This window comes from Gorilla gorilla, chromosome 18 (genome assembly GCF_029281585.2).
Source record: "Gorilla gorilla gorilla isolate KB3781 chromosome 18, NHGRI_mGorGor1-v2.1_pri, whole genome shotgun sequence".
NCBI classification, from domain to species: Eukaryota; Metazoa; Chordata; class Mammalia; order Primates; family Hominidae; genus Gorilla; species Gorilla gorilla.
The window spans coordinates 82,406,975-83,560,407 of NC_073242.2; the positions used below are offsets into that span (position 1 = coordinate 82,406,975).

At 42.0% G+C, this 1,153,433-nt stretch overlaps 5 protein-coding genes, 1 long non-coding RNA gene, 2 other non-coding genes and 3 pseudogenes across 28 annotated transcripts; 6 read left to right on the forward strand and 5 right to left on the reverse strand.

The window, feature by feature from the left end:
- The first annotated feature begins 2,259 nt into the window (after positions 1 to 2,259).
- LOC115931147 (small nucleolar RNA U13) lies at positions 2,260 to 2,362 on the forward strand. Its single transcript, XR_004067697.1, has one exon. It is a non-coding gene; the product is annotated as a small nucleolar RNA U13 (small nucleolar RNA).
- Positions 2,363 to 5,182: 2,820 nt separating this feature from the next.
- LOC115931116 (uncharacterized) lies at positions 5,183 to 5,301 on the forward strand (annotated as a pseudogene).
- Positions 5,302 to 22,286: 16,985 nt separating this feature from the next.
- LOC101139667 (uncharacterized) lies at positions 22,287 to 26,146 on the forward strand (annotated as a pseudogene).
- A 3,465-nt stretch (positions 26,147 to 29,611) lies between these two features.
- Positions 29,612 to 40,598, reverse strand: LOC101140740 (U3 small nucleolar ribonucleoprotein protein MPP10-like; annotated as a pseudogene).
- Positions 40,599 to 40,984: 386 nt separating this feature from the next.
- Positions 40,985 to 62,995, forward strand: LOC109023633 (uncharacterized). The gene is made up of 3 exons (XR_002003062.3): positions 40,985 to 41,413; positions 46,046 to 46,158; positions 51,719 to 62,995. It is a non-coding gene; the product is annotated as an uncharacterized lncRNA (long non-coding RNA).
- Positions 62,996 to 100,865: 37,870 nt separating this feature from the next.
- On the forward strand, positions 100,866 to 158,076 carry RBL2 (RB transcriptional corepressor like 2). 2 transcript variants are annotated; one of them, XM_019012528.4, is made up of 23 exons: positions 100,866 to 101,244; positions 105,452 to 105,582; positions 109,065 to 109,265; positions 113,447 to 113,511; positions 118,071 to 118,199; positions 119,824 to 119,984; positions 120,077 to 120,141; positions 121,031 to 121,217; positions 125,835 to 126,001; positions 128,136 to 128,245; positions 128,946 to 129,049; positions 130,618 to 130,755; positions 131,827 to 131,991; positions 133,446 to 133,557; positions 136,323 to 136,592; positions 136,790 to 137,070; positions 137,154 to 137,330; positions 145,604 to 145,675; positions 146,338 to 146,443; positions 147,034 to 147,236; positions 148,138 to 148,302; positions 156,556 to 156,727; positions 156,944 to 158,076. In XM_019012528.4, exons 1-22 carry the CDS (start codon positions 101,005 to 101,007, stop codon positions 156,724 to 156,726), a joined length of 3,420 nt encoding a protein of 1,139 aa, XP_018868073.2. In that variant the 5' UTR covers positions 100,866 to 101,004; the 3' UTR covers position 156,727; positions 156,944 to 158,076. The 2 variants fall into 2 exon arrangements, with proteins under 2 accessions (XP_018868073.2, XP_018868074.1); XM_019012529.4 differs by lacking the exon at positions 100,866 to 101,244 and adding an exon at positions 101,923 to 102,190 and having other exon boundaries at positions 156,556 to 158,076.
- Positions 109,636 to 109,740, reverse strand: LOC115931204 (U6 spliceosomal RNA). The gene has a single exon (XR_004067741.1). It is a non-coding gene; the product is annotated as a U6 spliceosomal RNA (small nuclear RNA).
- AKTIP (AKT interacting protein) lies at positions 157,806 to 170,845 on the reverse strand. 13 transcript variants are annotated; one of them, XM_031002687.3, is made up of 10 exons: positions 169,545 to 169,850; positions 166,629 to 166,740; positions 164,801 to 165,006; positions 161,691 to 161,755; positions 161,502 to 161,602; positions 160,946 to 161,034; positions 160,768 to 160,866; positions 160,567 to 160,674; positions 159,115 to 159,175; positions 157,806 to 158,942 (listed from the first exon to the last, which is right to left on the reverse strand). In XM_031002687.3, exons 2-10 carry the CDS (start codon positions 166,668 to 166,670, stop codon positions 158,835 to 158,837), a joined length of 879 nt encoding a protein of 292 aa, XP_030858547.1. In that variant the 5' UTR covers positions 166,671 to 166,740; positions 169,545 to 169,850; the 3' UTR covers positions 157,806 to 158,834. The 13 variants fall into 13 exon arrangements, with proteins under 13 accessions (XP_030858547.1, XP_030858543.1, XP_018868077.1 ...); XM_031002683.3 differs by having other exon boundaries at positions 157,806 to 158,945; positions 169,545 to 169,849; XM_019012532.4 differs by lacking the exon at positions 169,545 to 169,850 and adding an exon at positions 170,709 to 170,845 and having other exon boundaries at positions 158,118 to 158,945.
- Positions 170,846 to 266,531: 95,686 nt separating this feature from the next.
- RPGRIP1L (RPGRIP1 like) lies at positions 266,532 to 367,127 on the reverse strand. Of its 2 annotated transcripts, none has more exons than XM_019012609.4 (26): positions 366,901 to 367,127; positions 363,745 to 363,836; positions 361,768 to 361,912; positions 357,679 to 357,977; positions 352,913 to 353,015; positions 351,468 to 351,611; positions 340,030 to 340,135; positions 337,880 to 338,026; positions 336,514 to 336,587; positions 329,865 to 330,004; positions 323,760 to 323,866; positions 323,402 to 323,452; positions 322,434 to 322,613; positions 321,453 to 321,570; positions 317,518 to 317,970; positions 313,960 to 314,111; positions 310,622 to 311,000; positions 306,284 to 306,474; positions 306,032 to 306,115; positions 303,310 to 303,411; positions 302,691 to 302,850; positions 301,462 to 301,535; positions 284,097 to 284,280; positions 276,036 to 276,120; positions 270,559 to 270,692; positions 266,532 to 267,270 (listed from the first exon to the last, which is right to left on the reverse strand). In XM_019012609.4, exons 2-26 carry the CDS (start codon positions 363,827 to 363,829, stop codon positions 267,158 to 267,160), a joined length of 3,810 nt encoding a protein of 1,269 aa, XP_018868154.2. In that variant the 5' UTR covers positions 363,830 to 363,836; positions 366,901 to 367,127; the 3' UTR covers positions 266,532 to 267,157. The 2 variants fall into 2 exon arrangements, with proteins under 2 accessions (XP_018868154.2, XP_055222769.1); XM_055366794.2 differs by having other exon boundaries at positions 366,653 to 366,909.
- On the forward strand, positions 367,061 to 772,857 carry FTO (FTO alpha-ketoglutarate dependent dioxygenase). 6 transcript variants are annotated; one of them, XM_019012612.4, is made up of 9 exons: positions 367,061 to 367,327; positions 473,330 to 473,407; positions 488,750 to 489,407; positions 507,018 to 507,161; positions 536,660 to 536,739; positions 542,756 to 542,899; positions 551,714 to 551,833; positions 596,903 to 597,027; positions 770,152 to 772,857. In XM_019012612.4, the coding sequence occupies exons 1-9, from the start codon at positions 367,283 to 367,285 to the stop codon at positions 770,303 to 770,305; spliced, it is 1,548 nt and encodes a 515-aa protein (XP_018868157.1). In that variant the 5' UTR covers positions 367,061 to 367,282; the 3' UTR covers positions 770,306 to 772,857. The 6 variants fall into 6 exon arrangements, with proteins under 6 accessions (XP_018868157.1, XP_018868158.1, XP_055222770.1 ...); XM_019012613.4 differs by having other exon boundaries at positions 488,750 to 489,377; XM_055366795.2 differs by lacking the exon at positions 770,152 to 772,857 and adding an exon at positions 630,436 to 631,022 and having other exon boundaries at positions 367,197 to 367,327.
- Positions 772,858 to 943,372: 170,515 nt separating this feature from the next.
- Positions 943,373 to 946,871, reverse strand: IRX3 (iroquois homeobox 3). Of its 2 annotated transcripts, none has more exons than XM_019011407.4 (4): positions 945,863 to 946,871; positions 944,576 to 945,692; positions 944,325 to 944,391; positions 943,373 to 943,819 (listed from the first exon to the last, which is right to left on the reverse strand). In XM_019011407.4, the coding sequence occupies exons 1-4, from the start codon at positions 946,127 to 946,129 to the stop codon at positions 943,765 to 943,767; spliced, it is 1,506 nt and encodes a 501-aa protein (XP_018866952.2). In that variant the 5' UTR covers positions 946,130 to 946,871; the 3' UTR covers positions 943,373 to 943,764. The 2 variants fall into 2 exon arrangements, with proteins under 2 accessions (XP_018866952.2, XP_030858417.1); XM_031002557.3 differs by having other exon boundaries at positions 943,373 to 944,015.
- Between the last annotated feature and the right edge of the window lie 206,562 nt (positions 946,872 to 1,153,433).

Consider the following 1,153,433-nt stretch of genomic DNA (forward strand, 5'->3'; position numbering starts at 1 on the left):
GGCTCTCTGTTTGTCTGCTACTGGTTTATAGGAACGCTTGTGATTTTTGCACATTGATGTTGTATCCTGAGACTTTGCAGAAGTTGCTTATCAGCTTAAGGAGATTTTGGGCTGAGACGATGGGGTTTTCTAGATATACAATCATGTCATCTGCAAACAGGGACAATTTGACTTCCTCTTTTCCTAATTGAATGCCTTTTATTTCCTTCTCCTGCCTGATTGCCCTGGCCAGAACTCCCAACACTATGTTGAATAGGAGTGGTGAGAGAGGGCATCCCTGTCTTGTACCAGTTTTCAAAGGGAATGCTTCCAGTTTTTGTTCATTCAGTATGATATTGGCTGTGGGTTTGTCATAGATAGCTCTTACTATTTTGAGATATGTCCCATCAGTACCTAATTTATTGAGAGTTTTTAGCATGAAGTGTTGTTGAATTTTGTCAAAGGCCTTTTCTGCATCTATTGAGATAATCATGTGGTTTTTGTCTTTGGTTCTGTTTATATGCTGGATTATGTTTATTGATTTTTGTATGTTGACCAGCCTTGCATCCCAGGGATGAAGCCCACTTGATCATGGTGGATAAGCTTTTTGATATGCTGCTGGATTCGGTTTGCCATTATTTTATCGAGGATTTTTGCATCAATGTTCATCAAGGATATTGGTCTAAAATTCTCTTTTTTGGTTGTGTCTCTGCCAGGCTTTGGTATCAGAATGATGCTGGCCTCATAAAATGAGTTAGGGAGGATTCCCTCTTTTTCTGTTGATTGGAATAGTTTCAGAAGGAATGGTACCAGCTCCTCCTTGTACCTCTGGTAGAATTCGGCTGTGAATCCATCTGGTCCTGGACTTTTTTTTGGTTGGTAAGCTATTAATTATTGCCTCAATTTCAGAGCCTGTTATTGGTCTATTCAGAGATTCAACTTCTTCCTGGTTTAGTCTTGGGAGGGTGTATGTGTCGAGGAATGTATGCATTTTTTCTAGATTTTCTAGTTTATTTGCGTAGAGGTGTTTATAGTATTCTCTGATGACAGTTTGTATTTCTGTAGGATCGGTGGTGATATCCCCTTTGTCATTTTTTATTGTGTCTATTTTATTCTTCTCTCTTTTCTTCTTTATTAGTCTTGCTAGTGGTCTGGATAATATAACTTTCAATAATGGATAGAGCAACTAGGCACAGGGTCAACAAGAAAACAAGACTTGAACAACACTGTAAACCACCTAAGCCTAAAAGACATCTATTAAGCATTCCACTTAATAAAGGAATAGACATTTTTCTGAAGCATACATGGAACATTTTTTAGGATAGACCATATGAAAGACTGTAAAGCAAGTCTGAAATGTAAAAGGTTGAATCATACAAAGTATGTTTTCCAAGCACGGTAGAATAAAATTAGAATTCAATAATGAAGCTTAGAAATTCACAATTATGTGGAAATTAAACAATATACTCGAATAACAAATGGGTCAAAGAAGAACCCTCAGTGGAAATTAGAAAACATCTTGAGAAGAATTAAAACAACATTGCAAAACATGAGATGTAGCCAAAGCAGTGCATAGTGGGAAATCTATGCTAAGGAAAAAAGTCTCAAATCAACCTGACTTTCCACCTTAAGAAACTAGAAAAAGAAGATCAATCTAAATGCAAAACAAGCCAAAGTAAGGAAACAATAAAGATTTGAACAGTAATTAAACAGAGAATGGAAAAACAATAGAGAAAATAAAACCAAAAGTTGATCATTTTTTAAAAAATCAATGCTATGGTTTGACTGTATTTCTCAAATTCATATGTCGATTGGAGGTGAGGCTTTTGGAAAGTAATCTCTTGCCATGTTATGAAGCAACAAGAAGACCCTCATCAGATGCCAGTGTAATGCTCTTAAACTTCCCAACCTCCACACCTATAAGACATAAATTTCTTTTCTTATAAATTACCCATTCTGTGGTATTTTGTGTAGTAACAGAAAATGGACTAAGGTAATCAACAAATTGACAAAACTTTGGACTGATCAACAAAAAGAAAAGACTCAAATTACTTGAATCAAAAATGAAAGAAGAGACATTCCTACTGACCTTACAGGAACATAAAGGATCATAAGGGAATATTACGAACAAGTGAATGCCAACAGATTAAATAACCTAGATGAAATGAACAAATTCCTAGAAAGACGCTACTGAAACTAAGTCAAAAAGAAATACAAAGTCTGAATAGAATTACAATAAGTAAAGAGATTTAATTACTAATTATAAGCAAACTTCCCTTAATCCTTTTGTAGTTCATGAGCGTGATGATTGGGTGTTCACACACATATGTGAGATGTGACCCCTTGAACCTTGTTACCACGTGGGCACATTACCCATCTGACATGAAAAAAAAAGCAGCTTCCCATAAAGAAAATCTGTGGCTTCACTGGAGAAAAAGTTAGCACCTATTCACAAACTCCTCTAAAAAAAGAAACAGGAAGTGCTCCCCAACTTGTTTTATGAGGTCAATATTACCCTGATTCCAAAAGTAGACAAAATCATTGCAAAACAACTGCTGTCCAACATCCCTTGAGTATAGGCTCAAAAAAAATGCTGGCAAACTGAATCCAGCAGCATATGAAAAGGACTATACATCACGACCAAGCTGGATTTATTCAAGAAATGCAAGGTTGATCGATGTATGAGAATTAATCAATGTGATGTTATTTACCTCAACAGATGCAGAAAAATAATTTCACAAAATCCAGTACCCTTTCATGATTAAAAAGTAGAAAAAAAATTCAACAACTAGGGATAGAAGACAATTTCCTCAACCTGATAAAAGACATCTATGTAAAACCCACAACTAATACCATACTTACTGGTGAAAGAGTGAATATTTTCTCCTAAGTCAAGAACAAGACAGAGATGTTCACTCCTGCTAGCCTTTATTCAACATTATTTTGGAAGTTCTGCCCAGGGCAATAAGGCAAGGAAAAGAAAAAAAGACATGCAGATGGGAAAAGGAAGTAAAAATATCTCTGTTTCAGATGATATGATCTTGTATATAGAAAATCTTAAGGAATGTACTAAAAAAACAGGAAACATTATTATTAGAGAACAAATAAACAAGCTTAGCAAGGTTGCAGAATATGACAGCAATATACAAAAATCCATTGTATTCCCAGCTGGCTTCTTTGCAGAAATTGACCATTTTATCCTAAAGTTCATATAGAAATACAAGGGACTCAGAAATAGACAAAACAATTTTTTTAAAAGAACAAAGTTGGAGTAGTCACACTTCCTGATTTCAAAACTTACTACAAAGACATAATGATCAAGACAGTATTGTGTAGGAATTGATATAAACAAATGGATTAATGGAACAGAAATAAGAGTTTAGAAATAAACCCTTAACGTTTATGGTTGGTTGATTTTTCTTCCAGCCTTACTGAGGTACAATTGACAAATAAAAATTGTATATATTTAAAAGTGGATGTCGTGTCTTTTTTGCTTTTTCTTTCTTTCTTTTTTTTTTTTTTTTTTTGAGACAGAGACTCACTCTCACCCAGACTGGAGTGCAGTAATGCAAATTCCTGCAGCCTCAAATTCCTGGGCTCAAGCAATTCTCCTTCAGCCTCTGAAGTAGCTAGGACTACAGACGTGCAACACCATGCCTGGCTAATTTATATATATATATATATAGTAGAGATGAGGTCTTGGTTCTTGCCGTGTTGCCCAGGCTGGTCCTGTACTCCTGGCCTCAAGCAATCCTCTCCCTCAGCCTTCCAAAGCTCTGGGATTACAGGCATGAACCACCACATCAAGCTGATCATGTTGTTTTGGTATGTGCTGTGAAATGATTGCCACAATCAAGCAAGCTAACATATCCATCATCTAACATAGTTACCGTGTGTGTGTGTGTGTGTGTGTGTGTGTGTTAACACTTAAGATTTACTCTCAACAAATTTCAAATATTCAATATAGTATTACTAACTGTAGTTATTATGTTGTACATTTGATCTCAACAACTTATTCATCCTGTGTAACAGAAACTTTGTACCGTTTGAATGCGCAGTTAATCATTGAAAGGAGTGCCAAGACAATTCATTGGGGGAAAGGATATTTGGAACAACTGAATATCCATACACAAAAAAATGAAGTTGCACCCTTTCTCTACTCCATACACAAAAATTAACTCAGAATCGATCATAGTCCTAAACATAAGAGATGAAATTATAAAACTCTTAGAAGAGGCTGAGCACAGTTGCTCATGCCTGTAATCCCAGCACTTTGGGAGGCCGAGGCAGGCAGATCACAAGGCCAGGAGATCGAGACCATCCTGGCTAACACGGCGAAACCCCGTCTCTACTAAAAATACAAAAAATTAGCCAGGCGTGGTGACGGGCACGTGTAGTCCCAGCTACTCGGGAGGCTGAGGCAGGAGAATGGCGTGAATCTGGCAGGTAGAGCTTGCAATGAGCCGAGATCACGCCACTGCACTCCAGCCTGGGTGACAGAGCGAGACTCTGTCTCAAGAAAATAAATAAATAAATAAATAAATACTCTTAGAAGAAAGCATAGAATAATCTTTGTGACCTTGAATTATGCAAAAGCTTCTTAGACTTGACATTAAAAGCACAAGTAATAAAAGAAAAAATAAACATCAAAATTAATATATTTAGTGCTTCAAAGGGCACCTTCAAGAAAGAGAAGGCTGAGCGTGGTGGCACATTCCTGTAATCCCAGTACTTTAGGAGGCCAAGGCAGGAAAATTTGCTTGAGCCCAGAAGTTCAAGACCAGCCTGGGCAACAGAGAGAGACTCCAAATCTACAAAAATAATAGTAAGTAAAAAGAAAGAGAACAAACAACCCACAGAACTGGAGAAAATATTTGTAAATCATGTATCTGATAAGTAACTTGTATCCAGAACATATAAAGATCTCTTACAACTCAAAAATAAAGATAAAAACTCAATTGTAAAAGGAGCAATGGATTTGAGCAGACATTTCTCCAAAGATATACAAATAGCCAATACACACATGAAAAGGTCTTCAACGTTATTGGCCATTATGTGAATGCAAATCAAAACTAAAATGAGATACCACTTCACACCCTTCAGGATGGCCAGAATTAAAGAGACACTAAAAGTATTAGTGAGAAAGTGGACAAATTACAATTCCCACACATTGCAGGAGGGAATGTACAAAGGCATGGCCCCAGTCTATGGCTACACCACCCTGAACATGCCGGATCTCATCTGATCTCAGAAGCTGGGCAGGGTGGGGCCTGGTTAGTACTTGCATGGAAGACTGCCTGGGAATACTGGGTGCTGTAGGCTTAAAGGAAAAAAAAAAGAAAAAGAAAAAGAAAAAAAGAAACAAAGAGAACTGTTTTCCCTTTGGAAAACAGTTTTGCAATTCCTCAAACTATTAACCATGATGTTGTTACCTATGGCTCAGCAATTCTATTCCTAGTATGTACTGAAAGAAATGAAACCATGTTCACATGAAAACTTATAGACAAATATTTATAGCGGTATTATTCAGAATAGCCCAAAAGTAGAAACAACCCTAATGTCCATCAACAGATGAATAAATGAGATGTGTGGTCTATCCATACAATGGAATATTTAACCATAAAAAGGAAGGAGGGACTGACATATGTTGCAACAGAGATAAACCTTGAAAACATTATTCTAAGTGAAAAAAGTTGTAACAGAGCCCCTTGAAATTTCAGCACCCCAACATTTTTAGTGACTGAAATAATGAAAATTCTCATAGGCCCTTGCTTGCTTACACAAAAGCCAGCATCCCTTGTTCCCATGATATAATTATAATATAAACTGCTGATGTGCTGTTTCTTTGTCAAGCAGAAGATAACTTCAGGGTCATGAAAAAAATTTTCAGAAGGAAGGGGCAGGCGCGGTGGCTCACGCCTGTAATCCCAGTACTTTGGAAGACTGAGGCAGGCAGATCACCTGAGGTCAGGAGTTTGAGACTAGCCTGGCCAACATGGCGAAACTCTGTCTCTACTAAAAATACATAAATTAGCCAGGTGTGGTGGTGGGTGCCTGTAATCCCAGCTACTCAGGAGGCTGAGGCAGGGGAATCACCTGAACCTGGTTGCAGTGAGCCGAGATTGCACCATTGCACTCCAGCTTAGGTGACAGAGCTAGACTCCGTCCTCCCCAAAAGAAAGAAAAGAAAAAAGAAAAAACTTTGCTGAGGAAAGAACAAAATCATGTCCTTTACTGCAACATGGATGCAGGTAGAGGCCATTATGGTAAGTGAATCAATGCAGAAAGAGAAAACTAAATACTGCATGTTCTCAATTATAAGTGGGAGCTAAACACTGGGCACTCTTGAACATAAAGATGGCAACAATAGACTCTGGGGACTTCTACCAGGGGAGGGAGGAAAGGAGACAGGAGTTGAAAAACTATTGAGTACTATGCTCGGTACCTGGATGACAGGATCATTCATACCCTAAACCTCAGTATCATGCAATATACTCATGTAACAAACCTGCACATGTACCCCCTGAATCTAAAATTAAACTTGAAACTTTTATTTTATTTTATTTTGCAGAAGGAATGAATGTCCTTTAAGGACATTGTAACCAGCTGCTGCAACCCAGAAATCTGCTTATTCAAGATGTTATCCGAGACTGAAGAAACGCAGACTTTTCCCCCTCGGTTCCTTGAAACTCCCGCTACCTTACTCTCTAGCCACATAAAACTATCTGCTTTTCATTCTTGATAGACAGAATTGAGAGATTTTGCTTTTCCCACCTTCTGGTTTTAGTCAAATCAAAAAAAAAACCTTTATCTCTCTCCAACCACCTGTGTGTCAGTGTTTGGCATCAACTGCACACCAGGCACACAAGCCTGAACTTGGGGTTCTGTTTCAAGGTCAGTCACAAAAGATCATATATGATTCCCATTTATATAAACTGTCTGTAATAGGTGAATCTATAAAGATAGAAAGGAGATTAGTGGTTGTCTAAGACTGGGGACATTCACATGTAACTGCTAATGGTTACAGGTTTCCTTTTTTTTTTTCTTTTAGAGACAGGGACTCGTTCTGTCACCCAGGCTGGAGTGCAGTTGTGCTGTCACTCACTGTAACCTTGAACTCCTGGGCTCAAGCAATCCTTCTACCTCAGCCTCCCAAAGTGTTGAGATTACAGGCATGAGCCAATGCTCTTGGCCTTGAATTGTACACTTTAAATGAGTGAATTGTATGGTACATGGACTATATCTCTAAAGGTTTTAATAAGCTAACAAAACTAAAACCTATGAACTCAAGGTAAAAAATGTTAAACTTGACCAGCCATGGTGGCTCACACCTGCAATCCCAGCACTTTGGGAGGCCGAGGCAGATGGATCACTTGAGGTCAGGAGTTCAAGACCAACCTGGCCAACATGGTGAAACCTTGTCTCTATTAAAAAAAAATACAAAAATGAGCCAGGCGTGGTGGCATGCACCTGTAATGCCAGCTACTCGGGAGGCTGTGGCACAAGAATTGCTTGAACCCAGGAAATGAAGGTTGCAATGAGCTGAGATTGCACCACTAAACTCCAGCCTGGCAGAGCAAGACTCTGTCTTAAAAAAAAAAAATTTAAACTCTAGTCTTAATAAAAACTCACACTTTCCAACATCATAGCTCCATCACACTCCTGGTGTCCATGGAGCACCTACTGAGGTAAAGACACCTCTGTCCCCTCTGTGTACCCGTTTTGCTACCCAGTGAGTCTTAGACAGTAGCAGCTTCTGCCACTAAGAGCAATCCCTGGGATTAAGAGGAAAAGCAAGAGTTCTGGACCCTCCTTTCTTCCTCTGTGCACTCACTCCCAAGGTGATCTCATCCAGTCTTTGGTACTAAATCCGTCTATACAAGGACACTCCAAAAGGTATGTCTCATCCCGGACCTCCATTTCAACTCCAGACTAGTATATTTAATCTATTACCTGACATCTCCATTAAGATGTCCAAAAGATATCTCAAATTTCACGGGCTCAGAACTAGCCTCTTGATTACTGCCCTCCATATTTCAGTTGCTCAGACCTAACATCTTCATCACCCTTGGGCCTCTCTCACTCCTCCATATCCAAGCCATCAACAAGTCCTGCTAGTTCTGTATTTCTATTTTCTGGATTAAGGTGGTGGATTGTTCATATGCATATAATTTTGCATCCTCACAAATTACACTAAATTGCTGTAAAGGGAATTTTTTTTAAAAGTAAACCATATGTACAGGGAGAACAAGAGAAAGAAAGTTACAGAATGTCAGAAACTGAGGCCAGGCATGGTAGCTCACACCTGTAATCCCAGCACTTTGGGAAGCCAAGGTGGGTGGGTCACTTGAGCCCAGGAATTCCAGACCATCCTGGGCAACATAGTGAAACCCTGTCTCTGCAAAAAAAAACACAAAAATTATCTGGGTGTGGTGGTGCACACCTGTTGTCCCAAGCTACTTGGAGAGCTGAGGCAGGAGGATCACCTGAGCCTTGGGAGGTTGAGGCTACAGTGAGCTGTGGTTATGCCACACTGCACACTCCAGCCTGGGCAACAGAGTGAGACCATGTCTCTCAAAAAAAGAAAAAGAATGTCAGAAACTGAACAGAAAATAGACCAGCGATAACTGATGAAAGACTTTTGAAAAGTTAAGTCCCAGTTCATGCTTGTAATCTCAGCACTTTGGGAGGCTGAGTTGGGAGGAGCTATTGAACCCAGGAGTTCAAGACCAGACTAGGCAATAGAGTGAGACCTCATCTCTACAATAAAATTTTTTTAAGAATTAGCCAAGCGTGGTGGTGCACACGTGTAGTCCCAGCTACTTGGGAGGCTGAGATGGAAGTTTTGCTTGAGTCCAGGAGGCAGAGGTTGCAGTGAGTGGGATCCTGAGATCCTGCCACTGCCTGGGCGACAGAGTGAGACACTGTTTCAAAAAGAAAAAAGAAGGAAGTTAAGCCCCAAGTCAGCATTGCAGTACACTGAAAAGGTCTAGGAACTGGCAGCACAGAATTCATCTACCACTAAGCATAAGAGGGTGGTTTTTCAGAAAGTTAAAATTTCAGAACCCACTCATTCCACTGTGTTCCTCCCTCAAAGTGGCAGTGGTTTCAGCTCTAGATGTTTATTATTTGGGAAGGTGTTTCTAGCCTGAGGGACTCCTGGCACAGGCAAGGATGTGGGTAAAAACAAAAGAAGTAAGGGACTGATACTAAAAACTTAATGCAGATATCTGATATCGTAATATTTTTCCTGACTTGGATCCCAGAATTCTGGCATCAAGACACCTGTTTTCCAGCAGGGGGAATCTGATTACTTTTCTCTTGAGAAAATATTTTAAAAGAGATGCTCAGCCAGGTACAGTGGCTCATGCCTGTAATCCCAGCACTTTGGGAGGCTGAGGTGGGCGGATCACTTGAGGTCAGGTATTCTAGACCAGCCTGGCCAACATGGTGAAACCCCATCTCTACTAAAAATACAAAAATTACCTGGCGTGGTGGTGGGTGCCTGTCATCGCAGCTACTTGGGAGGCTGAGGCAGGAGAATCGCTTGAACCTGGGAGGCGGAGGTTGCAGTGAGCTGAGATCGAGCCACTGCTCTCCAGCCTAGGCGACAGTGTGAGACATTGTCGGGAAAAAAAAAAAGATGCTCATCATAGATTCCAACAAACAGCCTACTCTAATTACCCTATCACAGTGGTTCTTAATGGGGGACAATTTTCCTGCCCAGGAGACATTTGGTGATGTCTGGAGACATTTTTCATGTTACAGCTTTTGCGTGGGTGGGGTGGTTTCCCCTGGCAGCTAGTGGGTAGATACTAAAACTGCCTTTGCAAAATTATAACTGAGGAAATTATGGCAGCGCAAGAAATCAGACCTAACCGACTCCATCTTGCTTCTAACCCTTAAACTGTCCTTGTTCATTCCTGGATGTAGGCTGAACTAACTTTGGGGAGGAATTCAGTTCATAGTTTAACTCTGAAACAAAATTGATAACAGCACATTCCCAAAAAGACCCCCTTCTTGCCTGGGGACCAGTCTGCCTTTGCAGGACTAACAAATTAGCTACAAGATTTGAAATTACAGTTTAGGGGTCATGCAGCCTCTGGCTCCAAGAATCTGAACCTCCCCAAATTGCTCCTGGGGAGAACATCACTACTGTAAACCCTAAGACCAGTGCTTGAGATATTTTGCAGACTCTGCACTCCATGGATCAGCTGACACCACCCAGACTGGTAATCTGGCTCAACCAGTTCTGCCATTGCACCCAGGAACAGAGACAGCAAGAAAAACTCACTTCGACCCCCTATGATTCCATCTCCAGCCTGACCAATCAGCACTCCCCACTTCCCAAGCTTCTACCTGCCAAATTATCTTTAAAAACTCTGATCCCCGAATGCTCAGGGAGACTGATTTGAGTAATAAAACTCTGGTCTCGCACACAGCTGGCTCTGCGTGAATTAGTCTTTCACCATTGTAATTCCCCTGTCTTGATCAATCGGCTCTGTCTAGGCAGCGGGCAAGGTGAACCCATTGGGCGGTTACAATACCAGCGGTGCTGCTCAACACTTTACATTGCACAAGGATCATAAACTGCAGAAGATTCCTCAGATGGCGGGAGAGGAAGGGATCCAGGAGAGAAAAGTCACTTCCTCTACTCAAAGAGGACAGGAAGCAGACAGGACCAGGATCAGGAAGGGTCTGGGTCATTACCCTCAACACCAAACATGCTTGCTATGGTTTGGATATTTGACCCTTTAGGTTGAAATTTGCTCCCCTATGTTTGAGGTGGGGCCTAATAGGAGGTGTCTGGGTCACAGAGGTGGATCCCTCATGAATGGCCTGGTGCCCAATAATGAGTGCATTCTTTCCCTTAGTTCCCAAAAGACCTGATGTGTTGTTTCTTTTGTTGTTGTTGCGTGTGTGTGTGTGTGTGTGTGTGTGTGTGTGTGTGTGTGTGTGTGTGTGTGTTTTGAGATGGAGTATTGCTCTGTTGCCCAGGCTGGAGTGTAGTGGCACGATCCTGGCTCGCTGCAACCTCCACCACCTCCCAGGTTCAAGCGATTCTCCTGCCTCAACCTCCCAAGAAGCTGGGATTGCAGATGCCCACCACCACGCCCAGCTAATTTTTGTGTTTTAGCAGAGACGGGTGTTACACTATGTTGGCCAGGTTGGTCTTGAACTCCTGACCTCAGGTGATCTGCCCGCCTCGGCCTCCCAAAATGCTGGGATTACAGGCATGAGGCATAATGCTTGACCTGCTTTTTATTTATTGAGACACGGTCTCACTCTTTCGCCCAGGCTGGAGTGCAGTGGCACGAACAGAGCTCACTGCAGCCTTGACCTCCCAGGCTCAAGCAATCCTCCCACCTCAGCCTCCCAAGTAGCTTACATCATAGACACGCACCACCACACCAGCTTATCTTTTTACTTTTTGAAGAGATGGGAGTCTTGCTATTTTATCCAGGCTGGTCTCAAAGCAATCCTCCCATCTCAGCCTCCCAAAGTGTTGGGATTACAGGTGCAAGTCAAGGTGCCCAGCCAAAAGCTGATTGTTAAAAAGAGCCTGGCACCCCCCCATCCTGTCCCCAGACACCTTGCCTCTTACTTCCTCTCTCTAACCATGTGATCTTTGCATAGAACAGTTCCCACTTGCTTTCCATCATGAGTGGAAGCTCCCTGAAGCCCTCACCAGAAGCAGATGCTGGAACTGTGCTTCTTGTACAGCCTGCAGATCTGTGAGCCAAATAAACTTCTTGCCTTTATGAATTACTCAGCCTGAGGTATTCCTTTATAACAACACAAAAATGGAGCAAGACAAATGTTGTTTCTCCTGTCTTTTTTTCTTTTTTTTTTTTTGAGATGGAGTCTTGTTCTGTCACCCAGGCTGGAGTGCAGTGGCATGATCTCGGCTCACTGCAACTTCCGCCTCGCGGGTTCAAATGATTCTCCTGCCTCAGCCTCCCAAGTAGCTGGGATGACAGGTGTGTGCCACCACAGCCAGCTAATTTTTGTATTTTTAGTAAAAACAGGGTTTCACCATGTTAGCCAGGACAGTCACGATCTCCTGACCTTGTGATCCACCCGCCTCAGCCTCCCAAAGTGCTGGGATTACAGGCGTGAGCCACTGCACCCAGCCTACTCCTGTCTTTTTATTTATTTATTTATTTATTTATTTTTATTATACTTTAAGTTCTAGGGTACATGTGCACAACATGCAAGTTTGTTACGTATGTATACATGTGCCATGTTGGTGTGCTGCACCTGTTAACTTGTCATTTACATTAGGTGTATCTCCTAATGGTATACCTCCCCCCTACCCCCACCCCATGACAGGCCCCAGTGTGTGATGTTCTCCACCCTGTGTCCAAGTGTTGTCATTGTTCAATTCCCACCTATGAGTGAGAACATGCAGTGTTTGGTTTTCTCTCCTTGCGATAGTCTGCTCAGAGTGATGGTTTCCAGCTTCATCCGTGTCCCTACAAAGGACATGAACTCATCCCTTTTTATGGCTGCATAGTATTCCATGGTGTATATGTGCCACATTTTCTTAATCCAGTTAATCACTGATGGACATTTGGGTTGCTTCCAAGTCTTTGCTATTGTGAATAGTGTCACAATAAACATATGTGTGCATGTGTCTTTGTAGCAGCATGATTTATAATCCTTTGGGTATATGCCCATTAATGGGATACCTGGGTCAAATGGTATTTCTAGTTCTAGATCCTTGAGGAATCACAACACTGTCTTCCACAATGGTCGAACCATTTTACAGTCCCACCAACAGTGTAAAAGTGTTCCTATTTCTCCACATCCTCTCCAGCACCTGTTGCTTCCTGACTTTTTAATGATCGCCATTCTAACTGGTGTGAGATGGTATCTCATTGTGGTTTTGATTTGCGTTTCTCTGATGGCCAGTGATGATGAGCATTTTTCATGTCTTTTGGCTGCATAAATGTCTTCTTTTGAGAAGTGTCTGTTCATATCCTTTGCCCACTTTTTGATGTGGTTGTTTGTTTATTTCTTGTAAATTTGTATGAGTTCATTGTAGATTCTGGATATTAGCCCTTTGTCAGATGAGTAGATTGCAAAAATTTTCTCCCATTCTGTAGGTTGTCTGTTCACTCTGATGGTAGTTTCTTTTGCTGTGCAGAAGCTCTTTAGTTTAATTAGATCCCATTTGTCAATTTTGGCTTTTGTTGCCATTGCTTTTGGTGTTTTAGACATGAAGTCCTTGCCCATGCCTATGTCCTGAATGGTATTGCCTAAGTTTTCTTCTAGGGTTTTTATGGTTTTAGGTCTAACATGTAAGTCTTTAATCCATCTTGAATTAATTTTTGTATAAGGTGTAAGGAAGGGATCGAGTTTCAGCTTTCTACATATGGCTAGCCAGTTTTCCCAGCACCATTTATTAAATAGGGAATCCTTTCCCCATTGCTTGTTTTTGTCAGGTTTGTCAAAGATCAGATGGTTGTAGATGTGTGGCATTATTTCTGAGGGCTCTGTTCTGTTCCATTGGTCTATATCTCTGTTTTGGTACCAGTACCATGCTGTTTTGGTTACTGTAGCCTTGTAGTATAGTTTGAAGTCAGGTAGCATGATGCCTCCAGCTTTTTTCTTTTGGCTTAGGATTGTCTTGGTAATGCGGGCTCTTTTTTGGTTCCATATGAACTTTAAAGTAGTTTTTTCCAATTCTGTGAAGAAAGTCATTGGTAGCTTGATGGGGATGGCATTGAATCTATAAATTACCTTGGGCAGTATGGCCATTTTCACAATATTGATTCTTCCTGTCCCTGAACATGGAATGTTCTTCCATTTGTTTGTGTCCTCTTTTACTTTGTTGAGCAGTGGTTTGTAGTTCTCCTTGAAGAGGTCCTTCACATCCCTTGTAAGTTGGATTCCTAAGTATTTTATTCTCTTTGAAGCAATTGTGAATGGGAGTTCACTCATGATTTGGCTCTCTGTTTGTCTGTTATTGGTGTATAAGAATGCCTGTGATTTTTGCATGTTGATTTTGTATCCTGAGACTTTGCTGAAGTTGCTCATCAGCTAGGAGATTTTGGGCTGAGACGATGGGGTTTTCTAAACATACAGTCATGTCATCTGCAAACAGGGACAATTTGACTTCCTCTTTTCCTAATTGAATACCCTTTATTTGTTTCTCCTGCCTGATTGCCCTGGCCAGAACTTCCAACACTATGTTGAATAGGAGTGGTGAGAGAGGGCATCCCTGTCTTGTGCCAGTTTTCAAAGGGAATGCTTCCAGTTTTTGCCCATTCAGTATGATATTGGCTGTGAGTCTGTCATAAATAGCTCTTATTATTTTGAGATACATCCCATCAATACCTAGTTTATTGAGAGTTTTTAGCATGAAGGGCTGTTGAATTTTGTTGAAGGCCTTTTCTGCATCTATTGAGATAATCATGTGGTTTTTGTCTTTGGTTCTGTTTATATGATGGATTATCTTTATTGATTTGCATATGTTGAACCAGCCTTGCATCCCAGGGATGAAGCCAACTTGGTCATGGTGGATAAGCTTTTTGATGTGCTGCTGGATTCAGTTTCCCAGTATTTTACTGATGATTTTTCCATCGATGTTCATCAGGTATATTGGTCTAAAACTCTCTTTTTTGTTGTGTCTCTGCCAGGCTTTGGTATCAGGATGATGCTGGCCTCATAAAATGAGTTAGGGAGGATTCCCTCTTTTTCTATTGATTGGAATAGTTTCAGAAGGAATGGTGACAGCTCCTCTTTGTACCTTTGGTAGAATTTGTCTGTGAATCCATCTGGTCCTGGATTTTTGGTTGGTAGGCTACTAATTATTGCCTCAATTTCGGAACCTGTTATCGGTTTATTCAGGGATTCAACTTCTTCCTGGTTTAGTCTTGGGAGGGTGTATGTGTCGAGGAATTTATCCATTTCTTCTAGATTTTCTAGTTTATTTGCATAGAGGTGTTTATAGTATTCTCTGATGGTAGTTTGTATTTCTATAGGATTGGTTGTGATATCCCCTTTATCATTTTTTGTTGCATCTATTTGATTCTTCTCTCTTTTCTTCTTTATTAGTCTTGCTAGCAGTCTATCAATTTTGTTGTTCTTTTCAAAAAACCAGCTCCTGGATTCACGGATTTTTTTGAAGGTTTTTTGTGTCTGTATCTCCTTCAGTTCTGCTCTGATCTTAGTTATTTCTTGCCTTCTGCTAGTTTTGAATATGTTTGCTCTTGCTTCTCTAGTTCTTTTAATTGTGATGTTAGGGTGTCAATTTTAGATCCTTCCTGCTTTCTCTTGTGGACATTTAGTGCTATAGATTTCCCTCTACACACTGCTTTAAATGTGTCCCAGAGATTCTGGTATGTTGTGTCTTTGTTCTCATTGGTTTCAAAGAACATCTTTATTTCTGCCTTCATTTCATTATGTATCCAGTAGTCATTCAGGAGCAGGTTGTTCACTTTCCATGTAGTTGAGTGGTTTTCAGTGAGTTTCTTAATCCTGAGTTCTAGTTTGATTGCACTGTTGTCTGAGAGACAGTTTGTTATAATTTCTGTTATTTTACATTTGCTGAGGAGTGTTTTATTTCCAACTATGTGGTCAGTTTTGCAATAAGTGTGATGTGGTGCTGAGAAGAATGTATATTCTGTTGATTTGGGGTGGGGAGTTCTGTAGATGTCTATTAGGTCTGCTTGGTGCAGAGCTTTGTTCAGTTCCTGGATATCCTTGTTAACTTTCTTCTAGTTGATCTGCCTAATGTGGACAGTGGGATGTTAAAGTCTCCCATTATTATTGTGTGGGAGTCGAAGTCTCTTTGTAGGTCTCTAAGGACTTGCTTTATGAATCCGGGTGCTCCTGTATTGGGTGCATATATATTTAGGATAGTCAGCCCTTCTTGTGGAATTGATCCCTTTACCATTATGTAATGGCCTTCTTTGTCTCTTTTGATCTTTGTTGGTTTAAAGTCTGCCTTATCAGAGACAAGGATTGCAACCCCTGCCTTTTTTTGTTTTCCATTTGCTTGGTAAATCTTCCTCCATCCCTTTATTTTGAGCCTATGTGTGTCTCTGCACGTGAGATGGGTCTCCTGAATACAGCACACTGATGGGTCTTGACTCTTTATCCAATTTGCCAGTCTGTGTCTTTTAATTACAGCATTTAGCCCATTTACATTTAAGGTTAATATTGTTATGTGTGAATTTGATCCTGTCTTTATGATGTTAGCTGGTTATCTTGATCTTTAATTGATGAAGTTTCTTCCTAGCATCGATGGTCTTTACAATTTGGCATGTTTTTGCAGTGGCTGGTGCCAGTTGTTCCTTTCCATGTTTAGTGCGTCCTTCAGTAGCTCTTGTAAGGCAGGCCTGGTGGTGACAAAATCTCTCAGCATTTGCTTGTCTGTGAAGGATTTTATTTCTCCTTCACTTATGAAGCTTAGTTTGGCTGGATATGAAATTCTGGGTTGAAAATTCTTTTCTTTAAGAATGTTGAATATTGGCCCCCATTCTCTTCTGGCTTGTAGAGTTTCTGCTGAGAGATCCACTGAGTCTGATGGGCTTCCTTTTGTGGGTAAGCCGACCTTTCTCTCTGGCTGCCCTTAACATTTTTTCCTTCATTTCAACTTTGGTGAATCTGACAATTATGTGTCTTAGAGTTGCTCTTCTTGAGGAGTATCTTTGTGGCGTTCTCTGTGTTTCCTGAATTTGAATGTTGGCCTGCCTTGCTAGATTGGGGAAGTTCTCCTGGATAATATCCTGAAGAGTGTTTTCCTACTTGGTTCCATTCCCCACTTCACTTTCAGGTACACCAATCAGATGTAGATTTTGTCTTTCCACATAGTCCCATATTTCTTAGAGGCTTTGTTTGTTTCTTTTTACTCTTTTTTCTCTAAACTTCTCTTCTCACTTCATTTCATTCATTTGATCTTCAATCACTGATACCCTTTCTTCCACTTGAATGAATTGGCTACTGAAGCTTGTACATGTGTCACATAATTCTCGTGCCATGGTTTTCTGCTCCATCAGGTCATTTAAGGTCTTCTCTACACTGTTTATTCTAGTTAGCCATTCGTCTAATCTTTTTTCAAGGTTTTTAGCTTCTTTGCAATGGGTTCGAACATCCTCCTTTAGCTTGGAGAAGTTCGTTATTACCAATCGTCTGAAGGCTTCTCTCAACTCGTCAAAGTCATTCTCTGTCCAGTTTTGTTCCATTGCTGGTGAGGAGCTGCATTCGTTTGGAGGAAAAGAGGCACTCTGATTTTTAGAATTTTCAGCTTTTCTGCTCTGGTTTCTCCCCATCTTTGTGATTTTATCTATCTTTGGTCTTTGATGATGGTGATGTACAGATGGGGTTTTGGTGTGGATGTCCTTTCTGTTTGTTAGTTTTCCTTCTAACAGTCAGGCCCTCAGCTGCAGGTCTGTTGGAGTTTGCTGGAGGTCCACTTCAGAGCCTCTTTGCCTGGGTATCACCAGCAGAGGCTGCAGAACAGCAAATATTGCAGAACAGCAAATGTTGCTGCCTGATCCTTCCTCTGGAAGCTTCGTCTCAGAGGGGCACCCAGCTGTATGAGGTGTCAGTCGGCCCTTACTGGGAGGTGTCTCCCAGTTAGGCTACTCGGGGGTCAGGGACCAACTTGAGGAGGCAGTCTGTCCATTCTCAGATCTCAAAATCTGTGCTGAGAGAACTATTACTCTTTTCAAAGCTGTCAGACAGGGACATTTAAGTCTGCAGAAGTTTCTGCTGCCTTCTGTTCCACTATGCTCTGCCCCCAGAGGTGGAGTCTGCAGAGGCAGGCAGGCCTCCTTGAGCTGCAGTGGGCTCCACCCAGTTCGAGCTTCCCAGCCCCTTTGTTTACCTACTCAAGCCTCAGCAATGGCAGATGCCCCTCCCCTAGACTTGCTGCTGCCTTGCAGTTCCATCTCAGACTGCTGTGCTAGCAGTGAGCGAGGCTCCGTGGGCATGGGACCCTCTGAGCCATGCACGGGATATAATCTCCTGGTGTGCTGTTTGCTAAGACCATTGGAAAAGCACAGTATTAGGGTGGGAGTGTCCCGATTTTCCAGGTACGATCTGTCATGGCTTCACTTGGCTAGGAAAGGGAATTCCCCGACCCCTTGCACTTCCCAGGTGAGGCAATGCCCTGCCCTGCTTCAGCTCACACTCCGTGGACTGCACCCACTGTCTGACAAGCCCCAGTGAGATGAACCTGGTACCTCAGTTGGAAATGCAGAAACCACCCATCTTCTGTGTCGCTCACGCTGGGAGCTGTAGACTGAAGCTGTTCCTATTCGGCCATCTTGGAACTGGACCATTGGATAATTTCATTTCAATATCAGTCATTTAGTCTGGATACACTATAATGCAGACTAATTTTCCCTCTGCTTAAGGTCCACACAAAAACATTACCAATAAAATTTACTTGTGTATCAACTTTTGCTCCTGAGGCTTGGGAGAAAAAAAAAAAAAAGCACTAAACCAGGCACAATGGCCCATGCCTGTGATCTCATTTAGGGAGGCCAAGGCAGGTGGATGAGTTTGAGACCAAGCTGGGCAACATGGAAAAACCCCGTCTCTATAAAAATTAGTCAGGTGTGGTGGCACATACCTGTGGTCCCAGCTACTCCCAAGAGTGAGGTGGGAGGATTGCTTGAGCCCACACAGAGATTGCAGTGAACCAAGATGGCACCACTGCACTCCAGCCTGGGTGACAGAGCAAGACCCTGTCTCAAAAAAAATCACTATACAATTGAAATTCACAACAAAATGTGCATACTTAACCTTCTTTTTATTTATTTATTTACTTATTTGTAATATTTTGAGATGTCATCTTGCTATGTTGCCTAGGCTGGTCTTGAACTCCTGGGTTCAAGCCATCTTTCCATCTTGACTTCCCAAAGTACTGGGATTACAGGTGTGAGCCACCATGCCCGCCAGCCCTGCTACACTATTCTTGGCCCCTCAATGACTACATGAATTTTGGGATCAGCCTGTCGAGTTCCACAAAAAAATTATATTGGGATTTGTGTGGGAATTTCTTGAATTTATAGATTAATTTGTTGAGAAGTAGTATGTTTATAGCATTGAGTCCTACGATTCATAATATATATGGCATGTATTTCAATTTAGTCAGTTCTTCCTTGAAGTCCCTGGGTAATTTTTATATTTATCTTAGTCCCTTTGTGGTGCTATAGCAAAACACCTGAGACTGGGTAATTTACACAGAGCAGAAATTTATTTTCTCAGTTCTGGAGGTTGGGAAGAACAAGATCAAGGCTCCAGCAGATACAGTGTCTAGTGAGGGCCTGGTCTTTGCTTCCAAGGTGGTACCTTGAATGCTGCTTCCTCTGGAGCAGAAAAATACTATGTTCTCATGACGCAGAAGGGACAGATTTACCACCACCCCCAAGCCGTTTTAAAGGCACTAATCTCATGCATGAGGGCTTGCCCTTATGTCTTAATCACTTCTTAAAGACCCCGCTTCTTAGTGCTATCATCTTGGGAATTAAGTTTTAACACATGAATTTTGGGAGACACATTCAGGCTATCGCAATACTCTTCATAAAAGGCCTGGTGTATATTTTGCTAGATATATTCTCAGGGTTTTGTTGCTATTGTGAATAGAATCTCTTTTTCTATTACATTTTCTAATTTGTTATTATTGATGTATAGGAACGCTAACAGTTTTTTAAGTTGATCTTGAATTCAACAACCTTGCTAACTCTCTTACTAGTCTTAATAATTTATCTGTATATTCTTCTGGATTTTCTGCATAGATAATCACATGGTCTGAAGATACAGGTAATTTTATTCTTTCCAGTTTAAAAATTTTATTTCCTTCATTTCTTTCTTTTCTTTTCCTTTTTCTTTCTTTCTTTCTTTTTTTTTTTTTTTTCTTTTTTGAGACAGAGCTTCACTCTGTTGCCCAGGTTGGAGTGCAGTGGCACAATCTTGGCTCACTGCAATCTCCACCTCCTGAGTTCAAGAGATTCTCCTGCCTCAGCCTCCTGAGTAGCTGGGATTACAGGTATCTGCCACCACACCTGACTAATTTTTGTATTTTTTTTTTTTTAGCAGAGACAGGGTTTCATCATTTTGGCCAGGCTGGTCTCCAACTCCTGACCTCAGGTGATCTGCCTTCTTTGGCCTCTCAAAGTGCTGGGATTACAGGCATAAGCCATCTCGCCCTGCCGATTTATTTCTATTATAGGTTGAATTACATTCATTTCTGATGTTGTGCCACTGCACTCCATAACCTAAAAATAATATGGCAATTTCATATGTATTAGTCTAACACATTACCTGGGACCTCCAGTGCCATGTTCAATAGAGACAGTGATAGAAGGTACCCTTGTCTATGTCCTAACTTTGATGAAAAGTGCTTCTAAAATTTTACTATTAAGTATGATAATTGCTTTACATTAAGGAAGATATGGCCAGGTGTGTGATGCACACCTGTAACCTTAGCACTTTGGAAGGCTATGGGGAGGACTGCTTGAGCTGGGGAGGTGGAGGTTGCAGTGAGCCAAGATGTTGACACTGCACTCCAGCCTGGGGACAGTGAGACCTTCTCTTAAAAAAAAAGGAAGCTAGCTTGCTAACAGCGCATTATCTGATGTTGACTCTGCCCTTGCATTATTGTAATAAAACCTAATTCACCATGATGCATTATTTGTGTGTGTGTGTACATTGCTGTATTCGACTTGGTATTATTTTATTTAAAATTTTGGAATTCATGTTCATAAAAGTTAATAATAGCTAACATCTATTTGGTTTTCTATGTTCTGGGTATTGTTAAGTTACTTTCCTTGAATTATTTCATTTCATCCTAGAAGGCTTATTGTAAAGGTTATTTCCCCCTTTATCTATGAGGAAGTTAAGGCACAGTGAAGGCACAGTGAAGGCAAGTCATTTTCCCAAGGAAGATAAGTAGTGGCAGCAGGAATACAAATCTGGATTGCCTGGCTCCAGAGGCCGAGCACTAAGCACTACCCCGTGCCCTCTCCCTGTGACAAAGACTCGTCATTCAGACTGTTCTATCATGAACTTTCCTTGTACATGGAAAACATCCAGTTTTGTACCAAGATTATATTATTCTCTATAGATAATTAGATGGCTCTTCTTTTTCTTTTATTAAAAAAAACTTGTCAAACTTTTATAAAAACCTATTTAATCCTATCACCTTTGCTAGCCTGATGTTGACAGTTTTGCAGTGCATTTGCAAGCTCCTGTCCTGGGGATACTGGGGAGGTATACATCCCATAAAGCCAGGGATACAGACCACAGAGCAGCAGTAGACTTCCCCACCCTCCAGCACCCTTGTTTTTGTTTGTTTGTTTGTTTGTTTGTTTGTTGTTTTTGTTTTTTTGGGGTTTTTTTTGAGATGGAGTCTTGTCGCCCAGGCTGGAGTGTAGTGTGATCTCAGTTCCCTGCAACCTCTGCCTCCTGGGTTCAAGGGATTCTCCTGCCTCAGCCTCCAAAATAGCTGGGATTACAAGTGCTTGCCACCACATTCGGCTAACTTTTTTGTATTTTTAGTAGAGATGGGGTTTCAACATGTTGGCCAGGCTGGTCTCCAATTCTTGAGCTCAGGTGCTCAGCCCACCTCAGCCTCGCAAAGTGCCAGGATTAAAGGCATGAACCACTGCACCTGGGCAACATCCTTTCAAGTACTGGGGTACACCCAAGCTCTCAGCTTCTAGCTAGGAGTCATTTGGTCCCCCTTTATCCCAAAGGACCTGTCACTGTCTTTGGTTTCCGAAGCCCAGCAGGGTCCAAGCTCTTCAGGCTCCAACCACTTTGCATTTCTTTTCTGCTTTTCGTTCATGGAGATGATTAACTTATTTTTCAGCCTGGGTATGTCTTTTTTATTTACTTAATTTTTTATTTTTTATTTTTTTGAGATGGAGTCTCACTCTGTCACCCAGGCTGGAATGCAGTGGTGAGATCTCCGTTCACTGCAACCTCTGCCTCCCAGGTTCAAGTAATTCCCTTGCCTCAGCCTCCTGAGTAGCTGGGACTACAGGTGTGTGCCACTATGCCTGGCTAATTTTTGTATTTTTAGTAAAGATGGGTTTTCACCGTGTTGGCCAGGGTGGTCTCGAATTCCTGACCTCAGGTGATCCGCCTACCTCGGCCTCCCAAAGTGCTGGGATTACAGGCATGACCCACCATGCCCAGCCTTTATTTACTTTATATATCTCACCTATTACTGCCACAGTTTGCAGAAGAGAGGATGCCCTCAACCTGAACTTCTCCAAACCATCCCAAATGGGAAGTCTGCTCCACATCAACAGTGTTGTTGTTTTTAAAGACCATATGTCAACATGCCAGATTATAGCAAAAGGATGTTGAGGGAGCAATATGAAAGCAAGCCTGAGAGTCCTGGAGAGAAGGTGGCAGAGCTGCCTTTTGAAGGTGGTCACTCCCTCAGACCTTGCCCTTCCTGCCTTGTTCCTCCAGTTGTCAGATTTGCTGTTGGGGCCCTCACTGGGGAGGGGGGGGTGTCTGGACTGAGAAGGAGGTGGAGAAGCTGCCAGGGGCCCTTTTGGATCCAGAATTGAGGCAGCAGTTCCAGCCAGGTCCGGAGATGGGGGCTGCCCCCCAGCCCCAAGGGAATGGTACTGATTCCAAAACATGGCGAGACCTCCCTGGCTGGGAGAGGGAGGTGCTTTCTCCCTTGAGTCACCTGAGCCCAGGCTGGAAGGCACAAGGGGGAGGATGAGGCCACTCTAGCTCCATCCCCTCCCTTTAACTCTGTGCTAGTCACCCTTCCAGGTTTCAGTCCCTTTTCCTAAGTGTCCTCCCTGCAAAGTCTGCAGACAGCAACACTCCCTTGCTCCAGCTCACCCCGCACTGTCCTTTCTTTTAGCAACCCCATGGGTATGAACTTGAGATGATTCACTTTCCTAAAGCCTCTTTGAGCTGAAAAAGGTGTGGGTGGCTCAGCAAGGCTTGCAGTGAGGGCTGCCCCTTCTCAGAGCTGCTGTGAGGGCCAGGGCCACCTTCCCTGGTGCGTGTCTGTGGCCTGAGCAGTGGCGCTGGATGGAACCGGCTTTGCAGGCAGCCCGGGTCATCCCCAGTGGTCTGGGAGGCTGGGGGTGCACCGGTCCCCACTCCCGATAGGGCCGAGGGTCCTTCCTCACCTAAGAGGTGACTGTCTTGAAGAGTGGACACAGAGGAGCCAGCAAGCTGGGCGGTGTAGGCATCTGGGAGAAAATCTGCAGCTCCGTCTCAGAGAGAAGTCTCCACCAACACAGCTATTTTAGAGATGGGGAAACTGGGCCAAGAGGGAAGGGAGCTTACCCAAATCACCAGCCCTGGAATATTTTGAGCTTTGGGGGTGGATCTCCCAGGAAACGCGTTTTATGGCACCGCCACCTTTGGTCACCCACCCCGAGGTGTGGCGGGCCTGGACAGACAGCATGACTGAGGGCCAGGCTGGTGAAGTCAAACCTACCACTCAGGAAGGAGACCCAGACCTTCTCCAGACAGAGTTCAAATGTGAGGACTGCCTTCTTTGGGCCTCAATTTCCCCATCTGAATTCCAAGGATCCTTCTAGCTCCTACGCTCTGGGCCAAGCTTTTCCTCTGAGCCCCAGTCAGCCTAGAAGACCAGGGGTACATCTTCCTTGGACAGAGGCCCCCGATAGGGGCAGGAGGAGGTAGGGGTGGGGGTAGGCAAGGTTCCTGTAGGGAGGTGGAGCTGTCATCAGAGATGGTGTCTGCAGGCAGTGGGTGTATTGTGGCTCTGCTACTACTTGCTGGGTGACCCCGTGACATTTCTTTCCCCACTCTGGACCTCAGTTTCCCTATCTGTTCTATGGGGATAAGATGTCTGCCTACAAATTTGGGGACTTGGATGTGTGTGGGGGCCAGTTGCAGTGTTTCTTAGGTGTGGTCCTGGGGCAGCCTGTACCACCCCATAGCGATTTCTGGGCCCCACCCTAGGCTCACAGGACCAGAATCTCTGGGAAGGAAGCCTGGGAATTTGCATTTCGACAGGCATCTGGCTGATTCTGACATGATTGAAAAAGCACTAATAGTATATGGCAAGTTCCTTATAAAAGATAAATCCATAGCTGCCTTTTACTAAACATAAATCTCATCTTCCCTTCCTCAGTTAAGGACACACAACCCAGTTGAAAATCACTGTGCCTTTCCAGATGCAGAATTTGACCTTTCCAATATGATTCTGTTAACTGTTACTTTCTGTAGTTTGTATTCCAAAACAAGGGGAATAGCTTTCCATTTTTTCAATATAAATGTTTAAGTTGGATATGCTTTTTCAAACTGGACACACACTCACACAGTTTAGAATTTCAGCTATGGCTTCCTCTCAAATTATTAGCCCGTTTCTGCCAGGGAGCAGTTTTTCCAGACAAGACTCTGGACAGAGGCTGGTGGGGCCCCCTCCTCATCAGAATCACTAGATCATGACTGACCCCTAGAGGTGGCTTTTCTGCTTAACTGTCAGCCCATGGGCTGGGATGTAACCCCCAAAGCTGCAGCAGAAGCTTCCACTCATCCTGGGCCACCCCTGTGATCTGTGGGGGAAAGACCTGTCCCTTGTCCTCTGAGCCCAGCTGGCCTCCCAGTCATTCAGCAGATTGGAAAGTCGAAGCATGTGCTGTGCTTGGCTGGGCTCTCCTGTGCCCCTTTTTGGGGTTAGGTGGAATGCATTCCAGCCCCCAGCATCCCTGCTGTTTATTCCCACCCCTCATCCCCACCCCCATACACACTAACAAGTACAAACACAGGTGCAGTCATGGGCACACGCCACCCTGGACAGCACCATTTCCAGCCTCAGCAGGGCAGTTTCCTCGCAGGGAAGTTAATGGGCACCAAAGAAAGCTCAGGGGACAGGGAGAACCTCTGTTGAGAAGAGACTCCTAGACCTGGCTCTGCCTCTGGTTTGGTGGGGGTTCTTGAGAAAGTTGCTTCCCCTCTTTGGTCTCAGTTTCCTCAGCTGAGAAATGGGGTGGGGGCAAATGGTCTAAGGTTCTGGGAACCTCTAAGTCAGATTAGGGAGAGGCCCTGAGGGTCAGCCGCACGCCTGAGAGGCAGGACAGACCCAAAGGTGGGCAACCTGAGCACATCAGGTGGGCTCAGAGCTAGTGCATGAGCCCCACAGCCTGCAGAGCAGCCCTGGACTCGGGAACCCGCTCACACCAGCCCAGTGGGACTTGAGAGATGTGGCCTCTCCTACGATTGCAGGGCTGGGGTCTGGGAGCTGCAGATTCTGACCCCACAGCTGCCTTAGACATGCCAGATGGGCTGGGGCAAGACACACCCCTCTCTATGAAATGAGCAGTCAGTACAAATAGATACACTAAAGAAGGGCTGTGGGATGGACCCAGCTGTAGCCTGGGGCTACAAACTGGCTTCCAGGGTACTCAAGCAGCTGGCCTCTGGGGTAGCAGCCCTGGGTGTGAGAAGCAGGACTCAGAATCTAGGCCAACCCTCCACAGGAATCCCCTCTGGAGAGCCCGGGCACTCTGCAGGAGGGGCAGCAGGCAGCAGGTGCACCAGAAGCATGTTTCACAAGGTGCCCAATAATGCCTCTGCTCTGATAGGCAGCGAGTTGGAACATGGATGCAGTAGGCAGGGTGGTGGCTGCTCCCCACAGCCAGGAGTCCAGCCCAGCACCCACCTGAGTCCACCTGAGTCCTGCTCAATTGGGTCATCCGTGCTCTGGGCCCTCTGGTCCCACCCACAGAGGGAGGGCTTTGGGGTGACCAGGTGAGCTGGCCTTTGTGGAAGGATGTAACTGACTCCTGAGCCTGGTGAGCTAGGCAGCCCCCAACGAGCATCCCCACCCCCACCTCTCCAGCCCCCCTCATTCGCTGATCCTCCCATCCCCTCCCCTGCCCCAGCAGTCTCCTCTGCTCACTCTTCTCTGCTCACTCTCCTCTCTTTTCCTGCTCCCAGGCTCGCCTGGTCACGTGTCCTTCACTTTCCTCTGAGTCTCCCTCTTTCCAAGCCGCCTCCACTCTACTGGACACACTGTCCCTTAAGACACCAGAGTACACAAGCTCAAGTCCCTGCACCTTACCTTTACTCCCAGACATGGGAGGGACATGACATAAAGACCCAAACGCCACTTGGCAAGAGTTCTGGGGTATGCAGAGGGGCAGATCTGAGGCTGTAGAAGCTCCAGGGGCTCCCTGCAGGAAGCTGCATGTAAGCTGGCTATTGAATGTGGCTCTGAGCTGAGACCTCTCCTTGAAGCTCCAGACCAGGAGCCAGCTGCCAGCTGGACCCCGCCATTTGGTGCCTCAGAGAAACCTTGCACTCTGTAGGTCTAACTCTGAACCCAGAAAATCCCCCCATGTCAGCCCTGTCTCTTCTTAGGGAAAGCACCACCTCAGACCCAGTTCTGCACCAAACCCACATTTGAGTCATGGGACTCCTGCCCTGCACTGTGAGCACTCTGGATAAGCCAGTGCCGAGGGGGAAAGAGCTCTGCCTGCCCAGCCAAAACATGAGTTTCAACTTCACCTCCAGCTCTGAGAGCTGTGTTTAGGGAAGGGCCCTAGTCCAGTTTGCTGTAGAAAGACCAGTCTTCCACTGTATGGCACATGGATGGCAGGGGCAGAGTGCAGGTGGGGAGAGCAGAAGGTGGGCAGGGCGGAGGAGGCAGGGACATGGCTGTAGCCATGGAGATGGGAGGACAGACAGGACTTGGTGGCCACTTGGATGAACCAAGGGAGGGGTCTGGAAGAGACACGCAGTTTTGTTCAGATGTGTAGAGCGTGGGATGCTGTTCACTGATTGAAGGAGGAGGAGGAGGAAGAGGTGTGGCATGGGAGGAGGTAGCTGAGCTCTGTCATGAATGTCATTTGAAGTCCCCAGGGAGAGCCTGGTCCGCCAGCACCTTCACTGCTTCAGCCGGCCCTCGGGGTGCCTGTGCTCCCTGGCCCTCTTGGCTCCCGCTTTGTAGCTGTCATCTGCAGTGTGGCACAGCTGCACAAGGGCCCAGCGTGTCTGTGTGTTTACCCAGGGGACTGCCGCGTGGCTCATGCTGAGCAGAAGCTGATGGACGACCTTCTGAACAAAACCTGTTACAACAACCTGATCTGCCCAGCCGCCAGCTCCTCACAGCTCATCTCCATCCAGACAGAGCTCTCCCGGGCGCAGTGCATCAGCGTGGTAAGTGCAGAGGGCACCTGTGGCTCAGGCTCAGATGAAGAGGCAGCTCATGCCCAAGCCTCAAGCAATCAATGTCCAGAGGAATGAAATGACTAGAGTTGACTTAGATTCACCAATACGTGGCGGGGAGGCTGGAGGAAGGTCCCTGAGGTTTATAGGTGTCCAATATTTAATGAGGTCATGGTTTTCTTAACAAAGAAGAAATGAGGGTGGGAGCGGGATCACCACTGGCTAGGCAGCCAATGGGCCTGCATAGACTCTGCTCAGCTGAGTCTCCAGCACGACTATAAGCTTCTCCTCCTTATCCTCCCAGCCCCACCCTACTCTCTCCCCCAGCTTGCTCAACAGGTGACCTTACAGGCTCCCTACTTGTTGGGGGAAATAAGAACCAAACTGGGGGGAACTGACGGGTACAGTGGCCCAGGTGTAGGGGCAGGACCACAGGCAGTTCAGTGCCTACTGAGCCAGGTGGTAAGGGTCTGGAGAGTGGTCATGGCTGCTGCAGGCATGGAAAGGAGGCGCAGATGGTGGCACTCCCAGGGACCATTGTCAGGGTCTCCATATGTGGATGTGTGCAGAGATAGGGGTGCTGAGGAGGGAAGAGGTGCAGGGAATTTCTCATCTTCTCTCTACTGCGTCTGAGTTGGAGATGACAGAGGTAGCCATGGCCCACTGTAAACTAACACAATGTCCCAACCCACAGGGTTAGAACCCCTCCCCTGGAGGCAGCTCTGAGAGGAGCAGTCACATGTGGAGAGTGCAGGGCGCTGTGTCCAGCCGGGGGAAGGAGGTCACCAAGGGGGCCGACCCTCCTCTGGCCAAGTGGCTGCCTTCTGACACACCAGCCTCTCTCTCTAGCACGGTGGCCCCCACACACCCAGCCTGTCAAACCTACAGACCCTAAGAACTCTTTGGCCAAATTAATGAACGGCTCCCTCTTTCAGGAGGAAGCACAGCTGAAGGATGCAAAGGGCAGCAGAGTTGTGTATGCTCCACCCTCTCTCTCCACAGTCAGACCGGAAAGAAGGGGGCTTTCAGCCAGGCTCGCCCAGACTGGGGTCTGAGTGTCACTGTCCAGCCATTGGCTTCTTGCTTAATGGGTGTGCCCAGCTGCTCCCGTGCACCTGCCACCCTAATGAGGGTGAACTAGCAGGTGAGTTCCATTTCTGAAAGCTTGGGTACACAGTAAATATTAGGCAGTGGGCTGCTGGGCCAGGAAGGGGTGCTGATTTTTCAGGGTTTGTTTATCTATTGACTTGGTGAGGGAGGGTGATAGGTACAACCAGTTTAGAGATGGAAATTTTGATAGAGCAGGCAGGGATTTAGTACCGGGTAAGGCAAGCAGGCTTGTCAAAGCAGCTCTTTTGGGGAGGCCAGAATCCTGGACCAATGTCCTCAGCACGTTCATCAGCTGCTGGGGGAGTGCCAGATAGGATTTTTTTTTTTTTTTTTTTTTTGAGGCAGAATTTCACTTTTGTTGCCCTAGCTGGAGTGCAATGGCGCAATCTCGGCTCACTACAACCTCTGCCTCCTGGGTTCAAGCGATTCTCCTACCTCAGCCTCCCAAGTAGCTGGGATTACAGGCATGTGCCACCACACCCAGCTACTTTTGCATTTCTAGTAGAGATGGGATTTCTCCATGTTGGCCGGTCTAGTCTTGAACTCCCGACCTCACGTGATCTGCCCGCCTCGGCCTCCCAAACAGCTGGCATTACAGGTGTGAGCCAGAGCACCCGGCCCTCATTTGTTTTCAAAGAACTCAGTAAAGGTGGAAAGGACAGGGAAAGAGACTGAATTTATAGCTGGCTAACAGGGGCCCAGAGAGATCAGATAATGTTGCTATTGTTATTACTGTTATTACTACCACTGTTGGAACCGTTATTGAGTGCTTCACCAGGCACTAGGCTAACAATCCCATTTAATCCTCACAACCTTCACAGGAGACGGTTACCATTATTACCTCTATTGTGTAGATGAAAAACATGGGGTATTAAAGGTTAAGTGCTTGCCTAAGATCACTTAGAGCTGGGATTTCAACACCCAGGTATATCTGATTCTCTAAGCCCATTCTTTTGCTGAGGGTAGGGGCACAGACAAGAAGGAGGAAATTAATCTTTTATTGACTTTTTGAAAGGATGATATGTTTGCATAGTCCAAAACTTAGAAAGTACAAAAGGGAAATATCTCCCCCCCAACACTGTTCCTCTCTCCTGAGTATTTTATGAATCCTTACAAACATGTTTTATGTATATTACCATAATACGTACACACACACACACACATATACGTGCTCCCTCTCTCCACACAAATAATAACATACTCAAGATACTCTTCTGTACCTTTATGGTACAAGTACCCTAACTACCACTTAGTACTTGGTCAAGGCCATGGCTAAGTATGGGCAGGGCGGGCACTTGGCCTCTGAGCTCTATGTCCAGTGCTCACTCCCCACAGTGTCCCCCAACTCACCCACAGCAGCTGACTCAGCCCCAGTTTGCCTCTAACAACCACACACAAAAGCAGCAAGAAATGGCCATGCTGCCTCCTGGGCAGGACACTCCATCCTACAGAAAGGATTTTTAGGCTCACTCCTCTATCTGCAAAGGTGGGGTCCCAGGGGATGGGGCAGGTGTTTGGACTCACCCTGTCCGCCTTCTTCTTCTGTGTAGTGACAGCAGAGAGAGCCCGCTCTAACTCTCCTGCAAACTTCCATGAATCATGCAGGCAGCTGACCAGATCCCTGGACTCTCCTGGAATGACAGACATTCAGATGCGGCCCAAAGGACTCCCCCTAAAGGCCTATCAAAGTGCCAGGCTGAAGGATGATGGGGTGCCAGATTCCCACCTTCCAACTGCCTGGCAGCATGCTGGCTGTAATAGAGTGCTGTCTGAAGCTCAGTTTTCTGACATGTAAGGATTCGTATGGTATGAACCTGGGCCTTTGGGAGAAAAGACAAGCAAGTGCTGAAAGAGAAGCAAAGAAACATTCTCCAGAGGACAGGAGGGAACTTCACACCCTCCACTCACCTCTAGCTCCCTCCTTAGGGCTTCCTGATGTTGGTGGCTTGCCTTCTTTTCCTATAGAAAGAGGAAGACAGAGCTCTTACTAGGGGGAGGCAGAGATGGCACAGCAAGAGACATGCCCCCAGAATGGCACCACTGCCCCAGGACAGGCCCACCCATGGGACAAGGTTATCAGGGACCCTGTGGGGATGGGGTGGAATCTGGGGGGTGAGCCTTCTTCCTCAGCCTGGGAGTGGATGAGACAAGACTGGGGCCTCTACATCTGAGTGCCCCCCAAACCCAGCAGTCATGTCATGAGCAAACAGAAATCACGTTACTTCTTCCAGCTGAGCTCGGTTCTGTTGTTTCTATGGGGAGAGTCAAAGGAATGCGACTGAGGGTGACCCCCTTGACTCTATTCCCCAGGCCAGGAAGTGGTAGGCAGGGGCCAGGAATGGATTTTAAAGAAAAGTTCTCAGACCCAATGGGAACATGAACTGGTAAACTCTCCTCAACTCCCAAAGAAAAAGGATTTGGGTCTTTGTTGGTTTTTGCCCACAGCCACAGAACTGAAAGTCTGAAACTAGATTCTCTCAAAAAGACAGTAACATAAACCTTCAGAGATAGAGTGTGAGAAAAGCCCACCCTTCTGCCAGCTTGTGATTTAGAAAGATGCATTCACTCAACAAACATTGACTGAGCACATACTGGCCAGGGACTGTTCTTCACAGGGGGGATATAGGACGGAAAAGGCAGACAGGAGCCCTTGGCCCCAAGGTTTCCATTCTAGTCGGCCTTTAACTCTCAGACTCTCAGAGCTAACAGAAACCTCTGATACTCTCTAACTCTATCTCAGGAAACGCAAGCCCAAGAAGGATAGTTTACAGCAGGCCCTGGACTAGGGATTAACATAAAAACAACAATGACAAATCTCATTTAAACTTCACAAATGTAAGTAAAACAATACCACTCCTATTTTACAGATGTGAAAAGAGAGGCCCAAAGAGCTCAAGCAATTTTCCCTAAATCATATCCCTAGCAGATGGAGAGGCAGGATTCAAACCCAGAATTCTTAACCGGTACCTGGCAGTTCTTCCACAATCTTAACGAATACCCTCCACCACCCCTTGGGCCCTCTGTCTCCAGGAGCCTGGCCAGCCAAGACTCACATCCTCAGGTGAGTGGCAACCACCAGAAGTGGTTGTCTCAGGGTTAGTGCCATTATTTATTTTCTTCCTTTTGGTGTCGGTTGTTCCTGTACCAACACTAGGGCTGGTCTGGGGAGGACAGTCTCTCAACTGTGGAAAGGAAGAGCAGTGATACTCATGAGAGCTACAAGCTCCTACAGTCACATCCTGCTTTACAGTTTATACAAAATACTATTATAGACCATCTGATTTAATGCCACCAACAACTGTAGGAAGTGTTGTCACCATCACTTAGTGACTGAGAGGGATTGATACCATGGCTGAAAAAAAGGCAATAATGGAACTTAAACTCAGTCTTCTGACTCTGAGCTCCAGGATTTTGCCACAAATCAGCAGCTGCCAGGGACCAAAACCAGAGGCAGAGGTAGAAAAGCAAATATTAAGTAGGCAGAAACTGTATACTGTGTGGTTTGGAGTCATACACCCTCACACATCTGTTAGTGTTAAGAAGTGCACCAGTACCTCTCAAACTTTTACATCAATGTATCCTCATGGCAGAAGGCAGCCTTTCTGTTAAATCTGGGAATTTAACAGAAAGAGGACAACCCAAGCCTCATTTCAGAGAGAAGTCTTGTATACTCACAAATCTATGTGACTGTCATGGCTAAGTACATTAATGTTTTGTCTCTCAATAGAATCAAGGGAAACTGATGCTTCAGAAAGATGCCCCATATTTATCCTGTGGCCCTCAAATTACCCCAGGTTGAGATGAGATGAGCTTAAATCCCTGCCTCTTGAGGGAAATCAGCCCAGTTTCAGGACGTGCAGTACACAAAACTGCCCCATCTTCCCTTTATTTTTTCTTTTTATTTTATTTATGTATTTATTTTGAGATGGGGTCTCGCTCTGTTGCCCAGGCTGGAGTGCAGTGGCGCATCTCAGCTCACTGCAACCTCCATCTTCTGAGTTCAAGCGATTCCCCTGCTTCAGCCTCCTGAGTAGCTGGGACTACAGGCATGCACCACCATGCCCAGCTAATTTTTGTATTTTTAGTAGAGAGGGAGTTTTACCATCTTGGACAGGCTGGTCTCGAACTCCTGACCTCAAGTGATCCATCTGCCTTGGCCTCCCAAAGTGCTGGGATTACAGGCATGAGCCACTGTGCCTAGCCTGTCATATTATTTTTAAACATTTCAGTGACATTTCAATTAAGTTAAATTTAATTCTTACTGACCTGATCTCTTATCTTCTGTTTAATGATATATTCCAGATGAAAGGTGTTTCCCCTGTAATCACAAGTGCTAAAGGAAATATAACATGTATTCATTAGGTGGATATCCACTAAACCACTGATTCTCGCACTGCAGTCCTTAGACCCTCAGCATCAGCAACACGTGGGAACTTGTTAGACATGCAAATTCCTGGACCAGACCCACACTTCCTGAATCAGAAAGTGGGGAAGAGGGACAGCTATCTGTGCTTTAATAAGCCTTGAGATGCTCCCCGAAGTTTGAAAACTACAGAACTAGAATACATATGGTAGTAAGTGCTCATACTTTATCCAAGGTACCCAGGGACTCTTCCCCTCTTTTCCATTCTCTTTTCTGTTGAAATAAAATGAAAACTTATTTTGACTTAATGGGTATAAAAAAGAAGGCAATGAGATGACCAGGGTTTCAAGTTAAGAGTTCAAAATTTAATCAGTGGACAGTGACAGGATGCAAGTCTTCTAAACAGATTACTGCAAGAAAGCTGATTATAATCTATACAGTAGGTATCATTAGTGTATTGATGTTAAATGTTTTGGGTGGATTAATGGTATTGTGATTATATAGGAGAATATCCTGGTTCTTAGGAGATATCTGCAAAAATACTTAACAGTGAAATGCTATGATACTGGCAACTTACTTTGAAATGATTCAGGGGGAAAAAGGGCAAATATACAATCTTCCATATGTGGAAAAGAGAACACAAATATGACAAAATGTTAACTAGTGAATCCAGTTGAATAGAATACAGATGTTCACTGTATGATTTTATCAACTTTTCTGTGTTTGCAAGTTTTTAAAATAAAAAGTTGAGGGAAAAGAAACATCGCCCCAAATCTTTCTATGAAATGGAACCACAGAATAAGCATAGAAGTGAACTCTTTGCAGAAGAGGGCACTGTACCCATCTGGACAGAATGGTTAAAGTGCAGGGTCTCCTCCAGGAAGCTATTCTCTGGTCTCTTCTGTGCTGTCACTTCCCCCCGACGCTGCCAAGGCTTTTTTCTAATAACTCTTTTTCTAAAGATATAATTTTTTTCATGCATCTAAGAAAGAGAAAAAAATTATTATACATTTAGAAAATAAAATTACACTTATACTTGTGTAAAAACAAAAAATACTTTGAAAAGTGGGGAAGCAAAAAATGTACTGTTCTATAATTCTGTTCTGTTCTTACCATCTTTTTATTCTGCCAATGACTTCCTATTCCTGCTGCCTATGGTGAGGTGAGCTGCAAATAATTTCTTATCCTCATTTATTTAAAATGTCATGTTTATAATATACTAAACTCCCTCAGAAGGATTTGGGTTTATTTCTGGGCTCTATTCTATTCAAGTGATCTATCTGTTCACAAGCCACTATCAATTTTGATTATTAGAGCATCCTAAAGTTAAGTAAATTTTTTTTTTTTTTTAGATGGAGTCTCTCACTCTGTTGCCCAGGCTGGAGTGCAGTGGCATGATCTCAGCTCACTGCAAGCTCCTCCTCCCGGGTTCAAGCCATTCTCCTGCCTCAGCCTCTGGAGTAGCTGGGACTACAGGCACCCGCCACCACGCCTGGCTAATTTTTTGTATTTTTAGTAGAGATGGGGTTTCATCCTGTTAGCCAGGATGGTCTTGATCTCCTGACCTAGTGATCCACCCACCTTGGCCTCCCAAAGTGCTGAGATTACAGGCGTGAGCCACCACGCCTGGCCAAGTAATTCTTTGATTAGGATATTAGTATTTGATGGAGTCTGACCTTTTTGACTTTAAACTCAAATTCTTATTATCTCTAACTTCTAAAAGACAACAATTATGACTTCAGTGTATAAAATGCCAGCTTTTTCAGCTAACTTACAGAATTCTCTTATTTTCCTAATATTGATTCAGTTTATCCTTTCGGTTTTCTCTCCAAACACTAATGTTTTCATTTTAGTATCCCTAATCTTTTTTTTTTTTTTTTTTTTTTGAGACAGAGTCTCGCTCTGTTGCCCAGGCTGGAGTACAGCTGCACTATCTCAGCTCATTGCAACCTCCACCTCCCAGGCTCAAGCAGTCCTCTCACTTCAGACTCCCAAGTAGCTGGGACACAGGCACATGTAACACGCCCAGCTAATTTTGTATTTTTTTTTGCAGAGATGAGGTCTCACCATGTTGCCTGGGCTGGTCTCAAACTCCTGAGCTCAAGTGCTGAGAGCTCCTGAGCTCCCAAAGTGCTGTGATTACAGGTGTGAACCACTGCTCCTGGCAGCTTTCCTAATCTCTTATCTTTATCTTTTGTAGTTGCACTGGCTTATGTGGCTATTAACTGTTAGTGTTAATTAACAGGGGTAACTGTAATACTGGACATTTTGTCTTATTCCTGATCTTAAAAGGATGTTTGTAGAATTTCACCCATCATGCATGATGGCAGCTTTTGGCTAGATGTATTTATAATCCACTAGGAGTTAAAAAAAAATCAGAAATAAATATTGAATTTTATCAAATGTCTTTCTAACATATATGGAGGGAACTGTGTATTTTCTCCTTAACGTCTTGCAACCAGGAATCATATCAGATCTTCTAATAGTGATTCAAAAGGATAAGGTTCACGTGGTTGTGTGGCATAATTTTTCCACTGTGCTATGTTTGCATCACTAGTCATGAATGAGACAGTGTGTGTGTTTTAATGCCACCTTTGTCAGGTTTGGCTTTTCATGTTCTAACAGTTTCAAAAGAAAAAAGTTTGAAAGTTCTACTTTATTCTTTATCTGTGGAAATTGCAATAAATTATTTGTGATTTACTGAAAACTTCACTTGAAGGTCTGATATAATTTCAAAGCAAAACCAAACCTTTCTTTCTTTTTTGTGGGGGAAGGGTGGGAGGAGTGGGATGGGAGGACACTAACTCATTGATACTCTATGGTTTTTCTCCCCCTTTAGAATTTATTTTCTTGGGACAATCTGACAATGATGAATTTAATTTAGATTCGCAGATTTTAAAAATAATTATTTTGATATTCTTGATATAGTTTATTTGCCTATTCTCCAGCTCTGTTGCCCAGGCTGGAGTGCCTAGTCCAATCATAGCTCACCGCAGCCTTGAACTCCTGGACTCAAGTGATCATCCCCGATAAGCCTCTCGAGTAGCAGAGACTATAGGCTCATGCTACCACACCCAGCTAATTTTTTAAATTTGTAGTGGAGACGGGGTTTCACCGTGTTGTCCATGCTGGTCTTGAACACTTGGGCTCAAGCAATCCTCCCTCCTCAGCCTCCCAAAGTGCTGGGATTACAAGTGTGAGCTACTGTGCCTGGCACTATTCTCATTTTTATTATAACAACATTTTAAGATTGGATAAATAATATAGCCAAATTATCGGAGCCAGACTACATCTACTAAAATTAATGAGATTTCACTTGTCTGAAATCATGACATACTTTGGGAAGATATGTTTGTCATGGTATTAATTAAAATTACAGCTATTTGGCATCCACCAAAATCTGTGGAGCACCTTAAAGACATAGGCAGTATCCTCTAGAGCAGTCAAAACAGTTACAAGAAGAGGCTCTCAGGACAGCTTTGTCAGGAGAGACAGGCTATACATATAAAGACACAAGGCAGAGAGAAAAGAAACAACTATTTTACACGCAGGCCCCAAATTGAAAGCTATAGGCTGGGTAATGCAGGCACTGATTTCTGCAAATCAGATGCTTTCCATGTGGCATCTCTATATAGTGTGCTTTTGCTTTAGAGAGTAGCAGCAAGATTTTCAGTTTTCTGTTTGTTTGTTTGTAGACAGGATCTTGCTCCACCACCCAGGCTGGAAAGCAGTGATGTGATCACAGCTCACTGCAGCATCAACCTCCTGGGCTCAAGTGATCCTCCCGCCTCAGCCACCTGAGTCGCTGGATTACAGGCATACACCACCATGCCCCACTAATTTTTTTATTTTTTGTAGAGACAAGGCCTCACTATGTTGCCCAGGCTGGTCTTGAACTCCTGAGCTCAAGTGATCCTCCCGCTTCAGACTACCAAAGTGCTAGGATTACAGGCATCAGCCACCACACCTGGCCAAGATATTTGTTTTCAAAGGATGGTTAATAGTTACAACAAGAAAAATAGGGAAGGCTAGGGCACAGTGGCTCACGCCTGTAATCTCAGCACTTTGGGAGGCCAAGGCAGGAGGATCACCTGAGGTCAGGAGTTCGAGATCAGCCTGGCCAACACGGCGAAACCCCATGTCTTCTAAAAATACAAAAATTGGCCAGGCATGGTGGAATGCACCTTTAATCTCAGCTACTCAGGAGGCTGAGGCAGAATCACTTGAACCCGGGAGGTGGAGGCTGCAGTGAGCCGAGATCACGCCATTGCACTCCAGCCTGGGTGACAGAGCAAGACTCCATCTCAAAAAAAAAGAAAGAAAATAGGGAAGATTTGTTAGTAGTCTGTGAGTTCCACAATCATGCGAAGCATATTAAAAATTCCTTAAATTCCTAATTACCTTTTCCTGTCTTTTTTCAAAAGAAGATTTAACTTCATCAGAATTTTTCTTTACATTTAAAACACCTGCATCTTCAGTTGCCTCATCATCCAGCAAAGCAAAAGTCACTCTTTTCAAGCTTTCTTTACATTGTTTACTGTCTTCTCTTTCTTCCAGGTGATCACCTTCATCCCTACACTACCAAAACTCTTATAAAAAGAAATATATTGTTTTCCATTAGAAAAACAAAAGGAAACATATTTTCCCTTAATAAAGTTCTTCTTTTATATGCCTAATGCAACCAAATACTCAGAACTTCCAAAATCATTCAGGTATTAAGGAAGAGAAGCTATCATTTAAGTGAAATGCTATGTAAGAAACAAAAAGGGTCCAATATATAGAAAATAAATTATTCATCAATCTGTAATACAAACCTCTTGTCTCACAAAAATAACAGGATTTTGGGGGCACAAAACCAAATCAAATTTCCTGGTAAGAAAGGTTTGATTGCTACTGTCAGTAATATTTTTCTTCATTAAATGATCTCTAATGTCCGTTTAAATCCAGTGACTTTCCTCTGGCTATCTTAAGAAGATCTGATAGGAGAGAATCTAACTTCTTAAAACAAACATATGTGAAAACCACAAATACAAATACATGACTGGGCAATTCCAGCTCACAAAGTAAAGGATGGTTCAAAATACTCACATTTCAGAAATGCTTAGTTCTTCTGCTTCTTCTTCAGCAATTTCATCATCTTGTTTGAACCCAGCTCATCATCATGATCACTTGCTATGTCTTCATCACTTTCAACTGGATCAAAAAAATCTTTGTTGTTCACATTTCTGGAACTTTTACCTGATTAAAATAAAAAGATTTTTAAAACTATTAATTAGGAATAGAAAAATACATCATTAACACATGCATATATATACTGTATGTCTATATTACTTTCTAACTTAATAACACTACAAGTCAAAAATAGTTACTAGGTGAAATTGGCAACTAAAAACACTACCATAAAACTATTATAAGAACAACTGGAACATAAACTGAATTGAAGTACAGATTCATTTATAACTGATAAGACAGAGCATAATATATCTTAGCTCTAAACCTTCTAACTACAATTACATCTCTCCTAGAAAAACAAAACAAAAGCTAATTTGAGGAGGAGGAAAGTGCTCTCTCCTTTCTCAAACTTAACCTCAAGCTTTTTACTCCCAAACAGTCCCCCTTTATCTTCATCAGAATCAATATCTTCAAAAAAAAATCAGTATCTTCCACCTCATCATCATTATCACCATTTCGTTCCTCTTCTTTTTCTCTGTTTTCTAAATAGGCCTCCATTTCAGAGAGTTGGAAGAATTTCTCATCTACTATGGACTTTTCTCTTGGTTTTCCATGTCCTGTTTTGCACCTTGCTCTGCTGTTCCGATTTGTTGATATCAAAATCAAGGTCAGAATCCTTATCACTGAAAACTGGGCTTTTCCTCAGCTCAAATTTGCTTGAGTTTTCAGCTTTCTTGCCCACTTCAGGATTGTCACCACCCATATCTGACACTTCCTCTTCCTCCTGTAAATCTTCTAGGTCCTTCTGGCCACCAGTCTCTGTCTCTGAACCATCCTCTTCACACTCCCGTTCTTCACTCTCTGGGAGAAGACTGATGTCTTCATCTTTGTTTCACTAACTGCATTTTGGAAGCATTGTAAAATTGGTTCATTTTGCAATTCCAGTTGTTGCAAAGTCTGCTCATCATCAAAACTTTCTATCACAAGTTTTTGTAAAGGGCTTCCACGGATCCTACCATTCTCTAATATTTTATTAAAGTCATAAACCACTTTTGTTAAAGAAGTGAACTTTGATGCCAATCCATCTTGAATCCTATTGGAGGAATTAAATGAGATTTAGAATTATAGGTAATAATTTCACAGCTCTCTTAATTAAAAGAAAAATAAAAACCCCAACTCTTCTGTAAAATCAAATTTGAATGAAGTGTAAGTATAGATTCTGGCCCCAACAACATACAAGCTGATGAGCCACAGTGATATATAAAACCTGTCAACCAAGTATTTGTGAATCAGCTGTATAGATTTTAGGCAGGGAAAGCATTACAAATCTGCTTGCTTGGAGATACATAGTGAATTAGCCTTAAATTATCAACTCTGCTACATTATACAGCACTCCATTCATTCATTCCCTTATTCCTTCAGTGATCAACATTTGCTTTGGCTACAGTGGTCAAGGAAAACCTCTTTTGGATGCGACATCTCAGATGAAACCTACAGATAAGGATAGTCTTATAAAGATTGGGAAACATGTATTCCAGGCAGAAGAAACAGCAAGAACAAATTCTCTAAGATGCAATTGAGCTTGGTAAGCCTGAGGAATAAAAAAGTGAGCACAGCTAGAGTGTGAAGGAGGCAGAAGGTGAAATTGGAGAAACTGATGGGAGCCAAATTCTACAGGGCTCAAGGGTAAGAGTTTGCCATTTTAACTGTAATAAGAAAACATGAGAAGATTTTAAGCAGAAGGATGAAATGATGATTTACAAAAAGGAAGAAGAAAGGGAGGAAGGAGGAGGAGGAAAGTAGAGGGATTAGAAGGTTGATGCAGCATTCCAGGCAAAGGATGATGGTGATTTAAGCTGGAGTTAGAGCAGTGAATATGCTGACTACAGTTTGGAGGTAGAACTGACAGGATTGCTAAGGAATTAGATACAGAACAGAGAAAAATGAAGACATCAAAATAGCAGCCTAGTTTTATGTGTGAGCAACAGGAAAGACAGAACTGCCATTTACTGTGACAGGCAAGCCTTGAGTGCTGGAGCATGGGGAAAGGACTTCAGCGGATGGCAGAATATAGGTGGGTAGAACAACATTCTACTCTATTTTGGTCACAGTGAATTTGCGATGCTGAGAGTACCAAAATTTTAAAAATTGTTAAAAGCCGTACAGTGCGGATATCCCAGTTGTGTGCTACTGAATTCCAACTAAGCTCAGTCTGTAGTCGCTGTGAGCCAGGAACTCAAAGGAGAGGTTGGAGTTTGAAATATAAATGAGTCATAATTTTATAGATCATATTTGAAGTTCTTCAACAAAATACCCATAAAACTTTTGTGCTGGGAAGAGACATGAAAGTTCTAATTCTCAAGAAGCTTAGTTGGGGTGGACAGACAAGTGACGAGTTTGTACTTTCAATAAAGTATGATGACAGGTAAATACTGAGTGCTTTAGGAGTACATAGGCGGAAGGAGAAACCAACACAGTTTGTGTGTAGGGGGATGGCGGCAGTAATAAGCCTCCAGGGGAGCTTCTAGGCGTTAATAACTGAGGTTATTAGGTGGATTTCAATAACATTCAACTGAGAGAGCCATACTGTAAAAATTTTAACAATTTTGAAAATTGTGATAGCCTAGGAAAGTATAAACTCTGAAATGTGGGGAAAAGCGATTTACATTTCCCCTTACCTTCCCCCAGCTCCACAATTTGCCAGGGGTCTGCAACCCGCGTCCAGGTGAGACCCCAGTAGCACCCGAGCCAGGGATCTGCGCACATATGTGAGGATGCACTGGGGCCAGCCGGTGGCTTTGCCGACCTCTGTCAGACACCGCTCCAGGGTCCGTCAGCGCCAGGCCCGCGGGGCTATGGCTGTCCGCAACTCCCGACACAAGCTGCAAGCAAGGCAACAAAGCCGCTGGGAAACCGCACAGCAAGGATGCGCCTAGCTTGGAGCTCAGAGTCCAAAGTTCCACGGCTCACAGGTTCCAGACTCACCCCCAGCTGGAGCCAATGGCAGCGCCAGCGCTTTCGTGTGCAGGGGGGCGGGAAACAAAAATTGCCACTGGTCAACCCAAGCGCCTTTGAACTGTCTCCAAACTTCTTTTTGTACTTTTCAGGGGCCCACAAGGGGTAGACCTCTTGGCTTTAATTTCTGCTTTAGGTAAAGTGGGTGTGTTGTATGCAGTAGGAAATCAGCTGCCTTCGCCACGCCCCCTGCCGGATCGCCCCGCCCTCCACCGCGCACGTGGCTCGGTCAGCGGCTAGTGCGGAGAGACGCAGCGGAGATGGCGCGCCTGCTAAAGGCTGCCGCCGCCAACACCTTAGGTGAATACCGAGCTCCAGGAAGGTCGCTGTGGGTAGGGCATGTGGGAAAGGAGGCCAGGGGGAGAAGGAGGCCTCAACGTGGCCAAAGCACCTTGATGATGCGCTCTGTCCCCGGAGGCGCGTTCCACGGCCGCTGCCGGCAGCTAGGCAGAGGGATACCTTCCAGAAACACCTCAGCTTAGCGCGGGGATGGCCTTCTTGTGCGTGAGTCCCTCTGCACACGGGAGCTGTGCGCCCTGGGCGCTGCACCTTCCAGTATGTGGGCCGGAGAGGCGGGGGATCTTGCCCAGCGGGTCCGACAGGGCATGGACGGAAGTAAATGGAAGCCGGTAGGTAAGTGTTATTTTACCGCGCACCCATAAAGAGGCTGGGGAGAAACCAGAAAGGAGAGCAAGTCTTGTTTAAAAAAAAAAAAAAAGTCAGCTGAACTGCAAGCATGACCAGCATCCTGTTGGGAACACTCAAATGTCAATGTTGTAAGGAATACAGAAGGAGTTACTTTTCCACGTGCCTTAATAAGTTTATCTTCGCGTGCATAAGTGGAAAGATAAAGCATGTGGATTTAGAAACTTCCTTGATTTCTCTCTTCCTTCATTTTTTTAATTGTCTAGATAAAATCAGTTATGACAGAAACGCGTTTTCTGAGTCTCACTTTCTTTTTATCTTTTTTTTTCTCTTTTATGAGAGGCAAGTGTTTCCCTTAATCTGAGATTAAGTGCCAAGTGGTAAAGCCCCAGAGTTACTCCAGGACATTCGTGATAAATCCTTCTAGCACCAGAGCCCACATTCTTAACCATGAGGCATACTCACTTCTTAGGTGATACACAAAATCAGAAGGTGAAAATATAAATAAAAAAATGAATATTCGGGAAGAGGTATTTTTATATCTGTATTTTTAGAACTGCACCCTTTAATGATCGACGGTTTGGGAAGAGTATGACTTCCAACAGACCATATACTTACTGCAAGAACTAAATACAGATAAAGATGCATTTTTGTTTTGTAACTTACACATCTTGGCAGAAAGTAAAGGAAAAATGAAAATAGTGTATTCCAAAGACTGATTTTGATTTGTCCTATTAAGATACTTGAAACTTCATGGCTCCATTTTTGTGTGTGTGTGGTTGAATATATGTAAAGTAAAATTTAGCATTTTAACATTTTTTAGTGTATAATTCAGTGGCTTTAACTACACTCACTTTGTTGTGCAACAGTCACCACCACCCCTTTCCTGAGCTTTTTCATCTCACCAAAACTAAAAACTCGGTACCCATTACACAACACCTGCCCATTCTCCTCTGACCCAGCTCTTGGCAACCACTGTTCTACCTTCTCTGTGAATCTGACTATTCTAGGTGCCTCATATAATGTGGAATCACATACTGTTTTTCTTTTCTGTGTTTGGCTTGTTTCACTTAGCATAATGCCCTCAAGGTTCATCCATATTGTAGCATGTGTCAGAATTTACTCTTTTTTTTTTTTTTGAGAATGAGTTTCACTTTTGTTGTCCAGGGTAGAGTGCAATGGCACAATCGCGGTTCATTGCAAACTCTGCATCCCTGGTTCAAGCGATTCTTCTGCCTCAGCCTCCCAAGTAGCTGGGATTACAGGCATGCGCCACCAAGCCTGGCTAATTTTGTATTTTTAGTAGAGACGGGATTTCTCCATGTTGGTCAGGCTGGTCTCGAACTCCCGACCTCAGGTGATCCACCTGCCTCCGCCTCCCAAGTTGCTGGGATTACAGGTGTGAGCAACTGCGTTCAGCCTACACTCCTCTTTTATTAACACTTCTGTTCTTATCTTGTGCATTTATCCACACATAGTTGTACACTATAGTTTATTTATGCAAAGCAACCTTTATTGGAATATTGGAATAATCACAAATTATACATTACAGTATTCAAAATAATGCAATTCTGCTGCACCATTCTGAAATGGGAGGCAGAGAGACCTAAAACTGAAGAGTTGTGAATTTCTACCAACTGAGGGCCAACCTGAAGTAAAAATATCTTTAAAAAGTTAGCTTGTCAGTAAATCATTTCATAATTTATACATATATTAAAGCATACATTGTATACCTTAAAGATACATAATTTCTATGAGTCCTCATACCTCAAGCTGGAAAAAGGTTGCTACAAGTCAAAGGAGAAAATATAATAATCAAGAGTTCAATTCACAACAAACTTTTCAGGCACACATTTTTATCAAATATAAAGCTCTGTTTCATTTTAACCCCTTTATTCAGGGTTCTCCACCCAGTTTGCTTGGTCTACACAATTTCACCTTTGGGTTTTTATTGTTGGATCATCTCTTCTTTTTTTCTTTTTCTTTTTTTTTTTTTTTTTTGAGGTAAAATTTACATAACAAAATTAACCGTTTAAAAATGTACAATTTTTTTTTTTTTTTTTTTTAGACGGAGTCTCGCTCTGTCCACCCAGGCTGGAGTGCAGTGGCACGTTCTCGGCTCACTGCAAGCTCTGCCTCCCGGGTTCATGCCATTCTCCTGCCTTAACCTCTTGAGTAGCTGGGACTACAAGCACCCGCCACCGCACCCCGCTAATTTTTTTTTTTTGTATTTTTAGTAGAGACGGGGTTTCACCATGGTCTTGATCTCCTGACCTCGTGATCTGCCCTCCTTGGCCTCACAAAGTGCTGGGATCACAGGCGTGGTCCACCACGCCTGGTGAAAAATGTACACTTTAACAGCAATGATCACATTCACTGGGTTCATGCGACTATCACCTTTATCTATTTAAAAACATTTTCACTGGCCGAGTGCAGTGGCTCACGCCTGTGGTCCCAGCACTTTGGGAGGCAAAGGCAGGAGGATCACTTGAGCCCAGGAGTTCAAGACAAGACCATCCTGGGCAACATGGCAAAACCCCGTCTCTAAAAAAATACAAAAATTAGCCAGGCGTGGTGGTGCATGCCTATAGTTCCAGCTATTCAGGAGGCTGAGGTGAGAGGATCACCTGAACCTGGGAGGTCAAGGTTGCAGTGAGCCATCGTCGTGCCACTGCACTCCAGCCTGGGCAACAGAACAAGACTCCGTCTCAAAAAAAAAAAAAAAGAAAAAAAGAAAAGGTGTTTTGTGTGATCTTTTCTCTTGAAGACCAGGAAGAGTTTATCTTTAAATGTCCCATTTTACTTCATGTGCCCTTAACTACACAATTGTAACTTACTCTTCACCTTTTTTTTATCCTAGTACGTGCATAATTACGTTGATATATTTGTTTTTAGCCATAGCAAGTTTTGATGTGCATTCTTGTCAATATTGTTTGGTTCAAAAATCTATAAAAGCTAATGATTTTACTAGCTTATGACTTAAAGTTTACTGTTTCAGGAGAATTTTCCCAAATACTCAGTTGACTCAAGTTTATTTCAGCATAAATTTCTTGCAACATACTTTTAAATATTATCTCTTAATAGTGTATTCCATTGTTTTATTACTTTTTTCCTGGGACTCCAACTTTGTGAATAGTGCCTTTGCTTAACTTTGATTTCTACCACTTTTCTGTGACCTCTTTTTTCCTTATGTCATTTTCATTCTCCAGGTTGTTTTTCTACCTTTCTTCAAAGCTAGTCATTATATTTGCATTTGAGTCTATTCTCTTTTGTGACTTTGTGGTTCTCTTTTTCTTTAGGAGATGACTTTGTCTTTCTTTCCTTCATTTCTCTTCTGGCTTTAATTAACTGTATTTTCATTTCCTTATGTTTTTGCCCATTTTTATTCTTATTTTTTAGATATCTGACTCAATTGGCTTTTCATATCCACAAATGCTTATTTGAATAAATTTTATTCTATTTGAAGTGTCAGCTTAGAATTTTATCCCGATTCATAGTTATATTATTTGGGGAGATTTGAATTAGTAAAAGTATATTGGATCTGTTTTTTTTATAGTAACCTCTAAAACATGGAGTTTTTTTCTTTTCATTTTTTTGTGGATTTCTTGTGAGTTTTCCAGATTCCCAGTGCAGTGGCACCCTATTCTGCCAGGATAGCGAATTCCAGCTATGTAGCAAATTTGTTCAGGGTTTATGAGCCGTGTATGTCCTCTAGTTGGTTTTCTTTAGAATCTTAGGGTGTTAAAATGTCCCCCCCCCCTTTTTTTTTTAAGACAGAGTCTTGCTCTGTCCCATTTTTTTTTTCAGGAGAATTAAATCATTTATTAATTACACATGATAATGTATGATACACAAACTTCATTCCCATCTACAGTTTTATCTGATGCCATTATTTAATTTAGATATATCGCATAGGATGTGCCAATGACCATTTTTATAACCAATAATTTCACGATTTTACTTGGGTGATCCCTTTTAATAGTGAACTTCAGGTCACGATAGTACCTATCAGTTCAACTACACCAAGGTTTCTGAAGACAATGGTGTCTCCACCCAAGCAGGTTGTAAATAAATTCCAGATAGAATCTGGCATCACCCTGGAGGAATTCTAACTTCACACTCTTGGGGAAATTTACCAAGATGGCTTCAGAGTAAACCAGCTTTACATAGTACATCTGAAAAAAAAAAAAAAGACGTATTATTCAAGGTCATGATCAGACTATTACATTTAGCTACCAACAGCATGGGTGCAAAAAAAATCTACATTAAAACCCTTTGTTGGAATGTTTTACACTTTCCACAGAATAGAAACTAAAATAACCTGTTTTACAATTAGTTGAAAATACAGTCCTGGAGTTTTTTGCCCATACACATCAGTATTTGTCTAAAACATGTCTTAACATGTCTTAACATGGGCATAAAACATATCTTAACATGGACAGCTTAACCTAAAAGCCTGAGTCAAAAGGTGAAAGTTACAGAAGACTCTGGGAGGGAAACGTGCAAAAATAGGTGCAAAATGCCTTTTAAGGTAGGTCAGTGGGGAAAACAAGGGCTTAGGTAACAGGGCGGCTAATGGGCCCAGTGGATTAAAATGTTCACTTTATTCCTGAAACCCAGGCTGGCTGCTCTAAGTTGATCTGGTGCCTTGGTCACTCGTGGCTTCTTTCTTCTATGCCAGCTCTGTCTTCTCTACACTTCCTCTGGAGGAGGAGGCCTTGACACAATTACAAGTGAGTCGATTTTTTTTTTTAACTTCTGAAATTCTGTCTAAATTACTCAGTTAGCTGATTTGTGCTCCTTTTTAGAAAAGGGAAAATGGATTAGCATTTGATAAGCACCTACTGTTAGGTACTTCTAGACACTTCATCAATTCCTGTATTTATGTCTTAGGGGAACTGTAAAAAGTGGTTAATTATTTGTTTTGAAGGTTAGGGAAAATTTAGAGATATTAAGTACTCATGGTCACAAGATGTTAAGTTGTAATTAATATGTAATTTGTGGGAAAATGTTTTGAGGATATTTAAATGTCTTTTTATCAAAATGTTAACCACTACCTATATCATTCCTATATAATGATTCCTATATAAGCCGGTTATTACAATGAAGACTGAAAAATGGTGACTTTTAAAATACTATTCTTTCTACATTTGTAATTGTTTCTTCTATGAGTAAGAACTTTCCCTTCTACTTCATTTATTTATTTTTTATATCAGTAGGAACTCATGGATCTTTATTTTATTCAATAGGTTATAACTTGTTACTATTATTATTTATTTTAATGCTGAAATTACCCAGATTTCTTCCATGGAAGTCCATTCGAATTGGCTTCTGTATCCTTTTGACATATACCTATCACTTATTTTTATTGGTTCCTTATTTTTTTTTTTTTTTTTTTTAGCACAACAAGATATTTTAGGCTTATTTTGTTCTTTCCCTATCCCAGCCCTGGAATCCGCCATTTCTCCAAGGAGCTTTGATTCCTTTTTATGGTGAATGGAATTGTTGAAACCAAATCTGGATGCTAGGTGTACACATTGCTACTAGGGTATCATTGCTTATAGACTCTCCCAGGGGGCAAATCTGTACAAACATGCATACACACATACATATGTATACACACATATGTATGCCTGTCTATAAAAAACATTCATTCATACTGAGACTAGTCTAGTACCATGGAGTTCATTCCTCTCCTTCCTGGCTGCATGTGTTAGTCCTTTCTTCAAAATGAAGAACCTGGCTCCCATTATCCTAAATATATTTACTCATTTGCTCAATCGTAGAATCCTAGATTTTTCCCCCCCATATGCCTGGTCTATGGAAAGCAAACCTACTAACTATAATTTAGTATTTGTGTATGATTCTTATTATTTTTTTTTGAGACAGAGTCTCGCTTTGTTGCCCAGGCTGGAGTGCAGTGGCGTGATCTCTGCTCACTGCAAGCTCCGCCTCCCAGGTTCACACCATTCTCCTGCCTCAGCCTCCCGAGTAGCTGGGGCTACAGGCGCCTGCCACCACGCCTGGCTAATTTTTTTTTTTTTTTTTTTTTGTATTTTTAGTAGAGATGTGGTTTCACCGTGTTAGCCAGGATCGTCTCGATCTCCTGACCTCGTGATCCACCCACCTCAGCCTCCCAAAGTGCTGGGGTTACAGGCGTGAGCGACCGCACCCGGCAGATTCTTATCATCTTAAGATTGAAGGTTTATGGTCAAAATGCTAGTTCAGAAGTTACTGGGCTAAGTTATTTTCCTCTCCTTTGCTGTGTATATGTAATTCGTTTGAAATATAGTGTTGTTGTTGTTATTTTTTGAGACAGAGTCTCGCTCTGTTACCAGGCTGGAGTGCAGTGGTGTGATCTCAGCTCACTGCAGCCTACACCTGGGTTCAAGTGATTCTCCTGCCTCAGCCTCCTGGGTAGCTGGGATTACAGGTGCCCGCCACCTCGCTTGGCTAGTTTTTGTATTTTTAGTAGACACAGAGTTTCACCGTGTTGGCCAGGCTGGTCTTGAACTCCTGACCTCAGGTGATCCACCCGCCTAGGCCTCCCAAAGTGGTAGAATTACAGGTGTGAGCCACTGCACCTGGCCTGTAATATAGTTTTGTTCGTATTCTGGTTATGGGCTGGATTGTATCCCCCCACAATTCATATGTTGAAGCCCTAAATGCTAGTACCTCAAAATGTGACCGTATCTAGAGATAGGATTTTTAATGAGGTAAGTAAATTAAAAGGAAGCTGGCAGGGTGGGCCCTAATCCAGTCTAACTAGTATCCTTATAAGAGGAAATTTGGACACAAGACACACACAGAGGGAAGACCATCTGCAAGCCAAGGAGAGACCCCTCAGAAGAAACCAAACCTGCCAACACCCTAGCTGGTACTTCCAGCTTCCAGAACTGTGACACAACTGGGTAGCTGTTATTTAAGCTACCCAGGCTGTGGTGTTCTGTTACAGCAGCAACAGCCCAGGCCAACTAATACAATTCTATTTAGAAATTTCCCTCTGTTCTTCATGATTTTTTTACATTATATGTGACCTTAATAAGAATCCACAATTCAGAATTATACAAAAATAATTCATATGGAATTATCATTCCCCCTTTCTCCTTCCATTTCTTCATCATCCAATCTGCTCCTATAGGTAATTAGTCTCATTAGATTCAGTTTCTTTTTTTTATTTTTCCTTGCAAAAATTAGCTAATACATGTAAATTTTGTTATTGCTTCTTTGTTTCATACAACAGGTAGCATACTGTTTTTTTTTTGCATTTTACTTATTTCAACTAACTATATCCTAGAAATCACTGCATATCAATTCCATGAAATTTTCTTTGCTTATTCATTTTTATAGTATCATAGTATGCACTGATTATGATATTAGTTTGCTAGGGCTGCCATAATTAAGTACCACAAACTGGGTTGCTTAGCAGAAATTTATTCTCTCATAATTCTGGAGCTAGAAGTCTGAGACCACGGTGTTAGCAGGGTTGGTTTCTTCTGAGGTCCTTCTGAGAGAGAATGTGTTCTGTGCCTCTGTCCTAGCTTATGGTATTTTGCTGACAGTACAATTCTTTGGGTTGTAGAGACATCACTCCAGTCTTTGCCTTTATCTTCACGTGACATTTTTTTCTGTGTGCATGGCTGTCTGTGTGCCCAGTTTTCCCCTTCTTATAAAGATACCAGTCATACTGGATTAGGGCTCTCCCTGATCACTTCATCTTAACTTAACCATCTGCAAAGACCTTGTTTCCAAACAAGGTCACATTTACAGGTACTGGGTGTAGGACTTCAACATCCTTTTGGAAGACACAGTCTACCCATAACAAGTATGTACCATACCTTATTCAACCTTTCTATAGAAGAGCATTTAGGTTATTTTCAATATTCTGAAATTCTAAACACACTGCATGTTGTCCATATGTATTTTCATATTATTCGATGTGTGCCTTTCTGCTTCTGTACCTTTCAGAAGTGTGTTTAAGTTTTCATCATATAGTTTTTGTGCATTTCTAATTAACATTTTTCCTAAATTATTTTTTGCTACTGTAATGGGATTTTTTTGTAGTGTTATTTTTTCTAACTTATTAATTATATGTTTGAAGACTCTTTATTTTTGTTGGTTAACTCTATATCATTTTACCTTACTGAATTTATTGTTTGAGCTAGTTTTATCTTTTGATTGTTAGGGCTTCTAGATATGCTGTCACATCAGTTGCAAAAAGGAATTGCTTTATGTTATATTTTTCTTTTCTTTTCTTCTCTCTTTTTTTTTTTTTTTTTTTTTTGAGATGGAGTCTTGCTCTGTTGCCCAGGCTAGAGTGCAGTGGCTTGATCTCGGCTCACTGCAAACTCCGCCTCCTGGGTTCACGCCATTCTCCGGCTTCAGCCTACCTAGTAGCTGGGACTACAGGTGCCTGCCACCACGCCTGGCTTATTTTTTGTGTTTTTATTAGAGATAGGGTTTCACAGTGTTAGCCAGGATGGTCTCGATCTCCTGACCTCGTGATCTGCCCGTCTCAGCCTCCCAAAGTGCTTGGATTACAGGCATGAGCCACCATGCCCGGCCTTATGTTGTATTTTTCTATTCATATATGCCTCTAATTGATTTCTCGAATCTGAGTTTATTTCCATGTTGATCTTTTATGCGCATATTGGTGAAATCACTTATTAGTTGAAGGAACTATTTTGAAGATCCTTTGGGATTTTCCTCATAGTTCCTTATATTATTTCCAAATAGGGACAGTTTTACATCTTCCTTTATAATCTATATGTTTTTTTCTTGACTTACCATGCTTGCTAGAAATTCCAGTACCATATTGAATAATAGCGGTGAAAAGTGGACATCCTTATGTTTTCCTTATCTTAGGGAGAAGACATACATTCTTTCTTTAAATATTATGTTACCTATAGGTTTGGAGTAGATGTTCTTTATCAAGTTGTGGAAGTTCTACGCTGTTGATAATTTTCTGAGTGTTTTTATCATGAATAAGTATTGAGTTTTATTGAATGCTTTTTCTACATCAATGAGTATGATCATGTGATTTTTCTTTTTTGACATGTTTGTATAGTTAATTACATTGATTTTTAAAATATTAAACCAGCTTTGAATCTATGGAAGGAATCTTGGTCATGCCATTCGATTATTTTATACAATGTTGAACAATATATATTTGCTTGCATTTTGCTAAGAGATTTTGCATCTAAATATAGAGAGATATTGGTCTGTAGCTTTGTGGGGGTTTTTTGTTTTTTTTCTGGTCTTCACTTAATTTTGGTATTAAGGTTACTGGCCCCATTAAATACATGGGAAGCAGTCTCCTTTTCTATTTCCAGGAAGGCATTGTGCAGAATTGGCATTAGTTCTTTAAGCATTTGGTAGGGTTTGGCAGTAAATATGTCTGTGACTGGAGATTTCCTTTTGGGAGTTTTTAAATTAAGAATTTGATCTGCTTTTTTATTTTATTTTTTATTTTTTTGAGATGGAGTCTCACTCTGTCACCCAGGCTGGAGTGCACTGGCACGATCTCAGTTCACTGCAACCTCTGCCTCCCAGGTTCAAGCGATTCTCCTGCCTCAGCCTCCCCATTAGCTAGGACTACAGGCATGCGTCACCACGCCCAGCTAATTTTTGTATTTTTCATAGAGATGGGGTTTCCCCATATTGGCCAGGTGGGTCAAGAACTCCTGACCTCAAGTGATCCACCTGCCTCGGCCTCCTCAAGTGCTGGGATTACAGGCATGAGCCACCACACCTGGCCTGGTGTGTTTTTTAGAAACAGGGTCTTGCTCTGTGGCCTAGGCTGCAGTGCAATGGTGTGATTATAGCTCACCGCAGCCTCAAACTCCTGGGCTCAAACGACCCTCTCACCTCAGCCTCTCAAAGTGCTGGGATTACAGGCATGAGCCACTGCGCCTGGCCTTGATTTTCTTAATAATTATTTGAGTAGTGCTATTTAAGTTGTTTATTTCCTAATAATAGATGTTTGTGGTTATTTGTGTTTTTTTGAAATTAGCCATTTCATCTTACTTGTCAGGTTTATTATATCTGGAGAATTATTTGTAATATTTCCTTAATATAATTTTTATATCTTCAGGATCTGGGATTATATCCCCTGGTGCATTCCTAATGTTGGTGATTTGTGTCTTCTCTCTTATTATTTCTGTTAGTCATATTAGAGGTTAAACAGTTTTACTGGTCTTTTAAAAAATGCTTTTCGTTTCATTTTTCTCTGTTTTACTGTTTTCAATTTCATGATCTCATTTGTATTATTTTTTGCATGCTTTGGTGTTGCAGGAAGTCAGGGACCCTGAACAGAGGGACCAGCTGAAGCCACAGCAGAAGAACATAAGTTGTGAAGATTTCATGGACATTTATTAGTTCCCCAAATTAATACTTTTATAATTTCTTACGCCTGTCTTTACTGCAATCTCTGAACATAAATTATGAAGATTTCATGGACATTTATCACTTCCCCAATCAATACTCTTATAATTTCCTATGCCTGTCTTTAATCTCTTAATCCCATCATCTTCGTAAGCTGAGGATGTTATGTCGCCTCAGGACCCTGTGATGATTGCATTATCTGCACAAGTTGTTTGTAAAGCATATGTGTTTGAACAATATGAAATCTGGGCACCTTGAAAGGAACAGGATAACAGTGATTTTCAGAGAACAAGGGAGATAACCATAAGGTCTGACTGCCTGCAGGACCAGGCAGAACAGAGTCACATTTCTCTTCTTACAGAAAGTGAATGGGAGAAATATTGCGAATTCTTTTCTCAGCAAGGAATAGCCCTGGGAAAGGAAAGCATTCCCAGGGGGAGGTCTCTAAAATGGCTGCTCTGGGAGTGTCTGTCTTATGTGGTTGAAGATAAGGGATGAAATACACCCTGGTCTCCTGCAGCACCCTCAGGCTTGCTAGGATTAGGAAATTCCAGCCTGGCGAATTCTAGTCAGACCAGTTGTCTGCTCTCGAACCCTGTTTCCTGTTAAGATGTTTATCAAGACAATGCGTGCCCAGTGGGACATGGAACCTCATCAGTAATTCTAATTTCACCCTGGCCTTGTGATCTCGCTTTGCCCTTCTGCACTTGTAATCTTTTATTGCCTCTTGAAGCATGTGATCTGTGTGATTTACTCCCTGTTCATACCCCCTTCCCCTTTTCAAATCCCTAACAAAAACTTGCTGGTTTTGCGGCTCAAGGGGCATCACGGAACCTGCTGACGTGTGATGTCACCCCTGGAGGCCCAGCTGTAGAATTTCTCTCTTTGTACTCTTTCTCTTTATTTCTCAGACTGGCCAACACTTAGGGAAAATAGCAAAGAACCTACATTGAAATATTGGGGGCTGGTTCCCCCAATACTTTGGTTTTATTTTTCTTTTTGTTTTATTTTCTGTATGTGAAAGCTTCAGGTATTGATTCGAAATGTTTTCTAATATAAGCATTTAGTGCCATAAATTTCCCTCACAGCTTTTGGGTATTGGTATACCACACATTTTTATATGCTGTATTTTCATTTGGTTCTGGGTAGATATTTTTGTTATTCTTTGTTTGTTTGTTTCTATTTCCCATGAGATGAGACTTCTTCTTCGACCCATGGATTATTTAGAAGGGAGTTGTTTAGTTTCTAAGTGTCTGGAAATTTTCCTGTTACCTTTTTCCTATTGATTTCTAATTTGATTCTATTTTGGTTAGAAAGCACATTCTGTATGATTTCAGTTTTTTTAATGTCACAGGACATAATCCCAAAAGTCCCTGTGGACCTTTCTCTTCTGTTTTTGTCTCCCTTCTCTCTGTTGGTCAGGGTAGTTTCTCTTTTCAGGTTCACTGGTTCTCTCCTCTCTCCTTTCCACTCTGTTGTAGACCCTGTCTGCTGAGCTATTTATTTCAATTCTTTCATTTTGTTTTGAAATTTTATTTCAGATGGAATCTGACTCTGTCACCCAGGCTGGAGTGCAGTGGCATGATCTCTGCTTACTGCAACCTCCACCTCCCAGGCTCAAGTGATTCTCCTGCCTCAGCCTCCTGAGTAGCTGGGATTGTAGGTGCCTACCACCACACCTGGCTAATTTTTATATTTTTAGTAGAGACAAGGCTTCATTATGTTGGCTAGGCTGGTCTCAAACTCCTGACCTCAGGTAATCTGCCCACCTTGGCCTCTCAAATTGCTGGGATTACAGGCGCAATTATTCCATGTTTTTATTCTTTTCTTTCTTTCTTTTTTTTTTTTTTTAGACAGAGTCTCGCACTGTCACCCAGGCTGGAATGCAGTGGCACGGTCTCGGCTCACTGCAAGCTCTGCCTCCCGGGTTCGCACCATTCTCCTGCCTCAGCCTCCTGAGCAGCCGGGACTACAGGCACTGGCCACCACGCCTGGCTAATTTTTTTGTACTTTTAGTAGAGACGGGGTTTCACTGTATTAGCCAGAATGGTCTCGATCTCCTGAACTTGTGATCCCCCCGCCTCGGCCTCTGAAAGTGCTGGGATTACAGGCATGAGCCACTGTGCCTGGCCTCATGTTTTTATTCTTAAAATTTTTATTTGATTTTTCTGTGTGTCTTCTATTTTACTTCTATTTTTCTACCTTTTGTTTTGATTCAAGCATTTATGTAATTGCTCACTGGGGCCTTTTCATGGGATGTGCTTTAAAAATCTCTTTTTAGAGAGCCCTGGGTGGTGGGGTGAGCATGGAAGTCTGCCTCCCTGCCCCCTCCTTAACTGAAGGTGGTGGAGATGGAGCCACATTTTTTTCCTGTGGTGTTTTCCTAGAGTTGAGTGGTTAACTGTCTAAAAGTTTTCTGGCTTGTTAGGCTGATCCTTTAGTGGGGCTTTTTTTTTTTTTCCTCTATTTCCATTACCATTTCCAGGTTGATTCTTCTTCAGCTCCAACTATAGAATACATGAGATGACAAAACCACCCAAGTCCCAGGGGCCTTAGCCAGCCTGCCTTTCTCTACCTTTCATATTCATCTTATGTTTGTTTTAAATATAACTTCCAGCATTGTTATCTACACTTAATAGGAGAAGCAGAGAAAGGTGTTTACTCCATTTTGTCTAGAAGTGGAAGTCCATTGTTTTTATTTTTTAAAGTATTTTATTTTACTTAACAATCAGCAGTACATAGTAGTTTGACAAAGCAGAAAGTGTATGCATTTCCCTTTCAGTGTTAACTTTGAACACCTGGCTGTCTCTCTTCATGAATATTTATGGAGATCAGTGTTGGGCATTGTAGTAAGGCGAAAAGAGAGATGAAAAGATGAATGGATGAAGAGACAGAAAGAAAACTGGCATTGTTTAGTAATAAATAGGTTTAATAACAAAAAAATTAATGTTACTCAAATTTAAAAAGAAAAAATAACTAGAGAACTAAAGAAATTGCTGTTCTTCAAGAGAACTATATTGAACAAGAGGAAATTCTTGTTTTGTAATATTCCTCTATGAGTGAAAGAAAAAAGGTAAGACAGTTATGAGAGACTCACTATGTTTGTGTCCACATGATTAGACATTCAACCTTGCTTACATTTCTTCTCCCTCTCTTTTGTCCTCTATGGACTGTTTTTTAAATTGTTGTAAAATTATTTTTACTTTGTCAAGATTTACTTATTTAAATTTTTGTTCCGGACCCATATTTATTCCTGTAACTGTTTTTCTCAATTTAACATTTAAATTCTCATTATACCATGTGTTCTACATTGATCAATTAAATGGTTCCAACCACCCTCTTACAAGGACAAAAAAGAAAAAAATATGTCTGGTCTTAACAACAATGCAGTAAGCCAAGAAAGAAAAATAAAACTTATAAAGATTGGGGGAAAAAAACAGCCCTCATTACCATTCATTCTGTAGTAATTTTATTCCCTAGTTCTTCATTGTGATCCTCCCTTTTTTCTTGGGTAGGGGGGTGGATTTAAGTATCAAGTAGTTAAAATGTTCTCCTCTCAACCTGTATCTTGAATAATGAGAAGAAAAATGTTCTTCTCTTTGTCTTTGCATGTTTGAGAATCCCTACTAAATTTGTTAGCTCCATAATACATTTTTGTTCTCAGAGTAATTCATAGCTTTTCATCTCTCTTTTTAAAAAAATCATGTTGGGTGGTGTGTATTTCATTAAATTCATGTCCTTATTGAATTACTCTATAGCACAAGCATTTTTAGAAGATTTCTTGTATTCCTTGGATCTTAGTTTTCCCAGAATGTGTTCTTCCTTGGATGTTTTTCATACCATGTTCTTTCTCTCCTGTATTGGTGTTATTTCTGTGCATAATGATAATGACAGGATCCTTTTTAAAAAATATTATTGATCCTAACGTGGCTGGTTTTAGCCAGACCTCTAATTGGCTGTGTAGTACAGATGGGTTCTTGTAGACACTCCTCCAAAAATATTTGTGACATTTGTCTTCTAAGCTGCATCTAATGCATTTGATGTTGCATTCTCTGTTCCTTTTTAATAGCAGAGGCCTTGGGGTAGGGGATGGGAGAACCTGTCTAAGAAAACCTTTAGCTCTTTGTTGTAGGCCTGAAGACTGTTCTTTCCCCTCTCAACTTTGAATAAATACTCCTGGGGTCTCATTCTCCCAACTCTACATATTGCCTCAAAAATTGGCAAGCCCCTGGCAGCCCCTCCCAGTGTCTGCAGCAGAGTAGTGTATAAGGGCTTCTGCTCTTGATGGTGTATTTCCTTGATTTTTCCTCTCAAGCTGCCTACTCCACCTGCATCTCCCCATCTTTTAACAGTGCCTATTAAATGATGGCCCATCAATATTGTTACTGTAATTCCTAAACTGATTTTCAAAGGATTCTTTTTTTTTCTATCAGAGATAAATAAATCATTTAGGAAGAGATCCATTTGAACATTCTTGTTTATAAGCCAAAGGGTTTCCAAAGAGGAATAGTTTGAAGATTGACAAAAATGGGGATAATTTGTGAGAGTGAATGCCTGGAGAGTATCAGGGAACACCTAGAACATACAATAAGAGGATACGTGGAAGGGCAACTTTTCCTTTGAGACAGGGAGGGAAAGACATATGGATGAAATGAGTGAAATTATACAGAGTTGGAATTTCCTCTCGATGCCTTCTTCTTCAGGTAACCACAGAGTCTGAGCACTATCAAAAATACTTCGTGGGCCAGGCATGGACTCCTAGTTGATTGCCTGAGCTCAGGAGTTCAAGACCAGCCTGGGTAACATGGTGAAACCCCATCTCTACTAAAAATACAAAAAAAATTAGCCAGGCATGGTGGCATGTGCCTGTAATCCCATCTACTTGGGAGGCTGAGGCACAAGAACCACTTGAACCTGGGTGGCGGAGGCTGCAGTGAACTGAGATCGTGCCACTGCACTCTAGCCTGCATGACAGAGCAAGACTCTGTCTCCAAAAAAAAAAAAGGGCATGGTGGCCAGTGCCTGTAATCCCAGCACTTTGGGAGGCCGAGGCAGGTGGATCACCTGAGGTTAGGAGTTCAAGACCATACTGGCCAACATGGTGAAAAGTTGTCTCTACTAAAAATACAAAAAAGTTAGCTGGGTGTGGTGGTGGGCACCTGTAATCCCAGCTACTCAGGAGGCTGAGGCAGGAGAATCACTTGAACCCGGGAGGTGGAGGTTGCAGTGAGCCGAGATTGCGCCACTGCACACCAGCCTAGGCAACGAGAGTGAAACTCCATCTCAAAAACAAAACAAAACAAAACAAAAAAAAAAACAAAAAACAAAACTTTCTGTACATCTCTTCCACCTTTCCTGTGACTATCAGCTTTACACATTATGTCAGGAACATTTTCTGGATAGCTAAAAGGGGGTGAGTATGCTTATATTTTAGGAGCCAGTGACATTCAAGAATGTTGTTGTAGACTTTACTGAGGGGGAGTGGAGATAACTGAGCCCTCCACAGAGGAATCTGTACAGAGAAGTGACACTGGAGAACTGTAGGAATCTAATCTATGTGGGTAAGAGCCGTTTTCTTTTGTTACTGAAAATCTTCCTATTTGAGGGTCTTTGCTTCCTCGGTTATTAACAGCCATGAGTCTTCATAGCATTTTACTCTGCTGGGCTTATATAGTCCTCAAAACCAAAGGTTTTAAAATCTAGTTGGCCCCCAAGACACAAGATGTTCCTAATACATTTTCCCCAGGTAAATTGCCTTTATTTTTAAAGAGTTGATATTAGGAGCTTTCTATACTACTCCTCCCTTAAACCTCACAGTAGCCATCATTCAGTGAGCCAAACTTTAAGGGGTTAGGGCTGAATTTTCAGATATTTGTTATATCTTTCTTTCCCCATGGGTGGGCTGTCATCCCTTCAAAGCCAGTGTTATCTCCCAGCTGGAGCTAGAAGAGGAGTTGTGGATGATGGGCTGGGCATCCCTAACAGCCACTTGTCCAGCTGAGAAATAGAAGCATGAAGTTCTTGGAATTGGTCAATGAAGAAGACATTTCTTACAGTGTTGTCTGAGGAATTCATCTCATAGTCATATCTGTTTCCACTTATTCTTTATCTTTCTATCCTATTAGTTTCTCCTTCATATTTCTGAGAGGAAGATGTGTTCTTCCTTAACTAAGTTCACATTTCCTTTTGTTTTCAAACTTCCTTCCCTTCTTTTCTCACTCATCTCTTCCCACTCGTCTCTTTACTGTGGCTTGCAGGCATGATGACTCCTTCTCACTCCAGCATTCTCAGCTTTGTCTTTCACAGCCTCCTTTCTTTAGTCATTTAGCTTTTCATGACTCTTTAACCCAATAAATAGAAATTCACGTACTGTACATTGTCAGATCTCACTGCTTCAGAGCAAGATTTGGTTAAAACTTCCTAGAAAGGAGATTAGCCACATGTATCAAGAGTTTTAATAATACCCTTTTAGTCATTCTTCTGACAGGACCCCTGTCTAGTAGATATCATAGAGGTCAACAATGAGTCATGAACAGTTCTGTTCCCTTGGCATTGTAAGTAACTGATTTCAATATCATGGCATTGTTTATGCAAATTATGAAATATCTAAACATTGAAAAATTATAATGTTATTAGAAACATATTCACAGAAATTTTCAATGATGCGGATAGTGCATTATGTAAAGAAAGTAAACTATGAAATTTTAACTACACTTAAATTTAGCAATAGAAATACTTAAATCAAATAACACTTATTACATGTTGACTCTCCTCCCACCTTTAAATGCAGTTATTATGATATGCTATTAAATGTAATTTTTCTCCTTATTTTATACCCAGGCATTTCCTAAGACTTGCTATTTCTGTCCCTCCTTCCTACTTCAGTGTACTGACATCCCTGTGTATTTTGGTTCTTTTGCCCCCATTTGTTCAGCAAACATTTATTGGGCACCATTCAGGAAAGGATCTAAAGGGAGCACTCCAGGATGTTGAGGGTAGAGATTGCTGCTGTTGAAGTTGCAAGTCATTTTTCTTTCTTTCTTTATTCTCTTTCATTTCTTCTAAACTTTCCACAATGGGCATATTTTCATTTAAAAATCTGACAGAAAGAAACACTCTGTATGATATATACTGTTACCATGTGCATTTTTCCATAATTCCTTCCTGATTAAATTTCTTTTTGCTTCTCAACCATTATTTTGGTTTCTAAATACTGTCCTACTGAAATTACTTATTCAGAGGCAACCATTAGATTTCTTCTAAAAAATAGGCTAGCCTTTTTCCAGTTTTCTTCATCTTCAGTTTTTCTGACGTACTTTGCCATTTTGAGTATTGACTTTGGGTGTAATAAATATGTATTGTGGAAATTTTAGAAAATACAAATAAGCAAAAAATAAAATTTGAAATCAGTGATCTCATGTCTTGGAGAGAGATAGCTCATGGACATATGCTATGTTGTATTTATTATCTACTATCTAGAATAATCATTACTCATCATATAAAATAACTGATAGGCATTTAATTTTATGGATTTACCATTACTGATTAAATTAGGTACCTGGGATTGAACATTTAGGTTATTGCCAATTTCTTTCCTTTATAAATGATACAGATTTAAACATCCTTGTAACTGTCTTGCACATTTGTTCCGTCAGAGCTTAGTATAAAATTCTTAGAAAATGAACTTTTTGCAGCAAAGATTATGAATAACAATCACTTAAAGCTTTTGTTAACATGTTGTTGTTTTTTTTTCAGAAGGGCAATACTAGTTTGTTTACCTATCCCTCAGTCATACCTGCATGTGACCTGGAACACGTGGCAGTTCATGGTTTTTCATTACATTTTTATTACTGCTGAATTTTACATTTTTCAATGTAGTTACTGACCCTTTACTTTTTATATTTTATAAGCTGTCTGATCTTCTCATTAGCCCATTTTTTTCATTAATGTGAAAATATGTTTTCAGGATACAGATCTGCACTGTACAGTACTAATGCATTTGGCTCGTAAGGCAACTGAAACATGGCCAGTTCTCACTGGGACATGCTATGAGTATAAAATATACCCCAGATTTTGTAGACTTAGTAAGAAAAGAAAGACTGTAAAATATCTCAATACCTGTTATGCTGAATCCCTGTTTAAATGATAATATTTTGGATATATTGGGTTGAATAAAATATATTCTTTAATTTTACCTGTATTCTCTTACCTTTTTAAATGTGGCTACTGGAAAACTTAAAAATAAATGTGCGCATCACAGCACTTGTGGCTCTCATTATATTTCTGTTGAAAAGCACTGATACAAATAGTCAATTCCTGTATATTTTGACTACTTTTGTCTTTTAGCTTTTTTTGAGTTCATTATTATTACAAAAATAAAACATGCTTGATTAAAACATTCAAACCATATAGAAATTCAAAAAAATACAAAACTGCTATAAAAAATCTTTCATCCCTCTGCAGTTCCAATGATAGCCAGTATTAAGCCATTGAGTACAGAATCTGGGATATGTTTTGCTTATCATAAGGTTTATGTGTGAAGTCACATTATCCCTAATTTTCTACCCTCCAGAGGACTAAAAACCCAGCCCTATCTTCTGAATTATTCCTTCCCTCCACCTAAGTTGTATAGGCCACTTAGCGCCATGACGATTTCTAAACTTTGAAAAGTAATGGCCTTGTTTTTTTCAGAAGAAAGCGATTTTATTATGATAGACCATTTTTTTCTAATACAATAATGAAACACTACTTATTTGTGTTAATGATACCAAGTTGAGTCTTCTACTCATCTGGGGCTTTGCTGATGCTAAGCACTGTTATGTGCTGTTAAAAATGAAGCTTCTGTCTTTCCAAGAATTTGTCCTAGGCTCTAGCTAACTGCTAACTCAGTTGAAGTGGTATTGTATTTGGTGGTGACTATATCTTGTGCATTGGTTTGTATATTTAGTTTATTTATTCAACAGGGATCTGTTGTTCAATGTGGTTGATTTAAATTCCAAGCTTTAATTTTGTAATTTAAACAACATACATACGCACGTGTGCTTGTAAAGACAGAAGTCTGCTATTGGTCAGAATCATATAGACTGTGTCACAGATAAGGAAGCACCTGCTACTGGTTGCTTCATTACTATGGAGAAGACCTTGCCAAGTAAGTGAAACAAGTAACGGATGGGTTTAGGACGCAGATTTGCCAGTATTGCACAGGAGAAATCCCAGGTTCCATGTGGACGATGGGAATTTGGATTGAGCTGATAAGGGTCAGTCTAGGAAAAGTTCCCCTAACATTCTTCAGATTTTTCTTATTGCATCCTTCACAACTTGTCTCAATTATTGGTCGAATCTATTTTTTTCTTCCTGATTTGAGATCCCATCTTTATCAAGTGCTGTATTTCCATTAATTCATTCAATAAATGTGTAGTGAGTCTTGCATCTGGAGATATAACAGTGAAGAAGACCTAAAAAGTGCTTTCTTTCAAAGAGCTTACATTTGATCTGGGGTAAAGGGGTGCAAAAATATGGAGGAGACAAACAATAAATAGAACTTTAGGTAATGATGACTGCCTTGGTGAAAACAAAATGGGATATTGTGAGAAAGTGACTACAGTGAGTGACTACTTAAGACTGGGTGGTAAGGGAGGGCTTTTTCAGATGGTATCATTTAAGGTGAAACATGAATGACAGAAGGGACCCGGCCTTTCAAAAACCTGGTATAAGAGTATTTCAGATGCTAAGGCAAGAGTAAGCTTGGTGAGGGTGGTACTAGAGTGCTAAGAAGTGAGATCCGGCCAGGTGCGGTGACTCACGCCTGTAATCCCAGCACTTTGGGAGGCTGAGACAGGCAGATCATGAGGTCAGGAGATCGAGACCATCTGGCTAACACGGTGAAACCCCGTCTCTACTAAAAACACACACAAAAAAAATTAGCTGGGCGTGGTGGTGGGCGCCTGTAGTCCCAGCTACTGGGGGGCGCTGAGGCAGGAGAATGGCGTGAACCCGGGAGGCGGAGCTTGCAGTGAGCCGAGATTGCGCCACTGCACTCCAGCCTGGGCGACAGAGCGAGACTCTTGTCTCAAAAAAAAAAAAAAAAAAAAAAAAAGAATTGAGATCCAAGAGATAGAGAGGGATTTGGTCTCATAGAGCTATGGGAATTCAGGTGAGGATTTGAGATAGAAGGGAGACATCTGGATTATGGGGAGGCAAGAAGATCCTCAGGAGACCTTTTGGGGTAGTCTAAGTGAAAGATGATGAGGGCCAGGGAAGTGAAGACAGAGATAAATAGATTTAAGACACAGCGGGGCCGGATTTGATAAAGTTGACAGGAATCTTCAATTATTAAATGTAGGAGGTAAGTTAAGAAAGGGATATAATACTTCTCAGGTTTTGGTTTGAGTAACTGTGGGGATAGTAGTGAAATTGACAGAAATGGGGAAGAACATAAGAACATGTTTTTGGGAGCTGCAAATCAAGAATTCTGTTTTGCACATGTTAAGTGTGAGATGTTCATTGTACATCTATATGAGTGTGTCAGATAAACAGTCGGGTAAAGGGCCAGAGTTCAGGAAAGGAGCAGGCATGGAGATGAATTTGGAAGTCCTAGTGATATAGATGGTAATTATAGCCACAGTACTGGATGCTGAATGAAATAGATAAGAGGGATTCCAGGACAGACCTGTGGGTCAGCCCATTTGTCTGGGCCTTCTGTTATTCTGGGTTACCTCTAATCACTAGCTAAATTTCTTGACATTATTTCTTTTGGATCTTTATGCGTATATTTACCTTTCACCTGATTAAAAAACCTGCAGAAGCTTTGCGTGGCACGTCAACATCTCCTGTAATTTCAGGGCTCTTTATAACCTGGCCTTCCATAATCTAGCCCTTTTCCATCTTAGCCGATCATCCTGACATCCTCTGTGGATACACTTCCTTGTATTTGAGGCTGTTATATGTCTTTCATCTTTTTCTGTTGTCTTAGAGTTGAATTTAGATTCCATTTTCCTCATGAAACATTTGACTTCTTCAGTCCAAACAGACCACTCACATCTCTAAACTATTACTGTAGTTACAGTCTCACATTTAAATACTTATTATTTTTTATTTTCACAGATTATAATAAACATGCTTTCTTTTCAGTCCAAAAGAAAAGTTATTTGAATAAAATATACATGTGGCTTACAATCATACATAGAAAAGCTCAATATCACTGATCATTAGAGAAATGCAAATCAAAATAACAATGAAAAACTCTGTATCTAAATGGCCTAAGCATCCTTTAAAAAGGCAGAAATGGTTGGAATAGGTTAAAAACAACAAAACTACATGCGGCTTTTAAGAAATGAACTTTAAACATAAATTCACAAATAGTATAGACAAACATGTGAAAAAGATATGCCATGGTCATCTTAAAAGGAAGCTGGAGCAGCTATGTTAATAACAGGCAAAGTAGATTTCAGAGCAAAGAATATTGCCAGAGGTAAAGAAAGAAAAATGATATAATCATCTCAATCGATGCAGAAAAGCATTTGACAACATTTAACATCAATTCCTGCAAACAGTATTAGAAAGCATCTTCCTGAATCTAACCAAGGACATATACAAATAAAAGCTACAGTTAACAGCAGCTGACATTATTCTTAATAGTCAAAGAATGAATGCATTCCCCCATGGTTAAAAAAAATGGATTCCTCTGTTCTATTCAATAGTATTGGAGTTTCTAGCCAATGCAATAAGGAAAGCAGAAGAAATAAAATACATGGAGAATGGCAGGAAGAAGTAAAACTGTCTTTATTTGCAGATTATGTGATTGTTTACATAGAAAATCCCATGGAATTTACAAACAGGCTGCCTGGCTTAGTGTTAAAGGCGTGCCCAACACATACCCAGAGGCCGTTGGCAAAAACTGGGAAACTTTGCTTCCCAGTGCTAAGGGAAATTTCTCCAGTCATTTGCTGACCACTAAGCGAACTGACCCAGGACTTCATTACAACAAAAAATACAGACTTTACAGATTTAGTTCAGAAATATTACTAAAACGATGCTAAATAATCACAGTAACAAAACCTGGGGCAGGTGGGCAAATCTGATTTCCAGAGTTGCCATGTAATTTAAAGTGTCCAGTTTCCAACAAAAATATATTAAGAAGCATGCAAGTAAATAAGAATATATGGCCCAAAAGGGGAAAAGCAGTCAGTAGAGAACTGTTCTTGAGGAAATGCAGACACTGGACTGACTAGACAAAGACTAAGTTGTCTATTTTAAATCAGTTATTTCAAAGAGTTAAAGGAAACCATGTCAGAAGAACTATAGGAAAGTATGAGGGCAGTGTCTCACAAAATAGTAAATATTGGATCAGGAAAAATAATTAATCAGTACTAGGCCTAATACCTGGGTGATGAAATAATCTGTACAACAAACCCCCATGACATAAGTTTACCTATGTAACAAATCTGCACATGTACCCCTGAATTTAAAGTTTAAAAAAAAGAAATAGAAAATATTTTTTAAAAAGAATAAAATAGAAAATCTGGAATGGACAAGCACAAGAAATGAAATTAAAAATTCACTAGATGGGCTAAATAGCAGAGTTGGACAGTCAGAAAAAGAATTAGGGAACTTAAAGTTAGGTCAGTTAAGCTTATATAATTAGAGATGATGGCCAAATAGGAACAGCTCCAGTCTACAGCTCCCAGCGTGAGCGACGCAGAAGACGGGTGATTTCTGCATTTCCATCTGAGGTACCGGGTTCATCTCACTAGGGAGTGCCAGACAGTGGGTGCGCGCACCGTGCGCGAGCCAAAGCAGGGCAAGGCATTGCCTCACTCGGGAAGTGCAAGGGGTCAGGGAGTTCCCTTTCCTACTCAAAGAAAGGGATGACAGACGGCACCTGGAAAATCGGGTCACTCCCACCCGAATACTGCACTTTTCTGAAGGGCTTAAAAAACTGCGCACCAGGAGATTATATCCCGCACCTGGCTCGGAGAGTCCTACGCCCATGGAGTCTCCCTGATTGCTAGCACAGCAGTCTGAAATCAAACTGCAAGGTGGCAGCGAGGCTGGGGGAGGGGCGCCCGCCATTGCCCAGGCTTGCTTAGGTAAACAAAGCAGCCGGGAAGCTCGAACTGGGTGGAGCCCACCACAGCTCAAGGAGGCCTGCCTGCCTCTGTATGCTCCACCTCTGGGGGCAGGGCACAGACAAACAAAAAGACAACTGTAACCTCTGCAGACTTAAATGTCCCTGTCTGACAGCTTTGAAGAGAGCAGTGGTTCTCCCAGCACGCAGCTGGAGATCTGAGAACGGGCAGACTGCCTCCTCAAGTGGGTCCCTGACCCCTGACCCCCGAGCAGCCTAACTGGGAGGCACCCCCCAGCAGACGCAGACTGGCACCTCACACGGCCGGGTACTCCAACAGACCTGCAGCTGAGGATCCTGTCTGTTAGAAGGAAAACTAACAAACAGAAAGGACATCCACACCAAAAACCCATCTGTACATCACCATCATCAAAGACCAAAAGTAGATAAAACCGCAAAGATGGGGAAAAAACAGAGCAGAAAAACTGGAAACTCTAAAAAGCAGAGTGCCTCTCCTCCTCCAAAGGAACGCAGTTCCTCACCAGCAACGGAACAAAGCTGGACAGAGAATGACTTTGACGAGCTGAGAGAAGAAGGCTTCAGACGATCAAATTACTCCAAGCTATGGGAGGACATTCAAACCAAAGGCAAAGAAGTTGAAAACTTTGAAAAAAATTTAGAAGAATGTATAACTAGAATAATCAATACAGAGAAGTGCTTAAAGGAGCTGATGGAGCTGAAAACAAAGGCTCGAGAACTACGTGAAGAATGCAGAAGCCTCAGGAGCCGATACGATCAACTGGAAGAAAGGGTATCAGCGATGGAAGATGAAATCAATGAAATGAAGTGAGAAGGGAAGTTTAGAGAAAGAAGAATAAAAAGAAATGAGCAAATCCTCCAAGAAATATGGGACTATGTGAAAAGACCAAATCTACGTCTGATTGGTGTACCTGAAAGTGACGGGGAGAATGGAAGCAAGTTGGAAAACACTCTGCAGGATATTATTCAGGAGAACTTCCCCAATCTAGCAAGGCAGGCCAACATTCAGATTCAGGAAACACAGAGAACGCCACAAAGATACTCCTCGAGAAGAGCAACTCCAAGACACATAATTGTCAGATTCACCAAAGTTGAAATGAACGAAAAAATGTTAAGGGCAGCCAGAGAGAAAGGTCGGGTTACCCTCAAAGGGAAGCCCATCAGACTAACAGCGGATCTCTCAGCAGAAACTCTACAAGCCAGAAGAGAGTGGGGGCCAATATTCAACATTCTTAAAGAAAAGAACTTTCAACCCAGAATTTCATATCCAGCCAAACTAAGCTTCATAAGTGAAGGAGAAATAAAATACTTTACAGACAAGCAAATGCTGAGAGATTTTGTCACCACCAGGCCTGCCCTAAAAGTAAGCTCCTGAAAGAAGCGCTAAACATGGAAAGGAACAACCGGTACCAGCCGCTGCAAAATCATGCCAAAATGTAAAGACCATCGAGACTAGGAAGAAACTGCATCAACTAACGAGCAAAATAACCAGCTAACATCATAATGACATGATCAAATTCACACATAACAATATTAACTTTAAATGTAAATGGACTAAATGCTCCAATTAAAAGACACAGACTGGCAAATTGGATAAAGAGTCAAGACCCATCAGTGTGCTGTATTCAGGAGACCCATCTCACATGCAGAGACACACATAGGCTCAAAATAAAAGGATGGAGGAAGATCTACCAAGCAAATGGAAAACAAAAAAAGGCAGGGGTTGCAATCCTAGTCTCTGATAAAACAGACTTTAAACCAACAAAGATCAAAAGAGACAAAGAAGGCCATTACATAATGGTAAAGGGATCAATTCAACAAGAAGAGCTAACTATCCTAAATATATATGCACCTGATACAGGAGCACCCAGATTCATAAAGCAAGTCCTGAGTGACCTACAAAGAGACTTAGACTCCCACACATTAATAATGGGAGACTTTAACACCCCACTGTCAACATTAGACAGATCAACTAGAAGAAAGTCAACAAGGATACCCAGGAATTGAACTCAGCTCTGCACCAAGCAGACCTAATAGACATCTACAGAACTCTCCATGCCAAATCAACAGAATATACATTTTTTTCAGCACCACACCACACCTATTCCAAAATTGACCACATACTTGGAAGTAAAGCTCTCCTCAGCAAATGTAAAAGAACAGAAATTATAACAAACTATCTCTCAGACCACAGTGCAATCAAACTAGAACTCAGGATTAAGAATCTCACTCAAAACCGCTCAACTACATGGAAAGTGAACAACCTGCTCCTGAATGACTACTGGGTACATAATGAAATGAAGGCGGAAATAAAGATGTTCTTTGAAACCAACAAGAACAAAGACACAACATACCAGAATCTCTGGGACGCATTCAAAGCAGTGTGTAGAGGGAAATTTATAGCACTAAATGCCCACATGAGAAAGCAGGAAAGATCCAAAATTGACACCCTAACATCACAATTAAAAGAACTAGAAAAGCAAGAGCAAACACATTTAAAAGCTAGCAGAAGGCAAGAAATAACTAAAATCAGAGCAGAACTGAAGGAAATAGAGTCACAAAAAAACCCTTCAAAAAATTAATGAATCCAGGAGCTGGTTTTTTGAAAGGATCAACAAAATTGATAGACTGCTAGCAAGACTAATAAAGAAAAAAAGAGAGAAGAATCAAATAGACGCAATAAAAAATGATAAAGGGGATATCACCACCAATCCCACAGAAATACAAACTGTCATCAGAGAATACTACAAACACCTCTACACAAATAAACTAGAAAATCTAGAAGAAATGGATAAATTCCTTGACACATACACCCTCCCAAGACTAAACCAGGAAGAAGTTGAATCTCTGAATAGACCAATAACAGGCTCTGAAATTGTGGCAATAATCAATAGCTTACCAACCAAAAAGAGTCCAGGACCAGATGGATTCACAGCCGAATTCTACTAGAGGTACAAGGAGGAACTGGTACCATTCCTTCTGAAACTATTCCAATCAATAGAAAAAGAGGGAATCCTCCCTAACTCATTTTATGAGGCCAGCATCATCCTGATACCAAAGCCGGGCAGAGACACAACCAAAAAAGAGAATTTTAGACCAATATCCTTGATGAACATTGATGCAAAAATCCTCAGTAAAATACTGGCAAACCGAATCCAGCAGCACATCAAAAAGCTTATCCACCATGATCAAGTGGGCTTCATCCCTGGGATGCAAGGCTGGTTCAATACACACAAATCAATAAATGTAATCCAGCATATAAACAGAACCAAAGACAAAAACCACATGATTATCTCAATAGATGCAGAAAAGGCCTTTGACAAAATTCAACAACCCTTCATGCTAAAAACTCTCAATAAATTAGGTATTGATGGGACATATTTCAAAATAATAAGAGCTATCTATGACAAACCCACAGCCAATATCATACTGAATGGGCAAAAACTGGAAGCATTCCCTTTGAAAACTGGTACAAGACAGGACTCCTCTCACCACTCCTATTCAACAGAGTATTGGAAGTTCTGGCCAGGGCGATTGGGCAGGAGAAGGAAATAAAGGGTATTCAAATAGGAAAAGAGGAAGTCAAATTGTCCCTGTTTGCAGACGACATGATTGTATATCTAGAAAACCCCATCGTCTCAGCCCAAAATCTCCTTAAGCTGATAAGCAACTTCAGCAAAGTCTCAGGATACAAAATCAATGTACAAAAATCACAAGCATTCTTATACACCAACAACAGACAAACAGAGAGCCAAATCATGAGTGAACTCCCATTCACAATTGCTTCAAAGAGAATAAAATACCTAGGAATCCAACTTACAAGGGATGTGAAGGACCTCTTCAAGGAGAACTACAAACCACTGCTCAAGGAAATGAAAGAGGATACAAACAAATGGAAGAACATTCCATGCTCGTGGGTAGGAAGAATCAATATTGTGAAAATGGCCATACTGCCCAAGGTAATTTGCAGATTCAATGCCATCCCCATCAAGCTACCAATGACTTTCTTCACAGAATTAGAAAAAACTACTTTAAAGTTCATATGGAACCAAAAAAGAGCCCGCATCGCCAAGTCAATCCTAAGCCAAAAGAACAAAGCTGGAGGCATCACACTACCTGACTTCAAACTATAGTACAAGGCTACAGTAACCAAAACAGCATGGTACTGGTAGCAAAACAGAGATATAGATCAATGGAACAGAACAGAGCCCTCAGAAATAACGCCACATATCTACAACTATCTGATCTTTGACAAACCTGAGAAAAACAAGCAATGGGGAAAGGATTCCCTATTTAATAAATGGTGCTGGGAAAACTGGCTAGCCATATGTAGAAAGCTGAAACTGGATCCTTTCCTTACACCTTATACAAAAATCAATTCAAGATGGATTAAAGACTTAAACATTAGACCTAAAACCATAAAAACCCTAGAAGAAAACCTAGGCATTACCATTCAGGACATAGGCATGGGCAAGGACTTCATGTCTAAAACACCAAAAGCAATGGCAACAAAAGCCAAAATTGACAAATGGGATCTAATTAAACTAAAGAGCTTCTGCACAGCAAAAGAAACTACCATCAGAGTGAACAGGCAACCTACAAAATGGGAGAAAATTTTCGCAACCTACTCATCTGACAAAGGGCTAATATCCAGAATCTACAATGAACTCAAACAAATTTACAAGAAAAAAACAAACAAGCCCATCAAAAAGTGGGCAAAGGACATGAACAGACACTTCTCAAAAGAAGACATTTATGCAGCCAAAAAACACATGAAAAAATGCTCACCATCACTGGCCATCAGAGAAACGCAAATCAAAACTACAATGAGATACCATCTCACACCAGTTAGAATGGCAATCATTAAAAAGTCAGGAAACAACAGGTGCTGGAGAGGATGTGGAGAAATAGGAACACTTTGACACTGTTGGTGGGACTGTAAACTAGTTCAACCATTGTGGAAGTCAGTGTGGCGATTCCTCAGGGATCTAGAACTAGAAATACCATTTGACCCAGCCATCCCATTACTGGGTATATACCCAAAGGACTATAAATCATGCTGCTACAAAGACACATGCACACATATGTTTATTGCGGCATTATTCACAATAGCAAAGACTTGGAACCAACCCAAATGTCCAACAATGATAGACTGGATTAAGAAAATGTGGCACATATACACCATGGAATACTATGCAGCCATAAAAAATGATGAGTTCATGTCCTTTGTAGGGACATGGATGAAACTGGAAATCATCATTCTCAGTTAACTATCGCAAGAACAAAAAACCAAACACCACATATTCTCACTCATAGGTGGGAAGTGAACAATGAGAACACATGGACACAGGAAGGGGAACATCACACTCTGGGGACTGTTGTGGGGTGGGGGGAGGGGGGAGGGATGGCATTGGGAGATATACCTAATGCTAGATGACGAGTTAGTGGGTGCAGGGCACCAGCATGGCACATGTATACATATGTAACTAACCTGCACATTGTGCACATGTACCCTAAAACTTAAAGTATAATAATAATAATAAAAAGATTATATAATTAGAGTAACAGAAAGAAAAAGATAATGATTGAAAACTTCCAAAATTTGATTTTTTAAAAACACCAGAAGCTGAACAAATTCCAGAGAGGATAAACTCAGAGGTACCTCATGATAAAAAATTTGATAGACGTAACATCATACAAAGTATGGCTGAAAACACCAAAAGCTCAACAAATTCCAGAGCAGATAAACTCAGAGATACCTCATGATAAAAAATTTGATAGACCTAACATCATACAAAGTATGTTCTCCAACCACAGTGGAATAAAATTAGGAAACAATGACAGAAGAAAAGTAGAGAAATTCACAAATATGTAGAAATTAACCAACACACTACTCAAAGGACAGTAGGTCAAAAAAGAATTAACAAAGGAAATTAGAAAATACCTAGAGATGAAGAAAAAGAAAACACAGCAAAACCTATGGGATGCAGCTAAAGCAGTGCTTAGCATGAAACACACAGCTGTAAGCACCTATGTGAGGAATAAATCACCAAAATCTCACTACAAGAAAGTAAAAAAGAAAGGTCAACTAAACTCAAAGCAAATAGAAGGAAATAGTAAAGATTAGTGTGGAAGTAAATACATTGGAGAATAGGAAAATGTAGAGAAAATCAACAAAGTAATACTTTGTACTTTGTAAAGATTAGGAGAATTGAGAAACTTATAGTTAGACTCCAAGAAAAGTAGAGAGAGCAAAAAAAGAGAGAGAAGGAAGGGAGACAGAGATGGAGAGAGAGGGAGAAAATATTCAATTACTACAACTGGGAATAAAAGGACATTACTGCTGACCTCAGATAAATAAAAGGGTTATGAGGAAATAAAATTAACAATTGTATTACAACAAATTAGATAACATAGATGAAATGGAAAAACTGCTAGAAACACAAACTACCAAAGCTGACTGAAGAAGTAATAGAAATTTGATTCGTACATCTATTTTGAAAAAGTTTGGCAGTTTTTCTAAAGAAATATGATCCAATCATTCCATTCTTAAGGATTTAGCTAAGAACAATATATGTTCATACAAAGATTTATATATTAATGTTCATTGCGACTTGATTGTAATAGCCAGAAAGTGAAAACAACCCAAATTTCTATCAACAATTGAATGGATGTGTTATATTCATACTTAATACTAAGCAATAAAAAAGGAATGAATCAATGCTACAATATAGATGAATCTGAAAATAATTATGCTGGATGACAGAAGACAGAAAAAAGTACACATAATGCATGATTTCATTTATATACATTTTAAAGAATGCACAATTTCACAGAAAGCAGATCAGCGATTATCTGGAGTTAAAGAGTGGGACAGGGATGAGTGGGAAGAAGGAATTACAAAGATGCACAAGGAAAGTTTTTGGGGTGATTGAAATGTTTTTATTGTCCTGATGGTTTCATAGATATATACATAGACCAATCTATCAAACTGTACACTTTAACTAGTTCACTTCATTGTATTTCTCTTGTGCTTCAATAAAGCTGTTTAAAAATGACATATGCATGATTCAATCAGTAGCTATAGAAATGCTCATTTTTAACTGACCTTTTAGAAACCATCAAATGTATGTTGGGTATCGGTGTCTGTGCCTGTTTTAAGGTTTTTCGTTTCTCTCTCTCTCTCTCTTTTTTTTTTTTTTTTTTTTTTAAGAGGCAGTCTTGCTCTATAGCTCAGACTGTAGTGCAGTGGTGTGATCTCGGCTCACTGCAACCTCCTCCTCCCAGGTTCAAGGGATTCTCCTGTATCAGCCTCCCGAGCAGCTGGGATTACAGGCGCCCGCCACCATGACAGCTAATTTTTGTATTTTTAAGTAGAGACAGGGTTTCACCATGTTGGCCAGGCTGGTCTTGAACTCCTGACTTCAGGTGATCCACCGGCCTTGGCCTCCCAAAGTGCTGGGATTACAGGTGTGAGCCACCACACCAGGCCTCATTTCTCTTCTTAATAAAGCATTGCTCAAGTAAAATCTCTGTATCATAATATCCATCTATCAGACACTGCCTTCATCCTTTGAATCTTGGAACTTTTATCCTCAATTGGCCTAGATTATTGTACCAATTTCTCAGCCACTTTTCCTGTGTTCCTTTGCTTTAGTTTCATATGTGTTTTATTTTGGCACTAGAAATGATAAGAAAGCTAGGGCCTCCTGAGGGCAGGATTATGTGAGACTTCAAATAACTTCAATAGAGTTAATGATAAAGGAAAATATAGAAAATAAAGAATTGATAACAAGTAGGGGAATACTGCCACCTTTGGACTAGAGAGAATAGTTATCTTCATTTTTCTTTTGTCGTGCCTTTTTATGAATCTTGAACTTAATAAAAATATTTCTCATGGGCTGATATGCCTTTTTAATATACACTTTTATTTTAAGTTCAGGGGTACATGTGGAGGCTTGTTACCTGCCTATGTAACATGTGTCATGGGGGTTTGTTGTACAGATTATCTCGCCACCCAGGTATTAAGTCTAGTACCCATTAGTTATTTTTTTTTATTCTCTCCATGTATTCTCATCATTTAGCTCCCACCTATAAGTGAGAACATGCAGTGTTTCATTTTCTGTTCCTGCGTTAGTTTGCTAAAGATAATGGGAAGACAACCTAAGCAATACCATTCAGGACGTAGGCACGGGGAAAGATTTCATGATGAAGATGTCAAAAACAATTGCAACAAAAGCACACATTGACAAATGGGATCTAATTAAACTGAAGAGCTTCTGCACAGCAAAAGAAACTATCAACAGAGTAAATAGATAACCTACAGAATGGGAGACAATTTTTGCAAACTATGCATCTAGCGAAGGCCTAATATCCAGCATCTATACAGAACTTCAAACTTACAAAAAAAAATCCCATTAAAAAGTAGACAAAGGACATGAACAGATACTTCTCAAAAGAAGACATGTCTTATGAATTATAAGTGAAAATGCTTTGAGGTACTTCATTTTTTTACTTTCATTCCAAAGCTTGACAGATTTACCACTATAATATCTTGCTTTAGAATAACTTGTGTAATTGCCCATGAAATTCCCAATTTTTTAGTTAACTACATTTAAAAATCCACATAAATATGCATGTAGCAAATGACTTTTTTAGTTATTCAGAAATTCTACAATAATTTTAAATATAACACCATCTCATGGATGTATCAATATAGGATCAGAAATATTTTTGTGTATGTTTCATACGTGGTTGAATAAGACTTCATATATCTGAGTACTCCAGGACTTTAATAATTTAATAAGAATGTATAGACATTGTGACTATAGGCCATACTTTCCTTTTGTCCACAGTCACTGACACATTTTCTTATAACTTGTGTAAAACAGGTTCCCCACCTTTCCTTAAGAACTCTTATCTTTTAGGGGGGTACGCAATGATTATTTACTAATTTCTACACTCTTTATAACTTGTTTTTGCTGTTTTGTGGTTTTTACAAGTAGTGTCATTATGTTTTAAAAACACTAGAGAATGGGAACACACCTGTGTCTCTTGCCCCCTCCTTTGATTCATTCATTTAGTCATGCAGTAAATATTTGAGTGCCATCTGTATGACAGGAACCCTTCAGGAAATATAGTTATGAAGCTACACAGGTAAAGCCACCGTCCAGATGAAGCATATTTTCTAATGAGAGACAATAGACAGTAAGCAAGTAAATAATTGGATATGTGATAGAATTTTTGGTAGTAATAAGTGCAAAGGAGAAAAAGCAGAGTGAAGAGACTGGGTATGGCAGAGGGGCTTTTTTTTTCTTTGCTAGAGTGTTCTAGGAAGTGCTTTCTAAAGAGATACTTCAGCATAGACCAGAATTAAGTAAATGAAGGAGCCAAGGGAAAATCTAGGAGAAGAGTAAGCAACGTCAGAAGGCCAGAATAGAGGAGAGTGAGCAGCACAAGAGGAAATGAGCATCAAAGTGCATAGACACCGGATCCCTGCAAGCATTTGCATTTTGTTCCAAGTGGTATAGAAATTTTGCCATTAGATCTGAGCTCTACATTAAATGATCACATTAGCTGCTGTGTGAATAGGCTGCAGGGAGGCAAGAACAGAAGTAAATAAAAACCAATTAAGAAACTATTCTAATTATTCCAGGCAAGTGGTAATTATAGCTTGGTTAAGGATGCGAGTGTCAGAAATAATGAAAAGTGGCAAGATTGGGAATATATATTAAAGTTAGAGCAGATAAGATTTTTTCATGGCTTGGCTATGCAGGGGTATGGGAAAGTGGAAAGAATTGTAATTTTTAAGTATTTTTGTCTCAGCAGCTAGAAGCTGACATCAACTGAGATGGATAGGACTAAAGGAGGAGAATGTTAGTGGAAATGGATTGCTGTAATCAAGAATTTGTTTGGGAACATATTAAGCATAAGGTTCCAATTAGAGATTTCAGTGGAAATTTTGAGTTTTGATGGGAATTCAACAATGGAATACAGAGAAGGAAAGATAAATTTGGGGTGTGTTCTGTTCATGTGCATGCTATCTAACTAATGCCTGTGACTAGATAGAATCACTTATTAACATGAATATGAATAGCAGAAAGATCATTAACAGGAACTAAAGATTAATGTTTTCTTATGTTAGGAGGTTGGGTGAAAGAAGAAGAACAAGCCCAGCAAAGTGCCTGAGAAGGAAGGTATGAAAACTTGGAGAGTATTATATCTGCATCCTGTTTCCCCTGTCCTCTTTCCTTCAAATGAAGGATAAAGACACAGGGATGTCTTTGGCCTATGGATGTCCAGTTGCACCATCACCATTTACTGAAAAGGCTATCTTTCTTCTATTGAGTTGCTTTTGCAACTTTGCCATGTCAAGTACTGTCAACAAATTTAAGAGGAAAAGAATTGTCCATTAGATTTCTCAAGGTGGAGGTCACTTGTGACCTTGGCAAAAATGATTTCAGATGAGTTGTGGGGACAAAAATCGTAGAGTAGACTCAAGAGAATTGAGAGATGAGTCATATAATTTTTTCTACAAAGGAAAGTAGGGTAAAAAATTGATAACTTGGATTAATACAGAGAGGTGCATATGTATGTGTGTGTTTGTGCATGCACACCTGTGTGTTTTGGTGGAGATAGTACATACGGCATGCTTGTGAGGTGATTGGAATGGTGCAGGAAGAGAAAAAATGAAGATGCCAGAGAAAGGGAAACTATTATAGAAACAAAGTATTTGAGTGAGTGAAAGGGGATGGGATCTAGTGCACAAGGAATTATCAAAGGCCTTTAATACATTGTAGCAGCAAAGGTGGCTGAGAATATACATACATACACACAAATAAATATGGATATATATACACACACATATATATGTATATTCCTCATAAAAGACTAAGAAAAGCTGGATGATCTTATCAACAGATGCAGAAAAAGCTTTGAACAAAATTCAACACCATTTGTAATTAAAATATCTAAAGAAACCCACTCAACTACAAATAGACAGGAACTTCCTGAATAAAGTATGTGTATGATGTCTGTGGCTAATGTTAGAATTAACAGCAAGAGACTTAAGTGTTTGCCTTCTAAGATTATTAAGAAGTCAAGGCCGGGTGCAGTGGCTCAAGCCTGTAAGCCCAGCACTTTGGGAGGCCGAGGTGGGCGGATCACGAGGTCACGAGTTCAAGACCAGCCTGACCAACATGGTGAAACCCCGTCTCTACTAAAAAATACAAAAAATTAGCTGGGTGTGGTGGCAGGTGCCCGTAACCCCAGCTACTCAGGAGGCTGAGGCAGGAGAATCCCTTGAATCTGGGAGGCGGAAGTTGCAGTCAGCTGAGATCGTGCCACTGCACCCCAGCCTGGGCGACAGAGTGAGACTCCGTCTCAAAAAAAAAAAAAGAAGTCAAATATGTCCTCTCTAACTCCTCATACTCAACATCATACTGGAAGTCTTAGCCAGGGAAATAAGACAAGAAGAAAAATTATATAGATTGGAAAGGAAGAAACCAATTTTTATTCACAAAGGAAATTATGGTCTATGTAGGAAATTGAAATGAATGTAACTTCTGGACCTAAGTGGGTATATCAAGGTCACTAGATACAAGTATAACATACAAAAGTCAATTGTTGTCATATATAACAAAGAACAATTAAAATTTGAAATTTAATTTAGAAAACATTATTTAAAACAGTACACACACACAAAAAAATGAAGTATTGAGGTATAAAGCTGAAACATTAGTTTACAGTGTCTGTATGCGAAATACTACAAAACACTGATGACGGAAATCAAAGAAGATCCGATTAAATGGAAATGTAGTCAATATTCATATACTGGAGGAATCGATATTGTTAAAATGCCAATTCTTTCAAACTTGTTCTATAGATTCAACACAATCCTAATCAAAATTCAGGAAAGCTATTTTGAAGATATTGGCAAACTTACTCTAAATTTTTTTATAGAAAGGCAAAAGACCAATGCAACATTAGAGAAGAACAAAGTTATAAGACTTGCATTACGTGACATTAAATACATCACAATGTTCTATAAATCTAAAGCAATCAAGGCAGCATGGTATTGGTGAAAGAACAGACACACAGATCAATGGGACAGAATAGAGAGCCCAGAGACAGACTCACAAATATAGTCAAATGAGATATATATGTCTATATATATATATGTCTATATATATATGTCTATATATATATGTCTATATATATATGTCTATATATATATGTCTATATATATATGTCTATATATATATGTCTATATATATGTCTATATATATATGTCTATATATATATGTCTATATATATATGTCTATATATATATGTCTATATATATATGTCTATATATATATGTCTATATATATATGTCTATATATATATGTCTATATATATATGTCTATATATATATGTCTATATATATATGTCTATATATATATGTCTATATATATATGTCTATATATATGTCTATATATATGTCTATATATATATGTCTATATATATATGTCTATATGTCTATATATATATGTCTATATATATATGTCTATATATATGTCTATATATATATGTCTATATATATATGTCTATATATATATGTCTATATATATATGTCTATATATGTCTATATATATATGTCTATATATATATGTCTATATATATGTCTATATATATGTCTATATATATATGTCTCTATATATATATATATCACAAAGGCAATTCAATGAAGAGAAGATAGTGTTCTCAACAAGTGGTGCTAAAACAATTAGATATACATACGTCCTCTCCCCTAAAAAATGAACCTAGACACACATCTTATACCTTACACAAAATTAACTCAAAATGTATTATAAATTAAATGTAAAATGCAAAGCTATACCACTTGTAGAAGAAAACACAGGAGAAAATCTATGTGACCTTGTTGGATATTTGTACCTTGATGAAATTTTAAGTACAACCCCATGAAACAAAAAATTGACAAAAGCTTTATTAAAAGAAAAAAAACCCTTTTTACTTTGTGAAATATTATGTTAAGAAGGTCAAATGGCAAGTCATAGACTGAGAATATATTTTCAAATCACAAAAGACTTGGGTTCAAAATATACAAATGACTCTTAAAATTCAACAGTAAGAAATTAAGCAACCTAATTATAAATGAGCAAAAACCAGTTGATCTTTGACAAAGTTGCAAAAGCAGCTCAATAGAGGAAGAATAGCTTTTTCAGTAAATGGTGATGGTGCAACTGGACATCCATAGGCCAAAAAATTGAACCTCAGCCTGAACTTCACATTTTTACAAAAATTAACTAAAAAATGGATTATGTACTTAAATGCAAAACTAAAACTACCAAACTTCAGAAAAAAACAGGAGAAAAACTGCATCTAGGGCTAAGTAAATAGCCCTCTTATTTTACACCAAAAGCATGAACCATTGAAGGGAAAATGGCAAGTTGGACTCCATCAAAATTAAAAGTGTTTGCTCTGTGAAAGACTATGAATAGGAATAAAAATAATTACAGACCACTAAAAATATTTGCAAGCCAATATTCACAAAAGAACTCATGTATAGAACATATAACAAATTCTAAAACCTCAGCAGACAAATAAATAATCCAATTAGAAAATGTGAAAAAGACATGAAGAGATATTTCACTTAAGAGGATATTCAGATGGCAGGTAACCATGTGAAAAGATGTTTCACATCATTAGCCTTTAGGTAAATGCATTAAAGTGACAATTAGATATCATTACCTATCACAATAAAAAATAGCAACAATAAAATGTTGGCGAGGATGTGGAGAAACTGGATCACCCATACATTATTGATGAGTTTGGCAATTCCCTACAAAGACAAAATGTTCTGTACCTTGACTGCATCAACTTATATCAAGTTGTGGTATTGTACCATAGTTTTACAAGTGTTACCATTGGGGGAAACTCAATAAAGGCTACAGAAGATCTCACTGTACTATTTCCTACAACTTCATGTGAATCTACAAAATTTTATCTCAAAATAAAAATTTTATTTTTAAAGTGGGCAAAATATCTGAAGAGACACTTCATCAAAAAAGATATACAGGCTGGGCGCGGTGGTTCATGCCTGTAATCCCAGTACTTTGGGAGGCCGAGGCGGGCGGATCACGAAGTCAGGAGATGGAGACCATACTGGCTAACACGGTGAAACTCCGTCTCTACTAAAAATACAAAAAATTAGCCGGGCGTGTTAGCGGGCGCCTGTAGTCCCAGCTACTTGGGAGGCTGAGGCAGGAGAATGGCGTGAACCTGGGAGGCGGAGCTTGCAGTGAGCCGTGATCGCACCACTGCACTCCAGCCTGGGGCACAGAGAGAGACTCTGTCTCAAAAAAAAAAAAAAAAAAAATACAGACAACAAATCAGTATATAAAAATTTGCTAAATATCATTTTTTTGGGAAATTCAAATTAAATCAACAATGAAGATACTACTACACACCTATCAAAATTGCTAAAATCCAAAATCAGGAAAATTGCAATTGCTATTAATAGTTAATCTGTGGGGTGCTGGAAACTCTCATGTATTGCTTGTGGGAAAGCAAAATAGTACAACCACTTAGGACAGCAGTTTGGCAACTTCTTACAAAGTAAAACATAGTCTCATCACATGATCCAACAGTAGAGTGTTCCTAGGTATTTGCATACTGATTTGAAAACTTACCTGCGCACAAAACCTGTACACAAATGTTTATAGCAGCCATATTCATATTCACCCAAAACTGGAAGCAAATAAGATGTTCTTCAATAAGTGAATGTGTAAACAAACTGCAGTACATTTCTACAAAAGAATACTAGTCATTAACAAAAAGGAGCATCATGCAAAACATGGATGAATCTCAAATGCATATTTCTAGGTGAAACAAGGAAGTTTGTAAAACCTACATACATCAATTGGAATGACTGATTCCATTTATATGATATTCTGGAAAAGGCAAACTATAAAGATCATTGTTGCCAGAGATTTGGAGGAGAAAAGAAAGATAAAGACTGGGTGCGGTGGCTCTCAGTAATCCCAGCACTTTGGGAGGCTGAGGCGGGTGAGTTGTCTGAGGTCGGGAATTCGAGAGCAGCCTTGCCAATATGGCGAAACCCCATCTCTACTGGAAAACAAAAGAAAAAATTGGCCGGGCATGGTGGCACACACCTGCAGTCCCAGCTACTCGGGAGGCTGAGGCAAGAGAATCACTTGAACCCAGGAGGCAGAGGTTGCTGTGAGCCGAGATGGCACCATTGCCCTCCAGCCTGGGCGACAGAGCAAGACTCCATCTCGCCTGGGCAACATGGTGAAACCCGGTCTCTCTCTCGTGTGTGTGTGTGTGTGTGTGTGTGTGTGTGTGTGTCTGTGGCGGAGTTTCGCTCTTGTTGCCCAGGCTAGAGTGCAGTAGTGGCGTGGTCTCCACTTGCCACAGCCTCTTCCTCCCGGGTTTGGGTGGTTCTCCTGCCTCAGCCTCCTGAGTGGCTGGGATCGCAGGCATGAGTCACCATTCCTAGCTAATTTTGTATTTCTTTTTTTTTTTTTTTTTTTTTTTTGGTAGAGACGGGGTTTCTCCATGTTGGTCAGGCTGGTCTCAAACTGCTGACCTCAGATGAGCTGCCCCCCTCGGCCTCCCAGGGTGCTTGGATTGCAGGCGTGAGCCACCATGCCCTGCTAATTTTTTGTTGTTGTTGTTAGAGACGGGGTTTCTCCATGTTGGTCAGGCTGGTCTCAAACTCCCGACTTCAGGTGATCTGCCCGCCTCGACCTCCCCGGGGTGCTGGTGAGAGGTGATAATGTGCTAGTAGTGCTCGCTCACTCTCAGTGCTTCCTCAGCCTGGGTGTCCGCTCTGGCCGAGCTCGAGGAGCCCTTCAGCCCGCCACTGTGCTGTGGGGGCCCCTCTCTGGGGCTGGCCGAGGCCCCAGCCGGCTCCCTCTGCTAGGGAGGAGATGTGGAGGTAAGGGCACTGGCGGGAGCCCGGGCTGCGCTCGGCTGGGCTTGATCATGGACAAGCTCCCTCTGAGCTGCTGGAGTGCCGGGCTAGGTGCCACAAAGTCCTGTAGCGAGTGCCATTGAGAGGTGAAGCGGCTGGGCTTCTGGGTCTGGTGGGGACCTGGATAACTTTTCTGTCGAGCTAAAGGTTTGTAAACGCACTAATCAGCACTCTGTGTCTAGCTAAAGGTTTGTAAATGCACCAATCAGCACTCTGTGTCTAGGTAATGGCTTGGAGAACTTTTGTGTCTAGCTAAAGGTTTGTAAATGCACCAATCAGCGCTCTGCCAAAACAGACCAATCAGCTGTCTGTAAAACGGACCAATCAGCTCTCTGTAAAATGGACTAATCAGTAGGATGTGGGTGGGGCCAGATAAAGGAATAAAAGCAGGCCACTGAGGCAGCAGCGGCAACCCGCTTGGATCCCCTTCCAAAATGTGGAAACTCTCTTCTTTTGTGCTCTTTGTCATAAATCTTGCTGCTGCTCACTCTTTGGGTCCGCACAGCCTGTATGAGCTCTGATAATCACTGCGAAAGTCTGCGGCTTAACTCCTGAAGTCAGTGAGCCCACGAACCCGCCAGAAGGAAGAAACTCTGGTCACATCTGAACATCTGAAAGAACAAACTCAGGACACACCATCTTTAGGAACTGGTAACACTCACCGTGAGCGTCCGCGGCTTCATTCTTGAAGTCAGTGAGACCAAGAACCCACCAATTCCGGACACACTGGGATTGCAGGTGTGAGTCACTGTGCCAGGCCTAATTTATTAATCAGAAAGGAATAAATCGGCCTGGCCTGGTGGCTCACGCTTGTGATCCCAGGACTTTGGACGACCAGGCACGGAGGATCACTGGAGCCTAGGAGTTCCAGACCGGCCTGGGCAACATGGTGAAACCCAGTCTCTCTTTTTTTTTTTCTTTTTTGAGGTGGAGTTTTGCGCTTGTTGCCCAACATGGAGTGCAGTGGCGCGGTCTCGGCTCGCCATGGCCTCCGCCTCCCGGGTTTGGGTGGTTCTCCTGCCTCACCTTCTCCAGTGGCTGGGATTAAAGGCCTGAGCCACCATGCCCGGCTAATTTTGTATTTTATTTTATTTTATTTTTTGGTAGAGACGAGGGTTCTCCATGTTGGTCGGGCTGGTCTCTAGCTCTCGACCTCAGGTGATCCGCCCGCCTCGGCCTCCCGGGGTGCTGTGATTGCAGGCGTGAGCCACCGCGCCCGGCCCGTTTATTAGTAGGAAAGGAATAGATCGGCCTGGCGTGGTGGCTCATGCTTGTGATCCCAAGACTGGATGGCCGAGCACGACGGATTGCTTGAGCCTAGGAGTTCCAGACTGGCCTGGGAAACATGGTGAAACTCGGTCTCTTTTTTCTTTTCTTTCTTTTTTTTTTTTTTTTTTTTTGGTTTGTTTGTTTGAGACGGAGTTTCACTTTTGTTGCACAGGCTAGAGTGCAGTGGCGCAATCTCGGGTCACCTCAACCTCTGCTTCCCGGGTTTAGGTGATTCTCCTGGCTCAGCCTCCCGGGTAGCTGGGATTACAGGCATGAGCCACCATGAACGGCTAATTTTGTATTTTTTTTTTTTTTTTTTTTTTTTTTTTTAGTAGAGACGGGGTTTCTCCATGTTGGTCGGGCTGGTCTGGAGCTCCCTACCTCAGGTGATCCTCCCGCCTCAGCCTCCCAAAGTGCTGGGATTGCAGGCGTGAGTCACCGGGCCTGGCCCGAACCGGGTCTCTTAACGGAAAAACAAAAACCACGAAGATTAGCCGGGCGTGGTGGGCCGCACAGGTAGTCCCAGCTACTCTGAAGGCTGATGGAGGAGGATTGCTTGAGCCCCGGGGGTCGAGGTGGCAGTGAGCTATGATGGCGCTGCTGCAGTCCAGACTGGGCGACAGAGCGGGACTCTGTCTCAGGAAAAGGGAAAGGAAAAAAAGAAAGTGAATGAAATTGCTAAATCAAGGAAAAGCTTGACAGTATATTATTGAGAGAAATACAGGCAAAGGTTAGCAGACACCAATGTTCACTTAGTGGGAACTGCAGGTGTTCCCCAGACAGGAGGCTGCTACTTTTCCAAAAGAAATCTATTACTGACTATCAATAAAAAAAAAATTATAGGTTTGTTACAGTATACAAGTAGCTAAACTTTATATAGCCATGACCCTATTCTAGCACTGCTCTAAGCTTTTTCCTGCTCTGAAATAGCTACTATTGTTACCTCTTGTAGGGAAAACAGATCCCAGAGGTTGTTGTGGAAGGACCAAGGAAACTATGAAATTGACTTATTGTAAGTTTCAGACTTAAAGGTTCTTCCTGCTCTGCTCGTTAGTTGCCACATTTTAGTTAACATACCTCTTAAAATACCGGTACTTTCTATATTTGGAGGGACTCGTCTTGCAATTCGAAGTTTGTTTTGTTTTGTTTTGTTTTTTTGTTTTTTGCACTAAGCATTTGGTCATAAGATCACCTGCATTTTATGTCAGTTTAAGTACCTCTTTAGACATTATTCAGTTAGGAATGTAAGTAGGAGCTAGCATTGTGTGTAAAAGGAAAGAACAGCTGCTTACAAACCACTTTTGTTTCATGATACAAATACAAATCAGTATGTTACTGGAAATGCAGGCTGGGCGGGGAGGGAAAATACGCAGAGAGAAAAGCCCCATCTCTGCTTGGAGTTCAGTCAGTCAGTCAAGCCCGGTATTTAGCCTCATCAGTTGAGCAACTATTTAGTTGCTCAACTATTCTCAGTTCTTGGGAGAGAAGAATGTTACTGCCCTCCTTAGCCTAAAACCTTAAGTGGCTTCTAATCATATTTGGAATCAAGGCCGATATTTTCCCCAGGCCTTTGACTTCATCTCTACCCACATCTTGTGCCTTTTTCCTTTCACTTTTTACACTTAAACCACGTTCACATACATTTAACTCCCTGAACCAGCCATGCTTTTCCCTGATTCAGGGTCTTTGCATAATAAGCATGTTCCTCTACCCGAAACAAATCCTCCTCCCCTTCCTTTAGCTATAACTTCCAGATTCCTCCCCAAGGAAATGAAGGGCAAGAAAGAAAAACCTTTGTCCCCTCCTACCTACCCAATCACCCCCACCTCACTCCTCTCTCTCTCTCTCCTTCTCTCTCTCCTCTCTCTCCCTCTTTCTGTCTCTCCAACACACACACATGGTTAAGGTCTTCTGTGATGCACTCCTATAGCTCCCTGAAGTTTCGCTTTTATGATATGTCGTATTCACATTTGCCAATTCTTGTTCTAGGTCTGTTTTCCCCATGAGATCACAGCTGTATAAGGGCAGGGACCATGCTTGTCTCATTTACTACTATATCCTGCGTCTGGCAAAGTATTTGACATATAGTAGGCACTTACTAAACATTTGTTGAATGTTTTAATGGATGGACAGCAGGCTTTCCGGCTAAATGAATGAATAAATGACTAATCAGACTCCAAGAACCAAACCTCTTAAACTCAATCATTAATGTTCATGCCTTCTACTCAAGGCAATGCCCTCACCCATGGCCTTTTTTTTTTTTTAAATCAGGGTCTCCCTCTGTTGCCCAGGCTGGAGTGCAGTGGTGCAATCATAGCTCACTGCAGACTTGAACCCCTGGCCTCAAGCAGTCCTCTTGCCTCAGCCTCCCAAGTACCTGGGACCGCAAGCATGCACCAGAACGCTTGGCAAATTTTTTAAATTTTTTGTAGAGATGGGGTCTTGCAATGTCGCCCAGACTGGTTTCAACCTCCTGGACTTGGGTGATCCTCCCACCTCAGCCTCCCAATGTTTTGGGAGTACAGGCATGAGCCACTGCACTGGCTACTCATGTCCTATTCGTCCTTAACTTAATACATATTCCCAGACACTTTACTTACTCTGTTTGCAAGTAGCCCTCCCCACAATAAAAGACAGAAAAAAAAGTGTTACCAAGAGATCATATGGTGAGCCCAGGGAAAAGAAACATCTTACAGCTTGAATGCAAGAAGGAAGACAACAATAGGTAAAAGTGTCTGTGTTAGGCCATTTGTGTGTTGCTGTAAAAACAAACACCTGAGGCTGGGCATAGTGGCTCACGCCTGTAATCCCAGTCTTTGGGAAGCCAAGGTGGTGGATCACTTGAAGTCAGGAGTTCGAGACCAGTCTGGCCAACATGGTGAAACCCCATCTCTACTAAAAATACAAAAAAAAATTAGCCAGGCCTGGTGGTGCATGCCTGTAATCCCAGCTACTTGGGAGGCTGAGGCAGGAGAATCGCTTGAATCCAGGAAGCAGAGGTTGCAGTGTGCCAAGATCGCACCACTGAACTCCAGCCTGGGTGACAGAGTGAGATTCTGTCTCAAAACAACAACAACAACAACAAAAACCTGAGACTGAATAATTTGTAAAAACAGGTTTAGGGCAGGGTACAGTGACTCACACCTGTAATCCCAGCACTTTGGGAAGCCTAGGCGGGTGGATCACCTGAGGTCAGGAGTTTGAGATCAGCCTGACTAACATGGTGAAACCCTGTCTGTACTAAAAAAAAATACAAAAAAAAAAATTAGCCAGCCTAGTGGCAGGCACCTGTAATCCCAGCTACTTGGGAGGCTGAGGCAGGAGAATCGCTTGAACCCAGGAGGTGGAGGTTGCAGTGAGCTGAGATTGTGCCATTGCACTCCAGCCTGGGCAACAGAGCAAGACTCTGTCTCAAAAAAAAAAAAAAGAGGTTTAATTGGCTCACAGTTCTGCAGGCTGTACCAGTACCAGAGGCGTTACAGCCAGAGCAACTCCATCTTGAATAGGGGTTGGGTAAAATAAGGCTGAAACCTACTGGGCTGCATTCCCAGGAGGTGAGGCATTCTAAATCACAGGATGAGATAGGTCAGCAGAAGATACAGGTCACAGAGACCTTGCTGACAAAACATGTTGCAGTAAAGAAGCCAGCCAAAACCCAACAAAACCAAGATGGCTATGAAAATAACCTTTAGTCGTCCTCACTGCTCATTATATGCTAATTATAATTTATTAGCATGCTAAAGATACTCCCACCAGTGCCATGACAGTTTACAAATGCCACAGCAATGTCAGGAAGTTACCCTATATGGTCTAAAAAGGGGAGGAACCCTCAGTTCTGGGAATTGCCCACCCCTTTCCCAGAAAACTCATGAATAATCCACCCTTTGTTTAGCATATAATCTGGAAGTAACAATAAGTATAAGTAGCTAAACAGCCCGTGCTGTTTTTCTGCCTGTGGAGAAGCCATTCTTTTCTTTCATTCCTTTACTTTCTTTTTTTCTTTTTTTTGCAGGGGACAGAGTCCCGCTCTGTGACCCAGGCTGGAGTGCAGTGGCCCCATCTTGGCTCACTGCAACCTCCACCTCCCAGGTTCAAGTGATTCTCCTGCCTCAGCCACCAGAGTAGCTGGGAGTACAGGCAGCCACCACCACACCTGGCTAATTTTTGTATTTTTAGTAGAGGTGGGGTTTCACCATGTTGGCCAGGCTGGTCTCAAACTCCTGACCTCAGGTGATCTGCCCGCCTCAGCCTCCCAAAGTGCTGGGATTACAGGTGTGAGCTACAGTGCCCAGCCTATTCCTTTACCTTCTTAATAAACCTACTTTCACTTTACTCCATGGACTCTCCCCAAATTCTTTCTTGTAAGAGATCCTGACAATGGGTTATTTTAGGTAATTTGACTTAGAGCGTGAAGTTTAAATTGTATGTCTAAAGGGATCAGAATCCCTTTCCTGTAACACAAGCATGGTGGTGTCTGCTAGGATTCTGGGGAGGCCTCCAGGAACTTTTAAGCATGGCAGAGGTGAAGTGCAAGCAGGCACATCACATTGCTAGAACAGGAGCAAGAGAGAGGGGGTGAGGAGCCACGTGCTTTTAATTGACCAGATCTCATGACAACACACTCACCATCTGCAGGACAGCACCAAGCCATGAGGGCTCCGACCCGATCAGACTTCACCTCCCACCAGGTCCCACCCCTAACATTGGGGATTACATTAGACATGAGATTTGGGTGGGGACAAATATTCAGCTATATCAATGTCTAAAACCTCAGTGCTACAAAGCAGTTGAGGGTAGATAATACCATACCGTAATACCACACCCCTCCAACATCCTTGTAGGCACCATAAGGCAATAATTTTTTTTTGTTTTTGTGTTTGTTTGAGATGGAGTCTTGGTCTGTCACCAGGCTGGAATGCAGTGGTGCAATCTTGGCTCACTGTAACCTCCGCCTTCCGGGTTCAAGCGATTCTCATGCCTCAGCCTCCTGAGTAGCTCGGACTACAGGCGCGGGCCACCATGCCCAGCTAATTTTTGTATTTTTGGTAGAGACGGGGTTTCACCATGTTGGCCAGGATGGTCTCTAACTTGACCTCGTGATCTGCCTGCCTCGGCCTCCCAAAGTGCTAGGATTACAGGCGTGAGCCACCTCACCTGACCATAATTGTTTTGTTTGTTTGTTTGAGACAGAGTCTCGCTCTGTCTCCCAGGCTGGAGTGCAGTGACGCGATCTTGGCTCACTGCAACCTCCGCCTCCTGGGTTCAAGCGATTCTCCTTTCTCAGCCTCCAGAGTAGCTGGGATTACAGGCATGCGCCACCACACCCAGCTAATTTTTGTATTTTTAGTAGAGATGGGGTTTTGCCATGTTAGCCAGGCTGGTCTTGAACTCCTGACCTCAAGTGATCCACCCGCCTTGACCTCCCAAAGTGTAGGATTATAGGTGTGAGCCACTGCACCCAGCCACAATAATTGTTTATAATGACACAAGGGCTAAGGGCAGTTTTTATGTACTTATTTATTTATTTATTTATTTTTTATTCCCGATTGCCTGCATTTCCCTGTGTATGAAATTAGCAGGCGCTGGCTTGATCAGAGTGTGGGGCCTGCCGAGCCTGCCCCCACCAGGAACCCGCGCCGGCCAACGAACCCTGCGCGCAGCCCCGGCTCCCGCCCATGCCTCTCCCTCCACACCTCCCGGCCAGCAGAGGGAGCCGCCTCTGGCCTCAGCCAGCCCCAGAGAGGGGCGCCCACAGGGCAGGGACAGGCTGAAGGGCTCCTCGAGAGTGGCCAGAGCGGACGCCGAGGCCAAGGAGGCGCCGAGAGCCAGCGAGGGCTGCTAGCATGTTGTCGCCTCTCATTATGATAGTGGCAGTCTGGATCCGTGACCTTGGGAAAAGCTGTTCACATCAAGCATGCCATCTTCCTTTGGAGAGAAATTTTCCTGGTTAGTTTTACCTTAAGGGTTCCAATGGGTGTATACTTCTAAGAGTGTGGACGGACTCTTCTCAGTTGTAAGATTATGAACCCAGGTTTCAAGGTGTCAAAATTTTGTTGCAATGTGGATGGCAAGGACAGCCTTTCTCTGATGTCCTCAGAAGATCCAGTCTTCAAGTTCTAGATTGTGAAGGGGTTGATTGTCCTCAGTGAACCATAAAAAATCTTTCTTTACCTGATTAAAATATACTGTGGCATAATAATTTTTATAACCTAAAACATGCATTAAAAATGACAACTGAATGAAATTCCTTAATAAATGTTTAAATGACCCATCAGGTAGCCAAATGTACCAAGTGGTTTTATTGTCTTCCCAGGAATATGGAACCAAACATTGGTTTTAAAATATTTTTACATTTTATAAGTCACCACATTAATATATTTAACTGGGATTATTTTATTTTTTCCATCATGAGTCATGGAATGCAGGACCCTCAATAACAAAAAGCTTTAAGGACTCAGGAAGGACAAGGCAGCCACCCTGGTTCTCCATGAATCCATGCTTAACATTCAACTTAGGTCCTCTTGAATACCAGTTGTTTCCCCAAATTAGGTGCATAGCACTAATAACTAATGAGTTATTATAGGTAATTTGACTTAGACAGTGAAGTTTAAATTGTATGTCTAAACAATTTCAATATCAGCTGGTTTAACATGAAAATCTGGCAAAGTATTTTCTTGGTATTTAATTAATTTTTTCTATTTAGGTTAGCAGTTTTATACAAGGAAATTTGGTTATTTCTGTGGTGTACAATAACTTTACATAATAACAATAATTATAATTGATAGCATATGCTTAGACATACTAGAATTTTAGAAATTTCATACAATTTTGGAACATATATTAATATCATTTACTAAAATATAACCTGAAGATTAAACATTATTTTTATTTTGACAAAGCTTCCCATGTAACCTAACATGTCAAATAATTCTGTTTACCTGTCTTTTGGATGCTTCAGGGGCCCTCTGTAGCATTCCAAAGTTAAAGGTTAGAAAAGACCATTTTGAAGCTGAAACTTGATTTTGGGAAGCATATTAAGTATGATAAAAGTTTAAAACACTTGATATTATGAACAAGAATTCCAGGTCACCATAAGTCATTCATTTAGCCAAACTAATGACTCAAAAATTTTTAAAAGGCAAAAACTTTTACTCATTAATAAAGGGAAGGATTAGTTTTGTAAACAATCTGTACTTTGTCTTTCCTTTCCTTTTTTTTTTTTTTTTTTTGGTGGAGCATTTAAAAGACAAACAAAAAAATTGATTATCTTACTTTTAATATAACATGAAAATCTTGTTCAAGAGAGAAAGACAAATTTCACATTTGCATTAGTGGACTATTAATGTCAACCCCAATTTTTAGTAAAATTGTATAGACAAATCTATCCAATCTTAATCAGTTTGGCCATAAGGCAAGATTTTCATAAACCTTTTATAACTCTTTACAAATTTTTGTTAAAGAGCAGATTAGTGCTTTAAGAAAACCTTGTTGTACTTTTATTTGGATGTTCAGTTTATGGAAAAATCGAATAATACCATTTTAAATTTAGTCAATATTTTCACACATAGAATTTCTTTCTTTTCTTTCCTTCTTTTTTTTTTTTTTTTTTTTTTTTGGAGGCAGAGTTTCACTCTTGTCACCCAGGCTGGAGTACAGTGGTGTGATCTCAGCTTAACAACCTCTGCCTCCTGGGTCCAAGTGATTCTCCTGCCTCAGCCTCCTGAGTAGTTTGGACAACAGGTGTGCACCACCATGCCTAGATAATTTTTGTATTTTTAGTAGAGACAGGGTTTCACCATGTTGGCCAGGCTGTTTGTAAACTCCTGACCTCAAGTGATATGCCTGCCTTGGCCTCCCAAAGTGCTGGGATTACAGGCATGAGCCACCATACTCAGCCAGAATTTCCTTTACAAGGTTAATTTTTACAAACCTTCCACAACTTGTTTAAGCCTATAGCTTTATTTCATTTAAAGCAATCCTTTAACCCTCTAAACTAGGAAACAATTTACATTCCCATGCCTTTTAATAATCTCTTACAAAAAACATTTTATTCTCCTCACACACCTTGCATGTAAACCTATTTTTTTTTTTTTGAGATAGGGTCTCGCTCTTTCACCCAGGCCGGAGTGCAGTGGTGCGATCTTGACTCACTGCAACCTCCACCTCCTGGGTTCAAGTGATCCTCCTGCCTCAGCGTCCAGAGTGGCTGGGATTACAGGAGCCCATCACCACACTGGCTAATTTTGTATTTTTAGTAGAGAGGGGGTTTCACCACGTTGGCCAGGCTGGTCTTGAACTCCTGACCTCAAGTGATCCTCCCACCTCAGCCTCCCAAAGTGCTTGGATTACAGATGTAAGCCACTGAACCTGGCCAACCTATACCTTTAGTAGTCTTAATTACATGTTATAATGTTAATTCTTAGCAACTTTCACTTTTGGTGCATAAATTTTTCTTCTATGAATCCTTTCACAACTTATACAGAACATCTATGACATGCTTGGACTTTCTGACATGTCCTAAATATCCCTCTTTTTAAACAACCAGTCATTTTACTTTAGGACAAGAATTTACCATACCAGATCCTTTCTTCTATAAAATTTATTTTCTTTATAACCTTCTTTGCATAGTTAGGAGGTATGGCTAATTTCATATATCCCCAGGCCTTATTTAGAATTTAATATCTCCAAAATAAATTGAATGATTTTTTAAAGTTAAAGAAGTTTATGACCTTAAAGCATTTAGCACACCTAATATCTGATCTGCATAATTTAGATTAATGTTCTTATTTTATTAATAATCTTTAAAGCTATTTTTATTTCCTAAAGATTGCTAAAGTTACATGAACTAAAAGGCATTAACATTTTTATTTTTCTTTTAAAACATTTAAGTGCTTATTTTTGCTTAAGCCAATTAATTAGCTTTTATATAAACATTACACACACAACACATATATAACTACACAGACAGAAGAAGATTGCTACAGTAGTTGTAAGATTTTTATTTGCCAGTTTTTAAGTTTTTTAATTGGTTATTGGCTTTAGGGTGGAGTCCTTGGAAGAACAGAGCCCAGAAAGGGTCTCTAGTGCCTCCTGTTTTTCCCAAGGTGTCCCAAGCTGTTAGATCTTGAATATCTACTTTTAATTAAGCTGACTTTTAACCATAGCACTATTTAATAAAGTTCTTTTAAAATTTGTTATTACTTGACTTTAGCCAGACAAAATGGCCAGTATTTCTGGCTTTTAAACTTTACCAAAAGTAACCTCATAGGTGCTCTGAGAAAGGAAAAATCAAGACAGTTTATGGAGGGGAAGAGAACTAAAAAATGGCAAAGGTCACCCAAATATGAATCAGAAAGGCTTATCCCATAAGCTAGGGATTGAACCAGGCCACTAATGTGAAAAGAGCCCTCCTGGGGGTCCCTAGAAACTCTATTTCAGATCCCACTTCTGGCACCATCCGATGAAAGAAAAACTTCAGCCAAATTAAATTTAAAAGAGTTTAATTCAGCAATGAATGCTTCATGAATCAGGCAGCCCCCGGAATCACAGCAGATTCAGAGACTCCAGCAAAGCCACATGGGGGAAGAAGATTTATAGGTAAAAAAAGGAAAATGATGCACGGAAATGGGAAGTGAGGTACAGAACAGCTGGATTGGTTACAGCTCAGCATTTGCCTTATTTAAACACAGTTTGGACTGGGCGCAATGGCTCACGCCTGTAATCCCAGCACTTTGGGAGGCTGAGGCGGGCGGATCATGAGGACAGGAGATAGAGACCATCCTGGCTAACATGGTGAAACCCCGTCTCTAATAAAAATACAAAAAATTAGCCAGGCTTGGTGGTGGGTGCCTGTAGTCCCAGCTACTCAGAAGGCTGAGGCAGGAGAATGGTGTAAACCCGGGAGGTGGAGCTTGCAGTGAGCCGAGATTGTGCCACTGCACTCACAGTTTGAACACTCAGCAGTGTATGAATGATTGAAGTAGAGCTGCTGGGATTAGCCAAGACTCAGCTGTTGTTCCAGGCACATACTCCTAAATTAGGTTTTCAGTCTTGTCTATCTATTAGTCTAGTTTGCAGTTTGTCCACAACAACTCAAATATAGAAGTACAGAGTCCTTTTCAGGCCATATTTGGTTCGCTTTAACAAACTACAGTTTATGCTGGTAGCAACCCATCTTTTAAAAAAATATATCTGTGGGAGACACATAAAAAAATTGCAAACACAGTTGAAGGCATAGTTTTAATAATAGTTATCTGATAACTCAGTCTGAGAGAGAATAACACATACAGTTTCATGGTCACAGGGAATGAATTTAAATTTCATGTTAAGTGGGAATGCCAAAAGGTAGAGCCACTTTGAAAAAAAAAAAAGACTGGGGCCGAGCGTGTGATGTCTCATGCCTGTAGTCCCAGTGCTTTGGGAGGCTGAGGTGAGCAGATCACTTGAGGTCAGGCGTTTAAGACCAGCCTAGCCAACATGGTGAAACCCCATCTCTACTAAAAATACAAAAATTAGCTGGGTGTGGTGGCACACACCTGTAATCCCAGCTACTTGGGAGGCTGAGGCATGGGAATCACTTGAACCTGGAAGGTGGAGGTTGCAGTGACCCGAGATCATGCCACTGCACTCCAGCCTGGGTGACAGAGCAAGACTCTGTCTCAAAAAAAAGTTTGGCAGTTTTTAAAAAAAGTTTGACATAGACTTACCATACGACATGGCAATACTACTCTGTTTTAGTCTTGTTGGCCTGCCACAGTAAAATACCATAGACTGGGTGGCTTAAAAAACACATTATTTTTTCACAGATCTGGAGGTTGGAAAGTCCAAGATTAAGGTGCCAGCCTGGTTTGGTTTCTGGGGAGGCCTCTCTTCTTGCCTTCTCACTGTGCCCTCACATGGCCCTTCCTCTGCACACGTGTGGAGAAAGAACGAGTTATCACTCTCTTCTTAAAAAGCCACCAATCGGCCAGGTGCGGTGGCTCACACCTGTAATCCCAGAACTTTGGGAGGCCACGGTGGGCGGATCACCTGAGGTGCAGAGTTCAAGACCAGCCCAACATGGTGAAACTCCATTTCTACTAAAAATATAAAAATTAGCCAGACGTGGTGGAACATGCCTGTAATCCCAGCTACTCGGGAAGCTGAGTATTAAGAGACAGGGTTTCACAGGTTAGCCAGGATGGTTTTGATCGCCTGACCATGTGATCCGCCCGCCTCAGCCTCCCAAAGTGTTGGGATTAAAGGCGTGAGCCACTGCGCCCAGCCAGAAGAGGTTTACTATTAAGGAGCACTAGAAAACTCTTAGGGTGATGAAAATGTTCAATATGTTGATTGCGGTGGTTGTTCCATGAGTATCAACATTCATAAAACTTTGGGTGAATTTTGCTGCATATGAACAATATCTCAAGCTGACAGAAAAGATAAACAGAAGGAGACTTGAAAAAATTAATTTGAACATACATTTTTGCTGAAGGGAAATCTGAAAGAAGTCAATAAATAACTTTGAAATCCAAAATATGTTAAAATTTTGCTGAAATAGAATGAAAATATGAATTAAAGGAGAAAAAGGAATGACATAAAATTTCTAATTATTAAAAGTTTTGTTGATGTATCTTAAAATGGATAATAGTATTAAACTGTTGTGATATTTAGAGCCCATTAGATATATTTAAAGTTTAGGATCAGTTTTGTTTTAGGTTTATAGTTACAATGCTGGATATTGCATCCTTTGCACCTAATTAAACCTTTAATGAAAAATTTTAGATGTTAAAATATGCCAGGAGGTAATTCCATTAGGGAAACATGACCAAAAAGTTTGTAGGCCACTTGTTTTATTATATAAAATGTTTATGCGAGGTTTCACAATTATGCCATATATTTTAAGGTGATATATACAGTCAGCCCTCCATATCTGTGGGTTGCACAACCACAGATTCAACCAATCATGGACCAAAAATATTTGGAAAAAAAATTAAATACAATTAAAATATAAAATACAAGCCAGGTGTGGTGGTTCATGCCTGTAATCCTAGCACTTTGGGAGGCTGAGGCAGGCAATCACTTGAGCTCAGGAGTTTCAGACCATCCTGGGCAACATGGTGAAACCCTATCACTACTAAAAATACACTGGGCATGGTGGTGGGTGCCTGTAGTCCCAGCTACTTGGGAGGCTGAGGCAGGATAATCGCTTGAACCCAGGAGGCGAAAGTCGCAGTGAGCGGAGATCGCACCATTGCACTCCAGCCTGGGTGACAGAGTAAGACTCTGTCTCAAAAAAAATAAAATACAAATAAAAAAATACAGCATAACAACTATTTACACAGCATTTACATTGTATTAGGTATTACAAGTAATCTAGAAATGATTTAAAGTACATGGGAGGATGTGAGTAGGTTATATGCAAATACTATGCTATTTTATATAAGACTTGAGCAACCTTGGATTTTGGTATCCTTAGGGTCCTGGAACCAATCCCCCACAGATACCAGGGATGTCTTTATAATGTAAAGGAAAAATTTATTTTTAGATGACTGACACATACGTTCTTTGACATTCTGTTGTGCTATCAGATCACAACATGAGTAAGAATTTTACATCCACAAAATCTGAGGCTTCAATAAGAACAAGATATATCTTGATTATAATCAGTCACTTATTCAACAAGTATTATGGAGAGTCAACTCCATGTTCGGCCCCATATTTGGCACTGAAGTTATAGCCCAGAACCAAACAGCCACTTCTCATAATTTCATAGCACTTAAAGCATAGGGAAGAAAATAGACATGAAACAGTCAAACATGTAAATAATTTATTATGGTTATAATAAGTGTCATGAGAATATTCAATAGAAATAACAGACATTTAAGGTTGTACCTGACTGTTGGAAAAGGGTGACTGAAAAAGGGGTGGGGGAAGTGTGGGAGGGCAATTTTCAGTGAGGATGAAGGGGCAAGAGGGAGGGAACTCATGGTATGGAAGGGGTAGACTCTGCCAAGAGCAGCAAGGAAACCAGCTAAGTAGGGGAAGACATGGTGAGATTTGTGTATTAAGATAGCCATTCCTGCTTCTGGGAGGACAAGGAGGTAAGATAAGGGAAAGAAGTGTTGGGTAAGCATCGTCTAGGATTCTTATTTTGAAACCATCTTGCAAAAATTATGACAGTGAGAAAATGACGACAGTGAAAGAGATCTGACCTAACCATCTCATCTTGTCTTTAAACTCCAAACTGCCCTTGTTCATTCCTAGGCATAGGCCGAGCTAACTATAAGAGGGATTTAGTTTATAGTTTAATTTGAAACAAAAATAATAACAGCTCTTTCCTGAAACAAACCCCCCCCTTGCCTGGAAACAAGACTACCTTTATAGAACTAACAAATAAGCCACAAGATTAGAAATTACAATTTAGGGGTCTTGCAGCCAGAGGCTACAAGATTCCTAACCTCCCCAATTGCTCTTAGGGATAACATCACTATTGTAAAACGTAAGATTGGTGTTTGAGATATTTTTAGACCCTGCATTCTGATGGAGCAGCTGGCACTATCCAGATGGGTAATCTGGCTCAACCAGTTCAGCAATCCCAGCCAGGAACAGAAGACAGCAGAAGGAACCTGCTTAGACTACCTGTGATTTCATCCCCAACTCCACCAGTGTTCCCACTCCCTAGACCCCTCCCCTGCCCAGCAAATTATCCTTAAAAAACCCTGGTCTCCAAATTTTCAAGGAGACTGATTTGAGTCATACAAGTCCGGTCTCCCGTTTAGCTGGCTGTGCGTGTATTAAACTCTTTCTCTAATGCAATTCCCCTATCTTGATAAATCGGCTCTGTCTGGGCAGCAGGCCAGAAAAACTCACTGGACAGTTACAATTTCAACTCCTAGCATCTTGCTCAAGAACTAAGACAGAATCAGTTAACCTCCACGATCAAAAATGGCTGTGACTTAAAATCTCTTTCTTTGAAGGAACATTAATGTCAAACATCATTTTTTTTGTCCCACAGATTTCAGTTGGGCAGGGCTCAGTGGGAAGGTTCATCTCTGTTGTATACAACATCAGCTAGGACAATTTGACTGAAGGCTGGAGGATCTGCTTCGGCTTCCACACTGGCTTATTAAACACAGCTGAGGGCCAGAGGCCTTGGGTCCTATCCACATGGTGATAACTGCAGAGTTCTTGGCACATAAAGGCTCCTTCCAAACCTCTGCACTTAAGGGATGACCATATCTCATGAGCAAAAGAAAAGAGAGAGAGAGAGAGAGGATCAAATTTTTGCATTGCTTCTGGGAGCTTAGGGTCAATTCTCTGGAATGATCCTGGGCTCCCTGCCCCCACCCTCCCATTGAAATCATCAGGAAGAATAGGGGTTCTGTCTTCCAGTCTGTGTAGGGGACAGTAGCCTGATTTTCATAGTTGCTGGCTAGTAGACACAACTAGCCTAATGACATTAACATTGACCCACCTTTTGTAATTTTTTACTCAAGCTCTGCTCTCTCCCCCTCCTCCTTTACTCTTTCTTTAAAAGGCCAAGTCACATCTAAAAAAGTTGGAATGAAGCTCAGCTCTTCCCCTGCTGTCAGTAGTTACTGAGTAAAATCTGTTTTTCACACTTTAACTAATGTTCGGCTTTGTTTATCTTTGACAATAGGTGACCTGGTCTTTCCCACAGTATGTTGGCTGGGTACGAAGAGTGAATGAAGAATGACTGAGAGAATGAGAGACAGAGAGAGCACATGTGGCAGTCAGGTGAAAGACCTCTTGCATTTTATGACTAAGCTTCATAAGTCAAATAATAACCTCAAGGAAATTTAACTTCTCCATATCAGAGGCATCCAAACCAGAGTGACTCCATCTTGAGTGATGGCTAGGAAAAATGGGGCTGGGACTGGCTGGGCTGCATTCCTAGAAAGTTAGGTATTCCTCACCTCTAGATGTTTATAGTTAAGGGAACACATTGATAACATTTACTAAACAGACCCAGACTTAGGAGTGTCCTGATATCCCGATATCTTGAGAACAGAAGCATTCCTAATTTTGCTTTAAAGATAATATCAATTCTTGGAAAATATAGTAATTAGGAAGATTAATCCTTTATCACAAACCCTTGTAGCAGAGCACATCTCCTCATGATCTTTTTAAATCCTATTTATAAACAAGTATTGTACCTAGGGTGGATGCATTCCTCCTCCTACTTTCAGGAACATCCTACTCTCTATGGAGTAACTGTTCTCTCATCACTTTACTTTCTTAATAAACTTTCTTTTGCTTTGCACTGTGGACTCACCCTGAATTCTTTCTTACATGAGATCCAAGAACCCTCTCTTGGGGTCTGGATCGGGACCCCTTTCAGGTAACACTCACACCTCCATCCCACCCCACCCCCATCCCAAAAGGCTTTGAAAACATTGGTATTAACAAGCAAAGGATATTTTAATAAAATACATATTTGATGGTTTATTGCCACCAATTTTGCTTACATTGCAATAATTATTTAAATTACATTAACTTTTACTAAAATAGTAAAGATAATTTCACATCGTTTGTTTAAGTTAAACAGTTTGAAGTTAAACTTTAATTGTTAAAACAATTTAAGTTTTTCTCTTAGTTGCTAAAAGAAAAACTTTGGACAAGTTAACAGTTTAAGCAAACAACAATTCATGAATTGGGCAGCACTTAAAACAAGAAGATATTCAGAGCGCTTCACCCTGCAGGTGAGCAGTAAGCTTTAATAGAAAAGTAAAACAGTTACTTGATTGGCTACAGCTGGGTGTTTGCCTTATTTGGGTGTGAGGGCTGGGCCCGGTGGCTCATGCCTGTAATCCCAGCACTTTGGAAGGCCGAGGTGGTTGGATCGTTTGAGGTCAGGAGTTCAAGACCAGCCTGGCCAATGTGCTTAAACCCCGTCTCTACTAAAAATACAAAAATTAGCCGGTGTGGTGGTTGGCTCCTGTAATCCCAGCCACTCTGGAGGCTGAGGCAGGAGAATCACTTGAACCTGGGAGGCAGAGGTTGCAGTAAGCCGAGATTGCATCATTGCACTCCAGCCTGCGTGACAAGGCAAGACTCTGTCACCAAAAAAAAAAAAAAAAAGGGAAAATCCCTAATTAGAGGCTAGTTGGCAGTTTCTGATTGGTTAAGCTTATGTTTTGTTTTACTGTTGTCTTACTGTTTACACTGAAATCTGGTTTGCTTACATATAAGCTCCAGCTACAGAGACAGATGATATCAGGCTCATGGCCTCTTTATTTGCTTTGACATAGTAAAGTGTTGATAATGATTTCCAAAGGAAGAAATATCATTATTTTAAAATCAATATTCCCAGTGTATATACAGGTAAAATACTAAGATTTTAATACACTTATTATTTATTAATTTATTTATTTATTGAGATGGAGTTGCTCTGTCGCCCAGGCTGGAGTGCAGTGGCATGATCCCAGCTAACTGCAGCCTTTGCCTCCTGGGTTCCAGCAATTCTCCTGCCTCAGCCTCCTGAGTAGCTGGGATTACTGGCACCAGCCACCACTCCTGGCTAATTTTTTGTATTTTTAGTAGAAATGGGGTTTCACAATGTTTGCCAGGCTGGTCTTAAACTCCTAACCTTAAGTGATCTGCCCGCCTTGGCCTCCCAAAGTGTAGGGATTACAGGCGTGAGCCACCGCGCCTTGCCAAATTATTTATTATTATTATTATTTTTTTGAGACAGGGTCTCACTCTGTTGCCCAAGCTGTAGTGGCATGGTCACAGTTCACTGCAGACTCCACAGGCTTAGGCGTTCCTCCCACCTCAGTCTCCCAAGCAGCTAGGACTACAGGAGTGTACCACCACTCTGGGTTAATATTTCTATTTTTTGTAGAGACAGGGTTTCACCATGTCGCCCAGGCTGGTCTTGAACTCCTGTACTCAAGCAGTCCTCCCACCTTGGCCTCCCAAAGTGCTGGGTTTACAGGTGTGATCCACAACACCCAGCCTATATACTTAAGATACTTCTAAACCATTTGTGTTCAACTTCTGTTCTTGCCCCATAGTCACCTTGAGACTCATCACTTAGCCAACTCCAAAAGCATTGCTGATTACTGTGAATTTTAATAAGGTTTTCTTAAGAGGGTTTCATTGTCTCAAAATTGTTCCTGAAATATCCTGTTACCTGTCTACCTGATTTTCTCCTATCTTCAGAGTTCCATTTCCTGCCCTCCCGCCTGTCATTATACCTTCCATAAGCCCCTACTTTTGTCCCAGCACTTTTCCCTCTGTCAGTTTACATACCCCACCAAGCAAAACAAAAATAGCAAAACAGTAATGCCTTCTGAATCTTCAAATTGCTCAATCCTCAGATTGCTCCTCAATCTGGAAAATGTTTTATATCAAGCCCATTTATAAATCAAGGATTGGCAATTTAAAAAATTAAAATAAAGGAGAATTGGAAATAAAATGAATTGGCCGGGCACGGTGGCTCACGCCTGTAATCCCAGAACTTTGGGAGGCCGAGGTGGGTGGATCACTTGAGGTCAGGAGTTCGAGACCAGCCTGGCCAACATGGTGAAACCCTGTCTGTACTGAAAATACAAAAATTAGCTGGGTGTGGTGGCACACACCTGTAATCCCAGATACTCAGGAGGCTGAGGCAGGAGAATCGCTTGAACCCAGGAGGCGGAGGTTGCAGTGAGCCGAGATCGTGTCACTACACTCCAGCCTGGGCAACAGAGCCAGACTCTGTCTCAAAAAAAAAAAAAAAGTTTAATTCACGCAGAGCCAGCTGAACGGCAGACAGGAGTTTGGTTATTCAAATCAGCCTACCAGAAAATTCGGAGACTGGGGTTTTTAAAGAATGACTTGGCGGGTAGGGGGCCAGGGATTGGCGAATGCTAATTTGTCAGGTGGGAGGTGAAATCATAGGGGGTTGAAGTGGGCTCTTGCTGTCTTCCGTTACTGAGTGGGATTGCAGAACTTGTTGAGCCAGATTATGGTCTGAGTGGCGCCAGCTCGTGCATCGGAATGCGCGGTCTGAAAAGTATCTCCAGCACCAATCTTAGGTTTTACAATAGTGATGTTATTCCTGAGAGCAATTGGGGAGGTCAGGAATCTTGTAGCTTCTGGCTGCAAGACTCCTAAATCATAATTTCTAATCTTGTGGCTAATTTGTTAGTTCTACAAAGGCAGACTGATCCCCAGGCAAGAATGGGGTTTGTTTTTGGAAAGGGCTGTTACAATCTTTGTTTCAAAGTGAAACTAGAAATTAAATTCCTCCTGTAGTTAGTTCGGTCTTCGCCCAGGAATGAACAATGGCAGCTCGGAAGTGAGAAGCGTGGAGTCATTAGGTCAGATCCCTTGCACTGTCATAACTTTCTCACTGTTAGGATTTTTGCAAAGGCAGTTTCGTGAACGTACACAGACAGGCCCTTGCTATTATCCTTATTTTTTAGATAAGGATATCCAGGCAATGAGGAAGTTTTACTTCTGGGAACAGCCTGGATACGAAACCTTCACACGTCAGTGTCTTTTGGACATTTTCTCGTCAGTACAGCCCTGTTGAATGTTCTCACGATGGGGAGGTACGTGTTTAAAATGCGGGGAAGGTGCTTTTATTTCACCCCTGGTGAAACTAGGGGAGCTAATTTTTTTAAACATGATTTTTGGCCCCCTTGAACCGCCGGCCTGGACTACGTTTCCCAGCAGGCCGTGCTCAAGACTACGGGTGCCTGCAGGAGGTCAGCGTCGTTTGCGGCGGCGCAGGCGCGGTGCGGGCGGCGGACGGGCGGGCGCTTCGCCGGTTGAATGGCTGCGGGCCCGGGCCCTCACCTCACCTGAGGTCCGGCTGCCCAGAGGTGCGCTATGCCGTCGGGAGGTGACCAGTCGCCACCGCCCTCGCCTCCCCCTCCGGCGGCGGCAGCCTCGGATGAGGAGGAGGAGGACGACGGCGAGGCGGAAGACGCCGCGCCGCCTGCCGAGTCGCCCACCCCTCAGATCCAGCAGCGGTTCGACGAGCTGTGCAGCCGCCTCAACATGGACGAGGCGGCGCGGGCCGAGGCCTGGGACAGCTACCGCAGCATGAGCGAAAGCTACACGCTGGAGGTGCGCTGGCGGGCGGAGGGGCGCTTCCGGCCTAGTTGGCGTGAACCGGTGCCTTCCGAGCCGCGTCGCGCGCCTCGAGAGACCCTCGGGCGGGTTGCGGGCTCCCAGCCCCGAGAGGGGTGGGGACTCCCTCTGCGCTATTCCGAGGCTCTTAGCCGCTCCGAGGGCTAACCCGCTCTCGCCGCGCTTCCCTGCGGCTTCCGAATGGGGAACGCGTCTTGCCCTAAAGTAGCACAGCAAGGCTGAGATCGCGCTGGGGTCCCGTTGAGGAAAATGGGTGTGTGTGGCCCATCTGACCCCCCGCCCGCCTTGTTAGTAGAATGAACTAGTGTCGTTGTCAAGACCACACGGAAAAGGGGAGGGGACTTGCCCTTATTTGCACCGCGATTAACCGGGTTGTGGCACCTGGGTCTCCAGGCGTCTCCGTCTGTTCGCTTCCCCGTTAACCAAATTGCCTTTGCCCAGGCGTTGCGGGCGTTTGAGTCAACGTGCTGATGCGTTTTGGACTGTGTTTACGTCTGTGTAAACAAATTAATACTCATTTCCCCCCAGGCCAGATGAATTGAGCCCTCCGCCGACCCGGATGTAGACATATGCCCCCATTTGTCACTAGGATCAGGACTGTGGCTACCTCGAGGGCTTTTTGGTCACCCCGGGCATTGCACAGGACTCCTGTTGTTGTTGCGATCCGGGTGTGTTAGGTCGCAGCCTTCGGACAGGGCTTGCAGATGAGAAAAATGGCCATTCTAGCCAGTGAGTGTCAGCTTTGTATGCACCTCCCCTTCATGGGCCAATGGGAAGTGACACGGAAGTACGGATTGTTTATCAGCTGTTTGACTGTGTGTGTGGCATTTAAACCTGAGGCCATTTGATTTCTCAAGTCGTTTTATAATTAATTTGTAGAAAGAGTCGGGCAAATAGGTCCAGGATGCAAAGCCTAACCAAGGTATTATTTAAATATGATGTTTTTGGCTATGTGTACTGATGAGTGAGGTTATTTTTAATTTGTATTTGCATTAATAGAATTTTAATTCAATTACTAGTTCCCTCTTTGAATTGTTACGTCTGCAGAAGAAAGATAGTGTATGGTGGCTTTAGAACCCGACAGACCTGAAACCGCTGGAAAAGTTCAGTATGGTGATCTCTAAACTGGAGATATTTGTGTTTACCTCACAGAGCTGTTCTGAAGATTAAATAAGGCAATAATGTAGTTTCTGGCACATAAAGCACCCATATGGACAGTGCTTTCAAGTTTACTAAGCTCTTTGTATATTTACATGATCTGGCTGAGTCAGCTATGTTCCTATTCATCTCTCAGTGCCTTTCTGTAGTCTGGCAAAGAGAAGGACTGGTTGGCTTTTTTTGTTGTTTTTTGTTTTTTGTTTTTTTTTTTTTGGTAAATGGCCTTAAAGGCTTCTAAACAAGCTCTTATTTTACCCTCAAGATAATCCTGTAAATCAGATAGAACAAGCATTATCACCATTTATTTGAGGTATTTCAACTCATAGCAGTTAAGTTGTATGAAGTCTAGTGATACATGAGCAAGTATCACGTAATAGCTGGTTAGTAAATTATTTTTGAAAACACATGTTTGATTGCTCAATTCTTTTGATTACTGAGACTTTAGTTTCAGCTTCTTAGCCCAGTTTATTCAGTAAATGATTTACTCAGTAAAATATTCATCAAATATTTCTTGAGCACCTGTTACTTGCTACACATTGTTCTAGGTGCTGGATATAGAGCAGCAAACCTGCTCTTGTGGGGCTTACAATGAGGTACACTGTGACAATATGGGATGTCATTCTCATGGGAATGCAAGGGAAAATAAAGCTCTTAAGATATTTAATACAGAATACTGGTTATGGAATTTTAACTTGATTTCTTGTATTTTCTGTGCATTTTTAACCTGTAACTCATTCTCACAGTCCTCAGGCAAGAAAATGCAGCCTCTGAGACTGTTAAGTAATTTCCCCACTGCATTATAGCTACTGTATGGCAGAGCCGGAATTTGAAACCAGATCTATTTGACCCTATAAGATATGACCATGAGATGTTAATTTTGAGGATAACTTTTTTAGTATTATGGAATTTTTCAACATATCTTTTTTAGGACCAAAGATAAACTAGGCACAGAGTCTACTCTTTGCATAAATTATTTAAAAGAGCTTCGCGCTCCATTTTGTCATCTAAGCACTGTAAAATTCTCACAAGACTAATTCTTCTTTTTAGGAACGATATAGTTGTAAACTTTTTTTTTTTTCCTCCCTCCACCATCCAAGTAGTTGTGAATTTTCTAGAGCCAAAATAGAACATTATAGATTATCTTTTAAACCCTTTATTGAAGCAGAGGATAATGCTGTGACTGACTTGACTTTATACTTTCTAAGAGATCTTGATATAGTAGAGAAATGCAGTAGTTATGCATCTAAATTTGCTTTTACATCATAAATCAAGAATATTATGAAACCATCTCCCAGAGACATATGTGATACACAGATCTTGGCTGTTTTTTTTTTTTTTTTTTTACAAAAGAACATCTATGCTATTGATACATATAAGTGGGTTTGTAAGACAGTCTATGTGTAAATGTGAAAAAAGGAAGAATTTCCAGTTCTTCTCATTTTCATTTAGACCAGTAATGAATACAGTGAAGCTAAAGGACATCTTCCATCCTTCCTCGCTTTTATAGGGAGAGGAAAGTTGTATCACTTCTTGAGTAAAAAGAATTGTGACGATCTTTTACAAACAATGCCTTAAAAATTATTATTTTTGAATGATATCTGGTAGTGGATCCACAATAGTCTCATTTGGTTATACAAATAAATTTTATGTATTCATGTACGTGTTTTGATTAGGTATAAAATTAGTGGCTGAATATCCATTCAAGCTTAATTTTGTATTTCTATCACTTTTCTAGATTTTGAGCAAGATTAAAAATATAAACAATAGGCCAGGTGCAGGGGCTCACGCCTGTAATCCCAGCACTTTGGGAGGTCTAGGTGGGCGAGTCACGAGGTCAGGAGATCAAGACCATTCTGGCTAACACATTGAAACCCAGTCTCTACTAAAAATACAAAAAATTAGCTGAGCGTGGTGGTGGGCGCCTGTAGTCCCAGCTACTCAGGAGGCTGAGGCAGGAGAATGGCGTGAACCTGGGAGGCAGAGCTTGGAGTGAGCCAAGATGGAGCCACTGTACTCCAGCCTGGGTGACAGAGTGAGACTCCATCTCAAAAAAAATAAAAAATAAAAAAAATAAACAATAATATTGTTTCCATTACTATGGCTATATAACAAATTGCCTTAAAACTTAGGGGCAGAAAGCAATTTGTTTTGGTCACAGGTTCTGTGAGTAAGGAATTCAGGCCGGGGACAGTGTGGATGTCATGTTTCTGCATCAAAATGACTGGTACCTCACCTGGAAGACTTGAGCAACTAGGTACTGGCACAGCTGGAGCTCGTTGGGCATCTCTGTATGTTTGTTCCATGTGGTCTCACCAGCATGGTGATCCAGGGTAGCTAAATTCTTACATGTTGGTTCAGGACTCCGAAGGCACATGTCCTAAGAGAGAGAACCAAGTGGAATCTATACTGCCTTGTATAATCTTTTAGAATTACATAGTTTCACTTCTACCTCTGCAATTATTGATAGAGACAGTTAATCAATGTGAGGGAACGCAGACCCTTGCCCAGGTCCAAGGTGAGGGAACCCTCTCTACCTCTCAGTGGAATAATGTTAATGTCACATTATAAGAAGAGCCTACGGGGCTGGGTACAGTGGCTCACACCTGTAATCCCAGCACTTTGGAAGGCCAAGGCGGATGGATCACTTGAGGCCAGGAGTTCAAGACCAGCCTGGGCAACATGACAAAACCCTGTCTCTACAAAAAATACAAAAATTAGCCAGGTATGGTGGCGCACGTCTGTAGTCCCAGCTACTTGGGAGGCTGAGGTAGGAGGAGTGCTTGAACCTGGGAGGTGGAGGTTGCAGTGAGCCAAGATTGTGCCACTGCACTCCAGCCTGGGTGACAGAGCAAGACTCCATCTCAAAAAAAAAAAAAAAAAAAGAGCGTATGAGATAGGGTCATCATTGAAACTAAGTTTCCCACAAAAATATAAACAACATTTTCAATTTAAACATACTTTTAAAAATATTGAAATATTTATGTGTAGCTTTTTAACTAAAAATCAATTTTCTTTTCTTTTACAGGGAAATGATCTTCATTGGTTAGCATGTGCCTTATATGTGGCTTGCAGAAAATCTGTTCCAACTGTAAGCAAAGGGACAGTGGAAGGAAACTATGTATCTTTAACTAGAATCCTGAAATGTTCAGAGCAGAGGTAACTATGTTAGAGTTTGAGAAGTAGAGTATGGCTAATGTAAGCTCATAAATCATAGTGATAGTAAGAATTATCTCTGTTTATCATTTTCTGAGCATTTGTACCTGTGGACTGGTGAAATTAGATGCTAAAACTAGCATCTAATGATTTTCCTTTCTTTATATCACAGTTAATATCCATTATATTTTACTTCTTTGGTGAAAATATTTAAATTTTAATGTTTTAGGCACTTGTGTGGCAGAATTTATTTTTAAAGGTTAGGACATTGTGTAATATTGGGAGAAATGAAGGATATTGAGAAACTTTAGGAGATACTCCAAGTTGAAAAGGTAAATAAAATATTATTTGCTATTATACTTAGAAATATGTGCACAGGACTTGTGGTCTTAATATAAATGGAACATGTAAGTATTTCTCAGTTTCATGTTTGGAGGATAAATGACATGATTATAATCCATTTTAGAAAGGGTCAAATATGTTTTAAAAAAGAGGCAGAAATTGCTTTATCTGTTGTGTAATTAAATTGATTACATTTACTTTTTGTGCCTTTTAGGTGAATTTTCTTACATGGCTTATTAAAGATAAGTGGAAAAATGATGTTTAGCATTTTGGGGGAAATTACCACTGTCAAAATTTATGGAGTTAATGGTTAAAAAATCACTTACTAAATAAAAAAATTAACTGGGTGTGGTTGTGCATACCTGCAGGCCTAGCTACTTGGGAGGCTGAGATGGGAGGATCACTTGAGCCCTGAATGATGGAGCAGCACTGCACTCCAGCCTGGGCCACAGAGCAAGACCTTGTCTCCAAAAAAAAAAAAAAGAAGGTTACTATTAAAATAATTAGCAGGCTGGGGGCGGTGGCTCACGCCTGTAATCCCAGCACTTTTGGAGGCCAAGGTGTGTGGTCAGGAATTGGAGATCAGCCTGGCCAATATGGTGAAACCCCGTCTCAACTAAAAATACAAAAATTAGCCGAGTGTGGTGGCATGCGCCTGTAATCTTAGCTACTCAGGAAGCTGAGTCAGGAAAATCACTTGAGCCCAGGAGGCAGAGATTGCAGTGAGCACTATTGCACTCCAGCCTGGGTGACAAGAGTGAGACTCCATCTCAAAACAAATAAATAAAATAAAATAATTCACAATGTCATGTTTTAGCTGACGTTGTGAATTTTAGTAATCTTTTTTTAACCTTTAACTCCATCCTGAGTTACATTGACCAAAGAATCAGTATCTAGAATTATATCAGGAACTACTAACAGGGTTAATAAAATGAATAAAGAATATGACTTCACAAAGGTTATAATTCACATAGCTAATAGATACAGGAAGAGATATTCACTGTCACTAATAAAGACTTTCAAAGTAGAAAGATAACATTTCATTCTGTTTTTTTTGAGATGGAGTCTTGCTCTTTCACCCAGGCCAGGGTGCAGTGGCGTGATCTCAGCTCATTGCAGCCTCTGCCTCCCAGGTTCAAACGATTCTCCCGCTGTGGCCTCCCAAGTGGCGGGGATTACAGATGTGCACCACCACACCTGGCTAATTTTTTGTATTTTTAGTAGAGACAGGGTTTCACCATGTTGGCCAGGCTGGTTTCCAACTCCTGACCTCAGGTGATCCACCCGCCTTGGACTCCCAAAGTGCTGGCATTACAGGTGTGAGCCACCGTGCCTGGCCAACATTTTATTCTTACCATTGGGAAAATTTGAAGTCTGGTATACCAAGTTTGGTCACTGTACAGGGAAACAGGAACTCTATTTTTTTTATTTTTCAGTTCTTTTTTTTTTTTTTTTTTTTTTTTTGAGATGGAGTCTCACTCTGCCGCCCAGGCTGGAGTGCAGTAGCTCAATCTCTACTCACTGCAACCTCCACTTCCCAGGTTCAAGTGATTCTCATGCTTCAGCCTCCCGGAGTAGCTGGGATAAAGGCACATACCACTATACCTGACTAATTTTTGTATTTTTTGTGGAGACCGGGTTTCACCGTGTTGACCAGGCTAGTCTCGAACTCCTGACCTCAAGTGATCCACCTGCCTCGGTCTCCCAAAGTGCTGGGATTACAGGCATGAGCCGCTGCGCTCAGGCAGGAACTCTATATTGCTGGTGTACATTGGTGAGAGTCAAAATTGACACAACTACTTTACTAGCAAATTTGGTGGTATCTAGTAACATTGAAGGTGCGCATTCTCTTACTGTACTTCTTGGAGTAGTCCCCAAAGAAACTCCTGCACACATGTATAAGGATGTTTTCATTACAACATTTTTTGTTATCATGGAATATTAGAAACAACCTAAATTTCCATTGGTTGGGGAGTGAATGCAAAAAGTCATTGTATGTTCATATGAAAGAATGTTTTTAGCAATTAAAATGAATATATCTTACATATCAACATTAATGTCAGAAACATTATTGAGTGTGAAAAAGCAAGTTGCAGACTACCACTGAAGTATGATACCATTTATATAAAATGTAAAAACACGTAATAAGATATTGCTTATTGTTTACACATACATGTGTATGTGTAGTAAGTGTGAAAACATAGGAAGGATTAAGACCAACTTTGGAATGGTGTTTATCTTTGGGGTAGAAGGGTAAGGATGGGATTAGGGAGGAGTATAAAATGGTAATTTTGACTGTTTCTTTTTCTTTTTCTTTTTCTTTTTTGAGACAGAGTCTCGCATTGTCGCCAGGCTGGAGTGCAGTGGCGTGATCTCGGCTCACTGCAACCTCCGCCTCCCAGGTTTAAGTGATTTTCCTGCCTCAGCCTCCCGAGTAGCTGGGATTACAGGTGCCCGCCAGCACGCCCAGCTAATTTTTTGTATTTTTAGTAGAGATCGGGTTTTACCGTGTTGGCCATGCTGGTTTCAAACTCCTGACCTTGTGAATCTCCCACCTCGGCCTCCCAAAGTGCTGGGATTACAGGTGTGAGCCACTGCACCTAGCCTTGACTGTTTCTATAGTGTTGCTAGTTTAAAAAAAAATCTGAAGTGGCAGGAGGAGGTGGCTCACACCTGTAATCACAGTGTTCTAGGAAGCCAAAGTGGGAGGATCACTCAAGCCCTGGAGTCTGCAACGAGCTGTGATCTTGCCACTGAACTCCAACATGGGTGATAGAGCGAAACCCTATCTCTTACAAAAACAAAAACGACAAAATTTATTTGATATGTTAACATTTAAAAAATCTGGCAGTGAACCAACGTGAATGTTGGTTAGGTTACTCTTGTTAATTTTGGTTTGTATTTTCAAATATTTCATAGTTAACAAATACTTTAGGTAACCTAAACAAAATGGATTAGGAGGATCAGAGGAATATACCAATCTGTAAGAAATTAAGCTAGTCAGAGACATGAGTTGTGATTTTATTTCACTGTCTAAAAGTAATATAATTTAATGAGATAATATTGATTTACTTTTGAATACTTACTTTTGTATACTTTACCCTATGTTAATTATGAAATATCTTGTTTGTCTTTAATACCAGCTTAATCGAATTTTTTAATAAGATGAAGAAGTGGGAAGACATGGCAAATCTACCCCCACATTTCAGAGAACGTACTGAGAGATTAGAAAGAAACTTCACTGTTTCTGCTGTAATTTTTAAGAAATATGAACCCATTTTTCAGGACATCTTTAAATACCCTCAAGAGGAGCAACCTCGTCAGCAGCGAGGAAGGAAACAGCGGTAGGTTTTCTTGTTGGTTCATCAGGAATACACATTAGTCTGTGCTGCAGTGTTGATATTCTGCTAGGTTTTTTTTTTCTAGTTTTAAAAAAGAAATAAGATTTAAAAAATCTTTTTCCCCAGTCGTTTTCTTTTAATGATGCTTTTTTTGCTTTTCATTGTGGGTTGGCCATGAAGAGTGGCTTTTTTCATATTGCTAAATGTATACAGGTCTTTGTTTCTATAAATTTTCATTTTTCTTATTTTATTTTATTATTATTTTTTCCTCAGTGATCCTTGTTCTGAAACCTTCCTTTTTCATTTAAGCAACAAAAAATGCAGACTGTACAAGTCAGACTTCAGGGATTTTCACCCTTTCGCCACCTTGGAGATGTATCTATATCTGTATCTAGATATATATTTTTTTTATTGCGCAGGGGCCATGCTAATCAATGTATTGTTCCAATTTTAGTATATGTGCTGCCAAAGGGAGCACTGCCCTAGATATAGATCACTATATTAACCACCATATTTTCTACTAGTGATTGTGTAGACTATTTTATGTCAAACTGAGTAATAAATAATCCCCTTGAAATGACTTCTGTATGTATTTTTATGTTTATAATGAATTCAGAATAGAGAGACTGGATTGGGAAAAGACAGGAGAACTGAAACTATTATGAATTTGTTCTTTCTGATCACTTCTGCAAAGTCTATAAGCATGCTCTGACTCAGTGTTTTCTACCTTTCCTGATAGATAAAGGCAGTTATGGAATACACATTTTCCTTCTTTATCATTGAAAGTTTTTTCATAAAGTAGAAATGAAAATTCTAACAATTAGAAAAATGTTGACAAGAAAAGTAAAGGGAAAGGAGTTAAAATTATTTGGCTAGAATAAATAATGTTTGCTTCTCTTTAAATATAAAAGTTTTCCCAGACTGTGAAGGATGTTTACATTAAGTGTAACCTTTTAAAAATAAAATGGGGGAATGACAAACCAGGAGGAAAAAAAAATTAAAAAAATTAGAACTATTTACATTTTAATATAGATGGCACCACTGATACAGAAGCATCTGGTCTAGCTCACTTACAGTTTTGGGGAATTGACTATTTAAAATGAAGCATTCTGAGCCAGGCGGGTTGGCTCAACGCCTGTAATCCCAGCACTTTAGGAGGCCGAGGCAGGCGAATCACCTGAGGTCAGGAGTTCAAGACCAACCTGGCCAACATGGCAAAACCCCGTCTCTACTAAAAATACAAAAATTAGCTGTGCGTGGTGGTGCATGCCTATAATCCCAGCTACTCGGGAGGCTGAGTCAGTAGAATCCCTTGAACCGAGAGGCAGAAGTTGTGGTGAGCCAAGATTGTACCATTGCATTCCAGCCTGGGCGACAAGAATGAAACTCCATCTCATAAATAAATAAGTAAACAAATAAAAGGAGGTATTCTGGCTGAGTGCCTGTAATCCCAGCACTTTGGGAGGCCAAGGCGGGTGGATCACTTGAGGTCGGGAGTTCGAGACCAGCCTGGCCAACGTGGTGAAACCCCGTCTCTACTAAAAATACAAAAATTAGCGGGGTATGGTGGTGGGTGCCTGTAATCCCAGCTACTTGGGAGGGAGAGGTGGAAGAATCACTTGAACCTCAGAGTTGGAGGTTGCAGTGAGCCGACATCACGCCACTGCACTCCAGCCTGGGCGATAGAGTGAGACTCTGTTTTAATAATAAATAAATAAATAAAATGACATATTCTCCTAGCACTTTGGGAGGCCAAGGCAGGTGGATTGCTTGAGGTCAGGAGTTCAAGACTAGCCTGGCCAATGTGCCAAAACCCCATCTCCACTAAAAATCCAAAAATTAGGCAGGTATGGTGGTGTGTGCCTGTTGTCCCAGCTACTTGAGAGGCTGAGGCAGGTGAATCGCTTGAACCCAGGAGGCGGAGGTTTCAGTGAGCTGCGATCGCGCCACTGCACTCCAGCCTAGGTGACAGAGTGAGACTTCGTCTCCAAATAAATAAATAAAAAATGAAGTATTCTAAAGTTTGAATAGAAGCTTTGTACTGAGTCTGAGTGAGGCCAATGTGATCATTTATGGGAAGATATCTTCTTTCTTTGGAGTATCTGGAAAATAATTTCAGATTGCACTTGTTTTGATATTTCTTAGGATATATATACTACCTAATTCTAATTAAGAGAATTTTAAAAGGCCATGTGCAGTGGCTCACACCTGATCCCAGCACTTTGGGAGGCTGAAGTGGACAGATCACTTGAGCCCAGGAGTTTGAGACCAGCCTGGACAGTATGGCGAAACTTCATCTCCACAAAAAATACAAAAATTAGCTTGGAGTGGTGGTGCACACCTGTGGTCCCAGCTACTGGGGAGGCTGAGGTGGGGGGATCACTTGAGCCTGGGAGGTTGAGGCTGCAGTGAGCTGTGCTCATACCACTGTACTCCAGTTTGGGTGACAGAGCAAGACCTTGTCTCAAAAAAAAAAAAAAAAAAAAGTAAATCACTTTATTAGAGATTTTACATTTTTATCACTTTGTATACTTTCTGTTAGCTCTTTCTGTTAACTATAGTCATAATGTATAGCACTTACTGAGCATTTACTTTGGGGCAGGGACTCTTAAGACTTCAATATGTATTACTTCAGTTAATCCCTCTGACAACCTTGTGATACTCATACTGTTGTTAGATAGAGAAAATTAGCCGCAGAGAGGTTAAGTAATTTGTCCAGGGTCACACAACCAGGTGTGGAGTTCTTATTGAAACTGACTGCAGGAACCCATGTGCTTTACTGTGACTATATACTGCATCTCTCACACACTATTTGAAAATGTGTCACTATTTGTTTAGCACTTATCCACAGGAAATACTGTTAGGTATTATGTAGAACACAGGCATTTTTTAAAACACCAAACCCCACAGTCTCTGTCTTCTGAGAGCTTTCAGTACAGTCAGCGAGATGAGGCAGGTATGAAGATTCCAGTGCATGCAATGCAGTGTGTTATAAAAGTCCCATGACTACCAGAGGGAATACAGATGTAAAACTTAGGAGGAAAAGAAATCACTCTGGATGAGCCAGTCAGGTAAGTTTACATGGAATAAGTAGAAATAGGTCTTGAAAAATGGGTACGAGTTTGATAGGTGAATATGAAGATACAGATAGCACCTTCTGTGTAGAGGAAACAAGACACAAAAGCAGTAAAGCAAGAGGAAATGTGGGAGGTTAGTCAAGTTTTTTTTTTCTAGAATTCTCAAGTTGTAGAGCCAGAATTAAGAGTAGCTTAAGTGTTAAGCTAAAAAAAATTGAATTTTATTTTGGTAGGCAACCAAAACTAGAAATAGTTTATCATGCGCCTGTGGTAGAGAGGCTACTTTTAAAAGCAGAACACTGACATTTAATCCTTGCCATGGACTGGTGAATTAAGTACAGTATTGTACCCAAGTAGAATAATCTTTTGACAGATGAAATGACTAAGGCCCAGGTGAGCAAGTTTACCCTAGCTAATGGCAGTGCTGGAACTAAATCTAATCTAATCTTCTCCACGGAATTTCGTTCTTCTGGGCACCTTGTTAGAATAAGGCTGTTGGGAGGTGGAGACCACAGATTTCTTGTCTAAAAGTTGTCAGAGGTTTTGGTAGAAAAGCCAAGCTTAAAGCAGGTCTGAAACTTGGCAGACTACTTGGCAATATACAACAGGTACTCTTAATGGATGGAAGTATAAGGAATTATAGGAAGCTCATAATTTACATTAAAAAGGCCTTTTGTGATTTGATATAGTCTGGAATATCTTTAAGGAGGGAGGGAGGGATACAGGTCATTAGCTGTGATAAAGGAGAAAAAAATGAGGACATATCTGACTGCATATAGTGGTCTTAAAGCAGCATAGCATTGCTGTGTCATCAAAAGAACTATTTTTATTCATTTTATTTTCCACCTCACCTATCTTGCCCTCAAAAAACTTTAAAAAATTCTTTAAGAATTTTCTTTTCTTTGAGATGGGCTCTTTCCCTGGATCCCAGCTATTTCCTACCAATATTTTGTTAAGGCAGAACGTCCACGTTTTCCATGTGAAGCTGAATCTGATCTCTCTCCCTTTAACTGTGGGTTTTATTTTACACCTGATTTACAGTCATTTGGGATGTTTTTTTTCTGATTCTTCTGTTGTCTCATGACTTTTTTTTTTCTTCCCCCAAAGGCGACAGCCCTGTACTGTGTCTGAAATTTTCCATTTTTGTTGGGTGCTTTTTATATATGCAAAAGGTAAGAAAATAGTAATATTTATTTAGATTTAATATGTCTATTTACATTTTCAGGTATTAATTTTGTCAACTTCTAATATGTATCAGGAAAAGATTTTCACTGAAAATTTTCTCAAGGGTTTTAATCCTAGATTCTTTTTTAAGTATTGCCTTTTCATCAAAAGATCTATTGGATTTCTTTACAATATACAAATCTTCTCTTATTAAATGGAAAGTCCTTTAACTTTGTTGTGTACAACATCTTTTCTACCCAAAGCTACTCTTTTAAATTATGAGCTGAAAACACATTATTCTGTATATGCTTGTATTGTGAACTCTATTTTTCATGAGATGTATCTTATTTAGTTGAGCGCAATTACTGATCAACCTCAGAGCTGTTCAGATTTTTTTTTGTATCTCGTTCAGATAAGTATACTTAGTCAAATGCTTTTATATACTATTTATTTTCTTTCCCTTTTTTCTTGTCTCATTTAACCTACCCAAGGTCTGCATTCAGTGAAATACATGTCTCTCTTATTTTTTGTCCTTTTTGTATTTATTTATTTATTTTTTTTGAGATGGAATCTCATTCTGTCTCCCAGGGTAGATTGCAGTGGCACAATCTCGGCTCACTGCAGCCTACACCTCCCAGGTTCAAGTAATTCTCCTGCCTCAGCCTCCCGAATAGCTGTGATTACAGGCGCCCACCACCATGCCCAGCTAATTTTTGTGTTTTCAGTAGAGATGGGGTTTCGCCATGTTGGCCAGGCTGGTCTCAAACTCCTGACCTCAGGTGATCTGCCTGCCCTGGCCTCCCAAAGTGCTGGGATTATAGGCACGAGCCACTGCGCCCAGTTCCTTTTTATATTTCTATGTAGAAACAATTCTTTAAAGTAGATAGGAAAGTGCAGTTATATTATTACATAGCTTTCTTCTGTATACTATGTGGAATGCCTTTGCCACTAAGATGGCTCAATAAAATGCAAAGTTAACAAAGAATCTTAGAGCTGGAAGGAGTTTCATAAGTATAAGAGAGACTCTCATTATTAGATTAACTAGCTTAACTTAATTTTTTTTTGAGATGGAGTCTCACTCTGTTGCCCAGGCTGGAGTGCAGTGGTGCGATCTCAGCCCACTGCAACCTCTACTGCCCGGGTTCAAGCAATCTCCTGCCTCAGCCTCCCGAGTAGCTGGGATTACAGGTGCCTGCCACCGTGCCCGGCTAATTTTTTGTAGTTTTTAGTAGAGATGGAGTTTCACCATCTTGGCCAGGCTGGCCTTGAACTCCTGACCTCGTGATCCACCCGCGTCAGCCTCCCAAAGTGCTGGGCTTACAGGCGTGAGCCATCGCACCCGGCCTAGCTTAACTCATTTACTTTATTTTTTATTTTTATTTTTATTTTTGAGACAGGATCTTGCTCTGTTGCCCAGGCTGGAGTGCAGTGGTATGATCTCTGCTCACTGCAACCTCCGCCTCTTGTGTTCAAGTGATTCTTGTGGCTCAGCCTCTTGAGTAGCTGGGATTGCAGGCATGCACCATTATACCTGGCTAATTTTTGTATTTTTAGTAGTGTTGGGGTTTTGCCATGTTGGCCAGGGTGGTCTCGAACTCCTGACCTCAAGTGATCTGCCACCTCGGCCTCCCAAAGTGTTGGGATTACAGGTGTGAGCCACCATGCTCAGCCAGCTTAGTCACTTTAAAGATTAGGCAGCTGAGCCCAGAAACTAGCTGCTGGGAACAAAGCTAAGATTTGAACTCAGATCTCCTGGTTCCTGGTTCTTAGTTTCATACTGGCTGTGTGTGACATTGTTGGTCTCCAGGTTTGATTTGTCCTGGTCCCTCTCTAGCTAATTAGGGTGAGAGCTGCCATCCTTCCTTCCCTGAGCTGCATGCTTGATTCAAGAGAAAAATCTTTCTTTTGTCATACATGACACTGGCATATTTCTTTAGCGATGATAAAGGCGACATGATCAGTGGCATGAAATAAAGGTTTTGAAGTATATAAACCATTTTTACAGTGGCTACAAATTTTAGAATGTGCGACTGCTATTATGTATGATGGTAATCTTTTCATATGATTGTATTGGGCAAGTATGTCTCACTTCTAGGATTTTTATCTGTTTTGTTTGTCTTTTATGGCATATGTGTACTTAGAAGTAAATATAGTTGGTACTATATATAATATGTACAATACAATAAAAAATAATTTCATTGTCCTTATTTTGTTCTCACTGGACCTGTTGGGGTGGTTTTTTCTCCGTAATTAACTCAGTGTTTGACTTTTATCTCATTAATTCAGTTTATAATAATTCCACCTTAAGAACCTTTGTGGATTGGGCATGGTGGCATATGCCTGGAATCCTAGCTACTTGGGAGGTTGAGGTGGGAGAATCGCTTGAACCTGGGAAGCGCAGGCTGCAGTGAGCTGAGATTGCACCTCCAGTCTGGGCGACTTCGAGACCGTGTCTCGAAAAAAAAAAAAAAAAGAAACTTAATCCTCTCACAGTCCACCACTGTGATCTTTTATAATACACAATGATCTTTTCTAATAGTCATTTAATTGCTTTAATTCAGTTCTCATTTATTTGGGGGAAAGGTGTACTCTTTTATAGCCACCTTTCTAATGACAAATAAGCCAACTCTGGAGATGAAACATTTCTATTTACTTGTTATCTTTGTTGATTAAAAGATAAAATACCTCACAAAGTCAGATTTATTTGTAAGGTCAGGATTTGAAATAGAAAATACGTCATGTTGAGAGAGTCCTAGAATTTAATTTAAATTAGATTCTGATCTTTAGGGGCATTTCAGCTTTTTATTAGATGTTACAGTGCTGCCTTTTTTTTTTTTTTTTTTTTTGCCTTCTATGGCAAGTGCACACCAGTAACAAGTTTAGGCTTGTTGGTGTGATGGGCTTTGTAGCTTGAAATCAGTAGGTGCTACTTACTTCCTTTTTTACACATGAGGAACCAAGTATATTTTAATATTAAACCTCTTTATAGAAGAACCAAGCAAGTTGGTTTGGCTGTATCAATGCACAGTTTAATGTGTTGATTATCGTTTGCCTCTTTGGCAGAGAAGAATTTTTTTTTCTTTAGTTCATTTAAGTTGATTTGTTGAATGTTTCCGTCTATACAAAAAAAGAATTGCTTTGTATATGCTGAGGTAAGTGGTAACTTTCTTTGGAGGAACAGAGAGAAAGGGAAACCTGAAACAAAGCTGCAGGTGTGTGCGTGTGTGTACACGTACACTTGGTTAGGCGTTAAGTGTGAAATGCTGAGGTTTGGAAATCTTCATATGTATGTTAGCTATTTAAATAGAATTTATCTGATGATACAAGAATGTAAAATCACCATGAAGCATACATGTGCAGTGTTTAACTAAAAAAGGATGGGCTTGAAGTTATAAAATAACTAGAAATAATTCTTAATTTCTAGGAAATTAAGATAATAATAAAATGGTTTAACTACATGTAAAAATGTGTTCAGTGTTAGAGTTCAACCAGCACTGCAGAAATTACATGTTTCTGTCAGTTTAGGTTTTTGATTTCTTATTTCCCTGTTACCAAGCATCAGCAATTATTCTTGGGATTATTAGCTCTGGAATTGAAAGATATTTAATGGTACTCCTGTTGCATTAATTTGTCTGAGTTTATATAGAAAAGTATTAAAAATGTTACTGTTGGAGTCTGATAAAAAGTTCTGGTCTTTTAAAAATATGTGTATGAGAAATAGCATGAACTCAGGAGGCAGAGCTTGCAGTGAGCTGAGATCATGCCACTGCACTCCAGCCTGGGCGACAGTGAGACTCCATCTCAAAAAAAAAAAAAATGTATATGAGAATAATTAAGTGAATTATTTTTTCTGCTGTCTCCTAAGTATTTCTAATAATTTTCATGACAGAAAAATGTTTTCATGCAAAACAATTTCTTACAGTTTGAGATAATTTATAAATGTTTTGTGTTCAGAATTTTCAAAGAAAAGACCAATGATAAAGTTTTATTCAGCTACTAGGTATTTAATAAACACTTAATGAATGAATGGCATTTTTAGTAAAGTTATAGTTTTCACTAAGCTGTTAGACATTTATTAATTTAATAAAGGCCAGGCATGGTGGTTTACACCTGTAATCCTAGCACTTTGGGAGGCCAAGGCAGAAGGATCACTTGAGTCCAGGTGTTCAAGACCAGCCTGGGCAACATAGCAAAACTCCATCTCTAAAAAAAGTTTTTAAATTAGCCATGTGTGGTGGCATGTGCCTGTAATTTCAGCTGCCCAGGAGGCTGAGACAGGAAGATCCCTTGAGCCCAAGAGGTTGAGGGTGCAGTGAGCCATGATCATACCACTGCACTCCAGCCTGGGTGACCCACCAAGACTCTGTCTCTTAAAAATAAATAAATAAATAAATTTATTAAGATATAAGAGTAATATGTCAAAATGTAAATTTGCCAAGACACTTATTGTAATGAGTCAATTTTGTACAATTGTTTTGTAATGTCATAATAAGTAAAGGAAGAAATTATTTTTAAAATGTTACAAAGTCAATGCTAATTTAACTCTATACTGCTTATAATCCTGCAGGTAATTTCCCCATGATTAGTGATGATTTGGTCAATTCTTATCACCTGCTGCTGTGTGCTTTGGACTTAGTTTATGGAAATGCACTTCAATGTTCTAATCGTAAAGAACTTGTGAACCCTAATTTTAAAGGTAGGTTTGTAAATCAAAGATTTTTGGGCAATCTGCATTTCTGTGTTATGTTTACCCTTGGAGTTGTACAGGTTTCCTAGCATCAGTATTTTGAAGAGCTCCTGTCATTACGGTTATCCAGGGTACTTATAACTAAGAGTCAAGCTGCCTGTAAAAATATTTTTGGATAAACAGTTGCAGATACCACAAAGTTTAAAGTCTTAAATGACAACTTCAGAAGTTTCTGAAATATATACTCAACAAGGAGAAAGAAGGCATTTAGAAACTCAGAGTTGCGAAGATGACATTAAAGCTGATAATGTTTTTCTACATTGGCAAACTTTGTGCCTGACACATTGTAGGAGATCAAAAAGAATTTGCTGAAAGAATCTTATTTCAAATTTTGGTACAGAAGAATAGTTATGGTTCTAAAATAAAGAAAATGAACTTTCATCTTTTAAACTAACAGATATATGGAAATGATGATGATTTTGGCATTGCATTTAATAGAACTTAGGTGTATGATTTCTATGAATGATAAACAGTTACAAGCCCAAATTATGATTTACAAAGCAAATATTAAAAAGTATGTATAGAGTTAAAATAAATATTGCTGCTGCTATTTGAGTAATATTGTAATAGGATTCTGGGTGATCCTCAGTTTTGAGGTAATTTCAGTTAAAATTTCAGCTTGTCTATCAAGGTAGATTTTTAAAATTAGTGGAGTTCAGTTGCTCCTGGTATGGTAAATTTAATGTTCCTCATATTCTTTTCTGTTCTTTCTCTCATTTCTATCATAACTCCCTTGTATATTCCCAAAAAGCTGCTTCCTTTCACTTTTATCTTTTTTTTGTTTTAAATTAAAAAGAATTTTTTTTTGAGACAGGGTCTCACTCTGTCACCCAGGCTGGGATGCAGTGGTGCAGTCACAATTCACTGTAGCCTCAATCTCCTGGGCTCAGATGATCCTCTCATCTCAGCCTCCCAGGTAGCTGGGACTACAGACATACACCACCACACCCAGCTAATTTTTTGTATTTTTCAGTAGAGATGAGGTTTCGCCGTGTTTCCTGGGCTGGTCTCAAACTCCTGGACTCAAGCGATGTACCCACCTTGGCCTCCCAAAGTGGATTATAGGAATGGAGCCACTGTGCCCGACCTTTACCTCTTTTATTTTTATTTGATTTTTTTTCTTTTGTGCTGAGTCTAGGGCAAGAATAAATTGTAAACTAGTATGAAATACATCTAATACATTCAAATTAAAGTATATAATCTCTGAACAGTGTAATTTTTTTAAAGTGGTGTTTTTCGTTTAAAAGTAGACTTACTTGCAAAGTTGTATTTTGTGGTTTTTAGATCTTAGTATCCTAAAATTTGATATCCTAAAATTTAAGTTTTAAGTTTCCCTTAACCATCTCTACATAAATAATTGAATAACTGAAATCTTTCGAGTAATGATACACTTTACTTCTATTTGCCATTTTTTGACAAATTCTTAGCGTTAAAATAGGCCCATATATACTGTTTCCTATACATTTGTATGCTAAGTGGTATACTGATTATACTCTATGTTTTACATTTTAGTTTATTACAAATTGGCTTATTGTGTGCTGATATCTCTGTTTTGTGATTCTATACACCATAGGCCTATCTGAAGATTTTCATGCTAAAGATTCTAAACCTTCCTCTGACCCCCCTTGTATCATTGAGAAACTGTGTTCCTTACATGATGGCCTAGTTTTGGAAGCAAAGGGGATAAAGGAACATTTCTGGAAACCGTATATTAGGAAACTTTATGAAAAAAAGGTTTGTAAGTAGCAAAGAAATAACGTGAAAATGTTTTCTGGAGAAAAACTTGATTTAACATGACGACTTAAGGATCTCTTCTTTCATCATAGCTCCTTAAGGGAAAAGAAGAAAATCTCACTGGGTTTCTAGAACCTGGGAACTTTGGAGAGAGTTTGTGAGTACTTCTGTATAAAATGTTTTAATATTTTAAATTGTATACTTAGGAAACTTCAGAAGTTAGTGTTTTTATTGTTTGTACTCTGGAAACTGAGAATATGTTTTGTGAGAGAATACAGGGAAGCAAAAATTCTGTCATCTAAATATAAGCACACTTTTTAAATGTGTTCAAAATTGTATGGCTGTTTTTGAAGTTTCTTTAAGCTTCTGGATTATAAATTTTGAAATAAATTCTTTTGGAACTATATGGGTGAAAATTGATGATGTGTAAGTGTGGAAGTCTTCAGGGGTGCCTAGAGCAGCTAGACAGATAGTTAAACTTCTCACCGGAAGCTGCACCTACCAGCAGCTGAAACACTGTCAGCAAAATACTTGTACCGTGTGATGGATGAGCTTGGGGATAGCAGGATTACATGTGATACTATCCAGTTTTTGTTTTGTTTTGTTTTTTGAGATGGAGTCTCGCTGTGTTGCCCAGGCTGGAATGCAGTGGCATGATCTCGGCTCACTGCAACCTCTGCCTCCTGGGTTCAAGCGATTCTTCTGCCTCAGCCTCCTGAGTAGCTGTGAATACAGGCACGTGCCACCATGCCCAGTTAATTTTTGTATTTTTATTAGAGATGGGGTTTCACCATATTGGCCAGGCTGGTCTCGAACTCCTGACTTCGTGATCCACCTGCCTCAGCCTCCCAAAGTTCTGGGGGATTACAGACGGGAGCTACTGCACCCAGCTATACTATCCAGTTCTTATAACTACAAGTTACCCTACCAAAGTTTAACTTTCAAAAAAATTATTAGAACTTTTAGTAAATAAAAAAATGAAATAATTAATTGAAATGGCAGTTCTGTGAGAGAGTACATTTTGTCTGTATTTGTTTTTCCTATAGTAAAGCCATCAATAAGGCCTATGAGGAGTATGTTTTATCTGTTGGGAATTTAGATGAGCGGATATTTCTTGGAGAGGATGCTGAGGAGGAAATTGGGACTCTCTCAAGGTGTCTGAACGCTGGTTCAGGAACAGAGACTGCTGAAAGGGTGCAGATGAAAAACATCTTGCAGCAGCATTTTGACAAGGTGAGTTTAGCCATGCCAGAAGAGTAGAAATACAGGAGCAGGTAAGCCAGAGGTTCTTTTTTATTTTGGTAATTTCATGTTTGTGTTTTACTTGCCTACAGTACGAAGGAGAAAATTCTCATGATACTTCTCTTAATTGAAAAAGGTATCTCTATGATATTTGCTTTGTTAATATCAACTTTCATTCATTTTAGTGAGGTCTGAGAAAAAGAAATTAATATAAATTTAAACAAATGTGTCATGCTGATAATTGTTGGTTTTAAAAAGATGGGCCAGTAATATATGGTCTTATATGTAGTGAACATAGTGTAGGCATTTAGAAAGTGATAATTGACCTGACTGGGGCCTTCATTTAAGAGACTGGAGAAAATGAGGATCTACAGTCTTTAAGAAAATTCTTTTAAACTGAATTTCAGGACCACGTGGTATTATTTCAGACAGACACTTAGAGTGATGCAGGCCAAGAGTTTCCCTTCTGCTATGTGGTGGAACAGAAAACACCAAACTTCTGGCAAGTGCCACCAGGGAGACACTGGGTAATCCAAGGGCCAGTTCACCTGGAAGTGAGCTGCTTCAGACTTGAGACTGGTCTGCTTATTCATTCAACAGATATTCCTAAAGCATTTTATATGTCAGGTTGTGTCCTGGACACTGGAGATAAAGCAGTGAACAAAATAACGACGAGAACCCTGTTCTAAAGAAGCTTATATTCCAGTGTGGGGAGATGGACAGGAGATAAACAAGTAAATATATAGTATGTTGGGTGATGATAGATGAAGAAAATAGAGTAGTAATACAAAATATTCAGGGGAGGGGAGAATGGGATGGGTGGGCTGTGGTAGGTAAGGTGGTTGGGAACGGTGTCACACACCAGAAGTAAGTGAGGAAGCAAGCCATATGAATAGCTGGGTAAATGTATTTGAAGCTGAGAGCATAACAAACGCAAAGCCGTGAGGTTGGAACAGGATTAGCTTTTTGGAGGAACAGTGAGAATGCTAGTGTGGTAGGAATAGAGTGAGGGAAAAAGTGGTAAGAAGTGACGGGAGGCCAGGTGTGATGGCTCATGCTTGTAATCCTAGCACATTGGGAGACTGAGGCAGAAGATTGCTTGAGCCCAGGAGTTCAAGACTAGTCTGGGCAACAAAGTGAGACCCCGTCTCTACATAAAATATTAATACAAAAAATAAGCTGGCCATGGTTGTGTCCACCTGTGGGCCCAGCTACTTGCGAGGCTGAGTCAGGAGGATTCATTGAGCCCAGGAGTTCCAGGCTGCAGTGAGCCATGATCGTGTCACTGCACTCCAGCCTGGGTGACAGAGCAAGAGCCTGTCTTTAAAAAAAAAGAAAAGAAGGAAAAGAAATGCAGGGAAGAGGGAACAAGAGAGCCAGACAGACCGTGTAGGCTTTGGAAGCCATCGTAAGGACTTTTGCTTCTGCTCTGATTGAGGTGAAAGCCATTAAGAGGGTTATTAAGAGGAGTGACTGATTTACATTTTTAAAGGTCTTCTGGGAAAGTGGGATTAGAGGCAAGGATGGAAGTAGGGAGTTAAGAAGCTATTGGAATGATTCTGGCAATAGTTTATGGTGGCTTGCTTCAGAGAATGGTTTGTAGCTGGGCCATATTTTGGAGATGGCACCCACAGGATTTACCGAGGGTTTGTATCTAGGGTATGAGAAAAAGAGAACAGTGATGTCTCCAGTTGGGTAAATGATATAAAAGCTAAAATCCTGACAAGTGCCTGTAATGTTGTAAGTTATCTGGCCCTGGCTCTCTCTGAATTCATCTACTTTCCTCCCTCCTCACCCACTTATGCCACATTAACCTCCTTTTTTGTTCTTCAGATATGCCAAGCATGCCTGCAACACAAAGCCTTTGCCTTTGCAATTCCCTCTGCCTAAACCGTATTGCTTCAAGAGATTCATGTGGCTTCCTTCTCACTTCATTCTGGTCTCTGATAACCCAACTGCTATGTCAGTAATAACCACAACATCCTCCCCAACCCTCAGGACTTCCTTTCCCCCTGACTCTGCTTGCTAGTGTTTCTCTTCGTATTTATCACTGTCTGACAGTAAGTAGGGAGGTAGGTAGAAAGAATTGTTTTATTACCTGTCTCCTTGCATTAGAATATAAGCTTCACCAAGGCTGTGACCAGTGTTGTATGCAGCGCTTGGCACATAGTAGACATTCGGGGAACATTTACTACTGAAATTTATTAAGAGGGAAGAGCAAGTCTGGGGGAAGGGGAATCAAGAGTTAGGGTTACTAGCATGTTAAATTAGAGATGTCTTTTAAGCATCCTAGTAGAGAAGTTGAATAGACAGTTGAGGTATACAAGACCAGAGTTCACAGTTCACAGTAGAGGTTAGGGGTTGTGTATATATGTCCTGGGGTCCTCAGGGTACAGATAGCTTTTTTTTTTTTTTTTTTTTTTTTTTTGAGATGGAGTCTCGCTCTGTCACCCAGGCTGGAGTGCAGTGGTGCAATCTCGGCTCACTGTGACCTCTGCCACCTGGGTTCGAGCGATTCTCCTGCCTCAGCCTCCTGAGTAGCTGGGATTACAGGTGCCTGCCACCATGCCCAGCTAATTTTTTGTATTTTTAGTAGAAATGGCATTTCACCATCTTGGCTAGTCTGGTCTTGAACTCCTGATCTCATGATCTTCCCGCCTCGGCTTCCTGAAGTGCTGGGATTATAGGTGTGAGCCACCATGCCCAGCCGTAGTTGGCTTTTAAAACTATAAAATGAGGAGGGATTACTTAGAGGTATGAATTGAGAGAGAATACAAGAGGACTAAGGACAAAGCTCAGGGTCACTCCAAATTTTGTAAGTCTTCATTTGGTGATGGAACATCCTAATATTTTTAAGATACTGACTTAATATTTGCACCCAAGTTAAAGATTCCTCTTGATCAGAATGAAAAGGAAGCTTTAGGCTAAGCACAGTGCTACCAAGAAGCACCATGTTGACCTTGAGGACCCTGGCGGGAAGCTGTTTGTGGTTGTCACACCTAGTTTCCTCTATGAAACTACTGCTGCCTGTGGGTGATGTGGTTATGTGCTGCTGGCTGCTGTTGATTCTCCTGTTTGTGTACAAGGTGTTTTTCCCTCCCAGTGCCTCCCAATGTAGGCATCGGTTCATGCACAGTGAAGTAGTTGGCTGCAAGAAACCTTGTAAGGCAGGGAGCAGCCTTTTGAATGCAATAATCTACCCAAATCATTTTATTGACTTAATTATAGAATGAATTTCTTTGAAACAAAGTGAAAGTCTTAGTTGTATTACACTTTAAGACATAGAGAAAACATGTAGGTTTGTTTCTGTATACAGTAAATTTCTGTGCTTTTCTGTATCTTATGAAACTTGAATAGTTGGCTCTGTTGCCAGGTGAAAGTTTTGCTAGGTTTTTTAAAAAATTAGAGTAAGTACATTTAATACACAGGGAAATTTGGTTTATCTTGAATATTAAAAGACATTGTTAAGCTATCTTAACCTTTCAGAGTTTATTTGAAAAATCAGAAAGATGTTTTACTGGCTCCTTTGACACCAAGTCACATCTTCTCCATATTTATTGTCAAGAATGTTGACTTTAACTTATTTCTTTGAAGACCTGTCTACCTTAGGGGGAAAACCTGTGATAGATTCTGGTAACCAAAGGTAGAGGAGGGGCAGGAAGACCAATGAAGGCTGTTCTGCATCAAGTTGCCTTTTTAGGGAATGTTCAATTTATTATCTGTCTCTGAAGCAAATTTGAATATTTGGATGGTGGGTGTATTAATTCATTTTAACGCTGCTGATAAAGACATACCCAAAACTGGGAACAAAAAGAGGTTTAATTGGACTTACAGTTCCACATGACTGGGGAGTCCTCAGAATCATGGTGTGAGGCGAAAGGCACTTCTTACGTGGCGGTGGCAAGAGAAAAATGAGGAAGAAGCAAAAGTGGAAACCCCTGATAAGGCCGTCAGATCTTGCGAGACGTATTCACTATCACAAGAATAGAACAGGAAAGACTGGCCTCCATAATTCAGTTACCTCCCACTGGGTGCCTCACACAGCACATGGGAATTCTGGGAAATACAATTCAAGTTGAGGCTTCGATGCAGACATAGTCAAACCATATCAGTAGGCTTTTGTTAAATCATGGATTTTTTTTGGAACCAAATTTAATCACAATTTTCTTTTATCTTTGAGTGTCTGCAAAAATAGCAGTAGATGGGAATTGTGAAATTCTGTTTCTCAGAGCTGAGAATAATAGTCTTAATTTTTTCAGGTGAGCAGAATGCTTATCTTTGCCTCCGAGCATAAGTTTTACAAGAGGGAATATAGGGAGCTGTACCTTATTTTAGAGTTTTAACTTTTAAGAGACAAACTTTTAGTTAGCTAAAATACAAATTATTCTTTCACACCTTCGTCTTCACATGGATATTGGCGGCTCTTAATGCTGTTATGTTTAAATTCCAAGAATGGTGACATTTGAGTCACTAAAATTTATTGATATTGTAAAGATAAAGTCTTACTGGCTTGAAGTCCCATTTGTGAAGTGAATTAAAGTCTTTCTGGCCTAAAATAATGTTCTTTAAAAAATTTTTATTAATTCTATGTAATTTTTTTTTCTTTAGTCCAAAGCACTTAGAATCTCCACACCACTAACTGGTGTTAGGTACATTAAGGAGAACAGCCCTTGTGTGACTCCAGTTTCTACAGCTACGCATAGCTTGAGTCGTCTTCACACCATGCTGACAGGCCTCAGGAATGCACCAAGTGAGAAACTGGAACAGATTCTCAGGTTAGTTTGAGCCCTGTCTGCTTTCTAAGATTTGGTTATTGACCATTTTCCAATTTCCTATTTTTTCATTATTAATGCCTTAATTCACCCATGAATAATTTTTTATCAGTTGTATACTCAGTCCTGTTGTGAGTCTATAGAGGACCTAGCAATAAGTTGTATAAGTGGAAGATCTTCTTTCCTTAGATTTCTTTAATATAATACAAGACACAGTAACTAATAACACCAGACAGTGTAGAGTAAAGCACAAAAGTGTCTTATTGCCAACTGTTCTTTCAAGATTTCAGGGAGTGGTGAGGTGGGGGCGGGGGGAAGCTCAGTGATGATGGGAATTGTCAAAGGACTTTATGAAGAGGGTTGAACCTGAGGTAAGTTCTGAAGGGTGACTCAGATTTGAAAAGATTAATAGAGTTCCACATGTTCATAAAGCAGGACAAAAACCACTGTAATTTTGTAAGCTCTATAAAACATCCTTATCCTGGAAAGGAAGTTCACTGCATTTAGTTCCTTTGATCTCCCTGAGAGTGGTAAGAATATCATTGAGTTTTAATTAAAAGCCCAGTAGGCTGAATCTCATCATCTTATGCATAACCTTTGGCAAGTTGATTTGAAAAGTTACCTCCAAGGTCTCTCTCAGTCCTAAAACCTTATGATATGATGACGTAGACCCAAAAGGACCCTATTTTATTTCTGATGGTGGTATATCAAGAAGACCCTATATGTACACATAAGTAATTTCCCACTCATAGCCAGGCTTCTTAAATGCCAACTACTTTTCCTTTACATTTTAGTGAAGTCTGCTTTATTCATAAACTTGATTGTGATTTATACTCAACAAGTTATATCTCTGTGGCCTCTTCCTGAGTCATGTTTTTCAGATGCACCTTGTTTGCCTTGAATTTAGAAGCATTTCGTAAATACATTTCAGAAGCCATCTTAATCTCTGTATCTTCCAGATCGCTTTACAGTTTCTAACTAGGCATAACAGCATTTTAAATCTTAGGTACCATTAGTGGGGTTAAATAAATATTACCAGTAAATACTAGGTAAAATAAAGGGTGCTATTTTTGTTGAAAGGTATGTGTGTGTGTGTTCCCAGAAAAATTCTGCTTGTATAGTATTCAGTAGTTATTTCTAGCAGGACTGTAATTGATTTTTATTCTCTTTATAATTTTTTAAACTTGCTTCATTTTCACAAAGAATATGTATATAATTATATATATATTTGTGATCAAGATAAAAACAGTTGTTACAAAAAGCTTACATGGTGATAATTTGTATAATGCTTCTGCATTGAACATATATTGCTTTCTAATAATAAAAAGACTGAAGTAAACCTCGTTGGCGGGAAAAAAATGTAGAATGCCAGGAACAGTTTATGTGAGTCTGTAGTATGGGTTTTACACCCCTTCATTCTATTTTCTTCCAGGTGTTCTTAATGGGAATTTTACTGTCCTCTAGGGAAATAGTTAAGGACAAGTTTGGGATCATCAGTGACTGGGGATGTGTAGGACAGGTGGGGGACAGTCATAGATATCAAATGGGCCCAGGCCAAGGTTGCTAAACTTCCTGCACTGAAAGGTGTAGCCCCGGCCGGGCGAAGTGGCTCATTCCTGTAATCCTAACACTTTGGGAGCCTGAGGCGAGTGGATACTTGAGGCCAGGAGTTCGAGACCAGCCTGGCCAACATGGTGAAACCCCATCTCTACTGAAAATACAAAAATTAGCTGGGCGTGGTGGCAGGTGCCTGCAGTTCCAGCTACTCGGAGGCTGAGGCAGGAGAATCACTTGAACCTGGGAGGTGGAGGTTGCAGTGAGCCAAGATTGCATCATTGCATTCCATCCTGGGTGACAGAGCGAGACTCTGTCTCAAAAAAATAAAATAAAATAAAATAAAATAAAATAAAAGGTGTAGCTCCCACAAGAAAAGTTTTTTTTTTTTTTTTTTCATTCAAACTGGTAATACCACCACCTTTGAAAAGGAAGTATGGGATCCCTTGGATTAATTTGGGAAGTGTATAGTTTCTGTTCAGAGTGTTCTATATTTACATGTTAGTAAAATTATAGAAACATTTTATCCCCTTGTGACTTGACAAGACCTTTAAATTATGTTATTTCTCATTACCTTTTTTAGGACATGTTCCAGAGATCCAACCCAGGCTATTGCTAACAGACTGAAAGAAATGTTTGAAATATATTCTCAGCATTTCCAGCCAGACGAGGATTTCAGTAATTGTGCTAAAGGTAAGGTTTAATATTGTTATTCTGCTTTTATGTTTGAAGTTTAACTAAATGGAGTCATTTCTTACTAACTAAGAAAGATGAGGAAAAGATTTATGACTTTAGACTGAAGGCTAGGATATGGCTGTCCAATTTTTCTGGTCAACCAACTGATTTCTGAGCCCTTCTCAGTAAGATAGAAATTTTAGAGTGGTATCTTTATTATATTGGACTTCTGATGCTTTTTTATCTGCAAATCTTTAGGTTTTTTTTGTAAACTGGAAATTAAATAGAAGTGTAGTGATTCTTCAACATATTGAGAATAAGGACAGGAGATATCACTGTTATGGGCCCAAACCTGGCCTAGGAATTGTTTGCTGTCAGGAATTGGAACTAAGTAGGTGTGGACTAGTAAGCCAATTACATACTTCTTAGCATTGGTCTGTTTTGTTCAAACATAGAGGGAAAAAAAGGGTGTTAGTCTTAAATGATATTACAGTTCCTTATGTGCAAATTTCATTTAATAATTTTAGAAAAATGTGACTGTTACCATGAAGAAAATTAAGGTATCTTAGGGATAATTAAAACACCAATCATAAGAAGTGTGCATATCTAAAGTATTGGGTTGGTTTTGAATTTTATTTTGTGAGTAAAGGAGGAGGAATGGGCCTTTATTTTCTTTGTGTGCCATTTTTGTGGGGTTTTTTTTTTTATATTTCTACAGAAATTGCCAGCAAACATTTTCGTTTTGCGGAGATGCTTTACTATAAAGTATTAGAATCTGTTATTGAGCAGGAACAAAAAAGACTAGGAGACATGGATTTATCTGTGAGTAAAATAACCAATGTATTGATCAGTGCAATGAAACATAATTTCCTTCCTGCCCTATTCTGTGGGTTGTTTTTTTACTTTATATATAGTCTCCTTTCATACACAAAAGTTTTTAATTTTGATGAAATCCGATATATTTTTTCACTAGTTGCCTGTGCTTTTGTTTTATGTATGTATGTATGTATGTATTTACCTATTTGAGATGGAGTCTTGCACTGTCACCAAGGCTGGAGTGTAGTGGCACGATCTCGGCTCAATGCAACCTCCGCCTCCTGGGTTCAAGCAATTCTCCTGCCTCAGTCTCCCAAATAGCTGGGATTATAGGCATGCGCCACCATGCCCAGCTCATTTTTGTATTTTTCGTAGAGATGGGGTTTTGCCATGTTGGCCAGGCTGGTCTTGAACTCTAGACGTCAGGTGGTCCGCATGCCTTGGCCTCCCAAAGTGCTAGGATTACAGGCTTGAGCCACCGCGCCTGGCCTGTTGCTTGTGCCTTTGGTGCTTCAGTAGCTTTTAATTAAAAAATAATAATTATTGACAATGTTGGAAAATTATAAGCAAAAAGAACAAAATAAAAATCATCTATGATTAATGTCATCCTGTGATAAACATATTCACTTTTGGTACATGGTCATCTAGCCAGTCACCTGCCTGCCTGCCTTTCTGTTTTTTTGGGTTTGTTGTTGAGACAGAGTCTCACTCTCTTGCCCAGGCTAGAGTGCAGTGGTGCAATCTCGGCTCACTGCAACCTCTGCCTCCCAGATTCAAGTGATTCTTGAACAGTGTTGCCTGGGCTGGTCTCAAACTGTGGACCTCAGGTGATCTGCCTGCTTCGGCCTTCCAAAGTGCTGGAATTACAGGTATGAGCCACCTGCCTGGCCCCTTTCAATAGTTTTTTTTCCTTTTTTTTTTTTTTTTTTTTTTGAGCCAGAGTTTCGCTCTTGTTGCTCAGGCTGGAGTGCAGTGGTGCAACATCGGCTCACTGCAACCTCTACCTCCTGGGTTCAATTGCTTCTCCTGCCTCAGCCTCTGAGTAGCTGGGACTACAGGTGTGTGCCACCACACCTGGCTAATTTTCTATTTTTAGTAGAGATGGGGTTTCACCATGTTGGTCAGGCTGGTCTCAAACTCCTGACGTCAGGTGATCTGCCCACTTTGGCCTCCCAAAGTGCTGGGATTACAGGCGTGAGCCGCTGTGCCCGGTCCCCCTTTCAGTTTTTTATAGCACTTACTGTAAATACTGTTTTGAAACATCTTTCCCTGTCATTGTTCTTCTAAGCATCAGTGTGTGTGTGTATTTTGGTTAGATATGTAATCTCTTTTAAGATACATTTTATAATAGGTAAGGTTTTAAAATTCTCATACATTCCTTTTATATATTTCCTCTACTAAAAAATGGGCTTTATTTATATAATTAAGAAAGGTTTTGTAAGAAAATAAGGACACACTTTGCACTCACTCAGAAAATGAGACTTTCTTTGGTATTTTCACTTAAGTTCACTGGGTATAAAATGACTTTTTAGACTAAGTAAATGTTTCTAAATGCTAATAACTTTATTTTATAGGGTATTCTGGAACAAGATGCGTTCCACAGATCTCTCTTGGCCTGCTGCCTTGAGGTCGTCACTTTTTCTTATAAGCCTCCTGGGAATTTTCCATTTATTACTGAAATATTTGATGTGCCTCTTTATCATTTTTATAAGGTATTTTTAAAAATATACTAATGGGGATATTGTAGATGAGACCAACTTCCTGTTGTTAGTCATTTAGTTCAAGTTAACATCTAAGAACATTTATTCTGTTTTTATTTACATAGTTAATCTCTATTTGTGGAGTAGAAAAGAAATAGAATCTTAAGACCTATGTAAATTCTTTTAATATTGTATGGAAGATCTATTTTGGGTAAAAGCTTTGATTCCTCTCTATCTAATAAAAGTTTTTAGAATACTGTGATTTTTATGAGCTGAGAAGGCTTAAAAAAAGTAGCACACATGTCACTAGCTAATCTTGTATAGCAGCCTTTTTTTATTTTATGAAAATTAAATACCATTGAAAATGTCAGAAAAAAAATAAAAAGTTCTCTTTCATGTGTTACAGAGAGGCATAGAGTTAAAGCATTGATTTGGTAGCTATTTCTTTTTTTTTTTTGAGATGGAGTCTTGCTCTGTCGCCCAGGCTGGAGTGCAGTGGCGCCATCTCAGCTCATGGCAAGCTCCACCTCCCGGGTTCACGCCATTCTCCTGCCTCAGCCTGCCGAGTAGCTGGGACTACAGGCAGCCGCCACCACACCCGGCTAATTTTTTGTATTTTTAGTAGAGACGGGGTTTCACCGTGTTAGCCAGGATGGTCTCGATCTCCTGACCTCGTGATCTGCCCGCCTCGGCCTCCCAGAGTGCTGGGATTACAGGCTGATAGCTATTTCTTGATACTGACTTAGCATATGAGTTTATCTTAACTCTCATAAGATAGTCAAAACTAATTTTTATAGTGGCATAGATTAAATGTTTAGAGATTTTTATATGAAATTTTAAGAGTAATGTTTTTCAACCTCAATGTACAAAACATGTATTTTCATTAAAAAATTTTGAAATACATCACAGTGTAAACCATTTTATATAATTCATAGTTTGAACTATAATTATTTACAAAGACAGTAAAAGGAAGAGCGGCTGTTTCAAAATAATACTTCAACTTGTAATTTTGACTAATTTCTTGTCTAAATATTTTAAAATATTTAATAATTATTCAGTGAACCAAGACATTTTTTATTTCAGGTGATAGAAGTATTCATTAGAGCAGAAGATGGCCTTTGTAGAGAGGTGGTAAAACACCTTAATCAGATTGAAGAACAGATCTTAGATCATTTGGCATGGAAACCAGAGTCTCCACTCTGGGAAAAAATTAGAGACAATGAAAACAGAGTTCCTACATGTGAAGAGGTTTGTGAAAATAACATCTTTTTATGAGAAAAATACATCAATATCTAATCTATTAATAATCCTTTTGGGGATGGGAGGGTGGCAATTCGGTTTAATATGTTATAATTACACCTTGTTATGAGAAAAATCTTGGACTGTAACGTCCCTCTCTACCCACAAATTGGGAAGGTGCCAAGAGACCAAAGAATGACTCAGACAAGTCCAGCTTGGCAAGTAGATAACGTTTATTAAGACTTACATATGGAGGAGGCAGAGGTGGTGGGGAAAAATAAAAGACTTATATACAGGGTACTCCTAGGTAGCAGCAGGACAGCTCTAGAGATCCTCGCCACCTCCCATCGCTAAGCTGCTTTTAAGCTAATTTTCTGGCTCTTTGCCTACTATGTGTGTGCACGATGGGACTGTTTTCCTTGGTAGTTTCTCAGATCTTCTCTGGGATGTTGGGGTTCTCAGGGACACCTGTTCCTTGGCTGGGCACCATGGCTTTGGCTCACTGCCTAGCCTTCAGGGTTTAGGCAGCAGACATACACCCTTAAGTAAGGTAGGTGACCTGTCACACTTCACCCCATGTCAAAGAGGAAACGAGTCAGATGATTTGTGGTTGTCCTAAGATTTTGGTGACAGAGTAAAAATTCAGTGTTCTTTCTTGATTTCCTTATCAAGTTTCTTTCCCATAGAGCAGTGGTCCAACCTTTTTGGCACCAAGGACCAGTTTCATGGAAGACAATTTTTCCATGGACAGGGTTGGGGGTTGGGGAGATTTTGGGATGATTCAACTGCCTTACATTTATTGCACACTTTATTTCTATTATTATTACATGGTAATATGTAATTAAATAATTATACAACTCACCAAAATGTAGAGTCAGTGGGAGCCCTGAGCTTGTTTTCCTGCAACTAGATGGTCCCATCTGGGGGCGGTGGGAGACAGTGACAGATCAGCAGGCATTAGATTCTCATAAGGATCATGCAACCTAGATCCCTTATGTGTGCAGTTCACAATAGGGTTCACACTCCTGTGAGAATCTAATGCCACCACTAATCTGACAGGAGGCCAGCACAGGCGGCAATGTGAGCGATGGGGAGCAGCTGTAAATACAGATGAAGCTTTGCTCGCGTGCTCACTCGCCTGCTGCTCACCTCCTGCTATGTTGCCCAGTTCCTAACAGGGTCCGTGGCCCAGGGATTGGGGACTCCTGCTTTAGAGTGGTTGATATTCAAACTCTCCAAACCAGTAATGAAGTTTGACTCATATTTAGTATCCAATTACAAGGTTTTGAATTTTTTGACTGCCAAAAGTTTTTTTTTTTAACTTTATTATTAAAATGGGAAAGACAGCTGATTTTATTTAGATGGAATAATTGTTGATACTTTTTCTGCCTTAGATTACTATTGTATTTCTAATTAAAGTGCTTTTTTGGATACTGGCATTCTGTGTAACCAATTCTTCATAGGTCATGCCACCTCAGAACCTGGAAAGGGCAGATGAAATTTGCATTGCTGGCTCCCCTTTGACTCCCAGAAGGGTGACTGAAGTTCGTGCTGATACTGGAGGACTTGGAAGGAGTAAGTTTAAAATACTAGGAGAATATTTTGGGGCTTACTATCTGGAAATTTAAATTTCATCTAACCCTACAAGTGAAGTTAATAGGGTATACATAGAAGAAAATATTCTATGCATTTTTGTGCCACATGGATCACTTAAAAGAAGGGCCTTTAAAGACTAAGAACACAGGAAAATGCATGATATAACAGGTATCTTTTAAAAAGGATAGACTGCTTTATTTATTTATTTATTTATTTATTTATTTATTTATTTATTTATTGAGACAGAGTCTTGCTTTGTCACTCAAGCTCTCCAGCATTGAGTGCAGTGGCCCAATCTCAGCTCACTGCAGCCTCTGCCTGCTGGGTTCAAGCAATTCTCATGCCTCAGCCTCCTGAGTAGCTGGGACTACAGGCATGCGCCACCACGCCTAGCTAATTTTTGTATTTTTAGTAGAGAAGGGGTTTTGCCATATTGGCCAGGCTGGCCTTGAACTCCTGACCTCAAGTGATCCGCCTACCTCGTTCTCCCAAAGTGCTGGAATTACAGGCATGAGGCACCGTGCCCGGCTGACTGCTGTATATTTAATATGATCCCTATTTTTAACGTGTATGTTTATTTATGAGCATACAAAATAGTGGAAATGGAAAAACCAAACTGTTAAGATCATTGCTGGGTGATAGAATTCCTGGTGATTTCTGTAAAATTTTTAAGGCAAATACGTATTACTTTTAAAATCAGAAATAGAAAAGCCTTCTTAAAGATAGAGCTGCATGATCCAGTTAGGTATAGACAAGCCAGTGAGTTAAGACAACTGAGTATGTTCCACTTTGTTGAGCTGTGCTACCCTAGTTAATGTGACATTAGTGCTGGCCCAAGAAATACAGAAAAGGGCAGTTTTGCTCTCCATCTGGTTTATATTTTTTAGGCAGCTGCTTAGAAGATCTGCAAGGTGAAAGGTTTTAGTTTACATATGTGAGAACTACTTTTTTAAAGAGCAATTCAGTAAATCCAGAGAGTTCTAAATCCTTGGATCCAATTAAAAGAATATTCTTATTTCTAGATCAGTTTTATAATGTAATTGATAAGAACTGGCTATAGAAGGAATACCAGTTTTAAAGTCAGGAATCACTCTAGGCTGGGCATGGTGGCTCATGCCTGTAATCCCAGCACTGTGGGAGACCTAGTGGGGAGGATCACTTGAGCCCCGGAGTTCAAGACCATCCTGGGCAACATAGCAAGATACCACCTCTACCCCCACGCCCCCCAAAAAAATCACTCTAAGTGTATACTTAATACACATGGATGATCCTTATGAAAAGTCCTCATTTTTGAAAGATCTGACAGCTGGTCTTTCTTAGTCTATTTTTGTAGAATTTTCCCTTCCCTAATCTACAGATTAGGAAGACTTGACTTTAAACTTCATTTTCTTTGTAATTATCACTTCTCAGTTTTCCTGAGATCTCTTGATATTTTATAAGAAAAAATGATCATAATCTATTCTTTCTGATTCTGCAGCTTTGTACCAAATACAAATCTAGTAAGTTTATTTACTTTTGTATCATCTGGAAATAGAAATGTTAAGCTACAGTTTGTTAGGATTTACTCCTATCAGTACTTCTTACAAACTTCCTATGTATATTTTAAATTTTAAAAACACTCTGATGCACAGCTCTTAGAAGTGGACACAGAAGAAGGAAGAAATGCTTCTGAAAAATTCAGACATTGGTGTGAATACTTAAAAATAGACTAAGCCATAATGGGTTGTGTACCACTGAATCATACACTTAAAAATGGTTGAATGGTAAATTTTATGTTATCTACATATAACCACAATTTTAAAAAACTAGCCTGTAATACCAGCATTTTGGGAGGCCAAGGCGGGTGGATCACCTGAGGTCAGGAGTTCGAGACCAGCCTGGCCAACATGGTGAGACCTCATCTCTACTAAAAATACAAAAATTAGCCATGCCTTGTGGCATATGCCTCTAATCCCAGTTACTTGGGAGGCTGAGGCACAAGAATCACTTAAACCCAGGAGGCAGAGGTTGTAGTGAGCCGAGATCAGGCTACTGCACTCCAGCCTGGGTGATAGAGTAAGACTCTGTCTCAAAAAATAAAAAAAATAGTAACAATTTGCCCCAAACCATTGAATTGTATAATTTAAGTAGATGAAATTTATGGTATATAAACTGTTTTAAAAAAATAAATTATGCTTAACTGAATCCAAATCATGCATGTCCACCTTGCTTAAGAACATTATTGAGTTTTAATAATTTTTTATATGTGGAAAAAGACAGAGATCAAAATTGATAAAACTGGTGGCGGAATGCTCCTAGATGACATACTACCAATCATGTCCCCTTATCAAGTAGTGGCTCTGTAGTAAAATCACATCTTACATGAGTGGTAGGTAGAAAATGGATATGATAGAAAATATTATAGAAAAATATAATATAGAAAAATAGGGTAATTCCTTAAATTGCCCCTAAATCATGAAGGTTCTTTAGTAGTGGAAGACAGTCGGGTCTGATTTGGGAAAGGGGGAGTGGAGAAAGGAACACTGCAAGACAAAAAATTCCGTTTTAAAATTTTGCTCTCAGTAGTGTTCACTGAACACGAGTGAAAATTCACTAATGAATGTAGGTAAGATATGACTTCTGTAATTCTTGTTTGCTTTTTGAATTATGAACACTGTAGTTATTTTTTAACATAACAGCTTGGACGGAAGTCAGATCTGAGTCTCCTTGAGTTAAATGCTTTGTTTGATTTTTTTTGACCCTAGGCATAACATCTCCAACCACATTATACGATAGGTACAGCTCCCCACCAGCCAGCACTACCAGAAGGCGGCTATTTGTTGAGAATGATAGCCCCTCTGATGGAGGGACGCCTGGGCGCATGCCCCCACAGCCCCTAGTCAATGCTGTCCCTGTGCAGAATGTATCTGGGGAGACTGTTTCTGTCACACCAGTTCCTGGACAGACTTTGGTCACCATGGCAACCGCCACTGTCACAGCCAACAATGGGCAAACGGTAACCATTCCTGTGCAAGGTAAGGAAGGCAGAGTTGGATATTGAGTTCCTTCTCTGTGGCATGTATTGAAAAGTTACCCGAGGTTTGGCTAGAGTGACATAGGGGACAGAGGAGTGATGGGGAGAGAGGGTTTGGGAGAGCAGAAAGTGTAAACCTCTGCCCGGAGAACCTCTTATTATCAACATTTTCTTCATGCTTTTTTTCTCTGTCACTAGGTATTGCCAATGAAAATGGAGGGATAACATTCTTCCCTGTCCAAGTCAATGTTGGGGGGCAGGCACAAGCTGTGACAGGCTCCATCCAGCCCCTCAGTGCTCAGGCCCTGGCTGGAAGTCTGAGCTCTCAACAGGTGACAGGAACAACTTTGCAAGTCCCTGGTCAAGTGGCCATTCAACAGATTTCCCCAGGTGGCCAACAGCAGAAGCAAGGCCAGTCTGTAACCAGCAGTAGTAATAGACCCAGGAAGACCAGCTCTTTATCGCTTTTCTTTAGAAAGGTAATTTTTCACATACCCTTATCAGAGCATGAGCTTGGGAAATACAAGTGTTAAACAAAGTTTGAAATGTTTTTATCTCCTAGGTATACCATTTAGCAGCTGTCCGCCTTCGGGATCTCTGTGCCAAACTAGATATTTCAGATGAACTGAGGAAAAAAATCTGGACCTGCTTTGAATTCTCCATAATTCAGTGTCCTGAACTTATGATGGACAGACATCTGGACCAGTTATTAATGTGTGCCATTTATGTGATGGCAAAGGTGAGTACCATTTGGAATTGTAAAGGCAAACATAGGTCTTCATTACTGAGAACATTTTTTAACCACTGTCTTGAGATACAATTTACATGATCTATAATTCATCTATTTAAAATGCACAACTAAATGGGTCTTAGTATATTCACAGATATGTGCAATACTCACCACAATTTTAGAACATAATATTCCATTGTATAGTTATATGAGAGTATTTTTATCCATTTATTAGCTAATGTATATTTTAGTTGTTTCTACTTTTGGCATATATGCATAATACTGCTATTAGCATTTGTGTTTGGGTTTTTGTATAGATATATATTTTCATTTCTCTAGGGTATATACCTAGGAATGGGCTGCTGGGTCATACATTAACTATGTTTTAACTATTTAGGGAATTGCCAGATTGTTTTCCAAAGTACTGTACCATTTTACACTTACACAGCAGTATAATAAAGATTTTAGTTTCTCCACTATCTCATTAACACTTACTATCTTACTTTGTTTAAATAACTTATTGAGGAGAAATTCACATAACATAAAATTAATTGGGTTTTTCTTTTTTTTTTTGAGATATTGTTTCATTCTTGTCACCCAGGCTGGAGTGCAGTGGTGCATCTCAGCTCACTGCAACCTCTGCCTCCCAGGTCCAAGCGATTCTCCTGTTGTAGCCTCCCCAGTAGCTGGGATTACAGCCATGTGCCACCATGCCTGGCTAATTTTTGCATTTTTAGTAGAGATGGGGTTTGACCATGTTGGCCAGGCAGGTCTCAAACTCCTGACTCAGGTGATCTGCCCACCTCGGCCTCCCAAAGTGCTGGGATTACAGGCATGAGCCACTGGGCCCAGCCAAATTAACTATTTTAAATTGAACAATTTAGGAGCATTTAGCACATTTACAGTACTAAGTGTAATAAATGGTTGTATACTCACCACCTCTGTCTAGTTCCAGAACATTTCCATACTTGCAAAGTAAAACTCCTTTCCTATTAAGTAGTTTCTCCCCATTCTACCTCCCACAGCACCTGGCAACCAGCAGTTGGCATTCTGGCGGTATGGATTTATCTGTTCTTAATCGTTTATAGAAATGGTACAATATGTGACCTCTTGTGTATGGCTCCTTTTACTTAGGATAATATTTTCCAGGTTTATCCATGTTGCAGCATGTATCAGTACTTCATTCCTTTTTATGACTGAATGATATTCCATTGTATGGATAGGCACAATTTTTTTCTCCACTCATACACTGATGTATCCAGCATTCCCCCTCAAACCTAAGAAATATGATATTTGGGCTGTTTCCACCTGTTGGCTATAGTGAATAGCGCTGTTGTGAACAGGTATATCATGTACCTGTTTGAGTGCCCATTTTCAGTCCTTTTCAGTTTATTCCTAGGAGTGGAACTGCAGGGTCATATGGTGATACTATGTTTAACTTTTTTGAAGAACCACTGTACCGTTTTCCACAGAAGCTGCACCATTTGACATTGCTACCAGTAATGCACAAGAATTCCAGTTTCTCCACATCCTTGCCAACTTATTATTTTTATTATAGCCATCTTAGCGGGTATTGGGTGATATATCATTGTGGTTTTGATTTTCATTTGCCTGATAACTAAGGATGTCAAGCATCTTTTCATGTGCTTACTGGCCATTTGCATATCTTATTTGGAGAAATATCTTTAAATCCTTTGCCCATTTTAAAATTGTGTTATTATTGAGTTGTTGGAGTTCTTTATTTTGGATACAACTACCTTCTCAGATGTATGATTTGCAAATATTTTCTCCCATTCGGTGTATCTTTTCACTTACTCGATAGTGTCATTTGAAGCATAAAAGTTTTTAATTTTGATGAAGTCCAGTTACCTGTTTTTTGGTTTGTTACTTGCACTTTGGGTGTCCTAAGAATCCGTTGCCAAACCCAAGGTCTTTTGACTTTTATAGTTTTATCTCATAGTTAGGTCTTTGATCAATTTTGAGTAATTTTTGTGTATGGTATGAGGTAGCAGTCCATTTCCATTCTGATTATGTGGTTGTGCAGTTGTCTCAGCACCATTGTTGAAAAGAAGATTTTTTTCCTCACTGAATGGCCTTGGTACCCTCCTTGAAAATCGATTGACCGTTGACAACATTTGAGTTTATTTCTGAACTCTAAATTCTATTCCACTGGACTATATGCCTATCCTTATGCAATACCATATTCTCTAGATTAGAGAGTTGCTTTCTTATAAGTTTTGAAATTGGGAAATATGAGTGCTCCTATTTTTTATTTCAAGATTATTTTCGAAGTCCCTTGAAAAATGAATTTTAGAATCAAATTATCAGTTTCACAAAGGAATAAGCTAGGATTCTGGTACAGTTGCACTGAATCTGTAGATCCATTTGGGGAGTATTGCCATCTTAACAATTTTATATCTTCTGATCCATGAACATAGGATGTTTTTCCATTTATTTAGATCTTCTGTTTTTTTTCAACAATGCTTTGTACTTTTCAGAGTATGTTTGCAATTCTTTTGTTAAATTTATTCCTATTCTTGTTGATGCTATTCCAAGTGTAGTTGTTTCATTGTTAACGCGTTCATTGCAAGTGTATAGAAAAACATTTTTGTATATTGATCTAGTATCCAGCAACCTTGCAGAAGTTATTAGTTCTAATAGCTTTCTAGTAGATTCCTTAGGATTACTATGTAGGAAATCATGTAATCTGCTTATAATTTTACTTCTTGTCCAAACTGGATGCCTTTTATTTCTTTTTCTTTCCTAATTATCTTGCTAGAACTTCCAGTATAGTTGAACAGAACTGTCGAAAGCAGAAATCCTTGTCTTGATCTTAGGTGGAAAGCATCTAGTTTTTCACTATTAAAGTATGATAGTAGTTATGGTTTTTTTCATAGATGCCCTTTATCAGGTTGAGGAAGTTGCCTTCTTTTCCTAGTTCATTGAGTGTTTTTTTAATCATGAAAGGGCATTAGATTTTGTCAAATGCTTGTGTGTCCATTGAGATGATCGTGTGTTTATTTTTTTTATTCTATTAATATAGTATATTACACTGATTAATCTTCCTATGTTAAACCAGCCTTGCATTTCTGGTGTAAATCCCTCTCAGTCATGGTGTATAATTCTTATTTTTTTCTTTTTTTGAGAGTGTCTCACTCTGTTACCCAGGCTAGAGTGCAGTGGTGAGATCATAGCTCACTACAAGCAGTCCTCCCACCTTCATCTCCTCAGTAGCTGGGACTACAGGTACATGCTGCCATGCCTGGCTAATTTTTTAAATTTTTTGTAGACAGGGTCTACCTTGTTGCACAGGCTGGTCTCAAACTCCTAAGCTCAAGCAGTCCTCATGCCTCAGCCTCCCAATGTGTTGGGATTATAGGCGTGAGCCACTGCACCCGGCTGCTGTAATTCTTTTATTTATTTATTTATTTATTTATTTATTTATTTATTTTGAGATGGAATTTCGCTCTTGTTGCCCAGGCTGGAGTGCAGTGGTGTGATCTTGGCTCGCTGCAACCTCCGCCTCCCAGGTTCAAGCAATTCTCCTGCCTCAGCCTCCCAAGTAGCTGGGATTACAGGCATGTGCCACCACCCCTGGCTAATTTTGTATTTTCAGTAGGGACGGGGTTTCTCCATATTGGTCAGGCTGGTCTCAAACTCCCAACCTCAGGTGATCCACCTGCCTCGGCCTCCCAAAGTGCTGGGATTATAGGCGTGAGCCACGGTGCCCAGCCTATAATTCTTTTTATATGTTGCTAGGTTTGGTTTGCCAACAGTTTGTTGAGGAATTTGTTTTCAATTAAAAAAATTATTTATTTTTTCAAGTTTCCACATGCAGCAGTGATTGCTAAGGAATTTTATCCTTATGCATAAGAGGCATTGGTCTGTAGTTTTCTTGTTGTGGCTTTGTCTGGTTTTATTATCAGGGTAATAATGGTCTCATAGAATTGAGTAGTAAGTGTTCTCTTCTATATTTAGGTATTATATTTTTTCCTTTGCCTTTTTTTTTTTTTTTTAATTTACAGCTGCCTGAAAGACCCATGGATATGAGCTTCTTGGTATTAATGTTTTAAAGTTTGGTAGAATTCAGCAGCGAAGCTGTTGAGACCAGAGATTTTCCTTGTGGGAAGTTTATTGGTGAATAATTCCGTCTCTTATTTGTTATAGGTCTATTCAGATCATCTGTTTCTTCTAGAATCAGTTGTGGTAGTGTATGTCTTTCTAAGAATTTGTCTGTTTCCTCTGGGCTAAATTGTTGGCAAATAATTACAATATTTCCTTCTGTTCTTTTTTATTCTTTCAGGTCAGTAGTAATGTCCTTTTCCTTTTATGATTGTAGTTTTCGTTTTGTTTTGTTTTTTGAGAGTCTCACTCTGTTGTCCAGGCTGGAATACAGGGGCATGATCTTGGCTTACTGAAACCTTAGCCTCCTGGTTTCCAGCGATTCTTGTGCCTCAGCCTCCTGAGTAGCTGGGACTACAGGCCTGTGCCACCTCGCCCAGCTAGTTTTTGCGTTTTTAGTAGAGATGGAATTTCCCCATGTTGCCCAGGCTCGTCTCAAACTCTTGGCCTCAAGCGATCCATCCACCTTGGCCTCCCAAAGTGCTGGGATTACAGGCATGAGCCACCGTGCCCTGCTTTTTGTAGTAGTTTGAGACTCCTCCCTTTTGTTCTTGGTCTAGCTAAAGGTTTGTCAATTTTCTTGATCTTTTTCTTTTAAAAACCAGCTTTTTGGTTTCATTTATCTATTTTTGTGTTCTTTATTCATTAGTATATAATCTATTTCCTTCTTTCTGCTTACTTGAGGCTTACTTTTTGCCCTTTTCTGTTATTTTAAGATGGATGTTTAGGTGATTCATTTACTATTTCTCTTAATATCTTTTTTCCCCAAATCCTTTGTGTAGATCTCAGTATCTTTTAAAAGATACCTTTCTAATATTTCAGTATCTTTCTTTTTTTTTTTTTTTTTTTTTTTTTTGAGACAGCATCTTGCTCTGTCTCCTGGGCTGGAGTGTAGTGCTCACGGCAGCCTTCCTCCAGGGCTTAAGTGATCCTCTTCCCTAAGCTTCCTGAGTAGCTGGGACCACAGCCGTGCACCACCATGCCCTACTAATTTTTTGTAGATACGAGATTTTGCTATGTTACCCAGGCTGGTCTCAAACTCCTGAGCTCAAGCAATCCTCCCTCTTCGGCCTCCCAAAGTGCTGGGATTACAGGTGTGAGCCACTGCCCTTGGCCCTTCTTCATTTTCAATGTAAGCATTAACAACTCTAAATTTTCCTCCGTGCACTGCTTTAGCTGCATGAGTGTTGGTATGGTGTGTCTTCATTTCAAAAGTATTTTCTGATTTATTTTTTTGACTTCTGTTTGACTCACTGGTTATGTAGCAATATGTTGTTAACTTCGTATTTGTAAGTTTCCCAAATTTGTTACTGATTTCTACTTTCATTGTGATTGAAAACACACTTCATTTTATTTCAGTTCTTTTAAATATATTAAGAATTGTTTTATAGCCTAGCATATATGCTCTATCCTAGAGAATTTCAAAGTACATTTGAGAACAGTGTGTATTCTGTGGAGGTTGGGGAGAGTGTTCTGTAGATGTCTGTTAGGTCTAATTGTTTTATATTGTTAGTAAAGTGTTCTGTTTCCTTGTTGATCTGCCTAGATCTTCTCTCCATTATTGAAAGTGAGGTACTGAAATCTGTAAATATTATTGCTGAGTTGTCTACTTTTCCCTTCACTTCTGTCACTTTTCGCTTCAAGTATTTTTTGTGCTCAGTTATTAGGTATGTGTATAACTGTTATAGATTCCTGATGGCTTGACCTTTTTATCATTATGGAGTGTCCCTTTTTAATAACTTTTTTTGTCCTAAAGTCTGATTTATAGTGTGAGATATATATATATATAGTCACCCAGCTTTCTTATGGTTGCTGTCTGTATACCTCTTTCCATCCTTTCATTTTCGAATGTATTTGTATTTTTTAAATCTAAAATGTCTCCTGTAGATAAAATACATTTGGATTTCTTTTGCCTTTTGACTATGTATATAACTGGATTTACATCTGCCATTTTACTTTTTGTTTTCATGTCTTTCCCTTTGCCTTTTCAGCTTTGCTTTTGCATTAGGTCAATATTTTCTAAAGTAGCATTTTAATGTCAGTACTTTTGTTTCATTGTGTGTGTGTGTGTGTGTGTGTGTGTGTGTGTGTGTGTAGTGGTTGCCCTAGGGCTTACCATATATCTCTTATCAAAAATCAACTTCAGATTATACTGACTTAATTCCAGTGAGATATAGAAGTGTTAACTGTTTCATTACACATATTACATCCATAAATGTACAACTCCACCAGTACATTGTTATAATTATTGATACAATTTTATGACTTCTAAAGTAGTAGAAAGGAAAGGAGTGTAAGTATGTATTTAAAACTTTTGCTATAGTAACCTTATTAATAATTTCTGGTTTCCTTTCTTTCTTTTTTAAGACTGAGTCTCGCTCTGTCGCCCAGGCTAGAGAGCAGCGGTGCAGTCTCAACTCACTGTAACCTCTGCCTCCCGGGCTCAAATGATCCTTCTGCCTCAGCCTCCCATGTAGCTGGGCCTACAGGGTGCAGGCATGTGCCACCATGCCTGGCTGATTTTTGTATTTTTTTGTAGAGACGGGGTTTTGCCATGTTGCCCAGGCTGGTGTCGAACTCCTGGCCTCAAGCAGTTCACTTGCCTCAGCCTCCCAAAATGTTGGGATTACAGGTGTAGCCACTACACCCAGCCTATTTCTGTTTCTCTTATTCATTCCTGTGTATGTGAGTTGCCATCTGGAGTAATTTCCTTTGCTCAATATGGCTTTGCTCTTGCCTACCTCCTTTGTACTGTTTTAGGCAAATATGTTACATTTTTGTATGTTATGGGTACATTATATATATATATTATTTTATACAATTGATTTTTTAATCAGTTAAGAAAGGAGAAGAAATGTGCAGTTATACTGTATTTACGATTACATCATTATCTTTACCAGTGCTCTTGGCTTTCTTCATGTGTAGTGTTGTCCAGGGGCATTTGCTTTTGGCTTCTAGAATTTTGTGTAGTATTTCTTGTAAGGGGTTTGCTAGCACCAAATTCTGTTTTTGTTTATCTGAGAGTATATTTATTTCACCTTCATTTCTGAAAGATAACTTGCAAAAATTTTGAATATTGATATTTCACAGATAAAAATCTTGAGTAACTTTTTAATACTGGATTCTTAGTTTAATATTTTTTCTTTCATCACTTTGAATGTTATCCCACTGCCTCCTGGCCTCTGTAGTTTCTGATTAGAAGTCAAATTTTATTTTATTGGGGTTTCCCTGTAACTGAAAAGTTGTTTTTCTCTTGATGCTTTCAATATTTTCTTTCTTTGGCTTTGAACATTTTTACTGTGATATATCTGGGTACGGATGAGTTTATCCTACCTGGAAGTCACTGAACGTCCTGGATATGTAATTTAATAAATTTGGGAAGTTTTCAGTATTTCTTTGAACATTTTTTTCTGCTTCTTTCTCTCCTCTCCTGATTCTCCCATTACACGTATGTTGATTTCCTTAATGGTGTGCCACATTTCTCTGAGGCTGTTTTTCTTCATTCTTTCTCTGTTCCTCAGATCACACAATCTTTCTTCATGTTTGCTAATCCTTTTTTTTTTTTTTTGCTAGTTCAAATCTATTTTCCCTAGCTTCTAGTGAATTTTTCATTTCAGTTACTGTACTTTTCTACTCCAAGTCTTTTTTTGAGAGAGAGTCTTGCTCTGTCACCCAGGCTGTACAGTGGCTCAATCTCAGCTCACTGCAACCTCCATCTCCCAGGTTCAAGTGATTCTCCTGCCTCAGCCTCCCCAGTAGCTGGGATTACAGGCATGTACCACCACGCCCGGCTAATTTTTGTATTTTTAGTAGATACTGGGTTTCACCATGATGGCCAGGCTGGTCTTGAACTCCTGACTTCAAGTGTTCCACCCTCCTCAGCCTCCCAAAGTGTTGGGATTACAGGTGTGAACCACCGCACCCGGCCTCTAAGTCTTGATTCACATACTATAGACTCCTATTGTTTTTATTGAATTTTAATAGATATTCTTGAATCGATGTATCTTCATTTGCTATATGCCGTTAATACCATTTCCAGAGACTTTAAATAGCTTTTATATAATTTTCACCCCTTTTACTGGGCAGCAGGTTCACAGAGCTCCTCACACTATTATGGTGGTAGTTGCTATGTCTCTCACAGCACTCTTATTGTTTGCCAGGTCACAAAAGAAGATAAGTCCTTCCAGAATATTATGCGTTGTTATAGGACTCAGCCACAGGCCCGGAGCCAGGTAACTACATTTTCTCTATGGGCTGAAAAATAAAGCTTAAAGTCTGTGATGAATACAAAAAATTAACCATAGTTGACTCTGTGGCCTTTTTTCCAAGATAAACACCTGGGACTCTACTTAAGGGAAGTTTCTACTTTAATCTTTATTCTTGATGTCACATGTTGATTAAGGTCTCTTCCTCAAAAGGCAACAATGTTAAATATTTGATTGCCTTCTTAATTCAGAAAAATCACAAGATAGATAGGAATTAAGAAGTTCCTTGGTTTCTATGTCACCTTTCATTCTGGTTTAGTAAACATACTGTAGGTTTAACCAAGAGAATGTCACATGGAAATTTAAAACCCACTTTGCCTTTATTACCATTCATCTCTGAGAGGCAAATCGGCCAGATCTGTGTATCTTACTTAGAATGACTTGACATTATGGTTGGGTGCTGTTACTGCAGTGTAGTACTGCAGGTAATACTTGGCATGTGATGCTAGATGGGCTCTGATTAAATCCTGGATCTGTTATAATTTGAGTTATGTTTCTTAACCTCTTCTGAGGACAACTATTGCTATACAGGTTATTGTGAAAACCAAGTAACATATGTCAAGGTCCTATCACCAAGGGTGTGCTCAACAAATACTAGTTTATGTCCCCTTCTCATTGTTTCTCTAAAGGTGTATAGAAGTGTTTTGATAAAAGGGAAAAGAAAAAGAAGAAATTCTGGCAGCAGTGATAGCAGAAGCCATCAGAATTCTCCAACAGAACTGAACAAAGATAGAAGTAAGTGGGATCTTTGTGAACTACAAGACAAAATTAGGAGCTTTTCTTACTTTTTAGGCCTTGAAGAAGTAACTAAGCATTACTAAATGAAATAACTATAGAAACTATGAAAGTGTTTTATAGATCAGTAAACCATATTCTAGGTGGCAAAACTGTCCATTACATAGCTTTGGGGCACATATTATGTAACATTTTTCTCCAGGAGAATTAGAGCTTTCAGGGAGGAATCTGCTTGCCTGAGTTCCAGAAAGGTCTGATATGTCAATTGGAACCATGCTATGGAAATACCATCCCCTACCTGTTGCTTTGTACCACTTAGTACAGGGCTTAGGTCCTAGAAAATTTGGTGTAACTTATTAATGGACACTACTCAGAAAGCCCTTGCTATGGTTATGGCATAGGGATAAAGTTAATATCCTAGCTGAGCTTTGCTTTTTGGTGTGAAGAACAGAGTGCCTATTCACTGTTATTAGCAAGTAGTGCAGGTAGCTGTTCCCTTTCTCCTACTTTTTAAAAATTAAAACAGTCAATATTAGCAGCCTTTGTACTGACAGCCTTTGTACTGACACCCTTTGTTCTCCTGGCTGCAGCCAGTAGAGACTCCAGTCCAGTTATGAGGTCAAGCAGCACCTTGCCAGTTCCACAGCCCAGCAGTGCTCCTCCCACACCTACTCGCCTCACAGGTGCCAACAGTGACATGGAAGAAGAGGAGAGGGGAGACCTCATTCAGTTCTACAACAACATCTACATCAAACAGATTAAGACATTTGCCATGAAGTACTCACAGGCAAATGTAAGTATGACAGGGATTATTTCATACTTTTTTCACTCATGAGTGTTGAGGAATCATTTATGATTTATATATGGACCATTCACCTGGTCCGTATATAAACTAGTTTTGGCCAGGTGTGGTGGCTCACACCTGTAATCCCAGCACTTTGGGAGGCCGAGGAGGGCAGATCACTTGAGGTCAGGAGTTCAAGACCAGCCTGGCCAACGTGGTAAAACCCAGTCTCTACTAAAAATACAAAAATGAGCTGGGCGTGGTGGCACACATGTGTAATCCCAGCTACTCTGGGGGCTGAGGCAGGAGAATTGTTTGAACATGGGAGGCGGTGGTTGCAGTGACCTGAGATTGTGCCACTGCACTCCAGCTTGGGTCACAGAACAAGACTCTGTCTCATAAATAAGCTAGTTTTACAAATAATTCTATTAAGTAAAACTGAGGAGGTCTGTAATTTACCTAACCAATATAAATTCTGCTGTTGTTAAGCATTAAACGAGTAAGATTGTATTTGGAGTCCCTACAAAGTATAGTAGTACAAGAGACAGGCTACATGGGTTCAAATTTTCCAGTACTTAACAGTGGTGGTAACCTTGCAAATCATTAAATTTTCTCCGTACCTCATTTCCTCATATACAAAATGGGAATATAACTAGTTCCTAGCATATGGGGTTGTTGTAAGGATGAAGTGACATAATGTATAAAAATTGCTTAAAATAATAACCGGCACAAACTAAGCACTTAAGGTTTGCTATTAGAATATTTTTCTTTAGGTTAAGTTATTGCGAATACATCACTCTATCATTCATAAAACTACTAGTTTAGCACACCTCTTCATTCAATAATCATTTTCAATAAAAATAATTATAAATTTTTTTTCTTAGAATTACTGATTTTTTTTTTTAAACAGATGGATGCTCCTCCACTCTCTCCCTATCCATTTGTAAGAACAGGCTCCCCTCGCCGAATACAGTTGTCTCAAAATCATCCTGTCTACATTTCCCCACATAAAAATGAAACAATGCCTTCTCCTCGAGAAAAGATTTTCTATTACTTCAGCAACAGTCCTTCAAAGGTGAGCCTAACATCGATCTTGGCCTTTACTAACCCCAAAATGCTTCAGATGCTAGAAACAGGGTTTGTGCTAAGCTTAGGCACTCATTAGAGTGATGAGAGCTGCCAGGGAGCAGTGATCAGTCAGTCCTCATGAAGCAAAACCCAGGGTTTGTTTTGTTTTTTGCCTTTTTTGAGGGGGAGGGGGTGGAATTTTAGGGTGGGAAACAGGGTAAGGGATTTGGATTTCTTTTTATTCCCTCTCCTATTTGTACATTTTGCTGTAAACCTGAAATTTGTGTTTATCCCATTTGTAACAATTTTCCACATTTGGTAGGGAAAGAAATTTTGGATTCCTTACCAAAGGCCTGTTTCTGGGACAGGCAGTGTCCTCAGGACTCTGGCTAACGGGAGAAGTTGACATTTTTGACATTGCAGTGCAATAGTCATATTAGCACAGATGTATGTGGCAACAGCTGCCTCATTCTAAGAAGGGGAAGGAAGCTTGAGTCAGGCCTTAATGTTGAAAAGTCAGGGAGCTGTTGAGGTATGGAAGGGCACTCAGCAGGAAGCAGGTTAAGGGGAAGAAAACAGTGTCCTTGAGGCAGACAGTGATCCAAAGCTCAATTACGGGCATCATGCTATGTTAGCGAGTGGAACTGGATTGTGAAGGCCCTTACGTAATGAGATTTGTATTGATAAAGGTTGCTTAGAGGCTGGGCGTTGTGGCTCACACCTGTAATCCCAACACTTTGGGAGGCCACAGTGGGCAGATCACCTGAGGTCAGGAGTTCAAGACCAGCCTAGTCAACACGGTGAAACCTCATCTCTATTAAAAATACAAAAATTAGCTGGGTGTGGTGGCATGCACCTGTAATCCCAGCTACTTGGGAGGCTAAGGCAGGAAAATAGCTTGAACCCAGGAGGTGGAGGTTGCAGTGAGCAGAGATCGCGCCATTGCACTCCAGCCTGGGTGACAAAAGCGAAACTCTGTCTCAAAAAAAAAACAAACGATTGCTTAGAAATACACATACATGTATATATGGCCTGAACTCTTCAAAAAAAGGTATCATAAGGGGACGGGGAAGGTATCATTGAGGAGACTAGGGAGACATGACATCCAAATGCAATGCATGATTTTTGATCCTGCATAGGAAAACGTTGCTATAAAGGACATTTTGAGGAAAATTTGAATGTGGCCTTCAGTGTATTTTTTTTTTTAAAGTTTCTTTGGTGTTGATGATGCCAAGTAGATTATGTAGGAGACTGTGCTGAAAGTATTCAGAGGTAAAGTGTCCCAGTGTCTGCAGCTTACTTTCAAACGGGTTGGTTGCAATATATTTAGGTAGGGAGAGAGTGAAAGCAACTCTTAGACATTAATGATTGATAAGTGGGTGCTCAATTTACTATTTTTTTCAACTCTTTGTAGGCTTGCAATCTTTTAAAAAGTTGAGGAAAACAGTCCGGGCGCAGTGCCTCACGCCCGTAATCCCAACATTTTGGCAGGCTGGGGTGGGAAGATTGCTTGAGGCCAGGAGTTGGAGACAGGCTCAGGCAACATAGCAAGACCCCATCCCTACAACAAATAAAAATTAGCTGAGCATGGTGCCATGCACCTGTAGTTGTAGCTACTCAGGAGGCTGAGCCCAAGAGTTCAAGGCTGCAGTGAGCTATGGTCGTGCCACCACACTCCAGCCTGGGCAATAAAGTGAGAAACCCTGTCTGTTTGGAAAAAAAAGTTGAGGAAAACAAGTAAACAAGAACAGCAAAAATCTGTTAGAAAATGTAATAATGGGCCAGGTGTGGTGGCTCATGCCTGTAATCCCAGCACTTTGGGAGGCCGAGGTGGGTGGATCACCTGAGGTCAGGGCTTCAAGATCAGCTTGGCCAATATGGTGAAACCCCATCTCTGCTAAAAGTACAAAAAAATTAGCCGGGCATGGTGGTGGACACCTGTAATCCCAGCTACTCAGAATCGCTTGAATCCCGGAGGCAAAGTTTGCAGTGAGCTGAGATCGTGCCATTGCACTCCAGCCTGGGGGACAAGAGCAAGACTCCGTCTCCAAAGAAAAACAGAAAATGTAATAATGGAGACACTTTTCCTATCATAGTAAAAAAAAAAAAAAAAAAAGGTGTAAAGGTGTCACGTGCTTTGGAATGAATTTATAACTTATGAAAACTGGAATAAATGAAGACATACCAGTGTTTCTGAATAAGAAGACCAAATATTTAAAAGATATACTTTCTCTGTTATATAGGCTTAGTCTAATTCCAGTGATATTCCTAGTAGGACTGGTTATGAAACCTGGAAACATAAATTGGCAGTAACAGCCCCAAAAAGCAAATGGAGTTGGAGGAAATGATTCTGACGGCTTAAATTAGACTCTCATCCTGTAACCTATAAATTCTAAATGGATTAACAGAGTTAAATGGAAAAAAAGAACAGAATAATAGCAGGTAATAGACAAAACAGATGAACTGGAATCATAATACTCAAAAGGCAGCTTAAAAAGGAGGAAAAAAGGAACATACAGGAAAATAGCATTTAAATGTAAATGGTCTAAATGTACCAATTAATAGTTAGAATTTATCTGACTGGACAAAAAAGCAGGACCAAACTATATGTTTGTAAGTTATATACTTTAAATATAAAAATGTATATCCATAAAAGGAATATTTACTTGGCAATAAAAAGGATGAAGTACTGATACATGCTACAATATGAATGGACCTTGAAAACATCGTTAAGTGAAAGAAGCCAGTCACAAAAGAGAACATATTTTATGATTCCATTTATATGAGTTGTCCAGAATGGGCAAATATCTAGAAGCAGAAAGGAGATTCATGGTTGCCAAGGGTTGTGGGGAATAGAGTTTCTGCTTATGAACAAGAAGTTTCTGGGGTGATGAAAGAATTCAAAAATTGAATGTAGTGATGGCTGCTCTGGGAACTCTGGGAACATACTAAAAGCCATGGAGCTGTACACTTCAAATGGTTGAATAATATGGTATAAGAATTATATCTCAATAAAGCTGGAAGGGTGGAAAAGGTTATACCATGCTACCACTCATCAAAAGAAAGTTGGAGTGGCTGTATTAATATCAGAGAAAGTAGATTTCAGAATAAAAAATATTATCAGGACAAAGAGGGTCGTTTCCTATTATAAAGAGGACATATAACCCTAAATTAAAAAAAAAAACTGATAGTCAGATTTCAACATAATTGGTACAACAAATAGAGAAAATCACTAAGGATACAGAAGATGTAGACATTATCAACTGATTGACATTTATAGAACACTCTCTAACAAATCAAGTGCAGAGAGAACATTTACCAACATAGAATACATTCTGGACCATAAAACAAGTCTCGATAAATGTTAAAAGGGTTGAAATACTGTGTTTTCACTATCACAATGGCATTAAATCAGAAATCAATAAAAGAAAAGATACCTGTAAAATCCCCCAATTCTTGGAAACTAAATTATATATTTCTATTGGTTAAAGAAAGCACAAGAGAAATTAGAAAATATTTTGAACTAAATGAAAATGAAAACCCAAAATATTAAAATTTGTGGGATGTAGCTAAAACAGTGCTAAGAGAGAAACACATACACCTATGTTCCAAAAGAAAAAAGGTCTCAAATTAGTGACCTAAGATTTCAGCTTAAGAAAGTAGAAAAAGTGTAGGACTCACTGAAATGGAAAACTGTAAAGCAGAGAAAAACCAAGGCAAACAAAAGCTAGGTTTTTTTGGAGGCTGGGTGCCGTGTCTCATGCCTGTAATCTCAGCACTTTGGGAGGCTGAGGTGGGTGGACTGCCTGAGCTCAGGAGTTCGAGACCAGCCTGGTAACATGGCAAGACCTTGTCTCTACTTTAAAAAAAAAAAAATTTAACTGGGTGTGGTGCTGCACACCTGTGGTTCCAGCTACTCCGGAGGATAAGGTGGAAGGATGGCTTGAGCCCAGGTGGTTGAGGCTACAGTGAGCCATGCCCACATTACTACACTCCAGCCTGAGTGACAGAATGAGACCATCTCAAAAACAAAAACAAAAAACCACCTAGGTATTTTGGGAGATGATTTTAAAAATTGATTCCTCTATGTACAGAATAATCAGGAAAAGAAATGACACATTACTAGTATACATTAAAAGTATAATGAAAGATAAAGAACAACATAATGCCAGCCAGATGTTGTGGCTCATGCCTGTAATCCCAGCACTTTGGGAGACCAAGGCAGAAGGATCCTTGAGCCCAGTAGTTCAAGACCAGCCTGGGCAACATAGCAAGACCTTGTCTCTGAAAAAAAAAAAAAAAGCCAGGTGTGGTGGGGTTGGTGAGGTGTGCCTATAGTCCCAGTTACTTGGGAGGCTGAGGTGGGAGGGTCACTAGAGCCTGCGCGGTCAAGGCTGCAGTGAGCTGTGATGGCACCCCTGCACTCCATCCTGGGCAACAGAGTGAGACCCTGTTTCAAAACTTTAATGCCAATAAATTTGACAATGCACATGAAATAGACAAATTCTTGAAAGATACAAACTAATAAAACTCAAGTAGTAGTAGTCTCAGTAGCCCCTGTATCTACTAAAGAAATTAATTTGTGGTTTAAAAACCTCCTGTCAGAGAAAACTGTAGGCCCAGATGGCTTCATTGGTAAATGCTACCAAACATTTAAGGAAGAAATAATGCCAATTCTATAGAAACTCTCCCAAAAAGTGAAGGTGATAAATGATCTTAGTGTTTGAAGGAAAGCATCTGACAAAATCCAACATTCATTAATGTAAAAACTCTCAAGGAACTTCCTCAGCTTGGTAAACATTTACCAAAAGCATCTACAGATATCATACTTAATGGTGATAGACTGAATGCCTTGCCCCTATGATCAAGAACAAGGCAACAATGTCCACTCTCACTACCCCTGTTCAACATTGTAACTGGGAGTCCTAGCATGTGCAATAAGACAAGAAAAGCCATACAGCCTGGATTGTCTACATAGGAAAATCACAAAGAATCCACAAAAAGCTACTGGAACTAATAAGGGATGTTATGTGATCAATATACAAAAATCAAATGTATTTCTATATGCTAGCAGTGAACAATTAGAAGTAAAATAAAAAATTGAATACCATAACATTTTAAAATTACTTAGGGATAAGTATGATAAAAACTATGCAACACATATATCCTGAAAACTATAGAAGCTTGGTGAGAGAAATTAAAGCCTGAGAAAATACAGAAATGTGTTCATGACATTGAATGACAACAATACCTTAGTTTCCAATTCATGGAAAATAAAACAGCAGTTTTCTCCCAATTGATCTATAATTTCAAACCAATTTCAGTCAAAATCCAAACAGATTTATGTAAAAAACTGATTCTAAAATTTGTCATTTACAAGGCAAAGAACTCGAATAGCTAAAATAATTCAAAGGTGGAGAATTCACACTAATTATGAAGGTACAAAAAATATCTGTATTATAACACCACAGTAATCAAGACAGTAGTGTTGGTGGAAGTATAGACACAGAGATCAATAGAACAGAACAGAGTCCTGAAATAGACAACACGTGTATGGTAAACTGATTTTCAACAAAGGTGCAAAGGCAATTTGGTAGAGAAAGATAGCCTTTTCAAAAGATGGTGCTGGAACAATTGGATGTGCATATAACAAAATAATAGTAAACTTGTTCCCATACCCTGCACTATATACAAAAACTAAAAATGAACCACAGACATAAATGTAAAATCTCAAACTACAAAACCTCTAGAAGGCAACAGAAAATCTTAGTGAACATGTTTTATGGGAAAATTTTATATACAACATCAAAAGCACAATCCATAAAATACTGTTAAAATGGATTTTATCAAAATGAATAATTTCTGCTCTTTGAGACACTGTTAAGAGAATTAAAAAACCAGCCATAGACTATTAGAAAATCTGTACACGTTCCATATCTGATGAAGCATTTGTATATCTACAGTATCTAAAGAATTCTCAAAATTCAGTAGGAAAACCACCAAATGTAAAAGTGGGCAAAAGATTTGAACACACTTCATCCATTACATGCCGGTTAGAATGGCTAAAATCCAAAAAGTGACAAATCGTAAGTTCTGACAACAATGTGGAACAATTTTACATATTGCTGGTGTGAACGCAAAATGGCATCACCACTGTGGAAAGTTGTTTCTTAAACATACCATTATATAACCAGCAATCTCATTCCTAGGTATTTACACAAATGAAATGGAAACTTATGTTTAGACAGAATCATGTACGTGACTGTTTATAGTGACTTTCTTCCTAATTGCCAAAAAGTGGGAAACAACCCAAACGTCCTTCAGCTGGTGAATGCACATAAATAAGCTGTGGTGCATCCAGACAATCGACTGCTACTTTGCAATAAAAAGGAACTGATATATTCAATGTAGATAAATCTCAAATGCATCAATGCTTAAGTGAAAGACACTGGATTCAGTAGGCTACTTATGATTCCATTTCTGTGACATTCTGGAAAAGGCAAAACTATTGGACAAGAACATCAGTGGTGGTTTGGGATAGGCTGACAAGGGGAGTATGAGGGATTTTTTCAGAGGAACAGTTTTATACGACTATAGGTATTTCTAGCACAGAATTGGGAGTCTGTCCAGTAAAATGATAGTGATTATTAGACTGTTGGTTGGAGAAAGATTTGTCATCTTGACATAATAGGTGATAGCTGAAACTTAGGGGGAGAATATTACAAAGCAAGAAGTAGCTTATGTCTAGAACCAATCTATAACGTACTAACATTTAGACTACTATGAGAAAATAATTATCAAATACTATACAAGATCAGTTAAGATGAAGACTGATCATTAGTGATACTTGACAGAGCAGTGTCAGTGCGCTGGTATGACTTGTTGAAAAATAAATTATGGTAGCATTGCTTATACACAATTAACAGTGTATACAGTAAACAGTGTAAGAAATATTCAAGCAAATGGGAGACTGCAGAGATAGCAAATGCAGACCAGACTCTTAGGAAGGCAGAAAGGGGGCTAGAAAAAGAATTGAAGGAAAGCTTTCTTCAGATGCTTAAGATTTTGTGGCCAGGTGCAGTGGCTCATGCCTGTTACCCCAGAACATTAGGAGGCCAAAGCAGGAGGATTGCTTGAGCCCAGGAATTCAAGACCAGCTTGGACAACATAGTGCAACCCCATTTCTATTGTTAATTAAAAAAAAAAAAAAAAATGAAAAACACTTGTGAAGGTACATCTGTTGATAATAAAGAACACTGATTTTCATTAAAACCCCAAAACATTTATTACTTTAAAGAATAAAAATAACAAGTGTCATGATAAAATATGTCTGGGATTTGTTTTAAAATAATCTGGGGAATGGAAGTGAATGAGAGTATAAATCAAACAAGGCTGGCCAAACATGCTGAAGTAGAGGAATAGGTATGTGAGGATGCATTATGCTTCTCTACTTTTGTATGTTTACAATTTCCTATAATAGATATCTGTGAATTTGCTTAGTATGCTTTCTGTAAGCAAACATGGATGAAGCAGCACATGAAAAAGAATTTTAACCAACAAACTAGCAGAAAATAATGTGACGACTTTTAGAGGCTTTGGAGAAACTGAATGCTAAAGGTGCTGTACAGCCAGCCCCAGTCTTTCTGGCATTCTGGCAGTGTCTTTCTCAATTGCAGCTCCTCATCTGAGCCACTGTCCAAAAAATAATTTGAGTAACTTTAATCCTCAATTCTCCCAAGGATAGTACCATTCTAGATCTTACTAATTTATTAGCTACAATGGATACCTTAGGGGGGAATTAAGGCCTACTTTTCTAGTGAAATCCCAGTTGAGAATGGCTGCTAAAAACTGAGTAACATTAGACTGAAAAAAAGGGAATATTGTATAAAGTTGTACTTTAAAAAAGAGAAAAAGATGTGTCTAAGTGACTATCAGATAGCAATGTAATGCTCCATAATTGTAAAAAACTCACAAATTTGTGAACTCACAAATTATAGACATGTATAATTGACCTACAGGTCAAAAGTGCCTGTGGAAGAGCTTGTTAAAAATAGAACTTCTCAGCCCCTTCTCAAATAGCCATCAGCCTCAGCCAGCTGAAAAGTAAAGTTGGCAGGTTATGTAACTTAGTGTTTCTTTTCTCTGTAGATGTGTTCAAACTCTTCCAGGTAAACTGCTTAACTCATTGGAGATTCTTTGACTTAATACTGAGCTATGTGCATTTGCAGTTTAAAATTTTTGTATCTTTTTCCCACCATAGAGACTGAGAGAAATTAATAGTATGATACGCACAGGAGAAACTCCTACTAAAAAGAGAGGAATTCTTTTGGAAGATGGAAGTGAATCACCTGCAAAAAGAATTTGCCCAGAAAATCACTCTGCCTTATTACGCCGTCTCCAAGATGTAGCTAATGACCGTGGTTCCCACTGAGGTTAGTCTCTTGTATTGAAACTCTTTTCACAAAATCTGTTTAGCAGCAGCCTTTAATGCATCTAGATTATGGAGCTTTTTTCCTTAATCCAGCTGATCAATTACAGCCTGTTAGTAACATGAGGGGACATTTTGGTGAGAAATGGGACTTAACTCCTTCCAGTGTCCTTAGAACATTTTAATTCATCCCAACTGTCTTTTTTTCCCTACCATTCAGTGATTACTGTCAAGGCTGCTTAGAATCCAAACTTGGATTTTTGACTCTGGCAAAGCTTTTAGAAATACTGCAAGAAAATGATGTGTACCCAAACGTGAGCATAGGAGGCTTCTGTTGACGTACTCCAACAGAAGAACTGTGTTTCAAGTTCAATCCTACCTGTTTTGTGGTCAGCTGTAGTCCTCATAAAAAGCAAAACAAAAATTAGATATTTTGTCCTAAAACACCTGGCAGGAGTGTGTGATTTTTGCATTCCTGACAAAGGAGAGCACACCCAGGTTTGGAGGTCCTAGGTCATTAGCCCTCGTCTCCCGTTCCCTTTGTGCGCGTCTTCCCTCTCCCCATTCGGTGTGGTGCAGTGTGAAAAGTCCTTGATTGTTCGGGTGTGCAATGTCTGAGTGAACCTGTATAAGTGGAGGCACTTTAGGGCTGTAAAATGCATGATTTTGTAACCCAGATTTTGCTGTATATTTGTGATAGCACTTTCTACAATGTGAACTTTATTAAGTACAAAACTTCCAGGCTAAACATCCAATATTTTCTTTAATGCTTTTATACTTTTTTAAACTGTTAAAGCCCCTATAGCCACCTTTTGGGAATGTTTTAAATTCTCCAGTTTTTTGTTATATAGGGATCAACTGGCTAAGAAAAGATTTTAAATCAAGTTGAATTGAGGGGATTAATATGAAAACTTATGACCTCTTCCTTTAGGAGGGAGTTATCTAAAAGAAATGTCTATTAAGGTGATATATTTAAAAATATTTTTGGGTGTTCCTGGCAGTTTAAAAAAATTGGAGAATTTAGGTTTTTATTAGTACCATAGTACCATTTATACAAATTAGAACATGTTATTTAACAGCTGTTGAATTATCTATACATACCTTTATTAATCACTATTGTTCCAGCAGTTTTCAAGTCAAATTAATAATCTTATTAGGGAGAAAATTCAATTGTAAATTGAATCAGTATAAACAAAGTTACTAGGTAACTTCATATTGCTGAGAGAAATATGGAACTTACACTGTTCAATTAGAATAGTGTTCTGCAAAAATATTTATAAAACCTCTGAAGATACTGCTACTGTAATTTTATATGAAGATAAGTGTATTTTTCAATAAAGCATTTATAAATTAGCCTTTGTTTGGTTATATTGAGAAAAGGGTAGTTTCCTGCATAAATGGCAAAGAACAATCATTTATTGGTTTATTTTGTCTCTACTAAACACATTAGTCATTTATCATTTAAATACCGGACTTCATTAGAAACCGTTGTAACACTTTTTCTCCCTCCTGCCATAAAAATACAGTAAGTAATTTGCTTAAAAAAACAACACAACACTAGGAACAAGTGTTCTGGTTTCTTCTCACTGAACTAAAGACATTTCTCAGTGATTTCAGTTTGTAAATCAGTAAGACAGTGCAGGCTACAAATCAGTGCAGGCTGAAGACTGAGATTCAAATGATCTTCCACTTAAAAGTGCTGAGCTATGGAACCTGCTCTCTCTATACCTCTCCATTTCCTAACATATATACAACTGAAACCACTGATTTATAAACTATTAAGTAGTGCTGAATTCTGTCTGCTCTATTAGTTTAAATGAATGCAACTTACCTTTAGCATTATATTCAGACAAACACTTAAGCCTCAAGGTCCCCAATAATTTGGAGTACTGAACTAGATAACCATCCTAAGACACTTCTGACAGAAGTAATGCATTACTTAGAGACAGGTTTCCAAACCCTGCTGTTAGAACCTATGCATACATGGAAAACACTGGCAGTCAATCATTGTTCACACAGTTTTACTCTTCAGGCAGTCCTCCGCCATTGGTCAGCTTGAACTAGGCCAGAGTCCAGCAGGAAAGTGCATGGTGCACCAGATTCACCATCTCCTAAGTCGCCACTGTTTTCTCTTCTTTACTGAAAGGCTGTACTGAGCCAGGCTTTACCCATGACAGGCCAGCAACATGAACACTTTTATTGTGCTGTTCTTCAGGCTTCTTCTAGGCACAATCAAAACAGATATTTAAAAAATTACTGGTGAGGAGATTTCAGCACTGTACAAACTTGTTTCCCAAAAAAGTTACTTGTATGTAATGAGCAGTCTCCAAATGAAGATATTTTAGAAAAGAAACAATGAGTTAGCCATTTCATAAGTTGTTATCCACTTACTTTCTGAGTCAGCATCTTTTCTCTGGCTTCATCATGTACAGAAGGATTCCATGGAGAAAAGCTTAAGGAAGAGAAAAGTATTTAAAAACTGTTGGCTCACTAAATTTCTATAACATTCATTTTGCAGTAATTAAGCTTTAAGCCAATTCCCCTAACTTAATAAAGCACCGTATTTTTTATTGTTGTCGACATGTATGTTTTAGACATTATCTAATTAATTTTCTCACATAACTATCCCTCATATATGAATGATCTCATTTAAGCCTCACACCAACCCTTGAAGTACTGTTATTTAAAGATTAAGACAGCAAAGCAGAGTAAATTAATTGCTCTGGGTTACCAGAGCTAAAAAGTACAAAAGCCACGTAGTCCATCTGCTGAGTCCAAGCTCTTTTTTTTTTGAGACTGAGTCTAGTTCTGTCACCCAGGCTGGAGTGCAGTGGTGTGATCTCGGCTCACTGCAACCTCCGCCTCCTAGATTCAGGCCATTCTCCTGCTTCAGCCTCGCTGGGACTACAGGTACCTGGAGTGCAATGCCAAGATCTTGGCTCACTGCAACTTCTGCCTCCCTGGTTCAAGCGATTCTCCTGCCTCAGCCTTCCTGAGTAGCTGGGATTACAGGCATGCACCACCCACACCCAGCTAATTTTGTATTTTGTATTTTTAATAGAGACGGGGTTTCTCCATGTTGGTCAGGCTGGTCTTGAACTCCCAACTTCGGGTGATCTCCCTGCCTCGGCCTCCCAAAGTGCTGGGATTACAAGTGTGAGCCACTGCACCTGACCAATTTTTGTATTTTTAGTAGAGATGGGGTTTGGCCATGTTGGTCAGGCTGGTCTTGAACTCCTGACCTCGTGATCCACCCATCTCAGCTTCCCAAAGTGCTGGGATTACTGGCATAAGCCACCATGCCTGGCCATGAGTCCAAGCTCTTAACAGCTATACTCCACTTCCTTCCTAAGCAGTACCAATGTTGCCAAAGAGCAAAATCACCAATTCGTCCATTCCCAATACTCCTCCAGACACTGTTCCTTAAATCAAATGTCATAGTGCTTCAGGAACCCACCATTCTCACACTATTCAGTTTCCCTCCTTTTACCACATCTGAATGTCAATGAGGGTTTGGCAGTTTAAGAGGGGCTCCAGCTAAAACTGCCAGCTGAAAAGAAGAGTCCTGACACGTGAATGAATAAATATATCACAAGGATCCCTGGGAAACCAAAGTCACCAGAGAATGTGCTGTCGGCACAGCCTGTCAGATGTGAAGCTTTTTGTTTAAGAGAAGAGCCTCAAGAGGCATCAGAAATCGAGTTGGCACCAAGTTATAAAGGTTGTAGGCTAACAGCTTATGCATGTGCCTTTTTATATCCCTATTCTGAGACCACCTGGAGAAAGGAAGCAGTGTATTGGAAAGGACAGTGGACAGTTCACTTGGGGGGATGCACCACTTACCTAATTGCATAGGGGTCTTCTATTTTAGGTTGGTCAAACAAACGAGCAGTGCACACCTTAACACTGTCAACAACTTTACTTTTAAAAAGCTGAATATCTTTTTCATACCTGTGTTAAAAGTTTAAGTCAAAAAGTTACTAACTTAATCTACTTAGCTGCATCTTCAAATTTATTTTAAATAACAAAGCAAAAGTTACATACAGTACTGCAGCCTCTGGGTTCAGGGGGCTTGCTGTATCAATCTTGTAGAAAACTCTCCTTGCATACATTAATACCTGCCAAATATGATTATGGTTCCGCCTAAAGGGAAACATGGCGTGATTACCGAGGCGTCCTCTTGCTGTATTATGTCACTAAAAGAAACACTTTATTTACTTACCTCCATTTTGCAAATGCTCTCTTCACATCCAGCTCACCTGAGGTGGGATCAACTAGCGGGTGAAAGACAGGAATATCGAACACCAAGCGCTGTATTTAAATAAAGAGAGACATGTCCTTTAATGGAAGCAGTGGCGCTTATGAGACCCATAGGAATCGTGATAAAAAGAGCTTCAGGACAAGGCAGTCACGTTATTTAAAGCCAAAGAGCTGCTTCAAGAGGGCTACTTAACTACTTTTACCATTTTCCTGAAAAACTAAATTTTGCAATGAAGCGGGGAAAACTCCCTCTCCTCCACTAGAGCCTGAGGGCCACCATTCACCTGGTGAGTGCTGCAGGATGGCAGGCAGCCAGCCTCCCTTGCAGACCCTGAGCAGAGAAACAAAGCTCTGATGGCATGCCGGAAGCTGCTGCAAAGCACAGAAGTCCCCCTGGACAACTACTGGGTAGATAAATCATAAAGGTACCAGGTCAGGAAAAGAACCAGGAAAGCTGTAAGCCCTTTCAGCCCTTCTCACTGATCCACAAATAAAGCCAGACTGTGTCTCCAACTTACTGGACAGTCACCATCTGGATAGTTATCAGGGATGTAAACTGTAAACTTAAATACGCCATCTTGGTAAAGTCCATGCCGTATGAATATTACTCCAAACCACACTGTAGGAAAAAATAAAAGAGTTAAGGCCTAAATTTGTGTGGGAGGAACTAAATGTGCCCATAAATTAAGAGTGAATCCTCATCTTACTTAATGCAGAGCGATAAGATGGCTGCACATAGACGCCTGGTAGCTTCTGCTTCACAACCAAGGTACTACAACAAAAGCAGAATAATTAACTTGTGTGGATACAAATGACACATGCAGATCAAACCACCCCACATTCACTCTGAGACAATGAATGGCCCCTCAAGGGGCAGCTGATGCCCAAACCCTGCAAGCCAAGTTCTCACAATCTCTCACCTGACACGACTCAGAGCCCCAGCCCTGACCGCTGCCCACTACCGGCCTCATAGCAGCAGCTCACAAAGAAACCAGCAGGCCAGCAGGGGCCCCACAGTAAGAACTAAAGCCAAACAGGAATAAATGAAGAATCAAGTTTCCTCCCAGAAATTCGCTCTTCCAAAACATCATCTTGGAAACCAGCCTATAGGTAATTCCAAATAATGCAACCTGAGGTAAGTTCTGTACAGCTGAGGTCAATGAGAGTATTTGTAAAATTATGCTTTTGTGCCTGGATGATCATTCAAAAACTTTTAAAATACAATGTTAGATAAATTAAGCTTTCTTGGAATTGGGTCACAGAGTTGTCATTTTACATTTTAATCACAAGATCCCACAGCAGAAGGCAATGTTCAGACTCGCAGTACTGCCTGGGGAGGGCAGGCATCCTTGTGCGGCTCTCACACGCCCTGCTCTCAAATGGACACCTTGATGCAGAGACCTGAACTCTGTGGGCCTTGCCAGGGAATGGAAAACTGGGTGCGGAAAACAAGAAACGATAAGTGTATTGACACAAAGGCTACACTGGTTCTTCCGGGACCCAGTTACCCACCCACAGCCATTGTGATCACATTAACCTGCCAATCCTGGATTCTATCAAGAACTAGTTTATCAGGCCTTAAGTTTATCATTTTTATTACCTACTTTCCATTCACTTACTTTTCATCATTTTTGAGTTATTATCCAGTCCATTTTTAAGTTGCTAAAATTCAGCATGTCAGTAGCAACATGGCTGGCAGCTGTATCTACTACAGTGAAGTTTGCCAGAAAAGGCAGTTCTAATACAGATGTAATCACCCCAATAGAGGCCTGTCCAACTCACTGCCCAGCCTCAAACACAAGGCCTCCATTATAGAGCCAAAGGGGCCATTACTACCAAATCATACCCAGCCTTTGTATACAGTTAAAAAGTTACACTGGGGCCTCAGACCCTCTGACCATTACAACATTAATACATCGAGGGAGGGGTGGAGGGGTCAAGGATGCTTTTTTTTTTTTTTTTTTTGGTTTAAAAAAAAAAAGATGAGGTCTCATAGGCTGTCTGCGATGGCTCATGCCTGTAATCTCAGCCCTTTGGGAGGCCAAGGCAGGCAGATCACTTGAGGTCAGGAGTTTGAGACCAGCCTAGCCAACATGGTGAAACCCAGTCTCTACTAAAACTATAAAAATTAGCCGGGCGTGGTGGCGCACACCTGTAGTCCCAGCTACTCCAGAGGCTGAAGCAGGAGAATCAGAGGCAGAGGCTGCAGTAAGCTGAGATTGTGCCACTGCACCCCAGCCTGGGTGACACAGTGAGACTCCATCTCAAAAAAAAGAAAAAAAGATGAGGTCTCACTATATGGCCTACACTTGTCTCACATTCCAGAGCTCAAATGATCCTCCCACTTCAGCCTCCTGAGTAGCCGGGACTACAGGTCTGCAGCTGGGAAATTTTTAATTTTTTTTTTTAGAGACGGGGTCACTCTATTGCCCAGGCTGGTCTTGAACTCCTGGGTTCCAGTGATCCTCCTGCATCAGTCTCCCAAGTAGCTGGGATTACAGGCATAAGCCACTGTGCCTGGCTCAAGGATGCTTTTAAAATAACTGTATACAAAGGAATTTTTAAACGATGGAAATTAAGAATTCTCCAAACTTTCTGTCCTTTTAACAAATTCTCAAATGAAATGCCATCTGCGTCTGTGCAGTGCTGGAGCCCCCATGTGTGCCAGGCACCACAGGGTCGCTGCCAGCACTCCGCACCCTGCTTGGCTTCTTGCATTCCACAGCCAGGTGCAACTGCAGCCCAGCTGCAGACCTCGGTGACCAGTCAGCGTCTTCCTTACATGGAGCCCACATCTTTGTCTCTTCCCTAGAATTGCTAAGTCCTGCCTTTGGGGGTCATATAGAATAAGATCCTTCCTTGTGACAGACCTTCAAATATATTAAGACAACTTTAATACGTGCTTAAGCTGTCTCTTCTCCAAGAAAACTTCTCCAGTTCCTTCAACTGTTGATCCCTAAGGACTGGCCTTCCTGGTCCCTCCCTGCTAGGCCTTCTCCTCCATCTGTCAGGAGGCTGCCTACAAGGCGACAACCAAATGGAGCACCATCCTCCAGATGGGTCTGACCCAAGAAGGCAGAGACAGCCACTCTCCCACTGTCCTACTCTCTAGAAAAACCTCCAGGAGGCAAATTCCTCACTTCACATAAACGAAGACTAAATTTATTAAGTTCCTAATCTACTGTAGGTTCTTTGAGACGGAGTTTCGCTTTGTCGCCCAGGCTGGAGTGCAATGGCGCAATCTCGGCTCACTGCAACCTCCACCTCCCGACTTCAAGCAATTCTCTGCCTCAGCCTCCCAAGTAGCTGGGATTACAGGCGCCTGCCATCAAACCTGGCTAATTTTTGTATTTTTAGTAGAGACGGGGTTTCACCATCTTGGCCAGGCTGGTCTTGAACTCCTGAACCTCGTGATCCACCTGCCTGGGCCTCCCAAAGTGCTAGGATTATAGGCGTGAGCCGCCATGCCCGGCCAATCTACTGTAGGTTCTTAATAAACCTTAGTTTCTTCCTTTTGTTACTCTCCAAAACAGACATGGAAATTAAAGTACCCTCTGCCTTTAAATCTTATTCACCCGAGCTCTAAAGAATCTTTAAGAGAGGCTATTTTTATCTCTCTACCTAGGTCTTGGTTAAGAAACATTTTATCACCAGCAATAGCCTATAGTTTTATATTTATTAAGTCTGATACTGGAAAGGGACAGGTTTGAGCTTTGAGATTAAATGTCTGCCCTTTACTGCATCCATCAGAATAAATTTCATTCTTCACTTTAAAGGATCATTCCTAATTTAACCAAATAGTTTGTTAAGGACTTACAATTCTGCAAGAAGAGAGTATTCCAGGTAGAAGGGTCCATAGGACGCATGCGTGCCATTTGTTGACTGTGCTGCTGGGGCAGGAGATGTAGGCTTAGTTATGGGCAAAGCATTTTTGGGAATAGAAGGCAGCTGTTTCTTTGGTGCAGTTCGTGGAGGACTGGTTTTCACGTCCCCTGTTAATGTCTTCTCTTCACCTTCAGATCGCTATACAAGATGAAGTTGTAAGAATATCTGTTAGGATGATTCTTAAATCACAAGAGTACATTATTAGCTCCATGGCCTAAATGCTGGAATTACTCCTTTACAAGCACATTCTAACACCATGACCAAGATGACTAGAAAGTCCTTTGGGCAGGCAGGTCATATAAAGAGAAGACAAACCTGAAGCAAGACCAAAGCATTAGATAAACTCTTTCATATAGGGAAACTCATCCTATAAGGATGATACAATCAGTGTGTACAGGATTAACTGAAACACAGAAAGAAATGTTTTTTCCTAGTGGCCCCAAAAAGAGGGCAAGGGGTTACTAAGCAATTAGACAACTGTACAAGGCTAGAAAAGTCCCCCAGCACTTAGATGCTACAGAAGGTTAGGTGCTAAGAAGCTCAAAATAATGTGGATGACTGAAATTAGTCACTGCCTGTTAGCACTTAGGTTAGAAACGAAGAATGAAGCTATTCTCTCACTTGCCTGGGTCTGATTTTGATTTGTCCCTACTGGGTATGGTTCAACATTTCAAATATCACCAGCATAAACTGTCATCCTTCGTCAAAGACAAAGGTCGACATGAGTCAGAGACTAAACTACCATCTCATAGGTACTTCCTTGGCGCAAGTACAACCAAAGGCTGTTTAATTAGCTATATAAAAACATGTATATCATATGCATTGCTCTAGTGATGGGGGCATCTAAAGGCCCTGACTTCAGCACAACGCAATATGCCAATGTAGCAAAACTAAACTTGTACCCCATTACTATGTACAAGTAAGGAAGAGATGTCATGTATACGGAAAAAAAGTAATAGTGGTGTTTGTTCTCCTACAGGTGAGATTATAGTTTTTTGTTTTTTTTTTCTTTTTGAGATGGAGTCTTGCTCTGTTGCCCAGGCTGGAGTGCAGTGGTGCGATCTCAGCTCACTGCAAGCAAGCTCTGCCTCCTGGGTTGACGCCATTCTCCTGCCTCAGCCTCCTGAGAAGCTGGGACAACAGGCGCCCGCCACCATGCCCAGCTAATTTTTTTGTATATTTAGTAGAGACGGGGTTTCACCATGTTAGTCAGGATGGTCTCGATCTCCTGACCTCGTGATCTGCCCGCCTCGGCCTCTCAAAGTGCTGGGGATTACAGGCATGAGCCACCGTGCCCAGCTGGTTTTTATTTTCTTATTGTTTGCCTATTTTAACCTTTCCTAAAATGAAAATATATTTTTAAAAAATCATTTTATTTAGAAAAATTAAATTAGTGCCCCTCAAGTCTGATTTAATGATATTAGACTAGCCTTTCCCACAGCTGTTCTAACCGTAGGACCTTGAAGTTTAGTAGAAAACTACAATATGTTACAAATTTCATCATGTGTAAATATAACCTAAATCATCTTAGAATTGTGATGACCAGAACGATTTCTATTTGAGATGCAATCCTAGTCTCAGAAACAGACTTCAACCAACAAAATAATTATTTCTCAAGAGTAAACCCTTAACTAGAAAAACCAGGTAATTTTGTCAAGATTACAGGTGACCGTGACAGATTATTTTAGCCTTCATTCTGACCCTGTTTTCAGACGCAGAAGCAAATGGGTTTTCTTACTGAATTTATCAACTATACCTACTTTGCGTACAGAGCTTGTAGACATGCTCCAGAAAGGGTTCATAACGTGTATTCCAAACAAAGAAAGTCAGTGGTGTATCATCCAAATCTTCTGTCTTCGGCATTCACTTTACCTTAAAACAAGACGGGAAGACATAGAAACATGCCAACACCAACCATTAAGACTTTTTTTTTTTTTTAAGATGGAGTCTCACTCTGTTGCCCAGGCTGGAGTGCAGTGGTGTGATCTCGGCTCACTGCAACCTCCACCTCCTGGGTTCAAGCGATTCTCCTGCCTCAGCCTCCTGAGTAGCTGGGATTACAGGTGCCTGCCACCATGCCCAGCTAAGTTTTGTATCTTTAGTAGAGACAGGGTTTCACCATGTTGGCCAGGCTGGTCTCGAACTCCTGACCTCAAGTGATCCACCTGCCTCAGCCTCCCAAAGTGCTGGGATTACGGGCATGAGCCACCACACCCGGCCAACAGTTAAGACTTCTGAAATGATGAATAACTAATTATGACACCCTGGATATACAATATAATGTTATATAACAAGGGGTTATAAAAACCTAGGAAAAGGTCTTCAGGCATCTTCAGAAATAGTTTCCTTCTATACCCACCTCCTTTTCTGGTTCTAATTTCTTTCACACTTAGATGTCTATAAGAATCTGTGCACCAGGTCCCTTGGCCAGGATTCAGATTACTCAGTGACACAGATGAGCTTTGGTGCCAGAAATTCAGAAGATACGGACAACAGTTGTTACTAGCACATCTCGGCATTTAACTAACAGGAAAGCCAGACTCAGAATGCACTGTACCCACATACACATAAGTTGTATCACTGTTCCCAGGGTTATGGGAACAAACAATAGATACAAAGAGGCTGATTTAAGCGCTGCCTCAACTCACTTGAGTACAAAATGATTCCTCCAGCAAAGTATTAGCCAAAGAAATAAGAGAAAACAGGAAGGCACAGCACAAGTATGTCACTAAGACGACAAAAGTAGTTACCTGAGTCCTGTCAGTACCATCCCCCAATAAACTGCCTTCTACAACTTCGAAACATATAGAAACTGCAGGATCATGTACTTAAGGAACTGCCAAGCAATCCAGACAAATGCAACAGAGGCACGCAAGAGAGACATTTCACAAGTACAGATCTTCCAGCCGAAGCTTCAAGTCGTGGATAAGAAAGCATGTCTCAAACGTCATAAAGTCAGTGGGTCATTTACTAAAAATACAAAGAAGCAAAGGAAAAGCAGCCAAGCCCAGCTGTAAGAACAGCAACTTCCCTGCCCTGGTATTTCCCCCCAGGCTCTGTTACCTTTAAAGCAGAGCTCCTTCTCTGAATTCCTACTTGCACCAATCAAATGGCTGAAGGTGAAAAGGGTCAAAACTAAGCAACGTTTTCCTAATTTCTTAAACAGATCATGAGCAAACCATGTACTAAATGTCCCCAATCAGCAATAATTTGTCTTCTCTGACGAGCTTGTGACATCCAGGGACGTACCCAACCCAGGTCATCCATACCTTGCCAGTGCCTATTACTGCTGTTTTGTTTTCCAAGAGAAAATGCCACCCAGTAATTAAATCAGAGGAATGAAGATCCTGGCTCTTCTACTAGCATGGATAACATGCAATAAGTAACAACAGTTCTCCGCAAATCTGCCTTTCAAGGTGAGTATGACACACTGAATATACTTGAGATATCAAAAATGTGCGGGGGCATGTTCCCCTTTGGCTCAAATGAAGACACTGATTTTCAGATCTAGCAGTAATGTGCAGCACCCCAGTGTCCTCTAGGACACACCTAACACGGGACCGGATCCCTTGGGACACAGTGGTGTGCTCCACCACATACATTTAATGGGTTGGTGCAAACCTGTAAAGTCTCTTAAAGGTCTAACGCGTTAGGATTCTCTTTAAGAATCCAGTAAATTTTGTCCCCAGTTCTGCCTGTCATTAAGCAGGAGGTATTGTCTTCTGCTGCCTAACTTTGCTATGGATCTTTTAATCCAATGTTTCCAGCAGCAACATAATCACGAGAAACTGTAGCACACTTTTCAGGGTCTAGTCTAGGACAAGCACAGCATACATGTTCTGAGAGGAATGACATAGATGGAAGCAAGACATGTTACATCCTTGTCACTTGGAAACAATTTTAGAATTTCTGCCTGTTTGGCCACGGCTGCATTCCTTTACATCACCCAGCTGAGAAGTCTGGGTCTTCAGCCTGCGCGAATGACAGTGCGTGGCAGAGCTAAAACTAGGCTAAAACATGAGTGCTGCTGTTACTCTACATGCCACAGCGCACTCACATCACCCCGAATCGGACTTAAGAAATTACACGTTAAGAGGAGACAGAGCAGGGGCCAGAAAAAAAAGATGAAAACGGCCCGGGCCAGGCTCGCTGGGGACAGCCGGGACCTGCGGCGGCCTCGGACCGGCACCCTCACCGCGGGCGGAAACCCGTCTCTGAGCACTCAGGGAATCTGGACAAACCTGTCTCGAGGTGATGCAAGGCGGGGGCCCTGTCCTGGCCTCGCAGCTAGCTTGATGCTGGCCCGGGAGCCGCGGGCCCCTCCAGTGGGGGGGCTCTGCGGCCCGGCGACGCCCCCTTAACCAGAGCTCGGGGTCGGGACCCGGCCGGGGAGGGGGGGCACGGGCCGGGGCAAGCCAGCTGGGCCCCCCTCTCTCCCTCGGGCCGGGCCGGCCCAGCTCGAGCCGCAGTCCCCAGCAGCGGTCCCGGGCTGCGAGGCGGCCAGCGCAGCAGGTGCCTGCAAACGCGCACAGGTGCCCGGCCCCGCCTCCGTGTCCCACTGCGGCCGCCGTCGCCTAGAAAGATGGATAAATGCCGGGCCCGTGGAGGCTGGCGGCCAGATTTACAGACACCTCAGCCCTCACGTACCCACCAGCCTGCCGGGCAGTAAGCCTCACCCCAGTGCCTTCAATGCAGAGCTCCTGGCTGCCAAGCGCCGCCGCGGCCCGACAGCATCTCTGGCCGCAGCGCCAGCCCTGCCCCTGCTTGATCCCCGCCCCGCCCCACCCTGCCCTGCCCTCGGCAGCGGGCTCCGCCCCCTGCTGCACGATCCTGGGGCCCGAGGCTTCCGCCTTGCCTCCCGGCGCCAACTGGCTCTCACAGCTGCCCGTCAAAGACGTTCTTCCGGGGGCGTTGGGAAGACCACACTCGGTCCTGCAAATCAAATCACCCCGGTTTGGGTGGGACTGCACTTGACCCTCCCCTTACGTAACAGCGTCTGGGACGGCCTGTCAGTCATGGAAGTATCGGCCCCCCGGGGAGGGATGGGACAGAGACAAACAAGCGCTGGGTCACAATTGGCCAGGGCGTCTGCCAGTCACCACAGAGACCTTCCCGGAGGTTTATTCGCACAGGCCACAGCGCAACCGCCATGCGCAGGGGCTGGGGCATACGCTAGCGTCTGCGAGCCAAGCTTTTGGGGAGGGCCGGGCCGCGCGACTGCCCCGTGGCTCCCAGCGCAGGGTCCTACTGCGTTGGGCGGCGCTGCGAGGCCCGAGGCCGCCACGTCGGGCCCACAGGGTACCAGGGGTCAGAAGGACACTTGGCGTGGCGTCAAGAAACGCCCGTTCTCTCCATCAGTGCAGGAGCTGAAGGCTGGAGCTGAAGGGAGCTCAGCTCCAAGTCGGCCCTGGGCACTAGAGCAGCCAGAGGGGCTTTGTAAATCTGTGTGTGTCAGCCCCGACCTGCAGCATCCGAGTGGGGGCCGGGGGCTGGGGGGAGGGGGGAGGCTGAGGACCGGGAATCCACATCTGTCACAGTTCGCTGCTGATTCTGGCGCACACTGAAGTTGGAGAACCTCTCCCATAGCAACATAGTTCCTGGTCTTTTTTTTTTTTTTTTTAAATTCACACGCTCTCATTTGGACCTCCCGTCTGCTTTGCCATGGAGGTCTCTCTCTGGCCTAATTCTGTGACTGCTGCCAGCGGCTTTCCAGGCCTGTTCTTACCAACGGTGCCTCCCCGTGGTTAGTCCCTCCAATCTCGGCACTCCACTTCCACACTTGCGCGACAGCCCTCTCCCCGCAAGCCCCTGCCCCTTTTCTAGACACCAGAGGCACTGACCTGTCTGTGACACCGCCTCAGTGTCTTACACTCAGAAGCCGCATTCTCTGGCCGGGTTGTTTGGTCCATTTTTGGTTGCCTCTGAGATTCTGGTAAGTGACTTATTAAAGGGCAGGAAGCCAAATTCTCCTGATGTTAATCCCAAGGGTTGGTTCTGAAACCCAGCTTCCTCCCCCAGCTGAAAACACTTCTGAGCCACTTCCTTTTGTCCCCTTAGGACACATTTAGGAATGTTATCATGCCTTTTAATACGAGTCTTAATACAGAAAGGCAGGCAAGCAGGAAATCCTTTTTTCAGGCCACAGGTGGTCTCCTTTGGCACCTCTGTGGCTCATTTCCTCCCAATCTTCTTTGAAGCTCATTATCCTCTGCAAAGCTTTTTTTCTGCTTTCCTCCTTTCCCCAACCTTCAGTTTTCACCGAGGACCCACATAGGTATTTCTCCAGCTCACATCTATCCACTGAGCTTCCAATGCATGTCATCAACTGCGTACTTGGCACCGGATGACTCAGACGCACACCGGCATCAGACTGCACATGGCAGGAAAGCCAACTCAAACCGGCTTACTTAGCAAGGGGATTTCTCTCCCATGGCAGGATTGTCTCCAGAGGTGGTGCCCTGGTCTTCAGGCTCTGCTTTCCTTGCAGTCCCTGGAATTGCACTTTCAGGCTGGTAGCAAGATGGCCGCGGCACACCAAGGATCTCACAAAATTAAAAGTATCCCTTTCTTCCAGTGGTCCCTTTTGAAATACATGAATACCTTTCCCAGAAGCTCCGCAGAAGAAATGCCTGCAGGTTTCAATGGCCAGAAGTAAGTCTCTGGCCACAACGAAACCCAGTCAACGGCAAGTGGAAGGAGTCCGCCATGATCGACTTGGGCTGAGATTTTCCCTAGATCTCTGCCTGGACTTTAGGCAGAGGAGAGCCATGACCAGATTTGTATTTTGAAAACATCACTTTGTGTGGAAAACAGATTGTAGGGGCACAAGGGTCACGGGGCAGTTGAGAAACCATGGCAGTAGTTCAGGCAACAGAGAATCACATGAATTTGAAGGTAGAGATGGAGAATTGAATGAGTTCCAGAGATGTTTAAGACGGGATGATATAGTTTGGATATGGTTTGACCCTTCCAAACCTCATGTTGAAATGTGACCCCCAATGTTGAAAGTGGGGCCTGGTGGGAGTATTTGGGTCATGGAGGCTGATCCCTCATGAAAGGCTTGGTGCTGTCCTGGCAGTAGTGAGTTCTTGGCAGTAGTGAGTGAGTTGTATTAGTTCCCGAGAGAACTGATTGTTAAAAAGAGCCTGTCACCTTCTCCTCCCCTGACCCCTGCTTTCTCTCTTGCCAAATGATTCCTGCTGGCCTCTCCCTCTGCCATGAATGGAAGCTTCCTGAGGTCCTCACCAGAAGATGCTGGTGCCATGCTTCTTATACTTAGTTGCCTCTGTCTTTCATTTGACATATATTTATTGCATACTTAATGACATCTAGGCTTTAAATGCTGGGGAGGCGTTGGAGAACAAAACAGACATTGTTCCTCCTCATGGAGCTACGGGAGATAGATGCTAATCAAGTCATCTCCCAAATCAATGGCTAATTGCCCCAAGGAAGTGGACAATGAGCCGAATAAACCTCTTTTTAAAAATAAATGACCCAGCCTCAGGTATTCCTTTATAGCAACACTGATGGATTCATACAGGTGGGGTGGACAGAGCTTGGCCATGGACTAGGTATGGGGGATGAAGAGGCAGATATGGCTGACACCTAGATTTTTTGCATGAGCTACAGGATGGATGGTGAGGCCATTCACTGAGGTGACAAACAGTGAACCACAAGCAGGTTTGGGACAGTGGGAAATGGGAAAATCTGGGTTCTGTTTTGGGTAGGTATGTTTGGGGTGTTTCTGTAAGCACTATTGCCTGTATACCTAATACCCACTTCTCCCTTTTTCATTGCTGACAGAACCTCCATTTTCTTGAGGAATTTAAGCCCTTCAGTGGTTCCCCCATTGGGCAAAGACCAAACTCCTCACCATGGCTGTGTCCCAGCCCCAGGTGGCCGCAGACTCCAGCCACTCTGACATTCTTCCAGTTCCTTGGAAGGGAGATGCTCCCCTACCTGCCCTGCCACAAAAGGGGCCTTTGCAGTGAACGTTCCCTTTGCCTGGTTCATTCTCTTCGATCCCCTACACAGATCTCAGCTCTAACACTACTTCCTTGGGGGCAATTTGCTGTTGATTTGGGAGATTATTAGTGTCTGTCTCCCACACTGTAAGCTCCTGAGGAGGAACCATTTTTTTGCTTTCTATTGTCTCCCGGCACCCAAAAGCTAGATGTTGTAGGCATGCAATAAATATTTGCCAAATGAAGGACAGAAGAAACAAAAGTACATTTGAAACACCTACCTGCACGCCCACAGGTCTGCACCAAGAAAGCAACTCATTATGAAAATCAGGATGATTTATTCAAAGGGAAATGAGGAGGTGGCCTCAAGGTACCATTTCTTTAAGACTAAAACATAAAGTGCTGAGAAAAATCTCAATGGACCCAAAACCTTACCTATAAAACATTTTAAATCGCTTCATATTACATTTCCTGTTCTAAATTTTTGAAGCATATTTGATATATTTGCACCAAAAGGTTCTTTTTGCATCCAGACTTAATAGATATGTGATCTCTGAGTATTCAGGACTTCTGCTCATGTTCTAATCAGCAAAATATTCCCTGAATCATACATCTTTTGGACTCTGGAAAAGTAATTGTACAAAGCTGTTTAGATCACTGACTTAACTGTTAAAGGCCTTCACAGAAAGAAGGAAAGGATAAAATGTTGAAGGCTGTTAAAATGCATATGTTTTATACACAGGCACACATATAAGCCGATGTTTTTAGCGCAATCCATTTGCCCCCAAGTCCTTTTCTGAAAAGTAGATTCCTGTATACATGTCACTGATTACATATACTGTTCAAAATGTGGGAGGATGATCTAGCTATGCATATTAATGTCTTTGAAAAAATATAATTAGCACATTAAAGCCAGTACTTTATGGGTAATAATGTTTAGGATGAGACCAAAGTAGGCATTTAATGTTGTTTTTTTTTTTAAGTAAATGGATTTAAGGGAGATCAGATAATTGTCCTATAGTTAACAATAATCCTCAGACAAGACAGAAATCACAAATTTTTAAGAATTATTGAAGGTTTAGAAATACTGCTATAGACGGATGATGTGGCTTTTTTCCTTTCCATAGCCTCATCGAGCGATACAGTTCTTGCTTATAACATCACAAATGTGCTTCCAGTTTTTGGTTGCATCACGTTTTCCTCCCTGTCCCATTACCCATAATTCCTATCCCTGAGTAAGTGGGTGGGCGGGTGGAGGAATGAATTTTACAGACAGACTACAACATTTCAAAATGAAATCAGGGTAGCTGATGGACCACTGCGAATATTTATGTCTTAAGGAAAAGCAACCAATATATGATACTGCTGCTCATTCAGGGCTGAAGAGAACTGATTTCCTTTTAAAATCAAACAGCATTTTGAACGTGGTCTGACACCGCAAATAATCCCCACTCCCTCAGCACGCTGATGACTGTACCCACAGCCATAAGAGCAGTGTTCTCTTTGATTCAGTTTATCTTTGGGAAACCACTTCACTCTGTGGTCTCAAAGCATTTGGAATGATGATAAAGGCTTGAGTTAGTTTTATCTAGAGTGGCACACTCAGAAAACCAAAGAGAGAGAAAGCAATACTCATTCAGGGAAGGGTACTATTCCAGGCACAGACACCTTTTCTTTCTTGCAATAGGTAAATGGTGATTCCGTGAACTATAGGGAAGCTCAGTGATCTCGAGAGTCACCCACCCGAAGCAAATGACACCGTGACCATCATTTATTCTAATATTTTACTATGAAAATGTTCAGTCATACCGAAGAGTAGAGGACAACAAACTCCCTTACACTCACCATCTAGATTCAACAATGTTAATGTTTTGCCGTATTTCATCTATTATTTTTCCTCCTGAGTCATTTAAAAATAAGTTGCCGTCATCATGTCCTTCACTCCTTAGTGCTTCCCAGGGTGTTTCTCTTCAGAGCAAGGACATTCTGTTACAGAACTACACTGCCACAGCCACCCCTAAGAAAATTCACTCCACATTCCTAGACTTTGTATGCTTTTTTTTTGTTTTTTGAGACACAATCTTGCTCTGTTGCCCTTGCTGGAGTGCAGTGTCTCACTGCAACCTCAGCATACTGGGCTCAAGCAATCCTCCCACCTTAGCCTCCCGAGTAACTGAGACTACAGGTGCATACCACCACACCGAGCTGACTTTTGTATTTTTTTGTAGACACGGGGATGTGCCCTGTTGGCCAGGCTGGTCTCAAAATATGCCGACTTCGGCCTCCCAAAGTGCTGGGATTACAGGCCTGAGCCACCGCACCTAGCCTTCAGACCTATTAAAATTGCCCTAATTGTCACACACCAAGAAAACACTTTTATGGTTAAGGACGGAATGTTTATCTCTTCAAAATTTATATGTTGAAAACGTAATAACTAATGTAATGGTATTTGGAGGTGAAGCCTTTTGGAGACGACTGGGTTGTGAGTTAGTCATACATGGAATTTGTGCCCTTATAAAAGGGACCCCAGAGAGCGATCTTCCTTCTTCCACCACATGAGGACACAGTGAGAAGATGCTATCCCTGAAGAAGCAAGAACTCACCAGACTCCTAAACTGCCAGCACCTTGCTCTCAGACTTCCCAGCCTCCAGGACTATGAGAAATAAATTTCTGCTGTTTATAAGCTGCCCAGTTTATGGTATTTTGTTATAGCAGTCCAAACAGACTAAGACAGTTATTTTTCTAAACCAGGATTCAATCAAGATTCAGTCATTGCATTTGGTTATATCCCTTTAATCTCTATTCTAGAACATCCCTCCCACTTTTTCCCCCCAATAATATTGACAATTTGAACAGGTCAACAGATCAGAGTATTCCGCATTTTGGATTTGGCTGTTTTCTTGTGATGTTTAACTTGATCCTCTATCCTTGTATTTCCTATAAACTGTCAGGTGTGAAGGCTTGATTGGATTCGTCATTTTTGGCTGAGTGAGAAGCTTATTGTGGCTCCTCGAGCTGTCTACAGGGTCTCCCTTTGTCCTCCAGGATAGAGTGCAGTGTTGCGGTCATAGCTCACTGCAATGTCAAACTCCTGGGCTCAAGCAATCCTCCTGCCACAGCCTTCTGAGTAGCTGGGACCACAGGTGTGTACCACCACCTCACCCAGCTAATTTTTTTCTTTTTTTCTTTCTTTTTTTTTTTGTAGAGATGGGGGCTTTACCATGTTGCCCAGGTTGGTTTCAAACTCCAGGCCTCAAGCCATCTTCCTGTATTGGCCTCCCAAAGTGCTGGGGTTACAGGTGTGAGCCATCGTGCCTGGCTGGAGCCACTGATTTAGTAAGAATTGCATCCTAATGGTTTTGCAAGAACCAACGATTAAAAACAGAAATGTAGTCTGCTAAGAAAAGTTATCTGAATATCTGGAACTGTACAATAATGAGCAAATAATGAGGCTTCCAGGAGAGTATTAGGGTCATTCCTACTTCCCACTTAAGACTGACTTCCTGTCAATAACTTTGTTATCATGAATGTCGAGTCCATAACAGACTTATTCTCGTGGCCCTTGCTGCCTACTTCATACTAGCCAAGTCGAATCCAGTTTTAAAATACGCCGGATGCAGTGCAGGAGACACTAAGTGGCGAACTGCGGTTGCCGTGCTGCTGAACTTTAGTGAGGGAAGCCCCGGCCCGGGTGGGTGGTTACACATTCCGCACTCGGTATTGCCGCATCCGACCTCTGGCCAAGTCAGGCCTCAGGTCCCTGATAACTGGTGTGCCCTAAACTCGCTCTGCAGAACGTCCTTTTTTTTTTTCCTCTAATGTGACAAGGTACAAAACATTCCCTAATGTGCCCGAGAAGAGGAAATAAAGACTGCTGGAAAGAATGCTAAAGCCAGGCACACAGCTTTTTCCTCTGGGAATGTGAATAACACAGCAAACGTGACCGCAGAGAGGCAGTGGCTGTACATCCTACTGGGCTCGCATGAGTGTCATTTGTATTTTTCTCAGTCACAGGCGGCGGCTTCTCTTGACACCATTTAGATGGCCCTTTCAGAAGACACTTAGCGGGTCAACTTTCCCTTGTTCTAACTCAGCTCCAGCCTGGGAAGGTGCTGGGTGCGGTTGAGGAATCCACGGGTTAGGGAACTCCGCCTGGCGGGTGCTTGAGTGCCCTCTGGTGGGCAATAGGAAGAATGCAAGTAGCAAAGCCGAAATTATCTTCTCAAGTAAATTGCTCATACAGATTTTAAAGAAACTCCTTCCCTTAAAAGAAAAAGAAATCCTAAGTCTACATTGGCATTCCTAAAAATCATTCCTAAAAGTTTTATATTTTCCTTAACCAAAGGGTTGAATAGTCTCAAGCAGGGTAGCATCTCCACCAAAGGTTTGAGTACATGGAGATGAGGGGTGGATTCAAGGAAAACATTTTTACTGAGCCTTCCACCTAAGACGCCCTAAAGATCCTGTAAGAAGCCATTCCGCAGGGTTGCCACACCTGAGGAAATTCAGACCTTTAGCCCCCAGAATCTCCCCGTCTACAACTACATCTCTCCCTCCACATCAAAAGCAAACCTTGGAATCTTCATTCCCTAAATATAAATGACTGAGTTTAATCCTTCCACATACATTAGGACTTAAAGCCCTACATTAAAGAGATCAATCAATAATGGTGGAGTTTCCAGTACTGGCCCAGGGCATAATGACAAATTCTCTCCTCCATCACAGATGGTCCGAGGAAATGAGGGGAAGGTGAAGGGACTGGGGAGAGGCTAGGGGCCGTGAGTGAGAAGCGGGGATCACTACACCCCTTCCCGAGGCTCCACGCTTACACTATGTAGGAGCATGGTAACATGGCCTAGGTTGAAGGCCAGCCCCAAATTTGCCCACGCAATTAAGGATGAGGTATGTAAATGGGGACACAGCATCTCTGAGCAAGGTGTGTTTAGTGGAAGTCAGGGGTGGAGGTGTCACTGGGGAGGTGCAACATTCCTAGTGACACAAGTCACTGAGGAGCCAGGCCGTCACCCAACGGTCATGCGACCCAGCTTCTCAGGACAAATATTTATTTAGTCACTGGCCAAATAGAGCCACTGGGCTGTCGGTATTAGTGGAGTCAGGCAGGAAAACAGATGAAGCCAGGTGGTGAGCCCTCTGGGGCCAAAGAGAGTGTGGGAGAGCTCCCTCAGCCCCCAACTACCACCTGTCCATATCCTCATGATGGGCCCCGGTGCTTCCTGGGGTGCCTCTACCTTAAGTCACATGGCATGGGGCATGGTAGGTGACCCCGTTTAGCCTCTACTTATCTTCCCTTCTGGAACAGCCACAGCCACCCGTGTCGGAGGCAGCCCTTCTAGAAATGTGAGCTGATTAGAGAGTGTGCTGCTATTGCTTCCTGACCAGAAGTGTCGCTCTCCAGCAAAGGGCAAGGTCGCACATGGACAGAGGGCAGCAGGGGGAGCAAAGGTTACCCCACAAAACAGGCAACCCCCAAATCATTCCCACACCTCCACTGCTACTACCCTGGTTTGAGCAACCGTGCCCTATGCCCCTTGGCCTGGGTGAGGGTGCCAGACTCCTTGCTGGGCTCTGCCTCCCCTCCATCCTTCTCATCTGCCCTCAGCGTGGCCAGCAGTGTGACCACGCTGAACCTGGGTCAGGTCAGGTCACTTTCTGCTTAGACCCCTCTGGAGGCTCCCCATCTCACATGGACAAAAAGCCTATGAGGGGGCCAGGCACAGTGGCTCACGCCTGTAATCTCAGCACTTTGGGAGGCCGAGATGGGAGGATCACTTGAGGCCAGGAGTTTGAGACCAGCCTGGGCAACATAGTGATACTCTACAAAAGAATAAAAAATTAGCCAGGACTGGTGGCACATGCCTGTAGTCCCAGTTGAGGTGGGAGGATCACCTGAGCCCACGGAAGTTGAGGCTGCAGTGAGCTCTGGTTGTGCCACTTGCACTCCAGCCTGAGTGACAGAGCAAGACCCTGTCTCAAAAACAAAAAACAAAAAAGCCAACAAAACAAACACAAACGCCCCCCAAAACAAAATATAAAAACCTATATCAGGTCCATTTTCACACTGCTGTTGAAGACATAACCAAAACTGGGAACAAAAAGAGGTTTAATTGGACTTACTGTTCCATATGGCTGGGAAGGCCTCAGAATCATAGTGGGAGGTGAAAGGCACTTCTTACATGGTGGTGGCAAGAGAAAAATGAGGAGGAAGCAAAAGCAGCAGGAACCCTGATAAACCCATCGGATCTCATGAAACTTATTCACTACCACAAGAACAGCATGGGAAAGACCGGTCCCCATGATTCAGTTACCTCCCCCTGGGTCTCTCCCACAACTTGTAGGAATTCTGGGAGATACAATTCAAGTTGAGATTTTGGTGGGGACACAGCCAAACTATATGATTCTGCCCCCTCCAAATTTCATGTCCTCACATTTCAAAGCCAATCCTGCCTTCCCAATAGTTCCCCAAAGTCTTAGCTCATTTCAGCATTAACCCAAAAGTCCACAGCCCAAAGTCTCATCTGAGACAAGGCAAGTCCCTCTCGCCTATGAGCCTGTAAATCAAAAGCAAGCTAGTTACTTCCTAGATACAGTGGGGGTACAGGTATTGGGTAAGTACAGCTGTTCTAAATGGGAGAAATTGGCCAACACAAAGCAGTTACAGGGACCATGCAAGTCCAAAATCCAGCAGGACAATCAAATTTTAAAGCTCCAAAATGATCTCCAATGACTCCAGGTCTCACATCCAGGTCACACTTTGCAAGAGGTGGGTTCCCATGGCCTTGGGCAGCTCTGCCCCTGTGGCTTTGCAGGGTACAGTCACCCTCCTGGGTGCTTTCACGGGCTGGCATTGAGTGTCTGTGGCTTTTCCAGGCACATGGTGCAAGCTGTTGATGGATCTATCATTCTGGGGTCTGGAGGCCGGTGGCCCTCTTCTCACAGTTCCACTAGGCAGTGCCCCAGTAGGGACTCTGTGTGGGGGCTCTGACCCCACATTTCCCTTCCGCACTACCCTAGCAGAGGTTCTCCATTCAGGGCCCCACCCCTGTAGCAAACTTTTGCCTGGGCATCCAGGAGTTTCCATACATCTGAAATCTAAGTGGAGGTTCCCAAACCTCAATTCCTGACTTTTGTGCACTCGCAGGCTCAACACCACGTTGAAGCTGCCAAGGCTTGGGGTTTCCACCCTCTGAAGCCACAGCCTGAGCCCCTTTCAGCCATGGCTGGAACAGCTGAGACACAGGGCACAAAGTCCTTAGGCTCCACACAGCATGCGGACCCTGGGCCCAGCTCACAAAACCACTTTTTACTCCTGGGCCTCCAGGCCTGTGATGGGAAGGGATGCCTGGAAGTTCTCTGACATGGTCTGGAGACATTTTCACCGTGGACTTGGAGATTAACATTAGGCTTCTTGCTACTTATGCAAATTTCTGCAGCTGGCTTGAATTTATCCACAGAAAATGGGTTTTTCTTTTCTATTGCATAGTAAGGTTACAAATTTTCCAAACTTTTGTGCTCTACTACCCTTTTAAAATGGAATGCTTTTAACAGTACACAAGTCATCTCTTGAATGCTTTTCTCTTAGAAATTTCTTCCACCAGATACCCTAAATCATCTCTCTCAAGTTGAGAGTTCCACAAATCTCTAGGGTGGGGGCAAAATGCCACCAGTCTCTTTGCTAAAACACAACAAAAGTCACCTTTACTCTAGTTACCAAGTTCCTCATCTCCATCTGAGACCACCTCACCCTGGGCCTTATTGTTCATATCACTATCAGCATTTTTGTCAAAGCCATTCAACAAGTCTCTAGGAGATTCTAAACTTTCCCACATCTTCCTGTCTTCTTCTGAGCCCTGCAAACCGTCCCAACCTTTGCCTGTTACCCAGTTCCAAAGTTGCTTCCACATTTTCAGGTATCTTTTCAGCAACACCCCACTCTACTGGTACCAATTTACTGTATTAGTCTGTTTTCACACTGCTGTTAAAGACATACCTGAAACTGGGAACAAAAAGAGGTTTAGTTGGCCTTACAGTTCCACATGGCTGGGAGGACCTCAGAATCATGGTGGGAGGTGAAAGGCACTTCAAAAGGCACTTCTTACATGGTGGCGGCAAGAGAAAAATGAGGAGGAAGCAAAAGTGGAAACCCCTGATAAACCCATCAGATCTTGTGAGACTTATTCACTATCACGAGAACAGCATGGTAAAAACCATCTCCATGGCCAGGTGCAGTGGCTTATGCCTGTAATCCCAGCACTTTGGGAGGCCAAGGTGGGCGGATCATGAGGTCAGGAGATCGAGACCATCCTGGCTAACATGGTGAAACCCCATCTCTACTAAAAATACAAAAAAAAATTAGCTGGGCATGGTGGCAGGTACCTGTAGTCCCAGCTACTCAGGAGGCTGAGGCAGGAGAATGGCATGAACCCAGGAGGCAGAGCTTGCAGTGAGCAGAGATCACACCACTGCACTTCAGTCTGGGCGACAGAGTGAGACTCCATTTCAAAAAACAAACAAACAAAAAAACTGTCTCCATGATTCAATTACCTCCCCCTGGGTCCCTCCCACAACCTGTGGGAATTCTGGAAGGTACAAGTTGAGATTTTGCTGGGGACACAGCCAAGCCATATCAAAACCCAAGAGGAAATTTAGACACACACAGAGGCACAAGGGACCTGCACTCAAAGAACGATGACCACAGGAAGAGACAGCAAGGGAATGGCCATCTGCAAGCCAGGGACAGAGGCCTTAGGGGAGGAAACCAACCCTGCCAGCACCTTGATCTTGGACTTTCAGCCTCCAGAACTGTGAGAAAATAAGTTTCTGTTGCATGAGCCACCCCGTGGGTGGTACTTTGTTACCATGGCCCTAACAGACCAATAGGGCCCTGTAAGTATTTGTTGACTGGAAAGCTGGAAATGACTGCCTCCTCTGCAGCTGCGGATGAGCCTCATTGTTTTTCTTCTTCCCGTATTAAGATGAGCGTCCACTGTGCAGTCCTCACTCCTGAGGAATCTGCTGACCCCAGGAAGAGCCAAACTGTGATTAGGAGGTTTCCCCACAGTCTGTATCAAAGTGTAGACGGGTCACGTCAGAGGCTGTCAGGGCATGACTGTACCAAGGTTTTTTTTTTGAGACAGAGTCTGGCTCTGTCGCCCAGGCTGGAGTGCAACAGCATGACCTCGGCTCACTGCAACCTCCGCCTCCTGGGTTCAAGTGATTCTCCTGCCTCAGCCTCCCAAGTAGCTGGGATTACAGGTGTGCGCCAAGATGCCCGGCTAATTTTTGTATTTTTAGTAGAGATGGGGTTTCACCATGTTGGCCAGGCTGGTCTCAAACCCCTGACTTCAAACGATCCACCTGCCTCAGCCTCCCAAAGTGCTGGGATTACAGGCATGAACCACCATACCCAGCAAGAGGTATCTCTTTGATTGTGAAAGACACTGTCCCCCATGATCCTCTTGGCATGGCCCACAGGCACCCATGACCTGTCTCATTTATTCAGGAAAAGGACCACATTTTGTTATTTAGCACTTTGCAAACCCATGGGCAAACTGCCAGGGTAAGTATTTAAAACACAGCTTATAACAATGAGAAAACAGCCCACTTAGGAATAAGAGGGTCTGTCCACCAGCTGTGGCCTTCTGTGCATTGATGGCCATTTCTGTGCAGTTCTGCCACCTGTACCTGATAGGAGAGGGGCATCTCAGAGCCCGTATTGCAGGGAGTTAATGGGAATATTGTGGCGCATTGGCAAAGCCTTTTTGGGACCTGGGGAGGCCTCCGACTGCCATGCATGCCTCTGCTTGCATGGGTCATAGCTCTTAGCTCTGCTCACACACAGGGCATCTGACTGCACGCTGTGAAAAAGGAGCTGGAGAGAGATGGGTTTCAGCACAAAAACAGTCTGCAGAACAATAAACCCCTGGTGACACTGGGTTTAGTTTGACAGCCCTGGGGACAATGTGAAGAGTCTTTGATTACAGCAAATACCTCTGCTTGTCTCTTCTCTTCTGCAAACTATCCACCCAGGAAGCACATCCAATAGTGGAGGAAAAGGCAGAGACATGTCAAAAGAGCAGCCTCATCTGAAATAAGATCATGAGGACGGGCACAGTGGCTCACGCCTGTAATCCCAGCACTTTGGGAGGCTGAGGCGGGAGGACTGCTTGAGCCCAGGAGTTTGAGACCAGCATGGGCAACACAGTGAGACCCTGTCTCTTAAAAAAAAAAAAAAAAAGTCTAAGAATTAGCTGGGTGTGTTTCTGTAGGCCGTCACCCAGGAGGCTGAAGTGGGAGGATCGCTTGAGCCCAGGAGGTCAAGGCTTCAGTGAGACACGATCATGCTACCACATTCCAGCCTGGGTAAAAGAGAGAAACCCTGTCTCTAAAAAAAAAAAAAAAAAAGGAATAAGATCATGAAACAAAACACACATATTTTGGCTCCAGAGAACCACGAGCTGAAGGATCATGAGCCAGTTCTGCATAATTCAGGCTGGGCCAACAAGTCATTAACTTTGCAGCTGGGACTTAGAGAAGAGTGAGGACTCTAGGAACAGGTGTCTACCTCTGAGATGCAGACCTAGGTTAACCTTGCACTGCTGCCCCACCATACATGTTTTCTTGGTGCCTGATATGGTTCCCAGCATACCTACACCTCTAGGAGCCCAGAAGAGCTGGAATCATGCTTCAGATTCTTTGATGGCCACATCCTTCATGAGAGCACAGGCAGCCACCTGCATCATTCATGTATTATTATTCTCTTTTCTTTTTTTTTTTTTTTGAGACAGGATCTCACTCTGTCATCTAGGTTACAGTGCAGTGGCATGATCACGGCTCACTGCAGCCTCGAACTCCTGGGCTGAGCAATCCTCCCATCTCAGCCTCCTGAGTAGCTAGTACTACAGGTGTACACCACCATACTTGGCTAATTTTTATAAATTTATTTATAGAGATGGAGGTCTATGTTGCCCAGGCTGGTCTTGAACTCCTGGCCTCAAGTGATCCTCCTGCCTTGGCCTCTCCAAAGTGCTGAGATTACAGGCATGAGCCACTGCCCTGCCTGGCCGATTTATATTATTTTTCAAGACATTTGAAGACTCCTTCGGGGTCTGTCTACCCAACACATTGCTCCAGCAACAATAGGAAGACACCTTCCAGCATGGCCACTTGCTGGGGTGCCCCAGAGAAAGGCCTTTGATGCCTTAAAATCCTTCTGCTCTTGGGATAGAGAAAACTAACCCTGGGCTGCAGGGAAGGGAGGTGTAGTCAAGAATGCAGTCACAGTCCTTGTCCCACCATCATTGCCGCTATTAGCCAGGACCTGTCCAATTGCTGGTGGAAGAGCCTTCTCTTCCAAAACTGAATTGTGGAGACTGAGCTCCCTCATCCCTCCCCAACTCTAAACTCTGATTCTGAAGATCTCAAGTTAGAAAGGACTTTAAAGACAAAGTGGTACAAATCTCCAATTCTGCAGAAGAAATGGAGGCCCAGGAAGATGAGAAGTTTTGAGAGTCTCATGGATAATTAGCTGCACTTGGGAGGGTGTGGGACCTGAGCGTGCAGCGTGTGCACTTGTGCGTGTGTGGGGAGGGGAGAGAGGGGTGCAGAGAGAATGCCTTTCTTTTTGCAGATCCCTGTAGAGATTTTCTTGACTTTACAGGTGGAACTGAAGATAAATGGATTAGCTAGGTGAATAAACCTGTATTAAAAACTTTCTGAAAAATCAATTTGAGAGAGAAGATTTGGGAAAATAAAATATGATCAGCTGTGTTGGATAACTTGAATAAATCGATGCCTGCTAGCCTGGTAAACAATTTCTGATCTACGGCTCCCACTGTCTCCTCGCTGACGATAGTTACCTCAGTAATTGTACCGTGGGATGAGGCCAGGCCAGAATGAAAGCCATTAAAAATGATGTTTCTTCAAGTGAAAATTAATTTATTTGCTGACCAACAAAGACCAAAGTAATTTCAGAATTTTAAGAACGGTGAGACTTTTTACCCCCTCTTTAAATTAGACATGGAAATGAAAAACAAACAGACCTCTCTGTCCCCACGCGTGCCATGCCAAGCACAGAGGCAATCGACTAATAATAAGAGTGCAGTTTCCCGAGCATCTGACAATTTCAGGAGCAAAAGTGAAGAGAGGTAGGGCAGGATCCTAGGTTGCGCTACAAGAACCAATATCTCCATGTATTGCAGGAGGGAAATCAAAACAATGTGGACAGTCAGGAGGGGTTTTCTTCCCTGCTCTGGATTTTCTCCACACAATAGCAGAAGTTAAAGAGAAGTCACTTTTGGCACTGGAATCCATCAGCCTCGAGAAAAGATCAAGTCCATTGTTGAGATCAGATTAAGACCTAAGGCTGTGGTTTGTACCCTAGCAGGAAAGGCAGGCAGGATGTGGGAAGGGAACGGAAGGAAGCGATGCGGTTAGCCCTGTGATGACGGTGGGGTAAGCACCTTTGATTTGAAGGGCTCAAGAAAGTCCACACAGCAGCCAGATGGTCTTAACAGGAATCAAAGCACACCACTCTCTGGCTTAACCCAGGGGTATGAGGAGCCACTCATCAGCTTGTAATGTTTTGTTTTATAAAATGCCCTTTAAGTGTAAAAAGCAGCATACTTTCAGTAAAACCAGTCCAAAGGAAGGAGCCATCATTTTCACCCATGGCTGTCTGTGCACGTCTCCTTTTAACTCTGAGCTCAGTGAACACTTTGGGAATTTGAAATTGTCCTCATGGGAACATCTACACCATAGAAGTCGGCAAACACTCTCGGTCAGACTCCACGTCCCCACTCCACAGCCAGTTGAGCATGTACCAGCACTCCATCGCTTAAACCCTTCCCGAGCTTCAAACTGCAACGGAAGACAATCTGATTCTTCACTGTGGCCTTTGGGGTCACTTCTCCATGCTCAGTTGTTATGTCTCCCCCTTTCACCTACCGTGAACCAACTCACAAGCCTTACTTCTGCTCCTTGGACGCCCTGTTGGACAGCCTGTCCGCTCTGCCTGGATGTTCCTTCCCCAGATCTTGCCTGTCTTCTTCTCTTTCACGCCTCAGCTAAAGCGTCACCTCCCCAAGAAGCCTTCTCTGACTCCGTCTTTTTTTTTTTTGTCACTGTTACATCATCCTATTTTCCTCACAGCACTTATCTCTCCTTCTTTTATACATATGTATATATGTATATATTATATATATATATATATATTTTAAGATATGGGGTCTTGCTGTGTTGCCCAGGCTGGAGTGCAGTGGTGCAATCAAGGCTCACTGCAGACTTGAACTCCTGGGCTCAAAGGATACTCCCACTTCAGCCGCCTGAGTAGCTGGGACTACAGGCATGCGCCACCACACCTGGCTACTGTTTCATTTTTTTTGTAGAGACAGGGTCTTGCTACATTGCCCAGGCTGGTCCGGAACTCCTAGCCTGAAGCCATCCTCCACCTCAGCCTCCCAGAACACCGGAATTCCAGGCATGAGCCACTGTGCCTGGCCTTTATCCCTCCTTAAAATCCTCATTTGTTTGCTTGATTGTTGTATGTTATGCTACAACATAAAACTTCCTTGAGTGTGGGGCCTTCAATTTCTCATTTCCTCCAAGCCCAGCTCAGTCCCTGGTACACACTAAACTCTCCGTCAATAGTTGCTGAATTGAATTAATAAATGGTGCAGATCCTCAAATATGATCATGGGCGAGTCAGCCTTCTGAGGTAAACAGCGTGCCTCCATTTCTGTCCTCTAAGTCAGTAATTTCAGAGAATATCCCACTTTTAGTGACTAAAACCCTCAAGGGAATACATTTCTCTACTTAGCTCCTCCTGGGTGAAAGGGGCCAGAACAGCCCTGTAGAGGCTGAGCAATGAAAAGGGGCGTTGCGTGCAAACCCAGTCCAGTAACTTCTCTGCTGAGTGACACTTCCGGGTGCCCTGTCAAAAACTACAGGCAGGCCGGGCACAGTGGCTCATGCCTGTAATCCCAACACTTTAGAAAGCCAAGGCGGGTGGATCACCTGAGGTCAGGAGTTCGAGACCAGCCTGGCCAACATGGCAAAATCTTGTCTCTACTAAAAATACAAAAATTAGCCAGGCGTGGTGGTGCATGCCTGTAATCCCAGCTACTCAGAAGGCTGAGGCAGGAGAATCGCTTGAACCCGGGAGGCAGAGATTACAGGCGGCGGAGGTTGCAGTGAGCCGAGATTATGCCACTGCACTCCAGCCTGGGTGATAAGAGATTCTGTCTCAAAACAAAACAAAACAAAACAAAACAAACTACAGGCAACCCCACCAATGGCAAGAGAAGTGCAGACTGAAATTCCATTCTTTAAAACTCTCAGATGAAAGAGAAAGAATTTGGTAACAGACTATGCTGGAAAATGTGTCGAAACATGAACTCTTGTACGTGGCTTGTGGGAGCTTAAACTGTACCGCCTTTGGGGATCTCTATTAAAAATGCAAATACACATCCCCCTTGACCTAACAATTCTGCTTCTAGGAATTTATCCAACTGATTTATATTCACACAGGTGCAAAATTACAGGCGAGCAAGGTTATTATTGCAACAAAAGATGGGAAGCAACGTAAAAGTCCCTTGGTAAGGGGCTGGTTAAGCAAATTACAGCACATGCACAAAAGAGAAAAAAGAGAATGAGTAAGTTCTTTATTTGTACATTAGTACATGATCTTCAAGGAATGGTCTTTGAGATGTGTTAAATGAACAGCGGGTATATGCTATCATTGTGAAATGAAGGGCAAAAGGAGGAGTGTGTGCTCACACCCCCTGCCACCCCCATGCTTATACAGGCATTCTGCAGAGATATGGAGGGATTTAGATCCAAACCACTGAGATAAAGCAACTCACATGCATTTTTTTTTGGCTTCCCAGTGCATATAAAAGTTACATTTACAGGCCGGGCACTGTGGCTCACGCCTGTAATCCCAGCACTTTGGGAGGCCGAGCAGGTGGATGACAAGGTCAGGAGTTCGAGACCATCATGGCCAACATGATGAAACCCTGTCTGTACTAAAAATACAAAAATTAGCTGGGCATGGTGGCAGGCGCCTGTAATCCCAGCTACTTGGGAGGCTGAGGCAGAAGAATCGCTTGAACCTGGGAGGCGGAGTTTGCAGTGAGCCGAGATCTTACCACTGCACTCCAGCCTCGGCAACAGAGGGAGACTCCATCCCTCCACCGCCAAAAAAAAAAAAAGTTACATTTACACTATACAACTGATTTATATTGTCTTTTTTTTTTTTTTTTTTTTTTTTTTTTTAAAGACAGGGTCTCTATCTCCCAGGCCAGAGTGCAGTGGCACAATCAGCTCACTGCAACCTCCACCTCCCAGACTCAAGCGATCCTACTTCAGCCTCCCTAGTAGCTGGGACCACAGGCACACGCCACCACACCCAGCTAATTTCTGTATTTTTTTGTAGAAACGGGGCTGGTCTTGAACTCCTGGACTCAAGCAATCCTCTCGCCTCAGCCTCCCAAAGCACTAGGGTTACAGGTATGAGCCACTGTGTCCAGCCTTATACTGTAACCTTTTAAGTGGAATAGCACTGTCTAAAAAAATGTACATAGCATACACCAAGAACACTTCTGGAAGACTAAGAAATTGGGGACCTGGTTGACTCTGGATAAGGGGTCAGGGGGCTGAGGAGCAAGGGTGAGGGGAAGACTGCTGTGCTTTTTGAACGTGAACCATATGGTGAGTGTATCTCCTATCCAAAACTTACATTAAAACATTTTAAGCTAGGCCAGGCATGGTGGCTCATGCTTGTAATCCCAGCACTTTGGGAGGCTGAGACAGGTGGATCACTTGAGGCCAGCCATTCAAGACCAGCCTGGCCAACATGGTGAAACCCCATCTCTACTAAAAATACAAAAATTAGCTGGGCATGGTGGTGGGCACCTGTAATCCCAGCTACTCAGGAGGCTGAGGCAGGAGAATCACTTGAACCCAGGAAGCAGAGGTTGCAGTTAGCCAAGATCGTGCCGCTGCATTCCAGCCTAGACAACAGAGAAAGACTGTCTCAAAAATATATATATATATTTTTTAAAACTATAAATTTGGCCCCAATCTAGGGTGCCAAAATCCCTTGGGAGACAGGAAATTCTTTATTTTAGTTTAGTTATATAAATAAGTCAGCAATTTTTTTTTTTTTTTTTTTGAGACAGGGTCTCACTCTGTCACCCAGGCTGGATTGCAGTGGCGTGATCTCTTAGCTCACTGCAACCTCTGCCTCCCGGGTTCAAGCGATCCTTCCACCTCAGCCTCTCGAGTAGCTGGAATTATGGGTGCAAGCCACCATGCCTGGCAAATTTTTCTATTTCTTATAGAGACAGGGTTTTGTCATGTTGCCCAGGCTGGTCTCGAACTTCTGGGCTCAAGCAATCCTCCCGCCTCGGCCTCCCAAAGTGTTGGGATCACAGGCATGAGCCACCACGCCCAGCCCCTGGCAAAACTTTTTTACCCACTTTCTTCCCTATGGAAGATAAACTCGAGAGGAACAACTTCTAACTGACCTGCTGCTCTCTTCACTGACCTGCTGCTGGTGTCTCCAACTGTCGCTGCCTTCTTAATGCTGGCGAGCTCAGGGCTCAGCCTGAGACCTCACCTATGGTCACCTGCTTGGTGACACACCCTGGGCTCCAGCCTCTCTCCTGATCTTCTGACTCCTGAACTCCAGGCTCCTGTAACCAGCTGCTGCTTCCTCATCTTCACTCGAATTTGATCATCTCAAAGCCAACACATCTCCGTGCCGCAGCGTACCTCATCCCTGAGGGCCTCCCGTTTTGTAAATGGCAATGCTACGCTTCCAGCTGTTCAGGTCCATAACCCTACGGTCATCCTCTCATCTCATGCCCCACGCGTCACTCGTCAGCAGATGCAGGAGCCCCATTTTCGTCTGTATCCAGAATCCAGTCATTTCTTGCTGCCTTGCCTGAGGCCATCCCTCCTCCCCACTCCCTTCGCTCACCTGGGTGACTGTTAGAGCCTGTGGATTGACTTCTCCACATTCTTCCCACAAACCCAGCCACCGTGATCTGGTTAAAGCCTAACTCAGGCCACTCTTCTGTTAAGCTCCCAGAGCTTTCCCATCTCAGAGTAAAGTCCAGAGTGCTTGTGCCATACCATCAGGCCCTGTCCGAGTTTCCTCCTCCCTTGCCGTAGTCTCCTGCCACTCTCCTCCCGGGCTCCTGCAGTGGCGGCCACAGTCCCAGTCCCCTCTGGCTCTGCCTCCGGTGCACCGAGCACAGGGCATTTGCACTTGCCGTTTCCCTCTGCCTGAAATTCTTCCAGACAACTACATCGCTTGCCTCCCCACTTCCTTCAGGCCTTTACTCAAACAGCACCTTCTCTGAGAGGTCTTCCTCACCCCTCTATCTACAGCGGCAAGCCTCCCGCCCTTGGCCTCCTTCTCTCTGCCTACCTCATGCCAACACTCCCTCTCCCACTGGTTCCCTAGCCCTTCTTGCCATGCAGCAAACAGTGTGCTTTACTTATTGTGTATATTATCTGGAAAGGGCACTCCACGAGGGCAGGAATGCTCACAGCTGTCCTAGCATCTGCAACAATGCACCTAGCGGGTGCTGAATGAATATCTGTGGAATGAGTGAGTCCTCTGCTTGGCTCCTGGTCGGTGGCTGCCGGCCTGCTTGTGTCCGTGCTCCACAGTGGACCGGCCCCTCCTCGGGGGCTTCTCTGACAGGTGCATACTGCAGGCCTGGGCATCACACCTTGCATGGGCTACCGCCCTGACTGCACTCCCCAGGCAGAGTCCTAATGTCTGCTCTGCCTTTGGAGCTGCTCTAAAGTTACCCTGGAGCACGGACCAGATGTCCAGATGCCCACAGAGGCCAGACAGGGCACAGAAATGAGGGACTCGGGCCAGGCCAGGGAAGGTACAGGCCCAGCCCAAGGGACGGCCACTGCTCAGCTCTAGTCAGCGGGTACCAGGCATGGATGTGTTTTACAGTCATTAAAAGTCTTTGGTTTTTCCAGGGAAAGTGGAAATCTGGATTTTTTTTAAAATGGCATGGCTGGGCACCATGGCTCATGCCTGTAATCCCAATGCTTCTGGAGGCTAAGACGAGAGAACTGCTTGAGCCAGAAGTCTGAGGCTAGCCTGGGCGGTATCTACAAATCATTTTTTAAAAGTTAGTTGCACGTGGCGGCACATGCCAGTGGTACCAGCTACTCAGGAGGCTGAGGTGGGAGGAACACTTGAGCCCAGGCAGTTGAGACTGCAGTGAGCTGTGATTGTGCCACTGCACTCTAGCCTGGGTGACAGAGCTAGACTCCATCTTATAAATAAATAGATAAATAAGCCAGACATGGTGGCTGACACCTATAATCCCAGCACTTTGGGAGGCTGAGGCAGGCAGATCACTTGAGGTCAAGAGTTTGAGACCAGCCTAGCCAACACAGCAAAACCCCATCTCTACTAAAAATGCAAAAATTAGCTGGGTGTGGTGGTACATGCCTGTAATCCCAGCTACTAAAGAGACTAAGGCATGAGAATCACTTGAACCCGGGAGGCGGAGGTTGCAGTGAACTGAGATCGTGCCACTGCATTTCAGCCTGGCGGACACAGTGAAATGGTGTCTCAATAAATAAATAGACAATTAAATGGCTCTTAACTTTTAAAAGCAGAAGACTTAAACATTCTCAACATGAATATATATACCTACTATATATCCACAAAATTTCTGTTAAATGAAGTTAGAAAAATTTTCAACACTGAGAGTTTAATAAACGATGTACATCTTCAAGGTCTTTAGTCTGTGGCATCTGTATAGACCTTGACCAGAAAGCTGAAACCTTCCGACTGGGTGAAGGGGAGATGTCCTGTGATAGACTTTATCTGCAGTGTAACTTGGTAGCAAAAATTCTATTTTATTATATTCCATAGTTTTCTTTTTTTTTTCTTTGAGATGTAGTCTCGCTCTGTCGCCCAGGCTGGAGTGCAGTGGCATGGTTTCAGTTCACTGCAACCTCCACTTCCTGGGTTCTAGCCATTCTTCTCCTGCCTCAGCCTCCCGAGTAGTTGGGACTACAGGCACCCACCACCACGCCCGGCTAATTTTTGTATTTTTTTTTTTTTTTTTTTTTTTTTTTTGAGACGGAGTCTCGCTCTGTCGCCCAGGCTGGAGTGCAGTGGCGCGATCTCGGCTCACTGCAAGCTCCGCCTCCTGGGTTCACGCCATTCTCCTGCCTCAGCCTCCCGGTAGCTGGGATTACAGGCGCCCGCCACCACGCCCAGCTAATTTTTTGTGTTTTTAGTAGAGACGGGGTTTCACCATGTTGGCCAGGCTGGTCTCAAACTCCTGACCTTAGGTGATCCACCTGCCTTGGCCTCCTAAAGTGCTGGGATTGCAAGTGTGAGCCACTGCGCCCGGCCTCTCCCATAGTTTTCTAAGGAGGGTGGGTCCCGGGAGAATCTTGTTCATGGAGCTCAGGACCACCTTCTTTGTTGCATGGCCTTCAATGGCCTTTTCTCTGCTTGAAGAAAATGTGAATGAGTCCATGTAGGGAGGCAGGCTTGGAAGACCCAGACTGAGTTTTAGTGCTTTTGTGGAAAGGAACAAAACTTAGGGAGAAGGTTGGGAGGCAGGTGGATGATGGGTTGGGGATGCAGGAGGGAAGAGAGACTGAGAATGAGGGAGGTGAAATGGAGTTTTTTATTTACCAAGAACTGCAGGGTGTTCAGCGTCAACCCCTCCCTTGCTCTTCATACAAAATCTTCAGTAAAATATATGCAGTTGACTCAATGTTTGTCCCAGTGGAATTCACCTTGCGGGGAACTTGAATGAGGAGGGAAGGCAACCACTGACATGAGCCATTGTGGCAAAAATTAGTTTTAAATACCGATCAGAAGTTAGTAGCACTGACCCAGCAATTCCACTCCTGGACATATATCCAGAATTGACAACAAGTGTTCAAACAAAAACGTGTACTGAATGTTCACAGTAGCCCTATTCACAAGAGCCAAAGGTGGAAAGCACCTAAATGCCCATGAACAAATGAATGGCTAAACAAAGTGATAGACAGTCGTGCCTTGGTATAAGTGAGGGGTTGGGTCCAGGACCCCTAAGTTTACCAAAATCCGTGCATACTCAAGTCCTGCAGTTGGCCCTGAGGAACTCATAAGAAAAGTTAGCCCTCCATATATACAGGTTTCACATCCCACAAATACTGTATTTTTGATCTGCATTTGGTTACAAAATATCTGTGTATAAGTGGACCCTCACAGTTCAAACCCACGTTGTTCAAGGGCCAACTGTATTTCTACAATAGAATATTATTTGGCCATAGAAAGGAATGAGATTCTGATACAGGCTACACGTGGATGAACCCTGAAAATATCATGCTAAGCACAAGAAGTCACAAAAGACCACCTATCATGATTCTGTTTCTCTGAAATGTCCAGAGTGGGCAAGTCTATAGAAACAGAAAGTCAATTCATGGTTGCTTATGGTTGGGTGGCAGCCTATAGGGGTAGTAGCTAGCTACAGGTAAGCGATTTCTTTTTGAGGTCATGAAAATGTTCTAAAATTGACTGTGGTGATGGTTGCACTACTCTGTGAATATACAAAAGTCCATGCATTGTACACTAAATAGGAAAATTGGCTGGGCACCGTGGCTCATGCCTATAATCCCAGGACTTTGGGAGGCTGAGGAGGGTGGGTCACTTGAAGCCAAGAGTTCGAGACCAGTCTGGGCAACATGACAAAACCCCATTTCTACTAAAAATACAAAAATTAGCCAGGGGTGGTGGCACATGCCTGTAATCCCAGCTACTGGGGAGGCTGAGGCAGGAGAAGTGCTTGAACTCAGGAGGTGGAGGTTGCAGTGAGCTGAGATTGCACCACGGCACTCCAGCCTGGGTGACAGAGCGAGACCCCATCTCAAAAAAAAAAAAAAATTATGTGGTATGTGAATTATATCTCAATAAAGCTGTTTAAAAATGTCAAAGTTGGTGACAAACCCATGGGTAATTCACAAAACACCACGTGCCGTGGCATGCCCACTGGAAACCACAGCCTGAGACACGCTCAGGTGCAGGGAGGGCCTGGACTAGAAGCTTTCAGAAAGGACTCTCTCCCTGACCAGGATTCAGCTCCAACTCTGGGATCCCATGGATGGAACAACAGCCTCTTCAGCTATGCCAAAGCAAGGAAGGGACAAGAGGAGAGAAGTCCCCAACACCCTCTCCCAGCCAAACAGCCAAGAAGGCCTCATCTCAGCCTTCCACAGCCGCTGCGTGCATGCTGTATTTTATAAACTCACGTCAGCACCCAAGACAACATGTGCATGCTTAGAATTAAGTCCTTTTTAATACTAGAGATGGGGGGAACAGAAATCAGCCAAGAGGAGGAAGAGGAGGGACTTGAGTGTTCCCTGTGTGGGAGTGTTCCCGGTGGCTCAAGCCTGTAATCCCTGCACTTTGGGAGGCCAAGGTGGGCGTATCATCTGAGGTCAGGAGCTTGAGACCAGCCTGGCCAACATGGTGAAACCTTGTCTCTACTAAAAATACAAAAATTAGCCAGGCGTGGTGGTGTGCACCTTTAATCTCAGCTACTCAGCAGGCTGAGGCAGGAGAATAGCTTGAACCTGGGAGGTGGAGGCTGTAGTGAGCTGAGATCATGCCACTGCAACTCCCGCCTGGTGACAGAGTGAGACTCAGTCTCAAAAAACCATCACCACCACCAAACAAACCTGAGGACCTGTGGCAGCATAACCGCTGCAGCCGTGGGTCTGGCCAGAAACAGCCCAGCTTGGTAGAGACCAATGTGGGTGAGGGCACAGGACTCAGGGATCCTGTGTGTCAATTTTTGAGCACTGACACCTTTGAACAAAGTGCATAGGAAGCATTTTGGAGTCCCAGGGCTTGGCTGCAAATGTTAAAGTGCTACTGAGAGGGGCGATGACATGCGTTCTCTTGGGGATGGTCTGTCACTGGCTTCCTTGAATACTGGACCTTCTTGGAAGGCAAAGCAAGCCTAGGTCCTCAGTGACAACCTGGTGACAAGACTGCTAGTGACAGGCAGTGGCCCGAGCTGCTGTGGCCGCTGCCTCTTTCTCCACATTGCCGTGCTCTCGGGGCCTGCTCCTGGCCACACCCCTTCCTTGTGTCCCCTTATGGGCTCGACCAGCTGCTTCCAGAGCCTTCATTGCCTCAGCCTCCTTAAATCTCAGCATCTTCATTTTTCATCAGCAGGACAAGAATGACACTTATCTGAGACAGTTGTCTTTATGGATGTTTAATGAGGGGATTCACAGGAAGCACCAACCACACGGGCCTAGTAAGAGGCTGCGATAGGTGGAAAGTTTGTTCCCACCTGAATGTTACGCCGGACGGGAGTATGGTACCCCGATGTGACCAGGCTCTAGCTGAGCTGGCGAGACAAGGTCTTGGGTGCCGCTCCCTCCTTCTGAATATCTGGCTGTGCTCCAGGAATAGCCCTCCCTCTATGAATACCGAAGCATAACTCTTAACCACTTTAAGGTGGACTGTGGCTTCTCTCCAGCCATGCCCTGGCATTGCCTTGCCTCCTGGAGGGTTACACAGCAGCCCCGGGGCCCCAGATCAAGTCACCCTACAGCTTTCAGCTGGCTGGCCCCTCCTGTCCCCGCAGGCTGGCATCCTGTCTGCAAGCTTGCCTTAGCACACCATGGGGGTGGGCCACATGGGTCTCACCCTCCTGGAAGGCAATTGACTTTTCCCAAGAAGCAGGCCCTGCTCAAGTGCAGGTGCTGAGTGGGCTCTGAGCACAGCCCTGGGCTCCGCAGCCACCTGCACGCCCCTCTCTCTCTGAATGCCAACCCAGGTGTCCGGCCACCATCAAGGTGACTGTGAAGTACTAAGGCTGTGCGCTTTCCATTCCACAAAAATCACTGGGAGCCTCTTTGATTTCCAGGGAAATTGGGGCTCCTTGCTATACTTCCTGTCAGGCTGGCCCTTTGAACAAGCTCACTCCATAATTTCGAGTTTGAATCTCGTTTTAAATGGCAGTTAAAAATTGTGTGTGGCAGTTCACAATGAAATTTAGCTTGACAGCTTGGACATAAAACTAAAAATAAATGACTTCACATCCAAATAATAAGTAATAACAATGTTAGCCTGCATAAGAATAGCAGGGCTAGATTCAAATACAATATTAATTTTAGGAATATGAGTGACTCGGGAGAGACAGAGGCAAAGAAACAAATCCTTCATATAGCAATCGGCTCCTCTTATCCCCCAGGCAACTGGCTGCCTTTCACCTCCGCGGCACAGCAATTATGTGGTGTAATGGAGGCAGCGCAAATAAGCAGAAAGATTTTATTAAACCAAATGAGCAAATCATCTGCGTATTATTGCGATTTGATTGACACTGACAAGTGTCGAGCAGACGCGAATGTGAATATGATAAAGAAGCTTGCAGCAAAGCTCTTGATAATGTTACTCTTGATAAAGTTGCCTGGCCACCCTCTCTAAGTAAATAAAGGGGAGAGGAATATGACGCATATTAATTCACCCAGTTTGCAGCCTACTGGAGGACGAGAGGGGAAAAAAAAGTTGCAATGGGTTCAGCGTGTGGCATTTTATATGAATACCAAAATTGCATTCATGATTCACATAGACTTTACGATAATATATTAATATTAAAACTAAAGGTCATTCCACATAACAGTTAAGCTGCCTGAGCTTCAACCTTTATACCAATAACAGACTCTAGAAAGTAAGGAAGAAATATTTGAATACTCTAAAAAAAATTTCTTTTTTTTTTAATTTGGAAGGATTGCTGGCTAACGCTAGCACAGGTGGCCCCTCACCCACCTGCCTTCTCCGGGGACAATTAAAGGGCTACCTCTAGGATGGCTGCATCTGAGACAGCTGGTGCTGCTGAGTGAGGAAAGGTGATTAATTGCCACAGGCCTTCAGGCCCTCGTTCAGGGCTACGTCTCACTAATGATTCCCTTATGAGCTGGGGGAGCGCCTGCCGTCGTCAGAGCTCCACGGAGTCAGCACAAAACTTTACTCAGCTGCTCAGGGAGCTCCGAGCAAATGGCCCAGCACGAGGAAGGCTCTGTCTAGTACGATTTAGGGGGAGATCTGCCTAGAGGCAGGGGGCTGGCCACAATGACCTCTGGAGCTCCCTTCAGGGGTGGTTTGCTCCGATTCTGTCAGTCAGGCTGGCTCACGCAAAAGATTGTCCTGGGTGGGTGGACAGACCCTGAGAATTTTCCTGGAAGAGGGGCTTGAAGAAGAAAATGGAGACAAGGGCAGTCTACTTGTCCACAATGAGGTTCTGTTCACGCAAAGCAGAGAGCCATTTCCATAGAGTAAGTGAAACCAGTGTGAGAGAAAGCAGTATTTATGCTGGAAAGTTGATCTGGCCCTCAGACTCATGGGCACATTCAGAAGTCTTGCCTACTGAGACTGGGTGGCCAGGGAGCCTAGTGGCTAGGGTCAGCTTGTCCAGGCTCAGAGCCCACTGTGCCTCATTTAAGATAACTCTGCAACCAGTGGCCTCTACAGTAGCTTGAAATTGGTGGGAGTAGTTACACCATGGAAATTGGCCATGGTGGGTGTAGTTACACCATGGAAATTGGCCATAGCAGGAGTATTTACACCATGGAAATTGGCAAGCACTATAAATCAGGACTCCTCAAGCTGATTTAACAGCTTGTTTTTAAACATTTTAACAGCACTCCACTGGCTGACTCAGGGCATAGACACATGGCTATTTTACCTAGAACTGAGTCTTTATGAATGCCAATTTGGTACAAAACAAGAGGGAAGAAAAAGGCTGAACTCACTCCAGCCTATACAATAGTACTAACACCTTCTCTAGGTGATTTTCTACCTCTTTTGGGAAAATAATTCGGGTACTCTGGCTTCTAAGCTCCTCTCTGAGGCAGCGCTGGAGTAAATGGGGTGGGACGTGGGGATGCTGCTGTAGGTGCCAGGCTCTTGTGGAAGGTGTCCTTGTCTGCTGGTTACTACTGAGCTTGCTGGCATCCTAAACAGGTGAACTCACGCTCTGGTCTCCCTCGGCCTGGTCACTCTCTGGGCCTGGCTCAGTCTCGCCCTCCCCCAGCCTTCTGGCCTCATTAGGCCTCCCTCATCTGCTGTGGAGTCTCCTGGCCTGTTCTGAGGGGGAAGTGCCTGGGTTGTGTCCACACCTCGAGGGAGGGGAAGGCAGCTCAGAAAGCCCATGCAGCTCCTCTGCCGGACCACAACTACCCACCCTACTTTGCTCATCCAGGTGGATGGAGAGCGGGCAGGTGATCTATTTCCAGGTTCTTAAGGGGAATTGGGGCAGAGATAACCTCTTCCTTTAGCCTCCTCTTATTCCTTTATCTTACACCTTTCCCAGCCAAGATGTGAAGGAGAGAGGTCAGGACACACATCCAGCTTCACCTCTCGCCCATCTCTGTCTCTCTCACCTTCCTCCTCCTGCATCTGCCAATGTTTTTCAATGTTTTCATGCTACCAGTCATGACCCATTCCTGGGGGAGTGACTGAAGTCAGGGGGTTATGACCAGCATTAATACAAATTTAAAAAGAATTTAAAAAATGAGAAAATGTCACACATAACAAGGCTAAGAATTGTTTTCTAAAATTTGTTTTGTGTACGTGTCTGTGTGCACACACAAATGTCTTGCTGTGGGTCATGGAAAAAATATGTGACAGCCACTCTTCTGCATGATATTCTATCACAGAGCAACAGGCTGAATATCCCAAGGGACACAGGGCTGTCTTCTCCACACGAGAGATCTCCAAGCACTGAGGCTCCCTAGCCTAGCTCTTGACATGCTGAGTACATTTTTCTTTAAAAAAAAAAAAAAAAAGGAGGAAATCTTCAAGACAAGTCTGGTTTGCCATGCAAAATCCAGTTATGAATGTCAAAACCTGAGCATAATTCTTTCTCTTGCATTTCCACTGTAAACAAGCGTGACCTCTCCCACTCCCCGAAGATGACCAATGCCTCTGGCCAGCTGGGGAGAGGCTCATTTTCAGAAAGGCCAAAGAAAAAAGGCATATATTTTTTCAAACAATGTCTCTTCTTTCATGCTAATGGTGTAAGAGGCTGTTGGGCTGACCCCCCGTCTATGGGGCCCTCCTCGCTTCGCCAGCGGTGCATGGGTAGTGATGGACACTGAGCTATATTTTCTCAAGAGGTACTCAGAGCTATACTGATCTGCATCTGAGAAGCCTCCACTGTCCATCCTGTTGCCAATGCCATGAGCCACACTTGGCTTTAATGAGCAGATCTATGTGCGATTGTGCAAAAGCCAAGTTAAGTGGCTCAGAGGTTCCTTCCACCAGGACTAAGCCAGGTTGTTCTTGTAATCACTTTTTGCCACCTCCCCTTCCCTCTAGACTGTTTTAGGAGGGTAGAGAATATGTCTGCTTAACTCATCCCCACCCTCAATCCTAGCAGAGCATCCAAGGCATTTGGTAGGTGTTCAATGAAGTTGTGTAGAATAAATGAATGTGGGCCAGACGCAGTGGCTCAAGCCTGTAATCCCAGCACTTTGGGAAGCTGAGGCGGGCGGATCACCTGAGGTCAGGAGCTCGAGACCTGGCTGGCCAACATGGCGAAACCCCATGTCTACTAAAAATACAAAAATTAGCTGGGTGTGGTGGCAGGTGCCTATAATCCCAGCTACTCGGGGGGCTGAGGCAGGAGAATCGCTTGAACCCAGGAGATGGGGGTTGCAATGAGCAGAGATCGTGCCACTGCACTCCAGCCTGGGCGACAAGAGTGAGACTCCATCTCAAAAAATAAATAAATAAAAAAAAAGAATAAAGTGAATGTGAACTTATGTGGGAGAAGTGGCAAATCTCCTATATTCCTTTAAAGTATTTCTCTAATGCTGGGGTGTCCAATCTTTTGGCTTCCCTGGACCACAATGGAAGAAGAATTGTCTTGGCTCACACATAAAAAATACACTAACACTACCAATAGCTGATGAGCTTTAAAAAAATTCCCCAAGGCCGGGCGCGGTGGCTCACGCCTGTAATCCCAGCACTTTGGGAGGCCGAGGTGGGCGGATCACGAGGTCAGGAGATCGAGACCATCCTGGCTAACATGGTGAAACCCCATCTCTACTAAAAATACAAAAAATTAGCCGGGCGTGGTGGCGGGCGCCTGTAGTCCCAGCTACTCGGGAGGCTGAGGCAGGAGAATGGCGTGAACCTGGGAGGCGGAGCTTGCAGTGAGCTGAGATTGCGCCACTGCACTCCAGCCTGGGCGACAGAGCCAGACTCCGTCTCAAAAAAAAAAAAAAAAAAAAAATTCCCCAAAAATCTCATAATGTTTTAAGAAAGTTTACAAATTTGGGTTGGGCCTCATTCAAAGCCATCCTAGGTCACGTGCAGCCCATGGGTCAAAGGTTGGACAAGCTTGCTCTAATGGGTTCCAGGGAATATTATTAAGTTTGGTGTCTCAACCATGTCACAACAATAAGGCCAAAACACTTCTTGTGTGTTCTTTTACAAATTTGCAAACAGGCAGAAACCTGAGAGACAAATTAGGTGATTTCTGGTGTGCCAATCTTTTCATAAAACATTATCACACTTTTGTTTGTTGTTTCAGAAGAGTATTTTAAGATCCCATCATTTAAAGTAAGTGTATAGCTCACTGTGCACCACAGCAAAGCACTGCATATCCTTTGTGTCTTTAAATACTACCATTACTGCTAGGAAAAGTGAGATACACACCCATCAATATATTTTATACCCTTCTGTTCAAGAATACATACAACGATAACATCATTCCCTATTTAACTCTGAATACTGGTCTGAGGGGAAAGTAAACAAGGCTATATATTTTTTGGAGTAATAGGTCTCTAAATTCTACAAAATTTCAAGGGATAAAATCAGTCAGATATATCTTAAATGCTAACTGCCATTTCCCTGTGCTCTTAACAGGATTGAAAACCTCAGTGGTAGGATATTCAGTGTCTATAAGATATATGTGTTCTAATCCTTGCTTTATGGACTACAATAACCAAAACTTTATTTTAAATGAACAATTTTCCCAAAGTACCATTTTCAACACTATTTTCCTATTGCCTACGCACAGTGCAGACTTTGTAACCTGGTGCTGAAGACACATATAAGCTGAATCTTTGTTACTTCCCCAATCTCATTGACTCATTTGTATTAAGTTCCAGAATACATGTTAGGACTTTGGCGAGACAGACAAGACCTGTACAAGAAGGAAAAAAAAATTCCAGATCATGGTAGGTGCTGTGAAGGAAATATACAGGGTAAAAACGGACAGACAGCCCTTTGGATGGGAGACGGTGGCTTTGGGTAGAGATGTCAGGAAGGCCCCGGGCAGGAGCTATGGGATCTGAGGGTGAGCTGTGGGAAGGGCCAGGTAGTCCCAAGGCCTTGGAAAGGGGAGTACTTGGCCTATTCAGAGTGAGTGAGTGGAGGGGGAGGGGTGGCCTGAGAAGAGGTATATGTGGTTGGATCACACAGGCCTCCAGAATCACAGTGAGAAATGTCAGTTTTGTGTTAGAGAAATTTGAAGTTAAACATCGCACAGTGGCTTTATTCATCATTGCCAAAAGACAGGGAAAAGCTCAAATGTTCCTCACCTGGTGGACGGGTAGGCAAACTCTGCACATCCATTTAAAGGCATACTACTCAGTAATGAAAAGGAACAATGGGTACACGCAACAACATGGGTGAATTTCAGATGCGTTATGCCAAGGGACAAAAGCCAGACTTTGGGGGAGTCATCCATTGCTGCCAACAAAACTATTCCTAAACTTGGCAGGAGCAGTGAAGTACAATCCTACTGTGTATCTGGAAGCAAAACTTGAAGGACAGCACAACAGCCTGTTGTAGAAGTTGTAACTGCCTACTCAGGAGGCTGAGGCAGGAGAATTGCTTGAACCCGGGAGGTGGAGGTTATAGTGAGCTGAGATCGCACCACTGCACTCCAGCCTGGGCAGCAGAGGGAGTTTCCGTCTCAAAAAAAAAAAAAAAAAAAAGTTACAACTGTGTCTCTGTCTTACTTCTAGGGAAAGTCCTGTGGTTCTTCACAAATGCACCTCATCCTTGGCACTTTGTGAGGTGGAAGAGACAGAAGCATGCCATTCACAGTACTTGTTATTCACATTACTCATTATTCACATTTCTGGAAGCAAAATGTACTATTGTATTGAGTCAGCTGCTGAAAGAGAAGTGTCCCGTGACATAGCACAAGCTGTGACAGGCAGTGAGATGGCAGGGACTGGGGTGACCCATGCGGGGTTGCACAGCCAGAGTCCTGTGCTGGTTCTCCCACTGACACCTGTGTTTCCCCAGACTCTCAACACTTCATTCATTCATTCATTCATTCATTCATTCATTTTTGAGACAGAAACTCACTCTATTACCCAGGCTGGAGTGCAGTGGCACCATCTCAGCTCACTGCAACTTCTGCCTCCCGGGTTCGAGTGATTCTTGTGCCTCAGCCTCACAAGTAGCTGAGATTACAGGTGTGCACAACCACACCCGGCTAATTTTTTTTTTTTTTTTTTTTTTAGAAGAGACTGGGTTTCACCATGTTGGTCAGGCTGGTCTTGAACTCCTGACCTCAGATGATCCACCCACCTTGGCCTCCCAAAGTGCTGGGATTCCAGGCATGAGCCATCGCGCCTGGCCACAGACCCTCAACACTTCAGAGACTCAGTTTCCCTCACCTGCTAAAGTTGCGCCTAGGATCTCTAAGGTCCCTTCCATCTATAAATTGTTAGTCATCATTCTGTGATAACATGCTACTTCTTGTGTGACAAGTTGGGAGCTCCCTCAATCCCTGAAGCACATGCCCATGCCTCTCCCAGGGTCATTTGGATACCACCTGTGTGATTTATGCCACATCTGCTGGCCACCTGCTCTACTGGTTGTTTATCCTGTTCCTTCAAATGAACTCACTTTTTAAAACAAATTTAAATGGGTTTATTTTAAAAGTAAACTTTTGACAGGGCACAGTAGCTCATGCCTATAATCCCAGCACTTTCGGAGGCCAAGGTGGGTGGATCACTTGAGCCCAGGAGTTTGAGACCAGCCTGGGAACACAGTGAGACCATGTCTCTACAAAAAATAAACACACACACACACACACACACACACACACGCCAGGGATGGTGGCGCATGCCTGTAGTCCCAGCTACTTGAGGGGGCAGAGATGAGAGGATTGCTTGAGCCTGGAAGGTTGAGGCTGCAGTGAGCTGTGACTGCACCACTGTGCTCCAGCCTGGGTGACACAGAAGGACTGTGTCTCAAAAATAAATAAACAATAGTAAGTTTTTTTTTTTTTTTGAGACAGAGTCTCACTCTGTCACCCAGGCTGGAGTTCAGTGGTGTGACATCAGCTCGCCAAAACTTTGGCCTCCTGAGTTCAAGGGATTATCCTACCCCAGCCTCCCGAGTAGCTGGGATTACAGGCATGCACCACCATGTCTGGCTAGTTTTTTTATTTTTAATAGAGACGGGGTTTCACCATATTGGTCAGGATGGTCTCAAAGTCCTAGCCTCAAGTGATCCACCTGCCTCAGCCTCCCAAAGTGTTAGGATTACAGGCATGAGCCACCACGCCTGGCCTAGAAGTAAACTTTATATCACAATGATAAATGGGGAAAAAATATCAGTGAGACCAGCCAATTAGAAGCCAACTAAAAAATAAATACCATGAAAGCAAAGCAATGTTGCCAATTTCTGGTTTGATACTATTACAGCTGGAGACTTGAGTCTGTCTGCTTGCTTTTTTTTTTTTTAAAGGAGGTGTGATTGAAGAGAGGTGTTAAAGACTTATTAGCTCCAAACTAAGACTTTCTGCTTGCTTTCTCTGAAGGCTTAAAAGATAATTGAAAAGGGAATAACTTTGTCCTTTGGTGACTCAGTGTTGTTAATGCCGTGTCTACCTGCTACCTAATACAATTTCCCATTACATACAGGTACACCGCCCACACTTTGAGAAACGTCGAATTTGGCGTGCATTGTAATAATTTATATAGGAGCTGGTTCCTTTGCTTCCCCTGACGGAACTCCCAGAGGCCAGGTGCATTCTAGTTTCTCTATCTCTGCAGCCCTACCAGACGTCCCTTCTGACCTCCTGGCAGAGGGCTTGGTGGCATCTAGAGCAGGTCAAGCCTTACGGAGGTGTGATAAGAGTGAGTCAGGGAACGAAGCAGGGGCAGCCACCATCACCAGCAAGAGGAGATCTCAGTCCTGGCTGCTGTTGCACTAAATTAATGAGCTTTGTCTGACGTTCTAAAGAGTGGGGAAAGGGGCACAGCAAAGGAGGAGTCAGGCCTAAGTTCAAGTGCTGTTTTGCGATGATTTTCAGAGACACTCGAGTCTCTCAGTGGGTATAAGTCTACAAAACAGTAATTACAGAACGAATGCTTAAAATAAGTAAACGTTTTAGAGAATTTTTTAAATGAAAAAACACGAGGTTTAGGGTCTTTCATATTTTTTTCATGAAAAATTAGAGCCGAGCCACCCCTGCAATGGGACAAATGGAGGCCCTACCTGGACAGCTCATAGCAGACGCCCTGGGGGTGCAGCTGGCCTCCATAGTTTAAAACCTCCCCTGGTGATTCCGACAGGCAGCCAAGGCTGAGAACACTGGATCAGGAAATTCACAAATAAAGAGAAAAACTTGGCCCAGATGAATGTGTTTGCTCGTTACCACGTCGGCCCCCTCTGTACCAAATAACTCCTTGTGTCCCAAAACACACATCTCATCTCCATTTTGTGACCTTTGAAAATAAGTCAGCTATACTCTCAACATCATTCGCCATTAGGGAAATGCTAATTAAAACCACAATGAAGTGGCACAATGGGTGCCACTTCACACTCAGTAGAATGATTATTATCAAAAAATGAAAAATAACAAGTGTTGGCAAAGATGTGAAGAAATTGGAACCCTCGGTGCATTGCTGGTGGGAACGTAAATGGTGTAGCTGTGATGGAAAATGTGGTGGTTCCTCAAAAAGCTAAATGTAGAATTATCATATGACCCTGCAATTTCACACCTATGTATATCCAGAAGAATTGAAAACAGGGACCCAGGCAAGTACCTGTACACACACAGTAGCCAAGTGGTAGGAACAATTCAAGTGTCCATCAACAAATGAATGGATAAACAAAGTGGTGTACACATATACAATTATTCAGCCACAAAAAGGAATTGAGCATTATTCAGCCATAAAAAGAAATGCAATTCTGAGAATCCTACAAATGAGCAAATTTTGAAAACATTATGCTAAGTGAAATAAGCCAGACCCAAAAGGAAAAATATTATACAATACCACTTACAGGAGATATGTAGAATAAGCAAATTCATAGAGAAGTAGAATAGGTTAGCAGGGGCTGGGAGAGGTTGGTGTCTAATGGGTCCAGAGTTTCAGTTTGGAATGATGAAAAAGTTCTGGAAATAGGTAGTGGTAATAGTTACATGAAATCGTAAATGTGCTTGTAGGAGTCCATTCTACATTGCTATAAAGAAAAAGCTCTGGAAATGAGTAGTGGTGATAGTTACATGAAATTGTAAATGTGCTTGTATGGGTCCATTCTTGCTTTGCCATAAAGAAACCCGAGACTGGGTAATTTATAAAGAAAAGAGGTTCAATTGACTCACAGTTCCACAGGCTGTACAGGAAGCATGGCTGGGGAGGCCTCAGGAAACTTACAATCCTGGCAGAAGGCGAAGGGAAGCAGGCACGTCCTACACAGCCAGGCAAGGAGAAAGAGAATGAAGGTGGAGGTACTACACACTTTTAAACAACTAGATCGTGTAAGAACTCACTCACTATCACAATAACAGCAAGGGGGAGATCAGCCCCCAAGATACGATAACTTCCCACCAGGCCCCTCCTCCAACATTGGGGATTACAATTTGACATGAGATTTGGGCGGCGACACAGATCAAACCATATCACTGCTTAATGCCACATAATTGTACACTTAAAAAGATCGAAATGATAAGTCTTATGTTATATACATTTTAATCACAATCTTTAAAAAAAAAACAAACTAATAAACTGGAAAAAAGAAAAGCCAGCTACAATGGGCCTCTCTAGGCATAGGGAAATCTTTCCAAACTCTACAGGGAACAGACCCATAAAGTCAGCGGAGAGACCCATAGAGTCAGTACGCATCTCCTGGGATCAAACTCCATGGATGCAGGCTTCTCTCTCGATCTCTGTGCCTCCGTTCTCTTAATAAAGTGAGGATACCAACATTGTTCACCTATTTGGTATGTAACAAGACTGAGTGAAATATGTATTCATATTGCATGAACAGGCATACATAAATATGTAAAGCATTCAGCACAGTGGCTGGTATACAGTAAGTGCTCAATGATATTAATAGCTACTGATACCACTATCATCATCACCCATGCCTACAGGGAAGTGTCTACCTTGACCCTGATCTCCATTCCAAAGGCGGGATGTATTTTCAGGGTGATGAAAATACTCTGGAATTAGTGGTGATGGTGGCACGACCTTCTGAATATACTAAAACCCACTGAATTGTAGTATGCTTTAAAATGGTGGATTTTATAGTACATAAGTTATATCTGTTTTTCCAAAGGAAGATTATACAGTCACATAAAGTTTTCTGTGATGTAGACAGAATTGTGTGTAGGCGGTACATATTTGCTAAGCCTCAAAGTCACGGACACCACACACAAGGGCGATTTGCCAGCATAGCAGAGAAAGGCTTGCGTGCTGCTGATAGTTTGTAAGAGCTCCCCTGGGGGTGTCGGTAAGCAGCCCGGCTCAGACCCTGGGAGGCCCAGTCACCTCTGTTCTCTCAGAAAAACAAGAAGCCACAGCATGGACCCATCATCTTGCAACACGCGTGATAACCTCCTCTGAACCTCCAGGCCTGGCGTGAAGGATGTCACGCCTGTTTAGCCACCCGTGGGGGTCGATACCTGCCACACATGCAATTGGCTGGGAAGGTGGCCAGCCTGAGTCTGAGGTCTCCCCTTGACCAGGCAGCAACATTAGCATCCACAGCGGTGTCAACACCTGCCTGCCAGCAGGTACCATGCATGATAGGTGGCTTGTCTTCATGGACAAACTCTGAAGACCGGGGACCACTCACCTCCTGCCCTTGCCTGTTTCCACCACAGCCTCGGGGCCAGCCACACCTGGCTCTTTAGTTACCTACTGAAAGGGAGGAGTGGAATCGGACCTTCTGGTGGCAAAATCCAACAAAAACCCCTGGCGTGTGGGGGATCCCGCTGAAATGGAATCAGGCTCACCAACATCCCAAATCCATAATCTCCCTGCCCCTTCCACCTTCACACACACCGCCTCCAGCTTTTGCCCTGCCTTGTCCCTGGAATCCCTTCTTACCTTGGTTCGTAAGATAAACTTGCAGGGCAAGAGGGATGGAGGAAGATCAGCCACGAACCAGCAATCCCAGCCTCACTTCTAAGCAGGGATAACACCGGCCTTGAAAGACAGCTCGAGCAGAAGGTGAGACGATGCCGATCACCTTGGAGAGGTCTCGGCCATCTTGAAGGAAATGCTCAGAAGGGGCACCTGCTTCACGGTGTTAACAAGAATGGGCAGCACCTGCTTCGGCGCCACGGGGTCAGCATCCGCGCGGGCCGCGCCCCGCACCTGGCAGCTGCTGACACAGCACCGGGACGCATTTCCTGCCTGGGTCACTCAGAGGCGCTCAAGCCTAGGATCCAAGCTGGAGGGCTGGGTGCGGAGAGTATTTGGCAGGTGTTGTGGGAAGGCGGGAGGTGTGAGCAGGGGACGGATTCAAAGTTTTCTTGTAACCCGGAGACTGGAATTTTGTGAATAAGTTGGAACTATTTCCTTCTGGGACAGGAGAGACAATTCCTGCTCATACAGTTTGTGTGATAAGACAGAAATCTAGCAACACCCAACCCGAATCCATCAAGAGAAGAGTTGGAAAATGTGTGGGCTCTCAGGACAGAGAAAGACAGAACAACAACCAACATTTCAGTCTGGAGGATAATCTCCAAGGCTCAAATATAGGTATTCAGGGAAACATTGCCCCACACACGAAAACTTCAATGCTACTATGATTATTTAGGAAAGATGTCATGCTTAAATATTCACAGGGTATTGTCTGCCAATCATACCTCAATTAAGCACTTGAAAATTTAAAAGATATTAGCCGGGCGTGCTGGCTCATGCCTGTAATCCCAGCACTTTGGGAGGCCGAGGCGGGTGGATCACGAGGTCAGGAGTTTGAGACCAGCTTAGCCAACATGGTGAAACTCCATCTCTACTAAAAATACAAAAAATTAGCTGGGTGTGGTGGCAGGTGCCTGTAATCCCAGCTACTCGGGAGGTCGAGGCAGGAGAATCGCTTGAACCCAGGACGTGGAGGTTGCAGTGAGCTGAGAGCGCGCCACTGCACTCCAGCCTGGGCAACAGAGTGAGACTCTGTCTCAAAAAAAAAAAAAAAAAAAAGTTAGATATTATTAGCGACCTGCCCCTTGAAGTTTAGGTATCAGGTCTCATTGACTTCTTGAACAGGGAGGAAGGGCAGGTGTGACCCACACCGTGGGGCGGAGGCTTCTGGTGTTCAGGTGATTTGTCGGAGGCCGGACAGGCAGAGTGGTGGAACTGGGCCTCTGCGAAGTTTCCACGAACATTTATGAGCTTGTTGTGGGCTGGTTGGTGGCAAAAGTGTCAGGGAAATATTACAGGGAGTGTTAAGAGAGAGTTCCTATTCAGGAGTTGCCCCTGACTCGCTGTGTAACTGAGCAGCTGATGTCTCTCTGGGCCTCAGTTTCTTTATCTGTAAAAGGGCTGAGAAAGGTCTCTGAGACCCCTTTTTGCTCTGGGAAGCCAAAGGTGATCTGTGAATAGTTTTTCTAACTTAAAAGCAACATGCCAGGTGCAGTGGTTCATGCCTGTAATCCCAGTGCTTTGGGAGGCCAAGGTGGGCAGATCACTTGAGGTCAGGAGTTCGAGACCAGCCTGTCCAACATGGTAAAACCCCGTCTCTACGAAAAATACAAAAAAATTAGCCAGGCATGGTGGCACATGCCTGTAATCCCAGCTACTTGTGAGGCTGAGGCAGGAGAATTGCTTGAACCCGGGAGGTGAATGTTGCAGTGGGCCGAGATCGCACCACTGCATTCCAGCCTGGGCAACAGAGCAAGACTCTGCCTCAAAAAAAAAAAAAAAAAAAAAAAAAAAAAGCAATGTAACCTCTCCATCCCACCCAAATATTGAAAAGAAGGACCCATCTCCTTTCCCAAATTAAGCAGCAGTTGTCTTTCTAATTATAACTTTGATTCTGCTCTGAAATCTGCAGAGCAGTTTCAAACTTTAGGATCTCTCACTGAGGATCCTAAAGTTATGAGTTATCTAACTCCAATGTCTTAGTCATTAATGTGCTAGCGAATTATGTGTATGTGAATCAAAACATACTTTTGGGTTTAAGACTAAAAGGTTTGAATATCTGGGGTGTGTGTGTGTGTGTGTGTGTGTGTGTTTAAGAAAAACGACGAATATCAGCCATTAGAAAAATCAGCTCACTTTGAGACCTCCATGCCATTATTGCCTCCTTTAATATTGCTGACAGTCTCTTGCAAATGTATCACAAGTTGGCATTTATTAGTGCGAGGCACAAGTAAGGGGCATGTTATTTGATTTGAATAACAGCTTGGAGCTACAGTTTGAGTCCAGAAATATATTAGTCAGAAACAATCTCATTTAATAACACAGAAACTAATAAAAGAAAAGTATTCCAACTGATTCAGAATTGAATTTATGAATATTGCTTTAGCAGGATTAATGATCAAAACCCCAACCTGTTTGTCACGTTATAACTGACTTTTCCATTTAAATGCAAAACCAGAAGTCAATGAGTCCAAAAGATTGTATATTGCTTTGAAGAAAACCAGTTCATTTTACATGTAAGCTTCCAAATTGGCAATAAACTTTAATTACAGGGTCAGATAATCAAATTATAATCAAATAGCCTCACATAAAAATCTATGTTTGAAATTAACGAGACACAAGCCTGCCACTTGGTATCATTGCACCTCTGTAACTTACTAACAGACATTTCATTTTCATTTAAAAGTCACCTTAAGGACTTTCTCCTCAATTTCCACCGTGTAGCTTAATTTGATTTAGAAAACATTTCATTCTTAGACCGTGCAGTCCTTCAGATTTTCATATTCAGCTCTACATTCCCCCACCCCTTCTCACCTTGGGGAGGTCTGTTTTACAATTGATGATGGGATTTCCAAATTGGGATGATTGTAACCCTTTCCAACTGAGAGGTGTCTGTACTGGGAAGAACCCTTGATCTGGTGTCAGGTATCATCGGACAGAGGCAGCATCCACACCATGGGACTGAGTGGCCTGGAAAATTTTGCCAGAGGAAAAAAATGTGTATAGCAAGCTTGTCCAACCTGTGGCACAGGATGGCTTTGAATGCAGCCCAAAAGAAATTTGTAAACTTTCTTAAAACATTATGAGACTTTTTTTGCAATTTTTTTTCTTTCTTTTTTTTAGCTTATCAACTATTGTTAGTGTTAGTGTATTTTATGTGTGGCCCAAGACAATTCTTCTACTAATGTGGCCCAGGGAAGCCCAAAGATTGGACATCCCTGGTGTATAGCTTAGAAATACTTAAGTTATTTTGAAATCAGCAAATGCATTGGCAAATGAATGGCATACCTGCTTCACTGCCTCATGAGATCCGAACAAGCAGAATGCGAAGTAATGCTTCAAAACCTCTTTTTATCTTTAAAAGTGGTTTCTTTGTCTTCTTCAGTAACAGCAGCGTTTTTTGTCAGCATGATGAAGAGCCGGCTGCCGAGCTTCCTCTTCCTGGCAAGCAGGCAAGTGGTGGCCACATGAAAAGAATGAGGAGCTGAGCAGCCTGAGGACGGGAATCTAAGATGCGCACACTTCTACCATGGCACACTTTCTTCCTCTAAGGATTATACTTTTCTCCTAGCTCTCCCATAGAATAAAATAAATGGAGTGCAAAGCATCCGACAGGGTCACCAGATAAAAATATATTTTTTGTATATCCCAAATATTGCATGGGATATACTAAAAATAAACATCATTCCTTGTTTATCTGAAATACAAATTTAAGTGGACATCCTATATTTTTATTAGCTAAACTGGCAACCCTGGCCTGCAATAAGAATGGCAATAAATGCTTCTTTAAGTGTTCAGAGCTTGACATCTTCTGAAGCATTGAAAGATTTCATGGTGATTAACTTAACATTTCCCAAACTTGCCAATGATCACCCAATCATAAGAATCAGCTGGGAGCCTTATAAAACTACAGATGCCCAGCCGGCATGCTGGCTTACACCTGTAATCCCAGTACTTTGGGAGGCCGAGGCGGGTGAATTGCCTGAGGTCAGGAGTTCGAGACCAGCCTGGCCAACATGATGAAACCCCATCTCTACTAAAAAATACAAAAAATTAGCTGGGCGTCATGGCGGGTGCCTGTAATCCCAGCTACTCGGGAGGCTGAGGCAGGAGAATCACTTGAACCTAGGAGGCGGAGGTTGCAGCAAGCTGAGATCACGCCACTGCATTCCAGCCTGGCCAACAAGAGCGAAACTCCATCTCAAAATAAATAAATAAAACTACAGATGCCCAGGCCCATCCTACAATTACTTATTCAGTAAGACCAGGGTTTAGGCTGGAAGTCTGTATTTGGACAAGTTTCCCAGGTGCTTCTTGGCATCAGAAAATTCTGGAAAACACTGCAAATATTGCAAATATCTCTTGTCTTGTCACTGCATCCCTGAGAAGCAAGTGGTGATGGGGTTTGAGAGTTGGGGCAAAATTATTAACTTTCACTTCCAGCTAGGGAAATAATGGCTTAGAAAAGTGCTCAGCTGTATTTGTAACTTGGACCAATTGAAATGCCAGCCTCAAAATATTTTATTTCATTGCCACATAAAGTAAAAGATCATATGGTTAAGAGATGGACAGACAGGAGGCATCTGACCCTGTAAGTTACTTCTATCAGCATAATTATGATCTTTGCTGTGTTGTCTGGTGTGCTTAAGGGTCCCACTGTGAGCTATTAAAGAATGAAGTATTGATTACCTCTGCCTTGGGTTTTTTATCTGCAGTAAGGAGATCTTCCCTGCCTCAAGCTTTCTCCATGTTTTTAACCCTGGAACAAAAAAAATAGAGTGCGGTGGACCAAAAACCCATGAGAAGTTCCATCCATCAGTGCATGGAGGGTGGAGGGAAGGTGCTATGCAGGTGAGTAACTCTGTCCCCTGGCGGCCACTTTAGCCCCTGTCCCATTGAACATCCATGGGCCCCAGACACACATGGAAGGCGAGGACAAGTAGGAAAAACAGAACTCCCGAGACAGTCATTTGCACTCTCAGCATGACACACGTGCATTAAAGGGAAACTGCAAGGATGTCAGGGTGATGAGAACATTCAATAGAAACAGAGAGGCCCCAGGGTTATGTCCACCCTCCCCAGCTCTGCGCAGTTACTGCCAGGGCAGGAAAACTGGGTTTCAAGTCAACAATTTGTCTCCTTCTCCTGAGAGGTGTTTGCCTGCAGAAAGATGAATCAGAGAAAAGATTGAGGTCTGATTTCACCCTCCATGTTCTGCCTCACCATGGCCAAGCATGCAAGGGAACACGTGGTGGGAAATTGTTTCTTCCCAAGAGACTCCAGCCTCTAGTAGGAGCCCTGCTGCTGGTTCCCCTTATGCAGTTGAGTGTCTTCTTGCTCTCTAACAACTAAGGCAGTCACATTTTACTTCTGTAGTAAAGTCACCCTCTTTTAAAATGATCACTGAGCCAGTAGGCAGAAAGGCAGCTTACACCCACCTCTTACCATGACCATGACCTTGGGCAGCCCTTGTCTCTGCCTCAACTTCCACTCACGCTAGTTACATTAGGTGTTAACTTTATGGGATTCTCTGCTGACATTCTTCCTTTGTGTGTGACTGACGGGACATTGTCTACTAGGCACACAGTAAAATCAAAGCTTCTCTTTCCAAAATTAACCCAAAACTGACTTTTGCTGTGCAATCATACTCTTGTAAAATCTGCTTTTCATATCCCTTGAGTTGTTGCCACAACTCTGTATAAACATATGGAAAATGTTTCAGTTCCAAAGAAAAAAGCTCAAGTCTTCCCTAAGTCAGCGTATTGAGTCCTTAGACCACATCTCACATCTGAGAGAGGCCAGGGTTTTTTCTAACACCCACTGGATGTAGTTACCGCAGCTCTGTGACCTCAGAGGAACCCCGCTTCACCTTATAAGACATGGAGGAGAGGAAAGGGCAAAGTATCTGTGGGCACAAACTGTGGACAGAATGTGGGAACAGGAAAAATAAGCCAGGGGTGATATTAACCATGACAAGTGGTGAGGTTTGGGTGATGAAGATACATTAAAATAATCCTGTCTTTCTTAATCTCCTGAGCCCTTGGTAATGCTCTATTGACTAAATACTTACCAGGTTAAAAACATGTCTTGCTTCCTGCTTTCCTGGAGGCACTCCAGTCTAAATCATCTAGAAGGTAAAGAATTTATCAAAAACCATTCTGATAACTTTGACTACCTCCAGCTGGGATGCCCTGCAAAGCTTCCCGAACACCAAGGATCACCACTTACCATCACACTCTTTCTGGAACTGTGAATGCTCTGGGCTCCTGAAGTTAGATTTTGGTTTCAGATGCGATGTTAAATTCTAGGAGGTTGACCCTGGATGGCAACTTGATATATGTCTCAGAGGCCTTGAAGGTACATGCCCTCTTTGATCCAGAAGTTCCAGAGCTAAGAGCGTATCTTAAGAAATGTCATCAGTACAAACCTTATCATTGTTAAAAGTCAGTAATCTTGTGTGGCATAAGTAAATTATGGTATGCTCATATGAAAGAATACTCTGTAGCCATTCAAAATCATATAGAGGAATATGCAGTGACATGAAAGAAAGTTCCTCTCCTATGGGTTAATGAAAATTATAGTACCATGTAAAGTTAACAGTGGTCATCTTTGGTTGATAGGATTATAACTGAGATTTTTAAATTCCTTTTTGTCTTGTTTTCCAAATTTTCTGCACAAAGCAAATATTATTTATTTATTTTCAGCGACAGGGTCTTGCTCTGTTGCCCAGGCTGGAGTGCAGTGGTGTGATCATAGCTCACTACAATCTTGAACTCCTGGGCTCAAGCAATCCTTCCGCCTCAGCCTCCCAAATAGCTGGGACTACAGGCATGTGCCACCGCACCCAGCTATTTTAAAATATTTTTTGGTAGAGACAGGGTCTTACTATGTTGCCTGGGCTGATCTCAAACTCCTGGGCTAAAGGGATCCTCCCACCCAAACCTCCCAAAGTGTTGGGATTACAGGCATGAGCCACTGTACCCAGGCTGTTGGTGCAGTGGTGTGATCTTGGCTCACTGCAGCCTCAACCTCCCAGGCTCAAGCGATCCGCCCACCTCACCCTCCCAAGTAGTTGGGACTACAGGTGTGCGCCACCACACATGGCTAATTTTTGTATTTTTGTAGAGATGGGGCTCTCCCGATGTTGCCCAGGATGGTCTTGAACTACTGGGTGCTAGCAATCTGCCCACCTCGATCTCCGAAAATGCTGGGATTACGCACCTGACCTCAGCTGGTAACTTTTTAAGTAGGAAAAAATTAATTCCACTTCTGAGTAGGAAAAAAATAATAGAACAGGATAAAAATCTTACTGGCCTTTATGGGACTGACTTCCAGCTTCCACTTTGTCATGAAAAGATTCTATGTTCCTTGTGTTTCTAACTTGTCCCAAACACTATATTCACAGGTTGTCTCGGTTCTTCCTCTCTCACTATTCCTGTGGAAATGTTCCAGACATAAAGGACAAGTAGCAAAAATACCCTCTGATGAGTAAATAATAGGATGCATTCAGATCTGACTTAATTATTGCACTTAACACAGAGCCAGACACATAGTAGGTGCTCATTAGCTGTTGAATGAATGAAAGGAAATGCAATCTTAGTATTTTAAGGGCTTTTATTTTTTCCATTGTTAAAATAGGGAAAATGTGTTAAAAAAATTAACTCAATTCATAACAAACAGTGGTTTAAAATAGAAATTCCAAACAAATTTTGGCTAAAAGGATGCTAGTATATTCTGAACAGCTGCTGTTGTAGACACAGTCTGAAATAAATAACTTCCAGTGTGGTTCCAAGTCTGTGTTGAATAAACAGCACAGATACAGGAACGAGCTTTATTAGCGTTAATTGCAACGAGTCTGCGCAGCTCAAAGGCCGGATTCTTGCTCATGGCAAAATCTAGCAGTGATGATCCTTCCTCCGGCTGTAGATGGAGCCATAACATTACTAAATACGATCCCAGCACGTGCGTTGGGGGTTTTGTGCTGTAAAAGCCAGACGTTTGGAACTTTTCTGGCTTTAGTTTCTGAGTGTGAACAACCAGAAAACTCAGACCTCTATTTTCTCTGACGCTGACTGGGCTTGGAGAAGCCAAGAGACTCGCTGGGGTGGCTTCAGCTTTCATTCTCCCGGCGATTATCACCTCCTCTCACCTTCTTCTCTGACAATTTCTCCGCTTGAGGGCATCCCGGGGCTGTCAGTCCTGCCTCAGCTGGTGGATTTGTTTAGAAAAATCAGACCTGAATCCAACTTTTCCTCCCATTCTCTTGCCTTCTTTTCACAAAAGCCACTCACAAGCAAGGCGCCTGGGGCTCTCCAGACTTCCTGGGCCAGAGAAGTTCAGGATGGGTTTTCACACCCACAAACGGGGGCCTCTGCGAGCTGGGCGGGCGCAAACTCCACTGTCTCCCCACACCTGTTCTTTCTCCCCCTTCCTGCTCCATCTCTCCTCTTTCTGCACCACCCCAACCTCCCTCACTTCTTTCTTCCCCGTCTCCTCCCTCTTCTCTTCCCCGCTCCTCCACACACACAGCCCTGTAGCCAGAGTCTTGAGACAAAGGCCGTTTCCACATGTGTCTCTGCATGACTCCCCACTGGCCTGCGGCATCTCATCATGTCACTCCTTCCTCCAAAATATTCCACAGCTTCCTCCCTGCCCTCATTCTGGGGAAGTCCAACCTCCTTGGTTGAGGTTCTAGGGTATAGATCTCCCTTCTCCCTTCCCCAATCCCAGGCTGGGGAGATGAGGCCGACCCAGGCTACCCTGATGCTTCATGCCTCAGGTCCCATTCCTCCTCCACCAGCTGAGATTTTACTCATCCCCTGAGGCCAGGTTACATGCCCCTGCCTCCTTCAAGCCACCCTCTTTGCTTGCCTCCGGTGGGAATTTCTTTCTCTCTCCTATGGAAGGACTTTGTGACGGCACTTGATGGCATTCTAGATTCGCCTTGGATTTAGATTACTTGGGTGCACATCTGGGTGATGAGATGACGATTTGAAGGTTTCCCCATATGTCCTTCTGCACTGCAGTCTTTCCCGTTCACTCAGCGCATTCTTGCGAGGCTCATTGTTAACAAGAGAAGGGAGCAAGGAATTTATACCATGAACAAAGTCTTCTCTTCCCTGGCCTTGGAGCTGCCAAAGTGACTCCATATAGCTTTAGGTGACTGTGTGCCTTGAAAGAGGATGTCGGGCCTGGTGCAGTGGCTCACGCCTATAATCCCAGCACTGTGGGAGGCCGAGGCAGGCGGATCGCTTGAGGTCAGGAGTTCAAGACCAGCCTGGCCAACATGGTGAAACCCTGTCTCTACTAAAAATACAAAAATTAACCGGGCATGGTGCCGTACACCTGTAATCCCAGTTACTGGGGAGGCTGAGGCTGGAGAATTGCTTGAACCCAGGAGGCAGAGGTTGTAGTGAGCTGAGATCGCACCAGTGCGCTCTAGCTGAGGCAACAGAGTGAGACCCTATCTCAAAAAAAAAAAAAAAAAAAAGAAAGAAAAGAAAAGGAAGAGAAAAGAAAAGAAAGAGGATGTCTTCACATCCTTGGGCTGGCTAGGAGGAGAGCAGAGGGTGAGTTGAAGAGGATAGGAGTGCAGATGCTGCTGGGTCCTTGAGAAGGTGCCCTGTACATGCCCCACAGACCTAAACCTGGGGGCAGTGGGTTGGGAGACCACTGATTCCCAGACAACTTTGTTGGATCCAAGTAGCGAGCTCTGGAGTCTTGCTTCCTGGGCAGGGCTTGGAGAGGTGAACAGAGTCTCGAGGCAGCCCAGCTACTGGATGGGTCTGGGTAAAAAAGGCCTTAGCTTCACAGAGTTTCCGTCTCCCATGGTGGCACAGAGGGACTCAGGGACGCAGAGTCAGGCCTTGTAGTAGAGGCAGGAGGTCCCACCAGCCCCCATGGCCCTGGGGCTGTGATTTCTCCTTGCTGGCTGGCCTGACATCAGCTGCCAGCACCCAGGTCTGTCTGCCAGAGTTTCTCTAGTTGCCAGGGCCGGCCCTGCCCAAGCATGTGGCAGGGCAAAGTGTTGGGAAATTGATGGAACAACGGCCCTAATCCAATGACTGGTGGGAGTTGGTGTATAAATACCCCAGCTCTCTCACTCCTCTTGTGGGGTAACTCTGAGATGCACGCACGCTCTGCAGTGTTTTCCAGAGCTCCCCCAAGAGATTATGCTCAGCTGGCCACAGGTAACTTGCTGAATAACACTCTCTCTGCCGGCTCTTCCTTCCCGTCTCTGTCTCACATGCCTGCTCGTTTGGGGGATCACTTCCTTGTAAACTATCTCATGCTATGTATGGTTCAAACTGTTACAAACTCAAAAGAGGTTCCTGGAGAGGAACCAAGAGTGCTGCCATCGGAACCCATGGGGACTGACGACAGGGTGGGAGCGAAACTCTCTCAGCTGATTTCATCACAGACAGATAATGATTGGGACCGGCTATGCCCCAGTTCCCAGAGCTCGCATCTGGTAAGCCCTCAAAAAATCTTCAGAACAACCAGAGAGAAAGGGAATGAGGGCATGTGCTTTAAATTAAGTTGACTTGTGGAAAGAGGAAACTTGTGCTTTAAAAAATCGGAGTTTGTGGGTGCCTCCTCCATCCATTCCTCTCTTCATCTTGCCCTCTCTTTTAGCTGCTTGAGGGCAGGGAATGGGCCTTGCTCAGTCTGTGGCCTCCCATACACCAGTGTCTCCCACGGGAGTTGAGCCAAGTTCAGCCCACCTGGCAATGTGACAAGGCAGGCAGATGGTCTTAAGGAGCTGAGAGTCCCCCACCCGCCCCCGCCAGCTGACCACCAGCAAGGAGACGGGACCCCAGCCCTACACTGGCAAGGAGCTGAAATCTGCCAGCAACCTGAGTGAGCACGGAGGCGGCTTCGTCCCAGAGTCTCCAGTTAAGAACCCAGGCTGGCCAACACCTCGCTTTTGGCACTGGGGAACCCTAAGCAGAGAAGCCAGGCAAGCCCAAACAGCATTCCGACCTACAGGACTGCGAGATCACGAATGTGGGCTCCTTTAAGCCACCAAGTTTGGAGTAACTTGTTATGGCAGCAATAAGAAACTAATAAACAGGTGGTTAGGGCCAGTGAGGGCCACTATTTGTGGCAACTTTGATTAAAACATTGAAATGCAAGCTCTAGAAATGCGCTTTCTATTTCTGTCCATCCTAAAAAGCACATAGGTCAGTTATGGAGAACTTCCTATCAGGACAGCTTACTGAGAGTAACGAATGAGGCCGGGCACAGTGGCTTGAGCCTGTAATACCAGAGCTTTGGGAGACTGAGGCAGGTGCATCCCTTGAGGCCAGGAGTTTAAGACCAGCTGGGGCAACGTGGTAAGACCATCTCTACAAAAAGTAATAATTAAAAAATTTAGCAGGGCATGGTGGTGCCTGCCTGTCATCTTAGCTATTCAGAAGGCTGAGGCAAGAGGATCACTTGAGTGCTCCAAGATTGGAAGGCTGAAGGGTTAGAGTTTGAGGCTGCAGTGAGCTATGACGGTGCCACTGCACTCTAGCTTGGGCGACAGAGTGAGACTGTCTCTAAAGAAACAAACGTAAAGAAGAATGAAGAAAGTTGACTCCTTTTGGATCTTAAGGGGAGAGAGATGGCTACACATCTAAGATGGCTTTAGGTAGGTTTGGTGTGATCTGGAGGTGAGGTGGGGATGAGGTGATCACTGGGATGACTTCTGCATCGCAGAGTTTGATGAACACCACCACAACTGACTACCCAGTGGCTTTTGGCAGATGCGGGCCCTGGGATTTGCCAGGAAGTCTGGTCGTGTGCACACAAGCAGCCTTCCATGAGCATGTTTGACAGTGCCCTGTCCTGTTTGTTTCTCAGTCTGGGTAGTGTGATGGGGCTGAGGTGCAGCTTCAGGCTCACTAATGCTCTTTTGCTCCTCTTCATCCAAGCAAAGGGTACTTGGAACTCAGGTTTGGAATTTTCTTTTCCTCCTCAATAAAACTTTTCTGTTTCAACAGATTTCAAGCTAATGGTAGCTACAGCTGCCAACTGGAGCTGTTCATATGCATCCTGGGGGTTGTGGTAGGGACAGGAGTTCACACTTTGATCTTTGCAGTGAGGATAAATAGCATTTTCCAGTCCCCAAAATGGAGGAAGTGGGAGCTGGTTTCCTGCACTAATCACAGAGCTCTGTGGAATCTACTTGTCTGGGATGGAAAACCCTTGTACTGAGGCTTGACTTTCATGTCTCTCACTGGTCAACATAGAAAGATGGTGAACTGGGAAAGTAACTAAATATTCTGCTTTCTGTTGTGGAGAATGTCAACCCTATACAAAGACACAGCATGGAAATAATAACTGCCATGCACTGGTTCCTCAGCCCCAGCGATGATCAGCTCATAGCCAGTCTCATTTCGTCTGTATCCCCACCTACTCACCTATCTTCTACATTCTTTTAAAGTGAATCCAAGACATCACATTATTTCATCCACAAATATTCAGTAAAGCATATATCAATTTTATAGTTAGAAATAAAAAGAGTTACCTGACTCATCCTGAAACTGTGTACCCCACACTCTCCTGTAGAAGCACCAGAACAGCCTGGAAATAAAATGTAGCTCTTCATCTTTGGGGGATTTGGAAGAAACGTGTTCTCTGCCCATGTTTGTTAACAATGTTTAGGCCAGGTGCAGTGGCTCATGCCTGTAATCCCAGCACTTTGGGAGGCCGAGCTGGGCAGATCACTTGAGGCCAGGAGTTCAAGACCAGCCTGGCTAACACGGTGAAACCCTGTCTCTACTAAAAATACAAAAAAGCTGGGCGTGGTGGCACATGCTTGTAGTTCCAGCTACACGGGAGGCTGAGGCAGGAGAATCGCTTGAACAGGGGAGGCGGAGGTATTGGTGAGCTGAGATTGCACCACTGCACTCCAGCCTGGGTGACAGAGCAAGACTCCATCTCAAAAAAAAAAAAAAAAAAAAAAAAAACAGGCTGGGCACAGTGGCTCATGCCTGTAAATCACAGCATTTTGGGAGGCCAAGGCGGGTGGATCACGAGGTCAGGAGATTGAGACCATCCTGGCTAACACGGTGAAACCCCATCTCTACTAAAAATACAAAAAATTAGCAGGGCATGGTGGCAGGTGCCTGTAGTCCCAGCTACTTGGGAGGCTGAGGCAGGAGAATGGTGTGAACCTGGGAGGCGGAGCTTGCAGTGAGCCCAGATCAGGCCACTGCACTCCGGCCTGGGAGACAGTGAGACTCCATCTCAAAAAACCAAAACAAAAAACAAAAAACAAAAAAACCCCCACAACAACAACAAAACAAAACAAAAAATTAGCAGGGTGCGGTGGCACATGCCTGTAGTCCCAGCTACTGGGGAGGCTGAGGCATGAGAATCTCTTGAACTCGGGAGGCAGAGGATGCAGTGAACCAAGATCGTGCTGCTGCACTCCAGCCTGGGTAACAGTGCGAGACTCCATCTCAAAAAAAAAAAAAGTTTAATCCAAAGGAAAGAATCTCTAACGGTGGAATTGCCAATCTCTATGGGATGGGCTGTATTTTGGAGCAGTGAATAGGGGAATATGGTCAGCTACTCCTCCGGGCAATTCCAGTTCTGGTAGAAAAATTGCAATTCATTTTCTTCCCCCAAACCTTCTTGTACCTCAAATGCAAAATCCCTTAGTAAGTACTGGGAAAATTATTTCGAATGATCTCTCAGGAGTTCACCAGCCTCTATCCCCTCGTCAAACAGTGGAAAGGTTTGGCATTCCCATGGGTACAGCATGCCATCCCCCTCATCAAATTGTGCTCAGGCAATGTCCACTGGACTCACGGCCCTACCTGTTGCCCACTGGGTTCTCACTTCGACTTAATATCAGGCCTGAATTGTCCTCCTGCTTTGTCCATTTGGATTAGAAACCCCATGATGTTCAACTGGGCTTACATTTTCCTTTCCCTTTTTGAAACAATAAAAATGTTTTGGAGAGATTCTGGAGTGCATTAGAGAATCATTTTCAATTTTCATGGGAGACATGTGGAAAGACTCACCTTCACTTACAGCTCATCCCCGGAGATGGTCTGGCTGACATCTGATTCCTACCAAATGGAAAAGACCTTCCTGGCAGTCGGTGTTTAAGTACATCTCCCACCTTCATCCTGCATTGACCTCAGCACAGTTGGGATTCACAGGAACGCGGGACTTTAGCTGAGGATCAAGGCCATGGAACCTTTCAGGCCTGGGGCGCCCCCTCCTCACTGAGGCTGGTGCTCACAAAAACTCTACAAAATGAGATGGGGCCTGAATTTGGGGGGTGGGGGAGGGCATGGCGATGGTGCAGGTGTTTCTTTTGGTGAACAGAGAAAGACCACCAGGATTTGTTGGATTTGGCTGTGGTACTTGTTTTTGTCCACTTGAGTTAATGGAAAAAAGCCATTAAATGCTGTCTACCAGGCGCACTATATTTTCCTTGCAAATACAAATGTAAATTACTCTAGCACAGAGAGTTTTAATGGCTGAGTAAATGTTTGACCTTCAGTAAGATTCCAGAATTGAGGTGTTTGCATCATTAGAAAACATGTGCTTGCACATTGACAAGTGACAGAGGTAAAGACAGACGAGATCATTCACACGGGCGCGGAGTCACAAGGTGCGGAGCTGGAAAATTGGGTGTCTGCTCTTGAGGGGTTCATGAGCCTTTTGTATGGGGCTTAGGATTAGCTGCAGAAGGGCCTGCAGTAGAGAGATTTTAAAGGAATTTTTCAGATGAAGGAAAGAATGGAAGCAGACCCTGCTCTCTGACCAGGGGGTGGGGGTGGTTTGAGAGTGTGCATACAGCAGGGATGTCTAATCTTTGGGCTTCCCTGGACCACACTGGAAGAAGAATTGTCCTGGGCCACACATAAAATACATGAGCACTAACAATAGCTGATGAACTTAAAAATAATCACAAATAAATCTCATAATTTTTTTTTTTTTTGAGACAGAGTCTCAGTCTGTTTCTAAGACTGGAGTGCAGAGGCATGATCTCAGCTCGCTGCAACCTCCTCCTCCTGGGTTCAAGCAATTCTCCTGCCTCAGCCTCCCGAGTAGCTGGGATTACAGGTGCACACCACCATGCCCAGCTAATTTTTGTATTTTTAGTAGAGATGGGGTTTTGCCGTGTTGGCCAGGCTGGTCTCGAACTCCTGACCTCAAGTGATCCACTCACCTCAGCCTCCCAAAGTACTGAGATTACAGGGGTGAGCCACTGCACCCGGCCTGGCCAAATCACATCATGTTTTAAGAAAGTTTACGAATTTGTGTTGGGCTGCATTCAAAGCCATCCTGGGCTGCATGTGGTCCACGGGCCATGGGTTGGACAAACTTGGTGTAGAGAGAAGATAAAAAAGAGACTTAAGGTTGTCTTGGAGTGTGGGGACTCCATGAGAGAGACAGAGGAATGACTGTTGACACATTTTGCTGTAGAAAAGCCTGGAATCTTTGGGTGTCTACCCAGGGACTCCTGTTGAGAGGGGTCTTCTCCATTGCTCGCAGTTGCCATAGTGACACTGACTGACTGTGATGCCGATGGAAGCCTGAGGTGGTCCAGATATATTTGGGTTACAGAAGATGTGCTGGCACACCCTTCTTGAAGAAGGGAGGAGAAAAGCAAAATGCAGCCTTGGTAGATTGGAATAGTTTTCACTAAGAGATGAACTGTGGGGCCAGGCACAGTGGCTCATGCCTGTAAACCCAGCACTTTGGGAGACCGAGGTGGGCAGATCACTTGAGCCCAGGAGTTCGAGACCAGCCTAGGCAACATGGTGAAACCCTAGCTCTACCAAAAAAAAAAAAAAAAAAAAAAGTGGCCGGGAACGGTGGCTTGCGCCTGTAATCCCAGCACTTTGGGGTGCCAAGGTGGGCGGATCACGAGGTCAAGAGATTGAGACCATCCTGGCCAACATGGTGAAACCCCGTTTCTACTAAAAACACAAAAAATTAGCCAGGCGTGGTGGCGGGCGCCTGTAGTCCCAGCTACTCGGGAGGCTGAGGCAGGAGAATCACTTGAACTCAGGAGGCAGAGCTTGCAGTGAGCCGAGATTGCACCACTGCACTCCGGTCTGGCGATGGAGTGAGACTCTGTCTCAAAAAAAAAAAAGCAAAAATTAGCCGGGCATGGTGGTGCACAGCTGTGGTCCCAGCTACTCAGGAGGCTGAGGTGGGAAGATCACTTGAACCTGGGAGGTGGAGGCTGTAGTGAACCGAGATTGTGCCACTGCACTCCAGCCTGGGTGACAGAGCCAGATACTGTCTCCAAAACAGAAAAGAAGAAAGAAATGAACTGTGGCCTTTGGTTGGAAGAGTAGAGCCCTCTTTCCTTTCTGATGAGGAGTAGGTCACAGGCCCTCTCATCCAGCTCCTGGCACTTGGATCCAGGACCACACAGCACATTCCGAGCAGCCTTTGGAGACCTGGCCCTGTAAGAAAGCACTGGTCCTTTGGAGCTGGTTTGTCCAGCCTAGTGCTGAGCATTGTGTAGATCCAGCCAGCTATGCCGAGACACAGTATAGCACGCAGGCAGGGAAAGGGAGGTGGAAAGCAGAGCAATGAAGGATGAAGGCACATGTCAGCAAGTCCTCCATCCCTTCAGTCCTGGGGACTTGGCGGGCCAGCCAGAGTTTCCTGGCATTTGGTTCTGAAGTAGGTGAGGCCAGCTGGCTCTGGAGTTTTGTAGAGCTTATGTCAGACTGCGTCTTGAGGTCTTGTTTGCTGCCTGGGAGGTGATGATGCTGGCTGGCTGAGTCCCAGCAGTTCCCTGGGGGGCCCATATGGAGGCTCTGGACCCTGATAGGTTCTTTCAAGCCAGTAAAGGAAGGGGTACAGGAAGGTAGGTCTGGGGATGGAAAGTAGAGAGGATCTAACAGCCGGAGCTGGGCTTCAGGGCTTAAGCTTGTCATTGGCTGTTGCAAGAAGGAATTCTTACTGACCTGGAGGCTAGACAGGGAATGTTGCTTCTTCCCTTCCTACTGTGAAGGATTCTGCATGCATCTTAGGCCCTTCCTTGCAGGGACGGGGCTCTTCCCCATGGGTGTGATGCGTGCTTTGAAAAGGCCTTCATGACCCCAGTAGCCCCACAAAGCCTTCTTCCTGGAAATAAAAAAAAAATGCACCAAAGCCCAAGTTTAATGCAAACCCTGAAGCAGGCAGTCTTTCTGCCTCTTTATATTACTATCTCTTCAACACACTCCACTCCAGACCCGGCCTCTGGGGAGAGAGCTTGGGGTTTGCCTCTGAAGCCATGGATCTGTTTCCAGTGATGTTTGTGTACGCTTGACTCCCATTGCTCAGGCCTTAAAGGTAACTTGCATGTAAAGTTTCTCCTTCTTTGGAGCAAAGAGATCTTTTTCCAGGGGCTTCCAATTCCTCTAATGCTACCGGGAATGAAAACACCCAAGGCAACCAAGAGTCAATCACAGAGCATCCTCAGCCCAGTGTCTCAGACACACTAAGACAATCTGCCACTGTCTGCCTTCTCTATCCTGAAAGATAAACACCCCGCAGGCCACGAGGAAATGAGAGTGGCTGATGTCCACTGAATGCTTATCATGTGCCAGGCACTCTTCTAAGTGCCTTGCATGTCATATCTAATTTAACCCTCATAACAGTAACCACTGGAGATTGTATTTTTTATGATCCTACTCCAGGGAGGAAGAAACTGAGGCCTGGAAAGACTAACACACAGGGTTGTGCTGCAAGGGAGCAGGGATTTTTCTTTTCTTTTCTTTTTAAAACAAAACAAAACACAGGGCCTCAGTCTGTTGCCCAGCCTGGAGTGCAGTGACACCATTACAACTCACAGCAGCCTCAAGCTCCTGGGCTCTGTAAGATTCTCCCTGGGGCCTGAGAGCTTAAGGAGATGAGTAACTCCTCCCTTCTCAGGCCCAGGCCCAAGGCGCAAGGCCACTTGCTTCAGCAGCGTGTGTCAGCAAGATAGCAGAAGCAGGAAGAGAGCTGGACAGAAGACACCTACCCTCGCTGGAAGACACGGACCCCTGAAGATCGAGAAAGAGGCCGTCCGGGTACAACGTGGCAATTACGTCAGACTAGGGCACTTCCCGTTTACAGAAGACTATAAAACCTTTGCCCTGTCCTCACTTGGGGCTGACGCCATTTTAGGCCTCAGCCCGCCAGCACCCAGTGCGTCTGCTTATTAAAACAGCATGTTGCTCCACACCGCCTCGTGTTGTCTGTTGGCGCACTCTTGGGGTTAGAACCGATACAAGAACCGTACAGGCTCAAGCAATCTTCCTTCCTCAGCCTCCTAAGTAGCTGGGATTACAGGTGCACACCACCATGTCTGGCTAATTTTTACTTTTTTTTTTTTTTTTAATAGAGACAAGGGTCTCACTATGTTGCCCAGGCTGGAAAATCCTGACCTCAAGTGATCCTCCCACCTCAGTCTCCTAGAGTGCTGGGATTATAAGCTTAAGTCACCAAGCCTGGCCAGGGAACAAGGATTTGTCAATAGAAAAATCAAATTCTGTAAAATATTTAAAGAGGTTTATTCTGAGCCAGCATGAGTGACCACAGCCTGGAGAACAGTCTCAAGAGGCCCTGAGAAAGTGTGCCCCAGGCGGCTGGGTTACCTTGGTTTTATAAATTTTAGGGACACAGAAGTTACAGGTAAAGACATAAATCAGTACATATAAGGTATACATTGGTTCAGCTGGAAAGGTGGGACATCTTGAAAGTGAGGGGGAGTTAGTGGGGTAGAGGGTGAGGGGCTGGTGTTTAGAGGTCATAGGTTGATTCAAAGATTTTCTTCTCTTTTTTCTTTTTTTTTTTTTGAGACAGAGTCTCGTGCTGTTGCCCAGGCTGGAGTGCAGTGGCGCAATCTTGGCTCACTGCAATCTCTGCCTCCTGGATTCAAGTCATTCTCAGCCTCCCGAGTAGCTGGGATTACAGGCGTGTGCCACCATGCCCATGATTTAAAGATTTTCTGATTGGCAATTGGTTGAAAGAGTTAAGCTTTGTCTGAAGACTTGAAATCAATGGGAAAAAAATGCCTGAGTTAAGATAAGGGGGCATGCGGAGGCGAGGTTCTTGTGATGTAGATGAAGCTTCCAGGTAGCAGCCTTCAGAGAGAATAGATGGTAAATGTCTCTTTTCAGATCTTAAAAGGTGTCAGACTCTTAGGTCATCTCTCTTAGATCCAGGAAAGACCTAGAAAGAAAAGCCGTGGCTGTGTTAATGGAGATTTTCTACAGATGCATGTTTCCTCAACAGAAGATGACTTTGAGGGCCATTTCAAAAGATGTCAAAGGAACAAATTTTGTGGCAAAATACTCTGATTTCCTTCAGGGTCTGCTATCTGTCATGTGATGCTATACCAGAGTCAGGTTGGAATTTGGTATCTTATTGCCACAAAGTGTCTGTTTTGTCAGTCTTAGGATGGATCTCTATTTTAATGTTAATGCTGGTCTGCTGTGCTTACCCTCCAAAAGGGAGGGAATATATAAAAAGGTGTGTCCCATCACAGCCAGGAATTCAGTTTTTCGGGTTTCTCAGGGGTCCTCTTGGCCCACAGGGGGTCCATTTAGTTGGTTGTTGTGCTTAGGATTTTATTTTTGGTTTATAGATTCCAACCCAGGCTCTTCTTGCTTCTCTCCCCACCTCAGCAAACTCAGGGGCTTTGGTTTTGTGCTGTGGAATCAGGAGCATCTTCTGGGGAGGAGTCTCAGTGTGGTGGTTAATGGGGGTCTGGGGCACCAGCATACTCAGGCAGGATGGAGTAGAACGAGATTCTTCCTGGAAGGCCTTTGGGGCTCTGGAACCGAACCACTCAGAATGAGCCACATCATAGCTGTATGCCTGTCCATAATCTCCCACTCCGTTACCGTCCCCTAGGCCACCCCACTGACCCACCCCTAGCAATGATGGATGTGGCGGCTTTGAGCATCTTCACCCAGCAATTTCTCTGTGTCAGGCCCAGCTCTCAGGCCTGAGGATGAAGATGAAAAAGACACAGCTCTTACAACTGGTGACCTTAGGACCTGTGCACAGGTGACTAAATCCTGTATGTGATAGGGAGGGAGAAGAGGGTTTGCGTTAAAGTGCAGCAGTTGCTGACAGTTGGCTTTGTCGCAAAATTCCACAGAAAGAGGGTCTCCTATATTTGGAGAGAGACTTTTTTTTTTTTTTTGAAACAGGATCTCATCTATCACCCAGGCTGGAATGTAGTGGGTGGAATCATGGCTCACTGTAGCCTTGACCTCCTGGGCTCAGGTGATCCTCCCCGCTCAGCCTACCAAGTAGTTGGGACTACAGGTATGTGCTACCATGCCCAGGTAATTTTTATAATTTTTTTTGTAGAGGCGGGGTTCGCCATGATGCCCAAGCTGGTCTTGAACTCCTGGGCTCAAGTGATCTGCCTACCTTGGTCTCCCAAAGTGTGGGGATTATAGACGTGAGCCACCACACACAGCCTGGAGAGACCTTTTTAATGGGCCTGCTTGACTAAGAGAGGCATATGGCCCATGGGCATGACCCAGAGGAAGAAATTTAGATAAAGAGGTGTTCAATTATGCATTATGGAAAAGAGAAAGAACCTTTGGAATTATCTGCATAGACCTTGAGATGGGGTTTGAGGTCCCGGAAAAAAAAGATAGGAGTGAAGGGTTCCTCAGTATTGTCTTACATTATTAGAATGTTGACGAAAAGAGCCACACTCTGTAAAACATTTAAAGGGATTTATCCTGAGACAAGTATGAGGGACCAATGGCCTGTAACACAGCCCCAGGAGGTTCTGAGAACATGTACCTAGGGTGGTCAGGCTACGGCTTGGTTTTATACATTTTAGGGAGACATAAGTGGGGGTTGCTTCCAGGTCATAGGTACATTAAAAGATTTTCTACTTATTTATTTATTTTTGAGAGGGAGTCTTGCTCTGTCCACCGAGGCTGGAGTGCAGTAGTGCAATCTTGGCTCACTGCAACCTCTGCCTCCTGGGCTCAAGCAATTCTCCTCCCTCAGTCTCCCGAGTAACTGGGATTACAGACACCCACCACCACACCTGGCTAATTTTTATATTTTTAATAGAGATGGGGTTTCACCATGTTGGCCAGGCTGGTCTCGAACTGACCTCAAGTGATCCACCAGTCTTGGCCTCCCAAAGTGCTGGGATTACAGGTGTGAGCCATCATGTCTGGCCCATTGAAATATTTTTCTGATTGGCAATTGGTTGAATGTTCATCAGAAGACCTGGCATCAATAGAAAGGAGTGGTGTCCGGGTTAAGACAAGGGATTGTGGAGACCAAGGTTCTTATTATGCAGATGAAGCCTCCAGGCGGCAAGCTTCAGAAAGAATAGACTGCAAATGTTTCTTATCAGACTGAAAGAGTCTGTTCTATCTGCCTTAATTCTCTGTTTTAATGTCAGTGCTGGTCAACTGTGCCTGAATTCCAAAGGGAGGAGGGTATCATGAGGCGTGTCCAACCCCCACTTCCCATCATGGCCTAAACTCATGTTTCAGGTTAACTTTAGAATGGCCTGGGCTGAGGAGGGTCCATCTGTCAGTTGAAGGGCTTGGAGTTTTATTTTTGGTTTACCAGGAGGGAGCCGTTGGCTAATAAGATCTAGGAGAGGACTAGAAGCTTGCAACTAAAGCTGTTCCCTGCTAGCACAGCAATTATTTAGTATAGTCACCCACTGCCTTCCTGATCTCCACCCCAAGGATCTGAAGTACAAGTCAGTCATATGCAGTCATGTGCACTGGAGTTGATGGTGAAGTCCAGGCAGTGATGGGCATAGGAGGCCTGAGACAGGGCCAGGCAAGATGGTTAGGAGATAAATAACAGTAGAGGAAAAGGAACAGTGCCTACAGAGTGAGGAACAGATCTGTAACAAGCCCTGTCTTCCTCCACTGCCCCGGAAAGGTGAATCTTGAAAATGTAGGGAGGGGTGTGGTGGCTCACGCCTGTAATCCCAGCACGTTGGGAGGCCAAGGCAGGCGGATCATCTGAGGTCAGGAGTTTGAGACCAGCCTGGCCAACATGGTGAAACCCTGTCTCTATGAAAAATACAAAAATTAGCCAGGCATAATGATGGGTGCCTGTAATCCCACCTACTCGGGAGGCTGAGGTGGGAGAATCACTTGAACCTGGGAGGCGGAGGTTGCAGTGAGCCGAGATCCATTGCGCTCCAGCCTGGGCAACAGAGTGAGACTCTGTCTTAGGAAAAAACAAACAAACAAACAAACAAACACCAGAAGAAAGAAAAAGTGGGATGGAGGAGGGGAAGCTAGATCCTTTTAGTGTGTGTTGCGGTGCTGGGAGTAGGGTGAGGAAACAAGGCACTTGCCTCAGGCACAATGTTTTGGGGTGTGCCAAAAAACTCATGCAGCAAGATGATCCTATTTTAATGCAATATTTTTTTTAAAAATGCCAAAACAATCCGTGATAAACTATCAAAATGTTAAATAAAGAGAGGACTGGCATTAATGATTTTTCCTTTTACCTCAGGTTCCAATATAGCTGAGCCATGCTCTAAATCCTGTCTTTATTTAATGTTCTGATAGTTTATGCATTATGGTGTTTTGTGTTAATTTTGGTCTTTAAAATATTGCAGTACGACATGATTTAGCTTGATTGCCGAGTTTTGGGCCACACCCCTAAATATTGCGTCTCACTTGTCTCACCCTAGTTCTGGCCCTGCATTGGGACTCAACACATTTTATTTGACTATAAAGAAAAGAGTAATCTGGGCTGGGAGCAGTGGTTCACACCTGTAATCCTAGCACTTTGGGAGGCCAAGGTGGGCAGATCACCTGAGATCAGGAGTTTGAGACCAGCCTGACCAACATGGTAAAACCCCTTCTCTACTAAAAATACAAAAATCAGCTGGGCATGGTGGCATGTGCCTGTAATCCCAGCTACCCGGGAGGCCGAGGCAGGAGAATCACTGGAACCTGGGAGGCAGAGGTTGCAGTGAGCCAAGATCGCGCCGCTGCAGTGAGCTGAGATTGCGCCACTGCACTCCAGCCTGGGCAACAGACAGAGACTCTGTCTCAAAAAAAAAAAAAAGAAAGAAAGAAAGAAAGAAAGAAAGAAAGAAAGAAAGAAAGAAAGAAAAAGAAAATCCTTGAGCCAGTAGGTTTGTGGGGAGGGGCAGATACCTGAGTGAAGACACTTTCACAGAATACCTTCAGAGACCCTGTATCACCTTTGACAAAATATGTCTCTCTTCCTGCCGGTGAGTGCCCTGACTGGGAACAAGCCCTGTGTTCACACATCACTGCAGGCAGCAATGCTGGGGCCTTATTGGGATTCTGGACCCAGATGGTGGGCACAGCGCCAAAGTACCCACTGGTCCAGGAGGGAAGTGTTTGGGGGGTGGCGGGTTGATTTGATTTTGTCTCAATGGGAACTTTCTTTGGATCTCTCTCCCTGACTTCACTGTACATTTCAAAACAACATTCTTTTATGAACAAGCACCAGGACATCAAATACTTCCACACCCTGTGCTAGAAGTGCTTCAGGCCATGTTGTTCTTTTTCTTTTAAAGGCGTCCATGTAAAATCAGATGTTAACTCTCTCTGAATAAACCCCAGTGGAAAGGCTTTTTTTTTCTTTATTAACACCAATGACAATCAGAACAGTTGGGAAAAATATGTGCCTCCTACCAAACAACGTACAATAGTTTAGAAGGAAAACACTACGTAGTTACGTGTGTAACAAACAGTTCTTATTTACTGATGGTGAGAAAAATGAACAACAAAGCTTCAAGGGAAACTAGCAGGAAATATATTAGCAGGGAGAATGATTTATTTCTTTGAGCGAGGCCTATTTCTTTTATAAATGAGTTTTGTTTTGCATCTTGGTCAATGTCAGCATCCCCTCTCTTTTTATTTATTAAAGTTTATGTTGGGTCCATCATGTATTGCAGTCAGAAAACTCCAAAACAGACAAAAGAACTAGCATGTGGGACTTAAATGATGTGCGTGGACTCCCTGGAATTCCAAAATTATAGAATGCTGGGGCTGCATGGTGTCTTGGAAGTTGACTGGTCCAACGTTACAATTCCCACCTTGACCACATCTATATCCGTCCCCATTTTGTTGGGAGGAAAATGAGACTCGAGGGAAAAGGATTAAAGCCAGAATCACACAGTTGGCTGGTGGTGAAAATGGATCATTTTTCAAAGAGATGCTTTGTAGGGGGAGACTCAAAACCTAGAGTTCTGGTCTTTGTTCTTTCCTTTAATTTTTTCCTCAAGTACTGCATAAAAGATCAATTTCATTCATTGTTATTGATTATAGTATATGGCTTACCCAGAAGCAATCAAATCTTTGTCTCCCTCCAAGGATTACCTTATTCAAGTTAGTGTTCTATTATATTTTTATTTTCTTCTCTTTTTGTTGAGAGACTCCAGCTCTGTCACCGAGGCTGGAGTGCAGTGGTGTGATCTTTCATTTTCAAACACTTGAAGTGCACACAGAGGGCTGAAAGGGGCCTTAAGAAGAACTCTAATTGTTGCTAATGGTGATCCAAGTGGATGATAAAATGCTGCATACTGGCTGGGCGCAGTGGCTCCCAGCACTTTGGGAGGTGGGGGGGGAGGGTCGTGTGCTCATGAGTTACAGACCAGCCTAAGCACGTGCCTGTCCCAGCTACTAGGGAGGCTGACGTGGAAGGATCACTTGTGCCCAGGAGTTGGAGGCTGCAGTGAACTATAATTGCTCCACTGCACTCCAGCCCAGGCAACAGAGCAAGACCCTGTCTCAATTTTTAAAAAATGCTGCATACTGCGAAAAGGCAAGATGAAGCAGGAAGACTATCTTTCTGTCTGCAGCCCTGGGCCTGACAGAGCTCCAAAAATGTTTGTCTTGAATATTGTTGAGTCTTGAAAATTTCATGCTAAGCAACTGCTTCCTGTTGCAATAACACATATTCTTCTCTGAGTGAATACACAGGACCAGAGGAAAAAAAGTTCCTACTTGTGTTCTTAGAATTCTCCCATGCTCTGAGGGGTGGCCTTCAGTGCCCACCAGGCGATTCAGCATATCATGGTTTTCTACCTTTCTCCTAGATAGTGTTCATTTGATTCCTGCGTTTCCAGACTTCTTCCCCTTCCTATCTTTTGTTGTTGGGCTTGTTTTGTTTTAAAAACTTTTATTTCACAAATAAGATGTATTCATTTTAGAGCCAGAAAACACAGAAAAAGGAAGAAAAGAAATAGAAATCAGCCATAATCCTAGAGTAGTCAGTCAACTTTGACATTTTGGAATATTATTTCTAGCCTTTTGGTATTAATTTGTACACACTAAAGGTCTATGTTCTCTTTCTTTCCTTCTCTCTTTCTTTCTTTTTCTTTTTTTTGAGACAAAGTCTCACTCTTGTCCCCCAGGCTGGAGTACAATGGTGCAATCTTGGCTCACTGCAACCTCTGCCTCCCGGGTTCAAGTGATTCTCCTGCTTCAGCCTCCTGAGAAGCTGGGATTACAGGTGACTGCCACCATGCTCAACTAATTTTTGTATTTTTAGTAGAGACGGGGTTTCACCATGTTAGCCAGGCTGGTCTTGAACTCCTGACCTCAGGTGATCTGCCCACCTTGGCCTCCTGGGATTACAGGCATGAGCCACCTCGCCTTCTGTCTTTCTTTCCCCCCCCCCCCTTTTTTTTTGAGACTAAGTTATGCTCTTGTCGCCCAGGCTAGAGTGCAATGGCGCGATCTTGGCTCACTGCAACCTCCGCCTCCTGGGTTCAAGCGATTCTCCTGCCTCAGCCTCCCGAGCAGCTGGGACTACAGGTGTGCATCACCATGTCCAGCTAATTTTTTTGTATTTTTAGTAGAGACGGGGTTTTGCCATGTTGGCCAGGCTGGTCTGGAACTCCTGACCTCAAGTGATCTCCTCTCCTCTCTTTTCTTTTTCTTTTTTCTTTTCCTTTTTTCTTCTTTTCTTTCTTCAATAGCCCTTGTCCTAATGCAGGGGTGTATCTTTTCAACAACAAAGATGGGATTGTCCTGTGCCCACTGTTGCACCGCTGTTCTTTTCACAGACTGTAACCTTGATTCAGAATCTGCCAGTATTGGCAATGGCTCTTCTCTCTGGGCTAGGCTTTTAATTTGCTTCAATACAAACAGAGTGAAGTTTCCACATACAAGAGTCAGAGACCCATCAAGTAGATTTTCTTCTACACTTTGCCCTTGGTAGGGGCCAAAATAAAATTTTCCCTTTGCCCTCTAAAGTTTCACTGAAAAAATCAACTCACAAAAAGCAGACTCATTGGAGAAAAGGCATGTAAACCTATTTAATGTGTACACATGGGAGCCTTCAGAATTAAGACCCAAAGATACAGTGTCCATTTTTTTTGCATAGGTTCAACGAAGTCTGGACGGCCATACAGAAATACACTTGGACCAAAGAGCACTAGTCTGTTAGTCTAGTGCTAACAGACCACGTGGGGAAGCCCAGCAAGGCATGTCTGAATTCTTCTTGGCCTCTCTGAGCATGCATTTCTTCCTTCTGGGTGTAGGGGAGGACCTTCTCTGGAATGGGGTCTTACGACCTACAGTCAAATAAGGAAGGTCAGCTAACATCTTTATGGCCAGTTTTTACAAAGATAGGCAGAGAGAAAGTTAAAGTAGTAATTTTAGGTTTCACGGCTGGCTTTGGGGAAAAGCGATTCTGGTTTCTATGACCCGCCTTGGAGAAGAGGAATTCCAGTTTCTATGGCTAGCCTCAGGGGAGAATGAGACTGGGAGAGAGCAGGGCAGAGGATGATCAGAGAAAAACTTTAGCTTCTGAGGACTTCATTTGGGGTATTGTTTTTTGAGCCCTTAATGCCCTATTTATGACAATGCAAAGCATTGTTTTCAACCTTGTGCTGAAAGTGGGATTATATCCAACCTTGAGCAGCCATAGATATTCACACAGTCCTGGATCTCCCACTGCCTCCACTCTATCAGTACTAAGGGAAAACATAGTATAGTTTTCCCACCACTCACAGCCACACTCTATGAATGTGACTGGATAAATTATCAGAGGCATTTGAACCAGAGCAACTTCATCTTGAGTAGGGACTGGGTAAAATAAGGCTAAGACCTGAGGGGCTGTATTCCCAGGAGGTTAAGCCATTCTTAATCACAGGATGAGATAGAAAGTCAGCACAAGATACAGGTCATAAAGATGTTGCTGATAAAACAGTTTGTTTTTAACAGCAGTAAAAAAGCTAGCCAAAACCCACCAAAACCAAGATGGCAACGAGAGTGACCTCTGGTCATCCTCACTGCTACACTCCCACCAGTGCCATGACAGTTTACAAATGCCATGGCAACGTCAGGAAGTGACCCTATATGGTCTAAAAAGGGGAGGCATGAATAGCATAATCAATAAATGCTTGTTTAGCATATAATCAATAAATAACCATAAAAATGGGAAACTAGCAGCCCACAGGGCTGCTTTGTCTGTGGAGTAGCCATTCTTTATTCCTTTACTTTCTTTATTTTTGAGAGATGGAGTTTCACTCATCGCCCAGGCTGAAGTGCAACGGCGCGATCTTGGCTCACTGCAATCTCTGCCTCCTGAGTTCAAGTGATTCTTTTGCCTCAACCTCCCGAGTAGCTGGTTATAGGAGCCGGCCACCACGCCCAGCTAATTTTTGTATTTTTAGTAGAGATGGGGTTCCACCATGCTGGCCAGGCTGGTCTTGAACTCCTGACCTCAGGTGATCTGCCCACCTCAGCCTCCCAAAGTGCTGGGATTACAGGCATGAGCCACTGTGCCTGGCTCCTTTACTTTCTTAATAAACTTTCTTTCACTTTACTCTATGGACTCATCCTGAATTCTTTCTTGCGCCGAGATCCAAGAACCCTCTCTTGGGGTCTGGATCAGGACCCCTTTCTGGTAACAAAATGACCCAAGGAGGGAATATTTAGTGCCTCTTTTTGTGGCCAGAATGGTTTGGCTTCTGCTGCAGTAACAAACCTCCAAATCTCAGTGTCTTAAGAAAGGCTTATCCCTCATGTCCATCATGCTGTACATGCTCTGACTTTGGAACACATGTTGGTAGCACATTCACTATCTTGAACATTGCCTGCTGGATTCCATGTCAGGAGGAAAAAGAGTTTTCACTGGGTGAATTTTCTGTCTTCCAAGTTATCTAGGAGTTATCACCTTCCAAGTTTTACCAAGTTTTGCCACTGCAAACCTGGATCATCGACCTTCCAGGCACCAATAGAAGTCTCCATGAAGTTGGATGCCTGCATTTAAGCCTGTGCCAACTATTTTCTTTTCTTGTTGTCACCATTTTCTAGGTACTCATCTTGGTATCAGTCAGGATAGCCTAAGTTATGCTGTGGGAAAAAACAAGCCCCCAAACTCACTCAGACTATGCTCATTGAAGGTTGGCTGGGTCTATGCTGTCTCTGTGCTTTCATAATTGCGATGGTTGATTATATGTGTCAATTTTACTAGGCCATAGGGTGCCCAGGTTAAATGTTATTTCTGAATGTGCCTGTGAGGGTCATTCTGGATGAGATTAGCATTTGAATCAGTGGGCTCAATGAAGTAGGTGGCCCTACACAAGGTGGGTGGGTATCATCCAATCTTTTGAGGACATGAATAGAACAAAAGGTGGAAGAAGAAGAAATTTCCCCCACTTTTTCCTGCTTCACTGCTTGAGCTGGGATATCTCATCTCATCCCCTTCTGACCTTGGATACAAATTTACACCATTTCCTCTAGGCCTTTAGATTCAGAATGAATTATATCACTGGATTTCTGTGTCTCCAGCTTGTCAGTGACAGATCATGGGCCTTCTCAGCCTTCATCGTTGCATTAGCCACTTCCTTATAATCTCTTTCTCTCTCTCTCTCTCTCTCTTCTCTCCTCTCTCTCTTTCAGCTTTTTGCCTGAAGTCAGGCTTCAATCAGCCACCACACAGGTGACTAAAGCAGAGAAACCCTTAGCCTAAGAGGCACGAATAAGCAGAGGAGTTTAGGGTAACCACAGCAGCTGGAAAACAAAGGAAGGGGGGAAATATGACAAAAGAGATGCATAGATGGGGAGCCCTAAATTTGGTGTATATACTGGCTGTCCCCTGACCTACACATTCTTAGGGCAGATTTCAAGAAGTGCAACATAAGGAGAAAAGAACCAAACTGAGATTTCAGTTGCTGCCCACCACAGAGGAGATAGAGTTTGGAGTTTGACTACACCCAAGTTAACTGCTCATTAAACAAACAAAAAAAGTCAATAATCTTCAAAAAATATAATGAATCCAGAGTCTTACAATATATCATTCCTAGTATCTAGGATATTATCCAAAATTACTAGACATAGAAACACACAGGAAGACAAGATCCATACATAAGAGAGAAGGTCACCAATGGAGACTAACCCCAGGATGACCTGGATGCTGGAACTGGTAGACAGGATTTTTAATACAGCTACTATAACTATGCTCAATGATGTGAAGAAAATATGCTTGCAATAAATGACCAGATAGGAAATCTCAGCAGAGAAACAGAAACAATTAAAAAGAACCAAATGAAAATTTTAGAACCAAAAAATGGCATGCCTGGAAGATGCATCAAGAGAAACTATCTAACCTAAAGAGTACAGAGAAAAAAAGATTTTAAAAATGAACAGATCCTGAGTGATCGGGGGAAAATACAATAACGTCTGATATACATGTAATTGGAATTCTAAAAAGAGAAGAGATACGATGGAGCTGGGAAAAAATGTTTCAAGAAAGCAAAAAGGGATAAGAACAAAGTAAACCATAGTTAGCCACATCCCAGTCAACCTGCTGAAAACCAAAGACAAAGAGCAGCCAAAGGGAAATGACATCACATATAGGGAGCACTGCCACAAATGACTTCATCATTAGAAACCATAGAGGCAGGGAGACACTGGAAACATATATTTTAAATTCTGAAAGTAAAAAAAAAACCTGTCAGTGCATAATTCTATACCCAGCAAAAATACCTTTCAAGAGTGAGACAAAATGAAAACACTTTCTATAAATAAACTGTAAGAGAATTTGTTGCTGCAAACCTGCATTACAAAAAGTGCTAAAGAAAGTTCTTCAGGCTGAAGGGAAACAACACTGGATAGAAACTCCATTAAACCTGCCACTAATAAGGTAAAAGATTTAAGAATGAATATCCCTGTGGGCCCATTTCTTTGCCTATTCAGGTAGTAAAGTGTGAGGTAATCACTAGTGCTGTTCACCAAAGATGTCTGGTTTTCTTTCTTTCAGGCATATGGTAGAATTGCCACTCCACTTACTGGGGTGGGGCATGGTCATATGATTGCTTTAGTAAATTAGACGTGGCAGAAACTTTATCAGAGGGTGCAATTTGCCTCATTACCTTTTTTTTTTTTTCTGGCTTTAAAAATCATTGTATTCGGGTTCTCCAGAGAAACAGAACCAATAAGAGAGTTGGGGCTCAGAAACCAATATCCCCAAAATATGGCATTTTGACCTGTTGACCTGAAGAAAAATCCCCCAGGTCTCTCTGACCTCTGCCTACTCCTGTTTCAATTCTCTGTCTCTCCCAAAGTACAGGATGAAATGGTTCTCTGAAGTTCTCTTATCTGCCTAATGTCTGGACCTGCCAAAGAAGAAAACAGTTACCTCTGGTCACTTTCCTGATCATTAACTAAAGTCACATCTCAGGAAGAAAGACTGAAATCTGTCAACACACCTGGACAGACTTGTTGCAAATTATTGTCTGTTCTTTTGGCCCAGCAGACTTTGTTTCAGGTCACTGTATGTTCTTCAAGCCCATTGAATTCCCCTAAAAATCATTTACTGTCCCTCTAAGATCATCCATACTTCCCTATCTTCCTCTCCCCTAAGAAGAAGGGTATATACCATCTGTACCCCATTGTGTGGTGGGGCAATGACTCTGTGATTCTCCCCTGTGCATGTTAATGCATTTGTATGCCTTTTTTTCTATCAATCTGCCTTTTGTCAGTTGATTTTCAGTGAACCTTCAGAGGGCAAATGTGAAGTTTTCTTCTATTTTGTAAAAATCTTCTTCACGTATCTTTGGTTCTAGCTGTGTCCCTTCAATATATCCACAGTGAATCATTCATTTGAGTCTTCCATACTGGGGAGAAATCTGGCCTTGAGAACCTCTCTATGTGAATCACATGGACCTTCCATCAGCTCTGAACCCTTCTTCTGTGAAGGACAGAATACCCCCAAGTTTCCTGCCTGAAGTCTCCTGATTCTGAATACATTTTTTTGCATAAGTCTCTGGGCCTGCAATATCTTTCTTCCTGTTTATTCAGTTCAAGTCACTACCTGACTTCCAAAGTTATGCTCCCTCTAGCATCATTGGGTCCACTGTGACAATAGTCTTGAAAACTTACCACTTTATCGCTATGGAAATAAAAATGGAAAATGAAAATAAACGAATCATATTTTCAAGGTGGAGGTGGTCCAATATTTTCATATTCACATTGAGGTGCAAGATCCAAGGAAGCTGGCCTAATTATGGACATGCACTTAGTTAGCAGTGAACCTCAATCAGTGGACTCAGCTGTTTCAAACTCTTTTTATATGGTTTGAATTCACATGTTTCTACTGTCACCCAAGAATCTTATATGAAAGAGCTTTTTAACATCCAAACAGCTTCAGTGCTTCAAAGAGGAGGCATGTGAGGACATATGTAAAGCTCTTCCGTAGTTCTTTTTTGTTTTTGTTTTTGTTTTTAATAGACTTTGTTTTTTACAGCAGTTTTAAGTTTGTAACCAGGAGTGGTAGCTCACACCTATAATCCCAGCACACTGGGAGGCCAAGGCAGGTGGATCACCTGAGGTCAGGAGATCAAGACCAGTCTGGGCAACATGGTGAAACCCTATCTTCACAAAAAATGCAAAAATTGGCTAGATGTGGTGGCACGTGCCTGTAGTCCCAGCTATTCAGGAGGCTGAGGTGGGAGGATGGCTTGAGCCTGGGAGGTCGAGGCTGCGGTGAACCATGATTGCACCACTGCACTCCAGCCTATGTGACAGAGCAAGACTTTGCTTCGTAAAAAAAGAAAGTACAAAAGTACATAGAATTCCCATAAACTTTCTGCCCTCACCCATGCACAACCTCCCCCACTGTCAACATGCGACACCAGAGTGGTACATTGGTTACAACTGGTGAATCTACACCGACACATCATTATCATTCAAAGTCCGTAATTTACATTAGGGTTCACTCTTGGTGTATGTGTACGCACTATGATAGTATCATATGGAATAGTTTCACTGCCTTAAAATGCCCCTTTTCCCCTAACTCCTGGCAACCCCTGATCTTTTAACTGTCTCCATAGTTTTGCCTTTTCCAGAATGTCAAGTAGTTGGAATCATACAATATGTAGCCTTTTCACATTGACTTCTTTCACCTGGTAATAGGCATTTAAGGTTTCTCATGTCTTTTCATTGCTGGATAGCTCTTCTTTTTTTATTTTTATTTATTTATTTTGAGAGGCAGTCTCACTCTGTCACCCAGGCTGGTGTGCAGTGGCATGATCTCAGCTTGCTGCAACCTCTGCTTCCCAGGTTCAAGTGATTCTCATGCCTCAGCCTCCCAAGTAGCTGGGATTACAGGCACCCGCCATCACACCCAGCTAATTTTAGTATTTTCAGTAGAGACAGGGTTTCACCATGTTGGCCAGGCTGGTCTCGAACTCCTGGCCTCAAGTGATCCACCTGCCTTAGCATCCCAAAGTGCTGGGATTACAGGTGTGAGCCACCACGTCCAACTGCTCTTCCCTTTTTAGTGCTGAATAATGTGCCGTTGTCTGGGTATGCCACAGTTTATCCACTTACCCACCGAAGGACATCGCGGTTGCTTCTAAGTAGTGACAATCGTAGATAAAGCTGCTATAAGCATCCATGTGCAGGTTTTTGTGTGGACATAATTTTTCACCTTCTTTGGGTAAATATTTAATACCAAGGAGTATGATTGCTAGATCAGATGATAAGAGTATATTAATTTTGCAAACTGTCTTCTATAGTGGCTGTACAATTTTGTATTCCCACCAGCAATGAATGAGAGTTCCTGTTGTTCCACATCCTCACCAGCATTTGGGGTTTTAGATTTTCTCCATTTTAAAACGGGTGTAGTAGTATCTCATTATTTTTTTATTTTTATTTTATTTATTTATTTTTTTGAGATGGAGTCTCACTCTGTTGCCCAGGCTGGAGTGTAGTGGCATGATCTCAGCTCACTGCAACTTCCACCTCCCGGGTTCAACCGATTCTCCCGCCTCAGCCTCCTGAGCAGCTGGGATTACAGGCATGCACCACCACGCCCAGCTAATTTTTGTATTTTTAGTAGAGACAGGGTTTCACCATGCTGGTCAGGCTGGTCTCGGACTCCTGACCTCATGATCTGCCCGCCTCAGCCTCCCTAAGTGCTGAGGTTAAGGCATGAGCCACTGCGCCTGGCCTTATTTTTATTTTTTGTAGAGACAGAATTTCACCATGTTGCCTAGGCTTGTCTCGAACTCCTGGGCTCAAGAGAGCCACCCTCCTTGGTAACCCCAAAGTGCTGGGGTTACGAGCATGAGCCACCATGTTTGGCCTTGTTTTTTATTTTTTAATTTGCATTTCCCTGATGACATATGTTTGTTGAGCATCTTTTCATATGCGAGTTTGCCATCTTATATCTTCTTTGGCGAGATGTCTGTTCAGTTCTTTTGCCTATTTTCAGTCAGGTTGTTCATTTTCTTATTGTTGAGTTTTAAGAGTGTTTTGTCTATTTTGGATAATAGCTCTTTATCAGATACCTCTTTTGTAAGTGTTTTTTCTCTGTCTGTGGCTCATCTTCTCATTCTCTTGACAGTGTCTTTTACAGAGCAGGAGCTTTTAATTTTAATGAAGTTCAGCTTATCAATTATTTCTTTCATGAATCCTGGTTTTGCTGTTGTATAGTTGATTCCAATAACAAAAACAATGACAATAACAAGACTGATCCAAAGTGGGATGTTAATTGCCTCAAAAGCAGTCATTTGGTATCAACCTGAGTTTTGTGGTAATGTTTTATTTGGCATGTAAAGATCCTTTTATGCAAATCATTTCCATGGACCCGTAATATAAAAACATAAGTATTTCCAATTACTTTATCAGTGTAGCTATTCCAAATGAAATGTCTGCAGTAGCAACAGACCAGACTGCATATGTCAGTCCTGACTGGAGACTAGCAGGCAGCAACCACTCCCCAAGCTGCTTCTCCTGACATCTTGCTTGACTCAAAGCCAGGAATGATCAACAAAGGCGTTTTTCCATCCCGTGGGAGTCTAGTAATGGTGTTCTATAGAAGAAGCAGCGGAGACTACTGCTGCTAATGACTGTAGGCATGTTGAACATTAGAATTTGTAGCAGGAGTTGCCCTGCCATAGCAAGAAATGACAATGAGCGGACCAAGACGGTCATGCTCCAGGCAGGTGGACTCCAGTGAAACATGACTCAGGAGACCTTTGGGAAAGGGGACTGGCAGCCTTGTTTTAGAGATACCACTTCAGGCTGGGCGCACTGGCTCACATCTGTAATCCCAGCACTTTGGGAGACCAAGGCAGATGGATCACCTGAGGTCAGGAGTTCAAGACCAGCCTGGCCAACATGGCAAAACCCCATCTCTACTGAAAATACAAAAAAAAAAAAAAAAAAAAAAAATTAACAGGGTGTGGTGGCAGGAGCTTGTAATCCCAGCTACTTAGGAGGCTGAGGCAGGAGAATTGCTTGAACCCAGCGGTGGAGGTTGCAGTGAGCTGAGATCACGCCATTGTACTCCAGCCTGGGTGACAGAGTGAGCTCTGTCTCAAAAAAATAAAACAACAACAACAAAAAGAGATACCACTTCATTCTGTTGATTTGAGGCCTGTGTGTTTGTCAGCCAATATGCTCAGATGTGCAGGTAACTGCAAAGGAATTGAAAGGAAATGGGGGACTTCTTGAGGGCTACGCCAGGAGTTGTCATAGCATCACTTCCACTGTATTCTCTTGGTCAGAGCAGCCACATAGCACAGATTCAAGGCGGAGGGAACGTAGATCCCACCTCTTGTCGGGTGCAGTGACAAATAATTTGTGGCCATGTGTAATCCACTGCCTGTGGAAATTCTTTTATTCTTTTCTTTTTTTACCTATTGCTCCATTGGCATGAGGAGTCCAATGAACACACGCTCGTTGTGACTTTGGTAGCTCTTGGGTGAAATGGCTCTCCTATCAGAGACCAGGACCTTACAGAACCTATGATTGTGGGGACGGGAAGCACATATTCTGCAAGTAACTCATTGGGAGTGGTGGTAAAAGGGGCATTCCTTTCAACTTTTGGTTTCTGGACTCATATATTTTAGTTACTGGAGACAAAGCACCTTACCAGCTATAGACTCAGCACAAAACTTGCATCCTGGTGGCAACTGACCAGTGCCTCAACTTGCTCAGTTGTATCTGAGCAGGCATTTCAACTGAGCCTGTAATAGGCCATTCCACCATTGTTTTTTTTTTTTTTTTTTTTTTTTTTTGAGACAGAGTCTCACTCTGTTGCCCAGGCTGGAGTGCAGTAGGCTTATCACAGCTCACTGCAGTCTTGACCTCCTGGGCTCAAGTGATCCTCCCACCTCAGCCTCCCAAGTAGCTGGGAGTACAGGCATGTGCCACCATGCCCAGCTAATTTTTAATTTTTTTTTTTTAGCTCAATATTTTGCTCAGGCTGGTCTTGAACTCCTGGTCTCAAGCAGTCCTCTTGCCTGGGCCTCCCAAAGTGTTGGGATTACAGGCATTAACCACCATGCCCAGCCCATTTCTTTTCTTTTTTGAGACAGAATCTTGCTCTGTCACCCAGGCTGGAGTACAATGGTGTGATCTCAGCTCACTGCAGCCTCCGCCTCCCGGGTTCAAGTGATTCTCCCGCCTCAGCCTCCTGAGTGGCTGAGACTCCAGGCACACAACACCACACCCAGCTAATTTTTGTATTTTTAGTAGAGACAGGTTTTCACCGTGTTGACCAGGCTGGCCTCGAACACCTGACCTCAAGTCATCTGCCCGCCTCAGCCTCTCAAAGTGCTGGGATTACAGTCATGAGCCACTGTGCCCGCCCAAGCCCATTTCATCATTTTATTAGGGTGGCTGCTTTGGGCATGGCAGTGTAGGGTAGAACCAATCACATATTCTCTTTCATAACAGGGGTCCAGTGATCTGAGGCAATGTTACATGGGATCTCATTGGGTAAATCAAGCCTTCATTATCCCTCTAATGGTAGTATTGCTAGAGGCATTGTGGACCAGGAAGGCAAACATATCCAGAGGAGGTATCAATTCCAGTAAGAACAAATTACTGCTTTCTATAGAGTAGAAGGAGTCCAGTGTAATTAACTTGGCATCAGATGGCTGGCTGATCTCCTTGAGGAGTGGTACCATAACAAGAAAGGACTCAGTGTTAGTTGAGTTAGGCTGGGCATTCAGCAGTGCAGTAGTTAGGACCAGCCTTGGGAGAGGGAGTCCATCATATTGGGCCATGCATGTCTTCCAGCTGTGCTACCGTGGGCATTCCATTCACGGGCTTGTTGAGTTAGCACTAGAGTGGCCAAAGAAAGAGACAAGTTAGACCAGTCATCCCATCTACTGGGTTGCTGAGGGCCTACTTCTGGTGGGCATGGACACCAGACACAAAAATAGGTGTTCTTTGTGCCCCTTACCATGCTTCTTCTCCAGACCTTTTTGTTTCCAGTCTGCCTATTTGTTTCCCATTCTGCCTCTTCCAGGTCCTTGACCAATCAACCAGCCATCTGCCATTCTCTAGGAGTCTGTGTACCTCAGGCCACTTCTTCCTTCAGCAGAGTGGATGACCAAGGGTGCTACTCACAGATCTGCCCACTGGTCTCCACTCCCTCCCATCACTGTCGTTTGGAGCCATCCTTGAGTGAGGCTGTTGTGTGGTGCAATCCATTTTCAACTTACACCAACAAATCAAGACTATGGGTCCATAAACAAAGCCTGAATTTTTCTTCCTCTGATATTTGGATGTGGGTAATACCTTTCCTGTCCCATGAGACCACAGGTGTGAGCTGAGAAAATGGCATTGGTATAACACAGTAGGGTGGCATGGCAGTGTGAGCCATCTGCTTGTTGATCTTACCAGCGCTCTTTGGATTTCTCTCTGGATTGGGCTGTTGGACCTGATCCTGACTGTTCCATTTCCATCACATAATAGCTGGCTGTGGCATGTGTACAGGCTGAGTAAACTCCTACTGTTGTGCATAGCTTCAGAGAAGTCCTAGTGTAGAAAGCAAAGTACACAGTATGCACCTGAGGCAAGATGTTGTTAGAGTGAAGTAAATGGACACTTTTGCAGAACTGGCCACCAAACCCACAGCAGGAATCTGAGATGTGGCAGAGGGGATGAAGTAGGCCCCTAGCAGTACCTAACATATCCCCCATCTCCTTCGGTTCTATTGTTGCGGGATCTTTGGGTGTTGCTTTTCTGGCTGGAAACCTCTGTGGCTGGTGGTGCCTTTGCCCAAGTTCTTGTTTTGTGTCTAGGAAGAATGAAGTATGCAGACAAGTGGAGGGTGAGCAAGACGAAGAGGAGCTTTATTGAGGTTAGAACAGCCCAGAGGAGACCTGCAGTGGGTAGCTCCTCTCTGTAGGCAGGTCGTCCTGTCAAGTGTTCAGCTCTCAGCAGAGAGGAGGTCTGGAGTGGGTGGCTCCTCTCTGCAGACAGGTCATCCCAACAAGTGTTCAGCTCTCAGCAGAGAGGGTAGCTCCTCTCTGTAGCTGGTCATTCTGATGTCAGCTGCTCTCAGCAGAGAGGAGGCCCTGGAGAGGGTAACTCCTCTCTGCAGCTGGTCATCCCAATGTCTGTTCTGCTCTAGCTGAGTCTGGAATTTTCATGGTCTTCAGAGGAGGGAGGTGCGTGCTGCCATGGGTGGGCCCAGGAAAAAGCAACAGAGTTCCCTCTTCAGTCTGCAGGAATGGCAGCCCAGCCCCCAGGCTTCAGGCCTTCCCCCTGAAAGTGGGGCTTCAGTGGGCACCTGCCCCCTTCTGCCCAAGAGCCTGTCTGCCTCCTGCTGCAGTCCATGGTACCTAGGCTGCTTGGGCCAAGAGGCACCTGCAGGCCACCGCTGACCTGCCTTCAGCACTCCCAACCCCCAGCTTCCCTCCCATGCTTATTGGTACCCAGAGTCCAGACGGGGCTGAGGCAGCAGGGGGCTAGCATGTCAGCACTGCCCTGAGCATGTGTCCACCTGGCCAGGCTGCTACAATACCTGGGCTTAGCCGTACCCTTGCTCCACAATCAGAGCGAGCTCCGTGAGCAGGGAGAGGCCAGGCAGTGGCAGCAGGCACTTCTGAGCCCATAGGGGGTAGGGGGACCTTCTGGGGCCCCCAAGAGCACCAACATGCCCTGGTCCACAGCTGGACTTAGGCAGCTGCAGCAGCACCCAGGGAGGGCAGGGCTCCTGCCTGCTGTGCTTTGCTCTGTGGTGCAGGAGCCTGGGCCGTGCCACCCTGCTGCAGCCGGCATCTCGGCAGCAGCCACTCTAGATGGGTTGCTGCTTTCATCACTATTATCCAAAACTGATTTAGATTCTCTGCCCTCATTCTCTTACAGGTTTTGGAGGAAACACAATGATCAGAGTGGGAAGCAGAGCGAGAGACCTTGACAGATCTATAGGACCACATGACAGTATCTAGACCGCACCCTCTGTTAAAACACTTGACGTTAAGTTTTACTTTGCTGTTTGTGGCTCCCTGCTTTTAAGGCTATTCTTTCTATACATATGCCCAGTTTACCCCTTTCTGTATCCCTATAAAATGATTTCAAAGCTTCAAATTGTACTTTTTAAAGTTCCTATGAATTTTTTTAAATTGAGCAATCTGTTCCATTTATTGTATATCATTATATTTATCAGTATATTATTATATATTATCCAATATAAGCCAATGAATATTCAGAGGGTTCTTGACATCAATGTCCAACTCTCCGATTCCTCATTCTTAAGAAACTGATATCACTGCTGTTTGTTTGGTTGGCTAAAAAACTAAAAAGCAGTCTGAGTGTGGTGGCTCACATCTGTAATCCCAGCACTCTGGGAGGCTGAGGAGGGTGGATCACCTGAGGTCAAGAGTTCAAGACCAGCATGGCCAACATGGTGAAACCCTGTATCAACTAAAAATACAAAAATTAGCCAGGCATGGTGGTGGGAGCCTGTCATCTCAGTTACTCGGGAGGCTGAGGCTGGAGAATTGCTTGAATCTGGGAAGCAGAGGTTGCAGTGAGCAGAGATCATGCCACTGCACTCCAGCCTGGGCGACAGAGTGAGACTCTGTCTCAAAAAAAAAAAAAAGAAAGAAAAAACAAAGAAACTGATAAAACTCTAAACCTGTGTTACCAGGAGATTGGTTATGCATCTTCCTTTAGTGTGTCTCACATTGGCCTCCGTGTATTCAATGTATGCTAGAATGTGTCCTGCTTTCAGGGCTTAATTGCTGAGTCCTCAGTTGATATTTTAATTAATGCATCACTGTTTTACTTCCTCCCCCTTACCTGCCCCGTGTGTTCCCTCCACCCTTCCAAACCATTGTTAGCACTCCTATATGCATCCTTCCATACATTTCTCCATGCTTATACAACCATCTTTCATTTATATGTACATGGTGTCTGGCAGTCTTCCCATTCCTCCTTGCTAGCAGAATCCTGATTTGGAATGCAATGTGCTTAGCCCTGGCAATGGGTCATGACTGGTTCAAGTCAGTAATGATAATTTGTACCCCATATTTCCTGGCCTATTCTGCAGCTAGTGGTAGCCATGTGACCCAGTTTTGGCCAATGAAATATCAGTGGAAGTTAGCTGAGTGGACATTTTTGCTGACTCATTTAGCAGGGTCTCTTGCCCTTCGCTCTTCTTCCTGCCTAGAATGCATAGATGATGCTTAGTTGGTGCTGCAGGCAGCGTGTAACCATGAAAGGACAAACCAATACATTAAGGATGGTGGAGTCAAAATACAAAAAGAATCTGAGTCTTTCAGGGTCCTACTGAGCTGCTGAACCAGTAGCAAAAACAGAAGAAATCTTTAGGGTACCAATCATAGGAAAAAACCCCTATTTGTTCATACCACTGTTAGTGTGGTTTACTATTATTTTGTATCCAAAAGCACTTATAACTGATACAAAATGCATATGAATGCACACACACAAGTTTTCTGGTGTTCAGTTTACAAAAATACAGCCATATTACTCTTATTATATTTTTATATATTTGTCTCTGTAGTACCTTGCTTCAGATTATAATTTGTAATGGAAATCTCTCCAAGTCAGTGAGTATAGCTCTAATTTATTATTTAAACAATGTTTTATTGATTGTCTTGGATAGGTAATACCAGAACATGGTTTAAAATTCAAAATGTATAAATGGAAAGTGGTTCAGCCACTTTGGAAAACTGTTTGGCAGCTCCTTAGAAACTTAAACATAGAGTTACCATATAATCCAGAAATTTTATGTGTAGGTATATACCCAAGAGTAATGAAAACACATTACTTACACACAAAAATTTGTACAAAATGTTTATCAGTTTCATTAATAATGCCCAAAAAGTAGAAAAACTTAAAATATGTATCCACTGATGAACGGATAAACAGGTTGCGGTATATTCATATAATGGAATATTATTAAACAGTAAAAAAGAATGAAATACTGATGAATGCTACAGTATAAATGAACAATGAAAACATTATGCTGAGTGTGATGGTTAATATTGAGTGTCAACTGGATTGGATTGATGGATGCCAAATATTGTTCCTGGGTGTGTCTGTGAGGGTGTTGCCAAAGGAGATTAACATTTGAGTTGGTGGACTGGGAGAAGCAGACCCACCCTCAGTCTGGGTGGGCACCATCTAATCAGCTGCCAGTGCAGCTAGAATAAAGCAGGCAGAGGAACGTGGAAGGACTAGACTGGCTAAGTCTTCTGGCCTCCATCTTTCTCCCATGCTGGATGCTTCCTGCCCTGGAACATTGAGCTCCAAGTTCTTAAGCTTTTGGACTCTTGGAGCTACACCGCACCAGTGATTTTACAGGGGCCCTCGGGCCTTCCGCCACAGACTGAAGGCTGCACTTTCAGTTTCCCTACTTTTGGGGTTTTGGGACTCGGACTCGCTTCCTTGCTCCTCAGCTTGCAGACGGCCTATTGTGGGACTTCACCTTGTGATCGTGTGAGTCAATACTCCTTAATAAACTCCCCTTCCTATATACATCTATCCTGTTAGTTCTGTCCCTCTAGAGAACCCTGACTAACACACTAAGTACAAGAATTCAGTCACAAAAACCACATACTGTATAATTCTATTCATGTGAAATGTCCAGAATAGGCGAATCCATACAGACAGAAAGATTAGTGGCTACTTGGGGCTGGGGGTTGGGAGTTGGGAATGGAGAATGACTGCTAATGTGTTTGTGGTTTCTTTTTGGATTGTTGAAAGTGTTCTAAAATTAGATTTTGGTGATGGTTGCGAAAGTCTGTGAATGCATTAAAAACCACTGAACTGTACATTTAAATGGGTGGATTTTATGGTACGTGAAATATATCTCAATAAAGCTGTAAAAAAGGTTTAAATCGAAATACAGTAAAAAGTAAGTTTCTCTTCTCCCTCTTCCCCTACCTACCCAGTTCCCTTTTCCAGAGGCGATCACTTACTAACTTCTTGGTATGTTTTCAGAAGTATTTTATTTATATTCACGCACATGCTCATAGGTGGTTTTACGTACTTTCTTACATATACCATTCACCATTTTATCCCTTACTTTTTTCGCTTAAAAATATATCTTGGAGACACACACAGACAGAGAGGACAATGCCCTGTGAAGATGGAGGTCAGTTGGGGTGATGGCTCTAAACCAAGGAGTGCAAAGGACTTACCAGTAAGCATCAGAGCTGGAAGACAGGCCTGGAACAGATCCTCCCCTCAGCCTTCAGAGGGAACGGCCCCGTGACACCTTGATGTTGTACGTCTAGCCTCCAGAATTGTGAGAGAATAAATTTCTGTCATTTAAAGCCAAACAACAAGCAGACAAAAATGTATCTTAAATATTATTCCATATCAGCACATTTAAGGTGGATATCTTCTTTTAATAGCTGCATAGTTTCATGATTGTTACGTAATTTACTTGATGAGTTCCTTATTGGATATTTGGGGTGTTTCCAATGTTTGCTTTTTCAAACAATGCTGAAATAATAACCTTGTCCATGCATAATTTCTTACTTTGGTAAGTATACTTTCAGGACAAACTCTTGGAGGTAGAATTGTTGGATTAAAAGATAATTATATTTCTAGGCTGGGCGTGGTGGCTCATGCCTATAATCCCAGCACTTTGGGAGGCTGAGGCGGACAGATCACTTGAGGTCACGAGTTTGAGACCAGCCTGGCCAACATGGTGAAACCCCTTCTCTATCAAAAATACAAAATTTAGCCAGGCGTGGTGGTGCATGCCTGTAATCCCACCCTACTCGGGAGGCTGAGGCAGGAGAATCACTTGAATCCAGGAGGCAGGGGTTGCAGTGAGCTGAGGTTGTGCTACTGCACTCCAGCCTGGGCGAAGAGTGAGACTCTGTCTCAAAAAAAAAGAAAAAAAGTTAATTGTATTTATTATTTTAATTGTCAAATTGATCTCCAAAGTGTTTGTAGGAAATTACCCTCCCACCAGCAATGTATGAGTATTCCTGTTTGCCCACTGCTGTGCTAATACCATATGTCATATAATTTTTGATCCTGTCAGTCAGGTAGTTGAAAATTCTATATCATTGTGGATTTAATTTGTATTTTTCTTATTAGGAGCATGTTAAGCATCTTTTATATATTTTCATAACATCGATCATTATCATCATACTCAATAGTATTAATGTCACATTAACTTCATTAAGTCATTTGAATTTTCTTTTCTGAACTTTTTTCATATCCTTTACCCATTTTTCTGTGAGTTGTTGCTCTTTTTCTTATTGTTTTCTTTAGGAGCTCACTACATATTAAGAAAATTAGGTTTTGTTCCAATTTTAGCAAATATTTTATCAAGTTTTTTGTTTTTTGACTTCATAATTTCTTTCTTTTTTTTGCCATGAAGAAGATTTCATTTTTGTGCAGTCAAATTTAATACTATTTTCCTTTATTGCTTCTGGATTTTGTCTTATACTTAAGTCATCCTCACTTGAGATTGTAAAGAATTATGTTTGTTTCTAGGGCTTTTATGGTTTCATTTTTTACATACAAATCTTTATAACATTTATTTTGCGTTAAGTTATGGGGTAGAGATCCAATTTGTTTTTTTCTAGGTGTCTTTTTAATGGTTCCAGCACCATTATTGGGTAGTCTACTTCTCCCCACTAATTTGATATGCCACTTTTCCAATTTCCTGTGTGCATTTGCATCTGTTTCTAGACTTTCTGGGCCACGCAGTTTGCATTCCTAAAATAAACACCTCTTAATCATGATGTATTCTATTTTTAATGAGGTGTTCAATTCTATTTGTTAATATTTTACTTAGGATTTCTGCTTCAATATTCACAAATGAGTTTAGTCTATAGATTTATTTTGTGTATGTATGTGTAGTGTTTATTGGGTTTTCAAATCAATGATATAGTCATTTTATTAAAAGATTATAGAATCTAGCCTGAACAACATAGTGAGATACTTGTCTTAAAAATATCTATCTGTTGTTTAAAAGCCTGTTAGAATTCCCCTAAAAAATCATCTGGGCCTGGTGCTTTTTTGGGATTATCTCATTAATATCTTTCTATCTTCCATGGAAACCGATCTTTTAGATTTTCTATCTCTTTTAGGGTCAGTTTTGGTAGCTGTATAGAACTGTATAACTGAGACATATGATATTTTAGAATATCCTCTGATTCAATGGTTACTCTCCTATTATCATGTTTTGTTTGTTTGTTTGTTTTGCTTTTTTTTTTTGTGACAGAGTCCTACTCTGTCACCCAGACTGGAATGCAGTGGCATGATCTCAGCTCACTGCAAACTCTACGTCCCGGGCTCAAGTGATTCTCATTTCTCAGCCTCCCAAGTAGCTGGGATTACAGGCACATGCCACCACACCCAGCTAATTTTTGTATTTCTTAGTAGAGATGGGTTTCACTGTGTTGGCCAGGCTGGTCTTAAACAACTAGCCTCAAGTGATCCGCCCGCCTCAGCCTCCCAAAGTGCTGGGATTACAGGCATAAGCCACCACGCCCGGCTCCATTATCATGTTTTAATTTGTGTGTGTCCTCTCTTTTATAATAATTAGATCTATTCTTTTAATTATTTAAAAGATTTTTTTTAGTTATAACTTTTATTATGTGCTTTTTAACTCAATTAACTTCGATTTTTTCTTTATTACTTTCTTCTCTCCACTTTCATTGGATTTACTTTTTGTTCTTTTTCTGACTTTTGAGATAGATGCTTAATTCATCTATTGTCACACTTTCATGTTTATTTTTATAAATATTCTATGTATTTTCTTTTAACCTTTGCTTTTTAAAGTTTTAATGTTTAATTTTTTGAGATGGGGTCTCACTGTGTTGCCCAGGCTGGTCTCAAACTCCTGGGCTCAAGTGATCCTCCTGCCTCAGCCTCCTGAGTAGCTGGAATTATAGGCACACACCACCACACTCAGCTGAAACCTATGCTTTAACCATATGTCAAGATTCTGATATGTGTAATCATTATCTTTGAAAGAAATTATACAATTTCACATCTTTGACTAAAGAGTTGCTTAATAATTTAAAAAATTTCCAGATGGAAAAGACTTCTCACCTTTTAACTTAATTTTATTGCATTGTGATAAAACGATGTTTGCTTTATTTCTACTTAATTGAAATTATTAAAGTTTTCTTGATTACCTCATATATGACTAATTTTCATGTATTTGAAAAGCAAATATATTCTCTTTGATAAGGCTGAAGAGTTCAATATATAGCCATAAGATCTACTTTGGGGTTATGTTGCTTATGTTTTTTATTCTTTTTTATTTCCCTATTTGCCGTGTCTTGAACTGAGGGTGGATCTTAGTCTTCCCTAATTAATGTACTTCCATGTGTTTCTCTTCTTATCACCTGTATTTATACTTTATGAAGGTTGCTGCTGTGTTATTTGATGCATAATTATTAATTATGGTGTGTTATTTGATGCATAATTATTAATAACTTTAATATTTTCACTATGAATTATGGACTTTAGTAGTATAAAGTATCCTTCTTTGTCTCATTAAGGACTTTTTTTCATCCATGAATATTTCAACTTGTCAGATATCGAGTTCACAATAAGTGCTTTCTTTATGTGTTTTTGCCTGGTATAATTTTATACTTTCTTTTAATTGTATTTATCTTTGTTTTGGGAATGTCTCTTAGAGTACAAAGTTGGATTTTGCCTTGTAAGCCAATCTGAAAATCTTTTTTCTTCTCATAAGTTAGTTAAGACCATTTACATTTATTGCTACAAATTAAATGCCTGGTCTTAGATATGTTCTATTATTCTATGTTATATTTACTATGCATGTTAAATTTACCATGTGTTTTTCACTCTGTAGTCTGGGTTTTTTTTTCTTTGCTTCTTTTAATTGAAAAAATTTTTGGTGACTAGAATGATTTGTGTTTTTGTCTTAGTAATTATCATTCCACTAATGTATTTATATAATGCTGACATTTTCTTTACTTAGGCTCCTATGATATGGTTTGTCTGCTTTAAATGAGACATTTGACTCTCACCTATGGTTTATGTGAAATCAGTGAATATATTCAATTTCCCATTTCTTTTTTCTTTTCCTCTCATTTAAAAATTTATGTTGTTTCTACTTTGTCAGAGTACACAACTACAATCTTTTCTTTCACCCTTACCCCATCTTTGATTTGTTTAAGATCTATAGTTAAAATAGTCAATGCTCGCTACCAGACCAGTCCTTTTAAGTTTCCTCATTCATCTCTTAGTTGGATGAAGTTCAACCTCTAGCGAATGTTTCAGGAAGGACTTATTAGAACAATATACACTGAATTTTTTCATGTTTCAATTTTTTTAAAAAAATTATTTTTCTGTGGCTAAGCACATGACAAGATGCTCAACATCATTAGTCATTAGGGAACTACAAATCAAAATCACATGAGATACCACTTCACACACATAACAATGACTATTTTTTAAAAAACAGAAAATAAGTGCTGCAAGCATGTGTTGAAATTGGAACTCTCATACATTGCTAGTGGGAATGTAAGATGGTTTAATTCCTATGGAAAACAGTTTGGTGGTTCCTCAAAAAGTTAAATATAGAATTGTCACGTGACCCAGAAATTCCATTTCTAGATATATACCCCTAAGAGTTGAAAACAGGTACTTAACCAAATCATTGTACTCAAATTTTCATAGTAGCACTATTCATAATAGCCTAAAGGCAGAAACAACCCAAATGTTCATTAGTGTGTGAATAAACAGATTGTGGTATATCCATACAATGGAATATTATTCAGCCATAAAAAGGAATGAAGTGCTATTACATGCTACAATGTGGATGAACTTTGAAAATGCTATGCTAAGTGAAAGAAACCAGAGGTCATATATTGAATGATTCATGGGTATGAAATTTCTAGAATAGATAAATACAGAAAAACAGGTAACAGGTTGGTAATTACCAAGGGCTGAAGGGAGAGGAGATAGGCAGTACATGCTTAATGTTTATGGGGTTTCATTTTGAAGTGATGAAAATGTTTTGGAACTAGATAGATACACGTGAAGGTTGCACAACATTGTGAATGAAGTCGATACCACCAAATTGATTTTAAAAACTGTTTTAAAATAGTTAATTTTATGTTACCTGAACTTCATAACAAAAATTGTTTTTCTATACTCTTGATATTTGAAGGATAGTTGAGTTAGATAAAAAACTCTTTCTTCACATTTTTTAACAAGATTGTTTCACTACTGTCTTGCTTTGTAAGTTACTCTTGAGGAATCTAATGCTCACCTGATTTTGTTTTCTTTATAAATGTCTTGATCTTTTGTCTTTTTATCTTTTCTTAAACTGTAATGTCTAGTAGTAGTTTTAATAGGTTGTTTCAGAGTTGATTGCTTTGAAGCAATTTTCCTACATGGTGGGCCTTTTAAATATATAGGTTCAGGTTTTCTTTTATTTCAGGAAAATTTTCTTGAATTATAGTTTTATATATTAGTTCTATTTCAGTGTTTTTTTCTCTTAAGCATCTCCAATTATATTATGTTTTGTCTGACTACTATATCTATCATTTTCTTACTGATTCTTTCTACCTCTTTCTTTAATTTCATTTTCTTGGCTTTTTTTTTCCACTTCTATCCACTATCTATCTTCCTTCTTCCTCAGTCTACTTTTGATCATACTTACTTTCTCTTAAGCACCTTACACTTTAATAATTTCAAGGTTATTTATTTATTTATTTTTGAGGCAGAGTCTCACTCTGTTGTCCAGGCTGGAGTGCAATGGTGTGATCTCGGCTCACTGCAACATCTGCCTCCTGGGTTCAAGTGATTCTCCTGCCTCAGCCTCTCGAGTAGCTGGGATTACAGGCACCCACCACCACATCTGACTAAATTTTTGTATCTTTAGTAGAGAAGGAGTTTCACCATGTTGGTCAGGCTGGTCTCGAACTCCTGACCTCAGGTGATCCACCCGTGTCAGCCTCCCAAAATGCCGGGATTAAAGGCATGAGCCACCATGCCCGGCCAAGGTTATTTATTTCTTTTTCTTCAGCTTCTTTCCTAAAATCAGTTTCCCACTTTATAAGTTCTAGTTTGTCCATTTCTATTTTGAGTTTTAGAATCCCTGATGTGTTTTTTCCCAGTGCAACTGCTTAATTTTATTTAGTTCATTTTGGAATACTGTTACATTTTCTTTTCCATAAGGGCTGGTTTTATTTCTTCTGGAGTTTCTTATCTACTGAAAAGTTTATTTTTATTTTTTAGAGACAGGGTCTTGTTCTGTCACCCAGGCTCCATGGAGTGCAATGGCATGATCATAGCTCACTGCAGCCTCAAACTCCTGGGCTCAAGTGACCCATGTCAGCCTCCTGAGTAGCCTGGACTACAGGCATGTGCTGTCATGCCTGGATAATTTTTTTATTCTTATTTTTGTAGAAATGGAGTCTCATTATGATGCCTAGGCTGGTCTTGAACTCCTGGCCTCAAACAATCCTCCTGCCTTGGCCTCCCAAAGTGCTGGGATTATAGGTATAAACCACAACAACCTGCCAAGTTTTTTTAAACTTAAGAAAAATTGAAGTATAATAAATTCAGAAAAGCAAATAGCTGATAACACAGAGCTTCACTTTCCCCCTGCATTTATTATAGCTTACCATTTATCAATCTTCCACCATTAAGAATCTAACACATGACAGGGTTTAATCTCAACACCACTTACCAAAAATAATGTCATTCTTTTTTTTTTTGCCATCTGATTAGTGAGTGACCCAGTTTCGAGTCCCATTTTGATGTCTACTTTCTAGGGCTATTCCTGATTATCTACTCTCTTAGCCTGGGCTTCCTGAAAGCAGAGCCTGAAACAAGGGCTTGCATGCAGGTGGCTTATTTGGGAAATGATTCTAGAAAGAGTGAGGGACTGGGAAGAAGAAAACAGAATAGATGGAAAAGCCAACAGGAACCTGTATTACCAAGTTGATCATCTCTGTGAGTGAGTGTGGCTTAATCCTGCTAGACCCTCTGAATAGCTATACAGAATGCACCTCAATTGTCCATTAGAGGATGGAAAGGAAGAGTATTTATCCACTGGCTCCTGGTTTCTTGGGTGAAGAGGATCCCTGGGGTGTTTTCTCTGTTGTGTTTGGATAAAGATGGGGAAGGGGGATGTGAGGTAGTGTGTCCAAGAGGTATTTCATACTATTTTCTGATGGCTTCCATTGTTGCAGTTAAGAAGTCAGCTCTTGGGCCTGGCATGGTGGCTCATGCCTGTAGTCCCAGCACTTTGGGAGGCCGAGGTGGGTGGATCACCTGAGGTCAGGAGTTCGAGACCAGCCTGGCCAACATGGCGAAACCCCGTCTCTACTAAAAAATACAAAAATTAGCTGGGCATGGTGGCAGGTGCCTGTAATCCCAGTTACTCAGGAGTTCAGGCACGAGAATTGCTTGAACCTGGGAAGCGGAGGTTGCCGTGAGCCAAGATTGTGCCACTGTGCTCCAGCCTGGGCGACAGAGCAAGATTCCATCTCAAAAAAAACCAAAAAAAACAAAAAACAAACAAACAAAAAAAACCCCAGAAATTTCCACCTGGATCTTTAAAAAAATAATGTCCAATTTGATGTAAAATTTCTCAAGTTTGTCTTTGAATTCCATAAACATATCAAACATATCAAACAAAACATTGTTATTTTGAAGTTCATAGACAATGACTATTATCTGAATTACTTACGGATGTTTCACTTGACTGTTATCTTAGTCTTCATTCATGTGATCTTGTCTTCTTATGTGCCTAGTTATAGTTAAAATGTGTAGCAAACATCATACATTAGTGTAGTGAGAATTTGAAGGCCTGGATATCTTCTTCTAGAGGAGATTTGTCTTTGCTTCTGACAGATGGTAGGCTAGTTGTTCTAGCAATCTCAGATCACCTTAATCCATTCAGAGATTGAGAAGGTTCAGAACAGGGCTTCAGTGTCAGTGAGTGCTAGTCTATTTCCTATTCACCGTTATTCTCACGGTTTAGCCTTTCAAAGTCACAACTTAAAGCCTGGGCGGTTTACTGGGGTCTCCATCTTTGGTGTGCTTTAAATTCCAATCTTGTCCCTCAAAGTCCCATGAGTCTGTGGAAAGCTCTATTCAGCTTCTCTCACCCTTGCTTTCAGATTGGCAGAGCCTCAAGGGGAAAATCAGCCTAAGTATCTGGCTCACCCTCTGGGCTTTCTTTGTTCCTAGATCTTGTTCCTGCAATTTACTACTGACTTAAATAGCTTGTGGGCATTCATACCCTTCTATATATAATGTGTATTCTGGTTCTTCTAGTTGTTTTCAGCAGGAAAGCTCGTTCAAACCATCACATTTACCATTACTGAGGGAGAACTCCAAACTGCTGAAAAGGTTTTTCTTTCTTTTTAAAAAGAAACATGGACTAATTTATTGTAGAAATTGTGAGACATTGGGAACAACGGTACATTTCAAAAACATTGCTTAAAAAATTGAGTGAAAAAAGGCCAAGTGTGGTGGCTCATGCCTGTAATCCTAGCACTTTGGGAGGCCGAGGCAGGCAGATGACCTGAGGTCAGAAGTTCAAGACCAGCCTGGGCAAGATGGTGAAACCCTGTCTCTACTAAAAATACAAAAATTAGCTGGGTGTGGTGGTGCATGCTTGTAGTCCCAGTTACTTGGGAGGCCAAGGCATGAGAATCACTTGAACCCAGGTGGCGGAGGTTGCAGTCAGCTGAGATTGCGCCGCTGCGCTCCGCACTCCAGCCTGGGCGACACAGTGAGACTGTCTCAAAAACAAGAATGAAAAAATGCAAGTTGTATAAATAATGCCTACAGCCTGACATTTATATAAATAAAAAACAAAACAATTCTATGAATATTCTGTGGGTACATGTATATACACAGAATGGTAAACTCTTGGTGGGGAGCAGATCTGGATTAAGGGTGGTATTATTCAAGGGGATTTTAACCATCTGCATTATTCTGATTTTTAGTGAAAATAAGGTCATGTATTACTTGCTATTTTCTTTTATTAAAAACATCATTATTATTAGAGACAGAGTCTCACTATGTTGCCCAGAGTGCAATACAATGGCTAGTAACAGGTGTGATCATAGTGCACTACAGCTTTGAACTTCTGGGCTCCAGTGATCTTCCTGCCTTAAACTTCTGGGCTTCAGTGATCTTCCTGCCTCAGCCCCCCAGTAGCTGGGAATACAAGTGCATGTGCCTAGCTACTTGTGTTATTTTAAAAAATGTTACTCACACATAAGAAAAAGACAGGAAGCAAGCGTGCCAGATGTTAATGACTAATTCTGGATGGTGGGGTTATGGGGGTCACTTTTTTTTCTTTTCTTTTTCTTTCTTTCTTTTTTTTTAAGATGGAGTCTCAGTCTGTCTCCCAGGCTGGAGTGCAGTGGTGTGATCTCAGTTCACTGCAACCTCCGCCTCCCAAGTTCAAGTGATTCTCCTGCCTCAGCCTCCTGAGTAGCTAGGATTACAGGCATGCGCCACCATGCCTGGCTAATTTTTGTATTTTTAGTAGAGATGAGGTTTTACCATGTTGACCAGGTTGGTCTCAAACTCCTGACCTCAGGTTATCCGCCTGCCTCAGCCTTCCAAAGTGTTGGGATTACAGGCATGAGCCACTGCACCCAGCCAATTTTCTTACATAGCTTTATTGAAATATAACTGACAATTGCTGAAAAGTTTTAACCTTCGTTTTGTTTTCTTACAGAATATGGATGTAGGATTCTCTTTTTTATTGAAACTTATTTGTTTTGGATTTTTCTTGACCAGGTCAGATATCACATGGGTGATGGAGGGAATTGGGTGGCTTACAAGTTTCTTTCTTTCTTTTTTTGACAGAGTCTTGCTGCATTGCCCAGGCTGGAGTGCAATGGTACGATCTCCGCTCACTGCAACCTCCACCTCCTGGGTTCAAGCAATTCTCCTGCCTCAGCTTCCCAAGTAGCTGGGATTATGGGTAGCTACCACCATGCCCAGCTAATGTTTTGTATTTTTAGTGGAGATGGGGTTTTGCCATGTTGGCCAGTCTGGTCTTGAACTCCCGACCTCAGGTGATCCACCTGCCTCAGCCTCCCAAAGTGTTAGGATTACAGGTGTGAGGCCCCTCGCCTGGCCAAGAGGCTTACAAGTTTCTTAGCTCAACAGTGTCCTCTGCTGTTGTTAGTAAAGGGCCATTTCCTTTAATAAAAAATTGTATTTATTTTATTATTTATTTACTTTTTAAAATAGGTTTATGGGGGAACAAGTGGTATTTGGTTACTTGAATAAGTTATTTAGTGGTGATTTCTGAGATTTTGGTACACCCATCACCCAAGCATTTTACAGTGCCCAATGTGTAATCTTTTATCAGTCACCCACCTCCCACCCTGATATGGTCTGGCTCTGTGTCCTCACCCAAATCTCATCTTTAATTGTAATCCAAATTGTAATCCCCATGTGTTGAGGGAGGGACCTCGTGAGAGGTGATCAGATTATGCAGACTGTTCCTCCATGCCGTTCTCGTGATAATGTTTGAGTCTCGTGGAATCTGATGGTTTTATAAGGGGCTTTCCCCTCTTCATTCTGCACTTCTATTTCCTGCTGCCATGTGAAGAATGTTTGCTTTCCCTTCTGCCATGATTATAAGTTTCCTGAGGCCTCCCCAGCCATGAGGAACTGTGATTCCATTAAACCTCTTTCCTTTATAAATTACCCAGTCTCAGGTATTTCTTCATAGCAGTGTGATAACATACACCCTTTCTCCTGAGTCCCCAAAGTCCATTACATCATTCTTATGCCTTTACATCCTCATAGCTTAGCTCCCACTTATGAGTGAGAACATACAATGTTGGGTTTTCCATTCCTGAGTTACTTCAGTTAAAATAATGGTCTCTAATTCCATCCAGGTTGCTGTGAATGCCAATATCTCATTCCTCTTTATGGCTAAATAGTATTCCATGGTGTACACACACAATACAGGCACACACACATACACACACACACCCCCCACAATTTCTTTATCCACTCCTTAATTGATCGGCATTCGGGCTGGTTCCATATTTTCACAATTGTGAATTGTGCTGCTATCTTGTGAATTGTGCGTGTACAAGTATCTTTTTCCTATAATGGGTTCTTTTTCTCTAGGTGGATACCCAGTAGTGCAACTGCTGGATCAAATGGTAGTTCTATTTTTAGTTCTTTAAGGATTCTCCATACTGTTTTCCATAGTGGTTGTATTAGTTTACATTCCCACCTGCAGTTTAAAAGTGGTCCTTTTTCCACCACATCCATAGCAACAGCTATTATTTTTTGATCATGGCCATTTTTGTAGGAGTAGGGTGGCACTGCATTGTGGTTTTGATTTGCATTTCCCTGATTATTAGTGATGTTGAGATTTTTTCATAGGTTTGTTGGCCATTTGTATATTTTCTTTTGAGAATTGTCTATTCATGTCGTTAGCCCACTTTTTGATGGGATTGTGTTTTTCTTGCTGATTTGAGTTCCTTGTAGATTCTGGATATTAGTCCTTTGTTAGATGTATAGATTGCGAAGATTTTCTCCCACTCTAGGGGTTGTCTGTTTACTCTGCTGACTGTTCCTTTCGCCATGCAAAAGCTCTTTAGTTTAAGTCTCACCTATTTATCTTTGTTTTGTTGTGTTTGCTTTTGGGTTCTTGGTCATGAAGTCTTTGCCTAAGCCAACATCTAGAAGCGTTTTTCCCAATGTTATATTCTAGAATCTTTATCGTTTCAGGTCTTAAAGTCTTTGATCCATCTTGAGTTAATTATTTGTATAAGGTGAGAGATGACGATCCAGTTTAATTCTTCTACATGTGTTTTGCCAATTATCCCAGCACCATTTGTTGAATAGTGTCCTTTCCCCACTTTGTTTTTGTTTGCGTTGTCGAAGATCAGTTGGCTGTAAGTATTTGGCTTCATTTCTGGGTTCTCTATTCTGTTCCACTGGTCTATGTGCCTATTTTTATACAAGTACCATGCTGTTTTGGTGACTATGGCCTTATAGTATAGTTTGAAGTCACGTAATATGATGCTTCCAGATTTGTTCTTTTTGCTTAGTCTTGCTTTGGCTATGTGGGCTCTTTTTTGGTTCCATATGCATTTTAGGATTGTTTTTTCTACTTCTGTGAAGAATGATGGTGATGTTTTGATGGGAATTGCATTCAATTTGTAGATTGCTTTTAGCAGTATGGTCATTTTCACAACATTGATTCTGCCCATCCTTGAGCATGGGATGTGTTTCCATTACTTTGCGTTGTCTATGATTTCTTTCACCAGTGTTTTGTAGTTTTCCTTGTAGAGGTCTTTCACTTCCTTGGTTAGGTGTACTCCTAAGTATTTTATATTTTTTTGTAGCTCTTGTAAAAGGGGTTGAGTTCTTGATTTGATTCTCAGCTTGGTCACTGTTGGTGTATGGCAGACCTACTGATTTGTGTACATTAATTTTGTATCCTAAAACTTGCTGAATTCATTTATCAATTCCAGGAACTTTTTGGAGAAACCTTTAGGGTTTTCTAGGCCTATGATCATATCATCAACAAATAGTAACAGTTTGACTTCCTCTTGACCAATTTGGAGCCCTTTATTTCTTTCTCTTGTCTGATTGCTCTGCCTAGGGCCATTTTCTTAATAAATGGCCTTTTATTGATATTGATACCACTTGATATTGTCTTGTTGCACTGGGGCCCATAGTTTCAGGTGGTTCCTTCTTTCATTTCACTACCATGTCTCCAAGAGATAGATTCACCTTCTAAAATGCCCCCTTTTTCTTCCAGAAGTGCCTTTCCAAAGCTGCCACCTCTGGTCCTAATCTATCTTTCAATCCCCTTCCTTTTACTTCCCCTGTAGCTAATGCTCTGGTCCACCAGCCCTCAGATCAGTTCTCTGTATTTCCCCACTCAGAGTGGCCCTTCTCCTTCTGTGGGCACCTTAGTTGATATTATTTGTGTTCTGCCATAACTAGAATGCTGCCACACTCTCCCCTTTTGCTCAATCCTTACCTTGCCTCCCCATCTGGTGTGGGCTTCTGAGCTGATGTGTATTTCCCCCACTTACACATAACGCTTATAGAATTTTGTCTCCTAGTTATGTTGTAGGAGAGGGCTATTTCTTGTCCTATTAGGACCCAGAATAGTAATAATACATCCATAAATATATATAATTTTTATCAACTAAGAATATAAAACACAAATATTTTTAACTTTTAGGTATGATTGTTTTAGCTATCCTTTTGCTATTGATTTCTAATTTTGTTGCATTTTGCTTAGAGAAATATATATTGTAAGATTTCAATTCTTTGGAAATTGAGACTTCCTCTGTGGCTGAATACATAGTTGATTTTTTCTTTCCATGTTCCATGTGCATCCCATATTCATTTTAGTAATAAGCAAATCTAGACTTTTTCTTACATTTTTGATCTGCCACTGACAGTGAAAAGCTATTACTAAAATGGATGTAGCCGTAGTATTTTTCCATAGTTCTGTCAGTTGTTGCTTCATGTATTTTGAGGCTATACTGTTTGGTGTATATAAGTTTACATCCATATATCTTTAACTTGTTCTTCCCTCTAACAGCATAAAATATCCTTCTTTGTCACTTTTTTTGACCTTGAGTTTTATTTTGTCTGATATTAAAATGGTTACCCTGTGTTAATCTTTACATAGTCAATATGCCTTTGCTTTAAAGCTGTCTTTCCTCTCTTTGTTAGTAAAGTCTTCCCAACCTCTAGGTTGTATGTACAGTCTCTTACATTTTCTTCTAAAATTTCTCTTTTTTTCCCACCAACCTGATGAACAAAATTAAAAAATAAGTAAAAAATTTATCTTATTTTCATTGCCATTAATGATGATATGTGTAACTATGACAAAACATTTGCATCAAATCTAGCTGGATTTTAATGACATATATCCTTGAATTTTTAAAAAACTTCCTTATGCTTCAGTTCCTTACCAGTGTGAGTTCCAGCCTCTGTTACTTCACTATAAAAATGTATAAGAAGCAAAGATACAAAAATTAGCTTGCTGTTTCCTCAGTTTCATAATGGCTAAGAGTGCCCCTGCCATGTTAAATTAAGACAAATCTTAACACAAAGGAACGTTTTGGGAAGGCCACTGGTCACAGATGTCGGTATCTCAAGAAGTGGCTGTCTCACCAAGAAAAGAAACAGTAAAGAGAAAGGAAAAAAACAGCAAAGAGGAAGGAAAAAAATGTGCTTTGACTAGATAAAAATAAGCAGGAGAATAGACAGATGGGAGGAGATGTTCAGTTGAATATAGATGTGAACAAATTAGATAGTAGGAATATAAAAATCAAGATGTTAACTTTTATTTAAAAAGAAAACAAATGGTGCACAGTGAAGACAGAGGTAATGCTGTTCTAGGGATGAAAAAGGTGAATCTCAATAGAGTGAGAAGAGGCAAAAAGCAGAAAAGTCAAACAGCATCTACCTCAGAAAAGAGGTCATGATTGAAATCTAAGAGTACCAGATTGCACTTCCAAAAGCCTGAAGGAAAAAGATAGCTTGATATATTAGTGAATGTCATATGGAAAATGAAAGGGCAAGAACAAAAGGTATAAGAATACCAGTAATATGGGCCCAATTTTCCAGGCGGTCAGGCTGGAGGGTGCAGTCCACTGGTGGCACTTTGAAATGGAAGTGAAAATTCTACCTTGTAAGATAAAAGAGATTAGGATGAGGAGATGTTTTCTAATTCTATATTTTTAGTTTTAAAAACACTTGTTTCTCTTGCTTTGATATTTTCTAGCTTTCTGGTTGACCTAGACGTTGTTTTTGTTCTGAACAAAGGGGATGTAAATCTGTTTGCTCCCATTCATGGATTTAATTAGGCATGTTGCCCAATCTCTAATAAATCACGGGTTTAGTTTTTCTTTGTTAAGGTAGTCAGAGGCCTTCAGGCATGAGTGACTTATTAAAATGTACTCTGATAGTTGGGGATGAATTATCATCCTGATATTGTCAATCACTCGATAATTTTTATCCCAAAATCTCTCTCCTGGTTGTTTTGTCCTACACAAAGATGACATTTTATTCTCATATTTGTTCACAGACATGATTCACATTTTTCTATCTAGTGCATAAGGAAATCATTCTACATTCAGCAATAGTGCCAGTTTGACTAAAAAAAAATTTTCCATATCCACAAAAATGTTAATCAGATTCTTGTTAGAACATGTGTAAGAACTGGTTTTCATTTTCACAGCTCTTGATGTCAGATTACTAAAATAATTTATGTTTTGTTGTGGGAACATGAGTGCACGCAAAACCTCTCCAATCACATGACCACTTCTCAGCCCACACGTCTTCATAACACATAGAAATTATTTGTGTTTTGTGGTAACGAATGAATGGCAGGAACAGCAGAATTTCAGTGTGGCCTTTCTTTATTTGATTAAACATATTCTTTATTTATTCTTAAAAAAACTAATTTAAGTTAAATGGCAGTAAACCATGATAATTTAGAAAACATGGTGAAACTGAGAGTGAAGAGAAATGTTCTTTACGTAAACCACACTGTAAACCATAAAACTTATTTTTGTCAACTGCTTTTCATGACAGTGGCTGGGAATTTGACATTTCTACTACAGTAGGCAAAAATACATGTAAAATACACTCTCCCACATACCACATCACATCTCTATTTATATTTCCAAACTAAAAGCATTACAGCCCAAAAAAGTGCTGAGTGCACTGGTCTAGTTACACCAAGAAGTGTATGTTCACACCAGCAACACCTTAAGCTGGTATCTGTGTGGCAAGGCCACTGCTGGTGGCCCCTGACACCAAGCCCTCTTCAATGGATCCAGTTTGGCTCACCAAGAGAAATCCACTGCTCTTTAACCCAAAAGGTGGTAAGCTTTTCAATGGCCTCTAGTTACCACAAGATAAAACAAACAAAATTCTCAAACAGATTATGAAACCCAACTGAAGTATCCACATGACAGCGTTCAATACTACCTCGCCACTTCAAAATGTGTCAGCAGCAATTAGCTATGAAAATGAGTGTTGTGAAAATTCGCAATAGTTTGAAACTGAATATTTTAAAACTAGATATCTTTAATATGACAGTAAACAATGTGACAGAAACATGGCTGTTTCTCTCATCTTGTCTGAGATATACATTCCGTACAGGTGACTGGGTCCCATAAGTTTTCTAAGAAAAACTTTTCCTTTCCACTTAATGATCCTAAGAAGTCAGTGCAATCTGGTTCTTCTCCCTGCAGAAGGGTTATTTAGTTTGGGATGTAACATTTTACAACAATAATACAAACCTCCTGGGAGAATACCACAATAAATGTCTCAAAAACCACTCAGTTAATCCCAGGGTATAATCTGGCTGTTTTAAATTACTGCAGGGAATATTATGGGCCTTAATGACACTGTAACTGCATAAAGCCAAAGAAAGCTAGAAAGAGGGGCCAAAAAAATGAGCTCAGAGCCAGCCGAAGTGACAACAAACATGTGGTTGTTTACTAGGATTGGAGAGGTTTAGTCTGCAGATGTTTGTGGTCTCTAGAAGGTTCCAGAGGAATGAGTTGTTATGAAGATTTGCAGAGTTGGATGAGAGCAAGATTCTTCTCGGAGATGGCAGGCCCCAGGACAGGGAGGCCCAGTGGTATAGACAGAATTTATAGATTTCTGTGGTCAGATCATACTCTACTGGTCCCACAATGTACATCAACAAATTAATATTGTACGGATGTCATTTCAAAGCCTTCTAAAGACGAGAGTCATTATTGAAGCCATTAGAGCACAGATGGTTCAAACTATATGCAGATATTCATACTTGCATTTTTGCATTATAGCTGCTTTTTTTTTCTATTGAACTGTAATGAATTGTCTCATAATCTATTCCATCTTCTTGCCATTAGCAGGCTTTGAATGTTCACAAATAGGAGCAAAGAACTCATTTTCCAGAGCTTTAATCACACAAAGAGGGAATGCCTAATTCTCTAAATGAAATGGTCTGTGATCACTGAAGCAGAGATTTAATATATCACGGCAAATTAGGTAGATTCTAATAAATTACTTATCTCCCTGAATACTTTACATATGCTTAAGAAGGAACATAGCCTGTTTGCAAACAGTGAAAACCCACAGCCTATAAAAATCCTTTGAAGAAAATGACAAATAAAAAAGTAAATTAAAAAATGAAATGCATTATATCCTAGACCTCTAGAGACAATTCCTTTGCAGCATTGATTCACAGCTCCATTAAAAATATCAATTAAATCCTTCAGTGAGATTGGGTAAAAGCTAGAAAATTAACTTTCAGAGCTGCTTTTTGAGGATCTGGTTACCCAGATACACCCCGGCACTGTACTGGCTTGATGTAAATTTAAAAAATGATAAAAAGATACTCCTTTCACGTCTAACTAAGCATATCAGAATTTGAGTTATACTTTTCATAATTTCTTTCTGTGTCATATACTAAGTTTTCAACGTGTAAATTTCACATCTATCTATATACCTATCTCCTTTTTATATATACATCCCTGGATCACCATTACAAATGTATGAAAATAATACAAATAGAACGAACTTTTAAGAAAGAAAGACAAAAAACTTGCAGTCATTGAATAAGTTGGTGCTAAGTTTCATTCTTTATATTTAATTGATAGAAACTGCATGCATCAAAGAAAATGCATACTGAGGTTTAATGTGCATAAAATGGATATTAGCATTTTAAAGAGGAAGATTAACACATTAATCCAAGTAATTTTCATACATTGCTTCTAATAAAATCTTCACAGTATAAAACTCTTAATGAAGCTAATCATAGGCATTCCATTTAGTGGGACGATTAGGGATAACATAAAAGTATTTCTTTTTCATAGGTTTTCTAAGATTTATGCTTTTGCTTATTAAAAATAAAAATGGGAATTGCATTTCAGTTCTTCCTAAGAAAATGTTGAAAATGCAAATAGACTTTCTCACGCTATCATGTAGGTATAAATTATTGAGAAGGTACTGCCCATTATGGAGAACTTAAGTCCTGAGGGGTGGCAGTTATGAGAAGGAGGGAATAGAGAAATAAACAAATGAAAAAGTATACAAAACTTCAACACCTCAAACCCAGGTCTCCCCGCTCCCAGCTTCCCATGAATTATAGATTATATACACCAGAGTAATTACAAAAATCTCATGTAGGAACTTTCATGTGAGCATTTACTGAGGAGTAGGAGATGCCTCTGGAGCATTTGCTTTCAAGCCTCCAAGTCATCTCTGTATTGCTTGTAGACAGACTGGAGGGCATGGAGAGCTTCGACTGTTACCCTGAGCTTGCCAATACCTTCACCATCTGCTCGTGCATCAAAAACTAGGGAGAAAAGAGCAGGAAAGTGTTAATATCATTCAACAGATTTTTCTTTGGAAAGGCTCGCAGACAGAAACAGTAGTTGAAAAGATGAAAATAGTTCTACAGAAGTCCAAAGTTGACTGGCATCTTGGGTATCTAAAGAATAAACCTTGTCATGTGTGCATGGAGATGTGCATTTGAGACGTACTGCATGGACCTGTACATATTGCTTGTGGAGCTAAAACTAATGAGCTAATCCTGAAGTTTACCTAGTGAAAGCCTCTAGGATAATGACCCTCACACACAATCAGAATTTTTAAGCTAGTCGACGGGCGTGGTGGCTCATGCCTGTAATCTCAGCACTTTGGGAGGCCGAGGTGAGGTGATCACCTGAGGTTGAGAGTTTGAAACTAGCCTGACCAACATGGAGAAACCCTGTCTCTACTAAAAATACAAAATTAGCCGAGCATGGTGGTGCATGCCTGTAGTCCCAGCTACTCAAGAGGCTGAGGCAGGAGAATCGCCTGAACTTGGGAGGTGGAGGTTGCGGTGAGCCGAGATCATGCCACTGCACGCCAGCCTGAGAGACAAAAGCGAGACTCCTTCTCAAAGAAAAAAAAAAAAAGAATTTTTAAGCTAGTAAGGAGTAAGTCTAAAGGGAATTTATGATAATGTATACAGTGTTTCAGAATGGCAAACCACTGTATAGATGTTACATGATCATAGCTTGAATTAGTTATTTATCTTTCTGAGGAAAACATTTCATTTAAAATAGATTTTATGTGAAATTAGAAAAGATTAAAATGGCAGACCCAAGAATCTTAAGATCTGTGGGTTTGAGTATATGTGGGATTTTCTTGGAAGAGGGACCACTACTTTCAGTGGTGTCCCAAAGGTAGATCTTGGGCTCAAGTGATTCCCCCACTGTGGCCTCCCCAAGTGTTAGGATTAGAGGCCTGAGCCACTGCACCCAGCCCCGAAGGTAGACTGTTTGGCTGGAGCCATGGGCATTCTCTGAGCTCAGTGGTGGAAGCCAAATGGGATGCCGATTCAATACCTGAGACTCCATCCCTCTGTGGACAATGATAATGGCTAGTGACTCAAGGCCAGAAACCTGGATTTTTGTAAGTCTGATAGCACTTATCACTTATGAGTCTTCATATAGTTTCTGTTTTTTTCTTTTAGACAGTGTCTGGCTCTGTCACCCAGGCTGGAGTGCAGTGGTGCAATCTGGGCTCGCTGAAACCTCTGCCTCCAAGGGTCAAGCCAACCACCCATCTTAGCTTCCTGAGTAGCTGGACTACAGTTGGGCACCATCATGCCCAGCTAACTTATATATTTTCTTGTACAGATGGGGTTTCACCATGTTGCCCAGGTTGGTCTTAAAACTCCTGAGCTCAAGCAGTCCACCTGCCTTGGTCTCCCAAAGTGCTGGGATTACAGGTGTGAGCCACCACACCTGGCTTAGTTTCCAGTTTATAATTCCTTATGGTTTTCCTTGAACTTTAATGTGTGTGTGTGTGTGTGTGTGTGTGTGTTTAATTCCAAGAAAATTTGTTAGAAAGCCTTAAAACTTGATACACAAAGAGTTAGGTGCAGAAACTGAGCATTGGGTAAGTCAAAATGGCATGAGTGGTCCCCAGCTCATTCCCTGGAGCTGTCATCTCTGCTTTGGGACTTTTCACTTTTATGCTTGCTGCAGAACAAAGCATTAAAATCCCAACCTCATTTATACCTAATCTTTTGGATCTTTCCCAAAACATGGCCACAATAGCTGACTATGTCAGATCAGTGGGTCATATGTGGTCTCTCAGAAGAAGATGGGTTGCTAAACAGCCATCTGGAAAAAATACGAAGAATGTAAAGCAAGGATAATTTTGGTATTTTTGTCAGACTTTCTTGGTCCTGGTAGTCTTTAAAAGGGTTCAGGTTAATATTTCAATCCTCTCATCTTTTTCTCTGTGCCAAAGTTGGGACCAACTGCCACGTGGTTAGAAATGTATAGTTTATAAAGATTTCCCAGAAGAAGTTTTTAATTTGGTTATTTGGTCTAATTTGGTTAATTATTTGGCTTGAGCCTGACTTTTCAGCACTTGACACATACCTAGGACAAGCAGCTTGACAACGAACCAGGGCTGAACTACAGCGTAAGCAGAATGCCTGGCACATAGGAGGTGCTCACTTCAGTGTTTGTTGAATGCACAAGTGAATATGTAAACAAGTCATGCACATTTTTCCAAAGATGGCTCTGCTAACTTAACAAACAGGACTAGGAATCAGCCTTATTTCTCTATTTACTACATAAAGCCTAGGCTATCCCTGATTATGATTTTTAAAAGTCTGATTAATAAAACAATTTAGCATGTTCTAAATACAGAAGAATAGAGAGTAGAAATTAAGCATTGTTGGGAATCACAACTAGTAAGTTAAAAATCCAGGACAGCACATTTGTCAGGAACAGATCAAATGTCATTACTCCTCACAAAATCCTGGTGGGAAATAAAGGATCAAAGCTACTTCCTTGCTTTGACTGTATCACTATATTGCAACACTAAATTAAAGAGAAGCCTTGAGAAAGACATTATCAGGATCACTCAGAATAACATGTTTAAGGTTAAGTACCTTAACAGAAATAAGGCTTCCATAAACATTAACAGAATAACATCCTGAAGGTTAAGTCTTAGCTGAAATCTGGCTTCCATAAACAACCCTAGAAAAACATGTGGCCAGGCGTGGTGGCTCACGCCAGTAGTCCTGGCATTTTGGGAGGCCTAGGTGGGCAGATCACTTGAGCCCAGGAGTTCCAGACCAGCCTGGGCAACATGATGAAACCCTGTCTCTATAAAAAATACCAAAAAAATTAGCCGGGCGTGGTGATGCACGCCTGTAGTCCCAGATACCTGGGAGGCTGAGGTGGGAGAATTGCTTGAGCCTGGGAAGTCGAGGCTGCAGTGAGCCAAGATTGCACTCCAACTTGGGTGACAGAGCAAAACTCTGTCTCAGAAAAAAAAAAATTCCAATGGCCAACTTTTTTTCACATATTCACTCAATACTAACAAATGAATAATTCCTTGTGAAGCTAAATTAATTATTTTACAATTGCTGTTGATTCAAAGGAAAGCAGGGGGGAGGACAGGAAAAGGATATAGGAAGACGCTTCAGCTTCACCAAGGCGTCAACTTGAGTTGTAAAGGATTCAAGTAACGTGTGACTCAGCACCCTTGGAGCCAGCAAAAAGAAGGTTTTAATAAAGAGTTTGGAGTTCAGCAATTGTTGGTTGCACAAACTGAGCAACACTTTCACCCATACCATCGATATTTTGCTCAATGAGGTCCCTCCCTTCCTGAAACATGTCAGCGAGGTCGACGTGAGCCACGCCAATGTCCTCACACTCCAGGTCCTGCTCGTCCTCTGGAGGGTCACTGACCACGGTGAAGCGAAGGCTGGTAAGGCAGAGATCAGAGAAAGTCACCACCAAGTGAGAAGAAATCACCACGAGACAAAACTCCCAAATGGGGTGTTATCACTAGGTATAAAATGTTAAAGTTTCCAATTATCCCAATAAAAAGAAAGGTACACTAGGCTAGATAAGTTATTATATGAACTATTAGAATTGTTATAAAACACCCAACCTTCAAATGAACACTAATCCACTTTCTAAGCACTGATTAACATTTATCTCTATAATCTGAGAAAATTACTAGGCAAAGAGAAGGACCAGATGTTCACTCAATTACATACTATCTGATTATATTTTGACACCTCTACTTTTAAGGCTAAAAGGATGAAGTGAATAAAGACCATGGAGGTTAAATGGTCAGCATTTTCCATAGAAACGTAACATTTCCTGTAGAAACACACAACTCTGGAGTTGCTACTAAGGAATTTAACAAAACTGTATGTGTTCTACAAAAGGCAGAGATCATGCTCTCAGGGTAACATTTTGAATCATGTTAGATAAATGTTGTAACTCTGCCCAACAGCTATATCAAATGTTTGTATTACTTGAGCAATCTTTAACTTACAATCATAGCATCCAAGTTTTATTTTACTTTAAGACATATAATTGTAGGGTTCTGATGGAACTGATTTAAATTAGTGGCTTGTGCGGAGGCCAAATGCACTTGGATTGACCAAATGACAGGAATTTACAGTTAAGTACTCTTTTGATATGTCTTGGCAGCATAGCTTAAACCATAGATGCTTGTAAACTTTACCATTTTAAACTTTTCAAAATGCATCCATCCCAAATCAGAAACAAAACAAGAAACATAAAAATCTACATCTCTGAGAAATCATGCCTTGAAAAACACAAATAAAATCCTTTCCAAATGCTTATAGGTAAACATGACAATACATTTAACCAACTGGCTGAAAGTAAGTATTCTATATTGAATTCCTTTACTAAGTCTCTGTTTTTAGCTAGCAATAAGAATTTTTTTGTTTGTTGTGTTTTTTTTTGAGATGGAGTCTCGCTCTGTCACCCAGGCTGGAGTGAAGTGGTGCAATCTTGGCTCACTGCAACCTCCGCCTCCTGGGTTCAAGCAATTCTCCTGCCTCAGCCTCCCGAGTAGCTGGGATTACAGGTGCCCGCCACCACATCTGGCTAATTTTTGTATTTTTAGTAGAGATGAGGTTTCACTATGTTGGCCAGGCTGGTCTCCAACTCCTGATTTCAGGTGATCTGCCCACCTCGGCCTCCCAAAGTAATGGGATTACAGGCGTGAGTCACCGCGCCTGGCCTGCAATAAGTTTTTATTAGAAAATAGAAATCCTTTAGGTCAAAATCAAAGTTAACACCTACTCACAAAATAATTATAAAGAGTACAGATCTTGGCCTTCAAGGTGGTACGAAGGAATTTTTATAACATGTATAAGATGGAAGGATTAAGATGGAGTGGTTAAGGGCACCCATTCTGGGCTCAAATTCCTGCTTTCCTACTGCTTAGCTGTGTGACCTTAGACAAATTACTTAACCTTTCTCATCTCAGTTTCCTTACCAGTGGAATGGGGATAATTATACTTATCTTACAGGGCTCTTTTGAGGATCAAATGAGATGATACAAGTGAACAGTTGCCTGGAACACAGTAAGCACTGAGTAAATGTTTGCTCTTTTTTTTACTAGTATTTTTAATATAGATAGAGTTGCTTATGCTTCTACATTTCTAAGGGGAGAGAAAAACTTGGCATCGGAAAAGCTTGTTTCAATTGAAAATTTAGTTAGATTCCCAAATTATACACTGACTATATCATTCAATTAAGTAAGATGAATGATTATGAAAGAAGTTTTCCTAAAATGAGTTAGGAAAAGAGGAAGAATTAAAACTGCTTGGAAGAAGAGGAATTAAAAGTAATATATAATGCACATATTATAACACAAGACTTACAGAAAAGACTGAGGCTATGCAGACTGTAATAATAATGTTAAGTGTTATCTTCATACAGTGTCTCATATCTAAGGATCATGTCTGTATCACTTTACAAATGCAGACAATTACCTCCACTGAATATATGAGAATTCTGTGGCAAAAGAAAGCCTTCTAAATGCCAGAGAAAGAACTCGAAATTTAAAAATGCAATATTTCTGGCTTTAAATTCTATATAGAGAAAAATGAGATGTCAAAAACAAAATTAAGAAACCAGAAAGTTAAGCTGAAAAGGGAGGAAAAGTACACTAAAATCATTTAAGAATTAAAAGTAATTTTTAAAAAATAACGAAAAGACACACACACAAATCTTTTATCTTACTTTCAACACTGCCAAAACAAAAAGGCCAACTTTGTCCCATGTCTGGAAGAACGCTTACAGTCTAGTCTGAGGACCTGGATGGACACAGGGGGCAGATGTCAAGCACTCAGGTGGAAGGAAGAACAGGAAGTGCTACCTGAGCTACTCCTGCCTCCTCTTCCCACCTCTTTCTCCTGCCACTCTCTACTTCTCAGTGAGACCAGCCTTGCTAACCACCTCTGCCTGGTCCTGGAACACATCTCTCTATACTCCTTCATGCCTGGAGTTCCCTTTGCCCGAAATGATCTTCTCTGAGCTTTTTGTGACCTGACTGAGTCCTCTTATCCTTCATGAACCAGCTTACGTGTCACCTCCTCAGATTCACTACTGAGGATTCACTGAATTTGATTCAGCTTTCACTGTTACTTTCTATTTTGGCATTTAACTTTTTGATTTTCTCTTAGTCTTTGTAGATGTAATTCATTTATCTGTCTATTATCATCATCTGTCTTCCTCAGGGGTGGATCTGTTCAACAGAACACTGTTAACAAGAAAAAACTGAATCCAAAAAAGGACCTTAAGTCAGTGTTAAACTACGACTTCAAATAAATACTGTTTGAAGGCACATTTCAATATGTTACCTCCCTTTTTAAAGTGACACGTGTATATTTGCAAATATAGCATGGGGTGGCATGCAAAGGTACTATATATAATTTATTATACAATGTCTATAACTTTAGACATGTCGGGGAAGATACATCAAATTTCTCTAACTGTCACTTTGTAGGTTATCACCAATATTCAACAGGGTTGCTGTCTGAGAAAATGGATTCTCATAAACTAGGAGCTACTTTAAATAATGTGACCTCTGAGTATTTAAAAAAGGTGAGAACATTTGCTGGAATAACAATTGGCTTTTGGCTGTGGAAAAACATACATGTAAACGCCTCTTTCCCTTAGGACAATGATACTGTTGAGGGAGAACAGTCAATGGGGCCATCCACTCCCATGGTGGTTCGAGGAGTGCACGGCCAGCACTCAAACACTCACCCATGGTTGGAAGCCCTGAGCCAGTCACTTGGCACCTGCAATACCTCTCTATCTTTCTCAAAAATGACATGAACATTTGTTTCTTTGGGGGGTGTTTGCAGAAACAACCATGGGAGAGTGGGAGTCATTATAGTTACTGTGGACTTTTCTCTTTTTTTGAGACAGGGTCTTGCTCTCTCACCCAGGTTGGAGTACAGTGGCACAACCATTGCTCACTGCAAGCTCGAACTCCTGGGCTCAAGCGGTCCTTCCTCCTCAACCTTCACAGTAGCTGGGACTACCAGTGCATGCCACCATGCCTGGCTAATTTTTTCTTTTTTAATTTTTAGTAGAGATGGGGAGTCTCACTATGTTGCTCAGGCCAGTCTCTAACTTCTGGGTGCCAGGGATCCTTTTGCCTTGGCCTCCCAAAGTGCTGGGATTACAGGTATGAGCCACCACATCTGGCCTTTTTAAATTTCTTAATCTATTCTGGTACAAATAAGTGGGTCCTCTGAGGAAAGGCAGGTCTAACACAAAAGCAGAACTTGCTTTTAAATTTTTTAAATAAACACTTTTGGGATAAAAAAAATGTTGTCTCCCAATATGATCTCACATTTCAGAAACAAAGCGAACACAGAGGCAGACAAATAAGACTGAATAGGCTACTGAATCACAGCCCAGGACTTGTCCATGGGAACTGAGCTCCATCCTAGACAGCCATGGCGCAGCTTGCTGACTGTAGGGAAGCAGATGCCATGGCCAGTGCTGTTTATTCCCTCGTCACTCATGACCTGGGATAACCCTGGGGCACTGGTGGTTTTGAAGGGGGCCCTGAAAGAAGCTGAAGCAAGTCAAACCTGAGTGATTACCATCCTGGGAAAAGTAGAGCCTCAGAAAGCTAGTGAAAGAATAGTGATAAAGCTATATTATCAGATCCTGAGAGCTAAGCATTCCAGTCTCTCTTCTTCAAACAGAAGATAAAATGCTAGTTTGGAAGCTCTTTTGAAAAATATGTCTTTAACATTCACTTTATGGCCCTCTGGAAAGGAAAGAACTTGAGTCTCCTAAGGTGGCAGAGTCAGCACTGTTTTTGAGGCAGTGAGAGGCTGTGTCATCAGTAGGTCATAAGGCAAGGAGAAGTGGGCAATGGAGACAGAAAAGGGGTACTCAAGCTGAGAGAGGACGGCCAGCAAGGGGCACTGGAGAAACCAGTTTGCGGTTAATAAGCAGCACAGAGGTAACTCCTCAAACTCTGCGGCAGAAGCTCACACAGAAGCACTAACTTTTTAAGATCAGTTTTTTTTTCTTTCTTCTGAAAATTATATAAATGTATTTTCTCTACTGAACCAGAATTGCAAGGAATCCTATTTAAATTAGAAAAAAAATGCCTTCAAAAATAATAATGAAATGATGGCTTATTAAACAGTGATAGTAAGATACAAATTAGTCTGAAAGGCTGATGAGCCATTACAAACAATAATATTAATGTCACTACTTACAATGATTGCAATTAACACTCACTGTGTGCTATGTGTCAGGTACTATACTATCTGTGTTACATATATTATCTCATTTAATCCTCACACCAACCCTCTATGGTGTTATCATCTCCATTTTAAAGTTGAAGGAAGAGAGGTGCAAGAAGGTTAGGTAACTTGTCTGAGGTCAGTCAGCTAGTAAGCAATAGGGCAAGAATTTATACCCAAGGCATGTGACTCCAGAGTGTACCCACCTTTCAACCTGTTACAGTCTTTATAACTACAGGAGTGGCAATAGGATACTTTATACATGTTGTCCAGTCTTTGGTGTTCCAAGTCATTACAATTACTTTGTATAGTAGGAAGGGCCATTAAATTTCTAGGAGGAAGGCGATCTACAGAGATCCCGTACTCATTCGAGGATACAGAGTGAGTCAGAGAACCCCGATGTTCGGCTTCCTCATCTTGTGCCTTTTATTTTAACCACGTCCTGCTACAGAGATCTACTTTATGTAAACCATTAGATTATTTGGACTGCCAAAACATACCTTCTATTAGGCATCTCTTGTTTTTGTAGTATAGCTTTTAAGATGTCTCTCTTTGCTTGGTTGTTTTCTTTATCCACGTAGATCACTATACCAAAAGAAAAAAAAATGCCAAAAAGGAAGTCACTCAGGAATAGGCTACATTAGTACCATTCTGTATTTTTTAAAATACCTGTTTTTAAAGACACAAGTCATGCCACCTCACTTGCATGCCTGGGAAAAGAAAACAGCTCCAGAAACCAGAATCAAATCTGAGTAGTCATGTGATCTAATGTCATGTCACTGGCAGGTTTATGTGCACATTGTCAGAAAAGATACAAGCAACATCTAAGAGTGCCACATCACTGTCACTGCCTGTTAATGGCACTGGCAGTCATGACAGTAAAAGTCAACGGTCTTTATTGCTTTGTATTTGAGGGATTTACTGCATTTTCTTTCACCCAAGAAGCAAGTGATAATGATAATGTATGGCAGACTGCTTGTCCTTCCTGACAGCCTCAGTAATTTAATCCTTCTCTCCTGCCACAACATGCAATAAAAGAGGCGTCTAGTGTATTGGGTTGAGGAAATCCGCAGGCTGACGCCTGCTGGGGAGGGGTATGGGAGAGAAACGTGCAGGGAGAGAAAGGCTTTTTAGGGTGTGAGGTTTTTGGTTTTAAAGGCACATGCTGGCATCGAGGAATGTGGCCAGACCTCACTGGGCTGAAGCATGAGATTAGATAACTGACCTCAAGTCTCAACAGAAAGAAGACGGTGAACACTTGACATTGTAAGTAAGCATCTGCACTTTGGGAAAATGGCATTTCAATGTGCGAACAGTACAATTTTCATCCTGATTATTTGTTCCCAGTTCGGCAGACTTTCAGCCACGCATCAGCTTCTGAAGACATTTCTTTTTCATACACCATTTTGGATGTAAAGGCTCCCCTGTGACCAGATCTCAACTTAGAGATTATTCCTGGTCAAAAGCACGCAATGGGTGAAAGATATCATGATAGTTCTAAAGCCAGTTCTCCTTAGGCTCTGCCAGGAACAAACATCTTTTATGTTGAAAATGTTTCCCTGAACAATTTTAGTTCAATTCCAAATTATGATGCTATCAACTCGTTTGTTTGGCTCAGTTGAGCAAATATTAACTGAGGGCCAAAGGCACTGAGTAGGCACAAGGCGGGAGAGACATAAAGGTACGGGTATAGGGGTGGGTTAGTGGTTTCAGAGAAGAATCATCCAAGACATAATAACCAAGTTAATAATCAACTCTGGATAGCCAAAGTCAAACACCAGCTCCTAGCTTACTGCTCTTTGCATGATATCATATTAGTAAATGTGGCTAGTTATATAGGTTACTGAAGTTTATAGAAATTAATACAGATTCAAAGGTTCAGAGTATTTTTTTTAATTTATCAATGCCAAAAAGTCACGCTAACAGATCACTGGAAGACAGACTTCGTTTTTTAGAGGCTGCCAGTACACAACACTAAAGGGGAACTTTTTTTCCAAATGGGATTTTTTTTTTTTCTGTTAATTACCAATTCAAGATGTGGCACATCATATTGTTTTTGACTTCAGAGTTGTAAAGCTTTTATGTCATACTGGCTTCCATAGTTTGAAGACAAGGGTAATCTCAGTGGTTAAAAAAAAAAGACTGAATTTCAAATGCCAGTATCCAAATAAAGGGTCTTCCAATTAAACCTAGACCAGATTTGATAAATTTCAATAGCTTAAATCATTTTTTTATTGTGGTAAAATATACATAACATAAAATTTACCATCCTAAATTAACAGTTAACATTTAAGTATTCAGTTTAGTGGCATTAAATACCTACATATTGTGGTACAACGATCACCACTATCCATTTCCAGAACTTCTTCATCTTCCCAAACTGAAACTCCATACTCATTAATCAATAACTTTCCATTCTTCCCTCTTCCCAGCCCCTGGTAACCACCATTCCACTTTTTGTCTGTATGAATCTGACTCCCCGAAGTATGTCATATAAGTGGAATCATACAGTATTTGTCCTTTTGTGTCCAGTTTATTTCATTTAGCATTGGTGTTCTCAAGATTCATACATCTTGTAGCATATGTCAAATTTCATTCCTTCTTAAGGCTGTATAATATTTCATCATATGTATATACCACATTTTGTTTATCCACTTATCCTGTGATAGACATTTGGATTGTTTCCACCTTTGACTATTACGGATAATGCTGCTCTAAACATGGGCATACAAATATCTGAGTTCTTGATTTCAATTCTTTTTGGTATATACCCAGAAGTGAAATTGCTAGACCATATGGGTCATTCTAAATTTACCTTTTTTTTTTTCTTAGAGATGGGGGGCCTTGCTCTGTTACCCAGGCTGGAGTGCAGTGGTGTGATCATAGCTCACTGCAGCCTCGAACTCCTGGGCTCAACTGATCCTCCCACCTTAGCCCTTAGCCTCCCCCTGGTAGCTGGGACTACAGGTGAGCACCACTATGTCCACCTAATTTTTAGTTTTTGTAGAGATGGAGTCTCACTATGTTGCCCAGGCTGATCTTGAACTCCTGGCCTCAAGTGATCCTACCGTCTTGGCTTCCCAAAGTGCTGGAATTACAGGAGTAAGCCACCATGACTGGCCCAATCTTTTCTTTTTCTTTTTTAAACATCCTTACCATTGAAATTGGTTTTAAAAAGTGGTGTCGTTGGGGATTCCCTATGCTTCTGCTTTATCCAGTTGGCCAACATGCTATATTTCCTATTCTCTTAATAAAGACAAAAATGATTGCCACTATTTACTGGGTAATATTTATGTGCTAGGTACTACACTCAATACTTTTACTGTCATCATGCAGGTTAAGTACCTGACCCACATTTTACAGATGATTAAATAGATCCAGAGAAGGTTAGGAGTTTGCCCAAGACTACCTAGTTAGAATGTGGCAGAGCCAGAATTTGAATCCAGCAATGTTAGCCTCAAAAGTCTGCTCTCTTAACCTCCATGTTACATAACCTCTCCTTCCATATGAAGCCAAAGTTTTCCTGTTTAAGCTGTAGTTATTTTGTTAACACAAGACTAGAAGGTAAGAGAATGTTCCATAACAATATCAAGGGAAGTCACCTCATTTTCTTTTGTTTCATAAAGGAATAATTGCTTAGATATACCTAGTCTAGGTGTGTCAAATCATATTTCTTGGCAGAAAACTTTCAAAATACTCTCTTTGAAAATACTCCAGCTACTTACCAATAAGCTTAGTTCTCCAAAAGTGTACCAAGTTGGAACTATGGCTCTCCTGCTTCCACAAACAAGGCCTAGATTGGGCATCTTTATCTAGCCCAGTGGTTCTCAGTCTTTATTGTGTATCACAACCCCTTAAAAGGCTTGTTAAAATGCAGATTATTGAGTTGTATTCCCAGAGTTTCTGGTTCAGTAGCTCTGGGTTAGGGCCTGAGAATTTGTAATTCTAACACGTTTCCAGTTGATATTGCTGCTGGTGGTGAGGGTTCTACACATTGAGAAACATTGTTTGGCCCAACATTCATTTGCCAAATTTTTAAATGGGATCAGGAGCTAGTGAACACTTTTGGGTTGAATACCGTGGGAAACAGGAACACTTTGGCTGCCTCTGATTATGTCATGATATCCTATGACTAACCATGGTTCATTTAGTATTCTAAAACCCTAGATGGTTAGAAAAACTCACAATTTCAAAACTTGAAATACATCCTATAAAAAGTGACTCTAGTGATTATTAAAAGTATCAGAACTCTCCAAAAGTTAAGGTATTTACCTTTCATTCTCCTCAGAAATCACATTTGTTTAGGACTTGTATGATTTTGACATAAACTTACTGAAAGCATATGTCTCAAAAAGGATACAAACTGGTAGTCCAAATACTTTAGTTGATCTTCAGTCATCTACCATTAAAAACATATCCTTTACTTCTGCAAGCTGCATAAATCCTTATATTCTGATCAATGTCATACGGCAGAAGAAATGCAGATGGCTTAATTATAAAGAGTCGATAACCCTGAATCTCAGATAATGTTTGTATTAAAGAGTAATCATCCGTATCATCCTTATCTTTGCCAAATTTCTCCTTCTATTAGTCACAAAATCTGATGTTTCACATCATCTTCATCTTTTGAATTAAACTTCAATTGTTCCAAAAGACAGACTGTTCCATCCCTAGAGGCTAAGGGTCCAGACATGTATAAGTCTCATAAAAACTTTGGATGATTTCATTAATCTTTTTCTTTCCACTGTCAATTCCATTGTAGGCTTTATTCGGCCCAGACAACATTCTTCAGACCTACCATTAATCTTATTTTTTCCCAAACTATTTTCTTGCTTTCTCAGCATTCTCTGAGCAAAATTTTCAGGCCCAATACAATACAAATGTTTCGTTCTTGCTACCACTGTCTGGCAAGTAAATTCAATTTTAGTTTTTCAGTGTTGGTATTTCTAAGAAAATATATATATATATATATATATATATATATATATATATATATTTTTTTTTTTTTTTTTTTTTGAGACGGAGTCTCGCTTTGTCACCCAGTCTGGAGTGCAGTGGCACGATCTCGGCTCACTGCAACCTCCGTCTCCTGGGTTCAAGCGATTCTCCTGCCTCAGCCTCCTGAGTAGCTGGGATTACAGGCGCCTGCCACTATGCCCATCTAATTTTTGTATTTTTAGTAGAGACGGGGTTTCACCATGTTGGTCAGGCTGGTCTCAAACTCGTGATCTGCCCACCTCCGCCTCCCAAAGTGCTGGGATTTCAGGTGTGAGCTACTATGCCAGGACGATTTTTGTATTTTTAGTAGAGGTGGGGTTTCAGCATGTTGGCCAGGCTGGTCTCAAACTCCCAACCTCATGATCTGTCCACCTCAGCCTCCCAAAGTGCTGGGATTACAGGTGTGAGCCACCACGCCCAGCCAGGAGATATATATTTTTGTGTATGTAGGTTATACTGGTTTTAACACCTCTTAATAAAGACTGAATTCAATTATGAATAATCTAGGGGATCACTAGTCTGCATCTCTCATTTTATGTACCTAATTTGGGCCTGAACATACAAGTCTCTTTTGTACAGATTCAAGTCACAGTGCAGGGTAAAATCATTGCTAGGTTCAGCTAACCTCTCTACTGCATGGTGTTCAAACAGGAGACAGCATGTACTAATTGTCCTCTAAATTATCCATTTGAATTAAAAAGTCAGTTTGGAAATAAAATTACTTCCATTAATATTTAATGAGATTTGGAAGATGTAAGTCTACATTATATTGACCTTCTGTATCAGGTAACAAGTGAATGGTAAATCATTACAATAATATACATGAGATAGTTACTTATTAACCAAAGACTCAAGGAGATCCCCCTGCAATGGAGATGCAAATATAATAATTTTAAAATAAACATTTTCATTATGTCATACTTAAATGAAAAATGAAGCATTCAACCAGGTTAATATTAATTATTTCTCAAATTTGCTGATGACCTAGGAGCTCATTTTTTCAGATATAACAGATATAAAACAACATTAGTTTGCTTCTAAGCACGGAGTACATTCCTTTCCCCTCCTCCCAGAAAAATATCCTTAAAATTATTTTCAATTAATCTTGAAAATTCTACACAGTCAAATTTCATTAGATAGGAAGAGAAGCTAAAAAAAGGTATAGTAAACATTTTTACTGAATTCATTTCTAATAGATTACTGGTTTTCTTGCTGCTATCAAATGATTGATTCATTAAAAACATAAGTAACTGTTAACATACCAATTAGACAATAAAATACCCTGCAGTAAAGAGAAAAAACAAACTAAAATGCACAACCAGGCTGGGCATGGTGGCTCGCACCTGTAATACCAGCACTTTGGGAGGCTGAGGCAGGTGGAACACTTGATGTCAGGAGTTTGAGACCAGCCTTGGCAACATGGTGAAATCTCGTCTCTACCAAAAATACAAAAATTAGCTGGGTGTGGCTGCGTGTCCCTGTAATCCCAGCTACTTCGGGGGCTGAGGTGAAAGGATCGCTTAAACCCAGGAAGTGGAGGTTGCAGTAAGCCAAGATTGTGCCACTGCACTCCAGCCTGGGCAATAGCGCCAGACCCTGCCTCACAAAAAAAAAAAAAAAAAAAAAAAAGCGCAACTAACAAAACACCCCAAACAGACCTATAGGTAACCAAGTGAGAATGCACAAAATTTGGGCCATTTGAGCATATATCACAGTTTGAGCTAAAGAAAGATTTGTATTGCTCTTCAAGCAAATGGAAACATCTACTCCTTGACATGGCCAAGTTTCTCAATACACAATTAATCTCTAAAAAACAATGTTGTTGCCAGTCCAACCAAATATTCTACTCCTGACCTTTACAAAGAATAATACAAAAGCCAAAGAGTTTGTCATTTTTCTTGGGGTATCTTTCTTAAAATTAGTTGAATGTTAAAATTAGTTGAATATTAATAATATTTTGATATGGTTTTCTTTTCTGGTACTCTGCAACTGAGGATTTCCAAGAAGCCTGAGAAAATACTTTTGGAAATGTTTTCTTTATACCAAGTGCATGAAATGAAGGAGGAATCAGATTCTTGTCCTGTCCACACTACTTATTTCACATGTGATTTCTTAACACACCTGTTATTGTAGAATTTAAGCTGAAGTGGATCTTAGAAAGCACCTTACTTTTCAAATAAGAAAACAAGGAATCATGAAATTTAAACATCTTGCCTTAGTTCACATAACAGTAAAAATTGGGGATAAAGGGAGGACTAGACCACTAGGCCAGATCTCTGGATACTTAAGATTACTGTCTTGAGGAATGAACATATTTCTAAAAATGCCAGATGGGGGAAAAAAAGGTAACTGTGAGCATTTGTAATCCTGCTGATACAACAGCATGGTTATACATGTTGATTAAAATGCAATTTCTGAGATTAGTGAGGAAAAAAATAGTAGTGATGAACTAGCATGAGATGGCTCATTTTGCTAAAAATAACACAACACTCTATTTTTATGGTTTGTTTTAATGTAGAGCTCTAGGAGAACATATTAGCTGTTTTAGCTTAGGGTCATGGTAGCCTGATATTATTTTTTATTCCTCTCCAATTATATACTAACAATCACACAATAAAGTTGATTGATCTCAGAATTTATAAGGTGTCTATTGGGTCTGTGCTGGTCCAGTAAACTTACATGTCAACTGGCTGCTAGATCAAGCCCTAAGACAGAAAACCTGCCTGCTGCTATGAATGGATGTGTGTGCTATATGATGAAAGGTGTAGTAAGAACTTACGCTTCACTCAATTAAAATCTTGAACATCTAGACACTGAGAGAGATATATACATGTATTGTAAAAACATCCATGTGATGACATTGATCAGAAAGGTAGACAATAAATAGAACATTGAAAGCTTCGAATCATATGATTAAAAAAGACTTCTTTGAAAGATATTTCTTTGAAATATCATATATTTAAATTAAATTCCTAATTATAGACCTAGCTGACATTTTTCTGTTGAACTATGACATAGCAGGACCATCTTAGAAATATTTTTTCACATTGTTTTGTTTTCTCTTAACTTTGGTATTACTTCAACTTTCTTTTCTTTTTTGAGACAGGGTCTCACTTTGTCACTCAAGCAAGAGTGCGGTGGCAAGATCATAGCTCACTGCAGGCTCACCCTCCCAGGCTCAAGCAATCCTCCTCCTTCAGCCTCCTGAGTAGCTGGGACTACAGGAGCGCAACACCATGCCTGGCTAATTTTTGTATTTTTTTTTTGTAGAGACGAGGTTTTGCCATGTAGCCCAGGCTGGTCTGGAACTCCAGAGCTCAAGCGATCCACCCGTCTCGGTCTCCCAAAGTGCTAGGATTACAGGTGTGAGCCACTGTGCCTGGCCCAACTTTATTTTCTTAATCTTTATGCTACTGGTTTGACTTTTATTAATCAATTCTGACAAGACTTCCATGAATTTATGTGAATATTAGAGAAATAAACTTTCTCTCTGTTCTTTCCGCTTCTTTCATAAATAAAAAAGACAAACATAAAAGTCTATATTACAAATGAATCATACATACCATTGCTATAGTTATAGTAGACCCACTGCCCACTCTTGGGTTTTGGAAGCGACACGGGTGTCTCTTCAGCAGGAAGACTGTAGAATCGACACTCAACAAACAGCCGTTGGATAGTGTCATCCATGGTTACTTGAGAATCATTAAGGCTTAGAGCTATGATCTCAATCCGAATTTTTTCTGATGGCTGTTTAAAGAGCAAAAACAAAAAACAACAAAGAAATAAAATAATTGAACAAAAAGATCCACTATTACTTTCCACTATCAATTTTAAATAAAACACGAAGGCCAATGGGCTTCTTTTCTTGAATGCAATGTACACTACTGTATGTTACACATGATAGATTATTCATGACAGAGACACAGAATGAGATTCTAATGCCCCAGGGTTTGAAGTTAACAGTGTCATGGCAATAGTCTCCTGATTTACATTTGAGGCTATAAATACCCCACTAGTAGTCTATCAGGAGTGAAGATTATGAGATCTTCATCTCCGATTGCTTTCAGAATGACAAGTTGGCCTTGTTTCAAACTATGTAATGAAGTACATGTTTATCACTGCCTTTACTTAATCTACAGTACCTGAGAAAGTTTCAGTTATTTGGAGATCAAAGCCTGTTGAACACTTTATAGGTATTATGCTAATATATGTAGCTATATGAATCAATATTAACTAGAGCAGAAACTACAGTTCATTCTCTTATATTCTGTCATAATATATTTTGTTCAATAAATAATAAATTTTCAAGCAAAAGAAACAATTTTATGTCTAATTTGAACAACATTTTCTCATAATTTATCTTTAATTTTATTTTTACAAAATTAACAACTAAAAAGGTGTTTGTTTAATTTTCACCTCAATCCTTGCTTAATAGATTTTGGTGTCATAGACATTATCACAGGAATTACAAATGTTTCCTTGAGTAATGATTTCAAATAATTAATAGACTAGGATTAGAAATTGTATCACACCAACGTAACTCCTCAGTTAAATCTGTTTTTTACAATTTAAAGTTTGTCCTTTAGTATCGAAATCCTATTTTACTAAATTCAGAGACATGCTATAAATTATATAACTTCAAATAATAATTAGAAAAACCTGAAAATAAGACCTGTTTATATGACCAGCTTTTAGGAATTCATTGTTAAATTTAAATCAGTGTGTAAATTCACCATAGTGGTTACTTAGATATTTCAAAGCATATAATATAATTAATCAAATTGAAAAGCATAAGTATCCTATTGTAAAAATATTCCCATAAAGAACAATTTCCACTGCTGTCAAACCCTCTCAATATTTGATGAAGTAATTTTACCCCCTTCTTTCAAAAGACATTTTCTTTTATTATGTATTCTAAGACACTTTAACTAAAAACCCAAATCTGAATATTTCAATAAGGTTATTTTATTATTCAGTAGATTCATGGAAATTTTACTAGGATGACAGAGAAAATTCCACACCATTCTGTCTCCACTAATACAGGTACAAGGCTGCAGCTGGCAATATTACTAGGATTAGCATAGTATGATGAAATATTTAAAGGAAAATTTTTTCTAAAACCTAATAAATCAAATGACTGCCAAATGTCATTAAAGTGATGGTCTTTGACTTGAATATGCTTTTCATATTCAAATTTGAAAAGAAAGAGATGAAAGCCTGGAAAGGTTACTCGGTTTCAACTAATAACCTCAAGCCCTCTCCGTTCACGTGCATAAAAAATGAAGTTGGCTCTATTGTCTAATCTCACTTCAGAAAACCCCTTCTCTGCTCGCTGAAGACTACATGGTAAAGAAAATATTTTAAATGATATTTTTTTTCCTTAAAATGTATTGTGGTAGTGAAAATACTGTAATACATATATTTTATAATTCTGGTCCAAGTGTAGCATAATGTATAGTTAAGTCTTCTACATAAGTTGGAATTTGACAAACTTAGAATTATAGCAATAACATCTTATACAACATTTATGTTTCTGCACAAAAGAATTAAAGGAAAATAGCTATAAAAAGAAAAAAAGTGCAATACATACTTATTTCTACTCTGTGAAAAGAGGAATTTAAAATTGTTTATCACAGAACCTAATGAAGAAGTAAATGAACTTGTAAATAGCAGGGGAATCAAATTTATCTAAGTGGTTATTTTATTAATAATATATTAGCTCTACAATCCCCATATGAAAACTTGCATTATTGTAAGAACCAATTTAGACTGTCAAATAAGACTACATGCAACTCTTTAAAGTTTAAAATACAATCCTAGATAAAACTATTCACTTGGATCCTAGCCAAAACACAAAAACAAAATAACAAAACCCCAAACACCAAAACAACAAAAAAGAAAACTTACTGTATTATCAAAAAAATAAAATAACTTTAAAATTCTTTTTATGATGTCTATCTTATTTCTGGTCAAATTTTTTTTTTTTTTTTTTTGGATCTCTACACTACTGCCATTACTTCGATCAAATGTCCTTTTTAATTCTCTGACCAATACACCTGGCAGAAATGATCAGTTATTGTTTCTTCATTCATTTAATGCTACATGAATCAACTTGAAATAAATCCTAAAAGGGGTACATTTTAAGCAGCTTTTATCTAAGAAAGTAAGCTCTAAATAAAGAATTTTCCAAACATAAATTTTGACAAATGATGCTAGACAATTTATTTTTCAATGCTGGAACAATTCTGGTTGTGTTCAAGCCCCTCTGATTAAAAAGTTCAACTAGGCCGGGCGCTGTGGCTCACGCCTGTAATCCCAGCACTTTGGGAGGCTGAGGCGGGCGGATCACGAGGTCAGGAAATCAAGACCATCCTGGCTAAATACGGTGAAACCCCGTCTCTACTAAAAATACAAAAAATCAATCGGGTGTGGTGGCGGGCACCTGTAGTCCCAGCTACTCGGGAGGCTGAGGCAGGGTAATGGCGTGAACCCGGGGGGCGGAGCTTGCAGTGAGCCGAGATTGCGTTACTGCACTCCAGCCTGGCAGACAGAGCAAGACTCCGTCTCAAAAAAAAAAAAAAAAAAAAAAAAGTTCAACTAGATTTTGTATAAATATCTGAAGATTGGCCCGGCGCAGTGGCTCATGCCTATAATCCCAGCACTTTGGGAGGCAGAGGTGGGCGGATCATGAGGTCGGGAGTTTGAGACCAGCATGGCCAACATAGTGAGACCCCGTCTCTGCTAAAATTACAAAAAATTAGCTGGGTGTGGTGGCAGGCACCTGTAATCCCATCTACTTGGGAGGCTGAGGCAGGAAAATTGCTGGAACCCGGGAGGCGAAAGTTGCAGTGAGCCGAGATGGCGCTACTGCACCCCAGCCCGGGAGACAATGCGAGACTCTGTCTCAAAAAAAAAAAAAAAAAATCTTAAGATTAAGAAGCACATTAAATGCATAATAGACAACTTCATCTCAGCATGTCAGAAATGAACTCATTCCCTCTCCTCTCCCCCAAACCTATTCATACTGTGTTATTTCCTATCTCAGCCGATGACATCACCATCCACCTAGTCCCCTACAACCAGAAGACACAGCAGCATCCTTGCCTTTCCATTTTTTTCACACCCACTATATCCTAAAGGTCACCCATTCCTGCTCATTTTACTTCCTAAATATCTCCACAATTGGCCAGGTGCAGTGGCTCATGCTTGTAAATCCCAGCACTTTGGGAGGCCGAGGAGGGGCAGATCCAGGAGTTGGAGACCAGCCTGAGCAACACGGTGAAAACACGTCTCTCCAAAAAATAAAACAAAACAAAAACCATACACACACACACACACACACACAAATAGCCAGGCCTTGGAGTGGCATGTGCCTGTGGTCCCAGCTACCTGGGAGGCTGAGGTTGGAGGATCGCTTGAGCCTGAGAGGTTGGGGCTGTAGGGAGCCATGATCTTGCCACTGCACTCTATGCACTGTAGCCTGGGTGACAGGGTGAGACCCTGTCTCAAAAACAAACAAACAAAAAAACCACTCAATGATTCACTGAATTGTTGAAAGCATACATTTCAGACATTGTTTTAACTGTTGGGGAGATAAAGAAAAATAAGATGTTGTTTCTTTTCCATTTTTTATCTCTAGAGAAAATACTAAGTTCTCATGGGGCTAACTAATACAATAGCTTCCTAGTTATCAGAAGGTAGAAATCTGACAGAACAAGGAGGGAGAAAATAGACGGAACTGACGTAAGAGATTTGAGAGCGAACTGGCAGCCAATCGATGAGCGTTATGAGACTGTAAGCTCAGTGACGGTAGGGACTATTAGATTGCTCATTGCGTTATGTAGTACACAATAAATGAGTGGATCTACTCTCATGACAGAGAGAGGTGAGGCACTCATCTCTAATCTCTTGTCTGCAGTCCCAACCATTCTCCTTATTGTAGCAGAATTCTCTTCCTAAAAACCAATCAAATATCATCTTTCCGCCTGAAAATATTCCTATTGCCTTACACTCTAGCCACTCCTTTAAACTCGTGGTGTGCTGTTTTATATTGCTCAGTTTTTGCATCTGTTATTTATTGTGTGAAATCTTTTCCATCAGAATTCCACTCCTGTGAGGCCCTGAACCACACATCCTCTCCTTTATGACAGCAATACTGATCTCCAAGAGCAAGTTGGTTGTTTCCTCCTCTGGGCCCTTACTGCACTTCTCCATCACATTGTACTACATGGAACTGTTCACATATTTGCCTCTGTCTATAGACTCTGGGCTTCAGGAGGGCGGGACCAATATCTTACTCATTTTTTGCTACTGCACATCCTCCCCAACATAGACTGTCAATAAATATTTAATGAAATAGTAGAGACTGTATATCTTTTATATATTCAGAATATCTTTTTTTATTTTTCTTCAGGTTCTTGCTTTGTTGTCCAGGCTGAAGTGTAGTGGCAAGATGACAACTCACTGCAGCCTCAATCTCCCAGGCTCGAGTGATCCTCCCATCTCAGCCCCCTGAGTAGCTGGGACTAGAGGAGCATGCCAACATACCCAGATATTTTTTAAATTTTTTGTAGAGACGGGGTTTCACTATGTTGCCCGGACTGGTCTCAAACTCCTGGCCTCAAGCAATCCTCCCACCTCGACCTCTCAAAGTGCCAGGATCACAGGTGTGAACCACAGTGCCCAGCCTAGAATATCTTTTATTTATTGCCAGAACTATGTGAAGCTGCAGGTATTATTGCCTTCTCATTTAAAAAATATTTATTATGGCTGGGCGCACTGGCTCATGCCTGTAATCCCAGCACTTTGGAAGGCAGAGGCAGGCAGATCATGAGGTCAGGAGATCGAAACCATCCTGGCTAACACGGTGAAACCCTGTTTCTATTAAAAATACAAAAAATTAGCCGGGCTTGGTGGCACGCGCCTGGTACTCGGGAGGCTGAGGCAGAAGAATCACTTGAACCCGGCAGGTGGAGGTTGCAGTGAGCTGAGATTGCGCCACTGCACTCCAGTCTAGGTGACAGAGCGAGACTCCACCTAAAAAAAAGGAAATTATGTGCTACTAAGTTTTGGGGAGTGGTTATTATTAACTGCCGACAAATATATAGAACTCTTGCTGTTATAGATTTTAATGAAATAAGACTATCTCAAGACAGGTGAATATTGTTGAATCTAGGTGGTAGGGTACTATTATTTCTACTTTTCTGCATGTTTGAAATTTTTCATCGTAAGAAAATGGGAGTCCCTCCCCCTCCCCCCTCCCTCGTCTCAGTCTCCCGCTTTCCAGGGTCTCCCTCTGTTGCCCAGGCTGGACTGTACTGCCGCGATCTCAGCTCGCTGCAACCTCCCTGCCTGATTCTCCTGCCTCAGCCTGCCGAGTGGCTGGGATTGCAGGCGCGCGCCACCACGCCTGACTGGTTTTTGTATTTTTGGTGGAGACAGGGTTTGGCCGTGTTGGCCGGGCTGGTATCCAGCTCCTGACCTCGAGTGATCTGCCCACCTCCGCCTCCCCAGGTGCCGGGATTGCAGACGGAGTCTTGCTCACTCAGTGCTCAATGTTGCCCAGGCTGGAGTGAAGTGGCGTGATCTCGGCTCGCTACAACCTCCACCTCCCAGCCGCCTGCCTTGGCCTCATAAAGTGCCGAGATTGCAGCCTCTGCCCGGCCGCCACCCTGTCTAGGAAGTGAGGAGCGTCTCTGCCTGGCCACCCATCGTCTGGGAAGTGAGGAGCCCCTCTGCCCAGCAGCCGAGTCTGGGAAGTGAGGAGTGTTTCTGCCAGGCCGCCCATCGTCTGGGATGTGGGGAGCACCTCCGCCTGGCCGCCCTATCTGGGTGGTGGGGAGCGCCTCCGCCCGGCCGCCACCCCGTCTGGGAACTGGTGTGGGGGGCGCCTCAGCCCGGCGGCCGTCCCGTCTGGGGGGCGGGGTGGGGGGCGCCTCCGCCTGGCGGCCGCCCCGTCTGTGGGCTGGGGGGGGGCACGCCTCCGCCCGGCGGCCGCCCCGTCTAGGGGGTGGGGGGGGCGCCTCCGCCCGGCGGCCACCCCGTCTGGGGGGTGGGGGGGGCCCCTCTGCCCAGCCGCCATGTCTGGGAAGTGAGGAGCCCCTCTGCCCAGCCGCCACCCCGTCTGGGAGGTGTACCCAACGGCTCATTGAGAACGGGCCATGATGAGGATGGCGGTTTTGTCGAATAGAAAAGGGGGAAATGTGGGGAAAAGAAAGAGAGATCAGATTGTTACTGTGTCTGTGCAGAAAGAAGTAGACATAGGAGACTCCATTTTGTTCTGTACTAAGAAAAATTCTTCTGCCTTGGGATGCTGTTAATCTATAACCTCACCCCAAAACCCGTGCTCTCTGAAACATGTGCTGTGTCAACTCAGGGTTAAATGGATTAAGGGCGGTGCAAGATGTGCTTTGTTAAACAGATGCTTGAAGGCAGCATGCTCGTTAAGAATCATCACCACTCCCTAATCTCAAGTACCCAGGGACACAAACACTGCGGAAGGCCGCAGGGTCCTCTGCCTAGGAAAACCAGAGACCTTTGTTCACTTGTTTATCTGCTGACCTTCCCTCCACTATTGTCCTATGACCCTGCCAAATCCCCCTCTCTGAGAAACACCCAAGAATGATCAATAAATACTAAAAAAAAAAAAAAAAAAAAAAAAGAAAATGGGAAAAAGTTTCAATCAGGTGAACTGGAAGAGGTCCTAAATAATATACTGATTCAAATGACAGTAACTGAAGCAAAGGCTTTTAAAGAGATGAATAATAATTGTTCAGAATTACTAGAGCAACATGACAGGTCATTCCTCTGCAGGCTACCAGCATCCTTTGATACAGGAAATTGGCCAGACAGCATAGGCTTTAGACTTTTCCTGTTTTCTTTCCCCTCTACGTGTATGAATTTTTGTTACCAGGTAAGATGCTTCTTCTCAGTTCTTTTTTTCTTGTTCACCAATTACCCTATTAGCGTCCTCAGTTAGCAAGATGTCAGTATCACCATGTAAAAAGAACATTTATAAATTTTGATTGTGGGCTGGCCGTGGGGACTCACGCCTGTAATCCCAGCACTTTGGGAGGCCGAGGCAAGTGGATCACTTGAGACCATGACTTCAAGACCAGCCTGGCCAACATGGTGAAACCCCTTCTCTACTAAAGATACAAAAATTAGCCAGGTGTGGTGGTGTGCGACTGTAATCCCAGCTACTCGGGAGGCTGAGGCAGGAGAATCGCTTGAACATGGGAGGCAGAGGTTTCAGTGAGGTGAGACTGCACTACTACACTCCACCCTGGGTGATAGAGTGAGACCCTGTCTCTCAAAAAAAAAAAATAAATAAATAAAATAAAATTTTTTTTTTTGTGGTGAACAGAAGTCATTCAAATCAGAACTCCATGCAACTTATTTTTAGTTGTCTGTATAGATGGACACTATATGTTATGTGATTAAATGATCTAGAAATGTGATGACAGCTTGTATTACTCTAAAAAAATAAATTATAGCTCTCGTGCTTTTGGCTCAATTCCACTATTGCTTCCTGACTGATGATAATTCATACTTTGGATCATATTTTTCTATGTGATCTAAAGTGTTTACTTAGGCTTATTATTGGCATGCTTAAAATTTTCACATCCTACTTCACAGGATTGTGCTGAATTCTTCCTCTGGTTTCAGCCACTACACGCAGCTATACTGGAGTTGAATTGTTGGGCTTCTGAAAACTAATTCAACCTGACAACCCTTAAAAATAGTACTGCATAATTGAGAATGGCCTATGATAAAGGTCTTGCAACTTGTTTCAGTCAGTTACATTTAAATCTAATTATGGTGAGATTACAGGTGAGCTTAATTTTATTCCAAGTTTCTAAAATGAATAGGCATTTCTTTAATTTTTTTATTATAAAACAGTTCAAACATGAGAAAGTACAGAAAATAATTTGGCATATTCAACTAGTCGGCCATCTCAAACAGATGTTACCATTTTTCTATAACCAACTTAAGTCTTTTTATTGTTGTTTTTGAAGAAATAAAATATTTCAGATACAGGTAAAACTACCAGCTGCCAAATCCTTTCCCCTCCCTTCCTCATTCCCCCATGGTTACCACTATCTTGCAGTTGGTTCTATCATTCCCAAACATGCCTTTATATTTTCTACTGCATGTGTGTATATCTATAAACAACATACAGTATTGTTTTCTGTTTTTCGGTTTTATATTTGTGGTATCATATTCTTATTAATCATTCTGCAATTTCTGTTTTTTTATACTCAATACTATATTTTTGAGATTTATCACATTTATTTTTCAAATCCAATTTATTCATATTAACTGTTGTACAGAATCCTATTTATATTGCATATATAATCTATAGTACATTTATTTACCTGCTGAACAATTATGTTGTTTACCATTTTTTGCTATTACAATGCTGCATTAAATATCCTTTTATGTTACGTTGTTTACAATTTTTTGCTATTACAAACAATGTTGCATTAAATATCCTTTTATGTTTTCTTGTATACATGCATGATTCCCTTAGGAGCAGAATTGCTGGGTAATAGGTAAGAGAATTTCAACCATAAAGTATTATCAAATTAATCTCCAGATAATTATAAATTGGTATTATTTATAAAAATACTGTGTGTGTGTGTGTGTGTGTACATAGATACAAATAAAGCCTACCTGTAGGAGCCACAGTATGTAGAACTTGTTACTTTGTAACAAAACAACAGAGACAAAATGGAAATAGAAGGCCAAGATCTATGTCAATGCTCTTGAAGAGTACAAATTTTAATTGGGGTGAGCTCTAAGACAAGCTCAAAACAGTTGGTTAAAACAATCAGACTCAACCACTAGTATTGACAGAGCTATACGTAAGTAGGGTAGGAATGCATATTAATTAATGGTGATTCTTACAAGTTCCCTTCTTCAGGCTGGGCATAGGCAGAGACATCCTCTCAAAGACTCAAAAAAATCCCCTTCAGTCCTTCACATCAGGCTCCAAAGCTTCCTCTTACATTGTGCATCAAATCCACTCCTCATACAAGTTCTGATTAAAGCATTTTGATTGTTTAATAACTGTTTATTTTAACAACTGTTGATTATTTAAAATAATAATAAGTACATACAAAGGTGATGTCTCCAGAATCTCAAGCTGTCAAGGTAATAAGGTTTTTAACAAACAAAAGAAAACCACCCAGTTTTCATCCGTGGCAGTAATCTATCTTTTCTAACATGTTCTGTTAAAATGTACTATATTAAACAAATAAGGTAAATGTTGCAAACTTCAGTGATGGGGATCAAAACAGTGCTAGCTTTAAGAGTACTTATTTTTAGAACATTGTCACGGTGTCCTTATATGCCCTATAAATTACTATGTCCTTGCAGTGATTTGGATTATTTTTTTCCTGCCCTAATGTCAAATTTATCTCCAAATAATTATGCCAAATAATTATAAATTGGTATTATTTCATCACCATAAAAATGGTGTGTGTGTGTGTATAAATGTGTATAAATAGATACAAACCTGAGGGATATGACACATTGCAGCAATGTGAAGCAAGGAGAATTTTAAAAATCACCCTCAATTTCAGGTGATTTTGATATGCTACTCTCCTTTCACCATCACTGAGAACAGATGTTGTAGTACAGTGGTTCTTGATTTTGGCTGCACATTAGAATCACCAGGGGAGCTATAAACAAAATTCTGACTTAACTTATCTAGGTGGAGCCTGGGCCCTGGCATTTAACAGTGCTCCCCAGACCATTCTCATGTGCAGCCAAGGGTGAAAAGTACCACTTTTTTCTAAAGCTATGGTTCTTGCATTTTAGCATACCCCAGAATCATTTGATAAAACACAGATTGGTGGACTCCATAGAACTTCTAATTCATTAGGTCTCTGGTGGGGCCAAGGATTTGCATCTCTTACAAATTCTCAGGTGATGCAGATGCTGATGCTGAACTCTGGGGATCACACTTTGAGAAATATTGCTCTAAACCAAAAAAGATTCATCTTCCATCCATGGAGACTTCTAACATCTTTATAGAAAAGCTTTCACAATATTCATGTTAAACAGTTCTTTTGCTATTATTCAACATTTTAGTACAGAATTAGCTAACTACTTCCTTTTTTGAGTCAATCGATGCTCACCATTAAAAATAATCCAACAATATAAATTACCAAATGTCAAATATGAAAGATCCTTGTTTCATTCTACCACCTAACTCATGAGTTGGCAATTTTTTTTTCTGTAAAAGGATGAATACAAATGTTTTTGGCATTGCAGCTATATGGTATTCAACTCTGCCCTTGTGGAGTGAAAGCAGCAATAGATAATATGTAAACGAACGGGTGGCTGGGTTCCAATAACAGTAGAGGGCTGGATTTGGCACAGGGGCCATTGTTTGCTGACTCCTGCCCTAGAGATATTCACTGCTAACGCTGTCAGATGTACATTTTCCCAAACATTTTCTTTGCTTACATAAACCTAAATGTCATGTCTGTATGTGCAAATAAAAATATATATATAGACCTTTTTGTATTTCTTTTGTGTGTGTGTGTGTTGCAGCGACAGGTTCTCCTCTGTCACACAGGCTGGAGTGCAGTGGTATGATCCCAGCTCTGCAGCCCTGAACTCCTGGGCTCAAGCGATCCTCCAACCTCAGCCTTCAGAGTAGCTAGGACTACAAGCATGTGTCACCAGGCTTGGCCAATGTAAAAAAATTGTTTTTGTAGAGTGGGGGTCTTGTTACATTGCCCAGGCTGGTCCTGAACTGCTGTCCTCAAACAATCCTCTTGCCTTGGACTTCCTCAAGTGTTAGGATTACAGGTGTCAGCCACCACATCTGGCCCATTTGTTTCTTTTTAAATGAAATCATCACTAAGGCAAAATTTATTTATTAGTTTGGCAAAGAGTGTAATAGGAGAAAACATGAATTTTCAAACATTGTTATATATAATAATGTTCATCTTAAGCAGATATATTTGTATTAGCAAAAAAGCATAGAAACTTAAGGGTCCATCAAAAGGGGCTTATTTAAATAAATATAGTATAGCCATATAATGGAATATTATAGGTATGTTGAAAGAAATAGAGTATACTGTTATGGAAAAATGTTGATGGTATATTAGTAAGAGTTAGTTAAATTGCAAAGCATAAAAATAGTTTTAAAAGCAATTTCTACTAGGAGAGTATGTCAACATTTCCAGTTTTACATAAAATATATTTTATTTTTATTTATTTATTTTTGTGACAGAGCCTTGCTCTGTTGCCCAGGCTGGAGTGCAGTGGTGCAATCTCGACTCACTGCAACCTCTGCCTCCCAGGCTCAAGGACTGTCTTGCCTCCCCTCCCGAGTAGCTGGAATTACAGGTGCCCGCCAACACGCCCGGCTAATTTTTGTATTTTTAGTAGAGACAGGGTTTCACCATGTTGGTTGGGCTGGTCTAGAACTCCTGACCTCAGGTAATCTGCCCACCTCAGCCTCCCAAAGTGCTGGGATTACAGGTGTGAGCCACCACACCCGGCCAAGTAAAATATATTTTAAAACCTACTCTCTATCTAGCTTAAGCTTCCACTTGTAAAACATTGAGAGTGGCTTATTTTATCCACTGATAAGATATCATATTTGATTCCTAAGTGATTTAATAATTTTTCATATGCGAATTCTAAAGCGAGTGAATTGATTTCTGCATTGTGCCTTTCAAAGTTTTAAACATACTTTGCTGAACATCGTTATTGTAATCACCTGGGAATGCCAGCTCATTGTTCAGAGAACCTAGTTTCCAGGTGGAACTGCAATTTAGTCCAATTGAATATGGCAGTTTTCACACAACTGCTAGGAGTAGGAACAGAGAAAGAGAATGATGTAAATATGCACTGCACAGAAGAGTCCATTGCTCTTTCAGCCTGTAATTTCCCATTCTCACCTGTGGGCACATTTTAAGACAGCTGTGAGTTCATGGCAATACATTTTGTTGTGAAAAATGAAAGCTGCACTATTGAATGATAAAATTAGAAATAATGCAAAAGATGGATTGTTAATTTTTTTTAATGCCATGGCAGATGCAAATGTTCAGTTTTGATGTCTATTTTGAGGACCTGAAACAAGGCTTTTAAACAATGTATTATACATCAAATTTATACTGTTAACTTCTGATTATTCAAATTAATAAAATATTCATAGAGAAATGTCCAAAGTTTTACATCTCTCAGACTTCTGTCCCCCCACACTCGCCATTAATTATCATGCCTAGAAGCTTTTTAGTAAAAGCAGCAGTTGTCAGGCTGACGGAATCTGACAGGCCAGCAAGGCCCAATTACACTTGCGCTATGTGGCACTTTGATGTCCGGGAAACGAAGAAAGATAGGGGCAAATTGGGTGGCACATTATGTTAATGACTTGATTTAATCCAGCCACTAAACTTTATGTAGCCTGTTAAAAAAGATGCTAACACTAATTACGCCACTTTGGAAAGGAAAGGAGGGGACAAGCATTTCATACTGACAAAGTGAAGCTCATAAATGTTGTAAATGAAATGAAACAAAATGAAGTAATCTATGATTAATTATACATCACAGACATGAAGAAAAGAGAAAGAACCAAGTAATATGTAGAAGTACTGGGAAATCTGTTAGATTCCTTTTAAGGATCAACATTTCTAAGAAATAACTAGGAACTGTCAGATTCTGTAACATGAAGAAAAGAAACTGATCTTAAATTGCTTACACAGTATATCAGAGAATTCAAATTCACAGTGTAACTGGCATAAATGATACTTATCTAGGACACTACTTCTAGTCCTCATTTTGTGACATTATAAAATAGAGGCAATTTTTTAAAAAGTAGGGATAACTATAGAGTAGGGTTATCTAATTCCTTTCTAACTAGTTTGTGCCTCTAATCTGTTTTTTACATTATTGACAGCATGATCTTTCAAAATGTGATCAAGCATGTAAACTCCTTAAGATCAGGAGCTTAATTTTTTGTATTCGTGGATCTATTCCCAGTCCCTAGAACAAGGCTAGGAACACAGCAAATGCTCACTACATATATATCTGTTTAATGAATGGGTGATCTTCTATCCCCATTCCTTAAAAATCTCAGAGGCCTCAATGCTCTGGATTATGCCTCCCTTTTCAGCCTATTCTCCTGGGCTCCCTAAGCATACCATAATAGGCTTGGCCCATCCTGAAACCATTCTGAATTCCAGAACAAGCCATGCACTACGTTCTCTCAGATTCTCATGCTTTTCATTCCTTTGGCCTATGATTTTCTCACCCTTTTCATGAATTCCTAATCATCTTCAACACTGGCTCCAGTTTTACTGACTCTAGGAAGTCATCCTTGATGAAGGGAAGACCCCTCATGCTGACTTAGGGACCCCTTCTGAATGCTCCCATAGCACCCCATGCATTCCATTCTCCTGGCGCAGACCACTATGCATTTTAATTGTGTTTCCCCTACAGACTATGAATTCTTTGAGGGAAGGAACTGCTTCTTTTATGCCTGCCTGACACACAATGGATGCTAATAAATGAAGAATTGTTGTGAGGAAATATTAACATAGGACGCACATTACAGGCATTCAGTAATACATTCCTTCCTATGAAAGCTATGTTTCACTGTTCTGAGATTTTTACCAGAAGCAGTTCTTAAAGAGAAGACAAAAGAAAAAACTAATGAACCACAAGTATTTTTAAGCTTACAAAAGGATTTATGAAACAACACTTCAACCAAAGTTAACACCATCAATAATTAGGCAAAATGACATTTTCTGCCTCCTGATATGATGCAATGAAGAGCACACAGTATCGCTTCTGTATTCCTACCAAAATGCATAACTGGAATCTGATCTTGAGGAAACACCAGACAAATCCAATGAAGAATATGTTACAATGTAAATGGCCTGTATTAAAGAGTATCACTGTTATAAAAGACTACAAGAAAGCCTGAAGAACCATTACAGATTAATGCAGGCTAAAGAGGCATGAAAACGAAATGCAATGTGTGATCTGGATTGGATCTTGGACCATATGAATAAGATGCTATAAATGGTATTACTAGGACAACTGGCAAAATTCTAATGAAAACCGTAGATTAGATAACAATATTATATAATTGTTCTGAAGTGTTTAGAATTAAAGGGGCATGATTTCTGCAACACTCAAATGGTTCATAACAATTACGTATGAAAGAATGTATGTTTATAAGTAAATACCTAAGTATGTGCACTATATGCATATACAGGAGAGAGACTAGAAATGATAAAACAAATAGAGTAAAGACTTAAAATCTGTGAATCCAGGTAAGGAATATACAGAAGTTCTTTGTACCACTTTTGCAATCTTTAAAGAGAAAGGTTCTATTATTCATATTAAATGATTTGCTAAAGTAGTACACACACAAACTGGTAAAATCAATAGAAAATCCTGTATTTCACTGTCTTAGTCCATTTGTGCTGCTACAACAAAGTATCACAGACTGGGTAATTTATGAATAATAGAAATTTATTTCTCAGAGTTCTGGAGACTGGGAAGTCCAAGATCAAGGTGTCAGCAGGTTTGGTGTTTAGTGAGGGCTGCTCTCTGTTTCCAAGATGGTGCCTTGTTGCTGCATCCTCTTCAGAGGAGGAATGCTGTGTTCTTACATGGCAGAAGAGCAAGATAACTTCTCTTCAATATCAAGCCCTTTCAAAAGGGTGCTAATCCCATTCACGAGAGCTCTGTCCTCATGACTTAATCAACTCCTGAAGGCCACATTTCTTAATAATGTTGCATTGGGGATTAAGTTTCAATATAAATTTTGGAGGGGATACCTTCATTCAAATTATATCATTAGCCATTATGATTTCTTGAGTTTTGTTCCCAGGCTTTCAGATGATACCATTTTACTAAATTTTGGTATATAATTTACCAAAATTAAATTTCATCTGTTAACAATATGCTATGGTATGAATATGGTTTGTTCGTCTCCACCAAGGTCATGTTAAAATTTAATCCGCAGTGTGGCAGTGTGGGGAGGTGGAGTCTATTGGGAGGTGTTTGGGTCATGGGAGCAAATCCCACACGAATAGATTAATGCCCTCACTCTGTTAGTTCCCTTGAGAGCTGATTGTTATAAAGAACCTGGCAACTCTCACCTCTCTCTCTCCTGCTTCCTCTCTTGCCATGTGATCTACACATGCTCTAGCTCCCCTTATCCTTATGCCATGAGTGGAAGCAGCTTGAGGCCCTCACCAAATGCAGATGCCAGTGCCATGCTTCTTGTACAGCCTGCAGAACTGTGAGCCAAATAAACCACTTTTCTTTGTAAATTACCCAGCCTCAGGTATACCTTTATAGTAACACAAAACAAACTAAGGAAACATAGGATGCTGGTCAGTGACTGCTGCTGAAAATAGAATTTTTTAAAGCCCATGGGAGCTGAAGCATGAAGAATTGCTTGCTTTAAATGATGTTCACATTTGAGATAGCATCTGAAACCATTATAGGAAATCAAATTTTGGAATGGTAGTGAAGACCGTATCAGGCTTTAGCAAAGTAAGACAAATTATTTTCCCTTAGGTAATGAGAAAAAAATCCAGTTTATTAGAAAGAAAAAATATATATGTACATTAGAATTATTTGAATATTTAGAGAAACAGTTATTTATTTTGCTAAACTTCTTTGTTAAATTAAAGTTTATTCTACCTTAGTTAAGAGCAATGTACAACTTCACTGAGATGCTAGCCACGTTGCCAACATACACATGGTTCTACTGCAGGTCTAAGTAGGAGTTTTCATAGATTGGATGCTGTTATTGTAATTAATAAATATATAATAATAATGATAATAAAACTTTGGACAGATAAAATGCTCTATTTGTATTTATCAAGAACAGAAACGATGGGTATCTCTATTTCATGGAGGAATCTGTGACAACAACTGAAATGTTCTGTTCTATTGTTTTGCTTTATTTCTTTATTTTTTGAGAGACAGAATCTCACTCTGTCACCCAGACTGCAGTGCAGTGGTGCAGTCATAGCTCACTGCAGCCTTGAACTCCTGTGCTCACATGATCCTCCTGCCTTGGCTTCCCAGAGTGTTGGGATTTCAGGTGTGAAGCACTGTGCCTGGTCTGTGGTTTTGTTTTAAAGAGAGATTAAACTAAGAATGTGTGAAGGAAGAGTTAAAAGAAATATTCCAATTCTTATCAATAAACTAAAAATTCTACAAAAGTACAATTAATCACTTAAGAAAAATTAACATAGATGAATAGAAAAAGCTAGAGCTTTTTACTCTACTTACATTTATTTTATAAAAACTTTTTCCCTCTTACAATAAAAAATGCTCTGGTAAACAGTATACTTCCCATATATATTTTAAAAAATATAATTCTCTTCTCAAAATTTCAATTTACATACTACTTTTCAGCCATGTGCTCTAAGAAAAGCAAAGTATACTGGCACAAGATTAATTGCTTTCTAAGAAGGCTTCATTTGTTTTGGCAGAAATGAAATAACTATAACATATTATCAGTGGATATATCTAGGTAAGAGTAGTCTATGAATTCACATAGGCAAACTATTATAGTTTCAAAGAGCATCTCACATTTTGAATTCTTTAAAGTTCAAATCTTCTTCAACACATCTTGGTATGCTAGTCTTGAAAAGGAGTCAATAAGTCAGCTAGTTTCAGCAAGTAGCTATTGGAGGTACAGATTTAAGGTACTCTTTGTGAAAATAATACTTACATGTTATAGTCCATTACATAATGAAATCATACATAAAAATTTCTTGTAGTAGATGACTACTTGGTTAAGATTATGATAAACATTAAAGTTTTTCCAGAAATACTTTTCCTTAAGATTTTTATATATGAAGACTACATATGTACTGTGAATGAAAGGCAGCCTTATTTCAGAACATTTCTAGTTGGCATCAAGTTACTGACCTGTTTGATATTCTTGGAGATAGGACCTGGAATAATACAGTCATCACTGTCAGAAGCTGACATGTCCTCTTCAACTGTTAAAAAATAAAACGGTAACATTTACACAAGTTAAACCAATTCTACTTATTCCCTGTAAAATAAAGAGAAACAAGCACACACCATAAGATAACCTTAAGAAACATGGTAATTATATCTAGATCTTTTTTAGTAGCAAATTTGTTTACAGACACATTACATTTTAGGAAAAAAAAAGACTAAAAATTTCAAGGTTAATTTTGGTAGAAGCAAAGGAAATGCCAATAAAAATACAGCTTATTGTGAAATTTAAGAAAAAAATTTTAAAAAGAGAAGCATAGGGTAATAGATGTTTTTTAACAGTCTGACCAGTAATGTTATGTAAGTCAATGCTATTCTTATTAAAGTTTTAAAATTTTTATTGCTTTGTTGAAATAAAACTGACAGACAATAAACTACACACAATTAAACTGCAATATTTGACACACACACACACACACTCTTTAATTACTTTTAGAGACAGGGTCTTGCTATGTTACCCAGGCTGGGGTACAGTGGCTATTCACAGGCACCATCATAGCACACTGCAGCCTCGAAGTCCTGGGCTCAAGTAATCTTCCCTTCTCAGCCTCCCAAGTAGCTGGGACCACAGATGTGCAACATTATGCCTGGCTAAAATTAGATGTTTTGCCGTAAGTGTAACTGTGAAACCAACACCACAGTTAAGATAGTGAACATGTCCATCACCTGAGGAGATTTTTTTCTCCTCAGGTCCCTCTGTAATCTCTTCCCTTCTGCTCCTCCCCATTCCTATTCTTACAGATTGTTTGCTTTTACCAGATTTTAAAAAATACAAGTAAGTGGTCATTTTTGGCTGGATTTCAATTTTTAAAAAGTCAAGACCTCTACGCTAATGCAAATAATAATACTGAACTCAAAGAGAACACAAAACTGTTTAAAACATAAATTGGGAACATGGTCAGCAATAACACTTGTATTCTATCGTGGAGCTCCAAGTTGAAATAAGAAGAGATACAACAATTCCACCTAACTACAACTAAGCAGATGGAACTATATTCTATCATTTCTGTCAAGAAACAGGTATCGTGAAGTAGACGCTACCATTAAATGAAGATGTTCTATGATGCATACTCTAACAGATAAAACAAAGCACAGAGTTAACTAAACAATGTTAGTTTAAATAAGAAAGTCACCTTCTGGTTCCAAGTCCTCTGTTATTTCTGTTTCATCTTCAGAAGATGCCAAGCTTTGTTCTGCAAGCTGACCTTCAGATACTAAAGACACATCATCTTTTCCTTGCTGCATTTTCTCAGTATTCTCTTTTACCTCATCTACACTGCTTTCTTGTGAAACCTGAAGAAATCAAAGCACACTGGTATATTTATTATTGCTTAGATCACATTTTATAGCATTATTGCTGGAACAGCTGAATAATAAAGCATGTAAATTTGAGACTTAAATATACAGATATGTAATATGTATGAGACTCAGAAAACAACCACTTCAATTTGTACAGACAAATGATAATATATAGATAAATGGAAATCTGAATATGTACTAAGAATAAAAAATGTATTAATCTCAAAATGAATTTTACATTAAGACTTTAATTCAAATATTCATATATTACCTGCCAATAGCAGTATAATTATGGCTGTTACCCTTGTCATATTTTTGACTTTCTATTCCAAGGAAGTCATATATAAAAATAGGGGAAATGCTATGACTTCCTGAGTCATGTCAAAACTTATAAGACAAAGTATTTAAGAACCAAATTAAACCTTCCAAAATAATTTTAACACAAATGCATACCTTGGGAACATGTGGAACAGTCAGCATATTAATTTCTATTTCTGGTATATGCTCTACCTCTGGTGAAATTTCCTTCCTATCTTCAGGAGGAGCAGAAGTCTCCTTATATTAATGTGAAAACATGCATGTATGTTATTTTTTATTTATTACTAAATCCCAAATCATTCTATCATATACATATTGAACTACTAAAAATTGGCAGCAAATATAACAGTTACTCATATGACACTGAATTTACTTAGTATATTTCAATAAAATGGTATTTATATTCTTTAAAATATAAATATATATGTAATTTAAGAACTACAAGTTTAGTTCATTGAAGCACTGTTTACAATAGCAAAAAAAAACTGAGAGCAATGCAAATGTTCAACAGGGCATTAGTTAAATAAAATATGCTATATCCAAATACCTGAGTTCTGTGTAACTATGAAAAAAAAATGATGTAGACCTGCGTTTATTAACATTACAGAGAATACATAACATAGTGTTGAGTAAAAAAGCTACTTATAGAACTATATATATAGTTGTATTATGTTTGATTAAAATACAAACAAGCAAGCAAACATACATATGTGTGTATTTCCATGGGAAAAAGTATGAAAGGAAATTCATCCAAACAGTATCTCTGAGTTTTAGATTTGGGAACATTAACTTTTATTTTCACTTTTTTTTTTTCTTCTTTGTATTTTCTAATATTTCTATGATGATTATAAACTACTCATGTGATTTTAAAAGTGTCATATGCTAGCATAGGTATGTATTCCTTGAAATCAATGTCATCTTTTTATTTCATCAAATATGAATTTATAGTTAGCTATTATTCCTGGGTTAACAAACGAATGTTTAGTTTTAAAATACAGCTTATGACTTTTACTATTTTTAAAAGTAAACATGGCCAATATAGGAAATGTAAAAGATAAATATAAAATAAATCAATATAAATCTAGTACTCAATGGTAATACCTATTAAACTTCTTAGATTTCTATTTCTTTAAAACTAATTTTTGATGGAAATAAAAATTTTGGTTACACAGTAATAACTGCATTATAAATACAATATATCCTGTTGCATTTAAAAAAATTAATATCATAACATAAATATTTTCTCCTGATATGAAACTTAGAAAAACATAATTTTAAATGACAATAGAATATTATATTCATGGGTGTGCCACGGCTTAATGAACCATTTTACTACTGTTGGACATTTAACTAGTTCACAGTTTTTAGGTATCATGACTAACATTGCAACAAACACCTCTATGTTTATGTCTTTTTAATGTTAGTGGTCATTTACTTAGGAATCAGGCTACTGTGTTCAAATCCAGTTCTAATACTTGGGCCATGAACAAGTTACTTAACCTCTCTAAACATCACTTTCCCTATCTTTAAACGGGAATAATTCTAGTATCAACTACATAGGGTTGTTGTGAGGATTAAATGAGTCCAATGAATATAAAGCACATAACAAGCACTCCATAAATACTAGTGATAAAACATCTACTGAATTATAATTATTGAATTCATTATTTATCACATACATATTAAATGCTCTGTATGTGCCAGGTATTATTTTAAGCTCTGGAGAGACAGAATATTTTGATGTGGGTGGTAGTTACACAGGTGTATACATATTTAAAAATCCATTGAGCTCTATGCTTAAGATTGATGTCCTTTACTATGTAAGTTATATGTGAATTACAAAGAAGATATATTTTCTGAAAAGTCCACCACAGAGAATGGTAAAAATCTGAATACAGTATATATTTTTAAAGTACAGCTGACACCTTTTGTGGATGACCTGGGTGTAGGGGTGAGACAAAAAGAGGAGTCAAGAGGATGCCTCCAAAATTTCATGCCTGTGCAATCAAGTGAATGATTATGTCATTTACAGAGAATGGGAAACAGTGAAAGAGGCAAAAATTTTGGAAGAGGGTTGGTATAATCAGGAGTTTGGTTTCTGACATGTTAAGTTTAAATTCCTATTAAACATTCATTGCACATTAAATAGGTAGTAAGAAAATGAATATGAAATTCAGCAGTGAGGTCTAGACTAAAGATTATAAATATGAAAGTGTCAGCGTATAGATGCTTTTTAAAAGCCATGTGACTGTATAAGATCTCTTAATGTAGATATGGATTGAGAAGACGTCTGAGGATTGACTGCAGAGGCACGTCGACATTTAAACATATGATCAAGGAGCATGAGAAGTATAACAGTAAAGTTGGAGGCAAGCTAGGAAGGCATGGTGTCCCAGAGGCCAAGAGAAGAGAGGCCCATATTTCACTGTCAAATGCTCCTGGGAGATGAAGACAGGCACTGAGAATTGACTACTGTATATGGCAGAGAGAAAGTCGCTGTGACCTTAGTAAGAGTAGTTTTATGAGGATAAAAGCTTGAATGAAGTGAGTCCAAGAAACAATGTGAAGTGAAGGAGACAGAATTTAGACAATTTTTTGAAGACTTAAAAAAAAAATAGGAGCAGAGGATTGGGGCAGAAGCTAGAGAGAGGTAAGGGCCCAAAAAAGGGTTTAGATAAAAAATTTGAACGGTTAACACTTATATATAGTGCCGAAACACAAAGCAATCACTTTAATGGGAAAAGACATACTTTATTCACCTGTTTCCATTTAAATCAGGTAGGGAATAATATGCCTATATAATTTATTTCAAATATTTGTTATGAAAAAATCAGTATTTTCAGTGTCTACTACTTACATCACTCTGACGTGGCATGATATCCACGAAAGATACCTTCTTATCTACAGGTGTTAAACGTTGTCTTGGTTTAGGTCTTGGTGCCTAAGACAAACCAACCAATGTGTCAGACTGAGTATAATGACCATTAGATTTCAGATAAGACTTTAGCTATTATTATTATTATTTTTTGGTGGGGGTGGCAGCTTAGTTCTTAAGCTTTATATTCAAAATTTTATACTTGTTAAAAAATTAAAAGTCACTGATACTCACTACAACTAGTGTGCTAACAGAGGATGCTGGAGGAAGTCTTTGAACAACTTCTGGCTCTTCGCTGCGAATGAAATTTCCTAAGTCTTCAGTTGTTATTGATCCACTTGGTGGAAGGTAAGCAAATTTCCATTTCAATATAACATGGATGGTGCCAGCAGGATGCTTTTGATGGTCTGTTAACTCAAATATTCCTGTCAAGTTACAATAATTTTAATTAATGCTAGAGTGAAGTTTTATTACTGTAAGAATTAAAGAACAAAGAACTACTCCCTACTTTAAGAGACTCATGCTCTACCATGTGAACTAGACAGGTGGTTGTACCCCCTACTTTAAAAATAATTTTGGCTTTCACTCAGAATTCAGATGGCTTAGAGAGTAAAATAAAGACAAAATGATCTATGACAGGCTCATCTCTCAAGTAGTCCCCCTTCAGAAGTTAAGACCTCAAAGATAATACTGATTCAAAGATGAGAAAATTAATTTATAAATAACTTAATTCACTGAAATTAAATTCAGACATTATTCAGAATTCTTAGCCTTCCTTCGTGAAGACTCAAGTATCCTCCATTTTGACTTGAAACTTTTTGTAAGTCTTGTGGCTTGTCTCTAAAGAAAAATATATTAATACTTTAAAATTTCAAATACTTTACACATTTAAAGGAAACTGTATGTTACCATATAGTTCTATTATAATTTTAAATATATTTTGTGGGGATTTGTTAAATCACTCCAAAATAATAGTAGCACAGAAAAAGCCCATAAAATAAACAGACCATCTACAACAAATAGCAGTAACAAAAGAAACTTGAATCTGTTATATTGAGTCTTAAATTTTAACAGTTGCACTGGATTTTTGGGTATAAAAAAATCTCTGACTTAAACAAAATCTATATATCTTTTTCTTTTTTTTTTTAAATAGACAGGGTCTCACTACGTTGCCCAGGCTGGAGTGCAGTGATTATTCACAGATGCGATCATAGCACACTGGCCACCTTGAACTCCTGGCCTCAAGCCATCCGCCTACTCAGCCTCCGGAGTAGCTGAGACTACAGGCACCGGCTCAAACCTAAATTTCAAGCGTTAGCTTTTGCTTAAGAGTATCCTTTACTTTGCTCTCAAGTGTTGATACTCCTTTTAATGGCTGGCTGGAAAAAAAAAAAAAAACCTCCCAAACTCTAGACTTTGGGTAGGATAAAAGGACATAAGTAGAACATGAGGTGATAAACTTTTATAGGCATAGCAAGACTTCCAGAACGGCTAAGTAAAAAGCTCAGCAAATCTTCTCTAAAAAAATGATAAAACTGGACAAAATGGTCAGAAACAACCATTTAAGGAGTCTGGAAATTGATCAAAGATACTGGATAAATTGAGAAGCATTTACTCAAGAAAATCAACTGCACCTCAGTAAGAACAGTAGGAATCTGTGGGACTGCTCTCATCTTACCCTTTCTCCCCCACTCCCATTTTGGAGAAGTTCTGCCAGGCTAGGATAGGCTAAGAGGACTGGCAGCCTCTGTTGTAGGGTGCTGACTATATGTGGAACAAAATATAGATAATTTCATGCCCAGAGGCATCGTTAAAAACAACAGCAACCTCAATGGCAAACAATCAGAGAAGGTCAACATCACAGACAGCCTGAGGTCTCAATACTGGTTGGGGCAAGCCAAAACACCAGAAGGCCAGCCAACAATTTAAAAGGGAAATCCAAGGAATAAGATATCAAAAGTGGGCATTGGCTGGGTGTGGTGGCTTACCCCTGCAATCCCAGCACTTTGGGAGCTGAGGCAGGTGGATCACTTGAGGTCAGGAGTTTGAGACCAGCCTGGCCAACTGGCCAACATGGTGGTGAAACCTTGTCTCTACTAAAAATACAAAAATTAGCCAGGTGTGGTGGCAGGTGCCTGTAATCCCAGCTACTTGGGAGGCTGAGGCAGGAGAATTGCTAGAACGTGGGAAGAGGAGGTTGCCGTGAGCCCAGGTGGCACCACTGCATTCCAGCCTGGGCGACAGAGCAAGACTCCATCTAAAAAAAAAAAAAAAAGAAGTGGGCCTTGACAAGAGCCTATTTATAGCTCATGATGTGGAAGGCTATGGGCACACACACAAAACTGTGTAAATGCTCAGGAGAAATCAAAGAGGACCCTGGTAAGCTATCTGTCCCTGGGTGAATGAGAGGTCTAGTCAATTCGGAAAGTAAACTGAGGCAGGCTTGTAGACTGAACTTTGATTTGAATGCATCCTCCATGCCACACACTGACCCATAGGCAAAAGGTGGAAACCTACTGGCTCAAGGTGTTTAAGCACACCTTTGAACAATCACTGACTGACCACTAAGCTATGCTGACCTATGGTTAAAAGTGAAACAAAAAGAAAAAAAGAAACAAAACTTAGCTGAAACATCAGTGGCTATACACAGCAGAGGAAACAGACTCTACAGAAATAGTCCAGGCAAGTCACCAAGCAAAAATAGCAACAATAACCACCTAGGAAATGACGTTACAATATATTATCCAAAAATGTCCAGTTTTCTACAAAATACTTATGAGACATGCAAAGAAATAGGAAAATGTACTGCATACACAGCAAAAAAAACCATCAATAGACAGTTTTTAAGGATGACCACATGTTAGACTTGGCAAAGATCTCAAAGCAGCTATTAGCCATATGTTCAAAGAACTAAAAGAAAGTGTGTTTAAATAATTAAAAGGAAAGTATAATGATAATGTTTTATCAAATAGGGAATATAGTAAGAGATTATAATGTTTGGGTGCGGTATCATGTGCCTGTAGTTTTAGCTGCTCAGGAGGCTGAGGCAGGAGGATCACTTGAGCCTAGGAGTTGAAGTCCAGCCTGGGCAACATAGCGAGACCCCTAATTCTGGAGTTGAAAAGTATAATTACTGCAATGAAAAAATTCAATAGAGGGTTCAGTAGGAAATCTGAACTGGTAGAAGAAAGAATTAATGGACTTGCAGGTTGATTAGAACAGATTATTCAATCTGAAGAATGGGAGGAAAAATGAACAAAAATGAATAGAGCCTCAGAGACCTGTGGGGAAACCATCAAACATACCAGCATATGGTACATGTACTGGAAGTTCAAGAAGGAGAAGAAAAAAAGAGGAGAAAAAAATAACTGAAAAAATAATGGCAGTAAACTCCCCAAATGTGGTGCATAACATTACACTACACACAGGAAGCTCAATAAATTCTAAGTAGGATAAATGCAAAAGGATCCACATTTAGACACATCAGCAGAACTGTTGAAAGCCAAAACAAATAGAAAAACCTGGAAAACAACATCAAGCATGAGCGAACCACAATAAAATTAACAACTGATTTCTTATCTGAAACAATGGATGCCAGAAGTAAGTGGTCTGATGTACTCAAAGCGCAGAAAGTTAAAAACTAAACTAAACTGTTGACCAAAAATATTATATACAGCAAGACCATCCTTCAAAAAACAAAATCAAAATAAAAACATTCCCAGATAACAGAATCCTCCCAGATTGAGAGAATTCACTGCCAGTAGACCTAACTTACAAGACATGTCATAGGAAGTTCTTCAGGCTGAAGGAAAGAGACAGGAAATGGTAACTCAAATCCACACAAAGGAATAGAGACCAATAAAAGCAATTACATAGGTAATTACAAAACACAGTATAAATATACATTTTATCTTTTCTCCTCTTAACTGATTTAAAAGATAACTGCATACAACAATAATTGTTGGGCTCATAACATAGGAAGACCAAATATATGGTGACAGCACAAAGGAGGGGAAGGAAATGGAGCTATATTGGAATAAGAAACTGATATCAGACAGTAACTCAAGTCTACAGGAAGAAATAAAGAATACCAAAAATGCAAATATGTAGGTAAATATCAAAGTCTTCTATAATTATATATTTTCTCTCTTACTTCTCTTAACCTCTTTAAAGAATATAAGATTTTATAAAGCAATGATTATAACATTGTACTGTTGGTATATAATACATAGAGAGGCATACTATATACATATATACAATAATAATTGCAAAAAGGAGATGAGAGAATGAAATTATATTAGATTTTCTATATTTTAATTGAATTAAATATTTAATTAAATATCTTAAGTATTTAATTCCATTAAGTTAGTATTAATTTTAACTTAATACTGGGATAAGATGCACATAGAGCGACTAGTAAGAAAATAATTTTTAAAATATAGTAATATAGGCCTAAAGTTTAAAGACTGAGAAGAGGTTAGGGTGATTAGTTATAAACGAATCATATCCATACACTAAGGTATAATTTTGTTTTGTTTTTACAATTTTATAGATTCAAAAACATAGGCTTACCTGAGATACACCTGTCATGTGCCAACGAAATCAGAGGCACATTGACTTTTCCTATGTAAATATTCTCCTGGGTATCACTATCATCAAAAACATAAAAACTCAGAGACTCTGACTTAAGGTATCGATCCAAATCCATATTCATTGGCACTGGGAAATACATATGATCATCAAACTGTGGATCATTGCTACTGGGAATGATAGCTGTATCATGGTCTGCAAAATCAAAAAACTTGTACACAACATATGGGTGTGGCTGCAGGTGGCTTGCTCGGGACTGCAGGTGGTTGCAACATCTTATTGTAATGTGAAGTTCATTTAAGTTGCCATCTGTGGAATCTGTAGAACTGAGTTGAGCAGTTTTGGGTGCTTGCTGACTTAACTGGAAAAACATACATATTTATATTAAGGAAATAACACAGTTAAAAGATGAACAGCAGCTGCCAAGCCCCAAATAAGATAATTTTGTCAATGACAAAAGCTGCATATTTTCACTTCATAATTTCTCAGTAAAATAAACTTTTATTCTAATGGAAAATCAATATTCCCTAGAACGTGTGAATAGATGATCCTGTTATTAGCAATAAACCTTGGAGACTGAGCATACATGTAGAGATTGGTGCTAAAATCAAATAAAACCAAGAAAAATGTTAATCTGATGTTCTTCAATTCTGTTAGATAACTAAAGACTATAGTAAGCAATGGGTAGATAGACGAATGTCCTAACTAAAAGACATTCACCCGCCCACCCAGAGTAATGATTCTGTTATATTTGGGTTGGCCCTCATCCTGAAACTGTTGGGATTTGAGGAAGCAGATACCTGAGGCCAAATTAGCCAGTATAACAAAGTCTAACTGTTACGAGAAAATGAGAACAGAGTCAGAGACAAACCTTGAAGGGAAAAAGAGCCAGGACCGGGAGGATACTTCAGGAGAGAGATGAACAAAAGGAGTTATTAGGTAGAGTTGGAAACTACTCTATGGTTCCTTTGGAACTATTACCGAGATGGACGGCACACAGATATTTTAGAAAAGTATTGTGCTGACTGTTAAATCTTCCATGGCTGATGTAATCTGGAACAAAGAAAATGCTAGTGTTTCTGTGCTTTGTTTGGTTTAGTGCTGGAGTCTCTACATTCCACAAAGGCATCCCTCTGCATTTCTGAATCTGGACTGAGCATCTGGGACCCTGACTCCATGAGAAGTTTATTGGAGGAGGAAAAAATAAAGCTGTTGTCATAATCTCCTTAGTGGACAAATCTGGTGTGTGGAGAGGACAAATCTAAGAAGTGAATCAACAATATTGCTTTCCCAGGGCTAGTTTGCCCTCAGCAATAGAAGGCTGAGAGGAATGACTGAAAAAGTACCTCCACTTCTCCCCTTCAATCTACACACCAGAGCTGAAATTCCACCAGGAAACAACTTATTCAAGTCAGAATCTGGGAGTCTAAAAAGCTTTAAACTACAAAACCAAACAATGTGGTCTCCTTATCTCTAACTCCCATCCCCATAACAGCATTTCCCAAAGTATGTTGTAAGGAATACTGGCCAGAAAGATGGTCTCTGGAAGCAGGTGCACTCTTTCTTAAGTTTGGGAATCAGTGTGATATTAGTCACGCTTCTTTAACTGAAAGTCATAGAAACTAATTCTATTTAGCAAAAACAACAAAAAAGGGACTTTAAGATTACAGGCATATTTCATGGAATACATAGTAGAAATATGGTTGGGCCTTTGGAAGGCAGTGGCCTAGAAACCAGCAGAATGTCCTCTCCATCTGATCTCCATTTTTTTCTGTATGTTTGTTCATTACTCTCTTTCTTCAGACCCATTGTGTTACCTTCGCTGTTTAACATGGTAGATGATGGCTGCCTACAGCCCCCAATTTTACGTGTCCAGATATGTCTTGCTTTCTCCTGATCTCAGAGGGCAGAATCTGATTGGCTCAACTGGGGTCAAGTGGGTATTCCCAAATCATTAGTTATAATAGGGTGGGGAGTGAAAGAAAATGGGATCTGCTAATGCAAACCTGGCCACTGGGAGCCCAGCTCCATGGATTGGAGGTGAAGGAGTTCCAAATAAAAAAAGAGGTAAGATAATTATGACTTGAACAGACATACCAAATGTTTCTACTATATCTTATCCCTCTGCTACTCAATGTGAGTGCATACTTTACATTGCCTACTAAAATTCATGTTATATAGACTGGCCGCGGTGGCTCATGCCTGTAATCCCAGCACTTTGGGAGGCTGAGGTGGGTGGATCACGAGGTCAGGAGATCAAGACCATCCTGCCTAACACAGTGAAACCCCGTCTCTACTAAAAATACAAAAACTTAGCCGGCTGTAGTGGCAGGTGCCTGTAGCCTCAGCTACTTGGGAGGCTGAGGCAGGAGAATGCATGAACCCGGGAGGCGGAGCTTGCAGTGAGCAGAGATCACGCCACTGCACTCCAGCCTGGGTGACAGAGCAAGACTCCGTCTCAAAAAAAAAAAAAAAAAAAAAAAAAAGATTCATGTTATATATGAGAACTCCTAAAGTAAAGAATCCTATTTAACCTTGCTCAATTCAAGGCCTTCTGTATTTATTGGATCATGGAACTAATATGAAAATATGGTCATTAAGACTCCATGAAACATTGTTTGGGAAATGCCGCCCTGAGGAATTGTATTTAAATTCCAAGTTCCCAGAAAGAGAATATTAATTTTGTATCCTACCTTGCAGTTCAGAAACTTAACATGAGGAAATAATTTGGAAGCACAATAACTGATAGTCCAATAACGGCTGTTTATTTCCTTAACAGTAGAAATTTTTAAGAAAAGTCTTTTGATGTGTGACAGCAGTATTGTGATGATTAATTTTTCAAAAGTGTCCTGAATAGCACGGGGCAGTTTCTTTGTGTTGATGGAACAGCTCTGTATTTTGGTTGTGGTGGTAGTTATATGAATCTATACATGTGATAAAACTGCAAAGAATAATTGCACATATACGTGCGTGCGCGCGCGCACACACACACACACACACACACACACACACACAAAAGTGCATGTAAAAACTGATGAAATCTGAGTAAGGTATGTAGCCTAATTAATAGTATTGTCCCGATTTTGAAATTATACTATAGTTATGCAAGACGTTACAATTAGGAGAAATTGGGTTAAGGTTACAGGGGATCTCTTTGTACTATTTTTACCACTTCCTGTGAGTATATGATTACTTCAAAATAAAAGTTAAAAAAAGCCACTTGATGGCTGTGAAAATGATTTTAGTTTAAAGCACGACACATAAATAAATATTATAAAATTTCTATATTATAAAAGGGTCTTAAAGCCAAACGAGCTTACCGACTGCATATGCTCTGGCCCCTTAAAATTTGATGTTATATACCCCAAAGCCTTTGCCCTTTCTCGATAAAGTCGAATTGCTTGATCCATGGGAACTCTTAATCGGAACCAGTATTCCACTGTGCCAAAATTTGGGATGTCTCCTTTTGTTCCTACAAATCAGTACATAACCCAAGGTTAAAATAGTTTCATACATTAAAATATATAGCAGTAAAAATACATCAACGGCATTATGCATTAAAACTATACATTTTATGCTGAGTAAAATAATATGACTTGCACAAATGATGTGAGATTGGCAAATAACAGATGAAGAAAATAGTTACTTCTGAAGTATGAGTTTCATTGTATATTAAATATTATTAAAGAACTACATCAAACTATGTTTGAGATATTCCAATTTGTACTATTTCATTCCTTCTGAAATATATTTTAAAAATCTAAACATTGGATCAAATACTCCACAGATTCTTTTTGATGCTATAGTATAATACTTTTTTTAAACAAGTTGCACTCAATGTTGTCTGACATTTACAATATGAAACCTCAAAAGTATAAATATGACATTCCACATTCTAATTCAAGTTTCAAGACATCTTTGGCACCTTCCCACTTCTAGACTATCTCACAAGCATAAGGGAAAATGTCATAGCTATGCCAAATACATGTCCCATGCAGTACACCCTTGCACGATGTTTGCCCTGCACACCCTCAGTACTCCTCTCAACTCAGGCAGCTCTTCATCTCTCTTCCATGGGGAAGACTTTCTGTGTGGCTCCCAGGAGAGTAGAGCCCTGTGCCTCCTTCATGGACATCGTATGTCCTTGTTAGGGCACTGACTGCTTTGGCCCGTCTGTTTACCAGCCTATTTCTCTAATACGCCATAAGTTTCTTGAGAGCAAGGGCCATAATTTCCACCAATATACTCCTACTACAGGGACTAGTATATAAAGGCTATTTAATATTTGTCAAATAGAGAATATTCTATACATAAACTTTCCTGAACACACCAGATTATTACAAATATTACCCCTACTCTCTCCTACTTTATCATTTTTTTCCCTGCTAATGGATCATTCTCATCAGCATACAAATGTGACTTACTATCTGCCTGCTATAGTTTGAATGTTTGTACCCTCCAAGACTCATGCTGAAATGTAATTATCATTGTTAAGAGTATTACGAGTAGGACCTTTAAGAGGTGATGAGGCCACGAGGGATCCACCCTCATGAGTAGGATTGGTGCCATTATAAAAGGCCGAGATTGACCCCTTCTTGCTCGCTCCCACCCTCTAACCTTCTGCCATGTTGCAGCAAGAAGGCCCTTACCAGATGTGAACACCTTGATATTGGACTTAGGTATTCTGTTACAGCAGCACAAGACACACTATGACAGAAGTCATCATTTAAAAATAAGTCCTAAAAGAATAATATTAATGTAATATATATTTGCTTGTATATGCATAAAAGATCTTTCAAGCTGGGTGTAGTGGCTCATGCCTGTAATCCCAGCACTTTGGGAGACTGAAGTGTGGGCACTGCTTGAGTCCAGGAGCTCGAGACCAGCCTGGGCAACAGAGTGAGACCCTGGCTTAATGAAAAAACACCCCAAACAAACAAACAAAAATCTTTGAAAGAATCTGCAGCCTTTGGTGAGGGGACCCAGGGTGGCTAAGGAAAAGGGGAGGGAGGTAGACATTGAAGTCTTTTTGATTTTTGAGTCATGTGAATATATTACCTCAATCAATCACTCAATTAATAAAATAAAATCCGTCCTGAGACCCTAAGTCACCCTCCTTCCTTCTTCAAATACTTTCTTCACTTGGTCCCTGGGGTACCACAGACTCGTTTTCCTCCTACATCACTGGCCACTCCTCAGTTTCTTTTGCTGGCTTTTCCTCCTCTTCCTGAAGCCTTAATTTTGGAGTTTCCCAAGGCTTGGTCCTTGGCTACCTTCTTTCCTTTATTTACATTCACTCTCTATGTGATTTTATCTATGCTCATGGCTTAAAATATATTCTATATGCTAACAACTCCCACTTTTATATCTCTATCCCTTACTTGCAGATTAGTGTGTCCAGCCACCAGCCTGACATCACCACTTGGATGTCTAATAGGCGGGTCAGTCTTAACTTGTCCAAACAGAATTCTTGATTTTCTTTATCAGATGTGCTTCTTTCCCAGTTTTCCCTATCTCAGTAAATGGCATCACCATTCTTCTAGCTGCTCATGCCAGAAATTCTTACTTCATCCATTTCCCTCATTATCACACATTCAACTGATAAGCAAGTCTTGAAGGAGAAGTTAATAAAATATGTACTGAATATGACTACTTTTTATCGCCACTTTCATTACCATCTTAATCCAAGCCACCATCATCTTTCCTTGATCAATACAATAGCCTGAGAACGGTCCTATTTTCCCTCTTGCCTGCTTCAGACTATTCTTTCCACAGCACTCAGGGTGATTTTTCTAAAAGCTCAGAAAATCCAAACTCCTCACTCTGACCTACAAGGCTCTGCAATATGATCTGGCCCCGCCTATCACTTGAATCCCCCCTTTGCTGCAGGCACTGGGCTTACTGCTGTTCCTCCCACTGTCAGGCTTGCTCCTCCCTCAGGTTTTTGCACTTGCTATTGCCTCTGCCTGAAACATTCTTTCCCTGGATCCTGGCATGGATCTTCATTCTTTACCCCCTCAGAGAAGCCCTTACCTGAATTTGCAACCTGCCATTTCTCCCTTTAGCCTCTTTCTCTGATTAACTGTTCTGTATTGCCTGTATTCCTCTCTAGAAGGTAAGCTACAGGGGGTAGTTTTGTCTGCCTTATTTACCACTGACCACCATATTCCCAGTGCCTACTAATAGTGATAACATAAGGTCTTAAAAAATTAATAATTTCATAAATAGCTTATATTATTATTTATAATAGTTATAACTATTAAACCATAAATAATTTAAACTATTATTATGAACTTAAACTACAGTTCAATACATAATTTATAAATTACATAATTTAGCCAAAAAGAGTATCAATACGATAAACATCTGAAGTTACAAGTTTTAAAAAATTAATAGCCATTGTACTGACATCATCAATGACATTTTTTTTTTGAGATGGAAGAGCGAAAGCTCTTGTTATCCAGGCTGGAGTGCAGTGGCGCCATCTCAGCTCACTGCAACCTCTGCCTCTCGGGTTCAAGCAATTCTGCCTCAGCCTCCCAAGTAGCTTGGATTACAGGCATGCACCACCACACCTGGCTAATTTTTGTATTTTTACTAGAGACGGGGTTTTGCTGTATTTGTCAGGCTGGTCTTGAACTCCTGGCCTCAAGTGCTTCACCTGTCTCGGCCTCCCAAAGTGCTGGGATTAAGGGAGTGAGCCACTGTTCTCGGCATCAGTGACGTTTAAGATAGTCCAATTAACTGTGGGTAAAGAATGTTGTCCTTGCTCTAAAGGCACCTTTAATATACAAGAAAAGATAGTAATGTAGAGTACCATAACGATATATAAACCAAATTAGTAATTCAAACACCCAAGGCTTATACATTGTACTTACCAATCAAACTTGCTGTACAAAATATTCGGCCGCTTTTTTCAAGAATTTCGTGAAATTTTAATTGACATGCTGCAATTGTTTCATATTCTGTGCTATAAGCCTGGTGGACCTCAAGGGTGATAGTATTCTTCTGAATATATTGCAAAAATAAGTCATTAACATGAACAAGATATTGAGAAGTGAAGTTATATTCGGGATGAAGGCCTCGCACTACGGGAGTTGTCTGTAGTTCAAAATCATAGAAAGCATAGGTACAGAAAGTGACAGGCTCTTTATCTCCAGATGCCTGTAAAACTTCAGAAGAAAAGGTTACTTTGTTGACATGGATTTCAAATAGATTTTCGCCTCGTTCTAAGTGGATGGTTTCATCAAATTCATCAACAGAGTCATCTGGCATGATTTCTGGTTTAAATTTGTACTGCTTGGTGCCATAGGCAATATCCTTTAATTGGGCTGCAAGAGAAGACACACAGTTTAGAGATTTCAAAATATTGACATGAGAAAATGAAAACTGGCTTTTGAAGTGTAAGAATGAGTACTTCTGGTGAACAGTCTCTATTTTAAATTCTATGACTACACTGTTTTTCTGTAAATAATACTTTATCGTACAAAAATTTATCATTTCTGTTTTGACATCACTTATTAGGCGGCAACAAAATTGCAACTTCAGTTTTAATATAGCCTAAGCCAGGAAAAAGGGGAGAAAAATATCAAAAGAAGAAAAGCGCTCTTAATGAACAGCTGAGATAACTACCTGGATTTCACCTGCTTCCCTGTCTCTGCTCCACCCATTGTCTTCACTCCTATAAAGTCAGTCTCTCTTTCTGCTGCCTCCTTTCCTTTAACTTATTAAGATTTATACTTTTCTTCTTCGTGGGGTGATGGATAAGTTTATTATCCTGATCATGATGATGGTTTCACCGTTATATACACAGGCCAACCAAATATCACCAACGTGAATATCTGCCTTGCTTTTCTGTGAAACTGCTCCAGAAAAAGCCAACAATAATCAATTAATTGCTAGACGCAATGAACGCTGGTCCTTGTATTACTTGATTTCTTTACTACATTTGACACTGATAACAATCTCCCATTAGTGAACTCTGTCTAACCTGGGCTTCCATGTATGTCATCATCTTCTCTGCTTCTCCTCCTATCCTTCTTCTCATTCTTTTGGGATTTCTCTTCGTCTGCTAGTTTTCTGGGCTTCTGTTTTTAATTATTTTCTTAGTCTACATATTCTCATGAGTGATCTCATCAACTTTTATGACTTTTGTCATTATTAATATGCTAAAGGCTTCCATATTACTATTTTAAATTCATACTTATCTTCTCAACTCCATTCCTATATTTCTAATGTTTTGTTTAACCCTCTATGTATCTAGATATCCCACACAACATATTCAAAACAGAATGTATCATACTGTCTTGTTTTTTTGTATGTTTTGAGACAGATTCTCACTCTGTCACCCAGGCTGGAGTGCAGTGGCGGAATCTCGGCTCACTGCAACCTCTGCTTCCCAGGTTCAAACGATTCTCCTGCCTCAGCCTCCCGAGTAGCTGGGATTACAGGCACCTGCCACCACACTCGGCTAATTTTTAAAATATTTTTAGTAGATGGGGTTTTGCCATGTTGGCCATGCTGGTCTTGAACTCCTAGCCTCAAGTAATCCATCCGCCTTGGCTCTTCAGGTTAATAAGGTTCTACCTCATCAATCAGGGTGAAAACAGGGCCTTCACAATTTTGTTCCTTATAGCTTTCTCTCCAGGTTCTCCTCCTTTTTTTGACTTTCCTGAATTCCAGTTGGATGGATCTACAGTGCAGTTTCTCAAATGTACTGCAATACGTCATATTTAGGGCATCTTTCCCTGCTTTACTTACTGCCTGGAATGCCTTATATTACTTTTACTTAGTAGTGAATTCTGTCATCTTTAAAGACTCCATACCTACTGTGTGAAGTCTTGCCTGAATCTTGAGGTAGAAATAGGCATTCTCTCCTCAATGTTTCCTCGATACCTTTAGATTTTCTTAGCTCTACACTCTTCATAGTAAAACATAACCATTTATTTACTTGTCAACATCTTAGGAGTCCATGAGGGTAGTGCCTCAGTTTTTCCTATTTGTATTCTCCCTGCCCAGCACTTTGCTTAGGATGCATTAGGGGCTTGATCATGTTTATGGAGTCAATAAATGAATTGAGGGGACAGATAAAATATGATGGTTAAAATTTAGTAAAACTTGAAAGGAATGAAAATCCCAAACACTGTGACCTCCCTTTTAACCAAGAAAATTCCATTAAACAAATTTTTACTGAGTACTACTTGGAAAAAAAGGTACACATTGCTCCTTGACTTTTGGAAAACCCTGCTTCGTCAGATAAAGATATTTATTGAGCTCTTCTGCCCAGATCAGAGTTTCTGAAAGTGTGGTTTGGAAACCCCTGATGGTCTCTGAAACCATTTTGGGGATCTGTGAGGTCACAACTATTTTTATAATAATGGTAAAGTGTAATCTGCCCTTTTCATTTTTATCCTCTCACAAGTGTATAATGGAGTTTCTTGGAGGTTACATGATGTGTGATATCACAACAGATTAAATGCAGAAGCAGATATAAAAATCCAGCTGTTTTCTATTAAGCCAGTCTCTAAGAAGATTTGCAAAATGTTAAAAATTTAGAAAATTTTAAACAATGTCCCTCTTCTTGAAGTATTTTTTTGTTTTGGAAAATATAACTTAAAAAAAGTACTGTAATTTATGTTAACATGCAATAAGTTTATTATTATTTTAACAAATTAAAAATCTTTAAACATTTTTTCACTTTTGTTATGATAAATATCAATTAAGTATAACTCATGAATAAAGGCCTTCTCGAACCTCAATAAGTTTTAAGAGTGTAAAATTACTGCTGGCATAGACCACTGAAGTAAATATGGTACGTAGTGGACGTGGACGTGAAAGAGAGACAAAGAACTTATCACTGTAGAACTTACATTGTGGTTATGGAGAATATGCAAAACTCCAACAGCTGAAGAACACTTATATGCTCCCCAGACTTACAGCTTTTGAGTGCATGAGAAGAAAACTGGGTTGGTAAGTGCTGAGCTAGTTTTTTTCAACATGTAGTCTTGCACCTCCATCTGAATAGCTTGCAGTTATTTCTAAATACAATATAAAAAAGCATGGGCCCCAGGACCTCTAGGGGTAGGGCCCAGGAAACTACATTTTAAACGAGTTCCTCAAGCGATTCTCCTACTTGCTAAAGTCTAAAAATCACTGTAAGGACATTTCAAGTAGAGGGATCGCTAGGAATAATTAGAACCAGCTTCCTAGCACAGGTGAGTATTGTGTTAGGTTTCAAAGCAAGGAAGCGTGTATCTTGGAATCATGGTAGAAAGGAGGTTTAGGCAGAGCAAACAGCAAGAACAAAGGCATGGCAGCGGGCCTGAGCATGACATATCTGCAAAGAGCAGGTGGAGGACCTGTTTGGCTGAGGTGCACAGGTTGCTTAGAAGAGAAATTAAAAAGTGGTAGTAAATTTGAGTTTGTAGTAATTTATGAAGTAATTTGAAATCTTGCTTGCAACACTGAATTTAAAAAGCAGTAGGGAATTACTAAAAATTCTTGAGTAGAAAAGAATCAAGGCTTGGTGCAGTGTCTCACGCCTGTAATCCCAATACTTTGAGAGGCCGAGGCGGGAGGACGATTTGAGCCCAGGAGTTTGAGATGAGCCTGGGCAACATAGGCTCTACAAAAAAATTAAAAATTTGGAATACTGCTTGAACCCAGGAGGTCAAAGCTGCATTCATGAGCTAGCTATGAATTAGGCGTAAACACAGCAAAAATACACTGTAAGTGCAGATTTGGATGACATTATCAACTGTTATAAAATCCATTCCTCTAGTTACTGTGGACCAAAAAATCGTATATGTTGTACCTTCTAGTTTATGGATACGTGCAGCCCTGATATCAAGAAGATGAACATACTGTTCCACTTTGAGTTCATAATCTTGCTGCAAATTTTCCATCTTACGGGTCACTGCCTCAACCTCCATCTACAAAATAAGAGATAATAAGTTTTAATACTTATGATTAGTTCTATTTTCATTGTTCAAAGCAACTATGATTCAAGCATTTTCTAGATCCTGGAAATAGTAGGAGCTATGAACCATGGTTTCCTGAACTCAAGTAGCTTACACTTTAGAAAATTATGCTTGGCAATATTCACAAATCAGAAGAAAGATAAAACTCCAGATTCCCTTTTATGGAGATGTGTTTTCATTTTGCTAAAAGCTAAGACAATACAGTTATGGCATGACTTCAGGATAACTATAACTCACTCACAGAATGTGCTAAAGCTAACAAAGGTGATTTCATTGCCACTACTCATTCCCTAAAATCAGGGACTTTAAAAACATTATTTGTGGCAGGGCACAGTGGCTCAGGCCTGTAATCCCAGCACTTTGGGAGGCCGAGGTGGGTGGATCACTTGAGGTCAGAGTTAGAGACCAGTCTGGCTAACATGGTGAATCCCCATCTCTACTAAAAACATAAAAATTAGCTGGGCGTGGTGGTGGCACCTGTAATCTCAGCTACTTGGGAGGCTGAGGCAAGAGAATCACTTGAACCTGGGAGGCGGAGGTTGCAGTGAGCCACGATTGCGCCACTGCATTCCAGCCTGGGCGATAACAGCAAAACTCTGTCTCAAAAAAAAACCCAAAAAAACCCCACATTATTTGTTTTAAAACTATTTATTCTAACTAAGTACCTAGTTATAAGGCTACATTCCAGAGATGTGATATGTTAGTAGATTACAATAGATGTTAATAGATAACAGGTAATAACATACAGTATTTAGAAAATAAATCATCAGAATATTATAGAAAACTTACTTTCCCCATTTAGTGTATTACATTACCTGATAATCTTTATTAATTTTGTGTTGCATAATTAGCATGTTTCTTGTCTTTTCCAGCTCTTGCACCGTTTCTGCATGAGTTGCTTGCAGCTCTCTCATAGAGCGTTCTAGATCTTTATTAATTTCACTATCTACTTTCACTAAAAAGGAAAGGTCTCCATTTTTTTGTTCTTTTTGAGCCTAAAATAAAAACATGTTTTATGACTGAAACAAAAATTTCTAAGATGTGATTTTATGAATTAATATAGATGTATCAATAAATAATTCATTGATTCATCAATTTTCAATTTCATTAATTGAAAACAGACAAAGGAAGTCCTGATATATATATCAGGACTGCTTCATTCCTGATGGAAAAAACAAAATTTACCTGTTAATCAAATTTGAATATTTGGATAGACAATTGGAACAGTTATAGAGAAATCAAAAAATAGTTACTTTATGACATATAAAAGAATCATGTACATTTATTATTTCATTTGATTAAAATCTACACTGTGATTTAAAAGGAAAGAAGTGTTTTTTTGTGTCTTATACATAACAGAATATTCTAGAATTAAAAATTATCTTCTTGAGATATTTATAATTCAATATTTTACTTAACAGGGTGTGCATCAAGGTCTCTTAGGGCAGAAAATCATTGATGAGTTAAATAGTGAAGCAGATAAAAGTAAAATGTTTGTTATAATTAAAGAAAGTGCTTTAAATGAGAGTTTTTGAGGTCTGGTTTAATGTAACTTTGATGTCATTATGAAATATGTATATGCTATAACTAAATGTCACCTGATCACTTTCCTGAGTCTTAGTAGTGTTGACATGTTACATACATATTTGTAAAGGATGTACTAAGTTTCAGAAGATGCAAGAATAATTCATTCTCCAAATGTAAGGGTTACAGATAAGGGTCATCATTATGCTGAAACAGTTGTATGCAGACATGAAAATCACGATGAAGTTCAGAACCTTACCTTTATAAGTAGGAGAGCTTCACTCAATTCATCAGCATTAATATCATTCTCCTGCAATAGATTAAGTAAAAGCTCACAATGAGTTATGAATGGAAAATACAAGAGACATTCCAAGTATTCAAATTATCCCCATGAAACATAAACTGACTGATGCCATGAACTAACAAACTAAGACTACAAGACATTCCAGTGCTTCAAAATGTCCCTATGGAACATAAACTACCTGATAGCATGAGTTAATAAACTGAGAAATTAATATATCTGTATTCTTTCGCTTTGTAGTATAGTGCTTTCTCTATGCATAAAATATTGAGATAAAAATTCTGAGTTTTATTTCTTAAATAAGGAAATAATTCACCTGGTTGTACAATTTTATGCGTTTTTTAAGTTCATCAAGTTGTTGCTTTTGTTCCAGATACTGTAACTGTAGTTCTCTATTCTCTTGAACGAGTTTTTCATTTTGATCTTAAAAATAAAGTCCACACAATTGGAAAGGTAAGTAAAAATCAGGTTTAAGGACACATTTCAAATTACTTTAATTCCTGTTCCACACCAGTCTTGATCTAGTATTGTTCTGGTCAGAAAGGAAACTGAGCTAGCACCTCGACAAAGACAGCAGGGGAATGAGGAATAAATGAACACTATCATGTGTCTACCATATGATTCACTTGCTCATCAAAAACCCAAGACATAAGTTCACAGTATTAATATAAGGAAATTGTGGCCTCTGGGACTTCAAAGGAATGTTCTATTTAAAATACCTGAGAAAATGTGTTTCTAAATCTGTGATTTTTTACTTACTTATTAAGGCTCCTGAAAAGCATGTGGAAAAAAAATTGTCTTTTAGTTTTTTAATTGACATCTTTGAATTTTATTTTCCCAACTTAGCACATAGTATTTTTATTAAAACAAGGTAATTTCCAGAACATGGTAGGGGGGTGAGGGATGAGAAAGTACCTGTTGGGTATAATGTACATTATTCGAGTGATGGTTACACTGAAAGGCCAGACTTCATCACTATCTAATATACCCATGTGCACTTGTACCCTCTAAATCCATAATAAAAAAATTAAAAAGTAAGGAAATTCTGAATCTGTATTTAGTCAACCATACTTCCAACAGGTCTATTACATTAGGAGGACTGGATTCTTAAGCCATGCATGGTGGTATCAATAATAATTCATATGGGTTGGGCATCGTGGCTTATGCCTATAATCTCAGCACTTTGGGAGGCTGAGGCAGGAGGATCCCTTAAGTCCAGGAGTTTTGAGATCAGCCTGGGCAACACAGGGAGATCTCATCTCTTAAAAAAAAAAAAATTAAAACAAAATTAGCTGGGCATGCTTGTAGTCCCATCTACTTGGGAGGCTGAGGTGGGAGGATCTGTTGAGCCTGGGGAGTTGAGGCTGCAGTGAGCCATGATTGTGCCACTGCATTCCAGCCTGGGCGACAGAGCAAGACTCTGTCCCCCCAAAATAAATAAATTCATATGTGTTCTTTATTCACTGAGTTCATGCTACTAATCAGTCGGAATGGACTTGGAGCTAGTGCTAAGAAATGGAATAATGGTTATGCTTGTCTAGGTACTCAGTTGCTATGACCCACAAGCAGGAGGGTAGAGTAGAATTTAGAAGATAGCAAATTCATAAAGAGACTAATTTTTCACTCCCTGCATTAAACATGTTTAGCTTTTTTTAAAAAAAGCATAATAGCTAGCGAACAAATCCACAGTATTTGATAATCTCATGTAGTTAAGTGTACTCTTTGCTAGAGCTCACTGTCACACTCAGGTATCCTCCTTTGTTGACTCCCTGTGGACTAACTCTAAGCCATGTCATCTAAAGTATCTCTACCAATTTCATCCTGCTCTCAACCATTTATGTTTATCATAAGTCTTCAATTTATGTTGTACATTTTTGTTTCCTTTTCTTAAAAAAAATGAACACATTTGCCAAGAATTCTTTGCACAAAGGCATTTGCATACTGACTGCATTTTAAACAAAAATATGTTTCTGACTTTTATAAGGCATTGTGTTCTCAAGCTATAAATACTACATATAAATAAAAATGTTAAATTACACAGTTAGGAATAAATTTGGATGTTTTTAATGTCATATAATTCTTGGCAGTCTAAAAAGTAAAAAAATAAAAAAATAAAAAGATAAAACCTGTGATCCTAGGCAATACAGAGACATTTTATATCAAGGCTGGCGCAGTGGCTCATGCCTATAATCCCAGCACTTTGGGAGGCTGAGGCAGGTGGATCGCGAGGTCAGGAGTTCGAGACCAGCCTGACCAACATGGTGAACCCCGTCTCTACTAAAAATACAAAAATTAGCTGGGCATGGTGGCATGTGCCTGTAATCCCAGCTACTCAGGAGGCTGAGGCAGGAGAATTGCTTGAACCTGGGAGGCAGAGGTTGCTGTGAGCCGAGATCGTGCCACTGCACTCCAGCCTGGGCAATAGAGTGAGACTACATCTAAAAAAAAAAAAAAAAATCAAATATACTGTATAAACACTTTTGTCTTATTGATAGAAGGTTACAAGGTTATCCTAGAGTATAAATTGCTTATATCTAGTTTACTAAAGAAAAGAATATCCAGGCCGGGCACGATGGCTCACGCCTGTAATCCCAGCACTTTGGGAGGCAGAGGTGGGTGGATCATGAGATCAGGAGTTCGAGACCAGCCTAGTCAACATGGTGAAACCCCATCTCTACTAAAAATACAAGAATTAGCTGGGCATGGTGGTGCATGCCTGTAGTCCCAGCTACTCAGGAGGCTGAGACAGAATAAGAATTGCTTGAACCTGGGAGGCGGAGGTTGTGGTGAGCCGAGATCGCACCACTGCACTCCAGCCTGGGCAACAGAGCGACACTCCATTTCAAAAAAAAAAAAAAGAATATCCAAATGTGAACAATACTTAAAAATTTTGAAGGTATAGGTTAAATACTTGTCTTTAAACTAAAAATTCAGATGAATAATAAATATGGATTTATATGAGATAAACTTTTTTGTTAGAGAATAGAATAAGTAAGTGGGACTCTGTATGTTGATTAAATTAAAACAACATCTAGATAGAATGGTTAGGTAACAAAAAGAAGGCAAATATAGTCCGAAGTATGTAAAAACAAAGGTACTGAGGATAATATAATTTTATTCTCTGGCCAGTAAAACATTTTAGGGTTTCTAAGGGTGAGCTAAAGTGTAAAGGGCATGACTGTTCCATCTTAATCCAGACACACTGTATTTTGATTATCATTTCTATGTTCTGGTTTTCCTTTTCTTTCAATTTTTCAGAGCAGGGTTCCTATATGTTATTAGGTAGAAATAACTTATTTATTTAAATGTTTCCAGCCTTTCCTAATTGTTGTTTCAACAACGATATCTCCATTCACTGATATTTTTTAAACAAGGGCATTATTAGTGGAAAAATAACTTAGTGGGAGAAGACATTACTGAGTACCTGTAACTTACCTTCTACTGAATTTTATTTAGAATTTCCACTGCATTTTTCCTTTCTCAAACTGTTTATTTGGGACATAACTCCTGGGTCTTTAAAAAGTACTGAAATGCTATAGTTCAAAGAGGAAATATACTTGCTGAATTATAATAGGCAAAATCAAAGCACTCTGTACAAGATGAAAAATAACCTCCTTACCTTATGATTTGACAAAAAGCAGGTTAAGCTAAACAGCATTTTATTCAAATGAGATAACATTTCACTCTTTTAAAATTATGTTCTTCCAGCACACCATTAATAAGCAGACTGCAGAGAACAATTCAACTAAACAATTTTCAGAGCGCCTTTGTGCTAATATCTTCAGCTGTGATCAATATAAGCATACGCATTATGCTGAATTATGCATTTCAGCTAAAGATAGAAAGGAACTTTCAAAAGCAAGCCCTTAAACACATGCAGTTAATTTAAGCATTAACCAAATGCAAACTGCATTTACATATCCTTCCCCCACATATTCACACAATCTGAAACTAATTTGTACCTTGAATAAAGAGGTGAGTATTCTTTAAAAATAATTTGCCAGTTAGATGAATGACTACAAGAAGCCAGGGAAACATCTTCTGGCAAAGAACACTTGATACATGAGAAGGTAAATGTATGAAGACACTTCAAAGTAAAATTAAACAGTTTCAAAATCTGTAATACAAAATGGAGCTTTCTAAATATTAAAAGATTTTCTTAAATAGACAGTTTCGGTTTTTTTGTGTATTATTTCCTTGGAAGAAATGGTTAAAGGCTGTAATATTTTTCTTATAACCCATTGTAACATTCCCACAAAGAAACGAAAACTTAAATCCTTAGACTTGCAAATCTGAGGTATTCAAACAAAAATAACTGGAAAGTAATAGTTGCATTAAAAGTAAAGATTCAGTTCTAGCAATTTTTCTTTAGAAAATAATTGGATAAATGTGTAAAAATTTGTGTGGAAAGATACTGTTTTACGATACTTAAACTGAAGCTATTTAAATATTCAATAGAAGATTGTTAAATAATCCATGGTACATACACACACTGGAAAACTGTAACAGCCATTATAAATGATTGTGATGTAGATTTATATTAAGGAATGATTTTACAATATAGCAAAAAAACCACATTATAAAACTACATCTATCATTTAGAAATAACTCTGAAAGGACATAAATCAAATATTAGCAGTGATTATTTTGCTAATATTTTGTGGGTTGTGGGATTGATTTTTCTAATTTACATACTGGACTTTTTCATAATGTACATGAGTTATGTTTATTATTTAAAAAATTCCCAAACGATAAAAAAGCCACTAAAAAAGATGAGGAATAAATTAGATAAATTAAAATACTTAAGAACTGTAATACTTAGTAAGAACCCTCAGAATTAATTCAACGACAATAAACAGGTCTAACAAAAAAACCAAGATTCTATCCCCCTTAAGAAAAGCTTCTTTGCAAAGATCAGTTCAGATATCCAAAAGATAACAGCTTTAGGATTCTTGATATCTAAGTAAACACAGAAAGCACAGAAATAAAAACGGTTTATTTCATTTCCTTTCCCTTTAAGAATGGGCAATTTATCTGCTTTTGGAAAAGAGAGAGGGAATATAGAGCACTTCCACATTTTTACCTAAACAATAATTTATTGAGCCATTACTAAGGCAAAGCACTCTGTTAGGTATTTGATACCGCACGTTAAAATCAGGAACTGTATGTATTTCTGACATGAAAACTTAAAAAAAATCCACCAGGTCAGAAAACCTGTCATCACCATTTTATTCCACTCACAGTCTTCTAAAGAAAAAGTCATAAAAAAAATCTATCATCAAATGTAGTCACTTGGTGAATAAACATTGCCCTAGTGTGTTTCATTGAAATTAAGACTCCATTGATTATAAGATGTGTTCCAATTTCAGACTTGCTAAAATGTGAAAAAAAGGTCACACTGAAATTTAAAAATGCCATCACTTATAAGATGCAACTCAATATTAGAGATGTTAAAATATGAAAAGATAATGTTCCTTATAGTCAGTGAAATATGGCATTGTGGTCTAAATAAAAACATAAGAATACTAACTAGAAACGTAACTTTTTTTTAGTGAGTATGTATTAAACTTTTGAACATTCTCATGCAACTGAATTGCAAGTTTTCAAAAGCAGCAACCTTCTTAGCACATGACTCGGTTTATCTAGGGCATGAGCAAACAGATAACAACACTTAAAGCAAATAATTCATTTCCCCTATTGTGCATTTGTGTGTATATCTATGTGTGTGTAACACAGTAAAATTCAGACTTCCTTAATTATAATTCTTTTACTTCTATGAGATCTGTTACTTATACTGAAACTTATTAGTGATTATTATTTTAGCATGGGGCACAAAACTTTCTGGTATTTAAGGTCACTGTCACAAAGTAGAATTAGACATCTCATCAGAGATTTTCCCTATTCGAACTCTCAAAAACGGCAAGCTACTATTTCTGCCACTCTCTGTCATCTTACACTAGTTTTTGTGCCATTACACTTGCCACCACCTCACATATTACCTATTTATTTAATTGTTGTTAGTTTCTCCCTATTAAATTCATATTTCATGAGGGAAAGACTTTTGTTTCTATTCATTGCTGTATCCCCAGAAATTAGAACAGTACCTAGCACTAACTGGTGCTCAATAAATACTTGTCAACTGTTGAGTAAAGAAAGGCTCAGAATTTAGGAAAATTGAACAATTAAAAACAACCTAAATAAGAATAGCTATGAGAAAAAGCAATTCTTTTGGCATATACACTAGGCTGAGTATGAGAAATTTTGAGCAACCACTGAATTCATGAGAGTGGATGACTGTGTCTGTCCCTCATACATCGTGGGGATACTGGCAAACAGTAGGCACCAGAGTAAGTACTGACTGATTCAATGAAGAAACATTAGATGTCTGAAATGAGTAAGGCAGTGGTTATTTCAAATGTACCTCTTTCAGTTTTTAATCTGTCAAGGATTTCAGTTTTGTCTGTTAAGTCAGACTTCAAGGCAGTCTCGAGCTGAGCAATCTGCACTTTCAGCTGTTGCTCCTTTAACTTCCATTGCTCTTCATGGGCAGCACTGAAGGCACTGCAAAACACACGTGACATGCAAGGAAAGCTTGGAAATCAGCTTCAACCGAAAATAATAAAGAGAAAAGCTTTTAGTGGCACAGAGACCACTGTCATCATGTCTTAGGAATTAAGTAAACATATGCTGGTCTGCTGCTGTTGAAACCAAGGCGCCTTTCTCAGGCTGCGGTTAGGGAACATGAAAGAGTTTGTGGGATGAGCAAAGGAACTGGCCTTAATTTAGAGCTCTAAAGTCAGAAAAGTTGGCAGTGTGCAGCTTTTGTGGGACTAGTAAAGGAATTCAGATACTGTACATACTCCAGAGGAATCCACAATTCCAAACCTCAGCAATCGACATCGGACAAAACCATTCTCTCCCACATACAAGCCTCTTAATACAGAGAAAATGGACTTTCCACCTGATCTTTAATTCTGTGAAACTTTTAAAGAGTCTGTGATAATAACACGTTCACAAAATATTGGCCACAAAATGATAGCATATTGAACCACCAGACAATACCTCCGATATTGATTAAGAAGTAGTGATAATATAGTTTTTGTTAAAAAACAAAAAACAATAGGCTAAAAACAGTTTTAGTTGTAACACGATTGGAATGAAAACCAGTGCTCTGTGCCTGATAAGAATGACGAAAATAGAATTACTATTCCTCAATAAAAGTACAGCAATTTAAACCATGGTTAAAATTTGCTAATAATCAAGACCCAGCATATCAGAAGAAAGAACCGGTTGAAAAATAACTCGACAACGTACAGAAAGTGTACAATAAACATTCGTTTATGCCAGTGGTTCCTAAACGCTGACCTAAATACTGGTAGTAGGCCAGCTGCTACGTAAGGACACTTACGGAGATTTTAAAATGAAGATCCCAGGGCCCAGGTATTCATATTTTTAGAAAGCTCCCCAGATGATAGCCAGGTTTTGGAAAAACTGATCTTGATCTGAATTTCAGCAGAAAACCATTATCTATGAAGCTTGATATGACTGAATAATCATCAGCAGCTTTGACCATTCTACATATTTTAAGCCCAGTAAATACAACAAAAACTTATAAAATCTTGTTTTATACGATGATGAAGTAAATTGAAAAGAAACATATTACTGGAAATTGCTCTTAATGTTGCTCCCAACTAGTCTTCAGTTTTTATCCCAAAAAAGATACTTTTCTGGGAGGCATAGCTTCTCAAAAGAGAAACATTGTGTATTCATTTCACATTTTGAATATTTTACTGCCTTTAAGATAACATGACCTTGAAAATAAATGGAATTATGGAAGCTTCTCTAAATATGACATCTGTTTCTTCTATTAGTGTTCTCATTTCACTTACAGAAACTTAACAAAATATAGGATCTATATACCAATTATTTAAGTTGATTTTATCAAAGGTACAATGACCAAGACTTTAATGAAATCCAAATAAAACATGTATTTTAAATACTAAATAATATTCCTTTTTATGTTTGTTTTTAAAATAAAGAACAAATATAATTTCTATGTATGGCCAAATTGTATATATCAAACACATCCACATATACGCATGAATGTGAGTACATCTATGTGTGTGTGTGTGTGTGTGTGTGTGTGTGTGTGTGTGTGTGTGTATGTATGCATGTATATGCATGTGTCTTATTTTATTAAAAACATGTACCACCCGGAAAAAAAAATTAGCATGATGAAATAGGCACAACATACATTATATCAGATGCCAAAAATTAGAAACAGTAGTGTTCCAATAGCATTAGTACCAGCAAAAAGATCACCAACAGCTAATCTGGCAGAAACATCAGAAGCTGTATGTGTTTAAATTAAGAACAATTTAGCGGCCTGGGTTTTCCAAACCCACAAAATACTAGTGTAAATCAGCATAAGTCAATCTGAATTTAGTCCACTGCTATCTTTCCTCTAAATTTAGGATTACATTCCACTGGAGTTTCATGAGAAATTCCTTTTGAATTTACTGTATTCCGCTATGCTTACAGCCATCTGTGTAACTATAAATGGTGAACCACATCTGGCTCCATTTTCTTTGTAAGGGCTGTATACATGATTAAATCTGCATATGAGAACAGTCTTTGAGAACTTTTTATTCATGAAAATGTTTTTGTATATTGCCTATAGTGACAACTGAAGGGGGATCATAGTTAGTCTTTGTACACATTTCACTGTTACATGATGTTGCAGGACTGATCAAATGTCAGCCTGCAGTGGAATGCCCATTGCTGCTTGTGGTCACCGGCATGTCCACTGGCAGACATGGGTCAGCAAACTGTAAATACACACCCTTGATCAAAAACATGATAAAGATCTAAATAAAGCCAAAGAGTTCATCTGCTTCCTAAGATCTTTCCTTCTACAGAAGAAACTCCATTTGTTCAATGTTCAAGGGCATCCTAATGTGAGAGACAGGAAAGAATATACTCTAAATCATCCATAAAGAAATCCACAGTGGCTGGGTACAGTGGCTCATGCCTGTAATCCCAATGCTTTGGGAGGCTGAGGCAGGAGGATGGCTTGAGCCCAGGAGTTCAAGACCAGCCTAGGAAAAAGAGAGAGATCCCATCTCTATAAAAAATAAAATTGAAGACCCAGTGTGGTGGCTCGTGCCTGTAATCCCAGCACTTTGGGAGGCCGAGGTGGGCAGATAGATCACTTGAGGTCAGGAGTTCGAGACCAGCCTGGCTAACATGGGGAAACCCCACCTCTACTAAAAATACAAAAATTAGGCAGGTGTGGTGGCACACACGTGTAATCCCAGCTACTCAGGAGGCTGAGACAGAAGAATCGCTTGAACCTGGGAGGCAGGGGTTGCAGTGAGCCAAGACCATGCCACTATGCTCCAGCCTGGGTGACAGGGTGAGATTCTGTCTCAAAAAAAAATTAAAAAATAATAATAAAATTAAAAATTAGACAGGTCTGGTGGCACATGCCTGTAGTCCTAGCTACTTGGGAGGCTGAGGTGGGAGGATTGCTTGAGTCCAGGAGGTCGAGATTGCAATGAGCTATGATTGCGCCACTGCCCTCTAGCCTGGACAACAGAGCAAGATCCTGTCTCTCTGTCTCCTTTTTTTTTTTTTTTAAATCATAGGTACTTTATTTAGGGCCTAATGAAAATTAAATTCATATTTACATCAGGATATTTCACTTACTGAAAGAAGATGATGCCCCAAATGTACTTGGAGTTTGATTTCTGGGAAGCATAAGCTGCTCATATTTGATCACATGAGATTTTATGGTTTCTAGAAGGTTACAGGGCACAGATGCTCACTTTACAGAAACAGAACACAGAGCATCTATGGGTGTCAGTAGTGCTCTTTTACATTTTGAGAAGTAGATGACTATCACATAATAAAAACTTGATCCACCCAATTCTTAAAAAGGTTAATATCATCTTAAAAACTAGATGAATACCTTTCAAAAACAGACATTATATTAGTGTCTCTCAAGGAGTTAATACCTCAAAATCACATTCAACAGATTTTTTTGGACCCAGTCTCAAATTAACTGAATCAGAGTTGGATGGTATGGGGGCAGAGGGAGGGGTGCAGATGGATAGGCGAAGAAGCTCTGAAGAGGTGGTGAAATCTACATTTTAATAAGTTTTCCAGGTTATTTGCATACATTATAGTTTAGCAACCATTGCATTTATCAGTTACATGGCCCCAACACTAACTAACTTCAAAAGTGAAGCACAGCATTACTAAATTATAGCATAATAATATAATGCTGTATTACATACCACAGTATAGAGCTTCTCTCTGACCCAACAGAAAGATATAATTGCAAAAAATGTATTCTCAACTTTTAAATTGAATATTTATTAAAGTTATACTTACTTCTTGGCAGTGTATCAAAAGTGTTTTAGCATATTAAAAAATGCTCATACTAAAAAGTAACATGAGGGTTTTATCTTCCCACATGATTCTCTAATATGTCATATGTCAGGTAATAAACACATTCAAAATTTATTTGAAAAAGAAAGATGAGAATGCAAACTGCAAATCATATTTTTCTCCGAAAACTAGTCAATTTTGAATAACAAATGCTGTCCTTTTAAAAACATGTTATCATTATGACTAAGCAAACAGCGAGTATGTGCAGTTTTTGATGAACATTAGTTGTTGGCAATAACGAATAACAGTGTCATGAAACAAAAGAGCTGCAAAGAATCTGAGAGACAATGTAGACTTTTGTCGAATTTCTCCAACTATACTTCTAAAATGTATCATATATTTCAAAAACATTATATTAGAGAATTCTGTAGTTCTGTTGACTATTATGTGTGTTTGCTGGGTTTTGTGCTTATGTTACATTAATTTTTCTTTTGACATTAAATGTTTTGACACTCATTACACACATTTACTTCCATATATCTCACATAAACTTCACGTGTGAGCAGCATAATGAAGTCTGCTTTTAGTGTGACAGGAAAAAAATGTTAGTGCAAGCATAAAACATTGAAAAAAAAACCCTTCAAATTTATACTCTTAGATCATCTTCTAATATGGAAAGATAAAGTTTTATGGTAGGAAAGTAAATATGAGAAAAACATGACTTTCTCAAAATTTCATTTATACATTATTCCCAGGTAAGTTTGATTTTTTTTATTCCAAGTAAGTATGTTCAGCAAATTTTCAAACTGGGGAGAAGTAGAAAATTTGGAAGTAATGGCCATATGGCACTATTTTCTTCTATTTAGACTGTGTAAATTATTTGAAATTACAAGATACTGAAGACATATGTAAATCAGTAAGAATTTCTGGATGTATAACAGTTCTGTTATTCCACGAATGTTTCCCTTCCACATATGCAATTTTCCAATGCAATTAAAATCAGATAGTGAAGCATAACAAAAAAAGAATTCAAGTTTTAGAGTTTAAAAAAATCTGGGTTGTAGTTCTAAACTAGAGTCTCAGCAATGCTGTGTGACTCTGCACAAGTCTTAATTTTTCTGGAATCCCAATTTCCTCATTTATAAAAGAGGGATGATATCTTCTCTAATAGGGTACTGTGCAATTTGTATACTGACATTTAAACTTTTCAAACACACATATGATTTTAACTGGTGTCTGAACCTACTGTTGGTAACCCTTAATATGATCAGTCACTGTACAAAGATAGTCCCCACAAGTAGGTAAATAACATAGATGATACAAACTACTGAAATAATGCCTATGTTAATTTAGGTAACTTTCCAGAAGTAAATCAAAATAAAAGCCTATCCCCACACTCCTTGGGTATAATTTGTTTAATTTACAAAATGTAAATTTAATTTATAAAAAATAAGACAAAGAGCTAAAAAGTTAAAGATGCACTTGTAGCTCAAATGGTTATTTTCTGAGGTTTCAGCACATGACCAGTAGAAGTAGCTGTTGAATATCAGCTATAACATATGTATTTAAGTATATATTACATTTGCTTTCATGTAAACCTGTATTTATCATTTATCAGTATCATATACTAAAAAGACTTAAAATTACACACACAGACACACACACACACAGATATCTGTATCACTTAACCAAACTTAGATGTGGGGTATAATTTTGTTTCTAATACTACCAGAAGGGATTAATTTCTAAAATACCATAATTATGAAGTAGATTAAGAAACAAAATTGAAGCAGCCCTTTAAAATGTATCTTGAGATAAAGATGCTTGTGTTTCTCTTTATAAGGAACAGAGACAATTGTAAGTGAACACCTTTGCTTTTCCCTAACAGAATAACTCTCAGTTAATAAGCTGGGGAGTCTAGGAAAGAGACCAAAAGAGGTTCAAATACAAGCTCTATTACTTTATACATTTAAAAGGTATGGGCTGGGCACAGTGGCTCACCCCTGTAATCTCAGCACTTTCGGAGGCTGAGGCAGGAGGATCACTTGAGCCCAGGAGTTCAAGATCAGCCTGAGCAACATAGAAAGAACTCGTCACTACCAAAAAATTAAAAAAATTAGTCTGACATGGTGGCATGTGCCTGTGGTCCCAGTTGCTCAGGCTGCTGAGGTGGGAGGATTGTTTGAGCCCAGAAAGTTGAGGCTGCAGTGAGCCATGATTGTGCCACTGCACTCCAGCTTGGGTGACTGAGACACTGTCTCAAAAAAAAGAGGTGGGAAGTGCCTCTTAATGTTACTTAATTTTGCTTCATCTTCCTTGTCTGCAAAATGGGAATTTATAATACATACATTTCAGGGTGCTGTGAACAATTTATAACAATAAATGTAGAGTATCTAGCACGGTGTCTGTTAGTTTATAGTTAGTGTTCAATAAATGATAGCAGTTTACTGGCAACAAAGTGATATGGTTTTCTTAGTAGTGATAGGCTACTGCTCAGGTTAAACAACTTATTACAATGCCTTTAAAAAGCTTGTATTTCCTTTATACAGTTTGCATATTTCTTGCTATCATTTGTTGCTAATTCTTTGATCAACATGATCTATTCTGACAACAGCAAATGCTTACATATAAAAGAGCTCAAACAAGACAATGAAAGAACACATGGAATCACGATTTACCTGTCATAAAGTTTATCATAGTTTTCCTTTAAAAGTTCCCGTTCCTTTTCTAAATCATTAATTCTATCCTGCAGCTAAAATGAAAATAAAATTACATATTAAGTAAATATTATATAAAACCACTTGGGGGTAAAAAAAAACATTAAAAAACTCTATATGAGAGAAGGTTAACATGTTTTAATCTCGATTGCTAAATGGTAGCTGCTAACCAGACCACTTATATTGTCTGCATTTAAGTCAGCATTGATTTTTCCCAAGGTGTTAAATAAACATGAAATTAATATTCCTGTTTTAATTTAGTAGAAACGTATGCACTGCTTTATGCAACATGTGCCAGAAGTCATTAAAGAATATGTTAAGAGCTTGCTAAGTCCCGGGAAACATAGTATTTTTTACTTTTCACCATGATAACTTCTGTCATTATATTCATTTTGTATTAATTTACAATTAGCCCATAAAGAATTAAAAGAGTTAACTTTTTTTTAGGTTCATGGTTCAAATTGTGTTGTTAATCACAATTTACTCTGAAGATACAATTTCTCACATTATCTGAAATTTATAAATAGCTACTAGCACCTTTTGTGAATAAATGAATAAACAAACTTATATACTGTTTTAGCCCATGAATAGTATTTTCAGAAATAAACGGAGTAATAATTACATCCCTATGGCTAAAATGTAGATTTCTGTACTCTAGTATTTATTTTTAAGTTTTATTCATAAGTATATTTTGCAGTCACAACTTTTTCCTGTGGATCAGATTACTCTTAACTTTATTTCCATTTTCAAAATTCTCTTTTGATGCTAGTATGAGACAGTAAAAGATTCTCCCAAGATCAGAACAGAATGCAGGCATCTTATTTCACTTCCATTCTCCTTGGGAACAAACTTAACAGGCTACATAAAATACTACGATAATAGGAAGATGAGTTTTCAAATAACTCTCTAAAAAAAATTAGATAATTTCACAAAATTACTGATAATGCAGAATACAACAGCCATCTCCTCAGAAACAGATACAGTCCTGTTATTTTGTTTCAGTATCTCAAATGATTAATAAGCTGTTATGGTTGAGAAAGTTAAGTTCCATAGGTAATCTGGCATCAGTTTCAAAATGTTGGTTTCATTTTACTCAAGGATCTTTAATCCTTTGGGTAAACAGTGGATCTTGCCACATTTGCAAGTACAGTTAAACACTGATTTGCCATTCATATATTAACAACTATATTTTGCTGTGCTCAAAACACCATGTATATAACTTATAATTTTAAATAAGTACAATTTTGAAATATCTCTATTTTACTTTTTCAAAACAGTTACCAAGAATTTGTAATGCAACAGATGGCTAAACTCTTTGGGAGCTTACCTCTTCTATTCTTCTTTCAGAAAACTTCATAGAATGTAATTGTTTCTCAAGACTGCAGCATTTTAAACGCTGCTCTTTAAGTTGCATGTTTAACTCATCCCCATTTGCCATCAAAGCATCGTGGCTGATTCTGAGAGTTCTTTGCTTCTAAAAGATAAAAAGAACATCTTTCAAACATTATTTTTGACTAAATGATTACAATTTGACTAAATGATTTGACTAAATGATTACAATTCTATAAATGAATTTACTCCTGAAGTTCACCTTATACAGATTATTTTTTACATAACAAATGATGTATATGTGCTACTTATCCGTAGGAGACACTATGAACATGTGTGTGACATGAGGAAGAAAATACAGGGTTATCTTAGCATAGAGTCACATATTTTATTTCCTCCTAGTTTTTGACTTATTGATGGTGACCAGCAAGTAAATTCGTTTTAACAATAACTTTTTTTCTTTTTGCTGTGGTTACATTGGTTGGACATGCTGTCTAAAAATGCTGTAGCATGGGTCAAAAATGCTGACCACAGATATTCGAACTGAAGGGATTTGCTGCCACATCGTATAAATAGCCTTGGATGGTCAGCTTTTAATTTGCATACAATTAAGTTAAAATTTCCAATTTAGTAAAATAGTTATGAACTTTTCTTAATTTTTCAAAAATGGTCTATTTATGACCATGCTGTAAATTCAATTTTATATACTTTAATGTCACATAGTTTTTTTTAAATAAAAAAAGGTAAAGTCTTTTCATATAGACCATATAACCATAGCATGCAATGCCTCACCTGCTAACTTAAATCTCTCAAGTCCCACTGAAGTTTTTCTTCACTCATTTAAATGAAACATGGCTATTAAGCCATTCAGGTCAATTTTCGTTTATCTTGGTATTATTATAGAACAGTATCTTCAGCCACCTTTTTCTAGGCTCCACACTTCACTGAGGCTGTTGGACTTAACCTCTCAATTTTTTACCCTATGTCAACTTCCAAAAGAGCTGCCTGTACTACAGCAGACACCTGTTATTGTTGGTATTTAAACTAATACCTGGGTTCACTGTTAAACAGAAATCAAAATTGTCAAAGTGATAAGAGAATGTAAAATCATTTTTCAATTCCTTTCTTAATTCTTAATCTTAGAAATGGCTTTCAACTACAGGGATTTTTAAAATTTCCTTCTTCTAACATCTGTAGATAGCACTATCATTCTCACTCTCTCATCAGTCTCCTCTTTTACAAACTCTCATATTTATGCAGAAGTAATTACCACTTGGCATTTAAAGAGGTTCCTGCAGGATGGAAAACAAAATCCCCAGAGCATGGCTGAAAAATATTTAACTATTGAATTCAACAGTGAATTTAGGCTTCAGATGACCCTTTGCTTTGCATCAATCTACTGCCCTCCTTGTCTCGGGACTTCAAAGAAAGTATTACTTCACATAAATTCAGCTCAACTGGAATGTCTTGGAGTTCATTAATTCCAGAACCTATGTTAATTATGCAGTGCCAACAAATAGAAGCCCTCAGATGGCATATTCCTGTGGGGTCACAGTCCTTGTTAAAACAACCATGGGCATAAAGAATCCCAAGTATTGTCAACCTGAAGGGTTAAGGTTTAAAATAAATACACTGATAGTTGACATTAAGAGTAATCAAATATTTTCAGGTAATGGTAGTGACCAAAAAAGAAAAAAAAATTCAAATCAAAGAAAGTTTTAACAGAACATGATTACTGACCTATTCATTACTTTGGTCTATTGCCAATAATTTTATAAATGCTTAAAATTGAAGACATATGCAAATATAGCAAAACTTCAGTGCTATGTGTCCATAATAAATTCAGATAAAAGGAGTTAAAAATAAATTTCCTTGGTAGAAGATAATTTATAATAAATATGGTTATTATTTTAAGATGACACAGATATTTATAAAAAGTCCAAGCAGTTAATTATTTCTTTAGTGCTTGAGTTATAAATAATAAACAATATATTAAGGGAAATGATACACATTTGTGAATACAAAGAACAATCCTTCAAAATTATGTTCTAGTGTTATGATCATTCTATGTTAAAAAAACAACTTGAATATTACTTTTGAATCCTTTGCTTCTCTGTAACATCGTAATAAAATAAATTATCACTGTACCTCTTGAAGCTGAATAAATTTTCCTTCCATTGCTGAAAGAGCATTGCTTTTCTCTACTAGCTGTTTATGAAGCTTAATCATTTCTACATTGTCCCGAATATTTGACCTTCAGAGTTGTGTTTAAGAAAAAGAGAGACAGAAGTAAAAAACGCAAGTTAGAAGAAAGAAAATCTATGGTGGAATCACAATTTTTCAATTAATGTTACATAGAAAATATTTATATACTTGTACATCAGTCAATGAGGTTTTTGGATTATTATAAATGCAGGACAGATTAATTATTTAAAACAAACCAATAATCATTCCTGAACTTTCATAACCTTGAACTCACAAAGTTTGAAGGGAGCCCCCAAACTTCATGACTATGTCACTTCTACAATTGATAATATGGATTTAAAATCATTTTATAGTATCCTGAAAGGTGGCACAAAAACACAATAGTTTTTAGTATAGCAATGGTACCATTACCGAACTTCACACCTATTTTAAGGAGGACTATCACGCTACTTTTCCCTAAATGAAAAATATGCAATACAGCCATTCATCTTTCTACAACTCTCTCGACGCAAATGGCATCATAAGATTACCATTTATTGGAGTTTCCTCTTGGAGTTTTAAACTTTTCAAAATATTTGCAAAAAAAGTGACTTCGCATTTTATACTAACAGTGCCCAAAGCTGGCATTTAAATATGTTGCAGATGTGCCTTTAGCTGTAAGAGATCATTTGATGTCCACAGGGTATATAGAAACCTTATATGTTACAATACTATTTTATATTTTTCCTACTGAGATTAAAGCAAATGTAGAATTTAACAGGAAGATCTTGTTAAAGGTTAATCATAGATCTAAATGAGTACCTGTTTTCAAAAGGCATTTATTTTCTTGACAGAGAAAAGTTCCTTAATTTAATACATTTTATATTAAAAATATTTTGTTAATTTTGAAGCTTCATTTCAGAGTTCACTTTTAGGAAAAATAAATGTAAAAAATTTAAAATCAGAGTTCAATATTTAAAGTAAGAGATTTTACTTTTAAAACTTATCTAGTGTACACATATTGGAAAAATTGTCATAATGCCCTACTGGAACCAGAAAATGGACTACAAAGCTCACACATCTGTAAACCAGCTGAGGACTTGAAATACTTAATTTTCCTCTTTGATATTTGAAAGTTCATTGTATTTTGGCATTGGACAGTTAGTTGTCCTCACACAGAAGATAAACAAGCCCATGAATCCGAATTTTGCCCAGGGTACAGTCTTAACACAATGTTAAAATAATTATATGTCTAAAACATGTTATCTAGTAGTTCTGAGCACATATTCAACAATATCCTCACTATTATTCACTCAGTATTACCTTTAGCCACTAAAAATACATATACATATAATATAAAGAGAAAAATACATCTTAAAGTCTAAAGAAAATATTTTTTTTTTTCATATTTAGAAGCCAAAATATAATTTACTTATTTGCCCCAGAATTACCTGGTTTGACCACTCAGCAGTGAATGACATTTATTGATATGTAAGGACAGAATGTGATTCAAATAATTTAAAATCTTTTCATATATTTCCAGTTGTCTCTGATATTTTATTTTTGTTTTAAAGTATGATAATTTTTTTTTTTTTTTTTTTTTTGAGACGGAGTCTTGCTCTGTCACCCAGGCTGGAGTGTAGTGGTGCGATCTCGGCTACTGCAACCTCCGCCTCCTGGTTTCAAGCGATTCTCCTGCCTCAGCTTCCTGAGTAGCAGGGACTACAGGCGCGTGCCACCATGCACAGCTGATTTTTTTGTATTTTTAGTAGAGACAGGTTTTCACTGTGTTAGCCAGGATGGTTTCGATCTCCTGACCTCATAATCCACCCGCCTCGGCCTCCCAAAGTGCTGGGATTACAGGTGTGAGCCACTGTGCCCGGCCGCAGTATGTTGATACTTTTAAGAAAATTCAGATATATTTGAATAATAACCATTAATTACAGTAACACAATTAAATCTCTATAATCCATTCGGGCACATAGGGTGATAGAAGTAACAGCTTTTAATTTTAAATTTTTTTGTAAGGCAGAAACCAGTAAGCATATGTCAAAAACTTTCAGTGGTTTAATCGGTGGGTGCTTTCCTGAATATTTTCCTAAACTCCTTGGAGTTTAAACTTTTCAAAATACTGCCAAAAACAGTGACAGGGCATTTTAAACTGGTAATGGCCAACAGGTAGGTATAAATACAACTTACGTAGTATTTAGACAACAGCAGTAATGTACTTTAAACAATACCTTAAGTAACAACGTGGTATAATAACGTTGTACTTCAAATAAAAAGTCAGTTTGCTGCAGAATACACCTTTCCTGGGACAATGCTAAACTTGTAAGTCTTTAATAATTACTTTTACGTATCAGTTTTAGGGGCTTTATTATTATGACTTTATTTTTTTTTCATGTAACAATGAGAAGAGGAGGATAATCTGTTAAACTAAAAGTGCTAGGTCAGTGATAACATAAAAGTTCAAATCAGCAATGTGATAAATGTGGTCTAGCCTTTAAGAAGATGTGCAATAAAAATTACTTCAAACCCAACAATCAACTCAACATTTTTATATAGACGAAATATGGTACAAGAATAATGGGAGGAAGTAAGAGAGAAAGAGGGAGGGAGATGTCACAAAAAGATGACAAGAAATGTGAGAAGGATGTTGTAGGCAAGACGGAGCTAGGGTGTTTAGCTAAGTGACCAGTCCTAGACCTCTGTGCTTGTGGAGCAAGGCCTCAGGTTAGTATTTGAAGAATAGACTTAGGGCTAATTTTATGAGTAATATTTTAAGTGACCTCCACACAATATTTTTTTGCCCTCTTCTACACACTATGACAGGAATACCAAATCTTCAGGATGATGACATTCTAACAGAAAGAATAATGCATGGTAAAAACATTCAGACATTCGGATGAACTCTGACAGTCATGGACCAAATCACACATGCTGCATTACACATGGTGAAATATCTGCAAACAGATATCAAGCATACTAATTAAGTGCTTTGTAAAAATAAATTTCTCAAAATTTTCATCAAGGATTTTGAAAAAGTCAGGAATGATTAAGTTGGAAAATGCAGTTTCTTTTCTTTCCTTTTTTTTTTTTTAAAAAAACCATGATTTTAAATTATGATCAAATCTTATAAAACTACGAGAAGAGTTGCTGGCCCATCTCTAGATTAAGAACAAACTGAAATAAATTAGATTTCATGTCCAAAAAAAAGTAATCCAGCTCAACAACCTGTGTGCCAAGTTTCTCTCATATAATTTGAAACAGTGAAGCAATAAACTCTGAAAAAGGAATTTCTAATGGAAGCCTTGAAAACACTTGACTCCAGCTTTGCTACTGGGTGCCATAATAAATCCAGAAACCTAAAACCTCAGATACACTGGAGAAGTAAAAACTTTCAGTGGAGCTATGTAATGTATAGTCTAATATGAAAGCTTAAGAAGCAAAAACTTTGCTCCAGTGAAAGTTTCATATACTTTATTCCCCAGGCATTCAACTCCCCTCCCCCACCCTTTGCCAACATTTCATTCCTTGCTACCATATTATGAAAGCTAAAAAAAAGCTTCCTGAATTTTTGAGATAAAAATGTCATAGTATTTAACGTCATTTAGAAGAGAAGGCTTTAAAACACAAAAGCTAGGCTATGAGATTCGGAGAAGTAGTTAGGTCAAATATTTACGAGATAGAATGGAGAGACTGTTTTGAGTAATAGTTACAGGCTGACCAAATTTGGGGCATAAGGTTGAAAACAACCTTAGGGTTAAAAAAAGCGCTCTAGATTTTCTTTTCAAACAGTGGCAGACATTCTGTAGCTGTACTGTTAAAGGAAATGTAGGTCATTCATAGTTTTTATTAGGGATACACAGATAACAATCAGCAGCAAGGCTATCCCCTATGACTAGGGCTACAGAAGGCTGCTAGTAAACTGAATAGAATAAGCTTCACTAAAATAGCTGAGGAAAGTCTATTTGAAAGATAATGATTTTGCTCAAAATTGCTACTTGACTTCATAGGTGAAAACAGTGCTCTCTGATTTAAGATTGCTCAAAGGAAAAAAACTGTCTGTGTATGTTTATTTGCCTCTGAATCATTACCTTCCTGTGGTGTTGGGTCAAACTATAAATCAGAACTCAGTATTTTCTTACTCTTACCACCCACAGGAATGGAGGGGACAGTTTTGTCAGCTCTCTACATGCATAAAATCACACTCAGTGGAAGGGTACTCCCAAAGGCTGGTTGGGAACAGGAAGAACTCAAATCCTGGCTCATCTTCTTATAGGGACCATTTTTACTGTCAAGTTTAATGGATTCCAACTTGAGATTTACAGTAAAAGAAATGGGAATCTGATTTTTTTTTCCTTTTTTTTTTAGACGGAGTCTCACTCTGTCACCGACGATGGAGTGCAGTGTCGTGATCTCGGCTCACTGCACCCTCTGCCTCCCGGTTCAAGTGATTCTCCTGCCTCAGCCTCCGGAGCAGCTGGGACTAACAGGCATGTGCCACCACACCTGGCAGGAATCTGAACCTTACAGTCAATATTTCAGAAAGCCCAATAAGAAACATACATTTACTGGCAATGAAGTTGCAAAACTGAACTAATGGTTTTGTGTTGTTTTCATTTTTTGATAGAATTGTGCCAATCCAGTGTCATAACGCAGGTTATTTAACAATTAGCAGAAGGAGGGATTGGCATGATACAGGTCTCTTTGATGAATACAAACAGCTAATTTAGTAGGCCAAATCTTTCTGAACACAAGGTCCCTAGAGAGAAAAACAGCTGTTGTTTAAAGGCAGGGAACCATTTACCCATTTCAATCTAATCATTTTACAGTTCAGGTGGCTAACTGAGGCTCACAGAAGTAAAGAATTTGGCCAGAGACCTTAAGTAATGGAAACAACACTCAAATCTCGCTCTAAGAGTTAAATTCTTCCCACTCTTCAAAGTTAAATTCTTCCCACTCTTCTAAGTTTCTTCCTCTAAGATCTTCCTAAGTTTTAACTTTCCCTCCACTATCATGCATACACTCATACACTAGTAACTATTATCTGTGACAATTTCTGTGGTTTGTATAAAGTGGCAGGAGGCTATGTTAAGTCACTATCAAGGAAATATCTTAATGTTAATAATAAAAACATGAGGATAAAAGAAATGGTATTTCAGTGTGAAAATTTTCATTGGGTGAATTCTAACCTGTTCAAAATAACAGTCAGAGCATGGTGAATATATTTTAAAAAATGACAGATCACTCCCCTGTGTAACAAGGTCTGCATGGCTATCCCTGGTCCCAGTTACCCCTCCATCAGAGAACCAGATGTGCCCTTTAAATTAGGGGGTTGGGCAATCAGGCAAATCCAAACTGAGGGACATTCTGCATACAACTGTCAATGGGCTATAAAAGAGTGGGGGACCATTCAAGAACAAAGGATATTTAGAAGACATGATAACTAAATGCAACAACACGTGACCCTCGACTGGATCCTAGATCAAAAGAAAATAAAACAACAACAGCTATTACAAAAAGACCAAGCTGCAAAAGACATTATTGGGACAATTGGGGAAATTTGGATATGGACTGTGTATTAGATGCTGCGGCTGTATCATCCATTGTTAAGTGTTCTGAATGTGATAGCTGTATTGTGGTTATGTAGGAGGATGTCCTTGTTCCTAGAAGATACTTACCCGTAACTGTACAGAGGGTGAAGTGATGTATGCACCTAATGGGAGTAAGGAAGGGAGAGAGGTGAAGAGAAGGGAAGTGAGGAATGAGTGAAGAGAAGAGAGAGAGAGAGGGAGAAGGAGAAATAGGAGGGAAGAGGAGATGAGAGATGTTGAGAGAAGAAAAGAGGCTGAGTGAAAGAAGGCTTAAGCAAGAGCAGGCCGAGTGCAAAAGCAGGCTTGTTGTACCATTCAAAAAATATGCTAAGGGGTGAAAGGTTATGTGAGTGCTCACTCAACTATTCTTTCCATTTTTCTGAAGGTTTGCAATTTCTCAAAATGAAAAGTTGGGCATAACCTAGAGTGCTAGAAAGTAATCTTGTATCTGTGCAGAGGGGAAAGAGTGAGCCCTGAAAGCCAAGCTGTTTCTTGTAATGCATGGCGCAAAAGGCCTCTCTGTTGCGAGATTTGACAGTCGGCTGTCCGCCAAAGGGAAGAAGGCAAGTCAGAGTGTCTGAGATACTTATGGGTTAAATTTCCTCCACTGGGACATTATGGCAGTTACATGATTTCTAATTAAGAAGGTAAACACCCTAACATTTATTTTAAAAAAACACTTAGTACAAACTAGTTACACATTTGTAAGAGTATAAATATTTTTGGAGTTGAAAAAGGTCAGTAAATGGTAAAATCATTCTGATTTTAATGTTCATGTACATGTGTTCACTGGTTACTGCTTTGAATTTAATTTAAGACGGCCTTTTTAATAAGCAGAAAATGTGCATTTTTATATTGTTTAAATTTAATATGGATTTTTCTTCAAAACAACACAGACATTCAGGCTACTTGTAAATGATATAAGATTTTTTGCTAATGAGGCATTATGTAGAACATATGCAAAAATCACAACTCACTCTTCCAAAATAGACCACAACAACAGGAAAAAACATGATTTTAATAAAAAAGAGCAGCACTGGGCTTTGACTTCAAAGCAATTAAGGGCTTTGGATAACCAAAAGTTTATGTCAAGCTGATGCCAAACCAAACTGGTCTATTAAACACATACCATGAAGAGTTTCTGTAATATTCTATGAAAAGGCTCTTTGCCATAAATATCAAGCACTGCCACTCTGAAGATTACAACTACGTTAGGTTCATGTTTGAGAACAAGGAGTCCAACATCCAGATCAGACTTCTAGAATTTCAAATCTGAAATAATGTATCCGTGAAAGAAAAGTTTAAATATGTTTCCCATTTTGTGATTTTTCTCTACAGTAAATTATACCAAGTTTTATATTCTCCCTAACATTTTTTTCAATAGTTTTCCATTAGTCTCAAAAAAATTGCTGTTACATATAAAATTATAAGCTATGTGTAAACATTTAAAAAAGGCATTGAACATCCTTATTTTAAGCTATTTCCTCAGTTTCAACAACTGTATTTCAAGCAACAACATGCTATTCACTATAGGTATCTTTCCTTCTAAGCAAATAACATGTAAATTTTCAATTTTATAAGATCAAGTGAGGTAGGGTACACACTGATTTATTTCTCTGGTCTCTGCAATAAAAGTTCCTTTGCCTGTAATAGCCATTTTGTCTCTGCTTTAATTCTTGATGTGACAAAAATAGACTGCTACAGAGTAAATAATATAGCCCCCTAAGGAGGGACTTACCTTTTCTATGTATATATGTTGGTGTCTCTTGTTGGTAATATTTATAGTAGGAAAGTATGTACCCTTGTCTATCACTCTATTTCTTCTGTTGCTCTAGTTTCAGGATTGAAGGACTTTTGGGTTTCCCTTTCAGTTAACACTAGCTCCTAAATGATTACATCCCTTTGGAAAAGGGAATGGCCAACACAGTGTCCACCTTACACTACAGGAACTTGAGAAATGTAACAGGGAAAGCAACCCTTGATAACCTTGTACTCAGTGGTTCAGTAAAGATGGGGACTGCCCCAGCTTGAGCTTGGCCCCTATATGAATTTTTATTTTCAGACAATGTCTTAAACATGGCTGTTGGCATTTACTAAGATCACCATATTCAGTGTTGAGAGGTCTGGTCCTTTAGCACTGTTTCTCACAAGGAACCATTCTTGGTTTTTAAAGTAGGCCAAATCTAAATCTTCTTCCTACAGAAATATGAATAACTCATAGGTATTCAAGCTTACGCTTTAGCCAGAGTTCAAATTATATCCCCTAATTTAAATATGATTCTCAAAAATATTCATGTTTCTTTTGTCTTGCACTTAGAAGGGTATATAATGTCACTAGACATATAGGATTTCTCATATAATTTAATTTTACACATAGTTTTTTAGGAATAGAATTTTTAGAGATAACACTAATCTGATAAATCTATGAAATATAAAGCTTCTTATATATTTTTAGCCCACTTTTTTTTAACAAGTCTGATATTAAGCATCCTTTCTTAGCTTCTTCATACATTACCACATAAGTTTAGTTTGTTAAAAGATGAATAAACTCTGAATCTGAAATGAAAAGCCAGAAAATCTTACTTGGTTTTTCTAATAAGAACCTAGGCATACAAGTATGATATCAAACTTGTTGGAAAGGAGAAAAGTAAGTACAGCAACTAGGTCTGGTTTAAAAAAAAATCCAGGGAAATAAAAGAGACATAATAACCAAATGCTATGTGTAGAACTTATTTGGATTCCAATTCAAATGAACAGTAGAAGGACATCTTCACAGAAGTTTGAATATAAACCAGTTATTAGACGATATCAAAGAACTACTGTGATTTTTGTTAGGTGTGATAATGGCATGGTAGGTACGTTTTAAAAAATTCCTTTTCAGACAGAAATAGAGGTTGAAGTATTTATCAGTGAGGTGACATGATATCTGGCTGGGGATAACTGGAAAAATAAATGTGAGGGGATAGATGAAACAAGATTGGTAAGATGTTAATAGTTGTTAAAGCTGAGTGATGTGTATGTGGGGGTTCAATATACTATTCTCTACTTTTGAGTACACTCAGTTCAAAAAAAAAAAAAAAAATCCAGAAAGGGAAAAAATAATTCAAGAAAGAATATTTAAAAAGATAAAGTATTGTTGAAAGCACAATGTCAAAGCAGAAAATGAATGAACAGGTACTAGGAACCAAAAAATGGCAAAGAAGAATGGGAAATAAAATATCGTACGTTATAAAATGTCAGAGATGACAAAAACAAGCAATCCCTATTTAATAAGTGGTGCTGGAAGAACTGGCTAGCCATATGCAGAAAATTGAAAACGCGCCCCTTTCTTACATCTTATACAAAAATCAACTCAAGATGGATTTAAGGATTTAAATGTAAAACCCGAAACTACAAAAACTCTAGAAGAAAACCTAGGTGATATCCAGTTAGAATGGTGATCACTAAAAAGTCAGGAAACAACAGGTGCTGGAGAGGACGTGGAGAAATAGGAACACTTTTACACTGTTGGTGGGACTGGAAACTAGTTCAACCATTGTGGAAGTCAGTGTGGCGATTCCTCAGGGATCTAGAACTAGAAATACCATTTGACCCAGCCATCCCATTACTGGGTATATACCCAAAGGATTATAAATCATGCTGCTATAGAGACACATGCACACGTATGTTTATTGTGGCACTATTCACAATAGCAAAGACTTGGAACCAACCCAAATGTCCAACAATGATAGACTGGATTAAGAAAATGTGGCACATATACACCATGGAATACTATGCAGCCTTAAAAAATGATGAGTTCATGTCCTTTGTAGGGACATGGATGAAGTTGGAAACCATCATTCTCAGCAAACTATCGCAAGGACAAAAAACCAAACACCGCATGTTCTCACTCATAGGTGGGAATTGAACAATGAGAACACATGGACACAGGAAGGGGAACATGACACACCAGGGACTGTTATGGGTGGGGGTTGGGGGGAGGGATGGCATTAGGAGATATACCTAATGCTCAATGACGAGTTAATGGGTGCAGCACACCAACATCGCACATGTATACAATGTAACAAACCTGCACGTTGTGCACATGTACCCTAAAACTTAAAGTATAATAATAATAAAATTAAAAAAAAAAAAGAAAACCTAGGTGATATCATTCAGCGTATAGGCATGGGCAAAGTTTTCACAACGAAGATGCCAAAAGCAATTGCAGCAAAAGCAAAATTGACAAATGGGATCTAATTAAACTAAAGAGTTTCTGCACAGCAAAAGAAACTATGAACAGAGTAAACAGACAACCTATAGAAAGGGAGAAAATTTCTGCAATCTATCCATCTGACAAAGGTATAATATCCAGCATCTAGAAGGAACTTAAACAAATTTACAAGAAAAAAAAGCCAAACAACCCCATTACAAAGTGGGCAAAGGACATGAACAGACACTTCTCAAAAGAAGACATCATGTGGCCAAAAAAACATAAAAAAAAAAAAAGCTCAACATCACTGATCATTAGAGAAATGCAAGCCAAAACCACAATGAGATACCATCTCACACCACTGAGACTGGCAAGTCAAAAAACAACAGATGTTGGTAAGGTTATGGAGAAAAAGGAACACTTTTACACTGTTGGTGGGAGTGTAATTTGGTTCAACCATTGTGTAAGACTGTGTGGTGATTCCGCAAAGACCTATAGGCAGAAATACCATTCGACAAGGAAATCCCATTACTGGGTATATACCTAAAGGAATATAAATCATTCTATTATAAAGACACATGCACACGTATGTTCATTGAGTACCAGTCACAACAGCAAAGACATGAAATTGACCTAAATGCCCATCAATGATAGGCTAGATAAAGATAATGTGGTACATACATACCATGGAATACTATGCAGCCATAAAAAGGAATGAGATCATGACCTTTGCAGGGACATGGATGGAGCCAGAGGCCACTATCCTTCACAAACTAATGCAGAAACAGAAAACCAAACACTGCGTGTTCTCACTTTAAGTGAGAGCTAAATGATAAGAACACATGGACACATAGGGTGGGGGGAACAACACACACTGGGGCCTGTCGGAGGGTGAGGGGTGGGAGGAGGGAAACCATCAGGAAGAACAGCTAGTGGACGCTGGGCTTAATATCTGGGTGATGGGATTATCTGTGCAGCAAACCACCATGGTACACATTTATCTATGTAACAAACCTACACATCCTGTACATGTACCCCTGAACTTAAAAGTTGGAAATTATAACAAAAAAAGTTTTTTAATGTCATAGATGAAAAGGCAGCAAGGAGACTATCTACAGGACCAACTGTAATCTTATCACAGCCAACAGATTGCAATCCAAACTTGGAATATTAGGGATCTTTTTGGGATTACAGACTGGTACCATATTATGGAATTTACTATCTTTTAAGGTTGAAAAAAGCAATGCTGGACTTACGTACAAGATATGCCAACAGTTGAGTTCTTGTCACCCATATTTCTCTCAGTAGTTATAATCAAATGGTATCAGAACTTCCTGCAATCTTGGCAAATGGGGTAAATGAACAGAGAAAACAAGATGAGGGTGATTTCCACCCATCAGAAGCTGCTTAAAAGCACAGCAGGTTAGGGAAAACTGTCTTTAGACTAGAGTTCTTCACAGCAGTTAGTAGGTCGAGCATAGGCTTATATGAAGAATGTTAAGTAAAAACATGATTTTTAAATAGACTAGATAAACTTATCCTTTTATGGCACATGATAAAGTATTTTAAACTAATTTTGACCTTATCAAAGTGATATTTCTGTTTTAACATACCTTTGATCTGTAGCTTGCTGTTCTCGAAGCTGAAGAAGAGATAACTCAATTTCATTTTCTTTTCTCCTCAACTGAGTTTTCAGGATCTCAGCCAAGTGCTCTAACTCCTCTATCTGGCCTCTTTGTGACTGAATAACGTTTTCTCTGAAATAAAGAGCCTCTGTAAGAACTTGTAGTTTGAGGAAAATTTTTCAATAGTTAAGATCAGTGCAAAGAAAGTTCTTCATGAAAAAGAGCAGCAGAAGTTAAAAAATTTAGCTTAAGTGCCTCTGCACACAGTGAAATAGTAGCAGATTAAATGTGATGACTTGGAAATACATACAGAACAATGCAAGATACTGCTTTTTATAAGATAATGTCCTAGGCAATGGATTGGACTTTGGTTTGATTCAATTGAGTAAGTATTTATTGTGGAGTACACCCACTATGTATGCCACAATCTGGTCTTCAGAATATTTATATGTCTTTGTTCTTTCATATATGCACATCTGCTTATAACACCCAAATTAACACTTCAGAGAGAGATGGCAGGAAATTTGCCAAATATAACTTAGTGGTCTCTGGCATGCATTTATCTCTATCATGTCTGGCAGCATCACACTGTAATGAGTCTCAGGAACCGGTATAAACGTTGGCTTTTCAGGTGATCATCAGGTAACAAGATTATGTCTAGTCTTTTATTTTCCTGCAGGCTAATCATTACTGTAGCTGCTATTTAAAATATTCAAAAGGAAACATTTGAAGACCATATTATTCTTAAGCAACTATCTTAAGTATGATACTGTGCGCCATGTTTTCTTTTCTCATGAAGTATTGTTACTTTTTGATGATCCAGGTGAAGGCTTAAAGTGGAACCTTACCTTCATTTGTGTAACTCACAGACACTGAAACCATGAGGCTTGGATTAACTAGAAAAGTAAGCTAAATGTGGCAGAAGTAACTTTTTTGAAACCACATGATGAAGAATGCAGTGCCACAGAATCATACGAAAACAAAATCTGAAACCCATATGTATCTGACAACTCCAAACTTTTATGCCACTCCCCAATTCTTTATTTTATTTTTTAACCAAGAAAAGGGCTAATTGATTCAGGATCTAAAAAAATTACCTGTGATTTTCTGGGAATAAAAATGTTGCCTCTAAATCTTACACTATTCTAACTGACTGGACTTTATGCCATTCCTCTGAGGGTAAAATTATAATAAAGAAGACTATTACATAAATCCTTCCATTGAGGCAGCTGGATAAGTTCTTCATTTTCCTTTTTCTGAGAACATGTTATATAACATCTGTTGTTACCCTACAGAACATAGCTGTATTTCAGTGGAGCAAACTGTTTACATATAGCCCAGTTTGGTTTAAAATAAAGGAAAGGGAAGGAAAAAAAAAAAAAGACATTATCAATAACCAAAGTTCTCAAATTACCACAAAAAAGAACACATACAAATTTCTTATTTCTCCTCTGGCTTCTTCAAGTAAACTGTTGCCATATTTTGTAAACATGGGATGTGGAGTTTCTGCTACATCTGCATCTTGGAATTTTATACCTAAAAACAAAGTAATAAAATATGATTATAGAATTGAAGTTAGAAAAGAAGGATCTTTGATTTGCTATAATAAGGATATTTATAATAAAACCTCTTAAGTATTAAGAGGTATGTGTTTTATAGTACACAGAATTATAAATACACTGCCAAAGGGAATATGTGATCTCAGCCACCAGTAGGCATTAAATAAAACACAGCAGCAAGTATTGCTCATTTTACAAATCTACTGTAGAAATCAAATTACCTAGAAATAATTTTATTCAACTTAAGATTTAGACTCCTGCAGTAATTTCTGAAATAAATCAGTCTTCTATTCAAGTTTTAACAATGTAAATAGGTTATAAAAACCTGATTTTTTCCCCAGTGTTTGTGATAAGGGTTTTTTAAATTTTTAAATTATTCATATTCCTTGCCCTTAAATGTTTAAGTAAAAATGTTTTCTGTATTTTGATTTATTCCACCCCAATAACAAAATCCCTATTTATGAAAAGGTACTTTGAGAATGGATCATCGCAAGAATTCCTTTAAATAAAACATTTCCTTGCTGCACTTAAAATATAATTTTTCTTATAGAAATCTGTAGAATTTTACAAAGACAGTCCCATTGTTTAAAATAAGCCATATTCTTAATTATGTGAGTTATTTTACATTTATAGAATAACTAAATATTAGAGTTTAAGGTAGATAAAGCATCACAGATGATTAAGGTTTTTAAATGGAGAACAAAACAACAAATTTATTCCTTTAGAAAAGTTAACTTTTTAAAAGTGAGATTTCATTGCTCTGCATATTCTCAGTAAAGAGAAAATTTAAATAGAGAAAAAAGAGAATTTTAACTAGAATAATGGAACTATTACTCGCTCTTTCCAAAGCAGTCAATATCTATTGCTGTAATCCAGAAGAATAGAAAAGGCTCTGCCTAAAACATTAAAATAGTTTACTGTGTTAGAATTTGCCAATTGTATTATTTTGGCAGTAATGCTAATTCTTACGCTTTTCCTACATATATCATGAAAAAATTCAACATTACTAGTGGAAATAAAAAATAATCAAAACATATCTTAAAACTTACAGTCTCATGGTGATTTGCCAATGGCTATATATATGTTATATATATGTTATATATATGTCATATATATTTTATATATATATGTCATGTATATTATATATGTCATGTATATATTATATATATGTCGTATACATTATATATATGTCGTATACATTATATATATGTCGTATACATTATATGTATGTCGTATACATATTATGTATGTCGTATACATATTATGTATGTCGTATATATTATGTATGTCGTATATATTATGTATGTCGTATATATTATATATGTCGTATATATTATATATGTTATATATATTATATATGTCATATATTATATATGTTATATATATAATATATGTTATATATATTATATATGTTATATATATATTATATATGTTATATATATAATATGTTATATATATTATATATGTTATATATATATTATATATGTTATATATGTTATATGTTATATATATGTTATATATGTTATATATATGTTATATATATTATATATGTTATATATATAATATATGTTATATATATTATATATGTTATATATATAATATATGTTATATATATAATATATATGTTATATATATTATATATGTTATATATATAATATATATGTTATATATATATATAAAACCTTTTAAAGATTGATACATAATATTTGTACATATCACTGGGGTACATGTGGTATTTTGATGCATGCATACAATGTATAATGATCCATTCAGGGTATTTAGGATATCCATCACCTTGACCATTTATCATTTGTGCTGGGAATATTTCAAATCTCTTCTGGATATTTTTAAATATTCAGTATGCTGTTGTTGCCTATACACTCTACTGTGCTATAAAACACTAGAACTTTTTCTTATTCTTTCTATCTAACTGTATCTATGTGCCCATTAACCAACCTCCTTTCATCCTCCCCAGCGCCCCATACTCTTCCCAGCCTCTAGTAACTATCATTCTACTCTCTACCAATGGTTACATTTCAAAACCTTTGCTTTACAAAAATCTTTGTTCCGTTGTTTCCTCACAATAAGTATTGTTTCTATATTACATTGATCACACATTTAGCCAGTGCTTTCCATCCTTTATCCTGACAAGGCACAAACAGAAAACAGTAGTATTTGTATAGCACCTTGATGGTAAAGGTTGCTTGTGGCCAGAGAGGGGTTTTAGGGTTCTTAGCCAGCCATCCCAGGCTGAGATATTTTCCTGACAAGTCTCGCCTGTCTCAGCCTCAAAGGTAGTCCTGGAAAGCCTGTTAAAGTGTCAGTTTTGGTAATGATGCTTCAGGTTTACTCATAAAGACGGATTAAGAAAGTATTCATCACTACTTAATGCTTTGTGTCACTTCCATGTCCTGAACTCTATCCTGAACAGTGAGAAAGGTCTGAATCACCAAGAGAGTACAAATGTAAGGAGAAATTAAAGTATGTAGTCATGTTTTTAAGAGTCTGCTGATCTGTGGCTCTTAATTTCGCTATAGGGAGAAACTTCCAGCAAACGCTCCTGTCTGAACAGCAATTTATAGCACTAGATTAGCTTGCCATTTTAATTAACATTGACAATATTATGATTTTATCAAAGAGAAAGTCAAAACTTATTTTTCTCTTCCTAAAGACACTTAAAAGCATGAATAATAAAGAAACAAAACTTTTTTTGTGTTAAATGATCTAATTAGACTTCAGTTTAGATTTAATGTAAAATCTGGGCATTATAGACTTATTTATTTATTTTTGAGACTTAGTCTCCTCTGTCGCCCAGGTTGGAGTGCAATGGTGCAATCTTGGCTCACTGCAACCTCCACCTCCTGGGTTCAAGTGATTCTTCTGCCTCAGCTTCCCAAGTAGCTGGGATTACAGGTGCGTGCCACCAAGCCCAGCTAATTTTTTGTATTTTTAGTAGAGATGGGGTTTCACCGTGTTGGCCAGGATGGTCTCCATCTCCTGACCTTGTGATCCACCTGCCTTGACCTCCCAAAGTGCTGGGATTATAGGCATGAGTCACTGCGCCCGGCCTAGACTCACTTATTTTTAGAGACTGTGTCTCACTACGTCGCCCAGGCTGGACTCAAACTCCTGGGCTCAAGTAATCTTCCCACCTCAGCTTCTCGAGGACTTTAGGTGTACACCATTGTGCCTAGCTTGAACATTATTTTTATTTAGTATAAAAGATCTTGCAGACTTTAGAGATCATCTTGCCCAGTTCCAGTTCCAGATGGCAAAACTAAGGTTCAGAGAGGATAGGTCACTTTAAAGGTAAAATATATTATTGTGGGAGCCACCATCTCCTGATCTCTTATCTAAGCTGGATTATTACCACTCCATTTTATAGATGGGGAAAATGAGGCTGAGGTCAGTATTATCTTCCATGTAAAAAAGTTACTCAGTGGCAGAATGTACTTTCTAATTTATAATTCATTATGCTTACTTTAGTTGTATTCAGAGTCCACTGCCAATCTCACATAGCTAGGAGTAGCCAAGCCCTTTCATCCTGCAGCTACCTCCTGCCTGTGTGGAGGCCTTATTGACTTCAAAGGAACTCTATCTAGGGAAAAGATAGGCTAACATTTTGGCTTCGAGAGCGAACTACAACAAATTTTTCTCCCTTTCTGTTCATAGCGGTTTTTTTTTTTTTTTTTTTTTTTTATTCCTCAAAGAATTGAAACTAAAGTTTTACATGCTACTTTACATCCCTAAAAATGTTTGGTCTTTATGTAAAGTATATTCTAAACAAAAACCAATTAGAGCTAAAACCTAATTTCCTTTCCTAGTAGTTGAAATTTTAAAAACGTTACTTAAGATATTTATTGAATTGTGGTTCCATTATAATAAAGTTTCTCTGTGGGTGAAGAGAATTGAAAATTTTTATTAGAAATATTTATGTTCTATATTGAGTCTTGTCTACACAATTTAATTACTTTGCAACTTGGGTACATTTTAGGTTATTAATTTTTAAAGTGAACAAAGTGATTGGCCTATGATCATTTTTAGAGATGGAAGAGACCTTTATCCTTACTTGTTTCAATCCTTTTACTTTACATGTAAAGAAAACTCAGGGTCAGATTGATTAGGAGACTTGTCTAAGGTCACCAGCTAGTAAGTGTAGAAATAAGGACCCAACTTTTTAAACCCCTGGTTACATGCACATGCCATGTCATGCTACCGCCATCCAATGAGAAAGATTTCAACACTTTTGCAAATTTCGAAAAGGTCTTTGGATGAAGAACTTAAATGTGATCATTCATTACAGTAAATGTGGTCATATGTAAGCAAACTAGCTAGTTTCCCCACCTGCCTGAGTACAGTGGGTTTAACCAACCCAAACGCAATTCAACTCATTTTACTTAGTTTCACACATGTCTCTTACATTAAGGTTATGTGGAATGTTTTTACTAAAATTTGAGACTGATCTAGTGATTCTTAAATAATCTTCACTGACAATATTATTTAATCAAAGTAAAAAATTATTTTTCTCTTCCTAAAGACACTTAAAGGCATGCATAATACAGAAGTAAAACTTTGTGTTTTTTTTGCGTTAAACAATCTAATAAGACTTCGGTTTAGATTTAACGTAAGCTTTGTTTTACCTTTCCTGGGGCATTCCTGTAAACCAGCATTTTCATTTGCTTTTCTACGCCCAGTGTTAATACGAGATTGTACATTATTGTATGGAGTTTGCCTGTAACCCTGGGTTTGAAGTTGCTGTTTGGCTGAAATCAGTCTGTTTTTGAGGGTTTCATTTTGTTTTTCAAGCTCATGAACTTTCTCTTGCAGCTGCTCAATCATTTCTTCCATTTCCACATCTCGTCCCAGCCGCTTGGGGCCGCCACCAACCCGCTCATATCTTTTCTTGTCATTAACTAGCCGTATTAACTTGGTGGCCATTCTGGGGAAATAATAAAAAGATGAAAAGGAATGTGAGAAGTCAGCATAAAATGCATTCTGTTGAAAGGAACATAATCACTGTGAAGACTTCAGTGCAGAACCTGAATAATAAATTTCAGGTTTTGATGTAACTATTACTGCCTGTGAAGAATCCTTTGATGATAATTGAAACCACTGGGCAACAATCTGCTTTATAGCACTGACAAATAACAGTTTCCTAAGGCTTATCATTTAAGGTTAGTAAAGAGAGGACACATATTTACTCCATATGTTCCTGAAACGCAATTTTTAACGCATGACCTTATATAGGAATGCTGTACGCGCTTAAGTGTAGTTACAGATTGTGGATGTGGTGGGTTATATCTGCAATCCACAGTAAGTTAAAACTTTTGAAAAGTGTGTTAAGACTGTGCAGCATTTAGGTAATATATTGTTTTCAGTTTCTCCAGGATTAAGACACACTATAAATATAAAAATGTTAGAATGCATAAATGCACACATATAAAGCCCAATGAAAAATTCAAAAGAAACCAAAATGCACCAATAAATGTTGCTTAGTGCTCAAGAAACACTTGTGTTTAATGGTAAAAAATTATTAGATGCAAAAGTATCATTTTAATGCTATCTTTAAATTTGGACATAAATTGTGCTTTTGACATCTCAGGAGTTTATACCTTTGATTCTTTTAAGTTTTGATAAAAACTGGTTAGAAAGAACAAAAGACAGAAAGGGCACATGGGGGTGATGTAATATACACGTACGGAAAACATGCCTGACAGTGAATGGAAAAATCTTGGCAGGACAAGAAAGAAAAGGTGGCTTTGATGAGAGACACAAGTTCAAGACTTTACAAAATTGGTCGCACATCTTCAATAGCTGATTCTAGTTTATAGCGAATCTATTTTTATAAAGACCCAGACAGGAGATTGAAAATAAAAACACACTTCATTTTTCTTTAAATGGGTTTTGCTTTATTTTAGCGTGGTTATGGACAGAAGCTTTTACTTAAGGGAACAAAAGTGAGATAAAAAAACCTTTAATAGCTTTGGGATGTCATAGAACAACCTTTTTTCTGCCCTAAGCAGAGTCCGCTGTAAATGCGGTAGTAATACATGTCTATCCACACTCTGGCTACTCGGCCTACAGCATGTGGCATCAGGGAGAGCTATGCATAACATAATCAGTTAAGATTGTTTTCTCTTTCCCTTGAGGCACATCCATTAAGCATGCTTTATAAAGGATACAGGATAATAAAAACCAAGATCCAAGAGTACCACAAACACTCTAGTAAAATAATCAATGGATTAGTTCCTTTTCCACCTAATTCCGAGAATGATATATCACTGGGAAATTTGGCCAGGTATCACAGTCCAAGAGGGCCACACACTCTACCTGGCCCTTTAATGAGTTTAGGGTCCTAAGCCCCACCCAATGGCCTGTGCACAAAAGTAAGGTTGTCATATGAATGAGACGTCAACCTAAATATCTGAATTTTCTGTTACAGACAGACTTTCACACAGAGATATAGATTACATTCAAAAGAAAGACACAGATTTAATATAAAAAGGCAGTTAACACCCAGGTAAAAATAAATGACCCTAATTTTTAAGGCAGGGTATCTTTAAATTCTTCAAATGATATTCAAATAAACTTTGTCAAGAAACACGATTGCATCTGTTTGTCTCGTAATAGCCATACATTCCATTTGCTGGATTTGATTATTTTATCATATTAATGAATCATACGTGATCTGGCAAAGTCTGAGTGCTTATTTAAAAAGGTAGTTTTGGCTAGATGAGGTGGCTCATGGCTGTAATCCCAACACTTTGGGAGGCCAAGGCGGACGGATCACCTGAGGTCTGGAGTTCATTTGAGACCAGCCTGGCCAACATGGTGAAACCCCGTCTCTACTAAAACATAAAAATTAGCCAGGTGTGGTGGCAGGCACCTGTGATCCCAGCTACTCGGGAGGCTGAGGCAGGAGAATCACTTGAACCCGGGAGGCGAAGGTTGCAGTGAGCCGAGATTGTGCCACTGCACTCCAGCCTGGGCAACAAAGACTTCCTCTCAAAAAAAAGAAAAAAAAAAAAGTTAAAAAATAAAAAGGTAGTTTATAAAATCTACATTTATAGAAAATAAACTATTTACTTTTTTGTTTTGTTTTGTTTTTTAGACAGAGTTTCGCTCTTATTGCCCAAGCTCAGTCCAATGGCGCGATCTCGGCTCTGCAACCTCTGCCTCCCGGGTTCAAGCAATTTTCCTGCCTCAACCTCCGAGTAGCTAGGATTACAGGCTTGTGCCACCATGCCCAGCTAATTTTTTGTATTTTTAGTAGAAATGGGGTTTCATCAAGTTAGCCAGGCTGGTCTTGAACTCCTGACCTCAAGTGATCCGCCCGTCTCAGCCTCCCAAAGTGCTGGGATTACAGGCGTGAGCCACTGTGCCTGGCCTATTTACTTCTAAAGGATAAATTTAAAGACAGTTCTACCCATGTATCTAGGTCACAGTCAGTGGTGTGAGATTGAGAGGCATTTAGAGCTTTTGGGTCATAGTGTTCATTGGATCATTATTCTCGTAGCTAAAGTAAAATGAACTTTCAGGAGGTTAAATGGCTTGAACATACATACCACAGGCTAGTGGCAGAGAGATAACAGAATGCATACATACAACTTGATTCCTAGCTCAGTCCTTTTCCCATTAAACTACATGGCTCATTATTCAGTTGTTTTTTATTTTCTGGCTATGACAAATTACTAATGAGGTCAAGGATGTGAATTCGATTCTTTTACTGACCAATTAGGCTTACAAAGAAAAAAATTGTTAGGTGGTCATAGCAGACTACATGCCTCATTCTGACTGGCTGATGTGTGTGGGATAATGGTCAGAAAAGGAATCAGGCAAGTGAGTCACAAATCTTGAAAACAGCCATCATCATAACTAAAACCCAACTCAAAGTAAAAGGCCTGCACATAGCAGGTCAGTGGGTTGCTAAAGTCCACAGAGTAGAAACTGAACTGGAACCACCTCCTTAGGATGGATTCTAAGCAGAAAAACCCTATTTTCATTCTTCAATGGTTGTCTCACCTTTTCTTTGAACCTAGAACATAAATATGAATACAGACCTGCTCATGATTACACATCTGAACACACTTTGTTTTTAATGCCTTCCCCTCAGAAAATAGGCACAGCATTTCTGAATAAAAAAGAATGAAAGAGTATCTACTCTTAAATCATTTTTGCCAAGATTTTTTGCACATAAATCAAAAGTGACAATACTGTTTCTTCAGAAACAGTAGAGACTCTTTGAAATCAATATAGAATCTAGTATAACCCAAGCAAAGTTAAATATGTTCCAGAGACTGAAGTGATGTTTTCATTAGTAAACCCCAAATCTTAAGAGAATGTGCATTCTAACAAGTTAGAATAGTTAGTTACTTTTTAAAACTTTCATTTTAAAATCAAGACATTTAAAAAACAGATGCTTTGGCCATTTGCTTATTAAACTATAAATATTAAACCAAAAGTTATTTATAGGTATGATATACTAACGGCACTCTTAACTATTAGCTTTTTTCGTTTAAATAGCAAATTCAGACATAATAAACACTCATAATCTTTTTGGTTTATTATTCTAGTTTGCAAGATTTTCCATTTTTAAAAATTGTACTTATTTACATCCTGCCTTGTTCCAAACAAGATTCAAGGTGGGGTTTTCAATTAAGTTTATAAAATACCATACCCTCCAAATTTTACTGAGTCAAGGAAAAAAGCTAAAAGCTTTTTATCATAACCTTTTAATTTTATCCTCCTGCTTGCGGGCATGCTGTTTAAGTAAAATGTTCTCATCATGCAAACGCAAAAATCTGTCTTCCAGTTCCTCACGACTGACACGTGACACTGCCTGGCGAGACTTCATTGTCCGTGTTGTTGAAGTTTCTGCAAAAATGCCAAGATAATTAATTGTGAGGTTACTTAAAATAGTCTCTAAAAACTCTTGATATTAATATAATCTCTGATGCACTCATCTGAGATATTTTCCTTTGTGACCTACAGTTAAGATTGCTTTAGAAAATGTTGTACCATTGTTTACATCAATTATTTAAGGTGAGAATAAAAATCTTTGCTATTAATACTTTATATACAGTTTTAGGAATTCGAATAACAATAGTATCCATTCAAAAATGTATTCAAGTGCCGTTCTTTAAGAATATAAGATGGAATTCTGATTCAATAAAGACTTTTGAATTTACCTGCTGAATGTTGTGACAACTAAAAGAGTATCCGAAGCTTATTTTTTTACAAAGGCAAGAGTAAGAGTAATTTGGTAAACATAATATAACTAAGATATTTTTCTGCGCTATGAGTGTCCTAGAAAACACACTATAAAAGTTGTAAGACCAAATCAAAAAACCCCTAAATTTAAAAATTATCATTTAAAAGCTTCACAAATAATTTCTCTTTATACTACCTTATATAAATTTTAAGAACGTTTATACTCTTTAGCATGTGTTTATGATTTGTTTTCACAGATGCTTAAATTTGGTATTTTCCATATCATTGTGAAGAAGGTCGATTTTCAACAATTCTCCAATAGAAACAAAGAACAACTGATAGAGACTAAGGTCCTGTGATAGGTTACTGAGCACAAGAACTGAACTTATAGAGTATCAAAACCCAATAAATCGCTTTGCACACTTACAAGTTATTTGTATAATACTTGATACTCCCTGAAAGATCTGCAGAGCAAAGCTTACACATACTTTTTACTTCTAACAATAAAATCTGTGTAGCCAAAAATTAGCCGGCGTGGTGGCGAATACCTGTAAACCCAGCTACATGGCAGGCTGAGGCAGGAGAATCGCTTAAACCCGGGAGGCGGAGGTTGTAGTGAGCGGAGGTCACGCCACTGCACTCCAGCCTGGGCGACAGAGCGAGACTTCGTCTCAAAAAAAAAAAAAAAAAAATTTTCTGTGTAGCCAAATTTTATCTTTTTCAATAAACTATATATTGACCACTTTTCTGGTTTTCACAGTGGCCATTTACACTGTTCTGATTGAAAAGTGTATGTAGATTCCTAAATGGAATGTATCTTAAATCCCTAGCCTTCTCAGGCTAGAGGGGGATTTTACGTTTTCTATGAGCTGTTGATAATTGATACATGCATGACAGCATAGCTGACACAATGGACACACAAAGATAAACACAGCTCTCTGTTCTAAATTGTTCTTTAAAGTAGTGCTTTTCTTTCTCAATTTGAAAGTGCTTTTTAGCTCTACAGCAACTACTAAGTGATAAAAGGATAAAGAAAACCTTTAATCCATATTAATTTGATAAAAAAGTCACTATCATGTGAGATATTCCACTTAAAAGGCAAAACACTTAAAATACGGCCTTTCCTCCCACATAAAATTTAAACACAAAGAAATGTTTTAATACTGAATGTAATTTAAACCAGGCAATTCAGTTTGGAGGCTTGATACTCTCTATGTAGTTTCTACTGATGTGAGGAATTTTAAAAAGATGATTTATGTTAATTCTTTATCAGAACAGACGGGGGACTGTACATTTTCTATGAGCTGTTGATAATTGGTGCATGTAGTAAAATACCATATGTGTTCTAAACTCTCCATCTTTTTGTTTAGTCCAATCAAGGACTATATAGTTACTTAAATGGTTTGGTTTGTATGAGTATAAGAAATACTTTAAATTAAAAGTAAAGAAGTCAGTGATCAAAGTTCATAACTGTAATAAATAACAGCTGGCCATACCTTGTAACCCTCCCATTCCAAAGAGGTTTAGACCTGTATCTTTCACAGGCAAGTCTCCTGCAGTCTCATCAGTTGGACCAGACATGGCCTAGCTGTGGAAAAAAGAAAATTCAAATAAACTCTTTCCAAGTTATTACATTAGCTATGCAATGGAATGAACCAAATAAAATGAAAAAGGGACTAGAACTTTAATGGGCATCTTATTGTCCACATGTGCTGCTTGGAGAAGATGAAAGCTTCTATTCTAAAAGTACTACTACGTTCAGTCATGGAGACAGTGTTCCTTTCAACAGTGTATTTCCTATAGTTTGCTTAGGAAATGAAGTAAGATTATCATTTAAGAAATACCTCCTCTCCATCCCTTTCCTCTCCCCAGCCTCCAAAAGAAAGCAGATATCTTGGAAAAAACTCAGGTCAGGAACTTGATTCAAATGGTTGCTCTATCATTAACTAGTCAAGCCACCTAAACTCTCTGAGTTTCAGTCTCTCAGTTTTAAAAATGGAGAAAATAATACCTATCTCAGAGAGTTATTCTAAGGGTAAATGGGATGAGTAAATTAAAAGCACTGATCACATGTGCCTGGGATGTCAATATTACTCAAATATTATCTGCTTGATGTACAAATGAGTGGGCAGTTCTGTGCATTTTGTGAAAGTTTTGTGAAAGAGGTTTCGTTGCATAAATTTACCAACTGGGTTTGTGTTTTTTTGTGTGTGTGTCTTGCCTTTGTTGCCATGAGGCCTAGGTCTCACCCAGGGTTCAACTACTTCAACATATAGGCTCTCTAGCTAATTCTAGTATTTCTGTAGTTTCTATTATTTACAGAAATGCACCACAGTAACTCTGTTTTGAATATGGATGTGAGTGGTCCACACAATACCTAGTATGCAATAATGAAGGATTTTATATTTTCATTTCAATCTACCTAGTAAGCCACATGCAAACTGTGAATGAAGATACTCTAAAGGGCAGAGTTCTTAAGCTCTAGGATATTGGTTCTAGAATGTAAAGACCAAGACAGTAGCAAGCTTCATTGTCTTGTTCAGCTCTGTATTCTTGGAGGCTAGCATAGAGCATGGTGCATTCTGAGAGCAGGCATTCATTAAATAGTTGTTGAGTGAGTGAATGGAGTCCGTGGGGTTTCAGGGTCTGTGAACCCAGAGATGGTTTACCAAATTTTGTATGTATATGTATATATGCAATATCTTTTAAAGAGGGTTCATTATTTTATTACAACTCGCAAATGGTGGAGAACCATTGCATTTTGCTTTTACAGAAACAGCTAACAGACAAATCCTTGGGAGATCATCTACTTCTTTTGGAAGTACTCCTATAGAAAAGGTAAATTTTTAGGATCCTGTTGACACATAGGCCCATGTATGAAAATGATTAGTTTTCCATGACAGAGTTAAGGTCACTTTAAAAATAATGAGAATGATGATGATGATGATGATGGTGTTAACATTCATTGAACGCTTACTATATGCCAGGTACTGTTCTAAGTGTTCTGTTATAGGAATGAAGTGTCTCACCATATCCTTGTGAGGTTGTTACTCAAATGATTCCTGCTTTACAAATGAGGAAGCTGAGACACAGATTAGTTAACTCACTTAAGGTGGTAGTTGAAAGTATTAATAGTTGTGTCTGGTGATATTTTTGGTTGTCACAACAAGGAAGCGGGATGCTACTGGCATCTAGTGAGTAGAGGCCAGGGATGATGCTAAATATCTTACAGTGCTTAGGAGACATAATAATGAATTATCCAGCCCAAAATGTTAATAATAGTGTAGAAGCTGAAAAACCCTGCACAGTGCTGCAATGCCTCGCCAACACCATCTTATGTTATCCTTCTTTGCTCACTATGCTTCACTTACATTATTCTTTACTTTCCTTGAACCCCCCATACCCTTGTCTTGCTCAAGGCCTTTGTATTAGCTGGTTCCTTAATCTTTGGAGCTCAGTTCACTTCCTCAGACAGGTTTTCCCTGACCATCCTATGTTAGAGTAGTCTTCCTTACATTTCTTCACTGTTTATTTCTTTTCTTTTTTTTTTTTGAGACAGGTCTTGCTCTGTTGCCCGGGCTGGCCTTGTATTCATGGGTTCAAGTGATCCTCCCACCTCAGCCTCCCGAGTAACTGGAACTACATGTGCGTGCCACCATGCATGGCTTGTATCTCTTATAGCAACTGCCTCTATCTGAAATTATCAGATAAAATTATTGTTTGTCTCCAGTAAAAAAGGACAAACATCTTGAGACGGGTATTAGTCTTGTTCATAGCTGTTCAGGAACAGTGCCTGGTACAGGGTGGGAACCAACATTAATATTTATTGAATGATTGGCTGTGCGCGGTGGCTCACACCTGTAATCCCAGCACTTTGCAAGGCCGAGACGGGCGGCTGACTTCAGGCCAGGAGTTCGAGACCAGCCTGGCCAACATGGTGAAACCCCGTCTCTACTAAAAATACAAAAATTAGCTGGGTGTGGTAGCACACGCCTGTAATCCCAGCTACTCGGGAGGCTGAGGCAGGAGAATCGCTTGAACCTGGGAGGAGGAGGTTGCAGTAAGCTGAGATCTTACCACTGCACTCCAGCCTGGGCGACGGAGCAAGAACCTGTCACACACACACAAAAAAGAATAAAGAAAAAATATTTATTGAATGAATAAATGAATATCAGGTACTGAGATTAAAATGGCAAGCAAAACCCTCGCCTTTATGAAGCTAGCAAGTTATGGAGGTAATCACATGATAAAGAAATAATATATAATTAAGCAAACAATAGACCACTCAGGAGGTTTAGGGTCTACCAACCAACTCCTAATCCAGGGCAAATAAGCAAACTGTGTTAGGGACCTACAATTTGCAGGATCTGGATAGAGATGGCAATTAGCAGCATCAACTCTCACCTTCATGGCTGGGATATAACATTTCAAATTGGTCCTGGACGTGGGGATAAAGGGCGGGCTGTGATTCAGGCCTGAAGATGTGGAGGTGTCTTGGGCTGGGCTGCTTTCACGCCAGCAGAACTCCAGGGCCAACTCCAGGGCCTTCTCCAGGCCGCAGAGCGGACCCTAGGACCCCGGCCCGCGCTGCAGTGGGGAGGGTCCGCAACCTCCACCCACCCTCATCCTCCCCCATCCTCCCGGGTACTCACCGCGCCACTGGCCCTGCAGCTAGCTACCGTTGCTATAGCGCCGACAGCGTGGCGGGCGGCTGGCCGAGAGGAGCACGGGAGAAACATGGCAGGCTCCGGTAGCCTCCTGGGAAATGTAGTTCTCCTTGGACTCTAGCCTGTTTGCTCGCTGGGTAGCGGACTACGCTCTTCCAGCTGTCGGACCTGGGAAATTCTCCTGTGCTAAATCCCGTGGCGCTCGCGGGCGTCGCCGCGGTGCATCCTGGGAGTTGTAGTTTTCTCCACTCTGAGGGAGAATAGCTCCAGACGGGAGCAGGACGCTGAGAGAACTACATGCAGGAGGCGGGGTCCAGGGCGAGGGATCTACGCAGCTTGCGGTGGCGAAGGCGGCTTTAGTGGCAGCATGAAGCGCACCCCGACTGCCGAGGAACGAGAGCGCGAAGCTAAGGTATGTCGGGCTCCCGGGGCCTGGAGATCTTCGTGCGCTGTGAGCAAGGATCAGAGAACCGGAAGGGCTTGGTTTGATGGCGAGCGGATGCGCGGTGTTAAACTAAGGGATGACAGGGCCTTGTCAGCAAGGGACCTGGAGTTATTAGAGGGGGTGTTACAAATTCGTGCTCTTCAGGATGCAGGCCGAGTCTTGTTGGATCGGCTCAAAAATGAGAAGCAAGATACCCATTTCCTTGTCCTTCTTCTGCATCTATTCCTTGGTTAAATTTGTAGCCATCCCTGTGCCTCAGTTTACCGGATTCTCAGATGACTGTGATCATACCAGCTGTGCTTTCTCATAATGGTCTCTGAGGACTGAGATCGGCTTAGATGAAATATCTGTGCAGTCAGCTGTGTTTCTTTGGAGTAATTGTCTCCGTGACCGGCTGATAACAGTTTGTGTCTTTTAGCGCTGTGGATATGAATCTTTAAGTACATTGCTCCTCTCTACCTTTGATGTTCAGCTTCTGGTAGTTGCCATTCCATGGGATGACCATAATAATGGCAACAGCGATTTCAAAAAGCATTTATTGTGGGTCAGGCACTGTATTAAGTGCATAATATTTAAATTATTTCATATCATTGTCACAGCAGATTACAAGATAGATATTATACAGATGGAGTATAAATAACAGCCCAGCTTCACAGATGAAGAACTGAGGCTCAGAAGCATTGAGTGTTTTCCTTTCTCTCATTCCCAAACTCAGATCCTGTTGATTTGTCTACGTATATTGGGAATATGCCCACTTTTTTTTTCATCTCCACTACCTTGGACCAAGCTACCATTATCTTTTTAATAGACTGTTGGAATAGCCTATTGATTGGCCTACACGCACTCTACACCCTAACTTAACTCTTCTTCCACCTTCTCTCTCTTCCCTCAACTACCATTCTCTTCTGCACACCATAGAGTAAGATCTTTGTGAAATGCAAATATAATTATGTCCCTTTCCTTTCTCCTTACTCTGCCAACCACCTGTTTAAAAATATTCCATGGCTTTCTGTTGCTCTTAGGATAAAGGCAAAACTTCACATTGCCTACAAGATCCTGCATGATCTGGACCCTACCTGCTTTCACAACCCCATTGGATATGACACTCTGCTCTCTGCCTACCAGTCACTTTGGCCTTCTTAAAAGTCACTCTTCCCTATACTTTATCGGGCTTCAGGGCCTTTGCACATGTTATTTGCTGCCTACTCTATGTTAGGCAAATATTGGCAGTGAATATCAGTGTTAAATAACGTAGACACAGTTCTTGCTTTCATAGAATTTCATCTTACAAGTGAGTCTGTTTAGGGCAATACACCTAAGGATTTAAAATATAAAATCTGCTCTATATTGACCTGAGTTATTGCAGTATTTCGTAAGGGACCAGAAGTTTTCATGCTTGAGTCTGCATATGATGTGGATAATATATTAAAGATAAGCACAAAGAGAGTGACCCTTCTGCTTTAGTCTACACAGTGCAAAGAAACAAATGTCACCTCATGGTGTTGTGCATGATGTCTTTCTCATCTTTCAGGTTTATTTTTAAAGTAATTCATTTATTCTGTGAAGATTTGTTGAGCACCTATTATTTGCCATACGTTGGGATTATAATTTTGGCTGAAATAGAATCACTGCACCAAAGGAGCTCTTACTCTATTGAAACCATAACCATTGCCTGTGAGGTAGTTATTAGTGTCATCCATATTTTAGAGATTTAGAAACTGAGACTTGTAGGTAAATTGTGACTTGCCCAAGGCCACTTGGTTGCTAGGTGAAACTAGTGCTCTGAGCCAGGTCTTCTGACTCCAGATTCAAGGCTTTTCCCATTTTCTGCTTGTGAAACATGTTGAATTAGTAGAGCAAATTGTCTTCCTTTTTTCTTTAAAAAATTTGTTCATTTAAAATTTGTTTGCTTAATATTATTTGTTAGAACAAAGTATAAGTAGTTGTTTTAAATCTGAAATGTAAAGTGTCCAATGGCTCATGAATTATTTTCTCTTTTTCTAATCAATTTTATTGAGGTATAATTTACATACAGTCATTTGCAACCATTTTTGTGTACAATTTGATGCCTTTTGACAAATGTATATACCTGCAAAACCACCACAGTTGGCATAGCGAACATTTCTCTCCTAAGTTCCCTCTCGTTAATTTGTGGTTAGTCTGTCCCTCCACCTTGGCCCCCAAACAACCACTGATATGTTTTTTGTCTCTGTAGATGCATCTGTATTTTCTAGATTTCATATAAATGGAAGCATACAGTGTATACTTTTGGGTCTTTTTTTCATTCAGTGTAATGATTTTTTTTTCAAAATAGAGATGGTGTCTTGCTGTGTTGCCCAAGTTGGTCTGGAACTCCTGGGCTGAAGCCGTCCTCCTGCCTCTGCTACCCAAAGTACTGGGATTATAGGCGTGAGCCACTGTGCCTGGCCAGCATAATGATTTTTGAGATTAATCCGTGTTGTTTTATGTATCAATAATTTGTTCCTTTTTATTGCAAATTAGTGGCCCACTGTATGGAGATACCACATGTTGTTTATTCATTCACTCGTTGCTGGACATTAGGATTGTTTCTGGTTTTGGACTCTTATGAAAAAAGCTGCTTTTACCATTCATGTATGAGTCTTTCCATTTTCATTTCTGTCAAAAAAAGCTGCTATGACCATTCACCTAAGAGTCTTTACATTTTTATTTCTGTCGGGTAATGCCCAGGAGTAGAATTGCTTAGTTATAGGCGAGTTCTTTGTTTAACCTTATGAAGAAATTGCCAGTTTTCCAAAGTGATTTGACCATTTGTTTCTTATGGCTGCTGCAACAAGTTACCACAAACTTGGTGGCTTAAAACAACAGAAATTTATTATCTTACAGTTCTGGAGATGAGGCATTGAAATCAAGGCATCAATAGGGCCATACTCCCTTTGAAGGACTCTAGGGGAAACTCCTTCCTTGCCTCTTCCAGCTTCTAGTGTCCCTGGTGTTCCTTGGCTTGTGGTAGCATCACTTCATAACTTCTCTGCTTCCATCTTCACGTGGCCTTCTTCTCTCTGTTTCTGTGTCTCAAATCTCTCTCTCCTTTCTGTTAAAAGGATGCCAGTCATTGGATTAGGACCCGTCCTAAATCCAGGATGATCCTGAGATCCTTAAGAGCCTCAACTTAATTACATTTGCAAAGACACTTTTTCCAAATGAGGTTACATTCACACGTGCCGGGTTTTTGGATTCGGACATATCTTTTTGGGGAACAATATTCAAATGCACTGCACCCTTTTACATTCCTACCAACTGTTGGTAGGAATGTAAAATGAGAGTTCTACTTGTTTCATATCTTTTCATCGCTTGTCAGTCTTTTACATTTTAACCATTCTAGTAGGTGTGCAGTGATATTTGATTTTAATTTGCATTTCAGTGATGACTAATGAGGTTGCATATCTCTCTTTTTGTAAATCTTTATTGAGGTATAATTTACATACCATAAAATTCACCTGTTTTCAGTGTAGGACTCAATGGTTGGTAGCATATTCGCAGAGTCGTGTAACTGTCACCACCGTCTTATTTTAGAATAGTTCCATTCCAGAAGAAACTTTGTATTCATTTGCATTTATTTCTCAATTCTACTTCCTCCCTAGGGAACCACGAATCTACTCTGTTCTTTAGATTTGCCTTTTCTGGACATTTTTGTATAGATGGACTCATACAATATGTGGTCTTCTTTCACCCAGGATGTTTTTGAGGTTCATCCATGTTGTAGCATATATTGTACTTTGTTCCTTTTTATTACACAGTGGATAGAATTCCAGTGTCAGGCCGAGCACGGTGGCTCACGCCTGTAATCCCAGCACTTTGGGAGGCCAAGGCAGGTGGATCACCTGAGGTCAGGATAACTTAGATCAAGACCAGCCTGGCCAACATGGTGAAACCCTGTCTCTACTAAAAATACTAAAATTAGCCAGGAGTGGTGGCACATGCCTGTAATTCTAGCTACTCGGGAGGCTGAGGCATGAGAATCACCTAACCTGGAAGGCAGAGGTTGCAGAGAGCCCAGATTGTGCCACTGCATTCCAGCCTGGGTGACAGAGTGAGACTCTGTCTCAAAAAAAAAAAAAAAAAAAAGAATTCCAGTGTCAGGATATACCATATTTTGTTTATCTGTTCACCAGTTGATGGACGTTTGATTTGTTTCTACATTTGGACTATTATGGAAAATGCTACTGTGAACATTTGCACCCTAGTTTTTGTGTGGACGTGTTTTCATTCCTCTTGGGTAGATACTTAGGAGTGGAATTACAGGTCTTATGGTAAATCTATGTTTAACATTTTAAGAAACTGACAAATTGTTTACTTGTGTGGCTACACCATTTTACATTTCCCACCAGCCATTTTGAGGGTTACAATTTTGTCACATCCTTGTCATCACTTGTTGTTGTCTGTCTTTTCTATTGTAGCCGTTATAGTGGGTGTGAAGTGGTATCTCAATGTGGTTTGATTTGCATTTCTCTGATGGGTAATAATGTTAATGCATCTTCTCATGTGCTTATTGGACATGTGTATATCTTCTTTTGTGAAGTGTCTGTTCAAAATCTTTGCCCATTTTTTTGTTGGATTGTTTGTGTTCCTATTATTAAGTTTTATGAGTTCTTTACATTTTCTAGATATAAATCCTTTGTTTACTGTGTGTGTTGCAAACATTATCTTCCATTCATCTAGGTTGCTTAATAGTTTTTAAGAAAGGTCCACTTTATCAATGTTTATTTTTATGATTCATGCTTTTTGTGTCATATCTATGCAGTCTTTATCCCAAAGTCACAAAGATTTCTTTTTTACTTTTTAAATTAAACTTTGTCATCCCCATAATGGGCACTTAGTTTTTATTTTTCTTTTCTCTTTGAAATAACTTAGATCATATTTTCTCTCTTGTGATTGCTTATGCTATGGACTTTTATGCTGTTTCCAAGTCTGGAGGGTGAATAAGAAGGTTGGACCACATAGCTTTCTACGATTAACATTTATTTAATTTGTGTTAAGCACATGAGAATACTATACGGTATTCATGCATTTTTAAAATGAACTTTTCTTCTAAGGCATATAATAGAACAGTCCAGATTAGTATTTGATGGTTTGAGTTAGAACCATGGCGTCTACTATTTCCTTACTGTTGGGATAGGGGATTCATACCCTGTGCCTCAGTTTCTCCAGTCATTAATGAGGTTAAGAATAGCTGCTTCTGTGGGTTGGTGTGAGGACCCAGTGTGATGAGGTCTAGCTACTATTCCAGGGGTAGAGTAGCATGCCCTTGATTGAGTTTGGCGGCCTGAGGGGTCCTCTGCTGGGGTGGGGCTGGCCCTATGCATTTTTTCTCAGATGTTATAATTTATTATTTTGAAATGATTTAAAACTTATTGAAGAGCAAGAGTAGAACCTAGAGCTCTCATAGACCTGTTTGTCCATATTCACAGGTTAACATCTTGCTGTGTTCACTTTATTGCTCTCTTTCTTGCCATATATATCCACATGAACAATTTTTTTAATGAACCATTGCAGAGTAAGTTGGAGACATCAGTCCTCTTTACCCCTAAATAGTTCAGCATATATTTCCTAAGAACATGGACATTCTCTTACATACAAATATAAACGCAATCAATTGTTAATTTCAGAAAAAGTTAACATTGATATAATGCTATTATTTCATCCAAAGTCCATATTCAAATTTTGCTTATTGTTCTAGTAATGAATTTTATAGCATTTTTTTCCTGGTCCAGGTTCCATCTGGATTGCATATTACCTTTCATTGTCAGGTCCCTTTGGTCTCTTCTCCTTTAATCTGGTGTCCTTTCATGTCCTTTAAATTGGTTCCTCATCCTTTTTCTTTCAAGACATTGATATTTGTGATGTGTGCAAGCTATCTTTTATTTATTTATTTATTTAATTTTTTTGTAGAATGGCCCTGTATTCTTATTTGTCTTATGTTTCCTTATGATTAGATTCAGATTTTGCTTTTTTTTTTTTTTTTTTTTTTGAGAACGAGTCTCGCTCTGTCGCCCAGGCTGGAGTGCAGTGGCGCGATCTCAGCTCACTGCCACCCCCACCTCCCGGGTTCAAGCGATTCTTCTGCCTCAGCCTCCCGAGTAGCTCAGACTACAGACACACGCCACCACACCCAGCTAATTTTTGTATTTTTAGTAGAGACGGGTTTCACCATGTTGGCCAGGCTGGTCTCGAACTCCTGACCTTGTGATTCACCCGCCTCGGCCTCCCAAAGCGTTGGGATTACAGGCGTGAGCCACCATGCGCAGCCCAGATTTTGCATTTTTGCATGTATATTTTTGAGGAAAGATGGGGCCTCTAGAGGTCACATATTTATAATCCACATATGCCTCCTGGCTGTAGGTAAGTTTTATTCGGCCCAAACAAACTAAAAGTTGTTTCAGAATTATTTTCTAATATTTAAAAGTTGAGGGATTTCACATAAAGATCTGGGTGTCTGACTCTCTTGAAAAACTCAAGTATCTGGTAACAGTGGGCATGCATTTTCCTAACTAGAATTGAATAGTGGCTTCCCTTTTAGGTGGGAAATGTGCTTTCCATTTTGCTGTCATCCAGTTTTGCCCCTTAAGTTACAATATAGTGGTGTAGTGTGGAGCTTTAGATGCAGACTCCTGAAATTGAATTCTGCTCCCTCATTTACTTGCGCAAGCAATTTAACTTCTCTGAGCCTCCATTTCCTCATCTATCAAATAGGAGTGATATGGTTCTGGTAGGGATTGAGATATTATATAACACATAAAACATTGCTGGCATACACTAAAAATAAACATTGTTATCATCATCATCATTATCACCATCATCACCACCACCTTCACTACTGCCTGTCTGCCCCCAGTAGATATATATTCTGTATGTATATATATATATATATGTATTCTGATCCCAGGACGTTTATTCTGTAAACTTATGTTGAGTGTCTAGTCAAGTGGATTTTCTCAAATGGGGTTCCATTAACTTATTTCCCATGCAGCCAGAATGGTACTAGTTTTGTACCACCTTTCAGAAAATTGAGAATATAGTCACTCAAACCATTTTCTGTGTTCTGTGGTTCAGATAAGGAACCTGATTAAGTGTCGAGTAGTGTACTCAGCACCAGGGTAAAGATGGCAGACACAGTCCCATGGAACTGACTGGCTGGCTGTCCATGGAAGGTAAGTAGGTACCAACAGCAGAGTGGTGAATTTTATCACGGGAGGACATGGTAGCAAAGAGGATCTAACATGGCCTAGTAGTCATGGAATTCCTTCCTTAGAAGATCTGTTTAAAGGTGTATCCTTATGAGAGGCCTGGGCTTCCTTACGGGGTTTTTCAGAAACATTAAAACTGTTTCATTAGTCATGGAATAAAAAGCTATGGATGTTGAAATCCAAGTTAGCTTCAAAGACTCTTATGCTGGCTTAGGTTAGATAATCTTTTAAACTATTAAAAATAGAACTGGTTTATTATGGAAATGGTTATATACCTAAGAACATTTAATAATTTTGTTTGAGTAATGTACATTTTTATCAATGAAGGAAAATATCCAGAATATGTAACCTACCGTTTTAAGTAACATGATTTAAAAACTCTTCTGCTTTTGGTGATAGTTGTCTTATCAACTTTAAATGATAAGGTTTATTGAGTTATGAAAATAATAACTTGGCCAAATGCAGTGGCTTATACCTGTAATCCCAATGCTTTGTGAGGCCAAGGTGGAGGAGGCTCACTTGAGACCAGGAGTTGGAGGTCACAGTGAGCTGTGATTGTGCCACTGCACTCCAGCCTGGGCAACAGAGTGAGACCCTGTCTCTAAATAATAATAACAATAACTCAACAAAAGAAAGTTTGTTATTTATGTTTTTACTGACTGGGTATTTTTACCTTATTTTATATTTCAAATTTGGCATTTTATTGAGGTCCGGAGAAGGTTCTTTTGGAGTCTACTTTTATTATGGGCCATTCTAGATTATGTCACCAGTTTATCTAAACTGGACACTAAATATAGGACAGTTTTGGTGTTAGGCCAAAGACCAGCGGACTTGAAAAATGAAAACCTCACCTGACAGATTCTACTCTGTTTTTTTTCCTTCTTCCCGAAATCCATTATTATTTTTTGCTTAATCTCTCCTTCAATATATGGGTAAGCCTTTAATCACTGTTTCGGAGGTTTAGTTGACTTCTGTAAATAGAAGAAGAGTTAGTGTATTTGATCATAGTTTCCAAACCACTTTAAATACTGTACCTTACTTGAAAATTAACCAGCTAAACTATCGAGTAACAGTGAGTTCTTGTTGCTTTCTGTTATTTCCAGGCCTGTTTCCTAACCCTCCTAGTATTGGTTTTGAAAACTAAATTAGCCATTCAAAAAAAGTCTTAGACACTTTGAGCAAACAGTAGCTTCCTTGAAGATAGCATTTGTGTCTAATTCATCTTTTCATCTCTCCATTGTACCTGGCAGGATGTCTTCCACAAAGGAGACATTAATAAGTATCTGGTGAAGAAAGATTAAATGGTTGAGAGAGTCCAGCATCTGTTATGTGATACATGTGACCCTTCATAATTATGATTCTGGATCCTTGGCTGCTAATGAGATTTACTGTGACTGAGTTTAGTGATACAGATTTTGGCATGTAGATGATAGTCTCCAAAAAAGTAGAGATCATGTTTTTTTTTTTTCCGTTTTGTCATTCACCATTTTATCCCTAGCCCTTAAGATTTTGCCAGACACATGGTAGATATTCCATACTTGTCAAACAATGAATGAATGAATTCCCAAGAGCATCATCACTTGTTATTGGTCAGTAGACTTTCTAATAGTGAGAGATGGAACCGGAATTTGAAAGAAGTAATGGAAAATGGTTAAGTACCTTATGAATTTTAAATTAATATACCATAGGTGTGGGCATTAATTTTGAGAAACAAGACTCTTCTGTTCAACACATACTTTAGCAACTGTCAAGACTTGTTTTCAAGTGTTCTCTTCCAATTTTAAAATGCCAGTTTACCTTTCAGATTTAGAGTATTTTGTTGTTGTTAGTTTATTATGGCAGTTTTCTTGCTAAAGTTATATTTAAAGTGTGACTTTCTAACTTCTAGAGGAGAGGAACTTTTGTTAAGGTGGTACTTTTGGAACCTTAATGAAAAACACACTTTAGAGAAGGTGAATTTAGAGTTCTGCTAAGCACATTCATTTACTCTTCTATTATAAACTGGTTTTGTAATATTTTATAAAATTGTCTCACTGGTTGATTTCACAATGTAAACTGGGAGGATTCTTAGGATTCCTTGGGTTGGGTTAGAACAGATTCAAGAGATGAAGATTTGTGTTGGTAGGGGCTTGTTTCCAAACGTTTGTCCTTGGCATGCTCTTTGTTAAGCCATCACATGTTTGAAAGTTAAACCTTGAATTGGTGCCATGGTTTGCATTTAAAAAAATGTATTTTATTATGGTAAGAACACAACATAAGATCTACTCTCTTACCACATTTTTAAGTGTACAATAAAGTATTGTAAACTGTAGGTACAATGTTGTATAGCAGATCTCTGGCACTGATTCATCTTGTATAATTGAAACTTTATGCCGCTTGATTTCCCATCCTCCCAGCCCTGGTCATCACCTTTCTACTCTCTGATTCTATGAGTTTGACTATTAGACGTGCATTTTTGTTTTTGCTATAAGCATCTGTCCTGTTGCTATGCTGATCATTTATTTACTCTGTAGTTTTGGAAATGACCTGCTTACAAGATAACCATGCCTCCCCTTATGTTAAAAAACTGCCACATGGATAAAGGGCAGTTAAGACCTTTACAACTGGTAGAAACCAAGTAGAAAATTCAGTTTGAAGGACCAAATTATGTTGCAGCTGCTCTGAGGAGGAGATTTGTTGCCAGAGCATGAGTGTTTTCATAATTGTTTGTGATCAGAAAATTCAGAGCTCTGATTTCTGCATTAGCCCTAAGTCTGCCCTTTGGCACCTTCATTTAGTGATTGGATCATTCAAGGCTGAGCCTTAAGGGCCAGCATTTCTCCAGTAATAATATAAAATGGGCTGATGTTGCAACCTTAACTCACTCTGCTGAATTGGGCATGATTAAAGTCTCAAGGCTGCATTAATATGGATTTTCTATTTCTATGTACAGCCGTCCATTATCTCACCATTTTCCAGTTTGCCATTTTTTGAAAACAAAGATGGAAAATTCTGCTGATGAAATTTTTTTTTTTTTGTCTGTCAGCACAACAGTATTTTTTGGGCTTAAGGATATGAGAATAGCACCGGGCAAATGAATGCAAACATCACAGTTTATGTGGACTCTAGCCTGTTGTCATGTCAATCTTGTTATTTAGGTAAATAGTGTGCAATTTTTCACCGAATCAGCAGCCAATATGCTGCGAGCCATTTTTGTTTTAGTTACATTATTGGCTGGTAACACTATTAATGAGACAATAATTGGGAAATAGTAGTCATTGTTCTCATAAAACACGATCCTTGTGTTGGAACCACGGCCAGGCAGAGGAGTTGCATATGCAGACTGCAAGGGAGGAAAGGATGAGTAGCCAGTGTTCCCAGCTTTTAAAATCATCAGACCCCTGCTGCTTAAATTGCCCCAGCTGTTAATGCTGGAACCATTACAGTAATGGACTCAGCAAATGAAGGAGAACGAAGACACGCACACTTTATTACCAGAGGGGCAATTTTCTCTTCATATGTAATAGCAGCGGTGCCTCATATTGATCAGACCATCAAGATACTAATCCTCTGTAAAATTACTTGTTATAACTGAAAATGTGTTAATCCAAATCAGTCTGTGTCCTGACTGTCTACTTACTATTGAATACAGACTATTAGATGCTTTATTTTTCATGATTTAAAGGCTTTGCCCTGAAAATGGTTGGCTTTTCCCTTGCAACACTGAGTGCTTAATCTTAGCTATAGCCCAGGGTTGTCTTTTTGTTTTAAACAGAACATCACCCACTTAATTAAAGAGTGAGTGTCTGTCTTGCTGAGTTATGCTGGTGTTTTATGTTCCTCTGGATTTATTAAGCATCTTGTTTTACATTCAGTCTGCGGTTTGTGCTGTAAATAAAAATAGGCCCATCTTGCACATATTAGAAATTTGCAGGTAGCAAATGTCAATAAGTACGAGGGATGTAAGGTTCTTTGATTTATACTTCAGGCACCAGGTTGTGGTTTGTCGATTGAACCCATAGGCAGGATGCATCTTGCTGTCTTCTGTGGAGCAGATGTGTTTTTGCATCGTTGTCTGAGAAAGTTTATGTTTATTTCTGCATCCTTGGTTCAGTAGATTGCTTTTTAGACAATGAGGCATATCCGCTCCCCCTCTTATGTCTTGTGAGAAATGACTACAGCTAAACATTATTATGAGAAGACCCATTAAAAACTGATTTCTATCTTCCTGAATATTTGGAATTTTGGGAACTTTGTAAAATTCCCATTTTTTTCATTATAATCTCTTTCCACATACCTTATATGTTTATTTGTATATAGACTCAGATGCCCTCTTGGCAGTATATTTATTCTAATATGTTGTTATAGCTGAAAGCATTTGTGTGACATTCTCTGTAGAGTTCATTCAGAAATACTTAATTAGTACCCTTTGTGTACCAGGACTTGGATTACAGGCTGGAGACTTGAGGAAATGTAAGATATAATCTTTGCCATTGAGGACCTCAGTTTAGGAGGAAGACAGGCATGTAAACAAATAATTATAATAATGCAGTATAGTAAATACTAGTCTACTGTGAATGTGTACATCTTGGGAGCATGGGCGCAATAGTAAAATCAGCCTCATTGGTTTTTTTTGCTGTGTTATCAAAAGCAGAATTCTGACATCCACTTTGAGACTTGTTTCTGAATGACTCGTAGCTGTTTGAAAGAAATCTCTTCCTTCCTCACTGGAGACATGTTTACCACCCTAGGGGGATAGTCAAAGGAAAGTTTTCCAAAAATGTTTTGATCAATGATCACATCTTTGGATATGTATAGAGTTTCCCAAGGAGGCTACTTGAAAGGAGAATAGTGCTTATGTTGTTTATGTTCTGGCATTTATGTATAAATCAGTCTTATTGCTTTAGAGTATAGTTTATGAGGAGAAACTGTAGCCTGTGGTGGTTAAGAACGTGGAATCCTTTAGCTCTATTTACTGGCTGAGTGATCTTGGGCAAGTCACCTAATCTCCTTGAGCCTCAATCTTCATCTGTAAAATGGGGATCATAATAGTTGTGAAGATTAAATGATTTAATATATGTAAAGCATTTAGAATATTGTTGGGGTAAGTGCTATATAAGGTTATTATTATTATGCGTGTGACTATTAAAGTAATGAAATTATTTTTCATATGTAGCTTATGAAAGTCAGCTTTGTAAATATAGAACCACACTGTATATATAAGTATATGGTATATGAGATAGAGAAGCATTTCTTAAATTTCTTAATGAAATTTTTTTTCTGATTACATAATAATTTTTTATTTTAGAAAAACTAACAAATATGGAAAAATATGAGGCAGAAAAAAGTCTCATACTCTTCAGAGATAAATACTGTTACTTTATATTAGTGTATTGCTTAGAATATTGTTATTATGCTTATATATAATATATACAGTATGACTAATTTTATTTAAATATATTTATGATCTATATTTATATAAGATATATTTTAAACAAAAATTAGAAAGATAACTTGTATATTTTTTACTCTGCCTTTTTTTACCATCCAGTATATTATATTTTTTTCATATAATTCCAATTGTATAGTATTTTATGGATTTTTTTCCATCCTATCATAGGTTATCCTTTAGTGAACATTCTTGTACATAAATCTCTGCAAATCTTTGGAATGTTTCATAGGGTAAATTAAAAGGAGAATTGTATGGGCTAACTTTTGTTAAGATGTTTGGTTCTCATTGTCAAGTTGCCACCCGGGGAGGTAATGCCAGTTTCCAATTTAAAGAAGCAATATGTGAGAATGCTTATTGGTACATCCACTCTAACACTGGGAATTATCAGAAAACAAAAATGTTTGCTAATTTGGAGGAGAAGTAGGAACTTGTAGAACTAATTTGTATTTTCCTAATTATTATATTTGGTTGAATTTCCTCCCACCATTTATATTGGCCAAATATAGTTCTTTTGTGATTTGTTTATTCATATAGGCTTTGTTCATTTTGCTAACGTGTTTGTCTTTTCTTACTGATTTGGAAAAATATTTTGTAGATTAGGGATGTTATTTACTAATCATGTGATAGAAATATTTTTCCAGTTTGTTTATTGCCTGACTTTTATATTTTTGTTATTCAAAAGTTTTCCTTCGTTTTTAATTAGAAAAACATTTTCCCCGTCAGTATTAGATTAACAGTCACGTGTTCTTCTGGTTATTAATATTTTATGTTTTTTTCATGTAATTGTTAAAATGTGTCTAGAATTTAGTTGGTGTTATGGTATGGAGTAGATGTGGAAATCTTTCTTCCCCAAGGCCAATCAGATATCGCTGCCTGCATTTACTGACTTATCTTTTACGTACTGATTTGAATGCTTAAATAATCAGATCTGCTTTTTATCCTGTTTGTTTTTACTTTGACACATCATTTTAATTGCCATCGATTTATAATATCTTTCTATATTTGGCAGCATGAGGCCCCTATAATTAGTCTTTACTTTCAAAAATTCTGTGGCTCATCTCTTGCTTTGAGAAGACAACCTAAATTTTTTCCCAGGTAAATTTAAAAATCACCTTTTCAAGGTCCCCCATGTGCCCCACCAGTCTTTTGGTATTTTAATTGTTATTGCATTAAATTTATACATTAATTTGGAAATAACTGAAATATTTATGGTAAATCATTTTTCTCATTCAATAATTATCTGTCTCTACATTTATTTAAGTTTTATGATCTTCAGAAAGCTTTGTAATTTTGTTCAGTTGGGCACCATTTATTACTTTATGTAAAATACGTGGGTATTTTATATTTTTGATTACTATTTTTTGGTTACTATTGAAAATGGGATATTTAAAAATTGTGTTTTTTAAATGATACTTAAGAAAGTTTTTTATGTGTTTGCTATTTTTGTATTTGGCCACAATACAGAATGCATTCGTATCATTCTAATAGTTTTGGATGATTTTCTTGGGTTTTCTGGATATTTACGAGGTCGATAATCTACTTCTCTGCAAATATAATTTGTTTTTTCCTCTCTCAGTAATTATACTCTCCTCTCCTTTTTTTTCCTTCTATTATTACCTTGTCTAGAACCTCCAGTTGGTAGTGGTTATAGCAGATAGTCATGTCTTCAACAGTTATACTTTGGGATTCTAGTATTAAGTAAAGTGGTAGTTGTTGGCAGTTATCTTTGATTCTTACTTTGTTTTTTTCAGGGACTGAGGTTGAATTTTATTGAATTTTAGGAACATTTTTTGGACATCTCTTTAGATGGTAGTATCTTTACTTCTACTGATAAAATGTAATTTATTAGACTTTCTAATAATGGTTCCTTGGGATAAAGCCTACTTGGTTATATTATATAGGTCTTTTAATATATTGCTGAATTCAACATTTTAGTATATTTCAATTAGGAAAGTAAGATGGGTCAGTATCAGGGATTCTTATGGAAACCGCAGAGTGGTACTCCAGGGGTTGAGGGTATATCAGAATCTTTGAATGGGGCATATATAACATACATGTTGAACATAATTCAAGCTACAGTTTGTAAAGCCTAATAAAGCATTTTTGGCTGATGGGGATAAGATCACAGTAGAAGAAGGTAAAGTGAGTAAAAATATTGAGCAACTCCTTTTTTGTGCTTTCTTTTGTCAAATTTGGTATCGTATTATGCTAGTATCATAAAATGACTTGCAGAGTTTTCCTCCTCCCTGTCTGCTTGGGAACCATTTACAAAGCATTAGGATTATTTGCCTGTTGGAAGTTTGAACTTTACTTCTTCTTCTTCTTTTTTTTTTTTTTTTTTTTTTGAGCAGAGTCTTGCTGTGTCACCCAGGCTGTAGTCTTAGCTCACTGCAGCCTCTGCCTCCCGGGCTCAAGCAGTTCTCCTGCTTCAGCCCCCCAAGTAGCTGGGATTACAGGCGTGCACCACCACGCCTGGCTATTGTCTGTTTAGTTTTCTTCTTGAGTAAATTTTGGTCATTATATCTTAGAATGGGAGAGTTTTACATTTATTGACATGGCATTGAGCATAACATTCTCTGGTTTACTAGGGTAGAATTGTGTATAGTTTTATAATTTAAAAAATTCCATATTCACTTTTTCCTTCTTCTTTTAAATTATAACTTTGTACATTCATGTCTTCTCTTTAAAAATTGACTATATTTGCTGGTAGTCTTTTTTTTTTTTTTTTTAACAAGCTCTTGAATTTGTTTATGCTCTAATTCATTAATTTCTACCTTTGTTTTTATTGTTTTCTTTGTCCTGCATTGCCTAAGCTTCTTTTGGCAACATCTTGAGATGAATGCTTACTTATTCATTTTTATTCTTTTTTGTTTAATATGGGAAGTATTTCAAAATCTTAAAATAGTTTTATCTTTTCGGTTTCTGTAGCAATTTGTGCATGTTTTTATAGCACTTATTCAGTATTCTAATGATTTTTTTCATTTTCTTTCTCATACCTTAGTTATATAGACTATACTTTATTTTTCTTTGTACCCCAATGTCCGCAGTCTTGAACACAATAGGTACTGAACTAATGTTTCCTAAATGAATACCCTGAATTCCCCCATTCCCCTTTCACTCCACACAAATAGTAAGTAGCCTGCTATAGTTAGTGGAAGTTTAGCTCTCCAACTACCAGTGCACATCACTGGTGGTTGGAGGGCTAAACTTGTAGTCTCACATTCCAACTACCAGTGCACATCACTAGTAGTTGGAAGGCTAAACTTGGAGTTTCACATATGCCACTTACTACGCATTACCTTGTATGAGTCCTCCAATCTCTGTGATGTTTCATCTGTAAAATGGGGATAATAACTCCCTTCCCTGCTTCATCTGAGATGTCATCAATAAGATAATAAATGTAAAAGAACTTTGAATACTAACAATGTTATGTAGATATAAATATGATTTAAAATAGGTTTTTAGCATTCTTATCTCATCCACCACTTCTCCCCCTCCCCACCATGTAGAAATTATCAAGTTCTTAGGAACAGAAACTTATTTTGAAATAGACAATATTGTACATATTCATGGAGTACATAGTGATGTTTTGATACATATCGTGTATAGTGATCAGATCAGGATAATTAGCATATTAATCATCTCAAACATTTATTATTTCTTTGTATTAGGAACACAGAAACTTAAAAAGATATATATATATATATATCTGTGTCTTCTGAAGTATCTAGCACAGAACTTTGTTGACAGATATACAGTAAATATTTGTTGACTGGATGTTTTCTGAGATGTACTTTTCTTTTTGTTTTTCTTTTTTTCTTTGAGACAGAGTCCTGGGTCCTGCTCTGTCACCCAGGCCGGAGTGCAGTGGCACAGTCATAACTTAACTGCAGCCTCGACCTCCTAGGCTCAAGCAGTCCTCCCACCCCAGGCTCCTCAGTAGCTGAGACTACAGGTGTGCGCCACCAAGCCTGGTAATTTTTGTACATTTTGTAGAGACTGGGTCTCACTATATTGCTCAGGCTGGTTTCAAACCCTTGGACTCAAGCTATCTGCCTGCCTTGGTCTCCCAAAGTCCTAGGATTACAGGTATGAGCCACTGCACCTGGCCTGAGACCTACTTTCAAACATGAAGTACTAAGTGATCCTCAATTGGACCAAGACTTAGGAGCCCTGCCCCAATCACGTTGCTTCTCCCAGTTTACTCGGGGTGACCTAGACAGCTACATCAACACACCGTCTGGTGAAGTGCACATGCGTAACTTGAGGATGTCAACCTTTTGGCTCAGTCTCATTTCCTCTGCAGAAGAGCGGCTAGAGACATTATACTCTGTTCCGAAGTATATAGACTAATAAAATAGTGGAGTTGATTTAGATTGATAACAAATTATAAAATTGATAAAAAATATTTTCTATTTTTATACCATTTAGAACAGCTATTAATATTTTTTAAATTTTTTTCTCAATTGGATGAAAAATAAATGTATGATTATTCCTTCCCTTTCAATTGCAGTTACATTTTCATTGTTTCTCTTGCACTGAGATTTATTTTTTATTTTTAATTTATTTTGTTCATTGCTATGGAAGGGTGATAATTGTATCAAGTAAGTCTCTTTTACTTACCTGAGAGTTCCCATGTTCTTTGGGGAAATAAATGTCATCATATAAGTCAGTCTTAGGTTAACAGGTTGTTTTAAAATTGCTAACCACTATCCAAATGCAGAGTGATAGTATTTTCTGGGTAGGTATTTCATACTCTCTTTTTGAATATTGGTCACCGAAAGATTTCACAAACCACTGACATTTCAGCATTATGACAGCACAATGTGCTCCTGTCACCCTCTGACCCCATATTTTTTTTAAACCATTCATTTCAATCGGAAAAAGTATAATTTTTTGAAAAAACAGAGATACTTACCCTTTATGCTGCTTTTAAAGATTACTGGGAGACTTCATATCTCAGATAATTGATGGTAAATTCTCCTTGGTTGTTTGTAAGCTCAAACTTTGGAGATCTACAAAAAGAGTTTCATCTGAGAAATAAAAACTATTTTAATGATTATATGATCCACCAGACCCTGAGGTCTTTTCTTCAGTCCCTCCTCTTTCATGAAGCGTTTGAGGATTATTCCCTTCATCTCTTTCCTTATCGACTTTATTTCCTGTGTCAAAAAGTATGATACTAACGGTAAGTTTGTGTATGGTACACTTACTGGTGTATGGTACCGTATGTGGTTGACATTAGGTCATATTAAATTTTACATTCTGTGATTGCTTATACATAGTAGTGTTTTATACACAGTAATTCTCTTTTCCCTATGGGGATTATAAGATCCCTCTGGCTGACAACACTGCTATAAATTTGTTTTTTGTGTCTAGTAAGATGCTACAAATGTGGATGACTCTCAGCATTTCTTGTCAAATGGAAACATGTATAGACTGGAAGTTAAGCTTTTTGTTTTTTGTTTTTTTTTACTTTACTGAACAGTTATTTAACCTTAACTGTCAATCTACTCTCCATCACCAGTAGAAAATATTTTGTTTAGAAAATGTTTTGTGTAGGCTAGGTGTGGTGACTCACGCCTGTAGTCCCAGCACTTTGGGAGGACGAGGCAGGTGGATCACAAGATCATGAGTTTGAGACCAGCCTGGCCAACATGGTGAAACCCCGTCTCTACTAAAGATACAAAAAATTAGCCGGGTGTGGTGGTGTGTGCCTATAATCCCAGCTACTCGGGAAGCTGAGGCGGGAGAATCACTTGAACCCGGGAGGCAGAGGGTGTAGTGAGCTGAGGTTGCACCACTGCACTCCAGCCTGGGTGACAGGGTGAGACGCCACCTCAAAAAAAAAAATGTTTTGTGTAAAACCATATGACAGAATAGATCTAAGGAAACTGCATTTGTAGCCATAGGAGAAATCATAGATTTTGGTGGCCCTTTACCTATCACTGTGTTTTTTAAAAGAGTTATGTCTGAACCACCTATGTGTCCCGATTCATTTTGCCATTTCATCTACTGCTCTTCCTCCTGTTTTTATTTAAGACTATAAAGTTACTTTAGTGTAACTGCTGCTGTCACCTTTGCCCTTAGCTAATCAAATAGTTTACCTTGAGGGAAGCATTTATCTCCCACTTTCATTATTATTATTTTTGTAGCTGTAAAGATATATATTTTATGTCTGCAGAAGGCTGTAACAGTGAAACGAGGTATTGATCTGCTGTATTTAGCAATTTCTTTCCACCTTGCCATCAATAGCATGTCAGCATCTGTCTGTACCGTGGTTGACCTCACAAATAGCTCTTTATGCTCCCATTGGATTCAAATGATATAGTATGCTGAAAACTAAATCAATGAATGATTATAAAGTTTTTAGTATTATTTCATGACCTGGAGGCAACTGGTACTCCTTGCACTGACAGTTCAGTGTACAATGAATATGGTAAAATGAGTGTGTCTGGCCTTTGTTCTACTGAAAGGAGGAAAACGAGTCACTGGTTGGGTCAGCTCATACTTCTAATGATCTCAAAGCACTTAGGCACTTCAGTTAAACATCTCAACTTTACAGAATCAGGCAGAGAGAAGAGCAAGGCTCCTATTTAACTTTATTCCCCATGCCTCATCACAAGTATGTAGCAAATGTTTCTAAAATTATTTGAGCTATAATCATATAGGCTTTTGCCTTCATTTATAAAAGAAAGACAAAAACCCAAAACTAGATGCTTTGTCACTGTCACCAAGGACCTAACGAAAAGGCACATGGTGGAAGGAGGGAGAGTGGTAACCTAGGTTTAGGTCTAAGGGGACTCTTGCTTGCTGTCAGCACCTGGTACAAATACCAGGATAGGGTTGTTGGGGCCACATTTTCCATTTGAGGGAGTTCCTACTCACCTCCACTGATCTGTGGAACACTGAAATAGCAGGAGTCACTAATTTGCCTGCTTTTGGATGTTGCTGAATTCAGCATCGTCTTGAAAAGTTCTTGCCGAATCACACATTCAGATGAAAGATGTTTTAGATATTAAACTTGACATTTGGGATATATGGAAAGATAGAACCAGGTGATGGTGGGTGAACAGGGAAAGTAGAACCCAGCAGTTGTCATCCTGATCTTTTGAGGATATGAATCAAACCTATTTATTTCTAAGAAATGCCATCCTCATGTACTCCTTTGTCCATCAGCCCAGTAGAAAGTTTGACAAGGAGTATTGGGGAGTTCACATACTAATTCATTCCCCAGACATTTGTTGGATGAATAATGTCTGAAAAATCGGGTATCTTGGCTGTATTCCTTACAGATGACAGGTTATCTCCTTTCCCCAGGGTCACTTAAGGAAGAGTGGATGATAGTGATCAGAGCTTAAAGGTGTTGGTCTACACCAGTGCTGCCACGAAGTCAGGAGTTTGAGACCAGTCTACAGTGCTGGTGTAGACCAACACCTGTATATAATGTTTATTTTCAAGTTCATTTGTACCACTAAAGACTGTCTCTGATGAGGGCCACTAGGGCTCTATTTGTGATTAGAAATCCTATTGTTGAGAATTATTACTGTGTCCTGGGTTAGAGAGAATAGATATGAGGGCTAGCTCCTCCTCTTGAATGTTCATGGGAAACTGTCATGCTTGGCTTTAGCAAATCCAGAATGTGTCTACCTGCCTTTTTTGGCCAATTGCCATTATTCCCCCCAGTAAGATATTTGAATAGGGGAAATGGGTGGATTTTATGACCATTTCATGTCTGGTCAGTTTCTTTTCCTACATGAAAGGATGAAGTGGGGACTCTTCATGTAAAGCCACAGAGTCGGAAGCCCCGAGGAAGAAATTCAGCTTGGTCCTCTGAATCTGGGATTGAGAACAACAAACTGAGGCACCATACCCTCTATTTCCTGTAGTATAGGAAATTGCTGATAATTTAATAATTTGAGCATTGAACTTATTCAAGTCCAGTAAAATTTTCTTAGGATCTGCTCAGGGATCTGCCTCTCCTAAATTCTTGGGTTACTTTTGTTATTCATTATGGATATGTGACTGATTAATCAGCTAAGCTGTTTTTGAAGTCATTTTAACTTTTGTTCTGTATTATCCTTTAGGAATATGAGTACCATTAGTACTTTGTGATGTCTGCAGGAGTACTTCCTTTTCATTTGTCCTGTGGTGTCTGATGGAGAACTTTCTTTTATTTTTCCTGTATTAGTTCACGTTATACTGTGAGGTTTGCAACTCAGGTCTAAATACAGGATTTGGGAAAGATGTTCCTGTCTCTCAATTCAGTCTTTGTGATTTTATGTACATATGTGCCTGAATATTAGATAAGGAATTTTCCCACTCAGATTATGCTGCTGGAAAGAGAAGTCACTTCATATTCAAATATTTCTCAAGTCGTTTGTATTGTAGAATGATCTTCATTGTGAACAGCATTATTTGGTCAGCTATCCAAATAGTATGTGAGTGTGTACTTATGGCTTGGAATATTTTTCTGGATCAAAACTATATATAGTAATCTGGATTTATGTACCACAATTTCTATTTTTTGCCTAAGAGTGGAAGGTTGCTACATGCTCATATAGTACTTAAAATAATTTATGTTTTGCTGTCTGCAGATGTATATTAGAAACTAGCTATATTCTTGTTGGTGGAGAATAGGGCAATTAGTTGACCTTTGTTCATATAAGCTTTGATAGTGGGATGTCTTGGCTTTGTTCCTTGTAGATGATGGGTTATTTCCTCTCCCCAGGCTCACTTAAGGATGGGTGGGTGGTAGTGATCAGGAATTAAAGAGTGACTAGTGTTGCCTCTGGTGTAGACCCACACTTTTATATAAAATCATTTTCAAGTTCAAACCTCTAAAGGCTGTGTCTGATGAGGGCCACTTAAGGCTCTGTTTCTTAGAAATCCTGTTGTTGATGAAAAGGCTGTAAGAAGACCTGTCCAACTTAATTCTTGATCCTAGCTAGTCTCTTAATGACAATCATGTGGCCTGTAAATGAGATAAGACATTTCTTTTTACTCAATTAAGATAAAGAAGAAACCTCTTTACAGGTTATATGTTAATGCACACACATCTTAATACAATCATGTATTTCTACTACATAGAAAAGCAATAAGAGCCCAAACTTAGAATTGTATAAGGAGGTATTTGTGTCATATACTGGACTCCGAATCATTTGTGGACTACGATTTTATAAACAGACTCTAAAAAAATATAAAACGTGTCGATGAACTACTGTGTACCTAAAGTTACATTATTTTTCATTAAATAAAATTCTATATACACACACTAATATTCATAGTTCTCATAATAGTATGGTCATATTATGATGAAACTAGTCCTTCTTAAAGATTATTTTGTTTTGTAGACATGTAGGAACTTTCCTAGAAAATCTGTATCCAGTTTTTTTCTGTGCCATTTTGAATTAGAAACTCCCTAAGGAAGAATAAATTAACTTTGCATTTTCTTTCATTTTTTTAGGATCTGAGAATGTGTATGTGTCTGAGGCTACCTCTGTGTCTAAAAGCAGAGCATGCTTAAAACCATGGCTGAGGAGTTATGCTTAACGGTACACTTTGCATGCATTTGTGATTTGAAATAGGAAAAAAAGTCAAATTTGAGACAGCTTGAATGGCATGCTGTCAGTTTGGAGCTTCATGAATTGGCAATGGTCTCATTTAGGACCTTCAGATGTGTCTCTGCCTGGACAGAATGAGAACATTTTGCATGTTCAGAAGGAGACAGCCACTCCTTGCTGCTTCACAATAGGCAGTGGTGCATGACAGTTGCCCTTCATTGCTGGCTTCTTGGAGCTTAACCTGTGACCCTCCACTTAGTCACTGTGCAGCAGTTGGAGCAGGTTGGAGATGTTGGTGAATGACGGGCATTGGCCTGCAACGTGCTTGTCATTATTTGACTGTCAAAAGGAGCCTGCCATTGGTTTCCATCAAGGTTTGAAACCTCTGTGCAGCAGTCCATATTACTTAACTTCTAAGGCTGTCAACAGGATGATCAAATGTGCATAAAAAAATCAGAGTGCTGAATATATCTTCAATCAGGAGATAGAAGTTTCCCCTCTTCTTTTCTTTCTTTCTTTCTTTCTCTCTTTCTCTTTTTATTTTTCTTTCGGCTAAATATATTCAGATGACTTTCACAGGGCCAAGAGGTTGAATCTGTTGTTCCAGTGAGAAAAGTGAACTGTTGTCTCAAGTGGTCTAAGTTTCAAATAGCACAATTTAAATCTGAGCAGCTCTGCTGGCTAAATTCTCTGACTTGTCTGGCATATTCTATCAGCTTTCAGCTGTTAGTTTAAGGGACTAGATGCTAGTCCAGTGGTGCCTGTTGTTAGCTCACAGGATAAAACGTTTACTTTGGTCTCTATGTAGTGTTGCAAAGGGATGCAGAGGTCTGTGTATGTGATTGCGAATGAAAGGGATGATTTTGGATGTATGATTACTATCTCATTTAAGACTCTTTTTTCCACATGGTAGAGTTCAAACTGGAATTTTAAGTGATCTGATCAAGTCTTAGAAACTTAACAGGTCAGTCTTATGCAATTTATTTTTTAGACATAGAAAAATATGACAGCAAAAGCCATTTTTTTTCTTGTAAATTTGAAACTTTGGTTTGAAAAGCATCTTGAAGTGGAAGAGGATGAACCTAACAGTATTCTGGAAGTGTATGGAAAGTGTTGGTTTGCTTCTAACATTGTGCAGTGGATGGTGTGGGAGTCATGAGACCTGAGTTTTAGTTTTGCTTCTGCCATTTTCCAGCAGTGTCACTGTGTGTAAGTCACTGAACCCCTTAGTCTCAGTTCTTCATATGGAAAAAGAGATACTAATATGGTGAGGATGGAAGGAGGTACTGTTTGTAAAGTACTTGCTTTTATTAAGTACTGTAGTCACTCAGCAGGCATTCTCTGATCTCCTTTTTATCCTTTTCTTTTACATCCAGTGTTAGCAGGAAAGACATCAAACAGTAGTAAGGGGCCAGGTGCAGTGGTTCATGCCTGTAATTCCAGTGCTTTGGGGGGCTGAGGTGGGAGGATTATTTGAGGCTGGAAGTTCTACACCAGCCTGGGTAACATAGTGAGACCCTGTCTCTACATGAAATTAAAAAATTAGCCAGGTGGGGTGGTGTAGTCCTAGCTACTTGGGAGGCTGAGGCAGGAGGATCCCTTGAGCCCAGGAGTTTGAGGTTACAGTGAGCTATGATCACACCATTGCACTCCAGCGTGGGCAACAGAGCTAGACCCTGTCTCTTAAAAAAAAAAGTCAGAAGACAATACTTGAGCTGAATAAACATTCCAGAGCCTGACACAGTCAATTGTTGTGTTCCAACTCTTTTCTTCTCCCATATTTCTGATTCTCGCTTATGACATCACGTTTTAGTCAAGCACTCAAACTACCAATCTGAGTAGGCTGCCTGCCTTCCTTTTTTCTCCTTCCCTCCCTTCCATTCATTCATTCACTCAACAGATATTTATTGAGCTCCTACTATGTGCCAGGCCCTGGTCTAAGTTCTAGGATACAGCCATGAACTATATAGGTATCATTTGGCTATCATTAGGTATCTGGAGAGAGAGACAAAAAATAAACAAACAAATAAATAATGACTTTTTGATAGTTCTAAATACTATAAAAAAATTAGTGTAAAAGGATAAAGAGTTATTTTGGTTGGTCACAGAAGAGCTTTCACTGTAGAGTTCTTTCCAGCAGAGAACTGTTTGAAGGAAGGAGAGGGCCCTGGGAAGATGGGGACAGTCTTCCAGACAAAAGGAGGCCATACTTCTTTTTTTTTTTTTTTTTTTTGTGAGGGAGTCTCGCTCTGTCACCCAGACTGGAGTGCAGTGGTATGATCTTGGCTTATAGCAACATCTGCCTCCCGGGTTCAAGCGATTCTCCTGCCTCAGCCTCCAAGTAGCTGGGACTACAGATGCCCACCATCATGCCTGGTTATTTTTGTTGTATTTTTAGTAGAGACAGGGTTTCACCATGTTGGCCAGGCTGGTCTCGAACTCCCGACCTCAAGTGATCTGCCCGCCTTGGCCTCCCAAAGGGCTGGGATTACAGGTGTGAGCCACTGCGCCTGGCCAGGAGGCTGCACTTCTGTCTCCTGCTCCTCATCCAGTTAGTCACCTTTGTCCTAATGTCTTTCCTTCTTTCATCTCTTCATCTTCAGGCCACTGCTGTGTTCAGCCCCTTTAGATTTCCGTAGGCTCTTGGCCTGTTTCCTTTCCACCCACTTCTACCTTGCCATCTTAAAAAATGTAAAATGGGCCAGGAGCCGTGGCTCATGCCTGTAATCCTAGCACTTTGGGAGGCCGAGGTGGGCAGATCACGAGGTCAGGAGATGGAGACCATCCTGGCCAACATGGTGAAACCCTGTCTGTATTAAAATACAAAAAATTAGCTGGGCTTGGTGGTGCGTGCCTGTATTCTAGCTACTCGGGAGGCAGAGGCAGGCTTGAACCTGGGAGGTGGAGATCTCGCCACTGCACTCCAGCCTGGGTGACAGACTGAGACTCCGTATCAGGGGAAAAAAAAAAAAAGTAAAATGACCATGTCACTCCACTGTTCACAATTTCGTGGAGATTTGCCACTGGCTGCATGTTAAAATTCAGACTCCTGGGCTTGCTGTATAGGTTCCTGTTTTTTCAGCCTTATTTATTGTCAGCTGGTAACCACGCCCCCAACCCCAGCTTTCACCCCCATAATTTATACCTTATACTCCTACTGTTGGAAAGTCGTGTCCCCTAAACATATGCCTCTGTCCTTTTCTCTTTCTAGACTCTTCTCCTCCCTTCTCATTGGCACCTAGAGAATGATGTATCTTTCAACAATGTCCACAAATGCCACCTCTTCTGAGACTTCTGTGATTCCGCCATCCTCAATGTTGTGTACACTTTCTTAGCTTTCACCTCACTATAGCTGTTTGTCCATTACTTTCTCAGTCCCTGAGCTCTTTGAAGGCAAGAACTGCGCTTTTATTCCTCTCTTGTAATTGCAATATCTGGCTGAGTGTCTGGCATACAACAAGCACTTTATAAACTGTCACCTGTGATAGCCTAATCTTTAGAAATATTTAGGGATAGATTTATCATGGACTTCAAATGTAGATATAATCAGATTGGACAGTATACATTTTGAAGAGCTCTTCAGTCAAAATATTCCGTGATTGATAGAGAGACTTCTTTCCTTAGGCCTAATTTAAATAAATATCATATTGAAAGGAGAGTGATGCATGAAAACATTAGAAACTAATAGAAATATTATATATACTAACTTCCCAAGAACACCAGGATATAGTGTCACTGAGCAAGTTAGCTCCAGATAAACTTTTATGTTGCTTTTTTTTTCTATAATCCAACATGTGGTGTATCTTTTTTCAAAGAAGATAGTATTAAATTTTGTATTTCAATTCAGTAAGTAAATTTCATATTTTTTCTATCCATCCATTTATCTCTACATTTTTCCAGTTATACTGTATAGCATTGTCATGATTTTTTTTGTAGTTTTCATTATTTTAGAAGGTTTTTTTTTTTTTTTTTTTTTTTGAGACCGGGTCTCACTCTCCTTGCCTAGGCTGAAGTGCAGTGGCACAATCATGGCTCACTGCAGCCTCAACTTCCCAGGCTCAGGTGATCCTCCCAACACAGCCTCGTGAGTAGCTGGGACTACAGGTGTGCACCACCATGCCCGGCTAATTTTTTGTATTTTTAGTAGAGACTTGGTTTCTCTATTATTGCCCAGGTTGGTCTCGAACTCCTGGGCTCAAGCGATCTGCCTGCCTTGGCCTCCCAAAGTGCTTGGATTACAGGCATGAGCCACCGAGCCCAGCCTATTAGAAGCAATTTAATGCCAAACCACAGTAGATTTGTCATATGAATAGAATAATTTATTTAAATAGTTTCCTCTATTGTTGACCAATTAGCTTGTTTCATTTATTTTATCAGCATAAATAATGCTGTGTTGAATCAGTGGGTTTAAACATTTGTATGTGCATTTTTAAATGAATAAATTCCTAGAAACAGAACAACGGAGTTAAAGATAGGGATTTTTTAAGGCTCTTGATGCATATTGCCAAGTTGCCTTATGGAAAAGGTGTCCAGATGTTTGTAGAGATAGGTTGTAAAAAGGATCCTGCATTAGAATGTATTTCTTAGATTACTTGTATGTGAATTTGGGATCTAACTGGGAATTTTATATTTGAGAGGACATTGGAGAGTTCAGTAATGGGCATAAAGAGAAGAAAGAGATAGAAGGAAAGGAAGAACAAAATCTAGTTTTGAACTTCTCAAATGGTGTGTAGGCTGTGGTTTAGTGATTTTCAAACTGTGTCCTGGCTACCTATAGGGATCTGCTTCTCCAGGTGGGGGCCTGAGAACAGCTTAGCTTCTGTTGATGTATTTGTTTATACTTTTGGATAAAAGTTCCTTCATATTAATACTTCCAAATTTGAAAAGTTTGAAAGCCACTTGGTAGGTCTCTATGTTTACTACTACCATTTTCAGACACATGATTCAAAAGGGAATTATCTTGTTCATGCCTCTGTTGTTTGAGATGTCAGCCTCCTAGTTCATTGTTACCTTCTTTTTTTAAAATTTAATTGAATTTAATTTAAATTTTTTGACATGGAGTCTCACTCTGTAGCCCAGGCTGGAGTACGGTGGCATATCGGCTCACTGCAACCTCCGCCTGCCGGGTTCAAGTGATTCTCATGCCTCAGCCTCCCGAGTAGCTGGGACTACAGGACTACAGGCCTGCGCCACCATGCCCAACTAATGTTTGTACTTTTTTTTTTTTTTTGAGATGGAGTCTCCCTCTTTTGCCCAGGCTGGACTGCAGTGGCACTATCTCGGCTCACTGCAAGCTCCTCCTCCTGGGTTCACGCCATTCTCCTGCCTCAGCCTCCCGAGTAGCTGGGACTACAGGCTGTTTGTACTTTTTGTAGAGACAGGGTTTCACCATGTTGGCCAGGCTGGTCTCAAACTCCTGACCTTAGATAAACCTAACACCTCGGCCTCCCAAAGTGCTGGGATTACAGGCGTGAGCCACCGCGCCCCAGCCCTCATTGTGGCCTTATTTTTATTTTTTGTTTTGAGACAGAGTCTCACTCTGTCGCCCAGGCTGGAGTGCAGTGGTGCGATCCCGGCTCACTGCAAGCTCTGCCTCCGGGGTTCATGCCATTCTCCTGCCTGAGCCTCCCGAGTAGCTGGGACTACAGGCGCCCGCCACCACGCCCGGCTAATTTCTTTTTGTATTTTTAGTAGAGACAGGGTTTCACCATGTTAGCCGGGATGGTCTCGATCTCCTGACCTCGTGATCCACCTGTGTCAGCCTCCCAAAGTGCTGGGATTACAAGCATGAGCCACCATGCCTGGCCCATTGTGGTCTTCTTAAAGGAACCGTGTTGCTAACCCGAATGAGAGAGGAGTAACCTCCTGAATTAGGAGTTGTTACTGCACTTTACAAATATCCCGTTACCTCCTTCACCTCTGTATGGTTAAGGAAATGTGGTATCAAGTCACTTTCCAGTTCCTACTCCAGTGTGGGAACTGTGAAGTATCTTTTAGGCAAAGCAGAGGTTAAGGCACCTTAAGGGCAGGAACTTCTTATCTTGCTTTTATTAGCAGTCGTGTCAACATGCACTAAAATGTGATGACCCACTTTCCCTTCTGATAAAAGGAGAATGACCTGCTTGGCATGGATGGAGAGAGGTGCCTGAGGCAGATTACATTGTTACCGCTCATAATAACAGTAGGCATAAAGGAGGGGGGTGGTGGAAAGGCCAGCAGATTTCTGTTTACCCATGGAAATGTTTGACGTTTTTGTCTCCTGATGAAATGCGCTAAGAAGAAGGGGAAAAAGGAGCATTGTAGCAGGGGAAGGAATGAATGAGTAAGGAAAAAAAGGAATCTGGCATCAGGGAAGGAATGAATGAGTAAGGAAAAAAGGGAATCTGGTGTCATATGAGACATGTGAAGCCGTGAAGGGCCTTAAATCCCAGCCCTGTGGCTGGGATTTATTGGCAGAGCCTTAAGACCTCAAACCATAGAGGGAGCCCCCTCTTCTGTCTTTTTAAATTTAACCTATATTTGTTTAGAGCCAAGATCTCTGACATGGCTTGGCTGACTTTTCTAAAGATGAACTGAGGCCAGGCACAGTGGCTCACGCCTGTTATCCCAGCACTTTGGGAGGCCGAGGCGGGAGGATCACCTGAGGTCAGGAGTTTGAGACTAGCCTGCCAAACATGGCGAAACCCCTGTCTCTACTAAAGATACAAAAAATTAGCCAGGTGTGGTGGTGGGCGCCTGTAATCTCAGCTACTCGGGAGGTTGAGGCATGAGAATCACTTGAACCTGGGAGGCGGAGGTTGCAGTGAGCCGAGATCGCACAACTGCATTCCAGCCTGGGTAACAAGAGCAAAACTCCATCTCCAAAAAAAGAAAAAATAAAAAAGAAGAAGAAGATGAGCTGAATACAGGGCGACCTGTACAGTTGATAGGCTCTGAGGAGATATCAGCACGGAAAATTAGGGACATAATTATCCACTCCTCAATGAAGGAGGATTCTTCTCAGTTAAGTTTATTTACTTACTTGGCTTTGAGACCAGAGTCTGATAACTCTGGGAAAAAGTTGTAGTTATTTTGAGATGGTCGATATAATTTAAGGCTTTTTTAAGAGAGTAATTGTGTGGTTTAACCTGTCATCTTGAAATATGAATTATACAGAGATAACATTAAAAAAGGTTATATGTGACATTTCTAGGTGTCTCAGAAAAAGATTTGAGTTTGTCTCATGTCTACCATGGCAACACTCTTCAGTTATTATAAAGAACATTATATAAGGATTTCCTCTAGAATTTTTAAATCTTAAAATGTAACTTACTTTAGCCAGAATAAAAAGAGGTTTAAATTAATGGAAAACTGTCTGGAAGGAAGATATAAAACAAGCAACAATAACACAACAAAACTTCACTAAAGTACACAGTTCTACAAATTATGCACACAAGCACACACATTTTACAAATTGAGGGTATTTGTAGAAATTCAACTCTCTCATTTGAATCAACTCATGACGAAACATATTTACAAAGTAAGTAGAATGGAAAAGTACCAAAAAGGCATTTCTTGGGTTAATGGTATTACCCAGGTCAAATCCATTAAGGAAGTTCTCTGCCAGACCTTTTTCTTTTTTCTTAAGACATGAAGTTTTGCACTTGTTAGTATAATTTGGGAGTCGTCAAGAAGCTAGGTGATACAACAACTTCAGATTCTGGATTTCTGGTCTATTATTTGTTTTTTTTTTATGAATAAGAGATTCACTCTTTTCTTTAAAGGAAGTAATTTAGATTCCTAGCACTGTCATTTCTGTTCTGAACGTTATAAACTCTCTGTACAAAATTTGAAAGGAACAGACGTGCTCTGATGATGTACAGAATCTTAATGTTTCAAAAATGGTAGTTCTCTTCACCTAGAATAGAAAAGTATAGCGTTCACCTGATTGCAGATCCCAAATGTCTACATCTGTGGTTGGGTGGCCAATATCACATGAAAGAGTTTTGTGCCTTTTTGCTCGGTATATGAGTTTGAAAAATGTTGGCTGCAAGTAACAGAATTTCCATGTAACAGTGGATTAAACAGTAATGACATGACTTTTCCCACATCATAAGCTGTCTGGAAGGAGGAAGTTCTCATGGAACAGTGGCTTAATGATATAATCAAATGCAGGTACTTTCCAGTTTTCTGCTCTGCCATTCTTCAGCACGTTGGCTTTTTTGTCTTTTGACTTGTAACCTAGTGATCACTGGGTTATAACAGTGCCAGGTATCATGTCCTCATGTAACTGTGTTCAGGGTAGGAAGAAGAGGATGGGAAGATAAAAGAGAGTTTTTATATTAGGAGGGAAATGCTTCCTGTAAGTCCCCTAGCACACTCCTTTTTATGTCCTATTGGCCAGATCTGGATTTGTTGGTCATTCCTAGTTGCAAGGGAGACTGGGAAAAGAAGTGTCTGGCAAAAGGGAATGAGATTCCTACGCTTGGCTTAGAGAGCTCATGATCCATTCCTTGGAACTGGGCTCACGGCTGCCCCTGTTAGCAGGGAAGCAGAATGAATAGCTGTTGAGTAGGCAGCCAATGGCTTCTGCCATACTCAATTAATGTATGACTGGAAATGAGATTTTTATCTTTTGTTCCACACTGGCCAAGGGATATGGCCTCTGTTACCATGTAATATAACGCTTTGAGACAAATACATTTAAGACCAGAATTGGAACTTTGAATTATCCATCCAATACATTTAATTAGCACTGACAGTGTTCTAGGTTATTGCTAGACACAGGAGATATTGCAGTGAATAAGATGGACAGTCTCTGAACTCATAGGGTTGATAGTCTAGTAGGACTGAGAGATTAGGAAATAGTTTCAGTAGATATGGGGAAGGCACAGTTTGCTGTGCGGTGAATGCAAATCAGCTAACATGGACTCGGAGAGTCAGGGAGGGCCTCTTGGAAGAGGCTACATCCTCGCTAACTCCAGAGACACAGGATTCAGCTAATCTCAGAAAATGATGAGTTGATCACCCTCCTTTTTAAGGTATTCTTGGAAATCCAGGCAAAAAACAAATCTGCTCTTAATGTGGAAACTGTGGCAACTTGAGAATTTTATGTGCTTCACGGAGTGAGTAATTCCAGCAGCAGCTCAGGAAGCAGCATAGCAGAGTGTAAATGGCATCGTCTTTGAAGCCTAGTTGGATAAGCTTTCTGCCTCAATCTATCTGTGTAAGGAACAGGGTTTCTCTGAAAGTATCTTTGAAATACTCTACCATCAGTTCATATTTCTACTTTCCCATAAGTCAATATTGAATCCTCTTTGGAAATCTTGGGGTCATCCTTCCTTTCTGTCACCTTCTATCTTCAGTCACCAAGTCTTTCTGTCTGTTAGCAGCTCTAAAATCTGACCCTTCCTTCTCCTTCTTACTGCCTCTGCTTTAGTTTCTTACTCTATAAAATGGAGATAATATATCACTGTGTAGATGCCATAATAGAAATAGCAAGCTCTTATGGCACTAATCATTTTTTAATACATGTTAACCATATGAATAGGTCTTATTATTATTATGTCCATTTTATGGATGGAGAGGTTAAGTAATGTGTTCAAACTGCTCCAGCTAGCAGCTGGTAGAGTTGAGGGTTTGAACATAGGCTGAACATCTGGCTCCTGAATCTGTCCTCTGTATTGTACTGAGAACCCTGTATTGTACCGAGGTACGTCATCTGTGTTCTTCTGTACTCTCCTATTTTGGGCTAAACCAGGTCAAACTCCTATCTTAGTGTCTTTGAAATGCTCAAACCTGCACGTTGTGCACATGTACCCTAGGACTTAAAGTATAATTAAAAAAAAAAAAAGAAATGCTCCACCATCAATCTGTAGTTTCTGCCCTCACCCAAGTCAATATCGAGTTCTCTGGAAATCTCGGGGTCATCCTTCCTTTCTGTCACCTATCTTCTGTCACTCATCAAGTCTTTCAATCTGTCAGCAGATCTGAAATCTGACCCCTCTTTCTCATTTCCACTGCCTCTGCTTAAGTTTAGGGTGTCCCAAAATCCCTCCTTCCAGCACAGTTGCAGTAGTCTCAGAACTAATGTTCTTGCCTCTATTTTTCCCTTCTCCCCAACATCCTCTCTTTTTGCCAATTTCTGTTTCACATTGCTGACAAGTGGTTTTTCTTATTATTTAACTCTGGTTTGACTTTGATTCAATGTAGGTCTTAAATGTATCCCTTTGGCTGTAGGATAAAAGGCCAAGTGCCACAGGTTTCCAGAGCACTATCTGACGTAACCAGCCTCCCCTCCCAGTTCTGACACTTTCCATCTCCCCGCTACCAGATCCATCTATTTGCTGTGTAGTTTGTCAGGGATGCTGTCTTCAATACTCATTCCGCTCCCCCAGATTTATGTGGGGGAACTCCTTTTTAAGATTTAGCTCTAAAGTTTCTGCCTCTGCAAATCCTTCCCTTCCATTGTGCCCATTTATCACTTCAGCTTCTGGTCACTTTGTACTTGGCCATTGCGTTGGTATACTTGGTGTCTCTTTGATGGTGAGTCCTTGGAAGGCAGGAACCCTGTGTGTGCCTGTTTCTGCAGAGCACAGTGCAGTTTCTGCTAACAGAGGGCCTATCATAATACTTATGGAAGGGTTGATTGATGTCCTGAGAGTATGTTTTTAATTTTGCATGGTGGACACATTTTATCTATTTATCTGTGGGAAGGAGATTCATGAATAAGTACGTATATATCTCTATATACATACACACATATACAATCATGCATTGCTTAATGACAAGGATACATTCTGAGAAATGCATTGTTAGGCAGTTTCATCATGTGAACATCATAGAGTGCACTTACACAAACCTAGATATGGTACAGCCTATTCTCTACTGCATCAGTACAGTTGCTGTTTCGTACAGTAACTTGCTATACATTACTGTACTGAATACTGTAGGCAATTGTAGCACAATGGTAAGTATTTGTGTATCTAAACATATAAAAGGTGCAGTCAAAATACATTATTGTAATCTTATGGAAGTACTGTTGTATATGCGGTCCGTTGTTGTCTGAAATACCATTCTGCAATGCAAGACTGTGCATGTGTGGATGTAAGAAGGATGCTCCTTGTCACCCAGCAGTAATATGAGCCATCACTTATTTTGCCTGTATAGTGCCCTCTTGGGAAACATGTTTATTGGCTCCCTTAGATTAACTTTATGACGAGAGAGTATGTACCCTTCACTCTACTCCTCCCCCAGCCTACCCAATTAAAGATGACTAGTCTTTTAAAAGTAGCGTTATTGAGATATAACTTACATCATATAAATGGAATCATACCATGTGTGGTCTTTGTGACTGGCTTCTTCCACTTAGCATGATGTTTTCAAGGTTCATTTATGTTGTAGAATGTATAAGTTCTTTCTTTCTTCTTTTTCTTTTTTGAGACAAGATTTCGCTCTGTCACCCAGGTTAGAATGCAGTTGCACAATCGTAGCTTTTTTTTTTTTTTTTTTTTTTTTTTTGAGATGGAGTTTTGCTCTTGTTGCCCAGGCTGGAGTGCAATGGCGTGATCTCAGCTCACAGCAACCTCCGCCTCCTGGGTTCAAGCGATTCTGCCTCAGCCTTCCGGGTAGCTGGGATTACAAGCATGCGCCACCACGCCCAGCTAATTTTGTATTTTTAGTAGAGACGGGGTTTCTCCATGTTGGTCAGGCTGGTCTCGAACTCCCCACCTCAGGTGATCTGCCCACCTCAGCTTCCCAAAGTGTTGGGATTAGAGACATGAATTTCTTTTAACTTTTTATAGAGATGAGGTCTGGCTATGTTGCCTAGGCTGTTCTTGAACTCCTGGTGTCAGGCAGTCCTCCCTCCTCGGCCTCCCAAAGTGCACAGATTACAGGCAATACTTTTATTTATTTTTATCGCCGAATAATATTCCATTATATGGACACATCCCACATTATCTCCTTCATTAGTTGATGGACATTGGGTTGTTTCCGCTTTTTGGCTATTATGAAAAACGCTTCTATAAACATTTGTAAGGAGGTTTTTGTGTGGCCATATGTTTTCATTTCTCTTGAGCATATACCTGGAAGTGGAATTGCTGGGTCATATGGTAAGTCTATGTTTGGCAGTTTTTGAGGAACTGCCAAACTGTTTTCCAGAGTGACATTCCCACTAGAAATGTATTAGAGTTCCCTTTTCTCTACACCCTTGCCAACACTTGTTATTGTCTATATAACACCATGTCACATTTCCACTGGCAGTGTATTAGAGTTCCAGTTTCTCTACATCTTTGCCAATACTTGTTATTGCCTATTTAAAAAAAAATTTTTTTTTGAGATAGGGTCTCACTCTGTCACCCAGGCTGGAGTGCAGTGGCAAGATCATGATTCACTGGAGCCTCAACCTCCAGGGCTCAAGCAGTCTTTCCACCTCAGCCTCCTGAGTAGCTGTAACCACAGGTGTGCTTTTAAAAAATTTTTTGTAGAGATGGGGTCTCCCCATATGTTGCCCAAACTGGTCTCAAACTCCTGGGCTCAAGTGATCCTCCAGCCTCGGCCTCCCAAACTGCTGGGATTACAAGTGTTAGCCACCGCAATCTGGCCCTTGTCTATCTTTTTAATCTCTCTCATTTGATTCTTATAATTCTATTAGCCAAAGAAAAATATTCTTACTATTACTATTTATTTATTTATTTGAGACGGAGTCTCGCTCTGTCACCCAGGCTGGAGTGCAATGGCACGATGTCAGCTCACTGCAAGCTCTGCCTCCTGGGTTCACACCATTCTCCTGCTTCAGCCTCCCCAGTAGCTGGGACTATAGGTGCCCGCCACCACATCCGGCTGTTTTGTTTTTTTTTTTTTCTTTTCTATTTTTAGTAGAGACGGGGTTTCACCGTGTTAGCCAGGATGGTCTCGATCTCCTGACCTTGTGATCCGCCCGCCTTGGCCTCCCAAAGTGCTGGGATTACAGGCGTGAGCCACCGTGCCTGGCCTACTATTACTTTTTAGATGAAAACCCCAAGGCAACAGACAGATTAAATGAGATGCCTCATATATGTGTGAATGGAAAGAAAGAAGTGGTGTGGATAATTCAAAACCACAGATTATCCAAAAGTAATTTAAAAGTTTTTGAATCAAACACTAAAGTGTGTTTGATGTTGGAGATCATATTTCCCACTCCCACGTTAAAAGACAATTAGTATGATTGTATCTTTTTTGTCTGTGTTTTTTTTAATCATTGAGGTATAATTCTCCTAATATAAAATGAACCATTTTAAAGTGTTTGAAATGATTACTCTGAGGATGCCTATTTTTTAGTGATTGTAATAGTTATATTGTCTTCAAAAATATTTGCATGTACTTAAAAACACTTAAAAAAAAGAAGCAGTATAAAGTTTGATCTCCCAAGGAGCCATCATAGATCTATAGAGGGAACAAGAATAGAAGTACCACGAGGCAAACTGGAAGTCACTTGTTTTAAAGTAATTAAGATAACCATGTTGACTTTTCTCCATACTTTATGTATAGCCTTTTCAAAATTAGAAGGCTATGTCTTCCTTGTTATTCTGACATGAATATTTAGCAGTGCCATCTGTAACCCTAGGATCATATGGTAAATGTTAACAAGAAGCACCAGAACTTGTGTTTTCCCTGTCCTATTGTTTTTCTACAAGAATGCTGACAGCTAGAGTGGCTTTGTGACATTGTGCCCACAAAGCTGAATATTACATGTGTAGTTACCTGGGTAGGTGTAGAGTGTATTTTTTTTTAAAGAGCAGGACATAGTGACTGGATGTCATCAGTTACATCTGTTTTATTGTACTAAAAATTTTACGTATATTTCGAAAACAGTTGCAAATTAGAATTTTCTAACTTGTATCTTCATGTTACGTTCCTGCTAAGTGAAGAAAATATTTTCTGAAAATATGAAACTTGTAATGTGCATACAGGATTAAAAATGTGCTTATAGAATATTTTCTGGCTTTTCTTGCCTTTCTGCTCAGTGTGTCATAATCTTATTTTTTAAGGGAAAACATGCACAATTTACAGTAGGTTCTCCCCATCTGTTTCAATTCTTCATCTTGTAATGCTTCCTTTCAAATAGCTACATGATTACCTTCCACTTTAGGGGCACTGAAAATGTTATCTCTGGCTCAGTTGACGGTTTTTATTGATGATCTGGTGGGAACCAGGTCTGTGGCTTTTTCAGCGCATTTCAATGTCCCAATACCACACAAGAAGGTTTTCTCTCTCCCCTGCACACCCCAGATGAATACAACTTTACTGTATATTCTAATAATAAAATACATAACCATAAATTAAGACAAGGCTGGAAGGTTTAAAGAAGAAAGTAAAAGTCAACCTTAATTTTACTTTCCAAACAACATAATCACTGCGGACATTTTGGCCTATAACAGGGGTCGGCAAACTATTGTCTGTGGGCCACATCTGGCCTGCCACTTGTTTTTTTACGGACCTTGAGCTGAGAATGGTATTTACATTTTTGAATAGTTGAAAAACATTAAAGTAACAGTAACATTTTGTCACATGAGAAAATTGATATGAAATTCAAAATTGTTTCCACAAATAAAGTTTTATTGAAACATAGCCATGCTCATTCATTTACATATTATGTAGACTGCTTTCATGCTAAAATGGCAGGTTTAGTAGTTAGTTGTAGGCCTTCAAAGCCTGACGTGTTCATTATTACTATCTGGACCTTTACAGAAAAAAAATCTGCTGACCCTTGGTCTATACCCTTCAAGACTTTTTCTGTGCATTTGTGTGTGTGTGTTTACATTTTGAAACAATGAGGTTATTCTATGTGCTTTTGTAATTTACCCTTTTTGCTGAATAGTGTTTACAAGTAACTTCTATTGTATTGTTTGTTTATTCCATTGGATTATAATCTGTGAACCACTCTGTTGCTCTTTTATTTGTATCGTACAAACCCATTAGATGTTACCTAGGAACAGTAATAATAATAGTAGTAGTAGTAGTAGTACTTACTATATGAATTAAAATGGATTTTAATTGTTTAATGAAATAAAACTTTTTTTTTTCACATAATCTGAATCATGACCTAGGTAGTGGTCAAGCTGCCCAAGAAGGTCATTGAGGAACCAGGATCTTTCCAGTGTCCTTTTCTGCCATTCTCAGCATGCAATTTCATAGAGAGATGGTGACTAAACTCTGTTATTGTTGTGTATCAAGTTACCACAAGTCTTAGCAATCTGAAGCGACAAATATTAATTACCTTACAATTTCTATGGGTCATGAGTCCAGATACAGCTTAGCTAGTTGTCTCTGGCTCAGGGTCTCACAAAGCTGTTGGCTGGGAAATCGCTTACTTCAAGACTTGACTGGGGTGGAGGGGATCTGATTCCAAGCTCACTCATGTAGGTTTTGGGAAGTGACAGACCCATACTGGCTGTTGGCTGGAGAATCAATTCCTTGCCACGTTTCTGTCTCCATAGGGCAGCTCACAACATGTTTGTTAGTTTCTCCCAGAGTATCTGGGGAGAGTGAGGGTAGGTTACAGACTTTTTGTAACCTACTCTGGGAAGTAATATTCCATAACTTCTGCGGTATTCTGTTTGTTAGAAGTGAATTTCTAGGTCCAGCCTATACTGAAGGGGAGGAATTCCAGGAGGGTGGGAATATCAGGAGGCAGGGATTATTGAGGGTCTTCTTGGAGGCTGCTTACTATGTGGTTTCATTTAAATGTGGTGGGTAGACCTTCAGGCATTGGCCTGGCAGGAAGGGTCAATACCAGCCCTTCCAGTTTTTCAATTAGAACTATGCCATATGGCCACCCCTAGCTGCAAGAAAGTCTGGGAAAGCAAGTTTTTTTTGGTGGCACATTGTTGCCCAGGTCAAAATCAGGATTTTGTTGATAAGAAAAATTTTGATAATAGACACTGGGTGGACAACAGAAGGTATCTACTATCCCTGCCTTCTAAGGTGGTTATAAAGGTTCAGTGAGGCAATCCAGCACTGGTCTGGCTTATAATATTCACTCAGTTAAACAGGAGCTATGATTATTGCTGTTACTTAAAATCACATAATATAGCTTTGTAAATTAGCTTGTGACAAAACAGGATCCCTATGTGTTGATGCTAAAAGAAGTAGCATAAAAGGAAGAAAAAAATACATTGATTGGGTACATAGTATGTACCAGGCATTTTATTTACATGCAGTATCTGAGTTAATCTTCATCATAAACCTAACTGGGTATTGTTTGCCACACTTTATAGATAAAGAAAAGAAAGCCCAATAATATTAACTAGGTTGTTGAAGGAGCGCTTTCCACTAGTGTGCCTTGAGTGGGTTATAGTTTGTGGAGATATTGGTTCCTTTAGTTCTTGGAATGGGCAGATGGGGACAGGGGTAACTGGAGCCCCTGGTCTCTTCATCTATAACTCTGGGCAGCCTCTTCTGATTACTCCAGTGTGCCTTAAAAAATATAATTTTCTGCACACTCCATGATGTGGAAAAGGTTAGAGTATATAACTCTATCCATAAGTAAGTGACAGAACTTGAATTTGAATCCAGGTATGTATAATTCCAGCTGCCTGTCTCCTTTCCACTGTCAGGCTCTCACCAATCTATAGAAGCCTTGAATTTTCGTTAGCCTAAAATTTGAAATGCCCCTTCATTTGCTACAAAAATATTATATTTCTACATTTTCTTGGATTATAAAGTGATTTAAGTTAACATGATTTGAAGCTTCACTGTGGTCGGAATGAAAGCTTGCTTGGCCACTAGGTGGCTCCTTTTGGTTCTTTCTCCCAGTCGGTGATTGTGGCTTTGTCCTGTGCCACCTCTTAGAAGGAACCTAAATTGGACATAAGGAAGCCTAGACAACAAGGAGATCTGAAATGAATGGGACATGCACTCTGATGATTGCAGTTACCTTTTCATCCTTTACTTTCCACTCCTGTTCCTCCTGTGCTCATACGCTGATGTTTAGGTAACAGATCTAGTCCCTGGAGCCTCAGATGAGTCTTTGATATCTCTTTCTCACTTATAAAAGTGGGAAAGTGGGGGGAAAGAACTTTTGTCCTCATCTAGTATGTTAGGTAATAAAATAATTGTAACATGTTTGCAGATAATTTTAGGCACAATTTTTAATACAGCTTATTATCGTGGGAATACTTGTGTTACTACGCAGATAATGATTGCACTATTAATATTAATTTCCCTATTCTTTAATTTAATAATACAAGCTTTAACTTACATGTATTATCTCCTATAATCCTCATAGGAACCCTGCCTAGTTACCATTTTTTTCCCCTGATTTTAGAGATGAGGCAATTGAAGCTTAGAGAGATAGGTTAATTTGCTCCAAGTTTAATAGAGTTTGGTTGCTTTCAGATTTTTTCCTCTCCATTTGGAAGTTGTTAATTCATTATAGTTGTGGGGAGAGTTTTGACTTAAGTCAATATATTTAAAATTCCTATGAAATAATTCAGTAGAAAGTACTTCTGGAACCATAGTTTGGTTGCAAGTACAGACATCATTTTCTCCAGTTGTCTTGTAGAAGTGAGCAGTAGCTGGAAGTGGGCTCCCTTCAGGAAGGCTACAGGCTCTTTGCAGAATTACAAATTGTATACACTCAGGGATCACTTCCTTTCTCTTGCCTACAAATGCAGCACCCATTATCGTAGAAACTGCAGGGCATTTGACAGTTTAGGTTCAGACTCAGAGCTCATAGAATGGAACATTCTTCTTCTTCAATTAGAGACACACTAAAAAGATGGGAAGGCACCTAGGCCTAGGGTTTTCTTTGAGACTGCTGACTGATGTGTTCTCTTTTACCCAAATTTAGATTCTGTATTAATTTCCAAATTTCTCTGGTTGCCTTGAAAAAATAAATCAGCTCATGCTAGGTTTTCTTTAGTCACGAATAATTTAACTGTGCTTAGTATCTCTAGTTGACTCCCCAGTTATGGTGGTGATTTCTGCAGACCATAGGAAAATGTATAACAAATGTGAGATGAGAGAGCCTTGTCAGGCAGGGGGCACTTACTCTGGGAAGTCAGAGCCGGCAGTGGGAGCAGTCCCCAGCACTAACAGGTACACCCACAAGATCTGCCTCCTACACTGTCACTTCTACCTCTTTGTTCCCCTTCCTGACTCACTTCCTGCCAGTGATTTGTGACATATTTCGTAGCTGATCAAATGAGCCCCTGACACCTGATTGCCGAGTGCTTCTTGTTTACAGTTGCTTTCCAAGGACACCTAGACAAGATGGAAAGCTTAACGTGAAGTAATTAAATTTGCATCTGCTCTGTGACAGGACTCAAAGGACTTTTCTTCCCCCCTCACATATGAATCTCATTGTAGAGCTCCTACCGTCTTTGACCATACAACATCTAAAAAAGGGAGGATGTGGACAGGTAAACAAACATTGGTTCAGTCTACTGCCTGTCATTATCATGATGAATATTAAATAAGATCACTGATATCCCTGTCTTATTTGGCTTTCTACTCTTTACCTACTTGTTTTGCCAGATTGGTAACTGATTTTCAATATAAGAACTGTAGCTTGGAGGTGATTTAAAAGAATATTTTTAAAGGAAAACAAATATTGCCAAACAATCTGGTTTGGTTTAACACCCTTTGGATTGTACATTTCTCACAAATGCTTATGAATAATTCAGCAAAGCCAAATGCAATCTGCTGGTGGTATCTAGTGTTATTCACACTTGCTAATGAATAATTCCCTTTGGCTTTTATAGGGCGGCTCTAAGGAATGACTTCTGAGACTCAGATGAGTTATTATTGAGCTATTTGTCAGTGTCCTTGGGGCATTGCGAGCCAAAGCCCAACTTGGCTACCCACTCCACATACCTTCTGCAATTCTTCTGGGAAACATGCAGCTCTCTCTGTCCCAGCTTTTTAGCCCCAGAACGTTGCTATGAAAGAGACTCTAACAGAAGAGGAAATAAAAATAACAGAATTCAGCTCCACTGTGATTGCATTGGTTCAGTTCCTTCATTGTTTCATTCATATAAAGAAATGTTTATTGAGCACCTTAAAAGCATTGTATGTCCACAAAGATAAGACAGATTTTTATGTGCAATGTCCTCAAATAAACTAGAAAGTGTAGGGTGTATAGGAGAGGCATAGGATCCTGGAGGAGGATGCTCAGGGTCTTTTGTCAAAGTGATCGGTTACCATTTTCTCATCATGTTCTCAGGTATGCACTTAAATGCATATTTGCCATTTGTGGTGTTGGGTGAGGGTTCCGTGGCTTTGGATAAACCTAAGATTTGACTAATCTTGAAACTGCTTAAAGGATAAGCCCTATAATGTGATCCCAGATATGACTAAGTGGCCCTTGTTCATTTCTGTTGCTCTGAAGTCAGGAATGTGGTATGACCTGGCTTTACCAGCCTGGGCAATCTAAGGATGGTGAACGTGGATTTATTTATGCTTGAGTGGTCTATATACTTATACCTTAGCAATCATACTGCATAATGTATAACCCTGAGGTCAGTGAGTGCATTCAGCCTTGGTGAGGTTGTTTCTGGCAGCCTGTATCCATTTCAGTTTTCTCTATGCAACTCCTAAGTTTTCCTCTAGAGGAGTGTAATCTTCCTTTGAGCACACTGGAAGATTACAGTTCCCAGCTTCCTTGCAGTTAGGTGGGATCATGTGATTAGTTCTAGCCAATGAAGTGGAAGTGATGGGTATTATTTCCTGGTCAAGACATTAGGAGCTAGTGTGCCACTTGCATTCTTTCCCTTTCCCTGCCACAGTGACTTTGGGGGCCTTGTGTTTCAGATGGTGGGGTCTCCATTGGGCTGATCCAGGAATGACTGAGTGGAGTAGAGTCCATTCCCTTCCCCCATCAACATATTAGACAGGTAACTTGAGCAAGACAAAGACCTTTGTTGCATTAAGTCCCTGAGATTTGGGGGTTTATTTATTACCACAGTGTAGCCTGGACCATTGTCACTAATATAGAGGGATTAGTACAGGAAGAGCTGTGTGCTTGTTATTCAACATGATTTAGCCAGCTTTAGAGAATGTAGTTTCTTTTTTTTAAATCATTTTTTATTGTAAATTGCCAAATCATAGTTGTAAATATTATGGGATGCAAAGTGATGTTATAATTTATGAAAACAATGTGGAATAATTAACATACATATCAGGTCAAATACTTACCATTCCTTTGTGGTTAGAACATTTTAAATGAACTCTTGGTGATTTTGAAATATATAATATGTTATTATTTACTATATTCATCACACTGCAGTATATCTTAAAGTAGAAAAAACCTCCCAAACTTACTCCTCCTGTCTAATTGAGGCTTTGTACCTTTTGGCCATCATCTCCCCAATCTTCTAACACTCCTAGCCTTGGGTACCCACCATTCTATTCTTTGCTTCTTTGAGTTCAGTTGTTTTTGATTCCACATGTAAGTGAGAATATGCAGTATTTGTCCTTCTGTACCTGGCTTATTTCACTTAGCATAATGTTCTCTCATTCCATCCAATGTTGCTGCAAATGACAAAATTTCTTTGTTTTTAAAGGCTGAGTGGTATTTATGGGCTGTGTATATATGTCACGTTTTCTTTGTCCATTCATCTGTTGATGAACACTTTGGTTGATTCCATAACTTGAATAGTGAATAGTGCTGCAGTGAACATGGGAGTGCAGACATCTCTTTGACATACCAATTTCAAGTATCCTGGGTAAATATCCAGAAGTGAAATTGCTGGATCATATGGTAATTCTATTGTTAGTTTTTTTGAGAACTCCATAATTGCTGTACTGATTTACATTCCCACCAACAGATTGCAGGGGTTCCCTTTTCTCAACATCCTCACTAAAACTTATTTTTATCTCTTTGACAGTAGTCCTTCTGGCTGGTGTGAGGGGATATCTCATTGTGGTTTTAATTTGCATTTCTTTAATGATTAGTAATGTTGAGCATTTTTTTTTTCATGTATCTGGTGGCCATTTATCTTCTTTTGAGAAATGTCTATTCAGGTACCTTCCCCATTTTTTAACTGGGTTATTAAATTTTTAATGTAGAAGTGTTTGAGTTTAGATATTAATCAGATGTATAGCTTATAAATATTTTCTCCCAATCTGTAGGTTGTCTCTTCACTTTGTTAATTGTTTCCTTTCTTGTGCAGAAGCTTTTTATTTTGATGTAATCCCATTTGTCTATTTTTGCTTTTGTTGCCTTTGTTTTTAGGGGTCAGATATAAAAATAATTGCTCAGACAAATGTCCTGTAGTTTATTCCCTATGTTGTCTTCCAGTAGTTTTATAGTTTCAGGTCTTATGTTTAAGTCTGTAGTCCATTTGAGTTGATTTTAGTATATGGTGTGAGATAAGGGTTCAATATTATTCTTTTGCATGTGGATATCCAGTTTTCTCAACACCGTTTATTGAAGTGACTGTCCTTTCCCCAAAGTATATACTTGGCACGTTTGTCAAACCCACATACATGCATGGGTTCATTTCTGGGCTCTATTCTGTTCATTGGTTGATGAGCCCATTTTTCACTAGTACCATGCTGTTTTAATTACTATTGCTTTGTAATATGGTTGGAAATAAGGTAGTGTGATGCCTCCAGCTTTGTTCTTTTTGTGCATGATTGTCTTGGATATTCAGGGTTTTTTCTTGTGTGTGTGGTTCCATATGAATTTTAGGATTATATTTTCTATTTGTATGAAAAATGACATTGGAATGTTGATAGGGATTGAATTGAATGTGTAGATTGCTTTGGGTAGTATGGACATTTTAACAATATTAATTCTTCTAGTCTATGACATGGGATATCATTTACTTAGTTGTATCATCTTCAGTATCTTTCATTCATGTTTTATTGTTTTCAGTGTATAGGTCTTTTACCTCCTTGGTATTAAATTTATTCCTAAGTATTATTTTTTCACAACTCACTCTTCATAGAACTATTTTTTATAGCTATTTTATTTATTTATTTATTTAGAGACAGAGTCTTTCTCTGTCACCCAGGCAGGAGTGCAGTGATATGATCTTGGCTCACTGCAGCTTCCACCTCCTAGGTTCAAGCAATTCTCATGCCTCAGCCTCCTGAGTAGCTGGGCCTACAGGTGTGCACCACCATGCCTGGCTAATTTTTTGTATATTTAGTACAGACAGGGTATCGCCATGTTGGCCAGGCTGGTCTTGAACTCCTGACCTCAGGTGATCCACCCACCTTGGCTGGGATTACAGGTGTGAGCCACTGTGCCTGGCCTGTAGCTATTTTATTTTATTTTATTTTTTTGAGACTGATTCTTGCTCTGTTGCCCAGGCTGGGGTGCAGTGGTGCGATTTCAGCTTACTGCAACCTCCGTCTCCTGAGTTCCAGCAATTCTCCAGCCTCAGCCTCCCCAGTAGCTGGGACTACAGGTACATGCCACCGTGCCCAGCCAACTTTTTTGTATTTTTAGTAGAGACGAGGTTTCACCATGTGGGCCAGGCTGGTCTCAAACTCCTGACCTCAGGTGATCCACCCGCCTCGGCTTCCCAAAGTGCTGGGATTATAGGCGTGAGCCACCATGCCCAGCCCTGTAGCTATTTTAAATGGGATTGTTTTCTTGATTTCTTTTTTATATAGTTCACTGTTAGCATATAGAAAGACTACTGATTTTTGTGTGTTGATTTTGTATCCTGCAGCTTAATTGTATTCATTTATTAGTTCTAACAGTATTTTGGTGGAATTTGTAGGGTTTTTAATATGTAGTGTAAGAGCATATCATCAGCAAACAGCAATAGTTTTACTTCTTCCTTTCCTATTTGGATGCTTTTTTTCTCTTTTTCTTGCCTGATTGCTCTGGCAATACTCTAATACTATATTCCACTTCTGTACTGAATAGAAGTGGCAAGAGTGGGTATCTTTGTCTTATTCTCAATCTTGGAGGAAAAGATTTTAATTCTTTACCATTGAGTATAATGGTAGCTGTGGGCTTATGTATGGCCTTTATTGTGTTGAGGCACATTCCTTTTATACCTAAGGTATTAAGTGTTTTTATCATGAGAGGATATTGAATTCTCTCAAATGCTTTTTCTGCATCTAATGAGATGACCATCTGGTTTTTGTCCTTCATGTAGAATGTAATTTCAATTGGGAATCAAATGGCAGATCTAATTTAGGGGCAGAAAGAGAGTTTGTTTCATTAGTTATCAGAGAATCTGTGCGAGAAATAACACTGGTGAAAACAGAGTCATGGAAATAAAAGAATAAGTAGTAAGAAGAGACAGAGTTGAATTGAGGCTATCATAACTGATATTAATGAATTTTAAATTGCATTTGGCATGTTTAATTGGTAAGATTATGAACCTGTAATTTTTCTCTTTGCTTATAACTTATATCAAAGTCTGGCCCTTGAGCTAAGAATGGCTTTTTTCTTTTTCTTTTTCTTTTCTTTTCTTTTTTTTTTTTGAGACAGAGTCTCACTCTGTTTCCCAGGCTGGAGTGCAGTGGTGCGATCTTGGCTCACTGCAACCTCTGCCTCCCAGGTTCAAGCAATTCTCCTGCCTCAGCCTCCTGAGTAACTGGGATTACAGGTGCACGCCACCACACCTGGTGAATTTTTTGTATTTTTAGTAGAGATGGGGTTTTGCCATGTTGGCCAGGCTGTTCTCAAACTCCTGACCTCAGGTCATCTGCCCTCCTTGGCCTCCGAAAGTGCTGGGATTACAGGCATGAGCCACTGCGCTCGGCCAATAATGGCTTTTAAATTTTTAAAAGATTATAAAGAAAAACAAAGAAGAAGAATATTTAATAGGGGCCATATGTGGCCTGCAAAGCCTAAAATGTTACTAGTTAGTCCTTTACAGAAGAAGTTTGCTGACCTTGGATTTATACCCTTACCATCTCTACAAACTATTATCAAAAAGGATCATACTTACCAAAATGTGAGTTCCTGGAGAATTGGGAACTCATTGCTTTTATTAATCTCTGTGTCTTTCAGTCTAGCATGGTGCATGGCAACACAGTAGAAGATCACAGCAGTTTTACTAGATTGAATTGCACACAGAACATGGGCAATATGGAAGACAGTTCAGAGGATGAAAACCAAAAACAAATTACGAAGGTCGTAGGTCTAAAGAAATAGAACTGTTCTTCCTCTGTGCTTGTGGGTGGTGACATTCCTGGTTTGTTTAAACCTAAGTATGGATGTTTATTTAATTTTCATATTCATCTTCAAATAAAAGGAAGGTTTTAAAACAGAAGTGTCCAATCTTTTGGCTTCCCTGGGCTACAATGGAAGAATTGTCTTGGGCCACACATAAAATACACTAACACTGGCCAGGAGTGGTGGCTCACACCTGTAATCCCAGCACTTTGGGAGGCCGAGGTGGGCGGATCACGAGGTCAGGAGATCAAGACCATCCTGACCAATGTGGTGAAACCCTGTCTCTACTAAAAATACAAAAATTTGCTGGGCGTGGTGGTGCGTGCCTATAGTCCAAGCTACTCGGAGGCTGAGGCAGGAGAATTGTTTGAACCTGGGAGGTGGAGGCTGCAGTGAGCTGAGATTGCACCATTGCAATCAGCCTGGGTGACAGAGGAAGACTCTGTCTCAAAAAAAAAAAAAATACACTAACACAATAGGTGATGAGCTAAAAAAAAGATCTCAAAAAAGTCTCATAATATTTTAAGAAAGTTTATGAATTTGTGTTGGGCCACATTCAAAGCTTTCTGGAACCCACATGTGCACGCAGGCTACGGGTTGGAAGAATGTGTTTTAAAGCTATGAACTTGTAAGTATTGTTAGAGTTTTCGTGTTAGTCTATTAGGTGTTGATATTTTGTTTTCTCTTTTTTCTCTGACAACATTTGCTTTTTTTTTTTAATACCTTATGCAAGTTTCTGTTTGTTTACTTACTCATTCACTGACTTGCAGGTATATACACACAGAAGTGAAAACATATGTTTATACAAAAACTAGTACAAAAATAGTAGCATTGTTAGCACCCCCACCCCCAAATCCAGAAACAATCCCAAATGTCCATTAACTGATGAGTGAATAAACAAAGTGTGGTATATCCATATAATGGAATATTATTCTGCAATAAGAAAGAATGAAGAGCTGGGTGTGGTGGCTCACACCTGTAATCCCAGCACTTTGGGAGGCCAAGGCGAGAGGATCACTTGAGCCCAGGAGTTCGATACCAGCCCAGGCAACATAGTGAGACCCTCTCTCTATTAAAAAAAAATTTACTATCCTGGCTAACATGGTGAAACCCCGTCTCTACTAAAAATACAAAAAATTAGCCGGGCGTGGTGACCGGTGCCTGTAGTCCCAGCTATTTGGGAGGCTGAGGCAGGAGAATGGCATGAACCTGGGAGGCGAAGCTTGCAGTGAGTCGAGATCACGCCACTGCACTCCAGCCTGGGCTACAGAGCGAGACTCCATCTCAAAAAAAAAAATTTAAAAAGAATGAAGTATTGGCACATGCTACACCATGGACTAATGTTGAAAACATTATTCTAAGTGAAAGCCAGATATGGAAGACTACATATTATATGGTTCCATTTATATAAAATGTCTATAACAGGCAAATCTATGAAGATGGGAAGTAGGTGAGTGATTGCCCAGGGGTGGGGTGGGAATCAGGAGTGAGGGCTGATGGGTGCAGGGGTTTCTTTTTGGAGTGATAACAAAGTTCTACACTTAGAATATGGTGATTGTTGAACAACTCTGTGGATATACTAAAAACCATTGAATCATCTACTATAAGTTGGTGAATTTTATGTTACGTGAATTACATCTCAAAGATACTAACAAAAATAATTATGCAGTGGATTGCCTATTTCCTAGTGATGTTGCTGGTTATTTTTCTCTCTGATTCAAGCTACAGTCAGGATTTGAATCACTTACATTTTACCTTCTTGAAGTAAGATCTTCTAAAAACAAAATTGACTTTTAGTCAAATCCTCTTTGACCCAGCTACGTTCTACTTACATGAATTTGCTCCATTTTTTGTACTGGCACATGGGCACAAAGACATATGTATAAGAATATTCATTGTGGCGTTATTTGTAGTGGCAGAACACGAGCAATCTAAGTATCCATCAGTAGGGAACAGTTTAAATACATTAAGGGAGATGAAGCTAGTGAAGATGAAACTGTCTTCAAGACAATTAAAAGAACAAGGTGTAGAATACTGTTACTATTTGTGTAAAATGCTTGCATATAGACAGAATATGTTGTAAAGATTCAACAGTGGCTACCTCTTTGGGAGGCAAAGATTGGGCTGATCTAGTAATAGGAGAGGGACAGCCTATTGCAGGGTTGCACTTTAAAAAAAATTATACTTTCTTTTCATGGAAGCATTATTCATAATTAAAAAGTGGAACCAATGCAAATGTCCACCAGCTGATGAATGGATAAACCAAATATGGTATAGCCATCCAGTCACATAAGTAGGGTCAAAGGGGATTTGAATATAAATCAATTTCATTTTGAGGAAATCTTAATTCAAAAGGGTAGTTAGTGTTCAAATATTATCTTTAAAATTAAAAAAGTTGACTCCTAGACTATATCTCAGCAATCAATCTTGCATATCTTTTTGCATACTTCTTTTCAATCCATAAGGAATAATTTGTCTTAAGACTCATCCCTTCAATTCACCCTCCAACCACTAATGATGCAGCAATTATGTGGTTCCACTGTAATTTTAACACTGTCTTCTAACCCAGCTGTGTGGCAGCAGTGTATCTGCAGGGCAAGAATGTGGCTTTCAAGGGTCAATATCACACTGCCCACAATTATTTTAATGTCTCCTCTGAAATGATAAATGAACTTTATAGTTATAATAAAAAGTAAACCCATTCCCCCTAAGGTATAAAGGGTGTACAATTTACATAGTCAGATATGACTGCCTTTTTTTTTTTTTTTTTTTAAAGAATCCTTTGTTGAGGGCTTAAAAAAAAAAACAGGGTTAGGGATAGGAATAGGTGGCTCATGCCTGTAGTTCCAGCACTTTGGGAGGCTGAGGCAAGTGGATCACTTGAGCCCAGGAGTTTGAGACCAGCCTGGGCAACATGGTGAAACCTTGTCTCTACAAAATATTTGCTGTGCATGATGGCGTGCACATGTAGTCCCAGCTACTCAGGAGGCTAAGGTGGGAGGATCACCTGAGCCTAGGGAGTTGAGGTTGCAGTGAGCCGTGATCGCATCACTGCATTCCAGCATGGGCAACAGAGAGAGACCCTGTCTCAAAAACAAAACAAAACAAAAAAAACAAAATGGAAAACCAGAAAAACCAGGGATGGGTTTTCAGTGTGGGCATTTATTTGATCCAGCCCAATAAATATGATTAAAATATGAAAATGTTATAGGATTTATAGCTGCTCGTCTAGGAACTTACACTTTTTTTTTTTTTTTTTTTGCTGTTGTTGGTATAATTGGAAGAAGTTCTTCCAAGTTTTGCATCTGCATTGCTTGTCTTATAACACTAACTTCATGTAACTTACAAAATATTTGCTGGCATTTTTCCTGGCCCTAGGAGGACCCATAATTTATAACTCCTGCTTTTTATTATTTGGTGCCACTTGTGGCTCGTGTCCTTCCTAATTATTGCAAATCCTCTAGCCTGCCCCCACATTCACTCAGTAAGACTGCCACCTTGAGAAATGAGCTGTTGGTGTTTGCAGTATTTAACATAGCATCTACTACCATCATTTAGCTATCTCTGACAAAGAGCTCATTGGGCCCTCTTGCACCATTTCCTCAGCTGGGAAGTGTGGGATTGTAGAAGCTGCTTTCCTTCTCCCCACATCTGAAGCTTTGTCCTATCACATGAAGCTAGGATTTCCATGCTTTCTTTCTAGCTGCAGGAGAACTAGCTGCTCAGGGGTGCTGCGTTTTCTACCTACTGACCCACAGCCAGAGGCAGCTCCCACTGCGCTTTTTCATTTGCATTACATGGCTCTTTGCTTTATACAATTGACATCTCCATTCAATTTTTATATCTTGCCTGTATCATTAGAGAACAGGGTTTGGAGGTGTTCATGACTTATAGAAGCCCCACAGTTAGCCCTTTTATGATCCCTCTTTTAGCTAGGCCCTATTTACAAATTTTGTAAATTTAGATGGCTTCTTATTAAATGATGTAAACCCATCCATTTGTACTGTTAAAGCTGTCATGAATGGTATGGCATTTTTGAGTCAGACCATCCTGTAGCACAGCTGAAGCACACTGAGGTCCAGAGAGTTTATTGGCTTCTTCAAGATTACAAAGCTACTTAATTACAGAGCCGAATTTGGAATTTAGAATTCCAGGTCCAGAACTTTTTCCATAAACTGAACTGACGTAAAAGCTCCAGGCTGGGCACGGTGGCCCACGCCTGTAATCCCAGCACTTTGGGAGGCTAAGGTGGGTGGATTACTTGAGCTTAGGAGTTCAAGATCAGTCTGGTCAACCTGGCGAAACCCCATCTCTACTAAAAATGCAAAAATTGGCCGGGCGCGGTGGCGGATGCCTATAATCCCAGCTATTCGGGAGGCTGAGTCAGGAGAATCACTTGAACCCGGAAGGTGGCAGTTGCAGTGAGCTGAGATCGCACCACTGCACTCCAGCCTGGATGACAGAGCGAGACTTCGTCTCAAAAAAAAAAAGCTCCATGATACCTTGAATTTAAGGGAAAATTAATGGTGAGTTAGGAAAGGCATGATACACAATGCACCAAACAACACTCCTTGAAAATACCTCAACAACGAAGTACTTTGGAAAGAGATGACGCTGAGGTATTTAAAATTTTATTTACTTTCATTATCATCCAAGAAGTAACAAATCTTTTTTTTAGATTATTTCTGATAGTCTTTAAATGTTCTTCCAGGTACTTCTGTAGCAACTTAACAGAACATATGACAATATGCTGATAGTGATTCTTCCTTTTGATAACGGTATTAGAGAAGACAGACAGTGCTAGGACAACTGTACAAACACCATTTCTCATCGCTTATAGGCAAGCCAGAAGCCACATCTTTCCTAGGGAAAAGGGCTGACCTGTTACCATTGCTAGTTGTGTGTAAAACATGTGTTAGAAGAAGTAATTATGTTTAGCTGACTGACTATGACCAAGATTAATAGCTCTTGAAAGGGCTGTAATGAAAGGCTGCCCCAACTGGCTTCCACATTATTCTTTATTTATCCCGCTCTCATCCCTGTCACCTTTGGGCACCAGCCAAATGTCATTTATGTGAGATTTGCCCCTTGGATGTGAAAGGCCTCTCTTTCTTAATGATGGGAGGCGATTGGGCTGCAGGGCTGGAGAGCTTGGACGGTTGACATGACCCAGAGGAGATGCTCCAGGTCTGTGGGAGTCAGAGGCCTAGGACTCTCCCTCCTGAGGGAGAAAGAACATGAGGATATTCAGCTGTCTGATCCAGGCCATTGAGGTGTACTTGAGGGATTACAGGGAGTACTTCAAACACTCTGTTGTCAAGTCCATATATTTCAGTGGCTCTTCAGTTTGGAGCACTTGGAAGTTTCTTACTCTGAAGACCATTTGTTTGAATGAAATCATCAACCATTTCTAGTTTCGTAAAACTTGGAAGTCTCCTTGTGGTAGAGACTGCACAGATCCCTTCTTGCTTCTTTGAGTCATGGACTTTTCAGGGTGGACTGCTGCCCAAAATGCAGATTGCATTTCCCCAGCCTCCCCTGCAACTGGGTGTGGCCATGTGACTGAGAGAAGGTGTACTATGGGAGTCTCTGAGGTGTTTCTTTAAGAGAAAGCTGGTGTATGCCCTTTGCACTTTGCTTCTTAGGCCCTTGCTTCTGTCCGGCTGCCTGGAATGTACATGCTGGACTTGGATCTTGAAGGTGAAGCCCAAGCCTTATGGGCTAAAAGGGGCCGGGTCTCTGAGAACTTCAGGAGAACCACTGTCCCAGCCTGGTTAAGCCACTGTTATTTTGGATTTTCTGTCACTTGTAGGCAAATCTAAACTTAGATAATACACTGTTTCTACACTTGCAGAAGATGAAAACGCCAAACCCTTGGATTGCCTTTTCCCTTCCTAAATATTAATATCAAAACTTAAACAGGTTCCTTTCCCCTTCTTTCAACTCCTCCAAATTAAAACAACCTACAAAAAGGTCATGCAGTAATTTATTTAAAAACTAAAGACATGAGAGAGATCTCAGTATGAGAGATATATGAGAGGGAGATTGACAAGAAGGCTAGAACGGAAAATAACACATTTAGGAAAAATGATAACGAGGACTGGTCTTCATGGCCTTCTGTAATAGGTCAGGGAGCTCTCACTCCCTTCCAGTGTTGGTGGTAGCAACAGCTTCTTTTCTTAGATTATTAGAGGCCCTAGGGATTCGATTTCACCTGCTTTGTTAAGGCCATAGGAAGCTTTTTAAAATTTCAGATTTCAAATGTCAAGTCTCTATTCAGTGCTTTTGGGCCCCTTGCATCAGAGTGTTTATATTTTGCCTGACTCTTTGGTTTCCGGCCATAAAGTTTGCATGTCGTCATCTTTTCTCTTAACATTATGTGTGTTAGATAACATGTACTACAATAGCTATAGTGGGTTACAAAAGATTCTTAACGCAACCCTTTTAAAAGAGTTGCAGAGATGTGTAATTATTTTTCATGATTTTCAAAACTTTTGAAAGAGAAAAGCAGCTGTTTGGTTCACTGTTCTCATTAGCATTTATATAGTGAACTAAGAGAGAGGTTTTCTGTGCAGTGTTTTTCCTTGCTGTTTCTTGCCTTTTAATTTGAAGAATAGCAGGATCTTGTCTTTTGTTCACATGAGTAAAAGTCCATTCAGCTGGAAAAAGAACAGTGCACTCTTTGTGTACTCAGAGCATTTGAATGCTTTTGGTCACACACTAGTTGCTGTTTAACTACAATAAAATTGTGACCAAAGAAGATAAACATTTAAAGGATAAATGACAGGCCTGTTAATCTGAAAGCAAGTTTTGTAGCGTTGTTGTTTTTAGCTAATAGGTATATAGCCAGGAGTCACGGTGATGACTTTTAAATCTGAAACTGAGTGAAGTCTGTGTTTTTAACCAGTTTAAAAAATGTTGCCACTGGACCTTTTTAAAAAAATATTTTTAAAAATATGACAAAAATTTTATGTATTTATGGTATATACTATGATGTTTTGACATGTACACATTGTAGGATGGCTAGATCAACCTAATTAACATATGCATTATCTCACATACTTTTTTGTGGTGAGAACACTTAAAATCTACTTTCTTAGCAATTTTCAAGTATATAATCCATTGTTATTAACTGTAGTCACCATGTTGTACAAGAGATCTCTTGAACATCACTGGACATATTTATGGCTGATCATTTTGTGTTTTAACAATCATTTGAACATGTCTAAACTGTCTTTAGAAACTGGTAGGGATTTCCTTGCCGTGTTTGCTAAGCTTGGCCATGTCATCCACATATATATCTGAATATATTCATATATGAATACATACTATATATAATATGTGTGTATATATGAATACATAATACCTATATTTATATATATAATATGTGTGTATATATGAATACATAATACCTATATTTACATATATAATATGTGCATATATAAAATGCCCAAGTATATTATCTAAGAAAAGAGCCACTGGGGCTTTTATAAGTCTATGATTTCAGAACTATGTCCATCTTTACACCTCTAAAGCGTTATGATTTACCTGATTTGGTGGAGGAAAGGTATTTTTGGTAATTTTCTGTCCCTATGGGAATTCAAAGGATAAATTTCAATCTCTTTTTCTTTCTTTCTCTCTCTGTCCATCTTATGCAGCTGAAAACTGGCATATGACTCTTTGAGAAGAGCTCAAACAGTTGTGGTAAGGGTGCTTAGATGTTGAGTGCTATCTATTTTCTGGGGTGTGAAACATACAGGGTTTTACTAGTCTGTTGTTGCAGAGTGCTGGGTGTATTTTGCTTTAGCTGACTGTTCCGTTGGAGTATTCAGCCTTTCTTTAGGATAACAAAAAATAAAATTAATCAAAGGCATAATCAAGGACATTTTCCTTTTGTACAGTCACATCTCATTATACAACATTAGTCTTAAGCTTTGCCCACCTGCCAGATAGGTGTAAGATGATTAATGAAAGCTGAAACTCTCAGTCTAGAGGAGACAGCAGGGACTGGTGGTGCTAGTGGTGAAGTAAGAAGTACATATGCTGCCTAAAGGGACTCTGGTTCAGTGTGTGAATGTCAGCCCAATGTTGCAAATATTCTGACTTTTCAAAAGAAGCAGGACATCTAGATTTTTATTTGAAATCTCTTTATTTTAATAAGCCATCGACTAATTGAAATTTAAAACCTGTGTAGTCCAAATAGACCATATCTACAGGCTGGAAGGAATAGAGGGCCTGCCTTTTGTGACCTCTGTTGTTTGGGGAGGTTATGTAACAATTGTAACCAGGGAAGGATACATGAGGATTCCTCTTCAGGGAAGCTGACCAGCCCAATAAAAAATATATAGGTTGACATTTGGAGATATCTTAAAAGAAGGCCAGGTTTCCATCATATCGCTCTATAGTGAGGCCCACCAGTTGACAAACTAAGCTTCTGCACATTCAGCTTCTGATCTGTTTCATATTCCCTCACTTGAAATTATGAACTGATGGGCAAAGATCATTGAACATCCAGGAATGCCTCAAATAGGAATGACAAAATACAGAGCACAGAAACAGAAGAAAAGGAACCCAGAGGAACAGGAAAATGTGGAGAGCAGAAGACAATTTCAAAACAAATTATAATTAATATTCCCAGAGAGATGAGAGAAAATACACGAAACAGGAACAAGATGCTAATAAAAAGGAACCTTCACACTGTTAATTTTGTTAGTTGTGATAATGTATTGTTATACATTTTAAAAAATCTTATACATTTAAAAAAAGTTGTCCTTAGTTATTAGAGATTTATGCTAAATAATTACAATTTGAATATTGTGATGTCTGGGATGTGATTTGAAATAATTCAGAAAAAAGGATAGAGTCGTGTGGGAGATAGATAAAATGAGATTGGCAAAATGTTGGTAATTGTTGAAGCATGCTGCGTAATGGGCGCATAGGGGTTCATTATATTATTATTTGTACTTTTGTGTGTTTGAAATTTTCCATTATACAACCTTAAAAAAAGGATCATTTAGAAAGCAAGAAAGAGCTTGCAAATTGAAAATATGATAGCAGAAATTAAATTTTCAACAGAAGTATTAGAAAATACAGTTGAAGACATTTGTCCAGAAATTAGCCCAAAACAAAGCAATGGAAAATAAGAAAGGAAAAATATGAAATTAGAGGATCAGTCCTGGTGGTCTAGTATTTAACTCTGGGAGTTACAGAATGAGAACCAAAACATCAGAAGGAAAGAGATTATCAAAAAAATAATACAGGCTAGGCGCGGTGGCTCATGCCTGTAATCCCAGCACTTTGGGAGGCCCAGGCAGGAGGATCACCTGAAGTCAAGAGTTCGAGACCAGCCTGGCCAACATGGCAAAACCCCATCTCTATTAAAAGTACAAAAATTAGCTGGACATGGTGGTGGGCACCTGTAATCCCAGCTGCTTGGGAGGCTGAGGCAGGAGAATCACTTGAACCCAGGAGGTGGAGGCTGCAGTGAGCCGAGATCGTGCCACTGCACTCCAGCCTGGGTGACCGAAAAAGACTCCTTCTCAAAAAAAAAAAAAAAAAAAAAAAAAAAGAAATAATACAGGGTCATTTCCTTGACCTAAAAAACGTGAGTTTCCAGATCAAAAGAGCCCAGTGACCGCCCAGCACAACAGATGAAAAATGATCCCACTATGGCATTTTATCATGAAATTTCCTAACCCCAGAGGAAAAGAGAAGATTCTAAGAGCTCTCACTTGCGTCCTGAGCTGGTCTAGGTGCTCTAGGATCCAGGGTTTCCTTGGGCCAATGCTTCAGATAGTTAAACTCATCTTTTGCTTGGTCAGAGATGTGGTGGTTGCCTGGCTGTTGGGATTGAGAGAAAGAATCTAGGGTCTAACCTCTGCTCTTGACTTCCAACTAGTCTTCCTGTTTTCAGCTTCACGGTTGAAATGCACCTTCCTTCAGAAGTTCCTGGTTATTGTATTCCTGAGCCTTTCTGTAGATGGTGGCATGGGAGCTCACTTCTTATTGGTCTTCCCCTTTTCTCCCTCAATCCTGTCTACCAGTTAGTCTTCAGCTTTGGTGTGTGTGTGTATGTGTTTTTTTTTTTTTTTTTTTTTTGGAGACAGGGTCTCACTTTGTCACCCAGGCTGGTGCAGTGGTGCAATCTTGGGTCACTGCAGACTTGACCTCTGAGGTTCAAGATCCTCCTGCCTCAGCCTCCCAAATAGCTGGGACTACAGGTATGTACCACCATGCCCAGCTGATTTTTATATTTTTTGTAGGGATGGGGTTTTGTCACGTTGCCCAGGTTGGTCTCAAACTCCTGGACTCAAGCCATCTGCCCGCACTTGCCTCCCAAAGTACTGGGATTACAGGCGTGAGCCACCACACCTGGCTTTAGGATTCAGCTTTTGCTGTTACATTACTTGCCATTCCTTTTTCATCTTTTAACATCTCTCATCTGCTTGCTTTCTTTCTTTTTTTTTTTTTTTTCCTGAGACTGAGTCTGGCTCTGTTGCCCAGACGAGTGTAGTGGCATGATCTCAGCTCACTGCAACCTCCGCCTCCCAGGTTCAAGTGATTCTCCTGCCTCAGCCTCCCAAGTAGCTGGGATTATAGGTATGCACCACTATGCCCAGCTAGTTTTTGTATTTTTAGTAGAGACAGGGTTTCACCATGTTGGCCAGGCTGGTCTCGAACTCCTGACCTCAAGTGATCCACCTGCCTTGGCTTCCCAAAGTGCTGGGATTACAGGCGTGAGCCACTGCGCCTCATCTGCTCTTATCTTTCACATTGACTTTGACGATTTATTTTTATTGTTATTGTTGTCTCCTTTTCTTTTTTCTTTTCTTTCCTTTCCTTTCTTTCCCTTTCCCTTTCCTTCTCCCTCCCTCCCTCCCTTCCTTTCTTCCTTCCTTGGTTCCTTTTCTTCCTTTTCTTTCTTTTCTTTTTTTCTGGAGACAGGGTCTTGCTCTGTTGCCCAGTCTGGTGTGCAGTGGCACAATCATAGCTCACTGCAGCATAAAACTCCTGGGCTGAAGGGATCCTCCTGCCTCAGCTTCCCAAGTAACTGGGACATCAGGCGCACACCACCACACCCAGCTAATTTTTGTTTTTTCAGTTTTGTAGAGATGGCGCCTTATTATGTTTCCCAGGCTTGTTTCCAACTCCTGGGCTCAAGAGATTCTCCCACCTTGGCCTCCCAAAGTGCTGGGATTGCAGGTGTGAACCACTGCACCCAGTATATTGTTTTAATTTCTTTACAGGCATTCCAGGGAGGTTTTGGGAAGGAGCCAAGTGCATGTTTTGAATCCACCATGTTAGAATGGAAGTTAATTTGTTGTGTTAATCATTAATTTGTATGTCAGAGTTTCTTTTCCTGAGGTTTATTTGAAAATCAACGTAAGAAAACAAAATTTAATATGGAGAAAATAATTTCCTCCTTCTTAAAGTCTCATTTGATTATCCTCCTGGAAATTGGTTTGTTTCTACTTTCTCTGAAATACTGTGGCCCTGGGAGACTCCCGCTCAGTTTAGCAAAGAATTCTCTACTGTTTTGGGTCTTACTCTAAGCACTGGATGTGTGCTTTTCACCCAACTAGATTATGGAGTCTCTGTGAACCTAGGGAGATATCTTAGTCTGCTCATTGATTACCTTACGGCTCCTTATGGATATGAATTGAATAAATACTTTGCTGATCAAAGTATACTACTCAAATTTGTATTACTTTATTTTTATATGTGTTATATGTGATTCTTTTAATGCCTTCTCAGCCTATTGCTCAGAGATTAGTGGGAAGGAATAAATGTAACAAGTAGACTTTGGGGGTAATACTGATAAGTTAAAAATGTCATTGGTTTATAGCTTCAAGGGTATTTTACTGAAATTGCTAATGTTCTATTATACTTAGAAAGAGAAGGAATGGAAACCTGACTAGTCATTATACTGAGGCTGGGAAATCTGGAACTTGAGTTCTGAATCAGTTTTCTGTAGATAGCCTGTTTCACAGTGGATTTGCTTAATGTTTTACCGGTAAACAGGCACTCCTGTTTATTTTCAGCTCTTGCCTTTCAGCACAGGATAGCTACAATTGTTCAGAGTATGCCTCTCTTGTATAAATAACAATACTGTCATTTTCTCTAAAGTCATCCTTTTTATTAAAGAAACCCTTTAATAGTCCCACATATTCTGTAGTTATGCATTTCTGTGAGTGCTTACTGACCCCAGCACAGTGTTTAATAAATTATTGAACTTTGAAGAACCTTTGAGAAGCAAGGGCTTTATGTGACTGAGCAGCAGACATGAAAAAACGTTATCCTCCAGAGTATCTAACAGACAGAAATAGAGGCTTGATCAGACAATATAAGCACCGAGTGAATGATGGTAATACCATGAAATATTTACACCCATAGAGCATGCTAGGGTGGGGAGGAGAGTGTGGGTTTTTATCATTTTGGGTTGAACCTGATGCCATACAACTCACCACTCTATGATCTTAAAAGCAAAACAGAAAGAGAATGAGAGAAAGAAAGGAAGAAAGGAAAAGGAAAATAAAGAAATGATGAATATTGATTTGGTGATATTTTGTTGTTTGCATTATCTTATCACAAAAGCAAGGCTCCTTTTGTAGACAGGAACCTTACTAAGAGTCAAGTTTTAATCAGTCCTTAACAGAAACTGAAGATATCTGAAGTGATTTCTTGCCACTACAAGTTTAAAGTTTTAATTTAATCGATATCTCATGATTTACCATGCCTCAAAAGCTGTCATTTTATTATCTGTAATAAATAGAGATTTGAAGAGTAAAGAACTGAATAGCCTGATACGATCTTACTTTTAAACAGAATATGCAATTTATTTATTTTTTCATGGAATGCTATTTTAAAGTGACTTGTGATTTCTTTAATAATGATCCACAGAGAAAATTAACATAAAGGAAGAAGTGTCTAATTATTTAGGAAAGGTTTGGAAGATGTTTATCCCGGCTAATATAGATAGAGAATGTCTAATATCTTACAGCATAGAAAGGGGCTAAAACAAATGTGCCAACCAATTTGTTTTGCCCCTGTGCCCAGTATTTTATATATCCATTTTTTTAAATAAGGATGAACCTTTTAAGATTTCATGGTGTTATCTAACATTATTAAAAGTAATTATTGTTGATGATAAAGGTTGACAATGATGTGCTTTATTGAATTTAATTTTACTTGTGGTTTATTTTAAAAACCCACAGATTGTGTTTGGGAGATATTTTAATGTAGTATGTCTGTTTTTTGCTTTTTAGTTGTGGAAGAAAGAATCAAATTATGTATTAATAAGGAGGCTCAGATTGACCATAGACATTGGCCTTTCAAGGGGATCATCTGGTTTTAGAGGCTTTAGTCTCCTTTGAGTACCCTGGATGTTTGCTATGCATTATGCTAAACTAATGCATGATAACATTGACCCCATGATTATAGTGACCTAAATTGGCAAGTTTCTGTCACTTGTAAAGTCAAGGTAGTAATGTTGGAAGGGAAACTGTAGTGAGACTCTCCTTTGCAACTGTAATGTTTTGTCTGTAGATTGCAAATGAGGGAATTTTATAAAGGCTTTATTATTTGTAATGTAGGAACCCATTGCATACAAAGAAATTTTTAGTCTAAGGACCCAGTATTAGTGAAATGTGACATAGATCTATTTGTGAAAGGGTGTACCCAGTTGAAACAGCAGGAGCAAGATTTTATTTGTATGTTTATTATTTTTGTTACCAAAAGGATGCCCTGGAAAGAATCGGGATTTTTGATTGTGAATGATGTGATGTGGATTTAAATCCTGTCTTTGCCACTTAGTTGTTTCACTTCCAGCAAGTCCTGAACCTAAGACTCAATTTTTTCTCTCAAAATGGGGCTCATGATGATTTACTTCGCAGATTTGTTAAAGCTTGTAAGCATTCAGCACGGCACCCAGAGTGTGGGAGGCACTCAATGAATATTAGCTCCTTTCTCCTTCCTTTTCAGCTAAACCAAAAAGGCTTTATCTAGGAGGTGAGACTTGTAGAAACTCTTGATTGATGGAAGGAATGAGTCAGTGAACTAGAAGAAGGGTATTCGAGACCTGTGGATAACCATGTGAGAAGGTGAGAAGTGAGTGTGTAGTAATGGGAGAGTGTGGCTGGACAGATGGACAGATAAAGAAAAGAGGATGTGGCTGGGCGCGGTGGCTCATGCCTGTAATCCCAGCACTTTGGGAGGCCGAGGCGGGCGGATCACCAGGTCAGGAGATCAAAACCATCCTGGCTAACATGGTGAAACCCCGTCTCTACTAAAAATACAAAAAAAAAAAAAAAAAAAAAAAAAAGAAAAGAAAAGAGGGGCTGAATTAACTGACTTGTAGAGGCAAATGTGATATTGGTGTTGGGACACATCATCTGAACTTCCACTGTCATTATCTGCTTCTCAAAATTGGAGTTGAGAGCATGTGCAAACTTGAGAATTTATTCTTCTTGTCTACTTGAACACCTCTCTTTTAAAAAATGCAAAATGTTAGAAATGTTTGATCCAATATAGGGCAAATAAAAATTTGTCTGTTCTTTTTTTTTAAATTTTTTTTTGAGACACAGTTTCACTGTCGCCCAGGCTGGAGTACAGTGGCGTGATCTTGGTTCACTGCAACCTCTGCCTCCAGGGTTCAAGCAATTCTTGTGCCTCAGCCTCCCGAGTAGCTGGGATTACAGGCGCATGTCACCATGCCTGGCTGATTTTTGTATTTTTAGTAGAGACAGGGTTTCACCATGTTGGCCAGGCTGGTCTCGATTTCTCGACCTCAAATGATCTGCCCGCTTCGGCCTCCCAAAGTGCTGGGATTACAGGCATGAGCCACCATGCCCAACCTGTCTGTTGTTAAATTCTACCTCTGATTGTAATACTTCGATGGAGAATACATTGCTATTACTTTTAGCATGATGGGTACCAGTATGAGATTTCCAGTTGCTTCCCGCATGTTCATTTTGCAGATTTTAACTGAGGCTTATATATGCTCAGGGCTGTACTGTACTCTGGGGATTCAGTAGTAACAGTCCCTCTTCTCATGGAGATTAATATTCTATTAGAGGAAGAATGCCAGTAAATAAGTAAACAGTGGCTGGGCATGGTGGCTCATGCCTGTAATCCCAGCACTTTGGAAGGCCAAGGCAGGTGGATCACCTGAGGTCAGGAGTTCGAGACCAGCCTGGGCAATATGGTGAAACCCGGTCTACTAAAAATACAAAAATTAGCTGGGGGTGGTGGCAGGTGCCTGTAATCCCAGCTATTCGGGAGGCTGAAGCAGGAGAATCGCTTGATCCTGGGAGGCAGAGGTTGCAGTGAGCCGAGAGATCACGCCATTGCACTCCAGCCTGGGCAACAAGAGCGAAACTCCGTCTCAAAAAAAAAAAAAAAAGAAAGTAAACATATTTAAGGTCGTAAATAAGGCCATGTCTAATAGTGATAAACAGTATGTTGTGTTAATGACTGAGGGGAGGGGACTGCTTTAGATACAGTGGTCTGAAGTCACGTTTGATGTGAACTCCAAAGGATGACAAGGGCATACATTTCAGCCTCAGGGACAAAGCTCTGAGGTGCTAAAGAGCCTAGCATGTAGAAGGAACAGAGATGGTCAGTGGCCAGAACTTAAAGAGAAGGAAACGAAAGGGCAAAGGAATGAGGCCAGATAATGAGGGTAGGGACTTTAGACTGCGGTAGATTTCGATTTTATTCCAAGTCCCATTGGAAATCACTGGAGTGTTTTAAGGTAGGGAGCGTGTGTGTGGAGTGACTTACTCTGATTTGATTTCTATAAAGATCGCTGTGGCTCTGCGTGGGGAATATTGGAAGGCCAGAGTAGAAATAGGGAGAAATATTGGGAAAGGAATGTTCTGATGGCTTGGCCCAGGTGGTGACTGTGCAGGTAGACTGAAGGGGAAGGATTTAAGATACATTTTGTAGGCAAAGCTGCCAGGATTTACTTTTAGACAGGATAAGAAGTTTGAAAGAAAAGAAGAATCAAGGAAAATTTCCAGGCTTTTAGCTTGAGTAACTAGATTGATTTTGTTTGCTTGTTGTTTCTTTTTGGAGACGGGGTCTCACTCTGTTGCCCAGGCCGGAGTGCAGTGGTGTGATGGTGGCTCACTGCAGCCTTGACCTCCCAGGCTTCAGCGATCCTCTCACCTTAGTCTCCTGAGTAGCTGCGACTACAGGTGTGCATCACTACTCCTGGCTAATTTTTCTGTTATCCGTGAAGATGCCTCACTGCATTGCCCAGGCTGGTCTCCAACTCCTGGGCTCAAGTGATCTACCCATTTCGGTGCTCCAAAGTGCTGGGATTACAGGTGTGAGCCTCTGCCTTGGCCTGAGCAACTAGATTGTGACCATTTACTGAGATAAGAAAACTGAGGACGAAGCAGGTCTGGGGTGAATCAGGTGCTATCCCTTTGGACAGTCACATGACTGGTGTCTGTTCAGCACCCAAGGGACCATCAAAGAGGCTGTTGTGGAGAGGGAATCCGAAGGTCAGGGCCAGAGATAGAAATCTGGGGAGTCATCCAGTATATAGGTGATGGGTTAAAGCCTTAGAACTCTTCTTTTCATGAATCATTGTTGTTCTTTAGGTTGTAATGAAGTTTTAGGCCTCAGCTTCCCTGAACTGGAGTGTTTTTCCTTCACCTTTTCCGGTCTCTGGGTTGCATTGCCAAACTGTCTCTAAGCCCAACAAACGCGTTCCTTCCAGGCAAAAGCAGGAGATGACACACACCATGAGCCAGATTTTCCATGGCAGACTTGTAAGGAACAAGATAATCTCATTGTTCCTCCTGCTACTTAAAATAAAGGTAATATTGATTTTATAGTAGCAGTTCAGGTCCTAAGGCATGATATTGATTAAGTGTCTGATGAGAATTTGTAGGGTAGCCTCCCAGACCTGCAGCTACAAGGCATCTCCCCACTGGGCCAGGCCTCTGTGCTGACCTCCACTGTTATAAGTGGTGTTTTTCTTAGGAATCCTTAGCCCTGTTTAGTCTACGCACTGTCCAGAAGCATTTATTTAACCTGATGGATGGCTCAATCCAACCTATCACCTTAATCTGACCTTAAAGATGGGAACCTAATGTTTTTGTTCTTAGTAAATGTGAAGACTAATTTTGACACTGTTTAGAATTATTTTCTTATTAGTAGCAGTAGATTTCATGAATTTTCTGCTGTGAAATTTCCTATTAAAATACTATAATCTAATGTTAAATGACGAGTTAATGGGTGCAGCACACCAGCATGGCACATGTATACATATGTAACTAACCTGCACGTTGTGCATATGTACCCTAAAACTTAAAGTATAATAAAAAAAAATAAAATACTATAATCTGACTTTTTTATTTTTACTTTTTTACTTTGGAGCCTGGCTTTATGAATTTCTTTTTTAAACAGGGGAAGGTACCTCTTTTCAAGGTGTCATCATTAAGCCCATGGGACTCTTCAATTTTAATGTTATATCAAAGAGAGTAAATTTCTTGTGATTATTGTGATATGATGCATTCAACTTGCAGGTCAGGTTTTATATCATTTATAGATCAGATTCTGAAGATATCTTCAATCAAATTTAATAACAATCAAGGAATATATTATTCACCAGCCTGAAGTATAGAAAGAGTTCCCAGAAATCATCTAAAAATAACTGTTTCATATAAAACATTTTGACTTTCTATTGTAATCAGATTAATATATTTTTCAACCATGTCTAATTCTGGCTGGATTGTTCATGGGGTTGATGTGAGGATTCAGTGAGTTAATATAGGCTAAGGTGCATAATATAATGCCTGACACATAGTAGATGCTCAATTTATGTTAACTACTGTTAGCTGCTTTAGCCTGTTGTTAATTGCAAACTCCTTTTACATTATCTAGCACAGGCCTGGGCACAAGTATGATATTTAAGTAGATGCTTAGTGACTGATTGATGTCTCCAAACATTTGGGATTTCCTTCCACATTTGCCATAGCATAGCTTGTTTTATGTCTTTTCTAAAATGGTCTAGGTACCTGACATCCTTTGATCCTTCATATGGTTACACTCAAAAGGAGCCATATGAATTTTGACCATTTGCACATCTGCCTGTCTTTTTGGTTAGCTGCCAGATAGAGCTCAGGTTTTAAATCCTTTGCAGTTAAAAGAGATAATAAATGTTAACATTCCTAGTACAGTGCCTGGCACAGAATGTGTGAATATCATTTGATTCGGAAACATGACTGCTGGTCAATTCGGCCTCCAGGGAGACAAAACTAAGGGGTGGGGTTGTGGCTTTTTTTGAGGTAGGGGACGGAATAGATATTTCTTACCCGAGTAGAAGATGATGCCGGGGGATCTAATGCTTCTTTTAAATTTCCCTTTTGATGCACAAAGGGGCAACTCCGTGTAGCAGGACCTTGGTGGGATGGATAGGCAGCTTTGTAAGTGGAGAAATGGCCTCTGTTTAGCTTATGAGCACAGAGTCATTTTGGGGGTGGTTTGTGAGTCATCTGAAATATGCATTTAATCTAGATTTGTGGCCTGCTTGGTGAGGCTGCTGCTTTTTTTATGATCTTAAGTGTCTTGTCCATGTCAAAACTTGCCTTGTTTTTTTGTTTACTTTGAATCAGAAAAATGTTCACAACCACCCTTGGAATTCCTCCTCAAGTGTGCGTTTGGTCACATCACCCCTGGCTACCACCAGTACATGACTGTTTATTTTGGATGTCCTTTTCTGATGTTCAGCTAATTCAACCCACAATGAAGTTAATCCTTGCTTCTTTGGAAAAGTACAGATTTACTTATTAGCTGCTTTCAGAGACATTTGCATTTTCATGAAAGCCAGTATATAATTACATTGACTTCTGGACTCATCTACCCACATATGTGGTGGGCGCCTTTTGAAAGTCAGGATTCAGAGTAAATCAGAACTGTCTTGAGTTAGCTGAAGTTCTCTTTAAGGTTAACAATAAATGTATCTATGACAAACATGGGGAAGTGGTATTGCATATTCGATTATGTCCATTTATCTTTCCTTCTTCTGGGTGAGAGGGGAGATGAAAATGAAGCTACCTTGGAATTCATGTTTTCACCTTGTTTCTCCGCATTTATAGCATACTGATTGAAAGCATGGCTGCCAGAACCATCTTACTTGGGCTTGAATACTAGCTCTGTCACTTACTCATTGTTTAACTTTGGACGGGGTACTTAATTTCTCTGTACCTCAGTTTCATAATCTGTCAAGTGGGGATAATTATGGTAACCACCACTGAGCATTGTTATGAAGATCAAATACGTTAATTCATGTAAAATATTTAGAGCAGAACTTAGTATATAGCAACTGCGATACAAGTGTTAGATATCGTTTTTATTAGGGTTTAGTAATTGCATAAATAAAAGAGATGAAAGTCTAAATTATTAATCAGGGCCATTTATCTATGAGACACTACAGGCATTGTGTCTAGCCCTGTGGGTTTACATTAGTTAGGGTAGGTTACTGCTGCAATGTACCCTAACTTGATATGATTTTTGCTGCAAAAATCATATCAAAATAGTCTATAATGGCTTAAACATAATAAAATGCATTTCTTGTTTATGTAACAGTAATGAGTAGGTAAACAGGGTGGTAGGACATTTTCCTCTCTGTATTCATTTAGGGATCTAAGCTGAAGGAGGCTCTGCCATCTTCCACACAAGGTTTCTAAGGTCACCTTAGGTTATCTCTATTCCAGCCAGCAAGAAGGGGAAAAGAGCTGCAGAAATGTGTTTAGGGGTTTTTTATGGGCCAGACCTGGAAGTGGCACTCATCACTTCTGTTCACATTCCATTGGCCAGAACTCAGCAGGAAGAGGAGGAAAACAGCTGCCACTCATCTCAGCCACAGAGTTTTTCAGGGGTCTCTAAAAATGTATGAGACTTGAAAAAAATGTATTGACTCCAAACTCCAAACATAAAATTGCAGAATTGAAATGAATAAATGTTTAACTAAATGCTTATAAAATGGAGCCTTATATCAGCTTCCAAAGTTGTTACAGTTTGTATGGAAAAAAATGTAATTTATTCCTAACGAACCTCCTTGCTTCTTTCCTTGCCTTCTCTACTATATTTGAAAAGATTTTGTAAGTTGGAATTTGGAATTTCCAAGAATTCCCAAGTACTATCCAGTGATTGCCGAGAAATTATAATTAGTCATAAATGAGTTTCTCAAGGCCAAATAAATTCAAACGAAAAATCTTCTCAAATTATTTTGTATTGCAGAGAAACCTTTTAATGTGAAATATGAATACAATTTAATATGTTTATTTTGATGTTGAGTGAGGCCTTCAAAAGTAGCAGGATCATGGCCTACAGAGGTCTTAACATTCCTATTGTATGCAGACACATTTCGATTGCTTTGAAAAGGTGTATGTTGAAGGTAACTAAACACATTTTGCATTTCAAGCTCAGAAAATTTCCCCTTTAGATTCCCTTTTCTTTTCTCCTTTTATTTTCTAATAAAATATTTACTGCTGTGATATCCAAGAACATGAATGATACTGCATTGAATAACCCAGGTGCTTGGTCTGGTGGATGCCAGTGCCAGAGAAGAAAAGTGCCCTATTTTTTCAGTTATCATGTTTGAAGGCTAGGCTTTGGTCTGCCTTCTGAGTCATTCTTGGCTTCTTGGATGATAGATTTCTTAAATTCTTCTATTCTCCTAACTCAAGGCACTTCTGAATGGGTGTTTGCGAGACGTTGTTTGAAAAACCACTTATTGTGATGGATTTTTGTTCTTCTATTTTTTGCTCTCTTACACACTTTGCTGTTGTCCTGCCAATTGGAATTTGATTTGTTAATTACAAAAGCAAACTATCCAGGATAGCTCTAAAGGGACTCCGCTATAGGTTGGGGCTATGATAGAGACTTTCGCGAAAGGGATCGGCAATTAAGAAATATAGCAACTGCTTCTGATGATTAAACATTTCAAGCAACTCTGAAGGTAGAATGTGGGGAATCTCCAGAGAAGGAAGGAAATAGAGAGGGAACTAATATTTATGGTTACTCCTATGGTCATCTCCATCTCAGTACAGGACATCTTCATCCTTACAGTTGTTCAGACCAAAAACCCTGGAAACATCCTTGACTTCATCTTTCCCATTCCACATTTCACCCATCAGCAAATTCTGTTGCATCTGTCTTCAGAATATATTCAGAATCCAATCACTTCTTACAACCTCTCCTTCTGCCATCGTTCTCCAAGCCACTAGCATCACTCTTCTGGATCATTGCAATTTCTTCCTATCTAGTCTCATTGCTTCTTTCCTTGCCTTTCCCTACATAGCAATCAAAGTTTAGTCTTCAAAACACAACAAAACAAATCTCTTTTCTGTTCAAACTCTTTTATGTTTCCTCAAAATGTTATACGTAGAGTTACCATATAACCTGGCAATTACACTCCTAGTTACCCAAGAGAAATGACAATGTATGTCCACACAAAACCTGTACATGAATGTTCACAGCAGCATTATTCATGATAGCCAAAAGTGGAAAAAACCCAAACGCCCATCAATGATGAATGTACAATTAAAATGTGGTATAACCATACAATGGAATATTATTTGTCAATAAAAAGAATGAAGTACTGGTACCATGCTATAAAATGGTTGAACTTTGAAACCATATGCTCCGTAAAAGAAGCCAGTGACAAAAGGCCACATATTACACGATTCCATGTACAGAATAGACAAATCCGTAGAGACTGGAAATAGATTAGTGATTGCCAGGAGCTGGGGAGAGAGGTATGGGGAGTGACTGCTAATGGATACAGGGTTTCTTTTTCTTTTGTGGTAGTGAAAATGTTCTGAAATTAAGTAGTGGTGACGATTGCATAACTCTATGAATATACTTTCTGGCTTGTATACTTTTTTGAAGGGGAAAATTGTGTGGTATGTTAACGATATCTCAATAAAACTGCTATTACAACAAAAACAACTTCTTTGGCTTTCTTTCTGATCCTTTTCCCTGAATCGTTTCTGACCTCTTCCCCTACTCTTCTTCTCTTTCTTTTTAACCCACCCAGACTGGCCCCTATTTTGTTCCTCTAACAGGGCAAGTGCTTCCTGCCATGGGCCCTTGTATTTTCTCTTCTCTCTTTTTGTAGAACTTTCTTTCCCCAGGTATCTGCGTGGCTGGTTCACTTGCTTCCTTTAGGTCTCTATTTAAACATCCTATTCTCAGGAGACTTTCTCTGATTACCCGAAAATAGTACTCGCTACTTCATGGCCTGCTGGCATTCTCTGTTTCTTTCATCCTGTTTTATTTTTCTCTGTATCATCAACATGTGATACACTGTTTTCTTGTTTGTTTTTTATCTGTCTTCCAACATTAAAATGTAAACTCCATGAGGCAGTAACTAGGCTTTGTTTGTGACTGTATCTGCAGTAATACATACCACACCTCTTTTCACTAGACCATTAGCTTGAGGAAGACATGGATTTCCTTGGCACTGGTGTTGAATTGGGACTAACTGTATTTGCAGGAGGAATATTCAGTGTGTCTATTAGATGCTACATTAGAAATCATCAGCTTGGAAGCAGTCTCCATGGGAAAAGTAATTTTGATTCAAAGGGTAGAATGGAACTACTCAGGTTACATGGTCTTTTATTGTCATATAAATCTTTGTACAGAGTTCCTACTTTTTAAACCATTAGCATTATGCTAATATACAAAGTTTGCTACTTTTCATATTTGTCTTACAGATTCAAAGCCTTTAGTTCTTTTCAGTCTTAATTTACCACCTGTCTGCTCTCTCCTTTTCTCCCTTGGAATGTTCTTAAGATTTAATTTTGAGGGAACTTTCTGTCAGATGATTATTGGTAAAGTAAAATGTATTTCTGGGAAGCAGCTGATTACTTGGGCCTTTGATTTTTTTTTTTTTTTTTTTTTTTGAGGAGTTCATATTGCGATATACCTATTTGGTGGTTATTTAGAAAGGCCAAGGTAGGGAGAAAAAGGAAAGAATAAAATATATGTATGCTTTAAAAAAAAGCAAGCATTTAGTTTGGGGAGCCCTCCAAATGTGATTTCTTCTACTCCTGTTTTCCTGCTTCCAAGCATAGGTGGAAGATATTGTCAGTTCCTCTGAACTCCTAAGTTGAAATGTGCAAGTCGCTAGGTGGCACTGAAGTATCATTCTCCACACAGCCACGCCATAGAACACTTTTGTTATCTTGCTCCAGCTGACTGGATTTCTAGGTGTCAGGGAAATTGTTTTATTGGTACAGGGCATAGTGTAATATATTCCTCTCCACCCTAGGCAGCTACTTAACGCCCTGAAACATGCACCTCTTGTGGCCATGGCCTGTTAACTATGCTTATTTGGTGTAATAATTAGCAGAATTTCTCACTAACAGGGGTACTTACCAACACCTCACATCTTCACTGTGTTTTTGTACGTGATGGATTGTACATTCTGTGGAGAAAGTTGGGAAGGTCAAAGCTTAACCTCTGCCTAACAGGACTAGTTTTCGCACATTTGTTCAGAATAGGTTTATATTAACTGGCTTTTGAGCTTCTTCAGACCGGAATTGTGTGTAACGTAAACATATTTGAGCTTTTATGTAAGGACCTAGTGAAGGTTTGTAAACACAACACTGTTAATTTTCCAACTCATAGAATGACAGAAAAATAAATGAATAGCTGCTGGAATAATTGGACGACACTTGTTACTCAGAACTGTGAGTGTTGGAAGCGTATCATAGGAACAGTGGGCCTGCCACAAGCACCACATTTTAGGTTAAAATCGGAGAAGAAAATTACACATGGAATTTTAATTTTTTCCATGGTCATAAGTTCGGCCCCATTTAATTCTTTGTGGTTTTTACAAGCCCTCTTAGGCTCCTAATATTTCTATAGCAACAATTTCAACGTTTGTTTTAGAATGTGGTCAGAATTAACCGACAGAAGACCAAACAGGAGAAAATAGGTTTAAAGCAGGAAATACTTTAGCTGGACCACTAACTTACCCTCTATGACCTCAGGCAAACTGTTTGCCGTTTCTGTGCTTTGATTCTCTCATTTCTTAAAATGGAGATTATAATACGCACCCTTGTGTGTCTCCTCCACCAGGTAACAGTGAAACAATAACTTCTCAATATACCTTTGCTTATATTCGAAGCTCCAGGTAAATGTAAGATGTTGCTATAATTACCTAAAAAAGCTAGGAAGATTTTTCTTTGTTGATTCCAAGATGAGTTGTAGAAATTCCAGAGGATGGATTAATGTAGTCTGAGCGCTCAGACTTCTGCATCTGTGTAGATAGTACCTATTTTCATACACTGTGGCCTGGCTCTGTTTCTGGCCTGGCTCTGTTTCCAAGGTTTAAGTTCCATTCTTTTAACTGTGTATCAACTATTTTCACTCGGTTGTTCTACTTTTACTTAAACCCTTTATATATGTCTGGATTTAGTTGTAGGAAACAGAAACTATGTGAGATAGGGAAATAGGTTGATATAAAGTCATCAGGAGGACCAGAGAAATGGGCTGAAGGTGGAGCCTCCAGAGATGGGCTTCTGAAACAATATTACAGATTGGCTTGCCAGGGTAGCTGCTCATCTGTCACACTTGGGAAGGGCTAAGAATCAGGAGTCATTCCTAGAGCTGTTGATTTGTAAGAACACACAACCATAGTTGTAGTTGGGATCAGGAAGGTACCACCATTACAACCGGCATTTGAGAACTACAAAGTGAATGGCCAGATTCTGGAATGTTATTGCCTCATGACTATGTTGCCTGCAGAAAAAGTTGAAACAGCAAGGTGATGGCCTCCATTTTATTTTTGACTTCTGATTCTCACATGCCGCCATTAAATTGTTGAAGCTTATTTCTCATCCAGAACTCCTAGCTGCAAAAGGGTCTGAGAAATAATAGTGTTTACCTTTTCATCCTCTGCACCATAGGAAGGCACAATAAGAGGAGATTGGAAGGGTGCTGAGTGCCACCATATCTACCTCTTCCCCCAGCATGTTTAAAATAAAATATCTTTACCTCCAACTCATATTGCATTTTCTGTCCAGCACAGCAACTAGCTTAGTGGGCCCTCAGTAGATGTGTTAATGACATTGACTTCCTTATTTCTTATATGGCCTCACCTTTCCTAGTCACGTATCTTGGTACCATATGAGATTTCAGATCCACCTACCTACCTGTAACTCTTGATTCCTTTTCATTTCCATTGCTGTCTCCTTGTTCAGGTCCAGCTCCTGTCTGCCTGGGCTTTTGCAGTAGTCTCCTTATCTGGCTTTTGGTTTCTTTCACTGTAACCATATTATAAGTAGATTGGTGTTTAAAAATCAGAACAACAAATAACAAACATGCTTCCACTGTGCTCCTGTCCTTCTCAAAAGCTTTCTGAGGCTCCTCATTACATGCAGGATAGAATCCAGACTCCTTAGCTTGACTTTCAGGACCTTCCATAATCAGGGTGCAATCTATCATTCCAGCCTTATCTTCCACTTTCCCCCTGCTGGAACTGAATTTTAGCCAAAAGGTCTAATCACTGATGTTGGAGTGTCTTGTCCTTTACTAACTTTTCAGCTCTGCTATCCTTTTGCCTGCTTTTAATAGTCTGTTTTCTTTCTCATTTGTTTATTCCTTTGATCACTTAGGCACAGAGTTTTTTTCTCCTTTCTTCATACTTATAGCATGGTTTACTAAGGCATTTTAATTTTATTACCTATATCGTTAGTTTTCTTTTTATGACAATATACTCGCCGCTCCTTTTTATGTCGACAATGTAAATATTTGTTGTGGATTGATTTGTTGATTTTTCATGGTTTAGACATCTACTTGCTTGGGAAAAAGGGGATGGTGGAGGTTCAATCTGGGGGCTGAAGCGGTACTCTAGCTGTGTGATTTTGTCTTTTTGATTACTACTGAAAGGACAAATTAACTATTTGCTTTGAGCAAACTAATGCTGGTTTTGTGGATTTAGTGTTTGAAAAGGGCCCTGAGAGGGAAAACCCTGGAGTTGAGCTCCTTATCCCCGTTTGCCAGGCTGGATGAACTCCATGTCCATACCACTGCATTGCAGTTTGCTGAAGTGTGTGTTATGAAATAGCAATGGAATTTGTCTGTGGTTTCTTGCCAGCGAGGAGGAGGAAGAAGGATTCTGAGTAAATCAGACATGCAAATTAGTAAGGCCCATGGGCCTTAAGCGAATTACACAATAAAGCCCAAAGAAATTGACTTTGGCTTCTTTCTGCTTTTTGTGTGTGTGAGAAGGCAGCTATTATGTATTTGCTTTAGGCCAGAGGTTCACAAATTTTTTGGCTTCAGAACCCTTTTATACTCCTAAAAATTGTTGAGGACTCAAAAAACTTTTGTTTATATGGGTTAAACCTATCAATATTTACTGTACTGGGAACTAAAACAGGAACTTTTAAAAGCCTTTATTGATTGAAAAATAGCAAAACCCCTTCATTACAAGTTAATGTAACATTTTTTATGAAAAATAACTCTTTTCCAATGTAAAAAATTAGCAAGAAGTGTGCCATTGTTTTACTTTTCTGCAGATCTCTTTACTGTCTAGCTTGATGCTTGATTCTTATACTTTTTTGTTTAGTCGTTGAAATATGTTGTTTTGGTTGAAGTATATGAACAAAATCTGGCCTCAGACATTAATGGAAAAAGGGAGTATTTTAATTGCTTCTTCAGCTATTAAATGTAGATATTCTTCTTTGATATTATTCCAAAACTTGTCAAGTGATAGCTTCTATTTTAAAACATTTTTGTTTTTAATTGACAATAATTATCTATATTTATGGGGCATGCTGTGATGTTCCATGTACACATTGTGGCATGATTAAATCAAGCTAATTAACATATCTATCACCACACATACTTATTATTTCTTTGTGGTGAGAATACTTAAAATCTACTATTTTAGCAAATTTGAAATATACATTACTGTTTACTAGTCAGCATGCTGTGCAACAGATCACTAGAACTTAGGTCTCCTGTCAGACTGAATTTTTTACCCTTTGACTAACATCTCCCCTTTCTCTGCTCTATTCCACCAAACTCTGGCAATTACTGTTCTACTCTCTACTTCTATGAGTTTGACTTTTTTAGATTCCATATGTTAGGGAGATTTGTACCTGGCTTATTTCACTTAGCATAATGCCCTCTAGATTCAAGATTCATCCATGTTGTCACAGATGACAGAATTTCGTTTTGTAAGGCTGAATATTATTCCATTTTCTTTAGACAAGTGATAATTTCTTAAAGCTTCCTTGCAGTGTGGAATCCGAAGCTATCTCAATTAACTTTTCTTACTTTGTTATATTAAAATCTGTTGATCTCTTTTGCACTTTGAATGCATCTTTTACATTCAAATGATTTTGTAACATTACATTTTGATCATTTGGAAAATTATCATGTCACTGAGTTATACAGATCTTCCAAATGTTGATGCATTTCATTATACAATGTAAAAAAAGGTCACACTCATCAGTATCACCACTGATGTTATACAAGTTTTTAAGTATTGAGAAGCCCCAAGCTCAAGGTAGCAAATACAAATTTTCTAAATTTCTGATTTTTCTTGACAACCTGAAGTTTATCATTGGCAGCAAATGTGGTCAGTTGTTTTTCTTGAAGTGGCAAGCTCACTTGATTAATTGTTGAGAAAAAGTCTGCCAAATACTCAAGTCCAATTAACCAGAAAAATGTCAGTCAGCTATTTTTTCAAGTAAAAATGGTGTTCCATGGGGCAAATTCAGCCCAGAACTCAAATCACACATGTACTTTTGTTTGAGACAACCATTTTACTTTAGTATTTATCAGAAGTACTTTATGTATGTTTCCTATTTTGTCACACAGTATAGTAAAAAGATAGCTACTTAAAGCTCAAGATTTAATAGAATTAATAATTTTTCCTGCTTTACCAAGGACATACTTAAGTGAAACTAACTTCCTTTTTCTTTCTCTTTTAAATGGAATGCATGGTAAAGAACACAGCGACTAGTAAGTTTTTGAGGTCTATTAAAACAGCCTGCTCACTATAGTTAATAATAATGTGTATTTCAAAATTGCTAAAATGGTAGATTTTAAATGCTTTCACCACAAAATATGTGAGGTGATGGATAAGTTAATTAGCTTGATTTAATCATTCCACAATATATACAAATGTCAAAACATCACATTGTACTCCATAAATATGTATCACTTGTCAATTAAAAATAGATGTTAAAAAAACTGAATACTAGTTTAGTTTGGTACCGCTGGCTTGATTAGTGACAAGGCACCTGCAGTTTTACCCAGCATTCTTTAAACCGTCGGTGGAAATGTCCACACAGTGAAAAAAGCAAGTAATAGTATTATTCTGAAAATAGTATTGATCTTGTGGAACCTTTGCCAATCTACTGCACTATGCCAATTAGGAAGATTTGAGTAGCTAAAAATTCCAAGAGTGGAATAATAGTTTTATTAGTTGTATCTTGAAGGCCAATTTCCTTTTTTACCCTGGAACTTAGGCTAAGTGAGGCAACCTAGAGGAGAAAATTTCTCTCCTGTCCTGAGATTGCTGTTAGCCCAGGGTCGGAATTCCTGGGGCCTGATTTTTTGAGTTTAACAAGCACAGGGAGGATTTTTTTTTAACCTGCCTTTGGTGATAATAAATGTTTAACCTAAATCAATGTGATTGTGGATTTTTTTTTTTTTGAATTGTTGTTTCTATTAGAAAAATAATGAATGACAAGTGCCGCAGAGATCAGTTGTTTGTGAGATGACTGAGAAGGTAATAGGACCTCCTATTTGGGACATTAAGGAAAGCCTTCTCTAAAAAAAGAACCCATTTTGAGCAACATGCGAAAATTCTTTGAGTCAGTTGGCCTCATTTGTAAGCCTTTGATTGCTTTATTTGTTTGTTTGCTTGCTTGTTTATTTATTTATATTTGGAAGGCAATCTTTCTGCTTCCTGACTGGCTGTCAGATCTCCCAAATAACATCATCCCTTTGCTGGTGTGAATATAGCCTAGACTTGAGGCAGCAATTAACTGATCATGTAATAGAAGAATCCCAATCTTCCAGTTTCTTTTTTTAACTTCTTGGGTGGTTGGGGCACATCATTGCAACAATTATTACATTTACTCAAGAGTTTGTCTTTTCTATTAAAAAAAAAAATTCCATCTAAGTGCCTTACGGTGAAGAGGAGGAGATTGTGTAACTGGAGTCTCCCCTTAACTGGTCTTTATTGTTAAAGAAGAGTGATCCCTTTGTGTTTCAGCTTGGCACACAGAAACGGTTTTAATTTAACAGTCCAGCTCCTTTAATAGATCAATTCTCTATTGTGGTTTGAATTTGGTGCACTCCCAATTTACTCTAAGCTTCTACGGGCTTCCTTGGAGAAATTGGGGCAGAGATGCCAAAGACTCATTTCGGGTACAATTTAGAGTTTGTTTATTTATATAAATTTAAGGGGTACCAGTGCAGTTTTGTTACATGGATATATTGTGTAGTGGTAAAGTCTGGGTCAGCTTTTAGTATAACTCATCTGAATAATGCACATTATATCCATTAATTTATAGTTTTATCTCAAACCTCTTATTAATTAATGCTAGCCATGGAAGCTAGCTAGCACTTGTAAATACCTGCTGTGTGTTAGAGGCTCTAGTAGGTGTTTTAGACACCCTCATCTAATCTTCATGGTGATTTTCTGATATATCCTGAACGTGTACAGTTTTCTCCACTTCTGTCACTACTACTACAGGCCAAGCCACCATCATTTCTTGCACAGACTTCTGCACCCCCAATGTGGCCTCCCTACTTCAAGTTTTAACAGTCTTCTCCCTCTCATAATCCACTTTCCAGACATAAGTTGGATTTATTTTAAAAATATATATCAAGTGATGTCACCTCACTGCCTATAAGACTCTTCAGTGACTTAATGACAAACAGAATGAGATCCTTCTCCTGCTCTGGCTGACAAGACCAGAACAACCTGGGTTCTATAGCTCTGAGAGCTCACCAGCCACTCTGTCCTTGCTCATTCACTGTGCTCCAGACTCACTGGCTTGCTTTCTGTCCCTGGAAGCCACCAGACTGGTTCTTCCTTAGGGCCTTTGTACCAGCTGTTCTTCCTGCTTGGGACACTCTGTCCCCAGATCTTTAGTCTGGGCCTGGCTTCTTGTGATTTGTGTCTTGCCTAAAATGACACCCGCTCAATGTGCCTTCCCTGACCAGCTGAGCTACAGTGGTTTCCCTCCACTGCATCACTAGATTTTACTTTCTTTCTTTTTTTTTAAGATGGAGTTTTGCTCTTGTTGCCTAGGCTGGAGTGCAGTGGCATGATCTGGGCTCACTGTAACCACCTCCTGGGTTCAAGCGATTCTCCCACCTGTAGAGACGGGGTTTTGCCGTATTGGTCAGGCTGGTCTTGAACTCCTGACCTCAGGTGATTCACCCACCTCGGCCTCCCAAAGTGCTGGGATTACAGGCAGGAGCCACTGAGCCACCACACTCAGCCTAGATTTTATTTTCATTAAATCGCTTGATGCAGTGCAGAGTGAGTTTCTGCTATTAGACTGTCTGGATTTCAATCATGGCCTCATCATTTACTGGCTGTGTGATTTTGGAGAAGTTACTTAACTTTTCAGGACTTTCATCTTCTTCTTTATAAAATGGAAATATTATTATATCCCTCAATTGTAAGAATTGAATAAGGTAGTACTTAGCATCTTTTATGGTTTCTGACACATTGTACATAATCAAAAAATGTTAAATATTGCTATTTTAATGTAATGTTATTAAAATCATTGCATATTTTATAGCTTATTTATTTGGCTATTTTTCTGTCTCTTCTACCAGGAATATAAGCTTTATGAGGGAAAGAATCTTATCTGTCACATTCCCAACTGTGCCCCTAGAGCTTAGAACAGTGCTTAGCACATAGTAGGCATTCACTAAATCTTTGCTGATTATTAAAATCTGAGATATAATTATCCCTATTTTTCCAATTGAGTAATCAGGGTTCAGAGAGGTAAAGTAACTTACCCAAGGCTACGCAGCTACTAAATGCTAGTAGTTCCTGGTATTTGGACTGAATGCTGATTACAAAGACCATGTTCTTTCTGTTATGCCACAATACATAAGTGGATCTTTATTTCAGATTCTGTCTTTTACAGCAGATGATTTTCAGGTTGCCTTTTTATGTAAATGTAACATGACTCATGAAATGTAAACAGCCATTTGTGTGAACATGAAAGGTCAGAGCCAAGAGTTAGGCCACAGGCAAGTTAGGAAAGTGAGATATAGCACACCCACCACATTCAATGGTGGAAGAAAAGTTACCTGATTCCTGCCTTGGAGATGTGTAGGATAGTGATCTTGGGGTTGGGCTGCCTGAGGAGGTTCCTATGCTTTGATTTCTGAATGGACAGGATCCCTAAAGTCATCGACCCTAGTTTGGGCTCTTGTACTTCTTCTATCATCTTATTCTAGTTGGTGGAGGCAGAGGTTGAAAAATCAAAATGTTGGCTCCTTCAGCCTCTAAAAAATAATAGGCTTGAATTTGCTTTTGTCACTAACATGATTATGGTGCTTGGTCTGTGGGGGCTTCACTGATGCATTTTTTTTAGCAGCCCTGTTTGTTTGTTTGTTTGTTTTATAAGTGAGTGTAGCACAGAGGAAAAAATATAGGTTTTGGAGACTGGCACATCAGGGTTCAGATTTCTGCTGTGCTACTTCTTGGCTGTGTTTTGGAACATGAACTTCTCTACACCTCAGTTTCTTTGTTTATGTAATGGAGATTCATATGACAATTAAAGAGAGAGCTTGTCTAAAGTGTCTTATGTAGTAGTATCCCCAGTTTGACCCTTTTGAGAATTTGATGAGAGTTATGGAACCCTCTCCCCAGACAAGTGCCCGTATACCCAGAACTTTGTATTTAATTTCATGGGGTTCATGAAGCCTCTGAAACCAAGCTTAAGAGTCCATACCAACCAAGGTCCTTATAGGAAGAGCTTGTGTTTTTGTTTTGTTTTGGCTTTCTGCAGTCTCTTAATAATGTTTATTGAATGAGAGAATTTAACTAATTTCTGGTTTCCATAATCACTTTAAACTCGATATTTGATTTCCTTTTCCCTGGGACCTGTGACAGTGCCAGCTTCATAGCCTAGTCTAGGCATGCCAGTTGCCCACTGTGGCAATAAATATCTGAGCCTGTGGTTTTTGCCTTAGGTAAACTGTATAGATGGACTCATGGAATGCTTGGAAAATTTTTCAGTTTATGATAATGTGTAAATGTCGAGAGCCAATTATTGAGGAATGGCACCTCAAAGTATTTGGGTACTCTAGATCAGACATGACCATCTTGGTGTGTGAAATTTTGCTAATGCATCTTTCCTAATAGAATATATAATCTCAGGGCTAGAAAGTCTTAGAGATCATTTAATTTAATTCCTCCAGATTGATTAAGTGGTTTGTCCAAGGTCATTCAACTGGTATAGTGGCAGAGCTCAGGCTGTACAAATCAGGTGAGTATTCTTCAGCTCCTCAGAAGCCAGTAACTTCCACTCACTTCTGTGTGTCTGAAATTCATTAAACCTTCGACACAAAGTGCAGCCATTTTAATGCTGAATGATATTCATCACTGTCTGAAATGGGCTTATTTGTGTACGAATGTTTATTCCTGTCTCTTCCTCCATTCTCCCAAAATGTAAACCCCATAAGAACAGGAATCTTGTCTGTCTTAGTCACACTCAATATCCTTAGAGCCTTGTGTGTAGTAGGTGTGTAATGAATTTTGGTTGAATGAGTGGCAGTTCTAATAATGTCAGAAGAATTGGAATTTCTTTACAGAAATCTTTATCAGTAATTTAACAAACATCGATTGAACCTACTATATGTCAGGCACTATACCAGGCACAGGTACGAATGAGATATGGTGCTCAGCTTCAAGGAGTTACAGTCTAAATACCAAAATAACAGAATCAAGAGCAGCAGACTAAATTGGGCCCACTGTATTTTTTAAAAATTTAATTTGACTGCTGGGTGCGGTGGCTCACTCCTGTAATCCCAGCACTTCGGGAGCCTGAGGTGGGTGAATCATGAGGTCAGGAGTCCGAGACCAACCTGGCCAAGCTGGTGAAACCTTGTCTCTACTAAAAAAAAATACAGGCCAGGTGTGGTGGCTCACGCCTATAATTCCAGCACTTTGGGAGGCCAAGGCGGGCAGGTCACGAGGAGATCGAGGCCATCCTGGCTAACACGGTGAAACCCCGTCTCTACTAAAAATACAAAAAATTAGCCAGGGCGTGGTGGCAGGCGCCTGTAGTCCCAGCTACTTGGGAGGCTGAGGCAAGAGAATGGCGTGAACCCGGGAGGCGGAACTTTCAGTGAAACGAGGTTGCGCCACGGCACTCCAGCCTGGGTGACAGAGCAAGACTCCATATCAAAAAAAAAAAAAAAAAAAAAAAAAGTAAAAGAAAATTAGCCGGGCGTGGTGGCACATGCCTATAATCCCAGCTACTCGGGAGGCTGAGGCAGGAGAATCACTTGAACCCGAAAGGTGGAGGTTGCAGTGAGCTGAGATAGCGCCAGTGCACTCCAGCCTGGGTAACAGAGTGAGACTTTGTCTCGGAAAAAAAAAAAAAATTAATTTGAATGCATGCTCCATTATTTCCTATGTCTTTTACCTTCCTGCTTTGCTCATTTAACTGCCTGATTTCTGATGACATTTAAGTTCAGGTCTTAGGTTCTGTAGATCAGTGGTTTCTAAACCTGGTTGATCATCACCTCACCTCACTGGCCTTAGAAACAATACAGACCCTACTTCTGGAGATTCTAAACCAGGGCTGAGGTGGGCCCATGGAAACTGTATTGAAAAACAGTAACTCTATAGTCACTTACAATGAGCAGCCAAATCTAGCTAGATGCCCCTGCTTTATGGGTGAGTGTTGAGCATGAGGGTTTCGTCTTAAAACCTGGACTTGATATTCTATATTCATAGCATCTTTCATATCCTTAAAGATTCTGTGTACTTTTCAGCACATTGTTCTGTTTCAAGGGGCTCTGCAAAGTATACTTGCTGTCTGTACATTTCCACTGCGAAAACTCCTTGAAATCATGTAGACAAATGAAAGCTAAACATCAAATAAATAACCTAAACTGGTAATACTCCCATTTGGCTCTCCTTGTGTCTTTTCATGTGGATTAGCTCTTCAACCAGATTCAGCATATAAATTGAGTATGTATGGTTATATGGTGACTTTCAAGAGTAAACACTTTTTCTGTGGAACAAAAGAGATGGATTTGTGGTTTTCCAGGATTCCTTTTCCCTGACTTGGTAGAAAGATAGCCAGGCATAGCTCAGCAGACCTGAAAATAGGTGAGCTGTCAAGGTGTTGGCAGGGAGAGGCTCCTCTGGGTGGGACTTGGGGCATCCTACCAGCGAAAAAGAGACTAAGTTTAAGTGATTTCACATTTGGGCTTTACTTACTGTAATTGCTGAAGTGCTAAATTGAGTGTGACAAATCTAACAGGTAATTGCCAAGTAGGTTTCATTACCAGTCATTGCATAGATAAATGATGTTCCTTATGTTAAAAAATAAAACCAAACTAAAGAAAAAAAATTGGACTATATTTGGAGTTAGAATTCAGATATTGCAGATATGTTCATATACATCAAAGCTGTTTCAATGTGTCAACGAACTCAGTTCATTTACCTCTGCCAAGGTGGTATAGTGTATGTGGGGGTGCAGAGTCGGGGAAAGTGGGGAGGGGTTGTGATTTATGAGAAACTGTAAAAGAGGTTAGAATTGGGAAACAAGTTTTTTTCTTAGAGGAGTGGCAAATAGTAAGTAGCATTTGGACCTCACTCAGCTCTAATAGTTAGAGCTAAGCTTTTTGACATTATCATTATATATTAATAATATATGTGTGTGACCAGCCTCAATAGATTTTATTCATTAGTAACTTGGTTGATTTAATGAAAATAGTTTTAAAAGGAATACTGAAGCACAGTAAAACCTAAGGCTCACATCACTGTCTGGGGAGTCAGTGAAGAACAGGGCAGAGTGCCAGTGCATATGAAGAGGGATTTTTTTGCCTCCTTGGTTCACTGCATATTCCCAGTAATTCGAACAATGCCTTACATGAAGTAGACATAAAATAATTACTGAATGAAAGCGGAAAGGAAAGTATACTTAGTCTCTGCTTTCATGGAGCTTACATGCTAGTGGGAGAGAGACAAAAATTAAGTACAAATAAATAAACAATATATGATAGCAACTAGGGTGAGAGTGCTGTTTTTGATAGGATGGCAGGGATTGGGCCATTTGGGGAATGAATTGATGAGAAAGAGAAAGTTGTGCAAAGCTGGGAGAGGAAACATCATTTGAAGGACAGAAAGAAGGCCTACATGATTTGAGAATGGTGGAGAGAGAGATTTGAGGGACAGACTTGCTATGATTAAGAAAGATAGTCAGCTGGGTGCGGTGGCTCACGCCTGAAATCCCAGCACTTTGGGAGGACGAGGCGGGTGGATCATGAGGTCAAGAGATCAAGACCATCCTGACCAACATGGTGAAACCCGGTCTCTACTAAAAATACAAAAATTAGCTGGGCGTGGTGACATGCGCCTGTAGTCCCAGCTACTCGGGAGGCTGAGGCAGGAGAATTGCTTGAACCCGGGAGGTGGAGGTTGCAGTTAGCCGAGATTACGCCGCTGCACTCCAGCCTGGTGACAGAGCGAGACTCCATCTCAAAAAGAAAAAAAAAAAAGAAAGAAAGTCATGATAAAGAGTGTGGATTTTATTTTATGCAAAGTGGGAGCTCATTAAGAAGGTAAAAGTTTTTAAGCAAGGGAATGACATGATTTGACCTAGTTTTTAAAGGAGGTTGCTCTGACAGCTGTAGAGGATAGACCATAGGCAGGGGACAATAGGGAGACCAGGAGGAGGCTGTTGGAGTGTGGTAGGCGAGATATGGTGAGTGGTTTCAGAGGGTTGCATGAGAAAGTTGATACACTGCCCCTACCCCATGCAAACACACACCTTCTTTTTTTATGATGACCTTTCTTTAAAAGCATTTGTTGGAATACGAGATTATAGGCCATAAGTGAGAAAACAACTCTTTTTGAGCTGTGAGGAATACTAGGAGAGGAGAAAGTGAGCTGTGTGTGCTGCCCATGGTGGTACGCTGCTATGGTTCTACAGTTCCAGGCATTTTTGACAGCATGGATTCAATGCAAAATGGCAACACACACTCTGTATATTTTGGCAGATCAGAACATAATGAAAATAAAATAAAAAAATTCAAAACTGGCTCTTGAATGAAATAGGATTCAGAAGAGATGATCTCAAATCTACTTTATGAGATAATGTCCTTTTTAAAAATAAACACTAACATCAGTTATGCATTTAGAATGTCTGAATTATTATTCTAGATTCCTTGCGACTGCTGTGAATTTAGTGATGCACTTGGATAGTCTCTGTTACTCTAAAGTTTTAATAGGTAACAGTCAGAAATGGAGTGGGAGAACATAAAAGCAACTTGAAATGCTAATAGCTGGTACCCTGAAGCCATTAACTTTAAGCTGGTTATTCCTGACCTACTGTTTGGACATAAGATGGTAGAGAGGCTGAGTGTGACTTGAACATTGGTTCCTTAGAAACACCATCCTTGGGCTGGGCGCAGTGGCTCACGCCTGTGTTTCCAGGACTTTGGGAGGCTGAGGTGGGCAGATCATGAGGTCAGTAGATCGAAACTATCCTGGCTAATACGGTGAAATCCCATCTCTACTAAAAATACAAAAAAATTAGCCGGGTGTGGTGGCGGGTGCCTGTAGTCCCAGCTACTCGGGAGGCCGAGGCAGGAGAATTGCTTGAACCCAGGAGGCAGAGGTTGCAGTGAGCCAAGATCGCACCAGTGCACTCTAGCCTGGGCAACAGAGTGAGACTCCTTCTCAAAAAAAAAAAAAAAAAAGAAAAAAAGAAAGAAAAAGAAACACCATCCTTGTAAAGAGAGCATACACCTTCAATTTCTAGGGCAGCAGCGTTTGCTTTACAACTTGTATGTCTTGGTGGGAGTGGCACTATCTATCACCTTATGGGCCAAAGGGAAAAAATCCAGTGACAATGGCTCTGATGTTGTTGGAAGTGGGAAAGCAGGATAATAGGTTCTTCTTAATGGAAAATGCAGCCAATATTGGCCAACTTACTTTGATTTCGGTAGTCATAACACCACCCTGGAAGGCACCCTAGATAGAGCTCACTTGCTACCACTCATTTTACAGATCAGGATACTAAGGATTTTCCTGATTTTAAGCATTAAGTATAGATATCCCTGTTGGTCGAAGTTAAATTGGTCAACTAGAATTTAAAAGCAAAAATTAAAAAAAAATTATTTTGTATTAGGTTTCAAAGGAATTGTTGTCAGTAGGAGAAGCCTGATTGTTCCTTTTACGCCGACTCATACAGTTTCAGCAGATTACATTTGAGGCCTAATGTTGAAATCTCATCTGTAAGTCTGGTATATCTAACTAATCATATAAACATCTTTCATCTTAGACTGTGTAGCATGTCCCTAGTAGACCAGGTGGGCCAAATGACATTATAGTTAAATCAAGCCAATAAATATATGAGAAAGAAGGCAAATGAGCGTAGACGCCTTAGTGAATGATGGAGGTTCCGACGAGTCAAAGACACTGAACTATTCATTGCTATTGGTTTATGGAAGAGCAAACCCAGATATGTGTTATGCTGATTCTGTGTGATTGGCTACTTCCAGGATTGACCCTGTTTTCCTGTCCTGCTCAAGTCTCCTTCCTTCACTTAACCATATATTGTGGGTACTCAGAAATGCCATGCTTTTGTTTAGAGTAGCAGGATTGGTGTTGAAGATCAACAAGAAAAAGCAAAATGGGCTTGTCTGTCCCATCAAGTGATGTGCTGTCAACATTTGTAGAATATGTACCCTGAATTAGGAGAAAAAAGTAGAGATTCCTGAGTTTAGGAAATTATAATCTGATGCATCTTCTTCAGACTCAAGCCTTACCTAAAGTTTGTAAATTCTTTCTCTTTTGTCTTTATTCTTTCTCTACTCTTAACATTTTTTTCCCCCACCTCTTTGGCTATATGCTGTTCTGCTTTTGATACAAAATTGACCTTATTTGGCCGGGTGGGGTGGCTCACGCCTGTTATCCCAGCACTTTGGGACGCTGAGGTGGGCGGCTCACTTGAGGCCAGGAGTACGAGACCAGCCTGGCCAACATGGTGAAACTCCGTCTCTACTAAAAATACAAAAATTAGCCGGACATGGTGGTGGGCACCTGTAATCCCATCTACTAAGGAGGCTGAGGCAGGAGAATTGCTTGAACCCGGGAGGTGGAAATTGCAGTGAGCTGAGATCAGGCCACTGCACTCCAGCCTGGGCGACAGAGCAAGACTCTGTCTCAAAAAAAAAAAAAAAAAAATTGACCTTTTTCATGCCCAACCTCTAGCTCCATTATCTCCTAGCTTTTTGGAAAATATTTAGTACTGGCATTTCTTCTTCACTGATTTTTCATTCTACCTGTTTCTTTAGTATCATGGGGGTAGTTACCTCAGCGGGGGTAGGGAGACCTTGGGTGTCTCTTACTTGTACATACTCTGTCCTCTATAAGTAAGTGTGTAAATACACTGTATTTTCCCATTCAGACATATTGTGTAAGTAATAGGAACCAGGTGTTTGAATAAATTAACCAACTGCCAAATTTCATTTTGGAAATGAGATATTTTAGTTTAAGACTCTAGGACATTTATAAAGCTGAAATACATTGCAAAGTGATGAAAGCTTTCTTAAATTCTGTTATAGTCATACACCTTAAAATTATTCATTATTACTTACAGTTATTATCTGTCTGTATATGCTCATCTACATATGTAAAACATGAAGATATTCTCTCAAGTGAGGACTTCATGTGCCAGATTTTTCAGCCTGGATTGAATTTTATGGATGAGAGAGATACCCTGGAAATGGAACCATTGGCATAACCTTGTGTCTAATATAATAACAGAGCTCTAAGGAACTGCAACATGAGCTCAGATCTGCAAAATATTCAGAGGATATAGGCAAAGAGCAGTTTTTTCCTCCTTATGAGCTAGGTTGTTCTCCAAAAGCAACAAGTACTACTTGTCTTTTCAGAGCGCTGTCATGGAGCTGTAAGTCTCTTTGTGGTTTAGACTTAATGTGAGTAAGATTCCTCTGCATTCTCAGCCTAGAAAAACTTGACCGTTCTCTTGGAATTTGGTGAAAGTTTCCTAACTTTGAAGCTAGAGAATACTCTCATTTCAGATTAGGCAATTATTAACATTTTTTTCTGTTCTAATTTCATGATGCCAAAAAATCATGTATGGTTGATCTATTTGGAGAACAATATGTAGCCTCAGACACTTAAGATCATATGTAGTTTAGAAATAATGTCAATTGCATATGAATGTTTTGATTTTTTTCCCCCAGGCTTTCTGAATTTTTTGATTTCTTCAAATTGTACCTGGTTTTTTATTTTTGTTTTTATTTTTGACTTTCACATAAATTGTTTATAGTGTCTGGAACATACATATATATATATATATATACACACACACGTATATGTATGTATGTATACATGTATACACGTACATAAACATGTATATGTATGTGTATTCCAGACAAATTATATAAATGTGTGTATATATATACAAATTATATATATACATATACGTATATACACAAAAATTATAACACAAATTATATATACATATATTTTGTACATATACAAATATATAATATGTTTGTGTATGTATAGTTATATATACACATAAATATTTTGTATTTTGTATATATGTGTACATATACATTTTGTAATATATACGTATATATTACTATATATATTTTTAATTGTGGTAAAATACACATAGGATAAAATTTATAATTTTAGTCCTTAGCCATTTTTTTAACCATTTAACAAGTGGTATTAAGTTCATCCTCATTATTGTGGAACCCATCACCACTATGCATCTTCAAAAGTTTTCCAGCAGCCCATACTGAAACTGTACCAATTAAACAATAACTCCTTGTTTCTAGCTTCCCCCAGCCCCTGGCAACCACCATTCTATTTTCTGTCTCTACAAATTCAACTATTTCAGGTAACACATATAAGTAGAATCATACAGTATTTGACCTTTTGTGACTGGCTAGTGACGACATTAAGATTAAAATCAGGAGAAACAGGGTGGGCATGTTGGCTCACACCTGTAATCCCAGCACTTTGGGAGCCTGAGGCAGGAGGATTGCTTGAGCCTAGGAGTTTGAGACCAGCCTGGGCAACAGAGTAAGACCCCCATCTCTATAAAGAAACCAAACCAAAATAAAGCAAAAAAAAAAAAAAAAAAAAAAGGAGAAACAGATTTAAGACAGTCAGGAAAGAAAAATATTGACTTTGATTTTGGTCTTATTGAATCTTAGGTGCTGGCAGGTGAGGACTTTCATGTTGTAATATCCTGAAGACAGTTTCAAATATAGGTTTGGAATAGAGATGAGGACTTCAGAGTTTTCGGTAATGAACTCATTTTAAGAAGATGAGATTGCCTAAAGGAAGAATGTTTTGTAGAGTTAGAAGAGTGGGATTTATCTGATGATCTTAGGAATTCTGGACATTTATCTTAAATTGCTCTTTAGGAAGTTTAGTAGGAAAAGAAAGGATGCAGATAGTGTCTGCTATTAAGGGCAGAGGAAGAAAGACCTGAAACAGAGACAGAGAAGAAGGGAGCTTAGGTTATAGGAATAAAAGGGAGAGGATGTCATAGAAACCAAGGGAAATGAGGATTTTGAGAAAGAGATGCAAGTGACTGTGACCAGTTTTTCCCTAATGACCAAGAGGATAGTTCTGGGTTTTAGCAAGTATGAGTTGGCCATTGGCCTTAGGAAGAATAGTTTCAGCAGAATGATGGTGGTTGAAGCCAGATCCTCATAGGGGTTAGGGCCAAAAGAAACAGTAGGAATTCTAGGCATTTATCTTAAATTGCTCTTTAGGAAGTTTGGTGGGGAAAGAAAGGATGCAGATAGGGAATCTCAGGCACATAGAGGTTAAGTAACTTGCTCAAGGTCACACAGTAACCTTAAGTAGGCAGGATAAGCTCTGGTTCTGGAGCTGGTGCTCTTCATCATTATTTTAGGCTGTACTCTCCTACCTTTTTTCTTCGTGGTTGTAGGTGGTTGTAGGCTACTTAAAGAGATACCTATACACCTGCAGTTAAAATCCAAGTAACTCAGTGGAGAGCCTGGTCCTTCGTTATTATGTCTCAGATTGAAGTTTTATATTTTACAGCATGATGAAATTACATATATGATGGTTAGGTTAGGTTGCAAGTCTTGGAATATATGCAGAGGAATAACTTTAGTACAATGACTATTTACTTTTTATAAGACAATCCAGCAATGGTAATTTTTCATTAGTGATATAATTGCAAGAGGAAACTTGAGAACAGAAAATGGACATATTGAAATAAGATTAAATACATGCTGATGAAGTTACAGAGTTTTATGCAACGTTTCAATCAAGAAAGCATGATAATAAAGCGTGTATACTGACTTTCCAGAATCTTGAGAATGGATAAATGGAAACAAAGAGAAATACCTATTTTGTATTATAAACCTCTAAAATAGTTACTAAATAAGTTATTCTTTTAGGTATTTTTCTTTCACTTTTCATCGCTATTAGGCAAAACTGATAGTCGATGTAGCTGTGTCAGTAGCTAAGGGATTTTTGTTGTTGTTGTTAAACTAACATGTCATATCTTGTATAATTCAGCTGTGACTATACAGGGGAAAGTATTTAATGTCTGATGATTATACAGCCTGTGCTTTGGAAACAGCCGAAAGCCAGACAGCGACAGTAGAGGGCAAAGGATTATTAAATGGATAGTCACTGAGGTCACTTATAGTGACTTTACTGCAACACCGTGTGCATCTCCTTTCCCATGGCAGGTTGTTTGATCATGGCTTAATGGCTAAAGCTTTGTAAAATTATAAAAAAAGCCAGAAATCCTGCTGATCTCAAGTGTTATTATTTACAGTTGGATGCTTGGCAGGAAAGTGCTAAGTCTGATCATACTAATGCTAAGTCAGGCAGAACACGCGGTGAAATCTCATGGAGCTCTATCCTCTGAACCTTGAGAAGACTACCAAAGTATAAGATTTCAAGGTGGAAAGTATGCTGCAATATGATTGAGAGAATTTGGCTTTTTCATCTGAACAGGTGTGGCCAAGTGGAGGAGTTTCTCCTCTTGGAAATGTCAAGGGGTGTATCATTAGGTCCTTGGAGCTAGAATGTAGGTAGAATGGCAAGGAAGGAATTTTAATTAGTTCTGTTATCTTTCTTTTATGGTTTGGAATGGTATTTTCTTTAGTCATGTATTCACTTACAAAATTATGGACAGTATTTGATTGTGAGGAAGAATCTTGGGTAAGTTGTTATCTTTGTTTTCAGTAGAATTACTTGGAGCAGGCTCAAGGAAATTATATTAGTAGTTTGCAAGTGAGTTACAGCTAATGGAGTCAAAAGAAGTTTGAAAAGGGTCAAAAGAAGTTAGAATTGTTCCATCTGAGTCTTTGGCCCTTAGTAAAGGATCCAGCATTTTGTTTTGTTTTTACTTACGTCTTTGATATTAATATATTTTTCAGAATATTATAAACCACCCTTCCCCAAAGTTTTATTTCTGCAATCACTTCCTAATCTTTATTTCTTTTTTGCTTCGCATCATATACATTTTTCTCTTCAGGAGACCTTCTTTTCCCTTTTGAAACTTGGACTATGTTCTTAAAATTGATGATTATAGGTAAGAACTTAAGACCAAGTTTGTGAGACAAATAGAATTTGATATTCAAATTATCTGAAGAACTGAAGTACATTATTTTGTACTTGTTGTTTTTATTTATTAAAAAAAATTTCCCTTGGAAGAGAAATTGGTGAGATTAAGGAATGCTATAGGTAACTTTGTAGGATATTTGGAAAACTATGAGTTATAGTGAAAGGTGGTGTCTTAGGGAGTACATTTTAAAAGTGCTAGAAAATATAATATTACAGCTTGAATCAAGAGAAGTGAACTCTGCTAGGGGCTAAGTACTTTGTTAGAAAGGTGCTCATAATAGAATGGTGTGAACGCGGGAGACGGAGCTTTCAGTGAGCCTAGAGCGAGACTCCATCTCAAAACAAACAAACAAACAAAAATAAAATAGAAAGGTGCTCATAATAAAATGAGAAATAAAAAAATTTCTAACTGATCAAATGGGACAAAACCCAGATTCATTGTCTTTATATGCAAATAAAGTATAGATTCTTAGATTCAGAACAGTAAAAGAAAAATACCTAGAAAACAATAAACAAAAGGCATGAACAGGCATTTCACAAAAGAGCTACTGCAAAGTCACAAACATATTAAAAGTTACTCATCCTAACTAACAATCAAATAAATGTAAATTGGAGCAAGCAAACTTGTTTTTCCACTTATGAACTTGCCAAAGATTTAAAAGTTTGATAATAACGAATGTTTCAGTATATGAAGAACTGGGTATTATTTGTTGATGGACATGTACCATAGCATTTTTCTGGAGCGTAATTTCACAATGTGAATCAGAAGTCTTAATAGTGCATACGTTTTGACCTAGTGAATCTCCTGCTAAGACTTTTTATCCTAAAGAAGTCATCTGTGCCTTCTTGTCAAGATGGTACAGTAAGCTCACAGTTTGTACATACCTTCTGCTCTAAATTCATAGGAATGGCAGATATAATGCATTAAAATAATTAAAGAAAAAAGTCATAGCTGGGCTTACAGACAAGATAGTGTTGTAGACCCAAAAGCTAACTAAACATAAAGGGCTAGTAAGCTGGATTGAAGCGATGGTGCTGCAGAGGCTCTGGATGGAGAAACAGAAAGCTAGATTTAGCTCCCATAGAGTACTAGGACTGAAAGTTTACCACTTGAAATGGGACCATAACTAAGCTCACTGCTTAAAGCCAGGGGCAGGGATGAAGTTGTCCATCCTATAAAAGGAAACTAAGTAAAGGCTCCACATGGAGGCTCCAGTTTATATGGAGCTGTGGGTCTTGAGGGGCAGGAGGAGAGAGATTCAATTTCAAGAATAGCAACTGAATCAGGCTGACTGATTGTGAGGAGACAATAATGAGAAAATGTGGTGTTCCATGTTATAATTATGAGGTTTGGTCCTGGACAGTACCACAGGGATCCTGGTGGAGGCAGCTGCAGAAACACTATGGAGGGAAAGGTGAGCACAGGTGGAGAGAAAGGGGAGTGAGAGAAGCAAAGAAGAAAAGCCTTTCACTTAGAATTAGCCTTCAAAATGCAATACCAAAATACTGGAAGAAAATAAATACCAAGAAAGATAGCTAACAAAATCAACAATGAGAACAAAAATTTATCCCAGATGAGATGAATTTTTACAGAAAAGTCAGTCAAAAATTAAAAGAATCATGTTCAGAATATTCAAGGGGATAAATAAAGGCATTACATTGATGAAAAATGATGTTTAAAAATACTCCCAAGATATGCAGAAATGGAAGAGGAACAACGACATGAAAAAGAACCAGTTACAAATTTTGGAACTGAAAAATACGGTCATAGAAATAATAAACTTAACAGAGGGGATGGACTTTAGACCTCACACAATTAAAAAGAGAATTGATGAATTAGAAGAGAATACTAAGGAATTCATTCAGAATGTATCATAAAGAGACAAAAGATTTTTTAAAAGGCATTTAGGAGATTTGAAGGATAGATGGAGTTCCAACATATGTCTAATAAGAGAACACAGCCTTGAACTTTTGGCCTCAAGTGATCTTCCTGCCTCAGCCTCCTGAGTAGCTGGGACTACAGGCACATGACACCAGACCCTGCTAATAGATTTGTGTGTGTGTGTGTGTGCACGCGCACACGCGTGTGTGTGTGTGTGTGTAGAGACCAGATTCTCGCGATGTTGCCCAGGCTGGTCTCAAACTCCTAGGCTCAAGCCATCCACCTGAGGTCTCAGCCTCCCACAAGTGTTGGGATTACAGGCATGAGCCTCTATACCTGGCCAAGAAGCAAAATGTAAAGAGCCAAGAATTGAGAATTTTCCTATTTAAAGAATGATGAGTTTAGATATATTGAGTAGTATCATCGTGTTGACGTTGTAGAATTTAAGGGATATAGAGGAAAAAACATTTTTGAGATACAAAACAAAAAAATGCCAATTACCTACGAAAGAAAGATTAGCAACAATAGATGCTAGAAGACAGGAGAATAATATACTAATATATTCAAAATGCTAAGGGGAAGTTATAGTTAATTTTGATTTTTAAACCCAGTTAGTCTTTGATTCAAAAGTGAAGGAAAAATACAGATACTTTCAGATATAAAGAAAGACCAAGAGAGTTACCATCCATGGAATCTCACCAGGGAAGCTGTTCTTGCTGCTCTTTAGCAAGAAGAAAAGTGAAACCAGAAGTAAGGTTTTGTTTTTTTTCTTTCTTTCTTTCTTTTTTTTGTTTTTTTGGAGACGGAGTCTCACTCTGTTGTGTAGGCTGGAGTGCAATGGCGCAGTGCTGACTGCAACCTCCGCCTCCCAGGTTCAAGTGATTCTCCTGCCTCAGCCTCCCGAGTAGCTGGGATTACAGACATGTGCCACCATGCCCAGCTAATTTTGAATTTTTAGTAGAGATGGGGTTTTGCAATGTCGGCCAGGCTAATCTGGAACTCCTGACCTCAGGTGATCTGCCCGCATTGGCCTCCCAAAGTGCCGGGATTGTAGGAGCGAGCCACTGCTCCTGGCCTAGTTTTTAATTAAAACAAGCAAACAAACAAGGGTGGGCATAGAGATTGATAAAGGGTATTGGAAAATTCACTAAGTTATTGGTTTAAATACTACTTTTTGTTCTAAAATGAATATAAAGCTAAAGCTCTGGAGAATGATGAAAATGTAAGAAGGAAGAAGTAAATTATGTGTGATCCAATATTAGGGACACAAAAGGGGACATACTACGTGAATTACTAATATCTAAGAAAATACGATACATTTGAGAACTAACTTAGATGAAGTTGATACATACCTAGAAAGATAGGCATTACTTAAATTGCTTCAAGAAGTAGAAAATCTGAATAAAACAATGAACGAAATTGAATGATAATGAAAAGTCCATCTGTCAAATGACAGCAGGCCCAGTTTTATAGGCACGTTAAACCAAATTTAAGTAATCCTTACTTACTCTTCCCTTTTTAAAGAGTTTTATTGGGGTATAATTGATATAGAGTAAACCGCACATATTTAAAGTTTTGACATACGTATATACTGGTTAAACCACCAAAATCAAGATTAGGAGACATGTTCATTATCACTCCTAATTTGTGTCCCTCAGAAATCCTTTTCTCCTTCTCTCCCCCAGTGGTTCTGGGCAGCTACTAATCTGCTTTCTGTCACTATTGACTAGTTTGCATTTTCTAGAATTTTGCATAAATGGAATCAGTCAAACAGTATGTGCTTTTGCACTCGCTCTCTCTTTCTCTCTCCCTTTTAAAAAATAGATTCTGGTTTTTTAGAGTAGGTTTAGGTTCTGGCAAAATTGTGAGACAGGCACAGAGATTTCCCATATACTCCCTACCTCCACACATGCTCTGTTACACACACTCCACTGTTATCAATATCTGCCATTAGAGTGGTACATCTGTTACACATCATTATCACCTAATGTCCGTAAGTTTAATAAACCATTAGGGTTTACTTTTGGTGGTATATATTGTTGCTTGGGACAAATGTATAGTGACATGTACTTACCACTGTGTTATAGTATCACACGAAGCAGTTTCACTGCCCTAAAGATTCTCTGCACTGTGTGCTCTTTTTTGGAGGTTTAGGGGGAGGCCTGTCTTCCTTCACTCAGCATTGTGATTTTGAGATCCATCATGTCGTTGTATGCTTCACTAATTCATTCCTTTTTATTGCCGATTGGTGAGTTATTATATGGATATACCATAATTTCTTTTTCTTTTTTTCAGTATACTGCGATTTCTTTATCTGTGCACTTGTTGATGGACATTTGGGTTGTTTCCAGTTTTGGGTAATTACAAATGAAGCTGCTGTGAACATTCATGTGCAGATTTTTATGTAGACATATGCTATCATGTTGTAGGTGTTTAATATATATATTTTTAAGAAAGTTCCAGATTGTCTTCCAAAGTAGTTGACCATTTTGTTTTCATGAGAGCAGTGTATAAGAGTTCTAGTTTTGAGAGCAGATTTTCTTAAATTTCATGAAGTTTATCCTTTTTTTCTTTTATGGATTTTACTTCTGGTTTCATTTCTCTGAAATCTCTGCCTTGTGTAACTTAAATACTAAAAGAGTTTCGTATGTTTTCTAATACTAGTTTTATAGTTTTAAGGTTTTATATTTATAGTTAGGTTTTATATTGATGTATTTATTCATTTTGAGATATTTTTGTGTATGCACAAGGTGTGGATTGGAGTTCTTTAAAAGATATAGATATCTGATTCTTCAAGTACTATTTGTTAGGACTCTTCTTTCTCCATTTGAATCTTTGTCAAAAATCAATGAAACATAAATATCTGGGTCTATTGTGGACCTCTATTTTGTTCCATTTATCTGTTTGTTTAGTATTATATCAATACAGCACTGTCTTGATTTCTGTAGTTTTATACCAAGTCTTGAAGTTAGGTAGTGAAGTCCTTCAACTTTATTTTACTTTTTCAAAGATGTTTTGTTACTTTAAGTCTTTGCGTTTCTAAGTGAATTTTAGAAATAGATTGTCAGTTTTTACAAAAAAACCTGCAGGGATCTTAGTTTGGGATTGCATCAATTTGGGGACAGTGAAATATTTTATCGAGTCTTCCAGTCCACTAACATGGCATATCTCTTTGTTTAATTTCGGTAGTGTTTTTTAAATTTTCTTTGTATAAGTGTGGAAAACCTTTTGTCCAGTTTATCTCTGAGTACTTTATAATTTTTGTTAAGGTACATGGTATTTAAAAAAACTTCAATTTCAGATTGTTGGTTGCTAGCATATAAAAATAAACTAATTTTTGTATATTGATATTGCAGTGTAGCTAAACTTATTTATTAGCTCTAATAGCTGTTTTGCAAATTCTGTAGAATTTTCTACATAGATGCTTATGTCGTATTTAAATAATGACATTTTTACCTTTTAAAAATTTATTCTCAATCCGGATACTTTTCACTTCTTTTTCTTGCCTTGTTGCACGGGCTAGAACCTTCAGTACAATCTGGCATAGAGGGGGTGATGGGAAACATCCTTGGCTTTTTTCCTCATTTTAGGGTAAAATCATTCACTCTTTTACCACTAGGTAGGGTTTCATTGATTCCTTTATTAAGATGAAGAAATTCCGTAGTTTACCGAGTGTGTTTATCAGGGTCATTGTTGGGTATTGTCTAATGCTCTTACATCTATTCAGGTGACCCTCTAGTTTTTCTTTCTTAGCCTGATAATATGATGGATTTATGTAGATTTTTGAATGTTAAACCAACCTGGCGTTCTGGGGGTAACACTTGGTTATTATATATTGTCCTTTTTATGTGTTGTTGGATTCAGTCTGCTAACATTTTGTTAATACTTTTTACATTTATATGCATGAGGGATATTGGTCTGTAATTTTCTTGTAATATTTCTGCTTGCCTTTGGGATTGAAAGCCATTAATTTTCTGGATTAATTTATGTAGAATTATTATTATTTCTTTCTTAAATGCTTTGTAGACTTTATCAGTGAAGGCTTTGGATTTGGAGTTTTGTTTGTGGGAAGCTTTTGAAATACAAATTCAATTTCATTAATAGATATAGGACTATCTATGTCTACTAAAAAGGGGCTATCCTTTTCTTTTTCTTTTGTTTCTTTGAGAGCAAGGCCTATGTCTTGATCACCATTTTGTTCCAAGCATATCCCTGGCATATAGTGGGTCAGGAGTAAATGTTTGGTGAATGGATGAATGAATGAGGCAAACTCAGAGAGAGGAAGTGGGGACTGTGTCTGTGCTTGGCCCAGTGTGGGGTTGTTTGTGGATGACATCTCATTCTCATCCTGTAGTAGAGGGATAACACAAAAGTATGGAGTCTCAGGGCTCCGGAGTCCTCATCCTCTGAGTTACATCTCCTACTTAGCTGAGGTCTTTTCACTCTCTGGGCAAGTCTCCTCACTTTGCTGAAATGACAGCGTTCCTGGTACATGCCCGGTTTAGCCTAGGCTAACCTCTTCTTGAGTGAACCTAGGTAATTTGTGTCTTTCAAGGAATTTGTCTATTTTATCTAAGTTCTAGAATTTATTAGCATAAAGTTTATAACATCCCCTTATTATCCTTTTAATTGGTATGTTGAAACTTCTGTGTGTATTTTTAAATCATTCTGGCTAGAGATTTTAAATTTTCTTTTCTCAAAGAACTAGCTTTTGGCTTCATTTTTTTTTAAACTTTTCTGTTTTCTATTTCATTGATTTCTGTTGTGGTCTTTTATTATTTTCTCCTGTTTATTGTATTTGTTCTTCTTTTTCGAGTTTCTCCAAGTGGAAGCTAAGGTAATTGATTTGTGACCATTTTTCTTTTTTATTATAGGCATTCAGGGCCATAAATTTCCCTCAGTTTACTAGTTTAGGTGCATCCTACAAATTTTGAAATGTTGTATTTTCATTTTTGTTCAACTTAAAATACTTTCTCATTTCTCCATTGTTTTCTTCTTTGACTCATGTATTATTTAGGAATCAATTATTTAGTTTTCAAATATTTGGGGATTTTCTAGATGTATATCTGTTATTATTTTAAGTTTAACTCCATTTTATCACAGAATATATTTTTTATGATTTTAATCCTTATAAATGTATTGAGACCCAGAGATGGTCTGTCTCAGCAAATATTGTATGTGTATTTGAAACAAATGTCTATTTTGCTGTTGTTTGGTGGAGTGCTATCTACATGTCAGTTAGTTCAAGCTGGTTGATGGTGTTGTTCAAGTCTCTTATGGTGCTTTTGTCTACTTGTTCTACCAGTTATTAAGACAAGGATATTGAAATCTTAGAGTATTAACTATGGAATTACCTATTTCTTTTTGTTCTTTCAGTTTTTGCTGATTGTTTGAAGACCTGTTATTAGGTGTATATATGTTTAAGATTTTTATGTTCTTGATGATTTGACTCCTTTATCATTATGAAATGACTTTGTCTCTTGTAATATTTTTTGTTCTGAATTCCATTTTTTCTGATACCAATATAGCCACTTCAACTTTCTTTTAATTAGTATTACTGGGTAAATTTTTTTTCCAACTTTTTACTTCTTTACAAATCTTTTTTTATTGCAGTAGAATATACATAACATATAATTTATCATTTTAACCATTTTAAAGTATACACTTATGTGGCATTAAATACAATTTCACAATGTCCTGTCCATCCTTTTACTTTAAATCAATTTGTTTCTTTACATTTGAAGAATATTTTTTATAGGCAACCTATGGTTGCATACTGCTTTTAAAAAAATCCAATTAGACAGTTTCTCCCCTTTAATTGGGTTATTTAGATCATTTACAGTTATTGTGATTGTTTCTATGGTTGGATTTAATTCTACCATTTTTGTCTATTCTTTGATCCCTTTTTTCCTTGATTTCTGCCTTTTTTTGGATTTTTTTTATAATTCCATTTTATTTCTTTTGTTGGCTTATTACTTGTAATTCTTTGTTTTTTTTTATGTTGGTTTTAGGGTTTCTGGTATCCATCTTTATCGTATCGGAATCTTTCTTGAAGTATTACTGTGCTTCACATGTAGCATAAAAATTTTTACCACAATATACTTTTCATATCTCTTTGGCCATTGTGATGTTGCTATCATACATTTTATTTCTACATATGTTATGAATCCCAAAATGTACTACTCTCGTTTTTGCTTTAGTCAATTATCTTTTATAATTTTATAAAGACTTAGTGAGAAGTCTTATATTTCCCATATAGTTACCAGTTCTGACACTCTTCATTCTCTTAAGTAGATTCAGATTTTTAATCTATTGTCCTTTTCTTTCCACCTGAAGATCTTCCATTATCAGTTCTTACCTTGAAGATCTGCTGGTGTTGAATTCTTTCTGCTTTTGTGTGTCTGAAAAAATATTTATTTCTCCTTTATTGTTGAAATGCATTATAGCATTTCCCCACTATCTTCTGTCTTCCGGCAACCATTTTCTTTTTTTTACAATGAGCTATTTGGTGTTATTCTTTTTTTGAAACAGAGTCTGACTCAGTCACCCAGGCTGGAGTGCAGTGGTGTGAACTCGGCTCACTGCAACCTCCACCTCCTGGGTTCAAGTGATTATTGTGCCTCAGTCTCCCCAGTAGCTGGGATTACAGGTGTGCACCACCACACCCAGCTAATTTTTGTATTTTTAGTATAGACGAGGTTTCGCCATGTTGGCCAGGCTGGTCTTGAACCCCTGGCCTCAAGTGATCCACCCGCCCACCTCGGCCTCCCAAAGTGCTGGGATTACAGGTGTGAGCCACCACACGCAGCCTTATTTGGTGTTATTTTTATAGTTTTTTTTGTGTACATAGTACCTTCATCTCTTGCTATCTGTGGGGGATTGGTTCCAGGACCCCTGCAAATATAAAAATTCTTGGATTCTCAAGTCCCTTATATGAAATGGCATGTAGCATTTGCATATAACCTATGCACATTTTCCTACGTACTTTAAATCATCTTTAGATTACTTATAGTACCTAATACAATATAAATGCTATATAAATAGTTGTTATATTTCATTGTTTAGGGAATAATGATAAGAAAAAAGTCTGCACATGTTTAGTATAGCTGCAACCATCCATTTTTTTTCAGCAATATTTTTTATCTGACATTGTTTGAATCCATAAATGGGAAACCCATATATATGGAGGGCCAACTGTATTTTCTTTTGTCTGACTGCTTTTAAGACTTTATCTTTTTCACTGGATTTAAGTAATTCGATTATGTTGCGTTTTAGTGTTATTTCCTCTTGATTTTTGTGATTGAAGTCCTTTGAACATCTTAAATCTGTGGATTGATGGTTTTCATCAAATTTGGAAAATATTTGGCCACTTCTTTTTCTGTCTTCCAATCTCTCTCCTTTCCTTTGGTAACTCCAATTACATGTATTAATCTGCTTAAAATCATCCCATAGCTCACTGATGCTCTGTTAACCTTTTTCTCCTGTCTTTTTCCTCTCTGTATTTCATTTTGGATAATTTGCCTTGCTGTGTCTTCAGGTTCATTATTCTTTTCTTCTATTATAACTAATTTGTGTTGAATTATTATTATCCAGTGTATCTTGCCTCTCAGATATTGTGGATTTACTCTAGACGCTTGATTTAACGTTATTTCTGTTTCTCTACTTACCATGCTCAATCTTTTCTCAACTTTTTGAACTTGTGAACTATAGCTATACTTACTGTTTCAGTGTACTTGTCTACCCATTTCATCATCTGTTCTGTTTTTGCACCAGTTTCAATTAGTTGATTTTTCTCTTCATTATCAGTCATATTGTCTTGCCTTGTAGTATTCTCTTAGAAACTTCCATGCCTTGTTGCTTTTGATTGGGTGACAAACATTGTAAATTTTTAACATTTAAGTGCTGGATTTTGTGCTTGCTGTTTCTTTAAGTAACTCATTTATGTTACTTGGAAACAGTTGAATCTTTTCAGGTATTGCATTTAATTAGAAAGGAACAGTGTGACATTGAGTCTAGGGCTATCGCACCACTGCTGAGGTGAAGTCCTTCTGAGTGTTCTTCCTGATGTTTTCTAAATTATGACATTTTCTATCCAGGCTAGATTTTTTTGTATGCTGTAGTGTTGGCTCCCATTATTGGAAACAGAACAAGATTTGCTAAGTATTAATTAAAAAGATCTCTTTTGAAAGCCTTGTAGAGCTACCAAAGCAGCCAGGACTTGAGGGTCCAAGAGCAGTGGCTGTAAGTATTGGTTTTAAAAATTTATAAGTAGGATTGATTTTAATTAAAAACTTCTAAAAAAATGTTGTGTTGTGTATGTTGTTTTTCAGTTAAAAATTAAACAATTCTTAAGAGAGATGATTTCTCTTGCCTCAGGGATGGTGTGGTATAGTGGGTGTGGCCTTGTACCTGGGAACTAAGAATGCGAGTTGTGATTCTTTCATAAGCAGCAGTATAGTCTCTTGCCAGTCACTTCATAGCTCTGGATGGGCCTTAGTTTCTTTATATGTTCTAAAATTATGCAATTTTGTCATATTAAAAAGTAGGCGATCACCACAACGTAGTTAATTGACACATTTTATATATGTAAACTTTTATGGGAAGTTTTTATACATTTCTCCTGTAGATCACTGAGGCTAATTAATATCTGGATTTGTATTAATCCAGTGGCATTGATCTGTGGCCTAAAGTATAATTTGATGTGGTACACATAGATTCCTGTATAAGTAATTTGTAACTAGGAAATAAAACTGTCCTTTCCAGACATGAGTAAATAACAATAACAACGAATGGTTGCCAAAGTGTATTGAGGGGCTGTTTATGTGCCAGACACTGTTCTTAGAGCTTTATGTATTAATATCATTTACATCTCACAGGGAGATAAGAAACTAGTTCCAAATCATGCACCTAGACTGGTAGAACTGGCATTGGAATTCAAGAGTTTGGCTCCTTAGGCTATACACACATAACAAAGGAGTTTGCTTTGTTATACAGACCCCTGCCTCACTGTTTGAATGCTGTTTGCCTAATATCTGCATAGTTTATAGTTTGCAAAAGGCACTAATATGTATGAATAATTTTATTTTATCATCACAACTCTATGAAACAGTGTCCTTACAGATGAGGAAATTGAGAATGAGCGAGTTTGCTTCCCATGTGGTACCGCATCGAGGAAGTGAAAGAGTCTCCATTCAAAATTCTACTTTCGCCTCCAAATCCAGTTTACTTTTACTGTGCCATATTTTCATGGAGAGGGAAGTTTTTCATAGGACAAGGAATGCTGAATTTGTTGAAATGGTTGAAATACTTTTTTTCTTCTTATCTAAAGCAAATATGGTATATGTGAAATATTTACACTTTTTTGGTTTAGCTACTTCTTATTGATCTTTTTTTTTTTTTTTTTTTGAGAAAGAATCATGCTATGTCACCATGCAGCGGTGACTCACTGCAACCTCCATCTGCCAGGTTCAAGCGATTCTCTTGCCTCAGCCACCCTAGAAGCTGGAATTAAGGTGTGCGCCACCATGGCTGGCTAATTTTTGTATTTTTGGTAGAGACAGGGTTCCCTTTGATGGCCAGGCTGGTCTTGAACTCCTGGCATCAAGTGATCCATCTTCCTTGGCCTCCCATAGTGCTGGGATTACAGGTGTGAGCCACCGCGCCTGGCTCTTAATGATCTTTCTAGTGTTAGTTTAGATATGTCTTCCTTGCCCACCAAGCACCCTGCTTAAGGACTAGGTCATTTTCCCACTTAAAACCCTCATAAGATCATGCAGTTATTTTCACAATGAACATTCATTAGCCATTATTCATCACTGTATTTTGAAAAGACTCAGGTAACAAAATCAAATTTTTACTGAACCTGACACAATAGGATGCATAGTTGAAGAAGTATTATGTGGAAAATGATAAATGGATAAAGAATAAGTGTCCTTAGCAGCATAATCTTGACACGGCTGAAGAGTCAGGAGTGGGATGAAAAATACACTTCATTTGTAGGTGAGATACACCCGTACGTGATGAGTCATAATCCACTTAATCTTTTTATGTAATTACTGTAAGACTCTCAAACCATATCTCTATGTGACAAGATATACAAGCTCAGATACAGCTTCACTTTTTCACAGTAAAGCAGAGGCTCAGGGCTGGTGTAGTTTCTGATATCTAACTTTAAACCCTTACGAGTTTGAGTTGTGGTGTGTGTTTTTTTTTTTTTTTGAGACGGAGAGTCTTATTCTGTCACACAGGCTGGAGTGCAGTGGCTCGATCTCGGCTCACTGCAATCTCTGCCTCCCAGGCTCAAGTGGATCCTCCTACCTCAGCCTCCCGAGTTGCTGGGACTGCAAGTGCACACCACCACGCCTGGCTAGTTTTTGTATTTTTTCGTAGAGACAGGTTTTTACCATTTTCCCCAAGCTGGTCTCGAACTCCTGAGCTCAGGTGATCGTCTTGCCTCCACCTCCCAAAGGGCTGGGATTACAGGTGTGAGCCACTGCAGCTGGCTGTGGTGTGTTTCACATAGGTCTTTTGTCCTCTTTTACTTTGCTAGAGCTGTGGAAATGGGTGGTAGCCTGTGTGCAGGGGTCTTCATCTGCCCCTCCTGCCAGGTAGGAGAGCTGAGGCTTCACGCTCTCTCTGGCTCTCCATGTGGCATTTGTGAGCAGCTTGATGTATTTGACGCAAGTGTGACAGCAAAGAAGTGTGTGAGCAGAGCAGTGTGCTGCAGGGCCCAGCTGTGTGGATTTATCTGTACATCAGGCCGAGGAGCAGCAGTTAGCCAGATCTGACAGTCAAACATGAGCTCCTTCTACCTGTGCTCCAGAGTGCATTTTAATGTTGTGTGTTTTTACTGTGGTTGGCATTTGACACAAAGAAAATTGTCAGAGCTGTTTTTTTCCTCTCCTCTTTAGTGTGCTAGTCTGCAATAGTTTTCCAAATAAATACTTCATTGTACATGGACAAAAGTAGGCACTTTCTAAAACAATGCCAAAAATCATGTTGTCTTCATCTTTATACTGAATTTCATGTGAGGAATTAGTAGGTTAGTTGTTTGAATTGGTAATAGGTAAGACGTTTACATAGTGCAAAAATCAAAACAATATAAAATGGAATATTGTGAGTAGTCTTGGCTCTGCCTTGCCCCTTTCTAGTCATTTCCCACCTCTATTGACAGATAATCACTTTAATAGTCTGTCATTTATCCTTTGTGTTTCTGTATGCAAATACAAGCAGAGTTTTGTGCCTTGCTTTTTACTTCCCAATATCTTCTGGAGAGCTTTTTAGTTCATAAACAGAGAGCGTCCTTGTTTTTGCTTACTGTTGCTTTATACTTCATCATGTGGATGTCCTGTAGTTTATTCAACTGTCCCCTGTGGCTGGAGATTTGCATTGTTTCTAATCTTTTTGTTTTATTGAGATAATAATTTCCATATCATAAAATTCACCATTTTAAAGTGTACAGTTCAGTGGTTTTTAGTGTGATTCCAAACTTTTTTTCTACAAGTAATGATGTAATGAGTATCCTCATGCATATATTCTTCTGAACATGGTACAAGTATATTAGAAGGATAAATCAGAAGTAGGATCGCTGGCTCACATGGTAAATGCATTTGAATTTTGAAAGGAGTTGACTGGTTACCCTCTTTAAGTATGGTTTTGTTTTGCCCTCCTGACAGCAGAGAATGAAAGGGCCTGTTTCTCTTAGTCTTGCCCACAGTGACCTCGCTTTTCATAAAGCAATCTTAATATTTGTTTTTTTATAAAGCAGTTAAGAATTTTTAATTTTGATGTTTATGAGCTACCAATTCACTATTGATATCTGATTGATTTCACCGATGTAAACATGACCAAAACTTCTCTTTATGTTTGTAAATATTGTTATTTAATAATTGATCTTGCCAGTTACTTCGTAAAATTGCAAGTACTGAGTGTTGATGTTCAGAGCGGATTTTTATCTGTAGGGTCTTAAGCTGGATGATTTTCTGGTCCCCATTCTCTGCTGTCATGTAGATACAACAGTGCTCACAGGATTAAAATGAAAATTCCTAGTGGAAGATCAATTATATGCTGCTTGCTCTAGAGTAGGAAAAATCTTGTCAAATTTTATCCTTTTGATACAGACTTATAAGTTACAATGTTTTATACCTGTCTGATGCTCAGTTCCGAAATGAACTGAGAAGTGGTGGTTGTTACAAGAATTTAGCTGAAGCATTAATTATAAGCAGAGGTTCAGCCTACATTGGCACTTGTCGACCTATGGGACAGGTCTGTTGCTGTTTCATCTGATTTAGGTGGAGTATGTAATTACTTTTGGGAATCCATGCTTTTGTGCTCCTCTTTATATGTAGATTAGCTTTATTGATGGACTCTCATGAAGAGATCTTAAGGTGGTGTTTGCAAGGTGGAGACATTTCAAGGTTTGAGAAATGTGTGTTTGAATTATTCAAGGCTTACCTTTTTTGGCATTTATAAATATTCTGGCACTTTGTGTCTATAAAAAAGACTAAGAATTGATAAAATATTCATAGGAAAATGGAGGCTTTTCTGAGCTTGAAGTAAAAATTGAGGTATAGATTTTGATTAAATTTATGATGGAGTGGAGAAATGTACAAGTATGGCATGGAAATATCATTGGTTCTTTCTATGGCCCAAATAATGATTAATACTGAAAAATAGATAAATCAATTAACCAATAGTGAATTATCCAAACTGGTTTGTCGATTATCTGTAATGGTGTGTGTTACATTAGTATTATAACTATAAAAGTATCATAATTTAGGCCAGGTATGGTAGCTCACTTCTGTAATCCCAGCACTTTGGGAGGCCAAGGCGGGCAGATCATTTGAGGCCAAGGCGGGCAGATCATTTGAGCCCAGGGGTTTGAGACCAGCCTGGGGAACATACTGAGGCCTCATCTCTACAAAAAAAGTAAAACAAAACTAGCCAGGCATGGTGGCATTGCACCTTTAGTCCCAGCTACTTGCGAGGCTGAGTTGGGAGAATCATCTGAGCCCAGGAAGTCAAGGCTGCAGTGAGCTGTGATTGGGCCACTACACTTCAGCCTGTGGGACAGAGTGAAACCCTGTCTCCAAAAAAAAAAAAAAAAATTTCTTTGTTTAACTGGTAAGTCAGCCTTTTCGTTGTAAATGAGAAAACACCTATAGTCAAAACAAAGGCTTTGACTAAATAAATATAATAGAATTATGCCTAAGAGTAGAATTTGGTTTTGTGTCTCTCAGGTCAATTGGTTGCTATACTTCTATTCCCTTTCTCTTTCCTCACTTTTAGGTAATGATACAAAAAAGGTCCAGAAAGAATTTGTGTTTTACCCAAAAGGAAGTTTCCTCTGACTACTCTGATTGTGATAGGTTTGTGAGAGAAGGCTGCTATTTGGGGTGGGAGAGGGTAGTATGCAGGGCCGCCCCGTCTGGTTGAGTAGGTTGTGCACTTTATAAAGACATTGGCCATTGGAGCAGGTGGAGCCTGAAATCCAGTTTGTGTTTACCAAGCCATATTCTTATTGAGTGGGACTATATCGGCCCAGAGCAAGGTTTACCGTTATCTAATTTTTATAAATGTGACTTACTGGCTGACAGTAGCTTTGATGATGCATTTAATTGCATTTTTATTTGAAACCCAGTTGTTTCTGCTGTTTTTGCTTTCTTTCTTACAGATAATGTCTGTCGTATGTACATGTCTATGTGTATATGTGTCTGTGAGTGTATATGCACATTTATGCCTTTTATATGCGACGTACACACGAAAACTCCATATATTCTTGAATGTAAGGTCAGATATTCTTTGAAAAATATCCCTCAGAAGGACGGAGGTGCCCTATATGTATCTGATTTCTTATAAGATACTTTATAATATGAGATCGTCTTTCAGTTACTTTGTTTGAGTAGCACAGTACTGTTTGGGGAAAACATAGTCTCTTGAAACAGCCTCAGACAATGCTGGCTTTGAGTGCTTAAAAAGGCTACTTCATGGAATTGGAAAAGAAAAGAAACAAAGATGTTTAACACAGATTTATTAATTATTGTAGAGATGATAGATCACTCTAAAAAAGCAATACCGTAAGTGGATATGATCTCAAATAAATGTTTACAAGATGAATAACTCTTCCACGTATGCTGACATTATGCAAATGAATACTTGTGGCTTGGTTTGGTATTTCCAGTGATAGTACCATAAAAGGATTTACAAGCTACTATGTCTCAAGCAGATTATACAGACAGGCGTTTGCTCTGGAAAACTGTGTTGGATGACTTGTAAGCTGACTCTAGTGATGAAAAAGACCCGGATGTCAACAATACATGTGAAGAGTGAATCAAATTGTCTCATGAAATGTGAGAGTGAATAAAATTATTTCTAAAATTATGCTTCATACCATGTGTAATTTAGTATATATGTAATTGACTGGGTGCCGTGACTCATGCCTGTAATCCCAGCACTGTAGGAGGCCAAGATGGGAGGATTGCTTGAGGCCAGAAGTTTGAGACCAGCCTGGGCAACATAGCGAGACCTTGTCCCTACTAAAAATAAAAACAATTATCCAAGCATGGTGGCACCCCTGTAGTCCCAGCTACTTGGGAGGATGAGATGGGAGGATCACTTGAGCCCAGGAGTTTGATGTTATAGTGAGTTGTGATCACACCACTGTATTCCAGCCAAGGTGACAGAGCGAGACTCTGTCTCTAAAAGAAAAGAAAAAAAAAGATGTATGTAATTTAATTAATATATTTTATAATTGAGATTTGACTAATTTCTATCTCTAAAAGATTATAAATTCAAAGTTGGTTAAAATTTGTTTGTATTCTCTTATTGGAAAAATAAGAGAGTGTCTTATTTTGGGTTACTGCATATTCACTTATATGTAATTATTATTTTCAAACAGAAACTGAGGCTTCTTGAAGAGCTTGAAGACACTTGGCTTCCTTATCTGACCCCCAAAGATGATGAATTCTATCAGCAGGTAAGGTATTTTAATATTTTTATCAGTTTCAGTGATGTGTTCTGATTAACCTTATTTTACCTATGAGGAAGCTGGGCTAGAGAGGTTAAATGACAGGTGAAAAGGTCAAATTAGATCACCCATGACTTCTCATGGCCTACAGAGCATGTACATTTCTTCAGAATCGGCTTTTTGCTGTGAATTTAATGCTTTAGCATAGTGACTGTTTTTCTTTCCTTGGACATTCCACACTTCCTTGCCTCTGCTCATGCTGTTTCTTCTGCCTAGCTCCTCCTCCTTCCTTTTGCTCCTTATCCTGTTGCAGATGGCTAATTCTTCAAGAGTTCAGTTAAACATCACCTCCTTTGTGAACATTTTCCCAGCTTACCCTACCTACAAGTCAAGTTGATTGCACTCCTGGTAAATAACTCTATACCACCTAGCACATGGTATTGCAATTACAGAATTCCGTGTCTCTGTCTCTGAATTAGACACCACTGTTTCAATTACAAATGACAAAAACCCAAATCAAATTCACTGTGGCAAAAAATAAGGGGAATTTATTGACTTGCCTTAGAAGTCTAGGAGTACATGGCTAAATCCAACTTTACAAAAGATGTCACCCCATCACTGTTTTTTCCTGTTTTTCTTGGCTTAGCTTTCCTCAGTGTGATCTCATGCTCAATAGGCTCTCATCTGAGAGCATAGCAGGACTCTGACAGCCCAAGGGGTATGTGGCCTTTGGCATCTGGGATCTTAGAAAAAGGTAGTGAGTTCTTTTTCCCTGGTTCCATCAAATTATCCAGGAAGTAATCCTGTTGGCCTGGTTGGAGTCATGTGCTTATCACTGAACTAGTCATCATGTTCAGGAGAGTCAAATGCTCCTGTTTGCCCAGCCTAGTTCATGCACCTACTCTTGGAGTGGGGTTGGAGTGAGAGTACTCCCACCAAACTGTATGCACTATGTGAGTTAGACATGGGTGGCTCTCCCAAAGGAAAATCGGAGTCCTGTTTCCAAAGAAGGAAGAGTAGGCCCTCTGGGCATGTAAAAATAATAAATTTTCACCTCTTTTTTCCTACTACAATGTGAAGTCTTGAAGCAGAGGGTTGCCATGAAAATCAGAATAGGAACTAGGTCACAGCATCTTTGTATCTCTAGCACCTGCATGTACATAGCTGACCATCAGTAACCGAGGAAGGAAGAGAGGAAAGAAGGACTTTACCCATCTAGAATCCAGGTCAAGATGATTTCTGTGACTTCTAGCTCAATATTATTTCTAGGCCACTGTCTCTTATCTCCATTCCCATTTGATTTGCACCATCTTTCCTCTTCACTATCAGTCCTCTTATAGGTCTGTCTAGTTTTCCTCTTTGCCCCCCTTCATCTTGAAGCTGTAGTATTTTCTAACCAAGATGTAAATCTGAGCATGGCAACCCTCTGCTTCAAATCCCACATCATTGACTGGCTCCTACATTTTCAGCCTCATCTCCCCTGCTCTTACACCTTTTATCCACACTGGATTTTTGCAGTACTTTAAATTTGCTATGAGTTTCATCTTTGGGGCCTTCTTGCTACGTCCTCTGCTGATATACCTCCTTCTCTTTATGTGTCTCTTCTTTTTTTTTATTTTTGACAGAGGATCTCACTCTGTCACCCAGACTGGAATGCAGTGGTGTGATCTGGGCTCACTGCAACCTCTGCCCCCTGGGCCCATGCGATTCTCCCACCTCAGCCTCCCAAGTAGCTGAGACCACTGGCACGTGCCACCACGCCTGGCTAATTTTTTGTATTTTTGTAGAGACAGGGTTTCACCATGCTGCCCAGACTGGTCTTGAACTCCTGAGCTCAAGCGATCCACACACCTTGGGCTCACAAAGTGCTGGGGTTACAGGCATGACCCACCATGCCCAGCCTGTCTCTTGTTTCCTTGGTAAACTTCTGCGTTACCTGTTAGTAACAGCTCATATGTCATCTCCTGTAGGAAGCTTCCCTGACACCTCTACAACCAGAGAGTTGTCTCTGCTTCCTCTCTTATACTTTATCTATACCTTTATCAGCACTTAATCTCACTTAATTTTTTTTTTTTTTTTTTTTTGAGATAGAGTCTAGCTGTGTTGTGTCCAGGCTGGAGTGCAGTGGCGCGATCTGAGCTCACTGCAACCTCTGCCTCCTGGGTTCAAGCAAGTGCATCTGGCTAATTTTTGTATTTTTAGTAGAGACATGGTTTCACCATGTTGGCCAGGCTGGTCTCGAACTCCTGACCTCAAGTGATTTGGCGTCCCAAAGTGCTAGGATTACAGGCATGAGCCATCACATCTGGCATTAATCTCACTTAATTGTAATGAATTTTTGTGTGTGCTGGCTTCCCTTATCCTCTGTACTTTGTTCAGTGCCGGGTACCTATCAGGTGCTGAATGAGTTTGCTTCAATGCATGCACCCAATAGTTAATTTGGAAAACCAGTTATATATAATAATAATGAGTTTAGTATGATTTGAATTTTGCTTCTACACACATACACACTTCCCCAGGGATTTGGCATCTGGAAAGATTTGACAGATGTGTACAGAAATGTCATACTGCATAGTGATAGGGTGGGTGTTCTCTTTTGAACTTTCCCAGTTTTCCAGATCATCTGCAGTGAAGGTATATTGTTTTGCAATCAGGGAAAAAAATAATTTTAAAAAGTACCCTTAAGACAGGTAAACCCACAAAAATGCAATTAGTTCTGAAATGCTTACTAAATTTTCATAGCTATAAGCCTTCTGGTGCATGATTACATGCATTGTCGCAAAGCAACTGCCAAGCCATTTCAGCTTTTGTTGTGTGAAAGTGGTACAGGAAGAATGAGATACAAAAGGTTATCAGCCCACTGTGCTCTGAACCAGCCATCCACTGAGGGATAAAAGGAAACCCAAATGCAAACAGAACAACTATCAAGACTTCTCTGTTATCTTTCCAAGGCCCGCAACAAACCCTGATACTAATATCTAATCACTCTAAGTGCACCTTGCTGTTTTTCTTTTCTTTTCTTTTTTTTTTTTTTTTGAGACAGTCTCACTCTGTTGCCCAGGCTGGAGGGCAGTGGTGCAATATCAGCTCACTGCAAGCTCTGCCTCCCAGATTCAAGCGATTCTCCTGCCTCAGCCTCCTGAGTAGCTGGGATTACAGGCATGTGCCACCATGCCTGGCTAATTTTTGTAAGTTTAGTAGAGATGGGGTTTCACCATGTTGGCCAGGCTGGTCTCAAACTCCTGACCTCACATTATCCACCTGCCTCGGCCTCCCAAAGTGCTGGGATTACAGGTGTGAGCCACTGCGCCTGGCCAAAGTACACCTTCTAGGAAGGCTTAGTAATTCAATAAAACCTTAGTAAAAGTAAACCTCTTCTCTTAAAAGATGAAGTGAAAATACTTTTTAATGACATGAGTAAATAGAAAGTTCAGACCTGACACTGGGTCCCTTAAACAGGCCCTCACCACAGGAATGCCAAACCAGCTGCCAGTCATAAACACAGGAGTCTGTTCAGCTTCCATTTTGGGTCTGTCGATTGACCCTTACAGTGTGCTAGGCTTTGTGCTACATGTTTTATGCATGCTCTCACATGCAATCCCCACAACAGCCTCATTCATTCATTCCACAAATAGGTATTCAGCAACTACTCTTCTTTAGGCTTGAGGTACTTGAGGTAGGTATTTCTGTTTTAGAAATCAAAAGAGGAACCAGGCACAACTGTAAGTTCCACCTACTTGGGAGGCTGAGGTGGGAGGATCATTTGAGCCCAGGAATTGGAGTTCAGCCTGCCTGTCATAACAAGATTAAAAAAGGAGGAAATCAGGAGAGACTAAGTTAGTTATCTGAGTGGGAGAGCTGGAGTTCAGCCCATATTTGTCTGACTCTGAAGGCCCATGCTCTTTCTGCTATATTGTCCACCTCTTGGTCTACCATGCTCCAATTCAAAACACCTTCAGAGAAGTTTTGCAGTTTCTTTTAATAGGACCGTAGAGAAAAGCAAAACCAAACCACCAAAGGTCAAAGCAGAAAAGCAGAGAGAACTTCTGTTAGCTCATCATGGAACACAAGGAAACGAGGAATTACATAGTCAGAAAACAAACTCTGACTTCCAGAAATATGAATGCAGCCCCTTTTATACAAAGAAAATGAGACCATCCTCAGTAACCCCCTTGCTGTCACTGATTGTGTGCTAGCTGTGTGCCAGGTTGTTCTGCTGCTACTTTAAGTGCATTACACGTGTGAGCTCATTGAAATCTTGCTATATGCTTCTGAGACAGGTGTTACTAAAACCCTATTTTAGAGATGAGGAAACCGAGGGACAGAGAGGTTCAAAAATTTGTTTAAGACTTATGTGCAGGATATGTTGGGACTAGGATTTAAGTCTGGGCTGTTGGCTTTTGGGTCTCCACTCTTAAGTCCTATACTGCTTCTCTCTTCCCTTGTGTCTCTTCATCCTTCTGAGATGACTCTGCTCTTGTCTCAATGGTTCCAGACCTCTGTCCCCATCCCAGCTCTCCCTGTGACCTCTAGCTCTCCACTTCCAACTGCCTACAGAGCGGCTCTACCTGAAAGTCTTCCAGCTACCTCTAACTCAACATGATTCATATTCATTAAGTTACTTACTCCATTAAACAAATGGATTTCACTCCCCTACTCTGTGCCAGGTACTGTTTTAGGCATTAGAAATGAAGTTGTGAAAACTGACAAGAGATTCGTGTCTTCTTTGAGCTTATTTCTTGTGGGGCAGGTGATGTAGGAGCAAGCCATGTAGATACTTGTTGGAAGAATGTTCTGGGCCTACGGAACAGCAAAGCCTCAGGTATACTTGACAGGAAAAGCACCCGAGGCCAACATACCTGGAGCAGAGGGAGACAGCTGGTGAGAGCAGGGGAGACGGTCAGAGAGAGAGAGGGGCCCGGTTATACGAGAACTTATAGTCTGTAAGTTCTGTAAGCAGAGCATTGGCGGTTACTCTGAGATGAGGAGGCATGAGAAGGCTTGGAGCAAAGCGTGACAGGATGTCACTTACATTTTAATAAGGATTCTTTCTACAAGGCTCCTCCCATTCAGCCTCTTCTCTAACGGTATCCCCTAGTCCCATTCTTGAGATTAGAAAGCTCACCACCCTCAACTTCTACCCATTGCTTTCTTCCCTCATTTAGTCACTGGGTCCCTGGTGGTTTTACCTCTTTAGAATCTCTCAAATTGTTTTTTCTTTTTCCATCCCACAGACACTGCCTCAACTATGTAGGCCACATTGATCACTTTCTGCCTCCGCAGTTTTAGCATCCTCCTGATTAGCGTTCCTCATGCCCTCCCCAGTGCCATCAGAACTGACTTGTACCTGCTTGTTTTATAAATTTTGTTGAGTTGCCTTTGCTTCCAAGGTCAAGTTCAAATTCCTCAGCATATCCACCCTATAAGGCCATTGACTTTCTTGTTTTTTTTTTTTTTTTTTTTTTTTTTTTGAGACAGAGTCCCCCTCTGTCACCCAGGCTGGAATGTAGTGGTGCGATCTTGGCTCACTGTAACCTCTGCTTCCCAGGTTCAAGCGACTCTCCTGCCTCAGCCTCCTGAATAGCTGGGACTACAGGCGCGTGTCACCATGCCTGGCCAATTTTTGTATTTTTAGTAGAAACAGGGTTTCGCCTTGTTGGCCAGGCTGGTCTCAAACTCCTGACCTCAAGTGATCTGCCTGCCTCGGCCTCCCAAAGTGCTGGGATTACAGGTGTGAGCCGCTGCACCCAGCTGCCATTGACTTTCTGACCCTAAACTACCTCTCTGGTGTAATCTCATCCCATGGCCTAAAATGGCGCCCAACCATAAACTCTCGTCATAGGGAGTTCTTGGTTCCACCCTGACTCTGCTGTGCCCTCTTATCCTTCCTTGCCTTTGTGCCCACTAGTACTCTCTTCCCTTTTCTGTCTGGTGAGCATCTACTCTTAAAGACTTTACTTAAACACTACATATTCTGTGAAGGCTTCAGAAATCCCTTTTGTTCTAAAATGTATGAAAAATCTGACTGCTTCTCACCACCTCTGCTTCTTACACCGTGGCCAAAACTGCCATCATCTCTGTTGCAACAGCCTCCTGACTGGTTCTGCCTCCTTCCCCTGGTCTAGTTTAACACAGCATCCGGAATGATCTTTGAAAACATAAATCAGCTCATTACACTTTCTTGCTCAAAGCCCTTGAATAGCTTCCCATCAGCCTAGGACCTGACATGCACCCACAAAGCTCTACATGCTTGGGTTCCTAACTGCTTCCCTCACCTCATTTCCTGCCCCTGCCCACTCCCCACCCCCCTCACACTTTTCTTCCTATTCTGGCACTTTACTCTTCCTGGAATAAACCAAGCTCACTCCTGCCCCAAGGCCTTTGCACTGAATGTTCCCTCAACCTGGAACTCTCTCATCCCCCCAGGCATCTGCAGATATTGTATCCTTATTTCTTGCTTTCTTCTGCTCTGATGTCACTGTATCTAGAGACCTTCCCTTACCACCCTGTGGAAAGTAGGCATACTTACCCCAGCACTCCCTATCCTACTTTCTCGGCTTTATTTTTCCCCGTAGACTTATCATCATCTAAAATACCGTATATTTTACTTATTTATATGCTTATTGTCTGGCTCACCTTGCTAGGACATGAGCTTCTAGAGAGAAAATAGACGTTTCGCTCTCTTCCATATTCTCAGCACCCAAGTGCTTTGCAAATAGTATGTGCTCAATACATATGTATTCAGTACCTAAGGGTTTTCCAGCTTTTCCTTCCTAATTATTCCCTGCTCCCATAGCAGTATACTCACACTTCTATTGTAGGACATTCTTCTCTTTTGGTTTCCATTTTGGTCTATACTGTTAAATTATGAGATGCTGTCAAATAGGACCTATCTTCTTTTAATCCTTGTATGTCTGGCACTTTATACAGTGCCTGGTACATAGGAAGTATTTGAGAAATGTTAAATAAACAAAATGAAATGAAGTATTGAATGAATGAATGAATGAACGAGGATCTCTGTGTCATTTTGTAGCAAAGCACATGTTACCTCAAGTCTTGTGATAGCTGTGGCAGAGTCTGAACAGTGACTCCAGAAGTGTATCCTTTCTGGAGCTCTAGTTTGCATCATGCAGACAGAGTCTGGGTCAGACGAGTGTTTAGCCCGTTAGTCATCGGATGGCTGCCAAGTCGCAAGCGTTTTACAACAAAAATTATATAGAAAATGAGTGATAGGGTGCAAATTGCTGAGTGCAAAATAGAAAGTGTTAGGAGCAAAATCTAACAGCTAGATTAGAAATACACTCCTCTAAAATCAGAATATTCTAGTACTTCTAAGTGAAGGGTATTTCCCAAGTTACTTGAATATTTAAATTTTTTTTTGTCTCTACCCAAGGTTGAGTTCCACTGGGCTTCATTTAAGTGAGCCTCTGGTAAACTGGTATCTTACTTGTTTAAAAACCATGTCTGACTTCCCTGTGTGATGAAATCTTTCAGAAGCATCTCTTGATATGGGAGGAAAAGGTAGAATTTTTATATAATGGCTTAAAATAGACAGAAAATGAAGCCTGATCTCCTGAGAGCTTAGCTTTCCACGTCTTTCAGCCATTGACAAAGGCCTGGCATGCTGGCATTTTATATCTAAAATACCTTTCCAAATACTTATTAAACTATATAATCATCATTTATGCCACAGGATCATTTGTGAATCTCAAGAAATACAGTATGTGACCAGACAACTGCTAATATAAACTTCATGACTGCATACTCATTGGAAAAAACTCTAATGGGATTAAATGAAAAAAAGCCTAGCATATTTGAAAATCTGCCAACAGCTGTTCCAAATTATTGTGTGATATCTGATGTTCTACATGTACCTGTCCAAAATGGAAAGTGAACTTATTTGTTTGACAGAATGAATTAATATTAAATTACTTAATGTTCACTTCTTCTCCAAAGTTACTTGTTCTTTTTTTTTTTTTTTTTAAAGAAAAATTGAACAAATGCTTCATAGTACGTTTATGTGTCAGGCACTAATTTAATTACTTTATAAACAATAAAAGAGGGCATTTAGGTTGGGATTTTTTTCTCTTACATTTTCTTTGAGATAGTGACAAAATTAGCCAGTTATTATTATTTGTTTTCACTGTGGTAGACTGAAAATTCCTCAGTCTTGAACAACAGATTTAAATAGTACCAGAAGTTCTCTTGAAGATTTTTGACCATTTAGAGCCATCAGAAAGAATCTCTTGGCAAATATAAGAAATGTCATGAAAATTAAGAATTTTTTTAGTGTAGCATCTTCACTCTGATTTTTCTGATTAAAAATATTTTACATTTATTTTGGGAAATTTGAAAATAATATAGATGTCTAAAGAAGAAAATCAAAATGATGCTCAATTACATTACTCAGGGATAACCACCATAAACTTTTGGCTATCTTTTTATCCAATTTTTTTTTTTTTCTGTGAGCTTTTACATATGTACTGTTTTTCTTTTAATGAAACTGAGATCTCTTGTCTATCTTGTTACTAATTTCTTCTATGAGTATAGTTTCCTACTGACTTCCAAACAGTTAAGTTTGTTACTTTAATATTCCATCACGTGATTGTACCATTTTCCCTTCTAAACCCTTCTTGGAATTTTGGTGGTTTTCAGTTTTTAATTATTATCAATAGCAGTATGATGAATATTCTTATAATCTTGGTGTGTTTAATAACTTCCTTATGACAAATTCCTAAAAGTAGAATAACTGCATGAAAAGATATGGGCATATTTAGGTTCTGATAGATCTTGTCCAATTGGCGTTAAGCAACGTTGTAATAATTTGCATTCCTAATTGCACGCTATCAGAATATTGAATTTTGCCATTATCAACAATATGTATTACTATTATAAAATGTTTTAATGCAAATTTGATAGACAGTAACTAATTTAAGTATAATTTAATACAAATTATATATTTTCCAACTTTGATACAGTTAATATTTATTTATTTATCTATCTTTGAAATGGGGTCTCACTCTGTGGCCCAGGCTTAGGCTCACTTCAGCTTCCACTTCCTGGGCTCAAGCCATCCTTCCACCTCAGCTGCCCAAGTAGCTGGGACCACAGGTGCGTGCCACCACACCTGGCTAATTTTTTTTTATTGTTAGTAGAGAGGGGGTTTCACCTTGTTGCCCAGGCTAGTTTCGAGCTCGTCAGCTCAAGCAATACACCCCCCTGAGTCTCCCAAAGTGCTGGGATTACAGGTGTGAGCCACCACGCCCAGGCAGTTAATTTTTTTATGTGCTAAGAGGCTTCTCTGTTAATTTGCTTGTGAATGTGTGTGTTTGTGTGTGTGTGTGTATTTAAATTTTTAATGGTTCTGTATTAATGGTTCTGCATTCCTGCCATATAGGTTGTACTTTTTTTTCCAGTTTGTTTGCCTTTTAATTTTATGATTTATTTTATACAAAAATTTAAATTTTCAGATATTCACATCTATCAATCTTCTTTTTCAAAACGTTTATTGATTAACTGTATATGTGTATAATTTACATGCCATAAAATGCACGTTTTGAAATTGTACAATTCAGTGATTTTTGGTAAATTTCCAGAGGCATACAACCATCATGACAGTAGTTTTAGAACATTTTTAGCACCCCAAAAAGATCTCTCATGCCTCTTTACATTTAGTTTTCTTTCCTACCCCAGCCAAGATCTCCACTCATCTGCTTCAGTCTTTTAAAGCTTTTATTCTTAGAAAGGAGTCTTGAGCACTTATGTGGAACCAAGTGCTGTGGCTATAACAGGTACTAATGCTATTTTCTTCTTCTTTTTTTTTTTTTTTTTTTTTTGAGATGGAGTCTCGCTCTGTCACCCAGGCTGGAGTGCAGTGGTGTGATCTCGGCTCACTGTAACCTCTACCTCCCGGGTTCAGATGATTCTCCTGCTTCAGCCTCCTGAGTAGCTGGGATTACAGATGCCTGCCACCACGCCCAGCTAGTTTTTGTATTTTTAGTAGAAACAGGGTTTTACCTTGTCGGCCAGGCTGGTCTCGAGCTCCTGACATCAGATGATCCACCTGCCTCGGCCTCCCAAAGTAGTGGGATTACAGGTGTAAGCTACCGCTCCAGGCCACTAGTACTATCTTCTTTTAGGAGCTTGTGATCTTACAGGACAGATTATTAAACTAATAATAGTTTAAATAAATATAGTTACAAATAGATAAGTGCTACGAAAGAGAAGTAAAGTGTGTGGAGTGATAACAGAGGGCACCTATTTGAGGGTGGAGATTCAGGAAAGGTTTCTGTGAGAAAATGACCCAGGGATGGGAAGGACCATCCGGGTGTGGAGTTGGGGTAGGAGCCTGGGGGAAGTATTTAAGAGCTGGACACTTGAGGACTGCAGGAATAGAAACACATATGGTCAGAGAGAAAGGGGACATGATCTGAGTGGGAAAAAAATGGAATATTTTCCCATGCCATTATTTTCTTTTTATGCTGTTTTTTATGTCAAGGTATTTACAGATGATATTTATGTGGTTATGTGGTTTTCCTGGTCTATAGGGTTATAATTTCCCCATATTAAATATATCTTATACAGTGTTGAGACCCAGTGTATGTTGAACAAGGGCAGCAAAATTTTAATGGGGGGGCGGGCAGGCGTTTTTGCATATGAGTGCATTATTTTCAGTATTCCTTTCTTAGTCCCAGAGGGGAGTGTGTTCAGAAACAGAGTTCTTGGGAATTACCATACTTTTCTTTATTATTTTATACTAAGGACCATTCAGAGAGTACTGGAGGTGTTAAGACAGTGTGAAGAAATTACCTTCTTCATCACTTCTTCATCATTGCTTTGAGTATACTGGGGCCTCAGGGACTTGCTTAGAAAGTAACCAGTATAGTGATAGAATTAGAGTTGCTGCTCATGGCTTCAGAATATTTGGTCTCTGCCTACAGGATTGCATTGCTTTCTTCATAAGCTATGTAAATAGAAAGTACGATATCACTGTTTCTGTTTTCCAATGGGGATAACTAAAATATGGAAACTCAATCCTTAATGGATCTCTGACAATCTCAATGAAAATCCATAGTGGTATGCCACATGACCCTTCTCTTTGTCACTTTCAATTCATGGTCAACACCTCAGATAGGCATTTTGAGAAGCAGGGCAGTCCTACCACACTTACCTAGTAAAGTCATTTTTTCACATTCAGACTTGACTCATTCATTTTTCTTCTGCATACTTCCTCCCACTTTCTGCATGTCTTCTGTAATATCTCCTGCACTCTGCCTCATTCAGAACAGGCTAGATTATGCTATAGTAACTGATAACTCTCAAATCTCTGTGGCTCCACACAATAATATTTCTTGTCCATTTTATGTATCATTTGTGGGTTGGCACAGAGTCACTACCCATTAAAGTAGCTCAGAGATCCAAGCAGCCACCAGCTGGTTGCTGTGGCAGAGGGGTGCAGAGTATGCTGGAGGGTCTTGCAGTGACAATGACATGTTCCAGGCTGGAAGGGATGGCCATCATTTTTCACTGGACAGAAGTAATCCCATGTTTCATCCATCATGAGGGGACCAGGAAGTGTAATTTTACACTGGGCCCAAAAAGCTGGGTGGCAGAGAAGGAATCCAGAACTATTTGGCAAACAGCTCTAATGACCAGCATACGTTCTTAGCTAGTGATTCACCTTAACTTCATTGAGAAAGTCAGAGCATTCTCTAACTACCACCCCTCCAAAAGAAACCCTAGAACGTACTCATCTGCCTACTATTATTACATTTATCATCCTATCTGAATTCATACCTTCTTTCTCCTTCTAGCCTATTCCAATATAAGAAGTATCTTCTCTCCTATCCAAATATTTTTGATCACATACTCTTATCAGTAGATAAGCACATACAGTGACATCCTAGAAAATGTTTAACAAGCGGCCTGTAGGGGGAAAGAACCAGCCTTGATTTTTAGTGTTTTTTGATTTCCGCAGTGTAAATACTCTCACTGTGGACAGTTACAGGCCACTGTCATGGTGTTACTGAATGTGCAGTTGGAAAGAGATGCACACAGTGGGCTCTCATGAGCCAGTGTGGACTGACTCCAGCACACCACCAGTAGTGTGCTGGTGGTAGTACTCATGTACTTGTGTCTGTTTTATAATAATATTCATATTAAACCTATTTGTGTGTATATGTATGTGTATATATATAGGCATACATATTTTAATAATGCTTGAGTTCTTTCATTTTATATTAAAAATAAAGCAGTTCTACCTCTCCCCTGTGCCCCACCACTCTTCCAGATGGCCTTACAAATCCTTGCATACCTGACTTGGGGGCTACTGCTCTAGACACTCAAGGTCTCGACTTCTTTGATTATTCACTCTCTCTGCATCATCAGCCTCTTTCTCTTGTATCATTCTCATGAGTGTACTGAGAAACTCTGGGTTCTCTAGCGTCTTCCATCATTAGAGATTTTCCCTTAGTCTAGCCTTCTTCTTTATCAAAAGCTCCATTTTTCTACTCCCCTTCATAGCAGAACCATTCAGAGACATCTCTGCATGCCATCTCACTTCCTCCTCTTTCATTCCATCTTCGCCTACTCCAATCTGACTTCCACCCCCAGCACTCTACTGAGATTGCTCGTGTCATTGCCATCAGTGATTTTCATGCTGCCAAATCTACTGGATCATCTGTCTTCATCTCACTTGGCCTCTCAGTGTCAGGTGACATAGTTGAGTACCCCGTCCTTCTAGAAATGCTCTCCTCTTTTAGCTTCTGCAATAATACACTCTGCTGGTTCTCCTTTGTTGAGGTTTCTGCTGCGACTCAGGAAATAGCTTTGGTCTCCTTTTGATATTTGTACTGTTTCCCTAGGTGATCTCATTCATTTCTAGGCCTTTAAAACCAAGCTGTGTGCTGATCACTCCCACATTGCGTTCCTCTGCCCTGCTTTCTCTTCTGAGCTCCAGATGTGTACATCCAATTCCCCTCCCCCCGCCCACCATATTTTCACCTGGAGGTTTCATAGTTATCTTCAAGGCTGCAGCTCTACAGTGAACTCTTCATTTCCCCCTTTTCTTCTTTCTACTATTTCTCTTTTGCCTCAGTTTTCCTTATTTCACAGAATAGTAAATTGTTTATTTAGTTGTTAAATCCAGAAATCTGGAATGTATTCTTAACTTCTATCCTGAGCAACAGGGAGAAACCCCGTCTCTACTAAAAATACAAAATTAGCCAGGTGTGGTGGCGCATGCCTGTAATCTCAGCTACTCGGGAGGCTGAGGCAGGAGAATCACTTGAACCCAGGAGCGGAGGTTGCAGTGAGCCAAGATCATGCCATTGCACTCTAGCCTGGGCAACAAGAGCGAAACGCCATCTCAAAAAAACCCAAAAAAACCCCAAAAGACTTATATCTTTTTTTATCCCTTACATCTAATTCATAAGCACATCCTTTTGTTCTACCTACAACATATGTATTTCATCTGTCCACTTATCTCTGTCTCTATTTTAGTCCAGACCATCATCACTTTTCTTCCAGATGATTGTAATAGCACATTCCATGCTCACATGTGCCTCTTTCCAATCTGTGCCTGATATTATAACTAAGAGCGATTGTATAAGATGTAAATCAAGTTATTTTTCTCCCTTCTACATCCTCCAGTGCATCTAGAGTTAGCTCCAGATTCCTTACCACGACCTCTAGGGCTATGTGTGATCTGGCCTCTGCCTTCCTCTGCCTCCTCGTAGCATGTCACTCTGTCTTTGGCTCTTGTGCTCTAGTAAAACAAGCCTTTTTTTGTCCCTAGAATAGGTTTGTCTTTTTCCTGAGTGCCTTTGGCTTCTCTGGTCTGTCTTTCTGGGAAGCACTTTCTCTGGCTTGTCATATTTCTGGTGCCTTCTTTTCCTGAAGATCTCAGCTTAAATCCCGTCTCCTTAGAGAATTCTTCCTGTTCGAATAAGATTTCCTACTGGTTTGTTTCTGTCTTAGTACTTAACACAATTTGGGGTTGCTTTTCTTTGTTTATTTACTTGATTTGGTAGAAAGCTTTGTGAGAACAGGGACCTTGTTTCCATCTGGTGGTAGGTGCTCAATAAACAGATGCTGCATGAAAAAAAAAAATGTATGGAAGAATACTGGTCTTGCCCTGCCTATCATGTGAATGGTAATTACTAAATGAAGACAGAGAAGGAAGGTATCTTAACAATGGTGGGCAACACAATACAGGGAGGACAGGTTAATGTGTTGATCATGTCTGACTCTTTCTTTAAGACAGCCTAAAACTAGGGAGGAACAAATCAGATCAAACGTTACAGAGGTAAATGTAAAATCCTGTGATTTGGTTACAAATAAATCAGTTGCATTATACAGAATCAGGAAACTCCAGCCTGACACCGATTGACATGCCAAGTCCTAAGGAAAGTGGTAGCCGAAAAGCTAATGCAGCCCTAACCTACATTAATCATTCCATGTATTTCTGTATTAGGGAAGGGAATTGACTAATATTACTCTCCTCCAGTGACACCAGTAGAATTATTAGAACTTTCTAGAATTGCAATGTAATAATACCTCATTCATCCATGCACGAATCCATTTATTCATTCCTTTACCATTTACTGAGTAAATTCTGGGCACTCATATTATAGTCATGAGCAAAATTGCCATGGCTTTTGTGTTCATGGAACTTAATGTCTAACTCCTGAAGAGAAGTGAGTTCTCTTTTTGTGAAAGTGTTAAGCAGAAACCAGTTTGTCATTTATTGAGACAATGCATTCTCATGGTTAAGAACTCATGCCCTGGAAGCCAGGGGTTGGTGTCCAGGGGCTTTAAATTCCAGCTCCAATATTTGCCAGCTGTGTGACTTTGGGCAAATTAATGTCTTTGGTCAAATTAATGTCTCTGTGTTTCAGTGGTCTCATCTATAAACTGGAGATAATAATACTATGCATAGAGTTAAAATGAGCTAATGCACACAAGTAACTTACAACAGTACCTGGTACGTAGTAAGCACTTAATAAATATTTTAGATAATAAGCAGTTAATAAAATGGTGTTGAGATTTAGGGTGAGAAAAAGTGGTCACAGAATAATCCTGGTGTATCAGGACCCATATTATTATTTTTTGTTTTTTATTAAAGATTGTTAGTAATTTGAGCTTGAACTTGAAAATCTTGACTGTAGAGTTTGATGACATTTGTTTTATTTGGTTTTCTGTTTTGGGCTAGGAAGATGTGACTCCTATTTAGAAATAGCCACCAGGTAGTCCCCCCACAACTCCCCAAATGCTTACAAAGAAACACACCTTTGGAAATAATACAATTGTAGCTATATATCAACGTCTGTTTTTGCTTTGGTTTTGTTTTAGTGGCAGCTGAAATATCCTAAACTAATTCTCCGAGAAGCCAGCAGTGTATCTGAGGAGCTCCATAAAGAGGTTCAAGAAGCCTTTCTCACACTGCACAAGCATGGCTGCTTATTTCGGGACCTGGTTAGGATCCAAGGCAAAGATCTGCTCACTCCGGTATCTCGCATCCTCATTGGTAATCCAGGCTGCACCTACAAGTACCTGAACACCAGGCTCTTTACGGTCCCCTGGCCAGTGAAAGGGTCTAATATAAAACACACCGAGGCTGAAATAGCCGCTGCTTGTGAGACCTTCCTCAAGCTCAATGACTACCTGCAGATAGAAACCATCCAGGCTTTGGAAGAACTTGCTGCCAAAGAGAAGGCTAATGAGGATGCTGTGCCATTGTGTATGTCTGCAGATTTCCCCAGGGTTGGGATGGGGTCATCCTACAACGGACAAGATGAAGTGGACATTAAGAGCAGAGCAGCATACAACGTAACTTTGCTGAATTTCATGGATCCTCAGAAAATGCCATACCTGAAAGAGGAACCTTATTTTGGCATGGGGAAAATGGCAGTGAGCTGGCATCATGATGAAAATCTGGTGGACAGGTCAGCGGTGGCAGTGTACAGTTATAGCTGTGAAGGTACAGTCTGCTCTTGGAAAAAGCAGCCCTGTATGTAATAATATGACCCGAGTTGTTTAGGCTCTGGAGAGACACACGCATATACATGAACATGTTTGCATGTGTGCTTGCGTGTGTACATGCACATGCGTGTGTGTGTATCATGTGTCCTTTTTAGTCTTGTCACACCTATATGTCTGCAGAATATGCCTCTTTCTTATCTAGCCATGCTAGCTGGCTCATTGTTATACTGTACTCAGAATATTTTTGCACGTAAGCACTACTGTCATTTGTCTCTCTTGTGCCCAGGAGAGCAGCCTCTTGGTTTCATACAGCCAACTGTCTTCTCTACAGCTCAGAGGAGATTGTACAGTTGCTATAATTAACTTGCTGATAAAGAGCTGGGAAAACAAAAATCTGTCAAATCTTTCCAGGTTCCCACAGGTGCACATTTCCAGACCTGCCAAAATATTTTATTATGGTTGACATCACTATCTTGATGGGTGTGATTTGTCAAATATGGACTTGTTCTTGGCTTCATATAGTTGTAACTACTGTCCTTCCTTGCCAGAAGCAGTTGAGGTAGGTTTTGTAAGCAGACAGTCCTCTGTTTTCAGGAAACTCCCTAGCCCTTTACCCAATTCTGCAGTTTTAGACCTTGTTGGGTGGCTGTGGTAGACTTGTTCTTGCATTTTCTGATGTATAATCCCCTTGAAACAGATCGTAGGCTACCTCTTCGTAGCCCACCCACATTTCTCTTCTTCTATTATTGTTTCTGTGTGTTTATGGCCCTCATTTTTCCTTAGAATAGAATTACAAAAATGGTAGTTGAACAGATGGAGGAGAGCATGACCTCTGTTGACTTTCTTTTGTGTCTGATTATTTGGCAAAGGGATACAAGACATAGTATTAGCTCTCCTGTCTGATTTACTGAAAGATGTTTGGAAAACCAGAATTCTGGATATCCCATCAGGGAATGACTGGAACTTTCCAGGGTCATTATTTTCTGACAACTCTAGTTATTTGATTGGATTTTTGTTTGTTGTTGTTATTTGTTTACTAAAATGACTGTTTTGGAAAAGAGATTTAAGAAAAAAAAGATCTTTAAAGTACTCTTTAAATTTCTTACAATTTCCCAGTCTCAAAAATTTCCTCAGAACTACTAATATTTTTTCTAACTTTATCTTATGTCTTCAGTCTGAAACAAGGAACTAGTTTAGCATTTGGAAATTTCACCACTTTCTCTGGCATCTCAAATAATGATGCTGACCTAAGAAAATCGCTTGAAGGGATTTAATGCTGTCCTAATGGAAAGAACGGAGATCCTCTGATCTTTAATAAGGACTTGCCAGGGATTTAAGAACTATCACATCCAAGAACTCTGATGTGAACGAACAATGGAGTTAGTTTCTTTCTTAAGGAGACAACTCTCCAAACCTGAAGCAGTGGTATGTGATAGTACAAAGCTCTACAAAGATGTCTTTGTGCTCCCAATTACTCTCAGCCCTCCAGTTTAATAGTCCTATTGTACTCCCTTCGCGTGGGTGATCAAGTAGTTTTTGAAACCTAGAATATCTTTCAGAAAGGAATTTAAATGTCTAATGGATAGTTTCTATGCTCAGGAGTAATTAAGACTGACAAAGTATACAAATATAAATTACATATAAATATAGAAATGTTGGTACTTAAAGAGGGAACTGTAGAATTTGAATCTGTAAGAGCGGTGTGCAAACTCCTTTGTTCTCTTTTTTTTCTTTTTTTCTGAGACGGGGTCTCGCTCTGTCGCCCATGCTGGAGTGCAGTGGTGCGATCTCCACTCACTGCAAGCTCCGCCTCCCGGGTTCACGCCATTCTCCTGCCTCAGCCTCCCAAGTAGCTGGGACTACAGGCGCCCGCCACCACGCCCGGCTAATTTTTTGTATTTTTAGTAGAGACGGGGTTTCACCGTGGTCTCAATCTTCTGATCTCGTGATCTGCCCGCCTCGGCCTTCCAAAGTGCTGGGATTACAGGCTTGAGCCACCATGCCCTGCCTCCTTTGTTCTCTTAACTGCAGAAATTCTCAGAACTCCATCTAATAATAATAGCAATACTGGGAATGCTCATTTATTGAGCACCTACTACGTGCTACATGCTGTTATAAGCATTTTACATGCATTAACTCATTTTGTCTTCCCAACAATTCAAAGAACAAAATAGTAATGAAGTACTATTGCTATCCTCATTTTACAGATGAGGAAACTGAGTCACAGAAGGTTGATTAACTTGTTCATGGTGATGCAGCAAGTAATTAGCAGAGTTAGGATTTGAGGACAAATATCCAGGCTTCAGAATCTTAACACCTAAGGCTATGTGCATTATGAGCAGGTGTTTCTTATCCCAGCAGTGTAGCCATCTCAGGGATTTTATTTTATTATTTTACTTTTTTAATTTTTTGAGACAGAGTATTGCTCTATCTCCCAGGCCAGAGTGCAGTGGCACGATCTCGGCTCACTGCAACCTCCGCCTCCTGGGTTCAAGTGATTCTCCTGCCTCAGCTTCCCGAGTAGCTGGGATTACAGGCATGCACCACTACTCCCAGCTAATTTTTTATAATTTTAGTAGAGATGGGGTTTCACCATGCTAGCCAGGCTGGTCTCAAACTCCTGACCTCGTGATCTGCATGCCTCGGTCTCCCAAAGTGCTGAGATTACAGGTGTGAGTCACTGCGCCCGGCCAGGGACTTGGATTTTTAAAATGTCCACCTTCTGGAAAGGTTAAGGGGACGTTCCACTTGCTTTTTCTTGCAGGTCCTGGTGTCTTCCTTTCTCCAGCTTTACTTCTCACCCACATCTGCTGTAGCTTTCCAGCACATACTCTCAGATGATTGGAATGCATCGGATTATCTTATTTGTTGAAACAGAACCTTTCTGTAGGTGTCTGGCTGTGTGTCAGACGGCGTACAAAGCATGTGGCTCTGGGTCAGATGGTGTACAAAGCATGTGCCTTGAAACTCTATGGTGGGCGCATGTCTTCTAAGTGACAAGTGATATCTGTTTAGTTTTCTGGTCTTATAATCCTTGGCAGAATGCCAGAACTATGGCAAAGGTGGACTTGAAGAGAATCATTTGGTTTAAAACTTTGGTTGAGGTTGAGAAGGGCTTAAGGAGGTCACAGAGAGTGGACACTTCAGAGAATTGTATTTTTTTCTGTGTCCTTGAACTTGTTTGTCAATGAGCCGTTCTAGACAGTATGGGAACTCCAAAGATAAATCAATGGCTTTCTCACTTTGAGGTAATAGGGAGGTAATAGGTGGGCTCTCGTGATTATAATTATGAAATGACGAAACATTAGGTTTGAAAGAGACTTTTGAAATCACTTGATTCTAGCCTTTCATTTTACAAAATGAAAACACCGAGAAGGGAAGTGGCTTGGCCAAGGTCACATTGCTACTTAGAGACAAGAGCAGGGATTTAAGTTGGAAAGTGTTCCTTGCCACTGGAGAGGTTCACGTAAAATGCACTGGGAATTCAGATACGGAAGTGATTGCTTCCTGCTGAAATTAAATTCAGTTGAAGCTTAAGATCTTTCAAGACTCTGCTCTCAATACCTTTTCCCAGGGAAATCTTCTTGTAGATTTATAATGAGCCAGTCATCCCTCTTTGGTTTATTTTCATGAGTAGAGGTCATTGAGAAGTAATTTGTATAGGATACGTGTAATTATATACTAAATTCATTGGCTTTCACATGCCGTTCTAGTTAATAGATATCTCCAGTAGGAAGATTGAAATGGTACAATTTTTAATCAGGAATGGCTTCAGGGAACCATATGTAAATAGGCAGAATATTTGATTTTCCTATTCCAGCTTTGCTGGCAATTGCTTGTTACTCCTAGCTATAAAAAACGAACTTTAGCGGGGAAGGCATTAAAAAACCCAATGTTTAATATGGTCCAGCACCTTGTTCTTTGACTGGAACACCTTCAGAAACATCACTTAGATCAACAGTAACTATTGGCTACCATTTTTGTTTCTTTGTTTGGAAGGAAACATTTTCTGTGAAATTGTCTTTCTAGAAAGAAAAGCAATTCTTAAGATTTTAAACTAGTGCCAAGTATTGCATATTCTTGACATTATTTTCCGGACCTCCCACAAGGAGCCAGGAAGGCAGCTGGGCGCGGAGGCTCACAACTGTAATCCCAGCACTTTGGGAGACCAAGGCAGGTGGATCACAAGGTCAGGAGTTCAAGACCAGCCTGGCCAACATGGTGAAACCTTGTCTCTTAGAAATACAGAAATAAGCTGGGCATGGTGGTGTGCACCTGTAGTCCCAGCTACTCGGGAGGCTGAGGCAGTAGAATTGCTTGAACCTGGGAGGCAGAGGTTGCAGTGAGCTGAGATTGCGCCACTGTACTCCAGCCTGGGCGACAGAGTGAGATTCCGTCTCAAAACAAACAAACAAACAAACAAAAATCCAAAACCCAGGAAGGCTCACAAAAGGAAGAAACCGATCCATGTTTCCTGTTGAGCATGTGATAGGCTGGAAAGTAGAGACTTTGCAATAATGTTCTTGGAATTCTAGGATTTCCATTCATGCCTTTGATTTGGGAAAAATTGCATCCCCTTAAGGATGGAAATTTGTTCCCGTAATTCTTGAATCTCTATTTTAACATGACTTGCTCTCTAGTTTATAAATACAGCTTGGAGTTTTGGAGTATTCATAAAAACACTGTGATGTTTAATGTTATCTTAGCGTCCCAGCATCCCTGTCTAAAATCTCAAAGCTTATTTGACCTAGCTTTGTTTTATTGTATCATGCTATGCCTTGTCAATGATTTTTGAAATCACTTATACTGCTCAGTAAAACTTGTTTGGTCTTATAAGTCACATTTTTGGGGGTGACCATCCAGTTATTTATTCATCTAACAATAAGGTCTCCCATGAAGAGCCAAGAAGGCCCACAAGAAGACCAAAGGGGGGGAAAAAACTTATTTGATCTACAAAGTTACATTTTTTTCATGCCTATGCAATTATTTTTTCATTTAACAATAAGCATCTGCTATTTGCTAGTCAGTTGTCTAGATGCTGAGCATGTATCAGTGAACAAAACAGACAAAAATCCCTGCCCTCATCGAGCTCACATTCTAGCAAGGGAAAACAGAAAATAAAAGTAGATTGTGTAACAAGGGTGAGGGATAATCTTACAATTTTAGATAGGAGAGCCAGGCAAGGCCTTGTTAAAGGGGTAACATTTAAGCAGATTGGACGGAGAGAATGCGCCACAGAGAAATTTGAAGGGGGAGCACATAGGCGGGAAGATAGAACGTGATTGGGATGTTTCAGAAGCAACAAGTGTGGATGGAATAGAGTGAGAGAAGAGGAAATGAAATGAAGACAAAGGGACACGTAAATGGGTGGCAGAAGGTAGGGCTTTGTCATGTTAGAATACAAAGTAGTAGGTTTGGATTTGGAGTGAGATGGGGAGCCACTGAGGAGTAGAAGAAGGGAAGCAACACCAGAAACAGGAGAGCTCACAGAGGTGACCAAAGTAATCCAGACTAGGGATATGATGGTCCAGATTAGAAGAGGCAGAGCAGGGGAGAAATGTGTAAATACAGTCCTGTAACTTTTTACCAACAAAGAGAGTGGCAGTGTTTCAGCACCAGTGAGAAAGGATGACCAGCAGTGGCATCTCCCATTTGTCAAGAGAAGGCTAAGCCTGTAAGAATGGCTACATTTTCTCCCCTCTGTGAATGGCTTTATTCGGGAATAACTGACATACAATAAGCTATACATATTGAATATTTATAGTTTTATAAGTTTCAACACACCTGTGAAACTATCCCCACTATCAAGATAATGAACATACCCATTATTCCAGAAGTTTCCTTGTGCCCCTTTGCAATTCCTCTTCCTGACAGATCTGTTTTCTTTTTTTATTGTTTTTTATTTGTTTGTAGAGACTGGGTCTCAATATGTTTCCCAGGCTGATCTTGAAATCCTGGCCTGAAGAGATCCTCCTTGCTCAGCCTCCCAAAGAGCTGGAATTACAGGTGTGAGCCACTGTGTCAGCCTGGATTTGTTTTCTGTCACTAGATGAGTTGGCATTTTCTAGAATTTTAACCAGATGGAATTATATATGTGCACGGTTTTTTTGTCTGGATTCTTTAACTTAGCATAGTTATTTTGAGATTCATCCATGTTGTTATGTATATCAGTAGCTCATTTCCTTGTATCCTTTTTTATTTCAATAAAATATACATAAAATTAAGCATTATAACCATATTAACTGTACAGTTGAGTGGCATTAAGCATCATCCCACACCAAATCTCTGTACCCATTTAAACAATTACTCCCCATTTCTCCTTCCCCCATTTCCTGGTAACCACTGTTCTGCTTTCTGCCTGTATTATATTTGACTATTCTAGGTACCTCATGTAAGTGGAATCATACAATATTTGACCTTTTGTGTCTAGATTATTGATATGGTTCAGCTGTGTCCCTGGCCAAATATCAACTTGAATTGTATCTCCCAGAATTCGCACATGTTGTGGGAGGGACCAAAGAGGAACTGGTTGAATCATGAGGCTGGTCTTTCCCATGCTATTCTCATGATAGTGAATAAGTCTCACGAGATCTGGTGGGTTCATCAGGGGTTTCCGCTTTTGCTTCCTCCTCATTTTCTCTTGCCACTGCCATGTAAGAAGTGCCTTTTGCTTCCCGCCATGATTCAGAGGCCTCTCAGCTATGTGGTACTGTAAGTCCAATTAATCCTCTTTTTGTTTCCAGTTTCGGATATGTCTTTATGAGCAGCATGAAAACAAACTAATACAATCATTTTACTTAACATAGTGTCCTCAAGATTAATCCATGTTATGGCATGTATCAGAATTTAATTCCTTTTTAAAGATGAATAATATTCCATTGTATGAATATACCACATTTTGTTGATTGATTCATCCATCGGCTATTCATAATAGCCATCTTTTGGCTATGGTGGATAAAGTTGCTTTGAACAAATATCTCTGTATACAAATATCTGTGGGAATCTCTGCTTTCAGTACTTTTGTGTATATACTTTTTTTGTGTATATAGTTTTGTGTATGTACTTTTGCGTAGGATTGCTGGATCAAATGATAGGTCTATGTTGACATTTTTGAGGAACTGCTATACTGTTTTCTACAGCGAATGAACTGTTTTACATTCTCGCTGGCAATGCGCAAGGGTTCTAATTTCTCCACATCTACGCCAACACTTACTGTTCCCTGTTTTTTGATAACAGCCATCATAATGGGTATGAAGTGGTATCTCCTTGTGCTTTTGATACGCATTTTCCTAATAATTAATGATGTTGAACGTCTTTTCATGTTCTTAGCCATTTATATATCTTCTTTGGAGACATGTCTATTCAAGTTGTTTGCCCATTTTTGAATTTGGCTGTTTTTTAGTTGTTGAGTTTTGTGAGTTCCTTATGTATTCTAGATATTAATTCCTTATCAGATATATGACTTGCAATATTTTCTTCAAGGATAGCTGAATTTTTTTTTTTTTTTTGAAACGGAGTCTTGCTCTGTCGCCCAGGCTGGAGTGCAGTGGCGTGATCTCGGCTCACTGCAAGCTCCACCTCCCAGGTTCACGCCATTCTCCTGTCTTAGCCCCCCGAGTAGCTGGGACTACAGGCGCCCACCACCACACCTGGCAGATTTTTTGTATTTTTAGTAGAGGCGGAGTTTCACCGTGTTAGCCAGGATGGTCTTGATCTCCTGACCTTGTGATCCACCTGCCTCGGCCTCCCAAAGTGCTGGGATTATAGGCGTGAGCCACCGTGCCCGGCCTGAACTTTTGATGATATATTAATGTGATGGGCAAGGGATCAGAGAACAGTGGGATAGACTTTAATGTCCATGACATTGATTAGGCACTTAAATTCTATACTACTGAATGACATCATTCATATTGGTATTAATTAGCTATGGGACCTTAAGCAAGTTACTTAAATTGTTTGTGACTCAGTTTTCTCATCTGTAAAATAGTGATCAGAGCTGTATCCACCTCAAGATTGTGAGAATTAAACACTTGTAAAGTGCCAAGAACATAACAGCAGTAATTAGCACATAGTAAGCATTCAATACTGTGTTATTTTTAGTTTTTATCAAAATTATTCATTCATATCATTTTTACAAGTCAAATATTTTTATAAGGTTTGTTAAGGAAAAAAAAGCAGGAGTTTTTACACCTTTTCTTCCCATTTTCATTTCCACAGGCAATCATTTCTACTCTTTTCTTTCAGGTAATGCTTTTGGTAGTTGATAACATACTTACATTGTTTTGAACATTATATATTGGCTTCCTGATATGGAAGGTGAAGATTTACTTAGCTCTCTTCTTTCTCCCTGCCTGCCTACACATGTACACGCTTCTGATTCCCATTATAGATTTACTGTAATTTTGATTATATCACTATTCAGCCTTTATAGTTATCATATATATACATGAGAATGCTTTCCAAAACCTGTGATCTGTTATCCTTTTCTTTTCAACTTTTTTTCTTGTATTAATGGTAGTCTTGCTTTTTGTGTATTTGTAGTTTTCTATGTAGTTATGACTAATTAAATCCCTTGCTATCTACCACATCTCCTCTTAAGAGCTTCAGAACCATCAGATATTCTGTCTGTTTCATTTTCTTGGAGCACTGTCTTCCAGAGTCTTCTTGTCTGCTCCAATCTGGTGTTCTATGCCTGTTGCATGGGGATCCCTTTCTGTGATCTCTTCATTGTAATTCAGCAGATTCCTTTACTTCTCTCTTTTGTGGACTCCTCACATTCCTGCATCCTGGCCTTGCTCTTTCCTGACTGTTTTCTTATTTTGGTGGAGCATGTCCTACAATGTTTTCTTCAGAAAGATGCTTAGGAGGTAAATTTTTAAGACCTTAAATGTCTTCAATCATCTTTATTCCACCTTGGCATATGTAGGTTCTTCCAGTATGAAAACCTTGTTAGGAAATAATATTTTTTTCAGAATCGTAGTGACGTTGCATTACTGTCTTTTATCTTACAGTGTTCATTTTAAGAGTTCTGAATTTTTCTTCAGCTTTTATGTCGCTTTTTTGTTGGATCTTTTTTTGAATGTTTTACAATTTCACAGTGATATTTTTCACTCATTTTACTGTCATTGTGTAGGGCTTTCAATCATGCCCTTCAGTTGTTGGACATTTTCTTGAATTGCTTTGTTAGTTATTTCTTCCTCTCCAGTTTTCTCATCTCTTTGGAATCCATATGATTTAGTTAACCTTCTGGACTCTTCCTCTAGTTTTCTTGTTTATTCCCTTATTTTCAATCTTTATGTTTGTTTTTAGCCTAATATCTGGGAGATTTTCTTAACTTCCAACCTGTCTATTGATTTTTTTTTTTTTTGAGATGGAGTTTTGCTCTTGTCACCCAGGCTGGTGTGCAATGGCACAATCTCGGTTCACTGCAACCTCCGCCTCCCAGGTTCAAGTGATTCTTCTGCCACAGCCTACTGAGTAGCTGGGATTACAGGCGCGGGCCACCATGCCCAGCAAATTTTTGTATTTTTAGTAGAGACAAGGTTTCACCATATTGGCCAGGCTGGTCTCGAATTCCTGACTTCAGGTGATCTGCCCGCCTCAGCTTCCCAAAGTGCTGAGATTACAGGCATGAGCCACTGCACCCGGCCTGTCTGTTGAATTTTCAGTATTGAAATATGACATATATCATAAACATACAGCTTGAAGAATTGCTGTAAAGTAAACATATCTGTGTACCTAGCACCCTGGTCAAGAAATGAAACATATCAGCGTCCTAGAAGTGCTCCCTTCCAGTGTCTGCTTCCCCACAACAGTAAACACTCTCCTGACTTCTAAGGCCATAAATAGTTTTATGTGTGTTTGAATTAGACTTGTATACTTGTAAGCTCCTTAAAGATGTAATTTGTGTCTTCATCCTTCTTTGTATCCATATATAGTGGCAAATGAGTATTTTTTGCTCCAAATCTGTTAAGTATTTGTTGTTCTTGAGGAGCTTGTACTATTCAGTTACATTGTGGCCACTGTTCAGTAACTCTTTGATTTCTGCAACTGCAGTCTCTGTTTAGTAATAGGATTCTTTTGATAGCAAATAATAATTCCAGACCCAAAGAGGCTTAATTTAAAAAGGTAAGGAATTCTCTCACTTCATCCTAAGAACTGGGGTCTCACTGGCTTCAAGTGGACCTTGTTCCAACAGTAATGATGTGATCAGTTTCAAATTTCTTCCCCTTCCTCTTTTGGCCATTCTAAAGCTCATGGCCCCCAAATGACTGCCCCTAGCTTTTGTGGCCACTCTCTCTTTCTTTTTCCTGAGCTTTGGGGAGGAGAGAAACTGGGTATTGGGTGTGTACTTTGAACTCTGGATCAAGCTTTACCTGAAGCTAGATGAACAAATAATGACCCTCTTTTGATTAACCCAGTTCGGTTCTGGTTTCTGTGTTATTTACAATGTAAGAGTTTCCTGTGAGTCTCCACAACTCTCTTTATACCTTCCTGAGGTTACCCAAGGAATTGAAACCTCTACTGTTAGAAGCTCTGGTTTGGAGAACATTGTTTGAGAAGTATCTCTGCTTCCTTACCTGATTTCATATTTTACTTCAGATAATATAGTGATTTTGAAGCTTTAGCTAATGGCCCGCATAGCAGTTTTTCTCTCCTCTTCATACTTTCAATTTTTCTCCCAAGTCCGTGAAACATGATGTAATGAGGTTCTCCTCTGTAATGTAAATATTTTTATCTTAAATTTTTTCCCCAAATGCTTAATCTGAAAGCTGACAGAGCCAGACATGATGTTGAAGGGCTTTAGATTTTTCTGTAAAGAGTTTTCAATATTTCACCTGAAATCCTAGAAAACTTATAATTAATTTTACAATTTATCTGTGTCAAGGGACTATGTTTGTCTTGAATTGCTTGTTTTGAGGCATCTGAGAGCGGCTTCTTGTTATAGATTCTGAGCTGGGAATGATTAGTTTGTTTTTTTCCCACCCCTTCAGACTTTTCTAAATTCTCCATTTTTTCAGACCATTCATTGCTCCGTGGCTGAGAAGGAGTATGTGCTGTGTCAGCAGCAAGCTTTTCTTGCAACCCATCAAGGAAAGCATTTCTAAACTCTAGAACTCTGGCAGGGAGGCTTCTCCTTGGCTAATCTTTCTTTCCTAGTGATGTAGTCCATCAGCTGTGTTTCCTAAATGCTCTCTGGCTTATACAGTACCCATTTGTTACTACGCTGGGAACGTGTCTCGAAAAAGTGTAGTAATTATGCACGAAGAAGCTGGTACCTTCTAGAGAGATTATTCTGAAAACAGATCTGACTGGTGAAGAAGGCTTTAGTGTCTGTCAGTAGTCTCAGTGTAAGGTCTAGATTCTTTCCTATGGTTCATAAACCCATGTCCTGGTCTCCACCCACCTCTCCAGGCTCTTCTCTTGCAAGTCCATGTCATTCATGTGACACTCTTGCAGCTGGGAATTGATTGTGCTCTTATACACACACCATGCCATTTCCCTCCTAGAATGTGTCTTCCCTATGTCACACTTTCCCCTTTTGCCTTCTGTCTCCTTTCGTTCTACAAAATGGATTTCCCATCCCAGACATGGGAATGTCAAAGATCAGCACTGGACAGATAAGGCATCATTAGACTCCATGGTACCAGCTGGCCATCTACAACTTGTGAGTTTCTCCTGCCTCAAGATCTGTGACATGGATAGCAAGGGACCAGCCTTTTAAAGCTCCTCCAGGTGTGGAGTTAAGGAAACAGAGGAAGTAATCACAAGGGTGGGAATCTTTTCTTTTTTGAGATGGAGTCTTGCTCTGTCACTCAGGCTAGAGTGCAGTGGCACTATCTCGGCTTACTGCAACCTCTGCCTCCCAGGTTCAAGCGATTCTCCTACCTCAGCCTCCTGAGTAGCTGGGATTACAGGCATGTGCCACCACACCCAGCTAATTTTTGTATTTTTAGTAGAGACGGGATTTCACCATGTTGGCCAGGCTGATCTTGAACTCCTGACTTCTAGTGGTCTGCCTGCCTCAGCCTCCCAAAGGGCTGGGATTACGAGTGTGAACCACCACACCAAGCTGAGAATCTTTTGTATCTTAGCTCTTGGCTAAGGAAATAGAAAGTGGAGAATAAGAAATAGGGCTATTTTTAACAAAAAATTAGCCAGGTGTGGTGGCACATGCCTGTAATCCCCACCACTCAGGAGGCTGAGGCAGGAGAATCACTTGGACCTGGGAGGTGGAGGTTGCAGTGAGCCAAGATCACGACACTACACTCCAGCCTGGGCAACAGAGCGAGACTCTAGTCTCAAAAAGAAAGAAAGAAAGAAAGAAAGAGGGCTATTTAAATGTATGGCGATGATGAATATATACTGAACCTGTGAGGGAAGTTCTTGACATACACTATTATGTATGTTATTAAATATGGTACAAAATTTTTTGTGATATATTTTATTCGAGTATCACTGTAATCTCTTCTGTCATACTCTGGCTTCTGTCTTTGTTTCCTATAGAGCCGTGGTTATAATTAGAAATGTAAACAAAATATTTTGTCCTTTATTAAATAGAATTTTTTCTCAAAAACTAGCTGGCATAAAACATTGAATGGGTTAATTTTGGGGGGAAGTTTTGGACAATTTAAACTTGACTTTTAAACTTAACAGTCTTTTGTATTTTGTCACATCTTCTATTTATTTAACAGTTTGGTTAGTGGGAGCTGGGAGTGCACCAAACACACTGAGGTACTTAAAATCTTTTCAATTTTATTGAGGCTTAAAGGCAAGTAAGAACCTGTTGCCTCTGCTTGTTGCCAAAATAACATGGGGCAAGAGTAATCAGTTACAGTTGCTATAGGTAATTACAAGTTGATTTCACTGAGAAGTAAGAACACTATATTTAACAATAAAAAGTTTATCAGACGTAAAACTTTCCTCTTCCCTACACAGCCTAAGGAGGGGAAAAACTCACCAAACTATCATTTTACTGAGCAGATTTCAAAGGTGTTGGATTTTTGGGAGACATCAAGAAAGACTAATTGCAATTATTGTCTCTAATTGTCTTTATTGATGCCAGCTTGAGAAGAGTACCAGGATGAAAGTTAGAAGGGAAAGTAGTCAAGCAGACTGTTACCCTATAAAGATTCCCACTTATTAGACTGTCCACACGCAGTGGCATTAAAACTTCGTAAAAACTGTTCCTTATAGTTTGAAAATTATTTTTTTGAAGTCATTATAATTGGTTTTCTATTTATTTATTTATTTATTTATTTATTTATTTATTTATTTATTTATTTATTTTTTGAGATGCAGTCTCACTATGTCACCAGGCTGGAGTGTAGTGGCGCGATCTCGGCTCACTGCAACCTCTGCCTCCTGGATTCAAGCGATTGTCCTGCCTCAGCCTCCTGAGTAGCTGGGATTACAGGCACGCACCACCACACCCAGCTAATTTTTGCATTTTTAGTAGAGATGGGGTTTCACCATGTTGGCCAGGATGGTCTCAATCTCCTGATCTCGTGATCCACCCGCCTCAGCCTCCCAAAGTGCTGGGATTACAGGTGTGAGCCACCGCACCTGGGCCTTTTTATTTCTTTTTAATTTTGTGTGGACTTCAATGGTAGAAGTTATAGTTGATTTGACCAGAAAGGGACATGTGAAAAACCTTCCTAAAATATTTCCTTTTTTTTTCTTGTGCTGTTTGCTCTATCTGTAATCATTAGTGCCCCCCTAGAATGAAGCAGCCAAGTCTTGGGTTATCACAAATATAAACATAATTTTTATATCATATTCTTTTGCTAAGGTGATCTGGATATCAATTGATTTAGCATTAATTATTATATTGTATGCTGTCATTAGTCATGTTACATTATTAGGTATTAGTCACATTACATCATAATTATTTTATGCAGCCTCAACTTCTTTACTAAAATGTGCAGTAGACATCAGATCACAAATATCAAGACTTTTGAACAGGGGTTGGCAAATTTTTTTTGTAAAGGGCCAGAAACAAGTACTTTTGGCTTTGTCGGTTTTATAGTCTGTGTCTTATCTACTCAACCTTGCTGTCTATGTGAAAGCAGCCATTTATGTAAATGAAAGGGCATGACTGTGTTCTAGTTAAACTTTATTTTGCAAAAGCAGATCATGGGACTGATTTGCCTGTGATCTCTGCAACCCAGCTCTTGAGCAAGGGTCACAGACTTTGCTGTGGTTAGGCAGGTACCTCAAATGAGTAAAGTGAAGTGGCTGTGGGGACTGTGACTAGCAAAGGTCACCTCCTTGTCTAAAATGGGCAGCTACTTCTTCCCTATAGCCACTGTGACTGGCTCAGTGATACCAGATCTTGTAATTCAAGGGTAGCTGGGAATTTGGATTTTTAGGCAAAGTCCTTTTATCAGTTGGCAACTCATTTAGATTTGTTAAGGAAATATGGTTCAGGTCAAGCTACACACCTTCGTGAGTTCTTTTCTGGTCCATGAACTCTAGTTTAGCAAATTCTGGTATTTTCAAGTGTAACAATGTATTATGTATGAATAAGAAGTGCCCGTAGAATGTCATCAGACATCGATAGCAACTATCTAGTGCTGGTGCTGCCACTCACTAACCGTTGCAGTGCCCATGACAGACATCAGTAATTGATCATAACACTCTTTCCTGCTGAGCTAAGAGAAAGTTTCAGATTTCTTCTCCACTAGGGCTCTAAAAAGCTGCAACCAGCCAATCAGTCATGTCCCCTGATGTAAAGGTATTTATCATTCCCATTCTAGAAGGTTTATAAAAAAATGTTTTTTTAATTAACCTAGGAAATGGCTTTGGACTTTTATTGTTATTCTTTTAAAAAAACCTAATTAAAAGATGTTCTTAATTAAAAAGTACTGGAGAAAACATGTATTAGAATGGCAGGTATGAAAAAAGGTAAGATACTGTTAATATGGCAGTGTTAGATTTTAGACCAAACTTAGGGGAAAGAGTATCCAAAGTCAGATGTATCCTTAAAAGTCACTTAGCAGCATTCCTTCCTTGCAGAGACCATGAACTTGGCTTTCTGATTTGTTCATTTTCACCATGCCTAGTGCAAATTAATGTGAATGAATAGTTACAAAGGGGAGTCTTTTTTTCCTTCCTTTCACTGCCTTTGACCCTTCTGCACAGTTGGCGGTAGAGTACGACATTCAGAATTTAGGGATTCTGTGTGTGCCATCTGGGATGCATGTATTTTTTAAATTGTTTATGTGATATGTACATGATACAGCCCAGGGAAAACATGCTTTATTGTCCATTTTGAAAGCTTTGCATCTTTTTGTCTTCCTGCGTTACTTCTTATTCTACCCTCTGCCAGTCAAAACACTGTTGTCTTTCACGTTTGACCTTCTCTAAGAGTTCTGCTCTAGTTCTGTCGTTGAACCTCTCTCCTCTCTAAACTTCTTTAGTACTGAGGACTGTACTAGTTTAGCAGCAATGCCATGCTTTCTTATGTCCTTCGGTTGTAAATTTGAGGCATTTTTGTTTTTTTCTTCCAAATTAACATTTTCTTTCCCTGCCATCTAGCACAAGGACTGTGAATGGTGTGAACTAAAAGAACATTTTGTTTAAGCAAGCCATGGTGTTCATTGAATGCCTTCTCTGTGCCAGTCACTAGGGCTATAATTGTGGATGAAATAGAAAAACAGACTCTGCCCTGGAAGATCAGAGTCTAGTACAGCAGTTTAAAGTCTGATGGAATTTCAATTTAAAATGTCCCCTTAATGGTAATCAGTGATGCACATTTACAGCTCCACTAAAAGGAGAAGCTCCAGTGGGGCATAGCTCTTTGTTTCAGTCACTGACATATCCCACATGCCTGGCGCAATGCCCAGTAAATAGTAAGTGCTCAATAAATAATTATTAAATTAACTTTTAAAAGTTTTTATGTAGAGTTATTCCTGCAGGGCTGTGATTATAGGCAAATCATAGTGTGTATACCTTCTACCTTTTTTAGTGTATCTCTCACTCTTGTACCCCAGAAAAATTAGTCTTGAGTATCCTTCCAGAAATGTTGTATTCCAGTCCTGTGTATCCTTCCAGAAGTATTATAAATATTATATTATTATCCTTCCAGAAAAATCAGTCTTGAGTATCCTTCCAGAAATATTATATGTGCTTGATATTTATTTATTTATTTATTTATATTTATTTTGAGGCAAGGCCTCACTCTGTTGCCCAGAATGGAGTGCACTGGTGCTATCACAACTCACTGCAGCCTCCACCTCCCAGGCTCCAGCAATCCTCCCACCTCAGCCTCCTGAGTAGCTGGAGCCACAGGCATGTGCCACCATGCCCCACTAATTTTTTTTACTTTTTGTAGAGGTAGGGTTTCACCATGTTGTCCTGGCTGGCCTTGAACTTCTGAGCTCAAGCAATCTTCCTCCCTTGGCCTCCCAAAGTGCTGGGATTACAGGTGTGAGCCACTGCGCCCAGTCTGTACTTTGTTTTCTATATGAGTATAGCCTATTTATTTTTTTCTCTGAAAATATATTAGATAGTTCCATATCTGTATATAGTCATATTATTTTTGGTGACTACATAGTATTTTATTGTCTGGAGAGATCATAATTTATTTAACCAGAAACCTACTGATGAACATTTGAGTAATTTCTGATCTTTTGCTCTTACAAGCAATACTACAATAAATATACTTGCTCAACAGTCATTTTACAACCCCTGAATGTAGGACTTTTAGTATACATTCTTAAAAGTGTAATTTCTATAAGAGTCAAAGAGCTTATGCATTTGTAATTTTGATAGTATTGCCAAATTGTCCTCTACAGAGAGTGTGAGTGTGCCATTTTACTGTACTCTTACTAACACTGTGTTGTTTTCAAACTGATGTTTTCTGTTTTGATAGGTGAAAAAATTTCTCTCTTTTGGCTTTAACATGCATTTCTTTTATGTGAATAAATTGGAACATATTTTTATATGTTTATGAGCTAGTTTTATTTCCTTTTATGTATTGTGCCTTTATAACATGCTCAGTTTTAAATTTGTCTATTGGCCTTTATCTTACTGATGTATAGTTGCTCTTTATATATTTAGAAAAACATTCCTTGGCTGTTCTTGCTTGTTTATATTTCCATGTGTATTATAGAAACAGCTTTTCTAGTTACTGACCCCATTCATCTAAAAAACGATCCCTTTGGTCTTTTTATTTATATTATGTCCAATTTCTAGATGAATTTAGAAGGTACTTACATTTCTGTGATGTTCAGTCTTATTTCCTAAGAACATAATTTCTCTTTACATCTGGTTTTTATTTTTAAAAAGTAAAAAAAATTTTTTTTTTTAATAGAGATGGGGGTCTTGATTTCTTGCCCAGGCTGGTCTTGAATGCCCGACTTTAAATGATCCTACCACCTTGGTCTCCCAAAGTGCTGGGATTATAGGCGTGAGCCTCCACACCTGGCCTATTTAAGGTTTCTTGATGAAAAAATTAATGACATGTTAAAAATAACCTAGAATATCTTTTTAAAAATATGACATAAAGGGAAGATATATTTCATTTAATATTCATATTTTATTAAAATATCAATTCTTTCTAAAATAACAATTATAAAATTCAGAAGCTTAGATTAAACATTTCCTTTCTGATCATTTTCTTCTCTTTTGGCAGGCCCTGAAGAGGAAAGTGAGGATGACTCTCATCTCGAAGGCAGAGATCCTGATATTTGGCATGTTGGTTTTAAGATCTCATGGGACATAGAGACACCCGGTTTGGCGATACCCCTTCACCAAGGAGACTGCTATTTCATGCTTGGTAATCTTTGGAAAATCAAAATTATATTGAAACTCTAGTGTCTAAATTTAGATTATAGGATTTATATTTTGAGTATGTCTTATGAAATAAACTTTTGGAGTATTTTATATTAAGAGGGAAACTTCTTTATAAGAACATGTAACTAGGTTTTTCTTTTTTGAGATATTGCTGATTTTTTGAGATGGAGCTTCACTCTTGTTGCCCAGGCTGGAGTGCAGTGGCGCAATCTCTGCTCATTGCCGTTTCCACCTCCTGGATTCAAGCAATTCTTCCTCAGCCTCCCAAGTAGCTGGGATTACAGGCACACACCAACACACCCAGTTAATATTTGTATTTTTAGTAGAGACGGGGTTTCACCACATTGGCCAAGCTGATCTCAAACTCCTGACCTCAGGTGATCCACCCGCCTCGGTCTCCCAAAGTGCTGAGATTTACAGGACCATGCCCGGCCCATTTAAAAGTTGTTTTTCTTTTTATTCTACGTAGATGCAGAGTTCCTCAAATATGCTAAACAATTTTCTGGATTCTTTATCAGAGGTATTAAATCATCCAGGTGAAATTATAACTTTAAAAAATACTTTCCTGTCTGTATTAGTTTTTAGTAGTGAGAGTTTTTTTTTTTTTCTTCTAGTTTTGAATGTTGTTTCTTCTCAGGAACAGCTGACCTGACAATGGGGCCTTTCGCTCAACTTGTCATTTAGTTCTTTGGGAAGCAGTTTCTCAGTTGTGGTTAGGCCAACTGAAGCTGTGGAGTTTGTGAGGCTTTGTTTTTTTCTTCTTTGCTGTAAGTTTTTAATTTTATTTTTGGACTTTCTACTTGTTTTCCAATGTGCAGTGTGTAAACAGTATCCTTTTTTACTCACAAAGCTTCTCAGGGTTTATTCTCTACTTGGCTCTTGTTCCTGATTATTTGGGGTTTATCTCACTCCTATCTACCTGGAGAAATCTACTCATATGTTGCTTTTGGAACCAGGAAGAACCAGGGCTGAAGCCCAGTATTTATGATAACAGTTGATTCCCAGTTAATTGGGTATTTTAGAGTCTACTATGTTCCAGGTACTGTGTAAGGTTCCAGGGGAGATATTGGAGGTGGATGAATCTTGGTTCTTGCCTTTTGGGAATTCGGAGTACAGAATAGCTCTTTAGGCCATTCTGCCACTAAGCATTTTCCAAATTTTAGCTCATTGCCTATCAACTTCAAGGTTTTGGTCACATTCATGTACTTCTGCCTAAATAAAGTAACTTTTAATCTTTCACTGAATTGGATTTATTTTAAAAGGAGATTTTACATCACTATCTTAAATGGGAATCCAGTATCACTAGGCATAATTAGAAGGGCTTTAGAAATATAAATATAGAGAAACCAAAACAGTACTAAGGGCCTGCTACTTTTGTTTGCCGGAGATCCTGAGTCTGAGTCCTATTCTGTGTTTGTTAAAAGAGGAGATTAGTAACAGGGAGGTGTTAACTGTATAGTGGTACCAGTCTGAGACTTTCTCCTTAATGTCTGCAGGAGGATTGGGAGATCATTATGTAGGGACTCTTTCAAATAGTGTGATTTAATGGCACTTAATGCGATGTCCCTTTACCTCTTAAATTCTTCTCATGCGGAGATTCCTGCATTTCTTGAACACTGATCTAAGTATGCCCTTCATCTCTTGCCTTCCATGTGAACATTGCTTTGCAGTTTACACATCAGTTTCACACAAGCAGCCCCAATCTCCTGTCAGCTTTGTGAGGCAGATGGCAGAGATTGTTCTTTTTTTAAGTGATCTTCCTAAAGTCACTTAGTTATGAGGTAGAACAGGGACCAGAATGGGTGGCAGGCATCTTATGCAGTGCTTTTCCTACTCTAAATGGGGCTATTTCAACCTGATCCCAATATACTGAAATCTCTATGTGGGAATGTTTTCAGTGTTAAGGTTCTCTCTTCCCCACTGTCTCTCGTGCCTGATCTCAGGAAGTAAGTTTATTTTTTAAAGTCCCTACCCCATCATTGAGTGTCATTTGTAGGTAAACATTGTTTCATTTTTTTTTGTACCACCCAAATACAGATATTTGGCCTGAGTCTTAATAGATGTTAGTATCAGCCAGTAAATCACTTTCCTTTGGATACTTTGTTCAGAATTTTCTATTAGCAATGTATATCTTTCAAAGAAATAAGAGCCAGAATGTTATCTTTTAAAATAGCGTTTACTTTTTAAAAATATAAAAGTGGCTGGGTGCTGTGGCTCACACCTCTAATCCTAGCACTTTGGGAGGCCGAGGCAGGTGGATCACCTGAGGTCAGGAGTTCAAGACCAGCCTGGCCAACTTGATGAAACCCCCCGTCTCCACTAAAAATAAAAAATTAGCTGGGTGTGGTGGCACATGCCTGTAATCGCAGCTACTGGGGAGGCTGAGGCATGAGAATTGCTTGAACCCAGGAGGTGGAAGTTGCAGGGAGCCGAAATTGTGCCACTGTACTCCAGCTTGAGCAACAGAGCAAGACTCAGTCTCAAAAAAAAAAAAAAAAAGAAAAAAAAAAAAGTAAATAAGTACTCTAAAAATTCAGCTATATTCCATATATTTAATAACATCTTGTGTGTACTTTTCTGATTAAAAAAGCAATATGTGCTTATTTGAGAGAAAAGAAACTCTGGAAAAAAGAGTCTGAAATGAAGAAAGAATATAAAAATCAGGTTAATGCCTGATTTAATATATTTCTTTTCAGCCTTTTTCTGTATATATATGTCTGGAATTATAGTAGTAATATGAATAAAAACCAGATTTACTGGGAATTAATGACAAACATTCTTTTAATCTTCTCAGCAATCCTGAGAAACAAATATTAGCTATACTGCAAAAGAGGAAATTGAGGTTAAATTTATGTAGTTACTTAACCGTGGCTGCACAGCTAGTAAGAAGCATGGATTGTATCTTGTCATCTTATCCCACTCAGGGTCTGACATCCCATGTCAGGCGAGCCCTCCTTCTCCCGTAGGGATGCCCTCCTCACCCTACTCAGCGCTGAACCCTGCTCAGGGTTCCTGTGCCTTCTTCTTCCCACCTGGCATGATGCCTCTGCCTCACCTAATGGCTTTAAGACTAAATTGTTCAGGAAGGGAAGAAAAGAAGTTAATGATATTCTGTTTGTTTCTTTTCTGTTCTTCTTAAGGTTATGGGTTTCTCAGGGTTTAAGAACTGGATTATAGGCCGGGTGCAGTGGCTCACACCTGTAATCCCTGCACTTTGGGAGGCTGAGGTGGGCGGATCACCTGAGGTCAAGAGTTTGAGACCAGCCTGGCCAATATGGTGGGACCCTGTCACTACTAAAAATACAAAAATTAGCCGGGTGTGGTGGTGGATGCCTGTAATCCCAGCTACTCTGGAAGCTGAGGCAGGAGAACTACTTGAACCCGGGAGGCAGAGGTTGCAATGAGCCGAGATCACGCCATTGCACTCCAGTCTGGGCAAGAAGAGGGAAATTCCATCTCAAAAAAAAAAAAAAGAGCTGTATTTTAATGAAAATATTAAATAATGACATTATTCATTGGATTTTGGTGTTATAATGAGTATACACTGTAAAATATACATTGGGTCCCTTGAGCTATTGTACATGATAAACAGAAGTTAGCATTATTTTATAGGAGCTGATATCCAAGACATAATATAAAATATACTCTTGATTTCCCATGTCTTATTTTTAGATGTAGGTGATATAGTTGGTATCCTACTGAACTGTGCCAAACACAGCACAATATATCCCAAAGTCTGCACTTAGAATATATATTTTTATTAGGATGTCATATTTGATTTCTGAAATGAATCTTCCTTCATCTCTTTTTTTAAAAAGTCAAAAGTAAAAGCAACCATGGTCTAATGCTGCCTTTTCTCTTTACTTTTAAGTCCAAATAGCACAAGGAGCCCCGTAGAGGGAGGGACTTCGGCCCCGTGCTGATATCTGAAATCTGAACTTCATAGCACTTATGAAAAGGAAACAGTTTAGCTCAATTTATAATAATATATTGGTCTGCAGAGGAAGTGCAGGCTGAACCCTGCTGTCTCAAGTAAATACTCCAGGGGTGTCTGATGGGGAACGTGTCGGGTGCCTGTAATAAATCCACTGCCCATGGAAGTGAGTGAAGGCCTTGCTGGCAGTGCCTGAGGACACGCTTAACTAAGGTTGTCACGGTTTTACTTTTAAATTGGAATCTTTGCCCTAATCTCAGAGTTAGACATGACCAGATTTGCAAACAGATTTACAATTTTCACTAATTTTCCAACCAGGACTTCAAAACACACTCAGAGGAAAAAAAATACACTCTGGTCTTTCTCAGAGTAGGATGATTTACTTTGCCACAGATGTTTTCCATAGACTGAATGTAACCAGGGAGTTAGGGACTTAAAAGTGGCTTGGAGACAAACCGTGGGTTTGTTTTTTGTGGAACAGATTATACAGTTCAAGGGACATCAACAAAATTATGTTTTATTAACCAGGAGCTGGGTGTGGAGGTGGGATGTTTCAGGACAAAGGTGAGTGCTAGGTAAACATTTGGGGCAAAAGCCCTCTCTTCCCCCCTTAATTTGTTATTGTTATTCTTTACATGTCACCATTCATGACTCTGTTCTCTCTGCTCTATTTACTTTTGTTTCTTAAGCCCAACTAAATCTCACTTTCAAGTATTTGTTGTTACTATACCAATCAGCAGTTTTAAAACTTAAGTTGCCAGGTAAAAATTCCACTGCAAAAAAAGAAAACTGCAATAGAAATGTAAATGCATAGCCCTTCTTTTTTGTTTTTTCTTTACCTTGTCAACAGTTTAGGGTAGAGTTGTGAAAGGACCACAGGATTTCTATCAGGTAACCGGGTCCCAGACTCACCGCATTGTCAATTGCCTGTGTATTGCTAGTGCCTCTCTTAGTCTCTGCCTTCACTGTAAAATGGGAGCTTAATGATACTTCCTTCTCAGAGTTTTTGGGAGTACAAATAAGAAAATGTATGGGAATAGGCTTTGCAAGCTATAATTTGTAAGTGCAGACTTGTGAAGAGTGGGAACTGGACCATGGCATATTGGAGAACCAGTGAGACGACTGGGTGATAGAAGAATGCTGAATGCTGTGTTCATATCCTGCTTCATGCCCAGAGTTTTGTCACCTTCACAAAATACCATTCCATACGTATATTTGCTACATATAGGAACTACAAGAAAGGGAAGTTTTACCAATGGATTCTTGAGGGTGAGGAGAATTAACATCTGGTCCGTTGGTTATCAGAGCCCTGTAGTAATCAGTCTTACTTTGGTGGAGTCCAGCTTTACTTTTAGAGCCTGGCCAGTAGTTTTTTATAGATTAAGTTCACCTTCCTTGAAATACCTATGGCTTAGAGGCAGCAAGACCCAGAGCACAGAAATATTTGATGTGGTCTAAACTGTAAATTGCCATGCTTCTGTTTTTTGACTCAACATGGCCACTCCCACTGGAGTCTGTAGCCCTGTGAGCAGGAAGAACAGAGGTCTCCAGGAGTTTAGACTCTTAAGCGGGGGCTCCCTTGGGACTGAACATGGAAACTGTGGTATCTTTGTAAATCCTCCAGGTGTCCCTCAGTTTTGCCCTGATTTAGACATTTTATTCAAAGGAAAAAGCTTTTGTTATTTCTTTCTCTGACCCCATTCCCTTCCTCACCAACCTCTGAATGACCAGCTAAAGTAAAAAGTACACATAATTTATGGCTTAATCATAAATTTAAAATAATTATACTTTATTACCTCTCATGGGTCTTGAAATGTAGGTGCTATGTTCTGCTTTCTGCCGAGGCAAGGGAATAATACAGAAACCAGTAATAAATTATAACTTCAGGCTGCAGTTGGTAAGCTGGAGGAATTGCTATTTAAGTGGAAAGTGCTTGAACAGCCAAATGAGCACCTGTCATGTTTATTTTCACTTTGAAAAGTAGAAACATGACAGTATAGTTTCCACTGCTTGTCCAGTATGAACTTCTGGCATTCTTGTTATCTTCTCAGGAACTGCACTGTTTGCTTCTTGTGTTCAATTTTTTTTTTTTACAGGGGTGAGGATGTATCTCTCCTCCTGAAACTTTCACTCTAAAATATGCCCCCAAATACTGACATTTTCAAGCTTGTGCTTTTTTACTTGGTACCTGATTTTTTTTTAATTTTTATTTAATAGGGAGAAGGTCATGACTTGTGGAATTTACTCTAAGGATAGGGATCTGAGCAGGTTCCTGAGTACTTGAAAGGCTTTATTTACCTCTTACACTTTTTTGTTACATCCAGGTTTTTGCTCATTTCTCTATCATTTGTGTCTTGAACTTTACCTGAAATGCATGTCTTGAGTGCCTGCTAAGGTCCAGGCATTGTGCTGGCAGATTTGATATATTTTTGTTTATTCCTTATTACAGGACTATTACATAGTAGACTCATTCTGACACTCACTTTTTTTTTCCAGAAAAAAAAATTAATGGAGATTGATTGCTAATGGGTACAGGGCTGCTTTTAAGGCTATGAAAATGCTCTAAAATTAGTTTGTGGTGATGGTTGCACAACTCTGAACGTACTAAAATACATTGAATTATATACTTTCTTTTTTCTTCTTTTTGCAGCTTTTGCTCAAAGGAGAATTAGATATTTAAAATGAGTGAATTGTATGGTACATGAATTAGATCTCAATAAAACTATTTTAAAAAAAGAAACTAAAGCTTAGAGAAGTATAATATCTTGTTCAATATGACACCACCTGGTAAAGCTTTTGTCCAAATTTTTCTGAGACCAAAGCTATTCTTTCTTCCACTGACCCATGCTATCTCTACTAATTATATAGCCACGGTATCCTTTTTCTTTAAAAATGTAGGAAAAAATGGCCGGGTGTGGTGGCTCACGCCTGTAATCCCAGCACTTTGGGAGGCCGAGGCGGACGGATCTCTTGAGGTCAGGAGTTTGAGACCAGCCTGGCCAACATGGTGATACCCCACCTCTACTAAAAAAAAAAAAAAAAAAAAATTAGCCAGGTGTGGTGGCGTGCACCTGTAATCCCAGCTACTCGGGAGGCTGAGGCATGATAATCACTTGAACCTGGGAGGCAGAGGTTGCAGCGAGTCAGGATTGCACCACTGCACTCCAGCCTGGGCAACAGAGTGAGACTCCGTCTCAAAAAAAAAAAAAAGGAAAAAAAATAATTGGAGAAATAATACATGAACACACATGTATTCTCATTCAAACTTTGTGGAAATATATGAAATAAAATGTAGACATTCTCTTTCCCCTTGCTTTCCCATCTGGTCCTTTGTAAGTGTTAGCATAAAGATAGTTATGTTGACATATTTAAATATATGTTGCTGCTGCTGTATTTTTAAAAAACATAAATGATACTTTATTATAAATATTACTCTAGTGTTTGTTTTTTGTACGTAATATGTGCTGGAAATTTTTTTATGTCAGTATGTCATTCATATTATTACCGTTATTATAAAAATACTACATGCACAAGGAAATAAAAATTGAAAGATTTAAAATGGAAAGTTGAGGAAGATCTAAAATGGAAAGTGAAAATCTCCACCTATCCCCAAGTTCCATTCCTTAGAGGTAACTGCTTTTCACTGTATTTGCGTTTTATTCTTTGATTACCTCCCTAACCCTTAAACATATATATACTTGTACTTTTATTTCTTTAATAACTTTAAGCATTCTTGGTTGTTGATCAGTTAAGAATGACAGAAACAGGCAGATTGCTGGAGCCCAGAAGTTTGAGTCCAGCCTGGGCAACATGGCAAAACTCTGTCTCTACAAAAAATACAAAAAAAAAAAAAAAAAAAAAGCCAGGTAAGCCAGGTATGGTGGCAAACACCCGTGGTCACAACTACTTGGGAGGTTGAAGTGGGAGGATCAGCTGAGCTTGGGAGGTTGAGCCTGAAGGGAACTGTGATCGCACCACTGCACTCCAGGCTGGGTGACAGAGCAAGACCTTGTCTCAAAAAAAAAGAAAAGAAAAAGAAAAAAGAATTATGGAATTAGTGCTCTGATACTACCTCTCACTCTTGCCAAATTTGGCTAGTTAACCTTTACTTTTAGGGGTTTATTTCCTTAATTACTTTCCTTAGAACCAGTTTATAGATACTTTCTCTTGAATTTTAGTATGTAATGTGGGGAATTAAAGTTCTCTTTCAGCCATGTCATTACTTTGACATGATTGAGGTTTACAACTTTGCATACAGATCTGTAATTTTGATAAGACAAGCACGCTTATAAGTTGATCTGAAATTAGAAAGCCAGTACATAATGATGTTGATGTAAGTGTTGTTTATTGCAAAATGAGATAGAGTGATGGAATTAATAGGTAGAAAATGTAATCTACTGTAACCATCCAACCTGTGCCAATGAATGAAGAAGACTGCACATGTCAGGTCAAGATTTTATACTTAATCAAAAGCTCAAAATTATGTACATTTTAGCTTGCTCTGTATTTGAATCATGACTTTGTTGCATAGTTTCCCTCTCCCCCTGGAACTTATATTCGTCTTTTTTTTTACTCTTACTGATAGAAGAAGCATGCTATAATGATTGCTCAATATCACTGGATGTTTCGTCATGTGACTTGTTCAGTGTTTGATAAACACTGGCTTCTTCATACCCCACCTACCACAGTTATCATACTGAGATTTCTTCTCATTGGACACCTTTGCCAATTCCATTAAAAAATCATTTTAGGCTAGGTGCGGTGGCTCACGCCTGTAATCCCAACACTTTGGGAGGCTGAGGTGGGCGGATCACCTGAGATTGGGAGTTTGAGACCAGCCTGGCCAACATGGCGAAACCCCATCTCTACTAAAAATACAAAAATTAGCCAGGTGTCGTGGCAGGCACCTGTAGTCCTAGTGCCTGTTTTAGTTACTGGGGAGGCCGAGGCAGGAGAATCCCTTGAACTTGTCAGGCTGTGGTTGCAGTGAGCCAAGATCGCACCATTGCACTCTAGCCTGGGTGACAGAGCAGGACTTTGTTTCAAGAAAAAAAAAATATTTTAAATTTCAGTAGCCTTAGGGATATAAGCAGTTTTTGGTTCCATGGATGATTTGTATAGTGTTGAAGTCTGGTATTTTAATGTACCTGTCACCTGAGTAGTATACATCTGATAAGTGTTTTGTTTTTTTTTTCATCCATCACCCCCCTCCCATCCTCCTTTCTTCTGAATCTCCAATGTCCATTGTATCACTCTGTACACTTTCATGTGCCCATAGCTTAGTGCCCACTTATAAGTGAGAACATGCAATATTTGTTTGCCCATTCCTGAGTTACTTCACTTAGAATAATGGCCTTCAGTTTCATCCACGTTGCTGCAAAAGACATGATTTCATTTTTTTTAATGACTGAGTAGTATTTCATGGTATATATACATGCCACATTTTGTTTATCTACTCAACAGTTGTTGGGCACTTTGGTTGATTCCATATCTTTGCAATTGTGAAATGTGCTGCAATAAACATATGCGTGCAGATATCTTTTTGATATAATGACTTCTTTTTCGGGTAGATACCCAGCAGTGGATTGTTGGGTCAAATGGTAGAGTTACTTTTAGTTCTTTGAGAAATCTCCATACTGTTTTCCATGGAGGTTGTAGTAATTTACATTTCCACCCCCAGTGTATAAGCACTCCCTTTTCACTACATTTCTAGCAACATCTATTATTTTTTTACTTTTTAATAATGGTCATTCTGGCTAGGATAAGGTGATATCTCATTGTGGTTTTAATTTGCATTTCTTTGATGATATGTGATATTGAGCATTTTTTCATATGTTTATTGACCATTTGTATATTTTCTTTTGAGAAATGTCTATTCATGTCATTTGCCCACTTTTTAGTGGGATTATTTGTTTTTTTTCTTGCTGATTTGTTTGGATTCCTTATAGGTTCTTTGTCAGATGCATAGCTTGCAAATATTTTCTCCCATTCTGTAGGTTGTCTGTTTACTCTGATAATTATTTATTTTGTTGTGCAGAAGCTTTTTAGTTTAAGTAGGTCCCGTTTATTTTTTGTTGCATTTGCTTTTGGGGTCCTATTCATAAATTCTTGCCTAGCCCAATGTCTAGAAAGAGTTTTCTTCTAGAATTTTTATGGGCTCAGGTCTTAGATTTAAGTATTTAATCCATGTTGAGTTAATTTTTGTATATGGTGAGACACAGGGATCCAGTTTCATTCTTCTACATGTGGCTATCCAACGTTCCCACACTGTTTTGAATAGGGTGTCCCTTTTCCAGTATATCCTTTGTTGAAGATCAGTTAGTTGTAAGTATTTGGCTTTATTTATGGCTTCTCCATTTTGTTCCACCAGTCTGTGTATCTACTTTTATACCAGTACCATGCTGTTTTAGTTACTACAGCTTTGTGGTATAATTTTAAGACAGATAATGTGATGCCTCCAGATTTGTTCTATTTGTTTAGGATTCATTGGCTATTCAGGCTCTTTTTTGGTTCTGTATGAATTTTAGGATTTTTTTTCTAATTCTGTGACAAATTACATTGGTATTTTGATAGGAATTGCATCAAATCTGTAAATTTGTTTGGGCAGTATGGTCATTTTCATGATATTGATTCTTCCAATCCGTGAGTGTGGGATGTATTTCCATTCATTTGTGTCATCTATGATTTCTTTCATCAGTGTTTTATAGTTCTCTTTGTAGAGATCTTCTACTACCTTGGTCAAGTTTATTTCTGGGTACTTTATTATTATTTTTTTTTAGCTATTATCAAAGGGATTAAGTTCTTGATTTGATTCTCAGCTTGGTCATTGTTAGTGCATTGCAGTGCTACTGATTTGTGTACATTGATTTTGTAACCCAAAACTTTACTGAATTTGTTTTTCAAATCTAAGAGTCCTTGGAAGCGTTGTTAGGATTTTCTACCTGCACAATCATATTACTGGCAAACAGAGATAGTTTGACTTCCTCTTTTCAATTTGGATGCCCTTTATTTCTTTCCTTTGCCTGGTTGCTCTGGCTGGGACTTCCTGCCAATTCCACTTTTATTTGGATCATTTGTGTTTCTCTTTCTTAGAATTTTCTAAAAATCCTGTTGTATTTAAATTTTCTAAAAATTATACCATATTTTAGATTCTTCCAGGCAAGGACTGTTTTAGCTTTGTATCCTGTACAGCACCTAACACAGTACTTTGAATATGGCTGGTGCTTACTAAGTATTTGTTGAACTAATAAGTGAATGAATGAACTAAGGATTGGCTTTTTTTTTTTTCATTTCATGGTAGTGTGTCTTGGTTATACAAGCAAAAGGAAGTATTAATTCTATCCTTGAAAGCCCCTGCCTGGGAAAGGTTTTGAAATTCCTTCTCAAACAGATGGCCATTCACCTAATGCTTGGAGATCACCAGAGACAGAATTTAGAATCTTCCATGGCAGCCTATTCTTTTTCACAGTAACTCATGCTTCTTTTCCTTACATCTAGTCTAACTAACCACGTGACATCACAGAACTTTCTAAAGCGACACAGTATCTGGATCCATCTGTACATTCCCTTCTAAATTTTTTTTATAAGAAAACCATCAAAGATAAAAATAATGTGTTGGTTTCTTTTAGGCTGAGGAGGAATGTTTTACTATGCATTTTGAAATTTTTTTGTTCTCTCTTATTTCATTCAATTAGAGTCACACTGTTTTGGGGTAATTCTGCATCTGAGTTTGGTGGTGGAATTTTTCCCATTGGCTAACAGTCTTCATATGCCCTCTTTGGCCACCTGTCTATTGAACATAATTCCCAAAGGCATGAGCTATAGAAAATGTTTTTTTTTTTAGGCCTTTATTTAGGTTGTATATCCTGTGTATGTTATTTGCCACTCCTGTAAAGACAGTGGAAGAATGACTGTGAATGATGCCATTGTTTTTTTCAGTCAATCTTTATTGAAGGTTCGAATTTAGGACTAGGCCGGAATGAGTTTGACTTTCCTCATCCAGTCAGTCCCGGCAGCACATTTCAAGGTCAGACTATATACCTCATGGTGGAAGGTTCCTTAGACTTTGTAATCTAAGCCCAATAAACATCTTAAGTTTTTTTTTTTTTTTTTTTTAGGGATATTTATTTACCAAATAAATAGGACAGCACACAGCCATCCGTGAAGGTGATAAGAGCTTTGACTAGTTTTAGAAATCTTCCCCTAAATATAATTTTCTATGGGAGTGAAAACTCTTTTATAAAAACAATTGGGAGACCGAGGCAGGTGGATCACTTGAGGTCAGGAGTTCGAGACCAGCCCGGGCAACATGGTGAAAGGCTCTCTCTACTAAAAATACAAAAATTAGCTGAGCGTGGTGGCGTGTGCCTGTAATCCCAGCTACTCGAGAGGCTGAGGCAGGAGAATCACTTGAACCCAGGAGAATCACTTGAACCCAGTAGGCAGAGGTTGCAGTGAGCTGAGATCGCACCACTACACTCCAGCCTGGGTGACAGAGCCAGACTCCATCTCAAAAAAAAAACAAGCATGGAGGTGAAGATGATCTCAAGGTACATAAGATACATACCTAAAGGTACAAAGATACAAATCATAGTCCTTGGTCAATTCATTATAGTGGTTTTGTAGTCTGTCCTACAGTCGGTTGGGGTAACAACCTTTTTTCTTATTTTTGTTCACACTGCTCTCTCTACCCCCTCATCTAGGTATGTGTATAGCTCATTTATTTAGGAGTGATGTTAAAAAATTGAATGCCCTTAATGGCAAGGGAACCAACCAATCAATGTGGATGCCACAACTTTTTCCCCTGTGGACTGTTGTTATTGGTATAGAAGTATTTTTTTTTCTCCCAGCTTTTATTTCAGGTTCAAGGGATACATATGCAGGTTTGTTACATGGGTAAATTTCATACTGTAGGGGTTTAGTATACAGATTATTTCATCACGCAAGTAATAAGCGTAGTACCTGATAGATAATTTTTCGATCCTTACCCTCCTCCCACCTTCCACCCTCAAGTGGGCCCTAGTGTCTGTTGTTCCATTCTTTGTGTCCATGTTTACTCAGTGTTTAGCTCCCACTTATAAGAGAGAATGTGCAGTATTTGGTTTTCTTTTCATGCATTAATTCACTTAGGATAAGGGCTTCTAGCTGCTTATGTCACCTACTTATGTCACCTACTACTACTAAGCTTTTTGAGAACCTGATCTCTCTCTCTCTCTCTCTCTCTCTCTATATTATATATATATATATATGTACACACATATGGGAAGTCCTGGATTCTGGGGCTTCGAGGGCTGACCTGGAGCCTGAGTCCACAAGGGCATACCTGGTGCTAGAGTAGGCTTGGAGCCTTCGTCTTTGGAGGCCACCCTATCACTGGGGTTCACTGGGGTGGGCATCTGCTTGGTTTACAGAGAAGTTGGGTACTCACTTCATTCTCCTTCCCCCATACAAAGGGTATCCCTCTTGACACTGTGCTGCTCAGGCTTCAGGGAGAGGTGACGTAGGTAATTTGAAACTGTTCTTCCTACTCATCAATGTGTCTTTTCTTATTTCTGTGCTCCACCCAGGCAATGTCATCTTTAACCTGGATTCCTTTGGTCTTATAAAGGTATTCCGTGCATGGATAGTTATTCAAATTGATGTTTCTACAAGGAGACAAGTGCTATTCTGACATCTTGCTTGAAAGTAAGGGATTAATTTTTAAACCAGTTTTTAACAATCATTTTCAAGAACTGTTTAGTGATAAGAAAACAATGCTCAAAATATAAAAGTATCAGGGAAAAACGATGCAAAATGTTTGTACAACATGATATTAATTTTATATAAACAAAGGATAAACACATTACTAAGTATAAAAAAAAACTAGAAGGAATTAGACCAAATAATTATAAATAATATTTTCTCTTCTTTACACTTTTCTATAGTTTGCAAATTCTCTACAATGAGCATGTACCCTAATTCATCAGCTCCAAGGTAGACATTTTTTCTTCATATTTAACATCTCTGAAATTGGAATCCATCTTAAACTGATGCCTTCTTTGACTGGATGATATATTATTACTTTTAAATTAAGCAATACAAACTTTAAAAATAGGTATCCTTATGTTTTAAAGCTTCAAATGGAAATGTTCAATAAAGAGATTCTCAGGAAAGAGGTATTCATTCACCAAATAAATAGGACAGTAAACAGTGATCAGTGAAATTGGTAAGAGCTTTGGCTAGTTTTGTCAATCTTCCCCAAAATAAAATTTTTCCATGGAAGTGAAAAGTCTTTCAACAAAACAAGTATGGAGATAAAGATAATCTCAAGGTACATAACTTCCCCTCTCCTTCTCCCCTTTTTTTAGAATTAACTTTTGTGGAATGCTCAGTTTGTTGATGGGTTTTGAAGAGAATAGATTCTTGAGGTTAATAATTGATTTTTGCTTTGCTTTCTTTTCTTTTTTTTTCTTTTTTTTTGAGACGGAGTCTTGCTCTGTTGCCCAGGCTGGAGGGCAGTGGTGGGATCTCGGCTCACTGCAACCTCCGTCTCCTGGGTTCAAATGATTCTCCTGCCTCAATCTCCTGAGCGGCTGGGACTATAGGCTCGTGCCACCACGCCCAGCTGATTTTTGTATTTTTACTAGAGACGGGGTTTCACCATGTTGGCCAGGATAGTCTCGATCTCTTGACCTCATGATCCGCCCACCTCGGCCTCCCAAAGTGGTGGGATTACAGGCATGAGCCACCTTGCCTGGCCGATTTTTGCTTTCTAAATAAGCAAAAAGATCTTTAATCCACTTTAGCCAGGGCTACCTTTCTCCTTTATTCTTCCGAGTTGTAACTCTTCCCAGGAGACTGCAGAGTATAGCGAGTTGGGGAAAAGGAAAGATGAGAAGGGAGAGAGGTTAGATTGACAGAAAAAAAGATGAGAAGGGAGAGAGGGTAGATTGACAGAAAAGATAATTAAATGGTTTTCTCCATTTTCCCCTTTGTATGTGCAGAGCCCATCACTTCTGCCCACAGTTCCACTAAACTGTGAAGACCAGAATCTCTCAAAGTTAATGAATGAAACAGAAGAAGCCACTTCAACCTCCAATTTCTGTTTCTATGTCTTCTGACCTCCTTCTTTACATATCCTATCTCATATCCAATTTTCCATTAGCAATTAAGAAAGATAGCTATGGTTTCTGGCTAATACCTGGGGAGAGAAAAAGGATGTTCTCTCCAAATATGTGGTAAGTTTCTAGTATGTGCAAGGTTCTACATGCTGTGTGTAGTATAAAAATATATATCACTATATATCATATCAATGATATATATATTTCATTATATGATTTATATATCATAAATATATATCACTATATATTAAATATATTTTAATGATATTTATATTTATATATATATCATATATAACTCATAAAACTCAATAGCAGGTTAACAAGTAACCTGACCTAAAAACGAGCAAAGGACTTGAATGGACATTTCTGAAAAGAAGACATATGAATGCTCAACATATATATGAAAATGTGCTCAACATCTAATCATCAGTGAAATCTAAATCAAAACCACAATGAGATATTACTTCACACTTGTTAGAATAACTGTTATACAATAGACAATAGATAACAAGTGTTGGTGAGGATGTGGAGAGAAGGGAACCCTTGTACACCATTGGTGGGAGTGTAAATTGGTACAGCCATTGTGGAAAACTGCATGGAGGTTTCTCAAACAGTTAAAAATAGAACTTTCATGTGACCCAGCGATTCTCCTTTGGTATACATATCCAAAGGAAATGAAATCAGTATCTCAAAGAGATATCTTCATTCCCATGTTCATTGCTGCATTATTCACAAAAGCCATGATTTAGAAACAACCTAAATATCTGTTAACAGATGGATGAATAAAGAAAATGCAGAAGGTATATCTATATCTATATCTACACACACATACCCACACATATCCACACATAATGAAATATTACTCAGTCTTAAAAAAGAAGGAAATCGTGTCATGTGTGACAGTGTGGAATATGTTATGCTAAGTGAAATAAGCAAGGCACAGAAAGACAAATACCACATGATCTTACTTATATGTGGAATCTAACAATGTTATACTCATAAATGCACAGAGTTGAATGTGGTTTCCAAGGGTTTGAGGGATGTTGGGTAGATGTTGGTCAAAAGGTACCGAGTTTTGTTTATGCAGAATGAGTAAGCTCTAGAGACCTAATGTACAGCATAGTAACTATATTAGTCTGTCACATTGCTGTGAAGAAGTACCTGAGACTGGGTAATTTATAAAGAAGTTTCATTGGTTCACAGTTCCCCAGGCTGTTCAGAAAGTAGGATGCTGGCATCTGCTTGGCTTCTAGGGAGGCCTCATAAAATTATGTTGGAAAGCAAAAAGGGGGAGCCAGCCCTTCACATGCCAGGAGCAGGAGGAAGAGAGAGTGAGGGGGGATGTGCCACACACGTTTAAACCACCTGATCTTGTGAGAACTCACTGTCATGAGAACAGCACTGAGAGGATGGTGCTAAACCATTCATGAGAAACCGCCATGATCCAGTCGCCTCCCACCAGAACTCATCTCCAACACTGGGGATTACAGTATGACATCAGATTTTGTGGGGACACAGATCCAAACAGTATCAGTAATTATATTTATTAATACTGTATTACATATGTGAAATTAGCTAAGAGAGTAGATCTTAAATGTTTTTAACACACACACACACACACACACACGGTTACTGTGAGGTCATGGGTATATTAATTAGATTGGTTTTAGAAGTCATTTCACAATGTATGTGTATATTAAAACATTACATTTTACATTGTAGATATATAAAATGTTTGTCAATTATACTTCAGTAAAGTTCAGAAAATGTTTTAAATCACAAAATAATCTTCTACTTTGGTTATTCAAGTTTTTTGATATTATATATATTGCTACAGTGAACATCTTTGTACATATATCTTTATTTCCATAGGAAAAATTGCTAGAAGTTGAATGCCTTGGTGAGGTATTATGGTATGGACATTTACACAGTACATACTCTGTTGTCAGACTCTTACTTAGAGAGATTTTCATTTTCATTCCTACCTGCAATGTATGAAATGTGATCATCAGTTACTTCCACCAACCTCCTTTACCCTACTGTATACAGTGCTAAGTGTTCCAATTTACAAATATTTTTGCCGATTTGATGGGTGAAAATATGCTATTATTTTAAATGTCATTTATTTATTCATGAGGTTGAACACTTTGTATTTTTGTTGGCCATTCTTCTTTCTGTTATTCATTGGCTGATTGTATTTTGCTCATTTTTCTGTTGAGGTGTTAGTGTTTTTCTTAACATTTACTTCATCCCTTCTGCCTTTAACTTTATTGCTTTAACCCTTCTGCCCACTTCCCAGATATTTTCTTATACCCAATTTTCAATTTTGTATTTAGATTTTTAATATTTATTTTAGGTGAAACATCTTTCCATTTAAGTCTTAATCGCAATAGTTGCATTAAATTAAATAACAATATTTGAAATTATTTAACTGCGTTTATGCTTACTGCTAGCCTTTTTGTACTGTGATTTAAAAAAAAATTCTTGATTGTTCTCTTGGTCAGCCAAAATGTAGTTTCTAATAATATTTATGAAGACTAATGGCAGGGGAGTGGTCGTGGCATATTCTTTGAGTCTTTGCATTATGGAAGAGTGACTTCCTATCCTTTCACTTGTGAATATCTCCTTGATTGGCTATAGGATTGTTAAGTATCAAACTTCCCCCTTAAAACTCTGTAGAGGCTGGGTGCAGTGGCTCATCCCTGTAATCCCAGCACTTTGGGAGGTCGAGGTGGGCAGATCAGGAGGTCAGGAGTTCAAGACCAGCCTGGCCAACACAGCAAAACATCATCTACTAAAAATACAACAATTAGCCAGGTGTGATGGCACATGCCTGTAATCCCAGCTACTCAGGAGGCTGAGGCAGGAGAATCACTTGAACCCAGCAGGCAGAGGTTGCAGTGAGCTGAGATTGTGCCACTGCACTCCAGCCTGGGCGATTAGTGAGACTTCATCTCAAAAAACAAACAAACAAACAAAAAAACCACCAACAACAGCTCTATAGATATCGTTCTGTGACCTCTGATATTTGATGTTGGGAGATGTCTGAGGCGATGTACATTATGGTTTCATTTTGGTAAGCTGTATTTTCTGTTTGGACATTTGTAGTATTTTATATTTAATTTTTTAACAGAATATGTTTATGTCCTTGCTCAACCATTTTATAGTGCAGACTCTGGTCTTTTCACAACCTTGGAAAACATTCTTCTAGTGTTTCTTTGATTATTCTTATATCTTTCTGTATCTTACTTTTTTTTTTTTTTTTCAAGATGGAGTCTCTCTGTCGCCCAGGCTGGAGTACATTGGTGTGATCTCGGCTCACTGCAACCTCTGCCTCCCAAGTTCAAGCAATTCTCCTGCCTCAGCCTCCCGAGTAGTTGGGATTACAGGCTCCTGCCACCACACCCAGCTAATTTTTTTTTGTATTTTTAGTAGAGACAGCGTTTCACCATGTTGGCAGGGCTGATCTTGAACTCCTGACTGGCCTTAAGTAATCCATCTGCCTTGGGCTCCCAAAGTGCTGGGATTACCGGTGTGAGCCACCATGCCCAGCCTGTATTTTACTTCCGTTCTGTGATTCCTGTTAAGTACATTTTGATCTCCAGGATCTGTTCCTCATGTCTTAGGTTTTCCATCACTCATTTCTTATATTTTCCCTGAGTTATAGGAGAATCTCTTGAGTTCACTCATCCAGCTCAGTAATTTGGTTTTTCTGCAGCATGCTTTCTGCTGTTCACTCCATCTATTGCCATGTTAAATGAAGAAATGCTATTAAAAAAATCAGTTGCAAGTGGTTTTTTCTGATCTCATACTGTTTCAGCTTCATGTCTGCTTACCTTATTTTCACAGATGCAGTGCCTTCTTGAATCAAGTGTCTTCCTGAAAAACTGAGAATTTTCTAAAATTTTATCATGTCAGTTCGAGTAAACTTTTTTCAGAAAAGACAGTTTTGATCAAAGTGCCTCCATTCCTTTGAACTGTAGTAATTTTGCATATTTCTGGCAATTACTCCTTACCTCTTTATCCTCATAGAAAGTAGACTAGTACTGGCTGATAGGCAAGTAGCTGAGATTGGTTCTGTGAGAGATTAGTATGGATTCCCGGCCAAATCCTTTACTTGAAGGTGGAAGAAGATGTGTCCTTACACAGCCATGTAGAGATTTTATAAATTGGAGTGTGCTTAAGAACTTGTTTTTGTCTTTATGTGGATGTTTGCAGTATGAGCAAACCATGGTAGGTTTTGGCTCGCTCCTATCATTGCTGGTTGCTCCAGTTCCTTGTTTCTGCAATGCCTGGTACTCAGAGTCATGGCTTATAACAGCAGCACATCCTGGGGTCTGTGAGTATCACAGGTTATGTGCACAGAATTCTTGCTACAGTGAGTATCACAGGTTGTGTGCATAGAATGCTCGCTACAGAGGCAAGAGCCTTGCTCTCTGAGTGCCCTGTAAGCTTCTCTTGCCCTCCTGCTCTTTGCTTTCTGAGTTAAGAGGTGAGCATTTTGCTCAGGATTTGATTGTTATATTTATCAGGCTCGCTGCTCTTTTGGAGAGACAATCACGTGTCAGCCTTCTTTGCCCTTCTTTAATCTAATTCCACCTATACTATATTCAGCACAATCATTTGCACTTCTGGCATATTGAGCACCTTTCTCTAATATATAGTGCCAAAAGAGGTTTTGATCCATTTTTATGTTCCATTGATTGTCTCATTGAGAATCTAGGAATGGGACAGGGCCTGTGTCTATACTGGCATCTTGCCAGGAACCTTCCCCTCCCCCTTTCATTGGCTATCAAATTCTGAAAATGTTTTCAGCCATGGATGGCCCACATCTAGGAAAAATAAGGTCATAAATATTAAGATTGAGAGATGAGAATGGACAGGTAAGTAAGAATGAAACGCTTCAGTGATTGTTTGAAGCTGGGAAGACTGGATTTCAATATTGGGCTTATTTACCCCAAGAGTGCCTTTAGCAAAAGTCATGATTGTTTCTCTAAGAAATTTGGGTGAAATGGCCCTGGTAACGTACGTGACAGCAAACCCAAGGAAGTAAGGCCTGGGGTAAATTAGGGTGACCAACTGTCCTTTTCGAAAAGTCTGTGGGCAAGGGGATCTCAGGATGCAGGACTTTCAGTATTAAAACCAGGAAAGTCTTGAACATGAATTGGTTACCCTAGCATAAATTATAGCATTGCTTCTGTGGTCTTTTATATATGAAATGAGATTTCATGCTACAATGAATGTCCAGAGCTCTCTTCTCCACTGCCAGGGCACGCAGCATTCAGCCAGCAAAGAGTGAGAGCGTCTTTTCTTTTTGTGTGTGTGTTGTCACATCATCTACAAACTCTTACTCCAGTTGGATACAGTGTCAGTCAAGTTTCAGCTGTATTCTGAGATAGCTATGGTAAATAGACATTCTTTAATTTATTTTTTCTAAAAATTATTAGGAATAATCTTTTAAAGCTGGGAGGGTCTTAAGTATATCCTTTGAGATGCACAATCCATGAAGCTTGAGTCGCTTTTATAGATGGAGTTTTCGATAAATTAGAAGCTCTTAAATGAAAATTACAAGTTTCTTTTTTTAAAGTCATAAAGGATTAGATACAGTTGGAAGTAATTTCAAAAGAATTGTTTGATTAGAGAGTTGCCAAGGATTTAAATGAAGGTGGAAGCCTCAAAGTATACCTTCTAGTGTTGTGTTTGCCATTTGGCCTGAGTCACTAGGTGACTCAGTGTTCCCCTCAGTGGAACAAAAGCACTTAACAAACCTACTCATTAAGGTGGTGATTTTTCCCCTAATTATGTCTGTGGGTCCCAGTATTAATAGCATAGGAGTAATAAGGCTTTTATTTGGGTGGATGAGACTGGCATTTATGTATTTCCTAGACATTGTCCCAGTCTTTTATGGGAATTTATCCTGGGAAGCCCCCTTCAAACTCCACTTTTTATTATTTTGCTTGACTCTGAAACCTCCTTTAGGCAACATAGTCAGGATCAACCAAAACTGCTCAGGAGTGTCCTCAGAGATGGCAAACGGGAAGAGAGAATGGCCACTTAGCCTTCCTCATTAGGCCTTAAAGCCACACTTCTGCTTTTTATCCTCTATATTGTTGTGTTTATATTTGGATTTAAAACTCCACAAGTTTCACTGATGTTTTCATCCTCACCTCTAATTGCATTTTGTAGTTATTATTTTGCAATGACTTAAGGTTTTGTGAGTTATTCACCTTCAGTCAGTTGTTGCTGTGAAAACCCCAAGAGTTGTTCTTGAGTTTATTTTTTCCTGACTTGACTCATCCAATTCGTTAGCATGTCCTATTGTCTTTTCCTAGAACATTCTGAATCTGTTGTCTGCTTATCGTCTCCTCCCCTGTCTCTGTAGTTCAAGTCACTGTTAACTCCTGCGTGACTTACTGCAACAGCTTCCTGACTGGCCTTCTGCTGCCATTCTTGTTTCCCCTTTACTTCTTCCTCTTTCCTTTGAAGCTGCCAGTCAGATTAGATTATTGATTCTTTTGAATTTGCTACAAAGACAATAATATAATCTGTGAACAAACATACTCTAATTGTTTCCTTCTCTATCTGTATACCATTTGTTTTCTTTTCCTGTCTTACTGTGTCAGCCAGGTCTTCCAATATGATACTGAAAAGAAATGTTGAGAGGAGACATCCTTGTCTTTTTCTTACTCTGAGCAGAAAAGTTTCTAGTTTCACACTGCTAAGTATGATGTTTGCTGCAGGTTTCCTTACACATTCTTTATATGTTGAGGAAGTTCTTCTCTATCTCTAGTTTACTGAGAATTTTTTATCATGAATGGGTATCACATTTTGTCAAATGTTTTTCTGTACCTATTGGTATGATCATATTTTTTTTCTTTGTAGCTTGTTGGTGTGATAGATTATATTAGTTGATTTTTGAATGTTGAATCAGTTTTTTATACCTGTGATAAATCTCACTTGGTCGTGGTGTAATTCTTTTTATACATTGTTACATTCAATTTGCTAATATTTTGATGTAGATTTTTGCATCTATGCTTATGAGAGAATACTGGTCTTTAGGTTTCCTTTTTGTAAGGTCTGTCTGGGCGATGCTGGCCGCAAAGAATGAGTTTGGAAATATTCCCTGTGTTACCTTCTAGTAAAGATTGTTAAGAATTAGTATAATTTCTTCCTTAAATGTTTGGTAGAACTCAACAGTGAACATATTTGGGCCTGGCGCTTTGGAAACATGTTAATTATTGATTCAATTTCTTTAATAGAGATAGGCCTATTCATATTATTCATTTCTTCTTGTAAGAGTTTTGGCAGATTTTACTTCTCAAGGAATTGGTTCATTTTGTATAGGTTTTCAGATTTTGGGGTAAATAACTATTCATATCATTTTAAAATTATCCTTTTAATGTCCATGGGATCTGTAGTGATGTCATCTCTTTCATTTCTGACATTAGTAATATGTTTCTTGTCTCTTTTTTCTTAGTCTGCCTAGAGGTTTATCAATTTTATTGATCTTTTAAAAGAACGAACTTTTGCTTTCATTAAGTTTCTTTATTAGTTTTCTGTTTTTTATCTCATCGAGGTACATTAACTTTTATTGTTTCTTTTCTTCTGCTTTGGATTAATTTGTTCTTTTTCTTTAATTTCACAAAGTAGAAGCTTAGCTTATTGATTTTAGATCTTTCTTCTTCTAATATAAGCAGAATGCTATATTAATGCTATACATTTGTGGCATTTAATGCTATAAATTTTCCTCTAAGCAGTGCTAATGTTGCTTCCAACAAATTTTGGTAAGTTGTGTTTTCACTTTCATTTAGTTCATTTTTTTAAAGATTTTTTTGACCCACAGATTATTAGAAGTATATTGTTCTATCTCCAAGTATTTGGGAATTTTCCAACTATCTTTCTGTTATTATTTTCTAGTTTAATTCCATTCTGGTCTGAGGTCAAATATTTTTTAAAAAATGTTTCAGACAAATAAAAATTCAGGGAATTTGTTGCTAGTAGACTTGTATTGCAAGAAATTTGTCAGAAGAAAAATGATATAGCTCAGAAACTCAGATCTACATAAAGAAAGGAAGAGATTTTGAGATGGAATAAGTGAAGGTAAAATAAAAACCATTATTTTTCTTACCCTTAATTGATAGAAGAGATAACAATTTATTCACAATAATAACAACAATGTATTCAATTATGTACACCACATATGTGTGTGTGTTTGTGTGTACCTATGTATGCTTATTTGTAAGTGAAAGTAATGATAACATTCTCTTAAATTTGGTAATATGTGTTTTATCGCCCAGAATGTGGTCTATTTTGGGGAATGCTCCATGTGAGCTTGATACTAGTGTGTATTCTGCTGTTGTTGAATGAAATAGTCTATGTATGTCAGTTATATTCAATTGACTGATGGTATTGTTCAGTTCAACTATGTCCTTAATGATTTTCTGCCTGCTGTATCTGTCCTTTTCTGATAGAGGGATGTTGACATCTCCAGTTATAGTAGTGGATTTGTCTGTTTTTCCTTGCAGTTCTATCAGTTTTTGCCTTATACATTTTGATGCTCTACTATTAGGTGCATACTGTTATATCTTCTGGGAGAATTTACCACTTTATCATTATGTACTACCCCTTTTTCTCTGTGATAATTTATTTTTGCTCTGAAATCTGCTCTGTCTGAAATTAATATAGGCACTCCAGCTTTCTTTAGATTAATGTTAGCATAGTATATCTGTCTTCTTTGTTTCTTTAAATTTAATCTGTGTGTTTCTTTATATTTGAATTGAGTTTCTTGTAGACAGCATATGCCTTGTTTTTTATCCATTCTGATAATCTCTTGTTTTTTAATGTGTGTATTTAGACCACAGGCATTTAAAGTGATTATTGATACACTTGGATTAATATCTACCATATTTGCTAATGTTTTCTATATTTTTTCTTGTTTTTTCCCCTGTTTTTGTCTTCCACTCTTTTTCTGCTTTTATAGTTTTGAGTATTCCATGATTTCATTTCATCTCCTTTCTTAGCATATCAATTACATATGTATTTTTTTACTTTTTAAGTAGTGACCTAGAGGTTGCAGTATACATTTACAGCTGTTCCAAGTCCACTTTCAAATAACACTATACTGTTACACAGATAGTGCAAGTACAGTAAAATAAAATATTCCTAATTTTTTTCTCTCATCTCTTATACTCATTGCTATCATTAATTTCACTTATAAATAAGCATAGATAGGCACACATACATATATATATGTGGCATACATAATTGAATACATTGTTGTTATTATTGTGAATAAATTGTTATCTCTTCTATCAATTAAGGGTAAGAAAAATAATGGTTTTTATTTTACCTTCATTTATTCCTTCTCAAAGTCTCTTCCTTTCTTTATGCTGATCTGAGTTTCTGATCTATATCATTTTTCTTCTGACAAATTTCTTGCAATACAAGTCTACTAGCAACAAATTCCCTGAATTTTTATTTGTCTGAAACATTTTTTAAAAAAATCCTTTCTTTCTTTCTTTTTGTTTTTTTGAGACAGAGTCTCACTCTGTCTCCCAGGCTGGAGTGCAGTGGCGTGATCTTGGCTCACTGCAACCTCCACCTCCCGGGTTCAAGCGGTTTTCCTGCTTCAGCTTCCCAAGTAGCTGGGATTACAGGTGTGCGCCACTGCGCCCACCTGATTTTTGTATTTTTAGTATAGACAGGGTTTTACCATGTTGGTCAGGCTGGTCTTGAACTACTGACCTCAAGCGATCCACCTGCCTTGGTCTCCCAAAGTGCTTGGATTACAGACATGAGCCACCACACCTGGTCTGTTTCTCCTTTACTTTTAAAGGGTAGTTTTGTAGGATCCACAATTCTAGGTTGCTGTTTTTTTTTTCCTCTCAACACCTTAAGTATTTCACTTCACTTTTGTATTGCTTGCCTCATTTCTGAGGAAACGTCAGATAGCTTTTTTTTTGCTCCTTTATAGATAAGCTGTTTTTTCCTTCTGGCTTTTTCAATATTCTTTATCTTTGACTTTCTGCAGTTTGAATATAATATGCCTAAGTGTAGGTTTTTTTCCTGAGCTTCCCGAGTCTCTAGTTTGGTGTCTAACATTAATTTAAGAATATTCTTAGTTATTATTGCTTCTAATTTTCTTCTGTTCCTTTCCCTCTTTCTTTGCCTTCTGTTATTCCATTATACATATATTACACCTATTGCAGTTGTCCCATAGTTCTGTTTTTTTCTTTTTTTTCGGTCTTTTTTCTCTTTGCTTTTCAGTTTTGGAAGTTTCTCTTAATATATCCTCATGCTCAGAGATCTTTCATCTGCCTTGCCCAGTTCTCTAATGAGCCCATTAAAGGCATTCTTCATTTGTGTTACAGTGTTATTGATTTCCAGCATTTTGTTTTTGATTCTTTCTTAGAATTTCCATCCCTCTGCTTACGTTCCCCATCAGTTCTTGCGTGTCGTCTACGTTGTCCTTTAGAGTCCTTAGAATAGTAATCATAGTTTCAAAAACATTTCTGATAATTAATTTTTGCCATTTCTGACTCTGGGTCTGATTTTTGCTCAGTTTTTTCAAACTGTGTTTTTTTGCCATTTAGAAGGCCTTGTACTTTTTTCTTGATAGGCAGATGGGATGCACTGGATAAGAGGAAGTGCAGTAATAATGTGGTGGTAAGGTATGTTGGGAGGGGAAGCATTCTATAATCTTATGGTTAAGCCTCAGTCTTTTAGTGAGTTTATGCCTGTGAATTGTGAACCTCACAAGTGCTTCTCATTTTCTTTTTTCTCACTCTTAGTTCCAATAGGATGGCTAGCAGGGGCTAGGAGTTCTAGGTGGCATTGAAGTATGTTCATGCCACTACACTCCAGCCTGGATGACAAGTGAGACCCTGTCTCCTGAGAAAATAAATAAATAAATAAATAAAGTCGCTATTTTTTCCCTTCCTTCTGCCAGAAGCATGAGAAGATGTCTTTGGATCTTCACTGTGAGAACCTGTTAGAGCTTTTGGAGATAAAACTCACAAAAGTGTGGGAGTTCCCTAAGTCTGAGCTCCCCTGGACTTTTTAACTCTCAGTCCTGTCTATGTTGAATCTCCAGCAATTCAGTAGTTACAGTTACGGTTTTTCTACCCTGGAACTGGTTCCCATGTGTGTTTCTGCTTCTTGTTTTTTACTCTGATAAATTGTCATTCTCTGTTTCCAGTCTGTCTCTCTCTCCAGAGTGAGGAATGACAAAATTACATCTCATTGAGAGCCACTGCTCTTGGTTTTATAATATCTTTACATCTTTGACTTACCACAATGTAACTTTGAATGTTGTACCACTTTTCCTTCCATCCTCTTTTGTGCTTTTTCATGTGTTTTACGTCTGCATATGTTATAAACCTCAGAATACATTGTTATTATTTTGGATTTAAACAGGCATTTATTCTTTCATGATATTTATTACTTATGTTACTTTTTATTCCTTTGAGCAGATCTAAATTCCTTCTGACATTATTTTTCTTTTGCCTGTAGAATTTCATAACAATTCTTATAGTGTAAATCTACTGAATATAAATTGTTTCATTTTCTTTCTGAAAAGTCTTTATTTCACTTTTATTTTGGAAAGGGTGTTCACTATGTATAGAATAGTAGATTGACAGTTTTTTCCTTTAGTATTTTGTCACCAGTTGTCTTCTGAGTTTTATAACTTCTGATGAGAAGTCTGCTGTCATTCTAATTTTTGTCCCTCTGTACTTAATGTCTATTTTTCTGACTGCCTTTAACTTTTCCACTTTATTACTGATTTTAAGACATTTCATTATGACATGCTTTAGTTTAGTCTTATATCTTTTTTTGCTTAGAATTCATTGAGCTTATTGGATCTCTGGGTTTATAGTTTTCATGAAATTTGGTGAATTTTGGCCATCGTTTCTATAAAAATGTGTATGTTTTTGTCACTCTTTCTTCCCTAGAATTCAAATTAAATTTTCATTAAATGGCTTAATATTGTCCTGGCTGTCACTCATGCCCTTTCATATTTTTGTAGTCTTTTTTGTTTAGCCACTTTATTTTGCATAGTTTTTATTTTTCATGTGTTCTAGTTCACTGATCTTTTCTTCTGCAGTTTGTAAATTGCTGTTCATCTCACTTAGTGTGAGTTTTGTTTCAGATACTGCATGTTTAACCTTTAGAAGCTTCACTTATATATATATGAAAGGGCAGATATGTACATTTAGAAGAAAAGAGAGATGTGACTACCTCGCATATTTTGTGTGTGTGTATGTATCTTTCATTTCTCTGTTACTTTTTGAATGGATGTTGGGTATTGCACATCGTATTTGTTGGGTGCCTGATTTTGTTATATACTTTTACATACTTTTGGCTTTTGCTCTAAGAAGAAGTTGGATCCTTTTTTTTTTTTAAATTTTGAGATGGAGTTTCACTCTCGTTTCCCAGGCTGCAGTGCAGTGGCACAATCTCGGCTCACTGCAACCTCTGCCTCCTGTGTTCAAGCAATTCTCCTGCCTCAGCCTCCCGAGTAGCTGGGATTACAAGCACCTGCCACCATGCCCAGCGAATTTTTGTATTTTTAGTAGAGACAGGGTTTCACCATGTTGGCCAGGCTGGTCTCGAACTCCTGACCTCAGGTAATCCACCCACTTCGGCCTCCCAAAGTACTGAGATTACAGGCATGAGCCGCTGTGCCTGGCCAGAAGTCGGATCCCTTTGAGGCTTAGTTTTAAGCCTTGCTAGGTGGGACTAGAGCAGCCTTTAACCTAGGACTCATTTAGCCCTACTTCTGCAGTGATGCTTTCCTAAGGATTTTCTAGTATCTCATGTAGTGGGAGCCATTTTGGCTGCTGGGATCATAAAATACTCCTGGCTGTGTGTGAAATCTGAAATTGGTTCCACCTGCTGCATTCTGGTGCTTCTTTTTTTGGCCCTTGGGAAATTTTTATTCATACATGCACAGGTCAGTGCTCTTCCAAATACTTGAGGGAACCTTTCTGCAGTCTGTTTGCTGTCTCTCTGTATAGCTGTTTATGTTCCAGCATTCTGCCTTTCGAGGCCCTGTGGCCTTGGCCTCCCCATACTCCAGTCTTTGTCTTCTCAACTTGGCAAGAAAGAAACAGAGACTCTGGGTTTTGACTTCCTCTTCTCTATTCTGTGGCATTGAAACTGTTTCCATGGAGTAAGTTAGGGCAATTGTAGGCGTCTCTCACCTATTTTGTTTCTCTTCTCCATGGGATTATATCTTGCTGAAACCTTTGATTCATACTTTTGGCTTGTTTTGTAGTTGTTTAAGACAGAAGGGTAAATCTTGTCACTGTTACTTCACAATATTCATAAGCAGAAATCCTGTCTTAATATCTTGCATTTCTTTCCTATGTTTAGAGATGATATTGTAGGTTGATTTTGCTGATACATAAGGGGCCTGGTGGCATTTGCCTCTTGGTTTAAGTCATTATCTTTTTTGGTATCTTGATAAAAATCTTGTGTTGCCTGTATAGGATGCCATTGCTGGAAACATTACAACTCTCTTTTTTTGTAACAGAGGAAGTCATGTCCTAAGCAGAGGTTGTATAGATTTTGCCTGACTTGTGGTATCATTTCTTAGGATATGCAACAACTTGGTCATTGGTTTTTCTCCCACTGCTTGTGGTTTTAGGAATATTCTTCAACTGATGAATTCACCACCTACTTCATTCTTGGGTTGTGAATCCCTACACTTGAGTTCTGTTCTAAGAGCCAAACGTGCAACATGCTGAGTTGGTTGGTTTATTGCCTGGAAAATTGTTAGGGCAAAATTGATACTTTGATTATGGAGGGAAAGAGGCAGATTTTTCAGATGAAAGGTGTGCAACACCAAATTCTGGTTTATTCTAAAGATAAGGGTAGAAGTAGATGTGTCATGAGAAAGTGAAAGAAGCTCAATTCATATATAGTGAATTTTATAGTGGGTGGGCATAATAGGACCACAAATAAGTAGAGTGACCCTATATCTCATTTGCTGAGGACAGTCCTGGTTTATACTTGTTGTTCTGGAATAATTGTTAATAGCATCCCCTTTCACGCTTCAAAGTGTCATACTTTGATAGAATATATACATATTTAATTATATACATATGATTATATATATATACTTATATATACTTGCATATGTATAAGTTATATATAAGTATATCATATTTATTGTATACTTATATTTATATTATTATACTTGTTATATATCTACATATATATAATGTCTACTTACAAGTAGATACACATATAATGGAATATATATATATGTAGAGTCACCTACTTATAAGGGATTGATTAAAGAATACAAGGTAAGTATTGATTCCTTGGTTATTGTTATTTCTTGGAAGATAGATTTACTGTTTACTTTGTGTTTTAGTTAAATAATATATAGTATATACTGACTAATAAATATGGTTTTATACATTTCTGGTGTTTTTCCTGTAGATGATCTCAATGCCACCCACCAACACTGTGTTTTGGCCGGTTCACAACCTCGGTTTAGTTCCACCCACCGAGTGGCAGAGGTAAGTGTAAATAAAAACGTGATTCACACCTAATTGGATGTGACAGAAGTGGTTGAATGAGCAATTTACTATAGAGCTTTGGAAGAGTATTTGATGGGAAAATTGCTTCCATCTAACTTGACTTTCGTCTCTGTTTACTTGCTTTTTGAGCTTTGGATTGTGTTGGATACAGTTTTAGAAAGCATATTCATGCCATGGGATAAGTGTATTTTGCTTCTTGGGGTTATGTTTCTTGGAGAAGAAAAATGCCGTTGACAAGTGTTTATAGTTAGAGGTTTATTTAGAGGGTTGTATCTGTCAAGGTCAAGGGCAGGAGATGACCAGAGGAATTGGGGCAGATTTTTGTGCTTGTGCATGTGTTAGCTGTGGCTGGGTTCAGATGTTGAGAATTTTCATTTCCCTTAACTTTTTGGTCAGACTTCTGGGCATGTGAATGTAAATTAAAGAGAAAGTTACAGTGTTGCCAAGGAGTTTCTGAGCTCCACAGTTGTGTTCATAACCCAGACTTTATTGCTAAATTCTGCCACCACTTGCAATGGCCCATGGTTAGCTGTTCAGACTAGTTCAGAATGGAAAACTAAGAAATGAGAAAAACTCATATTAGTCATGTTGGGGTCCCATGTACTCAGTTAAGAGGGGTTCCAGAGAGCAAGGCATGAAAGGGATTACAAGTGACCTTCTACCTAAGCTTGCTATCCATGCTTTGCTTTATAGCTTGACCTTTCATGGAACTACAGGGGACAAGTGTGAGAAAATTGGGCGGAAGTGGTACAACAAAGTGAGAGGTACAGGTGCAAGGTCTTCCAGTGGCAGTACTGCGTGAGTCTATACGGCAGTGTTGTGTCTTTTGGTCATTAAGTAGCTTTACCAGTGGAGCGATCATATTGCTGTGTGGCAGAGAGAGAATGAATGAGTATTTAAACCAAGATGCCAGCAAGCCCATCTAGCACCTCTTTCTTCCTTTCTCCCCTTTCTTCTCTTTTCCATTCACTCATTCGTTTAAATATTTGAGTGCCTGTTATGTGTCCAAAACGGTAGGCCTGGGAGATAGAGCCGTCAACATGCCCATGATGCCCACCACTTTTGTGAACTTTAGTTGGGGGGACAAATTTTAAACAAATAAACACAGAAATAATTGTCTTAGAGACCTAAAAGGAGTTCTGTTAGAAAAGAGGGAAGGGAGGGAGGAAGGTAGGTAAGGACGAACAGAGGAAGAAAAGAAGGGAGGGAGGGAGGAAGGAAGAGAGGGAGGGAAGAAGGAAGAGAGGGAGGGAGGGAGGGAGGGAGGAGCAAGTATTTATAGAGCATCTAATATGTGCCTTGTATTATACACAAGGATTTCATTTCCCCAGTTATAGGCATCTGTTTTTCTAGCTATAACCCTCCTAAGAATCCCTTTCTTGTGGATCACTTGAGTATATGGCTACTTAAGTGCGCCCTTCTACGTCTTTCCTAATCTAATCCAGAAGAGTGGACAGTCTCATTAGTGCTGGGTTCAAAGGGCTGTACAAAATGATAAATAAAAAGCTTGGGAAATATGTTCATGGGGATAAGAATCATACCTAATCATAGTGTTCTTATGAGGATTAAATTAGTTAATACATGTAAGTCTTTTTAGAACAGTGACTGGTATACATTCAAAGAAGTTTGCCACTACTATTATTAAATTACTTCTACTGCTACTACTGTCTTTTCATTTTATTCTGTTGAAAAACTAATAGGAGATGGGAACAACTAAAGCTCACTGTGTGGAAGGTTATTCTGTCTTCATTTGTACACTACAGTGTACATAATAAAGCAAGAGCGATTAAATCATCAGCAAGTTTTGATTGTAGGAACTACTATTCAGAAGGGATTTCAGTTTGTTCTTTCTTCAAACTTTTATTGAACTTTATAGTGTTCAAGGTATTCTTGTAGGGACTTGTGAACTGGAATGGTTATATTCAGTGTCTTCAAGATGCTTATGGTCTAAAGAGTATGTACAGTGCAGAATAGAATGTAGCAGATAGCCCGGCTAAATTTTGTATTTTTAATGGAGATGGGGCTTTGCCATATTGGCCAGGCTGGTCTTGAACTCCTGACCTCAGTCGATCCACCCACCTCGGCCTCCCAAAGTGTTGGGATTACAGGCGTGAGCCAATGCTCCCGGCCTAGATTTTAGTTTTTGATAATTGTGTCAGAATATTCTTGGGGTTCAATACAGAATGTCTTTTTAAAGAAATTTACATTTTATGAATAATTATATTTTGAATAGGTAGTTAATGCAAATGGTTCAAAATTAAAAAAAATACCTAAGGGTATACAGTTAAAGTCTGTTTCTCCTCAGGCCAACCAGCCCCTCATTCCCAGAGGCAACCAATGTTTAAAGGTTCTTGTTACTCTTTTGGTGATATTTAATATATAAGTAAAAATGTATGTAATTTCAAAAATATTTTTAAATATAAATGGTAGCCTACTATATATATATGGTTCTGTAGTTTTGTTTCAGTAAACTTTGGTAATAATTACTCATCAATATATAGCACTTATTGAGGAGTAGGTAATGGCTTTTTAGATATGACATCAAAAGCATAAACAACTAAAGAAAAAAACAGATAAATTGGCCTTCATCAAAGTTAAAAACTTTTGTACTTCAAAGGGTACCATAAAGAAAGTGTAGAGGACCCATGGAATGGGAGAAAATATCTGCAAATCATATATCTCATAAAGCACTTGTGTCTCAAATATTCCAAGAATTCTTAGAACTCAATAATTCAAAAGAGAAATGATCCAATTTAAAATGGCAAAGGAATCGAATTAACATGTCACAGGCTGGGTGCAGTGGCTCATGCCTGTAATCCCAGCACTTTAGGAGGCTGAGGTGAGTGGATCACTTGAGGCCAGGAGTTCAAGACCAGCCTGGCCAACATGGTAAAACCCCGTCTTTACTAAAAATTCAAAAATTAGCCAGATGTGGTGCCACATGCCTGTAATCCCAGCTATTCAGCAGGCTGAGGCAGGAGAATCGCTTAAACCTGGGAGGTGGAGGTTGCAGTGAGGCGAGATTGCACCACTGCACTCCAGCCTGGGCAATAGCGCAAGACTCCGTCTTCACACACACAAAAAGAAGGTATACAAATGGCCAATAGACAAATGAAAAATGCTGAACGTCATTAGTCACTAGGGAAATACAAATCAAAACCACGATGGGATAACATTTCACACTCACTAGGATAGCTAGAATAAAAAAGACAGTGACAAGTGTTGGTGAGGACTTGCAGGAAGTGGCACCCGCATGCACTGCCAGAGGGAATGGACAGTGGTGCAGCCACTTTGGGAAACAGTCTGGCACATCTTCAGAAGGTTAAATCCGAAGGTACCCTATGACACAGCAATTCCATGCCTAGGTAGTTTCCCAAGAGTGATGGAAACTTCTACAGGAATGTTCATAATCACCAAAAAGTGGAAACAACCCAAAGGTTCATCACTTAATGAATGGATAAATAAAACGTGGCATATCCATACAGTTGAATATTATTGGGCATTGAAATGGAATACAGTAATGATGCATGCTACAACATGAATAACTCTTGAAAACATATGAAATGGAAGCAACCAGTCACAAAAGATACATATTATATAATTCATTTATATGAAGTGTCTAGAATAGGTCTCTCTATGGACATAGAAAGTAGATTAGTGGTTGCCTAGGGTTGGAAATGTTGGTGGAAATCAGTTGGGGTTGGGGGTGACTGCTAAATGGCACAGGGTTTCTTTTGGGGGTGATGAAAATGCTCTAAAATTAATTGTAGTGATATTTGTATAACTCTGTGACTATATGAAACAACATTGCATTATATGCTTTAAATGCTTGAATTTTATGACATGTGAATTATAGCTCAATAAAGCTGTTACCAAAAAAAAAAAACCTATCTCAAACTAGGCCTGATTATAGATTATTTAAATAAAACAAAACACTATACATCCAGAAAAAAATTATTCCACATCCCACCCCTCTCTCTTTTTGTTTTCTGCAGCCATACTTCATTACACTAGTTTTCCTATTATTAAGAAATTTAGGTTGTTTCTAATCTTGCATGAAAATGCAATTAATAACCTATGTAGCTCACTCCATACTTGGGAAAGTAAAGGTGCAAGTAGGGAAACTTTCTAGATAGAAGTCATTTTAAAAAGATGTTGTAGGCTGGGTGCAGTGGCTCATGCCTGTAATCCCAGCACTTTGGGAGGCTGAGGAGGGTGGATCACTTGAGGTCAGGAGTTCGAGACCAGCCTGTCCAATATGGTAAAACCAGTCTCTACTAAAAATACAAAAATTAGCTGGGCGTAGTGGTGCACATCTTTAATCCCAGCTACTTGGGAGGCTGAGGCAGGAGAATTGCTTGAGCCTAGGAGGCAGAGGTTGCGGTGAGCCAAGATCATGCCACACCACTGTACTCCGGTCTGGGCCAGAGAGTGAGACCCTGTCTCAAAAAAAAAAAAAAAATGTTGTTGTAGAGGTTGCTGTGGGACAAAAATGAGTGGTCATTCACCTTTATTCTTTGTGGGGTTTTTTTTGGCAGGAAATTGGAGTTGCCTGCCCTTATGCACCCAGCACTCTGGGATCTTCATATTAAAATACATATTAGTCAAGCTTCTGTTTCTTCGCACAGAAACTTTGTTTTTCCCAGGCTTGTTGATGTCGCATTGTATAAAATGGCAGTAAATGTGCAAGGAAATTTTATACCAGAGGATTAGCCTTCAAGGTTATTTACAAGGGCTCAGTTTAAATTATAAATAATAAAACCAAAATATTTTAGGGATACATTTTCCTCGTTGGGACTAAAGGATATTTATAGCTGACTTTTTATTATTCTAGGAAATCATTTTAATATCAAAACAGGCAGATGCACTGCCCAGGTGCATTGGCCTCTTTTCCAACATATGATCATTTATAAAAAGGAGTTTGTCCATTTGACCTCTATTTTGCTCCCACGGACTCAGAGAGGGATGAACTAGTTATCTGTATCCTCGCTGAGGCCCAGGTACTAAGTTATGCCTTTGAATATGCCTTGAGGGCTTAAGCCAAATATTCTCCATTATTTGAAGAATCTATTCTGCCAAGGACTGCCACTGCCTAGTGTATGCTTTTTGCAGAAAAGAGAAATGAGTTCTTTGCCTTGTGATTATAACTTCATTTTTCCCCTCTGTCATTATAGAACCATTTATTATGCTTTTGAACCAGCTCTGCAGCCTGGTTACCTTTCTTTCCTATCTTTAGTCTCAGGGCATTTGAGATAAAAAGTCAGTGTCCTTGACTTCTTGGTTAACCAGTTATTCATCCAATAATTATTTATTAAATTTCTTCCAGTTTTCAGACTCAGTTCTAGATGTTGTAGTATATATAGAAAATGTATTTAACATATATAAATAAGGTGTTAGCCTCCGGGACCCAAATGTTTAGTTAGAGATATGAGGCCCACGTAAAAGAAAACCAGCAAACTAAGTGGCCCAAGTGAGGCCAAACTGGCAGCACAGAGCCCAGTGGAACAGGCCACTCTAGTAATTCTTGAGTTCAGGAGTATAGGCCGGGCACAGTGACTCACACCTGTAATCCCAGCACTTTTGGAGGCTGAAGTGGGAGGACTGCCTGAACCCAGCTTGGAGTTTGAGACCAGCTTGGATAATATAGCAAGATCCTGTCTCTCTCTACAAAATAAAAATTTACAAAAATTAGCTGGGCAGAGTAGTGCCTGCCTGTGGTACCAGCTATTCAGGAAGGTGAGGTGGGAGGATTGCATGAGCCCCAGAGGTTGAGGCTGCAGTGAAACATTATTACACCACTATACTCCAGCCTGGGTGACACAGCAAGACCCTATCTCAAAATTAAAAAAAAAAAAAAAAAAAAAGGAGTATAGACTGAGCCATGGGGGCAACAGGTGAATTCACAGCCAGGGACAAATATGAACAATCCTAGGAAGGATGGTATAGTAAACTTAGATTTTGCCCATAAATGTGATTGCTGGTTCTGTCTCAACAGTGCTCAACAGGAACCTTGGATTATATTTTACAACGCTGTCAGTTGGCTCTGCAGAATGTCTGTGACGATGTGGACAATGATGATGTCTCTTTGAAATCCTTTGAGCCTGCAGTTTTGAAGCAAGGAGAAGAAATTCATAATGAGGTAAGGACTTCTGTTTTTTTTTTGAGATGGAGTCTCACTCTGTCACCCAGGCTGGAGTGCAGCGGCATGACCTCGGCTCACTACAACCTCCATCTCCCAGGTTCAAGTGATCCTCCTGTCTCAAGCTCCCGAATAGGTGGGACTACAGGTGCATGCGCCACCACTCCTGGCTGATTTTTATATTTTTAGTAGAGACGAGGTTTCACCACGTTGGCCAGGCTGGTCTCGAACTCCTGACCTCAAGTGATCTGCCCGCCTCAGCCTCCCGAAGTGCTGGGATTACAGTCGTGAGCCACTGTGCCTGGCAAGTCTTTCAAGAATTGTGAAAGATCTGCGATTCTACCCTACTTGCAAGCTAACAAGTTAATCTGCCACAGTTTCATATTGTTATAAGACGTGAGACTCTTAGGTCACAGATGGAGGACAGGTTATTACATATATCAATAGCAGTCACCAGAGTCTCCGTATTTTTGTGTTAGTTCACGAACTTATTCTGTTCAGGCTGCAGTAACAAAATTGCATAAATCAAGTTGCTTCTAAACAACAGAAATTTATCCTCACTGTTCTGGAGGGTAGCAAGTTCAAGATCAGGTGGCATCAAGTTCAAGATTTGATGTCTGCTGAAGACTTGTTTGGTGATTCATAGATGGCACCCTCTCACTTTCCTTAGACAGTGCAAGGGCCAGGCAAGCTCCCTGTGGTCTCTTTTATAAGGCTACTAAAGTCTTTTATGAAAGCAGAGCTTCGTGATCTCTCACCTCTGAAAAGCCCCACCTCTTAATGCCATCGCCTCGGATGTTAGGATTTCAACATAAGAATTTTGGAGGGACATGGCCGGGTGCGGTGGCTCACGCCTATAATCCCAGCACTTTGGGAGGCTGAGGCAGGCGGATCACGGTCAAGAGATTGAGACCATCCTGGCTAACACAGTGAAACCCCGTCTCTACTAAAAAAAAAAAAAAAAATACAAAAAATTAGCTGCGCACGGTGGCGGGTGCCTGTAGTACCAGTTACTCGGGAGGCTGAAGCAGGAGAATGGCATGAACCCGCGAGACGGAGCTTGCAGTGAGCCAAGATCGCGTGACTGCACTCCAGCCTGGGCAACAGAGTGAGACTCCGTCTCAAAATAAATAAATAAATAAATAAATAAATAAATAAATAAAATAAAATAAAATAAAATAAAATAAAAAAAGAATTTTGGAGGGACATACACATACAGACCATAGCATTCTCCCAGCTTCTGTTTCTACAGGGCAATGCAAAGGAGGCCAAATAACATGTACATATTGAGGAGTTACATTATAGGAGAGGAACCATGAACTATGGGAACCTAGTCTTTTTCAAAGGATAGTAAACATGCCTGTCTTTTGCTGTAGGTCAAGACACTGTCTTTATCTTCCAAGCCTATATGCACACCTGCCCTTTGTTCTAGAGGGAGAAACTCTCTCTGTCAAGGTTGTTGCTATGTAAACATCCTTGCAATGAGAGTCTGTAACACAGGACAGTCATTGCTTACTCACAAGACACGCAGAAGCACAAGAGACTCATGAAGAATAGTCTCCCAGCAAAGACTGCTGGGAATTGAGGGTAGGCCCTGGGAGCAAGTGTCACTGCCTTGCTTTTCACTGATGAAATCAGTTGGAATTCTGCAGTCTGTGAGACCAGCAGGTCTGGATCCCATGGGTCAAAGTTTTGCAAACTCTACTTTTCCCACTAATACCCTCTCAATATTTGCTTTATCTTTGGACTACATACATTGTTTAGTTACTTAATATTTTACTTTAAATCAACTCTTTTTTAACATGTATACATTTCTTTAAAAAGGAAGCTTTATATTGCTACTTTAAGTGGAAATCCAGTATCATTAGCCAAAAGAAAAAGTATCCAGAAAGATAGATCCAATGAAAACAGAGTAATGTTATTACATTCCAGCAGATATTCTTGTCTGGAGGAGGCTCTGAGCCTCAAGTTTCCTTTCTTCATGTTAAGAAGGGAGATTAGTGGTAATGGTTGCACAGCTTTATACATTTTCTAATAATTATTGGATTCTGCACTTACAATGTGTGAATTTTATGGCTGATAAATTATACCTCAAAAAAAAAACCATTAAAAGAAAAAAAGGAGACACTAAAATGTGGTTGAGAACTGAAGTTCATTCACCAATCTAAGACTTTCTTTTTGATATAATAAGAAGGATTGATGGGGAATTTGGAGTTAAAAAATGTTCTCATGCATCCTTTCTATAATTAATTACTGAGCACGTGCCAGACACTCTTCTGGGAGCTTTAGAATATATTGGTAAATAAAATAGACATTCTAGTACAGGGAGATGATGGTAAGTAATACACATAATACACTGGTAAATTATACAGTATATTAGAAGTTGATAAGTGCTACAGGAAAAAAAAAAAAACAGAGCAAGATGATAGAAATTGAGAGAACTAGAGAGCCTCCCTGTTGAAAAGATGTCCTTTGAGCAGAGAATTGAAGGACATGAGAGACAGCCATGTGGATATCTGGGGAATTGCATTTTGGGCATAAGGAACAGCCACTGCAAAGGCTGTGTGGTGGGGGAATGCCTGGAGTCCATGGAACAGTCCAGGAACAGTATGTTTGAGTGGAGGGAGTAAGGCTGCTACTTGTAGGAGAAGAGGTCACAGAGGTAGTTCCAGGAGACTGGGGAGCAGCAGATCGTATAGGTCCTTGGAGGCCCTTGTAAGGACAAGGCCTTTCCTTTTTACCCTGCAGGAAATGGGGACCCATTGAAGAGTTTTGAGCAAAGGAGAAATAATGTCGTCTCCCATGGCAACATATAATATCTTTTCAATGTCTTTATAAGTTATTTAATATCTTGTGAGCTGCTCCACACTTTGTGAAACATTGTCATAATCTCCAGAACCACAGGGGAAGCAATTCTGCCTTTCAGGGGAGTAGTAACCACTTCTGATGCTGAGCTCAAGTCTGACTTGCTTCCCTTCATTGTGCCTGATGGGTGTTCTACTTTCTCTCTTATTAGTCCCTGCTGGAAACATTGCTGATAGCCAGAACTTCAGGAAATAATACATTTATGGGCCTGATGACCTCCCTGAATTAGAGCAAAGTTATGTCTTTCTCCATATTTATGGTATAGAAATTCTAATCTCAAAATTTAGTTATTTCCTTCGCAAAAAATCTCACAATTTTCAGTGTCAGACTAGCAGAATGGGTGCTTTCTTTAACATGCATATGGGCTGTTGTATTTCCCTATCCTTTCTCATCTCTTGTGACTGACTGTGATGTTTTGTTACCATCAATGGATGGGAGAAATCTGTAAAATCACACTGTGTATATAACAGAATATTGTCATCTAAGTCTGTCTGCTTCAGGCTGGGTGCGGTGGCTCAAGCGTGTAATCCCAGCATTTTGGGAGGCCGAGGTGGTGGATCACCTGAGGTCAGGAGTTCGAGACCAGCCTGGCCAACATGGTGAAACCCCGTTTCTACTAAAAATACAAAAAGTTAGCCAGGTGTGGTGGCGGGCGCCTGTAATCCCAGCTACTTGGGAGGCTGAAGCAGGAGAATCGCTTGAACCTGGGAGGCAGAAGTTGCAGTGAGCCGAGATTGTGCCATTGCACTCCAGCCTAGGCAACAAGGGCGAAACTCTATCTCAAAAAATATAAAAATAAAAAAAAAATTTGTCTGCTTCAGAAAGTGACTGGCTGCTTTTGACATTATGTGTTAGGGAGGTGGGGCAGAGATGTACTGTATCAGAAACCTCAGCCCCCTGGGGTTGAATAGAGAGATTGATCTTGAATTTAAATAGCATGTGTGCCAGTCTTCACCATCCCCCCAATCTCTGATTCTTCAAGGTCATCTCCTTACTTTCACAATTAATTTCATATGTCAGGGCACATTGTCAGATATTGTTCTTTTGCCATACAAGTTGGCCTGGGATTTAGCAGTTGCATGCCCGCTCTCTACTTTGTCCTGTTGTTCAATGAAAGCCCACGTGTCTGTAAGAGTTCTCCCAGTTTCTTTCTTGCTTGCCTCTTTCTGCAAGGCCATGTGTCTTTTCTGGACAAATCACAGGATGAAGCCCTTGGTTTTACATACTGCAAGCTCTCAGTCTGTGTGGGTTGAGAAGTGGTTTGTTTTCCTTGTCTAGGATGGTTTCTAACTAAGCAGTTTCGGAAGTTTGGGCATATGTTTTGGAGTACCTTATTGGAGATAGTTTTTCCAATTTAAGATGCTTAGGAAAGGTTCTTGTTTAATTATAAGCAGAATCTTCTTCCATGTTATTAAATGGCCCACTTTCCTTTTTAAAGATAGTAAAATGTGGAATTCAGCCTCTTCTCTTAGTAAATGTCCCCTAGAAGAATGGAATGTTTGATGGTATTGTTTGGCTCTCATTTTCTTCTGATCAGACATGTGGCTTCCTTATAACTACTGCAAAAGGGCCTTCATAGGGTATCTCTTTGTAGGCAGAGCCTTACCGTGTCTTCCTGGTCTAATTTCTTTCTCAGTGAAGTAACTTATTACAGTGAGACATTAATCCCAAGGGGTGCAGTCACACATCTCATGAGGGAGCTCTATGGCTGACTTGGGACCAAATCAAGAGCCTAAACAAACTTGGTAGAAGAAAAGTAGGTGACGTTTGCTGACCCGTTGGAGTGATGGATATGATTTACAACTATATGGTGATAAAGTGGCTCAGAAATATTCTTTTGAAGTCTTATTAGCTTTGCTCTCCAATGCCTAAGTGCCCAATGACTGAAGTCCAGATATGTGGGTTGATTCCATTTCTTTCTCCTCTTCTAGACTTATTTCCATTAAGTGCATGTTCAAAATCAGGGATTTTGGTTTGTAAGTATCATGAAAACTTTGAGAGAACCCTGAGAGCTCCTACAGGTTGTTTCCTGCTATTGAGGTCTTCAGGGATGTGTCACCCGTGGAATGTTCCTTGGCCCCAAGTCAGCATTTGTCCTCCTGACGGCTTGCCTCTTATTTCTGCTATGTTAGCTATGAGCTTCCTTTGGCGGCCTACAACTCTGGAGAAGGGAGGAAGACCCAACTCCTGTCATGGTTACCACTTCATCAGTCAGTCAATATGGTTAGACATTGATGTTTGTTTGGTTTTTTTAGCCCCAAAGTAATAAGGACTCACTGTATTTTGCGTCCTGACTCTTTGGTTTTGTTCAGTGTCCATGCTGTAGCTTTCCTTCCTAATTTCCAGAGTTTATTAACTCAGACTCTGAATCAAGCAGGTGGAGATTTTTTTTGCCCTCTTAATTAAGTTTAAGGAGAGAGTCAGCTACTTCTTTCTCTTGGCAGTGAGGAAACTGGTAAACGTGGCATTTGATTAAAATCCTGTAATAGTTTTTACCCACAACATTGAAATGAAAAAGTCAGGTCATGGAGTTGAATAGAAGGCATGCCAGTGGACTTGATGTCCACAGAGATTGTATCTCATGGGCAGTACTTCAACTCATGAATAAAATTCTGTGGGAGAAGGTCTTCAGTGCTGTTGAACGTTTCTGACTGGCATTAGTGGGAAAGGGTGGGCATGAATTGACAAGGACATTAAAACTTTTCCTGGTCAGAAAATTTGTAAGATTGTGAGATGCTTGAGGACAGGAAGTCCAAAGCCTTGTGGTCTTGTTTAGTATGTATTCTTGACATCTAGCAAGTGCCTAACAGATAGTAGGCAGTAATTGTTTCTGTCTTACAGATGACGTAGCTATTCTGTAGTGGTACCCACTTTTGAACTGACTCCAGAACCCATATTCCTTTTTTCTTTTAGAGACATGGCCTCACTGTGTTGCCCAGACTAGAGTGTAGTGGCGCGATCATGGCTCACTGCAGCTTGGACCTCCTGGCTCAAGTGATCCTCCTGCCTCAGCCATCTAAGTATCTGGGAGCACAGGCGCGTGCCACCACAACCATCTAACTTTGTTTATGTGTTTATTTTGTAGAGATGAGGTCTCACTATGTTGCCCAGGCTAGTTTCAAACTCCTGGGCTCAAGTGATTCTCCTGCCATGGCCTCTTAAAGTGCTGGGATTATAGGTCAGAGCCCTTATTTTTAACCATGATACTATCTGCCTCAAAAGATGGTTGGGCATCCAAGGGAAGATGAAGGCATTATTTATTAAAATAGCCAGGGCTCTCTCTTTGCTCTCTTGTCCAATAGCAGAGCCCCTAGATATAGCCTTCTCCTTGCTTCCAAGTTTTAATTTACTGAAATCCAGTTTCTAGTGTACCCTGATAGACTGGATGAACTAATTACATATGATAATCTATTTCCAGAGTCACCATGGTTGGCAAGCCTTATCCATTCTGTCCTCTTCAACAGGCATAACCAGCCCAAAGCCTGGAAAATCTTTTAAACCTTTTCAACTCTTTCTAACATAGGGCTTGATGTTTTGCTAACAGGCTCTTTCCATAGTGTGAACAAATTTTATGTGAAATCCATCAAAAAGAACTCATTTTTTTCTTGAAGTAAGTACGTTGTTAAACCAGTATCTTCACAGAAGTTGAACCACACTTGTATTAATTCTTCTTTCAAAGTACTCAAGGTTACATTTGTTAACCACTGTCTTTTAATAGCACAGATAAGTTTTAGCAACTGTTGTTTTAATACTATCTACATTCCTTTTTTGTTTTGTTTTGTTTAAACAACTTTAACTGAAATCAGTCCTACATAGCAAACAAACATTTAGTTAATGTAAACTAAAACCTTTTCATACGACTTGGTATTCTCAGGTTACTTATTTGAGCCATTTTCACCATTGTTAAATCTTCACAAGTTGCTTTTGTTTGCCTCATGAAAGTTCAATATGGATAAACACACAAAAAAATTCTTTGCGGTAACAGGTGAAGATTATAATAGCTCCATGTCTATATATGGAACATGATCACCTTAGCAAAGCCAGACAACCCAGCCTGAAGCTGTGGTGGCTCCACATTTCTTTAGCGGGCAGTGGTAAAAAGAGTATTTAAGATCGGTAGCATTGTACCTTGATTTTCAAGTTGATGAATGATAGAAGACTTAGAAAATGGATAGAAAACAATTTTATATATTTCCATAGGTTAACTCAGCCTCTCATCTAAATATGTTGGGATTATTTTAGTTGCAAGGGGCAAAACATTCGACCTGAACTAGCTTAAGTAAAAACAGCCTCAGGAATAGTTCGATCAAGGGTCAGTTGATGTCATCAGCATGTGGTTTTTGTCTTTTCGTCTTGCAGCTACCCCTACTATGTTGGCTCCATTCTTCCCATTGCTGGCAAAATAGCTGCAGAGTCTTCTTCCTGTAGTTTCTGATAGTCTTGAGACTCATTCTGATGGGACATATTCCTATTCCTCTCAATCCTAGTTCTGTGACTAGAGAATCTAGTGGGCTGATTGGCTTAGACCTGGGTTGCATATTCCACCCCTGGCATTGGAGCTGGAGCCTCCTCAGACCACATCGGCTGTTTGGGGAAGGGATGGGTGGGATTTGTCTGGAATAGGAGGACTGCCAAGGTGGCAAACAGTTGAAGTTTACCATAGTAGATTCATTGGAAGGAAAGTCAAGTTACTTGAGTATTTCTGATCTGAAAATCTGAAATTTGAGGTGCTCCAATATTCAAAGCTTTTTGAGCATAAACATGATGCTCAAAGGAAATGTTTATTGGAGCATTTCAGATTTTGGATTTGAAATGCTCGGCCAGTAAGTATATAACACAAATATTCTAAAATCAGAAATACTTTTGGTCTCAAGCATTTCAGATAAGAGATATTCAACTTGTACTAATATGATTGCTACTCTTGTTTTTAACCTATTGTCACCTGCCCTAAGTTGACAAGTGACCATTTGAATGGCTTTGTCAGTTTAATGTATGCCTCCATAATTAGTTTTATATATATAGGTTAAGATTATCACCAGCTCCTCCTGGCCCATGGGTAAGTTATTTTAATTTATTGTAATTTAAGAAACTTATAATTAATATTTCCTAATATATATCTGTGTTTTGCTTTTAATACCAGCCTTAAATAAAGACATTTAATAAAAACGTATTCAGTTTATGCCTTTCCCATCAAACATAGTACAGCCTGCTTTATAATTAGGATCTCAGTATTTGTTGTTGATTGACTTATAGTTTCCTCACATCTGACTAATAAATGTGATTGAAAACCCCTCTCTGGCGTGAGCTGGGTTGTGTAAGAGAATTTCAGCTTTTTAATTATTTTATTTTATTTTATTTTATTTTATTTTGACACAGAGACTCTTGCTCTGTTGCCCAGGCTGGAATGCAGTGGCACAATTATAGCTCACTGCAGCCTCAAACTCCTAGGCTCAGGGAATCCTCTTGCCTCAGCCTCCCAAGCAGCCAGGACGACCAGCACACACCACTGCCAATTTATTTTTAAAAATAAAAATAAATTGGCCAATTTATTAGTAGCTTGGCCAATTTATTTTTAATTGTTTTATTAGTAGCTTGGCCAATTTATTTTTAATTGTTTTGTAGAGACAGCATCTTGCAATGTTGCCCAGGCTGGGCTTAAACTCCTGGCCTCAAGAGATCCTCACGTCTCAGCCTGCCAAACTATTAGGATTATAGGCATGAACCAACACGTCTGGCCAGACCTCAGTTTTAAGACTACTCTTTTCTTAGCTTTGCAGATATGCTCTGGAGATGCCAGCTTACACTGGGAACTGGTTAGGCTGACCTTTCTCACCTTTTCTCATCCTATGGCCATCAAGTTACTGGAGGAGAATTAAGAGACGAAGTCATTGTCCTCGCTTGTCTATCACAAGGGTATTAAAACTACCATCTTCTCTTTATGGTCCACAGGTCGAGTTTGAGTGGCTGAGGCAGTTTTGGTTTCAAGGCAATCGATACAGAAAGTGCACTGACTGGTGGTGTCAACCCATGGCTCAACTGGAAGCACTGTGGAAGAAGATGGAGGGTGTGGTAAGTCCATCAGACCTGGGACCGTGTTTTCTGGGCTGCTGTGTTATACAAATCCTCCAGTGCCTCATTTGCTTAGGCAAATGTAGATTTAATAATTCCTAATTATCAAGTTAGATTCTTCTTGGTAAGGTGATGGGTATAGCCAGGATTTTGTCAGTACAACCTCAGTTTAGTTCAATAAGCATTTATTGAGTATTTTCTCCTCATAGGGCATTTGCTGGACATATACTATGAAGTGGTGATAAGAGGATAACAATTCAAAAATAATATTTAACATTCATTTGCATTTTTATATGCATCAGGTGCTACTCTGTTTTCTCAGTATTAACTTTAAAAATTTTTACAGCAATGCTAAGAGGTATGGAAACTTTTCCAGGCCTTAATTTGTGGATGTGAAAACTGAGGGGCAGGGAAATGAAGGGCCTCCCCCAGGGTCACTAAGTGGCACAGCAAGGTGGAAACCCAGGCAGGCTGGCTCCACAGCTTATGCTCTCAACCACTGTGACCCAACAGTTGAACAAGGAGAGGGGCACGAATATCACCAGGTATGACATTAGCTAAATTGAAATCTGGTAATAGATGTGAAACGTTAAAAGAAAATCATAGTTCCAGAGGAGGGAGTATTACATTCAGACCACTTGAGCCGGCTGGGATGGTGGTGAAATGGCAGATGTGGTTTTTGGGGCCCTTGGATGCCGAGGAGTATGATGGGATGGGGGATCTGGGGAAGAACATTAGAATCCAGAAACTAAAAACAGGGCCAGAAGTCAGGTGTGACCAGAGCAAGTAGTGCAGATGATGTGGGAGGAAATGTAGCTGGAAGGCAGGTTGAAGCCACATGGAGGTCTTGCATTAAGTCTTAATTTAAATAATAGTAATAATAATAATAGCAAACACTTACATAATACTTATTAAGTACCAGACATTATTCTAGGTGTTTTCTATAAAACTTCTTTAACTTTTATGACAACCCACAACATAGGTGTAATATATTCCCCATTTTTCTAACGAGGAGACCAAAACACAAAGGGTTTGTGTAACTTCCTCAAGGTCACCCAGCTAATAGGTGAGGGAGCTGGAATTTGAACTCTAGAAGGCTGCCTCTGGGGTCCTTGCCCTTCACCACCTCACTGTTCTGCCTTCAAACAGTTGGATTTGGCATGTAGTAGAAAAGTGGTAAAAGCCTGCAAACTCTGGAGATAGTACCTCTGCACAGAGTTTGAAATGTACTGGAAACAATGAACTAATCTGCAAAAATGGATAGCTATTGCTAATCCCTATTTTATTTTTTTAAAGCCATTTTATTGGGGTATGATTGCCCTACAAAAAGCTGTATGTATTTAATGTGTACAACCTGAGTTTAGAGATACATATACGTTCATGAAACCATCACAGCAGTCTATGCCATAAACCTATCCATCACCTCCAAAAGTTTTCTTCTGTCTTATTTATTATAATTATTATTATTGTGATAAGAACACTTAACATAGCATCTACCCTAATTCCTACTTTATAATAATGAAAATGTCAAGTCACAACTTTGAAGGCCCCAGTTTAAAATTCTGGATCAGAATCCAAAAGTCCTTGCTTTCCAGACGTCTCAAATCTTTAAATCATACCTTTTCGTGGATATATGTCTGGGGAAGGAATGTTATAATCCTTTTAATGTATTAATAGTATCACAAAAATTGATTTCTCCAAAGACCTGAATCGATGCAAAACTGAGCATTGTGAAACTGAATTGGAGTTAATGAAAAGTCTGTGCCTAAATCTCCTTAGTCAGTTCTGTTCCTAAACTAAGCCTGTTATGAGTACTCTCCATTTTTATGGGCTGCTTATATAAAGGCAGCTTCAGTTTCAGGGCAACATTTTTTCCCCCTACTGTGTAATTCTGATTTTGTCCATTTACATATGAGTTAGAACCTCTTAACTTGATGAACCTTGGCTCTAAGACATCAGCTTGACTTTGAAGTTGTAATTTGACAACTCTGTGAATTAGAGTTGAAGAGCAAATAAGAAAGGAGCTCTTATTGATTTTTTTTTTTTTTTTTTTTGAGACGGAGTCTTGCTCTGTCGCCCAGGCTGGAGTGCAATGGCGCGATCTCAGCTCACTGCAACCTCCGCCTCCCGAGTTCAAGTGATTCTCCGGCCTCAGCGTCCCTAGTAGCTGGGATAACAGGGGCCCTCCACCATGCCTGGCTAATTTTTGTATTTTTTAGTAGAGACGGGGTTTCACCATGTTGGCCAGGCTGGTCTCCAACTCCTGACCTCAGGTGATCCACCTGCCTCAGCCTCCCAGAGTGTTGGGATTACAGGCATGAACCACCATGCCCAGCCATTGATTTTGTTTTTTAAAAACCAAATTTAAAAAAAAAATTGTTTTTGTTCAAGAGCTTTTTTTTTATTTTATTTTTTTTAAGTAAAATCTGGCCCAGCATGGTGGCTAATGCCTGTCTTCTCAGCACTTTGGGAGGCCAAGTTGGGAGGATTGCTTGAACCCAGGAGTTTGAGACTAGCCTGGGCAACAAAGTGAGACTTTGTCTCTACTAAATTAAAAAAAATTATCCATGTGTGGTGGTGCATGTCTATGGTCTGAGCTACTTGGGAAGCTGAGGTGGGAGGATCATTGGAGCCCAGGAGTTCAAGGCTACAGTGAGCTGTGATCACGTTACTGCACTCTAGCCTGGGTGACAGAGTGAGACCTTGTGTCACGTACACACACACACAAATAAAAAATAAAATATTTGGTCTTGTGAGCTTACAAGTGATATTCATTATGAATTCATTTAAGGAATTTAGTTATATCTATGTAAATTTGTGTATAAATAATTTGAAGGTGGTGGCACATGCGTTAAGAGGAAATATCTTTGTTTTGTCGCTCTTGTATAAAAAATACTAAAAGGAAAAGCAATTCTGTGAACTCTCTGGCGCTGGTTTCCCAGCAGTTGGCGTGTCATTTCTAAGTGTTCTGAGGGAGATCAGTGGCCTCAGTGTCTCTCCTCAGCATGCCTTGGGATGATCTTTATCAGCAGAGTGAAGATTTAGGTCCAGATAAAAGGGATGTTTCTTCCAAATTAAATGTAAGCATTGCTTCAAGCCTTTTACAGTGACTTTTTACAAATTCATAGTGGTTTCTTTTTTCTATTGGAAAAGACAGAACAGAATAATTGTTGGATGAGTCTACGGTTCTGTGGTTCTGTTCGTTTAGTACAATCTGGTATTTGTATACTGGGGTGGAATTGGCAGTGGCTAGTTAGATTTCTGCTTGGTACAAGCCCACCTCATATTTTCTCAGTTGCAAGCAGTAGGGGGCAATGTTGAGCTACCAGATTGAAGCCCCAAGATGTTAGCCTTTCAGGAAAACGCATACAAAAATACCATTAACTGTCAAGAATTATCCCTGTTGCTTCAAGTTAGCTGTAATCTCCAAGATTCCATAACACAGGATATCAGTTGTGGGTTAACAAATTCAACAGCAATTTAACATAAAAAGTACAGTGTTTGGTGCACATTTGGATTCTATAGCATTAGACTAATCCAAATGGAATTTCTGAGTGTCCTCACTTTGCTTCCAGGGACTATCTTACTCAAAATTATTATCATTTTAGACAAATGATTCTTTTTTATCTTTATACTTTTTTTCGAATTGTAAAATCGTGTGTGTTGTGGAAGGATTTCTTTAAATCAATGCATTTTGTCTGTTCTGCAAAATGACATCGATCTCTTTTGCTGAGAAAATAAAAAACCTCAGGGAGTATGTGCATTACTTTTCCCCTTTTGCTTATGGGTAAAGCAACCTTTATCAGTCCTTGTACCAGGGAAGAGACTTGCGCTGTGATTTCTGTCTTTGTGCTCTTTTTTCACTTTGTGGCTGGAAGGTGTAGTCTCAGGAAGGATATAGAAGAATGGAAAATGAGCTTTGAAATCGCTTTTCTTCCATTAATGGTAATTGCTTCACATGTCATAACCAGTCACATATTTCAAAAAGTTTAGTCAGCTGTCTCTAAAACTCCCCCATCCTCCACTTCCCATTTCCTGTCCCAGAAAACACCATTTTTATCACACTGTTTATTCTTGCCATTTTTTCTCCCAGCGGATAGTTTTACTCCATCCATGCTCTTGTGATGTAAATGTTAAACCTTATATTTGAATGACATTCTGATAAAATATCACATTTTCCCTGAATATTACCTCATGAATTTATGAGCCATTAAGCCCAAAGCAACATAACCCTTTCTTATAACCCAGGAATTTAGTCTGGCCTTTCCCCTCCGCTTTGCTCCCTATTGAGGATGGCATTATGACACTATAATACTATTCAAATATTTGTTTTTTATTTTAATTTCTTTAAAACCCGATGCACTTCCTACCCCCACCGCCCCTGCCATCCAAGATGATTGTATTATGAGAAGACTCTTCAGGGTAAGAGAGAGTTACCATTTGAAAGAAACTGTACAACTGCTTTGCTTTCTGGGTAAAGAGAAATATGAAAAGCTGAAGTCTCCTGTGAGGTGGGCAAGTCTTGCTGTAGCCAGAGATTCAATGGATAGGCCATTCGTCTCTCAGGGTCTGGTATCGCTCTTTGCAAAACTGACATTTATTTTACCTATAAAAATGTTTTAACACTATCAAATTCACAGTGATACAGAAAAGAATGCTAGGTGCGAAATCCTCTAAATTGATGACATTTATTCATTTCCTATTGACCTTAAAAAAAAAAAAGGTCAATTTGGTATAATCCAATGGAAATATTCGACAATCGTTTCCAGAGTAAACATTTTCGAAAGTAGTGATGATTTCAATACTGGAGAGAAATTCTTCTTGCTGTTTTCCTTGGTTTTTTCTTTTAGAATAAAAAGTAGATCCTGATGGTTTTGAATGTTTTGAATTGCATTTCCTGTTCTGACAATTCCTTGTGCTGTTATAGCAATGCATTTATATGGCAGTTGGCCTTAATAACCTTTATTGACTTTAGTGGGTAGGAGCCAAGACTGGATTATTTTAATGTATCCGTTTTGAAACAGTGTAAAACACAACATATAATTATGTTAGGTAAGCTATAGGCTACATTTAATTCTATCCATTTATGTTAAAATTTGGCACAGGAGAGCAGAGACATGTGGAAAATGAGTAGGTGTTTTATTTAATAATGTAACCAGTTTCTTCTTGTTAAAGTTTTAAGAGAGAAATGTACTTAAGAAGGTAAAGGTTGTCCCTGACAAGTTAGTTATAATAGTTTAATTTTAAGATGAGTCATGCCTTTTCCCCTGCTATTTTGGCCTATGTAAATCATCTGGGAAGGCCCTTGCCAGGAGCCTGCCCATGGCTGTGTGGTTGAGTCTTCCTCAGCATAGGTTACACTTCATGTAGTTTACACAGTCATAGGGAATGACTGAGCCGAGCAGTAGTTTGTTTATTTTTGGAGAGATTAATGAAGTTCTCATCACAGTGCTTTAGATTAAATTCTTTAAAACTGAATACAGGAACAAGGCTGCTTTTTCATTTACTGAAATTTTTACTGAATATACTGGTATTTGCTATTGTATTATAGTTCAATTAGCTAAGTTTATTTTAAACTTCCTTCTAGGATTGAAGATTTTTGGGGATGTGCAGAAGAAAGTGATGTAAATATAAATATCGAATTTTTTTGTTTGCATTAATGGGAAAGTCACCAATTTTTGTGTGTGTGTGTGTGTATAATTTTTGTATGTGTGTGTGTAATTTTTGTGTGCGTGTGTATAATTTTTTTTGTGTGTATAATTTTTGTGTGTGTGTGTATAATTTTTTTGTGTGTGTGTGTAATTTGTGTATGTGTGTGTATAATTTTGTGTGTGTGTGTATATAATTTTTTTCACCCTTCTTTTCAGTGTTAATGTGCACATTAAGTTACATCAGCCAACATAATCCAGTCTCCCATTTTTCAGGGTTAGCATTTCTGATTTAAGAGCAGAGTATATTATAGTAATTTAGGATCAGATGTGAGATGTCTAGTGGTTTTAAATTAAAATGTAAATTCTCTTTTTTGACTGGGGCAGTGCTGAGTGACTCAAGATAAGCACAGATTAGAGGTGGATAAAGAGTCATAAGCATCCAAAAATTCAGTTTCTGAAGCTGGTGTGCAGACACTGAGTTTTAGGACCTTTACGTTTAGCTTTGAAAATTTGGAAAAACGAAAAAGTCACTTGCAGCTGGAGCAGCTTAAAATCTTTGGTTTAAATCTTTGGTTTTTGGTTATCTTAAAGGTGTTCAGGGAAGCTCGGTTCTTTCCATTCTCCTTCCTACCCACCCACTCCAATTCCCCACAGCTATATTGTTCTATTAAAAGTAAAACATCTGGGGAGAAATTTTACATGTAATTTAGCAATGAATTTCTTATAAGTTTTTATTCCTTTTTTGATTATCTTATGAATTTCAGAGTTTTCCATTTTTTTCCCTGAGTGTCTGTACCTCTAGTAAGGAATTTTACAAGAAAGTGTTGTGTATCCTGTCTTTTTGGGAAAAAAGAATATACAATTCCAAGAGAATTCAGGCTTAAGCCTCAAAAACACAGTGTGCTTCGAAAGCACAAAGGACTGTGTTTATGATTCTCTTTGAAGTGTTTTTGCAACTGGATAAGGAAAATTTTAGAAACCGTCTGATAGTGTTCAGGGTAAATACTTAAACCCCTTTAGAGAATTTCACACACAGATACTGTGCAGCAGAAAAAAGGGATACTTATGTTTCTTAAAGCTGCTACAGCCTACAGCTTTGTACTTAAAGACAGAGGTGTTGAATAGAATTCTACTGAGGATACATCCAGTGACAATATCTCCAGGAACATCAGAGCAAACCAGTGGGTAGGACTTTCTGTTTTTAACCCTTACATGAGCTGTGTGAGAGTTGAGCTTTATTGGTACCAAGTCCTAGGATGTGCCTGGTACATCTCAGGAATGTTAAGAGGATGGTTCCTAGTGCCTCTGCTCTGCACACAATAGGAACAACACTAAAAATGCTGAAGATGCTGAGACAAAGTGACAGGAGCTAGGAAATTCCAAGTGACAGCCTTGCCATCTCTCTTAACTCTTAGTGTGTGGAGAGAAAAACTGGAGTAAACAGCCAGGGTTTGTGTTTTAACCTCGTTTCTGTAGGATTTGGCTAAATTTTGACAACCTTCATTAAATATACACACGCACATGTGCACACACACACATACACACATTTCACACATTCTATATGTAAAGAAAAAAAAGATGAATTCTGCTGCTTTAAATAGTTTTAACCACCCTGAAATTCAAATTGATGTAAAGGTGTGAAGATCCTGCTATTTTCCCTGGGGTGCTATTTTAGCCTTGGCTGCTAGAATTCATTTTGGATTGCTTTGACTAGCAGACTATCATAGCATTTCAGATATGAATTAAGAAACCCTGGTGCAAGATTGGAATGTCAGAAATTTCTCTTTTTCCTGGAAAAGATATAACATAAAACAAATTATGTACCTTATTTCATCTAGGGTTTTTTTTTTTTTGTGGGGAGCATGGTAGAGGGATTAAATTCAGCTCTAGTCTGTTATTTACTTTATTATAATTACCTCTGAAATATCCTAGAAGAATCTCAGTCTAGAAGAATGAAGTAGTGTACAAAATAATAATAATAATCACCAGACCTACAGATTTGAAAGGAAAACAAGATTTCCAAAGGATGTTGTGCCATTTATTTGGAATATTATAAAGATGTTAGAATCTTTTTCCCCCAAGTTGGTTAATGAATAATCACTAAAACTGTTGCCTTTTGAAGAATATTGTTACCATGATCCAATGAGAAAGTTTGTAAAATATAAAACATACATAAATGCAAGGTATCACCAGTATTGATTTTAAAAGGAAGCGTGGACAGTCTTCAGCTGAGGAATCCTTACTTCTAGGCTGGTTGACCGAGTCTTCCTTATTGACAGCATCCCTTTCCTTTCCTAATTTTCCTTCCTCTGGAGCTGGGGTTCAGTCCAGGAGCTAAAGGGACTCACAACAATTTGGAAGTCAGCGCTCCTCTTGCAATGCGTCTATCCACTGTGGGTTAAATACTTTGGGAGGCTGGGCTGGGAATCTTTCCATATTGTACAAAAATGTCTCTATGGAGAAATGTACTCCCAGTGCCAAAAAATGACTTACCAGAGAGCCCCGGGAACACATTAAGTTGGCCCTTCCGTGCCTTATGGGTAACATAACCACCATCCTGCTCCCTCCTCATTGACATCTGCAAAATAATGACCCTTTTTTAACCAAAGGGAACTGTGATCTATTTTTTTTCTGTATTCCTGAAAGGATCTCTGTGATTATTTGTAGATGATATTTTTAATAGCATGTTTTCCCTAACAAGTTGAATGTGATTGACATTTTTTTTTTGCATTTTCTTTGCATGATCTCAGTCTATCTGGAACCACCTGTGACAGTCTCAATTGTAAATTTTTCCTTCATATGTATAAAAATCTCAGGCAGATCATCTCCTACTTGTTTCTTTTAATACCGCTCAATAAATCTCCTACTTGTTTTTGATTGACAAAATTAGCTTTCAGCTAAAAATCTGGAGTCTTCGGGCACTATTCATAATTAAATTTTAATGTTTTAGACATATCTGCATAGCCATATCTGCATTGGTTATAAAGACTTAGAGCTGGTGGTAGCTTGAGCATATATAGCCCTCTTATTAAATATTATTAATTGAAATGACAAATTATGAAATATCCAGAATTATGCATCAGATGTTCTTTAACAGATGTTGGGGGATTAAGAGGTTTCAAATTTTACTTGATGACATAAACTTTTCATGCAGTTAGCAGTGACATTTTTTAAAGGATGGGAGTGGTGGCATATACCAATGCTTGTAATGCATTAATATGTTCTTGATACTGAAGTCTCATGTCCTGGATACCTGAACATTGTTTGGGAAGGGTGGGCAGTATTCAGCCATCCAGTAATAAATATCTCAAAGGTAACATATCCAAAACCCAAGTTCTGATTTCTGTAGTCCCTAGTGTTTCACAGTTCAGTAATTTGAACTGTCCAGTTGCCCAGACTAAAACCTTGGAGTCTTCTTGATGTATCTCTTGATTTATCAGTGAATCCAGTTAGCTCTACTTTCAGAATGTACTCATGACCTGACTACCCTTCACTACCTCCTGTGCTACCACCTTGGTAAAAACTACCATTGTTTATAAAATAGCCTCTCAACCAGCTTTCCTGCTTCTGCTACCCTAGGTCCATCCCAGTCAGAATGTTCCTTTGAGATACAAGTCAGGTCGTCGTTTCACTCCCCTGTTTCAAACCTACTGTCATGTTTAGAAATCCACCTCCCTTGCAATGGCCTAATGCCCTGCAGGATCTGTCCATTCCTCGACCTCCATCAGTGCTCCCCCTCTTTCCCTCCCCTAATGTCTGTCTTACTATGTCTAGAACATGCCCAGCCCACTGTTGCCCAGGATTTTTGCATGTGCCACTGCCTTTGTCTGGAATGCCTGTCCTTCTGTAATTTACATGACTCTCTCCCTCATTTCATTCAGATCTCTGCTCATGTCACTTTCTTGGAGAGAGTTGCTCTGACCAAGCACTCTCTCATTGTAGCAGGGCCTTACTCTTTTCTACTGTACTCTTAACACTTTCCACCAACTGCAATTATCCTATATATCCATTTGTTGTCTGCCTCTACCTGAAATAATCTCCATGAGGGCTGCAGGGACTTGGTCTGTTTTAGTCACTCTTATTTCCCCAGCCTCTAGAACAGCATCTACTGCATAGGAGGTACTCGACACATGTTTGTTAAAAGAAAGAGTTCACGTGAGGTCTGTGTTCTAGTCCTGCCTTTTCCTCCCACCCATGTTGATCATTGTGGCCTTAAATCTTTTTTTGGGACGGTCTTACTCTGTTGCCTAGGCTAGAGTACAGTGGTGTGATCATAGCTCACTGTAGCCTCAAACTCCTGGGCTCAAGTGATTTGCCCACCTCAGCCTCCTGAGTAGCTGGAACTACAAGCCATCATGCCTGACTAATTTATTTTTATTTTTGCAGAGACAGGTTCTTGCTGTGTTGACCAGGCTGGTCTTGAACTCCTGGCCTTAAGTCATCCTCTCACCTTGGCCTCACAAAGTGCTGGGATTACAGGTGTGAATAACAGCACCTGGCCAATAAATTCTTTTTAACTTTATACATTTTCCTAAAATATTACCTCTTATTACCTGCTTCACAGGAATATTTTTGGGTTAGTTTTATTCTTAAACAAACATAACTCTTACAATAATACCCCAAAACGTCTTTAACTTCTTTTTAAAAACAAAATAATATTGAGGGCACAGAGGACAGTCTTGTTTTATGCCTCTGGCATTTATAGCTGAGAAGATTGAGCAATCACAGGCAAACAACTTATGCAAATATGGAAAATCTTTTTTTTTTTTTAATGAGAGGATTAAGTAGGTTATTAGTTTCCCAGAGTACAAGTGTTGCTAAAAGTTAGAATCATAGTGTTTTGTCTTATTTGTTATCATCCTTCATATTTTAGATTTCCCTCTTCTGGAAAAACTTAGTAAATTGTCACAAAATTAAATGACTTCTCCAACAAAGCTTGGACTTTCTTGTTACAAATTTTCAAAATTATATAGAGAAAGCAGCATGGACTGGACAGGTTTTGGGCACAGAACTAGGGAAGTCCCTGAGGAGTAAACTGACTTCCTCTAGACAAGCTGAAAACTGATTAAAATATTTATCATCCTTTGGGTATGCAATAGCTTTTGATGATGGAAGGCATATTAATATTCATCTTTGCTGCTTGTCTGCACTTCAGATAGATCCCAGGAAAGGATGTTCAAGTGACCAGTTTTCTTTCCTCACCAGGAGTCCTTGAGAAACCAGTACAGCTTGGAACCAAGAAATGCCTTGTGATGTGGATTGAGCTTTTCCTTTGGGGGACGGGAATAGGGGAATACAAACCAGGGGAGACCTTTGGACTGGAAAGCTTTAAAGGATGACTGCTTTCTCACAGGAAGTCTTTTGCTAGAACAAAGGAAAAAGTTTGGTTGTAATTCTATAAGCAGCAGAACTATTATTGCTTATCTGAATACATGAAGCTGACTTCATTCCTTAGGTAAAGTCGGAAGATTGAAGCCTTATAAAAGATTTTGAGGTGAATGCCACTGGGGGCTGAAGATTTTTCTTCCTCCCCACCAACCCACCCCACCACTTTGTTGTAGGAGAGAAATCAGTTGTGTTTGTAGCCGATGCTCAGGTCTTCTGACTGGTTCTAGAGTGCCCCATCTCCCTTTTGTCCTGAGGCAGAATTCGAATGCATATGGCATCCACATAGCCTGGCATAAGTAGCACAGGGTGGCCTTCTGGGATTCTCAGGATCTGTCTTTTAATTTTTTTTTCTTTAATGTGAGAAAGAGTCTGGCTTTATTGGTTGAGTTAATTAAGCAGTGTTGTTTTTTGTCTAGGTTGAAATAGCCTTGATTACATTTTTGGATGCAAATAAGACCTCTGAAAGAACTCGATCTTTATATGAGCAGTCTGAAAAATCTGAAAGTTAAATAGAATATTCTCAAAAAAAGGGCAATGTGTTAAGACTCTTGGTTTCCGTCTTTTAAATCTGAAAATTCAGAATCCTCTTCTCTTGCATTTCAGTTTTTATTATTCCACACTACTGAGATATTTTGATGAAAGGTAGCCTTAAACATTGGATAATAATTATATTTGAAATCTATTTTAATATAGTGACATCAGAAGTGCTCTTTCTTCATCCCAGTCATTTAATCATTCATCTGCTCCTTTTTTTTTTTTTGCAGATAAGTGTGAAGTTATACAAAGAGCTAGGACTTATGTCTCCCAGGTTGATAAGGCACAAGGCAGTAAGTAATTCAGAGGAAGAAAAAGGAGAAGAGCAGATTCTGACAGAGGCCTTTGGGAATACGAAGGATTTTGATAGATGGAGATGGGTGGAGAATATTCAAAGATGGCAGAAGCAGGGCCATCGCAGTGGGAAAACACAGACCTGCTCGCAAACTTGATTAGACTGGATGGAGTTTGGTTTGTGTGAGTCCAGCAGCTAGAGATAAGATTAGGAAGATTAGCAAGGACGTTTTTTTCTCTAATGCATTTCTTTGCAAGGTATGACACTTTCACCCCTTAATGACTGGCTTCCCATCAAAGTCATGGGAAGCAAAGTGCTAAACATGTGCAACTAAAAATAAAATGAAAACCGTTTGATTATCTTGCACTTGCAAAGGTTTTACTTTGAAAGCAAGTCAAATTCAATTATTTGCACTACTTTCAAGACCTGTCTGCTTTGTGAGTACAGCAAACAAGCAACACCATACGTTTTTAGAATGAGAATTACAAATGAGATTAGGTAATTTTTCTACCAAGATTCTTTGTTTTTCTCTGATAAATTAAATACCAGCTTAATAATTTTGGACTTTGGTCAGAAGCAGGTCTTCCCATGTATGAACCACTTATGACTCTCTTCCATGTTAGGAACCCTAAGTGTATTTCATTTGATCTTTTGCTATTAGAGTTGCAGTTTGGAAGAAATGACATCTTCACTGCCTCTTGTCCAGGTGACAGTCATGTGAACTCAATATTTGCATAAAAATTATTTTGAAATACAGCCAAAGTGTCATTCATGAGCTATTTGATTTGGTTCAAGAGAGTGGATGTGGTCTTCTCTCACTTCCACTGCTGAAATAGAGTGGTTTCTTTCCCACACATACCTCTCCACTCCTTGGCTAACAGTCCCACGTTAGTGATTGTGCACTCTCTGCTGTCTCTATTTGCCATTGCACTTCAGCTTGTCAGTCACACCAATTGAAAGACTGAGTAAATGTTCAGAATGTAAATGGCCGTTGTTCACTCTGGTCTTTCCCACCTTTGCACATAGATTTCTGCTAGACCCTCATGTTTTCCCTCTCTATGTGATGGCTGTTATTTTCCAATGACTGGTTTTATTACTTCTAAGCCACAAGATGTTAATTGTTGAGTGAGTAATAGCTCTCAGTTTGTTCTTCAAACGTGGGCTTCTGAAAGATTGCCTTTACTTTGATTCTGCTTAGGAATCTAAGGTCTTGGGGTAAATTTAGAGGCCACTATTCTCCTTAAATGATAGTGACATAGAGAAATGATACTATGGGACTACTGTTTCATTTTACCAAAGAAACTGATGAAAGTCACACCAGAGGGTCATTGCTCCCCTAGAGAACAAATGGGCTTCAGGCTTTTTAGAATGCCTTCTTCTTTGATATCTCATCATTGCTCATAATGCCAGAGAAACGGGTAACGTCGGCATAGTGATATTGGGCATTGCTTAATTTCTTTCAAGGCCTGAAACATTTATCCTCTCTTCTTTATATATTAGGTATTCACCCTAATGGTACTCAAACTGCTAGGCTCTCACAAGCTGAGGTCCAAGTGCCATGGCATTCAGGAATGTCAGTGTTGGAAGGGACCCGAGAGGTGATCATCTTCTCTTCCTTTTTGGAAAGGAAGGACTCAGAAGGATGTAGGCTTTTCTGGAGGGCATAGAGCCAGATAATATAGAACCCCAGATTTCCCAGTTCCCAGTTCAGTGCTTTCTACCACTCCCTAAATATCCATGGCTGTGCTTGGGATATTTCTCTGATGCATTCGCCAACTTTCAATGGTGTGCCAATAGCAAAATAAGATAAACTGAGTGTTTCTCTGGAACTTTTTCTCTACCCTGTGTTTGGACCTGGCATATCAAAATGAGGCTATCTGGTGTTGAGATGGACACTATTTTTGCTCACCCAGCATTCATTCCTCCTTCTCTGGCAGCATCCTCATGTTGCCTTGTGGTGCCATTTTCTTCATTGGCTAGAGGGTGTGGTGCATTGTCTTATTCTGGCTACTCCATGAGCATATGACCTGAGCCAGATCTTTCACATGAGCTTTCTCAGAGCTGTTTGCTTGTAAATATACATACGATATCATAGACACAGGATACAGAATTCAAAAGTTATCAACGTGGCCGGGCATGGTGGCTCATTCCTGTAATTCTAGCTCTTAGAGAGACTGAGGGGTGAGGATCACTTCAGACTAAGAGTTCAAGACCAGCAGCATAGCAAGACCTTGCCTCTACAAAAAATGCAAAAGACTTAGCCAGGTGTAGTGGCACATGCCCGTAGTTCCAGCTACTTGGGAGGCTGGGGCAGGAGGATCACTTGAGTCTAGGAGTTGGAGGTTACAGTGAGCTGTGGTAGCACCACTGTGCTCTATCCTGGGTGACAGAGTGAGACCCTGTCTCTTACAAAATAAAAATAAAAACAAAGTTATAAAAGCCTATGCTGTGAAAAGTATGTTTCTCTCCTCTCAATCCTCCAGCCACTCATTCCCTTCCCAAGAGGCTAGCACTATTCTTAGTTCTTTCCATACCTTTCTAGGGATATTCTAGTTTTTCTTTTTTTTTTTCCTTGAGACGGAGTCTTCCTCTGTTGCCCAGGCTGGAGTGCAATGGTGCAATCTAGGCTCATTGCAACCTTTGCCTCCTGGGTTCAAGCGATTCTCCTGCCTCAGCCTCCCGAGTCGCTGGGATTCCAGGTGCTTGCCACCACACCAAGCTAATTTTTGTATTTTTAGTAGAGACAGGGTTTTGCCATGTTGGCTAGACTAGTCTCAAACTCCTGACCTCAAGTGATCTGGCAGCCTCAGCCTCCCAAAGTGCTGGGATTACAGGCGTGAGCCACTGCGCCCAGCTAAGATATTCTATGTAGTTACAAACGTTTATGTGTTTTTTTCCCTAGATGGATAACACTGTGTCTTAAAGATTGTTCCAAATTTGTATGTTCTTTTAAATTACTGTGTAGCTTTTTATTGTATGGTTCCATAACTTATGTAACCAGACTTCTACTGTCTTTAGTCTTCTGCTTTTACAAATAATATTGTAGTGAGTATCCTAATACATAACGTTTTTCACAAGTGAGATCTATGGTAATTAATACCTAGGAGTAAAATTGTTGGATCAAAGGATGTGTGTATTTTTAATTTTAAGAGAGATGGTCAAATGCCTTACATAGAGTTTGTAGCAGAGTTTATATGTGTGTGTGTGTAAATGTGTGTATTTATAGATATATATACTATCTATATGTATGTATGTAGAGTTTATATACATATATAAACATGTATATTTACATACAGATTAGTTTATGTACATATATAAACATAGACAATATACATATATGTTATCTATGTACATGTGTATATGTATCTATATTTACATATAGATATATGTATATACATATACATATATGTACATGTGTACATATGTGTCCATATAACGCCAGTTTTCCAACATCCTCACCAGTGCAGTGTATCATCAGACTTTTTTGCAAGAATGATTGGTGAAAAATGGTGCCCCATTTCCATTTGCATTTCTCTCATTCCTGTTTTACTGAGAAAGAAACTAAAGCTCAGATGTATGAAAAGATTTGTCAGTTCATAGGAGTAGGGAGCAACAGAGCTGGGGTTTGCACTGAGGTGGGAGCAACTGTTCTCTTAATTGCTATAATAATCTTTACCTAGGCTCCATTCTGTTACTGCAACTGAAGAATCCCAATACATATAGCGGTTCCCATGAGGAACACTCATCTGTCCTTGACTGGTAAATGTGGGAAGGTTGTTCTCTTTCACCATGGACTTGTGCGTCAAATCAGCTGATCAGTCTGGGTGATGAGTGCGGTTAGCGTGACATGCAGTGATGTTATTACGTGGTGGAATTGAGTTCCACACGGTGTTTAGGTGGCCCTTTATGTACCCTGCTGAGTTCTAGCGCTTTGTGCTATAACTATTTTTGGCAATGGAAGGTGAAGGGAGGGCTCCCCATCCCTGGAAACATGGCACTTTGCCTGATTTTCTGTTTAAAGTTATGTTCCTGTTGGAATCTGTTCAGGTCTGAGTTTCAGTTGTTACCTTCTGATATGATGAGCCTCCTTGGCCTCTCCTGCTCGCCTCATTCTTCCTCCACCTGTCAGTCTTCATTAGGATCATTTAAACACTGACTCATTCTCTGCTCTGGGCCTTTTCCTGCTTGGCTATGGAACTGCAGGTTGAAGCCTTTACCTTCCACACACAGTTTGTTAGGTAAGAGTTTTATTTCAAGAAGACTTTGCGGGGAACTGTGATGACTGGGGAGTGGTTAGAACAATATTTTCTAATAAAGACAAGGACGAAAAGAGATCTCAGCAGGGGTGGAGAGCTTTCTTTGACCCCTTACTATATTTGAGTGGGTAGACACTAATTCTCAGGAGTTGGGGGCTTTACTAGACCACATCTCTTGCTGTGTTATCTCATGCTATGTTGTAAAGTGAGCGTCTGTTGCTGGCTATATGACCTATGTGATCAGCCACTCCATCACCTTTGAAGTGGTCAGGCTTAGATGTTCTTGGGTTAAGAGCTTTAGCTTTCAAGTTAATCAAACTGGGGTTTGGGCCCTGACTTCATCATTTTGTTGTGTATGACAGTGGCAGTCATATGGAGAGTCTCAAGTTTCTTCATTTGTAAAATGGGGATAATAATAGTACCTCCCTTAGCAGATTGTTGTGAGATTTGCCTGAGATAATACATGTAGTGTTTTGTCCATTGCCTGGCATCTTTTGCATTTTTGCTTTGAATCTACTTCTTTTATTCCTCCCGCCATCCTGCTAATTTGGTGACCCATTAACTTTCACCTGAGTTCCTGTTGCTCCTTAGACTCTCATCTTAGGTTTGTGCATATGTATAATCCATGCTTTCCATTCAGTTCTCTGTTCAAAAGTCACCTCACAGTGGCCCTTTCTCTTTTTACCATGTTTTATTTTTTTCCTGAGAGTATTTATCACTGTCCGAAATTGTGTTTTATTTGTTCACCTATTACCTGTGCTATTCTATAAGCACCTTGAGAGCAGGGACTCTGTCTCGCATACTGCTGTGTTCTTGGTGCCTGAAACAAAGTCATAACACAACACATATTGGTTGAACAAGTGAAGAAGCAAATGTTTCATGGGTGTACGCTCTCTCTGAGGTGCACCCTTTTATGCTAGTGGTGCTTTGTTTGTGATATTTGTTGAATGCCTTGCTCTTCCTTCTTTTTGGTGTAATCCATTTGAAAAACTCCCTTATTTTAAAAGATTCAATAATTATCCATTATTAACTGCAGAAATCTTATCTTTTTCACTTTCTCTGGAATGTAATTTCTCTGCATTAGACTCTGTCAACATTAGCATCTATATCAAAGACACTTCATGCAACTTTTTAAAGACATAAGCACCAGCTCCAGGCATTGGGGTTCAGTAGCCATAGCTCTCGATCTTGGCTGCATATTTGAAACACCTAGGACAATTTTTAAAATTTTTCATCAGTTAGGTCCCACCTCCAGAGATACAGATTTAATTGGTCTAAGCTGTGGGTCCCATGTGATTCTAATGTTTCACCAAGTTGCAGTATGGTTCAAAACCTCCCAAGTAATCCTGACATGTGTTTAGGGTTGATAATTACTGTTCAACAGGCACCTGACCTCTCACCAAGTTAGATTTGATTGAACGGATGAATATATGAACAGATTAGCGAACGAACAGGAAGGCTCCCTCACTTTAAACGAGCAGAGAGGTATTGAGTGCCTGCTGTGTTTCCTTCATTCTGTGGGGGACTCGGGAGGGAAACAGCTATGTTTATGATTCTTATGTAAGGTGGAAGATGATGTTGATAACTATGGTAGAAACAGACTACGAAAGCTTGGAAGATGGTAGGACACATTTAGGTGGATCCAATTTCAAAGCTTCACAGTGAAGCATTTTGAGTTGATTCTTATAGAATGGAGAGAATTTTAACAGGAGGATGGACATGAGAAAAGAGTGGCTATTTCCTGTGGAGAGAATAACGTGTAGAGTGGTAGAAGCAGGAAGATGCAGGTTATGTAAGGCTTCTAAAGTGGACCAGTGGCTGTCCGTTCCCCCAAACTAGCCCCCTTCTAGAGTTCCCTAACTGAAGAAGCAGCACCACTCCACATCCAGGTCTTCATGCCAGAAGGAGAGGAATCCTTCTTGAAACTTCCCTCTCTCCACCCCAGGTACCCTGTGGGAGAACTCTTACCTTTGAAATACCTCTCAAAGTTGTCTGCTTTTTATCTCTCCTGCTACCAGCCTTCCTTTGGGCTATTGCAGTAGCTTACTCTATGGTTTCCTATACTCTTCACACAGCAGCCAGGGTAATATTATCATATGCAAATCTAATCATACCCCTCTCTGTGTAAACTCATTAATGGGTTCCACTTGCTCTTCGGATAAAGACTAAAATATACATGCTCCTCAACTTACGATGGGTCTGTGTCCTGATATACCCATTGAAAGTTGAAAATATTGTTAAGTTGAAATTGCATTCAATACACCTAACCTACCCAACATCATAGATTAGCCTAGAGTGACTTAAACATGCTCAGAACGCATTAGCCTACCTTGGCAAGATCATCTAAGACACAGCCTATTTTATAATAAAGTGTTGGATATCTCATGTAATTTATTGAATACAGTACACTGTAGAGTACAGTATTGGTGGTTTGCCCTCATGGTAGCTTGGCTGACGGGGAGCACAAACTCTCTGCCACAGCCCAGCATCATGAGAGAGTATGGGACTGTGTATCGCTAACCTGGCCAATGATAGAAATGCAAAATTCAAAGTATGGTTTCTCCTGTGTGCATATAGCTTTTGCACCCTAGTAAAGTTGAAAAATTGTAAGTCAGACAAACCATCATAAGTCAAACTGTCATAAGTCAGGGACTGTCTGTCCTTTATCCTCAGCCCATCTTTTCCTCCTCACCTTTCCTCCAACCCCTTCACTCCCTGTATTCCTACCACAACGGCCCTTTCTCAGTCAGTCTAATCACATCATGCTCCCTTCTTCTTCAAGGCCTTTGCACATGTCATTTGTTCTTCCTGGAATGTCTTCTCTCACCAAGAGAGGAATAGAAATTATTTCTACTCATTTTTAAGATACCAGCTCAATTACTCCTTCCTCAGTCCAGACTCCCTTGGTCTGTCTGACTAGATCAGGTCCCTGCACTATACTTTACCATTACTCTCATGAAAGCCATGCTTGAGAGCTCAAGCTTTATTCTGGAGGCACTGAGGTTCTATGGCAGATAGAGTTTGAGAGTACTTACCTATTTCGTGAAGGTCCAGTGCTGCTAGAGACATTAAAGTTGATGAAGTGGTTTTTGGTCATTAATTTGTGAATCTTATTAACCATCCCTTGACAAAGAACTGAGAATTGTTGATCATATTGTAAAATAGAATGTAAATGGCCATGCAGTTTCTTTGTACAGATTCTCCCAATTATTGGAATACGAGCCAATTCCATAGGATTCATTTAGGTCCTATTATCTGCAATAAGACATCCCTTGTCAGATTTTCGTTGTCAGGGGCAAGTCTAAAATGTCCAACCATTGCATGCAAACTCGTAGTAAAGCCATGGTCTAGTTATTAACAAATGATGAGCAGGTGAGTGAATTGACAGGAATTATTCTTTTGGGATGTTGCCCCTGGTAGAACCTCAGTTATGGCCTCTGTCATTCTCCCTTCCTAATTTCATTATCTTCCAAATATTATTGACCTCAGATGTTAAGAAAGGTCCAGGTTCCTGGGGGTCGGCACATCGTTCCTTCTTTTGCCAGATATAAGAAACTTTGGGGACCTTGGCTACCAGCCTTTTCCTGTCAGGAAGGTCTGGTGCCATCCTCTTTGATATTGCCCTGTGCCTGTCTAGGTTGGCAGTGTTGTGACAAATCAGTACCTGTCATGGCCCGTGGGTACTTTGGCACTTCAGAGCCATGCAGAATGTGGACAGTGGGTTTGGAATTGTCATTGAGATGCCACTTTCTTATTCTTCTTGTGTTGGTGCCTAGAGTCACAATCCAGCCTGAAGGGCCAGGAGGTTTTCTGGCCCAGGGTAGACCCCCTTGGCCCATGTACAAGAATCTTCATGCTGACTGAGTTGGAATCTCCTGGTGAGAAGTGATTTGTTGTCCTGATGAGAATGTAAACACTTGCTAAAGTTGAGTTTCGTCTCTCATGTGAGTTCTATTATAGCCTTCTGTGTTTATAAACATGTCTTGAGCATGAGGGAGAAATATGGTAACCTTTGAGTCCCCAAGAAAATGTTCATTTGTTCTCTCTATGGGCTGAAATTAAGATAACTCAGCATCCTTCTCTGAGCATCCCATATCCCTCTTGCTTTTCCTAGCAGGCCTGGGATGATGCCCAGTTTGCCATTTCCTAATTGTTCCATCCTCTTCCAGTAGAGTCTGTTATCTTTTGAAAAAGTACAGTTCATATTCAGCAGGCATCTACCAGCGGGGCTCAAAGTCCAGGGAAGTTCTCAGTCCAGTCTAACAAACTGTTATTAAATTTTTTTAAAGGTTTAAGGTGTCGAACATTTGAGAAAACAGAGTTGCTGCCCTTGTGCTGCTCACATGTGTGTTAGCACATGTAACAGACATATACATGAATAAGGCATGATGTGCAGTGGCAACTGAGGGGGTAGAAAATACATGTTCTGAGGGTGCTGCAGAGAACAGAAGTCAGATTCAGAAAACTGGGCAAGACTTTATGGAAGAGGAGTGCCTTTCAATTGTGCCTTGAAAGGTGAATTAGATTTTAACAGGCAGAGATTTGGTGGGTGAAAAAGAGGGACAGAGAGCCCCGCCTTTTTTTTTTTTTTGAGACAGAGCCTTTTTTTTGAGACAGAGTCTCACTCTGTCATCCAGGCTGGAGTGCAGTGGTGCAATCATGGCTCACTGCAGCCTCCGCCTCCCAGGTTCAAGCAATTCTCCTGCCTCAGCTTCCCAAGTAGCTGGGATTACAGGCACCCGCCACCACGCTTGGCTAATTTTTGTATTTTTGGTAGAGACAGGGTTTCACCATGTTGGCCAGGCTGGTCTTGAACTCCTGACCTCAGGTGATCTGCCCGCCTTGGCTTTCCAGAGTGCTGGGATTACAGGTGTGAGCCACCACGCCCAGCTGAGAGCCGCTTTTTTTTAACAGTTTTTTTTAAGGGACAGGATCTTGCTCTGTCATTTAGACTAGAGTACAGTGGTATAATCATAGCTCACTGCAGCCTCGAACTCCTGGGCTCAAGCGCTCCTCCTGCCTCAGCCTCCCAAATAGCTGGAAGTATAGCTCTACCACCACACAGTCTAGCTACTATGCCCGGCTAATTTATTATTTGTGGAGATGGGGTCTCACTTTGTTCCCCAGGTTGGGACAGAGCCCATTTTAGACAGTACAAACAATAGGCACAAGAGGGATGGCTGTGTAACATTAGTAGGGCATATTTGCAGAAAAGTATGTGGTGCCTTGTAACCAGTACTTCCGGTACCTAGGTGGGGTAGAACTAGAGAACAAGTAGAGGGGGGAGAATGGGGCCAGCTGATGAAGAGCTTTGAATGATACACTTAGAAATTTGGCCTTTGTTCTGGAGACAGTGGTTGGAGCGGGATTCAGAGATTTTTGAGTAGGAAAGTGATCCAATCGACCCATTCTTCTAAATTAGAACTGGTAGCAGCATTGTGGATAGACTAGAGAGGAGAGGCTGGAGGCATGGGGACCTGCTGCAAAAATTTTGGTGCAAAATTATGAGGTTCTGAACCAGGGCAATAATTGGAGGGAATTAAAAGGGGCGGTAAATTCAGAGTTTTTGTTGATTGTTAGTTTGAGACTCAGTCTTACTGTGTCACTTAGGCTGGAGTGCAGTGGTGTGATCTCTCCTCACTGCAACCTCCGCCTCCCAGGTTCAAGTAATCCTCCTGCCTCAGCCTCCCAAGTAGTGGTGTTACAGATGTGCACCACCATGCTCGGCTAATTTTCGTAATTTTAGTAGAGACGAGGTTTCGCCATGTTGGCCAGGCTAGTGTCAAACTCCTGACCTCAGGGGATCCACCTGCCTCGACCCCCAAAGTGCTGGGATTACAGGTGTGAGCCACTGCACCCAGCCTGTTTTGTTTTTAGATAGGTACATAGAATTCACCATCAGTCTGGATGACAGAGCTGAGAGATGATGAAGTCACAGGCAATTTTACAAGATTTCTTCTAGTCTTAGTTATTAGATGGATGGTGATACCATTTACTGAGCTACACCCAAGAAGGAAGTTTAGGGGCAAATGAATTTGAGCAGCCGGTATACTGAACATCTCAGAAGAGATGAAAATACCAGTCTGGAACTTGGTAGAGACGTCAGAGCCAAGCGTAGATTTGGGAGTTTGATTTATGTCTGCAGTAGGCATTCCTTTCATGCCTATCATGTGCCAGGCAGTGTTCTCTCATATGTTAACTCAGGCTTGAAAGCACTTAGCACATGGCAGGCATCTCCATAGAGACAGTGGCTGAGCGATCGGAGTGAGTAAGAGAGAATGTAGTTTCAAGAGTAAAGGAGAACAAAGTAGGGTGACCTAGTCTGAAGGACAGGCACAGAACAGCCAGTGGAACAGCCAGAGATAGCAGCGAGAGAGGTGAGAAGAGGACCAGGAGTAGGTGGTAGAATGGAGTGGAGGAAAGTCAGTGAATGTAATAGTGTCGAACCCTGCAGGGAAGTTAGGAAGTGGCCATACCGTTGCATTCATCATGGGAAGAATTTCAGTAGAATGGTAAAGACAGGAGGACAAGGTGGGGGAAGATAGGTGAATCTATAGATGCATTTGTGTCATCTGATCTGAGGAGACATTTCTCAGAAACCATTCTGTGTGGCACTGATGTTTACAGGTCAACCTGGAGGTTCCTGAGAGGAAGTGCACTGCAGCCAGACATGTGGTATCCCAGCTAGCTTTACTCTGTTCTCCAGAAATCAGCCTGTAGACATTCAGTTGCCTGGTAGCTGACTAAAAACAGGCTAACCTAAAGCCTTAAACATTTTAATTTGCAAAACCTTTGTTGTATTAAATCACAAATGGGAGGCAATTTAGCAATGCATCTCTAAAATTGCACTGGGCTCTGGCCGTGGTTTTGCAATTTATGTTGAAAACGAAAATTGAACTCTGTGGCATAAAAACAGATTGTTGATTTTGTGATTAATTTGGTCTCTAAGGCCAAGGAAACTGTTAATGCTGTATATCAGTTATAAAGTTGTGGTAGTATTTGTGGAGCAAAATGAAAAATCAATATCGTAACTACAGAATAGCTCTTTTAAAATCCAAGGTGCATTTTGTTGCAAATTGCATGGAAGAAACTGTCCCCCAAAGGGACAAACATACCTTCCTTATTTCACAAGTGTGTGTCTGTTGTGGAAAAACAGAGGAAAATGGTTGGGCATTATTACAGTATAGCTGGGGGTACTAGGAGAAGGATCAAATTGTTGCAATTTAGAGTAAAAACTCACTTACAGTTACCTGTGTCCTAAGGCAACCTCCAGGAGTAATCTCTAGGAGGGTTGTGAGTCAGAAGTCCAGATACCTGGGTTACACTTTAGCCTCTGCTAATCACTTGCTGGTATCAGACCAGCCTCTTCCCCTCCCTGGCGTGTTTTGTGGTTTTATGTGTTAACTTCAGAGATGCACTGACATGCGTCAGTGAAAAAGGAGTGTCTTCCATTAGCATCATTATGAATACTACGCCAAAAGGATTTGTTTATGTTTTCCATTCCTAGAAGTGAATAGACTTCTTTTCTATTAAGCTTGTGTATTTAGAGAGGAGTGTGGGGAAATTCTTTCTTGTTTTGCCTTCTGTTTTGATTAAAGCAAATGGTTCCCACTCGCCGTAGAATCATCATCAACAGATTGCATGGGGAATGTTGAGGTTGGAGCCTCTTATTAATGGGGATTTTGAGAACCAGGACATGACTTGTTCACCGGTTCATTTCTGCTGGCCATGACGCTTAGATGAGAAGTAGATCTCTCAACATCCAGGCACATTTGTTCTGCGATTCCACCTACCATTTTCCTGGGTAGTGCTGGGATTAATTAAGTCTGATACGCCATCCAGTTGAAATTTACTACCAGCTTCTTAGCCTAGTATGTATTATCCTTACAAGTCAGGCCTCACCTTGAGGTCAGAAGAAGATGCAGCTTGTTCAAGAAAGAAGTGTTAGTGGAAATACGAAGAGTTCCTTCCAGTGAACTGTGCCTCAAGTGGCCTTTGTAAACTGCTTCTGTTCTGTGTGACTTATAATTATTTGAGTGCTGGGGGTTTTGTGGTAGATTTTCTTTGATGTATGGGCAGTGGTGGTAATTTGTTTCTTTCTTCCCCCTTCTATTTTGCTTTGCCTCATTTCAACTTAAGCAATGAATTGTGTGGTCTTTTATAATATAGAGATTAGTGTAGCCATTTTTAGCCAGTTTTTATCATCTCCCTTAGGAGCTGACTCTATGCAAAAGAAACACTTCTGTCTTGTCAGAATGACGGTGATTACCCCACAGTTTGGATCATCTCCAGCAGCTTTGTTCCCTGAAAAGCGAATTTGATTTGATGAATAAAAGTTTGGTGTATTTGATGAGTCAGAGGGCAGGAGAATGTCCTTATCTCTGATGAGGCTCTTACAGTCAGACACCTTGAACATCAGGGATAAAATAAACCTTAATCTCTGAAGGAAAAACCCTGGAGCATGAAACTGTTCCCACTAGAAATGCTGTAAATCTTGCAAACCATGTAGGTTTTCTGTTTGGGGCAACATCAAAGCCCAGTGACTTTAGAGATTAAAGTGTATTTGACAAGCAAAACTTTCCCTGTGCCTTGCTCTTTATGAGATTTGGCCTTTCTCTTGCCTTTGTTTCACCTCGGTATGACTTCCTTTCTTCCTGAGAAGTAGGAAGTATCACCTCAAGTCTGGGGTAGGCAGCCATGGTTTGTTCATTTAAAGCCAGTCGTAGACCTGGCACAGTGGCTCATGCCTGTAATCCTAGCACTTTGGGAGTCTGAGGTGGGTGGATCACCTGAGGTCGGGAGTTCAAGACCAGCTTGGCCAACATGGTGAAACCCTATCTCTACTAAAAATACAAAAATTAGCTGGGTGTGGTGGCGCATGCCTGTAATCCCAGCTACCCAGGAGGCTGAGGCAGGAGAATTGCTGGAACCCTGGGGGCGGAGGCTGCTGTGAGCCGAGACCACACCACTGCACTCTGGCTTGGGCGGCAGAGTGAGACTCTGTCTCAAAAAAAGAAAAAAAAAAAAAAAAAAAAAAAAGAAGCTGGTCATAGGCCCTGACCACAGCCCCTCGGCCTTCTCGCATTGTCCTGCCCCAGTGGAGGACAGCGTCTTCTCACGATCACTTCCCAGGGACTCTCTTATTTGTGGAAGAGTTTCAGAGCCTTTTGCTGACTCGAAGAAGATCAAAAGACAGGAAGACAGTGGTTTGCCTCAGCTTGGACTTTAGCATTTCTGTTTCGTTTAAAACCATCTCCTGTGATGTCTTAGAAGAAATACTTCTTCTTTCTTTCTTTTTTCTTTTTTTTTTTTGTCCTGTTTCTAATTCTGTTTTGGAGTTCTCAGTGCTTTCTCTTTCACACATTGGAAATAAATGACTGCATTTTTGTTGAAATAATTTTTTTTTTTTGCAGATAAATAATTGTTTAACAGAATAGAAACTTTTCTTCAGTAACGTCTTTTTTTGGAAAGTAAGTTACAAGATTTTGCTTTAAAAATACAAACTATTTTTAAAGAATTATACTCTCTAAAGTCAAACATTCCTGCCTCCTGTCAAGTCCCTATAAGATCTGGTCTGTGGCTACTTCTCAGGGTGGTCAGATAGCAAGAGGAGGACAGATTGGGAAGGCAAATGGCTTTAAGGGTAAACCCCACAGCGTAAAATCTCATTACTGGAAAAGCGCTTTGTGTTTAAGGATAGGTATTCCCGTGTGGAAGGACGGCCATGGCGAATGCTTAAGGGACTCACTAAAATATCTTAAATTGTCTCCGTTAAACATGTAGCATCCTTAGAGGTCAGACAGAGCTGAAACTTGAACAGCTGTACAACAAGCATCTGAGATTGTTTTTAATTGTGTTTCCTTTCTCTAACAGCAGTAATTCTTGTTTATATTGTCAAGAACCTTTCCACTGAGCACAAGCGCACCATACTTGAAGGTCAAATGCTTAACCCTTCTGCATGGTTACAATGAAAATGGACCCTTTTGTTTTCATTAATGTATACCCCAGCCGTGTCTACAGGGAGAATGGGGGCCCCAAGCGTTCACCAAGCTGAAGTAACTTATTGTAAAAGAGCCACAAAGAGAGCATATTTTTGTTTCCATACAACAGTTGTTTAGCTTTTGCCTTGTGCACCCAACCATAAGACGGTATGCTCACTTATCAATGGGCAGAATTTTGGGGGACCATTTTGTTCCTTTGACCTGTGTTACTTTTTACTGACCCAACCAAATTGCTTAAAAATTTTCCCTTTCTGCTGTCAGTGTTTAAAGCCGCTTAATGTCTCTGAAGTGATCCCTTCTTTCTTTTTAACACTTTACATTCCTGTTTATCACAGCACCTGTTACTATAGTGAACCATGAAATCACAAATGCTATGCAGCTCTTATTGACCAATAATACTTTATTAAATATAAATAGAGTAACCTCCCAGCTTCTGTATGGTGTATAAAGGTCTCAGTATATGAAGACAAACGCACATATGTCCATAGGTGCACATGTATTGTTTGGTGGGCAACAATCGGGAAAGGAGGATGTTTTATTTATTTGTCAGGCAAGAAATGTTTCTTTTTCTGCTCCTTAAGAGTTAACCAAAACTGAAGGGGCCAGTTCAGCAAACATTAAATATGAGCCTCCAACATGAAGGCGTCTTTGTTACTGAAACAAAAATACCACAGCAGGTGGTAGACTCGAACACAGGAGGGAGGAGGAGGTTCAGTTGTTGCCCATTTTTCTAATCCTTTCAGAATACCCATTGTCTGAACCCCAAAGTTAACATGTTCCTGCTCAGTCTCATGGAGACAATTTCAGCGTGAAAGGGCTGTGCCCATCACTGGTTTTCGACAACAGTTTAATCTTTGGGTATGGAATGTGTAACCACTCAACAAGGCAGGAGAGGCAATTGTCTGTCTGAGATGGGCCAATAATATCTGCTTATCAAAGCATAAAACTATTCTGGATGTGGCAAGTCAGAGTTAAGTAGGAATTCATGCCAACCGCAGCAGTAGTTTGCAGGTTTTAGACTGTATTAATCAAGACAGAAACATGGCTTTTGTTGTCCCTGGGGCAGCTCAAAGCAACTTTGTGGCAACCACACTGGCTTTCTAAAGCTAAGGCTAAACTCTGCACAGTCTGCATCTATTTATATCAAGGTGCTTCAGTGGGGATATAGCTTTTAAAATGGATTCAAAATTGAAGTTGGAATATTGTTTTCATTCCCTAAAACTGAATGAAATATAGTTTATAACTGTGGACCTCAGAGTGCCCTACCTAAGTGGGAGGCATTAAAAGATGAGTTAAGGGGCAAAGGCGGGCTAGCAGACTGATGCCTATTACTGCTTATGATGAAGGGTACCACTATCCCGTTCATATGCTGGGTCCCTGTGTGTTCTCATTGAGCCATCCACAATCGTTTCTTTTATTCTAAATCACCGTTGGAATGATATAAGAAAATGAATGCAGTATAATGAGAATTAAAAAAATAAATTTGTGAGAAGTATAGAGTTGGAAATCTTGTTCCTATAAACGTAAGACACAAATTCTAATGAACTTATAGATGGTCCGTAAATCACGTTTTGCTCATGTGAAGACTGAACATTGGGTATTCTTTCCTAACCAGAGAGAAGCTACGATTCTGCTGCCTATGCCACACTTTAGATGGAATGATGGCCTCTTTTAGTGGCACTAAATGTATACACAGAGCACTAAACGTATACACAGAGCAGTATCTGCAAACTTAAAGACTTGTGTGATCTTCTGGATAATACTAGCACTCAGAAGTTAGCATTTCATCTGACACATTCCTTTCATATGTAGTATTCATAAATGTGAAAATAGCCCTAAATCATTATTTTCACCCTTGACCTGGGACACTATAGCTAGGGAGAATCTCTGGGATATCTGCAGGGGAGCTAAGGCTCATCAACTATTTGGTGGTTGTCTTTCTGAGTTTAAAAAATGATGCTGTTTACTGTGACCTCAGGTGTCTGTCTGTGTGTCCAAGTGAGACTGTAGTCGGGGAGAGTCCCTGATTGGAGTCTCAGTCACCAGAAGTCCAGTCACCACTTCTTCCACCAGTGGAGACTGTCTGTGAACCCTAGTCTGTCAGTGAAACCATGGTCAAGGGCGTAGCATCATTAACCCCAATTCTGCCAGCCATCCTTACTCTGCTACCCCATGAGAATCTGGGCCACTCATTGAACACTCCAAGCCTGGATTCCTTCACTTGGAAAATGAGTTTGCTGAAGATACCAGCCTGCCGTGTCAGTTTGTTAAAGGGAATACATGAGATGCTGCATCCCTGCCTCACAGAAAGTTCCTTATAGTTTGTCATTTCATAGTTTAGTAGGTAAGAGAGTGAACTCTACTACCCACTGGGTTTAACTCTTGGCCCCACTACTTATCAGCTGTGTGATCTGAGGCAAGTTACTTAATATCTTTGTGCTTTGATTTTCTTTTCTGTAAGTTGGGATGATAATAAAACCGATTTCACTGAATTGTTATGAGGATTTAAATTGGGGTTACATGAAAAGTGATTAGGACAGGGCTTGGCACACGGTAAGTGTAAAATAAGTAATAGTTATTGTTTTTGTTATTGTTGTTGACACATTTCTGATTATGTGTTTTAGGTAGTCACTGTGATGGGTTTTTTTTCATGGCTACTATTAATATGTTAATAAATGCACTGATATTTCCAGTTAATAGGTCCTGAATTCCTATTTGAGAGCCATACCACAAAATTGAGTGAGTGTGTGTATGTGTGTGTGTGTGTGTCCATCCGTCCATCCGTCGTCCATCTCCTCTGGGTAAATATGTGCCGAGTAGCAGGTAGTTCTGACATTGAAGACTCTGTAGACAGTGGCGTTTAGGCAGGGACTGCATTTGTCTTAGGTAGATATTATCTAAGGACAAGTACAGCAACTCTACCCGTGTGATTTTCACTGAATTATCCTTTTCTACCAGATTGTTATTTTATTTAAATTTTAATAGTTACAATGTCAGTAGCATGAGCTTAGTGAGACATAGCTTTGACCTCAGGAATCTTAAGAAAAATAAGATTATTCTTATCTTAATAATAATAGAAAAATAAGATTATTAAGAGTGGGCTGGGTTTGTGGTGATATTTGTTAGTTATATCTTTGTTCCTACAGGTCTACATTTTAGTTCCATTGTCTCAAAATGATAATAGCATAGTCATGTGTTGCTTAATGATGGGGATATTTTCCGGGAAATGTCTCATTAGGTGATGTTGTTGTTGTGTGAACATCGTAGAGTGTACTTACACAAACCTAGAAGGTAGAGCCTACTACACACCTAGGCTATGTGGTGTAGTCTGTTGCCCCCAAGGCTACAAACCTGTACAGCATGTTACTGTACTGCACACTGTAGGCAACTGTGACACAATGATAAGTATTTGTGTATCTAGAGATATCGAAACATAGAAAAGGCAGAGTAAAAATATGGCATGATAATCTTATGAGACCACTGTCATATATGTGATCTGTCACTGACTGGAACATCATTATATGACACACAACTCTATTTAGTGAATCAGTATTAAATGATAACATGAAGATTATGATAGGCAAGGAACAGGACATTCTAGCAGAGTAGAGTAACTATTTTATAAATCAAAATCAACCCTAAAAGCTTAATCAAATTTAACAGTTATTTTATGTCCCCCTTGGTCATCCTCCACCCTGTGTATATGTTGTATTTCCCAGCATAGATTGTAAGCTCCTAGTGGCCAGGTATTGTGACCTTCTGGATGTCTTCTGTATAGCAGAGACTCAAATGTCATTGATTGGTTTATCACATGGCAGTTTACCTTCAGTATGTTCCATTCCATGTGTTCTGTATAAACCGTGCTGGGCCTGGAGTTAGAACACCTGGTTTCTAGTCTGAGCTCAACTTCTTTACAAACTTTGATATTAAAGAGTTACTTAATTTAGCTGAGCCTCAGTTTCCTTGTCTATAAAAATGTGATTAATACTTGCCCTACCCAACACACATAGTTAGTATGAGAATCAAATGAGATGAAGTTAATGAAAGCACTTTCCAAACTTTGTCAGTTTACGTATATGTTAGTTTTGGGCACAGGCGCCTGATGTCTGGGTTAGATTTGGCTCTGTTGCTTACTAATGATATAAAATTTGACAAATTACTTAACCTTTCTGAGTCTCAGTTTTTTCATTTGCAAAATGGAAATGATAATACCTTTATCTTATAGACTTATTTTTAGGATTCAGTAACATAGTATATGTGAGCAGCACCTGGCATATAGAAAGCACCCAATAATGTTGGCTGCTGTATCATTATCATCATTATCATGAGTCAGAAACTGTCGAGGTTAAGAGATATCAGCTTACCTGATATCAGTGCACTCTGCTACCCCATGAGACCCTGGGGTAAGACTGAATAGGGGGTGGAAAACAGTGTGGAGATGCCTTAAAGAACTAAAGGTAGAACTACCATTTGATCCAGCAGTCCCACTACTGGGTGTCTACCCAAAGGAAAAGAATTCATTATGCAAAAAAAGATACTTTCACATGCATGTTTATAGCAGCACAATTCACAATTGCGGCAATACAGAACCAGTCCAAATGCCCATCAGCCAACAAGCGGATAAAGAAATTGTGGTATATGTATATATGTATACCAAATGGAATACTATTCAGCCATAAAAAGAAACAAAATAATGGCATTCACAGCAACCTGGATGGAATTGGAGACCATTGTTCTAACTGAAGTAACTCAGGAATGGAAAACCAACCATCGCATGTTCTCACTCATAAGTGGGAGCTAAGCTGTGAGGAGGCAAAGGCATAAGAATGATACAATGGACTTTGGGGACTTGGGGAAAAGGGTGGGAAGGAGGTGAGGGATAAAAGACTACACATTGGGTACAGTGTACACTGCTCAGGTGATGAGTGCACCAAAATCTCAGGAATCACCACTAAAGAATTTATTCATGTAACCAAACACCACCTGTTCCCCAAAACCTACTGAAATAATAATAATTTTAAAAAGACTAAATGGGGGAAAGAGAGGAATAAAGAAAGGCTTCATTTTTATGACTCATTTTAGTAGATTTAATGTGACTCTGAGTGGCCGGTACTTTAGATTTATCCTAAATCTCAGTAGCAAAATTCTAGGGAGAAAAAGGAGCTAACACTTACAGACTGGCTGCCATGTGTCAGGTACTATGGTAAGGGCCTTATGTGTAAAAACTAAATCCTGTGAACTCTCTGAAGTAGCTGCTATAAATATCCTCATTTTACACATGAGGAAACTGAGGTCCAGAGAGGATAAGTAACTTGCCTGTGGCCAGCTTGGTCGCTAAGGCAGTTGGCCTTCAGGGCCTTGGTTCTTCCTTCCTGTGCTAAAGTCCTCAAGTACAAGGGAGACCTCCTGAATCACCAAAAATAATTTTTTCTTCATTGCAGCCAAAAGCAGAGAAGTTTATGCATCAGCTTTGCTCTAATTTGAGTTTTTGTACTGTCCAGATCCCAGCCTACATAGGGCACATATAAAGTGTAGAATTTGTGTGTGGGTATATATAATTTTCCCAAATCTTTCATTTTTAGCTATACATTTCTCTCATGTTCCAAAATGCTGTCTGCTTAATGTTCCAAAGCATCTCCAACTCCATGTGTCTAGTATGGAACTCGTCCCTTGTGACTTTGCAGTGGCAGGGGTTGGCATGGGGGATATACTGTCTTTGTGCCTCAGTTTTTTCATCTTTAAAATGGAGATGCTTGCTATATGGTGATTGCTGGATTAAGTGAGATGATGTTGATGGAATGGTTGTTGGCATGGCAGGTCGTAAGCACTAAATAAACATAGCTGTTGTTCTTATTGCCAGTCTGGGGGGACCAGTTCTCTAGGCCTGGGGGCAGTAGTAAGGTCTCAGTAGGACCTTCTGGCTTCACTCTCCTGAGCAGATAAAATTTCCACTAGGGCTTTGGTTTGGGTATTGCTGAAAGAGGAGTTGGGTGGGTAGGTGGGTGGGGGTAGATATATACAAAGGAGTGAATTATAACAAAGAGCCTTTTCTGCTTCAATTCTTGTGTAGAAAACATACGTTCAGTGATGCAGGCAGCAGTTGGGTTAAAGACACACTGTAGGGCCGCAGACAAAAGGCCTGTGCCCTTCCTGCATTCACAATGTTTCCAAACATATTCACTTGTCTCACTTGTTAGGGACTGAGCTGTCAGCTGGATCCTCTTGCAAGTGTGATTTCTTTTTCCTGTCCCCTTTCAAAGGCCATCCCTCCCTTCCCCTCTCCCCCAGTGTTTTACACTTCATATAATCCAGTGTGCCCAACAGACCACTTCAGTCTTTGTGCTGCTGATGTTTAGGGGAAGGAGAGAATTGATCTGATGGAGATCTTGGGTAACTTTTCACTTGTCCAAGGATCGGAAAGTGCTAAGCCACTTTTAGGCCAAAGATCATCAGTGGCTCAATTATTTCGTACTTGGTGTAGTTAGCCATTCTTCACCTTCAATTAACAGTTAGGACAACGAACAGATTAGTGCAGTGGAATTCTTAGAAGTAGCGGCTGGGAATTAGGGGCATGTGTGTGTTGTGGTGGGGTTGGGAGAGTTCTTGCTTTTATTTATAAAGTTAATAGTTTTTGATAAAAAGATAAAGATAAGGCAAGGCACTGTGGAAGTATTTGGAGAGAAGTCAGCTGTCATTCTAGTATTAATTATGTGAAATGTACAGGTATGTCCATGTTTAATTCTAGATTCAGATAGTATTGCTATGTGCCATGGCTGCAGTTTGAGCATTTTCATTTTCTTTATTGAAGGTTTTGTGGCTCTGATGGGTTTATTTTCATCAGTGAGACTTTAAAAAGATATATTTATGTATATTACTTTTTGTTATATATATATATATAAAACATAACAGTATTAGGTATAATACTTTTATGTATAATCTACCAACACTACTATTGAGGTAACAGCGAGCTAGAGATTTAAAGAATTAGCATGCTAAGTACTTCCATCACTGATTACTCTTGGGCATTTCACCCTCCCAAAATGGACAAGTGAAAATCTGCAAAATGGGAATTACATGATCATCATGCTTTATAAAGCATACCATAATAAAATAAAAACAGTTTTATAGATGATGGTCAACAACAACAATTTTCTTGTCTTTGTAGAGATCTTGGATTGTGTCTTCATTCCCATATCATTGAGTCAGTTTTAATGCTCTTGTTTCCTTTTTTTCCCCAAGAGTCTTGCTCTTGCTTTCTGTTTCATGCTATTGTTTATTAGTTGGGTTGCTCATCCTGAAAAGCAGCAGCATATCCCAAGGAAGGAGAGGCAGTAGGCAGGCAGAGAATTTCCCATTGGCTTAGAGCTGTAAGTGGGTTGTTAGCTCATTTTAGCAGTGGAGCAATTATAATCCTGCTAATGAATAGGCAGGCAAGTGGAGTTTCCCATATATGGTGTCTTCTGGTGTGAGGATAATTTCAACACCTAAAAATCCACAGACAAAAAAACATGTCATATAAGTATTTTTTAACAGAAAATGCCCACAAAGTCATCCTCCCAATACGTGTCAGAACCGACAAAGGAAACTACTGATGGTGTTATAACTTTTAGTACTGTCATCTGAAAAATCCTTGAAAGGAAAACACTGTGGTAACGCATACATATTCCCCTCAGACTGAAAGTAACAGCCTGCAAAGATCTTAGTAGTGGGTGAAGCTAATAGACTGCAAGTTGGGATGAATTGCACCTAAGGTGGCACCTTTCTCTTGTGCCTGGAGTGGAATGTCACCCAGAACCAACAGTAGAACAACTGGGAAATAAATTGATATTCTTTCCGACATCGAATGGATTCATTTCACAGAGTTGGGGAGGAAGTGAGGGTAATAAGAGTGTGTTTCTGAGGCTCTTCCTTCCAGCAGATAGGTTTTGTTTTCTTGGTTGTAAAGGAGGCTAATGCTTCAGAAGCTAGAGTGATTCCTGGGCTCTCTTGGTAAGACTAATTATGCTGTTTCCTGCTCCCGTCTATGAATCAGCTTTGTTACATAGAATGCATGTAATAGTGACGAAGAGTAGACTCTACTGAAACAAACCAATCTATTAGGCTGCTTGGAAAACAAAGGGAGAAAGAAGAACAATGATTTTGTAAACTCCATAAAGGCCAAAAAAAGGCTTTCAGTAAGTATGCAGAGACTAGAAATCAAATCCCATTTCCTATCATAAGAAGCCTGTTGTTTCAGCCGTAGTAGTTAATGTACTGTATGTGAAAGATTTAAGACTGGTTGGAAAGCTCTGCTTCTGTTTTATTAGGCTGCTATTGAAAAGCCAACAGCATAACTTCGACTAGGTGCTTTGAGATTTCTTAATGGGCTGTCAGGGGCAAGACACCAGGGCTGTGCTATACTAGCTCTTTCCTGTACATTAAAACAACAGGGGCCAAACGATCACATACAGAAGTATGAATTACTTGATGCTTTCTCTGTTCCATATGGCCAGCCATGTCTTTGGCAATTAATCATGTACAAAATCAGTCGAGTGCTCTCTGAAGCATTGAAGTCAACATTTAGTTGTACCTGTGCCAGTAGGGGCAGTGGGGTTGCAGGCGTAAAATAGCAGGATGAGGGGCTGCTGGCGCCAAGGCCCAAGCAGCTGGCTTCTATAAACAACACTTTTTTTTCCTCTTTACCTTTCTCCCCCACTTTTTCTTTCTTTCTATTTTTTTTTTTCTTTCCTTGACAAGTACATGGGGCTGTTTTTCACCATCATCTGAAACACCAACGTTGCCAACTGGAGCTCTGAGGTCTAGCTTTCGTACATTGCCCCGGCATCCAAGCTTAAACGTATGGGGCAGGCCATCTTTTCCCACAGCAGCCTGAACATTCCAGCGGTCGCCCACATGACTGTCCCTGAGAGTTTCTGCAGTGGCAGGCAGGCTGCTGTGGCTCCATGGCTTTTTGTCAAACAGAGGAGGCAGAGTGATTTCTCTACTTATAGAAGGAGAGAGATGGGAGATATGGTGTAAGTGCTTTGGGGAAAAAACAAAAGTAAGTAGTCATTCATAGTCATGGCTGTGATATTTTAGGATTTTGGGTTTTGTAAATCAATATCCATATCTTTTCTTCTGTGATATTTCCCCCAAGACTTCATACATATAATGCTGCTGCCAATAGTCCTAATACCAATTTCTAACATTTATCAAGCATTTTGTGTATGCTGAGCACTGTGCTAAGCACTTTACATGGATTATTTCATTTACTCTTCACAAGAGCTTCACGAGTTCGGTGCTATTACTTATACCCCTTTATGGATGAGGAAACTGATCAAAGAAACATTTTCCCTGAATTCTTTCCTCATAGACATTCTTGATTACTCTCAGCTAGCCCGCTTAGCTCAATAGTACATGATGGAAAAACACTAAAATATGTCTTACTGGCACATTTTTGAGGAGTCGTGTGGTGAACTCTGCGGAGATGTTCAGTCAAATAAAGTGGGTCTTTGAGATGAACTGAACCAAGTGTGTCTTTAAGGTGGGAATAAAAGCCTGCTTTGTTGGCAGCCTCTTGAAGACTTCTGCCTTTGTGCCTTCCTTTCAAGACAGTGGAGCTTATCTCCTGCTTTCCTGGGTGAGTAGACTATGAAGGGCGGGGGAGGGGAAGGAAGGATGAAGACAGCAGCCTTAAGTAGTCCAGTAGACGTGGCACCCAGTGGTGACTTGGTGTTATCTCTTAGCCGAGGTCATCCAGGATGCGTTTTCTCAAATTCAGGAAACAGGGGAAAGAAAGTTTTAACATTGTGTAAACATTGGCACCCCCAAAACCTCCTCCGGGAGATAAGGTAGGCAGAAGGGCTGGGAGGAATGTTTATTTGTTCTGCCACGCTGTGGATCCAAGCATGCTGGAAATCTTTGGTGGTGCCCAGTCCAGTTTAGAAAATGTGAAGGCATCACTCAGCATTGAGCCAAAGAGGCCTCACAAAAGAGCCATCTTAAACTGACAATCACTAAATGAAGGAAGACCTGAGATCGACCTTTCTTTGATGGGACTAAGGCTATCTCAGTGGGTTCTGTGCCTTTCTTCTTTTTTTTCTTTCTTTCTTTTTTTTGTAAAAAAAAAAAAAAAAAAAAAGGAAGGAGAGGAAAAAAAAGTGTTCCTGGACTTTTGAAGAGGGGAGCCCTGGTTGGGGCTTTTGACAGCCTGTGGCAATGTTGATGTGAGGAAATAGCTTTCCCAGCTGATAACATCTTAAACCAAGTTTCTTCACAAGTTGAACCTTTAGCCCTCATTATCAGTCAGAGCATATCTTTGTAATTTGTGTGTGCAGAGGGGAAATACAGCCCTAACATGAGACAGCTATGTATATAAAAAGTATTGGGGGTGACATTTTTCCCGTAATGACAGTATTACTTCTGTGGTGGTAGTGAGGATGGGTAGATGGGGAGGTCAGAAAGGTACGCAGTTCTGGGATCCTGGTGTTTAAATGCCTTTTGAAATTGCAAGAACAGTAGTAGATTTTTTTTTTAATGAACTCTGAAGAGGGATTACCAGCCATATTTGTAGAATGCCATCCTGTTTCCATGCATTTCCTTAGACAACATTCTTTGATTTGTAAGACGGAGAGATTAAGTCTGAGTTTTAGAGTTACAGGCCTATCAGAAGCCGTTGCATCATATCAGAGAGGAACCAAAAGGATTAAAGACTTGTATAGAATTATTAGTAAAGAGTAAATGGTGTAAGTCTCCTTTTAAATTTCAGAGTGGTTCCTCTCTGAAAACCCTACGTGCAACAAATTCTGCTATGATACAGTGGAATTAGGACATACTGAAAGTTACTGACTGTAGCAATATGCCCCACAAGAATTAGGTGAATTGCTGAGTTTTAATTGAATCCGTTCAGAATTGGGAGACTTTTTCCAAGAAAGATAGGAAACTTAAGCCTAAAATTCAAGGCTCCTTAGAGTTCTTGGCTTTTCTTTTCTAATTTGCATTCAGTCTCTCTCTCTCTGGCTGTGGATTTTTTGCTTTGGTTTTATACATGAAGTTTTGAGCCAGGAGAAATGAAAGACTCTGGGAAATTCTTAGGGGTCCTTAATATGCTGTGTGTTGCCAGAATCCAAACTAGTTTTCTCTACTGAAATGGAGAAAGTGGGACTTCTTCCTCCTATACATACCCTCATATTAGGAGGGTATATTTTTAGACACATCCATCCAAATGAGTATTGTCCTTTTAAGTAGTCACCTACCAAGGGCATATACTCATTTTTCTTGATTCTGTTACTTAAAAATAGTTTTTCCGACCCCGTTCTTAGACTCGTCTTCAGGAATAGTTTGAATCAAATCACAGCTGGTTTCACATACTGTTTTTGACCTTGAATAGTGCTCTCTGGCCTGATCGTTAGCTTCACTCCCCAGACATGTTTCAGCATGTCATTTGGCTTCATTTATTCCAAAGTATCCATCAGGAGTCCACTTTCGTGGCATGTTGCCATACTAGGCACCTTGGAGATTATTAAGAAATGGTCATGGACCCTTCTGGTCTAATGGAGCCCACACTCTGGAAGAGAAAAATTTAAATGAATATGTAAGTGCAATGGAGTACGACATGGTGGTGCATGAAGAGAATGATCAGCTCCATCTAATTTGGTGGAAGGATGTAGTTTGTGGAAGACTTCACAGAGGAGGTGTTTTTGAGATGTTTCTTGAAGAGTGAGTAGTTACTGGAAAGTTATATGGCAAAGGTACAAATCGAAGTATAGTATAGAATAGCCATGTGCTTTTAGGGCATTACAGTTTTATGTGAAACAGAAGATGATAGAAGATAAAATATGAGAAGTAAGCAGGACCTGTATCAAAAGGTTTTTTTCCCCCCAGGCTAAGGAATTTGGATTTAAAAAAAAAAATCATTTTTTGTGTGTGTCCTCCAAATGCCAATAACCGAAGCATATATAAACAAAGGTGCTCTGGTTTAGGTGGGATTTTGAAGCCAAAGCTTCTTGTCTCCTTGGTGACCCTAAGAAACTTCGTGGAAGCACTGGGGCTTCATGACGAAAGCCTAAAAACCACTATTATAGGTGATGCTGAATTATTTAAGAGGAAGTAACATGTTTGGACATATACTTTTAAAAGATCACTCTTGAAGCAGGAAAATTCATGAAAGGGGTGAGATGGACATAGACAGATCAGTTTGGAGGCCATTACATGGTCCAGAAGAGAGATGGGCCTGAACTAAGCCTATGGCAGTGGGGAAGGGGTAAGTTTCAGTCATATTGAAGAGAGAAGAATCACAGGATTTTTTATGTTTAGGTATAGGCAGTGCAGGAAAGGAAAGGGAAGAAGATTAGGGTGATTCTTAGGGTTCTAGTTTGGGTTATTGCATTGATAGTAGTGCAGTCACCACTCTAGGGAAATACGGTGGAAGGAGAGCAAAAATAGTTCAAATGTGGACAGGTGAAGGTCAAATCTTATGTTTGAGGCAGTATGTTTAAGGAAGATAGTCAGTTGTTGGCTGTATGGGACCAGAGCTTAGTGGAAAGGTCCGCTTGAAGGTAGAAGCGTAGAGATGTCTGCAGTCTACAGGGAACCCTTAAAGCCATTGGAAGGGCAGATCACCCAGAGAAAGAGCAAGCCAAAGAGATGAGAGGAGGATGAAAGGTATGACCTTGGGATAACAACAGTTCCTCATCCTAGAATGAGGAAAGGCATACAGGAGACTGAGAAGGACCAGCTTAGTGTCAGGCACTGGTCCAGGAGAGAGGTGTCCACTAATGGAGAGAGATCAAGTGAAATCAGAGCTTGTTCTAAAAATAAAACCCACCCTCAAAAGGATAAAGAGATAAAGATTTTCTACCACTAGGGATATGCAAAAAGATATGCCTCTGGCTTCTGGTACATAAAAATTTTATGGTTGTGATTGTTCAGTGGTTGCCTGATTTCCTTTAAAGTTTTTCCACTTAAAGTAATAGACATTTTCAGGAATCCCTTTGTTAAACTAGCATAACCTAGCACAAGGTAGATTGGTGGAGTTTAAGATGAAAGTAAACAATAATAATCATGATGGCATATGTACCAGGCAACTAATACAAGAATTGTGGAGAGGTTCTGTTATTATCACCATTTGGAGTTATGGGAAAGACCCACAGCTAGGAGGTGACAGTGGGGATTTGAGCAGCCAGCACTCTAAAGAATATATTAATACTTAGTTCTTTCTGATCTGGCCTGCATTTCCATAGATTTCTATTGAAAAAAGTACTAATGAAATGAAATTTAGCCACCAGTGCACGTTTCCTAAACCTGTGGGGGTTTTCTCCTGTATTTTGGGAGGAGGGGAGGGAGAATGTGTTTTTGGTAATAGGAGACTGTTTAAAAATTGTTACTTGTTTGAAGACAGTTCTATGTTACTACTAATGGGAAAATGGTCTATAAACATTTCCTGGGGAAGTCAACCCTTGAAAAGCTGACACTATTATAAGGAGTAAAAATATCACATTAATTGCCCTGTAAAAAGAATGCTCTTTTGACACTGAAATTTCCTTTTGTGCAATGATTTCTTTTCACCCTAAATTTTAGAGTTTGAATGTTCAAAGTTCACCCTTCCTTTTCTAATATTAAAATAGTTTTTGTAACAGAATTTGTTTTTGTCGTTAAGTTATATTCTCTATATTTTTACTACTTATTTGCTAGATGTGTTTACTTGAAACTTGTTTTCTGCATTCTTTCTTGTTTTAAAAATGTGATGCAAATGAAGTTTTTGAGTTAAATTGAATTTTATAAAATTTACATACAATAAAATTGGCCTTATTTTGGTATACAACCCTATAGGTTTTTTATGGTTTTTATTTGTTTGTTTGGGTTTTTTTTGAGATGGAGTCTGCTCTGTTGCCCAGGCTGGAGTGCAGTGGCATGATCCCGGCTCACTACAACCTATGCCTCCTGGGTTCAAGCGATTCTCCTGCCTCAGCCTCCCGAGTAGCTGGGATTACAGAAGTATGCCACCACACCTGGCTAATTTTTGTATTTTAGTAGAGACCGGGTTTTGCCATGTTGGTCAGGCTGATCTCAAACTACTGATCTCAGATGATCTACCTGCCTCGGCCTCCCAAAGTGCTGGGATTACAGGCATGAGCCACATGTCCTATGAGTTTTAACGTCTGTATAAACTCACGTAACCACCACCACAATCAAAGTACAGAATGGTTCCATCATGCTCAAAAATTCCCTTATGCTGCGTCTTGCCCAACCGAATCCCTAGCAACCAATGTTATGTTCTCTGTCCCTACAGTATTGCCTGTTCCAGAATGTCAAACAAGTGGTTTTGTTCACTGAGCATAATGTCTTTGAGATGCTGAGTGATGGCATACATCAGTTGCTCAGCCCTTTTTATTGCTGTAGTGGTGTTCTGTTGTGTGGATGTACCACCGTGTATTTATCCATTTACCCTTTAAGGAACATTTAGATTGTTTCCAGTTTTTGGTGATTATGAAGAAAGTTGCCATAAACATTTGTGTACATGTTTTTGTTTGAACATAAGTTATCATTTTTTTAGATAAATCCCTGTAAATGAAATTGCTAGGTCATATGCTAAATGTAAGTTTAACTTTATAAGAAATTGCCAAACCGTTTGTCAGAATGGTAGTATTTTGCATTCCTCCTAGTAGTGTCTCAACTTTTAAAAACTTAAATGCTATTTTAGATGCTCTTGGGTTGGGGTTGGCAAATTGTGTTTCGTAGTGCCTTGGGGCTTTGAGAAGATGCCCCAAAACAAAGGGAGGACTTCTAGGTCCTCCATACCAGCTTCAAAGAGAACTGTTCCAGTTTTGTTTGTTGTATATATTGGGAGTTGCATGTAAGGATACATTTGGGGAGAAAAGAGCTTTATCTGCAAAGTGTTTAAAAACCATTGCAGTAGGGAAGTGCACCCACAATGTGAGATGTGGACCACAGGTGATACAGGGTGATGCTAGGTGGCACTTGGGGACTCTGCACATGAGGACCACACTGTGAGGCAGTGATTCTCTCTTTAGCTCCATCTGTTTATGTGATTATGTCAAGGAAGTCTTCATTTAAATCTGCTGCATCGTTATTCTCCACCACTTGTTAATATCTTCCTTTATAAAGAGGGAGCATGTTTTAGTCTCAGAGCCTTCAGCAAGCGACAGTATCTATCTAGAATGAAATAAATATGTAGTTTTGTTTATATTTACTTTTATGATTATCTTCTCTCTTTTTTTTTTTTTGAGACAGAGTCTCGCTCCCAGGCTGGAGTGCAGTGGCGTGATCTTGGCTCACTGCAAGCTCTGCCTCCTGGGTTCATGCCATTCTCCTGCCTCAGCCTCCTGAGTAGCTGGGACTACAGGCACCTGCCACCACGCCTGGCTAATTTTTTGTATTTTTAGTAGAGACGGGGTTTCACCGTGTTAGCCAGGATGGTCTCGATCTCCTGATCTCGTGATCCACCCATCTGGGCCTCCCAAAGTGCTGGGATTACAGGCCTGAGCCACCGCGCCAGGCCAATTATCTTCTCATTTATAAGTACCATTTTTCTTTTGAAGTGAACTTATATTTTTAAAAAATGAGCCAATTTTCATAGTATCATTTTTTCTTTTTTTACTTTTATCTAGAAATTACTATGAAAAATGAGTCAATTTAAAGAAAAATATTAAATACTGTATTATATAGTTCATATACAAATATGGCAAGAATTATGAGGATGTGCTAGAATAACTGAAGTTTAGGAAACTCTTGAACTTCTAGAGGATCTGGTTATTTAAAGAAACCTTAGAGTGAATCCTTTTGTGAAGTGAAGAGCTCCTTGATAAAGCACATAAATATTTCTTAGTTTTTCCATTTTATGAGTTTATAATTTATGTAATAGTTCTTAAAAGAAGATAACCTTCATTGTTCTTTGTTTTTGTAATACTTATTTTTCAAGTCCCTTCTTTATTCACTGATTTGACAGATATTTTGTGGGCAATGGGGATACGGTGTTGAACTAAACAGGCAACATCCCCTTTCTTTGTGAAACTTTCTTTCTTACATCCTTCCCCTCTTAGAGGCTGTTCAGAGCCTATGGAAAACAAGGGCCCCTGGATAAAATGTAAATGATATGAAAGGCAAGGAAGAGGTAAATGACTTTAAAAAATAAACATTTTAATAGATTCAGAGGGAAATAATTTTGTTTTGATCATGTTAGCTAGCTAGATGTCTACTTTGTCTTTCATTTGATGCATTTTTTGCATTTTGGTAAAATAATATGTATCCACAGATATAACCAGAAACTATGTGACTTTTTTTTTTTTTAAGACAGAGGTTCAGTCTTGTTGCCCAGGTTGGAGTGCAGTGGCGCGATCTTGGCTCACTGCAACCTCCGCCTCCTGGGTTCAAGCAATTCTCCTGCCTCAGCCTCCTGAATAGCTGGGATTATAGATGCCTGCGACCACACCCAGCTAATTTTCTATATTTTCAGTAGAGACGGGGTTTCACCATGTTGGCCAGGCTGGTCTTGAATTACTAACCTCAGGTGATCCACTCACCTTGGTGTCCTAAAGTGCTGGGATTACAGGTGTGAGCCACTGCACCTGGCCAATAAAGTACTTGACTTTTTGAGGTTCCTTTCAACTTTAAGTACATGAAGTAGGGTGTCACAGACAAGGAGTAGTACCGTTGTTAGAATACCCGCTAATACTCAGACCTCTCTGAAATTAAACATCTTTTAGATTAGAGATCACAAATTGGTAGCTGCCTAAGTTCTATTCAGCCCATTGGTGTTTCTCGTTTGACCCACATGGTATTTTTTTTAAAAAATTTTAATGAGTTTACAAGATTTACAAAAATCAGTTTTTACATTAAATACACACACACACACACACACACACACGCACATACCAGATTTCTTGTTTATTTTGAAAATTCATGAATCTAGCATCAGTGAGCCAGCTTTTCTGAATGTCAGAGCTAGCTGGATCTGAATAGTGCATGCCTTTTTTAGGCAGAACATGTGCTGTCTTTCAGTAACCTCTGCTTAACTCATTCATGTTATGTGCCTGGCCTAGTGAGTATTTGAATTTACAACCTGTGGATCCTGGGTTTCATGCACTGGAATTACCTAGAGAAGCTGAACGTTCCTCCTTGTGCTGGAGGGCTGAAAATGTTGTTGCCACAGAAGCTGCTTGAGTGTCCAACTGGGCATATCTTCCAGCACAGTAGATGGAATACTGGCATAGGAGGCAGAATCAGGGTACTTTTCCTGGCTAGTGTCAGGTGGATTATCCAGGCTTCTTCACAATTAAGGTACTATTTTCTGACTTACCTGTTTGTATCAGTTAACATTTTTGATAGCAACAGAAACAGATTCTGATGTGTGTGTGTTTTTTTTTTTTTTGAGATGGAGCCTCACTCTGTTGCCCAGGCTAGAGTACAGTAGTGTGATCTCAGCTCACTGCAAACTCCATCTCCCAGATTTCAAGCAATTCTCCTGCCTCAGCCTCCTGAGTAGCTGTTATTATATGTGCACGCCACCATGCCTGGCAAATTTTTGTATTTTTAGTAGAGATGGGGTTTCGCCATGCTAGGGAGGCTGATTTCGAACTCCTGACCTCAAGCAATCTGCCTGCCTCAGCCTCCCAAAATGCTGGGATTACAGGCATGAACCACTGCACTCAGCCCTGGTGAATTTAAACAAAATGGGACTTTATTGAAAGGATATTGGGTGACTGACACTATCAAAGGAAAAGCGAATGATCTGGCCTCGGAAAGTTCTGGAAACTAGAGATACTCTGAGGACCATGGGTGGAAGGAATGAAGGGAATTGATAAATTGCCTCAGCATTTTCCCCCATTTCTTTATCATTCCTCTCAAGAGTCTGAAATCCTGGAAAAGAATCAATTTGGTCTGGCCCACATCCTTCATAGGGGAAGATAGGACACCTTGGTTGACAGTCCCTGTAAGACTTTATACCATGAAAGAAAAGACTTTGTAAGAAGAGATTTAGGTGATGTTGCCAGACAAAGGGGATGAGGTATGGATTTAAGCAATAGAAACAACAAATGTTCACTACTCCTCTTCTCAAGGTTGTCATGAAGATATTAAATATGCGCTGTCAAATGCTATCAAAGAGTAAGGGAGTAGTGTTTCAAGTTACAGGAGAACCAGGTTATGGGTATGCTCTTTAAGTAAACAAATATATTGGCATCTGTTAGATAAGGAATATATTGAATGACTTAGAACACAGACAATTTCATTGAAATTGTAGTGGCAATTTCATTCCTTTTAGCAATTGCTTTGGTTATAAAATCTCCAAAGAAGCCACACTAACTTTAAATTATAAAACAACATCTATAAAAATCTAAAGATGTTCTTTGAGATACTCGTTCAAAGAAATGGTCTTTCTGATTTTTGTGTTCCCATTTTTTTCTTTGCAAGATCTTGATTTGCAACAGGCAAGGAAAATGAGTGAATCTTCCCCCTTCTTCCCCTGCAAAACATTGCTGGCATGGATAGAAATGTAAAGTAATGATTCAAATAAGAGAGGCAGAGAAAGCCTCAGCTGGGTGGCAGGAAACAGAGAGTGAAAGTCAGAGGCTGCTCTTTTTTAAAAAGGCAAAACAAACAACTCACAGTGAAGTGTACGTGGAAATCATTTCTAATAATAGCTCATGGTAGGCAATTCCCAGGAAAAAAAAAATCGTTGGTGTGCTGAGAAAATTAGAGTAAGAATGCACAGTATCTTGATGTGTTACTTAAGGCAATGGAGCTTTAGAGTTTACCTTATGTGCCATGTACATTGATTAAATACAAAATATATGCCGGCCATTTTTGGCCATCATTTACTGTATTGATTTGTTAGCAGGGGAACTGTAATAAAAAAGCCATTGATTTACTGTCCTTATTTGCTTATGGGCTTTTTTTATTATTAATTTTTCACTTTTTCTTTCTCTGTTTTGGATCATTTCTTGTAGACAAATGCTGTGCTTCATGAAGTTAAAAGAGAGGGGCTCCCCGTGGAACAAAGGAATGAAATCTTGACTGCCATCCTTGCCTCGCTCACTGCACGCCAGAACCTGAGGAGAGAATGGCATGCCAGGTTAGTTCTGTTGTGAAATGGGATTTGTTGTTCTTGACAAACAAGAACTATATTTGGCCAAGCCCTTCCTTATGGCTGGCCTCATCCCTTTCCTTTGAGGGCCCATGAAAAATAAGCACGTTTAAGATGCTTTCAGCTAAAGTTAGCTTTCCTGCCCACGGCACCTACATTAATTGTAATGATCCATTGACGTCATCAGTATATTTACACAATTTATTCCCAAATATAACATTTAGCATGAATGTTTGCATTTTGAGCATAATGTAATATAAATACCTGATGCTGAAGAACCCTTTTTAATCAACAGTCTAAAAGACTAGCATTGCTATTTCATTAGAGCAGATGTCTGGGAAATCCATATAGTGCTCCTATATCATTCTATGCAGGGCAGATTACTTGCAAGTATAGTCATGCATCCCTTAATGATGGGGATAGGTTCTGAGAAATGTGTTCTTAGGTGATTTTGCCATTGTGTGAACCCCGCAAACCTTGATGACATAGCCTACTATACACCTAGGCTATATGGTGTCATCTGTTGCTCGGGGGCTGCAAACCTGTACAGCATGTTGCTGTACTGAATATTATGGGCAGTTGTAACACAACAATAAGTATTAGTGTATCTAAGCATAGCTAAGTATAGAAAAGGTACTATAAAAATATGGTGTTATAATCTTATGGGACGGGACCACTGACATATATAAGGTTCGTCGTTGACCAAAACCTCAAAATGTTGTTACGTGGCGATGACTGTAGCCTATTTATCAACCCAATTTTTAGGGTTGACCAACTAGGAATGACTCTTGTTTCAACCTGGTCTCTTTCCATAGAGTTACCTGTGCTTAGAAACGGTGTTACTGGTGAAAACTTTCTTTAAATCATCAGTTTTTACAGAACTGATGCTTGCATAGTAAATATCATGTGGTCCTATTCTGTTTTGAAAAACAGTTGATATGTGGGAGGCTAGAACTAGTTCTCCCAAATGTTAGGATTATCTTTTAGATCTGTAGTTTGTAAAAATTATTGAATTGTCATCCTTCTCTAAGCCAGAGGGAGAGGAATCAGGAAGGGTATGGCATATTTTGTCTCAGAGTCTTATTTGGTGCTTAAAAATTCTATGTGCCTGGAAGTCAAGAACATTTATTGATAGACATAATATTCTCCAATGACTTCATGCAACAGAATTTATAATAATTGATAGCTTTACTAGTAATAATTATCATAAAAATAAGTTTGTCTGAACAAGGCTGAAGATGAGCATTTTCCAAGAAAGGAGACAGTATAAGTATTTATTCTCATTGGATATCAGAAAGCTGCTTTTTCAAATATGTATTATCTTTAAATTCAGACTTGTATTTAAACAGTAATTTAAAAATTCCCAGTGATATTCACCCTCCCCTTCCCCCATCTTTTTGGTGGTGTGGTCAGAGTAAATGGCAGACAGTTTCTTTTTTTTCTTTTTAGAAAAAAGTGTTTATAAAAATAGACACAGGATCTTGTCATGTTGCCCAGGCTGGTCTTAAACTCCTTGCCTCAAGCGATCCTCTTGCCTTGACCTCCCAAAGTGCTGAGATTACAGGCGCGAGCCACCATGCCTGCCCAGTGGCAGACGGTTTCAACTAAAGTAATGACTAAATGATTTCCAATTTACCTTTCAATAATTAATTTTAAAATTTTCTCTGTATTATAAGTTAAGCATGTATATTCATTAAAGTATACATAGTAAGGAATGGAATATCAGTTTGTGGATATCTAAGGGGTTTCTTTGTCTCTGTTTGATGTTTTATGTCGTCCTCACGATGATTCCAATTAAATAGAAAGGGAGGAAGAAAGAATTTCCCTGTAATATCTCCTCTGCTTCCCTTCCGTCCAAAGACCGTGTGGCCCAGTGAGAGCATAAATGGATGTCTTTTGTTGAGTGCATTTGGTTTGTTAACAATAATTTTTTAATACACCAAATCATTAGACAACATGGTCAAAGTGGCCTGTTTAAAAGGAATCTGCTTTCAGCATTTCTGGCCCTTACTGCTAACAATTTAATCAGGAGCTGGAGCCACTGTTGAAGTTGATGTAGTCTAGCAACTGAAACAAAAATTCTCAAGTCCTTTGTGTTAAGGGAGGAGGAAAGAAAGAGCTTAACAGCTGACACTGTGCAGACCCCCTTAAAACTAAACACCTGAAAGAAAATTTCAAGAGGCTGGTGTCTTGAGATCTCAGAAGGAAAAGTGTCCTCAGAGTATTAAATAACCATAATCCTTCTCCCCACCACTTCTCCACCCCCATTTGATGTTTCCCATCTTAGTGACCTATCTACAGACTCATCCATGCGATCCGTATAAACAGACGGTTACCATACACCTTTCTTTTCCTCATCAAAGTGTCATCTGGCTGTCTGGAATTGGGCATTGCCTCGAGTAGCCATCAAATGGGTGGTGGTGAAAGTTATAAAACATCCACTGCAGTGCTTACTAAGCAGCCTGTGTTTTAGAGGTTGGCCTATTGTGTACTTCGGAATTACACAAGGAAAAATGTGCTTTGACAGAAAATAATTAGCACTCACCAAAGGCCAAGCAATAGGTTACAGTATTTTACTTTCATCAAAGCTATCAGGGGATCAGTTAGATTAGATAATAGAAATTTTTTTCCTCTGAAAGTTAAATACAGATGACTCTAATTACCTTATATTGCACATTAGAGAGTGCATTATGAATTGTACAACTTCAAGAAATTTAGGTCAACGGAGCTGCCGCAGCTGGCAATAACTTTAGTATAAGTCTTTTGTAATAAAGGTTTTTACCTCTCTTTAGCAGGTTCATTTGCGATCATATTAGGGAGAATTTTTAAAGTAAAACTTGTAACCTCGTTATAAAATATTTGTCTGTCTCTCAGGTCAGGCGCCAAGCCATTGTTTGGGACTCACTGAAGTCTCTTAAACTAAAGCATATGTTCCTTGTAATTTAGCTTTTTGAGGAAAGTGTCAATTTTGCATGACTTGGGGTAACCAAGTTTGTCACAGTGTCACACAACCCAGCGACTCTAGAGGCACATCTGAGTGCTGTGGGTTTCCTTCTCCAAGCTTCGTAATCCCATAAACAACCCTTTCCAAATAGGCTTATTAGGGCTGTCTATTCACTTCCCCAGAGTTGAATGATCCAAAGGACATCGGGAGAAGCTGTGTGAATGCAGGGTAAGTGTTAACAGAAGTGGGACAGAATTTCTGAAGATTCGCCTTTGTTTATCCAGTCCCCTCTGCCTGATGGACAGCTTGTTATAGCTTTTAAAGAACTGGGCGAGCCCTCTGGTCTGACCCCTTCTTGACCTGCGTAGCCCAAAGGTCAGTCTGCAGCTAATAAACTCTGAGGTTCTTAGGGTCTACTGTAGGAAAAGGCAGAAAAAGAGCAGCTGCAAGGACCGGGTGTCCCAGGATAGGCTACTTTAGGGTCACTCTCTGATAATGAAAATGATTACCAAATTATATGGAAGTTTAACTGCAATCGTGAGTGAGAGGAGGGTGGGGCCCGGCGTATTAGGTTTGATAAATGAACTGTGAAGAGGCCCATCTGGCTCTCAACATCTTTTCTCCCCCTCTTTCCCTACCAAGGGGAAACATTTTAAAATAACAGCAGTACATATAGACTCAATGACCCATGCAAGGAGCTGGAATGGATTAAGATTTAATGGTGACAGTGGAAGAAATTATCATTTGAAAAGTGCTCCAAAGAAAAGGTACAGTTCAATGTCCACACCCGAGTTGTCTTTCTAATTAAAATATAATAAAAATCAGCACCTTGTTTATTTTCTACAAAGCCCTGGCGTCTTTCCTAGATGGCTGAAAATTTTGAGGGTGTTGTTTATTATGGGGTAATTATTCATAGTTTAGCTTCAGGAACGGAATGAGCTTCCTTTGCCTTGAAGAAGTCAGAATGAGAATCAAAGATTTTGTTCTGCCTGCCTGCTTCATTTCAGTGATGTAGGTAAATCAAGTGTTAGAGAAAATGCTTTTCCGAAAAAAGTGTGTCCATGTCAGCATCTGACCACTGATTATTGTGCACTCTTTAGTACTAAATATATGTGTGACTCTTGAACAGAGTCTTATTCCTACTACAACCTGGCAGTTTTTCTGTAAATATAAGAAGAAAGCACATAATGTTAACTGAGTAGTTACGTTTGGTTCTTCCTTTGTTCCTTTTTTCAAAGAAACATCATGGTGATGCTAATTATTGCCAACAATGGATGGGGTCACTATACGCTATTCGTCTATTTATTTATCGCTAATTGATAAGATTAGTCTATTTAAAGCTCTCCCCCAGTTTCTCATGAACATAGAGCCTTGATTTCAGACCAGTGATGATGGAGGCCACGTAGCTCTGTTCTTTTGCAGAGATGAGTGGCACATGCCATGAGTCCACTTTCTGAAGGGAGAATGATTTCATTCAGTGAGCATCTTTTTGTGTATTTTGTATACCTACTGCATGAGATGCTGTGCATAATAGAGAGTGAGCTAAGTGGCCAATTTCAGGGTTTATCTGGGGATGAGAATGTAGAAAGTTCCTAGAAAGAGGCTGTGGAAGGCAGTGGCAGGGAAAGCGGTGGAACCATCGTTACCACAACAGAGCGGCAAGTTCTCTGACCCACTCAGGAAAGTATTTAATGGTAGATGTCTTGGAAGACTAGAATTGTTGTGTTACTGAAAACCCTTTGGCTGGGCATGGTGGCTCACGCCTGTAATCCCAGCACTTTGGGAGGCCGAGACGGGCGGATCATGAGGTCAGGAGATGGAGACCATCCTGGCTAACACGGTGAAACCCTGTCTCTACTAAAAATACAAAAAAAAAAAAAGTAGCCGGGCTTGGTGGCGGGTGCCTGTAGTCCCAGCTACTCGGAAGGCTGAGGCAGGAGAATGGCATGAACCCAGGAGGCGGAGCTTGCAGTGAGCCGAGATGACGCCACTGCACTCCAGCCTGGGAGCGAGACTCCGTCTCGAAATAAAAAAAGAAAACCCTTTATATTGAACTATACTGACTCGTAATACAGGCCTCACCCAGACAATAATTATGTTAAAAAATCAAAACAGAAGGCTTCTAAACATTATCCAAAGTTAGCATATTTTTCATCAAGGTTTTGGCTTGACTATCTATGTCTGGGGGCATTTTGAGTGAGCAGAAAGCCAGGTAGAGGATAATTCAGGGAGATGGCAAATACTTTGAGAATCGATTGTGCTTTTTAACTTTAAAGCCATGGCCCTAAATTTTTGCTAAGTGAGGTGTAAATACAAAAAGCAAACAAAAAAAAAGAGATGAAAGCAAGGTCATTAGGGTTTTTAAAAAATTGAGTTACAAGTCATATATAATGTAAAATTGCATATAACACAATTTATCATTTTAAAGTGTACAGTTAAGTGATTTTTTAGTATATGCACGAGATTGTGCAACTGTTACCACTATCCAATTCCAGAGCATCTTCCTTCCCCAAAAATGAAACCCTGCATCTGTTAACAGCCACCCTTCATTCCCCCTTCTCCCCACAGTCCTGAGCAACCACCAGTCTACTTTTTATCTCTACAGATTTGCCTATTTATAACATTTCTTATAAATGAAATCATACAATACGTGACCTTTTATGTCTGGCTTCTTTCATTTGGCGTACTGATTGTAGGATGCATCCATGTTATAGCATATAAGTACTTCATTCTTTTTTACTGCTGAATAATATTCCACTATATCGATGTGCCACATTTTATTTATCCAGTAATCAACTGATGGGCGTTTGGGTTGTTGGACAGTAATCAATTGGTGGACATTTGGGTGGGTTGACTTTCTGGCTATCATGAATAATGCTGCTGTAAACATTCGTGTACAAGTTTTTGAGTGACATGTTTTCAGTTCTCTTGGGTATATACCTAGGAATGGAATTGCTGGGTCATATGGTAATTCTGTGTCTAACTTTTTGAAGAACTGTCAGGCTGTTTTTCATGTCTGTTACACCATCTTATGTTCCCACCAAGAATGCACAAAGTTTCCCATTTTTCTATGTCCTCGTTGTTACCTGTTATTTTCATTTTTTTTGGACTATAGATATCCTAGTGGTATATTATTGTGGTTTTGAATTGCATTTCCCTATTGACTAATGGTGTCGAGCATCTTTTCCTGTGCTTTTTGAAAACTATTGCTTTTTCAATCGGACATTTTAAAACATGGCGGACTTAAGGACTTACCCCTCTTGTTGGTGATAAAGAGCTCACAAGCCTGTTAAGAATATTTGGATTGTAGAAGGGGTGAGGTTCCAAATGGGACTGTCATTAAATTGCAGCAGTGCACGTTTCCCCGTTACCATGGTCAGGCCTGGCTCTTTATTTATTTGCATGTGGCCCCACTTATTTTTTTCTAGAGATTACCTACTTATTTCTCCTACCATTCTCTTACATTTCATTCAACATTGCACACTGGATAGGAATGTAGCCTGATTAAATGGAAACTCGGTACATTTATAGCTCTTTAGCTTTTAGGCTCAAACAGGAGTTATTGTACTCCCATAGGAGACAACTTCATTTGGGTCGAAGGAGCCTTAAAAATGGTGCTGAGATTCATTTCAAATAATGTTTATGGAAGTTTCTTAGAAAAGCTTTTAGAACTACTTGCTTCTACTTAAAAGTGACTCTCTTAAGATCCAGATAACTTTATGTAAAAATATCTTCCTCATATTGGTCTAAGTCCCCATTTTTTTCTGGACTGGTAAAACAATGGTCTTATTATTAGTCATCTTTCTATTCTCTGTGACCCCAGCCATCACCACCTACCCCCAGAATGGATCCACTCTGGACATCTTTGTTAAGGCTGTAAAATCTGGTTGTTAGAACCTAGAATGTGTAATGAATAGGATTTACTATTCCAAGTTAATCAGCTTTAGAACTTTGATCGGGGCTCAACAAGTATAACACTTTGTATAAGTTACTTATATGGATCAACTAGCACACTGAGGTGTTCTCCACCGGTATCTGTCTCCCCTTCTGCCTCCTAGCTAGTCACGGATTATATGCAAAACCGACAAGTCGGCACCGTCCAGTTTAGCAATTAACTATTATTTATTGAGTGTTTATTAGGTGCAAGTAACTGTGCTAGACACTGTGGGGAATATCAAGATGAGTATGACGTGAGTCTCAACTGTGGAATAATTTACTTTAATGTGGAGGTGGTAGTTAGTAAGAATACAATGGCTAGCACACACCCTTTAACTCTTTTTTCTATGAGGCACTGTGAAACCATAAGGTAATTTAGCAATGGGGTCTGCCCTAAGGGAACTTATATTTTGATAGAAGCTTAAAAAATGAAGTAACCTGACATTAATTATATATGGACTTGATTCTGTGTTTACATTTTTATCTCTCCTACCAGAATGAAAGTTTTATGAGGATTGGACATTTGTTTGTTTACCAGCCATAAAATATACACCTCAGGCCAGGTGCAGTGGCTCAGGCCTATAATCCCAACTCTTTGGGAGGCTGAGGCGGGCAGATTGCTTGAGCTCAGGAGTTCGAGAACAGCCAGGGCAACATGGTAAAACCCCATCTCTGCAAAAAGTGCAAAAAACTAGCCAGGCATGGTGGCGCACACCTGTAGTCCCAGCTACTTGGGAGGCTGAGGTGGGGGGAAGCACTTGAGCCCAGGAGGCAGAGGTTGCAGCGAGCCGATTGCATCACTACACTCCAGCCTGGGTGACAGAGCAAGACCCTGTTTCAAAACAAAAGAACAAATTTGCACCCCAGATCTTTGTAACATTAAGCTATCTCTTCCATTTGAATAATGCCCTCTATCAAAAGACCTCATTGCCTGTTTACCACATATCCCTGGCATCTAGAAGAATGCCTGACACTCAGATTTGTGAAATACCTTTCCTCTCAATCTATTCCAGTGTTTGTAAGTACTTTGTCTTCTTTATTAATTTTGAAGAGGAATGACCACTTGTGATATTGGCCTGTTGCTTTTTTTGCTCTTTTTCTCAACCTTGCCTGGTGTGGAAATCTTGAAATTCGAAGTCAGGATGGATCTCTGATATTGGAAGTAAGCACTGGTTATTCATCTAACCTTGCCAGGGGTGGAAGCCTTGAAACTGGAAGTAAGGAGAAATCTCTACTATGCAGTTCTCTGATGTTTAAGCCCCAACATGGTACCACAGGCCCTTATTCCAGCATGAGCAAAGAGGGATGCCATGTGCACAGGCTGACTCCAGTGTACTTGAGGAAGAGAACACCATGGGTCTGGGCTAAGACCAGGACAAAAAGACATGGTCTCCTCCCTGAGCCACCATTCCTAATTTGTTGACTTTCCTAGAAGTGAAATAGAGCTGGGTGAGAAGAGGAAGAACTGGCATGGCAAGGAAGAAGAGAGTTATAAAGACAGCCCTGGGACATGCCTCTGAATAAAGGGATGGGTTTTAGTTCACTAGGGATAGGAACAAAGCTGAGGCTAATATGGCTTCCAGTCTGTAGGCAGCTGTTTTTTCCTGGTCACCTGCTAATGTCCTGGTCTGCTTTAGTGATATCAGCACAGTTATGAACTTTAGCGTTGGTGATTCGGCATGTGGACTAGAACTTGGAGCTGTGTTCACAAAAAGTGGAGCTCCTCACCTTGAGGATGGGCTATGGGATAATGAGACTGATGCAGTTATCTGCTGAGACAACCTGTGATTGTGTCATCGGACCACGTCAGCTGCTATCATTCATGCTAAAGAGACTGGCTGCTTACTCCGGCACAGCTGGTTAGTTGGAAACTAGAAGTTGTGGCATCTGTAGTTCGGTAGCTGTCAGTTGCTACTAGGTAAACTTGTTTGCAGTGTTGGGGTGGGCATGAGGAATAAATGGAAGAGATTCCAGGGAGAAGCAGGGAGGCACTGGCCTGCTAGTTGCCATCCGGGTCTTTTTTAAGACATCTGTCCCTTCGCTTTTAATAATTACAGTCTCTGCTTTTTGCTGCCCTTAGCAGAAGAAAGTTCTTTGTGTTTCTGATCCAGATTACTCCATAAAACCTGATAACTCCATAAAACCTCCTCATAAATGTGTAGGAATTGAAACATTGTATAAATTTAGAGCAAAGATTAAATGAGTCTAGAGATAGGGTTACTTTTTTCCCCCAAGATACAGCAACTTATCTTAAGGAGGCAAGTGTTGTTAATGTTATTACCATTGTTACTGTCATTATTTGAACAGTTTTATGGGGGACAAAAGCCAATTGACTTCTGTGCATCTTATTTATAAAATCAACACATGGGCTTTAGCATGAACTCTGTTTCTGGCAGGTTTCTGACTGTGATCAGTTGCTGGCTGGCTGTTTCTTAGGGGCAGTGCTTCTTAAACTTTTTGAGAAAACATTGATTCATTTATCCAACATACATTTATTAAGTGTCTATTGTTTTCTAAGCACTGTTCCAGGTTCACAGCAGTGAACAGAACTGATGACAGTTCTTTCATGGAGCTTATATTCTAGTGGAATGACAGATATGAAATCTTTTCCTAAGCGAAACTCTGAAAATTTCTTTTATAAAATGTACATATAGTTGCTATGCCCTGTATGTTCACCAGCACTCAACAGTGACCAAAATAAAGTCATTCAGTTGAGATAAAGATACACAGTTCTCTTTTCTGAGCTTTGTTATAAAGTAATCACTTGTTGTAAAATTTGCATTTTAGTTGCAGTGGGTCATATTTGGGAAGTAGCCGTGGGATGCCAGTTTTCTGAGGAACACCATCCTAGGGAATCCGTAACATAAATTCTCCTTCAATTATCCGTACCATGGTTCCCATTTACTTTTCCAAGACCTCTGTCACTTTAAAGGTCTTCATTTGAAGGAAGGCTTAAATTCAGGCCACATTATATTGACAAATCTCTCTGAAGAGAGAATGGGCAAAGCCATACCTATCTCATAGGTGTTGGGGCATTACCTGTGATAATGCACTCAAGTACTTCATAAATGCTGGGTTTTGTTGTTGGGAGTGATCTGTCAGTCATGCGTTGGTTCTGCAAATATTTCTTAAGTGCCTACCTGGTATGAGGAGCTATCTTAGGTCCTGAGGTTGTAGAGATGAGTAACATTTGATTAGGGGAAATGTATTACACAATGTAGAATCATAAATACTATGGAAGAGATTGAGTCATGATTCCATAGAAACCCACATCCCAGGGAAGAAGACAGGCTCTCCTTAAGTGTTCTCATAAGACTCTCATTATGTGCCCAGCGACAGTGAGAAATACTGCTCCATTCCCCAATTGTGTTGGCTACCAGTAGATAGGTAGCTATTTGTCTCAAAGCATGAGTGAGAAATAGGAGAGAAATTTATACGTGAGGATAGGTCATTGTATAAAAGTTGTGCTACCTTCTTTCCATTGTGTAAAGTTTGTGGAGGAAAAATGGTTTTCTTTCAGAGTAAATTTAATTAATATGTTTGGGGGCATAGATTCTGAATCAGATTGCCTGGGTTTGAATCTTGGATCCACTTCTATAACTCCAGGCAAGTTACAATTGTGGATTGTAACCAGACGAGTTACTTAACCCCTCTGAGCCTCAATTTTCTCGTTTGTTATTTGCCTAGGGGATGATAATAATAGAACCCATTTCGTAGGGTTGACTAAGTGATTAAATGTAAAACACCCAGAGCAAGTACCTGTAACGTATTAGGTGTTCAATAAAAATGACCTATCATGATCTTCAGATCAAAACAATAAAGCCAGGAATAAACCCAGCCACCCTTATCCAAATTGGCCTCTCCTTTGAGAGAATGCCCCATGTAGTAAATATCCTAGCCTCCTGGTAGGGGCCTGATATTGCAAAACTGGTGCAGGGAAGAACACTAGACAGAGTTGGTGTTCTGCGCTCAGTACTATCACACAGAATTGACACGTGGAGGGCTGGACTCCAGTTTGAATCCCATCATTAGTGACTGTAGGACTCTGGGCGTGTCATAGACACTCTGCGCCTTAGCAACTTTATGTAAGAAAGAAGCGACTTGATCTCGATCACCCCAAAAGTGGGAGGCATCTTCCAGCTCTCACAAGGAGTGGCTCCATATGAGATCCCCGGGAGCAGGGAAAAGTGGATGTTACTCCTGATGGGTTTCACTCCTCTACTTCCACTTTCCCTGAAATCTGCAATTGTACTAATTTTAACAACAATAGCAGCTGACATTTATTGAGAAGTCACTGTGTTCCAGACAGAGTTTTAAATGTTTTATATGATGAGAAAACCGAGGCATAGAGGTGCAGAGTAACTTGCCCAAGGCAACAGCTAGTAAGTAGTGAAGATGGAATTTAAGCCAAGACAGCCCAGGTTGGCCAAGAGCAATAACAAAGCTTTAGTTTTTAATCAACCACTGATATGATTCACTTAGTATTTTAGAGACCTTCTAGGATCCTTCTCAGTGTGGAGATAGGCAGGTATGTATCTTTACATATTTATTTCCTCTGGTACCTAACATGTTTTACACTTTTTAGTTGTGGGTGCATCTCTATAAGGAAATAGTATCCAGCGAATGCATTATCAATCTCCCTGCCATGGATCTTTTAAAGGAAAGTTATCACCTTTATACGCTCTGTCATTTCTTTTATATTGGTTACAGTCTTTTAGAAGGTGGGAGAGTAGGGGTGAAAATTAGAACACCAAAGTTTAGCCTCCAAGAATCTGTAAATCTCTGTAAATCCTCTAAGTCAAGTAATTTTGGGGCTGCGTTAGTCAAGGCTGATTTCAGTAGGTGCCCTTAAGGTGAAAGGGTAGCAATTTATCTACTCCATAATGGGTTAATCACCAGCTGTACAGTTTGTTTATATCTAGGAAACAATTTACCACACATGAAGAGTAGTAATTTTATTCTATCTCAGGGGTATCCCCAGTGTATTTTACAAATTTACTCTGTAATGTTATAGATAAAAGTTTAACTCTGGCTTTCAGTTGAGGAAGTCATGGTGGAGGAGGATGGGGGAAGGGGAAGGAACAGCTCTACTGGCCTGTAGGGGACACTGTTGCATCATTTATTAGAATTTTCCAGTCTATTGTCCCAGGACAAAAAAACAAAACCAAACAAATCAGAAAACAACAAAAACAAATAGTTTAATCACCTTGAAAATGCTTGTTAGAATTATTTGAATCGTTCCAATGTGTTTAGAATGTTCAGGACTTCTCAGGTATTGGTCAGACTGTTCAGTATCCATGCGTGAAAGAAATAGGTTAGTGCTTCTTTCTGAGACAGGAGTGTTTGATGGGACTCTTCTGATTACCTTTCTCTCCATAGTCAACTTTGGAGAGGGTGCTCAGGACGTTACCTTTTAGTTTAATAAACCTTTAGGTTTAGTTAACCATCTTCATTTTTTATTAAGATATGCTCATATTAAGTTGTTTTGCTTCCAGAATGTATGCTAAATAAATGTTGCAATCCTTGGAAGGGCGTTTTGGAAGTTCCTATTGTCTTCTTTTTATCCTTATATTTTTTTTCACTGAAAAAGTTGCTGTTTACTGAAAAAATGAAGTCATATCTACAAGGAAGACTTATGTAGGGCCTGGTCTGAACTCCGGGAAGCATATGGCCAGATGCTGTGCTATGGCTCTCTTTCCAGACTGTTGACAGCCATTGTATCTGTCCAGGTACCCCATGGCCTGGCCAGCAAAACCTCCACCCCTCTGCCCAGCTCTGGCCTCTTTCCTACCGGAATACGGGCCTGGGAGGCAACTGCAGTGAACCCTCAGAAAGCATAGGTTTTGCTAAGGCAGCCTGCACAGTAATGATATTGTTAGCTTGCTTCATTTCCAGTTTCACCATCAATTACGCCATGTGTTTCATCCAGTTGGTGCTACCCTCCCAGTGTTAATTATAACCTACAAGACTGTTACAGTTAATTTTATGGCAAGCATATTGTCTCTTCAAGGCTCCAGAGCAGCTCATAAATTATCTTGAAGGTAAAATGTAACTTGGGGAACTAGTTATGAAAATTCCATCCATCTCGCTTAGGAGCTGCAGCTGCTACTGTCAGCTGCCTTGCTGCTGCACTGCGAAGGAATTATGGTGGGTCAAGTTTAAGAGGGTAGGCCCAGGCTGTCACTGAGGAGAAAGGCTGTCCTGGCCCTGTCAGACAAGTACCTTCTGCCAATCCCTGGTGGTTTCACTTTGCAGGCAGGAAGAGGCAGGCAGCGCAGGTGGATGGTCCCCAAGCTGTCTGTATTCATTACTTTACAGAAACTTGTTGTAGGTAGGCAGGTCCAGAGACCTTTCCTCTTCTCTGTTGTCATGATGTTAGGCATCATCTGCAAAGTGTGAGATAGATAACTCTATAACTAACTCTGGGCTTGGTTCAGGAGAGGAGGAGAATAAGGGGGCGGAAGCTATTAGTGGCAGCACTTCCCAGCCACCCCTTGCTGGTCTCCTACGTGGTAATTTCTATCTTGCAAAAGCCCCTGGCTTTAACGAGCATTTTATTTGTGGTGGTGATTTTTCATATAATCTGATAAAGCGAGATTTCACTGTGGACGAATGTATTCGAAAATTGCCTACTAAATAAATTAACAGGTTATCTTATTGGGATAATAAACACACTCCTTTTCTATTTCCTCACACGAAGTCTAAGCTTTACATTTCAGCCCTCGGGGCTTTAGCATTATTATTTTTAATGACTGAACACAAGTCTTTCATTTAGCTTGTTTGTATAGTTACTGTAAATGATCTTTCTGCTGTTGGTACTTCATTTGAAATTCTGCATGTTATGCTAGCTTTAAAAGCTTTGAGGGGGCCTTGGAGAATTGGGAAGCTGTATTAAGCACAGCATCTTCTAGCAGCATTGGAAACGGGCTGTGGCAGAAAAGTCAGAGAGGGTGTGTTAAGAAAGTACGCCTGCATCTATAAATCAAAGTCTGAGTTTGAGTGACGCGTACACAAACAGTGCTGGTTTCGGTGGCAGGTTGAGAACTCGCCATTGTAAACAGAGCCATTCCCTTAGCTGGTGATTTCTCCTTGTGTGTTTCTGAGCACTTTTATTGCATTCACACATCTACTAGTTTTTGTACGAAGAGTGTCTAAGATCATTACACTGCGGCTGTATAAGAGACCTGGTTTGGAGGGATTTGAAGGACACATGGAATGGTGAATTCATGTCCGAAGAGGCACCGGGCTTTCTGAAGGAAGTATTCGTCTGAGCTCTTGATGATGGGGGCATGAGAGTTGGATATTTGTGAGTTTTCTAGTGAATGCTAGTGAACTCAGACCAGGGATTGCAGATTCAGATGTCTGTAGGCCCTGGTAATCATGTATGTAGATAAAGCCAGAGAGGTGAGACACTGTTAAGTTCAAGGCAAAACACACGTGTGTGTGTATGCCAGAATCTGCATAGAGTAGAACAATGTTACAAGGTCACAGAGGCAACACCCAGATTGTCTTCTGGTCTCCTGGCCAGCGGACATTCACACTTTGTCTCAAGTGGGCAGCCAGGCAGCTGCTATCCAGCCTTGCGAGGAGGCAGGATCTATGTTAGTAGGTCTTCCACATTTTCAACAAAAGTGGAACATTCATATTGTATGTGTATGCTTCCGAAGTCTCCCAGCGATTTAAATGTTAGCATGAATTCAAATATTTGTAACTGTTGGGCTAATCAAAACATGTGTGGAGCCTGGACATTGTGGGCAGGATTCTGCTATAGAATGAAAGTCCTGACTGCTTTGAATTAAAAACCTTCTCCATCTTCTCACACTTCTCAAGAATAGAAGGAATGACCCTGGCTGGGAGACCAGGACACAATCTGTGTATTGCCTCTGTGACCTTGTGACCTTGTAACATTGCATTATTCCATGTAGGTTCTTGCGCGTGAGTGTGTGTGTATGTGTGTACGTGTGTGTTGCCTTGAACTTGGCACTATTTCATCTTTCCTTTTATAAACAAAGTATATGAGAGTTTTCAAAAGTGAATGAGGTGTATATGGTGCTCATTGTCACCATAAAAAGGTGTCCACAAAAATGTTGGCAGTTTTGAATTTGATAAAGGGTTTAATTCTCAGAAAGGAAGGACCGGGACTTCATTGCTAGTGAACCCCCATTTCTCCTGTTACACCCTTGAGCTCCTGCTTTAGCTCCCAGCTCCTCCATGGGGGAACCCAGCTGTTCTTTCACTGTAGAAGCGAAGCTTGAACAAAGATGTCATGTGGCCAGAATCATCTTTTAGTCTCACCACTCCACACTGATGGTCACATAGAGGTGTGAGTTGGGAAGTTGTTAAATACAAGAGGGTTTGAGCTTCTGGAGAAGAGGAAAATGTAAAAACGTTTTTTCCTTTAAGAAAGATAAAAAGGTAAGCCTAAACCTTGGCGGCCACCGAAGTCAGCTGTTACGCATGTGTAGTTAAATTTCACTGTAAATATTTCATAAGGGTTCTTAGAATGGAGCCAGGTCGACATCACAGCCCCAACTGTACCAAAGGAACCATTTCATTAAAATAAGCCAACATTTCCAAAGAAACATGAATGTCTATGGCAGAGTTAACATAAGGTCAGAAAATCCTCTGGAAGAAATTTCGGTATCAATGTTTATAATCTCTGCATTTATGGATTTGCAGTTTGTGCAAAAAAAACTCCCAGTGAGACTTTATTTTGGTTAAATAAGACTAGCTTGTGAAATAGTCTGTATATCCAGATCCATCCTAACCCAATGCCTTGGCAGCCTTTTGGATAAATAATGTCTTTTCCAAAATGTGTGTATTTGGAAAAGGAAGGGGAAAATTAAGTGGCAAACTGTGTCTCTGGGTTGCCATAAACGAACAGAATCCAGAAACAGAAAGCAAAGACTGACAGTTCATTCGTTCTTTAAACAAATTACATAGCTGTACGTTTATTTACTGATGCATGAAGGGTTGCAGTGAAGAGCAAAATGTTTACCCTAACTACTTTCATTTTCGTTTTTTGGCGGGGAGGGGGGGAAAGTAAAGGTTTATTTAAACGTGTTTTTTTTTTTTTTTTTTTTTTTTTGGTGTGTAACACAAAATCTATATGAGGTTTAGAGGCATTTGGCAGGAAAAAAAAAGATATTCACATTTGTAAAAAAAAAAAAAAAAAAAAACTTAATCCATGCTCACAGATGGTCCTGTTCAGGTGCTATTTTAATTATGAGGTAAAAAAACAGCCCCACACAGTAGGAAGTCGTCTTAATAAATGGACTGGAGCTTTTGTCTTCAAGCGTCAAAAAGCCTCGTTACTGAGAAATTTAAATACTTTGTATTATAGGGGAGAGTCTCAAAATGACCAGGATACTTGGAGAAAGCAAAATGATGGATTCTTCTAAAGATCAAATGAGTATACGAGAAATGTTTTACAGTTGTATAGCTTTGAGCTTCCTTAGTATTGGTCATTTTAGTGATATTTTTTCCAGTGATAAATGTCGTAGATATATTCATGCAGCCAGAGGAAAAATAAACAGAACAAATTGCAAATACATTTAAAAAATTTTAATCCACGTGGAAGTATTTCTTTCCTGTTCTTAAGCGCAAAGGGCTGCTTTGCCCTTCATGTGAGAGAGTGCCCAGAAGAACTAATAGTAATTCAAATGATGCGGTAACTTACAGCTTGCATTAATAACACACAAATAGAACAGTCTTCTTACTAAATATTAGTAATATATTATAATAATGTTTTACTGTCTTTCCCATAGTGGGGAATTATGAGGACCTCATGTTAGGACCTCAGTGTCCTGACATAGTTAATTATCCGTGGATAATGGCTTCAGCCACCAGAGTTCTCAGTGAGGCAGCTTTGTTGTTGAGGGCTTATTAAGTGTTTGCAGACTCAGGTGCGGTGCACCTAGGCACTTTTCTACAGAAGCAAACAGCTGTGTTTGCTTTACCGTATTATGCATCACATAGAGCATCTCATTTATTATAACGAAGCTAATGATGCTAGTGGAAACCTTTATGTCCCGTTCTATATAGTGATAATATATTTGCTGTAAAGTTGTTAGCTTGTTTTTCGTAAGTAATTTATCTTTTCTTATGCCAAATGTATCACATGAAAATGGGTTAGCACAGGGTCAAAATACATTTAAACCAGTCTGCAGAGATTGGATAAGACCTTTGAATAGAGCATCACTTTTTTTCTTTCACAAGGACCTCACCCCGTCTCCAAGCTACCCCCCAACACAATGCTCACATTACTAGGAACTTAGGCTAATAACAGGGAACTGCTTTCAGTTTTTTAGTGCTGAGATAGGATTCAGACCTGAATGTGTGCTAAGCCAAGTAAGCTTAGTGACAGTCATCCATGTTCAGTCCCTTAACAAGGCTATGTATTGTCCATGTGGATAATTTTGGTGGTGGGTTTCTGTCTAACCTACAGTGACTTTGAGTTTGTGCCTAGGGAGACTCTATTGAAATGTGCCAAGGCCTAGCTCAGAGAGTCCTGAAGTATAGTGCGCTGTGCGTGGCACACAAGATGATTCTGGGAGACACTGATGAATACTTTTTATTTGAAAATTTAGATGCTTTGCTTTTTGTGTATATAGGGAGACATTTGAAATTCACTCTCAGCAATTTTGAAATCATGCACTCTATTATTATTAACTGTGTTACACTGCTATGCAATATATCTCAAAAACTGATTCCTCCTAACTGAATATATTTTACGTTAGGTTAGAAAAGCATAATTAGAATATTGGATCCATGGTTTTCAACTAATATTATTGAGGACAAGACTCAAATCAATCTTGTTTTTTTTTTTAAGTTGATTTAAAGAAAAATGCTAGAAATGCAATAATGTGGGTGGTTCATGGATATGGCTAAAATCATGATAGTGGATCACATCATCAAAGTTTATAAAATGCTGGCCTTATAAACTGGAGGGGTGCAGAAACATATGTTTCAATCATAATTATGCTATTGATTATGAAGAAGATGATGATGATCATCATCATAATAATAATAGCAGCTAACCTCCACTGAGTCTTTACTGTATGCCAGGTACTATTCTACGTGTTTTGCTCATATTCCTTACTTACTCCTCACACCAACCCAGTGAAGTAGTTTTGTTTTGTTTTCTTTCATTTTATAGTTAAGGTGACTAAGACCCAGAGAGGTTAGGGAATTTACTCAGGATAGCACAGGTTGTCAGTGGTCAAGCCAGGATTTGAGCCCAGGCAGTCAGCTTCTGGTGTCTTCTTCTTAATCCACTTTCTTTTTCTGTATTGTGATAGATTAAGAAATATTATTCTCTCTCTGTTCTCTAAAGAAGAAAGGTGGAGAAGCAACATGGAAACATGCAACATAGCATATGATAATGCCATGATTATCCATGTTTTCTGAAGCGCTCTAACCTGTGCAGCTGACTGGACCCTGCTGAGCCTTTGGCTTCCTTATGTAGCATCCTGGACGTGTACTAGAGCAGATGACAAGGGTCAGTGGAGCAAAAAAAATCTTTGGCAACTTCCCATATTTTCGTACTTAGAAAAGTATCATAATTCTTCTCCCCAGTCACTTTAAATATATGCAAGCAATATCTAATCTTGTGGGAAACTGAAAGTGAAACTCTCTAGCAAAGAGCATGGTTATATTCCGAGACAGAAGAGACAGAGTTAACCTATGAAAATTAACCTTGACTGTTAACAAATGTGCTGAAGTGGGTGGAAGAATACAGCCCACAAGACTGAGATGTAGGTGGGAATTGGATCTGCCAGGTCCCAGAGCTAGACCTAATGCACATGTTTGAAGTTCTTCTGTGACTCTCGATTAACCTTGATTTAAAGTTCCAGAAAAATGCTCAGGCAGGTGAGAATTCTCATACTGTCTTTCTCATTTGATATTTTTCTGAGCCAAAGTGCCTACTTTTTTTGAGCGGTATTAATGACTAGTTACATTGCACAAGGAAACTTGACTTGGGTGAGGTGTTAAACTATGGAGAAATGGATAATTGGGAAACTTAGAAAACCCGTCCAATGAACGTTTCCAAGTCACCCTCCCCACGGGCCCAGAGTCATCATGAACAATTACTTGAGAATTGTGAAGGGCTCAAAGAGGAAAACTGCAGAACAAAATGGGTTGAAAGAATTTATACTTTTGTCATTTCGACTTGAAGCCAGGGGCTAAAACTCATGTCTTACACCATTGTAATCTACAACCATTTAATTTGCTAACAAGACTTAACTGATCAGGATCTGCAACCTCCTTCTCCAGTATAATCAAAACAAGAAGCATTTGGCTCTGGAAAGTAAACGTTGTCTATCTTTTATTGTCTGGCCCCACCATTTTCTTTCTGGCAGGCTGAGATGAAACAGAAAGCTGATATTTGGAGCCACTGGAATTGTAGGCCTTGTAATTTAGAAATATCCATTTTATCCCGTGTAATTTCTTCCCTAAGATTCCTCAGTCTAAATCTGATACAGGTAGGAGCCAAGACAAACAGTAACCATTTATAGTCACCCAGACCAGTTTGAATTTCACTCTAATGTAAAGCAAAAAGAGTTTCTGGCTTCATTTCAGGTGTGTAACAGGGGTAGAAAATGCATTTAAAATTTAGCAGCAAATGTTACCATATGTTTCCATAACAACTGCAAACTTTTATGTTAGAAAAGCAATAATATAAACACGTAGGAATCTTGGAACAGCAAACTATTAATTTACCAAATATAAAAAAATCCAGCATGAAGGGGCTTTTATAGCCACAGAAGCCATGAGGGGCCCAGCATCCTGTGAATTTCTCCATTATGTGGCAGAAAATGCTGCTGGTTCATTTAAATGAGCAAATCTTTTAAAATTATAGGTACAGTGTCCGTTCTCCACAGTGCATTTTTGTGAAACAATGTGTGGTGATGCCAGCTATGGCTGAATTCTTCTTACCATATTGAACTAGTAAAATACCCTTCAGAAGCTACTCCCAATGTATATCTGTAAAACAACAGCATTTTCTCCCTTCACTCATAGCTTCAAACTTAATGACGAAGGCTAGGGTCCTGCAGAAAGTGTAGTGCCCGGTAGTTGGCCCTAGTGCTTGGCAAGGAGTAGATGTTCATAGATTGTTGATAGATATGAACAAGGTTCTCAGTTTTCTCACCTACCCTTTTTGAAATATAAAAAGACAAGGGGAAAAGGGGAAAGGTGGATCTATTTAACCACATCTCAAGAATGAGGAGTTAGTAAGAGTTGTTGAAATCAAATTCTCTGTTCTTTGATTTCCCTGTGGAACAAATAAATAATCTTCTTTTAACATGGCTACCTGTAGATGGGCCTTTCATTTAAAAGGAGGCAGAACTTTTTTTTCCCTAAACCTACCTCAGAGGGTACATAGGGTTTTGAATCTTTACTACAATAAAACCGACAATGTTACCTTGTCATTTAAGGCAGATGGCGTACCTTGACTATTCCTGAAACTTGGGTTCATGATGTCACTATCATTAAAGATATACCAATCAATGAAGGGTAAGTAAAGTCAAAGAGAAAAGAAGTTCAAAGGGAAGTGGCTGACATAAAACTTAGGTGCAGAACTCTGGGGGCACAGGGGATGCATTCAGGAAGGGTGCTGGTGTGGCTACAGGGTAGAGAGAAGGGTGAAATCTTCAAAACTTTAGAAGGCAGAGTAAAGAGACAAGGGTTTCAGCTGTGGCAGGGTTTTCACCTTGGCCTCTCTTTAGCCTTCACAATAGAGCCCATGGGCTGTTGAGCCGGAAGTGGTGCAGCAGGGGCATTGGTTAAGAAGGCTCACATCGTTAGTGGGCCAAAGGAGATGGACGCTAATGTTTAAGGAGCCTGAATGGATCTGAGAAAACGTGGCCAAGCAGAAGCAAGAGTGAGTGGCATGATTTAGAGTAGCAGAGGTGGGACTGGCAAAAGAAGAGCTGCTTTGTGAAGACCTGATTCATTCCCAACTCTTTGGTGGACCTCTATTTTTAGAGCAGAAACCTAATTTCACCCAAGTTACCACCGTCTCTAATTAGACCAGTAAGAAAGTTTCTCGTGTTTCTGTCAGTGCTTGACCAGTTCTGGAGTGTTTTATCCCATAAAGCATTCTTTAAGCATTAGTACCATTGGAGTCTAGCGTTGACCATATGGGTCCTTAATTTGTGTCTGAGTATCCAGTTGCATGAAGATGGATGGTTAAGAAAAAAACCAAGAGCTATTCATTTATTCCACAAATATTTATTGAACACCTAACAGTGTCCCTGGAACTGGGTATACAAGAGTGAACAAAAAAACCACAACCTGTTTCTTGTGCTGCTAGAGCTTACAGTCTAGGGGCAGGAGGCTGACTAAAAATAAGCAAGCAAGTAAAAAAGAGGATGTCAGATAACGACATGCACTATGGAGAAAGACAACAGGTAGGCAATTGGGGAGGGGAATGGAACTTTTTAGGGAAGCCTCATTTAAGCTGAGATGAGGGGGAAGAGAAGGAACCAGTCAATATGACAGAGGGAGAAGTAAGTGAGATGGGATGAGAGAGGAGGGAGGGGTCACATTTTAGGGTTGGAGTAAAGACTTCATCATGGAGTTTGCTGACAGATGAAACATAAATCCAAATTCTATTTACAAAGTATACGGAAAGTTTCCACTGTGTGGCCAGTGCTGTGTTAGGTGCTGTGGAAAACACAGTTCCTCTAATCAAGGTTAAAGTTTAGTTGTTGGGAAAGAGACATAATTGATTGTGAGATAAATGCCAAATTAAATAACATTGACCATAAGTACATCATGAGCTCTTTGAAATAAGTAGTCAGTGTGAGTTGGGGAAGTCTTTATGGAAAGAAAGAGGGCATCAAAATTGGAGCTCAAAACTATTGAGGCTGGGCGTGATGGCTCATGCTTGTAATCCCAGGACTTTGGAAGGCCAAGGTGGGAGGATTGCTTGAAGCCAGGAGTTTGAGACCGGTCTGGGCAACATAGCCAGATCCCATCTCTACAAAAAAATTTTTAAATAAAAATTGAAAAAAAAATCTATTTTGCACCTCCTATGTGTTGATGGTTTGTGTGTATCTTTAAATTTTTTCCTTGTAGTAATCATACAGAGGTGAGTGGTTTCATCCCCATGTTATAGATGATGAAACTGAATTCAGAGAAAGTTAAAGATAACTACTGACAAAACTTCAGCTCAAACCATTTAACATCTGAGAACCTAAAAATCACTGACCACTAATTAAAAACATGACGGGCTTTGAGCATCCCTGTGATATTTCTCTCCCTGTCTCTTTCTCTGTTTTGCCATTGATATGCTAAATGTCAGAACCAAGAGGATCTGTGTGCTTGTTTTTAGGGCTGTGGGGAGGAAAGAGTGCTCTGGGGAGTGGATGGTCTATTATGAAGCCTGTCTTTGGGAGAAAATTCTCCAAATCGAGCAGGTAGTGGCAGCTACTAAGTGATGAAGAAAGCAGATCTAGTCACTGGAGGAGAAGAGGAAAATTAGTGGAAGAAGTAGGTACTTCTTCCTTACCTTGTAAGGTTCAGGAGACCATCAGGATGAAAAGATCATGAAGACTATTGCAATTAGAACACATCTCACCGGTGTATTTCCCACAGACAAGCAGAAATGCTATAAAAGGAGGCATAATACAGTCATGAAACATCTAAATTTTCCTCTTTGTTTTTTTTTTTTTCTTTTTTTTTTTTTAGATGGAGTTTCATTCTCGTTGCCCAGGCTGGAGTGCAATGGCACAATCTTGGCTCACTGCAACCTCCACCTCCCGGGTTCAAGCGATTCTCCTGCCTCAGCCTCCCAGGTAGCTGGGATTACAGGCGTGTGCCACCACGCCAGGCTAATTTTTTTAATTTTTAGTAGAGACGGGGTTTCTCCATGTTGGTCAGGCTGGTCTCAAACTCCCGACGTCAGGTGATCCGCCCACCTCGGCCTCCCAAAGTGCTGGGATTACAGGCGTGAACCACCGCACCTGGTCCCACTTTGGTTTTAGAACTAAGACAACCCTATTTAAAATGTATTTCTATAATACGTAGATGTTTGCTTCAGGGATCCTTTCCTTGGATTATCTTTTTAAGGGTTGGCCTGGGCATAGATAGGTCAACTTTAAGATGACCTTTTTTCAATCGAGGGCATATCCCAATAAAATTTTCTTATCCCCTGGCTTCCCCGGGGCTGGCATTTCTGACAGACGTGTAAACAGATGCAAGCATTGTTGCTAATGACAGGTGATTATAAGAGGCATGGAGGCCAAGGTAATTAAACCACGATTTGACAGGGACATTTGGCAATGTGATTTTTCAGCATTAGAACTCTCTTTGCAACGCACTTCCTCCACTTGGCTTGGTGAATATAATTCATTTTTATTCTTCAGAGTGTGTTGCTTTGAGATCTGAAACTGTCCTCTCTGAATTTCTTCATGGTTCATTGTAGAACGCTAGAAAATGATTACCATTGGACGTTGTGGGAATCTAGTCAGTATCTAAGACCCTATCCAAGGTTCGTCCAGTAGTAGTGGAATAGGGTCTGTGACCCTACTGCTGGCATTGTATTTGAATATTATTGTGCCCTATGTGATAGTGATGGTGCCTTTGGAGAGAAACATGAGTTATTTTCATACCACTCTAATTTCAGTTTCTCTGTTACCTGGATTTACTTGACGTTGCTCTCATGAATCAAAAGATAGCTTATTCAACTCTCTTCTTCCCTAAATTTCCACTACTGGCAGTAGGAGAAATCTCAAATTATCAGTAACCTGGTATTAGGAGGAATGATAGTAGAAATGATCATCAAGACATGGAATTTATTTATTCATTGGAGTTGAATGTAATTTTTTTAAAGTACCTTCTTTTTGCTATCAGTAACGATGCCTCTTTAGGCATTTAGAGACCACTTCCTGCTAACCGCTAATGTGGCAAACTTATGAATATATATTTGGGGGAATCCTATCTTCTATTATATAAATAGCAGACCCTCATGGACTGAATATTTATAGTTTTGATATTGACTAGCTACATGAATTATATTATTTATAGTGAACATAGTAGTGTGGTTTCATCTAATAAAATAACAGCTCACATTTACTATTTATTATGGTCCTGGCACTTGTCTAAAATGGCAACTTTTCCCAAGTAGGTCAATCCATTCCTTGACTGCAAAATCAGCTTTTTAGTACTCTTGGTATAGGGCATGCGTGGCCATTTTAAGAGATCAGTGAATCGGCCCACTTAGAGAAGGTTAACCACTAGCTAGATAGCTGTTACTTTTCCTCGACCAATTTTGATTTTCCCCAGAAAGGGATGTAGAGGGAAATGAACTTGTGAGTATAGTTTCTTATGGCAGAGGAGTGCTGAGTGATTGTGCCTCTTCCTGGGCTGCCTCCTCCAGCGTGGAAAGCTTGGGAACACTTCGGCGGGCAGCCTGGGAAGCTGGCGGCCGGCTTTTACATTCTGCTTCAGGCTGCAGTCTGTTTCTAAGCAGAGGCTTTTTTAAAGCTTTGTCAGATAGGTTAAAAGGTGTCCCACCCCCGGTGTATAAAAAAGAGAGAGCGAGATTAAGCTCACTAAGCCTGCCATGTTCCCTGTAAAATATCAAGTCAAAATGATTTTGAAATCCAAAGTTACCAGGCTTAGGGGGTGTGACCTTGAGTGGAAGCAGCCTGGGAACTGGGAAGGAGAGATCTGTGCAAAAGACAATTGGCCACAGGCTGGTGGCCTCGGGAAAGCTGCCGAAGCCAAAGTGAATTGTCTCATTTCTCTGCCTTGCAGCCAACAGAGCACAACCCCAAATAAATACCCAGCCTGACTTCTAGGCCGGTGGATTCACCACGGAGCTCCAGGCAGCCAACCTTTCTCAGAGTGCCTGCTTAAAGCAAAGCCTGGGTTCAGCTCCAGCAGCTGATGGGGGTGAATAAGACAGGGTCTCTGCCCTCAGGAAGCTTAAACTCAGAAGAATACCACTAAAAATTAAAATCCTCATTGAACCCCTACAAAAGCATCCAAATCCTTTTCATGTATTATGAATGTGTTTAATCCTAAATAATAATAATACTAACTAGTACATATTAAGTGCCTCTCTGTGCCAAGTACTTTTTAAGTGCTTTATGTGAATTAACTGTTACAATGGTAGGTATGTTTATTATCTCTAATTTTAAGAAAAGGGTACGTGGAGCCAAAAGATGTCAAGTAACCTTCCCAGGGGCACAAGGCTGGGAGGCGGGGGAGCTGGGATTCCCAAGCAGGAAGTTTGGTTCCAGAGCCCATGCTCTAGGCCAGTGGTTCTGTAATTTTAGCGTTAGAATCACCTGTGGGCTTGTGAAACACAGATTGCAGGCCCTTCCTGAATGGGCTTGGATAGTTGCATTCCTAACAGATTCTCAGCTGATGTGGATGCCCACAGCTCTATGCCAAGTGGGAAGAGCACAGTGGAAACCAGTCACTATAAAACAAGGAAAAGTGAAACATCCTGTTACTGATGTAAGCAGAGTGCTTTGAGAATGTCAGTAGTAGCTAATAATAATATTATTTATTATTATAATTATTATTGTTATTATAACTGTTATTTATTGAGTGTTTGTACTGGACACTTTTGTAACCATGTAACCATTATAACTGTTACTGTGGGTAATCTCATTTAATCCACACAACAACCGTATGAGGTGTTAACTGTATTTTACAGCTCAGGAAACTGAGGCACAGAGAGTTTACAAACTTGCCTAAATGACAGGCCAAGGATTCAAACTACCCCAGCCTAATTCTGGAGCCTAAGCTTTTAACCATGAAGAAGATAGTGAAAAGAGGGGAATCAAACACCCATCCATAGAGCAGGTAGGGTACAAGCCGGGCCCTGAAGGAGGAAGATGCCCAAAAAAGGCTTCCCAAATGGAATGGATATGTGCAAAGGCCCAGGGGCATGAAGGTGCAAAGTGTGATAGAGAGTGAATAACATGGAGACTCGTGTGTAAACTGCATGGCAAGAAGTGATGAACCGTAAGGATGGGAAAGCAGGTTGGTTGAACAGCCTTGAAAATGAGGAGTCAACAGTATTCAAGACTGGACTTGGGGATTTTTGAACCTGTCAGGGACACACTCAGCCTCAAAACTCATTTTTTGAGACTTCCAAACAGAATGACAGTCATACTTTGTTAAAGATGCAATGGGGTCATCTCTTCTCTCCCTTACATAGTTTGAGAGTCTCAAAATACGTTCAGAGAAGAGCTGGATGTCTAAGGTTACTAACCCTGTGACAGTGAATCACACCCTGCCAGGGGAAGGGTATTTTGTACACAGCCACATCAAAAAACCAGTGGGAACATGTGTGCCCGGCTGTGAGTGTATCCGTGTATAAATCCACTCACTACACTTAGAAAATGCCTGCCGTGCGTGGCACTGGTGCAATGGTATCGTTGGAGCTGCCAACTTGTTTTATTTCTGGTAGTGCTTGGCAGCCCCTGAAGGAGGGAAAGTATGAATTTTTATCTCCCATTTACTAGACTTTCATTATATTGTGCTTACAGACACAGTGTCAGCACATAAAATGTTAAACATCACTGGTCTGAAAGAGGCTCCCATTGTCTTACCTCTGGTGCTGGGGGAATCTTGCTAGCTTTGCTGTAGTGGTTCTGTCAGTGTAATATGACATGAAGCATTTCTCAGTAATGACAGACATTGAATATGAGTGACAGGAACCCTGACCACAAGAAATGGGTTCAATTACCAGAAATGGGTGGGGGGGGGGGTTACCTGAGATAAAACCAAAGGGCCCAATTGTGCTTGGTTTTGACCCCTTGACTCCCAGATCCAGAGCAAAGACAAATGGCTGATTAACCAGCCCCTAACCCTCTTTTTCAGTGATAAACTTGTTTGGATTTCTCTGTCCGAAAAAAATCTATGGGTGGCATGGTTTCCAAAGGAAATATGATCAGAAACAGGAGGACTGGTGCACGTCATTTTTGTCTCTTGCAAGCACAAAACTGAAAACTGTCATTCTATCTTGGACTGGATCTAGGACGGTGTCCAGAAATCAATACAAGATAAATGATTGCTCTCTTCACCCCACCTTTCTTCTGCTGCAGTGCCTACATTGCTCCAGTTCACCTGTAGCCAACCTGACGCCAGTGTAAATGAGAGATCCTGCCATCAGAGGCTCTCCTTTTTTTTTCCCCCTCTCCTGCAGGCTGTTCTGCTCTGCATCGAGTGCAGCTTTGTGCTTGTTTATAGTCCACTGCTTACAGCCCCCAGATAGAGTTATAGCGAGCAGACCAATTAAACTGTCGCAGGCTGCCCTCACTTGACTAGCTCTGCAGAGTCATTTAGCCAGCAGACATTCCTGACTATTAAAGCTAGTAGCAGCATGTCTCCAGTGCTGGAGATAAAATGAATGAAATTTGTTATTCTGGGCTGACACTTGATCCTAGCTGTTGAACTAATGCTGTTGCACCTGAAGTTTTTCTTTATGGTAATTGCTGTCTGTGTTATTATTTCATATACTAAATTGGAGAAAATTGCAACAAGTATTAAATTCTTTGAGCTAATTCACGAGAGTTCTATTGTGCATTCTTCCAAGGTAGATCCCAACTTCTGTTGAAGCCTGGGAAGACAGATGTAGCTAGCCAGATGCACTGGCTTGTGTTTCATCATTATCAGAGACATTTCAATTTCAGGTCTGGCCAGGCATTTATCAGCTTTACCTGAAATCTGTTTTAAAATACACTTTCGCTTCTAATTCAGTCAGCATATGTTGGGATCTACCCTGGGGAATTCAGTTATGATGACCAACATTGACAGTGATTTGCACTAGTCTGGCTGATTCAGTGACAGATACTTGGTGGTATCAGTAAGTCCCTGGCACAGTATACACTTAGGTAAGTGGGCAGTGTGAAATAAGACTTCCCACCGGGCACCTTTGGAATCCACAGCTCTAACTGGGAGTCCTTGAACACCTCAGGTAGTACCACTTCAATGAGAACCCATCAGAACAGGTACATGCAAGGTACACCGCCTCCCAAAGCATCCGAATCACTAGACCTCACTGCCCTGCCCATCTCCTAATTTCTGTTAACTCCTTTTACCAGATGTCTTTCCAGAATTAGGGAGATTATTTTAGACTTTTCAATATAAACCATATTCAGAGTTTAGTGAAATCTCTGAGGCCCCTGTTTCTGTGGTTGATTGCATAGAAGATCATTTCTTTTACAGCATTCATTTGTATGCTTAGCTTGTGGTCAGAGCTCGTGGTGAAGGCTCCAGACAGGACCCAGAATAAGAATTCAGGCCTGGTTTGTGGTAGAAGTACTATGCTTGCTTTCATGTTAATGCTTTGGGAAGACACTGACCCCAATCATAACGTTACTTTAATTTCTATCTGAAGACCACACCTGACAGACATAGCAGGGCTCTGTCAATTACAGGGACATACATCTCTAGAATCCCAAGACTTTGTTACCTCCCTACTAGGAAACAGTAGGCAGGTTGTACTCCATATTTTGATTAGAGGCAAATGTGAGAGGCTTGAACCTCGAAGTACTAGAAGAGAGACATGGGGTTTTGTTATTATGTTTCATCATTCTACCCCCAAATTTAGGGACAGTCCACAGATAATGATGCATCCTGCATAAGTGCTTTCTCTCTTGACATAGACAGACAACTGTAATTTGAATGATAATGGCTAGCATTAGTGTCTGTGGTGGAGGATTTAGATTGCAAGTTGAAGTCCATATAGTTTGTGAGGCCCCAAATATACTGAATGTATGTTGGTCTGCATTATTTCTGATATTCATAACCTTTGTTTAAATAAGCTCTTTTAACAACTCAAATCTGCTAAAATTGAATTACTGTAATTTGCAGCAAAGTTCAGCATGAGAAATGTATATTTTCTTTCCCCACTGAGAAAATGAAAGAAGCATTAGTCTTTCATTTATATATGAGATGGGTAGATTATGTATAGAGTATCAAGTATAGAAGATTTATTTTCCCACCCTCAAATCCAATAGGAAAAACTGGCATTTTCATCAAAACTAAACTAAGACTAATCTTTGTTCTATTTTCTGAAATTGCCAAATGTACAAGTTTTAGGTATTTTAAAACAGTATATTCACAGGCAAACATTAACTTGTTCCCAGCGGTCCTTCAGATGCACATTCATTCTTGTCTTTGGTATTTGAGGATCCTAATGATACCATAATAACACAAGTAAAAGTTGCTGTATAATAGCTGCATGTGTGCATTTCAGACCCAGAACTAATTCTCCATGCTTCTGTCTCTGTGTCTCTCAAGCAGGAGTGGTAAGCTCTTCTCTCCAAATCTTACCTGGACTTATTTTTCTGTATATTTTGTGTTATTGTTGGGGCCTAGATTGACCTCTTTTGTGTGGACAGCACAGAGAACATAGGGAAGACCTCAGCATGCAAGCTGATTGACATCGTTTGGATCTGTGTCTCTGACCAAATCTCATGTCAAATTGTAATCCCCAGTGTTGGAGGAGGAGCCTGGTGGGAGGTGTTTGGATCATGGGACAGAGTTCTCATGAATGGTTTAGCACCATCCACCCTTGGTACTGTATAGTGAGTGAGTTCTTGGGAGATCTGGTTGTTAAAAAGTGTGTACCACCTCTGCCCCGACCCTTGCTCCTGATCTGGCCACGTGACGTGCCTGCTTCCCCTTTGCCTTCCACCATTGTAAGTTTCCTGAGACCTCCCCAGAAGCTGAGTGGATGCCAGCATCATGCATCCTGTACAGCCTGCAGAACCATGAGCTAATTAAACCTCTTTTCTTTATAAATTATCCAGTCTCAGGTATTTCTTTGTAGCAGTGCAAGAATGAACTAATACTACAAGAGCTTCTTTGGAAGCTGGTGATTTTAACAGTATAGAGTTGGCTCTCCATATCTGTGGGTTTTCACATCCGTGGATTCAACCAACTGGGATTCAAAAATATTCAGGAAAAAAAATGGATGGTGTGTCTGTACTGAACATGTACAGACATTTTTTCTTGTCATTATTTCCTAAACAACACAGTATAACAACTATTAACATAACATTTACTTTGCATTACCAATTATAAGTAATCTAAAGATGGTTTAAAGTACATAGGAGGATGTGTGTAGGTTATATGCAAATATTATGCCATTTTATGGAAGGAACTTGAGCATCTATGGATTTTGGTGTCTGAGGAAGGTCCTGGAAGGAATCCCCCACAGATACAAAAGGATAACTGATTTAAAATAATGGTCAGGGCCAGGCATGGTGGCTCACACCTGTAATCCCAGCATTTTGGGCGGCCGAGGCGGTTGGATCACCTGAGGTCAGGAGTTCAAGACCAGCCTGGCCAACATGGTGAAAGCCCATCTGTATTAAAATACAAAAAGTTAGCTGGGCATGGTGGCGGGCACGTGTAATCCCAGCTACTCGGGGGACTGAGGCAGGAGAATTGCTTGAATCTGGGAGGCAGAGGTTGCAGTGAGCCGAGATTGCGCCATTGCACTCCAGCCTGGGCAATAAAAGCGAAACTCCATCTCAAAAAATAAATAAACAAAATAAAATAAAGGTCAGAATTTGGAAGATTCTTGAAATGTGAGCATAGTAGAGAGGATGACTGAGTTTGGGGCTGTCACGAGGCCAAGTTAAAGGAAAATAAAGACCCTTCTCCTTGATACTAAGAATGGAAACATCTATATGTATATAGACAGTTCACTAAAGTAAAAAGAGTCTTAAGATGGCAAATATTAGGGCTGGGCACTGTGGCTCACACCTGTAATCCCAGCACTTTGGGAGGCCGAGGCAGGTGGATCACGATGTCAGGGGATCAAGACCATCCTGGCTAAAATGTTGAAACCTCGTCTCTACTAAAAATACAAAAAATTAGCCGGGCGTGGTGGCGGGTGCCTGTAGTCCCAGCTACTTGGGAGGCTGAGGCAGGAGAATGGCATGAACCCAGGAGGCGGAGCTTGCAGTGAGCCAAGATCACACCACTGCACTCCAGCCTGGGTGACAGAGCGATACTCTGCCTCCAAAAAAAAAAAAAAAAAAGATGGTAAATATTTGGATGAGGTGAGAGTGGTGCATAAAGAAGGACTCCTGCTCCTGAAAGTTTCTTCTGGAAATCTTGAAATACAGTAATTCCTTTCCTCTTTCATATGCTTACATTTAGAGAGCATCAGACCTTCGCCTTAAGCACCTTGCTGCATTCATTGCAACGTTTCACTTGTTCATTGAGGTAGAATACCCTCACTTTACCTGTGAAGAAACTGGGCCTCTGAAAGCTTAAGTAATGATTCCTACTTACCATTTGTTAAGAAATTTTGGAAGATGGGTGTTGAACCTGGGGTCTGTTGCTTCTAAAGCCCCTTCACCAGTTTTGAGCGGCCAGAACTTTGTGTCTTTGAAATTAATTGCACTTATCTTAGAAAGTAGAAGAACTTCCAGCAGGAAATGTGCAGACTGCTTAAAATCCTGGTAGTTGTTCCTGGTAATGGTGCCAACCCAGTGCTGGGCTTTTGGTCACTAAAGCCAAAACTAAACCCAGCCAGGATATAAACCAATGTATTTTATTTATTTTTATTTTTTTATTGAGACGGAGTCTCACTCTGTCTCCCAGGCTGGAGTGCAGTAGCACGATCTTAGCTCACTGCAACCTCCGCCTCCCAGGTTCAAGTGATTCTCCTGCCTCAGCCTCCCAAGTAGCTGGGATTACAGGCACCCGCCACAATGCCTGGCTAATTTTTATATTTTTAGTAGAGACAGGGTTTCACCATGTTGACCAGGCTGGTCTGAAGCTCCTGACCTCAGGTCATCCTCCTGCCTTGGCCTCCCAAAGTGCTGGGATTACAGGTGTGAGCCACCGCGCCCGGCCTACCAATGTATTTCTTAAAATTTAAACTTTAAAACTGTTTTCCTAAGTGTGGATAATTTAGAATGGGTTGAGCTGATATGGTCCTTCCCATCTGAATTGTAGGCCTTTGTTCAGGTCAGGGATCAGCAAACTTTTTCTTTAAAAGGCCAGATAGTAAATATCTCAGATTTTGTGAGCCATACAGTTTCTGTCACAACTGTTCTCCTCTGTTGTTGTAGTTCAAAAACAGCCCTGGACAATATGTAAATGAGTAAGTGTGGCTGTGTTCCAGTAAAACTTTATTTACTAAAAGAGGTGGCAGGATTTGGCTGTCAGGCCATAGTTCACCAACCCCTAGTTGAGGCCAGGAGGAAGGGTTATGTTTAAGGGAACCAGAACACAACCAATATGTTGTATTCTTTTTTCATTTGTTGTTCATGTACATTGCTGGTGAGAGAGATGTTCTCTCAGCAGAACTTGAAACCATTTTCATTGGCTGGGGTTTAATTTTTTTTTAATCTCTTGTTTAAGCACATACTAAACGTGTCCATGTTCTTTCCATTAAATATGTTGGTTGCCTTCCCAGACTTCAAATTGCAGTGAATTTATCCCCAAAGGATGTTTGGTATCAATTCTCAAGATGCAATTTGAATGTAGTCTACTTCTATAATGGAAACAGTATTCCAAATCTTCATTATTTAAGTTTCATAGAAAATAATGAATCATTGAATTGGTTATTACTCAACACTGTTATGGCATATACTGAATTCTTTGTTTTCTTGTCTTATAGCCTTATATCAGCTCAAAGGATAAAATAGTATGAAGATTTCATTTTATGGATACATATGAGACATTAGATTATTATTTTCTAGCTAAATTATGGTAAACACAAATTATATTATAATGAAACTTTTTTCCCAATAAGCATTTTATAAGAGGAAAACCTGAAAACAAACAACAATCAGCAAAAAGTTTATGAGTCATTTACCCTAACAATTGTAATAGTTTCCTTGTTACTCCATTCCTGTAGTGATGACCCCCCCCCGCCCTTTTTTTGTTTTGAGATGGAGTCTCCCTCTGTTGCCCAGGCTGGAGTGCAGTGGCGGGATCTCGGCTCACTGCAACCTCCGCCTCCTGGGTTCAAGCGATTCTCCTGCCTCAGCCTCCCAAGTAGCTGGGACTACAAGCATGCGTCACCACGCCTGGCTTGTTTTTTTGTATTTTTAGTAGAGACAGGGTTTCACCATATTGGCCAGGTTGGTCTTGAACTCCTGACCTTGTGATCCGCCCACCTTGGCCTCCCAAAGTGCTAGGATGACCCCCTTTTTATAAAACATCCCATCATGTTAGCTCCATATAGTAGGGATTAGTGACATCAAATTCTTTTTGGGAATTTATAGTGGCACTAGGGGTAGCAGTATCATTTAACTATGTGGCATGTTTGGGTAGGTAGCTTTTCTGTTTAAAAGTAATCACTCTTCCCCACCCAAGGGCAACTGTACTGGGGATGGAGGAGAGGTGTCAACAGAAGTTGCATTCTCAACATCTCAACTTCCTTGTTCCCTGCCTAAGTGCCTCCTGAACCATCAGCTTACTATAACTAAAGGTTCTTGTGTTCTCTTGATTTATCTCATGCTGTACCTGTGAAATATTTAGTTACCCTCATTCTCTCTTTTCTCTCTGTTTTCTAGAGCAACGACATAGGGCAGTGGAAAAAGAATGAGTTTTGGAGTCAAAACCCCTGTTATCTTGGAAAAGCCATTTAACTTCCTTGACCTTCAGTTTCATCTTGTGTAAAATCAGAATAATAATGCCAGCCTTATAGAGTAATTTTGAAACTTTTTTTTTTTTTTTTGAGATAGAGTCTTCCTCTGTCACCCAGGCTGGAGTGCAGTGGCACGATCTCGGCTCACTGCAACCTCTGCCTCCCGGATTCAAGAGATTCTCCTGCCTCAGCCTCCTAAGTAGCTGGGATTACAGGCATATGCCACCACGCCTAGCTAATTTTTGTGTTTTTAGTAGAGATGGGGTTTCACCATGTTGGCCAGGCTGATCTCGAACTTCTGGCCTCAAGTGATCTGCCCACCTTGTCCTCCTGAAGTGCTGGGATTACAGGTGTGAGCCACCATGGCAGCTGTAATTTTGAAACTTAATGAGGATGTATATTTAAGTGCTTTGCAAATTGTGTTTACAATGTATTTGTTATTTTTACTGTTTAATTGTCTGCCCCTACCCTGTTCTGGAGAATCTTGTACCATCATTAAAATAAGTAAATCCATAGTGCTATTAATCTTGGAACATTCTATGTGGAATTGCCCGTATGAAAAGCAGTTTGATTATGACAGAATGCCAGGCATCAGTGTTCCCATTGTGTTGAATAAATGGCATCCCCACAATCACAATCTCAAATACCAAAATCAACAAGGAAAATTCCAAGCAGCTGCCTTTGTAACTTCTGATTTGTGGGCCACATCTGAAACCACAGTTTGATTTCTCAGTCTACAACATTTTAATTCATAGAGCAGGTCTTTCTCTATTTGCACATTCTCAAGATCTTTTGTTGATCTTGGTTTCAGTTGCTCTGGAGAACAACTGCCTTCCAAAGCTCCCTTTTAAAGTAAATTTTCTTTTTAATAGCTAATTCTATTTAGAGGTGGACCAAGTCAAGAATAGCCTCCAAGTTCAGTGACCATCTTTGCAGTCATATACAAGTGATGCAATCACAAAAAGAAAGAAACTTAATTTTATGCCGCTAGATATGAGAGACAGGTAGCTATGAATGCATGGCTCCAGGACCTTCTGCCATGTCAAATGAGCTAAACCCTTCCCCGAAAGCCAGCCACGAAAACATATGATACCATTTGCAATGGTAGAATGTTGCATGCTGTTCTTCTGTAATTATAATGGCCTGATCCGTGTGGAGTGGGTGAGTCCTGCTTAACAATCGTTAATCTACTGAGTCTTAGTATCAGCCTCCCATCTTGAGGAGCAGCAGTTCTTGGCTGGATGAGTCGGTCTTTGATTTCATTATAATAAGGATAGCTTTGTTAAAATTCCGCTGTGCAGTGGTGCCTAAGGATTCTGGGAAAAGGTTTTTCTTTTTTATTTTCCCCTTTTTTGCACGGTAGGGATGAATTGTTTCTCTCTCTTCCATCCCCTAGGTTACTGTTTGTGCTCTCCCTTGATCTCCTGCTTGTCCCTTTATTTCTCCACGTTGTGAAAGTTTCTTTCTGTGTGACCAGGAGTCTGTTCAGCAGACCATATTGTGAGTGAAGGGCCAGCGTTTGTTGCCTGATTTTGGCAACGCTGGGCAGTCAGCTGGGATGTAATTAAGACTCTGAGAACAGGCTGTCTTCTCCACGGGAAGGGCATGTTAGATGGTGCTGGGATTTGGGGCTGTCAGTTTGGCCAAGGATGGAGACAGAGAGCTAGGGACAGAGATATTTCCTTTCATTTATAATCCCTTTATGTACAGTGTGTGCACTTGGCAAAGTTTACATATAACCTAGTGGCTAGAGCTTACAAGCCAACGCAGTGAAATTAGCATATGTTACATGTATTTTTTAGTAATATTTTAAAGCAAGTGCATATTTCCAAAGTGAATTATGCATGGATGACAGCAATAGGGTTGTGTTGCACTGGGTGTCAAATCCCACAACTTTTTGTCGAGACTGTGGGTTTTACACTAAAAAGGCAGAAAGACTAAACGAAGTAAAACAGTTTTAATTTTTAACAGTTTGGTTCAGCCCAAGGAGCCAGGCTGTGACAGATATAACTGACATTTGAATAATTGGATTAATTTAGAGAAGGGCAAATCCGGTTTTGACGGTTGTGCTTGTGTGTACATCTTTTTTTATTATTATTTGCAGGAATGGAGTTGTGTGGTTTAAATATACACTTTTTGTGCTGCCTAGCAAATCTTGAGAAAACATCACAAAATTTATGAAATTATCATTTAATTAATTTGTTTTAATTTATATGTATGTATATGTGTGTGTTCACATATTATGCAGCCTTCATATGTATATAAAAGAAATTCACCATATATACTTGATTCGGGTCTATCAGTGATATACATATATACACATTGCACATACAAGCACATTGTATGTGCACTTAGGAACTTAGTAAATCCAGCTTGAGATAATGTGCATGACTTCATAGGATGTATAGAAAATGTGCAGACAAGGAAGCTCACTGTGACATTGGCAAGCCCCTTTCCTCCCCATATCAATGTGTTGCAAAACATCACAGTGCAGAAGCAGAAAAGCCTAATTTGGTATCTGGGGTATCAGTAGCCAAATTCTACATGGTTGATTCCTCAGTCCTAAGTTCCTTCAGATTCATATGGCTTTTTAAGTTTCATATATGAAGATAATCTTGGCAACATAAAACCAAGTACAGCACCATCATTGCCACCCTCCTCCAGAAATTCTGGTAATGAAATACACCATCTAAAATCAGCAGGCCAAGTCTAGGACTCGTGGCAGGCAGTCTTGAATTGTGGCTGTGGGCTGGCTCTAAGAGCCTTTTCCCCAGCAGGACATTAATAGACATTAACACTCGGACAAGAAGTGTTGATGTGTGGTTTATAATGTTAGCACCCAGTTAGGCAGGTATAACACATGCTGTAGGAATCTTGTACCAACACATGTGTGTGTTGAGTCAGATTAATGAGAACCATAAAAGGAGAGACATTTCACTCGAGCTGGGGACCTCATCCTATCCTTTTACCAAGTAAACCAGTGCTCAGCTGGGTGGCAGTGTCCTGGTGGGATGTTTTCAATATTAGCATAAGGAGGATATTTGAAAGTTTTGTTTTGCTTTGTTGTTATGTGATCATGAAGCCCAAACTGTTAGTCAGTACAGCACATTCAAACTCCTTTTCATCTAGTACTGTTTGGCTCAGAGGAAAGGAAACTTTCACGATATTCACAACTACGCTGTGGGGCAAAAGTTATTATTTTCCTCTCTCAGATTTACCTGACCCTTCTTCAAGTGTTTCTGAATGATTCTGAGACACTTTCTGGTTTACTTTGTAAATGGGGCAATGAAGCATTCTTATCTCCTGACTGGTTCTCCTTAGAGAATTCTCAAAGCCTTTTAAAATTGTGTGTTTTTCTGGGGCAGCCTTGAAAGTCCCAGGAGTGAAGTTGCCATCTGTCCTTTATATTAAAAGAATCTTCTGTATTGTATACCTGATGTGCTTGTCCCAGAGATAGATGTTGTTAATTAAAGGACAGCATTTGTCCTTTATCTGAAATAACTCTCTTGCCTGAATAACAGTTTCCCAAGCCTTAGGAAACAGATAAGGACATTCGGTCCAGAGCCCTGATGTTTACTAAAGGTCCTTGGTCCAGGAGCTGTCCCTCAGCCTTCACTAGATCAGACATGTAGACTAGAAAATTACTTGCTTATTTTTTTGGGGGGGGGAGGCTTGTTTTCTATTAATTCATCTACCAACATTATGGCCTTTTGCATGGGTGTAAGTAAATGAACATAATATATACTGTCATTGGTAGTTTGTGCTTTTTTTGTGGCGATTCACAAACAGCGAGTTCCCAGACATTCTCACCACACTGCATCTTTATGCAATAGATGTGACAGGACCTATATCCTCCAGTGTCACCTCTCTACTACTGCACACTCTCTGTTTCTATACCTTCTGCCCCTGGGAAAAGAAAAATGCAAACATCTGCCTACAGCAAACAGAGCCAGAGTTCTGCCAGACGATAGCTAGAATATGTATAGGGAGAAAGAAAGCCTCGCCCATAACCTGCTCCATCTCTGTCTCAGGAAACGCAGAAAATAATTTGTCTCTGTAATATAGAAAGGCAGTTAGGGTAACGTGGCTGTGAACTGCTGTCTAAAAGTGTGCTCGCCTCTGTAGTTGCTAAGCACGGAGGAGGAGGCTAGCCAGGGCCTTGCCACAGACTAACTTCAAGAAAAGAGGAAAAGAGTGCACTAGCACACTCTGGACTGAGGAGCATGTCCAACGGAGGAGGCGAGGTGTGGCCAATGGTTCTTTTGTTGATAAGAAAGACCCTGAAATTGCCTGTTGCATGGTGAGGAGAGTAGTAGATTGGACCGTAATTTTCTGGTGACCTAACAAACCAAGCTAAAGCTCAAGTTTAATAGGCAGTGATTCCCGTTTAAAAGGGAATTCAAATTATTTACAGTTCTCCGTCATCATTTGCCTCCCTTAATCATATGGACTAGGAATTGGGCAGGTGACATACAAGAGGGAAGCCGACTTGGGTGAAAAACAACAGGGGCTGGGCGCGGTAGCTCAAGCCTGTAATCCCAGCACTTTGGGAGGCCAAGGCGGGTGGATCCCCTGAGGTCAGGAGTTCGAGACCAGCTTGGCTGACAGGGAGAATCCCCATCTCTACTAAAAATACAAAAATTAGCCGGTCATGGTGGTGGGTGCCTATAATCCCAACTACTCAGGAGGCAGAGGCAGGGAGAATTGCTTGAACCTGTGAGGCAGAGGTTGTAGTGAGCCGAGATTGCACCATTGTACTCCAGCCTGGGCAACAGGGCGAGACTCCATCTCAAAAAAAAAAAAAGAAAAGAAAAAAGAAAAAGACAACAGGGATGGTGGTGGGTATGGCAAACAGGTGGGCACTTATGCTGTCTACAAGGGACAGTTGCTTCCAACTCCAAACAGTTATTACCTTACAGAGGTGTGGGCCCAGGATTGCAAGACTAGATTTTTCGGTGAAAGCCGCCAGTGTGACACTTTTTGAGTTTTCAGTGTTGGCAGATAATTCACTGTTTTAAAACATGCAGATAAAACTCAACTGTAGTTGGATGTACTTTATGGGTTGCTAGTTTGCACACACTTATATACATAATGCGGAACATAAGTGGGAATATTCTAAATAATAGACAGTGTGGAAACTTTTCTTAATAATAGTAAGAAACTGAGCCCCAAACAACTATTAATATGTTTAGATGTTTCCCTTTGGGTCTTTATTTACTGCATATACATTTTATATACATGTTTTAAAATAGTTGTAATCATAGGAGCCTGTGATTTTTCACTTACCGTTAGAAGCAGTTTCTTTATATGATTTATAATGGCTACTGGATATTCCATGTAGAGGATGTATTACAGTATGCAAAATCATTTCCTTATTGTTGGACATTTAAGTTGCTTTTGATTTAACATAGTTACAAGTAATGCTGCAGTTACATATTTGCTTATACCGCTTTCTCCTTTTTTTGGATTAGATCCTTAGAATCTAAAAGGAAGATTACTAAGTCAAAAGATATGAACGTTTTTATGGCTTTTGGTACATATTACCAGATTGCTTTCCAAAAGCGTTGCACCAATTTACACTGCAATCAGCAAAGTATACATTTATCCTTGAAGCATTATTATATTTTTGAGGTTTTTCCTTCTAAATTGGTAGGTGAAAATTGGACTTCATTGATGTTTGAGTTTGCATTTCTTGAGGTTTTCCCATTAATCTGTCGACTAATTGTATTTGTTCTTACAACATCTGTATTTTCTAAGGTTAAATTTTGTGGAGGTTTTGTTTGCTTTGTGTATATGTGTGTATTTTTAAAGTTCTCTTTATAACAATTGATAAATAATTTGGGAACAGCCCCCTTGGCAAGGCCTTCCTCTAGGGGACCCCCTGTCTCAGCAGTGCTGCAGCTGCTACTTTTAACTGTGTATTAACTTGGAGTTGGGCCAGGGCCTAAGCAGGATCTCCTTCCCGAAGAGGGGCTCTTTTGTGTCTGGTGAACCACAAGCTCAGGGCTGTATCTGCCAATATGTTTTTGGCAGAAGCCATCTAATAAAATCCCATCCGCGCTGTTCTATGAAATGCAGTCACAAATTTGGATGATGATTGCCTGATGCCATATTTTGGTAACGGCTAATCTCCATGTCTTAGATGGTTTTTATTCATCGCCTCCCCCCTTCCCTCCTTCACCACTCTGCTTGGTGCATGTTTTAACTACAAATGATGTATAATCTGAGTTTCATGCAGCATGGTCTAATGGAAAGGCACTGAGCCAGTCATATGGAGACAGGGGTCCTATTATTGGCACTGCCCTTTGTTTAATAATAGCTTAACAACTACAACAAATATTTATCCTGTGCTGAAATGCTCTTTCAGCATTCTTCATGTATTCTTGAATCTTCCTAACAGTCCTGTTAGACAATATTATTATCCTCGTTTAGGTGAGGAAACTAAGGCTCGGAATATTGGAAATTTCCAGTACTTGTATTGGAAAGTATGATATTGGACAAGTATTTTCAATACTTGTGTTGAAGATATTGGAAATACTTGTCCAATATCATCCTTCATCTCTCTGAACTAAAAATGAGTTTTTTATTTCTAGTAATCCGTCTCCCCATCTGCAAAATGGAGTTGCTTCTCTTCAACTCAGAATGGTGGCATGGAACTAAAATGATGCCATGTAGATATTAAGTTGCCTTGAGTATTGAAATCCAAGACAATAAATTGGTAATAAAATGTAGTTATTAACTAGTTCACCTCTGTGGCTCTCAGCTTCTTCATTAATTAAATGTAGGGACTGAACCAGATTCATTTCATTGGTTACTTTCAGCTATCACATTTTCCCATCAGCCACAGACTCAAATGTTGGTGGATAAAGCCTGAGTGGTTCGCAGAGGCTGTGCATACTGCCTACATTTCAATCAGCTCTACATTTTAGGTACATCCATCCCTCTCAGCCAGTGTTCTTAGGAAGAAAGTGCAAACTTTTAGGAAGGAAAAATCTCACTCTTCAGTGTTTGTGGAGAGTGCAGGGAAATTCTCTTAATGGAATAGTAGAGATACCATTGTCTGACAGCCACTGTAAAGCCATATGGAGCTGCTTGCTTTTGGCTCTGGAGATATTGTGACCTCTTAAAATATATTTTTCTAAAAAAGGAGCATGCCTTATTTCTGTTTTTCTTTATACTTCATCCCCAGGTAGGAATTTAACCAAGGTGGTTAACGGAGAAAGTAAGGCATTGACTCAGCTCCACACAAAAATGCATTCTGGTTTGTTTGCATAAATATCACAAAAAAATAGGTGTTCAGGATCCCATATGGCACTTAGCCTCCTAAGCAAAGATCATCAGCCATAGACAAGAAGCAGGTGGCCTGGCACCGAGAGCAGAGGTTATTTTTGCTGCTGGGCTCCCGCCATTTCAGAGTTTAACAGTGGCAAGTCTACTCAGCAGGAGGCTGACCCCAGATGCTCTCCCCTTGTCGGACATGGAGCCGTCCCATGTCCCACCTCCACTGCTGGGGGTAAACCTGATCAAATCTAGGCCACAGTTAGACTCCCAGATGAGTCTCTGTTTAAGCTTATTCCCATTTGCTACTTAAATATCACTTCCAAATCTGATTCATTTGGGGTGAAGTCACAGACTTAATTGTTCACCCATCCTGGGTGGCTCTTGAAAGCCTGTGATGATATCTTGGCATTTTCTTTTAGGTGAACCCTAGTGCAACAGGTTGGAAAGGGCTAGTTTTGAGGATAGTGTTGGAGACCAGAGGTGTGGAAACCTGGATTCTGCCTCTGGTTCTGCCTCTCCCTAGAGCTCAGTCTCACTGTGTGTAATATGAAGAGATTTGGACCGTCTCTGGGGTTTCAAATTCAGATGCCAACAGGGAAGTATAAAAAATGAATGAGAAGGGAAAAGAAAGGAAGAGGGAGACCCAGTGGAAAGGTGCATGAGGGAACTTTGGGGCGAGTGTGAAAATGCATATCGTGATTGGTTGATGGTTATATGGGCATATACATTTTTCAAAACTTGTAGAACTTATACTAAAGATCTATCCACTTTACCATATGTAAAATAAGTGTAAAATGAGTGAAATGGACTAGGTAGTAAACTGCAGAGCATATACCTCATTTAAAGGGGGTGAATGATAAGCTCTAGCCAATGGCTTCTCTTCAGAATAGAGGCCCAGTGTTGCTACATTTTCAACTAAAGCCAGAAATTCACATATTTATATAAAATCTCAGGATATGTAGATTTATGGGCCCTGCTTGGTCAAACAAAATGCCAGTTTTGTGATCTCTGAACTTTGGGCTTCTTAATTTGACTCTGAGGATCATTTTAGCTTCAACATTGAATGATGCCGACTTGTGGTGAGACCTCAGACAAAAAGATTAAACTTGCCTACACCTCAGTTTTTTTCACCTGTAAGATGTTGATAATTCATGACTAATAGTACAGGGGTCTGATGAATAGCATATGAGGTACCTTGTACAAAGCCACTTTGAAACATGAGTAAATAACATAAAAATGCAAGTCACTATTACCTTTTCTATTATTATAAAGAATTATTTCAGTTTTTAGAATTGTTATTGTTCAGAATTGAAGCACTAAACTTAGTAAAGATGGCTAATAAAAACATCAAGATTCACTGTGAGTAAATGACTTGCCTGCAAATGATCATGCAAACCTTTCACTATCCTTAGAGGGGAATGTTTCTGTTGTGTGTGACAAAAAGAAAAGGCATTTCATTTGTACAGCTACTCATATAAATTGCAAAAACCTTGGGAGCTGAAGTCCAAGGTACAGCAATAGCATATAACGAAATGAACTTGATGCTATATTAAAGATTCTTTGTCACACGCACTCACTGCTTAGGAGTCGCAATGCTCCCAGCCTTGTCACTGACATTTTGTGAACAAGCAGCCTGTATTGGATGGTGATAAATAGATTATCTTAAATGTCATTCTGCACTGTTTTAGAGTTGCAAAGAGAGTTTTGATATTGAGTTTTTGGTTAGTATATTCTGTATCAATCCTTTATGATGAAATAATCTCCTCAAGTTACATCCAGAAATGTCAAAGTTGCTTATTTCTTCAATCACCCATAGCAATGTTTCCATTACAACATATGCAGAGAAGATTGTGTAATAATGCCAAACTATTTATAGAAACATTTCCTAGGAATCTCTACTCTCCTTGAGTTGTTTGTGTATTTAATACTAGAGATTTGTTTTTATATGTATATATATATTTCTATTTCTAAATTGACTTCAGCTGAGGATGTTGTACTTTAGTTTTTATATAGAGCACATTGAAAACTTGATAATATTAGCATTCGACAACTAAAACTAAAGCCACGCTAACATTTTGTAAATAGAAAGAGTCACGTATTTTGGTTTTAAATACTGTAAGTTTTTTTTTTTTTGGTGTTGCAGTTGCAGCTGTGTCCTAAAGGTTGTAAGGTTGTTATATTCATAACAAATTTAAACCTATTTATTTAGTCTAAAGTAGCATGGAATACTTTGCCCAAAGAAGTTTTCATATTTATTTTATGCTAATTTCTCCATTATTTTATCTTTAATATTTTTTGACTTTCCAAATTTAATACAATTATTGCTATTACACAGAATTTAGTCATTTGTATAAAGATTTGGTCTGGTGGATTTGTGTGGAAAGAAGCACAAAGTAGATTTTGAAAGCATATCTCACATTGTACTTGGCAAAGTTATTCTAAATATTGGCTTTCTTCCCTAAAGATAAGATCTTTCTAGATACAGATATTGAAAATACTCAATTAGCATATACAGAGTGGCTCCCTTCAGCCTCTCTGTACTCTACGAATCTTACCCTCATCCTGTCATTCCACAGTCCTCAAAAAAAAAGACATGTAATTTATATTTTAAAAATCAAAACAATATAAATAATATTAGATTGGACCATATAAAATTACTATTTTTTGTAGATCCAAACAGTCACATATGAGCAATTTTATATGGCTCACCCAAACAATGAAGATTTATATTGTATTTACTACATGCCAAACATGTGCTGGATGTATATGAATTCATATACTGATTATAGCAACCCTATGAGTAGGTACTATTATTTCCCCTAACCTACAGATGAAAACTTTGAGGCACAGATTGATTAAGTAAGTATCAGAACCAGGCAGCCTGCCACCAGAGCCGTTGCTGATCATCAGGACTCTGTGCTACCTCTCCAAAATAGCAAAGTTCCCTGGCTCTCCCACCCCAGTGTAGTGCTTTTCACTGCAAAAATTTAATGATGTCTTTCATCTTACATGTCTTAATGTGGTATTCCTTTCAGCTATTCTAATCAAATATATTATTCTTTTCTCTTACAGTTTTTGTGCATTATATCTTTCTTAAGATCAACTTTCTTTAAAAACTATGTTTTTAAAGAAATTCACTTTAATGGTATTCTGATGCTTTCATAGTTTTGTTTTCAGTGTTTACCTATTTAATCCACCTGAACTTTACTTTTGTGACTGGTTGTTGAGTAGGGATTAACTTTATTATTAGGTTTTCAAATGGACGGGCAATTGGCACAACACCTTTTATGGAATAAACCATTCTTGCCTCCACTGATTTGAAAAGACACTTTTATCATATACTAAATTTGCAGAAATTTATGTGTCAGGTTTTTTTTTTGCCTAATTACCAAAACTGTGTGTTTTTAGATATTATAGGGCCTTCCCTCCTGCATTTTCTTTTTAGAAAATTTCGTTAACTGTTTTCATGCCCTTTTTGTCAGATGAATCTTAGATTCCGATAGTCAGATTCCATAAAAAATTTTAAATCCTGTTGGCATTTTAATATAAATGCATTGAATTTATAGGTATATATGTTGGAGAATTTTTTAAATGTCTCCTCATCTATTAACATGTTTTATTTCTTTATTTATGTCATCTTTTGTGTTCTTAAATGAGTTTTAAAATTTTCTTCACATTCTCCTTTATTTCTTGATATTTGTGTTTATTGCTGTTGTAATGGAATTACAGATATGTCTGGTAGCTGTTGAGTTTTTGCATTCATATAGTTACCTTACTAAATTTTATTAGTTCTGGTAGTTTTTCATTTGATTCTTCTGGAATTTCTAAGTAAGGAATTAAATAATCCAAAATAAAATGATGTTGCCTTTTTCTCTCCAATGTACTTTTGTTGGTCTCTTTTTCCTGTCTTGGCTGATATTTTTTTGAATAATGTTAACTAGTAGTAGGGATAATAGGCACCCTTTGATTTTTTTTCCTGTTGTTAATTAGGATATTTCAAAAGTTTTGCAGTTAACCTGGAGATTTGCTGAGATTTCTGATCAATATCCTTTATTAAGTAAAATAATTCTTATTCTCTTTAATTCTCTTTAATGGTTGTTGCATTTAATCAGATATTGTTTTGAGGGGAGGAGGTTATCTATTGAGATGATGGCATGGGTTTTCTCCTTTGTTCTTTAAATGTGGCATATTACATTATTGGATCTTATATTGTTGAATCATCTTTCCATTTCTGAAATAGAGCTTACTGTATCTTGATGTAATATATGCAGGAACTTAATTTGGTGACATTTTATATATAATTTTCTATAGGTGATATTTTTCTATAGCAGTATTTTCTGATGCTCTCTGACCCTGGTTAACAGGTCTCAGTAGAACTCATTCATTCCTAACATTTCTGTGATGTTACTGTTTTGAAGCTTATCCAAAGCTTGATTGGCTTTTGATTATTTTAGCATTAAGGCTTTTGCATGCAATTTCCCTCAAATCTTTGAAGTTTATTTCTGTTTATAGCTTTCCTTAGGAAAGGCATGAGTTTACTCTTTCAACTTTTTTGCTCTTGCCTCCTATCTTCTTTATGGGGAGAGAGTATACATATTTCTTTGAAGCATGATGAGTATAAATATTTCTTTGACATCTTTATGAAACCTGGAATTGTCTCTTTTCATTTGGAAAGAATAAACTTTTCTTGCTCATCATTCTTTATGCATAAAACTATAGTTTTAGTTAGTCCTGATTTATATGCAGTGTTCCCCTAGAAAGAGATATTTATTTATTTATTTACTTAGAGACAGGGTCTTGCTTTGGTGTTCAGGTTGGAGTGCAGTGCTGCAATCATAGCTCACTGCAGCCTCAAACTCCTGGGCTCAGAGGATCCTCCTACCTGTCTCCCAGGTAGCAAGTACTACAGGCATGCACCACTATGACTGGCTAATTTTTTTTTTAATTTTTTTTGTAGAGACAGGGGTCTCACTGTATTGCCCAGGCTAGATATTTAGTATTTTATAGTGAGAAACAGTGAGGTTAGAGAAGACACTGTTGTTTCATTTTATGCATGTATGTCACCCTTGGCAAATATCACTAATCTCGATGCACATTTTCCTTCTAAACTTGTATATAGCCTTCTTAACATGGCACATCAAATAGTTACTACCAATTGATTGGTACTTGCAATTTAAATGAGACCTATTTGCACCCCCTAGTATGGAAACAGCAGTCTTTGGATGCCAGGAGTCCTAAGCTTTCGGTCTCTAATTTGCAGTATGAAACATCAAGCTATTTCAAAATTTAATCTTAGTTTTCACAGCTATACAATGAAGAGATTAAACTGGATAATATAATGGATTTTCTGATTCTGTTTACATATGCTCCTTCATTATTTCAGGGCCAAACATTGTTTTAGGATCTGTAAATCACGACTAAATTGTGTATTTGTAACTTTATTATTACTGTTTTGTTGTTTTCTTGTTCATTTGTGGTTTTGAGATTGTAAATACATCTGCCATTTAGCCAATTCTCTTTTGTGGCCAAGTACTTTCTCTTACTTTTAAAATTAATAAAGGCTCATTGTAGAAAATTTGAAAATTGTAGAAAAGCACAAAAGGAAAATAAAAATTACCCATAATCACCGGGTGCGGTGGCTCACATCTGTAATCCCAGCACTTTGGGAGGCCAAGGTGGGTGGATCAGTTGAGGCCAGGAGTTTGAGACCAGCCTGGCCAACATGGTGAAACCCCTTCTCTACTAAAAATACAAAAATTAGCTAGGCATGGTGGCACGTGCCTGTAATCCCAGCAACTCGGGAGGCTGAGGCATGACGATTGCTTGAACTCAGGAGACAGAAGTTGCAGTGAGCTGAGATCATGCTGCTGCACTCCGGCCTGGGAGGTAGAGCGAGACTCTGTCTCAAAAAAAAACCAAAAAAGTACCCATAATCCTACCACCCAGAAGGTTAACATTTGGTGTATGATTAGAAATATTTCTGTTTTTAAAATTGTTATACTCTTTTTCATAGAATATTATTACATACGTCACTGAAAAATAATTTTCCTCAATATATACAATCATTTATTTGTATCATATCTCTTTAGGGTTTCACTTTTAAATATTATGACAGACATCCTTTTATAAGAATCTTTGAGGCTTTCTTGAACAGATTCCTAGATATGGAATTACTAGGTAAAGGAGAGTGTACATTGTAAGTTCCTAACAAATTACAGGTTCTTGAAAAATATACCTGGAATGGATGTTTGAATAAAATATTGCCAATTTGATTTCTAGAAAGATGGACCAATTTACAGATTCATCAAGAGAGAATGCCTCTCCCATTTCAAGTTTGGCAGCATGGAATATTACAGTTTGAAAACATCTTTTCCAATTTTATGGACTAAAAGTAACAGAATTTCTTTATCACTACTGTGATTGGACCTTTTTTATGTTTATGGCTGTGTGTGTGTGTGTGTGTGTGTGTGTGAATTTCTTGTCCTCTACATTTTCCCCTTCCTTTTGTGGCATACATGTTAACTGTTAACAGCCGCAGTGCCTATGAGCTCATTATCAAAGTGTTGCTCCATAATTTACAATTATACCTAACTTTGGGGGCAAAATCCCAATTTGGAGGTCAAAAAGAGACCAAAAAGTCTCTGTACATCTCACATGACTTTACTTGCATTAACTTTGCCTGCCTAAATTACAGTCTATAATTAAGAAGTGCTAGTCTCCTGGCCAGCTCTTACGGTTATTTTTGAAGCTCCTTGGGTGCTTGCACCCTTCCAGAGGGCTGTTACTTTGCCCCCTCTCTGGAAGCTCATTTGCTTCCACAGGAAGCCTTAAGCCAAAGCACATTGGCTTATTCAATCTGGTGTCTGGATCTTAAAACCTGGCTTCTCAGTTTATGATGCTCACCAGTAAAACACTCATGGCTCTTCTTGCCATGAAGAGAACCAGGCTTGCTTAGCTTAGCTTCATGTGTGGCCTTCGTGAATCAAAATAAGAAGAAGGTAGAACTAGTCCCACCCTTAAGTCAAGAAGAACTGGTTAGTCATGAAGTGAAGCCACATGACTTTGCTCTTTTCTATTGTGTCTTCTAATTGTTTCTGGCAAGAATCCCTGGATTTCTCTCACACTCTTCTAGCTTGATGCTATTGGGCTCCTTTTACCGAACAATTGTGAAATTAGTAACTAACCTCTGCTTGCTGATGAGATTGTTTGACAGCCTTTTGCTACCTGGAAACCAGAATGTCTGGGAAGAGACCTGTTTATGCATTTTTCATGTTAAATGCTAGGCAAAGAGGTTATACCCTACATGTGGACTCTAAGCTAAGGAAGCTGACACGTGGGGAGGGAAAAGGGCTGAAATCCAATGCATACGCCCCTCTTCAGTCCTGGGAGATTGTATTTGCCCGTCAGAGGCACCTTTTTCTAATTTGCCCAGAGGTGCTGAAAAGGCAGCTGAGGCCCTGCTCAACTGCCTGAACAACTTACAGAAGCACCTCTCCTTCCAACCAGGTTAGGATCCAAAAAGCTGTATGTAAAACCTCTTGTTTGTAAATCCAAGGTGGCATTAAGCAGCCACTGGGAGTATGATCTATTAGGGACAGGCTTTTGCTCCAGTATTTAGGCTTGTCCTTATCAGTAAATCTAAATAGAAAGTTCCTGAGTAAAGAAGCTTCCGTATTTAAATAGCTCAAAATACGACAGCCTTATTTTTTTAATAGCGGCATTGTTTCTCTTTCCCAAAGCAACCATAACTGAGACAGGATTAGATACAAAAACCACTTGCTGATACAGTTTAGAATTGCAAAATTCTAAATTCCAACAGATTCATATTATACACAAGTATAAACAGAGTGTAGCCAGTTTTCCTCAAAGAGATAACATGGGTTCTCCACAGTATTTTTGACCCAACAAGCCATTATTAAATTTGGAGAGAAATTTTTGCCTGGGAACCTTGGCTCACACCTGTAATCCAGCATTTTGGGAGACTGAGGCAGGAGGATCACTCGAGGCCAAAAGTTTTGAGATCAGCCTGGGCAGCATAGCAATGCTCTGTCCATACAACAAGTTTAAAAATTAGCTGGGTATGGTGGTGTGTGCCTGTAGGCCCAGCTAATCAGAAGACTGAGGCGGGAGGATCACGTGAACCCAGGAGGTTGAAGCTGCAATAAGCCATGGTTGTGCCACTGCATTCCAGCCTAGGCAACAGAGCAAGACCCCATCTCTAAAACAAATGGGAGTAGAGTTCTAATGGCATCCAAAGGTAAAGGCCCATATTCCCTGGTGTTCCCCAAATCATTGCAACAAAAAAGCAAAGCCATTTACCCTCTAAGTAATGTCAGTAAACGTGAAGGAAAACCTGAAGCCTTCCTGCTTAAGAGCCATTCTGAGGCCTGGCATGGTGGCTCACGCCTGTAATCTCAACACTTTGGGAGGCCAAGACGGGCGAATCACCTGAGGTCAGGAGTTTGAGACTAGCCTGGCCAACACGGTGAAACCCCATCTCTACTAAACATATGAAAATTAGGGCCGGGTGCGGTGGCTCACACCTGTAATCCCAGTACTTTGGGAGGCCGAGGCGGGCAGACCACCTGAGGTCAGGAGTTTGAGACCAGCCTGGCCAACATGATGAAACCCTGTCTCTACTAAAAATATAAAAAATTAGCCGAGCTTGGTGGCAGGCACTTGTAATCCCAGCTCGTCATGAGGCTGAGGCAGAAGAATTGCTTGAACCTGGGAGGCGGAGGTTGCAGTGAGCCAAGATCGCACCACTGCACTCTAGCCTGGGCAACAAGAGTGAAACTCTGTTTCCAAAAAAAAAAAAAAAAAAATTAGCTGGGCATGGTGGCGTATGCCTGTAATTCCAGCTACTCAGGAGGCTGAGGCGGTAGAATCATTTGAACCCAGGAGGTGAAGTTTGCAGTGAGCCAAGATTGTGCCACTGCACTCCAGCCTGGGCGACAGAGCGAGACTCTGTTAAAAAAAAAAAAAAAAAAGACATTCTTAGCTTCATTTCAATATCTCCATCCTAGGCCTTAGAGAAAACTTCAGTCCTCACCTCACCACATTCTGTTATTAGAAAGCATTAAGAAGGAGGTGTTCTAAGTTCTTCTCAACCTTATTGAGGATGAAGGTGAAGGATTGTACCCTTACAATAGGGCATGGTATACCTCCAATACACCTCTTTTCTTTCATCTGCCCATGTTTGTGACTATGATATCCTAGAGCACTTTATGTGAGACTTAGATTTTCTTTTTTCATGGTGTAAGTTAAATATGAAGTAATCTTGATTAGGCCTTTTGTTCACAGAACCAATGAACTGATGAAAACCTTGATGATATTCATGTGTCTAATGTTATCATCGGAGGGGTTTCAGTGAAACAGCTTAACTTTAGGTTCAGAGAGGTTTCATTCTCACACCAGATCCAGAAGTTACTATTATAATACCTGCTTGCATGAACTTGTTCATGGTACTCACTGGTACAAATTTATGGCTTCAAGTGATAGAATGCTCGGTAATATTGCCCTCTTGGAAGCTGTGCCCAAGAAACTTAGTTTCCTAACTGGGTTCTGCAGCTGTTGAAACTTCATCACCTTTCACCTGAATCTCTACAATGCTTTGCAAATGAGGAGCTGGTGAGAAAAATATGCAGCTCGAAGCTGGCAAAGTTTTAAGTGGGTAAAGCTTGTAGTGTTAAGATCATAGCCCCAAATTACTTAAGGGCTTCTGCTAACATGAAAATAAGACTCTTGTCTGCTGAGAGATTGGATATTCAGATAGATTTTTTTATGAAGGAAATAAATATTTCAACATGCAAACACTACCCAAGCGGGTAGTGATGCTTCAAAACAGGGTCAGGGGTCAGGTTTTTTTCTGTTTGTGTTTTTTGGGATGGCTCCAAGTTTAAAGGTATTACACATCACTACCTACCCCGAGCCTCACATGGTAAAGTAATTACTGCTAGCTAGCGGAAAATATGTACATTCATTTTTATTTCCAAAGATCCTGAGATTTCTCTCTGCGCTTTTTGTGGTCCTCATTATAAAAAATATATCATGAAGAATGATGGTTTTTCTCCATCCTAACGGTAAAAGAGTCAAGCTGAAAATGCATGTCTGATACTCAACTTTTTTCACAAACTTAATTTTGGAGGAATAAATAAGCATAGAATGTATTTATTCTTTAGAGAATAGTAGAGTTCATTTTTATAGTTTGCCTTTAAAACATGCAACAGACCCCTAGGGTATTGGATAATTTTTAGAGGAGATGCTGACCTGGTGGTCAGCCAGTTTGAGAGAATTGGGGCCCAGGATGTCTTCAGGCAAGCATAAAGATGTGTGGCATACATTGTTCTGAAACTTAAACACTGACTTTCTCAGTGGAGTGGAATTTGGGTGACTGTTGGAATTGCTAAACAGGACTTAGAGTTTCAGAAACCCTTTTCTCTCTGCCTTCAAGTAGGGAAAATAATTATTTGCTGAGCAATTAATTCGAATTCACACACACACACACACACACACACACACACACACACACACACATCAGATATGGTAAGCTCAGATCTCTGTAGAAGCCAGCAGGTAATGTCAACGAGTGAAGCAGGGTTTGTGTAACACATTAGGGAGTTGTGGGGACAAGAAAGAACTAGAAAGCACACCCCCGGTCTAAGAGGACAGCCAGCACTCTGCTCCCAGCCAGCTGCTGCCATGAGAGAATATGGGCCCACTGTTGTGTACGGCTCAGGGTTTTTGTTTTTTGTTTTTCCAAAAGAAGCCAGAAATCCAGATGTTTGTATGAAAGGTATTTTTATAAAAATTTTGACAACTAGTATAAAACACTGTTTGAAAATGTATTTGAGGGCTAGCTTTGGCCTACAAGCCACTAGGTTGTAACTTCAGCTTTCAAAAATTGCAAAAGGTAGAGCCAGCTGCTTAGTGGCCGTACCTTCTCATTCTCCAAGGGAGGTGTTAGGAGCCTGGTGCATTCTAAACAATGACTGTTCTGTGGCTTAAAACCCTATTGTGAAGAACAGAGTTACTCTGAAATTGAGGGCAGCTTGTCTCATTTATATCATTTCTTTTTAGTGACACAGATCCTTCGTTAAGGCCAGCTTTTAAGGGAGTCAAGTTGCAGAAAAGTTTACAGGGCGTAACCGCCCTCACCTTGCTTTTCTTACTGACTTTTAACCATCACAGAGTAATTACTTTCCCTCCTCTATCCCTCCCTTGGAATGGGTCTTTTTTTTTTTTTTTTTGACTCACTCTCTCGCCCAGGCTGGAATACAATGATGCCATGATGGCTCACTGCAGACTCGACCTCCCCAGCTCAAGTGATCCTCCCACCTCAGCCTCCTGAGTAGCAGGGTCTACAGCGCCCACCACGATACCTGACTACTTTGTATTTTTTTGTAGAGACATGGTCTTGCCATGTTGCCTAGCCTGGTCTCAAACTCCTGGGCTCAAGCCATCCTCCTGCCCCAACCTCCCGAAGTATTGGGATTACTGGCATGAGCTACTGTGCCCAGCTAGAATGTGTTACTCTTTAAAGTACATTGTGAGGCAGGACTGTATTCACATTGCCTTTCCCAGAGCCCCTAAAGCATCAACTGAAGATGGTGTCCCTACTGCTGTCAAACAGAAATGCTGAGTAATGACTGGTTTAATAATGATCAGACAGACCAGAAAAGGCCTTGACTAAGTCAGTGATATTGGGATATGATTATTTTAATTATTTTAATATTGATTCTTTTGGTGTCTTTTGGATTGTTTAGCTGTCACTTTTTCTCTTGGCTTTTGAGGTTTCAGGACACGGAGTAAAATGATGGAAATGTGTTTGTTTTTCAGGGCGGAGAGGAGTGGTGGTAAGTAGAGAAATTACATTGTGTCCTCAGCTGCCAGTGATGTCCTTCCAAATAGGTGAAGTTTAGTTTAAAACCTGCCGTTAATTTCTGGCCTCTGGCAAGAGTGGTACAAGGTTACCTGTTTGTTCCAGTATGTGTAGGGAGGGGCTGGGGGTTGGGGAGAGAGAAGGGTGGCAATTAGTCAATGACATTTATGACCCATTTATAAAATACAAATGAAATAGTTGGTTACAAAATCATGACAAGCTTTCACTTGTCTTTTACAAACTTGTTCTCAACACACTATGAAATTTAATGGACACCCTTTGTAGAAAGTGAGGAACAACAGCCATTCTGAAGAGACCAATTCAAAGCATTCAACCTGAGACTAGCTGTGGTGGCGAAGATTCTCTGAGTATGTTTCTCATTCTCATCTCAGATACCCGCATTATTATTGTAGATCCAGAGGCAGGGAATTTGTAGATTCCTCAGCCAGGGAATTGCCACAGTTTTGGTGTAGGATGACCAGACATGAGAAAGAAAAAAATTTTCCCACAAGTCTTTAAATGCATGGGACCCTTTGGGGTCTTTGCTGAGATTAGAGCACTGTGTGTTTATAAATAAAAGAAGAATAAACAAAGGCAGCATGCACTGGCAGTCCCCTCCTTCCTGCCCTGTTAGAATGCTGTGTGAGGTGGCATCGAGAAAATGAATGCCAAGGTTGACACCAAATGTAGGGCCCGGGTGATTTTTCTGTTTTTCAAATCCGCTTTCAGTTCTCCACCTCTGACTCTTAGTCTTTCTCTCCTTCCCCACCTCTAGAGAGAGGACATTTCCTGAATAAAATGAAAATCAAAGCTAGGAGCTAATCGTATTTTTAAAGTCAGATATGTTGGGGGTATAACTGGAAGCTAATTTTTAAAAGAATCCTGCCATATCTTTGATAAGGAAGTTCTTGGCTTAGAGTGTAACCACTAGTTTTAGCAGAGATGTTTCCTTTAGTTTTGAAACATTCTTCAACGTTTCAGGTTCATGATGAAAAACGGCTGACTGGACTTAAGTCCTTTATTTTCTACACTCCTGAGCAAAATTCTGAAAAACTGGCTGGTCTAGTTTAGAGAAGAACACTGATGTGGGAGTATTTTCACCATGCATTCCTGCTCTAAATCCTTTGCTTCTAGTGATAGACTATTCTACTTTCAAAATAAGTTCACATTGCTCTAACACTTCATAAGTTCAATCTTTTTCTCATTCTGTTTAAAATAACCACCATGACCACCAAACGCCTGAAATTCATTGTAGTTAAAATTGTGATTGAAATAGACAGGGAAAACCTGAGAGTGAACGTTACCCAGCAAATCTGGGTTAAACAGGTTCGAGTTTTTCCAGAGCACACTGTTTAGGATTTCAGCTTCCTGTTCAACCATCTCAGAAACGTGGTGTTTCTCTGCTCCTTTGTGAGGACTAACCATGTGTCCCTGCCACTTTGCACCAAAGCTGAATATCATCCCAAACTCTGGATCCTTCTGACGGGCATTTGTGTGGTACACAGGAAGGGGTGCATTATGAATATGCGATCACTGGCATGTAATGTTGTCTTCTGCTAAAAATACGAAAAGGGTACTCTGATCTCAGAGTTGGGAGCTGATTTCTGATTTCAGCCTAGACAGGTCTGCTTAAAACTATAATCAAGCTGATTGTATTGCCCTGGAATTCTAATTTCCAATTTAGGGTTTTGCTATATAATCTCTAGTAGAGTGTGTCTAATCTTTATGAAACCCAGAGTCTTTGTATAAACTCTATGGATTTTCTTCCATGCGTCTAGGCTGAGCTGAGCTGTGTCTTTAGGCTGAGCTGTAGAGACATTAAATTACTGAGTAAATGAAGGTAACGTTGTTATGTCACTCTCTTTCTGAAAGACCAACTCAAATTCTGTCTGCTGTAGCTTTGATCCTTTTCATTTAATTCTAAGTACACTTGTTATTATAGTAACTGTTGTTTGTATGTTATTTTAGCTTTTTACTTAAGTAGCTATTTAGCAATTTAAATGAAAATGTAATTAGGTTACATCTGTTTTACATGCATGTAATACCACGCAGATGTAAACTTCTATTAAAGCCATATTTTCTTTTTGGCAAGAAAAGGCAGTAACAAAATCGTACCAGTCGCTGTAATACGTCTTGCTCTAAAAAAAAAAAAAAAAAAAAAAAAAGGATATACAGAGCACTGTGCCATTATTTATATGGTGGTTAGAGTACATCACTTCTATTTTTTGAAAATTAAAAAAAAATATTAACAAGTAAAAAACAAGCATTCTATTCCATGTTCCCTCTTACAGTTTATCTGGATACGGTGTTTAAAATGACAATACAGCCAGGAGCGGGGGCTCACGCCTGTAATTCCAGCACTTTGGGAGGCCGAGACAGGTGGATCACCTGAGGTCAGAAGTTCAAGATCAGCCTAGCCAATGTGGCAAAACCCCATCTCTACTAAAACTACAAAAAAATTAGCTGGGCATGGTGGCATGCGCCTGTAATCCCAGCTACTCGGGAGGCTGAGGCAGGAGAATTGCTTGAACCCAGGAGGCGGATGTTACAGTGAACCGAGATTGTGCCACTGCACTCAAGCCTGGGCCACAGAGAAAGACTCTGTCTCAAAAGAAAAAAAAAGAAAAGAAAAGAAAAATGACAATACGGCTTCCCCCCATTCTATGGGTTTGTGCACACAGAAATACACCCATCCTCCCATCATAAACACTGGTTCTTCCAACTCCACAGATAGTGGGAAGAGTCAAGAAGCAGCCGAGATTCTAACCTAGCTCTGCTTTAAACTGACTTTGGTAAAGCCATTTTACTCTTCAGTATTATTATTTTTTAAAACCAAGAGTAATATTTGCCCAGTTTGCCTCATAGACATGTTGTGAGGCTCAAGGGAGATAATGAATATGTAGGTACTTTGAAAAGTATAAAATGCAATTGTTAGAAAGTATTATTAGTATATTAGTCTGAAAACAGCATAAGCAATAAGCCCCCCCAGATACCCCCACATTTTTGTGTGTACAATGGGGATTGAACTTAGAAAATTAATTCTCCTGTTTTGGGAACCATTGCCTCCCTTATAGCCTGTTAATAGGATTTATAAAACATTATTTCAGACAAAGTCATTTATCTTATTTGCTAATGAGACACAAAATTTGGACTGTCTGGAACCAGGTAACATTTTAAGAGTTGCTCATTTGTTTCATACATGTTCAGCTTTTCAGTGCAGTCATTTTTAATGGTGGTTTTTATAGCATCAATAAAAATATTTTCATATAATTCTTCCTTGTAAATATGGTTAAACTTTTAGCTTTCTGCTACTTGGTGACCTGTTAAATAACTTAATGTACTTTGAAATTGATTGTTCAGTGCCAAGACAATAAGAAGCCAGGAGGAGCCAGCTTTATTTTTTACGTTGGGGCCTTAAGTTGGGCTATGAAGAAAAAATTCTGGCAGGGTTTGCAACATCCAACTTTTAAGGGTTTTTTTAATCTGTAAGAGGGAACATGGACTAGAATGCTTGTTTCTCTTTCCTGTCTGTCTTAAGTAATATCTTAAATGGCAAGGAAAGGAAATATTCTACCCATGTCATAACATATCTACCATTTATTGAGCACCTACTATGTGCCAAGTTGTATTCTAAATGCTTCATGTATTATCTCATCTGATCCTTAAGGCAGACTCATAGGTAGGTACTACTGTTATCTCCTATTTTATAGGTGAAGAAATTGAAGTCTAGAGAGGTTAAGAATCTTTCTCAAGGTAAGATAGCTAGTAAATGGTAGAGCTAGGGGTTTAACCTTGGCCATCTGGCACCAAGACATAGGTTTGAACCCATTATGCCTCATCATACCTCATAATACCTAGTATTATAAGGGGTTTTGTTGTTTTTTCTTTGTATTGGTTTTGTCATCTGAATCAAACGTCTTTGACCTAGAAAGAATCTTAAAATATGCTTCTGCCACCTCCCTCTTTTATCCCAATTCAGAAAACCATTTTTGGGAGACCTAGGTGCCATAAAAATGAAAAGAAACGAGGCATGGTGCTCATGGTACTCACAGTTCAGTTAGTGAGGGGGGGTGGTAAATAAAGGGGTATGGCTAAGTAGCCCGCCAAGGAGGATGACGTGTGCTAAGCTGATACTTGGCTGATGTGCTCTGAGAGGCCAGAGCAGGCAGCAGTCAAGGTCAAGCAAAGCTTCATTTGACCTGGGCATGAAAGAATGTGCAGGACTGTGGTAAGCAAAGGAGACAGGTGGCATTTCAAGCTTCAGGAATAGAATGAACAGGGAGTTGGAGGAAAGAAAACACAAAATGGCCTGTTACAATAGTTAAGGCAAGAGATGGGGAAACCTTCAACCTGGTCACCAGCAGACGACATAAAGCAGGAAATAAAATGACATTGCAAAGGCAAGGTGATGGGATTTGGCAATTGATTAGCAGTTGGGAGGGAGAGCATTGGAGGCAGGTACTGGGGTCTCGAACCCAGTAGGATAGTAGGAATGTTCATCATAAAAGGCAACTCCGATTTGGGAACACTCATTGTAGTTGGGGAGGTAGAATAGGGTAGACGACAAGAACTTGGACTCTATATTCAGATGGTCCTGGGTGGCAATCTGTGCTCTCCCACTTACTGGTAGAGTTACTTTCAGCAAGTCACTTGTTTAGACTCCAGTCTCCTCATCTATAAGGTGGGAATAATATTAATACAGCTGACACTCGAACAACACAGGTTTACACTGTGCAGGTCCACTTATACGTGGATCTTTCAAAATAAAAGTTGCACCAAGTATGCCTGCCTCTCCTGCCTCCCCTTCCACCTCTTCTGCCTCTGCCACCTCCAAGACAGCAAGACCCACCCCTCCACTCCCTCCTCCTCCTCCTCCTCCTCTTCAGCCTACTCAAAGTGGAGACAATGAGGATGAAGACCTTTAAGATGATCCACTTCCACTTAATGAATAGTAAATACATTTTCTCTTCTTCGTGATTTTCTGAACATTTTCTTCTCTCTAGCTTACTTTATTGTAAGAATACAGTATAGAATGTGTGTGTACATATAAAAAATATATGCTAATTGACTGTTTATGTTATCAGTAAGGCTGCCGGTCAACAGCAAGCTATTAATAGTTAAATTTGGGGGGAGTCAAAATTTATACATAAATTTTAGCCTGCAGGGGGTCGAGTGCCCCAATCCCTACACTGTTCAAAGGTCACATATAGTGACCTCATAGTGTTATTGGAGCTCAGGTAATACCTGTAGCATGCATAGCACAGTGCCTTATAGCATACATTCAATAAATACCACTTAGTAGCCTCTTGGCTACTACTCACTCATTTGGGTGAGTAGGATTTTATCCCCATTTTATAGATGAGGATGCTAAAATTTGAGTAGGTAGAGTAGCTTTCCAGAGTTCTAAAGCCAGTAAAGCCTGGCAGGGGTGAGTAGAGACCCAGGCTCCTGCCTTGTGGTGTAGTTTCTGACTTCAATTGTAGGTCACTTGCTGCCCTCACACCAGATAGCGGCAGGCCAAGTCTTCTGGTGCTGTTACTTTGACCTTCCTCCCATAAAGTCTGGATGTAGCAGAGGCAGGCACTGTCTCTTCTCTTACCTTCTGTGGCCATTTACTGAGCATGTATGATGTGTCTCACATGCGTTTACATGCTTAGCATATATTTCTTTTTCCTTTTTATTTTATTTTATTTTATTTTATTTTTGAGACAGAGTCTTGCTTTGTTGCCCAGGCTGGAGTGCAGTTGTATGATCTCGGCTCATTGCAACATCCACCTCCAGGGTTCAAGCAATTCTCCTGCCTCTGCCTCCAAAGTAGCTGACATTTCAGGTGCCCACCACCACACCTGGCTAATTTATGTATTTTTAGTAGAGACAGGGTTTCACCATGTTGGCCAGGCTGGTCCCGAACTCCAGACCTCATGTGATCCACCTGCCTCGGCCTCCCAAAGTGCTGGGATTACAGTGCTTTGCATACATTTCTAATGACTGAGTATAGGTTTTCATTTTCTCCCTTTGCTTTCTTCCTGTAAATCAGACAGTCATTTTTTTCTAGAGTCCTTTTCGGCACCCCAGAGGGAGTTGTATCCTTTTGTGTGTGCCCTGTGGAATTTTCATGGCAACATAAGTTGTATTTCTTCATGACTCACTGCCATAGGAAGACCACCCAAAACATACCCTCTTCTGTAACCCAGATCTCAGCGTGCGTCCTTATTTTCCTTGTTTTCAGCATGTCCAATGAAGCCATTAAGTAGGTAATATACTGTTAGACACAGATCATGGTGCTTGGGAAAACAACACCCAAGCCTCGTGATTAATAAGCACTGTTAATTGTTAAGCTGCTCTTGCTGGTGTCTGACCTCACGGGGTTTGTGCTGTAACAGCTCTTTCATGTTGATGAGGTAAATGAGTCTCTGCCATGATGGCCGAGAGAAGCCAGGACAGAGTATCAGATCATGTTTCACCAGGAAAACAAGGTTGATTTACTGTGTTACACGAGGGTGAAGTGGACCCAGCACCACTGCACCCCGTGCTTTGATTCCCTTGTATGCTAAGTATGCAAGCACAAAACAGCTTTAACACAATTTTTTACCTAGAAAGGAGCCTGGGGCTGCATCCAAGTACATTTAACATATGAAAATTGAGCTGCTTTGAACTTGTATGTTTTTGATAACTGCTTGGTATGCTTCCTGGAGGATCACCTGTAGGCTTTTCTTTCCAAATCCTAATCCCTTTGATTGAGTGCCAGGACAGATAGCTCTCATTGAATAACTCCAGTCTCATAATTCTTCCTTCATTCAGAGTTGAAAGGGAACAGCTCCAGATTCAATAGGCACATCCTCAGATTTAGCTAAAGTCATTCAAACACTTTAAAACTGAAATTGTTTTGTTCTCAAGTAGGGTTCAGTTGGGCTACTGAGTGTTTACACAAGCCAGTTGCTGCCAGGAACTGTAGGATGGGGAAGAAAACCACACTTCTCCCCGCCTCCACCCAGCCCCCTTGCCTTGCTTCTCTCTGCTTCTGTAACCAAGAAGGATTACAAGGATGACTTTGAGCGTTAGAAGTTTCAAAGCAACCTGGCAGGATTGTTTGTAAACGTGGGCATAAGAACATGCTTGACTCTTCTTGTTTTCTGTCCTCCATGAGACCAGGCTGAACACTCCTCCCCTCTCCTCCCAACCCCCTTTTGGAGGAAGGAAAACAACCATGTTCTTTTTATCTTTACAAATGTGCCTGGTGGGGACTAATCTAAACCAGTTCAAGATGCTTTTGCTTAAGCCTATTTAGAGGAACGGAAGGTGCTGCAGAATTGGAAATAGAGTGGTATATGGGCCTCTTTGCCACCCCGCTCCTGAGCTCCCTGCCTCTTTTTTGTTTTTGTGGGTTTCTTGGCACCTACCTAGATTTCTGCTGAGATCTCTGTTTCAGGTCTTTTCAGAGATCATGTTTCCTAAAAGATGGTTCCTTTCTGCTGGACATCCTGTCTCTGTCCTATTTGGCCAGATAGTACTTCAGTTGGGAAAAGCCATCTTTCTCTTCGTGCCTGGTGCCCTATTTCAGAAGGAAGCCTGAAAAGTCATTTCCATATTCTGTGTGTGATTGCGTCCTGCCTGGCTTATCACAGTGGTTGCTCCCTCTCGGATGAACAATTCCTACCCTCCTCTTTGCCCAGCAGATGAAGGCAAGGATTGTAACCCATTATTAGAGTATTGAGGACCTGAGTTCCCCACTCATGTTGAACTTGAGGCAAGACTGGGAGGTTTATTCCCCTCTGGCTACTCTCCCCCTTGTAAAATGAGGCGACATCTCTAATCATTGACACCAAACAAGAACATAGCCTAATAATAAAATGAATGGTGTTATATGGTCATGAAGAAGGTTCAGGACTGGAATCTACTCCATAAGGAAGGACACAAAAAGATTTAACAGTGATTTAGACAAATCTCATCTGAACACATTTTACAGATGCCTGTTGAACTAAAAGTTCTGTCTAGGACTGTAGTAAGGCTTGACCCTGCTTAGCCTGGGAATTTTGACCCATTGATGGTAGAAGTTTATTAACAGCCCTATTCATTTAGATCCTTCCCTGTTTCTACTTTTCTCTTTCCCCGGAAGGTTTTTATGACGTTGTAATCATTTATAATTTTAAAATGTCTTCAATCGTGCTTAAAAACAGCACTTGATTTTAATGGGTACTGCTTAACCATAGAAAGATTGTGTCTGTATTACTGTTGGTTCTTACAACAATACTTTGGAACGAAAGTAGAAAGTTTATGACACATTTTATTATATTCCTAAATGTGAAAGAGGATTCTAATTTAAAAATAAGTGGCCATACTTTTTAATTCTTATTTAGCCTCTGTAGCTGTTTTAATATCCCTTTTATGGTTGACTGGTCGATGTTTTAAAACAAGTTCTTCAGGGACTCTATGCCCATTAGTCTTTGGCAATAAAATCTGAACTTTACTAAAATAAAACATGATGCCATGGAGTAATTAAGAGGGGAACTTTCAGAGATGACCGTGAATATGAAATAACAGTGATTTATATTATTAATGGATTTGGGGAAAACCAGCCCACCTCTTTTAAGCTCAACTATGTGTATTTGTGGGGTTTTATATTTTTAATTTATTTCTTTGTTTCTCTCAAGGCAGTAGGGGTTCCATCGCAAGCTCTTAAGATCTACCAATCCTCCTTTTGTAGCCTGCTGCTTCTGAATATGAGCCTTTCTTTTTTCATTTTATTTGGAAAATGGGGTGATGTCACTTAGGAAAGCATTTTTCCCAAAAGTGGTTTCAGGAACCAGAATCTGGTGAAGTGTTATTTAAAAGCGATAACATAGTAAAGCTCTGCTTTGTGCTTTAAATAATTGTAGGATTTACGGGATATATCCCTAACCTGTTCAGTTTTATGGAAGGACAAAATACAAGGATTCATTTTATCATAGTTTCTTAAAAACTTTGAAACCCAGTTGACAGTCATTTCTCTAGCATTATAATAAGCTCTTTGTGTTTATAAACCTAGTTCATAGTAATTTTTGAAGTGCTGCAATTTGGTAGTTATTTAATTTGCAAATGGGATTGGCCTCTCTAACCTCCAAAGGAACTAGTTCCTTTTAATGCTTTAAAACTTTCATTGACTCTCAATTGCCAACTGCAGGAAAAAGTTCAGGTTTTAAAAGTCCTTACATGCGTTTCAGCCTCCTCTCCCTGTTTCCTCTATGAACAGCCCCCTCCCACTCCCTTTCTTTCAATGGTAGGTCTGCTGCAGAACATTCTGCATCTCTTAAACTTTATATGCACTGTATTTTTCAGTCTCCATTCCTCTGCTCATGTTGTATTCTCTCCATGGATTCTTTCTTTTTATTATATAATTTTTTTTAAGGGATAGGGTCTCACTCTGTTGCCCCAGGCTGGAGTACAGTGGCACCATCATAGCTCGCTCGTAGCTCACTGTAGCCTCCAACTCCTGAGCTCTAGTGATCCTCCCACCTCAGCCTCCCAAGTAGCTGGCATACAGGAATGCACCACCATGACAGGCCAATTTTGAAATTATTTTTTGTAGAGACAGGGTTTCACTGTATTGCCCAGGCTGGTCTCAAATTCCTAGCCTCAGGCAATCCTTCTGCCTCAGCCTCCCAAAGCGCTGGGATGACAGGTGTGAGCCACCAGGCCTGGCCTCAGGGATTTCTTCTTTACCATGTCATAGTCTCCAAAATTGTGCCCTTCCTTTCTGTCAACTCAAGTGTTTCCTCCTTTTTTTTTTTCTGAGACAAGGTCTCGCTCTGTTGTCCGGACTGCAGTACAGTGGTGCAGTCTCTGCTCACAGCAATTTCCGTCTCCCAATTCAAACAATTCTCGTGCCTCAGCCTCCCGAGTAGCTGGGATTACAGGTGCACACTACCACTCCCAGCTAATTTTTGTATTTTTTGGTAGAGACGGGTTTCACCATGTTGGCCAGGCTGGTCTCAAACTCCTGACCTCAAGTGATCCGCCCGTCTCGGCCTCCTCTTAAGAGGTATTTTTCACTCTGTATCCAGAGCTTCCTCATATACCCATGCAGCATGTGGAAAACAGCCTGTACTGCTGTATGTAGTGGCCCTGTTGGAATCCTTCTGCTTCCCAGCGAATTGCCCACACCCCAGACCATGGCACTGTCTCCAGATCTTCAGCATTGCAGTTATCATGTTAAACTTAGCTATTTGTGTATATGATTGTCTCGTTCACCAAACAGTGAGCCCGTTGAGGGCAGAAGTTGTCTTAAATGGCTTTGTGTCCCCAGCTGCCACCAGGGAGATGCATAGTAACTAGCCAATGAATGAATGTTTTCTTCCCTTAAAAAATACCAGCAGATGCCTAACATAAGCAGTTAAGTGAGGGAAAGCTTTTTTGCCATTTTAAAAGTCATTCGTCAGCCCACACGATACCACTGAGGAAGCCTCATGTGAGAGCTAATGAACATTAAACCCAGACACCATCGGGAGCTCACCAGAAACCCATGGCTGGCTAGTGAGAGACCCGGGGCTAGAAACTTGATATTTTGGTTTCACAGCCAGGTACCCTGGCAGCCACACCAGTGTTATGCTGGCAGGCATGCTTTGTCTGCTATCTGTGGCGTGAACTTTACTAAAATAAAACATGATGCCATGGAGCAAATTAAGAGGAAAACTTTCAGAGATGACCATGTATATGAAACACAGTTCCTACTCTGCCTCCTTCACCCCTGATGAGAGAATCCAAATTTTATTTAACTGGTGCATAGAGGTCTCTTGATTTGGGGGAAGATGGGTCCCTCTGCCAGCCTGAGATGGTAAATCACGCTTGGGTTAAGCCAGTCATCGAATTCCTGTTCCCCTTTGCTGGATGCTCATTTTCCCGGGTTCCCTTGCAAGTCAGGGGCTGTGTGACAAGTTCTGACCTGTGAGACACAAGGCCAAGTCCACTAGGAGAATTCTGGGAAGGATTTTCTTCTTGGTAAAAAGACAGAGCCTCATGTTTGCCAAAAGAGCCTGATTCTCTGCCATTTCAGAGGCTTCCTGCCTTTGCACACAGTGACAAGACATGATGCTGGGGCTTTAGCAGCCACCACGAGGTGACAGGTCGGAGGACAAAAGTGATTACATTGATGTTGGTGAAGCAGGATAGAAAGAGCCTGGGTCCACAATGACCAACCTTGAAACCTCCCATTTCCAGACTTCTGGTTCAATAAGAAGCACCCCGATGGTTTCATCTTTTGACAGTTGGTTTTTTGCTGCTTGAAACAGGACACATCCTAACTGATTCAGTTACTTTTAGAAGGAAAAATAAAAGTGGAGACAGCATCGTAAGAGGAAAGGTGGTGACTGGATAAACTATATGGAAGTCCTGACAACATCATATTTAAGAAATTTGGTGGCTGGCCTCTATTCTTCTGTTAGGTGTAAGGAAGACCCACTGAGTAACAATGGAGCATTCATCATTCAAGAAACATTACATTTTAATCTTGGATATTCCTAGCACTATGCAGGATTCTGAGGATGCAGAAATAAAAGGCAGTTTCTATCCTTAAGGAACTTGGAGCCTAGTAAGGGAGACTAGTGAGTAAACAATTACCTGAGAGTGTGAGGATCACTCTCTTTTGATAGGGGTATTGTATTAGTTAGCTCTTATGCTGCTGATATGCCTGAGACTGGGTAATTTATAAAGGAAAGAGGTTTAATTGACTCACAGTTCCACAGGGCTTGGGGGGGGGAGGCTCAGGAAACTGACAGTCATGGTAGAAGGAGAAGCAAACACATCCTTCTTCACATGGTGGCAGCAAGGAGAAGTGTCGAGCAAAAGGGGGAAAAGCCCCTTATAAAACCATCGGATCTCAGGCCAGGCATGGGGGCTCACACCTGTAATCCCAGCACTTTGGGAGGCCGAGGCAGGCAGATCACCTGAGGTCAGGAGTTCAAGACCAGCCTGGCCAACATGGTGAAACCCCATCTCTACTAAAAATACAAAAAAATTTAGCCTGGCATGGTGGCGGGTGCCTGTAATCTCAGCTGTTCAGAAGGGTGAGGCAAGAGAATCACTTGAACCCAGGAGACAGAGGTTGCAGTGAGCCAAGATTGTGCCATTGCACTCCAGGCAATGGAGTGGAGCAAGACTCTATCTAAAGAAAAAAAAGAAAGAAAGAAGGAAAGAAAGAGAGAGAGAGAGAAAAGAGAGAGGGAGAGAAAGAAGGAAGGAAGGAGAAAGAAAGAAGGAAGGAAGGAGAGAGAGAGAAAGAAAGAGAGAAAGAAAGAGAAACCATCAGATCTCATGAGAACTCAATCACTGTCAGCTTGGGGGTAACTGCCCCCATGATTCAATTATCTACCACTGAGTCCCTCCCACGACACATGGGGATTTGGGGAACTACAATTCAAGATGAGATTTGGGTGGGGACACAGCCAGACCATATCAGGTATGTTCAGGGTACTATCGGAGATCAGATCAGGACCACTAAACCTGGATGGGCTGGGGAACAGGAGAAATCAGGAAATGTTTCCTGGCAGAAATAATGGCTAAGTCAAATCTTGAAGAAGGGATAAGATTTTGCCAGACCAAGAAAGACAAGGAAAGAAGGGGCGGGGCGGGGCGGGGCGGGGGGGGGGGGGGCGGTGGTGCAGTATACAAAACAGAGGGGGCGTGTTATAAGGCGAGAGAGGTATGAGAGAAATAGAACATTCAGAAACTGTCCTTCTTAATATTTTTGCCGTATTTGATTTGGATCTTTTTTTTTTAGGAAAAAGCTGCTGGTGGCTACAAATGTGTCTGTTATGTTATTCTCTATACTTGTTATTTTAAAAATATTTTATAAAAATTTGTGAGTGAATAAATGAGAGGGGAGAAAGGAAGGCAATGAGTATGAACCATAGTTCTGATTTTAAGCATAATAAAAGCAGGAGGTGACTTCCACAGTCAAATACATTTGGGAAATAATAGAAAATTAAATAGTGTTCATTATTGTGAGAATTCCCAGAACCCTTAATATTCCCATGTTGATTGTTACTGTCCAAGATGGGGCCACTGTCTAGCGCACTTCCTAGGATAGATTTGTCCATAGGCCCCTCTTTTATGTAACCATCTGCCGAACTGAGGCCTTGGAAAGGCTTGATGCAGACCGCTCCTTCAGAAAACTTGACTGAGAAGGGAAGTACGCTTCTAGGGTAGCGTCAGAGCAGAACATGGGGAAAGGGAGACATTTCACAAGAAGGGAGAGTCAAGATCATGTGTATTTATTTGCCAAGGGCAAAAAACAGTAGTGAGGAAAAGCAAACAAAAACCAGTTGAAGACACAGCAACAGAGGAGAAAGATTGACAAAGTAAGCAAGATGCTTGAGGTTACCAAAGGGATCAGCTATTAAAGGACTTCTGCTAGTGTCTACTTGTCATCTTCAAGATGGCACAATTTTTACAGTACCATGTATCTGTGTTGCAGGAGAAGGTAGACCTCTCGATCAGAGACTTAGCCTATAAACCAGCATCTACATAGTGAATCTAGGTTTCCCTCAGTGTTCGTCTATTTATAAGGAACAGAAAACCCAACTTAAATTGACTTACGTAAAAAGAGTTTCTTGGTTGGTGTAATTGAAAAGTACATGGTTAACTAGCTTCAGGCATAGCTTGATCCAGGTATTAACTATGTCACCAAGATCCATCTCACTGCTCACAAGCTCTATCAGTTGGCTCCATTCTTATGTTCCTCATGGCTCCTGGAAACTTTAGCCTCTTTCCTTCTGGTTGCAGGATGGTTGTAGCTCCATAGACATCACATCTGCCCTCACACAGCAACTCCTATGAAGAGGAAACACCTTGTTTCTCAGAAGCCCCACCCTCTTACTATTAGTCTGATTGAATTATATGTCCATCCTTGAACCAATTCTTATGGCCAGGAATAAGGCATAGTCCCCACGTATGTAACTTCTTTCTCCTGAGTTGTACAAATTATCAAAGGAAAACCAAGAGGATTGTATCTCAAGAGTGGATTATGTTAAGAAAGTAACCCTTTCCCTCCAAAAAAGGAAACTTCCATAACAGAACCCTTAGATTTTTACCCAGTGTGATTTTAAACTCTAAATGCTGGAATGTTTAGGGTCCCAGGTCTGACAGCATGAATTAGATCCCTCCATGTGGAGCACCCAAGTAAGTGAAGGGTGTTGACAGCCATCATGGGGAATGCTGATGCTTACTGAAGAAGTCATGCAATAAATCCTCTTTAGAAATAAACAAAAAGCAGCTTTTGAGAACCCAGCTTTTACCCAAGACCAAAACCTGTCAGCCACAGGCAGAAGTCATTAGGCAGGATTTATATGTGCCGGTATCCAACACTGAGTCAAAAGCAGATCCGTAGAGGGGATTTCTCTCTTCCGGAAACCCAGCAGGGGAACGGGGAAGACTTTCCGGGTAAAGTTTCAGAGAACCTAATGCATAAATCCCCTTAACAAACACTGGGATTTGGGTTTGTAACTCATCTCTCCCAGCTTAGGTCCTGTGGAGACAAGCTGCCATAGGGCTGAAATCAAGAAAGGAAAGAGTAGAATTTATAGTGAAAATCAGGAAGCTACTTAAAATGGTGGGTTTCTCAGAATGTGGTACTGCACATTTTTTGCTTGGTAGTCCCTGAACAGTTATTAAAGACCCCATGGAAGCAGATGGATGCTGGCCAGTAGGCATTGTCCCCTTTTATATTTATAACTTCACTGACCTTCATTTTACCTCTAATAGAGATTGTACCATTAATTGGCTGGATTCTCCCAAGCTCTGTGGCAAGTAAGAATGGAAAAGTGGATTTTCTCCATACTCCATTGCAGAGGATATCATTAATTTGCTAGGTTTCATTCCCACAGGGAAATGTTAAAAACCAGTACAGTTGGTTCTTCGACACTCTGGACTGACAGACATTCTTTGTGTAGGTGCCTCTGGCTTTGAGAAACGAGGCCAGAGTCTATATGCAGACAGTGAGTAGTGATCTTCCGTTTCCTACTTGTTGCAGTAGACATAAAATCAGGGCAAATGGTGAGTTCCAGAGGAAAGGATCCAGCATGCAGCCTGCTGAATAAGAGAACAGGAATGATCTCAAATGATGATAAATGTTTATACTCTATTAGAGCTTTGGCCATGGGTTTGGCCACCATTCAATTGCCTCTACAGCTGATTTTTTATATGGCTTTTCTTTTCTTTCTCCTGTTTGGTTGCAAACTTATTTTGACTGAGGATTTACTTGTCACCTCATGTTGACATTTCAAGTTATTGCATTGAGAAAAACATAGGAGAAAGCAAACAAGCAAGTATATTCCAACGGTCAACAGGCACAGAAGTCATACTCACATTTCAAAGAAAAACAGGAGAGTTGAAATAGAGAATGGAGAACAGATGTATTTATGAGGGGGGAATCTTCTTGGCATTTGGGCTCAAGTCAGATTCTGGATTCTGGATAGTTTTCTCAGCTAATGGTGATTCCTAGGACTGCTAAGCGGGGGACATTCTGGTCTAACCGAAGTTGCCATGTAATTCTGTGGAATCATACTAACATTTTGATTTCTCTGATTATAAGTGACTGCAGCAACAAAGAGAGTAACTCTGTTGTAAGAACTGTTTCCACAGTGTCTCTAGGGACAGTTTTGCTTTAGTCTGTAAATTCTCCAAAGGCAAGCTGAGACTATGTAAATTAAAGAAATAGAGCCAGTGACAACCAACCCTGTGGTTTTATTTGATTTTCCAAAACACATGTCCATCGGTATATCTCAGACAACACGATATGATTAAAGCATGGTAATAATCACCCATATATTGCATTTTAATTGGTATAATGTGTGATGAATAGTGAAGTTGGAACCATTGGGCATACTTTCACATTTAAGGTATTTCTTTGATTTATCAGAATTTCTAAGAACATAAAATAGAAGTCAGAAAGTCTGTTTTCTGAGCTAGGACCTGCCACTCATCAGCTGTGTGATCTTGGATATGTTACTTTATTTCTCTGGGCCCCATTTTCCCCAGCTATAAAATGAGGGGTTTAAACTAGATGAGCTCTAAAGAGCTTTTCACTTCGGAGTTTGGCTATTCCAAGACCTTTTCTAGTCTTGTGAATTTAATTACTGAATTCTGGGATCTTAAGTCTCTTTATCAGTTGAGTCTCCTCCTTTGTGGTCTTACAGCAAAGATGACTGTTGGCCAAACTTTGGATTTCTGAGACTGATTTCAGTGAATTGCATTATACATATTTTTAACTAGCTTATATTAAATGAGAGAAAGTGCAAGGGAGGAATAGCAACCACAATTTAAATAGTTTTTTCTGTGCCATTCTATTCCGTGAGCACCTGCCTTGGAGTAGGTGTGAAACGGGAGTCAGGAAGTCTGTGCATGCCTCTCAGAGGGTGATATCTTCCTCTTCTGAGTATGATTCCATACCATGAATATGTTGGTTGTGGATTTTCCTTTTCTGTACAACATGAGGCCACTAAACATAAGGAAACTACTTCCTTTGGTGCTTAACCTAAGAAGCATCTGTTCTAATGATGGAGGAAAACTTAGCTGTATCGCACATACTGAAAGTGATATAGTGGGTTACAAAGTGACAGGTAAATATTTGTGTTCCATTTAAGTGGTTTGTGAGTATAATTTTGATTTTTCCTAACTGTTGCTTTCTCTAATGATTTTAGAACCGGATAGCCCCTCCCCTTTCCCCTACTCTCCAAGCATAGGATAGAGCTCATCTATAAAATTCATTGGATTTTGTGTTTTTGCTCTTCTGGTTGGTCTCTGAAATGGTCAGAATGGAGTTGGAAATGGGACAGCCTATTAGTCCAATTTACTTCTAAGGCTCCTAAACAGCCTCACAAGACTCCATGCATCCCAGCATCCCTTGGGGCCTGGGTGATTAGTTTGTGATCAACAGGTTGTACTCTCAGAAAACGTGCAAGCCACCAGCCTCTCATTCAAACTGTTTATAGGCCCCAGAAGGGGCTTCCTTTGGGCCAGATGATTGGTCACATTTTGTTTCAAACACCCGAGGAAAGGTACAGCAGCTTTCTACTTGAATGCATGCTTTTACCACCTAAAGGCAATTGGTTGGGAGAAGATTTGGGAGAAGACATTGACAGTGTCCAGCAGTCCTTTTATCTGTTATAAAGCTAAACGCATGTTTATCAAGTTTTCAGCAAAGATATATGTTCCACTTTAGCCTCCTTATTCTTATTTTCCACTTAGAGGTAGAGACTGGGTCTCACCATGTTGCCCAGGCTGGTCTTCAACTCCTGGGCTCAGGCTCAAGTGATCCTCCGACCTCGGCCTCCTGAAGTGCTGGGATTACAGGCATGAGCCACTGTGTCTGGCCACAATACACACTTGACTGTCATTTATAAACTCAAATGACTCAGCTATCAAGATGCCAAACTGGATTTTAGAGAGCCTCCTCCTGGGCACCTGATACTTTCATGCTTGGCTTATTGTACGAAGTAACTCCACTTTCTGTTCATCTCAAAAGTGTTGGGAAGTGTTTGCAGGTTACCTTCGTAGCACCTGCCCGACCTTCTAGAGAAGTGGAGAAACCTGTGAGGAAAGCAGCACAGGCGTTGCCACTTAGGGACAGTTTCATGGAAAGAGATCTCTACTTCTTGATGTCACATTACCCTTTAGAATTCCAGAATCACTTCAGATCTTCAAAGCTTTTAATAAGCAGCGATGGCCTTTTACAATTATTTTTTAAAGCAGTGATACTTAAAATTTTATTAAGTGCTGTCGTAGAAACTTGTGTCTACAAAAGACAGATAAAAACAAGTGTTGATGAGGATAGAGAAAAATTGGAGCCCTCATACATTACTAGTGAGGATGTAAAATGGTGCAGCCACTCTGGAAAATAGTGTAGAAGACCCTTTTTAGAAGTTAAATATAGAATTACCCTAAAAAGCACAGGCTTTTGTTGACTTTCCCTGGGGGCCAGGTGGGCTCACCTTGGTGCATCCTCCCCTGGGGGGCTCTGGTGTGGGAAGCCAGCTTTCCTACCATTCTGCATGCAGCCTTGTACTGGGTCCTTGGGGAAAGAGAAAGACTATGAAATAGATGTTTCCCTTTTCCCAGAAATACCAACCCAAGATCCCCAGCAGTGACCCCTTATGGAATTCTGGGAAGAACTAAAGAGATAACAGTATCCTTTCCTGCCTTTTATCAACTCTGGATGGCAGGAGGGACTCTGGGGCTTGGGACTGGCTGCCCTCAGGAGTTCATGGCCTAGTACTGATGCCAAGGGGCAGAAATTTGTGAGAGAGAAGGCCTCCTCCAGAAGCTGTTGGTATGAGCCCCTAATGGGATCGTGATATCCTACATATGCAACTGTGGGAAGAAGAAAGGATCTAGCCAACATCTGTTATTATATTTTAAAAAGTAATTTAATTTGTTTACATTACTTGTCATTATTGTCACCCACTTATATTTGATTATTCTTTAAGCACATATAGAAAGATGAGGTTTATGTTGATTTTTCTGGTATTACATTTCCCTAGGCTACATCTCCATATAGAGCTTTCCTTTTTAAAAATCTGTTCTTTATTTTTTATAGAGACAGGGTCTTGCTATGTTGCCCAAGCCAGTCTCAAACTTCTGGCCTCAAGTGATCCTCCAGCCTCAGCCTCCAAAAGCTCTGGGATTACAGGCAAGAGCCACTGTGCCCAACCTCCCCATATAGAATTTTCTATAGCAATCTTGTCCTAGGAAATATCATAGAAATAGTTCAGGTTTTAAAAAGAAGGGCTGTATGTCATCTCAACTCTTATTTAACCTATGGTTGACAGCCTTGCTATTAAAAAAAGATCTTAAGTTGTTTTACATTTTATAGTCTTTTTAAAAAAAGATGATGAGACATCTCTTTAGTGGTTGCCATGTTTAATATTGTTACTTTTTAAGAACAAATATAATTTTTGTGAGAACATTATATTACTCTGAAACAGAGAACAGTACTCTCCGTCCTTTTAGTCCCTCAATTTTTGATAAGGTAAAATAAGATTATCTTATATGACTAATGTATACTACCTTATATTTGTATGACACTCCATGTTTTTCAATGACTTTCTTCCAGAGGTTTTGTTGAAACACAAAAGGATTTGTACCCAAACTGACTTTACTTTCAATTCTGGATAATAGATAATTATTATTGCATTACAACTTTTAAAAATAATTAAGAAATCAGCTTAGAAAATGTTTGATGATTTTTACTTAGCATGGTACATCTTTAGGGAAAAGACCGTATTATGAATTTAGCAAGCAAGTTGAGCATGGTGACATCCGCCTGTAATCCCAACTACTTGAGAGGCTGAGGGGGGAGGATCACTTGGGCCTGGGAGTTCCAGACTACAGTGAGTTATGAAGGGACCCACTGCACTGCAGCCTGGGCAACAGAGCAAGACCCTGCAAATAAATAAATAAATAAATAAATAAATAAATAAATAAATAAATGTTGTGTTTTTTTTTAAATTTAGCAAGTAAAGTAGCAGAATATCCTATGTTGGATTAGTCAGTGGAAGAAAATATCTTTCAAATCGCATTTGATGTTTGCTCACCATTATTATGAACTAAGCTACTCCATGGAACTAGAGCATAGCTGTCAAGTAATTATGAAGCGCCCATGCTAGAGACCGCATGCCGTTTAATGAGTTTACATCAGTAAAAAGAGAGGACAGATTCAAAAATGGGACATGTCACACATACATATGAGAATTTTCCCATAGGCCAAAGGGCCTCTTTCTTGGTTTTGATATCAGGCACCAACTCTAATAGGATGAAGCTATGTAGCTTGATGAAGTAGAAATTCATTGGAGTGGCTGGGCACAGTGGCTCACACCTGTAATCCCAGCACTTTGGGAGGCTGAGGCGAGCGGATCATGAGGTGAGGAGATCAAGACCATCCTGGCTAGTACAGTGAAACCCCATCTCTACTAAAAATACAAAAAATTAGCCGGGCATGGTGGCAGGCGCCTGTAGTCGCAGCTACTTGGGAGGCTGAGGCAGGAGAATGGTGTGAACCTGGGAGGCAGAGCTCGCAGTGAGCCAAGATCGCGCCACGGCACTCCAGCCTGGGCCACAGAGCGAGGCTCTGTCTCAAAAAAAAAAAAAAGAAACAAATTCACTGGAGTACCTTAGCATTATGGGATATCTCTAGGCAGCGCCAGGTTTCTTGTCTTCATAGCTAAGATAGATGTTAAAGGAAGGGGAACCTTTTTCTATCCCATTTTTCTAATGGCCTTTATAGGACTTGGCTTAATATTTTTATTTTATTTTATATTATTAAATTAATATCTTTTTATTTTATAAAATAAAAATATTAAGCCAAGTCCTATGAAGGCCAGCAGATTTTATTTTATATATATAAATTTTTTAAAATATGAAATAAATATATAATACATATATAAATATATTTTTAAAATATGTAATATACATATATGTATGTATACACACAGTGTGTGTACAATTGTTATATTATTACTTATCCTAGTATATTAATGGCTATATAACATAGCTGTGTCCCAAATACATGTAATACATATTACTTTTCATCTCATTTAAACCTCACGAGAGTTCTTTGGTGAAGATATGATTACCATTTTACAGATGAGAAAACCTGAGAAGAATAGAAGTTAAGTAGCATGCCAAGCTTACCCAACTAGCTCTCATTCATTCATTCATGATTCATGAAGTATTTATCAAACAACTACTATATACTGTCATTAAAGATACAAAAAGGATCAAACATAATCCTTGCCTTCAAAGAAGCCACAGTCTAAGGTTAACAAGTGGACTGGAGCGGAATTTGGTTTTATCATTTCAAAGGCAAAGGAATCCAGATTGGAGAGTTTTCTGGCAACTGCCTTAGGACTTTTTGGCCAAGATTAATGTAATATATAAAGGTAAGCATCAATGTGTTGGTGGGAAGAAGTATCCTAGAAATGTTTTTTGTTTTTTACTGTATCTAGGACTCTTATGAACTACTAATTCATTATTAAGTTATTTGATGACACAGATTATTGTTCAAGAATTTCCTCCCAGAGCAATTGATAAATACCAAATAATTTTTATGATGAGCAGTTCCAGAAAGGGTTAAAGTTAGCTTCTCTGGGACATATGACGGGAAAGTAGCTGAACATGATTTCAAAGGGATTTTTTAGGAGAAAATTCCAATTACAGAGAAGTAATTTCCCTTTCTAGCTTACTAAGCCCTATTTCAGACTAATGCAGTTTCAAGATCATCTCCCTTCTCCCCTTATTTCAACAGATATTTTGAATATGAAAATCTTATGTCAAAACTTAGCTGAAGCCTTCATCAGGCTTTTGAAAGGCTAAGTAAGAATTCTCTTTCTAGGAATAAAAAGATTTGGATCAGAAAGATTCTTTGCTGGCTAGAGTTCCTTTTCGGATGGTAGTTCAAGCAGTCTTTAATCATATTTTTGTTGATTATTTATTAGTTTCCCTGGGAAATCAAAGACTCAGTAACGTAAAATGTGTTTTCCTTAAGATATTTTATGAATCAGAACCCACAGTAAAGAAATAATGGGAAATACATTTCCTTTGCTGATATGGACTAATTGAGAATTAAAATCCCTTTCTCTAGTCATTATCCCACATGGAAATGCTGAATGACCCAACTGGCCCAATTGCACCAACCACAGTTTCTGCCTAGACAAAACTCTTATGCCACTAGTAGATAAAGAGAGAGCTTTCTCAGTAAATCAAAACTGCAGAGAACTAGAACTAATTTAAGTGAAAGGATAGGCTCCAAGCCAGCTGTTTGGGTAAACCCACACTGAACCAAGTGAGCGATTGATGAAACTTAATATGTGTGTATTCCAGTCATCAGCCTGGAGTATGTGTAATGCAAGCCCGTGGTGTTTGTCACTGTGAGAAATGCAAAGGCAGACCTTCATTCTCAACTGTGTGGGGCTGCCAGCCTGTGGCAGCTTTGGTCAACATCGGGCTTGCTTTTGGGTGAGCCAGACTTTGGCTGGTTTCCTGATGGAGGTTAGGGGAATTGTGAAATGTGTCTCCTTACACAGATCGTCCTAATCAAATGAAATAAAAAGGTATTTTAAAAATAATTAAGGAAATAGTATGCATTTCATACTATTAAGGCCAATATGGTTTTGGGGGATACGAGGTGTACATACGTGAAAAATTTGAAAACAATTCAGAGTGAAAAAGAATGGTCGTATAACCTAATGTAAATGACGAGTTAATGGGTGCAGCACACCAACATGGCACACGTATACATATGTAACAAACCTGCACGTTGTGCACATGTACCCTAAAACTTAAAGTATAATTTAAAAAATAAAAGAAAAAACAAAAAAGAATGGTCGTGTAGTAGAGACAGTGGTGAAGAGCAGGACTCTGGAGCCAGGTGTTCTGAGTTCAGAGCCCACTCTGCCACTTACTAGATCTGAGACCTGGAGGAAGTTATTTGCCCTTTCCCTGTTTGGCTCTTTTGTAAAATGGAAATATAAGAGTACCCACCTCCTAAGGTGGGCTTATGAATTAATAGATATAAAGGTATGTAAAATTATTGCTATCATTAGTTACTGTTATTTATAGATCAGAAGTCACAAGCTCCAATGCCTGCAGTGCCCATGCATACCAAAACAGGGATCACTGGCAACAGAGACATGGCCCCAGTGGCGTGGAGATAAAAGAAAGTGGTAGGGACAGTGGCAGACAGCCATCACCCTACTCCCCATTGATTGTTACCCTAAGGGAATGCTGGTCCTGTGTTGCCAGAGCTTCTGATATTGCCAAAGAAGCTTGAAATCTGGACTTGGTCAAAAAATCTCTCAACTTGTAAAGGTGGTTGCTTTATTTTAAAATACTGTACAAGCCAAATAAAACACTGTCTCCAGGCTATTGGCCACCAGTGAATGACCTCTTTGGACTAACAATTAAACTCAGCTATGGAAATTCATCTGATTACTTTATTGTCACACTGTGAAACAGGGATTCATTGTCATTCCAGAAACAGCCATTGAGTCCCTGCTTGTGTCCACCCCTGTGCTGGTGCAAAGGATATGCCCAAGAATCAGGCAGACAATCCAAAGAAGCCACCTGCTCCTTTACAAGTTGTTGACAATTAAGAAACACCTAGCACTTAATAGATTCTCCATAAATGTAGGTTCCAACTCCTTCCATTACCTTTGATAAGTCTAGACCTGATCCAGTGAGTATTTGAGGTCCAATCTCAGTTTCTGAGTAGGAATAGTGATACTGTTGAAAACTAATGAACCCACCGACAATATCACAGAAATACTCCTATACTTCTTCAATGTGAGTTTCCTGCTTTTTGTGTGATTTATCATCCCCTTTGATGTCTCTACTCAGGACTTAGGACTCAGGCTGTGATATTGTGTATGTTACCTCACAATTTTTTTTCTGTGTTTTTTTTTTCTTTAAGTGTATAAGCTTCGTTTATACTTCCAAAGGGTCTTCAATGGAACTCTACTTCTGTGAGCTAAACCAGTGTCATACTGCAATGAAAACTGCAGGTGATAAACATTGTCTAAATAAAATTTCCAAAAAGTATTTGACCAAGAAATACCTTCCCCCTGCATTCCCCATTTAATGCATCTTAATATGCCAAGTTACTGATATTGTTTGACCTATTTGGGGAAATGCTGGCTTGCCAAATTATTGCCCTTGTTAGGAACTACAGTTTCTTGTAATTTCTTACCCACTCCAGCATCCACACAGGTATCTTCCAAAGCTCAGACTTTATTTTCAAGAAGTCTATCTGAGACCAGTCTTGGTAACAAAGTGAGACCCTGTCTCCACAAATAATAATAATAATAATAAATTAGCTGGATGTGGTGGCATGTGCCTGTAGTCCCAGCTACTTGGGAGGCTGAGGTAGGAGGTTTGTTTGGTCTCAGGAGTTCGAGGTTGCAGTGAGCTATGATCATGCCTTTGCACTCCAGCCTGAGCGACAGAGCAAGACCCTGTCCCCCCCCCCCAAAAAAGGTCTAGCAACTTGAGTGTGGCAGTGGCCAACTTGTTGGTACCTAACAATGGGATTGCAGACTCTTTGAGGAGAGGAACTGTCATCCTGAACTCGGCATAGAACCAAGCACTGGGTTGTTACATGGTGGGTGTTAAGCAAATGCCATGGAATGCAACAGACCCCTTTTTTTGCTGCTGTAAACTGTGGTGTTTGAACCTAGTAGTGAATGGCCCAAGGAAAAAAATACTGCAGGAAATATAGTAATAGATGAATTTGGATAAAGGGTATATGAGTGTTTTGGAGTATTATTCTTACAACTTCTCTGCAAGTTTAAAATGATAATCCAAATTTTAAAAACTTATTTTCAGTTCATCAAACTACTCTTAAAATGTGTAAAACTATACCTGAATTTAAAAGCAACAAAACTCATATTGCAAGTCTTGGCAAACTGAGAGATAGGAGCAGAAAACAATGGTGGATGCCTATAAACGGATCAAGAAAAGGGAGTGAGAATTTACTGGAAAGAAGGACAAATGAGCATCGAAATCAGCAGGTTTGGGTTTTTCCAGAGATCAGTGCCTGATACTGGTTCCCGGATGACATCTCCCAAGAGCCCGGTTCCCAGGGTGTGTTCCAGCCTCTGTCCGTCAGGCTTCCCACCAAGTCTTGTGCCAATAGTAGTTGCCAGCACATTCTGCCTCACAAGTTGCTGGCTCCACCACTACTACCCTATCCCACCTACGTACAAGATACGCATCTGGCTTTTCTGCTTTGAATTCAGCAAGTCATCTCCTTTCCTGTCATGTAACTCCCTCTGTGACTCGGCGTACCCAGCCACACTCCTCAGTGCTTTGTGGCAAAACTCAACCTGACCCCACTTCAGAGAAAGAGAAATAAGTGTCGGGGTTGAAGGTAAACTTACATAGCAATGAGGAACTGGAGTCTGTTTTTGACTGTTGTAGTGACCTTTGTGCATACCCTAAAAGACAGAGGAACATTGAGCTAATGTAGCCATCCCATGAAGCCTCAGTAGCTCTAATAGGTCCTTTTAGTTGTTGCTAGGGTGCCAGTTCTTGCACTTTAATACAATTCTTGGCTGGGCACCATGGCTCACGACTGTAATCCCAGCACTTTGGGAGGCCAAGGCAGGAGGATCACTGGAGGCCAGGAGTTCAAGACCACCCTGGGCAACATAGCAAGACCTCATCTCTGCAAGGTAAAAAAATTAACTGAGTGTGGTGGTTCATGCCTATAATCCCGGCTACTCAGGCGATGGGAGGATCCCTTAAGCCCAGGAGTTGGAGACTGCAGTGAGCCAAGATTGCGCCACTACCCTCCAGCCTGGGTGACAGAGCAAGACTCTGCCTCAAAAACCGACCAGCCAAACAAACAAACAAAAAATACAATTTCTCCCATCCTAACTCTTCATATTAGTAAATCTTCAATAAAATGTATATGGGAAATCAATATGGCACCCTCAAACCTAGTTGTAATAGTCAGGAGAAGACCATTCTAGCCTTTAAAATCAGTCCTGTTAAAAAAAAAAATCAGTCCTGTTGACATCAATGTTTTTACCTCCAGTTCCTCTCCACCCTTCTCTACCTCCTGATTTCATGTAGGCGAGCAATTTAGGACAATGAGAGTCACAGGATTTTAAATAACTTAATTCCTAGGTGTGTTTGATATGGAAACAAAGATAACCCTGTTCAACAGTGAATTTGTGCCCCTGGGTGAACGGCCAGGTGTTCTTTCAACTGAACTGTGAGACTAATTTCTTCCTGGCCTCTGGAAACCAGCTGAAGCAGTGGGCCAGCTGGTCTATCTTCAATCTTGCATACCAACATCTTTCTCTGATTCACAGATTTCCTTTATCCCCAGCACTTCCTCTGGTATGTGCATCCCCGAAAGTAAGTGATACCTATTATTGGATTTGGGCGTTTTAAAATCATGAGCCTTCTGGAGGGGAGGGGAGAGGAAGGAGGCTGGACGGTTACATTAGAATATTTCCAGAGGGAACCTCACTTTAATCTCATCCACCTCTGACTTCCGCACCCCAGATAACCCCCATATTTGGGAGGGATGACATCACAGTAACTGACAATGGAATTATCACCATTGCTCTTTTTAATATTTAAATGATACACAGACTCAGAGAAAACAAAATGAGTTTACATATAGTCATAATATCCATAACTAGGAATATAAAACAAGAAGCTATGGGGAGTCTTATCTAGTGAAGAAATCTCTTTTAGAAAGTTTCTGATGACTTTCAGTTGCAGAGCATATCTCTTTCACAATATATCAACCCACTTTCAATGATTTGAGATTTGGAGAGGACCCAGCCATAGATTTACCTGGTGAGTCACAGAGTAGAACTTGATATGAGAAAGCAGGACCCTATATCTATCAGCCTAATGGTTCTCAGAATACCAGGTCATATCCATCATTTCTTTTCCCAAATAGCTGTAACAGGCATACCTCATTTTCCTGGGCTTCACTTTCTTGTGTTTTGGAGATGGTATGTCTTTACAAACTGAAAGTTTGTAGAAACCTGCATTGAGTAAGTCTACCAGTGCCATTTTTTCAACAACATGTGCTCACTTCGTGTCTCTGTCACATTATAGTAATTCTTGCAATCTTTCAAAAGTATTTATTAAGATAAAAAACAAAAGAAAGGATATAAAAATAAAGAGAAAAAGGAAGAAAATTTGTTATTATTATACCCGTCATAGTGACCTGTGATCCGTGATCTTTCATATTACTATTGTAATTGTTTTGGGGCACAATGAACCTCATCCATATAAGATGGTGAACATAATAAATGTTGTGTGTGTTCTGAGTGATCCACCAACCTGCCATTCCTTCATCTCTCTCCCTCTCCTCAGGCTTCCCTATTCCTTGAGACACAACAGTATTGAAATTAATTAATAAAGTTATAGCGTCCTCCAAGTGTTCAAGTGAAAGGAAGAGTTGCACATCTCTCAACTTTAATTCAAAAGCTAGAAATGATTAAGCTTAGTGAGGAAGGCATATCGAAAGCAAAGACAGTCTGAAAACCAAGACTTTTGTGCCAAATAGCCAAGTTGTGAATGCAGAGAGAAAGATCCTGCACCAAATTAAAATGCGACTCCAGTGAACACATGAATGATAAGAAAGGGAAAAACAGCCTTGCTGATACGGAGAGAGTTCGAGTGGTCTGGAAAGAAGATCAAACCAGCCACAACATTCCCTAATGTTTGTAAGCCAAAGCCTAATCCAGAGCAAAGCCCTAACTCTTCAATTCTATGAAGGCCGAGAGAAGTGAGAAACTGCAGAGGAAAAGTTGAAAGGTAGCAGAGGATGGTTCATGAGATTTAAGAAACGAAGCTGTCTCCATAACATAAAAGTGCAAGATGAAGCAGCAAGTGCTGATACAGAGGCTGCAGCAAGCTATCCAGAAGATCTAGCTAAGGTCATTGATGAAATGGTTGCACCAAACAGCAGATTTTCAATGTAGACAACCTTCTATTGGAAGAAGATGCCATGTAGCATTTTCATAGCTAGAGGAGAAGTCAATGCCTGACCTCAAAGCTTCACAGAACAGGCTGACTCTCTTATTAGGAGCTAATATAGCTGGTAACTTCAAGTTGAAGCCATTGCTCATTTACCGTTCTGAAAATCCTAGGGCACTTAAGAATTATGCTAAATCTATTCTGCCTGTGCTCTATAAATGGAACAACAAAGCCTGGATGATAGCACATCTGTTTATAGTATGGTTTACTGAATATTTTAAGCCCATTGTTGAGACCTGCTTCTCAGAAAAAAAAAAAGATTCCTTTCAAAATATCAGTGCTCATTGACAATGCATGTGGTCACCCAAGAGCTCTGATGGAGATAAATGAGATTAATGTTGTTTTCATGCCTGCTAACACAACACCCATTCTACAGCCCATGGGTCAAGGAGTAATTTCTGCTGTTAAGCCCTATTATTTAAGAAACACATTTTGTAAGGCTATAGCTGGCATTCCTCTGATAAATCTGGGAAGGATAATTGAAAACCTTCTGGGAAGGATTCACCATTCTAGACACTGTTAAGAAAATTCATGATTCATGGGAGGAAGTCAAAATATCAGCATTAACAGGAGTTTGGGAGAAGTTGATTCCAACCCTCACGGATGACTTTGAGGGGCTTAAGACTTCAGTGGAGGAAGTTACTGCAGATGTGGTGGAAATAGCAAAAGAACTAGACTCGTGAATGGAGCCTGAAGATGTGATTGAATTGCATAATCTCATGATCAAACTTAACAGATAAGTAGTTGCTTCTTATGGATCAGCAAAGTGTTTTTTTGAGATAGAATCTACTCTTGGTGAAGATACTGTGAACAATGTTGGAATAATAACAAAGGGTGTTGAATCTTACATAAACCGAGTTGATGAAGCAGTAGCAAGGTTTGAGAGGATTGACTCCAATTTTGCAAGAAGTAAAATTGTGAGTAAAATGCTATCAAACAGCATTGCATGCTACAGAGAAATCTGTCATGAAAGGAAGAGTCAACTGTTGCAGCCACCTTCATTGTCTTATTTTAAGAAATTGCCACAGCCAGCCCAGCCTTCAACAACCACCACCCCAATCCATCAGCAGCCATCACTGTTAAGGCAAAACAATTGTGACTTGCTAAAGGCTCAGATAATTGTTAGCATTTTTTAGCAATCGAGTATTTTTAAGTATGTACATCGTTTTTTACACTATATTGTAGTCTGCTATGCATACAATAGCATTATGTCTAAAAAACATAATTTTTATGTGCACTGGGAAACCAAAAAATTCATGTGAGCTACTTTATTGCTATATTTATTGTGGTGGTCTGGAACTGAACCTGCAGTATTGTCAATGTGTGCCTGTATAAGATTTTCCATGCACTAAAAAGGACATTTGAAAGTCATGAGTAAGTGATAGAGGAACTCTGGTGACTTGAAGCTTGTTTACTTTTAGCAGTGTGTACCTGTTGACACTTCTAGTATAATTTATATTCTTTCTCTCATGAGTATTTTACAGGAAATGCGTTTTCCTTTGCTAGTGATATATGCACTTTGGTTTTCAGGAAGCTGCGGTGCTTTGGTTGAAGTTCTCTGTCTGTTTTAGAGAAAAGACTTACAATGACCTCCTGATATAGTTTGGATATTTGTCTGCTCCAAATCTCATATTGAAATTTGATCCCCAATTTTAGAGGTAGGATATAGTGAGAGGTGTGTGGGTTATGGAGGCAGATCCCTCATGGACAACTTGGTTCTGTCCTCTGGGTAATGAGTGACTTCTCACTCTGTTAGTTTTTGTGAGAGCTGACTTTTGAAAAGAGCCTGGCACCTTCCTCCCCCCTCTCTCTCTTGCTTCCTTTCTCTCTCTCCGTGTGATGCCTGCTTCTCTTTGCCTTCCACCATGAGTGGAAGCTTCCTGAGGCCCTCAGCAGAAGCTGATGCTGGTGTCCTGTTTCTTGTACAGATTGTAGTACCGTGAGCTAAATAAACTTCTTTTTTTATAAATTACCCAGCCTCAGGTGTTCCTTCATAGCAAGGCAGACAGTCTAGGACACCCCCCAAATGTGAGCTGCACCATAAGGCAAACTGGGAAACCTCCTTTAGTTTTGCATATGTGAGAATTTTGATTGACTGAACCAAGGAATCACCCTCATAACTCCACTGCAGAAGGCCATTCTCATGTCATTTGCACACGTTTAGCTTGCCTGAAGTGTGTTCTATAAAATGCACCCAGATTTTCAGGCATTTAAAATTTATTTATTATTATTATTATTATTTTAAATCTCCTACTTTCTCTCTCTCTGTTTTTTTTTTTTTTGAGATGGGGTCTTGCCCTGTCATCCAGCCTGGAGTGCTGTAGTGCAATCACAGCTCGCTTCAGCCTCCAACTCCTAGCCCCAAGCAATCCTCCTGCCTCAGCCTCTCAAATAGCTAGGACTCTAGGTACACACCACTGCACCTGGCTAATTAAATTTTTTTTTTCTTTTTAGAGACATGGTCTCACTCTAGGTCTTGCCTAGGCTGTTCTCAAACTCCTGGCCTCAAAAGATCCTCCTGCCTCAGCTTCCTAAAGTGCTGGGATTGCAGGCATGAGCCACCATGCCCAGTTGCATGTTTTAATGGAGAGAGATGTCCTGGGCATTTGAACTGCAGATTCCCTTAAACTGGACATTGTCAGCTATTTACGTATTACAAAAACAATTGTGTTTCATGTAAAGTATTAAACATCAACATTACGTCACCACAAGGGTGATTACAGCAACCTTCACTCCTAAGTGTGCGTCGCCTACACAAACAGAGTTGTTTGTCTGCAGCGTTGTTTTCATTTGGTAACAATTGTAAGAGCTGAAGTAGCACCTTAAGGAGCAATTTTCACAGGTGAAGCAATCAGTTTTCAAAAGTGAACTCCTTATAGTTAATAACTAACCAATAAAAAAATAAAGCTATCTCCATGGCACAAATGCCCATGGCACAAATGCCCATGGCAAAAGGAAATAAGACGAGTCGTTTTAAAAAGTAGCTTTGAAAAACAAAAAAGGATTTAAAATTCAAAGACTTTGGGAAAATTCAACTTAACCAATAACATGAGTAACGACTGTTACTATTTCCTGAGTCCTTACCATATGCCAAATACCATTGTACATTGTACCTGCTTCACATAAATTATTTCATCTCATTCTCACAACATTCTGTGAAGCGCAGGTACTTTATTATCTATCCCTGTTTGCCAGATAAGGAAGCTGAGACTTCATACAGTGACTTACAAGTTCGGACAGCCTCCAGCAAACACAGGAAACAGGATTCGAACCCATGCAGTCTGCCTCAGAGCCAAAGCCCTTGGCCATTTTTCTATCCTGCCTTCCACAGATCATTTCTGCCTACAGCAGAGGTCAGAAACTGACAACCAGCTGGCCTTACCTAGCCTTAGGTAACAGTAATGGCTATTGAACACTTACTATGTGTCAGGATTATTTTACACACATTCATTTGTTCCTTCATTTAATCTTCAAAGCAACTCCACGAGGTAGGTGGCAGTTATTATCCCCATTTTACAGATGAGAAAACTGAGACCAAGAGGAAGTAACACTTCCCAATGTTAGCAGAACTAACATCCAAATCCAGACTGTCTCATTCCAGAATCCCCCACTCTTCACCATTATGCTAAAAATACAATTGTCTGCCAACATGACAAACCTGGATGTTTCCCCAAAAAATGAAGGCTTCTGACTTGTCATGAAAAAAAAAAAAAAAAAAAAAACTGGAAGACTTGTCCTCTTGGACCGAGCAACAGTCACTTGTAACAATGGGCAGCTGCCCATTTTAGATGAGGTATCTCCTACCTAGTTGCTACCACCCCTCATTTAGGCTGCTTTGCTCTTTGATTGCCGGCCTGAACTTTGGGGACATTCTATTTTGCAGTCTCAGTCTAAGGTATCCTTAATACTGGATCTGCCTCACTTAACAAGCTAAATGTCTGTGTGTTTTATGTTTTTTATTGTAGCACAAGTTGTTTAATGTTCTCTAAAAAGCATTCCCCACAAATAGCAGTAAATGCCTCTTTCCTATTTTCTTCCCTGTCCCTTGCCCCGAAAGAAAGGCAGCTCTGCAGAACTAGTATTTGTGCCCAATGAAGTGGGAAGATATGAGGCTGATAGCCTTTTCTCTATTTTCTTGGTTGGTGGCACTCTGGTAGTGCTTGGTTAGAGATAATGGAGGCTCTCCCGGCTTTGTTATGTGTCATAGTAGGCTATTGTGTGACATAGAGACACCTGGCTTTTGTACACGCCAGAGCAAAATTCAACTACAACATCCAGAATTGAAGAGAAGGATATTGGCAGGTACATGCCTCCTTCTCAAACCAGAGATTTATATATTTAAAAAGGGCTTTTCTAAGAACTCAATCTTGACTATTTGTTCCATGTTGGGCCAAACCAGTGCATTATTGGGAAGATAATGAGTGGCATTCACCCAAGGGTAATCCTTTCAGGGATTTTGATGATGCAGTAAATCATGAGTGTAAAGCCTGAGTGGTTTATGCCATTAAAACCTCAAGATAGAATTAGACTTGTAATCACCACTTGCCCATGTTTTGTCATTTATGATAATTATAGTAGTAATAATCCATGTATTGTTGAGAAGTAGCAGTCAGAAGCATCCATCAATTTTTTTATCGACAGCAAATCAAGTTGATACTTCGTCTTTGCTGCAAAAATGTAGATTGCACCAATTAGTCTAAAGAAATTGGGCAGTCATTAGCAATGAAGCAAGCAGTTAATCTACAGAACATTTCTGGCCCCTCTGATGCCAACAATTCCTCTTAATTATGTGGAATATCATGAGCTTCTTTGGGACTCTGTCAACAGTGCCATTGTTGGCTTACATTAGAAGGAGCATCTATGTCCCTGCTTTTATTTAAAAGAATGCAGTGCCTTCCAGCCCCCACCTTGCACTCTTAGGCGCTTCTAGGCAAATTTATTCTGAAGCAGAACACTTGAATCAAAGCAGTTCTCATTTTCTTTCTTATTTAGAAATAAGAATTTTCCCCAATGGGCTTCTTTCGGTGATGGCACGTTAGCTCACCATCCCATATGTGTTAACTATTTTTGTTCACCTTACCCAAATCATGGAATAATCATCTCCTTTAAAAAAAGGAAAGAAAAGAAAAGTCAGAGTTTAAAAGAAAAATCCAACTAGTTGTGAAGAAATCCTGGTGCTAATGAGCTTTCTGCATCTGCCTCAAGTCTTTTCCCCAGGCTAGCCCAGTCTCCCTCTCTAGACATTTTCAATCAGCCTCGCCCGCAAATTGTACTAAGCAGCTGAATAATGCAGGGTAGAAATTTCAAATATAAATATTATTTCCTATTTAGGAAATTTGGAAAAGAAAGAGCAGGAAAAAAAATAACTCACCCCCTGGTCCCCCACCATGACACTACCTCTGTGAACATTTTGGTAGATATTCTTTGGGCTCTGACACGTACACACATGCTGACTTTTATCATCATCATCATCATCATCATCATCATCATCATCATTATTCTAGTACTCTCTTTTTCACTTTGCTAACAGTTTGAATCATCTTTTGTAATGGATGCATAATACTCTACCAAATATAGAGTATGTATTTGTCCATGTTTTGAATTATTTCCCTAGGAGAGCTTGCCCAAGGTAAAATACTTGGTCAAAATTTATAAGCCTCTTCATAGCTCTTGGTACCTACTGACAAACTCTCTCCAAAAGGATGGTACCAATTTTTAAAATCTCACCAGTAATATATGCAGATACTGGTTTGATGTTAGTGAGATTTAAATTCAGTTGTGTTGGCATGGTTACAGCTAAGATTAGATAGATAGATAGATAGATAGATAGATAGATAGATAGATAGATAGATAGATACATACATACATACATACATACATTCATTCATGTGTTTGTGTTTGTGTATGTGTGTGTTACTCCTCCTTAATGGACAAATGGTGATATGGTTTGGCTGTGTCCCCACCCAAATCTCATCTTGAATTATAGTTCCCATAATCCCCACGTGTGATGGGAGAGACCCAGTGGGAGGTAATTGAATCATGGGGGTGGTTTCCCCCATGCTAGTCTCGTGATAGTGAGTAAATTCTCATGAGATCTGATGGTTTTATAAGGGGCTTCCCCCTTTGCTGGGTTCTCATTCTTCTGCTTCCTGCTGTCATGTGAAGAAGAATGTGTTTGCTTCCCCTTCTGCCATGATTGTAAGTTTCCTGAGGCCTCCCAAGTCCTGTGGAACTGAGTCAATTAAACCTCTTTCCTTTATAATTTACCCAGTTTTGGCCGTTCTCTACAGCACTGTGAGAATGGACTAATACAATGGGCACAGTATCAAATTGTACCCTGACTCAAATTACTGTAAACAATGCCAGTTGTTATCTCACATCACAGGAAGTTCGGAAATAGGACAGCTGTAGGTGTGATATGATCATAGGCCCAGTGATGCGATTGGAGACTTGAGTTCTTTTCTTCAGTTTCTGCCATCATCACCACCCTCATGCTGGCCTCCTTTGGGCTTCAAATGCCTACAGTAGCTCCAGGCACCACATCCAGATGTAGAAACAACAGAGATAGAAGGAAATCAATTCTTCTTGTGTCTCCTTCTTAAGAGTGAGGAGATCCTTCCTAGAACCTCCCAACTGAAACCCCTAAACCAAGACTGGCAAGGGAAATGGAAGCACCATTATCGACTGATTAACTAAGATTTACTCCCAATCTGGCAATGGAGTCAACTTCCTTTGAGTGCTGAATACCTGAATAAAATAGATTCTGTTAACAGGGAAGAAGGTGGGAATGGTTGTTGAAGCACCAACAGTGCCTCCCATAGGCATCATGATTTTTTTTATGTCTCTGCGATACTCAGAACCATAACAGTTGATGCATTTAATGGGCATATGCAAAAGTTGTTGGCGTATCTACCAAGTACTGGGCTTTGTCCAGTGTGGAAGGTCCTCCCAGGTAGTGATCATGCTCCACAATTCCTTTACATTTTCCTAAAAACCTATCTCAGTGTTGGGCCCTTCAGGTAGAAACCAGGAACACCTCGGTTTCTAGATTCCTTTGGCATATAGGTTTCCTATGGGAAAGAAATAGGAGAGCTGACTTTCCTCTTTGAGAATCTCCTGTTTGGTGGAGATTTGACATCCAGGATACCATTGTTAGGGCTTCCACTGAGATGAAAGTTTACAGCCTGATGAAAGAAGTCTCACTTTCCACTTTGAATTACTCAGGCTCTGTGCATCTCTTTCCACTGCACAGCGTAGCATTTTGAACACTTCACTACTCATTAGCACCTCCAGTGAAAGATCAGAAAAGAAGGTGGCTGGGAGGGGAGGATTGAAGCATGCAGATTAGTCAAATTGTTTTTTGTTTTATCTAGTTAGAGAAACAGCTGAAATTACTGCCTCAAAAAAATTTGGAAAATTATCTAGCTTATAGTTTATTTCTATAGTTATTTTCCCACTAATTGTAAAAATTAGGATTATTACATTTTAGAGTAAAATAATAAACAGTAACAAAAAATGGCTACAACAGAAGAAAACATGTTCCTGGATTGAAGAAACCAACCTAGAAATTATACTGTATGCCTCAGAAATTTAATACTATTTTGCCTTTCCTGTATGCAGTTGGATTATAGAGTACAGATATTGTCTCTTTATTAATGCATGATTTATAAATATTATTTGACACTAGGGATATCAAGGTGATCGTGGATCAAAGCTGCCCATCCCTTCACCCTGGTAGATGAGAACACAAAATATATCCATTTCCTATACACCATGAAGAGTCATTGCTTCCAGTAGGTTTTCTTGCTGGAGACAAAAAGAAAAACAGAAGCACCTACTGTACTCGTGCACTTTCTGTTTTACAGTTTCATAAGGATTTTTACAACATAAGTACATGCTCTATGATATTACATACCTTTCCACCACTTATATAATCAAGTGCAATTATACTGACTGCTTGAATAGATGATGGGAAAAATGACTTGAATCAAAAATTACACAACAGAACGCTGTTTCAGAAAGGCTTTTGGAGTGTACGTGCCACAGACCCCAAGAAGAGATGGATCAAGATGATTATAATAGCCTTGAATTTTCCTAGGTTGGTTGAGCGTGGTGGCTCATGCCTGTAATCCCAGCACTTTGAGAGGCTGAGGCAGGCGGATTACTTGAGGTCAGGAGTTCGAGTCCAGCCTGGCCAACATGGCGAAACTCCATCTCTACTAACAATACAAAAATTAGCTGGGCATGGTGGCACATGCCTGTAATCCCAGCTACTTGGGAGGCTGAGCAGGAGAATCCCTTGAATCTGGGAGACAGAGGTTGCAGTGGGTCAAGATGGCACCACTGTACTCCAGCCTGGGCAACAGAGTGAGACTTTGTCTCCAAAAAAGAAAAAAAAAGAATTTTCCTAGGTTATGGCACCAAGAATAACTTGTACCATTTTGGAAGATTCATCTTTTTTCCCACATAACACAATGTAGCATGTAGTATATGTGACACATACCATAGCTACCTGTGCAGGAGCTCGATGAGTTCTGGTTTTGTCTTTCTTCCCCTCAATTTCTATCCCTTCTTTTCTTTGTGCTTCTTCCACTTTCCTCTTTCTATTCTTCTACCATCCTCATCTTTTCATTTAGAGGCTTGGAGAAGAGCTTAAAACAATAGGTGATGGGGAGAAATGTAGTTTCTTCATGCAACATAATTTCCCCCTGCAGTAATCCATGGATCAACACATTTGAGGGCAGCTGGTTTAGAAGAGGCCCTTACCATTGTCTTAACTTACTCCTCGGAGGGTAGGCTGGGTGTATAGCCTACATGGCTATACATGGCCATGTAGGCCATGTAGGCCATTAGATTACATGGCCTTTACAAGGAATTTTTGGGTGGTTTTATTCTTTGTTTGTTTGTTTGTTTGTTTTTGAGACAGAGTCTCCCTCTGTCACCCAGGCAGGAGTGCAGTGTCGCAATCTCGGCTCACTGCAACCTCCGCCTCCTGGGTTCAAGCAATTCTCCTGCCTCAGCCTCCTGAGTAGCTGGGACTACAGGAGCACACTATCACACCCAGCCAATTTTTGTATTTTTAGTGGAGACAGGATTTCCCCATGTTGGTCAGGCTGGTCTCGAACTCCTGACCTCATGATCCGCCTGCCTTGGCCTCCCAAAGTGCCAAGATTACGGGTGTGAGCCACCGTGCCTGGCTTGGGTGGTGTGATTCTTATGTAGGTGAAAAAAGAGGAACATAAATGCAGAACACAATTATGCAAAATTAGGAGCCTTTAAAATGAAATATGATATTGTAGGTAGTTTCTTCAAAACAACATACTAGTTTTTTATACTTGTTTATTCATCACTGAAAACAAAACATATGGAAAAGGCAATTTTTCTCCCAGCCAACCCCTTTTCCTCAGGTATTTTTTCAAGAAAAATTTTACAGCAGATGTTTTCAAATAGATTTCTATTTATTTGTGGGCTACCATTATATCAGTAGGATTTCTCTAGAACCTTTCCATCACTTCACCTGAGTTTTCTTTATTGGAAGAAAAAAACAAAAAAATGAAAAGAAATGTCTGATCACCTGCCCTAAGTCTACAGTTGAGAGCAGTTTTGGGGACTAGTAAGTAATGTTCTCTTAAGGACAGCGTCTCCTAGGTGAGCGGCTCGTAGTCCATATGGAGCAAATTAGACAGTGAAAGAATGGTGCTGCCACTGTTTCTGATTGGTTCCGGTAGTATTAAAAAAGAACAACAACCGACTTGCCCAGCTCTGAAGAAGAAAGATGGATAAAATGCTCTTTGAACACACTAGTCTTTTTTTTTTAATGTCTGTACAGAAGGGTTGCGTTTATATTTGGCTTTCCAGACCTGTCTGTTGACCTTCTAATTACTTTATTTGAAACAGCAGTGAGGGTATAATAAACCTGGAGGTTGTCTCTCTTTTGCTTTATCATAAATTAAAGCTGCTGGTTTGTTGAGGTGAAAGTGGAGGCTGAATGTTCATTACTGCTCAAGTGACGGCTTGTCAATAGCAGTGCTTTTTAGTTTGTTCTAGTCAGCACTTGCTGTGCATTTTGTTGGACCACTGGGAAATAAATACAACAAGATTATACATTTGGAATACCACAAGAGTTCACAAAAAAAAAAAACCCACAAATGATAAATTATACACTTGGTAGAAAGTGACATGCTATCTTGTGCTATTAACAACCAAAGATAATTGCAACGAATTGTAATTGCAGTTTGCAACTTACAGTACAGTGTGTCCAACATCAATCTTAATAGTGAACAAAGCAATTTATATTAAAACTTAATTCACTTGGTAACTTTCCGCTGTATACACGGGAGCTAACAGATGTAGCTTTTCAGAAAGTTCAAAGGCATTTGAAACGTAGAGAGAAATGCTAATGCAGTAAGCCTTGGAGAAATATTGCATTACTACTTGTAATGAAAACAAATGTATGTCATTATCTCCTAGTTTGTGTTTATTTAATAAAATATGCAGTTTGCACATTGGTGAATTCAGTGTTTCTGAATGGATATGGAATAATGTTCTGTTCAGAATCAAAGGCCAAACAGGACTAGCAATTACGCATCTTCTGTAAATAGTCTGCTGTAGCGTGCACCTTGATGCTTGAGTGGGTTTTGTATGAGGTGTAACAGCAAACCGGGGTAACTTTATTCATGACTTTCCTTAGATTGGATGTCTTTGAAGCAAGAAAGGGAGATCTCCTGGAATTACTTAAGAGAACAAGCATATTTGTTTTGTGAGCTTGACTGATGGCCGGTAGAGCAGTTGAGTGAAATCTCTAAACTGATTAGGGCTTTCGTTCAAATAATCTTCTACCATTTTCATTAATTTATTCCTTAATGCTATTTTGCTGCTCTTCTACCAAGGATAATAATCTCACACTCGCTGACCTCCATGAGTGGATGACCTGGAGCTCATAACTAATCTTATTTACTCTTCTGACCAGCCCAACTTCATTTACCTTGACTGGATAAAGAGCCTTGCATTGCTAAGCCTCCCTTCCTTCGTAGCATTCTCGTTAATCTACAGTGAAGGGGGAACGATGGGCTTTCCCAATCAAGATCCCAAAGCATGCTGGGGCATTGGGAACTTCGTGCGATTTCTCTTCCTTTCTTGAAAGCATGTTTCCACTTTATTGTCCCCTCTTTTTGATTTGAAAATAATAGAGAAAAATGGGGGAGTGGGACTTCCCCATGGTCCCACTCTCCTAATACAGCTATTTTTACCTCGAAAGTTAATTTCCAGCCATTGACCATAGGAATGTGTGGGTTAATTTAGGTATTGTTGTTGAGTACATGAAATTTTGTATCATGCTTTTTTATTTAATGCTACATTGTTTCCTGTGTTGCTTCATAATTTTATAATTATGCATTTTAAAGACTGATAATGCATTGTTTATATACCATTTTGGGTTTAATTGTTCCCCAGTATTGAAGTTAGGTTACTTCTACTTAGTTATGCTATTAGGAATAATGCTGAAATAAAAATCTCTGTTTTCTTCAATTAGATGGTTTCTCTTGAATATAATATTACAAATGGAATTATTAAGTAAAAGGTATAAGCGTTTGTATGGCTTTTACTATACATTACCAAAAAAATGTCTAGGCTGTTTTTTTGTTTGTTTTTGGTTTTTGAGACAGAGTCTCACTCTGTCACCAGGCTGGAGTGCAGAGGCACTATCTCGGCTCACTGCAACCTCTGCCTCCCAGGTTCAAGAGATTCTCCTGCCTCAACCTCCCGAGTAGCTGGGATTACAGGTGCACACCACCACGCCCAGCTAATTTTTTTTTTTTTGTATTTTTAGTAGAGACGGGGTCTCACCATATTGGCCAGGCTGGTCTCGAACTCCTGACCTTGTGATCTGCCTGCCTCAGCCTCCCAAAGTGCTGGGATCACAGGTGTGAGCCACCGCGCCTGGCCTTGGCTGGTTTTATATTAGTTTGTATTGCCACCAGCGATAGAGAAGTATATAATTTTATCACAGTAGCTTTGAGAATTATCCTGACTCTTCCACTTACAAACTACATGGCATTGGGCAAATTACTTAACCATTCTCCCTCGGTTTTCCCATCTGAATAAAGGGAATAATAGCAATGCGTAACTCATAGGTTATTATAGGTATTATATTAGTTTATATATTTAAATATCAGGGAGTAGTGTCTGCCACAAAGGAAACACTCCATAAAGGTAAGCTGTTATTATTCCCAAAATTTAATTTTTCACCCAGTTTAATATTACCTTCTATTTAAGCTGCGGTTTTTAGAGTAAATGTTTTAATAGTCCATTGAAGCTAACTAGTCAATAGATTTTATAATCAGTAACTTCTGTATTTAATGAAAAATTTAAATCACTTAGGCAATAAGCCATTAAGAAGAACTTCTCAGTAAGAAATGTTCAGTCTGTAAGGTAGAGGCTTTTAGAAATTCCATCTCTTAATTTATAATAAAACAGCTTTTATTCCAGAATCATCTAAATGGGTCTTGAATCGTTAATCAAAGTCTGAAGGAGTTTAGTCTGGATCTCATACCTGCTCCTCCATTAGGGGAGGCCAGAGCCCCTTGATGACAGTCCCACTAAGACTGCACACTATAAGGGGAAGAAATTTCCGAGAAGAAATTGGAGCACTGTTAATACTAGAAGATAGAGAAATGGAGCTAAAAATCACAAAGGTACACCAAACTTCTTAAAGACCTTATTACTACAGTATTCTCAACACTAGTGATTGGGAAAACAACTAAATGATTGTAGACACCTTGAAGTATTTGGGTCACCCAGTAACCACTGCCTATGACATTTATCCTAGAGATAAATGTTACTTATTTTTGGCCAGGTGTGGTGGCTCACACCTATAATCCCAGCACTTTGGGAGGCCAAGGGGGGAGGGTCATTTGAGGTCAGGAGTTCAAGACCAGCCTGGCCAACATGGTGAAATCTTATCTCTACTAAAAACACAAAAATTAGCTAGGCTTGATGACGCATGCTTGTAATCTCAGCTACTTGGGAGGCTGAGGTGGGAGGATTACTTCAACTGGGAGGCAGGGGTTGCAGTGAGTGACCGCGCCACTGCATTCCAACCTGGGTGATAGAATGAGACTCCATCTCAAAAAAAAAAGGTGGCTGGGCACGGTGGCTCGTGCCTGTAATCCCAGCACTTTGGGAGGCCAAGACAGGCGGATCACCTGAGGTCAGAAGTTTGACACCAGCCTGGCCACCATGGTGAAACCCTGTCTCTACTAAAAATACAAAAATTATCCGGGCATGGGGGCGGGTGCCTGTAATCCCACCTACTCTGGAGGCTGAGGCAGGAGAATTGCTTGAACCCGGGAGATGGAGGTTGCAGTGAGCTGAGATCACGCCACTGAACTCAACCTGGGCAACAGAGCAAGACTCTGGCTCAAGAAAAAAAAATTACTTATTTTTATTAGTCAGCACAACATTGAGAACTCATATAATTAGGCATTTTGCAGGAGAAATGGCTCATGTTTGGCTGCAAATATCAAAGACCAGAAAAACGGTAACTTAAACAATATCAGGATTTATTTTCCTTCATCTGAAATAAGTTCACAAAGAACAGGGTTATTCTGGTGGCTCCACAACATCACCAATGTTCATGGCCCCTTTGGTCTTGAGGTTCTGCTATACTTTGACTTGGCTTCTGGCTTCAGGTTTCCCTCACGGTCACAAAAGAACTGCTGTGGCTCCTAATGGCTCACCTACATTACAGGTAGGAAGAAGGAAGAAAGGGAGGGAAGGGTAAAATGTGCCTGGCAGCTGAGCCAAACCCCAACCCCTTTTTAAGGAACTTCCCCAGAAGCCTTGCCCAACAATCTCTACCTAGACTCCATTACCTAAAACCTAATCACTTAGTTTCATCTATAGGTAAGGGAAAACTGAGAAGTGCTTTTCAGCTGGGTACATTGCTGCTCTCAACAAAATCAGGCTTGTGTGAGAGAGTAGAAAGGGAAGAATGGATGTTAGGAAGGCAACCTGCAGTTTCTGGCACAGCTGCCTTGTGTGAAGGAGACAGTCTTCAGCTCTGTGAACTCTCCTGGCAGCCCCTGATGTCGGCCAGTATTATAGACGAGAAGCCAGGAGAGTCATAATGAAGCACTTTCTGGGGCAGAGAAAAAAGTAAGTGGAGTGAATGATGAAAACTTTAGGTCATTAAATAAAGTTCCAACATTTTCTTCTTGCCCAAAACATTCACAACAAACTCTGTGGAGTAGGAATTGAAGGAAAATGTGCCATGCCATTTTTCTTTAGCCTTTTTGCAATGCAACGCACAATCAATACAAATCTTTGCAGTAATCATATATTGATTTTCCTAGAATATAACTCCATTTAAAGCACTTTTATCCCCAAGAGTAGAAACATTGGAGGCTATCAAAGGAGGAAGTAGATTTCCTTGACCCCATCTGCAGTGCACAATTGATTAACAGGATAGTTATGAGAGTGTGAGAGAGAGACAGAGAGAGAGAAGAGAGAAGTCACCGAAAGGTTAATACCAGCTAAAGAGAAACATGATTATAGGACATTAGGCTTTTTGTAAAATCATAAGGTCAGGATAAGATAATGATACCATCTAAAATTACACAAGATTTTGAGTACTTAGCATCCTCTGACTGCCCCAGCAACCCAACCCAAACCCCAACAAGCATAGCTGAATTTTTGGGGTTGGCAAAGCCACGAATGGAATGATAGGTTTAGGTTCAGGCCCCATGAGCTGGCTTGATAAGGGAATGAGTAATACTGATTCGATTTATCCTGAGTCATAGCTGTGTACTAAACTAAAACTTTAGCATACATCACATCGAATGTTTCTTTGCTTCAGACAAAGCGAAAAGAAAAAAGGACATTAGGAACCCTCATTTTTATTCCTTTTCTTAGGAAAGTTAAACACTTCCTTTCTTCTACTTTCCCTCTTCCCTATCACTTTACTCCCTAAAGATTTAAAAAAAAAAAAAAATCTGCTTTCTGAAAATCCCATGAGTTTAGGTCTGCTGGGTATTTCTATGCACAGATGTCTTCATCCCAGAGACAAGAAGAGTAATTGGATGGTAAGTTGCAAAAAGCATGCAAGTTCTGCTCTGCCTCTGGCCTGAGTAACTGGGATGTAGCCAAAATGGAGAATGGTACCCCCTAAAGCAATCGTGAGTTAATGTCTCTTACATACTCTTTGCTGAAAAGGCAGAGAGTGTACTCTTGTTTATAGTGTATTGTTCTCACTGTATTTCTCTCCCTAAGTCCCTCTTGTTTTTTTGTATCAAGACTGAGTTCTCACAAACAAGCCTTTATTAAATTAAATGGTTCATGTAGCCTCATTATCCTTCTCAATGTGCAATACTTGATAGTTTATTTTACTAGCAACTTCTGGAGTTTGTGTTTTTTTTGTTTTGGGGGGCTTTTTTAAATTTTGGCTTCGGGCAAAGCAACTAGTACACATCGTTAGATAAAGTATCTTATCTGTCAGCAGCACCCTTGTGAATTAATCATAATTCAATAGGATTACTAATCAAGATTTGAGATGAATGTTTTGATAGAGCTATCAGATTTGTCTAATCTGTCATTAGTTGACAGTCGCTGCAGGCAGAGTGCAAACTTGGCAATAGTAGACCTGTTTCTGATCCCTTTGGCTTGGCCCACCAGTTGGGTAGCTTCACTGATTATAGCAGTGGACCCAGGCATTGCAGCTAATTAAGTTCTGTTTCTCACTCTCCAGGATCCTCCCTCCTCCTCCCACCGTTTTCAGAATATGTTGGGTGGAGTTCAGCTCTCATGAACCTGCCCATGTAATGAACAGATTTGGTAACAAGGTGTTCCTTTTGGTCATTTTCACTTGATAACGAAGATGTGCCAAGCCAAGTGACAAATCTCAAGGGTGATATGGTGTCACTTGCAAAAAGTGGTCAAAGAAAAAAGAGAAACTTAATCTGTTGTTAAACGATACTACCGATTACAACTCTTTCCATGTCACTAAAATCTGTGTCCCATTTTACCAAGTTGTACATTCTTGGAAGTAATTTATAGCATATCTTGCACATTTATTCAGTTTGATTAGATAAATGAAAGCTAGTGATATAGATTGGTATTTTATTATATACACTATATACAGTATTTAAAATTATATTAAATTTTGAAATAATAATAAATTATGCTCTGCATATTATGTGGTACTCATTAATACAAAGATGGGATCATTTTATAGAGGAGTCCTTTACCAATTTTTCTTCCTCTCTCTACATTGTTATTAGTATAAAGATATTTCTTCATTATAGAAAACTTGGAAAATTCTAGAAAAGTCTAAAAAGTTTTAATTTATCATAATCTTGTCATCTCAGAATGATCAATATTAACATTGTATCATCCTATTAAAATTAAATAACAGCACAAATACCTTAATTAGTAATTGCTTGACAGTACTGTCAATAAAATATGATTCTACCTGGCATGGTGTCCTGGAATCTGTAGGCAACCCAAAGGAATCCAGAAAGATCGTACTTTCTCTCAAGGCTTCACTTTCTACATGAAAACCATATGGGAAAACTCATTTAGGCTGTTAGTGTATCCCACATGTTAGAAGTGACAACTTTTTAATTTCACAAGCATGTCACAGGCCTCACTAAATGAATGCTAGCCACACTGAGAGATTTGTAGCTTGGATGATTTAGACAAGGGATAGATGAGAGTTACCTAATTAGACTCCAGGTGTAATTATGTAAGGCGTTCCAGGCAGCAGTGTGCTGTGTGTTAATTAACTTTCATGCTGAACATGCAGTAGCCCCTGAACAAAGAACAGTTCATGGAGGAAGAAAAGCTTCCTTACTTTGCCCTAGCTTTAGTTATTCTCCTACTAAAGTTAACCTCTCACGCTCCCCCTTTTTTCTAGTTGAGAGATGGGCCATAAACACAAGCCACTTTGCAAAGTGTTCATTAGTCCCTGTAACTCTCTTCCTACCGTCTTCCATTTCCTTAAAACATTCTTTAGAAAGATCTTTTAAAAAATAAGAGGTGTATGTATTTATTTATGTACAACTCTGTTACTGGTTTTAAAAATCCAAGTGACTTCTAATCCTGATTTTTTTGCTGCCCATTAAACTCCACAAGTATCTTTCTGTGGTGACGGGGAGAATGATATTTACTGAACCACAAGATTAGCTAATATCCCATCAATAACTGAGTGCCACAGACTTCCTCAGTTCATCCCATTCCTGTCTCTAGGTAGCAACAGTGAGAAAAGCACTGATTAAAGAATATTTTTTTCTTCTACTAAATTAGTCCGTGACTTCATTTGTGCTGGTCTCTGTCAATTGCTGCCAAAAAATTTTAACTCGTGCAGTAAAGTAAGCTTCATAAATCTATATAATTCAGCTCAACACTTGCATGAGAAAATATTTCAGGTAACCAGTTAAGCCCTGTGTATGGATGGTAACTGATTGATTTTCCAGTCCTCTCCCAGTTCTCAAGTGAGAAAATCCCATTTCGAGGTTCTCTCTTCCTCCTAATCCTGTCACCTTGACATCTCCTGCAGGCTTTAGTTTTCCACTAATAACGTCTAGAATGACACACAGGACCACCTTTTTCATATGGAAGATGAATAATAGTTCTAGAATTCTGTCTACAATAGCATGAAATTAACGTAGATTAAGGATTTGCCTGAAACGTTAAGAACAGATAGGATTCAACATTTTTTTCTTCTAGTACCTCTTACCAATTATGAGAAAGAAACTACTTACTAAAACAGTCTTGATTTTTATTATCTGTTGGAAGAAAGGTAAAATAAAGACTTTGTTGTATAAAAAGCATTATCTGGCAGCCCTTATAGCTATATGGGAAATGCCTCAAAGAGATGCATCCTAGTGAAGATGAGGAACATTTGGACAATTTGAGTGTTCTCTTTCAGTTGGATAATTTTCAGTTGGATATCTAGCAAAACTTAGTCCTTATTTTTTTTTGTTTGTTTTTCCTCTGATATGCAATGTAGACTACATCAGGCCTTTATAGTCAAAACCAGACCAACCAGTTTTGACCAAGCACTTCCTCTCTTCAAGGTTATGTTTAGTGCATCAGGAATCGAAAGACATCTAAGACATAAACCCTATCCCCAGAGAGTATACTATCTGTTAGGGAAGATTAGACATTAAAAACATGAAAAGTAAAACTCTAATAAAGGATTTAAAGAACAGTTCAAGAAAACAGTAGGAAAGATATGCCACATGACAATATGTGATTGTCAAATGCATTTACAGATTTCCTTTAGAACAAAAACTGTTCTTGAATCCTTCTAATAGAAGGGGTTTGTAGAGACCATTATGAAGCCTTAAAATATTAAGAAACTGAAGTATTATTCCATAAGAATGCCTTTCAATTTAGAAATTTCAATGCAAAGGAGAAATCTGGTTTATGTAACTGGTAAAGTCATTATTTTAGGTTATCACTGAATCGAAAGTGTAAAATGTGAAAATTCTTATATAACCAGTAGATCTCTGAGAAAATGCCAGTGGACAACCCCACAGAGCCAGGAGAGGTAATCAAATCATTTCTTTAGCAAGTTCCAAATATGATGAGGTTGTTTTAAGCTAAATACATAAGATCTTAGGGAAAAAATGGATTTTTTAGTTGTCTAAATGACACTGCAATTTGTTACAGCCCAACGGATACTTCTTGCTTGCTGCACAGAAAAGCCAATGCACTGAAACAGTGGTGTTGCAGCAGAAAAACAGTTTAATAATCTCAGGACCAGCTAAGTGAGGAGATGGGAGATATTTCTCATATTTGCCTTCCCAAGAATTTGGAAGCTAGGGTTATTAAGGACATTTGGTGGGCTTGGGGCTAGGGAATGGATACTGCTGATTGGGTGGAGATGAAATAGCACGGGCGTCAAAACTGTCTTTGTGCCTGAGTCAGTTTCTGGGTGGGGCTTACAGAGCTGGTGAGTCAGTTCCTTGGTGTGGGTCACAGACCTGGGTGGCATCGTTGGCTCATCAGAATGCAAAGTCTGAAAAATAATACCTCAAACACCAGTCTTAGGTTTTATGATACTGATGTTTTCTATGAAGCAATGGGAGAAGTTACAAATCTGTGACCATGAGCTATGTGACTCCTGAGCTGTAAGCAATTATAGAAAAGCAAAGCAAAGCAAGTTATGAAACAATAACTGGTTATGATTTAACTACACCCATACCTTAGCAAACCTTAAGTCCTTATCACAGTTCTAACCTTGTGGGCTTTTACTAATTTTTTTAAGGTGGTTTCATAAGGCATGGGCAGACAGATGGAAAGAGGTCATTCCAGATAGGTAGAATTCCATATGAGAGTGGGAATAAGGTAATGTACAGTAGGTTTAGTGTGTTAAGCCATCTGGCTGAAACAGAAAATTCAGGAAACTTAGACCAATATATGGGAGGCATCAAAAGATGGCTCCATTCTGGGAAGCCTTCAGAGGTTTCCGAGGCTAACAGTGACATGATGCTGGTGATAATACAGGCAGATTAGTCTAGTGGGCAGTGTCTACAATGGATTTGAGTTGTTCTTGCTTGAGGCAAAGGGATGTACCTAGAGAAAAGCAGTGTTCCTGAAATGAGGTGATATAAGCATGCATCTGACAGAGCAGTTATAACAGAAAAGACATGTGAATTTCAGAGGACTTCTAAGTTGACAGAACTTTGTAATCAATTGGTTCGGAGAATGAAGAAGAGGAATGAGCCAAGAGTGATTCTCTGATATCAAACCCAGAAACAAGTGGACATTTGGAGGCTCCAAAACCAATTTGAGTATGGGAAGAGGTTTTAAAGATACAGCCATGTAAATTAGCTGTTGGGAAGACCTAAAGTGCACAACATTCTTCTGGCTGTGAAAATTATGAAATTATTCCCCAAAGGACTACTTAGATCATTATGTCTGCTCAGTCATCTGAAATATATTGATATCCAAAGTACACATCCAGTAATTAAAAGAAAAAAAAATCCAAACAGTTTGTTGATTTTGATATTTTGTTATGGGTTAGTAATTGCCTTGACTATCTTCTTGAAGAGCTTGTAGTTAAAGGCTTGCTTATTTGTTCATCAAGTAACAGCTGAATTTCTTCTTTCATCCTATTGATATAGTTTAGATACTTGTCCCCCCAAATCTCATGTTGAAGTATGGTCCCCATTGTTGGAGGTAGGGCTTGGTGGGAGGTGTTTGGGTCCTGGGGATGGATCCCTCATGGCTTGGTGCTGTCCATGATCTCATGGACAGTGAGTGAGGTCTCACAAAATCTGGTTGTTTAAAAGTGTGGCATCTCCCTCCCCTCCACTCAATCTCTCTTGTGCCTGCTCTGGCCATGTGACATAACCGCTCCTGCTTCACCTTCTGCCATGAGCAAAAGCTCTCTGAGGCCTCCCCAGAAGCCAAGCATATTCCAGTATCAAGCCTCCTGTCCAGCCTGCAGAACCGTGAGCCAATTAAACCTCTTTTCTTTATAAATTACCCAGTCTCAAGTATTCCTTTATAGCAATGCAAGAATGTTCTCACACACCTATTTAGGTTAAAAGGTTTTCTTATCATCTTGGTTTTCAGAAATGGACAAATTGCCAAGGGCCTGTCAATTCTGGATTGACATTTTTTCACCTGCTTGAAGAGATACTGTTTTCTCTTAAGAACTAGTGATTTTCTTCAGTTGTGTGACTGACTTACATAATACTAGCAGAATTGGCCACTTAGTGTCCAACAGAGAAATGAAGTTGAGACTGTGGGGCTGGGAAGTCTCTGGGGCAATAGCTTCAAGTTTGAAAAGTGAGGAGAAATGAAGCAAAAAAATAAAAACACTGTACCTTTTGTCAAACCCTTTGCTTAGATTGAGGAATCTAGATTTGGCCAAAAGGTTGAATTTAATGCATACAGTTGTGTGGTATAAATTTGTCTTTGTAAAGGTCAGACTTGGCCAGACACAGTGGTTCATGCCTGTAATCTCAGCACTTTGGGAGGCTGACACAGGAGGACCCTTGAGGCCAGAAGTTCAAGACCAGCCTGGGCAATATAACGAGACCCTGCCTCTACAAAAAAGAGACAACTTAACAGGGTGTGGTGGTTCATGCCTGTAATACCAGCTATATGGGAGGCTGAGGTAGGAGTATTGCTTAAGCCCAAAAGTTCAAGGCTGCAGGGAACTATGATCATGCCATGTACTCCAGGCTGGGCCACTGAGCAAGACCCTGTCTCTTAAAATAAGTAAATAAAGCTCAGATTCATCCCATTCCAGGGAATAGGGAAAGTTCCACATTGATCAGAACTGAGTCCTGTAAGCTCCAAACAATACGACTCGCCTTTAAAGTCCTTCTGACTATACCTTTCCAAGTGTCTGACTTATGATGTGTTCCTTGTTGTATAGACTTGTACATACCTGGGCTATGTGAGTATCACTTCTGAGGGTACAGGTAGGAGGGTTGCTGCGAGGGCCCACTGTCACTTCGGGAAAGTGTAGCAGTACTTGCCAAATTTAAAAGCCATTGAAACAACTGAAAATAAAAATTAAAGGTGGTTATTTCCCCCATTACTGAAAGGTATATGTGAAATCTTGCATTTACTTTTTTTTAAATAGACTTTAAACATTGACTTTCCTTTCTCTGGGAAGGCAGATGTTTGTGTAACCAGGAAAGAAAGCTGCTCTCAACAGCAGTTTTCTAATAAAAGGCCTACTTGCTTTTCCATTTTAAAACCAGTGTTTAAGAGCTTTATGATTCTAAAATGAAAAGAATTTCCTTGCTATACAAGGAAAAGGAAGAGTGATGGAATATTTTTGCAAGAAAAACGTACCTTAATTTGCCACCTTACAGTAGCCTGTTGGCATGAGTACATTGGAATGAGGAAGCTTTTATTAGGAAATAATCATTTCCAGTTCTGTTACAGTCATTATCCCAAAAGTTTCCCAAATTCTGTGTACAGTAGTGTGTCCTGGAACCTGTTTAGCCACACGTGGGGAATGAACTGAGCTTTTGAGACCAATAGGATGGTGTGAACATAAGACCAGGTAATAGAGCTGTTCTCCTAGTAGTTTTAGGGTCTTAAAAGGGGTCATTAATGCTTTCAAGTCACAAAACAATCTTTAAGGTTCTGGAACTATACTTTCCTACAATCATATTTCACATTTGCATATAAGTTAGCTTGAATGAATGTTTAATAAAAAGCTGGCTACATTCACAATGTTGTGCAAAAATAAAATAAAAAATTAAAGCTGGTCTCCATAACTACTTATATGAGGTTCTCAGCCCCCACTGACAGTGTGTGTTTTAGGGAAGGAAGCACATTGAGTCACTAGCAAAACATAATTGGGAAAGTGCATCCCTTCCAAACTAATGATGTATGGTCACTACTCTAAATAAATAGGGGTTGGGATTATCCATTTTGATAACCTGTTTTGTGTTGCTGTAACTGTTCAGTTTAGAAAATGCAGAGTTGATTCCAAATTTTTCCTGCTGGTTTGAAAGAATTCATACATCTTTCAAAGTGTGACTGATATTCAGCAAGGAAGTGCCTTACTAGTTGAACAGGATCTGATTTGTCATTCTTGTTTTTGCTGTAAAGCAAAATCTACTTTTAGTTAAATCAGTAATTTACAGGTATATAAACTAAAGCATCAAGGAAACAGCAAAGAAGTTGTTTCCAAGATCATTCACATCCAGAAATGAAATGAAACCCCTAAGAGGCTCCTTCTTCAGTTTGATGGGGCCATTGTGGTTCTGGCCCCTCAATTTGGTTGAGGGCAACATGCGGAGTATCTCAGCTGAACACAGATCCTTCATTTGATGTCCTGTCTAAATGTGACTTCACAAAGATCTTTCAGTCAGACACTGGCTAGCAGAACTCCTCCCCTGGGAGAAAAGGTCTTTAAGGTATTTTGAGGGGAGGAGAAGGGTTAAGAGGTCTAATCCATAACTCTAAATCCCCATGCTTGGAGGAGCTCATTGACATAGTCGGTTTTAAGGGCTCCTTTGGAGCCATTATGGTGTGTCACGCTGAGACCCACTGGAGAACACTTAATTGTAGATCATTGTCCCAGTGTGTTTCAAGGCCTTTTCAGGGTTTTGACAAAGCAGCCTTCTCCGCCACTTACGGGAAACCTTGGGAAAGTTTTGATACTGACCAACCCAAGAATATTCTTCAGGTTTGTGCTTTTAAATTAAATAACTAGAATTATCAGAGGTTTTTCTGTCTTCCTTTCACCCCCTTCCTCTTGAAATGAAACCTCAAATGGACATAGACCCCCTGGCTGCTGGATATGTGTTGGCTACATTTCTTTCCTTTTCTAATTTCTTTGGTTTTGAGGTCGGGATTTTGTTTTTGTTGGTGGCAGAGGTGGTATAATGAGCAAACACAATTATCACATGCAGAGCCTGTAAGCTTTGATTTCAAAATGTAATAGAAATCACATCATTTCATATGGAACCAATTTCTCCTTGCCTCCTTCCCCTGAGGAGTGAAGGAAGTATCTCTGGTATATCGTTAAATACCTGATAGATTAGACCTTCAGATAGGTTGGTGGATTAAGGCAAAGCACAAAAAAAGCTCATGTTTTCAACTGTCTATCCTATTTTAAGGTTCCTATTGGCCCTCAGTATTCTGAACTTACCACATTAGTCCTAATCTAATATTTAGCCCCATAATGGTTTAAACATTTTGGCCAGACTCAGTTCCCAGCTTCCATGTTGCCTATCTCTGTTAACATCTCTGCATGCATACGAGGGTGTTCATTACGGCTGGATTGAGGGAAAACCACCAAAAAACCAATTCCCATTTCTTGGGCCTGGGAATCCGGGGCCCTAACAGTGAGATCAGAATGAATTGAGAGAATCCCTCTGGGTCATAAAGATAGACTTCAGGGTCAAAACTCAAAACCTTGAGATTCTTTTTGCTTAAAAGTCCAAACTCAATCAAAAATGAGTTCATTTCTAAAAATGCTGCAATGCCTTCTCATGGTTTTTCCACACTGTAAAACAGAAGTTAAACTCTAGGGTCAGAAATAGTTAACAAAGAGAGCCTTTGTGCTAAGCAGGAGTCTGTGGATTGAGTTCTGGCTCAGCCAGTATGTTTCTGTGTCATTTGGCTTTTTATAAGCTCATTGCCTCAGTTTCTCTTCCATAAATGGAGGCAATAATATTATTGCATTTCTATCTTATAAAATTACCAAGAGGTATAGATGTGTGGTAATACAGAGGACACTTATGAAGACTGTTAACTGTGAGTCCTTTTTGCTATGTGAGATATACCAGTAAAATAAGGGACATGATTGTTTCGGTAGAACTCTGTACGGATACAGGATAGCTCATTGAACCCGATCTCAGGAATTATAGATTAGAAAGTTGTCAGTCTTTGATTTCTGCATCTCCCCGTGTGTCCACTTGCTCCCCTCTTTCAGCAAACCAACTGCCACTGTATCTTTGGGCCACGTGACCAAAAAGATGGTTACCAATGGGTTTTGAGTTTTCATGTCTCAGGTCCAACAACCTGGGTAGAGACAGAATCTCTTTAGGATCTCAATTCCAGATTCCCAGGGAGAGAATTCTGATTGTATCACCCACTTCTGGAACTAACAGCTGTGGCTAGGGAGTTCAGGCCACCCTGAGAGAGCATGGCTGCCTGGAACCTGCTACTTAAATCATATGCATATTGGGGAGGTCAGTTCCCAAAAATGGAGAATGTGGCACACATCCAATGTATTTCCACTGGACCACTCCTTTAAAGAGTAAGTTGAAGTACCCAGAGTTCTTTGTATTCCTCAGAAGAAAGTTGCTTTAAGGAATAAACATAAAACTTTAAAGCAGGAAGGGATTTAAAGTTCACCCAACTCTACCCTCCTTGTCACGTTGATGAAACTAAGGCAAATGAAAGAGATTAGTTTTCCAGAGGTCCTAAAGCTACTTAATAGCATCCAGTGCTCATGCTTTTAGTTAAGAGCATCTAGTGTATCTTTTATTCAGTTTTCTTCTGCCATCTCACAGTTGTGCGTATTTCAGATGTCATTTTTTCCTATTGCCTAGACGCATTTCAATTATAAGAGATTTATATTTATAGTCTCTCATTTAATAGGTGGTTTAAATTTTATAGACTCTTCTACTTTAGAAAAACATAGATAGTATTTACAAAGACAACATAGAAACATGGAGAAATGCATATGATATACCATTACATGCAAAAAGCAAATGAATGCTTATATATAGTCATTATGTTAAAAAATATGTAAAAATTACGTATGCATATATCAGCTAGGCTTGTTAGAATAGTAGTATTACGTGTAACTTTAAATTTTCCTTAACACCATCATTAAATTATGTTAGCAGTTAATTTTAGAAAACATATTTAATACAAATACTCCCTACACTACTTCTCATCTTAGAGCTACCTGAACCAGTATACCTAATGTTCTTGTGCAGGAAGGCGAACTTTCTCTAATGTAAGCCATATATATTTTGGGCACAGCTGGAACCTTTATTCCAGCAGTGAACACATTGAAAATGGAGTCCTCATAGCTGTGGCTAAAGCTGCATTAAATTATGATCTTAGTAGAGACTTGGCCCCAGACAGGATGACCCACTAGAGGCAATAATCAGAGGATAAGATGTTTTCAAGCATGAGTAGAGTCAGACTCTAGGAGCTGGGAAGAACCTTACCTCCTGTAACCTGACCCTCGTGGGCTTCAGAACTGGCAGTGGAAGCATAGAACGTTTCCAGTGTTTAGAGGTGGAACTTGGCTAAAGTACAGAGAGAGGACTCTCAGTGAAGTTCCTTCTGCAGCCATAGCAGCTGCATTGTGATTATGCCCAACCTGGAAAGTGCCTCCCCCACCTTCCCAGGAGCCTCACTGTCTACCTCTGATGGCCAAAGCTGGGGAGAAAATCAGTGTCTCAGATACCATCTGCTATGGTTTGGATGTGTGTCCCCTCCAAATCGCGTGTTGAAATGTGACCTCCATTGTTGGAGGGAGGCCTAGTGGAGGCTGTTTGGGTCATCTGGGTGGATCCCTCATGAATGGCTTCACACTGTCCTTGCGGTAATGAGTGAGTTCTCACTCTATTAGTTCATGAGAGAGCTTGTTGTTTAAAGAGCCTGGCACCTCTCCCCTCTCTCTCTTGCTCCCTCTTTCGCCATGGGACATGCCTGTACCCTCTTCGCCTTCTGCCATAAGTAAAAGCTTCCTGCGGCCTCATCAGAAGCCAAGTAGATGCTGGTGCCATGTTTGTACAGCCTGTAGAACCATAAGCCAAATTAACCTCTTTTCTTTGTAAATTATCCAGTCTCAGGTATTCCTTTATAACAACACAAAATAAACTAATACATCATCTGACTTTGAATCTGCCCTCATGTAAATACATCTGTTCACATGTAAAGCAAGACAGGGACACAAGAGCAGCCAGCAGGGCTTGTAGGGGCAGGAGCAACCCAAGAGGTGGGCGGCCTCCTGTTAACACTGCTTTCTTTTTCTCCTTGAAAAAGGCAAACTGGCTTTTCAAGGAGAATGAGAATTTCAGGGAAGGGATCAGAGAGAGCGGGCACTACATGTGCCACATCTGTCAGGTGTCTTCAAACCATTAACTCCCAGACCCCAGGAAGCTGCTGCTCTTTCTAGCATTTTCTAGATCATCTAGCAGAGCACTAAGTGGTAGTGGCTTAATGATATAATGTTTTGTGAACTTTGATGAGGAGGGAGATTTTCTCAAGAGCAACTTCAGAGGTGCCTATACTTCTCTGTTTCAGAGTGGATATAGAGGGGTGGAAGAAGGAGGCCAAGATACTTTGCTTTCTGCAAGAAGCTATAGAGATCAAGAAGGAAACATAGGGATGGAGGTAGGATTTCCACCTATGAAAAGTTATCAAGCATTTAAGTCCTACAGGGCCCATGTGGCCCATTCATTGACCAGTTTATTCATCCACTGATGTTTTTCATTCAACAGACTACTACTGAGCATCTTTGACTATGCTAAGTCCTGAGCAGACAGTAAAGAACTAGAAAGACATGGCCCTGCCCTCATGAAGATTACAAGTTAGGCCTATTCTCCACACTTGTTCTAACTCAATCTGCTACATATACCTTGAGTACCCAGTATGTGTTAGGTACTAAAAGGAGCTACAAAGATGAACCAGACACAGTCTTCAAGAACTTCAGGGATCAGGGAAGGTTTATCCTGATTGTAATCCCTCCAGAGGTTTTGATCATTTCTCTAATCACTTATTAGGCCTCTTGCTTCCTGTAGCAATTTGTTCTCTATATTGGATTGAAATCTGCCTGTTCTAATTTCAACTTCCTTTCTTCTGGCCCTGGCTAGTCCTCAGTGTACAGAATTGCCATTGGTACCTGCTGGTCAAGGCCAAGTGTTGTGAGCCAACGTTTCTAACCTTGGCTGCGGTTACACTTAACTGCTCCTCTCCAAAGCTGGATTTAGCAGAGATTTGATGGAAGCCCTGCAAACCTCGATTCAAATCAAAGTTCAAACCTAGTGACTGGTTGAGTGAACTGCTTTAATAATAACAGTGCAAAAATTGAATTTAAAATAATCCTTTTAGGGATGCAAGATGTAGTGGTTTAGCCTTTTATTAATATTCTTTTCTTTCCACTAATAAAGGTTTTAAGTCAACATCTCCTTAAATTTGATTAATTCCATTAGGATCACTCCAAAAAAAGGTTTATCAGTGGCTTTGAAATCCAAATGGGGTGAAGAAAAAATCATTTATATGGCAAAATCTCAGTTACACTAACTAGATTAAAGACCTTCTGCTGAATTAAAGAAAAAATCAACACACAGATTATTTGAAACAAATGTAAATATGCAACTTTTAAGCACATAGAGAAATCTACCCTAAAGTTGATGTTTTTTCAAGTTCTCTTGGAGCTTACATTCCAGTGGGAGAAACCCGTGTTAAACAAATACATAGAAGACAATTTCAGATTGTGAGCTAGGAAATCAGGGTAGAGGAATGGGTAATATTAGAGAGATCGGGGAGGCTTCTCTGAGAGGTGACATTTGAGCTGAGATCTGAAAGACCAAGCCACAGTCACATGAAGACATGGAGTTAGTGTTACATGCAGAGCAAACGGTTAAGTGCAAAGTCCCTGAGGCTGGAACAGGCTTAATGTCGTGCAGAAACAGGAAGAGAGTGGAGGAGTGATGCGAGATGAGAATAGTCAGAGAGGAAGGTAGGGCCATAGGAAGAAGTTTTGATTTTTATTCCAAGCACAGAGAATACTTTAGAAAGCTAAACATTGACTTTTAAAAGCCATCAACAAAGGAAAAATATGCCTAAGGTGTGTGTTTTATATGGGACTGAAGAAGAAAATACCAAGGCTTCTCCCCATTTTATTCTTCCACATTGAGTGTACAGCTATTAGTAAAATGAAATATTATTTGCAAAAGTGCTTTGAAAATGTTAAAGCACTATTCTCCTTAAATTTAAGAATATTGTCATGGAAAGATTTAAAATGACTAAGGGTACTATTACTTTATCACAGAAGAATCATGCTGTGTTAGTCCATTCTCACACTGCTATAAAGATGCTATCTGAGACTGAGTAATTTACAAAGGAAAGAGGTTTAATTGAGTCACAGTTCCTCATGGTGGGGACGCCTCAGGAAACTTACATCATGGTGGAAGGCGAAGGGAAAGCAAGACGGCAGGAGAGGGAGCACAGGGGGAAACCACCACTTTTAAACCATCAGATCTCGTGAGAACTCCCTCATTATCACGAGAACAGCATGGGGGAAACCGCCTCCATGATCCAATCACCTCCCACCACTCCCCTCCCTTGACACCTGGGGATTACAATTCCAGATGAGATTTGGGTGGAGACACAGAGCCAAACCATATCACATGTTAAACTTTAAGCAAACTCTCCCTAATAGACCCACCTAGCGATTCAAAGAAATACGTGGCTATGAGGATTCCATTGCCATTTTCCTTATCTCATATAGGTCTAAGGAAGGAAGATTTCCACTGTTTAGACCGGAAGACCCTGAGGACAGTATCCTTTCTGGCTGCCCTGCGGTCATATGAGTCCATAGGGGGCAAAGGTGAGGCTTTCCTGGGCTTGTGATTCCCAGGATGTCTCCACTTCTAGGGCCACATTAGCTAAATGGTAATTATGAAAATATCCAGGGCAAGAAGCTAATAAATAAGAACTGACAGGCATTGCATAGTAAGGAATTGTTGTGCACACTGGCTCTTCTGCAAGACACACGATGGAGGTTGAGAGTGTCTAACAATCCTCCTGAAACGTGCTGCCCGATGTGCTGATGATACAAAAGGAAACCTGCTCGAATAGAAGAGCACGGGAGAAGATTGATGTCCTGCGGATGGCTGTTCCTATTGTCGTGGATCCCTGGGATGTTTCTAAGAGCTTTCTTGTGACCTTCGGTTTCTAAATGTAGAACCTGGCTGTGATCTCTGGGAAAGAGAAAGGAATATGTCCTAGGTTTGTCCAATGGTATCAGGAATAAAGAAGCTAAGATTTGAGTTGCTTGGGTGGAGTAGGTACAAGTTGGTGATTACCATTCAGGTTGGCTGCCATCTGGGTAGGGCTCCCTTCATGGAAGGCCCCAGCAGAGAGGCTGTAATCATGTGCTCAGTGAAGGCAAAAGTCGTTTTGATATCCTTTTAGTAAATCGTTCCACCAACGCTGTGTGAGCCATAAATGTGGCACAGATTAATTGAGCAAAAAAAGTGACTGGCATACAGTTGGCACTTCTGTTCTTATTAGGATCAGAAAGAACAATTGGGTGAAGATCACTTCAGGAAAAAGAAAAAAGCGTATGTTACTTATTGTTTTGGGTGAATGTTTTTATGAGAAACAGGGATGCCACGTCATTAATAACTCTGGCATGCCATCCCAATTCTGGTCGGCCTGATAGATTAAACATGAGCCCTCTCTCATTATTCCAGCAGCCGTAGAGCATTGACTTTGCCTCCAGCCTGATAAGTATTCCATGCACATTCAAGCCTCCGAGTTGACATCTTCTTCTAAAATTGTTTGGCTGTAATAAATATAAAACTTTCACCACTGATGTAAAGCATTGCTGGTTGGCATCATTTCCTACCCCCTTTTAATTATTCCTGACACTGTGGAGAAACATCTAATATAAATCTGTAATGTGCACTGATGACAAACTACACGGTTGAAGGACCATGTAATTTCTCCACAATTAATTAAAGTGCATGGAGATTTTTTTTTTTTCTCTTTCATTCTTTCTTTCTTTTTTTCCTCCCAGCAGCCAGATGCCACTGACTGGCTCAAATAACACTGCTGTCAACTGTAAAAAATTAAGATCCAAACCGTAAGAGAGGTACTTAGATAAAGAAACCAGATGCCAGGTTATTTGTGATACTACCACATACATCTTGATGGAAGCCACCATTGTTCAACATCTGTAGTTCCACAGCCTTAATTACGCACTTAACTCAGCAAGCCTGTCAGCAGTTTATTTCCACAAGTACCGTCACTTTTGTAAATCTTCCCTTAAAAATTGAATGCTGCCAATCAGCACAGGGAAGAGAGACAGAGACCCTGGAAGACCTTGTGCAAAAAGAGATGGCTGCCCATTTATGCCGGTAGCACATGCTGGTGTTTATGGGCATGTGTGTGTGGTCACCCAGAGAGGAAAAAATGCTCTGCTACCATTTCAGGCTGATCTACCACCTGGAATTGATCAAAAGCAAATTAATTTTCATTTTCAATTAGGAATACAATTAAATTCAAAGTGGTGAGGGGGGGAAATGGCCATGTTTACATATAGCTCCTGCTGGTGGGAGGGCTTGAGGAAATACCAGATGAAATGAAATACTTGTCTTTGTATCTTTGCATTTAACTCATTCAAGTGTTAAGGTGGTGGCTGGGGCTGCTGCTGCTGGGACTGCAGTTTACCTCCCCTGGAGCTGCCCCTCCTTCCCTTCAGGCAGAATGTAGGCAAAGGGAAGAGGGAGGGCAGTCAGAAGGTGGCCCACTCTGAGATGCCCATTCATGGGCTCTTTTCCCAGGATTTGGCCGTGGATCCAAGATATGGGTGTTTTCACGTAGAGCCTGAATGAGGAAGCGGTAGTTTGGCTTTGCATTCTGCTGGCTCTCAGCGTCAAAGCATTACCTGGCAAACGGATCCACGTCTGGCCATCATGAGAGATATTGAGTGATTGTGTGAAAACAATCTGGCTGTTGAATGCCTCATGTCACAGGATCCCGGCCCTTTTCACTTGACTTTTCTCTACATTCAACTGCTGCCTTTTGTTGGAGTAACTGAGTGGGGGCCTGTGGGGCAGACAGGATTCCTCCTGGCTGCCTGGGGAACAGTTGACCCAGTGTGTTCATCACCAAGGGTGGTAATTTGGGGAGCTTTGACCCTGATTTTAAGGAAAGTCAATTATTTGTCAATTATGAGTCTCAGAAATCCTGATATGGGACTCAGATGTTAAAGGCCTGGCTCTCTGGTTTCGGGAGAGATCACAGTGGATCTGAGAATATGAAGCGGTCATATTCTCCCAGAGCAGTGCATGTTGCTTGCCATAAGCCTTCTGTCATGCTGATGAGATTCTTCTAACTATCCATCTTGGAGATCAGCTTCTTTGAAAAAGCAGAGTTGGTGATAAATATTTGGTCATATGAATAACAATGAAGTAGCTTCAGATAATAGCTTACATCTTTATAAAATCCTCTGGGTGATGGATGAAGAGGAAGAGAAGGTTCTGGGTCATGGAAACAGCTGCTTTGGGTGAAAGATTATCCAAAGCAGTGTGGTGACCAGGAATCCTTGCTGCTCCAGTCCATACTTTACCTCCTACCCACACCCCCAACCACCTTTCTTGTCCTAAAGCAAGGGTTTACGTTTCCTCCCTGCATGATATTTGTGCTTTAAAAGAAGATTTTATTACTTCTGCTACAGTGGAATTTCTCTTTTTACTAGACAGTTGGCATGACCGCAGCCTGAAACCGCAATGGAGTTGTTAACACGCTGGGATCAGTTTTTCCCCCTTTAAAGCTATTCTTTTCTTTTCTTTATTTTTTTAAAGAGGAAAAAAACGCTCCAACAAATCAACAGAACTATTAACTTTCTGATTTATTTGCTAGAGAGAGCAAAAAAAGTCAATGTGAAGTGACAGAAACGCCAGAACAGACAGTATGAAAACATTCTATGTGAAAGTTTCCAACTGAAATCGCACCACAAGCAGTTGGTTATCTGGAGATAGACATCTTCAATTTCCTGATTGCATAATAGAAATGGGATTTCTTTTTCCTCTACAAAAAGCGTTATCCATAATGTTGACATAAAGTTTTCTGTGCCTTGAGTTCCAAAGAGTACTCTTCTCAAGAACAGCCCAGCATCTTCTCAACTGCTAACGGTTACTGCCATTTCTCCTCCTTCAAGGGAAAAGGTAAATGTTGCTAACATGACGAATGCCAGAAGAAGAAATCTTCAAGAGCCTGGGAGATTAACTCTGCCCAGCTGGCCGGTGTCATGGCATCTAGTAAATAGGCCGATCCTCCACTATAAGGAGAAATAGCCTTGAGAAAAATTAATCTGGTTATGGGTTGGCAACCCAATAGCTGCCTAGCCAGTGCATGTTTCTCCCTTTGCAAGTATCTCAGGGTTAGAAGTGTCTAAGGATTTGAGACTGTGATTCTGGGAGGTTCAGGACAGTTGTCCTGGCTGGGCCTGGGCCAGGCTTTGCCGTGGATCTGGCCACCTCAAGAACTGGCACAGGTGATAGGTAGTCTTCAAATCTACATGGCATCCCAATACAGTTGGTGACAATGCACTGTATTTTCCTCCCCCCTCAGTTTCTGAGGACCCATTTCTGAGATGGAAAGTTCTTGGCCCTGGCCTGTAGCTTACATCACTTTGGTATTTTTAAATGCCCATATCTCAAAAGCAGTCCTCATTTTAAAATCACCCTTTATATCAATACTTCATTTTATGTAACATAGTGTTTTAAAATTATATTTAAAAGGCAGCTTCTTTTGTCTTATGTGCCCTTGGCTAGGAAACAAAGGAAGTCTCTTTTAAGAGGTGTTTTACATTTTACGACTACTGAGAGAGAACATAGTTCTTTAATAGGTAGATATGTAAGAGAGTTTCACATTATAGGTTTTCAGAGATTAGAAGTTCTGGAACAAGGTTGTTTGATAACATCTCTGAAGGGCAAAGGAGCAAACGGAAACCTCAGAGGACTGGATGCCAAAACAGAACACTCCTAAACTTGCGGGCAACAGGAGCTTTTCTGAGATCGTATTATTCTTACCGATAATAGCATCCTGCCTTGACTGCGGGTGAGGGTGTGCAAGATGGATCATTCATGTCTTATACTTCATGGTTATGGGCATGTAATATGTTCTTCATTGAGCCAGGCAATTGACAGAGACGCCAGTGCATTTAAGACTTGAGTCTACTGGAAATGAGACTTGCTCTCTTGCCAGAAATGGATGCTTTTCTGTGTCCACCACTATCACACATCTTGACTTTTTTTTTAATCCTGACTCTTAAAACAATAATATCAAACAACTCGAGGGGGAAAAAGTTAAATATTTCCATATGAAGAGCTGATTAAATTTGTATGGTTTTCTTTTCAGTAAAAATTGATATGTGATGAAACACAGTGCAGCTGGATGGCTGGTTTGGGTTGATGCTGTCACATCCTCTGATCTCGCTACCCAGCTGTAAGGGCCAGCACCCGGTGAGCTGCCATGCTGCTCGGAATGCCCATTCCCAGGCACTAAACACCAATCACTGATTACCTGGCTGAAGTCTTTCCGCTTAAGTCTCATCATTCTCCTGTGTGCCTTCCTTTTCAAGGGCAGGCTGAGTCCATGTGGAGCATTATGGTTGATAGGCATGCGATGCCCATCTAAAATACGGATAATAAGAGGAAAGGGCTTCTCAATTATTGGTGTGGATATGAGAACTTGACTTTTTTTTTTTTGAGACAGAGTCTTGCTCTGTTGCCCAGGTTGGAGTGCAGTGGCACCACCTCTGTCTCCTGGGTTCAAGAGATTCTCCTGCCTCAGCCTCCTGAGTAGCTGGGACTACAGACGCATGCCACCACACCCAGCTAATTTTTGTATTTTTTTTAGTAGAGACAGGGTTTCACCCTGTTGGCCAGGCTGGTCTCAAACTCTTGACCTCAGGAGATCCACCCACCTCAGCCTCCCAAAGTGCTGGGATTACAGGTGTGAGCCACTGCACCCGGCCAAGAACGTGACTTTTGATTTTCCCAGTATTTGGAGTGGGTGGGCTGCTTCTGCTGTTGCCATTGGTGGCCAAAGGTAACAACAGTATAATTTGCTGTAGCAGATTTTACAGAGATGAAACCATCTTGCCACTTCTATTCTTAATAACTGTGTCCATCTTTCCTCTCTGCAGAGATGAAATTGCCAAAGAGTCAGAAGCTCCTCCAGGCTTAGCCAGCTTTCACCTTTGCTCATCATACATCTATGGGGCTCCTCTTAACTCACAGATGGGCTAGCGCCTGTTTTCAGCCTTTATCCTGATCCTTCGTATCTCCATCCTCGCTCCATGTCTCTCTCTCCAATGTCTCTTATCTCTGTCTTGCTTAACTGGGACCAGTTCTTCCCCGTCCCTCTTTCAGTTTCCAAAGATCATCTCCTGCCAGATCTTGGCCTAAAGTTAACTTGATTCTCTGGCCTCGCTTACAGAAGCCGAACTGCTCTAAACCACCCTTGGTGGCAGTGACTCCTTCCTGAATGAGGTCAGGCACTCGAAAAATTGATAGGCGACACTCACTCTGGGGCTTCTCACATATATTCCTCAGTCGGGAATGGTAAAGGTCCCCCCATTCAGGGACTTCAATTTTGTGACAGAGAAAAAGACAAATTTGACTGTCAACATTTGTTGGGCTCCAAGGAAGTCACACGTGTAACTGAGCTATTTCAGATCTCTATTTGTCAAGCCCAGTGTTCACTGTGGGTTTCCTTACATCCCTCCCCTGCCCAAACCCCTACCTTCGAGAAACAGTCTACAAAAAAAGCATTTACCCTCTGAGGATTGCTTTGTAATTAAAATTTTACAAATGCCAAATAAACAAGGGCATTTTTGAAATGTAAATTTGTCATTTTTCGTAAGCAACTTAAATCAACTCCACCTGCCTTGAGACTGGTTTCTCCTTCAGCACAAAGCAACGTGCTCCTGAGTTCTCTTTCGGCCCCTGCAGCTCCGATTCCCCATGCACTTAGATCCTGGTGTCGATTTTTTTTTTCCTTGAACACTTTCTGCAGTTTAGTTATTTGTTGTAATTATCAAGTTCATTTTTCTCTAATAGATGTGATTAAGTATATTTAGCACTGTGTAATGAGTTTTCTGCCTGGTTGCATCTTAGCTAATAAGGAATTCCTCAGCGGCAACTCTGACAGCTGCTACGAGTCCCAGGTCTGCGCTGCCACAGGAGACTCCTTCCATGAACTGCTAGCATTAGAGAAATTAACTCCATTACACTAACCATAAAATTGAGGCTGAAATTTGATTACTAATAGATCCTCAATTCAACTAGAAACTGTAGAAACGGGGTGGTGCCAGTGGGGAGGAAGGTGAATGCGTGTGAAATGCCAGCATCCACATTTTCATCAGTGCGTGTGTTCACCACACTTCCAATTTATTTCCTGGGCAGGAAGGAGAGACTAGAGCCAAGCTGACGGACTTAAAACTGCGTGATTCAGCCGGTATAAGACTGGAAATCTTTGTTACTGCCATGATGGTAATACCTTGTTATTAGTGCCTCTGTCTTCGCTGAGCTGAGAAACCTCCCGGTGTGTTTTTGGCCATCAAAACTACTCGCCATTGTCACCGTTAGTCCAGATTTGTAAGGCTAAAGTGCTGAGGACAATTAGTAATTGGTGACTGGCTGCTATGATGTATAGTTGCTTAGCAACGGTCCCTGAATTAAGTCTCTGGAAGTGGCATACAGGAAGAGACAAGACAGGAAGATGAAATAGGTACCATTTCAATGTGTAGGTGAGTCAGTAATGAAAAAGGAGTGAAAGATATTTGTAATCATAGAGACGGCTGAGTGGAAAATTGGGGCTAAAGGAAAGAAAAGGCGGAACTTAGTTCCTCTCTTGCTAAGTAAAATAAGAGTAAATGGCAGTTGAATCACCCCATTGATACAAGAGCTCATTCTCTTTCTTTGACACTATACTGTGAACCCAATGCTAGCTGAACTCAGGGTGCATTATTTACCCAAAATGCAGCATGAAAATTCATGGAAGGAAGAGATGGAGAATGAAGTTGCACTGGCTTGAAATCTTTAGAACAAGATTAATTTAGCTTCCGTTAGTTCATACCAGCGAACTAGGATTAAGTGGGCGACAGGGCCCAGGTTTGATTCAGCCCTGCTCGCAATACTGGGTGGAACTGGTGCTCTGATATACTGATGTTCAGTCTTGCTCCGTTTGGAGTAGAGAAGTATCTTGAAGAGGCCACGAACAGCGTATTCATTTCATTAGACTTGGCTGTTTTGAGACTCTGAGCAGACTAAGATATCACCCTGAACTACATGATTTAGTGAGCTGGTTTAGCCTCTGGAAGGCCAGATGAGCAAAAGAAAGTGGAAAAGCAGTACAAGACCTTGATCCAGATACTGAGCCTTGTTAAGGGACTGCCTTATCTATGGCAACGAGCTATGTCTAGAGGTCTGCAAAGGTGCGGGGGCTGTTTTGCAATTAGTGTTGAAACACTGAGATAAAGAAAGGATATATAGGAATTAAAAAGAGATAACGTAAACACTAACAAAGAGTCTTAATCCCCTCGGCTGAGTGTTTTGCATGTTTACCTCTGATCAGAATTCTTAATAATTTTGAGTGTGTTCCAACTCAATAAAGATTCCCTAGGAAGAAACAAGTCGATTCTTGGATTAAAAAACAAAACAGAAACAGAAAAATGTATGCCCATGTCTATTACTTTAAAAATAAAAATTAAGGAAATTAAATGACACAGGAAGGTTTTGTTTGGGTTTAGTTTGGTTCAGCCTACTCATGGGCACAATTCAGTCCCCCATTATCTACTGATTAGCAGGATATCTTTAGGGCTCAGAAAGCAGGTTTTCTGTCTCTACCAATGACTTGTTTTCTGGCTGAAGAATGAAGGTGTTTTGATACAAAGTTATTATTGTTCAATTGAGAAAGTCTTTGCCCTCCTGGCCTGAAGTTCCCCACTGGAGAGAGGAAGCTGATAACAATCTCTGGTTCTTGCCTAGTACCTATAAAGGGCTCATCCTCACTTATAATAGAGCACTGTATTTTCAGGACAATGTATAATTATTTGGGAAGAAGCCAAAATGATGACTAGTGCGTAACAATAGCATGCATGATATCACAATCTGTCTAATGGCTGATGGTTCCAGTTTAAATATCTTAAGCTAAGGGTGCTCCGTGCTCTCACATTCATTCCCACAGTCCCACCACTGCTGTCCCTTAGGTAAGTAACACTCAAACTCTAGTTGTTTAATACTCAACTTTCCTGTAACTGTAAACTCTGTGAGGGCGGGGGTCATATACCTTGCTTCCCACTGACCATTTATTCCCAGCACCCAGCGCAGGGTTTGTGGCCCAGAGGGCACCCAATAAACGTTGGTTGAATTAAATTGTTAGAATTTCCAAGATGGCCCCTAGTGAGCCCCACTTCCTGGTATTCACAGCCTTGTGTAATGCCCTCCCTGTCGGTGTGGGCTGACGCTTCTGATGAATTGAGTAAGGGGGAATAAACTAGGTTACAAAAGGCAGTGTGGCCACTTATGATCTCTTTCTGTCTGGACTACTCACTCTGGGAGAAGCCAGTTCTACATTGTGAGCAACCCTATGGAGAAGCCCTTAAGTTGCTGAAGCCTCCAGCCAACAGCCATGTAGCTGATTTTGGAAGGCGATTTTGGAAGCTTATCTCCCAGACCAAATCAAGCCTCAGGTGACTGCAGCTCCAGCTGAAACATTGATTGCATTCTTATGAGAAACCCTAAAACCAGAGCCACCCAGCTCCCAAATTCCTGACCCACAGAAACTGTGAAATAATAATGTTTGTTGTTTTAACCTGTTCATTTTTGGAGGTAATTTGTTACCCGGCATTAGGTAATGAATATACTGGCCAATTACCACATGTATCAATTCATTTATTTATTCATTCAGTAGTCATTGAATGACAACTTTGCCAGGGACTGTGCTAGATGCTGGGGATACCAAGACAAATAAAGCAAGGTCCCTGCCTTCAAAGAACTCACAGTCTAGGAGAGTGAGATGGACACGGAGTCAGAGAACACTGAAGGTTGGTTTATGAACAGCAGGCATACAAAGGAGGAAGCTGGAGTGGAAGGAGCCGTAAAATTGACAAAGTGGTCTCTAATATAACCCTCCCCCGACACACATACAAATACAACACTTTCTTCCTAACTTTCACTTAGCTTAGCTGTAGACAGTTCCAGCAAACCTTGTTTAGCACTGCTCCGTGCTACATTGACTCCTTATGGAGCTGGCTGACCACTGTGGAAGAGAGAGCACTATCCTACATTCTCAGCCCTTGGCTGTGGGCATCCCATGATCAGCGTGACTCAGTTTGAATGACTCTTGCCAGTCTGTCAGTTTTCTTTCCTCTTCCCTGGTCTCTCTGTCATTAACACCCTATTACCTATGGGTGTCTTCATTAGAAGCAAATGTCGTTTTTTGTTTTTTGTTTTGACATGGTCTCATTCTGTCGCCCAGGCTGGAGTGCAGTGGCACGATCTCGGCTCACTGCAACCTCTGCCACCCAGGTTCAAGTTATTCTCCCACCTCAGCATCCCGAGTAGCTGGGACTATGGGCACGGGCCACCATGCCTGGCTAATTTTTTTTTTTTTTCTGTATTTTTGATAGAGATGGGGTTTCACCATGTTGCCCAGCTGGGCAAATGGTTATTTTTTAAATGACCAAAAAAAAATGAGATTATTTTAATGCTTTGTATGCTTGCCCGATATATAAATGCAAGTTTCACTGTGGCTTGAGGCTGAACATGGTTGGTAGATGTGAGTCATACCCTGGGCCCAGCTGCGTCCACCAACAGAATACTTCTAAGGAGCACCAGGAAGATAAAGACATCAGCCCAAAATGCTCTAATATGTTGCTGGTGAGCAGTAAATCACAGTGGTAAGAACACATCTCCATGGGGACCCTGCTATCATGGTCTTTCTCATGGCTGATTCTTTAGAAGACTCATTCCCACGGCCTCTTCCTGTGGGTGACACAGTGCCCTGGACATGGGTGGCACTGTGTGGTTGACATAGGGCCTGAAGGTGGGTGACAGATGTTATGGAGGAGAATTTATTTTATTTTATTTTTTGAGGGGGGAGACAGAGTCTCGCTCTGTCGTCAAGACTGGAGTACAGTGACACAATCTCAGCCCACTGAAACCTCCGCCGCCTCCAGGGTTCAGGTGATTCTCCTGCCTCAGCCTTCCAAGTAGCTGGGACTACTGACACACACCACCACGTGTCAGTAGTCCCAGCTAATTTTTTGTATTTTTAATAGAGATGGGGTTTTGCCATGTTGGCCAGGCTAGTCTTGAACTCCTGACTTCAGGTGATTCACCCACCTCAGCCTCCCAAAGTGCTGGGATTACAGGCGTGAGCCACCACGTCTGGCCGGAGGAGAAACTCCAGCGCAGTAAAGAAACAGCCCTGCTGGTACTGGGTCCTTTACCCTCCAGAGTGGGGCTCAGGAAGAAGGAACAGGACCAGGTACCAAAAGCCCCAGTAGTGCCGTCAAGAGGTGCCCAGGGTTAGAGATGACTTCAAGGAGGAAGAAAGCCTACACACTCTTTTTCCATCTGCTGCAGGCCACAGTGGCAAAGCAATAAAATGCTGATACCATCCTCCTGCAGGTATAACTGATTTAAGTGGGGAAAGGCAAACAATCTGTGAGAGACACCAAAGATTACTTGGCTTTTCCCCCCACCTCCTGTGCATGAACCGGAGAATGATGGAACAATTGGTTGTGTTTGGGGCCTTTATTTGCTTTTTTCCCTCCTCTCTTTAAAAAATAAATAAATAAATAAATAAATAATCTGCCTTTGTCTGCTGCTACTGTGTCTATTTTTGTTGTGGTGGTGGTTGTTTTAAATAGGAGAACTTGTGAAATGAGACTGCATAAAAGATGGACTTGTTTTATATATGGGATATTGCCTGTCCTTCAGATCTATGTGTCTCGCTTATGGAATGAACCAAAGTAGGAGAGATAAACTAATATTTTGTATCAGCTCAGCCAGACAATACAGATGATAAAGATGTTTCATCTTCTTATGCATGCAGAAAATATGAAAAATCGTAGTTTACACACATTTGCTCAATTCAAGTGTAAAATTGGGCCCCTCGATTGCCCTGGGCCACAGTGGCTGTGTTAAGGAAGCTCGATTTACCTTGCAGCCGAGTGAAAAATGATCAGAATATTAGACTCATCTAGCCCACATTAAGGAGCCATTGCATTTCCCGACAATTTTATGCTATCTCAATATGAAAACAGAGCAATTTCAACTCATATCAGGTTATGATCGGCAATTACAGTTGCATAATTCACCTAGTCATCTCTTTGCAGGGCCTTTATTTTCCCTCTTGGTGACATTCCTGAGAAAGTGCCTGATAAAAATGTCATATATCATCCCAGCTTTAGAACTCGTGAGGGGGTAATCTGCTATGCCTTGCTGAGCCCATATTCATCACTGGATTTTTGACTTGGAGGGGTCATGGCACTCATAATTTCCTGTTTGATATTGTCCTCACCAGCTCTGACAAGGGGCTGTAAAAGCTCGGTTGTAGGCAGTGGTTAAGCGCTGCTCCAGTGGGGCCCATCACCAGCAATAAGAGTGCATTACTGTGGCTCATGCTGGAGTTGGCCGTTTCGAAGATAATTAGATTTGATGTCAACATTTCTTTATCACCTGCATCCTTTTGTGCATCTGTGTGTCAAGTTGTTCTTTCCGGATTTATTAGCACCCTCAGAGCTACTCTCTATCTGTCAGCTTGTGTGCTGTTTGTGTTGACAGTTGTAAAGTTAATTACTAGTACTAATGAGCATCGGGCTTTTGGTGGACATGGCGTTTTGGACATTTAAAACTATAATTAGTTTTTTTTTGTTTTTTGTTGTTTTTTTCTGTGTGTGGTGCTTCAGTACAAAATAAAACGTGTTTTAAAAAAACACGTCCCTTCCATTGCATTTTGACATTCTGTGTGCAGTCAACTTATCTTTTATTCAAAGGCTCCAAAAACTCAGTTCTGTTTCTTTTTAAAACAGACTTCCTTTTCACTGTAACTCCATGAATAATTTCTTTTGTTCCTTACTTCTCTTCCAACTTGATAACATGACCATTTCATATGCCTTGAGAATTAAGGATAGTGATGGTGGAATGATCAAAAAATGTGCTGGGTAAATGTTCATCTCTGCCCAATCGGTGGACTACGAATTTTCCACTTTTAACTCTCCTCTTTTCAAATCGTACTCTGGGTTCAACTGAAAGACTCAGTGAATGAAGAAGATTGGATAAAATGAAAAGCGTAATAAATCGTTCTCTGAGTGGCTGGCCCCAAAATAATAGTGATAGCTCATATTGGTGTAATGTTAACTCTCTGCCAAGAATCATGGTAATCTCTGTATACAGATTACCTCATTTAATCCTTGCAACAAACCTAAGAGGTCAATACTATTATCTCCATTTTACAGACGGGGAAACGAAGGTTTAGAAGGGTGAAGGGTCTAACAACTAGGAAGTAGTGCTGGGATTTGAATCCAATCAGTGTAGCTCAGAGCCTGTGCTCTTAAACACTATTCTATAGACACAAAGTATGCTTTCAAGGAAAATTAGCAGACTCCTGGGGCATGTATTCTAGAACAACAAAAAACAATCACTTACTAAATCAGATCGGCTCATTTGTATTTCACTCCCAGCCATACCGGGACGCTAGTTTCAGTGTAATGGCAATTATCTATGGCATGTACTTTATGGAGGTATTTTGTTTGGTCTATTGCGGCAGCAAAGCACCACTCCCTTGCTGCTATTCATATTTACTTTCTATTCATCATTATCTGCCATTTTGCTAAATAACTATCCTTCCCAGACATAAATCATCTATAAAAAATACTCTGGCTCAGAGAAAATTTTGCCCTGGCCCTGCAATGATGAGATAACCATTTTCATCTCTTGTTGAAGCATTGAGATTTATTGGCTTTCGATGGGCAACAGACCAGGCATCACTCTCTGCTAAACAGACTCCCACTTGCATTTATTCTTATTGCATTTAGTGATTCAAAATGGAGCTCTCGGAATCCCTCGAGGGTCCATTCCCAGCCTGGGTGGGGTGTTATTACTTTATATTAGATAAGGGAAGGACACACAAAGAAACATGCGGTGATTCGGATGATTTTTTATTTCCGTTTAGCAGTGATGACAGAATGTCATAGTGAAATGACTTCAAAAGTCATTTTTCCCCACTGCCCTGGTTCTGCAGCCTTGTCCCTTGAGGGCTCTTCCATTGTACAGTGTTATTAATTCTGCTAACTTTCAGACTTCATTGCTGACAACAGGCCTCTTGGCTTTCGCAGCCTATTACATTAAATTTCCCATCAAACCATGTCAGCCTCTGAGGTCACAGATTTTGAGAGAAGCTTTAGATATTTTGCCATCTGACTTCACGGGCAGGTGTTTTCTAAATTGCTTTTAGGTTTGTTTTTCCAGTGTCAGAAATCAGATTGAACCTATTTAAAAAAACTCAGACACTGAGTGCTCATCAGGATAAGAACAAAGCGGAGTGTGAGGCACGCCTGAACTGGCGTGTGTGTTTGTGTGTGTGTGTGTGTACAGCCGCACGCATGCACTAGTGTTTCAGTTGACCTTTCAAAGGCAGAGCAAAGCCTTCCGACTCAACTTCATCCCCGGCCCCACCTGGTGAGTACAGTGTCTTGTTGACTATCTATTTTTCTAATACTTAACTGAAGCCCCAAAATATAGTGTGACTGCCCTGGTGAACAGAGATATGCTCTACTGACCTTGACTTTGGAGGGCTCTGTGAAACTGTTGAGTAGCATTAGAAGGTCACTTTGGGCAGGCCAGTGAAATGACAGAGGACCTGATCTAGGGCTAGAATGCCTTAACGTGGACTCCTCAAGCAAGTTCTTGGCGGCAATAAAATTTCAGTGTGTCCCTTGACGCCTTTATTTTGGTGTGCTGTTGTGGGATCAAAATAAAGGAAAAGCAGAAACCTTCCTTCCAAGTAACATGGCCACAGGCATCACGTTGCTGTCAAAATTACATTCTGAAGGAAGCCTGCACAGGAACGTGCAACTGGGGCTCCATTAAAAAACAGAAAAGAAATGAGATGTTATTTTTGAAGCAGTCAACTCGTGGAAATGATTACAGGTCATTTGGCAAACCCAAAGTCCCCTTGAAATTCTTATTTATTATTAGTTCCAGTTAATATTTCTGCTCTGAAAATGACAACATTCAAATCTTGGCTTGCCGTGATAGTTCAGATTGACAGGCTTGGCCGTTAACACCTTTTTGGTCTTCTGAACTGGGTATTGTAGTGTGCTTGGCAGGGGGGTGCGGCAGGAAAGTGACAGACCTTGGAAGCCGAAGAGGAGGGAGGACCCACACGCTGGCTTCCTCAGTGATGGGTATCTAAGCACTTCAGTGCCTCACCTAAGAGCAGGTGACAAGAGCTTGGTGGCTTGCAGGAAGCACTGCAGTTAACTCTAGCCCCGCCCCCTTTTTTTCTTTATAATTTGTAGAGACCTCAGAAGCTGCTGTTATCTGAACCCATCATTAGCCAGGTCTACCTGCAGGAGGAGTTGCTGAACCAGGCTAGGACCAGAGAAAGATGAGTGAGGCGAGGTAGTGTCACTGTGTTTCCCCCTGCTAGCAGCCATAAGGAGAGAGAATCATTTGTGGCACTCTGGGGACAGTTTTGTCACCCTGACAGTAATGCTGTTATGTGCTGGCTTGACACACAGGATGAATCCATAAAGACAGATAAGTAACTGTGAAAGTGGCTGGGGATCAGGCTGAGTGCCACCACTCACCTGCAGTGACAAATAGATAGTCATGAAGGATTGGAAATCCTGCCCAACACAGAGATCTGCCAGCAGAGAGATGGACTGCAACCCCAGTGACACAGGCAGCTGGAGCAAAGTGTGTGTGTGCACACATGCGCCCCCGAGGGGTGTGCGGGGAGGTTAACTTCAGAGCCTTGTTTCCGAGAGGGTGTGTGTGGTGGTGCAGGTGGGATGAGAAGATTTCAACACTTTTCCTTTCTGAAGTAGAACTGTGGATGTTGTGTCTTTTTGTTGGTAAGTTCAGGCACATTTGGTTTAGAAGGCTGTGCTTACTTTCCGTTTTCCCCGGAATTTTTCTGATACCAATAGGGGTCCCCATCTGCAAATCAAATGAATCCAAGTTATGAGAGCAAAATACTACTGCTGAACTGCTGATGTCGGTGGCACCAGGCAAGGGACAAGCGGAAGCAGGGGGGCCCTTATTTATCTTTTATGCTGGAAAGGCTTGTTCTTCCTGGCTGGAAATCTGCTTTTCGTCAATGAAAGAAATTCCAAGGGAATTGTTTGAAAAAACAAGCACAAGGCTGGAACTGCTGTTTCCCACTTGGGCTTGAGATCCGAACAGCGCTACGTTTTACAGTTTTGAAATCTGTTACTGTTATTATGCAGAATAGATCATCTTTGTTGTAATTATCCTTTAGATCACAAATGCTGTATTGTGTTCTATTGTCTTTCTGGAAAGTTATGAAATAGATTTGAGGCGAAAAGTAAACATAAGTGATAAGAGTCAAACCTCATTGGGTCACTGTCAGCCATTTGGACAGAAGCCCTAAATGGCCCAGAGGCACAGCCATTTAGAACTCTTTTCTTTTTTTTTTTTCAGTAGAATATTTTGACCCCCAGAGGTATGCGTAGCTATATCGGGGATCCAAAGGTTTCACACAGGATGGATCCTGTGTCTACATGCAGCGTAGCAGGAGCTGGGAATGGAAGCAAACCAATATTCCAGCATCTGCTTCTAGAACAGTGATCAGGATCGCTATCGTTAATAAGATGGGTGTATGTGGGACCCAAGACTCATCTATCAAGCCCTTGTTCTGACTGCTTTTAATGTAATATTTTTAAAAAACAAGAAATAACAATAAGCTTTTTTTTTTCAAATGAGTCTTCTTGTCCTATTCCTTTATTATTTTTGCCACCTACCTTTGTCATCGGTGGAATTGTACTTCGTCTATTTCAGCTTTACTTATCCTGCTAGTTTTACTTCTAGGAGCTTAACATAGGGTACTGGTAATTCTAGAACTGGTTCCTGAAAAATGGTACATGTAGCTTTAAACTATTATCACCACTGTTGCTGCTGCTATTACTATTACTACTTCTACTTGAGTGCTATATATTTAAACATTTATTCTTTCTATGTAGGCAAGCCCTTGCAACCAGATATTTCTTTCAAAAGCCCTGGGGTCTATTTGTTAGCTTTAAGATTCTTTATTTTAGTTTATCATTTTGTGAGACTAAGAATATTTTAAAGCAGTTCAGCTGTAATGAAAACATTTTCTTTTTGACCCTAGGTTCTGAGTTTGACATGTTTTGACCCTATCATTCTAACCATGATTTAAATTCTGAATTTCCAGAAGCCTTATTAAAGATGTCAATTTGTGCACCAGAATGGTAAATGTTCCTGTGAACTTTGACTCCTAAAGGAAACTCTATTTTAAAAGAATAAAAGATTTTCCTGATAAATATGTTCCTCATTTTGGGCTAATACTTTCAGTCTGAACTGGGGAATAGGGCAGGGAGAGACCATTGCCTGACCCTACTTGCTCCCTCATTCTGTAATCCAAAGCTATTTTACAACCCACAGCATTCGATTTTTATTTTGCCAAGAACACGTTGGTAATGGGATATAAATCTCCCGGTGCACACCTGATTAAATAGGCCTGTATACGTGAATTAAAAAAGAGGGTGAGCCCCTTGCCATCACGGGGTGACAGGGAAGCACGCCAGATAACCGGAGCTCAGTTGGCTGAAGGGAGCTCGGTGGCTGTTTTTATTAACTTGAGAGCTAAGGTCATGCGGCTTCTTGGGGCCTTGGTGAGGAAATGTAAGTGAGAGGTCTTTCCCTGGCTGCAGATCTCCTCATTCTGATGTGCAAGGATGCTCCTGGAAGTGGTCTGGTCCCTACCCGCCTGACTCATTGGTCACAATGGCCACTGTCAGTTAGGCACCAAGGCACGTACCACTGAGGCTGGGGACAGCTGAGTGTTAGCATAACACTTATTTTATTTTATTTTATTTTATTTTATTTTATTTTATTTTATTTTATTTTATTAATGTACTGATTTTTGACATGGGGTCTTGCTCCATCATCCAGTCTGGAGTGCAATGGTGCAATCATAGCTCACTGCAGCCTCAAACTCCTAGGCTTGAGCCTTCTTCTGCCTCCGCCTCCCCAGTAGCTGGGACTAGGGACTACAGGCGCACACCATCACACTCAGCTAATTTTTAAACTTTTTTTAGGAATGGGGTCTTACTGTGTTGCCCAGGCTGGTCTCGAACTCCTGGACTCAAGCGTTCCACTCACCTTTGCCTCCCAAAGAGCTGTGATTACAGGTGTGCACCACTGCACCCGGCCCACAGTTACTCATTCTGCTGACCTCTATTGCTGCTCTCCTGAGTATATTCCAGCTTTGTAGTCAGGACATCAGATACTAGCGTTTGTCAATAAAAAGTGTCAAATGATGTGAACTTCCTCAGTTTTGGCACCAAACCCTACTTTTCAACGAGAGTGCTTGCAGAGAGAAATTTCTTCTAGAGGGTTTGGCTTGCCTTGTCACTTACTGGTTCTCCCTGTCTTCACCAGATCAAACTATTCACAGAGAAAACCGGGCCACCTCTTGGACCTTTCTGGGAATGGAAAAATTATTTTGGTGATAAGATGTTTCCAGCCCACCGTTAGGGATCATGGCACTGTGCCCATCAACACTTGGTATTACCCCAGCCTCCTTGGAGTCCTTGTCCCCATCTCCCTCTGACCTGAGTAACTTTGAGGAACTTCAGTATATTTGGAACCCGTATGCCAGCAGCACTGTTGGAAGCTATCAGGAGGACACCTGATAACTAACTAACTTACTAGCTAACTTACTAACTTATACAGCTCAACTAACTTATACAGCAGAGCTGTTTAGACTAGCCACTTTTGCACACAGTACTTCTCTTGATCCTCCTAACCCAGTGAGATGAATGAGGTAGATATTATTGGTCCCGCCTTGCCTTGGGGACACTAGCATCTGAGGAGTTACCACTACTAGTGGGTGTTGGGACTGGGATTCCCCATAGCATTTTTGCTGTCCCAGGAGACTTTCATATGCATTGTTTTCCTGGGTCCTTACGGTAGTCCATGCAGTAGGTGAGACAGGTGATGAAGTTTTGGTCTGCAAATGGGGATGCTGAAACTCAGAGAGGCTGACTGGCTTTCTTGGGGACATGGCAGCTGACAAGTGACACAACTGGAAACGTATCCCAGCCCTTCCAACTTTTAGACCGACACCCTTTCATTACACGAGGATTAACTCCACAATTATGAAAATCTCAAAAACAAAGCTGCTCTGAAGTCTCTATATAGCTTCACCCTTCATATGATTCCAAATTCCCATGCCAGTGAAGCTGCAGTTCCGGGGAAAATCCCGTGAAAGGAAAGTCTTCTTTGGCTAGCCATTCAGACCAGGCCAGGGAGGGTTTAGCAGAGTGCCCTACACCCAGCGCATGTGCTCACCAACCCGTTGGTATTGAAGGTGCTAACAGTCTGGACTCAGATCCTGGCACTGCCCACCATTTGCTGACTCATGTCCCAGGTATTTGCAAAGTGTATGGGCTGTCATACAGAAATAGAGTGGATGTTTGGAAGAAGAGTATCAGGTGTAGCTCAGGACCAGTAGGAAAGGTGTCCCTGCCGGTGGGGACAGAGAGCAAAAGCAACAGGACAAACATTGAAGGCACAATACTGCACTGTAGAGGCCTCTCATCTCTGCAGCCCCAGCTTGGATCACAAGGGAAGTTACTGCACAGCCAAGTATGCTGCATTTGCAAAGGTCAGGCTTTAATTACATGCACAGTTAAATGGAAATACTGTAGAGAGGTCACACTCATATTTCTTTGGCTTTCATTAATGTTATTGCTCTGTCACTTTCTCTCTCCTTAGGTTTGTAAATGAAAGTTCCTTTAGTACATTTAAAAGCATTATTTGTTTTTAACTGTCTTACCTCTGGAGGGAGAGGTTACTTATTTTTGGGGTGTTTTTGGTTGTTTTGTTTTTTGTTTTTTGTTTTTTTTTTGAATAGACTTAAAAAAAAAACTTTGCCTATGCATTTCTGGTTAATTTATTTCAAACCTTTTGCTTTTTATAGTCTTATCTACTAATGCTTTTGATTAAAACACAAGCAAAAACCAGCCAACATGAACAGGTTGAATGCCACATCTGTGCAGAAGATAGCAGCTCACTTATTTATGGCTCAGAGAAATGGAGCCTAAATTAAGCTAGCTATTGCTGGAGAGTGGATAAGCGGCCATTATGAATTATCCTTAATTATAGCGATTTCCTAAACTAATAAACCTGCTAAATCTTTATTGCAAAGGTTAGTTTACGCAGTGCATATAAAATCCGCATGTGCTCCGCATCAGCCACCAGCTGTCTGACAGTGTGTTGCTATTGCAGTGAGTGTTCACATAAATTTTATGTTGGTTATATTAACAGTCAGTCCATATCACTACCCACAGATGCCAGTAGACATAAAAATTGCTCTCTAGTGAGCCTAAATATCCCTAGAAGCTAGTTGTGTCTAATGTTCCATGTAGTATTTGAACGTGAAAGCACCAGATTGGAGGGTTATTTACAGATGAATATTTCAATCCAGTTAGTTCATATAGGCCTACTTAGCCTTCTTTGCTGGTTTATTTGTATGCTAAATAATTCACCAAAGGTTCTTGTTTACTTTCTATAGTAGTTTCTATGAAATGCAAACAAGGGAGCCAAGTTGAGGTGTTCAAAAGGCTAAGCAGCTCTGTGTTTAAATGCGGGTCAGAGCAGCAAATGCAGTCTCACTGACGGGCTGTCACTCAGTTTTACACATTCCTCTCTCCTCTCTCTTTTTTTTTTCTTCCTCCTCCAGATATAACTGGAGCTTGCTGCTTTCATAGAAATTTTTGGTTGGACTATCTTTATTCTAAATTTGTCTTTTTCAATACCTGCCTGTGTGCTACCTTCAGCTTGCACAATTAACCACCCAATGCCAGCAGCAAAGAACACATCCCTGGCTTTGAGAAGCTTCCCCACGGTCCTCTGGGCTAACAAGAACAGGTCAATCCTCAGCTCTTGAAATGTCCTTGTTGTCTTCCTTTTTTTCCTTTCTCATTTTCTTATTTTTCTTTTCTTTTTCTTTCATTTCTCTCCCATGGTTTTTTCTAGTGCATTTCCAGATCTCAAGATTTGAAAGGACAGCAAATAGGACTTTTTTCCTTGAGAGCCCTGAGCTCGCCCAGCCTCTGTCAACCTGAAAGCCAGAAGGGCAAAGTCTAGCTCTAAAAGATGCAGCCTTGAGAAGCCCTTAGAATATATGTTCACCCAGGGGTGAGAAGGATCATTGTTTTCTAGCAAGGTAACAGTTACCTGGCCCTATTGTTCACATGTCCCCATGGCTCAGTTTATGAATGAAAAATACCTATCTGCCCCCACATTTTGCAAAGGTTTACGATCCTAAACATTTGCCCCCAAAGAGATGGGAAAATAGCCTCCTCCATTTTCAGCCGGGCGCTGCCAAGATCATGGGCGAGTTCAATAGCAGTGCTAACTTTTTATTTAATAATATTGATTTTATCATTTTTACTACTTACAATGGGGATTGGTCGGCTGATAGTTATTTGACCTCCCTTTGTGCATGGCTGTGGAGTGCTTCGTTAAAGCTATTGACGTATATCTCTCTTCCCCACTCTTCTTCCAGCAGCCCATCTCGGCAAATAATATTGAGATGCAGTAACTGTTCCCTGATATTGATTTCAGATTGTGTTCATCACACCCTTCTCGGGGCCCGGCAGAGAGCAGCAGCCCCAGTTCTGCAAATCCTTGATGGCTGCAGGCTGAAGTATCATTTCCATCTTTCAAACAAGAATATCAACCATATATATTTCCAAAAAATTACCCAAGAAAACGAAAGCATTTTTTGATCATGATTTTTTTTTACACATACATAATTAAACTGATCGCTCCAGTTTTATGTTGGGCTTTTTCTGCACTTTTCTTTTTAAGGAATGCTAGAAGATCCATGGGTCCCTGAGCTGGTAGAAGGAACTCTGATTACATTTTTAAGCTTCTGGGATTCAAGATTTGGGACACTTGGCCAGACCCAGGGCCTCATTGACCTTCAGTTCTCAGCCAGCTGGGGCTGTCCGCACCACCTGGGCCTAAAAAGTTCCATGTTTGGCCCCTGTGGAGTCAGTTGAGATGGCAGGGTATTTAAAAGAACCAGAGGTTTAACATTCAGGGAGAGCCTACCTAATCTAGCGATTACAATCAGACATAGGAAGGACATGATGCAGAGTTTAGGTTTGCATATTTATTTAAAACACCAAACACCAAGCAAATACTAATAATATTGGAAATTATAAGTTCCATGGGGAAAAACAAAAAGGCAATAGAGAATCTATACCAAGAGTGATTATATCTGAGCAGTAGAATTGCAAGTTATTTATATTTTTTCTCTTTGGGCATTTCTGTGTTTTCTTAATTTTCTTTTGTAATTAGAAAAAAAGAAGCCTATTCGTAAGTATTATTTTTTTTTAATGGAAAGATTAGTTGGATTGGAGCTCCAGAAGATCCCTGTCCACCAAAGTGAATGCATTAGCCAGGGTTGAAATTGACTCACTGGCCATGCTAATCTCTGCCCCAAGGGAAGTGGGACAGACATCACTCCTATCATTGTGCACCTGCCAGTTTTCATTTTGTAAATCCAGTGGGGGTTGTGCTAGCCCTTGCTGCTGAAGCAGACATACAAAATGGTTAGGAAGAAGGGCCATGGAATCAGATAAGCCTGGGTTTCATTATTGGTTCTTTCTCTTGCCAGCTATGACTTTGAGCAGGTTACTTAACTTTCTCTATGCCTTGGTTTTTTCATCTGGAAAATGGATTTTTGACAACCCATCTCATTTAACAGGTTATCTCATTAAATGAGATAGTGTATAGTAAGCTCTTAACCTAGTGCCTGGCATCTAGTAAGCAATCAATACGTGTTAATTATCATTACTAGCATCGGGCATCTGTAGAGCAATTTCCTCTTCAAACTAGACTCATAATGAGAATTAGCATAAACACAGTCTGCAGAATGGTCATTTTTTTCTCCTTAAGCACAAATGAGACTCAGTTGAGATCTGCCCCAGTGTCTAATACATATAAGATTTTCTAGGACATTCTGATTTTATATAGCATTCTTTGATTAAAGGCAATTCATTTTAAAATGTATATCTAAATGGAAATTTTTTGAAGATTTTAAAATAAATAAATATATGTATGTATCAGGAGAAAACCTTAGAGGTCTTTATTCATGATTCTGAACATATGATCACCATACTGATAGCTCTTTGACATAGAAGGTGCTTCTCCCCACACCTTCTATCCAAAGCAAGTATTATTCCAGAAAAATACTGGAAACCTATCAGGAATCTTTAGAATATCGTCTCATTTTTTTAGAGTCAGTTTTGCTATTCTCATGCGTTTCTTACTTGTAGGGTCAAAAACACTTTCTAATACCACGGATGGCATGGAATTCTTCCCTGCAGGCAGCCATCTTCAAGACTGAAAGCAGAATATAAAAAGCAGCTAAATTAGAGACTTTACACAGTTGCTGGATCCTGCTTAATGAGAGACAGCGAACATTTTGCAGGCTACTGAACTTCTGAAATGTGACAATCCAAGCAAATGAAATCATGGTACCTTTCATTGTAGTTTAATTGGACTCAAACTCGGCAAGAGGGGCTGCTGAAAGCTGTATTCAAAGAGACAGACAGGAATTGTACAACAACTAATTCAGCCCACACAACACATCTTACAACTATCCAAGCTCCACACTTCCTCTCAAGACTGACTCTTTTGGTCAAGAGAGAGATAGACCTGCAGTGAACAAAAGCACAGATTGTAAGGCAGGCCAAATACTGGCATTGGGAATGGCATAGCTGTCACCCCAAGTTATGCATTTGAAATAGCTCAGCCTCATGGCAGCCAGTACAGGCCAATTTATTTTAAAGAGGAAAAGAGAAGTGAAACAAACTTAGGCCCTCTCTTCTGCCTGTTAGGGTGTCAAGATATCAGTGTCAAGGAGTCCTGTTAACACAAAGGTGAGGATGAGTTGAGCATAAACACTAACAAGAGAAGAACTTAGCACAGGCCTCCTGTTGAGTGGAGCTAAATGGCAGTCCCAGTTGAGTAACCCAAAAAGCAGAGAATTACCATAGCTGTCAGGAGTGGGACCAAAATCCTGTCAGGCAGCGGTAAAGGGGATGGGAACGGTTTGAGGGAAAGGCGAGTTTTGTGGGGGAGTGAGGTCAAGAAGTAGACTGTTTTAGGGCATGCATGTCTGGACTTAGGAGGCCCTTGGACCGTTTAGGAGGGTGTCTTGGCTTCCTTGTTTTGTTCTTGTATCATTTGAGCTCTGTGGCCTGAAACTGATTATATCATCTCAGCCTCTTCTGGTGTAACCATCCCGCCTGACCACTTGAGTCCACGTTTACTGTTATTATGGCTGTAGGTTTAGCCAGTAAGGCTAAAAGAGTGGACAAATTGGGTGCCTGCATGTAACAGGCCATCCTGGACATTGATTTTTGAAGGTTCATTAGATAAATGCTGACATCACAGATTGATGTCTCTTTAAACCAGTACCTAGTGCAGGACCGTCTGGGGAATCAAAAATATTGATGTAACATGTTTGAGTAGAAGGCCCACTGGAGAATTCCACTGCCTAAATGGGATCCATCAATTTAGGCTTTCTTTAATTATTCTAATTCTATGCATCACATCAGTAGGGGAGTTTGTCTGCAGAACCGGTTTTTATAGGGGGTGCCGCCCCTACGTTAGGGGCAAAGGAAGGCCAGACAAGGTATCCACATCTATTTTTCATTGTTGTTTTGAGTTGCTGTTTAGTAATTAAAATTTTTGATCATAGACTAATTTTCCCATACCATGTGGCCGTGCGATTGACAAGGGACTGATTAATGGGCTGACCCCAGGGCCAGGAGGCTGCTGGGCTCTTCTCTTGTGGAAGGCATGCCGGCAAAATAAAGTTGATGGTTTTGTTTGTGTTTAACCCTTCACCTTGGCACTATCAATAGATTGAAGACATCATTTGTATCTGCAAGTGTTTCTTTAATTAAGACCTCCTAAAAATCTTTCCTATTGATTCATTCCATTATCCTATTGATTAACTGCAGTGGATCATGTACTTGGTCTTCAGTGGAAGGCAACAGCCTCAGCCGTCTGTCATGACTACAGATGCAGACCACAGGCAGCCAGCAGCCAGCGCCCAGGGCTGGCAGGAGTGTCTCGCGTTCTAATGAGGCATCAGCGGTGGCTCACTGAACACCACAGAGAAAGCCAGTTGTCTCCTGCTGGAGGGGTGGCCAAGCATAAAGCATTCCTTCCAGTTATTTATACTGCAGCCACTTAGCTAACAGTATGTACGGGGCTACTGGCAGTCTTGAGCTGGGGGAGGGGAAGGATTCTGCTGTGCATCTGAATTTGAAAATCTTGAGCTTTGAAATAAAAGCAGACTCTGAAATCTAGGTGCAAGGCATGGTTCAGAGGCTGACTGTTCGTGTTCCTTTCCCCAGGCTATAGTTTTGTGCCCCGCCCCATCCTCACACTGTCCCCCATCCTATCAGCCTCCTCACTAGGACGGCTAACTAGGAAGTACCACAGGGGGCTTCCGTTTCGGAAGGAGCTTCCCTCTGACTCGGTCAGAAAGAAGGGCTGGCCCTTGTTTTTACCATCTGCCACTGGACATATATCTTAATCATCCCCTGCTATTAAAAATGAAGAAACCTGTGGCTGGACTAGTTCTTAAACTTCATGTTTTGCAATATTCCTTAACATTGACAGTTACAAAGAATTATTCTGGTTGGAGTTTAAAGAGAGAAGGACCTTATTAGGCTGTAGTTGGGTATTCTGGGATATGCGAAATCAAGTGAGTTAAAACACTAGGCACATAGTAGGTTCTCAATCAATAAACCAATAATTGTTGATCCACCAAAAATTCACCTTTCTTCCTCTCCTACGTGTCCTGTTGCGTCCCTATTCAAGCATTCTCTGCCTCCCCATCCTTCAAGTAGACTCAAGAAAATGGCCTTCTCAAGGGGTGGGACACCTTTCTTCCCAAATGGAATCCAACAGGAAAGAGAAAATATAGAAGTAAAGGTACCAGGCAGGAGGTAGATTAAGTTCAGAGAATCTGATGTCTCTCTTCTCTGACTTTTTAGTAGGCAAATTAATTAAGTTTTACTTTTGGAGTGAAAAATTCTAAGACTTTGAAACATCTCTCCTCAGCAAGTTTATAATGGTCTTCATCTTCAGGATCAGGCTTGGCGTGGGTTTTCAGGAATGCGTGTGGCCCTGAGTTAAAGTCAGTGGCTTTTTTAAAATAGTCCCCAAGAAAGGAAGGCAGAAAGTCCCACCTCCCCCCCATGTGTATTTTGGGATTAGGAAAGCTAGTGGTTACTGGGAGGAGCTCTCTCTCTTCTCTCTCTCTCTCTCTCTCCCCCCCTTTTTTTTTTTTTTTTTGAGGAGGGAGGTAGAGACTGTCTCATTGTGTTGTTCTCAAACTTCTAGCCTCAAGCTCTCCTCCCACCTCAGCCTCCCAAAGTGTTGGGATTACAAGCATGTGCATTGCACCCAGCCCAGGAACTCTTCTTTCTAATATGAGTATTTATAGAATACTCATGTACAGAATTTTCATTCTATAGATTTAAAGAATAAAAATTTATAGAATACTCATTTATAGACTCCCATCTATAGAATATTAAAATCAAAATTGAGTGCAAATTCAGGGCCGATTTGTGTTTCTTCTATCAGCAGTTGTTAATAACCAATTGTTTGCACCAAACCCAAGGGCTTGATTTCCCTTGGCACTAAATGTTATGTTTTGGGTGTCTTATAGTCTGTCCTGTGGGTTAACATTGTACAATAAACTGTTTTATCAGGCCTTGGCTGATCATCCTGCCTGCTAGTTCTACCCTCGAAAACCGTTTTTTTAATGCTTATTTCAATACTTCTGTGAAATTTGACGTTATGAAGATATCCCCAAACTCTTCTCCAAAAAAAAAGCAGAAATTTACTTATATCTAAGTTTACTTTTCCTAAGCCAAGTGATTTAGAAACTTTTAGGAAATAATTTTGAGGCTAAATATTTCTGGGTTTGCTTTTTTAATTAACATGTTTTAAATTAGCATGTAATCTGTCTTCATTAAAGACATGTTTTGAAAATTCAGAGAAGTATAAAACAGAAAGGAAAAGTCTCCTGTAAGCCTACCACCTTGGGTACCACTAGGAATATTTGAGCCTATTGCCTCCCAGTCTGTTTTTAATGCATATATACTTGTATATATACTTTTTAAAGCAATATTAGGATCATAATATTTTATAACTTGCCTCTTTTCCCTTACTATATCATGAGCAGTTTTTCTTATCTTTAAATATTCCTTGGGAACATGATTATTAAGGGAAACTAGAATTCCCTTGTATGGATATGCCATAATTTATTTAACTTTTCTCCTATCATTAGACATTTAGGTTGTTTCCTATTTTTTTCCCTATCATATAAAATGCTGGGATGAATATCCTTGTCTAAAAATTTTGTGTGAATCTTTATCACCTAAGGATAGATTCCTGGAAATTGAATTACCGAGCCAAGGATTCACACATTTTTAAGGCTCTAACACATACTGCAAAATGTTCTTCCAAAAAGTGGAACAAGTTATATAGGCTCCCCAAGTAGCCAGTGAGCATACCTGTTTTTCTGTAGCTTTAACCAGAACTGGAAAGAGAGAGAGAGAGAGAGAGAGAGAGTGTGTGTGTGTGTGTGTGTGTGTGTGTGTGTGTAAACTGTTTTAGTTTGATAGTTTAGAAAACCAGCACAGTATCTTTTTGATTTAATTTGCATTATTTTGATAATGAATGAGGTAGCAGTATTTTCTTACATTTAATGGCTATTTCTATTTCTTCGTTTGTGAAATACTTGTTCATGTCGTTTGCCCATTTTGGGGGAATGCTTGGCTTTTTCTAATTGATTCAAATATTTTTTTCTTTTTAATTAAGAATTGTGGCCCTTTTTCATAGAAGATCAGATTAGATTGTTAGAGATCATTAGACTGGATTTTTCATGTAGACATGAAGTTATACTTGGAATATCTGCTGGTAATGGCAATATTATTAACGTACTTTTTACTTTTAAAAGTGGTGTGTTCGCCTCTGATAAAAAAGATATATGAAAAAGAATCCGACAGTGTCAATCCAGTTCTCATTAACTATCCCAGGACGCTACCAGCATTTTATTACAGTTGTCAAGAAAAAAGAAAACCAACAATTTTATTGTTTTGATTATTGAGATCCAGCCACAGATCAACTGAGCAATTAAAATCTCTAAATAACGTTCTCTGAATTGTCAAACAAAGGATTAGTTCCCGGTGGAAAGGACTTTTCTAAAAGATGATAGTTTTCTCTGTAATGTCTGTGCCAGTAAATGGTTGCACTAATTGGAGTATACAAAAATATTTTACCAGTTTAACAATGCATGACATCCTAATAAGATTGTGATGACAAGCTTTTCTTTTTATGAAAGGTGATGTCACTGCATGCTTCTAATATACATGGACTCATGTGTCTTTTTGTGACATGCTATAAATGAAATTTTTCGATGAAATTAATCTGTTTTACTAAATCTTTACTGTATGTGAAATTATTTCTTTAAGCAGGGCAACAGAGTCTTGATGCTTGTTTTTATTTATAGTTCTTAGAATAATATATTTTAAGGAATCTTAGAGTTGAGTAGAAAGGATCACAATTAAATGCATATTAAAATGCTTGTCCCAAATCCCATGAATCTGTCACTAGAATATGCGAGGCAGGATTCCCCATCTTCCCCTAGCTCAGGTGGCTAGCCGAGTGCAGGCTTGGGACGGTTAATGACAATCCTCCAAGACAAGCAGGACTTGTTAATCAATATCCCTCTTCCTGATAATCTATATACTCTAGAGGTGGTGAGCTCTGGCAGGGTTTTGATGATTTTTTGATGGCTTGTGTATATTTATAGTGTGTTTAAAATACTCTTTTTAGTTATCATTTGAGTGACAATACTTAATCTTTCGATCTTTACCTGCACCTCCTGGTGATGTATGTTTGTTAGGTAACTAAAAAGAGGAAATTAAGCAAAGCCAGAGCTTTATGCCAGCAGTAGGACTGAGGAGTCAATAGATGACTAACCTGCCTTTCTCCTCTTCATGAGAATAAAGGAGTCACTTTTTCAGAGCAGCACCCTAGAAACATATAATAGCTATGCAGAAATCGGCAACATTTGAGTTCCCCAAAGCAAGTATACAGGGAAAAGAATAGCAGGAAATCATTTGAATGCTGTTCTTTAAACACACTGATATATACCCCCGTTGAAACTGTCTGTGACAGTCAGTGTCCTTTGCGTTTTATATACACATATGTGTTTGTGTGCATATGCATATATATGTGTATACATATATGCCATATATGTATATATTATGTACATATAAATTATGTGGGTGTAAGCAGCATACGTGATTGGATGCTGATATTTTGTTAGATTTTAGGGACTTAAATAAACAGGATATAATCATAATCTTAGTCTATCAAAGCCACACCTTAAATGCGTCCCTGTATCATTTCATTTGAAAAGGCGTGAAAGGCCAGGGTAATTACTCCTTACTGCAGATGAGTGAAGGCATCTGTGTTAATAATGGATGCTTAGGATTTCGAATTAAATATTGAACCTCTGGCTTGCTTTTCCCAAACGATGAGGCATAACCACCACTCTTTTTGAAAGCTCTTATTTTTTATATTATGGGTCAAAATTTTAAGCAAAAGCTGAGGAAAACAACTTCAGTTAATCGGCTTATGTGATTATTTGACATATGTGATTGACTGAGGTAAGGAGCGTCATTATTATATCATAATCATCATTATATATAAAGGAACTCCAGGCTAAGACTGCCCTCAAAGAAATCTTAAAAATCATGGATTGATTTGCAGATTTAGTGGGATATGAAAAGCTGATGTTGTGCCTGAATAAGATAAGCATTCTTTATTAGATTGTAGTGGAGAAAGCCCTCACGTGGCCATGTGATTTTATTGACAGCTCAGAACCAAAGGCCGTAAATTCTGTCAGGCAATATACTGTCCTAGGAAATGGACATCACAGATGCCAAAGCGGCCTTTGGGGGCCCAGTAAACGCCGTGTGGAGTCAAGTGAAGAATTAAGCCCCAGACCAAGCCCAATACCTGCATGGTTATCTTTTTTAGCTGGTATTGGTGAGGCTTGGCTGTCATTTGTAACACATCCGTGCCCCTGGAGCAGTTTTTCTCTGACATCACCTGTGAGTCACAGTAAAGGCTCAGTAGTCATCCTGAAGCCGCCTCCCCCACCAAGCTACTAACATCAAAATGATGTTTCTCATATGATTGCCACCTTAAGACATGGGCAGCAGTAGGACAATGTGAAGTTTGTGCCAAAAGTTCAGCCAGACAGGAAAGGAAGCTTCCTGAGTCCCCTCAGTCAGGCAGGCAAGTGTTCATGTTCAGAGAAATCATCAAATGCAGAGAGGAAAGAATGGTGAGCTGAAAAAATCAGATGGCAGGGGGGCAGGTCAGGGTGGGGAGCTGAGTCAGAAGGAAGAGGTAGGCAAGGCCTGGAGGCCAGAATGGCAAGCAGTCGGATCAAGAATCCAGATTAGTGGATTTGGGAAGAGAAGATCAGAGACTCAGAAGGGGTCAGGAACCCGGACCAGAGTGACTTAACCATAAAAAGTAGAAATCTGGTTAAGAGGTGGGCCCTTAAGAGAGTGACATACCAAGGATGGGGCAGTGGGGGCAGTCCATTTTAGCTCCCCGGCCCCACCCCCATCCATGCTGGTGACAAGGGGGTGCACTGTCTGTCGAAAAACTTCCAAACAATAATAAAACTAAGAGTCAGTCTGCTTTTTATTATCCCCTTTCACCATCAGTTGTGATCAATGTAAAAATCCTTCCTAACAAAATCTTCCATTGGTCTAAATTCTAAACAGTGTTCAAAGTTACATCTAAAGTTTACATATACAAATACATGTATATGCATATGTAAACTTATATACAAATACACATATATGTATATGTAAACTTATAAACTTTAGTAAAGGATATGTTACTAAAATGTGCTAATTTGAAGTGTGTGTGTGTAAATATATATATTATTTAGTAAAATAGTATATAATTATATATAATATTCTAAATATATATTAGTAAAATAATAAATATAATATTTATAATATACATAAATTATAAATATATATTTGCACACGCACACTTCAAATTAGCACATTTTAGTAACATATCCCTTACTAAATACTGTGTTCTTCATGGATGCAGAGTTCTCGGTTACACAGTCAGCTGCTGACACACACACAGTCAGCTACACATGCTCGTTTCTGGAGTCAATTCATTACCATTTGGATTGTTTTGAGTGCACTTCAGATAGAGTTTGTGTCTCCAGTGACTGTAGTGCCACATCTTTCTGCATCTGAACAGTAGATTCAAAATCAATAGTGATTAAGATGAAGAAATAACATTTGGGGTATTTCAGCTCTTTCCTACCATGTGCACTTGAAGTTTTTCTTTTTGTTTAAACTCTAAAACAGAAAGGCCAGGTATGGTGGTTCATGCCTGGTGGGTCACTTGAGGCCAGAAGTTTGAGACCAGCCTCAGCAACATGGCACAACCCTGTCTCTACTAAAAATACAAAAAATAAAATTTAAAAATTAAAAAAAATCTAAAACAGAGAAACAGTTTATAAACTACTCAGTGTAATATTTTCATTTGGTAAATGAACATGTTCTTCTCTACATAAAATATTTAGCTGAATTTTAATAATGTTTTTAAGTTGAAATTTATTTTTCAATAGTTAAGAAAATTGTTTTTTAACAATTAATTTGATTGTTAAAACTAAATAATAAATGTTAGAAAACATTATTACTGATTATTGTGTGACAGTTATTGGGAATAATTTGTTATAAAAGACAGATAGGTAAAAAATAATCTGCTTCAACTGTCAGATATGCTAGGTATGCCCTTAGAGATGGGGTAGTATTTATGAAGATCTAGTGAGTTCAGTGCCTGCTGACATAATCAGTGGTAATAAGGTAATACAAGCACAGGATGGCCAAACCAAGAATGAAGCTTGATTCTGAGCTTTATGAACTGGCATTGTCCTACATTTTCTGGGTCTGAACTGGCCTCAAAGTGAAGCCAGGGCTGAAGCCACAGAAGAAAATACATAAGTAAATTTTACTAGAGTTAGGGAATAGAAACAAACGATGAACAGACTTACTGTTGATGGCAGCCACTACAAGAAAAACACATAGATGCTACCCAAGTAATTGCTGCGGGATTGGGAAACGCATGAGACTATGGTAAAGCAGCTCCAAGGCCCTGAACTAAAACTGCAGGAAGTGCAATAGAGAGGCAACCCACGGGGTGAGGGGCCACACTAGATGGGCTGGCTCTATTATAGCCCAATAGACCGGATAGGACCTGGTGATAAACAGGAACGAAGCAGGCCACACAGAGAGAGGCTGGGCTAGTTTCAAACTGGAACGTGTACGTCCTATCTAAGGAGGCAGTCGCGACTCGGCTCTGGCCAGTTACCGTCATGGCAGAGTATTGGCCCAGATAAGCAGATCTTCCCATTTTTCAAGCAGAGTCAAAAATCTGGACTTTTTATTAAGATCTCTATTTATTTTTCTCTTCTTTTTAGGAACTAATTCACATTTTTTAAATATTGCAAGAGTAATTACTATTTAGGCCAAAATAAATATCTGTAGATTTAATGTAGCCCCTGAGCCACCATTTTGTCTCCTCTGAGCCAGAGCCTTAACCTGTTCCAGTTGAATCTGTTGGTCGCTCTCCATACCAATCATAAGATAGTTTTCATGCTTTAGGCTATTAGGTTTAATAATCATAAGAAGAGTAGGCCAGGCACGGTGGCTCACGTCTGTAATCCCAGCACTTTGGGAGGCTGAAACAGGAGGATTGCTTGAGGCCAGGCATTCAAGACCAGCCTGGTTAACAAAGCAAGACCCTGTCTCTGAAAAAAACAAAGAAAAGTAGAAGCATTCCTGAATATTACAGACAGTAACAGAATGGCTATCACGACAATAGTCACAGCTTGCAGACACCAAGCTCCTCAGAAAATATTCTACTACTAATAATAGTTGTCATTGGGCTGGTTACTGAGTGCCAGGCATTGTGCTATACATTTTGCATTCACGATCTCATTGAGTCCTTACAGTAGCTCTATGAAATGGATACTTGTGTCTGCATTTACAGATAAAGAAACTTAGCAAAGTTTTATAATTTTCCCACGTTCAATTGTACAGTCAGGACTTCAGTCAAAGCCTCTCTTGAACTGAGCCTAAATTGCCGACGGTGAGGGGACTCTGTTAGCTAAACTGAGGAACCACAGGCTGGGTGGCCTTGAATTTCAGGCTGAAGGACCCATCACCCAAGAGTCTTGGCAGCTTCCTCAGCAAAGATGAATGGGCTTGTTAGGTGGTTTTTGTTACCTGATCAGTAATTGTCTCAACACTAGAGTTTGTCGTTACTGTTGTCCTGTTATGAAGAATTCTCTTTAACAAAACTCATGGGAAAAGGGACTGACTCATGTGCAGTTTGGCCTGAAGCATTTGCGTCAGTATTCTGCTCCTGGAAGAGTATACTTTGACTTATGCATTGCTTGCTTAATAGACCACAAAAGTCAACATCCCTCTGGAAGAACAGCTCGTGCTTGGAGGCGTCACAAGCTCCAAAAGATCCTGTTAAGGCAGGATGTTGTGTGAAACCCACAAGCGAAGCAAAACCCCGTGTCTCCTAATTATAATGTTAATATTTAAGAAAGCTTCAGAGGCTGCCTCTGTGCTTTATGCCTAAAAAAGAGTTGGGATTTTTTCCCCCTTTTGCTTTTCAGACCTGGAATCGCATCAATATTTTTTTTCAACAAAAGAATGTGTCTCTTGTCCCCAGGTATGGCAAGGGTACAAAGAAGCCAACTTGTAGAGGGGAGAGAGAAGGTTGGAAAGTGATACGAGAACAGGGGCTTATGGTTACAGCCCTACCCCCTTTCCAAAGAAGGCAATTAGATATTATTTCAGATAGTTTCTCACTGTGTCCTAATTCCATTTTCCAGCAACCCTGTGGCAGGTCCCCAGTTTTTCTTGGGCTTATGTGATTAGCTAAACTAGCCATGCAGGTATTGGCATTACACTCACAGATATGAAATCCAGCCTGACACCCAATTAGGACGCATTCTTGAGTGGCTGTGTGGCCCCAGAGTCTCCCATTGTCTTCCACTTATGCACAGTGTGTCTAAATAGACACTGGCCATGTTCAGTCCACCCTAAACCCTTGTGTCAATAGCCAAAGAGGAATCAGATTTGAAGCCAAAATAACAAGCACTATATATAAATTACTAAACACCCCCAAACACTATGGCATTGTTTGGAGATAGGGCATGTGTAGGAATAGTAGGAGGCACCTAATCAGAAATTCAAAATGAACAGCCTCACCGAACAGATGGGCAGAGTCTATGGACTTTCCTTCCTTCAGGAGAGGATGGGCCATTATTTAAATTTATATACAGTGGAAGCCACTAGAACCCCATTCTGATGATTAAATCTGGATGATCATAATATCCAGATGCATTAAACAGTGACCTTCTCAAATCATAACGGAACAGAGATGTCACGTGGCTCTGGCCAAGGATGTAAGTGAGTTCGTTCAACAGGCATTTTAGTTCTGGTGCCAGGTCATTGGGGACAGAGCAGAGATACAGCCTGATTTTCCTCAGCATTTACCGCCCCGTCAGACCGGGGGCAATAATTCTTCTCCCTTAGTTAAACTCTGCCCCACACCCTGTTTATCTGAAAAATTACTCCAGTCAGATTCTCCTACTTAAATATTCATGACGATGTTATGAGAACTATATGATGTCAAGTAAAGGGACATGGCTTTTGTGAAATTCTATTTAAACTGTTGAAATGAGGGTGGTGTCACTCTCTCCAGACTTTCCAATTCCCTCCAATAAACCTGTAGAAAGCAGACCACCAGATGTTTCAAACAGTTTGGATCCCAATTCCACTTGATTCTTGCTCCAGAAGCTGAGAACTTAGGAGCAACTTCCTGTGGAAACCAACATTCCCACCAATACCAAAGTTTTATAATATGTAGAAAACATGACCTCTAAGAAATGCATGTCAAGTGCAGCCTGGGGCTTGGGGTGTCCAGTCCAGAAATCTGCCTTTGGTTAAGGTATTAGAAGATTAGGGAGTTACTCAAATTGTCCTTAACATTGTTTTCATATGTGTTATGGGCCACGCATGCTCCATGACTTTTATAACTTATGTACTCTCATAGACCTACAGGAGAGTCCTTCTTCCACCTCAGGGTTTGCTGATAGCCTAGATGGTAGAATTGCAGTAAGGTTAAACAGATGTAGGGCCTCATATTGCTTCTCATACAATTTTAAGAATCCTTAAAGTCAGTTTTCATGGTAAGCAAACTTTAATTTTAAAACTTTGAGATAGGAGGGATCATTCTTCATTCCGTTCATCCAGGTTCAAGGACTCCTTTTGGTTGCAACTGACCCGCCATGCTGCTTCAGAAGAAACCCTTTAAAAACAAACTTCATGAGAAGAGAAAAGCGCTACAATTTAGGAGCTTTTTAAAAATTACCTTTGGGTTTTTCCAAGCTCTCCTCTTGAGTAGAAAACAGGACATGTCACAGATATATATTTTCTTAATTGTAAAAAGTAAATACTCTAAAATGTATTTTTTTCATTGTGATTATGTTACAGTGGTTTCTATGTACCATAGATTAGATTTTTATTAAGGGTTTTATTAAATAACTGGTGTTTCACCAACATCTAATTAAATCTTCTATCTAAATTGAACAGAAAATTATGGGGGAAAAGAAAGCATTTGTAGCGGACTTTATTACAGATAAGACTATTATTTGTTCGTCTTAAGAATTTGAGATCAAATTTACAAGCAGCATCCTCATCGAATTTCTTTTCTGGGCTGCTGAGCCCTGGCCCCTTGAAAGCAGCCCATTATCTCCTCACCTCCCCCCATTTTATTATAGTGTCCTGGTTGTTGGCAACACGCCCGCTGTTTAAGGTTACTTTCATTAATTAACCGAAAGTTAATTTCTTTGCAAGCAAAATCTCTGATCTCATTATGTTGTCTTTAAAGCTGAAAGCTTCAGGTTTTCTGGTCTCCTTTGATGACACAATAAAAAGCATGCTCTTTATCTTAAGGGAAACTGTCTCCAGGGTTTAATTTAATAGTCCTTGAAATAGTTACAGCACAGCCAGGCAGACTACAATAATATGCCAGTTTTAGAAAACCTTGGCTTTGTCATGGTTAGAGAGCCCAGTGACTGATGTGAGCTACGGTGGATCCATTTCCAAAGAAGTTCTGCACTTTGCCTTGAGTCCCATTTTTACACACGACACCGCCCTCCCTACCGCCATTATGGAGCCTATTTGAGAACGACCAACACCAACACCAGCATCCTTCCAAAGTGCACCACTGCCCAGGATTTTACTCTCTGGGATTTTGGAAAGTTTGCGGGGGCTGGCATTTTGTCTGTTTGCCTTTACTAAGCTATCTTTTGTTCCTCTGGTGGAAGCAAGGCAACATTGGGTGGTACCAAGAGTTTGGGGTAGTGCTTTTGGAGCCTGGCAGGCCTGGATTTGAATCCAGCCTTTCCATGTACAGGTTAAGCATCCCTAATCCAAAATCTGAAATCCGAAATGCTCCAAAATCCAAAACTTTTTGAGCGCCAACATGATGCTGAAAGGAAATGCCCATTGGAGCATTTCAGATTTTGGATTTTGAATTAGTGATGCTCAGCCAGTGAGTATAATGCAAATATTCGAAAATCTGAAAAAGTCTGAAGTCTGAAACTCTTCTCGTCCCAAGCATTTCAGAGAAGGGATATTCAACCTGTACTGGCTCTCTGTCCTTGAACGTGTTATTTAACCCCTCTGAGCTTCAGTTTCCTCATTAGTAAACTTTAAATGATTATGTAAAGAGAATTAAATGAGATAAAACAAAGTAGCAGGTACTTGACAAATGTTACTCCCCTTCCTTTGACAGTCCTGTTCTAGTCTTTTCCAAGGACAAATGTGTTTCTAGAGATGGAGTTCATCCTGATATTTGGAGGCTGGCCTACATACAGATTGCTATACCAGAAGGAGCAGTTTGGGGGAGACAGTCAGATTCCACAGAGCATGTTTTGGTGTAGATTGGATGAGTTAGGTTCTGTATTGCCCCACATGACCTTTTACAGACATGGGGACTTACACAGTGTATTTTCTTTGTCTCTCTGCGTTAGCTTCATCTTCAGTGATGAAATCTTGTTGCTTCCTGAAGCATTAAATTCAGTGAGTTGAGAGTGGCCAAAATGTCTTTTCAGAGCCACCAGGTGTAGGTCACACAGAGGGGACAGAACTCTTCAGGTGGCTCAAGTCTCAGGAGCAATCTAGATACACGGAGAAGCCATTTGTATCCCACTGAGTCCTGTGATGCTGCACACACACAGCTGAGATTTACAGAGGCCGGGCGGGGAGGGCTGCTGAGAGCGGGTAATGGCATGACCCGCCATGCTGCTTCAGATGCCTGGGAGACTGGGTCTGTGCCATTTGCATATGTCCTCTGTACCCATTCCTAATGAAGGATGCAATTGACTCAACTCAAGCAGGCCAAAATCACTTAGGCAGAAAATCCCAGGTCTTGGGAAGAAAAGTCATGTGCCTCTTGGGCCCTTGGCAGAAGTCAAAGGTCCAAGGTAATGTATTGGCAAAGATCCTGTCTGCTTTGGTGCCTTACTTACTGCTCCCTAATGCTTTTAGGTGGAAATATTGTCAACGCTATTGATTAGTTGATCTGATAATCCAGCAGGCTCCCTGATGTGTTAAATTTCCTACTTTTGGAGGACTATAAGTATGGGCAGAGTGTATACTTCTGTTGGAAAGTACTCTCAGTGGACCTTGCTAAGACACTGCTTCTACAGCGAGATTGCTACAGGCATTGACAATTCCAATTATTCTTTTGGCTGTGACATTTAACCCTTCCCAAGACAAATTTTCTATAGTTATCCATTTTTTTCCAGCCTTCCTTTAGATTTTGGAAAAACACTTTGTCTTCTGCATTGGGCCTGTAGGGTCTCTTGATTTATTAGCATGGTTTACCTGTACGTTTTTAGATTTTTATTTTTTAGTTTATTATGAGTACATTCCATTATCTAGATCTTTCCCTCCTTCACATGCCCTCCATGGCCAAAATCATATTTGCCTTTCTCCTTGTCTTTTACCATCTTTAAACATTCCATCAGCCATGTCCCTCATTTTTAAAGTATATAGCAACTTCATGAAGGATATATAATTCATAATGTGTAGATATCAAAAGAAAAGGTGACCTTAGGCCAAGGCAGTGGAATTTTCTGTAAGTAAGGAATTTTCTCTATATAAGAGATGATATATAAACATAGTGATGACAAATAAGCATTGAAGTTTGTTTGCAAATTGTTTGTTTAGAGCTTGGTCTGGAATAGCAAGAAACCTACATACCCTCCGACTCGTCTGGCTGTAGTTGTTGGTTATTTACCGCACCCTCTCTCTGGCTTCAGTCTCCAAGCCCTTCAGCCTTGTTGAAAGGGTCTAGAGGCACCCTTGCACATCCAAAGGCCACTTGGACAAATGATGCCTTCAGCTTTTGGGGTCCACAGTGCCATTTCTTCTACATCCCAGCTTACTATGCTTGACTTCAGTTACATTCCCCAGTACCAAAAACGCAGGAGGACTACTTTAATCCCCTTTGCAAAATAACAACAACAATAAGGCCTCCAGGCAGAGCACATTGAGCCTAATTCAGATTTTTTTAAAGTGGAAAACAAATCATAAATACCTGAGAAATGAGGTTCATAATGGAAGCCCCACGAAACCCCTTAACCTGGGCAAAATCCTATAACACAATTATATAAAATTTCACACCTGACTGAAGCTGTTATTGGAACAAAAATAACCATTTTTCTGCTCGTGCTAAATGAACCACAAGACCCGTGTATCCAGCCACAGAAAAACACAAGATTGCCCATTCCATCTGCATATAATCAGCATACTTGCTGGCAAGGGCACTGTAGGATCAAAAGAGTTAATAATTGGATCCTGCCCACAGCAACCACACAATTAAGGGCAAGATTAGCAGAGATGAGGAATTTATGGTGAAAATGCAGTGATAGTCTGAAAAACAAAATGATTTCACTGAGCAGTTGTTCTGTTGCCATAATCCTAACGATCAGCTCTATTACACTAATAATAGGAGAAAAACTAATTGCAGTGAGGACAGCACAAATCTTTTTAAATCTGCATTGTCATCCCAACTAAGTCCCAACCCATTTGTATTAACCTTTGCTGACAGAGTCACATGATGGACATAATTTCTTATAATTTACCAGCTATGGATCTAACCTTTCTTCATCAAATATTCATAAAGGCAGGATTCTCAATGATTTTCTGTCTCTCTTCAATTTAGAGCTTGTTGTCTTCTTCCTTTTTACAGTAATTTGGACACAATTGAAGTCAAATGGAATTAAAGTTAAATGCCTTTAGCAACTGAGGTGCCTAAAAGCAAACACTTAGGGGAGGGGTCGTGAACTGAACAGGGAGAGCTTGTATTCCCAAGACCCTCCACATCCCAAAGGAGTTCAGTGGGCTGCCGGCCCCCAAAAGGAAAAAGCAAACTCAGCCAGAGAATGAGATGCCATTGCTTTCTCTTGGCCTTGCTTGGGCTTCTTGTGCTGGGTGCTCTGTAGCTGAGTTAAAACTGAGAGCCCCAGGCCTTCCCCTGTCTTCAGGGCTTGCCAGGAACTTAGGCTGCCATGACCAGGCCCTGTTTGAGCATGTGTGCCCAGCAGGGTGCAAGGAACATGCCAGGGGCTAGAATAGTGGACAAGAAAAGTTGGTTGGTACAGTTACTTAGAAAACAAGTGTGAACACCTAAAACCATTCCTGAAAGCGTTTTTGGTTTCTAGAAAAACATCTGTTTCCACTTTGCATCTTTGTTGCTTTGACACTTTTCTTAACAGGGATGTAGATAGGAAAAAGTCTTCTAAAGCTTAGATGTTTAAAATAAGTATAGTAAATGGTCCTTTACTCTTCCCGTAGCAAGGCTTCAGTTTTACTGGGATGGCAGAAGTTTGGAGAAGGTAAGATAGACAATCAAAAGAACTCCCTTTTTCTACTCCAATCCTCAGACAACCCTACCTTTACTACAATGGCAAGGAATGTTGTAAATTCTCCCTCAAGATGCAAAGGAGGCCGAGCACAGTGGCTCACACCTGTCATCCCAGCATTTTGGGAGGCCAGAGAGGAAAGATCACTGAACCAACAAGTTCGAGACCAGCCTGGAAAACATAGCAAGACCCCATCTCTACAAAAAATTTAAAAATTAGCTGGATGTGGTGGCATGCTCCTGTAGTCCTAGCTACTCAGGAGGCTGAGGCAGGAGGATTGCTTGAGCCCTGGAGTTCACAGTGAGCTATGATCACGCCACTGCACTCCAGCCTGGGAAACCGAGTGAGACCCTATCTCTAAAAAGAAAAAGAAAATTACAAAAACAAGATGCAAAGGAATTGTTTCACCTAGTTGACTTCAAAGCCCTGTATTGACCAAGCCAAGAATTTACTTCTTGCTAAGTTCCCAGAATTTTATTAGAAAGGAAATGAGAATTGAAGGCAGTTGTAATCTTTAACAGCTTATTCATGTCTGCAGCTAAGGTATTTAGTTCTAGTCACCACCGTTTTTAGCATCTTTATCAATTTTTAACTGTACAAGTAATGCACAATGCATTCACTTTGTAAAAATTAAAACTTTATAGATAAGGGTAAAGTCTTTTGACCACTGCTTCCAAACATAGACCTTCTTGCCCTTCCAAATATTCTTCTGTGCATTTACAGACATACATGTATCCAACGACAAACATATGTTTTCCTTATTTGTTTTGCATAAGTGGTTATTATGCCATACAAATCAATACCCACATTGCATTTTTACTCAATAATATGCCTTATGTTTAGAAATCTTTCCATGTTAGAACATATCAACCTATTTAATTCTTTCAGAGAAGTCCATATACTGTAATTTAGTATCATTCCTTCAGTGATGGATTTTTGCTTCCAGGTTTTCAGATTATAAGCAATTCTGCAAAATGTCATTATCTGGTTGGAACTAAGTTCATATAATTGTCTTAATGGCATGCTTAACTAGCTTTTGCAAGTACAGTTTTCTTCAGTATGTTTCTACTGACCTGATCATTCAAAACACTCTTTTAATGTTTTCTACCAAGCCACACCTCCTTTTTGATGGTAAGGACAAAAACAACTATGAGATATTTCGTATTTTAAGTGCCCCACAAATAAACAGATATTCCAAATACGGCAGTGAATTAAATGTTTTCAGTAGGGGGAAAATGAGAATCTCCTGTCAGAAATGCCCAAGGAAAGGTTGTTATGAAAGGAAAACATCATTATGGCAAGTTTCTTGTTACACAAATTCGGTTATACAGATCAGACCATGTCCCTTGAACTACCACTGCACACTGGGAAAATTCATTCATTTATAGTAGCATCCTTCCACACAGTATTGAGTTTTCCATTTTCCTTGTTTGCTAACACCCACGTTATAAAGAGTTGTCACTGATTACATAAAGGATGGTTTGCCAATCAGGATATGCATACATGGCCTCGATAACCATCCTTCAGTCCAATATAAATCTCTTACAAATCCAATAGGAGAAGGCAGGAAGTTCTTTTGAAGAACGAGAAAATTTTTCCAAGAAGGTTTGAGGGCGAATTCCGTGAGAAGTTTTTCACCAGGGATCTCAGGTACTGTCATTCCTCTGGACAGGAATTGAGTAGGTGCTGAGATACTCACCAGTTAATTGCCTTTGGGTTAGTGGAAGAAGTAAGTCACCTAGCCAGATCTTATGCATTTGCACAAGTAGAGAATGGAAACTTCCAGTCTGAGTGAGTTTAATTAAAGATTCTAGAATATTTTTAAAACAGTTCACACTAATTACTTTTAGTTTAGAGAATAACTCAAAGTTGGGTTAATTGTGTTGTCAGTTAGTGAAAACCAACAACTGACTTGAGAATGGCAGAGATAGGGAAACAGTCCTTCCAGAGTGTAAGAGATACTGGATATCTCATAGTCCTTCAGCTCCAATTTGTGCTGTTAATTGGCTCAGTCTTTCATTCTATATTGAGCACTCATATCTGCGTCTTATGAAAAGGGAAGTTGGGAGACACGGTTAAGAGTTAATGGAAAAAACAGATAAATTGGACTTCATCAAAATTACAAACTCTTATGCATCAAGAATGCTACCAAGAAGGTGAAAAAAATAGCCTGTAGAATGGAAGAAAATATTGCAAATCATATAATCTGATAAAAGTTTAATGTCCAGAGTATGTAAAGAGTGCCTAAAACTCAATAACAGGAAGACAATCTAATTTTTAAAATGAGCGAAGGATTTCATTAGACATTTCTCCAAAGAAGATATATAAATGGCAAATAAATACATGAAAAGATCCTTAACATCATTAGTCAATAGAGAAATGCAAATCAAAACCTCAAGGAGAGATTACTTCACACCTACTGGGATGGCAATTAAAAAAAAAAAGAAAAGAAAATAACAAGGCAAGCATGTGGAGAAATGGGGCTCCTCCGTTATTGGTGGGAGTGTAAAATGGTGCGGCACCTTTCAAAAACAGTTTGGTGGGTCCTCAAAAAAATTAAACATAGAATTACCATGTGACCCAGCAATTCCACTCCTAGATGTATACACAAAAGAATTGAAAGCAGGGACTCAAACAGATACTGTACATCAGTGTTCATTGTAGCATTATTCACAGTGTTCTAAAGGTGGAAACAACCCACATATCCATCAACAGAGGAATGGATAAACAAAATGTGTTACATGCATACAGTGGAATATTATTCAGCCATTCTAAGGAATGAAATTGAAACACGGGCCACAGTATGAATGAACCTTGAAAATATTATGCTACGTGAAATAAGCCAAACACAAAGGACAAATATTGTATGATTTAACTTATATAAAATATCTAGAATAGGCAAATCCATGGAGACAAAGTAGATGATAGGTTACCAGGGGCTGGGAGAAGGGAAATGGGGAGTTTATTGCCTAATACATACAGCATTTCTGTTTGGTGTAATGGCAAAGTTTTAGAAATAGATAGTGGTGATGGTTGCACAACATTGTAAGTGTAAATGTAATAATTCCACTGAACCGTATACTTAAAAATGATTCAAATGGCATATTTTTGTTATATATATTTTGTCATAAAAAAAAGTTAATGGAACCAGATACAGAATTAAAGCATGTCATCGACAGTTACAAAGGCATCCAATGAAAGATCTCATAATATGGAAAACACTATTTCAGTTATGCATTGCAATGTAACAAATCACCCCGAAATGTAGTGAGTTAAAACAACCACAGTTTATTATTCCTCATCTAAGACTCCGGCCTTCTGGGGTTGACTAGGGCTCAGCTGGACAGGTGGTTCTTCTACTGGGTTCACTGAGGGTCTTACCCGTGACTATAGTCAGGGAGCAGCTGGGAGCAAAAAGCTGGTTCTGCTGTGGCTCTGAGATTTCCGGGCCTCTCTTTCTCCTTGTAGTCTCAGGGCCTCTTTCTCTCCAAGTGGCCTTTCCATGTGGGCTCCCCAGCAGGGCAGCCATGCTCCTTACATGGCGGCTCAAGACTCCTAAGAATACAAAAGCAGAAACTGCCAGGCTTTTTTAAGGAAATGGCCCAGAGTCACCTGTGCCGCGATCTGTTGTTGAAAGCAAGTCACAGAAAGGGCCAGTCCAGGTTGAATGTAGGAGTGAGTGCTGGAGGTGTGGTCCATTGGAGGCCATGTTTGGAGGCTAGTTACCACAAACACCATGGGCATATGCATGGAACAAGTGGGAGCAAAATCCTCATGAAACATTATAGGAAACCAACAGATAATATCTAAAATTAATCAATCAAGAAATGGTATGCTGGTACAGTGGCTCATACCTGTAATCCCAGGACTTTGGGAGGCCAAAGCAGAAGGATTGCTTGAGGCCGGGATTCAAGACCAGCCTGAGCAACATAGTGGGACTCCGTCTCTACAAAAATAAAATAAGCCAGAAATGGTGGTGAACACCTGTAGTCCTAGCAACTCAGGAGGCTGAGTCGGGAGGATCACTTGAGCTTAGGAGTTCAAGGCTGCAGTGAGCTGTGATCACACCACTGTGCACTCCAGCCTGGTGACAGAGAGAGACCCTGTGTCTTAAAAAGCAAACAAAGAAATCAGGGTACATGCGTATTAGTTAGAGATACAGAAGGTAACTACCATATGAAACAAATCTGCGGGTTGGATGGATGGAGTGGAACAGTCTTGCTTTTTCGTTGTGAACCCTTCTACGTCATTGGATGTAAACCTGTGAGTGGGCCATGTTTCCATCATATTATAGGGGAGTGGTTTGGAGCATGGGCTCTGGAACCAGACTGCCTGGGTTCACATCTTGGCTACCTCACTCACAATCTTTGTGACTTTGGGCAAATTACATAACCACTCAGTGCCTCACTGTTTGCATCTGTAAGGTGGGGATAATAATCATAGCAACCTGATGGGGTTACTGGGATTATTACATGAGTAAAGCACTTACAATGCCATCTGGCACATAGTAGATGCTCAGAAAATGTTGGCAATTAACAATTACAACATTAGAAAAAAGAAAAAGGGCTGGGCATTATAGCTTATGCCTGTAATCCCAGCACTTTGGGAAGCCAAGGTGGGAGGATCCCTTGAGGCCAGGAGTTTGGGACCAGCCTGGGCAGCATAGTGAGACACTGTCTCTACAAAAAGTAATAAAAAAACAATTATCTGGGCATGATGGCACATGCCTGTTGTCCCAGCTACTTGGGGGGCTGAGTTGGGATGATCACTTGAGCCTGAGAGGTCAAGTCTGCAGTGCACCATGATTGTGCCACTGGACTCCAGCTTGGGCAACAGAGTAAGACCCTGTCTCAAAACAAAACAAAACATTAAGAGGAAAAGGGAAAATTTGCAGGCAGGCCCATAGTGAACTAAGGATCTCAAGACCTGGATTCTAGTGTCCTGACTTTGACACAAATGGGTTGAGCAGTCTATTAAACTTGCCTTTAAACTGAGGGGGGTAGGACAGAAGATAAGAACCTCCCAAGAACAGAGGCTCTACCAAATCTGAAGTCTAAAAGAGCAAGTCGTGGCTGTCCAAAATTACCTTGCTGAAAAATGAGAATTCCTTCTCTTTGAGGAAAGATCTCTAGATTCTTTACAGTTGAACCTGTTCCTTCATCCTCACACTGTACCCACCATGGAGAAATAATTCACAGACCCACTCGCTGCCTCCCCAAAAGACCTTTCTCCTGGGAAAGAACTTTATAAATCACTTTAAGTTAGCAACCGTAACTCCCAGACGCTTACATGAGACCCACTGAAAAAGGACATTAACTTGGAACCAGTTAAATTGCTTCTAGTCTTTATTTGCTGGCCTCCTGTACATCTCTCTCTTGCAGAAGGCTATTCACGTGATCAACCCTAGGTGAGACTGCAAGGAAGTTTACCTCTGCTTCTCACCCAGCGACTGCAGAGGTCATGGGATTCTCCCTTCTTCACACCAGGAAGCAGCATGCTCTATCCAAGAGGTGGCTTAAACTATTATCCTCCTTAGATGTAGTTGCATTGTAAAATACCTTTCCCTCCTTTCCCCGTACATTTGAACAAAATGAATTAATGGTAGACTTCCTGGCATTAGTTGAAAGCCAGAGCAAGAGTGTTCCTGGAGGGAACACTGTCCTGGGACCTGTCCATTCATGCCACACAGGCAGGCCACTTGCTGATGGCACTTACGCATCCAACCCTGGCCCCGGAACTTACTGGCGGATGCCTTTGGGCACTAGGACCTTTGCGAGTCAGTCTCCTGCTAGAAAGAACAGTTTAAATTAGGAATAGCAAGTTCTCCAGGTCTCACAGTCTCGCCTGAGCTAACCTATCAGCTAGCGTGGCAGAAAACGCATAATGGAGCCTCCGTAAAGTATTCTGTGCCAACTCCCAGGTGGTCTCAGCTGCAGAACTGTTCTTCCAAAAAGTGTAAATTCTAACTTAGCAGTCTGCTGAGAAGCCCAGCTCCCTGGCAGGCCGGGCACGGGGCAGGAGGTCACAGCAGCTAATCAAGTCCTTGCTGTGTTCTCCTGACCCACCGCTGAGCTCTGGCCCAGTCCCAGCTGACCCCACTCCTGTAATGCTCAGTGAGGAGCCGAACTTCTCCATTAATCGGCCTGTTTGCAGGAGCTGGAAAGGTGACTTGTAACAGGCCTCTTGTTCCCAGACTCCTCTATAATGACATTCTGCACAAGCAGATGTCGTCCTTTGATTCCTTATGACCTTCTGAATTTTGGCAAATGAGAAAGCATCTGGGATCCGCAGTGAGGGCCTAAGGGTGTCTTTTCTACAAAGAGCTACTGTCGTCCTCCACCCCACCCTGCCTTCACCCCCATCTCTACCAGGCACGTGGCAAGGACATGGCCTTGCTTATTTTCCCTGTTGGAAAAAGCCTTCTTCCCAGAGCCAGGGGGCTTTGAGATGAGGTGGCCCAGACTGTCCCATGCTTGAGCATTTACCAGATGTGACTTTGGGTCCCTGTGGCTGTCTCAGCTTGACAGATGAGAAAATGCTGTTGCTAAGTGCCCTTCCCAAGGTCACCCCACAAGCAAACATTGGTGCTGGGAGAATGAGATCACCCCCAGACAGTGAAGGAATGACAGACCCATGCTTTCAAAGCCCCGAAGTGTGACACTCCACCAGCCCATTGACCAGAGACTACAAGACAGTAAGTAATAAATAGATAATGGCCTGTCTCTCCTCTTGCTTTCTCCTTAAAGATGCCCAGGTGGGAAACTTGTGGTTGTGATGATTAATTAATAAGTCCACCCAGTTAACCTGAAGTTTGCAGGCCATACTGCAAGCCTAAGGCGGTCTCTTTGGCAACTCATCCTTCTTTTCTGAGGCTCCAGTGGGCTTTATTCAGTGGCGGCATTGCTAGCAGCACCGCAAAAACTTCAGTCGGAGGACTTCAGAATTTGGCCTGCTCTCTATTGAACTACGATGTTTTAAAACTCCTTTCTAACCAAGTCATTTCAGAAGCAAACCTTGCACTGACTCAGAAGGCCTGTTCAGTCTTCCGTGGCTCTCAGCATATAGGATTACCCTTCTTCCTCAGCCTGAATTCACGGCACCAAAAAGAAAAAGAACAGCATAAATTGGATGTGTGTTGAGTTCTGAAGATACACATCAGGTGGACTTGGGAATCCAGGGAGGCTTTGGCGTGATTCCTTCTTTTCTATTCCAGCGCAAAGGCGAACAATACATCAAAGCCTTGAAGGATAAGGTTTACAGCCTTCCCTCCCTCCCAGCCCCAGAGCTGGAGTGGCCTAGGACGCCACCGAAGAGGCGTAAGATATTTTGCTTCATCAAACGAATACTGTATGTAGGTAGAGCATAGAAGTTTACTCTCATGAGATGACTCCATTCCTAAAGGAATCTAGAGGCTTTCTGCGGAGCACCGTGACATAGATCATATCATCCTCCGGCTTAAAACCCTCCGGCGGTTCCCCATCTCACTTAGAGTAAAATCCAGTCTCCACAGTGGCTTCCAAGAGCTCAGACTTCACTGACCCCATCCTCTCCATCCCCTCTCTTTGCCCCCTTCCTCCAGCCACAGTTGCCCCCTTGCTGTCCCCTGGGCATGCCTAACTCTTTTTTCTTTCTTTTTTGGCAGAGACAGAGTCTCGCTATGTTACCAAAGGTGGTTTCAAACTCCTAAGCTCAAGCAATCCTCCCACTTCAGCCTCCCAAGTAGCTGAAACTGTAGACTTATGCCACTGTGCCTGGCTAATTTATTTATTTTTTGTAGAGACAGAGTCTCACTCTGTTGCCCAGGCTGGTCTAGAACTCCTGACCTTAAGGGAGCCTTCTGCCTTGGCCTCCCAAAGTGTTGGGATTACAGGCGTGAGCCACTGCGCCCAGCCCTAATGCCTAACTCATTCTCACTTACAATACCCTTCCCCAGGACAAGTGTCCATCACAACCACCCTAGCCTAGTCTCTTCCCTCAGCCTCTCTATTCACTCTTTTTTTTTTTTCATTTATCTGCTTGATTTGCTCCAGAACACTTATCTCTAGCAGAAATTATCTTGATATTTATTTGCTTACATTGTGTGGCAGAGAATGTTAGCTTTTCATCCTGTCTCACTTTTTGCTTCTTCCTTGAAGTCTTGGTTTTGACAGGGAAAGGGAGCAATGTCCAGCTAAAATCTCACACTTCCCAGTGACTAAGTTCTAATCAGTGAGATCCAGATGGAGGGGGTTACTTGTCCTCCTTTCAAAGAGGAGGTAAGGGGATATTATAGCCCTCTGTCTTTTCTGCTGCCTCCCGCCTGGGACTCAGATATGGTGGCTGGAGTGTCCTGGCCCCAAAGGTGACTTCGCGGATGGCAGCCATGTGCTAAGGATGACAGAGCAGAAAGGTGGATGGAACAGCCTGGGTTGCAGACGTCCATGGTCTGCTTCTGTGTGATGGTCCTTAGACTTCTTTAATGTGAAATAAAAATAAGCTCCCATCTACTTTGACCACGGTTATTTCCAGTCCCCCTTGCTAGCAGCTGAATACAGTTTATAACCGATACATGTGTTTATTACCTGACTTTCCTGCTAGCATGTAAGCACCACAAAACCTGGGACTTGGTGTAGTTCTCTACTGGATCTCTAGATCCTGGCACCTAGTAAATATTTGTTGAATGAATGGATACTAAAAGCACAAAAGTCACAGAAGTCCTTCTGCCCAAATCCTGGCTTTATCAGTGGACACTTAGCAAGCATCTTCCTGATCACTGACCCAGCGGCATAGATATTTATGTGGGACAAAGCAATGTTAGTTTCCAAATGTTAGCTGTAGAAAGAGTGTCATTCATTTCCTAGGTGTACAAAATGCAGACTTGCTTTGGATTTAAGGCCAGGACACTATGACATCTTTGGAGTTCAGGGCCTTGTTAACATGACAATCCTGATGCTGCAGTGGCCTGGACTTCTTCCCTTTCTACAAAACAGCTGCACCAACATATAATTGTGCTCCTGTCATAAAACATCCATAGGCAAATGGAACAGTTTATTATCTGTAACCTTGGAATGAAGCGGCAGCTTAAAGACTCCATAGGTTCTTTGGCGAGAGTGAAATAGTGCCCAGGAAGTACTGGAGTCAATGACACATATCGCTCAGAGGATTAGAACTTGCCTGCAAAAATAGCTTTTGAATCAGAGTTTAAGAGTGAGTGGCAGTAATCCCAATTTTACCAAGTTCAGTTTAGTTGAAAAGTGTTGGACTAGTGAGTGACCTAAGTTTCAGCCCCAATTAATATGACTTGTTATTTATGTGGTTGTGTGACCTGGAACAATGCTTTCACTTAAGGGCACTAATCCCTTTCATAAGGGTACCACCCTCATGACCTAATTACCTCCCAAAGGCCGACCTTCAGATACTGTCACATTAGAGGCTAGGAGTTTAAGATATGACTTTTAGGAGGACACAGACATTTAGTCCATAACAGATGATTGTCACTGCTTCAAGTGCTGTCAGCTGTGTTGTCCTAGGGCTGGAGGCCCCAAGATGGACTCATCTGTTAAGGCCTTTGCACTAGCTGTGGCCTCATTTTCAAACTGGGTTTACACCTTTCTTGGCTGCCCTAGTAGTGAGGATCACATGGGATAATGCATATGGACGTAAGCCATACTGTTTATATATATAACTACAGTTTTTTTAGAGATGGGAAGACCTTTAGGGATTGTCTAACTCAAGCCCTCATTGTACAGATCTAAGTAATGATGGCCAGAAAGTCACAGTTTTGCCCAAGATCCTAGGGTAAAGTAGTGGCAGAACTGGGTCTTTAACTCTCAGACCAGTGTTCTCCCTACTATACCATCTGGCTTGTTATGTTGTTAGCTTGCTCTTTTTGTGTGTGTTTGTGTTGCTTTTGGTGACAGGGTCTGGCTCTGTTGCCCAGGCTGGAGTGCAGTGGTGTGATTACTGCTCACTGCAACCTCGACCTTCTGGGCTCAACTGATCCTCCTGCCTCAGCCTCCCAAGTAGCTGGTACTACAGGGTACTATTACTTTTACGTGCCCAGCTATTACTTCTTCTTATCATTGTTCTTAAAGTGCTGTGTAGCAGGGAAATCAGCTCCCTGTTAAGGAGATACAATTCAGATGTAAGATGCTTTCAATCCCTTGTGCACTCCACAGTATTTATCGCTGCTACCATGTGTCAAACTCTGCTCTAGGCTTCGAGGATATAGCAGTGAGCAAAACAGACAGAAATCCCTGCCTTCAGAGAGCTTAGCTCATGTGCGTGTGCACACACAGACACACACACGCACACACAAATGGCGTCAAGTGCTACAGAGAAAAACAGGACAGTGAAGGAAGATGGGGAGTGCTAGAGTTGGGGGACAAGGAGGGGAGATGTTTGCTGTCCTGAGTAAGGCGGTCAAGGAAGGTCTCCCTGATTGGATTAAGGAGTGACCTGAAGGGATAGGGGGAGGAAGCCATGTGGATATTTTAGGGGAAGAGTGTTCAAGGGAGAAGGAGCAGCAGGTTCTAATACGCTGAGACTGCTCTTGGCCCCTTCAGGGTGAGCAAATAAGCCGGTCTGACTGGAGCACAGTGAACAATGGGATGAGTGCAAGGAGAGGGCAGAGAATCGGGGTTAGGAAAGGGTCCATCATGGAGGGCCCTGTGGACCACTATAAGAATTTTGACTTTGACTCAGCTTTTAAATCAGTTTAATTCATCAGAAGACTGATATGATCTTTATAAATTAGCATTTTTCTTTTGACCCACCATTTTCTCCCTAATCCTGAATTTGAACTGTGTCACACAGTTGGTATTAGATGCTACTGAGTTCCCTACCCTAAGTGACCTGTTAGTGAATGTTTCTAAAGAAGAGAAATCCAGAAAGACCCAGGAACCTCATGTTCCAAATAAGGTTAAAATGAACTCGTGAGGTGTTTCTTGGCATCCAAAAACCAATTAAGCAGGTTACACGGAAGTATTTCTAAAAACAGCAGTTCAGTGGAAGGAGACTGACAGGTGAGCAGATGGAGGAATCATCAACTCAAATTTATTTCACAGCCTACAACTCAAATGAGCATTCCAAAGTCAGAACAGCTGGCCTTTTATTCTATAAGCCATTGTCCCTTGCTTTGCTTATCTCTCAGGAGTATGAGTGGATTATACTCACTGGCAGTCTGTCTGTTGGTCTTTGACTTTGCAGGGGAAAATCCTTTGTAGAAAAACAGGCTGTTTGTGTAAATCAGATTTTTCTGTAATGTCTGCCGCTTCCTGCAGATTGTGAAGTTTCTGGATTCTGGAAATCAATGGCATTGGCCTTTTAGCTTTTATTTTCATAACTGTATTCGTTACTTACATGACTGCTATTATTTACTCAGAATCAAGTTGATTCTGAGTAAATGGAATTGAACCACATAGTCAAAAAGCACAATCTTCCAATTTGCAAGAAGAAATGTTTTTTAGAATGTTGTAGTGCGTTTAAAAATCACAGCCACCTTGGATTTCTAATCAGAAGTTATTCTGGAATCTTTCTGAAGTTTGAGACTGTCCCACGCAAACGTTACTTAAATTTCAAGCAACAGGGAAGTCATGAGATTTGGAAAGGGTTATCTTTTGTCAGTCATGGTCCTTTGTGGAGTTCTGTGGTGACAGAGGACAGCGGAGAGACCGTATTCTGTGGCTGAAAGGAGGGCTTGATATTACCCGGTGGGGATTTTGTTCCAGTAATTGCATCAAATTGGACCTCCTGCCATGTCGTAGGTATAGCATGAATATCATTCATTAAGTCATGCACCTATATGCCTTCCCTCCCAATGGCTGAGTCACTAGCAGAATATATTTTCTTCCAAAGTGTTTGTTTTCATTGTTGCCCTTTAAAAATAATGAGTTCATTCTATTCCCTTGCAAGGAAAGTTACTCTAGACTGCTTTGAAATTGTATATCTTTTGTTGAGCACATTTCTGCAGTGGTTCCATAGCATTGTGTGCTGGGGAACCCAACCCGGTCTCTCTTAAAGCATCCAACCAAGCGGCCTCCGACTGGATACATATAATCGTCCAGCCCATTTGACCTTTATATTGTTACCTTTGGGCAGGTAGAAGTCATGCAAGTTTCGGGTGACCCTATCATGTGACCAGAGATCAAAGGTCAGCAGCTCCTAAATGTTCAGCTGTCAAGATAGCCCATTCATCACTATCATTATGTAACTGACAAGCCCACAAATGAACCAGGGGATAAAGTTATTCTCAGCCCTCTACCTCCTGGGTTTACACCTCAGTGGTGGGCCAAGCAGTCTCACATATTAAGTGGTTCCAAGGGCCTGCCACAGTCCCTGAAGTAGGGGGAGGACTTCAGGAGACCTATTTCATGTGCCAGACCCTGGGAAGTCACCAGCTGCCTGCCTGGGGAGCCAAGTTGCCGCTCTACAGGACTCTACAGTGGCCTGAGTCTGGTTTCCTCTGAAATGGAGCTGAATTGAATGTTAGTTCTTTCTGGACCCAAAGACACGTATGTCTCCCCCACCGCAACCCACCTTTAGCATCTTTGTGGTCCTTTGTGGCAGGTTAACACAGTGCAGTGTTTTCACCAACTGGCCTGATCTTAAGAGTCACCTATGAAAATGAAGATTCCCAGGACGTTCACCTGGAAAGTCTGACTTAGGACCAGGTGCCATAAGGAAACTCAGTTTCTAACAAGGGCCCAAATGATTCTCCTGATGTCTGTATTTTGGAAGAATGCAAAGAGATTTCGAGTCAGACAATTTTGGCTTCAAATCCTGACCCTATCCCTTGTTTGGCTGTGAAATCATGGATGGGTTAGTTAATCTTCTGGGCCTCATTTTCAATTTTGAGGACAAACATTTTAATAGAAGATGTATAGAATCCTAGCACTCATCTTTATTATTGTGGGGTTTTTGTTTGTTTGTTTGTTTGAGACAGGGTCTTGCTCTGCCACCTAGGCTGGAGTGCAGTGGCACAATCATGGCTCACTGTACCCTCAGCCTCCCAGGCTCAAGTGATCCTCCCACCTCAGCCTCCCAACTAGCTAGGACTGCAGCTGCCCGCCATCATGGCTGACTAATCTTTTTAAATTTTTTGTACAGATGGGGTTTCACTATGTTGCCCAGGCTGGTCTTGAACTCCTGAGCTTATTATCTGCCTGCCTCAGCTTCACAAAGTGCTGGGATAACAGACGTGAGCCACTGTGCCAAACCTTATTGGCTCTTTTAAATGTTTTTGTTAGTATTCTTATTATCCCTTTGGTGTGAGAGGAGATGTCATTGAAAGAGCATTGGCATGAGGTACAATGTCTTTATAATCTCTCCCATGTCAACAAAAGTCTCTGATAAACCTACAGGGGCGGTTTTGAGAGGGACAGGAGAAAGGCAGTGCTGTGAGGATCACACAGGCTCATCACATGGCTTGGGAGGTGCCCTGGTGGAGCCCACACGTTGTAGCAGTAAAGGGGAAAAGGCAGGGCACTCCTCTGGACCCCTGAAGAAAGCGTGGAGATGCCTTTGAGCTATTTCATGACCATAAGTGGCCCTGACTTCCAAACCAGCAAGGGGCTCTTGCATCGCTTATCTCCTCATCTTCTGACCTCCTGGAGGTACGATCTGAGCACCTTTACCCTCACCCCATGGAGCCTTTACCATAGGCCAGAGGAGCTGGGTTTTTTTCTTTCTTTTTTTTTTTTTTTCCACTTTTATTTTAGGTTTGGGGGTATGTGTGGAGGTTTGTTACATAGGTAAACATGTGTCACGGGAGTTTGAGGTACAGATTATTTCATCACCCGGTTATTAAGCCCAGTACCCAATAGCTGTCTTTTCTGCTCTCCCCTCCTCGCACCCTCCCTGCTCAAGTAAACCCCAGTGTCTCTTGTTTCCTTCTTTGTGTTCATAGGTTCTTATCATTTAACTCCCACTTAAAAGTGAGAACATGCAGTATTTGTTCCAGGGTTAGTTTACTAAGGATAATAGCCTCCAGCTCCATCCACGTTCCCATAGAAGATACGATCTTGTTTTTTGTTATGGCTGCATTGTATTCCATGGTGTATATGTGGATCTTGTTGTTTTTTATGGCTGTATTGTATTCCAGGGTGTGTATATTTTCTTTCTTTAATCTTTCATTGATAGGCATTTAGGTTGATTCCATGTCTTTGCTATTGTGAATAGTGCTGCGGTGAACATTTGCATGCATGTGTCTTTATGACAGAATGATTTATATTCCTCTGAGTGTATACCCAGTAATGGGATTGCTGGGTTGAATATTAGTTCTGCTTTTAGCTCTTTCAGGAATTGCTATACTGCTTTCCACAATGGCTGAACTAAATGACACTCCCACCAACAGTATATAAGTGTTCCCTTTTCTCCCCAACCTCGCCAGCATCTGTTATTTTTTTACTTTTAATAATAGCCATTCTGACTGGTGTGAGATGGTATCTCATTGTGGTTTTGATTTGCATTTCTCTAATAATCAGGGCTATTGAGCTTTCTTTCATATGCTAGTTGGCTGTATGTATGCTTTTTTTTGAAAAGTGCCTGTTTGTGTTCTTTTCCCACTTTTTAATGGGGTTGTTTTTCTCTGGTACATTTGTTTAAGTTCTTTATAGATGCTGGATATTAGACCTTTGTCAGATGCATAATTTGCAAACATTTTCTCCGATTCTGCAGGTCATCTGTTTACTCTGTTGATAGTTTCTTTTGCTGTGCAGAAGCTCTTAAGTTTAATTAGATCCTACTTATCAACTTTTGCTTTTGAAACCCTGGAAGACAAACTAGGCAATAGCATCCTGGACATAGGAATGGACAGAAATTTCATGACAAAGACACCAAAAGCAATCACAACAAAAGCAGGGGAGCTCTTAACCATGATTTACAGTGAGACACTCTGGTTTCATAGCCAGGATGATGGGAAACCTTTACCAAAACAAATCTCTTCTTGGAATCCCAAGTTGGAACTCTAAATGTTCTATCTCATGAAAAATAACAATCAGCTGGGCATTGTTTTGCATGCCTGTAATCCCAGCTATGTAAGAGGCTGAGAAAGGAGGATCACTTGAGTCCAGGAATTCTAGACCAGTCTGGGCAACCTAGAGAGACCCCATCTCAAAACAAAACAAAAAGCCCTGATGTTCATGGCTATTGCACTCTATAGTATTATTAATATTATATTTCAGACAAACTGGAGGTTATGTAGGTGCTGAGGGAAAGAATTGGGAACTGTGAAAACCATTGTTTATACAGAAGATGTATTTTGAGTTCCAAACAAATGTGGAGAACGTAAGACATTGACAGCAGCTGGGTACCGCCTGCACTGTCTCCTTCTCCAAGGCAGCAGGATGGCATAGACCCACAGGAGGGACTCTCTAATTATGCTAATTGGCCAAGATCCAGGCAGCAGAGTTATCTATGCTAAATGGAAGAAAGATTTCTTGTCTGTGCATGGTGGCTCATGCTTGTAATCTCGACCCTTTGAGAGGCCAAGGCAGGAGGATCACTTGAGCCCAGGAGTTTGAGACCAACCTGTGCAACAAAGGGAGACCCTATCTCTACAAAAAACAAAAACAAAAATAGCCAGATGTGGTGATGCCTGCCTGTACTCCCACCTACTTGGGAGGCTGAGGATCACTGGAGCCCAGGAGTTGGAGGCTTCAGTGAGCTATGACTGTGCCACTGTGATCCAGCCTGGGTGATGGAGTGAGACCCTGTCTCGAAAAAAGAAAGAAAGAAAGAGTTCTTGAAAAATGGATGGTATTTATGTGGCTGAATGGCGTTATCTTGGTATTCAAAAGCACTTCAGGTATATTTGGCAGTCAAAGCGTTTTTAAAGCACCTGAACAGCCTATCTTATATTGGACTTCTCACCGCTTCCCAGAAGCGTGAGGCCCAACAGTAGACGTATATACAACTAGAAGTTAAGCCAAACCCGGCTTCCCAAGTGGTCATGGTTGAAGAACACTAACTACTAAAAAGGTGTATTGACCCAGGGGGAAAAAAAGCTGACCCCTAGGGAAAAATCTGGCTTTTCCTCACTCTCTGATGTGTGTTGACTTTACTGATCTGGAAACATTAACGTGGGGAACAGAGGCAAGAGGTTAAAAGCCTTTCAAAGAAAAAGTGAACGTGTCTTTTGTCAAAACTCATTTAGGAATTGGTTTGGTTTAGTGGTTCTACAATAGGTAAACTGAGTTATTTGACATGTTGACTTGATAAAGCCGCCTTTGTCCAAGTAGACCGTTATGATAGCTGTAAGTATGACTGGGTGACTATTTACTTGTAAAGTTGTCCACAGTGTCATGATAGCAGTGACAAAAGTCCAAAAAGACACATTACAAATTCATTGACTTGTTCTTTTCAGAGGATTTAGAGTGTCAAGGGAAAGATTATTATAAACTAGACTGCAAATTTTTTTCACCACTAGCTATAACAGATTATTTGGAGCAAAATATGGTGAGACTATGAAAAACAGTGCAATGGAGTGGCCTCTTCCATGAGGTTAGATTTTAAATGTAGCGCTTAAGGTAGGCATCATGGAGGTGAGAATTATACATGGAAATCCCTTCAATTTGTACATCAGGTACTGGCAGGGATTTAGATACCATGTTAATATGAAAAATACTTATCTTTACACCCTGGAATCACTCTGTATGGCAAGACATTTGCCACACAAATACACATTAGAGTGAAATGAACCCTCAAGATACTGAATTGAACAGAGGATATTAGGGTCCCATATTGGTCTCACGCTTCCTTTAAAGCAAAAGGCCATTGAGAGGATTGTGGCCCTATGACATCATTATTTCCTGCTTTTTTCATGCTGATCTGGCAGGTGGGTTTTGCAGGTTCATGTGGACTTGATGTAACACCAATGTTTTCTACCTGAGGCCTCTTTTTTTTTTTTTGAGATGGAGTTTCACTCTGTCACCTAGGCTGGAGTGCAGCAGTTCGATCTCGGCTCGCTGCAATCTCTGCCTCCCGGGTTCAAGTGATTCTCCTGCCTCAGCCTTCTCAGTAGCTGGGATTATAAGCGTGCACCACCACACCTGGATAATTTTTATATTTTTAGTAGAGACAGGGTTTCACCACATTGGTCAGGCTGGTCTCGAACTCCTGACCTCATGATCTGCCCACCTCAGCCTCCCAAAGTGCTGGGATTACAGGTGTGAACCACCTTGCCTGGCTCCTGAGGCCTCTTAAGCCTTGGTATTGGCTTATGCTATTGCGCATTAGGAGAATGCATTATCATGTAGCTGATGCCCTCAAACAGACTCCTACTCAGCATTTGGCCAAGTGACTGTCAACTCCTTAAATTCAAATTCCAGAAAAGACACTGACTTAAAGAAGAGGAGACTTTTAAACACTGGGTATTTTCTGATGAAGCTGTCCATTTAAACTGCTCTAGTCTTTAGAAGTGTGATTTCTTTCATTTTTATTTGCGAGCGTTACAAGCCCTTCTGGCCAGCGTTGCATGATCACTAGATTGATCAGTGAGGTTTTAAAAATAGGACTTGTATCACATAAGAAGAGGGATATTGAGGCACAATTATACATTTATATGGTACTTTACATATTTAGAGTGCTTTTATATGTGTTATTTGATTTTATCTTCACATAACCCGGTAAAGCAGAGAAGCATTAACTTCATTGTAATAGTTGAGGAAACTAAGAGATTGAGATATTTTTCTCGAGGTCACCCAGGGAATATATTAATAATTAGAGACAGTTTATGCCCTCAGAAGCTGAACATGTATCTTTTATTTCTATAGACTGTAGATACTTATGCTATAAGAGCCTCACAATCAAAAGAATGAAAAGAAGAAAACTAGGTTTTATCAGTCATCTGACATAATAATAGTCCTTCTAGAAACTGGAGGTAAAAACATTTGCTTCTTTCCTCTGAAATGATTTGGAATGTCCTGCATATCTAAATTTGACAAGAATAGCTGACTAGTCAATGGACAGGATCCATTTTAGTCCAAATGGAAATCCGTGAAAAAGATGGAACGGAGAGAAAAGGGCAGCCAGCCAGATGTCCAGGGGTCTGACCCGCCCTGGCTCACTTGCACACCATTCCATCAAACCTTGAGTAAGGCAGCCCTCACTCAAACTGGGGATCCAAATACCTACCCCTGCCATCTCTCCTAGATTATTAGGAAAGTAAGAAGCAGTGCTGTGGATTGACATTATTTGGGACATTTAAACATTGTACAAAATGTAATTGTTATTTTAATTAGGAGTTGTTCTCCTCTTTCCCACTGAAGAATTCCCTCTTAGGAGTTCATTTCTGTTATCTCTTCAGTGGCCCATGCTTGGTAATATTTCTCCATCAAGTTCTAGTTTGTGTGTGTGTGTGTGTGTGTGTGTGTGTGTGTGTATGTTACATTTGCTTATTCTGATGAATCTTTCAGCAGAAACCATTTCTCCTGAAATCTTTCTTTATCATTTCATGAAGAGTAATGGAAATGTTACCTGTCCTTTATTTGTTGCAAAATTTAGGGACAAGGAAGAAGACCGTGTATGTTTTCTTAAAATCAATGGCCAGCACATTACTGTAAAACCTATTGATTAAAAACACAAAGTATAATGTTAGTCATTTAGTCTGTGAAGTGATGCAATAAGGGAAGAAATTTATCCTTTGACTTTTGCATTAACCTTTTATTGACTGCTTGCATACCCATAATTAACACACACTTTAGCTAAAGTGGTTAATTTTAGCATGGTGACCAGTGTTCACTAATGTAGCTGCAATCCCGATCTTCTAAATGTAAGTACAGCCCTGGGGGAAATCAGCGGGCAGTGACGCCCTTCATGAGTTACACCTTGGTCAGGGGGACCTCTGGACAATCTGCTAGCAGCCAGCCAATGTGACACCTTTTGGCTGCTTCCTGTTACGTCACTAGGTCATTCAGGGAGAACCACTCCTAAGTAGCTGAGAGTTTTAGGAGGTGGTTTATAGAGTGCTTTGAGTCAAAATAATGTAAATTTAGGAAGGAGAGACAGAAAAAGTATATATATAATATATATACTTTATATATACATATAATATGTAATGTAGTATATATTGTATATAATTATATGTATTTATTATATAATTATTTTATATATTATATAATATTAGATATAATTATATTTTATATATTTATTATATAATTATAATAGTTATATCATTATATAATTATATAATAAATATATAAATTTATAAATTACATATAATAGTTATATCATTATATAATTATGTAATAAGTATATAAAATTATATAATTGTTACAATTGTATGTAATAGTTGTATAATTATATATTAAATATATAAAATATATAATTGTATAATAATAAATACATATAATTGTATATTTTAATAAATATATAATTACATATTATATATACTATATTATATATAATTTATGTATATCATTATATATAATAATTCTATATAATAATATAATAAATATATTATTGTATATAAATATATAGTACATGATATATAATATATTAAAAGTATATGTACCTACTATATTATGTATATACTTTATCTCTCTTCCTCCTAAATTTGTATTATAAATTCACATTACATATATATTATACATAATATATAATAAAGTATATAGTATAAAATATGTATATATAAAATATTTGTATGTATTATATTTAAAATATTTATATATAAAATAATAGGTATACATATAAAGCATATGTTTACAATATTTTATGTGTATATACATATTATTTTCCTTTGCTCTCCTTGAACTGCTTCATGAAAGGGGCAGTATTTTCTGAACAGATCCAAGTTTATTTGCTAACCCAAGAAACATTTTAAAAAATGGGATTTTTCCTTAGGATAGGATTAGAGAGGACAGGATTGAAAGGGGAAACTGTAACTTTCTTATTGTTTGGCTGGGTTCAGTAGGACTTGGGAATGACACTGAGAAGGGAATCTTGTTAACTTTCTTTAGCAACATTATCCAGCTCTAGTCCTGAAAATTGGCTTATTTTCATGCAAAGGCCAGTGTGGATGGACGAGCATTCTCTTGTTTTCTGGGCAGAAATTTGTCCCAGATAGGAATACTATTTGAAACAAAACCAAATGTCTGTGTTTTCGTGGGTTCATACCCAGGTATTCTCTGCACACACTACGCTGTATCAACCACAGCGTCTCAGTTTGGAGAGACTATCTGCATTCACTTGGCTAAGGCAATGGATGTTATAAAAGGCAGGAAATAACTGACAGAAAGGAAGCATGGCCAGCATATCAGCTAGGATTCTTTACAGAAAAACCTAACTCAGACAATAAAGTCTCATGAAACTGAAACATCTAAGTGAAGCATGACCCAGATACTCAAACAGCATCGTCCAGGACCCACCCCTTGCTGGACGGCAGCAAAATGTTGATGGCAGTTCCACATCACACATCCTAATTGTTCATAGGCCAGGAGAGGAGAAAGTCTTTTCCTTTAGCTCCCATACCAGTCCTCTGATTTATTCTCTTGATTTTGCCCCATATTGGGTGGGTCATGCGCCTCCTCTTAAACCACTCCCTGTGGCTAGGAAAGCGTGATGTACTGACGTAGCTTAAGCCAATCAAGGCTCTCCCCTGGCTGTAGAGGTGGAGCTAGTCCCACCCACATCAAGTCATGAAGCATGGGGAAGGGACAGGTACCCCACAGGAAAATTAGAATCCTGTTGGTGGAACGGTGGGAGTAAATACAGGACAACAAATTTCCATCACAATCAGTATTCCTCACACATTTCGTACGACAACTTGGGGCCCCTTTATTTTGCAAGAGACTATATAGAGTATTGTGTGCTAAGAAACAATCCAACTTTATTTCCTGTAAATACAAAATCAGTCTGGAACAACCACCATTTAGAAGGCCAGACGACAATGCCTTTTATCAATCCTAGGGCTTCAGGAATAACTGCTGATCCCTTCTGAATCTGAACATTTTAGCCTGACACTGGAAAGTTGTAGCAGCTTGAATACATAAGCCTCAGGGTCTTGGAATGTCAAAATGTGATAGGATCCAGCCTTAGGTGCAATTTGATTCAAGCCAGACAGAGCTGCTCCTGTATCCCCAGAGCTTCCCCTAGAAGGAGTCTGTCTAGAGGCTATGCACCCAGTTAGTATGAAGGAAGGAGACTGCCCAAGTATAACAGGCAGCTCTCTCATTGGCATTTCTCATCTGCCACTGGTACCTGGAGTAGAAGTAACGATAGTGGTAAAATTATTTTATAGGTATTGGGCGCTTGCTATGTGCCAGGAAATGTTCTAAACACTGCGTATAATTCATGTAATCTTCACATCAACCCCATAAGTAAGATACTATTATTACCGTCACCACTTGACAGATAAGAAACTGAGGCTCAGCGAGGTAACAAAACCTGCCCAAGATGTCATGCCCCTGGAGAGCAGCAACTCCGGCAATCAAGAGAACACACTCTTTACCACCATGCTGCAGTCTCCCTGCTTCCCATCTTTGGAAATTAAGATCCAAGAAGGAAGAATGAGTGACCTGAGCAAAAGAAATGAAACCCTAAAGGGGGACAGATGTGCCTTCAAGTAATATCCAACCTTCTCTTTATCAGTTCCATAGTCTGGCATGATGCTAAATCACAAAATATCATTTGAGTTGGGGATGTCTGTCCTTTTTCATGGGTGACTACATCACCTCCAATAACGAGCGCTCTGCTGGCCCCTATTACTATCATTTGGAAATTGGCAAGGAACACTGGACATTAAAGAAAAAACTTTAAAGTAATCTTGAAATTTCTGAATGAAGGCTCTGAAGAAACCCAACAAAGGGTTCTACTCCTGGCCCAGATGGATGCAGTGACTATGTACAGCTTGTCTGTCAGAGCTTGCATGCAAAGGAGCCACTTCCCATACCAGCCAGTCTTTGTTTTCTTCTTCTTCTTCTTTTTTTGGAAAGAGTCTTGCTCTGTTGCCCAGGCTGGAGTGCAGTAGCACAGTCTTGGCTCACTGCAACCTCCGCCTCCTGGGTTCAAGTGATTCTCGCGCCTCAGCCTCCCAAGTAGCTGGGATTACAGGCTGGCATTACCATGCCCAGCTAACTTTTGTATTTTTTAGTAGAGACAGGGTTTCGCCATGTTGCCCAGGCTGGTTTCTAACTCTTGGCCTCAAGTGATCTGCCTGCTTTGGCCTACCAGGGTGCAAGGGATTACAGGTGTGAGCCACCACGCCTGGCCCCAGCCAGTCCTTTGATGAGAAGAACAACAGCAGAAAACTGTGAAACAGCTTTGCCCAAAAGAAAAGCCATTGGGATTGGGAAGCTTGTACAACACAGCATAAGCAAACCTCTGCAGCAGGCTTCAATATGTTTAATACTTTCTCAAAGTACGGAGGCAAAACCCATTTGACAGGTGAAAAAGCATCTCTATTGACTTTCTACAAACTTTATGATATTCTAGGTGGATCGACACTTATCATAGCCCTTTAATCTGCCAGCCAGGATAATGTGTGCACAGACAATTTATCCACTGTGAGATTGAAATGCTCAATTTGGAATAACTTTCCCTACCCAGTAAATTGAGCATTACTCTAGGATTCTGAGACAGAGAGAAAGCACAATTTTAAAAGCTTTGCAGAGTTCCTTTGTAATTAGTCGCAGCTTTCCTTGAATATTAATTTTCCCTGCATCCCTTTCAAGTGGTTTAGAGACTGTCTCTAGAACTACAGAGATGCACCCTCAGAACAACGACAGCAAGCGGCATGGTCTCAAACACCTATGATTAAGTAGTCTACAGAACGCACCCTCTGTTCTTCAGTGCAGTGTGTAGCTTATCAGTGCAAACAGTTTAATATTTATGCTAAGAGGATTGTCAAAAGCAGCTTCTGTTGCTTTAATTCTTGTTTTAAATAAATAATGAGAACATTTAAACACATTACTCTTCTTGGGGCCCCGGGGTCAGCTAATCTTATTATTTATGAAGTGATGTGCTACATAATAGTACTTAGTGCATGTTAACAGACGCTATTATCAGGGCCTGATGCAGAGAGCTGAAGATATATTAGAATGTTATGTGTAATGTACGACGGATTGAGTGCATAGGATGCCGGTGTAGCAATTAACCACACTCGAAAATAGGTGTAAAGTTGAAGTATGTTTTCCCGGGGGGATCCCCTCACCATTAATAATTCCCCAGAGGAGAAGATGTCTTTCAGTTAGGAACCCTCCTACCATCAGGCTTGGAAATGGGGCCAGAATATTCCATTCTTTGATCTCTTCATAGTCAGCCCTACACAGTCAGAAGACAAATAGTGAGCATGACCACTTTTTAATTGATTTAGACAAAAATGGAGAGAAGGCGGGGGTGGAGGGAGGCACATGTGCAATGCTCCCAAGTGTCCTCATAGTGTTTGGTTTTGATCCACTCATTTTCACTGCCACGTACTCCAGGAGAGTCGAGAAATTGTTCATTCCTTAATGTAATCTGTTTCCTTCTCTCTGATCCTCATTTTGCAGATAAATAAAGCTAAAGCCACTGAGTTTTCCCAGGTCACTTTTTAAATAAGCCAGTCTCTCTGAGAGATAGATGCCTGCCAAGGTGTGAGAACGTTGCCCCAATTTTTTTCCTGTGAGGCTATAATTTAGTTTCATATGATAATTAATTTCTCTACTATTGATGAATAATCCATTCAATAAAAACCGTGATTTAAGTGTTTTCCTTAGGGACTAACTCTTGCTGGCCTCTTAATTTAATTTTGTGCAAGTTTTTCCCACCTCTTCATCAGTGGAAATGATTATTAACCTCTATTTGCATATATCCTTATAAATCGGTCTCTCCTTGGAGTGCCTTTTTCTGAGCACAGCAAGCTGGGACACTTGTAAATCTCCAGGATCTCCAAAGTCAATCCCGGCCTGTAATATTGTTTAATCTATTCTTGGACGTTTTAATGCAGTAAATTCAATTTAATCTTTCCCAGTAATCTAGTAATACATTGAAATCCCACAAACATTTAAATCTGATAATGGCTTAATCACACACTTTAAATAACAGTTGAGATAATGAAAAAATAATTCACCATTTTAAAGGCAGAGTAACTGAATTTCCCTGATGATTGGCTTCTACGAAGCCACCTGAGATAATACAAATCTGGGAGTCAAAGCAAAGGAAGTCCCAACACCATCAGAAACAGTCTTCCTTCTTATAAACAACTGCGTTCCACCTGTAGATTCATTCAGTCGTCACCATGACCTTCACCCCCGAGGACTGTCTTTGGAGCATTGGCCAGTGTTGCTCCAAGCTTCCTGTGGGTTGGGGTCTTCTGGGGGTTTCCTCCCGTGGATTAATTTCCTATTTTTACTCTTCCAGGTGCCAGTCACGAATTGCCCGAACATTACCCGCTGATCAGAAGCCAGAATGTCGGCCATACTGGGAAAAGGATGACGCTTCGATGCCTCTGCCGTTTGACCTCACAGACATCGTTTCAGAACTCAGAGGTCAGCTTCTGGAAGCAAAACCCTAGAAGGAGCACAAGTCTCAGGCGGAGGAGAAAAAGAGATTGGCTTTTCTCCTCCAACGTTGTCATGGGCTTAAGCAAGGGCAGTGGAGACTTCTCTTGGCCCCTAGATTGTAGCACCCGGGTCCCAATCCAAAACAGCTAGGAAATGGTGCCCATGAATTTTTAAATGTTTTAAAATGACCCTGTATTATAGTCTGATTTGGTGTTAAACAGGACCTTCTTCCCCAAAAATTGTTCAGATTATAAAATGTGAGCCATTCAGCCCCCAAGGTCCGGGGCAGGCGACAGGAACAAGCCCAGCGTGTGACAAAGCCTAACCTACTTTCCTCTTTCCCAAGCTTTTTCAGAGACTCTGGAGTGGACCCAGCCCTCTGGGGAAAGACAGAACTTACAGACATCCCAGTTTCTCACCACACCCATAGTGCTGTCCAATATGGTAGCCACTAGCTAGCTGTGGCTACTTCAATTTAAATTCAGTTTTAATTTTAATTAAAAATGCAGCCCTTCAGTCGCCCTGGCCACATTTCAAGTGCTTAACAGCCTCATGTGGCTAGTGACTGCTGTATTGGACGGTACAGATATGGAACATTTTCATCATCGGAGAAAGTCCTATTGGACAACACTTCTATAAAAAGTTTGAGAGCAGGAATTCTCATTTCCATTCGTCTGTAGCTTCTGTCCCCAAAGGCAAAGAAACTAAAAGAGAAATGACTCATTGAAGATTGGCCTCTTTCCTTTCTCTAAGACAAACCTAAGTAAAAGCCTGAGCTTTGAGTCCTATGCTCAGCACACAGGAAGGAGATGTTAATAATTAAAATAAAGTTGATATCCTGTCTTTAGGGAGTTCTCCTGATCTCTTGAAAGAGACACAGCCCCATTTACATTATTTCGTGGATTTCACCAGCATAGTATAGTTTTTTCTGTAAGTCCCTCATTCTTATGTAATAACAGGTGGAACTGAGGTTTGAAGAACCTCAGTGGCCCATCCTGATGACATTGGAGACTCAAAGAGACAAGAGAGAGTAGGGTTTAAAACCTGAGCTTTAAGACTCCCACTAGCTTCGTGTCCTTTGGCATGTTAACGTGCCTCAGTTTCCTCATCTGTATAATGGGGATATATGAAAGGCACCAGTCCCAAGGTGAACATTAAGTGAGATGATTCGAGTTACAGACTTAGAACAATTTCCAGCACATAGTTAAATATCCAGGAAATTCTAGTACTGTTATGTGTGGGTGAGCTGACCTGGATGTAGATGTTTTCCTCTCTCTTGCTGACCCCTCCGCCAGTTTTGTCTTGTGATGCCATTAACACATCTCTCCCTTTCTGACCTGGCTCCTGCCCATTGGTGTCCCAAGAAATCGTGAGAATAGTTAGCCCCCCTCTCCCCAGCCTGTTGCTTTCTCGTGTAGTTGTTCACAGTAGTTGAGAAGTTGAAGGGCTTTTGCCTATTGAAGGTGCACTGAGAATAAACTCTTTCCTGCCACCAGAATTGCAGTGGTTCACAGCCTGCACTCATTCCCATGCAGTTAATAGCCACAGAAATGTCACATTAAGCAAAGCAGCCAGGGTCTCATCGTGTTGAGACTCGAGTCTCTCAGACCTTGGGTTCATTCCCTGGTGTCTTTGAGCCTCGGTTTCCTCATTGGTGAAAGAGAAGTGAAGCAGTGTCTCACAGGGTCATTACAGAGATTAAATGGAATAAATGAAATAACGTAGACCAGGAGGGCGTGGTGTTTAAAAGTCACAGATGGGGCACCCTCGGGCCATCCAGCCCAGTGTTTTCTTTAGCCCCTGTGATGTTCATTTTTTGTTATATCCCATTAGGTGCCAATATTTAAAAATTGGGAGATTTCACATAAAATTAAAAGGTCTGCATTTTCTTTTTTCTTTTCGTTCTTTTTTTTTTTTTTTTTTGAGACACAGTCTCACTCTGTCACCAGGCTAGAGTGCAGTGGCACGATCTCAGCTCACTGCAACCTCCGCCTCCCAGGTTCAAGTAATTATCCTGCCTCAGCCTCCCAAGTAGCTGGGACTACAGGCACGTGCCACCACGCCCAGCTAATTTTTGTATTTTTAGTAGAGATGGGGTTTCACCATATTGGCCAGGATGGTCTCGATCTCAACCTCGTGATCCACCCACCTCGGTCTCCCAAAGTGCTGGGATTACAGGCGTGAGCCACCGCACCCAGCCAAGGTCTGCATTTTTCTTTAGAACTCAGAACACCCAGTAGTCCTAGGCCCCTACCCTCGCATGGCAGCAAGCTAAATAGCATCTTCCCACTGCGAGTTGGGGCATGACCCAGCCTATGGTTTGCCATACTCCCTCTTTTTCTCCGTTTTTTCATTAATTGTGAACCTGACCTGCATCACCCTTTCATGTCAGCGCTCTCCAAACCTGCTTGCTTGCACCCCTCTAGTCGAAATGTTTTGTGCTCACCCCAATATATGTGTGTGACTATTGAACTCTATTCGTAGACTGCTTGTACTAATGTCATTTGCTTCATAAAATATTCATATCCAATAAACATATTAAAAGGATGAGATAAGAAACCAAGAGAGATTTTGCTGTTTTTTTCCTTTTGCATGGATGAGCCAGCTTCACTGTCCTGGGTGGGGCCCAGGTGGAATTAGTTCTCAAAGTCCTCCAGGTGGAGTCAGGGAATGTGCAACAGGGTTGGAGAAATCACTACTTTAAGTGAATCCGAAAGGTGAGATCACATTTGCTCTAAAGAAATGGTGATCCCAGCACTTTGGGAGGCTGAGGCAGCAGATCACTGGAGGTCAGGAGTTCGAGACCAGCCTGGCCAACACGGTGAAACCCCGTCTCTACTAAAAACACAAAAATTAGCTGGGTGTGGTGGTGTGGCCTGTAATCCCAGCTACTCGGGAGGCTGAGGCAGGCAAATCGCTTGGCCCGGGAGGCGGAGGTTGCAGTGAGCCGAGATCATGCCACTGCACTCCAGCCTGGGCCACGGAGCGAGAGAAAAAAGAAATGGTGACTTTCATTGATCATGTGTTTGAGGATTTCATGTGCTCTCCAGGGAGGTTTCAGGTGGGTAGAAGGAGGCGGGCAAGACCCAATAAAAAAGCAGCTGGTGCGGGCAATGACAATGAACTCGTATCCTGCAGGGTCAAAGGAAGGCTTGCTTCTGCCCTGTGAATTGGAGAAGGACTTTCCTGGAAGCACAGGCCCAGAAATCGCACCCTTCTCCCCATGTGTGCGGATAAGGGACCACTTCCATCAGCAGCAGCCCCCTCCTGATTTCCTGCCAGTCCTCCCTGTGGTCCCAGGTCTCTTGAGAAAAGTGATCTAAGAGATCCCTTTGCAATGAGGTGCTACTGACTGCCCTACCTCCCTCCCTTCCTCCCGCAAACGTTTCTTGGTGCTGACCACAGCCTCAGCAATGAGGCAAGCCTGGGGACCCAAGACAGATCTCTGCCTCCCAGGCTAGTGGATGCCCTGGGATATGTAGTCACCAAAATAGGAACTTACCCCATAGTGGGGAAATAGACAGTAAGCAGCAAATCAATAACAAGAGTGTTCCAGATGGTTGTAAGTGCCAGGAAGGGAACCAACTGGGAGAGGGACAAGAGGAGATGGTGACTGACCAAGGGGACCTTGATCAGGCTGTGGGGAAGGGAGGTGGTTGGGAAGAGCTTCCCAGGAAAGGGGATGGTGGGCCCAGGCAGGAGAGCCTTGGGAGGGGGTGCCCAAGGAAGGAAAAGGGCCCTGAGCCTGAAGCCGAGAAGACCAGGAGGGGAGAAGGGGAGATGTAGGGCAGAGCAGACGGGAGCCGCTCAGGTTTTATTCCACACACCCCAGGAAGCATGAGAGGGTTTCAAGCAGCAAGGGCATGGAGGTAACTTGGTGAGATATTTTTATGCATTAGACCATCGCTCTATCTGGATTCCAGAGGGTCTCTGAGAGAGCAAACAGCTTAATCCAAAGGAGGGGCTTTCCAACTGGGAATGTCCCCCTGCCTGGGTGAGATCTCAAGATGGCCTGCGGCCCCTCTAGGTTGCCCACCTACAGAGTTCACTCTAAACAGCCCCTCCCCTCCACACCCCAGCAGATCCATTCCTGACGCCCTCACTGGCAGGCTCCAGCCCCATAGAGCTTTCTAGACATAAAAGAGCAGGGTCATGGCATCATTGGTGACACAATTTTAGTAATAAGCTTCAAAATCCATCACTCCACTGAATCGAGGGATGCCAGAATCGAGAGTCCATAGGACCGGTTTAATGGATCCCACATTCAGTAGACGGTTTTTTGTATGCTTCGAGGGAAGGAAGGTATTTTCAAATGCAACTTCTTTTTTTTTTTTTCTTGCTCTAGTTAGGGCTGATTTTACCACTGGGCAAATTGCATACATTTGGATCCATGCCACGCTAAATACTGTTTATTTTGGAGATCTGTCAGAGGCAAGCACATGGAAGACAAGGGGATTCTGGTTTGAAAAGGCAATTCTCATCCAGACAGATTCAGATGGAGAGGAGCGGTGCGGATTAAAATGCGCCAAAGTGGTAATGCCGTTTATCCCGTTTGCCTTTGTTACTGTGTGATTAAATGGTATTTTTAATTAAGTTTCATTGGGAGCCATAGGTATCGCGGTGGTGAAATCAATTTGACAACCATAAAGGGGAGAGACGGCACAGGCGTGTTGTGATGATTGCGGCTGTAGGGAAAGCCGGGCAGCTTGCAGAGGATGGGTGGGAGGAGGGGAAGCCGGCTAAGAATGACTTCCTGCAAGACAGCAAGGGCACCCCTGGGCCACTGCTGTGTTTGGGAGGCAGGTTTTGGGGGTTGTCAGAAGGCATTCACCTGGTTCTCTCACTCACCTGAGACACCCGATAGATTCCTGGAAACTCCAGGAAAGTATCTGAAGATCTGGTTCTCCATTCTCTCTTATTAACAAGGAGAACCACAAGTGCCCCCCAGATCCCGGCTAGAAGGACCAGACAGCTTTCCACCCTGGTTCCCAGGCAGCCCTGCTCCCATAGTCCTGTGTCCCATCGGCCCCATGCTCCCAGGACAGTCCTAATTCCCACCTCTCAGAACCTTGTCAGCCAAGTTCTTCCTGCTCTCTGGCCCAAATCCTCCTCCTACATTGGAAACTGAGCCTCTCTGCACCCTCTGCTCTTTCTATCCTGCTGTCATTCATCAGATTTTCCAAATCTTTGGATTCCTGAGTGGTAGAAGAGGTTTTCTGAGTTTAAGTTCTGATTCTGTGTGTGATCCTCACTCTACCACCTCTTCAAACCTTTGTTCTCTTGTCTACAAAATAGAATAGTAGTAATCCATCACCTAAGGTTGTTGTGAAGGTTCAATAAGTTAATGCATATTTAAAATGCATCCCGCAGTACCTGACATATACTGGTCTTCAGTGAGGTACTAGCTATTATTATTAACCAAGTTTCCTGTGGTAACAGTTGTAGCTTTGTGACTGGGCCAAATCACTTAACCCCTCTGTGCTCCAGTCTTTGTTTCTATAATGGGGATGATGATAATGCCTAGCTCATTGGATTGTTCTGTCCCCTGCGATCAGCCGTGTTAAGTGATTCATATCATGTCTGGTACTTAAAAATCACTCCACGCATGTACATTATTATGATGAAAAATATGATCAGTGATATCCTGACCAAAATATTAAAGGGACTAAAGATAGCTGTGGCTTGTTCAAGAAGAATATTGTGTCACTATCCCATATATTATCCCATTTGCTCTTCACAGCTTCCATTTTTCGCTAGGCGGATGGCATGGAACTTTTTATAAATGAGATATTATGAAAAATGATGTTTTAGGACTCTCATTTCTACAGTGGGAGTAGGTCACCCATTGCAATTTTAGATTTGCTTAAAAAAATTCTTGCCATCACCTTCTAATGGATGATCTGTGTACAACAATTGTTTATTGACTCTGAATGTCTAAGTACCAGGGTCAGTCTATTTCAAGGGGAGGGAAGCATTAATTAACCTCCAGCATTAGATTCAGTGATTCTTTTCCAATGATGCAGTTCATGACTTTGCTCGCATTTACTTTTCATCAATCCTGAAAGAATTGAGGTAAAATAGTTCCTCTGCACATGTGTGTCAAGCTAAATGGATAACAGCAGATACAGATCTGTTTGCCTGTCTGCACTTGCCTTTAGACAAAATTCATCAATTTTACAAAAGCCACTGACTAAACATGGCACCAATACAAATGAAGCACTTCTAGCAGGCGGAGTTTCCCTTTGTTTCTGATCTGGTAAATGCAGTAGTTTCCTGCTGAGAGATGGGAAGTGCTGGCCTAGAACAGCAAGGTGCCCTACAGGTGGGGCCAAAAGGGTCAAGACCGTTCTACAGGAAGTTTAGGAGAAGTTCAGTGGTTCCAGATCCTGTGTGCTTCGGGTAATTCTGACCCTCTTCATTAGTGATAATGGCATGAAGCTCTTTCACACAGTCTTTTTTTTTCTTTTCTTTTTTTTTTCAGACAGGGTCTCACCCTGTCACATAGGCTGGAGTGCAGTGGTGAGATCATGGCTCACTGCAGCCTCGACTTCATGGGCTCAAGCAATTCTCCTGCCTCAGCCTCCTAAGTAGTCGGGATCATAGGCACTTGCCACCACACCCGGCTAATTTTTTTGTAGAGACAGGATTTCACCACATTACACAGGCTGGTTTCAAACTCCGAGGCTCAAGTGATCTGCCTGCATCGGCCTCCCAAAGCGCTGAGATTACAAGCGTGAGCCACTACGCCTTGCCCTCCACACAGCCTTGCTTGGTGTTAAAGATTAAACAAAGACCACAGGTGATCACTCTCTTCGTGGTGCCAGTTTCAAGGGCACCCTTCTTCCCTTCCCAGCCTCCGAGAGAAGGAGAGAGGGTCCACAAGCCAGATCCATCCCCATCCACACAGGTAAAACCACGGCTGTGCAGCTAGCAGGTGGAGATAACATTTGGAAAAGGGCTTTGTAAATGCTAAAGGCCTACTCAAGTCCAAGGGAGAGAAATTATTATTATTCGTTTTGTGAAACCAATTTAGTTTGGGTGGGTAATGGAAGAATCTCTACATACATTCATTACTTCTGATCAGGCAAGACCAGTCTGACACAGGAACAGTATATGGCTCACTCTTAAAGCCACAGCAGGCTGCCAGGGCTTGGAGAAATAGAAACCTCTCTTGCACAAGAATAGTCTCAATGAATTATATTAAGGCCTCTTTAAGTTTTTCAGACTCCATGCACCCTGTGGAAACTGCCTTTCTTGAGTAGAGGTACGTTCAGCACTTCATAAAATAATCTTGGAGCCTCCAGACACACGGATGGAGGAGCATGATTTCATTTGTTTCTTTGCAAAACTGCTGTCCCCAACTGAAAAACCTGATTATCCTTTCAAATAGGGAATTCGGCTTTCCACGTTGGAACCAGAACAGTTAACCTTCAAACCCCCAAGGCCTGCAAGAGATGAATCAATTTCTCAGACAGCCAAAGCCGTGGCTTATAACTCATCCAACCCAGAAAACTGGACCACTGGTCACCTTCCTTGCCCCTGCCCCCAACTCTGCAGACAGAGGTTTTCAGTTGATTATGCCTTGATTAGAGTCAGGAGAGAAGCAAACCAGGTATATAGGATTCCATTATCCTTCCCTCCTCTGCTCCCAACCAGGGTCACGCTGAGAGGGATCTCGGTGAACATGTGAACAATCAAGCCATGTTTACCATGGACGTTTAGTTTTCTTTTCTCAAAATCAAAACAGAGTTTAGTAGGCAGCATATTTCATACATGCCCCTTGATCAATGGAATGATCTGTCAGAAGCCATTAAAGCCCCCATTAGCTTGAATGCATTCAAAGCTAAACTATTGGATCATTTAAGGGCTGCAGTGATTGTTTTTAATATACCGTACATTGATTTCTGCCTGTGAGCAGCAACATAAGTTTGAAACTAACTGTGTATGACTAAGGCTTCATTTGCTGTCTCCAACCCTCTGTGAGAAGCATGGTTTCACTTCGACCAGAAATGTCTGTGTATAGTTTTCAAAGAGATGCAGACCCTGTTCGATTTCCCAAGGTTTAGACTGGGTCGGGTTGTTATTTCTTTTTTCCCTGAGCTTTCTCCCATTTCTTTGTGCCCATTAAGTGAGCTGTGCGTGCAGAACGGGAGAGGCATCCCTGCCAAGGACTTCAAGTGAAAGGCGGTGGGAGAAATTGTTCTGAAAGCATGAAGCCCAGCTGAGGCCAAAATCAAAGTGAATTTGACAGCCTTGGGCCAGCAAAACTCTGTACCCAGCAGAAAGCAATAGATGTGTGCCTGTGTCAGGGGCATCCTCACTGGGACATAGCTTGGGGAGCTGAAGGTACCTTGGAAGGGCCAGATGAGGAAGCTAGCCAAGGCCACAGGCCCTCCTTGGACTGCCATATTGCCAGCTCTTCATAGTATTGACTCTTCAGTCTTAGCCAACACACACTTGTTGATTCCTTCCGGAATGTCAGACTCTGCTAGCAACACAAGGTCCCTGTCCTCAAAATCCTATTCTTAATCAGCATTTCTGATTTCTGCCCTTTGCTCATTTTAATACAGAGCCTGAGGATAGGAGAGCAGCGTGATGAAAGAAGCAATAGTTACCACATTTGCAAAGACACATACCCCAAAGAGAAGTTTTTAATATGTCACACCCATTTTATAGATGGGGCAATGGAAGTCCAGATGGGAGAAGTTATTTCAGGTGAATTATAGAAACTGGATTTCAAGTTTCTGGTATGTATTGAATTTGGGAAGGCTGTGAACATTCTTGAGCTCCCCCCTCCCAAGTTCACCTTCAACATCCTAAAGCAGGTTGAAGAGGAAGATGGTTCCAGGTCACTTACAAGAACAGGAACAGCCCCTCCCTCCAAATTTGAGCCCAGAAAGGAGAACCTTTGTTACTCTAGAAAACAGTGTGTGTGCTATTGTTTTCTCCATAGGTCACAAACATCCACAAGATATTGGTGATTTTACATATTATTAGAGCCACTGAAATTTATGATGCAGGATATTAACATCAAAGAGGCCAAGATGCATCATTCAGAACACTGGCAGGTCAAGCAGAAACCACCGTAGTAAAATTGAAAGCTGGAGTCAGCAAAGTATAGCCCACAGCCAAATCTGGCCCATCCCCTGTTCTTATAAAGTTTTATTGGAACGCAGCCATGCTCATCGGTTTATGTATTATCTATGGCTGTTTCCAACTACAGTGGCAGAGCTGAGTGGTTGCAAAGGACCATAGGGCTATCAAAGCCCCAAATAGTCATTGTCTGACCCTTCATAGAAAAATTTTGCTGAACTGTAGTCTAGCTCCAAGGATTGTTGTATCACCTGTGATCGTGCCTATTAAGCAATTAACGTCATGTCTAGTACTTAGTAATGACTCAGCATGTATCAATTACGATGATAAATATTATCATGGCATCCAAACCAAAATGCTCATGCCAACATCTCTCTGTACAGAAACATGGAAAAAAGAGCGATGCTGTTAAGGAGGAAAATGGAGCCAGGAGCAAAACCTAAGGCTATTTCTGAACTAAAGAGGCCTGAATAAGGGAGTGAGAGAACCAGGGAAAGCCTTCCCACGGGGATGGACAGCCACCTCCTCCCCGGCTTTCTGGTTCAGATGTCTTGTCTCAACAGACGGCAGATTCGCAGGGAAGCAGGCCGAGCCTGATCTTTTCTCCGCTAGAACTGCTCAACAGGTGAAGAATCTTTTTCCAGCACTCCTGAGCCCTTCGGGTCGCGGAACAGTGCGAAGATTATTCCAATGCCTCGTTAGGAGAGGTGATAATCTGGTCTGTGGTTTCTTTTTCAGTGGGGCATGGGGTGGGGGTGAGTGTCATGCTTTCTAAGACACAGGGCTGACTAAAGGGTGTCCTATTTATAAGTCAGTAAAACACAGCGGCTTCATACTCTGTGCTTATTACCCAGAAGCCCCGGCTCTTAGAGTTTCTATTAAGATGTACCGCATAAATATATACGCCTCCTACGTACCCACAAAAATAAAAAATAAAAAAATTGAAATCACTCATTTATGCTTGGTGTTATGATTGTAACTAAGAATCCTGGAGTGAGCTGGTTACAAAGTGAGCCCGACTTTCTATGGATGCACCATTCCAGAGTGCACCGTGAGCCCGGCTTTCCACTGATGCACAGTCCCAGGGTGCGCCCGGAGCCCCGCCATCCATGGAGGCACTGTCCCAGGGTGTGCCGTCGCCCTGAGCCCCACCGTCCATGGAGGCACTGTCCCACGGTGCGCTCCTCTTTAGAGGTCTCTGCACTCTGCCTTTGCTGCCCACACTCTCCAGGAGCACCTTAGTTGGATCTTTACTTCCTTACTGCCTCTCTTGCCACGCGAATCCTTGAGTCACTTATAAGACACTCCACGTTGATCATTTTCATTTGTCCTGTTTCCAGAGTGTTTATGAACACAATTTTACTTGCCAAATTTGGTTTCCATGTTGGACTAGAAAAACTAGAGGGCAGGACTTGCTGGATCAAATTTTTTTTTTTAATTATACTTTAAGTTTTAGGGTACATGTGCACATTGTGCAGGTTAGTTACATATGCATACATGTGCCATGCTGGTGTGCTGCACCCACTAACTCGTCATCTACCATTAGGTATATCTCCGAATGCTATCCCTCCCCCCTCCCCCCACCCCACAACAGTCCCCAGAGTGTGATGTTCCCCTTCCTGTGTCCATGTGTTCTCACTGTTCAATTCCCACCTATGAGTGAGAATATGCGGTGTTTGGTTTTTTGTTCTTGCGATAGTTTACTGAGAATGATGATTTCCAATTTCATCCATGTCCCTACAAAGGACATGAACTCATCATTTTTTATGGCTGCATAGTATTCCATGTTGTATATGTGCCACATTTTCTTAATCCAGTCTATCATAGTTGGACATTTGGGTTGGTTCCAAGTCTTTGCTATTGTGAATAATGCCTCAATAAACATACGTGTGCATGTGTCTTTATAGCAGCATGATTTATAGTCCTTTGGGTATATACCCAGTAATGGGATGGCTGGGTCAAATGGTATTTCTAGTTCTAGATCCCTGAGGAATCGCCACACTGACTTCCACAATGGTTGAACTAGTTTCCAGTCCCACCAACAGTGTAAAAGTGTTCCTATTTCTCCACATCCTCTCCAGCACCTGTTGTTTCCTGACTTTTTAATGATTGCCATTCTAACTGGTGTGAGATGGTATCTCATTGTGGTTTTGATTTGCATTTCTCTGATGGCCAGTGATGATGAGCATTTTTCCATGTGTCTTTTGGCTGCATAAATATCTTCTTTTGAGAAGTGTCTGGATCAAATTTTTACTTCCATTTTATGACATCCCACAGGACTCATAAGACTTCACGTCCCCCAGATTATTTGATCTTCAACAGCTGTCAATCCAGCTAACTTTTATCTGACACATAATAGGTGCTCAATAAACATTTGTTAGCTGACTATCTGCTACAGCAAAATTGATCTGATCTCAGCATCCCCTGCTTTAAAATCTCCTCTAGTTCCCCCTTCTCTTTGGGTTTTCTGACCACAGCTTGCAAGGCTGTTTGAAATCTACCCCCACCTCTTACAATTTCACCTCCCAAAACTTGCTTCTAACCTTTGTTCCAGCTACACCCAATTTTGTACCACATCCTGAGTCGTTTCTTGTCACTGGTGCTGTGTAAGGTGAGTTGACCATGATCCTAGTGGAACCTTAGCAGCAGGTAAGAGGAGAAAGCTGATAATGGGCGAAGCTGGGGGGAATTTGGTCAGCGAAGTTAGTGTCTCAAAGCAACACTTAATTGAGGAGGTACTGATATGATAGACAGGTGTCTGAGCTTGTGCTTGGGGCATGGCAGCCAGTGGGATCTGCAGAAGGTCTTGGTGCTGTCTTGATTAAAGGGGTACGAGGAAGCACTCCAAACAAGGCACTGCAAGGCCACAGTGTGGGGGCAGGGCCCAGGCCAGCCCCAGAGAGCAAAATCACAAAAGACAAACTGCTTTGGCCAATGGAGTTGAGGGAACGCTGGAAGAGCTTGGTGGACATGGACTTGGGGCACTGGACTGACGTCAGATCCCCCTGTGCTACTAAGATAGTGGTGTCACTTCATAAACTTTTTTTTTTTTTAGACAGAATCTCACTCTGTCGCCCAGGCTGGAGTGCAGCGACACGATCTCGGCTCACTGCAACCTTCGCCTCCTGAGCTCAAGCAGTTCTCCTGCCTCAGCCTCCCGAGTAGCTGGGATTACAGGCGCCCACCATGCCCGGCTAATTTTTTGTATTTTTAATAGAGACAGAGTTTCACCATGTTGGCCAGGCTGGTCTTGAACTCCCAACCTCAAGTGCTCCACCCACCTTGGCCTCCCAAACTGCTGGGATTACAGGCATGAGCCACCGCGCCTGGCCCCATCGTAAACATTTAACTCATGAATTCAGTTATCTGTGCTCAGCAAACATGCACAAAAAGGCAAAAAAGCATAAGGGTTCCATCCCCAAACTGCACTCAGGGATTGCACAGCCTGGAGTGTGGGAAGATGTGAGAAAAGAGAATCTCTGTTTTCTCATTCGGGAAGCTACTACGTGGCTTCTAACCCAAGCCAGAGACTTCACGTTGTGCTCAACTGAAGAACAAGGATGTTTTCCTGCGCCTGATGAAGAACTATCCAGACAATTCACTGAAGAGGATAAACAGGTGGCAAATAAGCACATAAAAAGATTATCGACACCCTTAGCCACTAGGGAAATGCAAGTTAAAACCACAATGAGAAATTACCACACACTTCTGAGAATGGCTATCATTTTTCTCTATTGAGAATGCAGAGATGCTGGATCACTCACACATTGAAGGGGGAGAATGTCAAATGATATCACCACTTCGAAAAAATCATCTGGCAATTTCTTCTAAAACTAAACATGCACTTACCATTTGACCCAGCAACTGTATTCTTAGGCATTTGTCCCAAATAAATGAAACCTGTATCCATGCGAGACCTGTACATGAATGTTCATAGCAGCTTTCATAACAGCCCCAAACTGTAAACAACCCAAATGTCCTTCAGTGAGTCATTAGTTAAATTTTGATACATCCATATCCTGAAATACTAGTCAGCAATAAAAAAGGATAAACTATTAGATGGATAATAGAGAAAAAGATCCAATCTCAAACAGGTATATGCTGTATAATTCCATTTACATAACCTTCTTGAAATAACAAAAACATGGAGCTGGAGAACAGAATCCTGGGTGCCAGGGCTTAGGGAAAGGAGGGAGGGGGTGGGCGTGGCTATAAAGAAGCAGCAGCACAGGCCCCTTGTGATGAAACAGTTTTGTATCTTGATTGTAGCAGTGGTTGCATGAATCTACATATAGGATAAAGTCATATAGAATTGTGCATGTGTGCACACGTGCACACACACATATATGCCATGTGTGTAAAACTAGTGAAATCTGAATCAGCTCTATGGATGGTCCCAATGTCAGTTTCCTGGTTTGGATATTGCATTATAGTTATAGAAGATGTTACTGTCTGGGGAAACTGGGTGAGGGATACACGGGACCTTCCTATATGTATATTTTTTGCAACTTCCTGTGAATCTATAATTATTCCAAAATAAAAAGCTAAACAGTGAAACTGGCCAGGAGACAGCCTGCTGGCTTCCAACCTGGCAGCTCCCTAGGGGATTCTCATGAGTAGTTTCCACTGTACATAACTTCATGCATGGACCCCCTCATAAGATGGGACTCCTCTTTTGAAGCACAAGTGCATATCCATGCTTTGTTCAAGTGGATTGACTTCCCTGGGATGCTGCTGCCGTGTCCTCATGCATCCCGCTGGGAGGACACTCATCCCACTGGGAGGACACTCATTTCCCCATTCACTGGGAAGAGACTCTTTTGGACGAGGTCGGGTGTTTGGTCACAGGGACCTTTGGTAATCTGAAATGTCCTTTTAGTTTATTTTAAAACATTTTTGTGCAAACATGTAGTATTTAATTTCTTTCTTTTTTCTTTCTTTCTTTTTTTTTTTTTTTTTTTGAGATGGAATCTCACTCTGTCATCCAGGCTAGAGTGCAGTGGCGCAATCTCAGCTCACTGCAACCTCCACCTCCCAGGCTCAAGCGATTCTCCTGCCTACAAACATGTGAGCTGAGATTGCGCCACTGCACTCTAGCCTGGGTGACAGAGAGAGATTCCATCTCAAAAAGAAAAAACCCCGTCACAAGCGTGAGCCACCACACCTGCCCAGATCTCCTTTTTAAGAACAGCAAAAAGACAGGGTTTCACCATGTTGGTCAGGCTGGTCTTGAACTTTTGACCTCATGATCCACCCGCCTCAGCCTCCCAAAGTGCTGGGATTACAGTCGTGAGCCACAGCACCCAGCTACATTTAATTTTTTATTGATATGCAACATGCATATAGAAATGCACACGGAAACAGTCAGGAAGGCTTGATGAGATTTACTCATATAACTGAGAAGTAGAACTAGCTTCACTCATGCCCAGACGGTAACTTTCTCCTTTCCTTCCTTTCCAAAGGTAACCAAGTTAACATTGTAGGTGAATTGTGTCTATTTATACAAGTATTTTACTGCACAATTTTTAAGCATATAAAAATAAAATCATAGAATAGACCTGTCACCCAGCTTCAACAACTGCTAACCCTGTGTGAAATGGCCTTTTAACCAAACATATTTGTAATACGTTGACCTAGGCTATGTTCCTAAGTGTCTTTTGAAACCCAGAAACTAGGCTTCCAAATGTTGAGAGTTGTCTATGTGCCAGGCAAAGTTGTGAGCGCTTCACACTGCTGTCTTACATAACTCTCCCAACAACCGTATGTGGTCATTACTCTTCTCTCTCTTCCAGGTGATGAAATTTAGACACAGAGAGGCTATGTAACTTGCCCCAGGCCACACAGCTAGTATCTGGCAGAGGTGGGTTTCAAACCCAGGCACTCTGGCTCCAGAGCCTGAGCATTTAACCTCTTAACCTTAGCAACACTTTCAATTTCATCCAAGTGACTGGTTCCATCAAGCATAGAAGATACCAGATGTGGTAGAGGGAGGAGACAGAATTCTTTCCAGCCACTGCCATTTGAGAGCAATGCCCCATAGCAAAGTGGTTAGATACTTGAACTTTGGGGTAAATTGCACCTAGATTCTAGTCTCCCACTACACACACAGACAGCTGTGTGACCACAGGGAAATTGCTTAACCTCTCTATGCCCCAGTTTCCCTTGTATAAAATGAGGCAAACAGCGCTGTTAACATAGGATTGCTTGAGGGTAAAAAAAAAAAGTGCACAAAGCTGTTAGCATAAGTGAAATACTTAGCATAGTGCAATACTCATAATGCTCATTGCTCATAAATGTTAACTATTATGATTAATGAATGGACACCTGGCCTTTCGAGAGAGAAATTTTGCTCTTGGGTTCTGGGTGGTAGCTTGGGGAGGGGGGCCGCTTCTGCATGAGCACTGTTGTATAAAAGAGGACAATTTCTGATCCTTGGTGAAAAACAAAGGTGCCATCTAGGAGTCCCATTGTTTGAAAGTAAGTCCGTGCCCTTCAAAGCTTGGAAGCCGTCTGATTAACATGTCACATCTGAAACCAAGGCAGAGGAGGGGACTGTTTCAAGAATTCTACCTATAGGTGACAGGGACCCTGGGGAGGACCGCCTGCAAGGATGGCAGAGATGCCACAGCAAACTCATTCTTAAACTATCCAAGAAGCTACAAAGGAGTGTTTTGGAGTGAAACTGATGGATAACCCTACTCTCTCCCAATATTCTTCTTAGGAATATGTTGAAGATTTGGGTTCAGCTTCCTAGAAAACAAAAGGAAACTCTTGTTTTTTCTGGCACCTCTCTGATCTCATCACCTCTGACCTACCTGCCCCACCCCCACTTCCTGCCATCTCTGTCCGCACCATTCACTCTGCTTCCCCACACCAGGCACCCGCCCATCTCGGGGCCTTTGCACCTGCTCTTCCCTTGGCCAGAACACTCCTTTCCAGGCAGCCAGGGGTTCGTTGCCTTAGGTCTTTCCTCTGTTACCTCCACAGTGAGCCTTGCTTGACTGCCCTCTACAACAGTGAGCATTAGGATTTTTCAACATTAACCCCAACAACACTTTTAATAACACTTTATTGAGATATAGTTCACATACCATAACCAAGAGAACAGTGCTAAGACACCTCATCTAGTTTTATGGACTGTATTTTGTGGATTCTAAAGTGCATTTTTTTGTTTGTTTGTTTGTTTGTTTGTTTCTTAAAGACAGGATTTTGCTCTGTTGCCCAGGCTGTGGTGTAGCGGTGCAATCATAGCTCACTGCAGCCTCGACCTCCTGGGCTCCCCGCTCAGCCTCCTGAGTAGCTGGGACCACAGCCATGCACCATGACACCCGGCTAATTGGTTTATTTTTTGTAGAGATGGGGTCTCACTATTTTTTGCCCAGGCTGGTCTCAAACTCCTGGGCTCAAGCGATCCTCCCATCTTGCTCTCCCAAAGTGTTATAGGTGTGAGCCACCATGCCCAGCCTTTTTGCAGTTTTAACGTCTCTGACATCAGGATGCAGCTTACAGTGATAGCATGTCATAGTCTACACGGCAGTGTTTTATTTTTTCTTTCTTAGTGATACATAAAATGATGGTGTACCTTAAAATTGAAGGACTCTTTGAATCAATGAAATATGGTACCCAAAGTCTTGATAATCATTTATTCTCAAGAACTCCAAGTACAGATTTCAGCTGGACAGTTAGTAAAGATGTAAAGTACATTCTTGAACCCCCATTTGGGGTTAGATAACATTGGGGTGTGGTGTAAGGTATTGAATCTGCAGTTGCTTCTAAGTTCATGTGTATTGGACGGTGGGAATTTTTTTCATTAATGTATAATTCTTACCATTCTTTTTAGAATCGCCTTTCTTCTTTTCTGTTCCTGCTTCTCTAATGCTTGCTGGGGGATTTCTTTTCTTTTGAGAATGTTAAAAACAATAATAATGAAAAAATTTCACAGTGACTCCGTCTTTGAAAACTGCTATCAAGGTGAGCGTCTAGTGGAAATTTGGGGCTTGCTGGGCTGCCACAGGCAGTTTGCATTTAAACAAACTGTGGCTTTGATTTAAGAATCTAACTTGATGGGTAATATATCTAAAGCAGAAAATAATATATATACTGTTTCTATCAGAATTATCAAGTTCTTTGTGCAATGTGTTTATTTCTCTGAGTGATTATGTATTTAATAAATAATGTGTTTCAATGGGTATTATTTTCATTTCAGTGTTTAATACTTCTACAATATGTCTCAAATTCAGGGTTGAATGGCACCTGAGAAATTACGAGCTGTTATTAGCTGCTTTCTTGTTGCATCTTAATTATTAGGTTGAAAAGAAAGGGCAGACTTTTATAAGCATTCATATTTTCTGTTTACAAGGCTTTTACTGACGTCTAATAAATTTAATTACCTCTAATAAGAAGAGGAAATGAAGTTCTATTTAGCAAATTCATAGCTTTGAAATGCATCTTGTAGCTTTATGAGCGTGGCAAGCTCCAGGAAGGTGAAAGCTATTTAAGGAGCTGTTGCTGGGTTAAACTAACTGCAAAACGGTTAAATTATTTTTGTTTCCATTTTATTGCTTAACCTCCAGGGTAAACTTCGGGCTACCTGATAAAGCAGCCACTCCGGAACTTTAAACTTTACATGCTTTACCCCACAGGGCCAAAGCAGGCTCCTGTATTAAAGGTACATTTTTCAAACATAATTTTAAATTTGGAAATTGATTGTGTCTTGACCTACTTATTTCCAAGAGCTGTTCATTTCTGACTCCTTTGTTTTGCTCATATTATAAATCTATTGTTCTTTCAGGAGGGCTCTCAGCTGCTGAGGGGGTGGAGGGAGGAATCAGTGCAGGGAAGATGAGCTCATTCTGCCAGCACCACCATCATTTGAATCAGACCCACAATTAACTGGGACTCCAGCTGCAGAAAAAACACCTCGGGTCTGCGAGCGTCCACTTCTGACAGAGGGGCTAGGACAGAAAGAAGACTGCTGGCTTAGAAGGGTTGTGTTTGGGGAAAGAGGGATCCTACAAAATATTTAAAGGCTTATTTTATAGGGCATCAGATAGTTAATTTGGATTTATTTTTTGGTCCAATATCTTCCCAGATAATACTTTATAAGTGTCTAGGTTTCCATTTATTGTAGTCTACTGGCAGACAGACCCTTGGCAGAAAAACCATGCTACTTAGTGATAGCTCTTTCTTTTCGTGGTCTTTCTTTAAAACCTAAAAATAAGCCAGGTATTAACAGGAAGGTCTTGTGAAAGAATGATCATCTCTGAAAGGTGTCCCCAGTCCTGAGGCCTGCTCTCACTGGGACAGCTGCTCTGCTCTGAGGAGCTGCCTGGGGGCTGTCCTCAGCTCCTTCTTGGTCCTCATCACACGCTCCCCGTCCCTCCAGCCGAGGGGTCGCATCCTCCAGGAGTTTAAGATGAGCCTAGGCATCACAGCAAGACCCCCATCTTTAAAGAAAAGAAAAATAAAAATTAGCCCAGTGTGGTGGTCCCTGCCTGGAGTCCTAGCTACCTAGGGGGCTGAGATGAGAGGATCACTGGAGCCTAGAAAATTGAGGCTGCAGTGAGCTACGGTCGCACTGCTGCACTCCAGCCTAGGCAACAGAGTGAGACCTTGAAAAAAAAAAAAGGAAGAGAAGAAAAAGAAAGAAGAAAGAAAGAGAGAGAGAGAAGAAAGAAAAAAGAAAGAAAAGAAAGAAGAAAGAAAGAAAAAGAAGGAAAGAAAAAGAGAAAGAAAGAAAGAAAGAAAGAATGAAAGAGAAAGAAAAGAAAGAAAAAATATACAGAAAAAAATTTATTTTCTTTAGAGATGGGGTATTGCTTGTTGCCTATAAGCTTCTGGCCTCAAGTAATCCTCCTGCCTTGTGCTGGGAGTATAGGTATGAGCCACTGCACCTGGCCTTTGAGCATATGCATCTTTGCCATTTCAATTTCTTTTTTTGAGAATTGCCTGTTTAGATCTTTCAACATTTAAAAAATCTCACTCCTTTTTTTTATTGATTTGTGGGAGCACTTTGTATATGGTGGAGCCACTGCACCTGGCCTTTGAGCATATTTTAAATGCATATTTGCCATTTCAATTTCTTTTTTTGAGAATTGCCTGTTCAGATCTTTCAACGTTTAAAATATCTCAGTCCTTTTTTTATTGATTTGTGGGAGCTCTTTGTATGTTGTGGATATTATCCCCCTCTCTGTTGTATGTTTCACAAGTATTGTTTTCCAGTCTATTATTTGTCTTTGAATGCTGTTCATGGTATCTTTTTATATTTATAGTATCTTATACAAGAATTTTTTATATAGTCAAATCTGTTCATGTTTTCTATTATTGCTTTTTGTTTTTCTCTTATAAGATCTTTCCATCACAAATTACTCTTTGTTTTCTCTGGGCATTTTTTTTGTTTTATGCCTTTATCTTCAATTTTTTAATTCATCTCACATTGATTTTGGTGAATAATGTGAGAGGAAGTTCTGGTTCTTTCTCCCCACCACGTCCCCCACAGATGTATTTAGTTGCCTTAACACCAGTCAGTGGATGATCAATACTTCTAAAACTGATTTGGAAATTTCTCTCTTTAATATTTTAACTTCTTTTTTTAATTTTTGAGACAGGGTCTTGCTCTGTCACTCAGTCTGGAGTGCAGTGGAGTGATTATGGCTTACTACAGCCTCAATCTCCCAGGCTCAACTGATCCGCCTGCCTTAGCCTCCTGAGTGGCTGTGTGTACCACCATGCCTAGCTATTTTTTTTAAAAAATAATTTTTTGAGAAACAAGGTCTCACTATGTTGCCCAGGCTGATCATGAACTCCTGAGCTCAAGTGATCTTCTTGCCTTGGCCTCCTGAAGTGCTGAGATTGCAGGCATGAGCCACTGCGCTGGCCCTAACTTCTAATTTTTAAAGGAGACTCATCTTGAGCATGCTTAAAGATCTGGAAGAAGGATCCAGTATATAGCATGAGGTTGAAGAATTCAGGAGAACTCAAAGAATGCTGGAAGAAGTCTTGGTTCCAGAAAATGGGAGGGAATTAGACCAGAGAACAAAGATTCATCTTGAAGGAGGCTGGAGGGAAGGAGGTGAGGATGGATGTCCCGTGGATAACAAGTAGGTGAGATGTTGGGAGTTGGAGGAGTTAACATCTAAAGACTCCATTTTTGCGATGAACGGGCATGCGGCCATTTGCTGAGAGCAGCAGTAGAACTGGACATTTGTAGAAAGCAAATGTCTGACTCATCACGGAGGTTTTGGTTAAAGTAAGATGGGGAGGGTCCAGAAGAATGATGGGGTTTGTCAAATATGTCTAATCTAAGTGTGTTTCATCACCTCCACCAATACACCCCAGTGCATCCTCTTACATGGATTGCTGCAGTGGTCCCACACAGGCAGGGACAGGTGTCTGTCTTGTTCACTGCTTTATCTCTGCAATCTAGGACAGTGCCTAGCACATAGGAAACATTTATTAAGCACTTATTGAATACATGAATGGATACTGGGAAGCTTTTTTGCTATGGAACGAAGGTTCTGGAGGACACAATAGAATGAGTGTGGAGATGAGAAGATAGGCCAGGGAAGATACAGATGAGAAGCATGCTGGGACTTTGGGCAGCTACAAGGCAGAGCTGAGATGTGTGTGATCACAGTCCTGGGGAAGCTACAGATGGGTTGCCCCAATTCAGCATGTGCTCAAGATTCCAAATAAGAGGCTGCCAGAGACAAGTTCTTATTCCTCTTTTAGCGGGGCAGGCAGGCCACTTGCTGGCTCTGGGGGCATTTGTCTTCCCTGGGTTACCAGTAGATCCTCAGAGCCTGGCTGCCCTGGTCATCATGTGAAGTAGCTGAAGAGTGTCTTAGGTGGCAAGTGACCAGGGCCCCAAAGAAGCCCTTGCCTGGGTGGCTGGGGAGAGAGGATTGGCTGCCATGGAAGACCACACACCATGGTAGTGGTGGACAGGCAGGGATGACTTAGTGACTGAACCTTCCCTTGACAGAACCAGAAACCATCTGTGATGTCGAGAAGTGACCGAGCCCACAAAGAAGGCTCTGTCTAGATTGTAAACCTTCAAAAACATTTTTGGAATGAATGAGTGATTAGATGGCTGAATGAACAGTTGTATAACAGATGGACATTTTCCATTTCAAAGGGAATGGAGTCCAATGGGATTTCCTCTGGACTATCCCACTTACTTCTCCAGTAATCATTAGTGCTGTTTGTCAAAGACTTCTGGCTTTCCACCTTCTGAGAACATGGTAAGATTGAACTTCCCAGCCTTAGGTAGGACACATGATGAGTTCTGGCCCAAGAGTTTTGAGCAGAAGTATCGTGGGTTGTGTTCAAACCAAAGAATTTACTTGCTGGTGCAAGAACTTTGGACATCTTTTTCTCTGTTGTGTGCTGCTCTGTTAGCTGGAGTCCCTGGATGAGTAGGAGGAGCCCCTTTGACAACCCATGACGGACCAATAGCATGAGTGAGAAACATGGGGGGTGCTTGTTACCTAGCATAACCTAGTCTAGCCCAACTGACACACCTTCTCATCTAATCTGAACTCCAATTATAACTATTCCTAGAGGAAAGAAAAAGGAAGCCTAGTTTTCAGTTACCAAATTTCTTTTCTTTCCTTTGTAAAAAATTTTTTTGTGGTAAAAAATATGTATAACATTTATCATTTGTTTAGGCCGGGTGCAGTGGCTCATGCCTGTAATCCCAGCACTTTGGGAGGCCAAGGCAGACAGATCACCTGAGGTCAGGAGTTCAAGACCAGCCTGGCCAACATGGTGAAACCCCATCTCTACTGAAAAAACAAAAAACACCAAAATTAGCCAGGCATGGTGGTGGGCACCTGTAATCCCAGCTACTCAGGAGGATGAGGCAAGAGAATTGCTTAAACCTGGGAGGTGGAGGTTGCAGTGAACTGAGATCGTGCCATTGCATTACAGCCTGGGAGACAAGAGTGAAACTCCACCTCAAAAAAATATATATATCATTATTAATATTTTTAAGTGTACTACTCAATGAAATCAAATACATTCACATGGTTGTGCACCCATCACCACTATACATCTCCAAAACTGTTTTTATCTTCTCATTCTGAACTTTGCACCCATCAAGGAATAATCCCCATTCCCCATCCCTCCAACCCCTGGTAACCACTGTTCTCCTTCCTATCTCTGTGAATTTGTCTATTCTAAGCACCTCATGTGAGTGGAATAATTGAATAGTATTTGTCCTTTTGTGTCTGGCATATTATGCTCAGCACAATATCTTCAAGGTTCCTCTCCATTGCAGCATGTATCAGAATTCCATTCTGTTTTAAGGCTGAATCATGTGCTACTGTATATTTTGTTCCATATACTACATTTTGTTTGTCCATTCATCTTCAATGGACATTGAGGGTTGTTTCCATCTTTTGGCTACTGTGAATAATGCTGCTATGAATATGGGTGTACAGAGACTTGTTTGAATCCTTGCTTCCAGTTCTTTTGTGTATGTAACCAGAAATGGAAGTGCTGGGTCCTATGGTGATTCTGTGTTTGATTTCTAAGGGTCCATCGTACTGTTTCCCACAGCAGCCAGGCATGTGGGTTCCAATTTCTCCATCCTCACCAACATTTGTTTTCTGTTCTGTTTTGTTTTTTTATAATAGTCATCCTAGTTGACATGAAGTGATATCTCACTGTGGACCTGATGGTGTCTTCTCAACCCTTTCTTTGCCAAGTAGGAATGAAGCCGTAGTTATCCCTGTCTCTGCAGGTCAGAAAAATACATCCAGTTTGACTCTAGGTAGAAAAGCACCCCTTGACACAATTAGGTCATGAATGAATTCAGGCTTTTCTACCTCTTCTTCCTGTGTCTTATGCCCCTTTCCAAATGCCCCTTTGAACAATCCCTGTTCCTCACTGAGGACCTCATTTACACTAACAAGAGACTGAGACCTCCCAGAAATGTTTGCTGTTTAAACACAGGGAGGGAGGAATACATTGCCAATGGCGCAAGTTCAAAATTCCATGAGGAAATATTTTGGGGGTGGGAAACCCCTGAAATTGAATGCCTGGATAATAATGCCTCCCAAGAAGGATGCCCTATCCCCACAAGCCACATCCTGAGTCACAGCTCTACCTATTCCTTATGCTGCTGTTTGATTTACTGTATTTGGAGTTAGGCTTTCCTGGATGTGCTATTTAAGTGACAGCATGATTCTATGACTTTACCCAGAAGTTTCCCTGGGAACCCATAAAGCCCAACTATAACATTCAGCATCTTTATTGGAGTTGAGCCTATAATAGGACTGAAATGGAGTTCTAACATTCTGGAATGTTCTTAGGCTCTGCCAAGCGATTGCTGCTTGCAGGATCTCAGAGGCTTGATGTGGGCACTGTGAGGCAAAGGCGTCAGGATATAGACTCAGGCTTGGCGTGTCTGGTTTGTCAGGCCTTGTCAGATTCCATCTTCAAATAGGACAACCATTAACCCTGGAAGCACCCCAGAGTGACAGCCAGAGTGGCCCCAGGGCCCTTAGCTGTGTGCCTTTGGACATGGAAGCTGGGGGCTGCCACTTCCTGTGCCCGTAGGAGGTCGGGGTGTGGAGCTGTGGCCAGTGAGACTGAGGCTACAGGAAAGTTGGCCTCCCCAGCTCTGGTCAGTGATTTGGTCCTAAGTAGCTCTGCTTGACTGTTACAGGAGATAACTCTGATAGAGCCAGGGTCTAAGGAGTGGAGATAGTGGAGGTGATTTCTGAAAAGGTTGGCAGCTACCAGGATAGGCAGTGCCCCCTCCTCTTTCCTCTTGAGTACTGTGGGCAAGAGCCATGCTGACTGTGCAGCTCCACTGTCACCAGCTTCTCCTCTCTCCGCTCCACCTTGGATGCCTCTCACTTGGCTGCCTCTCACTTGGCTGCTGGGCACCTACTGAGGCTCTAGGACTACCTCTTTGCCATGAAGAAGAACCATCATGGGGAAAAGACAATTTCTTTTTGGTCCCTGCTCCAAAAGGAGACAAGACCCCACCCCATAATTCCTCATAAGAAAGCTGAGACCACACAGCAATGATGGCTGAAGGTTGAGCAAGGGTTTGATGACAACTACAGGGACCTACAACATCCAAAAAGAAAACCAAATGCTAATACTCAGACTCTCTCCCTAGAAACCAGGGGTCCTTCCACTTCACAAGGGAGGCTATGTCTGCCACCTCTTTGTTTATCCCCCACCTTGCTACCAAATGCAAGAACCAGACAAGAAGTCTCTTCCTGATGGTCCTCTCTTTCCTCACTCCTGGTCTGAAGTCCTCACTGTTGAGCTCTTGTAAGAAAATGTTTTTTTAAAAAATCAGATAACATTGTAATAGTTTCTGCAGAGATAGGCATTGTTGTTTGTGAGGCCAGCCTTTGACATGCTTAGCATCTCATCTGTGATATGTGTCTCTGGATGACTGTACTACCTCAGGACAGTGAGGGAGGGTCTTATCCTAATTTCAGCATGAATTAACTTGCCCCCCACAAGGGGCTCCTCCCACAGTGGGAGTTACCTCAAAGGCCAGCCCAAAGACCTGTCCTTGGAACTGCCAAGAGTTTAGAAACATTGGAGTCGAGTTGCAAGCCACCCTGCTAATACTTCCTATTTCTCAACTACAGAATGGCCAGTTGCCCCCACAGCTGCAGGGAGATAGCAACCAGATCATTAGATTGGATCCCAAAGAACATTCCAGTCCATTCTCCAACAGGCTTTCATTGAACACCCTCACCTCCTGCTACATCCTGGGAGGACCCTGGCCCAGATAAACCCACTTTAGTAGAAAGAAAGAACACAACAGAAATAGCACAATGTGATTCATAATCAAAGACTGACTCAGAAAAGGAGACTTCAGTTAGCAGGAAACGTGTCATAAGGCCATATTTTAGAGTACATTTGCTCTGGAAATTTGTAACACAATCTTAGAATTCCAGAGCTGGAAGGATCTTGGAAACCAACTATTCTAATTTCTTCATTTTCAAGGAAGGAGGCTGAGATCTCAAACAGTGATATGACTTGCCCAAGGTCAAACAGCTTAGTGAGGTCACAACTGGGCCTGGTGCTTGGGTTTGCTAACTTCTGGTTCTTCATGTGTATCACGGCAAAACTGATGCTGTCTGCAGGAGTCGGCTCCTGAGGCTTTAAAGGAAGGAGAAGGATTAATCTTACCTGAACTCACTGGGGCTTAAGTTGGCTGGAAGCAGCATGAGCTTCCTCTGCCTCTGAAGACCCAGGCCTGACTCATTTGTGACTGGATCATTTGCCTGGCAAGCCAGCAGCATCCTGGCTAATCTCTACCCTCTCCCTCTCCCCTTCAGTCCACCAGCAATCTCCCTTACACCCAGCTCTAGTTAGTGCCATGCCTCCACTCAGGTCCTTCCAGTGACTCCCACCACCCTCTTGGGATCTGCTAAAGTTAGTGGATGCACTTTTTTTCCTTGACTAAGTCTTTCATTGATCCTTTTCATCACTGCCAAAAAGGTTACTTTCTAAAAATGGAGATATATTTCATATACCAAAAAATTCATCCTCTCAAAGTGTTCAAGTCAGTGATTTTTTTTAAATTTTTTATGGATACACATTTGTACATATTTGTGAGCATGTGATTTTCTGATACATGCATACAATGTGTAATGATCAAATCAGGGTAATTAGGATATCCATCACCTCGAACATTTTTCATTCTTTGTTTTGGGAACATTTCAAATCTTCTCCTCTAGCTATTTTGAAATATACAATAAATTGTTGGCAACTGTAGCCACCCTACTGCACTATCAAACCCTAGAACTCATTCCTTCTACCTAATTCTGTTTGTACCCATTAACCAACCTCTCTTCACCCTACCTTCCACCCTTCCCAGCCTCTTGTAACCATCATTCTACCTCTACCTCCACGAGATCAACTTTTTTAGCTCTCACATATGAGTGACAATATGTGATATTTGTCTTCTGTGCCTGGCTTGTTTCAATTCAGTGATTTTAGTACATTCACAAAGCTGTAACACCATCACCGTTATCTAACTTTAGAATATTTTCATCACCTCCAGAACAAATCCCATACCCATTAGAGGTCACTTCCCATACCCACTCCCCTACAGCCCCTGGCAACCATTTATCCATTTTCTGTCCCTCTGGACTTGATTTCTTTCCCTTAGTACAATATTTTTGAGGTTCCTCTATGCTGTAGCATTTATCAGTACTTTGGTGCTTTTTTATGGCTGAATAATATTCTGTTACATGGCTAAACCACATTTGTTTATTCATCAACTGATGAACACTTGATTGTTTCCACTTTTTGGCTATTATAAATAATGTTGATATAAACATTCATGTACAAGTTTTTGTGTGGACGTATGTTTTAAGTTGTCTTGGATGTACACCTAGAAGTGGAATTGCTGGGTTCTATAGTAGCTACATGATTTAACTTTTGTGGGAACTGCCAAACTGTTTTCCAAAGTGGCCGTGCCATTTTACATTCTCAATAGAAGTTTATGAGCGCTCCAGTTTCTTTATATTTTCACCAACACTCATTATTGTCCATCTTTTTTATTATAACTGTCCTATAACTGGCATAGGAGTTATATGCCAGGAAATGGGGATGAAGACCAAATATATATTTCACAGCATGTTTTCAGGCACTTATTTGTCATTTGTATATAATCTTTGGAAAAAATGTCTATTTAAATCCTTTGCTTATCTTTTTTTTAATTTTTTTGACAGAGTCTCATTCTGTCACCCAGAGTGTAGTGGTGTACTCTTGGCTCACGGCAACCTCCATCTCCTGGGTTCAAGTGATTCTCCTGCCTCAGCCTCTTGAGGAGCTGGGATTACAGGTGTGCACCAACACACCCAGCTAATTTTTGTATTTTTAGTAGAGATGGGGTTTCACCATGTTGGCCTGACTGGTCTTGAACTCTTGACCTCAAGTGATCTGCCCACCTTGGCCTCCCAAATTGCTGGGATTAGAGGCATGAGCCACCATGGCTGGCCCTTTGCTTATCTTTTAATTGAGTTGTTTCTGTTTTTATTGTTGAGTTGTAAGAGTTCTTTATATATACTGGATATTAGTCCCTTATCAGCTATAAATATTTACTCTCATTCTGTGGGTTGTCTTTTTGCTTTCTTTATAGTGTCATTTGAAGCACTAAAGTTTTTAGTTTTGATGAAGTCCAAGGTATCTGTTTTGTTTCCTTTGGTTGCGTGTGCTTTTGGTGCCCCATTTGTCCAAGGGTTTTTAAGAGCCCCCTTTATTTTATTTATGTCCAAGACGATATGGAGTGACATTGTGATGGTAATGGCACATCTCTGTAGGAGTCACCTCTTTTTGGTTGTGCTGATCAGGGTTCCCAAAACGGTCTTAAGGGAGGACACAGAGGGGTTACAGCATGGGTGCACAGCTGAGCAGCTGCTTCCAAGGGGTAGGTGGGAGAGCATTCAAGGAACAAATTGTGGGCTATGATGAGATCCAGTTGCAACTGTCTTTTATTTCATTTGAGAGGAGCAAGTACCTCCTATTTGCTTTAAAACATTCAAAGGATAGATAGACAGAGATAGATGTCAAGCTCTTCTCTGGGGGCTCTTTTGCATATTTGGCTGGTCTCTTGGCGTGCATTTGATTAAGGTTTAACCAACTGACATCTTCTTCTCCATGGACAGCAGGCTTTGGGTGCGGAAGTGGCAGAAGGGCCTTCCCACTTGGCCCTTGCCTCTAGTCCTGCAGCAGACTGCTAATCTTGGTGGCTCAGGGGTATCTCCTCTGTCCCGCTCTCTGCAGGGTAGACTGTCTGAGCCCCTGTGTCAGTGATAGGTTTTGCCTTCCTGATTCTAACAAAGCCCATCTGTAGGTCCTGGTGGATGTCACTCAGAGAATGACTCAGTCCTCACAGGGTCCTTTGGTGAACCTAGTCTGTCCCAGAGCAGGAAGGACCCAATGGGAGCCCTGACAGATCTTAGCACTCTGGAATTTGGGGGATTTCTGTCACCTCTTCAGGGAAGTCATCTTGCTTTCCCCATTGGGCTAAGATCCCTGCATTCTGACATTCTGATGTGTAGGGTTTAAAACCAGATGGTTGCTTTCTTCTATCTACGTTTTTTGTTTGTTTGTTTGTTTGTTTTTTAGAGTCTCACTCTGTCACCCAGGTTGGAGTGCAGTGGCACAATCTCAGCTCACTGCAACCTCCGCCTCCTGGGTTCCAGCAATTCTCATGCCTCAGTCTCCCAAGTAGCTGGGACTACAGGCATGCACCACCACACCCAGCTAATTTTTGTATTTTTAATAGAGACAGAGTTTCACCACGTTACCCAGGCTGGTCTCAAACTCCTGGCCTCAAGCAGTCCACCCACCTTGGCCTCCCAAAGTGCTGAGATTACAGGCTTTTGGTTCTCTCCCCTCCTGGTCCAAGTCCCTCTGCCAGCTTCCAACCGGCAGCCTGGGCATAGCCAGAGTTCCAAATTTGCTATGAAAATAAATGAATAAGGCCTTTGAAGAGGAAAGCCCTGGTGATTTTTGAGTGAAGTCTTTAAGTCCATGGCCTTGTGGCTTGGCCAGTGGGACGTGCCATTGAGTAGATCTTAGAAAGAGGAGAGCTAAGCAGGGGTTGGCCGAGAAGGCACTTCGAATGGCGAAGGAGGCTTTGATGGATTTGCCGCCTAATGCGATGGATCTGTTATGCTCCCAAGCCTCACGCCCACATCCCTAGGATGGATCATGCGGTTGAAAAGTGAGAGATGAAACACCCTGCCTCCTTCTAATTTATTAGGACTTAGAGAAAATGAATCTGATCTGGCGCTCTCCGGGGTCAGCACTGGACTCATTCCTTTTTAGCTGGGAGATGGTGGGTCTGGAAAGGTTAGCATCCATCTAGTTCCCCAAAGCTGTTAGCCAGCAAGCTCGGAGGCCCAGGAAGTAGGGCGGGGGAGGTTTTGGGGGAGGGGCTCAGGGAACCACAACATTAGGGAATGAAGTTTGCTGTTTGACCCGCCTGGCCATGAAGGTTAAGGGGCTCGTGACAACTGATGATTTCTCAAGGGCATTTTGTTTGCAGATGGCTTTCTAGTGATTTAGGCAGGTTGTTAGTGGATCAATACTTTTCTTAGGAGTTCCTGAAATCCCTGACTGCTTAATAGTTGCACCTAAGCAGTTATTTCTAGCAATTGTGCCCAATGGTAGAAGAGCCACCTCGCTATTTGTAGCTGCCATCTGACAGCCTTCTATGTGACAGACACTACACTAGATGTTTTGTGAATTTGTATCATTAGTTTGTATCATTTTGTAGATGAGTCAACTGAAACTCAGAGGGATTAAGTCTCTTGAGCACTGTCCTATGATCAAACTGCCCAAGCTGGAATAGGCCCCCTGCTTGTGAGCTCATATAGGGCACCCAAACCTGCTAAGCCTCCATTTCCTTATCAGTTAAATGAGATAAGACATGCTAAGTCCTTGGCCCCATGCCTGGCATAGAGTCAGCACTCAATAAATGGCAGCTAAGGTGCAGTGCAGACCCCCTGAGTCTGCTCGCTTGCTTTCTTTCTCTTTTCTCTTTTCTTTTCTTTTCTTCCTTTCTTTTCTTTTCTTCCTTTCTTTTCTTTCTTTGATATAAGGTCTTGCTTTGTCACCCAGGCTGGAGTGCAGTGGCGCAATCACAGCTCACTGCAGCCCTGAACTCCTGGACTCAAGCCGCCCTCCTGCCTCACCCTCCCGAGTAGCTGGGACCACAGATATGCACCACCATCCCTGGCTAATTTTTTCTCTTTTTATAGAGACAGGGTCTCTTTATATTGTCCATGTCAGTCTCAAACTCCTGGGCTCAAGTGATCCTCCCGCCTCAACCTCCCAAAGTGTTGGGATTATAGGCGTGAACCACTGCACCCAGCTAGAGTCTGTGTTCTTTTCGTAGTATCACAGGAACCTTGAGATAAGAAGGAAGATGTGTGGTTGGATTTTGCAAATGTGAATACTTCTAAGTCACACTCAACCAGAAATACACAACACTAAGCCACTGACCTGCTCAGCAGAACACAGCGTGCCCAGGCTCTAGATCCAGGCCAGGCACCCATCCCAGGCCCACCACTCCCCAGCTGTGTGACCTTGGCAAATTAAAGAACCATCCTGTGTCTCTGATGCTTCATCTATAAAATGAAGATAATAACAGTACCTACCTCATAGATTGCTGAGAAGATTAAATGAGTTAATATACAGAAACGCTCAATGAACGTTAGCTGTTATTTTTACCATACTTTCACAGGCAGGGAATGGAATCACAGCCATTTGCTGTGCCAGATTTCTGGTAAGTCAATGGTTAAGTTCATGGGGGTATAAGCTGCTGCTTCAAGGCTACAGAGTAGACATCGGGAAGAAGCTTCTGATATCGCTGGATGTTAAACACGGGAATAAATAAAGAAAGGAAACTGAATATCTTAGAAAGAGGGGAGCAGGTGTGAGGCAGTAGAGGAAATTGTTGGATGGAGTCAGAAGACCTGAGTTCCTGTCCAGGCTCTGCCACTAGCTAACTGGGGTCAGGGGGAGGAGGTCTTGGCTGGGTATAAACTCCTTGGGAATTAATTCCTTCATCCATAAAATGAGAAAGTTAAAGTGAATCCATTTGTTTGGACATTTATTCAACAAATATTTATCAATCACCAATGTTCCAGGCACTGGGGATACATTAGAGAAGACTTCTCTCCTGGGGCTAACCTTCCTGTATAGTGTGTAAGGGGAGGACAGAAAGCAAGTAGACTAGGCACAGTGGCTCACGCCGGTAATCCCTGCACTTCAAGAGGCCGAGGCAGTTAGATTTCTTGAGCTCAGGAGTTCGAGACCAGCCTGGGCAACATAGTGAAACCCCAGCTCTACCAAAAATACAAAAAACAAAAAAAATTAGCGGGGCATAGTGGCACACACCTACAGTCCCAGCTACTCAGGAGGCTGAGGTAGGAGGGTCACCTGAGCCTGGGGAGATTGAGGCTGCAGTGACCTGTGATTGAGCCACAGCACTCCAGCCTGGGTGACAGAGCAAGACTCTGTCAAAAAAAAAAAAAAAAAAAAAGAAAAAGAAAAGAAAGCAAATAGACCACAAAACAAGATAATTATAAATGGTGATAAGTGCCTCTACTGCACTAAAATAGAGAGTTGGAGGAGGGGGGGTTGGCAGGGGTGGCCTCCTGGAGGAGGTGGTGTTTATATTGATCCTAGAAAAATGGCCAGATCTGAGGAAGAACATTCTAGGCAGAGACTTGGGGGTGGCAAAAGAATCGGCGTGTTAGGGGAAGAGAAAGGAGGCCTGGGTGGCAGAGACTAGTGAGCATGGCAGGGAGAAGTGCAAGCTGCAGAGACGAGATGTGCAGAAGAGCTTGGTCAATGGAGGCCATGCACAGGGCGAGGGGCTATTTTTCTCTTAACAACTATGGGGAGTCTTGGGGGCTTAAGCTGGGGAGTAGCATCATCAGATTTTCCCTGTTTGAAACCCAGTCCAGCTGCTGAGTAGAGAAAAGATCGGAGAGCAGCAGGAAGGTAAACTCAGAGCAGAGTACGGGAGTGGTTCAGGAGCTGGCGGGGACAGCAGGGATGGGAAAGTGGATGGATTCAGATGGAGTTTGGTGGTAGAGATGGAAGGATGGTCTAGATTGGTGTGGAAGCTGAAGGAAAGAAGGTGTGAGGGATGAGCCCCCACTGTGGGGCCCAAATTCTTGATTTGATTAGGTTCTGCTGCAGTAACAAACACCCTGAGTAGCTTGTAACACAAAGCTTCATTTCTCGCTGAGATCGCATGTCAGCTACAGTTTGCTGTGGGCTGCATGTGGCATCTGCTCGATGTCTTTTTCACTCCAGGATCCAGCCTGAAGGAGCAGCTTCTATTCTGGATAGACTGAAAGACAGGAAGAGAACCGGCAGAAACATGCAATGGCTCTGAAAGCTTCTGCCAGCTGGGCGTGATGGCTCGTACCAGTAATCCCAGCACTTTGGGAGGCCGAAGTGGGAAGATTACTTGAGACCAGGAGTTTGAGAACAGCCTGAGTGACATAGCAGGACCCCGTCTCTACCAAAAGAATAATAATAACAATAAATTAGCCTGGCTTAGTGGTGCATGCCTGCAGTCCCAGCTACTTGGGAGGTTGAGATGAGGGTATTGCTTGAGTCCAGGAGTTCAAAGCTGCAGTGAGCTATGATCGTGCCACTGCACTCCAGCCTGGGCAACAGAGTGAGACAAAAAAAAAGATGAAAGAAAGAAAAAAAGAAAGAAAGAAAAGAAAGAAAGAAGAAAGAAAGAAAGAAAGGAAGAAAGAGAAGAAGGAAGAAGCAGGAAAGAAAAAAAGAAGAAATGAAGAAGAAGGAAGGAAGGAGGAAAGAAAGAAAGAAAGAAGGAGAAGAAAGAAGGAAGGAAGGAAGGAAGAAAAAGAAAAAGCTTCTGCCCACATTATGTCCACTCATATGCCTTTGGTTAAAGCAAAGGCCAAGCCCAATGTCAAGGGGAAGGACTGCAAACTCTTCCCACAGGATGCATGGCAAGTCGCAGGGCAGTGAGCAGAGACATGGGATCCTCCTACAGGGAGGGCAGTGATTATTTAGGAGCAGCAACAAAATTTACCACAGGGCCCGGGCCACCAGGTGAACAGCGGCAGGGGAAGGGGCTTAATACAGGGCTAATACGGACCTGGGTGGAAGGTAGAGAGAGGAGGTTTGGAGCAAAAAGTATGGGGGCAATGTCCATGTCCGTAATCATCCCTTCACGTTTTGTCATCTGAGTTCCCAGCAGGGTTTGGATCAAATGTTAATTGAATGTGTCAGGCCTGGGCCGGCCTGAGAACAGCATGCCCCAGAGGGGGCGATCCTATGTGGTTAAACTGTTTCAGAGAACACACACCAGGTGTTCTAGAGACCAGAGGGCGTCCGGGTTAACTTCCCTCAAGAAAAAGGCAGTTAACCCAAGCTCTTCTGTTTCATCCATCCACTCATTTCAGTCGAACCACCGAGTTCTTGGCAGGAGAACAGGGGCCCCCTTCTTTGTTTTCTCTTCTCGACTCCAGGCTCAGGATCTCAAGGGCCTCTGGGAAGGTCAAGCGCTAGTCCCCTACTTTCCTTTTCAGAGATCAAAAAATGGTTCCCTGATTGAACAATGGCCTGGCCATCTGCGAGATGTTAACTGCATAATGCAATGTAACTTGAAGGGCTTTTAAAAACACGAAGAGAGATTTTATTGTAACTAATCGTGATGGATGGTGAGTGTGGTCACACTAGGAACATAAATCTTGGTGCCAAGCCTGGGACTGAAAAAGCCAACTAACTCCGGAGTTCAGAGAGCCTTGTCCTCAGTCACGGGCATGTCACATGTTAAAGGTTCTGAGACCTCATCCAGGGTAGGGGGGTAGATGCCCTCGCTTTTGGTGGCCTTTGCCTGGCCGGTTCTCGACTCCTGCACCTGTGAAGTCACTCTGGCTGCCCCTGTTTGAGGGATAGGCTGCTTGGTGCACCCCCTCTCAGCTCTCATGAGTGGACAGGGAGTCAGGCTCCCTGGGAAGGAGCTGGATAGAGCTGCGGAAGCTCCGAATCCTCTTCCATTTACTAAAAGAGAAGAATGAGTCAAAGATTAGGGCATGCTCTTAGCAGAAAAGTTCATATGTAATAGCTGCTCCTATTAGCGAAGTTCACTCTTTTAGAACCATCTCAGCTCCCATGAACATGGCCAGGACTCTTCCTTCATAAAGTTTGCCAATTAATCAGGTCAAGGTTTTGTGGCTGTTGGTGAAGAGCAAGAACACGGGACCTGGACTTGGAGGTTCTGAACCTGTTTTCCCCTCCATAATCTGTTAAATGGGTATAATAATACTTAGGTTACCTAATTAAAAGGGTTTGTGTGAGGAGCATATGAGATGTATGTCTCAAAGTGTTTTGTAAAACATTAGAATATATTATTTTTGTTCAATTTGAATTTGGAAAACAACTCAAAAAATATCCCCAGATATCACGGTTATTTTTTTTTCCTGAAAAAACATAGAGCAACAAAACACAACAAAACAAAAATGGCAAAAAGGAGATGGGAATACTGGATTAGCCTCTTTTTCAAAATGGAGAATGTGGCTTGGCTTCCAATTCCCACCTCCTACCTCCAACTTTTAAAGAAAAAATTTCTGAAACTCAGCACTTTGGAATCTGATAATGCTATGGTCTTAAAGTTTGTGTCCTGCCCCTCCCCATCAAATTCATACATTGAAAACCTAATCACCAAGGTGAGCTTTGGGAGGTGACTAAATCATGGGGACCACCCTCCTGGGATTTGTCTCCTTATAATAGAGGCCACAGAGAGGTGCCTTGACCCTCCACCCTGTGAGGACTGTATTAGAAGGCCCTGTCTATGAGGAAATGAACTCTTTACCCAATGCCAAATCCGTGTTCATCTTGGACTTCCCAGCCTCCAGAGCTGTGAGAAACAAATGTCTCTTGTTTATATGATTATGGCATTTTTGTGACAGCAACCGGAATGGACAAAGACAGAGAATATTTTGCATTTTTCCTATGGAGACTGTGGCAAATCTTGCTCTGAAAAAAATACTCTTTCTAGATAACTTTTCTGTGGGTCTTTGCCACATGATGTTCTAATTTGTATAACACTGTGCTGAGACTAGGCCAGCACTTTCTGATGCTGAGTAATGCACCATCTTCAGGGCAAGGGACCAGTGTCCAGGGGCCACAGAAAGCATCGCAGACCAGGAAGAGCACATGGCTTTCACCCAGGTGACTGTTCCCATCCACTGGTAGTAGCTGGCTTGTCATCTGGAAGAGCCGGGATCAAAGCCAAAGAGGATTATGCCTCAGCACCCTATGAGCTGCCCAGGCCATCTGCATACTAAGCCCTGCTCTTCTGGGATTGGGGGTTCTCCTTGAATTTCATTGAATTTCCAGATCCTTCTCAGGGCTCCTCTATGTCTGGCATTGAAAATGGCCTCTTTGTCACTCCTTGGATTATTTTTCATTTTTATTTCTTCAGCTTCCAGAAGTACTTTAAAATTTGGGATCCATTAGTTGTAGTCTTTTAAGTCTTCTAGAATAGTTACAGACTGTATTTTATTCTTAGAAGCCTTTTCTATGTAATTTTGAAAATTAGGAGGAGATAACTGTCGGACTCAATTCTCCATGTTAAAACCACCTCTCTGGAGTTATATAGTTCTTTCTGAATGTATTAAGGTCATCCTTAGAACCTAAAAGATAATTTTTTGGGTAAATATTCTATGAATAATTTTTTAAATATAATCTTTGTATGGGATACAATTGGATACATAAATATTATTATATTATTACCTAATATAATAGCATATTATTATGTATTATAACAAATTATATATTATATATTATATATATACAAATTATATATTATAACATATTATATGATCGCAAATATATACATTTTATGATCACATATTATATATAATAGCATATTATTATATAATAGCATATTATATAAATATATATTAACATATGACCTTATATTATCCAAATAGTCTATATTCTTATTCTTGAATTCTTTTGTTTTAGGGTTATCTACCTAAATAGCATTTTTTTACTTTATTTGAGAATCTCTGAATCTCTGAATGAGTTAATAGGGTTAACTCATTTGTATGGGTTTGTATTTAATAGTTAATCCATATATCGTGACAGTAATGTTTGGTTTTCTATTGTTTTGTTTTGGTTTTTAGGTTTATTTGATTTCCCTTCATTCCTTTTTAAAAAATATGAACTATGTTTTCTTCCTTCCTTTTACTAAAAAATAATTTAGAGGGACAGACCCCATTTTTGTTCTGCTAATGACAACACAGTTTTTCACGTGTCTTTGATCATTTTTCTCTATCACTGTAAATCAGTATCTATCAAACTTTTCCATGTGTATAATGGAAAATGTCTTGAATTTGTATTTTACCTTATTAAATTGGTTTTCTGCAGTCTCCAACCTGCTGTTCATATGAGGGTTTTTAATTAATCAATTGTGTTTTCTCTCCATTCACTCTCCCCTTATCTCGGATGGTTTCTTTCTTACCCTGCTTGCTCTAGTTTCTGGATTCAATGTCTTCCTGAATATTGTTGAAAAGGCAAATCAGAAGTTTCCTAAGGCTGTGTCTATTTCCTGCTGTAAGTCTGTATGGCAAGAGAATGTTTTCTACCGCCCATCAGGCGACCTCCTTCTGCAGACCTGCACGCCCTCCTAAGGTGTACGGAGTTTTTTATGTCCATGCAGCAGGAGCCCTGGCTCCTCCTGCCATCTCCCTCCAAGCAAGGACAGTCCTATGGGCTTTTGTCAAGGTCTTCTCCACTTGCTTCCTGGGTAGGCTGCTCTGAAATTGACAGTGATCGTGACCTGCTCTTCTGCACCCCTCTCTGCCATGCTAAGATCACTCCTAAGAAGAGCAGTGGTATTTGACTGATAGGATGACAATAACCAATCCTTACTGGGTTTTCATTGCCTTGTGAGAGACACAGAATAAAACCACATAATGTCACTCAGTCGATGTTGGGCCTGTCCCTAGATTATAGGTAGTCTCTGATCTCATACAAAGATACTAATAACCAATTTCTTTCCATGAAAAGTTTGATCTTTTAAAAAAAAGTACATTAATAGATACAGCAACTCCTGTTCTTGCAACTGATCCATCAGCAATAATTGCGGCTGTGTACAGTTGGTCTGTGATGCTGAAGGCAGAGTTGTCTTACATTAACATAAAACTGTATATAGACAAGGGGCCTAAAAATGAAGGATTGATTGATTGATCGATTGATCAACTAAGGCCTTTTCTTGCAGCCCTTAAAAATAATGTAGGAATATTTAATGATGTGGTAATAGTTTCATTGTTTAGCAAATAGAGTCGCAAATCCTTGTTTGATCCCATTTAAAAAAAATAATATTCATGGCTAGGCACGGTGGCTCACGCCTGTAATTCCAGCATTTTGGGAGGCCAAGGTGGGCGGATCATATGAGATCAGGAGTTTGAGACCAGCCTGGCCAACATGGTGAAACCCTGTCTCTACTAAAAATACAAAAATGAGCTGGGTGTGGTGGTAGGCGCCTGTCATCTCAGCTACTTGGGTGGCTGAGGCTGGAGAATTTCTTGAACCAGGGAGGCGGAGGTTGCAGTGAGCTGAGATAGTGCTATTGCACTCCAGCCTGGGTGACAGAGAGAGACTACGTCTCAAAAACAAAAACAAAAAAAACCCAAAACAAAACAAAAAACAAACAAACAAAAAATTCATAAGAGTGTATGAGTGTGTGTGTGTGTGTGTGTGAAAGAGAGAGAGAGAGGGAGAGAGAGAGACAGAGAGAGAAAGAGAGGAGAGAGAAATAACTGTACAATAATATGCCAATACATTAATATTAATTTCTGGATAAAGTAATTATAGAGATTTAGACATTTTCCTTTATTTTAGTTTTCTGAATTTGCCTACATTATCTTCAATACATATGTAGTACTTTAATAGTAAGAAAAAAGTGGTAATTTTTGAAGAAGCAGTTCATTGGAGGAATTCTGGAAACCCTTATAGACATTATCTCCTTATTACATGATTTTCCTATTGTTTTATTTTTCAAGTAACAAAATGAGAAAAAGCTGTATATTCTGGACATGCTATTGATGAGAAATCATATTAATATTCATTTTTATAATCCTATTACATTGGAAGGTTCTGAAATAACTTCTGAATTACAAAAAAAGAGATGTAACTCTCTTCTGTGTATGTGCATTTAAATTTAAATTTAAATTACATTTATAAACTCATGGAATTCTTGAATTTTGGAGGATCTTAGAGGCAGCGGTCAGCTGGGGCTGGTTCAAGGTGGCTTGAGGCATCTCCTCCCAACTATGCACTGAGTAATGTCAGATTGGTAGCTTGAAATCAGTTACAGTCACAGTATTTACACCACGGCAATCAGCAGATGCTACAAATTAGGACTCCCCTCTCTGGAGCTGGTTGCTAAACATTTACCAGCACGCCATTACTTTAGGGGTGATCTAAACCATGAAGAAACTGGGGCTGGGGGAAATGAAGTGATCTGCCCAAGGTCACTTGACAGCTTGGGGACAGAGCTGGCTTGACAGTCAGGCCTCCCTATGCATTCCAGCTTCCAAGGGCTCTGCTAAAAACAGCACAACTCAATTTTTGCCAGTGCTGAAGACAAGTGTGTTTATTGCTTTTAGGAGGAGGGAAAACCTCACTTCTCAAGTCTCAAGAAAAATGAGCAGGGTGCTCATAACCATTATTTTGTTTTATGTGAGTTCACAGAGAGACAGAGCGATAAGTAAAGACAATTAATCTACATGTGAAACTAAGCATTTCCCAGATAATTGTTTTTTTTTATGGCTCAAATCCCTGTATTAGACAACACAATATTCTTAGCATTTGTGCAATGATTTGTTAATTAAATTGCTGCTAAAACAATCTTTATTTTTCACCTTAAAATCAGCAGAATATCAATCTACAATCAATACAGTGTTGCCTGGAGGCATCTCTTGCTTCAAATTTGCTTCACAAATCTGCTGCAGGTAATTTATACCCAGTCAATAAGACATGTTTCAAAAGCCACTTTTCCCTCCCAACAGGCAACCCTGGTCTAATTTACAATTGGATAAGAACTGGCAAACTATACACACCTGAGTTAAATGTAATTTGTAATAGGATTTTTTTTTTAAAGCAGTAGCGAAAGATTTGATTTCGTCTGTTCGGTATGCAAGTAATCTTTGGCTATTTCCAAGATGATAACCAGAAAACATAAATTGCTTTGTTTCCCTTTCAGGCATAATTTTTTGTTGTTGTTGTTTAGGTGGGGAGTCAGGGGGGGAACTTCAGGGACACGGAATGTAATGATTGCTGTCTGTGGTACACGTTTTCAGAGTCCACGGGTAATAAGTGGAAAAGACATCATGATTGTTTAGGTTTTTGTTTCAAGGAAAGGAATTTTTTAATTCCAAGGCAGTTCTCTCCCTTGTTCCTTTATATTTTAGAAGCAGCAAGAGCTGTCAAGTTTCAGCTGAATGAATGACTTACAAATTAATCCCAGGGCTTGAAATCTCAACAAAGGCTGAAGTCTATAATTAGTGTTAGAAACTGTAATTAACTTATTAGGAAACCCCGTGCAGTTTGGGTACCTCGTCCCCCATGGGTGGGTACCATCATTAGAGACATTCTCCAGGAAGTGGGTCTCTTAGCTCTCACCCCTCCATTTCATTCTGCCAGCTGCCAATTTGATTGGTTAAGTAGTTTGAACTGCTCAATCCTCTCCTTTTCTTTTGGATTGATGTGTTTATTACTTTTTGTGACAGTGGCTCCCAAGGCAGATGTTCAATAAAGAAAAGAAAAAAATCTGATACAGACCCAAGTCAAGAGAGAAGCAGTGGAGATTGCAGAAAATTGGGAAAGTTATCATAAGCATGGAGCTGTTATTGGAGATTTTGCTTCCAGCGTTTGTAGCAGTTGTGTTATTTACTTTTCAGCAGACGCAAACCTAGTGGGGAATTATTGAAAGCCGAGTTTCCTGAGTTTTAAATTGCACTCGTTTTGTGCACATCGTGGCAGCAGCTCATCAAAGGGAGGGCTAAATTGAAGCTCGGAGAAACAGGAGCTGTTCAGCCTCCGTCTCTCCCTCTTTTTCCAGAATGAGAGGAATGGACTTAGCTGCTTGATGATTAGGTGGTGTCTATTTGGTGGCATCGGGGAGCAGGGTCGCATTTGGACATGACTGAATATAGAACACTGTCTTTGGGGTTCTCTGGGAGCCCCTGACTCCTCACTCCCCACCCACCTTTGTGGCTTTGCCGGGCCCCAGTGCTCGGTTCTGCTGGCTCCTCTCCTGCTTGTCCTCTCTCCCCACGGCCCTGGACGTCTGCTGCTCTGCTGGGGACCTGGAGACAAACCCGTGCAACTCGACTTCCTCTGGAGCATCTCCTCTGTCTTTTCACACCTTTGTCTTTTCCACCCCTGATGTAACCAAAATGCCTTGACTCGGGTACCTTCTAGAGGCAGGGCCTTCAATCGGCAATGGGCTTCAAGACGTCCAGGTATCCAAAACCTCCAGGTTTCATGTCTGGGCAGCTGCTCCTCAAGTCACCCCAAAGGCCATTTATATCAGGTTTATGCTCCTATTTCCCTTTAGTGTCCTTCAGCACAATGGATGAAGCTCTTGAATCTATTAAACTACTCTACCGTAGAACAAGACCACCTCAAGCTGCTGGTTAACTGCATTTCAGAATTTTAGATCCAAATACACTTGCAGAGCAGTTCCTTTTCTCGACATTTCTTGAAGTATGTTCATTGACTGAAGCTTTGAGAAAGCCCAAAGTAAGAAAACTGACTTAATTTTGGCTTTTGTCTGGTGTTTCCCAAGCATATCTGGCCATGTAAACCATCATTCTATGTAGATGCATTGAATATACTATGCGGCAGGCCTCGTGCTAGCATCTGGGAAAACAAGGTGTAAAAGAAAGATGTAATTCCTTCCTTCTCTTAAAGAACTCTTTCTACTGCCCCCAAGATATTGATTTATGTGAACCCAGTGTTCCTTCGAGCCCACTTTGAGAAACAGTTACTTAAGTCAAAGGAGTGGCTTTAATGGCACCTTTAAAGTCACACAGAGCAAACGTCAGCTTTCTTTTCTTTTCTTTTTTTTTTAGAGGCTCTTGCTCTGTCACCCAGGTTGGAGTGCAGTGTTGTGATCATAGCTCACTGCAGCCTCAAACTCCTGGCCTCAAGTGATCCTCCTGCCTCAGCCTCCTGACTAGCTGGGACTACAGGCACATGCCACCATGCCCAGCTTATATATATATATATTTCTTCTTTGATTTTTTTAATTTTTAATTTTTTGATAATTTATTCTATTTTGTTTTTTTGTAGGGTGAAGTCTCATTACATTGCCCAGGCTGGTCTTGAATTCCTGGCCTCAAACTCCTGGCCTCAAGCCATCCTCCTTCCTCAGCCTCCCAAAGCACTGGGATTACAGGTATGAGCCAATGCCTCAGTTCTGAGATCAGTTCTTTTTTTCTTTTTTTTGAGATGGAGTCTCACTCTGTCACCCAGGCTGGAATGCAGTGATGTGGAGATCAGCTTTCTTGACTTACAAAAAGACCTATCCCTGAGAGATAAAAAGCTCACAATGATAAGAATTCAAAACACTGGAAGATATATGTTGTAGGAACACAAAAACCCACTTTCCTCCAAGCCACCTGTCCTGACAAGGCTACTCCAATCTTTTCACTGAATCCTTCAGAAGGCCGGGAGATGAGTGCCGGGGAGACAGTTGTGCTGACATTACTGCCCGCATTCTCTCCAGATGAGCTGAGACATGTGCAGCCCGGGGCGGGTAGTCTGGCTGGTTTTGGTTATTCATCGCAGGCTGAAGAGTGGCCTTGGAATTTCAGAGCAGAGACTAATGGCTTTTCTCCTGAGAACATGCAATGATGTGACATTTTAGAGAGAAGTCAAAACACCACAAATCATGGGGACTATCAGTGTTTCCACCACTCGTAAGTGGCAGATGAAAATCACGGCTAATCCCGTTACTTCTTTTTCTGTCCAAAGTGGCTTCGTAGGTAGAGAAAGGTGATCTGAGGGAGGTGATGTTTGTGGGCTTTGCGCATACAAATAAAATAGGAAATGCATCTCTGAGATAGCAGGGATGATGGGCACGTCTCTTAAACATGATTCACGCATCCTTGGCGCTCTTGTTGAGGTTTAACGATGTCTTCGTGGATCCACTTCTCCACTTAGCAGCATTCCAAACACAGTGAGGGGCATAAAAACCATCTGAAGACACACCCCCTTTGTTAGCAAAAAGCTTAGCATCTAGCCTGGGAGGATGTTAGGGACTGAACTGTGTCCCCTCCCACATTCCTATATGGAAGCCCTAACCTCCAGCACCTCCGAATGACTCCAAATGAGACTACCTTTGGAAATAAGGTCTTTAAAGAGGTGATCAAGTTAAAATGAGCTCTTTAGGGTGGGTGCTGATCCAGTCACACTGGAGTCTTTATGAGAAGAGGAAAGTTAGATGCCAGGCGTGTGCACGCACTAAGATTAAAAAAAATAGCCATACAAAAACACATTGGGAAGGTGGCCGCCTGCAAGCCAGGAGAGAGGCCTCAAAAGAAACCAGCCCTGTGGACACCTTGATCTTGGACTTCTGGCCTCCAGAACTGTGAAAAAATAAATTTCTGTTGTTTAAGCCACACAGTCTGTGGTCCTTTGTTCAGCCTAAGCAAACGAATACAGAAAGGAGTCCAGATTTAGGTGTGGAAAATGATGATAATTCAATGTCAAACTGTTGCAACAGAAAATAAGTGTCTGGACAAAGAGGAAGGAGAGAGAAGAGGGAGTGGGCTTAAGCAAGGATCCTGGAGTTGCGAAGGACCTTCACCGATGTCTCCCCACAATCTTCCCTCCACGGATCCTTGCGTGACCGATGCCCCCTCATCCTCATGAGAGGCCCTGGCTGAGCAGAACCGGCCCAGGGACCTCGAGGCAGAGCGTGTGGGGAGCACGGTTTGTTTTTTAAGAGATGGCAGTGGGTTCATTTGATCCCATGCTGCTGAGGTTGATTTTCGTTTTTTGGGTTTTTTCTTAGATGAAAAGTGAATTTTTGAACTTGCCGTTAGCATTGCCCATGAACTGTTTCCAGCTATTTCCACCCTCCATGCTTGGCTACTTTAGGGCCTCAAATGGTGATGCTGCTTCCTATAGAGATGAAATGATGGAAGCGAGATGAGGTAACCTCCATGTACTTATTTCAAAATTTTTTATTTTAAATCAAGAAACTGCCATGCAGCTGGATGATCGGCAATGGAATGGGTGTTTGATTGAGGCTCAGAAGAAATGCTCTAAATAGCACTGGAAAATGACCATTAAAAAAAACAACCATAACAAAAAAAAAAAAAAAACCAAACCTCTCTCGGAGTCTGCATCATATAAATCTAATAAGACAGAGCGAAAAATATTGGATTTATTTTTACAAGTTAGCTGTGACCTTTCCAACCTTCTGAATGGATTCACTTCGCACGGTTCCTCTTCAGGGCCTTAGGGTTATGAGTAACTCATAAAAATAAATCCAATATTTTCCCCTTAGCCATGTCATAGACAATGTAGGAATTCAGATGATGGGGCAAGGGAGGTGGGTTTTCATTTCGTTTGACCTCCCATTATGAGAGGTGCTGAGTCCTCAGCCCTGGCCGGGCCTCCCCAGAACCTGTGTACAAAGAAGCAAAAACAAGGTATTCATGTCGAGGCCAAGCCCAGGGCAGGGCATGGTGGGGACATGGTGGTCAGATGAGATGGCCCATGTGCAGTTGGATAGAGACACGGGATTCCTGGCCTTAGAGGCATGGGGAAGAGGGTTGTTAAAGTGGCATGTTTTCAGTGAGAAGAAAAATCTCAGTGTTGAAGAAGGGTCTTCCCCATGAGAGGGATTCGGTCTCCATGGGGATGCTCTCTGAGATAGCAGGGATGACAGGCACGTCTCTTAAACATGATTCACGCATCCTTGGCCCTCTTGTTGAGGTTTAACGACACAAGTCTTCGTGGATCCACTTCTCCACTTAGCAGCATTCTGAACAGGGTGAGGGGCATACAAACCATCTGAAGACACACCCTCCTTGTTAGCGGAAAGCTTAGCATCTAGCCTGGGAGGATATTAGGGACTGAACTGTGTCCCCTCCCAAATTCCTATATTGAAACGCTAACCTCCAGCGCCTTCATTGAGCCTTCATTGGGCAGGAAATGCCACCTGGGTCAGAGTCTCACCCTTTGTCACCTGCAGGGACCTCGTTCATGGGACAGATGTCTCTTGATTACCTACTGCATGCCAGGCAGTGAGTGCCCTGAGGATATGGGGTGAACAAAACCAGCACTGTTTCTGTCCCAGAGGAGCCTGTAGGCTAACACAGTATTCAGACACCAATCAAATAAACAGCAATCCATGTGTAATCATAAGGTAAGTCCTAGGGAGAAGACACAGGAGTCTTATAGAAGTGAATTGTGATGGGACCGTGGCTGAGTGGGAAGGAGGAACAGTCCCAGGGGGCTTCCTGGAAAAAGTGGCGATTTGAGCCGATCGATGACTGGATTCTAACAGGTGGAGGAAGGGGTGGAGGAGAGATTTCCGGAAAGAGGCATTGGCATTCCTGTAGCAGGCTGGGCTCCCTGGGAGTGACTCTGAGGCAGGAGGGGTTTATCAGGCAGTTCACCAGTGATCAACGTTTGTGGAAGGAAGGAAGGAAGGAAGGAAGGAAGGAAGGAAGGAAGGAAGGAAGGAAGGAAGCAGAGCTGGACAGAGGGAGAGATTGAATATGAGTGGATCAAAGGAGGCCTCAGCCAACCCCAGAGAGCTGGGAAGCTGGGATGATCCCTGGTGTATTAGTCCATTCTCATGCTGCTATAAAGAACTGTCCGAGACTGGGTGATTTACAAAGGAAAGAGGTTTGATCGACTCATAGTTCAGCATGGTTGGGGAAGCCTCAGGAAACTTACAATCATAGGGGAAGCAAACATGTCCTTCTTTACATGGCTACAGGAGAGAGAATGAAGGCCGAATGAAGGGGGAAGCCCCTTATAAAATCATCAGATCTTGTGAGAACCCGCTCACTATCACGAGAACAACATGGGGGAACCATCCCTATGATTCAATTATCCCCACCTTTGACACGTGGGGATTATTGCAATTCAAGATGAGACTTTGGGTGGGGACACAGCCAAACCGTATCACCTGGGATGACCACAGTGACTCATCCCTGAATGCAGGCCACTCTGGGGGGGGGATGCAGGAGCTTGAACAAGGCAACTCTCTTTCCTGACACAATCTTTGAAGAGGGTTGACTGTGGATGGCCGTCAGCCACTAGATCAGAGGCACATTCCAGCATCCACTACAATGTACAAGGGTCTTTCAGCAGGAAGAAACATGGGGCCTTCTAAAAACTGGAAAGAGGCCACTGGGGAAGAGAATGAGAGTAAAGTGGGCCTGGAACATGCAGGTGTAGGGGCACCACCAGGATGTCAGCTGCAGAAGACTAGAAAAGAGCCCTACAGCACCTGGCTTCCCAGAATACAAGCATCATGTTGAGCCCACGTGATTGACGAGTACTAATTTTAGGGCTTCTTCTGTGTGCTGAGTATGAGGCAGAAAACTAAGAGAAAGATCCCAGCCCTCCAGCAGCTTGCACTCTTATGGGCAAGAAAAGACACACATGCACACATGCACACACACATGTACACACAGGCACACACACATGCATGCACACACATGCACACACACGCACACACACACATACACACAGGCACATGCACATTTACACATGCATGTACACACATATGCATGCACACACATATGCACACACAGGCACATGCACACATGCACACACATGAACCTAAGAAGATAAGTCAAGAAAGGAGCATGACAAACATTCAGAAGTGGGTAAATTTCCATCTGTACTCTCAATGTCTACAAATTCCTCCCCTCCAACTCCTCCTAAATCCATTCCATTTGGGCCAGTCAACAGCAACTATGCTCACCAAAGACCCAATGACCAGTATGTTGCTCAATCCAATTCTCAGTTCCCAGCATCCTTGACCTATCACGTCCCACTGGACACATGGGGTCATTTCCTCCTCTGCAGAACACCTGCCCCTGCAGACCCCACACTTCTGGTTCTCTTCCTACCTCTAGGGCCGCTCTTTCTCAGCATCCTTCGTGGGCCCTGCTTCTCCCAATCTCTTCACTTTGTAGGACCCCAGGACTCAATCCTTGCACCCCTTCTCTCTTCCATCCTCATTCTTTCCCTGGGTCATTGAATCCCTTCCCGTGGCTTTAAATTCTTTTTTTGTTTGCTTGTTTTACAGATGGCGCCTCCCTCTATTGCCCAGGCAGTAGCGCAATCTCTGCTCACTACAACCTCCACCTCTCGGTTCAAGCTATTCTCCTGTCTCAGCCTCCTGAGTAGCTGGGATTAAGGGTGCCCACCACAATGCCCAGCTAATTTTTTTGTATTTTTAGTAGAGACAGGGTTTCACCAAGTTGGCCAGGCTGGTCTCAAATTCCTGACCTCAAGTGATCTGCCCACCTCGGCCTCCCAAAGTGTTGGGATTACAGGCATGAGCCACCACACCAGGCCCGTGGCTTTAAATTCTATTAGCAGACCATAAGAACCCTAGAAGAAAACCTAGGCATTACCATTCAGGACATAGGCATGGGCAAGGACTTCATGTCTAAAACACCAAAAGCAATGGCAACAAAAGCCAAAATTGACAAATGGGATCTCATTAAACTAAAGAGCTTCTGCACAGCAAAAGAAACTACCATCAGAGTGAACAGGCAACCTACAACATGGGAGAAAATTTTCGCAACCTACTCATCTGACAAAGGGCTAATATCCGGAATCTACAATGAACTCAAACAAATTTACCAGAAAAAAACAAACAACCCCATCAAAAAGTGGGCAAATGACATGAACAGACACTTCTCAAAAGAAGACATTTATGCAGCTAAAAAAACACATGAAAAAATGCTTACCATCACTGGCCATCAGAGAAATGCAAATCAAAACCACAATGAGATACCATCTCACACCAGTTAGAATGGCAATCATTAAAAAGTCAGGAAACAACAGGTGCTGGAGAGGATGTGGAGAAATAGGAACACTTTTACACTGTTGGTGGGACTGTAAACTAGTTCAACCACTGTGGAAGTCAGTGTGGCGATTCCTCAGGGATCTAGAACTAGAAATACCATTTGACCCAGCCATCCCATTACGGGGTATATACCCAAAGGACTATAAATCATGCTGCTATAAAGACACATGCACATGTATGTTTATTGTGGCATTATTCACAATAGCAAAGACTTGGAACCAACCCAAATGTCCAACAGTGATAGACTGGATTAAGAAAATGTGGCACATATACACCATGGAATACTATGCAGCCATAAAAAATGATGAGTTCATGTCCTTTGTATGGACATGGATGAAAGTGGAAATCATCATTCTCAGTAAACTTTTGCAAGAACAAAAAACCAAACACCGCATATTCTCACTCATAGGTGGGAATTGAACAGTGAGAACACATGGACACAGGAAGGGGAACATCACACTCTGGGGACTGTTGTGGGGTGGGAGGAAGGGGGAGGGATAGCATTGGGAGATATACCTAATGCTAGATGATGAGTTAGTGGGTGCAGCACACCAGCATGGCACATGTATACATATGTAACTAACCTGCACATTGTGCACATGTACCCTAAAACTTAAAGTATAATAATAATAAAACATAAAAAAATAAAATAAATTCTATTGGCAGCTGGCTCACTGATCTGTGTCTTCTGTCCAAACCTTTCTGCCAGCCTGCAGACCCATCTATCCAATGGCCTCCTCAATGTCCCCATTTAGCTGTCTAATAAATCTTCAGGTCCCACAAGGAACTACAGAGCTCCCCGGTCTGCCAAACTCAGACTTCCCCATCTCAGTGGGGGCAGCCCCATCCTTCCAGTTGCTTAATCTATGAACCTTCGCGTCATCCTCAACTTCTTCCTGTCTCTCCTCTCCCACTTCCAACTCATCAGCAGATCCTGCTGGCTCTCAGCTTCACACATGCTCACCAGACAGTCGCTCCTCACAGCTCCCCTGCGGCCATCCTCATCTAAACCATGGCCATCGCACTCTTTGTCAACTTGGTAGCTTCAGCAGCCTTATCTTGGGTCTCCCTGCTCTAACCTTTGACCCCGCCAGATGGTCTGATCTTAACACTGATGCCTGACCATGATTCTCTGCTTAAAACCCTCAGTGGCTCCTGTTTCGCTCAGAGTCAAGGCTGAGCTTGCATAGTGGCTCTGGAGGCCCACTGTGACCTGCCTTGGTTCCTCTCTGAGCTTTTCTACTCTCCTCATCACCCATTCTGCTTCCACCACTAGGGCCTCCCTACGGCAGCTTGCAACACCCAGGCTCACCCCACCCCAGGGCCTCTGCACCTCCCTCCACTATGCCTGCTGCTTTCTCTCTCGACATTGCCTCATGGGTGAGGCTCCTGCCACCTCTAAGACTTTCTTCCAATCCCACCTTCCCTAGGAGGCTCAACCACCACCCTCCACACTGCAGGCTGCTCCCCCTCCCCGTGCTCCTGGTCTCTTTGCCTCTATCCACTCATCCTCTCTCCTAGCACTTAGCACTTTTCTAACATACTTTTGCTGGGTGCATTGGCTCACACCTGTAATCCCAGCTACTCAGGAGGCCAAGGTGGGAGGGTCACTTGAGGCCAGGAGTTTGAGACCAGCCTGGGCAACACAGTGAGACCCTATCTCTACCCAAAATTTTTTAAAAATTAGCTGGATGTGGTGGTACACACCTGTAGTCCCAGCTACTCGAGGGGCTGAGGCAAGAGCTTTGATTGAGCCCGGTGGTTCAAGCCTGCAGTGAGCTATGACTACATCACTGCACTCCAGCCTGGGTGACAGAGCAAGACTCTGTCTCTTAAAAACAACAACGAAAACCAACCAACCAAACAAACAAAATCCCCACACTATATGATGTTCATATTTGCTGTCTTTGCTGGTCACTATCAGTATCATACTAGAGGTCAGGCTGCTGGGGCAAGAATCTTCATTCACTGATATACCAAGTGCCTAGAATGCTGCTAGGTGCTCAACAAATATTTGTTGAATGAATGAATGCTGAAAACCAGTTTGAACTGTTTCTAATCTATCTTCCCCTTGTAGTCGGCAGCCTTCAAGAAAGTTCTCCATCGTGTCTGCTCCAGTTATTCTCACCCTCGTGCAATTCCCTCCACCAGGCTGAACCTAGTGACTCACTTTTTATATATTGTAGTAAAATATGCATAATATAAAATTTACTATTTGAATCATTTTAAAGTATACAATTCAGTAGCATTGAATACATTCACAATACTGTGTAATCATCACCACTATCCATTGCCAAATTTTTTTCATCATCCCAAATAGAGACTCTGTAACCATTAAACACTGACTCCTATTCTTGAGGCAGAGTCTCACTCTGTTGTCCAGGCTCATTGCAGCCTCAAAGTCCCTAGCTGGGACTACAAGTGAGCACCACCATGCCCAGCTAATTTTTTATTTTTTATTTTTGTAGAGGCAGAGTTTTGCTCCATCACCCAGCCTAGAATGCAGTGGTAGGATCATAGGTCCACTGAAGCCTCAAACTCCTGGGTTCAAGTGATCTTCCTGCCTCAGCCTCCTGAGTGGCTAGGTCTACAGGCATGCACCACCATGCCCAACTAAGTTTTACATTTTTTGTAGAGGTGAGATCTTACTATGTTGCCCAGGTTGGTCCCAAACTTCTGACCTCAAGTGATCCTCCCACATCGGCCTCCCAAAGCACTGGGCATGACCCTCTGCACCTGGCTGGTAAACTCACTCTTAATGAATATAATACAATGTAAGTGGTGGATGTCACGTCTGACATTAGGTCATAAAAGATGGTGACTCCCATCTTGCTGGCTCGCTCTTGTTTTTCTCCTGACTCGCTCCGAGGGAAACCAGCAGACCCCGGTGGTGAGCTGCAACAGTAGGTGAGGTTCTGAAAGCTGTCAGCAGCCACGTGAGTGAGCCTGAAAGTGGATCCTCTTTGCATCAAGCCTTGAGATGGGATCACAGCCCTGGCCAACACCTGAGTATAGCCTGTGAGATGCTGAGCAGTTGCACCCAGCTAAGCCCTGCCGAGATTCTCGATGTGCAGAAACTGAGATCACACAGGTGTGTTGTTTTAAGTTGCTAGGCTGTAGGGTAATTTGTTTCACAGCAATAAATAATGACTACATCCTTGTTCCTGGAATTAGTATAAAGCAGAGAATTCCGATGCTCACGCTCCATCCTACTTAAGGCCACATGACCTCCGATGACCTGGAACGCCTTGTGGGAGAGCACGGGGCTCCTCTGAGCCTAATGTCACATCCGGACAGAGTCCAGCTTCCTGCAAAGCTGTGTATGGTTCTGACATTTGGAATCATGCCCATGTCCTCCTTGTACCTGTTTATTTTTTCTGCTACCACCACTCTGGACTTGGGGAGCATTGGAAGTGTAGGTGTTACCTTGTGAAGGAGTGTTTGTTTCTTCTTTGGACTAACCTTTCCTTGTTCACCAAGTCCTTGGAGGACTGAGGGTGGAGTGTGCTCTCCGTCTAAGCGGGGCCTGTTGACTCCCTCTCAACAAGCTCCGGGATGATTGCTACTGGGGTGGAGGCTACTAGAGCATTCCTACCACTGCCTCGTGGCCACCAGTAAAGTCTGGGGTAGTGATCTTTAACTCCTCAGGGACCTCTTCGGAGTTCTCCGCATAACCAGGGCTCCCTTTACAACCTACGCCATTTCAACACAGCTGGGACATATAACAATGCCTTTATTTGGAGAGGTTGTGGCTAAACTCCCCAACACTATCTTGCACAGGTAATGCTTGCTTTTATTTGTCCGCAAACAACCTCTTTCAAGCTTCAGGGGCAGCCCTTCCTGTGGTGCTGGCGAGCAGCGTGACTTAGTATTCACATCGCCATGCGTTTTCGGATGTTGCATCCTTTGATCACGTCTGCTCTCAGACGCATCTCCTGACTGATGACACCTGCTTTTGGGTCTTTCATCCAGCAGAAGCCCCTTGACTCCTGGGCCTTCCCTGCATCTTCTCTTGTTTGGCTGTTGTTTTCCTTTTTCTTTTAAAAAATATCTACCCTTTTCCTAATTAGAAAAATAAACCACTTTTTTTTTTTGGTTTTGGTAAATCTTTAAATAATTCAGGATTGTATAAACAACAAAAATGAAAGTTGGTGTCTCTCTTAGGATGGATAATAAGAATTGCATGCAGCCTCCATCTAGGGTGGAAACAAATAAGGTTTCCTCCAAGGCGAGGTTGATGAGAGGTGGCGTGGTAGAGTGGTCAGTATCCCAGATCTCTGTGTTCGAATCCTAGCTGTTCCACTGTTCTAGCTCTTTCCATTCTCTCTGAGCTCCACTTAAATGGTGTATTTGGCCACTTTTGCATTGCTACAAAGAAATACCTGAGACTGGGTAATTTTTTTTTTTTTTTTTTTTGAGATGGAATCTCACTCTGTCACCAGGCTGGAGTGCAATGGCATGATCTCAGCTCACTGCAACCTCTGCCTCCTGGGTCCAAGTGATTCTCCTGCCTTAGCTCCCAAGTAGCTGGGACTACAGGCATGCACCACCACACCCAGCTAATTTCTGTATTTTTAGTACAGACGGGGTTTCACCATGTTGGCTAGGATGGTCTCGAACTCCTGACCTCAGGCAATTCACCCACCTCGGCCTCCCAAAGTGCTGGGATTACAGGTGTGAGCCACCACATCTGGCTGAGACTGGGTAATTTATGAAAGAACAACAGGTTTCATTGGCTCACGGCTCTGCAGGCTGTACAGGAAGCATAGTGGCATCTGCTTTTGGGGAAGCCTCAGGAAGCTTCCAATCATGGTGGAAGGTGAAGGGGGAGCAGATATCTCACATGGCAGAGTGGGAGCAAGACAGAGAGAGGGAGCTGCCACACAATTTTAATCCACCAGATCTCAAGAGATCTCTCTCATTATCACGAGGACAGAACCAGGAGGACAGTGCTAAAACATTTGTGAGAAATCCACTCTCATCATCCAATTGCCTCCCACCAGGCTCCACCTCCAACATTGGGGATTACAGTTCAACATGAGTTCTGGGCAGAGACACACATTCAAACCAAATCAAATGGCTCTGTGAGGATTAAATGACATAATGGACTGGGTGCAGTAGCTCACGCCTGTAATCCCAGCACTTCGGGAAGCTGAGGTGGGCGGATCACTCGAGGTTAGGAGTGTAAGACCAGCCTGGCCAACAAAGTGAAACCCCGTCTCTACTAAAAATACAAAAATTAGCTGGCTGTAGTAGTGGGTGCCTATAATCCTAGCTGCTAGGGAGGCTGAGGCAGGAAAATTGCTTGAACCCAGGAGGTGGAAGTTGCAGTGAGCTGAGATCACTCCATTGCACTCCAGCCTGGGCGACAAGAGCAAAACTCCATCTCAAAAAAAAAAAAAAAGAAAGAAAGAAAGAATGCAGGTCAACCCTGGACAATGGTGCTTGGGTCAGGGTGAGCTCTCTGTAAATACTACCATGGCCAGCACCCAACTTATGGGCCAGCCGCAAGCACTGTCCTCTGCAGAATGTCTGCCTCAGGGACTGGTACCACTCTCCACCGAGAAAGCCAGGCACGTCCTTGACACAGCTTTAACCCTCGCTCCCCAGAGTCAATGCCTCGGCAAGTCACAGGGACGTCACTGTCTGCTGTGGAAAATTTACCTTTGTGTCCTTCGATCTCTATCTTGCTGCTCCCTGCAGGGTGGTGTGCACCTGTAGTCCTACCTACTTGGGAGGCTGAGGCAGAAGGATCGTTTGAGCCCGGGAGGTTGAGGCTGCCATGGGCCATGATTGTGCCACTGCACTTCAGCCTGCGTGACAGAGCTAGACCCTGTCTTTAAAAAAACAAAGTTCACCATAGAATTACCATAAGATCCAGCAATTCCACTCCTAAGTGTATACTCAAATGAGTCGAAGGCAGGTATTCAAACAAAAACTTACGTGTGAATGTTCATAGCAGCTCTATTCACAACAGCCGAAAGGTGAAAACAACATAATATTCATCAATGGATGAATCAATAAACAAAATATGGTTATCCATACAATAAGCAAAATATGGTTATCCCAAAGACCTCTTGGATGGAAGAGCTATGATGCTGATACTGACCACTGCACCGCCATACCAAGGAATGAAGCACTGATGCAAGCTTCAACATAGATGAACCTCGGACACATGATACTAAGTGAAAGAAGCCAGACACCAAAGGCCACATACCATATGATTCCATTGGTATGAAATGTCCCGAATAGGCCAATCCATTCAGACAGAAAGTAGACTCAGGGGAGGGGCAATGGGAACCGACTGTCTAACGGATCGCTGTTTAAGGTGATAAAGAAAGTTCTGGCTGGGTGCGGTGGTTCATGCCTGTAATCGCAGCACTTTAGGAGGCCGAGGCGGGCGGATCATGAGGTCAGGAGATCGAGACCATCCTGGCTAACACGGTGAAACCCAGTCTCTACTAAAAATACAAAAAATTAGCTGGGCGTGGTGGCGGGCACCTGTAGTCCTAGCTACTCAGGAGGCTGAGGGAGGAGAATGGCGTGAACCCGGGAGGCAGAGGTTGCAGTGAGCCGAGATCGCGCCACTGCACTTCAGCCTGGGCGACAGAACGAGACTCCACCACAAAAAAAAAAAAAAGAAAAAAAAAAAAAAGAAAGGAAGCTCTAAAACCAGTTGGTGGTGATGGTTATGCAACATTGTGAATATACCTAATGCCATTGAATTGTATATTTTTAAATGATTAAAATGATAAATTTTCTAGTATGTGTAAACACATACTACTACAAAAAAATTGTGCTGTTTCTCTGCAATTGAAATTTAACTGAATCCCATGTATTTTTTCAGGCCACCCTGTCCCCAGCACAGCATGGCTCACAGGACTGTTTGAAGGAGCTCTGATGTCTTCTGGCAGGGTCATCTTGGTGGGTCCCCTGTTTCCTGGAGGTTCCCCCAGGGCAGGGTGTCCCCTCCTGCTCTACCCCTCCCTGTACCAGCAGCCTGGATAGCATGGGGTGCCTGGCTGAGACTCTGCCCAGCTCTTCCTCTTCTGTTTATGCCCCACCATTAGCAGTGGCCTTGTTGCATGGTGGCCCAGGCTTTGCCTGCGAGAAGAACCCCAACATCACTGAGAACTTCATGCAATGTGTTTTGGACTGGTTAAGTGGTTCATCTTGGTGCACGGGGTTGGGGGAAATTTTGACCTTCTAGAAACCACGGCCCCTCCCTCCACCTCCTGTATGTCCTTCCAGATCTTCAATAATGAGCTCATCTTTCCTGGCTGTCTGCTCCAGGCGGTTGTCTCCAGCTGTACCGCTGCAGGTCAAAGCTGGTTTCTCCCTCCATTCTGATCTTTAATATAAGCAATATCCTCCCAGCCGGGGCTCCTACGACAGCAGTTTGCTTCAAGAGCACAAATTAAAGCGATGCCACCAAGGGCATGAATGGTCTTAGCAGAGTCAACATGGGGAGCATTGCGCATTCCCTGTGTAATATTAAGAATGACTAAGTGGAGGCACTGCCCTTCCAGCCAAGCCTGGTCTGAATACCAAAGAGTCGGGCTGGGAGAAGGGAGGAGGGGGGAGCCCAGGGCTGCCACTCAACTGCAGAGGCCCAGCTCATCTGCTGGCCCCGCGGGGCTGAAGGACAGAAGGTAAAGGTCAGGAACTCTCAGCAAATATTTAGAAGGCTGTTCTCATGCCCAGTGGGTTTGGGCACAAGGTAATCCTCTCTTGGAAGGGCCCAGTAATCCCTGAGCAAATGCACGGCCTAACTGGTAACTATGGCTGAGCCAGCCCAGTTCCTCTGGGACAGTCAGTGAGGGAGGTGGTGGGCCCAGCACCCAGGCTCAGGTTTATATGGGAGAGGAGGAAGCCTCAGCTCCAAGAAAGAGCCCACCTACTGGCAAATGCTTCTGTGTGAGACCTGTTGCATTGAGGTGTACAATGTTTTGTTATCTATGAAAACATTTATGTAGGTTGGGTGTTGTGGCTCATGCCTGTAATACCAGTGTTTTGGGATGGTGAAATGGGAGGATTGCTTGTGGCCAGGAGTTAGAGACCAGGCTGGGCAAAATAGCAAGACCTCATCTCTACAAAAAAAAAAAAAAAAAAATAGCCAGGCATGGTGGTGCATTCCTGTAGTCTCTGCAACTCAGGAGGTTGAGGGAGGAGTATCACTTGAGCCCAGGAGTTCCATGCTGTAGTGAGCTATGATCGAGCCACTGAACTCCAGCCTGGGCAACACAGAGAGACCCTGTCTCTTTAAAAAAAGAAAAAAGAAAAGAATTATGGAGCATGTACTGTATACCAGGCTCTGAGCTAGGGATGAGGCTTCAGAGATGAAAGACATGGTCGCTGTCAGGAGCCCAGAGTCTGACTGTGGAGCCAGTCCATACACTCTCTGAGGACACTCTTGGATCCCCGGCAGTTAACATCGTGAATAAATGAATAAAGAAATGAATGAGTGACTTGTAATACACTGGAGCCCTTTACTTCTCCCACAGGACTCAAGGATGGCTTCCTGGAAATGAACTTAAAGGGAGGTCAAAGAGCTGTGCAGAAAAGTGAAGGAAGGGTGGGCCTAGGCAGAAGGAACAGCATGTGCCAGGACATGAGGGTGCAGGGGGTCCTGGCACAGCTGGGAGGTGCCAGTGTGTCTGCACATCTGGCATGTGGAGCCCGTTGGGTGCAAGACCTAAAGCTGGAGCCACCTGCAGGATCTGGATCTGGAAGAACCGGCTCTGGTGAGGAGCTGGGATTCCTTCTTGAAGCTCCTGAGGGATTTTACATAGCAAAGCAACAAGATCTGACTTGCATTTTCCATCATCCGCATGGAGGATGAGTTTGCTCATTCCATCTATTAATGCATCTTAAAAACAAAGTCTCGCTACTTACCAGTGTTGTGCTGGGTCTAGACTGGTGCAGTCCAACAGAAGCATAATGTGGGACACGTGTAATTTTATGTATTTTATTTTATTTTATTTTTTTCTTGAGACGGAGTCTTGCTGCGTTGCCCAGGCTGGAGTGCAGTGGCGCGATCTCAGCTCAATGCAACGTCCGCCTTCTGGGTTCAAGCGATTCTCCTTCCTCAGCCTTCCAAGTAGCTGGGACCACAGGCACGCGCCACCATACCCAGCTAATTTTTGTATTTTTTTAGTAGAGACGGGGTTTCACCATGTTGGCCAGGCTGGTCTTGAACTCCTGACCTCAAGTGATCCACCCACCTCAACCTCCCAAAGTGCTGGGATTACAGGCATGAGCCACCGTGCCCGGTGTGTAATTTTAAATTTTCTAGTAGACACATTTAAAGAAGTAAGAAAACCCAGGTAATATGCTTTAATGTATTTTATTTAACCCAATATATCCAAAATATCACAATACATTTTACATTATCGTTTTCATTTGAAGTTTCTGAAATCCAGGTGTATTTTACTTTCATAGCACATCTCAATTCACGGCTGCCTCACTTGAGTACCCAGTTGCCACACGTGGCTCATGGCTGCCGTTCTGAACAGTGGGTGCAGGTCTAGACAGTGGTGCATGAGGCCAACAGAACCTCTGTCCTCACAGTGCTTAGAGCCTAGCAGAGAAGAACCTCAATTAAACGAGCAAACAAAATATTGCAACGAAAGTCAAAGTGGAGAGAAGGGATGGAGAGGGGATCATAACAGCCAGGGGACATGGCAGAGGGACCTAATTTAGAGTAAATTTGAGTCTTTAAGGATGAATGGGAGGGGTCAGTGAAGTGAGGGGCAGGCGTTCCTGGCAGCAGAATTGAGTGTATGAACAGCGGTGGCCATGCTTGATGAACGACCCTAAGCCCAGAAGAGTTGGCCTGACGCATCTGGCAAGGCTAGCAGGGCCAGATCATGCATGCCTGTAGCCATGGTGGACAAGTTGGGCTTCATTCTAAGAGCAATTGGAAACCACCAGAGGGTCATAAGTGACCATGGCCAGGTCATTACAAATCTATTACCGTGGGTGGGTGTTGTGTACAGGTGGATCAAAGTGGGCAGGACGGAGCAGAACAGCCAGTTGTCTAGTACAGTTGTTCTAGCACAAGATGCTGATGGTTTGGACAAGGATGGTGGCCATGGAAACGGGAAGAAGTGGGTGGTTGCAGGAGAATGAAATTACAACCAATACGCCTTAGTAACGGATTGGAGGGGTGTGCTTGTATGCGTGCGGATAGGGCTGAGGTTCAGGTTTTTGTTTGTTTGTTTCGAGACAGAGTCTCGCTCTGTCACCCAGGCTGGAATGCAGTGGCAGAGTGGCAGGATCTCGGCTCACTGCAACCTCCACCTCCTGCGTTCAAGTGATTCTCATCCCTCAGCCTCCTAAGTAGCTGGAATTACAGGCACCCGCCACCACACCCAGCTAATTTTTGTAGTTTTTGTAGAGACGGGGTTTCACCATGTTGGCCAGGCTGGTTTCAAACTCCTGACCTCAAGCGATCCACCCACCTAAGCCTCCTAAAGTGATGAGATTCCAGGCACTGGGGTACAGTTTGAAAGAAAGGAAGTGATAAAGAATGACTCCCAGGTTTCTGCCGCTGTTTCTGGGATAGGGAATGTGAAAGAGGAATCGTAGCTTTAAAGATCCGGGGAGATGGTGGGATCAGTTTTGAATCGTTGAATTTGAGGTGATTGTGAGATCTTCATGTTTGAATTTTTAAATGGCAATATATAAATTCAAACTTGGGAGAGAGGTCTGGGCTGGACAAGCAGGTTGGGAGAAGGGTTGGTATCTGGATATGTAGCTGGTAGTTAAATACATGGAAATTGGTAAAAATCATCTAGAGCAGTGGTTCTCAACAGGGGGCAATTTTGTGCGCTCATTCCCACACCACCAAGGAGCATCTGGCAACGCCTGGAGACATTTTTGCTTATGACAATTTTGGGGGGCAAGCTAGCATCAAGTGAGTAGAGGCCATGGATGCTGCTAAACACCATGCAATGCACAGGACAGCCCCTGCAGCAAAGAGTGATCACCCCCAAAATATCAGCAGTGCTGAGGTTGAGAAATCCAGATGGAGGGAGACAGACCCCTGAGAAACTCTGGCATTTAAGGTGAATCAAGTAGGTGTGAAAGGAATAATCAGTGAAGTAGGAGGAAATGCAGATGAGAAAGGAGGAAGACATGAACAAACAGGGCACAGTGGCTCCAGTTAGGAGACTGCGAATTCAGTGATAGAGAACTATCACATTATTGTATCTTTTTATTTTTTCCATTTTCATTTTCTTTCTGCAGGCGAGACCTATGGATGCCCCAGATTTCAAGCACCTGGAATACAGAACCGCACATGAAGCAAGCCCGTGGCAGGGTGGGAAGAGCCCAGGCTGCTTGCTTACTTGTTAGCTGTGTTTGCTTGGGCAAGTGGCTCAGTCATCCCAGCCTCAGTTTCCTCATCTGAAAAATGGGTTTGTGGGACAGTGATCAAGGGAGAAGATAATACATTTCACACACAGTAAGTGCTCAATTAGTGGTACTTACTTTTCTTCCTTTCATTTAGCATCTTCTGGCAAGGCTTGCCAATAGGTTATTCTTCTCTCAACTCTGCCAAAATCCTGCTGAAAACAGGACTTGTTTTCGGATGAAGCCTCTGGCTGCTCCCTTTCCTTACAGATACAGTTGCCTGGTTGTTTTCTAGGCTGTTATGTATGCTACTGGTGAAGAACACTTCTTCCACCCTCTCCCCTTCTGCCCCAGCCTTTTCCTCCCCCTCATTAAGGTCCTTTGTATTAAAGATGACCTGATTGGCAGATGAGGTCTGCTGCTGTGACATGGTTTGGCTCATTATTTATCAGACTAGGAAGCAGGAAATGATGAACCAGACTGGAAACTCTTTGAGGGCCATGAGGATCCCAGATCTTTTTAAACTTTCTCACTACTATTACCCAGTAAAGGACAGTAAACCTGAACCACCTTTCACTCAGCTTTCCAGGGTTTCGGGTATGATGGGGATGAGGATTTGGCAATGTACTCCAATAATGTATTTTCTTTGAAGTCTCCTGGTTTGTCTTAAAAATTTAATAAATTTAAAGTCCTAGTCCATAGTGTATCACTTTTCATTTTAATATAATAATACCATTTTAGCCAGGTGCAGTGGCTCACACCTGTAATCCCACCACTTTAGGAGGCCTAGGCAGGTGGATTACTAGAGCCCAGGGATTCGAGACCAGCCTGGCCAACATGGCAAAGTCCTGTCGCTACTAAAAACACAAAAATTAGCTGGGCATGGTGACAAGCAACTGTAATCCCAGCACTTTGGAAGACTGAGGTGGGCAGATCACCTGAGGTCAAGAGTTCAAAACCAGCCTGGCCAAAATGGTGAAACCCCATCTCTACTAAAAATACAAAAATTGGCTGGGCATGGTGGTGGGTACATATAATCCCAGCTACTCGGGAGGCTGAGGCATGAGAATCGCTTGAACCTGGGATGCGGAGGTTGCAGTGAGCAGAGATTGTGCCACTGCACTTCAGCTTGGGTGACAGAGTGAGACTCAGTCTAAAAAAAAAAAAAAAAAAAAGAAAAGAAATCATAATACCATTTTATTCTCTTCTAGCTAAATTGTAGAGTCTGCCCCTCCCTCACTGGTTTTCCCAAGGCTCCTGTCACACCACCCCCAGGAGACAGGAGTATCTCAGCTTGAGATCAAATCCAACTTGAACGTCATAAACACCCAAATGCTCTTCTTGGGTACCATGTACCCCTTTGACATCTGACAAATTTCTAATGAGGTAGGGGATGATAATCTATGAAGGCAAACAACCACAGAGAACCCAGTTGTGGAATAAAGAATTCTCTCGGGAAATGAGAAGATTCCTGAATTCTCCACAGCTTCGAAGATAATTAGATTTTATTTTTCCAGTGTAGAAAAAATGTTTCCAACTGATGTAGGGAATCTATGGAAGGCACTTGATGATATTTATGTTTGGTGATGGTTTGGTCCTCGAAGGTATTGAAGTTGGAGGTGTTTGTTTGCTTACTGTGAAGACATTCATTATAGACATTCTCTATGTTAGCAGGCACGGTCTAGCAAACTGGCTGTCAGAGCCTCCCAAGAATGATACTGAGAGAAACGGAAAGTCAAAGACAATGTCCTATTCTTTGTCTCTTGAGAAAGAAGTCATCCCAAGACCCTCAGGGAGGGGTGTAGTTGACTTCTCTGACATATCACACATATTACAGTTAAGTTTGCAGAGCTCCCAAACAGGGATTAATGTTCCCTCTAAGAAAAACACTGTCTGCTTATATTTTGCTCCTGTGAACAAAATGGCTCGGAATTTACATAATTAAAATTCTGGTGTCTTTTCAGATCATAATAATGGGTAATTAACATTGTTACTTGTCAGCTGGGAAATACCTTGAGAGGAGGCTATCAGAGCCCAGTCATTTTATTTTGGGCCACATCTCGTGGACAATCAGGGCTAATTGAATCCCTCCCCATCTCATCGAAAATGAATGAAAGAACATTGAAGGCTGCTGGCCAGGCTCACAATCAACCCAGAAAGGCCGTGTGTTCACACAAGCTAGCTCGAGATCAGAACCTCAACCCTGCATTGAGGATGACTGCTTGACAGTCTAATTTAGAAGCGTTGCTTAAAATCTTAATCAGCGCAGTAAAATGAACAGAGGCGAATTTCGACACCATGTTTGTTGTTTATGGTTATCATTTTAAATAAACGTTAAAATGTTTTCACAGGTGTGGAAAAAGGCACGTCCCTGAGACCTCGCTCTGTTAGGTCTGTACTCTCTATCAAGAAAAAAAAAATGTCATCGTCAAGAATGAAGACGTAACGTATTCATCAGAGCCTGCCTGGTTTTTATTTTGTGATTCCCTGAAAGCTATCTGCACTCCTAAGCCTGAGTCCATCTTCCCTGCACAAGTGATATCTTGATTGACACGTCTCCAAATAAGCTCCTGAATAGCTTTCCGTATTAGCCTCAGAATAATTCAGATGTCAAATTACGGCTCGCAGACTCCCTGACTCCACTCAAGCCCCAGAATGAATTTTTTAAATATTTGGGAGAAAATATTAAATTTTGTTCAGGTTGGGTCAAAGTTCATATCATTTGGTAATAAAGAGCCACAGAGGGTGTTTGCCTGGGGTGGGCTGCGTTGATTTTATTTTGTGCAACAGCTGCAGGTTGAGCTGACCCTTGGTAGGCGGTTTGGAGTTGGCTTGCGTGCCTGCGGCATTTACACAGTTTGCTGTGGGTTTCCTTTGGACAGAAAAGGGAACGGGAAAAGGAAGAAAAAAAATGCAACGAGTTTTTCTCTCTGTGCAGGATTCCTGGCTGATGTCATCTCTAAATATGCAGCCTTAATTGCTCTTCTGCAGCAATAAGGGAAGAAGAGATCTTAGTTACTTGTTCTCATCACTGTTGAAACCGCACTGCTGATTCAGCCTGGATTCTTGTCTTGAAACCCATGCAGCAGCATTCCTCGCAAGCAAGACGGCACAGCAGTGTTTGCCGGGCTGATAATGACCACTTTTCATAGTATTCGTTGGGTGCTCTGTAACGTGAGGCTGAGAAAACTCTCATTATTACCGGCTGTTTGTGCAGCTGTAAATATTTAACCAGGAATGCTACCTGCTTTGTGGAAAGACTTGCTAATTACACCTGCTTCTCTCTATAATTACATATTGTTGTAAAATTCTATGATAATGACACAACTGTGTCTTCCTCTTGCAAAGGGTAAATTTATACCAAGCGCGGCACCTGAATTTCCATAAGCAATTAGCCTACACATTTACATCCCTGTGTTTTCCTGTGATTTTATTGAAATGAAAGATAATGAATTAAATCCAATTATAGCAGGAAGACATCTAGTAACTTGATGTTTGTTTTGAACCGCAGCTTCACTTCATAAGCAAAGTGAGGAGAATTAGGCTGCTGCTTAATATAGTTGAAGCATCCCGATAAATTAAAAAATCACTCTGATAGCAGGGGACCCTGACGAGCAGCCCTATTGGAGACTGGGGTTCCCTTGACAAAATGCTTCTATAAAAGCTGCATATTTCTAGTCTGATGAATGTGAAGTACTGCTTTTGGCTTGTAGCCTGATTATTGGAGGAACATTGCTATAAAAAATAAGTTTCACTAGATGCCGTAATAAAACCCAGGGCTATCATCCATAGTTCACAGGGTTTGTTGAAAGGTGGGTGGGCGGTAGGGCCTTGGAATTCTGGAACTAGGAGATTAATAATATCTGTATTTTATTATTTTAAAACATGGGCATTCCTATTCTTTTGGAAAGCTTGGCTCTCCGGGAGATGCAGAGAAATATAGCCCCTATCTAGGCTACAAAAGAAGCTTCATTTGCTTTAATCAGGAAACTGCATTTTCAAAAGACGTGGACCCAAAATTCTTGAAAAACAAAAACAAAACGAGTGGCACATACGTACATGTTTCCAAAATGAATATGTCTCTAACGTCTTTACTGTTTTTCCTTTTTGCTCTCGTTGCAGTCGTTTCTCTCCAGCCCTCTTTCTCCCTCTGTACAGATGCAAACATCTCAAAATGTCAAATGCAGAGAGGTGACCCATCTTCTCATGGCACAGGGGACAATTTTGCTCTGATCTCTGTGTGATTTCAGACACAAACACTATTCCCAGATTATAGGCTCTCCAGCACAGTTTTCCACCTGATGATGAATTTACTTACTTTTTAGCGGTCACGACTATTCTAACATTTTGGTAACTATGAGGGTGATGGCGTCGTCATGCCATGCGGGGAGAAGAGCCGCAGCCTGGGCTGGGATGATCAGTGACAGCGACCAGGAGCTGATAGGCTGTCCTGCCTGGCCCGGCCAGGGAACTGTTCTCTTCGATTTCCTCTCAGTGGCTGGGCTGGAGTGTGGCTGCCTAATGGTTTGCTGTCGATACAGTAAAAATGCTAACCTGTCTTTACATATAATCCATTCTGAGAGGGCTCTTTACATAAATGGCCTATTCCATTTCTTCATTTTCAGAAAAGGCAATCAAATAAGATTGAACTGCACAGGCTGTTGGTACAGGATTTGTGTGCGCGCGCGTGTGTGTGTTTAAAAAGCACGTTGATTAATTTGGAGGCACGGCATTTTGTGTTGTCTCTGACTATTTTCTTCCCCCCTTTTTTTAAGGGCTCTGAAAATCAATGCTATGCTTCACTCCCATCCATCTTTATATAGTAATAAATTAAGTGGGAGGTACTGATATTTTTGACTGAGCTTTTAAAATTTACATGCTAATGACAATTAGACCCTTGTGACTGTTGATTTCTGTGGCTGTGTACTCTTTGTGACTTGGGAAATGTCTCGCCTGTTTCGCCTGCTATTTCTGAGTGTCTCAGATCCTAGACTAGCTGGAACTGTAATTCTAACAAGGGATGAGCTCAGAAAAGCTGGTCCACCTGCTGTCTTTCTCACTCCCAGGAAGAGGCACTGCAGAGGGTCACGGCACGAGAACCCAGGACAGGCCAAATGACATCAGGCTGGGGCACCCATGAGGATGTGAGCTAGGGGTAGAGTCAAAATATTTAGCCACTGCTGGCACTGACCACCCCCCTACCCCCACCAATCAGCACTGGGGTCGGGGTGCTGGGAGTTCCTGCTGCCTTAGATGTTAACCCTTTAGGTGCTGAATTAAGGAAAGCGGAGGAAGTTCTGAGGAAAGGCCAGAGCTGTGGGCAGCAGAGGGCTTGGGGAGGGGGGTGATGACTATGTTTCAACTGGCACAAAGCAGACCAATATTTAACAGTGGTGCAGACTGGGTGAGTTTTACCTCTAGATAAGAACCCCCCTCCCCCAACTCCTCCCACACAAACTTAGGGATCTTGGAAGTCACAGGAGTATATGTGCCCTTTATATTCCTTAAGAAAAACTAGAATTTTGCAATCTTGACATTGAGTGCCTTGCTTACCCCAAGCTTCCAAACTATTTCTGATAAACTTCAGGGTTTGGGCAGCAATGTAGACAATCACTGCCTACTTCTCTCTTGCCTCCTGCCTCCCTCAAGGTAGGTGAAGGGCAGGCATCTTCTCAGCATTTGGCAAAAGTGTTTGTTCTGAAGCCAGGACAGAGCTCTAGCACTGAGGGAGCTAATGGAGCAAGGTCAGGGCCACTGTATGATTTTATTTTATAAAACCAATTCCCTCTGGACAACCTGAGTGCTACCCACAGGTAGATGACCAGAAAAAATAGCCGCAAACTGGTGAAAAGGCCTCAACTTCATTTAAGCAATTATTCTGGGTACTGGGACAGCCTTGAAGCTAACAGTTTATTTGCCGAGATTAATTTATTTGTCAGTAATATTGATTGTCGGGGGCCTGTTTCATTCTATTTAAGATTCCACAAGGCACAGACAGCAGCAACTCGTGCGTTATTTTTCCCTCTAGAATTTCCAGGACGTCGAGGAGACGCCATGCAGCAAGTTCTGTCAAACTAGATCTTGCCAGGCTGATCCCCAGGGCAAGGTGCGTGGGTTCTGTTTACATTTTGCCAAGGCAGCAAAAAATTGTTTGTTTACACAGAGGGATCTTCCCCCACCCTCGCTTTTTCTCCCCCAAAGCAGGTCACCCAGCAGTCTGGGCACCTAGTATGCATAGAGAAGCTGATAGAGCATTCTGTGACTTAACCCTGAAATCATTATGCAGGATTATCCAAATATTAAGCCTGCTGAAAGTTGGGCTTCTCCAGTTTCACGTTGCACGGAGATTGCTGAGTTATATCCAACTGTCCAGGAAGTGCCTGAGCAAGAGTGTCTGCAAAGAAAGGACAGAACAGAGGAGAGGTGTGGAGGAGAACTCACTTTCATCAGAGGATCGACTTTCAGGATGGCTGGGGAGCCCAGAGCATTATTGTATTACACATTGCACTGAAATACGCCTTGTTCTGCCCCCCCCCACCCCGCCCCCTCTTTCTTTCTTTTCTTTGAGTGTTTTCGAAATGAAAGAGTTTCTTCTTCCAAATTGCGCTGGGAGGCAAATTCTTGAACGGTGTAATAGAAAATGTTAGACAATATTCCTTACCGGAGCTATTGACATTTTGGATAGTTGTGACACTTTGATTTTTCTCAAAACATATGGATCAAGCCTGGCTGCATTATTGGACAGGAAGTCCTGATGAAAGGCCTGCCTTTATCTTTCTTTGTATTCCCCCCTCTCTGTTTGCTCATGGCTTTCTCTCTGAATATAATCGTGGATTTCTTAAGCTGTCCGGGGAGTCGTTATTGCCTTACTAAATATTTCATGGTGCACAGCACACCGTACCTGCCAAATGCCTCTTATTTGTTGTCAAAAATAAAGGGTTCGTCCTTCGGAGGGGGAAAGAAAAAAGACAGAAGGTTTCTTCTATTGTTTTTATTTTCAAGTTTCTCGTATGCGCCAAATGCACAGAAACGCTGGAAGCCTAGGAGGGTGTGCCTTTTTATTTGCCGGGGAAAAGGCTGGCCACTTATTTATTTGTGGCTTATTTATTTATTTGCTGCACGCTTTTTTCTATGATTCCCAGCACTTGTTTCCTTGCAGTTTCCCTTCCTATTTGTTCAGAAGGGAAAAGTTCAAAGCGGCTCTGTCAGCAGAGGGAAAAGCTTTGCTGAATACTAACCCTCCAGCACCCGCCTGCGCTGACCTTGAGCAGCGGTAAACGGTCCCATCGCAAACCGGCATGTGTGTTTGGTTAGGCCAGGTCGGCAGGGGTCAGGGCTCACCTGAGGCCAGCGGTGCGGAGCCGACCTGCCGAGCGAGGAGTAATGCATTTTTAAAAGGGACATTCTCGCCTTCGAATGGGCCTAATATGGTCTCTGTTTAAAAACCTGTCAGAATCCCAAGCACACACTCCATAAAATATAAATAAGTACTTACTGTTTGCAGATGTTGCTTGTTTTTCATAATGTTTGTATTTGAAGTTTCGAATCCTCACTTCCTGTCAGCCTCCCTCGTGCCTCCCCCTCCTGCGTCTCTAGGAACAAGGGGGAACTTCAGATGGCAATTTCTCAATGAAGACACTTTCTGTCAAATCTGTCAGCGTCCCTGGCACAATTAGCATTCTCTTTTTCTTTCTTTTTCTTCTCTCCCTCTCTCTCACTCTAACACAGAGGTTTATTTCTCACCACGGCTTTACCTGTGCCGGGGGAGAGCCACCTCTCGTGTTAGTGGCATTTGAAAGAGGCTCAAGTCTCAGCGAAGTGTGATTTTCTAGGCCCCGAAAAGCGATGCTTTACCTCGAGAGGCCTGTGATCTGCACACTTAGATTTATTGGAAAGAATTAGGAAGGGGACCACGGGGAGCCTCCGACACCATTCCTGGGGACATTCATAGATGAGGTCTCATACATCTTTGCCACCTCCACCCTGGGAGCCCTGTTGATAATCCATGGTGTAGGTGTCTGATTAATTTCGATGTGCCTTTGGCCGCATTGGGCCATTGGGCCCCTGTCTCTGACCTACGATTCCTAAGCTAGGCAGTGGTCTTCCCCCTGTCTCCGCCACACAGCCTGTGACTCACTCCACAGCTCCAATCCGTCTCCAAAGAGGATCATCTGGGAGCCTGGTGGAGAGCCTCATCTCTTTCTGTGTGTCTGGTTTAACTTCTTCCGCCACTCCTTGGCTTCCTTCTTGGTTACTATCTTCTGCCTCGATGGGGACGGTGCGGGATGGCTGGATGGGGCCACATCTTTTTGCATGACAAAGTCAGCAGGTCATTTGTTCCAGCGTTCCCGTTGGACGATGCGTGGAGAGGACTGTGGAAGTCGGTATGCGTTCCGCAGCCCTCCCACCATCCGCCCGAACATTTTGATAACGCGCTCTCTAGAGCACTCGCCACAGGATGCGTCAGCTCTCCCTGCAAACCTGTGTACTTGCTGAAATCGGCAGTTTATGCTTGTATTTTTTAAATATGCTTATTTCGTACTGCTTATGCAGTCCTCCAGCTAAAAAGGCCAGCACAGCCCTTGTTTCTTAGCCCTTGCCACTTCGAAAGTGGTGAGTGATGCTATTCAGGTGCTGGGTTCGCTAGACACCCAAACTCCAGCATTACGCAGTACGCCCATGTAACGAACCTGCCCATGCACCCTCTGAATCTATTTTTAAAAAGTGGTGGATTACAGGGGCCAATGTGAGGTCCCGCTCTGTCTGTGAAGCTCTTATTACTTAGTTGTCCTGTTCTGAAGCCAATGGTCACCAAGAACCTCAAGAACTTAGACGACTGCCAAGAATCAAAGACTCCTCTTCGCCCACTGTAGCCAGGAGATTCATGACAAATGTTATTCTCTTGCAATTTGCCATAATACCTATTATTTAAAAAAAAAAGAAAGAAAGAAAGAAAGAAAAAGAGACACACACCAAGCCCTCCCTCATTTCTAGGCAGTTTTGGGAGGATCTGATTATAAACACATGCCCAGGACGGCATGTCTGCATGCCTGAATCAGGTCAGTGGAGTTTGCTTCTTCTTTAAAGCACAGAAACCATAAATCAAGATGAAAATCCGTCAGCCCAAAAGCCTTACCAATTGATACAATTTGAAAATGGGCAGCTGGAGAGGCTGGAGAGAAAGCTGACACGATGACTTTTATAATAGCAGAACGTTTAAGGTTATAGAAATAAAAGGAAGAGGATGAAATCAGGCCCGTTGATCTCTGCCTGCAGGCTCTCTCAGCTCACTGGAAGCTCCAGCAATTATTTCTGCTCCGGCTTTCCCCTCCTTTTTTTCCAGCAGACTGTTTGAAATGAAGCAGAACCAGGCATGGCAGGCTTATCAGTGTCGTTAGCTGACAGGGCGCCCAGCACACCTGCTTTTACTTGCTGCCGTTTCAGGCACTAATGCCACAGAGAATGTTGCTTGGGCCCTTATAATGTGTAAAGATTCATTTATTTCACCTTTTGAACCTGCCTGACCCCCTGGGCTTGTGTTGGGGAGGGGGTGGAGGGCTGCAGAGGGCTTTTTTCCTGGCACTTAGAAGAAGCTGGCAATTAGGGGTCTGGCCCTGGGGCTGTTGCTATGATAGAGGCTTAAAAGAGAGGTAGGAACTCAGCCAGGGAGGCGCTGGGAGCTGGGACTGGGGGCTGGTGCAGGGCAGAACTCCCTCGGCCACTGCTTCCCTGACTCCACTGTGTCCAGTGTGCAGAGCTGTTTAGAGACCCAGGCACCCTGACTTTTGGAGACCCTACCCCATATCATCACATCATCACAGGAGTTAAAATGCATCCACCTCTCATTTTCACTGCGATTGATGAAAAGATTTTTAAAAACCATTTTACCTTTGAAGCAATTTGGCTGTGAGTAACTCATTTCATGGATGATGGCTGAGTTTTCTTGGCAATCATTGTGTGAACTTCAGAATTCCTGCAAAGTGGACACTATCTACCCTTCCAATTGTTTTTAATATAATGAGATTTTTTATAAATATTAAATTTAGCCACTAATAAAGTTGATATAGTATTAAGTTTTGCACACATTTAGACATTCAATTACATATCAATTGATTTCAAGTTTATAGCTTGGAGCCAAATATATATATATATATATATCTCAAACATTTTTAATAGGCCACTGGAAAGGAACTGTAGCCGGATATCTGATACCTCAGGTGCCTAATGGTACCTTTTTTCCCCTTGCCTTATTTTGATAAGGGTTTGCTTCAAATATTTTCCCTTCTATAAGTTTTAGTTTAAGGTCTTAGTTTCCTTGGAATATAAAAAGTAGTTTTTATTGGTGGACATTAAACTCTTTCAAGCCTTTGGTTTTAGTTCCTTCAGTTTTTTCTTTTCTTTTCTTTTTTTTGAGACAGGGTCTCACTCTGTCACCCAACCTCCCAGGCTCAAGTGATTCTCCGGCCTCAGTTTCTCAAGTAGCTGGGACTACAGATGCACACCACCATGCCCAGCTAATTTTTGTATTTTTTGTAGAGATGGGGTTTCACAACATTGCCCAGGCTGGTCTTGAACTTCTGGGCTCAAGTGATCTGCCTGCCTCAGCCTCCCAAATTGCTGGGACTACAGGCCTGGACCACTGCACCCAGACAGTTTCTTCAATGTCATACGTCATGACTAGTACTGGAAAGAGGGGGTCATATTCCTCAACCTCAGGCTGGAAATCTGGAACTTCCTTCATTTCTTAATTTTCCTTCTTTTAAAGAAGTTTACTATATTGGGCTTCTGTTGTTTATGCCTCATTAGCATGTTCTCCTGTTCTTCTGTGAATAGAACTCAGATTTCCCTCGGGAAAACCATTCTTCCTCGCTGGTTCAGTCCCTTTGTCTCTAGGAATGGGCACTTGACTCGGGCCCGGCCAAAGGAAGCATCTTATTGCCCTGGCCACGGTTATTGGTTCAGTGACTTCTATACCTATTTGGGAAAAGGAATTTTCTCTTTATACAGAGATTATTAGCTTATAGAGCTTCTAAGAGAACCACCAGGTAGAAAGACCCTGCCTGACAAGTAAGTCAATGCAGAGAAAAACAAAGTGGTTGAGAGAGAGAGAAGCTAAATCTTAATAAATATCATGAGGGCCCCTGGATTCAGCCATGCCCAAAGCCATAAACTCATACCACCTCTAATATACTCAGTCACATGAATACTTTGCTTAAGCCAGCTTGACTTAAGTTGCTGTCACTTGCAACCAAAAGCATCCTGAAAAACACATACTCTGGTATCACTGAGGGGCAAGTCCTACTAGAGAGATTTCATTTCAGCTGTTCTGTTAAGAAACAATTTGAATTAGAATGTGGGAATGGTGGGTGTAGGAGTGATGGGAAGGAGACCAAGGTTAATAGCAGGGAGAATAATGTCATGGAGAGCGTCCCATGCACCAAGCACTGTGTTCATGTTTCCCAGCAACTCTCAGAAGTTTATTATCCCCACTTTACAAATAGAAAACTGAGGTCCAAAGTTACTTAGCTCATAAGAATACAGCCTAATTGGCTTCAGATTTATCTGATCCTAAAGTGGAGCCCATTGACACCTAGACCAAAAGGTTGGGGTTCACATCTTAATCCTTAGGGCACAAGGACCTGGAGACTCAGAGCCTAATGATGGTCCTATGGTCTTGGGTTAGATGTTCCATAAAGTTTTTTGTATCCATTACCTCACTTTGTTCTCTCTGCAACCTGTATGGACTTCGAACCATGAAAAATTCCGTTCCTTTGAGTTCTGAAAAATTTTACACAATAGTAGTTAGAAGCTCTTACTACAGTGCAAATTCCAGTTAATATTTAGGTAATCAGACTGCCTGGAATGTGTGAGGGGAGGTTGGGGAGGCTGGGGGGTGGAAGTAGCTATCAAAGGAAAACAAACTTTCCTCTGTCACAATTATTTCAAGATTTGGGCCTGTCAAAGAAAAACAGGCCTATGTGTGATGCAAAAAAGGTAAGGGTCTGGAATAAGTGGGTTTTGGATTATTTCTGCCAGTTTTGTGTCTCGATGTGAGTAAATTTTATGTACATTCCTCCCTTTTCTCTCCTCCATCGTCCCAGCTGTCCTTCTGCTGGGTCTCATGCCTCATCAAAGTGAAAGGATCTCCAAACCTATTTCAGGAGGTACTTTATTAAAACAGATGGATTGGGTTTCTGGGTTCCTCTCTTGCCAAACTCTGAAGAGAACCCCACCAAATCTTTGATCTTGCAGTGTGTGCAGGTGTATGTGCAATTAACTCCTGTTTCCCAGACTACCCAATGAGGCAGGTACTAAAAGGAGGGTCCCAAATAAGAGTAACAATCCCCCGCCCTAAGTGTGCTTCTCCTGGTTCTGCGGACTCTTGAGCCTGTCTTATTGTTTCTGAGACAAGGTCTTGCTCTGTTGCCCAGGCTGGAGTGCAGTGGCATGATCATGGCTCACTGCAGCCTTGATTTCCTGGGTGCAAGTGATCCTCCTGCCTCGGCCTTCTGAGTAGCTGGGACTACAGACATGAGCCACCATGCTTAGCTCATTTTTTAGTTTTTGTAGAGACACGGTCTTGCTATGTTGCCCAGGCTGGCCTCAAACTCCTTAATTCAAATGATCCGACTGCCTCAGCCCCACAAAGCACTGGGATTACAGGCAGGAGCCATGATGCCCTGCCAAGAATTCCCTCCAACTTCTTCTTCTTCTTCTTCTTTTTTTTTGGAGGGTGACGGAGTCTCGCTCTGTTGCCACGCTGGAGTGCAGTGGGGGCAATCTCAGCTCACTGCAACCTCCACCTCCCAGTTCAAGCAATTCTCCTGCCTCAGCCTCCTGAGTAGCTGGGACTACAGGCGTGCACCACCACCCTCAGCTAATTTTTGTATTTTTAGTAGAGATGAGGTTTCATCATGTTGGCCAGGATGGTCTCGATCTCTTGACCTCGTGATCCACCCGCCTTGGCCTCCCAGTGTTGGGATTACAGGCATGAGCCACCGTATCTGGCCATTCCCTCCGACTTCTTAAACTCATTCCAACTCATGCTGGGAGGTGTCTCCTCTGTACATACTCTCCAGTCTTCTCAGCTACCATCAAGAGGCCATCATTTTTCTTGTTTCCCACCCTCAATTGTTTTGCAGCCACTGCCGCTGCTGAAACCACCCCATGAAGTCCTCTCCCATTTCTCCACCTGGTACGTGTCCTCTTCTGTCTTCTGAATCCATTTACTGCTCTAATATTAGATCCTTCCTGTATCCCCTCACTCTGTGCATCAGTTACAGAACAGGTCTGACTTGTGCTCTCAGTATTTTACAGAGATACCAGTGAACCAGCTCTTCATTTTTAATTGCTCTTTCTTTTGGCTTCTTCTTCCTAGAAGAAGAAGAGTCCTGGGCTGGGCAGGCTGGCAATCTGAGCAGTAGACCATCCTCTTCTCTCACACCAGCCCACTGTCCTAGCACTGCAGGTCCGCAGCTGACTTGTCACTTCCTATAGAATGAATGCTTTCCCAGGAAGTCTTAGGGCTCAGTGCAAATTACCCTCCCTGCTCTGCTGGACTCATGTTGGGTTTTATTTCTTTCTGCTTTTTTTTTTGAAACTGAGTTTCCCTCTTGTTGCCCAGGCTGGAGGGCAATGGCGTGATCTTGGCTCACTGCAACCTCTGCCTCCCAGGTTCAAGCGATTCTCCTCTCTCAGCCTCCCGAGTAGCTAGGATTACAGGTGTATGCCACCACGCCTGGCTACTTTTTTGTATTTGTAGTAGAGATGGGGTTTCACCATGTTGGCCAGGTTGGTCTTGAACTTCTGACCTCAGATGATCCACCTGCCTCAGCCTCCCAAAGTGCTGGGATTACAGGCGTGAACCACCGTGCCTGGCTCATGTTGGGTGTTCTAACTGAGGGCATCAGTATTCTAGATATTGGAGCCCCCTTGAAACTCCAAAGCGTCTATGCCAGAAAAGAGCCTGTTCCTAAAACATAAAATGAACTCCTTTGTCATTCTCAAAGCTAATGATTTTAAGGGTTTAGCATCTTTTGTGAATGCATGACATTCCAATGGTTCTGTTTTTCTACTCTTGATGGCAAAATATTCCTGGATTTGTGATAAGATTTGTTCTGTTGTTTAAAGTAGCAAATACCAAGTGGAACTATTATATCAGTTGAATTCTATCTGAATCCCTTCCCTGGTGGAATTTCATTCTTGCAGACACTGCACAGTTCAAAGTTCATAGACTTGAAACATGAAGATTCTTCTAGAAGGAAATATCTCAGCTCATAGTCCTCGAAAGTGAGTAGAGCTTCATAGAATCTGGGTATGTACGTGGCTGCACTGAGAATTAACACATATCAGGCCTTGCTATTGTGAAATAGCTGTGGCAGGTAATGACCATCATTCATTCTATTTTATTACTTTTTAAATGTGATTCCATTTTGGCTTTGGCAGAGGTGAGGGAACTGACTTGTATTTTCTGTTTGTGCTTGATATCCAAAAGCCCCTTTGGGGAAAATGACGCTAGCTAAAATCACGTAAATTAAAGAGGAAATTTGCTAAGACCCTTTGACAAACTCAAAAGTGAAAATACTGAGCTTTAACTGTTTGGTCATCCTGATTCTTGACTCTTACACTCACAATTAGTGAAGGAGGTGTGGAGAGGGCATGGAGCCGGTGTATTGTTTGTGTGAGTGGCTTTTTTACACGCAAGTGAAATGATGGTTAAGGTTTAGTGTCCATAAGCAGAAAAGCTAAGCCTGGCATCGCAGATACTTTAGAATAGGAAGCAACTGAATGATGAAACTTCAACTGAACCTAAAAATCCTCCTTAGATCTGTTAAAGTACCTACAATTATGAGATAGGGCACTCAGTGAGGCCAAGTAGTTGGGGGTATTCCCAGGGAAAGAACCCATTCGTTTTTTTCTGTTTTTTTAGACGGAGTCTCGCTCGGTCACCCAGGCTAGAGTGCAGTAGCTTGATCTTGGCTCACTGCAACCTCTGCCTCCCAGGTTCAAGCGATTCTCCTGCCTTAGCCTCCCAAGTAGCTAGGATTACGGGTGCACGCCACCACGCCCGGCTAATTTTTGTATTCGTAGTAGAGATGGGGGGTTTCACCATGTTGGCCAGGCTGGTCTCGAACTCCTGACCTCAGGTGATTCACCTGCTTCGGCCTCCCAAAGTGCTGGGATTACAGGTGTGAGCCACCATGCCCGGACGGAAAGAACCCATTCTAAGTGAGGACTTAAGAAGAGACATTTGGTGCTGAGACAGGAGAAAGCATGGATTAATTGGAAGCACTATGAGTTCAGATCTCATCTGACACTTACTAGGTATGTGACTAATTTTAAAATAGATTGTTTTATCTCTTATTACAAAAGTTTTATAGTTTTTTATAAAAGCGAGAGAAGGGAAAAACACATCCTCAATCTCATACAGAAAACAATTTACTCTTAATTCTTTCATGATTTTCTTTCTAAATCCTCTTTCATGTACAAACTACCTACTCATTACAAAAATAAGATTGTACATGGCATTTAGTAACCCTCTCTTTTATCTTATATATTCTGTACATTGCCGACATCATTTTTGATGGCTGCACAATGTCCCATCTTATATATATGTGTTTTAATTTGATCAATTCTTCTATTATCGGACACATAGGTTGTTCTAACTCTTCACAATTACAAAATGGCTATGATAAATAATTGTAGGTAACTGTTCACCCAAGTTCAAGATTGTAGTATTTTCTTAAGAAAAAAATTCCCCAGAAGTCATATTTCTAGATGCATGAGCACATTATAATTTTCCTACTTGGAGTTTGTTGAGATTTTTGAACATATACATCCATGTTTTTCATCACATTTGGGAAGATTTTGGCCATTATTTCTTCAGATAATCTCTCTGCCTCTTTCTCCCTCTCTCTTTCCCTTCTCTCTAGGGCTCCCATAATGCATATATTAATCTGCTTAATGGTGAGCCATAGTCCCTTAGGCTCTTTCACTTTTCTTCATTCTTTTTTCTTCTCAGACTTGATAATTTTAAATGACTTCTCATTAAGGTCACGGATTCTTTCTTCTGCCTGTTTGAGTCTGCTCTTGAGTGAATTTTTCAACTCAGTTATTGTTTGTCACCTTAACAATTTCTTTGGTTGTTTTTGTTATTTATAATTTATATCTCTTTGTTGGTAATTCTGAATTTGTTCATATATTGTTTTCCTGATTTTCTTTAGTTCTTTGTGTTTTCTTTGAGCATGTTTAAGGTACTTGTTTTAAAGTCTTCACCTGCTAAGTCTGATACCTGTGTTTCTCAGGGACTGTTCCTGAAGATTTACTTTGTTCTTTTGAATGGGCTATGTTTTCCTGTTTCTTTGTATGCTTTGTGATCTTTTGTTGAAAATTGGGCATTCAAAAAAATCAGCTACCTCTCTCAGTCTTTGGAGATTTGTGGATAAGGCCTTCACTAATTAGCAGGACATGTTCTGAGCTTTGGAATCAGCCTAGCATAAAGGCTTAAAGTCTTACAAGGTCTTTTCTGAATATATGTCTTACCTGGGCCTGCATGTGTGATTTTTTTCCCGCAATTCTCCTGTATACATGGTTGCTTTTAAATATCTTAATTTTCCCAAGAGTCTCACCTGTTTCTTCTCTGGGCCTTAGCTATTTTATTAGACTTATCCATCAGTCATCTTTGTCTCTGTTGTCTGCAGGCCCCGCTTGCTCCCTTGCTGTTTTCATGAGCCATTCTAGCTACTTCCTGCAGCCCCTTCTAGCCTGAGGTCCAGGTTGTACCGTTGTTGGCTTTCTGAGCTCCAAATTAGGTGATACAGACACCGATCCCTCAGGCAACCCCCAGATGGGTTAGACCATTGCAAATTAGATCCACTCTGCTCTCTCTGGTTTAAAGACAGGAACTGGGGATTAAGGTGTCATTTCTCTCAAACCATGCCATGCCACACGAGAGAGGCGGTAAGGAAAGAATGAGTAAAAACACCATGACATTTCCTTCCATCTGAATGTAGATTTTTCTTGATTCGGCATTTGCTTGGTTGTTATAGATTTTTGTTCATTTTCAGAACTCCTATAAAGTTATTTTAGCCAATCTCTAATTGTTTAATGTTGCCATGTAAGAATAAGTGCCTGGAGGTTGCAAGTCTGCCATCTTGCCAATGTCATTCCTGAGCATACGTATTTTTAAGGTTCTTGATAAAGTAAGAAGTTTTGAGGACTGTAAGAATCCTGTATCCTTTGAACTAGCATTTGCCAAAGTTTGGAACACAAATTTCTCAAGATGCTCTGGAAAAGAGGTGGGGAGGAGGAGGGTTTCCTAGTAAAACAAGCTTGGGATTTACAGTAGACTATGTTCCCCTCTGTGATACTGCCTGTGGACAGAGGCATATCGAAAGCTCTGGAAAGTCCTGCAGTAAAGAAACCCATTCGATTCTATTAAAGCCAGTATTCTCAGACTTGATTGATCATAAAGTACTTTTGTTTTCCAAAGGATCAATCTCCTCCAGAACTTATGTTTCTGAATAAAATGTGGGAAATACTGCTTAAAGCTTACTGAGAACTCATGAGGGCTCCTAATTTTCATGTAGCCAAGCTGAAACAAATTTCGTGATGTTTTCCCAAATAGTCAAGGCGCTAGAGCAAAGCCACAGTGAAACCCAGGTCTAAAATCCTTGTGAGTGCAGCTTGCAGCCCTGCTTCATTCATTTCACCTGTTTCTAGAAGCCCCTAACCCCCAGTTTCCAGGAAAGGAAGATGTTTCAGACAAGGCAGGATTAGACAACACCAGACTTATGACAATGACTTCTTCTGGAACGTGTAAAGAGATTGTCTCAAATATAACATCTGTGTTCTTAGAAAACATTACACTATTTTCTCATTGACTTTTGTGTTTTGATACCAAAAAAAGGATTCTCAGGCAATTGTTTTTGGTTTTTTGATATTGTGTGTGTTTGTGTGTGTGTGTTTTAGGCATTAGCTTGCTTCACGGTCTGCACAAATCAGATTCCATGGGTCAGTTTCAGTCCCCGGCATGGGCTCATCATCTTCAACACCTGCCACCAAGATCTGTTTGTCTTCTACTTTGGACTCTCATGAGACTTGCTATATTGTATGAATTTCACTTTCTTAATTTTGATGAGAGCCAATGACATTTTCTTTCATTGTTTGGTGTATCTGTGTCTTTTCTCCTCAATTAAGGGAATAGAATGCTCAAAGACAGGTTGCTTAGCCAGGAAAACAGAAGTCATTCTATGTTCTCAAGGTATGGAGGCTTTAATGTTGGGATTCGAGGGATGCACAACGATTGGAAGAGCTGGGAGAATGAAAGTGAGATCCTCAGCCTGAAGCACTTAAGTGAGTGATTCTCCAACAGCTTGCTAGGAAGACTGGGCAATTCTCAAGAAAGTCTGGGAAGCTCCTAACACCTCCTTCTACAGCACCAAAGTGAGTTATTCTCAAAGTTCTTCAGAAAGCTGCTGAAAACCTCGTGTCATCTTATGCACTTGGCTATAACTGCCTTCAAAGAAAAATGGCACCTTCTCTTTCACTTTCCCAATATCACACCTGTGCTTCTCATAGGCAAATTCTAACCTAGAGCCACATGGGGAAGAGGCTTCTGGGAAATGTAGCTCCTAGCTGCTCCCTGCTACAGGGAGAAGGAGAGTCTTCTCTTGGAAGGAGAATGTGGTGATGGTGAGTTAACAACAGACAGCAATAGTGGAGCTAAAAACCACTCTTGGCACAATAATTGGCACTAACTAATTACCTGATGGAAATGAATGGGTGGAAGTCAAATCATTGTAGGTGTAGTTGGCCAGTTAGATCACTCTATCTAAACATCACTGTCTTGATTGATGTCTTAACTTATATTTGAGCACTATATTATTATTTACTTAATTCTTTCAATCTAAATCATTACTCTTTTATTTAAATAAATTATTTCAAGAAACTTTATATCCATTCCACAAATGAAAAAGCAGTATTATTTTTGGCACAGAAAAGATACCTGTTATACAAAATGAAAACCAAACGATGCTGTAATTTCCCACTAAATACTGTTGCTCTTACCCAATCCTATCCCCTCACCATCACAGTGCCCCACCAACTCCCATTTTGACTGGAGTAGGTTTGTTTTTATGTGATTTATAGCCTAAGGGTTTCCTCCTCAGCTAAAAATCATCCCGCTGTTGACCAGTAACTAAAAATATCAGAGACCCAATCACATTGATACATTTGAAGGTGCTTTAATGAGGTGAAAGCAATGAAACTTCTAGCTGGAGCTTCGTTTGACTGGAAGGCCACCATCTCAATTGAAGTAGATGAAGAAAGTGACTCCATGCTGTTCTGAAAAAGGAGATCTAGGGCGAGTGCGGTGGCTCGCGCTTGTAATCCCAGCACTTTGGGAGGCTGAGGTGGGCAGATCACCTGAGGTCAGGAGTTCGAGACCAGCCTGGCCAACATGGTGAAACCCTGTGTCTACTAAAAATACAAAAATTAGCCAGGTGTGGTGGTGCACGCTGGTAGTCCCAGCTACTTGGGAGGCTGAGGCAGGAGAATCGCTTGAACCCAGGAGGTGGACATTGCAGCAAGCTGAGATCGCACCATTGTACTCCAGCCTGGGTGACAGAGTCTCTGTCTCAAACAAAAACAGAAAAACCAGGAGATCCGCCTTGCGTAGCATCCTCCATGCACTGGTCTTGGGATCTTTTAGGGGAAAGATTTTACAAAAAACAACACAACAATCTGTCAATGGGAATTTTCCATTTAAGTGAAGTCACAGCTGTTATGGCATTTCAGAATGGCCAATATGGCCAGCCCATTACTCTCATGATGGCTGTGGGTGGGCAGGGAGGGTGAGATACCCTACACTTGGGCTGGGGAACTTCCTTACCACCCTTGCTTCATACAAACTTGGAAAGGTAAAGCAATGTATCCAGTTTGTACAGGTAGCCAAGGGCAGAGCTGGGATGGGAACTCAGGCTGGTCTAACCACTGTACCACGTGGGCTCTTGTTGAAGGATTCCAGGAGGCAGCGACCATGCTTTGTGGGGTCAGCTCAACTGGAGTGAAGAATACGAAACGCGAGAACTTCTGGAGCTCTGTGATACACTTCAGGGCATTGAGCAAAGCTGAAAGACTGTGACCTAGATTTGTCAGCCTCTGAAATTGTGCTTTATAAACTGGTTTTAGGAGATACTCTTTGCTCCTGGTGGAATTTAAGCTCCAAGATCTATTCAGCAACTTGTTTCTTCTCAAATAGCTCTAGTTCAGGAATCCTTGCTCCTCAGATAACTCCCAAGTCTGCATTTGTTGTGGTCACTCACTTCTTCTCAGGGAGTTCTCAGGAGAGAAAAGAGACCCAGGCCACAGACAGGGACAGAGGTGTAGTCTGTGAGTCACCTGGCATGGAGACGAACAGGCAGGTGATGGAGCTGGTGCTGGTTGACACACTGGAATCTGCCTTTGCGTACACAAAGGAGTCTTTGCTTCTAGAGCCCATGACTGGCTTCCAGTGTCCTTTCCCCTCAGTGATATTGTTATTTGAGCTGAAGCTTTAAGTAATGAAATTTACAAACATAGATGAGGAGGCTACTGTGTTCCAGGCACAAGAATAGGGGCATCAGTATGTATTTCTTTGGCCAATGATGATAATAGCCATAAGAGGATAACATACCCATTAACATGGTTATCATCCAAACAAAACAAAACACAACAGAAAATAAAAAGTGTTGGCAAGGATGTGGAGAAATGGGAACCCTTGTCCATTGCTAGTGGGAATGCAAAATGTGGTGGCCACTGTGGAAAACATTATGGCCATTCCTCAAAAAATTAAACATGGAATTACCATATGATCCAGCAATTCCACTTTTAGGTATATCCCTAGAAGAATCGAAAGCAGGGACTGAAACCTACATTTGTACGCCAGTGTTTATAGCAGCATTATTCACAATAGCCAATAGGTAGAAGCAACCCAAATGGCTATCAATGAATGAATAAACAATATGTGACATATACATATAATGAAATATGATTCAGCCTTAAAGGGAATGAAATTCTGATACATGCTACAACATGGATGAACCTTGGACACCTTATGCTAAGTGAAACGAGCCAGACATAAAAGGACAAATACTATGATTCCACTTATACGAGGTACACAGGACAGTCAAATTCAGAGAGAAAGACAACAGCATGGTAGTCCCCATGGACTGGGGGTGGGGAAAAGGGGAGTTGTTGTTTGATGGGTGTACATTTTCAATATGGGAAAATAAAAGTTTTAGAGTTACTTTTGGAGACAGATCACGTTGCACAACAATGTGAATGTGTTTATTGCTACTGAATTGTACACTCAGAAAGGATGAAAATGGTAAATTTTATGTTATGTATATTTTACCACTATTTTAAAAAAGTTATTTACCCTTTTTATAATTGACGAAACAGGCTCTGAGAAAGGGAGACAGCATAAAAGTTTAACCTTTTGAAGTTTTGGGCATGTCTTCCTTGTCTCTTTGCTTAGTCCCTTATCTAAGAACTTCTTCAACAAGCATTTATGGATTATCTTATAAATGCAAAACACACTCACCCACACTATGTGCTGGGGGCTGGGAGAGCCTGGAGGACTCACATTTAGCAGGGGATGTGTTAGAGAGAGGGGGAGAATGGGGAATGAAGACCTGGGTATGATGGTACCTCGGAAGGCAGAGTGTCATCAGGGCTGAAGAAGGTGGAAAGAGGGGTTGGGAAAGGCAGGGAAGTGGAGAATAACTTCTAGGTGGGGAGGCAAGGAGATCCAGAAGCACTTTACAGAAAGAGTGGGCAGGATGTTCTAAGAGGAGTTAGGGATTCCGGGAGGCGGATATAGTGTTAACATGGCAACAAGAATGAGAATATGAACAGTGCTTACTCCATACCAAGTGGTGTTCTCAGCACTTGATACGCATTATCTCCTTTTATCCTCATAACCTCTCAGAGAGGCAGGAATTTTTATTATTCTCATTTTACAAAGGAGGAAAGAGAAGCCCAGAAAAGTTAAGACACCTGTCAAAGGTCACACAGCTAGTTTTAGCAAACATGCAGTTGGGTGGGTGGTGTTCAGGGATCTTTAAGTCATTGAGTTCAGCAGGAACATGGGATGATAGAAGGGAAGTGGTAGAAACAATACAGGAAGTTATTAGAGTCATATCCTCTTAAATCTTCAGTGCAGAATGATAGGGTGGACAGTGTTTTAATAATTGAATTAACCAGCCAGACGCAGTGGCTCATGCCTGTAATCCCAGCGCTTTGGGAGGCTGGGGCAGGAGGATCACTTGAGGCCAGAAGTTAGAGATCAGCCTGGGCAAAATACTGAGATGCCATCTCTACAAAAAAATTAAGAAAAAAATTAGCTGGGTGTGGTAGCACATGCCTGAGGCCCTAGCTATTCAGAAGGCTGAGGCAGGATGGTTGCTTGAGCCTGGGAGCACAAGGCTGCAGTACGCAGTGATTGCGCCACTGCACTCCAGCCTGGGCAACAGAGCAAAACCCTGTCTCAAAAAAGGAACCTGTCAAAGGTCACACAACTGGCTTTAACAAACATGCTGCTGGGGTAGGGGCTGACCTCCATTTTCAGGGATCTTTAGATCACTGAGCTTAGAAGAACATAGGAAGATGGAAGGGAAGTGGTAGAAACAAGACAAGAAGGTATTAGAGCCAGCTTCTCTCGGATCTTCAATGCAGGATGATAGGTTAGATACGTTTTAATAACTGAATGAACCAAATTACACTCTCTTCTGTTCTGAAAGGAGTTAGGGAAGGAGTAGCAAGTGAGAATCTTTGTGGAACAGGTGAGGGAATGGGAGGCCAGTGGCTAGGAGAATGAGGGTTTAGAGTCAGGAATGGTGGTGTTCAGTGCTGCTGATTATGAATATTCACCACATAATATCAGGAGGTGGGGCTCACTGGGGCCATCTTGAAGGTAGTAGCCAGCTTTCAAGATGGCACCAGTGAGTGCCACCTCTTGATATTCATGCCTTTAAGGACATCCCTCTCATACTGAACAGAGATGATGTGTGTAGCCAGTAGGATATGGGGCAAATGATGGCATACAACTTCCAAGGCCAGGGCATACAAGGCATTGTGGCTTCCGTCTCACCTCCACTTGGATCACTTGCTCTGGAGGCAGCTGGCTGCCATGTTGTAAGGACACTCAAGCAGCCCTATGTAGAATTCCACCTGGAGAGGAATTGGGGCATCCTGCCCACAAACATGGAAGTTAGCCACCTTGGAAATGGATTCTCCATCCCCAGTTGAGCCTTCAGGTGACTGCAACCCCACTGACATCATGACTGCAACCTCATGAGAAAGCCTGGGACTTACATCACTCCAAATTCCCGCTCTCAAATTCCTGACCTAGAGAAATTGTGCGAGATAGTTACATGTTGACTGTTTGTTTAAGCCACTGCATTTGGGGCTTAAAAATTACCCCAAAGTAATTTTTTATATAATTCAGATGAAATAAATAGCTACTGTAATAGCCAAAATGACTCCTTCTTTGGCCTCTGTCTAGACAATAATGTTTCTTTCAGAATGAAAAAAATGCATGGGTCATTGGTACCTGAACTTTAAGCTTAAGGAATATTTCATTCCAGCAAGGAGTAGAGGAAGCTCACAGAATAATTCCTACATGCTGACACTCCTGATACTGTACTCTACACTTCTTTAACTCATGGTTTCTCACCCTGGGCTGCCAACTGCCTCACACAGATGTGGCTGTGCTCTCTGGCTGAAGGAAACCTTCAAGGGCCAGAGGAAGGCATCCATGGAGAAAGGATAACATATAATGCTGGATAGAGATGGGATAGCAAAGAAATTCCTTTCTTTTCCAGAACTGCAGGTGCATTCCAGGATCCGTTAGTCCGCCTGCCTGGCCGGCCCCTGTCTCTGGCCGGCCCATGAGCTCCTTGGGGGTAGGGGCTGAGCCTCATTTTCTTTATGACTCCAGACCCTGCTGTGTTGTTTAATCTTGGGTGGTATATGACCGTGGACTCAACCAGACCCTGGTGATGGACCCTGGTTTCCAATTGTTTTGCTGTTATGAAGAATGCTGCTAAGAATGTCCACTGAAAAGTTTTGTGTAGTGTATCCATAGTGTAAAATCCTGTCAATAGACATCTACATAGGGTGCTCTAGTTCTTCACTTTCTGAATTTGAGGAGATACCCCTTAAGGCAGGAGACGCAGGAGTCATAAGGGGAGGGCAGCAGGAAGATAGACACCTCCTCCAGAGGAGGACAATCGTGCCCTGAGGCAGGGGGATGGCAGAGAGGCTTCCTGGAGTTCCTTCCTCATTGCCAGTGGGTCTCGTTTTAAGTAAACAAAGGCTGTTGGGAGAGGGTGGAGCCATGTGGAGGGGCCCATGCGGCTTGGGCAAGACTGCCAGCCGCACGCCATTGCCAATCCTGGCTCTAGGGGGTGTTCGGTGGATGCCAGCCTTCAGCCCTCCTCTTCGTCCTCTGCTTCCGGCCTTTCCCTCTGCAGTGCCCCCGAGCGGCCTGATGGTGTCACCAGAGCGCACTTCTTCCTGGAAGCGGCCTGGGCCCTAGAGAAGCGGCCACGGAAGACCTGCGTGGACCGGGCGCCCATGACACCTGGAAAGGAATCAGAGGCAAGGACACAACGGGGGTGTTCTGAGCCGAGAACACAGGAAGGAGTTCCGGCCCAGGGTCATGAGACGTCCTTGTCCCCTTTTTTCTCTGTTGGGTTGAGTTTTGAGAAGCCATTCATTGTCAGGAGGGAGTAACATGAGACTCTGAGGCCAAATGTGTAACAATTTGCGGCTGAGTGTTCTCTCTCCCCACTCCCTCCCTCCTACTCTGCCTGTGCTCACGCCCCTTTCAGAATGTGCCTTTGGCCCAGCGATCTGGCCTTCCCAGTCTTCTGGGTGCTGCTGGGCACTGCTGGAGGAATAGGAAGAGGACTTGGGCAGGCGCCAGCCCCATGCAGTATGCGCGAATGTGACTCTAAGGCACACAGCATGTGCCCCCGACAGCCCAGACGGGTGTGGGCAGCCCCGGGCCACACGGGCCATGGCGGAGAGTTGCTGCCCCTCCCTACCCAGCAATTAAGCCGAGGCTGTGACAGCGACGTGGGCCGGGTGCTGTCTGGGGTTTTCTTCCCGGGCCGGTTGTGTGTCCAGGCCCCCGGGGAATCTGGGATAAGACGCTGGGGGCGCTGCCGTGGGAAAGGCCAAGGGACACCGCCTGGACGGGTTCCCCGAGACCACGTGCTCTAAGCCCCGAGTCTGATCCCAGGCAGGGTGCCCCGCCTCTCCCAGCTCCGTCTCTGCTCCCCACGGGACCTGCTGTCTCCAGCAGACCTGGAGGTGAGCCCAGCCCCTGGCCGCGGAACTGGGAGAGAAAGGCCTTCCTGGGGCCTGGGAGGAGCTTTGTGAGTCAAAGCCTCTGCACAGGCGCTGGCCTCCTTCCGCTGTCTTTGTGTGGCTCCGATGGGAATGGTATCCTGGGAGAGCTGCGAGTGCGAGTGTGTTTTCAGACGGAATGACAAGGAGGAGAAGGAAGAATGGGAGAAGGAGGAGGGAGAAGAAGAGGGACCGGAAACAAAAGGGAGGAAGGGGCAGCTTTGGGCAGCGTGGGCGTAGGCATAGGAAATGCAGCCCCGTGCAAGATGACCTTCTGGAAACCATACTACACAGTGTAAAAACGCCTCAGCTCAATGGCAATGGGAAGGAAAGAGCGATCCCTGGGGCAGGCCACAGGGAGGCCTGCTGGGGTCTCAGTGGCCAGAGCTCAGCTGGAGACACCCTGCCTGAGAAGCCAGGCCTCTCCGTCTGGCAAGGGAAGAAGAAAAGACTCTCCATCGGCCGGGCGCGGTGGCTCACGCCTGTAATCCCAGCACTTTGGGAGGCCGAGGCGGGCAGATCACAAGGTCAGGAGATCGAGACCATCCTGGCTAACACGGTGAAACCCCGTCTCTACTAAAAATATAAAAATTAGCTGGACGTGGCTGCGTACGCCTATAGTCCCAGCTACTGGGGAGGCTGAGGCAGGAGAATGGCGTGAACCTGGGAGGCGGAGCTTGCAGTGAGCCGAAATCGCGCCACTGCACTCCAGCCTGGGCGACAGAGCGAGACTCCGTCTCAAAAAAAAAAAAAAAAAGAAAAAGAAAAGACTCTCCATGATGGTCGTGCGGGCAGAAACATTTGCAGCACGTGCAATCCCTAACCCGCACTGATCTGCCCTGTCTACACCAGGCTCCCCATCCACCCTTACAGCTCACCCAGAGATGTGGGACGGGCGATAGGGCAGCCAGAGAGAGCGGTCCTTCTGTGTTTTTCAGCTGGAAAGGTCTCTCGCGCTGCTTGGAGTGCACTCAGAGAAGAGGATTTGTTCCCTTAATTGATAATGAATATCAGAAAGGTCATCTTTACATTATGAGCGAGGTGGGAATTGTGTGTGTGCAAAGGGTGGGGAAAAAAATCACAAAAATAAATGACATCCAGCACTCTGTGTTTGCATCTCCAGAAGGGGCAGGGAGATGATGAATCCAGGGGGACTGAGAAGCTCGAAGCTGCAGAAATGAAGGGGAGATAATAGAGGGGGAGCGAGAGAGGCAGAGCAAGAGGGGAAAGTGAGAAGGGAGGGAAGGAGGAAAGACAGGCCTAGGAGAGGAGGTCCAGAGAGGGAGGAAGGCAGGATGGAGGGGAGAGGTGGCCACGTGGGCTGTTCCCATCACAGAAGCCCATCGTGCCTCCTGGGGCATGAGGGATCATTTCTCAAATACTACAAGTGGCCAAAGTGAAGTGCACATAGGATCATGCCCCTCTGCCTTGTTCAATAGTTCCGTGGGTCCCCATTGACCTCAGGAGTCCAACAACACAGTTCCTCAACATGGTTCACTGGACCCTGGATGGTCCAGCCCACCTGGACCTACCCCTGCATTTCCCTGACTAAGCTCCTCCTCCAAAAAGTCTTACCAGATTCCTAAGAGCTTCCTCTATGTGCTGGCCTCCCTGTCTGAGACATTGCGCTGTGCTGTAAGTGCCTGTTAGGTGTCTGTGTCTGCCAGGAGACTCCATGCTGCCCGAGAGTGGGGACCCATCTTAGTCACCATCGCATGCATGCACAGAGTCACCTTTGCATGTATGTTAGTCCATTTTTCGTTGCTACAAAGGAACACCTGAGGCTGAGTAGTTTATAAAGAAAAGAGTTTTATTTTGCTCATGGTTCTGCAGGCTGCACAAGAAGCATGGTGTCTGCATCTACTTCTGGTGAGGGTCTCCGGGAGCTTTTACTCAAGGTGGAAGGTAAAGGGGGAGCAGGTGTGTCACCTGGAGAGAGAGGAAGCAAGAGAGAGAAAGCAAGAGAGAGAAAGGAGGTCCTAATTTCTTTAACAACCAGATCTCATGTGAACTAACAGAGTGAGTGAGAACTCACTCATCACTAAGGGGATGGCACCAAGCCATATGTGAAGGATCCACTCCCGTGACCAAAACACCTCCCACTACAACCTACTCCAACATTGGGGATCGCATTTCAACAGGAGATTTGGAGGGGACAAACATCCAAACCATATCAGTGTGTATCTGGGCTGTGCATGTAGGACATAATTGTTGAATTGTGTGGAATCATTTAACCTCTTCTAGTAGAATCCCCACAAAAGGGTGTTCTTCCTTTTTCTTATATTTGGGGAAAAGGCCTTAAGGAACAGAGCATCTAGTTCCTGCTGGAAGTTCAATGTGGGGAGCAGATAAACCAGCTGAGCCTCAGTTTCCCTGAGAGTCATATTTTGGATGGAAAATAAAACATCCACAGGAGAGGTTCCTTGTGCCCCAGGGCATTGGCAATGGGAGAGTCCAAGGGCCTCCCTCTTCTCTCCCACTGACCTCACTCCTGACCCTGGGCAGGACAGGAGGGCAGGTAGCTGCACATGGGGATGAGCCTGTCATGCGACCATCACAGAGAGGGCCCTCCACTGAGGCTGACACATGTCACCTCAAACAATTTGATGCTTCTTGATGTCTTTGATGACAAAAGGCAAGAGCCGGTGACTTGGGGACATTGCTTCCAGCTGGCCCCCTGACTGGGAAGCCTGGCATGGCATCAGTGGGTAGACGACTGATGAACATCAGGGATAACCCAGTTTTCCTCAATATAAAAAGGTGGGAAATTATCGGTGTAGGAAGAGAGCTGTGTATGTGCAGGTGTGGGTGTGTGTATGTAGATCTATGTAAGTTGAGTGTGTGTATGAGTGTGTGGTGTGTGTATGCACATATGTGTGTGTATGCATGGGTGTATAAGTGTGTGTATGTATATTTGTATATGTGTGTACGCATGTGTGTATGTGTATGTGTATGTGAATGTGTGTGAGTGTGTGTGTGTGTGTGTGACAAATGAACACCCGGGGATGGTGATGGAGGAATATGGGGTTCTCAGACTTTATTGCCCTCCAGACAGAAGAGGGGAATTATTTTTTTTATTTCTATGAATACTTTTATCACTTTTCTTACAAAAAATATAATCTAAAAATTATTTTTGTGGGTATTCCTTTCCATAAGTGGTATCATATGATAGCCATTGTTCCTGTCAAAATAGATTTGGCAGCGGGTGAGGGAGAGAGAGCCACCCCTCTGGCCATGCCGATTAAGTGGGCCAGTTGAGGGCACGGGGGCGCCCAGCCTGCTCTGCAGGATGGCTTGGGAGGCAGAGGCTCTTCCAAGAGCCCAGACAGGGTGGTGGAGTGGAGGGTGTGGGAGATTTGAACCTCCATGTAAGTGACCATGTTTATTCTATGTTTTCATTGCAGAGTCAGGTGGGGAAGGCACAGTGTTCAGAACATTCACTGTGCCATTCTCTGTGCCCATCATAGCAATTCCTTCTCCATGTTCATGGAACACCTCCTATGGGCAGCACAGTTCCAGGCACTGGGGAGACAGTGATGTATAGAGGAGACAGTCTGCTTATTATAGTTTATAACAATATTCTGAAATTATAAACATATATGAATACAATTTGGCTCTGTGTCCCCACCCAAATCTCACCTTGAATTGCAGTAATCCCCACAGGTAGTGGGAGGGACGCAGTGGAAGGTAATTGAATCATAGGAGCAGGTTTTTCCCATGCTGATCTCATGATAGTGAATAAGTCTCATCAGATCTGATGGTTTTATAATGGGGATTTCCCCTGTACAAGCTCTCTTGCCTGCCACCATGTAAGACGTCCCATTGCTCTTCGTCTTCCGCCATGATTATGAGGCCTCCCCAGCCATGTGGAATTGTGAGTCCATGAAACTTCTTTCCTTTATAAATTACCCAGTCTTGGGTATGTCTTTATTAGCCACATGAGAAGTGACTAATATATGTATTGAGTAGTATATTTTATAATAAAATACGATATTGTCTATCATAAGCATTTGTTTATTGTTTTATTTAATGGTAATAATAATAACGGCTTTCATTAATGAACCTCTCATTATGTTCAAGGCTTTGCCTCCATCATTTGCTTTAATCCCCACAGTAGCCTTTTATGGGATATTCAATATCTTCATTTTACACACATGAAAACTGAGGCTCCTGGAAATTAAGTGGCCCAGGCTGAGACTGAGTGTAGGACCAGACTTTCAATCTCAAGAAGTCTAACCACCATGTTTATTATGCGTCAGAGTGTCTCAGAGTGTAAACTCTAGGCCCTCCTCTGAGCATGCTGGCATTCAGGGGCTGACTGCTCTAAAATACCTGAGTCCCAGGGAGGATCACCGCACACATCAGGGAAGCCCGGTTTCATGCAAGACACCCTGCAATTAGTCAGTCCCTGCTTTTTGATTTAATTCTTCCCCTAATGTGTGTTCATCATGTAACTCAGGAAAGATTGGTATTCAGGGAAGGAGCATCAAAGATGGTAATTAAACTGTCTCTGCTGATGCGCTCAGTCTCTGGGAACAGACCTGTTTGATTCCGCAAAGGAAATCATTGGTATTTTAACAGGAGGCAGGAAACTTTTGATTAGCGAGTGATAGATAAACAGATCGATGCCTTTTCTGGCGACATTTTCAGCTTCATTATTGTCACTGGAAAAGAGATGGGGGTGGAGGGAAGATGAGAAAAGCCCTGGTGGGTCCTCCAGGGTCTGAAGGCGGGGAGGGGCGTGCAGGGGAGGGGGCAGTGCCAGGCTGGGCACGGGGCCTGGGGCTGGCAGGCTTGGGGCTTTAGGAAATCAAGGCTGGGCCCCTGTCCCTGAATGGGGGTGGTGGGAGGGGAAGACTGCAAAGGCCACTGCTGCGCGGCTTTAGAGCTGCCCCAGACAGGGGCCTGATGAGATTCTGCTGGCAGCGGAGCTTTTCCGTGATCGTCTAAACCTGTGTTCCCAGCCTCTGCAGCACCCCCCACTTGATTGCTGCTCTCTCAAGGTCAGGGGGAGTTAAGACCAGAGATTATGCAGTGTCAGTCGCGCCTTTTTGAAATATGACTCAGTGTAATCTCTTTCCACACCAGAGGAGAGATGCCAAAATCGCACTTCAATCTCTAGCTCGCAATGGGCTTATTGGGATTTTAGCGGGGCTCTGGCTAGATAAGATCGTTTCTTCTCCCAGGGTGCCCTTTTACAAACTTTGGATAAGGAGGCCATAACTTAGCGAGGGCAGATTTCCAGGTGTCGGGGACCCTGTGTCCAGCTGACAGAGCAGGGGCCGGGCCACCCAGTACCATTGGTCCCGACACCAGGGCAGGAGGGACAAGTGGGCTCTTGCGGTATGTGTCTCCCCCTGACAGCCACACACGTGCAAAAATCCCAGCTCATCTTCATCTTTCTGACCCTCATTGTCCTCGTGTGCAAGATAGAAATCAGCAGGCTCCCCTCTCAAGGTCATTCTGACGTTTAGCAATGACATAGGAAAAGACTCTGGTCCCTTTATAGGTGCTAATCAATGGGAAGTCCATTCTGCTTTCCCTGGTTTTGACCTTTGTGTTTTTAGATACCTCGTGGAGGGTGGGGGAAAAGTAAAAGGCAGCCAGAAAGTTCCATGATGGTACCTGGGACACATAGATAGCTGGCAATTTGCCAACCCCTACCTTCCCCAAGCACATTAGAGACATCCACCTGCAATGCAATCCTCCCCAGAGATATCGAGTCTCTGTGGTTCAGTCACTATATGGCCCATGTGTCTGCTACCTTGACTGATCGGCTAAACTTGACTCGCTGACCAACTTCTTGGCCAGGAGAGACAGCGTTCAAACAATTGGAGAATCTCATTGGCTAAGCTTGACTCACTGCCCTACTCATTGGCCAGGAGAGACAGTATTCAAACAATTAGAGAATCTTATTGGCTAAGCTTGACTCACTGCCCCACACTGGCAGAGCACTTGATTGGTAAAAGGAAAGGGGTTGGAGGGAGCCAGATGGTGAGGAGGTGCTTGCTGGCAGCAAAAGAGACACTGTGTATGTTGTTCTGGTGCCAAGATTCCAGGCTTTGGGTTCCTGCTTCATCATGTTGGTGCCTTGAGTTTTCCCCTAAACTCTCTCCTTCTCTTGCTTTTCTCCCTCCTCCCGTGTGTGCTCCCACTCTGCCTTGAGAATCCATGTTGTGGAGAGTTTGACTGCACAGGCCTTGGAGACCAACAGCTCTACAGTCACATCCTGGCTCTGGGAGTCGTGAGCTCAGTGCAGATCCCTTAGCTGAGCCCCACCTACAAAGTCCATTACCTTGTATGGCTGTTGGGAGGTTGAAATAAGATCATGGGTACAACATGCTTAGTTCACTGCCCAGCACAAGGTGAGGGCTCCATAAATGTAGGTATAGCAGCAGCTGTTCCTACTGACCCATTTCCCTCCTTAGGGCTTGGAGAGATACTTTCTAGTCATTTGATAGGGCATAAGTAGATACAGAGTAAAGTGGGATTCTTAGGAAAATCATCTTTCTTGACCTTGTTGATGACCCTTGTCGTGGCCAGTTATTGTTGGTCCATCCCTCCTGCCTCCCCACTCCATTTATGGTAAGAACAATGAATGGCCTTTCCACAGTCCTCCTGTTGGTAGGGCTGTCAATCAAGTGCTCTGCCAATGGGCAGGGCAGGGAGTTAAGCTTAGCCAATGGGATTCTCCTATTGTTTGAATGCTGTCTCTTTTGGCCAGTGGGTGGGACCGTGAGTTAATCTTAGCCAGTGAGATTCTTCTATTGTTTGAATCTTTCTCTCCTGGCCAATGGGTGGGGCAGTGAGTCAAGCTTAGCCAATGACATTCTCCTATTCTTTGAACCTCTTTCTCCTGGCCAGTGGGTGGGGCAGTGAGTCAAGCTCAGCCAATGAGATTCTCTATTGTTTGAGCCTCTGTCTCCTGGCCAATGGGTGGGTACGTGATAAGAGCTCAGCCATTATGATCCACTGTCTCAGCCAGGTGCTGTGGCACATGCCTGTAATCCCAGCACTTTGGGAGACCAACGCAGGCAGATTGCCTGAGGTCAGGAGTTTGAGACCAGCCAGGCCAACATGGTGAAACCCCGTCTCTACTAAAAATACAAAAATTAGCCAGGCATGGTGGTGGGCACCTATAATCCCAGCTACTCGGGAGGCTAAGGCAGGAGAATCACTTGAACCTAGGAGGTGGAGGTTGCAGTGAGCCAAGATCGTGCCACTGCACTCCAGCCTGGGCAACAGAGCAAGGCTCTATCTCAAAAAAAAAAAAAAAAAAAAAAAAATCCACTGTCTCAAGATGAAAAATGAATGGTTGGAGCTTGGTTCCAATCTCAGCAGACTTTGTACAGGCTCTTGTTCCCCAGGTTCATCACACCTGCCCTTTTTGAGCCTAGCACTTTGGCTGATTCTGAGAGCTACCCCACACCTTTCAAGAGAGGCCCCTCTGTGCCTAGGCCAGCCAGGGTTGGTTTCTGTTGCTTGTCTCCAAAAAGCCCTGGCAGGCCCAGCCTGTCTCCCTCAGGTGTTAAAAAAGGGTGGTGGAACCAAGGGCGAGGGAGCACTCCTTGGGTTATCCATGATGAAGAGAGGAAAAACAATCCCCTGACTTTTTCTCCCTCCCCTCAGTCACCCTCTTCTCTCTCATCCTACAGTGATGGGCTGATCCACAGGAAGTCATCATGGGAAGGGGGTCAGGAACATTGTGTGAGCAACCTCAGACCCCTGAAAAGCTCTTCTAAGAGGGTCCTTAGCTTTGCCCTCTTAACGAATCCCCAATCCGTTACTCAAGCCCTGGTGCTTAGATTCATCTTGGATCTCCTCCTGCCTTCACTTATATTTTGTTATTGTTCTGTTCTCTGTCTTACCTCCCAGTAGCTATTTCCCAAGATTCACTGAATTCAGACATTGGCAACTTCCTGGCAGGAGCTGCCTCTGGTAGGAGGAGGGAAGCTGCCATGGCCAAGTGGACTTGCTGCGACTTTCCTCTTCTCCCAAAGTTCTCCCAAACCCTCAGGGGCAAGCAGAGTGTATGTAGGTGGGCGGGGCCTCCCACTCCTTTTCCCTTTGGTCTCTGAAGGCTTCCAGATCCTCATGGCACCCAGACCTACTTGGGTCAGCTGCACTAGCCCTGACCCTGGCTCAGAGTGAGGCTTGGGGGCGAGAGGGGGCTGGTCTCCCTTCTGATTGCCTATTGACCCCTGAATCATTAGCTGCTTGGAATCAAATGTTCCTGACCGGCCGGCTCTGGTGGGCACACAGCCATGAGATCAGTCAGGCCTGCCTGATATATCTGTGGCCCAGCTCATTCAAAATCAATGCCATGTTCCTCTCAAATGGAGGCTCCCTGGGAGGATGCATTGATTTCTGGGCCACAAAGAATCGCGTGCCTCCAAACTGCAATGCTGAAATTCCCATTGTCTTTTTGGCTCCTGCTGGGGGCCAGATGCAATATTTCTCCCCACTTCTTTGGGGAGTGCTCCACTGTTTTTAGAATACGGTTCTGGCTAACACTAGACCACCCCATGAAGGAGAGGGAGAAGGCCATGACTCTGTCATCCCCCGCTAATCTTAGCACCAGGGCTTGAGTAACGGATTGGGGATTCATTAAGAGGGCAAAGCTAAGGACCCTCTTAGAATGGGACATGGGACAGGCTGGGCTCCTAGACATCCTCCAACCCTATTTCAGAATTGCTATTATAATGTTTTTTTCTCCTTCTCTCTGTTGTAAAAACCATTTTCAAGTCACCAAACCCAAATCAAGTAGCAAGGAAGGAAATATTTTGACTTGGGTAACTTGGAATTCTGGCTTTAGGAGCAGCTACATTCAGGAGCTAACACAATGTTGTTCGCCAATGGGTGGGGCAGCGAGTCAATCTTAGCCAATGAAATTCTCCTATTGTTTAGACCTCTCTCTACTGGCCAATGAGTGGGCACCTGATCAGAGTTCAGCCATTAAGATCTGCTGACCCCTGTCTCTCTCTCAGCCTCTCAGCTCTGCTTTCTGTTGCTTGGTGCCATTCTTATAGTAGCAAGATGGTGGCCAGCTGCCCCAGGCTGATCTGTACCCTCACGTTTAAGTTCAGTGAAGAGAATGTCTCTTCCCTGATCCTGCTAATGATAATCCTGGAACAGACTCTGTTTTTCTCTGATTTGCCATGATTTGGACTCGTACCCATCCTTAAATCAACTATAATATCTGGAAAGATGTGATGCTCAGATTGGTCAGACCAAAGTCATATGATTGTTGAGAGTTAGCACCACCCAAACCACGTGGACCGAGTGTGTGGGGGTGGTTTCTTAAAGCAACACCTGTTGCTTTTCCAGAAAAATGGGATGGGTGCCGGGCAGGCAGAGATGTCTGCTGCACACCTTAACTCCAAAGCCTAGCTGTGGGGCAGAGGGGGTTCCCAGCGCTTTCTGATACCATTAGGGCTAGAAGAACCTCATTCAACTCTTCAGGGGATAGGTGGAGCCCCACTGACAAGGAGCAGTGGCTGTATCTGAGTCCAGCTGGGCTGTGCGCTTTCCTTTTTCCTCATCTGACCCCGTCCTGGCCTCACCTTGCAAGCAGCCAATAATGACAGTTTCTCTCATGCCTGGGGTCGGGGGGTGGCCATTGGTCAAAGAGTGCTCGGGGCGCTTGGCAGAAAATGGAAAATGCCTTTGATCTGGTGGGAAGAGTCGAGCATTTAGTATCAAGTTACAGCCAAGGGCTTTGAAGTTAGGCTAGTCCTGAGTTCAGATCTCACCTCTGCCACTTCCGTGGGCAAGTGTTGTAGCTTCTCTGTGGCTCAACATTCTCACGTGCAAGGGGGTAATGATGGTAATAATGATGGGTAACACAGAATATGCTGTGTGCCTTCAATACTGTGTGTGTGTGTGACCTTATTGAAACTTCACAGTAATCCTATGATATAAGGTACTGTTATTTGCATTTTACAGATAAGTTACAGGAATTTGAGGCCCAGAAGGTCTAAGTCACTTGCCCAAGGCCACACAGCTTGAAAGTGGCAGAGCTGAGATTTGAAACCAGGCAGTCTAGCTCTAGAATTCAAGCTCCTACTACTAAACTATACCCACTTGACCAGCCTAGTGTGCAGAATAAATGAGGCACCGTATGCAAACAGCTTATCATGGTGCCTGGTGTTTGAAAGTGCTCAGGGGATGACTGCAATCCCTCCCTCTCTCTGCTGACCTGCAACCTCACAGGCAGGGCTGGCCATCACGCGCCAAGTCCACGTGAGCTGGATTTGCTGCATTGTAGGGTTTCCATGGCAGGCTGGGCAGAGCGGGCAGCACACTGCCCTGCAGCTCCCAGCTCCTGGCCACACACACCAAAGACTCATTGTTGGAAGCTCCTGTTTGCCCATCTCACCCATCACCAAGCAACACGGGTGCTGCAGGGAGGCTGAATAAGTGAACGGAAAATGGAAATGGCTTTGGAAACAAAGAGCCGACTTGGGAGAGGTGTTTATCTACAGGATCTTTTGATTTATAGGTACCTGGCAGGGTGGGGATAGTTGGCTCTCCGCAGCTCTAGTGGGGAGTTAGCATCAGGCAGGGTATGGAGGCCTCAGGAGGCAATGTCAGGGGTCCGGAAGCTGATGACTGCCCCACCGGCTTGCAGTGGCTGCAACCCTAATGGGGTTGAAGACCACGAAGCCGGTCTTTAAGCACATTCAGATCATGAACTCTCAAAAGGGACAGTCCGATTTCTGAGACCATCTTCTATGACCTGGGGAGGCTCTGAGCTGGAGAGAGACCCTTTTAAGGCCCCCACCCTCTTTTTCCAAGGTGACCCTCGCCTTGAATGGAAGCTCTGTCTCCTTCTACCCATGATGGAAGGTGGTTATTAACAAAAGTGGGACTCACTGCTGATTACCTTCCCCACCCCATTAATTTTCATTTTTCCTGAATCCTTTGAGGCAGGCTGTGGGCCGAGGCAGTGGGGACTAGAGTGTGCACGTTACACTGAAATGCACCGTGGTGACTTGCTTCTGATTTCTAGGTTAGAACATCTTACCCTTTGGCCAGGGATTTTTCTGCTCAGTGTTCTGGCCATAAACCTACCCTCATTTCTCATCAGCTAATTTTCCTCTTTCTTCCCTATAACCAGAGCCCTTAGCTCCAGCCCCTCTGACAGGGGCATTGAGAAGCCGCAGGTTAGAGTACATTCTCAAACCTGGCAGAGAGAGCTCAGCCATGGGAGAAATCAGCACAGCCCCCAGTCTGAACAGCAGCTGCCTTCTCCTTTGGGCAGTTTGCTCTGGGGGACTGAGCAGCAGGGTGTCTCCTGGAACAATATTTCAGCAGGTAAAGTTGTATCCATGGAAATTCTCAGCACTCACATCGCATCGGAGAGCATTTACTGACTTCAGGTCCCTGGGTCCAGTCTTCAGAGGCTAGTTTCCATTATTCCAGACTCTAGAATCTAGAATACGGTCCAGGTATTGGCTATCTTCTAGAAGTATCTCAGATGATTCTAATATGCAGCCAGGGTTGAGAACTCTTTGTCCGTAGCCTCTTCTCCTTTAAGTGGGTGAATGCATGACTTATTCATCTTCCCCCAGGGAAGCTTTTAATACTGTACCTGGACATCACAAAGGAATAAATCCCTAATGGTGAAATACAGGGAAAGTCAAAGTGGTATATTGGACAGAGTGGTGATGGTTTGCTTATCTCTTGAGTGGCATAAGTTCCCCTGCAACTCACGAGGCAAGCCCTCATTGCCATAATTTGTGTTCCTGCCTGTCTTTAGAAGGCATGTGCCCTGACAGGGAGGGATTAGACTGTGTTTTTTCCTTTTCTTCACTGGGAAGAGTTCTCAGGTGCATGGACAGGCAATCTCCTTGAATTAGTTGAGAGTAGCCTTTACCCTATCTTTCCAAAAGATGCCTAGAATAGAGTCTAGAAAAGAAAAAATTAAGCCAGAGTTGGGTAGCCAGCATGGGGGAAAGAGGAGGACAGTGGGTCTGTGAGGGTAGTTGGGGGAACTGGCCCAGCCTGGGGATCATGGAGCCACATTCCAATTCTGAAGAAGCCAAGTGCTCAGATGGCTGGGTGGACACATGGGAACTTGAGCATCTCTTGATAGGCCTAAGATGGGTGCTTCTCCTGCTTTGCTCTCTTCTGCATGGAGGCTGAGAAAAGATCTCTGATCCTGTTTGGAGCCCCTCATCTTTGAGGCCTTATTCTCAAGATCTGGTGGCTGTGAATCTTTGCTTCTGTCTCCTGAGCTTGTTGAGGACACTCTTTCACGCGTTCTCTCTCTTCTCCCCGCCCCCTGACCTGTGATTGGAAATCAGGACCATGCCTCACCTCCTGGGGCCTGCAGAGGGTCTGCATTGAGCTGCGAGGAAGATTTAGGGACCTGGGCATGCCTGGATTTCAGGGGATAGTCCTTGGGCTGATGGGCCCCAGAAGACATACTTGCTCCTGTGTCCTTTCAGCAAGCTGGGTGCTAGAGAATGTCCAGAAGCAAGAAGACATGGTCCTCACGCTTATGACCCTGTGGTCCAGTTTCTTTCCCCATGGGGGCTCTTCCCACTTCCTCGGGTACCCTTAGTTCCCGATGGGGTGTTCTCACCGTGATTCCCTCCGCTGGAACATTTTTTCCTCTGCCTTTCTCTTGGCTGAGATTCTTTCACTCCCTTCTTGCTTTGACACAGCCCCACCTGGGGACCTGCCCTGAAGGCTCTGGCTAAGCACCGACCCCCTCCTGACCTGGTGCCTCAGTTTCCTTTGTCTCTGTACCCTGCATGCCTCCTTCATGACACACATTCCATTTGTTATCTATTTACTTGTGTGTTTCCTTCTCAGGTCTGTTTCCCCTGCTGGACTGGAAGCTCCAAGAGGGCAGGACCCACATCTGACCCATACCCCATTGTGTCCTTAGTATCTAACACAGGGCCCACATAAAACAGACCCTTGGGAGATAATTATGATATTAAATAAACAGACGAATAGTTAGAACCACTCAAGAAAAATTCAAAGATTAAAATACTGTAATGTTGAAAGATTGGGAATTTGTAGCTGTGGGGAAGCCGAAGAGTTCTGCTTACACGGGGGCACCAAATATCACAAATCAATGCTAACAGGAGAAAATAACAGAAATCTAGTGTGTGTGTGTGTGTGTGTGCGCGCGCGCGCACGTGCGCGTGTAAGTGTGTGAGTGTGAATGTGTGTGTGTGTGTCTTCCTTTATACTGAGCAGTATATTGGGTCATTATTTTACAAATACCATGAAAACGAACTTCATTTAAGTGTTAATTATCCCCATTTTAGAGATGGAGAAGGTGAGGCTCAGAATGGTTAAGTAACTTGACCCAGGTCACATGACTAGTAAGTGGCAGCGTTACCTGGGTAGTCCTGGAGAAATAGCTGAGACAGCAGAACAGCTGCAAGAGCTCATTATTTTCTCAAGCAGAAGATAGCTGAGAAAGCTTAATATTATTTGAGAAACAGTTTCTTTTAGCGTCTTTATCTCTGGATGTGCTAACTTACAAGGACTGCAGATGGCCCGGGAACCTCAGGACGCCTTGCCAATTACCAGAGGAAGATAAGGCCTGCTCAAAACCGGAGCTAACAGGAACCAGTGACCCCTCATTACCTTTAGATCATTAACATATCATCATAATCCAAAAATCCCCACCCATAGAAGAAAATCGCTGTTGTTTTCTGAACATGAATCATAAGAAGGGACATGCTAATGGTCTGTGCCAGCACATCTAAAGTTCTTTCTTGCACAAACTTACAAACCTCCCCGCCCCATATCTAACTCCTTAAAATCCTCCAGCTTCCTGCGGCGTGGGGAGGAGGAGGTGTCTTGGGAGCAAGAGCTCACCCTCTTTCTCTGGCCAAAGAGTAAATCTTGCTTGCCTTTCCCTGCCACCAACTGGGTGTTCTTTCTTTCTGGCTGATACAAAAGTAGGGAAAGAAAGGAGTCTACCAGTGACAGAAGGGCTGTGATTTGAATTCTGCTTGTTCTCTGATTCTGGAGTCCATGCTCTTAACTGTCATACAATTTAGAAATCAAACACAGAATAACTGATGCTAGAGAAGTGGCTCTCATCCCTTGGGGCCATTTTTGGTTGTTTTGTTATCAGCAGTGGGGACCAGAGATGCCACGTGTGCAGGATGGCCAGAGAGAGCTGAGGATGCCAGAGAGGCTGGCACGTACTGGGGCAGTGGGCAGTAGACTCTCTATGCAGTGATGACTATGTAAGTAAAGGCAGTGTAAGGGCTATACACTACTGTGGAAGCTTTGGGGCCAGGCCTTCTGTAATAGACCAGACACCTTGGTGGTGCAAGTGATATAGGAGGCTGCATAGGTCTCAAGTTCGCCTCCAAAGAGCATCAGATTGAAGCCAGCAGAATAGAGGTGCGAGCAGGCTGGGCAGGACAGAGGAGAAGCGCAGGCCTGGAGATGAGTGTTCAACACCGACATCTTTGCTCAGGGTCGAGGTGCACAGCTCGGGGGTTCCGTAGTAGGACTGACAGTCCAGTGGATAGAGTCAGGTTCTAGACAGAGCAGATGGGTGCCCAGCCACAGAGCATCCGTCTTGGAGCTCATTCATTCATTCATTCACCACATACTTCTTGAGCATGTACTGCATGCCTTGCGCTGCTCTAGATGTGTGGGTAGAGCACTGAGCAAGGGAGATGCTCCCTGCCCTCATGGAGCCAACGTTCTGGTGGGAAGGGGACAATAGCATGAACACAAATGAGATCATGCTATGAAGAAATAAGTCACGGTGATGTGGTAGAGAAGGACTGGGGTGAGATGGAGAGAGAGGCTGGGAAGCAACTTTGGTGGGAAGTCAGGAAAGGATTCTCTGGCGAGGTGACATTTGAGCTAAGGCAGGCATAAGATAAGATATCTTTAGCTATAGTTATAAATATAGATGGAGATAGAGATATACTTAGTCAGCAATGCAACCGTACATGGGGCTCACAACGAGCAGTCCAGGCAGAGGAACAGACTTGGTAAACTCCCTGAGGTTAAAATAAGCTTGGCGTGCAGGGAACAAAAAGAACACCCTCTCTAGAGCACATGTGGGTGTGAGAACAGCCTAGGGGACCACGTCCTGCAGAGGCTTGCAATTCCATGTGCAACGGGAGGGTTTTAAACACAGGTGTAAGAAGACCTGATTTATCACTCGTTTTCTTTTTTTGTAGAGACAGGGGTCTCACTGTGTTGTCCAGGTTGGTCTTGAACTCTTGGGCTCAAGTAATCCTCCCACCTGGGCCTCCCAAAGTGCTGAGATTACAGGCGTAAGCCACCGTGTCCAGCCTGATTTATAATTTTTAAAAATCACTCGGGGCTGGGCATGGTGGCTCACACCTGTAATCCCAGCACTTTGGGAGGCTGAGGCGGGTGGATCACTTGAGGTCAAGAGTTCGAGACCAGCCTGGCCAATATGGTGAAAACCCCACCTCTATTAAAAATACAAAAATTAGCTGGGCGTGGTGGCACATGCCTGTAGTCCCAGCTACTCATGAGGCTGAGGCACAAGAATCGCTTGAAACTGGGAGGTGGAGGTTGCAGTGAGCTGCTATCGCAGCATTGCACTCTAGCCTGAATGACAGAGTAAGACTCCGTCTCAAAAAAAAAAAAAAAAAATCACTTGATTGCCTTGTGGAGAACGGACTGAGGTGGGTGAAAGTAGAAGCAGGGAGACTGACCAGGAGGCTCTCGGGAGGATCTCCCGCGTGTCCAGGCTGAGTGCTGCTGGCTTGGTGCGGCAGTGGTCATCAGAAGTGAGCCAATTCAGGATGTGTTATTGGTGGAGCTGCTGGCTGTTTTGGGATCCTTCCCCTCTAGGGAGGCTCTTATTAGCAGGAGCAACTCCAAAAGGGTCCCTAAAGGTAACAGCCTCCCCTTCCATGCCAGCCTCCCTGCAGGCCCTGGCAGCATCCGGAGTTAGCAGCGCCGCCTTTGTCTTCGGTCTGCTCTGGTGTTAGTGATTAAATCGATCTGCACATAATTGATGTTGCTTCTCGCCAACCTGCAAACTGGACCCATATCACTGAGGCTGCACTGCTCCCCACAGCATGACTGCTCAACAGAATCCTCCCCCTTTCTCTCTCCCAGACCAAGAGGGGGGAAAATACAGCACCCTGTAACAACAACAAAATTCTTGGCCCCTATAATTTTTATGATTTCGAAAGAGTGTCAGCCAGGGTTTCAAGACAGCACATGTTCCCAGAACCTAGCCCTGGCTTTCAGATGGTGCAGGCGTTATCTTATTCAAATCACAAACAAATAAATCATCACTCCTCACCATCTCCAGTTAGTCACAACGGAAATTAGAAGAGCTTGCATATTCACTGTAGTCAGGTTCTGTCAAATTAGAAATGCTTATGATAATCGTGACGCAGCATAGATGCAAAGTTGTGGCGTGTTAAATAACCAATTATGAGGTTTTTAAAGGAGAAGCTTGTTTAGTTCTGAGAGAGAGATTCTCGCCAGTGGAACTTGCTTTTGCCTTTGCATAATACGGATGTAATTTAAAGTATCCCTGGGTGCTCTCCTTGTGCTATTTATTTAAGGTATTTATACAAGAATAAACTCTATCGAGATGAGGTAGCGTAGCTTGAGGAGGGCTCCAATAAAGCCAGAGTGATATTGATTACAATTGCAGAAGATTATGGTGTCAGGTCACCTTCCCACCATTGATTGTTGATTGCTCTGTAACGCACGCCCCCTCCCTGCTGCCAGTCACAGACACATTAATTGTGGGGACAAATTTAATCATTGCTCACTTGGAGTACTGTTGCAATTCCAAGCCATTTTTCACACACAGTAAACTTGTGGTCAGGATGTAGAAAGAGAATTGTGAGAGCAGCATGCTACTGCAGAGAGACACAACAGATTTCCATTCTTTAATGAATAGAGTTGGAAGGATAGTTAATTCTCTCTGATTAAGCTATGGCTGTGTCTGAGTGTTGGGCTAGGCAGAAAAATGCAGGATTGACTCTTTTTCACTGCTAGGAAAGTTTGCCTGTCTTTGTCAAGATCAGCTGCCTTCTACCCTCTGGGTGATGATAGCAGAAAATAAGACAGCCTTGCAGGTGATCTACCTGCTTCCTTGACCATGATTATTAACAGCAGGAGCCAGGCCAGCAATTACCACTGTGGTCACTGTTAATTTGTTGGGGAAAACACACACACACAAACAAAACACTTTTGGACTGCAAAGATTTTAGTCTTGCCAATATAGATAGCTAATTGAATTCTTAACTAACTTTGCAATGTAGGATTTAAATCCTGACCAGTCCAAGTTTTCTTACTGTAATGAAAACAGCACCAACATCATGTTGTAAGCAGTCATTCATTTTTGTATAAGTATTTTGGTGCTAGGTCCTGGAAATTTAGGAGTGAACAAGATGTTTAAGATCCCTGCCTTCACAGAGTTTATGTTCTAGAAAGAGGAGTGGTTTTCAAGTTTTAGCCTGTTTCAGAATTACCTGCAGGGCTTGTTAAACACCCCAGTTTCTCAGGTACAATCCTTGAGTTTCTGATTCAATAGGTCTATAGTAGGATCAGGACTTTGAGTTTCTAACACATTTCTAGTTGCTACTGATGCTGCTGGACCAGGGAACCCCACTTTGAGAACAACCACTCTAGTTTGGACAGTGGATTTCAAGTCTGGTTGCACATTAGAATCCCCTTTGGAAAACTTTTGAAAAATACCAATTTCTGAAGGCATTTACTTGGTCTGAGCTGGGGTCTGAGCGTTGGTGTCTTTTTCAAAAGAGCACCTCAGGTGGTTCTATTGAGCAACTGGGTTCAAGAGCACATTTCTTAATCTAAAAATGAGGAATAGAGGACAGAGGGATTTAACATAGGAGCTAAGAGTATGACAGCTGTCGTTCGGCACTCCAGTTCCATTCCTAGCCCTGGCAATTTTCTTGTTCTTCCTGCACCTCCATGTCCTCATCTATAACAGAAAGAATGTCCAATTCATAAACTGTTGTAAGGATCAAGTGCAGTAATATATATGCCTGGCATAGAGCAAGCCCTCCGTACATGCTAGCTTTTAGTATTGTTTTTAGAGTGGTGCACACAGCAGGGCTTTGCCAATTTCAATTTAATTGCTTGGTATATTTCCAGCTAAATTCCTTGCCTGTTAAGGTACCAGCAGAGGTTTTTCTCTATTTGTCTTTCTTAGACCTGCCATTTGCCCTGATGAGGAATCCTGCCTGGAGGAATCCCTGCCACCTTCCTTCTCTTTCATTATTCAAATACCATATATAATCAGGTCAGCAGCCTTCTCCAACAGCCCTAACTTCTTCGCAAAAGTGCCTTGTTTGCAGCTGTGGAAACATTCGTCATCCAGTGTAACTAAGCAAAACACCCCGCCCTGGGACGTATCTGATACACACGCTGGCGGTGCAGTGCCAGGAGTGAAAATGGTACCCGAGAATAATTCCCTAAATGAGCCACGGGCACGTAGTGAAAGCCATTGGATGCCAGAGGACCCATTTTCAAAACTGTGACTGGCAGTGAAGTTCACTCCTCTCTCCATAGCTTTCTCATGACCCGCTGTGGTTTGTGCTGTGTGAGATTTTAAAGTCATTCATTTGGGGGTTGTTAGGGAGTAGGGGTGAGAGTGGCTGGGTATTGGGATTGACAGGACCCTGGGGAAAGGGGCTGTGTGTCTGTGCCCATGAGGGTGGCATGCAAGACAAGGCAGCAACCCTGGCTGGTGTGGGAAGGTGATTTGGGGCAAGTTCAGGGTTCAAGAGGGAGGGGCAGGGAAGAGAATGTGCTCTCTTGAATTAGCCTCATTGGATCTCACGTAAGCTAAATATATACATGGCAACAGCCCGGACCAGGAATCCAGGCGAGTCTGGGGGTGGGGAAGGCAAGGAAGTTCTTACAAAGACCAGTTGCCCAGAAGCTCTCATAACACAGATCAACTTGCCTTTGCCTCTGGTTACCTCGGGGACAGGACACCCTCCTGGTGGGTTATCCAGTCGTTTAGCCTAGTGGTGGAGAATGCCGGCTCCAGGGTCAGAAATGACTCTGGGCTTGAGTCACTGCCTCCTCTGGATAGGTTGTGTGCTCTTGGGTAAGCGCTTTACCTAGTTGAGTTTGTTTCATTTGTAAAATGGGTACACTGTAATAATTGGACAGGGTTGTCACAAGGAGTCAGTGAGATTATGTCTGTAAAGTACTTCATGTCCTGCCTGGTGCTTAGTAACTACTATTCTTCATCCAATCTGCAACAATTTATTTGTTGAGTATAGCTCAACAAATATGTGCCTATCCCTGCTCTGGGAATTGGACACACAGTTGTGAACAAAGGCAGGCAAGACTTCTGCCTCAAAAAACTTACATTCTGGTACGGAGAAGCTGCATAAACAACAACATAAATAAATAAGGGAAAAAGGTAGCACTAAATGCTCTGCTGATCATCACAGTCGGGTGCTGTCAAAGGGAATGATGAGGCCCACTTTCCATTGGGTGGCAAGATAAGGTTTCTAAGGGGAGGGGACATGGAAGCTGAGCTTCACATCATAAAGAGGTGGCCATGCAAGTAACTGGAGCAATGGCATTCTAGGCAGGGGGACCACAGTGTGGAAAGGCTGGAGTCTGGAGTGTGGAGGGACAGAAGGGGGCCAGAGTAGCTGCCACAGAGGGACCTAGGGGAAGAGTGGAGGGATGTGACATGATGGGAAGAGGCAGGAACCTGCTGGTGTAGGGCCCCGTGGGCTCTGGGATGGGCATTGGATGCTCTTTTGAGTGCAGTGGGAAGCCACGGGAGAGTTTGAACAGGGAACAAAGGAGAGAGTGACTTGGTTTGATTTCTATTTTTTTAATTCAAGTTTTAATTTTGGGTAGTTTTAGATTCACATGCAGTTGTGAAGAATAATACAGAGAGATTTTTGTGCCCCTTACCCAGTTTCCCCCAATGGAAATATCTTGCAACTAAGTATAACAACTATACTTGCAAATTATAGTATAACATTGGGACTAAGATATTGACATTGATACAGTTGAGACACAGAACATTTCTATCACAACCAGCATCGCTCATGTTGTCTCTTATTCCCACACCTGATTCCCTTCTCCCTTCCTCCCCCCTAACCTCTGACAATGACTCTGTTCTCCATTTTTGTAGTGTTATCATTTAAAAATTATTTATTTATTTTTATTTCAATAGGTTTTTAGTTTTATCATTTTAAGATGATCCCTGAGGCTACTGTGGGACAATGAATTGCAGGGGGCGGGAGTGGAACGCGGACTCCAGGGAGAGGGATCCTGCTACCTTCAGAGTAAGGACCTGCTGGCAGCTTGGGCTGCCCCTGTTGACTTCTCCTTCCAGCCCACCCTCACTTAAGGTGAGAAGCAGAGAGCAAAGCATCCCGTTCAATCTCCCCACCATGGGAGTCCTTCTCACTGTGCCTCCTCCTACTTCAGTGAAGCCAGCTGAGATGCAGCTGGAGGGAAGACCCTCCTGTTCACAGGTGCCCAAAGACCCCGCTTTCCTTCAGGGAAGCAGGACACCAGCCTTGAACTGCCCAGCCTGGAAAGCAGCTTCCTGAACAAGCAGGTTTGCCTGGGAATGGTGCTGGGGCCAGTTTCCAGGGGTTTTCTGGATCACTTCTGCTCTTGGAAGCAAGCACATCGCCAACATGTGTAGGAAACATGCACGCTTTGCCCGATGCCCAGACCCCTGGCCAACTGTTAGGAAGTTGCTAGGAATGTTTCTCCCATCTTGCTAGGTCCATCTGCTTTGGATACTAGAGGAGCTCAAGCCCAAATGTCTGACTGGCTCTGTCCTCAGCCCTCTGGCTCTCCTGCCGGCTAAGGTCTCTTTGAAGACCAGACCATGGGCCTTTGGGATAGACAGGATTTAGGAAGACATGAGGAGGAATGTGGCCATTGGGAAAGCGTCTCTTGTCCAAGCCGGGTGGCACAAAATTCCCTTGGCAGGTTGTCAAGCTTGGGTTTATCAAACCAGGCTTCTGGGAGCCCCCACTCCCTGGCCTGGCTCATGTAACCAGAGAATTTGATCTTCCATTAAAATAAATTTCTGCTCATCATCTGGTCTACATGAGCGCCCCCTCCTGCAGCTTGAAAAATATCCCTCCCCACTCTGTGCTTTTTTGAGCCAATCTTTGTATTTCTTCAATTTTTATAGCTGACCATTTTGTACGTGAACTAAGTACTAAACAAGCATTATTATCGCTTTGTGCACAGTGCACCAGAGGCATAAATCCCACATTAACCTCATCCTAAAGAGCGGCTGAATGCATTTTAATAAATGTCCCAAATGGTTTCAATGTCTAGTAGCCAAACGGAATAAAAAATGCACACACATTATAGGATGTTATGAACTTTTCTATCAAAAGTAATAATAAACAGACTGCTTGTTGGGCTGGGCGATTGGGTTACATTTTTAAACAGTATATTGAGAGACAAATCAAAGTAGAGCTGAGATGATTATGTGATATGATCCAGGGAGGCCCAGCAATTTCCAGGGGTTTGCTGTGAGCAGGTAGACATCTCTCTTGCCTCTTGATACGATTTCATTCTAAGCCCTCATTCTACATGGTGCCGAGAGAAACGAGCAAATTAAGAAATCTTTGCTGCACTCAGATATTTAATATAAGCAGCCAGATAAAGGCAGAGATGCACGTCATTTGTCAGCTGAATAAAAATTCAGATGAGGTATTTTCCTGACGCTGTGCCAGGCACCATTAGGAAAGCATTTTATTTTCATGTGTCAGTGACGGCATGCTGCTGAGGCCAAACTTCATCAGCCTACAAGGTGTTACTTGAAGTCAAGCACAGCATGGCCTCCTATTTTGGGCAGCACGTCCGGAAGACTGCCACCGGCATGTCTTTTCCTCCCCTAGATGGGATTTCCACTCTGAGAGTTTCAGAAGTTAATTAGCCATTTCAGTTATCAACCCGGAGTAGATAAAAAATAAAAAATAAAAATAAAAAAATACCATGCCGGTGGCCATTTTGGATGTGCAGATGTTTTGGTTTGGGCACATCTGTAGGCAATCACTCTGTGTTCTGGGCAGGCACGGTGTTTTATTATGGGATTATATGTGTAATCTTGGATAAATAGTAGAAATTGGAGGAGTTCAGTTGGAAGACTTGTTTTCTCTCCCAGAGAGCAGTGTAAATAGCAAACCAGAAACCATTCGCTCATTATTGAAGCAATAATCTAACTTGCCAGCCTTTTCCCTTATGGCTGGACATCCGAGGTCAGTGTAAAACTCTTGGCAAGTGAGAGGCTGTGGGGTGTCAAGCCAGGAACAGGGGCCAATGACTGGGGCTTCTGCTGGGTTCTAGCAACAGCCGTTGACGCAGTTGCCCACCCTGCCACCCCTCATTGTGGTGGAAGCGGTTGCTGGTATTTGGTACCTGGCCACCAGGGAATCTGGACTGTGACTCAGTACCTCTTTGCATTGGTGGAGGGCAGCTGTCTCCCCAGGCCCGGCCAAATGTCTTCCCCACCAAATGTGAGGAATGTTGAAAAGTGGAGGTAGCATGGAGGCAGCCCGGGGTGATACTGATACTTTACCCCAATTCTGGTAATACATATAATGATGTTACTCAGTTTTGTTTTTCATTTCCAAAACAGATGTACCAAATCCCTGTAAACTGATCTACAGTAATGCACTTAATTTTAATCTTCAACGTTAAAAGTAAAAACTGATCACTTAAAGCAGAAACATGTGTCACTTCACCCTCAGTTGGCAGAGGATGCAGCCTACCCCCTGTGCCTACAGCCTACCCCCTGCGCCACTGAAGGCTCTGGCTCTGCTGCTGGCCTTTTCTTGATTTTGTCCTCCTTATGACTTCTGCTCCTTCTCCTCCACCTTCAGGCTCTTCTCTCTAGGAGTCTCTCAGCCACCCAGTGTCCTCTCTGATGCCCATTACTTGCCTTGGATATTTCCCAGTACTGCTTAGCTTGTGGCTTTGGGCTACAATGAGTGAACTCTGCAAAGCATATATCCAGTGTGGTTTGGAAAGTTAGAAAGACATGTCATCGTAGTGTTGGATTGTGGAGAGCCATTGTACGAGGCTCCCTGACCAAGACATTGGCTAAATATTAAACCAAACGGTGTGATAATGACCACACATCTTTATTCATAAATAAGGACTGGGGTACAACTTCTGAATTTTTATTTCTAGAACATGCATTGTAGCTTTTTTTTTTTTTTTTTTTTGAGATGAAATCTTACTCTGTCACTCAGGCTGGAGTGCAATGGCATGATCTCGGCTCACTGCCACCTCAGCCTCCTGGGTTCAAGTGATTCTGTCTCAGCCTCCAAAGTAACTGGTACTACAGGCGCCTGCCACCACACCTGGCTAATTTTTTGTATTTTTAGTAGAGACAGGGTTTCACCATTTTGGCCAGACTGGTCTCGAACTCCTGACCTCGGGTGATCCGCCCACCTTGGCCTCCCAAAGTGCTGGGATTACAGGCGTGAGCTACCATGCCCAGCCGCATTGTAGCTTTTTGATAATGAGGTCAGTGCTACTCAGAGGCTCAACACTGGTGGCAATTAAGAAAGTCAGCCTGGACACAATGAGGGATTTGTTGGAGTATAAAAATAGAGGCAAACACTAGTGATATATCAGAGCAGCTTGAAATGGTAAGATGCAGGATGCAGGGTAATCATTTTTCTTCTGGTGTAGACCTCAGACCTCCAGACTTTGCTCATTATCTGCTGAGTGTGCCACACGGTGCCAGGTTTTTTTCTGAATAGCCCCTGGTGGCAGTCACTGAATGGCATGGAATTGCTGAAACTTTCATTCTTTGACCTTGAGGTTAGGAAGACTCAAAGGCAGATGGACATCTTTTGCACTAGAGTTGGTTGGGGGGTGGGGTGGATGGAACAGACTGCCATTGACCCTTGGGGTTGACCTCTTGGGAACAGGTGCCTGGAGACATCCCTGTAGGTGAATAAGCCCAGGCAGTAGGAAGGGCTTATTAACATGGACAAGACCAAATGTGGAGATCAGAGAGAGCAGGTGCAGTGGGGGAACTGGACATTGCCAGTAGTCTTGGGGTGCTCAGCATTAGGTGGGCAGGGGAGGAGGCTGGGGAAATAGCAGGGGCCAGGTCATGAAGAGTCTGTGCTAGGCAGTCTTAGACTTTAGCCTGAGGTCAGTGGGGAGCCTCTGAAGGGACTGGTGTAAGTGAGCTGTGACTTAGATCTCTTTGACAGCTTTGCAGGCAGAACTGAAGGATCAGAGACTGAGGAAGCGATGTTAGTTGGTTCCTTTCAGTTCTGACATTCTGCCTTTTGCTCACCTGTGGGGATGTATGGTACTGCCTGGTCATCACATTCTGACTCAGTTTCCCCTTTTGTTCCTTGTTCTTCCCATTCCATCCCTACTTTTCTACCTGATTTTCCATCCAAGATTCGGACAACTCCCTTCCCCTTCTTGGATCCCGAATTCCTCATTTGGCCAAAATCAGGGTGCACTCTTTCCTTCAAGAATTGAATTCCATCAAAGGAAACTGCAAAGGCTGGTGCTGGACAAGGCTGGTGACAGCAGGGTCTCCTGGAGGGCTAGAGAAAACACAGATTTCTGGGCTCCACCCCCAGAATTTTGGATTCAGCCGTCTGGGGGTGAGCCTGAGGATGGAAATTTCTAACAAGCCCTCAGGTGTTTTTGATGTTGCTGGTGCAGGACCACACACTGAGTAGCAGTGACCAGACTCTTGGTGTCTTCAGTTCCTCTTTGTCTTCACCGGTGGGTTTGGGAAGCTGCAGAGGGGTGGCCTAATGTCCCTGGATGGCACAAGTGGAGACATTTTCCTAAGGGAGCTTCAGAAATTAAATGTAGAGGTCGTGTCCTGTGTGTGAGCTGGGCTCCAGAAAGCCCGTGTACCACTCTTGGGGACAGACTTATCTCTGCTCTAACCTTACATGGAGGGCCCACTTATTCATCCAAGAACAATACGGCAAACAAGAAATTCAATTTGGCAGGGGCACTGTCTGTTTCAGCATACTTTCTCTTAATTTAATCACCCATGCAAGAGCTTTCCAGACATTTGAATGCACGTTTTTAGAAATTTGGCTTATTTTCTCAGATATTTTCATTCTTGAACATCTGGTGGGGGATGGAGGGCAAGAGGTGGAGAGAGATGCAGTGAGATGGAGATTATTCAAATAGGGTTTGGAATGCAGATGGAAGGATTTTTGCAACACAGAGTTGTGGAGAAGACACATGTTCTGGAGCCAGGCCCAATCGGTTGGAATTCCAGCTCTGCTGCTCATTGCTGTGTGGCCCTGAGCAAGTCACCTGACCACCCTGACCCTCAGTTTCTCATTTGGAAAATTTTGTTCTCTCATTCCATTGCTCATGGGTTCTTTCATTCCATCAACACTCTTGGTGAGTCTACTTGGACCAGGCACTGTTCTAGGCATTAGGGACAGACCATGAGTGAAATGAAAGGAGTCCCAGACCCAGCCTGGTGGAGGTGACAGTGATCAAGGAGTCATATGCTGGTGACAACTGCTGTGAACCAGCAACCGGCACCAGAGGAGGAACTGATGGGCAGCCATGCCTGACCTGAATTTGGGGAGTTGTAAGGAAGGCAGCTGGGACGGAGGGACAGTCCAGCTTATCCTGGGTAGAGCCCATTCTTGGGAACAGCAAGATAAAATGGAAAATGTCACGTAGGCTGGAGAAAAGTGGATTCTCTCTGCTCCCCTCCCAATGATGGTCTGATCCAATCCATACCCTCTGCAACTGCGTTTCTGTCTGCTGGGAAGAAAAGGGATGAAAAGGACTTTTTTGCAGTCAGGCAGACCCGCGTCAACTGCGGAGTGATCTTGGGTAGATTGCATGACTTCTCTGTCTTGGTTTTCTTGTCGGGCAGGGAGACGGATGAGATGAATGCAGTAATTATAATCATGGCTCACCTGTGTTGGGCACTTGCTATGTGCCTGTCACTGATTTACATGCATCACCTCATTTAATCTTTGAAACAGGCCGGGCGCGGTGGCTCACGCCTGTAATTCCAGCACTTTGGGAGGCCGAGGCAGGTGGATCACTTGAGGTCAGGAGTTGAAGACCAGCCTGGTCAACATGGTGAAAGCCCATGTACTAAAAATACAAAAATTAGCTGGGTGTGATGGTGGGCACCTGTAATCCCAGCTACTGAAGAGGCTGAGGCAAGAGAATTGCTTGAACCTTTGAAGCCAGGAGGCGGAGGTTGCAGTGAGCTGATATGGCACCGCTGCACTCCAGCCTGGGCAACAGAGTGAGACTCTATCTTAAAATATATATATATATTTGAAACAATCCCCATGAGATTGGCACTATTTTCTAGGGCTGAGACTGGGGCGAGGTAAGGGAAACATTTGCCCCAAGCCCAAAATCTAAAGAGGCACCCCAAAACTCAATAATGAGGACAGTATTTCATTGTAATTTAAAAAAACAAAGTTAATGCAAAAAAATTCATGTTGAACAGATTATCAACGTTTAAAATAAAGACACCATCCTTCCCTGTACCTGCAGGATCTGACCTCACTCATCTCACCTTAATCCTGGCCCGGCATCACCCCCGATTTGCAGATGGAGAAATTGACGCTTGGGAGGCTTCCTTCACTCCACCTTGTACTTCAGGGCCTTCTAACTGCCTTCCTCCTACTCTGGATGTCGCTCTGAGGGCCTCTGTTCATCCATCCCTCTCAGGAAGGACAAGAAAAGGGACAGTAAAGGGCAAGAAAACGGGGGCAGCTGGCCATTTCTGCTGTGACCTTCGTTACTGTTTAACATGCATTAAGAACCTGCAGTGTACTTTGAAATCGAAAAGTACCAGGAAGCGTCTTGTAAAGTTAGCTCTGTAGTCTTTTGGGGGTACCTGGCTGTACTTCAGAGAGAAATCAGATAAAGCAAAGACAAGACCATTGTCCATGACCCCAGATGGGAAGAAAAGAGAGAACTGGATACCAGAAAAGAACACGTGGGTGCTTGAAAGAGATCGCCCGGCAGACGGAAGGAGCGGCACATCATGTTTTTTCCTTTTTAAAAAATGACTTTCACAAACTTTAGTTCATAGTCTGTTCATGACAAGATAGATATGAAGGCTTCCATCTTACTACTGAGAAAACTAAAGCAGAGAGAAGATGCGGAATTAACTTACAGTAACACGGCTAGTTTCTCTTTGGGGGATGGAGAAGACCAGAGCGCAGGGCCTCTGCTTTCATTCCTGCCCCGTTTCTGGTATTTCCATTTCATCTGCTACACAGACAATTAAACTCATTACACAGGACTTGTTTGTATTAAACTCACAAACACAGCACTAAACTCATTACGTCTTTCAGTTGGAAGGAAGCAGTGGTTCTCTCACCCAAAATCTATGGGCCCCAAGCACACTCACTGTCCCCTTCCTATGCAAGTTATTCTTTGAGCCAGTGTTCTGGACTTGGTACTCAAAACCAGTTAAATTTCACTGTACTTCTGCCAAGGTCTTTTTGGACGTCCCTGTTGTCATTTGGTTCTGTAGTAGATCTGGATTACAAAATGGCCTCCAGTGAATCAGGTCTTCCTGCGTCCTTGTCCCTTAAAATGTGATGTTGCAGCTCCTCTCGTCAATTGATGGAGTCTGTATCACTGACCTCTTGAGTCTGAGCTGGCCTTGGGGCTTGCTTTATCCCATAGCACATGGCAGAAAATGACGCTGGATTGAAGAACTCAAGTGCCCATCAACAGATGAATAGATAAACAAAATGGGCAGTATGCTTACGGTGGAATATTATCCAGCCATAAAAAGAAAGGGCATTCTGACACATGCTACAATATGGATGAACCTCAAAGACATTATGTCAAGAGAAATAAGTAAGTCACAAAATGACACATACTGGATGATTCCATTTTTATGAGGTATCTAAGAGTCATCAAATCCATAGACAGAAATTACAGTGGTGGGTGTGAGGGGCTGGGGAAATGGGGAATGGGGAGCTAGTGTTTGATGGGAACAGGGGTTCGGTCTGGGAAGATGAAAAAGTCTTGGATGTGGATGCTGGTGATGGTTGCACAACAATGTGAATGAAGTTAATGCCACTGAGCTGCACACTTAAAAATGGTTAAAATGGGCCAGGAATGGTGGTTCATGCCTGTAATGTCAGCGTTTTCAGAGGCCGAGGCAGAAAGATGGCTTGAGCCTAGGAGTTCGAGACCAGCCTGGGCAACATAGGGAGAACCTGTCTCTACAAAAAATAAACAAAATTAGCCTGTGTGGTGGCACACACCTGTAGCTCCAGTTACTCAGGAGGCTGAGGTGGGAGGATGGCTCAAGCCCGAGGAAATTGAGGCTGCAGTGAGCTGTGATCATGCCATGGCACTCCAGCCTGAGCCACAAAGTGAGACCCTATCTCTAAAACAAAGAAACACACAAAAATGGTTAAAATGGTAGATTTTATGTTCTACATATTTTACCACCATACAAGTAAATTTATAGAAAAAAGTGAGGACGGGCGAGTTTGGAGTGTAGGTTTTGAGGCCTTGCAACTTCTGCCTGGGCCCTTGTGAAAGGCTGCCCTAAGACCAGCAGGTAAAGAAGCCCACCCAGACTTCTAGAGGCTGCGGGACCACATGGAAGGCCTGTGTGAGTGGGGCCATCTGGGACTTCCCAGCCCAGCTGATCCTCCAGCTGACTTCAGTGGCAGGACTGAGTCCAGGCAGAAGCCACAGGAGAATTGCCCAGCCAACCCACAGAACTGGGAGAAATCATGAACTATTGTTGTTTTCAGCCAGTCAAGATGGCTTTCCTTCCAGTTACCCAGACACTCCTCTTCTCCAGTTCTCTCCTGTTGTGTTCATGGATTTCAGGAGGATGTATGTTATGTTATTCCAACCAATTCCTTCTATTTGATATTTTTGTCTTCTAAACACAAAACAGTATCTTCCCCTTCATTGTCAGATCTCAGCCAGGAGTTTGCGTCCTACCAAATTTTAGTGATTCCTGGAGGATCAGAAAGTAAAACCTAGGCTGGGTGTGGTGGTTCACGCCTGTAATCCCAGCACTTTGGGAGGCTGAAACAGGTGTATCACTTGAGGCCAGGAGTTCAAGACCAGCCTGGCCAACATGGTGAAACCCTGTCTTTACTAAAAATACAAAGACCATTAGCCAGGCATGGTGGTGTGGGCCTGTAGTCCCAGCTGCTTGGGAGGCCGAGGCAGGAGAATCACTTGAACCTGGGAGGCAGAGATTGCAGTGAGCTGAGATCACACCACTGCACTCCAGCCTGGGCAACAGAGTGAAACTCCATGTCAAAAAATAAATAAATAAAAATAAAATAAATAAATGAAACCTAAAGTACTAAAGTAGGCCTAATATCACCCAAAAGGCTTACAGGTGTCACATCAATATCTCTTTATGAGCTATGGACTCTCTCCCCCGTGAACTCTCCCCAGCTCCTCCATTAACTAAAGGTGCTTTTTTTCCTATTGCCCCAGAAGGGCCCAACCTCCCAGTAAATCCACTGTCTACATTTCTCCTAGACTGAGAAGCAACTAACTTATCAGAGGCTTTTTTCTTTCTTTCTTTTATTTTTCTGATCAAACTTACAGCAAATGAGGTTTTTCCTTAACCAATTAAGTTAGGGCTCAGGTCAGTGAAACATGGAATCTCACACACTGATGATGGGGAGAGGAAGCGGTGCACTGTTTCTAGAGACAATCTGGCAATATTGACCAAAATATTACAAATATTTATATCTCATGACCCCTACATTTCACTTTTTAGGGATTGCCCTAAGTAAGTAATTGTGAATAGGAGCAGCTACACAGATGCACCTCGCAACATTAATTATATTAGTGAAAAATTCAGAACAACCTAAATGTCCAACAAGAGGGGATTGGAAAGTATTTTAAAGTACAGCCAAAGACAGGAATACTATGCAGATGTTAAAATTATGTTATAGAAGACTCTGACATAAAAAGACACTCATAATCTGTTGTGAGCTAATATATCAATGTATTAGTCCGTTCTCACATGGCTATAAAGAAATATACCTGAGACTGGGTAATTCAAAAACAAAAGAGGTTTAATTGACTCAAAGTTCGGCATGGCTGGGGAGGCCTCAGAAAACTTACAATCATGGCAGAAGGTACTGCTTCACAGGGCAGCAGTAGAGAGAATGAGTGCAAGAAGGGGAAATGCCAGACACTTATAAAACCATCAGATCTCGGGAGACTCATTCATTCTCACGAGAACAGCATGGGGGAAACTGCCCCCATGATCCAATCACTTCCCACTGGGTCCCTCCCTTGACACATGAGGACCGTGGGGATTATTGGGATTACAATTCAAGATGAGATTTTGGGTGGGGACACAGCGAAACCATATCATCAATCAATAAAATAATTGAGTATGCTTTCACTTTTATAAAAACATATACAAAACATGTTATACATATGATTGTTATATGTATAAACAATGCAGAGGGGTTTATGCCAAAACACTATAAAGAGAACCATTAAGAATGGTTACCTCTGTGGGGTGAAATCAAGGTTGATTTTAATTTTCTCTTTTTTTTTCAGCTCATCCATAGTTCCCAAATATTCTACACTCAACTGTTACTACTTTTGTATCTAGACGAAAACACAATAAAGGAGGTGGTGGCACATCCAGTTAAATATACCTATCCATTAATCCCAGTGCTTCGACTGGCTTGAGCCCAGGAGTTCGAGGCTGCAGTGAGCTGTGATTATGCCACTGCACTCCATCTTGGGTGATTGAGTGAGACTCTGTCAAAAAAAAAAAAAAAAAAAAAAGGCCGTGCTTGATGGCTTATGCCTGTAATCCCAGCATTTTGGGAGGCTGAGGCAGGCGGATCACTTGAGGTCAGGAGTTTGAGACCAGCCTGGCCAATATAGTGAAACCCTGTCTCTACTAAAAATACAAAAATTAGCAGGGCGTGGTGGCGGGTGCCTGTAATCCCAGCTACCTGAGAGGCTGAGGCAGGAGAATCACTTGAACCCAGGAGGTGGAGGTTGCAGTGAGCTGAGATCACGCCACTGCACTTCAGCCTGGGCAACTGAGCGAGACTTTGTCTGAAAAAAAAAATCATCCAAGAAAACACTTTTTTTTTGTAATCACAGGAGAGAAGTTTTCAACATGTATAATTTGGAAGCAGTAAGACCAGGCATCTGAGTCTCTGCTGTGGGGCAAAAGAGTGAACTAAAGACCTGGTCAGAATCATTGAGGGATATTCATTCACTCAGATTCCTGGATATCCTTGTTTAGAGAGTATGGCTCATGAATTCTAAATGTAGTCTCTACCTGGGTGGCCCAAGGCAACTGGATTAACACTGTGGCTCGTGGAAGCAAATCTGCTGGATTGGAATCCTGCATTTGCCTGCCAGCAGCTTTGGACCCTGGACAAGACAGGAGACCCCAGTCTTTTGTTTACAGGGAGCCAGGCTCAGTCACCCTGCTTGCACTGGTCCTTCCATCAGTAGAGCTTCCTGGGCACCTACGGTTGATGAATATTTGAGGAGAAAGCACTGGAAGTAATTTAAAAATATCCAGGATCAAAGATTGCTTTCTGGATGAGTTAATGCTTCACTCCTTCCTGCCCTTACTGGAGCCTACTGGAGTTGGCTGTCTGAGATTTCCACGGTGGAGATGGACAGTGCCCTTGGAACACACCCATTCAGCCTGAGCTCTGTTCTTTAGTCTGTGTCAGGTGCTGAAACCTCAAATGGCTTCCCGAGGCGGGGAGGCACTAAGAAATAGCCTATCCACATGGAGAGGCCAGAAGGAAAGACAAATGTTTCCTTCTCAACCACCCAGCCTCCTGTTCTTGATGTTTCCCTAACATATGCTAACATATGCTTTCCTCAAGAACTTCAAAAACATGCTTTTAGCAGCAATGAAAATAGGACCATGCGTCCAATTCAACTGTAAGCTCCATCATTTCCCTCTAATACCATTACCTCATGTACAGAGGAAAATGTAAATCTGAAATATGCTGGTGATTATAACCTTTCTTCCTGACAGACATTGTAATATAAATGCACATAAATTGAATTTCTTCTTTAAAGAAATTTGAATACCTTTGGAGCATTTTAGCAAATCATCTGCAGCCCTTATGGCACCACATCAATGCTCTGTGGAAAAGTGATCTCTCTGTAGCATGACTTCTGCAATAGAAGGACGGAGTGGGGCTGGGACATGCCAAGAAAAACAGAACGCACTTTATTGATATTCAGAATTTATTTTATTAACCTTGCACAAAAGACAGAGACGTGGGGAGCTGGTGCTATCAGGGAAGGAGCTTCACGTATTAACTCCCTACGTCCTGCTCATGTCATCCATTTGCCAGAATAGGGGAAAAGGAAGAAAGAAGGGTGACTGTAGATTTGTAGTTTTGCTTCGTTTTGACTTTGCTTGCTGAGGCTACATGTGGAGGCCTTGTGTTAACTATCGAATCAGAAATGGGAATAGCACTGAGTGTTAGTGGGAGGCTGCAATGCATCAGATAAGAGTGCTTGGGCCCAGATGTCCCTTGAGGGCCAGGGAAAGAATGTTGGAGCAATCTTGTGCTCATCAGCTTGCATTTGGATGAACATGAGAATGTGGGAGCTAAGACGTTGTATTAGTTAGAGTACTTCAGGGAGACAGAAGTAATAGTGTATAAATATATATAGTATATACATATATACTGTATATATATAATGGTGTATATACTGTGTATATGTACACAGTATATATATAATAGTGTATATGTACACACTGTATATAATAGTGTATATTTAGTGTATATGTATACTGTATATATGTAATAGTGTATATATGTATGCACTATTAGTATATATACTATTGGTATACATATAGAGTATATATTGTATATATGTATATTATATATACATATACAGTACACATATAGTATATAGTATATACATATATTATATAATATGTGTATATATAACATATACATATATTATATTATATATTATATAATATATGTATATACTATATATGTATATATAATATACATATATACAATATATACTATATATGTATACTAATAGTATAGATAGTATATGTATATAGTATGCATATTATATACTATATATTATATAGTATATACCTGTATATACTATATATTATATAGTATATACCTGTATATACTATATATTATATAGTATATACCTGTATATACTATATACGTATACTGTATATGTATACTACTAGTATATATACTTAATTATTAGTATATATACTAGTAGTATACATATATGTATATATTATGTATGCTATATATGTATACTAATAGTATATATACTAATAATATATTTGTGTGTATTATGTACATAGTATATAATATGTAGTATAGAATATATATGTATTGACACACATATGCTCTTCATTTTATTTATATATATATATATATTTAATTATCATAAGATATTGGCTTCTGCAATCATGGAAGCTGAAAAGTCCCATAATCTGCTAGTACAAGTGGGAGACCTAGGAAAGCTGATGTCTAGTTCAAAGGCCTGAGAACCAGGGGAACCAATGATGTTGATGCCAGTCCAGGAGTCTGAAGGCTTGAGAACCAGGAACAGTGAAAGTAGAAGAAGCAGATGTCTCAGCTCAAGCTGTCAAGCAGAGAGTGAATTCAACCTTCCCCCACTGTTGTGTTCTATGTAGGCCTTCGGTGAACTGGAGGATGCCGACCCACATTGGAGAGGGCAATCTGCCTTACTCAGTCCACCAATTCAAGTACTAATCTCTTTCAGCAACACCCTTGCAGATATACCTAGAAACGCTGTTTAGCCAGCTATCTGGGCACCCCATGGCCCAGTCAAGTTGACACATAAAACTGACCATCACGGACATCTTCTGCATCTCAGAGGCTGAGTGCAGGGCTCCTTGGGGATTGACTGCTGATTGTCATGGCTAAGCTGATAGAGTTAAAAATCAAAATAAAAAGAGCATTCTAACTCTTAAAGCCCTGACTTGACCACCACACAACCTATGCATGTAACAAAATTGCATGTGTACCCCATAAATTGATACAAACAGATAAATTTTTAAAAGAGCACCTGGACCTCAACCTTCCAAGCTTCTACACCCACTGGTCAAGCCCTGGTCCTGTGCCGGGGTTCCTCACTCACTTCTGGGTGGGCATCTTTGCCAGTGGCGAGTGCACCACGAGTGCACCAGTCCCAGTGCTTCTTTGGTTCTGTGCCCAGTGGGCATCCAAGGACTCTATTGCTGTGGTTTGGTGGCAACCTTGGCCTGGAGTTACCCATTGTCTAGTAATCTCTGGGGTGTTAGGAAAGAATCTGACAAATTTCAGCCAGTGGTGACTTTTTTTTTTTTTGAGACAGAGTCTTGCTCTGTCGCCCAGGCTGGAGTGAGGTGGTGCAATTTTGACTCACTGCAGCCTGGACCTCAAGCAATCCTCCTACCTCAGCCTCCAAAGTAGATGGGACCACAGGTACATGCCACCATGCCCAGCTAATTTTGTTCATCTTTTGTAAAGATGAGATCTCACTATGTTGCTCAGGTTGGTCTCAAACTCCCAGACCCAACAGATTCTTCTGCCTAGGCCTCCCAAAGTGCTGGGGTTATAGGCATGCGCCACAATGCTTGGCCAGAAAGTTTAAGCTTGGGTGTCCCTCATCTACAAATGTTGGGAGAACCAGAGAACTACAGAACCCTGCTGTCCTCCAGAAGCAAATGTGGTCCATGCTCCCTTTGGCCACCTGTCCTGAGTGTGCCACCACATAGATAGTGGGTGTGTCCACTTCCACCATCACCTCCTGACTATAATAAATAATTTATTATAAACAAATACATATATTTATAAATAAATTATGATATAATTTATATTATAATGTATAATATAAAAACACAGAAAGCACTTATAATAGTGCAAATCACATGTACGAGCTCACTAAATGTTAGCTGTCTGATGTGTACTCCTACATGTCCCTTTCTTGCTTGATGGAGAAATAATCCCTAGAGGGGCTAATTTTTCTGGGGGTTTTCTGGACTCACGGTGAAGAGAGAGGACACAGTTGACACCCCTGTACTCCTAGCTGCTCCCATTTTTCTCACCTGCACTTAACATCAACGCCTAACATGGCAGCACTCTGCACTTGTCTAAGGTTTGGTCATCTTGCCACAAATGCACGCATTCATCCAGCCAGGGCTGAGATCAGGGTAAGACAAACAAGACCAAATTTAAATAGGCACCAAAAATCCTCAGTCATCAGACTAAATAAAATCTTAATGCAATATTTCAAAATATCAAAATTAATACTAAAAATCCACACCGATAAAAATATCAACATTTTAGAAAAGACAGCACCCATTATGGTGGGGATTGGTGAGGAGGGGAGTGGGTGAGTGCAGAGTGGGGAAGCAGCAGTCAGCCACGTGGGCTGGGGAGATGCTGCTGGGGGAAGGGCGGCCTCCTCCCATTTCCTCTTAAGTCAATCATTATTGCTATGCCTTCTTTTCCATCTGTTACATTCAGTTGGAGCTTTATGTTATTTTTCATGAATTTTGATGATTTATTTTTGTTTGAAAAACAACGACGACAAATCTAATGAAAAACAACAACAACAAATCTAAACCATCTGATGTGCTGGGTGAGCAGAATAGCCACAGACCCTGGTCTCCCCCTCTGACAGTACTGGTTGCGATCACATAATTACTTGTTAGACTGATCTGTACTGATTTACAGGGGGTCAATCTTTCTGCTGGTCTCAGTTCCGCAGGGTCCCATGCCAGGAGCTTGTCAAAGAAGCTCATTTTACTAGAATACAGAAAACAAAGATGGAGAGCAAGCATACTTGCAGACGTGGAGGCCAAAGAACATTCCACTTCCTATACCTGTAATTATTCAAAAGCCACAGAGCCAGCTGGGTGTGGTGGTGCACCCCTGTAATCCCAGCACTTTGGGAGGCCCAGGTGGGTGGATCGCTTGAGCCCAGGAGTTCCAGAACAGCCTGGGCAACTGGAGGAACCTCATCTCTAATACCAAAAAAAAAAAAAAAAAATTAGCTAGGTGTGGGGCATGTGCCTGTCATTTCAGCTACCCCAGAGGCTGAGATGGGAGGATCACTTGAGCCCGGGGAGGTCAAGGCTGCAGTGAACCCATGATTGTGCCACTGCACTCCAACCTGGGTGACAGAGGGAGACTCTGATTCTAAAAAATAAATAAATAAAAATAAAAGCCACATAGTCACAAGCGAGGATGGGGTATCTTCTGAACAAGTCCAGACTCTTTCCCAGGTCACCCAAGTTTCCACCAAACTCTCCTTTCCTCTGGAACACATAAAAAGATTTTAAATTTTAAAATTGCAGCTTCCCAGAGCTGTTCATTTGCAGACCCTGGAGAGAGTTAACCAAGAGGGATTTGCAAAGCTCTTAACTTTAGAAGGTCAGGAAGGCTCCTGTGGGGACTGGTGAGAGACAGCTGGTCCCAAGGGGGCATGGCAACTTGGAGGCTGAAAATGTGGATTCTGAAGTCAGAAAGCTTCCATGGTAATCCAGGCTCCAAGCCTTCCTAGCCATGTGGCCCTGGACTACTGAGTTAACTTGGCCAAGGCTCAGTTTTCTCATCTGTAAGATGGAACTTTTTCACTGGGCTAGTGTTTGATGGAAAGAATTGACATGTGTAAAGCAGTAAGAAGAGTGTATAGCACATGCTTAACAAAAGCTGATTGATACAGAAAGGTCACAGTGCTGCAGGAAGAATCACATGTTTCTCTCCCCACTTCTACTATTCTCAAGAGTGAACTCTGGGAGACAGGGGCATGTTTATTCTCTTCTACATCCAGCACAGTGACTTATATCTGTTGGGCATCAAGAAACAAAGTTAATAATGAAAAGTTGGGATTGGGAGCTGGGAAGTCTGACTTCTAGTCTCAGCTCTGTGGCTTTGGGCAAGTCTCTTCCTCTCTCTGGGACTCAGGGACCTGGGAGATGAAGCCTGGGTTGGAATTAGCGTTTCTTGAAGTTTGCCCTGGGACTCTAGGAATGCAATCATGTTTTATGTTTCAGGGCAAAGGAAGAGAGAAGAAGGGTTCTGTGGTCAAATAGGTTTAGCCAAGGTTAGGATAAACAGCCAAACCAAGTCTCTTTGCAGAGCTTCTCAGAGCCCTTACACATCCAGCATTTCTGAGATCCTTGAATTTGGAGCCCATCTTTGGCAGAGCATCTTGTGGACTTACTTTGGGAAATGCTGGGCTCTATGAAATCTTCTCCAAGGTCTTTCTGCATCTGGATGTTTTATAAGGGTGGCCCAAGAACAGGTCATTCTGCTTTGTTGGGCTTATGGCTTGGTTTCCTAAGAAGGGAGGGAAGTGAGGGAACAGCTGGGAATCCTTCAGGACCGGGAGGCTCTCCAGCGCAAACAGGAGGTCTTGGCAATCTCCTCCAAGGCAGGGATGGATGGGGGAAATCTTTTTATTTTTATAGGTTTAGGGGGTACAAGTGTCATTTGGTTCCATGGATTTATTGCATAGTGGTGAAATCTGGGCTTTTAGTGTAGCCATCACCCAAAGAATGTTCATTGTACTCACTGCAAAAGAAATCACCATGTAAAAAAGATACCTGCACTGGTACGTTGATCTCAGCACTATTCATAATAGCAGATATAAAATCAGCCTAAGTGTCCATCAGCGATGCTTAGATAAAGAAAATGTGGTGTGTATACATATACAATGGAATACTACTCAGCCATAGAAAAGAGTGACATCATGTCTTTTGCAGCAACATGGGTGGAATTGGAGGACCTGGGAAATCTTCGAACCCCTGAGCTCCTGGTCTGAGCATAGGAGTCTTTGTGGAGGACAGCGAGAACGCCTTTGAGTGACCAGGAAGTTACTTATGCCAAGGAATGTGCTCAGCCCAGCAGAAAGGCAGGCCTCCCACTATGTAGATGGGAACCCTCTTTGGGAGGCTAATGTCCATGATTTCTCTGAGACTCCAATACTGACGGGCTTGCTGGGGCATGGCAGAGGCTGCCTGACTAGGGAGGGAGTGGAGGAGATAGGAAGAGGAGATAGGATGAGGAGATCTGGATGGAGTGAGGGAGCCATGTGATTATCCTAGGAAATCCAGTTCTAGGGAGAGGGAAGAGTAGGTGCAAAGGCCCTGGGGCATGAGTGCATTTGGTGTATTCAAGTAACAGGGAGGAGGCCATAGTGACTTGAGTGGAGTGAGCGAGAGAGAGAGAATGAGAATGGACTGAGAGATGCAGCTATAGAGCAGTGTATAAGCCCTTGTAAAATGTGTGAGAACTTGGATTGTATTTCTTAAAAAAAAAAAAAAATTGGCCAGGGATGGTGGCTCATGCCTGTTATCCCAGCACTTTGAGAGGCTAAGGCAGATGAATCACTTGAGGTCAGGACTTTGAGACCAGCCTGGCCAACATGGTGAAACCCCATTTCTACTAAAAATACAAAAATCAGCCGGGCGCGGTGGCATGGACCTGTAGTCCCAGCTATTCAGGAGGCTGAGGCAGGAGAATTGCTTGAACCTGGAAGGCAGAGGTTGCAGTGAGCTGGGATCACACCATTGCACTCCAGCCTGGGCAACAGAGCGAGACTCCATCTCAAAACAAAAAAACAACTTTATTGAGGCACATATTGCATATTATGGAATTCACCCTTTTCGTGTGTGCAACTCAATGCTTTTTTTAAGTAAATTTACCAAGTTGTACAACCATCACTCAAAATCCATGTTGGAGCATTTTCATCACCCTGATATGATCCTTAGTGCACATGTACGATTAATCCCCTTTCTCCTCTGCCCCCATCCAGACAGCTGCTAATCTACTTGCTGCCATCTTTGCAGCTTTGCCTTTTCTTGATCTTCCCGGGAAATGGAATCATATAATGTGTGGTCTCTTCTGTCTGGCTTCTTCCACTGAGTATAATGTTTTTGAGGTTCATCCAGGCTGCGGCACATACCGGTCGTTCACTCCTTTTTATTGCTCAGTGGTACTCTGACTTGGATTGTGTGTTCAGTGGTGGCAGGAATCCAGAGGTGATTCTGGAGCATGAGGGAGACTTATCATGACAGCGCCTGTGCTTTATCACAGGGAAGTGTCATTCCCGGCAAGGTGAGCCCCAGGCTTTGCATGAGTGGGGTCTGGTTCTGTCACTTAGGGGCTGGTGTCCTTGGACAAGTCCTTTCACCTTGCCGAGTCTTAGTTTTCTCATTTCTTTTCTTTTTTAAATTATTTATTTCTGATTGTGGTAAAATATACAGAACATAAAATTTACCATTTGAATGATGTTTAAAGTGTGCAGTTTTTGTACGCTAACATTAAATACATTCACATCGTTGTGCAACCCATCTCCAGAACTCTTTTCGTCTTGCAAAACTGCAACTCTGCACCCATCACACACAAACTCCCTATTCTCTCTTCCCTCAGCCCCTGGCAACCTCCATCCCACTTTCTGTCTCTTGAAAATGATTGCTCTATGCATCTCACACAGTCTTCAAGGGCCTGTCTGTTGCCCTAACAGATGAGTCTCTGAGTTGATTCTCATTCTCTTTCTCTCACTTGCTTACTCCACTCAAGTCACTATGAGGTATTAGTACAGTATCATCTGTCACTTTGTGATTGTTTAATTCAGTGTAAATCCTCAAGGTCCACCTATGTCATAGCATATGTCAGAGCATCCTTCCTTTTCAAGGCTGAGTAATATTCCATTGTATGGATAGATCACGTCATGTTTATCCATTTTCCTATCGATGGCCACTTGGATTGTTTCCATCTTTTGGCTGTTGGGAAAACTGCTGCAACATGGTATATATGCATGTTAAAGACAGGAGTGAGAACATTTACCTACTTGATACAACTGTGGTGAGGATTAGGTGAAACAATTCACAGAAAGTGCTGAGCACAGGGCCTGGCACACGTAAGTGCTGGGTGAACACATTTCAGCAATGATGCAGTGACCATGGAGCCCTTATTATGAACGGGATCTGTAAGCCAAGCATTTGATAGAAAAATGTCACAGGATGGGGAGCTCAAAGAGAGGGCAAAGAGAGTTTTGTTTTTTAATGTAAACGGTAATGTGACCCTAATTTTTAAAATTTAGAAAATCGAGAAGAAAAAAACTTCACCCATAATCTGGCCTCTTTAACTGAGTTTCAATTTCTGTCTACTTCAGAAGGATTAACCAGACCTTCTGGTTTCAGAAGAACAGAGGAAAACTGGAAGGACCTGGGGTGTGGGGGCTGGCTGGGGGTGATGAGGAAACACTGCAGAAGGCTCTCCTGCCAGAGGAATCATGTCCCTGTTTTGCTTTGGAAACCCCGGGGCCCGACTGGTTCAGCCAAGAGGGGGCTGCATTTTTTGGCTTCAGCACTGACAGAGAGAGGAATCAAAAAAAGGAAGTATCATTTCCTTAACTACTAGGTATTAATATCCTGTTTAATTTAATTTCGGCTTTCTGCGCCGGTGAGCTCTTTTCCCTCTAACATACAGTGTCAGCTTGGCAGGGAGTTTCTGACAGTATCAAAAGAGGATTTAGCTCTGAACCCTTGCCATGAAAGTGTCTCTATCTGCACACAGAAGAGAGCATTGTGTCCTGCGAAGACGGTAATTGACTGAATGAGGCCTGGCACCTGGGCCTGCCGTGGAGCCCTGATAAGGACATAAAGACAGGCTTAAAGGGCCTGCTTGCCAGAGGCAGAGACGCTCACACGTCCCTGGAAGGAGGGAAGCCCAGCCATCCCTGCCATCCCAGAGGAGAGCTGAGTGCAGGGGCTCAGCCCCTGCAGCCCTGCAGAAAGAGGGTCCTGGGTGGATGCAGGCTGGGAGCATTCCTCACTTCAGCATGGTGAACTGGCACTCTTCGTGGGAGATAAGCAGGGGGCAAGTGGGCAGGGCTGGCCCCAGCTGGCTGATGTGCCTATTTGCCTTCTCTCTCTTTCTTTCTTTTCTTTTCTTTCTTTCTTTCTTTTCTTTCTTTCTTTCTTTCTTTCTCTTTCTTTCTTTCTTCCTTCCTTCCTTCCTTTTCTTTCTCTTTCTTTCTTTCTCTTTCTTTCTTTTTTCTTTTTCTTTCTCTTTCTTTCACTTTTTTTTTTTTTTTTTTTTGCAGGGTCTCACTGTCAGGCTGGAGTGCAGTGCTGCAATCACAGCTCTCTGCAGCCTCAAACTTCTAGGCTCAAGCAATCTTCCCACCTCAGCCTCCCAAGTAGCAGGGACTACAGGTGCACGCCACCATGCTTGGCTAATTTTTCTATTATTTGTAGAGGTAGGGTCTCGTTATGTTGCCTAGGCCAGTCTTGAATTCCTGGGCCCCAGTGATCTGCCCACCTCAGCCTCTCAAAGTGCTGGGATTACAGGGATGAGCTACCGTGCCTGGCGTTAAGCCCCCTATTTTTTGATAAACACACCCTATTCTTATTTGGCTGGCCCCCATCTAGCAAGATCCAGCCTCCATTGTCTGGACTTGTTTCTTTAGTCTTCTTGTCTTGAGCTATACAGCCACTGTAGAAATGAATCAGGATCCTTGTGAGTCTGTGTGGTTCATTTCCCTAGTGATTTCAAGATGCTCTGTGCTCTGGGAGGCCCTTGCTCAGGCCTCACAACCTTGAACAGGATTGTCCATCTCTCTGAGAACTCTGGGTTGATCACATTGCTTCTTCCCACCTTTCAAGAGAAACAAATACTTTCTGGTTCTTCCTCTGTAAACTGATGGCAATTTCGCCCATAAGTGACCACAGGGTCATTGCCCACACACCCATCCATCCATCCATCAATGAATCTATCCATTCACCCATTCATTCATCAGTATATTCATCCATTCATCTATCCATCCATTCATTCATCCATTTATCCATTCACCCATTCATTCACCAGTCTATCCAGCCAGCCAGCCAGCCAACTTTGGAGAGCTTATTATACTTCACACAGAGGTGGACAGTATCTTTAATAGACTTTTAATGGTGAGAGCTGTTGAAGCCTGAATTCCTAACTGTGTGAGCTTGGCTAAGTCACTGCCTTAGAGTTTGCCATAATTAGAGCCTGCATTAGTCAGAGGCAGGCTAACTTTTAAAAGATAGCTCCTAATATCAGTGGCTTAACATAATATACATTTATTTCTAATTCATGATCCAAAACAGATGTTTTTGATTAATGCACATCATTACTCCATGCAGTGACTCAGAGATCTAAATTCCTTCGATGCTGAAACTCAGGCCTTCTCTAGTCGAAGGAGTCTTTTCATTCTGCTGGTGCATGGAGTAAAAGTGAGGATTAGCTATGGGAGGCCTAGACATGGTGCACATTCACTTCTGCTCACCTTCCATTGGCCAGAACTCAGTCAGGCCACATATGACTGTAAGGGTGGCTGTGTATCCAGGAAGAGGAGGACAGTGTGGACATTGGTGGGTGCCAGCTGTCTCTGTCACTGGGCTTCCAGACGGCTTTTAATCACCCAGAAACAGTAAAATGTTAGAGACCAAGAGAAAGAGGTTAAAAGGCTTTCAGATACCCTTTATTCCCTAAGCAGAAAGTTAGGTGTTATCTACATTGCCTCTGACTGCTGCCAATACAGGGAGATTCCTCAACTGTCCAAAAAGCTTGAGGAATCGCAGCTGGTGGAGACAGGAGTGGATTGCAGAGTTTTTCTGGAACCTGAACCCAGAATACAATATGACCAGAATACTGCTCCAAAATGGAGATGGGGAGGTCAGGTTCTGACCTCTTTAAATTTTTGACATTGGGAAGAAATGAAAGGCCCACAATACAACCTGATCATAATCTTCTGTTATCTTGTGTAGAATTCTGATGGACAAGATTACACCTACTCTTTCCTAGAAACACATAAAAGTGTATATTTCAAAATCATTACCACCACCACCATCATCATCATCACATTTACTGAGTGTTTACTATGTGCCAGGAACTGTTCTAAGAGTTTTATATAATTATCTCATTTAAGCTGGGCACAGTGGCTCATGCCTGTAATCCCAGCCCTTAGGGAGTCTGAGGTGGGTGGATCACTTGAGGTCAGGAGTTCGAGACCAGCCTGGCCAGCGTGATGAAACTTCGTCTCTACTAAAAATACAAAAATTAGCTGGCATGGTGGTGCACATTTGTAATCCCAGCTACCCAGGAGGCTGAAGCAGGAGAATTGCTTGAATCTGGGAAGCAGAGGTTGCAGTGAGCTAAGATCACACCACTGCACTCCAGCCTGGGTGACAGAGGGGGACTCCATCCCCCCTCCAAAAAAAAAAAATTCTCATTTACTCCTTGCAACAACTTTAGCAAGCAAGTATAATTATTATTCCATTTAAGGAAATTTGCAACAGGAAGACTCTGCCCTAGGTCCTGCAGCTCCTAACTGGCAGGACAAGCAAGAAGGATCTTGGTGATCTTACTTGAGCCCAATAGTGTCATGAGTGCCATGGGTGCCTCGGGCCCAGTGCTGGAGGTTCCCCTTAGGGTCTTTTTATGGCCTTTTAAACTCTGTGTGTCACTCATGTAACAAATCTGCACACATACCCCTGAATCTGAAATAAAACCTAAAATTGTTAAGAAATTAAAATAATAAAAGTATTCAGATAGAAAAGACAAATTACTTACAAAGAATAACAGGTGGGTTGACAATAGCAATAGCAATAAGAGTTGCATATTGTAGCAATAAGAATAGTAACCAGAATCCAGAAAATAGTAGGATAATATCCTCAAAGTTCTGGGAGAAAATAACCGCTCATCTAAACACATAACAAGCTAAATCGTCTTTTAAGAATGAGAATGAAGCAAAGACATTTTTAGGAAAACAACAAAGAAAATTTTCACCTTTCTCTCAACTAAAAACTTCTAAAGGTTATACTTCAAAAAGAGAGACTATGAGATATGCAGGGAGGGGTGGTTTCAGAAATATTTGAATTTTTAAATTTATTTGTCCATCTTTTCCAACATATGTATGCATATATGAATTAATACAGTATTTGCCTTTCTTGTTTCACAATTAGCAGTGTACTATATATACTCATCGTCGCCTTGTTTGGTTGCTGTTGCTTATTAACATTACAGCCTGGCAATATTTTCATAGCAGTATAAAAATTGAATTCACAAAAGAAGAAGAAAAAAAAGGCCAGGTATGATGGCACATGCTGTAATCCCAGCATTTTGGGAGGCCAAGGCGGGAGGATTGCTTGAGCTCAGGAAATTGAGACCAGCCTGGGCAACGTGATGAAATCCTGTCTCCACACACATATACAAAATTAGCCCGGCATGGTGGCATGCACCTGTAGTCCCAGCTACTTGGGAGGTTGAGGTGAAAGGATTGCTTGAGACCAGGAGGGCAAGGCTGCTGAGAGCTGTGATTCTGCCACGGCACTCCAGCCTGGATGACACAGTGAGACACTGTCTCACAAAAAAAAAAAAAAAAAAAGAAAAGAAAAGAAAAGAAAAAGAGAAAACTCTGTATGCCAGTTAGTTTTCTCATCCATAAAATGGGGAAATGGGGATGCCAGTCACTGTCCTGTCTTTTGGGGTAGCTCTATTGAAGGGATCATATGAAAATGTGTTCGGAAGCATTTGTCCCAGTAGATGATGTCCCAAATGTGTAGAATCATTGCTTTGGATTTACTATCATTTGTTTGCAGGACTTCTTCTGCCCCTGGCCTCAAAATTGCTAAAAGGCATCAAGTGAGTTATTCAGCAAAGAGCTTATGACAGAACATGGTGTTCAAATGAAGTCCTTGCCCTTGGAATATTAACCTCGGGAGGCTGGGGTGAGCTAGGAAGTTCAGAGCCTTCCCCTCGGTCTTTGGCAGCCTGCTCAGCTGTGTGTGTTTTTCCAGCTCTAGGAGAGACAAGCCTCATCTCCACACTCCAGATGTTCCCAGCCCTGCAGAGCCGTCATCACCTAAGCCAGCTGTCGGGCACTGACTCTCTGGGCTACATTCTCCCGTGGGTTCTCTTTAACCCGCTTGGTTTCACCGCAGGGGAATGCTGAAGAGACACAAGTGTTTTTGTTTTCTCTGTTAAAAAATACAGAAACTGTAATCTGTTTTACATCTGGGTCTGACTGCAGACAAGCAAGAGCGGGCGGAATGGAGTGATGGGCAATCCAGCTGCAAGAAGAGATGCATACCCCTCTGTAGACAGCACATCTGTGCAGGTGTCTAACAGCCGCCTCATGAAAGGAGTCATGGAAGATGTTAGGCCCCTCCAGTCGGGGTAAGGGGATGGGTTGCTTTTCTTTTTCAGTGATGCCGGAACCTTTTCTCTTGGAGCATATCTGGTTCTGTCTAGGTTCTCTGGAAACAGTTAGAAGAAACAGCCGGATGTTTGAGGGAAAATGTCTAATGTGCTTAACATCTTTATAAAGCCGGTTCACATTTAGAGAAATGATTTATCTGAATTGATTCTCCCAAACCAGCTCTATTCTCCCTGTGCAAAGGGGCTTTCTTGAAACTTCCAAATGTTTATAGGATGGATGAAACAAACTTGAGGTCCTAAAGTGCAGCTGCTATTTAAATATAAGCGTCTAGGGCCCAGGCAGCTGATTATTGATGGGTGTTGAGTGCCACATTGCAAAGTGTGCAGCCGGCCTGCCTTAAATAACTCTAACTAGGCCCAAACAGTCCTGAAGAGGTTTCTAGAATTAGGTCACAGCCTGGCAAAAGCAGAGAAAGTCTGGAAAAATCCTAGGAGGATTTAAACAGTTTTTTTCCTTTTGTTTCAATCTATCAGATCAAGCAACTGATGCAAGCTTTGGACCAAATGAAACATTTCAAGAACTCAGATTCTAAAATCACAATCAGCTGGAGGAATTTGGATCTGCATCTGGCCCAGAAGAACATTTTTGAGGATCTTTTGAAAGTATCACCAAGAGCAAGGCTGGTGAATTGAATTACTGCCATTATTCCCCAAGGAAAGAAGGATTCATTTCATTCCTAACCGCAAGGCATTCGGCAGGTTAACTGGCAAGTGGAAAAGAGCCTAACCAAATTATCCTTTGGGACCATCAAAACATTTAATAAACCAAGACACAAATGCCTCCCCAAAATTCCATCTGCAAGAAACATTTTCTGCATCAAGAAGCACAAAGGAGATAAGTGTTCTATTCATCCACGCAGGCAACGCTGTCACCCAGGAAGTGTCGCTCAGGGGGCCTTACTCCACAGCTGGCCTCCGATGTGTAGGCAGGCCTGGAACAGAATCAATTGCAAAAAAAAAAAAAAAATTAAAAAACAGCATCGTCTGTGGGATTCTCCCTCAATGTCTGTTCCGTGAAAGATGCATTTTGTCCTCTGGAGCCTGGTGTTGGAAATAAACTTGGCTGCACAGGTAAACTCTTAAGAGGCTGGCTAATGCCAGGTGATACTCTCAGCTTGTGAAATCTCAGCCTTTTACTTGGTCATATTTTCAACAGAGAAGACAGCTAATGGGAGTAAGTTCCTTACATTAAAAACATACTTCCAGTTAACAGCACCAAACCACTTAAGTTGGAAGCAGACCAATTATTAATTAGATGAATAGCCTTTTATAAATCCCTCTGCAGGCTCAGGACAACTGATGGGTTTATGGTCCATGCATTAGAGAACATGGTTCCTCCATGGTTATAATTATCTATAGTTGCTGGCAATTGGGGGTTATTGCACCAAAATCAGATGCCCCATGAACATGCTGGCCTGAGCTACCATGGGGTGATGGGGAGAAAGCTGAAATAGCAGAGGATGGTTTATTCTATTGTCCTTCTTAAGCTGTTTGATCTTGGGACAATTCCTAGAGGTTTTTTTCTTGGTTTCCTCATCTGAATGTGAATGTAATTGATGTCTCTAGTTTTTCTCTGCCCGGCATCCATTCCCCCTTTCTTTTGATAGCAATCTCTTGGTTTCCATGGAGAAACCATCCCTTCTCCACTCCCAGTGCATTTGGTTTGGGGGAACTGGCTGCACTCTTAGCTCTAGGGATGGGCATGTGGCCCAAGCCTGGCCAATCAGAACACTGCATCCTTCTAATCCCAGCGATTGGTTCAGATCTAATCAGAAACAAAGAAAGTCAATTTCCTGGCACCATATAAACAACCATTGTTCACGGAGACCAGATCTGACATGTTTTGACTCCGGCGCTCAGCTTCGTTCAAGTCTGTGAATGTTTGTAAGTTGAAAGTTTGGGGAGTTCATACGTTTTCTGTAATTCTTTTAAAAATATTTGGAAGACTGTAAAAGAAATCCCTTGCTTTTATAATGCAAACTACAGAAAGTAGAGCCACACAAGATCTTGGTTGGTGGGGTTGAGAAACACTGATTTAATGGAGAATCCCCTGGACATGGAGACATTAGTCAAGAGTATAACTACTGCTGGAAAGTATAGTTCACCATGCTCAGTGGCTTTAGATGCACACAAAGTTTAGTTTTCCTTCATGTCACCGTCCTGCTGACAGTGGGTAGGAGGGACTCTGCTCCCCCAGACATTCAGTGTCAGGTTCCTTCCATCTGGTGGCTCCAGCATCCCCTGTACCTGCTGAGCTCCCACTGGATCTTTGCATTCTGACAGCAGGTGGCAGGAAGAGAATGCTGGGGTATTGTGCTGAGGTTTGATGGGAAGACTGGCAGCGATGCATTTATTCTGCCTATGTGCCATTGGTCAGAACGCAGTCACATGGCCCCCTAACTGCAAGGGATGCTGGGAAATGTAGTCTAGCTGGGTGCCCAGGAGGAAAAGGGAAAAGTATAGGTGGACAGCAACCAGATCGCCTCTGCCCCGCCATGGTAACACAATTACAACTTGGTGGTTAAGTCAAAAGCATGCTTTATTTTTGTGACTATGGATATCACAGGTGTGCTGTCTTTTGGGGATAGATGATATAGAAGAAAATAACAAAAACTCAAATCTGGCTGGGTCTGATGGCTCATGCCTGCAATCCCTGAACTTTTGGAAGTCAAGGCGGGAGGATCACTTGAGCCCAGGAGTTTGAGACCAGCCTGGAAAACATGGCAAAACCCTATCTCTACAAAAAGTACAAAAATTAGCCACTCACGAGGGTCCACTTGTAGCCCCAGCTACTAGGGAGACTGAGGTGGGAGTTTAGGGTTGCAGTGAGCCATGATTACACCACTGCACTCCAGCCTGGGTGACAGTGAGATCCTGTCTCAAAATAAATAAATAAATAAAACTCAAAGCCAGCCATTTCTGGTGTATTCTGCCTCTATAGGATGGAAATTATTTAGACATAACAAGCTTCTTGTTTATCATTTAATGTCACCTTCGTCTTAAGTGATTTATTTGATGTTAGGAAACAGAGTTGAAGGGTCCAGTGTTGCTCTAGTAAGAACTGGGTTTTCCTATAACCAGGCATAAATCTAGTACCCTATCTGGTTATTTGTTTGTGACTGTCTCAAAATCTAGTCCCCAAGAAAGCTGAAGTTTTAAATATATCGAATCATCTTAAGGCTCCACACTCGTCCTGTGGGTGACATTATACGTGTTCATGAGAAAATCATTTCAAGGGCTACAAATGAGTCCTTTAGTAATACCCAGGAGTCATAATGTCTGTGACATAATGAACCTTCCTAAATTACAACCTACAATAATTAGATCACTTATTGCTGCATTCCAGGCCCTGAAACAATTTGCTTAAAGTGATAGTTACGTCTAATGAAAAGATACATAACGGAAAATGTCAGCAACCTTTTAAATCCTCCACGACTTATCATGAGAACTGTCTTGTGCAAAGTGCCCATGGAGAAACATCTGTGTCACCATCTCCTCCTAAATTAGGTGAGCATTTTATGACCACTTGGAAATGGAGAGAATTCCCTAGGGTGGTAAGAAGATTAGGTAAGGGTTAGCTGCCTCTTTCAGCCTTTTTCCTACCCTGTTCCACCTCTGCGTCTCTCTCCCTTCCCCAGCATTCACTGTGGCTGAAATGCCTCCAGAATCTTAACTAAAAAGATCTATGGTTGGGCTGGGTGCTGTGGCTCATGCCTGCAATCCCAGCACTTTGGGAGGCCAAGGCAGGAGGATTGCTTGAGCCCAGGAGATTGAGGCTGCAGTGAGCTATGATCATGCCACTGCACTGCAGCCTGGGTGACAGAGCAAGACTCTTGTCTCTTAAAAAAGAAAAGAAAAGAAAAATAGATGGGATGGTTATCAGCTTCTCGTGAGGTGGGCTTTCCTTGGACTCCTGGAGTCCCTGGCCACGTGGCAGACGGGAGGTTCCTAGTCTCCCTCCAAGCCCTTTCCAAGTGGGCATACTTCATAGCCACCTCTCTGATGAGGCTGGAGGGGGTGCTCCGTTCTGGGGGCTGATGGAGAACGTTGTCTGGAGAGGGCTGGCTATGTCTAGCAGTCATGCCCTCAGCAGGAGGCAGGATCATTGGAGGAGGACTTCAAAAGGCACTGTTTACGGAGATGTGGGCAGGAGGCAGGGAAACAAATGACCGTGGAACCGTTGCTCCCCTCTAGACCTAAAGCGACAAGGGGAGGGAGCAGTTATCGGAATCCAGAAGAGACAGGCGGATAGAGGGGGCCACCTAGAGCCATCTGCTAAAGCCACAGCCTGTCCTAGGTGCCCCAGAGGGAGGGAGCCCGGGAATAGACACCCGCTGGCTTTCCTCCTTCCTCTCTGCCTCCCTCTACTCTCTTATCAGGGCTCCCTGCTGGCTCTCCTGTAAGCTGTGTGGGGAGATGGGGTGGGAGGAGGCATGGGAACTCTGATTCTTTCCAGGGATCAGCCTCCTGGGCCACGGAGCAGGGGGAGGAGAGGGGAGAGCAGATCTGGGGCAAGGGACACACAGATGTCCTCCAGGTCAGGTTCTGCCTAGAGTCCTTCTGTTTGGGAAACCATCTTCCCTGCCTGCCACAACTCTGACTCCTCCTCCATGCCCTAGGTCCCTGGGCTGTCACGCTCCTCTGGGTGAGTGGGAACCAGCCTCTGGGGGCTCCAGCAAGGCCAGCAGCTCACTGACTTGAGGTCCCTGACCGGGGGCTATGTTCCCACCCTCAGCTTTGGCTCTTTCTGGAGATCAACGGGGCTGCATGTCAGGGGCATCTGATGACAATTTATGGTGCTCCCCTGCCCAGAAGGCAGACAGATTTTGTTTGTTTGTTTTTGTTTTGAGACAGAGTCTTGCTCTGTCGCCCAGGCTGGAGTGCAGTGGCATGATCTCCACTCACTGCAACCTCCATCTCCTGGGTTCACATGATTCTCCTGCATCAGTCTCCTGAGTAGCTGGGATTGCAGGCATGCACCACCACAACTGGCGAATTTTTGTATTTTTAGTAGAGACAGAGTTTCACCATGTTGTTCAGGCTGGTCTGCAACCCCTGACCTCAGGTGATCCACCCTTCTCAGCCTTCTGAAGTGTTGGGATTACAGGCATGAGCCACGGTGACTGGCTTAGCAGCCAGAATTTGAGGCTTCCTTGACTATAAGAGCCCACCCTAAAAGTCTGAGGATATACCCTCATGAGAATGAAGGAGTTCCACCATAAAAATAATTGATAACCACACCCTTCTAGAAAAGGGGTTCACTCGGCTACACTCCTAGTTCTTGAGAAAAAATAGGAACTGAAAGGAAATTGTTATTGTTTAGACCTTCTGGCTTCCAGAAAATTTATTTGAAAGCACCTAGGGTGGCGTTTGGCACATGGTGGGTGCTGAGAAATCGTCAGGGGGATCTGAGTTCAGGGCCTAAAAGCTAGTTCTCGGAGCAAAACCTTCCTTGACGCCAGCCATCCAGCAGAAAAGAACAGGATCCATTTTGCAGCTAAAAATCATTTATTTGCCTTCAGGCTTAAGCGTCAATAACAATTGTGCCAATAATAACAACTCATTTTAATGCAATAGGTAATTTATTGATGTGTTCCCATTGTGAGCCTCAGGACAACACTGTGAGGGAGCTAGAGATGAGGAACAAGCCTCGAGAGCCAGAGGCACCAGGGCGCTGGGAGTGCAGCCCGCCCTGCTTGACACGGAAGCTGGTGCTCCAACCCACCATCCCTGCTTTGAAAGCCTAGCTGGGGAAAAGAAAAATCCAGAATTATAAGATGTCATCCCTCAAGGGGCCAAAGGCCTAGTTGAAGAAACAAGCAAACCCTTAGGGAGGAGTTGCAGGTACTGTAGGACTCAGATGTCAGTGTAAATGTGTGTGCAAGTGTATGATAGTATGTGTATGTGAGAGTGTGTGTGTGCAAGTATGTGTGTGTGTGAGTGTGTGAGTGTATCTGTGTGTGTGAGAGAGTGTGTGTGACTGTATGTGAGAATGTGTGACTGTGAATGTGTGTGTGAGACAGTGTGAGTGTATCCATGTGTGTGTGTGAGAGTCTGTGTGCACACATGTGTGTGTGTACAAGTGGGTGGGAGCAGGCTGCCCCTCTGGGAAGAAACAACTACATCTGTTCTCTTTTTCTCCCATCCTCTGTGACTTCACTCAAGATTCAAAGTCCCAGGGAAGATTCTGATTGGTTGATCTGGAGTCATGTACACACCCATTGGGCAGGGAAGGGGTGGGGCAACTTGATTGACTGTCCTTGAAGACTACACACAGTGGGGGAGTGTTAGGTAATTCCCCCACACAAATCCAATTACTGTTATGGAAAGAAGATGGAATTTATTAGGGGAGGTTGAAAAATAAGCAAGCATCCACTATGCAAGACATTGTCATGCCTGCAGATGTTTACCCCACCCTCTACAGCCCCACAAGCCAGGCAGAGCAGGTGGCATTGGAGAAGCGGAAGCCGAGAGAGGGAAGTGACTTGTCCAGGTAACACACAGCATTCACCTTACTCCCATGCCACCACCTGCCCCACCTTGCTGTCTCTCAGGCTGCACAGCCTGTGTATACCTGCTCTGGCCACCCAAGGCCTGCTTGGCAAGGTAGGGGCTGAGGTGAGCCCAAGACAACAAGGGACATGCCTTACCCGCCCCAGGCTGGAGGCAGAGTGGGCCATGGGGTCAAGGCAAGAAGAAGACGTTCTTTTTAACAGCTTCCGAACAGGGACAGGCAGTCACCTCCTCCCACCTGGAGATCGTGGATCTCCGCCCAGTGTGGTACCTGCTGTGACTCTTACTTGCTGGAAGTAGAGTCTGGAGATGAGGGCATGGGTGACAGTGGGCTGGGGCTCCAGGTGAGCAGAGCAGGTTAGGAAGGTCTGGTTCCAGAACCCAGGAGAAGAGCAAAGTTGACCTTCTTCCATCCTGCAAAATTATCAGCAGCTGTGAAATGTTGGCTTCCTAAGACAGGGAATGAACTTTCCAAAGTCCCTGCCTATCTAAAGCAAATAGCCCTGAGTCGGAACTTCTTCCTTCTCCTGGCTCCAAGGGTGGGTCAGAGGCCAAGAGAGTTCTGTTCCAATTCTAGTTCTGTCACTGACTAGCCGTAACCTTGTGCTCAACTCCCTGGATCTCATTTGTACAATTGGAAGGTTGAATTAGAAAACAATTACATTTAAAATAATATTAATATTAATGAGTAACACTGCCCTAAGTGCTTGAGGCGGAGAACAGCTACCTGTCCACCAAAAAGTTGAGCTTTTTCTGCCATAGTGTAGAGTTCACCCTGGGAGGCAGTAACCCAGCCAGGGTCTCCATTTCCCAGGCCCTTGTGTACAGGCGCAAAACAGTAGCGTTTTCTGGCTTTTGGCTACTATGAACAGTGCTGCTATGGACATTTGTGTACACATTTTTGTTTGCACATCTATTTCCAGTTCTTTTGGTTATATATCCAGGAGTGGAATTTCTAGATCGTATGATAATTCTTTTTTGGGGGTTGTTTTAGTTATTTATTTGTAGTAGTCCATTTTCTTTTTTTTTTTTTTTATTGTACTTTAAGTTCTAGGGTACATGTGCACAACGTGCAGGTTAGTTACATATGTAAACATGTGCCATGTTGGTGTGCTGCACCCATTAACTCGTCATTTACATTAGGTATATCTCCTAACGCTATCCCTCCTCCCTCCCCCAACCCCATGACAGGCCCTGGTGTGTGATGTTCCCCACCCTGTGTCCAAGTGTTCTCATTGTCCAATTCCCACCTACGAGTAAGAACATGTGGTGTTTGGTTTTCTGTCCTTGGGATAGTTTGCTCAGAATGATGGTTTCCAGCTTCATCCATGTCCCTACAAAGGACATGAACTCATCCTTTTTTATGGCTGCATAGTATTCCATGGTGTATATGTGACACATTTTCTTAATGCAGTCTATCATTGATGGACATTTGGGTTGGTTCCAAGTCTTTGCTATTGTGAATAGTGCCACAATAAACGTACGTGTGCATGTGTCTTTATAGCAGCATGATTTATAATCCTTTGGGTTTATACCCAGTAATGGGATGGCTGGGTCAAATGGTATTTCTAGTTCTAGATCCTTGAGAAATTGCCACACTGTCTTCCACAGTGGTTGAACTAGTTTCCAGTCCCACCAACAGTGTAACAGTGTTCCTATTTCTCCACATCCTCTCCAGCACCTGTTGTTTCCTGAGTTTTTAATAATCATATGGTAATTCTATGTTTAACTTACTGAGGAACCACCAAGTCCGATTACCACTTTGTTCCAAGATGCATACACCTTTATCATAAGATATTTAGAAAATGCATACACACATAGCAAAACATTAAACATTTGCAAAAACAGGCAGTGGGCTGAGTTTGGTCCACAGGCCACAGTTTGCCTCTGGTATAGGGAACGCCTACAATATTCTTTCTCCAGATTGCCAAGTAGTAACATTTACTCATCACTCATTTAGGAACATTCACTAATCTGTACCTGCCCTGTTGGGGAATGTGTCAGGGTCCTGGATTTTACTGTTTAATTCTTCCAGCCAATATTTACTGAACATCTCTTGTGTGCCAAGTGCTGAGTTCTTCTGTTCTGTGAAAAATGGAAGTCCAGGCTGTGCCCACAAAATTACATTCCAGGGGCCGTGGCTGATGCCGGTAAGCACAAGGCTATGGCAGCCAGTAGGAGGGCATCTAATTCCAAATGCAAATTTTTGGCGGGTGGGAGGGTACAGACACACACAGAGCAAAAGAGGCTGTTTCCTTAACTGATCTCTCAAGTTGGAGTAACCTGTGAAATCTTAATCATCTCTACATTCAGAGGACCCAGCCCACTGCCTTTTTCTCCTTCCTGAGACTAGAAGCAGAGACATTTAAACCCTGGGAGATGACAGTCGTGGAATGGATGGATTCCAAACCACCCAAATCATCACAGGGAGAAAAGTTGCCTGCTGACTAGGAACACCCTCCTTGAATTGTCAGGCGAGGGAGAAGGGTTTATTGTGTTCAGCCACTGAAACTGTCAGGACTATTTGTTACAGCATCTAGCATTACTCTAACTAATAAAGTGCTTTTTGCACATCGTCTCACTGAAGTTTCTCAAAAATCATATGAAAGGGAGATTTGAATCATCCCAGGTTTACTTACAAGGAAGCTGAGTCTCAGAGAGGTTAAGTGGCTTGTCCAAGGTCGCACAGCTAGTAAATTCAAGAGCCTGAACTCTAACCTGGAGAAGTCTATCCTCAAAGCCCATGCTTTGGGCGACTCTCTCTGTTAACAAAGGGCTCCACTGGCTCTGATTCTGATCGATATATCACCCAGCCCTGCTGTCCAGTTCATGCAGTGGAATCCAGGAAGAAGAAGGAGGCAGCCCTGTCCTGGGAATTGTATTAATGGGATGAGACAGGATTTCCCCAGGGCAGGGGCCTGAAAGCCAGAGGCCAGGCAGAAAGGGGCAGTCATCCTGGCTTAAAGAGCCAGCTTTTCCAGGGGTTTGGAGACTGCTGTCTGCAGACCTGGGCAGAACCACACACCCCAGACCCCAAACTCTTCCTTTACAGGCTGTGGGAGAGAGATGGCAGGCAAGCTCCAAGCAGGAGGACTCCCAAGGTACCTTCTCAGTTCCTGCTCCTTTGAAAATGTTTTTCTTTGCAGGTCGGAGAGGTACCTCTCTCTTTGTAGCCAACATGTCCAAGGCTGACAGGCTAAAACTGCTTGCTTGCTTTTAAGTGTCAGGAGATGTAAATAGTTTTAGTCTTCAGTGGTTTCTGATTGAATATCCTTTTGAAGTAATGATAGCTATAATTTAAAGCAACAGTTACCATATTTTCCTTGCTGGCTGGCCTTCTTTGAAGCACTAAGTATAAATCTGCTTAAAATCTTAAAATAGCTGTAGCTCTGACTCAATATTCTACCAGGAGCCAGAGAGATTCGGCCCCTAATTGGCATCATCTGTAACTAATATCAGCAGCACAGCGGGCTTGTGACAAGGTGGCTGGGAGAATTGCTCTGACATAGACAGGAAGGTGGAGGCAGAGACATGGTCTCCCTTTGGGGATCTTGGCTTCGGTTGGAGTTCGGAAGAAACCCGTTCTGAAATTAGGACCAAATGGGCTCTGGCTGTTGGAGATTTTTCAGGATGATTTTTTCCACCCCCAGCCCCCTGCCCTTCTGGGAGCCTGGGATGGAAATGAGGGGGCCTCCTTGCAAAATCAAACTCAGAAAGCTCAAGGATTGGTGATGACCTGGTTCTAGCCAATAGGATTCCCAGGGACCATATTTATGCCTCGGATAAGGCATTTTGAAAAAGAATGAGGGCCGTGGAGATTCCAGTGTGGATGATCACCAACAGGAAGTAATGCACAACCATTTCTATTACACATCGGCAAATGCATTTGAAATTCAGTTTAAATTTTGACTTGGTTGCCTTTTCATTCATCTCTGTGTGCCAGGCATTGCACAAAACAGTCAGCAATCCCAGCATTCGCAGGGTTTATCATAAGCATGATATAGATGAGATGGAGGATGATAAATGCCAGGGAGTAAAATCATACTGGGAAGGAGCAGGAACTACTGAGGTTTGGTTTTAATCAGGTTTGTCGTTGAGAAGGTGGCATTAAAGTGTGACATTAAATGGCATTTCTATAATCCCACTTTTGTATAAACTTTTAATTATATAGTAAATGTATATATTTAGGCATTCTAAACAATTCTAGTAGGAAACATTCAGAACAGTTGACAATGTTTATCTTTGAGTGCCATGACTATTTGTGATTTAATGTTTTCTTATGTGTGTATGCATTTTCTAGATGTCTTATGATAAAGGTGTATGCACCTCAGAACAAAGTGGTAATAGGACTTGGTGGTTCCTCAGTAAGTTAAACATAGAATTAACCATATGATCCAGCAATTCCACTCCAAAGAGAATTGGAAATAGATGTGCAAACAAAAACGTGTACATAAATGTCCATAGCAGCACTGTTCATATAGCCAAAAGCTAGAAACAATACAAATGTCCACCAATGAATGAATCAATGACTTGTGGTATATTCATACAGTGAAATATTATTTCACCATAAAAAGGAATGGAGTCCTGATTGTGCTACAACACAGAAGAATCTTGAAAATATTAGGCTAAGTGAAAGAAAGTAGACACAAAAGGTTGCGTACTGTGTGATTTTGTTTCTACAAAATGTCCGGAACAGGCAAGTCCATAGAGACAAAAAGCAGATGAACGGTTGCCTAGGCTGAGGGTGGGAGTTAGGGGAGGAGGGAATGGGAAAGGGGTATGGGATTTCCTTTTGGGGTGATGAAAATATTCTGGGACTTAGGTAGTGGTGATGGCTGTATGACATCGTGAATGTGAATGTAGATGTCACTGAATGATAGACTTGAATGAGAGATAATGGTTATAATGGCACATTTTCTGTCATATATATTTTACTACAATAAAGAAGTGGTCATGGGAGCAGTTACTGGAAAGACTTGGTGACTGTAGATGGCAGGTAACGGTTGCCCGGGAGGTCTTTGCCAGGTAACCAAGTGTCAGGTGCAGGGAGACTTGGCAGAAGCCCCGTTAGAAACATTCATGACTCCATTGAACCAGTATTTACCAACCACCTCCTTGATGCCATGCAGGGAGGCCACAGCCGTGGGCACCCATAGGCCTGCTCTGCTGTGATTCCAGTGGGGAGCTCCCCTGGGGACCAAGACGTCACCCCATGTGGAGGCGTGGAGTTGGAGTGAAGCTATGTGGGGCTGAGCTGTGGACTCGGCAGCTTCCACCCTAGCCCTGACATGCTTCTCTTGGCTGAGAACACACATCTTAGAAGAGAGTCCAGACAGACACGCTGAGAGGCCACACCAAGTGCATGATGGGAGCCAGCGGGAAGAATGCTGGGTGGCTGTGGAGCCCATTCAGGTGTGGGTCTCCTACCTCCGGGCCACGCGATTGTGGCTTCTTAGGAACTGGGCCACACAGCAGAAGTGAGCAGTGGGTGAGACAGCAAAGCTTCATCTGTATTTACAGCTGCTTCTGATCACTCACATTGCTGCCTGAGCTCTGCCTCCCGTCAGATCAGCAGGCATTAGATTCTCATACGAGCTTGGACCCTATTGTGAACTATGCATGCGAGGGATCTAGGTTTCCTGCTCCTTACGAGAATCTAATGCCCGATGATCTGTCACTGTCTCCCATCACACCCAGATGGGACTGTCTAGTTGCAGGAAAACAAGTTCAGGGCTCCTGCTGATTCTACATTATGGTGAGTTGTGTAATTATTTCATTACATATTAAAATGTAATCATAATAGAAATAAAGTACACAATAAATGTAATGCACTTGAATCTTCCTGAAACCATCCCCCCACCCCAGTCTCTGGAAAAATTATCTTCCACAAAACTGGTCCCTGGTGTCAAAAAGGGTGGGGACCACTGCATTAAGGGATTAATGTTTTCCCCAGGTGATTTGCAGAGAGGGCAATCTGGACATCAGTAACTGAGAAAGAGCCTGTGTCCCTAAAACCAGGGCACTCCAGTCTTCCTTAGAAGGCATTTCCAGGCTTTTTAGCATGGTGGCAGTCAAGATGTGTTTTTACATGCAGAGGGAAGGGAGAAGACAGGCCATTTCCTCTCCCCCAGTGCATGTGGCCAAGCCCTCTTTTGATATCTGCCTCCTTACTGTCACCTCCCCAAGAACCTGGACACCAGTCCCTGTGACTCTGCCTCCTCTGTGCAACCTGGGACTTCGCCTGTGCTCCTGGCCCACGAGAGCTTTCTGGATCCTGCTTATTTCATGCCGAGTCAGGCCAAGATACAACAGAGTGAGGCCTCAGGCAAGCTGAGAGCCCTTGGCCCATTCCTCTGTTGTCAGGACTCCTAGAAGGCCATGGCGCAGAATTCATTTATGCAGGGCCAAAGCACTCAGCTCCAATGAGAAAGGCCAAAGCCTTGCTCCCATCTGGGTTCCACAGATGTGGGCAGGTGCTGGACCCAGTGGGGGCTTGAAGCCCGCTCTGGCCGCAAGAGAAGTCTCCCTATCCTGGGACGTAGCTGGATGAAGCTGTCCCACCACACTAGGGGTGCTCCCGTGTTGGCCTGTCCCCAGCCAGTGCCTCTCCACACTGCCTTCTGTGTACGTGCTCTGTACCCCAGCCAAACCCAGCTCCACACTGTCCTGGAACAGCCCCTGCCCTTTCCTAGCCCCTGGCCCTTGTACTTCCTGTTCCCTCCTCCTAGCATGCCCTCCCCCAAAGTGCCACCTGTTGAAATCCTAGCTGCTTCTCGTCTCATCTCAAATGCCACCTCCCTGGGCGCTCTTCCTCCCTCCCAGTGTGTTCTTGCTCCTGTGCCCCATCCAGCGCACCTCTTACGGATGCCCCAGCACTCTGCCAAGTACAGACTTCATTTGTGCTATTCTTGGGCCATAAACGAATCCCACAGAGCCCCGTGGGTTAGAGCATAGCTTTAAAGTTAGATGGCCTGGGGGTTAAGTCTGGACCTCAACTTAGGCAAATCAAATCACCTTACCTCTCTGCACCCCAGTTTTCCCATCTGTAAAATGCTAATGATGATAATCACGATACCAGCCTACAACACAGGCTTCTTCTGAGGATTAAATGAGATGATATGTGCAGAGTGGAGCCACGACTAGGGTGAGGCAAGCGAGATGCCTACAGTGCAAAATGTAAGGATGCCCTCCATGAAAGCACCACCTGAAGGCGCTTGGCCACCTAAGGGCACATGAGGATGCCCTCCCCCAAAAGCATCCTGGGGATGTGAGAGTGCAGAGTGCCTTCTGAAATTTTGCATCTCAGGTGCCTCACTTGATGCATTTGGGCTGCAATTTCATGACAGTGTTGATGACTGGAGATGGAGAATGGTGCCACATTCCACCGCAGTGGTGGGTCTGGCACGGTGGAGGCAGCAGGTGTGAGCAGGACTATTAGAAGGCCATGGTGCAGAATGCATTTATGCAGGGACCAAGCACTCAGCTTCTGATGCGGTATTTCCAACCTCAAATCCTCCTGCCACCGCTCACGATATATGTGACCTTGGGCAAGTCACGTAGCCTCTCTGTGCCTCAGTTTCTTGATCTTCAAAATGGGAATAATATTAGAATTAGAATTAAGCAAGCGCCTGGACTGGAGCCCATAAGTGACGGAAGCACATATGTGCATTGAGAAATCTTTCTATTTGCCGGGAGTAAGATGAATTATAGAGAAATAAAGGCAGGAAGGTGCCTGCGGGCAAGAGGCCAGATTAGTCACAGGGAGAAGGAACAGGGTGGGAAGTGTTGAAAGACATAACAGAGATAAGATCTAATGAACTTGGCAATTGATTAGATGGAGAGGCCAAGGCAGTGCAGGGATGGGGTGGGGTGGGGGCTGGGAGGGGTGAGTAGGGGATTAATAAGTGGGGGAGGGAAGAACCTAGGAAAAAAGTGGTGATGTTATCAGAGAGCCGCATTCTGTAATGAAATTGGGCTCAGCATGTTGAGTTTGAGGGACCGTGGGAATTGAGGCTGAAATCCTGGAAATAGGAGGGTGTGGCTCTAGTTAAAGGTAATTGGTATAAGCTTGCCTGTCACCTTTAACCTAGGTTTCTGATTTGTACATCCTGAGGTCTTGGAACTGGTTATTAAAATGCAATCTCATATTTTGCACAGCTGCCTTATCCTAAAGATGAGGTAAAGAATTGTGGTTTCCTCTCTTACAAGTAAAGGCAGTGCTTCCCAAAATATATTCTACAATTGGGTGTTCTAGGAAAAGAATATTTTGTGGCCAAATAAGTTTGGGAGGCATTCAGTCAAACACAAGTAAATATGTTGCTTTAATGCAGGACTTATCAGGGCCTTGAATATGCTAATATGTTTTGTGCACTCTGGAGAGGAACCTGGCATGTAATATTTCTCAAACTTTCCTTCTGGCAGAACTATTTATTCATTTGTCAAGGTACCCATTCCTGAAAGCTAAGCTGTCTGGATTTAGGGTGGGGTGTGGGGGAGGGCTCCAGGTCTTCAGATCTTGGAGCAGAGTTTCACAGACTAGAACGTGCATGTGTTAAGGTGGAGCCCAAGGCCCTGGGTTTCTAAGTTTCCAGGTGATGTGGATGATGCTGGTGCACAGATCACACTTTGAGAAGGGCAGTCTTAGAATACCTCAATTGGCCAGTGACTGCTCAGGCCAGAGTGGGAAGGTACAGCCCGTTATTAGTGGCATCCCATCCCTCTTACTCCATTCCCAAGGCCTGAATCTTAGTTACTCACAGGTCGCAATTGCCTTCCTTTATGGAGCATGGGGGAGTCAGAGAGCAATGGAAATCCAAAAAGGTTCCGGCTGGGTGCAGTGGCTCATGCCTGTAATCCCGGCACATTGGGAGGCCGAGGCAGGCAGATTACCTGAGGTCAGGAGTTTGAGACCAGCCTGGCCAAGATGGTAAAACCCTGTCTCTGCTAAAAATACAAAAATTAGCCAGGTGTGGTGGCGGGTGCCTGTAACCCCAGCTACTTGGGAGGCAGAGGAAGGAGAATGGCTTGAACCCAGGAGGGAGAGGTTGCAGTGAGCCGAGATTGTGCCATTGCACTCCAGGCTGGGAGACAAGAGTGAGACTCTGTCACAAAAAAAAATAAAGGTTCCAAAGAAGAGGGAGAAGACAGATCCAGGCAACTGACTAACCAAATATTTTGTTTATATTATATTATATTATATTATATTATATTATATTATATTATATTTTATTTTAAGACAGGGTCTCACTCTGTCTGTCACTCAGGCTGGAGTGCAGTGACACCATCATAGCTCACCATAGCTTTGACCTCCCAGGCTCAAGTAATTCTCTTGTCTCAGCCTCCTGAGTAGCTGGGACTACAGGCATGTGCCACCATGCCAGGCTAAATTTTTAAAAAATTGTTTATTGTGGCCGGGCGTGGTGGCTCACGCCTGTAATCCCAGCACTTTGGGAGGCCAAGATGGGCGGATCACGAGGTCAGGAGATCGAGACCATCCTGGCTAACACAGTGAAACCCCGTCTCTACTAAAAATACAAAAAAAATTAGCCAGGTGTGGTGGGGGGTGCCTGTAGTCCTAACTACTCGGGAGGCTGAGGCAGGGGAATGGCTTGAACCCGGGAGGCGGAGTTTGCAGTGAGCCGAGATTGCGCCACTGCACTCCAGCCTGGGCGACAGAGTGAGACTCCATCTCAAAAAAAAAAAAAAATTGTTTATTGTAAAGATGGAGTCTTGCTAAGTTGCCCAGGCTGGGCTTGAACTCCTGGGTTCAAGGGATCCTCCCGCCTCAGCCTCCGAAAATGCTGGGATTATTGGCGTGAGGCACTGTGTTGGCCTCAATGAATCAAATCTGAATGAGCAGCCTCTGAAATGACGTGCTGACTGCCCACCTGTCCTGTAGATGGATTCATGGTTGTGGGCAGATGTGAGTGTGGCACCGGGTTGATATCGAGCTCAATTCTGGAAATGGTGCAGAGGTTCTGCCTAGGGCAGAGGGGAGAGTGTGTGTGTGTGTGTGTGTGTGTGTGTGTGTGTGTGTCTGTGTGTCTCTGTGTGTAATACTTCTTTCAAAATGCAAAAATCATCTTAATTAAATTTAACAGCCCTCCCATCCCTTATTTAGAATGGAATGTGGGGCCCAGGCTCTGCTTTCTTCCAACATGGGGAAGCAGGGCAATGAAAATAAACTTTGCTTTTACTGTGGCTGAGAAGCAAAGGGGGAAATCTGCATCTCAACCAGTGGATGCTGTGCGCCAGCAGCTGTCTTTGGACATGATTGAGTTTTGTAGGATGAAGGCTTCTGGGGACTTGCGGAAGACCCACACCAGAGGACACCTTCCCATGCAAGCCGCACTTTTGAGCTTTTGAAAGACCTTCTGCCAAAGGACCTGACTTTTTTCTTTTCTTTTTTTTTTGAGACAGGGTCTCACTCTATTGCCTAAGGTGGACAGTGCAATGCAGTGGTATAATCATAGCTCACTGTAGCCTCGAACTCCTGGCCTCAAGCAGTCCTCCTGCCATGGCATCTCAAAGAGCTAGGATTACAGGTATGAACCACAGCCTCTGGCCCACACCCAACTTTTTAAGACTATAGATTTGGGGTCAGACAGCACTATGTTTGGATCCTAAATCTGCTATTTGCTGACTCTGTGACCTTGGGCAAGCCTCATAACCTTTCTGAATCTTATCTACAGCAAAATGGGGATGATAATAGCTGCTTCCCACACCCATGGAATGGTTGTAAGGGTGAGATGAGAGAATGCATATAAAGTATAGGAACATAGTAGGTGTTCAATTAATGGCAGGTTTTTTTTTTTGTCTTATCCAAGAATTTAATGAGTAAGAACTAAGGTGCTTACTCAGACACATTTGTTTTCTCAAACTGACCACTTTCTGATACTTCAAACATCCAGAGAAGAGCTTTTATGGGCATCTCAGCACACCCCAAGGGGAAAGGGAGGGCAATTTCCAGAGACTGAGACGTGTCCAGGGCTGCACAGCCAGTGGTCACTGGGACAACACTAAATTATAGGTTGACATCACTGGAGTCCTGAGTGTAAGGAAAGTGATTCCTTAATGAACAGCCCTTTGGGGACAAAACTCCTTTAGACCCAGCATGTTAGGGCATGAAAAATGGAAACTTTCCATATCTTGATGTGCGGTGGCCTCTGTGGGCCCCTGGGCCTGTCACGCTGTCTGGTTCTACCTAACAAACGGTTAGGAGGATCGACCCTAAGAAGCGTGGAAAATCCCTTATCTGTGGTTTTCTACCCTTTCTCCCTGGGGGGCTGCCACTCGGCATCTCCCAGAAAGGTGTTTGCCCTCCTCCTTTCTCTAATCCTCCGTCCAAGTGGGAGAAGGATCTGGTAACCAGACATGAACACTTAGGGAAGGACTGACTGAGAACTTTCATACTAAACGATATGATAGTAACTATTTTTTTAAAAATTGAGGCAGGGTCTTGCTCTGTTGCTCAGGCTGGAGTACAGTGGCATAATCATGGCTCACTGCAGCCTCAACCTCCCGGGCTCAAGCAATCCTCTCACCTCAGCCTCCTGAGCAGCTGGGATTACAGACGTGCACCACCACACCTGGCTAGTTATTTTTATTTATAGAGATGAGGTCTTGCTGTATTGCCCAGGCTGGGCTTGAACTCCGGGGCTCAAGCAATCCTCCAGTCTCAGCCTCCCAAAGTGCTGGGATTATAGGCGTGAGCCACCACACCCAGCCATGGCAGTAACTATTAATGATTAATAATCGCCTTGCTGAATCTTTAATCTATCCTTTAATTCTCCCCACAGCTCCATGCTAGAAAGCAGACTGTGGATGAGAAAGCTGAGGCCCAAGAGGAACAAAGTGACTTTATGGTTGTCACACATAAAACTGGGGTGTGAACTCAGCTCCATCACACTCCAAAACCCTAGCACTTTTCACTGAGCCACTGTGAGAGTCCCATTTTCCTTGTTCTGGAGCAGAAATCCAACAGCTCAGTCCCCACTCCTCCTACCCAACTGAACCACATCCCTCTGCAGCCTCCACTCCCAAACTGACACATAAGCACTTTGCCTTTACTGGCACTCCTGACATCATTCTTTTTGTATGTAATGCCATTTTGTAAGACAGTTTCTATCCCCTCTGGGATTAACCTGGGCACTTTTTAAAGTCTCTTGATACATTTGCTTCTCTAGATGACATTGAGTACATTGTTACTTTCATCTCTGGTGAAAGACAGTGGCATCTGGCTTTCGGGTTTATCTCCTTTGCTTGTTGAAGGATCATTGCTATGGTTTGGCTGTGTCCTCACCCAAATCTCATCTTGAATTGTAGCTTCCACAATTCTCATGTGTCATGGGAGGGACCCAGTGGGCGGTAATTGAATCATGGGGGTGGGTCTTTCCCATGCCGTTCTCGTGATAGCAAATAAGTCTCACGAGATCTGATGCTTTTATAAAGAGGAGTTTCCCTGTACGAGGTCACGTCTCCTGTCTGCCTCCACATGAGACATGCCTTTCACCTTCCACCATGATTGTAAGGCCTCCCCAGCCACATGGAACACTGAGTCCATTAAACCTCTTTCTTTTGTAAACTGCCCAGTCTCAGATATGTCTTTAGCAGCAGTATGAAAACGGACTAATACAATCATTGTATTTTCCCTTCTCGTGAAAACACCTGTCCCTCCTGGTGGCTTGTATAACAGCATGGCCCTAGTGAATGCATTCTCCTGGACATTTCCTGTGGAGCTGGCGGCCATCACTCCAACTGGTCCCCAAGTGGGGAGGGCCCTATACTGGTTCAGAACTATGAGAATGCACCTCAAATTATCCCAAAGTACTCCGGGGAGAGAGGTGACTTTTTAGGTCACCCTCATAAACAAAAGGTATACTGGTTGTATAGTAGTGATGGAAGGAGTGAAAATTTAATTGTAGTAACGTGGTAGGGATTGCTAGTTGCCCAACCAACACACATTTTCCCCCTCCTTCTCAACTAAAGAACCCTAATTGTGGTTCACACCTGTAATTCCAGCACTTTGGGAGGCCGAGATGGGTGGATCACGAGGTCAAAAGATCGAGACCATCCTGGTCAACATGAAGAAACTCCGTCTCTACGAAAAATATGAAAATTAGCTGTGTGTGGTGGCATGCGCCTGTAGTCCCAGCTACTTGGGAGGCTGAGGCAGGACAATTGCTTGAACCCAGGAGGCAGAGGTTGCAGTGAGCCAAGATCGCACCACTGCACTCCAGCCTGGTGACAGAGTGAGACTTCGTCTCAAAAAAAAAAAAAACAAAAACAAAAACCAAAAACCAAAAAAAAACAAAAAAACCCTAATCACTGAAGGTAGTGGTGTGACCAGCTACAAGACTATTTTCCCCAATCTCCCTGTAGCTATGTGACTGAATTCTAGAAGATAAGACGTAAGTGAAAGTTGTTGGGAGACACTTTCAGAATGTCTCCATAAAAGAGTAACAGCTGAAGAAAGCCCTTTTTGATCTTACATCCTTTTCCTTCCTGGAACACGAATGTGATGGTGGGAGTATCAGCAGCCATTTAGATCATGAAGTAATTAAGTATGGAAATAACATACTAAGAATGGAAGAATAGAATGACAGAAGGAGCCAGGCTCCCTGATGAGTCACAGTGACAACCTGGACTTCCTGCTTCTGGATCTTTTTTTGTGTGGCTAGCAGTAACCTATTATATATTTCTGTTATTTTGAGTTTTCTATTACATAAAGTTGGATCTAATCCTTACTGATACGTAACATTTAAAAGTAGCTAACCTTCCCATAATGTGAAAATATGTATGCGCAAGGTATTAATTGCTACATTGTTTGTAATTGCAAAACACTGGAGACAATCCAAACACCCACACACATGAGAGTAGTTAAGTGATTATAGTGTATTCACCCAATGGAGTTCTATGCAGCTGTAAAAAAGAATAAGAATGATATCTATGGACTTACCTGGGATGACTCCAGGGCATACTGTTAAGGTAGGGTGCTACCTTTTGTGTAAGAAGGGAGGGGAAATAAGAAAATATACACATATTTCCTCATTTGTGCAAGAAAAAAACCCAGTAGAACTAGAAGGATATGACAGAAATAATGAGATTGGTTAGTTACAGGGGTAGGTGGTAACGAGGCTGAAAGCAGAGAAGTAATGAGAGGGAAAGGACACTACTCTGATTATATTTTTTCATATTTTCTGACTCTTGGAACCCTGTTAAGATTTCATGTATTCAAAAAGAAAGAGAGAGAGAGAGAGAGAGAAAGAGAGAAAGGAAGGAAGCAGGAAGGAAGGTATGAAGGAAGGAAGGGAAGGAAAAAAGGAAGGAAAAGACAACAAGGAGGAACAAAAAAATCTTAAAATGAGATGTAAGTAGAAACAAATGAAGTCAACTGTATTTCAAATGAAACACGCAACCACATTGAAAGGAAGGTGGAGGTGGGAGGGGGATTGAACCAGTGACTGGAACATAGTGCTTGGAATAAGGACTAAAGAACCCTGAGTTTTGTTTGTTTGTTTGTTTTTGTTTTTGTTTTGAGACAGGTTCTCCCTCTGTCACCCAGGCTGGAAGGCAGTGGCGCAGTCACAGCTCACTGCAGCCTCAACCTCCTGGGCTGGAGACATCTTCCCACCTCAGCTTCCCGAGTACCTGGGACTACAGGCACATGCCACCACGCCCAGCTAATTTTTAAATTTTTTTGTAGCAATGGAATCTCGCCATGTTGCCCTGGCAGGTCTCAAACTCCTGGGACTAATGAGTCTTAAATGCTAGATGCGAGGTTTGTTTTTTGCAGACAAATAAATGATGAATTCTGAAAATACTGACTGTATTCTAGGATTAAGCAAAAAGTAAATATATTGTGCATAGTGGGAGCCAGGTTTCTCACTGATGGGAAGAGAGTTACCAATATGGGAAGCAGAAAGATCTAATGAGCTCTGCAGTGTTGAATAGGAATTGCAGGTACCAGCGGTTTTTAATGTGTATGTGTGCATATATATATAGAGAGAGAGAGAGAGAGAGAGGGAGAGAGAGAGAGAGAGAAAGAAAGAATGTATGTATACCTGTGTATACATTTATTTGTATATATGCATATGTATCTATTTGTAATGCTTGTGTATGTTTATGTACTCGTATATATCTGTATCTGTCTATCAATTGAGAGGGAAAGATGATAAAATGTTTACATTTAGGGCATCTGGGTGAAAGGCTTATAGAAATTTTTTTTTGTTATTAAACTTTAAGTTCTGGGTTACATATGCAGAATGTGCAGGTTTGTTACATAGGTATACACGTGCCATGGTGGTTTGCTGCACCCCTCAACCCATCTCCTACATTAGGTATTTTTCCAAATGTTATCCCTCCCCTAGCCCCCCACCCCCCGACAGGCCCTGGTGTGTGATATTCCCCTCCCTGTGTCCATGTGTTCTCATTGTTCACCTCCCACTTATAAGTGAGAATAAGCAGTATTTGGTTTTCTGATCTTGTGATAGTTTGCTGAGAATGATGGTTTCCAGCTTCATCCATGTCCCTGCAAAGGACATGAACTCATCCTTTTTTTATGGCTGCATAGTATTCCTTGGTGTATATATACCACATTTTCTTAATCCAGTCTATCATTGATGGACATTTGGGTTGGTTCCAAGTCTTTGCTATTGTGAATAGTGACACAATAAACATACGTGTGCATGTGTCTTTATCATAGAATGATTTATAATCCTTTGGGTATATACCCAGTAATGGGATGGCTGAGTCAAATGGTATTTCTAGTTCTAGATCCTTGAGGAATTGCCACACTGTCTTCCACAATGGTTGAACTAATTTACACTCCAACAGTGTAAAAGTGTTCCTATTTTCCCACAACCTCTGCAGCATCTGTTGTTTCCTGACAAAATTTTTAATGATCACCATTCTAACTGGCATAAGATGGTATCTCATTGTGGCTTTGATTTGCATTTCTCTAATGAACAGTGATGATGATGAGCATTTTTTTCATATTTCTGTTGGCTGCATAAATGTCTTCTTTTGAGAAATGTCTGATCATATCCTTTGCCCATTTTTTGATGGGGTTTTTGTTTTTTTCTTGTAAATTTGTTTAAGTTCTTTGTAGATTCTGGATATTAGCCCTCTGTCAGATGGATAGATTGCAAAAATTTTCTGCCATTCTGTAGGTTTCCTGTTCCTGCTAATGATAATTTCTTTGCTGTGCAGAAGCTCTTTAGTTTAATTGGATCCCATTTGTCAACTTTGGCTTTTGTTGCCATTGCTTTTGGTGTTTTAGACATGAAGTCTTTGCCCATGTCTATGTCCTGAATGGAGGGATTGCCTAGGTTTTCTTCTAGGATTTTTATGGTCCTAGGTCTTACATTTTAAGTCTTTGATCCATCTTGAGTTGACTTTTGTATAAGGTATAAGGAAAGGGTCCAGTTTCAGTTTTCTGCATATGGCTAGCCAGTTTTCCCAACACCATTTATTAAATAGGGAATCTTTTCCTCATTGCTTGTGTGTGTCAGGTTTGTCAAAGATCAGATGGTTGTAGATGTGTGGTGTTATTTCTGAGGCCTCCCTTCTGTTCCATTGGTCTATATATCTGTTTTGGTACCAGTATCATGCTGTTTTGGTTACTGTAGCCTTGTAGTATAGATTGAACTCAGGTAGCATGATGCCTCCAGCTTTGTTCTTCTTGTCCAGGATTGTCTTGGCAATGCAGGCTCTTTTTTGGTTCCATATGAACTTTAAAGTAGTTTTTTCCAATTCTGTGAAGAAAGTCAGTGGTAGTTTGATGGGGATAGTATTGAATCTATAAATTACTTTGGGCAGTATGGCCATTTTCACAATATTGATTTTTCCTATCCATGAGCATTGAACGTTTTTCCATTTGTTTGTGTCCTCTCTTATTTCCTTGAGCAGTGGTTTGTAGTTCTCTCTGAAGAGGTCTTTCACATCCCTTGTAAGTTGGATTCCTAGGTATTTTATTCTCTTCGAAGCAATTGTGAATGGGAGTTCACTCATGATTTGGCTCCCTGTTTGTCTGTTATTGGTGTATAGGAATGCTTGTGATGTTTGCACATTGATTTTTTATCCTGAGACTTTGCTGAAGTTGCTTATCAGCTTAAGGAGATTTTGGGGTGAGACGATGGGGTTTTCTAAATATACAATCATGTCATCTGCAAACAGAGGCTATTTGATTTCCTCTCTTTCTATTCGGATACCCTTTATTGCTTTCTCTTGCCTGATTGCCCTGGCCAGAACTTCCAATACTATGTTGAACAGGAGTGGTGAGAGAGGGTATCCTTGTCTTGTGCCAGTTTTCAAAGGAATGCTTCCAGTTTTTGCCCATTCAGTATGATATTGGCTGTGGGTTTGTCATAAATAGCTCTTATTATTTTGAGATACATTCCATTGATACCGAGTTTATTGAGAATTTTTGGCATGAAGGGGTGTTGGATTTTATTGAAGGCCTTTGCTGCATCTATTGATACAATCATGTGGTTTTTGTCATTGGTTCTGTTTATGTGGTGAATTATGTTTACTGATTTGCATATGTTGAACCAGCCTTGCATCCCAGGGATGAAGCCAACTTGATTGTTGTGGATAAGCTTTTTGATGTGCTGCTGGATTCAGTTTGCCAGTATTTTATCGAGGATTTTGGTATCGATGTTCATCAGGGATATTGGCCTGAAATTTTCTTTTTTTGTTGTGTCTCTGCCAAGTTTTGGTATCAGGGTGATGCTGGCCTCATAAAATGAATTAGCAAGGATTCCGTTTTTCTATTGTTTGGAATAGTTTCAGAAGGAATGGTACCAACTCCTCTTTGTACCTCTGATAGAATTCAGCGGTGAACCTGTCTGGTCCTGGACTTCCTTTGGTTGGTAGGCTATTAATTACTGCCTCAATTTCAGAACTTGTTATTGGTTTATTCAGGGATTCAACTTCTTCCTGGCTTAGACTTGGGAAGGTGTATGTGTTCAGGAATGTATCCATTTCTTCTATATTTTCTAGTTTATTTGCATAGAGGTGTTTATAGTATTCTCTGATGGTAGTTTGTTTTTCTGTGGGGTCAGTGGTGATATCCCCTATATCATTTTTTATTGAGTCTATTTGATTCTTCTCTCTTTTCTTCTTTATTAGTCTGGTTAGCAGCCTATCTATTTTGTTTATTTTTTTCAAAAAACCAGCTCCTGGATTCATTAATTTTTTGAAGGGTTTTTGTGTCTCTATGTCCTTCAGTTCTGCTCTGATCTTAGTTATTTCATGTGTTCTGCTAGCTTTTGAATTTCTTTGCGTTGCTTCTCTAGTTCTTTTAATTTTGATGTTAGGCTGTCAATTTTATATCTTTCCTGCTTTCTTTCATGGGCATTTAGTGCTATAAATTTCCCTCTAAACACTGCTTTAAATGTGTCCCAGAGATTCTGGTACATTCTGTCTTTGTTCTCATTGCTTTCAAAGAACATCTTTATTTCTGCCTTCATTTCGTTATTTACCCAGTAGTCATTCAGAAGCAGGTTGTTCAGTTTCTATGTAGTTGTAAGGTTTTGAGTGAGTTTCTTAATCCTGAGTTCTAGTTTGATTGCACTGTGGCCTGAGAGACTGTAATGATTTCTATTCTTTTACATTTGCTGAGGAGTGTTTTACTTCAAATTATGTGGTCAATTTTAGAATAAGTGCAATGAGGTGCTGAGAAGAATGTATATTCTCTTGATTTGGGGTGGAGAGTTCTGTAGATGTCTATTAGGTCCACTTGGTCCAGAGCTGAGTTCAAGTCCTGAATATCCTTGTTAATTTTCTGTCTTGTTGATCTGTGTAATACTGACAGTGGGGTGTTAAAGTCTCCCACCATTATTGTGTGGGAGTCTAAGTCTCTTAGTAGATCTCTAAGAACTTGCTTTATGAATCTGGGTGCTCCTGTATTGGGTGCATATATATTTAGGATAGATAGCTCTTCTTGCTGCATTGATCCCGTTACCATTATGTAATGTCCTTCTTTGTCTCTTTTGATCTTTGTTGGTTTAAAGTCTATTTTATCAGAGATTAGGATTGCAACTCTGCCTTTTTTTGCTTTCCATTTGCTTGGTAAATATTCTTCCATCCCTTTATTTTGAGCCTATATGTGTCTTTGCACATGAGATGAGTCTCCTGAACACAGCACACTGATGGCTCTTGACTCTTTATCCAATTTGCCGGTCTATGTCTTTTAATTGGGGCATCCTAGAAATTATTTTTAGAATTCTTGCAACTTTTCTGTAGATCTAAAATTATGTCAAAATAAAAAAAATAAAAGAAAGAAACCAAAGTGGTGGCCCATTAGAGTTGGTGCTGAGACTTGAGCTAGTCCTTCTGGCCCCAGTCAATGTCCTGCTGCTGCTGCTTTTTTTTTTTTTTAAGGCAGGGTCTTGCTCTGTTGCCCAGGCTGGAGTGCAGAGGTGTAATCACAGCCCACTGCAGCCTCAAACTCCTGGGCTCAAGTGATCCTCCTGACTCAGCCTTTTGAATAGCTGGGACTACTGGTACATGCCACCATGCCTGGATAATTTTTTATATTTTATGTTTGTAGAGATGGGATCTCGCTGCATTGACCAGGCTGGTTTCAAACTCCCAGCTTCAAGTGATCCTCCTGCTTCAGCCTCCCAAAGTGTTGGGATTACAGGTGTGAGCCACCGCACCCAGCTGATGTTCTCCTTCTTGTCCCACAGACTTCTCCTCCTGGCTCAGTGTGGATCTACCAGGAAACTTCAGGTTAAATCTACAGTGGGCAAATGTGTTTTCCAAACCTGTTCTTATTCATCTATGGGTAGGATCCCTGAATGGAGTGAAGGGAGAAGGAAAAGAGAAGGAGGCGGCGCCCTTCACAGGAGGACCTTTTGGTTGCTGCTGGAACATGAGGTGAGGGGTTTCTGTCTGTGTTCTGGAGTAGACTAAGGTAAGGAGACCTGGACCAGTCTTTGAGGGGCATCTCTGTAGTCTTATCTTCCTCACTCACTCCTTTTCTGTCTTCCCTAAACATGTGCAGAGAGGTTTTTTTTCAGTGTGATATATCCCTCCTCCAATTTCTTTTCTCTCTGTATCTTGGATGAGGATATTTCTATCATATGCTTCTCGTATTCAGAAATGTTGCCTCTCAAGAATTTCAACAGTAATTCAATGCTACAGCCGAAGAAAACAAGGAACAAGCTTCTCCCTTCCTCTGCCATTCCTCTCCTCTTGGTGTGTAAGCCTGTGTTCAGAGCTCTTGCTTTTGAAGCATAAGTGATTACAACTTGGCAATGGTGTCAGGCAGAACTGGGTTCAAAACTTCATCTGCCCCCTTGGACCTCAGTTCTCCACCTGCAACGTGGTCGTGATGATGGCATTGACCTCATTGAGTGGTTTTGAGGATGAAATGAGATAAGCGTGTAGGTATTTATCATCACGCTCAACAAGTGTCAGATGTCACTAGTGGCAGCACAGTCAAGTGTGGTGACAGTGTGCAGCAGCACAAAAGATGAGTCATTGAGAGGGCCACACTGTTTTCCTGAACCCAAACTCATCTGCCCTGGAATTGCGTTTAACCAGTGAGTGCATTTGTTACTTCAGAGGCCCCTCTGAGAAAGATGGATTTATTCTGCTTGGCAAATAGCCTTCCCCCATGTCCCCACACAGTGTATAACTCAGGGCTCCCCGTCGTGGCCTGGGTGTGAGCCACAAGGCCTCCATCTTTCCCAGACATGGAACTGAATCACTGCATTGTAATTTCCCAGAGAGTATCTTCTTCCACTCCCTCTCATTGGTTGGTGTTAGGCAGAAGCAGTTTGCTGGTGTGGCAGGGAGATTGTCTGCTTTCTGAGGGAGAAACAGCACCAGGATTTTATAAGCTTCGTGCAGATGTCTCTTCAAATATTACCATTGGGAGTCCTATTTCTGTAATAATAGGGATACAGGTACAACTCCTAGAAACTGCCCAAATAAGAAAGTTCTAGAACATAATTATTTGAGGGTACAAAAGCTTCGTATTCTTTTGGGGAGGTAAAATTATATATATTTTCAGCAGGACATCCTATGCCAAAACTACGCAGCAAGAATTCACTCTCCGTGGCCACCCTTGTGAAAAGCATTCACAGCCATTCGTATTGATCAGTTTCTCTTAATTTCTTCTTCTCTTGTTTGTGTCTGCTTGGGGTGTGTGTGTGCACACACTCATGCACACTCATGTCTGCATTTTTAAACAGCATGTTGGTGTATTGGCCAATGTGGCACATCTAATGACTTTCCCAGGATAGAATTAACATATTATGCAATTCACCCATTTAAAGTGTACAAGTTGTGCAACCATCAGCACAGTCAATATTAGAACACTTTCATCACTCTAAAAAGAAACTCTGTACCCATTAGCAGTCGCCCTCATTTCCTCCCAGTCCCTGTGACCCTAGGCAACCACTAATCTTTCTGTCTCTGTGGATTTGCCTATTCTGGACATTTCACATAAACAGCATCATATAACATGTGATCTTTTGCAACTGGCTTCTTTCACTTAGCATGGTTTCAGAGTTCACTCATGCTGGAGTATGTATTGGTGCTTCATTCCTTTTTACGGTTAAATAGCATTCCACTGGATGGCTATACCAACATTGCTTATCTATTCATCAGTTGATAAACATATGGGTTGTTTCCATTTTTGGCTATTATGAATAATGCTGCTATAAATATTTATGTACAAGTTTTTTTATGTGGACATATTTTTATTCATTTGGATATATATGTAGAAGTGGAATTTCTGGGTCATGAGGAAACTATGCTTAATTTTTTTAAATAACTGTCAAACTACTTTTCAAAGGCATTATATTATTTTGCATTCCCATCAACATTGTATGAGGGTGACAATTTCTCCATATTCTTGCCAACACTTGTTATTTTTCATTTTAAAAATTATAGCCATCCTAGCGGGTGCGAAGTAGCATCTTATTGTGGTTTTGATTTGCATTTCTCTGATGGCTAATGTTGTTGGACATCTTTTTACATGTTTCCCGGCCATTTGTATGTTATCTTTGGAGAAATGTCTATTGAGATCCTTTGCCATTTTCACATTTGTTTATCTTTTATTTCTGAGCTGTAGTAGTTCTTTCTGCGTTCAAGATATGATTCCCTTATCAGGTATATAACTTGCCAATATTTCCCTTCATTTTGTTGGTTATCTTTCTGCTTTCTTGGTGCTATCCTTTGCACACAAGTTTTGTATTTTGATCTATTTCTTCTCAGGTTTCTTGTGTTTTTGGTGTCTAAGAAGGCTTTCCTTGGCCCAAAGATTCTAAAGATTTTATAGTTTTAGCTCTTATCATTAAGTCTATGGTACATTCTGAGTTAATTTTTGCATGTGGTGTGAAGGGATGCAACTTCATGGTTTCATATGTGGTTATTCAGTTGGCTCTGTTTTTATTTTTAAATTATTTTTATTTTATTTTTTTACTTTTGAGACAGAGTCTCGCTCTGTCACCCAGGCTGAAGTGTAGTGGCAAGATCTCGGCTCACTGCAACCTCCGTCTCCCAGGCTCGAGTGATTATCCTGCCTCAGCCTCCCTAGTAGCTGGGATTACACTTGAGTGCTACCACACCTGGCTAATTTTTGTATTTTTAGTAAGACAGGGTTTCACCATGTTGGCCTGGCTGGTCTCAAACTCCTGACCTCAAGTGATCCGCTTGCCTTGGCCTCCCAAAGTATTGGGATTACAGGCGTAAGCCACCGCGTCTGGCCTCTCTGTTTTTAAAATAAAGAAATAGTTCCATGTCAGTTGGTAAATAGCACTGCCCTGAGATCCACAAGTGTCCCCTCTTCTGCCCTGGCTCTTCCCTGGGGCCTCCTGGAGATTCCCATGACTCATAAGCCAACCTGTCAATGCCAGGCACAGGAGAATGTCTCAGAACCTTGCCCCCTTGGTTCTGATTGCTGGTTGGTTGCTGGTTCTGATGCAGCTGAGGCCCCAGTCACTAAATATTTCCAATGTCACATCTATGCATTGGTGTGTGTTAGGACGCATTCTCAGGGTTGGAGATAGTCATAGCAATTCAGAGATACCCCATAACTTGTCATTAATAATCATTTATTCTATATTGTACGTTGATGGGGCATTGTTCGAGCAAAGACGAATGCCAGCTTTTCTGTAACTATCATACCAGTGAGGACTGGCACAAGAGTGTCACGCGACCTGCAATGAGCTTAGCAGTTGCACAAAAGCCTCTGGGTCGAAGATCTCAGCAAATATTCCACTGTAGTTTCTCCACAGATGAGCTTGTAGCCCACCTTTTGTTCCCATCCCCTCTGAGGAGCAGGGAGATTAGTTTTGCCTAACACGGACTGGGCAGAGGAGAGCTGGGTGGGTTCCTCCTCTGCTTCTGTTTAGGGAAGACGGCCTGATTCTTCCGTTGCAAAGTGACCATTCACAATTTTGCAGGATGGAAAGGGCTTCTCTCTTTCCAGAAAGGTTAGAGAGTCAAGCCAACTTCCTTAGAAGCTTCTAGTTTGCAGATCCATCTTCCTTGGTGCCTGGGGCCTCTTATTCCCCAGCCGCAGCTCAGTGGGCCACTGAGAAGGACTCTATCCGTCCCTCAGAACCAGCCCTACTTCCTCTAGCCTCTCTGTCCCTCCCCCACTGTCCCTGCTCAGTCCCCTCTGCTGCATTGTCTCGGTTCCACATTTCTGGGTAATTATATTTTTGGCAGTGGCCCTTGTGCGTGCTGTGGAGCAAGCAGTTGAGTCTGTGGCCTTTTCCCAAGTACTGTGTCCAGCAGGGCCATGCCATCCTGTTCTTCTGCTGTATTCCAGGACACAAAAGGTCAGGGGCCCTGCCAGAAGAACAGAGCCTGGTATGGAGACCTCCTGGCCTGATCGTTATGTAGGCAAAAAAGGAGGATCTTAGGAGAATCAGTGAGAGTATATAACAGGGCACCCCAGTCCCAGCCTTGCTGGCTGACCCCATATATAATCTCAATCGTGCCTGGTTTTGTTTGTTTGTTTGTGAGACAAGTCTTGCTCTGTCACCTAGACTGGAGTGCAGCGGCGAGATCTCGGCTCACTGCAACCTCCGCCTCCCGTGTTCAAGCTATTCTCCTGCCTCAGCCTCCCGAGTAGCTGGGACTGCAGGCATGCACCACTACACCTGGCTAATTTTTTTGTATTTCAGTAGAGATGGGGTTTCACTATGTTACCCAGGCTGGTCTCCAATTTCTGAGCTCAGGTAATCCGCCTGCCTTGGCCTCCCAAAAGGCTAGACAATTGTGACTTAATATTTGGGTTTGGGTCAGGAGGAGCTGGATCTATATTTAGGGCACTCAGTTGTGGCAAGGAGAGGATATAGGACAATTAAAAATAGAGTGACTGCTGTCTTCAAATCATACTCTCATACTGACCTCATATAGGAAAACACAATGCCAAGTCTGTCACATGGAAAAGCTGAACAAAGGACAACTCTTATCATCTTTCATAATTGCTAAACTTTATAATTGTATATAAACAGTTACAATATTTGATAATTATTAGAATATTTTTACAAAATTATATTTTTCATGAGTGTAGTTGATGATTTATTCTTATTTTATGAAATATTTGCAAAGTGATTTTCGTAAAGACCTAAAAGACATTTTTAGGAAACATCCTAACTTCATTGCTGAATTCTGAAGCAGCAATGCATCTGGTAAATATCTATTGAGTACTTATTAATACTGGGTCCTGGGATGTACCCAGCACCACAATAGTCTCTCAGCCCCGAGATGCACGCCCCCCCAGCTCCGGTTCAAGTGTGAATGGACAGGGATGGAGGGTCAATGAAGAGAAGGGGGAATGTCAAGCTGGCTTTGGGCAAAGTATGAATTCCCCAGGAGTGTCCCACATCAATGCCATCCTTCTGCCCTTTGCTGCACTCCATGCCATTGGGGTCTGGATTTGCCAACCATATGTGCCCAAGCTTCTTGAATCAGGGCACCGAGAGCTCTATGGTACCCAGCAGCATCCCAGCAGCTACCAAGGCCACAGGGTGAATATAGGCCCTGAATTAACCATTTTATTTGAAGATCTTTACAGGATAAACTACCTTTATAACAAGACACACAGGAAAATATCATGGAGTGTGATGCAAACTCCTATATGTTTAAGATAAAAAGTGAGACCAAAAAGAACCTTTCTGCCAGTGAGGGGCTACTTTGGGTCTTACCTCAGATTCTTCAGGCCAGAAGTTCACCCACCCCTTTTCCTAGGGAAAGCTTGAGAAGTTGTGGCATCTTCCATGCCCATTTCCCATACAGGATCAGATGGAGACTGCTAGGCCTGGAGGGCTTGAGAAGGGCTGAGAGGTGGTCCAACCTTGATTTCAGCCTGTGCTTAGTCCCAGCCCTGCAGACTGGCCTTTGGAAAAATGACTGATTGCTTTCCCTTCTTAACTCCTCCCAAACCTCTTCACAGATCTTCTTCCTCTAAATCTCCTGTACTCTCCTCCTTCAGTGATTGTGTCTGCCTGATCTACTCTCCCCCACCCCTTTATATGATAGAATCACCCCTGGTTTCTCCAAGGAACTGCCACTTCCTGCCACTCCCTCTGGCCATTGTGGTTGGCCCAGTAATGAACACATGACCGAAGCTGAGCCAATCAGAAGTTTTCCTTGGGATTTTACGACTGAAACTAGGCAAGAGAAACCATTTCTTTCCCTTTGGATCAGCAACTCTCAGGCCATGGCCACTGGGTTAATGACGACTGTATACCTGCCACCTGAAGGAGTCTAAGAGAAGATCAGCTCTGGGACAGAAGCCGAAATGAAAAAAGAAGGTACCAGTGCTTTCAAATCCCTGGATTGCTTCCTGCTTTACATTCAGTACCTACCTCATAAGGTCTTTATAAGGATTAGGTGAGTTAAAACATGTGCTGAGCGTGTAATATGTGCTCAGTAAATGTCAGATATTATTTTTCCACCTTTGTTTTCCTCAGCTACATGAACCAATAAAACCAACAAAACCATCCTTTTAAAAGGAGGGTTTGAATCAGGTTTCTGTCCTGGGTGCTTAGGCACCCCGTCTTTTGAAATTCCAGAAGTATGTTTTCCTAGAAAGGAAAGCAGGAGCTAAATTAAGCTACATAGATTATCAGTGACAAGTAGCCAGCCTCCAAGATGGCCCCAGTGACCCCTGCCTCTTGGCATTAGTGCCCTTGTCTAGTCTTCTCCCATATTGAATAGGGCTGATTTGTGTTACCACAATAGGATATTGCAGAAATGACAGAATGAGACTTCCAAAGCTAGGTCATAAGAGACACTGTGGCTTCTATCTTGTTCTCTCTTGGATCACTGGCTCTGCCATGTTGTGTGGACACTCAAGCAGCTCTGTGGAGAGGTCCACGTGGTAATGATCAGAAACCTCCTTCCCACAACTGTGTGAGTGAGCCATCTTGGAAGTGGATGTCCCAGTCTCAGTCAAGCCTCCAGATGACTGTAACTCTGTGTGACATCATGACTGCCACCTCATGAGAAAGCCCAAGCCAGAACCACCCAGCTAAGCTGCTCCTGAATTTCTGAGGCACAGGAACTGTGAGATAATAAATGTTTGTTGTTTTATGCTACCAGGCTTTGGGATAATTGGTTATGCAGCAATGGATAATTGATACAGTGCCTTAATGTGTAACTCCCACCAAAGCAGGTCAGTGCTTTGCGCAGCATCATTTGACTATTTTTTTCTTTTTTTTAGTAAACAGTCCTTTGTTAAATAATATCAACTATCACTTATGGAGCTTACTGATATGGTGTCTGTTGCTATACTAAAGGCTTTGCACACATCATTGCCTCAGTGAAATTCTCCGTAGAAATCCCGTGCAACAGGTACTATTGCTGTGTTCATGGCAGTACAGTGATTTTTGTAATAGAGTCTTGGGAACCAGACTACCTGGGTTCAATTATGCCTCCCCCCACTTCCTGGGGCTGTGGCTTTGGGTGAATTATATCTCCCTGACCCGCCATTTCTCCAGCTGCAAAATGGAGGTAATTGTAGTACCTACCTCATAGGACCTTGTAAAGATGGGACACACTGCTATATGTGCTTAACACATACAAGGTACACAATAAATGCTAGATATGATTATTTACAGAGGACAGCACTGAGGCTTAGTGTGGCTGAGCTAATTTGCTGAAGGTGCCTTAACTGGTAAGCAGCGGTGCTGGAATGTGGACTCCTGCATCTCAGTCTTTTGAGGTCAGTGCTGGCCACTAGAAACACAACATGTGCCATGTACGTCATTTAAAAATTTCTGGACGGGGGCTGTGGCTCATGCCTGTAATCCCAGCACTCTGAGATGACAAGGCGGGCAGCTCACCTGAGGTCAGGCGTTTGAGACCAGCCTGGCCAACATGGTGAAACCCCATCTCTACTAAAAATACAAAAATTAGCCGGGTGTGGTGGCTCACACTTGTAATCCCAGCTACTCAAGAGGCTGAGGCAGGAGAATCACTTGAGAGAATCTTGGGAGGTGGAGGTTGCAGCGAGCTGAGATTGTGCCACTGTACTCCAGCCTGGGCAACAGAGTCTCAAAAAAAATTCTAATAATTGCATTTAAAAAGTATAAAGACACAGATAAAATTAATTTAAATAATAGTGAGTTCCAAACTTACGATGGTTCAACTTACGATTTTTTGGCTTCACAATGGTGCAAAACCATTGCAATGTAATAGTTTCCCAGGCTGGAAATATGCAGTATGAGAGATAGTCAATACTTTATTATAAAACAGGTGTTGTGGCCGGGCGTGTTGGCTCACGCTTGTAATCCCAAGACAGGCAGATATCTTGATATCAGGAGTTTGAGACCAGCCTGGCCATCACGGTGAAACCCCATCTCTATTAAAAATATAAGAATTAGCCAGGCGTGGCGGTGCATGTCTGTAGTCCCAGCTACTCGGGAGGCTGAGGCAGGAGAATCGCTTGAACCTGGGAGGTGGAGGTTTGCAGCGAGCCAAGATCGTGCCACTGCACTCCAGCCTGGGTAACGGAACGAGACTCTGTCTCAAAAATAAAATAAAATAAAATAAATAAATAAAACAGACTTTGTGTTAGATGATTTTGCCTAACTGTAGGCAAACGCAAGCGTTCTGAACATGTTGAAGGCAGGCTAGGCTGAGCTATGGTATTCGGTAGCCTAGGTATATTAAATGCATTTTTGACTTATGACACATTCAACTTATAATGCGTTTATTGGGTCATAACTCCATAGTAAGTTGAGGAGCATCTGTATATCTTATTTAACCCTGTATGTTCAAAATACTGTCATTTCAATATGTAAAAACACAAAATCATTGTGATGCTTTACATTCTTTTTTCTTTTAATATCTGGAGCCTTTGAATTCCAGAGTGTATTTTGATGGCACAGCTCGGTTAGGACCAGCTGCATTTCCAGTGCTCAGTAGCCATGTGTGGGCAGCGGCTGCCATGTTGGATGGCGCAGGTCCAGGGCCTTCCTCTTCCTCTTTCCCATTGTGCTGCAGGCCTCCTTTGTGTCTCCAGGCCCATGAATGCATAAATCCTTCCCCATCCCAAACTAGGCTAAGTCCTCTTCATCATGCACACTTACAGCATCTGGTTCTTATCCCTCATATTCCAGCAAACACATTATTGCTGTTATTTTTATAAAACTGTTTCCAGTAGACTGAAGGCACCAGGAAAGCAAGGACTTTGTTCACATGTTGTCTCCCTGTGTGATATTGTTGAATAAATGAATGAATGAATGAAAAGATGTGAATGAGGCCTGGCGTGGTGGTTCGTTGATGAGTAAGAAATCGGCTGCTATTAATAAAGTCCTAAGTTTGTCTAATTAGGTCTCCTCCCTGTCACTATGCTGTGAAGTATCTGGAAGGCCATGTGGGCAGAGGCTATGGCTATGGAAAGCCCAGTGTTACTCACAGCCAATCATGAACAAGTTTAAAGGCAGAGAAAGAGGCCAAATCCATCTTCCATCTTGGTGTAATCAGCCCCAGGTTGGTGCTTGGCTCCTTCCCCTTCGACCTCTCTCAGTCTTTCCTTTCCTGCCTCCCTCCTTGGTCTCCCCCACAGCATCCCAGCCCCATTCTGCATTTCCCATGAAGATCCAAGTCTCAGAGACTGTTCCAGCTCCATCCTGGTGGGGCCCCAGGTTTTACTGAGGAGTATCTAGACCAGTATTTCTCACCTTTTAATATGCAACATGCAGCAGGGCACAATGGCTCATTCCTGTAATCCCAGCACTTTTGGAGGCTGAGGCTGGAAGATTGCTTGAGGCCAGTAGTTTGAGACCAGCCTGACCCCTTTTCTACAAAAAATTTAGAAAAAAAAATTAGCCAGGTATGGTGCTGTGTGCCTATAGTCCCAGCAACTCAGGAGGCTGAGGGGGGAGGATTGCTTGAGCTCAGGAGTTCCAGGCTGCAGTGAGTTATAATCATATCACTGCATTCCAGCCTGGGTGACAGAGCAAGACCCTATCTCAAAAAAAAAAAAAAAAATAGTCCTTGCATCACACAGCTACTCCTAGGAAAATGCAAATTCTGATTGAGTGGACCTGGAAGGGGTCTGAGAATTCACATTTCTAACCAGTTCCCAGGCTGATGCTGTGGGTGCTGGTCCAGGGATCACACATCGAGGAGCGAAGATCTAGAAAGAAGGCAAGCCTTTTTCCTGCTAATGTGGATGGCCTCTCACAGCAAAACTTTGATGTGCAATTACCCCCAAAGCCTCCTTCCACCAGGAGTGAAGATGAGAAGGAATTAAAGGAGTGGGCAGAGATCTTCATCCTGTCCTATACCTACTGAAAAAATAAATGAGAGGGCCGGGTGCAGTGGCTCAAGCCTGTAATCCCAGCACTTTGGGAGGCTGAGGCTGAGCAGATCACCTGAGGTCAGGAGTTCAAGACCAGCCTGGCCAACATGGTGAAACCCCATCTCTATTAAAAATACAAAAATTAGCTGGGTATGGTGGCAGGTGCCTGTAATACCAGCTACTCAAGAGGCTGAGGCAGGAGAATTGCTTGAACCTGGGAGGCAGAGGTTGCAGTGAGCCAAGATCATGCCCCTGCACTCCAGCCTGGACTATAGAGGGAGACTCCATTTCAAAAAAGAAAAAAAAAAAAAAGAGAGAGGGAGGACAACAGATTCCAGGGTATTCCTCTGACACAGCTCTCAGATGCCCTTGCATTCTGTCTTCTACAGTGGAGGCAGGTGGATGCAATGTGCCAGGGCTGCACATGACCCTGGCCCATCCAAGACAGTGTCATGCCCATGAACATCAGGTAGGTCAAGTAGAGGGATAGCATGGGATTAAAGTGGGCTCACAGCTGCAGAACACTCCACTCCAAATCTTGATGCATGAACTAGTGTAGATTCTAGCACAGACGAACGCATGCCTGTGCCTTCTGGAGTCGGAAAAGCCTGAATCAGTGCCAACTCCACCCTTGATTGGCCATGCTGAACAAGTGGCTGAGCTTGGATTTACCTATCTATAAAATGGGGACAATTATGCCTATGGCCTAGGGTGGTTGTTATAATTAATAAAAATAACATTTGCAATGTATTAGTTAATGATTATGCATGAGGCCAATCATTAGGCCTGATGCATTGCTTTTGGCATGAATTCATTCACTTCATTTTCTCAGCAGCCTATGAGAAAGGTAATATAATTATTATTTCTGTTTTAGGAGGGAGCCAAGCTCAAAGAGGTGCAGTTGGTACCCCAAGGTCCCACAGTTAGAGAGTGATGGAGCTGGGATTTGAACAAAGGCAGTCTGATTCCGGGGCCCATCTTCTGGAGCACCACACCTGAGGTGCATGTTCCTACACAGGTGCTTTGTGAGTATCTGTGGTGTCCAATGAGTGAGTCATTTTCAACTTTGCTGAGAGATCCGGAGAAGGTGGTTTGTTGCCTTTCTCTTTCTTTCTCTCTCCTCCCCCACATGCATTTTAGTTATTTTAAAACAAACAAAATAGGCCAGGCACGGTGGCTCATGCCTGTAATCATAGCACTTTGGGAGGCCAAGGCGGGAGGATTGCTTGAATCCAGCAGTTAAAGATCAGCCTGGGCAACATGGTGAAATCTCATCTCTACAAAAAACAGAAAATTTAGCCAGGCGTGGTGGTGTGCGTGTGGTTTCGCCATGTTGGCCAGGCTGGTCTCAAACTCCTGACCTCAGGTGATCCGCCCACCTTGGTTTCCCAAAGTGCTGGGATTACAGGCCTAAGACACCACGCTCAGCTCATTTTATTTTTTAAAACAGGCCAAAGAAGTGAGCACTGAAATGGCCTCCACTCTGCGCAGGCCACCAGGGCGAAAGCCAGCTCCTGGAGGTGACAAGATTTCCTGTTGGTGTTTGTCCACAGATAACGAGCCATTCACCCTAAAGACAGGAAGGGAGGAAGGAAGGGGCAAACAAAAATATGGACAAAGAAAACTTTAAAGCCACTCTAAGAAATAGAAACAGAGGCCCCCGGACACCCAACAGTCCAGGCCAGCTCTCCCCCTCCATGGGCCTCACCAGCACTGAGGTGGACGCCATCTGGCTTCAGACACTTTTCCTCAACGCCCCAGCATCAAGCAAAGTGGGGCGGCGGAGAGAAATCAGTGGGGCTGGTTCACATGGAGCCTCCAGATTCCATGCTCCAGTGATAAATAATGTACCAAACCCAGAAAACCCCGCTATGTGGAGCCTGGGCCTCTTATTCCAGAGGTGTGAGGAAGGGAGACAAGCACTTCTGCTCAGTTTGTGGAGCTGTGGATTCTAGGGGCAGAGCAGGGGCCTCAGGTGGCCAGACCAGTCCACTGCCAGCCTGTGGGCCAGCCAGGCTGCTGCGGGCCTCAGGCTTGACTAGGGTGCACCCACCATCCAGGCAGGAGGAGTCTGTCTCCTACTATTCTGAATCTATTTCTCCCCTCCAGGTCATCAAAGTCCTTTAAAACACACACAGACACACACACACACACACACACACACACACACACACACACACAAATAATAGTAACATTTTAATCTATATGCATTTTTATCATCATTTAAAAGATTTTTTCACATTACCTCTGGAAACTCTTGCTATCTAATAAATATCAGGAAAAAAAGAGGAAAGGGAGAGGAGAGGAGAGAGAGACCAGCAAGAGGCAGGGCTCTGCTTTGTCAGGGAGAAGAAAATAAAGAGAAATCAGCCCAGCTTCAAAGGGCGCATTTCCATAATTGCCCTGTAACTTTGGCAAAATAAATCTGAGCGGCGGGGAAAAGCACAATCTCTCAGATGAGTGCACTCCAAAGGCCCTGGAGGGCTGCGGGCCCACTTGTTAGCGGCCTGGTGCAGTGAGAGAATGCAGGCTCGCCTCCCAGTACAAAAGCCATGAAATCACAGCCTTCCCGTCCTGACCGGCCGGGCCCCAGAGTGTGAACTTACCCTTCCTTTGTCTCCCTCCTGCACCCTGACACGGGACACACACACACACACACGAGTGCACACACACACACACACACGGAAAATAAGCAAGTAAATAAATATACCCGTACAAGGCAAAAACCACACTAGCTAAGTTTTCATCTACTAGAATCTTCTAGTAACCTGCACCTGACATTAAGATTCAAGGAAGACAGGCCCCAGCTTTCCAGACACACATCTCGTTGGGGCTGACTCCCACTCTTTCACCCCAGAAGGTTTTGCCTCCAGCCGCTCCGGCCTTGGGCACCAGGCTGAGTTGAAACCCACTCTTTTCTTTTCCCCAGGCTCACACAATTTCCTGTTTGCTTTCTCTCTCACCTGACTTCCCCGTTCCAGGGCCAAAAGTTGTTAAAGAACAAAAACGCTCTGCTTAGCACCCTGTTTTAATGTTTCTCTCAACAAAGCTGTGGCTGTGGGAGAAAATACTTACTGTGGCTGCCTTAGACACCTCTCCCTGCGTCAGCTCTGTGTTTCTCAACCTCAGCACTACTGAAATTTGGGGCTGGATAACTCTTTGTAGTGGAGGATTGTTCTGCAGCACCCCTGACCACTACCTATGAGATGCCAATAGCACCTTTACCCTCGTTCTGATGATCAAAAATTACTCCAGACATTGTCAGATGTCCCCAGGGAGGGGGCAAGGGACAAACACAATTGCCTGGTTAAGGACAACTGCTCCACTCTTAAGACCCTTTCCAGTCATGCCTTTACCTCGAGAAGAGATGCCTTCCTGGTGGTTTTCCATTCAGACCACTGGGATGGCCTTTGGAGGGGCCAGAGCCCCCTCAGAGGGGAGCAGCAACTGCATCAAAGCTAGGTTGTTCACACACTAGATGGGCATTTTTTTTTTTTTTGAGACGGAGTCTGGCTCTGTCGCCCAGGCTGGAGTGCAGTGGCGCAATCTCAGCTCACTGCAAGCTCCGCCTCCCGGGTTCACGCCATTCTCCTGCCTCAGCCTCCCGAGTAGCTGGGACTACAGGTGCCCGCCACCACGCCCGGCTAATTTTTTGTATTTTTAGTAGAGACGGGGTTTCACCATGTTAGCCAGGATGGTCTCGATCTCCTGACCTCGTGATCCGCCCACCTCGGCCTCCCAAAGTGCTAGGATTACAGGCGTGAGCCACCGCGCCCGGCCGCATTTTTTTTTTTTTTTAACAGAATCTCACTCTGTCACCAGGCTGGAGTGCAGTGGCACGATCTCGGCTCACTGCAACCTCCGACTCCCTGGTTCAAGTGATTCTCCTACCTCAGCCTCCCGAGTAGCTGGAATTACAGGCGCGTGCCACCACGCCCAGCTAATTTTTGTATTTTTAGTAGATACGGGGTTTCACCATTTTGGCCAGGATGGTCTTGATCTCTTGACCTCGTGATCTGCCCGCCTCGGCCTCCCAAGGTGCTGAGATTACAGATATGAGCCACCACGCCAGACAGGCATTTTTAATTGGTCAAGTTGGCTGGCTGAATCCAAGGACAGCAGCGAATTAGGATCAAGAGGCAGTATCCAGAGAGGTCAAAGGGCCCCCTCACCCCCAGCGATTATCTTTGAACTCACAGTTCTTTCCTTTATGCCTAATCCTAGACAACACTGGATTTGGAAGAAAGCTTGGATAAATTCATCTAATCCAAACCCTCCATTGCACAGATGTCAAAAGTGGGCCTAGAGAGAGTATGAGACCTGCCCCCACTCAAGCTGGTGTTAGTTCATCACAGACACAATTTTTACAAACAATTGTCCATTTTCCACTCGAAGGGGGTGAAGGGTACCTGCAACCAGAAATTGTAGGATCCAGAGGACATTTCTAGAAGGATACAAACAATTAGGCCCAAAGCAAGTCCCCGGCAAAAACTCCCAATAAAACTAAAACAGAAAATGTCTGACATCCAATTCTTACCCAAGCATTCAATCCCTATGGCCAACCTTGCAAAACTCAGGCAGTGGAGTCTCTGAGCCCGGCTGTCCTCTGTGTGCTCAGAGAACACCCACCTGGTAGGTGGGACCCTGCCTTGTCCTCATTCCTCACCTGGGACAGGTGAGTGACTTCTGTTGCACCTGCTCTCTGGTCCTTCCATGTTGTTTTCTAGGTAGACCCCACCTCCCCCTTCCTGTATTCCCCTAGAAAGAGATTCAATTGGAAACCATTAATATGCTGGTCCCAGAGGTGGACAATCACTTAGGGAGATAATTTCATTCTCCTCCGGCTCCCTGGCTCCAGGATGCTCCCCCACTCCCCAGCTCCACGCAGATAATGAGGGAAGCACTGCCACACTTTCCCTCCTCTGACCTAATTGATTATCCCCACACACCTTGGAGTGCTTTGCATAACCAGCCCCGACAGCAGGAACCCCTTCCAGGAGGAGTGATTGACATATTTTATTTCTAATTGAAGCTTAATCAGAACCAGGGATGAGATTCCCATAGTCTCTCTCCTTCTCTCCTTCCTGGTTTCCCTTTAAGATTTTAAGGACAGACAATAAGGGATGGAGGCATTCCAGGGACCCCTGAGAGGAGGGAGATGAGGGGAGGGCTTAGGGAGGAGGTTCTGAGAGGAAGAGAAGAGATGGGAACTCAGTCAAGTGAAAGAGATGCCAAGAGGACTGTCTCCTCTTCCCTCTTTCAGCTGAGAAGCTGAGATTCTTTTGTTGTTGTTGTTTTGATTAGGTTATCTTATTGCGGTCAACTTAGGACCAGTTGAGGGCTCATGTGTTCTATGGGATAAGAGAAAATACGGATGCATGGGGACTGCTCCTAGGTTTATGCCAAGTCTCCTCTGGTACCTAAATATACTGCTTTATCAGTGGGGACAGAAGGTGGCTCATGCAAGGACCATTATCCCTGGGATTTGGCCTGAGAAGCTGACCTTACTCCACGGTCTCCACCAGAGAAAGACCTAGAGACCCACACTCAGGCATCTTCAAGCCCCGCCTGCTTCTCCATACCATCTGGCTGTGAGCAGATCCCCTGCCTCCTCTTGGGTGATGTTCAGTGTAGCGAGGCCACCTAACTTCTGCTGTCACCTCCCTCTCTGCTGTGCCCCTGCCTGGGAAGTTCCCTCTCTTGCTTAGCTGAGCTGGAGTTGCAAAGGATCCTGGGATGCCTGAATGCAGACACCTCACTTTTATGACTAATGAAAGGGGTGGAGTGGAATACTGCTGGGAGTTTAAAAAGCGAAGTGGGAGATTCTGAAATGTAATTTTAATAGTAAAATGACCAGGTTCTGAGGATCAAGCCTGTAATCCCAGTGCTTTGGGAGGCTGAGGTGGGAGGATTGCTTGAGGCCAGGAGTTCAAGATCAGCCTGAGCAACATAGAGAGACCCTGTCTCTAAAAAAATAAAAAAAATAGCTGGGCGTGGTGGTGTGTGCCTGTAGTTCCGATGAATAGAAGGCTGACACGGGAGGATCATTTGAGCCCAGAAGTTTGAAGTTGCAGTGAGCTATGATTGTAGCAGCTGGGGCAACAGGCTGGGCAATACTCCAGCCTGGGCAGCAGAGTGAGATCCTGTCTCTAAATTAAAGAAAAAAAGAGTAAGATTGCTTCTGCCTACCTACCTCGTGTCAGCCCTGGACATGCTTCCTCTCAGCCTAAAAACTGCCCCCTTCGCCCTCATTATTTCCATTTTGCAGGTGAGGAGATAAGGGCTCAGAGAAGTGAATTGTCTGCCTCGGGTTTCACAGGGGGTAAGTGGGAGCAGAGTTGGTGCCACAGTTAAGCTTGTGAGGCGTGAGCTGTTGAGGTGTCGGAGTGCTCTCCTTGTAAAGTCATTCAATGTGCTAACCAGCCTCTGCCCCGGTCCTGACGTTCCGGCCTCAGGTCCAAGTCCGCGAGGATGGGCAGGCTCCAAGTCTGGGGGCGCTGTGAGCAGGGCCAGAGCGAAACCTCAGTCTGAGTTTACGAACTGGGAAGGAGCCTGAACCCCAGAAACACCGTTAACAAAGAGGGGGAACGCTAGGGAGCCGAGGAGACGTCTCTTTGGCCTCTGGGGAAGGGGCTGGAGGAGCGAGCCAGCTGAGGACCGGCTTTGCCGGGTGTCCACTAGCGGTTCGCCAGCCCTCTGTGCGCCCGCAGAGTGACGCAGAGGCCGACACAGTCCCCTCCCCACTCGCCCCTGGGGCGCCGCCGCACCTTGATCACCCCCTTCGCGGAGGGAACTCCCAAGGCGCGGCGCTGGCCGCTGGGTCCGCATGGCCCAGTCCTGTCGGGCTCCGCTCTGCTGCCGCCGAGCTTCGAAGGTGTGCAGTGTTGAGCCGTGTCTTGTTCCGTGGCTTCGGGGGGTGTGCGCGCTTCCCATACCTCCCCGGAACGCGCGAAATAGTCATACGCGCCACTTTGAGGGTCAAACACCCCGCATCTGGCCACACCGTACCTTTACTAACGTGGCGAGGGGGCAAAAAAATGTGTCTCTCCTTCTTACTCCGAGGTGTCACTCGCCCAAACACTCCCTACAGCTTCTTCAAGTCAAACTTGGGCAAGGTTGGCTGGCTGACTGCGAGAGGAAAAAGAGGGCGCGGAGGGGTCGCGGCGCGCGGCCGGGTGTAGAGGCCACGGAGGCGAGGCGCCGAGCGTCCCCTTTGTCCTGTAGAGGGAGCTCCAGCCCCAAATTTCCCTGCTGCCTCCCCCGGCCCGCCCACCCCAGGCCCGCTTGGAGCCGGAATCCCGGCTGGAAAGGTGCGGCGGTCTGACACCCCCGCAACCCCCGCGCCGGGACCTTAGCAGGATGCCTTTTCTAGGGCACGTGGGAAAACCCACCAGGGTGCCAAGACGCACAGATGCTGCCAGGACCCGGGCTCCCCAACTCTCAACTAGAGCTGGGCAGTCACACATCATCTAGAGGATTATGTACCCCTAGGCGACCCTCTTCTCCATATCCGCCTCCACCGTCACCCCACACCCTGCCATCTATAAAGAGGGAAGGGGGGCAACCGGGTTGGAAGGAGGATGGAATCTGGGCTTGCACAGCCTCTTATAGGTAACACTGAGAAAGCCTCAACTGTGTCGATCAAAGAATGGGGACGAAAGGAGTGATGAGAACACGACCCCGCCACCCGCGCAGGCTAACCCCGTTGTGTCCAGATCCTTCTCTAAATCTCTTGGCAAGGTCACCAGAGAAGGATCCAAGCCCCCGCGGTTGCTCCCCTAGACAAGCGGGTCGGGCCCAGATTCCCGGCTCTTAGCAAAGAAGCTTGCCGGGGTCTCCCACCTGTCTCCTGCTCCCGTTTTCTCGTCCGCCCCAGGTACTTTTCCAGCCACCTCTCCTGCTGCGGCGCCCCCAGCCCCGCCACTTCTGCGCCTCCTCAGCTATTGCTGTCCTTTGACTACTCGGTCCCGATTCGTCTCTCGTCCTTTCCCGCGAATTCTTCAAACAACCGAGGGGAGAAAAAACCCAAAAAACAAAAAACCACCAAACAGATCCGTCGAGGGGGCAGACAGGCGGGTTATAGTCAAAGTGGCAGCAGCTCATTTATTTAGCCAAAAATAGATACTTTCTCGTACAATTTGGTTCACACATATGTACATTTCTCTGTATATATACACACACACACAAAGGCAGACACGTTTATTCTCACTGAAACTCCACCCCCCAAAATCAACCGGACAAACAAACCTCACAGCGAATGCGGGGTGCCACAGAAGCGACTTGGGGAGGGCTGAGGAGGACTGGTTTTATTTCTTTTTCTTACTTTTTTTTGTTTAGTTTTGCTTTTAGGTATTTATACACGGACATGCTTACAAGTTGTAACTATACAGAGCGATTTTTTTTTACAATTATTACAACGATTAAAAAAATTTTTTTTTGTTTTTTTTGTTTTTGTTTTTTTTTAAAGAACTAGGACGAGGAGAGAGCCGATAAGACCAGGGCGGCGTCCAGATGGTTCTGGGGCCTGGAAGAGAGAGACAGTAGTAGCAAAAGAGGTGAGATTCAGGAGCGCAGAGGCTGCCTAGGGCGGGGAGATCCTACTTGGATTGGGGCCGATCGTCAGGAAGGTGTCGCAGTGTAAAATTATGTCCAGTTGTAGATGTGTGTGTTGGGGTTTAACTGTAGGGTGGGCACGAGGCGTCAGGACTCGAGGTCTGGGGCTGGAAAGAGGTGGGCGTCAGAGAGCCGCCACCCGCCCCAGGGGCCTGTGGGCCCAGCCACGCAAGGCTTCCCCTAGAAGGTACAAGCGCTGTACCCTCCGGCCGCGCCTGGGATGCCTGGGCTGGACCTGGAGAGCTGTCGCAGGGCCGACAGGGGCGACCGAAAAAGTGACTTTCGTCCCCTTTTACAAAATGCGTCCCAGCAGGGTTCCCCCCTACCCCGGGGCAAAAGGCCGTGCGAGGTGCTCGGCGTTCTCTCCTTTCCCCGCCAGCCAGTCCCCCTGGCCCCTCAACCTCGGGGTTTCTTACCGCCTGGGCACGGGCTGGAAAGCTGTCTTGAGTAACTTTTTCTCCACTTCCAAGGCACTACAGCGATCTAAGGGAAGCGGGGGAAGAAAAAGGAAGGCCTTTAGAGCGCTCGGTTCCGGCGCCCAGGGCCGCAGAAAGCAGGAGTGGAGAGGGACGCGCGCCCTGCGCCCCCCGGGCCCTGCCCCTCCCGGCCAGCTCCGGCACTACCCGCAGAGCCCGCCCCAGCTCCGCGCCCAGCGCTCAGCAGTCACCTGTTCCGCCTTCGGGCTCCGCGGGCCGAGCGAAGGCGGCGGCGGCAGCCGGGTGGCCCGCGGCTCCGGGAAGTCCCAGCAGGTGCGGAGGGGCAGAGCCCAGCAGGGAGAGCGGGTGCGGGCGGGGGCCGGGCGGTGGGCCTGGAAACGGCCGGTTGGTCCAAGCCGGGAACTTGCCCAGCGGCGCTGAGACCAGTCTGTGAGCGGCGGCGGCGGCGGCGGCCGGAGAGAGCTGCAGGGCGGAAGGCGCGACCGCTGCCCCCGGTGGAGACCCCCCCGCGCCGGGAGGCGAGCGGCGCGGGTTGTCCGGGCTTGTGGCAGTCTCCGCGAGGGACCAGATCTTGGGCTTCTGCAGGGCGGAGGCGGGGGCTGGTGCGGGAGCGCAGGGGTCCAGGCTCACGGGGGGCGAGGGCAGAGACGGCGAGGCCACGGCCACTGGTGGTGGCGCTGGAGCCAGACTCAGGACCGGTAGTGGCCGGTCCTCTAAGCCCTCAGAGCTATCTTCCGAGTCGCTATTTTTGGAGTCCGAAATGGGTCCCAGGCCTAGGTCGCCATCCCTGCGCGCCGCCCCAGCCAGGGACAGCTCAGGCTCGGTGGCCGCGCCGTCTAAGTTCTCCAAATCGATCTCCTCGTCCTCGTCGTCGTCAGCCAGGCCCTCGCCCCCCGTGTCCTCCTCCTCCCCCCCGAGCTCCTCCTCCTCCAGCTCTAGCTCGCGTTTGCCGTCCTCCTCGTCCTCCTCTTCGTCTTCCTCCTCGCGCTCGCTCCCATAAGCGTTTCCCTCCTCGTCAGTGCGGCTGCGAGGCGCCCAAGTCATCTTATTCTCCTTCTTGAGGCGCCGGCGCGCGTTGGCGAACCAGGTGGACACCTGGGTGAGGGTCATCTTGGTGATGATGGCCAGCATGATCTTCTCGCCCTTGGTGGGGTAGGGGTTCTTGCGGTGCTCGTTGAGCCAGGCCTTGAGCGTGCTGGTGCTCTCCCTGGTGGCGTTCTTGGGACGGGACGGGTCCCCAAACTGGTACTGGCCATACGGGTAGAAGGCGGGGTGCGGGTGCGGAAACGCGGCAGCCGCGGCCGGATGCTGCACCCCGGGGCTGTCCTTCAGCTCATACTGCGCGCCCTGTACGCACATGGAGAAGGAAGGGACACGCGCGGAGGGAGCGAGGGTGAGCCCCAGCCGTCGCTGCCTCCCCCATCCTGGCCTGCACCCCTCTAGTCCGGCCCCCGCGCGCTCAGCTCGCCCAGCGCCCCAGCGCCAACCCCTCCTTCCCTGGCTCCGCGGGCTCTTACCAGCTGCGGGAAGATGGGCAGCTCCGCGGCGTAGGGCAGGAAGGCGCCGTAGCCTTGGGCGGCGGCGGCCGCAGCGGCCGCGGCGTAGGGCGCCCCGTACACGGACGAGAGCACGTTGGACAGGGACCCCGAGGCGGCCAGCTCCGAGGCTCCGGCACCCGGGCCGCCCCGGGCCCCCGCGCTGCCGCCGCTGCCGCCAGCGGCCCCCGGGCGCTCGGACGGGTAAAGCGGGCGGATGTATTGGTATCCCAGCTGGGGGAAGGACATGGTGGCCCGCGGGGCACGGACGGAGAGGGGGCCCGACCCCCGGGCCGCCCAGCTCAGCGCCGCCCGCGGGCTCCGGCGCTCATCGGGGGCTGGGCCGGGCTTGGGGCCGCGCTGCCGCCCGCGCTGCCGCCCGCGCTGCGCTGTGCTCCGCGTTCGCCTATTGATCTGCTCCGCGGCGGCGACGGCGGCGGCGAGGAGCCAGGTCAGGTCCGAACAGATTGGCGGAGATTCCCGGGGCTCCGGGCTCTGATTGACATTTCTACGGGGCGCAAGCCCCTCCTCTCTGCGCCGCGCTCCCTCCTCTCGGCCGCCGGAGCTGCCTCTGCCGGCTCCTCGCTCCTCACTGCCCTCCTCTCCCAGCAGTGTCGCGCCTCGCTTCCTTCGCCCTCCTCTAGTTTTCACTCCCCCTCCTCGCCCTTCCTCTCCCCTCCCCTCTCCGCACTCCTCTTCCCCCCAGGATCGCTTCCGCTCCTTCGGGCTCCTGCACTGCCCTGGACGCTATGAAACTCTCCTTTCTCCTCTCCCCTTCTCTTTCCCTTTCTCACGAGGGCTTTTGCTCTCCGGTCCGTTCCCTTCACTTTTTCCTTTCTCACTACTTCTATTTTTTAAATCTCTCTCTTTACTCACACGATACTCCCCCCAACCTTTCCAGCCTCTGCGCCCTGGGCTAAGTAAGGCAGCCAAAAGTTGTGGACACTTAGGGTGCCGCGCGGGGGGTGTGTGTCCGTGTCTGTCGGTCCATCCCCGCCCTTCCACCCCCTCCCTCGCCTTTCCCCAAATCTCGGGTCTGACGTCGCGCCCTCTTATTCGACTTTTCCCCGCGTCTCTTCCCCGAGTCGCCAATCGCCTGGGCGCCTTACGGGCGAGGCCGCCCACCCCCGCGGATCCCGCGCGCGGGGCGGGGCGGGACAGGGGCGGGAGCCGGAGCGCCGCGAGTCCCTGCCCGCCCCCTCCTGGCTCGCGCCGGGCGGGGGAGCGAGAGGCGCGGGGACTGGGTGAGTGCAGGGTCAGCTCGCCCTCCCGCCTCCCGCCCCTCGGAGCCTGTCCCCAGGCTGAGGCGCGGGACCTGGGCCGAGGCTGGCTCCGGGAGCTCCCCTGTGCCCGGGCCCCTTTTACAGCTCGCACCTCTCGACTCCCGGCCACTTTCAGCTGCTTAGGGAGGGAGCTAGCAGCCGGCGTGGGGGTGGGGAGCGAGGGAGTGCGTCCTAACAGAGTCTTCAGAGGCCACCTCGCTGCCCTGCGGGGGCGAGGCAGCCCCCAACCCAGGAGGACCAAACCCAGAGATTAGCCACTTAACGCCGCCCCCGGGTCCGTGTGCGAATCCCTTACTAAAAATGGCGGGCTGGCTCGGGGGGCTGAAGGGTGGCAGCCCGGGGGCGCTGGAAGGGTAGGGAGCCGCCACAAATCGGTGAAGCAAGCCCGCGCCCCAGGCGGCTGGGAATGGGGGAGGAGCAGGGCGCCGGGGGACGGAGGCCCTAGGAACTTTTGGAGAGCTCTTCGAGAAGTTTCTGAATTGGCGTTTTCGTCTGTGGAGATCCTTCCTTGCGCGACCCCTACCCCTTCTCCCGGTCCCGGCGCTAACCTCTTTTCTCTCTGCAAGGATCCTCCCACCGCCTCCGGTGGGGATGGAAAGCAAGAGTTTTGGTTTAATGATGGGATATTTCCTAAATCAAACTTGAAATCCCAGGATCGGGCGCCCACCTTCACGGATTAGGGCCTGCAGTCGACAGCGGCATTGAAATTCCCAGCATTGCCGCGGCTGGGGGCTCAGAGCTTTAGGCCGCGGCGGCGAACCACAAGCCGGCCAGGCCTGCAGTGGGCACGCCCCGGAGACAAAACGGGGGTGGTGACTCTGCCGTGGAGTGGCCAGCCCCAGCTCGGAGGCGGAAACCGTCACCTTGCATGGATGGATCCAGGAATCGAATTCGAATTCCACCAGAGTGGCGGGATCAGAGGAGATCAGAGGGTCTTGGCCCCGGCTGTCTCTGATCACAGCTCTGGGCAGCCCAGCTCTGGAATGAAAGATTCTTCCACCTCCACGGCAGACACCCAGTTTTGATCCCACCCCCACCGCCCACCTCCCACTTCCCACCTCCCACCTCTTTCCGTGGGTCTTGGCACAAGCCCACGGCCCTAGTAGGTGTGAACGCCAAAAACCTTGCGCAGGCGGGATGGGGGCGGGGAGGAAACAAGGGAAAGTTTGGGGAGGACCAGGTTTTGGGGGCAATGAGGGAAAGTGGGGTATTCCCAGACTGCATCTGAGTAATTTCCCTATCACCTTCTCTTCCGCCTCTGCCTGGTGCTGGGGAGCCTGGTGCCTTCTCAGTAGCCTCGCCGGAGGAGGCGTCATCAGGGGCCTCCCTGGCTTTGAAATATCTCTTCGACGCCTGATTTCGTTTCCTGTTAAACCTCACAGAGAGTGGCATAGGGAATGTTGGGCTCACTTTCACGCGAAGAAACTTGGGGTTACAAAATTGAGAGTAACGTTATTTTCCGGGATGTTTCCTAGGTGTCAGACCTCGAGATTCGACGGCCCTGAAGTCATAGTGTTTGTACAAAGTGGTGGCACCAGACCAGGAGGAGCTGAGAGCGAGATTCCGAGGTGGGGGGAATGGGGCTGCGCTATAAGTGACCGAGTGAGACTCCCGATATTTAATTTAGCTTTTTTCAGAAGGAAAAGAAAAAACAATAATGAGCCTCGGAGATGCTCCTTCTGCATTAACCAGCTATCGACCTGTCTGCGTCGGACTGCGGGCGGCGAGAAAGAGGACAGGGAAGGGCCAGGCGGCTCTTAGGGTCTCAGTCACGCCGGCTCGGGGGCGGGGGGCGCCCACAGCCCAGGGGATGAACCTCCAGACCCAGACGTGCACCCAAGAACCTCGCATATTAGATCCCTCCAGGCTCCCCAGGCCTCGAGAAGAAGCGGCCTCCTGGCTACCCTACTTTCCAATTGAGAACAGCCCTGGTCTGTCCGGGCCATCTGCGCGCCACGTCGAGACTCAGCGTCCCAGGCAGCCGCGTCCCAACGTGGCGCTGGTCCCCCAACTCGACAGGGCCAGTGGAGCCCGGCTGTGGGCTGAACTCGAGGGTCCGAGGGCAGCTGAACCTTTTCCAGGGATTTTTAATCCAACAGATTAAATGGGTCAGAGTGACACACTCGCACAGGGAAGAAAAGCAGGTGCACAGAAGTAGATTTGGGAAAGTCGCGCGCACGAACGCGCTTCACGCAGAAGCTTCTCCATCATCTTGCCTTCTTTCAACATTCCCAGCGCACAAAGCGCTTTGGAGACTGACTGCAGGCCCTCTCAATGCAGCCCAGGGAGCGGGGAGTGTTCGGAGAGGGTGTCTGTCCATCGCACACGCTTGGCGCGCGTGCGCCGGATGCGCACCGGGAACCGCTGCCCGACGTGTGCCCAGGGCCCGCGGACCGCCAGGTTCTGGGGGCTGCGCCTCGCACTTCACAAGAGGGGAGTCACCAGGCCCGCTTCCTGCCCCCTCCTCGCCCAGCCTCACGGTGCTCACACGTCCCCGTCGAAGGGAGCCGCTGCAGCCCTCGGACTCCCAGACCCGGCCCATCTTCTATCCTTCCCTCCCAGGCCCTAAGTCCCCGGGCTGCGGTGCGGGCCGGCGATCTCTGAGCTTCCTGCAGACGCTGCGGCGCGCGCTCCCACCGTTCCCTCCCCCTCGCGCTCGGGTTACAGGTTAATGAAATGCTCGTTTTCCTCAGTCATTTGTTTTGTTTTCCTGCAAAGTTCTGATAAGTAGCTAACCAACGAAGCTTGTAATTACAATCTTACAGAAACCGGGCCGATCTGTATATAAATCTCACCATCCAATTACAAGATGTAATAATTTTGCACTCAAGCTGGTAATGAGGTCTAATACTCGTGCATGCGATAATCCCCTCTGGATGCTGGCTTGATCAGATGTTGGCTTTGTAATTAGACGGGCAGAAAATCATTATTTCATGTTCAAATAGAAAATGAGGTTGGTGGGAAGTTAATTTCTCTCCGCTCTGTGAAGCGTAGACAAGAATTTAATGATTTAATTACAGTTGTAAGCCCTTTCCATGAGACTTAAATTGAGCTGAGAATTTTTTTTTCCTTCTCTCTCTCTCCCTTTCTCCCACTTTCGCGTTCTCTTTCTCCGCTATTAGCAGCCGCGGACTCCTGAGAGCGTGGCCTGGCGTCCGCACAGGGTGGAATTCGTATTTGGCCAGGAATCCGGACTCCGATCATCCCAGGAGACGCGGACCGGGGGCCTCCAGAGCTCTCCGGAGCGTGCTGCCGCTCCCCACCAGCCACCAGGGTCTCGGAGGCCCTTCCTGGGTCCGGAGAAGCGACGGGGACACTTAGGGGAAAACTTTGCCAACTTCGCTCTCGGCGCGGGAGAGGCCGCTGGCCGGAATGGTGCAGCAGCGGCGGCGGGCCGCGACGCGCAGGGTGGGCCCCGGGCCAGTGCTGGGCACCCTGGAGCGCGTCGGGATGCCCAAAGTGGGGCGTGAGGCCGGTGGGCTGTTTGCTCCTCCGCTCCGCCCCTGCGCCTCCCGCGACCCGTCTCACTTCCCTGCGTCTCTGAGCGGCCCGAGAGGCGCAGCTCTCAGAGTGGCCTTGATGGAAGAACCTGGCCCTCGGCGGGAACGATTTTCTTTTGCTTTACCTCTTCTGGATCAGCCGTTTTCCACCTGACTTGAGCAGCCCCCTCCCCCATGCCTTTGTTTTTCTCATTCCCTCCGTCTGTCCTCACAATTTCCTCTATCTTCGATTTCTAGATCATTCGCTTTTCTTCTCTTTCCTCCGCTTCCTCATTGTGCTGTTTTTATGCCTTTGCCCTGGACCACTTTTCAGTTCACTTTTCTCCCTTCTGCTCCCTCCCTCACCCCCTTCTTAATGTCTCTTTTTCCCTCTCCCTGAGTCTGTGACTGTGTCTCTTTCCCCCATCTGCAGTTGCCGTTTTTAATTTTCTTTCTTTCCTCCCCACTTCCATCCGGATCCTCTCCTATTTCCTCCTTGGACTTCTCGTTCTGTCTCTCAGGTTCTCCTCTCCGTAAATATTCTCTCCTCTCCCTCTCCGGGATCCGTCCCTTCCCCCACGTGGATCTGCCTCCCCGGCGCCCCCTCCTCATTCATCCTGGGAGATGAATTTGTCGCCTTATTGGACGCCGAGGCCAGAGCCGTGTGAGGGGGCTCGGCCAGCGCTGTGCATTTTCTTCATGCATATTGAGGAGATGGTAATGAGCGCGTTTGCATTGTTGCTTGGAAATGTGTTTCCTGCCGCAGTTCGCAGTTCGGAGTGGGCGAGGGTGGTGTGGGCCCAGGACAGCCCCTCAGTAGGCACCCGGCCTGGCGGCCGCCGCTGACCCTCTCCGGATTCCCGGGCTCTGGGGGCCGGGGGAGGAAGCGACCTTGCCGAGCTCCTGACCCGGCCGCCGCCTCCTCCTCCGGTTTCTCCACAAAGGCCATCGCGCTCCCCTCATTAAAGCCTCGTTACAGGAACCCCCGGCTGGCTCGCGACGGCTCCTCCGAGCCCCCCTGCCCACCGGCCTCTGAGCCCCTCCCCTGATTTGAGAGGCCTGTGATGGAGCGCCACCAGAAAATTAGTGCCTGACAACGTCGTCTATTGGCAATAAATTGAGATTCCAAGTGACACGTCGCGGGATCAAACACAGCCACATTGTGTACCCTGCTCTGCTCGCTCCTCGTTAATCTTGGAGGGCGCCTTGGCATCGCTTGGCCAGGGGAGGTTGTAGGCAGGCCTTTCGGCTGTCAGGACTCGGATCCTGCCTCTGCCCTGGCCGAGCCCACTTCAGTCATTCAGGAGGGACTGACTGCCCCTCCCTGATAAGGTCCAAGGCGCTCAGGAGGCCTGACCCAGGAACGCCTTTCAATAAGCTGAAGGTTTATGAAAGTCAGGAGCTTCGAGGGGCAAACTCTGAGTTAAGCTTGTGGGGAATCGACGTGAGCCTTGCTGGGAATTCAGAACATCAAGGTCTGGCCTTGTCTGGAATTGTCTGGTGTCGAGTTTCCCAAACTTCAAGCTTCCCGCTACCACCTTTATTATTTACTTAACATTTTTACTTAAATTGACTCATTTTTAAAATCAAAGTACATATTTTTGGAAAGAAAATCTGATACTACCACTGTAAATTGAAAAGTAGCTGTTACTCACCAGAAAAGGAAGTGGTAAAAGATAAACACAGCTAAAACCAAGCAATGTTAATACATGTTAGCCGTTTTGCTGGCTTGGAAAGACTCCTAGAGGCTCAGGTGTGTGTGTGTCATTAGCAAGTGTTGGAAGTGTTAAATACTGAATCTTTCTCGGAAGAAATGAGACAATTGAAAAGAGAATGTTTCTCACTATTCAGTGTTCATTTAATTCGGTGTTAATTTAATTCTCTGATCCAAGACTGCACACTACCTAAAATAATGTTGAGAACCTCAAGAGCTAGGACTGTTGAGGAGCGTATAAAAAAATTAAGATTAGGCTGGGCACGCGGTGTCTCACACCTGTAATCCCAGCACTTTGGGAGGCCGAGTCCGGCAGATCACCTGAGGTCAGGAGTTCGGGACCAGCCTGGCCAACATAGTGAAACCCCATCTCTACTAAAAATACAAAAATTAGCTGGGCATGGTAGCAGGTGCCTGTAATCCCAGCTTCTCAGGAGGCTGAGGGAGAATTGCTTGAGCCCAGGAAGTGGAGGTTGCAGTGAGCTGAGATCGTGCCATTGCACTCCAGCCTGGGGGACAAGAGCGAGACTTTGTCTCAAAAAAACAAAGAAAAAAGAAAAAAAAGATTAAAAACATAATGTTGATTTATTATTATTTACCAAATAATTGTGTTAAGCATTTTCAAACTGTATCATATTTAATTCTCACTATAAGTCTACAAGCTAGAGGCTATCCAGGGTGACCATGTGTGGTAGTACAGGATGTTCATTGAACAAGGGCACCGAGGGGCTAAAAGGGTGTGAAGTCTAGCCCTGCTGTGTTCACCAATATGTGTACCTTGGCTTGGGGCCACACTGGAGGAACAGTACCTTTCTCTCATGTACACAAATTTTATACAAAATTTGCACAAAATTGGGTTATGACCTAACCCTAATCTTAGAGATGGGGAAACTGAGGCTTAGAGAGTTTTGCAAAGCCCAGGCTAAAATCCTGTCTGATATTTTTAACTATGATCCCTTTTGGAGGGAGAGCAGTCCTTTTGGGGGCTTGGGGAGGAGATGCTGAGAGTTTGGGGGAGAGATGCTGAAAGACTAGTCCCTGGTTTGACTGAAGGAAAGGGGCGATCAGGCTGCCCAACTTTACCTCCCCCTGAATCTTCACACTTCCCACAAATATTGGGGAAGATTTGGGCAAAAATACAACTGGGGTCAAGGATCCATTATCCCTGCTAGTGACTAGGTTGAGGGAGAGGAAAAAGGTGTTCTGGTCTGCTTAGGCCTAACTCTGGATGTCTGGAACTGTTTCTTGACTTTGTTGTTTTTGTTCAGCTTACCTGCATGAGTCTATGCACCAGAGTTCTGTCTTGTTCTCATTTACACTGTTTGGAAATTTCAGATTCTTAAAGACAAACTGACAGATTGCAGTGCACCAGCGGTTGTGAATCAGTGGTTGCCTCTGATCACAGGCTCTTTTTTTTTTTGGTTTGGCCTCCATAGTGGCCTTTTTCCCCCGCTTTTTGATTGAATTGCTTGCTAACACTTGCTACTTAGGTGATTTCATTTAAAAATCTAGGCCTTAGGGTTTGTTTAAAAAATTGGAAGGCTAAGAAATACAAGACTTCTTTATGAGAACAAATACCCAGAGTTCATAGCTGCTGCCCTTCTACCTGGACACACTCTAGTTTGCTCCAGTCCCCATCTGGCCCACGTCTCTCAGTTGCTTTCAGGCAGCTGAATTTGTTCTCCCTACTTTGTATCATCAGCTGTGATAATGGGACACGCTTGCAAGTAGACACTGTCCTCCAATGTGAGGGACCTAGCACATGCTAGGTCAGCATGGCAAGTGACTCTTCTCTCTGCCATGCTTCTGGTTAGCTGGGCAGCTGCTTTGCCATGGTGGGGTAAGGGTGAGGGTAGATGTCTAAGAGTGACAGGAATGAATAGTCCTGACTCCCCGGAGACTATCCAGGTATCACAGCTGGGCCTATTCTCAAGCTCCTGGGAAGAGAATGGGAAAAAAGATCCTGCAACAGGAATTAGGAGGAAGCCCCAACTTTTTCTTGATTCCACCACACCTTAGGCCCAGCCATCCCTTGAGTCCCATGCACCATCTTAAACATGTCAAGCCAGAAAATCTGCATTTTCCCTTCTTTTCTCCCTCTCTCCTTTTTTCTTTGCAACACGTATTTACAGAGTGCCTTCCATGTGCCAAGGAGCAGTGCTAAGTGCTGGGGATAGAGTGGTGAATTAGAGAAGTACCTTGTTGTAATAGAGCTTAGATTTTAGTGGGGCAATTAGATACTGAAAAGGGACACACACAGGACAGCTGAAGATAGCGTTACATTCTACAAAACAAACAATAACACACCGTGTACTGGCTGGGATAGCGTCCTCCCCAGATTCAAGTCCTTCCCAGAACCTCAGGGTGTGATCTGATTTAAAAACACGGCCATTGCAGATGCTGAAGTTTCATCTCATGCTTGAGTGAGGTGGACTCTTAATCCGATAAGACTAGTGTCCTTCTAAGAAGAGAAAAGATACAGAGACTGTGACCCAAGGGAGAAGACAGCCACCTGAAGACAGAGGCAAAGATTGGAGTGATGGGGCTATAATCCAAAGAATGCAAGGGGTTGCTGGCAGCCACCGGAAGCTGACAGGGGGTGGGAAAGGCTTCTCCCCTAGTGGCTTCAGAGGGACCAGAATGCTGTCAATACCTTGATTGCAGATTCTGGCCTCCAGAACTGCAAGATAGTGAACGTCTGCTGTTTTAAGCCACCTAGTTTGTGGTAATTTCTTATAGCAGCTCTGGGAAACAAATGCCCAAGATGATGTGAGAGGAGGCAGGAGGGCCGCGGCTTTAGATAAATGGCACAATCACAGGAGGCATTGGTGAGGAGGTAACAATTTAGTGGAAGTGGAACAAGTCACGAAAAACCTGGGGAAAGTGTATTTTAGAGCTGCTATGTCCAGTGCAGTAGCCACTAGCCATATGTGGCCATGGAGCCCTTGAAATGCAACTGGTCCAGACTGAGATATGCCAAACATGTGAAATACACACCAGATTTCAAAGGCTTGGGAAGAACAGAAATAATGTAAAATATCTTTATTTTATTTTATTTTATTTTATTTCTTTGAGACAGAATCTTGCTCTGTTGCCCAGGCTGGAGTGCAGTGGTATGATCTTGGTTCACTGCAACATCCACCTTCCGGGTTCAAGCAATTCTCCTGCCTCAGTCTCTTGAGTAGAGTAGCTGGGACTACAGGCTCCTGCCACCATGTCCAGCTAATTTTTGTATTTTTAGTAGTGATGGGGTTTCACCATGTTGGCCAAGCTGGTCTCGAACTCCTGACATCAAGTGATCCGTCCACCTTGGCTTCCCAAAGTGCTAGGATTACAGGTGTGAGCCACTGTGCCTGGCCTCTTTTAATTAATTTTAAAATATTGATTACATATGGAGATGATTGCATGATGTGTTAGGCTACTTGCATTGCTATAAAGGAATACCTGAGACTGAGTAATTTATCAAGAAAAGAGGTTTATTTTGGCTCATGGGTCTACAAACTGTACAGAAAGCATGGTGTCAACATCTGCTTCTGGTGAGGGCTGCAGGAAGATTACAATCATGGTGGGAGGCAAAGGGGGAGCAAGCACATCAGATGGTGAGAGAGGAGCAGTAAAGTGAGGAAGTTCCAGGCTCTTGTTTTTTTTTTTTTTTTTGTTTGTTTGTTTGTTTGAGATGGAGTTTCACTCTTGTTGCCCAGGCTGGAGTGCAATGGCACGATTTCGGCTCACTGCAACCTCTGCCTCCTGGGTTCAAGCAACTCTCCTGCCTCAGCCTCCCAAGTAGCTGGGATTATAGGCGCCTGCCACCATGCCTGGCTTTTTGTATTTTTAGTAGAGACGGGGTTTTACCATGTTGACAGGGCTGGTCTCAAACTCCTGACCTCAGGTGATGCGCCCACCTCGGCCTCCCAAAGTGTTGAGATTACAGGCATGAGCCACTGTGCCTGACCTCTGGCTCTTTTAAACAACCAGATCTCGTGTGAACTCATAGAGTGAGAACTCATTCATTACCACAAGGATGGCACCAAGCCATTCATGAGGGATCCACCCCTATGACCCAAGCACCTTCCACCAGGCCCCACTTCTGATATTGGGGATTACATTTCAACATGAGATTTGGTGGGGACAAACATCCAAACAATATTAAATGAGTCATCTATTGAATGTCACTCTTTGGGGTGGACAAGGGAAGAGGATGTGAAGAGGAACACGACATGGGTCCCAGCCTCAAGGAGAGGGGCCATCTGGATACATTGGGCTAAATAAAGTATGCTATTAACAATTTATTTTACTTTTTACTTTTCTAAATGTGGGAACTAGAAGATTTTGGCCAATGAAATATGAGGAAATTTTTACATTTATGGCTCCTATTATATTTCTACTGCATTATATTATTCTAAACAGAAGATACAGCAAGTGCAAAGGCCCTGTGGTAGGGACCGAGCTTCCTGTGTTTGGTGGTTCTGTACTCAGTCTGCATGTTGATACTTACTTGCTAATGTCACTAGACCTGGAGAGGTGATGTGGGAAGCCCTGTTGAGCTTACAAGGGGGAGTCTATGAGTCTTTGTCCTTTCTTCTCAAGCAGAGAGCAAGGTCATGAAATTCAGCCCTTCAGACTGATGCCTCCTTCTTGCTTGAGAATCTCACCTGCTCCTTTAGACCTCAGATGGAGAAAGAAGACAGCCCCAAACTTCCTGCTTAGTATGTCGATTTAACCATCTCCCTAAGCTTGTCAGTGTGAAGGACATGGAGCTAGGACTAACTCCAGAAGCCTCCTTGTGTGCTGAGGGCTGGCACCAAGGCCATGGTATTACAGTATAGAGCAGAGACTCCCCAAACCCACAGCTTGCAAAGTGAACTAGAAGGACCAGGTTAGTTCATTTATTAAGCTAGAATTTTGTTCTTCGAAGACAGAGTTTACAAAAGGGCATCTTGGGGCTAACTCCCACATGTTTTGATCATTTTGCATGGTTTCACAATTCTTTTTAGGTGTAATTGAATTGCTGTATCAGTCAGGTTGGGCTGGGCTTTGCTGCAGTAACAAATAAGCCTCGTGTCTTCATGGCTGGTAGTCACCCACTCTACATGTTGTTTGCTGTGACATTACTCCATGCCTTCTGCACTTCAGGATCCTGTCTGACAGAATAGCTTCTATCTGGAGTGTTGCTGAATGCCATGACCAACAGCAATAGGGCATGGTGTACCACAGACTGGCTCTTGAAATTCCTGTTTGGCAGCAACCCATGCTACTTCTGCTGATATTTCATTGGCCAAAGGAATCGTGTAACCATGCTTAAAGTCAAGAGGGCAGGGATGCATATGCCTCCTGCAGGGAGGGGAACTCTATGGGTCACCTCCTGTGCATCCCTTCAAATCCTTTTAGGCCCACCTTCTATTCCAGCCACTGTTTCAACAACCCTTGAGCAGGGCTAGCCTGACAGTACCCACTACATACCTCTTACTTTTCTGATGCAGTGCCCTGGGTACCAGCAGGAACCTGTGAGCACTCACACACATGCCACCTGCAAGTGCAGAGGAACTAACACCTGTGGGGCTATCTTTGGCCAAAGGGGAGGGCATGGATGAATAACTGTCCCCCTCCGTTCTCAGGGCAGGCAGTTAGTTCTGAGATGCTAGCACCTAGAGCAGCACTCACTCCAATTACCTGTCCTTACCCATACTTACCCATCCTTACATGGCTTCCCTCTCATCCCTGTCTCACTCCCTGGGCCTGCACTTACTCCCAGGGATCATTTCCCCTGTAAACCACCTGCATGTAAGCCTTTGCCTGGGGACCTACTACAGAGGGAAACCAAGCTGAGACAGACAGGAAATTGGTGGACAGTAACACAATCTATCACTATTGCCCATATTGCAAAATTAGAAGGTTTAATATAAAATTTCAGTGGTAAGCTTTTCTTGATAAATCAGATCTGGCAGCACATAACTGAAATTCTGGCAAGTCCTCAAGAGGCTAGACTTGAATAGGGGCAGTGGCTTCCTTGAGATGGGACCCAAGCTCTTTCTTGATAACATTTGCTATCTGAGAAGGAAAGTCTTCACTTTTTCATGCTGTCTACCTGGCTCCAGGAGTCTTTTGGGTTTTTTTGTTGTTGTTGTTTATTTGTTTTAAATCTTTGTTATAGGAACTGTTGCTTGAGCTAGATATCTATGAATCCTTGGAAATGTTTTTTTTTTATTATATGGAGAATTTTCTCATTTTGGGGGGTTTTATTTACTTATTTTGTTTCTCTTTGTCTGTTTTATAACAAAAGGATCAATTAAAAAAGAAAAAAAACAACTTAGACTGGCAGTGCCAGGCTGGCAGGGACAGCCTGTCTGGTCACCACTGTATTCTCAGTGGTATGTAGTAGGTGCATAAAGAATCTTTGCTGAATGGATGACAAGATGAGTGACTGAGGTAACCTGTTCCCAGTATGATCCTGAGCTCCTGACTCTCATGTCCTTGTAGCGCCTACTCTCTTTGAGTACGGGCTAAACTTATTGTTTGCCTCTAATCTGGCAATAGGATGCCACTTCTGAGATTAGGTTATAAAAAAGACTATGGCTTCTGTCTTGTCCCTCTCTGAGTCTCTCTCTAACATCCACAGCTGTGATGTTAGAATACTCAGATAGCACACGGACAGGCCCACATGGCAATGAATTGCAACTTGCCAGCAACCATGTGGGTTAGCTTGAAGTGAATTCTCTAGTCCTGTGTCTTCAGATGACTGTAGCCCTGGCTGACCATGTGACTGAACCTGAGGAGAAGCTGAGCCAAAGGCACACAGATAAGCTGCACCTGGATTCCTGACTACAGAAACTGTGAAGTAATAAATGTTTGTTGTTCAAAGCCAAGGGTTGGCAAAATATATTCCACTTGTTTCTGTAAATAAAGTTTTATTGGAACACGGTAATGTTCACTAATGTGCCTATTGTTATGGCTGCTTTCATACTTCAACAGTAGTAGCTATTGAGTAGTTGCAGCAAAAGACTATACGTCCACAGGACTAAAATATTTACTATGTGGCCCTTTAAGGAAAAGTTTGTCTATCCCTGTTTTAAGCTGCTAAGTTTGGGAAAAATAGTTACCTAGCAATGGATGACAAATACAATAGCTTTCAAATCCAAAACATTGGTCCTAACTGGGCTTGCAGGTCTTGAGGTAGGGCATCTAATTTCAGTTTAGCTTCGTTTAATAGATATTAACTGAGCACCTAGTGTGTGCCAGGCATGGTCTCAAGAATATTCCAGAATGCCACATTCAGTTCTTTCTGCACTGTCCCCTCCAGCATTTTCTTGGTCTGTGGCATGATTTGCCAAATATTTGTGGATTTAAGTTGCCTTTTAGAGACTGGAATTAGCAAGACACTCTTTGGAATGCAACAGATAACTCTGTAATCATGGGGAGGTGAGCAGGGAGCAGGAAGACATTTAGCTGGTATTTCCATGCAAAGTTCTGATAGTTGTTAAAATATGGAAATATTTCCATCCCTCCCTATGGAAATATAGGGCCCCAAAGGCCCTACCTCCAGTAACCAAAGGAGTGAAGTGTATAGCACAGCAGGGGCCACCCACTATTCTGAGGGCCACTCTAATTTGTCAGTTCCCATGCCATGCTAGTGATTAAATATTGGCACAAGGTTCCAGGACAAACTTCTGGCTTGTCCAGCAGGGGTGCTCAGTAATGTTGCCTGCATGATGGAATTCATAGACATCTATTGAATATTTGCCCCTTTTTGGAGTGGACAGGGAAGAGGATGCAAAGAGGAACAAGATGTGGGTCCCATCCTCAAGGAGAGGGGCTACCTGACTACCTGATCTCTAAGTGTGTCTAATCCTCACTTGGCAGGAGGGTCTGGAGCCAGACCTTCAGGGTTGAAATCCAACCCCACTTCTTACCAGCTGTTTGACCTTGAGCCAGTGATTCAGCACCCTGTGTGCCTCAGTTTCCTCCTCTGTGACAATAATATTTCCTACCCCACAGCATTTTAGGGATGTGCTAACAGTAATGCCTTGTACCTGGTTAGCACTCAGAAAATGTTAGAGAAAGAATGATCACCGTCCAGGAGCCAAAAGAACATTCTCTGAGGGGTCATAATAATATCAAGATGTACATTCAAGAAGAGTTGTCAGTTTTTTTTGCTTTTTTAATTGAGACAGAGTTTTGCTCTTGTTGCCCAGGCTGGAGTACAATGGTTCGATCTTGGCTCACTGCAACCTCTGTCTCCAAGGTTCAAGAGATTCTCCTGTCTCAATCTCCCAAGTAGCTGGGATTACAGGCATGCAACACCATGCCTGGCTCATTTTGTATTTTTAGTAGAAATGGAGTTTCACCATGTGGGTCAGGCTGGTCTCGAACTCCTGACCTCAGGTGATCCACCTGCCTTGGCCTCCCAAAGTGCTGGGATTACGGGTGTGAGCCACTGCGCCCGGCCAGGAAGAGTCAATTGATCATGGACTAGATTTCTGGCTCTGGTCTAGGCCCCATGCAGGCAGACAGGGCTGGCTTCATGGGCATGTGGCCTGTGCACAGAGACCTTCCTTTGGTTTAATGCTCTGCTGTTGCCATCTTGAGATGCTAAAGAATTTTTGAACAAGTGCCTTGCAGTTTTATTTTGCACTGGGTCTCAGATTATGTAATTGATCCTGCTTACAGAGGTGGACATGGCAAACTTCTGATCATCAGGAGCTTTGCAAGTCTGCCCCGGGGAGCTAATGGGCCCGCCCATCTTTACATCACAGAGCTACAGGCATTCTGGTGCAACACTGGGCCTAAGGCTGGCTCCCATGCGTCTTGGTTGGGTTGAAGCAGCCAAAGAGACCTCCCTGAGGCCACAGAGGAAGCCGCATCAAGGGCCTAGCATGTCTTATACCACCATCAAAACCTGGAGAGGAAAACCGATAAGGAGATCAGGTCCCATGATGCATCCGGTTAAGGGAATGCTGCTTGGATTTATTTTCCGCAAGAGGAGTAAGGCCTTGAATTCTGAAATATTTTTGAAACCTTTGGAAAATCCCCCTTTAATCACTGATGGCAGGTTGACATTTTTCCAGCTGTTTAGAAGCAGTAGACAAGTCAAGTTGCTCGGCAGGGCACAGGCTGGCATGCTGGGATATGTGTGGGTTCTAACCTCCTTCCCTTTCCCTGGTTCCTTGCAGCTCTGAGGAAAAAGAAGAGAAAAATAAACCAACCAAAACAAAAGCCAGGCTCTTGCAGTGTTCATACCAGTCTATGCCATCTGCATTTGGGGATTTGCTCCTGAAAGTAAAATCTTAATTGGGTAACTTTTTAACTTTTTCCTTCTTCTTCCCAGCTCATGGATTCACCTTTTCGGCAGCGTCCCACTACAGCAGCTTGTATATCTCTCTGTCATTAAATCTACTTCTAGGTTGAGAGAATTGTTTTATTGGCTCATCAGGTGCCAGCATGAATCCTTTATTTGCTTCCATCCCCAATTCCAGGTGTGATCAAGACCTGGGTGTGGAGTAGAATCCAGGTTCCACCATGAGCGAACCTGTTGGTTACGGGTATGTGCCCAAATCCCAGCTCTGCTTCTCAGTCTCTAGGGAGCCTTGGAGAACTGACTTGGCCTCTCTGTGCTTCTGTTTCCCCATCTGTAAAATGCTATGAGAAGAATGACATGACTTCACACATGTAAAGCTCTTAGAACACATAATTAAGTGCATAGGCACATAATCATATATTTAACATTTTATATATATATAAAATGGGTGATATAGATACATAATGGGTGATATAGGTATATATATATAAAATGGGTGATATATATATGATATATATATATAATGGGTGATATATATATGCGTGTGTGTATATATATATATATATATATATATTCCCTTAACAGGATGCATATATATATAGTGATATATATATATATATAACAGGATGCATATATATATATCACCATATACATATATATATGGTTATATATATATACATATATATGCATCCTGTTAAGGGAATGTGTATATAGATATATATATCTGTCACCCAGACCGGAGTGCAGTGGCACGATCTTGGCTCACTGCAACCTGCGCCTCCCGAGTTCAAGCGATTCTCCTGCCTTAGCCTACCAAGTAGCTGGGATTACAGGTGTGTGTCACCATGCCTCTCTAATTTTTGTATTTTCCATAGAGACGGGGTTTCGCCATGTTGGCCAGGCTTGTCTCAAACTCCTGACCTCAAATAATCCTCCCACCTTGGCCTCCCAAAGTGCTGGGATTACAGGCGTGAGCCACTGCGCCTGGACTTAAACATATTTTAAAGGCATCTTTTCCATTTATTATTATGGATGGATATAGTACTACCTCCACCATCCTATTCCCCTATTGATAAAAGCTCACAGGTACATAACACTCACCATGTTCCAGGTGCAATTTTAAGCCTTTTGCAAATATTTCCAAGCTTAAATCTCAAAACAACCTTATGAGGCAGGGACTGTTGTTTCTCCCATTTTGTAGATGAAGAAAACTGAGGCACAGAGAGATTAAATAACTTGTCTGAAGTCATGCAGCTAGTAAGTGTCAGAGCCAAAGTTCATATTCAGAAATTCAGCCCTAGAGGCACCCCACTCTTAACCATGGTGCTCTGTTAATATATATAACTTGTGCCTTGCTGAACATTTAGAGTTTTTTCTTTTTCAATAAAAATGTAAACTTACTGTTGAAGACTGCATGAGTATCGAAAGTGTAGGATGGGCAGGGCATGGTGGCGCATGTCTAGAACCCCAGCGCTTTAGGAGGCTGAGGCAGGAGGGTAGCTTGAGCCCAGGAGTTAGAGACCAGCCTGGGCAACATAGTGAGACCCTGTCTCTACCAAAAATCAAAAAATTAGCTAGGCATGGTGGCACATGTCTGTGGTCCCAGCTACTTGGGAGGCTGAGGTGGGGAGATCTCTTGAAGCTGGAAAGTCAAGGCTGCAATGAGCTGTGATCACACCACTGCACTTCAGCCTGGGCAGCTAAGCCAGACCCTGTATCCAAAAAAAAAAAAAAAAAGTGTAGAATGCGTTCATTTTCACAAACTGAGAACACCCAAGGAACCATCACGCAGACTTCAACACAGATGATAACACTCTCTCAGAAGCCCCTCAGGTCTCCTTGTAGTCACTCCCTCACCCCCAAAAGTAGCTGCCAGCCCCACGTCCAACAACAGAGATTCGTGTTGCCTATTTTTGTACTTTATGAAAATGGAACCAAGCGATATGAGTTCTTTCATTTCTGGTGTCTTTGGCTTGACATTGTGTTTGTGATTTATCTATATCGTTGCATATGGTTGTAGATTGTTTATTCTTATTACCACGTAGTGTTCCACTCACAGCTTATCTATCTATTCTACCGTTGAGGGGCATTTGGGTAGTTTTTGTGAGTAATGCTGCTAGGAGCATTCTGGTGCATGACTTTCAGGGGGTGGATGGGTGCATTTCTGATGGGCGTGTCCCTAGGAGTGAAACCACTGGGTCAGAGGGGATACATCTGCCAGTCAGTTTGCTGGAGGCTTTTCAGTGTGTTGAGCGATGGGGTAGGGGAATGAAATGGAGGGTTGGGCATTTTGTATGTGATTTCTCTTGCTTCTGGCCATCGACTGGAAATAAAACATGACATTTGGACCTGGTGGAAGGCCGAGTCGTCAAGGCATGCCAGGAGATTATTTATGGGGTTTTGTTGAACATCCCACCTTTCTTTAATTTCTTCAGGATATCCTCTTCCTGTAAAGTGAGCTGAAAGGGCAAACCGTGAGGGTTTCATGGTGTCACTGTTAGAACTGTGAGGCAATACTGTCAGCTAAAAACAGTGGGGCCGGTGCAGAAACCATCACCGAGGGAAGCCTGCGGGCATGGCGCTAGCGCCTCTCAGCAGCCCCAGAATCCACCATGGTTGATCAGGTGGATCATCCACTCATTCACTTGCCAAACCCTGATTGAGCACTCTGTGTGTGGCCAGCCATGTGCTGGGCACTGGGGACAAAGTACTATACAAGGCTGGCCAAGTCCCTGCCCTGTCTGAGCTTACCTTCTCCTGGGGATATAAACATGAACATGAGCAAATTAAAAAAAAATATTTTCAGGCTAGGCACAGTGGCTCACACCTGTAATCCCAGCACTCTGGGAGGCCAAGGTGGGTGGATCATCTGAGGTCAGGAGTTGGAGACCAGCCTGACCAACTTGATGAAACTCAGTCTCTATAAAAAGTATAAAAAATTAGTTGGGCATGGTAGTGGGTGCCTGTAGTCCCAGCGACTTGGGAGGCCGAGGCAGGAGAATCACTTGAACCTGGGAGGCAGAGGTTGCAGTGAGCTGAGATTGCACCAATGCACTCCAGCCTGGGCAACAATGGTGAAACTCTGTCTCAATTAAAAAAAAATTAAAAAGAAATTTTTTTTTCAGAGCATGATAAGGAAATGAAAAGAATGAAATGAGGGGGATGGGAAAATGAGTGCTTGGGGAGGGAGGCAGTACTGGAGACAGCCCAGGGAAAGCCAGTTTGAGGACATCATATTCGTAAGCTTGGAAATAACGGTTGAGCAGGGCTGGCCTCGTGAGTGTGCACACCTGTGCACTTGCTAATGCTCTGCTGTTGCTGTCTTAAAGGTCATCATAATTTTTGAACAAGGGGCCCCGCATTTCCATTTCACACCAGGCTCTGCCAATCGCATAACTGGCCCTTTCAGATTGTTCAGGTTTCTAGAGAAGATGAAACCTCCCACCATCTCTTCTGGGATGGGGAACAAAGCAGCTACCTTGCAAAAACACCCCCAATGGCTAAACAATGAGGACAGCCTCTGTTTCCCCTGCCCCTTCCCCTTCACCCTCATTTCTTTGCATCTTACAAGGTCTCAACCTGGCCTGGGAGCTTCAGTGAGAGCAAATCAGGATCCAAGTAGAGCAGTCGCTTTTGATGTGGGCTTTTCATGGCTTAGAAATCTTGCAGTTCCCATCCCTGGAGGCCCCTGGGTGATTAATGATAATGGGGCTTTCTCCATTGTGCTAACCAGAAGGAAGGAAGGAAGAGTGCTTTGAAAGGAGAGGGTGTCCAAGTGCTAGGCTCTTGTAATTTAAGGCCCCTGGGGAGGAAAGTTTAACCTCTCACACAGGGCCTGGCTGGGTTGCTGGCTGGGGTGACTTTGGGGAGCCGGATGGGCTGGTGACCTGGATCGGGTCATCGGGCTATGACCCCAGGTCATCTCTGTTGTGCTTTGAAGATCAGCTACTGCATCAGGAACAGCTGAGGCCCAGAGACTGCTGCTGAGGATCTGAGACCCCTGCAAAATCCAAATTCTGGACTCATCCACCAGGATGCTCCCAGAGTCTCAGGAGCCCTGTGTTCCAGGCACAGCCCCAGAACCCAGGGCATCTGCAGACAGAGGTCCAAATCTTCTACCCATAACATGAGCCTCATAACACCCATGTCTCCGCTTTTTCAATGTGCTTGTCGATGTCAGATACCGTAAAGTATGGGGAAAGAATAAAGGATAGTGAAGTGTGGACGCTGGGCTGGCTGATACCTGCCCTAGTGGACATTGACTGTGTGTACTACACAAACAGCGCTTCCCTTCCCACTTGTGAGCACAGCATCCGCACCTTCTTGAGGAACTACATCTTTCTCAGCCTCAGGTCTTGTTTTGGATGGCAGGCTCCAGCAGTGAGGGTGTGGCCCAGGCCTTGGTAAGAAGCATACTAAGCATACTTGGTGTCACAAGACAGGGTCATGGGTTCAAAATTGAGCACCAGACTCAAAGGAGTCCCATGATGCTCAACTGTGTTGCTGCTGTTGTGTTTTACTCTGAAACCACTGGGCAAAGGAGACTCCTTTCCTGGTAGGAGTGGCTGAACTGGGGGGATATGGCGTGGAGCTGAGGATGGCTATCTCATCACTGCAGGGCAGACATTGAGTGAGATGGTGAAAAGAACACAGAGAAAGGCAGAGCTGAGACATGAGGAGGGGTTGGGGAGGAAAGAATGAGCCCGATTACATTATTACACAGAGCTAGAGGGCTTGGATCTAGCCATGCCTGAAATCCACATGGTTTCCTTATTTGCTTCAGTCAGTTTGAGTTGGGTTTCTGTTTTTTTTGTGACCAAGAGGCCCAGCAAATATATCTACTCAGATGTTAGGGGGTTAATATTTGGCTGAATATTTTTAATTCTGTCTTTCTAGCTAGTCCCCAGCTTTGGGGACTGTAAGTTCCCTAAAGGCAGGAACCAGGCTAGCTGTGGTCAGCAGGTTTTGTGGTGTATGTTGACGGGAGACTGAGCAGAATGTTGACTGTAGTGAGGCAAAGACAAAATGATTGGAGCATTGGGGAGGGGAGGAGAGTGCATGGAGACAAGGCACATTGAAGGCTCCCTCGTTCTCGCATGACTCTGTGCGATCTCTGGGCTGGAGGCTGAGGCTGCAGCAAAGGGCGGTCCACACACTGTGTCTGTCCTCACACTGTGTCTGCCCTCACACAGTCCACCATGAAGCAGGGCAAACAGGCACCAAACAAGACATCATAGTAATGACATTTCATAGACACAGATGGGGGTCGTTTATGTGTGTGCTTGTGTGTATGTATTTACATTCTCTGTTTCTTTGTCTCTGTCTCTTTCTGTCTCTGTCTATCTCTCTTTCTAAATATATATGCAAGTCATATACATATCTCCCTAAGGTCCTCATAAATAAGCTCCTTAATGTAAAATTGTTGTGGGAAGCATGTGGTCACTCTGGGTAGCCCAGGGAGTGCCTGTCCCCAGGAGAAATAGAAGATTGTGTCAGGGCACCTGGCAGTGTTCAGAGCAGCCTGGCCATGACACCCCAGCCAGCAGAGTGCTTTTATGGAAGGATGTGTGCCTGCTGCCTTCGGAGTCATTTGCTTATGACCTGCAATGGCCAAGATGGCTGCTGTGGTGAGTGCTGAGGCACTTTTCTAAATTCTGCAGAAGGGAGAAGGCAGAGCCTCATAGCCACCTGTCTTTACAAGTTTCCAGAGTCTTTCCCCTAGACTTGCTCTCTGCCTCTAAGGGAGCTGAGACTGGGAGAAGACAAATGTGTAAACAGTATTGGCCATTGGGAAATGGCTTTTTCTCGTGTTGCCATGAGGCCTGGGTAGGAGGTGCTCTGTGGGTGAAGACGAGGGAGAGTGTCTCATACCTCTTTGGTGAATGGTCATCCAGAGTAAGGGTGTGTTCCCATGAGCTGAGGGCACGTACCCAGTTGCTGTTTCAATGGACAGCCCTGACAGATGGAGGCTTCAGCCTGCCTCTCTGTACCTGCTCTATCTGTGCCACACAAGAAACCAGGCCCCAGTGGTTGGAGCCCCGGAGAGACAGAAAAGGATGAGGGTATAGAGATGTGCAGAGCAGGGGCTTTGGAATCAGACTGGCCTGGATCCTGGCCCTGCCCCTTTCTATGCCAGTGACACTTGGGAAGTAACTTACCCCTCTGCATGCCAGTTTCCACATCTGTAAAATGGGGATTCTTGCAGGGTTGCACACCCAGGATGGTGCTAATGATGATGATTCCTGGGCAGAGAGGTTTGAGTGATGGGAATTTTCTTTGTCCTTTTCTGTACTTTCCAATTTTTGTCTGATGTAAATGTAAATATTTTTAATTCAGAGAAAAACAATGTGTGCTATTAGAAAATAAAAACATTTTTTGAAAGATTGGAGAGCACTGGGTAAGAGGAAAGATAAGAAGAGAGAGAGTGGAATTTGGAGGCAACCAGCAGTCATTTTGTTGCATGGCTACCATGGATTGATCAGAAGCATGAGTCTCTTCTGGGGGCAACTTGGGAGCCCAGAGGTCTGCAGTGGGCCAGGGAAGCCTGGACTGGGATGCAAGACTCCTTGTCACACCCTGAGAAGGGGCTGATGCTGCACTTTCCATCAGGATTGGAACAGCACAGTGGAAGGACAACAGGAGTGTGAAGGGGTTGGACAAGGAGGGAGAGAGAACCAGGCCCCGTGGAATTGATGAGGGCAGAGGAGAGGCCCAGAGGACAGACACCCACACCAAAGGAAGGTCACAAGGTTTGTAAAAAGAAAAATAGAAAGAAGGCTGGGTATGGTAACTCACGCCTGTAATCCCAGCACTTTGGGACGCCAAGGCGGGCAGATCACTTGAGGCCGGGAGTTTGAGACCAGCCTGGCCAACATGGCAAAACCCTGTCTCTAAAAGAAAAACCCTGTCTCTAAAAGAAATACAAAAATTAGCTGGGCGTGATGGTGCACACCTGTAGTCCCAGCCACTCAAGAGGCTGAGGCACGAGAATCGCTTGAACCCGGGGGACAGAGGATGCAAAGAGCTGAGAAGGCACCACTGTACTCCAGCCTGGGTGACAGAGCGAGACTCCATCTCAAAAAAAAAAAAAAAAAAAAAAAAAGAAAAATAGAAAGAAATGATAATACCCTCAAAACCACAAGTATCTCTAATCAGTGCCATTTCCTGTTGTCAGCCTGCCCCTCTGATGGGCTTCTTGGTCTGTGCAGGGGCAGCTCTGATTCTCATATCGCCATAAACCAATGCCTGGCGCATAGACAGTGTGCAACAAATCTTGTTCAACTGGTTTAACCCAAATATAACTTGGGGTCCTATGTGGCCCAGTATTACCTCCATGTAGTATTTAGAGAAAATAGAGTCCAAAGTAAAAAATATAATTTTATTGTTTTTGAAACAGGGTCTCACTCTGACATCCAGGCTGGAGTGCAGTGGCATGATCACCACTCATGGCAGCCTCAACTCCTGGGCTCAAGGGATCCTCCCACCTCAGTCTTCTGAGTACCTGGGTCTATGTGCACGCTGCTATGCTTGGGTAACTTTTAATTTTTTTGTAGAGATGGGGTTTCCTTATGTTGCCCAGGTTGGCCTTGAACTCCTGGCCTCAAGTGGTCTTCCCACCTTGGCTTCCTAAAGTGGTAGGATTACAGGTGTGAGCTGCCACTGCACCAGGCCCATTTTAAAAAGATTCTAATCTTTACTTCTGACTTTGAAAGCACTTTATGTAGATCCATTTGTGATTCAGAGAGACACTTCCCCAAATCCCTCTCTTCTTTCCTTTTCCTGCATTCTGTGGTTGCCCCTAAATCTGTTCCTCATCTCCAGCCTGCGTGGTGCTTCTACTTCCTCCTTCCTCCTTCCCACATGTCACACTTTATTGTCTCTCTGCCAGAGGTCCCTGGAACGTCTGCTCTGGCCAAAAAATACAGTAGAAGAGTGGAGAGCATGAATGCTGTTTGCCTCCAAGCCTTTCCTCACTCTGTACAGAGAAATTCAAGCAGAGACGGCTGATGAAGTGAACAAAGGGGGACTTGGCTAACAGAGGATCCGGGTTCAGATCTTGGATCCTTTTCTTGGTCACCATGTGACTCTGGACATGGTATGGAGCCATTTGGAGAGTCAGTTTCCTTGTGAGTAAAACAAGGAAAAATAATACACTTACCTGAGAGTATTTAGGTTTAAATGAGTTAATTGAGAGAGGAGTTAGATTTAAATGAGTTAATTCATTTAGATGCTCTAACAGGGCCTGATTTGGATTAAGTGCTAATAAGTGTCTGTTTTCCTCCTCCTCCTCTTCATGTGTTGTTACTGTCATTATCATTATCATGATTGTTATCATCATATGGGCACTGGAACCAGACTGTCTGAATTCAAATCTTGGTTCTACCACTTACTCGAATCCAAGTAAACTGTTTAACTTTTATGGACTTTCTTCCTCTGTAAAATAAGATTAATAATAGTACCTATCTTCTAGAATTGTTGTGAGGATTAACCTCTGCTACTAACGTAAGTAGAAGAGGTTAGAAGAACATTTGGCATATGCTAAGTGCCCAACAGGTGTTAATTATTTTGTTCTCTGCAGAGTTAGAGGTAAAATCAGTTCTGTTTGACTGTAAAATCTGCGTCCATAACTACTGTCCTGCCTCCTTCTCTCAGGCTTGCGGTGGGGTCACTTGAAGTTACAAAAATGTTTCTTCCCTATATACCTGAAAAAACTGAAAGTAGAATCTCAAAGGGACATTTGCACAACCATGTTTATAGCAGCATGATTCATAGTAGCTAAAAAGTGGACGCAACCCAGGGGTCCCTCAACAGATGAGTGGATACACAAAATGAGATATTCCATACAATGCAATACTATTTAGCCTAAAAAAGGAAGAAAATTCTGACACTTGCTGCAACATGGATGAATGCTAAGTGGAATAAGCCAGATGGAAAAGAACTCACACGGCGTAATTCCACTTATATGAGGTTTCTCAGAGTAGTCAAACTCATAGAGACAGAAAGCAGAATGGTGGCCACCAGGGCCTTAGAGGAGAGGGGCATGGGGAGTTAGTGCTCATTAGTTTGGGATGATGAAAATGTTCTGGAGATAGATGGTGGTAACAGCCGCACAATGTGAATGGACTTAATATTGTTAAACTGTCCACTGAAAAATGATGAAGATGATAAATTTTATGTTATGTATATTTTACCACAGTAAAAATATTGTGGTGGTGCCCATGCCTGTAGTCCCATCTACTTGGGAGGCTGAGATAGGAGGATGGCTTGAGCCCATGAGGTCGAGGCTGCAGTGAGCTGTGATCATGCCACTGAACTCCAGTCTGGGCGACAGAGTGAGACCTTGTCAATAAAAGAAAAAAATGGAAAAAAAGAGTTCCCTTCTTTCTGCCCCAGGAAAGAGAGGCAATGGGACTCAATTTCCCTTAAGTCCTTTTGTTGCTTTTCTGGGCACTATGGTTGCCCCAGTCAGCAGCTCCATCTCTTGCTTATGCCCTGACCTTGTGGTGCAGTGACGATAGCAGTGACCACTGCCTCCTTCTGGGAGTGGGGGGTGAATGACCAAGACCTGTCCTCACTCCCACCCTGAGAAGAAGGTGAATGTGATGGAGTCAGATAGAGCTGGTGGCTTAGGCAGCCAGGAGGTCTTTGAAATTGATTAATTTTGAAAATGTGGGGGAAACGTCTTAATTTATAATTGTCTGTGCAGTGTTGCGGGAAAGGGGAATCCCGTGTCTTTGGCGCAGCCCCATTGGTTCGTGCGTGTGTGTTGCTGTGGAGCCCTGATTCCCTCTTCCCCTGTCATGGAGCTTCCAGCAGATGTCCCGGCCACCTTCTCATTAGGGTCAGGTGGAGATAACTGCACCATTTCTTGTGGATCCTTTTTCTAGCTGACTTGCTAATGTCTGCTGGGGCTCTTTTAGCTAAAGTTTTGAGCTCTTCTCCTGGGTCAGCAGGTGGGAGACCATGGGCTGGCAGAAATTGCTTCCTCTGGAGGAGCTCTGATTGGAATTCTGAGAAAGTGAAGGCAATTTGGAACTTCGAAAGAGAGGCAAGCAGTGAGCTCACTGGGAAATTGAGGTTTTTTTTTTTTTCCCTCCTCTTCTTTTTCTCTCTTTCAGCTTAATTTTTCTCCCTGTCTTTCCAAGTTTCCTTATCCCATTTCTCTCTGCCAAGTTATTTCTATTTCTTACTTAAAAACCTTAGTTCAGACCTCTGGCCCATCTAGAACTCTGATGATTTCTGATTAAAACCTTGTTTTAGCCTGGACTTCTTCAAAAGCAAATGCCAAGGCAAAGGCTGCTGCTCAGGTAGTTTATTTGGGAAAATCCCAGGGACCAGGAGTGCAGGCTGGGGCGGGAGTGCTGGGGCATGGGCAGGAGGTGCTGGCAGAAATGCATCTCAGGACTGCCCACCCAGGAGATGAAAGCAGAAGCGTTTTCCCATCAGTTTCCACCCCTGTTGGTCAACGCAGTCCCCTAGGCATTAACCCCCTTATATTCTTGGGGTGCACCGGTGAATGTTGAGTGGGTTTCTACAGGCCTGAAAAGTCTTATGGTGTCAGAGAAGCCCCAGGACAGGAAGAAAGAGGAATATGGTGGAGTCAATGCAAGAGGGTGTCTACCTGTGGCTCCAAGAAGCTGGTCAAAGCCCATATGGTGATAGTGGTCCCCAAGCTTTAAGCACCAGAGACCAGTTTCATGGAAGACAATTTTTCCATGGACTGGGAATGGGGGATGGTTTGGGGATGATTCAAGCCCATTACATTCATTGTGCACTTTATTTCTATTATTGTTACATTGTAATATATGATGAAATAATTATACAACTCACCATAATGTAGAATCAGTGGGAGCCCTGAGCTTGTTTTCCTGCAACTAGACAGTCCCATCTGGGGGTGATAGGAGACAGTGACAGATCATCAGGCATTAGATTCTCATAAGGAGCATACAAACTAGATACCTCGCAAATGCAATTCACAATAGGGTTTATGCTTCTATGAGAATCTCCTGCTGCAGCTGATCTGACAGGAGGTGGAGCTCAAGTGGTAATGCAAGCAATGGGGAGTGTCTGCAAATACAGTGAAGCTTTGCTTGCTAGCCTACCACTCACCTCCTACTGTGCGACCGACCCTCAGTTCCTAACAGGCCATGGACTGGTACTGGTCCCTGGCCCAGGGGTTGGGGACCCCTGCTGTATGGGACTGACCACCCACCACAGCCATGGCTGGAGTAAGAGGTGGGCCAACAACTGCCCTGTATAGATCTTTAGAGGCCCAGCTCTGAGAATAGTGGGTGCCTTAAAACACACAGGAATGCAATTCAGCACACAACTAATATGTAAAGTGTCAGTGGGTTCAGCAAGGGCCTGCGTTTTCCCCAAAGGCCTACTTCAATGACTTTTGAAAGAGCATCTATCAAATGCTTTAATTTTCCTCTCTAATTCTCAGTGATCCTGGATCCTGCTCTGCTTGGACCCTACATGCATGCTCAGCCTGCCTGTCAGGTGTGACTGATAGGCAAGACCACAGCCACTACTGACAGTGTGAACCTCACAGTCAGGCTGGAAGGACTGGATTCGCTTCTATATGTAAAGTATTCAGAACATAGCAGCTCCCCAAACGTGGTCATTGGCTTTTTCAATTATATTATTATTATTATGTCTTTGTTTTGGAGTCCTGGATGTTATTGAGACTTGAGAGAAAGGATTAAAGAAAAGCCTCCTCATATTTGAGGGGCAGAGGGGAGTTCCTAGTCTAGTTGAAGTGTCTCTATATTGTATGTATATATCTGATATATATTTAGTTGGACTCACGTCATGTTTCCTGGGTCACCAGCATGGGTTAAGCACTGTGTGGGACAGGCATGGTAGAATGCAGGAGAAGAAAGCTGTTGCAAAGGCACATGTCCTCAGTGTCCATGCCAGAGGTCACCTACTGCCTCTGTAGACAATTGCACAGACAATGGCTTCCTAGTTGGAGCACCCAGCACAAGGGTTCTTTCTGGCATCTGTTCAGTCTCTGGGGGTCAGGCTGGCATGTTGCTAAGACCTCCAGGAGCAACCCCCAACCACTGAGAAATAGGAGATGCTGCAGGAACACTCCAACTTCCTTGACCCTTGGTGGGGTGCTCTGAGTCCCACCTGTCTCAGGAGTTCCTAACTCACTCCTGTCTCCGGAGTTCCCCAGTGAGATGGGGACCATTATCCACTTTTCTAGGTTTTCTTCCCTATCTCCCCCACATTCCTTCACTACACTTCTTGGGGTCATGGTGTCTACCTATGAGACTTAAAAAATAACTTTTAAACGTCATTCTGATTATAGCAGTGATTCTTGCTTATTGTAAACAGTGGTGACATCATTATTTATAACACAAGAAATGATAGTTCTTTTAGATATCAGGTCCCTGCCCCTTCAGCCGTAACCACTCTTAATAGTTTGATGAGCACCTTTCCATACTTCAGCAAAGATAACAATTTTTGGAATCACATTTGATATGGTCTGGCTCTGTGTTCCCACCCAAATCTCATCTTGAATTTTAATCTGAACTGCAGTCCCTAGGTGTCGAAGGAGGGACCTGCTGGGAGGTGATTGGATCACGGGCATAGTTTTCCCCATGTTGTTTTTGTAATAGTGAGGGAGTTCTCAGGAGGTCTGATGGTTTAAAAATGGCATTTTCCCCTGCTCCCTGTCTCTCTCCTGCTACCTTGTGAAGAAGGTACTTGCTTCTCCTTCACCTTCTGGCATGATTGTAAGTTTCCTGAGGCCTCCTCAGTCATGCAGAACTGTGAGTCAAACCTTCTTTTTTTTTTTTTTTTTGAGATGAAGTCTTGCTCTGTCGCACAGTCTGGAGTGCAGTGGCGCAATCTTGGCTCACTGACCATTCTCCTGCCTCAGCCTCCTGAGTAGCTGGGATTACAGACACCCACCACCATGCCCGGGTAAATTTTTTGTATTTTTTCACCATGTTAGCCAGGATGGTCTTGATCTCCTGACCTTCTGATCCACCTGCCTCGGCCTCCCAAAGTGCTGGGATTACAGGCATGAGCCTCTACGCCCGGCCTAAAACTCCTTTCTTTATAAATTATCCAGTCTTGGGTATGTTTTTATAGCAGTGTGGAAATGGACTAATATAATGTTATATTAATATTCTGCAAGTTTTTTCCATTTAATATGTATTTTCCCATATAGTCCATACAGCACTACCCCATTTTTCTTAGTAGATGCCCTGTGTGTCAGTAAGAGAACACACAATGTTTCATATAACTCGGACCCTATTGATCGACCATTATGTTACATCTAGTATTTTGCTGCTATAAACAATGGGCAGTAAGTCTGTTTACAAACATTTGTTGTACTCTGCTGCTGACATGTCCATGGGATAAGTTTTTAGAAAAGAAATCTTGGCTAAAAGAGAACCCACATTAAAAATACTAATAGATATTATCTAATTGTGTTCCAAGATAATTGAACAATTTATACTCATGAGGTTTTCAGATACTGGCTATGGCCTAGGAGGCTGGTGTAATTGTAGGGCTGTCATGAACTGAAGAGAGGAGCAAGTGAGGACAGGCTCTGCCACCCCAAATATGTACCTGCCACCCTTTCCTTACTAATCTGGATCACTGACTCCTACCCTCCAAAAGCCCCATTAGAAACTCACTTTTTCTTGAAGAGAGGAGAGTGCAGCAGTGCAATGTTGTGGAAGGCACAGGGGTGGGAAAAGCATTTTTGTGTTGGTTTATGTGTTTTTGGACAATCAGGAGGGAAACAGTGTCCAGAGTCAGATAATCCTGTGCTGGAATCCCAGCTGTGCCACATCCGAGTCTGCTACTTTGGTAAGTCACTTACCTGTCTGGACTTACTTTTCTCACCTGAAAAACGGAGACCAACCGGAATACTTGCTTTGTGCATATGTGATATCAGTTAGGCTAATGCTTAGCTGCTGTAATAGAAAGGCCCTCAGTCTCAATGGCTGAACACAATAGAAGCTGTTTCTGGTGAGTGGGTAGCTGTTCTTCATGCAGTGGGTCCAACTTCTTCTATCTCTGGTTCTTCAACACACAAGCTTCTAAGTTCCCCACCTTGCCCGCATCTGGCAGAGGAGGCAGAATGAGCATGAGGACCACCCGTGGGAAGTTGCATGGGCCAGGCTTAGAAGGGGTGCACATCAGTCCTCTGCACATTCCATTGGCTGGGCCTCGGCTATGAAAACCAGCCTCTCAGATCTCTTGCCACGGAGAGTGTGACCGACTGGCAGCCCCAGCGCCATCACCCTGGATTTACCATCACTTTCATGTAAAGAGAGGCCCTGCTTCTCCCCAGCTGCTCCCACCAAGAATGGGGACACCTTCAATGGGCAACTCTGGTGCAAAGACTCCCCACTGGGCTGGCAGAAACTTTCTTGGAAGTGTGATGCAGTGTGAGACTTCTGCTATGCAACCCTCTTCTCCCCCTGCTTTGCTCCTCCAGGAGTCAAACTTCAGGTAGCCTGAAAGCTCTCCCTGCTTTCTTCTGCTCTCCCCCAATCCCAATAAAACACTTGCACATCAAATCTCATCTAGGTGTCTCTTTCTGTGTCAGCCTGAACTAAAGCACAGGACCATACTTAACTGCAAGGGACACTGGGAAATGTAGTTCAGCTGCGCAGCTGGGTGGAAAAGGAAGCAGGTTTGGTGAAGAGTGAGCCAGTCCCTGGCACAGAGAATTATGAGGATTAGATAGTATGTAAAGTCCTCAGCTCTGGGCCTGACACACAGCAACACAGTAAATGGCCTGTCACCATTGCCATTTGTACCAAGATAGTGAGTCCCTGCAAGCAAGCAGTGTGTCTCCTCATTACACATGTGTCTTGGCCCAGCAGGTGGGCTGACCACTCAACGAGGTGCCTCCAAATCAGAGCAGGGAGAGTCACAGGCACATGCCCCAGTGTTCCAAGGAGGAGACGTTAGCTGGAGAGGAGCTGCCTCCGGGAACATCTCTCTGCCAGCCGCTCTAGCTCACCATCCAGGGCCACTCTACTTGGCTCCCTCCTCAGATGACAGCACGGTGTGATGTAACCAGGTTAGCCAATGCTGGTCTTCAGGAGAAGCCCACACATCCCAAAGGGAGCATCTTCCCCCATCCCCAGCACCTCCCTCCGTGCCTGCTTCCAAGCGCTTCCACAGCTTTAAGAGTTCCATAAATGCTGATAATTGCTACATTAAACTTCAGTTTATTATTTTCTCTGGGTGCAGGTATGCGGATGATATGAGGCTTCGCTGCATTTACATACAAATTGAAGATTTTTATTAATCAGTCCAGTACCAGGAATCCAACGTTAACAGTCCATCAGGCCCTTAAATACATTTGGTGACATTTTTACCATGCATTAGCATGATAGGGCAAGGCGAATATAATGTACCAATGATTGCTTTTCCATTGAAAGCACAAACGGTTTCATTTTTCCTGTCATCTCAAATAAGTGTTAAGGAGGGTTTGGAGGCTGTTGTGTCCGCGCCGTATGCTCAGGACTTACAAACACTGATGAGCACATTAAATAACCATTAGCGTCTGGGCCTGGACCACAGCACCGTCCCTTCTCTTCAGAATTTATTCTTTGATTTAAAGTGAAGGCAATCTGTGGTTGCTTTCATAAAGTCCTGCGGCCCCTCCATTCTCCCTCCAACAAAATGCATTACAACAGTAATTTTATGACTGTTAAAATAACTGTCGTTAACAAGCACTTAATTAAAATGTACAATAAATAGCCGACTACAGCCTTATCTGCTCTCCGGAGCGGCCTCAGCCCGAGACTGCAATGCCCAGGCCTGCTGTTGCCCAGCTTGTTTGCAGATTAATTGCTTTTCGAGCTGGCAGGAGCTGCCTCTTCAGCAGCCAGATCATAAATGACCAGATAGGGACTTTATCAATCAGGCGAGTGCGTCTGTGACCGCCGGTGGACAGGGAGGCCGGCTGGGGAGCGGTTGGAGGGCAAGTCTTGGATAGGTGGAGGTACTGACCGGGGAGGGGGTCGGAGTGGGCGTCGATGGAGGTGGGTAAGGGAGAAAACCTGCAGGAAGGTGTCCCCAGTGGGCTGGCCTGCTCCAGACCTCATTTTGGACATCTCTGGCCGAGTCATTGCTTTGATAATAATAATAGCTAGTCCTCATCGTGTACCAGGTGCTTTCTTTTTATCAACTTTTTTTCTTGTTTTGAGACACTGTGTTGTCCAGGCTGGAGTGCAACGGTGCAATCATAGCTTACTGCAGCCTTGAACTCCTGGGCTCAAGCTATCTTCCTGCCTCAGCCTCCCAAGTAGCTAGGACTAGAGGCACGTGAAACCATGCCCAGCTAATTTTTAAAAAATTTTTATTTTTGTAAAGATGGGGTCTCGTTCTGTTGCCCAGGCTGGTCTCCAGCTCCTGGCCTCAAGCAATCATTCCACCTCTGCCTCTCAAACACAGGCGTTGAGCACTGTGCCCACATCAACTTCTTTAATTCTCACAACTATGTCAGGTTGTTATTTTCAGGATTCTCATTTATAGATGAGGAATCTGAGGTTTAGAGAGGTTAAGTGACCTACCCAGAGTCATACAGCTAATAGTGGCTCAGATGGAGTCCAAACCCAGGCAGGGTTGCTCCTGCGAGGGGCACTTAAGCACTGCACTGTGCTGTCTCTCAGTAGATATGAATTTATCATATGCCAGTCAAGTGCCTGGAGTTGCACTAAACTCTTTATGGCAATGTTCATTCCTTTAATAAATACCTGTCTATTAATGCCTACTTTGTGTCGGGCCTGTGCTAGAGGTGAGAGGTACAAGGGTGAGCCTGAAGGATCTCATTTCTGCCCTTCCACAGCTCAGCAGCCAGTGGGGAAGGGAGCTGTGGCTCAGGGGAAGGGACCTCAGAGCAGAGCACCTTTAAAAGGGTGTGTGTGTGTGTGTGTGTGTGTGTGTGTGTGTGCATGTGTGTGTGTGTGTGCATGCTTGTGTGAGTGGGGTCCAGGAGAACTTTCAGGAGGAAGTGACTTTTCAGCTGAGGCCGAAACTGAGCAGGGACTAGCCAGGAGAAAGGCTGGGGAATAAGTGTTCCAGGCAGGGGAATGGCATTTGTGAGGGCATTGAGGAGAGAGAGCATTCAGCAGGGCTACAGTGGCATGTGTGAGTGACCAGAGGTGGGGCTCAGGAAGTTGGCTGGTGCTAGACCATGGAGGGTCTTCTGAATAAATCCAGGGCTTCAGCAGAGCACCTGATTTGTGTTTTAGAAGGGGCCTTATCTGGAGAAGGTTCTCATCAACAACTTTGTAAAGTAGGTGTTATGATTCCGACTTTTACAGCTGAAGAAACAAAGGCATATAGCAGAGTTAAGTGGCTTGCCAAGGTCACTGGTTCAGAGGCATCAGGGCAGACAGCAGTGAGCTTGAGGCCAGCTTCCCACACAGAGGCCCACAGCTTGCCCACCTGCTCAGCTAACCCTAGGTGACTCATTACAGCCCAGGCTGGGGACTCTTCTGGGTTTTGGAGCTGGTATCTTGGAGCTGGAATTACTGAGTCATGAAAATAATTGTCCTAAGAATGTCAGTTGTCTTGCATTGCAAGTCTGTATTGCTATGGTTTTTCCTGGAGCCCCAGGCTGGGAAGTAACCATGGCTAAGAATGCTTTGGGCTGCAAGTAGCAGAATAAAATAGAAGACTCCAACAACATGCTGAAGCAATGCAGCCATTTAATCATATTCCAAAATGAGAGGTCTGCAGAAGAGTGCTTTCAGCTTGGCAAAGAGTCCACCCATATCAACGATGGCCCAGGCTTTTTCTATATTCTCTTCTGCTTTCTTCAGTATATTGGCCCTTTATTCTTAGGCATTTGCAGAATGGTCACAAAATGGCTGCCAGATTAAAGGTAGGAAGAGAAGGAGCTTACTGGGAAAGCGCACTTCCTCTTGGGTGCCATTGGTCAAATCTAAGTCACATGACTGTCTTTAGCTGTGGGGCAGGCTGGGAAAGGACTCTCCAGCAGATGACCTGTGGTGCTGGGCTGAGCAACAGGCACACAGCCACCCTGAACAAAATCAGAGCGCTCTCAGCAAGCAAGAAAGGATGGAGAGACGAGGGAAGGCATCAAACAGCCACTGCCACAGTACATAGCAGTTATTGTGTGTCAGGAACTAAGAAGGGCTTTGCATGGTCTCTCTCTTTCTCTCTGTCTCTCTCTCATTTCTCTTTTTTTAAAGACAGGGACTTCCTTTGTCACTCAGGCTGGAGTGCAGTGGCAAATCATGGCTCACTACAGCCTTGACTTCCTGGGCTCAAGTGATCTTCCTGCCTCAGTCTCCTGAGTAACTGGGGCCACAGGCAGGTACCACCATGCCCGAATAATTTTTAAATATTTTTTGTGAGACAGGCTGGTCTCAAACTCCTGGCCTCAAGTGATTTGCCCCTGCTTTAGCACCCTAAAGTGCTGGGGTTATAGGTGTGAGCTGCCTTGCCCTGCTATAGATTCTTTTTCAATTCTTGCACCTCTAGAAGGTAGCTGAGATAACTGAGGCTCAGAGAGGCCCCAGAGGGGTATCTCTGATCTGTCCAACCTCAGGATCCCTGCTCTTGACCTCCAGAATATAATTATGTGACCATCACAGCTCCTGGGGGTGTATGCGAAGTTGGTTCTCCCCAACTCTCAGATGCCTGTAGGCAGTAGCCTGCTGCCCCGCCTCTGCCAGGCACACTGAGCCTTCAGACTTGGGCCTGATTTCTGGTTCTTTCTCCCAAGGGCCACATTCATCCGCCCCTGATCGCCTAACAGGTTGACAGAGAGCAATTCTGTCAACACCTGGTAGTGAGCTCCTTTTGCGCAAATCCTAGATCTCAGACTCATCTTAAAAAGTCAGTTTCATTATAGTAAGGAATGTTCTGTCCCCAGAGAAGATGGAAGGCAATGGTAGGTTGTTTTTAAAATAGGAAAATGGTCAAACTCTTTTTTGGGGTGTCTGTGTGTGTGATGACTCTGAGGCCAGCGTGTACAATCTGCCTTTCGCTGGGGAGGTGATTGGTGATCAAGTAAATGCAGGCAGCTGAGGGGTCAGGCCAGGGGCTTGGCTGCATCCCACAGCCGGAGATACATGAGACTCCTACTAATGTGGAAGCTTTATTCATATGGATCCATCCCAGCCTCACAAATACATGGAGGCCAGCCAAAGAACTGATCTGGAAGCCACTGCAAACACACAATCAGCTGTCAGGGAGAGGGGGTGGCATGGAGCAAAATGCTTCCCCATCTTGGCATCTCAGAAGATGTTTAACTAAGGTCTCTACCTGGCTGTTATTTAAACAAACACAAAAGATGAAGGTAAGCAGTCCAGGGAGAATGCTTGAAACCCATCAGCAAACAGGGGAGCTCAGCTGGGAGGGAGATGCTCTGTGTGTGTGTCAAATCCATTTGCATCAGAATCCTGCAGGGACAGAAATGCTCAAATGCGGAGTGAGTATGCACAGCCATTTGCCTGTGTGAAGGCCTGGGAAGGAGCTGAGCAGGCCCCTAGGGATGTGCAGAGGGGCACATCCTCGGGTGGCCAGCGTCTCCTGTGTGCATTCATTAAAGGGCCAGCTTGGTGGCTCCATGGCTAGAGAGTGACGGTGCCATTTATGCACCAGGAAGAGTGTTACCCAGGCATGCGCCGTTTCGATTTATTTTGATTAACTTGTTAGGAGTCCGCTTACTGAGTGTCGCCTGTGCTTGCAGAGCCACAGAGCAGCCTTTTTGCTTAGGGTCCCTGTCGTTCTTCATATCCTCTGGCTTTGCCTCTCCTGTTGCTTGCCCTATGGAAATCAGTAAAGTGGGGTGGGAAGAGCAGAGGATGGTGATTGGATCCGTGAGTCCTGGGATGGGCCTATTGTGTCATTTTGGGTAAGTCACTGTCTTGCTGAGCTCTACATTCCTTTTTGGTCAAATAGGAATAGTCCCCATCTCTCAGCATTGTTGGGGGTATTGAATGAAATCCTGGACACTGGGAGGGGTTCTCTTGCCTGCTTGCTTCCTCACCGTGTTAGATCCAGATGTTAAACCATGAGCTTGCTGCAAGACCACAGATCTAGGAGAGAAACCTAGGGATCCTTTGTGCAATATTTGCAACTTGTGGGATGAATACCAAGGGTTTAGGCCATGCATGGAGAGGCATTGGGTAACATTGCGACATTGAGTCCCAGAGAGTGAACTGTACTGCCTTTCCCACTCTCTTTCAGAGCTAAGTCAAAATGAATCTCCATTTGGTGTTAATAAGCCTTTAACATCTCTCCAACTCTTTTTAATCTCCCTTTAAAACAAAGATATCATGGGGACAGAAAGTAGAGGGGTGGTTGCCAGGGGCTGGAAGGAGGATGGTGGTGGCGGGGGGGTTATGATTTAATGGATATGGAGTTTCAGTTTGGGAGGATGAAGAAAGTTCTGGAGATGGAAGGTGGTGCTGGTTGTATAACAATGTAAATATACTTAATGCCACTGAACTGTTCAATTAAAAATAGTTAGAATGGTAAATTTTATATTATGTATATTTTCCACACTAAAAACTAAAATTAGAAACAAAAAACAAAGACAGAACAGGCTTCAGGCACAGAGGCTTTAGTAAGCAATGGTGTCTAACCAGACTTTAATAACATTATTTTAAAAAATTAAATTGACTCTTTAGGTGGCTTCTATTTAGGACAAAGGATACTGGCTTTCTATTTCCAAATATCCACTTGATACAAAGTTTCCTTTTGAAAGACATTTAATTAAGCCAGGAGAAATGGTGAGGAAATAATAGTGCATGAATAGAGCGACATCAGGAAGCTGGAACTTGAATGTCTGAAGTTGGGGAATTGATGCCTATGCCTCATTTTCAGGTGGGGCACCTGAACCCTGGAGGGCCAGTGCTGGGCCTGGGCCCTCAGCACACTGCTCCTTTGCATCCACTCTGCTCCCCCTTGATTCTTTGCCTTGGCTACCTTCACCGCGCACACCCCAGCCAGGATTGCTTAATCATGGCTGGGAAGATGGCTGAGCAGGCACCTCTCTTGCCCAGCCTGAAGCTTCTGGGGCACTTACTTTGTCCTGAGGTCTGCTGTGGCTGCTCTGAGCTTTGGGGGACAGATCCCAAATATCCTGATAGCAAAATGACAAAGCTACTTAAGTGACAATTGGGTAAGGTCTTCCAAGATTCTTTTTTTGTTTGTTTCTTTTAGAGACAGCATCTCCTCCGTCACCCAGGCTGCAGTGCAGTGGTGCGATCATAGCTTACTGCAGTCTCCTAATTCCTGGACTCAAGTGATCCTCCTGCCTCAGCCTCTGAGTAGGTGGGACCACAGGCAAGCACCACCACACTGGGGTAGTTAAACATTTTTTGTTTTTGTTTTTTTGTAGAGATGGGAGTGTCGCTATGATGCCCAGGCTGGTCTCAAACTCCTAGCCTCGTGACCTTCCTGCCTCAGTCTCCCAAAGTGCTGGGATTACAGTTATGATCCACTATGCCTGGCCTTCTTTCAAGGTTCTGGTTGCAATTTAGGATTAACTGGATCAGGGGTTCCCAAATAGGGCTGTACTTTAGAATCATCTAGGCCCCACACCCAGGAAAATTAAATCAGAATCTCTGGAGGGTGAAGTTTGGCTATCCCAAATCTTCAAGGCTTCCCAAGAGATTCTAATGTGTGAAAGATTGAGAACCCGGATCAGAGCCAAAGTGTGATTACCTATCAATACCTTTATCTTCTGCCTGGAATGGCCTCTTCTTCCTCTTTACAAATTCCAAAATGTGTTTTAAGACTCAGCTGAAATGTTTCCACCTCTAGGAAGGCCTCCATGCTCTTCCCAGCTTTGATATCTGATGGTAACACCTTATTACACTATATTGTAATCCTGATTCTTGGACAGTTTCCACCAGTAGGTGAGATGCTTCTTGAAGGCTGGAGTTATGCATAATTCACTATTGCAGTCTCATGACCTGGCATGTAGTGTTCAATACATGTCTTTGCTTATAGAGTAAATGAACATACAAACCCTAAGAAACATATTCACTTGGGCAGCTGAACAGGGTTCCTTTGAGGTCAATGATGAGTTCTGGGGCTGGTCCTGCTTTGGGCCATCATGGCTACCTTTCAGACTTATGCATCTTAAGACTTCTGCCTGATTGGGTCCCCAAGACTTCCCTGATCTTACCTGCAGTCACTCTCTCCCAACTCTTCTCTCCCTTGCTTTAAATTCTTAGGTGTTTTCTAGTCTCAGAACCTTTGTGCAAGCTGTTCTCTCTTCCTAAAATACTTTTTAGTCCAACATGGCCTGGCTTTCTCCTAAATGTCCCTTCCTTAAGTGACCTTCCTTGACACTTATCCCTAAAGGTGTTTCTCAGTTTTGATTTTTTTTTTTTAAGAGTCAGGGTCTCATGCTGTCATTCAGGGTGGAATGCAGTGCCCCAATCATAGCTCACTACGGCCTCTAACTCCTGGGCTCAAGTGATCCTCCCACCTTAGCCTCCTAAACTGATAGGACTATAGGCATGGACTACCATGCCCAGATAATTTTTAAATTTTTTGTAGAGTTGGGAGTTCTCACTATGTTGTCCAGGCTAGTTTTGAACTCTTGGTCTCATAGAATCCTCCTGCTTCAGCCTCCCAAAGTGCTGGGATGACAGGCATGGACCACAGTGCTTGACTCATTTTTGATTTTCAGTTGCAGCACATTCTTTGTTTATTCATAACACTAACATTGGTTTTTAATTATATATTTGTCACCCCCATGTGATTCTTTGATTAACATCAGCCACCCCAACTAGCCTAGTTAGGGGCCAATAGTAAGTGTTCAATAAATATTGGTTAAATGAAGATTTAGGTATCATATATTGATAAATGAAGATTTAATCATTGTGTTATCCTTGAAAGCAATTATGCCTGGGAGACAGGCCAACCTCCACAAAAAGCCAGCGTCTCCACTATCCCATGGTTTTTGGTTTAGTCTCAGCCTCCTCTTGTTGCAGTCTCTTTCAGCTTCATTTATTCTCAGGATGCAATGAGCTGAGTCTCCATTTTCATGCCTAGATAATGCTTGGGGACTGGCGAAACAGTGGTGAGCCAAGGCTAGTAGGGGAGGCTGCCATTAATGAAAGACTCTCAAATGAAACCAAGATGGTGGGAGGGTGGCTATGGCTGCTGCCTCCACACCATCTGAAAGACAACACTGGCCCGCACTGTGACCAGTGGTGCATGGATTCTTCAAGGTGTCCTCAGCTTACTGTGCAGGGCCCCGCTGGGCACACACAAGCCCATCACAGTGGCTACACTCCCACTTAGTGGTGCTTAGACTTCTCTTAGGCAAATGTTTTCCTGGCCACAAAAATAAAGGGCAGGTCAGGTGCCAGTGACGTGGGAGCCTAAAGCCCAGAGGAAGCCACTGCAGTCTTCAGATGACACCAGCCTTCTTTCCCTTAATTCCACCTGAGGCAGAGCTTAGCTCAAATCCCAGGACTTTGGGAGGCTGAAGCGGGAGAACTGCTTGAGGCCAGGAGTTTGAGATCAGCCTGGGCAACATAGCAAGGCCCTTGTCTCTATGAAATGAAAAGAAATTAGCTAGGTGTAGTGGCACATACCTGTGGTCCCAGCTACTTTGGAGGCTGAAGGTTGAGGCAGGAAGATGGCTCGAGCCTAGGAGTTAAAGGCTGTATGTAGTGAGCCATGATTGTGCCACTGCACTCCAGCCTGGGCAACAGAGTAAGACTCTGTCTCAAAAAAAAAAAAAAAAAAAAAAAAAAAAAGGAAAGAAAAGAAAAATAAACTGAAATCAGGAAAAGAGCCAGGATCCTGCTCCCTGACCCCAGAAGTGGAGAAGGATTTGGAATAGACAGGGAGGTGAATGAGGAAGAACTGCATGGCCTTGTCTCTGCATTGATTTTCTATTGATGACACTTTTCGGATATCTCCTCTCTGTATCCTTCCTTCTGTATTTGCAGCCTTCTGGATCAGTCGGTTCCACTGTGGCTCAGCTACTTAGGACCAAATTAACAAACAGTTGACGGCCTAATACTGACCAGAATCTCATATCAAAACTAATAAATTAGACCAAAATATGACTTATCTTCAGCTTTTGCAAACTTCTAGGTTTTATTTTTCATGTATGTGTAGTCCTTCAATGGAGAACATTTTCTTAGAGCGTCTCCTCTGTTTGGTACCAGCTGTCAGAGCCCCTGGCTATGGTGGGGAAGCAGCGGCTTGGAGGTCTAACCCGGCTGACAGTTGGACACGGGGAAATCTTGGGAGAATAGAGTAGGGAGAGAAGACTCGTGGCCTTCCTCTCCAGCTAATAAGTTTGAGATAAGCCCTGAAATGGCATCTCCAAACTGATATTAGCAGATCCCAGAATTTGTTAGTTTTTGAAAGGCACAACTTAAAATTTATTGGTAAGGCAGACTTGGTGGACAAAGGAAACCAGATTGTGGTCAGACAACGGTTCTGCTTGCTACAGGGTGGTGGTGAACTAGGAGGTAGGAGTTTATCCTGGTCCCAGCCAGATCAGCTCTGCATTTGAACACAACATTGCTGCCAACACCTACCTTGGGGGTTAGTAACCACAGAAGCCTTGGGGAATTTCTACTTTAACCTGTTCTGATGAGGGATCGTGTTTTGATATTTCTCTCTGCAGATAAGTTTCATTTCTAATTTTAATTTTAACATTTGGATTGTGTTCTGGCCAGATTGGAAAGGTCTCTCTGCTCATTTGCAGAAAGAACACGCTCTTCCCAGTGAAATCTTAGTAACAATACTCTGCAGTTTCCAAGAATCCTTCCCTCCTCCTCACTCCCTACTCCTACTGATTGCCAGAGTGTCAGAGACCTGAAATTGCCTCTTTTCTCACATGACTGACCCACTCGTATGAGTCAGGAGTGCCTGGATTAAAATGTGGTAACAAAGAGCCCCAAATGTCATATGTCATTGGCTTCAACCAAAGGTTTATTACTCACATGCATTTCACATCCAGCAGAGCTTGGTGCAGAATTCGGGGTGTAGGGGCCCCAGGACCTGAGTGACAAATGACTCCTCCATCATTTGTCACTCAGGTCCTGGGGCTGAGGAAGCCTCCTCCATCTCATGCCACTGGCGTCTCCACACAAAGTTTCCAGATCCTGGGAAGAGAAGGCTGGAGAGTCAAGCCGGCTCATACCTTACTGGCCATGACTAGTCAGAGAAACAAGGAATTACGACCCTCCACGTGTCTGGAAGTAGAAGAGAAGTGGCTTCAGGTGACCTGTAGTAACCTGTGCAGACTGAGCCTTTGCTTTTTGATCCTGTTGTGCGATTCCTTTCCAAGTCCAGGTGCTTTTGCTCTTCTTGGGAGCCCCTCAATAGTTCTCAAAGGATTGCTTTTTGAAGAACTTGTCTTTGATTCTCTTGAGAGAGAGCGTCTAATGTAGTGGTTAAAGGCATAGATTCTACAGCCAGACTTCCTGGGTTTGAATTTGGCTCCAAGCAAATGTTCTAACGTCTCTGACCCTCGATTTCTCATCTGTAAAATGGAGACAATGATAACACCTACCTTCCAGGGTTATTGTAAGTATTACACTGTGAATATGTGTAACAGGCTTAGGAAAGTTACTGGGCACACAGTAAGCTCTATATAATAATTGTGGGCCGGGAGCAGTGGCTCACTCCTGTAATGCCAGCACTTTGGTGAGGCTGAGGCAGGTGGATCACTTGAGGTCAGGAGTTGGAGACCAGCCTGGTCAACATGGTGAAACTCAATCTCTACTAGAAATACACAAATTATCTGGGTGTGGTGGTGCATGCCTGTAGTTCCAGCTACTCAGGAGGCTGAGGTGGGAGGATCGCTTGAACCTGGAAGGCAGAGGTTGCAGTGAGCTGAAATAGTACCATTGCAACTCCAGCCTGGGCAACAGAGAGACTCCATCTCAAAAAAAAAAAAAAAAAAGAATTGTTTAACTTGACTATATTACCTGTAGCACTGAACACCGATTACATATTAGGCTGCAAGGTACACAGAAAAATAAGTCACAGGACAGCCCGAGGTTTGGGTGGGGGTTTGTGGGGTCAACAAAGTACTGCCATGTCAGCTAGGCTGTTGCTCGTCTTTGTGATTGCTCACTAATCTACCAACTTCCTTGCGCTTTATGGAATGAAACTCCATGACCATGACAAGGATGTTTCTTCATCCTCCTGTGCCTTCTAGAGTGAGGCCCAAGTGGGGCCTGGGCCTGAGGCCAGAGGCAGAACAGAAAGGAAGTTTCCCTGAGGAGTGGCTAACATCTCTGGAGATGTCGTTCCCCCAGAGCAGTTTGGCTCACGTTAGAGGTGACCGTGGGCTTTCATCCTTTCTCTGTTGCTTATGAGCTAGGTGACCCTGGGCAAGTCACACTTCAGTTTCCTAATCTGTAAATGGGGGGTTACTATATCTATCTTACAAGATGGTTATGAGGATTCAAAGAAAGATATAATGCAAGAAAAACATTTAGAGTTGGCCTGGCATAGAGTAAGTCCTCTGCGTGGGGCCATGATTACTCATATTATTACTGATGTTAATCAATAATGTGTGGGATGGGGGAAGAGGAGGTGGAGAATTAAATAGGAACTGGTTTGGGCATGGCCTCTCTAATCACCTGGGGAATTTAAACTGTCCTGAGGACAATGGGTCACCACTGAAGGCTTTAATCAAGGTGTGACTCCCTTGGGGTCTACACTTTGGAAAGATCCCTCTAGCTTCATTATACAGAGTGGATTAATGGCTGTGAGATGGGGGCAAAAAACCATCCAGAAAATGCCCCGGATTAGGGGGATGTCTGTGGGGGATAGAGGAAAATAGATTCTTAATGTGTTTGTCAGATACTATATTAATGCAAACTATTTATGCAGCATTAACTCTCTACCAGGTGCTGTTCTAAGCACCTTATACTATTTACTCATTTAATCATCACAGCGTCTCTTCCTGTAGGTTCTTCTACCATCAGCTCTCATTTTTAGATAAGGAAACTGAGGCATTAAGAGATTAAATAACTCACCAAAGGTCACATAGCTAGATAGGAGTAGAGATGGATTTGAAACCAGAAAGTCTGGCTCCAACATTGGCGTTTTAACAAGTGTGCTTCGATTTGGTGATTTATTGGGTATGCAGGAATATATGAGTTGTCTGTGACCACAAGGATGCTGTGTAACTATCGTGAAAACCTCAGTGGCATATAATAATAAACACTTACTGGTCATCACAAGTCTATGGATTGGCTAGATAGTTCTGCTGCTCTGAGCTCCTTGGTGGAGCTCACTCACTTGTCTTCGGTTAGCCACGGGCTAGCAGGTAGCTTTGCCCATCTTGGGTGGCTTGCTCAAGCCTGAGGTGCCAGGTGGACTCAGCACTGCTCCATGTCTCATCCACCAGGAGGCTAGCTGGGGCATGCTCTCATGGAAATGCAGAGGTGCAAAGGAGTGAGCCAAAACCCGAAAACACAGAAAGAGCGGAACACTGTCACTTAGCCACATGCTATTGGCCAAAGGCAGTCCTGTGGCCAGCCCAGATTCAAGGAGTGGGGAAATGGACTCCACCTCTTGTTGGGCCAAGGGTGTGGGTACAGAGAAGGTGAGAGATTTAGGCTGTTTTGGCCATCAGTCCACCATGGGGAGTGAATCTTTCATAACTCCCAGAATTTTTGCTTGGGCAGCTCAGAGAATAATATTACAAGTTACCGAGAGGGTGAAGCAGAGGAAAGGCAGTTTATGGGAGAAGTCAAGGAGGCTGAGACTCAGTGAGGCCAGACGTCTAGCCCAGGGTCCCATAGCTAATATAATCAGGGTCCAGACTCCAGCTGCTCAGAACTGAAAACGACCCTTTGAACAGATCGGTGTGATCGTGTATCTGTAAATTACCTTGCTGTGTGTAAATAATTACTTGGAAGTGCCGAATATGAACACTTCTGCATTTAGAATCCAGGTTTTCTGCCAGTTCAGTTCTGAGAACCCTGCTTTCCTTTTCTATTCTTGGAGTTCTTTCCAATAATGTCCCCGAAGGGGCTTCCTTCTTCACACTGTAGGAATTGAATGTAGGTTTTCACCTCCAGAGAATAGTCTGGTGTTGTTCCTCCAGGTACTGGCCTCTGGGGACTGGAGCAAAGCCTTTCTCTAGGACTCTAGACAGCCACCATGCATGGCCCACTGGGACTTGGGGCTGGGCCATGGCAGAAGTGGTGGCTGACTTTTTTCCACTATAATCACTGAATGACATTCCCTGCCACTGAAGGGGGCTTGACGGGGTGTGTGCAGATAGAGGCCATCTCTGATACGGCTCTTCTGAAATCACCAGCACCTGAATTCCTAAGCCCCTTCCCAACACCCAGAAGCCTTGCAGGCAGTGTCATTAACTTCCCCAGTCATAAGAAATATCTCGCCTTCTCAGGATGAACCAGCCCCACCTGCAGAACTCCTTTCCTCCACCTTTCAGGATTCCCAGACTCTGCACGTGTTAGCACAGCCTGGATTCGAACCCAAGCTCCCCGCCCCTATACCACATTGACAATGGTCTCTGGAGGTGGGGGAGCTGAGACTCCCCTCTCATCATGTCACTCTCAGGGAAGACTGAGTGAGTGTGTGTTCCCGGGTGGCAATTGTTTCTTCTGGAAATGCCATGGGTGCGGCCTAGGAGACAACCCAGACAAGGGGTGCAGACAAGGGTAGGCTCAGAAGGGGCCCTCCTCATGAGAAACAATTCGAAGTACTCTGAATTCTAACTGGCGTTTATGATCGTGTTAGCTCTTGTAGTGGTAACAGTCAATACTCCATGAATGCTTACCGCATACGAAACATTGCATCAATGCCCTTGCTTCTCCTACCCCCTCTTTCCTTTCTCTCTTCCTCCTCTGTAGAGGTGGGCTGTGGGCTTACCAGTGAAGGACTCTGGAGTCAGCCAGGCCAAGATTTGGGGCAAGTGACTACTTAACCCACTTTGAACTTCAGTTTCCCCCATGGGAAATTGAATGGGGCTAGCATTCATCTCCTGAAGGGTTACTGAAGGGATTATAAGTGATGTGTGTAAAGGGCCTGGTACATAGTAGGTGCTCAATTCCTGGTGGCTGAGCTTGTTATTTTTGCCCTTGTTTGTGAGCCCAGGGTCCCTGTGGCTACCCCGGGGCCCTGCTTTCTTCTCTTCTCAGCCTGATTTCTTCCCTCTGAGGCACCTGGGGGACACTACCTACCCTGCTGAGACGGGGAGAGGGGCTCATGCCTGTGGTCCACTCTGCCATCTGATGGGTAGATTTGAAGTCAGGGATATGGATCCTGGGGGTTTTTATTGCCCCCTGTAGAAATGACTTATTCGCTGGCAGTAGGTTGAGTGTGGCCCGAACTGGAGCTCTGGTAGCTGAGGAATGCAGTGCCCAGCAGGGCCTGCCAGGTAACAGGATTGGTGGTGGCACTGGCCAGGCCTCAGCTGGACAACAGTCTGCTGGTGGGTCAGCTCTCTTCCCTTCCTTCTTTTCTCCTCCAGGTCCCTCCTCTCTTACCTGGAGTGGCTAACTGGTCTTATTGACTTACTCTGCCATTTCTTCATAAACCCCTGAAATTTATCCATCAAGCTGTATTTCCCATTAAAATGTGGTCACGAGGTGGTATCCAATTCTGCAAAAAACATGTAGCCACAAGCCTCTCGTTGCCAGTTTATTATCAGTGCCAGGGTCCCTGGGGTCTGGGATGGCCAGGCCTGGCTCTGTGCACAGGATAACAGTGGGAATCCTCCTGTCGCTGCCCCCCTCCTCTGCTTGAGCCTCTGCCTTGGGGAGACCTGCCTGCTAATTTATCTTGGAATGTTTGGGCTTGATGCTTAATTGCTCTGTTTTCTGACTTCCTAAGCAGATGAGTGTGAAAAGCAAGTCAACAAATAAACATAAGCTTCTACCAGAAGACCCTGAAACAAAGCAAACAGCTGCCTGCATAACTGAAGCACAGCAGAGCATCCCTGGTGTCACTCAGTAGGAGACAAATTCCACACGCTGTCTTGGGGCTAGGAAAGACAGAACTGGGGCTTGTGTCATATGGAAACGAGAAGATCTTGGTTCCTCCACTTACTGGCTGTGAGACCTGAGAAAGCGACTTCCTGTGCTGCAGTTTTCTTGCCTATAAAATGGGGATGATACTGGTGCCTGTCCCATAGGATCATTTTGCGGATTACATGAGATAAAACAGGTAAAGCATTTAGAATAATTCCCAATGTATGGTGTGCCTGATACGTGTCAGCTATTTCAGTTACAATTCTTTTTTTCTTTTCTTTTTTTGAGACTAGGTCTTGCTCTGTGGCCCAGGCTGGAGTGCAGTGGTGCAAACATGGCTCACTGCAGCTTTGACCTTCCTGGCTGAAGCGATCCTCCTGCCTTAGCCTCCTGTGTAGCTGGGACCACAGACACATACCACCATGCTTGGCTAATTTTTTTGATTTTTTGTAGAGACAGAGTCTTTGTTCCCCAGGCTGGCCTTGAGCTCCTGGGCTTAAGCAATCCTCCTGCCTTGGCCTCCCAAAGTGCTGGGAATGTAGACCCGAACCACTGTGCCCAGCTTCAGTTACAATCCTAATGGTTATTAATAGAGTGTGAATGGCTCTGTGATCTCAGACAAATTACCCAAACTTTTCATGCTTGTTTCTTCATCTGTAAAAAAAGAAACAACCATAGCTACATCATGGAGGTAGCTATAAAAATTATTAAGTGAAATAAATTTATGAAAATGTTAGCCCTATGGTTAGCACTTAGCAGAATCTGAATAAAATCACTTTCTTTTCTTTTATGTAGGCAGAACTCCATCATCCAGACAATTAAACTGATGAGGTTGTTTAAAAAATAAATTTTTTTGCGCTTATGCTTAAAACAATTTATTTTTATTTTTATTTTTAATTGACAAATCAGAATTGTATGTGTTTATTATATACATCATGTTTTGCCATATGTATACATTGCGAAATGATTAAATCAAGCTAATTAGCATATACCTGACAATGGTACCTTCTTCTTTTGTGATGAGAAAATTTTTAATCTGCTTTCCTAACAAGTTTCAAGCATACAATATGGCCCAGCACAGTGGTTTTATAGAATCCCAGCACTTTGGGAAGCTGAGGCGGTCAAATCCCTTGAGCTCAGGAGTTCAAGACCAGCCTAGGCAACATGGCAAAACCCCATCTCTACCAACAATACAAAAAATTAGCCGGGGTGGTGGCAAGCGCCTGTGGGCCAAGCTACTTGGGAGGCCAAGGCAGGAGGATCACTTGAGCCCATGAAGTTGAGGCTGCAGGGAGCTTTGATCACACCACTGCACTCCAGCTTGGGTGACAGAGTGAGACCTTGTCTCAAAAAATAAAAAAAAAAAAGCATACAATACATTGTCATTAACAATAGTCACCATGCTGTTAGTTCTTCTGAACTTATTCCTCAGGTCTAAATGACATTTTGTATCCTTTGACCACTTCTCCCTCACTCCCAGTTTGTAATTATAGCACAACACATATAAAGTACCCAGTATTTAAGGGAAAACTCAGTGAATTTTTCTTTTTTTTTTTTTTTTTTGAGATGGAGTCTCACTCTGTTGCCCAGGCTGGAGTGCAGTGGCATGATCTTAGCTTACTACAACCTCCGCCTCCTGGATTCAAGCGATTCTCACGCCTCAGCCTCCCGAGTAGCTGGGACTACAGGCACGCATCACCAGGTCCAGCTAATTTTTGTATTTTCAGTAGAGATGAGGTTTTGCCATGTTGGCCAGGCTGGTCTCGAACTCCTGGCCTCAAGTGATCTCCTGCCTTGACCTCCTAAAGTGCTAGGATTACAGGTGTAAGCCACCGCCCCTGGCACTCGGTGAATTTTTATAAATATATACATGACCCAGATCAAGATAGAGAGCATTTCCAAAACTCCAGAAAGTTCTACTGCCCCTTCTCCCCAATACTCGACCCCTTACAGGTAGCCTTGATCCTTATCTCTAATACTATAGACTAGTTGTGCATGTTCCTAAACTTTACATAAATGGGAGGGTAGAATATGTACTCTTTTGCATCTGGCTTCTTCAGTTCAGCATCATGCTTTGAGATCCATCGTGTTATTTATTATGCATATCCACTGGTGCACAATTTGTTTTGTTTTATTTTGCTTTTTTTTTTTTTTTCTGAGACAGTCTCACTCTGTTGCCAGGCTGGAGTGCAGTGGCGTGATCTTGGCTTCCTGCAATCTCTCCCTCCCGGGTTCAAGCAATTCTCCTGCCTCAGCCTCCTGAGCAGCTGGGACTACAGACACACACCACCACACCCAGCTAATTTTTGTATTTTTAGTAGAGACAGGGTTTCACCATGTTGGCCAGGCTGGTATCGATCTCCTGACCTTGTGATCCACCCGCCTTGGCCTCCCAAAGTGCTGGGATTACAGGCGTGAGCCACCGTGCCTGGCCTGTTTTGCTTTTTAGAAAGGATCTGTTGCCCAGACTGGAGGGCAGCGCCGTGATCATAGCTCACTGTAACCTTGAACTCCTGGGCTCAAGCGATCCTCCCACTTCAGCCTCCCAAGTAGTTGAGACTACGTCTGCATGTCACCACGCCTGGCTAATTTTTAAAAAACATTTTTTGATAGAGACAAGGTCTTGCTATATTGCCCAGGGTGTCTTAAACTCCTGGTCTCAAGCGATTCTCCCACCTCTTTCTCCCAAAGTGCTGGGATTACAGGAGTAAGCCACTATGCCCAGCTGGTGCACAACTTTGTTACTTGTGAATAAAGCTGTTGTGAAAGTTCTCATACATGTCTTTCTATGGCTGTATAAACTTATTTTTGTTAGCTGTGTACTTAAGGAGTTGAATTGCTGAGTCATAAATAGGTGCATGTTTAGCTTTATCAGCTCTTGCCAGAAATATATTTAAAGTGGTTATTCTCAGGTTACTTCTTGAATTGTTAAAAAAAAAAAAAAAAAAAAAAGAGGAGGAGTTAAGTCTGGAAGAGATGGAATGTTGAACTTATTTGATTGTAATTGTATTGCATTCTATTTTTCTCTTGTTTTATACTATTTATAATTCACTGAGAATTGCCCATCTTCTACAGGAACAGTTGCAATTGTAACTAAATATATTGCTACCAAAATATTCATTATTTATAATGGAAAAAAATAAGAACAATCTAAATGTCCATCTATAGAGGAATGGCTTATAAATCACAACATAGGTATATTGTGCAATTATAAGACAAATAAAAAAGTGCTAGTCTGGTATGGTGTACAAGCTATAGTAAGAGTTTAAAAAGCATGTTGGAGAATATCAGGCAGAATATGGACTACATATGATGTTTATTATATGTCAGAAAATTTTTATGGTATACTGTTTTGCAACTTGTTTAAAGTTACAAAATCTCTCTCTTTCTCTCTCTTTCTCTCTCTTTCTCTCTCTTTCTCTATTGAAACTGGGTAGAGCGTATAAACAGGAAATTCACACAAGAGCCACCTGGAAAGGCTAGTAAACATATAAAAGGTGCTCAATGTCATTAGCACTTATGAAAATGCAATGAAAACAATCATGAAATATCAGTTCACATTCAATAGATTGGCAAAAATTTGAATGCTTGACAGCACTTTGTTGGCAAGGACATAGAGCAACAGGAATTTTCATGTAGTGAAAATTTGAATATTGTCAAATTGTTCTCTAAAGTGGTTGTACTAATTTATATTCGATGGTGGGAATATAAATTAGTACAAGCATTTTAGAGAGCAATTTGGCAATGTTTAGTAAAGTTGAAGATACTCATGCCATGACCCAGACATTCCATCTCTAGCTCTATACTCCAGAGAAACTCCTGCATAAGTATTGAAGGAGATGGGTTCACCACAGCACTGTTTGTATAGTGAAAAATTTGAAACAATTCAAAATACCTCTCAAGAGGAGAACTGATAAACTGTGGCATAATTACACAATGAAATATGACACAGCGTTCCAATGAATGAAATAATGCTACAATGTAACAACATGGAAAATCTGGAAACAATGTAGATGGAGAAAAAGCAAGTTGTAGAAGAGTACATACACTGTGATACTTCAGGAGGAATAACACGTGAAACAAAGTTACAGATTGTTATGGATACCAATAACTCTAGTAGAAGATTAATGGGTATGGAAATGATAACGTCTAGACATAAATTACTTTTGGGGAGGGAAAGAGAATGTGATGCAAGAAAGAAACAGTGGCTTTCAATTTTGTCTGTGATGTTTTATTTCTTAAGCTGAGTGCTGTGTTCTTGGATGTTCATTGAATTAACCCCTGAAATACTTAATATAAAAAGTAAGATTTTTCTATCCATCCATCTGGAATGCTATATATCAAAAAGTTAATGGTGGTTATTTCTGAGAAGTAAGATTATGAGGGAGAGTATATTTCATTTCCTACCTAATATATTTCTGTATTGTGGGAATTTTAATGAGTAGATACTCCTCTTAAAAATATATATATATGGGCTGGGCGCAGTGGCTTACGCCTGTAATCCCAGCACTTTGGGAGGCCGAGGCAGGTGGATCACTTAAAGTCAGGAGTTTGACACCAGCCTGGTCAACATACTGAAACCTCGTCTCTACTAAAAATACAAAAATTAGCTGGGCATGGTGGTGGGCACCTGTAGTCCCAGCTACTTGGGAAGCTGAGGCATGAGAATCACTTGAATCCAGGAGGCGGAGGTTGCAGTACGCCGAGATTGTGCCACTGCACTCCAGCCTGGGTGAGAGAGTGACACTCTGTCTCGGGGAAAAAAATTTTAAAAAAAAGGAAGGAAAAAAGAACATTAGTAATCCCATGCACACTAGATGTGGTGATTTTCAGTTAGAGAATACCCCCATTTTCTAACCATTTTGGGTAAAGCCCACCTAGAAATGAGAGTGGCTTCCTCTGTTAGAGTGGGGGTAATTTCCCCTGGGAGGGTCAGGGAGATGGATAAGAAGAGCCAGAGACGCTAGGGGCAGGTGGGGTCATCTCAGGCCTCAGAGTGGCCCCGAGCTCAGCAGGAGGGCAGGAAGATGGGGGAGGGATGGACTGCTGGTGTTTGAATCCTGTAATCCTCAGATATTCCTCCATTATCACAAAGCCGTGATCCCAGTGGACCATTTTAGGACCAAGACACTCCTTTAATGAAAACTCTTAAAAAGCAGAGACAGACCAATAAAACCCTTCTGGGTTATGGTCCGTTCACTTGGAGCCAAATGGTTTGCTCATTAATACCTTTCCCCTGTCCGCCTCATGACCAATTAGCAGCTATTAAGACCGGACTCATCCTGGCATGAAGCTTTTCCCCAGCAGCAGCTGCCACAGCAGTAAGGGCTTTGGGGATATGGAGGAGGAGGAGGAGATGGAGGAGGAGGAGGAGGAAGAGAAGGCAGAGGAGGAGGAGAAGGAGGAGGAGGAAGAGGAGGAGGAGGAGGAAGAGGAAGAGGAGAAGGAAGTAGAGGAGGAGGAGAAGGTGGAGGTGGAGGAGGAGGAAGAGGTGGAGCAGGAGGAGGAGAAGGTGGACGTGGAGGAGGAGGAGAAGGTGGAGGTGGAGGAGGAGGAGAAGGTGGAGGTGGAGGAGGAGGAGGTGGGGGAGGAGGAGAAGGAGGAGGATGAGGAGGACGAGGAGGAGGAAAAGGAGGAGGAGGAGGAGGAGGAGGAGAAGGAGGGAAAGAAGATGGAGGAGGAGAAGGTAGAGGAGGAGGTAGATACAGAGACCCAGAGAACTCAGTATCTATGACATCAAAGCCAGGGCTCTTTTTGTATCCTTGTGTGGCCTTTGTTCTGAGTTGTTTTCATGGAAAGGACTGGAGAGAGTGAAGGCGATGTTAGTCGAAGGATCAGGGACAGTTTGCCACCCAAAGTGCTTGGTTCCCTGGGGCAGACCCCAAAGTCTGCCCCCTGCCACAGCACCCTGCAATTCTCAGTGGGCTGTGCTCGACACTAGGCATCCCTCCCTGAACCGGTCCCTGCTGTCTTTCCCAGCATCCCAGCAACCCAGAGCTGCATGGAGTCCCTGAGACCCTTGTTCCCTCATCTCCCGGGTCAGGATGCCCGTGCTCAGCGTCCTGCTGAGACATCTCACTCCACTCTGAAGAATTTCTGGGGCATGGTGGCTCACACTTTTAACCCCAACTACTCAAGAAGCTGAGGTGGGAGGGTCGCTTGAGGCAGGAGTTTAGGACCAGCTTGGGCAACATGACATAGACCCCATCTCTACCAAAAAATATATATTAAAAACAAAAAAGAACTTTTGGGAAATCCCGACACATCCTCTGTAAAGTAAGAGAATTCTCTGCTCTGCCCCAAGAAAAGCATGAGCTATTGGGCCTTGGGCAAATTATATGACCTCTTTGAGCCTCAGTTTTCTTATCAGTAAAATGGGGTAATAAATCTCTGCCTCATAAGCATGTCCTGGGGACAAAATGAGATCATGTGGGTGAAACATGGGGCCCAGCATGAAGAAGCTTCTTGGCTATGATGCGTTTCTTTTTATGAAGGTGGAAGTCACATAAAATTAACCATTTTGTATTTTAAAATTCAGTATCATTTAGTACATCCACAATGTTGTGCAGCTATCAAGTCTTTCTAGTCCCAAAACATTTTTTCTTTTTTTTTTTGAGACAGGGTCTCACTCTGTCCATCAGGCTGGAGTGCAGTGGTGTGATCTCGGCTCACTGCAGCACTGCAAGCTTCACCTCCCAGGTTCAAGGAATTCTCTCATCTCAGCCTCCCAAGTAGCTGGGACAACAGGTGTGCCACCATGCCCAGCTAATTTTTTTTTTTTTTTTTTTTTTGAGATGGAGCCTCCCTCTGTTGCCCAGGCTGGAGTGCAGTGGCATGATCCCGGCTCACTGCAACCTCTGTCTCCTGGGTTCAAGCAATTCTTCTCCCTCAGCCTCCTGAGTAGCTGGGACTCCCACCATGTCTGGCTAATTTTTGTATTTTCAGTAGAGACAGGGTTTCACCCTATTGGCCAGGCTGATCTCGAATTCCTGACCTCATGATCCACTTGCTTCGGCCTCCCAAAGTGCTGGGATTATAGACATGAGCCACCGTGCCTGGCCAATTTTTGTATTTTTAGTAGAGATGGGATTTTGCCATGTTGGCCAGGCTGGTCTCCAACTCCTTAGCTGAAGGGATCCTCTGGCCTCAGCCTCCCAAAGTGCTGGGATTACAGGAGCGAGCCACTGTGTCCGGCCCCAAAACATTTTTATCACTCCTAAAAGGGAACCTCATATCCGTTGAGCAGTCACTCCCCAGCACCCCACTTGCCCACTCCAACCCCTGGCAATCATTAATCCGCTTCTGTCCCTGTAGATTCACCTATTCTGGATATTTCAGATAAATGGAAGTATGCAATCTGTGCCCTTTTGTGTCTGACTTCTTTCATTTAGCATAATGTTTTCGAGATTCATCCGTGTTGTAGCATGTATCAGAACTTCATTCCTTTATATGGTGAATAAAATCCTAGTCTATGGCTGTATTTCATTTTTAAATCTATTCATCCATTGATGGACATTGGGGTTGTTCCCACCCTTTGGCTATTGTGAATAGTTCAATTTTCATTTTTGTTTTTTGTTTTTTGAGTCAGGGTCTCACTCTGTCACTCGGGCTGGAGTGCAGTGGCACCTTCATAGCTCACTGCAGCCTCGAATTCCTGGGCTCAAGTGATCCTCCCACCTCAGCCTCCTACGTAACCAGGACTATAGGCGTGTGCCAACATGCCCTGCTGTTTTTTAAATTTTGTAGAGGTGAGGTCTCACTGTACTGCCCAGGCTGATCTCAAACTCCTGTATTGTGAATATCTCTCTTGGGAACATGCACGCACGTGGACTTGTTTAAGTGCCTGTTTTCAATTCTTTTGGGTCTCTCCCTAGGAGTGGAATTGCTGGTTGATATGTGGTGTTAATAATTCTGTGTTTAACATGTTGAGAACCCACCAAATCTTTCCAAAGGGGCTGCAGCATTTTGCATTGTTACTAGCAGTGTAGGAGGGTTCCAATTTCTCCATATCCTCACAACACTTATTTTTCGTTTTTTGTTTATCATCATCGAAGCAGGTAGGAATCGGTATCTTATGGTTCATTTTTAAGCAGTGGCATGAAGGGAGATGGTTTTGGGGACCTGGGTAGCCCACAGTCCTGAGAAATGGCCCTGTCATGCTGGTTAGCCGTAGGCAGGGCTGCCTGCCCCCAGATGTGGCCTGGATAACCTCTCCACTGCACCCCAAACTCTGGAAGGCAGGCATGCCTCTCCTCAGCCCCACTCCCTCTTTTCTCCATCAGAGCTGGGACCTCTGAGGGCAGCAGGGGACCACCCTCCCATCCTAGTCTGCTTTCCCTTATTCCTGAGCTGGAGAAAAGGCCAACTTTCAAAGTACTTCTACGAGGGAGGCCAGGACTGCCTCCTTTTGGTTTTGCATTTCCTCCACTGTGTTGCTGTCCCTAAGACGGTATGTGGCCTGGAAGGCCAGGCCAGGCTGGAGCTACTGGGAGTTTGGAGATAAAGCTCTTGGGTCTCCTCTCAGTAGCTGCTGAGTTCCTGCCTTGGGGAGTAAGGAGACCCAAGCAATGCTCACCTAGCAAGGGACCTGACCTTCTCTCAGGCCAGCTCCTCCTTCCTCAGCCTTCCTACAGAGCAGCAGGGCAGGGCCCCCTCCTCAGCTCTCCCAGCCCACTGGGTTATTCTGCCTCAGGATCAAGCCCAGCCCCACCACTAAGGCAGGTCTGGGTCCAATCCCAGCTTTGGTCCATGTGTTGCTTCCCTGTCTATGAGAAGACAAACCCTCTGGTCCCATCACTGGATCCATCCTGTGCTGAGTGGAGGTTGGTTTTGGATTTGAGGGCCCTAAGCTCTCTCCTAATCCCTAGGTGCTGCTGCCACACCCTATGTGACCCAGAAGACCAGGCTTAATTAAGGAGACTCAGCAGTACCCCACTGACCTACCCTGGCTCTGGGAAGTGGTGGCCCCTCTGTGTGGGGCTGGCGCACTTTTAGCAAATGGGCCAGTCCTGTGGAGCCATAGACTGTGTCTCTGACCTTGTGGGTTCTTCGGACAAGGCAAAGGCCATCAAATCTGGGTTTTCTGTAACTCTCTGGCCTCCACTAGCTCCTGGCAGTTCCCTTTCTCTGGGACACACCCCACTGCCACTCCCCCTAAGCCTCACGACCAGCATTCAGAGATCCTCCCCAATTCAGCTCCTCCTTTTACTTTGTTGATTAATAACTCTTTCCACCCCAGCCCTTTCTTACCCCACCCAGGGCTCTGACGCCTAGATCCCAGTAGGGGGTGAGATGGGTGCGGGGGACAGCAAGGGGAGGAGCCAGGCATATCGACCTTGTTTTCCAATAGGCATCCAAGAGAGTCCTGAGCTCTTTCGCCCTTCTTGTCTCGTGGGTAGGATCTATCAGAATGTGACCCTCACCTGTTGAGGTCACAGACCTCAGCTGAGTGATGCCTTTGACGCGTCCAAATTTCCTTCTTTAAAAGCAACAACTCCCACCCCAAGCCCCAGCAATTTTATCAGCTTCAAAGATTTTTTTTTTTTTTTTTTTTTGGTCATGGCCATGGCAGTACCTTCTAGGTAATAGACAAGGAAAAACAACCAAATATTCAAAGAGAAAAAGACCTATAATCCTTTCACCCAGAGTTAACCATTTTTACACAGCAATAACAGTAACTACAACAACAAAATCACCATTTATTGAACATTTATTGTATGCTGGGATGATGCTAAGCACGTTACACAGGTAATTTTCTTTAATCTTTGCAACAGCCTCGTGAAGTAGGTATTTTCTGCATTTTAGAGATGAAAAAGCTGAAGCATAGAGAGGTTGTGTAACTTGTACACGGTCACAGGGCTGGGGAGATTCAAACCCCAAACCCATCTGTCTGCCTGCAGATCACACACACTACCTCCGTAGCACTATTCCAGTAAATATATTTATACAAAGTCTTTGAATGGAATTAATTCTAGTTATTGCTTTGTAACCTGCTTTTTCTCCCTCATTTAACAGCAGATGGTTAACATGTTCCCCATGTTACTGTGTATTCTCCTGCAATATTATTTTAAATCGTTGCCTAGTAGCTCCCTGTCTCCATGCTCCAAAGTTTGTTTAACTAATTCCCTATTGTTGAATAGGTAGGTTGTTTCTAAAGTTTTTGTTATTATAAACAACACTGCCAAACAGACCAATGCTTTTTTTTTTTTTTGCCCACAGTTCACAGTAATTTCCTTGGGGGTAAGTTCCCAGAAGGAAGGGATGGGAGGGTGGAGGCCCATGCCCTTTGTTTTTCAAATGTCTGTAACATCTTTGGATCAATTACCTGTAATTTGTGAATACAAGTTGTGCCATTAACAGAGGGAAGGTTGACACCTTACCTAACTTGTTGGGCTTTGCACAACCTAGAATTACATGAGTTGTAAACAAGGCTTCTAATAGCCCTGGATTATCTGTGGCTATTGTCAGGTCATGTAAAGGTGGTAATTTATTAAACAGATTTTTAAAATGTGTCTAAGTACACCTGGGAGGAGTGGAGCATGGGCGGGGCTCCTGGGGGAGGAGATGGGGTGTGGTGCTTCGGGGCTGGGGGCACCTGGTGGTTATTGGTTCTGGGAGCCCTCGTACCTGACAAGGGGTTGGCTCAGAGACCCCGCTCCCCACCATCCCACAGCCCCTCTGCCTAGTGTCACGGTGCCCAGGAGTGAGCAGCCCTAGGGGTGAGGGGAGAGAAATATGGGACAATAGAGGTGGAGGCTGCACAGGCACGAACAGGTGACAAGTCATGCCCTGTTCCTACAAGGCCGTGGGTGCTGTTTCAACTGCCAAGAAATACCAGCTGGTGATGGCGAAATATCCCAGAAGAATTTCTTCAGGGAAGTTATTTAGCAGTGAAAACTGCCTCTCATTCCATGAACGCTGTGAGGAAGGAGGATCTCTGTGTGTGTGGGTCGCCCAGCCTCCTGCCAGTCCCAGGCAGCCCTCAGCCATCTGGTCACATTCTTCGGACATCACTTGCTGGACCACATTATGTGGTGGCTTCCAGGCCACCTAGAGGGGTCATGGGGTGGGGCTTCATGGGCACATGCGCCAGCCCGGCCAAGGCAGAACCAGCTGGGACTTTAAGCCAATGAACTGTTCGATGAGGTATATGGCCTGGTTTCCTGTGCAGGCAGGGTGGATGCCGTCCAGAAGCCAGTCCCTTACGGGCAGGGACTGTCACCCCTTCCAGTGGGACGACACACTCAGAGCTCTGGAGGAGCCTTCCTTAGGCAGAGGTCAGTGTGGTGGGTGCCAACCTGCTGCCTTCTGGTTGTGTGAAAGTGTGAAAACTGAACAAACAGAAGCCTGTGGGCAGGTAGTGTTGTGGGAAGGAAGTCCCCTTAAATAACTCACCATTTTCCAGGGGCACCAGGCTTCTGCGTGTTTCCTGGCCACATACCTTTTCCTTACCCACCATTCGCCCTCTCCCCTTAGTAATTTTTCAAGAGTCAGTGTAGCATCATGTCTCAGATGCCATTTATTGAGAACTTTCTGTGTATCAGGCACAGCTGTAAGCACGCTTCATGCATTTTTTAAAATTTTCCCAATAGTTTTACAATGATATCATCTCTATCTCACAGATGGGTAAACCCAGGCTAGTCATTTGCCCCAAGACACCCAACCAGTTAAGTTGCTGTTCACCCCAAGGTTTGTGTAACCCTGGAGTTCAGTTTCTTGACAGCAACAGTCCCGTACTGCTCACTGAAGCTTTTCCTCACTCCTAGCATGTAGCTGTGTCCCTTGTAAACCCTGAGCCTCCTTCTGGGGCCTTCACCACTGCCGTCTACCACATCGACCTTCCAGGTTCGAGTGATATTCCTGCCTCAGCCTCTCGGGTAGCTAGGAGTACAGGTGTGCATCACCACACCCAGCTAATTTTTCATATTATTATTATTTACTTGTTCTTTTGTTTAAGTATCTGTTTATTTGTTATGCTGGTTAGGAAACTCCCTGGTGTCAGGGATTGTTTGTGACCCATATTCATAGCCCAGTGTCTGGCTTAGGACTGGCATATAGTAGGTGCTTAATAAATGTTTGAAGAATGAATGCATCTTAAATTGTAATAACTCAGCTGGATGCCTGGGTATCTGTAGGTTTTATCTTCTAGAGACTTACTATGGAACATCCAGAGAATAGAGCAAATCCACAAGACAGACAGAGTCTCAGAAGGGCCCAAGTCAACACCAAGGTTTTGTTTTTGTTTTGTTTTGTTTTTACATTTTTCCTCTTGACATTCCTTCTTTTGATTTTCATGGCATTCTGGAACATTCATAGGCTTCCCATTTGTGATATCTCTTGATCTTCACACTTACCCTGTGAGGTGAATAAATCAGGTGTACAAACAGCCTGTCTCATAGATGGGACCCCTTGATGCTGGGAGATTCATTTCCGAAGCCAGCGTCTCACAGGAACTCATGCGGAATAAGAGAGGATTCTGGGCTACCTGATCCCCCAGCCAGGACCCTTTCCCTGGGTGCTGGAGATGCCAGGTGTCAATTAGGTTTCTTTTCTTTCTTTTTTTTTTTCTGAGACAGAGTCTCAGTGTTACCCTGCTGGGGTTCAGTGGCTCGATTTTAGCTTATTGCTACGTCCACCTCCTGGGTTCAAGCAATTCTCCTGCCTCAGCCTCCTGGGTATCTGGGATTACAGGTGCCCACCATAACACCCAGCTAATTTTTGTATTTTCAGTAGAGACAGGTTTTGGCATGTTGACCACGCTGGTCTCAAACTCCTGACCTCAAATGTTCCACCTGCCTGGGCCTCCCAAAGTGTTGGGATTAGAGGTGTGAGCCACCACACCCGGTGTGATCAGGTTTCTTTAGGGAGGCTCTGTGGTGACCTGGGGAAAATGGCAGGGTCCAAGGCCAACTACACATCTCTACATGGGGCTGGAGCCCTTTGCTCTTATGGTGCATCCTTTCCCCGATTTGATTGAGTCCCATTTGGGAACAACAGTCTTTGTGCTTAGGGTCCTTCATGGGTCGCTGTCAATTATTCTTGACAGTATCACTTACCAGGTTCAAACACAGCCCATGTCAATATGGCATTCACCTGCCTTAAGCCTGGGTTCCATTAGACTCTGGGGCTCTATTGTCCTCAGGGAACTGGTCAGTCATTAGAACCGCCCTCTCCACCCCCCAACCTTTGCCCCAACACCAGATTTTCACAGCCTTGAAAGAGTAGGAAGATTCTCACACAAGCCTGAGGGCTGAGCAGTGAAGGGCAGTGGCGCGTTGAAGAGGGAATGAGCAGAGCCACTGTAGTGGAGTGCAAAGTCCTTAACCTTGGGAATGTGGGACTGGGCTTTTTTTCTAGCTCCCAGGAGAGCTAGAGAATAAAAAACGAAGATGATGCATCTATCAGGAAGGGACAAAATGCTACTTAAAAGCGTTAGTGACGTCCATGGAGGACGGGTCTTGTTAACTGGCTTCCTAGAAAAGTGACCGGCTGAGGACTCCCTGGTGTTTCCACCCCAGCTTTTCTGCATGAAAGAAAATTCCACCTGGTCGCTTCTCTAACGACAGCATGATTCACTAGAATAATTTTTAAAAGAAAAGGGAAAGGAACTGACGCTCGACCCCTTGGTGACTCTTACACGCAGGTGTGATGGCTATGATGGGGGCAAGGGTCATGACAAAAGTCACCTCCAGTGGCCCTGGTGGCTGCTCCGGGCTCTTCTTCCCTCCCCCCTGGGATCACACAGTCAGGCAAAGCTGGTCAGTGACAGGATGCTGCGGAGGCCTCTGCTCCAGTGTCCTTCCCAAGGACATGCCCACTGTCCAACATGGCTCCCTTGTCAGGCAATGAATTCAGGGCAGAGGAAAGTGGAAGGGAAGGTGTTGGTTGCCAGCGGCCAGTCCTCGGCGGGGTGGGCCCTCCCCAGCCCTGGCTGTCAGGGCCTGCAGGAGGCAGGCAGGGCTTTAGCATGCAGCACCAGCCTTCCCAAGGAGTTCGGAGTCTGGGCTGATGCCAGGAGAGACAGGAAGAAAAGAAGTCAGTCACTGCCCCTCCAGCTAAATGCTTGTTTCCTTATTGCAGTCAGAGCTGGGGAGGGTTTTTTTATTTTTATTTTTAAATCTTTTTGAGATATAGTTTACATGCTGTAAGATTTATTTATTTATTTATTTTGAGACAGGGTCTCCCTCTGTCTCCCAGGCTGGAGTGCAATGGCACGATCTCAGCTCACTGCAACCTCGGCCTCCCGGGTTCAAGTGATTCTCCCACCTCAACCTCCCGAGCAGCTGGGATTGCAGGCTCCCATTGTCATGCCTGCCTAATTTTTGTATTTTTAGTAGAGATGGGGTTTCACCATGTTGGCCAGGCTGTTCTTGAACTCCTGACCTCAGATGATCCACTCGCCTCGGTCTCCTAAAGTGTTGGGATTACAGGTGTGAGCCACCGCGCCTGGCCAGATCTACTCCTTTAAAGCATTTATGGTTTTTAGGAAAGTTGCAACGTTATGCAACCATCACTACTGCCAAATTCCATCACTCCAAAAAGAATTTTCATTACCCCCAGAAGAAATCCCATATCCATTAGTGGTTACTCCATACTCCCCTATCCCCTCCGCCTCTGATAACCATGAATCTGCTTTCTGTCTCTGTGGATTTGTCTGCTCTGGACATTTCATTTAAGAGGAATCATACTCTATGTGGTCTTTTGTGACGGGCTTCTTTCACTGAGCATGATGTTCTCAGGGTTCATCTGTGTTGTTGCATGCAGCAGTACTACATTCCTGTCTGTGGCTGAATTGTATTCCATGTCTGGATAGAACTCCTTGTGTTTCTCCCTTCATCAGCCAATAGACATTTGGACTGTTTCCACTTTCTAGCTATGATGAACAACGTTGCTGTTAGCATCTGTATACAAGTTTTTGTGTGAACATATGTTTTCCATTCTCTCAGGTAGATACCTGAGAATGGAACTGCTGGGTCCTATGGTAACTCTGTGTTTAACCTCTTGAATAACTTCCAGACCGTTTTCAAAGCAATTGCACCACTTTGCATTCTCGTGCTAGCAATGTACAACGGTTCCAGTTTCTCCACATCCTCGCCAACATTTGGTATTGTCTGTTGTTTTAATTATAGGCATCCTAGTGGGAGTGAAGCGGGGGACTGGAAATAGGCACAGGGCAATTAGGATCACCTGAGTGTGGATTGCGGGGAGGAACTGGGGTGTTGGGAAAGTCCCAAGTAACATCCCTGTGAGATTTGGGGACACATCTCATGCAAGGTAAGGAGAGTTTGGCAGCCTCATGAAGGCTTGTAGCCCCAGCACCTAGCATGAAGCCTACACTAGTAAGCACTCCACTGTATGGTGAGTGAATGATTGACTGAGTTATTGCATGAAAGTCCCAGTCACTGGGGACCTGGTGAGCATGAAGGGAGTAGGAGATGGGCCAGGCCACTCTCTTGTATATTCCAGGAAAGAAGTACCCTCTTTGTGTCACATCCTTAGTCTTTTTGTGGTTGGGATGGATGCAGCTAGTTCATTCGTTCTTTCTCTTTCTTTCTTTCTTTCTTTCTTTCTTTCTTTCTTTCTTTCCTTCTCTCTCTATTTATTTATTTATTTATTTATTTATTTATTTATTTCTTCTCCTTCCTTCCTTCCTTCCCTCCTTCCTCTCTTTCTCTCATTCTTTCTTCCTTTTTTTTAGGGAGTCTCGCTCTGTTGCACAGGTGGGGTGCAGTGGCGCCATCTCAGCTCACTGCAAACTCTGCCTCCTGGGTTCAAGCAATTCTCCTGCCTCAGCCTCCTGAGTAGCTGGGATTACAGGCATGTGCCACCACACCCAGCTAATTTTTGTATTTTTAGTAGAGACAGGGTTTCACCATATTGGCCAGGCTGGTCTTGAACTCCTGACTTCAGGTGATCCACCCGCCTCCACCTCCCAAAGTGCTAGGATTACAGGCATGAGCCACCACTCCTGGCCTCCCTTCTTTCTTATAAATGAGGGAAAGAGGCTGGTGAGAAGTGAGGAGTGGGAAGGGCCAGAGCTTGCAGTGCAGAAGCAGCAGGCTGTGAATTGTGGCTAAAACAACCCTGAGCATGACAGCTCCACCCAGGCCTCAGCACCCTCTGAGCTGTTCTTCTGTTGCACTTGACTTCTCAAATCTGCTTTCCATGGTAATTCTCAGTTTCAGATCTCTTCTCTGTTGTCTTCTTCAGATCTCTCTCTGCAGACCGCTGTGACCGTTGCTTTCTGCAGCCAGGGAGAGGGCAGCTAGTCTCCTGCTGCACATCCTCCCGGGATGAACTAGCTGGCTCTTCCTGGTATGGCTATGTGGGTGCAGGGGAGACACCGAGCTGGAAGCCTGAGGGCTCTGTGTCTTCTGGAAGCTCAGCATTGAGGAGGGAGCGTGTGCTGGAAAAGCCACCCTCTGTGTGAATGGCAGGACATTTAGCTTAGCTTAATCATAAACACACTTCCAGTTACTGAGTATTTTATATGTGCCAGATTCTGCCCAGAGTGCAGAGTGTTTTTTATTGCTTTGTGAGACAAGGACTCTGTCACTCAGGCTGGAGTGCAGTGGTGTGATCATGACTCACTGCAGCCTCTACCTCCAGGGCCCAAGTAATCCTTCCGCCTCAGCCTGTTGAGTAGCTGGGGCTACAGGTGAGCACCACCATGTGTGACTAATATTCGATTTTTTTTGTAGAGATGGGGCCTTGCTATGCTTTCCATCCTGGTCTCAAACTCCTGGGCTAAAGCAGTCCTCTTGCCTTGGCCTCCTAAAGTGTTGGGATTACAGGCATGAACCATCACACCTGGCCCCAGAGTGCTTTATATAATTTGGCAACTGCTGTTGGTTGTCTCCCTGGAAGTCATTTTCCTACTTATTCCTCTCAATAGAAGGCCAGAGCATAAAGTATAATTGGCTTGTCTTCCTAGCATCCCTTGCAGCTAGGGGTGGTGGTCAAGTGATCTGGTTCTGGCCAATGAAATATAGGGAGAAATGTGCTGGGTGCTCTTTTAACCCGTTTTCCATTTTCCCTGAGAATACTGCACTGGCAGTGAGCTGCACTTTTTTTTTTTTTCCTAAACAGGAAAGAGGTTTTAAAAATGAGAGAGATGTGGCAATGTAAGGCTCTATACAGAGGGTTCTGCACTTAGGGTTGCCACAGCCACCTTGCAAGCCTAAAGGAAAAGCCACGTTGATGGCAGAGCCACTGAGCTAACCCTGGTACTACCTGCCCCTGACATCTTGTTATTTGAGAAAAATAAATCTCTCTGTGTTTAAGTTGCAGTAAATGGAATTTTCTCTTCTTTACAGCCCCAAATCATAATTGACACGTGTATTTTCTTTTTTTTTTTCCTGTTGAGACAGAGTCTCGCTCTGTCACCCAGGCTGTAATGCAGTGGCGTGACCTTGGCTCACTGCAATCTCTGCCACTTGGGTTCAAGCGATTCTCCTGCCTCAGTCTCCCAAGTACCTGGAGTTACAGATGTCTGCCACCATACCCAGCTAAGTTTTGTATTTTTAGTAGAGACAGGGTTTCATCATGTTGGCCAGGCTGGTCTCAAACTCCTGACCTCCAGTGGTCCACCTGCCTCGGCTTCCCAAAGTGCTGGGATTACAGGTGTGAGCCACCGCACCCGGCTGACACGTGTATTTTCTGATTAATTCTTATTATTGCTGTGGGGGGAGGTATACTTATTTCCATGTTAGATGAGATAATTGATGTTCAGAGAAGGTAAGGTATTTGTCCTAAGTCACACAGCTAGAATAACTGGATGTGTCAGAATATGAACTCAGGTCTGTCTGTCTCCAAAGCCCTTGTTATTTTCATTGTTCCAAGCCTCTGCCCACTCTGGCTTCAGAGTGGAAAAATATGTGACCTACAGCCAGACAGAGGTTTTTACAGAAAGGAAAAACGTGTCTTGACTTTTTAAACCCCAATACGTGCCCTGGGTGTCCCAGGCTCCTGGGTTTTTTTCTTGCCTTGTGGAATCAGTCTCTGGGCCCTTCCACACAGCAGGTGCACAGCGGTCTCTTGGGAAGGGATCTTGTAGGGGAAAACACACTAGGCTTGGAATGAAAAGGCTGGGGCCTGAATCCCAGCTCTTCCCTATGACTTCATTGGCCCTGTGGCCTTGGGTAGATGGCCTAAGGTCTGTGAAACTTGATTCTTCATTTGTAAAATGTATGAGAACTCATTTGGACAGAAAACCTGTGTGACGTATTTTGGATATTTGTCCCCTCCAAATCTCATGTTGAAATGTGATCCCCAGTGTGTTGGAGGCGGGGCCTGGTGGGAGGCGTGTGGGTCATGGGGGCAAGTACCTCATGAATGGCTTGGTGCCTCCCTGCAGTAATGATTCATGTGAGATCTGATTGTTAGAGACTGGAACCTCCTCTTTCTCTGGCTTCCACTCTTGCCATGTGACAGGCCTGCTCCTGCTTCACCTTCCACCATGAATAAAAGCTTCCCAAGGCCTCACCAGAAGCTGGGCAGATGCCGGCACCATGCTTCCTGTACAGCCTGCAGGATTGTGAGCAACAGAAACCTCTTTTCTTTATAAATTACCCCATCTCAGATATTCCTTTGTAGCAAGGCAAAAGGGACTAACACACCATATCAAGCTATCTTGAGCCAAAGAGGGAATGTGTAGGCTTTTATTTACTGAAAAATTTAAGCAGTGGACCTGGCTTTCCCCTTAGAGGTAGAGGTGCTAGCAGAAAGGGAAAACAGACCCTGCCTTTCCAAATTCCACTGCACAACTTGCTCCCATCTCCCCAGGTGAATAATGTTCCTTCTTCCCCTGCTGGGTAATGTTTAGCCCAGTGGAAAGAGCTTCCTGTCCCCCTGTGGCACTGGCGACAGTTCTACAGTGAATGTCAGTGGCTCTGCCTGGCTTGACTTGTCCACATGCCCTGTCTGGGAGCTGGTTCACCAGAACCTTCCCTGAAAGTGGGGACTGGTTTTCAGTGGAAAAATTGTTGGGGGGTGGGGGAAGTTGTCTTGGTCCATTTTGCTGTGCTATAAAGGCATACTTGAGGCTGGGTAATTTATAAATCAAAGATTTATTTGGCTCACAATTTTACAGGCTGTATGAGAAGCATGGCGTCAGCATCCGTTTCTGGTGAGGGCTTCAGGAAGCTTCCAATCATGGTGGAAGGAGAAGGGGGATCAGGCGTGTCATTTGGTGAGAGAGGGAGCAAGAGAGATGCAGGCTCTTTGTAAACAACCAGTTCTCGTGTGAATGAAGAGAGCAAGAGCTCACTTATTACCTCCAGGCAGGCACCAAACCATTCAAGAAGGATCTGTCCCCATGACCCAAACACCTCCCACCAGGTTCCGTCTCCAACACTGGGGATCACATTTCAACATGGGATTTGGAGAGGACAAGTATCTAAACCATATAAGAGGTCCTATATCCAGAAGTGAGGAACAGACGCTGGGCAGGTCCCCTTCTGCCCCTCAGGAAGCATTCAATAAGACAGCTACCTTCTATGTAGGTGCCGACCACATTCACTGACCATGATAAACCCTTTGTAAGTGCAAGGAGAACTCTTCCCAGGATGTGGTGGTGCTCTCTCCACCAATAGCCCACCAGGGAGGGGAACCAGGCCCATCTCCATGATGCATCCCCTATCCATCACCCCAGCCTTTGTCCCTGCACCCAACCTGACGATCACAGTGTGGCTTGAGATGAGACTGTCTAATCCTACTACTCATTCATCAACCAGCGGATGAGAGCAGGCGCTGGATCGAACATTGCTGAGGAAGCTGGGAGATGCCTTCTCCACCGCTGTGAAACTGGGCTTAGCTCAGGCACAATAGGTGTGTAATTTAAGGTTTTGTTGAGGCAGAATCCAATCACATACTTGACTGGTGGATCACAGAGACTCACAGGCTAAAAGAATGAGATAATTCCACCTCACACAAACACTGGCATTCAGCTTTGACTTAATGACAAATGTGTGACCAACCTTACACTGCTTCATTCTCTCTTTTTTGTTTTAATGCATTTCCACCTCCTTCCTCTCTCTCCTCTCTCCTGTATCCTCCTTGGTACACAGAGACAGAATGAGGCTTGGCAAAGTCCTAGAGCCAGAAAATAAAGGCAGAGAAGCAGGAAGAAGCTTTTTAAATGGCGATCGGCAGGTGGGATTCACCCAGTCCCCACTGCCCTGTGGCTTTCCTGTTTACAGCCCACATTGCAGTTTATATTCATAGCTTATTTAATGTCTGTCCCCACTGGGAAAACAGTGGCTGCATCTTCCCTCTATCCCCAGAGTTGAGCACAAGCACCTAGCACAACCTAGGTGCCCAGCAGATTTTTTGTTGAATGACTGCATGGAGGTGAGAGACAGCTTCCAGGGACGGATTTATTCTAATTCTTAGTGATCTTGGTTCTTCCATTCCAGGAGTGGTTCAGAATGAGGAAAGGCAGCGGGCAAGAGAGATGCATGGTCATATTCATTAGATGTTTTCTTTATTCATTTTTTGTCTGGTGGGGATTATTCAGTGTGGGATGGGGAAGGGTTGTAAGAAGAAATAGAGTATTTAGTTTCTGATCCCTGTTAAGTGGTGCTATAACTGTTTATATAGGCTGGACATGGTGGCTCACCCCTGTAATCCCAGCACTTTGGGAGGCTGAGGCATGCGGATCACTTGAGGCCGGGAGTTCGAGACCAGCCTGGCCAACATGGTGAAACCCTGTCTCTACTAAAAATACAAAAATTAGCTGGGTGTGGTGGCACACACCTGTAGTTCCAGCTGCTTGGAAGGCTGAGGCAGGAGAATTGCTTGAACCTGGGAGGTGGAGGTTGCAGTGAGCCGAGATCGCACCATTGTACTCCAGCCTTGGTGACAGAGCAAGACCCCACCTCAAAACACCACAAAAAAAACCCACAAAAAACTCTGTTTATATTATTAGAGAAAACACTATAAATGAGTTCACCCAAATTTGTGAGTTTCTTCAACTTACATTTATTCATTCAACAATCATTATATAATGGCTACCACATGCCAGGCACTCTGCTAGGAATTGGGTAATGCACTGGTGAAAAAAGGCATTAAATGGAACAGGCAACAAATAGTATGTAATGAGGAATAGTGAAGAGTGCTATTTTAGAAGTGAAAAGGGTGCAGTGGTGTAGAGAATTGCATCGGAAGGCAGTGGTTAGGGAGAAATTCTCTGTGAAAGGGACATTTGAGCTGACACCTGAAAGATGAGAAAGAGACATTTATTTCAAGATTTCAGGGGAGGCCACCAGAAGTCCAAGGCTAGGCCCCAGAGGAGAGACAGCAGGGTAAGCCGGGAGCCCTGGATTCAAGCTCTGGCTTGCTATTTCTGTGTGCCACATCTCAGGACAGGTCATACATCCTTCTGAGTCTCTTCTTAACCTCCTCTGCTAACTTCACAAGGTCTCTGTGAGGTTCCGCTATGATCATAGTGTGTCATTTTGTACAATGATAAGCAGAATATAATTGCCAGGAATATTATTAGATTCATGTCTCCTTGTCTGGTGGGCATATTGGGTGTGGGTGTGTAGGAAGGTGTGGTCTCTAGCAATGAAAGTGGTCTGGGACCAATTCTGTGGAATCCGTTTCCATTCAATTTTCTTTCCTGGTACTTCCTTTTATGTCTGCTCTTGGCTGGCATTGTCCATAAAAATGTTTTCCATTGGCAAAGAGCCGAACTGACCTATAAAACCAGAATCCTGGATAGCAGCCTCTGTAAGTAATTGGAGATGAACGTGACTCTCATCACTCCTGCTCTCGCCTCACAGAGGATGGATTTTGTAGCCAACATTAATTGAACATTTACTAAATGCCAGATACTTATATTATTTCATTTTTACTAAAACCCTATTTTAAAGACAAGGAGGCCGGGCGCTGTGGCTCACACCTGTAACCTCAGCACTCTGGGAGGCCAAGGCGGGCAGATCACTTGAGGTCAGGTGTTCGAGACCAGCCTGACTAACATGATGAAGCCTCACCTCTACTAAAAATACAAAAATTAGCTGGGCATGGTGGTGCGTGCCTGTAATCCCAGCTACTCAGGAGGCCGACAGGAGAATAGCTTGAACCTGGGAGGTAGAGGTTGCTGTGAGCCGAGATCATACCATTGTACTCCAGCCTGGGCAACAAGAGCAAAACTCTGTCTCTAAATAAATAAATAAATAAATAAAGACAAGGAAACCAAGGCTTTTAAAGGTTAAGTGACTTACTCCAGGTTCCACAATAACACAGTGACAGAGCTGATTTGAATACTTCTACTACTATCATTACTGTTCAAGCACTAATAATGATAGTTTTTATTTATGCAATGTTCACTGAGTGCCATTACTATATTGTTATTGAGATGTCAGTTATTATTGTAGTTGCTTTTCCTAAGCAGGTGATTTTTTTAAATGTCAAGATGCTTTTAAGATCTTCTCTTTGTCTTTGGTGTTCTTTTAGTAAGGTATGTCTAGATGTCAATGTTTATTTATTTATTCAGCTTGGGGTTCCTGAATCTCAGGACTGCTGACTTTCATCAGTTCTGGAAAATCCTGAGCCGTTTTTATTGAATATTGTCCCCCCTCTCCACAGTCTCTTTCTGGAACTCAAATTAAATGTATGTTAGATGTTTTCCCTCTAACCTCCCTGTTTTTTTTTAACCTCTCTTCCAAGTTTTTCACCTTTTTCTCACTGTGCTACAGGCTGAGAACAGTAGTCCTCCCTTGTTGGGGACACTAATGGAGGATACATTCTCAGACCCCCAGTGGATACCTGAAGCCACGAACAGTACTAAACTTTATATATACTATGTTTTATAGAGCATATACTGAAACTGTGGAAAGCAAACCCACAGATAGGGAGGAACTACTCTAATTCCTTTAAACCTGTCATCCAGGGCACTAATTTCCCCTCAACTGTGTCTAATTTATCTAACTCATCCATTTCCTCTTTTAAATTGAAGTGTAAATTACATAGAGAAAAGTGTAAAAATCATAGGTTTACAGCTTGATAAATTTTCACAAAATGAACGTACATACAGGACCCTAACCAAGGTGAACAAACAGAACATGGTCAGCATCTCTGAAATGACACATGTTCCTCCTATCATCATCCACTTTCTCCACAGAAACCACTCTTCTTGCTTCTAACACCATAGATGGTTTTGCCTGTTTGCAACTTTACCTAAATGGAATAACATGATTGCACTTCTTTGTGTCTGACTTTACTCAATAGTATGTTTTTATTTATTTTTATTTTTTATTTTTTTGAGACAGAGTCTGGCTCTATCACCCAGGCTGAGTTGCAATGGTGCGATCTCTGCTTACTGCATCCTCCACCTTCCGGGTTCAAGTGATTCTCCTGTGTCAGCCTCCTGTGTACCTGGGATTACAGGGATGCACCACCACACTTGGCTAATTTTTGTATTTTTAGTAGGAACAGGGTTTCACCATGTTGGCCAAGCTGGTCTTGAACTCCTGACCTCAAGTGATGTGCCTGCCTTGGCCTCCCAAAGTACTGGGATTACAGGTGTGTGAGCCACCACACCTGGCCAATAGTATGTTTTTGAGATTCATCAATGTTGTGTGTATTATCAACATCTAGGAGTTTCATTTAGTTCTTAAAACATGCGGAACATGCTTGGTTTTGTATTCTGTTTGTGTTTCTTTAAATATCTGCAGACTTTGTAGGTCTTATTCTCATGGTGGTTTGTTCTCTTGTGGTTTTGTGATGTGGGGCTTGTGAAGCCATGTTCTCTGGCCCTTTATCTGCAGAACTTTTTTGAGGTCTAGTTTCTTGGGCATGACTCTAGAGAAAATTTGCATTTGTTCCTGCCAGACTTCCTGATTAGTCACCAGCAAAGGACCAAGTTAAAATAAATAGTTGGCTTAGGCCTTTTGATGCCATATACATAGGTATGGTAAATGGATTCTTACCCCAAACCCAAGTTAAGCTTGTGAGTAGGAGTTCACAGTGGGGACTGGCAAAAATCCCATGATCTCTCCTATGTGGAATGGTGGCTTTTTGTTTTTGTTCCCTTTATTTTTCTAGTAACATCTTTATTGAGGCATAGGATGATGTTTTACATATTAATTAACTCACTGAGGGGGTCACATTTTTGGCTTTATGCAGTGGGTCCCAATCTAAACAGCCACCTTGCTTAGATCCCCAAGCCTTGTCTTCACCCCTCCACACATCAGAGACCCTTACAAACAAAGGCTGAAGTCCACCAGGTGTTAGCAGCTGCTCCCCAAGCAAACACTAGTTCATGCTTACTTACTCGCTGCTTTTGAGAGTACTTTCTCATTGTTTCTGGCCTCCAAGGGTTGCACTTGATTTTCCTACCAGCTCACCCATGCATTTTTTAAAATCTTTCTTAAAAGTATTGTATCCAACATGCTTGTGTATGTATGTCTATTATGTAGCAGGAAGGGTTTCCCCTAACATCTATTCTGCTATCATGCTGGACCAGGTAAACACGCTCTTTATATGCAATATCTCATTTAATCGTGGAAACAAACCCTCAAGGTTAGTAATCAGGAATATCCCCATTTTACAGATGAGGAAACTGAGACTCTGAGAGGATGAGCAACACATCCAGAGTTGCCCAACTGGCACATGGCAGAAGCAGATTTAGATCCAGGTCTTATGGCCCTGGTGCCTATGTCACTTGCTGAAGTCAGTGTCCAGGATGGCTTGGGTTTCACTCCAGGTCTCTGGGCCAATAGAGCAATCACATTATTGAGAGGACCTGGTCAGTTGGCAAGGCTGCCTGCAGAACAAAGCAATGGCCAAGCTTTGGAGCTAGGATCCAGGCTGGACACAGGATGAGGCCATCCCACTGGCTTCTTTGGAAGGTAGAGATGGCCACATGGAAAAGTGTCATTTGCTGAATTGAGCATCTTCAGATATCACAGATGTACCAGTTCAGACGCAGGGAACATCCCAGGGGAAGAAATGTTGGTGGATGGAACGTTTCCGGTCATTAGGCTATTACAAAGGGAGGTTCTTTAAGTGTAGCTTCATAACTAGGCTTCCTGAGTCACCCAGGGAATGCTCCCATGGTGTGCCTCCCCTCCTTTGGGTGTGCTGATCCCTCTATTTTTCTCCCAGCCCCACTCCCCAACCTAGTTCGGTCTGGTGGGCTCCATGGTGCAGTCCCCTCTAGCCTTTTCCCAGTTGGGATCTGGACTCCTGGGTTCCAGAGCTGGGTGAACAGGAACTGGGGATGGGGATCTGGAGTGCCTTCATCTCTGCTGCGTTTGTCCCACTTGCCGGGGAAGAGCGTGCCAGGCTCCTAGTTCTGAGCCACTGCCTTTTCATCCAATGGGTGGTTGGAAAAGAGGTTCGAAGAGTTGGAAGCATAGAAACTAACCCCTGTTGAGCATTTGCTGTGTGCCAAGCACTTGTTTCACGGTAATGAGACAGGAGTTACTTTATTTTGATAATTTTTTTATTCTTATTTTTCTTTTTTAGAATGCCATTAGAGTTCATTTTCATCTTCCATCATTTTTCATTGCATTGTGTTTGGAGAGTGTGACACGGGACAGGCGGTGGAGCCCACCAGGTCAGAGCCCGAACTCAAGTCCCAGCTTTTCCACCTTCTACCTGTGTGACTGTGAGTCTTCCTGAGTCTCAGCTTCTCCACCTGCAAAATGGGGGTACAAAGAATAGCGGCTTCAGAGAGCTTCCTGGAGTGCAGGAGCCATTGTTGGGGTGCTGACTATAACCCCTAGCCCACTGGAGAGGTCCCCTGTTGTCAGTTTCCCTACTTGCCAATGGCTTTGCATCTCAGGCTCTGCCTGAGAATGTTCTTGAGAACTGCAAGAGGAACAGTTTGGAAAGTTAAAGTTTCAGGAAAGACCCTCACCCAGAGAGGGCTGGGAGATGGTGGGTAAATGCCCCAGCTTCTTTGCCCTTGGTGGGACCATTCTGTGTTGTCTTCTGCAGCCTCTCAGAGGGTTGCCAGCAAGATCAAGCCCAGCTGTCCACCCTGGGAAACTGCTCCTTAATGCATCCTTCAAAGACGTTCTTTCCTCCTTGTCTGACTTCCTTGCTGTCTCACTGTGTTTCCCGAGGTCACCTTCCAAATCGACATGTGCACCTGGATTCTTGTCTCAGTCCGAACTCTTGGGGGGTAGGCCCATCCTAGGAGGGGAGGGGAAATAAGCTATGATGAGCCCTGTGCCTGTCATGCGTCCACATCAATACCTGCCCTGTTTGGTTTGCTTCCCAATGTACATAGCCTTGGGGATGCTCCAAGCCCCATTCTGAGATGTTATTTTGTTGCTCGGGGATAACATGACCCTGGGCTTATTGAGGTAAAGGATGTAGTATTGGAATCACACTGCTTATTGTGTTTAAATAGCAGAATCCTTGTCTGGCGACATCACCCCATGTGCCATCATGAAGCTGCCAGCTGGGTGGCAGATCTTGCTCTGTGAAATGGCAATGAATTTTAACATTTTCTTCTGCTAAAACACTGAAACTTGCAGCCAGTGTGCTGGTGTCCCCAGATGGCAGGCTTTGGATGGCCTGAGTGGGTGGGAGCGCTTTTCCTCCCATCCACGCAGACATCTAACCCAAGCAGGGGCTCTATGACCTGCCCCTGAAATGGACGGAGGTGGGCCCAGCACAGCCAGACGTAGTCAGGACTTAGACCATTGGTCTTCGGCTGAGTGGTAGCGGCCAGTTCTCCATGACTGGGACTTGGTACAATGCTGGCTTGTCCTCTTCTCTGTGATTTGCCACCACCTACTCTTTATCACACTCTGCATGCCACACTAAGTGCTCTGCAATCCACAACAACCTTGCCACGTGGGTATTCTTACTTCTCCCATTTTACAGATGAGAAAACGGAGGTTCTGGGCGGGAAAGTGACTTGCCCTGGCCGGGCGCGGTGGTTCACACCTGTAATCCCAGCACTTTGGGAGGCCAAGTTGGGAGGATCATGAGGTCAGGAGATCAAGACCATCCTGGCTAACATGGTGAAACCCTGTCTCTACTAAAAAAAACAAAAAATTAGCCAGGCGTTGTGGCGGGCGCCTGTAGTCCCAGCTACTCTGGAGGCTGAGGCAGGAGAATGGCGTGAACCCGGGAGGTGGAGCTTGCAGTGAGCCGGGATCGGGCCACTGCACTCCAGCCTGGGCGACAGAGCGAGACTCCGCCTCAAAAAAAAAAAAAGAAAGTGACTTGCTCCAGTGGACTCTGATGGTAAGTGGAAGGCTGATTTGAAGCCAGGGTGGCTCTGAGGCAAGGAAGGAGATGGGAGTCTCGGGCAGAGCTCTAAGGACAGTGGTGTTGCTCAGGGAGCTTCCTGGTGGAAGTCCTTCTCCTTCCAGTTCCCTTGGAGAGAAGCAGCAGGGCTCTTGGGAGCTTGACTTTTTGGGCAGTGGCTGAGTGGGCTTCTGGGGGAACAGTGAGGCTGGGGAGCCAACACAGCAGGGCGTCGTGTCCCCTTCCTTCCCGTGTGGGTAGTTCCTTCAAAACTGGCAGAGGGGAGAGGAAAGGTAGCCTTCGAAGAGGCCTCCAGGCACGCAGGAATCTGTTCCCAGCTGTGCGAGGCTGTGTGAGAGCCTGGGATTTACTGTACTCCAAGCAGTAGCATTCCAAATCTAAAAGGCATTGGGCACACCCCTGCCTCCTCCCATGCTGGGGTCATGGGGCCAATCTGTGGAACGGAAAATCACCTGGGGCTGGATTGCACCAGAATCTGCCTCTTACGGGACAGGCCTCGCAATGATGTTGAAATTGAGTGGCAATTGGTGAAAGTGAACAGAGGAACGCTGAAGTCCTTCCTCTGGAATAGGAACTACATCAGCGGTGTGACATTTCACTGACATATCATCATCATCACCATCATTATCACTGTTGTCATCATTGTCATCATTAACATCCTCATGCTAACTTTCTCTGAGCAGTTACCATGTACCAGATGCTACTCTAGTTCTTAGTTTGTATCGTCCAATTTTAAAGCTCATAGCCTCCTTGAGGTTGGATCAGGCTGCTAGCCACATAGCATGTAAGTGTGAATGAGATGTGGCCAAGTGATACGGACTGGATCTCAGCCCCCACTGGCCTTGACTGAGCATGTTTGGGCAGCCCACAGACCACACAACTATCGTGACCCTGTATAACAACAAACATGGTACCCATTGTTCTGATGAAGAAACTAAGGCCAAGAAGTACTTGCCTAAGGTCACACAGCCAATAGGTGGCTGAGTCAGGACTCGAATCAAGACCTGTCCAAGTCCAAAGCTGCTGGAATTAACAACGACACCACATTTTATAATCACACCATTTTATAAACACACTTGGGTGTGCTGGGAGAGGGGGTAGGGGAAGGGGGGGTCCATCTATAAAGATGCCTTTCATTAAAACCTTGTAATTACCAGACTTGTGTAAAAAGAAGATAATTTGGTATAGTTTTAAAGTCATCACTGGAGGGGAAAAAAACCCCACAACAACATGTAAATAGTATTAGCTGCTCTCCAACTTTGTTGAATTTAGCTGATGTTTTTGGTGTTGACTTTCCCAGCTATCAGCTTAACTATATAAATCCAGTTGACGTGTCTTTATTCAGATAAAACTCTAATACTGCAAGTGTAGCAAATTAGATGCAAATGCCCCTTTTTTATTTTAAGTATACTTAAAGCTGCCTTTCCAATGCAAATTTTATAGGAAATCTCAACCAGCTAGGACAGACGTCCTAGCTGTCAGCAGGCAAATGCTTTCATTTTGGTCTCAGGCAAGGGAGCTGCCTGCTTTTTTTCTTTTTGCCCCTGCAGACTGAGATAATTAAAACTACAGAGAAATAGTTTTAAATATACATGATGCACACAGTTCCTTAAATTATGGGATAATGCATAAATTCACCCATTACCATATTTGATAGCGGCCTCGCTGACCAAAGCTGGGAGGTGGGGGCAGCGGGTGAAGCAATTTTCTCCAACGACTTGCTTCCCTTGTCAACAACCTCGCAGCTCCTATCATTTCACCTGGTGTCCTAAAGAGCCCTGGTAAAGGTTCAAAGAGAGGTTGTGAACATGCTCATTAAAAAGGGATTGCTATTTTTTTTTTTTTAAGAAATAAAAACGTTAATGGCAACTTTTTTTTTTTTTTTTTTTTCCCCCAGCAGTTCTCAGTCTCCTTGGAATACATATCCATTTCGGCTTTGATTTGTTGAGCTCCCTGAATGAGTTTATCCAAACAATGTGAATTTACTCAGATCTCTCTCAAATCCCACATCTCTTGTGGTTGATAAAGCTGACTTTAGCTAAGAAGGGCTGGATCAGTGTAATTTGAAATTCACATTGAAAATGATAAGGGCTTTGCTGGAAATAATAAGCACAGTCAAACGCTGTCAGGAGGAAACAGTTGAGCATGCGGGGAGAAATTTGGTAAGGCCCTGCCCTGCCCCCCTTCTATTTCTAGAATCAAGGTAGAGAAACGGGGGGAAAGGTGACTGGGGCTCTGCTTAGACAGACACTTAAGCTTTGCAGATGATGGGGCTGATAGTTCTAAAGAGCTTTGTGCAGTAGCTTCATTCTTTATAATTAGAAAATGGCAGTCATTTCTTGATAGTGATGGACGGTCCCCTCTCCACATGGGGTTTGGGGTGGCAGTGATCACTGACTACCATGGTGTCTGACACCAGTTGAAGTTTCTCCCTCTCTCTCCTTGATTCCTTTTTGAGCACTTAACACATGCCTGGTAGTGGGCTAAACGTTTTCTCATTTCCTCTTTCCAACCCTATGAAGCAGCAAAATTATTACACCCATTTTACAGAGGTGAACATTGAGGCTAACTTTGGGCCCAGGAGCCTAGTCAAAGTTCCATCAGGATGTGCCACTAAGTCCTTGCTGCTGAGTCCTAAACACTCATCCTCTTTCCCTCTAGCTGGCAGACTGAGACCTAATGCCTTAAAGGAAGAAATTGGTTTAGAATGTCATTCTTAAGACATTCTAAGGGAAGATGTTTCTCTGGAAGATGTTAACCAGTGGCACTGAAGGGGAGGAGGGGAAGTGGGGTATGAGGGTGGGAACCGACATTCTGGGGACAGAGTGGAGCAAAGAGTAGGATCTTTACTCGGTGAGTGTGATTTGAGTAGACCAGGGCTTTTGACCTGGGCACTGCTTACATTTGGAGCTGGATAGTCCTTTGTCCTGTGTGTGTGTGTGTGTGTGTGTGTGTGTGTGTGCGCACGCTCAGGGGAGAGGGTGAGGGTGGCAAGGGTGTCCTGTGTATTGTAGGGTTTGCATCATCGTGGCCTCTACCTACCACATGCCAGCAGTACTTCATCCCCAGTTATGACAACCTCAGATGTCCCCTGACATTGCCAGATAGCTCACAGGGGAACAAAATCACCCTGGTGGAGAAACGCTGAAATAGACGTGGATCTTTCAGAGCTTGGATTCCTCATTTTCCTTAAAAGGCAGGTTCCATGTGGGTTATGGCTCCTCCTCCCCGTTTCCCTTTGTCTCAGAAGACCCCACTTTCACACGCCCTCCTAAGCAGCTAAGAGCAACCTTCCTTGGAAATAGGTGGATCAGAGGAGCTTTGCCATTGAAACCTTTTTTCCAATTACAGTAATTATTCCCTCTCGTCTTCACCATCAGGGCAGTCGGATAAGGCGCTGGACTTCTCCTTGCTGCCTTAATCTATACGATTCCAGTTCTGCCTTGATGAATGACTTTTCTGAATGCTTCTGCCTTGCCTGTGTGTGCGTGTGTGTGTGTGTGTGTGTGTGTGTGTGTGTGTGTGTGTGTGTGTTGGGGGGAGTGCTGTGGCCAGGCTGGGGCTGGGGGTGGGGTGCATTCATTCTTCCCAGTCCTTGTCCCTTGGATGCCTCGCAGGCCAGGGCGGCCCCACCGCAGCAATCCTTTTCCCACCAAGCTGCGCTCACAGCTGACCTCTCTCTTCCCCTTAGCTCGGGGCCTCCTCTCTCCCCTCTTCCACCCTCCACCTGGGCCACCTCTCCTGACCCCATGACTCCGTGTTTCCTAACCAATGCTGCTAATAGCCACTGATCACCGAAGGGCAGTTTAAATTCTATTTAGACTTAAAAAGGGGGTGGGGGAAGGAGCAAAACTTCAAAAGCTGTTTCCTGCAAGCAGGGCGGAAGCCAAGTCCGGCCATCATCAGCAGAAGCCGGATCGATATTTCAGCACCATCCCCTCGCTGGGGTTTCGAGGAACTTTTATTATGATTGCGGTTAAGCTGTTCTAAAGTGGAGCATCGTTTATAAAACAAACGGATCCCTTCCAAATAGGTTATTTTCCTGGTTAATGACCGATGGTCTGCCCTGGGGTCTGTCTGAGTTGCGATTCCAGATGGGAACAGACACTACCAGCCCAATTATCTTTATTAAGTGTTTTTCCTCCCCCTTTCTGAAAAACGAAATGGCAGCCAGCTCCGCTGTCCCCTCTTCCCCTTGCTCTCACCCTGCGCCATTTCCTGCATTCGCCTCATTATGGACAAGTATGTCCTTTAAGACACAGAGACTAATGAGGCGGTTTTATGAGACTAATACATTTTAAATTTTAACACTGGAGCTAGCATCTTTAATTGTACAATTATACATTCATTTGGCACACACTCTCTCTCACTGTCTTTTTTTTTTTTTTTTTGCGTTAAAAGATAACAAAACCACAGGTGACCAAAGGCATGTGAAAAGACCAAATTTATGTCATTCTTCAGGGTACTAAATCATGCAAGAATAAAAATTGTTTTTTTCCTGGTAGATTTCTTAAGCAAAAGTAGTTAGCTACTGTTTCAATGAGAATGATTTTTTTTAAAAAGACTGGAGCAAGGAAGGATGGGAGAGGGTTAAATTATATCTTATTGCAAACTTCTATCTTTACAGTCGTCTATTTCTACATATAGAGCCTGTAGCTAGAAAGCATTTTGAGAATGAAAGAAATCTTGATATTCTGTGGCCCAGCAGCTGGTGAGAGAGAGAAAGAGAGAGAGAGAGAAGCTACATATCCTGTCTCTAACAAAAGCCCTCTACATTCCCTACCTGACAGGACTTTATTGGGGAGTAATAAATAAGGCTGAATTATTGATGACGAGAACTGCTAATATTATTATGACCTCAATTAAGTGCTTTTTTCAGACACATTAGCAACAAAGGGTCTTCCCTCTCCTGGTTGCTGTTTTTCCCCCCCAGGCCGCACTTTACATTAAAATCTAATTGATCAAACCTATTTGCCATTCGCACAAGAGTGATCACCATAAGGGGTCATCTATCAGCATGGACTCTTCATCCGGCGATTAACACCTTTTGTTGCCGGCCTCAGTTCTGTACCAGCTGAGAGGATCAGAAAGGCAGGGCCTCCCATCTGTGTGTGTGAGGTCTGACTTGTGGACCCTTTAATTACCTCCTTTAACACCCCTGCAAAACACAGAAGACATCCTTGCTTTTGAGGAAGCCCTGCCAGGCAGCCTTGGGGTTACAAGATGGCACCCTCCTTATCTGGAGCAGAGGTGTCCTGGTGGGGACCTTGCTGTCTCCACGCCTTCCGCTCACTGCCCACTCCCCTATCTCCCCACCATCACACGGCCTGCTCTAGGGAGTCTCTGTGTCCTGTCTTCAAGGAGTTTGGAACTTGGTGTTGAGTATGGGGGTGGATGAATAGTGGAGAGAAGCCCTTATCAAAACCCAAGGCTGGGGCTGGGCCGAAAATGGACACCTGCACCCTCCCACTCCAGGGAGTGGAGCCTCCCCATGAGTTCCCGGCCCGTGATCACTCAGGACCATGCACCACCCATAATCCCCTTGAAATGTATATAAATTTATGTTTACATGTATTTTTGTGGGAGAGGGTTAGAGCTTCCATCAGATTCTCAAATTTGTTCATGACCCCAAAGTGGGTTAGAACTATTTTCTCAGGAACATCTTTTTACATTTAATTTTATTTGTTTTATTTTTTAATTTAGACTTGGTCTTGCTCTGCTGCCCAAGCTGAAGTGCAGAGACACAATCGTAGCTCACTGCAGCCTTGAACCCTGGGCTTAAGCACTCTCGCCTCAGCCTCATGAGTAGCTAGGACTATAGGAACGTGCTGCCATGTCCAGCTAATTTTTGAATTATTTTGTATAGATGCGGTCTCCCTATGTTGCCAAGACTGGTCTTAAACTCCTGGCCTCAAGAGATCAGGAGCTTCTTAAATGGCAGAGGTCTTCCATGGGGTTGACTCTCAGGATCTTGAGTCTGGTTTTGGGAATGTGAGTAAGCCATTGGGATGAGCTTGGCTCTTGGTGCATGGTGTGATGTTGGGTCAAACTCTCTCACTCTCTTCACTTCTCTCCTGGGTCTTTGTCTTCTCTGCCAATTTGGTCAAAAGAAAAAATGCTCATCAACTTTCTGCTTCCAGTAGTTAGTGTAACAGTGGGCTTTCTAAATGAGTGCAGCTTGTACAGATCCTGCCACTGGGTGTTGGAAGTAATGAGAATGTAGGCAGTGCCTTGCACAGGCTGTATTGCTGCTGATGAAGAGGAAGCCAGTCCCAATATGGCCCAACAGGAATACTCTTGGGGTGACCTTGTACAGCTTGGAGCACTATTTAAGGTCATCTTTTTGGCTCACTCAACTCCACCTACCCACCATGAAAATCACATTATCATTCGTTTCCTGATTATAAATCAATACATTCAGAAATCAGTCAGAAAAGATTGAAGGCTGGGCACATGGCTCACGCCTGTAATCCTAGCACTTTGGGAGACCTAGGTGGCAGATTGTTTGAGCTGGAAGTTCAAGACCAGCCAGGGCAACATGGTAAAAGCCTGTCTCTACAAAAAATGCAAAAAATTAGCTTGGTGTGGTGGTATGAGCCTATGGTCTCAGCTATTTGGGAGGGTGAGGCAGGAGGATCACTTGAGCCCAGCAAGCAGAGGTTGCAGTGAGCCGAGATCAGTTTGCACCACTGCAAGTTAGCCTGGATGACAGAGTGACGCCCTGTCTCAAGAAAAAAAAAAAAGGTAAAACATTCCCAAATCTTCACATTTTGGCCTATCTCAATTTGTATTCTTTTTTCTATGCAAATAACAATAGAAAGATATCCAGAAAAATTAAAAAAAAATAAGAAGCAAACTATGTGTATTATTTCTTATTTTTCTTACTTACATAGTAACATACATTGTAAATGTCTTTCCAAGTGAATAAATATTGTTCGGCATCATCATTTTAAATGACTGAATAATATTTAATAGACTAGATTTACCATATTTGCCAATCCCTTCTTGCTAGGTACTTAAGTGGTTTCCACTTTTGTCTATTAGAAACAGCGCTGCAATAAATGTCTTTATAGAAACATGAGGTACTTACCTGATTACATTCTTAAGATGGATTTGTAAAAGTAGGATTTCTGGGTTAAAGGGTTTGTGTTAATATTTTTTATTTACAGTACAGATTAAAGGATAGGGTGCACCATTTTTGTAACTTTTAAGGCGTTGCAAAAGGGCATTTTCTGTCAAATATTTGTCCAAAGCAAGGAGGTTTGGAAGAGAGGAGAGTGGAGTTACATAAGGGCTGACTCAGTGAGTTTTCTTTCTCCAAGTGCAAGTCTGAAGGGCCTAGAGCAAATAGGCTTAGTTTTCTGCCCAGTGGAGGCTGAAGTAGAGATAGATCTTTGGCCTGTTCTGGAAGTGCTGTTGAATGACACAGCCCCCTTTGATACACATATCACCTCCAGGTCAGCAAAGAGGCTTCGAGGCTGGCAGTGGTGATGATCATGCCCTGGCCCACCCTTATCTCAGAGCTCCGATCTGACGCAACCAGTCCCCATGCCAGGCGGCCAGGCGGGGGTCGGTCTGCCCACAGCTCCTCCAGAGAATGGGGCTAGGCAGAAGGCGGCACGGTCATGAGACATCCTGCCACGAAGTGTAGCTTGTCCATTTAGCACTGCCTAGCGGCTTTTCAGCCTGCGTTGTCTTAATTCAAGTTGTCATTCATAGACAAGTAGAAAACTAAAATCAATAAATGGTGAAAATGGGCTTTAAAGGCAAACTAAAGTCACAGAGCAGGGAGAGAAACAGCATCCATTGTCTCAATGGGTTATGTTTTTCCTTCCTATTTAGAATGACTGGATCTGGGGCCTGTGTTTTTTTTTTAAAGAAAGGAAAGGAGGAATAAGACAAGTACATATCTCTTTTAAAGATGTACAGAGTGTTCATTGGATAAAATCTCAGGCCTGGAGCATCATTTGATTGGGCTACAGAGAATGATGAGGATGATGGTATTTGGGGATGGGTCTCTATTTTCTCCCAGGACCGTAGCAGGTATATCTGGGGATGTCTGTCTGTCTGATTGCTGTGTTACTTCCCTCAAGTCTGTGCACTTCTCTGGGCCAAGTCTTCTCAGTTGGAAAATGGAGTTGGACAAGGTGCAGTGATTTTGCAGACTGTTCTCTGGTGAGAAACCACAGCAGATGTGCCTCAGGAAGCATCAGGATAGACGTGGGGGTTAGGTGGAAGGGGCTCTGGTCCTGCAGCTGAACCTTGACAGAACAGCCCTGGGTTCCTGCCAAAGATTTCATTCGAAGTTAGAATTTCATGGCAGAGACAATCATTAGAAAAAAAATCACCGAAAGAGAGGGTTTCCAAGTTTCCTTCCGCTTCTGAGGGTTATAAACATCTGTTGCATGTCTACAAGTTATTTCTGAAAACCCAGCTTGGACTAATTCCACCTTCTTCCTGTGATTAGTGTAGAACTGACAAGAGTAGAGAGGGTGCCAGGTCCAGGTAGGGGATGGAGTGCTGGTTCCAACTATTCCTGGAAATACTGAAGGACTCCTTTGTGACACATGGGACATCTCAGCCTGGGTTGTCATCTCATGGGCTTGGGTGTCAGAGATGGAACAAGGGGAGACACAATTCATACCAGGAATAAATTTCAAACCAAGAGATGACAACGCAAATATGGTAATACCATTTAGGTGGCACTCTGTGACCCAATCTCTGTGGCAAAACCAGGAAACAATTTCTTGTGTTTCTTTTGAAGAAACCAGAACTTCTGTTTATTGGCACTAAATGGCGGCCTAGAAGGGGAAGGAGAAAGAAGAGGCTTCATTGGCAATCCCAATCCTTGACATCTTTCTCTCCCAAAGCCACTCCCCACCTCTACCCCCCTAAAAAAATCAAAGTAAGATGTGGGCTTGCCACACAGATCTAGACAGGTCCCCTAGCAGCCTCTTTCTATGAGTTTGTTGCCACTAGGCCCTTCCTATTTAGAAATTCTGGAGTCTCTGAGAGGCAGACTGATTTGCCCAGCTCAAATATGGAAAACCACTAAGGGTTAGTAAAAAAACTCATTAGCAAGAGGGTTGTCAGACATAGAAATTCGAGCTTACCTGTATTTTGAACATACAAAAGGAGCCAACATGTTGGGAAAACTTTCTAAGAAATGTAGTGCTAAAAAGTTGACTCAGAGCTAGAGAGCTGGTGCTGGCAGGCAGCTAGTTTCTTGAGGTGGGAATATACTGAGCCTTCTGTTGGGAATGTAGAACTGAAGCTCTGAGCAATTGTGGACGATCCCCCTATAACCAGCAGCAGCAGTGTTGAATCTACCTTCCTGTCAAACAGCCAGTATTCCAAGGGCCTGGGGCTGCTGTATTCACTTGGCTTCTGAGATAAGTGGACCTGTAAGCGCAGACAAAAATCTCTATCCATGCCCTGGCCTAACTCAACAGCCTTGGGGTGAGGCAGATGCAAAAGTGGTCCCACTTTTTCTTGAGCTCTTCCTACAAGTCAGTTTGATTAGGTGTTACCAAAAGGGGCATCCAGGTCGGGCGTGGTGGCTCATGCCTGTAATCCCAGCACTTTGGGAGGCTGAGGTGGGTGGATCATTTGAGGTTAGGAGCTTGAGAACAGCCTGGCCAACATGGTGAAACTCTGTTTGTATTTAAAATAATAATAATAATAATAATAATAATAATAATAATAATAATAAGCTGAGCATGGTGGTGCATGCCTGTAATCCCAACTACTTGGGAGGCTGAGGTGGGAGAATCGCTTGTGCCCTGGAGGCAGAGGTTGCAGTGAGCCACAATCACGCCATTGAACTCCAGCTTGGGCCACAGAGCGAGACTCCATCTCAAAAAAAAAAGGTGGGGGGCATCTATCACATGCCCATCATAATATCTTCTTGTTTCATTTTAATTTTTAATTGAATTTCATATATATTTTTTGAGACAGAGTTTTAAGCTGTCACCAGGCTGGAGTGCAGTGGTGTGATCTCAGCTCACTGCAACCTCCGCCCCCCCGGGTTCAAACAATTCTCCTGCCTCAGCCTCCCGAGTAGCTGGGAATACAGGTGCGCACCACTACGCCCAGCTAATTTTTTTGTATTTTTAGTAGAGATGGGGTTTCACCATGTTGGCCAGGATGGACTCTATCTCCTGACCTCATGATTCGCCCACCTCCCAAAGTGCTGGGATTACAGGCGTGAGCCAGCACGCCTGGCCCCCAATTTTTTTTTATAGAGATGGGGTCTTGTTGTGTTGCCTGGGCTGGTCCCAAACTCCTGACTTCAGGCAATCCTCCCTCCATGGCCTCCCAAAGTGGTGGGATTACAGATGTGAGCCACCGTGCTCAAGTCATAATAGCTTCTGACATTTAATGAGCATTTACCCTGGGCCACACACTGTTCGAAGCCTTTGACATGTACTCATTTCACAGACGAACACACTGAGGCTCAGAGAGGTGAAAGTGGTAGAGCCAGGACTGGATTCTGACTTGAGTCTGGGTGTGTAACCCTGAGACAATTTTGTCTTTGAAATCACATCAGGCTACATTTAAAGGATGAGAGAGAGAAAAAGAGAGAGAAGCCTGAAGGCTGGAAACTTCGATGCTTGATCTTGGCCATGATCAATCCTCTATCCCATGGGGTCCCCAGGAACCATGCACTGAGAGCAGGCACAGGGCTGCTGTATTCATAGCTGAGGCTTCAATCCCAGCAGTCCCCAATTCAGTGTTCTGCTGGGACAGGCTGGGCCACACGGCACACTCCCTTTGCCCAGATTACAAGGAAGGCAAACAAGAGGAATGTTCTCTGTGGCTGAGATACAGGTCCTCTCAGATGGGGACAGTTAAAGGTGCAGAGGGACAGGCCAGCCCCTCTTAGGAAGGCACAGCCCGTGCTCCTGTGACTGGACAGAAACTCCGTATTTGAGGGCCTGGTCCGTGGAGATGTCCTCCAACCCGACCAGTGATGGAAAACACCTGTGCCTGTCTCCTATGGGAAGAAACCCATCTTCTCTTTTACCTCCACTCTGCCTCTCACAAGCGGTTTCCAAGGTGGCAATGAGGATGGCTGTTCACAAATCAGCAAAGTGCAGAGCTCTTGCTGTGAGATGCTTAATTTTTGTGAGTTGTGGAACCCTATTTATTTTATGTGACAGTCTCTTCCTTCCCCCTACCGCGACAGAGTGTTCTGTGGCGTATGTTATGATCTTTAATTAAAGGGAACTTAATTTGGTTTTGAGGCAGCCTTTGTTCGTTGGCGACACCCTAGGGTGTTTTAAAGTCAGGTTTTGGAATCATTGCCATTGAAGCTTGGAGTCTAAGGCGGACTCACTCCTATGGACCGACTCTGGTTGCCCGGATATCAGGGAATATGTGTCCCCCTCACCCCCCTCCCGCCCCTCCATGGAGAAGCTGGAACTTTACCAGGCTTTTCCCACTTGCCTTGGGATTTTCTGCCCATCTTCCCAGGAACACCCGACAGGCCCCATGAATGGACCGTGGGCCAAAATGATGTTTAAGAAGGGGACGGACCATTTAGATGACAAATGGGCTTCAGGGCACTGTCAGAACTTCCAGGCGGCGGGGACTATTAATGGTCACATGGAGGCCGCCGCATCTGTGATGGCAGAGCGGGTCGGTGGGTCCCCACTGCTGTGTTTACTGCTCCTTAATGTGGTATTGTTTACTCACAATTAAACCCTTTACCATTAATTTAACTTTCAGATGCTGAAATTGGTCACACAGCCTCGAGTCCCAAGGCCCGGACAGATGTGTTCTATACACTTGTTTAAACACGGCGCTCATTAGGAGGTAATGCATGTATGGCAAGTTGATTACACCACAAAGCAGGATGCTTTATCATGGGGGCCTCTCAGGAGGCGGCGGGAGGGGCAGTCAGCTGCTGCTGTCACTCTTCCCCCCTCGGATCCTGAGTGACGGCTCGGCCCGCCACCTCCTCAGCCGCCTGCTCGGAAGTACACAGCTTCCCGTCAGAGCGCCGCCGAGCTGCCTGGGAGGAGGTATTAATTGTTGTCAGCCTCCATTTCACACCCCAGATAACAAACGAGAGCCACTCTGGCAGTGTTTAAGGAAGATAAACAAGTTTCCTGAGCCCCTGCAATTAAACACGCTTGCATATTTAACTGAGATGTTTCCTGTGAAAACGCAGGGCTGCCCTGAGCACGTTCGCACGGAGTGGCCCTTCCAGATGCCAGCAGCAGCGTCCTGTGACCTGGAGGCTGCCCACCCCATGTGGCTCAGAAAGAGGCCCCACATTTGCAGAGTCTCTTAGTAAACCACATTTCTCCATCTTGATTCAAACAGACATCAGAGTTCGGGGGATGTGGAAAGAGCAGAACCTCTCTTACTATCTAGTAGGAAAAAGGTAGAGTACTGCAGTGGTTAAAAGAAAGGATTCCCGGGCTGGGCGTGGTGGCTCATGCCTGTAATACCAGCATTTTGGGAGGCTGAGGCAGGAGGATTGCTTGAGTCTAGGAGTTCGAGATCAGCCTGGGGCACATAGCAAGACCCAGCCTCTATGAGAATGAAAAATAAATTAGTTGGGAGTGGTACTGAACGCCAGTAGTTCCAGCTATACTAGAGGCTGAGGCCCGAGGATCCCTTGAGCCGAGGAGTTCAGGACCAGCCTGGACAGAAGAGCAAGACCTACAAAAAAATACAAAAATTAGCTGGGTGTGGTGACGCACGCCTGTAGTCCCAGCTACTCTGGAGGCTGAAGCAGGAGGATCCCTTGAGCCCAGGAGTTTGAGGCTGCAGTAAGCTAGGATCTTGCCACTGCACTTCAGCCTGGGTGACAGAGAAAGTTCCCATCTCTTTAAAATAAAATAAAATAAAATAAAAAATTCTTGGAACCAGACTACCTGGATACAAATTCCGGATCTGTCTTTCTAAACTGGATTAGTTTGATCAAGTAACCCTTTGAGCCTCAGTTTTCTCATCTATAAAATAGCTATAGTAATAACACGTATCTCCTCTTCTGTTGTTATGAGCATTAGAGGCTTACATTGTGGCACTGTGCCTGATCCATGGTAAACGGTGAGAAAATGCTAGTATTGTTAATAATTATGAGACTATAATAACCATCTCATAATAATAATGATGAGGTTATCAAATGTTACTTTTACCTTTCAATAAACAAAATTGCTTAGGAATAGATGGTTAAAGGGACTAGTTATAGGTCATCCCTAAACTGAGTGCTGTGACAGCAAGGTTTGACTGTCACATCCCTCTGCTCTGCGGAACCGAGGAGGTGGCATCTGATGAGCTCATGGCTGAAGTTGTTCTTCAGTGCTTTTCCTCAGGGCAGATTCAGCAGGCCCAGGAATTGGACAGACCTCCATCTTCCAGATATTTCTAGATACTTCCAGATATTTCTGCCCCAACCCCTGACAGGATTGAATCTGCTAGATAAACTGTTTGCTTCTCAAGTTGTTGTTATTGTACTTTTTTTTTTTAGATGGAGTCTTGCTCTTGTTGCCCAGGCTGGAGTGCAATGACACGATCTTGGCTCACTCCAACCTCTGCCTCCCAGGTTCAAGAGATTCTCCTGCCCCAGCCTCCCGAGTAGCTGGGATTACAGGTGCCTGCCACCACGCCCAGCTAATTTTTGTATTTTTAGTAGAGATAGGGTTTCGCCATGTTGGCCAGGCTGGTCTCGAACTCCTGACCTAGTGATCCACCCGCCTCGGTCTCCTAAAGTGCTGGGATTACAGACGTGAGCCACTGCGCCCAGCCCATTGTACTTCTTTTAACGTGGCTCTGCAGCAAAGTCCCGAATCCACCATTACATAGTAGCCTGTCCCTCCGTTCCCTGCCTTGGGTGCCTCCCCAACGCCAGCTATGCAAGGGAACTAGGCAGCTGGGATGGACACTCCCTGCTACCCTGTCCTGGTCACATAAAGGAAAGAATAAAAAGGCCACAAGGAAGAATACGGACTTTCCCCTTCTCCAGATTCCCGAGGAAAATGGTCTGATACTTGTGATCCACTGCAGTGTCACAAACATCTTTTTTTTTTTTTTTTTTTTTTTTTTTGAGAAGGAGTTTATTCTTGTTGCCCAGGCTGGAGTGCAATGGTGCCATCTTGGCTCATTGCAGCCTCCGCCGCCCGGGTTCAAGCGATTCTCCTGCCTCAGCCTCCTGAGTAGCTGGGGTTATAGGCGTATGCCATCACGCCTGGCTAATTTTTGTATTTTTAGTAGAGATGAGGTTTCGCCATGTTGGCCAGGCTAGTCTCGAACTCCTGACCTCAGGTGATCCACCCGCCTTGGCCTCCCAAAGTGCTGGGATTACAGGCGTGAGCCACTGTACCCAGCCACAAACATCTCTTGAGCATCTACATGCAGTGTTCTAGGTACTGCCATTTGATACTCTGTCCTGGGCATCTTATCCTTGTTGGGTAAGTCCAAGCCATAGCCCTTTTGTCACTGGGCCTTTCCACATGTCCCTTCTGCTGCAAGAACCACTTCTACTGAGACCTACACCCTTTCTGCCTCACAGGCTCCTAGGACTTGGCTTTTCCTGACCTACTTGACTGTGGGGCAGATCTTTCTGTCTTAGGTCCTCAGAGCACTCACTTTTTTCCTTTGTAGCATCTTTCAAAATACTCATTATTTGAGGAATTATCTGTTTAATTTCCACCTTCCCAGTGAAGATGGGGGCTGTCTGTCTTGTTTACCCCATCACGCCAGCACCTAGGACACCACTTGCAGATGCTCAAGAGATGTTTGTGACACTGCGGTGAATCATAAGAATGAGTCAGACCATTTTCCTTAGGGATCTGGAGAGAGGGAAAATCCTTATGATTCCTCGTGGCCTCTTTATTCTTTCCTTTATGTGGCTCAGTGATGATGACATTGCTCCGTTGCCTCCGTTTCCTTGTGGGAGAAGGAGGTAGGGAAGGGTTAAAGTGGACTTGCCCCAGATCAGGCATTTGCGGTGCCCCTTCTGGAGGTCTGCAAGTCATCACTTTTGCCTTCAGCCGTGCTGACACCACCAACTGCCCAGGAACCCGCGATGATTTGTCCTTGGACAATGCAGAGGATGTGGCTCTGTCTTGTGGGTACATTTCAGGGAGGTGGGACCTTCACTTATTTGTCTCCACAGCTGCTTCCTCTGGGCTTTGTGGTTGCCCGTTTGCCGCCTTCTCATCCGATCGCGTTACCCTTAATAACCATCGCCCTGGCAGGAGAGGGGTGCCGAATTCCGTCTCCTGCGTGCCTGCGTGTGTAATGTGCCGAGCAAGTGATCCTAATGATGCATTCAGCACACCACTCCCCCAAGACCCGGCTTCCAGCTTATCCAAATCCATTTATATTCCCGCTCGGACCTTTGGGATCAAAATTCCTGACCCTTTTGTGAAAAGCAAAAACACCTTTTGAAAAAAACAGAAGAGGGAGGTGAAATTCCCCAAGCTTTCATTTCCCTTCATGGTTGAACTTCGATGACTCAAGTCATTTGCAGTCAATCTATTTCGCTGACTTGTCCTGCTGACTGCCAGGAGGTCAACGTTTCTGACTTTGCCCCTCCAGGGGCAGCATGTGGTCCCAGCTGGTTATGCTGTGCTGTGGTGGGAATGGGGGCTGGGGGAGGTGGCTGTGTCGTCTGGAAGCTACGTTGGGGGCTCTCTTCTTTTGCACTGGAGCTTCACATTCTGCAAAGATGATACTTCCAGGATAGTGCTTTTGTTTGCTGTTTGTGTTGGGTGGGATTAGCTCTGATTACATATTAATAACCTAGAGCACTATCTAGTAATTAGATGTTATCTTCCAGATGTTTAAAAGAAACCTTTAATATTTTAAGCTGCTTGGAGGTCTCTTGGCACTTTATTAAAATGGATGGAATTTAAAATGGGAGTCGGTGGTGAAGGTTTTTCTAGATTCTCTTGTTGGTCTAAGGCCCCACGGCCCAGGGTATCTATGAAAGAACCCAAAGCATTTATTGTGGTAGCCCCTATTTGGGAACAATTGGGGCAGCCACCCATTCAATGGGTGGCAGAGAGACGGCCACGGCACTTCTGGCCCCTGTCAATCGGCTGGGGCAGCCCATTGATTTCTTTGAACCACTTGAGTGAATCTCTCAGAAGTTCCCCTCCTCTGAATCCCACACAATCGCCTGTTCTCTCTTTATTAGGCGCTTTTGAGGGACGGCCTGGTCTACACCTGCCTTTGAAGGGGCCCCCATCACGGTTTTAATGACCTCCATCCGTCAAAGGAAAAGTTCAGAGTTCATTCTTTTGTCCAAGTCCCAGCAACTGAGGAGTTGAGGGTGCTGGCTGGTCCAGGCTCTTTAAGTCACCCGCCCGAAAACTTTCCCTGTGACCCGGCTCATGTCAAAACAGCGAGCTGGCCGCTCTGGCCATTGTCATCGGAATAAGGGCTAAGTGATGCTGCTTGGTCATTACGTGTGCCCTGATTGGCAATCAGGGTACAATAGGGGGTCATTAAAGGCCATAAAACTGCCAAAGCTCTGAAAAGGGGATTTTGAATGGAGCCAGAAGGCTCTGGGAGCCTGCCTTTGCCGTGCCTTCAAGGAGAGGGGGTTTGAGTTGATCTGGGGGGAAAAGTCAGCTTGGTCTAGATTAAGAAGTGTCTCCCCTGTGACATCAGAAAGAACTGATCTCCTGGTGTCATCTTCCTAGTGCTCGTTCCTCCATTCTTAAATGAGATCCAACAGGAGCAACAACCCAATTCACACGTTGTGAAGTGAAGGCTGGTGGGATAAGGCTTTATACAAGGAGGTGGAAGTTAGTCATAAATATATAAACGCTTATTGGATTAAAGACTCATCATGGCCAGGCACAATGGCTCATGCCTGCAATCCCAGCACTTTGGGAGGCCGAGGCAGTGGATCACTTGAGGTTAGGAGATCGAGACCAGCCTGGCCAAAGTGGTGAAATCCATTCTCTACTAAAAATACAAAAATTGGATGGGCGTGGTGGCACATGCCTGTAATCTCAGCTACTCGGGAGGCTGAGACAGGAGAATTTCTTGAACCCAGAAGCAGAGGTTGCAGTGAGTTGAGATCATGCCACTGCACTCCAGCCTAGGTAACAAAGCAAGACTGTCTCAAAAAAATAAAATAAAATAAAATAAAATAGTAATCGTGCATTTATGTATGTATATAGCGCTCTATAATGAAAGAGGTAGTTCTTATGGAGCATTCATTTTATTTATTTAGAGACAGGGTCTCACTGTGTCACTCAGGCTGGAGTGCAGTGGCGTGATCACCACTCACTGCAGCCCCCAACTCCCGCCTCAGCCTCCTGAGTAGCTGGGACTACAGGCATGTACCACCACGTCCAGCTAATTTTTAAGAAGAATTTTTGTAGAGATGGCGTCTCACTATGTTGCCCAGGCTGGTCTTGAACTTTGGCCTCCAGCAATCCTCCTTCCTTGGCCTCCCAAAGTGCTGTGATGACAGGCATGAGCCACTGTACCTGGCGTGAACACTCATTTTGTATCAGGCCTTGTTCCAGGTTTTTGCAGGTGTTAACTTAGTTAAGCTTCACACCAACCCATGGAGGTAGGTTAGCATGACATATAACTAGAAAAGACATTCTTGTAAGACTGCCTCTGCATGGCCTGGCTTGAAAAGGAACCATGGAAAGAGAAGGGGTGTCTTTTTTCTTAAGTAAAGATGATGGTAGCATTAACAGTTTCGTTGTCTTGAGTCTACTGTGTGCTAGGCACAGGCAGTATCTCATTTAATCCTCATGCCCATGGAATCGATACTGTTATCATTCCTGTTTTATAAGAATTAACACTATGAAAACTGAAGTGCAAAGAAGGGTGATGTGGATGGCATGCAGGTACCGCCCAACCCCAGGGGGTGCCGGACACATCTATTAACTTGTGAGTGACATCTCCTGCAATTATGCAGCTTTGTGGCCCTGCTGCGATTCGTGACAGCTTGACTGCCTGTGTCTTCAACCATCATGTCCCATGTGGCATAGGGATCCTAGATGAGGCTTCAGCAGGTGTGGGTCCTAGATCCTACCCTGCTGTGCAGCCTTGGACAAAACACTTTACCTCTCTGTGCCTCAGGCTTCTCAGCTGAAAGTAAGGCTGGGTGGGACTTGGACTAGTCTTGAGTTGCTCAAATTGGGCTCTTCTCTCCCTTGGGATAAAGCCAGGAGATACACATGGGTCATCTTTTGAGATTGTCTGTTTCATTCCAGGACAAGTAATTAAAAACATTTTTCTGTTTTCTTAGCAACATATTTTGCAGTAGAATACAAAACCCCTGTGAATTTTTCAGATTAAAAATGAGCTTTTATGGAAGTTTGACATTTGCTCTGTATGCCACTGGGCTCTTTCCACGACCCCCAAGATCTCCCGGGGCTACTGCTCCCTCCCCTCTGCCTACAGGGGGGCTTTTGAATAAAAGTGTAGGATCCTCCACATCGCCTGGCATGAGGACAGCTTGAAATCTTTTTGAGCTAGCCTACTGGTTGGATAAGGACAGATAAGGAGCAGGGATCCTCTTGGTCTTCCAAATGGAGCTCCCAAACCCTGCTGGGGACATCAATGAGAAAATGCACTGTAAACTGTAAATGTAGTCATAAATGGGGGTGATATGGTTTGAACGTTTGTCCCCTCCAAATCTTGTGTTGAAATGTGATCCCCAGTGTTAGAGGCGGGGTCTGGTGGGAGGCGTTGGGCCATGGGGGTGGATCCCTCATGAATGGCTTGGTGGTCTCCTTAAGGTAATGCGTGAGTTCTCACTCATTTAGCTCACACAAAGTCTGGTTGTTTAAAAGTGCGTGGCACCTCCCTCCTCTCTCTCTCTCTCTCTCTCTCTCTCTCTCTCTCTCTCTCTCTCTCGCTCCTGCTCTTGCCATGTGACACCACCTGCCCTCCCTTTGCCTTCTATCTGATCAGAAGCTTCCTGAGGTCTTCACCAGAAGCCGAGCCGATGCTGCTATGCTTCCTGTACAGCCTGCAGAACTGTGAGCCAATTAAACCTCTTTTCTTTATAAATTATCCAGCCTCAGGTATTTCTTCATAGTGATGCAAGAATAGACTAACACAGAAGGGTGAGCCCAAGCTGAGATGGCTGGGGATTCCCGAGGTTGTAGCCCCAAGTTCCGTTTAGGGTTAGGAGGAGGGGCTCTAGGGACTGGGAGAGATTCTGGCTCCACACAGGACTAGCTCCGGGACCCTGTGCAGAAGATGAGTTCTCTGAACCTCTGTGTCCTTATCTGTACTAGAGGAATAATCAGAGTGCCCACTGCCTAGGGTCACAAGGGTTAAGTGAGAAAATCTATGCAAGGCACTTAGAACAGAACTTATATCATAAATGCTCAATAAATATCAGGCATCATGACTATCATCATCATGGTGTTTTATCTCTGTAGTTAAAACCATTCCTTTAAAGAGCTGAACACCTCTCCTCATCTGTGGTGCTTATGAAGTCTGCCCTCTGACTCAGAAAGATAAAAGAGAAAATAAAAGAAAGAAAAAGAGGAAGAAAGAGAGAAATAATGTGTACTCTTATGCTCTTTTTACTTTGTTCAAGATTCTTTCTTTCTTTCTTTCTTGGTAGAGATGGGATCTCTCTATGTTGCCCAGGATGGTCTCAAACTCCTGGACTCTAGCTGTCTGCCCACCTTGGCCTCTCAAAGTGCTTGGATTACAGGCATAAGCCACTGCAGTCTGCCCTGTTCAAGGTTCTTTTGGAATTAATTTTTCCCCTTTAATTTTACATTTGGAGCCATTGAGATTCGGTCTCACTTTCTACCTCTTTGTTGGGTTATTTAGAGTCTGTGTGTCCATCTATCTCTCAGACACGATCTTTCCCTCTCTGAGTCTCTTGGAATCTCCCTCCTCTCTCTCTCGGTTGGGGAGTGTGTGATTTCCTTTGAATCTCTGGACGCAACCTTTCTTCCTCCTCATTGTAGGGGTTGGGGCCTCAAGGATGGAGAGAGGGGAGGCATTTTGGGGTGAAGCCATTCTCTGGTGGTGGGGAACCTGGGGCCTCTGTGCCGTGTCAAGCACCTAGTCTGCCCCACACTGATTTACCCAGGAGACTTCCGGAATGTGAAGGAGCCACCCTGGGCCTTCTTTCTCCTGCCTGAATGAGGCCAGACTTGCCTATGTAGATGGAGATTCCCCATGATGTCCTCCTTCCCTCCGGGAATTTTCCAAAGCGCATTTGTCTCCCTCTGTGAGACAAACAGGATTTCCTGCACTCCAGTCCAAGTTATGAATGCCCAGAACACGACACCGTTTAAAATCTTATCAATCTTGCATCCTACTCCCTTGAATAAATGGGGATGGAACCTGGCATGGACATTTGCTTAAGTTTGCATTATCCCAATGATGCCTTTGGGAAAAGGACCAATCGACTTCCTGCTTGGGATAATCTGAAAATGGACTGAGCTTGCCAGTTTGCTCTTGGTCCTATCAGAGGGATGAAGATCTATAGATTCTGATCTGGTCTGGCCCCTTTCTTGCTGTGTGACCTTGGGCCTTTCCCTTTCCTTGCCTAAGCCCTAGTTTGGTCATCTGTAAAATGAAGAAGTTGAACTCTCTAAGGCCTCTTCTATAATAGCTTTAATAGTCAATTTTCAATATTCCTTTGTTCATTTATTCAACACATATTTACTTGGCACCTACTATGTGTTAGGCAGTGTAGTCACTGAATGAATACATCAGTGAATAATAATAATGTTTCAGCTCCCATGGAAGTAAGGAAATCTAAAAGTCTAGAGGGAAGGAAGGAGAGTTGGGGACAAGGAGAAGGAATGAGGAAAACCAGTGAGGAGAGTTTATAGGAAGGCAGATTTCAGATCAGTTATTAGACTTGCCCACAAAAAGAGCTATCCCAATGAGACGAGATTCCACATGAAGAGCTGAGTTCCCCAGCAGTAGAAGTGTTCAGGGATGTCAGAATGACAACCCACCAGATCTGTGCAGGTAATTCCCACACTGAGAGGCTAAGAGCTGGCCAGGGGAAGGGCTTGGAAGGGTAGTTTTAGGCACAAGGAACAGCATGTGTGAAAGAAATCTGGGAGAGCATGTGGGACCCTGCACACAGGGTCAGGTTTCATCCCAAGGGTGATGGAGGAGTTTCAAGCAGAGTGGTGAAATGATCAGAGTTCTAGGAAAGATGTGTTGACCGCAGAGAGGTGAGTGGGTGAGAAGGAGAAAGCCTGGGGCAGGAAGGCAATCTTTAGGAGTCTGACAGGGTAGTCTGGGTGAGGATATCACTCTTTGAGCCAAGAAGGCATCTGTGTGATTAGAGAGGAGGGACAGGTGCTAGATACAAAGAGGAGGTGAGTGCCAGGGTGCTGGGTGACTGACTGATTGGCCAAAGGTTCAAGGAAGAGAGAGGAGTGAAAGACAATACGTGGGACCAAAAGTTCACATGGGTAGATCATTGTGAACTGATTTTGATTTTGAAACAGTCACCTTTGGAAGTTAACTAGAGGGAAGTGGGTGAGCTCTTTTTATAGGAAAAGGTGCTAGCAGGTGATAAGGAAAGTATTGACGAACTGGTACAAGGCTTGCGAGCCAAACCATCAGAACAGCTCAGGCTACCATTGCAAAATACTATAGACCATGGAGGCTTCAAACATAGAAATGTATTTTCTCACGGTGCTGGAGGCTGGAAGCCAGAGATGAAGGTGCTAGCAGGGTTGGTTTCTGTTGAGGTCTTTTTTTCTCCTCTTGTAGATGGTGCCTTCTTGATGCGTCCTCATATGGCAGCCTCTTAAAAACTGGGATTCCTAGGCCAGGCGCAGTGGCTCATGCCTGTAATCCCAGCACTCTGGGAGGCCAAAGCAGGCAGATCACTTGAGGTTAGGAGTTCAAGACCATCCTGGCCAGCATGGTGAAACTCCACCTTTACTAAAACTACAAAAAAATTAGTTAGGTGTAGTGGTGGGTGTCTGCAATCCCAGCTACTCACGAGGCTGAAGCCAGAGAATCACCTGAACCTGGGAGGTGGAGGTTGCAGTGAGCCAAGATGGCACCACTGCACTCCATCCTGAGTGACCGAGCCGGACTCCATCTCGAACAAAAACAAAAACAAAAACAAAAACTGGGCTTCCCACTCCAGGGTTTCTCTTTCCCACCTACTCACCTCTCTGTAGTCAACACAACTTTTCTAGAACTCTGATCATTTCGCTATCCTGCCTGCCTTTTCTCTATATGTGGGTGGAAAGAGAGAAAGTACACAATCTGGTGAGTCTTCCTCATGTTATAAGAACACCAGTCTTGTTGGTGTCCCAATAGGACTCATTTATGTGTGACCCCATCCTTTTGACCTCATTTAATTATCTCCCTAACCGTCCTATATCTGGTCATATTGGAGGTGAGGGCTTCAACATACATATCTTGAGGTGGACACAGTTCAGTCCATGTCAGCTTGCCTGTCCCTGGAGTGCTGGGCATTAAGCACTTAGTTGCTGATATGGGGACATCTGGAGATCCGAGGAAGGGTAGGGTGCCCAGGCAGTGGGCATGGGCACTGAGAGGCCAACATATTTACCAACTGGCATGGAAATAATTTAGCTTCTAACAACTTGGTAAGGCTTCACTTGTACAGACCCCACAAATTCCAGCCCTGTGTGGGCCACGTGGAACAGCATGTGGCAAGTTGTGCCAAGCCACCAGGAACAAGATGTCATAGAGCCAAAAATCAACTGGGGTGGTGGTGATGGTGTTGGGAGTGGCCTTTAAAATGCAGATTAAATATTTGCTTTTAAAAGTATTAAGACTCAGTGCGTGGTCCATGGTTGCCTTTTAAGAGAGTAACTTGGTATTTTTTTTCTCCTTGGACTAAATATCTGTCTTGATGAGTGTAAGGGAGTCACCGCATTGAACATCAAAGTCGTCATTACTAACCAGAAGGAAGCATTTCTTTCCCCTCTCACTCTGTCGTAAGCCCAACCTTATCTGGAGGGACCTCTGTCCCCAGAGCTGTAAAACAAGCTCTTTTTCTAAGCTAACGGTGCACAATAGTGTCAAATTATGTATAATGATTTTGTAATGTGAACTAATGCCACCAGGGACCTTGCAGAAAGTACCACTTTCATTAAACTTATCCAGAAACAGGGTCTGAATATGAATTTAGAGGTGGTGGTAAATTGCAAGGCGCATTTATTTTAAGCATCTGCCGGCTGCTCTCAGATGCAAAGACTCATCGGGCAGAAATCAACAGCTCGGGTGCATCTGGGTTTCTTGGTGTGGCAGTGGGATGAGGCAAGAGTGATTTATTCCCTCCCTTCTCTTCACCCCAGGACCTCAAGCCTTGTGAGATTCTCCGCCAGCAGATGCTGGGGCTGCCAGCCCCTCTTTGTTTGAGACATGCTCACCTATCCAGGAAAGTTCTCCCACCCTTCCAATGGATCAGAGAGGGCATCTGGGCATGGCCTCAGAATTAATGAGACCTCCAATTACATTTATTTGCTCCAAGGAATTGTACTCAGCACTGACCCCATATATCAGATTTTCCCCACCCCCTTAGTGTTTCTTCAGAAGAAGTAGCTAATTATAAGAAAATCATACCCAGGAAGGACAAATAGAAGAGACCTCAGGAGAAAATACCAGGGAAATGCCACCTCTCCAGCCCAGAGCCTGGTCCATGAACCCCACTCTGGAAGTCAGCCTTGCCTTCCCTGTGACCTGATAGAGCCAAACTCCACCTGTGTTCAGGCCACCACCACCAAGAGATGAGAGAGAAGACAATACTAATCAAAACTAACCCATGCCATTTTTCCGACTCTGCTAATCTTAATTGAATCAATCTCCCAGCCTCTCTTGACAGTGAAAGATTGCTCAAATCTGGGAGGCCAGGCTGGACATGACTCCTAGAAGAAAAAAATCTTCCTTAATCATTAATTTGTCCATTCCCTCCCATTTGGCCCCATTCTTCACTGTCTTGCCCGTGCATCCCCCACAACCTTCCTCTGTTATAATCACCCCTAAGTGTTCTTCCCAATACGCTCACATAGCCAGAAACCAATTTGCTGGAAAAGAATATGGCAGAGCAGCCCCAAGCCTCTCTCCTTCTCTCTGGTATGCTCTTTCCCCTTCTTTCTATGAAGTCTAGTTTGGCTTTAATTAAGTCCAATGAGGTCTCTGGTACTATTTTCTTGACACATTGGTAAATAGGCTTAGAGCAGACTTTTCCCCAGGAGCTAGAACTACTGGGCATCAAACTGGCCTTAGGTAAATTATTGGAAGGAATGCTATCATTGTAGGATGCATCTTATCCTAGTGAATGGATCACATGATGAAAGCAACTACACTATCCTTGACATGTCTCAAAAGGGAAAGGACTTATTTATATCCTCTGGACTTACAACTTTTCAGAAACTGCACTTTTTCCAAATTATCCAGAGCTCCCAGGCTGTAGGTTTAACTGCAATTTTTGTCTTTCTTAAAATAGGTTCAGTGGTTAGTGAGACACTTGTGGGGTGCACAGAGTGAGTTGAGATTAAAGTAGACTGAGTGAGGGAATTTGTCATCCATTGCCATTAGCTCTGGCTTGGACTATTGCAATAGTATGTTAACTGGTCTCCTAGCTTCTATCCTTGCCTTCCAAAATGTCTTCCATGAAGAGAGTGAGGCCTTCCAAGCATAGATCACAACTTGTTCCTCCTTGGCTCAACCTTCTTATGCTTCCTAAATCCCCTCCCAAAGCTTACAAGGCTTTATATCAAGCTTGTCCAACCCACGGCCTGTAGGCTCCATGTGGCCCAGCATGGTTTTGAATGTGGCCCAACAAAAATTTGTAAACTTTCTTAAAGGATTATACAATTTATGCATGATTTTTTTATAGCTCATCAGCTATCATTAGTATTAGTGTATTTTATGCATGGCCCAAGGCAATTCTTCTTCCAATGTGGCCCACGTGATACGGTTTGGCTGTGTCCCCACCCAAATCTCATCTTGAATTATAATCCCCATGTGTCAGGGGAGGGACCTGGTGGGACATCATTGGATCATGGGGACGAATTTCCCCCTTGCTGTTCTTGTGAGTGAATTTTCAAGAGATCTGGCTGTTCGATAAGTGACTGACCCTTCCCCTTTTTCTCTCTCTCTCCTCCTGCCATGTAAGATGTGCCTTGCTTACCCTTCATCTTCTGCCATGATTGTAAGTTTCCTGAGGACTCCCAAGCTATGCAGAATTGTGAGTCAAATAAACCTCTTTCCTTTGTACACTACCCAGTCTCAGGTAGTAGCTTTATAGCAGTGTGAATGGACCAATAGGCCAGGGAAGCCAAAAGATTGGACACCCCTGCTTTATGGGATCTGGCTTCCGGTTTCCTCTCTGATCTTGTCTCATATGACTCTCTCACTCATTCCACTCCAGCCACTCCTGTCTCCCTAGCGTTTCTTAAAGATGTCAATCTTCTTCCCACTTCCAGCCTTTGCCCTGGCTGTTCTCCTGCCTTCAATGTTCTTTTTTTTTTTTTTTTTTTTTTTTTGAGTTGGAGTCTCACTCTGTCACCCAGGCTGGAGTGCAGTGGCGCGATCTCGGCTCACTACAAGCTCCGCCTCCCATGTTCACACCATTCTCCTGCCTCAGCCTTCTGAGTAGCTGGGACTACAGGCACCTGCCACCACGCCTAGCTAATCTTTTGTATTTTTAGTAGAGATGGGGTTTCACCATGTTAGCCAGGATGGTCTCAATCTCCTGACCTCATGATCTGCCTGCCTTAGCCTCCCAAAGTGCTGGGATTACAGGTGTGAGCCACCATGCCCAGCCTCCTTCGATGTTCTTACTCTCTTGTCTGCATGACTTCTTCCTTCATTCCATTCAGGTCTCTAATGAAATGCCACCTTACCAAAGAGACATTTCCTGGCCACCCTGTCTACTAAAGTATCCCCATCACTCTGCTTAATTTTCCTCTGTATCACTTCTTGTTATCTGATCTATTATTTATTTATTTTCTGTCCCCTCCATGAGGTGATGCACCTGCCACATAATAGATGCTCATTAAATATTTGGTTAATCCCCATGACAAGATTCATTGAGAGGGCTTTAATGACTACAGACTCTTGAAGACACATTTTCACATTTTCAAAATAACTCTTCAGGACAAATTTTCATAATTTCAAAATTCATAAGATGTTCGTAAAAACATTTCATACTGACCTCAAATCTCCAAATACCAACAGTGAAGATGGAAAAAGCCCATAACGTATGCTCTCTAATGCTAATGCTAATGATAATAATAATAATAATAAATCAGCAGTGTTTAAAGCTAAGAAAGGCATGGCTGTTGTTACACTGGACTTCTAATTCAACATTATCCTTGATCAGGATAAAGAATCTTCCACCAGACAGAATTACTTTGAGGTTATTTGAAACCAAGTTTTTACCCCAAGGGGTTGCCATTCACAGGTGGATTTATTGTAACCTTGTGGATTACTTCCCAACCCTCACAGGCCAACCCCCACAAGGCTCCTCCATGTGTAAATGTCAGGTGGTAAATAAAACACACTGTTCTTCTCTCATGCCTTGCCATAAATCGGTCCCAGCCTTACTTGTGGGGCTGGAGTCAAGTCTGATTTATGCGGTTTGTGAGATTTATACTGTAGTCACTTAACAAAAACAAAAAACCCTCTCAAACATTAGTTCTTACACATACATTCCAGAGCTTGCAAATGTTTGGAAACTTTTGTTTTCTTTAGATGATGCTGAACATGCCTGTCTTATCTTGGGAATCATTTAAGGTGGGAGCCTTCACTCCTGAAATTTCAGTAGAGAAGAATGGAGGATGTTGAGTGTGACCAGCGTCATGCTTTGTGCATAGTAGGTGCCAGATAATGGTCTATTGAGTTGCTGTTCAAACTGGGGTCTAAGCTAAGCGTGGCAAAGGGTAACTTCAGCTTGGTCCCCAGTGCCTCAGACCCGTCTTAGTGGAAGATATGCAGATTTTATGTGGACATAGTTGACATCGTCAATGGACATTGAATCTTCTTTGGTTGCCCTGGTAAAGTTGGTGGGCAGAAGTGGGAGGTTCTAGAAAGTTCCCTGCATTAGATATAAGGAAATGTAGATTTGAATGAGTTTGCTATGTTTAAGTCTCAGTTTCCATATCTCTAAAATAAGAGAATAGACTACAATTGCAGAGTTATTTCACATTCTATTTTATGATTCTATGCTTTAGAGGGGGAGGAATACTCCTCAATTTTTCTTTGTATTGTCACAGGCTTTGACACAAGGAGCAATGCTAATATGTTTTTTGAATAGAATTTGATTTTTCACTCTGTAAGTTTGGGGTGGGGGTGAAGCTGGAGAAAGAGTTTTTTTTAAAGTTTGAAAATTCCTCATTGGCTCAGGAAAACAAAAATAGTTCTTTATTTGCTTTAGTTTGTGTATGCCATTTGAGAAATGTCTGAGAACTTCAGCTTCAAGAATCTTTAAACTGAAACACAGATCTGCACAAACCTTCCTTTGCTTAGAATTTAGTAGTATTTTTGGGATAGTTGGCTATCAAAAATTTTTTATTTACTTCTTCGAGGCCAATAATTGTCGTTTTGAAAGCAGTTGGGTGTTTGAGTGTTTTCAACCACTCAGAAAATTATAAACCTCACCATATGCACATTTATATGGAATATGTATATTTTTTCCTGTTTAGGTGACAGTTTTAGGATTCTTCTAAGCAGTGATAAAAAACTCGCAGTTATAATGTGTGATCATTTTGCCTTTCATTATGATGCAGAATTTCTCCATGCAAAATCAGGCCAAGATATAAGCATAAACCCAGGGGCAAAATCCATTCATTATGCATGTACATTATTTCCCCCAAATATTGATAATACTTTTCATAATAATTATTTTACATATATTAGCTCTTGCTGCCATATTAGTATTAAAGATACCTTTATTAAATAATCTTGAATATTTTGCTGAATAATAAATAGAATCTCAGAGGCTTGAGTTAAAAGCTGCTTTTAGCTAGAATGCAGTAAATCAGTTGTTTTATGAATAAAATTAGCTTTCATATTTTTTTCTGGGGATTGCTTATTTAAATAATTTTCCTGTTTATTGAATGTGTGTGTGTAGTTTTGTTTTTTAACTAGTGACAAGTCCTCCTGTTTCCAACCCTCCTTCGTGGCTCTCTCTGTTGGAGAAAAATGCAAAATCACATAAGCCTTCTTCTAAACCTCTATCTGAAAGGGCAAGTGCCCTGCGTTATTTAGCAGGCCATTGGCATGTTTGTCCCAGCGATGATACTGGCTGAAGCTCTTTTGCAGTAGACGGACTCCATAGCAAAGGAATACACTCACAGGGAACCGTCACTGGTGAAACGTGAGACGCACCCTCTTGGATCGAAGCATTTCAACTTGGGCAGTAGAAGCAGGTTCTTTTCTCTCAGATCTACCAACCAGAATTGACTCTGTTTTTTCTCTTTTCTCCAATTTTTTCTTTCTTTCCTTTTTTTTTTTTTTTTTTTTTTTTGAGATGGAGTCTAGCTCTGTCATCCAGGCTGGAGTGCAGTGGCATGATCTCGGCTCACTGCAAGCTCCGCCTCCTGGTTCACACCACTCTCCTGCCTCAGCCTCCCGAGTAGATGGGACTACAGGCGTCCGCCACCACGCCAGGCTAATTTTTTGTATTTTTAGTAGAGACGGGGTTTCACCATGTTAGCCAGGATGGTCTCAATCTCCTGACCTCGTGATCCGCCCACCTCGGCCTCCCAAAGTGCTGGGATTACAGGCGTGAGCCACCGCGCCCGGCCCTCCAATTTTCTTTAACTGTGCATCTTTTCATTCCCTTTCCCCAACCTTTGGCTATGCAGGACTGGAGAGGGCTGCAGAAAGAAAAGAATAACATTTATTGAGTATCTACTATGTGCCAGCCACATTTGTGTTTTCTCATCTTCAGGGTAGGAGGTATACTTATTTAAATAGATAACAACAGCAATAATAATATATGACATTTATCGAGAGTTCTGTGCTGGGCTTTGGAAGTATCAGCTCACTTAGTGCTCACCTTGCCAGCTGAACACTGTCATTTTTTCATTTTCCACAGGATGAAACTAACGCTTGGAGAGCTCAGGGTCACACAAAGTCAAGATTTAAACTCGAGCTGCCCTAATTCCAAAGCCTGTATAGTGCTGCCTCTGTGATGAAAGCTCAGGGAGGGGTGCTTGTGTGATTCTGAGGAAGGTGCTAGGCCATCATGTCTGGCCTTGCGGGTCCTTGAGTTCCCCAACTGGAAAGCCCTGTGCTGCCATTGGTGGGTGTGGATGTCCACAGAACAGAGATGCGGCTGTTGAAAGACAAACTTGGATGTGATGCACACCACCATATATCAGCCTCTTCCTTTTGCATGCAGTTCAGTCTCTACATCTTTTGATTGTACCAATGAGCAAAGAAAGCTAATATCTTCTTAGATTTTCATAATTTCATCTGTGTAGAGGCCAAGAGCTAGTATACTAGCGCCTGCTCTGATGGATTGATAGGGTCTGCCTGGAGTTAGACTGAGTCTGAGGCAAGATCTTCATAGATTGGTGATGTCTGCCATGGGAACAGGCCAGAGACTTGACAGTGAGCTTATTGAGCATGTGCTAAACCTGGGCTAGATTGTGTAGCTATCAGACAACCTGGCTTTCAAAAAATTCCACATTGGGGATTTGGAATTATTGGCCTCATATTCCAAAGAGAAAAAAAGATTCAGTAAAGGTGTGATTTTTTCCAAAGTCGTACAGGACAAAAAAGGGAAGGGTGGAATACAGAATCCACAAGTGGCTTTTGTCTTTGAGCTGCTTTTCTGGGAAGCATCTCCTCATTGCTCTGAGAGGGAGAAACAAGACCAGCTCCATTTTCTTCATGGCACTTATGCCTGGCCTAAATGACCTTAGTTATTGTTTGTTTGTTCTGTCTGTTCTCTCTGCTGGGATGTAAACCTTAGGAGAGCAGGAACTTGGTCTGACCTGTTTACTGCATGATCCTGATGCCTCGAACTGCATCTGACATCCTGTACATGTTCTTTGAATGGATAAATGAAAGAACCAATGGATAGTTCTAATGATTTGCCCCAGGATCTACTCTCTCCTTTGAGAAATTCGAGCCACTCTCATCTCAGGTTCATCCTTCCCCAAATCCATCTTTTGCATTTGACCACTGTATGGGGTTCTGGATTTTATTTCTCAATTCATCTAGTATCTTCCAATTTTGCCATTTAATCATGACCCACATGTCTTCCTTGGGAGCAGTCTAGGGCATGGAAACGTATTTCAGAAGTAATTTGTATTCTTAAATATGGCCTCTTCAGCTCCCACAGCTAGGGGCAGCCTGGCTGAGTTGGTTTTTAGATATGCATATTATTATGTAAATGTAGTTGAATTGAATATAATTTCCTTAAAAATATTTTCCACTGGAAAATAGATCTCCTTGCAGAGGGAACCTAGCCAGGCAGTACCTGAAGAAAGCTTCATTGTTTGCACTAAGCATGCATGAGACATTTCAACAAGCTATTTTTAGAATTAATAATGATAATAACAATAGCTAGAATTTATTAAATACTTGCTGAGTGCCAAGCACTGAACTAATCACATTAAAAATGTTTTTTCATTTAAGTTTTTCAACAACCCTAGAGTGCTTACAATCATCACTCTCAGGTTACAGATGAGTAAACTGAGGCACAGAGGCCTGAAACCTGTCCTAAGGTTATCCAGCTTGGAGCAAGAGCTGGCACGTAATACAGGTCAGGATAACCCCAGGTTCCCTGGTTAACCTCTCTGCATTCCTGGCTCCAGGCACTAGCACCCCAACTTTGAGTCATCATCAAAGGCATCTCAGAGGAAACGTCTGAGCAAATCTGGAGGATTTAAAAGACAATTGGCAATATCTATCTGTTCCTCATACCTTTTTTTTCCATTATTCCAGCTGGTTCCAGTGCCTCTCTCAGGGATAACTTGGAGAAGCCAGATTATTCCCAGTTAATAAACTATGTGAAATAAATCAGGAAATATCCCAATTCCAATACAACACACACACAGAATCAGACCCACTTGGTTTTCTAAATGGAAATTAGATTTGCATTAAAAGACTAAGTGTGTTGTTCTCTCTACAGAGCCTCTGGAGGAGACATTCCAGGGGGGATTCTACTCCTTTCTTTAAAAGGACATTTGAAATCCCATGCACACATGAGCCCCATAGACTTTTTCTCCACATGACTAATCCAGTCTCCTGCGACCTCTCTTTAGTGTGACGGGGACGCAGAAACGAAGCCTGCAGCTTCCGCCGACCCCAAACATTTGGTTACATTAATCACAGAGCGTTTTTGGACTTTGAGCATCGAGAATGAAAGACACTTTCTGGGGAGACATTGATCAAACAGTCTACAGGTATCTGTATATCGAGGGACATTAATCATTTCTGCATTATCTCACTCACCAGTAGAATATGTAAATGTGATTCCTGTCAATGATAAGGGGAAGTGAAATTATTCTTAGAGATTGGTCCATCTGGAGCTGTTGATACAATCTTACCTAAGACAATAGGTTGTAAAGATAAATTTTTCAGCATTACTAATCCAGCCTTGCCAATACCCATGGAGAATGGAGAAATTTAAAACCAAACTAAGAATGTACAGTCAGTGGAAGAAAGGAAAACAAGTCCCAGTTTTGCTGGTTTTTTATTTTTTTTGATTTTTTAGTTCCTGTAATATTATATTAATTGGCAACCTAGCAAGAAAGATGCTTTCAGATGCTTTCTGTTTAATTAAGGACGGCATTTTTGGAAGGGTCTTGTTAGGCATTTGGAGAGTGTATTCTGAAAGGGTTCACATCCGGCCAAAGGTTTAACTCTTAACACAAATAGGACAAAGACCTTAAAATCCAGGAAGGAATATCCATTATTTCTGCAGATTCTAAGTTCAGGAGTTTCATCTTCATAAGAGGAATCTCCTTAGACTTTTCTGACCCATCAACTATGCTTTATAAGATTAATAAAAAAAATGTTCAGTATAGACAGGAACAGGAGGAAACGGGTAGACCTGTTTGCTGAAGGAGACCCAGGGTTCTAATCCCAGCCATGCAACTCAATAACTTTGCAACTTTGGGCAAATTCTCCCCTATCTCTGGCTCATTTTTTGCATATATGAAATGGAATGGGTTGGACAAGATGTTCTTTTCTGTATGATAGAATGATCAGCTTTCCTACCTGCTCCGTCGTCTCTGTCAAGGTTGACTAAGTTAACAAGTTCAGTAGAAGGCCTTGGGATGCTGACCTTCAGAGAGGTCTCTTGGTTTGTCAATGTGTGGCCATGATGCCCAGAAACTTAGGGCTGTTTGGTGCTGGTGATGGTGTGGGATGTCCTGTCATGAAAGAGGCCTCTGGAGAGGGGACATATACGCTTGAATATCTACTGTTTTAATAGAATTTATAATACTCAGAAATCGTTGAAAACAGAAGGGCATCTTGGAGAGCTGTTAGAGTATGAATACTGAGCACGTTTTGCTAAAAGTTCCAAAATTCAATGTTACCCTGGAAGATTACTGAAAAATCAATGGTAAGAGTGAGATTCCTTCCCCACATTCCAGCTGCCCTCCCCTCTTTTTACGTTGATAAATAAAAGAAGAGAAAACTCTAAATTATTATTTTTCAGCTCAGGTGGGAAGGGGAAAAGAAGGGGTTTTGGTGGGCATGAGAGTAATCTTTCTTGGGAATTAATGATGGACCAGCATGAGGTGAGTGATTAAGGGATCGAGGAACTCGCCCTTTGGAGAGGACTAAGTGACGACTTGCTTAGAAAGAAGGAACAAGGTGATTTTCTTCTATGATGTCAGCTTCCAAAAGGTCAGGAATGTTTTCTTCCCCCAGATCCTTAGCTTGCTTCAAATAATCCATTCTGAATCTGACATCCACAAATTAGCTTAAATGTTCCTTGAACTTTATGGGATAATGAGTTCCTTAACTTTGTTGTGCCCTTGTGAAGGTTAAACGGTGTCCCTCAAGCTCTATGGCTGTCTACTTTATTTCAGGATATGGTAATCATCTTGCCCATTGAATTGTGTCCCCTTCATCTTCCCTCTTTCCAGAATGTGTGATCTTCATTCTCTTTCTTTTTTGAGATAGAGTTTTGCTCTTGTCGCCCAGGCTGGAGTTCAATGGCACAATGTCAGCTCACTGCAACCTCTGCCTCCTGGGTTCAAGTGATTCTCCTGCCTCACCCTCCCGACTAGCTGTGATTGCAGGCACCCACCACCAAGCCTGGCTAATTTTTGTATTTTTAGTAGAGATGGGGTTTCACCTTGTTGGCCAGGCTGGTCTTGAACTTCTGACCTCAAGTGATCTGCCTGCCTCAGCTTCCCAAGGTGGGTCTTCATTTTTAAAGCTTGTTCTCATATAAAATTATTATATTATTTGCTAACAACCTTAATTCCTTTTTTTTTTTAGTTTGTTACATTTGCCATGCTGTTTAGTAGAATGATTATTGGATGGGAACACTAAAATTTACAATGATAAGATGATGCTCCTTGGCCATACATTAGACCAGATTCTCCAAACTTGTTCTGAAGAACTAGTTGGTTGAATCTCGAATAGGCATTACTTGAAGAAAGAATTTGGTTTGGCAAATTCTGGGTTAAAGAGCTCAGTGGTTCTAAATGGGATGCAAGTATTTTTAATGCTTTTAACATGTCAGTGAACTCTGGGACTCTCAAAGAAGGGGATGACAGTACTTAGCCATCTCCTACATTTATTTATTTGACCACAGAATCCTCTTTGCTCAGCTCACCTCTGGCAATGAGTGTCCAGAGAGCACATTTGGGGGAAAGGCTAAGTTGAAGGCCACATGCCTGGGATGTGTTTGGGAGAGTTTACTTGACGCGATATTCAAGAAAGAGAGAATAGATTACATTAATGCAGGATATTACTTATGAGTTTAAAAATTCCTGATAACTGGTGAAATTTTCTTATTAAAAAGATCCTTTGTAGAAAAGAGATATTTTCCTAGTCTGCTGGTAGGATTAAATATTGGTACAGCCTTTTTGAAATTGTTTTCACAATGCTATGAAAAAACATAAAAAAAAAGTTAATGCTGAGTTTTACATCTGTGTAATAAAATATTTCACAGCTGTTAAAAATAACGTTATTTAAGAATACTCAATAGCATAAATACTGTTTCAATATTAAGTGGGGAAGACAGGCTAAAATTGTATATAGATAACGATTCTCTTTTGGAAATAAAACATATATGCATGGAGAAAAGATGGGAAAGGAACACACCCACATATTAACATTAGTTATCTTTGGGTGGTAGGATTCCAGGTAATTTTGTTTTCTTCATTTTATTAGTCTATATTCTCCATATTAAGGGTCAGCAAAGTATGGCTTGTGAGCCAAATTTGGACTTCCATTTGTTTTTATAAATAAACTTTTATTCAAACACAGCCAAGCCTATTCATTTATGGTTACTTTTACACTACACCAGCAGAATTGAGTAGGTGCAACAGAGATCATATGGCCCACAAAACCTGAAATATTTGCTACAGGAAAAGGTTGCTGGCTCCTGGTCTAGGTTACGTACAAGGAGCACCTTTTAATTGTGTAATGAAAAAGCCTAAAATAGAAAACAATGAACTATTGGGTTTAAATATCAAAACTGCCCCTTTTTAAAGAAGAAAAGGCAAAGAAATAACACTGAAACATTTAGTAATATCTAATTCCAATATTCATGTCTCTATGAAAATTTTCAAGGGGAGAATGTAACAGAAATCTAACAACCTACTAGATGCCATCTGAGGTGGAAATTGAAACACAGAATGTGTAGATTAAAGTGTTGACGTTTTCAAGCAAGAATGTCTTTTAACCAAGACATCAGTAAGATGTATCCCCTCTGCCTATCCATTTTTTTCTTCTCCCTGTTCCCAGTGACTTCCCAGAAGATCACAATAACACATCTGCCACAGACTAAATGTTTGTGTTTCTCCAAATTTTTTATGTTGAAATCCTAACCCCCAATGTGACGGTATTTGGAAGAGGGGGTTTTGTGGGGGGGCGGTGAATGGGATTCATGCCCTTCTAAAAGAGGCCCCAGAGGACTCTCCCTCCTTCTGCCATATGAAGACACAGCATAAAGACAGCCATTTGGTGAGCAGGCCCTCACCAGACACTGAATCTACTGGTGTCTTGAACTTGGACTTCTCAGCCTCCAGAACTGTGAGAAATAAATATTTGTTGTTTAAGCCACTTGGTCTATGATATTTTTTATAGCTGCCCGGACTGACTAAGACATTACATTCAGAATATTCAGTTGTTGAACCTCTCTCATTGCTTAAATTCCCATTGCTTACTCTCTAACTATCCCTCTGTTTTTTCACCACTCTTACCCTTCAACGGATCAGAAGATATTTTTTGGGAGAATAGGAATGTCCCCCAAGGAATGATGATTAGATATTGACTTATGGGGGCTCCCCAAAACAAAATATGGCCTCTGACCAATGATCAAAATACAAAGAATTTCCCATTTGCTTCTCAGCACCTCTCTCTTAAATATAAACAGCCAAGAATCTTCAGACATTCGAGAAGTTTTCACCATGAAAAAAAGAGACACTCTGCTCCACAAAAATAATGAAGGCAGGAAATAAAGACAACACAGGATCCAGGTGATTTAAAAAAACCTATAATATCTTTAGAGTTATATTATAATGTATTATAGTTATGAAAAAAGACTATAAAAGTCAACAAATATATAACAAGAAAGAGTTTTGGGAAACTGAAAATTTAACAAAAGTAAAAATAAATTAATAGAGAAGTTGGAAGATAAAGTTGAGAAATATTTCAAAAGATCAAGTTTTAAAAAAGAACAAAATTATGACTGTTAGGAGGAAAAGAGCTTTTAAATATAGAGGTCAAATCCATGTGTTCTTTATCCCACTATCAGGAAGCTTAGAAAGAATGCAAACAGAAAATACAGACAAAGAAATTATCTAAGAAAAACTATAAGAAAATTGCCCAGAAGTCTTCAAGTTAAATGATCCACTGGTTTTTCAGTGCAATGAATGAAAAAAAAAATTGACACTAGGCTCATAGTGGTGAAATTTAAGAATGTCAAAGATAAACAGAATATCTTTAAAGATTTCAGAGAGAAAAAAATGTCCATACTTGAAGCCTTGGAATAAGAATTACATGAGACGTCTCAATTGCTACAGTGGAAGTGAGACGACAATGGAGAACCCCGAGAAAACACTGAGACAAGATTTTTCTAATCCTAGAATACTATAACCAGCAAATTTTTTATTCAAGTTTTTTTTAAAGAAGTAGAAAGTTGAAAGATACAATGAACTCCCAGGGAGCCACTTGAAGATTTATTTTAGCAAAATGAGGGTTGTATTAGTCACTTTGGGATTCCATAACAAAAATTATAGACTAGATGGCTCAAACAACATAAATTTACTTTCTTACAATTCTGGAGGATAGAAGTTCTGGATCAAGGGTTGCCAGGGCTGGTTTCTGGTAAGGGCTCTCTTTCTGGCTTACAGATAGCCACCTTCCTGGTGTATCCTCACATAGTGAAGGGACCATGACTTGGTGTTTCTTCCTTTTCTTTTAGGGGCACCAGCCCTATCAGATTAGGGCTCACACCCTTATGACCTAATGTAATCTTTGTCACCTTACAGGCCCTATCTTCAAATACAGTTACGTTGAGGATTATGGCTTCGACATATGAATTTTGGGGAGACACAAACATTCATTCTATAACAATGTAAACCAAAACAGAGAAAGATAAGGAATCTAGGAAACCAGAGAAAGAGGCAAAGGGAAGCCCAGGAACACATCTTTGTAGCAGGGCTGCAGAGCATGCAGCCTGGCCTAGACTGCAAGGATGGAGTCCCCAGGAGGGCAATATTCAGGAAAAATACATGTTTGAGAATGAAAACCTGTATTGAGAGGCTGCTGGGGTTGGGGAGAGGTACAGTGGAGGAAAGACGGAATATTTAGGATTGCATTTAGAAGACTGAGTAAATAAAAATGTCATAAACTGAGCTATAGCACGTGCCTTAGTTCCTCATTGGAAAATATTTGCATAATTCAAAATAATGTGAATATTGACTTAACAAAAGATTATACCATATCTCAGATCATACCAATTCCCTGTCCAAAATTTGACAGCTTTTTATTGCACCCAGCATAAAATCCAACCTCCTTTCCTCCCTCCCAGAGTCCTGGGTGAGCTGGGCTGCCCTCTCTTCCTTATTCGGCTGTCTCTGGTCACATAGGCTTCATCAGTTCCTCTCAAAACACTGAACTCTTGTGATCTTGTGATCTGTTCGTGTTCCTCCCTCTTCCTGGAATGTGCATCTCTACTTTCCCATAACTAATTCTCTCTCTGCCTTTGGGGGGTCACCTACAGTGTTAACCTCTTCAGAGAGGCCTTACCTGAAGGAAGCACCAGACCGCCATTTTTTTTTTTTTTTTGAGGCAGAGTCTCGCTCTGTCACCCAGGTTGGAGTGCAGTGGCGCGATCTCGGCTCACTGCATGCTCCGCCTCCCGGGTTCACGCCATTCTCCTGCCTCAGCCTCCCGTGTAGCTGGGACTACAGGCGCCCGTCACCACGCCCGGCTAATTATTTTGTATTTTTAGTAGAGACGGGATTTCACCGTGTTAGCCAGGATGGTCTCGATCTCCTGACCTCGTGATCCACCCGCCTCGGCCTCCCAAAGTGCTGGGATTACAGGCGTGAGCCACCGCACCCGGCCCCATATATGTATTTTTTTTCTAGTTCTGTCTCTTGCTGGTTTCCCCTATAACTCTAACTCTAACGAATAATTTTCGGGAACTTATAAAGGAAAAGCCTCCTCCTCATCCTTCCCTCTTTCTCCCTCTAAATGGAACCCTTGGAAAACTGCAGGTATATACCCTTTTCAGTGGGACAAAATTGTATCTTAGCTGGGCTACAGTGCCCTCTCTCTTCAACTCAACTGGCGCTTCAGTGGAAAATGCAGCCTCTGCCTTGTGCTCTTGTATTCATGATCAGCCTAGAGCCTTGGGATAAGGAAGCCTTGGTTTTTCTCTGCAAGGCCCCAGCCTGCCGTACTCCAGGAGATGAGAAGTTAAACTCTTCTGACTTCTATGGAAGCCCCCATATGGGATTGATGGGCTTTGGAATCTAATGACTGAGGTGTAGTTTTGCCCCAGTGCTTCCCAGTTCAGTAACATTTCTGAGCCTCCATTGTTCCTTCTTTAAAATGGATAAAATAATAGGACTTTCCTCATAGGGTTGTTCTTAGGATTCAAGAGATAACAGCTCTAAACCACTAAATACACCTTCTGGCAGGTAGTGCTTGCTACGTGCTTATTATGATTATTAGGACTATTGTTGTGGAAGAACATGCTGGAAATAGCGACTGCCTAGTCAGGCTCTTCAGTGTGGATGGTCTAGGAAGGAAAGGAAACGTAGGACAGAAAAGATATGAATCGTTAGCATTTACTGAGCCAGACCATTTGCATTCCACTTATTTTCTCATGGTATTGGTGTCCCCATTCTACAGATGAGGAAACTGAGCCCCAGGAAGGTAAAATCACTCATGCAGCCAGAAGGTGGTAGAGGCAGATGTGGAAGGTAGGTTTTCTGTTCTGGGCTCTGAGAGGTGAGAGTTCCGAGGGCTTCCGTCCCTGTCCTTTCTCATCACCAAACCCTGCTCCCCGAGTGCCCAGTTCTCCTGCATTTAGCCCTTGGGAGCCACATTGGGGAACTTTCAGGCCAAGTCCAGGGCAGGAAGTGAGATCATCAGCCATCTTTTAAGGGGGTAATTAGCTGACTATGAAAACAGCTTCTTTAACCACAGCAATTTGCCCCACCAGGGAAGAAGGGAAGTCGATGTTTTTATTATAAACGGAATCATAGTGGGGTTTAAGGCTTAGTAGTGTTTGGTTTAGTTTTGTTTTTTAAAGGCCCGAGGTGGAACTTGGAATCTCCTGCCCCATCCCAGAAGAAAGGAAGTTTATTTTCTGGGTCAGATTAAAAGACTTTGGCTCCCTTGATTTTTATTTTCGTGGAAGAGGAGTAACTTGTTGTGTTTGCTGAATCTCCCAGATTCCTTTTCTCCTTCTTGCACTGACCTTCTCCTGATTTTCTAGCCAAATGATGTGGGTCTTGGGCTATGTGCAACAGGTAGGAGAGAGGAAGAGACTTGTAAGGCAGCTCTAAGGTCTCTGGATCCAGTGGGAACAGGGTGGAGCCCAAGGGAAGTGCTTCAGAAGCCACTTACTGCCTGCATGACTTTGACCAAGTTACTTAACCTCTCTGAGCCTAGTTTTCACATCTGTACAATGGGAGGGGTACCTGTGGCTTGTTCAGGAAACAAGTTTCCCAAGCATGATGTCGTGGTTTAAGGCATGGACAACCCAGCTTTGGGCAATAGCCCCTGCCTTTACTTTCTGTATGAGCAAGTGCCTTGAGCCTTTGTTTCCTTGTCTATAAAATGGGAATGATATTATTAGCATTGTGAGGATCAAATGGCAAAAGTGTTTAAAATAAAGTCTGGCACATAATAAGTGTTCAAGAAACACTAGTAATTTATTGCTATTGTTACTGTTGGCATTGTTAATAGGGTCTGTCTGGTTTTTGTAGGCGAGTAGTGGATACTAATGTTGAGTTGAAGGTCATATGATGGAAAGATTTAAATGTTGAGCTAAGAAATTTGGATTTAAGGAACCAACTTTTGGGATAAAGGAACCTAAGGGGCCGTTTCATTCAACTCACTCAAGCTTCGGGTGTAAAACTAGGGTCTCAGGCAGAGAATGTAGGTTGCTCAAGGCCCTACTGTGGCTGATCTATAACCAAGAAGGGGCAACTTGACAGGTACATCAATGGCCATCAGTGGGGAGGCTTTCCTCCAAGAAGGGCCCAGATTAGAGCCTTATTGCTTGTGTCTAGAATCCTTCCCAATGGACCTGGATAAAGGTACTTTTCACATTCCCATGCAAACACATTAAGCCCACGTAGGACCACTGACACTTTAGTATGAATTAGTTTATACGAAGATTTACAGTGTGCTGGCTAGTTGAGGGAAGGGCCCTGCTGGGAAGGTCAAGGGGCAGATGCATCATGATATATGGTAGAGGTTGAACCTGGGGTCTATCTAAATTAGCTCGGTGTGGTGGCGATAGGGCAGCTGAGAAGCCAGAAGGCAGCTTGAGGACTGTCCCTCCTAACTTCTCCGGGACACCAAATAAATGTCTCATACCTCCTTACAGTTCAGCCAAGACATTTATAATTTGGAATCTATTCACTTTTGGGCAGAGATTCCTCATCCTTCCCGATCACTCAGAACCAAAAAATGCTCTAAAAATGTGGTCAGTGGGGCCCTAACCTCAGAGGCCCATTTGCAAATAGGCCAGTGCATTGGGTGAAAGCACGTCCCCAGCCCACAGCATCTCTGGGTTACATTATTATTGCATTCATTTGTTCAGCTCTGCCTCCAACCAGAAAGGACTTTGAGCAATTTATAAGGAGAAGTTAAATAAAACAAGATGGTCTCCCTATCTCTCCTCTCTCACCCTCCTTACCTTGAAGAGCAAAGGAAGGGGGGAAAAAATTAGAGTAGGGTAGAATGTTCAATGAGGACTGAGGCCAAAAAGGGCAGTCCATTAATTCACGAAGCTTACCTAACAGTACACACATCTGACTTGATCCTGGGAGCAATTTCAGCCTTTCTGGAAACGTTGATGGAATCTGCTTACCTGACCAATCCTCTAAACACCATCAGTGTTATTGGTACTAATGAAAAAACAGCTGAAGTGGAGACAGAGGTGTATAGTTGTTTCCTCAGTCAACTCCACCATGATCATTGAACCTCCTTCTCCTAAGAGGCGGCTGCCTCCCAATGGGCTATCTCTTCATTTCATTGCTTTATTCTTTCCATGCATATTTATAGGATGCCTACTGCGTGTCTGCATTCCTCTGGGCTTTGGGAATGCAAGGGTTAACAAAACTGTCCCAGATCCTCACTGGGTAGAGCTTACCATCTAGTGTGTGTGTTTGCATGGCATCTATGAAAAGCTAAATGCTGGACAGGCATAGCGGCTCATGCCTGTAATCCCAGCACTTTGGGAGGCCAAGATGGGAGGATTGCTTGAGGCCAGGAGTTCAAGACCAGCCCGGGCAACATGGTGAGACACCCACCTCTAAAAAAATATTAAAAAGTAGCCATGTATGGTGGCACATGCCTATAGTTGCCTGTAAGTCCTAGCTACTTGGGAGGCTGAGGTGGGAGAATTGCTCGAGCCCAGGAGTTCAAGGCTACAGTGAGCTGTGATTGCATCAGTGAACTCCAGCCTGGGTGACACAGCAAGTCCTTGTCTCAAAAAAAAAAAAAAAAGAAAAAGAAAAAGAAAAAATATTAATGCTAAGAAATTCTCCAGGACCTCAGCTTGTATGAATATAAGAAAGGTGCTTTGGAGCGGGAGTGCAGCAGGCAGGAACAAGTGAAGGCTTCAAGTATTTTCAACAGAGGGAAATCAACACAGGGATCACTTACAGAAAGAGGAAGAGCTGAGTTGCCAAGCGGGGGACAGTGAAGTCACTTGGAGATCAGTAGCAGCCGGATGCAGCCACCACTCCCATCCCTCCAGACTGGCGGGACAAAGGGGTGAGGCTGTGTCTCTGAACTCCAGGGATCAGGATCAGCTTGTGGAGGCTGCAGGCATGCCTGGCTCTCTGGAAGGAGCCTGAGCCACAGATGGGATTCAGTTTCTTCTGAAAACCATCCGAAGCAAAGAGAACACTGGGAGAAATACCCTAACTTTTCCCTGCTTTCACCCTGCAGACTCCCACCGAGGCCTCTTATCAGCTAATTCCACTGAGAAGCCAGCCTTTCTGGGAGTCTAGGATCCACAAAAAGCTTGCAGGGCCAGCCGCCTCTCTCTTCCCCACTATGGGGTAGAGCAGGAGGATGATCCATAGATCTGTTTACAAAGCAGGGCACTGGCAGTGGAAGGAATCACTGGACAAGATGTTATATGAGAGCCCGGTATAGAAACTCACCCTAGGCCAGGCGCGGTGGCTCATACCTGTAATCCTAGCACTTTGGGAGGCTGAGGTGGGAGGATCACCTGAGGTCAGGAGTTTGAGACCAGGCTGACCAACATGGAGAAACCCCGTCTCTATTAAAAATACAAAATTAGCTGGGTGTGGTGGTACATGCCTATAATCCCAGCTACTCGGGAGGCTGAGGCAGGAGAATCGCTTGAACCTGGGAGGTGGAGGTTGTGGTGAGCCAAGATCACACCACTGCATTCCAGCCTGGGCAATAAGAGTGAAACTCTGTCAAAAAAAGAAAAAAAAAAAAAAAGAAATAAAGAAACTCACCCTAATGGTCAAGGGGAATAGCAAAATTCAATGCCAGTTTCTCCTGGAAGAATAACGACAATGGCAATGATCACCACCACCACCATAGAATGCCTTCCCCAATTATAAATATCTATGTGTGCACACTTACTCAAAGGGCTGTCATTGGGCCACTTTGTAGATGAGGAAACTGAGGCTGAGCAAAGGCAACTCATTTGTCCAAGGTCATAGGGTGAGCAAGAAGCAGGACCAGAATTTTGAATTGCAGTCTGTCAACCACTGAGCCCTGCACCTTGATGCTCCTAGGGCAATGGACTCTAGAGCAAAGCCAGCCCCTGGCATCGGACATCCTTGGGAAGAAAAGGCAGCTTTTGCAGGACTTAGGGATGAGATCAAGACCTATAGGAAAAGCCTCTTCTGAACACCAGTCCACACTCCAAGTAGCATCTGAGCATCTGGAGCTGGCCAAAGGCCTGAGGAATGGGCCAATGGGCTATTGGCAAGCCCATGGCACTTTGAATCACGAGCCAGTGATTCAAAGGTCAGTGTGTGCTCATTTCAAAATATATAGTGGGTGTCCCCAGTGCTGGGACGCCTCTGCTCTGCCTTCAGGCTCTGGGTGGCTGGGTTGGATGGGGCTGGATCCCTCCCTGGGATCTTCCTGGCTGGTCTCTCCTTTGGGGCCTTCAGATGTTGCTCTGAGGCTGTTTGGTGTCAACAGGGGGCCTGGCACTGGGGAGCTGAGAATGGCTCCTTTCCTGCCCCTGGAACTCTCAGCATCCCACCCAGGTCTGTGAATTATCTAAACTGAGAAGGGAGGGGGCAGGCAGCATCCAGCCACAAGGATCAGGCATTTCTTTGAGGACACATCTGCATGGCCCCTGCCTGGAGGTCTTCAGAAATTCCTAGATGCCGAGCATGAGCCATGCCATCTTGAGAATACCAGATTGTCAAAAGAAGAAAAGTCAAGTAAAGGTGGGGACCTGGGGGTGGGGTGGGGGCCTCAGCGACTTTCCTTGGAGGGCCATGTCACCAAGTTTCTGCTGTGGCTTTCATACTTTGTAATAGTCAGGCCTCCATATGTTACAGCGTTCTTTGCAGCCTGGGACCCTGGCTTTATCACTCCCTAATCTCAGTTTAATTGCTGTGGTCAATTTACCCTGCACTTAATAACCCACAGCTTGGTGTATTGTTTAATATGGTTGACACACACTTTGCTTAAATGTCAGCACTGGCCAGGTCTGGGGACTTGGCAGGCTCCCTGGGAGAGATGGCAGAGGAGCAGCGTCATCTGCCCAGTGTCTGGGGCGCTGGTATGTTGGCTGCAACTTTTCTTGGCTTGAAGGCTCAGCCACTGCCCAGTGCTGAGCTATGGGATGGGAACTGCCATCTCCGCCTGGATCTGGGGCCCACTCAGCCCTGATCTGCTTTCCTCTTGCTGCTTCCCGCATGGGGACCAGTGGAGAAGGGGTGTTGGAAGGCAGCATCCTCAGCTTGGAAAGTGTATTGAGTCCAGGCACAGACCGGGAACCCTGAAGCCCCAGAGCTATGTGTGGGCTGCTCCTGGTTGTGTGTTTGTGACAGAGACCCTAGGGGCAGCTGTTGGGTAAATATCACACTCTGCTTGAGGGACTGTAAGTGACATCAATGATGGCAGCTGTGCCACAATGCTCTGCTCACCAACCACCCTGCCATGGTTAGCATCAACTGGCAAACTGGATACGTTTTTGCCACTTACTGAACTTCCACTCCTTCTGCTTCTGATGGACTAAATGGTCGAAAAGATGCCTATTGAGGTGGCCTCCCAGCTCCCTGTGATGACCCAATGCAACTTTCTATGGAAACTGCCCTTCAATCCACAGAGCAAGGACACTGGGTAGTGCTGTTGGCATTTGGTGTTTCCGTCTCCCTGGCAGGAGCCCTGACCCAACCGGGGCTGATCGCCTCTCTCCTGGAGATGAGGAATTCAAGTCCAATAGACAGCATGGCAGTATCTATGGGTGCCCAAGGCAGTATCTACTACGGGGCAGTATCTGTGATAACTCATAGACTTGGGAGCTGCATTTTGCCACATGGACCAGATTGCAGAGGAAGCTAACTTGCAGGGCATGTGCGAAGAATATGTGCAGAGACAGGCAGGCAAGAGGAAAAGAGAGAGACAAAGCTACTCTCAGAGGCTCTCTAGTTCCAGGTTCCAGTCTCTCCCAGAGGAGCAGCGTTTTCCTGTCTTTGGCTTCTCTGAGACACTCTGGAGCCTTGTGATAAATTCCCCCTTTTAAGGTAAGTAATTTGGGTTGGATTTGTCACTTTCAAGCAAAAGCTCTGCCTCAAACAACGATGTTGTCCTCTGCACTGAGCTGGCGTGTGCTGAAGCCTGATCCTAATACTAAGTTGTGTTTGGCGTATGATTTTTGGGGAGAATGTGGGAGTCTGTTAAGGGCTGTATTGGCTTTGGGTGAGGAGTTTGTTCCTAGGGCTGGAGTGTTGCTCTGACTGCCTCATCTTGCATGGGTTTCTCCTGCCACCCCTGACATTCAAGCTATTGCAGGAATCCTGTGTCTGTGCCCTAGGCCATAGCCTGGGGAGTTTGCTCCAGTCTCTGGTCTGGTTCCGCCATCCAGGTGATGAATGCCAGGTAATGAATGCCCCTTCCAGGCTGTTTTGGAAACTCGGGCTTATCCTGGAGTACCTGAAAGCCAGCTTGGGAGCCTCTTCTCCAAGGACATTTTCTCCTCCGGGCTCAGCCCCTGGGTACAGCCAGGCTGATCCTCTCCACCCTGAGACAGCTCATCCTTCAGGCCTGGTGGGTACAGGGTCTAGGCTTATGGTGCATCTAGGGGCCCAGGAAAATGTCTAAATGTTAATTTCTTTTAAAATTAGAAGAAAAAAAGACTAAAATAATAATAAAGGTATAATAATGAATCCAGCCTGGAACCTATTTGTCCATTTGTCTTTATACCAACAGAGTTGTAAAATATGTTTTGTTATTATTTTTTTTTAATGGAGGAAGAGGCTTACAAGGGCAAAAGTGCTTAAGGCCCACAAACAATGTTACAATGTGGCTCTGTCTACACTCCCCTACTCATAAGTGTATATGAAGAGATCAGCTTCCTGGGGACCCTAGATGGAGCCCACTACAAAAGCAGGTAGACGTGCCCTGGATTGTTTAGGGGGGGTCTCTAGGAAGGACAGTGCCTCCTGCTGCTCTGGTTGGGGGAGCAGTTGTCGAATAGGGGACCAACCTGCTGATCTGGGGTCATTATTTTTTATCAGCTTGGATTGAGCTGAAAGTTCAACCAAGAAGAGGCTTGAGCCCAAGGCCCGAAGACACTGAATTCTGAATCTGGAGGGACAATCAGCCCAGAGGTGTGACCATCAGTCATAGAAGAGCATCAGGCACTTGACCCCTGCCCTGACACCTTGCAGGCTGGAACGAGGCACTGCCCTGCTTCCTCTCTATCCCAGCAACCACAGAACTTCATGCGAGCTGTCCAGCGCTGAGCTTGTCATATGCATCCTTGCATTCAGTTAGCCTGGGAGTCCCGCAAGGTGGATGGGTGCTCTTAATGGTGCCATTTTATAGACACAGAAGCTGAAGCTCAGAGACAAGAAGAAGTTGGGCCCAGTTCAGAAAGCTGGTAAGTGGCAAGGCCAGGATTTGAATTCAGGTCTGGCTGACCCCAGAGCCTATGCTTCCCTCACACTCCAGCCCCCAACCAGAAGGCTGGCCAGAGATGGAGGGGCAGGACCCCCCAGCAAGGAAGCTGCCTGGTGTCAGGTGGCATTTCTAAGGTGAGGTACAAAAGTGGCATCCTGGAGGTTTGCCAAAAGGTGACTTCTGAGGGGTACATAAAGTAAATTTTCTCTTTTTTTTTCCATATGTAGGCATATAAGGAAACATAGAGACTTTACACACCAAACTTCCTAGGTATTCCTGCTAGAGTATGGTCATGTGTTTTTAAACCTATAGATTTAAATAAAAAGATGAAGAAAATAAAGGTACGGATGACATATAAGTAAAGCAAAAAACCAAAAACCAAACAAAACCAACTGTAAATACTGGTCTATGAGAGAGAGGTGTAAACCTTAAATCAGAATCTTTGGGTTTGAGTTATTTTATGAGCTGTGTGGCCTTAGTAAGATTCTTCAGCTCTCAGACTCAGCTGCCTCATCTGTAGAATGGGAAGGGTCATTATAAAGATGCAAAGGAGATCTTTGCATCTTCACCGTAGATGCTGTGCCAAGCTCTGTTTAGATCCATAGGGAAGTGGGTCAGGGAGTCCCCTGGTAAAGTGTTTCTTGCTGCAACTCTCAGGCAGGCAGTGGGAAAGGCATTTTTGAATGAGAAAGACCGTGGAAGGGCTAGGTTTGGAACTGAGAGTTCTCTGGGCTGGATTCTGCTCAGGACCTACCCCAGACTGCTGGGCCTCCCAAGTAACATGATACACATCTGTTTAATTGGACATGAGTCTTAATGGCCAAAATTACCTGTAACATTAGCTTCTTTCACAGCTGTGCCCTCTGCTGGGGTTGGTGCCAGTTCCGAAGCCAGGCCCAGATGGGGTAGACTGTCAGCGGGCCCGAGAGCTCAGCACAGGGCCTTGGACAGGGGGCGAGGTACAAGGGCTGGGAACTCACACATTGGTGCCATGACCTCTCAACTTGCTTTTCCCGGGATGGTCCTAGCCCCTTGTCTCAGCCACTCCAATTTCTCCCTGAAGAAGTCTTCTCTGGTTAAAAATGTTGGAAAAAGCTTCATTTTCCTGAAATCACCTCAGGTCCTGGAAGGCAGGGCCTCTGCCCTCATTCCTATTATAACCCCCAACCACAGAGGTGGTGAGGAGCAACCAGGGGGACCACTCAGCATCTCCTAGGGTTTATGGTGACTGGGGGGACAGGAGGCATGAGATGAATTTTGAGGAAGTTGTGACCACCATTGGGGGTGTGTTTTTACCTCAAATGATCTTCTCTTCATTGAATAACATAAGAAAATAAAAATGGCCAAAAGAAAGTAAGAAAGAAGAGCTAAATGAGACCTACCAGTTATCAGGGAAATGCAAATTAAAATAAAAATTACAATTAGGGAATGGAGGGTGGGAGGAGGGAGAGAAGCAGGAAAAGTAACTAGTGGATCCCAGGCTGAAAACCTGGATGATGAATAAATTGTGCACATGTTTACCTATGTAACAAACCTGCACATCCTGCACATGTACTCCTGAACTTAAAAGTTCAAAAAAAATTACATACCTATGTTCACCCATAAGATTACAAATATTTTAAAGTTTAATCATTTCGATATTGTATAATGTGGGAAAATGGACATTTTTTTTTCCAGTGGAAGTATGATGTGAGAACATTTGGCAGTATTTACAAAAATTAATAATGTGTATGGGGATCCTCCTTGACCCAGCAATTCCACCTCCAGGTATCACTATCTACCCCCAGGAAAGTCCTTGTACATGAACCAAGGACTCTTGGCACAAAGATGTTCATGGCAGCATTGTTTAGCCAGCAATTGGAAGCAACCTAACTTTTTCTCCAAAGTTCAAAAATGCACAGTCCTGTGGTAGCCATCACCTCCTCCAGGTTGATTTCATGTCCCCAGTCCCCTGTGGTCAACATGAACTTTCAGTGATGACTAAGGGATAGAACTCAATGCACAGACTTGGAAATCTCTCTAAGACTTACCATTTGGTGAAAATAATCAATACACAGAAAGATCCAGTATGAAATAAACTACGTAAGAGCAACAACACACAACATACAATCAAAACTATAGAACAAACCCAAAGCAATATAATGTATTCCTAAAAGTACATAGATACATAAAAGTCTATAGAAAAAGGACAGGAAGGGAACCCTCCAAATGACAGTAGTTACCTCTGGCATAGGGTGTGAGACTGGGGGAGGTGGTTAAGAAGATATTGAGCTTTATATCAACTGAAAATAATTTTTACAAATGAACGTAATCTTGTGCTATTTATGAAAATAAAAGTGAATTTACTGACAGAATTGGAGGAAGGATATGTGGAGGTGTGTTATTTTCTGTCAACTTGTATATTTGTCCACATTCCCTATGAGAAAAATTTAACATTAAAAAAATACAATTGATATTATAAAAGTGATTATCTCACTGAGATATGGCTCCTTCTGAGAGGTTCATTTGATGTGCCCAGCTCTTCCCTAAGGTGAACTTGGCTGACTTTGGTCCTCTGTATCATGGACAGAGACTGGTGGTCTCATTCACTGAATAAATAAATGAATAGATGGATAGATGGATGGTTCCACTGAAGCAAAGCAAGATCTTGTCCCTTGATGACCCATTTCTGGTATTTCTGGAAGCTTCAGGGTGTGCCGTGACCTCTTTGGGCCCAGTAGAAAATGTGGCTCACATTCTTCTTCAGGACTGTAGAGGTGGGTATCTTGGAGTGGTGGGTATTTCTGACAGAGAAAAAAACTTTGCCAACACATAGCAGAAAAAAGGAAACATGTTTCATATGACTTGAACAATAAAAATGACCATTTGTACAGTCTGCAAAACGTTAAGAATATGGAATGTATCCTGCTCCCAACCCCATCTGCAACATGAGATTCCTGGATAGCAGCCCAAGCTGTTCCTCCATCAGGGCTGTGGGCTAAGTCCTGGCATGCAGAAGTGTTTTCAGGGATGGTTACTAGACGACTAAACAGGCTGAGCGAAGGGACTTGATGTGAAGAGTCCCGGAGAGGATCCATGTGTGTAAAATCCACCCTGGGGCAGGACTAGGATCCCATCCACATTCTCTTCCCATAGATAACTCCAGGGCAGCTATATTAACTGATAAGGTTGAACGTGATAATTAAAATGTATTTGCCGTTCCTGCCTGATGGTATCAGTGAGAATCACCTTTCTCAACATCCAGTGTCTGAAAATGAAAATGGCAGGCCGGGCGTGGTGGCTCACGCCTGTAATCCCAGCACTTTGGGAGGCCGAGATGGGCGGATCACGAGGTCAGGAGATCAAGACCATCCTAGCTAACACGGTGAAATCCCGTCTCTACTAAAAATACAAAAAAAATTAGCCGGGCGTGGTGGCGGGCGCCTGTAGTCCCAGCTACACGGGAGGCTGAGGCAGGAGAATGGCGTGAACCCGGAAGGCGGAGCTTGCAGTGAGCCGAGATCACGCCACTGCACTCCAGCCTGGGCGACAGAGGGAGACTCCGTCGCAAAAAAGAAAGAAAGAAAAAAATAAAGAAAAGAAAATGAAAATGGGAGGAAGACGGGAAGGGTGTGTGTAGTTGTCTGTGTGTGTCAGGGTGGTGATGGAGGCATGAGGTTGGAGAAGAGAGAGGTAGGGGACAGATGCAGAAAGAGGAATACAGGGCGCTGAAGGCACATTTTGGGTGCATGCAGAAGGCACACATGTTCAATTATAAATCAGTCAGTTGTAGGGACTACAAGAGAGACAGAGGTTCTTGCTGAGTATTCAGTCTTGGAGTCTCTGAAGTCTCAGTTTGTAGGGAGAGGCAAATGTCCTCTGAACACCCCTCCAGTATCTGCAGAAATCTCTTTGTCTTCAGCCCCTTTGTGATTGTCGCATGTTCTAAACATTTCAACACACCTGCGTAAGACAATTCAAATCAATTGCAAACTGAAATCACCAGTCTTGCCAAAGATGCAGGGTTTCATGAAGCAGATGAAAGCGATATTGCAGGACTACTTGGAATAGTTCACAAAGCCAGTGTTCAAAGAAGACCTGGCCATGGTAGAGTGTTGGCAAATGAAAAAGAGGAAAATCATCAGGGATAATGACACAGTAACTGCATGAGAAGAGGATGGGTTGAACGTCAAGGTATTGAGAGTTTCTTGAGAAAATGAATGAAACTCTTTGATAGGTTCACAAAATGATCTTTCTAAGTAATCCCGCTACCAAAGCCAAACATCAAACTGTCGTATTGATTTATCACATACTTTTATAGGAATTATAAACAGAGGCCAGGTATTATTCCTTGTTAGTTCCAAAATTAGCACATAGTTGTGACGGTAAATTAAATATGCTTAAAAATCAGATAAATGTATTTTGAAGTAATTTTCTATTCATTTATCAAGTTGAAATCTTAAGTCAAACCCTTTTTCACTATTAACATGATATTTTGTTCATAACTTGTTTATTTATTTATTTATTTATTTTTGAGACGCAGTCTTGCTCTGTCATCCAGGCTGGAGTGTAGTGGCATGATCTTGGCTCATTGCAACCTCTGCCTCCTGGGTTCAAGTGATCCTCCCGCCTCAGCCTCCCAAGTAGCTGGGATTGCAAGAATGCACCACCACACCTGGCTAATTATTATTATTATTATTTTTTAATAGAGATGGGGCTTCACCATGTTGGCCAGGCTGGTCTTAAACTCCTGACCTTAAGTGATTCACCTGCCTTGGCCTCCCAGTGTTAGGATTACCGGCGTGAGCCACCATGCTTGGCCTCTAATCATTTTGTTCATAATTTTAAAAAATAACCTGGAATTTTACCTAGTTTTAGCTTTGTGATTTTAAATGGAGGCACAGGTAGCACATTTCTGCTGTTTCAGGGCCTAACCCCGTCCATGGAGGAAGAATCAAGGAAGGTATCTTGGGGAACTGATATTTGAACAAGCCTGGACACAGGAGGAGAAGTTTGCCCATCAATGGACAAGACAAGGGAGAGGCAGGACTGACAGAGGGTGTAGCATGGGACTGCACAGGAGCCTGAATGAACGAGGTGCATCTGGGGGGCAGTCATGAGGCTGGCATTGCAGCGTCATTGAGTACAAATGACAAATGGCAGAGCAAGTTGTAGAAATCGACTGGAGACAGATCACAGAAGCCCCTGGGGGCCATTGTGAGAGGTTCAGACTTCCTCGTGGGGAGAGTTTACAGCAGAGAAATGACAAAATCAGGGTCAGCTTTTAGAACCATCCCTCCAGGAGGCGTGGAGAAGCCGGGTGTGATAGTCTGGAGTTCCCCAGTGGTGAGGCGGCAACACTGTGCGACACTCACCCTGCTCAGTCCAGCAGTAACTCACCTAAACCTCACTGCAACCCTACGAGGAACAGAGAGAGGTTAAGGAACTTGCCCAAGGTCACACAGCTAGCCAATTACAGAGCTGGGCTTCAGACTCAGGCTTGAGTCCTCAACCAGCACATCACGTGGCCCTTGTTTTGCCCTATCTGCATGCTACAAGCTGCCTGTCTTAACTTTTCAAAATGTAAATGAACTTACTTCTTTTTTTTTTTTTTTTTTCCTGAGGTGGAGTCTCACTCTGTCACCCAGGCTGGAGTGCAGTGGCATGATGTTGGGTCACTGCAACCTCTACCCCCTGGGTTCAAGCAATTCTCCTGCCTCAGCCCCCCTAGTAGCTGGGACTACAAGCCAGCTAATTTTTGTATTTTTAGTAGAGATGGGGTTTTGCCATGTTGGCCAGGCTGGTCTCAAACTCCTGACCTCAGGGGATCTGCCTGCCTCAGCCTCCATGCCCGGCGCAATGAACTTACTTTTTTATTTAGATATGTTTACTTGAAAAGATAGCTGTATATTACTACTATAAAATGAAAAAGCAACTTATTTTCTTCCTTTTTTTTTTTTTTGAGACAGAGTCTCACTCTGTCACCGAGGCTGGAGTGCATTGGCACAATCTCAGCCCACTGCAGCCTCGACCTCCTGGGCTCAAGCAATCCTCTCACCTCAGCCTCCTGAGTAACTGGGACCACAGGCATGCACCATGACACTGAACTAATTAAAAACTTTTTTTTTGTAGTGATAAGACCTCCCTACATTGCCCAGGCTGGTCTCAAACTCCGGGGCTCAAATGATCTATCTATCTCAACCTCCCAAAGTGCTGAGATTACAGGCATGAGCCACGATGCACCACCCCAATTTATTTTCTATTATCCATTAAAATAAACATCTAAGTATAATATTAAAATAAAACATTTGCCCATGCCGGAGACTGAGAGAGGTGAAGGTGGGAACTAAGGTGGTGGTAGCTGCCAGATAAGAGGGGACACTCTGGATACCCATTTAGGGGGGTTTGCCAAGAGGGCAATGTAGTTGCTGGCTGGCATGTGGCAATGGCCTCCTCAGAATGTCTTGAGGCCTGCATGATTAGTGACACGGTTCACACACCTGGGTGCAGGCTGTGGGCATCACAAGGGGGCCCATTGTGCACATTCAAGTTAAAATTCTAAATAAAGTGCTTTGAGAGTTAGGTTACACCTGAGCTAGTGGGGCAGGGTGGGGCAGAGGACTTGGTCACTGACTTCCTGGACATGATAGAAAGGGCTATGGCTCAGGAAGCATGCCATTAACATCAAGGGGACGTGGAAATTCCCAGCGAGTACAGCAGAAGAGCAGAGAGAAGACTGGGAGGGGGCTGTCTACTGGGCCTCTGTGCACAATCCCAACACAGCCTCAAGCTGGAGCCCTGAGATCATGAGGAAGGTGACATCAGGGCTATATCCGCGGTGGCGCTGGACAGGAGGGTGGAGCATTTGTTACTTGACTGCTTTTCAGCACTGAACCAAGGAAACAGGATCTGTGGCATTGGCTCTGCCAACTCTGCTCCCATGGCACCGGCCTTTTTCCATTTCCCCTTAGACTATCCTGGCTCCAGGTTAAGCAAGGCCCCTCTCCCCTCCTGTTGTCTTTTGTTTCCATGGCGGAAAATTTGAAAGCCCAGCGTATTGCATTTCTTTTCAGCACACCGATAAGGCAGAGGAAACATCTGCGACTGGGGACAAAATGTGTGAAAAATGGGGGTGGGGGGGGCAGAAGTTTTCTGTCTTAAAAAATGTTTTATCTCCTCGCTGGACACCTCCTTTATTAAAATGAAATTGATAGGTTGAAATGTTCATGTGAACACACAGGAGACAGAAGGTTTAAATCCAAGAGGAGGGAATTCAAAATGAATAAAAAGGAAATCCTGGAAACGCACACTTCCAGGACTCAATGCAGACACATTCGTCTCGGTTTCCTACACTTCTCTTGGCCATCAGCTCAGAGAAGTCTACCACCTGTGATACACGCCTCAGATTTATGATCGGTTTCCAGGGACCAGCCGAACAGCCTCACTGCCTGCCTCTTCATAAATCAGGCGCTGAAAGCAGTTCAGATGCGAATTTGACAGAAGAGGCCCACATCTCAGAGAAAGCAAGCTCTTGAGCCCCCAAGTCTGGCCATTTGCCCTTTTGCCTAATCCCAAAGAGGGAGAAGACCTGGTGGAGGATACGATGTGGTGTTTTCTGGAATTAGACCAGGAGTCAGAGACAGCTGCATTTTGCGGCATCTTTCCACCTTGCCCACCATTCCCTGTTTGCTGCCGTTCAGGTCCTGGGTGCTGCGAGTGAATCCAAAGGACCAGGCTGGGCAAAACGGCTCATGCCTGTAATCCCAGCATTTTGGGAGGTCAGGGTTGGAGGATCACTTGAGCCTGGGAGTTTGAGAGAAGCCTGGGCAACAGTGAGACCCTGTCTATTAAAAAATTTATAAAATTAGCCAAGCATAATGATGCACAACTGTAGTCCCAGCTACTTGGGAGGTGGAGGTAGGAGGATCTCTGGAGCCCAGGAGTTTGAGGCTGTGGATTGCACTACTGCACTCCAGTGTGGGTGACAAAACAAGACCCTGTCTCAAAAAAGAAAAAAAAAAGCAAAAGACCAGTAACCAAATGGTGCCAGGGTATTAGATGGGCAGGAGCTGCTAGCATGGTGCCAGGCTGTTAGATGGGTAGGAGCTGCCAGCTTCAGGAGGGGAAAAGCCTTGCTTCAAAATAGCCACAGTACACTCTGTAAGTGGGCCATTTATTGTTTGATGTGTTAGAAGTTTCGTCAAACCTCTGGGCATATTTATACAATTAGAGCAGCCAGCAAAAGAAAATAGCACAGTGACAAATTGGGCTCGTGGACTCTGATTAACTTGTTAAGCTAAATAAATTTCATAGGAAATGTGCCCCGTTTGAATTTATGAAATTGCTTCTCATCTAGATAGATGACTGCTGGGCCAGTCTGAGGCAGGCAGCTGGTACACACTCCGGTCGGAATTAGGTGCAAGTCCAGAAGGAGAGGGGAAACCATCCCCCTACTGCAAACAACACGACAAATGCCCTTTACAGTAGCAAGGCAGGGCTGCTGTTTTGTCCAAAGCGTGTAGTGTTGATTTGCTGCAATATTGTCAACTCCTGTTAGGGCAGAACCCAGGCAGCAAGCTGACGCCTGTCACCCAGTATTTGCTAGTTCTTGGTTTTTAAGAACAAGACAAGTAGCAGAAGTATAAGAGGACATCAGGGTTTTAGTTAAAAACCCTACAGGATCCAGCATGCATCTTGTACATCGTCAGCCATTGAGGATCTAGGAGGGTGGCCCCTGTGCCTTGCAGTGTTGAATTCTGTCCAGTCCTAACAAATAGAAGCAATCATTTGTCAAGTACTTACTCTGTGCTGAGACAGAGGCTGAAGGCTTTTAAGTCAATTATCTGATTAAGTCCTCACAATGGCCCTAATATTATTCCCATTTTCCAGATGAGAACAGAGAGGGGATCATGGAAGTGTGCAGGGGAACCAGAAAGAGGCAGCACCAGGATTTGAACACAGGTGAGCCCGGTTCCAGGTTCTGCAATGTTAACCTCACGTGGTGCTGCCTGCATCAGGGACTCCCAGGGGATCCCTGAGCCTTGTCAGGTCTGAAACATCATTCTGACTCACCAAAGAGGTTGATTCCATTCCCTCCAGCTTGCATGTTATTTTTATGATAGTGCATTATTTGAAAATTGATATGTACAGGGATTGATTGCCCCTTCATCCGGCCCAACCCAGAAAACTGGATTAATCCATTTACCTTATGCCTTGACCATTCCAATGCTTAAGGGGAGATGGTATTCACAGCATGTCAACACCACCAGTAATAGCAACGGCTACACCTGCAGCACTCATGCTATTTATGTGGCCCCGTTTGAAGTATTTGCCTGTATCAACTCATTTAATCTTATCATTGATCCTAGGAGATAGGAACTTCTTTTCAAAAAGCCCATTTTTCAGATGGGGAAACAAAAGCACTGGAGGTTAAATAAATGCTGAAGGTCACACCATGGCATGGGGACCCACATAGCCAGAGACTGGAGTCCACGTCCTGACAACTGTGGATGTGCGTGAGGCCATGGAAGTCCTGTGTTCCCCCCAGCAGGAACTGTCCTGTGCATAAGCCACCGCGCCTGGCCTGAGGTCATCATTTTCCTTGGTGATCTAGGACTTTAGCAGGTTGTTCATTCACTAACTCATCCACTCATTCAGCCCGTGTGGAGCAGGCACTCTGCAATGCACCGGGACACGGCAATGAATAGAACAGATGCAGCCTCTCAGGAGCAAATGATCCAGGCGACAAGGAGGCAGTTACAGCAGCACGTCAACAAGGGCAAAATGTGTTCATCTGCCGTGAGAACTGGCGAGGAGAGCAACCCAGTGCTTTGGGAGCCTGTAGGGCAAAAATCCCTGGTCAGCAAAGTCAGAAAACGCTTCCCCAGGAAGGAGACACTGGGGCTGAGACCTGAAGCATGAGAAGAGCTCACCAGACAAGGGAGTGACAGGAAGAGAACATTCCCGGCAAAGGGAACCGCAAGTGCAAAAGATCCATGGCAGAAGAGAGCATCGCAGACATGAGGGACTGAAGAGGCGTGAAGACTTGAGGGGTGGCTGGAGGACAGAGTTAGGGGTGGGTCTGGAGAGGTCCGCTTTGACCACACTAGGCTGGGCCATGTTGACAATGCCAGCACCATGTAAAGTGATGGACTTTATCCCAAAAGCAATGGGAAACCATTACATGATTTTAAGCACGTGGGGGTGGGGCAGTGACCTACCCATTTGTGTTTGGCAAAGATCACAGCGGCCTAACCTCCTTTTTTCATGGCAGAATTTCAAGTAAGGGCTGGATGTTTCCAACACAGAAACTCAAGAGGCTAAGACTCTGGGTGTTACAATCTGGCACGGAGCCTAGGAGAAGACCCAAGGGCAAAAGGAGTGAATGAGCCAAGCAATGTGGGGAAAACCTCGACTTTTAGGCACAAAAGCTAACATGGGGGAACGTTTAGTGTGTGGTCACCAGCACCACACTCCATTGTCTTTGGACCAGGTTTTGCTCTCCTGCAATACAGAAGTTTATCCTCATGACCCCAGGGCTAGCCAGAAAAGATAAAATTATAGTAAGCATTATTTGTTTTAGAAAATACAATACTAGGCCGGGCGCGGTGGCTCACGCCTGTAATCCCAGCACTTTGGGAGGCTGAGGTGGGTGAATCATGAGGTCAGGAGATCGAGACCATCCTGGCCAACATGGTGAAATGCCGTCTCTAGTAAAAATACAAAAATTAGCTTGGCGTGGTGGCGCGCACCTGTAGTCTCAGCTACTCGGGAGGCTGAAGCAGGAGAATGGCTTGAACCCGGGAGGTGGAGGCTGCAGTGAGCTGAGATCATGCCACTGCACTAAAGTCTGGGGGCAGAGCAAGACTCCATCTCAAAAAACAAAACAAAAAAAAAAAAAAAAAAAAAGAAAATACAATACTGAACAACAGAGTACATTGCAGATGTATTGCCAGACAAAATGGTTAAGATAAAAAAGAAATTGGTGCAAAGAAGGAATACATCCCATAGCCTCTAATCACATGGCCCCTGAGCCTGCCAGATAGCCAAGTCTGACTGTATGACAAACATCTTAATAACTGATGAGATTTTCAGCTGGCTAAAGAAAGTGAGATGCCCCCATGACACTGGCTGAAAACTGTGGCAGTGGCTTTGGAATTGAAGAATGGATAGAAACAGGAAGAATTTTAAGGCGCATGAGGGAAAAAACCCTAGATTGTCTCAATCAGGCTGTTGGCAGAAGTAATAGACATTCAAGGTACTTCTGAGAGGGCTCAGAAGAAGACACACACACAGAGATGAGGAGGTGAAGATGGAGGCAGAAACGGGAGCGATGCCGTCACAAGCCAAGGAACGCTGGCAGCCACCAGAGCTGGAGGAGCAAGAGAGGGAAAGCCTCCCCTGGAGTGTGGCCCTGCAGACACCATAATTTCAGTCTGGGGATACTAATTTTGGACTTCTGGCTTACCAAACTGTAAGAGAAGAAATTTCTGTCATTTCTAAGCCACAAAGTTTCTGGTAGTTTCCAGTAGCCTCAGGAAACAAATCCATTCTGAGCATCATTTCCTTCCTATGCCACAAACACCCACAATCTCGCGTGGCTGATGTGTTCTCTTTTTAAAAAACATTATTTATTTATTTATATTTACTTTTTTGTTATTTTTTTAGAGACAGGGTCTCACTCTGTTGTCCAGGCTGGAGTACAGTGGTACAATTATAGCTCACTGCAGCCTCTAACTCTTGGACTCAAGTGATCTTCCTGCCTCAGCCTCTTGAGTAGCTGGGACTACCGGCATGAGCCGCCATGCCTGGCTAATTTTTACTATTTTTTGTAGAGACAGGGTCTCTCTATGTTGCCCAGGCTGGCCTCGAACTTCTGGCCTCAAGCGAGATTCCCACCTCTGCCTCCCAAAGTGCTAGGATTATAGGCAAGAGCCATGGAGCCTGGCTGGCTGATGCAGTCTCATACTCCAGGGCTCAGACTAAATGACACCTCCTCAGAGTGGCCTCACAGACTTCCCTAACCAGAGCAGGTTAACTCCTGTCAACCTCGATTGCAGTATTGAGTTAAACCTAAATTCTTTCTTTAGTTTGTGTACTTGTATTTTGTCTGCCTTCCCCCACTAGAGTAGGAGCTGCAGGTGGTCAGGGACTGTGGTATTCTGCTCCCTGCTGCACCCCCAGCACCTAGCAAGCAGACTGGAGGACAGCGAACACTCCATGAATGTTTGTTGATTGAATAACCGGCCTTTCACAATATTCTGAAGGTCATTTGAGAGTTTGACCAGTATTAATAAGACCAACTCCTCCAGCTTGCCTTGATCAACAGGTGCTGATGGCTATTTAAATTCTTATTTTGGATCTTTAGTGTGCCCTAGTCAGTGAGGCTGTTTAATATTCAGTCACTCATTCACTCATTCAATAAATATTTATTTATTTGGGGCTTATGATGTGTGCGGCAGTCTGCTGATGATTCCTAATTGGGCTATTTTTTTCCCTGTTGAATTTCAATTGAGTAAGAATAAAGCAATTGCAGCATTTTTCAAGGCAAAACAAGCCATATAACAACCACAGACCACAAGCAACAAAACAATCTTTCATGAGGCTAATTAGTCCTAAGCCTTAAAAACATAATAATTGCCAAATTCTGGAGTGGTCTTTGAAGGCTTTTTGAGCTGAATAGTAATCAGGAAACTACAGCTTCACGAAGCAAGCTCTCAGACAAAAACAAGCCACTCTAGAGTTGTGTACTTTTCGTGCCTCTGATTTAGTTGAATTTCCTTCTGATAAGGAAATTTTAAGGACATTGATGGGCAAGGCAAGCACATTTATTGCACACACGAATTCTTTCAACAGACTTCATGATACACAGCCAGTCTCATAATCAGAAGTATTTCTCTCTGTTTAAAACCCAGAAGGGTAGCTGACATCTTTTATCAAAAAGACAGACAATTCTTATCCCCTGACAATTCCAGATTATGGATCTCAGGAGGCTCTCCTTACACTGGTATTTTATCACTGGAATCAGAGAGACTGCTGTTTATTTTCTAAACCTCTGCGTAGTTTTCAAGGTGTTGCCAGCAGGGCCCGGGCTGACAGTGACACGTGTTATTGTCACATTGCTAGATCTGAAAGAAAACAGAAGATAAATAAATATCAGTGTTTTCTTGGATCTCTTTTTGCTATTGTGGGCACCGGAGGCACTGGTATTTGTTAATTCACATATCTGCTCTGTTTGATGAGGCCATTTTCCCTTTCATCTAATGGGGCACAGGGGGAGGGGGAGCACAGGCTGACCGACTGGTATGGACTAGGACAGCCATTTCATCCAATTCCTAGTCTGGGTGAGGGACGGAGTGTGGAACTCTGGATAAAAAGTTCTATGGAGGATGCAGATTCTGGCTGCAGAATCTTGTTCACCAATTACTGGGGCCAGAAACCTAAGACCCATCTTGACTCCCTCATTCCTTCACACTCTGTATCTAATCCATCAGCATGTCTGTCACCTCTACCTTCAAAATATGTCCTGTACAGGCCCTCGTCTCACCATCTGCACCGTCTCCAGCCAAGTCTAAGCCTCAAACATCTCTTGCCATCAAATCTACGTTGGATTCCTGCAACGGCCTCCAAATTGGGTTCATCTCCAAATGTGGTTTGTCTTCTGCACAGCAGACAGAGTGATCTTTCTGAAACTCAAATCCAATCACATCCCTCCCTGGCTTTAAGAAAAAGATTTCTGTTCCAACCAGAATAAAATACAAACTTCTTAGAGAACTTTCCAGGCCCTGCATGATCAGGCCTTCCCTTAACCTCTCACCTCTGGCCTATTCTGCTCCTCAAACCTATGAACTCAGGGCCTTTGTACATGCTGTTCCTTCAGCTTGGAAAACTCAACTCACTCCACCCTTCTCCCTGTGATCCCTGTGTTTTCAAGGCCGCTTTTGATTCTTCATTATTGTTTAGGTCTCAGCTTCAGAATCTTCAGGGAGACCCTTGCTGATATAACCACATATACAACATTTCTTTGTATCGAATTATTCTTGTTGATCATTCTTCTAGCTCTTACTGGGAAGTGAAATTAGCTGATCTATTGTTTGCATGCCTGTTTTTCTGTCTCCCTCTGAGTACAAACTTCATGAAGGGAAGGAGCAGGCCTGTCTTTCCTTTTCTACCACTGGGGATGCAGAGCCTAAGACAGTGTCAGGCCTACAGTAGCTATTTGACAATGGCCATTTGTTGACAGAATGACTCAAAACCTCCTTTGTCCACGGAGCACCTTCTGTACTAGCAGTTACACTATCATTATAACAACGATTACACTTGACATTTGTTCTGCTCCTAGGTGTTTGCCCAAGAGAGGCGAAAGCATATGTCGACACAAAGACACATGCAGATATTCACAGCAATATTATTTATAAATAATAAATTTATTGTTTTAAATTCCCCAAACTGGAAACCCCTTAAATATCCATCAACAGGTGGACAGATAATGAAATTATGGCATACCCACACGATGGAGAACTATCCAATAATAGAAAAGAACAAAATATGAAGGCCCACCATGACATGGATGAATTTTCAAAAGTATATGATAACTTTTGGAGGCTGAGGCGGGCGGATCACGAGGTCAAGAGTTCGAGACCAGCCTGACCAACATGGCGAAACCCTATCTCTACTAAAAATACAAAAATTAGCTGGGTGTGGTGTGCATGCCTGTAATCCCAGTTACTCAGGAGGCTGAGGCAGGAGAATCACTTGAACCTGGGAGGCAGAGGTTGCAGTGAGCCAAGATTGTGCCATTGCACTCCAGACTGAGCAACAGAGCGAGATTCTGTCTCAAAAAAAAAAAAAAAAAAGTATATGTTAACTGAGAGAAATTAGAAAAAAAAGACTGCACACTCTATGATTCCACTTTTATGATCTTCTTAGAATAGGCAAAATGTAGTGACAATAGTTTGCTGGACCCTGGGATGAGGAGAGAAGTGTGAGATAAAAGAGCCAAGAAGCACTTTTTGGGGATGATGTAAAAGGCCTCTCTCAATGGCAGAGATGGTTACATGGGTATATAGGTTTGTCAAAACTCATGGAATTGTGCACTTAACACGGGTACATTTTATTGTATGTAAAGTATACCCCAATTAAGTTAATTAAAATAAGAATTTAAAGGAAATATAGGTAAATGATAAGGTAGGTATTGAATGAAGGGGCAAAACTCATAAAGGCGGTAAAGGAATGGCCAAGGTTTGGGAAGCCCTGGACTGGAGTTCCACCACCCCGAGCAGGGGGTCTGTCTTTATTCTCCTGTTCTCTTAACTGTCATCAAAACATTCCTTAGCAATCTTTGTCAATCTTAATGCAATTGTGACTTTAACTCTGTCAACCTTTTCTTTTGTGGATTCTGTATTTTATGTTTTGCTTAAGACAACAAAAAGCGCTTTCCCATCCTAAGATTATGACAAAGTAGGATCTCATATTATTCTCTGATGATCATATAATTTTTAAAAATATGACTTTGAGAAATTATTTTTTAAATTGTTGTAAAATACATGTAATGCGAAATTTGCCATCTTTACCATTTTTAAGATGGTGAAACCCCATCTCTACTAAAAATACAAAAATTAGCCTGATGTGGTGGTGGGCACCTGTAATCCCAGCTACTTGGGAGGCTGAGGCAGAGAATTGCTTGAACCCGGTAGACGGAGGTTGCAGTGAGCCATCATCACGCCACTGTACTCCAGCCTGGGCGACAGAGTGAGACTCAGTCTTAAAAAAAAAAATGTATAGTTTAATGGCATTAAGGACATTCACATTGTTCTGCAACCATCACCACCATCCATCTCTGGAACACTTTTTCAAAAAACATCTTTTTGACATTGTGATGATGTTTTGATGCATATATACAATGTGTAACAATTGAATCCAGAACACTTTTCCTCTTATAAAACTGAAACTCTGTATTCATTAAACAATAACTCCCTGTCCCCATTTCCCCCAGGCCCTGGCAGACATCATGCCACTTTCTGTCTTCATGAATTTGACTACTCTAGGTAACTCATGTAAGTGGAATTTATTTAGTATTTGTCCTTTACTAACTGACAGCTTTCACTAAATACAACAGTCATATAATTTAAAAAACCATTAGATATTGAATCCACCTGGAATTTATTTGTGTGTGTGTGTGTGTGTGTGTGTGTATAGTGTAGGTAATAATTTAATTTTAGCCCTCCTGACAAATGATTAACCAGTTTCCCCTGTATTGTTTATTAAAGAGACAGTGTTTGTCACAATCCTTTAATATCCACCGGTATCATACTCAGTGTTCCACAGGTAAATGCCTCGTGTTTGGGAGCCTCTTTTTTGTTCCCTTGATCTGTTTTATTCATTCCTATGCCAGTTCCACAGTGTTGACCACTTTAGCTAAGATCTCACCTACCTTAAGCAAGGGGCCCTGCTCTGGCTTAGCACTTGTCAGCGTTTCTGTTTGTTTGTTTGTTTGTTTGTTTGTTTTGAGATGAAGTCTCCCTCTGTTGCCCAGGCTGGAGTACAGTGGTGCGATCTCGGCTCACTGCAACCTACATCTCCTAGGTTCAGATGATTCTTGTGTCTCAGCCTCCTGAGTAGCTGGGATTACAGGTGCCCTCCACCATGCCCAGCTATTTTTTTTTTTTTTTTGGTGTTTTTAGTAAAGACAGTTTTTCGCCATGTTGGCCAGGCTGGTCTCGCACTCCTGACCTCAAGTAATCCGCCCGTCTTGGCCTCCCAAAGTGCTGGGATTACATGCTTGAGCCACTGTGCCTGGCTCTTGTCAGTTTTTCAACTGTTTACAAGGATACAGGATGCTCCTCAGGCTCCCTAAAACTCTCCCATCTCTCCTTTTCCCAAAGGAGTTTAGCATTCAGGGGTCTCAGTCTGAGTGGGTGATGAAGGCCCGGGCCATGTTTGTCAGATTGCACAGAACCCAAGAGTGCTGGACACACCTGCCTGCTGCAGGGCTGGGGTACCAAGAGGCTATTTTGCTGTCCTTGCCTCAGAAAGATGTGTTGGGGGTTAAGGTGCCCTGGGATGGTCTGAATTTCTCTGCCGGCTGTGGAACTTTGCCATAACCCAGTTGACTGAGAGGCAGAATTCAAGATAAGGCAAGTTAATCTTGGTTCCCCTCCAAGGACATTTGGTACTGACATGCAAAACAGGATCCCTTCAAAGTTCATTGCAGCAGGAGACCCTGGAGGCAGTCATAGAGTGTCCCCTGTATTTCTACAAAGGGTATGTGGAGTGCTGCTGGGGCTACCTGTTGCAGGCTGTGACCTGGCATTGACAGAAGACAGAATAGGCCCATCGGGGCAGGGCTGGCCAGCAGCTTTGTGGGCCCACAGAGTCTCCATGACTATCTGCAAGGCTGTGCTAGGCACACCGGATCTGGACATTTCAAACTCCTTTCTCAGGGCCAGAGGTGTGGGCAGAGAGTGGGAAGAGGTGATGTTTCCACGAACCTCTTGCCATTCAACTTCTGATGAGTCAGATCATGTTCATCAATCAGCTCCCTCTAGGTTTCTGATAGGAGGCAGGAGAGATAAGATGGGCCAAGATGGAGCTGAGATAACATGGGGAGCTTGCTGGAGAATCATGGACATCCCGTTCCCCCACCCTGCAAGCCTCCAGTGTCAGGGAGGCCAGCTGGAGAGTCTGGCTGCCTTTGGTAAAGGCCCTTGGGCACAAGGTATCACATGGGGACATACAGCTCAAGGAGAATCATGCTGGGATTGTGGGTATAGCAGGCAGGGAGGCAGACTGACTAAACCAGTTATGTGATGGTTCAGTGTTTCCCAGATTACAGTCAGTTCTATACTACCTGTCCAGGTCTCCCATATCCTCCAGCTTTTGCACTGGCCTTCACATTTTATTTTGTTTTATTTTATTTTTTTGAGACAGAGTCTGGCTCTGCCGCCCAGGCTGGAGTGCAGTGGTGCGATCTCGGCTCACCACACGATCCCGGCTCACCACAACCTCAGCATCCGGGGCTCAAGCAATTCTCCCACCTCAGCCTCCTAAGTAGCTGGGACCGCAGGCATGCACGGCCACACCCAGCTACATTTTTTGTAGAGATGGAGTTTTGCTATGTTGCCCAGGCTGGTCTCGAACTCCTGGGTTCAAGCAATCATGGGATTACAGGCATGAGCCAGTGTGCCAGCCTACATTTTATACACACACACACACACACACACACACACACGCACGCGAACACACATGCTCATACAATATACATATACATATATATTTGAACCACTTTTTCAACATAAATTTAGCATTTTTAAAAGCAATAATATCTGTAATAATCACACGTATCACTCAGAGAACACTTATGATATGCCAGGCACTGCTGTAGGTAATCAAATATATTACTCTGGTCAATATCGTCTCCCTTGAGGTGGTTCTATTTTGTGTTATTTCCTCCCATTTAACATATAGGGAAACTGAGGCACAGAGAGGTTACAAGTTACCTGCTCAAAGTCTCACTGATTCAAACCCATGCTGTGTCTGGCACCAGACCCTGAAACAGACTGCCTCTCAAGGAATGAGTCAGATATGGGTTAGGTTGAATTTTTTTTTCCTAAGTCATATTAATAAATCACAATAATATATATACATATCAAAGTTTTTTAAAGCTCATCTGTGTACCATCTGGTTCTTTCGGCACACTGCCCGTTTTGGGCACCCACTTAGGCATTGCTGAGCCCAGGAGGTATAATGTATGTGCCCAGTCCAATTCTGGAGCCGTGACCACTTCCTTCCCCCAAATGGTGGGACCAGCAAGGCCACCATCCTCCTGACTCACGTGACTTAGCTCCATTAGCTCTCTATATAATTTATACCTGGCTGCCACCTCCAGCCACTGTGGGGATTTGGTGTGCATGTGTTGGACAGGAGAGTGGGAGGAGAGAAAAGCCATGCAGATTCCTGCAGATCCCAGTGATTCATGCCTCACTGTCATCCAGCACCTTGCCTTACTCACTCCTGAAAGGTGCTCCGTGAAGTCGGCAAGGAGCAAGTTCAAGGTCCAGCTCTGGAGCCGCCCCCCATGGCCAGGAGGTCATGACCCTCAGCACCAGCCTGTTTTGTGGTTTTCATGAGCAGTTGCAGCATTGTTTGTTGGGTCATGATCACCTCGGGTCATCTTATGGGAGAGCTGGGCAGCTCTTTGGGAAACCCTGGGGCACATTCCAATTTCCTTAGCTTCAGCCCATGCTAGAGTGAGATTTGAGAAATTATCTTGTCCTCTTTTGAAAGCAGCAGGTTACGTGGAGAAGGAATGGGCTTTTCCTCCAAGCCCTCGCCTGTGGCCTGCCGCCTGTCCATCAGGCTGAGCATCTGGGCCTGAGATTTTAAAGGCCTGGACTCGTGAGCTCTCCTTTAAAGAATGACTTAGTCCTGTCCTCTGCTCTCAGCTGTGGATAATTACAGCCTTCTGTGCAGGTGGCTTTGGGTCAAATCCTGCTGCTTCTAATGAGCTGGTGGCAGGGCAAGTCATTTAGCCTCAATACAGGCTGGTTTCCTCATCTGTAAAATGGGCATGACATTGCCTATTCTGCAGTGTTGCAGGGAGAGTGGGATGAGTTAATTCATGGAGTCCTTAGCCCCTAAAAGCTGCCCAAGAAATGTTGGCTGATGCTACACCAGTGTGGTGCCTGTTGTTGGCTTGCTTGTTTGTTTCCACCCCTACAGTCACTGTGTACCTCCTCTGAGCCAGGCTCTGTGTTACATGAAATTCAGTGGCAACTGACAACAATGCAGTTCTAGCCCTCATTGACCAAAATGACTATTTTTCCCTGGTTATATATCACTGATTTTTGCATCTCTTAAAGATGAGTCTTTTCTAAATCTTAGTGGGAAGGTCATGAACTCTTATAAAAGTCAGACAAGTGCACATAGGTACAAGGGACATAAATTTGCAAACAAGTTCTTGTTTTTTGCAAAGCAGTCAGGACCTCCTCTTGGTGCCAGGTTAAGAAATCCTAAAGATGGAATGGAGATAGGAAAGGTGTCTTCAGCAATTTATGCTCATTCTATTTTCCTCTTCCCAGCCTCCATGGGTGCCCAGGGAATGGTGAAATGCTCTCTTTAAAAGCCAAGTTGTTCACACTGACCATATTTACTCTCAACTTCTAATTATTGAGTCAATATCATTTTTCCTTCTCTCCTTCTGCCCCTTGGCTCACAAAGCAAGCAGCTTTATGAAACCTACCTGACTGTATTTCTTTATTCTATTTTAAATTTCACCTGCACCAATAATTAAATTACAGAGGCCAGGAGGGTCTAGAAGAGAGCCACTGTCTAGGCTGATGTGTTTGCTTCTTCTGCTAACATTGGAACCTCCCTCTTCTCTTGACATAGCTTTCAGCCCCCCATGTCTTAGGTGAGCTTTCACTATGCCTGTCTCACATTGTAAAAATTTTTTCAAAGTTTTCCTCCCTAGCTATGACCTGAGACATTGCTCCAACCAACGTGGGAGGGTGAGAATTTTCTCCACATCTATAACCACCAGGGAGTTTCTGAACATACTGTGATTACAGGAACCAACCCTCTTATCGGCTCTCCCCATCACTGCCCGGGTGAGGCTTTCAGGCTCTGCCCTGCTACTGGGCACCCTGTACCCAGAAGTGAGCTTCCGAGCACTGAGCTGTACTCAGCAAACTGACTTGTTCAGTCTTATCTCAGATGCCATGGGCAGATGAGAGTGGTAATACCTCCTCTGTTTTGCAATGGTGGACATGATTGAGATGGGAGATAAGGCAAGGGAGAGGTGTGGCACAACCTTGAACCAACTCCACGGACAGTACTGAGGCCATACAAACCCTTTTTCTTGTTGAACAACATGTCCTATCTCCATTAGTCGTCTTACCAATCATCCTGTAATTAACCATGCTAATAGCATTCTCTGCGGTGCTAGCGCTCAGTGCTCTCCTAGGCCCCCTTAGGAACAATGCCCTGCAATTAGCAGCCGATGGGTGACTCAGATCTCCTGGCTGGATGGTGATGGTCCTCAGATACCATCCCAGGGCCTGCCCGATTCTGCAGAATTTCATCTGGGGCTCTTGCCCATCCTGGAGTGAAGGGAACCTTCTGTTCCCCTTCGAGCAATTCCTCCTCCTGCCAAAAAATGTGGGCTCAGCAAACTGGTTTGTATTTGTACATCTCTCTTTCTCTCCACAACAGAGCTTCTCAAAGCCTCAGTCTGTCTCTGGTCAGTTCACCTCCGGGTCCCCAGAGAGCCTGGTGCTGAGCCCAGCCTACTACTGACCTGTGACAAATGTTGAATGAATAAATTCTAGAGAACAAACACACCCCAGCACTCCCCCGGGGTGCCAGTTCATTTCACAAGTCTATTTTCTATGCTACCTTCTCCTGTCTCCTTCCTTGGCCTAAGGACAAGTTGCAATCTATAAGCTGAAAGGAAGCTGAGCAGTTTAGTCCTGAGGTGTGAGTACAGCTGTTGCTGTGGGTGGATGAGATAAGGCAATAAAGACTGGTGGCTGTCGTCGCTTCCAGAGAGCTCTGTAGGGCACTGTGCATAGGTGCTCTTAATGAACTGACGTCAGCCATCCACACTGCGGACACATGGGGGCTGCAGTGTTGGTGGAGAGAGAAGTGGGGCAGGGATGAAAGGGGATGTCATGGGTGAGGAGGTGCCACGAGTTCAGCCCTGTGGTATTTCCAGATACTAGGAGCTAGCTAGGAGGGAGAGGCAGGGAGTAGATATAAAATGACACACATATGTGTTGATGTATATCCATATAGATCTATATAAATTATTTCTTTAATATACATGACCATTTTCTGAGCTGTTATTGGATGTGGTTGGTCCACTGATTGGAGTCGCTGCAGGAAATACATTCCAACTCAGATGGTCCAAAGGTCTTTAAGGAAGGGCCTGCTTTGGGGGATATTAAGGGCATGACCAGGGGATGAAAAGAACCCCAGAAACTAGTAGGGTGTTGTGACTACCTCTAGATCTGAAGGGGCACAGGAGGAAGTGGGACACCAGGGCTCTATGAGGGTGGAGACCACGGAGCAGCACTGGCCACCTGGAGCTGGAGCCTTGGAGGGATATGGCCACTGCCTGAAAACACCGCCTGAAGCAAGAAGAGAGCAACAGCTTGTCCCGTCCTCTTCCTGACTTTTTGTCGGGGCATCCCATTGGCCAACTGGGAAGAGCCCATGGAGGTCTGAGTGTGCCATCCATGGGACCAGCTTCATAGGACACAGAGTCGGGCAAAGCCGGGAAGAGAATGGATGTGGGGTATTTGGCTAGTGGGGAGAGCAGCACAGTTGGGGGACAATGACATTATCGCCTGGCCCTGGGATGAAAGTCCCCCGTGGCCGTGTGAGTGATGCTGCTGGCTGTCCTCCTGAGTCACCTGTCTAGGAGATGCTAGCAGTACACAGTAGGTGCCACATTGGTTCGTTTAACCCATTGTCTATTAACTCTAACATACTGACTATTACTTAGCTACTCTGATGCGTCCTCTCATTTAATTCCAGTACAGTGCCTGGCACCTGAAAGATGCTCACTAAGTACTTCTTAAATAATGAGTGGATGAATAAATTAATACATGAGTAAATAAATGGATGGATGTGAGTCACCTTCGGAGGGGATACTATGAAACCTGTTTGACACCACTAGAAACTTGGATTCTGAGAGGTTAAGAGAGAAGCCCAAGTCCATTTTGTCACTCGATCCATTCCATAAATACAGTTGTCCTTTGGTATCTATGGAGGATTGATTCCAGGACCTCTGCAGATACCAAAATCAGCAGATGCTTAGGTCACTGATATAAAATGACATAGTATTTGCATATAACCTATGCACAGCCTCCTCTATACTTTAAATCACCTTCAGATCTCTTATAATACATAATACAATGTAAATCCTATGTAAATAGTTTCTATACTGTACTCTTTAGGGAGTAATGACAAGAAAAAAGTCTACACATGTTCAGTACAGATACAGCTTTTTTGAGTATTTTTGATACCGGTTTGGTTGAATCCACAAATGTGGAACCCATGTACACAGAGAGCCCTGTATCTATTGAGACTATAGACTAACTGTTGAGCACTCACTCTGTACTAGTGGTGTTACATTTGACTGGAGGAGAAAAAAATACACAAACCTGTGTATCCTGTATAATATCTAAGTGCTACAGATGAATAAAGTAGACTAGAGGGGCAGGGAGCCCTGTGCCCGGCTTTTTAGAGTGTTGCCAAGGAAGGCCTCTGTCACAAGGGACATTGGAAGTGAGACCTGAGGGAGATGAGGACATGTCATGTGGCTTTCTGGGACAAGAGCCTTCCTGGAGGAGGAGAGTGAGTGAAGAGGCTTCAAGTAGGAACATGTCTGGGGGATTTGGGAAAATGCAAGAAGACCAGCGTGGCTTGGGCAGGTGTAACTGACACTACTCTCTGCCCAGCAGCTGGAGGGATGTCCTGAAATGCCAGTCTGATGCCATCTTTCCTCAGTTGGAACCCTCTAATAACTTATCCTTTTACTTGGAATGCAGGCCAAACTCCTACCTGGCCAGGCCTACTTAGCGAGGCACGAACCGTTCCACCCAACTCTCTGAAGCCACCCACGGCCACACTTGCAGCCTGCTTTCCCACCATCAAGCCTTTGCCCTGGCCATTCCTCCTGCTTGGAACACTTGTCCTGGCTCCTTGGCTGCCACTCCTTGGAACTCCATCTTCTGACTCCCACTCCTGAGAATGCTGTCCCCAGGCTCTCGCAGTCTATCGTGGAACCATTTTTGGTTGCTTCTTACTTGACATTATTATCTTCTATTACCTGGTGACAGAGGGAGGAAGGAGTGGGAAGGCAGTGACCCAGAAAATTTGCCCCACGATGATGGGAGTATAGGAGAAAGAGAGAGAGAGAGAGATGGAGAGAAGAGAGATGTCACTACCAGGTTATTCCACGTCACTCTGCCCCAGTGTGAGCATCTCGAAGGAAGGAACCTCATCAGTCTCATCAGTTTTGTTCTTCACAGGGAACAGTTCTGAGGGACATCTATAGTCACCTGAGTGTCTTCTGTGCCTGGAGCAGTGCCGAGCACACAGCAGCTCTCCAGTAACTATTTATTGAATAATGAGTGACTGGGTGAACCAGCAAGCAAGCTTTGTTTGAGACACCAGAATGAGAAGTTTTCTTGTGAGACTTTAGGCTTCCCAGGGAAGATTTAGGCCAAAGGTCTACACTCAAATGTCCACATTTGTTGACCAGAAGAGAAAACCCGTGGGGATGCCAGGTGGAGAGCTTGGGGTAAAGCTTTCTTTTGCACTCTCCGCATATTTTCATCAAAAAGATGTTTTATGCAAGTTCTCCCCAGTGCCAGGAGCTCCTAGAACCCTGGGCAGTCCTTGAGGACCGGCTGTTATCAGCCACGCCACAGAATGTGCTGCCAGCACTCTTGTTGTGACATTTTTCCTTTTAGCTAATGAACAGGAAACCACCCACTTATAGAGCCTAAAGCTGACTATGAGTTTGTGCTTTCTACCTGGGAAGCTTTGAGAATTGCAGATTCTCTCACCTCCAGGGTGAGAGGTCCCAGATCCAAACATCTAAGCTTAGATGGGGATGGGCTTGGCATCCTGCCTTTAGAACAAGGTTCCCAGTGACTTTAATATACTTGGTCTGAGCACCATACTCTGAGGGTCATACACTGGGTCTTGGGCCCCAGGCTTGGTTTTGGGTATGAAGAGGTGGTGTATGTGTGTGGTGTGTGTGTATTAGTGTGTGTATGTGTGCGGTCTATATATCTAGGCAAGTTTTTAATGTCTGATAAAGATGTCTGATAAAGTCCCATCAGAACACTGGCATAGAAGTCTGCCATCATCCACCTTATCCTATCACTTTCAATTATAATGCCTTTCCTGTCCTTTAAGTTTTCTAATAGGGCTCTGTGGTAGATGGGGCCAGCATGTTTCTTGTCCCCATTCTACAGAGGAGGACATAGTTCTGAAGTTAAATGGCTTCAAGTCTCAGTCTCAGGATCCTCTCACCATGGACTAAGCAGTCCACCAATTTCCCCTACACTCATGGGGGACCATGTGGCAGAAGGAGAAAGGACAAGGATGGAGACAACTCAGAAAATCTGTCCCACAATGGAAGTGTAGGAGAGAAAGACAGAGGGAGGTGAAGAGAAGAGAGGTGTCACACATGGGGCTGTCCATCACCTGGAGTCCAGCCTGTGTATTTCAGAGAAAGCAAAACACCAAGAAACCGCATGTGCTGAGAAGAAAGTCCTGGGATCAAGACGAGCCTTGGTCCACGTCTCAGTGCTGTCCCCCAACTCTCTTGTCTTTGGCAGCACATCTCAGCCTGGGGCCAAGCAAATACCCCTGAGGAGGCTGGGCTCCGGAGAAGCCGGTATTTACCCACAATCTCTGTTTTGGAAGTAATTAATCTTCGAATGTAGGAGCCCCTTTGTGGTGGAAAGCGCACGCTGACACTTTTGTGTAAACACCCAGCTTAGCATATTGACAAACTGGTGGCTGTTACTTTGATCCCGGGCTGCCGGCTCTGAAAAGGCAAGCCAGCTCCGGGCTGCCCCACCGGGCACAAAGGCAGCTCTAATCCCCTCTACACTCCTCTGCGATCCATATTTAGAATTCGGAGTCTTTATTTTCTATATCCACTTAAGCTCTGCTTGGAGTTTGTTTAGTAACCTTCTTCCTTCTTCATGCTCGCTGGTGACTCAGAAGTTCGTTTTCTTAGCAAGGCATGCAGCAAAATGCCAAAGTAGCAGATGACCCGAATGAAAACCCTTAAACTCACATAGATCTAATCACTGCAGCAAATTGGAACCATTTGTGGTCAGGTTTTGATGGCGATCTATAAAGATTTCTCCCATTCTCCCCTCTGCTTTCTTTTTAAGTGGCTTAGTTAAGGTTAGTGAGAAAAGGAGGCATTGATGCCAAGGTCCGTGGGGTGGGGAAAAGGGACACTTACATTGTTTGTCATCAGCTCTCAGGACATCTGTAGCCACCTGAGTGTCTTCCAACAGCATGGGGTAAATTTTTAGGGTAGCCAGCAACTCTCTCATGCATCACAGTAGCCAGTACTGTGCAATCCAGAAAACAGGGAGGTTTCATTGCTGGGAGTTTCTGCCGAAGGCTTGGGGCCCTCTTAAGAAAACATTGTGTTTTGTGACTTTTGTCGCCTCCAGTTACCCTAATAAGGCAAGGGAAAGGTCGGTGCATTTTTTTTTCAGGAACAAAGAAGAAATCGAACCCGATCTGTTATGATTTCTCCTTAAGCAAACCAAACAGAGAGAGCTTTAATGAAGACGCCGATCCGGGACTGAGGCTGACCCAGGCAGCGCCATGAGAGTGTCAGATCTGTTTCTGATAAAATCGACATTGAGGTTTTGAAGAATGAATCAGAAAGGAAGTTCAATTCTATTTCACGACTAGGCTGAACTAAATAGAAGGGGAAACTCATCTGTAATTAAAGGGAAGCTTTTCTTAAAATTTTTTTTCCTGCAACATTTTTAGAAATTTCTAGAATTTGGATTGCTCTCAACAATCAGTTTTCAGGGTTCTGTTTGATTTCTTGAGAGCAGATGGGAAAGCAAATTTGCAAAGACTTCAGCAACAAATTTCACTGAACAAATGATGGAAAAAGTTACCCAATAAGGTCCTTTCCCCAACCTCCTTTTTTTTTTCTCCCCATCTCTAGTTTCTACGATTACAGTTGGAGAGAAAATTCAGGCTGAAAGAAATTTGATATTTATTTTCTGTGAACTTTAATAAAGAAAGTGGTGGGTGCAGGACTTTTTTTTAAGGCCCTTTGGACAAGTCAATTTTTAATTTTTTTAAATAGCACCTTTTGGCATAAAGCTGCCGGTGTGTGATTTATGGAACTGTGAAGGGGTTGTGCTGAGAGCTGTTCCCGGCAGGTTGGTGAGAGACTTTGAAGAGGCTTTTGACTCTGGGAACCCACTCTTCATGGGACCCGTGTTCACCCAGGCAGGCCTTTTAAAATGTTTAGTGCTCGAGCCTTCGCTTGAAGTCCATGTTTGTTTGGGTTTGTGGAATCCCTTTCCTTTCTTCAACATTCTCAGATGTCCTCGGTTTAGGCCCAGTGATCAGCCATAATCCACTCCAGCCCTGCCTAGGAATAGTCCACTTTGTTCATAAGCACATAACATAACTTCAGCCCCCAGGGACTCTGTCGTGAAATGGAATCCCAGACTCTCCAAGATGTCTTGGGAGATAAGCGCAGCCTTAATCCCAGGGTCACCCCGGCCCTGAGCGAGCAGGAGTTCACCTATACATCACGACATCGTTATCAACCGGGGACCCCAAGCAGCCACAACCTGCCACATTTTCCACAGGGTTTGGCGGTGTTAAGAAAATACCCTCTAGCATGGTGTTATTTTAGGCTGAAACAAAAGTCGACATGAATGGCTGGGGGGAACAGAGGGGGCATTGTTCTCCCTGTGGCCGGGTGCTCAGAACTGGCCTGAAACTGGAATCCAACAGACGGAGAAGTAAATGCCATCACGTACAAATGAGCTCTCGAGTGTCCAAGGGATCAATTGAGCACAGAGGGCGGCCAGGCCAAGGATTTTGCCAGGCCCCGGGTCATGGGAAGTTTGGTTTCCAGAGGACAGACGGAAAGTGTCACCTGATTTGCAGTGATATTACAACTGACTTCTAGGGGGAGCCACCTGCTTGTGAGAAACAGGAGAACCAAATATCAGGGGCTGGCTTTGGGGGGCACTGGCTGGGGCATGCCAGGCACTCTTGTAAGCCCCTCAAACAGATTGTCCCATTCGATCTTCCCAGACACCCTACTAGGCGGGTACTATCGTATGTCCCTTTTACAGATGAGAAAACTGAGGCAGAAGGTGGTAGACTTTCCCAAGACCACATGACTACAGTTGGAGGACCCATGATGTAAAGCCGGGCAATCTGGTTCTATAACCCACACCCCTTTGATCTGTGCCTGATCACCTTATTCTCCTTTTCCTTCTCCCTCTGTTTCTTATTCTTGGCACCTGGGTGATAGGGCGGGTGCTGTCAGTACCCTGCACAGAAGCCCTCAGCCCTTACTGTGTCAGTGTGAACTGGTGGCCCAACTTTCATCTGCCAGTATCTGCATGCTTTTGCTTGAAGGCTTTTTTTTTTTTTTTTTTTTTTTTTTTTGCCATGGGAGTCTGCTCTGCCCATTTTTGCAACAGACCAGAAGTGCCAGGAAATGAACACCCTAGAAGTGCCGGGAAATTCACAATCAATGACAGTTGGTGTTTCAATACCACCATTCCCTTGTCTATCTGGTGGGAAAAATCTGAGGTGGGTGTTCCATGATGGTCCCCAGAGTTCTCTCCTGTGGTTGAGCCCACAGTGGTGACGTCCTTGAAAATGCATGTTTTAGTGGCCCCCTTTTCTTCCTGGCCTCACATCCTTACCCACCAGCAGTCATCCTGGTATTCCCGGATTCCCTTCTTAATGTCACCTTCTTTTTCTTTTTTCTTTTTTGACAGAGTCTGGCTCTGTTGCCCAGGCTGGAGTGGAGAGCCGTGGTGCGATCTCGGCTCACTGCAACCTCCGCTTCCGGGGTTCAAGCGATTCTCCTGTCTCAGCCTCCCAAGTAACTGTGCTGCCATACCTGGCCATTTTTTTGTATTTTTAGTAGAGACGGCGTTTCACCATGTTGGTCAGGCTGCTCTCAAACTCCTGACCTCAAATGATCCTCCCACCTCGGCCTCCCAAAGTGCTAGGATTACAGGTGTGAGCCACTATGCCCGGCTACCTTCATTTAAATCCTCATCTCTAAAACAGCTTCTGGAGGAACACAAGACAAGCCTGAGGATCGTACCTCTGTGTGATTATTTGATTAATATCTGTCACCATTATAAGCCTACGAGTTTAACATTGTATTCCTGGGGACCAGCTGAATGCCTGGCTCATAGTAGGTGCCAAGTAAATACCTATTAAATGAAAGGATTTTGAAGTACAAAGTCTCTATCAAACAGAAGTTTATATTTTGATAGTTCTCTTATGACATTATCTTACATTTAAAGAATATTTATTTATTTATTTATTTAGAGACAGGGTCTCTCTCTGCTGCCCAGGCTGGAGTGCAGTGGTAAAATCACAGCTCGCTGCAGCTTCGACCTTCTGGGCTCAAGCGATCCTCCTGCCTCAGCCTTCCGAGTAGCTTGGACTACAGTAGGATGCCACCATGTCCAACTAATTTTTTAAATGAATAAAAATTATCCTTTTGGAGATGTGATCTTGCTATGTTACCCAGGCTCATCTCAAATTCCTGGCCTCAGGTAATCCTTCTGCCTCAATCTCCTGAGTTACTGGGATTGCAGGCATGAACCACTGCATTTGGCTAAAGTAGTTTTATTTGAAGTAGTTTCATTCTTTATGGAGGAGCTACTTTGTGGGAGATTGGAGACCCCTTCCTATTCCTCTTCTGTCTCGCCTAGAGTTAGGATGAACCAGCTTCTCCATTAGGGTCAGATTAAGACCTTTGGAGGTTGTTTCAGAGACTGGCCAGCTTTTACCAAATCTTTGTCCTCTTCCTAGACCACATTTCCCAGTTTCCTTTGTAATTAGCTGTGCCACGTGACTGAGTTTTAGCCATTGTAATTTGAGCAGATATATACCACTTCCAGCCCAGCCCACAAACATCCCCCACTGGCAGTCTTCTGTGCTTCCCCCTTCTCCACAGAAGGGGCTAAGGCCAATGAATGGCCCACATTAAATACAGCAGAGAACACCATACAAAAACTCTAGGTCCTGGAGTCACTGCTTGGAAGAGAGCTGCACATTAACCAGTAACAGTCATTTTGGACTTTACTAGTAAGAAATTTTCTATTGTATTTGAACCCTCACACATTTTGGGGCTTGTTTGTTACAGCAGCTGATATGATCCTAATACTGAAGCTCTAAGTACTAACAAGAGTTAATGTTCTTTGCCTCTTCCCTGCTGTGTATAAAATAAGTATTAAATGTGTCCAACACAATTCCAATTTCCCTATGATAGCTACTCTCATTAAAAAACAAATCAATTAGCAAAGTCTTAATTATTTTCAGTACCAGTAGTGTCTTGCTTTACTGGCACCATAAGTAAATATTTATTTGGCCTCCTAGATAATCCCGCAAGCTATTTTTCTGGAAGAGACTTGTCTAATAGGCTGGTCCACAGACACCTGCTCCATCCAATAACCTTGGATTGAGCAAATGGAATTCAAGGGCACTGCTGTTTTCTATAGAGGTTCAAGGGCATTGCTGTTTTCTATAGGGGTTCAAGGGCATTGCTGTTTTCTACAGAGGTTTAGGCAGCTGTCTCTGCCTTCCTATGGGCTCCAGGACCAAAGAAGGTGGGTCTGAGGATTAAGGGCAGAGACGCGCTGATCCCTCAGACTTGTCTTTCAGTTTCCAGGCTTTGGAAATGTTCTCCTAAGCTTCCATAGAACCCAGAGGGAAACACAGCCATGCATCCACCAGAAGGCTCTGTGGGCACTCTCCTCACCAGTTGCTACCTTTCTTGAGAGGAGCTGGGTGTGTTGGGAAGCTGGTGACTCTGGAACCAGGCGGAGATTAGGGTTTGACTCTTTGATCTGTCTTCTTCTTGTCATTATCCCCATTTTACAGATGATAGTTGGGGACAGATTTCTGAACCTACACCTTGACCCCCAATCAAGCCATACTTACATGGTGAGATGTGGCCCATTCTGAGGCAATGGTCTGGGCAGAGAGTGCTATAAGGTGCTTAACAAGCGTGGGCCTTCCCAGGCTTGCAGAATGGCTCTGCCTCCATGGGCAAGTTACTCAGCCTCTCTGTGCCAGTGTCTTCGTGTGTGAAATGGGATTATGAATAGTATCTATGTCAGGGGCCATTGTGAGGCTGAAATGAAGTGATGCCTGTGCATTTATGACAGTTCCTGCACACAGTATGCTTCTATACTTCTTATTGGGAGTCTGTGGGGATTAGCAGACCCCATCCTTGTGGTCAACAGCCTTATAGCTTCTCCACAGAAGGAGCAGGTAACAGCGGTCTGAAGATATGTTTGGGGCCTGGCCTGTGAAGAGAATGGTCACTGGGGGGTTACATCTGGAGGCTTTGCAGCCTCAGGAGACCACAGAGAAGCACCTCCTTGACCTACTGGGTAGACACCTGATGCTCTGTCTGAGGGCTGAGCCTCCATCACAGGAAGGCATGGGTCTTTCATTGGACCCTCCTTCCAAAGGCACAGTGACTGCTGAACAAGAGAGAGGAGCCCTTTGCTGGTTGTTGGGCTTAAAGAGGCTGTTTCTAGGAGGAGGACTGAGGAAAAACCCAGGAGATTCTGGTCTGAGTTGATCACCCATGCCAGAGGAAACGTAGCATTCCTTACGGTCAAGGACTTGGCCTTTAGCCACACATACCTGACTATGCATTCCACACATCCACATAAGCAAGTCTTTAACTGTCTCTTCTCCAGCTTCTTAGCTGTAAAATGGGACTGTTGATAGTACTTCCCTGATAGGACGGACGGCTGTGAGGACTGTGTGGGATGATGACGTCCATATAAACACTTTGCATCATGGAAGCAGTCAATGTATCCCTGAATACATTTTTTCCCCAAGTGTAAAACTGGCATAAGACTTAAAGGATTCTAGCAGTATAAAAGGTTATGCAGCGAAGAGTAACTCTTTCCTACTCTTGACCCCTTAGTCACAGAGGGTGTCTACAGAGAAGACACTGGTTGTCAATGTCTTGTGTAAAATGCCAAAGATGGTTTCCATATACCAACATGGAAATGATATATATATATATATATATATATATATATATATATATAGCCATTTTTGATCTACAAAAATGGGAGTTTCATATGGTTCAATCTAAGCGGTGTGTGTGTATAAACAACGGTAGCCTGCTATATTCACTGTTCACATCTTGTTTATTTTTTAACGTAATAATATCTTTTAGAGAACATTCCATGCCACTTCTTAAAGACATTTCTCATTCTTTTCAACAGTCGTGAAGTCTTCCAGCATGAAGACATACCTTCCTTTATTTAACTCTTGGTGAATAGTACCTGGGGTTTTTGTGTGTGACATTTTTGGAGGAGGAAAGGAAAGTCGTGCATTCAGGCATTCTCCAACCCCCAGACCCCAGGCCAGCCCCCAGCCTCCAGCACCTGTTATTTCTTCTCTGTTCAGTAATTCCCTGGAGTGCACATTTTTCTCATTGCAACTGCACTAGACCCAAGTTTTGGGTTCCTGCTCTGTGCCTAAACATGCCTTAGATCTCTTCATAACTCAGCTTGTAAGTTGAGGCCTCTTAATTTGGCCCACAGGACTCTTTAACGCCCTTTAAACCCCGTTAAACCCATGTAATGAGTTTCCCCTTGCTGTGCTCCTGGCCGTGAAAGCTGAGAGCCGGGACTCAGGCCTCCCACCTGTTCCAGAGATTAGGCTGCGCTGCAGAGGCTGTGGGGCCGGAGGGAAGGGACAGGGGTCAGCCATGAAGCGGGACTCCTGGTTGCAGTGGGTGTGTGGGTGCCCCGAGGCCATGGGCAGGCATTCACCGGAGGTGTCAGAGCATTAACCTGTGGTGGGTGGGGACAGTTTCAGCACCCAGTGTTCCCATGGTGTGCGGGCCACTTTGCGTGGACCAAGGGAGTGAGGCCAGAGCTGTCAGGGGTCTGCTGGGATGAGAGGCAGATGCTCGAGGTGGCTTCCTCTCTCTAGAGAATCTGAAGGCACAGAGACGGGTGTGCAATGAGTCTTCCTAAAATGCTGTCCTCAGCATGTCAGCACTGTTCTAGAATCTTCTTTCTATGGCTATGAGGGATGTCTGCTGGTTTACATGCATGGGGTCCTGCCTACTCCTTTCACTCTCACACACACAGTCTGCGTGAGTACGAAGGGCTGACTCTGTAGTTCCCACGTCCAGCTCTGTGCATGTGACCCAGGAGTAGCCAATCAGAGTATTCAAGGCTGCTGCCCATCATGATTGGTTCAGGGGTAGTCCCTGCCCAGCCTGTGATTGGTTAAGGGGTGGGCCCATGACCCAGGTCTGGCAAATCAGAATATTTAATCCACTGGCCACAGTCACTGTTTTAGAGATAGATGCATAGTTCAATGGTGGTTTGAAGAGATTCAATCCCAGAATGCTCTGTGGGAATAATTAGGAAAGAGATACACTCTTTCCGTGGAGGTAACTGGAGGTGAGAATGCCAGCTTAAAGTTTGGAGGCCAGCTTGTCACTATAAGAGAAAGCCTGCTTGACATGGCTTAGACAGAGGAGAACAGGGGCTAGAGAGAGAAAAGGCAAGATTGAGGCTGCTGGTATCCTTGAGCATCTGGATCCACCCATACCTGAAGATGTATATTTACATGAACACATACACCTCTCTTTTTTACTTAAATCAGCTTGAACTGAGTTTGTGGATTTCTTTTAACTCAGAGTTCTAACTAAAACACCTCACCCACTACAGATACCACACTCTGCAATACAACTTTCAGAGTGACCTCAGCCTACCTCTCCTTCCTTTCCTGTCTGGGCAACCTTCCTTCACACAGCCCTAGAATTTGCCTTTGACACAACTTACTTTCAGTTCATTGCTCAGTCCTTTCTCGCTGCATTGTAAGTCATTTCCCACTCCCTCTCAACAAGTCGTTGCCAGCTAACATTTGGCTCCTAAAGCTCTCAGTCTGGGGAGAGCACAATGTTCTTCTTAACACACAAGAGCTTGTCATCCAGTTGCGGGTAGTTTTACACAAAATGCATGCTCAATAAAGAAAAAATGAAGTAATTGAATGAATGAGGAAGTGGGTCAAAGAGAGAGGAGGTGGCCTCATATTAATAATGTTTATATCCATCCAAGACAGACTTAGTTTCCAAATGAGAGGGACAGACAATCCAGGCTTCTGGGAGGGACCAGGAATACGAACTACAGGCACTAGGAAAGATTTGGAGGAAGCTGCCAGTCGAATGTCAAGCTAAAGCTTTTAGATGCTTCTTATGGGCAATGGACATCCGCTGAAGGTTTAGGAATGTGCGTGTAACATGCAAAACTGTGTTTCAGAGATGCTAAGCAGGCAATGGTAAGAGGGCTGAATTGGGCAGGAAAAGACCAGTGACAGTTGAACTAATGATGGGGGGATTTGAAATACATCCTCTGAAGTTTGATGTAAGCCTGGCGTATGGGGTGATAGAGATAGATCATGGGTGGCTTCCTAGGTTCCACTCTTGAAAAGTCTTCTTTAGTAGATCTGAAGTTGGACATGATAATCCCCATTTCTAAAAGAGCTCACAGAGGATTCCAGTGCACACTTGTGTCCTAGGGTTTGGGTTCATGGGTACCACAAGGGTGATGGGAGAAAGAGAGACATAGAAGAGAGTCACTGGTTTGGAGGGAAAATAGCAAGCCTCCTATTTTAAAAAAAATTTAAAGAAATGGCAGCATTTTGGGAATTGGTAGAATGTTCATGTGTAGGTCCCCAGCACATCCATGAAGAAAGACAAATAGCTAGAAGTCAGCAATTCTGGAAACCAGATCAGGAGGCTGTTCTTGTAGAGCTGATGGACTCATCAGAAATAGTTGCCAATAGTTTAAAATAGGAAAATATCATAAAACATTGGATTTCTGAATTTAATGGAAAAGTTAGCAGATCTGCCCTGTTGGAGCCACCTTCCCACGTGGTGTCCCTAGGTCAAAGCTGAGATGTGGCTGCTCTTCTTAGCAAGAGCCTGTGCTCTTAGCTTGTCACAGTTTCCGTCATTCCCTAATACCTCACATTCAACCCATGCGGTTCATTGACATTACCTGCTTGGCATCTGTTGGCATTTATAATAGTGACCCTCAGTGTCCTCACATGTGGGGATAAGCATGTGAGTGAGAAGGCAGCAAGGGACCTAAAATGTGACCCTAAGAGGTTGAGTAAAACAGAGTCTTGGATGCCCTGGAAAAATAAAGGCAGAAGTTAACAGTGTCAAGGGAGCAGCTCTAATCATGAGTACATGATTACTTCACCGGTCCCAATTTCTTCTTCTTCTTCTTCTCCTCCTCCTTCTTCTTTCTCTTCTTCTTCTTCCTCTTCTTCTTCTTCTTCTTCTTCTTCTTCTTCTTCTTCTTCTTCTTCTTCTTCTTCTTCTTCTTCTTCTTCTTCCTCTCCATCTTCTTCTTCTTCTTCTTCTTCTTCTTCTTCTTCTTCTTCTTCTTCTTCTTCTTCTTCTTCTTCTTCTTCTTCCTCTTCCTCTTCCTCTTCTTCTTCTCCTTCTCCTCCTCCTCCTTCTTCTTCTTCTTTTTCTTCTTCTCCTCCTCCTCCCTCCTTCTCCTCCTCCCTCCTCCTCTTCCGCCCTCCTCCTCCTCCCTCCTCCTCCTTCCTCCTCCTCCTCCCTCCTCCTCCTTCCTCCTCCTCCGTCCTACTCTTCCTCCCTCCTCCTTCTCCTCCTCCTCCTCCTTCTTCTTTTTTCTTTTTCTTTTTTTTTTTTTTTGAGACAGGGTCTCACTCTGTCACCCAGGCTGGAGTGCAGTGGTGTGATCTCGGCTCACTGCAACCTCTGCCTCCCGGGTTCAAGTGATTCTCAGATTCTTGTGCCTCCCGAGTAGCTAGGATTACAGGTGTGCACCACTGAACCCAGCTAATATTTGTATTTTTAGTAGAGACAGAGTTTTGCCATGTTGGTGAGGCTGGTTTTGAACTCCCAACCTCAGGTGATCGGCCTGCCTGGGCCTCCCAAAGTGCTGAGATTACAGGAATTTGCCACTGTGCCCAGCCTCAATTTCTTATTTATTAAAAAAGGCTTAATAATATCTGTTAAAAGAGCTGATAGATGCTTCAGGTGTCTTAATGCTTGTGAGACTCACTTATGGCTTAGAAAGGGCTACAGAGCAGTAAGCTATTGCTGTGAGAGGTGGGGGGGTAACCCAAGGAAGGATAGGTTTGCATCCCACTTCTGCAACTGACTAGCTGTGTGACATTGAACTAGATAGTTGATCTCCCTCAGACTAAACGTCCTCCACTGTAAACTGGGACAATGATAGCCACACATCAGGGCTGTTGGTAAGATAAAATAAGACACAGCAGAATTTCATCTCTGGATGGGTGTTAGGTTCTGAGAGCCAGCACAAAAGCCAAAAATTGTGTATATTTAAAATTATCGTTGCAAATTCTTATTCTTATTCTTATTCTTATTTTTTTTTTTGAGACGGAGTCTCGCTCTGTCCCCCAGGCTGGGTGCAGTGGCGTGATCTCGGCTTACTGCAAGCTCCACCTCCCGGGTTCACGCCATTCTCCTGCCTCAGCCTCCCGAGTGGCTGGGACTACAGGTGCCTGCCACCACGCCCGGCTAATTTTTTTGTGTTTTTAGTAAAGACGGGGTTTCTCCATGTTAGCCAGGATGGTCTCGATCTCCTTACCTTCTGATCCACCTGCCTTGGCCTCCCAAAGTGCTGGGATTACAGGCATGAGCCACTGTGCCCGGCCGCAAATTATTAAAAATAGTCTTGAGCAGTCAATTTTGAGGATAGACATAAAATATGTACAATGATGGACACTGTATAAATAGTGTAGATACCAAATACACTTATACAGAATGCCAAGTATTTTAAAGTAAAATTATTCAGCTAAGCTCACATTGAAGATTCGTGTATACTTACTAGTGGCTTCCCTATATAGGTGAGCAACACTTGAAAACTTCCTGCAGGACTTTTGGGCTCGTGACTGAATACTCTGTATGCTCTCACTAGGTGACGGTTTTAGGAGGTTATTAGGAGGCTTCGTAGTTGCAAACAAAATCTTTGAAAGCAACTGTTAGGGTTGCATAATGCTTTGTAACAGCTTTGATAGTCAAGAATAGTTGACTTAATTAATGATGTTTTATTTTAGAGAATATCATTTTAAATGCATGAAGTACAGTTAAATGAAGTGCTTACCATATACCAGATACTTTTCTAAGTGCTTTCATTGTGTTACTTCACATAATCTTTGCAATGACTCTGTGAAGTAGGGGCTTTAATTATCCCCATGAAGGCATTGGGGCATGCCATATTAAAGTAAGGTCACACAGCTAGACGAGAGCAGAGCCATACCTGAGCCATCACTGCTGGGTCCCAAATCCTGATTTTAGTCACGTACTGAATTGCAGCTTGAAGCAGGTGTGGAGGGAATGGTTTAAATATGTGAAGTATTTGGAATGTATTAGATGGAAAAGTGTGTGTTTAAATAGGTGAACATGATTGCTCCTTCCGTAGACCCTGGGTGTATCATCTGTTGCCAAGGGATAGGGAATGCCTTGGTTTACACATCAAAACTGCACATAGGAGGGCGTCCTTAGCATGGTGGAGAATTTGGTTACTTTCTCAATGAGAGCTAGTTTAGGGGCCCAAGGAAAAATCCCAGGAGGCTGGAGGTCTCCCTGGAGGTGCAGATGCTCCAGAAAGGACAGTGACACTGAGTGACAACTTTCTATTTGTGGCTACTCATTCTCAGGCCATGAACATCACTACCTTGGGGGGAAGGCGTCCCTGGGGTTGTGGGGCTTGGAATAAGTACCAGGGAGACACACAAAACCTCTCACTACAGACTGAAGCTGGTGCTTCACCAAAAACAAGGAGAGCAGGAGAGCTGTTGGGTATGTCTTTGGGTCTGTGCATCAGGGGAGGGTAAAGTGAGCACAGAGAGGCCTCCATGGAGCTAGGTTACAGAGGAGCCCTGCGTGCTGGCTCACCACTGGGGAATATGGACATTTTTATAAGCAATGGATGGCTCTCAGATCCCTCCTGAAGATCACTGTTTATGCTGGAAACTTGGTTGTTGTAGCTGAGGTTGCCGAACCTCAAATGAACCACTCTTTTATGAAGTAAAGAGTTGCGTTGTCTTTCTTCTAACCCATGGTTCTCAGAGGCGAATTGTGCACTCTTCATCCCCCACGATCCCCAATGCATCCCCTTATCATATCACACATTGGACTTTCTTATCTGAAAGTGCAAGAAGGCCCACGATGCTGATATGACCCTGGAAAAGACAATCTAATTGAGACCAGTGGCAGTTTTTAAACCATGGTTCCCAGATTCTGTGACTCACCTCCCATCAAGAGATGGAGTCCCTTAAATCTGGTGAAGCTAGGGACTACTTCATCCAACAGGGGCTGCTGGAAGCTATACCATGTGACTTCTGTGGTGAGGACAGAAAAATGTTATGCAGCTTCCTCTTGGTCCTTGGGACTTTTCTTTTGGGGTAGCCAGACACGTGCAAGGAGTTTGACTACCCTGAAACCACCATGCTGGGGAAGACACATGCAGATGCTGGGATTGCTCAGATTGGTAGCCCAGCTGTTCTTCAACTATAAGCCGTGTGGATGAGCCTTTTGGGAGGTTCAGCCCCCTCAAGCCCTCAGATGTGTGCATCCCCAGCTGACAGTTGATTGCAACCTCACAAAAGACCCCCAGTGAGAAGAACCTCCCAGCTGAGCCTTTTCCAAATTCTTGACCCACAAAGTTGTAAGCAAAATAAAATTGTTATTTTAAGCTGCTGTGTACAGTGTGTTGTGTAACAGTGGTAACTGGAACAGGACCAAAGCTTCATGAGAACCTTCTGGAAATCTTGAGATGGAATATAGACAAGGGGAAAGAGCTCCAGGAACAGACAATACCAACGTCTTCAGGTGTGCCTGACTTGGAAGGGCAAAGTGGACTGAAGTGCATGGAGGAGAGGAAGCTTTTATCTCATGCATCCTGAGTTAGTGGCCTTCCTCAGATTGCACTCAGGGCATCTCCCCAGAGGGAGCCTGAGGCTTCACCAATCTCCTGGCTTACTGGCACACTCAGCACATTGGGCATAGTCTAGGGGTACAAGGGGAAGCCTGGCTCTCCTCCTCACCTAGAAGGCCTCATTAGGTGATATGTCCCTGGTTAGGCAGTATAGACCCATGGCTAGATGACTGACTCTGGCTTCAGACAGATCAGGTTCAAATTCCAGCTCTGCTGACACACCTATGAGCCCATGGTTGTGTAATTTACTCCCTCTATGCTTTACTTTGCTCTCCTGTAAAGCGGAACTCATAGATATGCCTACCAAGTATATGGCTAGGTGGATAATTAAATTAGATTGTAAATAGCAAGAGCTCAGAACATATAATAAATGCTGGACACTATTTGTTATTATTTAATTCACCATGTTGAATTTAGAGATCTAGTTCTCAATCTTTTAGGATTAGAAACTCAATTGTATGGGCCAAGGGAGAACGAAATAGACTCACATTAACCAGCATGGAGTCTGATGTATAAACCTGAATGTTTATAAAGTAAATGACAATCAGAAATACAGCTATCCAACAATGTGGTATGGTCACATGGGCAAAGCAGTGTACTCCTTTTACTTGTGGGAGGACTAATTCTAACGGGAAGGTTACTTTGGAGAGTAAACAGTGGGAAGAAATAGGAGTAGAATCAGATGTCAACTAATCTGAGGCCTCTCACCTCTCCAGAGAGAGGCTTCTAGAGGCAAATGCAATGTTCAAGTCTGCCAGGCCCTGATGTCCTTCCTTTGGGACCCACAAACTTTTGGCTGCCTAGGTTTTCTTTTTCTGTGATCTAAGTGAGCATGGCCCAGATTTCAGTCATTTCTGTTAGGAGATAATTCTCCATGGGCCTCTCCTATTTCTGCATCTTGCAAGGGAGGTACTAACTGGCTTTTGTCATCTCTGCGAGGAGAGCAAGAGATGCTGTTTGTACAGTAAACAGCTTTGGAAGATGGAGATAATGTCTGCCTCCAAAACAAACGGCAGGCATGCTTATTGCCCATTATAAAAGATTCTGGTTGCCTAAGCTATGGGTTTCTCTTCCATGAGGCAACCCCCTACATGTGCAGAAATCCATCTGGCCATCTGCATCAGTCCTGTGGGTTTCAGAACAACAGGAACTTTTGCAAATATGTGGTACTCACACTATTTGCTGAGCCATAAGTAATCAAACTCTTTGTCTCTGACCCCAAAGTCTTGTGTCTTCTGCCAGCATCCATGAAACTGGCAAGCAAATTTAACTTGCAAGTAGGATGAAATTTCAGATATTTTCAAGTTCTTGATAATTCCTATCCACTCTTTCTGATTTTTTTTACCATGTCTGCAGTATACCTATGCAATTACTACTTTATATGTCTATAAATCAGACCCCTCTTTGAAACTGTTGATTTATTTAAAAAGAAAACTTTATAGAATGCCTGTCTTTCCCCTCGTATCTGCAGTTTTGCTTTCCGAGGTTTCAGTTACCCACAGTCAACCACAGTCCAAAAATAGGTTAGTACAGTATAAGAAGATATTTTGAGAGTGAGACCACATCATACAACCTTTATTATAGTACATTCTTATAAATGTTCCATTTTATTATTGATTACTATTGTTAATTTCTCACAGTGTCTAATTTATAAATTAAACTTTATCATAGGTATATGTATAGGAAAAAAACAGTCTACATAGGTTCGGTACTATCCATGGTTTCAGGCATCCACTGGGGATCTTGGAACATATTCCTCATGGATAAGGAGGAACTACTGTACCTTAAATTAAAAACCAGTTGCTATTTCATAAATCTAAGCTCAAGATAAGTATAAGATAAAAACCAAAAAAAGCGTACATATTGTATGACTCTATTTTTATGGAGTTCTAGAAAACACAAAACTATAGGGACAGAAAACAGATTATTGGGTGCCAGGGGCTAGGGAAGGGAGGAGAACTGACATCAAGGAGCGTGGGGGAGGTATTTTGATGGTGGAATTCTTCTTTATCGTAATTGTGGTTGTAGTTTTTCTACTGCATGTGTTTGTCAAAGCTCATAGAACCATACGATAAAAAGGGTAAATTTTGTTGTATATAAATTTTACTTTGGTAAACTTGACTTGCAGAAGAAAAATTAAAACCAAGGTCATTAAATTCTGGTCAGGTGTTGTTGCTTGCCCAAGGCCTGAGCCTAAAGTCTGTTCTTTCTTTGCCAAAAAGGGAGATGATGATCACGTGTTGAGGTGGTATTAAAGATCTCTTAGCACCAAACTGAGACTTTGTCCTTGCCTCGTCAGATGGACCAATCCCATGAATCATGGGATTCAGTGCTGGGAAAGCTGCATCCTCAAAAAACCCCAAACTACGTCTGTACTACCTGGAACAACAGTGGTATGTTTTGGAAACTGTGCTCCTAAGCTGACATATCTTCTTAGCTGTCCACTCACTCTCAGGTCTGTCTGCTTGAAATTACTCCCAGACAACCCAATTCTCCTGCCCCATTGTACACTGACAACGCTTGGTTGCTCCAGAGGGAGTCTTGCATACCTGCTCCCTATAGAATGTATTCACCGCACTCTCTGGGGGAACTTGCCTTGGTCAGTGCCAAGTTCTTGGGATCATTTTGTTGTTGCTTGAACGAACAATTAATGCAATGAAACTGCATATACCTGTGCCTCCATTTCCCCTTCTGCCTCAGTCGACCCCCTCTCCCCACCCCCTGCTTCAGCCACAAATCCATCTGCCAGTCTCAGCAATGCCCCACTGGGCCCACCAGTCAGTCTCCCAGACCACAGTAGGGGAAAATGGTGGCTTCCTTTCACTAGAGGGTGTGATAAATGCTACTGTGCTTTTCTTGACTGCTCCTCTATTTTTCCTGGCATAGGCCTGGAGCAGGGAGTGCTTTGTGGCTGTGTCACTGCCAATTATTAATGTGAACATCATCATCGGTGGCTGTTGCTGCTGCCTGGTGTTGCAAGCTAAGCTCAGCCGGGCTTTGCACGGCTCCGCAATGATCTCTATAATTAACTTAGATGATTCACTGCTGTACACCCATTGTGCTCTTTTCAAGGCCGGCGACATCCATTTACATGAGGAGCTAAAAACAAGTATTGCCTTCTCGTGGAGGTGTTTCCAAGTGCTCACCCACCCGTTCTCTCCCTAATGAAACAACTTGACCTCACCCTGCCCTCGCTGCCTGTCGGAAAACCTAGTACTTGAAACTAGGCCACTGAGGATAAACCAAGTGTTTGGTCCCCCTTTTTTCAAGGCTGGGGGCCACATGCACTCCCCCCGCTCCCACCATTTTTAGAGACAAGGTCTCATTCTGTCACCCAGGCTGAGTGCAGTGGTGCAATCATAGCTCACTGCAACCTCAAACTCCTGGGCTCAAGCGATCCTCCTGCCTCAGACTCACAAGTAGCTAGGACAATAGGCACGAGCCACCACACCCAGCTACCCCTCATTATGGACCATGTTCAATGCTCAGCACAAGGCCCAGCAGAGAGTAGACATGCAGGAAATGTCTTATTTGAATTTTTCTCTCCCAAATTTCAGCTGTCCAAGAGGATAGAAGCTCAGAAGTGTGGTCCTCAGCCCAGGGTGATTTCGTGCTGCAGGGGACACTTGGCAATATTTGGGGACATTTTTGATGTAGGGGGGTGCTACTAGTGTTAGTGGGTAGAGGCCAGGGATGATGCTTAGACATCTTGCAGTGCCTGCCCCCTCCATACACCAAAGAATTATCTAGCACCAAATGGCAGTAATGCCAAGGTGGAGAAACGTCAGCTTAGACGGTGTTGCACCAAGCTCATCTCGCCTGGATTTATTCCTGTTGGCATTTGGTTGGGCTCGGGGAAGCCCGGAGAAGTTTTTGAAGCTCTGGAATGATTGACATTTTACTGCCTGGATTTTATGTGAACTGCTGCTAATGAACACGGCCTGCCTTGATGACTCTGCAGAGGGCACCATTCAAACGAACCAATTATGAAGGATTTTTTAACGTAAACTTTTAACCAGGTAGCCTGAGGGCTTGCTGAGCATAAAAGTACAATTTAGAAAACATGAGGTTTCCTGAGGTTCCGGGAGGCCCCGGCAGGATCGATGCTGGTGCAGGAGCTTCGGGGTTGAGAACACGGTTCTCTGAAGTCCGTGGGAGGCTCCAGCCACTGGGTTGCCCCCAAACCTTCCCCGGCAAAGAGGGGCAGAGGGCTTTTTCTTTGGGAGGAGCTGGGTGCCAGGGCAGCTAAGTCTGGAGTGGGGCACCTGGAGGTTGGGGTCCCTGGCACACACTCCCCAGGCCGCTACCTTGCTCCAGCCCTTGCACTGAAATCACTGATTCCCAGCGCTTTGCTGACTCACTGCTTTCCTGCCTTTAGCCAGAGTGCTGGGGTTTTAAGTAATTTGATGATTCATTCCCTCCCTCCCTTGGCAGTTATCTGCTCTGACACCTTGTGTGTCATCCATCAGAAGCTGGGACTCAGCTCCCCCAAGATGACATGAAGGCCAGGGGCCTCTCTTTGTTTTTCCTGGTTCCTCTTCTCTCTCCAGCCCTGATTCTCCGGTAAACAGGGGATGCTGCCCATGAAAAGCACTTCCTTCGGGGAACCTGCTAAGGACCCTCCTGCCTGCCTCTGTTTTCTGCAGTGTTATTTCTTCTGCTGCTCCACACTTCTGGGCTTTTCCTGCAAAGTCCCCCACTCCCGTCTTCTTCATCCTCCCTTTGCCAATTGGTGCTGTGCAGTACTACCCCAGGCCCTTTGCTTGGCAAACTGACATTGGACCTGGTATGGTGGCTCATGTCTGTAACCCCAGCATTTTGGGAGGCTGAGGTGGGATAATTGCTTGAGCCCAGGAATTCAAGAGTGGCCTGGGCAACATGGTAAAACCCTGTCTCTACAAAAAATACAAAAATTAGCTGAGCACCGTGGCACATGCCTCTGGTCCCAGCTACTCCGGAGGCTGAGGTGGGGGGATTGCTTGAGCCTGAGGATTGCTTGAAATAGAGGCTTCAGTGAGCTGAGATCAAGCCACTGCACTGCAGCCTGGACAATAGAGCAAAACCCTGTGAAAAACAAACAAACAAAAACAAAAATAACTGATGTCAACACAAATCACAGAGTGGTGCTGGTGTGACCCAACCATGGATTTTATTTTATTTTATTTATTTATTTTTTCTTGAGACAGCATCTAACTTTGCCACCCAGGCTGGAGTGCAGTGGCACAATCTTGGCTCACTGTAACCTCCGCCTCCTGGATTCAGCGATTCTCATGCCTCAGCCACCTGAGTAGCTGGGACTACAGGCATGAGCCACTATGCCCAGCTAATTTTTTGTATTTTTAGTAGAGACGAGATTTCACCATATTTTGGCCTGGCTAGTCTTGAACTCCTGGCCTTAAGTGATCCACCCACCTTGGCCACCCAAAGTGCTGTGATTACAGGCATGAGCCACCACGCCGGGCCCCAACAATGGATTTTAGACCCAGCACTAAACTGGTGGCTTTAGATATTTTCTTTTCTAGACCTGTGGCCTTTAAAATGTCTTTTTATTTATTTGTTTTCCCTAGCAGGAGAACCTACTCATTCATTCTACAAATATTGAATGAGCATCTGCAGTTTGCCAAGCACTAGTCTAGCCACAGGGGACAGAGCTGTGAACAACATGGGCAGGATTCCTGCTCTTCTGAAACTTACATTCTAATGGGGGAAAACCAACGATAAACAAATGAAAAACTGTATAGTATGTCAGGTGGTGACACATGCATTGAAAAGAAAGAAGCAGGGGAAAGGGTTTGAGAATGACTGGGGAGCGCATTACTGCGGATGGGGTGCACAGGGAAGCCTCTTTGAGGGGAGATCTTACTTGAATGAAATCTTCCTTGAAATTTCAATATTTAAAATAGCTTAAGGCCTGTCTCAGTGGTTCATGCCTGTAATCCCAACACTTTGGGAACCTGAGGTGGGTGGATCACCTGTGGCCAGGAGTTCGAGAGCAGCCTGGCCAACGTGGCGAAACCCCATCTCTACTAAAAATGCAAAAAATATTAGCCGTGTGTGGTGGCGGGTGCCTGTAATCCAGCTATTCTGGAGGCTGAGGCATAAGAATCGCTTGAACCTGGGAGGCAGAGGTTGCAGTGAGCTGAGATCACGCCACTGCACTCCAGCCTGGGCCACAGAGTGAGTCTCAGTCTTAAAAAAAATAGCTTAAAAGGGGAACTACTCTGCAGGGGGAGAGGAAAAACAAGGGTGATTGTCATAGAGTCCTCTAGGAAGGCTGTGCCGAAGACTGCATTTCAGCTGAGCACTGAAAGCTGAGAAGGAACCAGGATATGAAAAATAACTTTATTTTAAAATTTAAAATGTAAGAAATGGCATGTTTTTAAAAAAAAAAAAAAATCTAATAGCACAAAACAGTATACGGGGAAAGTATCCTAATTCCCTGGGATACTGGTCTCCTAGTCTTATTGCCCTCCCCTTCACAAATTTTATGTGTCTCCTTCCAGTAGCATTTTTTATTTACCTCAGCATTTATGTGTCAGTATCTCTGTTTCTATTATCCTTCATTTACAAACCAGTAATACCATATTACATACAACCTTCCGCACTTTCATTTTTTTCATTTAACATAATACCCTGGAAATTTTCCTGTACTAGCTTGTAAAGGCTTTTTCCATTCTTTTAACAGTTAAATGGTATTTCCCTGTGAAACTGCATTTTCACTTATGCCACCCATCTATTGCTGGTATTAGGTGGTTTCCTGAATGATTTCAACATTGATTTGCAGATGTGTGACACTATATATATTATATATATGTCATACATCATATCATATATATGGTATCATACATATCACACAAATATTGGAAATAATTACATTTATTAAACATATTAATTGGAGATATCTATATATATAGAGATAGATAGATACGTGAAATTCTTAGAAGCAGAATTGCTGGGTCAGAGAGGATGTGTGTTTTTCATTTTAATAGGCATTGACAATTTGCCCTACAAAAGGATTATTTATATTCCCCACTGATTTACAAAGGCAACTTTTACCTCCAATACTTATCAACAGTGTGTTTTTAAATGTTTTCATCTCTCTTGGCTATACCAATTAGTGAAAAAAATCTCACTTTTGTTTTCATTTGCATTTTATTGACTCTCAGTGACGCTGAACACCTTCAGCATGTCTAAAAAGCCTGTTGTATTTCTTGGTCTGTGAACTGCCTAGTCATGGAAATGTCAAGTTGAGAGGCCTGTTAGACGTCCAAGAGGAGATGTCAAGAAGGCAACCAGATATACAAGTTGGAGCTCTAAGGATCTTTCTGGGCTGGGGCTATAATTTGAAAGTCAGTATTACATAGATGGTATTTAAAACCATGGGAATGAAGGAACTCACCTAAAGAGAAAATGAACTAAGAGTGAGAAGAGGGCTGAGGATTAACCTAGGGGCACCCCAACGTCTAGAAGGTGGGGGCAAGGGTGGTCAATGAGAGACCGAGAAGCAGAAACCAGAGAGAGGAGAGGGCAGGAAAGCAGAAACAAGGAGAAGAGATGCCTCAAGGGGGAACAAGGGGTCCCCTGAGAACACAAAGAAGAAAGATTCTCTTGCACCTGAGGAAATGGAGCTCATTAATAAGCTTGACCCAGAACAGTTTCCATGGCGTGGTGAGGAAGCCAGGTTGCACTTGGTTGAAGAAATAGAGACAGGACTTGGATACACTTGTGAGATATTTTGCCAAGATGGGAAATAGCAAAACAGGACTTAACTGGGGAAAGATGAGGGATCAGGGGATAGTTTTTGTTTTGGTTTGGTTTCTTGAGATGGGAGATACTGAAGTATGTGTGATTGCTGGTGAGAAGGATCCAGGACAGAGGGGGTTGTTGATGTGTGTAACTGGAAGGGTGGAGACTCGTAGAAGGGGAGAAGGTTCCGGATACAAGTGGAGGGTAGCCTATGGTGGGAGGAAGAACATGTCTTTCACTATATCCAGAAAGATGAAGGAGAGTGGGGCGCAGGTGTGGGCAAGTTTGTGGCAAATGAGAGAGTGTGAATCTGATCACTTCCAGTCCCTCCATAAAGAATGAGGCGGGGTGTCAGCCCAGGGTGAGGGGAGAGGAAGTGACACAAAATCTGAGGAGGGAGGAGAAGGCATGAGACGAGCATCTTGCTGAGCGGGACAGGGACTTCACCAAGGACCCAGCATAGAAGTGCCAGGCAAGTTTCAATGCCCGTTGGAGCCCTGCCCTAGGCAGCTCTGCAACCGAGAAATAAGTCTAGCCCAGTAGTAGGAGCCTCTGTGTTGCCGGGAGTGGTTAGTTTTGATGTGTCTGATCTCGACACTGTTCCTGGAATTATTTATGTCTGAAATGATGAAAATTCCCTCCCCACATAAAAAGCGTTGGGGAAGTGGCCAAAATACCAGCCTGCCTCTCTGGGTCGTGCGGATTACTGCTGTCACGGGCATGTTTCACGCCCCCATCCATCTTCAGCCCAGACTCCCCAGCTCATGCCTGTCAGGACGGGGCACTGACCCCTGCTGTGGCCGAGGTTCCAGGCTTTGGGCACCATGTGGGCCTGAACACAGCTTGTGAGCAAGTGCTTTTAATAAGCGTCAAGTTCCAGAGCCTCTTTTTCTTTCCTGGCCTCCTTCTCAGCATCTCAAGACAGCCGACCTCTGGCTCCCACTGAGTGTGGGATATGGTTTCCTACCTAAGTACACACTTGCCACGGGATGGAGTATGTCCTGAGGCTGTGAGGGTCATGTACACGTGGGTTTTGTGTTACTGTGTTCTACATTGTCCAGATTCAGGATCCTCATTTTCTGGGAAATCCTACTCAACGAAAAGTCTGGGTGGAGGCTTGTCTCAGACCCCACCCCCCGCTGTCTTGAGCATTGCCACGTGCTTCCTAGTCTTACTGCATCAGACCACTCCTCTGTAAAGTGGGATGATAATATCTGCTCTCAATATCTACTGTGTGTGTTTTTTAGGGGGGGCATATAAAATTCAAATTAAAGAATGAATGCAAATTTGCATTCCATCAAGAATGATGATGATTATGGGAGGCCAAGGCAGGCGGATCATGAGGTCAGGAGATCGAGATCATCCTGGCTAGCACGGTGAAACCCCGTCTCTACTAAAAATACAAAAAATTAGCCGGGCGTGGTGGCGGGCGCCTGTAGTCCCAGCTACTCAGGAGGCTGAACAAGGAGAATGGAGTGAACCTGGGAGGCGGAGCTTGCAGGGAGCCAAGATTGCGCCACTGCACTCCAACCTGGGCGACAGAGCGAGACTCCATCTCAAAAAAAAAAAAAAAAAGAATGATGATGATGATGATTATTATTATTTTTGAGACAGTCTCATTCTGTCACCAAGGCTGGAGTGCAGTGGCAAGATCATAGTTCACTGCAGTCTTAAGCTCCTGGGGTCAAGCAATTCTCCGCCCCGGCCTCTCAAGTAGCTGGGACCACAGGCACACGCCGTCATGCCCGGCTAACTTACTACAACTATTTTTTGTAGAGATGGGGGTCTCATTATATTGCCCAGCCTGGTCTCAAACTCCTGGCCTCAAGTGATTCTCCCACCTCGTCCTCCCAAAGTGAGAGCCCAGGAGTTGAGACCAGCCTGGTCTCAACAAAAGACCCCATCTCTACAAAGAGATGTAGAATCCCATCTCTACAAAAAATATTAAAAAATTAGCCAGGCGTGGTGGTGCACGCCTGTAGTCCCAGCTACTTGGAGACTGAGGCAGGAGAATTGCTTGAACCCAGTAGGCAGATGTTGCAGTGAGCCGAGATTGCACCACTGCACTCCAGCCTGGGTGACAGAGTGAGACTCCATCTCAAACAAAACAAAACAAAACAAAACAAAACAAAACAAAACGGAAAAACAGAGTATCTAATGCCGAGCCAGGCCCATCAGAGGTGTTCAATAAACATTGGGGAATGAGTGAATAAACAGAAGTGTAAATTTGCCTGTTGGTAAATCTATGTATGTAATAATAGCTATAATTAATCAGTACTTACTAAGGGCTGGGCACTCTGCTGAGGAGTTTATAAAATCACATCATTTATTCCTCACTGGTAGTAAATGGTCCTGTTCCCAGTTTATAAATGACAAAATAGCAGCTCAGTGAGGTGGATTTGCTTACCCAGTGTCTCCTGCTATGTAAGTCCTGGAGATGGGATTCTAACCCAGCCCTTTCTGGTTCCAGAGGCTACATTCTTAACCACTAGAGTAGATACTGTGTGTGACAGCAGAGGCACCAACTTAGAAAGTGACACCAAGGTCCTGTGCTGAAGTCATGTGCTTCTCCCTGGGGTTGGAAGAGTTATTCCCATGAGTCAAAGGCTGGCTCGTGAGAGCATCAATATGCAGGGATTGAATGGGTAAATGAGCAGCTTTCTGTTCAGAGGAAGAGGAAAAGGAGTTGTGTGTGGACACGCCGGGGGCCATTGTGCTGGTGTGGACACCCGTCAGCCACGTAGGCTCAGCCAGCACAAGCTCAGAGCTGCCCCAGGTCAACCACGACGCTGAATGTGTTGGATTACAGAATGAAGCAGGATAAGCCAAAGAGTTAATTTCTTGGCCGGGCGCGATGGCTCACACCTGTAATCCCAGCACTTTGGGAGGCCGAGGCAGGCGGATCACCTGAGGTCAGGAGTTTGAGACCAGCCTGAGCAACATGGTGAAACCCCGTCTCTACTAAAAATACAAAAATTAGCCAGGCGGGTGGTGCACACCTGTAATCCCAGCTACTTGGGAGGCTGAGGCAGGAGAATCGCTTGAACCCAGGAGGCAGAAGTTGCAGTGAGATGAGATCGCACCACTGCACTCCAGCCTGGGCAACAACGAGACTCCATCTCCAAAACAAACAAACAAACAAAAGATTAATTTCTTGCTGGCTCTCTAAATCAAGTAGATTTGGATTGAATAGGGCTTGTTGGCTTTTGTATCATTTCCTTCTGCATCTTGGTTGGAAACAGGATGTGGTATGGTAAGGGTGGTGTTTGCGTCTCCTCTCCTTTCGACTCTTGGCCTACTGTGGCCATTTGCTACCCAAAGTGGCCCGTCAGACCAGGAGATCCCTCACCAAGCTTTGAGGCAATGGACCCCACAGGCTGAGTGGTCTCGACTCCCACCCTGTGGTCTATTATCCAGAGGATGAAACAGTGGGAGGAGGCAGGGGACAGTGATGATCGTTTGAGGACCTGCCTTCTTCAGCTCTCTTCTGGCCTTTAGAGAATAAAGGGCTTAACCTCAACCTCGTGAAGCCAGGGTGTTTACTCCAGAGAGAGCACAGGGAGCTGCGATCTGAACTTGGGTGTTGTGGCAGTGCAGTGGGGCTGGATTCAGGAGGAGACCGGACAGGCTTCTTCCACCCAGGAATGAGAGCCCCACTCTGCCGGCGGGCACGCACTCTGTGTACTCTGCTGGCTGGCTGCTGTCTCGTTCTAATAAATTAAATCTGTTATATCATCGCTGTTATATTCCTGAGACAAGCACTTCCAAGGCAGATTAGAAAGGAACTTAAGGGGATTAAAAGCTTCTCTTAGTGAAAAAACAATGTTTCAGATGGGAAATCCATTTACCAATATGAATTTCAGCAGAAATGCATGTTTTCTTTAATGCATTGCTACTGCTCAAAGAAACTGGGATTTCCCCCCATGCTGGCTGTCCTCTGTTTTGCATAAGTTATAATGCAGATTCTGTTGAGCGTGGCAAACCTCTCAGGGAGATTGATGGCTTCCATAAAGTTGCACGAAAACATTTCTCCTTTGTTCACAAGGGAAAAGAAAAGTGTCTAATGGATTTAGAGTATTAAAAGAGTGTTGGCTTGTACTGCAAACCAGGGGAAGTCTAGGAGTAAATACCAGACACCAGAGGAAATAGATTAATTGGAAATGGAAACAGTCAATTCTCAGTTATCTGCATGTGGCTTATCTGCAATAAGTTAAAAAAAAAAATAAAAAGGAAAGAATCCCGGTGTTTCAGCTCCCCTGCCTGGCTGTCTATCACTGTGTGCTCAGGGAATTGAAAGCCATTTTAATAAGCTGGGTCCAATATAATTTGGAAGGTAATTCTGCTGCTACAGCTATATTTTTAAAAATCAAAGAAGGCAGTCCAAAGGATATGTAATTAATTTTTTTTCTATTATTCACAGATTGGGATGCATTAACTTAAGATCATGAACTAGTTCCCAAAAGCCAATGTGGAGCTCCTATTTAAGAGGGACTTAAAAGTTTGGGAAACTGTTGTCAGCCCCCAACACTCACTTGCAGGGGGTCAGAGAGACGATTTCTCCAGGAGGTGGGTGGTACCCAGAGATCGTCTGCCTAGATCCATTGTAAGTCAGAACCTGGGCAGAGAGAAAGGCCAGGTGCTGGCTGTTGGGTTTGGCCACTGTTGGTTTGTTTTAGGTGATTCTCAGGAATCCTAGGGGTGCTGTGTGCAAACCCTGCTTCCCACTGCGCTCTGTGGAGCTGGGTGTCTGTGAACATGGGTTCTTTGCCTTGGTCATGCTGTGGAAAACCCCTCCCTGACACTTCATATGACTGCTCAGAGTGGCGGGGACAGCTCTTTTGGTGACCAAGGAACAGAAGCCCACTTATGATGATTCAAGCCAGAGGAAGGTTTGTGGCAGAGATATGACTCTCACGGGACCCAAAGTAAAGGAGCAGAGATGGGCTAGAATGTCGTGGACTGAAGATGGCTCGCTTGCTTCCTACCTTCCTCCCTTCCTTCCTTTTTTCCTCCTTCCCTCCCTTCCTTCCTTCCTTCCTCCCTCCCTCCCTTCCTTCCTTCCTTTCCTCCTTCCCTCCCTTCCTTCCTTCCTTCCTCCCTCCCTCCCTTCCTTCCTTCTTTCCTCCTTCCCTCCCTTCCTTCCTCCCTCCCTCCCTTCCTTCCTTCCTTCCTTCCTTCCACAGGAAAGTTCCCTTGTCCTCCTTGCAGGGTGTGTGCTGGGGGTGTGGCTTGCTTCTTCAGTGCCCAGACCTCTAGGGGAGCATGTAGATAGGCAGGTTATAGGGCTCTGACACCACGGCAGTGTCTGGGGTGAATATTTACAGCTGAAGCCCCAGTGGGCGTGCATTACAGGGTGCTCTTTTACTTTAGCCATCTATAGGCAGCTTATAGTAGTCAGCTCAAGTAGACCCCTGCCTTATCGCAAGGGCAGGGGGCTTTCTGTAACCTGGGGCTTCTTGCCTTGGGGTACTGGAAGAATCAGATCACACGTGGGCTTGGAGAATTAGTGCAGGGTTTTATTGAGTGGAAGTAGCTCTCAGCAGATGGGGGAGCCAGAAGGGAGGTGGGTTTTTCCTGGAGTCAGGCCGCTCAGTGGCCTGGGCTCTCCTCCGACGGCCCCGGCTAAACTCTGAGTCGTTTCGCCAGTCAATGGCCTGCCGGTGTCTGCCGGTGTGCTCTTCCACAGGCGCACTCCTCTCCTCGTCCAGCCGCTTGTGTCTCTGCCTGTTAAGGTCTCAGAGTTTTTATAGGCACAGGATGGGGGCGTGGCAGGCCAGGGTGGTCTTGGGAAATGCAACATTTAGGCAGGAAAACAGAAATGCTTGTCCTCATCTAGGTTCGTGGGCACAGGCCCCGGGTGAAGTCCTAGCCAGGGACCACACCCTTCTCTACTCAGCACTTCTCTACCCCTCTTCCCTATCACTTCCTTCTTTCCCTCTTTTTCCCCTCCCTCCCTCCTCCTTCGTCCCTCCTCCTCCCTCCCTCTCTCCTTTCTTTCCTTCCTTCCTTCCTCTTTTTCTCCTCCTAGTTCCTCTCTGCCTTTCTCTTGCCTCCTTTTTTTTAATTTTTTTGACTGAGGGAGGCCAGAACAGAGTCTCTCTAAGTTCCCCAGCCTCCGCTGCACATTTGCCTGCCCCAGCTTCTTTGGGAGGTGAGCATGAGCCCTCATGCCTGAAGCCAAGAGGTTCCTTTCGCAAAGCTCCCCAGCCTTGGCTAAGGGGCCCCATATTTCACCACCTAAGAACTTCCATTTTGTCTGTACTGTGCTGCTCCCACATCTGGAAGAGGGCTTTGCCTCTTAAAAGGAGAGGCTGAACTCCTGGAGTTAACTCTCCTAATTCTCAGCTCTAATAACAATATTTGCCCACAGTTATTGGGTGCAAACTAGGTGCCAGGCCACTGCTTTAAGCGCTTTGCCCAGAACATCTTGTTAAAGACTCTTGGCAACTGTAAGAACAAGGTGCCATCATTGTCCCAATTCACAGCTGGGAAAACGAGGCTCCAAGAAGTTAAAGACTCTGCCTAAGGTCACACAGCTAGCACACGGAAAAGCAAGATTGGAACCCAGGTCTGCTGGCTCTAGAGTCCACACTGTTAACTGTCTTATTATATGGTCTTCATGATCTTCTAACTGGAGTTCTTGTGCACGGCTTTACAGAAGGTTGTTTTTTTAAAAGAATCTTTCAGATTAAAAATGCCAGTCTACACACCAAGAAGCCAGTTTTCTTCATTTATATGGATGGAGGTGAAAATAGTAGATTAAAAAATAAATATTGTTAGCTGGTGCCTGGGGATTCTGAATAGCATCTGTGGGATTTCTTACCTATGTTGCAGAGAATCCCTACCCCTCCTCACTGACACCATCACCCTCTCTGCCCTCCTCCCCTGGGCCACAGCATGTTTCAGGATCCTACTGGAAAACCTGGTGCTAAAATGTTGCTCAATTTTAATTACACTTTCAAGTGCCTCGCTGTCAGCTGTCCTTCTGAAATTGTTTTAATTGAAGTTCCATGAATCCTGGCGAGTTCAGATGGAGTTCATCTCTGAGCCCATCCTGATTTCATTAAAGATTTGATCTTTCTTTTTTCACCAATAAAACATTTATTATCGTTATCTGTTTTGTAACCATTTTCTTTCACCAAAGTAGGGGAGAAAATCAACCTCATTTTCATGCCGATAAAACTAAGGAATCATCTGTTGATTTTTCTGTATGCGATAACAGTAACATTTAAAAAAACTAATAATTAATTATTTTTCTTGTATGTGAAGGCAATCCTCATTCAAGAGGATTTTTTAAGCCTGCAGGTGAATATTTATTATTAAACTGCACACAGGGCTTAAGAAAGAATCCCCTTCCTAAACACAGGTGTTTTGTTTGTTTGTTTATTTTTTTTATTCTAGTTGAGGAGATGTCAGGGTTTTTTAACAGCTGAAGCAGAGATGGTTCTCAAACACTCTGCCCCCACCATCTCCACTACCCCCACCACCCTTACCACCCCCACTAAGAAGTAAATTATGTGAAAAATAAGTAAATTATGGGGAAAAAAAGTTACAGAGGAAACAAATAATAGAAAGGTAAAATGTTACCCAAAAGTAGTAGTTTGTTGACCCCTGAGTGTTAATAATTAACAGTTAATTACTATTAAATCATCATTGCCCAGCCTTGGCTGGGATGACAATTTATGCTCAGGAGTCAGGTCTCAATTTGTGTTTGTGATTATCTGCTCTGGGACATTCTCAGCAAACTCGATACCTGTCTCCTGCTTGGTGGATTTGAGTCACAGTGTTTTTGTTAAGATTTCAGCTGCAGTTCCTTCTAGGTCTTTGTTTCATGTATGTAATATACTTAAAATGCACCAAATGACAGTTTATAATATCATTATCTACAGTTAAAGATATTATAACTTCAAAAATGAAAAGAAAGTGTAGCCATATGTGGAAATGGTCTATTTTGTGCCCTTTTAACCCTCTTCTCTCACAGTTTCAATAGTTTCAACGGGACCAGACAGGCAACAGCACAAAAATCATAGGTCTGCAAAATCATTTTGCTCTTTTAGCCCACAGTTGTCATGAAAGGAAACTGGGTTATTTAGACAGTAAATAACAACGAGGACTAATTTATTTTTCTTTTCTTTTTTCTTTTTCTGTTATTTTTGTACTGGGTTTCAATATGTTATTACATGGTTTGATAATTCAAGGATGGTTCAGAAACCCATGTTACCCTGCCACCGCCCCTCAACGCCCGCCGACCCAGCCCCCAATAACATGGGAGTTGATTTAAAACTTCACTCTGAACAGCCCTGGGGTTATTAGGAGCAGTGTGGACCGAGTATGGATTAGGTTTAAAAGTAATAAAAAAGTAGACCTGTTGGTTAGGTGAAAAATTCACTATCAGATTCTTGAGTGTAGCGTTCCTTTTCATGTGCAAACGGCACTAAATGAGGCATTTAATTCAACAAATCCAAAGTTCTGATCCGCCAGAAATAGAGACTGGGTTAGTTCAATTTGTAACAAACGATCTCCGTATGATCAAAGTCCTGAGCGCTGATTTCAACATGCTGCTTAAATTAGTCTAACACCAAAGTCTTTGGCTCAGAGACAGTATTTGGAATGTCTTACCAGAGGAGAAATTCCTTCTCACACATGGTTCTAATATCATGCCATGCCAGCTTTGCTTTTTAATGGGCTGACAAGGAGGCGCAGTGCTAACTTTCTGACTCCAGAAAGTTCTTGTGCTGTCACCCACAAACCAGCTAGGATAATTTTTCCTTGGCTTCCTTATTAAAGACTGAATGAAGGGATTGTGCAGCTTTCTTAATGTCACTTGGTCTGTTTGCCATAAATTCAGGCGCTCATGATGAAAGCTGCACTTATATTTCGCTGGGAAATGGAATCAAGGAGAATGCACCCAGGTTCACAATAAATAACTACGCGTGAGTTATTAAGTGAATTTCATATACCAGGGCCTTATTACATCAGCAGTTTAGATAATAGCTTCTGAAAAACTGCATCTACGTCTTTCGCGGCCAAAGCTTGCGGGGGTGGAGTGGGGTCTCCAGAGGGCGCTGAGGTGGACAGACAGAGCCAGCTGGGGCGAGAATGGAAAAGGTGGTATTTGAAAAATAATATAATATTTACATTTTTGCATGCTGTTTGCCTTTTCAGCTCAGCAGGGAGACTAGCAGGCCTGTTGGCCAACATGACATGCATCACTGCAGGCTTCCTGCCTGCGATTGTTTGTTTTTTTGCAGAAGGAAGACTTAGGGTTGTTTAGACTATGAGCCTAATTTTAGAGGATGATAATTATGTTGCTTCTAAACCACATATTTTCCAGAATTTGCTGCCCCATGAAAATAACTCGCATGTGTGTCCAGCCTGGCTGGCAGCCAGCCTGATGCCCAGGGCCTCAGTCTCTGTCATCCTGGGGTCCTCTCAGTGACTGGGACAGGGTCGCCTGGTGTGACGAAAAGGCCTTAGTTTTAGGAAACAAAAAAGCTAGGTTAGGGCTCCCACTCCACCATCCTTTTAGGTCTTGGGGAGGGTCACGTAACTTCTAGGGCAGTGCTTTTTAAAGGGTGTTGTTCTGCAGAACATCAGTGCTATGCAATGCTCTGCAGGATGCCAGGATCAAAAACGCTTGGGAATCTTTGCCGTTACACTCTCTTTTCTTCATGATTTGCCATGCACATAGATTCATCCTCCATGCTGTCTTTAGCCTAGGATTAGCCTACCCATCCATCCTCCAGGTCTCTGATTCTCAAATACACTCTTTCATTATGGTACAAATCACAAATGTAGCTAAGGAACCAGTTACTTGAGAAGTAATTTGTGGATGTTGGTGTCCACTCAAGACTAATTCCATGAGATCAGGTATGATTATCTGTCTTGTGATGAATCCCTAACGCTCGGCACAATGTCTGCCATGTAGTAGATCAGGGGTGTCCAATCTTTTGGCTTCCCTGGGCCACACTGGAAGAAGAAGAATTGTCTTGGGCCACACATAAAATACACTAACACTAATGATAGCTGTTGAGCTAAAAAAAAAAAAAAAAAAAAAAAAAGATTGCAACAAAAAATCTCACAGTGTTTTAAGAAAGTTTACAAATTTGTGTTGGGCCACATTCAAAGCCATCTCAGACTGCATGCAGCCCATGGGCCACGGGTTGGACAAACTTGTAGTAGTTGCTCAGTAATGATTTGAGAAACCATTGACTTAAGACAAAGTTCCTAAACTTCAGTGAACATTCAAATAAACTGTGGAGGGGGGACTTATTCAAATGCAGGTTCTGATTCAACAGGTATGAACGGGGGGCTAAGAGTTTGCATTTCTAATATGCTCCAATGTGATGCTGATATTTTTTGCATTTTGAATAGCAAGGAATTGAAGAGTTTAACTGATTAATCCTAAATATATCAAAATCTGTTTGCCTTTTTCTGGTGCAACACCTAGTAACATCTATGAGCTGAACCTCAGTTTATTCATTTGTAAAATGAATTAAATGGTCTTCAAGGACACTTGCAGCTTAAAACATTATAGCCTTTGGGCGCATTGCTTTGAAATTGTTGCTGGGGCAGCTCTGGGATGAGGGGAGCTCCCTCACCACACATGATCTCGTGAGGTACATGGGCAATTTCTGAAGTTTACTGGGGTCCTTGGGGATGTCCAAAAGGGGTGGGCTCAGTCTGACTGAGCTTTTTCAGGCTCAGCCAGGACTCTTAGGCAGCTAAGTTGTGGTCACAGCTGGGGAGCTCCTCCTTTTTAATTCTCTGAGCTTTGATATGCAAGGTTGGGGACATGAAACATTTCATGTATTCTAAACTCAGAATGATTCAGATGCAGGGAGGTAGGGACAACATGAGTGGAGCTGGCCCAAAAAGAATGACAAAGATAAGAAAAAATAATTTATTAAAAATACACAAAGCACTCTTAAAATTGAACCGTGAGAAAACATAATGACTCAATTTAAAAATGAGCAAAAGGTTTGAACAAATACCTTACTAAAAAAAGAGATGCAGATGGCAAATAGGTGTAAGAAAGAATACTTGGCATCATGTGTCATTAAGGAATTGCAAATTAAAATAACAATGAGACACCACTACACATCTATGAGGAGGAGTAAAATCCAAAAACTGATGATACCAATGGCTGGTTATGCAGCAACAGGAACTCTTATTCATTGCTGGTGGGAATGCAAATGGTGCAATCCCTTTGGAAGACATTTTGGTAGGTTTTTTTTTTTTTTTTCCAAGACAGTGTCTTGCTCTGTCACCCAGGCTGGAGTACAGTGGTACAAACATGGCTCACAGTAGCCTTTACCTCCTGGGCTCAAGCTATCCTCCTGCCTCAGCCTCAAGTGTAGCTGGAACCACAGGTGTGTGGCTAACCAATAAGCCTGGCTAACTTTTTTTGATTTTTTGTAGAGCTAGGATCTCCCTTTGTGGCCCAGGCTGGTTTTGAACTCCTGGCCCCAAGCAATTCTCCTGCCTTGGCCTCTCAAAGTACTGGGATTACAGGCATGAGTCACTGCACCTGGCCTGGTAGTTTCTTATGAAGCTAAACCTAGTCTGACTACATGATCCAGCAATTCAACCCCTAGGGATTTTCCCAAATGACTTGAAGACACAGCTACACAAAAACCTGCATGCGAATGTTTATAGTAGCTTTATTCATAACTACCCCAAACTGAAAGCAACCAATATGTCCTTCAATAGGTGAATGAATAAATTAATTGTGGTACGTTCATACCACAGTTTTATTGTTTTCAGTAATAAAAATAAATGAATTAGCAAGCTTCAAAAAGACAAGGCAAAATGAAAAAAGCCAATCTGAAAAAGCTACATATTGTATGATTTCTTCTATATGACATTCTGGAAAAGGTAAAAATAATAGAGACAGTAAAAAGATCAGTGGTTGCCGGGGATTTATGGTGAGGCAGGGGGATGATTGATGAGATGAAGCACAGTAGATTTTTTAGGTGAGAGAAACTATTTTGTATGGCACTGTAATGATGAACATGATATTTATGCATTTGTCAAAACCCACAGACCTTTACAGTGCAAAGAGTAAACCTTAATGTCTACAAATTAAAAAATAATAATTTAAGAGGTTGGGGAATCCCAAGATGGAGTGCCGAATGTGAAAAAGGAACCTAACTGTATTACAAATGTATAAACCAACTTCACTGAAATAGATGGGAGAATAAGATGCTGGCTTAAGTAACTGAAAATGAGTGGAGTCTGTAAGACAAGGGAAATGTACATAAGCACTGTACTGTAGTTGATACAGTTATTTCCTACAAAGGGAGAGGTTAGCAATTTGGAAACTACTAGACATGTGCACTGGAGCTGAAGTACTAAGTAAACAATGGCAGAGGGTGGGAGCCAAGGTTTTCATGGTTGGAGTGGTTGGTTGCAGGGTCTGAGGTTAAAATAAAGCCATATAGTAATGGTTTAGAGTTAGAGATGTCACAGTGGACCCATGTTTAGCTTGATATGGATACTCATTTACATGTAGACATTTTTATACATATGTGTGTATTTATAGGTTAATATACATTCCTATGTCTTGTTGCACTGCCAGCTGAAAGGGCTTAGAAGTAGTGACACCCGTATCTAGTTGTGATGTCCATGTCTAGTTCCCTAATCTTGGTTTCTAATACCATTCTCCAATAAATGGAATCAGGCTTTAGAGAAATGGCTGATTCTAGGACTCTAGGTCTGGGGCAACAAATCTGTAAGTTGGAAGCATCTTATAGTGCTAGAAAGTAAGAAAGTGCTAAAAGCAGGACAAAACCAAACACAAATCTAGCCATCAGACCAAACCCACAATGGTGGGACTATGTCCGAGGGATACAGGAAAGAGCTGCCAATGGCCAGAGCTAGAGCAATTTGAGCAACAAAATAAAGTAGCATTGGGTTATAACCTAAAGAATAAAATAAATATTCATAAGTTCATGATGATATAAATAAATGGTTGAGTAAATAAATAAATGGGGAAGAATAGATCAATCTTCTGTGCAGAAGAATACAAAATAATTTACGTAGATATTCTGCACTTAAAGAAGTTGAGGATAATTCTCCACTCCTTAAGTGTGGGCTGTACATAGCAACTTCAAGAGCACTGTATGAAAAGGGAGAAAAGAAAGAATCACTTCACGATGGTACTTGAAGCCAGATGATCGAGGTTAGCATCAACAGTGCTAAGTCATGTTGGCAGCGTGGACCCTTGATATGATGTGATGGGAATGACACTTTATCTCTGTCATCTTCCTCCCCCAAACACATCATCCCACTCTAACCAAGAGAAAAATATCAGACAAATTTCAGTTGAGGGACATTCTGCAAAAACCTGACCGGTCCTCTTCAAAACTGCCAAGGTCATCAAAAACAAGGAAAGCCTAAGAAATGGTCACAGCTCAGAGAAGCCCAAGGAGACATGAGTACTAAATGTCATGTGGGGTCCTGGATGGGATCCTGGAATAGAAAAATGACATTAGGAAAAACTGAGAGAATCTGAATACAGTATGAACTTTAGTTAATAATACTATATTACTATTGGCTCATTAATTGTGACACTTGTCCCATATTAATGTTAAAGTGTTAATAATAGAGAAACTGCATATGGAATATGCAGGAATTCTCTACACTGTCATTACCGGTAGAAGGTCTGGACCGCAAGTTGTCCAGGTTCTTGGCGTTTTAAACAAAGAATTGGACAAAATGCACAGCAAAGAAAGGAAAGAGTGAAGCAATGAAAGCAGAGATTTATTGAAAGTGAAAGTACACTCCACAGTGTGGGAGCGGGCTGAGCAGCAGCTGAAGGGCCGCAGGTACAGAATCTTCTTGAATCCACATACCCTCTAGAGGTTTCCCATTGGCTATGGTGCTTAACTCATGTAAGTGAAGTGGGGGTCTGCAATCAGTATCAGAATCAGTAGCCTCTAATCCTTTTGTTACTTAGGCATGGAAAGTTGGGGTTTCCTTTCAATTTAGTTCTAGGAAGTCAGCGTGAAATGGTATTAGGTTCCCTACCTCCAGACCGTATTCTCCTGCCTCGCTATCTTCATGATAACTCTGCAAATCTAAAAAAAAAAAGTTTACTTAAAAATGTGTCTTCATCAAAGAACAAGACTTGCCAGTTGAAATAGACTTGGAAAGAATGACGTTAGCTTAACCTGAGCACCTAGTATGTACCAGGTGCTGTGCAAGATTCGCTTTGCCCTGAGCAAAAGATCTTTTTAAATCTTTACAAGAGCTTTATAGGAAATGTAGTGTAATCCATGTTTTTCAGATGTGGAAAGGAGTAGAAAGGTAGGAAAATTGTCCAAAGTCAGATAGCTATTATGGGAAGAATAGAATTCTACAAAGTCTAGAGTTTGAAATACACTTCTTGTGCATTTCCACCAAAATACTCAAGAAATTATCGTGAACTCTCTGGCCCCCACTCTCTTCATCAATTGTGTGGTGGACTGGGATGGGAGGGTATTTCTGTCCACTATCTGGAAGCATTAACAGTGACTTTCAGCTGAACACCCTTGAGGTGGAGGCCTCGTGGTTGGACATAGGGTGGTGTAGAGTCCCTGGCATAAGTTGAATAGCCAACTTGGAGGTGATTCCCGGATACATAGGAAGGGGCTTTTTGTTTTGATTATTTTACGTGGTCAGCACAAGGGCACTGCATTAGCAGACTCTTCGGCAGGCGAGACCATTCAAGTGCTGCCTGCAGATAGGTGTGGCCAGAAAGTCTTAGGGCCCTCTTGCATGGCCACTCTTGCTCATGAGCTTTCACAAATTCTTTAATAGGGTGTTCAAGTCCTTCCTAATTAGAAACCCAAACTCTGCCTTTTGCTATCATTTCTCCCACCAGGTGCTGTGATCCTGCAGAGAGCGGGACTGCAATTATGCCTCTATGGGTGCCCTTCTATGCTATGTGTTTGTGCAGCTGCCTAGTAACGAACGTGTACTGCTGCTGATCCCAGTGCCCACACAGCCACTCTAGCCTTGCTGGCTTTCCACCAGTAGGAATATCTGCAGTCAGACTGGGTTTGTATCCCTCTCTGCAGTTTACAGGTCGAGTGACACAGGGAAAGCTACGTAATCTCTTGGAACCTCAGTTTGTTCATCTGTAAGATGGAGCCAACAACAGTCTCAATCCCATAGGTTGTGGGAGAGTTAAATGACACAGTACACAAGTGCATGGCTAGAACAGGTGCTCAATAAATGCAAACATTACCATAATAGCATTATTATTCCTAAATAACTCTGTCTCCTCTATCTGACTCTCTCACCATTTTGAAGGGCCATTTCTTCTCATCTTCACTCAGCCAAATCCTTCCCTAAGTTGGGCCTTTTTAACTTGTGTTATCTGCTTTGTCTATACATCGTAGGGGCTTCAGGGACTATGGACGACTCCACTGAGAATAAGGATAAGATGCTGGGCTCCAAATGAGGCAAATGGTAAATGAGGTAAGGGGAGGAATGTTCCCCAGCAGCTTGAGGGAAGGATGGAGGTGTAGTTTTGCTGCTAAGGTAGAGAACTGCTTTCCCCCTGATTTCTAGCTCCAGAGGGGGCTGCCTTGGGCATGAGTCACAGCTGTCAGCGTGGGGACAGTTATTCCTATCATTGGCTGCTGGTGTGGGTCCCTGTCTGTCAGCCTGTGTGCTTGCACCGTAGCACAGAGCCTAAAAGACTTCCTCCTGCTTGCATGGGGTGACACTCATGAAGCTTTCTCACCCCAGGTCTCTGTCTCATCTTCCTTGTCTTCACAGTGGTGGCTGCTGTCTGAGGGACAGAGGGTTACCCATATGGTATTCCTAGAATTCCACTAGGAGCAACCCTGGAGCCCACTTTTGAAAATGGGCAGGAGCTACTCAGAAGGGGCTGTCCCACTCCATTCAGGCTGCTACACATCCGGGCCATGACCATATCTCTACTTCAAGCCCTGCGTTCTGACAACTGCATCATCTTTTGTGAAATAGCCATGACAGGATTTGCTAATTTTCCTTTTCAAAATGTTCTTCTTTAGGAAAAAAAGGTAACTTTAGGGTAATCACCTCGATGAGTGTATGAAGAAAAGTTTAATGGCCAATGAACCTAAAAATCTTGGCCCATTCCCCAGGTCACACAAACCTTTACTCCATGAAATTTACTCAGTGGGTCAGAAACCAGAAGGCCATGACAAGGAGATCTCTGTATTGCTTAACCTACTTGCTTTTGAAAATAGACACTTATGTTTCTGTGGCTCTCTTAATAATGATAATGGTAATGATGATAATAATAATAATAAATAATGTTAAAGAATAAATGCCTTCCTCCTTTTCTTTTTTAAATGGTGGGGGAGGATTCCAGAGCAACAGGTTTTTGAATGCCTTTCAATCTGCTCTCAGGAGAAAGAGTTCAGAGACACTCTCGGTCAGATAAAGCTTCTCCTCTCCTTAAAACGGCCACTCGGATGGCATTTAAGTGTCTTTGTTCCCTCTACTCAAGTTGCAAGAGATACATGTCATTTCGAGAAGTATGGAACTAATTGAGGAATATGTCCAGCTCTTGTAGAGGTGAACAGGGCAGATAAATAAAAACTCCATTGCACATAAATCTTTGGTCCCAACATCAAAGAAGCAGGATCCTGCTAAGTGTATTTGTATAATGCAGTAATTTATGCAAAAAGCAGCTTTGATAAATGTCCCCTAATTTATTGTCATGTATCTCAAATCAAAGTCAAACATTTACAGCCTGAGCCTGAAGGAAGCCAGGCCTCAGAGAGCTAAAGGGGTTTGAAGTAGGTAAAGCTATGTTGGGCAAAAGGTTAAACAGGATCTGGTTTGAATGTTATGAACTTTCTACCAATATGGTGAAAGAAAGAGGGGACTAGTTTGGCTTCTAAAAACAAAGCGAGGCAGAACTCTCAATGTTTTTCTTCCCAGGACAGACATGATCCATGCACTGAAATGGTCTTAAGGGAACAGAACAAAGGGATGCCCTATATCCTTTTATAGATAATGGTAATAAGACAAACAATAAGAAGAGCCAACGTTTATTGGATTCTTAACTATAGGTCAAGCTTCACACTAAGCATTTTGCATTTATTATCTTATCACTTCTCAACACAACCCAGTGAAGGGATAATCTTAGCATCCTCATTTTATAGCTGGGGAAACTGAGGCAGCACATGGAATGTGGAGTCAGAAGACCCGGGAGGCTGTGTAGCCATGTGTTACTGAGCACTGAGCCATAGACCCTTTTTTTCTATTGGAGTTACTCATATCTTTTATGATTATTTGTTCCGAGGGTGGATATTGTTCCATAGGTGGATGGGAATCACTATGAGTAGGGAAATATCCCCAAAGGTAAAGGCCTAGGTTTTATCATTAGGAACACCTTGATTCAAATTTCCTCTCTACCAATTTCCAGGTGTGTAATTCTGGGAGAATCCTTAACACCTCTAAGCCTTAAAATACCCATCTATTGAATGGATCAAATATTGCCTACTTACACGGTTGTCATAAGGATTAAATGAGACAACACCTGCTAAACACATGGCAACCGTTCAATCCATGGATGTTGTCATTGCTGTGCAATTCTCTCTTACTAGCAACACTTCCTCATCCTGGCCCCAGAGTATAAAAGAGCCTAGGGTTCCCCAAGCTAAACTCCAGGGAGCAGCCACAATCCTAAGATGCTAGGAAGATGAACCAGCTTTTGTAACATGGTCATTTTGATTTTTAGTCTGAAGGGCTGTTTGTCTACGATCCCTATAAAATCAACTTACAACACAAGTAGTGGCATAGCCATAGACAGCAGCTGTTTAAAAGATTTTACTGCCCATCTGGTGGCTTGGCGTGGCCTTCAGGCTGGTTCCAGGAGAAAGGGCTTTGCTCTCTGATTCCACCAGCTGGTAACTGGTATTGCAAACCCACAGTCAGCTCTCAGCCTTCTGGTTAATAAAATTGAGAAAGGAACGAACTTGTAAAGGGCAGGATTTTTTCCCTACCCAGGGGTTTAGCCTCCGAGGCCTGGATCATGACGCCAGGCTGGTTTCTAGCCAAGGCGAGGCCTTTGGCAATTGCAGATCTCATGGTTCAGGGCATGTGTGGGTTGGGAGGAGGTTAAGGATGTGTTTGCTATTGACTTGTTGGCTTTGCTCAGTTCCGGTTGCCATGGACGGTGTGGGAGGGCAAGGCTCTTCCCACCCAGATGGTGGCTGGGAAGTTTCACCACTTGACTTTTGAAACATGCTAACAAAGAACTTCCTGTCGGCCAGGCACGGTGGCTCACACCTGTAATCCCAACACTTTGGGAGGCTGAGGTGGGTGGATCATGAGGTCAGGAGATGGAGACCATCCTGGCCAACATGGTGAAACCCCGTCTCTACTAAAAATACAAAAATTAGCTGGGCATGGTGGCACGTGCCTGTAGTCCCAGTTACTTGGGAGGCTGAGGCAGGAGAAGTGCTTGAACCTGGGAGGCAGAGGTTGCAGTGAGCTGAGATTGTGCCACTGCACTCCAGCCTGGGTGACAGAGTGAGACTCCATCTCAAAAACAAAAAAAAAAAAAAAAAGAAAGATAAAAGAACTTCCTCTCCATTTACACCTTCATCCAGAGTGAGAAAAGGTTCCCTGTCCTTTCACATGGAATCTGGGGCTTTATAGATTAGCCCAGAACATACGCTCTATAGTGTCCTCACCTTGAGAGAGCAGCAGAATTGAAAGAACCTAGTTCTTGAGCTTGAATCCCAGGAATACCACTTCCTGGTTTTGTAAACCTTGAGTCTGTTCCTTGACTGCTCAGAACTCTAGTTTCCTCATCTGTAAAATGGAAATGAATAATAACAGCCATCTCACAGGGTTGTTTAACACAAGAGATGAGCAATCTATTGTATTGCTCAGGGGAGAGTTGACATGATAAATGTTTCTTTCTTGGCCTCAGTTTCTATAAAGCACTGGATAGTCGTGCTGTGAGAATTCCTTGATACCATGGTTGTAAAGCACTTAACTCAAACACCAGAGCGTCCTCGCTAGTTTTCACGTCATCCTTCTATCCCACGGTAAACTGGCGAAACTGGTTACTTCAAACCAAAATCAAATACCAAAATCCACATTTCTTCTTCCCCAGTTCTGGCTATCTGGGTAAAAGTCCCATCTTAAAACCAGGGACTTTTTAAAGGCAGTTAAAGAAAGGGTGGTGATATGGTTTGGCTGTGTCCCCACCCAAATCTCATCTTGAATTGTAACTCCCATAATCCCTACATGTCGTGGGAGGAATCTGGTGGGACATAATTGAATCATGAGGACAGGCTTTTCCAGTGCTGTTTTTATGATAGTGAATAAGTCTCACAAGATCTGATGGTTTTATAAAGGGCAGCTCCTCTGCACATGCTCTCTTGCCTGCCGCTGTGTAAGACGTGCCTTTGCTTCTCCCTCGTCTTCTAGCATGATTGTGAAGCCTCCCCAGCCATATGGAACTGTGAGTCCATTAAACCTCTTTTTCTCCACAAATTACCTAGTCTTGGGTATTTCTTCATAGCAGTATGAAAATGGACTAATAGAGGTGGCCAGTTCTTTCTTGAAGAGGGATCCAGGCATCACACCTCCATTTTGACCCTCTCCTGGTGGAGAGGATGTAATACTTTATTAAGGGCATTGGATAAGAGTCCCTGGGGCCTCTGTTAGAAGTCAGATGTGCCCTTTGGCCCATCTGGCTGGAATTCTGCCAGTTCCTGGGAAGTTGCCATTGGGCACCAGCTACCATTGTCCACAGAGTCGCCATGCCAGACTTCCAAGGGGAACAGACAGAGGACTTCCTTCTCTTTGCTAGTGGTCCTGGGAGGGTCCCAGCCGAAAGGAGAGGACAGATCCCTCCCAGCAAGTGCACCAGGGCTCAAAGAGTCCTTCAAAGCCACACAAAAGCAAGGGCCAGCGAAACCCGGGATCAGCTCCCACCCTACAAGCAGCCCACAAAGCCCCATTTCGATCTCAATCTGTACCAGTGTTCCCTCAGTCTTTCTGGCTCCCAATTCCACCTCCAAATAGATCCCAGAAAATTGCCACCACTGGGCCCTCTGCCAAGGTTTGAAGGAATATGTACCATGTCCTGGGGGCCAGCACGGGGAAATGAGCCACTCCATTTCCAGTTGCACGTCATGTACTGATAGCCACCGTATGTGGATTTCGCCGACGATCTTCATGTTTGTGTCTCCACTTGCCTCTGGGCAGTGAGCAGACCAGTCTAATTAGAAGAAGTGGAAGAGTGTTTGTTTTTTTGCATTGTTTTCTTCCTTTCTTTTTTTGCTTTTGGTTACACTCTTAAGTTCTCTCAGCTGCTTGGAAAGCTTCCTTTGTCTAAACTATACCATGCTTTTGTGCAAATTAGAAAATGATGCCCCCCTCCAGGCAGGCACATAGCTTCTCAAGCGGACAGTGGTGTCCTTTCTCCTGGCAGGTGCCTCCCTGTAATAAGTACACTGCTTGGTAACTGCAGCACAGGCTGGATTTTAGTCCTTGCTCCTCCCTCAGAAGGGCCTTTTGCAGTGTGTGACCTACACATCTGTCTGTGGCTGCCCTGTTCCTGGGCTCCCCTCCTCCTCTCCCATCCCAGTGGTTTCAAAGCTGTGGCTTTCTCGCTCATTACCCTTCTGAAAGCTCTTCATAATGTGACTATACTCAGAAGTAATACCGTGCAAGGGGTCCTGGAGATGGGAAGAGTCCCACAGAGGGGTTTGGGAGCAGGAATGGGACCCACTTGGAACCAGTTTTCTGGAGTATCTGGAAGGTGGGGTAAGAGGAAGAAGAGGTGCAGGAGAAAGTGCAGCCTGAACAGTGTCTGCTGAGGCTGGCTGCATGGTGTGATACCCAGGCCTTGCCCATCTCAAAATAACTCCTCTAGCTGTCTACTGTGGCTTTCCAGGTGGGGCTGGCTTCATGGGAGGGAGACCTGTGCGGTTGCATGGAAGGATCCTGCTCTTGGTCTAATGCTTTGCTGTCATCGTCTTGAAATTTAGAATACTTTTGAAGAAGGGGCCCTGCATTTTCATTTTGCAATGGGCTCTGCCAATTATGTAGCTTCTCCTGTTCTCGGTTCTTGTCAGCCTTTTTGGGGAGTTGTTTTCATGTAGGTGTATTTGTTACCTATGCCTGCATTCAACATGTCTTTGTGGTGCACTTACTGTGTGGCAGGTGCTTGAGATACAGCAATGAGAAAAGCAAGGAAGGTCCCGGCTCTTAGGAAGCTCATAGGCTGTAGGTGCACAAGGGAAAAAGAATCAATGTCAAATGGGCAAATGGGACAGTGTCAGAGGCTGAGGAGTCAAGAAGGATGAAGAGCGGAATAACCTGGTGGAAAGGGCTTAGAGTGCGGCTCCTATGGATGAGGCCATTGGAGCAGGCCTCTTTGAGAAATGACATTTGAGCTGACATCCCAATGATGAAATAAGAACCAGCCATGCCCTAGTGGGAGGCAGGGGAAGTGGGACCAACATCCCAAATGGAAGTAACAGTGAGTGCTAAGGCCCTAAGATGGGACAGATCTCTGCTGCTTGGGGGCTGAAGGCACAGAAATGGGTTTGGATTTTAAATACAAGGGAACAGTAGTAAGTAAACAGCGCTAGTAAGAGCAGTAAGAACTACCTTTTGTTAAGTGGTTACTCTGTTCCAGGCATTCCACAAACATTCATGCTTCTGATCAGCCATGTAAGATGTAAGATATGTATTATACCCATTTTCCAAATGAGAAAACTGATATCCAATGGCCCAAAGTCAACCAGCCCGTGCATAAAAGAGCTGTGATTAGAACGCAGATCTATCTGATTCCAACGACACTGCTCACTCCTCTACATGGCAGTCTTGGTCCCACGTTGTAACCTGGCTGCCTGAGGGTGGGGCTCTCCGCTGGGGTGATGGCTCCCTCCCTCAATGTCTTATGTCCCATTTTGGGCTAAGGGACTTCTGAACACCAGCCCTGGAGTTGATAGATGAAGCAGTCTTTCGTCATGTTCACTGGTGATTGTGATGAAATTTTATCCCATGATCACTTAAACAAAGCCAGCTGGAAGTAGCTGTTGAGGAGACACAAACAAGAATTTGGTCCAAGATATCTTTGTTTAACACCATATTTTGGCTGTGCCCAGCTTCAAGTCCAGAAGAAAGGGAGAGACCAAAACATTAATTAGTTGTGATGGAAACTCTGTGTTTAAATGCATGCCTTCCTTTAGCCCAGTGGTTTAGAAACAGTAAGTTGACTTGAATTTTATGGAAAAGCTCCAAAACCTCTTGATCTATGTATCTATGTTCCTGCCTCAACTGAATTTTAGGACCAACGTGGGCAGGGTGTGATTCTAAGCACTGCTGCAGGTGCAAACACAGATGCCTTCAAAGGCCTTTTAGTCTGGTAAAAGGGGCTAGATGGGGTGGGATGGGGAGAGTGTGTAAGGCAGAATGCTAGTGCCATAAGGTGTGTAAAAGACAAAGCATGGAGGTTTTAGGGAAGGAAGAGTTGAATCCACAGTGGAATTCATTCATACATGCAATATACATATATATATGTGTATATATATATATTCATCTGTGTATATCTATATACCTATATATACAATAAGTGCCTACTGTACGACTGGCACTGGGAATTCAACAAAACGGTCAAGGTCAAGGATCCCTGTCTTCACAGATCTCACGTTTCAGAAAGTGAAAAAGACAGTAAATAAGTAAACAGATGAATAACCACCATCATTTCAGACTGGGAAGGAAACAAGAAAGGTGACAGGATGTGACTAGGATGTGGTGGGGAGAAGGTAACTTTGGACTGGGTCAGTAGAGAGGGTCTCCTGACTGGTGACCTTCAAGCTGAGACTCAAAACATGAGCAAAATAAAAAGAGAAATGGCTTCAAAAAGGAAGCAGCCATCACAAGTTGAGGAATCCCAAATAATATTTGTCATTGTTTTTATATGAGTTTTTGGTTTATTTGTGTAATGCTTTGATGTTTGAGAATACATTCTCATAACAATTTCTCAGAATTACAGTGGTACCCAAACCAAGCATGGTGCGTAAGTAGAAGCGGTGTGTGGTTCACCTTATTTCTTTGGCAACACTGACTGCAACATAGCTATTAATATCAAAGTGCTGGTTTTGACGCTGCTGTGGCTTCACTGTGTGACCTCAGGTAAATCACTTAACTTCTCTGGGCTACTAGTCCTCTGAAAAAGGGCCAGGCAAAACCTAAAGATCTCAAACTTTAAAGATCAAGGATTCCACGATCTAATAGATCAAAACAAAACCTCCTGATGGGTCACTGGGAACACATGGATTCCCCCACTTTGGCAGAAAATTACATTACCAGGTTCTGACCTGGGATCACAGCAAAGGCTGTGAGCTAGGGGTGAGCTCTCGGCCTTGATCCCCAGCTTGGGCTGCCCACGAGCTCTGGGGACATGTCCTGGCCAGCACCCACATGTGTCTTGTATTAGTGTTATTTTCTTAATGGCAGCAGCCCTGAAACAGACCTATTTTACTATTGAGTTACTCAGCTTAGTCTTTGTATCACTTACACATAAATACTGGCTCTGGCTGATGAGTCCACTGTTTTGTTTTTACTTTCTCTGCCTCCTCCTTCCTCACACAGGTGTGTGCAGCAGTGATCAAAAATAAAGTGGATCAATCATCTTGCTGCTTCTAAACAAACCAGGACATGTTTTTGAAATTTTGCTTTAAGACAGAAGAAAGGAAGGAAGGAAGGAAGGAAAGCAGGAAAGCAAGAAGGCACACTTGTTGTGTGCCTTCAGTAATCTATTCTCTTGTCCACGTGGGATTCATGAAGAAAAACAGAATAGAGGGTGGTGTTTTGGACGAGGGCGGACAAAAACAAGGAAAATGAAAGACCAGAGGGAACAGCTGCCTTTCTTTAACGGCTGCTTGGTCTGCAGCTGGAGTTCAGATTGATCCTTAATTTCAGCTAAATTATGCCCTTGGCAAGCACCCCTCCTGGAGACCTGTGACAGTGGCCTACACTGCCCTGCAGGATGGAAATGACCACCTTTGGCTTTTTGTGGGAAGAGAGTATTCATTATTAAAACCAGCTTCTTGAAATAGCTTATCATACTTGAGGATAACAGGAAAATGGACACCACTTGAAAGCCTCTCCTAAGTGCCTTGCCTCAGTTTCCCAAATTTTCATTCCTGCATGCTATTTCTACTGTGGGTTCCTTAGCTCACACCCTTCCCCGTCCCACCGGCCTCCTTAGTTAGAAACACATTGTCCTAGGTGACCCTACGTTAGGGTTTCTCTCAGATTGTGTTTGTAGAGCTCGAAGTCAACTGTCACTGTGAAGCAGAAGAGTGCCCTAGCTAATTGATGAGTTCAGCAGACCATGCCAAATATATTGACCCTTGTTTTAAAATTTTGCCAGTTTTTGACGGAAAATACTCTGTACATCACCATCATACCACTCCCAAAGGCCAGTTGAACAGCCCAAGTCAATGGTTTCTTGTTTTTCTTTCTAAACTTACTGTATTTTCAGTTTTCAAAATGATAACATGTTCACATAGCTCAATAATTCAACAATATAAAGTATTAAGTGAGAAGCCTCACTCCAGTTCCCTGCCCAATTATCACATACACTGCACAGTTCCTTCATGTAAATATAAATACAAACGCATGACCTTGCATCTTCCCTTTGTTTCACTAAGGCCGCAGCTTACACAAGCTATTCATCTTCTGCCACAGCTTTGGAAGGAGGGCCCTTGTTTGAAGCTCTATCTACAAGGCTGCCAATGTTATTTCTAGGGTCTAATGACATCGCAGAAAAAGATTTTGAAAAATGATCAAGAAAGCCACACACACTCAGGAGAAGGAGGTAGAGGGTGGCTCCACACTTTGTTTGGGGAATTTTAAAAATGGAATACTTATATGTCAGAAAAAAAGGAAAGAAAGAAAGAAAAGAAAGTTCTTGAATCACAGCAATTCAAACTTAGATGGGCCTTTAGACCCAAATCAATGTTATATTAAGCAATCTCAGACTGTGATCATGAAATTTGAGAAAAAACCAATTAGGAGGTGAGGATAAAGTATTTTTTTCATTAATTTTGTTTTTGAGAGAAAGAGAGGGGAGACAGAGGGAGGGGGGTGAAAGAGAGAGAGAGGGAGAATGAGAAAGTGGTAGATCCAGGCTTTGCCCACATAAAGAGAGGCCTGTTTGGTGAAGCTGAGCAGCTTGTTGATTTCTTTGATGTTTCTGTATAGAAATAACCACTGTTTCTATCTAAGACTGAATAGAGGAATGATGGAAGATGCAGTCATGTGCCATGCCCAGTGTCACAGTCCTTGAGATGGAAAGCCATGTGTCCATCCACATGTATTAGTCTGTTCTCATATTGCTATAAATAAATACCCGAGACTGAGTAGTTTATAAAGAAAGGAGGTTTAATTGACTCACAGTTCCACATGGCTGGGGAGGCCTCAGGAAACTTACAATCATGGCAGAAGGGGAAGCAGGCACGTCTTACATGGCAGCAGGAGAGAGTGAGAGAGAGGAAACTGCAACCTATAAAACCATCAGATCTCGTGAGAACTTACTCACTATCAGGAGAACAGCATGGGGGCAACCACTCTCATGATCCAATCACCTCCCCTCAGGTCCCCTCCTTGACACGTGGGGATTATAATTCAAGATGAGATTTGGGTGGGGACACAGAGCCAAACCATATCACACAACTGTGTATAAAGTGGAGCAGGTTTAACTTAAGGATCCAGGAGTCTTCAGTGTGTATAAGTGCATGTGTACACTCCCCTAGACCCTTACCTGCATACAAGCACTCACAGGGCTGAACACCCAGCCCCAAGCATCAGGACACACAGGCATGGCCAGCCAGGGTATAAGTGATCCACCAGTGAGAACCTGAATACCTTCATGCCAGCTCAGAAGAGATGCTCCTTCTCTTTCTGTAAGGGTGGCATCCCAAATTACAGCTTTCCTCTGCTGAAGAAACTTGCTGTTTATTATGCTACTAAAGAAAAAATTGGAGAACTATGTAGTAGAAAGTTCGGGTGAATTACTAACAAAATATTTACAGACAACCTCTTGCTCCCGCAGATTCTCCTGTTCGTTTAAGAGCCACAAACTCTGAGAGAGGGAACTAACTATCGGCTTACTCCAAAATGAAAGAGTATCTCTAACAAAAAAATGAAGGCGACAGAGCCAACTTCTTTATAGGATGAACAGAACAGTGGGACAGTTTTTTAAAATGTGATGTTCCAGATCAAGAACATTTGGGCCTGTTAATTACTTGAATGCACCTCTCTTTGTCGTCTGAGTTTCCTTGCAGCTGTTTTTGTTTTCTGTTGTAGTTTGACATCCCTGGGGTTTTCTGTCCTGGGATTTGACGTGGAGAAAGATCCTCTCAGCATTGGGCTGCTTACCCAGTGTTTATTGTGTGCACAGATGAACCCCAGCAGCAGGCGTCCTGGCCACATGGTATTGGCAATGTGTTTCTAATGAGCACGGTGTTTCCGAGCTCTGGTTTTCATATGTTAGAGAGTGGAAAAGACCTCAGAGCTCTGTGCTCCATGGGAACTTGTGACCCAAACTCAGGGCAAAGCAGTAACCTATTTTGGGGGTGATAAATGCTACAAGTTAAGTTCCGCTAACTGGCCTCTTAATATGGATGGAGACTGCTTTTTAATTCTCTCTTTCTCAGAAAAAATCAATGGAAAAAGAGTTTCTCTTTGCCTACCCATTGGTTGTCTCTCAAATTCCATAATCACTTTCTGAGATTGCTTAATACAACATTGATTTGAATTGTTCAATTGGCAATTGGGAGTTATATGACTGGGAAGTGTAGAATATTTTCAACCTCATATTTCATGTTATATTAGTCGAAAACATATTTTTAAGACGTGTATTATTAATGATACAATAAAATCATCATTAATGGATGGGGTTGATAGATGTGGTTTATCTAACATTAAGCAGAAATTGACATCTTGAGGGGAGTATCAAGATTCTGTGATCCCAGACACTGATATTGAACAAGCAGGGGCCAGAAGCAATCCACTATTGATTAGATGGTGCAAGTAATTATATTTACCGAGCCGTTTTATTGGGTGGGGCAGAAGGTGAGGTGGCTCTTCTTTAGAGTGGAGAGAGAGCAATCAACAAAGATGTTGACAGCAAGAGCCCCAGAGCCAGTGTGATTTTCTCGGGCTTTCCTCTGGCTTTTCCCTGGTCCTAATCATTATTTAGAACTGCAGCTTATGCTGGAAGGGTCCCAGTGGCTTCCATGGTTCAAACACTTGTATTTCCCAGCAATTTCCTGGTATGCCTCTGGTAGGGCTAAACCTTGCATTTTATTCGCTCCTTGCCTCCACTCTCCTCCACACTCTCATTATTGCCATCACCACCATCACCACTACCACTGTGATCACCATTACCAACACCTGCAGCTCCAGCAGCATTAACATGACCACTACCACCATCGGGAATCATGGCACCACCATCACCACTGCTATAAGACCACCATTGCCACTACCATCACCATGGCCATCACTGCCACCAACCTTACCAATGATGCCAACATCAACACAGATATCGTTAACCACTACCTCCACCACTGCTATTACCAATACTACACCATTGCTTCCACTAGCACCACTAGTATCGCCACATCCACAACCACCACATTGCCACCACCATTATCACCATCATCACCACCAATACCAATGGCATTCACACTACCACCACCACCACCACCACCACCCTGCAACCAGTGAGGAAGAAGTAGGCTTTGGGGCTTGACAGTCATGGGTTTGAGCTACCGCACTGTCCTAGAGTCCTCCTCATTGGTTAATTACCACCTGACTCAGAGGATGGTGGTGAGTTTTAAATGAGTTAAAGCTGTAAAGTAGCACACAGCAGACATTCAGTATATAAAAGGCATTGTACTATGTCTTTGATGAAATATTATGAATTCTTAGCTTTTTTAAGATGCTCCTTTCCTACCTCAAGGGAGGTTATGGGCTTTGACCTTCCCTCATTCTCTTCCATCTTCCCTCCCTTCCTTATTTTCTCTAGATTCTTTAGTCCTATGGCTAAGATGTTTGTAAAAATCTTTCATTCATCAGAAATGCCATTATCCCAACTAGATGATGAGTTCTTTGAGGCAAGATTCATGTCTACCCTACCAGCATACCCTCACCACAGTGCCTAGTACCTGGTAGGGGGCTTAATACATGTGCTTTGATTAAATAGTCATGTGTGTGTGTGTTTATGTGTGTATATAAATGAAGCTTTTACATATATTGGACCTGAAGGCAGATTTTATTTTTTTCCTATTCAAAGTTAATTCCACAAATGACAAATGCTCAAAAACATGCATAGAAAGAATTTTAGCACAGCACTGTGTATAATAACCACAAAAAAGGGAAATAAGGTAAATGCCCATCAAAATCAGGAATTGGTTAAATGCATTTCTGTTCATCCATATAACCACGTACTTCCCAGGTATTTTGAAAGGTAAGCTAAAAATATATTTATTGATAAGAAAATTGTTTGCAATATGTTATTAAATGTAAAATGAAGTTACAAAAACAGCAATATTGTAGGGACATTTTTTTTCCTGTTTTGATAGGAAATGCATCGGTGAACAGAGGGGTCTATAGACAAATAGCACAGAAACAGTCTTGGGGGACACAGACCAATTCAATAGCATGTTAATCTCTGGTAGGGGCAAGGTGGGATTACAAGCAATTTTCTTCTTTACATTTTTCCGTTCTCCTATGGATTAATTTTGCCAGTGAACAATCATTAGTTTAGCAATCACCAGGTAAAGAACTAATGCTAGAGTAATTAGGGCTTGACGTCGTCCCATTATTCAGATTCTAGGTCTGACTTCTTTGCCACAATCACACATATTCCCAACCTCAGCAGAAATGCGGTGGTATGCTTTGGGGGTTTCCAAGGAAATTCAAAGGGAAAGAAAGTGCCAGGTGGTCACAGGACTTGGGACTTCCCAGACAGGAGTAGTAGGAGGCATCAGAATTGTTTGCCCTTGCTGGGAATCGCTTGCTGTCTGTCAGAGACCCCCCAACATGGAGTTCTAGCTGGGAGGCTGAGTCTGCCGCTTGTGAAGTATGTCATTTAAGCTCTCTTAGCACTTCCAACACTTTAAGAAAACAGATGCCAGAATCCTAAGACAAGAACAGGAAATGTCTTCCCATAGTCTATCACCACCATGTGTGCCAAAAGGCGTCCTCCTCACCTTGGCCTCAGCCGTTTCCTCCTTCCCCACTGACCCCTGAGGCCTGGAGCGAAACATGTTTTTTGGACAAGCTCTTAGCATCAGGCTGTATGAGAAAAATTGTCATGCTCCCACATTTTTTTTTGGAGATGGAGTCTCACTCTGTCACCCAGGCTGGAGTGCAATGGCACAATCTCTGCCCACTGCAACCTCTGCCTCCCGGGTTCAAGTGATTCTCCTGCTTCAGGAGACCCACCTGGCCAACATAGTGAAATCCTGTCTCTACTAAAAATACAAAAAAAAAAAAAAAAAATTAGCTGGCGTGGTGGCACTCACCACCACACCCGGCTAATGTTTTTTGTATTTTTAGTAGAAACGGGGTTTCACCATGTTGGCCAAGGTGGTCTCAAACTCCTGACCCCTGCCTGCCTCGGCCTCCCACAGTGCTGGCATTACAGGCATGAGCCACGTTGCCCAGTCCATGCTCCCACATTTTAATAGTCCGTGTGCTCTATTTGATGAATAGAGAGGTTTCCGCACCATAGGTTGAATTCGTTTGATCCATCAGAACATTCAGGTTTAACCTGCTATGTGGTAGGCACTGTAGTAGGGGTTGAAGGATATAGAATTTTATTCATTCATTCATTCATTCATTCAACAAACATGGATCAGGCACTTTCACGAGCCAGGCTCTATGCTGGGAATACAAACAAGGACAACGAGATCCCAAAGGAGGAGACAGACCCACGAACAGATCATCTCATTACAATAACCTTTCTCCCTGACATGTAGGAGGGGATCTAGTAAAAGTGACCACTTGACTTTAGGGATAAGAAGTGGGTTCCTTGGTGCGGGACTGCCCTAGCCTCCATGGTGGCTTTGTGTTGATTAGAAAAGGTTCCCAGTCTCAAGATATTTTAGTTCCATCTGTCAGAAAAGTGTCTATACTGATTTTTTTTTTTGAGACTGAGTCTTGTTCTGTCACCCAGGTTGGAGTGCAGTGGCCCGATCTCGGCTCACTGCAACCTCCACCTCCTGGGTTCAAGCGATTCTCCTGCCTCAGCCTCCCAAGTAACTGGGACTACAGGTGCATTCCTCCACGCCCGGCTAATTTTTTGAATTTTTAGTAAAAGCAGTTTTCACCATGTTGGCCAGGCTGGTTTCAAACTCCTGACCTCAAGTGGTCTGCCCACCTCGGCCTCCCAAAGTGCTGGGATTATGGGTGTGAGCCACCGTGCCCAGCTGATTTTATTAAAACACATTATTGTCATTGTCCAGAAAGTTGTCACAATAAATATAGAAATCTACAAAAGCTATGATGTGAATGGCACCCCTTAAATATGGCCTCGTGTGCAGTGCGCAACCTGCACAGCTGGACATATGACGGCTCTGTCTGGGTGGACCCAGGGGCCCGGATTGGAGGTGGGAGCATGTCCTGGCCTGGTTGAAAGTCAGGACTGACCTTGCTCCATGTGCCTTTCCCTCCGCATATGAACTCACGTCAAACGGTTTCTTGTGAAGATACTCTCGGTTTTACCTCTGTCCTGAAGCCTGATCTAATTAATCTAAACAGATTGCATTGATGAATGTACAGTCTTTCATTTCGTGGCTCAAATAGACTATGTGAGCCCATGGCTGGCATACCAGCCTCGAGAGACAGAATTGGAAGGGGGTCCTGGAAAGGGGATTATTATCAAGTTCATGGAGGTGGCAGATATTAGAGGAAGCAAGGAATGGATGAGGAGAGAGTAACAATTCAGCTACTTCCGACCCAAGGAGAAAATCAAAGACATCTAGCTCTTAACAGGTCCACAATTTATGGCCTCCCCAAGCTAATCTAGAAATTACCTTGGCATTGATTAACCCTGACTTACGCAGTCAGTAAATCTCCACTGGGCCCCCCAAAAGGTCCTGGGTTGAAAGGCACCTGCCAGGAAGAATGGGGGTGTGATTTAAGCCTTTGGGGGATGTGGCAATGAACAGAAGGCCCTCCTTTCTGGCAGGCCTGCCGTCTCTCCTCCTGGAGACCCAAACCTTTATCCCACTTCCAGCGGGGCCTGGGAAGGAAATGTTCCCCCTTTCTGGGGCAGGGAAGTGTCACACTGAAAACATGTCCTCTCTGAGTCGCCCCTGATGGGAAGGGCGACTCAGATAAAGGAAACAGATACATATCTGTTGTTGGGAAGCTTTGTTTCCACACATGATATATGGTTCCGGAGGAGGAGTTAGAAAACAAATTATTGTGTCTCTTCACCACCGACAGGTCTTTAGTGGTGCCGACCACAGAGAAGAGATGCCAGAGATTAGCAGTTACCTCACAATAGGTCCGCAGTACAGGAAAAGTGTCTTAAGTTTATCTATTGTTAAGTGATATAATTTATCGTCGCCAAGGGTTAAGGAGCAATTCCAGTCCTTTCCTACTTCAGGAACAGAGATTTATAAGATGATGCCCAAATTTAGACATTGAGGCGCTGCCGGCAGAAACGTCCCCAAAGGCTGATGGCTTGTGTGTGCGTTTGAAGCCAAGTCATTCACAGAGCTAATTTGAGGCTCTCCTCGGAAACTATATTTGCTTTCTGAGTGCATGGTGAGTTTTCATGTGGGCCCTGACCAGCTGACAGCTATGCAAGTTTGTAGATACCAGTAATTGAATATAGATAACCTTGATGGTTGACCTCGTCAGAGCCGGGCCTGCCTGTTCCCCATTGTTTCTGGTTTTGCCAGTAGATACTAAACTGCTGCTGGATGAATTTATATATTAAGAATTCGCTGCAGTGAGAACTGCTTATCGTTCCCTGGTCTATCCTGTAAGCTTCTATTTACTTGACGTAGTGAGCTGGGAATAAAAGCCGTGATTTGACTGTTCACTATTAGTGGCAAGGGGCGGTCTGTTGGAAAAGCTCTATTAATTTCTAAAAACAAAGGAGGCAGAGAGATCATGGTTTTGCTTTATCCAAATCGCAAAGAAAGGTTCTTATCTCCCAAAGCTGCTTGTGGCTGTCCGAAATTGGTTCCCAGCCATCTTTTTAGTGTTCAATTTAGCTTAAAAGCAGAGTTTGAATCAAACACTGTAGTGTCACCCATGTGTAGCACTTGTGTTTCAAGGAAAGCATTTGGAAGAGGTTCAGAATTTATGTTTAATTCAGAAAGATGCTTTAAGAAGTCTCTAAGTGGGAAAGGTGACCACGATCCCCCTGGAGAGGGGAGAGCAGGTGACAGGGCCACATTCAGAGTGGGGTCCAAGCGAGGTGGAGTGTTAAGCTACTTGGATATCTAGGCATACGTTCACCAGCAGAATATTAACTGCGGGAATCTCTCCAAGAATGGCTCTGTAGCAATCTCTACTTTCTCCTTTATATCCTTCTGAGTTGTTGAAATGTCAACAGTGAGCACAGATCGCTTTTGCAATCAAAAAAAAAAAAAAATAGATGAAGCCGCTGAAAAAAATATTTTCTGGAAACCATGTTTTCCAGCCTTCTGGAAATGGATGTGATGTGTATTTCTTGAGACTCGCCTTCCACAGGCTTTGAACTTTGCAGCTGGTGCAGACAGGGGCTTAGGAAAAGACAAGTCTGTGTCCCTGTCAGGGGTGTAGGGGTCAGAGGGTGGCTTCGTAGACAGGCAGGGAGGAAGAGGGATAAATGCAAGCTAAGGAATAGCCCAGGTAGCCACTGTCTAGCGAGTGGGATATTGGCCACTAATAACGCAGGGTCGATTCAGAGGGTCTGGGCTTTGAATGGTGGGGGTGGGAGCTCTGGAAGCCTGGCTGCCAAGCGACTGTGTGTCACTGCTCAGCTGAGGGGATCAGCCTTTGATGCTTTCAACATCAGAACATCAGAGCTGTTCTTCATCCTGAGAAGGAAGGTTTGGGTTAGTCAGCCAGGGCAAATAGCTCAAGGGAAATTTCATTTTCCCTTTGTTGGGCCCCCGGCTTTCATCTGCTGGGGATGTACATGTACATTCCCACTACCACACGGAGGGAAGGAGGCTCGCTGAACCCAGGCATGCGCAGCCAATTTGGGGCCTGAGCGGAGCAGGTGACTATCTCAGTGTTGGAGGCTTTGTGAAGAGCCAAGGCGCAGATTGAGCCTGGAGGAAGCCTGAAATTACCTCTCCACAATGTCCCCTGCCGTCACCAGCCAGCAGTATGGGGACTGGCCGGGGAATTTTTCAACCCTGGCCAGTCCAACCGGTCTGACCTCCCTTCCAGCAAGGACATCCCTGTCTCTGTGTCTGCTGATTAAGGCGCGTTTACCTTGTAAAGAAGGGAATGAAAAGCATGTGAGTGAGCCAATCGTCAGGGCCTTCCATAACTGTAGTGCATGATGCCATATGTTCCGGGTTCAAATCTAGACTCTGCCTGTATGAGCTATTTAAACCTAAGCAATTTATTTCATCGTTCTCTGGCTTAGTTTCCTCGTCTGTAGAATGGATATGGTATTAGTATGAGCCGGTGAGGCCGTCATGAAGATACAGTGAGTTAATATGCATACAAAGCTCATTGCTCCACTAAAAAGGGCTCTTCAAGCATCAGTTGTCATGACAAACAGCCATTTGATATTCATTTGAACACAGTCCAGAAATCCTCAATATTTTAAAAGCAGCTTCAAGAGATGACTGCTTTTTCCAACCGTGGAAATAATGGTTATAAAACAGGGTGGCTCACACCTGTAGTCCCAGCACTTTGGGAGACTAAGGCAGGAGGATTCCTTGAGGCCGGGAGTTCGAGACCAACCTGGGCAACATGGTGAGACTCCCCCATCTCTACAAAAGTAAAGATAAATTTAAAAATTAGCTGGGTGTGATGGCACACACCTGTAATCCCAGCTACTCAAGAGGCTGAGGAGGGAGGATTGCTTGAGCCCAGGAGTTCAAGGCTGCAACGAGGGATGATGGCACCACTGCACTCCAGCCTAGACCAGACAGAGAAACTCTGTCTCTAAAAAAAATCAATAAATCAATAAAAATGAAAATATAAAGCAAAACTGTGATTAAACAAATGAATACAGCTTAGCAACCCTACCTTCTATTTTTTCATCTCCAAATGTGTATTGAGTGCTTTTATTAGAATGACCTACACTGGCACTCAGTTCTTGGGAGCTCAGTACTCCCCAGCTAAGGCAGGGTTTGGAGGGAGGTAGGAGTGGGTGCAAGTGGGACATGACAGCGGGAAGGGCAGGATTAAAGGCGATGGTGAAAAATCAAGCCACCGACCAGGAGCCCTGCAGTCCAGGGAGAAAGCGACTGTCACAGATGGGACTTCAGAAAGGCAGGAGGAGCCACTAGATCCTGAGTCCCAGGCAGGCCATAGCCTGCAAGCTTAAGAGGTCTGATGAGGCCAAGTAGAGTGGCTGCTGAGGTGAGCTTGACCTTGGACTGTAGACTATTTTCCCTCTAGCCTGCTTGATGGTGTCTGTGAAATTTGGAGGTCCCAGGTGTTTTCAGGATGAAAGCAGGTCCCAGGGTGACAGCAGGTGCCCTGAGGCTCCCTGGAGGAGCAGTAGATGGGACATCACCACAGGGGGCCTCTGTCTCCTCCTCTTGGGAGCCCAGTGTGTCATCAGAATGTAGGCTCTGACAGCCACACTATGTGAACTGTGGCTGAGGGTGTCTGATGAGTCTCCATCTCTTGGGACCATGTGAGTGTGAAAATCCTATAACTAATACCTGAGATGCTTAATTTATTCAACCAACAATATTTATTGAATACTACATGTAAGGAACTATGCCAAGTACTAGAAATAATTTTCTCTAGAGCCAGAATTATCTACAGTCTCACACCCAAGGCCAAAAATGACCAGGGAAAGTATTCAAAATGCAGATTCCAGGGCTCCACCCAAGTAATTCTGATCCAGTGAGCTGAGACTGGGGACTGATTATTTGCACTTGGACAAGTGCAAAGTTTGCCTGCTGAGGCCAATGAGCCATGCATGACATGTATGTTTGTCCCTCTATCTGGCTATCATTTACTGAGCACTTGCTATGTATCAAACCCTGAGTAGGCACTGGGGATTGGAATGACCCTTGCACTCAAGTCACTCATGGTTATTGAAAAAGATTGGGCTCGGCAGCTGTAATGGTTCCTGCTATTTCAGATACTACAATCTTTAAAAGGTGCTTTTGCAAAAAATCTAAAGCAAGAGGCAGAAACATATTCACTAACTTATTGGTCCAGTTGTTGTAAAGTTTATAGTGAACAAAATGTACAAGGCATTTATTATAAGCCAGGCACTTTTCTAAGTGTTATGCCTACTTAATTTAATCATTAGTCTTTGCATCAACTTTATGAGACTGATGTTATATGGGTATTCCCATTTTACAGGTGAGGACATTGAGATGCAGTAAGGATTAGTTACCAAGGCATTGCAGCTAAAAAGGTGAGCCTGCTTTTTGAACTCAGACAGTCTAACTTCAGAGCCTTCACATTTATCCATTATACTACTTCCCAACTCAATGTGCTATTGCTGCAGTTTTGAGGCTGCAAAATGCTGTTGCAAAACTAGTTATTCTGGAAGTGGATCTATACAACCAAAGGAGAAAAGAACCATTGTTTGGAATTTTTTTTTTTTTTTTAAACTAAGAGACAGCGTCTTGCTGTGTCACCTAGGCTGGAGTTCAGTGGTTCAACAAATCATAGGTCACTGTAACACGGACTCCTGGGCTCAAGCAATTCTCTCGCCTCAGCCTCCCAAGTAGCTGGGATCACAGGCATTTGCCACCACACCCAGCTAATTTTAAAAAAAAATTTGTAGATACAGCGTTTCTTGCTATGCTGCTCAGGTTTATCTCGAGCTCCTGGGCTCAAGCAATCCTCCAGCCTCGGCCTCCCAAAGTGGTGGGATTATAAGGATGAGCCAACGCGCCCAGCTCTTGACTTATATTTTAAAGGACCTAGGGCATCTTTATTTTCTTGGGTGCTGAGGTGGGAGTGAGAATGTAGGGCTAAGAGAAAGGCTTAACTTCACAATGGCAAGTTCAAGGGTTTAATTTTACGAACAGCTGAAAATCCTAACTTTGAAAAGTGCATTTGGATTGGCAAAGCTTAAAGAATTTGATGGTATCAAAATGTTGTCAAAGATGTGAGGAAAGAGCTATTCCCATATGCCATATAAATGTGTTCAGTGATCTTGGAGGGCAATTTGGCAATATCTAGAAAGATTTCAAGTGTGTGTGTGCCCTGTGATTGTGCAAAATCACGTTGAAATATGTCTGCGTGTGCCCACAGAGATAGGTAAAGCATATTTATTAAAATATTGAAAAGACTGGAAACAACCTAAATATCCACCAATAAAAAGGGATGGTTTAAAAAAAAAAAAGGTTTCAATCCATGGAACCCTTCTAGCCAGATCTCAGCTTGCTGTGCCAAACCCATGGCTTGAGAAACTCTAACTCTGAGAGACTGTGTTGGCTACTGGTCAGAAACACGAGTTCTGGCTTCCATTGCCTGCCATGAATCTTGGCTCCTTCTTTTGCTCACAGTGTGATCATGGGCAATTTTCTAGGCCTCTTTGTGCGTTAGTTTCCTCATTTACAAATTAGAAGTGACAATATTAATATCTTGTTCATAGGTATAACTATTGTTATAAAGTTTAAAGGTATCAGTGCAAGCAAATCTAGAATGGTGTATGTTTCATGGTGTTTGTTGCATAGTATTGCTAAATAGTCTCAATAAATGTGAGATAGGATAAGGTGATGGTGATGATGATGATGATGATGATTAGCTATGGCTTGGATGCAAGTCAGATAGCAATTGAAAAAGTAACAACAAGTAAACAATGACAGAGAACAAAGTTCAGAGAAATGATCTAGGCTGTTACAAACCCGGGCAAAGATTTGATCCTTACTCACAAACTAGAGTAAGAAAATAATCAGTGGTGGCATCTAAAAAAGGGGACATGGGGAGCCTTTCTACAAAAACGAGATTTTAAGGGTTCAACATGGAGGCACTGATGTTTATGAGGGGTGAATATGGTGGCCATATATATTCACATGACCATGGTGAAACTAACAAAAGCTTAATCCCTTGGGGGCAGAGAGGCTATCGTGGCAAACACCTCCATTCTGGCTGCAATGCCAATACATTTTGTCATCCTGAGAGTCTGAAATGTTGTTCAGGATTTTCCCACAGTGAGAGAAATGTTTTTATTTCAGTCCCCAGTGAATCCCTTGGATCCAACAGAAATCTTGCTGCTTTCGAAAACATCCCTGAATTCCACTATCCAAATGCAAGTTCTTTCTCAGTGACCTGCCTACTTGCAGCCTTGCCTACTTGCAGCCTTGCCTACTGCCTCCTGGGGTTCCTGAGGACTAGCAAAGGGGATTTCTTGATATTTAGCAATGAGCAATCTCTCTCAGAAAACACGAGCACCTGGCATGGAGGAGATCGCAGTTCATCTTGCAGAAATTTGCCCAGTCTTCTTCCTCCAGGATAAGTGACAGATTCTTTGGGGTATTAAGGTAATACTGCACCTCCAGTTCCAGCACCAAGGCTTCTGCCCTGCCATGAAGCAATTTTCATTTCAGTGAAAGATGTAGGAGTCACGTTCCAAATTGCTGCTGAATAATTCTGAGACATCTGCAGAGATTCCAAGGCAGCCACTGTGCTCTGTTTACCAACACAATTAAACCTCAACCATTCCCTGCTGCAGTACAAATATAATCTTATCTACTTAACATCAGCCGATTAAGTCATCGGGGCTGCAAAATGGTAAACAGATATTAATAACCAACCTATAAGTGAGTCATTTGAGTGAAGTGGAATATCATGGCAGGTTCTTAGGCCTTAAGGTGGAAAAGTTCACACCTTCCTGACACTGCTATAAAACACTTCAACATTACAACTTTTCAACCATATCTAAAAGGCCAATTTAGGTTTATTCCCATCCGCGTTTATGGCCATGGTTCAGCAGGTGTAAACCGGTAATAGCTGCAGTCCAGCTCTGGGTGGATGCCAGCACAGATGTGTTCAGTCAAATGACTAATTGAAAACCTTAGACAAAATCAGCAGCCTGGCCATTTTGCCTGCATAATAAAACAGTGCTGATAAAGGCAGTGGAGAAAAAAATCCACCCATCTCATCATCAGTGCCATTAACAATCATGAGTAAAGATGAAAACAACGCATGGTTTATTCTGCAAATGAAGGCATATAACTAGATGGTTTCCCAGGGGCCCATTACCCATTTTAATAATACATCAAGGAGCCTGAGCAAACAGTTTGTATGTGCAAACCAAACAGAACAAACTATTTACAGTTACCGCATACAGAGACAACTCCCAGCACTCTGGATTTAACAAATTTATAAAGGTACATAACATGATAGCTATTAGCAAAATTAAAAGAGAACCATTATAGACTTAGAGGCTGCCACGCTCACCAGTGAAGAAGGAAAGGCAACACCAACTTTCTATTGAGAAGAATCCACCCCCACACTTTTTTTTTTCTTTCTTCCAAGAGAGCAGCCTGACTTGGACTCAAATTATGTGCATGAATAATAAAATACCATCTAATTAAAAACTGTAGTTAAATATGCAAAAATTAATGGTAATGAGATTGTGCAATACCTTCGAGTATAAGTACTTTATGAATTACTCACAAGAGTTCCTTTGCTTGACCTAAGCAGAAGATAACAGAAGCGACTTGGAACACTCTTGGTTCTGGTAGCCCATGGTACCCATAACACTCATGACCAGGGCAGTCAATGGACAACCTGGGGTGGACTGGAGGTGACAAGAACTGGAAGGATTGAGGTAGGCATTGTTCAAAAGGCTGGGTAGCGGTCCAGGCTGGGGCAGTGGCTTTTCACCCTAGAGTAAGAAGGGCCTTCACACAAAATCATGATAGCTGGACAAACAGACCCTCAATAATAAGAAACAGATGAAAATATCTATTTTTGGACTCACTTAAGGGTGTTTTCCTATGAGCTATCCAGAATGTTGTTGCCTTCCCAGTCACCAGTGCAAAGTTTTACCCATACTCTGGATTGTACCAGATCATTCTAGGAGAGCATCCCCATGCCAACACTATTGCCCGGGACAAGAGCTGCTTCCAGAACCTTCTTCCCAGTGTGCAACCTGCTTTTCTCCCTTGTAGTCTCTGAAGCCTATGCGACATTGTCAGCACAAGCTCTTGTGCATATTTTCCTCAGCACCATTTGAAGAGGCCACTGGTCTCCTTTTTGCCTTTCAGCCCTTTGGGTACTTGACCATACATTTGCGACTGGCTCAGCCTCCAAGGGCCACCCTGACTTTTGCTCTAGAGGCAAGGGACTAGATCTTACCCATTGCCTTTGCTTAGAGCTTCTGAATCTCAACTTCCCCTGATCTCTATCTTCCTATTTCTCCATGGCTGGCGATTCTTCTTGAGGAAAGTAGATGACAAACTGAGCATGATCTTAGCACAGTAGACAATTTCAGACCTACTCAATAAGACTCCAGTTTTTGCCTCTTCATCTGTCAAGATGGAGGTTGACATGCTGAAAAATAAGCATTTCTTTGGGGAAGTATGTCTCACTCAGATGAGGCTGATGGAAAAACTTCTCTCTCAGCACCTTCTTGAATATACATTGTCATCCTGCTTATGATAAGGGTTTCTTGTCAAGTCAGTAGTATCTGAGCTAATTGATACATTCTCAGCAGCGGTGTATACCAGGCAGGTTCATCAGCTATGCAAAAGAATAATCATTGTGATGTCAGCAGAGTGATCATTTTGTTCACTGCCAGCTGATCTTAACCAGTTCCAAGATTTGTATTGTATCGTTTGGGGCTTATGAGAAAATGGTGAACTTGATCTACCTTCTTTTTTTTTTTTCTTTCTCCCATTGAAAAAGTCAGAATTTCTCCCTTCCTCTCTCATAGGTTCTACCTGACCTTCTCAATAGGTAGCCAAGTTTTAATGGTAGAAGCACAGCGAGTGGTAAGAATTGTTAGTGTCTCATATGGTAAAGCTACAAATTTAAACAGGCTGAGCCTTCTTAAAATCAATAAATAAATCCCGATTTGTTTAGGAATCTTAAAAAGACTTGGTGTCCCAGCCTGAGCAACATGATGAGACCTTGTCTCTACAAATTAGCTGAGCATGGTGGTATGTGCCTGTAGTCGCAGCTGCTGGGGAGGCTGAGATGGGAGGATCACTTTAACCCTGAGAGGTCGAGGCTGCAGTGGGCCGTGATTGAGCTGCTGTACTCCAGCCCGGGTGATGGAGTAAGACCCTGTATAAAAAAAAAGACTTGGTGCCTAATAAATATATTTCTTATTGATATTGATTAATTGATTGATTTGTTATTTACATCTCCCAAATGAGTGGGAGATGTAATAAAGTTTAATTTACAAATTATACACGTAAGAAATCAACAACAATAACTAATAATAAAATAGAACAATTATAACAATATCCTGGGCTAAGCATGATGGTTCACAATTGTAATCCCAACACCTGGGGAGGCCAAGTGGGAAGATCACTTAAGGCCTGGAGTTTGAGACCAGCCTGGGCAACATGGCAAGACTCTGTCTCTATAAAAAATTTAAAAATTAGCAAGTGTGGTGGCACGTGCCTGTGGATTAAGCAGCTCAGGAGGCTGAGATGAGAGGATCATTTGAGCCCAGGAGGTCGAGGCTGCAGTAAGCTGAGATCACACTGCTGCACTCCAGCTTCAGAGAGGAGCAAGACCCTATCCCCCAAAATAAAAAATACTCCCCCAACACCAATATACTGTAATAAAAGCTATGTGAATGTGGTCTTTCTCTTGCAAAATACAGCAATAATTTTCGACCAGAGTTTGTCAAAGATAACTGAAACTGTGGAAAGCAAATCCAGGGATAAAGGGGAACCACTGTAATTATCATCCTTTTATAGATTTCCAAAGTGTTTTGTTTGTTTGTTTGTTTTTTGAGACAAAGTCTCGCTCTGTTGCTTAGGCTGGAGTTCAGTGGTGCCATCTCGGCTCACTGCAACCTCTGGCTCCTGGGTTCAAGCGATTCTCCTGCCTCAGCCTCCCAAGTAGCTGGGACTACAAGCATGCGCCACCATGCCTGGATAATTTTTGTATTTTTAGTAGAAACAGAGTTTCACCATGTTGGCCATGCTGGTCTCAAACTCCTAAACTCAGGTGATCCTCCCGCCTCAGCCTCCCAAAGTGCTGGGATTACAGGCGTGAGCCACCATGCTCGGCCTTTCAAAGTGTTTTGATGTACATTACTCAAAGTAACTAACGGTTAACATATTTTTGACTACAAGAAGTAGAATATAAACAGCTTAAAAGTTTAGGATATATGTTGTCCTACATAGCAAGAAGCCCAGAGGTTTCCAGGGGGTGTTTGGCAGTTCCTGGATTCCAGGGTTAGCTCCCCTGGAAGTGTCTTGGCTTCCTATTATAGTTCCAAGATGGCTGCCACAGCTCCAGCCCTAACAGTCCCACAAAAACCTCATCCAAAAGAAGGAAGACTTGGGAGCAGGGGATGGGGCTGATTTTCTCCCTGCTCATCCCTCATGGAAGAAATCTCTTCCCAGGCGCTCCAGCAGGCTTCTCTTTATGACTCATTCACCATAACTGGGTCACATGTTTATCCCTACAGCAGTCACAGAGATAGGAGAATGAGATTCTCATATCTGGCTCATTCACTAGAGGGGCATTTCACTACACTCAGCTGCGCAAAGATGTTAGATTAGAAACTTCAAGCTTGCTGGTAGATGGTGTAAAAAGACCAAGAAGATGAACTTGGTGGTTCACTTCCTTATGATCTGATCAAAAGGAGGCATACATTTATCTAGAGAGGAAAATTTTTCTTGGCGTTACGTTCTTGGAGGAATTTATTGCAGGGATTCTTCCATAAAGGACATAATAACATAATGCATAATGTAAAAAAAAAAAAAAGAAAACTGGCAAATGCTCTGCCATTATGAAAAAGAGCAGTGGTTTTTA

Bases quoted from the DNA above. Each gene is read 5' to 3' on its own strand.
- RBL2 (XM_019012528.4), top strand. From the start codon at position 101,005: ATGCCGTCGGGAGGTGACCAGTCGCCACCGCCCTCGCCTCCCCCTCCG. The intron at 109,266-113,446 runs GTAGGTTTTCTT...CTTCCCCCAAAG, and splicing joins CAGCGAGGAAGGAAACAGCG to GCGACAGCCCTGTACTGTGT. The intron at 133,558-136,322 runs GTAAGTTTAAAA...TTTTGACCCTAG, and splicing joins TACTGGAGGACTTGGAAGGA to GCATAACATCTCCAACCACA.
- AKTIP (XM_031002683.3), bottom strand. From the start codon at position 166,670: ATGAACCCTTTCTGGAGCATGTCTACAAGCTCTGTACGCAAA. The intron at 165,007-166,628 runs GTAGGTATAGTT...CATCTTGTATAG, and splicing joins CTACAAGCTCTGTACGCAAA to CGATCTGAAGGTGAAGAGAA. The intron at 160,867-160,945 runs GTAAGTAAATAA...GTTTCCCTTTAG, and splicing joins AGAGCATTTGCAAAATGGAG to GCGGAACCATAATCATATTT.
- RPGRIP1L (XM_019012609.4), bottom strand. From the start codon at position 363,829: ATGTCTGGTCCAACTGATGAGACTGCAGGAGACTTGCCTGTGAAAGAT. The intron at 361,913-363,744 runs GTATGGCCAGCT...GCATTTTTGCAG, and splicing joins TGGAATGGGAGGGTTACAAG to AAACTTCAACAACACGGACA. The intron at 317,971-321,452 runs GTACAACATATA...CTTCTCTTGCAG, and splicing joins ACGTATCCATAAACTAGAAG to CCCAATTAAAGGATATTGCC.
- FTO (XM_019012612.4), top strand. From the start codon at position 367,283: ATGAAGCGCACCCCGACTGCCGAGGAACGAGAGCGCGAAGCTAAG. The intron at 489,408-507,017 runs GTATGTAATAAT...CTCTTTTGGCAG, and splicing joins CTCTTGGAAAAAGCAGCCCT to GCCCTGAAGAGGAAAGTGAG. The intron at 542,900-551,713 runs GTAAGGACTTCT...TATGGTCCACAG, and splicing joins GAGAAGAAATTCATAATGAG to GTCGAGTTTGAGTGGCTGAG.
- IRX3 (XM_031002557.3), bottom strand. From the start codon at position 946,129: ATGTCCTTCCCCCAGCTGGGATACCAATACATCCGCCCGCTTTACCCG. The intron at 945,693-945,862 runs GTAAGAGCCCGC...ATGTGCGTACAG, and splicing joins TGCCCATCTTCCCGCAGCTG to GGCGCGCAGTATGAGCTGAA. The intron at 944,392-944,575 runs GTGACTGCTGAG...CGCTTCCCTTAG, and splicing joins GGAGCCCGAAGGCGGAACAG to ATCGCTGTAGTGCCTTGGAA.